Source organism: Giraffa tippelskirchi, chromosome 3 (genome assembly GCF_054371585.1).
Source record: "Giraffa tippelskirchi isolate mGirTip1 chromosome 3, T2T-mGirTip1v1.2.pri, whole genome shotgun sequence".
Classification (NCBI taxonomy): domain Eukaryota; kingdom Metazoa; phylum Chordata; class Mammalia; order Artiodactyla; family Giraffidae; genus Giraffa; species Giraffa tippelskirchi.
The window spans coordinates 103291968-104445400 of record NC_137277.1 but is presented as its reverse complement, the minus strand read 5'-3'; the positions used below and the strand labels follow the sequence as shown (position 1 = coordinate 104445400).

At 37.0% G+C, this 1153433-nt stretch overlaps 3 protein-coding genes, 1 long non-coding RNA gene, 1 other non-coding gene and 1 pseudogene across 26 annotated transcripts in view; 4 read left to right on the top strand and 2 right to left on the bottom strand.

Annotated features, from left to right (window-relative positions):
* LOC145541470 (uncharacterized) overlaps positions 1-439132 on the top strand; it is a 499277-nt gene extending 60145 nt beyond the window's left edge. Inside the window, exons 1-8 of one of the 4 annotated variants that reach the window (XR_014079040.1) lie at positions 120640-120770; positions 129262-129463; positions 178433-178620; positions 247221-247407; positions 258482-258583; positions 270036-270081; positions 405245-405308; positions 437493-439132. This is a non-coding gene — a long non-coding RNA (uncharacterized LOC145541470). Of the gene's footprint in view, positions 1-19169; positions 19440-120639; positions 120771-129261; positions 129464-178432; positions 178621-188830; positions 189066-247220; positions 247408-258481; positions 258584-270035; positions 270082-405244; positions 405309-437492 lie in introns of those variants that run through there. The other 3 variants (XR_014079042.1, XR_014079041.1, XR_014079043.1) reach the window with 3 other exon arrangements.
* On the bottom strand, positions 264855-266334 carry RPRM (reprimo, TP53 dependent G2 arrest mediator homolog). Its single transcript, XM_081577991.1, has one exon. The coding sequence runs from the start codon at positions 266097-266099 to the stop codon at positions 265770-265772; it is 330 nt and encodes a 109-aa protein (XP_081434117.1). The 5' UTR covers positions 266100-266334; the 3' UTR covers positions 264855-265769.
* A 134156-nt stretch (positions 439133-573288) lies between the features above and the next one.
* Positions 573289-1129618, top strand: GALNT13 (polypeptide N-acetylgalactosaminyltransferase 13). Of its 19 annotated transcripts, none has more exons than XM_081577970.1 (14): positions 573289-573533; positions 610072-610142; positions 647743-647988; positions 782282-782450; positions 900613-900779; positions 901421-901628; positions 904990-905160; positions 923664-923781; positions 949694-949874; positions 1069782-1069921; positions 1082615-1082713; positions 1114674-1114808; positions 1125084-1125280; positions 1129228-1129618. In XM_081577970.1, exons 3-13 carry the CDS (start codon positions 647847-647849, stop codon positions 1125270-1125272), a joined length of 1719 nt encoding a protein of 572 aa, XP_081434096.1. In that variant the 5' UTR covers positions 573289-573533; positions 610072-610142; positions 647743-647846; the 3' UTR covers positions 1125273-1125280; positions 1129228-1129618. The 19 variants fall into 19 exon arrangements, with proteins under 19 accessions (XP_081434096.1, XP_081434098.1, XP_081434095.1 ...); XM_081577972.1 differs by lacking the exon at positions 1125084-1125280 and adding an exon at positions 697434-697515; XM_081577969.1 differs by having other exon boundaries at positions 573289-573660.
* Positions 811562-812840, top strand: LOC145540861 (syndecan-3 pseudogene; annotated as a pseudogene).
* On the bottom strand, positions 928832-928903 carry TRNAW-CCA (transfer RNA tryptophan (anticodon CCA)). The gene has a single exon. It is a non-coding gene; the product is annotated as a tRNA-Trp (tRNA).
* LOC145541383 (protein BEX2) lies at positions 1088410-1089253 on the top strand. The gene has a single exon (XM_081577717.1). It carries the CDS (start codon positions 1088611-1088613, stop codon positions 1088995-1088997), a length of 387 nt encoding a protein of 128 aa, XP_081433843.1. The 5' UTR covers positions 1088410-1088610; the 3' UTR covers positions 1088998-1089253.
* Positions 1129619-1153433: the final 23815 nt, after the last annotated feature.

Sequence of the window (1153433 nt, the reverse complement as noted above, 5' to 3'; positions counted from 1 at the left end):
AGCTGTCCAGCTTTCCTCCACAGGACTTTCCCACCACAGTCTCCTCCTTTACATCCCCTTGATCCATCCCTCCACAGTCAACAGCAGCCTTCACCCTGGGATTGCTCCACAATCCCTAAACTCCGGCTCCCAGCCGTGTGCCTTTCAGGGAGCCTGTGTCCCTGTCCGGGGTATGTATGGCTGCGGCAAGAACTGTCTGATTCTCATTCCATTTAGGCTGCCACAGATCAGCTATTTCACTCTCAGCCTTCAATGTTTCTCCTCTGACTCAGACAATTGCCCCAATGTGAGGATCGGACCGCTGCTTCAGTTCCCCCACCCACCGAGGGCAGGTCCAGTCCTACCAACACTCCTGTTTTCCCCCTAGTTCCTTCATCCTACCAAGTTTTGGGTGGCTCTATATATTCTTTTCCATGGGTCAGTTACTCCTGTCCGCTCTCAGCTGGTGTTCTGCATGCACTTATGTATCTGAAGGTGTATTCCTGATGTATCCTTAGAGAGAGATGTACTCCACATCCACCTACTCCTCTGCCATCTTGTTCTCTATATTTTTGCATTCTTATCAAATTCAGTGAAAGAAAAGAAAAAGAATAAAGCACTCACAGAACACCCAGTGCAGATCATGTATAATGTTTTCTTAATTTTTTAAAATGCCTCGATTGAGATATCATCCACTCATTTAGTATGGTTTTTAGTATATAACCCATGGAATTTTCCAGGTAAGAATACTGAGTGGAGTGCCATTTCCTACTCAGGGGAATCTTTCTGACCCAAGGATCGAAACTGCATCTCTGTGTCTCCTACATTGGTAGGTAGATTCTTTACCGCTAGGACCCCCTGGGAAGGCCCGAATTTATAGTATGTATTCGTAGAGTGGTGCAGTCATAATCACAACCCAATTTTAGAATTATCATCAGTCCTCAATGCCAAATCCTATACCCATTAGCAATCACTTCCTATCCTACCACCTTGCGCACCATAGGCAACCACTAATTTCTATATCTATAGATTCCCCTATTCTAAACATTTCAAATAGATAAAATCATGAAATATGTGGTCTTTTGTGACTGGATTCTTTCACTTTGCATAATATTTTCAATGTTTATCCAAGTTGTAACTGGCATGAGTACTTCATTTTATTTTTATTGCTGAATAATAGTACATAGTATGGATATATAATGTATTATTTATTCATTCATCTAATTATATAAATTTGATTTGGTTCTACTTTTTGTTTGATATGAATAATGCTTATATGAACATCTATGCAAATTTTTATGTGAACGTATATTTACATATCTTAGAGTGGATAGCTTGTTTTTTTTTTCTTGTCTCATTGCCCTGACTAGAACCTCCAGTAAAATGTGGAATAGAAGTGGGTAGAGAAGGTACCTTCATTTTGCTCTTGATCTTAAGGAGGATGCATTCAGTGTTTTACCATTCTGTATAATATTAGCTGTGGATTTCTTGTAGGTATCTTTTGTAGATGAGGTTGAGGAAGTTTATGTCTATTCCTAGTTGGTTGTGTAATTTTAATTTTTTTCATTAGTTATGAAAGAGTATTAAATTTTGAAAAAAAAATTTTTTATTCATCTATTAAGGTCTCTTGTACTTTATTGTATTATGGCTTTTGTACTTTATTATATTGATATGTGTGTTATATCAATTGATTTTTGAATATTAAATTAACCTTGAATTCTTGCAGTAGTTCCATTTGGTATAGTGTATAATCATATCTTTATGTGTTAGATTTGGCTTGATAGTAATATCTTGAGGATTTTTGCATTCATGTCCCTGATGGTCTGTAGTTTTATATTCTTTGGGTTATTATTAGTCTGTTGGGTTATCATAACAAAATACTACAGACTATGTGGATTAAATAGAAATTTATTTTTCAGAGTTCTGTAGTGTGAGAAGTCCAAGATCAAGCTGACTGATTCAGTTACTGATGAGAGCTGTCTTCCTAGCTTGCAGATGACCACTTTGTCTTCACATGGCCTTTCCTCTGAATGTGTGGAGGAGAGAGAAAGGAGAATGGAGGGGGAGAGAGAGACTTCATTTAACCTTAATTACCTCGTAAAGGTCCAGTTTCCAAAATTTAGGGGTAGAGAATTTTGGGAGGACACAGTATGGTTTATAGCAGTGATATATTTGTCTGGCTTTGGTATCAGAGTAATAGTAGCCTCATATAATAAGTTGGGCAGTGTTACTCGCTCTTCTGTTTTGGGGAAAAGATTGTGAAGCTTACTATTAATTCTCCTTTAAATGTTTGTACGTGTTTTTCTTGCTGCTTTAAAGCTTTTGTCTTTGTTTTTTCAACATTTTTACTATGATGTGTTTGAGTGGGGATTTCTTTGTGTTTACCTAACCTGGAGTTCATTGAGCTCTTGGATATGTTAATTAATACTTTCCATTAAATTTGGAATGTTGCTATCATTATTACTTGATAATTTTTCTGCTTTTTTTTCCTTTCCTCTCCTCTCCTCTTCTTTCTTCTCTTCCTGTTTTATCTCCTGTTATGCATATGTTGTTGCACTTAATGGTGTCCCACATTTCTCTGATGTTACTTATTTTTCAATCTCTCTATTCTTTAGATTGCATCATCTCTGTTGATCTGTATTGAAGTTCACTGATGCTTTATTCTGCTAGTTTAAATCTATTGTTGACCCCTTCAATGAAATTTTCATCTCAGTTGTATTTTTCAACTTCAAAATTTCCATTTTTTGAATAATTTATTTCTGTATTGATGATGTTTTCTATTTGATAAGACACTGTCATCACATTTTCCTTTACTTCTTTAAGCAAGGATTCTTTTGGTTCTTTGAACATATTTATAATAGCTGCTTTGAAGTCTTTGTCTACTATGTCTAACATGTGGGATCATTCAAAGGTAATTTCTGTTGCTTGCTTTTGTTTCCTATATGTAAGTCACAGTTTCCTGTTTTTTTTGCATACAGTCTAAATTTCTATTGAATATTGGCATTTGAAATAATATAGAAATTTTCTCTTACTCTCTTCCAATTAAAATTGTTTCTCCTGGAGAAATAACCAGATATTTCTGTTTTATATCTGCCTCTTGCTCTGAAAAAAATCTCTGTACACTGCTTCAGAGCTGTGTGTTATGGAGACAGTGACTCACTTTTCTTGGAATGACACCTTTACTTCACTGGGCTAGGTCAGCTGGTCTTAGCTTGTCTTTCCTGTCCCTTTACATTTAGTTTCTGATCCTATTATCTCTGTTAAACCTTAGAACCACCTATAAGTAAGGTAGAAAATATCAGAGCCAGGCTTTAAATCCAGACATTTGACACCATTCCTTGCTTTGTGGCAAGTGCTTAATAATGTTTGCTAACTAAATTAATGAACCCCTAAAATCAAGCAATACAACTTTAGAAAAACAGAACTTGTCAAGAAGGTTGTTAAAATAAAGGCTATTATGGTTGGGTTGAGAGGTATCACAGAGCATTTTTTTATTTTGCTATTATAGCATAAAATGAATGTCTTAGAAATTGTGGAATTATCAAAGTTTGTACCTAAACTATTGGCCTTTATGACCAAGATATGCTGTGCAGTCAATTTTTCAGATCCTTATATAGTACTTAGTATCTCTTAGTTTTATAGTATGTGAAGCAGTAGCTCAGAAAAGTGTAATTTCTGAAGGAGGACATGATACTAGAACATGAGGGAAGATAATAAAGTAGTGAAGAGGAGCTTCAAGGGTGTGAATGGAAAGGTAACTGCAGAAATGATAAAAGGAAACTTTAGTGGCTAAAGAAGAACCCAAGTGTCTGATCCCAGAACTACACCAACAAGGACAGGACCTGGAGAACTGGCATTTTCATTATTTCTGGTGGATAATCCCAACCTTGATGATGTCTCAAGCACAGGACAAGTCAACTGTATTTCTCTGATTATATTCTCTTTTGTAAAAAAAGGCTAAGATGGGGGGAAAAAAGGAAACATTTTGCACTCTGATGATTTCTGTGCATCTCTGATTGTTTTTCTTTATGCTTCCTTCTATCTATTCTTTTACAAGAACTCTGGTTATGCCTGTTAACACCTGAAGCCAGATCCCAGGATCTGTGATTATAAGTCTGTCTTGTCTGGCTCTTCCAGAGCAGTTAATCTTTCTCTTTGGGCTAAAATAACTGAGGTGCTGTAATCTCAGAGCAATGAAACTGAGTTAGACCTGGGCATGAGAAAGCTGCCTACACTGAATTAAAGCTTTGAAAAGCAGCCATGATTGTTTTAACTCAATTCATCTCCAAAGACAAGTAGTAATGTCTTACAGATGGAAATAGTCTAATTTGGTAGGTGAAAACATTTCTAAGACTCATGGACTATATTACAAATGCTGTCAGCTGAAACTCTTATACAACTCAGAGCTGTATTCTCCTATACAATATCATTTAGAAGGCCCCAAAGAGCATTTTAAAAAATGAAATGGAACAGAAATTCTGCCCCAGATAACTGTTGCTAAGTTTACTGATGTCATTTAAAGATCACTTTGTTACTTACTTCTAGTGGGTTAAAAGCATTGCAAAGATTTTTTTCCTGCCCTCAGCATATCTTTAAGTGACAGGCACAGATGTTTGCTTTCACTTCCTAGCATCCTCACCCTGGGCATTCATTGTCTAAGCACTGGAGTTTCGGTCGTCACATGAATGATTACAAAATACACATCCACATCCACTGTCCTTTTGCCATTTCTAGTGCTCCTGTGGGTCATTGGTAATTAGATATTTGAAAAGCACCTTGACATAAGAGCTATAAATAATTCCTTTCACCAATTTTAGAAAGTTCCATGGAAGGAAGGGTCATTGGAAAAATCCTTGGATCACCCTGCCTAAAAGACTGGTATTTGTTTGTCTTAGAGTAATTCAAGGAGAGGGAAGATGATATGATGGAAATAGATCCTGATAATAGAATGGGTATCTAGTCTAATCTAGTCACTAATTACCTGTTTAGGTTCCCAGTGCTTTAGGCTTGAAGGAATATTCTCAAATAGAACTTGTCAGTGTAGGTGTCATCATAGTAGAACAAGCTCCCCAAAGTGGTTACCACCATTGTCTCTGTCCCAAGGGGGAGTCCAAGTTGCCTCCTGCCTTTCTGGGAAGCTTGCCAGAATCAGCAAGAGTCTTCCTCAGGACCCTTTCAAACCCTGGCTCTGGGCTTAGACTTGTAGCCTGTGAAATGTTGTGAACCCCTTAACTGCAAAGTATCTGTTTCCTGCAGCCCTCTGCCTCTCCAGAACATAAGTTCCACTGGTTTTCAAAGTCTGATGTTCTAGGGACTTGTCTTCCTTGTACAGATTTCCCAAACTGGGGAGCCTGAGATGGGACGTGAACTCCTCTCTCCTTGGGAAAGACTTTCATAGTTGTGATATCCCTCGCATTTAAGGGTTCCCAGCCCAGGACTGTGGATCTTGACCTACTCCATCTCTGCCTCTTCTATCATTCTAGTTATGGTTTCTTCTTTACACCTTTAGTTGTAGAAAATATTTTCTGCTAGTCTTCAGGTTATCCTCTTAGACTGTTGCTCTGTAAGTAGTTGTAATTTTATTGTGTCCATGGAAGGAGGGGAGTTCAACGTGTTTTTACTCTGCCATTTTGGCCCCCTTCTGGAGTTCTCGAATGTATAACAGTTCTCCCCCACAAGGCCTATTGCTAATAGAAGACCAGTAGAAAGATGCATTCATGGAAGGGGAAAAACAATAATTAAGGTAATGAGCCCTGAAGTCAGACATATCTGGGAGCTCTAGTAGCATAATTGGTTACCATATGGTACTTATAAGAAGTCAGATAGATCTGAGTTTGTGACTCCAGTTTGCCATTTACTAGCTTTGTGTCCTTAGGAAAATTTATTACCCCCTCTAAGCCTCAGTTGCCTTATTTGTAAAATGGGGATATGTCAAAATTAATCTCAGGTGATTAATGTGAAAATTATGTATGCAAAATGTGCTTAATGCAAAGTCTGGTAAGTGGAAAGTTCACAATGTGCATTAGCTATCATTCCCGTTTGTATTAGTAAGGTCGTAGGGTGATGAAATTTAGGTTTACTTTATGAATCATTTAATAAATACTTATTATAGCATAGTATACACATAAAGAAGTTCTAGGAATTGTTTTATTCCTCAAAAAATTTAAAATCCTATTTTTGAGACAAAATGGTCACCTCTTATGTTGCTGGGTATAGGGTTTGCAGATTTTGTGCTATAGGATAGCAATTTAAAAAGATATCATATTCAAGGCTGTAGTTCTTGTATTTGGTCATTGGAACAAAATACAACAAAGTAGTATTTTCCAGTTATCGACTAATTTTAGCCAAAGACTTATAAATACTGTTATGCTGAAAGACATGTTTAAAAATTATATTATGAAAAATGTATGGCTAACCATGGGCTTTCTGGTAGCTCAGCTGGTAAAGAATCAACCTGCAATGCAGGAGACCTCGGTTTGATTCCCGGTTGGAAAGTTCCCCAGGAGAAGTTATAGGCTACCCACTCTAGTATTCTTGGGCTTCTCTGATGGCTCAGAGGTAAAGAATCCACCTGCAATGCGGGAGACCTTGGTTCGATCCTGGGTTGGGAAGATCTCCTGAGGAGGGCATGACAATCCACTCCTTGCCTGGAGAATCCCCATGGAAAGAGGAGCAGGAGCCCCATGGGCTACAGTCCATGGGGTTACAAAGAGTTGAACATAAATGAGCAACTAAGCACATGGCTAACTATATTTTAATTACATTAACAAAATTACTAAGCCATGGTGAGAAGTGCTCTAGTTTAAAAAGTACATGCAATTGGATTTCATTTCAAAGATTGCTATTTATGTAATAATAATAATAATAATAATCCTTAAAGTTTAAGCCTTAGAAAAAGTAAACTCAGTTCTAAAAATATTTCTTAATTGGATCATTTTGGGACTTCAGGTCCTTGATTCACATATAATTTTGGCATTGGGGTTCTCAGTGTGTGTGACTATCAGGCACCTGACAGAGATGGACTAGGTCCAAATCCAACCAGACGCTCAGTGGCAGATGGCTCCCAGTGCACTTACTCCAAACTTGGAATGTGTAAGAAGCTAAATGCTCAGAGGCTGGAACCTAATCCATTATGAGCATATGTGTACTGAGTTTGGAGGAATCTGGCCACCAAGAGCAGTGTTGTGTACCTAATCCTGAAGGAGGATCTGTGGACTAGCATGACCTCAAAAGTATCAAAATCTATCTGTCTTAGGCCTCTATTTGGTTTCCCAAGAGAATGGAACCTTATTCTTGGGGGGTCTGAGGACACAGTCCAATTTATTTCCATTCAGTTTATTTGTTTGCTAAATGCCTTAATAACTGGTTTTAATCTGTTTCTTCCAAACCTGAGGCAAGGGGGGCAGATTCTCCTATTTATTCTGGATTGGAGAAACTCTCCTGAAGAACCTTAATGTCAGAGAGAAAATCACTGTTTTCCAGAACAAAGAAATTCTAGTTGACCATTTTGACCAGCCCTTGTACTCAGTGGTATGCATAGGTTCTCAAACATTTCTCCTGACTGTGAGACGTATCTCGGAAGTGTGCTCACTGACCCTGAATCTAGCTAGCATCTCCTCCAGTTGCCCTCCAAGATTCAATTCAACCAGTCTCCCTGATTCAGAGAGCCTTGTCTCAGGGGTTTCCTTTAGTGAGAAGTTCTCTGATCTCTGAGATTCTAGTAAAAAAAAGACCCTGAGGAGGCTAGAAAAGGATCTTTTAGCCAAGACAATCAAAAAATATTCAGAGTGTTTATTATATAAAGGCAATAGTTCTACGTCTTAGAAATTTGACTATTTGCTCATAGGATTTATAGTCTAGTGGAGAAGGCTAGGTCCTTTCCTTAAGTATAGATTATGGATAGAAGAAGTTATTTCCTTCTGGCCTACTTTCCCAATAGTGACACTATTGATATTTTGGACCCTGTAATTTTTGCTGTGTGGAGTTGTACTTTGCTTTATCTGATGTTTACCAGCATTTCTGGTCACTACTTACAAGATGGAAGTACCAACAAATGGATTCCAGACATTACCAAATGTCTCTTGGGGTCCAAATCATCTCCAGATGAGAATCACTTGTATAAGTCCATGCATCCTACTCTTTGGGCACCTCTAAAGTCACCTGGGAAGGAGTAGTTTCTAGTTTTCATTCAGGGATCAGGGTCCACATATCTCATAAGCCATGATTAGAATAGTTTGAATATGTCATCATGGCTCTAGAACGGCTTTCCCCAAGCAGATGTCCCATGAACTTTCTCTAGAATGTTAACTGGTGCATGGTTAACAACAATGAGTCCCAATGTCAAATATGCCTGACACGTGCGTGGTCAGACAATTCCGTCATATCTGACTCTTTGCAACCCCATGGACCGTAGCCCACCACATTCCTCTGTCCGTGGGATTTTCCTGGCAAGAATACTGGAGTGGGTTGCCATGCCTTCCACCAGGGGATTTTCCTGACCCAGGAATCGAACTCACGTCTCCTGTGTCTTCTGAAGGGCAGGTGGATTCTTTACCACTGAACCACTGGGGAAACCCCATGCCTGACATATGTTGGGTTAAACAATAAGCCAGAAAATCTGGAAAATTCAGCAGTGGCCACAGGACTGGAAAAGGTCAGTTTTCATTCCAATCCCAAAGAAAGGAAATGCCAAAGAATCCTCAAACTACCGCACAATTGCACTCATCTCACATGCTAGTAAAGTAATGCTCAAAATTCTCCAATCCAGGCTTCAGCAATATGTGAAGCATGAATTTCCAGATGTTCAAGCTGGTTTTAGAAAAGGCAGAGGAACCAGAGATCAAATTGCCAACATCCACTGGATCATCGAAAAAGCAAGAGAGTTCCAGAAAAACATCTATTTCTGCTTTATTGACTATGCCAAAGCCTTTGACTGCGTGGATCACAATAAACTGGAAAATTCTGAAAGAGATGGGAATACCAGACCATCTGACCTGTCTCTTGAGAAACCTGTATGCAGGTCAGGAAGCAACAGTTAGAACTGGACATGGAACAACAGACTGGTTCCAAATAGGAAAAGGAGTATGTCAAGGCTGTATATTCTCACCCTGCTTATTTAACTTATATGCAGAGTACATCATGAGAAACGCTGGGCTGGAAGAAACACAAGCTGGAATCAAGATTGCCAGGAGAAATATCAATAACCTCAGATATGCAGATGACACCACCCTTATGGCAGAAAGCGAAAAAGAACTAAAGAGCCTCTTGATGAAAGTGAAAGAGGAGAGTGAAAAAGTTGGCTTAAAATTCAACGTTCAGAAAACTAAGATCATGGCATCTGGTCCCATCACTTCATGGAAAATAGATGGGGAAACAGTGGAAACAGTGTCAGACTTTATTTTTCTGGGCTCCAAAATCACTGCAGATGGTGACCACAGCCATGAAATTAAAAGACGCTTACTCCTTGGAAGGAAGGTTATGACCAACCTAGATAACATATTTAAAAGCAGAGACATTACTTTGCCAATAAAAGTCCGTCTAGTCAAGGCTTTGGTTTTTCCAGTGGTCATGTATGGATGTGAGAGTTGGATGGTGAAGAAAGCTGAGCGCCGAAGAATTGATGCTTTTGAGCTGTGGTGTTGGAGAAGACTCTTGAGAGTCCCTTGGACTCCGAGGAGATCCAAGCAGTCCGTCCTAAAGGAGATCAGCCCTGGGTGTTCATTGAAAGGACTGATGTTGAAGCTGAAACTCCAATACTTTGGCCACCTCATGCGAAGAGTTGACTCATTGGGAAAGACCCTAATGCTGGGAAGGATTGGGGGCAGGAGGAGAAGGGGACGACAGAGGATGAGATGGTGGATGGCATCACCAACTTGATGGACATGAATTTGGGTGGACTCCGGGAGTTGGTGATGGACAGGGAGGTCTGGCGTGCTGCGATTCATGGGGTCACAAAGAGTCGGACACGACTGAGCGACTGAACTGAACTGAACTGAATCATATTTGTTTACTGCAGGGCTTTTCATCAGCTTTTAAATGCTCATGTCAATTAGAACTCTCTGCAAGAGCATATAGTACTCAGCATCTCCAAACTTATTTCAATGAGCATTCCTTTTTCATAACATGTTAATTGATGGCCTTGAGAATACAGTTCTGAAGGCTACTCTTTGGAAAATGGTACCCAAGGATGTTCAACATTAGCTCCAGCTTTCACTGGAGCTTTTTTGGTCAAAGAAGAAGTCCCTTCTAAGTCATTTGAAGGCAACTTAGCAGCAGGTGGGAGCCATGGGAGGTAGAGCAGCCAGGGGGTATAGCTTTGGGGTCCGTCAGTCTCTTTTCAGTTCACCACATACTAGTTCTGTGTTCTTGGGCAGGTTTGAAGTATCCTTGCCTCAGTTTTTATCTGGAAAATGAAGTTATAAATGGTGCTACTCCAGCAGTCTTTAATTAGGTCTTAAATGAGGATTAAATCAGTAAATATAAAGCATTTAGAAGGTCACTTAACATATAATAAATTATATGTTATTATAGCCCCTTAGCACTAAGGGGCTTCCGTGCTAACTCAAATGGTAAAGAATCTGCCTAGAATACAGGAGACCTGTGTTTGATTCCTGGGCCAGGAAGATCCTCTGTAGAAGGATATGGCAACCCTCTCCAATATTCTTGCCTGGAGAAACCCATAGACAGGACCCTGGTGGGTTACAGTCCATGAGGTTGCAAAGAGTCAGACACGACTCAGCAACTAACACACATCACAAAAGCTAGCTGCTGCTGCTGCTAAGTCGCTTCAGTCGTGCCTGACTCTGTGCGACCCCATAGACGGCAGCCCACCAGGCTCCGCCGTCCCTGGGATTCTCCAGGCAAGAATACTGGAGTGGGTTGCCATTTCCTTCTCCAGTGCATGAAAGGGAAAAGTGAAAGGGAAGTCGCTCAGTCGTGTCCGACTCTTAGCGACCCCATGGACTGTAGCCTACCAGGCTCCTCCATCCATGGGATTTTCCAGGCAAGAGTACTGGAGTGGGGTGCCATTGCCTTCTCCAAAAGCTAGCTACTGTCTTTATTTATTGTTAGACCTATAATGAGTGAGTCCAGAACTCAGATGAGTTCTGTGAGGCTGCTTGATTATGGACAGAACTGCTGTAACCCATTGAGAGTCTGTTTACCCAAGGCTTTGCAACATGGCACAATTTCCCATGTGCATGAAAGAACTAAAAAATAATTTTGGCTGAAAACACTTACCTACTATTTCAGATATAGAAAGATCCAAAACAGACTGGTTGAGGAATGATTTTCCTTTCTGTTCCTCATTCTGTTATGTTCAGAGCATTGGCTTTAAACATTAACTTTAATTCTCTGCAATTGGCCTTTTGCTATGAAAGGATAAGGCTACAACTGAGATAGGCTTTGATTTTCAGAAATCTAGCCCAAAAATCCTTATAGAATCACAGAAGGTGATGAGGTGTTGAATGAAAAAAGAGGGTGAAAATAACTGGTGACATAGGGAGCTACTTTCAAGCTCTAGTCTTCTCTGATAGAGGAAGCCTTAGGTGAAGAGGTGGCAATTACCTATTTAACTCCCTGAGTTTGAAGTACTCTGTTATAACTAGGGCCGTTGAACCACCAACTGTGCATTTTAAGCCTCATGCAGATTTTAGGGGGCTTCTCTACTGGCTTAGATGGTAAAGAATCTGTCTGAAATCAGGAGATCTGGGTTCAATCCCTGGGTCAGGAAAATCCCCTGAAGGGGATGGCTACCTACTCCAGTATTCATGCCTGGATAATTCCACAGACAGAGGAGCCTGTCAGAACCTAGAGAGTGTATTAAAAAAGTAGAGACATCACTTTGCCAAAAAAGGCTCATACAGTCAAAGTTATGGTTTTTCCAGTAGTCATGTTTGGATATGAGAGTTGGATCATAAACACTGAGCACCAAAGAATTGATGCTTTTGAATTGTGAGGTTGGAGAATACTCTTGAGAGTCCTTTGGACTGCAAGGAGATCAAGCCAGTCAACCCTAAAGAAAATCAACCTTAAATATTCATTGTAAGGACTGATGCTGATGCTGAAGCTCCAATACTTTGGCCACATGATGCGAAGAACCAATTCATTGGAAAAGATCCTGATGCTGGGAAAGATTGAAGGCAAAAGAAGAGAGCGGCAGAGGATGAGATGGTTAGATAGCGTCACTGACTCAATGGACATGAATCTGAGCAAACTGAAGGAAACAGTGAAGGACAGGGAAGCCTGGTGTGCTGCAGTCCATGGGGTCACAAAGAGCCCAAATGCACCTGGACACAACTGAGTGAATGAAAAACAACAACAGATTTTAGGATCACTTGTGTCCTTAGAAGTTCTTGCATTTAGAAATCTTAGACCAGTGGATTGATGGCTCTGTATCTCTCTGGAGGTCCTGTCCTTCTCCTCTGTTAACAGTATCTGAATTTTGTTGTGTATCTTTGTGATCTGGTCCCTCCTTTACGTCGAGTTTTCCAGTAACTTATCCTATTTTTTCTTCCCACCAAAACCACATCTCTGTCATTAGTTCCTTTAGGAGCCACACATTTCCTCTGGGGCAGGGGTCCTGCTTTCTCTACTGTAAAGTCTCCTTGAACCAGTTCATGGGTTCTGAAAGGGTCTGATATTCTGATAAGCCTACTAAATCCAAGGCATTACTATCTAACTTATCTTGCTAAGGTATGCTTGGATATTTAAAGGACTCAAGACCTCAATTGAGCTACCAGGGACAGCTTGATGCAAGAGGTGCATCTGAGCATTTTGTTTCCATGGTTTTTCTTCATGTTGCATGTGTTGGGTCATCCCTGGCCAACACATGGAGCCTGTCAATTGTTGTAACTCATGGAGTTCTTCTTGTATACTTTTGTCCAGTAATTATTTCTACCTTATATCTGGAATGAACTTCATTAAGACTCCCCTCCTTTATTCCTTGCTATTTTCACTTTATCCTGGAAACAAGGTAGCAGAATATAATACAGAAAACCATTAATTCATACCTAATCTACTCTGAAAAATAAGTCAGGAGTATCTCATTTTGTGGATAAAGAACTAAGATTCAGAGAGAAATGAGTTGTCTCATGCAGCTAAATAGACCTCTTCCTTTTCTGGGCCGTAAAAAAATAGCTGGTACATGGTGAGGGTAGCTCTTGCTTGTTACGCTTATTATCTTGAGTTTCAGGATCTGATCGTGTACTCAATCACTCAGTCGTGTCTGACTCTTTGTCACCCCATGGACTGTAGCCCGCCAGGTCCTCTACCCATGGGATTCTTCAGGCGAGAATACTGGAGTGGGTTGCCATTTCCTTCTCCATCTGATCACAATGGAACACTCTTTACAGGCAAATGACAGAATCAGTTTGCATGTGGTCAGAACTGGAGGTAAACTTTCCATGCTTGGAGGAGCGAAGGACAGCTGGCATTATAAAATCTACTCAGGATTTAAATTCAGTCTCAAAGTGCTTTCTTAACACATAGCAAAGTTAAAGGATTCCTGTTTCTTGTTTCTTTCTTATTGTTCATATGAGTATAAAGAGGCTCTAAAGGAGGGAAACAGTAGAGAGGAGAAGTTTCAATACTTTCTGGAGAATTTTCACCTCACAGTCCCTTCACAGGGAGATCAGGAATCATGAGAGGTATTTTTGCCTCTTTGCTTAGATGTTCTGAAATCAGTTATGATAATAAGGAGCAGCTCCTAGGGATTCAGCAGTCACCTTACATAAAGGCACAATTTAAGGTGCAGGATGATTTCGGGAATTGGAGAAGCTAAAGATAGTGGATTTGTAGGAGAATTTGGATATAATTTCATTGCCCTTGCTCTATAGGAAACCAGGTCCTTGAGTTATTTTTGTTGGCTTCACTGCCCTGAAGCACTAGGCAATTGTCAGGTGGTATGTAGAGTTTTTTGAACTGTTATTCCTAGGGTGTGTGTGTGTGTGTGTGTGTGTACGTGCACACATGTGCTTGTGTGAGTGTGTGTATGTGCGTGAGTGAGGACCTAGGTGGTGGGGGGAGGGGAAAGAGAGGGATGCTGTTGCAGTAGCAGTAGCTGGGAGTTTGGCGCTCTACCAAGTACTGGAGGACCCCAGGATGCACTGTGGAAGTCAAACATGCTAGAGTCAGAATTTTCAGAGTTGCAACAAAACAATACTAATACTTATACTAAACGTATAAGAAGAACTATGTCTAGTGGATAGATTTCTATTTTCTAAGGTAATATTTCAACAGTTTCATCTTGACCATGATTGATATATGCACACGCACATTTCAGGAATGCTAATAGAAGAAAAGCTGCTACTTCCTTTTAAAAAATTCATTAAGAAACAGAAAAGATAATCCAGAAGCAGTCAGAATGCTTCATATTTCATCTTAAATAACTCCTTGTGGGTGTTGAATGCTTCTTTGCAGTACCTCTGGTACTACCAGAAGTGATTTGTAACAGAGCATCAGAGAGAAGGTATCCATCTTGAGTTAATCCAAGCTCCACAGGATGGCACATACTCCAGGAATAATGTTGGTTTCCTAGTTAGGCAGTAGCTGCTGTCTCTCTTACCACCTGAATGATTGTGCTGACAGATCTCTGTAGTATGAATTGAATCTTAAAGGCATAATGAGGAAAAGCAATGCCAGAGCTCTTATCCATGTTTTTTTTAAGACTCTTATTTAGTTGTTTAGAAATAAGGAGTTGGAAAGATGGAAGACAGACGTGTCTTTTCTGTGTCTGCATCTAGACTGCTTAGTGTGGAAAGCATGTTCATTTATTTGCATTACATAGAGCTCTCTAATGAAGGAAGGCAAAGTTACAAAGGGAAGAAATTAAAATGCAGTCATTTAGGTCCAATTGCTTATTAAGACATTCAGGGGTTCTGAATTTTTTTTCGACTAGTTTCTGAAAACATAGTAAACCTTCAATAAGAAAGAGGCATTTGATCAACAGAATGTTATTTCTAAGGGTTTCAATCTGTTGTTCCAACAACAAAAATAAGGAAAAAAAGAAAGATACAAACAAGGGAATGAAAAAGCAAATGCCAGAACTCCAGACGCTAACAATCAGGTTAAAAGCTTCAGAAATTTTCCAGTTTGGAGAAGGAAATGGCAACCCACTCCAGTATTCTTTCCCGGAGAATCTCATGGACAGAGGAGGCCAGCGGGCTACAGTCCATGGGGTCGCAAAGAATCAGACACGACTGAGAGACTAACACACACACACAGATTCATTAATAAGCAGAGAAGACAGGGCTTTAGTCAATGAAAGGTGGACATTTGTGTGAAGAGTTTCATCTGGTGAAGTAAGCTTGAAAGCTCACTAGCTCAGATCTACACTGGATGATTTTACAGGCCAGAACAGTCTTAGGATATGATGGTGTTGAACTTGAAATCTGCTCTGATCTTAGGACCAGCTACAAAAACCAGGAGCTAATTTAAATAATAGTAACAATGGCTGTCATATGTTGAGCATTAAATTAGATAATCTAGACAGATAAGTGATTTAATCATCCATCACAACTGTCTTGCAAGTTTTCCTATTCCTATGTGAGTGATGGTGAAACTAAGGTGAAGAAAGTTAGGCAACTTGTCCCAAATGCTATAGGAACCAATCCCTCAGCTGTTTGACTCCAAAGTCCATGTCTCTTGAGGTAGAGACAGTGATTTGTGTTTACTTTCTTTTTTTCTGGGCATCAAGAAAACTGCATTTCCCAGGCTTTCTGCTATGAGACTATGTTCTGGCCAATGCATTGGGAATAGAGGTCATTTGTGTGACTTCTGCCTGAATCAGTTAAGGATTTTTGTTCCTTGAACAGACATATGGATCAATGGAACAGAATAGAGAGCCCAGAAATAAACTCACATGCCTATGGACAATTAATCTTCACCAATGGAGGCAAGTACATATAATGAGGAAATGACAGTCTCTTCAGAGAGTGGTGTTGGAAAAGTTGGACAGCCACGTGTAAATCAATGAAATTAGAACATGCTCTCATACAATACACAAAAATAAACTCAAAATGCCTCGTGACTTCAGTATAAGACATGGCACCATAAACTCCTAGAAAAGAACATAGGCAAAACATTTTCTGACATACAATCATAATAATGTTTCCTTAGATCATTCTCCCAAGGCAATAGAGACAAAAGCAAAATTAAACAAATGGGACCTTATCAAACTTACAAAATTTTGCACAGCAGAGGAATCCATAAACATAATGAAAAGACAACCTACAGACTGAGAGAAAATATTTGTAAATGATGCAACTGACAAGGGCTTAATTTCCAAACTATAGAAACAGCCCCTACAACTCAATAACATAAAAACAATCAATCAAATCTAGAATGGGAAGAAGGCCTAAATAGACATTTCTCCAAAGAAGACATACAGATGGACAATATGGAAAGATGCTCATCAGTGGTAATTATTAGAGAAGTGCAAATCAAAACTACAATGAGGTACCCCCTTACACCAATCAGAATGACCACCATTAAAAAAGTTTACCAATAATGTTGGAGAGGGTGTGGAGAAAATAGGGAACCCTCTTATACTGTTGGTGGACATGTAAATTAGTGCAGCCACTATGGAAAACAGTATGGAGGTTCCTTAAAAAACTTAAAATAGAGCTGCCATATGGTCCAGCAATCCCATTCCTGGGTACATACCCAGAAGAAACTCTAAGTTGCAAAGATACATGCACTGCTATATTCACAATAGCACTACTTACAACAGCCAAGAATGGAAACAACCTAAATGTCCATTGACAGATGAATGAATAAAGAGTATGTAGTATATGCATACAATGGAATGTTACTCAGCATAGAAAAGAATGAATGCTATAATACGATTTATAGCAACATGGATGGACCTAGAGATTGTCATACTGAGTGAAGTAAATCAGAATGAGAAAGACAAATACTGTATGGTATCACTTACATGTGGAATCTAAAATGTGACACAAATATGAAACAGAAACAGACTCATAGACACAGAGAACAGACTTATGGTTGCTGAGGGGGAGAGGTGTGGGGAAGGGAAGGATTGGGAGTTTGGGATTAGCAGATGCAAACTGGAATGTACAAGATGGATAAGCAACAAGGTACAGCACAGGGAACTATATTCAATATCCTATGATAAACCATAATAGAAAAGAATATTAAAAGCATATATATATGTATTACTGAATCACTTTGCTGTACAGAAGAAATTAGCACAACATTGTAAGTCAACTATACTTCAATAAAACTTTAAAAAAAAATCTTTAATTCCATCCTAATTTAAAGGAGGTCAGATATCACACAGATGGTGAAATATATTAGTCAGGACAAGATTACCACAGCATAGGCTATCTTGTCCTGACTAATATATTTCACCATCTGTGTGATATCTGACCTCCTTTAAATTTTAGCTGTTAGCACAGTATACTCCATGTTTTATACTTACACATGAAGAGTTAATAGATGACAAACGAAATCAAATTTTACAAAATATTATTTCTAAAACCTGTCACCTAGAATAAAAATAATGTTAAGAATGACAGTTTTGCCTGAAGATAATGCCTTTGGGATTATAATTGAATTTGGTGGTACAGGGGCTTCCTCATTTAATTTACAAAGAATTCATGGTTTAAGATGTCTTTTATCTCCGTATGGTCCATGATCTCTTGTCAATTTCATTCTAATTAGCATATCTATGAAGAAGAACCAAACTGTGAATTAAACTAGTCTCTTCCCCTTCAAATAACTTCAAAGGGAAGTCTGAAATATATTCCTCTACTCATTTGATTCCTCAACACCTTTGATTTCAGAAGATGGCCTTAGTAGAAGAAGAAATTTGTGGTACATTTGATCCATTAATAAGCACGTTTAAGAGGTTGGCCAACTGCTGTATTCTGAGTGGAGTAGGTCTAATTTATTTTCATTTTACAGGTGGGGCATATTAAATCAACTCTGGTTTCTGGAGGAGAGCTTTACTAAATCTTGGTAACTGACATCTTGCCCTTGTTAGGTATACAGAAGACTGTAATAGGGAACTCTTCAAAATTTTCCTGATAAAGAATAACATTTGATTTCCTTGTAATCTGATGACTATCCTCTTGATTATAAAATGTTGGTTGTGCAAATGACTGTCACAGAGGAACAATTTCTCCCCAGGGAAACGTCATAAATGACATACGTGACAGTGGTAGCTGACTTGGAGATGGCCAGATAAAACATTAAGTTCAACTGAAAATATCAGGATTTTTTAGGGAAAATCTAAATTAAAAACTTTTATTCCTCAGAACTTTCTTTTATTAATTCCATCTGTCTTTTAATCAACTCTAGAGTGGGAATACATAGAATAGGACTTCTGGTTTAGCATATTCTCTATTCAAGGTTTCTCTCTAACGTAGTCATTTATATATTTTAAATACATCCTCCCTCAGCACATGTGTCTCCAGTGAAAGTAAACTTTGATCATATCTTCCTTAAACACTAGTAGAAGTTGAATGAAAATATATGATTTATACATTCAGAAAAAGGGGAAACTAGTATTTTGAGAGTAATCTAACAATTATTGTTTGGATCTTTCATTATTCCCTCTGAAGGATAGCTGCCATCAAAAACTCAGCATTTCTGATTCTGCTAATAGATTAGTTTTATGTCACTTTCCTCTTGTTTTGGGGCTTCCCAGGTGGCGCTAGTGGTAAAGAACCTGACTGCCAATGTAGCAGACTCGAGAGACATGGGTTCCATCCCTGGGTCGGGAAGATCCCCTGGAGAAGGAAATGGTAACCTGCTCCAGAATTCTTGCCTGTGAAATCCCATGGACAGAGGAGCCTGGTGGGCTACAGTCCTTGCGGTTGCAAAGAGGTGGACATGACTGAGCACACACAAATTCCCCTTCTTTTAGAGTTAGATAACAGCACTGAAATGTCAATACCAGCCCAACACCATTATCGAAATCCCTGCTTAAAATTTTTCTCATTTAATAATTACCAATCCTGATGATATTGTTTTAGAAACTGATCCTGGGTAAAGGCTCAGGGCATGATGCAACTGTTAAAAGATAAAAATCTAAAGATGCTTCTCTTCTTTTTGTGTAACAGAAAAGACTTTTCTGGTTTCAATAGAAAGTAAAAGTTGTGCCACATTAACAGTACAGATGAGGCAAGGCATGGTATTAACTGTCCCATCTGGTGTTTCTTAAATAGGACAAACTATTCTTGGAGCTCCATGAAGTGCTTGCTTCATCTCACAGGAGTTGGAGAAGACTGGGCTGCTCAATGAACTCAATAGGTGGAAGATGTGACTTGTAAATCTAAATGAGAAAGAAACAGAAACATACAGCATATGGAGAAAAAATGTCTAGCAAGTGATTCTGTGTCTATGAAAGCTCAGCAAATAGGAGGTTTTTTAAATAAACACAATTGTGTTCCCAATCCATAAACCTTATTTTTAATAAAAGTCATCTATTTATTTCTTTAGTAATCCTCTGGAGATTACAATTGCAGTTTATCATTTGCAATTACGAAACTCCCCAGTGCACAGGTATTTAGCACAGGATTTGGGGAGGTGAATAAAACTGTAATTTCAGAACTGCTATCTCTGCATGTGCCTCATAAAATTTTTGGCAGCTATTGCTGGAGTAAAGCTGTCCTTCCATCCTTTTGCCTTGGCTCTGAAAACTAGTGCATTACAATAGATTCTGTGTAATTGGATATTCTATGAAGTTATCTCAGGTTATTTCTCATTTTTCTTTCTTACAACTGCTTGTTTCAAGATAAATGTAAACATTATTAGATTGCACATATGTTTCTGATCAGGAAGTCCTTGACTATTTTCTTGGGATCATCATGTTCTAATGCAGTTAAAATGATGAGCTTGAGAAACTACTCTTGGATTGTGACTTGACCTGATGAGTCACATTGATAATCAGGTCTAAGTAGGTTAGAGTTCAAATACAATTTGCTCAGTGTCTTATATCTCTATGTATTTGCAGGAAGAGGCCTTTCACTAAAACACCAAAACCTTAACATACTTACAAATATATTCAACAAAAAATGTTCAAAAAATGTCCACTTTCTGAAGAATATAAACTTGCACTGAAAGATACAGAAAATACTGAAAACAGAGAAGTATAACATGGACCTGATATAGATGGGCTTCCCTGGTGGCTCACAGTAAAGAATCTGCCTGCAATGCAGGAGACATGGGTTCAACCCCTGGGTTTGGAAGATACCCTGGAGAAGAAAAGGACAACCTACTCCAGTATTTTTGCCTGAAGAATCCCATGGATAGAGTACCCTGGTGGGCTACAGTCCATGGGGTCGCAAAGAGTCAGACATTTCACTCACTTCACTGATACAGATTATTCAATATTGTAAAGACATCAAATACTTTGATGTTTACAACTCTTGCAACCCCATGGATTGTAGCCTGTCAGGCTCCTCTGTCCATGGGATTTCCTAGGCAGGAATACTGGAGTGGGTTGCCATTTCCTTCTCCAGGGGATCTTCTTGACTCAGGGATTGAACCCATGTCTCCTGCATTGCAGGCAGTCTCCTGCATTGCAGGCAGATTTTTTACTGACTGAGCCATCAGGGAAGCCATATTCAATATTGTAAAAACATCAAATAGTTTTTGAGTGAATTTATAAATTTAATGTAATAATTATAATAAACATCCCAATGGGACTCCTTATGTACCCTGGCTCTAAAATTTACCTGGAAAAGAAAGTTCATAAAATGGAAAATGTCAGAAAAGAAAAATCAAAGAGAAAAATGTTCATTCATCATCTATTTATGTGACTGTTGATACTAGCAATAATCTTCTGGATAGTTCAGTTTTATTTTAATAGCAACTCACAATTCTTTTTAAAAGTTAGTCCACACTGTACTTTTTCCTAGCTCAGTGTATTAATGTCATCTTTCATGTTTTTTTCCTGGTTGAATTAATTCTATGTAAGTCAAACTACCCTTAAAGTTTTATTCATAGAATTTCATGAGAATAGGGGTCTGGTATGTTTGCTACGAAATAATGCTTATTGAGTTCTATTATTTTTTCATTATTTTACTATAAAAACTTTTAAAGTTGTGAAGTGGCATCAGTTAATTTCAGTAATTAAAAAATGAAATTGAAGTTAAAATTATTTTAAGTCATCTCTGAGTGAGTTTATGACCAGGGTCTATTGACCATAATAAATATGACCAATAAAATATTTATTATAGCTAAAAATAGTGAATCAGTGGAAAAATTATCATCCATAAATAGTCAAGCAAACTATAAGAAAATTAGTCTATTCCTAGCTTCTTAACTCTGTGTCAATAACATCTTACAAAAAGATTCAAGCTGAGAAACAGATTCAAATTTGTTGTCTAATTCACACCTAATGGAATGATGGGGAATGAAAATGAATCCATAAACTTCTTTGCTGATTCCAGGACTTATAACTTGACAGAAGATGTCTTGAAGAAAGCTCATGGTTTAAGAACATGATATATTTATGAAAATACTTTGTTGTATGAAATTTTATTTCATGCTAGGCTTCTTCAATGAGCCGTCCAAAAACAGGCCAATATGGTATTTGAAATAATGAATGTTTTACTAAAGATTCTATGTCAGAATCAAATTAAATCCCATGGAGACAGCCTGATATTCCTCTATATTAACTGAGTTTCTTGTGATCACTGTGTTTGCATTAAGAAATGGCCTTGGGTTGTGAAAAGAACATACTCACCATCTTGTGAAGCTCAGGTTTATAAGTAAAATACAGCTACTGAAGTAGGATATATAACTGGCATTTGGGCCAGATTTATAGGTAAGAGAAACTGCCATGATATAATTTTATTCATTCATTTATTCAAAACTATTTACTGAGCACCTGCTAAGAGACAGACATCTTCGATGTATGGATACAGTGATGAGTGATAAGCAAGATCAGCATGGTCACTGATTCAAAGGAGCTTATAATCTCATTAACTGATTGGGTAAAACATGCTTCATTTCCTGTGAAAATTCCTTGTAAAGTTGAAATAAAGTAACAGCTGTAAAGTATGTAACACACTGTATTTGCTCAGTAAACATTAGTCTTCCCTTTTGCTTTATATCTTCATGTACAGAATACTTCATTATGCTTAGTTGCCAAGAAAAGTTAGCATTCAGCAAATTGTTTTTGATTACCAGTTGAATCCAAGTCATGAACCTATGAGTGATGCAAGGAGAAGGTGACAACACAGATTTATTCTTTTACCTTGTGTGTATACAAGAGAGGGAGGCAGATATCCATAGCAGGAAAATCACTACAAAGGTAGCCATTCTAGATATGTCCCAGAATAATTCTGAGAGAATGGAAAAGAGCAGTTAAGACTGTTTTCCGACCTCATCAACTGAATATAAATGACGCAGGTCCTCTGGCTAATATCAGAGTGTTGTCCTCTGAGGTCAGAAGTGCTGATGAGAATGAATGGAACCAACTATCGAGTTAGCGGGTTATTTAGATTTACCCTCAGGGTCCTCTATTCTTTCAGAGAATATTACTTCCTGGAGAAATGGAAAATGAGGGATTATACTCAGAGATGACTGAAAGCTCTTTAAGCCAGAGGCAGTGTTTGTGTAGGATGGGGTGACTAGACTAGAAGGTAGACTAGTGATATTCTGGATTTAAAAACTGTAAAATCCCTTCAGACAGCAGTAGACAAACAACACCTATCTTAGACTTATTCTAAAAAATATTACACAAAACCCCAGAAAGTTCTGCTACACTAGCTTTTTGACCCGGTTCACTTCCGCCACTCTGTATATCATCTTTGCAGTGCTTGGCAGCTCTGGACCCAGGGCTGTGTCATTTTTACCTTGACTTGCTCTTGCACTGCATAGTAAAGGAACAGATCTGCTGAATGATGTTAATGTCTTCATTCATCCTTTCAACAACATTGAATTAACTGAGTATTTATCACATGTCAGACACTCTTTACTGAGTATTATGTGTCTTGCCTTTGTGAAAATTACATTATAAAATATGTGAGAGGGGTTGGGGGAGTTGGGGTATATCGGGCTATATAAACATAACAGCCAAACTATATGTATATAGTATTTGAGAGGCTGGTAAATATTAAGTAAAAACAGATTAAGGTAAAGGCTCAGGAGTGCTAGCGGAGGGGATGGTGATGCTAAGGTGGCATTTGAGCCAGATTTAAAGGAGAAAGGCTAGCCAAGAGGATATCTCAAAAGGGAATTCCAAGCAGAGAAAACAAGTGGAGGTGCTGAGACGAGAGTCTGTCTGATGTGTGAGAAGATAAGCAAGAAGGGAAGTTGAATGGGAACAGAGCAAGACGGAAGGATTAACAAGAAATGAGGGGAGAGAGGGACTTTGTTCAGTTCAGATTTTGTAGAGTTTTGTAAGTCTTAGTAAGATTTTTCAGTTCCTGTACTTGCCTTGGCTATGGATGGTGACAGTATGCAACCAGTGATCAGTTGAACTTGTTTCAATGCCTAATAAAGGTCAGTTAACAGTTTTTGACTTTCTAAGAAGATGGAAAGAGTTGTAGTAGGAAAGAGGATTTGTATTTTCCATAAGTTGATGACTGGCCTGAAGAATGCTGAGGTTGATTATTGATTTGTGGTTGGTTGTGCCATCCAAATGTATGAATGTACCCTTTTTCTGTAGGCATGAACCTTTTGCATGAGGTGAAGGGAGATGATGCAGAAGCTCCCAGCCCGGGAGCTCCGCAAGAGACTCTATCAATCAGAATATCCTAAATTCACAGTGCAGACTAATGCAAATAACCTTTTAGCCATTTTAAATACATCAAAAAGTCATATCTTAGTCAAGAGTTATTTTTTTTTTTTTAAGAGTTATTTTTTAAATTATTTGACTATGAATAGTTTTAATTTTAGCTGTTGGCTTTAAAATTTTTCATCCATTTTTATAATGTTATATCTATTTTTTAATTAATTTATTTTTATTGAAGGATAATTGTTTTACAGAATTTTGCTGTTTTTATGTCAAACTTTTTATAATGTTATATTTTAATCTATTTTATTATTAAAAAAAAAAATCACAACTACCCAGGAAGATAGATCCAAGAAAATATTGCTAAGACCAGTATCAAAGAGCTTACTGCCTAGGTTTTTTTCTAGGATTATTATTGTCATATAAGTCTTTAATCCATTTTGGGTTTATTTTAATAAATGGTATAAAAAAGTAGACTAGCTTGATTCTTTATCATATAGCTTCAGTTTTCCCAGCACCATTTATTGAAGAGGCTATCTTTTTCCTATTGAATATTGTTGTCTCCTTTGTCACAGATTAGTTGACTGTAAGTGTGGGTTTGTTTCTCAGCTCTGTATTCTGTTTCATTGATGAAGCGCAAGCTGGAATCAAGATTGACGGGAGAAGTATAAATAACCTTAGATATGCAGATGACATCACCCTTATGTCAGAAAGTAAAGAGGAACCAAAGAGACTCTTGATGCAGTGAAAAAGGAGAGTGAAAAAGTTGACTTAAAAAATTCAAAAAACTAAGATCAAGTCATCAAGCCCCATCACTTCATGGCAAATAGATGGGGAAACAATGGAAACAGTGACAGATTTTATTTTCTTGGGCTCCAGTACCACTGCTGATGGTGACTGCAGCCATGAAATTAAAAGATGCTTGCTCCTTGGAAGAAAAGTTATGACCAACCTAGACAGCATATTAAAAAGCAGAGACATTAGTTTACCAACAAAGGTCTGTCTAGTCAAAGCTATGGTTTTTCCAGTAGTCACATATGGATATGAGAGTTGGACCATGAAGAAAGCTGAGCACCAAAAAATTGGTGCTTTTGAACTGTGGTGTTGGAGAAGACTCTTGAGAGTCTCTTGGACTGCAAGATCCAACCAGTCAATCCTAAAGGAAATCAGTCCTGAATATTCATTGGAAGGACTGATGCTGAAGCTGAAGCTCCAATACTTTGACCACCTGATGCAAAGAACTGACTTATTTGAAAAGACCCTGTTGCTGGGAAAGGTTGAAGGCAGGAAGAGAAGGGGACAACAGAGAGTGAGATGGCTGAAAGGCATCACTGACTCGATGGATGTGAATTTGAGCAAGCTTTGGGAGCTGGTGATGGACAGGGAAGCCTGGCATGCTATATTCCATGGGGTCACAAAGAGTCAGACATGACTGAGCGACTGAGTTGAATTGAACCATAGTTCTTTTTTTTTTATTTGATATACCTATACTTTTTATTGAAATATAATTGACATACAATATTATTTTATTTTCAGGTATACTATACAGTGAATTGACATTTATATCTTATTAATAGGAAATAGTCACCACAAAAGTCTAGTAACTGTCTGTTCCCATACAAAGTTATTACAATATTATTGGCCATATTCCTTATGCTATATTTTACATCTTTGCATGCATTCTAAGTCACTTCAGTCATGTCTGACTCTTTGTGACCCTATGGACTTTGGCTTGCCAGGCTCCTGTGTCCTGGGATTCTCCAGGCAAGAATACTGGAAAGGGTTGCTATGCCCTCCTCATTTTGCATCTTAGTGGCTTATATATTTTATAACTGAAGGTCTGTACCTCTTAATCCTCTTCATCTTCATCTTAATCTGCTTTGGTTACTACCGCTTTGTAGTATGATTTGAAATCAGGGAGCATGTACCTCCAGCTTGTTCTTTTTCAAGACTGTTTTAGCTATTCAGGGTTGTTTTTTTTTTCGTATTTCCATACAAATTTTAGAATTATTTGTTCTAATTCTGTGAATAATGCCACTGATATTTTGATAGGGATTACACTGAAGCTGTAGATTGCCTTGTGCAGTATGGTCATTTTAACAATATTAATTCTTCCAATCCACAAGTACAGTATAGCTTTTCATTTAATTGTGCTGTCTACAGTTTCTTTTATCAGTCTTATAGTTTTTAGATTACAGGTCTTTCAGCTCCTTGGTTAAATTTATTCCTACGTATTTTATTCTGTTTGGTCTTCTCACATAAGGACTATAAAAGAAAAAATAAACAAATGGGATTACATCCAACTAAAAAGCTTCTGCACAGCAAAAGAAAACATCAATAAAACAAAAAGGCAGCCTACAGAATAGAATAAAATATTCACAAATCAAATATCTGGTGAGGATCTTATATCCAAAAGATTTACTATAAAAACTCATACAGTTTAACAGAAAAAAAAACAAAAAGCAAAAACCTTAGCTTGTTTGATTGAAAAATGGGCAAAAGACTTGAGTAGACAATTTTCCAAAGAAAACATACAGATGGTTGACAAGTACCTGAAAAAAATGAACAAAATCATTAATATCATGAAAATGCAAATCAGACTTCAGTGAGATATCACCTTATACCTGTTAGAATGCTTTTATCAAAAAAGACAATCAACAAGTGTTGGTAAAGATGGGGAGAAAAGGGAACCCTTGTGCACTGTTGATGGGAAAGTAAATCATGCAGACACTATAGAAAACATTATGAAGTTTCCTCAAAAATTAAAAATAGAACTTACATATGATGCAGCAATTCCATTTCTGCATTTTATCTGGGAGAAAAAAATGCCAATTCTAAAATATATATTCACCCCAAAGTTTACTACAGCATTATTTTATAATAACCAAGATATGGAATCAATGTAAGAGTTCACTGATAGGTGAATGGATAAATCATATATATGGATATATATGATTTATCCACCAATTTATATATATATATATATATTTATCCACCAATTTATATATATATGTATATACGCACACACGATGGGCTGTTACTTGGCCATAAAAAAGACATCCTACCATTTGCAACAACATGGACCCAGAGTATATTATGCTAAATTAAATAAGTCAGGCAGAGAAAGACAAAGATTCACTTATGTGTGGAATCTGAAAAAAAAAGCAAAGCAATGAACAAGCAAAACAGGAACAGACTCATAGATACAGAGAACAAACTGGTTGCCAGAGGGGAAGAAGGTCAAGATATGGGGAAAATAGGTGAAGGAAATTGATAAACAGGCTTCCAGTTATAAAATAAATCAGTTACCAGGGTATAATGTAGAGCATACTTAATGCAGTCAATAATACTGTAATGACTTTGTTCCCTTCTTCACCTTCTGACTCTGTAGGGATTTTCCAATGATGTCAAAACATATTTCTCACTCCAGCATCATATGAGCAAAAGCAATTTCAAGAAGTCTGGCCTTTAGGTAGTATCACAGGTTCACTAAAACATAGTAAAGCAGAACAAATAGTTGAACATTTGGAAGAATCTGCAAATATGTATTTCTTCATCCTTCTATTAACACATGCTACTTAGAAGGCCATAGATATTTTGATATTTACATAAAGATGCCATGTATTCCAGTAACAGCGTTCAGACACCAATGCTTATACTAACTAACATTCAATTCAGAGGACACCAACTCTACTGAGACAAAAACAAGTGGGTTGGTCCTGCCCACAGATTCAAATTCTTCCTAAGGGTGTCAGGTAATTTAGAAGATGAGGTAGTGCTTATGTGTCTTTGGTGACTTAGAGTACGCCAAGGTGTCATGTTATCAACCCTCATGAGTACAAATTGGGCCAGTGAATCAGCTGCAGTTCAGAGAAGCTGGAGCATACAGCACTGAGTAGAATAACAATCATGGCATTTGAAAAGGGAATGAGACTAGAAGAAAGGGCCTTCGTAAAACAGGGAAACATTAAAAACATTTTATCTAAACCATAAATATTTCCTGCCAATTATTATCTTATCCATCTCATCCTCCACTCATACTGCCATACAGGAATATCGTTCCCTACCTGGTAGATAGTTGTGTTTTTCATTTCTTGGAAATTTGATTGTCTTCGTAGTAAATCAAGTCCTGCTTTCCTGAATCCAAGGACCACAGAGAGTTGAAGAACAGAAAGGAATGTCTCTTCTCAAGTTAACCACCAGGGGGCAGTCTGAATCTGATTTAAGAGTAAGCGGGAAGACCAAATTGAGGTGGGTTTGAGAATTTGCGGGGTGTTTTTGTGGATTTCAAACTCTGAGAGCCCAATTTTGGGACTGTCTTATCCTTTGGGCATAAAGAAACTTCTAAAATCAGTGTTTCCTTAGGTTTTCTAGTCACATTTTAAGAGGGTTCTTGACTCTTTCCTCAACAAATGACTTCTTAACCTTTGCAGTGATGTGATAGGTCCACCGGTGACCGTGCTCTCAATCTCAGAACCTCAACCTTTTTCACCTTCAGAGGATGACCCTGAAACAAGACGAATTTTTTTGAGGTCATGCTAGCCTGGAATAAGTATATGAAGCATTAATACCACTCACAATGCCAGAGAAAGGAATTAGCATTCTGAGTGGCAACTATCCTGTTTTTCATTTTGCCACTTAAGGACATTTAAATTACAGACAGGCCAAGAAACCAAAATATAACTCCATAATTTTAATTGGAAATGACTTCCGGTATACTGGATTCATTCAGAGGAAGTAGGTTTCATTTTGTTACTTATTTATTCTATTTGTCTTTGAAACAGTAAAATGGTAAAATTTCAAGTAGTGCTAGAAGCTATACAATAAAAAGTAATATACAATTCTACCTCGTAATTCATCTCCCTTTGCCAGAGATAACCAGTACTAACAGGTCCTTGTTTATCTTTCCAGGAAAAAAAAAGTATATATAAGCAAACATATGTATATGTCTTCTCTCTGCTTTCTTTAAATAAGTAGGACCATGTTATATACACACACTTGTGCTTGTTTTCATTTTTTTAACAATGTAATATTTTTTGTAGGTTATCCTTGAGAAAATGTCTTCATGCTATTGTGTAAACATAAAGCTAGGCAGAACTCCTAGGTCATGCTTATATGTATCTTAATTTTTTGATGGCTGTCACCACATTGCCTGCCAAAGAGGATGGCCCAATTTCTAGTCTCATTAACCAAATATAAGAATACCTGTTTCTCTATACCATGGCCCACACAGTACTTTCAAACACTTTGATCTTTGACCCTGTATTAGATGAAAAGTTGTCTCATGGTTTGGGTTAGTCCTTAGTTATGAGTCAAGTTGAGGATATGCTGACCCGCTTATAAGTCTAGTTTTTGTTAGAATTGTCATGCTACTTTCTAGTGTCTGTGAAGACAAGAACATCATGCACCCTTTGGGGTCATGAATAATATTGTCATTCGTGTTGTCAGTGATATCTAGCACCTGTGTATAAATATAGTGTTATTTTATTATGAAACTGTTGAAAGACAAGAGTACTTTTATTATTATAGTGTGAGAGGAGCATTATACTTCTTGTCTAATAGGCATTTGATTAATACTACAATAAAACACAGTCTATGCTCTGTAAAATGTTTGCATTTTCCTTTGAAATGAATTTTAGTCAAAACATTCCTCACAATATATATACCATAAACTGCTACAAATGGCCAGATTTAGTGTTGCCAACTTACATTTGAAAGTCTTTTGCAGAATTATTTTGGTCTTAAGAAAAAGCACTTTGGTCATAATTAACATTTAGAAATTTCTTTTTGGTAAGCAAACATTTTCATTCAGTCTGTTTTCTGGCAGTGCCTTTTATTTGAGCTGCTTGGCTTGTAAACACATAATGTACGATAATTGTAGAAAGCAGGAGCTTGGCATTCTCTCTTATTTTGATAGAAGCAGCTTTGCATAGGTTGTATTTATTAGCTATTCTAGTGAGACACATCGTCTGTGACTGATGTGGAAATGCTAATTGACAGTTCACAGGGAACAGATGAAAAAGACCTTAAGATGTGGCTTTATTTAGGGTCAGTACATATTAAGAGAAATACAATCCTCTTCTAGAAAGTGAGCTGGAAGTGAAGAATGAAAGATGGTTTTCATCAATATCATGACCAGCTATATTCTTAAATGTTTTTCCTACTAATAAAAAAATAGCAGCCTCAGGGCAGGGGAAATATGCTGGGGTTAAAATAAAACTGGTGCTATCAATGTCTAAATAAAGTAATTTTACATGTATGGGTATGTTTTTGGTGATACTTGGAATATTCTTGGTGAGGTCTTTGAAGTACACATTAACAAGGATACTCTATCTTCCAAAGGGAGCCTTAAGACTGCCCACTCATTTCTCACCCCACCTCTTGTGGTGGGCAGATTTTAAGCTGACCCTCGTGACCTCCATCCCCTGCTGCCCACACCCCTGTGCAGTTCCTATCCCCTAAGTGTGCGTGGAATTGGTGGCTTACTTCTAAGCAATAGAAGATGGCGGAGGTGATGATATGTCATTCCCGTGATGACATTATGCTCTGCAGGACTGTCTTCCTTGCAGACTTGCTCTCAAGACTCTCTTACAAGAGGCAAATTGCCCCATTGTGGGCTGTCTTTATGAAGGGACTCACCTGGCAAGGAACTGGGCATGGCCTGGGGAAGCCGAGGGCCTCAGACCAGCAGTGACAAGAAACTGACTTCTACCAACAACCATGTGAGCTTGATTAGAACCCCAAGGCTCTGAAGACTGAAGCTCTGATTGACACCTTGATTTCAGCCTAGGAAACTCAAAAGCAGAAAATTTAGATAAGTTGTGCCCAGACTCCTGACTCACATAAACTATGAGAGTGAAATGTATATTGTCTCAAGGTGCTAAATTTGTGGTAATTCATTATGCAGCATAGACAATAACATACCAATAGGCAAAAAACCACAATCTGTGGTATATTATAATTTTGCTCAAATTTTGCTTCTGTGGGGCAAATTATACTTCCCTATTCCATTGGCATCATGTGGTATGTATACCATCCCAGCAGGAAGAATACATTCTTGCCCTTTGAACCTCAGGAGTGACAATCTGATTTTCTTTGGCTTACAGAATGTGGTTGGAAGCAGAAACTTTGAGAGCCAGCTTGAGGTTGGCTATGTCTCTTTTTTCTTTCTTTACCTATGTCTGACCTACGTTGGACATGTGAAAGTGTTAGTCACTCAGTTGCATCTGACTTTTTGCAACCCCATGGACTGTAGCCTGCCAGGTTCCTCCATGGAATTCTCCAGGTGAGAATACTGGAGTGGGTAGCCATTCCCTTCTCCAGGAGATCTTCCTGACCCAGGGATCGAACTCAGGTCTCCTACATTGCGTGCAGATTCTTTACTATTTAAGCCAACAGAAAAAATAAACATTTATTCTTATAAGTCATTGAGATTTTAGATTACTAAAGCATAGGCTTGTCTTATGTCAGATATAACTGGGTCAAACTGCTGTGTAGAGTTTTAAAAATGTCTTTCAAGTGGCAGACTCTTAGATACTTCCCTCATTGTATTTTCTTCCTTTGGTGATTACTTCACATATTGCTCTGCTTCTGTGTCTGCTACAAACAGAGTCTGATGCAGTGGGATAGTGTGAGCTGGGTATTCTTGGGACTCTGATCTGGAAAGACTTCTGAGGATTAGGACAGAGTTCAAGGGGAAGGACAGATGAAGTGCATTGCTCAAGCCCCTAGAAGAGCCTCCTATGAGCTAGTTTTTGCATGCTCCTCCTTTCCTTTGTAGAGGAAAGATTTTGAAAGCAAGGTCAGGGTGGGGTTCAGCAGGAAAGGACCAAAGAGGACATTTGGCCTGTCTCTAACTTGGAAAAAGGGGTTCCCAAGGTCATAAGTGGTAAAGCCAGTTTCACCAGGGTGGGAAACCAAGTTCTAAATGATACTAGAGTGTTTCTTTTTCTCAGAATGTCTACTATGCTTTGACGCTTCAAGAATTAGCCATGCTAAGTGGTTGGTCAAAGATTTAGGGATTTTCAGGTTTCTAGAATCTCTCTTTGGAGGCCCAATGAACAGTGCTGATAGTACTCAGATATTTAAGGATAGAATGGTAGAAGAAAGCAAGAGGCTTTCACTCAAATGCTACCTTAAGTTGATCATTTAATGAGGGACAGGAAATTTCCCAAATTTGTTTTTTATCTAGCCTCAGAATGGAGGCTATTCCTAAATTCCTTTGGGAATATTTAAATGTGAAACAGGGCATGTAGGAATTTGTGCATTCATTTCTCCATGAGACTTAACTTCGACTTCTATTGACTAAGATCACCCTGGAATCAGATTACCTTGGTTTGAATTTTCACTCTATCATTTAATTGCCTGTGTGACCTTGAGTAACATTCTTACATTTTCTGTGATTTAGTTTCCTTATAAAAATACTATAAGTATAAAGGTACTTTTATACTAATAAGTATAAAATATTTATCTCCAATAATTGTGAGAATTACATTGTGAGAATTAGCTAGTACATGTGAAGTGCCTACTTAATAAACCTGACCTAACTCGTTATTATCACTGATGCTCCACAGTGAAAAACTTCAGACCATATTATTGTCGAGGAGACCTCAGTACCCCCTAAGTATAGCATTTCATTCACTCTCAGTTCTTTTCCTGCACTTCCAGATTGGCTATATCACACATTTATTAGAAGTTGTAAAAATCACAGCTTTCTTTAAGCCTCCTTTCTTATTATAGTCCCCCTACAAGCTGTTTGCTCTCTAGCAACAAAGTTAGAACTGTAGCTAAAAAAAAAAAAAAAAAATCCAGTTATGTTAATGAAGGAAGATATAGTTATTAGCTTTCCTTGCACCAGCTATTTAACTAACTGCAAGTGTTCTGATATGCACTCTCCCCATTTGCGTTTAGCCCAGCCCTGCCTACCTGCATGTATAATACAATTTCCTTCTAGGGCAACAAACTTGATCGGAGGACAGGACAGAATTAGTAATTAATTGGTGGAGGTTGAGGAAAATTGGCCATTAGTAGAAGGCAAACAGTCTAAAATATAGTCTAAAGTAGAGTGTCAAAATCAGGTTATGTCTAAGTGAGATTAGAGTTTGAGAGGTTTCTGCTCACGTGGTCAGTGGGAGGCTTTAGGATGGCCATGATTCTTGTGGGTGTTGTATCTAGAGTGTGAGAGTGGAAGAAATGCCTGACTAAAATGAGCTGAAGGATCTGAAAGCACGGTCCAGCCCTGGAGAAAAGGTATCTACAGGATATAGGAGGAAGGGTCAGGACCATAATTGTCCAGGGTAGAAAGTTAAGCCAAAACAGGCTCTGGGGTCCTCCATGTGTGATGGGGGGTTGATTAGGGAGGATGTAGCTCACTGATCATTTGGGGACCCAGGACAATGTTCATGGAGGTATGCTTCCGTGTGGTAAAGCAAGACACAGAAAGAAGCACCAGACCTGACTGCACTGGACCAGGACTTGGCTGGGACTGAATTCCCAAGAGGAAGAGACTATTACCAACTGCTTGGGAGGAACCTGAAACACATATAGTGTTTAAATCTTAATGTATTATTTTCTATGCCTTCTCAAAGTATAACCTTTTTTTTTTAATTTTTAAAGAGGTCAAAATCACAACCTCTACTATTGTTAGCATCCAGCTGTTTGGTGACATATGTGGAAAGAAAAATTTTGAAAGATCTGGTCCTTGACCCCATCAGCATGTGTAGTTCTACTTTATCACATCTAGAAAAAGAATTGTGTAAATGCCCTTATCTAAAATTAGATTTGAATAGCATATTTGTTTCCAACTAATTTTAACGTTTATTTAAGTAAAACCAATTTAATTAGCTAGTAAGGGTAATTACAATTGCTATCTAATTTGTAAAATCGTATCAAATTTACTTTGAAGATTTAAGGAAATGGTGGTTAAATTCTTAGAAGACTACATCATTATAACAAGGCTAAATTAGGATCTTTTTCATAAAACACAGAAATGATAGAATAAAACTAACGTGTTCTTTAAATTTCACATCTAATCTTTTTAAATCATGAAGGTATTACTGTAATAAATAATATATCAAAAAAGATTTTTGAGTTAGTTATTTTTTTAAATGGAAAAAGATTGTCAGAAGAAAATCATATCTTATTGGGATTCTAAAGACTTTATTATTTATTGGGGAATAAAGAAGATTCAATCTCTGACTTGAGGGATTTTGTCATTCTTTTAACTTCTGGTAGCCATAAAAAGAAAAATACATGGTTGTATAAACATATGTGTCACAGTCAAAATCTGGAACTGGTGATTTTTGATACTCAATAGCAAAATTACACAGCTATTTAACTTACACAGCAGCTAAGAATCAAAATGTCATACAAGAAAAAAAAGAAACAACCCGCTCATTGTAAGTTGAATAACACAGCTACCAGCCAAATGTTGCATTAGATAGTTAAACACAGACATTCTGGCTTCCAAATATATGTTGGTCATTAGCCAACTGCAACGAGGACTGAAGTCAACATTATCTAACAAATGTTACCTCATTTGAAATTCAGACTATAGCTCATAACATTTTGGTGACAGACTGATTTTCAGTCAGTGGGAAAACTGTGCTTGAGATATATTAATATTTTTTTCTCTCTTGCATTTTCATGTACACGATCTTCTGACTAGTCTGATTCATCCATTTGTCTAATATAGCAGTCATTTAGCTTTAGTGTAACAAAATAAGGTTTTAAGTAGAGAAAATAATTATGAAACCTAGAATTTATCAAGAGATAGTAATAATTCCTTTAGCATTTTAGTGTACACTTTTGTTTGCCTAGTCAGTAACCAGTACCTTTTCCTTTTTTGCTCTGACAGAACCTGATTTGGTTCAATTACTGCACTGGGTCACTAGTCTTAGGGAAGGCTGCCTGCACCAGCCCAGGGCTGAATCATTAATGGTCTGAGCCAAACACGCTGTTCTCCTTTCCTTTGCCAAAAAGTAGTTTCAGGTCTAGGCACATGATACACTTCTGAGAAGTGAGATGTTGAGGATATTTCTGATCAAGGTTTTCCTTGTTATAAAAAGCCCTATTAATGTTGTTTTAGCAGCTAATTGAATGCTTGAATTGGCTAAATGGTTATATCATGTGGTTGTTAGTGAGAGTAAGTTTAAATAGGCATGTAGTATATGAAATAATTCTAGAGGAAGCACTATGCATTAATTTAATTAGCAATAAATAGCTAATTATTATTCACTATAATTATTATTATGCTGTAATTAGCATACACTAAGAATAAAACCCACCCCACAGTAAGTTACTCACTAGAATGGGTAATTAAAAATAAGTGACAATATAACTGTTGATAAAAATGTTTGACAACAGCAACTCTTATGTGATGTTGATGTATTTTATACTTAAATTAAAAAAATTTACAAACAATAAATGAAAGAATCTGACCAAGGAAAAAGTAGTTATCTTCAGCTGCTAGATGGTTTTGTACTTTCCAGTGACTCTTAAATGGTGGTGGCTGTCAACTGGCTCAGGATAGCAGAGCAGAAAAATGCAGGGAACCTGTCTTTGATTACATGGTCGAGCACCAAATTAACCAACCTGGAACAGACCTACCTTGGGTATAATTACATTAGATAATGCCATTCCATTACTGTCTAAGTCAAATTGAGTTGACATTGTCTGTTAACTGCAGCAGAAGGCATTCTGGTTGATAATTGGCCATCAAAAGCCAGGCCTGACTGTCTAGGTCACAGTTTTGTCTATAATATAGAGAGTATAGCTCTTCTATCATTAAGGAGATGTAGAAAAAGTTCATACAGGAATAAGGAGGGTATAACATGAGGGGAATTTAGTTGAAAAAGGAGGGGGAAACATATGATTCTAGTGCAAGGAATTATGGGAATAGAGGGGCAAAGATGAAGCCTGAACCACTGTGGATTAACTGAAGTCCTGGACATATAGAAACTGCAAAGCAGAGTATTTTTTTTTTTTTTTTTTTGCACCAATTGATAATAGATATTCTAGGCTAAACTGTTTTGTAAGGAGCCTAGATTCAACAGGTGGGTGATTGTGTCTGTATTAGAGGAGTGGTACTGGCAGAAGGAGAGCCTTAGTGTAGCTCCTTTGAACCACCTTTGTTTTTCATGTAGTAGAAATAGGGATTCCAAATCCCAGGATTCCTCTGAGGTTAAAAGACAGAAAGTTAGCCAAGAATTTGGGTGAGGTGCTTGCCAGTAAAAGTAGTGACTGTAAGTACAAAAGGGTAGTGAATGCAGTATCTAAGGACTTTTTGGCAAACTACCTAGGATTCACAGCCAGCCCAAAGTGTGTTTGCAACACCATTGAGAGCTGAGTTCAAGCCAGTAGAGAGAAGCACTGAGCCCCAAAAGGAGAAGAGGTTATGAGCTTATTTTCTAGTCTAGTTATGAGTAATGGGTGCCAATGGGGTCACTAGTGACCAGGCAGCCAAGGAAATATGAGTTGATTAAGAGCAAAGAGAGCTGCACAGGGCACTGAGTATTGTACAAATAAGATACTCTCTTCCTATGCCAACAAAGGATTCAGTGAGCCATTCTCAGATGACACCTTGGGAAGACTAGGGAGAAGGTGAGGAAATCTGAAAGACTAAGCATCACAAAGAGGCTATTGAAACCAAGGATTACATATTTTCTTTATGCTTCTCTGACCTTACAGACGGTCCTTGATTTGCTAACTGCATGACTAAGATAATTTAAGCCTTGTGAGTTTAGTTGACTCCTGTAGAGAATGGGGATAATAAATTGTACACAAGGGCTGTTGTGAGCATTAGAAGTTACATCTACAAAGTACCAAACACAGACCAGACAAGTAGATGACTTTGACGAGTCATAAGACCATGCTTTTCTCTTCTGAAGGCCAGAGTAGAAGTGTAGATGGGGCACACTGCCTGCGTGGCTGCGTTAGCCCAGGCAGAAGACCGGTTACCCTAGGGTGAACTGAGAGTTATCAATCAGAGTGATGGTTGCCCCTTGGAACGCTCTGTCCTAGTTGAGCCCATGAGAGTGACTTGACATCACAATGCAGTTGTCTGAGTCTGGTGAAATCAAGTTATAGTTTGTACAGGAACTGTGAGGGGGACAGAGCCTTGAGATGGGAGATCACCTTGGCCAGCTCTGGGGAGTTGAAATAGCCCAGGGAATATGAGAGGAGAGGAAACCTCAAGAGTAGTTGAATCCTTCCTAAGTGTTTCATCCCTCCATCATGAAGAAAATGTTCTTCAACTTTCTTGACATCCCAGACCCAAACATTAAAACCTCACCTGTATTCACGTGTGTGCTTGCATGCTAAGTTGCTTCAGTCATGTTTGACGCTTTGTGACCTATGGAATGTAGTCTTCCAGGCTCCTCTGTCTGTGGGATTCTCCAGGTAAGAATACTAGAATGGGTTGCTGTGCCCTCCTCCAGGGGATCTTTCTGACCCAGGAATCAAACCTGTGTCTCTTATGTCTCCTACATTGATAAGCAGGTTCTTTACCACTAGCGTCACCTGGAAAGCCCTTGTAGTCACAGAAATGCTTACCTAACATATTTATCAATAGAAAATGCCTCAGTGTAGGAGCTGAGTGGAAAAGGAAACAGTTCATCAGGAGGCAGTTGAGGTGGAATCTTTGCTTCCACTTGCTAGAGATGGGAATTTGGTCTAGTTGGAATGGACTTAAGACATCAGAGTATTACTTTTTCTAGTTGAATCAGTCTCTGATTTTGAGTCAGTTTTCTACTTTGTAATTTCAGTACATGATTTTGACTTGAGTGGACAAATAACTCCATTGGGATGAACAATTAACTGGACTATTGTACTAGTATGTTAGGGCTATCATAACAAAGTCTCAATACAGTAAAGTGAATGGCTGAAAAAAAGGAACAAAAATTTATTGTCTCTGTTATGAAGCTAGAAAACTGAAATCAAGGTATTGGCAGGGCCCTGTTCCCTCTGAAACTCTGCAGAGAGCTCTTCCTTGCCTCTTCCTAGTTATAGGTTGTTGCTGGCACTTCTTTACATTCCCTGGACTGCAGCTGCATCAATCCAATCTCTGCCTGTGTCATCCCGTGGCTGCCTTTACATAGTGCCTCCCTCTGTGTACTTGTTTTCTCTTTTTATAAGGAAAGTAATTATATTGGATTAGATCTCACCCTAGTGACCGCAATTTAATTTATTACCTCTGTGTAAGACTCTTTTGTGGGGAGCACAATTGAACACACAACAGTCAACTCTCTGGTCCTCCAAAACTCATGTCTTTCCCACGTGCAAAATACATTCAAACTATCTCAACATTCCCCAAAGTCTTATCATTTCAGCATCAACTCTAAGTCCAAATCAAACCTCATGCTAAACAGCACAGGACATGTCAAAAAATTTCAAAGATTTGCAATCATACAAATATAGCCTCTAACTACAGTGGAATTAATCAAGAAACCAACAATAGAACAATAACTAGGACATTTATAAATGATTAAAAATTAAGTATCACATTTCTAAATAATCTTGGGAAATAAATAACAATTAAAATTAGGAAAAAATATGGTGTATAGAAGCAATGGGCTATTATTCAGCAATTGAAAAGAATGAAATAATGCCTTTTGTAGCAACATTGAAGGACCCAGAGATTATCATACTGAATGAAGTAAGACAGAGAAATACAAATATTATATGATGTCACTTATGTGTGAAATATAAAAAAGCTGATAAAAATGATTTTATTTACAAAACAGAAACAGACTCACAAATATACAAAGCAAATTTATAGTTAGCAAAGGGGAAAGTAGGTTTCCCTTGTGACTTAGCTAGTAAAGAATCTGCACAGAATGCGGGAGACCTGGCTTCAATCCCTGGTTTGGGAAGATCCCCTGGAGAAGCGAAAGGCTGACAGCTCCAGTATTCTGGCCTGGAAAATTCCATGGAAAATTCCAGTCCATGGGGTTGCAAATAGTTGGACACAACTGAGCAATTTTCACTTATAGGAGATTAACAGAAAAACATCACTATGTATAAATAAGGATTTACTCTATAGCACAAGAAATTATATTCAGTATCTTATAATAATCTGTAATGGAAAAGAATCTAAAAAATGCACACAGATACACACACCACACACACACACATCTGAACCTCTTTACTGTGTACCTGAAACTAACACAATATTGTAAACAACTATACTTCAAAAAGGCTTCCCTCATAACCCAGTTGGTAAGGAATCTGCCTTCAATGCAGGAGACCTGGGTTCAGTTCCTGGTTTGGGAAGATCCCCTGGAGAAGGAAATGGCAATCCACTCCAGTATTCTTGGCTGGAAAATCCCATGGACAGAGAAGCCTGGCGGGCTACAGTCCGTGGCGTTGTAAGAGTTGGACACGACTTAGCGACTAAACCACCACCAACGTTGGTCCAGTGGTTTTTATACTTCAAAAAAGGAAAAAGATGCCATCAAGAACCGGGTAAAGATGAAACATTCTTTCTGGGGTAGACTCACAGATAGATGTGCAATGAAACTGACTCTGGTCAGAGGGCTTGAGAGATACGAGATAGCTTCTTGACTTCCATGCTTCTCCTCCATCTACCCAGGACCCCAGGATGTGGCTCTGGACCCTGTTGATGAACAGTTAGGGCCTGAGAAGTTTGGTTTGACCCCTGACCTAGGTGCTGGCCCTAAAGTCCAGAGTCTACATGAAATGGCCAGAGGACCCACTGCCCATGACCCTGTTTTGCCTTTGTGGAGGTGATAAAGGGAAGGTGCTAGGGGGATGGCATTGACCCTGAGAGATGTAAGCAGAAATTATATTCAAGTTATAGCAATATTAGAGAGAAGTTAAGCATGTTTACTTACCCTGATTCTATTCAATCTTGTACCATGCAGTAAGATAAGAAACACAAAAGCATCAAGATTGAAAAAAAGTTGGAAAAAATATTGAACTGATTAATAATGAATATATGACATGTTAAAACCTGTGGGATGCTGCTAAAGCAGGACTTGGGGAAAGTTTATACCTTTAAAGTGTAAATAGAAAAGAAGAAAGATTAAGAATCAATTATCTAAGCTTCCATATCCAAGAACTAGAAAAAGAAATGCAAATAAAATACAAAGAAATAATAAGGAAAGAAATGATAAAGAGAAAAACTCAATGAAACAGAGAAAAATTGTAAATGCTAGCAATGAATTCTTTGAAAATACTAATAAAATAGACAGACTTCTATAAAAATGGGCTAAGAAAATAAAACAACTGTTCAATAGCAAGAAAGAAGAGACTACTACTATAGGTCCTACAGGGATGTAAAAAATAAGTTTATATTATGAATGGTGCTATATCTGTTAAATAAATTGAATCTGAATTTAAACAACATTCCTACAAAAGAAAATTTCTTGGCTTATATGGTATCACTGCTGAATTTTTTCAGATATTTAAAGAGGAAAAAATAACAGCAATCTCACACAAACACTTGAAAATACAGAAAAAGAGGACATTCCCCTATTACTTTTTTGGCCAAAATATCCTGATCCCCAAATTCTGTTTGCCGTTGTTGTTGTTCAGTCGTTATGTCCAACTCTTTGTGACCCCGTGGATTGCAGCATACCGGGCCTCCCTGTCCCTCATTATCTCCTAGAGTTTGCCCAAGTTCATGTCCATTGAACCATTGATGCCATCCAACCATCTCATCCTCAACTCTATACGTACATTACAAGAAAAGAAAATTATGTCAATATCTGTAAACTTAGATACAAAAATGCTAAATGAAAGATTAACAAATCAAATTCAGCAATATATGAAGAAAGAATAATAAATTGTGACCAAGTAGAGTTTATTCCAGAAATGAGAGATTAGTATTTGAAACCAAATCAGTGTAATTCACCATAATAACACAATTGATATATAAAAAGCATTTGTTAAATTCAGTCATTCATTATTTTAAAAATTCAGCAAAATAATAATAAAAGAAAACTTTCTTAATTTAATAAAGAAGTATGTACCAAAAAATCTACATAGAACTCATATTTAGTGGTGAAATAGTAAAATTTTCTTCCTGAAGTTGGGAATAAAATGATGTTCACTATGACTGTTTATAATTATAGTATCTTAGATATTTTAGTCATTGCAGTAAGAAAAATTGGAAATGAATAAAAATTGGAAAGAGGGAGCAAAACTGCCATGAAATGTAGGTGATACTATTGTAAATATAAAAAAACCCCAAAACTATCTGCAACAAACTGAAATCATTAGCAATAGAATTTAACAAATATGCTGTACACAAATCAACATTCAAAAGTTAGTTATTTCTATATGATAACAGAAGGCAATGAAAAATAAAACTTTTAAAATATTATTTAACACAAGATCAGAAAATATCAAATGCTTAGGAATAAATAAAATAAGAGATATATAAGATCTATACTTAAAAACTACAAAACACTGTTCAAAGAAATCAAAGACATAAATAAAAGGAGTGATACATCATGTGTTTTGATTGTAAGACTCAATAGTATTTACGTATATATCAATTTTCCTCAGATTACTCTATTGATTCAACATAATCTCAGTCAAAATTCCATCTTGGAGAAATAAATCAATTTTCATGTAAATTTCAAGTTGGCACTTATGTTAAATTCGTTTGCTAACTTTTCTAGTTTGTAGATACTTTTGACATTTCTATATCCACAACCTCTCTGTCTCTTATTTGGTAGATTAAAAAGAAGCATGCTAGTCTTAGAATCAGGATCTCTATACAGTTTCTGTCACAGATCTCCTGGGGAGAGCATGGCAAGAAATCTATTGGACCCTTGGTTTTCCCTTGGACAGAGTTGAGATTGGGCTATATGATCTCTATTGTCTTGTGCAGGTATACATTTTATAAATTTATTAAGTATAAAGAGAAAATGTCATATCCATCTCAATGGCTAAAATCATAATATCTAAGATAAATCCAGAAACTTTTGTTGAAATATTGATTACAGAAAAGGAGAAAAATTGTAGGAATATTGCTGTTTCTTCACATATTAATTTTGCAATTTGCTTATTGCTGAGTCATAAAATAGTAATTTCTTCACACTGAACTAGAAATGTAAGTTTAATGTATGATATTTTTACTTTAAATTTTGAGGAACTGTAATTTTACCTCTGTCTGTGGGCATTTGAATTATCTTTTATAATATAAAGATGATGGTATTATTAGGTAGTCTGACTGCAGTGGTAAGTATAGAACTTTAATACACTTAAAACATTTAAAATTGAAAACATTAAATAATAATGCTATTTAAATAATTTCAAGGGCAGATTAAGTAATATTCTTAAATGAGTTAAATTTTAGCTTTAGTATTGTTTTTCAATATTCACAATGTAATTCTCTCTCCATGAAAGATGCATAGATGATGGTAACAACTGCTTGAAGTAGGTATGTCCAACTCTGTCCAACTCCAGAAGATTTTCCTTTTGGTTTGACTAAAAAAAAAATTATCTATTCAAGGCAACAATATATCTAAAGTTAACTTTCAAAGTAATAGCTAATTGATTTATTTGAGCAGCAGAAATTTGTTTCTCAGTTCTGGAGGCGGAAAGTCTAAGATCAGGGTGAGAACCCTCTTCTGAGCAGCAGACTTCTTGCTGTGTTCTCACATAGTGGAAAGGGCAAGAAAGGGTCTCTTTGATAAGGACACTAATCCTATTCATGAAGGTCCCACACTCATGACATAATTGATAATAAGTTCTTCAAATATACCCAAGACTTCAAGTTATTACCTGTGGGTGTTTTTTTATCATTTTATTTTTATTTTTTTTAATTAATTAATTTGTTTTACTTGGAGGCTAATTACTTTACAATATTGTAGTGGTTTTTTGCCATACATTAAAATGAATCAGCCATGGGAGTACATGGGTCCCCCATCCTGAACCCCCCCACCTCCCTCCCCATCCCATCCCTGAGGGTCATCCCAGTATTTTTGTAAATGTCCTTTACAACTTATGGTTTGTTAGGGAATGAATGTTTGTGTCTCTCCAAAATTCAACATAATACTTGTAAAATAATGAATTTGCTTAGGAAGTGGAGAGGAGCTGGAACAATGAAAAAAGATATTGGGTTATGGGGGGAATATCTTTTTCTAGTGTAATATTTGTTATCTCTAACATGATTATAATTTACTGATCTCTTCCTTTTCCATTATTTCTTTGTAGATTCACAGCTCATTATCAAGTTCCCATTACCTTGTTCCCCTTTTTGCTTTCTTCACTATTTAGTTCCTTAGGCTCATTGTTCTTAGCCAGATTGAGGGTAATGAAGTAAGGCTATAGTGATTATAGATTTTGCCTCCCTCAGAAAGCTTGGGATGATGAAGTAAATCATTAAGAATTTTATTTGCATGCTCTGATCCCATTGAACAGTACTGCCTTTTAGGCAAGTATGGTCTCTATCCCTTAGGAATAGACCAGAGACCCTAGACTTTGAGTAGAGCCTTTATATAAAATTTTCTAAGTTCTCTTTCAAAGCCTCTGAACAGGGCTGCCAATGAGCATTTTCCAGATAAGATGCCCAGAAATTTTTGTAAGTCCTGGTACCTATTTTTCCTCTTTGGGACACTCTCAGTCCTCCTTTAAGGTTATATAGGCCAGATGCTCAGAAATGTTCTGGGATTTGATCCTCCAGCATTATCCCAAGGGTACTCTGATCTGGAACGGGTTCCTAAGAACTAAATAAATTGTTATCAGTGCACCGTAGAGGCAACAAGATCTATGTTGTTTCCAAACATGTTCTGAAGACCATAGTCTTGTAGGTAATGACAGCACTATTGCCTTTTTCTCGCAGGCGGAGATATGAAATTGGACAGGAATGACACATTTGATAGTAAAGCACATGACAAGACGGTTCCTAGACGTGAATAAGAATAGGTGTAGCCAGAAGAATCATCTCTGGGCAATAAACAAATATTTAAGGATTTCTCTACCCATGTTTCAAAATATATATATTTTTTATAAATAATCATACTTCACATGGACTCAAGGATTTTATAATCTGTTTAAAATAAAATTGCTTAGCATAAATAGGAGGACTCACATACCCTAGAGACAGCCTGGACTGAGAGAAACATAGAAGACTTTGGAGTTGATAGTTAATTTCCTAGTCTCTGGGTTGTATCCTTGAGGTTGAAGTCAGGTATGTTAGAATTCTGCCAGTTCTATTCTGAACTATCAAGGGCATACTAAGACAAGCTAAGAATGAAGTGCTGCCAGGGTGGAGGACAATAATTGTAATTGAGGAGAATAATACCATAATCATAGCAGTTTGTTCAAAGACCTGATGGAGGTAGGGCTGGGAATGTAAGAACTAATAATAAAGTAAGTGGTCAGGAGAATTGGAAACAGGCTGGGGCAATGTGATGAATTTGCACAGTTCAGCATAGACCATTAGTGGCTAGTATGCTCTAAGGAAACCCCTTAAAATAGGGAACAAGTACAATGGAGAAGTGGTACCTTAGAGAAACGACTATCAATCAACTGAACATGGAAATTAAGACTGTGTGCTCCTTGAAGGCAGAAACTGACCCTTATTTATCATTGGAATTGCAGAATCTATCTCCTAACCTAAAAATATAGCAAAAGCTCTGGAAATGCTTGTTTAATGACAATAAAAACACTCAAGGGGCAAAGTTTTATAATTTTGAGGATTGGAAAAACGCAGATGCCAGATTTACCAAAGTTGTTTTACATTTTCACAAGAATGTTTCCTTCCATTTAATTGTAAAAATAAATGTTAGTAGATGTAGTCAGATTGGATTGCAGGGTCATAAAAGAGACAGATCAGCACAAGGTCTTGCAGGGAAGTTGGGATAGGATTTTATTTATTCTGAGAGGACCCGTCTCCACAAAAACAGAATTGAATCCAGAGGCTTACTGGGAGGTGATAATACTGTTTGTGAGACCACATTTCTTTTCGTGGCTCAAGACGCAAGAGTTAATTACAACTTTCCATTATAGTCTTCCTTATGTTCCTGCTAGAGACTGAACAGATCTTTTTCCATTAGTAATTTCCCCTGAAATTTCCCCTGTTTTCCTGATTCTGTTTAGACAGAATCACACAACTCCATCTGGTCCTGCATCTGCCTGTCCCCGTCTGTGTGTCCCTGAAGTGGGAATAATCGTGCTCTCTGAAGAGCTTGCTATGGCTGGTGCTGTGGCACAGGAGACCTCACCTTGGATTGTGCAGCTTGGTGGGTCTGTTGTCAGTTTGAATTATCTTAAGTACTTATTTCCTATGGAATGGAGGTGGAAGGGTGGCTGCTTGTTGATTCTGACAATGTGTCTAAAAGACAGAACTGCAGGGAAAGGAAGGCTGAAAAGTAAATTTACCTGCATCCTAATATCCTTCATCCACACACAGCTACTTCTTTACTGTTGGTAATTAGGGGTGGGATTATATTGGTTATGGGCTTCCCAGGTGGCTCAGGGATAAAGAATCTGCCTGCCAATGCAGTAGCTGCAGGAGACACAGGTTCAGTCCCTGGGTGGGAAGATCCCCTGAAGGAGGAAATGGCAACCCGCTCCAATATTCCTGCTGGGGTAATCCTGTGGACAGAGGAGCCTGGCGGGCTACAGTTCAGTTCATGGGGTCACAAAGAGTTGGATACAACTGAGCAACTGAGTACACAGATATTGGTTATGCTTTTAAGTTGATTTAGTAGAGGTTTCTAAGCAAAGACTTTTTTGAGGACACTCTTCAGGATATTCTTTTGTTTTTCAAAGGTGACTTTACATGGCGGGCAAGGCACATGCTGACTCTGTAGCTCTTTATCTTGAACCAACTCTTTTTTAGTCCATCTACACGCATTCAATTTATTTCAGAACACAAAATGTGAGGTTATATTCTAAGTTGCAAAGTGAAATGGAGCCCATTATTTCAATGTGATTTCACAGAATAGTGTACTATGCACAAAGTGGGCTCTGGTCACCATCATGTTCTTGCCCTGCTAAGACTCTGTGACATCACCCATTTACTGAATGACACTTCCTATTGGGATGCAGTTCGTGGCTCACAAGATAGAAGTAGCTGAATCTCCAGGCCTAAGTCTCCATTTTCTTCACATCACTCAAAACAGACAAGTCATTACTAATATTGGGATTCCACGGGGTGACCTTTTCTCTACCTACTTTTTTATGAGGATTACTTTAGCCAGAGTGGAGGGAATGACAAGATTATTTTTTAAACTTTCTATTTTTTGCTTTCTAATTGTTCATTCAAAGTGAAAAATACATATTATCAAGAGACTTCTATTTAGAAATTTACTATAATGAAATTCTAAGGCATATATATTATCCTTTCTTTGCTTGCTTTTATCTCACAATCAAGAATTTTATTTTCTATTGCTTTCACTTATTGGGCCAATATTGACTTCCCTCTTCTCTTACCTCCTCATTTCTTCCGAGTTCTCCAAAATCTGATCTGACATGCCTTTTGGTGCACCCTCCTAAATCAGACCTTCTGAGTCTGATTCAAAAGTCAGGAAGGATGTTACATGTCTGCCTTCAAGAAGGTGGGATCATGTATTCATTTCTAGAATGTTCAGTATTTATAGTGTAGATTACTATAGATGGTACCTTGAAGAACCTGAAATGGTCCCAGTGGCTCTCATTCCCTGCCCAGAGAGATTCTTTTTTTTTTTTTTTTCTGGAAGGATAGGATTTATTAGTCTCGTGCAATTTCTGGGAACAGAAACTTTAGATAGAATGCATTCCCTTCCCCTTTACTTTCCTGACTGTTATAAACTAAGAGTGATATAATTTGAAGCAGCATCCTGATAACAGATACACAAATTTGGTAGGCAATATAGCTAATATTTCCTGAACATTTTTTATGAACCAAGAGATAGACTAAGGACATTCCGTGGGTTAACTAGTTTCTTCTTTACAGCAAACTTATGTATGGATACTTATACTATTCTTAGAAATGGAAAAATTAAAGTTTAGGAAAGTGATTTTGCCTACAGGCAATAGATTTATGGGTGACAGGGCAGGGATTCCAATGCAGTTTGATTCCACGAGCCAAACTCTTAATCACTGTGATATATAATTAACTTGAACAGTGGTCCAAGACCAATTTCCATAGTGCCTTATTTAACTAACCATTTAAATCATGAGAAATCACTTAACCTGGATGCTTCTCAGATTCTTCATTTATTGTAAGAGAGGATTTGTCAAAGTGGTGATTTTTTTTTTAGTCTCTTTCTGTTTCATAATTGTATGAGAGATTGGAGATTACATTCCTTCTAGAAAATTTCTGTAACACTCAGTATCACTTAACTGCTGGTAATGTTTTAAAATCAGAATGTAGTTTATGTACATTTTAGAATCAGAATGTAGTTTAAACCCCGTCATAATCCACTTCCAGACATGTTACTCTCGTGATTTCCTTTCTTCTGTTTAACTATTTCACAAAACGTTTATGTAAAAGTAGGAAAATCGACCACAATATGTAGCACCTGTGTATATGTGAAAAATATAAGGCAGTAAAAGATTGTATATGAGAGTTGGTTGTGTAAAACAGTACTTAAGAGAGAGTGATAAGTGTATGAGAGTGGGTGTGAGACTTTGTGAAAATATGTTTGTAGAATATGAGAGTGTAAGAGGAAGAGGGTGCATGCAGAGAAAAAGTATATAAGAAAGAGTGCAAAAGGGAGAAAGTATAGGTGAGTATTCAACAAAGAGTATGTGTGAGAGATGAAGCATGGATACACCAGAGAATATGCAAGGAGAGAGAGAGAGAGGCAGAGAGAGGGAACGTTGGAAGGAAGGGTTTGATATATTGTGAACCTGAGAGGGTGAGAAAAAGATTGAGAACAAGTGTGAATGTAAGAGTATATAAATGTGAATGAATGTTTGTGTGAATGTGTATGTGTATGTATGTTCACTAATTAGGCGCATGCATTTTCCTGTGTTAGAGGCCAGTCCTATGCCCTGCACAGCATGCTATTACCCACCATAGCTGATTCATTGGTCTGAATGATGTCAAATAGTTCACCACTCACTGTAAAGGATGTCCAGAAAATGAATATCTAACAGAAAAAAGCAATTGACATGAGTAGCTGAGATGAATCATGATTGCACCCTGGAGTTGAGAGTAGAGTTGCCCGGAGCCAAAGATGTTTTGTAGAGGGAGGGCATGGCTTTTGGGTTGGCAATGAATAGAATGTGCCAAATATTCATGACACCTTTTGGGAAAGATAAGCAAGAAAGTATGAAGATGTGTGGTATGAATTTTACTTCTTACCATATATCTTTCTTCATGGTATGAATCTTTTATAAGAGCATTACATTTTTTTATATTTAATAAATATAAGAAAAAACAGGAGTGTATCTAAAAGGCTCTTTTAAGTTGTTTATTGAGTGATGTAATGTCTTCAACTTCTGTGAAGTTTATAGACCTTCAATAATAGTTCTGCTACTACATACAGTTATGTTTTATATAGAATTGTTTTGGGTGGGAATCAAAGGGGTAATAATTACTTTCCACATTTGGACTGATGTCCATATGGAGATAAAGTAAGCGCTTTAAGACCCAGAGTAGAGAATAGAAATTCAGTTAAGAAAGGAAATCCAGGGGTAATCGTCAGTGTACAAGTACCTAGGAATTTGTGGTTGTCTCCACGGAAGGTATTAAACTTGCAAAAATATGAACTAATATTAAGTATATCTCAAAGGGGTATGATGAACTTGGCTGCATCTATGCTACAAATGGTGGAATAAAAGCCCAGAATTCCCAAATATGAGACTCACCTCTGTCATTGTCTCAGTTCCAAGTACATAGAAGAGCAACAGATCTCCATTTATTTGTCCTAAACTAACCCAACTTTTGGGACTTCCCAGGTGGTGCAGTGGTGAAGAATCCACCTGCCAATGCAGGAGACGTGAGTTTGATTCCTGGGTCAGGAAGATTCTCTGGAGGAGGAACTGGCAACCCACTCCAGTATTCTTGTCTGGAAAATGCCATGGTCAGAGGAGCCTGACATGCTACAGACCATGGGATTGCAAACAGTCAGACACAACTGAGCACACAATCCAACTTTAAAAATAAGACCCAGATCAAATTCTAGTGAGCAAAGAACATTTTGTTTTGATAAAAAGTATCCATCCCTTTTATATCTCCAGCAGACTTTTCTGGTGCCTATTATTTTTGTGATGTAGTGCTTTTAGGCCCTATTAGTGAGGAAGGTTTTTCCCTATATTGGAACAGTGTGTGTGTGTGCTCAGTTGCTCAGTCATGTCCAGCTCTTTTTGACTGTGTAGACTATAGCCTGTCAGGTTCCTCTGTCCATGGAATTTTCTAGGAAAGAATACTGGAGTGGGTTGCCATTTCCTTCTCTAAGGGATCTTCCTGACCCTGGGGTTGAACCTCCATCTCCTGCGTTTTCTGCATTGACAGACGGATTCTTTACCACTGAGCCACCCAAGAAGCCCCACTGCAACACAAACAACTACAGAGGTAAATATTCTAGGGGACTGACCAGGATACATACCAAAATGTATTCCTATGATCATTCAGAAAATGAGAATTTCCCAACAGGTTGGGAAAATCAGAGACTACTTTATCAGAAAGATGCTCATGTATTTATTTGAGTTCACATGTATCATTTTCTTAACTTTAAAATACAACACACAACCCATGACAAAGAGACTCCCACTCATTCAGTATGTAGTCACAAGGAAAAGCTGCATAAAACACTTACATTTAAGAATTATCTAATTAATTCAAAATGTAGTTAATGACAGTGAACTGTGTGCAGTTAGCAGTAGAAAGATTACTTACCACTGTGATCTTCACCTGTCAGGATTCTTGTCAGCTCCTGCTGTGCACTTTAGGCTCTTCATCTCAGAATAGAAGGATCATGTGTGATGCAGCCTCTCCAGGGAAGACACAAGAAAATTAGGTCTCTTAATGAATTCCTTTCCAAAAGGGCATTGGTCGAGGGGGGCTATTACTGGAATTTGAGGGGCTCAAGTGAAGTATTGCTGCAGTCTTGTGTGGGAACAACAGATACTGAACAAGAGATGGTTGTATTGAAGGTGGGGTGGTAGAAGCAGGACAAATGTGTCAGGCTGACGTGGGCCAGGAGAAGAAATGATATTCCCGTGACAAGGTCATGCATTACTGTGCTAGGACTGAGCAAAGAGTGAAAGCAACTTTCTTCCTATTTCTGTCGAGTTTTGTTTGCTTACTTGCTTTATCAAATAACAATACTGCACTTACCTGCACATTTAGTATTTTTCCAAACAAAATGTGTAATAGTTCAGGCACATCACTGGTGAAACAGCTCCCATAATAGCTCTAGTTAACCTAGAAGTAACATGGGGAAATGTATTCTGCAAACTACGTACAGAGACAAATGTAATAAATGTACTTTTAACTAGAGCTACTTGTAAAAAACATGATAATTATGAGTAATATATGCTCACACATGGTCCATTTTTATTTTAAACTTATGTAGTGATTTTATGTCTGTAAAGGCTTTAAATATATCACATATATTTTCCTTTAGTTCAAGATATATCTATTTCAGGAACAATTTAGAGTATGGACATTTCTGGAAGTGTTATATCTTTAGTTGTACCTTCTTCATTTGGTTCGTTGATTAAACATGTGTACACTTAGTCACTCAGTCGTGTCCGACTCTTTGTGTCCCCATGGACTGTAGCCTGCCAGGTTCCCCTGTCCATGGGATTCTCCAGGCAGGAATACTGGTCTGGGTTACCATGCCCTTCTCCAGGGGATCTTCCCAACCCAGGGATCGAACCCAGGTCTCCCACATCGCAGGCAGATTTTTGACCATCTGAGTCACCAGGGAAGCTATAATCAAGTACAAATAACTTTAACTAATTTGATTAACTATATAAAAATAAATTATTTGATTAATAAAATATTTAGCTTTATTTACTTTAGATGTATTATCCTTAGATGGATGGGTAGACTAACATATATTTTTTTCATTATACACTAACTCCTCTGTATAGTGCACACTACCTGTTGAGGGCTCAATTAGATACATGAAAGAATGTGTAGGTGAATAAGTAAAAGCTTGTATATATAAATTAAGAAATGGTTATATCTAGTTATCCCTTAAAAGAATTTGAGCTGAAGATTTGAGTTCAGTTGGTGCACTGGAATATCCCCAAGAGAATCCAGGAAGGAACTAGGGGAAGAAGCCAAGCAAAGGTTTGCTTTCTAGTAAAGTCCTGGTTTCAGCCTAATGCCCCTGGGGCCCTGAAGTACACATTGTACCTCACAGAGTTGTCATTCCAGGGAAAATAATTAGGTGTTTATACTCAGCATAAGTTGTGAAGGACAACACACTCCTGGGTACCTCTGGCTCTCATCTGTAGGTAACTCCAAAGTCCAAGGGCAAACCTAAGGTTTCCATAATGAGCAGTTAGCAGCAAAGTACATAGAGGCAGGGAGCTTAATGCCCAGTGCTGGTATGAGGGATTGATAGAACCTAAGTGAAATGCCAACAGGATTTACTACAACTAGATCAGTGCAGCCAAGATTTTAAAGTGAATCTCTAGTCAAGAGAAAGAGCTTTTCAAGTACATTACAGCTAACCATTGCTTTACTAAGTGTAATCATATTATTTGGTTAACCAATTTCAAAAGAAAATACTACAAAATTTCATCTTCAAACACAAAAGGTTTCAATATTTCTGTGATCTCTTTATCACTGCACAGCATTTTACATATCTTTAATCAATATGCATAGACCACTTCATAGTCCTTGTTTTTAATTAGCCTGCATCACTGTGGCAGTGACTTCTAAACCAGGTTTCACCAGGTCCTCTCTGCATAGCCTGGTCACCACTGCCTCACTGGCCCATCTCTCTCCTCTGTCCTGTCTGTCTACACTGTAGCCACAGCCATGATCTCTCAGTTCCTTGGAATCAACCAGTCTTTCCTTCATTTGGGTCTTTACTCAGGCTGGACTAAGCTTCCCCTTCAGCAAATGACTGGCTCCATCTTAGCCTTTAGATCTCAGCTCACATGCAACCCCCTTTAAGAAGACTTCCTTGACCAATCTGCCTTGAGGTCTTCTACCCCTTCATTCTCTTCCTTTGCTTTGTTGCACATACCTTTTATATTTTATATTTTTTGCTTACTGACCTATCTCTGTTTGCCTCACTACGTTGTAAGCTCCAGGATTGTAGAGACTATCTCAGTTTACCATTGCATATCTAGCACCTCACACAGTGCTGGCATAAAATAGGTTCTCAGTAAGTATTTGTTGAATAAATAAAAAATGTGACTATCCAGCAATATCACCTTTTAATAAATACATTAGAACTTTGACCTCTAGCTGGTATTACTTCCTTAGGCAGCTTCACTAGGATGACACATATTTATTTAAATGATACTCTTATTGTTCAAAATATGTTTGAAGCGTCTGTTAGAAGTATTCCTCAGAGCGTACACTTGAATATTTTTAATAATGATAAGTTATATCCTTTGAAAGGTATTTCTGCTTTTGTTTTTGTAGAAATAGTCAATTTTCTATAGCAGTCAAGGCTGTAGAATAAAATCAAGAATACTGTTTTTGCTTACATTAAAAATACTGAGTGGATTTTTTTTTTTTTTTTTTTGAGAGGCTCAGAAACTGGCTCTAGAGGTTTTTCCAACAGGGTATTTCAGATAAGATTTCATACAACAGCGGTTGCAAATATCTTGTTGACAAGACATTATTCTACATCTTGGTAAAAACAAATTTCAGCTTCCTCACTTTAGAATTACAGCTTCACTTAAAAACAATGAAACTGAAGAATTTTTTAACATATTTTCTAATGTTTAGGTTTACTCAAATGAGTCGTCTTCTCCATAACTTTGAAAATCTAAATTCAGTGTGGTTGACCCTCTTCAGCTCCAAAATCACTGCGTATGGTGACTGCAGCCATGAAATTAAAAGATGCTTGCTCCTTGGAAGGAAAGCTATGACAAACCTAGACAGCATATTAAAAAGCAGAGACATCACTTTGCTGACAAAGTTCTGTACAGTCAAAGCTATGGTTTTTCCAGTAGTCATATATGGGTGTGAGAGTTGGACCATAATGAAGGCTGAGTGCTAAATAATTGATGCTTTTGAATTGTGGTGTTGGACTCTTGAGAGTCCCTTGGACAGCAAAGAGATCAAATCAATCAATCCTAAAGAAAATCAACCCTGAATATTCATTAGAAGGACTGATACTGAAGCTGAACCTACAATACTTTGGCCACCTGATATGAAGAGTAGACTCATTGGAAAAGACCCTGAGATTGGGAAATACTGAGGAAAAGAGAAGGGGACAACGGAGAATGAAATGATTGGATGGCATCACCAACTCAATGAACATGAGTTTGAGCAGATTCTGGGAGATAGTGAAGGACAGGGAAGTCTGGTATGCTGCATTCCATGAGGTCGCAAAGAGTTGGACATGACTTAGGGACAGAACAACAACAACAAGCCTGCATAAAAGAAAAAAAACGAAGTGTGGAATCTCTAAAACTCTTTTTAAATGCAGTAAAACAAGGCTACATTATCCTAATTGGGAGAAAATGTTATCTGTTCTAGTGACAAGTTGACTTAGAACATTAATTTTAAAAATGCAGTTTTATTATTTTTAAGTGCCTCTAATATGTTGCTGATGGGGGCAGGGAAGAGAGAAGTAGTTTATGTCTTTAAAATTGTATAAATGTATTTTTGGTAATTATCTTATTCATGTTTAGCAGTTTTTACTCATAAAGTGGTTTTATAATTATCTGAAAAGAATTTTTTGGCCTTTAACTTTAATCAGACTAATCACTTTTGAAAATTTCCTAATCAGCTGTTTTGGATGGAGCAAAGTGAAATTTTAGCTGATATTAGTTACAGTTATTCAAATTCCGTAATGAATGTGGAGGGACTGAATGAGTCCTTTTTTTTCTTCTTTAGCCAATAAATTCATTAGTAAAAGCTTTCAAGCTTATTTATTCCCCATTCTTTCCTGTAATGCCACTGTCCTATGATTAACCTTGTACCTGTACTCGACAAACTTGCCTCATCAGTCACCTGTAAATATTTCTTGGTCAGTCTGATATTTGTGCTTCATTGGGTACAGGATTAGGGAAGGATGGATTAGTTCTAGGCTGAGGTTTTGCCAGATGAGAGGGATGAAAGGAATAAAAGAGTTCCAGATATTGAAAGAGAACACTGAAATTGTGGACTGGTTCTGCTTATGGTGTAGATCAATTATGAGAGTCACTGGCAAGCTCACTGGAAGGATAAGCGATTGGGTAAATTTCTTGGGTAAATTCATTGGGTGAATGAATTAACAGTTTTATTTTCTAGTTATGACACATTTTAACAGCATGTCTGTGGGAATATGGAAAGTAGTGAAGCCAATGGAGTAGAATTGAGGGTCATTAAAGAGAACATGCTCAAGGAGATGAGAGGCTGGAATACTGGCTGAATTCCCCTCATACTGAACATTGGATTCAGTCAGGATAGTGGCAGCCTTGGATTGGAAAGGAGGACTATGAGTCTAGTAATCCAATTTTTCATAAATGATTGAGAGACCTGTGAATGTTGGGCAACAGCAATAAAGAGATGGATGTATGGGGAGTGGGACTCTTTAGGTGGGAGTGTAATTGTTTGAAAGTGACACTGGAGAATTAAATAGGTGAGACTCCTTTTCTAGTCTCTGTGGTACATGGTATGATTGGCATGATTGGCTATAGGTTGAGAGGCTTGTCCTCAGGGGAGATTCAGGTTTCAGGAAGCCAGACAACACTCAGTCAAGGCAGAAGATACAGAAGAGTGTGTCTATTACCATGCTCTTCCTCGTCTAAGCAATGTCTGAATAGGAAGAGATGGGCAGGAAACTGGGCCAGGGGAGAGCAAGTGCAGGGTTGTCTGTGTGTGATGAGACTACATTACTAGGAGTAGATAGAAGACAGGAACAATTTTATATTCAGTGATATGCCCAGGGAGGAAGGAATGAGATGGAGGGCTTGGGGGCTTAACTTGTGGACTTGGACAAAGGGGGTATTTTGGTTTTTTTTGGGGGGGGGTGTGTTTTAAACATAGTATTTAAAAAATAATTTATTTGGTTGCAGAGGGTCTTAACTGTGGCACATAGAATCTTTGATCTTCATTGCAGCAGGCAGGATCTTTTAGCTGTGGCAGCATGCAAACTCTTAGTTATGGCACGTAGGATCTAGTTCCCTAGTCAGGGATTGAACCCCTGCCCTCTGTACTGGGAGCATGGAGTCCAGCCACTGCTCCACCAGAGAAGTCCCAGGAGGGGGCACTTTGGTCTCACTGAATCAGCTGCAGCTTGGAAAGGAGACCTACAAAGATGGGGTTGGTCTGCAATGATGGGTGGATGGCTGCATAGAGCTGTGTCCACAGACAGCAGGCCACAGGGAACCTTGAGGCATAAACAGGAGGGACAGGCAATGGAACAGGCAGACTTCTCTTTCTTCTTTTCTTTGGCTGAGTTTTCTTTTCTGGAGGCTGAAATGGGAGAGAAGACCAGTGCTTGCCCTGCTCCAGAGGGATTCCGCCTGGCATTTGACCAGCAGCTGGTGTCTGCAGGTCAGTTGTGGGCAATTTTCCTCGACTGAATGTCACTAGTGGGCAATGTTCCTTCTTCAAGTTTTTCTGTGAAGGTCTACAATGAACATGGATTACTTTTGGAAGAAGGGGAGAATATTTAAAACAGTTAACTCATAGACAAATTCTGATTAATGGCTCCCACATGTAAGAGGTGGCCAGGTGTGGGAATATAAAGACAAATAAGGTAAAGCGTCTGCCCTTAAGGAGTGGGCAGTTCAGGAGAGAAAAGAGCCATATTATGTGATTCTGTGACCTCAGTCCTTTCTGACTCCAGGGAGAACAGCAGAGAAAAATAGTTACAGGAGAAATTCAGGCTACAAAACACACGAAAATAACTTCTTTACATTGAGAGAGTAGCAGTGAAATATATACATTACCATATGTAAAATTAGATAGCCTGTGGAAATTTGCTGTGTGACTCAGGGAGCTCAAATCCATTGCTCTATAACAACCTAGAGGGTCGGATGGAGTGGGAGGTGGGAAGAAGGTTCAGGAGGGAGGGGACATGCATACACTTATGGCCAATTCATGTTCATATTTGGCAGAAACCAACACAATGTTGTAAAGCAATTATCCTTCAATTAAAAAATGAAAAAACATAAGTCTTGACAGTCTTATAAAAACAAGCTTCTTTAGGGACTTCCCTGCAGTCCAGTGGTTAGGACTTTGCCTTTCAATGCAGGGGGTGCATGTTCTATTCCTGGTCAGGGAGCCAAGATCTCACGTGCCTAGTGGCCAAAAACCCAACACGTAAAACAGAAACAACCTAGTAACAAATTCAGTAAAGACTTTAAAAATGGTCCACCTCGAAAAAACATCTTTCAAAAAAGCAAAAAAATAAAACAAGCATCTTTATAATCAAAGAATGACAATAGTTAGAAATATCCAGGTGATATCTGTGTTCTCTACTTCACTGTGGAAACTCAGTCTTAGAGGACATTTGTCAGTATGTCTTTTGAGTTTCCTTATATGATATTTTTATAAGAACAACCAAAGATTTAGGAAAGATATTAAACACAGCACTGGTATAATGTTTTCTAATAAGATCTTTCCTCAAAATTAAAAAACTTGAGCTTGTTTATGTGAAAATAGCTTTTTAAAATAAATAAGTTTTTAACATTTGAAGAGGGCCTGACATTTCTGATCAGATCTGGGCTCAGGTTTGGATTCGGAGAAGGCAATGGCACCCCACTCCAGTACTCTTGCCTGGAAAATCCCATGGACGGAGGAGCCTGGTAGGCTGTAGTCCATGGGGTCGCTAAGAGTCAGACATGACTGAGCAACTTCACTTTCACTTTTCCTGTTCATGCACTGGAGAAGGAAATGGCACCCCACTCCAGTATTCTTGCCTGGAGAATCCCAGGGATGGCGGAGCCTGGTGGGCTGCCGTCTATGGGGTCGCACAGAGTCGGACACGACTGAAGCGACTTAGCAGCAGCAGCAGCAGCAGCAGGTTTGGATTTGTAAGGCCTTGCCTGGTAATCCCACTTTAAAGTGGAAACCCCATCAACTTCCCTGGTTTGTTTTTCTCATTTAGCAGTATTCATTATCCAAAACATACAGACCATACTTGTTCATTACTGACCTATCCCAAGAAGACATAAACTTTTGTTTCTTTTCTTCACTACTGAATTCCCAGCACCCAGAGCAGTGCTTGGAGTATAATAGATGTTCAGTAAATATGCGTTGAGTAAAGTAATTAAAATTCCCCCCATCATCTAGACTGTTCCAACAGACAGTGATAAAAAGTTTTTCACAACTATGCAAGAATACACAAGATTTGGAATTATTTTTAAACAAAGTTAGAACTCTTTCTTTTATTAGCAAGTGAAATATGGAAATTTCTTAGGATAATGTGAACAGATTGTGAATGCAACAGAATTTTTCATATTCAGCATTCTGAAGTGTTGATGACGTTCTCACTTATAGAACGTGCACACATGGTTGGGCAGTCAGCCTGCCGCTGTCTTGGATATCACTCATAGAGGTTATAGCAGCACACGGCATTAACCTAGCCACTTAAAGAGAGACACCTGCTATTTGCATGGACCTGCACTTACCAGACTTAGGTCCTGTTCCACATTCTCAGTCTCCATCTTACCTTTGAACTGCTCCATTCCTTGGTTCTGGTTTCCATCCTGGTTCCTAGAACACACCTCCAGCAGCTCCATGGGGCCGCCCTCTGGGACTCTCAACTGTCCAGGTGATAGAGCACCTCCTTGGCTGCAAGCAGTGCTTTGACCTGGGGCAACCAGAGAGGAAGGTGTTTGTCTCCTGCTGGGGTGGAGAACAGCGATTTTGCTGCCCAGGGCTTTATCTTCCCTCAGAGATGAACGTGTCTATGGTACAACTGCAATTTATTTACCAGGTGTTCCCTTTATTGGCAGCTCTGTGTCAATCAACCTTGCTGTTTGACAGTCCTTAATGTTGGTATGCGTAACTATACACCCTCAGATTTCTATTGGAGGTTTCCTTACCTAGCTTTTAACTTTAGGAGATTCCAAAGATCATCTGGCAAATAGTTGAGGCTCCCTGAAACTGCTGTTGGCTTTATTGTCCCTTAACCCTGGATCAGTGCTTGATGCCTCCTTTGGTTGCTGTTTTCTCTGTCTTGCCTCCACAGGGGTGCCTGCCTTAACCATTATTTTAAAGTCTAGGAAGTCAGTCCCCTCCACTGATTCTAAGGAGAGACCCTGGACACCACACTATTGTAGAACTTAGCCAAACACTCTTTTAGCCCTGTGTGCTGATTTTTCTAATACATATACCCCAGGATGGCTGGTTTTGAGTTAAGGTCAGTAACAACTACCAGGCTACACGATAAATGGCTTCAGACAGGCTTCAGTCCAACTTGCTATGCCTAAGGCCTTTTTCTCCCAAAATGAATTGTCTCCCAGGAACCTTAGAGTACTCCTTGTCAATACTCTTAGATCTTCCTTCTTCTTTATACTTTAACTACAAATGCAAACTATGTTGAGTTCTTTTCTCTGAAGGCTTCAGTACCCTTTGTGAATTAATGTATGCAAATAGGAATGGTGTCTGAAGCAGGAAGATCAACGGTCTAGGCATTCTGGGGTATGATCCATTTGGGAACTCACTACACTGTTGAAAAATGTTCTCTACTGAATAATATTGCTTGTTGACCAGTAAGGGAAAACATGGGTGATTTATTTTATTTTCTACTATTGATAGCTCATGATAAAGGGTGACTTAAGTGTAAAATATTTACCAAGCAAACTTACACAAGATTACTTTAGTATTAATACATTAGACATTTACTATAATTCCTTGGTGCATGCTCAGTCACTTAGTCATGTCTGACTCTTTGTGCCTCCATGGACTGTAGCCTGCCAGGCTCCTCTGTCCATCGGATTTTTCAGATGAGAATATTGGAATGAGTTGCCATTTCCTACTGCAGGGAATCTTCCTGACCCAGAGATTGAACTCGAGTCTCCTGCATTGGCAGGTGGATTCTTTACCGCTGTGCCACCTGAGAAGTCCAACAGAATTTGATATAAATTTAGCTGTACTTGGTTCTCAACCAAGGGAGTCAAGTTACTGAAATCCTTGCAGTCTGCTTTTCACTACTTGATCACATCTTTCTTATCCCAGAAGGACTCAATGACATTCTTGTTGAACTCTGTCACTTCAATCTATTCCTCTTCAAGTTCATCCTAAAAAGTAGGGTAATTCTTGAGATAACTTTGAGATGATTTTTCATAAAAACTATCTCAAAATAATTTTTCTTAGCCAGAGTTATAAAGTTAATAGTGCCTTCTAGAATGTGTTCAATAGCTACTTGTTTAATTTAAATTTGAATCAGAGCTTTAATTCTGTGAATCATAGTTTAAGAAAGCACAGCTCTTTCCAGTGATCTAACCAGTCAGACTCAAGCTCTTTGTTCTCGTATCTACCTATCCTGTTATTGTTTCCCAGAAATGGCTCTTCTCTTTTTTAATTAAGACCTTCCTGGTAGCTCAGTCAGTAAAGAATCTGCCTGCAGTGCAGGAGACCAGGGTTTGATCCCTGGGTCAGAAAAATCCCCTGGAGAAGGAAATGGCAACCCAGAAAGGGCTCGTCTCTTTTTTAATTAAACACAATCGATTCAACTCCAGCAACCCAGTCAATCCAATCAATCCAATGGATCCAACGCAGTGAAATCTTTTTCATTCTATTCCATTCCAATAAGCCTTACCCAACACTTTTGCACAACCAGAGCTAACTCATGCATTTTATTGATCTCCACTTTTAAATCTAGTACTGTTTCACTTTGAAAGTTGTTCTACTTCATCTTTACCAATTGAAATAATTTAATTTTAAAACTCCAAGGAAGACAGTTTTTTTTCCAAAGGTTGTTCAGAACCTTTGTTATTCAGTTGTTTGGTCAAGTCTTACTCTTTGTGACCCCATGAACTGCAGCACACCAGGCTTCCCTGTCCTTTACTATATCCCTGACTTCGTTCAAATTCAGGTCCATTGAGTCAGTGATGCCATGCAACCATCTCATCCTGTCTTCCCCTTCTTCTCCTACTTTCAATCTTTCTTAGCATGAAGGTCTTTTACAATAAGTCAGTTCTTTGCATCAGGTGGCCAATGTATTGGAGCTTCAGCTTCAGCATCAGTCCTTCCAGTGAATATTCAGGGTTGATTTCCTTTAGGATTGACTGATTTGATCTCTTTGCTGTCCAAAGGACTCTCAAGAGTCTTCTCCAGTACCACAATTCAAAAGCATCAATTCTTTGGTACTCAGGTTTCTTTATGGTTCAACTCTCACATCCATACATGACCACTGGAAAAACAACTGCTTTGACTATATGGACCTTTGGTGGCAAAGTGATGTCTCTGCTTTTTAATATGCTGTTTAGGTTTGTCATAACTTTCCTTCCAAGTATCAAGTGTCTTGTAATTTTGTGACTGCAGTCACCGTCCAAAGTGATTTTAGAGCCCAAGAAAATAAAATCTGTCACTGTTTCCACTCTTCCCCCATCTATTTGCCATGACATGATGGGACTGGATGCCATGATCTTAGTTTTTTGAATGTTGTGTTTTAAGCCAGCTTTTTGACTTTCTCCTTTCAGACTTATCCAGAACCTTTAGGACAAATAAATTTACATATACTCCAGACTGAATTATTATTAACTTACTTGTCTTTCCTAGTTTTAAAAATATTTTTCTATCTGCTATCTGATCAAATATAAGCAATGATTGCCTTCCCTTTCATAGCCTCCTCAGAACGCTTAGTAGGTCCTGAATACTTGCTGAGTAAAGGAGTGGAAAAAAATACGTATTCTCATGGTAATGCTATTAACTAAGGAAAGGAAGAAAAGAAAGTACAGTAGACTCTTCATTCAAAGAAACTAGTATTGCTTTCAGTGAGCAGAGCCCAAAGTATAGAACATGCTACCATAATAAGACAACATTTGGAATAATTTATAAAGGAATTTGAAGAGTTGTTGTGATAAACAGAGTTAACTTTCCAGCCATTTTTTACATTTTTAAAACCCATTGTATAAGAAATTTTTGCAACCAATTATATAAGACTGTTTAATTCTAGATACTATCAGTGCTAGAGTAAGGCTGAGAAACAAATTGATGATGATAAAGGGCATTTTGAAGGGTCATCTTGAAAGGAACTCTGGTTTTAAAATATTGAACGATAAGTATAACTGAGAGCTCATTAGTTACAAGATTAGAAAGGGCAAATGAAATTTATATCTTAAAGGAGAAAATAATAAAGGTCAAGCCTCTTCACACCTTGAAGTGCTGATTGTATTAAGGTTTGAAATTGTGATATGATTGTTAGACCCAGCTAAAATAAGCTCAAGAAACATTTTATTTTTGTGTTCTGTATTTATTTTTATTTCTGTATCTCTTTAATTTTTTATTATGGAAAATTAAAAGCACTTAAAAAAACTTAAGTTTAATTAACTTAAATTTTAATCAGAAGTTTAGTGAACCTCCATTGTAGCCATTGTCCAGATTCAATAATTATAGACTGATGACCAATCCTGTTTTATCTGTAGTCCCAGCTCTTAACTCTTTCCTTCACTTCTTATATATTTTGGTATGCATCTTTAGAAGATAAAGACTCTTCCTATAATCATGAATTCAGTATAATTGTCAGACATTATTAAGAATGCTTAGTAGCCACTGTTTACATTATTCCTTCACAGATGTCATGTTTCACTTATAGTTTGAAGCATGAACCAGATAAGCTCTTCACATTGAACATGGCTGGTATGCTTCTTAAGGCTTTCTCAATCTATAGACCATTCTCACTCTCTTTTTTCCATTATGACTAATTTGTCAAAGAAATGAAATACCTTTGTACTGAAAATTATTTCCCACAACCTGGATAGTGATGATTTCCGTTCCTGCTGTGTTTTACATGTTCCTCTGTCTCTTGTCATGACTAAAGCATTTGAATCATCTTCCAATTGTGTAGGGGTGTTTATTTTTAATGTATGTTTTCTTTCTTCCTTCAGAACACATAATGTCTGATTGTCTAATTTTGTGATCTTAACAGCCATTGATGATTAATCTCTGGATCCATAACCTATTTCTAAGTAGGGATACTTTAATTTTATCATTTCCTCTTGATTTATCAGCTGTAGTGTTCTGTTAAGAGAAACTTCCTCTCATCTATCTTTGAATTATCCAGCAGTACTGTTCATATAGGAAAAACAGAATGTGTTTTATTTACTCAGTTCAAAATGATGATTTGGTTTATAGGTATCCTCCCATGGTGACTGATTATTTGTATTATTATAAACTCTACTTTAATTATCGAGTTGTGTTATTGATTAGCATTATTATCCTTAATGATGCTCAAATAAAAATTTGTTTTGAATGTTACCTTTGTTATTTTTTTAATAAATTTATGTATTTTAATTGGAGGCTAATTACTTTACAAATGTATCAAATGACTAAAACACTAAGAAAGCACATCCTCTCAACAAAGGAATACCTACAACTTTTCCTGAATTATAAAGGCTGCAGGCAAATAAAAAAGAAAATTGTTTTCAATTCCTTTCAAAAACACTCATGTTTATCGCAGCATTATTTACAGTAGAAAAGACATTCAGTTCAGTTCAGTCATTCAGTCATGTTTGACTCTTTGCAACCCCATGGACTGCAGCACACCAGGCTTCCCTATCCATCACCACCTCCTGAAGCTTGTTCAAACTCATGTCCATTGAGTTGATGCTGTCATCCAAAACATCTGATCCTCTGTCGTCCCCTTCTATTCCTGCCTTCAATCTTTCCCAGCAACAGGGTCTTTTCCAATGAGTCAGTTCTTTGCATCAGGTGACCAAAGTATTGGAGCTTCAGCTTCAGCATTAGTCCTTCCAATGACTATTCAGGATTGATTTCCTTTAGGATTGACTGGTTTGATCTCCTTGCAGTCCAAGGGACTCTCAAGAGTCTTCTCCAACACCATAGTTAAAAAGTATCAATTCTTTGGCGCTCAGCTTTCTTTATGGTACAACTCTCACATCCATACATGACTACTGGAAAAACCATAGCTTTGACTAGATGGACCTAGAGACATTGGAAAAGTAATGTCTCTGTTTTTCAATATGCTGTTTAGGTTTGTCATAGCTTTTCTTCCAAGGAGAAAGTGTCTTTTAATTTCATGGCTGCAGTCAACATCCACAGTAATTTTGGAGCCCAAGAAAATAAAATCTGTCACTGTTTCCATTGTTTCCCCATCTATTTGACATGAGTGATTCCAGGTAAGCTATTTCAAATCCTAAAAGATGATGCTGTGAAAGTGCTGCACTTAATATGCCAACAAATTTGGAAAACTCAGCAGTGGGCACAGGACTGGAAAAGGTCAGTTTTGATTCCAATCTCAAAGAAAGGCAATGCCAAAGAATGCACAAACTACCGCACAATGCTCAAACTATGGTCATCTCACACGCTAGTAAAGTAATACTCAAAATCCTCCAATCCAGGCTTCAACAATATGTGAACCGTGAAATTCCAGATGTTCATGCTGGATTTAGAAAAGGCAGAGGAACCAGAGATCAAATTGCCAACATCTGCTGGACCATCGAAAAAGCAAGATAATTCTAGAAAAACATCTATTTCTGTTTTATTGACTATGCCAAAATCTTTGACTGAGGGGATCACAATAAACTGTGGAAAATTCTGAAAGAGATGGGAATACCAGACTACCTGACTTGCCTCTTGAGAAATCTGTGTGCAGGTCAGGAAGCAACAGTTAGAACTGGACATGGAACAACAGACTGGTTCCAAATAGGAAAAGGAGTATGTCAAGGCTGTATATTGTCACCCTGCTTATTTAACTTCTATGCAGAGTACATCATGAGAAATGCTGGGCTGGATGAAACACAAGCTGGAATCAAGATTGCCGGGAGAAATATCAATAACTTCAGATATGCAGATGACACCACCCTTATGGTAGAAAGTGAAGAAGAACTAAAGAGGCTCTTGAAAGTGAAAGTGGAGAGTAAAAAAGTTGGCTTAAATCTCAACATTGAGAAAACTTAGATCATGGCATCCGGTCCCATCACTTCATGGCAAATAGATAGGGAAACAGTGGAAACAGTGACAGACTTTAGTTTGGGGGGTTCCAAAATCACTGCAGATGGTGACTGCAGCCATGAAATTAAAAGACACTTGCTCCTTGGAAGGAAAGTTATGACCAACCTAGACAGCATATTAAAAAGCAGAGACATTACTTTGCCAACAAAAGTCCATCTAGTCAAGGCTATGGTTTTTCCAGTAGTCATGTATGGATGTGAGAGTTGGACTGCAAAGAAAGCTGAGCACTAAAGAATTGATATTTTTGAACTGTGGTGTTGGAGAAGACTCTTGAGAGTCCCTTGGATTGCATGGAGATCCAACCAGTCCATCCTAAAGGAGATCAGTCCTGAGTGTTCATTGGAGGACTGATGTTGAAGCTGAAACTCCAATACTGATGTGAAGAACTGACTCATTTGAAAAGACCCTGATGCTGGGAAAGAGTGAGGGCAGGAGGAGAAGGGGACGACAGAGGATGAGATGGTTGGATGGCATCACTGACTCAATAGACATGAGTTTGAGTAAACTCTGGGAGTTGGTGATAGACAGGGAGGCCTGGCTTGCTGCAGTCCATCCGGTCGCAAAGAATCTGACATGACTAAACAACTGAACTGAACTGAACTGAACTGATGGGACTGGATGCCATGACCTTAGCTTTTTGAATGTTGAGTTTTAAGTGAGTTTTCACTCTCCTCTTTCACGATAAGACATGGAAACAGCCTAAGTGACCATTGATGGGTAATTTGATAAAGACATTTTGATGTATATTGAGATTTCCCTTGTAACCTAGTGGTTAGCATTCCAAAGTTTCACTGTTGTGGTCCAAGTTCAATCCCTGGTTAGGGAACTGAGATCCCACAAGCTGCATGGTGTGGCTAAAAGAAGAAAAACTTAAGAAAATTTTGATATATATACACACACAGTGGAATATTATTTAGCCTTAAAAAAGAATAAAATCTTCCCACTTGTAACAACATAGATGGTCTTCTAGGACATTATGCTAAGTGAAACATATCAGACAGAGACAGATAAATGCCACATGGTCTCTTTCATATGTGGAATCTATAAACAGCAAACAAACAAACAGAGCTCAGATACAAAGGACGAATTGGTGAGTACCAGAGGTGTGGTTGCAGGGTGGGAGAAATGAGTGAAGGGGGTTAAAAAGGAAAATGAAAAAGATTTTAAAAATTACAATTCCTGGCTTTCTCACTTACATGAGCTAGACTCTATGAGCCTTGGCTGTTTATACAACTGGAAAATAAATTAATAACTAAAAGTGAGTTTGCAAATCACAGACAGTCAGTGAAACTGTGGAACTGGCTGAATGGATTAAGCCAGTCCTGATTAAGAAGCCAATCCTGATTGAGAAGTCAGCAGTGACAAAGCCAAACCAGGAGAGGGTAAAGTTCTGCAGGCTCTGTTACAAAATGGGAGGATAGCACTCTGTGCTGATTATTCTTGAGAGCTTTAGTACAATCGCCAAAGAGATCATTTTGTTCTAGATTTCTCTGATGAAAAAGCATAAGGAAAACAACAGTGCAGTTATATAATCCTACTAGAGAAAACATTTTCTCCCTGTAATGTAAAAATACTTCAGGCTAGGTTGAGGAAAATTAATCCTTTGTTGTTAAATTTTAGGCCATAACAAATTCTTTGCAATACTAGATTTTTGTGACTAAAGTTAATGCACCATTTTACCATGACTAGGCTCTTGACAACTGAAATGTGGATTTCTGAGAAGATCAGAAGAGATGGAAAATTTTCCTAGCTCCTAACATCTGGGCTGCCCAAAAACACTTCTTTTTTTTTCTTTAAATTTATTTTTAATTGAAGGATGATTAAAATATTGTGTTGGTTTCTGTCATACATCAACATGGATCAGCCAGGGAAGCCCCAACATGAATCAGCCATGGGTATACATATGTTCTCTCACTGTTGAGCAGCCATCGCACCTCCCACCCTATCCCACCTAAAAACACTTCTTAATACAAACTTTTTCCCCCAAAAGAAAAAATAATAAAAACGTGACAAGTTTCATTTAGTGCATATTTGAATGTATATATCAATGATGTTAATAATTGTACAGAGTTGTGTAATAACCATACCAAAAACAAAATATAAAATATTTCCACTGCCGTAGTAAGTTTTGCCATACTCATTTACAATCAATCACTTGTTCACATTCCCAGTCCATGGCAACCACTTATCTAAATTCTGTGCCTACAGTTTTGTCTTTTCCAAAAGGTCATCTAAATAAAATACATACATGGAAGCAGAATAATTTTGTCACCTCTCAGGTCTGGATCCTTTTACCTAGCATAATATGTTTTAGATTCATTCAGGATGGTGCATGTATCAGTAGACTGTTTTACCGCCGAGTGAGATTCCATTGCATGGCTGCAGTGTACTTTCTTTATTCAACTGGTGAGCATTTTACCAGATCCCAGTTTTTGGTGATTATAAATAAAGCTGTTCTAAACATTTGAGTGGGTCTTTATGTGAGAATTCATTTTCATTTCTCTTGAGTACATATCTAAGAGTGAGATTAGTGGGTTGGAAAATGTATATTTATTTTTAAAGTAGTTATCAAACTATTTTCCAAAGAGGTTGTACTTTTTTGCATTTCCCTCAGAAATATATGAAGGGTCTATGCTTTGCCTTCTTACCAGCACTTGGTATAGTCTTTTTGATTTTTTAAATTACTTTTTAAGGTATGTAGTGGTATATCTTTGTTGTGTAGAGTTATGAGATTTTTTTTCTATGATTGTTTTCCAGAAGTTTTATAGTTAAGGATTTTTGTGTCTGTGCTCAGGAACAAGGTCAATAATCTTTCTGTGGTGAAGTCTTTGTCTAGTTTTTGTATTAGGATAATGCTGACCTAAAAAAATGGATTGGGCGTGTAATTATTTTTCAAAGGCTATGTCTACACACAATTAAATAGAGTTCTGTAAGTTTAGTAGGCAATTTTATGTATGGTGAGAGTCATGGGCTTCTCTGATGGCTCAGAGGGTAAAGAGACTGCCTGTATTGCAGGAGGCCTGGGTTTAGTCCCTGGGTCAGGAAGATCCCCTGGAGAAGAGAATGACTACCCAACTCCAGTATTCTTGCCTGGAGAATTCCATGGACAGAGGAGCCTGGTGGGTTACAGTCCATGGGAGTCACAAAGAGTTGGACACCACTGAGCAAGTAACACTTTCTTTTTTCAGAAAACCATACCGTATCATATGACCAAAATGAAAATCAGATCTTCTATTTCTACTGTGGTGTTATTTAGTGACATTACATTACATAATATTTGAGAAAGCACTCATTCTGCCTTTGATTCTTAGTAGAGTCTTAATAAATATTAGGTACTGATAATAATATCAGTAATAGTATTAGGTACTGATAATAATAATAGTTGTTATTATTTTTATTACTACAATGAGCTATTAGTAACTACCACATTTTTAACCTTAGGCTATGCAGATAATGGTTATGCATAGAACATATCAGAGACCGGATACATTTATAGTGGTCCAATATGTGGCAATTTACTACATAATCATTTTGGCTTTAATGGAATTTTAAAGCTAAAAAGATAGCTTGGAGTTCAAACAAAAATTCTTTTTGTTGTTCAATTGCTAAGTCTTATCTGACTATGCAACCCCATGGACTGTAGCAGGCCAGGCTTCCCTAATGCGGCATTTTTCTCTATGGCTATCACAGTGATAAGGTAGCATAAAAGCCATAGTTTCCCCTCTCGCCCAGTCTTAACATTAATCTTCATAAGGAGAAAAATGTAGCAGCTAAAAACCTCAAAAAGTCTGGTCCATTTGCTGCTCTGTGCTCTTGATGACGGGGTGTACCACAGTGATGCTTGCAGAGTCAGCAGCATCAGCATCACTTAGGAGCTGTTCCTGAAGCAAATCCATGCCCCCACCTTGCATATTAAATCAAGGGACAGGAGCAAGAATCTGAGGTTTAACAGGCTCTCCACATGATTCTGAGGTTTACTAGAGCTTGGGAGCACTGGCTGAGCAGATGGTTGGCGGAGTATGAGATGGTTGAAAACAGTAAGAGTTAAACAATGTGCATTAAGAAGAGGGCTGGTCCCCCTCTATTGATTTAAAATACACTGTGTTGTCAGCTGCAGTCTGAACCACAGAAAAAGGCACAGGTAACCTGCAGCAGGTAACACACTCAAGAATATCTCCTCTCTTCTTTCCCCATGTATGCCAACTGTGGAAAGTGACCCTGAGAGAAAAAAATAAGAGTTTATGGAGGGAATAGAGAAATTTGTTTCAAAACTAGATACACAGGAATCTGGGTGTTTTGCCTATCCTGTACTTTTCCTAACAGCCAGCATATTCAACTCTTAAATGTCTAAGAATATTCAAAAACTTGCCAATGTTTAATAGGCCTTCTTTCTTTCCAGGTGCCCTTCCTTCTCCAATCCTCTTCAAATTACTAGCCTAGTAAAATTTGTTGCTGTTTAATTGCTTAGTTGTGTCCAACTTTTGAGACCCTATGGACTGTAGCCCATCAGGCTCCTCTGTCCATGGGATTTCCCAAGCGAAAATGCTGGAGTGAGTTGCCATTTCCTTCTCCAGGGGATCTTCCTGACCCAGGGATTGAACCCAAGTTTCCTGCATTGGCAGGTGGATTCTTTACCACTGAGCCACCAGGGAAGCCCAGTCTAGTAGAATTTACAAATATATTAATAGCTCAAAACTAACCTAGAAAGGAAAACATATATCATGCAAAAATCTTTTAATACTAGCTTCTTGATTTTATTTCCCCCTGCTCAAATTCCCCTTTATTTTATTTTATTTTTTATTACTCTGTATTATCTTCTAAAAAACAGTGTGCTCAACTCATTGTGCACATTGCATTATTATGCTCATAAATTAAGTCGAAGGAGTTTAAAGATCAGAAGCTCTGATTTAGGAAGATAATCTGAGAGCAAAAGAAATAGAGGTTGATTAATTCTTGCTGGTATTTACAGTTTAAAATGCCTAAAAACAATGGCAGGTGACTTATGACTCAGCTGAAGTGAGAATCTTCACTAGGCAAAAAATACACTTGAAACAATGCTAGAAAAAAAGCAACACTTGTTTTCAGAGTTAAATATTATATTCTGTCTTTTCATAATAAAGCAAAATAGAATCTGAACCTAATCACATTGGCTTTGGACAGTGGGACTCAAAGATTCTTTTTATTTATTATCATAAGTATTAATCTGATAATCTTAATTAGATTATAGTACAGTCTGGCTGCTCAGAATAAAAATTGGACTTTATTTATTCTTACAGAAATTACTCTTCAGTATTATAAAAGAGGTAAGGCAATCATATGATTGCTCATTGGTTATATCAAGTTCTGTTACTGTGTATCAGAAAATAAATTATCTGTCTAAGGAAAATATTCATCAGTGAAACGTTACTCATAGGAGATTTTTTATATATCCATGATTCACTAAATTGAAAAATATTTGAATACTGCCTTATATACTATAAAAATTCAGCAGGTATACGTAGAGTACCTGCAGTTGTCAAGAACTGTAAGGGGACAATGATTCTGCCCTGCTTGCAAGCTAACAAGTTATCCAGCCACATAAGACCACCAAGATATTGTTATTAGCACATCAGGAAGGCTGAACTTCTATAAATGTTTGTTTCCATAGGTCATATTTTCACTGGTTCCATTCTGTCCCATATGGCACAAGTCCCATAGTGGGGCATGTAGCTGTTGTTCAGTTACTCAGTCATGTCCAACTCTTTGCTACCCATATATGGCAGCAAGTCAGGCTTCCCTATCCTTTACTGTCTCCCGGAACTTGCTCAAACTCATGTCCATTGAGTCAGTGATGCCATCCAACCATCTTATCCTCTGTTGTCCCCTTCTCTTCCAGCCCTCAATCATTCCCAGCATTAAGGTCTTTTCCAATGAGTCTACTCTGCATGCTGCTGCTGCTGCTGCTGCGTTGCTTCAGTTGTGTCCGACTCTGTGTGACCCCAGAGACAGCAGCCCACCAGGCTCCCCTGTCCCTGGGATTCTCCAGGCAAGAACACTGGAGTGGGTTGCCATTTCCTTCTCCAATGCATGAAAATGAAAAGTGAAAGTGATGTCGTTCAGTCGTGTCCGACTCTTCATGACCCCATGGACTGTAGCCTACTATGCTCCTCTGTCCATGGGATTTTCCGGGCAAGAGTACAGGAGTAGGGTGCCATCGCCTTCTCCGACTCTTTGCATGAGGTGGCCAATTATTGGAGCTTCAGCTTCAGCATCTGTCCTTCCAATGAATATTCAGAGTTGATTTCCTTTAGGATTGGCTGATTTGACCTCCTTGCTGTACAAGGGACTCTAAGAGTCTTCTCCAGCTTCATAGTTTGAAAACATCAATATTTTGGCACTCAGCCTTCTTTATTGTTCAAATTTCACATCCATACATGACTACTGGAAAAACCATAGCTTTGACTGTACAGATCTCTGTCAGCCAAGTGATGTCTCTGTTTTATAATACGCTGTCTAGGTTTACCATACCTTTTCTGCCAAGCAGCAAGCATCTTTTAATTTCATGGCTGCAGTTACTGCCTGCAGTGATTTTGGAGCCCAAGAAAATAGTCTGTCATTGTTTCCACTTTCCCCCCATCCATTTACCATGACGAGATGGGACCAGATGCCATGATCTTAGTTTTAGAATGTTGAGTTTTAAACCAGCTTTTTCACAGTCCTCTTTCATCTTCATCGAGAGGCACTTTAGTTCCTCATTTCTTTCTGCCATTAAGGAGGTGTCATCTGTATATCTGATGTTATTGATATTTCTCCTGGTGATCTTGATTCCAGCTTGTGCTTCATCCAGCCAGGCATTTTGCATGGTGTACTCTGCGTATAAGTTAAATGAGCAGATGACAATATACAGCTTTGACATACTACGAAAGTTATGACCAACCTAGGCAGCATATTAAAAAGCAGAGACATTACTTTGCCAACAAAGGTCCATCTAGTCAAGGCTATGGTTTTTCCAGTAGTCATGTATGGATGTAAGAGTTGGACTATAAAGAAATCTGAGCACTGAAGAATTGATGCTTTTGAACTGTGGTGTTGGAGAAGACTCTTGAGAGTCCCTTGGACTGCAAGGAGATCCAACCAGTCCATCCTGAAGGAGATCAGTCCTGGGTGTTCATTGGAAGGACTGATGTTGAAGCTGAAACTCCAATATTCTGGCCACCTAATGCGAAGAGATGACTCACTTGAAAAGACCCTGATGTTGGGAAAGATTGAAGGCAGGCAAAGGGGATGACAGCATGAGATGGTTGGATGGCATCACTAACTCAATGGACAGGAGTTTGGGTAAATTCTGGGAGTTGGTGATGGACAGGGAGGCCTGGCATGCTGTGGTTCGTGGGGTCACAAAGAGTCAGACATGACTGAGCGACTGAACTGAACTGTTTACAATTTAGAACCTGTCCATTGTTCTATGTCCAGTTCTAACTGTTACTTCTTGACCTGCTTACAGGTTTCTCAGGAGGCAGGTATAGTGGTCTGGTATTCCCATCTCTTTAAGAATTTTCCACATTTTTTGTGATCCACACAGTCAAAGGCTTTAGTGTAGTCAATGAAGCAGAGATAGATGTTTTTCTGGAATTGCCTTGCTTTTTCTCTGATCCAATAGATGTTGGGAATTTGATCTCTGGTTCTTCTGGCTTTTCTAAATCTAGCTTGTATATCTGAAAGTTCTCGGTTCATGTACTGTTAAAGCCTAGTTTGAAGGATTTTGTGCATTACCTTGCTAGCATGTGAAATGAGTGCAATTGTGTGATAGTTTGAACATTCTTTGGCATTGTCCTTCTTTGGGATTGAAATGAAAATTGACCTTTTCCAGTCCTGTGGCCACTGCTGAGTTTTTCATATTTGCTGGCATATTGAACCTTGCTAGCATGTGAAATGAGTGCAATTGTGTGATAGTTTGAACATTCTTTGGCATTGTCCTTCTTTGGGATTGAAATGAAAATTGACCTTTTCCAGTCCTGTGGCCACTGCTGAGTTTTTCATATTTGCTGGCATATTGAGTGCAACACTTTAACAGCATGTCTCTTAGGATTTGAAATTACTCAGCTGGAATTTCATCACCTCAACTAGCTTTGTTCGTGGTGGTGCTTCCTGAGGCCCACTTGACTTTGCACTCCAGGATGTTTGGCTCTAGGTGAGTGACCACACCATCATGGTTAACTGGTCATTTAGACCTTTTTGTATAGTTTTCTGTGTATTCTTGTCACCTCTTCTTAATCTCTTCTGCTTCTATTAGGTCTATACTTTTTCTGCCCTTTATTGTACTCATATTTGTATGAAATCTTCCCTTGGTATCTCTTACCTTCTTGAAGACAAGTCTTTCCATTCCACTGTTTTCCTCTGTTTCTTTTTATTGTTCACTTAAGAAGGCTTTTGTATCTCTCCTTGCTATTCCTTGGAGCTCTGCATTCAAATGGTATATCTTTCTTTTTCTCCTTTGCCTTTTGCTTCTCTTCTTTTGTCAGCTATTTGTAAGGCTTTCTCAGAAACCCATTTTTCCTTTTTGCATTACTTTTTCTGGGTGATGATTTTGGTCACTGCCTCCTGTACAATGTTACAAACCACAGTCCATAGTTCCTCAGGCACTCTGTCTATTGGATCTAATCCCTTGACTCTATTTGTCACTTCTACTGTATAATCATGAAGGATTTTATTTAGGTCTTACCTGAATTGCCTAGTTGTGTTCCCTACTTTCTTCAATTTAAGTGTGAATTTTGCAATAAGGAGATCATGATGTGAGCCACAGTCAGCTCCCGGTCTTGTTTTTTCTGACTGTATAGAGCATCTCTATCTTCAGCTGTGAAGAATATAATCAATCTGATTTCAGCATTGACCATTTGGGATGTCCATGTGTAGAGTCATCTCTTGTATTGTTGGAAGAGGGTGCTTGCTGTGACCAGTGCATTCTCTTGGCAAAACTGTTTGGCCTGCTTCATTTTGTACTCCAAGGCAAAGCTTGCCTATTATTCCAGGTATCTCTTGACTTCCTACTTTTGCTTTCCAATCCTCTGTGATGAAAAGGGCATCTTTTTTGGTGTTAGTTCTAGAAGGTCTTGTAGGTCTTCATAGAATTGTTCAACTTCATCTTCTTTGGCATTAGACTTGGATTATTGTTATTTTGAATGTTTGTCTTGGAAACGAACCAAGATCATTCTGTTGTTTTTGAGATTGCACTCAAGTACTGAATTCTGGACTCTTTTGTTGACTGTGAGGGCTACTTCATTTCTTCTAAAGAATTCTTGCCCACAGTAGTAGATATAATGGTTATCTGAATTAAATTTGTCCATTCCTGTCCATTTTAGTTCACTGATTCCTAAAATGTCAGTGTTCACCCTTGCCATCTCCTGTTTGACCACTTCCAATTTACCTTGATTCATGCACCTAACACTCCAGGTTCTTATGCAATATTGTTCTTTGCAGCATCGGACTTTATTGCCATCACCAGACATGTCCACAACTGAATGTCATTTCTGCTTTGGCTCAGTCTTTTCATTCCCCTGGAGCTATTTCTCCACTCTTCTCCAGCAGCATATAGGACACCTACTGACCTGGAGGGTTCATCTTTCAGTGTCATATCTTTTTGCCTTTTCATACTGTTCATGGGGTTCTCAAGGCAAGAATGCTGAAGTGATTAGCCATTTTGTTCTCCAGTGGACCACGTTTTGTCAGGGGATGTAGAAAGAGGCCCAGATGGATAAAGTACACACAGTGGGTTTGTGTCCAAGTTAATGACACTGAGCTTTGAAACACTGCTTCCCTCATTCTTGTAAGACACTTGTTAGCAAAATCTGCTTTTTCCCCGCATAGAGACATGATCTTTATCATCCCTGAGAGGAAACAAACATTCCTTTGCCTCAGAAGGAGACATATCTCTATCTTCCAAGGCTGTTTGCTATATGAATGTCATTAGAAAGCTTGTCTAAGGATGTGCAGAAATGCCATGAAGAATTTCCTCTCAGTATTATGTATGTATTACACCAGATGCAGTAGCGGTATGAGAGAAGGAAGAAGATACCAATGATGTGACTGGGTCTTGAGGGGAGAAAACATACTATACTAGAAAGAGCTTATTTGGAAGATCACACAAATGGAGGTTCCAATCCAATTTCTTCTATTTACAGCTGTGTGATTTTTGGTCAATTTTATTTAGCTCTCTAGCCTCAGTTTTGTCATCTGTAAAATGGACACAATATCTATTCTCTGTCCTTTCTTTGAGGATGAAATGAAATAAGTTACAAATTTATTTGTAATTAAATAAATTACGATTATTGGAGCAATTATTGGCGAACAGTGAAAGTACTGAGATGCTAATGAGAACTAGTCTTCATTAAAAGCAGTAGTGCTTTCCATATAAATGAAAAGATAAGAAGATAAGCCCTTATGCTGAACATAACTCAGTTTATCCTCAGTCTCATGGTGCAAAACTGCTACCAGGTAAAAGTGCTTTGAAATAGTGGTTCGTCCTAAATAGAGATTAAGAATCCTGTTCGATGTTGAATAGGGCCCTGGATAGTGGAATGACACACAGCATATCATACTCATGAATGTTTGACTCTTGGGCAATAGTAGACTTCAATGATGAATTCTATGTTGACAAAGCTAAACCAGAGAGACATGTGCCTTGTTAAGAAGATGACAGTAGCTGATGAAAGACAGCATCCTATGCAGCTCTTCTGTATGGGAGTACTTTTATGATGACTCAATGACAGCTTGAAATGGAAAAAGGAGAGTTTGCCAGGCCCTGGAGAAGGAAAAGGCAATCCACTTTCGGGCTTCTCAAGTGGCGCAGTGGTAAAGAATCTACCAGCAATGCAAGAAACACAAGAGACTCGGGTTTGATCTTTGGGTTGGGAAGATCCCCTGGAGAAGGAAATGACAACCCACTACAGTATTCTTGCCTGGGAAATCCCATGGACAAAGAAGCCTGGTGGGCTGTAGTCCATGGGTTTGCACAGGGTCAGACACAACTGAAGTTGACTGAGCATAGCACAATAAGAAACTAGATATTCCACCATCATAATTCTTATTGCATAAATTTACCCACTTTTTGTGAAATCAACGGTTATGAAAAGCAGATTTTATACTGTAGACACATGGAAGTAAGTTGTCACAAGGAATTACAGCATGTGACATTAAACTGCCGTGCACTGTGTTATATGACAGGCCACCATGCTGAAATGTTCTCATTTAATAGCTACTATATGAAGTCAGGTTTCTCTTCTTAAGTAAATGCAACTTCAAACATTTGCTCAAAACTTTAGATAGGTAAGGCCAGTATTTTAATATTTAAAATAACATAATTTGCTCATTTAAGAATAAGACTTAGTTGATTTGTGAAAAGCATTTAATTAAAGTAGATAATCTGCCTGCTAGATTTGAAAAATGAGATACTAGAAAAGGGAAAGTAAAGTGTCTCACTAATAAGGATGTTTTATTAGAGAAGGTTTGATTTGTAAATACCCTTGAAAATTACCTAAATGATATTGAATCCCCAAATAGCATCTACCAATAAGACTATGCTTATATTTTGTGGAAGTGTTTACATGTTAGAATGAACACCATCCTCTTGAATCCTTTCCAAGCTAGTTTTATCATGGCCATTCCTGCTGCCACCACCACTGTTTTTAGAATATCTTATAAATGTCCTCTGTGTGCCCAGTCTCGAGATGGGTTCTTTACATCTCATCTATTTAATTTTTTATATTTGTATTTTGGATAATGAATTCATTCGTATGATTTATTACCAAAGTTTTCTGAAAATTCTCCCTCCTGCTCTTTGCTCCTTTTCACCAGATTCCCACTGTTCATCCTCCCACAGAAGTAGTCACTGTAATTAGTTTCTTACCCATCAGAGATTTTTAAAAAATGCAGTCAAATACAGAAGGTACTTATTTCCACACAGCCTCACCAAATACAGCACCTTATTAAATGTGAATCAATTTACTCATTAGCATTTTTATTGCCATTTTGTAGATGAAACTGTCACTCCATAAAGTTTTATAACTTATTCAACATTGCATAACATAAAACTGAAAGTGGGAGGATTTGAAATGAGTCCTGTTTGTCTAAAAGAAGAGTCCATGAAGTTCCCCTATAAAATACTAACATTTTACCATGGATGAAACTGAGATGGTCGAGTGACCTTTCCCAGGACATAGAGGAAGGTGGTACAGGTTGAGGATTCAGACTGGATCTTCTGATGCTTTCTCTAATGTTATTTCTACTACATCTTCAGTCTGTTTTTACTGATATTTAATTTTCTATTGGTATGTGTTTAATTATTATTTGGTGCTTAGTTGCTTCCATTGTGTCTGATTCTTTGCGACCCTATGGACTGTAGCCTGCCAGGTTCCTCTGTCTGTGGGATTCTCCAGGCAAGAATACTGGAATGGGTTGCCATGCTCTCCTCCAGGGGACCTTCCCAACCCAGGGATCAATCCCGCTTCTCCTGTGTCTCCCGTATTGAGGTCAGATTCTTTACTGCTGAGCCAGTGGGGAGGTCATACGTCCTGTTTTTCCATTAGACTGAAAATTCAAAATAAATCTTTTCTGCATTTTTTCCACCCCCTGGTCCTTTAAAACATACTTTATCTAGTTTGATTTCAGTATAGTTTAAAAATTTTTTAAATTTACATAAAAGTAGAACTCACGGTTTGTGGTGTTCCATTCTATAGATTCGACAAATACTTTGAGATCTGTATTTATATCATAATCATGTTACAGAACAGTTCCATCAACCCCTAAAATTTCTTCAGGCTTCTCCCTTGAAGTAAGCACTTCCCTCTACCCCAACCCCTGACAACCATTGATATTTTCCATCCATTGTGTTCTACCTTTCCCAGAGTGTCATAAATAAGATTGTACACTCTGTGTTTTGGCTGGGCTTTTACAATTAGTAAATTGCATTGAGATTCACTCATATTATTTCATGTATCAGTATTTCATTCCTTTTTAGCTGATGAGTAATATTCCATTATATCAATGTTCCTCAGTTTGTTGATCCATTCACCAGTTGTATCAGTTTTTAGTGACTATGGATAAAGCTGCTATAAACATTTCTATATAGGTTTTTTGTGAGAGCATCATTTTTATTTCTCATGGATAAATCAATAGGAGTGAGATTGCTAGGTCATAGAGTAGGTTTTTATCTTCCTTGGTAAGAAACTTTCAAACTGTTTGCCAAAGCAGTTGTACCATTTTATATCCCTAATCATTGTGTATAAGATCTACAGTTACTCTGTATTCTCACCAGTGTATGGTATTATCTTTTTTTAATTTAAAACTCTACCCATTCTAACAGTTGTGTAGTAGTATTTCATTATGTTTTAAATTTACATTTCCCTAATTACTAATGACATGGGTTTGGGTGACAATGGACATGGGTTTGGGTAGATCTGGCAGTCAGTGATGGACAGGGAGGCCTGGTGTGCTGTGGTTCACGGGGTCACAAAGAGTCGGACACGACTGAGCAACTGGACTGAACTGAATTACTAATGAAGTTGAGCATTTTGTTCACGTGCTTTTCTAGCATCTATATAATGTCTTCATTGAAATGTCCAATTGTTTAACCATTTTTATATTGGAATGTTGTCTAATTGTTGTGCTTTAGAGTTCTCTATTATAGATAGAGGTAGTTTTCTATATGTAGATTCCTAATACAAATCTCTAGTCAGGCTTGTGATTTGTAAGTATTTTTTACGTCTATGGCTTTTTTTTCATTCTCTTAATAGTGTCTTTTACATAGTGAAAGCTTTTTATTTTTATAAAGTTTAATTTTTTCTTCTATGAGTAATATTTTGATGAAATATCAAAATATTTTTTGTCTGGTCCACTGTCACAATAATTACTCTGCTATCTTTTCTTACAGACATCTTATAGTTTTAGGCTTTACATTTAAATATATAATTTTAGTTAATTTTTGTATATAAAGTGAGGAAGGGGTCAAATTTTTTAAATATCTTGCATATAAATATCAAATTGTTCAACATCTTTTGTTGAAAAGACTGTCTTTATCCATTCAGCTGCTTTCTGTACTTTTCACCCAGATCCATGCGTGCATGTGTGTTAAGTCACTTCAGTCCTGTCTGATGCTTAGTGACTCCATGGACTATAGCCCATCAGACTCCTCTGTGCATGGGATTCTCCAGGCAAGAATACTGGAGTGAGTTGCCATGACTCCTCCAGTGGATGTTCCCAAGCCAGGGATCGACCTGCATCTCTTGCGTCTCCTACATGAGTTATTTGCCGCTATATACGTTTGCCATGTGAATATATTCTGAAATCTGTTTTGTTTCATTGATCCATTTATCTCTTTTTTTACAAATTCTAATTCAATAATTTTATTATTTTATTCCTTTTTAAAAATTAGTATAAAATTTTATTGGAATATAGGTGACTTATAATATTGTGTCAGTTTCCAGTGTACAGCAAAGTGAATCGGTTATACATATATATATATTCACTCTTTTTTGGATGCTTTTCCCTTGTGGGCCATTACAAAGTGTTGAGTAGAATTCCCTGTGCTATACAGTAGGTCCTTATTAGTTATCTATTATTATATATAGTAGTGTATATGTATCAATGATGAAAACATATTCTTTTAAACTTTTAAATTTATATTGGCCTACAGTTAAAAAACAATATTGTGTTACTTTCAGGTGTACAACAAAGTGATTCAGTTATGCATATACAGTTAATCTCTTCTTTTTCAAATTCCTTTCCCAATGAAGTTGTTACAGAATATTGAGCAGAATTTCCTATTATTTCCTTCCCCAGCTTTATTGTTTAAGATATACAACCTGATGGTTAGATACATGCATATATTAAAAAATGATTAACACAATAAGAATAGTTAACAACACCATCCTCTCATGTAATTATTTCCTTTTTGTGTAGTAATAATATTTAAGACCTACTCTCTTACGAACTTTTCCCTATTTTCTTCCCCAGACAGAAAAGGTTTTCACCAGTATGCTAAGGGCAATGGTATTAGTCCTCCCTCCCATCCCAAGACTTTGGTTCCTTAGTGGTGATAAGGAAAGCCAGGAAGAAGGATCTGAGTGGTGCTTCATTCTCTTCCCATGGTGGCTGATGTTCCCCTCTTCAAGGCTGTACCACAAGGGATACCCTCTTCAGAATCACCCAGTTTTCTCTTCTTTTTTTCCCTTTTATTCTGTGAGGTCCATGGAGAAGAGCTTACAAGTATATGTAGAATTCTGTATCTCCAGTGTCCAGAGATCCCACACTTTGCCCAACCCACACTTGACTTCTACCAATGTATTAACAATTCTGACCAAATTCTTCTCACAGTTTTCCAGCAATATCTGCCCTTGGTAAAAAAGGGCTCTTGTTCTGTATTTTATCTCCTTAGATTTTGGACTGCTGCTGCTGCTGCTAAGTCGCTTCAGTCGTGTCTGACTCTGTGCGACCCCATAGACGGCAGCCCACCAGGCTCCGCCATCCCTGGGATTTTCCAGGCAAGAACACTGGAGTGGGTTGCCATTTCCTTCTCCGGTGCATGAAAGGGAAAAGTGAAAGTGAAGTTGCTCAGTCGTGTCCGACTCTTTATGACCCCATGGACTGCAGCCTACTAGGCTCCTCCATCCATGGGAGTTTCCAGGCAAGAGTACTGGAGTAGGGTGCCATTGCCTTCTCCGGATTTTGGACTAGATGGATTCAACTCTCTGATAGGTTCAAAAAAGTAAAAAAAAATGTGCAGTTTCTTTGGCTTTTGTGTTAGTTGCTGTTGCTGTAAGAGGAAGAGAGTGGCATTCTTTACAGTTCTCTGCATTCCAAGCAGAAACATGCCTTAATTTCAGCTTATGTGTACATACAACAGAATTGTTGCACTTTCAATCAGACTTAATCTCAGAGTCTCTTTCTGGGATGGCCACCTAATAGGATAATTAATAGACTGTGTGTCCCAAAGCATCCATTCCAATAAAGAATTTATCATTTACTCATTCAGTCATTACCTCTGAATCTTCTTCAAGAAACCAGCAGGAAGCTAGGGCTCTGAGATGATAGCAATTGCTATTACTGAACACAAATGAAAACTTATAAAATAAGTTTGGAGAAAATGTTTTTGGTAATCTCTCTGTCAGCTGAATATGCTCTGGTTCAATGGCAGAAAATGGGAAACTTCCATTTTGAAGTCCAAACCATTTTTCTTACTCACTTCATGGCAGATCTATAAACCATTTCTTTGTTGTGTAATATTTAGGGTATTATTATCTTCAATACAAAGAAACCAACAGGTGATTTAATCCATTGTTTCTCAGCAGAGCAGCTGTCTCAAGGATTTTAGAGCTGCCTTTCTGCACTGTAGGTGATTTAAGTGCTGAGCTAAGTGAGTACCAATTTTCCAACTTTATACGCACTTTAGACTGTTTTGTTATTTTGACTCCAGTAAGATCAAGTTTCCCATTCATTTTACAGTGTGTAGTCTAGCATCTACTTTAGGTATGATTCAGTTGAGGAATGGGGAAAATATACTAGAACAACTAGTATTGCAATATGATCATTTCTAACTGAAACTTTTTAGCTGATGTAGAAAGCACTAGATAACAAATCTGTTTCAAACTATATCATTGATATGGAAAAATTCACCCTTTTCTTTTTGAAAGTGCTCTAAACTGAGTGACTGCTTAATCTGAGAGGAAAAAAATACAGAATGACTCATTTCTTTTATACAGGAGTAAATATATTTATTCTGGTATAATTGATAGGATCTGCTCTAAAGTTTATGTGCCCTGAAATCTTGTCTCTATTATAACAAAAGCTTATTGTGAAAACTTGGGGAAGTCATTTGTCCTCTTTGATTTCCAGTTTTTGAATGAAAATACATGCTGTTTCTGCTTTTAAAGATCAAAATCAAATTAGGAATTTTCTTGAGTATTAAGAAATCCTTAACCAAAGATTAAGGATTAATTAATTAGTTAATCATTAAGGTTAGCACTTTGTAGGTGCTAAGTAAATATTGGTTGGCTAGTTTATTAGTAACTTTATTAGGAAATAGGATATAACACATCCCCAATATACCTTTTCTTGCTCTCCCCAGGCCGTTAGATGGCTTCCCAGGTGGCGCCAGTGGTAAAGAATCCACCTGCCAATGCAGGAGACAAAAGAATCATGGATTCAATCTCTGGGTTCGGAAAATCCTCTGGAGAAGGGCACGGGAACCCACTCCAGTATTCTTGCCTGGAGAATTCCATAGACAGAGGAACTTGGTAGGCAGAGTTCCTATGGACAGAGGAACTCAGTCCACAGGGTTGCTAAGATTTGGACATGACTGAAGAGACTCAGCGTGCACACAGGCAACTAGAACATCTTATAGTAATTATTGTAATATATATTAATCATCTATGTCTAGAATTTCCTTCTGGATAGTTAACTCCTTGAGGGCAGTTTAATTATTCTTATATTCCTCAGATATAATGTATAACCTAAGGCTGTAGTTACTATAACAGTAAAACCTGACTTTATTGAGTATTATGTTTCAATAGTTAAGTTCAGTGGTTTAGGTACATTATCTTATAAGACACTTTCAACTACTTTGGGAGACAGTTTAAACTCCTGGGGCACAGTTTTAGGGAAACTGCTCACACATTTCTGGGTTCTACCATTAGGAACTCATGGTGAAGATCTAAGAATTATCCCTTCATGACTCTGGCAAGGGGAGCTAATGAGTAGATATGCTACACATCTAGAGCATTCTCCATAACAAGATCTGCTCTAAATGAAAGACGGCCATTTTTAACCCAGCTTGAGGAAAGGAGTTTTTTCCAATGCCAGACCCTTCCAGCTTTCCTCTCTTATCTAAGGGAAGAAAATAGTCAGCATGGGTTAAGGCTTCAAGGATATAGATTGTATTAACAAAACATTCTAAATCAACCATGGTGTGTTGTTATTTAGTTGCTAAGTCGTATCCGATTATTTTGCAACCCACTGGACTGTAGCCCACTAGGCACCTCTGTCCATGGGATTTCCCAGGCAAGAATACTGGAGTGGGTTGCCATTTCCTTCTCCAGGGGATCTTTCTGACCCAGGAATTGAACCCAGTTCTCCTGCATTGCAGGAGAATTCTTCATCACTGAGCCACTGGGGAAGCACTTAATTATTAGACCTAGATATATATTTGGGAAAAAAAACTATCACTAAATTCTAAATAGTCTCTATTTTTAAACATTGCTATTTTCCCTACAGTGTACTCCTCATACTCTCAAAGGAAAGAGAAAAGAGAAAGCAAAGAGATCAGAGAACTCCAAGCAGGACAAATACCAAACCAAATCAAATACACCTAGCTATCTCATGTTCAACCCATAGAAAACTAAAGACAAAAGAAAAGTCTTGAAAGAAGGCAGAGGGAAGAAGGTGAAATATATTTTATCTATAGAGGTGCAAGAATAAGAATTAAAGCAGATGTCTTTCTTTAATTTAAATATATTTATTTTTAATTGGAGAATAATTGCTTTATAATACTGTCTTGGTTTCTGGCATATATCAACATGATTCTGCCATAGGTACACGTACATCCCTTCCCAATTCAACCTCCCTCCCACATGCCACCCCATCCCGCACCTTTGTGTTGTCACAGAGCTCCAGATTTGAGTTCCCTGGGTTATATAGCAAATTTCCACCGGCCATCTAATTTTGCATATGGTAGTATGTATGTTTCAGTGCTACTGTCTCAATTCATCCCACCCTCTCCTTCCCACCTTGTGTCCACAAGTCTGTTCTCTATGTCTGCATCTCCATTGCTGCTCTGGAAATAGATTCCTCAGTACCATCTTTCTAAAGTCCATATATATACATTAATATACAATATTTGTTTTTCTCTTTCTGATTTACTTCACTTTGTATAATAGGCTCTAGTTTCATCCACCTCATTAGAACTGAGTCAAATGTATTCTTTTTATGGATGAAAAATACTCCATTATATATATGTACCACAACTTCCTTATGCACTTCTCTGTCGACGGACATCTAGGTCGCTTCCACGTCCTAGCTATTGTAAATAGTGTTGCAATAAATACTGGGGTGTGTGTGTCTTTTTCAATTATGGTTTCAGGGTATATTCCCAGTAGTAGGATTGTTGGATCTTATGGTAGTTTTATTCCTAGTTGAATTTTCATACTATTCTCCCTTGAAGTTGTATCAATTTGCATTCCCATGAACAGTGGGATGTTTCCCTTTTCTCCATACCCTCTCCAGCGTTTATTGTTTGTAGATTTTTTTGATGATGGCCATTCTGACTGGTGTGCAGTGATATGTTATTGTAGTTTTGATTTGCATTTCTCTAATAATGAGTGATGTTGAGTATCTTTTCATGTGTTTATTAGCCATCTGTATGTCTTCTTTGAAGAAAAGTCTGTTTAGAACTTCTGACCACTTTTTGACTGGGTTGTTTGTTTATCTGAAATTGAGCTGAATTAGCTACTTGTATATTTTGGAGATTAACCTTTTTCAGTTGCTTTGTTTGCTATTATTTCTCCCAATCGAAGGATTGTCTTTAACCTTGTTTATAGTTTCCTTTGCTGTGCAAAAGCTTTTATGTTTAATTAGGTCCCATTTGGTTTATTTTTTGTTTTTATTTTCATTTCTCTATGAGGTGCATCATAGAGGATCTTGCTGTGATTTATGTCAAAAAGTGTTCTGCCTATGTTTTCCTCTAAGAGTTTTATAGTTTCTTGTCTTACATTTAGGACTTTAATCTATTTTGAGTTTATTTTGTATATGGTGTTAAGAAGTGTTCTAATTTCATTCTTTTCCACATAGCTGTCCAATTTTCCCAGCACCACTTATTGAAGAGACTGTCTTTCTCCATTGTATATTCTTGCCTTCTTTGTCAAAGATAAGGTTTTCCCATATGCGTGCAGGTTTATCTCTCAGCTTTCTATCTTGTTCCATTGGTCTATATTTCTGTTTTTGTACCAGTACCATACTATCTTGATGACTGTAGTTTTGTAGTATAGTCTGAAGGCAAGTAGGTTGATTCCTCTAGCTCCATTCCTCTTTCTCAAGATTGCTTTGGTTATTCAGGGCCTTTTGTGTTTCCTTACAAATTATGAAATTTTTTTTCTACTTTTGTGAAAAATACCCTTGGTAGTTTGATAGAGATTGCAATGAATCTGTAGATTGCTTTGGGTAGAATAGTCATTTTCACAATATTGATTCTTCCAAGTCAGGAACATGGTATATTTTTCCATCTGTATATGTCATCTTTGATTTCTTTCATCAGCGTCCTATAGTTTTCTGCATACAAGTCATTTGTCTCTTTAGATAAGCTTATTCCTAGGTATTTTATTCTTTTTTTGTTTCAATGGTGAATGAGACTGTTTCCTTAATTTCTCTTTCTGAATTTTCATTATTAGTGTATAAGAATTCAAGGAATTTCTGTATGTTGACTTTATATCCTTAAAGCAGACTTCTAATCAGAACTCATGAAAGTAAGAAGTCAGAGTAGTGAGATATGTTAAGTGTTGAAAGAGAAAGATCACTATCCTAGCATTCAACATCCAGTGAAATTATTCTTCAGAAGCAAAGGAGAATAAAGACTTTCTCAGACAAACAAAAACTTAGGGAACTTGTCAACAACAGGTCTTTCCTATAAGAAATGTTAAAAGAAATTCTTCAGGCATAAGGAAAATAATATGGGTCAGAAACATGAATCTACATAGAAAAAAAGTTTGCATAAGAGAAGTAATGAGTGACTATTAAATGTTGTTTTTTCATTCTTAAGGTAAAAGATAACTATTTAAAGCAACAGTGATAGTAGTGTATTGGTGAGTTTACAATTGAATAAGAGAAATTAATGTCAATTATGCCATAAGAGATCAAAGGGAGAAATTGGGAATATCCTGTTATAAGGTACCTGAGCTACATGAGGCAGTGTAACATTATTTGACAATGAACCAGACTAGTTTAAAATGTATATTATTAACTCTAGGGTAATGAATATAAGGTAATTTTAAAGAGACATGTACCTGATAGGGGTCTTCCCAGGTTGTGCTAGTGGTAAAGAACCTGCCTACCAACACAGGAGATGGAAGATAAGCAGGTTCAGTCCCTGGGTGGGGAAGATCCCCTGAAGGAGAGCCTGGCAACCCACTCCAGTATTCTTGCATGGAGAATCCCATGGACAGAGAAGTCTGTCAAGCTACAGGCCATGAGATCACAAAGAGTCAGACATGACTGAAGTGACTTAGCATGCATGCACGCACACACGTTCTTGATAGGCTAAGAGAAGAGATGAAATAGAGAAAGAAACAATTTAAAAAAATGAGGGAGGGAAAAAAGTATAGATGGAAAATATGAACAAACATTATAGATATTAATCCAACTATATCAATAACTTTAAAAATGAGTGATCTAATTAAACCAATAAAAAGACATCATCAATATGATTAAAAAAACAAGATGCAACTCTATGTTGCCTACAGAAAATTCACTTAAAATATAAAGACTCAAATATGTTAGAAGTATAGGGATAGGTAAAAATACACCATGACAATACTGATCAAAAGAAAATTAGAGTATTCTATTAATTTTAGACAAAGTAGACTTCAGAACAGACTTCAAAGATAAATAAGGTCATGACATAAGATAAAGAGGTAAATTCTACAAGGTAAAGCAATCATGAGAGCATTTGACACAGCAGCATTAAAATACAGGAGGTAAAAACTGAGAAAACTGAAAGGAGAAACAGGTAAATCCACTGTTACAGCTGAAGACTTCAGTAGCTCTCTATCAGTAATTGATAGATCAAGTAGATAGCAAGTAAGGATATGGAAGACCTGAACTTCACTATCAATCAACTTTACCTAATTGACAGTAAAGAATATTCAACCTAACAATAACAATACAAATTCTTTTCAGGTTCACACAGAATATTCACCAGTATACAATGCATTCTGAGCATAAATTACACCATAAAACATAAAAGAATAGAAATCATAGAAGGACCTTAAGAGAATTAAACTAGAAATCAATAATATTAAGAAAGCTGGAAAATTCCCAGATCTCTGGAAATTAACCAAAACATTTTTAAGAACACATGGATCAAAAAGAGTTCTCAAGTTAAAAATATTTTTATATTAAAAAAATTAAAAACTAAATTTAAGTAAATATAAAACTTATCAAAATTTGTGACATACCATGAAAGCAGAGCTCAGAGTGAAATTTATAGTATTAAATAGACATGCTAGAAGAAAGACTTAAAATTAATAACCTAAGCTTTCACCTTAGGGAAATAGAGAAAGACACAGGTAGACAGGAAATCTAAGTCAGGAGTAGAAGTCATAGGCACGTAAAGCACAGAAAAGTCATGAGACTTTGGGGATAAGAGGTGCAATGAGAAAATAAGCAGAGAGATGACAGGCTCCAGGGGAGGAGCAACATATAAAGAAGAATCAGATTAAAAAGTGCCTATTACGACAACCAGGACATGGAAGCAACCAAAATGTCCATTGACAGAGGAACGAATAAGGAAGATGTGGTACATATATACAATGGAATAATTACTCAGCCACAAAAAAGAGTGAAATAATGTCATGTGCATGAATGGAGTGAAGTAAGTCAGACAGAGTTTGCTATATGATATTGCTTATATGTGGAATCTAAAAATGTGGTATAAATAAACTTATTTACAAAATAGAAATAGAGTCACAGATATAGAAACAAACTTACGGTTACCAGTGGGGAAAGCTATGGGGTCATGGAGAGATAAATTGGGAGGTTGGGATTGACATATACACTACTATATATAAAATAGGTAATCAACAAGGACCTACTGGGTAGCACAAGGAACTCCACTGAATTCTCTGTAAAGGCCTATATGGGAAAATAATCTAAAAAAAAGTAGATATATGTATATGGATAACTTATTCAGTTTGCTGTACACCTGAAACTAATAGAACACTATAAATCAACTATACTCCAATACAATTTAAAAAAAAAAAATTGGCAAAGAATTTGAATAACTAGTTCTCCAAAGAAGATATACAAATGGTCAATGCTGCTGCTGCTGTTGCTAAGTCGCTTCAGTCGTGTCCGACTCTGTGCGACCCCATAGACGGCAGCCCACCAGGCTCCGCCATCCCTGGGATTCTCCAGGCAAGAGTACTGGAGTGGGTTGCCATTGCCTTCTCCAGTGCACGAAAGGGAAAAGTGAAAGTGAAGTTGCTCAGTCGTGTCCTACTCTTAGCGACCCCATGGACTGTAGCCTACCAGGCTCCTCTGTCCATTGGATTTTCCAGGCAAGAGTACTGGAGTGGGGTGCCATTGCCTTCTCCAAATGGTCAATAAACACATGCAAAAATGCTCAATATCACTACTCATTAGGGAAATGCAAGTCAAAATCATGACCTATCACCTCACACCCAACAGGATCACTGCTATCAAAAAACAAACAAACAAACAAAAAACAAGTATTGGCATGGATAAAGACAATCTGGAACCCTTATGCACCATTCATGGGAATGTAAAATGGTCAAGCTGATATGGAAAGCAGCATTACTTTACTAACATGTGAGATGAGTGCAATTGTGCAGTAGTTTGATCATTCTTTGGCATTGCCTTTCTTTGGGATTGGAATGAAAACTGATCTTTTCCAGTCCTGTGGCCACTGCTGAGTTTTCCATATTTGCTGGCATATTGAGTACAGCACTTTCACAGCGTCGTCTTTCAGGATTTGAAAGAGGTCAACTGGAATTCCATCACCTCCACTAGCTTTGTTTGTAATGATGCTTCCTAAGGCCCACTTGACTTCACATTCCAGGATGGCTGGCCCTAGGTGAGTGATCACACCATCATGATTATCTGAGTCATGAAGATCTTTTTTGTACAGTTCTTCTGTGTATTCTTGCCACCTCTTCTTAATATCTTCTGCTTCTGTTAGGTCCCTACCATTTCTGTCCTTTATTGAGCCCATCTTTGCATGAAATGTTCCCTTGGTACCTCTAATTTTCTTGAAGAGATCTCTAGTCTTTCCCATTCTATTGTTTTCCTCTATTTCTTTGCACTGATGGCTGAGGAAGGCTTTCTTATCTCTCCTTGCTGTTCTTTGGAACTCTGCATTCAAATGGGTATACCTTCCCTTTTCTCCTTTGCTTTTCACTTCCCTTCTTTTCACAGCTATTTGTAAGGCCTCCTCAGACAGCCATTTTGCTTTCCTGCATTTCTTTTTCTTGGGGATGGTCTTGATCCCTGTCTCCTGTACAATGTAAGGAACCTCAGTCCATAGTTCATCAGGCACTCTGTCTATCAGATCTAGTCCCTTAAATCTATTTCTCACTTCCACTGCATAATCATAAGGGATTTGATTTAGGTCATACCTGAATGGTCTAGTGGTTTTCTCCACTTTCTTCAATTTAAGTCTGAATTTGGCAATAAGGAGTTTATGATCCGAGCCACAGTCAGCTCCCGGTCTTGTTTTTGCTGACTGTATAGAGCTTCTCCATCTTTGGCTGCAAAGAATATAATCAATCTGATTTCGGTGTTGACCATCTGGTGATGTCCATGTGTAGAGTCTTCTCTTGTGTTTTTGGAAGAGGGTGTTTGCTATGACCAGTGCATTCTCTTGGCAGAACTCTATTAGCCTTTGCCCTGCTTCATTCTGTACTCCAAGGCCAAATTTGCCTGTTACTCCAGGTGTTTCTTGACTTCCTACTTTTGCATTGCTGTCCCCTATAATGAAAAGGACATCTTTTTTGGGTGTTAGTTCTAAAAGGTCTGTTAGGTCTTCATAGAATTGTTCAACTTCAGCTTCTTCAACATTACTGGTCAGGGCATAGACTTGAATTACTGTGATATTGAATGGTTTGCCTTGGAAATGAACAGAGACCATTCTGTCGTTTTTGAGATTGCATCCAACTACTGCCATTCGGACTCTTTTGTTGACTATGATGGCTACTCCATTTCTTCTAAGGGATTCCTGCCCACAGTAGTAGATATAATGGCCACCTGGGTTAAATTCACCCATTGCAGTCCATCTTAGTTCACTGATTCCTAGAATGTTGATGTTTACTCTTGCCATCTCCTGTTTGACCACTTCCAATTTGCCTTGATTCATGGACCTAACATTCCAGGTTCCTATGCAATATTGCTCTTTACAGTATTGAATCTTGCTTCTATCACCTGTCCCATTCACAACTGGGTGTTGTTTTTGCTTTGGCTCCATGCCTTCATTCTTTCTGGAGTTACTTCTCCACTAATCTCCAGTAGCATATTGGGCACCTACTGATCTGGGGAGTTCATCTTTCAGTGCCCTATCTTTTTGCCTTTTCATGCTGTTCATGGGGTTCTTGCCTTGGCAAGAATACTGAAGTGGTTTGCCATTCCCTTCTCCAGTGGACCACATTCTGTCAGACCTATCCACCATGCCCCGCCCTTCTTAATAAGATTCAGATTGAAAAATACCCATTGGATTTGGATATTATGTCTTTGGTAACCTCAAAAAGTGCAGTTTCAGGTGAGAGCATCAAAGAAGTGGTTTGTGACATTTGCCTTCAAGAGCAGGGGGAGCAGAACCGGAGGCTAGTTAAGGGAATGGGTATAAAGCAATGAAGGAAATGAAGACAGTAAGTGAAGACAAGCTTAAGAAGTCTGTCCTTTATGGGAAGAAGAGACAAGAGAAGCTTAAATGACACAGAGTGAAAGAATGGCTTTGTTTTTAAAAAGTACAAGAGAATATAGGCAGTTTTATAAATTGAAGGAAAGGATCAGTTGACTGGGAGTGGCTGAAGACATAGGAGAGGAAGAGATAACACATGTAGGGAGATCCCAGAAGGGAATGAGGAAAGGGGAGAATAAAGAATCTTGGGACTGGGGCTGGTTTTGAGCAGGAATATGGCTAGTTCATCCACTGAAACTGGAGAACCCTACCGGTACTGATAGAGGTCTGCTTTCTTTTCTTAAGGAGGGGCATGGGAACAGTTCGATTACCCTCATTCATCTATACTATCTTTGTGAAGTAGGAGATCATATCATTTGATGAGAAAGATAATTGAATAAACTGATAAAGTTTTAGAAAAGACACCAAAGGAATGAGAATGAAATTTGCCAGGTGGGGACAAAAGGGATTTGAATGGGTCACTAAAATTATAATTTTCAAATCTGTCATAGCATTGACTGAAGTGATTGTATGGTATTTTCTAGGACACCCAGGTAGATGAATATGTGTACAGAGCAGGAGAATAGGATGGACCTCTGACTGGGAATTTTTAGGGCCAGTGCAGTAGGAGGAGAGAGGGGAAGGAAGGTGCGATTGCTTGTGACAGAATTTTTTAGATGATCAGTCATTGTAGTTGGAGTAGGAATGAAGACCATTAATTAGAGCTGGTGAGGTAAAAGAACCATGGGGCTTGAATGAATCGATCACATGATTGCTGTCACTGCCTATGGTGATGTCAGAAGTTGACATAAAATTATATTAACGTGGGTGAGAGCTGATGGCTTCCCAAAAGGCTCAGTGTAAAGAATCTGCTTGTCAATGAAGGAGATGAAGGAGATGCGGGTTTGATCCCTGGGTCAGAAAGATTCCCTGGAGTAGGAAATGGCAACCCACTCCAGTATTCTTACCTGGAAAATTCAATGGACAGAGGAGCCTGGTGGGCTATAGCCCATTTGGTCGCAAAGGGTCAGACACGTCTGAGCGACTGAGCACACGTGCATTCGTAAAAGCTGATATGGTTTAATGCCATCACTATTTTTAAAAGTTTAAGTTTCTTCAACCCTACTTAAATACAGTAACTAAATCTGTATTTCAAAGCCTTCAGCTTCTTCTAGTAACTTAATATATACTTGGCTGCCTCTTTAGATGGTGTACTCATATTCTAGTTTCTCTAGGAATCCAACAGGATTCAAAGCGTGTGATAAAAAATAGTCCTGACTTTGTGGGGATTTTAGCTGAAACAAGATAATGAAAAATTGCTGGATGATTCATTTTCCTACAAATGATGCTTTGATGAAATTACTAGTGAATCCTAGAGTAAATATGCACATTCTTTTGGCTTATGTAGAGTAAATTCAGAATCTAAGAAATTTAAAATTCATTATTTCTATTCACAGCTTAAGTATAATTAAGGGCAGCTGTCAGAATGGCAAAGTTTTTGACAAAGACTCAAATTACTCTGTTTCTTACAAATTGGACCTGGATGTGGGTTGGTGTAATACCTAACAAAGCTTTCAGTCAGTAGTGAAACACAGAATACTGAATTTTAAGATATTGTACCTAGAGTTGTTGAAGGACACAAAGCAGAAAGAAAACCCAATTGAAACACATGTGTGGTAGATGGATATCTAGGACAAGGGTCATAAATTCTGAATTCTGTGCTCTGGTTATTAAAATCCTGCCTGGTCCTGAGTAAGTGACACTGTAGAGCTGTAGTTATATGATTTATAAAATGAGAGGATCAAAAAGATATCTTAGATCTTTTCTAATTTTGAAATTCTATTACTCTCCTATGTCAGGGGCATAGATTAGGTTTTTTTTTTAATATTGAAAATGCCTGCATTTAATTATTTTCAGTACCTCCATGAATGGAGATAATACCAGGATATAGACAAAACACAATTACACTCATTTTTATTATCTTTCAATTCCAACATAGACTTGCACTTATTTTATTCCATCTCTAAGTTCTCTGAGTTTAGGCAGAAAAGTTAAATTCTTTGATCAGTATCAGGAACTTCTCAGTAGGAGACGGTTGTTTTTATTGTTCAGTCGCTAAAGTTGTGTCCAACTCTTTGTGAACCCATGGACTGCAGCACTCTAGGCTCCTCTGTCCTCCACTCTCTCCTGGAGTTTGCTCAAATTCATGTTCATTGAGTTGGTGATGCTATCTAACCATCTCATCCTCTGCCACCCCTTCTCCATTTGCCTTCAATCTTTCCCAGCATCAGAGTCTTTCCAGTGAGTCAGCTCTTCGCATCAGATGGCCAAAATATTGGAGCTTCAGCATCAGTCCTTCCAATGAATATTCAAGGTTGATTTCCTTTAAGATTGACTGGTTTGATCTCTTTGCTGTTCAAGGGACTCTCAAGAGTCTTCTGCAGCACCACAGTTCAAAAGCATCAATACTTCAGGGCTCAGCTTTCTTTATGGTCCAACTCTCACATCCAAATGACTACTGGAAAATCCATAGCTTTGACTATATAGACCTTTGTCAGCAAGGTGATTGTCTCTGCTTTTTAATACACTATCTAGGTTTGTCATAGCTTTCCTTCCAAGGAGCCAACATCTTTTAATTTCATGGCTGCAGTCACCATTCGCAGTGATTTTGGAGCCCAAGAAATGAAATCTGTCACTGCTTCCACTTCTTCCCTTTCTATTTTCCATGAAGTGATGGGACCAGATGCCATGATCTTAGTTCTTTGAATGTTGAGTTTTATGCCAGCTTTTTCACTCTCCTCTTTCACACTCATCAAGAGGCTTTTTAGTTCCTCTTCACATTCTGCCATTAGATTGGTATCATCTGCATATCTGAGGTTGTGATATTTCTCCTAGCAATCTTGATTCCAGCTGGTATTGTAAGGATGCATGGTAAGGATGTAGAAATGAGTTGTAATTAATTACCTTGTATAGAAATCCAGTTGTCTGAGGCAGAAAACTACTTTGCCAACTTTGTTTTCACTAAAAAACCGGGAACTGGGCTCCAAAGACTCTCTGAGATGAGTGTGAACTGACATTTTGTTTTGTTTATTTTTTCATTCTACCCACTGCTTTCTCTGAGTACATTCTACAAAGCTATGGTTCTTTCTGTTCTTGCTTTTTCTACCAGATCTAGTTCTCAGGTGTGAATGGTGCATGCACTTTAAAGCACAGCTTTTTCTTCCTTCTTCATCTTCTCCATGAAAGGAAGTTTGAGAGTTCTCCAGTTTTATATCAGAAATGTCATCGCTCCCTCACCTTTCTTCTTCAAGACTTTAATCTTTCAAGTAAATAAGCAAACTGATTCTAATACTGAAGCTTGTGACATTTGGCTGATCACTTACCTCTAGGCTAAACTTCTTCCTTACCCTCCATACCTTAGCCAGACTGCCTCCTATCATGCCAAAGGATCTTATTCTTGAGTCTGTATTTATTAGCCTTCTGGGTGAATTCTTTATGTAATATTTAATCGGCAGCTTTTTGCAAAATGCAAGAAAATTGCAGACTAATCTGCAGGAATCATCTATCATTTTTCAGGCAAAACCAGTTCTATTTCCTGAAAACAATCTTTGGTTGAATGGGTCCATACAGGATATGCTTAACTTCATCACTCATTTTTAGTTATTCCTTTTATTACAAGTATGAATAGTATTTCTAGACTGGCAACTATGCTTTGTTCTGATGACTTGATAGCAATCTACAAAGCATGTGTTCAGTAAACGGTCAGTCAGGAAACAATACATCCACATTTCTATCTGTCTAGAAAACACTTGGCAATTAAATTCCTTTGAAAGTCTTTAAATCTCTTCTTTATTTCACAAGTTGCCATGACGTTTGAAGGAGGAATGTACTATAGCAGTTTTATAGCATAGCAGAAGAAGAAGCCAGTCTTAAATGGTAAGGGAGCAGGGAACACTGGCTAAACTCTTTTCTTAATGGAGTTTCACTGATACACACACACACACACACACACACACACACACACACACACACACACACACACACACACACACACTTTGGTACCCAAATACCCATTAAAGTGTATTCTAGGTGTCAGATGATGTTAGAAATCTGTGGACTCTCTACTCAAAAAATTTGATAGAGGAATTACATATTTGATCAACTAAATTCATAAGTTCCTCTCTAGAAGCCTCTGAGTACATGCTGGGTGGTTATGGGGGTTGGGAGGAATAGACTTAAACAATAAATTGTCAGGCCTGTTAATTTATTTCTTTGTGCTGAAGATTAATGTAATTTTGAGGCTAGAGATGAATCAAGGTCTTTAGAGGAATTTGGGGAAGGATGTCTCTTATTATGACTCTTTAAAAAATTTCCTTGTGAGTGAATAAAGAATCTTGCATATGACTCTCTTTTTGAGTTAATCAATCTGACATGCTCAGAAATACAGAACTATTATGACTTAGAGAAAAATTTTACCCTTCCAGACAACAATGGTGAATATCTTCCTGCACCTACACCATTTTTAAGCAACTCTTCTTGTGATGAAGATATATCTTGCTGCCTTAAATCAGCCTCTGCCTGAAGCTGAAGTTGACTTAATAATGGCACAAAGCCACAATCTTATTAGCTGTGATACAGAGGAAGCCAAATAATTCATCGCAATGTCATAACTAACTTCTTTTATGTTGCTTACAATGGCTGGTAGAGGCCAGTCAGATACTCAGGACTGCAGTAAAGAAACCTAGAATGATTACAACTTATGATTTAGACAGATACAAAAACATCTTGGAATATTTTCAAAATTAAGAATCCATATCCATCTTCCCCCTAGCAAGGTGACAGGCCACTTCCACATCCTCTTTACTATCCTCTTCAATTTCCCTCTTTGATTCTAGACTTAGAAAGCAACAATACAGGCATTCAGTCTTCAGGAATTGAATTTGGAGAGTTTTCTCATATATACATTACCAGGAAATCTACAAGATAAACTATAGACTTTATTAAATTATCTAAGGAAAGCCTTAGCTTGTAAAATCTTCTTGTCTGATTTCCTTTAAGCTCATTCATATTTCTTTTAGATCCGGGCATGGAAACTCTTGATGCTTTTCTTGATCGTCCTAACATGTGGCTGGCTGGAGAGATTGATGAATGTTCTTCCACTGCTTTGCATATTAGGCATTTTCCTTCTTCTCCAATATCTGTCTTTGGTTTAAACTGCACTTTAGCTTTTTCACCTCCAGCTAATGGAGACACTCCCAGGAATGGAGGCTGATGATACAGAGGCTGGAACAATGCCAGCAGACGCATTAGGTTACTTCTGTTACTCCAAACCAATCCTCTGAAGGTTTTAAATGAGAATTTTGAAATTTGAACTCAGTTAAAAAAAATAGAGGCATATTAGCTCTAGGGCATAGAGAGTTCACATCTTCCTTGGTTTTTTACATCTCCTTTTCAGAGAAGAGTTTGCAGATGGCAAAGTGAGGTGATAGTGCTGTTAGTATGGAATAGGGTTCTTATTTGGACATGGTAAAGTCCTGTCATTTTTAATTTATTTTTTAATTTTTTTAATTGGAATATAACTGTTTTACAATGCTCTGCTAGTTTCTGCTATACAGCATCGTGAATCAACCATATGTATATATATATCCCCTCCCTCTTGATCTTCCCTCCCACCCTCCCATTCCACCCCTCTAGGTAATCACAGAGCACCAAGGTGAGCTCCCTGTGTTTTAAAGCAGCTTCCCGCTACCTATCTGTACAGATAGGTACAATATATACCTATCTGTTATAGTGTATATATTGACAATGCTACTCTCTCAATTCATCCATATCTCCTTCCCCTGGAGTGTCCACAACAGAATATTAACTCAGCCCTTAAGTCATGTTATTTTAAGATTCTGTATGGCATGTGCATCTTATTCATGAGAGGAAAACAGAACAGCTTAATAGTAGAATTTACATGAATTTTTAAAAAGAAACATCAGAGTACACTGCTAAGACTCTAGCCTAAACATACACACTAACAATAGGGTAGATATTTTTCAGTTGCCCAAATAGAGTTCCTTTATCCTATGAAATAAATGACACAAACTCATAAACTGTCAGCTATTATTTCTACTATTTTTTCAGAATTTTTCTCTTATTGAAGGAATCACAAAGAAATAGTTCATAAAGGATTATTTAGAAATACAAACACAGCAAATTTTATTTCTGGATATTATTGGCCTGAATTTCAAAACAACACGTAGTTTTCCTAGATGAGGAAGACAAGACAGTTTACCTCTTCTTTATGCAGAGGTCTCGCTAGCAAGGGAACGTTTAGTAAAGGGTTAAATTAGATTGGTTTCAGCAGCTGTACTTGTGATCTTCCAGGACCTGACTTTTAGAAAAGATCTCCTCCCCTGGTTGCATATGCCTGCTATTGATGTTTTCCATTGTGCTGAGTGGTGGTTTTCAGCTGCTGGAAAAAGAAATGCCAAAAAAAAAAAAAAAAGAAATGCCAAAACATGCACTGACCCTTGTCAATACTCAGGAAGGATGTCAGAATAATATTAACCTTTCATTCCAACTTCAGCACCTGTTTTTCTTTAATCAATTTCAATACAACACAAATGCATGCTTTGATATTTTCAAGAATTAATAGATATTAGTAATATAAGCTGTGTTAAAGACAGAGGAAGTGATAGTTCATTCATAGCACAGAATGTGTGTTGCAAGGGCATAAACCTAAACCTTAAATTCAGATCTGAATAAAGCAAGCTATTTTAAAACCATAGATTCTCTGTTTAAAAACCTCAGAGGCTGCTTAGAGTGTTTAATTGTCATTGGTCACATTGTACCTCCTAAGTGAGAGTGTTTCGTTTCTATTACTACCTGGGTAGAAATTCTAATAAAGTGAATTTGTTCATTTTATACATAACCCTTTTCTCTTGGGCCACATCAACCGCAATGAAAGTCTATATCTTTTAAGGCTTCTCCATACTTCCAAAGAATCTTATTCTACTTGTTTTCTCATTAAAAGAATTCTTTCATCTCTACAGTGAGTTGTATATTGGAAAAATGGCAACGCTTACAGCCTTTAGCTATCAGTGGTAACTCATTTGAGAAACTGGAGATAGTTTTCGGAATAGCACATGAGAGGGTTGTTGTAAGACCCTCAATACTTGGAATGTGGTCCCCCCACCTAATTCTCTTATCTGCTACTCCCAAGAGCAGATCTTCTTTCTTGGCAGCACTGACTAGCTACTCTCTGTCCAGGAGGCTCACTCTGAACCAATGGCTTCCAGAAACTCTTCTCCAGGTTCTTAGCAGTTTAATGCCACAGGTCCCAGTGGTCTCTCTTACTGGCTAGCATCAGTTATGTCTCTCTTAAGTAGCTGCATCTTAAAACCTTCCCTTTATGACTCCTACAAGGCCATATTTGTCCTTTGACCTGCAAAACAGTTCTGCATAGTGCACAAATATATGTGGATGGGTTTATAAAGATGTAAACTGTGTGACCATAACAACACAGAGGAGGGGAGAGGGAACAAAGCTATACTGTAGTAATATAAAGTTGGTACTAATCCTAACTATCAATGTGTGTGCCTGGTTACCCAGTTGTGTCCAACTCTTTATGACTATTTGGACTGTAACCCGCCAGGGTCCTCTATCCATGGTATTCTCCAGGCAAGAATACTGGAGTGGGTTGCCATTTCCTCCTCTAGGGGAATTTTCCCAACCCAGAGATAAAACTCAAGCCTCTTGCATCTCCTGCATTGCAGGCAGATTCTTTACTGCTGAGCCACTGGGGAAGCCCATTAACTGGATTAGAAACTGTGGCTCTCAAGGAACATTTGGCCTACAAATATAAATTTGCTTGGCCCATAGAGTGTTTAACATTTTAAAATTACAAGATTTAGATGTAGAAGGTTTCACATAAAAATCTTGGTTTCCATTTCTCCTTAAAAATATTGAAACCCATGCAAAATTAAAGATGGCATGGTGGTTCTTACATGACCACCATGTTCTGGTAATGAGTGGAAATTTCTTCTTTAGGCAAGTCTTTGTCTCTGTAGTTTGTGATAGAGCACACATCCCTGAGGATGACTTCTGAGCTAATTATAGTTGTGTTATATTTCCGATTTCTGTAAGTATTCAAGTCTATGTAGGACTGTTACCAAAACTCTGTCTCTAAAGGAGAACTCACAGGATCTCAAATGGGAACCTGTAGACCCACTCAGTGCCCTTGGGCTTTTTCTCAGTGGTATATGAATTGATGATGGGAACTGTTTTAGTCTCTTCAGGCAGAGCATGTAGCATATCAGAATACTAAAAACTGAGTGACTCGAAAAAAAAAAAAAAAGCCTATTTTTCACAGTCCTAGAGCCTTGGGAAGTTTAAGTTCAAGGCACCAACAGATTCAATGTCTGGCTTGGATTTTCATTGACAGCCACTGTCTCACTGTATCCTCATAAGAGGCAAGGGCTCTTTCTTGGATCACTAATCCCATTCGTGAGGCTACTGCCCTCATGATGTAATCACCTCCCAAAGGCCCCACCTCTCAGTATCTTCACACTGGAAGTAAGGTTTCAACATATAAATTTTGGAGGATACAATCGTTCAACCTGTGGCAGGAGCTTAATTTGTTTTCTTTTAGTTCAATGATTATTTATCAATCGAGCTATTGTTCTATCTATGAAATTATCTAGATGATGCCTTTAATACTAACCTATTATTCCCAAACTATTTTAAATGCTATGGATTAACATAAAAAGAATACATGAAAACTTAAAGGTAAGTGATACATTTGTATGAAATAAAGGCCAAATGTCGTACGGTGCTCTATGCACAAGGTTTCACAATAACTTAATCTGAAGAGGGGATGGTAGAATTGAATCATCACATGGTGTTAGAATTGTGAAAGATCCCAAGTGAAACATCCTTGAAGAAGTGTTATATTCACACCAAAAGCAACAATTTATTTTCAGCAAAACAGTATTAATGATCATATAAATTTTGTTAATATGAATTGTATTTGTAGTTTCTACTTAATTTGGTTTTATAGATATTTAAGCATAATTACAGTCACAGAGTTAGGCACAACTGAGCATGCACTCATGGGGAAGAAAAGTTACAAAAAAGTATAAAAAAAGCATATACTGAATTTCACATCTGTACTTTTTAAAACCATATTCTATCTAAAAATAATTTAGGTTACAATTCAAAAAAATTAATATTTTCCTTTAATAGGGTCCATTTAGTGCTCAAATTTGAAATATTCTGCTTTGAAAATTTTTCCTCTTTTTATGCAGGATCAGGTTTTGGCTTGTTTGCCTTGAGGGGAAGGGTTTCATTGCATGGATTTGGATCTCTACCTTAGAGCACAACCCAGGAGAAAGAGAGCGGTTAGCCGCAGAGTATGCTCCAGGTGCCTGAGGAGAGTACTGATGAATGCCACCTTGAGCTGGGAGGGGCAGAAGTGATGACACATCAGAGCTCAGTTCAGGGTCCAGGTCAGGTGAAACTCAGCAAGGCCGCGGCTGCAGCATCCTGGAAACTGTTTAGGCCACTAGCTGGTACTTGAGATTCCACCTTTATGATTTACAAGAAGAGTGCTATGTGGCTGGAGTGGTCTGGCTAACAAATATCTGAGATGGGTGGACAACAACAGTGGTACTCACAAGTTGGTCAGAAGTGATTCTTCAAAGGGACTAATTTAAAACTTCAAGAATCACATTAGCAAGCATCCCAATGTAATACCATAGTGTCTTTTACTCAAGGGATTGTTTATTTGTCCTCAACCAGAACATGGATGTACTGGGCCTTCTTTTTGAAACATGCTCTCACGCTTCCCAGGAAGGCCCACCTGGATTTTCAGAGTAGAGCATAGCACACAGTCCTGAGGTTGGACATTCCTCTTTGCATCTAATTTTGAAAGTTCACTGGAATCCGGAATAATCCTGATTATTTCATAGCGGCCCAATCCAGACATAAATTTTAATTATATGAAATGTTGAAATCTATGACTGGTATTATTTGCCTGATATCTGTTTGACAACAAACAATAGTGTGCTTTGATGAAATGTATGTGAGATTTTCAGCTGGAATGTTGATTTGAGACATTTGATCAAGTTTGAAAAAGGTACTTCTCCAAGCCAAGTTTGTTCCCTTACTTAGACTTACAGCCCCAAAATGTAACTATGAATCAGAGAGACAGGGTTATTTAGGATCCTTAGGCTAATTAAACTAGTGTGGGCCTCTAGGGATGGAAGACCGTGTTTATTCACATAATTGTTTCAGAAGACCCAGTTATTGAGATCTAGAATTTGGTTTTGAAAGCTGCTTTTCCACTTCTGATGCAAGTAAACCATACTCCACATGTAGTAATCTGCACATGTGGCAAACTGGGTTTCCATAGAAACATTCCAACATGTGATATATTTTCTGAGTACCTGCCCTTGTAAGATATGTTAAATACTGAAAATATTGTGCTGAGCCAGACAGAACTTCTATTCCCATGGAGTAATAATCTAATGCCAGGCATTAAACTGAGTTCTCACTGCAAGTCAGCTCTCCTAATTCCAGAATTAACCTTGTATCCTGATGCTATTTAGAATTTTAGTTACTTTTCTTAAGATTCTGCACTAGCAAGTGGTAGAGCTGAGATCAAAACTAGGGAGTTTGACTAATAAGGACAAGCTGTATAGCACAGGGAACTCTATTCAATACTCTATAATGGCCTATTTGGGAAAAGAATCTAAAACAAAAAAGAGTGGAGATATATATATATATACACACATATATATATATATATGTATATATATATCCTGGAGAAGGGAATGGCAACCCACTCCAGTATTGTTGCCTGGAAAATCCCATAGATGGAGGAGCCTGGAGAGTCCCAATCCACTGGGTCACAAAGAGTCGGATACGACTGAGCAACTGACACACACACACACGTATAAATATAACTGATTCACTTTTGCTATACACCTGAAACTAATACCACATTGTAAATCAACTATACTCCAATAAAATTTTTTTAAAAATAGGCAATTTGACTTTAGTACCCAAACTCTGACCTACTGTATGTAGTGTCTATCTCTTAGACAATTTTCTTTGGTTCCAAATGCAATTTAAATTGTAGAGACACAAAAAGTGAACAAATTAAAAAAACAAAAAGAAGGAGATTAGATTATATGAGGTAAAAATAACAGATTTAAATGGTACTAGGTAAAAATTAAGCACTGCTTCTTTATCCTTTCCCTAGAGTTGTCTTTACGGTTTTAATTAAATTGTCTCCTATATAATGCTGTTTACCTTATTCTTCTTATTTGGGTGCTCAGTTGTTTCAGTCCTGTCCTACTCTTTGAGACCCTATGGATTGTATCCCACCAGGCTCCTCTGTCCATGGAATTCTGCAGGCAAGAATACTGGAGTACGTTACCATTTCCAGGGGATCTTCCCAACCCAGGGATTGAACCCGTGTCTCTTTAAGTCTCCTGCATTGCAGGTGGATTCTTTACCACCGAACCACTGGGAAAGCCCATACTTACTGGAGTCTGAAGAATGGCCCTCCATGATAGCTTGGATTTCTCATCTGCTGATGTGATGCTGTGAACTGAAGGTGATATTGATGATGGTCATAGCAATTATAATTAACTATGATAATTAAAAAGTATCTGAGGAGTCATGGTTGGTGCAGAAATATATGTTGCTCAAGATCAAATCTGGGAATTAAAACGTCCTTGCTCATGAAGATGTCACATGAAGGATTATATTAAGCTGTTGCTGGTTTTCAAAGATGGTCACAGGAGGGTGAACTTTTCATTTAGTTGTCTCAACTGGAGAACAATCAAATGTCATGGCTACTGGTCAAATATAGTGAGTATGCGTGATTATATAAATTTTTTAGATTCTTGATTTATAAATAGTTGAAATTAAATTTCATATTTTTTATATTTCTAATTAGTTCTTAAATGTCAGAAATAGCTTGAAGAATAGGCTGTTTTGCTTTTAAGCTCAGTTTATTATTTATTGTTTACCATAGCAAACATCTAAGAAGACTTCTTGGGGATGTTCACAGGGAATTCTCATAAATGTTGTTAAGATAAGTTATAATTTTCAATCATGGCCAGCCTGCCATTATTTGAGACTTGGCTCACTGGATTTTTCATTGTAAGAACATCACAATGGGGACAGAGGCTATGAGATTGAAGCAGTCCTCAGCTAGAAATGTATACCACCTTTCTTCTGTTCTTGTTGTTTTGTACCAGTACATTCTCTAGCCAACTCATTTGCTACTAGTGGGCAAAAGTGTGCAAAGTGAAGGAGATGCTTACAGTTAGGGAGTTCTAACTGCAGGAGAAAAGAGGCAGGGGGGAGGTGTGGTGATAAAGTAAATCTGGGACTTTAGTACCTGAAGTTGGTTTGTAACTACTCCATAAATGGCTTCTCTATGGCTTTTCCTTGCATCATCACCAATACAGGCTATTTGTTAAATTTTACTAAAACGGTAACAAATCATACTTCCCTGTTGTTCGAATTTGCATTTCTGAACTGTTAATGAAGTTGAGCATCTTTTCATATTTGCATTTCGTTTCCTGTTGATTTGTTATTTCTAGTGTTCATCTTTTTCTAATATCAGATTGTGTTTTTCTTAGAGGAAACTTTATACTGTTTTCTGTAATAGCTGCATGAGTTAACTCCCACTAATGGTGCACAAGGATTCTCTTTTATTCACATCTTCCCTGATACTCATCTCTTGTTTTGTCTTTGTTTTTTTTTTTTTTTGGATAATAATCATTTTAACAGGTATGTGGTGATATCTCATTGTGGTTTTGATTTGTATTTCTCTGTGGATTATTTCTGTGGATTTCTGTGGATTTCTCTGTGGATTGAACATCTTTTAATGTATCTGCTGACCATCTGTATCTCTTCTTTGGAAAACTGTCTATTCAAGTTTTGCCCACTTATAAATCAGATTTTTTGTTGTTGTTGAATTGTATGAGTTCTTTATAGATGTTTGATATTAGATGCTTTTCAGATATATAATTTGCAAATATTTTTCTCCCACTCAGTAGGCTGCTTTTTTGTTTATGTTTTCTTTTGCTATGTACAAGCTTTTAAATTTTATGGTAGCCCCATTTGTTTGTATTTGCTTTTGTTGTTCTGTGCACCTGCTTTTCTCTTAAGTTCTTTGATTATCTTTACCATCATTGCCTTGAAATCTTTCTCAAGTAGATTGCCTATCTCCTCTTAACTTAATTCTTCTTCTGGAGTTTTATATTGTTCCTTCATTTGGAACATGTTCTTCCATCACATAATTTTTCCTAGTTTGTTGTTTTTATTTCTATGTATCTGGTACTTTGCTTATGTTTCATAACCATGAAGAAGTGGCTTTATGTACCAAACATCTTAGCAGAACACTCCCCTCTCATCATTAGAGCTCTGTGCTCTTGGGATGCCCCCTTTGTGGGCTGTGTGGGTCCTTATGCTATGGTGGGATAACTCCTGTGGGCAATTTGGTATTCTTGACTAAGCCTGACTGGTGGATTGCCAGACCTTATCTTGTGTCAAGGCTGCTGGCCACTGATTGGAGGGGTCAGGTCACAAAGTGGCTGACTGTAGAACCCTGGTGGGTCCTTGGTTTAGTGCTGGGTCTGGGGGTGGAGTCAGGGTCCAGGATATTCCAGGGCTGGGGTTTCTCCATCTGTTCCAAGCTTCTTTAAAATTACAGCTTCTGCCCTGGGTCCCAGAGCATGTGAGATATAGGTGTGCTCTTTAAAAAAAAAAGAGTCTGTATTTCTCACAGAACTCTGGGTCTCCTGAAAGTGATCCCCACCGGCCTTCAAAGCCAAACATTTAAAGCCAAAGTTCATCTTCCCAGAACAGGGCTCCCCTGCTGCCTAGACTGGAAATCCAGATGTGAACTTCAGAACGCTCTCTCTTTGGGGAGAACTTCTGCAATTGTACTATTTCTTCCATTTGTGGGTCACCCACCTGTGGTCTTCACTATACTGTAACTTTGCCCCTCCTACCTGTCTTGTGGTTTCTCATTTTCATCTTTGTTGTAGAAGATCTTTTCTATTAGATTCTAGTCATTTTCACTGTTGACTGCTCTATAAATTGTTGTAATTTTCTCCTTTGACTAATTTTAAATAAAAATTTCTGGGTGAAAAATATGCTGATTTATTTTTTTTTTGTAATACCTATTACTAAATATAATGATGAGCATTCATAGTATATTTTGGAGTCATCAGAAAAAATATATATATTTTAAAATTCCAACTTAATTGCATTACCGTGTTGCACAGATTAGTGACTCAATTCAGTTCAGTCGCTCAGTCGTGTCCGACTCTTTGCAACCGCATGGACGGCGGCACGCCAGGTTTCCCTGTCCATCACCAACTCCCAGGGCATACTCAAACTCATGTCCATCAAGTCAGTGATACCATCCAAAAATCTCATCCTCTGTTGTCGCCTTCTCCTCCTGCCTTCAGTCTTTCCCAGCATCAAGGTCTTTTCAAATGAGTCAGTTCTTCACATCAGGTGGCCAAAGTATTGGAGCTTCAGCTTCAGCATCAGTCCTTCCAATGAATATTCAGGACTGATTTCCTGGTTGGATCTCCTTGCAGTCCAAGGGACTCTCAAGAGTCTTCTCCAACACCACAGTTCAAAAGCATCAATTCTTCAGCTCCCAGTTTCCTTTGTAGTCCAACTCTCACATCCATACGTGACTACTGGAAAAACCATAGCTTTGACTAGATGGACTTTTGTTGGCAAAGTAATGTCTCTGCTTTTTAATATGCTGTCTAGGTTGGTCATAACTTTTCTTCCAAGGAGCAAGTATCTTTTATTTTATTTATTTATTTTTTTGGAGCAAGTGTCTTTTAATTTCATGGCTGCAGTCACCATCTGCAGTGATTTTGGAGCCCTCCAAAATAAAGTCTGTCACTGTTTCCCCAACAATTTGCCGTGAAGTGATGGGATCGGATGCCATGATCTTAGTTTTCTGAATGTTGAGTTTTAAGCCAACTTTTCACTCTCCTCTTTTCACTTTCATCAAGAGGATCTTTAGTTCTTCTTTGCTTTCTGCCATAAAGGTGGTGTCATCTGCATATCTGTTGTTGTTGCTAAGTCGCTTCAGTCATGTCTGACTCTGTGCAACCCCATGGATAGCATCCCACCAGGCTCCTCTGTCCAAGTGATTCTCCAGGCAAGAATACTGGAGTGGGTTGCCATTTCCTTCTCCCAGCATATCTTAGGTTATTGATATTTCTCCCGGCAATCTAAATTATTGACTAGATGTATTTAATTGAAGGATAGTCACGTATAAAATATATCCTCCTCCTTATCATACTCTTTCTCTCGCTTTCCTTTTTGTTTCTCTCACTACAGAAGGTAGAATTACATAAAAAGGATTTATAAATGTTTAATACTTAAAAATCTGTCATATAGATCTGACAGATCAGAGGAGGAGAAAATATTAAAATTTATACAACAATCTAATATAAGCATACTTAATAACTTTTGGTGTTTATTTATAAGTAAAACTCATTAGTATATAATAGATATATGCTAAATATTATAAAATACATATTATAATTCTCATTGTGTTAAATGGTGAAATACATATAAAAATTCCTATTTTGTTAAATGGTGAAATATTGGAAGCAATGCCATTAAAGACAGTCTCTATAGAAGGATTTCAGTTATCATACTTGCAATATAAAATTTATGAAAGAATAAGTTTCTTATACTTTCCTAAAAATACTAGCCAATGTAATTAGATTAGTTGGAATATAAATATGAGTATTAGAAAAGAGAAGGTGTCTTTAGTGATAAATGACATGTTTAAATTTTAGTCAAGTAATTAGAAGAAATATATGTATAAAAACTTTAAAAATAAGCTAATTGTTATTTTATCAAAAATTTATCATTACTTTTAATGATATAATTATACCTAGGATATACAGGAGAATAAACCCAGGGATTGTTGTTCATTGTAGGAAAATTTAAGCGGCAATCAATAAAATTAATGTATTAGAAAATATAATGTCTAATAGCAGAGAAAAATTTTCAAAATGAGCTGAACATAACCTTTGAGATCCTATTTAAATGAAATTTTTTAATTTTTAAAATAACAATATTTTTAAAAATTCTATAATAAAAATAAAATGCTTATGAACATATTAGTATTATGACATAATTGTGGTCTTGAAATAGTTAGCTTTAAACTTGTCTGAGAGGGACAGAAAACTCAATGATGGATTAAATAAGAAAGTAGTTTTAAATAAAAATTTAAAGCCTTAGAAAATGATTTAAAAGAAGTCTACTTTGAATTAATGGAATGCTAAAACCCATTCAATTGTAGAAAGCCTAATATTGTAGATATGCTAATTTCCCTAAACCATTCTATAAATTATAAACAATGATAGAATCACCAAAATTTATAATGTTTACAATATGGTAGGCATAATATTAAGTGTTTTACTTTTGTTTCCCCATGATCTTCATAAAAATGTTATGAAAAAAATCTAAGCATTATGGCCATCTTATGATGAGGAAACTGCAGCACAGGGCATTTAAATAACTTTCTTATGATCACACAGCTAATAATAACCCAGGGAACCTAAATATGCCACACAATCTCTCAAAATTATCAATCAGACTTTATTTGTATTCAACAAAATTCTTTTAGAGTATGATAGAATCTGAGATTAAATAAGAAAATTTCATAAAAGACGAGTAATATGAACAATTAAGTGCATTTGATACGTTTAAAGCTAACATATATAATATAGGTCCAAAAACACAAAGGAAAATTAATGCATAGAATAGAGTTCAAAAATATACACAGTGTGTATAAGAGTTTAGAACATGAGTAATTGCAAATCAATGGGAAAATCTTCAATTTGTATTGAGAGAACTGTATATCATGTGGGAAAAAATTAAACTACTGCTTTTCTATATCATTAGATTCTCCAAAATGAAATCACAGATGGAGTTCATACATATAATATGCTGTCCAGGTTGGTCATAGCTTTTCTTCCAAGGAGCAAGCGAATCATGAGTAAAATTACATATAAAATTAGTTTAAAAGTACTTAGAAATTGTTAAGGAAAAAAATACCCTTATAAACACAATCAAAGGACAAAGAACAATATAAGAAAACATTACAGTGCTTTAAAAGATTAATTTTGTTAGCCATGCTTTAGAAAGGTTATTTTCTTTATTTACAGAATTTCTCACAAATTAAGGAAATATATGAAAACGAGTCAATCGTGGTTCACAGAAAAAGATTTACACAGGCCAAAAAAGTATTTTCAGCCTCACAAATGACTGAGGCAATGCAACAAGATAATATTTTTTTCTTTCAAGCTGTCCAATATTAAACAATAATGGAGAGTTGTGAATGAGTAGACACTTATACACTGTCGGGGGGCTAAGCCAATTTTTGCGTACAGTTGGTAAAACCTATCAAAGAAAGGAATGACATGTCTGAGACTTACCTTTAGAATGTATTCTGCAGATAGAGCTTTAGACATATGCAAAGATTTGTGTTTGTTGCAGTATTGTTTATAATAGCTCAGACGGTTTAAAGATGGCCAAATAATTCTGAATTATGGAGTAGTACACAGATGGTATAAAGAATTGCTTTATCTAGCATAAAGCAATTCTCTAAATATGTATATGTGTATATATGTAAATATGTATTTATAATTTGTTTTATGTAAATAGCTTCATGTAAATACTAGCATACATTATTTTTATTTTATAAAAATGCTTAAAAAGAACATGGAAAGTATAGGAGTACAAATGTTACCAGCAGTAATTATTTCTGGAGTGTGGTTGGAGATTTGAGTCAGATGACTTGTAGATTTATTCCTATTAATCTTTTGATTTCATTTTGCCATAAGCGTATATTCATTTTTATAATTAAAAATCTAGTTAAACATTGATTCTCTTTTCATTTAGTCCAAGAATATATTGATCTTACTCTTCTATTTTAATTAAGCTTCAAATCTGTATTCACAGTGGTGAGTAGGATCATACCCAGGAGAGAGAGCAGAAGGGAGCTTTATTATCTTATCTACTGACCTCATTTCTTCACACATTTTAACTTGGTCTTGAATCATTAACAGCAGAAAAAAGTTTTTATTGAGAGTCTGACAGATGATAGACATTCTGTTGGAGGGTTTATTTGTGCAATCTCATTTAAGTCTCACCACATCCTGTGAGAAAGGCAATACAGACTCCATTTTATAGATGATGAAACTGAGGCACAGACCATTTCCGAAACCTTCCCAAAGTAGTCGAATGAGAATCCATGTCAGAGCTGGGGCTCTTTCAACTATTTTACATGTGTTCCTTGATGAGTTATTTAAATTTTCTGTGTATGGGCATAGCACTGCATCTCCTGTTAACCTTTTGGTTTATTCTGAGTAGCAAGTACAATAGGAGAAATACTTCAAAAATAATTTGAAGTACAGACTACACTATTTCAGAGTGTACAGGTGCACTCAGTTGTGTCCGACTCTTTGCAAACTTGTAGACTGTAGCCCTCTAGGCTCCTCTGTCGATGGGATTTTCCAAGCAAGAATACTGGAATGGGTTGGCATTTCCTCCTCCAGGGAAACTTTCAGAACCAGAGATTAAATCCAGACTCCTATGTCTCCTGCATTGTAGGGGACTTCTTTACCACTGAGCCATCAAGGAAGCCCATGCTATCTCAGAGGTTGCAACTCAAATACCTTCAGACCAGGGATGAATGAAATGAGAAAGGAGTAATTTGCCAGCCAAGTAGAATATACCTTGGGCACAATTTGGCACAATAAGCAGCCACCATGTGGGACCTCTCCAATGAACAAATGCAATGAAATATCACAGAAGAGTATTGTTTTAGCTTGTTTTCTTATATTTAGAAGCCATACAGCAAGGTGGTTAGGAGCATGAAAATGGAGTCACACAGACATGGGTCAAAATACTGATCGATTGTTTCCTAACAGTGTGATTAAAGGCAGGTTGCTAACTTCTGTGAAGCTCAGTCTTCACATGTGAACAATTTTATGAAATCGATTTATTTTGAAAAAAAATCTGTTTTTGGAATTTTGTTATCCTCCTCTTAACTTCAAAATCATGTTGTTATTATATATTAAAAAACCATAGGATTTTTTAGCATAATTACTAAATAGATACATGCAATCAGACATAAACAGAGACCTGGTCTTTTAAAATTTAAATTGCCTTGTCCCCAAATTTTAAGCTACATTTTTAAATACTGTGGCTATTGTTTTTAGCTAAGAATTTCAGTGCAAGGTTGGTTAACCTTGAACTTAATCTAAGCAGGGATGTTTGAAGTGCCAAAGGGATTTGATAGCATGGCTATTTCACACAGATAGCATTATTTAAAATTAAAATTTGAGAATCATCCCCTATTTGCTTCTTCATGGTTATTAAATTTTTGTAAAAGTGATTCACTTTCTAAAAAGTTATTAAAGGATTTTGGCAGCACTGGTACAAAAACGCTGTCAGTGTTAAAACAGTTACCTTTGAGTACAATTAACTTTATTATATACATCATTACCAAATCATTATTATAGAGCGCCTCCTGTGTTAACAGGACCCAATCTCCTCATTTTGTTTCTATTGCACTTGGGTAACTCTGTGTGATGAACAGTTTTTTTCATGTAGAATAACTGAGGGTAAGACCAAGGCATGATTTTTTGAATTCCTGCATATTATGCTCTGCTGTCCCTTAAAAGCTTTATCTTGCACCTTGCATGGAGAAGTTTATTTACAGTTTCTTGAGAAAAACTGATGATATTCTATAGTGCTATAACTTTATATAAAAGGAAAAATGCAATAGTAGGTTTACTTCATATCAGTTCAGTTCAGTTGCACAGTCGTGTCTGACTCTTTGCGACCCTGTGGACTGCAGCATGCCATGCCTCCCTGTCCATCACCAACTCTAGGAGTTTACCCAAACTCATGCCCATTGAGTCGGACTGTTTGCGACCCCATAGACTGCAGCACACCATGCCTCCCTGTCCATCACCAACTCCTGGAGTTTACACAGACTCATGTCCATTGAGTTGGTGATGCCATCCAACCATCTCATCTTCTGTCATCCCCTTCTGCTCCTGCCCTCAATCTTTCCCAGCATCAGGGTCTTTTCAAATGAGTCAGCTCTTTGCATCAGGTAGCCAAAGTATTGGAGTCTCAGCTTCAACATCAGTGCTTCCAATGAATACTCAGGCCTGATCTCCTTTAGGATGGACTGGTTGGATCTCCATGCAGTCCAAGGAACTCTCAAGAGTCTTCTCCAACACCGCAGTTCAAAAGCATCAATTCTTCGGTGCTCAGCTTTCTTTATAGTCCAACTCTCACATCCATACATGACTACTGGAAAAACCATAGGCTTGACTAGACGGACCTTTGTTGGCAAAGTAATGTCTCTGCTTTTTAATATGCTGTCTAGGTTTACTTAGTGCTATCCATTTGTAAAAATATAACCTGATGTTGCAACTATCATATAGTTATAAATATGACAGAATAAATAGCATTTACTAAATTGCTTTCTATGAAATCTAGGAAATCTAAATCTAGATTTTTTTACATTTTCCTTGCTTTTTTTACTTGTTTATTATAAATTCTTTAAATGTCTTAGCCAAAAAACATTCTATTTTCTTAAAAAATAAGCAAAATTGATCCCTAGGGATTGATTTGACAGAGGTTCAAGAATCTATTAATGCTGACTATGATCACCAGTTTCAGTCATGACTGGTAATTGGCCAGTATTGATAGAAATATCAAGATTAAGACAGATGATTCACCATTTGGTTTGTAATTACAGAATGATATAGTGTCTGAATCTTCCCTGGTGGCTCAGTTAGTAAAGAATCTGCAGGAGATTCTTGCAATGCAGGAGACCCAGGTTTGATCCCTGGGTGAGGAAAATCCCCTGGAGAAAGAAATGGCAACCCTCTCCAGTACTCCCTTGCCTGAAGAATTCCATAAACAGAGGAGCTGGGCAGGCTACAGTCCATGGGATCACAAAGAGTTGGACATGACTGTGTGACTAAATAACTATAGTGTCTGAATCATTTCAGAAAATAGCCCTGATTTTTTTTAAATAGCTATTTTTTTTTTAAAATGGCACTTTTTGAAAAAATTATTGCAATACTTATGTAATATGCTACAACTCAAGTTTTAGACTGAAAAAGATATCGACATCTGTACTGTGAAGAGAGTACTCAAATAGTATCTGTCTTCCTCACTCAAGTTGGGGGTTGCAATTTATTTGTTTTATTCAAATCTAGGGTCACATGTCCTGTGCTGTGCTTAGTCACTTAGTCATGTCCGACTCTTTGTGACCCCATGGACTGTAGCCCACCAAGCCCCTCTGTCCATGGGAATTCTCCAGGCAGGAATACTGGAGTGGACTGCCATGCCCTCCTGCAGGGGATTTTCCCAACCCAGAGATCGAACTCAGGTCTCCCACACTGCAGGCGGATTCTTTACCGTCTGAGCTACCAGGGTTGCCCAAGAACACTGGAATGGGTAACCTATCCCTTCTCCAAGGATAGGAATTGAATCAGGGTCGCCTGCATTCCAGGCAGATTCTTTGCCAGCTGAGCTACTAGGAAAGCCCTTGAGTCACATAGTGATGCACACACACACACACACACACACACACACAAACAGGAAAATTTTCAAAAAATTTCATAGGTCAGCATTTTCCCTTAGTTTTACTCTGGTCAGTGCCTGGGCTCTGCCTCCCTAGACTACTATTCCTGCCACAGAGTCACCCAAAACTTTAAGGTGACTTTTGCTTCTTGAACTGAAACGCAATGCGTGACCCTTCCTCTTGCTCTCGAGTTTCTGGCAGATGGTCTCATTCACGGGATAGAAAACATGTCCATGGCATAGTTAATGGATTTATTGGATATTTGCTATTAGGCTGTTTATCTTACATTTTTGTGGACTAGCAAAGTATCAAATCTGTCAAATTTGTATAAAATAATTGTCTGGAGACATACAAGAAAACACCTATTTGATTGAGTTGAACTGTGTGTGTGTGTGTGTGTGTGTGTGTGTGTGTAATGCTCTGTCTAGCTAGTTAACATTAAATAATAGCAAGTAACTTTCTGTGTGAGGAGATGCATGAATTAAATTAAAAAGCAATTTAAAAATAGAAAGCTCACTACACATAATGCTAGTAGGGTAACAAAGCTATCTTAGATTTTCTATAGATGCTTCTGGTGCTTGCCTATGTATTTGTTTCATATCACTGTCACCAGAGTTCATATATACTTAGTATTTTCTTCGCTGTCTTAATGATTAGCCATCTGAGGTATATCACTATCGGCCAAAGGATATAGAGCAATGGCTATTGGGCTCTCATGGATAAACTTCTCTCTTAGGAAGAGTAGTTGGCAAGATGTCAGCAAAGGCACGCTCTGTGTTCTTGTGTAAGAGTCAAGGAAGGAGTACCTTATCTGTATTTTTATTTTAAAAGTGGTGCTGCTAAGTCGCTTCAGTCGTGTCCGACTCTGTGCGACCCCATAGACGGCAGCCCATTAGGCTCCACCGTCCCTGGGATTCTCCAGGCAAGAACACTGGAGTGGGTTGCCATTTCCTTAAAAGTGGTAATTAATTAATTATTAAGTGCATTTGCTGAGAATTATTATATGTTGGACATCATGTCAATCCTGTGTATAACAATCCCTGCTTTTAAGGAGATAGAAAATCTCCTTTGTGAAAAGTCAGAACAGCATGAAATAGTAGGGGAGGTATTCAGGATTCTCTGGGAAAACACAGCAGATAGTCTGGTTTCAAGGATCATCAAGAAGTTCAGTGTGACTGAAGCAGAGTATGTGAGGCAAGCCAGCAAGATGCTGAGGCCAGAGAAGCAGCAGGGACTAAGGTGGCAGATATGTAGTCTAGAATTGTATTTTTGGGTGATGCTTGGAGAAGAGATAGAAGGAGCAAACATGTAAAGAGACAATTTTAGAGGCTACATAGTAATCCCAGGAAGAGGAGATATAATTTGGACTAGGGCACTTTACACCAGGAGCAGAGAATATTGGAAGGTTGAATTAAGAGAAATTATAGAAAAATAGAAGAAAAATCACCCACATATCACCACCAATAAGCAACCAGTATAATTCCCATAAAAAATGTTTATACATATGTACGTATATGTATATATGTTGTTTAGTTGCTAAATCATACCTGACTCTTTTGCAACTCCATGGACTATAGCCCATCAGACTCCTCTGTCCAAGGGATTCTCCAGGCAAGAATATTGGAGTGGGTTGCCATTTCCTTCTCCAGGGGTGGAGGAGAGGGGTCATCTTCCTGACCCAGAGATCGAACTTGTATCTCCTACATTGGCAAACAGATTCTTTACCACTGAGCCAGCCACCTGGAAAGCCTGCATGTATATGAAATCATAAGCATATTTGTGCTTTCGCCTACGTATTTGTTATTTTGTAGCAGAAGTAAGTGAAGTTTGCTTTCATCACTATTCACTTTTTTTTTGGTTAGGGTTTTTCTCCCTATTTGATCTTCACTTTCCCAAGTGTGAAATATTTTTACTTTGGTGTCAACTCATTCTTATTAGTTCCTGCCTCCTAAATCCTTTGCTCCCTGTGCTCTATTATCAAAATCAACCTCTTTCTAGGGTAATTTTCTAGATATGGTGGTAGTCAGAATAATGGATTCCCAAATAAGTTCACATTCATATCCCTGAAACCTGTGAATATGTTACTTTCTCCTGCAAAATCGATTTTGCATATGTGATTTAGGACCTTGAGATGAGATTATCCTGGGTTATGTGTGGGTTGGCTCAGTGTAATCACAAGGGCCCCTAAAAGATGGAAGAGGGAGACAGAAGAGTCAGAGAAGGAGACAGGAAGGTGAAAAAATAGGTCAGAGAGAGAAAAAGATATTTGAAGATTTTATATAATTGCCTAGGGAGATGTAATTTGGGGCCACCAGCCAAGGAATGTGGGTGCCCTCTACAAGCTACAAGGCAAGGGAATGAATTTTTCCCTCAAGCTTCCAGGAGAAATGCAGCCTTATTAACACCTTAAATTTAGCCCAGTGAAACCCAGTTTGATCTTCAGTCTTCCAGAACTGTAAGAGAAGTAATTTGTGTTGTTTTAAGCCACTAAATCCATGGTAATTTGTTAAACAACAGGAAACAAACACCAAAATTTATTAGAAAGAAGCGCTTGACTCACAGGGAGTATATTCAAATGACAAAGTTTAACATGTGGTCTTTCCTTTTTTAACCCCAAATAAAGTCCAAAGACTGTCAAATGTTACAATTTCAGGAATCAGTCTTCTAGGGGAGATATGTGAGGTGGGGTGCAGGTGGAGGAGTGGTGAGCATTTATGATGGGAAGAACTTTCCTGGAGATCTTCACAGTCCTCAGATTCCCAGGAGTCATCTTCCTTCCTGCAAGTCTCAGAGACATTCACCAACTCAACTGCACTCAATGCAAGCTTTCTATGTGAATTTCTTTTGAGTTATAAAGGCTTAAAAGTTTTCATACATATATGTGTATATGTATGTGTATCCATATTTTGGCATGAATGAGGATTCAGATACTTTCTGGTGCATTTTTACACACAATTTCACTTTTATTTTTAAAATCAATAGTTTAGATTTTGTATTGGCTCAGATACTTATTTACAAGGGATTTTACATTCATATGTCTTTAAATTATTGTCTTTCAAAAAAGGGAATTTCCTGCATCTTGAATAGACACCAGATGTCGAATGTGAGGGAGCTGGGGGTGGAAGGAGATGCACTGTGAAAGATGAGAGGATAATTCTGTTGGCTGATGGGACTATGAGATTGAATAGATGTTCAGTGAAATGGAAGAAATAGAAGAGCTGGAGTATCACTTGTCACTTGCATTGTTTTCAATTTATCAAAAACACGGTCATCACTTTAGCTTCAGAGGCGTGTCTGATGCAAACATCAAAGGTGTTTTATCCTCTTTTATACTCATCAGAGAGGAAAGAAAAAGTTTCATCACAGTATCATACAGGTCTCTGAACCAAAGCCTTAGGCTCCAAGAACAAAAGAATACAAAGATATTATTGGAGCGTGAAAAATGATCTCTTAGGAAATTGGGGCTTTATAGATTCAAATTTGCCTCTGCAATTGTTCCTGACCTGAATGATAGCCAACTCTAACAGACACAGCTGGAGCCTTCTCTCTGACTTACTCTCCTAAGTAAATGCTCTGCTGTGTTTCCCAGCATCTGAGGCTTCCTGGTGAGTTTCCAGAACTCCCTCAGAGCATTTTACCGTGATCCTCTCTGAATATTTCAAAGCATGGAAAAGCGGGGCTGGCACCACATGAGGAAGAAGGTGATGACATCTTGGTATCAAATGACTCTGGGAATGATTACAGAGGGTGGCCAGACGATTTATAGTCGTATAGCTCAAGAACATACTACATGATCCCTTTGGAACTTCACAGCAGTGCAAGGATGCCAATGGAGCAGATGATATAAAAACCATTTTAAAACCTTGGGAACTATGTCTGAAAGATGTTACTTGTATCTCAGATCACAGACTTAGTAAGTTGTAAAGCCAAGATTGGCACCTTGGTCTGATGCTTTGTCTGAAGTTGAATCCAGCTCATACTGAACTTATATTACTTAAAGAGTGTTCTGCTCATGCCCTGAAGCCTAAGCATCAGAAACACTTTTCAAAAAATTAATACCTGGGCTCCGCCTGAGATCCTTTGGGCTTGGAGTTTGGGACTCTGCATTTTAAATGAGTTCACAAGGAAATTCTTTTGCACACCCAAATCTGAGAATATCTGAGCTTCTGGAGTCTCATTTCTCAAAGTGTGATCTATGGATCAGCATCATCTGGGAGGTTATTAGATCTAGAGAGCCCCATGCCAAATTTCAGACCTACTGGATCAGAATTTGTCTCATAAGAAGATTTTTAGAGCATCTGACACATGAACGTCTGAGAAACTCCAATTAAGCTTGGCGTTAAAGGTTAATGTCTTGCCAAATTGAGGAAAGCACAGTTGGGATTTAATACATATGACTTTTGGTTTTCCCTGAATGAAGCCCAAGTTAGCCAGTCCTCATTTCTAGGTCTGACATAGGAAGGATCAAGGCCTACGTTAGAGGACTTACTCGGTGTTTGACTGTACGTATCAGGCAAGCTTATGGAAAATGTTGCTCCACTATCTGGACTGCTGAAACAGTGAGGCCCATCAGATATGAAAGCTCTAGCTATCTTGTTATCTCTGCATACAGTCTGTTACACCATACTGAACCATGAGATGGTCCTGATCAGCACTAACAACTGAAACTTGAGGAAGGAGAATTTGAGCAAGTGGAAAATTCTGGAAAGGGGACTCCAGATAGAAATTGAAGTTAGTAACAATGCAAGTAACTGTACCTCCTATTCCTGGAGAACTTCTATTTTCAAAACTACCATAGTGGATGGAAGGCTCTCCACTGAGATTAAAATCTCTGAGGAAAGACTTCTGATCTTGGCATGCACCTTGCAAAATGGACAACTTCTTATGTCACTTTGGGGAATTTAATATTTATTCTAGAAAAGCCAAACATTTTCCATCTCAGAAAATCCCAGGTTGTAACATCATTTAGTAACAAGGGTTAATGATAGAGAGGGAGAACACAACAGACTTCTTGAACTACTTCCAGTACATAATTTGTATGATAGGTTACCTGTGAAAAGTTATATGAACTCGCCATTAGCCTCATCTGGCAGGAGGAATTCTCTGCTGATGCAGGGTGAAGGGCACTATTTAAACGGTCAGGGAAACAAATTGTGGTCCTAGTAGTTCCTGGCATGGGCTGGGTAATTTTTTGACTTTAGCCTTAAATATTCTAATAGAAGAGAGAAATAAATGTACACAGAAAGAAAGCTGGTAAAAAAAATACACAGTGGAAAGGGATTCTGAAAACATTTTTTATTAAGGACAAATATTGGTTTAAATACCTGTGTTAAGTTTTCAATTAAAAATTTTACCTTAATTGTTGAAGCTCCCCCAATCCCAAGGACCAAGTAAACATTCTTCTCAAAGGATGACATGCTTTATACTTAATCTCAAAGAACTTGGTGATTTGAGGTTGCTTTAAATTGAATCTTATAGGACAGATATATAAAATGGAATGCAAGCAGATGTGTTAAATCTATTCCAAGGCAAAAGAATTCCTAACAAAGCAATCAGCTTCCAGGACAGCCTACAGGAGAGGACTTTTACCTTGAAAAGTAAAAACAGACAGTATTAAACTTTTAAAAGCTTACTTTGAAGGAATGTGGAATTGTTTAATATCATTTTAGTGAGGAGGAAAGGAAGAGACTGTGTTACATTATTTATTCCAGGATCTTTGAAGGCAGCATTTTTTTTCCTCAGCTGGTTCATTTTAGTGTTAATGAGCATTAAGCTCGTATATTAGAGAGAGAATAATAAACCTTTAAATGTCAGCCCAAAGGAGGTCTTTATTTTTCTACTTACAGCTGTGAAGCAGGCAAGATAATTTAAGATATGAAAACCAGAAAAGTTGCATGAAAATGTATTAAGGGGAAACTGGAAGAGGCATGAAATTGCAGAATATTTGAACAGGAAAAGATTTTACCTGCACATTCAGCCCACAGTAGTGAAGGAAAAGAATATTCCTTTAAGGAATTGACAATATGGAATTAGAAACTTGCAGTTAAAATATGGAAATGTAACCCCTTATATTTGTCTTTACAATGGCAAATGGGAACATTTAGGCATTAACTTTATCATTATCTGTAAGAATGAGCTGATTGATGGCTTATAAAGCAAGATTTCTGTCTTGTACATGATACTAAATCAGAAAAAAAGAAGTAAATAATGAAGAGCCATTCAGGGTGCTGCTAAAGGACATAAATCATTGTAGTGCAATTGCTGAGCCAACGATAATAAATATGCTTAGAGTTTAGGACAGGGTGAAGTATTCCTTTTGAAGACAGCAAGAGCAGGTCTCTCAGAGAGTGTCACCGTGTAACAACCAAAATGATATTTGAGTTAGAAAAATTGTTCAAACTGAGTGATTCAACAAATTCAACAGAGAAAGAAAAAAATTATGCTTCAAGAATTGAACACACACCTGGACATAAAGGAGTTCTCAGAGAGGCCAGTATGCAGCTAAACGAGACTCATTCTGAGCATATAATTTAGGAGAAAGTTGGAACATATTCCAAAAAATGAGCAGGTTATCTCAGAGAATCAAAGGACGTGCCTTCTTTCTCTCCAGCACCAGGATTTTGTTACACCTGCTTCTGTTGTTTTTATTGTGGGTATTCTTAGCATATCTCTACCCTGCTCCCTAAATCTGATGACTTTTTACTTTCTTATTACTAGATGGTCTATGACTTTAAGCCACGGAATGTAGAGAAGTTGAAAGTGTACAGCTAGAGTGGAATTTTCAGAGAAGTCAGGCAGATGAACACTGATCCCCAGATGAAGCCTGACTTACATGTTTGCAGGCTTTCTGATCACCTGTGTGAGGGGACTGAGAACCACCGGAGGCTTCCTGAAAGGCAAGTCATCTGTCATTGGGACTAATGTTTCACTGTTGGAGATTGAGTCCTTGAAGACTTTTTTGGGGTCTTGCAGTTATCCGTGTGCAGGCAAAAGCTTGTAAGAATGGTGTTCTATGTCATTGTGACAGTCTTTCATTGTTGTGATTGTGCTCAGTCATGTTCGACTCTTTGCAATCCCATGGACTGTTCCTCAGGATTCCTCCGTCCATGGAATTTTCCAGGCAAGAAAACTGGAGTGGGTTTCTGTTTCCTACTCTAGGGGATCTTCCCAACTCAGGGATCAAACCTGGGTCTCTTGTATCTCCTGGATTGGCACGTGGATTCTTTACCACTGCACCACCTGGGAAGACCAAGCTCAGTCTTTAGCAAGAGGTTAAAGGACAATTTGGCATATCACGAGTAGGGATAAGGAGAGCCAGAAAATATTTCATAATTTAGTTTATGGCAATTAACTCATGGGTTACTACATGGATTTAATGAGAAGTTTCAAAAATGCTATCTCTTTTTCTTTTCTTTTTCTCTCTTTGTTCTTCCTTCTCTGTCTTCTTTTTTAGGGCCTTACTCACAAACTTTTGTTGCCCACCTACAGAAATGTGCATTGTAAATTACATCAATTATGATGCACCTAGACATCCCCATGCTGCAGTTTCCTTCTCTGTTTGCTAGTCCAGTGTCTCATGTTTATAAAAGCTGTGTTCCCCTAGACAGCTTGAGGGCCTTACTCTTGCTAACAAGAGAAGATCTGATAGAAAATTCACTCTAAGCTGTTAATGATTTATTATATAATTCCTGCCGTATTGATAAATGTTTCTGCCAAAAAGAGGATAGAGAGAGGATAGAAAGAAAAGGGCGATGGTTAACTAGATGCTTAACCAAACCCAAAGAATAACTAATGGAAACCTTTTGAGCATTATTTCACCTGCAAGAGGGAGATACTTTGGGGTTACTGGAGGCTCCCCTAACATTCCTCAAATCATTCTTTTCTGTGTGAGGCTAACATGGCTTGCATTTAAGAGGAAGTTAACTTGCATGTTACTGGGAGGTAAGGTCAATACTTTATTAAAATTGCAGTCATATTTTTCATGTCAGGGTAGTTTTTTTCTACCAGTCAGCAGTTTTCTCACTCTCAACCCTCAAAAGCAAACTGATTTAGGGGTACAAACACAAGAAATCTTTGAAGACAAATATATTCCCTATTTGACATCAAAAATTTTACTGCAAAACAAAGACAAATGATATAATTTTTAATAAAACATTTTTTTGTATTTTATGAGATACAATTTTTTTCCTTTAACTTGGATATAAGAGGATATGTCACATTATAAAGAATATTGATGGGAGAGACTTCTCTGATGGTCCAGTAGTTAAGAATCTGCATTTCCATTGCAGCAGGTGTGGGAACTCAGCAGGATACTGGTGGGGGAACTAAGATCCCACATGCTGCAGGGTGTGGCGAAAAAAAGAAAGAATAATGATGGGAGAAAATTGTCGGGGGTTCATGTAGGAACAAAGAATAAAAACAAGAATAAAAAATAATTTTGTTAGGAAATTATTCACAATGTTTCAGAACATGGCAATCTTTTGTTTGTTTGTTTTAAGAAATCCGAATTAGGTCACTATATGGAAACAGCACACTTGAACTCAATAACTGATGGGAATTTGGTAAAGGACTCTTTTGTAAAAGAGTGGATAGGGTTTACAAGGGATACTGCAGTACCAAAAGGTGTGCAAGGATGGGCAAGGAGGAAACAAGAATGAGAAACTGCATGGGAAGTTCAGGGGAAGTGATAGGTTGGGAGTTTGGGATCGACATGTACCCACTGCTACATTTAAAATAGATAACCAACAAGGACCTAATGTACAGCACAGGGAACTCCGCTTAATACTCTATAATAACCTAAATGGGAAGAGAATTTGAAAAAGGATACATGTATATGTGTAACTGATAACTTTGCTGTATACCTGGAAGTAACACAACTTTGCTAATCAGTTCTATTCTAATGTAAAATAAAAATTTTTAAAAACATATATGTAATGCTACTCCCTACAAAAAAAGAAAAAAGAAAATGCATGGGAAGGGCTGATAGGCCTATGGCCTTCTGCAGTATAATTATGTAGTGGTGCGGAGAAGGCAATGGCACCCCACTCCAGTACTCTTGCCTGGAAAATCCCATGGATGGAGGAGCCTTGGTAGGCTGCAGTCCATGGGGTCGCTAAGAGTCCGACACGACTGAGCGACTTCACTTTCACTTTTCCCTTTCATGCACTGGAGAAGGAAATGGCAACCCACTCCAGTACTCTTGCCTGGAGAATCTCAGGGGCGGCGGAGCCTGGTGGGCTGCCGTGTATGGGGTCGCACAGAGTCAGACATGACTGAAGCGACTTAGCAGCAGCAGCAGCAGTAGACCTGGTAGGAGAGAGCTGGAAAAATAAAAAACCCTTAGCCAGCCTCATTCTCTTCCTGTCAAACTAGTTCTGGTTACTGTGTGTGTGTGATCAGTTGTGTTTGACTCTTTGTGACCTCATGGCCTATAGCCCGCCAGGCTCTTCTGGGACTTTACAGGCAAGAATACTGGAGTGAGTTGTCATTTCCTCCTCCAGGGGATCTTCCCACCCTAGTATTAAACCCATGTCTCCTGTGTCTGCTGCACTGGCATGTGGATTCTTTACTATTGAGCTACCTGGTAAGACTCAGGACTATAGAGATACCAAATTTATAAAAATTATTCTTTTGAAGACTGTCAGTCAGAATTCTAGATCTTATATAGGCACATGACCATACTGCACCAGAGCAGAGAGATTATTTATCACAACTGGCAAATTGATGAAACAGTTATGGAAGGATGAGGAAAAGGTATTGGCAGAAAGGGGTATCATATCTGAGCTGACAATTATTGATATAGTTTAAAGGAAACTATAAAGATCATACTGATATGATTGAAACAATCAAATGAGAATTCCCTAAATTAAGTTAGGCATGGTTCAGGAATTGGCCATTTGGAGTTAGAGAATGGTCATGACTGTTGGAAGAGATTGCCAGGTATAACTCTAAAATATTGCATGAGCCCAAAGTTACAAAGAACGAGGTTTCTGGGGATACTGGCTCATTACCCAGAATAATTGTATGGTGAGCTAGACTGTTATTCATAAATCAAGTGTCACAACTATTAGTAAATATTTGTGAACAAGGAAATATTGGTGTGTCTTTATGTCCAGAATGGAAGAACTACTATAATATGCCATCTGCCAGGAAACAGTATGAAAAATATATACTCAAAAGAACCTCAGTCTACTTCATAAGAGAGCAATTTGCAGAAATTAGTAAGAATTAGATTGCTTGTCTGCCAAGTTTGTAAATCTCATCTACAGGTGAACTCAACTGAACTAACACAGAGAAGGTGTAAAATCTATTGACCATCAAGGAACAGGATGAAATTCAAGCCTGAGGTGCTAGAGCTAATGTGAGAAGGCAACAATCACCCATGTATTCCCCTATTCTTTGAAAGTTAACACTTGACCTGAAATCCCATTGCATGGTATAAGGAGGTCCACTAGTCTTAATTATAGGATGCCCCACAGCCAGGCTTATGGGAACTAGACCTGCTAATATGCTACCAGTGAGGCATAAGCAGAATTACTGTGACTTGTGACACAGTGGGGTGTCTAGTAGCTGAATATTCATGTGCAATATGTCCTCCCTTGAGTGAAAACAAAGCCCTGGAGAAGGAGGTATTAAATGCCAGTGTCTCATGTTTGCTTCCTGGGAAATTACCCATTTCTCAGTTAAGCAAAAGTGTGACTGAACATAAATTATTAAAATGGGCACGGTCACAGATTTTTACCTCTCCTCCATCCCATCAATAGCAATCCTATGTTTTCCAAGTCAAATTCCCTCCCTCCTTTCTTTTCCTAAAATGGAAATATTCTCTCTTAGTGCAATTGGTAATGAGAAGATTTGCAGGAAGAAGTAAAAGGGTAAAAGGCATGTCAGGAGACTGGTGGAGAAAGTTTTAGGTGAAATAGCTAAAAGTTGAGAGAAATGAGTAGGCCAGAAACAAAAGATTTTACATTAGTGTTTCTGAAGATTATCTATTCTTGTATACGGCTTTGGAAAAATGCAATTTAATATGTTTAGGTAACTTAATATTTTACTTTGATTCAGTCATTCAAAAATATGTGAGAAATCAACTGGGAACAGTAGGATAACAAAAGGGTAACCAAGTGGTGGCTCTCATGGGATTCACCTTGCAGGAATGTTGTGTATTGTGGTTTCTTGTGGTTTGCTTCATATCCATCCTTATCAGTATTCAGTGATGGACCCTACACATTCTGGGTTTCTAAAATTTACAGTAGGAACAAAACAATACAACCAAAATTTGCCTTATGTGAGCTCAGTCTCATTTTTCTACACAATCTTCCTAGGTTCTGGACTTCTTGCATCACATCCCTTCCTATTTCTACATCTCATATTCTGTTAATTCTTTCTGATCTTAAAATCTGCATGCTGTACTTTTGGGGAGAAGTTTTCTAATTCTTAGAACTTCAAAGTTTTTGATTTGTAAATTAAGGGATACTAGTCTCTGAACTCTAATTCATTGTGTTGCTTTGCTGTTTTTGTTCAGTTGCTCAGAGTCATGTCCGATTTTTTGCCACCCCATGGACTGTTGCACGCCAGGGTTCCCTGTCCCTCACTATTTCCTGGAGTTTTCTCAAACTGACATCCATTGAGTTGGTGATGCCATTCAACCATCTTAACCTCTGTCGTCCCCTTCTCCTCCTGCCTTCCATCTTTCCCAGTATCAGGCTCTTTTCCAGTGATTCAGCTCTTCACATCAGGTGGCCAAAATATTGGAGCTTCAGCTTCAGCATCAGTCCTTCCAATGAATATTCAGGGTTGATTTCCTTTAGGATTGACTGGTTTGATCTCCTTGCAGTCCAAGGGACTCTCAGTGGTCTTCACCAGCACCATAGTTCAAAGGCATCAATTCTTCGGTGCTCAGCTTTCTTCATCGTCCAACTCTCACATCCATACGTGACTACTGAAAAAACAATAGCTTTGACTAGATGGACCTTTGTTGGCAAAGTAATGTCTCTGCTTTTTAATACGCTGTCTAGGTTTGTCACAGGTTTTCTTCCAAGGAATAAGCATCTTTTAATTTCAAGGCTGCAGTCACCATCTGCAGTGATTTTGGAGCTGCTAATGAAGATCAAATGAAATACTGAAAGAGAAAGTGCTGTAAAATATATGAATAACTTGGAGCAGAATTGTCTACAGCCTGTCTGTGAAACCTGGATAAACCTGTGTATGGAGAACTTTCAAAAGTGACATTTACGAGGCTCCTCCCCTAGAGATTCTGATCCTGTTGAGTTGGGGTCCCGGCTTCAGAATATTTTAGAAACTTTCCAGTAATTCTATTGGGCCACCAGCGTTAACCACTGGTTTACTCCTGAGAGAATTCATTACTTTCCTATGATAGATAAATCTCTTTTCTTTTCTTTTAAATTTTAGATCTCATCATAAATTTTGAGAGTAGGAACTTTTAAAGGAATTTCATCTTCCAGGAAGATATTTGCTAGAGTATCTTCATAGAACCTTTGAGGCTTCTCGTAGGATTTGCCTTCTTCTAGCTATGAGGAACAGCCTTGAAATAGTCATGGAAGTCATGATTTGAAAATGAAATGAACATACTGCCAACTCAGGCACATACTATAAGGTACTAATATGGAGTATTTTAAGCCTCAGAATCATAAACAGCAGTAGAATCTAAGATAAGGGCTGTCTTTATGATCCACAACTTTTAGAATATTCTGATGGTGCATTTTTCCTGCAGTGTCTCTTTTTCTATCTTGCCCACTCCCCAGCAGTCAGATCATTCCCTGCCTCCTCTGGTGTGTTAAGTCAAAATACTCTAGCCTTTGAAATAACTTGGTTGGAATTTTATCGTTACAATCATGAACAGTGCTGCATTGAAAATAAGTTAATTAACTTTATCTTATTTTTCTTCTGCCAGAATGTATTTAGTGTAAATTACTCATGAGTAATGCAATATTTGATAAATTCATATGTAGCCATATGTGTGTGTGTGTTTAGAATTTAATTTTAGTCATGTGAAAACTGGCATCAAGTTTCCAGTTACTTTTGCTAAATATCTGCATACTTTATTTATTAGCCCATTTATATTTACGTTTTCCTTTGAAAAAAGTGTATTTCCAACTTTTAAACTGAATTTTTAAATGATTAATCATCTATTTGTCTACCTGATGCTGAAGACAAGTTTGAAAATTTCCAATGGAATTCAAAGCAGCTATTCTTATCATTGCTAGCCATCACCATTCCCGAAAAGGTTCTGCTGCAATTTTTTGAAACATAATATAATGATTTTTTTTGAAGAATAAAAATAGGAACAATTAAGCCCCACAGGTCACGAATTACTTTCATAGAAAATAGTAGAAAGGCAATTTATTCTGCATGTCAGTGGGATTGATTATATACTGGAGAACTTTAGTTTCAGAGCATTCATGTAGCCTTTACTTGAGACCATCTCAGGGACTTCCTTGGTGGTCCATTGCAAGAGGACATGGGTTTGATCCGTGGTTGGGGATAAAACATGCTGCATGCTGCATGCTGCATGTTGTGACCAAAAAATGAATAAATAAAATGAATTTTTAAAAAAGATCATCTGAAATATAAAATATGAACTAACACATCTGATAGGCCGGGAACAAGTGTTTGCATTTTGAAAATGTTTTGTCATAGAAGCCTTTGAAAGTTAATTATGAAACTGTTAAACTCATTTTCAAAAACTCTGTTAGCCTTTGCCCTGCTTCATTGCGTACTCCAAGGCCACACTTGCATGTTACTCCAGGTATCTCTTGACTTCCTACTTTTGCATTCCAATCCCCTATGATGAAAACAACATCATTTTTTGGTGTTCTAGAAGGTCTTGTAGGTCTTCATAGAACCATTCAACTTCAACTTCTTTGGCATTAGTGGTTGGGGCATAGACTAGGATTCCTGTGATATTGAATGTTTTGCCTTGGAGATCATCCTGTCATTTTTGAGACTGCACCGAAGTACTGCATTCTGGACTCTTTTGTTGACTATGAGGGCTACTCCATTTCTTCTAAGGGATTCTTGCCCATAGTAATAGACATGGTCATCTGAATTAAATTTGCCCTTTCTGGCCCATTTTAGTTCACTGATTCCTAAAATGTCAATGTTAACTCTTGCCCTCCCCTGTTTGACCACTTCCAGTTTACCTTGATTCATGTACCTAACATTCCAGATCCCTATCCAGTATTGTTCTTTACAGCATCAGACTTTACTTTCATACATTGCTGCTGACATGGTAAATTAAAACAATCATTTATATGTGAGGAATTAGCTTAAGGAAAAAATTTTAAAACCTTCCAAGTATGTACACAAATTTGTTTATCATTATATTACATAGGCTTTGGGGAAAAAAGGAAATGACCTAAATATATAACAATTGGACAATAATAAGGTAAATGACATTACCTTTACTGGATGAACAACTGTAAAGTTTTAAAATTGAGTATTTAAAAAATCTTACAAATTGTATACTTAAAATGATTGACAGCAAATTTTATATTATGTATTTTGCCACAAGAAAAAAAGTATTATAAAATATGGGAGCAATGCTTATTAGCATATAATAGTGGATGAAAATCAGAATGAGTTATGAATATAGAATTAATAGAATCATGAATATACACACAGATGAAAAAGAATATATTAAAAAATCAAAATTATATTATTTAAAGTGGTAATATCATGGGTGATTTTTCTTCTACTACATATTCAATATTTTTAAACATTCCTTTATAGGAAAACAAGCATTAGCACTTTGAAAATATATTAGAATAGACTGAATCTATATAAAATTTCAAATTATCATCAAATTTCAAATTATTATCATCATTATTCTTATCATCTAATCAGATGTGTAAATGAGCTCAGTAATTTACTTTTATTTTTGTAGTGCATGTTTCATGCAAAATGTTACTGCAAATAAACAGATTTTCAGATACAAACAAGGCAAAAGCTAGATTTATTAGTATTTGTGTGGGTGAGAGACAGAGGTAGTTATTCATTATCTCATTTGAAAAACAAGATAAAAATAATCAGGAAAAGATGCTGCTGATGCAACTGATGAAAACATGGGGACTATTTTTATTTTCTTTGGTACAGGAATGCCTCATCATTCTAATACTGCTGAGTGCTGAGGAGTCCTTAATAAAACTTAAACCTGTCTTTTGAGCACTAAAACTAAAGAACAAATAAACATGAACAAATATTTTGATGAGAATCTTTCTGGAATGTATTACACACTTCCCTGCCTTCCTAAATGGTTTCCACTGAATGTAATCTGGCCATTTTTGGTTTAATTTACATTAATGGCTCTACGTTGCCAAGCTTGTACAATTCTTGTTTTTGCAGTTGCTCTATCTCTTCCCTGGCTATCAAATGATACTTCTTTAACAAATGGCATGAAGCTGTCTCAATAGAACCACCTAGTACTGCCATTTGAATTTCCTGTGTCCAATTTTCTCTAATCAGGTCACCTCTGTAATAAGCTTTTTTTGAGCTTTGCATGTTATGTTGTTAATCATGTAAATCATTTGACATTCTGAGGAATAAAGGTCTGAATTCTTGCAGAGTTCATTTGATGGACTGGAGGCTGTGCTCTTAATTCTGTGCTGTTAATTCCAAGTGTATAATTATATCTTGGTATAGTCAGGCTTCCGGGAGTCTGGCTCCCGGATAAGTGTAGAGCCACAGAACTACTATAATACAGAAGCAGGAGAAAACAGGGAAAATGCTGATAAGCAAATTATGTTTTGTGGGTGTATGTTAATGGGTAGAATGGAAGAAGTAACCTAAAAGGAGCCAGGAACTGGAAAACTTCCAAGTAGGCAGACGTTGGCACATGTAATAATGAAATGCAGAAGAGAAAGGGAAGTCTTTTCTATCACAAGAACTTTCAATATTCAGTATGTGTAAGGTTTTCCCCATAGCAGCTGAATGTAAGCTTTTCTGAATGCCCAGCAATTATTAATAATACTGAAGGAAAGAACTAGGAGACTACAAAAGTTCTCCCCAAATGGAAGAGAAAAAAATGTTACAGTATCTTTAAATAGAAGAGGCATTTCTAACTGTTACATTCTGAGGCCAGTATGAGAGATTTGATAGAAAACCTGTATAAACTTATGAAATATTATAACCCCACCCACTCTGGCCGGAACAAAATTTTCATGTCCTAAGACTGGGTAGAAAAAAAGAACTCAATTTTATTTTCAGATTTATTTTTCTATAGCATAGTACAAATTCTTTCCTCTTTCTGGACCTTTTACTTTCTCCTTCTTCTTTCCTTCCCTCCTCCCTCTTTCCTTGATTCACTCCCACCTTGTTTGCCTCACTTCTTCCCTCTTTTCCTTCCTTTCTTATTTTAAATCTCAATTGTAAAATGAGGGCATGGAATAGAATCCTGCTAAGGCTCCTTTTAGAGCTCAAATAGAAAGGCATCATCTTTCACAACTTTTTCATGGTGTAGGAAGAAGTTAACTAATATCACCATGAAACTATACTTCTATGACACATCATTCTCCCAGATTTCAAATTCCTCCTGTGATTGGTTTTTCTTTGCATTGTCAACAATTTCTTCTCTGCCAACCTTAAGCTATTAATTAGAGGCTCTTAGTGTTAAAATCTGGTACCTCTTTTCTTCAAACTCTAAATTCTGATCCTAGGCAAATTCATTCATTAGCATTTTTGAATTAAAATTTTTCCTTGAAATATAATAAAACTGCATAAAGCATAATATATATTGTATAGATTAAAGAATAATTATAAAGCATACATCCAGATAAATACAACCTAAATCAAGATATAAAACATTGAGAGTAAGAACATACAAATGTCTATGGTTATAAACCACTGAGATTTCAGGGTAATTTGCTTTTGTAGCAAGTCTGACTAATACAATCTACCTTAAATATTTTTATTTTAAAATCCCATTGATAAGTTTTATGGCCATCCTCACAATCATATTCTTGGCTTTAACAAGAAGTGTTTCATCATTTTCCAGGTATTCATTTTCTGCTACTACAGAATATTGGAGGAAAAGTATTTTTAAATCATTCATGGAAGTTAACTTTTATTATGAAATTTTCATTCATCTATTATGCTATAACCTGTTAATATAGTAAATTACATTATTCAATTTTCAAATGTTAAACCAACCTTGTAAGTAAATTTAATTTGGTCATGTTGAGTTATTCATTCTAAAAGATATTTATAAATTAAGATTGTCAATATTTTGTTAAAGAATTTTGGATTATAAATCGGTGATGCAAGAATGACTCCATCTCTGTAGCAGCTCTGATCCACTTGACTTCTCATTCCAAAATCCAGGCAGAATGAGTATCCCCATCTAGGACACTACATTGTGTGACAGAAAAGTGCTGGAGGAAACTTGTGATACCTCCAAAAGCTTCACAATGAAGTAGTTGTGATGGTCATTAAAATCACCCACATATCCTGGCTAAAGCAATACCTTGTATAAAAAGCAAGATCATATTTTCAGGGAATATACAACATAATAAAAAAAGCAATGTAATTTCTAGGAGCAAACATAGACAAGGATCATAAACAATGCCTATAGACTTAGAAGTTCATATACAGTGAAACTTTTTATAATAATAAGAGCAATATAAATACAAAGAAGTAAAAATCCTTAAAATTTTGGTGGTTTGGACATCATGTAGATTTGGAGGACTGTGACTCATACTAGAAATATGCAAAAGGAAGAACGTACTTTAATCAAAACAAATATCCCATTATGAAGAAAGGTAGAAACACAGGTTTACAAGGGTGCATTATATTTCTATTGCTGCATAAAAAAAATTGCTCCAAAATAGAAGCATAAGGCAACAAATGTTTATTGTCTCATAGTTTCTGGGTGAGGAATCTGAGAGCAGTTTAACTGGGTAGTTTAGTCTCAGGGTGTCTCATGGGATGCAATCAAGGTGTTGAGCAGGGTTGCAGCTGTCTTAAGCTTGACTAAGGGAAGAACCACTTCCAAACTCACTCACATGGTTTGACAGGCCTTGGCAGATCTGCTTCAAAGCTCATTCACACATGCCTCTCCACAGGGCTGCCTCGTATCTTGGCAACTGGCTTCCCACAGAGCAAGTCATCTAAGAAAGAGTGAGACTATGCCTAAGGAGGAAGCCACAATCTTTTTAACCTAATCTCAGAGGGGGATCATCAAGGGCCATTTCAGAAGCTGCTTGACACAAAAGTGTCAATTTCCATACATTTCTATGGAAATCCATAACTCTGAAAACAAATAAGGTAAGATTCTGAAAGACACTGAATGGATAAAGGACAACTCTCACTTTTTGTTTTGTACACATCTGAATTTTTTTAATTTTTTAAAATGACAGTCGCTAGTCTAAAGAGCAAGAGTAAACATGAATAAGAAATTATCAAGGTTATTTTTAAAGTCTGACCTCATAGTGGGTGAATACTCAGTATTGTCTCACAATTAAATAATTTATCACCATAGGGATTGATAAGAATGTGAAAGAATTGGCATTGGCCCAGTATTCTGACTTCGTATGGGCCAGTCCTAATGGAGTTATCCCAGTACAGGGTAAACGATAATTTAAATAAAAATGTAGATTGAGCTACAAGGTTAACTCTTTGGAGTTGAATTAAAGCTCCCATATCATGGAGATATAGCCATTAGGTAAAAATGCTTGCTAAAACCTTAACCTGGAGAGAGAGATCTTTTTGAACATAGGTGATAGCAAAGTGTGCAAGACTTGTACACTGGAAACCCTAAAGTATTGTTGAAAGAAATTAAAGAAAACTTAACAATGAAAAAACATTTTGCATTCATGGATTAGAAATCTTTGGAGTTCAGAGAAGAGGAGGGAGACAATTGATACGAAAGAAATATTTGAAGAAATAGTGTCTAAATAGTTTGCAGATTCAGTAAAAAGTGTAAGTCCACATCTCTTTGAAACTTAAAGAATCTCAAGCAGAGTAAACCCAACTGCACCTAAAGAGTATTACGGTTCGATTGCTGAAAAAGATTTTTAAAAGCCTTTAAAAAACTAGAATAATGAAGAAAATTTCTACTTACTTCTTATCTTAAATAATGTAAGGAAAAAAATTGCTGGCAGTCTATAAGTCTATATACAGTGGAAATATCCTTTAAAAATGTAGGCAAAATTTTTAGGTTGGCAAACATGAGAGTGTATTTTCTGCAGACCTACACTATAAGAAATATTAAAGACAGTTCTTTAGTCTGAATGAAAGTGATACCAGATAGAAGCTCAGGTGCACATGAAGAAATAAAAAAAAAAAAAAAATGAAAAGTAAATACGTGAGTGAAAGTAAATTTTTTTCTTAATTTTAAATTTCTTTAAAAGATGGTAGACTGTTCAAACAAAAATAGTGAGAAAATGTTATCTTGGTGCATTTTAAAGTGTGTAGAAGTAAAATTCATGGCAACAATTGCACAAAGAAAGAAAATAGTATAAATGCAGATATAGTAATAAGGGATTCTTATATCATATAGAAATTAGACGATATTTAATTCGAAAGTTAGGGATGTGTGTTACCCCAATAAAATTACTATGAGGTAAAATTAACAAAAGTAGAGGGTATACAATGGAATAGTTAGAAATTCTCAACCTATAAGAAGGAGTAGTGGATGATAAAATGGGACAAAAAGCAGACGGGACATATAGGAAACAAGTAGTAAGACAGTATAACTAAATATTAACATATAAATAATTAGATTAAAATGGACTAAACACTTTAATGAAAATTAAGAGATCAGATGAGAAATGTAAGTATGCTGGACAAATGTATTAATTTAAGAAAATGGATTTCAAGAAAAAAATTATGAGAGAAAAGAGACATTTTATAATAATAAATGGCCAATTTATTAGGAAGATTTTTTGTTGTTGTTCAATTGCCAAGTCATGTCCAGCTCTTCGCGACCCCATGGACTGCAGCACACCAGGCTTCCCTGTCCTTCAGCATTTTCCGGAGTTTGCCCAAGTTCATGTCCATTGAATTGGTGATGCCATCCAACCATCTCATCCTCTGTCACCCTGTTCTTCTGCCTTCAATCTTTCCCAGTATCCTGGTCTTTTCCAATGAGTCAGCTCTTCGCACCATGTGGCCAGGGTATTGGAGCTTCAGCTTCAGCCATCCGTCCTTTCAAAGAGTATTCAGGGTTGATTTCCTTTAAGACCGACTGGTTTGAACTCCTCAAGAGTCTTCTCCAGCACAACAATTTGAAAGCCTCAATTCTTCAGCACTCTGCCTTCTTTATGGTCCAGCTCTGACATCCGTACATGACTACTGGAAAGACCATAGCTTTGACTATATGGACCTTTGACACAGTGACGTCTTTGCTTTTTAACACACTGTCTAGGTTTGTCATAGCTTTCCCGCCAAGAAGCATTCGTCTTCAATTTTAAGGTTGTAGTCACAATCTGCCATGATTTTAGAGCTCAAGAAGAGGAAATCTGTCACTGCGCCCACCTTTTCCCCTTCTATTTGCCATGAAGTGATGGGACCAGATGCTATGATCTTAGTGTTTCTAATATTGAGTTTTATGCCGACTTTTTCACTCTCCTCCTTCAGCCTCATCAAGAGGCTCTTTAGTCCCTCTTTGCTTTCTGCCGTTAGAGTGGTATCATCTGCATATCTGAGGTTTTGATATTTCTCCCAGCAATCCTGATTTTAGCTTGTAACTCAACCAGCCCAGCATTTCGAATGATGTGCTCTGAGTATAAGTTAAATAAACAGGGTGACAATAAACAGCTTTGTCATACAACCTTAAGTGAGCATGAACCAAATAAGTGTTTAAAATATGATAATCAACAATTACTAGGACTAAAGAGAGAAATAGACAAGTCTATAAATACAAAGATTTTAAAAGCCTTTTTTCAGTCATTGATAGAATAAGTAGACAAAAAAGAACACTAAACCCAAACACAGCAAGATACACTTTCTTTGTAAGTGTACGTTAAACATTCACTATGATTGGCCATAAATTAAGTGTAAATAAGTTCAAAGGATTAAAAATTGGACTGTATAGAAATTTAAAACTTATCAGAAAATGAATAGGCAAGCTGCATACTGGGAAGGAATACATGCATTATTTATATCTAAGAACCTATGTCTAGGTGGTATAAAATACTCCTAAATTCAGTAATAGGAAGAAAATCTCTGTAATGGATAAAAAACAAAACACTTGGATAGACACTTTCACAGAATGATATACATATGGCCAGTAGCACATGAAGAAATGTTCATCATTAATCACCAGGGTTATACGAATGAGAAAACATGTAGAATAGTATACAGTTTAAAAGATTGACAATACCAAGGATTGATGAGCACATGGAGCAATTGGAACTCTTATGCATCTCTAGTGGGGATCTAAAATTGTTGAACCTCTTTGGAAAACTGTTTGGAAATGTAGAGTTAAATGCTCACCCTAACTGACATTCCTACTCCTATCATTTATTTATTCAATAGAAATAAAAATATATGTCCGCAAAAACACTTGTACAAGAATGTTCACAGAATTTTTACTTGTAGAGTCTCCAGACTGGAAGCAATCCAACTATCTATCAGTAGGAGAATGGAGAAACATACAATTACTCAGCAACAAAAAAGAAACAAATGAATGACTCTAATAGGACTACAGAGGTGGCGGTGAGGGGTAGGTGGCATGGTAGGGACTGTCTCGGTAATTTTCCAGAGTAAAAATTCTAGAGTGACATAAGTATATCTTGTTAGGTATATGAGTTCCACTGATATATGTATTAAACAAAATTAATTGAACTGCTCTCTGATAATCTGTACATATCTTTGTGAATAATAAAAAGAGAAATCCTTCTTGGGGCAAGATAGTTACAAATAAATGCAAACTTCTATTTTTTTTTCCTCTCTAAATATAGTTCTTTTTGTCCTCTCACTCTTAAGGTTACACTAGAGACAGAATGAAAAATTCAAAACTCTTGGCTAAGGAAATTTAGCAAATCAGAAAAGTGAAAGTGAAAGCCGCTCAGTCAGAGAACACCTTAGAAATTCACCATTTGTATTGTGCTCCTTTTGAGTTCCCATTGTTTTACGCTGCTGAGATAGAAGTTCTGGTTCATTCAATATATTTCATGTTCCAAAAATACCTGGTTGTTGAAGAGATGCTTATCTTCATTCCCCCAACACCTGCAGAGTGTTGTATCTTTAAAGTTCCTGGTAGGTAAGCAGAAGCAAGAAATATTTAAAAGCTCTATGATTTCCCACCTGCTGATTTTGAGAGTAAGAAGAATCTTTAATCAAACAAACTGTAATTCTTTGGGGAAAATTTTTCTATATTATTTGCTAAGTTTGAAGCTGTCTCCATGGAATTATCCTACTTTTTAAAAAATTTAACGCTAACATTTGAATTAATCTTCAATATTCTATGAGGAATTGATTATTGATGAAACATCTCTTATTAACACAAAGCCTACAATCCCTTCGATTTTTGTCCTGCCAAGAGAATCTCTTGATAGGAACAGCCCACTGCCATTTTCACACTTATCCCACAGATCTATTTCTCCACCTTTTAAAGCTTTCAGTTGAGTGTGAATAAAACCACCTCCTCTTGATATTTTCAGTACAACTGAGATAGCCTATAATTTTCAAAACTATTTTAGTTAATCCAATAATTGAGAAAAGAGAAAAAAATCAGAGAATACAAGAAATAAAAACAGCTGATAAAATACAGGTTTTGGAACCTATCCTTACTAGTTTATTCCTACATCATACCTTATGGGAAAGAGATTATTTTTCCACAAATGCATTGCAGTTTTGTTTTTTTTTTCATCCTAGCTGGAGTATCTACTTCTTACCTCTTGGTTGGCAAATTTGTGAGTGTCAGTGACATAGTGAAACCAGGAAAGAAAACCTGATGCAAATAATGACTGTACCAATTTTTAAATTTTTTGTTGTTGTTGAGATACAATTGTCATATAACACTGTGTAAGTTTAAGTTTTGCAGCATGTTGATTTGATACATTTATATGCTGTAATATGACTCTTACTGTAATGTTAGCTAATACCTTTATCACATCACTTAATTATCTCATTACTTTTTTGTGGTGAGAACATTTAAGATGTAGTCTCTCAGCAGCTTTGAAGTATATAAGGCATTAATGTTTTTGCGTATTATCCTGGACCTAAAAATAAAAGCCAATAGTATGAATGCTAAAGAAAGTATGTGATAACAATATCTTTGCAGAATAGGACAGACAAAGATTTATTAGGACAAAATTTCTTTATAAAATAAAAACATGGTAGGCGTTAGCATCTATCCCTTGTTCTGCATAAAAAGGTATAATCTGATGCAAAGAATTGCCATTTTTATTTGGAAATTCAAATCCTCTCCACTTCTTACTCATGTCATCTGAGTAGAATTCTAGTAACGAGGTCTGAGGGTGAATGTATAAGAGGGATTTAAGCTAATTGAGGTGCCCTATATCTACGTCAATTTGTTCAGGAATGGGCAGGTAACCTAAGCCATGCCAATCAGAGTAAATCTTTCTACGGAATTCCCAGAGTAATAGCTCCCAGGTAAAGACTCTACCTTTTTCTTTTTTTAAGTTGGATTTGACTAGATTTGCCAGTTCTGTAATCTCCAGCAGTTATTTTTCAGCCTTGAGGAAATAGCCCTCTGGGATGAATGAAACTATGTGAGGATGATACTGCTTTACCCTTTGTTTCTAGGAGGACCTGATGTCAGACATACCCTTGAATGATTCAATTATTAGAACCAATGTATTCCATTATTCACTTGAGGCTAATTCAAACTGAGTTTTCTATGAAACCGAAAGAATTTGCACCAACACAGGAAATATTATATATGACATAAGATTAGTAAGATGAACTGATGTGAGAACATCTAGAACATATTTTGTGATAAGGTTCTATAGTGAAAGAGAAGAAAGATAGGGTTTAAATTCTCCATCACTTATTATTTACATTATGTTTTATTTTAAATGGTATCAAGCTTTTTATGGCTGAGTAGTATTCCACTATAAATATGTACCACATCTTCTTTATCAACTTATCTGTCAGTGGGCATTTAGGTTGTTCCATGTCTTGACTGTTGTAAATAGTGCTGCTATAAACATAGAGATTCATGTATCTTTTTGAACTACAGTTTTGTCCGGGATATATGCCCAGGAGTGGGATTGCTGGATCATATAGTAATTCCATTTTTAGCTTTATGAGGAGCTTCCCTACTATTTTCTATCATGGCTGCACCAACTTACATTCCCACCAACAGTGTAGGAGGGTTTTTCCACATCTTCTCCAGAATTTGTTATTTGTAGACATTTAAATGATGGCCATTCTGACTCGTGTGAGATGGTACCTCATTATAGTTTTGATTTGCAGTTCTTTAATATTTAGTGATTTTGAGCATCTTCTCATGTTTCTATTGAGCATTAGGAAGCATCGCTATGAGCAAAGCTAGTGGAGGTGATGGAATTCCAGTTGACCTCTTTCAAATCCTCAAAGATGATGCTGTGAAAGTGCTGCACTCAATATGCCAGCAAATTTGGAAAACTCAGCAGTGGCCACAGGACTGGAAAAGGTCAGTTTTCATTCCAATCCTTAAGAAAGGCAATGCCAAAGAATGCTCAAACTACTGCACAATAGCACTCATCTCACACGCTAGTAAAGTAATGCTCAAAATTCTCCAAGCCAGGCTTCAACAATACACGAACCATGAACTTCCAGATGTTCAAGATGGTTTTAGGAAAGGCAGAGGAACCAGAGAGCAAATTGCCAGCATCTGCTGGATCATCAAAAAAACAAGAGTTACAGAAAAGTATCTACTTCTGCTTTATTGACTATGCCAAAGCCTTTGATTGTATAGACCACAACAAATTGGAAAATTCTTAAAGAGATGGGAATACCAGACCACTTGACCCACCTATTGAGAAATCTGTGTGCAGGTCAGGAAGCAACAGTTAGAACTGAACATGAAACAACAGGCTGATCCAAATACGAAAAGGAGTACATTACCTCATGCGAAGAGTTGACTCATTGGAAAAGACCATAATGCTGGGAAGGATAGAGGGCAGGAGGAGAAGGGGACGACAGAGGATGAGATGGCTGGATGGCATCACTGACTCGATGGACATGGGTTTGGGTAGACTCCGGAAGTTGTTGATGGACAGGGAGGCCTGGCGTGCTGCGATTCATGGGGTCGCAAAGAGTCGGACATGACTGAGCGACTGAACTGAACTGAACTGAAGGCCGTATATTGTCACCCTGCTTATTTAACTTATATGCAGAGTACATCATGAGAAACTCTGGGCTGGATGAAGCACAAGCTGGAATCAAGATTGCTGGGAGAAATATCAATAACTTCAGATAAGCAGATGCCACCACCACTATGGCAGAAAGCGAAGAAGAACTAAAGAGCCTCTTGATGAAAATGAAAGAGGAGAGTGAAAAAGTTGGCTTAAATCTCAACATTCAGAAAACTAAGATCATGGCATCTGGTCCCATCACTTCATGGCAAATAGATGGGGAAACAGTGGAAACAGTGACAGACTTTATTTTCTTGGGCTCCAAAATCACTGCAGATGGTGACTGCACCCATGAAATTAAAAGACACTTGCTCCTTGGCAGAAAAGTTATGACCAACCTAGACACCATATTAAAGAGCAGAGACATTACTTCACCAACAAAGGTCTGTCTAGTCAAAGCTATGGTTTTCCCAGTAATCATGTATGGATGTGAGAGTTGGACTATAAAGAAAGCTGAGCACCAAAGAACTGACGCTTTTGAATTGTGGTGTTGGAGAAGACTCTTGAGAGTCCCTTGGACAGAAAGGAGATCCAACCAGTCCATCCTAAAGGAAATCAGTCCTGAATATTCATTGGAAGGACTGATGCTGAAGCTGAAGCTCCAAATCTTTGGCCACTTGATGTGAGGAACTGACTCATTTGAAAATATCCTGATACCTGGAAAGCTTGAAGGCAGGAGGAGAAGGGGATGACAGAGGATGAGATGGTTTAATGGCATCACTGACTCAATGGACATGAGTTTGAGTAAACTCCTGGAGCTGGCAATGGACAGGGAGGCCTGGCATGCTGCAGTCCATAGGGTGGCAAAGAGTTTGACATGACTGAGCAACTGAACTGAACTGAACTGATTGAACATCTATACATCTTCTTTGGAGAAATGCCCATTTCTGTCTAACCCATTTTTGGATAGCATTGTTTGTTTTTTTGCTGTTGAATTGTATGAGCTGTTATTATATTTTGGAAATTGAGCCCTTGTCAGTTGTATCATCTGCAAATATTTTCTCCCATTCTATAGGTTGTATTTTTGTTTTGTTGATAGTTTCTTCTGCTTTGCAAAAAGCTTGTAAGCTTGATTAGGTACTATTTGCTTTTTAAAATTTCTGTTGCCTTGGGAGACTGTGAAAGTTATTGTATAATTTTTAAATTTTTGACAAAATCTGCTATACTCACCTTTTATTTTTGACCCTCTGACTGAAGATTCTCACTCTGTTTACTTGAAGTAAAGTGTGTAGGATCATAACTAATTTAGAAAACATACTAGTTTTTATAGTCCCAGTTTCTCAACCAAATCCTCAGGAGTGAGGCAAAGTGAGAAGAGTATGTAAATTAGTACTTGCAGATGAAAATGAAGGGGCTTTTTAGAGAAAGTGATGAAGTGTAAAAGATGGAGAGGTACAAAGGAGTTCTGTGATCCAAAGCATAGGCTAGCTACTGTCCTCAACCCTGGCTACACAATAGAATTATTGATGGATATTTTTTAAAATGATCATACTTGGAACTCACTCTGAATCAATGAAATTAGGTCTCATGATTGAAGCAACTGACATTTGACTTTAAAGCTCCACAGATGACTCCCTTGTACAGGCAGGATGCAAGACCATTGTGATAAAAGAAAAAATGGTGCTATTCATTCAATTTATGTGATTGTAGTTATTTTTATGTTTCAATTTTAATCCACCTATTAGTTCATCAGCTCACTAATTCCTGCATCCATCCATCATCCATTCATTCATTTGTCCTTTCATTTTTTTACTTACTCATCTATTCACTCATTTGATCAGCTTACCCATTTATTTGTTCTTTCATCTACTGACTTAGAGTCAGTCAATCATCTACTCAGTCCACTAATATTTATCAAGTAGCTACACTCTGCTTCCAGAGATAAATGAATACAATAAAATAGGTCAATGCCTTTCAAAACTACCAGTTAGTTGTGGCAGTGTTCCTCACAGTATGTGCTGAGGTTATTTCTCTGCTTTATCAAAAGGGATTATGAGAAACACTGGTTGAAGTTATGAAAACTGTTCTTTTAATGTCATTTACATGGATTGGTAATATCTGTGAATCTCTGACATGCTTAAGGATATTGGAAGTTCTAATTTTAAATTTACTAAAGTGAGATGATGACTGAGGAAAATAAATAAATAATGTGCAATTGCCACTTCCCTCCCACTTCACACCAAAGAACGTTTGGTTTAATATCTTCAGCTAAAAAAAATGCAGATAATCACTATAATTAACTTTGGTTCAGTTCTTAGTCCATTTTCTATTTTCAGATATTTCTAATTCCCATAAAAGGCTCGTTTATATATCTTTTAATCCATTCAATTAAAACTTCTCCAACCTCCCTCCTTATTAAGTTGAGCCAAGTTTTGGGGTGATATGCTTTGTTTTAGTTACTGCTTATTTATTTGTACTTATTCACTCAACCTTAATATAGATCATGTTACAGAGTCTATGGTTACTGTTTATTTTTGAGTGAGAGCAGGATGTAAGTACTACATGTTCTTGAACATCAATACCAATTTTATCTTTCTCAGTTGCTAAATCCAAGTATTCTTAAAGAACTTGTACTCCTATGGGTATAATGTACATTTTACAGTCATTTTTGTATTTAATGAGAGAAAAGGATTTGTCAGACTCCTTCAAAAATCCATTGGTTCATACTATTGGTTTTATACATTCCTGAATTTTTATAGCTCCCAGTTTTCATGTGCACTTTCTTTTAATAGGGCTTCTGAAATGAGTTGATAAAAATGCCTATCAGAGGTGCCTTGGCCTTAGTTCTTTAGAATTCTTTTGTTTACCCTGTTTTAAAAATATCATTTTTTAAAATATAAGTATTTGCTAAATTATTTTTAGTGTGAGCATAATACAAACATGTTAATTTTTCCCAAAGATGCAAATTGTATGACAAAGTGTAAATATATCACCTTTGTTTTCTCGCTACAAATCCTACTCTATAGAAGTTAACCAGTCCTAATTATTTCTTAAGTACCTCTTCCTGAAATTTTATATGTTGATAACATTGTAGCCTTGGTTCCCCCAAACAGAGAAGGAAAACATTTACTAACAGCCTCTACTTCCATTTTGTCAAAATTTTGCCTAACAAACTGTCACTCTCTGAAACTTCCATGTTGAGCATGCTAGGTGCAGGACAGTGCCTCTTGGGGAAGGCTCAGGACAGGATGTAAGGGATGCTTTGTGTGAATAGGAGGTAAAATACTGTCAAATTAAGTCTCTTCCTTCATGAAAACTGGGCTTTTCCTCCCGACCAGCCATCACTGGAAAAAGAGAGAGTTGAGGCTGAGAGAGTCTGAACTGGTGCATGAGAGTTGCTTAATAGTCTTTGTATATTTTAGTGTGTGTGCATGTGTTCTTAATTTTATGTACTGAAAAATTATCAATATTTTAATTCATGGCTTATGAAGTATTAAAGGAAATGAAGATTTCATAACTGTTGGCAGATCAGATATTTTTCAGTTCACGAAAACTCCCAACTATCATCCGCATTAGTTGCCAGAAAAATTAAAATCAAGCTTAAGAAATTTACACGTGGCCAAATAATTTCAAAAGCAAAATTATTTGCAATGTATTTACAGAAAAAATCATATTTATTGTGACAAGTGAATATATTTTAATGTTTGTTCTACTTTGTGTGGTACCTCTGAAAGTAAGAAACTTAGGGTTAGTGAGGATCTTAAAGTGGCCTTGCGCTCAAAGGGTCATTTCCCAAATTCTAGAATTGATACAGATTTTCTCTGACTCTTATCTATCTAATTCTCCTTTTAGAGGACTTAGATATACTCTTAGAAGAAGAGACCCCTTGGCTAGCACACGTGTGTGTGTGTTGTTTGTCATTTCAGTCATGTCTGACTTTTTGTGACCCTAAGGACCATAGCTTGCAGGCTCCTCTGTCCTTGGGATTCTCCAGGCAAGAATACTGGAGTGGGTTGCCATGCCCTCCTCCAGCAAATCTTTCCTGACCCGGGAATTGAACCCACATCTCTTAACCTCTCCTGCACTGACAGGTGAGGTCTTTACCATTAGCGCCACTTTGGAAGCCCCTGGCTGGAAGTCAAGGGTATAGCTAATATGCATGCACAATATACATCTATACAAGCATAGAGAAAATGGCAGAAACTTGGAAGACCTGGTACACTCAAAACCTTAATGAAAGAAGAAATGAGAAAATAGATTTTGGTGAACCTAGGTAAACATACATGACTTGTGCAGTTAATAATCTTCATTGGATTGAATTGAAAGATGCATTGGGGAAAACATGGAGATGTCTGCAGTCTCAAATTAGAAAAGCCATATTTGATTGGTGTAGGTCATTATGTCAAAGATGAAGAGAACATTGTTCATCTAATGAGAATTTCTTTATTAGATGGACAATAAAAGTTGTGCTCCTAGTGTAGATTTATATACAATACATCAAGATTCACTGTACTTGAATCAGTAGAGGTAGTTCCACAGAAACCTTCATAAATTATCTCTGAAACTGGTGAAAGTTAATTAAAGTTAAAGACTTTTACTTATTAATTAATTGATTTTACTCCAGCATTCTTCCTTAACAGACACAATTTCAGCTAATTTTTTTTTTTTTTTTTTTTACAAAACAAGAGGGTCTGAAGTGAAATGAAAATCTTAGATAAAGGCCAAAACTTTTGGCGTTTTATAGACTTTATTTGCCTTCAAAATGTGAATCCTTTCTTTATGTCCCAGTGCTTTGAACTACAGACGAAATAACTTGACATGTAATAAAAATGTAATAGTCCATCTGAGATATTTTGATTAGATAGTTTTCTGAAGGCTTCTTATTCTGTTTCTTTTTTCTTTAAATACAGAGTTCATTTTTCATTGCCTCCTGTGCTTGAGGACTATTCTCTGAGTGATTAAGCTTGCTCTGTGCAGGGCAAGTATAAGAAATATATGGATAGGACTACAAATTAGTGATTAACACAAGGTAGGTTTGTGTGAGATATAATTTGCCAACAGCCTGAGAAACAAAATTTCTTTCAGTTTACAGTTTACTTACAATCAGTGGGAATGTTAACCTTCACCACCTTCATCAGTGCTCACTGTAGTCACTCTTCTCAAGCTGCCTATTTTGCCATACTTTAAAAAAAAATAGCTTTGAGAAAATAGAGGATCTTTTTCTTTTACTAATGACTATAATCAGTGTTTATTTCAAAGCAGAATAATCAGAAACAGGAAAATCAAGGGGAAAAGGTACAATCCACAGCACTCAGAAATTGTTAAATTCATGATATTCAAGAATTGTCAACAATCCTCTTTTCACTCTCTTATTTTTAAGCACTTCTAGTGAATGTCAGCATTGTTTCTCAAATTTAGGGAGGGCAGTAAGATTTAAAAATATTTATTTATACAGAGTGAAGTAAGCCAGAAAGAAAAACACCAATACAGTATACTAATGCATATATATGGAATTTGAAAGATGGTAATGATAACCCTATATGCGAGACAGAATAAGAGACACAGATGCATAGAACAGTCTTATGGACTCTGAGGGAGAAGGTGAGGGCGGGATATTCTGAGAGAATAGCATTGAAACATGTATATTATCGTATGTGAAACAGAACACCATTCCAGGTTCGATGCATGAGACAAATGCTCAGGGCTGGGGCAATGGGATGACCCAGAGGGATGGGATGGGGAGGGAGGGGGGAGGGGGGTTCAGGATGGGGAACACATGTAAACCCAGGGCTGATTCATGTCAATGTATGGCAAAAACCACTACAATATTGTAAAGTAATTAGCCCTCAACTAAAATAAATAAATTTATTAAAAAAATATTTATTTGACTCTGATTATAATTAAGACATATTGTGTGCTCAGTTATGCCTGACTCTTTGTGACTCCATAGACTGTAGCCCAGCAGGATCCTGTGTCCATGGGACTCTCCAGGCAAGAATACTGGAGTGGGTTGCCATTTCCTTCTCCAGGGGATCTTCCTGACCTAGGGATCAAACCTGTGTCTTCTGCATTGGCAGGAAGATTCTTTCAGCACCAGAATTTTTTATTTTTTAAAATTAAGGATGGTGAATAACTGATTGCATTAATTGTTTGCTATCTTAATATGTCTTCCCTCCCCGGTGGCTCATGGTAAAGAATCCACCTACCAATGCAGGAGCTGCAGGAGATACAGCTTCCATCCCTGGGTTGGGAAGATCCCCTGGAGGAGGAAATGGCAACCCCCTCCAGTATTCCTGCCTGGAGAATTCCATGGACAGAGGAGCCTAGTGGGCTGCGGTCCCTGGGGTCGCAAAGAGTCAGACACATCACTCACTTCACTGACACAGATTATCCAATACTGTAAAAACATCAATGGGCCAGTGAGGTCATTTGACCGAAATAAATTTTACCAATTTATTTTACCAATAAATAAATAAATAGTGAACAGCAAATAAATAGTGAAGCTGAGGTTAAAATCTAAGTGTATAAAAATTCAAGGTCTATAGTTTACTTCCCATTTTGAAAATTTTGAGTCTGTAGAACTGTTGAGAGCAGAGTATAGTGAATTCACTAAGTCCATCAAATTTACTAATTGTTAAATTTTTGCAATATTTGTTCTCTTTCTCTCTCACTCTCTCTCTATATATATCACCCCAAATATTTCTTTCAGCATGTATCACAAAGAATAAGAACATTCTTCTGCTTAAGCACTTGCCATCTTTGCAGCTGGGCTTCCCAGGAGGCTCAGTGGTAAAGAATCCGCCTGCCAACACAGGAGATGCAGGAAATGTGGGTTTGATCCCTGAGTTGGGAAGATCCCCTGGAGTAGAAAATGGCAACCAGCTCCAGTATTCTTGCCCGGAAAATTCCATGACAGTAGAGCCTGGTGGGCTATAACTCCATGGGGTTGCAAAGAATGAGTGCCTGAGCACACAAACATCTTTGCAGTTAGAACATTTAACATCGATTCAGAAATATCATCTAACATACCTTCTATGTTAATGGGCTTCCCTGGTGGCTCAGATGGTAAAGAATCCACCTGCAATGGAGGAGACCTGGGTTTGATCCCTGGGTTGGGAAGATCCGCTGGAGGAGGACATGGCAAACCACTCCAGTATTCTTGCCAGGAGAATCCCCACAGACAGAGAAGCCCAGTGAGCTACAGTCCATGGGATCACAGAATCGGACATGACTGAGGTACTTTCACTTCACTATTGTTAACAGTGTCTGCTCCCACATTTTTTTAATGAAAAGATTCATACTTTCTATTTCTCTGCTATACTGATTTCTTTGCTATAACATTGTGCTTTTCACAATAGCAAACAAAGGGAGGGGGCGATTAATAATACAAAAGGTTAAAGAAATGATAGTGTAACCATGTGATGCAATATTATACCTCAAAAAGTGAATTTTTTCTCTTTTGCCAAGTCTTTCCCTTGGCATATGTGTATGTTAATTTGCATAGTTGTTAAAACATAGTACAATTGACTCATGTTTAAAATATTTATAGTCTACGATATGGAATGGTGATGTGCAAGTTCGAGATGATGGAGTAACCTGGGGTGATTGTGGAATCGAAAATCCAAAGGCAAATTTAGGCCTTGAGCATAAGCCAGGGTCAACGCAAAGATGAGGCATCTGTATTGCTGTCAGCTTAGCAAATAAATCAGCTGATGCAGGGAGGAGAAGAAAATTAGAAACTTTAATTGATCTCCTCTCCAGTCACTTCTTTAACACCTGCAATGAGCCTATTTCCTCCCCTGTATCATTGTAATGTGTTTATTTGGTAAAGTCAAATGGCTCCTTTAAAGATAATTTAATTCCTTTTAATTAAGGAAGCCTATTTTAATAGCTAGCATTTTGATACATGTGGTGCTCATGGCTCCCAACATATTGAACACCACTGCTCATTAGGAAAGTCTTTAAAAAGTCATTCAGTGCAGACAGTATCTTCCGCTTAGCAAATGCAAAACTATAATTTAAGTTCAACATAATTGCAATATTATTCACAAACTCAAAGATAAATATTATAAACATCCCCAAAGTACAACTTATGTGTATAAAATTACTGGACACATGGATCAGAATATAGCTTTTAAACGGTAATAGGTAATACTTGTGGTTTGAATTTTTCTTGCTTTTATTAGGAATGAATGTACTAGCAAAAACCTAGCATTACGGTAGAAACTAATAAGATGATGTTTCATTGCTTTTGCCCCTTCAAATGACTTTAAATTTAAACATTTATTTTATTGAGGCAAACAAAAGTCTCAACTCCAGAAGTCTAAATTGAGTTGGATGACATATTCTCTTTGCTGAGCCTTTGTCCCATCTAGATAGGCTAAAGTGCAAGGGGAATGATTTGATCTCATTACCTTGCTGCTGGTGGTGGTTATCACAGATGGTGAGGGTTTTCATCACAGAGCTGTGCAACCGGAGACATAGAACAAAGGGGCCGCCCAGCCTCCAGGTGGTCATTTCTGGTAATTAATGCCTTGGGGAAAGTTCAGCTCCGTAACATTATAATAGCCTGGTGAGCCTGCCAAGGAAGTGGCCCTTTCCAAAACAATTCTTTTTTTTTTTTTAACCTTTTCTCCTGTCAGTCAACTGACATATAGCTGTGCACAAGAGATTTATTTTCTAACAGAGGAGCCAATTAGAAGGGGAGGATTTAGAGTAGTTTTTCCTGTTGCTCTTGCTGACAAAATCCAGGTATTCCTTATCCAGCGCATTCAGTTTTCCTTCTTGCTTACCATTGTCTGGATTTCTTTGGAAATGGCTTGTCCACTTTCAGCGCCTAATGTGTGCCTTATACAAAGTCTAGGGCTTATCTCTGATATGCTGTGAAAAAGAGTATTTGGTTAGTACTTAAACAGATTAACAGTTTCTTTAGTTGCGAAAAGGTAATTGTATCAGGAACACTTTTTCCAAATATGAAAGATGATTATGATCCTCAACTCAGAATGATATATTAGCTGCTGAAAAGTCATAGAAGATATGAAGAAGTGGATTAGGTGTTTGTGAAGGGCAGTAAGCTAGACCTTTCAGAATGAATCATCTTTTGGCAATGACTAACATTTATTGTAGCTCAGATGGTAAAATGTCTGTTTGCAATGCATGAGACCTGGGTTCTATCCCTGAGTCAGGAAGATGCCTTGGAGAAGGAAATGACAACCCACTCCAGTATTCTTGCCTAGAGAATCCCATGGACAGAGGAGCCTGGTGGACTACAGTCCGTGGGGTCACAAAGAGTCGGACACGACTGAGCGACTAACACACACACACACACACACACACACACACACACACACACACACCATTTATTGAGTGCTTATTATGTGTCAGGTTCCTAGCAAATATTATCATATATAGTCTTTATGGCAAGCCCATGGAAGAGGAATTATTATCTTTAATTTTGCAGAGAAGGAAATGAATACTTAAAGAGGCACAATAATTTGTACAAATTCATAAAACCAGATATGGAGTGTGACTAAAACTCAAGTCACTTCACCATAATTTCTTATTCTACGTGAGTCGTTCTTAAACTTTTGTGTTCATGAGGATTACATGGAGGGCTTGTTAAGACAGATTTCTGAACCTAAATCCATAGCTTGTGGTCCAGTAGGTCTGGGCTGGGACGCAGGATTTTCCATTCCTAACTTATCATACCTGGTTGATGCTCATGCTCGCTCATCTAAGGACCACACTTTGAGACTCAATGTTCTATACCATGCTGTCTCTTCTAAAAAGTAAATTGAAGTCAGGAAAATGAGCTAATGGGTATTAAAGTTTGAATAAAATTAAACTGTAAGAAAACTCTAATTATAATTAATATTAATATATAAAAAGGTGGGGGCTATTTTTAATATTGTTAATAATGAAAGGTTTTTGCTTAGGGAATATCAGTTCAAGTAATCAAGCATTAGTTTACACTGTTCATGTATTAAATATCAAACTACAAGCAGATATGGGAGATACAATGATAAGTTAGAAATTATATTTGTCTTTCAAGAGTTTAAAAATCTCAAGAAAAGACATATGTTTATAAATTAGTAGGCAGAACAAAAAAGTGTAACAGAGGTTAAAAATAGAATGTTTGAAAACACTAAACTGGGAGACATTAAATTCCAACAGGATATTAATTTTACCTTGGGGAAAATGATTTCTGAATGTTAGATTCATTCTTCTGTTTTTCATGTGTGTTTTATGGCATGCCTTTTCTGTTATATTTTTCTTGCTTTTATCACACTGTAGGTGAATAACAATCTTTTTTTTATGAGTTTTATGTAGAAAGTGGGCATTATTTAACAGGTGATTTCATCTTCTGGCTATTATAGTTTAGCAATAGTGACCATAAATCTAAAAAGGAGGCAGAGCTTCCCTTCTAATGGGTTTGGTCACTGTGGTTGCCTGTAGAGTGTCTTTAAAGGGTCATTGGCCAAGAGGCAGGGTGGGCCCAGAGCTCCATGAGCCAGAAAGTTGCCATGATTCTATTGCTGGATGATGCCCTGCCTGAGGGTCTGGTTCATACTGAATATCTCTGAGGAGTGTAATGTGTTTCCTGGAGAGGCAAGGTTTTTTTTTTTTTTTTTTTTTTTTCTTGACAAGAAATGACTCTCAGGATAAAATAGGGTACAAAGTGACTTCTGGAATTTTGTAGGGGGTATACGCACATGTAACACATTAAAAGTTTGCCCCCAAATTTATACAAAGTGGACACTTCGCTTTCCAACATGGGAAATTAGCAAATTATTTTTATTCATTTTCTTAACTCTTTTCTTCACTGTCCGTTTCCTCTATGCAATTGTTTTTAGAGATTAGGATGGAACATTTTCCTTGAGAGTACTCTAAAAGTGGAAAATGAGGTGCTCGTTGTCATTGAGGGCTGCACTGGCCATCCTTTGAGGCTAGAAACCCTAATTCTCAGGCTTTGTATCATATGTCCTTTCCATGTGGTCCCAGCCACAGCAGAGTGATGTTCTAGTAATTGATTCTTAATAGGTTCCTTTTCCTAATATTTCTAATTTATAAATTGATTTCTTTTTTTAAATGAAAGAGATATTGTTCTTTCAATTCCAAGGTATTCAGCAAGCCTGAAAAAATCCATTTTTAACATAGACTCTGTATTTTCTGAAATATCCTAAATTACAAGTTTGTCTTGTACTTACTATATTGTCCAAAAAATTATATGAACTCAAAGCAAGTTTTGTTTGTTTTATAACTTTTGAAACTAATACCTAATGTTATTAATCCCCTAACAGTGCACCAGTTTCTATATCAAGCCTTTTATATAAATTTAAAATATATTCAATCCTATTACATCTCTGTATTATAGGTAACGTTACCATTAAATTTTCTTGATGGGGAAACTGAGGTTTATAAATATTACATGCTTTGTGTGTGTGTGTTAGTCACTCAGTCATGTCCGACTCTTTGTGACCCCATGGACTGTAGCCCACCAGGCTCCTTTGTCCCTGGGATTCTCCAGGTAAGAATACTGGAGTGGGTTGCCATTTCCTTCTCCAATTACATGCTTTGCATATCATCATTCTGATAGTGATGGCTAGCCATGTAATTTCTGGGCCAAGTGCAAAATGAAAATGTAGGCCCCTTTTTCAAAAAGTAGGAAAAAATCTTTTCCTTTTCTTTTATAGTCTCTGTCTCAAGTTGTCATTGTTTTTTATTCTTAATTGAACGTATCCTTGCTTGGGTATGAGGATACTCATGTGATACATTTAAACTCTAACAGGTGCCTGGAGCCCCTCCCTATAACTTGCTGCCCTGAGCTTGCATGCCTATCCTCACCCTCCCCTGCCCAGGCCCTGCCAGTGGCAGAATACAGCATCATCGTGGCAGAGATGGGAGGGTAAGTCTGGAGTATGGCTTGGGTACCAGGAGAGAGGCAGCAGGTAGCTGAGAGTCCATCCCAGGAGGGCAGAACATTGAGAGAGGCACTGGTGCTATTGTCCCCTCTGACTTTGTTTAACAAATCACAAATTCAGAATAAATTTATGAAGAACTTCAAGACAACCAGTGCAAAACATTAAAACCCAAACATGGGAGCCTCTTCTAACACTTGCCTCCAGAGGAAACATTCATTAAAAGAAGACTCAAGTTCATAAAACTTAACAACCTTACCCACCCATGAAGCTGGCACTGTTAGTACTAAGTTAGGAATCTAGCCCAGTTATGTAGGATTCCGATAAGAGGAATTGTCATTTAAGTCTGATGTTGAGGAGGAATAACCCCCACCTTTTAGGCAATTATGTCTTTGAAGGCTCTGACTCTTGGTTGTCATCATACTTTCAATTCAATGATTTGACCTGTATATCTCTATGAAAACATACAATATGAGTCGTGTTCATGCATCACTTTCATTGCTTAAAAACAGTTTTGCTATTATAGTGACCTGAAGATTTTCCTCCTTAACCTGTTAATTATCTTTTTTCTGAAGCAATGCTTTATGTTGGCCACGTGCTTCTCAGCCTCAGACAGTAGCCGCCCTTGGATGTGATGGACAAACTCCTCAAGAAGTTAGGCTGGAGCCTTCTGTTTGGAGATGAGGTTGACACCCAGCCCCAGCCCACACTGCTGTTAGAATTTAATGGCAAATTTCCCTTTTAAGTCTGTGTTCAAATTTCATCTCAGGAAAGAAAAGCAAATTCACTACCAGACCCACACGTTTCCCATTACCCTTAATAAAATATATTCCATAGTGAGGAGTGACATTTTGAAAGAATAGACCTTTCAGCAGACTGTCTCTATGCCATTGTGCATAACTGAAACCTGGCAGGTCACAAAGGGAGATGCTGGGGAAGTGGATTAATATGTAAACCAACCTGGGCGACTTACAATGATGAATTCTAGGGCATACTTTGTGAAATTTCCTTCATTTTGTGAGCAATTGTGCTCAGAAATGAATTTTTATTCATTAGGCTCCCCCTTTTTCTCTTTAGAAAATGATAGGCTTTGTTTTTCTTGAAAAGTTTGTTTTTAACAATGTGACAAATTAATTCTGTGGAATAAATGTTTGTAACTAAAGCATGATGTAGAAAATTATGGATGGAAAATAAAACATACTTTCCAAAAGCATAGGGTAGCCCAGTTCTCCTGTGGTGCTTGACTTGAGAAAGCAATGGATACAGTCTATTGTGTATTTTTGGATTTTTAAGAAACATATTAAAATTCATATATGTAGGCTTATTTTAATATGACAGACATTAAAGCACCCTTAATTTCTAAATGAATTACTGCAGCTAAAAGCATTGGGGTTTAATTGTGACCCTGTTCTGAGCACACAGCAGTCTTCTCCATCAGATAGGAGCCGGAAGAGTAGAGCTTAGGGGATTTGAGCTGGCCTCCTGAGATCAAGGATCTTCTGTAGCTTGACATCCTCCTGGAAGTGTCTATTGTGTATCACTACTATCAACACAGTTTTTTTCCAGAGAGTGACAAAACATCTTAAAGCTATAAATACTCAAGCCACCCTTCTCAACAATGAAATAATTATAATTAAGTACTTCTCCAACTCCTAGGCCTTAGATTGCACCTAATGGACTGTCAGAAAGAAATATGGAACTTGATGGGTCATGCATTTATCAGCTGGCACTCTGTTACAGCATCTTCAGAATATTGTTTTCAGAGAGGAGAGTTCATAAGAAAGACAAGCTCCATGAACCATCCATTTTCTTTTTTTAATGAATAATGATGCCTCTGACTCATCAGGGAGTGTAAAGGATACATTGGATTATGTGATGGGCATACAAGCTTTGTTAGTGCAATGATTCAACTTTATGATTTCTCTATTTGATAGTGCCCAGTATTATTAAGACAATATTTCTACATCATTTTCTATTTCAAAATCATCCACAGACTACAAAAATTTGCATCACTAGGGTTTCAATAAAGAAAGCATTCAAAACAGTGCTTGGAATTGCTGCCATTTATCCTGCCTACACATGAGAGGAAGAGTAGCCAGAGGAAGGAAAGTCCTCAGTGACAATTCTTAAAGAGTGTGGCAGAGTCCCAGGAATGATGTGGAGAGTCAAGCTACATTTCTGAAAAGTGCTCAGAGATCATTGCTCTTATGTACTGCCAATGTAGAATCACTCCTAAATTTGCCTTAATCCATCTACTAGCTGAAGGAGGTTTACCTGCCCCCATGCTCCTCACAAAGAAAATACTACATAAGCCAAATCACAGAAATATGCTGTGGATGCAGAATATGCTTCTCTTTGCCAAGTTCTCTGGCTTGAACTCCACACAGGTCATGTCCCTTCAGCAATGGAGGGGAGTGATCATAGAGTTCAGTTAAACATAAAGAATTTTAAAACTCATGTGTATCTTTCCAAATAACAGGTGATTTGGACACAGGGTTTAACTGAAACTTAATGGTCTTCTCAGAAGTCTCAAAGCACCGATAATTTCACAGTGAAAGGTCACTTCACATACCTGCACCTCCCTTCCACACAACTTGTACTGACTTTCTCTTTCGCATCTTGACTAGTGTACAGACACTTCCCTAGGCATGGACCTTCTCCTTTTTCTGGTTTTTGCCACATGCAGTCTGGGAGTGGCTGAATTATATGCAATTATATTGTAACCTTTACCCACTTCTGTGCAGTCTAACTTTTATGTTATAACCATGCATTTTTTTCATCAGAAAAATGTATTTTAAAAATGAAATAATAAGCAAATTTAAGGGCTATATAAAGAAAATGCTTAGTTTCCTTTGGAAGCTTTCTTCGCTTAGACCAGAACTGCCAACCTCACAACATGTCTTTTCAGTAACAGTTTACTAAATAATTTTTGTGGCCTACATGTATTGCAGGATAATCAGTTGTTCATTTAAACATAATAGGGTTTTAATCTATATTGTTTCAGTTATCACTAAGCTAGTTGAAGGGAGGAAGCATATGTAACTTAGAGGGTACAGCCATATTTTCCCCCAGAGAAATATTTGTCTCTTTCAAAAACTGAGGTATAGTTGATTTATAGTATATTAGTACAACATAGTGATTCAAAATTTTTATAGATTATCTTCTATATGGAAAATCGCATGGACAGAGGAGCCTGTTAGGCTGCAGTCCTTGGGGTCATGAAGAGTCGCACATGACTGAGCGACTTCACTTTCATTTTTCGCCTTCATGCATTGGAGAAGGAAGTGGAAACCCACTACAATGTTCTTGCCTGGAAAATCCCTGGGATGAGGGAGACTGGGGCTGCTGTCTATGGGGTCGCACAGAGTCGGACATGACTGAGGTGACTTAGCAGCAGCAGCTATATATAGTTATTATAAAATACTGGTTATATCCCTGTGTTGTAGAATATACCTTTGTATCCTATTTATTTTATACATAGTAATTTTACCTCTTAATCCCCTATCTCTATTTTTTCCCTCTTCAGTCCTTCTCCCCACTGATCACACTAGTTTACTCTCTATATCTGTTTCTTATCTCTCTGAGTCTGTTTCTTTTTTGTAATTTTTGATTAGTTTGCTTTATTTTTTAGATTCTACAAGTTCTAATAGATAGTATTTGTCTTTCTCTTTCTAACTTATTCCACTAAGCATAACATCCTCCAGGTCCATTCATATCATTACAAATGGCAAACTTTCATTCCTCTTTATGAATAAATAGTATTTCACTGTAAACACACACACACATATACATATAACAGTATAATACATATACAATATAATTGTATATTGTAAATAATGCTGCTACGGACATTGGGGTGCATGGATCTTTTTGGTTCAGTGCTTTCACTTTATTTGGATATATGGCTAGGAGTGGAATTGCTGGATAATATAGTAGTTCTATTTTTAGTTTTCTGAGGACCCTCCATATTGTTTTCCACAGTGGCTGCACCAAGTTAAACTCCCACCAACAGTGTTCAAGGGTTCCCTTTTCTCCACATCCACACTAAGATTTGTTATTTGTGTTCTTTTTGATGATGGCCATTCTGAAAGGTGTGAGGTATTATCTCTTTGTGATTTTGATTTGCATTTCTCATGGGGCTTCCCAGGTAGCCCAGGTAAAGAATCCACCTGCCAAGTAGGTGACATGGGTTTGATGCCTGAGTTGGGAAGATCCCCTGGAAAAGGAAATGGCAACCCACTCCAGTATTCTTGCCTGGGAAATCCTATGGACAAAGGAGCCTGGCGGACTACAGTTCATGGGGTTATAGAAGAGTCAGACATGACAGCAACTAAACCACTACCACCAATAATTAGTGCCTGTTGGCCTTCAATCATCAGTATGTCTTCTTTGGAAAAATGTTTATTCAGGTCTTCTGCCCGTTTTTAAAACTGGATCTTTTTATTGATACTGAGTTGTAATATATATTCTTTTTGGATATTAACTCTCTATCGCTCATATCATTTGCAGATAGTTTCTCCCATTCTGTAGGTTGTCTTTATGTTTTGTCAATTGTTTTCTTTGCTGTGCAAAAGCTTTTAAGTTTAATTAGATCCTATTTGTTTATTTTTGCTTTTGTTTCCTTTGCCTTGGGAAACAGATCCCAAAGAATATAGCTATGATTTATATCAAAGGATGTTTTGCTTATATTTTCTTCTAGGACTTTTATGGTTACTGGTCTTACAATTAGGTCTTTAACCTGTTTTGAGTTTATTTTTGTATATGGTGTGAAAAATGTTCTAATTTCATTCCTTTACCTGTAGCTGTCCAGTTTCCCCAGCAGTACTTATTGAAGGGATAGTCTTTTCTCCATTTTATATTCTTGCCTCCTTTGTTGTTGGTGAATTGACCATAAGTGTGTGGCTTTATTTCTGGGCTCTATTCTATTCCATTGATCTATGTGTCTGTATTTGTGCCAGTACTATGTTGTTTTGTTTACTGTAGCTTTGCAATACAGTCTGAAGCCACGGAGCTAGAGAGCTCTGTTCCTCTTTTTCAAGGCTGTTTCAGGTGATTTGCAGGTTTTTGTGTTTCCATACAAATTTCAAAATGATTTGTTTTGGATCTGTGAAAAATTCCATAGGTATTTTGATAGAGTGTACATTGAATCTGTAGATTACCCTGAGTTCTATGGCAATTTTAACAATATTGATTCTTCCAATCCATGAACACAGTATGTCTGTCCATTTAACTATATGTGTCTACAGTTTCTCTTATCAGTGTCTTACGGCTTTCCAAGTACAGACTGTTTTTACTTCCTTAGGTAGATTTATTTCTAAGCATACTTTGGATGTGATTATAATTGGGATTATTTCTATAGTTTTACTTTCTGATAATTTGTTTTTAATGTATAGATTTCTGTACATTAATTTTGTATACTGCAACTTTTCTGAATTCACTAATGAACTCTACTAGTTTCATGGTGACATCTTTAGAATTTTCTATGTGTCGAAAATTTTCTATCTTGTCACGTGCAAATGGTGACAGTTTTACTTCTTCCTTCCCAATCTGGATTCCTCTTAATTCTTGTGTGATTGTTGTGGTTAGGACTTCCAATACTGTGTTGAATATAAATGGTTTCACCAAGCTGTGTTTTCTAGGGGTTGCCCCCTATGTGGGCTGCATGTGTCCTTCTGCTGTGGTGGGCAGACTACTGTGGGCAATCTGGTGGACTTGTCTGACTCCTAGTCAATTGGTTGCTAGGCCCTGCCTTGTATGGAGGTTGCTGGCCACTGTTTTGTGGGGCAGTATCACAAGGTGCTCGGCTGTGGAAACCCTAGTGGGGCCTGGGCTCTTGCTGGCTCACTGGTAGATAGAGTCAGGATCCTGAAGATCCTCAGGCTGGTGCCAATGCACTGGTGGTGAAGAAAGGTCCTGGGGATATTTCTGGCCCACTGTGGGGCAGAACCAGGTCTGGCTGCAGGACCCAGGCATCCCAGAGTTTGTATCAGATCACTGGTGTGTGGGACTGGTTTCTGACACAGATGGAGGTGGTGTCCTGGGTGGGTTGGCCCAGTGATTGAGTGGGGCTAGATTTTGGGTGGCTGGATGAGGCATCTGATGTATCTCAGAGCTGATGTTTTCTTGTTGGTGGGGGACAGTATCAAATGATCCAAGCACTGGTGCTAACATATTGGCAGGTAGGATTCTGCAGACTGCAGGTCTGTGATCGTTCTGGAGCTCCTGTCCACTCATTGGTAGATGAGGCTGGTCCAAAGGCTAGAGCAGCCTTGCTGTAGGCAGGATTGGGGCCCAGGAATTCTGGAGCTGTTATCTGCCCACTGGTAGATGGAACTGGGTCCCAGTGTCTCTGTCTGAAGGATCTGGGAGTCCCAGGCCTGGTGCCTGTGCATTGGTGTATGGGGCCAGGTCCTATACCCTCTGGTGAGTGGAACCATGTGCAGGGGCAGCTGTGTTCCCAGGGTGAGCTCCCGTTTCTTCCTGTCACTCTGGGAGACTCTTGGAGATCAACAAGTAGGTCTGAGCTAAGCTCCTTTCAAATGACTACTTCTGCCTTGGGTGTGAGAGATTTTTGTGTGCTCTCCTTAACAGTGGCATCCATATTTTGTACAGTCCTCATTGTCTCCCAGAAATAAGCCCTGCTAACCTTCATAATCAAATATTCTGAGTGTTCATCTTCTGGGTGCAGAGCTCCTGATGTAAGGCTCAAACCTTTCACTCTTTGGGAACAACCTCTGTAATTGTACTTATTCTGATCGGGGTTTATCCACCTGATGATATAGGTCTTAACATACTGAGATTTCTTCCCTTCTCTCCATCTTGTTGTGGTTCCTTCTTTATATCTTCAGTTGTGGAAGATCTTTTATGGTAGGTTTTGATTTTTTCCATCAATACTTTTTCTGTAAATAGTTATGGTTTTGGTGAGCCCATGAGAGGAGGTGAGCTCAGAGTCTTCCTTTCCCATCATCTTGAAAGCTAATCCTAAGGAATGCAGCCTTAATTTGAATACATGATAGAGTTGATGATGATGATGATGTTGTACTCCAGTTAGAATAAATGGCCTATTCATTCAGTTCCCTTTCTAAGTTCCAATTTACACTCTGAAGTAGAAAGAAAAATATTTTCTTATTCAGGTTTTCTAATACAAAGGAAAATCTGTATGCAGGTCAAGAACAACAGTTGGAACCATACATGGAACAATGGACTGGTTCCAAATTAGGAAAGGAGTATGTCAAGGCTGTACATTGTCACCCTGCTTATTTAACTTATATGCAGAGTACATCATGCGAAATGACAGACTGGATGAAGCATAAGTTGGAATCAAGATTGCTGGGAGAAATATTAATAACCTCAGATATGCAGGGGAAACCACCCTTATGGCAGAAAGCGAAAAGGAACTGAAGAGCCTCTTGATGAAAGTGAAAGAGGAGAGTGAAAAAGTTGGCTTAAAGCTCAACATTCAGAAAACTAAGACATTTGGTCCCATCACTTCATGGCAAATAGATGGGAAAACAATGGAAACAGTGACAGACTTTATTTTCTTGGGCTCCAAAATCACTGCAGATGGGAACTGCACCCATGAAATTAAAAGACACTTGCTCCTTGGAAGAAAAGCTACACCAACCTAGACAGCATATTAAAAAGCAGAGATATTACTTTGCCAACAAAGGTCCATGTAGTCAAAGCTATGGTTTTTCCAGTAGTCATGTATGGATGTAAGAATTGGACTATTAAGAAAGCTGAGCACTGAAGAACTGATGCTTTTGAACTGTGATGTTGGAGAAGACTCCTGAGAGTCCCTTGGACTGCAAGGAGATCCAACCAGTCCATCCTAAAGGAGATCAGTCCTGAATATTCATTGGAAAGACTGATTCTGAAGCTGAAACTCCAATACTTTAGCCACCTGATGTGAAGAACTGACTCATTGGAAAAGACCCTGATGCTGGGAAAGATTGAAGGTGGGAGGAGAAGGGAACGACAGAGGATGAGATGGTTGGATGGCATCACCAACTCGATGGACATGAGTTTGAACAAGCTTCGGGAATTGGTGATGGACAGGGAGGCATGGTGTGCTGCAGTCCATGGGGTTGCAAAGAGTCAAACACGACTGAGGGACTGAAGTGAACCGAACTGAATATGAAGGAAAAACAAAGTACTATTGGTCAGCGTAAAAAGTATTGCATTCTTCTTATTGTTAACAGAAAAATAAATTTTTCAAATGATTTGTAAATTTTGATGAACTTCAACTTTTTCAAGAAAAATTCTCTAGAAAAACTAGATAAGGATCATCTAATGTTCATGTGTCTACAAGTCAGAATGAGAGAAAAGTAAAAGTACTAAACATATTTAAAATTAATAGCTGGTATGCATGACTTGATTAGAGTTGCTCGAACTAAGTTGCATATGTGTGTTTTTTTCTCTCATTCATAAGGTGATTTACCTAAAAAAAAATTGATTATAAACTGGATAATGAACATCCTAAAGTTCTATGTGATTAATTTTTAAGGGGAACAAACACATTAAAAAGATTAGAGCTTTTTTAACATCTTATAATTTGAAAGAGAATTTGAGTATTTCTCCTGAGGATCCTAAAGTGAAGCAAAAGGCAGAAGAGAAAGGGAAAGATATACCTAAATGAATGCAGAGTTTCAGAGAAGAGCAGGAGAGATAAGGAAGCCTTCTTAAATGAAAAATGTAAAGAAATAGAAGAAAACAATAGAATGGGAGAGACTAGAGATCTCTTCAAGAAAACTGGAGGTACCAAGAGAACATTTCATGCAAAGATGGGCAGAATAAGGGACAGAAACAGTAAGGATCTAACAGAAGCAGAAGAGATTAAGAAGAGGTGGCAAGAATACACAGAACTGTATAAAAAAAGGTCTTAATGACCAGAATATCCATGATGGTGTGGTCAGTCACCTAGAGCCAGACATCCTTGAGTGTGAAGTCAAGTGGGCCTTAGGAAGCATTACTATGAACAAAGCTAGTGGGGGTGATAGAATTCCAGATGAACTATTTCCAATCCTAGAGGATGATGGTGTTCCAGTGACCACAGCACTGGAAAAGGTCAGTTTTCATTCCAACCCCAAGAAAGGTGATGCCAAAAATTGTTCAAATGACCATACAATTGCACTCATTTCCCAAGCTAGCAAGATAATGATCAAAATTGTTCAAGCTAGGCTTCAGCAGTACATGAACCAAGAACTTCCAGATGTACAAGCTGTGTTTAGAAAAGGTAGAGGAACCAAAGACCAAAATTGCTAGCATTTATTGGATCATGAAGAAAGCAAGGGAGTTCCAGAAAAACATCTACTTCTGCTTCATTGACTATGCTAAAGACTTTGACTGTATGAAAGTGAAGTGAAAGTTGTTCAGTTGTGTCCGACTCTTTGCGACCCCATGGACTATACAGATCACAACAAACTGTGGGAAATTCTAAAGAGATGGGAATACCAGGCCACCTTAACTGTCTCCTGAGAAAGTGATAGGCAAGTCAAGAAGTAACAATTTGAACCACATATGGAAAAATGGACTGGTTCAGAATTGTGAAAAGAGTATATCAAGGCTGTGTACTGTCACCTTGCTTATTTAATTTATATGCATAGTACATCATGCAAAATGCCAGGCTGGATGAATCTCAAGCTGGAGTTAAGATTGCCAGGAGAAATATCAGCAACCTCAGATATGCAGATGATACCACCCTAATGGCAGAAATTGAAGAGGAACTAAAGAGCCCCTTGATGAGGGTGAAGGTAGAGATTGAAAAAACTGGCTTAAAACTGAACTTTCAAAAAACTAAGATCGTGGCATCCAGTCCCATCACTTCATGGCAAACAGAAGAGGAAAAAGTGGAAGCAGTGACAGATTTTATTTTCTTGAACTTCAAAATCAGCGTGGACGGGTGACTGCAGCCATGAAATTAAAAGATGCTTGCTTCTTGGAAGGAATGCTATGACAAACCTAAACAGTGCATTGAAAAGTGGCGACATCACTTTGTCGACAGACGTCCATATAGTCAAAGCTATGATTTTTCCAGTAGTCATGTATTGATGTGAGAGATGGACCATAAGGAAGGCTGAATGCTGAAGAATTGATGCTTTTGAATTGTGGTGTTGGAGAAGACTCCTGAGAGTCCCTTGGACAGCAAGGAGATCAAATTAGTCAAATCTAGAGGAAATCAACACTGAATATTCGTTGGAAGGAGTGCTGCTGAAGCTGAAGCTCCAATATTTTTTCCAGTTTATACGAAGAGCTGATTCATTGGAAAAGACAATGATGTTGGGAAAGATTGAGGGCAGGAGGAGAAGGGGACAACAGAGGATGAGATGTTTGCATGGCATTCTTCTCAATGGGAATGAGTTTGAGCAAACTTGGAGAGATAGTGAAGGACAGGGAAGCCTTGCGTGCTGCAGTCCACAGGGTCCCAAAGAATCAGACACGATTTAGCAACTGAACAACAACAGCAACCTGAAGTGCCAGAGTTTGAGTGAACACTACCCAAATGGTAAATTCTCATAGAAGAGGAAACCACTTTCTCTTTGTAGTCTTACAAAGTTCTCTCTTTAAGCCTCGCCCATCTTACCAGTGTGGAAGAATGTTAAAGTGATTTATTGGTGTGCCAGCAACTAGTTGATGTTTTAACTCATGATTAAACATTATTCTGTGTCCCAATAACTATTTAACTGAAAGGTTGAGTTTTATTTTTGGAGAGAGGAAGTTATATATGTAGCAAAATAAAAATGAGATGCAAATGGAATGATAACAAGTATGTGAAAAACCATGTAAGAGTTATTATATGATGATAGCAGATTTGGAAGCAAATATAAGAGTTAGTGGGGTTCTCAGGTGGCTCAGTGGTAAAGAATCCACCTGCCAATGAAGGAGACTCAGGTTCTATCTCTAGGTCAGGAAGATCCCCTGGAGAAGGGAATGGCAACCCAGTCCAGTATTCTTGCCCAGGAAATCCCATGGACAGAGGAGCCTGGAGATCTACAGTCCATAGAGTCACAAAGAGTTGTATTCAACTCAATAAACATGCACACACATAAGAGTTAATAGTTGTGATTCACTCCAGGTAAGACTGGCAGGAATGGGGCTTGTTCACATTTTACCTGTCTCAGGTGAATCGGCCTGACCCAGTGTGTTTTGGCCGGTCTAATTTATTGCCTTTCGGAAAGTCCTGCTAAACACTAAAGAAATTTATTCAAGATTTTAGCTAGCTCAGTTTATATTTTATAACCAATGGACTATTTTCTACCTTATACCATTCTCCTCAAGGATTAAACTTGACATTTCAATGAGCTTAAGATTGTTATGTCCTAATGTACATTGATAGAAGGTGCTTTTCAGTCTGAACCATCCTTATATCAAGACACCAGGGTCAGTGCTCAAATAAAGCCCAGTGTTTCAATTACTGCAACAGCAGCACAGAGAACAGTTTAGCTAGGTACTCTGTGAATTGAAATGTCCAAATATATTGGATTTCTTAATTCCAAATATATCAAATCAAGAGTATCCTCTAGAGAAGAATGAACTGATAGCTTCTTCTCATCCAACATATTCTATGCTGAATGTCCCATTGTTCAGAGTGGTTAAAAAAACTTTATTGGATTTTTAATAGGGAGTATGAAATCAGGATAATAATTTAGTTAGGCTTGTCATTTAATTTGGACAGAAATAATATTGCAGAAGAAATTTTCCTCTTAAAAATATTATTAAATCAGAGGAATTTGAAGCAAAGGTAATCAAGTATGATAAGTATATAAAAGGTACTAATTTTATGAAGAGAAAATGATATGAAAAAAATGTATTTGTAAATAATACTCAGCTCATATTTCTCTATCCCTCATGGATTACATGCTCGTCTGTAATTAATCTCTGTATGTGTCTATCAGAGAACATTGTAATTGTATTTTGTCCTTCACTATCATATAAACTCTTTGAACATATTTTGGCTCTTTTTGTGAGCTCAACATATGGCATAGTGTCTTGTAAATATATAATACATGAATAGGAAAACAGTGAATCAAAGGCAGGATCATTTTGTAATGTCATGCCTGATCTCAGTTTCATCTTGTAGTTAACAGTTTGGGTTCCTTAATCAAACAGCTTGTAAATGTGGAGCATTCCTTACTAATTCTGTGGTCCTGGGCAATTTACTGGTCCTCTGTATTAGTTTTTGATATTTACCATCATGGCAATTGTAGTGCCTACAAGGTCTTCACAAAGATCACATAACTCCAAAAGTTTTCTCCCAAAGTTTTCAGATGGCTACCTGACTCATAGTAAGTGGTCATTGAAAATTAATTATTAATATGTACATTTAAAAAAAATTAAAGATCACATCATTCTTCTTATAAATTATAGCTTTAGTCTTTTAAAATAACAGGAAAGAATAAGAAAATGAATATTGCAGTTAAGACATTTGTCTTTGAATTCTACATCTGACACTTAGCAGCCACGAGAATCCTGAGACTTGCCTCTCTAAGTATTTTGTAGAAAGAGATATTAAAATTTAATTTACATGATTGTTGTGAAAATTGAATGGAATAATATTTGCAAAGTGCCTAAAGCAGTGTAGTAGCATAATATTAATATATGTCACTTTCTATTTGACTAACTCCACGGTTAGCTCACAAGCTTGCAGTACAAAAATTATGTACCAGTCACCCAAAAGAAGTTTTAGAAAAAGTAGATTTGAGGACCATGAGCAATGTAAAAAAAATTATTGAACAGAAGTCTCAATTAAATAGAGTTGGGGGAACTCCTATATCCTGTGAAGATAGCAGAGTACAATAGGAAGAGGAAAGACTTAGCTTCTTTCCTGGCAACAGCTCAGCCAATAAAAAGCCAGGAACTCTGTTTGCTGTAGCCCTCCCAACTGCTTTTCCTCCCTGTAAAAGCATTCTCCTTCCCTTCCCATGGGACTTGTACATGGCTCACTATGGTCTTCCCCAGGTAGTGCTAGTGGTAAAGAACCCTCCTGCCAATGCAGGACACATAAGAGACTTGGGTTTGATCCCTGGGTGCAGAAGATCCCCTGGAGGAGGGCATGACAACCCACTCCAGTATTCTTGCCTGGAGAATCCCATGGACAGAGGAGCCTGGTGGACTGCAGTCCACAGGTATCAAACAGTCAGATGTGACTGAAGTGACTTAGCACATACTGTGGTTGCAGAATCCAAATAGCAATTCTCTGCTGGGCCTGAATAAACTCGTCTTTGCTGAAGAAATATCTGGCAGTCTACTTATCAAGTCAACAATAATAATAAAGTTACATAGATGCACACTGTGTTGCTGAGAGAAATAATTAAAACATGACTTTGTTGCATGTCAAAGATACTCTCTCCGCTTGTTCAGATGATTTTGTCTTTCTGGAAAGTCTTTCAATGGAATAGAACTGTTCACTTTTGTGGCAACATTGTATTTAGTGCAGAGAGGCTGTCTGACAACTTTTCTTTATCTTCCTGTTTCCCTCAGTGAGAGATATACAACAGGAAATCAATATAGAACTGTTCACCAATAATTGATTACTTTCTGATTTATTACCCTGAGTTGCTGAAGTGAGACACTGCCCAATGATATGCCCAACCTTATAAAGTTTAAAGTTCAGTCTAGTTTTCCTATCATAAAATACTTTTAAAATTAATGTTTGGATCAATTTCCTAGATATAAATAGATTGCTTGCAAGCTTGTTTTGGGAGTGCTTTATCACTCTGCAGGTTGGAAAGATGGAGGACAGAAAAGTTAGGTCTATAGAAAATAGAGAGAAACAGAGATCTGGTAATTTTCCAATTAATTTTATGATTCTAGATAATGGATATTTATCTCCTTTTTCTGTGTAGGCATATTCCTGCTGTGCTGGAATGTGACGCATACAACAATAGGTGATAGTTTAATTGAGTATTTTCCATTTTACAAATACGTCACCTTGATTCAGAATTGGGAATACATTTAACGGAAAAAATCATTCTGATTTAAGGACTATACCTCAGCAAGTAATTTATGTGAAACCTGATTACTGAAGGTGTTTATTTCAACTTGATAATTCTTTATTACATTGCATTATCAATTTATACAGATTAAAATGCTAATGTCCTATGCTATTAAAGAATTATAATTAAATTTTTTAATTTTCCCACATTAGTAAGAGTTAAACATTTATGAGAAATTCATCTTGCCTATGTACTAAATAATGGAATAAGAGATTGCAAAATAAGAAGAGCGGAAGCAATTTGGGGACATAAGTTGTTCTAATCATTTTTGTTTTCTTTGAGATATTTATAAAGTTTGCTTGCCTAAGAACTAATAAGATACCACTTCTATAAATATTGAAATATGAAAATAGAAGCATAAACCTGGACTATCTCAAGCCACTCCAAGCCTAATTCTTTATCTTCACTTTGCTTTGAGTCTGTTACATTAGCCCTTACTTGTGATAATAGTATCAAAATACCTTGTATATTTGTAAGCATATTTGTCAAATTGATGCATTTGAAAGTAGCAGAAATTGGTTCTAATTATCTTACTATTATTTGTAGTGATTTTAATGAGAGTTAAGTCTTAGCTACAACAATAAATTTGTGTCATTTTTATACTGTCATATTAAATCCCTGTAATATGAAATCACTACATAACCTACCAAGATGAATTTAGACTTACAGTTTATTTAAGACTGAATTGAATGTTTGTGTATGCACATAAAGCCAGAGATGCTTAAGGATTTAAACAAAGCAAGAAATAAGGTTTGCAGATGCCCACGGAATGTATACAGCTGCTTGTTGTTCTGTAGGCTACTTAAAAATGCTATGCAAAAGGCCTTCAAAAATAATTTTAGGCCCTGGTTCATTTTTACATTTTTATCTTACCCTGAAATGTACTGCTATCTAAGCCTAGTATTAGGTACATGCACTATGATGCGGTGTTTGAAAAAGAAGATAATTTAAATATAAATCTGATAGAGATGTCTTTATCGCTCTAAATCTCTCTGAATTTACCAGAGTGTAATAAAAACACAGCTGTTATAAATGTCTAAGGGCACCACTAGTAGAAAGTAATGTGGAACCAGAACCGTTACCCCACCATTTAGAGAACCATTTCAGCCATTCACAGTGAACACATAGCAGTGAACTTCATAACATCCAAGGACTGACATTACCTCCTAGTTAATCTGTACCTGGTGAGAAGTGAAGTGAAAGTCACTCATTCGTGTACAACTCTTTGCGACCCCATAGACTACGCAGTCCATGGAATTCTCCAGGCCAGAATACTGGAGTGGGTAGCCATTCCCTTTTCCAGGGGATCTTCCCAACCCAGGAATCCAACCAGGGTCTCCTGCATTGCAGGCGGATTCTTTACCACCTGAGCTACCAGGGAAGCACCTGATGAGAGGTACACTCATTAATGATGATTTTTGTATACTAGTGAGATTTAAAATTTTTCTCTTTTTAGTCATAAACTGTTTGAAAAACAGTTGATATGAGCAGCTCTTATCTATGGTAGGTCCAGGCAGTTTGAAATAAATTATCTCTAATTAGACTGGAATAATTCACATGGGAGCAATATAAACTGAATTTCTTTAGAAAAGTTTAAGTATGAAATATTTCAAAAGTGCAGAAAAAGTATAGCTGATGCCCACATGTTCATAACCCATATTTACCAGATGTTTTCCTGGTATCTGCTATGATGTGAATATTTGCACTGCCCCTGAATTCATATGTTGAAGTCCTAAACCCCAAAGATGATGGCATTAGAAGATGGGGCCTTTTAGTCATGGGAGGATGGAACCCTAATAAACAGGACTAATGTTCTTAAGAAGGAGGCTTTATAGAGTCTCTTTCCCTTAAGGATACAGTAAAAAGGTGATGGTCTGAACCAGGAAGTGTGCCTCTACCAATACACAACCATGTTGAAGGTTTGACTTTGGACTTCCAGCCTCCCCAGCTGTGAGACATAAGTTTCAACTACTTATAAGCTATCTGGCTGTGGCATTTTGCAATAGCAAACCAAATGGACTAAGACAATATCCATTTACAAAAAAAAAACCAAACCACACAGATGCATCTAAATCACCTCTCCTATATTTCTCTCTTTCTTCATATTTTCCCACCAGAGATTATCTTTATTTTGTGGCTACTGTGACTCACAGTCAAACATGCCTTTATTCTTTTAAAACACAGTTGTAGGGGACTTCCCTGGTGGTCCAGTGGCTGAGCTCTGAGCTCCCAGTGGAGGGCCCAGGTTCAATCCCTGGTCAGGGAACTAGATTCCACAAGCCACAACTAAGACATGGGATAGCCAAATAAATTTTAAAAAACACAGTTGTAAAACTGTAAATGATAAAAGGAATTGTTTTACGCATTTTTCCATTTTATATTAATAGTATACTATACATACTTTCCTTTGTAATCTGCTAATTTAACTGAACTTTATTTTTGAGATTTATCTGTTTCAGTGCATGTAGACTAGTTCATTCATTTTGATATGTATAGTATTCCATTTTATACAAAACACACTTGATCTCTCTAGTTTTTTTCTTTTTTTTTTAGTTTCTTACTGAAGGACATTATTAATGATTTCCATTTTATAAAATGTTGTTGTGATACATGTGTTCTGTGCACACGTATAAGTAATACTCTAGTATATTTATCTTAATTTAGATTGCTGGATCAAAAGGTTTATAGTTTGCAATTTTAATAAATACTGCCAACTGCTCTCCAGAGTGATTTTCTATACCCTACTCTCATTTGCAGTGAAAAAAAATTCCTGCTGCTTCACATCCTAAACAATACTTTTAAAATTTTTGTCAGTGTTATGAGTATGAAATAATTGTTTTATACTTCATCAAAACTAGTACCTTTAAGATTTTTAAAAATTTGTTAAATTAAAATGATATCAATATATAATTGAAGAGTCAAACAATATGTCCAGTTCTGGCCCAGGATATAGAAAGCAGGAAGAAGCAATAATCTCACCACTTTAAGGAAAAAGATCCAGATTAACTTTAATATTACAACTTTAAAAAAAATTCATTGAATTCATGGCAAACAACTAGCCCAAGATATAAAGAGAGACAGTACCTGTAGAGAGAGGGGAGATATGAGCACTCACTCACTTGGCTGGACATTCAAATTTTAACCAAAAATTATGAGACATATAAGAAGGTAGGAAAAAAAAAAAAAAGAAGGTAGAAAAAACACAAAAAGGACAAAGCAATAATTAGGTCAAACTCATATGTGATACCGATGTTGAAACTCTCCAACAAAGAATTTTACATAACTATGATTAATATATTAAAAATGCTAATGGAAAACATGCAAGATTAAATGGATAATTTCAGTGTGGAGACAAAATTATAAAATACAATCAAATTGAAACGCAAGAAATGAGAAAGAGTAATAGAGAGAAGAATTTCTTTAAAAGATTCATTGGTAAATTTGGCACAGGGAAAGGATCAGTGAACTTGAAGACAGAGCAATAGCAATGATCCAAGCTGAAACTCAAAGAGAAAAGCGAGAGAGAGAGAAAGAAACAGAACCAGAAATTTCCAAAGCTGTAGGATGATATTAAATATTATAAAACAAGTATAATTGGGATCCCAGAATCCCAGAAGAAAGAAAATGTGCAGAAGTATTTGAAGAAGTAACGAGCCAAAATTTCAAAAATTAATGACAGACACTAAACCACAGATCCAGAAATTCAGAGACAATCACAGTGTCATTTTTCACTACTCCAATTTAGTGTTGTCCTAAATTTAGTCGTATTCGACTCTGTGTGACCCCCTAGACAGCAGCCCACCAGGCTCCCCCGTCCCTGGGATTCTCCAGGCAAGAACACTGGAGTGGGTTGCCATGTCCTTCTCCAATGCATGAAAGTGAAAAGTGAAAGTGAAGTCGATCAGTCGCATCCGACTCTTTGCGACCCCATGGACTGTGGAGCCTACCAGGCTCCTCCGTCCATGGGATTTCCCAGTCAAGAGTACTGGAGTGGGTCGCCAGTAGCCAATGCAGTAAGCTGAAAAAAGAAAAAAAGAAATTAAAATCATAGAGATCAGAAAAGAAGAAATAAAACTATTTTCAGTAACATAATTGTTTGGCAAATATCAAAGAATTTACAAAAATCTCTCAGATTTAATAAATGAGCTATCCACATTACTAATGGAGCTTATCTAGGTTGCAGGATGCAAAGTGAACACCCAAAAATCAATGGTGTTTCTATACATTAAGTAAACAGTTATGATATGCAACTATGAAAACTGTATTTTGTCTGGTAGCACCAATCAATTTAACAGGTGGGTATAACTCGAAAGGAAAAATATTGTATCTATAAGGTGAAAACTATGAAGTATTAGCAAAAAATAATAATTATAATAATTAAGAAACATATAAATGGAAAAATATTCATGCCCATGGATTAGAAGACTCATTATTGTTAAGATGTCAATTCTCTCTAATTTGATTGATGAGTCCAACTAAATCCTAGTCAAAATCCCAGCAGACTTTTCATAGGTATTGATAAGCTGATTCTGAAATTTATCCTTTCTCCAAACATCTGATGATTTTCAGATAAATTTTAAAATGTGAGGACTAAGCTCTAAAAAAGTCTCTGAAGCCTCTATGTGTTCGAGTGAGGTTTGTCCATTAGTGGCTTCACCTCTAAATGACAGCGCAGTGCCTCTGCATTTTATTGGAGATCTAAATGCTGTTATTTGTTGGGTTTTTCTCTGGGATGTTCAATGTCTCTTGTAAATAAAAAAAAAAACATTCAGTTCCCGATTTAGTATTTGCTGATAAATGCCATGCTGGGCTGTCAAAATTCTATTCCGCTGGAGAATAAGATTGGTTGGGGTGGGGGATGTTACTTTTTAATGGGTAAAATTTTGTTTAATCTCTTATTTTTATTCCATTGCCTCACTGCCATTTTCAACTGACTATTTTCTCTGAACTTGTTGTTCCTGTAGTTTAATTTTTCCAGGACAATCTTCTGGTTTGCTCATAGAGAGGAAAATACACATGGTTGGTAGGGAAGCAGAGGAGAACTTGGTTTTATCTCCATTTTATGCTTTTCATTTGTCCCTGTGCTTTTATCCCATCTTTCATGTCCCTCAGAAATAAGTGGTGCTTCTACCCTGAGCCTCATAATGGTTTTACTTGGTGAATTACTGTGTTCTGTATAGGCATCTCTGTACTAGTATTCAGACTTAAACTCTCTTTATTCAAGTTAATAACCATGGCTTTGTCCACTTTCTATCTCGCAATCATTTATATACATCTCTTATTGATAGACTATTAATTTCTTTTCTGTTGATATCTGCGTAGTGTCATTTTAGTAGAATTGCATAAGACAGCAGAGATAAATGAACATTTTAACTCAAGCCATTTAATTTTATATCTGAGGTTGATGTGATTTTCTTATGATTATTTGTTTTTCTCTTGTGAACTGTCAGCTTTTGCCCATTTTTTATTATGTTGTGTGAGTGTGTGCATATGCGTATGTATTGTTTGTAGATAGTCTTTACTTCCTGGGAGATACAAATAATTGGAACAAGAAAGAAAGTTGGGTCAACAATACAGACAAACATGAGGTCCCTTTCACTAAGAAAATAAAAATATCAATATACTAACCACAAAACTTTTTAATCATAAAAAGAGGCAATTCCCTGGTAGTGCAGTGGTTAGGACTTGGTGTTTTCATTGCCATGGGCCCAGGTTCAGTTCCTGGTCTGAGAAATAAGATCCTATAAGCCACTCAGTATTTAAAAAAAAGACATATGAAGCTTCTACTATATATTACACACTCTCTCAAGTGGAAATTGAAAAATTGAGTTTTATTTTTCTCAAAGTACAAAGTTTAATTTCTGTACTCCCTAAGGTATACTCAGCCTCATCTGCCCATCTGACCTCAGTTTTTTGACTGCTTCTGACCTGAGCATCACTATATACATATTTGATTGGGATTGCATTGACTCTATAGACCAATTTGTGGGAATTTACTTCTTTACAAAACTGTATTTTTCATAATATTGAATATTTGCCCTTATAACCACTTTTAAGTGTACAGTTTAGTGGCATTAAATACATTCACATTTTTATGCAAGCATTCCTATCATCCATCTCCAGAACTCTTTATCTTCCCAATGGAAACTTCATATCTATTAAATACTAATTCCTCATTTCCCCCTGTCCCCTGCCCCTGGCAGTCATAATTCAATTTTCTGTGTCTATGAATATGATTATATGTATTTCGTATAAGTGAAATCCTACAATACTAACCCCTTTGTGACTGGCTTATTCCAACTTAGGATAATGTCTTCAAGGTTAATATGTTTGTGGCATAGATTATGTCAGAATTTCCTTCCTTTTTAAGATTGAATAATATTCGATTGTCTGTATTAATGTATACCATATTTTGTTTTTTCATTCGTCTGTCAGTGGCTGCTTGGGTTACTTTCTCCCTTTAGTTATTGTGAACAATGTTGCTATGAATGTGAGTATAGAAATGTCTGTTTGAGGTTTTGCTTTCAGTTGTTTTGGAAGTGGAATTGCTGGATCATATAGTAATTCTATTTTTAATTTTTTGAAAAACTACCATACTATTTTCCATAGCAGATGCACCATTTTACATTCCCACTAGCGGTGCCCAAGGGTTCCAATATCTCCACATCCTATCTAACACTTGTTATTTTCTTTGTTTTTTATAATAGCCATCCTAATTATGACGTGTTATTTCATTGTGGTTTATTAATGGCATATTCCTAACGATTAGCAATGTGGGGCACCTTTTCATGTACTTTGTAACTATTTGTATATCTTCTTTGGAGAAACATCTGTTCTTTTGCCCATTTTTAAATTGAGTCATGGGGTGTTTTTGTTTTATTATTGTTTTTGCTTTTCTTGTGTTGTAGTACTTTATTCTGGATAATAACCCCTTATTACATATATGATTTTCAAGTCTTTATTCTCATTTTTTGAGTTAGTTTTGCATTCCCTTGATAACGTCTTTTGATGTATAAAAGGTTTAAAATTCAATGTAGTCCAATTTATCTATTTTTCTTTTTGTTGCTTATGATTTTCATGTTATAGCCAGGAAATCATCATCAAATCTAATGTTATAAAGCTTTTCCCGTATGTTTGCTTATAAGGGTTTTATAGTTTTGGCTCTTACAGTTAGGTCTCTGGTCCATTTTGAGTTAATTTTTGCATATGATGCAAAGTTAGAGTTCAGTATCATTCTTTTGCATGAGAATATCATTTCCCTAATACCACTTGTTAAAACTTTCATCAGTTTTTGAAAATTTGTTTAAATATTGTTCCAGCATATGTTCAAATATTATTTCTGTTACATACCTTCTTGCCTATTTTTCTTTTAGAACATTTAACAATATATACTACATCTCTTACTCGTTTATGATTTCCATTCCCATTTTCTCTCTGTGATTTAATCTGGTATTTTACACTGACTTAGAGTCTAGTTCCTAATTATCTGTGCTGTGTCCAATCTAGTAAACCCAGCTATTAAACTCTTAGTCTTTGTTACTATATCTTTTAGTTTCTATGCCTTAAGAAATTATGGCCTGACTGATGGATATCAGTTAAGTTTCACCAATCAATGGTACTTAAACAAAAGATTAAAGAAAGAGGAGAGTGAGGGCAGGTTATTTTTCACCTTGGTCATCTCCTTCCACCCCTGAGAGTTACTTGCTTTCCTGCAGGATCAGGTTCTACCAGGAAGCTCTGTACCATGCATTTCTCTAACTTAACTATTATTCCTTCTTTTCTTCAGCCTTAAAGGAGATAACGTGCCCTGCTAGTACCAGTTCTTAGACAGTGCTCTGAATCTAGTGCTTTCCTGATATTCTACACTTAGCTTTGCAAATAGTGCTCTAATTCAACACTTCTCAAATTATTCAATTGGGTGCATCATCTTTTTCTAGCTGGGACATTGACTACAGTGGATTTTATATATAGAATGTCTTGGTTTATCAATGTTTTGTTGACAGGTTTCTGGATTTTGTCATACTTCAAAGGTCATTTTCATACAAATATTGTCTAAATAAAGTATCCCATCATTTGCTTTCATGGCTTCAAATTTTATATTCTGATCTGTGATAAATTTTTGGTGTTTTATTGTAATACTAAAAATGAGATGACTCATTTTTTTCCTACAATTTTTGTGACTATTCTTACTTGTTTATTTTATGGCTGACATTTACAATCTGCTTATTATATTAAAAATATGTTTCTGGTATTTCTATTAAATAAGTGTAAAATTTATAGATTAATTTAGGGATAAATACATCTTCAAGAGTCCAATTAGTCATGAGTGTAGATACCACTATTCTTTCTATTTGTTCAAGTCTTCACTTGTATTTTCACTGGTTTCAGAGTTTTCTTTGCAAACATTGTTTACAATTCTTGTTACTCTAGCTGTTTTATTAAAGTTGTTATTGTAAACGTTGTCTTCTTTCATTATAACATGTTGTAGGTTTTTGTTTGTGCATATAAAGCCTAGTGATTCTTGATGTGACTATTTTAGTTGTGAACCCAGCCACTTTACTGAGTTGTCTTCATGGACATAATAGTTATACATTTTCTGCGTTTTTCTTTAACCAGTCTTTGATAATAGAAACATAGAAGAAGCACTCAGCTTTTGTGCATTGCACAAAGGTTTCCAGCAGGAGATAGGTGTTTCTTAGCTGAGTCCTCAGGTTCAAGTGGGATTTTCATAGCTGTGAGTAAAGGTGAGAGGAATATATGAGGATGTCTATAGATTAAAGAAGGAACATACAATAACAGAAGAGACAAAGCATATCATTGACTTGAGTACACTGTTCAGTTTCATGGAGCAATGGGCTATGAAGTAAAGAGATGTGGACATGAAGAGGATAAGAAGAGATGAGTTCATTTAGGACCTTACAAGCATGGAGGTCAGAATTTATGCTGAGAACAAGAAACTGAAAGATTTTTAAGATAAATGGAACTAGGAAGACACTGCCAATGTAGAGAATGGTTGGTTGTTTTTGGCTTAAGATGGCTGGTACAAGTGTGTTGCAATAAAATTGGAGGTAAATTTTATGATATGAATAAAGAGGAATGTGTGAGTCGAAGTCATATTAATGAGATAAAATCTCAAAGAGTTGATGACTGACTGGCAGGGAGAGGAAAGGAAAGAGAAAGGTTAATGGCTCTGACAGGAGCAGTGATTGGTGAGGAAAGGATTGTGAGAGGAAGGGGACGAGTGTGATTTTGGTGAGGTTGCATTTGAGGAGCCTGTGGAACATGTACATACTCATTTACTAAATATATCTATGTGTTGCATGTGCATGCTCAGTCACGTCCAACTCTTCGCGACCCCACGGACTGTAGCCTGCCAGGCTCCTCTATCCATGAGTTGGTCCAGGCAAGAATACTGGAGTGGGTTGCCACTTCCCCCCCCAGGTGATCTCCCTGATCCAGGGACGGAACCCGTGTCTCTTGCATCTCCTGCATTGCAGGCAGATTCTTTACCACTGTGCCACCTGGGAAGCCCATATCTATGTTTTAGATCCACTTATTCATTTATTTATTCAGCAAATATTGACTAAATGCTTTCTCTATGTCAGACATTTTCTTCCTGGCAGGATCATACATTAGGATACAACTCCCTGCTCTGTTGTAACAACTAATAAAGAATGAGAAGTATGAAAATGTAATTTTATATCCAAACAATCTGTATCTAAAAAGAAAGAAAAGTGGCTATCATAGCTGAATTACACCCCCTACCAAATTCATATGTTGAAGTCTCCATCTCCAGTACCTCAGAATATAAGGATATGTGAAGACTTTTGAAACGTGGTTAAGTTAAAATGAGGCTGTTAGGGTAGATCTAATTAAGTATATCTAGGGTCCTTGTAACAAGAGGAAGAGTCACCGGGAATGCTTATGAACAGAGGGCCAGATATGTGGTGAGGCAATGAAAGGGCAGCCATCTGGAAGCCAAGGAGTGAGGCCTCAGTATAATCCAGCCCTGCTGGCACATTGATCTTGAACTCCAACCTCCTGTTTGTGGGAGAAAGTAAATTTCTGTTATTTATGCCCTTCCATCTGTGGTATTTTGTTATGGTAGCCCTAGCAAAGAAACAGTGACTTATGATTACAACATATATTCACATGCACACAAAGCAAATAAATTAATGACCTCTGGTTCTCAAGAACCAGATAAAGAAGGTGAATATGGATTCTTTTTTCTAACTTTATATATATATATATATATATTTGAAATGTGCAACGTGATGATTGACATACATACACATTTTGGAATGATTTTCAAAGTCAAGATAATTAGCACATCCATCACCTCACATACTTAACTTCTGTGTGTATGTGTGGTAATAATACTTAAAATCTACTCTCAGGGACTTTCAAGAATGCTGTATTTGAAATAATGCAATACTATTAACTATAGTTATTTATTTTTCTTAAGTATTTTAGAGTAACTCAGTATTTAAATTTAATATTCTTTCAGCAAAGAGTATAATTTATTAATAGAACTTGGAAATGTTTGAATCACTTCTTTTACTATCTTTGCCATTTTCTTTGGTGACAAATAAAGTTCATATTATTGTTTAGAACCTCAGAATAATTCAACCCAAGGATAAAGTATGTAAATAAAATGCTTCTTTTTCTGTGACATGGTTATTAGATGTTATGCTTCACTATGCTGACCTTTCATTTATAAGATAATTTTTGAAGCATACTCTTAGTGTATTATACAGAAGCGATGTTTCCAGAAAGGTAAATAAAATAACTTGCTGTAGTTTTATTTTTTAGTAAATGCTAATTATTCAACCTTTAACAAATTATTAGTGAGAAATAAACTCATACTTTAGTGTTTCTGGAAAACACAGTTTGTGATATCAATATGAAAACAATAGCTGTGAAAAGAAAATGCATCTTTTGCAATCATAATTTTCTCAGATTCTTTGGACTGAGAAAGCTGAATCAGTAGTAGTCAGCCAAGTAGTCAAAGAGGGTAGTTTTTGTAGGCCACTTAAATTCAAGATACTTTATTTCCAATCACTGCCTCTCTGCTGGAGTGTACACAAGTTTTTCAATAGTGTTCACCTTTAAATGTTTCCACATACCAAGATTTAAGCAATGTTTATTGCCACTCGTGAATTTACTTTTTTAAGAAATATCACTTAAATTATGTTTTAAAAGCATATGATTTCCCCTTTATAGTGCTTGAAAAATATGTAATTGAGATTACAGAGATGAACAGGTCTTTGTGACCCTGGGCCTCTGATTCAGGTAATTCATTAATTTGGAAGCCAAATCAAACTGGCTTAAACAATAGAAAGAATTTGCCTGTGCCCATGTTGAAAAGTCCAGAGTATTGGCAGACTAAAGGCACAGATTAATCAAGCTTTCATTCCATTTTTATGTAACTCTCTTGGCAATTCTTTCTTGGCTTGTTTGGCCATATTCTCTCAGGATCTAGAAGAGTTACAGCACTCTTGATGTCACTACGTGAATTGTGGCTATACAGGACTCACCCCCAAAGCCTGGAGTAGTGATAATTCCTAGTAGTAGCCCAAAGAACGGAGAAGACAATGGCACCCCACTCCAGTACTCTTGCCTGGAAAATTCCATGGACGGAGGAGCCTGGTAGGCTACAGTCCATGGGGTCGCTAAGAGTCGGACACGACTGAGCAACTTCACTTTCACTTTTCCCTTTCATGCACTGGAGAAGGAAATGGCAACCCACTCCAGTATTCTTGCCTGGAGAATCCCAGGGATGAGGGAGCCTGGTGGGCTGCCGTCTATGGGGTCGCACAGAGTCGGACACGACTGAAGCAACTTAGCAGTAGCAGTAGCAGCCCAAGGAAAGGAGATACTAAAAGAACCCCTCTATCTGTACATGCAATCATGCACCCACTTTTTTTTTTTTTAATCTAGAAATTTATTTTATATTTTTTAATTTAGTTTTTTAATTGGAATATAATTGCTTTACAATGTTGTGTTAGTTGCTGCTGTACAACATGAATCAGCTATATGTATTCATATATCACCTTCTTCCTTCTCCCCTCATCCCACTCCTCTAGGTCATCACAGAGCACCTGGTTAAGCTCCTTGTGCTGTGCAGCAGCTTCCCCCTAGCTATCTATTTTACACACAGTACTGTATATACATCAATGCTACTTTCTTAATTCGTCCCACCATCTCCTTTCCCCACTGTGTCCACACGTCCATTCTCTATGTCTATGTTCCTGCTCTGCAAATAAATTCATCAGTACTATTTTTCTAGATTCCATATATATGCATTAAAATATGATGTTTGTAAGATCCTTTTTTAAAAAAATATTTATTTATCTATGTTTTACTTTACAATATTGTATTGGTTTTGCCATACATTGACATGAATCCACCATGGGTGTACATGATTTCCCCTTCCAGAACCCCCCTCCCACGTCCCTCCCCATCCCATCCCTCTGGGTCATCCTGGTGCACCAGCCCCGAGCACCCTGTATCATGCATCGAACCTGGACTGGCAATTCATCTCACATATGATAATTTACATGCTTCAATGCCATTCTCCCATATCATCCAGCCCTCGCCCTCTCCCATAGAGTCCAAAATACAGGTCTATACACCTGTGTCTCTTTTGCTGTCTCGCATACAGGGTTATCTTTACCAATTTACTAAATTCCATATATATGCGTTAGTATACTGTATTGGTGTTTTTCTTTCTGCCACACTGTTCTCCATAGAGGCTGTACTAGTTTGCATTCCCACCAACAGTGTAAGAGGGTCCCCTTTTCTCCACATCCTCTCCAGCATTTATTGCTTGTAGACTTTTGGATAGCAGCCATTCTGACTGGCGTGAAATGGTACCTCATTGTGGTTTTGATTTACGTTTCTCTGATAATGAGTGATGTTGAGTATCTTTTCCTGTGTTTGTTAGCCATCTGTATGTCTTTTTTGGGGAAATGTCTGTTTAGTTCTTTGGCCCACTTTTTGACTGGGTCGTTTATTTTTCTGGAATTGAGCTGCAGGAGCTGCTTTTATATTTTTGAGATTAATTCTCTGTCCATTGCTTCGTTTGCTATTATTTTCTCCCATTCTGAAGGCTGTCTTTTCACCTTGCTTATAGTTTCCTTTGTTGTGCAGAAGCTTTTAATTTTAATTAGGTCCCATTTGTTTATTTTTGCTTTTATTTCCAATATTCTGGGAGGTGGGTCATAGAGGATCCTGCTGTGGTTTATGTCAGAGAGTGTTTTGCCTATGTTTTCCTCTAGGAGTTTTATAGTTTCTGGTGTCATGTTTAGATCTTTAATCCATTTTGAGTTTATTTTTGTGTATGGTATTAGCATGGTGTTAGAAAGTGTTTTAGTTTCATTCTTTTACAAGTGGTTGACCAGTTTTCCCAGCACCACTTGTTAAAGAGATTGCCTTTTCTCCATTGTATATTTTTACCTCCTTTGTCAAAGATAAGGTGTCCATAGGTGCATGGATTTATCTTTGGGCCTTTTATTTTGTTCCATTGATCTATATTTCTGTCTTTGTGCCAGTACCATACTGTCTTGATGACTGTGGCTTTGTAGTAGAGCCTGAAGTCAGGCAGGTTGATTTCTCCAGTTCCATTCTTTTTTCTCAAGATTGCTTTGGCTATTCGAGGTTTTTTTGTATTTCCATACAAACTGTGAAATTATTTGTCCTAGTTCTCTGAAAAATACCATTGGTAGCTTGATAGGGTTTGCATTGAATCTATAGATTGCTTTCGGTAGTATACTCATTTTCACTATATTGATTCTTCCAATCCACGAACATGGTATATTTCTCCATCTATTTGTGTCCTCTTTGATTTCTTTCACCAGCGTTTTATAGTTTTCTATATATAGGTCTTTTGTTTCTTTAGGTAGATATATTCCTAAGTATTTTATTCTTTTCGATGCGATGGTGAATGGAATTGTTTCCTTAATTTCTCTTTCTGTTTTCTCATTGTTAGTGTATAGGAATGCAAGGGATTTCTGTGTGTTGATTTATATCCTGAAACTTTACTATATTCATTGATTATCTCTAGTAATTTTCTGGTGGAGTCTTTAGGGTTTTCTATGTAGAGGATGTAAGATCCTTTTAAAGTAAAAATTAACAGAATTTATTTTGAATAAGTCACTAGTCCATGAATTTGGACTCATTAACAATAAAGAGTCTGCCTGCAATATAGGTGACCCAGGTTTGATCCCTGGGTTGGGACGATCCTCTGGAGAAGGAAATGGCAACCTACTCTTTCTGCCTGGAAAATCCCATGGACAGAGGAGCCTAGCAGGCTATAGTCCATGAGGTCGCAAAGAGTCAGACATGACTGAGAGACTTCACAATTTTGCTTTTACATTAATACAAGTACAGTATATATCTGTCTACAGTAACCAACCAAATCTATGACAGATATTATTTTTATTTCTTGACAGCACTACTGCTATCTTATTTTGAAAATGGTAAGAGACCATCTAAATGAGCCTAGGTTTTCTAAGAAGAAGCTGCTCATTGATTTAATGTAGAGAGGAATAAAAATCAGTGCTTATAAGGATCCGTTAGGGAAATACTTTTTATTAGGTGTTAATCTAGCTGATTAGGCAGCAATCAGGCTTCTTTGTATTCTAAATAAAGCAGTTAATAAGACAATATTGTTTCATTTACTCTGATTAGGACTCTCAATTAGGGCATGAAAGATATTTAAGATAAATGATGACAGGTGTAGAAAGAAGTTGGGCACCTGATTTAGAGCTGATGTTTCCACATGAGAGCTAAAAGAGACATCATGTATATTCATGTCTTAATATTTATTGTGTGCATGTGTGCTAAGTTGCTTCAGTCATGTCTGACTCTTTGCGACCCTATGGATCGTAACCCGCCAGACTCCTCTGTCCATGGGATTCTCCAGGCAAGAATACAGGAGTGGGTTCCATGCCCTCCTCCAGGGGACCTTCCCCAACCCAGGGATCAAACTTGCATCTCCTGCACTGGTAGGCGGGTTCTTTACCACTAGCGTCAACTGGAAAGTCTAATATTTATTACATGAATATGATATTGTCTCTGTTGCACAGAGTTTCATAAAAATACTCATTAAAAATCATTTCCTGAATATCTATTATGTGTATGGAACTTAAAGGCACAAAATTAAGAAAGACATTCCTTACATTCAAAGATCTTATGATTTGATGGAGGAAATAAATACATACATGAATATAAGTCTGAGTACTGAAAAGAAATGTAAATAAAATTCTGGTAGAAAAAGGGAGAAAGAACAGTGTGAATCCTCTGGGGGTGTATGAAAAGTCTTCACAAAGGAAGTGATTTTTCAACTGGTGATTGAAAGATGAGAGCAGCAATAATTAGCAATGGTGAGATAGGACTCTGTTTACCCCAGGAAGTAGAAAGAGTGATGGTATAAAGGAGGAATATATGTGAATGTACATCCCATGGTGGGAAATGATGGTATAAATGTATATTACGACCACATTTACAATGAAAGATCCTGAGTCTCATGCTAAAAAATTTAAACTCCATTTTTGTTAATGGGGAGATCATTGGTAAATGTATAATGACAGAGTTAAGGATTAATAAAATAGTGATTATACAGAATAAGAACTCGTAAGGGTGCCTGAATTATTATTCATTGAGAAATTTCAAAGGAAAGTAGAAAGAAGATGGAGGAAAAGCAATCATCAATGATTGTAATAGTCCTAGTGAAAACCATTTGTATAATCATTTGGGTGAATAACATCAATCAGAATTGAGGGGCCTTTAGAAAGAAATTTTATGATGTGAAGGATGAGGTAAATGTCAAAGTCAAGCATAACTGTGGCTGAGACTCGTGATTACCTTTCAATATTAATTCTCTCTTTTGTATTTAATAACATTGCCCAGAATTTTAGCTGAGCACAAGGCCATTAAGCTAAAAGATTATATTTTAGGGATTTCATAGCTGAATGTGGCTATGGGATTAAACTTGAGCCTGAGGCATAAATGCAATTTATAGAAATTCTCATTAAAAGAGAAATGTTTCCTTCTCCCATTTCCTTTTTCCAGGTGCTGAGACGTGGATGGGATTGTTACAGCACCACCAACCATCACGTGCCGTGACGTGGAAGCTATGTGCTGCAGAGGATGCCCCTGCTGAGGAAGAGCCGGACAGCAGGAGCCCAAGTCACTGGTGATTGCTGGGTAGCTCAAGGATGCTTGCTTCTGGACGCTTTTCACCTGTCACAGAAACAAAGGTAATAGTATCATTCTGTCATTTACATTTTAGTTTTTTGGGTATAGACACCTATATTTATTCCTGATTAATGCAGCGACATGAGATTTCATATGTGAGAAATTCTATAGCAGTCAGTGGACTAGTTACATTTTAATAACACTCCCCACATTTCAATGGCTCAGAGCAACAAAGGCTTTTTTTTCACTATGCCACATGACCATGCCTAACTTTAAAAGACTGTAGAAGTGTCATCCTCTTGTATACCGAGAAGAGTAGAGAAACAAATATTGGTGAATGTCATTAATAGTTACTGCAGAAATTTTTGAAAATGATGACATTTATCAGAAAGAGAAAGCAAGAAAGAAGGTGGTAGAGAAAATGAGTATCATGATGGATATCTTGTCTGTGGAATTCAGATTTCCCTGTACTCAATATAAAACTTAAAATCTAAACCCGGGATTTGAATAACACTAGATGTAAGGCTGAAATTCATCCATATACCTATGGAATTTGAGTCAGTGGGGGACAGTGAAACCACTGTGGGCCAAGAGAAGATACATAGCAAAATCTTGAAGAATTGCTACATTTAAGTGTGCAAACTGAGGAAAAGGACCTAGTGAGAGACTGTGAAGACTGGTCAGAGATGTAGCAGGAAAGCCAAGGCAGAATAGGGTCACAGAACCCAAAGAAGGATTTTGCAGAGAATCTGTGTTAAATTTTAAAAAATGTGATTTGAAGTATTTGAGTAAGCAAGTTTCAGAGCAGTGGTACCTGGGGAGCAAGCTTGCAATGAGTTATGAACACAATGGGGTGAGACAGAACATATGATCTGAAAGTAACGGTGAAGTGTTTAGAGAATGATGGGAAGAAATGGATTAACTAGGACATAAAGGAGCTCCATAACCCTTAAAAATGTCTAGGCAGATGTTAATTTTAGGAATTAACGTTTTATTGAACCACCATCTAAATTTTATAAGCACCCACTGGAAACCAATATTGAATATTGATCCAGCCAATCATCTTGTATTTATACTGTTATCTGTGAGAATTCTTTCTTCACAGAAACAACTGGTTCAAAAAGGACTTTCTAATCACTTTACCCCAGTGGAATTGTCGTGTGCAGGAAAATAATGCAATAAACCCAATGACACAATAGTAAAAGCTCAATGTAATGTAGCAAGTATCTAGAGACAGGCAATGCCAATAGTCAAAACTGGGCTTCTTCTAACAAATTGGAATGATTCTCAGCCTGCCTAATAAAGAACTCAATGTGCTAGGGATGGTCTATTGATAGAATGAATTTTCTCCCTGGTCCTACCCTACTTTACCTACTTAAACATCTACTTTAGGACCAAACCATTTTTACTTAGCAACAGAGTAAATATTCTTACTTCAGTATTTTTCAACTTTTAATTTTTTACTGGTATATAACTGAAGTGCAACATTGAAGTCTGAATAATAAATGCATAAATCAAGGACAAATCTGAAATAATAGACAATAAGTAAACTTTTATGTAAGTTAAATGAAACTTTAATTTTACTAACTATATGATAAAATTGTACATAATATGTGTGTGGCAGAATGAAAAATTAACCAATGGGCAGTAAGTTAAAAATTGGAAGTGAAATGGATTATTAATAAAGAGCAATAGTTAAAATCTCAAGGTGAATAAGGGTGAATTTTCTATTTAAACTTATGAAAATTCTCGTTGAAAACACAAAAGTTGTCATAATACACATATGGTAATTATGCTGTTGTTGTTCAGCTGCTCAGTCCTGTCCAACTCATGAACCCATGGACTGCAGCATGCCAGGCCCACTGTCCTCCATTATCTCCCAGAGTTTGATCAAATTCATGTCCATTGAGTCAGTGATGCTATCTAGCCATCTCATCTCTGTTGTCCTTTCTCCTTTTGGCTTCAGTCTTTCCCAGCATCAGGGTCTTTTCCAATGAGTCAGGTTTCACATCAGGCAGCCAAAGTATTAGAGCTTCAGCTTCAGTCCTTCCAATGAATATTCAGGGTTGATTTCTTTAGGATTGACTAGTTTGATCTCCTGGCTGTCCAAGGGACTCTTAAGAGTCTTCTCCAGCACCACAATTCGAAAGCATCAGTTTTTCGGTACTCAGCCTTCTTTATGGTCCAACTCTCACATCCATACATGACTCCTGGAAAAACCATAGATTTGACTATATGGGCCTTGTTGGCCAAGTGATGTCTCTGCTTTTTAATATGCTGCCGAGGCTTATCAAAGGTTTCCTTCCAAAGAGCAAGTATCTTTTGATTTCATGGCTGCAACCACAGTCCATAGAGATTTTGGAGGACAAGAAAATAAAATCTATCACTGCTTCTACTTTTTCCCCTTTTATTTGACATAAAGTTATACTACCAGATGCCATGATGTTAATTCTTTGAATGCTGAATTTTAAGTCAAATTTTTCATTCTCCTCTTCCACCATCATCAAGAGGCTCTTTAATTCCTCTTCACTTTCTGCCACTAGAGTGGTATCATATGCATATCTGAGGTATCATATGCATATCTGGCAATCTGGATTCCAGCTTGTGATCCATCCAGCTCAACATTTTGCATGATGTACTGTGCATAGATGCTAAATAAACAGGGTGACAACATACAGCATCGTTGTACTCCTTTTCCCAATTTTGAACCAGTCCATTGTTCCATGTCTGGTTCTAACTTTTGCTTCTTGACCTGCATACAGGTTTCTCCAGAGATAGGTAAGGTGGTCTGGAATATCTATCTCTTTAAAAATTTTCCAGTTTGTTGTGATCCACATAGTCAAAGGTGTTAGGGTAGTCACTGAAGCAGAGGTAGATGTTTTTTTATGGAACTCTCTTGCTTTCTCCATGAGCCAACAAATGCTGGCAATTTGACCTCTGGTTCCTCTGCCTTTTCTAAATCCAGCTTGTACATCTGGAAGTTCTTGGTTCATGCGCTGCTGAAGCCTAGCTTCAACAATTTTGAGCATAACCTTGCTAGTGTGAGAAATGAGCACAATTATGCAGTAGTTTGAACATTCTTTGGCATTGTCCTTCTTTGGGATTGGAATGAAAACTGTCCTTTTCCAGTCCTGTAGCCACTGTTAAGTTTTCCAAATTTACTGATATATTGAGTGCAGCACTTTAACAGCATCATTTTTTAGGATTTAAAATAGCTCACCTTCTCTAACTTTGTTCATAGTAATGCTTCCTAATGCCCACTTGAGTTCATACTCCAAGATGTCCGTTGTGGTTATCAGGGTCATTAAGACCTTTTTTGTATACCTCCTCTGTGTATTCTTGCCATCTCTTCTTCAATCTCTTCTGCTTTTGTTAGGTCCTTATGTTTCTATCCTCTATCGTCCCCATCCTCGCATGAAATATTTCCTTGATATCTCCAATTTTCTTGACAAGATCTCTAGTATTTCCCATTCTATTCTTTTCCTCTCTTTCTTTGCATTGTTCACTTAAGAAAGCTTTCTTATCTTTCATTGCTATCCTTTGGAACTTTGCATTCAGTTCAGTATATATTTCCCTTTCTCCATTGCATTTTGATTCTCTTCTTTCCAAAGTTACTTGTAAAACCTCCTCAGACAACCACTTTGCCTTTTTGCATTTCTTTTTCTGTGGGATGGTTTTGGTCGTGGCTTTCTGTATAACATTATGAACCTTCGTCCATAGTTCTTCAAAGCACTCTGTTTACCAGATTTAACCCTTTGAATCTATTTGTCACCTCCACTGTATACTTATAAGGGATTTGATTTAGGTCACACCTGAATGGCCCAGTGGTTTTCCCTACTTCCTTCAATTTAAGCCTTAATTTTGCAATAAGGAGCTCATGATTTGAGCCACAGTCAGCTCCAGGTCTTGTTTTTGCTGACTGTATAGAGCTCCTTCATCTTTGGCTGCAAACAACATAGTTAATCTGATTTTGTTTTTGACCATTTTGTGATGTCCATGTGTAGAGTAATATGTTTGTTTGAAAAGGGTATTTGCTATGACCAGCATATTCTCTTCAAAAAATGCTGTTAGCCTTTGCCCAAACTTGCCTATTATTCCGGATATCTTCTGACTTCCTACTTTTGCATTATAATCCCCTATGATTAAAAGAACATCTTTTTTGGTGTTAATTGTAGAAGGTGTTTTAGGTCTTCATAGAGCCATTCATTTCAGCTTCTTTAGCATTAGTGATTAGGGCATAGACTTCGATTGCTGTGATACTGAATAGTTTGTTTTGGAAATGAACCAAGATCATTCTGTCATTTTTGAGGCTGCACCAAAGTACTACATTTCAGACTCTTGTTGACTACAAGGTCTACTCCATTTCTTTGAAGGGATTCTTGCCCATAGCAGTAGGTATGATCATTTGAGTCTCCTATTTCCATCCAATTGGTTCACTGATTCCTAAGATGTGGATGTTCACTCTTGCCATCTCCTGTTTGACCACATTCAATTTACCTTGATTCATGAACCTAACATTCCATAGCATGCAATATTATCCTTAACTTATTCTTAATTTATTCCTAACATGCAATATTATTCTTTACTGGGTCAGACTTTACTTTCACCACCAGACACATTCACAACTGAATGTCATTTCTGCTTTGGCCCAGCTGCTTCATTCTATCTGGAGCTGTTCTTAATTGCCCTTTGCTTTCCCCCATTAGCATATTGGACAGTTTCTGACCTGGGGGTGGGGTCTCATTTTCATATCTGTTTTCCTTTTCATACTGTTCATGGGGTTCTCATGGCAAGAATACTGAAGTAGGTTACGATTTCCTACTCCAGTGGACCACATTTTGTCAGAACTCTTCACTATGACCCGTCCATCTTGGGTGTCCCTGCACAGCATGGCTCATAGCTTCATTGAGTTACTCATACTCCTTCACCACAACAAGGCTGTGATACATGAAGGTGATGGAACTAGTTTTGAAATTGACTTCTATAACTATATTTTAATATATTTAATAAACTTGTTCAAATATCCATTTCTTTCAGTAGAAAATTCATAAACTAGACACCACTTCTTACTTTGAAACAAATTTGAATTAATAAGGTCTCTGGGAAAAAATGCATAGTACACAGTACAATAAGGTAGAAGGAAATCCCACTGTCTTCCAAGTATTTAGTGAGCACTGCCTAGGAAACCAGTTTCTCAGTGTCCACACAGCATGGAGTTCACAATTCAGAGGACCTATCTGCTGAACTTATGTAATATGTAATGATCTCTCTCTCACACATACATACCCCTAAGAAGGTATATAGAATCATATAAAATATTTCCATTTTGAAATATCCATACTTAATATTTACTTGAATTTATTTCCTAAATGAACATTATGATTTCATTGGTTTTGAGGGTATTTTAAAAAATTTAGTCACAGATAATTATCTAGAAGCATAAGCTTGATTTAGATTGGGAGTTGTTTTATGCCATGAGTTAAATTGTGACCTGAAAACAACTTAACAGTATATTGGTAAGAAAGCAGTTTATTCTGGGGTTGAAGAGGAAAAATATGGTGTGTTTCCAAGTTTCTCTTTGGCTTTCTGCATTGCCATCTTAAAGTTACTTAATTGGTCTGTTTTAAATTAATTCATATAAAGTGTCATGATAACACATATACCTAAAAATAAATTTGCTCCCTGATTGATTTTTCAGTAAAGTCTCCAATTTACAATTACGATACACCACAGTATCAATGGGAAGAAGGCATTACCAAAATACCATGTCCAGAGCTAATTTGAACCACTGATAAGTGGCAGATAAATCCAATGAATAGTAATGCTTCATAAAATGGAAGAATATTCAGCCTCATTGAGAAGATACAGAATATATTTTGATGAGCTTTGGTATTTGAAGTAGTATTATGAATAAAGGGAGTGGAAATGGGTGAATATTAAAAAAAACAATAGGATAAGATATGGAACTAGGGGCATAAGTTTTGAATTCTCACCACTAGAAATTTGAAGAGAAACTCATTATGGGAAAATTTAAATAACAAACACCCCTTTTCTATTCCTTCATTTGTAAAATACCAGGAACATTTTTGTGGAAAAAACATTTCAAATGTATGGGTTCTTTACTTTTTTTCTCCTCCTCACCCTGAAATAATGTTGATTTCCTGTGGTGATTCCCTATTTACAAGATCTTTGTTAGTTGTAGGACTGATTCTGTTGAAAAGAGGCAAATGACTAATTACTGTGACCAAATGAAATTTTAAGACATTCTATTTCTCTGCAAAACTTCATCCTTACAGGCCCATTTTGGAGAAATATTGAAAGCAGTAGAGTTATTCTTGAAAGCAGGGATTCTTAATCAGGCAGGTAACATAAATGATGAAGCAGGCTGGTTAGAGGACAAGTAGGGAGTATGCTGCTAAGTCGCTTCAGTCGTGTCCGACTCTGTGCGACCCCATAGACGGCAGCCCACCAGGCTCCGCCGTCCCTGGGATTCTCCAGGCAAGAACACTGAAGTGGGTTGCCATTTCCTTCTCCAATGCATGAAAGTGAGAAGTGAAAGTGAAGTCGCTCAGTCGTGTCTGACTCTTAGCGATCCCATGGACTGCAGCCTACCAGGCTCCTCCATCCACGGGATGTTCCAGGCAAGAGTACTGGAGTGGGTCGCCAGTGCCTTCTCCGAGGGAGTATGGAGGCAGTGAATTAAAGAGGACATCCTATTTAAAACAGATATTTACCACTCACTCCAGCTCATTGTTGCCATATTGAAATTGATTTCCTATCTTGCCAGATCTTCCAATTTTTTAAAGTGAGACAAAAATTTGGACCTTTATGTAAACATCTCTTGATTTTTAAAAGACACTCTTGCAAAAATCTAAATAATAATATCTCAACCAAATAAAACATATCTGTGTACCTTGCCCAGTTATCTGACTTACTACCTTTTGTTTCAAATTAAAAGAAAATTCTTTATTCTAAAATCAATCCAGAAACTAGTTATTAGTGTGTCAGGGGAGTGTAATCTCCTCGGTTCTGTCGCATCACAACAAAAATTTGAAGCGATGGACGTTAAAGCCCTTGGCATGTCACAGCTCTCAGACAGACTGTTATAGCTCTCAGCTCTCAGACAGACAGTGTTATAGCTCTCAGCTCTCAGACAGACTGTGTTATAGCTCTCGGACAGATCAGTGTTACAGCTCCATGTTACAGCTCAGTTTTAGTTAGAAAATAAAAGGTAAACACATCCTCGAGGCGAGAGGGCATGCCGACCCAAAAGACGAGAAAAGAAAGAGCCCCAGCCCTTTGACTTCTCTTTTTATATGTTTTTTCCTCCCCCGGGCCTGCTCTAAGTAAATTGGGCTATCCAGGAGTGCTGTTTGTTCTACCTGAGATCCTCACTCCGGTCCTCAGACCTTCCTTTGTTCTATTTTCGAGGGCTTTTCCCTTCCTTGTCTTTTAGGCACCGCCATTCTGGACTCCTGTTTCCTATTCTAACTACCTAATAAGTGTACATTTAAGCATGGCAATGTACCAGGTATTGTGAGGTACACATACAAAAAATGAGTAAGACAGGGCCACAAACTGAAGAACTTGAGAAATGTGAGGACACATCAAACTAGAAGCATAAAATGGATCACCAGTGTTTATGTTGACTACTTTTCTATACACATACACAGACATACACACACACACACACACACACACACACACACACACACACACACACGTCAGTGGCAAATTAATCTATTTAAAATCTATTCTTGGTGGGGAAAAATAAAAACAGAGTAGTAACTTGTATTTTTTCATATAAAAGCAAGTAGCTACTTTCATACCATGATAAAATTTCTTGTTTCTGGGAATTTTTGCTTTCTAAGGAATCAGTGTTAAAGTCAAAATACCATCTGACCCCTTAAAGGAGAATTTTTATTATTTTTTTTGTACAGAGCTCTAAATTCAGTACTCAGTGGTCCACATATGTTAGATTTTTAGGAGATCTGAATAACTTCTAAGCATGAAGGGAAATTTTTCCCTGAACTGATGTGACAGCAAAGCAGTGAACCCTTATCTTAAATAAGCAGAAGAAAATTAATCTGAAAGGAGTTGGCTTGAACTAAGGGCAATTTTAATTGGGTGGTTCATTTGTAAGTCTTTCTCTTTATAGTTGAGCAGATAACTGCATTAAATGGAATGAGAAATGTTTAGGGGACCTGAAAAGCATTGATATTTTATTAAATAGCTTTGAAATGGACTTTTCTCCAATCTACTGAAAGAGGCAGCATTTTCCTCCCCCAAATTCTCTAATAGATTTAGTTTTTCTTTCTCCAACAAGTGTAATCTTTCTATCTTCTGTTCCAAGAGTGAACAAGGATGATCAGAGCTTGGAGTGCCTTATAACCTGATTTTGTAACACACCCTCCCCCAATACAGCTCAGTCTTTTGCTCCCTCTTCTCTCTTTCCCTCTTACCCACCAGCCAGGGAGGATTAAATTCCTGGAGCTCTGAACTAAGGAGCCTGTCAACTCTGGGTGTGTACCCCAGTCCCGCTTTGTGTGCCATGTCACTTCAGTCATGTCTGACTCTTTGTGACCCTCCGGACTGTAGCCCACACCAGGCTCCTCTGTCCATGGGATTCTCCAAGCAAGAATACTGCAGTGAGTTGCCATGCCCCCCTCCAGGGGATCTTCCTGACGCAGGGATCAAACATTTGATTAAAAACTCTCTGAGACTCTACCTGTGAAGTAGAGATAAGAAATATACACATTGTAAGATTTTTTGTTAAGTCAAAGTGAAGTCGCTCAGTCATGTCCGACTCTTTGTGACCCCATGGTTTGTAGCCTACCAGGTTCCTCCATCCATGGGATTTTTCCAGGCAAGCATACCGGAGTGGGTTGCCATTTCCTTCCTCAGGAGATCTTCCCGACCCAGGGATTGAACCCATGTCTCCTGCATTGTAGGCAGACGCTTTACTGTCTGAGCCACCAGGGAAGATTTTTTGTTAGAATGAAGTTAAATAATGCCTAGTAGTTTGTGGGACTTGACTCTCTTCCCTTCTGTTCAACCCTACTGCTAACTTCAATTTTTCTTTTCTGTCTTGCTGGTTGGTTTCTCGAGAGTGCTCAGAGGCATCCAGAGGAAAAGCTTTATCCCCAGTGGTGGTATAAAGTGTTGAAGAAGTTTTATGGTGTGAGACCCAGAAAGCCATCTATAATCATTCATACCTCAGAATATAAAGTTGGAAGCATACTTAGGTTTTATGCCATCATTGTGATCTTTCTTAAAAAATCTATCAGATAGCAAGTTATAATTAATTGTTGAGTATCTAGTATGTGCTGAGTGTTGCTCAGAGTCTAGTTAAAGTATGCTCTTTACTAGAGTCACCTACCCAGAGAAGCAAAATGAGCTTTAAGAAAAAAAAAAGAGAGACAGAGAGGGTAGGATGAATTGAGAAAGTAGCATTGATATTCATACACTACCGTGTGTAAAATATACAGCTAGTGTAAGCTTATATGTAACATGGGGAGCCCAGCCTGGTGCTCTGTGATGACCTTGAGGAGTAGGGTGGGGGTGAGGGAGGCCCAAGAGGGAGGGATATATACATAGTTATGACTGATTCACGTTGTTGTACAGCAGAAACCAACACAACATTGTAAAGTAATTGTCTTCCAGCTAAAAAATTAAAATAAAAAAAGGAAAAGACAAAGCAACAGAGAGAAATAAAAGAAAAAATAGGTTGGTAAAGTGCTAATGCACTCCTCTGGAATCTGTGAGCTCTAGAAATGAAGTATGAGTGGACCTGGACTAGACAAAGGTGGCTGGTGGTGAATGTGGGATCTGATGTCCTGGAAGGAAGAAAAAGAGGAGAATATTCCAGGCAGTGAAAGCAACCAAAGGGGAAGTAGCAAGGAGTATTACTTAGCCCATGTACTCAAGCTTCCATTCACACCTTAGAAATTGTTAGATTCATCAGTGCTAACAAGGCCCAGGGCCTAGGTCCACATGCCCCTCCACATGTATTTAGTATAATTGATCTTCTCTTTGGACACAGCACTTTATCTCCACAGGTATTAGTGGCCAGGTCTCCAGAGATATATATTTAGATCCAGGCCTCCTAACACTTGTGTATTTGCTTATCCCCTGAATGTGCTCCAGGCCACACTCTCCACCTGGGCCTGGAATGTGTTAGGTAAAAATAAAAATAATAATGTCAGCAACGAGTTCAGGTTTACAATGCGGAGCAAACTTTAAAAAAATAAATTTCTGTCCTTCTCTCTCCAGAACATCTTATTGTTGACAATCCAGTCTCAGAAATTCTGATTTGGAGAAGAAAAAAGAAAAATGATTGTATTCATCATTGCCTCACGGCTCTGGCACTTTATTCCAGAGACCAAAAAGTAAAGACATGCATTTGAAAGAGAACGGATGAATGATAATCCCTGAAAAGAAGCCATTTTCCTTCTGAGACAATGAGAAGACAGAATGAAGTGTGACTCTATAAAAACCTCTTGCTATTTATTTTGGTTTCTGAGCAGATTTAAATAATATGCAATGTTATAATTATTTCATGATGATATGCTTAAAAAATAAGAATAGGATTTTGCAGCACATGTAATGCACATAAACATGCACATATGTAATTAGATTGTACATGTGTGCTTTTTAAAATTTGCTACCAACAGGCACTTTCATTTAAAATCTACCCCTATACCACACTCAGTATCCTGGAAGTTGGATTTCTAGTTATTGCTTTTCTGTCAGCTGCTTTGTTTGGATTTCATTGACTAACTTTGTTGTAAAGGAGTTTCATTTTCAGTGTCTAAGCTATTAGTGAACTTCCCTTCTCTTTAGAAGAGTAGACATCAAACATTATAGGAAATTTATGCATTATTAGCAACCTATTGGATTTATTTGCTGTTTCTGAGACACTCATAGCTGTTTAAGATGAAAAAGAAAATGTTTATTTTTACTTATTATTAAATCTGTGTGCAGATCAAGAAGCAACAGTTAGAACTGGACATGAAACAACAAATAGGTTCCAAATGGGGAAAGGAGTACGTCAAGGCTGTGTATTGTCACCCTGCTTATTTAACTTATATGCAGAGTACATCATGCGAAATGACAGGCTGGATGAAGCACAAGTTGGAATCAAGATTGCTGGGAGAAATATCAATAATCTCAGATGACACTACCCTTATGGCAGAAAGTGAAGAAGAAATAAAGAGCCTCTTGATGAAAGTGAAAGAGGAGAATGAAAAAGTTGGGTTAAAACTCAACATTCAGAAAACTCAGATCATGGCTTCTGGTCCCATCATTTTATGGCAAATAGAGAAACAGTGAAAACAGTGACAGACTTTATTCTGGGGGGCTCCAAAATCACTGCAGATGGTGACTACAGCCATGAAATTAAAAGATGCTTGCTCATTGGAAGGAAAGTTATGACCAGCCTGAACAGCTTATTAAAAAGCAGAGACATTACTTTTTCAACAAAGGTCTGTCTAGTCAAAGCTATGGTTTTTCTAGTAGCCATGTATGGATGTGAGAGTTGGACTATAAAGAAAGCTTAGCGCTAAAGACTGATGCTTTTGAACTGTGGTGTTGGAGAAGACTCTTGCGAGTCCCTTGGACAGCAAGGAGATCCAACCAGTCCATCCTAAAGGAAATCAGTCCTGAATATTCATTGGAAGTACTGATGCTGAAGCTGAAACTCCAATACCTTGGCCACCTAATGTGAAGAACTGACTCATTGGAAAAGATCCTGATGCTTGGAAAGATTGAAGGCAGGAGAAGGGGATGACAGAGGATGAGATGGTTGGATGGCATCACCGACTCAATGGACATGAGTTTGGGTAGACTCCGGGAGTTGGCGATGGACAGGGAGGCCTGGTGTGCTGCGGTTCATGGGGCCACAAAGAGTCGGACATGACTGAGAGACTGAGCTGATAAATAAAAATCAATCAGCATGACTTTTAAATAGTAGCTAAAACTAGTTTTTATACCTTCAAGGCTATAGATTTCAATTATTCCCATTATCCATGTGTACAAAGAGGTGAATTTTTGAAAGTGAGATGGTGTAATTAAAAGTAGCTAAGGTAAAAATGCTTCATATTCTTCTGGTTTGAGTATTGAGGACTTGATAGTAGTATCTAAATCAGTAAAGAAAACGAGGGTATGCTATAGTAGAATTCAATGAGTCCTCAGGTAGCCTCTTGGAGGAAAGGAATATTTATAGTGCATAAAAATTCCTTCTAATCTACATGTAATATCATACAGTTACTTTGGGAACTATGGGATGAATAAAAAGAAGGGAGGTAGAAGGAAGAAGGGAGGGAAAGAGAGAGAAAGGAAGGAAAGGAAATATGGGTCATAGTCTTTGCTTTGTTACTTCTTAGTTTTTTAAACTTCCCTTGATGCCATTTTCCACATCTGTAAAATTAGGGCTGAAAAATGACATGGACAGAGCAGACGGCAGACTACAGTCCATAGAATTGCGAAGAGTGGACATGACTGAAGCATCTTAGCATGCACACAGGGGTACCTTAACTCCACATTCTATGATTAAGTCAGTCATCTAAATAAATAATAGTAATATTTTTGCATGTGGTTCTTCAAAGCTCTAGTAGTTGCAAAAGCTGGTTGTTTATGAGAGGATTTGTGGTGTGGGGCTTCCCTTGTAGCTCAGATGATGAAGAATCTGCCTGCAATGCAGGAGACCTGGGTTTGATCCCTGAATTGGGAAGATCCCCTGGAGAAGGGAATGGCAACCCACTCCATTATTCTGGCCTGGAGAATTCCATGGATAGACCATGGGGTCGCAAAGAACTGGACATGACTGAGTGACTAACAATTTCACTTTCATGTGATGTGGAAGGAATAAGGACAGAGACCTGCCTCAGAGTCAGACATCCCTTACGCAGATTTCTCCTGGGCCTGAACTTCCTCAGCAATAAAGCACAGGTGTGCTGGCCTCACTGGCTTGAGGTGAGGACTGACAGCAAAGCATTTAGCTTGGTGTCATGCATTTGGCTCATTGGTCAGGATTTCAGGCATAATGGCATATTCTTGATACACAGGAAATCTTCGTTAGAACTTTTAGGCATCTATCAAGGAAGGATTAATTATTAATTCATTAGCCAGAGCATAGAGTAATTAGATATTGGATTTAGAAGGGGTCTTGCAACCTTTCAGTCCAACTCTATCATACAAATTAAGGAACAGAAATTCTAAGTTTCAGTGACTTGCTAAGGCCATTCAGTGGTCTTATTGCAAAGCCAGGAGTAGAATTCTGGCCTCCTAACCCCCAGTCCAGGGTTTATTTCTTGAAATAACACAAGCCTAGAAATGCCAGAGGACTGAGTGTCATAAAATAGGTTTCTCGGCTTTGATATCCTGACACCTTTCCACTTCTATTCTTTGGGGGTTTTTCTTTTGAACAACTGAGGTGGTACCTGAGGTCTACTTGGAGAGAATAAAAGTGGCCCCTCACATAATGCTTCTGGGTATTTCCTCAGGGACCACAATGAAAAATCTTGACCATAAGAAGGTGCATGAGGTCGGCAATAGAATTAGGCCCTTAATAACATAACTTCACATCGACAGAGTTCATCGTATGCTCTGAGGAGGTGCTGCTCTACTCACTGCCTACACGTATGGAGTGGTTGGTTTGCTAATACCCGCCTAAGAGTATTCATATAACACTGATTCAGACTATGCCTTTTCTGTTACTAATATGTACAGTGTTTATTTGCAGCATAGCCAGTTTGACAGCTACAGTCCTTTGCAAATGCTCTCATTAGTGATAGTTTGTTCCAGTTTATCTTTCTTCTGTTGTTGTTTAGTCACTCTGTCCTGTCTGACTCTTTTGCGACCCCCATGGACTGTAGCCCACCAGGCTCCTCTGTCTGTGGGATTTCCCAGGAAAGAATACTGAAGTGGTTACCATTCCCTTCTCCAGGAGATCTTCCTGACCCATGGATTGAACTCATGTCTCCTGCATTGACAGGCAGATTCTTTACCACTGAGCCACCTGGGAAGCTCGGTCTTTCTTTACCCAGGTGCTACTTTATACAAGTAGCACAGGTACCAGCAAAGAGATATAGCTGGGGAATAAGTTGTCTGAACCAGAAGCTCATAACAGGAAAAGACTCACCTCAGCAGCCCCTAAGCCTACAGTCATATCAACTGACTCCAAACTAGGGGTTCAGCTCCAAAGAGTCATAGGGTTTAGAGCCAACACATTATTTACCAATCATGTTAAACTACCATTACACACATTTTCTACTGTGATGTCAACAGAATGAACTAAAAAAAATAGCATCAGGAAATCTTAAAAGATGAAAGAAAGCCCTGAGGTTTCATTTGTAACTTTTAAAATACAGTTGTGAGAGAGTTCTACAAAAATTGCCTTGATGGTGGCGAAAGAGTTATGAACCAACTCACATAAATAGGATTTTCCATGATACCACTTGGGAGAGAGTCTGTTGGAGAGGTCTCCAGACTGGGAGCGAAATACTGGCGTTTGTTTATCTTAGGTGACTTTCTTTAAAAAACTCAATTTCTGAGATGCAGCTTCTAATCCATCAAATGAAATAATAATTTTTACTTACCTCACAAGTTAGAATAACAGTGCTTATAAAACACTTTAGAGATGACAAAGATCCAAACAAATATACTCTACATCATAATAATATCAGTCATAGAAGACTTTTACATTTCATAGGTAAGCACTGGTTACACTATAGTACAGATCAGAAAGCAGTGATTAATATTAGTATTATATTTCATATATTAATATTCATGTTATGTTATTAATATTTCCCCCTACCATAACTCCATGAAGCTCTGCCCATTCACCAGTTACTGCAGTCACATTTTTCATTCACAGCATATTTTTGAGTGTCTATTCTGTATCAGGTACTGTTCTTGGCTGCTATAATAATTTAGAGGGCAAACTGCCCTCATTGTGCTTACATTCTAGCAGAGAGCTAAAGGTAGAGGGAAGATGATAAAAATAATAAAGAAGAAAATTGGGCTTACCTTGTGGCTCAGCTGGTAAAGAATCCATTTGCAATGCGGGAGACCTGGGTTTGATCCATAGGTTGGGAAGATCCCCTGGAGAAGGGAAAGGCTACCCACTCCAGTATTCTGGCCTGGAGGATACCATGGACTGAATGTAGAGGGAAGATGATAAACTTGATAAAGAAGAAAATTATAAAGCATAATAAAGAAGAAAATTATAAAACATAATAAAGAAGAAAATTGTAAAACATACTGAATGGTGATTAGTATTATATGTAAAAAAATTAATACACAAAAATCTCAGTTCAGTTCAGTTGCTCAGTCATGTCCAACACTCTGCGACCCCATGGAGTGCAGCATGACAGGCTTTCCTATCCATCACCAACTCCTGGAGCTTGCTCAAACTCATGTCCATCGAGTAGGTGATGCCATCCAACCATCTCATCCTCTGTCTTCCCCTTCTTCTCCTGCCTTCAATCTTTCCCAGTATCAGGGTCTTTTTCAAGTGAGTCAGTTCTTCACATCAGGTGGCCAAAATATTGGAGTTTCAGCTTTAACATCAGTCTTTCCAATGAAAATTCAGGACTGATTTCCTTTAGAATGGACTGGTTGGATCCCCTTGCAATCCAAGAGATGCTCAAGAGTCTTCCCCAACACCACCCTGTCCTCCCACTTCTACCTCCATTGCTGCCCTGCAAATAGGTTTAACAGTACAATTTTTCTAGATTCCATGTATATGCATTAACATACAATATTTATTTTTCTCTTTCTGGCTGACTTCACTCCATATAATACATTCTAGGATCCTCCACCTCATTAGCACTGACTCAAATGTGTTCATTTCTATGGCTGAGTAATATTCCATTGTATGTATGTACCTCATTGTATATACCACCACATCTTTATCCATTCATCTGTTGATGGACATCTAGGTTGTTTCCATGTCCTCACTACTGTAAATAGTGCTGCAGTGAACACTGGGGTATATGTGTCTTTTTCAATTATAGTTTTCTCAGAGTATATGCCTAGTAGTGGGAAGGTTGAGTCATATGGTAGTGTTATTCCTAGTTTATAAGTACTCTCCTTACTGTCTTCCTTTTCTCCTTTGCTTTTCACTTCTCTTCTTTTCACAGCTATTTGTAAGACCTACTCAGACAGCCATTTTGCTTTTTCGCATTTCTTTTTCTTGGGAATGGTCTTGTTCCCTGTCTCCTGTACAATGTCACGAACCTCCATCCATAGTTCATCAGGCACTCTGTCTATCAGATCTAGTCCCTTAAATCTATTTCTCATTTCCGCTGTATAATCATAAGGGATTTGATTTAGGTCATACCTGAATGGTCTAGTGGTTTTCCCCACTTTCTTCAATTTATGTCTGAATTTGGCAATAAGCAGTTCATGATCTGAGCCACAGTCTGCTCCCGGTCTTGTTTTGGCTGACTGTATAGAGTTTCTCCATCTTTGGCTGCAAAGAATATAATCAATTTGATTTCGGTGTTGACCATCTGGTAATGTCCATGTGTAAAGTATTCTCTTGTGTTGTTGGAAGAGGGTGTTTGCTATGAGCAGTGCGTTCTCTTGGCAAAACTCCGTTAGCCTTTGCCCTGCCTCAGTCTGTACTCCAAGGCCAAATTTGCCTATTACTCCAGGTATTTCTTGACTTCCTACTTTTGCATTCCAGTCCCCTATAATGAAAAGGACATCTTTTTTGGGTGTTAGTTCTAAAAGGTCTTGTATGTCTTCATAGAACTGTTCAACTTCAGCTTCTTCAGCATTACTGGTCGGGGCATAGACTTGGATTACCATGATATTGAATGGTTTGCCTTGGAAACGAACAGAGATCGTTCTATCGTTTTTGAGACTGCATCCAAGTACTGCCTTTCGGACTCTTTTGTTGACTATAATGGCTACTCCATTTCTTCTAAGGGATTCCTGCCCACAGTAGTAGATATAATGGTCATCTGAGTTAAATTCACCGATTCCAGCCCATCTTAATTCGCTGATTCCTAGAATGTTGACATTCACTCTTGCCATCTCCTGTTTGAACACTTCCAATTTGCCTTGATTCATGGACCTAAGATTCCAGGTTCCTATGCAGTATTGCTCTTTACAGCATTGGACCTTGCTTCTATCACCAGTCACAGCCACAACTGGGTATCATTTTTGCTCCATGCCTTCATTCTTTATGGAGTTATTTCTCCACTGATCTCCAGTAGTATATTGGGCACCTACCAACGTGGGGAGTTCATCTTTCAGTGTCCTATCTTTTTGCCTTTTCATACTGTTCATGGGTTCCCAAGGCAAGAATGCTGAAATGGTTTGCCATTCCCTTCTCCAGTGGAACACATTCTGTCAGACCTCTCCACCATGACCCGTCCATCTTGGGTGGCCTCACATGGCATAGCTCAGTTTCATTGAGTTAGACAAGTGGTGGTCCATGTGATCAGATTGGCTAGTTGTCTGTAATTGTGGTTTCAGTCTATCTGCCCTCTGATGCCCTCTCTCAGCGCCTACCGTCTTACTTGGGTTTCTATTACCTTGGACGTGGGGTATCTCTTCACAGCTGCTCCAGCAAAGTGCAGCAACTGCTCCTTACTAGAGATCCCTTCAAGAAAATTAGAGATAAGAAGGGAACATTTAATGCAAAGATGGGCTCAATAAAGGACAGAAATGATATGGACCTAACAAAAGCAGAAGATATTAAGAAGAGATGGCAAGAATACTCACAAGAACTATACAAAAAACATCTTCAAGACACAGATAATCACGATGGTGTGATCACTGTCCTAGAGACAGACATCCTGGAATGTGAAGTCAAGTGGGCCTTAGGAAGTATCACTACTAACAAAGCTAGTGTAGGTAATGGAATTCCAGTTGAGCTATTTCAAATCCTAAAAGATGATGCTGTGAAACTGCTGCACTCAATATGTTAGCAAATTTGGAAAACTCAGCAGTGGCCACAGGACTGGAAAAGGTCAGTTTTCATCCCAATCCCAAAGAAAGGCAATGCCAAAGAATGCTCAAACTACCACACAATTGCACTCATCTCACATGCTAGTAAAGTAATGCTCAAAATTCTCCAAGCCAGGCTTCAGCAATACGTGAACCTTGAACTTCCAGATGTTCAAGCTCGATTTAGAAAAGGCAGAGGAACCAGAGATCGAATTGCCAACATCCACTGGATCATTGAAAAAGCAAAAGAGTTTCAGAAAAGCATCTACTTCTGCTTTTTTGACTATGCCAAAGCCATTGACTGTGTGGATGACAATAAAATGTGTTAAATTCCTAAAGAGATGAGAATACCAGACCACCCGACCTTCCTCTTGAGAAACTTGTTTGCAGGTCAGGAAGCAACAGTTAGAACTGGACATGGAAAAACAGACTGGTTCCAAATAGGAAAAGGAGTACATCAAGGCTGTATATTGTCACCCTGCTTATTTAACTTATATGCAGAGTACATCATGAGAAACGCTGGGCTGGATGAAGCAGAAGCTGGAATCAAGATTGCTGGAAGAAACATCAATATCCTCAGATATGCAGATGACACCACCCTTATGGCAGAAAGTGAAGAAGAACTAAAGAGCCTCTTGATGAAAGTGAAAGAGGAGAGTGAAAAAGTTGGCTTAAAGTTCAACATTCAGAAAACTAAGATCATGGCATCCGGTCCCATCACTTCATGGCAAATAGATGGGGAAACTGTGGAAACAGTGGCAGACTTCATTTTTTGGGCTCCAAAATCACTGCATATGGTGATTGCAGCCATGAAATTAAAGGATGCTTACTCCTTGGAAGGAAAGTTATGACCAACCTAGATGGCATAATAAAAAGCAGAGACATTATTTTGTCAACAAAGGTCCATCTAGTCAAGGCTGTGGTTTTTCCAGTAGTCATGTATGGATGTGAGAGTTAGAGTATAAAGAAAGCTGAGCGCCGAAGAATTGATGCTTTTGAACTGTAGTGTTGGAGAAGATTCTTGAGAGTCCCTTGGACTGCAAGGAGATCCTACCAGTCCATCCTAATGGAAATCAGTCCTGGGTGTTCATTGGAAGGACTGATGTTGAAGCTGAAACTCCAATGTTTTGGCCACCTGACGCAAAGAGCTGACTCATTTGAAAAGACCCTGATGTTGGGAAAGATTGAAGGCAGGAGGAGAAGGGGATGACAGAGGATAAGATGGTTATATGGCATCACTGACTCAATGGACATGAGTTTGGGTTAACTCTGGGAGTTGGTGATGGACAGGGAGGCCTGGTGTGATGCGGTTCATGGGGTCACAAAGCGTCGGACACGACTGAACGACTGAACTGAACTGAACTGAACTGATACTGTCTTCTGTAATGGCTGTATCGATTTACATTCACATCAGCAAGAAGGTTCCCTTTTCTCCACACCCTTTCCGGTATTTATTGTTTTTAGATATTTTGCTGATGGCTATTTTGACCAGTGTGAGGTGATATCTCATTGTAAGTTTGATTTATATTTCTCTGATGATGAGCAATATTAAGCATCTTTTCACATGTTTATTAGCCATCTGTATGTCTTCTTTGGAGAAATGTCTGTTTAGGTCTTCTGCCCACTTTTTGATTGGGTTGTTTGTTTTTCTGATATTGAGTTGCATGTGCTGCTTGTATATTTTGGAAATTAATCGTTTGTCAACTGTTTCATTTGCTGTAATTTTCTCCCATTCATTGGTTGTCTTTTCACTTTGTTTATAGTTTCCTTTGCTGTGCAAAAGCTTTCAAATTTAATTAGGTCCCATTTGTTTATTTTTTGTTTTTATTTCCTTTATTCTAGGAGGTGGGTCATAGGAGATCTTGCTGTGATTTATGTTATTGAATTTTCTGCCTATGTTTTCCTTTAAGAGTTTTATAGTTTCTGGTCTTACATTTAGGTCTTTAATCCATTTTCAGCTTATCTTTGTGTATGGTGTTAGGAAATGTTCTAATTTCATTCTTTTACACCTAGCTGTCCAGTTTTCCTAGTGCCACTCATTGAAAAGGCTGTCTTTTCCCTATTGTATATTCTTGCCTCCTTTGTTAAAGTTAAGGTGCCCAAGTGGGTGGATTTATCTCTGGGCTTTCTATCTTGTTCCATTGGTCTATATTTATGTTTTTGTGCCAGTACCATACTGTCTTGATGTCTGTAGCTTTGTAGGGTAGTCTGAGCAGACCACCTCCTAACTGCTTATAATGATCTAAAGGAAATTCCACTGGGTACCTTTAACTTCTCATGGTTCACTTGTGGTTCTTATTTAAAAGGTAACAATGGCAAATATGTGCTGGATATGCTATTATAACTCCTTTTGAGGTTGTTGAGGCAGCACCTTTACCTAAGATTTCTTTGGCCCAATAGGCTCATATATAAGCTAGTACTCAAGCCAAGGACAAAACTGGCAAAATTCGTACTAATAGTAGATATGCTTCTGGAGTAGGTCATAATTTTGGAAGGTTAGGGAAGCATTGTGGCTTCCTTACTTCCAGAAGAAATAAAATTAGAAGTGGCGTATATGTTCAGGAATATTGAATACAAAAATTTACCCCCTGCCTTAGCTATTATTAAGCCAATACATTCTAAACTTGACTCTCTAGAACCTAAGAGATATCACTTTGATGATATTCCTTCAATGAATGCTGTCCTTAAAGGGAACAACCACAGCCAAACCTCTGTCATGGTCCAAAGGGACATTTCCCCAAACAATAATTTAGAAAAACTGGCTAGAGAGACCTGGTAATTGGCCTCAGAAAAGGAAAAACCAGACTATAAATTCAGCAACTGTTGGTTTGAAAAAGAGGAAGATTTGCTTTGGACCAAATAACAACCCAGTCCTACGTGAGACTCTAAAATGTTTACTCTTCATCACTGTACGTGCATTAGACCATTTGTTTACTGACAAAGTAATAGCTGTCATGAATCAATATTGAAGGGGAAATATTAACAAGGTACAAAAAGTGCCTACTTTACTTGTCCCACTCATCCAAAGCACAGCCTAGAAAAGTCTGTTCCACCGGCTCTCAGACATTTTGAACTGTCTAATGCTAAAGTCCTTTTGGAAAATGGAAAAGATTATCCTTACTTGGAAGAATTCCTCTTGAACTCAATAGTGATCCCATTCTAATGGTGCTTAGATGCATATATGCTTCCACAACTATGCTGTTTGATCTATTTTACAACAATTACACTCTGCTTACTACTCTCAATTCTCTGGTTTAGATGAATATTCTATCAACATTAAGGCTCAGTTGGCAAGCTCTCCTATCATCTTGGCCAAAAGCATGTTGTGGTTGGTTGCTCTAAATCAGATTTATCCTTTTTTGAAACTCAAAAGCTCTTACTCTTTGATGTAGTGACAGGCCATCCAATGTACTTGGCGCCTTCTATTTTTACCCACAACTGATAAAAAATACTACAATATTGCAAAGCCTTACTTGCTTTTTATTTAAAAAACAACCATGACTTTGTATAGCAATCTTGGTTGCACTCCCAGGAGATCAAGACCTTAAGTATCACACTTTACAACCTGGAGATTTTGTCTATTAGAAAAGATGCTTCTGAAAGAACTCTTTCAACTTTGCTGGAGAAGCCCCTATTAGGTACTACTAACCAATTCTTCTGCCACTGACTCCAAGGAAGAGACTCTTGTATTCAAGTAAAACACCTAATGGAGAAGGCAATGGCACCCCACTCCAGTACTCTTGCTTGGAAAATCCCATGGACGGAGGAGCCTGGTAGGCTACGGTCCATGGGGTCGCTAAGAGTCGGACACGACTGAGTGACTTCACTTTCACTTTTCCCTTTCATGCACTGGAGAAGGAAATGGCAACCCACTCCAGTATTCTTGCCTGGAGAATCCCAGGGATGGCGGAGCCTGGTGGGCTGCCGTCTGTGGGGTCGCACAGAGTCGGACACGACTGAAGCGACTTAGCAGTAGCAGCAGCAAAACACCTAAAGAAAATGTCAAGCCCTGACTAGAACTAGAAATCATCTGGTGACCTAAAAGTGAAGATATCCCAGAACTGAAGCAGAGAACATCTAATGAGACAGCTCTCCCAAGATAATACAAACTATGCCTGTCGGAAGCTTTTGCCAAACTTTTGATGATGATATAATGCTTTAAATGATCTCCCATGTCTATGGTCTTGATAACGTATGTACTTTAGATAAAAGTTCCTGAGAGTCCTCTCTCCTTCCTGTTATTATATGAATATGACCTTGTTGTTCAGTCACCAAGTCATGTCTGACTCTGTAGTGTTCTAATCTGTGCACTTTTCCTCCAAAGTAAGAGAATATACCCAGAAAATGTCATTCCTGACATTGACAGAAAAAAGTAGATGAAACTATAAAAACTGACTCTTGATCAGTGATGACTTCAGAGAAAGATTTTGATCAAAAGGGGAATATGTAAAAAATAATGATAATAATAACAAAGAAAAACAAAACAAAACAAAAAACCCTAGAAGCCCCAATTAAATAGAATTGCAAGACCAGAAGGGGAAATTCACATACTGCACCAATAGCAGAGCCCAAGAGGAAAAAAAAAAGGCTCCTCTGCTTTCCTGGTAACAACTCAGTCAACAAACAGTCTTTGTTTACTGTAGTCCTTCCAACTTCCTTTCCCCCTCTATAAAATCCTTCTCTGTCACTTGCCATGGGGGGATTTGTATGTGGCTCTTTACGGTTGCAGACCCAGAATTGCAATTCTCTGTTGATCTCAAGAAAAAACCCCAGCTTTGCTAGAAATGTATCTGGCAGTCTATTTGTTTCATATCAACATATAGAGAAAAGAAAAAATGGAACATGGTAAGGAAAAATCGAAATGTCATGATTAGGGGAAATTTTAAATAGGGTAACCAGAGTTGGCTTTATTGAGAAGATGCAAAGAACTCAAGTTGGTGAGGGAATTTGCCATTCCTATAACTAGGGAAGAGCATTCCAGGAGGAATGATTACTGAAGTTTTACAGTGTGGGATCATGAAAGGTCTTATATGTGATTTCAACAAGGTGGGCTTTTATTCTCAAGGGAAATGAGGTCTTTGGGAAGGTGTGAACACAGGAGTTACATGGTCTACCTTATGTTTTGACATTATCACTCTGACTGCTCTCTTGAGAATCGGCCTCCCTGAGACAGAAGTGGCAGCAGGTATAGAAGTTAAGAGGTAACTTTAGGAGTCCAGGAGCAAAATAATGGTAGCTCATTCCACATCATAGAGGTGGATACACTCAAAGTTGAACTACGCTATAGCTTAGCTGACATACAGTTATTTTGGTAACAAGTGTATCATCTATTTAGGGTTCATTTATACCTAAGACTAGCAGCTGGGGAAGGCATTGTAGGGTATATCCTGAAATAAGAGAGACTGTAGGACATTTTTACTGGCAATATTGTGGGTATGTCTTTCATTAAGAATAGGAAGAATGTGTCTCTAATTTATCGTTTTGGACTTGAAACAAAATATTTGGCATAGGGGTCTTGAAATAAAGTTATTTTTACCAACCCCCTGATCTCCTCCATGAAAAGAATGAATTCTTTAAATTTATGGTTGATTATGAACTCACCAATAAGAAATTAGCAAGATTTTTTTTTTTTTTCAGATCTAAGATTTGCTTCTGTGCCTTTTCACTTGTAGATTTTGTTGCCTGTGCGTGCTAAGTCGCAACCCTAAGACAATAGCCAGCCAGGCTCCCCTGTCCATGGGATTTTCCAGGCAAGAAAACTGGAATGGGTTGCTACGTTCTCCTCCAGGGGATGGGCCCAACCCAGGGATAGAACCCACATCTTTTACATCACTTGCATTGGCAGGTGGATTCTTTACCACTTTGCCGAGGATATTTTTATTGGTTTTAGTACATTTGTATTGGTAATAATATAGATATTTACCTTAAAACAACTTTTCAATGGGAAGTCATAATTTTTAAGCCCTATGTCTTCCAACTAAATGATTCTGAACCTAACTTTACCCTTTGGAATATATATATTATATATACACATATGTATAGTATTTAATAACATTAAATAAGCAATATATTTTATGTATATGTATAATATATAAATTATATTAACTATGTACCATATTTTATATTTTAACATGAAATAAACATTACAGTACTTTTGTAAATTCCACAAATAACCTAATTTATAAGTATTATACACATTTTTCTTTAAGCATTTTAAAAACCATAAGATTTTTGAAATGCTTTAATTTATTATCTTCAAATTTTCACTATAAAAAAGAAATCAAACTATTAAAACAAACTTTGCTATTTTAATAGGTCATTTGTTTGCATCTCAAAGCAGACTAACCTCCTTAGTTGAGGGTCTTACATAGTTTCTTAGGGAAAGATGTTGGCAGACACTGAATTTGTTGACAGGGTTTTACCAATTAGACTATAGCTATTTAGGTTGGCCGATCCTTTGAATCTCTGAGCGTTAGTATTCCATAATCATGTGAATCCCAGTTCGCTTGCCCTTACTCTCCCCAATTCAATTATCTTCTTGAGATCTTCAAACCTTGTTCCTCTTAATCATAAAGTTCAGAGCCACAGCTGTCCTTGTGGTTTGCTATATAATTGTAAGCCAGAAACCTTTCCAGCTTTTCATTAGACATTAAATCTTAATTTACTTTGTCGTCTCAACAACCAGCTCAATAGTTGTTAATATTTTGTACTGCTTGGGGAAATAGATACATGACAAACAGATCTCTCTAATTTCTTTGGCTGATTGCAGTTTGTTTTCATGGTGTTCACCAATGTTTTCAGCTCTCTGCCAACCAAACCTATGGTAGTATTGCACTTCCTTAGAACTTAGGTATGAACACAAGGAATAATTTTATGTGTTAACTTGCGAGGCCACAGTAGCCAAATATTTCACCAGACACTATTTTTCTAGTTGTATCTGTGACAGCATGTTTCATATGAGATTAACACTTAAATTAGCAAACAATGAATAGGGTAGATAACTGTCCATAATATGGTGTGTGTGTTAGTTGCCCAGTCATGTCTGACTCTTTGAAACCCCATGATTGGGGCCTCCCAGACTCCTCCATCCATGGGATTTTCCATGCAAGAATACTAGAGTGAGTTGCCATTTCCTTCTCCAGAGGATCTTCTCAACCCAGTTTCCATGTGTCTCAGAGGTAATGAATATGCTTGCCAATGCAGGAGCTATAAAAGACGTGGGTTTGATCCCTGGGTTGGGACGATTTCCTGGAGAAGGAAATGGCAATCCACTGCAGTATTCTGTCTGGAAAATTTCACGGATAGAGGAGCCTGGCAGGCTACAGTCAATGGGGTCATAAAGAGTCAAAACAACTGAGCATGCATGCACTTTTGGGCTCAAGTTGCAACAATAGCTCTTACCTGGATCTCTAGCCTAGCAGCCTACTTTACTGATTGTGACCTTGCAAGCCTCCAGCATCATATGAGCCAAATTTTTAAAATAAAGACACACACACGTTGTACTGGTTCTGTTCTGTGGAGAACCCTGACTAATACAGGCCAACAAGAATTTTTTTAGACAATGAAACGTGAAAAGAAATAATGTGTGTCTGTTTCAACCATAAGATTTAAGATTCCCTGCATGATTTGCCATATTCACATTTTCCTGCCTCAGAAAATATGAAAGCAGAGAAATGGCGCCATTAGAGCAAACCATGATGAACTTAGAGCTTATACAAGAATTAAACTTTCATTTTTGTAAGCCTCTATGATTTGGAGACTGTTTGTAACCATGACACCACTTATGTTTTCATGATAGATACAAAAATCTCTAAATTTACACTTCAGGGTCAGAACATTCTTCTCCTTCTAGATTTTACTATTTCACACAATTCTATTTTTAGCTTTGGGACTTAAAGAATTTAAGTTGGGTTCATGCAGGTATCTGAACCACTAGTCCAGTTGACTCTGAAGAAAACTTCTCTTCAGGAGTATGGAACCAACCAATCCAGGCTATGCAAATGCTAATTTATCCTTCCTTCCCAGGCTTATAAAACTATCTGACTACTCTGCACCTGCAGAGCCTGATCATGGACTTCTCTCTTAGTATATCCTAATCATAAGCTTCTGATACTTGACAACCTGGGGACTGTATAGAAGATGTTACAATTATAGTGATCAAAATATATGTATTGTCATTCCAAATCAATATCCTTATAACCCTAAGGAAAAATTTAAATAATGCTCTTTTTGTTTCCAGTAACAAGATATCTTAGTTTCCTATTGCTGTATAACTAATTATCACAGACTTAGAGGCTTAGGACAACGTAAATTTCTGATCTTACAGGGAGCTATAGTGTTCCAGGCAAGGCTAGGGGCTGTCCCACCTGACAATACAGTGGCACAAATCTGCTTCTCAAAGTCACAGGCTCATGACAGAAGAAGCAGATGTCACAGTGGGGCTGCTGATCTTCCTGGGAAAGGCTGGTGAGCATGGTGTGGAAGGGTCAACGTCTTCTCCCACCTCAGTGACACTGGACTTAGGCCTGACCATTATGGCTCCCATCCCTCAACTCTGGTTGCCATTGTCCTGATCCTCCCAAGGTCAGGATTCTGACATGTTTTAGCTGTGTCTTCGGTTGAGGCTCTCACAAGGCTAAACTGAACATGCTGGCCATCTACGTCCTTACCTGGAGGCTCTAGGGAAAGACAGACTGCCAAGCTCCTTCAGTTTGTTGGCAAAATAAATTTGCCTGAAGTTGCACTATTGGGGTTCACGTTGTCAAATCTTAGAAGCCACTCCCAGGTCCTTGCCAAGAACCCTGTACTTAGGTGCTTTCGTACTTGCACCCCTCTGCAGTCTGTTATGAAGGATTCTTAAGGAGTTAAAGGTAATCACAAAAAGACTATCCTATCATCATTTGCCATATAGCATAATTTAGTCAAGAGACTATTATCCCATCATGTTCACAAGTTCTATCCACATTCAAGTTCTGGAAATTATACAAGACGTGGACACAAGGGAATAATTATTTTGGTCATCTTAGAGACACAGGATCACAGTTATACAGAATAGATAGGGAAAGTTGGGGTAACAGATCAGGTGACATTCCTAATTGAACAATTATGAGCCCTTTCACCACATTAATGCATAAGACCTTGATGCAAAGACCTCCATGGATATTGAGGGATATTCCTTTTGGATACCCTTCCCACTGTTTCTTATTTTCAGAAACTCTCTTGCAGCCTTTTCCTTTTTTAAATCCCTTCATTGTGCTAGCAGTACTAGCTCAAGTCTTTCTATTTAGAGAAATTGTATAATTACAAAATGGGTGGAGATGTACGTTTATGGCATGTGCAAGAGTAGGCTTAGAGTTTCATTGTGAAACGTTTTTTTTTTTCGTGAAGATTGAGAAAATGTTACATATTCATAGGAGAAGGGAGTCAGCTGATGAATATTTCAGGGAAGAAGTCAGGAAATTGACAAGATCATATTTGTATGTAAAAATGATTTCTTTGGGACAACTGAAGAAGGGCCTGGGATGGGAGAGTATGTGTAGGAAGGGGTGGAGTGGGTAGAAGATGACTGTTATAGACTACTGCAACTAGCTAGGGGTTGTCAAACATTTCCTATAAAAAGCCAGGTAGTAAATTTTTCAGGTTTTGTGGTCCAGACAGGATCTTTGCCAGAGTGATTCAAGTCTGCTGTTGTAGCGTGAAAGCAGCCATAAATCATATGTGAACAGATGGGTGTGGCTCTGTTTCAACACAACTGTATTTACAAAACCAGGCAGCAGGCTGGGTTTGGATTGGTGGTTGTGGTTTGCTGACACATGGAAGAGACTATTACTGCTCTAAAGCAGTGACAGTAGAGGTGGGCAGGAGATGAAATTGATTGACTTAGTTTTATATGTATGTGACACCTATTTTGGGCTGGGTGCCCTTCTAGATGGCTTCCCTGGTAGTTGGTAAAGAATCCACCTACAATGCAGGAGATCCTGGTTCAATTCCTGGGTCAGGAAGATCCGCTGGAGAAGGTATAGGTTACCCACTCCAGTATTCTTGGGCTTCCCTGGTGGCTCAGCTGGTAAAGAATTCACCTGCAGTGTGACAGACCTGGGATTGATCCCTGGGTTGGGAAGATCCCCTGGAGAATGGAAAGGCTACCCACTCCAGTATTCTAGCCTGGAGAATTCCATGGACTGTATAGTCCATGGGGTTACAAAGAGTTGGACACAACTGAGAGATTTTCACTTTCACAAGGAGACACGCAGTGAACCAACCAGACAAAAATGCCTTCTTAAATAGTTTTCATTCTGGGAAATCTTTAAATACAAACATTCTACCTTGTAGATTATCTATTAGTAAAGAAATGAAGATACATAAGTTGGGGTATGTGGAAAATACCTACTTCATTTCATAAAAATCCATGTGGCTGGTCTGGTATGGTGCAAAAAACATGGTTTTAATTAAAGAAAACTTCCTCAGCTACACACTATCTCTTTTTTCAAAATCTACAAACATACCTTACAATATGTTTTCTGCTCAATGTAATGTGTAAAACATAATCAGCATACATAAGAAAATACTTCCATGTGAATGAAATGGAGCCTCAGCTAGAAAATTAAATTTGCACAAGGATGAATAATGTGACCATACAATGAATTGTACAAGAACCACACAGCAAAGAATAATAAAACAGATGCTCCTATGTACAAAACTAAGCATGCAGCCATTCCTAGGAATCAATTGGCAAATTTCATAGAAAGGCTGAATGATCTCTTCCCCTTTTAAGGAAAATGTGAAGAGAACTTTGGTTTATTAGGAACATTGGATTCCCTGTTTCTTGTTGACCTTTGCCAAGCTTTTGTGTTGTCTAGCTGCCCAGGTGAGAGAGGCTCCTTATAGCTAATAATGCAAGAAAAATTTGTTTCTCGCTATGGCGTATATGTTGGAGCTTCCCCCGTGGCTCAGTGGTAAAGAATCCACCTGCAGTTCAAGAGTTGCAGGCGACGCAGATTTGGTCCCTCAGTCAGGAAGATCCCCTGGAGGAGAGTGTGGCAACTCACTTCAGTATTCTTGCCTGGAGAATGCTGGGGACAGAGCATTCTGTGGGGAGAGCCTGGTGGGCTTACAGTCCATAGTGTCGCAAAGAATTGGACATGACTGAAGCGATTTAGCGCTTGCATACACGCTCATGATACATGTTGAGTGTGAGTATGGCAAAGAATAATGATGTGAAATAACGAGAAACTATTATGATATGGATAACAACAGAATAACTTGAGGTTAGTTTTGTCATATGCTTTCACCCTCTGAGTCATATTTAGAAAGTAACCACAGGCTAATAATCATTTCTTCTCTAAGCTTATAGTTGGTTACATATAAAACATCCAACCAGTGGCTCTATAATCAGCATCTGCTCTAATAAAAATGCCCTTAAAATAGTTAGTGTCAGAGAGTAAAAGGATGCTGTTCATTTCTATTGTGGGATCTTTATTTTTCCTGTGTCTCCTGGATGAATCTTCAAATCAATGCGTTTTACATGAGATACATGTTCAAACTCAGGAAACTTTACATATTTTATCAATATTTTATTAATGACAAGGTGCAGGACTCTATGAGTTAATGCAGAGCATGGGAAGAATCAATACAAATCTGTAAAAATCTTTCCATTACAGGATTGTATGTCACCAGAAGAACTGTCCTTCTGTACAAGTCAAATAGGTCAGAACATATGTGCTCATATTTTTAGGGTGTAGGGAAACCCAGAAAAAAAAAAACTCACCCAGTGATAACCCATGGCTGCAATATTTTCAATAGATGGTCCCAGCCTGGCACCCAGAATTGGAACTAGGTATACCTAATTCCATACCCTACAGTGGCGTGGGAAGGAGGGCCAGTGGAAGCAGAGAGGGAAAGGCATCTCCAAGGGGGTGAAACTGACTGCAGCACTACAAAGATGAAATCTCCTAATCTGTTTGTTATTTGTGATTGATCTCCAGCATCTATTGTTTTCCTCCATCCTAAAAGAACTCCAATCTATTACGGAACCTATATGTCCCCTGTATGACTCAGAGAGCTGACTTTGTCTAATTCTAGTCATGGATTCTAATCCATTTGCATGATGATACATTTCCCTGATGATAAGACTCACATGAGATCTTTATTACATATATTGATTACCAGATTCTTCCATTTAAATTCCACTCTGTAGGTCTTACTTGGGCCTCCCTGGTGGCTCAATGGTAAAGAATCCACCTGTCAATGCAGGAGATATGGGTTCAATCCCTGAGTCGGGAAGATCCCCTGGAGAAGGAATTGGCAACTCTAGTATTCTTAACCTGGGAAATCCCATAGGCAGAGGAGCCTGGTGGGCTATAGTCCATGGGATCACAAGAGTCAGACATGACTTAGCAACTAAGCAACAATAAGTCTCAGTTGGGGAGGAGGGCAGTCTCAGAAATCTGTTTTTTCCGAATATTGCAAGTATCTCCTGCCTTTAGGGAAGTTGTAATAAATGCTGATATAGGTCTATTGGTGCAAAATCCAGTGCAAGAACTGGCTGGAGATTCAAATTGGTCCAAGGTGACTGATGAGAAGGTTGTTAGTTTCAATGTTTTTGAGAGAATATTTTTTTCTGCTGTTTTATCCTGAACAAAGAGACATGTTGCCCCAGTTGCTGGTGACAGCCATCTCACAAAAGTGAGGGTAATTAGCCGTAGGATGAAACCAGTGTGTATTTGTTAGAGCAGAAAAAGAAAATGAACCAGAGATCTTAACAACAAAATGAGCCATCAATCAACTAATCCAGAAGGCCGCCTGCCTTTTTGTTATGTCACAATCAATATCCTTATATCTTAAGTAAGTTGTATTTTCTGATCCTTGCAGGTAAAAGCTTTTAAATTGATACACCTAACTGTGATTCTATTCAGTTATATGTTCTTGCCATTAGAAAAAGGAGAATCTGGGAGTAGTGTTTCTCATTTTACTGCTCTTACCATGTAAAACAATAATAAACTGTTAGTTCTTATCATTTCTCTCTGATGATAAGTTTAGGACCTAGGGAAGAATGATAAATTTTTTTTTACAATTATGCGATGAACACCACTTCAGGATCAATTCCTACAATTTCTGTGTATTTGGTATTAGTGACTATGAAAAAATAACTTACTAGTTAATAAATACATGAACATGTATTTGAAAATAAATTTAGGAAACAAAACTGGTTAAATGCTAAAGTAACAAACATTTCTAGTCTATAGTTTTAAAGATGAAATTTAATTTTCCCATGAAACAGTGAAAAGTTTTATACAAATATTCACATGTGTGTGAAATGCCCATTTTAGCTGTGAGATAGGCTTTGGGTTCGATCCCTGGGTTGGGAAAATCCCTCAGAGAAGGGAAAGGCTGCCCATTCCAGTATTCTTGCCTGAAGAATTCCATGGAATGTAGAGTCCATGGTGTTGCAAAGAGTCAGACACGACTGAGCGACTTTCACTTTCAGGCTTCCAGGGCACAGCCTCTGTTTGTTGGCTTTGGATAAGGCAGGTGTCCCATTTCCTATAAGTATTTGCATTTGGTGGTTGCATACTATAAGTGGGCAGAGTTTGTGGTATCCTTCCCCTCAAAAGCCTTTTATATCCAATAAGTTACACATGAGACTAATAAGTTTCCTTGCACGCACAAAAGGACTGGACCTCTGACCTCAGTCTCCTAAATTTTATATATTAATATAAAAATTCATCTGCTGGGTGGGTATACAGATTGCAAGAAGGACAATGGGATTTTTACATAGGAATAAGAGATCGGAGCCTGTGCGAAGGTTGAGAGACAGAGTTTAAGGATTGGAAGGGACTCATGCTTCACAACTCCACAGAACATTGAGACCAGGATCCACTTCAGTCAATCTGACTTCACGGAGGGTGGCCCAAGGGCAGGGCAGGTGTGCACACATGGGCCTGTGTGAGTGCCTGTGCTTTTGTTGGTGTACAGGACTGTGTGCCTTGGCTAAAGGACCCTCCTTGTCTGATCACAGCACAGGGAAGGAAGCATTCTCCCTCACTTTGAAAGGGACTGCAGAGCTGTTCTCAGAAGTTAGCTGCTGTTGATCAGGTTCCCATGTAATTTTCACTGAGGATACCGGAGCTCAGCTTTAAAGGATACCTACATCTCTTTTGTTCTCCCAAAGAGCACTGAGGGCAATTTGGAATGATTGATGGCTATGAATTCTCAGAAATAGCTGAAAATGGAAATGTTAAGAAAGTATCGGAATTTTGGCAATCAAGCAGAGGATGGGGAGACACAGGATTTTGAAGGACTAATATAAATATGGTCTTATTGGTATTAAGCTGATGGAACATGGGGAATACTAATTATGATTGCAGCACAGGATGGTGGTATGTAATATTAACTACCCTGCACAGGCCTTCCTTTGACATTTCAACTTTCAACTTTCCTACACTTCAGAACTTATGATGCCCTGGGATCAAGTGCGAGGAAGCTAAGACTGACAGGTAACCTAAAGTAGCAGAACTAGTACTTCCCTCTCTGATCCCTGAACTAGGGAGGGGGGAGGTGCTAAAACAAAAATGTTGGAAGCAGCTATGAGCAGACATTCTAACATACCTCCTTCCCCAATCTCATAAATAGTGTTGAAATAGAGGGGAGCATGAAATAATTCCCTATGCAGTTTGGGGGGTTTCAATGTATTTTTAACATTTTTGTTGGTGGCTTTTGTGTGCACAAACAAAATTATCCAGAGGCTTCTTCTTTTTTTCAATTATTACTTGTGTCATTGATATTTCAGATTAAATTCTAGCTCTTCCTTATACTTTGAAGTCCAAATTAAAAATCTTATAATTTTATTTATTCATATGCTTATTACTGTAACAAAATTTAACATCACTTTTAAGGGAGATTTTACAACCTAATTAAATTCTCTTAAGTACTTTATGTTTACAAATTTAATATATTCAAATTTCTTTTTAAGTGCTTTGTGTAACAAGCAATCCTTCCTAAATACCAGAGCATATCTTGCAAATCTAATGAATGAAACATATACATAGCTTAGTACTTAAAACAAATAAAAAATCTCTTAAATATTCCAATGCTGTTTTTATGCTTGGCCAAACACTATTTCACTTTCAACCTGAAACTTAAATCAGCAACTCAATTATGTACTTAAATTGGAAGTATAAGGGTATTTTTAGGTTTTCTAATATTCTAAATTCTCTTAGAGATTAAAACAATTAAAACAATAAATGTACAGTGGCTATTCCCAAATCTAGCACAAAATATTATTATAATTTTTATGACCATTTCTAGTTTTAGTTCTCAGATGTGGTCCCAGTAAAAGAAGCATCAGCATTGTGTAGAAACTTGTTGTTGTTTAGTCTCTGAGTTGTGTCCTACTCTTTTGCAACAGCCATGGACTATAGCCTGCCAGACCGCTCTGTTCATGGGATTTTCCAGGCAAGAATATTGTAGTGGGTTGCCCTTTCCTTCTCCAGGGGATCTTTCTGACTCACGGATCAAACCCATGTCTCCTGCCTGACAGGTGAATTCTTTACCCCTGAACCCCCTGGGAAGCCCAGGAACTTGTTAGAAATCCAAATTGTCAGCCTCTACTCTAGACCTGGGGTTCCCAGGTGGCTGAGACTTAAAGAATCCGCCTGCAATAAAAGAGACCAGGGTTTGATCCCTAGGTTAGGAAGAACCCCTGGAGAAAGAAATGGCAACCCACTCCAGTATTCTTGCCTGGAAAATCCCATGGACAGAGGAGCCTGGTGGGCTACAGTCCAGGGGTTGCAAAAGAGTTGGACTTGGCCTAGCGATTAAACAACAACTCCAGACTTCCTGAATCTGAAACTCAGTCACAAGGTCCAACAATTTGTGTTTTAATTCTAAAGTCTGCACACTAAAGTCTGACAACTGCTGTATTTAATTTGAAAGCTCCTCAAGAGTAAGGCATTCGCTATAAAAATAATTAAACTACCCTAAACGTTTGGAGTTACCTCCTCCAATAAATAAATTGATAGATAAATCTGGGGTTAAATTAGCTGGTGGAAGCTGCATTTTAATGAGAGAATTTTGAGGGGCCAGACAGGAAATTTATCACGGGTGAGTTTTCTGATGACAATGGGTTACACATTGGAGTTTCATGTAAACTAGGCTATTATCCTCATAGTTACTGCATAGTCCCCACCTGTTGTACTCAAATCATGTGTTAATTGGCTCTCATATCTGAGTTAAGGCTGCAGCTCTTATCTTTATGCCATTTTATTAGATTCAAATAATTTTTGTCTTGCTTAGTCCTCTGGATTCTTTTCATGTATACTCTTCAGTGGTAGGACTATAAGAGGTAGTCCTGTTAGGTAGTCCTTATAGGTATCTGAGTGATATCCACTTCTATTTTTAGGTGCTATCCACTTTGATTCTGCCTAACTCCAAAGTTTTTGTTTCTCTCTCTAGACTCAGCATTAAAATCTTGCTAGTAACAGAAAGTTTCAAGAGGAAGGAGGTGATTTAGTGTTGGTTTCATCTGAAATTTTGTAAAGAGGGCTCTGTAGAGGTACCCCAAACCAAAAGCATGGAAGGGGAAGTGGATCTGGTGTTATGGTTTCCAAAGGCCTTATTTATAGTAAAATAATAACTGAACTGAACTGAAAATAATAATAATAATAATATGGATGTGGGAATTCCCTGGATGGCCAGTAGTTTAGGATTCAGTGCTTTCACTGCTGGGGACCAAGTAAGATTCTTGGTTGGGGAACTAAGCTCCTGAAACCTGTGTGGCATGGCCAAGAAAAAACTGTGAATGTTACCTTTCAGAATTGTGCAACAAAACAGCCCTGTGTCTGAGCAGGAGTGGGGAGGAGACCCTAAATTTCCCCTGACTTCTCCTGTGTCTCCAGTGGATGATATGATTAGCTAAGAGTACCCACAGGCCTGCCAGGAAAAGCATCACCAGGACAGTTGACCATGTTACAGAGGTGGAAGGCTAGACTATGCACTCTTTTGTTAGGAAGACAATGTGGCTCATCTCAGAAGGAATTCCAGTCCAGGGAACAGATACCTGGTTGTCATTATCGGAAGGGGTGGTGTGGCAGGCACTGAATGACACTTGTACAAAAGAGCTAATGAGATGAGATACATCTAGAAAGAAAAATGATCAGCATATGACCAAGCTAGAACAATACAATAATAAAAGAAGATAAAACAATAGAACAAGATAAAATATGCAAAAATCATGAAGAAGTGAGGAAGGCAGGAAGAAAGGAATGATGAAGGGAAGGAAGGAAGGAAAGAAGGAAAAAATGGAGTGGTTAGGCCTTTAACCCTCCAGTTCAGTAAAGACTTCCTTATTTGACAATCAAAAAGTTCCCAGTTCACTGGCTTGTTTCTACCATGTACTCTAAAGAGAATCCATCCAACTGTTCTATCAGTTCAGTTCAGTCACTCAGCCATGTCTTTTTGCGACCCCATGGACTTCAGCATGCCAGGCTTCCCTGTCCATCACCAACTCCCAAAGCTTGCTCAAACTAATGCCCATTGAGTCGGTGATGGCATCCAACCATCTCATCCGCTGTTGTCCCCTTCTCCTCCTGTCCTCAACCGTTCCCAGCATCTGGGTCTTTTCCAATGAGTCAGTTCTTCGCATCAGGTGGCCAAAGTATTGGAGCTTCAGCTTCAGAATCAATCCAGTGAATATTCTGGGTTGATTTCCTTTAGGATTGACTGTTTGATCTCCTTGCTACCCAAGGGACTCTCAAGAGTCTTCTCCAACATCACAATTCAAAAGCATCAGTTCTTCGACACTCAACCTTCTTTGTAGTCCAACTCTCACACCCATATATGACTACTGGAAAATCCATAGCTTTGACTAGACGGACCTTTGTTGGCAAAGTAATGTCTCTGCTTTTTAATATGCTGTCTAGGTTTGTCATAGCTTTTCTTCCAAGGAACAAGCGTCTTTTAATTTCATGGCTGCAGTCACCATCTGCAGTGATTTTGGAGCCCAAGAAAATAAAGTCTGTCACAGTTTGCACTGTTTCCACATCTATTTGCCATGAAGTGATGGGACTGGATGCCATGATCTTAGTTTTTTGAATGTTGAGATTTAAGCTAACTTTTTCACTCTCCTCTTTCATTTTCATCAAGAGGCTCTTTAGTTCCTCTTCACTTTCTGCCATAAGTGTGGTGTTATCTGAATATCTGAGGTTATTTATATTTCTCCCAGCAATCTTGATTCTAGCTTGTGCTTCATCCAGTCCAGCATTTCACATGATGTAATCTGCATATAAGTTAAATAAGCAGGGTGACAATATGCCCACTGTATTTACTCACACAGTCCAGAGCCTACCATTGGCCCTCTCATGCTGGGGGCAGGCTTTTTATGAAAATGTTATAGACAAATGGTAAGGAAACTTATGCTACTGAGTTAAACCAGTCAGTTATTAATTGAGGTAGAAATAAAGGAATAAAACACATATTCATTGCTAAAATAAATAAACACAATTACTAAAATAAAACAGAAGAAATGCAAAACAATGTAATGAACAGAGCTAAAGATTACCAGTGATGAGAAAGAAAAAGTTAAGGAAATTTCCCAGAGTATAGAATAAAAAAGAGCATGGAAAATGATTAAGAACAAAAAAAGAAGAAGAAAATAAATAATAAAACAAAAATTTTCTTAAACTGAAAACATACACACACACACATGCACGCACACACGCCTTCAGATGTGAGGTCATGCAGTGTGTCAAGCATGAATAAGGTAAAATGTTCCAAAGTTGGATACAATTTAGTAAAAGCTGTGAACTTCAAGGGGAAAGAAAAACAAATTCCTAAAAATTTCTAGAGAGAAGCAATAGATGATTTACAAGAATGAGTATCAGAGTGGTTTTAGTCTCATATGCAACTTGAGATACTTGGAGACAACATAGGGCAAAGTCTTCAAAGTTCTGAATGTGTGCTTTCAAACCTAGAATTTGCTATTCACATAAATAGTATTCAAATGTGAGGGTACAGCAGAGACCTTTATACAAACATGAATAGCATTTTAGAAAAGTTCATTTTGTATGATGATGTCAACCAATTGATCAAAAAACTCACTACAGAAAAAGGGAAAGAGGAAGATATAGAAGAAGGAAAGCAATGATGATAAAACCTATAAAACTTAGCAAGTTCAACACCTAGATTAAATACTAGTTTGTGGGATGGTACTTTTGTTAAGAAAGGATTTCCAAAAATGTGCCGACACAATCTAAAACCGTTAATCATACAATTGACCCTTGAATAACACAGGACTGAACTTCACATGTCTACTGATAGGTGGATTTTTTCCCAATAAACAGTCAGCCCTCCATTTCCTTGGGATCTGTATCTGTGGATTCAGAGGGCTGACTATAAGACTTGAGCCTCTGTGGCAAGTCTTGAAACCAATCTCCTTTGGATGCTGAGGGACAATTGTAATCTCAATTAAAATTTCAGATAGTTTGAATAAAACATGGTTAAGAGATGGATAAAAAGACATGCTAAAAATCCTGTATTGATTACATAGTTTTAGCACTAAGATATTTTAAACTCTAGGATTTTATTAAAAAGATTTAAATGCATATATATTTAAGTGGAAGGGTAATACATTCAGGAATTAATGGGATTAATACAGTACATTCATTCATTCATTCAATAAACGTTAGTTGAATACTTGTCCCTGCCAAGGACTGGGTTCAGTACAAGGGATACAACAGGGATGTGTGGCCTTTCCCACAGGAGCCTGGGATACATTTCAGCGAACGAGAGATCTGATCTGAAATCTCAGGATGCTGCAAGAGCACATAGCCGGGTACCTGACCCAGTCTTGGTGAGAGGTGGGAGGGGCAACTCATTCCTTGATGAAATGAAATTAGAAAAAGTTATCCAGGAAAGAAACAAATGTAAGCCTGAGGGTGTGACAATAACATTTTTGGTGCTTTTAAAGAACTGGAACATTTTTAGGTTGGCTGGAATATAGTGTTCAGTGAGATGAAGATGCATGAGAGGAAGCTGGAAAGGCAATGGGCTGGATCATGTCAGTCGTTTAATAACAGCTATTGAAACATTTTAAGCAGAGAAGAGACTGACACGATAGATTTGCGTATTAGCGAGTTAACTCAACTTCTGGTTAAACATAATACAAATGCATTCTTTTGCGTCTCTAAAACCAATACAAGTTTGCTGTAAATAACTTATTTAATGCACCTTGAGTTTGTCATTTTGGGTACAATTCTTAGCTCTGTCACTTACTAGCCGTGTGATCTCAAATATGTTAAACTTCTTTGAACCTCAGTTTTTGTCTTATGAAAGAAAATACTGATATCTTACTTCCAGGGCATTTTTAAAATCAAAAGCTACAAATGAGAATTTAATATGAAAGCATTAAGCACACTGCTGGCTGTATGCAGGATCTTTTGTTCTAAGAAGCAGAAGCCCAATCTTAACTAGATGAAGTCAAACGGAGGGAATTGTGAGAGCGCCTTGGCAAGTCTCCCAGAAGCCAAGGGTGAGAATGAGCTCACCTTTTCTGAAAACAAAAGATCCAGCACTTGTCGTCTACAGTTGGCTTTGTTCTCATTCCCTAGAATCTGACATCTAATTGTACCCACCAAAAACTTGAGGTTGATGTTTCTTCTGTGCAAGAGTAACAGTTTGACTTGCAATTTATTAATTTCATTTCCAACTTTCTTGGCTGAAATTCTTCTTTGCTCGTCTTTTTAAAAATTCATTTTTATTGGAATATAGTTGCTTTACAATGTTGTGTTAGCTTCTGTGGTACAGCAAAATGAATTAGCTATCTGTTTGCATATATCCCTTCCTTTTTGGATTTCCTTCCCCAAAAAGAAAGATCACCACAGAGCACTGAGTAGAGTTCCCTGTACTATATAGGGAACTATAGAGTAGGTTCCCATTGGTTATCTATTTTATACATAATAGTGTATATATATATATATATATATATATATATATATATCCCAATCTCCCAATTTATCCTACTAGCCCTCTTTCCCTCTTGGTATCCATACGTTTATTCTCTATGCATGTGTCCCTGTTTCTGCTTTGCAAATAAGAATAACTATGCCATTTTTTTTTTTTTGGTTTTACATATATGTGCTGAAATATAATATCTTTTTCTCTTTCTAATTTACTTTACTCTGTATGGCAGTCTCTAGATCCATCCACATTTCTGCAAATTACACAATTTCTTTCCTTTTTATGGCTAACTAATATTCAATTGTATATATGTTATTTACTCATCTTGGTCTGGTGTGTGTACCTAACAGACTGTGGCAGTGAGTGAGTTCATGTACTAATATGAGTGTGCAGATGGGGCTATCTCCCGGGAGAGGGGTAATTTTTTAAAAGGATATGTAGCAGTCAGAATCTCATAAATTAGGATAATTCAGAAAAGGTTTCTAAAAAAGTGATTTCAGTTAACCCTCGAAAAATGCAGATTTGAACTGGGTAGATCCAGTTATATGCAAGAGGAACTACAGGTATATAGGGCTTACTAGACTTACAGTTTCAGTTCAGTTGCTCAGTCATTTCTGACTTCTTGTGACCCCAGGGACTCCAGCACACCAGGCTTCCCTATTCATCACCAACTCCCAGAGCTTGCTCAAACTCATGTCCATCGAGTCGGTGATGTCATCCAACCATCTCATCCACTATTGTCCATTTCTCCTCCTGTCTTCAACATTTCCCAGCATCAGGGTCGTTTCCAATAAGTCAGTTCTTTGCATCAGGTGTCCAAAGTATTAGAGTTTCAACTCCAGCATCAGTCCTTCCAACAAATATTCAGGGTTGATTTCGTTTAGGATTTACTGATTGGATCTCCTTGCAGTCCAAGGTACTCTCAAGAGTCTTCGCCAACACCACAGTTCAAAAGCATCAGTTCTCAGAACTCAATCTTCTTTAGGGTCCAATTCTCACATCCATACATGACTATTGGAAAGTCCATAGCTTTGACTAGACGGATCTTTGTTAGCAAAGTAATGTCTCTGCTTTTTAATATGTTGTCCAGGTTGGTCATAGCTTTTCTTTCAAGGAACAAGTGTATTTTAATTTCATGGCTTCAGTCACCATCTGCAGTGATTTTGGAACCCAAGAAAATAAAGTTTGTCAGTGTTTCCTTTTTCTCCTTGTCTATTTGCCATGAAGTAATGGGACCAGAAGCCATGATCTTAGTTTTCTGAATGATGAGCTTTAAGCCAACTTTTTCACTCTCCTCTTTCACCTCATCAAGTGGCTCTTCTTCTTCTTTGCTTGCTGCTATAAGTGTGGTATCATCTGCATATCTGAGGTTATTGATATTTCCCCATGCAATCTTGATTCCAGCTTGTGCTTCATCCCGCCCAGCATTTCACATGATGTACTGTACATATAAGTTAAATAAGCAGAGTGACAATATACAGCCTTGATATACTACTTTCCCTATTTGGAACCAGTCTATTATTCCATGACCAGTTCTAACTATTGCTTCTTGACATGCATACAGATTTCTCAGGAGGCAGGTCAGGTGATCTGGTATTCCCATCTCAAAGAATTTTCCACAGTTTGTTGTGATCCACACAGTCAAAGGCTTTGGCATAGTCAATAAAGCAAAAGTAAATGTTTTTCTGGAACTCTCTTGCTTTTTTGATGATCCAACGGATGTTGGCAATTTGTTCTCTGGTTCCCCTGCCTTTTCTAAATCCAGTTCGAACATCTGAAAGTTCTTGGTTCACATACTGTTGAAGCCTAGTTTGAAGAATTTTGAGCATTACTTTGCTAGCGTGTGAGATGAATGCAATTGTGTGATAGTTTGAACAGTCTATGGCACTGCCTTTCTTTGGGATTGAAATGAAAACTGACCTTTTCCAGTCTTGTGGCCACTGCTGAGGTTTCCAAATTTGCTGGCATATTGAGTGCAGCACTTTAACAGGATCATCTTTTATGATTTGAAACAGTTCTGCTGAAATTCCATCACCTCCACTAGCTTTGTTGATAGAGATGCTTCCTAAGGCCCACTTGACACACTCCAGGATGTCTGGCTCTAGGTGAGTGATCAAACCATCATGGTTATCTGGGTCATTTAAATCTTTTCTAAATAGTTCTTCTTTGTATTGTTGCCACCTCTTATTAATATCTTCTGCTTCTGTTAGGTCCATACTGTTTCTGTCCTTTATTGTGCCCATCTTTGCATAAAACGTTCCCTTGGTATCTCTCATTTTCTTGAAGAGATCTCTAGTCTTTCCCATTCTATTGTTTTCCTCTATTTTTTTGTATTGATCACTGAGGAAGGCTTTCTTGTCTCTCCTTTCTATTCTTTGGAAATCTTCATTCAGATAGGTATATCTTTCCTTTCACTTCTTTTCTTTATTCAGCTCTTTGTAAGTCCTCCTCAGACAACCAGTTTGTCTTTTTACATTTCTTTTTCTTGGGGATGATCTTGATCACTGCCCCCTGTACAAGGTCTCGAACCTCCATCCATTGTTCTTCAGGCACTCTGTCTATCAGATCCAATCCCTAATTGCTCTGTTGTAGGGTTTATGGCAAACTCCTTCCAGTGCCCCTTTCCCTGTGGTGAGCCTCTGCTGACCCACGCCTCCAACATTAGCAGGTAGTTTTGGTTCAGTCTCCTGTGGGGTCACTGCCCTCTGGGTCTTGTTGCCTGTAAAATTTTGTGTGTGCCCTCCAAGACTGAAGTCTAAGCCTCTGTTTCCCCCAGTCCTTGGAAGTCCTATAATCAAATCCCCCTGGCCCTCAAGGCCAGTTTCCCTGGGGATTCCCAGTCTTTTTGTTGGATCCTCAGGTTGGGAAGCCTGACTTGGGGTTCAGAACCTTCACAACAGTGCAAGGACTTTGGTATTGTTCTCCAGTCTGTGGGTCGCCCACTTGGTGGGCATGGGATTTGATTTTTTCATGATTGCTTCCCCTCTTACTGTCTCGCTGTGGCTTCTTCTTTGTTTTTGGACATGGGCTATCTTTTTTTGTTGGGTTCCAGTGTCCTTCTGTCTATGGTTGTTCAACAGTTAGTTGCAGTTTTGGAGCTCTTGGAGGAGGTGATGAGCACATGTTCTTCTACTGTGCCATCTTGAACCAAGACCTTTTTAATGGATAAAAATAATAGGCCTCCAAGTTAAGAATGCTAACAGGGTAGAAAGATTTTCTTTAATTGATCTTTACATCAGCCACAAAAATAAAAGGTGAAGTCATGACAAGAACCACTAAGTGAAATACATCCAAGTAATTCAGAAAGAAAAATCTTATCACTCTAACGACCCTCAGTTGGATTTGTATATAAACAAATGGAATTAGACATGCAACAATATTGGAAATAGATTTTAAGATTACAAAGCAAAAGATTCAAATTTAGCAACCTATTTATTCACTAGCTTTTACAGCTTAAAAAATACTCTCTTTTTCCCTACTCTACCCTGGGGGTCCTTCTTAACTCTAAAAATAAATTCCCATCTTCAACATTTAAAGTTTATAAACTTTGAAAGATTAAAATGTATGGCATTTTTCTCAGACCAACTGTTGATCTTTACAAATCAAACTGTATGTTTTAAAATATTTTAGGCCAACCAGGTTGCAGAGCCCTGGTAAGGAGAGGGCAGTGTTTTCCTTGGGAAGAAGGAGAGAGTTTTAAAGACATGGCCAATTGTAATTGCTTTACTGCCCCAAGTAGTAGGCATTCCAGACTTTTCTGGAAAGCACTGACATAATATTATTTATGGTTATGGTTTCTTAATATGTAAATTTGACCTTTATATAAAATTAGCTACCTACTAATTAAAAAAAAAAAAACTTTAAAAACCAGAAGACATTGGAAAGGATATTGGCTTTTTATTATCTTCCAAGTGTTAGAAAATTCACATATAATCTTGCTCATTCAGACAGATCATCCAAAGCCACTGCCAAATTGTTTGATTCCATTGTTAAAAGGATGCCAGTTAGTTGAGTTACAATATCTCACTGTTGAGGAGGCTGACTAGTTCACAACCTTTGATAAGTAGTTGTTCAAGTTTGAATTGGAATTACCAAAGAGAGCAATGGGCTGATGTACTTTATGCAACCTGACTCTTTGTATTAAAGGCAAAACAATTTCATGAAAATGGTCCTTAGCTCTGGTTTCATTTAAGTGAAACTTTGATTCTGATTACTTACAGACTATTATGTTAAACTTTAATCAGTTCCATTTTGGTTTGCATAAAAATAGGGGTACACGATCAGTTTTATCATATTAATAAATTGCAATGCATCTATATAGTTAAAACAATGAGTTTTAAAATTTTGAACAACATATGATATGAGAAAATGTTCACAATATGAAATTGAACACAAAATTGAGAAGCAAAATAATATTTAGAGTCAGATCCTAGCTTTGCTAAAATGTAGTTTAAAATTTATTGTAAACTAAATTTACAAAAATAGAAACTGTTTTTGTGGATGAGAATAGGAAAAACTTTCTTCTTCATATATGTATCTATACACTGTAATTTTCTTTACAATGAAGTAATAGAAATTATTTTTATAATCAGGGAAGAATTAACTAAATATTGTTTACAAAGCAAAAAGAAAAAAGTTCTGCAATAGCAATACATGCAGCCCATTTAAGAATGTTTAATCATTCTAGGTAATTTTTAAAAGAACGTTTGCTATAAATAAACAAGCCTAGCAACAATTCTACTGGAATTTAGGGCCTCTATTAGAAAACATATATTAATGTTGCTTATAACTAAAGATAGCAGTACAAAAGCAGCCCCCTGGTTTTGTGGCTTGTGATTCATAACCAATCATTTTCTTATTCAACATTAAAATTACTCCTATAATTACTATTGTATTAAGAATAAGACAATGTACTTGTGTACTCTTTGAAAAAATGCAAAGACCACAGTAATGTGACTGCTTCTGTTTTGTGAGAGCAGTCCACAATATCTTGGCCTTCTGCAGACATCCTAGAATATAGCCAACATAATAATATTAATAAAGAATAAGTACTGAGCAAAATAATTTAATTATTACTTGTTGGTTTCTATCAAAATTACATGACTCTTTATTTCAAGGTCATAAAAGCATCATTTCATTACAGCTGGCAAATAATTGCTTACATATTTTCCCACAGAATACTTAGATTTTGCCTTGTATATTGCATGAGGTTTTTTTTTTTTTTTATGGCTTGTTTTTTGTTTGCTTTTTTAAAATTTGTTTTTATTGTATGTATGTTTTGTTTTATATATTAACTTTTATCTTTTATCTCTCAAAGTCATGGCAAATATTTTCCTATACTGCTATTTCATTCTGCTTTAACACTTTTAAAAATATAGAGTTTTATCTGTTGTTTATATCCACAAATTTCTTTGTGATTCCTACTGATTTTAATAGCTCGTTCAAGAAATAGCTATCATATACTATATGCCAGGTACTCCTCTATGTGCTATGGATGCAGCAGAATCCAAAATAACAAAAATCCCTGCCTTTATGGAGCTCACACTCATAGAGGGAGACAGACAATAAACAAGTAAGGCAGACCCAAATTTTGCAACACCTGAAGTTTATGTAATTTGGGAGCTGCCTTTAAGAGGAAGAATATGAAACAAGATACCAGGCCTTGGAAGGAACCCATGCAAATGAAGAGCATTAGAATGAGTTCCATGGAGATGAACAACTGGGGAGAAGGCTAGGAAGTACTCAGGCAGATGGGGAGATCAGAGCTTCCCATTGAATGGTCAGAGGAGGCCTCATTGAGAAGACCATTAAACAAAGACCCCAAGGGAAGGGAGGGAGCATGCCGAGATACGTCTGGGAGAGAGCATGTCAGGAGAATAGAGAAGTACAAAATCCCCACAGGAAGAGTGTACCTATGGTGTTTAAGGAATGGAGAGAGGTTTGGTGGGGCAGAAACAGAGAGAGCCAAAGAGAAAAGAATAGAAGAGGAGTCACAGAGGTAACAAAAGACAGGCTGTGGGAGAGGGTAGCAGATGATATAGGGCCTTGCAGGCCTCCATAAGCTTTCTTGACATTTTTTCTCTGAGTGAGGAGAAGTCACTAGAGGTGAAATGATTGGATGTATGATTTCACTCTTGTTGCTAATTTAAGAATAAATTGAGGGAGAAAACAGACTAAGAGAGAGATGGATATAGAGACTATTACAGCAATCCTGCAAGAGGTCCTGGTGGCTTGGACTAGCTACTAGTGGAGGTGAAGAAATGTCATTTTTTGTTTCAGAATGTGTCTTGAAGATAGAACTAACAAGATTTTCTGGAATATTGGCTATAAGTTGTAGAAAAAGGCAGACATCAAAAGAAGAACTACAGGTTTTGTCCTAAATAAGCAAATATGAAATTTTAAGTTAATAATGTGAAGAACTCTTTCAAAGAATATTCTTTTGGGTACAAGATAAGTGAGAAATTCCACGTGAGGTAGGTATATTGAGTTTGAGATGCCCATTGGAAATACAAGTGAAAATTGTCAAATATGCACTTGGAATTCAATAGAGAAGTTCAGACTGATGATGTACATTTGAACACCATCAGCATATATTTAGAATTTGTAAACAATATGATTATGAACTATATGAGCTACTAAATTTATAAACCATATGATATATGAAGTATATGAGCTACTGTATCACTTAACCTAAGAAATAAGAATAGACACAACAGAAAAAAGATCTGAGGATTGAGCCCTTGGAGCATGCCAAACATTGTCTAACCTGCCTAACATTGTCTAATCTGTCTAACACAGGTTAGATGGATGTAAAACAATTAGCAAGGAAAATGTTGTAGGCAGAATAATGGCCTACCAAAGATATCCTGGTAGAGCACGTGGTTAGTGTGCAAAAGGTTGAGGGTTCAATTCCCAGCACTTCCAGGTCTTTAATCTCAGCCATAAACTAAGACTCACAGCTTACTGCTGCCAAGTGACTTAGCAGAGTAAGTCAAAGATTTCATTTTGCTTCCCTGGTGGCTCAGATGGTAAAGAATCTACCTGCAATGCAGGAGACCTGGGTTTAATCCCTGGGTTGGGAAGATCCCCTGGAGAAGAGAACGGCAACCCACTCCATTATTCTTGCCTGGAAAATTCCAAGGACAGAGGACCCTGGCAGGCTACAGTCCATGGGATTGCAAAGAGTCAGACACTACTAAGAGACTATCACTTTTCAATGATATCGATCCTAATCCCCCCCAAATTGTGACTATGTTTCCTTACAGGACAGAAGGGATTTTACAAATATAAACTAACAATCTTGAGAAGGAGAGACTTTTCCTGGATTGTCCAGATGAGCCCAAGGTAATCACAGTGTCCTTATAAGCGGGAGGCAGGAAGGTTATGATGAGAAAAAGAGGTGTGATGAAAGAAGCAGAGGTCTGAGTGTTATGATTGCTAGAAGGCGCCATGAGCAAAGGATTGAAAAACATCTTTAAAAGTTGGAAGGAAACAAGTTTTCCCCTAGAGCCTCCAGAAGGCTTTGTACCTTGATATTAGGTCAGTGACATCCATTTTGGACTTTTTGTCCTCAAGAACTGCAGGATAGTAAATATGTGTTGCCTCAGAGTGTTATAGCCACTCGTTCCGGGAAACAAGCTCACTCAGAAGGACGATGCAGATAGTGAAGTGCAGTTTATTACACCGGTGGGCCCAAGGCAGAGTCTCCTCTTAGCCAAGGACCCCGACCAGCATTTGTGAAAATCTTTTATACCCCATGTGTACGTGTCTGAACCCACCACCCCAATTTCCTTGAGACTAACATAAACATAGGAAAAGTAAATACAATCACAATAACCCCATCATTCATGTGTTATGTGTTCAAACAGTCAATAATCAATAAGCCTGAGGTTACAGAAAAAATTTATGACCTGTCCGGAGAGGTAGGGGGATCAGTGTATGTTTTCTCTTAGGTGATGAGTAACCTGGATACAATCTTCAAGATTCCCCTGTCCGGAGAGGGTCTTATCCTTCTATTGTCATTTCCATAGGCACTAAGCACAGAGTTCAGAGTCCATTAGAGAGGTGGCCGAGCATGATCAGCATGAACAGGCCTAAGATGGAGTCCAGGCCCTATGAATTCCTTCCTCAAGACCACTATGTGCATGCTCAGACCACTAAGTTTGTGGTAATTTGTTTTAGTAACAATTGGAAACAAATACAGAGACTGAGAAAGGAGCAGTTAGTGAAATAAGTAGAGAAATGAGAGAGTGTCATGTCCTAGGGGCCAAATGAGAAAAGTGTGTTAAGAAGGAAGGAATGATCAAGTGAGTTTAATGCTGTTCATAAGTTGGGTAAGATAAAACCCTAGAAATGATCATTTAACAACATGGAGGTCATTAATAACCTAACAATGGGAGATTTTGTAGAGACACTATGAGGAAAGCCAGTTAGAATTGGCTTCAAGAAAGAATGGAGGGAAAGAATTGAGGACAGCTGCTAGGAAATGATTACTGCTATGTGCATACTGGTTTTTTTTTCTCATTTTGAATGAGAGGATTTATGGTCCTCATGAGAAATGCTGGGCTGGAAGAAACACAAGCTGGAATAAAGATTGCTGGGAGAAATATCAATAACCTCAGATATGCAGATGACACCACCCTTATGGCAGAAAGCGAAGAAGAACTAAAGAGCCTCTTGATGAAAGTGAAAGAGGAGAGTGAAAAAATTGGCTTAAAGCTCAACGTTCAGAAAACTAAGATCATGGTATCTGGTCCCATCATTTCATGAGAAATAGATGGGGAAACAGTGGAAACAGTGTTAGACTTTATTTTTGGGGGCTCCAAAATCACTGCTGATGGTGATTGCAGCCATGAAATTAAAAGACGCTTACTCCTTGGAAGGAAAGTTATGACCAACCTAGACAGCGTATTTAAAAGCAGAGAGATTACTTTGCCAACAAAGGTCCGTCTAGTCAAGGCTATGGTTTTTCCAGTGGTCATGTATATGGATGTGAGAATTGGACGTTGAAGAAACCTGAGCGCCGAAGAATTGATGCTTTTGAACTGTGGTGTTGGAGAAGACTCTTGAGAGTCCCTTGGACTGCAAGGAGATCCAACCAGTCCATCCTAAAGGAGATCAGTCCTGGGTGTTCATTGGAAGGACTGATGTTGAAGCTGAAACTCCAATACTTTGGCCACCTCATGCGAAGAGTTGACTCATTGGAAAAGACCCTAATGCTGGGAAGGATTGGGGGCAGGAGGAGAAGGGGACGACAGAGGATGAGATGGTTGGATGGCATCACTGACTCGATGGTCATGAGTTTGGGTAAACTCCGGGAGTTGTTGATGGACAGGGAGGCCTGGCATGCTGCAATTTATGGGGTCGCAAAGAGTCGGACACGACTGAGTGACTGAACTGAACTGACATTGTGAAGATATTTTCTGTTTTAAATAGCAAATACCCTGAAAAAATAAATCAAAATAAATTTTATTGAAAATTCATGTTTTCACAACATAATTGCTGCTGCTGCTGCTAAGTCGCTTCAGTCGTGTCCGACTCTGTGCGACCCCATAGACGGCAGCCCACCAGGCTCCCCCATCCCCGGGATTCTCCGGGCAAGAATACTGGAGTGGGTTGCCATTTCCTTCTCCAGTGCGTGAAAGGGAAAAGTGAAAGTGAAGTTGCTCAGTTGTGTCCGACTTCTAGGGACCCCATGGACTGTAGCCTACCAGGCTCCTCCGTCCGTGGGATTTTCCAGGCAAGAGTACTGGAGTGGGGTGCCATTGCCTTCTCCGAACATAATTGAGATGACAATTTTCATATACACATGAAAAGTTTAAGAATAATTAGCCAGTGTAGACTAAATAACTACAAGAATAATAAAGACCACCTCCACCAAGAACAGTAAAAGCAGAAAATAAGAGGTCACAATAGGTTGAAAGGATGAGGAAATCTATAGGATTTTGAGCTGTTGAAGTTTACAGTGAAAAATAAGTCTTAAGATGAAACTTCTAAAATAAATAAATTTATTAAAAAAAAAAAGATGAAACTTTTTGGGGAAAAAAAAGCATTAAATAGATTCAGACAAATGGGACTAGAGGGAAGGCGAATGATTAGTAAAAGTTAGCTAAGAAGACAAGATCAAGGAAAAATGAAGGAGAAAGGAAATTAACAGGTAAAGTTAGAGGTTATCCTTGGGGAAAAAATGAGTTCTCTATTCAGAGCAAGGAGAGAAGGAGAAGAAGATGGGCAAATGTTTGGGATATTTGGAACTTAGAAAAATGATTTCACCCTTTATATTGATTGAAACATATGAAATTGCAGATATTAAATTATTTTTTCACTTAGAAAACAGCAAATACATATGGCTCCACCTATTCTTATTTTGTTTTTCTCCACAGTCTTCATCACCAACTTAAATATTATACACTTGTTTATTGCCTCTCACAGCTAGAAAATAATTTTACCAAAACAGGGTTTTTTTCTGATTTGTTATTGATTGAAAAATACTTGCACATAAAACAATAACTGGCACTTAAAGGACAATAAATATTTGTAGAATAAACGACACCAGAAGGCTTTTTTCTCTCTTTCTTTTTTTTGTTTGTCTCGTTCTTGTTTTCTAACTAAAGAGGGATTTGAAATTATATGTATATAAAAAAGATGTGCATTCATTGCAGAAGATGATCAAAAGGATTATTTCCTCCAAAGAAACTCTCACTGAAACTAGGCAGCATGTATGTGCAGTGAACAGGATCTCTATATTTTTTGGATGATCTAAATAAATATTTTATTATTAAATACTGTTTTATAAAATTCCAATGGTGGGCAAAAATTGAATTAGAGATGATAAATATGAAAAGGAATTGAGTAGTGTAGGGAACGGGCAAAGAGCAGTAAACTTTTCCAGTATAGCAGAAGGTTATGAAAATGGTAGTCTGGGTAATCCATTGACAATTGAACCTAATACAACAACAACAACAAACTGGTTCATCATTGGTAAAGGAGTATGACAAGGCTGTATATTGTCACCCTGCTTATTTAACTTATATGCAGAGTACATCATATGAAATGCCAGGCTGGATGAATCACAAGCTGATATCAAGATTGCAGGCAGAAATATAAACAACTTCAGATATGCAGATGATGCAACTTCTAATAGCAGAAAGTGAAGAGAATCTAAAGAGCCTCTTGATGAGGATGAAAGAGGAGAGTGAAAAAACTGGCTTAAAACTCAACATTCAGAAAACTAAGACCATGACATCTAGCCCCACCACTTCATGAAAATAGAAGGGGAAAAAGTGGAAGTAGTGACAGATTTTTATTTTCTTGGGCTCCAAAATCACTGCAGATGATGACTGCAGCCATTAAATTAAATGATGCGTGCTCCTTGGAGGAAATGCTATGACCAACCTAGACAGCATACTAAAAAGCAAAGGCATCACTTGGTCAACAAAGGTCTATCTATTCAAAGCTATAGTTTTTCCAGGAGTCATATACAGTTGTGAGAGTTGGGCCATAAAAAAGGCTGAGCACCAAAAAATTGATGCTTTCAAATTGTGGTGCTAGAGAAGACTATTAAGAGTTCCCTTGGACAGCAAGGAGATCAAACCAGTCAATCCTAAAGGAAATCAACCCTAAATATTCACTGGAAGGACTGATGCTGATGCTGAGGCTCCAATACTTTGGCCACCTGATGTGAAGAGTCAACTCATTGGAAAACACCCAGATGCTGGGACAGATTGAAGGCAAAAGCAGAAGAGGGAGGCAGAGGATGAGGATTAGATAGCATCATAGGCTCAGTGGACGTGAGTTTGAGCAAACTCTGCGAGATAGTGAAGGACAGAGAAGCTAGGTGTGTTGCAGTTCATGGTGTCACAAAGAGTCAGTTAGGAAATAGTGACTGAACAACAACAACAAAAATAAAATAAAAAAGAAGCTTCAGTGGGTCTGGGGAAGTTGAAAATCATGTTTCAAAAAGGAAGAACTAAGTTTGATGAGGCATGGATGGTGATCAGATTGAGTTTGTAAGTTGACTCTAAAACAAGAAAGGTAACAGGCATCTCCTTTACTGTAAGAGAACATTGCCTGTATTTTAAGAAGCTAAGCTCCATGGAAGTAGGTGGTATTCTTTTCCAGTCATCAAACATTTTCTTCTTCTTTTCTTTTCCCTATAGCTACTGTGGTTTAAGTACCTTCTTTTTAGATTTTAGTAATCCTTTTCCTGCTGCACAACAGTGCCCAGATACATTATCTCACATGGTCAATAGAATAATAATGTTAAAAAAAAAACCCACAAACACACAGTGGTCATCAAATACTTCCTGGAGTCCACGCATCACTATTTAAAAGAGTAAATGGAGAATTTTTTTTTTTTTTAATATTGCAAGGACTTAAGCCTGAAAAATGTTTAATTCATTACTCTATTTTTTGTGTGTGAAAACATCAACCATATGCAAACAAAGTTTTGTTGTCATAAAGTTCATTTTAGGAGGTCAGAGATGTCTATTTCTTTTGAATGTCCTGATTCTCCCACCTTATTTGTTGGTATGTTACTTCCCTGGTGGCTCAGATGGTAAAGAGTCTGCCTGCAATGCAGGAGACCCAGGTTCAATCCCTGTGTCGGGAAGATCCTCTGGAGTAGGAAATGCAACCCACTCCAGTATTGTTGCCTGGAGAATCTTACGGACAGAGGAGCCTGGCAGGCTACACTTCATAGGGTCACAAAGAGTCGCACACAACTGAACAACTAACACTTTCACTTTCACACTTTCATAACAGACATAACAAGCACAAGTCCAGTGACTTACTGTGGACCCCTAGTGAATTGGAAAGCTTTTAATGTGATTGATCTTTTACAAAGACAAATATAATTAACTTTATAGAACTTTTATTTAATATAGGCTTTGAGTTAATTTGACAAAAATGATATGCATATATAAATGTGTTAAATAATCAGAAATGCAACTTTAAAAGAGAACATAGTGAATTTTATCCTAATTTAGTAGATGGTAGTTATATCATTTTGGCAATACCATTCTACAATATCACCTACCTTATCAAAACAGAGGCAGCAGCATGGAGTTAAAATCCTGAGCAAGATTAATCTCAGTCTTCAAATATGGGAAAGAAATTTGTTTTCTTTATTTACTTGCTACTGGTACTTAACTAAAGAAAACTAGAATTTTTTGTGTCCTCTATTTCATGGAGCAACTTCATTTAATGTGCTACCTATTTCTTTCTGAAACTCAGCAATCTTTTAACATCATAAAATATTTAATAAACTGAAGTTTAAAATGTCTCTATCTCATATTATCGCTAATATATCTTGCATTTATAAAATACACTTGCCTTCTTCATCCAAATGCTTTGACATGTATTACCTCACTTTGCCCTCACCATTATGTATTTTTTCAAAAGGTTTTACCCACATTTCAATATAAAAAGATAGCAATCACTAAAATCTCACAGCAAATGTAAATTGTGTCCTGAGGTAGAGAGTGAGATAGTAATAGATACAGGAATGTATTCTATTTACAAGGAATTTTATAGGAGTTTCTTTGCATGCATTCATACTGCAAGCAGGAACCAGAGTCACTGGAATTGTGTGAGTTATTACGTTTTCACAGTATGAGAAGCCTTGTCTCATCCTTGAGTGACAAGTTTTGGATTGGACCCATCCAATATATAATTCTATAGAGAGCCAGCAGTATAGATTATTGAAGTTTGAGAAAAAAAAATTATGTACTTTAATCCCAGAGCACATGACTTATAAGAAATAACTGGAGGCATGATTTTCAAAATGAGTAGCCAGTTTCAATCTGAATTTCTCTGTAGGGGAAAGTGATGCTTAAATATTATAGTGAAAGCTTGCTAAACACTTATAGCTATTACTTTAAGGAAATAGTGTTTTAGTGATAGTGTTTATGATACTGTCTATTGTAACATCATGATTAGACATTGAAATAAATAGCATAAATAACCAACTCTGTGATTCACAAGATGTTGCGATAGTTATATTCTCTTGAGCTTCTCATGAAAACTAGGGTCCTTTTCTCCATAACACATAGATGAAAGACAGGTAGCTTGGTAGGTAGATACCTTGATACATAGATAGATACTATATCTAGTTTATATTTCCAGGTAGTAATAGACCACTTGAGTCTTTAAGTTTCCACAAGTGACCTTGGCTTCATTATTATAGTATGTCAATAAACTGCTTCAGTTCAGTTCAGTTCAGTCACTCAGTCATGTCTGACTTTTTGCGACCCCATGAATCACAGCACACCAGGCCTCCCTGTCCATCACCCCCGGAGTTTACCCAAACTCATGTCCGTCGAGTCAGTGATGCCATCCAACCATCTCATCCTCTGTTGTCCTCTTCTCTTCCTGCCCCCAATCCTTCCTAGCATCTAGGTCTTTTCCAATGAGTCAACTCTTCACATTAGATGGCCAAAGTATTGGGGTTTCAGCTTCAGCATCAGACCATCCAATGAACAACCAGGACTGATCTCCTTTAGGATGAACTGGTTGGATCTCCTTGCAGTCCAAGGGACTCTCAAGAGTCTTCCCCAACACCACAGTTCAAAAGCATCAATTCTTCGGCACTCAGCTTTCTTCACTGTCCAACACTCACATCCCTACATGACTACTGGAAAAACCATAGCCTTGACTAGACGGACCTTTGTTGGCAAAGTAATGTCTCTGCTTTTTAATATGCTGTCTAGGTTGGTCATAACTTTCCTTCCAAGGAGTAAGCGTCTTTTAATTTCATGGCTGCAATCACCATCAGCAGTGATTTTGGAGCCCCAAAAAATAAAGTCTGCCACTGTTTCCCCTGTTTCCCATGAAGTGATGGGACCAGATGCCATGATCTTAGTTTTCTGAATGTTGAGCTTTAAGCCAACTTTTTCACTCTCCTCTCTCACTTTCATCAAGAGGCTTTTTAGTTCTTCTTTGCTTTCTGCCATAAGGGTGGTGTCATCTGCATATCTGAGGTTATTGATATTTCTCCTGGCAATCTTGATTCCAGCTTGTGTTTCTTCCAGCCCAGCGTTTCTCATGATATACTCTGCATATAAGATAAATAAGCAGGGTAACAATATACAGGCTTTTCCTATTTGGAACCAGTCTGCTTTTCCATGTGCAGTTCTAACTGTTGCTTCCTGACCTGCAGACAGGTTTTTCAAGAGGCAGGTCAGGTGGTCTGCTCTTCCCATCTCTTTCAGAATTTTCCACAGTTTATTGTGATCCACACAGTCAAAGGCTTTGGCATAGTCAATAAAGCAGAAATAGATGTTTTTCTGGAACTCTCTTGCTTTTTCGATGATCCAACAGATGTTGGCAATTTGATCTCTGGTTCCTCTGCCTTTTCTAAAACCAGCTTGAACATCTGGAAGTTCATGGTTCATGTATTGTTGAAGCCTGGCTAAGAGAATTTTGAGCATTACTTTGCTGACGTGTGAGATGAGTGCAATTGTGTGGTAGTTTGAGCATTCTTTGGCGTTGCCTTTCTTTGGGATTGGGATGAAAACTGACCTTTTCCAGTCATGTGGCCACTGCTGAGCTTTCCAAATTTGCTGGCGTATTGAGTGCAGCACTTTCACAGCATCATCTTTTAGGATTTGAAATAGCTCAACTGGAATTCCATCACCTCCACTAGCTTTGTTCGTAGTGATGCTTTCTAAGACCCACTTGACTTCACATTCCAGGATGTCTGGCTCTGGGTGAGTGATCACACCATCGTGATTATCTGGGTCATGAAGATCTTTTTTGTACAGCTCTTCTGTGTGTTCTTCCCACCTCTTCTTAAGATCTTCTGCTTCTGTTTGGTCCATACCATGTCTGCCCTTTATCAAGCCCATCTTTGTATGAAATGTTCCCTTGGTATCTCTAATTTTCTTGAACTGCTTAGACCCGTGGTATAGAGAATTCATCTAAAGATAGTCATATTATCTTGATATGAAATCCCTGATTAATTTACTCAACACTTAATATTTCAGAAATAAAATATACTTATTTGAATCTAAATTCTTTCCATTCATATGTTTATATAGAAAAACCATTTAGAATTATGAAGAGGAACAATATTTAAAAGTCTTAATGTACTTCAGAGCATTCTATTTTACTAGGACAGGTTTAAACTGATGTTATTAACTTAAACTAGACAAACCTAGGATTTCCTAGTTTAAATTAATAACCTCCTTTCACCCTTTCTTGTCTTAGATCTCAGGCATTATTCCAGATCTTCTCTGTTGAGTTCCCTGTTATTTTGGGTTTGAGATTTAACATGTCACAGACAAACATGAGGGATGTGGTATGTCAAAATCTTTCAAGTAATAAGTGGGAATCCTCAAACTGAGCCTGTAAATGGTGGCTGTTTTGATAAGGGCACTGATTCAAATCACAACTGCACAGAAATGTAAAGGAGATGGCAGATGTTTTTCCCCTTGTTTCTTGAGGCTTGTTTGATTCCATTAAAGAAGACACAGTATGTGTGAGTTGTCTTCCCTTGTCTCTTGAAGCTTCTAGCCCCTTGGATCTTTGCTTCAGGTAGAGCTCTGCTGAATAGACAAGTAGCCAAGGGACTATAGCAGGTTGTTCTTGAGCTTTCTGCTTCTGCCAAAGTCATGGGAAAGAGTTGCTTTTTCAGTTCTTTTTTAAAGGAGTCATTCACTTCTTTTAAACAGCTAGTATATTCTACATGCAATGGCTATGGAAAACTAACCAGTTATATGGGCAAAAAACTATTGCTTTCTCAACAATTGCTAAAGACAGTTGGAAAATCAGCCAGAAGACAATCACATTATATTGAACGGCACTTGCATACTTCATTTATTTCCCCCTCAAGCACTGCAGCTGGAATAGCTGCTAGGAAGCTTTAAAAATATGCAAGAACCTTTTAAACCTCCAGGAACACTCAGACTTCAAACTGCTTTTTCTTCTTGTATAACATCTTTAAATAATTAAGTATTTCTTTTGTTTCTTTTTTAGTCTTTTGGTTTGGGAAATATTAAGGTAACTGGAAATGAAAGAAAAAAATCACAGAGGAACTTATTCGTGATTTTTCAATTTCCATAAAATCAACAACCTTGCTTTTGAGACTGCTGGAGTGGATTCTGACCAAGGTCAATAGTACACTTATGTGTCAGTGACATTTGTTAGCACTCCTGCCTAAAAGCCACAAGACAGCATTCTGAAACCCATATGAGCAACACCACAAGGACTCCCCAGGATTCTCAGCTTCTGTTATCACCAGTGGGTTTTTTTCAGAAGCATTTTTGAGAAATGGTCGTAAGCTAGCATCAAATGGTTTGGAACAAATCTGTTTTGTTGAAGGAAGGGGTTTAATTAACTTCTGAGCCACACAGATTCATCTGGACCTGAGTGAGGGCTGAAAATTGATTAAACTGTGAGCACCTATTCAGAAAGTATTTGACCAGGAAATAAATTCATTTCTTCAAGGTCAATGACCCTACAAGTTGATGGGTAGCTGAGATTAATGCACACTGGGTTTCCAGATTCAACCATTGCTTGCTGGAGCTCTCCCCTCTCCCACACTGCTTGCCATCTACCTGGTCTTCCGTCACTTATATTCTCTGGACCAACATTTTCTCACAGAAACTCTTAGCAGCATTTTGCTTTGTCTTATGAGTGGGGAGAGGGCTTGTGAATAAGGCATTGCAGTCAGTGCATTCTAGTTTTATTTTGTCCAAAGGTGTATCATAACATGCAATGATTAAAAATAAGATAGAGAATGGTCTTACCCAGATTAATTTTTCCTTCTGAAAAATATTAAATGGACAGCAAACAGAATGTGTTTATCAGTTTCATAAAATCCCACTTGATTAAATGGTCTGCCTGTTTCTCAGCTGTAACTTTAATTTTTTTTCTTGAGTCTAAACATACACAACACACACATACACACACATATACACACACAAGCATTTAGAAACTATCCTCTGTATATTATCTAGTAAGGTAAGCTGGGGAGTCAGGTGTTAACTGTAAGAGAATATTGAAATAATTAGGGAAATTTTGTTTAAGGAATAATTTAAAAGATTCTCTGTTTATTCTAAGAGGAAAGAAAATGACAAAAAAAAGTCTCATTGAGTTAAGAAGCGAATTTGAAACACAGTTCAACCTTGCTACCCTCTTTTAAAAAATAATAAATTACGATCTTACAAAGTTCCCATCTACTACATTCTTGCATAGTTTACTCGAAGTGACAATGGGAAGATTTAAGGTGTTTCTGCTTCCATTTGATTTAAAGTCAAGTATAATTTAGTGGACAATTATGTACAATACATTTGATAACTAATTTTCCACACCAAATTAGGTTTGGCAACTCTTACCAGTGTACAATTTTTCTTGTAGAATAATCTAAACTTTCCTTTTTTTTCGCTTTCTATATAAATGTTTTAATTATTTTGAAATAAATATTAACTTTTCCACATCATTTCTAAGCAAAATCTTCATATTTAAATAATAAATTTGTTTATCATAGAGTGAAACATATTCTTTGTAAAAATAGGTAGCAATACCTTAGAATTCAGTCAAAATTTAGGAAAACAGAGCTTTTCTTTTATAAATTAGAAAGGTTGAATTGAAAAGCTCTATGTCCTTTAACAACTTTTTGCTCTAAGGGATAAGAGTTTTAATATTTGAAAAAAGCAGGAATATAAGCTTATCAGATTTTGATATTTATGATTTTTAAACAATTTGAAAAACTCCTCTAAATTAATGAAAACAATTATAACTGTTTTTCAGAGAATAACTTCTGCTGTCAATAGTATCTCCAATATATGGCCCAAAGTGTATCAAATTAAATGTTGTTTTACTCCCTAATTTTTATTCCAAGTAAATGACTTTTGTCTCCAATAAAATTGTAAGTTAAAATTGGAGACATGACATACTTCTTTGAATTTCCTGTTGCATTAATATGATGCTCAGTGGGTAACGGATTCTAAATAGATAAATTTATTTGAAGATGCTGGAGTAGCACTGAGAAGCAGTGAGCAGCTGGCCACATGTGTTGCTAAGCACTCATAGCTCTGACCTTCGAAACTACTGTGCCAAGTTAAGGAGACTGGAGAGATACCAAATAAGATGAAAGGTGTGGGGTACTGGCAGTGATCAATTTTTATCACCTTCTTTCCCCTGAGAGTATTAAATGATCAATGTGAAAAATATATACTACAGAGAAAAGCAGAAAGGAAGAAAAAGAATCCATAATCCCCAAACTCAAAGAAAACCACAATTAACATTTGTAACGTTATAACCTTAATATTAACACTTGATGTATTCCACCCTGTATTTTCATATAACATTGCTCTAGTAGTACTTGTGAAGCACTATGTTATAAATTCCCCTTATAATTACAATTTTTATCAATTATGTAACCATCCATTATTTCTCTGTATCATGGCTTCTTTCAACATTCTCTTACTGTCAAAAATGTTAGACTATTTCCAGTTTGCAATATTATGAATAATGACTTAATGAACACTTTTATGTGTAAAGCTTTTTCAGACATTTTATGAAAGTCAGCATAATAACTGGAAGTTAGGTTTGTGCATTTGGATTTGGATTTTCTGTGACTTATCAGATTTAGGGTACTGATTGGGATAAAAGACCCCTTATATAAACAATTATAATGAATTTTCTTGCTTTTTGATCCTATTTAAGTGAGAAATAAATACTTTATTTTGGGGGGCTCCAAAATCACTGCAGATGGTGACTGCAGCCATGAAATTAAAAGACGCTTGCTCCTGGGAAGAGAGATCCAATCAGTCCATCCTAAAGGAGATCAGTCCTGGGTGTTCATTGGAAGGACTGATGTTGAAGCTGAAATTCCAATGCTTTGGCCACCTCATGCGAAGAGTAGACTCATTGGAAAAGACCCTGATGCTGGGAAGGATTGGGGGCGGGAGGAGAAGGGGACGACAGAGGATGAGATGGCTGGATGGCATCACCGACTCGATGGACATGAGTTTGGGTAAACCCTGGGAGTTGGTGATAGACAGGGAGGCCTGGCGTGCTGTAATCCATGGGGTCACAAAGAGTTGGACACAACTGAGCAACTGAACTGAACTGAAGTGAGAAATACTGCTTTTCTATATTTGTCAACAGCATCTCCAACCACATTGGTGGGTGGAGTGGGAAGATTAATAAGAAAATCTTGACATTTATTTTTATGTGTTTTCCAGCTTATTAGAGTAGAATCCTATTTTTATTTTATTCCTGTAATAGTTTATTGTTTTTATCAGACAGGCAAATCATCTTTGTTGTCTAGAAACAAAATTTATACAATGCTTCAGTAATCATTAAGTTTCAAGTTTAGGGGAAATTATTTTTAGTGATAAATTAGCCATTTTCTGTAGCCAAGATTTTGATCACAACTGTCAAATGTATGAGTATATACTGATCTTCCATTTATAGTAATTAAGGAACACATATTTCACCAAATTATATTACTTCCATTCAATGCTCTTATTTGTTTTTCTCCGGGTTCCATTAAAAATCAGATTAAAATAATTCTGATGGCAATTTTACAGGTTAACATCTTCAGTTCTATTCTGCCTCTCCCCTATTTCTATATCTCACAACATTTCCTGGGGTCCTTTGCCCTTTGACATCTTAGAGTTTCAGCCAGAGGCAGTATTATGGACTGAGTGTCTCCCCCAAACTCATATTTTGAAGCCCTGACCTCTAATATGATAAGTTAACCATGGGCTTCCCTGGTGGCTCAGTGGTAAAGAATACACCTGCAAATGAAGGAGACACAGGTTTGAACCCTGGGTCAGGAAGATCCCCTGGAGAAGGAAATGGCAACCCACTCCAGTATTCTTGCCTGAGAAATCCCATGCCAGCTACTGTCCATGGCAGGCTACAGTCTGTGGGGTCACAAAAGAGTTGGACATGATTTAGTGACTAAACAACAACAGCTGTATGTGAAGATGGAGTGTCTAAGGAAGTAACTGAGATTGTGAAGTCATAAGGGTGGGGCCCTGGTCTGATAGAATTAGTGTCCTTATAGTCAGACAGCACTACAGATCACATTCTCTTTCTGTCTCCTTGCCTATGCCTGAGGAAAGGCCATGGGAGGACACAGCAAGAAGGCAGTCTAATAAGCCATGAAAGGCAATCTCACACAGAAATTTTGATCTTGTACTTCTAGCCTTCAGAACTGTGAGGAAATAAGTTTGGTTTTTAAGCCACCCAGTCATTGGTATTTTGTTAAGTCAGCTCAAGCCTACTTGTACAGGAAGGCACTGGCCAAATATTAGAGGGTAGAAGGAGGAGAAAGCCTAGCTGTTTCTGCCCCATTCCTTCTGCTCCTGTGGTGTCTCTATGAGTTACTGCTTCTCCATAACTCCAGTTTCCCTCCAGGAAGCCCTTCGCTTTGAGGCTACAGTTACAACCAAGACATTTCCATTGTGACTCTGGTTCCCAGGTGGGTTACACTGCCTGCTGTGGTTCCTCCTGCTCTTGAGGTAGTAATGTCTTCCTGAGGTTGCCTTACTTGCTTCTGTTTACTCCTCAACAATTCTATCATCTGTGAAGCAATTTTCTATATAAATATTTCTGGATTAAAGACCTAGGATGGCTTCCACTTTCTTGGATAGAGTTTGACTAATATAAGGGCATTTTACTTAACAAGATTATTCTTTCAGAGGTTAGAATGAGGCTTCTAGGTAATGCATCTCCCAGGCAATAATTGTTGGAAGTTCCTCACAATCCACTTTGACTGGATGAGTTGGTAATGTGGAATCTGTTTCTCATTTTCTGCTTAAGTCTCTCTCTCTCATAAATCATATGCATTAAAAGAGCAAAACAGCAGCTTAAAAGCTTCTTCAAGCATATCATAAATTGCAGTGTTCACTTTTTATTTTCTTTCATGCTCTTTCTCCTTCTTGCTTAACTTATTTTTTGTTATAAATCTGTCAGTGTGAATTAAAAAATGATGGAACCAAAATGATCCATGATAAAATTTACTGCTAAGAGACTCAGAGAAATCATGAACTCAGACATACTCAGACACTGATTTTGTCATTGTGATTGCTTCTCTAAGCAGTGGTCCTTTAGGTGTTGTACTAGGAGATGAGTTCTGATTCGCATAGATAGTTTACTTTTTTTTTGTCCATACTTTAAATTGTGCCTAGAAAATTCTCTGCATGGAATTTGTTTATAGATGCCTATTATATTCTGATGAACATATATCTGCTCAGTCATCCAAAGCATCTTCTATTAGAGTGAAGATAACTTTGTAATATAGTAGCACACAGGCTGCTGAAATGTCTCTCTTAGGTAATAGTAAACAGTTGCAATTGACTAGGAGAAACTTTGATGGGGCTCCACTGGAAACTTGTCTGAATATGTTCTTCACTTTGATTTCTTTCCTTAGGACCTTGATTTTCTTTAGCATATTTCAAGTGAGGGCTGTAAGAAAATGTGATACAAGATTTTAATTAAGACTTAACTGTCCAGTATCCCACAGGAAGGATTTTCTATAGATTTTGACCGTGAATACAAAGTGTTTATTGTACACAATTCATTATAATATTTCAATATGTATTAATACCCCTGGGAGATGTGATATGCTTGCTTCTCAATTGCTATAATGTTTTGCTTCATTCAACTAAAAAAGTATTGTTTAACTATATAAATGTTAATATACCAATATTATAATTGAAATTATGACAATAATCTAAGTTATAACCTCAAAAACATATTTTGTCTATAATTATTTGGATTTATAACAAATTCTGTACCCCTTTGTTCATCCAGATTTTCATCCAAACAAATAGGACAGTTTTCTCAACTAGTATTGGGACTGTCATTAGCTTGGCCTCAAAAATCTCTTCCAACCCATGTGTAACTCCACTTACTGTCACAAGGACTGACGTAGCTAAACTACCAGAATTTTAAATTTACAGAACCCTTTTCTTCTCAAGCCTGGGAAGAGGGTACCAATTTATCAGTATCTTCATCACTGTTACTATTATCAAATAATACTTACTGGTCTTCCCCAAGTTCATGATGCTGGGCTGGAAACAAATTATGTTAACTGCTTCTGTCCCTTTTTTGTAGGAGAAATCTGCCCGATGGTTATGCAGTATAAAAAGAGAAAGTGAGAATTAAATATCAGTCCAGATCATGTGTTCTGATGTGCTCCACCGCACAACCAGTATTTTACAGTAATTCAAGTACACTGTATGTTTTTCTTCTGAGCTAAAAGTGAGCTTGGGAGAAAATCTCACTTTCTACACTGTGAATTTGCTGTGCAAGAAACAGGAAGAAATGTCGCCAGGTAGTGTCAAAATGACTGCTGTTTTCCCTTGGCAATTAGAGAGTTCTGGCCCCAGGTGACTGGGTAGGTACAGACACAGGAGGTTCATTCTTGATTGACAGGCTCATGAAGCCTGCTAGGGGATTCTTAGGAGTAAGTGGAGGATTTCTTTGCCTTCAGGGCTGGTTTGGAATAAGCCCTGGATTCCTGACTAAACAAATACTTGGATTCTCTTTCGTATCAGTCCGAATCAGAGTTAGAGTTGAAAAGCTTGTAAGGGACAACCTCTTAAAAAGCATCTCTCATAAATCTTCTACAGCAGGTACTGGTCCTGTCTCTGATTGACATGGTTCTATGAGAATTTTAACACTTTGGGTTTACAGTTTCAGTACTTGATTCTTTTTGCCTGCTCAGAGTTTCCCTCCAACTGGCACAGTGGACCAAACAACAAAACATATGGCATAAGAATATGCTAACTTTCCTGAAATTAACATGTGGGCTTGTGACCAAAGTGAAGCATTTAATTATACTCTTTCCATAATTTAAATATAAAAGAATATAACTATCAAATGATATGAATTTAGCCTTAATAAATGAAATGCATGCTTACTATATAGCAGTAAATTCTTCTCAAGTTGAAAGTAGTCTTTTGTTGTCTTATAAGCATTACTATTCAAGTCATAATAGAATCACTTTCTTCCTTTCAGATTCATCTAGAATCCCACTTGAATTCCTACATCAGGCTACTAATTTCTATCACTATCCATTTTTACAGTCTTCTGCAGAAGAAACTTGGCAGCCAAGACCTGTTTCTTGAATTTCAGGCAATTATATCTAATTACTTACTGAAAAGCTCAACTTGGATGTCCCATAGACTAACTGAAACTTAACCTATAAAAAATTGAAGCCATGATTTTCCCCTATGGAAACCCTTTCTATGCTGGCATTCCTTAGTTCAGTGAGTGTCGTCCCATATAATTATTTATCCAAGAAAGAAATCTGGAAGTTGCCACTTCATATACTCTCTATCTTGCCATCTCCACTCTCAGCAACTAAGTTCATGTCTCCAGCATGTCTTGAATGAAAAATATACCAATATGCATGAATATATACACACACACCCACAATAACATAATTTTAAAGTCCAACAACAGAGGATTTGTTACATAAATCATCTATGCATATCTCATTCAATAGAATACAGTGCAGCTATTAAAATATTGATATGTATATATTTAAAGTTTTGCAGAAAGTATGGTATAATTCCATTTGTAATTAAAAAAAGTGCATACATACATAGTTGAGTAAACTTGATTTTTTTCTTTTTGTAAGAACATAACCTAATACTGACAAAGTGGTTGTGTTGAAGAAAGGAATAAAGGATTGGGTGAGGAAGGAAGATTTTCCATTTCTTTTCTTTGTTTTAGGTGGTGTTTGAATTTTTTAATACAGTTCTTCCATAAAAAATAATTTTAAAACTTCCAGTGAATTCATTCATATGATGATATTTGTAAGGATTAGAAAACAAGGAACAAAGTTCAGTCTCAAGGAAACTAACTATAGGAGTAAAACACATTACAAGAGATGAATGAGATAGGAGAGTAGCTGGTAAGTATCAACATCTTCGCAGAAACACTGAAATTGAATCAAAGTGCTGACCCTTTTTTCTAGAGTCACTAATATGGGCCCTGTCTGGGCTTTCACAGAGCCCAGATTTGAGTCATCCTCTGGGAGAAAAAACAGAAAACATGAGTTGCAAGTGCTGTAATCTAGATGTGCTGATAAGGTATAGATGAGCATTGATAAACCATGGTTCAGAGAAGCTCCAGAATGTGAGTGGTGTTACTTGGAGTGGCTTCCTGAGAACAGGTTGACCTCTGAAAACATCCATTTGTAAGTGCTTTCAGAACAGCTAAGAAACACATCACTCACTTCCTCAGTACACAGCCATGAGCACTAATCTGTTGTCATGTACTGTTCTATAGTTGTTTTTAATCCACATAACAACTTTTAAATTAAGTATTAGTGTCCTTATGTTAGTTGCTCAGTCGTGTCTGACTCTGTGACCCCATGGACTGTAGCTCACCAGGCTCCTCTGTCCATGGAATTCTCCAGACAAAAATACTGGAGTGGGCTGCCATTCCCTTCTCCAGGGGATCTTCCTGACACAGAGATCAAACCCTGGTCTCCTGCACTGCAGGCAGATTCTTTACCGTCTGAGCCATCAGGGAAGCCCTGTGTTGCAGATGAAAAAGACACAGTTTAGAGAGGTTAAATAACTTGTCTAAGGTCAGACAATAAGCACCAGAGTCGGAATTTAAACCAGGTGTTAGGAAAAGAAAAGTTTCGGTGATGCAGGTGGATAAATGCAGAGTCCCAGGCAGATAGTACAAGTGAACACAAAGAATCAGATGTAAGATATCAAACAGGAAGTGGTAGGAACAATGTGAACTAGAGAGCCCAAAGCAGAAGCTGATTTTTTATACAAAGCCAGAACCCAGAATCGTTTCCTTAGAGTCAGTAGGTTTAAGCCTTAATTGCCTTATTTTGGATTAGTGCTTGCTTTCTTGGGTATTTTGACAGAGGATAACCAGGCAACTGGCTGTTTCTTCAGCATAAACCAATTTGTCACAGCCTGAAAATTTTCATGCCTCCTGAGTGCCTTATATTTGGGTATATCATCAAATGACAACTGTGTTTTGTGCGGAGACAATTTGGACAACTTTCATAAAAAAAGGGTCAATAATTTTTTAATCTCAGTCTCAAAATTTATGTTACTGCAGCATGTGCTTGGAAAATGCCTGCTTGCCTGCTGTCTAGTACTCAGAGAACAGACTTAACAAATAAAAGTCTTTTGACTGGAGACAAATCATCTAATCTCCTTTCTTTATCCAAACATCTGAAATAGAGACTGTGATAAGCCATGTATAAGGTTGGAGTTCAAATTGAAAATGGGACCTCATTTCTCTCTCCCTGTACTCTTTAAAAAAAGTTATTAAGCACTATTGAACTAGATGCTTCACCCATATTATTCCATTTAATTCTCACAAAGCCCCTATGAAAGGGTAGAATTTTATACTGTTAATATGAGAAAACCATGACTCTTGAGAAGTAGTCGTGTGTCTTAAAAAAAATCACCAAGTAAGTGGTCACAGACAATGTGGTTGTGCCTAATTATACATGTCATCTCAGTTGCTTTTTTATGCCTCCTCCCAACCCATTTAATTTTCATTTTTAATTGGACCAAGCTCCATTAGGTGTTTTCAGCCGCTGGCACATTTTATCATTGTCATCACCTGCACGTGCACTCTGTTCTCAATGACCGTGATCATGTCGGCAACAAACCTCATGATCTCTTCATGCTCCTACCCTCCCCATCCTGTTGAAGAGAACAGAAACCCTGGAGTTCTTGCTTGACTCATCCATCTTTTCTCATCCCACATCCAATTCCATCTTAGTTCAATTCAGTCGCTCAGTCATGTCCGACTCTTTGCGACCCCATGAATTGCAGCACGCCCTCCTAAATATTGTTCTCCTACAAATTGTTCATGAACTCCTTATTGCCAAATTCAGACTTAAATTGAAGAAAGTAGGAAAAACCACTAGACCATTCAGGTATGACCTACATCAAATCCCTTACGATTATACAGTGAAAGTGACAAATAGATTCAAGGGGTTAGATCTGATTGACAGAGTGCCTGAAGAAGTATGGATAGAGGTTCAAGACATTGTAAAGGAGGCAGTCATCAAGACCATCCCCAAGAAAAAGAAATGCAAAAAGGCAAAATGGTTGTCTGAGGAGGCCTTACAAATAGCTATGAAAATAAGAGAAGTGAAAGGCAATGGAGAAAAGGAAAGATATATCCATCTGAAGGTAGAGTTCCAAAGAATACCAAGGAGAGATAAGAAAGCCTTCCTCAGTGATCAATACAAAGAAATAGAGGAAAACAATAGAATGGGAAGGACTAGAGATCTGTTCAAGAATATTAGAGATACCAGGGAACTTTCATGCAAAGATGGGCACAATAAAGGACAGAAATTGTATGGACCTAACAGAAGCAGAAGATATTAAGAAGAGGTGGCAAGAATACATAGGAGAACTATGCAAAAAAGATCTTCATTACCCAGATAATCACGAAGGTGTGATCACTCACCTAGAGCCAGACATCCTGGAATGCAAAGTCAAGTTGGCCTTAGGAAGAATCACTATGAACAAAGCTAGTGGAGGTGATGGAATTCCAGCTGAGCTATTTCAAATCCTAAAAGATGATGCTTTGAAAGTGCTGCATCCAATATGCCAGCAAGTTTGGAAAGCTCTTCAGTGACCACAGGACTGGAAAAGGACAGTTTTCATTCCAATCCCAAAGAAAGGCAATGCCAAAGAATGTTCAAACTACCACACAATTGCACCCATCTCACACGCTAGCAAAGTAATGCTCAAAATTCAAGCTAGGCTCCAACAGTACGTGAATCATGAACTTCCAGATGTTCAAACTGGATTTAGAAAAGGCAGATGAACCAGAGATCAAATTGTCAACATCCATTGCATCATTGAAAAAGCAAGAGAGTGCCAGAAAAACATGTACTTCTGCTTTATTGACTACGCAAACCCTTTGACTGTGTGGATCACAACAAACTGTGGAAAATTCTGAAACAGATGGAAATACTAGACCACCTGACTTGCCTCCTGGGAAATCTGTATGTGGATCAAGAAGCAAGTTAGAACTGGACATGGAACAACAGACTGGTTCCAAATCATGAAAGGAGTACATCTGGGCTGTATATTGTCACCCTGCTTATTTAACTTATATGCAGAGTACATCATGAGAAATACTGGACTGGATGAAGCACAAGCTGGAATCAAGATTGCCAGGAGAAATATCAATAATCTCAGATATGCAGATGACACCACACTTATGGCAGAAAGTGAAGAAGAACTGAAGAGCCTCTTGATGAAAATGAAAGAGGAGAGTAAAAAAGTTGGTTTAAAACTCAATATTCAGAAAACTAAGATCATGGCATCTGGTCCCATTGGTTCATGGAAATAGATGGGGAAACAGTGGAAACAGTGATAGACTTTACGTTTCTGGGCTCCAAAATCACTGCAGATGTTGACTGCAGCCATGAAATCAAAAGATGCTTGCTCCTTGGATGAAAAGTTATGACCAACCTAGACAACATATTAAAAAGCAGAGACATTATTTTGCCAACAAAGGTCTGTCTAGTCAATGCTATGGTTTTTCCAGTAGTCATGTATGGATGTGAGAGTTGTTCTATAAACAAAGCTGAGCGCCGAAAAAGTGATGCTTTTGAGCTGTGGTGTTGGAGAAGACTCTTGAGAGTCCCTTGGACAGCATGGAGATCCAACCAGTCCATCCTAAAGGAAATCAACCCTGAATATTCATTGGAAGGACTGATGCTGAAGCTCCAGTATTTAGGCCACCTGATGCAAAGAGCTAACTCATTGAAAAAGACTCTGATCCTGAGAAAGATTGAAGAGAAAAGGAGAAGGGAGGAGCAGAGGGTGAGAAGGTTAGATAGTATTATTGACTCAACGGACATGAGTTTGAACAAACTCTGGGAAATAGTGAAGGTTGGGAGAGCCTGGTTTCTCAGTCCATAGGGTAGCAAACAGTTGGACAGGACTTAACAACTAAACAACAGCAACAGAGAAATACTATGTCTATAAGAGAAATACTATGAAGATGCATGTTCCTAGCAGTATCATTTAATAGCAAAAACCCAGGTGGTCCTAGTGGTAAAGAATTCACCTGCCGCTGAAGAATAAGCAAGAGATGCTGGTTCCATCCCTGAGTTGGGAAGATCCTCTGGAGAAGGAAATGGCAACTCTTTCCAGAATTCTTGCCTGGGAAATTCCATGGACAGAGGAGCCTGGCAGGCTACAGTCCATGAGGCCACAGAGTCGGACACAACCTATCTCTATGGTTGAGTTAAGGAACTTCCATGGGTGATAGTTAGAAGAGTAAACAGTAATAGAAATAAAAAACAATGTAACACTAGTGTTAAATAAACACAATAATTAATCAGAGTAGACATGGACTCTAAATAATTTGCACAAGAATACAACTGTATACTGACTTGTTTTCAGTCACAGATGCATCATTTTAAGTAGTTGCTTTTAAATTTAGGGCTGATTTATGTGAATTACACTTGAAGATGTCCATAATATTAATATGTTGTTTGAGGGAAATAGAGTAATTTGCAGACTTCTATCTATACTCTTCCAAAGATTTGATTTTTTGGTGATAAATAAAAGAAATAAACAAAAAATCTACTCTTTCATTTCTATGGCAGAGTGTGGTATATATATTTTTCAAAAGATTTTGAAATATGTAATAATATTAATTCATAATTCATATTAATACTTTTATTTAAATCTCATCATATTTTCTTATATGCTTATATGTCTTAACACTTCCTCTAATCAGCTAGTCTCTTTTCCTTCCTGCCTCACAGAAGAAATGACCCAGCAGAGAGAAGGGAAAGGATTGAATTTTGACTTTCACAAGTTTAACATTCAGGAAGAAATGGAAATATTTCATAACTCAGGACATGAAAAAGAGATTTGGAAAAGACATGGTGAAGTCAGAAGGTACTACTCAGTTGACTTCCTTCATCAAAGAGGAAAGAGGAGAGTTAGAAGGTAAACAGTAAGATCTTGATCGAATTAGGTTTATGAGACAGAAACTCAGAATCCCATTCTTCAGCCATCCTCAAACAAAGTCAGATTAAGACCAGGGTAGGGCAATGACAGTCTGCAAATATATTGGAAGATCTGAGAGGAGTGGGAACAGGGTCCCTCTCCAGAGAGGTGGCTGTGTGGAGTGTCTGGGCAGATAGATCTGAGTCAATTTCACAGTGTCAGAATACCCAGGATGGTGCAAGAGTGGGGGAAGTTCCCGTACTCCTGAGAGAAGATCACAGGGCTTCTTACCAGTCCAAGGAGAGCAGGAACTTAAAACTAGGATCCACCTGACCTTCAGAGGCTCTGCAGGGAGGGACCTATATGAATCCACCACCCGCCACCATATTAGACAAGAATCATCTCAATAGAAGCCACAGTGGAAAAAAAGGATAAGAACTAGATACCACAACTGCTCTTCCCAAAGCCTTGGCATTTGGTAAGCCCACAACTGTGGGCCCAACTCTGAGGAAAGAGGTGGGGTGTGATTGAGGGGAAGAAATTATTCAGTAGTACAGAAGCTCCTACTCTAAGTGGTTGTAGAAAAAGAGTATTACCATTTTCATATACTGGAGTTTGTAGAGTGAGACCTGTATCTACCATCACCATGAATCTCTCTTTCTTCAAATGCCAATCTCTCACTGTAGTAGTATTCCCCCGCCCCCACCAAAATATTTTAGGGAGCAGATGGAGATTTTCACTTTTTACTTTATAAACTTGTTTCATGTTGAACTTTTTACAGCAGTACACACTTCTCCTATAATTAAAAATAATAAAGAAAACAATAATTGACATTCTCCCACCACCATCCAAGTAAAACAGCAGGGTAAAATAAATCTCAAATGACTTGAAGGTTACACGTTTCCAAGATAAGCATCCCTTTAATTATTAGCTACAGTAATCATTTGTATTTTCTGCATTGAAGTTTAAATTAATTGGCCAAATAAAATACATGAAAAAAAAAAGAATACTGTGAAATGCTTTTGTTGGGCCTGCTTCTGTTCATAGCCATAATTTTCACAGCAATTGAGGCCACTTTTAACTCTGTTTATGTCTGTTAATGACAGAATACAGTCTTTCAGAATTTTCTCTCTAAGAGAGCAGGGCAGAATTAATGGCAGTTTCAGCTCTCTTGAAGTTTGATGCAGCGTTGCAGTGCTTAGCAAAACTATGTGATCTTTTAATCAATCACTGAAATAAATCTACACCACTGGTGTCAGGAATGAAAGTCATTCTACACTCACCTTCCCGATTCCCTAAAGTCAAAGGAAATAGAACCCAAATGAGGCTCACTGAGCCACACTACTGAGCCTCCACTCCCAAAGGGACTTCAGATTTGTCACCATTCAAAAGACTTGTCTTGCCATGAAAAAATGGAGGTTGGCATATTTCTCTATAAATATGAAAGTGATGGAGCATCCCTATGGTCCTGGCTCATGAGTAGGCTAAGTCAGAATATTACTGCATGAATCGCTAATTCCTAATGGCTGACATGTAAACCGTAGATGTATCATTTCATAAGCTCCTAGAAACATTTTGCAGAAATCTTATGATTCATTCTTCTCACGTAAGAGTTAATAAAATTATTTCTACACAGAAGATTATTTTTTTACTCTTAAATATCTGGAGGAAAGAAGTTCCTCTAAAGATATGATTTATAGCCTCACTCTGCTTCCTTCTAAGAATTTCTTCCCCATAAAATCAACTCTTGACTTAACCTAGTTAATGGAAAAAATGAGTGAACCAGTGAGTACAGAATGATAAATAATTCAAAAAGTAATTTAACCTTGCCCTAGAGTGCAGTGGGACCATAACATAATGAAGAACAAAGTAATGGTATCTTAGTAATATTTTTAAGAGCTTTTATTGTTACACAAAATTCAGGTGTGTATTAAAGGAGTGGCCATATTTAATGCTCATCAAATTCAGGACCAAAATAGCATCTTAAATTATCTTTTTGGCCTCTTTGTCTGAGCACATTGCTTTTCTCTGAACACTTTGTTACTTGCCTTGGATCTCACTGAATATGGAGGTAGAGAAAATAGTGTCAATGTACAGTTGATATGAGTAGATGTAGCTCTCAGCCTTATACCTCTCCTTTTTCTTTTGATTTATATCAGTCAGCATGCCATAGCATATGGACCCCAGGATGAAAAGCACACCGGGGTCTTCATAGCAGATCAGGGGAATGAGAAAGGAATGGGGAATGAGTGAGCAATGCTAGGAAGCTAACTCAACTGAAATGTTGGTGCCAGATGGAGCAGTCAGCAGGTGGCCAAGTCCCTGTGTCCATAGAAATATGGTTAACTTGAGTTGATCCTGACAGTCATAAGTACCCCAGAGCATGTGCTGACACTGTGGAGACATAATAGACGCAGTTTCAAAGGGACATTATACTCTATGTAAAGAGCATCACAATGCTAGATTGTCACAGCAACAGCTAGGATTACATCCAAAGTTCCAGCTTCCTGAGAGAGAAAAGTTCTGGCTGACTGTCAGGGCCAGTGAAATTCTGCAGCAGAAGCCAGGGCACTGGGAAGAAACCAGCTACATAGACCAGACAAACAAGCGGTCTTCAGGGAAAGAGCTGTGTTTCTCTGGACTAAAGATTGTCTAGGCTTTACTTTGAGCACACCAGATATTACAAGGTCCCATCACCTAGTTCCCTGGAAGCTACTATAATGTTCTCTAATTGGTCCAGAAACTGAGCAGAAATGATTGTTTGGTGGAGGGCCTCTGGGTTGAGAAAGTCAAGAGCATCACTTATTAAAATGTTTCTATTAGCCAGATATTTGATATCCTCCCCCACTCAAACACTGTGCTTCCAGGTGCCTGAGAGATCTAGGGCATGGATAAACCACAAGATTCCCTCTAGGAAGCGTTTCTCACCCCAGTAGAGTTTAACATCAAATCATCTCATATTTTTAAGTCTTGGTTTGAAGATGATTTATTGTCATTTCAAAGCATATGCAACTTTGTGTTTTATAAATGGAAACTGGGTGAGATACATCCTTTGAAAGACATTCTTTAAGGCTATGTTTAATTAAATTCTAGCAGTCAGAATGACGGTGTTCTTGGCAGAATTTCAAAAAAAGGCCCACTCCGAGGACAGGACGTGAAATTATATCACAGCAAGGAGCATTTAAGCAAGATCCTAAGATGGTAATGCCAATTACAGTGACTTTGGAATACAGGACTGAGAGTGCACATGAGCCTGTAAAATTAGGTCAGGACATTTTCGATAACAAGGTATGTTTAAGCACAATGTCACCTAGAAACATAGACAATTCAGGTCTTAGGATTCAATGATCTTTCTCACTTTACCATAAAATGTAAAACATGATGTTGTTAAGAAGATATTTAACCAGCTTTAAATGTATAACATTTTCTTCATTGAAATAAATGATAAAAAGCAGATGACATGTGGAGACTATTATAAATTTTGCCAAAACTAGATATTTGCATACTGGAAAACTCACAGCTAAGGCTTTTATGCCGGGAATCAGGCAAGCAGCACAGTGACACAATTTCAACACGACTGATTTTGATTCAGGATGAATGAGTAGTCTCCTGCTCAGTGAAACTTATTACCTCCTCTCTTTCTAATGCGATGAACAGAATCAATCTGTGTTCAGAAAGGTGTTCTTCATGCCTCTACTGTGTCTGTGTCAACTAAGAATGTCTCTGTGATCTGGAAAGAGCTCTATCCTAAAACATTACTCTTGTTGGAAAAGTATCTTTTAAAAAAATTTTAGGAGGCATGACAAACTATAGTATTGTGGAAAGGTATTTTGGAATTTGACAGCACACTGGCAAAAACCACATATCCATCCTTCAGAGGAGTAACTGTGTTCTATGCAGTGCTGTATAGATGCTGAAACACAGTGTCATAATTACAGGTTTGGATTCTGTGTGTGTTCTCAAGCCTTGAGACATAAAAGTATTAAATATTCTTCCCTAGAAACAATAAAAGTTTTCTTATATGTGATTATTTAGTGTGGCAGAGACCACATCTTGTGCTGAATTAGAAAGAATGATTTATCCATTAACGCCTTTCACCCATATAGTAAGGAAACAAAATCTTGTTAAATTCATAAGACTCTGTACCTCAGGTGTCCTTTTGTTTTGGATAAATAGATGTCCCCAAGCCAGCTTAGTTTCTCTTTAGAGGCAGGGAGCTTAATGTAAGAACTAGCCTTTGAACTTGAAGAAAGCTGAGAGGTATGTCCACACCTGCCTCAGTAAAATGATCTTAAAGTCATTTTGAGTGTAACTTCTATTTGAACCAATTAGGAGTGATCCATTTAGAGCTGAGACCAGAAACTTATTAACATATATATGTGTGTGTGTGTGTGTGTGTGTGTGTGTGTATGGCCAAGACATAATGAAAGATGGTTTTAGCACAACGGGGGAGTTATGAGAAAATGCAGTCATGTGAGTGAGAAAGGAGGACTCAGCCTTTTTATTTGTACCTTAGGTCTGGTTACTTCTGCTAAAATCCTGTAACACTGGCAGGCTTTCTCCAAATTTCCTAAGGCTGCTGCTTGTTCAAACCAGTCAGCGGAATCACCTGCCAGGTGCCCCCGCCCCCCAAAAAGAGTTGAGAATAATAAAGTCATAAGGTTGGAAGGTGTCACATGGGTCTAGTCCAAGCAACTCATTCTGGAATATCCAGACATACAGAAACAAGACATTTATTATTCCAAAGGCAGTTCACTTCATATTTGTATAGCTCCAGCTATTAGAGAGATCTTGCTTGTTAAGAGTTGAATTTTCTTTGTGTGTAGCTTCCTCTCCTCCTCAGTGTTGCCAGTATTACTACTTGAATTCATACTAAACAAAAGTAATCCTTCTTGTCTGTGGCAGTTTCTCAAATGTTGAAGCCCAGCTATCTTGTTATCCCTGAAGCTTTATTTATTTATTTTTCTTCAGTGGAAAACACTGCTGTCTCTTTTGACTATTTTTCAAATCTAACATGATTGCAGAACCATTACTAGCATAACTGTTTTCTTTTAAATACACTGAATCCATGTATAACTTTAAAAAAAATATGGCATTAGAACCAGAATTTCTCTAAAACTGGAAAAATCTAGAAACAGGAAAGTTGGCCTCTTGCCTCCCCTTGCTTCCATTAATGCAGAATAAGTACACACTATTGTTTTTTTATTTTGGCAAATCAATATTTCATTGTCTAGAAATTCTTCTTGAACAAAACTCTATTAATACATTTTCTATATTTATGTTCTGGTGGTAAATCACATTTTCCTCATTCTATACTTGCACAGTTGTTTAAGGCCCAAGCACAGGACCTTGTGTTTTTCTAGATTAAATTTTATCTTGCTAAAATCAGACTATTACTGAAGTCTCTCAGAATCTTTTGGTCCCTAGACTGAGTCAATCAATATATTCTCCTACTCATCAGTTTCCTCATAAATGAAGACAAACTGCTTCATGAAATGATTGTGAAGACTGTGTGATCCAACACAAGGAGAGTGCTTAGCATGGAGACAAATAATTAGTAAGCGCTCAATAAATTGTATTACTATCATTCTATAAGCAAGCCTAGTCTAAAAAGAGTCTTTTAACCTTAAAGTACATTTGTTGACATCGTATAAATAAATCCCAACATTTTAGAATAAAGTATTTCAGTCAAAACTATATTGTCGCCAGAGCTTGAGTAAAAAATTACTGGAGCAACATGAAATAAGTGAATCCTAGAGGCCTTTATAATTACAGAATTCAAAGAGAAAAAAAATTAAATCTCTATGCATTTCCAAGTCAAAAGTCTACCTAATTGGACGACTTGAGACTCATTTTGAATTACCTCCTAGAGTCATCTGCTACTAGCAAACCGTAAATCTACCAAAATGATAAACTGCTTTGTGTTTCCTCTATGTGAAATCATTACTCAAAGCTGTAGGGGTGAGTTGTTAATGACAAATCACCGTGTGTGTGAGAAAGTTGAAATTTTCCTTACTGTCAATTCATTACCAGAAGAATTAGCAGGATGACATATTGAAAACGCTCTTGGCTTGTGACACTTTCAGATCTGGGTTCACATCATAGCACAAGATCATTTTAACTATGTGACCTCAGGAAAGTTATTAACCCTCAGTCCCCCCATTTCTCACTTATGGGAGTGGGGTAACAGTACCTTCTAGAATTGTAAAGAATTTGAAGTAACATGAGCAAAGTAGCAACTATGCTTAATGCTAGAGGTTATTATCAATCATTCATATGAATAGATGATGATGACAGTAATCAAGAATTTATGTGATGCCTTCCTAGTTTCTATGAGCAGAATTTGAAGAATTCAAAGCCATGCTAATAATATAGTCAAATGGAAGACCATAGTAAGAGAATATAGAAAATAGAGATATATTGTATTGTGTTCCCTGATAGCTCAGTTGGTAAAGAATCCACCTGCAATGCAGGAGACCCTGGTTTGATTCCTGGGTTGGGAAGATCTGCTGGAGAAGGGATAGGCTACCCACTCCAGTATTCTTGGGCTTCCCTTGTGGCTCAGCTAGTAAAGAATCTGCCTGCAATGCAGGAGACCTGGGTTCAATCCCTGGGTTGGGAAGATCCCCTGGAGAAGGGATAGGCTACCCACTCTAGTATTCTGGCCTGGAGAACTCCTTGGACTGTATAGTCCATGGGGTCGCAAAGAGTCAGACAGGACTGAGTAACTTTCAGTTTCTTTAACTGCTTTGGAATCATTTTGGAAGTAAGATTCTCTTAGAATAACTTTTCTTAAATGAAAACATAGGATAGAAGAAAATCAGATGAGCTTATAGAATTACCTAATATTCTGGTATGTAATTTCATTAAAACATGAGACTACTTTGGGTTGGCCAAAAAGTTTATTCAGGGTTTTCTGTAAGATCTTATAGAAAAGCCCAAAAGAATGTTTTGGCCAACCCAATAAAATCTTGTGACTTCACTCAACTTTTCTTAAGTGACTGCTACATGCCAGGTAACCCACACTCTAAGAAGAAAATGCCCTTGGTGGTCATAAAACCTTTCTCATAGCACTTTTCCAAAGTCTAAAGCACTGTTTAGGAATCCATAGAATCGTAAATTGAAAATATTTTTATCTCAAAAATCACTGAATCATGGAACACTGTTAGCATTTTCTTTCTTTCAATACATAGAACATGAAATGTGAATTGAAACTCAATACCAATAGCAAAGGTTCATTCTTTGAATAGCTTTTCTTTATCTTAATAGTCAGTGAAGGCTTTGTTTACTTTGTAGAATGGAAATATGATATTGGGAAATTAGAATACATTTAACTAATGCAAAGAATTCAATAAAATTTTATTAAATCTCATGCAAAAGGTGAATATGGATTTCCTGCAATTTTTAAGTAGATGTCTGTCCAAAAGCTAAAGGCATATTTCAACAAATCCTCCCTTAAAATAGAAAATTGTCTGTTCAAGTCCTCTGCCCACTTTTTAATTGAGTTTTTTGTTTTATTCACATTGAGTTGCATGTTTTTTGTGTGTGTATTTTGGATATTAACCCCTTTTCAGATATCATTTTCAAATAACTTCTCCCATTCAGTAAGCTGTCTTTTCATTTTGTTGATAGTTTCCTCAAGACATTTTCTCAAAGAAGACAAATATATGGGCACATGAAAAGATGTTCAACATCAGCAATCATCAGAAAAATACAAAGCCGCAAAGAAATACCACCCCACACCTGTCAGAAATGCTATCACAAAAAGAGAACAAATAACAAATGTTGACAAAAATGTGGTCAGAAGAAAGCCCTTGTGCACTGTTGGTGGGATTGTAAATTGGTGCAGCCACTATAGAAAAAAGTATGGTGGTTCTTCAGAAAATTATAAAAGAACTACCCATATAACCCAGAAATTTCACTCTAGGTCTTTATAAGAAGAAATAAAAACACTAGTTTGAAAAGATATATGCACTCCAATGTTCATTGCAGCATTATTTACAACAGCCAAGATATGGAAGCAACCTAGGTGTCCACTGGTAGACAAACAGATAAGAAGATGTGAGATATTTTTATATATATATATATATACACATACACATATACACACACACACATACATACGTATACATACACCCTTTGGAATGGAATATTCCCCACGCACAATGGAATATTATTGAACCATAAACAGAATCTTGCATTTGTGACAACATGATAGATCTAGAGAGTATTATGCTAAGTGAAATAAGTCAGAGAAAGACAAATACCATACAACCACACTTCCATGTGGAATATAAAAACAAACAAATCAAAATAAAAACAGACTCATGGATACTGAGAATAGTGGGTTGTTACCAGAGTGGAATATGGGTTGGGCAAAATAGGTGAAGCAGATTCAGAGGTTCAAACCTCTAGTTATAAAATAAATAAGCAATTGGGATGTAACATGCATCAGAAGGAATATGGTTAATGATATGGTAATGACTTTGGGGACAGATGGTTACTAGACTCATCATGTGACCATTTCACAGTGTATGCAAATGTCAAATCACTATGTAAAACAAATGAAATAAGCATAACATTCTACATCAACTATATATCATTTAAAGAAACATTTATTATTTATTGAGAAAATATACAAACTTATATATTTAATTTTTTAAGAGAAATTCAAATAGACCTAGATCCAGATCTCTTTTCAAATAAACCAGGGTAGTATATTATTTCCTATGTCGTAGTAAGAACAAGATTTGTGAATAACTGTGATCCTCTGGAGGAGGAAATGGCAACCCACTGCAGTACTCTTGCCTGAAAAATCCCAGGGAGAGAGGAGCCTGCAGGGCTACAGTCCATGGGCTCTCAGAGTTGGACACGACTGAGTGCCTGAGCACACACACACACGTAATGTATTGTGCTAAATTGGTACAAAAAGACTAGACACCAAAAACCAACTCAGGAAATTAGAAATAAAAAATGGTTTAGAAAAACTACCACTGAGCAAAAACTGGGTAATCAAGCTATTGTCTATATAGCAATCAATCAAAGATTAACCTCAAAGTAAATCATATTTATAGCACAGCGACTTATATTATTAATTATTGAAATTTGCTTTTATTTTTAAAGTTACCATTTCCTGAAAAAAAGTCAAAAGGTAGGAAGGCCATCATGCCAAGGAAAAGGGGATACCTTGCCAAAAACAGGGAGTGCTCTTATATTTGAACAAATGTGCCTTTGAGGCCGTTATGTATGTTGCAAATGCAGAGACTCTCTACTGTGAACATTGTGTTTCCCTGTGTTCAGATTCAGGCCTTCACAGCTGGAAGCCTGAAGATAAGCTGAGCTTACCTGTTGTGATGAGCCATATGAGAAAACACTCCTAAACAACAGTCTGTTTGGTTGATAGATTTCCTTTCTGAGCCACACCATCATCTCCTCTTTCCACAAGTGAGTAAGAATGAAAAGGCCCACTTCTACAAGTCTCATGGGGGGAGAAGATACTTGCAAAGCAGCTAGTTACAGTTAGCAAGGTAATTTCTCCAAGTTAGAAGTGTGGATCAAGCAAAACAGCTCAAATCACACACCCCACCCTCCCGCCCCCCCAAATGAACACTGACAGTTCAACGTCTATACAGAAAGAAAGAAAGTTAAGCCTACTCTCTGGGTTAGGATGAATTTAGTTGAGGGATAGTTTAGGTATAGAATAAAGATGGATTCAAAGAATGATAATAAAAACATCACATGTTCCTATAGATTGTCCCCAATTCCAAGGAAGATGGATCACTGGAGAATCTCCAGGAAAGTGAGTTTGTTAGATCAATGTGAAAGTGAAAGTGAAACTTGCTCAGTTGTGTTCAACTCTTTTCAACCCCATGGGCTATACAGTCCATGTAATTCTCCAGGCCAGAATATTGGAGTGGGTAGCTGTTCCCTTCTCCAGGGGATCTTCCCAACCCAGGGATCGAACCCAGGTCTCCCACATTACAGGCAGATTCTTTACCAGCTGAGCCACTAGCGAAGCCAAGATCAATGTGGGAAATCCTAAATATTTCGTTTATCCCATAGAGAGTCATGAAGTCTACAAGAGTGATCCTATAGCAAATGAATCTTCTTAATTTTGTCTAGTACTTTATTATATTAAAGCTTTTTTAACATAAAATTTACCATCTCATCTTGAAGATGTTTTTATGTCTTGCCAGGTCCAGGGAGGACAGATGATTTTATTCTCATAAACAGAGATGTCAAATGATTGGTAGAAATTCATATCACCAGGTACTAGGTGGGGGCCGTGCCTGGCCCCCAAATCCAGGCTGTTGTCCAGGCTCTTGGAATTACATCAGTTCAGACACAGATACTCTTTTTTAGAAAAACTTTTTATTTTATATTGGGGTATAGCCGATTAACAATGTTGTGATAGTTCCAGGTGAACAGTGAAGACACTCAGCCATACATATACATGTATCCATTCTCACCCAAGCTCTCCTCCCATCCAGGCTGCCACACAACATTGAGCAGAGTTCCATATGCTATACAGACACAGAGACTTTTGAAAGAAATTATAAAAGGCTTCTGAGTCTTGCTGAAAGATAGTTGATAGAATTAATCGAGCAAATAATTCTAAAAAGAACGTAAGAGTCAGGAGATGCAGATCTCATTACTGACTTCACCACTGGCTAACTTACCTTCTCCAGTCTTTGGTTTCCTTGAACAAGTGACAACCATTTTAGGCAGTCCAGCAGCATCCCTACTGTTTCTTCTAATAATAGAGTCTCTTTCTCTTGTAAGGACTCCTGGCCTTGTGGTTTGACTCCATGTAGAAGCTGAACTGACTCTACTTCCCGTTGCTTTTCCCCTATCACCACACAGGTGATATTCACTGAGCACACCCTTCTTCTGGCACCCACCTCAGTCACAGAGTTTTGTTCTGGAATGGATACATGACCCAAACAGACGAGAGTTTACCCAGGAAAAGACAATTTCTTTCTGCTGTGGTTGTTAAGCTGGTATCTACGGTAAGAAGTGAGTGTGAGCCTAAGGGAATCATTTTTTTTCTTTTTCCTGACATGTGTGGAAACAGCTTTACTGAAAGACGGAGAGAGTGGAAGAATCTGATAACATCATATATCAGCTTTTCAGACAGTTGAAACAACCTGTATCCTTGGATGTGGGAGTCACACAGGTCAGTAAATTTAGCATGTTTTTTTTTAAATTAGTTTGAATTGCATTCATGTTTGTTGTCACCCAAAGAGTCTTAATTAATCCAGCTCATTCTCGCTTGAACATTTCATGAATTTAGAGGATATTTAAGTTGCTTAAAACAAGGAGAAATCATTTTCTTAGAAAGTTCATCTGTGGAAGTTGGGGAGGGAAATTCACACTTGATCCTTTTATCACTCATTGAACATTCCTGGTAGGGGCAGGGAATAAAACACTCACTCCTGACCTGAATTTGTAGAAAAATACAAGTAGCCTCCGAAATTCATTTGGAATGTTTTCTTCAGTCCTTCCACATTCATGCTCATCTCGAGCTTGAGTATATGATGTACAGTGAACCCTGTGTGTGCTGCCTAAAGACAGGGAAAGGTCAAATTGAGCAGGTCACGTCCTCTGAATCATTATAGAGAAGAATGGAGGGTACTTCATCTGTCAGAGGAAAAGTCACAAGTGTGCGTGGTTCATACAGCTGGGTCTCCAAGGACATATGAGCACAAATCAAGCAGAAGACAGTATGGAAACATATAAGAAGGCCCCTTTAAATTCCATGATACTTTGTACTCAGCTCTCAAGATCTAAGTTAGTACCTAGTGCAAAGTCAAGCCATAATGGATACTAAATAATACATATTTATTGATGATAAAGATAAGATCTGGCAAGGCCTCTTTGACCTCTGGGCATAAGAAAATTGAGCTGGCTAACAGGATGCTTGCAATTAGTCCAAGACTTCACAGAGAGAAATGGAGAAGGAATTAGCAGTCTTCTACATTCTTGTCGCAATGCTGAGCTCAGTAGTCTTTATTCTTTTATTAAGTCCTCTAAATGTAAAATTTTCTAATCACTGTTTTAAGAATTCACAATCTTCTTGTCAATTTCTAGAGACTTGAGAGGTTCTTTTTGTTTTCATTGATCTTCAAATTTAGGGTCTTGTCTCATTTCTCTTAGCTTAGCTGTTAAAGATTTTCAAGCTTTCACAATATATAATTTTTGACTTTTCTGTCTCTTAAGGATTTAGCCTCTTTTTCTTTCCATTTCTTAGATGAAGATTGAATCGTACATCTCAAGATATAGATGTATTGTAAGACTCCAGGCACCTCCTATAAATCTTATTTACTGGACATTTTGGATGTATTTCTTTGCAACTTTTCTGTGCATTGGTTTATAAATAGTTTTAAACAAATAAGTGGGGAATATGTGATACTTCAATTTAGTCTGTAGTGAAATTGATATGTTTTCATCGGTATACAATACAAGAAACACAGAGTATGTGAGTGTGTGCATGCATGCCTGTCTAATCAATACTATTTAGAATATGAACTACTTGATCCCGCTCAATTTATAAGAAAATAAAGCCAAAGAGACATTCTGGATCCCAGAGGGATTCTTTTCCCAAAGCAATCAGACATCTGGAGTCTTGGGCTGATAAAAATCAATGACTTTCAAGGCAGTATATCTTTAGATGTGGGGGAGAGAAGAAGTACATAATGAGAGAGGAATTTGTAACAGTAGAAGGCAAACAGAAAAAAAAGTGGGTAAGAAAAACTGTAACACTGTCTCCCTGTAATTAACCATATCAGAGCACAGGCTATAGCATAATTAGGTATGAATATTTATATCACTATGACCTAAGAAATAGTAAACAGAAACAGTTTCTTTATTATTTGACTCTTTGGGCAGATCATATGCCTTCCTTTATGTGTGTTTATCTGTGCCTGTGCTTCATGGGTTGAATAAGCAGAAATCAGTTCATTTTTTTAGTAGTAAGTTGTAATGTACCACATACACATGGGTGCTTGACAAATACTATCTAATTGTTTGAATTATAAGCTCAGAAAATATTACTATGTAAGGGAAATCAGTTTTAAAATGGGGGCAGGGCAGACTTTTGTTCCAACATTATCACAGATGGTTTGACCTTCTATATATTGATCACTCTGTGCCTGCCATCTACCCATTCAGAATTATTTCAGCAACTGAGCACTTACATGTATTTAGAAAAGGAAACTATTTACCCATAACCCCTTCAAAATATATATAAATAGTCAAATAAATGAAAATTTAACTTATTTACTCTCATTTACTATGTGTTGTTATTTGAATTGGATGTAAGCCACTTGTCTGCAATCTGAGGTGTATTTTTAAATGCATTTACTTATCCTTACAATAATAGTCCTTGGAGAAACTCTCCTCTGATATATTCTGAATTTCTCAAATACAAGTAATAATTTTAGACTATTCTGTCGTGATCACCAGAAACGTTACATGACTTGCTGATAATATTACGTATTTGACTTTTTCCTGAATTTTTAAATCTAAGCTAATGCTATAAAATTAATCCTGGACTCTTAAACAGTTTAAGCATTTAAACAATACAAAAATATCTGGAAAGAAGGACAGAGTGATGTTGGCCATGGAAGCAGTTAACCATTGAGCCTTTAAGTTCAGACATTCGGAAACAACTACTACTGTTAGAGTGGACTTGAAAACATATCCCATTTGAGCTATTGTGCACATATCTAAATGGGATGTGGCAGGTGGGTGAAACATTTATTGATTCCTGTTTGGGGTATTGCTGTAGACTTACTGCTTCAGCGGGCTTTCAAACGAGGTTTGAGTCTTACAGAACAAACTGAACCCTGGAATCCTTTCTTGGCATTGCAATCCCCAAAGTGACAAGTCTAATAAGCCAGGACTAAGGAAGGCTTTAAACTGCACGCGGAACAGCTGTTGTGTGCTTTTGCAGAAGCTCAAAGGTAAAAATGCTTTGAGGAGAAAAAGTGGCTGTTAATTAGTCTTTGAATACCCGAAAGTTTCTGCAAACAAAAATGCACATTAGTCTAAGTGTATACGGGGTTAAAGGAACCACTTGCTAATCACATGCTCCCCAATTCACTGGACTTTCCTTTCATTGTTTCCTCCAGTGAGAACACAGAGATCTGGGATATTTAAGGCACTAGTTAGATGATGTGTGACCTGTCAGCATAGAAATTGGTATCCACCTAGGCCTGGCTAGGTGTCTGAAATTTTGCTTTGGCTGTTGTAAATAACATCCCGTGTTGAGGAGCACTGGACTTTAGGGGGAGGATGTCTTCTACCTAAAAGACCAAGATTGGAAAGACAAAATAGATTTCTAAGATACCTATTGAAGTGAGCTGAGAAACACCTTAAGAGACATGGGAATAGTAAACAAATTAATTCAATAGAATCATAGAATAGGAATGTCCTTTTAGAACACATCTTGCTCATTTTAGGGCTGATGACTCTCAGTTACTTAGAGACCAGAAGCAAACTTACTTACATCATCGCCCAGTGTGCCTTTTCCTCCCTCACTCAGAATTAGTGTAAGAAGACATGATAACAGGACTGACTGAGGATCCCTTGAGAAGCCAGGGTGGCTTGAAAATCAGAAAACAGGTGTGGGGATCATCCATCACCAGCCAGCATGTCTCAGACTTAACACAATAATGTGATGTTATTTTTAGACTTCCCTTAAGCAGGCCTAAAGTGGTTCAACACTCAAGTCCATATACATTTTCAGAGAAAGTGGGAATAGTCATAACAACAATCTTAAGAAAAATAACATTTATTAACAATTGGCTAAGCTACTTAGGTAGTGGCCACCCAATTAGGCTCCGAGGCATCCGCAGCTGTCTGCACAGCCTGAGAGGGCTTACAACCCTGCTAATCCACTTGCTGTGTCTCACGAAATCCTCTCCCTGTTTCTGCTGTATTTCCAGAAGGGTTTCAGAAAGTATCAGATGCCTCCCCATGGACCATCTGCCAGAGCCCGCGAGTTTTTACAGGAAGCCATCTTTCTGCCTCTCTCTCTCAGGACTTCCCGCTAATTACTGACCACATGGTGGACTTAAGTGTGGGATGATAAAATCTGCCTGTGTGCATCTATCCCTCTCAATTTCCAGTCTCTTAAGTCCGACATTGTTTTCTTCTATGAAACTCAGAAAGTGACTTTTAAAACTTACTTTCCTTGCAGCACACCTGTAAAAAGGGATCAACACCCCATAAACTCTAGACAGGATTTAAAAGTTTCACTTAATGCATTTGTTAGGATCAAGATAAAAGACAATCAAAGGCAGAGAAAGACAGGGAGTGGTTGCCGTGTGGCCATCGGGGAATAGGGTGTGTAAAAAGCTTCTTGCACACATTGCCTCATCTATAAAAACCAGAATTACTTGGCATCTAAGTAACAAATGGATCTAAAGGCTGTGGAGAGGAGCTGTTGGCAGGAAATGGTCCCCAGGGCTGTGATATTTTCAGATCACGTGCATTTGCCTATAATGCATAGATCATGGATTACAGAACTCTGTTCACATAACTTTTCTATTTAAGGGCTAAATTTTGCAGGTTCTGATTTGTCGACTATCACAGTTTTAATAAGAGAATAAATGGTGGTTAAGAGAATAAATCTGGATAGTTAAGGAAAAACTGTAAATTTTGCCTTTGAGATGCAAGGAAGAGGAAAGTGCTGTGAAGAAGTATTAAGAGGATGGGGAAGGATCATAGCGATAGCAGAGATTTAAGAGCATTAGTAGAGGAGAGACTAGGAGGCCTGGCAACTCCCCCCCCCCCAATTTTCAGGAATTTGGCTTTAAATAGAAAACGCTCTTCTATACAAATGTAAATTGACCTGCTGGTTGAGACCTTTCTGTGTCTGAAACTCACTATAAGCAGATAACTTGTACACAGCAGAGCACAGTGGAAGATTCCAACACTCTTGGTAGGAATCTTGGTAGGTTGGTTTTTGAGCCCAAATCAGTTTCCACACTGAGTTTAATTTTAAATGTCTGGTTTGTCCCTGAGTGAACTGGTTGTTCTGCTTTCTTTGAAACATGGAGACAGCAGATTAACTTGGTGCCACAGAAACTAGCTACAGAATAGCAAGTCTCCATTTCCTATCTTACTCATTAACAAAGTAAAGGGCCCTCCATTGACTCACTCTTGACTACATGTTGCCCCTGCTCCCGTGCCCAGACAGAAGAAAACAAACAAATGCTTACCTGCTGAACATACAGGAACCATAGGCAAAACTTCAAAATCCTTTCTTTTTCAAGCCTGTTATCTATTACCATTCAAAAAAAGAAGAAACATTCTATGTCACATCCCAACAAGATTTACTTTGTGAGTGAAACAGACACCTGAGCGGACAGGATGTTAAGGGACACAAACATTTGATTCCAACCCTTCAGACACTTACACTGTTGATACCAGTTGTGCCTCTTCTCAATTAATAGGACACTTCATTTTTTTTTTTTTTTTTTAATTTTAGTCCATCTTGTATCTGCTACAGTGAAGCCTTTAATTGCTATACCATAGTAGAGGATTCTTTATATTCTTGAAAATATTTAGGGTCCTACCCCAGGTGTAAAAACAAACTGCTCAAAAACTGTTGTCAAGTTGCAGCTCGAAACTATTGTATCCTTTGGGTTATTTTCACATTCACAGGCTTCACATTTTCCAGGCTTCTCTTTCCAAATCCCCTTCAATTTCTGAGCCTAAAGACCATCTGTAGCTCCTCTCCGGCCAACTTCCAAGTTTGGGTTACACACATCTCTAACATCCAGAACCTCGGTTAACTCCTCTGAACCTTTTGGCTGGGCCTGGGACTGATTACCCAGGTCGCGTTTATCTTTTCATTTCGCCCTTTAGATATAAAATGTAATATGACAAAGACAATACACGTCTTGTTTTAGTAACAATGGTGTACCCCGGGGAGAATCAGCGTCACTCTGTCACTCTGTACTTTAGGAACTACTTTTCCTCGTCTTTTTTTTTTTTTTTTGATCAGGATCCTGACGCCTGCTTGCTGACGTTGGTCAGAAGATGCCCTCCCTGAAGCCTAGCCAAGCCGTCTCTTCCTTTCCTTAGCGGTGTAACCCTGTGTTCCCACCGGAGCCCTGCACGGAAGTGTAATCTTCCCGCGGGGGCCTCCCGTTTTCTCTCCTGGCTCAGAGCGCTGAGCCTAAATGAAATATAAAATATTAACTGAAAGGGAAAACAAAGGATGCTGCCTCCAGGACGGCTCCAGGGCCTGAGGCTTGGCCAGGGCACTCGTCCCTGGGCCTCTCGGTCTCGCCCCCACCCTCGTGCCTGCGTAGGATCCACGAGTTGAATCGCAGCTCGCCAAAGCGAATTCCATCTCGGACTGGTAACCTGACCCCTCAGCGTCGCCCGTTCCCTTCCGCCCGGAGCGTAGAATGATCACCAGGAGGCCAGGAACAAAACACTTAAACGTTGCATTTATTAAGGAAATTTTAAATAAGGAAAAAAAAAAAAGTCAAAACGGTGTCACGAATGTCAAGAGCACTTTTGTGGTGTAAATCGTGCAGTCACGAGCTAGGAGTTCTATTTCGGATCTTTGCCCCGGGGCCAGCTGGAGTGCCAGTCCCCACCCCCCTTGACCCCCCCACAAAGACCCAGTGGGAAATGCAATAAAAGTAACAACTCACCCCATTCACATTCGCAGGCTCCCCTTCCTCCCACCCCTTCCCCTAACACAAAACTCTAACCCCCAGGCAGGGAAACAGGCCACTAGGGCGGAAAAAGACTTATCAAATATTTGTATTCAAGCAAACACAAAATCCCTTAAAACGGCACGTTACAATCAAATCAATCAAAGGTATTTATCCCCTGTCCTGCCAGGGCTGCAAGGAGCGGGAGGGAATGGGCGCGAACCCGGACACGGTTTGCGTGTCCCCGTTAGTTCGGTTAAGTGGCGTATATGCAGGGCACTTTTCCGGTCACCAGGCAATAGGTGCCGTTGGTCTCTGCCTGCCCACCCTCTCCACCTGCCCCCCCCCCCGAGCTTGGCCCACCTGCGGGTGGAAAGGGGCCTTGGCCTGGGTCGGTGTCCCCGCATTCTGCGCTAGCGGCAGCTTCCAAAGTTCTGCGCCCTAATCGCCTTCTCTTGCCACTTGCTGCTAAGTCCAGAGTCAGGGCTCTCTTCTCCTACTGCCAGGCCTGGGGACTTTCAGAGGGCGAGCGATAAACGGGTCGCTTCATCCCGAAAGGCAGAAGTCGAGAGAAAAAACTGACTCCGACAGGTTTGCTTCGCCCAGTCTCGCATGGTGAGGGGGCGCGGCCGGGCTGCCGAAGTGGGGAGGCGAGGGGCGGCTGCCGCGGGGGCCGGGGGCCGGTCAGTAGGGCCCCACGACCACCGCCTCTACCTCCTTAGACGGTCTCCGGTCCTTCACCAGGAAGTTGATCATGCCCTCGGACTTGATGAGAAGGTTGCAGCCCAGGAAGAAGATGCCGAAGACCACGGTGAGCGAGAGCACGCACATGACTGCGATCTGAACCACGCGCATGATATACAGGCTGCGCTCGTCCGGGCCGCCCTCCGCGAAGCCGTCGTCGGTCACCACGGATGCCTGGGTGCAGCAGCGCACGGCGCGCTCCAGCGCCTCGCTGCTGTTGGCCAGGAACAGGCCGGCCACGTCGGTCTGGTTGCCCAGCGCCGGATTCATCGCGGGAGCGGACGGGAGGCGAGGGTCCGAGGGGTGGGAAGGCGGTGGCGCGGCAGAAACAGGTGAGCTGAGCGCTCACTTGCGAACTCGCGCGCGCGGGGACCGCTCCCTCGCTTCTTTCCAAAGTCCCCGGCTGGTAGGAGTTTCGCCAGAACCTTCCCGCCGCGCGCCTCAGTCTGGCTGGTCTGCGCCGTGTGCTTCTGCCCGGGCGGTGCTCGTTCCCGTCGCTCGCTCTACTGGGGGCTGTTGGAACTTAGCGGGGCTGGGCCAGTGGAGCCGTGGGAGGTGCGGACGGCGGCTGCAGGGCCGCTGATCTGAGCGCACAGCGGCCCCTTCTGGCCGCACCGCTGCTCTGCGCCCGCCGCTGCTGGGCGGTTGGGGAAAGGAATGGGGCGAACCTCTTCCTTTTTCTTGCTTCACCTCTTTTCTAACTCCAAGACTAGGCAGCGATAGCTTTTCTGGCTTTTCTGGCTTGACGGATGATTGAAGAGTTTCGGGTGGGGGAAGAGTTGCGACCAACTGAAAGTTTCCTAAAAACTGGGTCACACCATCTCTGCGTGTCCTTGGCCTCCCTACCCTCTCACCTCCGGGAGGTGGGAAGTGGCGATGAATCGCAGGTGCCAGATGGTGCCAGCGAATACATGGGCCTGCCGCCTGTGCCTGACTTTGTTTCGCTTGCCATGGGCCGGGAGGGAAGGAAGGAGAGAAAGAAAGAAAACGAGGGAGAGAGGAAACGATTGGAAAACAGTAAGGCAGATTTTATAGAGACTCTTGGGGCAAAAGAAAAGGGTTTAGGGAAGGAAGGGTTCTTCTGTGGCCTTTGTGGTTGCCAGGAATGGGGTCACCTCCCTGGTAAGGGAGGGGGAGGTGGACAGAATGGCTACTCTTGTAATCTCAATTGCAAATGAGTTTTTGGATGTGCTTCCAATGTTTTTCTCTGCTGGCAGTAAATCAGTTGTTTAAGGGAATTGCTCATCAGCACCCATCAGCTAGAACACTGGCCAACTCCTGGAAGATCTCCCCATTTTCCGTAAGCTGATGTATTTCACCCTAGTCATTTTAAACGAAGCTACAGATGTTTTAAGGGCCTGACTGAGACTTCAGTCCATTATGATTCTGCTTCTGGTTTCAGTGAAATGTTACAAACCTGTCAGATTGTTTCTTGAGCTCTAGAAGAATACTTCAGGGTTTTTTGTTTTTTTTTAATCTTTTCTACTCTTTTTCTTCCCCTTCACTTCTCCGTCCTCTCTCCCTTCCTTTTTTCTTTCAACTGTAACAGCTGGAAACCAGTAACCTGAAGCCCAGTTCAAACTTTTGATAGAATACATTTATTAAATTCCTATTAAAACAAAGTAGCTGTCCTGCCATTTTCAGCTCTATTCTCAATTCCATTATATTTGCTTGTTAAACCCTCTGATTTTGGTCTCCCCAAACATTATTTACTCCATGTTCAAAGCTTTCCTTAAATGTTTTGTGCTACTTTGTGACCACAATAAAATAGAGTGAACTGTATTTTAGTGAAGAGTTTTCAACTTTGGGATGTTGATTGTATACCAGCTTCAGTAAGTTTAGATGCTTCTAAGTAGCTAATTTTATTTTGGAAGGATGTTTCACAGCTGAAGACCTAGGCTTCTGAGCCTCATCCATAATTCATCTGGTTTATTGCTCTAATTTCCCATGGTTATAATTGCCCTGAAGAATACTCCAGTTCCAATAATTTCTTCTTTGGATAAATTTATCATTTATTGATTAGAAAAAAATTATTTAAATCTCACTATATATTCAGCTTGTCTTTGTTAATTTAGGTGATACTTAACAGTAAAACGTAATGCATATGTGAAAAATTATAGAAGAATTTAAGATAATATAAAGCAATACAATAATGAATGGTACAGGCAAACAGTTAGAATTTAGAAAAGCAAAAGGTGAAGAATAGAGGTCACTTACAGGGATATTGGGACTTCCCATGTAGCACTAGTGGTAAAAAACCCACTAGCCAATGCAGGAGCCATAGAGATGTGGATTTGATCCCTGGGTTGGGAAGATCTCCTGGAGGAGGGCATGGCAACTCACTCCAGTATTCTTGCCTGGAGAATCCCATGGGCAGAGGAGCCTGGCAGGTTACTGTCCAGTGGGTCGCAAAGAGTCAGACATGACTGAAGCAACTTCACACACACACACACACACACACACACACACACACACAGAAGGATATTAACTTGCACAGGATTTTGTGTTTAGTAGAAGCTGAGTACAGCTGATTATAGACCGTAGCCACCTCTTTCTGTGACAAAAACAAAGAGAATTATGATACATTTGTAAGGTCCGGTTACATAAAGTTCCTAAAAGTGTTAATTGAATCATTTCAGAATTTGAGTATATTTGTGGATATTAACAATACTATTATTTTAGTCAGAAGTTATTATAAAAAAATATCAAATTTTGCATCCAGTAGAGGTTTTGTATCATTAAACTTCTAGATTTGAGGGCTTCCCTAATGGCTCAGATGGTAAAAGAATCTGTCTGTAAAATGCAGGAGACCCGACTTTGCTCCCTGGGTCAGGGAGTATCCCCTGGAGAAGGGAATGGCTACCCACTCCAGTATTCTTGCCTGGAGAATTCCATGGACAGAGGAGTCTGGTGGACTATAGTCCATTACTGAGTGGCTAGCACAGAGTCGGACACGACTGAAGCGACTTAGCAGCAGCAGCAACACTTATTTCACTTTTTAAAGGTTTTGTATCTTTAAACTTGTAGATTTGAGGAGTACATTTTTAAAAGAAATAATGGAACACTCTGACATTATTTTCTTTCAGCTTTAATTACTTACAGCCACAAAATTGTGGATAAAATAATTGCTATTCCCATCAGCTAGTTCAGATCTCTGAGAATGTGTTTTTGTTTCCTTTATACCCCGCCTCACACTGCCACCAGTCTGATTTTGTTAGATAAAATTGCTCAAAGTATTTACAGGGAAATTAGCTATAAACCAAGTAGTACAAAACTTGTCACACACTTATTACTGGACTTAAAGGGATATGGATAGGTAGAAGTTTTCTATAGAAATTGTGTATCTTTCCCTTTGGTATTTTGAGTGAAAAATGTTCTTTCAGCTTTACTCTTGTTTTTCACCTATTTCCCAGAAAAATCTTAAAGATGTGAAAAAATTCTTTAAGAAATGTTTATATAGAGAAAGTTTGATTTCTGGAAAAGCAGATATTGATGTGAAATGGGGTAATGTGTTGGTACAGGTAATTCACTTCAAAGGAAAGGATTTTGATACATATGACTCACTGTTATATTTATTTAACTAGTGACTTCTACTTTATTGGACAGGATGTTTGATTTCAAAAAGTTAAATGCTCATTATTTCACAATATACATATTACACAAGGAAAGAAACATGTACCTATTCTTTCCTCAAAATATATCTATAGCATATAAAAAAATTCTATAAAGATATTCCAGGCTGATGTTGATGGACGTCTATGATCAGTAGTCATTAGATCTATAGTTTGAATAGTTTTGATGTAGGACGAGACAGTTGCAATATCAAAAATCTTTTCCTTGAGTCTCTCTCTGTGTATATCATGAAAATAGTAAGTAGAGATTTTTTTGAAAGAGAATATACACATAAAGGATATTTATTACTTTGGGGCAAACTTTAAAAAAATACTTTATACCAGATTACACAATTTAAGTAGGAGTAAGAGCAGGCACTCATATTCATTCATATAGCACCTGGAGCACAAGAGGAAAAGCCAGAAATAAGCCAAACAGACCATCCAATTACCAAAATAGTTATCGTGAAAGCCAAATGGCTAAACTCATTCCCTTTTCTCCGGAGGGTGATCCCTCAAATTCTCTCAAATCTGTCCATTTTGACTTCTCATGCAGTTTTAGCTCTCTCTTCTATCTCCTTTTTCTTGATTACAGGATATCAGTATCAGCATGTGGGTTGCAGAGGAGAAAATGGCTGAAGGTAGGTGCTTTTACAACTATAAGGAATAACAGTAACAAGCAGAAGGAGAAACAGAATAAAACATTAAACAACATGCACAAATTTTCTAAGAGTGTACAGTATTGATTTAGGGACATTAAATACAGAGGCAAACATTCTTAGGTGGTTAGGAGTCTAGCAAAATGTATAAAGACGTGGACTTTGAATCCGTGTCCTCAATTACTAGCTGTGTGCCTGGAAAAATTCCTTTACCTCTTCATACCTTATTTACTTTTCTGTGAAACAGAGATGATATTTCACAGGAGGTTGAAAGGATTGATCTAATCCATGGAAATAGCTGAGAATAATTATTAAATAAAATAGTTATCAAACAAAATAGTTACTAGATAAAAATATATTGCAGTAGCTCCTGAGGAGGCATCAATTGTATAGTTCATTTAAAAAAAGGCTAAATTTTGTTCAGTATTTTTTTTTCAAGAAGGCTAGAAAGTGAGTGATACGTTTTAGAAAAGTTGCCATAGGAAGCGATTAACCTTGTTAAGGAAAAAATTGAAAGGATGTGAAAAAATTAGAACCCTTTGAGTTGCTGATGGGAGTGTAAAATGGTATAGCCTCTGTGGAAAAGAGTATGGCAGTTCCTCAAAAAATTAAACATAGAATTGCCATATGGTCCAGAAATTTTATTTTTAGGTATATTCACCCAAAAGTTGAAAGCAAGGGCTGGAATAGAAATTTGTACACATTCATAGCAGCATTATTCACAGTAGCCAAAAGGTAGAAACAATTCAAATGTCCATCAGTGGATGAGAGGATAAAGAAGATGTGGTGTATACATAAAATGGACTATTTTGCAGCCTTAAGAAGCAATACGATTTTGATACATGCTATAACATGGATAATTCTTGAAGGCATTGTGCTAAGTGAAATAAGCCAGACACAAAAGGACAAATACTGTATGATTCCATTTATATCAAGATAGTTAAATTCATAGAAACAGAAAGTAGAATAGTGGTTATCAGAGGCTAGGGTGAGGAGGTAATGGTAAAATATTGCTTAACTGAGAAGTATGAAGTTTCATTTGGAGAAGATGAAGAAGTTCTGTAGATAAACGATAGTGATGCTTACACAATAATATGAATGTACTTAATGGCACACAGGTGTACACTTGAAAATTGTTAAGATGGTAAATTTTATGTTATTTTAATTAGATCTAGCATAGATACTATACAAATTTCTGCAATTCATAGAAGTTAGAAAATAACCCCCAGACCTCACTATTCATCTCCCCGTGGCTCAAAGATTGGTGCCCATAGAAATTTAGAGTATGTTTCTTCCTATCTTTTTGCTATGCTTATTTTAACTTAGTCTTGACTGTACTGTAAATACGGTTTATATCTTGCTTTTTTCCTTAACCCTGTATTTCCTCATAACATTAAAAAATTATTACATGCACATTTTTAATGAGTATGTAGTACTTCATTGTTGAAGATACTATTGTTTATAAATCATTACTCTGCAATTATGTTCCTCTCATATATTGTTATTGAATCAATTATAGAATATTTTTGCTCATTAATATTTGATAGGATAAATTTGCACAATTGCAATTTTCAGTGATAACAGTATTTTTTAAGAAAAAGCAGCACATGGCCAAATTGTTTGTTTAAAAAAAGGTATGACCAATCTTCACTACCATTTGAAAAGCATACAAATTTTACATTTTTATCCTGCTCTCTAGAGTAGGTATTTTCAACTTCAGCTACTGTTAGAAACACCTAAAGAGCTTTTAAAGTTTTTGATATCCAAATTGAACCCACAAGGATTAAATCAAAATTTTTGAGTGTAGGGCCTAAGTGTCTGTATTTCTTAAAATTTCCCAGGTGATTCAGTACATGAGCTATGACTGACACCCACTGGTCAGAGCAGTGTTCTCAAACTTGTCCTATCTTAAGATCACCTAGACTGGGCTGGGAAATGACTGATTCCCAGGTACTATTGCAAGCCAATTGAATTAAAATTTCCCTAACTTGATTTCTGGGTGAATCCATTGGGATTCTGCTTTGATTGGCCTGGGATGGATCCCTTAGGAAATGCTGTTCTTGAATACCACATATGATTTTAAAAATTATTACTGCATGTTTGATAGGGAAAAAAAAATGTACCTTGTTGAAGTTGTGTATTATCAATTGTAGCAGCCAGTGTTTTTACATATGTATTTTAGAGCTGTATATCCTACTTTGTAATCTTTATATTAAGATTCAGGTCCTTTGTCTATTTCTCATTTGATATTTTATTATTCATATTGATTTATTGAGTTGTAACAAACTTATAGGGTTTCCCAGGTGGCTCAGTGGTACAGCAGCCACCTGCCAATGCAGGAGACGTGGGCTCAGTTCCTGGGTCAGGAAGATCCCATGGAGAAGGAAATGACTACCCACTCCAGTATTCTTGCTTGGAAAATTCCATGAACAGAGGAGCCTGGTGGGCTACAGTCCATGGGGTCACAAAGAGTCAGACACGACTGAGTGACTGAGCACACATGTGCACAACAAGTCTATCAAATATATTAACCTTAAACATGATGAATTTATAATTTATTTTTCAGTTCCCTTTCCTTTTAAATTATGCTATATACTTATTGGGTACATGGAAATTTCTTACATATGTAAATACACTGATATTTCCATTTGTGATTTCTTTCATTGCTTTTTCTGTTAAAAGGGAAAGCACATATTCAAGTTTTTCCATGTAAGACCCATCTATGGGACACAAGTTCAGACAAGTCTCTAGCACAGAAGCTTTTTTCAGCTGGCTCACTGGGGACATACCCTTTGACCTGGCTCAGCTTTAATGGCCTTGCAGAATGCTCCCATAACATCTGCTAAGACATCAAACCAGGATGTGAAAGTGTTGCCAAGTCAAGTGTGGGTTTTCATCTTAAGAACAGTCTAGCATTGCTACCATAAAATTAATAGTTTCTCTAGTAGACATATCTACATTTTATATACAATGTCAGCCTGTGTGTAGCCAGCACTTTGAGTTTGCTTCCTCACTAGGTACAAGAAAGCTATTCTTAATCTTAGATTATGTAGATTATCCATAGCCATCCACCAGAAGACGTTTAGCAATAAGACACCCCAGTAACATCCATCTTATAAATCGCTTGGGTGATCTAGGAGAAGAATGGTGAGCAGTGAATGGTGTAGGCAGATGGTCCATTCACACCAGCAAACACATCTATGGTCTCGTTCTCTTGGTTAGCCGTAAAACTTTAGCATGGAGATGAAAATAAAATGATGTACAAAATTAAGCTAACCCTAGTAATACATAAAGCCCACCTCAACAAAGGAAAATAAGCTCATCACAGAAAGAGAAATACTTTATGACTGCATTTATATGAGGTGTCTAAAATAATAAAACTCATAGAAGCAGAGAAAACAGTAGTTGCCAGACACTGAGGAGTTAGTCAATGAGTATGAAGTTTTAGTTATGCCAAATGAATAAGTTATACATATTTACTCTCTAGCTATAGCCTATTGTCAGCAATAAGGTAACATGTACTTCAAAATTCATTGAGGGTAGACTCACGTTAAGGGTCCTCACTACAAACAAAACACAAAACTGAGAGATACATAAAAACTCTGAGAGGTGTTAGATATGTCTGTTACCCTAATTGTGATGATGGTGTTATGGGTCTTTGCATATGTCCAAACTCATCAAATTGTACATATCAAATATATGCAGTTATTTATATATGTTATACTATTCTTTTTTTTTTAAAGAATGAATTTAGTTGTCTATGAAATAGAAAGAAGTGTGTTTCCCAGAATTCACTGAGAACAAACTGAGATAGGCCCCTGAACCCATGCAAAAAAATTGGTGAATTGCTACCATTGTCAAAACTAGTATGTGTTCTGTATTCTGGTAGTTATGGGATGATGGGGGATGTTTTTTTATTGTTTCTAAACTTAAAAAGTTTACCCTCACTCATAATTTATTATTTATGTATTATTATTTTTATTTTTGGGGCTTCATTGGTGGCTCAGATGGTGAAGAATCTGCCTGCAATGCAGGAGACCCAGGTTTGATCCCTGGGTTGGGAAAATCTCCTGGAGAAGGGAATGGCAACACACTTCAGTATTCTTGCCTAGAGAATTCCATGGACAGAGAGGGGCCTGGTAGGCTATAGTCCAGAGGGCCGCAGAGAGTTGGAGACGACTGAGCAATTAACACTTACTTACTTATTGTTATTTTTAAAACAGTTTTTTTTTTGTATTTGTATTGCTTTCTATTTAACAGAATGATCTATCTGGAAGTTGTTTTGGTATTAGTTTGCTCTTACCCTAAAAGGACCATAAAAGGTAAATAATAACACAAAATTATAGTTTAGAATGTAAGGGATTTCAGGTATCAATTTCTTTACAATAAAATGTGTAACCTTTCATTTTTAGTGGAAATTTTAAACTTACACTTCTGAAGTATAGAGACTGCATCTGCCTGATTTATCTTTTGATTTTTGCATCTACTTTGTTAAAGTTAATTCCGAGGAAAAACAGTCAGCAAGTGAGGGAAACAATAAGAGTCTTTCCCTTCCTCTTGTGTTTAAATACACTCTCTGCATCTCTGACCTGAGGCCATCTGGTGACGATTGATTTCCTGCTCTGGGAGGAGAGTGAAGATTGTCCTTGTGTTCCACAGGTGACCTCTTTGAGTCAGAGTGTTCTTTCAGGGCACTGGCACATGCAGTAATAAGGTGAGTAGCGGCCACAATGTTCTCATCAGTTAATACCTTTTTACTGCTGTTGAAATAAAGGGCCAAGAAAAGCATGCAATAACTCACCCCCAAGCTTGATTAAAAATCCCTGACCACTGAACATGCGGAAAAGTTCTCGGAATGATACATTGTAGACCTGTGACATCCTATTTTTAGATTCGCAGAATAGGCAGTTTTTGCCTCCACAGACTTTTTTGTCATTATTTCATCCTGATTTTCTGCCCACTGTTTAAAATCTGCATGAATTAGACTTTAAAGTGAAAAAGCTGCTCAGAGCCTTCAGGGTCACTGGTGCATCCCCTTCCCACATTGGAGAAATAGGGCCTGTACCAGCCTCCAAACAGGGAGAAGCAGGTGGCTGCAGAGAGGAATGAAAGATGCAATCTGTCCAATTTCTCAGCTTCAACTCAATTAATCTGAGGCAGGATTACATCTTTCATTTCCATAGGACAAGTGTGTACTGTTTTCCTTGAACATATAAAAATATGAAGGAGAAATCAGACCGGAAGTTGAGGAAAACAAAATCTTTCTCATAGCATGTTAAATTTAGACTTTTGTATTTGAACTTACAAGATTTATGTCTTCTGCAAACGTGTAACACAGTGGAAGGAGACAATGAAAGTCACCTATTTTCAGATAACAAGCAGGAGTGTGTTGTTTCTGTATTCACACACTGATAATAGTAGCAACAGGAGTCATCCAACCTTTACTGAACGCACATCTGTGATTCTGCAGTGGAAAAACATATATCTTTAAAGACATTTTTAAAAGTCGGTGTGATAGATGTCGCTGAGCAAGTCACTTACCAATATCACTGCTCAATTTCCTTATCTGTCATCCATTTCTCTTTCCCCTCCCAAGATTTTTATGACAAATAATTAGTATATTTACTTGGGAAATTGCTATGGACTATTTAGGGGTATATAGCTACTACGGACTGAATGTGTCCCCCCAAAATTCATATGTTGAAATCCATCATATGATGGTTTTAGAAGGTAGGGCCTTTGGGAGGTGATTAAGTCATGAGGGATCCATGAATGAGATTAGTGCCCTTATTAAAAAAAAAAAAGACTGTTGTTTAGTCCCTGAGTTGTTTTTCTGGTTCATTGTGGAGTAGCTACTTTGACCCACTCCTTCTATGTGAGAAAAGGCCCTTCCGTATATCAGTAAAAGTATGCGTGCTATCCATTAGTTGTAGCTGAATATAATCCCTCTTTGTTTTCAGTTTTGTTTGATTGTACAGAATTAAAAGTATGTGCATTTTTCTGTGGAAAAAAGACCCCTTTCCACCATGTGAGGTTGTGTGGAGAATACAGCCATCTCTGACCCAGGCAGAGGGCTTTTGTCAGACACTAAACCTGTCACTAATTTGATCTTGGACTCCCTAACCTCCAGAACCATGAGAAATACATGTTTGCTGTTTTAAGTCAAGGAGTCCATGATACTGTGGTTACAACATCCTGAAAGGTCTCAGACAAGAACTAAGAGATGCAGTCTCTGAACCTCCAGTAATTGGGAAGGCAGACCAGTTCAGTTCAGTTCAGTCGCTCAGTCGTGTCCAACTTTTTGTGACCCCATGGACTGCAGCATTCCAGGCATCCCTGTCCATCATCAACTCCCGGAGTTTACTCAAACTCATGTCCATTAGTCAGTGATGCCATCCAGCCATCTCATCCTCTGTTGTCCCCTTCTCCTCCTGCCCTCAATCTTTCCCAGCATCAGGGTCTTTTCCAGTGAGTCAGTTCTTCCCATCAGGTGGCCAAAATATTGGAGTTTCAGCTTCAACATCAGTCCTTCCAATGAACACTCAGGACTGATTTCCTTTAGGATGGATTTGTTGGATCTCTTTGCAGTCCAAGGGACTCTCAAGAGTCTTCTCCAACACCACAGTTCAAAAGCATCAATTCTTTGGTGCTCAGCTTTCTCTATAATCCAACTCTCACATCCATACATGACTACTGAAAAAACCGTAGCTTTGACTAGATAGACCTTTGTTGGCAAAATAATGTCTATGCTTTTTAACATGCTATCTAGGTTGGTCATAACTTTTCTTCCAAGGAGTAAGCGTCTTTTAATTTCATGGCTGCAGTCACCATCTGCAGTGATGTTGGAGCCCAAGAAAATAAAGTCTGCCACTGTTTCCACTGTTTCTCCATCTATTTGCCATGAAGTAATGGGATTGGATGCCATGATCTTAGTTTTCTGAATGTTGAGCTTTAAGCCAACTTTTTCACTCTCTTTTCACTTTCATTAAGAGGCTCTTTAGTTTTTCTTCACTTTCTTCCATAAGGGTCGTGTCATCTGCATATCTGAGGTTATTAATATTTCTCCATCCCATCTTGATTCCAGCTTGTGCTTCTTCCGGCCCAGCGTTTCTCATGATGTACTCTGCATATAAGTGAAATAAGCACAGTGACAATATACAGCCTTAACATACTTCTTTTCCTATTTGGAACCAGTCTGTTGTTCCATGTCCAGTTCTAACTGTTGCTTCCTGACCTGCATACAGATTTCTCAAGAGGCAGGTCAGGTAGTCTGATATTCTCATCTCTTTTAGAATTTTCCACAGTTCCACAGTTTATTGTGATCTACACAGTCAGAGGATTTGGCATAGTCAATAAAGCAGAAATAGATGTTTTTCTGGAACTCTCTTGCTTTTTTGATGATCCAGCAGATGTTGGCAATTTGATCTCTGATTCTTCTGCCTTTTCTAAAACCAGCTTGAACATCTGGAAGTTCACGGTTCACATATTGCTGAAGCCTGGCATGGAGAATTTTGAGCATTACTTTGCTAACGTGTGAGATGAGTGCAATTGTGCGGTAGTGTGAACATTCTTTGGATTGCCTTTTTTAGGGATTGGGATGAAAACTGACCTTTACCAGTTCCGTGGCCACTGCTGAGTTTTCCAAATTTGCTGACCAACAAAGAGACAAATACTATAGACCATAGTTCTGTAGGAGAGATAGGAAGAGCATCTAATTCTTACTGGAGCATTGGGAGAGTGGTGGAGAAGGATCAATATGAGAAGGGTTAGCCAGGTGAAGAGTGCTGAACGCATCAAGGTGTGAGGAGGTGCATTATACTATTGTGTATCTGCAGACAATTCTGTATTTTTGGAGTGCTGACCACTACAAGATGGAGAATGATTGAAGAGTGCAGAGAAGCCAGACCATGGAGGGCTTTTATGTGGTCTTATGGAATTTGGATTTCCACTTGTAAGCCAGAGGGGTACACTGAAGGGTTTTAAGCAGCAGATAGGAAAAGTCATATTTTAGAAAGAATCTCTTCAGGCAGTGCTAAGGATTATTAAGGTAAATGAGCCTCCATGAAGAGTATACAGTCCTGTGATATTAAATAAACCACATCAGAGATTCATTGTAGCCCAGTGACAGAGGTGGCTCCTCATTTCCAGAACTACATTATATAATTCACAGAAGACAGCATCCAGAAGATGTACATGTGCTTTTGGTTTTAGTTTCTTCAATGGTGCTGGACGCTTTTGGGAAAGAGGACTTTGTCACTACAGTGAACCTGACTGAAATGGCCAGAGAAGGCATTTATACCCTTTAAACATCAGTTCTTCCTCTGTCATGACTGCTCCTCTTCTTTCAGTCTGTCTGCATTCAGTACACTCACAGTGTGCAGTAACTCTGAGCCCTTCCTGCTGGGGTGTTCTTTTAGATACTATGTGTCTCTCAGCAACCCTGAGCCATAACACTCTGCTTCAAGTGGAGCATTTGTGATGCTTTCCAAATCTTTCTTTTTTTTTTTTGCAGGCTGCTGTGTGACCCACTTTCACTTTGACAATTATCAACCAGTTCCTTGTCCTTCTCAGCTAATCATGTCTTTGATGGTTCATGAATCCATCTAGTAGTCTGACTGCATTCTGCAAAGCCTTTGCTGGACAACCTACCTTGTGTTTAACCTCTATGGGGCTTATGGAGTGACATTACTGAACTTCATCCAAATTCTGGATGATACATCCATGATATATCCAAAGCTATTTTCAATATTAGAAGACTTAGGCAATTGAGAATCTCCCCCCCCAAAAAAAATAACAGAGCCTCATCCCATCTCTCTTTTAAAATTGGTAATCCCTAAATGTTAAATATCTCTCCTTGCCCCATATTATTATGTTCAAGGATTTTCTTTTTTTTTTGGATAGCACTTAGGCATTTAGAGAAAAATTGGTGGGATATGCTTGCTTTTTCTTAATCTTAGCTTATATTTTATTGTTTCAGGGTAGACTGTCAATAGTAATTACCACATACAAGTGAAATTGCCTCCAAACATATTTTTTCCCAGGTTTGTTGAAGTATAAATGACAAATAAAAATGGTATTATTTTTAAAGTATACAACCGACATGATGATTGGATATATATATACATTGTGTACTGATTATCACAAGCTAATCAATAGGTCCAACTCCTCATATCATTACTGTGTTATGGGGGAGGGTAGTGAGAATACTTGCGATCTACTCTTTTAGTAAGTTTCAAGTTTTCAATATATTATTATTATTAACTATTGTCATCATGCTATACATTGGATCTCTAGAATTTAATAATATGTGTCTTATAACTGAGAAGGAAATGGCAACCCACTCTACTATTCTTGCCTACAGAATCCTGTGGACAGAAGAGCCTGGTGGGCTGCCGTATATGGGATCATACAGAGTCGGACACAACTGCAGTGACTTAGCAGTAGCAGCAGCAGCATCTTATAAGTGAAAGTTTGTACCTTGGGTGGGTATTTCCCCATTTTTCCTATCCCACTAGCCCATGATAACCACTATTCTACTCTGTGTCACTGTGATTTTGGCCTTAAGATTGCATTGTAAGTGAGATCATGCAGTATTTATGTTTTTCTGTCTGGCTTATTTTTGTTAACATAATATCCTCCAGGGTCATTCATTTTGCTGCAGATGGCAGGATTTCCTTCACTTCTTAGGATTAATAATATCTCAATGTATGTATGTATATATTTGTATATATTTAACAATTTACTTATTTATTTATCCACGGATGGGTACTTAGGTTGTTTCTGTATCTTGGCTATAGTGAATAATGCTGCAATGAACATGAAAATGCAGATATCTCTTTGAGATAGTGATTTTATTTCCTTTCCTTTGTATGTATACCCAGAAGTGGGATTGCTGAATCCCACTTTTTTTGAGGAACTTTCTTTTTTTGAGGAACTTTCTTTTTTTGAGAAATTTTCATACTGTTTTCCATAGTGGCTGTGCCAACTTACATTTCCACTAACAGTGCGCAAGGGTTCCCTTTATGTTCTTGTCAATACTTGTTATCTTTTAGCTTTCTGATAATAATCATCATAACAGGTGTGAGGTGATATCTCACTATGGTTCTGATTTGCATTTCCCTGATAGTTAGTGAGGTTGAGCGTCTTTTCACGTATCTGTCATCCATTCATATGTTCTTTGACAAGTGTCTATTCAGGTCCTTTGTCCATTTTCTAAAAGATTACTTATTTATTTGCTATTGAGTTGTATGTGTTGTGCTAAGTCACTTCAATCGTGTCTGAGTCTTTGTAACCCTATGGACAGTAGCCTGCCAGGCTTATCTGTCCATAGGATTCTCCAAGCAAGAATATTGCAGTGGGTTGCCAGGACCCCTCCAGGGGATCGTCCTGACCCAGAGTTCGAATCCACATCCCTTAGGTCTCCTGCATTGGCAGGCAGGTTCTTTACTACTAGTACCACCTGGGAAGCCCATTGAATTATATGAGTTCCTTGTATATTTGTTGCATTGGTCATAGAAAATCATGATCTAGAGGTATTTTCAAATTTATAAGAATATTGTCTACAGCTCTGTGCAAATACAGTTTCAAGAGTTGTTGATTTGTTAGACAAATGCAAATTATCAAAATTGGCCCCAAAATTAAAAAAAAAACCTAGCAGGTTTAAACTCAAGTACTATACTTGAAAGGTAATAAAAATTTTGCATTCAGAAAAGATATATGATCATTTTTATACACTAATAATGGAAGAGCAGAAAGACAAAGTAAAGAAGCAATTCCTTTTACCATCACATCAAAAAGAATAAAATACTTTATGAATAAGCCTATTTTTGGAGGCCAAATGTCTATACTCTGAAAACTATAAGATGCTGATGAAGGAAACTGAAGATGATACAAACAGTTGGGAAGAAATGCCATATTCTTGGATTGGAAGATCATTAATCTTAAAATGGCCATACTACCTAAGGCAATCTATAGACTCAATGCAATTCCTATCAAATAACTGATGGCATATTTCACAGAACTAAAACTAAAATTTAAAAATTTGTATGGAAACACAGAAGACCTCAAATAGCCAAAGAATCTTGAGAAAGAAGAATGGAGCTGGAGGAATCAGATTCCCTGACTTCAGACTATACTACAAAGCTACAGTCATCTGAACAGTGTGGTACTGACACAAAAATAGACAATATATCAATGGGACAATATAGAAAGCCCAGAAATAAAGCCACACATCCATGATCAATTAATCTATAACACAGAAGGCAAGGGTATACAATGGAGAAGGCAGTCTCTTCAATAAGTGATGCTGGAAAAATTAGACAGCTCCATGTAAAAAAAATGTGATTAGAATATGCTCTAACACCATATTCAAAAATAAACTCAAAATGGATTAAAGACCTAAATGTAAGAACAGATACTATAAAACTAGAGGAAAATATATGTATGACACTCTTTGACATAAATTGCAGCAGTATCTTTTTTGATCCACTCCTAGAGTGGTGGAACAAAAAACAGAAATCAAACACTAGAATGTAATCAAAATTAAAAGCCTTTGCACAGAAAAGGAAGCCATAAAAAAAAGACAACTTACAGAATGGGATAAAATATTTACAAATGATATGACTGTTAAGGGATTGATTTCCAAAATATACAAACAACTCATACAGCTCAATATTTAAAAAAACAAACAGCCCAATTAAAAAGTGGCAGAAAATTGAAATAGATGTTTATCAAAGAAGACATCCAGATGGCCAAGAGGTATATGAAAATATGGTCAACATTGCTTGTTATTAAAGAATGCAAATCAAAACTACAATGAATACAACTTCACATCAGTCAGAATGGCCATCATCAAAAAGGCTATAAATAATAGATACTGGAGAGGGTGTGGAGAAAAAGGTTCTTCCTGTAGTGTTGGTGGGAATGTAAATTGGTGCAGCCACTATGGAGACCAGTAAGAAACAACGTGTGATCCAGTGGTTCTACTCCTGGCAAAACTATATATCCAGGAAAAACTGTAGATCAAAAAGATACATACACCCCAGTGTTCATGGCAGCACTATTTAGAATAGCTAAAACATGGAAGCAAACCAAGTGTCCACTGACAGATGAATGGGCAAAAATAATGTGGTAGATATACACAATGAAATGTTGCTGCTGCTGTTGCTGCTAAGTCGCTTCAGTCGTGTCCGACTCTGTGCAACCCCATAGACGGTAGCCCACCAGCCTCCCCCGTCCTTGGGATTCTCCAGGCAAGAACACTGGAGTGGGTTGCCATTTCCTTCTCCGAATGAAATGTTACTCAGCCATAAAAAAAGAATGAAATAATGCCATTTGCAACAATGTGAATGGATCTAGAGATTGTCATACTGAGTGAAGTAAGTCAGACAAAGACAAATATCAAACGGTATTGATTATATCTGGAATCTAAAAAACTAAACTAATGGTTACCAAAAGGGAAAGGGGGGATACATTAGGATTTTGGAATTAAAATATGCACACCACTATGTATGAAATAGATAAGCAACAAGGACCTACTGTATAGACACCTACTGTATAGACACATATCTTGTAATAACCTTTAATGGAAAAGAATCTGAAAAAATATATTCAACTGAATCATTTTGCTATATACATGAAACTAATACAACATCATAAATCAACTAAATTTCAATAAAAATTTAAAAGCAACAGCAACAAATTTGAGGAATACTTGGAAGATGGCAAGAAAAGAAAGATACTGGCCCTCAACCATCTTACTCATGAATTAAATCAGGCTTCCAAGAAGCAAATGCTCTCATGCTGTATAAACTGTAAAGTCTTCTTATAGATTTTGTAACTATGGCTTCACCTTGATACTCTAAGCTTGGAAGAATAATATAGCAAAAGTAAACCACATACTAACCTTATGTAAGAATAAATACAAAATTATAAAGAAAATACCTGTTAATTCAACCTTATAGTATAATTCTATTCTCCAACAAGTTATTATTTTAGAAATAAGTGAATTAATACTATAAAACACATTAACATATTACATATTAATTTGTTATATAATATATGAATATGGTTTTTCTCATTAGGAGGTTACATGAAAAATGTCAAATGATCAATGTGCAATAATAATTTTCCTTTAACCCAGTGATAACTGATTATAATACATGAGAAATGAGTTACTTCATGATATCAATGAAACATATAGCATGCATAAAATATGCTTAAATGTGGAGCTTTACAAAGAAGAACTTTAAAACTTTACTGGAAAACTTAAAAGAAAATTTGCATAAACAAATAATGTACCGCATTCCTAGATCAGGTAGTTAATATGGTTAAAGACCTTAATTCTATCTAAATTCATTTATAAGGTACAGGGTTATTTCAGCCAAAATCCCAAAGGGACTTACTTTAATACTTATGAAAATACTTGAAATCATTCTGATAGGTATACTAATGAGCATAGACTTTCCCTATAAGAACTGAACCAGTACAGTAGAAATGAAACAAAGGCCAGAAGAGCATATTAAGAAACTCAGAAACAGATCCAAACCATACTATGTTTATTTCTATACTAATTAAGAATTTCAAATCAAAAAATGTATTTTACTATATATGGACCCAGGGAAACTGATTGTTTGGGGAAAAATAAAATTCCAATTCTGATTTAAAAATAAATCATAAAAAGTAACTAAAATGATAAATTACACATAAAGGAAGAAATATAAGTAAAATGTTAGAATTCAGAGGATTCTGGGAGGATGATGCTGATGTTAGTATAGTTTATGTATCTTTGCAAACCCCTCCATTAAAAGACACAGAACAACTTAATGTATGAAAATCAAACCCTAGAGCTGTATTTACAACAAAACAAGGTGACAAAAATGTCTCCATTAACCCTAAAATATGAGGCAAATCACTGACATCTATAAGATGCTATACATTATCAGCATCTGTGTAGGAAGAAATTGAGAAAAGCAACAGAATATCTGAAGGACATGAGAACACCAAATTAACTCACAGGTACTCATCCAAAAGCTCAGTGAAGCTGAGTGAAGCAACTGGAGAACATCAGCTAATGCTTTATTGGTTGGCTTGCAAAATCCAATAATGAGTGAGTACAAGTGGTCCACAGAAAAGATTTAAGGAGCTAACAGGAGTCAGAGATCATGACCTCTCAGATGAATCAGCCAAATCTCCCATCCATGTCAAAGCCCTATCCTATAGGGACTAGAAAACAAATTGAGCATAACAGGAGCAGCAAAGAAAAATGGAAACAATGTTCATGTAAAAATGGAGATAATTGTAGAGCTAGGAGAACTCAAAAAAATAAGCTGGAACTATTTTGACCTAACTGATGTTTATTGTGGCTCAGATGGTAAAGAATCTTCCTGCGATGAGCAAGACCCACGTTTGATCCCTGAGTTGGGAAGAGTCCCTGGAGCAGAGCATGGCAACCCATACCAGTATTCTTGCCTGGAGAATTCCAAGAACAGAGGAGCCTGGAGGGCTACAGTCCATGGACTTGCAGATTTGGACATGACTGAGTGACTAACACTTTCACTTCACTTCACTTCCCTTAATAACTATAAAATAGACTTTTCTTTAGTATATGTGATACATTCACCAACCTAGACCATATGTTAGGCCTTAAACAAATCTCACTAAATTTAAATGTATTAAAATATTATAGACTATAGTTGCCGATGGTAAAACAAATTAGAATTCAGAACTCCTATTGCCAAATTCAGACTTAAATTGAAGAAAGTAGGGAAAACCACTAGACCATTCAGGTATGACCTAAATCAAATCTCTTATGATTATACAATGGAAGTGACAAATAGATTTAAGGGACTAGATCTGATAGACAGAGTGCCTGATGAACTATGGACAGAGGTACGTGACACTGTACAGGAGATAGAGATCAAGACCATCCCCATGGAAAAGAAATGTAAAAAAGCAAAATGGCTGTCTGAGGAGGCCTTACAAATAGCTGTGAAAAGAAGAGAAGTGAAAAGCAAAGGAGAAAAGGAAAGATATTCCCATCTGAATGCAGAGTTCCAAAGAACAGCAAGGAGAGATAAGAAAGCCTTCCTCAGCGATCAGTGCAAAGAAATAGAGGAAAACAACAGAATGGGAAAGACTAGAGATCTCTTCAAGAAAATTAGAGATACCAAGGGAACATTTCATGCAAAGATGGGCTCAATAAAGGACAGAAACAGTATGGACCTAACAGAAGCAGAAGATATTAAGAAGAGGTGGCAAGAATACACAGAAGAACTGTACAAAAAAGATCTTCACGACCCAGATAATCACAATGGTGTGATCACTCACCTAGAGCCAGACATCCTGGAATGTGAAGTCAAGTGGGCCTTAGAAAGCATCACTGCGAACAAAGCTAGTGGAAGTGATGGGATTCCAGTTGAGCTATTTCCAATCTTGAAAGATGATGCTGTGAAAGTGCTGCACTCAGTATGCCAGCAAATCTGGAAAACTCAGCAGTGGCCACAGGACTGGAAAAGGTCAGTTTTCATTCCAATCCCAAAGAAAAGCAATGCCAAAGAATGCTCAAACTACTGCACAATTGCGTTCATCTCACATGCTAGTAAAGTAATGCTTAAAATTCTCCAAGCCAGGCTTCAGCAATACGTGAACCGTGAACTTCCAGATGTTCAAGCTGGTTTTAGAAAAGGCAGAGGAACCAGAGATCAAATTGCCAACATCCAGTGGATCATCGAAGAAGCAAGAGAGTTCCAGAAAAACATCTATTTCTGCTTTATTGACCATGCCAAAGCCTTTGACTGTGTGGATCACAATAAACTGTGGAAAATTCTGAAAGAGATGGGAATACCAGCTCACCTGACCTGCCTCTTGAGAAACCTGTATGCAGGTCAGGAAGCAACAGTAAGAACTGGACATGGAACAACAGACTGGTTCCAAATAGGAAAAGGACTACGTCAAGGCTGTATATTGTCACCCTGCTTATTTCACTTATATACAGAGTACATCATGAGAAACGCTGAGCTGGAAGAAACACAAGCTGGAATCAAGATTGCTGGGAGAAATATCAATAACCTCAGATATGCAGATGACACCACCCTTATGGCAGAAGGTGAAGAAGAACTAAAGAGCCTCTTGATGAAAGTGAAAGAGGAGAGTGAAAAAGTTGGCTTAAGGCTCAACATTCAGAAAACTAAGATCATGGCATCTGGTCCCAACACTTCATGGAGAATAGATGGGGAAACAGTGTCAGACTTGATTTTTCTGGGCTCCAAAATCACTGCAGATGGTGATTGCAGCCATGAAATTAAAAGACACTTGCTCCTTGGAAGGAAACTTATGACCAACCTAGATAGCATATTTAAAAGCAGAGACATTACTTTGCCAACAAAGGTCCGTCTAGTCAAGGCTATGGTTTTTCCAGTAGTCATGTTTGGACGTGAGAGTTGGACCGTGGAGAAAGCTGAGCGCCGAAGAATTGATGCTTTTGAACTGTGGTGTTGGAGGAGACTCTTGAGAGTCCCTTCGACTGCAATGAGATCCAACCAGTCCATTCTAAAGGAGATCAGTCCTGGGTGTTCATTGGAAGGACTGATGTTGAAGCTGAAACTCCAATACTTTGGCCACCTGATGCGAAGAGTTGACTCATTGGACTTGTTCCCTAATGCTGGGAAGGATTGGGGGCAGGAGGAGAAGGGGACGACAGAGGATGAGATGGCTGGATGACATCACCGACTTGATGGACATGGGTTTGGGTAGACACCGGGAGTTGGTGATGGAGAGGGGGGCCTGGCATGCTGCGATTCATGGAGTTGCAGATTTGGACACAACTGAGCGACTGAACTGAACTGAATAATGAAACGTGTGAAAACCCCAAATATTTGGAAAATTCAGCAACCCACTTGTAAACAATCCATGAGTAAAAGGAAAAACACAAAGAAGATAAAAATTTCAAACTTAATGATAACAAGAAAGCAATATATCAAAATATGTGAAATATAGCAAAAGCAGCATTTAGGGGGACACATACTTTAAATATTATTAGGTAAGAAGGGCCCAAGATGAATAATCTGAAGTTCTACCACAAGAAGATAGAAAAATAAGAGCAAAATAATCCCCAAATAACTAGAAGGCAGAAAGTAATAAAGCTAAAAGAAGAAATCAGTGAAATAGAAAAGCAAATGAACAGTAGGGAAAATTAACACAGAAACCTGGTTCTTTGAGGATAGGAACAAAACTGATAAACTTCAAGCAAAAATGATCATTGTTTTAGTGAGAGAGAAATAAAATCACAATATCAGAAATGAAGGATCTTAAAAATAATAAGAGGAAAATGAGAAAATGTTGTCAACAACTTTTATTTGAAAAAATTTACAGTTTAAATGAAATGGACAAACTCATTGACAAATACAACTTTTTAAAATTGACATAATATGAAATGGAAAATCCTCCTAGGCCTGTAATCCTCCTAGGCCTCCTAGGCCTAGACTATTAAAGTGAATTTTTAAAATCAAAAGACCTTCTTATTTCAGGCAGTTTCACTGTGGAATTCTGTCACAATTTAAAGAGGGGAGGAAAAAACAGTCCTAAACAAAATCTTTCAGAAAATACAAAAGTAAAGGAAGAACACATGCCAACTCATTTTATAAGGCCAGCATGATCCTAATACCAAAAGCTGACAAGACATTAAAAAATAAAAACATTACAGACTAATACTCCTTATGAACATAGATTCAAAAATCCTTAATAAAATATTAACAATTCGAAGCTAACAGTATATGAACAGGAAAATATATTGGGTCAAGTAGAGTTTACTTACAGGAATGTAAGCTTGGTTTTGATATATTAACAACATCAATCAATGTAGTTCATCATGTTAACAGAATAAGACAGAACAACATATTTTTGAGAGATGTGTATAAAGTATTTGATATCATAGTATTCAATTACTGATTTCTAATAAAAACTCTCAGAAACTAGGAATAAGAGGATACTTTCTCAATCTAATACAAAGTGTTTATAAAAACTCACAAATACCATTCTGAACATTTTCTCTTTGATTGGAAACAAGAGAAGCATGTGCTCTTATTAACTTCTGTTCAATATTGCACTGGAATTTTAACTCTTTGAAAGTTAACTTTAGCAAAACAGAGGTAAGCAACATAATGGAAGAAAATATGCATACCCAAAATATATACAGTACTCTTACAAGTCAACAGTGAGACTGGAAACCTAATATAGATGGACAGAAGATTTAAATAGACACTTCTCAAGAAAATGTATCAGTGACAAATAAGTACAATGAAAGATTCTCAATATCTCAGCTGGGAAAATGCAAATTAAACCATAATAAGATGTAACTATACAATCTAATCAACCAGGTGAAAAAACAGACACAACTTTACTTCGTTTTCTTGATTGTTTGGCTTTTCTTCTTCCTTTATTGTTATGGTTAAAATTTAAAAGGTGAAAATACTAAATGTTGGTGAAGATATGAATGCTCACATATCATAAGAAGGACTGTATAATGGTACAGCTACTTTATAAATCTATGAAATGTTAGACATTCACCTACCATAGGATTAATCCAGTCAGTTCCTTGGAATTTACCCAAGAGAATACAATATTTGTCCATGAAAAGACTTATCCAAGAGTAATAATAGTAGCTTAAGTCAAGGTAGCCCAAACCTGGAAACAACTCTACTTTCCGTCAAGATATAAAATGAGTAAATAATTCTTTTCTATATATACAAAAGAATGTCTCAGAAAAACAAAACAAATAGCACAAAGAAAGCTATTGATGCAAACAACAAATTGGACAAATCTCAAAATGCTAAGTGAAAAAAACAATATACTTACAAAAGAATATACAATGTTTGGTGTTTATTTAACATGCTAGAGAATGCAAACTAATCCATAGTATCAAAAAACAGAACAGTGATTTCTTGAGGCCAGGAAGGAGTGATGGAAAGCAAAGGGGGCATCAGGAATTTTTTGTCTTGATTTTGTTTGTGATGGTGGTTTTCTGTGTTTATACGTGTGTCCAAACTCACTGAAGGCTGACATGATAGGAAGAATAACTTTCCACTGAGTGAAAAGTTTGCCTGAAGCAACCTTGCACTGAAGGAGCCAGGAAAATAAATATCCTGACCTCACTCTTCTTCCTTTTGTCTCTTGCCAGACAAGGCTCCCATTGACTAATAGCCGACAGGAAACCGGAGGTTGTGGGAGCCCTGTAGATGTTGTCCACACAGATCAGTCCTCAGCAGCAGAAAGCAAGGTGGCGAAGGGACGGGAGTAGAAATGAATGAGCAAATGGAAAACACCCAGCACTGATGGTCTACCAATGTTCAGACAGGATTTTAGGGCTTGACTCTCCCCAAGCTTCATTAACAGACTGTTGCAATCTATTTTTCATAGCACTTCCCCATTCTCTTTAGCTCAACAAATCCAGGTAAGCCATGGTTTCTCCTAAGACAATACTTTCAGAAACTTTTCTTTTCAAGGAGCCCTAATGGCAGAAGAGAATCAATACTTACCTTCAGGAAATCTGTGCATATAGCTTAAAGAGTATGGTGCACGTGAAATGTCTTCTGTTTCTTTTTGTTTCTTTCAGCTAAATAATTTATGTGAATTTTGACTTGTACTGCATAAAACATGCATTTGTTTTTACATCAAAACTACTTACAAAAAGGAAAAAAATCAAAATTAAACACCCTAGATTTCTTACATAGTCTTCTCAGATCTGTTAATTTCTGATATTAAGAAAAAATAAGATCATGTTTTTTCATAAATCTATAAAATATATTAAACCTTCGCATTCCAAGCATCCACTGCCATTTCTTCTACTGCTTTTCAATAGAACTCTGTTCAGTGCAAGATTGGTGTTCCTTAAGAGAGTATCATTTGTTAAATAAGACATGAGAGGCATTGCACTCCCCTTTTAGAGATTTACAGCCCAAAATCACACATTAAAAACTGAGAAATTCTAAAAATATGCTTCAACAAAAGCAACTTTTTAAACACTCAAAAATTTATCAGTCTTATTTGACCATGTGATTCTTCTCTGCTGAACACCTATTAAATCTCACAGAGCACTAACTGTGCTTGACAAACTTTGCTGTAAGCTAAGGAAGGACAAGTGATAAACCACTTCAAACATAGAAGGAACACACCTCAACATAATAAAAGCCATATATGATAAACCCACAGCAAACATTGCCCTCAAAGGTGAAAAATTGAAAGCATTTCCCCTAAAGTCAGGAAAAAGAAAAGGGTGCCCACTCTCACCACTACTATTCAATATAGTTTTGGAAGTTTTAGCCACAGAAATCTGAGAAGAAAAAGGAATAAAAGGAATCCATATTGGAAAAGAAGAAGTAAGACTCTCACTGTTTGCAGATGACATAATCCTCTACACAGAAAACCCTAAACACCACCAGAAAATTACTAGAACTAATCAATGAATATAGTAAAGTTGCAGGATATAAAATTAACACACAGAAATCCCTTGCATTCCTATACACTAACAATGAGAAAACAGAGAAATTAAGGAAACAATTCCATTCACCATTGCAACAAAAAGAATAAAATACTTAGGAATAAATCTACCTAAAGAAACAAAAGACCTATATATAGAAAACTCTAAAACACTGATGAAAGAAATCAAAGATGACACAAATAGATGGAAAAATATACCATGTTCATGGATGGGAAGAATCAATAGAGTGGCAATCTATAGATTCAATGCAATCCCTATCAAGATACCAATGGTATTTTTCAGAGAACTAGAACAAATAATTTTACAATTTGTATGGAAATAGAAAAAGCCTCAAATAGCCAAACCAATCTTGAGAAAGAAGAATGGAACTGGAGGAATCAACCTGCCTGATTTCAGGCTATACTACAAAGATGCAGTCATCAAGAGAGTATGGTATTGGCACAAAGACAGAAATATAGATCAACGGAGCAAAATAGAAAGCCCAGAGGTAAATCCACACACCTGCAGACACCTTATCTTTGACAAAGGAGGCAAGAATATACAATGGAGAAAAGACAGTCTCTTTAACAAGTAGTGCTGTGAAAACTGGTCAACCACGTGTAAAAGAATGAAACTAGAACACTTTCTAATACCATACACAAAAGTAAACTCAAAATGGATTAAAGATCTAAATGTAAAACCAGAAACTATAAAAATCCTAGAGGAAAACATAGGCAAAACACTCTCTAGCTTAAATCACAGCAGGATCCTCTATGACCCACCTCCCAGAGTAATGGAAATAAAAGCAAAAATAACCAAATGGGACCTAATTAAAATTAAAAGCTTTTGCACAAGGAAGGAAACTATAAGCAAGGTGAGAAGACAGCCTTCAGAATGGGAGAAAATAATAGCAAACGAAGCAACTGACAAAGAATTAATCTCAAAGATATACAAAGAGTTCATGTAGCTCAACACCAAAAATGACCCAATCAAAACATGGGCCAAAGAACTAAACAGACATCTCTCCAAAGAAGAGATACAGATGGCTAACAAACACATGAAAAGATGCTCAACATCACTCATTATCAGAGAAATGCAAATCAAAACCACAATGAGGTACCATCTCACGCCGGTCAGAATGGCTGCTATCAAAAGGTCTACAAACAATAAATGAGGAGAGGGTGCAGAGAAAAGGGAACCCTCTTACACTGTTGGTGGGAATGCAAACTAGTACAGCCACTATGAAGAACAGCATGGAGATTCCTTAAAAAACTGGAAACAGAAGTGTCATATGATCCAGCAATCCCACTGCTGGGCATACACACCGAGGAAACCAGAATTGAAAGAGACACGTGTACCCCGATGTTCATCACAGCACTGTTTACAATAGCTAGGACATGGAAGCAATGTAGATGTCCATTGGCAGATGAATGGGTAAGAAAGCTGTGGTACAAATACACAATGGAATATTACTCAGCTATTAAAAAGAATGCATTTGAATCAATTCTAATGAGGTGGATAAAACTGGAGCCTATTATACAGAGTGAAGTAAGTTTGAAAGAAAAACACCAATATAGTGTATTAATGCATATATATGGAATTTAGAAAGATGGTAATGATGACCCTATATGCGAGACAGCAAAAGAGACACAGATGTAAAGAACAGACTTTTGGACTCTGTGGGAGAAGGCGAGGATGGGATGATGTGAGAGAATGGCACTGAAACATGTATATTATCATATGTGAAATAGATCGCCAGTCCACGTTTGATGCATGAGACAGGGCGCTCAGGGCCGGTGCACTGGGACGACCCTGAGGGATGGGATGGGGAGGGAGGTGGGAGGGGGGTTCAGGATGTGGGCATATGTACACCCATGGCTGATTCATGTGAATGTATTTCAAAAACCACTACAATATTGCAAAGTAATTAGCCTCCAATTAAAATAAATAAATTAATTTACAAAAATGAGATGAGTTTTTTTAATGAAGATGAGCTATATTTCTTTGGTGCCTGATGTCCATGGTTTAAATCCCTTCTCAGCCTCTTCCTCTATGAGCTCACAGGTTTTGTGTATAGCTTCATGTTTCAAACTCCTGCTGCCTATGATGTTTGACATACAGAAGGCACTGAATAACTATATGTCAAGTTAGCTAATTTTTAATTTCCTTAACTCTCTTCCACTCCCAGCATTTTTTAGAACTGGGACCATGTTTAGTCGTCAAATCCACACAGTTCCAATTGATGTTAGAATTTGGGAAGGAGGAAGCTAATGATGAAAAGAAAAACTATAATGTTTTGTAGTTTAATGTATAGAATTGCTGAGGAAGTTGAAAAACTATTTTTATGGATGCAGCTGAACAAAATACCAGCAACAATGTCTGCTGTTTGGGAAAAACATCTTGAGATTATTTCATACTTGTGCTAATATTGCCTGTAAGAATAGTGGGGAAAAAAAAGATCAAATTACAGCCAATATTTCAGGTCGTACAGTGACACCTAGTGTGTGTATGAGATAATATGCTAGATTCACATATCCACCTGACTCCCAAAAGATAGAACTTTTTAATTTTTTAACCTTTAAAGATTTTGTCTTAAAGTTGTAAAGGTAATGATAAGTTCTGCTAATATTCAAGAGCTTGAAACTTTCTGTGTAATTAGAAAATTTTAATGTACAGGCAGTAAATAAAAAGCCTGGATAAAATATTTAAAGTTTAGCAAATAAGTTAAGTAGACGGAATTCATTACAAGTATTGTTGTAGATGGTCATTTAGTTGCTACTGCTTAAATAGGAGGTGTCAAATTTCAGTATTCAACATTTAACTGTGTGTGTGTGTGTGATCTTAGTTTAGCCAAGGGAGAAGCTGACTCTAACGGTTACTAATTACAACTAATTACAGCTAGTTCCTTCCTCTCTCAGTGTTATTATATGCAAAGCTTTGGCCCCTAAGTGACTCACAGAATTGACTCTGGCAAAAGGCCTTTTCTTTTTTGGCTCAGAGGATTATAAAGTTTTTCAGGAAGAAGTCCAACTTCATTTCACTAATTGCAGGGGATGGGAGAGCTGGAGTTCTTGTAATTTAAAATTTTTAGTGAAGATACAGGGCTGAATTTGGGTCTTAGTGAGATATTTTTGCTATCCAATATAATTTCATTTTTATCCTGTACTATGTTATTTGATTTTACTTATATGATGAATGTTTTGGTATCAGTATCAAGACTTATCTCTTAGAAGCTGTGCTTCTTTAGGGTTTTAAAGAATTTAAAGAAAAAGACAGAGAGGATTCAAATGCAAGCAGAAAATGTTCCAGCTCAAGCGTGACTCAGAATACAAATCTCACAGTGATTTATTTTAAGCCATAGTAATGTTTTTTTTAGTCTTGTCCCAGTTTCCCCACCCAAATCAAAGGAATAATCCTAATGAAAGGGGCAAGGGCAAAAATTTCTGAGGTGTATTGTTTCCAAAAGTCATGTGTGCTCTTCTGGTGTTCCATGACCTATAATAGCACCACATAGGTTATGGCTAGAATCCTTAGCTTGCCAGCTGGACTCATTTGTTCAAAGAGTGATCACTGAGTGTCTATGATATGCCAAGAACCATTCCAGGCTTAGATAAAATATCCTGCCCTTGAGAAGCTTGTATTTTATTTGGAAAGACTGAAAACAAACACACATACAATACAAAGATGGATAATTGGAAGTGTAAGTTGAAGGGATTCTTTGTTATGGCTCAGTGGTAAAGAATCTGGCTTCAAGGCAGGAGACACAGGAGAAGCTGGTTCGATCCCTGGGTCAGAAAGATCCTCTGGAGAAGGAAATGGCAACTCAGTCCAATAATCTTGCCTGGATAATCCTATGGACAGAGGAGCCCGGTGAGCTACAGTCTGTGTGGTTGCAATGAAACATGACTGAGCGATTAAGCAACAACAAGGGAAAATCTTGGTGATCAAATAGCATTTGAGTAAGTCGGGGAGATATTTGAGAGAAGGAAGTTCCAGGGAGGTGGACGACCAAGGACAAAAGTAGGGGTGTACAGCCATGCTTTAGGAATATTACAATATTTAATGTGCTTGGGGTGGAAGGTATAAAAGAGTGTAAGGAGATGAGTTTGGGATAGAAGCAGGGGCACACATCATAAGGGAGTTTAGGTGATTGATGCCATTAGTCTTCCTAAGGGATGGCAGGACATGATCTAATTAACATTATAAAAAGACATAACTGTTGTCTTTGTGCAAGGGTAGGATCAAGAAGACCAGCTATAAATTATGACGAGTGCAGTAAAAGAAGATAAGGGCTAACATCAGAGTTTAACACGGAAAGTGGTGAGAAAAGTAATCATATCTAGATTTATTTTGAAACAGAATTGGCCGACAATTTAGAGATAGAAGAGAGAGAGGCATAAATGATGCCTCCAAGATAATAACATTTACCTCTGTGTGGGTCCATGTAACTGGACAGATGGAATTGCTAGTTACTTAGGGATGAGTGCAGGACATGTCACTTTGGGCAAAATATTTTACATCCACATGTAGATGGCAACAGGGAGTCATATATAGAATTCCAAGTTTCAGAGGAAAGGTTTGAGCTGCAGATATAAATTTAGAAGCCAACAGGTACTGATGGTATTTGAAGCCAGGAGGTTGGATGAGATCACCTAGGGAAGTGTAGATGGAAAACAGTCAAGGTCTGAGATGGAGCCCTAGGGCACACCAGTATTTACAGCTGTAGTTCTCAGCCTGGCTACACATTAGAATCACCTGGGAAACCTTTAACAAAATTGCTTAAGCCTGTTACCTTGCCCTTTGAGATTCTGATTTAATTAGTCAAGTTGAAGCCTGGACATCAGCGTATTTTAAAAACTTACCAGGTGATTCTTATGTGCATTGAGAATTGAGAGGCATTGGTTTAGAAGCTAAAGAAGATAGAGTGTATCAGCAAAGGAAACAAAGATAATGTGGTCAGTGAAGTAGCAGATGGGAGAGAGAGCTGCACTACAGGTTTCAACCGAAGAACATGTTTCAAGAAAGAGAGGTAACTAGTCAGATACTGCCCAGAACAGAGCATTAACTGGTGTACGTTATATAGCAACGTGGAGGTCACTGCTGGACACACAGAATTGTTGGAGAGGTAAGAATGAAAAATCTCTCTCTCCCTTCCCCCTTTCTTGCTTTCTCTCTCTTTTGATAAGAGATTAAGGTATGTTTGTATGTTCGTGGGAATGATCCCACAGAAAGGAAGAGACTACTGAGACAGAACAAAGGAGAAATTTCAAAAAGAGTGTCTTTGCATGTGGAAGAGGTGCTGGGATCTGGTACAAAAATAAAGGGAGTAACTGTAGCTTGGCATGAAGCAGGTCATCCATAGGTCCTAGAAGAGAAGACAGAATGTATGAGTACAGATTCAGGGGGGTTTCAAGAAACAGTGGAACTTCTTTTCAGATTATTTTTCTTTTGTCTTAATGAAATATTAATAGAAAGCCAGGGAGTGGAATGTGTTAGATGTCTGAGGCAAAAGCATAACATAACTCTAGGAGACAGGGAGTGAGAAAGGACCAGGACTAGGTGATATTAATGGTTATGAATTAAGTTTATGCTAACTCGTGTGGTTGTATATTTTTCACAAGCCACTGTCATCTGTATCAGTATGGGCGCAGAGTAAATGAAGTAAGTGAATTTGTAAATGAAGTAAGTTGATTTTTACCAGGGTTGAGGGCTTGCCAAACACATAACAACAAAATGAGGTGGGAGCCTGAGTTTCCTGGGTGAATACAGGCATTGATAATGATGAACCATTTAATCTTACATTGGTAAGAGAGAAGCTAAAACAGGAAGGAGATGTAGGAGCAGGAATAGGTGGTCAGTCAAATAAATCAGGTCTCAGTGAAGACGAAGAGTAATTGGACTCTGGGTACTAAAATTAGTGTGCTGGAAAGCTAAAAGGCTGTGGTCAGAGAGCAGGTTGCTTGAATACGAGATAATTGAGGAGGTACAGTTATGGTTAATTTATGCACGACATACTGTATGAACTAGGGTGAAAGGGGCTGAGGTATTGTGGGGACTGGATGGTTGGAAGAATCAGGGGTAGCTGAACTGAGAGGACAGGGAATTGGGAGGGTTATCTGTGCAGACACTGAGAATGCTAAAACCCATGGCCAGGGTAGTAGTGGTGAGAATGGCGTGATCCAGGTGCTAGTTGTTCAAGGAAGGCAGGAGGACCGAGTATGGGGTTGATTGCCACAAAGCAAAGTAGTTTATGATAAAGACTGATGTTTTGAACTTAAAAGTGGGTTTTTTGGGAAGAAGGAGTGCCAGTTGTTTGGAAGCAACAATGAGTGGCGTGAAGAACACCTGTGCCTCTTTGAGGCATAATGAGCTAAGTCGGTGGAAGGAAAAACAGTCGCCATTTGAGAGAGCTACAGATGAGAATAAGAGCAACTTTTGTGAATTCATTGACAGCGGGGATGTGTAATGATGGTTAAGAGCATGAGCTCTGGAGGCTAATTGTTTATATTCCAGTCAGAGCTGCTTTACTTATTAGCTTTGTGATATTAATGCCTTAGTGCCTTGACTCCTTCATCTATAAAACTGGGAGGATAACAGTGTCTCACAGGATTACTGTGCAGAGTAAATGAGTTAATACACATTAACAGACTTAGGGTAACACCTGGCCCATGTTAAGAGCCTGTGGTCGATAAACAGATGTGATGATTACTCATTTTTAATTTGCCTTTGAGGAGCAAAAGAGATTATTATTGCTATTATTATTATTACTTATTCTTAATTTGCCTTTGGGGAGAGAAAAACAGATGCCGAGCAAAGGAGAAGTGAAATAGTTTTCTGCCCAGCTGAGTTTACTCCAGTGTTGTTTGAACATTTGGTCTCCATATGATATATATTAGGCATCTGTAGCATAGGCTTCTGTAATATTAATTAATAAATCTCAACATATGTTATTTGTTAATTAAAAAAAAAAATCTAAAATGTTCCGAGGACAGAAATCCCAAAGAAGTAGGTGATCTGTTGGAAGCCTGAACTTCGGACATAGTATTGAATTTTTTAAATAGCCACTGAATACATACTGATAAACAATTGAACAAATATACTATTCCCCCTTTTCTATTTTCAGTCTCTGCATTCTTTTGGGTTTAATGTATTTGCTAAAGACAGTGTACTTCTGGTCCTTTCCTCCTAATTTGAGAGTTTCTAATCTCATTTAGTTACTTTTATAGATTTATATTTATTGAAATTGCTGCTTTCCTAGAACTTAATTTTTCCATCCTATTGAGGGTATTTTATTTCCCATACTTTCTTTCTTTGAGCAAATCAGATTCCTTTGCTTCTTACTAAAATTTTTGGTCTAAGTTACTCAGATCAAAATTTTTGCTTGTTTTCCTTATTAATCTCTAAAGCTTATCAATATCTATGTCTAGTGAATAAGAAAGTAATCTGAACAAATTTTCACTTTCCTCAGAAAATTTCTACCCTTTTTTTAAAAAAAAAACAAACAAACACTTTATTGAGGTATAACCAACACATTAAAAAGCTGTACATATGTAATGTATATAATTCAATGAGTTTGGGAATAAGTATACACCTGTGAAACCCTCACCACCATCAAGACCATAAATATATCACCACCCAGTGTTTCCTCTTTCATTACCTGCACACTTCTTTTGTCAGTTGGGTACTTGAGTTTTGGAAGTGTTTATTTTTCCTTTGACCATCAATCATCTAGAAAATAAAACTTTATTAATTCAGTTACTCCTGTACTTTCCAATGAGAAGGAAACGGCAGCCCACTGCAGTATTTTTGCCTGTAGAATTCCATGGACAGAGGAGCCTGGTGGGCTACAGTCCACGGGGTTGCAAAGAGTCAGACGCAACTGAGCGACTATCACTTTTTACTTTCCAAATCTGTTTCTTCCTCCTGGACAACCCTTTCTTTGTGCTAGAGAACAACCTCTAAAAGTGTTTTTGTTTCTCACAAGGAGTTACTTTGTAAATTGCCCAAGAATTTATATGCCAGAGAATATCTTTGTTTTACTTTTGAGTGAAATGTTAACTCTAAGATGTGAATTCAAAGTCCTCTTTCTTCCAAGCTATGAAAAGAATACATCATTAGCCTCTTTTATCTGGATTTGTTATTGATAAATTTAGTGTCACTTTCCTTCTTACTGCTGCTACTGCTGAGTCACCTCAGTCGTGTCCGACCCCGTGCGACCCCACAGATGGCAGCCCAGCAGGCTCCGCTGCCCCTGGGATTCTCCAGGCAAGAACACTGGAGTGGGTTGCCATTTCCTTCTCCAATGAATGAAAGTGAAAAGTGAAAGTGAAGTCGCTCAGTCATGTGCGACCCCATGGACTGCAGCCTACCAGGCTCCTCCATCCATGGGATTTTCCAGGCCAAGGTACTGGAGTGGGGTGCCATTGCCTTCTCCATTCCTTCTTAAGGGCTTCCCTGATAGCTCAGTTGGTAAGGAATCCACCTGCAATGCAGGAGACCCCGGTTGGATTCCTGGGTCGGGAAGATTCACTGGAGAAGGGATTGGCTACCCACTCCAATATTCTTGGGCTTCCCTTGTGGCTCAGCTGGTAAAGAATCCACCTGCAATGTGGGAGACCTGGGTTTGATCCCTGGGTTGGGAAGACCCCCTGGAGAAGAGAAAGGCTTACCCACTCCAGTATTCTGGCCTGGAGAATTCCATGGACTGTATAGTCCATGGGGTCACAAAGAGTCGGAAAGGACTAAGCAACTTTCACTTTTTTCCTTCTTAAGTGATCTTTATCTCTCAAAGCTTTTAGATTTTGTCTTTGTGTGTGTGTGTGTGTGTGTGTGTGTGTGTGTGTGTGTGTATGTGTTTAGACTTTATAGTTGGAGCAATTTTAGATTCACAGCAAAATTTAGTGGAAGGTACAGAAAGTTCCCATATATTCTCTGACCACACACATGCATAGCCTCCCCCATTGTCACCATTCTCCATCAGAATGATATGTTGGTTACAGCTGATTAAGCTACATTAAGAAAGAAAAGAAAGTGAAGTCGCTTAGTCGTGACCGACTCTTTGTGACCCCATGGATTGTAGCCTACCAGCCTCCTCTGTCCATGGGATTTTCCAGGCAGGAGTACTGGAGTGGGTTGCCATTTCCTTCTCCAGGAGATCTTCCCAACCCAGGGATTGAACTCAAGTCTCCCTCATTGCCGACAGATGCTTTACCGTCTGAGCCACCAGGGAAGCCACCATTGACACATCATAATATCACAGTCACCCTAAGTCCATAGTTTACATTAGGGTTCACTCTTAACTGCTGTACTTTCTATGAGTCTGGATAAAGGTACCATGACATATACCCACCAATACAGTATCAGAAAGTAGTTTCACTGCCCTAAAACTCCTTTGTGCTCCACCTGTTCATCCCTCTCCCTTTCCCAGGCACTGGCAACCACTTATCTTTTTACTTTCTCCATAGTTTTGCCTTTTCCAGAAGGTCATATAGTTGGAATCATACAACAGTAGCCATTTTAGATTGGCTTTCCCTTAGTAAGATGCATTTAACTATCCTCCATTTTTTTCATGGCTTGAAAACTCATTTCTTTTTGGCATTGAATAATTTTTCATTGTCTGGAAGGACCACAGTTTACTTATTCACTCACCTACTGAAGAACATCTTGATTTCTCACAGGTTCTGGCAATTATTATGGACAAAGCTGCTATATGCATCCATGTGGAGGCTTTTATGTATACATAAGTTTTCAGCTTCTTTGGGTAAATACCAAGAATGCATTTTTGGCTGTTTTAAAAATAACTGTACTATTTTATTTGTTGGTGTTAGGGTGGAGGAGAGTATGTCTTCTATCCATTTCTACTGGATCCAGTTTATGGATCGTCCCACAATTGCTTGGCCCCTCCTATCCACAGTTCTTGGCTACTTACCCAGGGAACATCCTGGACTCCACTAAGGCTGATGGCTGTCTCAACGTTCCTGAACGAAGGCCAGAACTTCCATACAGCATTGATTATGCACACTGCTATGGCTTTCTTGATCAGGGTTGACCTGATGGGACTCAGGGAGGGTATGAGTTTTCCCACTACTTTTAATCTCAGAGTAAGTGCACAAGTGTAGGCAGCCTGATTGGAGGGTAGGAGGGGTACATAACACAAGTCAGAAGTTCAGGGAAGTTTCTGCCTTGTGAGGCAATGAAGTCAGAAAGCCGGAGGAGTTGGCAGATAAATCCTGTTCTCTGAGACGCTCACTTGTCTGGAATACAATATATATAACCGAGCACCAAGCTGTGATTTATTTTTGCAAAGCTGTGGTGAACTTGGAAAAACACCACCTTGGATGTTCTTCCCCTCTTTCTTCACTTCACTTTTTCACTCATTCTTGCCACCCTTGAATTGCAGTTTCCAAAAACTCTTTAGCCTGTGAGTGTTGCTTTGAGTTCTGTTTTCTAGAGGATATTTATAACATTGCATTATTTTCAATGTAAGTTTTTTTATTTTTCTCTACTTCTAGGGAACTTTTTTTCATTATCTTCAAACAATTCTGTTCATTCTTACTCTGGAATTCTTTTAATGTTGACGTTTTCACTTAATCCTCATCCATTTTATTGCCATACTTTCTCCCTCTATCTTTTGCTCATTTCTTTTTCAAGAGTTTCTTGTCCTAATCTTCCATCTTAGGAAATCATCTTTAGGTCTATTAAATTATTAGATGTTTTTAAACACATCCATTGAGTTCCTTACTTCAGTGACTGTATTTCCCAAGTTCACCATTACCAATTGGTTGTTTTCTTGCTTCATGTTCCTTCTTTATCCTGCCCATATCCTTCCCAGCTCTCTGAAAACAAATGGTTTTTCTATATGTTTACTTTTCTCTGTTCCATAGTTCTGCTACCTCTGTTTCAGACTGTTTTAATGACTGGACATCTTTTCAGCTATTTCTTGCTAATAAAGGTAACTTCAGGGGAAGAAAGTAAAAGCCTGGGCTTGGACTTCTCTTCCTCCAGAAGAGTTGCAGGGTTTGGGGATGAGGGCCATATAATGGATGAGCATTTCTAGAGTTAGAATTTGGTTGCAAACCATCCCATCTCTTCTCCCCATTCCTCACCTCTGCTCACTCCCAGGGAACTTCTGATCTAGTCCTTGCTGTGTTATCCAGGGACTATCACATATGTGTGCTTTTCCATGATTTGTGAAAAGTCAGGGTCCAGGATGGTCAGATGCTTTTTCGTGCTATTGACGTCTTCATTCATGCTGTTAGAGGACTATGACTCTGTTGCCTCTAGCAGGCGCTATGCTCAGAATGTTCATTTCCTACCCAATAATCCTGGTCAATAATCAGTCTAGGGCAATGTTGGGAAAGAAATGTTCAGTTCAGTTAAGTCACTCAGTCATGTCCGACTCTTTGAGACCCCATGAATTGCAGCACGCCAGGCCTCTCTGTCCATCACCAACTCCCGGAGTCTACCCAAACCCATGTCCATCGAGTCGGTGATGCCATCCAACCATCTCATCCTCTGTCGTCCCCTTCTCCTCCCGCCCCCAATCCTACCCGGCATTAGGGTCTTTTCCAATGAGTCAACCCTTCGCATGAGGTGCCCAAAGTATTGGAGTTTCAACTTCAACATCAGACCTTCCAATGAACATCCAGGATTGATCTCTTTTAGGACTGATTGATTGGATCTCCTTGCAGTCCAAGGGACTCTCAAGAGTCTTCTCCAACACCACAGTTCAAAAGCATCAATTCTTCGGCGCTCAGCTTTCTTCACCATCCAACTCTCACATCCATACATGACCACTGGAAAAACCATAGCCTTGACTAGACGGACTTTTGTTGGCAAAGTAATGTCTCTGCTTTTAAATATGCTAACTAAGTTGGTCATAAACTTCCTTCCAAGGAGTAAGCATCTTTTAATTTCATGACTGCAGTCACCATCAGCAGTGATTCTGGAGCCCCCAAAAATATAGTCTGACACTGTTTCCACTGTTTCCCCATATATTTCCCATGAAGTGGTGGAACCAGATGCCATGATCTTAGTTTTCTGAACGTTGAGCTTTAAGCCAACTTTTTCACTCTCCTCTTTCACCTTCATCAAGAGGCTCTTTAGTTCTTCTTTGCTTTCTGCCATAAGGGTGGTGTCATCCGCATATCTGAGGTTATTGATATTTCTCCTGGCAATCTTGATTCCAGCTTCTGTTTCTTCCAGCCCAGCGTTTCTCATGATGTACTCTGCATATAAGTGAAATAAGCAGGGTGACAATATACAGCCTTGACGTACTCCTTTTCCTGTTTGGAACCAGTCTGTTGTTCCATGTCCAGTTCTAACAGTTGCTTCCTGACCGGCATACAGGTTTCTCAAGAGACAGGTCAAATGGTCTGGTATTCCCATCTCTTTCAGAATTTTCCACAGTTTATTTTGATCCACACAGTCAAAGGCTTTGGCATAGTCAAAGCAGAAATAGATGTTTTTCTGGAACTCTCTTGCTTTTTCGATGATCCAGCGGATATTGGCAATTTGATCTCTGGTTCCTCTGCCTTTTCTAAAACCAGCTTGAACATCTGGAAGTTCATGGTTCACGTATTGCTGAAGCATGGCTTGGAGAATTTTGAGCATTACTTTACTAGCATGTGAGATGAGTGCAATTGTGCGGTAGTTTGAGCATTCTTTGGCATTGCCTTTCTTAGGGATTGGAATGAAAACTGACCTTTTCCAGTCCTGTGGTCACTGCTGAGTTTTCCAGATTTGCTGGCATATTGAGTGCAGCACTTTCACAGCATCACCTTTGAGGATTTGAAATAGCTCAACTGGAATTCCATCACCTCTACTAGCTTTGTTCGTAGTGATGCTTTCTAAGGCCCACTTGACTTCACATTCCAGGATGTCTGGCTCTAGGTGAGTGATCACACCATTGTGATTATCTGGGTCGTGAAGATCTTTTTTGTACAGTTCTTCTGTGTATTCTTGCCACCTCTTCTTAATATCTTCTGCTTCTGTTAGGTCCATACCATTTCTGTCCTTTATCGAGCCTATCTTTTTATGAAATGTTCCTTTGGTTTTTTGTATGAATGTATGTATGAAATTTCATACATTTCATACAAAGAAATGTTCAGTTGACCTTAAATCAGTTTTGGAGTTAGCTGACCCTCCCCTCAGTGAAAAATCTATCATATCTGCAGTTCCTCCACTTCCTTTGTTCCTCTGCATCAGCAGGTTCTACCCACCATGGATAATGAAGTACTGCAGCATCTACTACGGAACAAGACACACATATATGTGGACCTGCCCAGGTCAAACTTGTGTTGGTCAGGGGTCAGTTATACATATGCAATGCTTTTCCCATGGCTATTCACTCCCTGGCCCACATCTTTCTAGTCTCATGTCTCTTGACCTTCTCTTAAATGTACAGATCTTTTATCACCCCACCCCAAGACCTAGGGGGTTTCTAAATGTAATAGTTAAATGCCAAGTATCACCCTAAGATACACTGAGTTTTCAATCTTTCTGGTCCATTTACAGGTTGGATTTTGGGGAAGGGATTGTAACCCCAGCTTGTACACTATCTTTTCTTCATAAGCAAAATCAGAGGGGTTTAAACCCCTCATGACTTCCCATAAGATTCACTCTAAAGTGTAAGCTGCTCAATAGATCATCTTTTTCCTGGTCTATCTTCTTTACAGCTGAATGCCCCCACTTCTCTGGCCCAGCCCCCTCTGCTCCATTAGCAGGGAATCCTTTGCAGTTCCTTGAACATGAGTTGCTATTTCAGGCTTCGATGCTTTGTACTTGCTAGCCCCTTATCTCTGAAAGTCTTCCTCCTTATCCACATAATTCTTAGAAAATATTTACCCAACCATTCACAGCCAGCATAAAATGAAAACCCTGATCATCCATTTAGTTAGCAATATGTACCAAAAACTAAGATATAAGACAACAATGGTGAGAAAGATGTTTCTTAGAATCTTATTTGGTGAAAAAAGATGGCTTTTAATCAATATAAAGTAATGAATATAAAGTTGTAATACCATGTGATGTGTGCTACAATCAATATGTGATTCTTTGGGATCACTTAGTGCTGGTACCCAGTGTAGTATAACTACAATGAATTAAGGAACCCTTGCTGTTCCAAGTAACCTAAATATTGACTAGGAGTTAGCTGGACAAAAGGGATCCAGGTGATCCAGAGACAAAAAGAATATTAATTTATGTTCAAGGATTCAATGGTAAGAGGAAAAATAAGTGTCTTAGAAATTAAAAGAGCTCATTTTTTTTTTTGTGAGAATGTATGTTGGAAGAATGGTAAGAGACTAAACAGATGTTCAAGTGCCAAGCCACTGTGAACCCTGGTAGGCACATTAAGGATCTGTGCCTGCATCCTACAAAAGGCCCATGACAATTACATGATTAAGTTTGTTTCTGAGGAATCATTCTGGTTACTATATACAGAAAGAACTGTGGTGTTGGGATGCCTAGAAGAGAAAGACTAATCATGAATCCATTGCATTCTAGTCCAAATAAATGATATGACTTGAATTAGGGTAGGAAAGGCAATGTTCTCATTCCTTGATTTTGCTTCTGACTACAAATGTCCCATTATTATCATATTTAGAGCTTGGTATCTTAATTATCTGTTTACATATATGTCTTCAAAATTTATAGTTGACCTGTTTAATGTAGCTATTATGCTTTTCTGAACCATGACTTCTCAGTACCTAAAATATAATAAATCCTCAGGAACTATCTCTAGAATGAGAGTGAATTACTTTACTGGATAATTAATTCGGCTGAATGGATCAGGGGGTGAAGGGTCTGAAGGCAGCTGCAGCTGCTGCTGTTGCTGCTGCTGCTAAGTCGCTTCAGTCATGTCCGACTCTTGTGTGACCCCATAGACGGCAGCCCACCAGGCTCCTCTGTCCCTGGAATTCTCCAGGCAAGAACACTGGAGTGGGTTGTCATTTCCTTCTCCAATGCAAAATGAGAGTGAAAAGTGAAAGTGAAGTTGCTCAGTCATGTCCGACTCTTCGTGACCCCATGGACTGCAGCCTACCAGGCTCCTCCATCCATGAGATTTTCCGGACGAGAGTACTGGAGTGGGTTGCCATTGCCTTCTCCGGTCTGAAGGCAGAAACCTAACCAATTAGGAGTTAGACAGTTTGCAGTAGTTGGGAGATGGAAAAGGATGAGTGTTAGCCTTTCATAGAAATAGAGATGCTTTATTCATAGTAATAAGGTGAAAAGAGAAGTGTGAATATAGCTTTGGGTAGATTGCAAGTTAGGTGGTGGGCAGAGAAGGGATTTCCTGTCTAGTTGCTTCTGTTTTCTCAATGGCATATAAAGACAGAGCATCAGATGGATATGGGTGGACATAGGATATTTGGGATAAGAGGAGAAGATGTGAAATAGCCATTTTGGAAAGTGAGAACATACTAGAAAATTATGATAGAATTGCTATGCATTGAGTCTTTTTTATGTTTGAGAAACTAACCTAAATATTTAGACATTAATTCCATTCTTTATTCATGTCCAGAGAAGAACACAAAAAGGGTCAAATTCAGGGCCCACAAAAATACTAATGGATTCCCTTGACTCTTCCAGTTCTCTTGTACACAGTATTCAGGTGGGGATCTTTTATTTTCTTCCCACAAATAAACAACTTGTCTTCTTATAAGGTTTAATTGTATCTTCTACCATTTTCTTAATTCTTTATTTTTTAAAAACTAAGTAATTATTCTCCTAGATTCTTGGCATTTTTCTCTATAACTAGTCTTCTCTGCCCAGGTTTTAATTCTAGGTCAAAGGGAGGCGATAGCTGATCTGGATAAGAGACTGGGAAAGTCTGGGAAACGAGATAACTGGTTTGTATTAGAGGATTGTCTACCAGTGGGCTAGTGGTAGTAGATGGACGTCGGTAAAGATTTTCACCTTCATTTTTATCATGTTATAAAAATTACAGACATTTCCCATGCCATTCAGGATCATGACTCTCAACCAGGAAAATGCACATGCTTACCTATGTAGCTTTTAAAAAATTTAGATATCTAGGCTGCATCTTCAGAAATTCAGATTCAGTAGACCTTTAGTGGTTTTAAAGGCCCACAGGTGAATCTAATATGCACTCTGAGTTACATATTACTTTTATTGTCCAATAAAAGGAACCAGAGATTCTAGGCAAAGTGGTTGGTTTCAGGGCTAGAAAAGTAAAAATAAGCCTTGAAACCTTTGTGCATCCAGCTAACAAGGAAAGGCTCAAAAAGATAGACACTCATCAAAACAACACAAAGAGACAAAACTGGGAGGTCTAGTGGCCAAAGATGGAACAGTTTGATCAACAAAAAACTGATGACAGTATTGAATTTTAACTTATAAAATAAATTTCCATGAATCCTTATTAATATAGATGATTGAATAAATGGAAGTTAAGAGCAATTTCTCAGAATAGAATTTCAATTAATGAATGCAGAAAAAAAGAAAAATAGAAAATAACCATTAGGCAAGTACCACAGTAATAGATATTGCAGATAAAATCTGCCAATGGATGTTGAAGTTAGTGGGCAAAGGTTGAAGACAAATGGGATTTGTATCACCTCCAAGTATCTCCATCAAGATAACTATCAACTACAGAGGGAAAGTAGTAAGTGTACATAGAAGTCACCCAGCACACAGCAACTTAATGATGTGATCAAGGTAAACATTACTAGTAATGAAACATACAGATATTCTGAAATATTTGATATGATATACTGAAAAGGATACATCATTTTTTAATAATTTTTGAAAAAAATGAGAATCTACAGTCATGACAAAACGTAATTCTGCAGTCATATATTTTTTTTTCTTGAATGGATTTTCTCTGTTTCCAGATACCTTCCCAACACACATACTTTGTACTCTTGCTAAGATTGGTTCTTTATCATTTTTCATTTCTCTTCTTCCACAATTTAGACATCCTCTTTGATTAACCAATATAAATATTCCCCCCACCACTTTTTTTTAATCGTAGTTCTTTCCTTGTAGTTCTTATGAGACTCACACTGTCTGTTTACTTACTTAGTGTCTGCACTCTGTGCTCCTTGATGGAAAGGACCACTTTTGTTTTGTTCATTAAGGTATCTAGAATATATTTTTCTGTGAAAAATGCCTTTGGAATTTTTATAGAGATTGTTGTTCAGTCACTAAGTTGTGTCTTACTCCTTGTGACTCCACAGATTGCAACACGCCAGGCTCCACTGTCCTCTACTATCTTCTGGAGTTTGTTCAAATTCATGTCCACTGAGTCAGTGATGCTATCTAACCATCTCATCCCCTGCTACCCCTTCTCCTTTTGCCTTCAATCTTTCCTGGCAGCAGGGTTGTTTCCAGTGAGTTGGCTCTTCACCTGGAGACCTAATTATTGAAGCTTCAGTTTCAGTATCCGTCCTTCCAATGAATACTGAGGGTTGATTTCCTTTAGGATTAACTGGCTGGATCTCCTTGCAGTCCAAGGGGCTCTCAAAAGTCTTCTCCAGCACCACAATTTGAGAGCATCAATTCTTTGGTGCTCAGCCTTCTTTATCATCCAGCTCTCCTATCCATACATGACTACTGGAAAAACCATAGGTTTGACTATATGGACCTTTGTTGGCAAAGTGGTGTCTCTGCTTTTTAATATGCTGTCTAGGTTTGCCATAGCTTTTCTTCCAAGGAGAAAGTGTCTTTTAATTTCAAGGCTGCAGTCACTGTCTGCAGTGATCTTGGAGCCCAAGGAAATAAAATCTGCATTGCTTCCACTATTTCCCCTTCTGTTTGCCTCGAAGTGATGGGACTACATGCCATGATCTTAGTATTTTAGTGTTGAGTTTCAAATCAGATTTTTCACTCTTATTTTACCCTCATCAAGAGACTCTTTATTTCATCTTCACTTTCTGCCATTAGAGTTGTATCATCTGTAGTTGTTGATATTTCTCCTGGAGCCTACAAGAGACTAACTTCAGCTTTTAAGGACACACATATACTTGAAGTGAAGTGATGGAAAAAGATATTCCATGCAAGTAGAAACCAAAAGAGATCTGGGATAACTATACTTATATCAGACAAAATAGACTTTAAGCCAAAAACAGAAACAAGAGACAAAGTCGATATATAATGATAAAGTGGTCTATTCATTAAGCAGATATAATAATGAAAATATATATGTATCCAACATTGGAGTACCTGAATATATTAAGCAAATGCTAACATCTCTGAGGGGAGAAATAAACAATATAATAAAAGTAATGAATTTCAATCTTCTACTTTCATCAGTGGACAGATCATCCAGTCAGAAAATCAACAAGAAAATATTAGAATTGAACTATACTTTAGACCAATAAACCTAATAGATATATACAGAACATTTTATCCAATAGCTGTATCTACATATAGTAAATGCCTTATATGACAAAGTGAAAGTAGCTCAGATTGTCTAACTCTTTGTGAACCCATGGACTACACAGTCCATGGAATTCTCCAGGCCAGAAAACTGGAGTGGGTAGCTGTTCCATTCTCCAGGGGATCTTCCCAAAACAGGGATCAAACCCAGCTCTCCTGAATCGCAGGCGTATTCTTTACCAACTGAGCTACCAAGGAAGCCCCTGGTATATGACAAACCCTCAGCTAAAATCATAACTAATGGTGAAAGGCTGAAAGCTTACCCTCTATGATAAGAGAGACAAATAAGAGTACTATCACTTCTTCTATACAACATAGTCATGGCAGTGTAAGTCAAGGCAGTTAGGAAGAAAAAAAAATAAAAGGCATTCAAATTGGAAAGAAAGACTTCAAATTTCTTTGGTTTGCAAATGATATGGTCTTATATAAAGAAAATCCTAAAAACTCCACAAAAGCTCTTAGAACTAATAAACAAATTCAGTGAAGTTGCAGGATACAAAGTAAACATACAGAAATCAATTATGTTTCTATATACTAACAATGAAACATCTGAAAAATAAAATAATTCCATTCATAGTAGCATCAAAAATAATGAAAAATACTTAGGACTAACTTTAATCAAGGAGGTTAAAGATCTGAAAACTGAAAATTACCAGACTTTGATGAAAGAAATTAAAGAAGACACATTTAAATGGAAAGGTATTCCATATTCATGAAGTGGAAGAACTAACATTATTAAAATGTGCTACATAGAGTCCATTTGATTGCAAAGAATCAGAAATGACTTAGTAACTGAACAACAACAATAACAAGGGTACATATAGTTGGGGCATGTTTTTTAATCCACTTGTTGACTATCTATGCCTTTTGATTGAAGAATTCAATCCATTTACATTTTCAGTAATTATTGATAGATAGGGTCTTACTTGGGGCTTCCCAGGTGGCACAGTGGTATAGAATCTGCCTGCCAATGCAAGAGATGCAGGAAATTGGAGTTCAATCCCTGGGTTAAGAAGATCCCCTGGAGTAGGAAATGGCAACTCACTCCAGTATTCTTGCCTCAAAATTCCATGGACAGAGGAGCCTGGTGGACTAGATAGAGTCCATGGGGTCACAGAGTTGGACACTACTGAGTGACTGAGCATGAGGCACTCAAGCAATCTTTTAAATTGTTTTCTAGCTCTTTTGTAGTTCTCTTTTTATAGTTTCTTCCTCTGGGGCATTCCTTTGTGAATTTATCTATTTCCATCGTGGTATACTTTGATTCCCTTCTTTCAATCTTTTGTAAAAATACTCTTTGTCTTTGGTTTGTGGTTATGATGGGCTTACATAAAACATCTTAGAGATAGAAGAGTCTATTTTACACTAACAGTTTAACTTCAGTATCATATAAAAATCTATCCTTATACTTCCTCCTTTTATATTTTTGATATCACAATTTATATCTTTTCTTTTTTGTAGTCACAAATTATTGTAGCTGTAGCTATTTTAATACACTTGTCCTTTAACCTATAGATTTAAGTGGTTAACACACCACTATATTACAGTGTTACACTTCTGAATCTGACTCTATATTCTCACCTTTACCGGTGTGTTGTATATTTTCATGTTAGCTTTCTTTCATTTTTGCTTGAAGAACTTCTTTTAGAATTTCTTATAAGTCAGTTCTAGTGGTGATAAACCCCTTCAGCTTTTGTTTGTTTGGAAATGTCTTTATCTCGCTTTCATTTCTGAAGGACAACTTTCCTGGGTAAAGTATGCTTGGTTGGCAGTTTCTTTTAGCACCTTGAATATATCATCCTATTCTCTCCTGGCTTGCTAAGTTCTCTGCTGAGAAATCTGCTGATTGCTTTATGAGGGCTCTCTTGTATTAAAAAAAAAAAAAAAAAAAAAAACACCATTTTTTTTCTCTTGCTGCATTTAAAATTCTCTCTTTGTTTTTGATTTTAGACTGTTTTATAATAATGTCTCAGAGAAGGCCATTTTGAATTGAAATTTTGGGATAAGCTGTTGACTTTGTGTACTTGGATGTCCAAATCTTTTTTTGGGTTTGGTAAGCAGTCAGCCATTATTTCTTCAAATATGCATTCTGTTCTTTTCTTCTGAGGCTAGAGACAGTGGTGTGCACACACTGAGCTGTGGGGTTCTGCAGCAGGTACTTGTGTAATGTGAAGGACAGACACACATGTAGTGGTGGGTGCCAGGGCAGATAGCATGGGCTGGGGCCAACCATGGACTCACTAGCACCTGCAGAGGTCCTGGCTGTTGGCTTGCAGTCATATGGCTTCTAGGATTCACTGAGGATGCTTAGTATTGGAGGCTGGTGATTGGATTTAGGCTGAAGGTGTGCAGGTACATAGCTGGAGGGTTACTTGCAGGTGAACACAGTGATGCAAGCCAGTGACAGAAGACAGAGACTGAGCTGGGCCTACAAGTAGGTGCACTGGTTCTGGCTGTTGGTATGACCTCCCATGGCTGCACAGTCTTTCCTTGGGCAATTGCATGCAGTGGAGACCAATGATGGGTGTCAGGACTGACACATACAAGTTCATTCAAGGGCTAGCCCCAAGTACACACACGGTGATGGATGCAGCCGGAGAAGTCTAGTCTGGCATCTTGCAATCACATAGCCACAGAAGTCTGGACTAGCTGTCAGTTCAGGTCCTGGGCTGCAGAGGTAGTGGTGGGAGTGGGGAGGGACTCAGGTGGCTGTTCTTAGTTAATGTGAATACCTCTGGGTAAAAGGTAGTGAAATCTGTAGGGGGTCCATGCAGGCTGCTGGTCACTGGTTTCTTCAGTGTTGAAAGCTGCTGGGTTTATCTGTAGAGCAGGTCACTGTGAACCATGATTGTTTCTGCTGTGTGGCTGCTACTGGTAGCCCCTGCTTCTCTTCCTTATTCATGTTTGTCTCTTTATGTCTTAGCTTTGCCAGTCCAGGTGGAAGCAGGATGTTTTGGGTAGTGCCCTAAAAGGCTATGGAAGCTCGTGACTGCCCTTGCTCTTCTTTTTCTGCTGAGAGGAACATTTCCTAGGTGGAAAGTTCACTGGTTGCACTGAGCCTTGCCAGATTAGATGATGCAGGCAAAATTAAGCTGTTTTTCTTCTCTACTTGTGTGGTTATTCTCTGGCTTTTTCTTCCACCATGTTGCTAAAGCCTCTTACCTGGACTCCAGAGCTCTCCCAGAGCTGTTTTTGTTCTTGGCTAGCTGTTTGGTTATTGATCTTTGTCAGGAGATGAAGACTGGGGTTTCTTACATTGCCATTTTGGTGATAGCACTCTGGGGCTTGTTTTTTATATCATTTCTAGAGATGACAAATTGATTTCATCTGAAGGAAGAGCTGTATTGACAAAAAATAAAAAAATGTTTAATTTGGCTCAGAACAATTCAGTACTATAATTGGTTTGTGAATTCTGCCTTAGACACATAGATCAGTTAGGTTCAGTAGCTCAGTCGTGTCCGACTCTTTGCAACCCCATGAATCACAGCACACCAGGTCTCCCTGTCCATTACCAAATCCCAGAGTCTACCCAAACCCATGTCCATCAAGTCGGTGATGCCATCCAACCGTCTCATCCTCAGTCATCCCCTTCTCCTCCTGCTCCCAATCCTTCCCAGCATTAGGGTCTTTTCCAATGAGTCAACTCTTTGCATAAGGTGGCCAAAGTATTGGAGTTTCAGCTTCAACATCAGTCCTTCCAATGGACACCCAGGACTGATCTCCCTTAGGATGGACTGGTTGGATCTCCTTGCAGTCCAAGGGACTCTCAAGAGTCTTCTCCAACACCACAGTTCAAAAGCATCAATTCTTCAGTGCTCAGCTTTCTTCACCATCCAACTCTTACATCCATACATGACCACTGGAAAAACCATAGCTTTGACTAGATGGACCTTTGTTGGCAAAGTAATGTCTCTGCTTTTAAATATGCTATCTAGGTGAGTCATAACTTTCATTCCAAAGAGTAAGCATCTTTTAATTTCATGAGTGCAATCACCATCTGCAGTCATTTGGAGCCCCCCAAAATAAAGTCTGACACTGTTTCCACTGTTTCCCCATCTATTTCCCATGAAGTGATGGGACTGGATGCCATGATCTTAGTTTTCTGAATGTTGAGCTTTAAGCCAACTTTTTCACTCTCCTCTTTCACTTTCATCAAGAGGCTCTTTAGTTCTTCTTTGCTTTCTGCCATAATGGTGGTGTCATCTGCATATCTGAGGTTATTGATATTTCTCCCGCAATCTTTATTCCAGCTTGTGTTTCTTCCAGCCCAGCGTTTCTCATGATGTACTCTGCATTTAAGTTAAATAAGCAGGGTGACTACTCATATGTTAACCAGATCATTTAGAGCCTTGGACTAAATGACTTATTTTGTTCCTTCATTTTTCCCTTTCTTGCACTGGAGAAGGAAATGGCAACCCACTCCAGTATTCTTGCCTGGAGAATCCCAGGGACGGCGGAGCCTGGTGGGCTGCCGTCTATGGGGTCGCACAGAGTTGGACACGACTGAAGTGACTTAGCAGCAGCATACATGTTAACAGAGAAGGAACTGGCATCCCACTCCAGTATTCTTGCCTGGAGAATCCCATGGACAGAGGAGCCTGGAGGGCTAGAGTCCATGGGGTCGCAGAGTCAGACATGACTGAGTGACTGGCACACACACATACATGTTAAATTACTTATGTCTATAAGTGTCCCTTTGACATATACTTAGGAGTTAATAAGTGAATCTATTGTGTCCAAGGCTCCTGTGATTGTTCGCTACCCATTTAGCTTAACGTTACATTAAAGTGCTGCCAGTTCATGCATTTTAACATCTAAATAGGACTCTTTTTATGAACTGTAAAATTGACATTTTCTAAGGTTTAAATGGCTTTGCCTGATAACCCACAGGGCTGATGATATGTTTATTATAAAATATTGAGAGTTGATATTGTTAGCAGAGTTAATCGATCAGTTCCGGAGGTTTTACAGTTTCCTTTGAGTCCTTTGCTTATTAGGAAAAAAAATTGGGTACAGCAAGACATAATGAACCACGATAAAAAGGGGAAAATTTCCAATAGAAAATTAGAGGTAAAGAGGTAAGTAAATAAGACAGCAAAAATCGTTCATAAATTTCCAATGTCTAACATTGATGGATTCCAGCGCCACCTGCTGGTCAGAAGAAATGTCTTACTACCGTTTCCTGAGTTTGTTGCCCCCTTCCGGAGTTGTTGCATGTACCTTATCTAGGTGTGTAGAATTTATTCTGATAAAATTTATTTTTCAATTACTTGAAAAAATCAAGCTGTTCTAGTGCCAGCTCATTCTTATTATCAATTATACAGCAATAGGCTTGAAGGGGAAATATTTCTGTAACAAAAATTCTAAAACACAATTTTCCCTCATGTTATATCACAAATAGAATGCTACTGTCAGCAGCTAAAGTTGTGGGAGTTAGAAAATGAAATGACAAGGCACTGGCAGGATCTATTACATTTAACTGCTCTGAGTTTGGTTTAGCACTTTTGTGTTATTTCTTGGATAAATCTAGAATACCTAGAGTGTTCTAGATCTATCATAAATGATGCCTAGCCTCCCAGCATCACATAACATGCCTGAAGATCTTTACTTTTTACAGCATGAGTGCTTTCATGGCTATTGATGACTGCAGATGTCCATCTTTAACCTTTTTCCATGTTGGGATGGCTGCAGATGCCAAATTAAGCAAGTAAACATAGGATGATGTAAATATGAGCTGGACACCTACTTGCATTTCCAGAAAAAAGAAAACCCATTTAAAAAATGATACGTATAAAAAATGATACTGTATAAAAAAAATACAGTATACTAATGCATATATATGGAATTTGAAAGATGGTAACAATAACCCTATATGCGAGACAGAATAAGAGACACAGATGCATGGAACAATTTTATGGACTCTGAGGGAGAAGGTGAGGGTGGGACGTTCTGGGAGAATAGCATTGAAACATGTATATTATCATATGTGAAACAGAACACCATTCCATGTTCGATGCATGAGACAAGGGCTCAGGGCCGGGGCAATGGGATGACCCAGAGGGATGGGATGGGGAGGGAGGTGGGTGGGGGGTCCAGGAAGGGGAACACATGTAAACCCATGGCTGATCCATGTCAATGTATGGCAAAAACTATTACAATATTGTAAAGTAATTAGCCCCCAACTAAAATAAATAAATTTATAAAATAAAATAAATAAAAAAAAATGATACGTAACAATGTATTTGAGCTATTATTTAGATTAATTATTTTTATATCGGAGAAGGCAATGGCAGCCCACTCCAGTACTCTTGCCTGGAAAATCCCATGGACAGAGGAGCCTGGTAGGCTGCAGTCTATGGGGTTGCTCAGAGTCGGACATGACTGAGTGACTTCACTTTCACTTTTCACTTTCATGCCTTGGAGAAGGAAATGGCAACCCACTCCAGTGTTCTTGCCTGGAGAATCTCAGGGACGGGGGAGCCTGGTGGGCTACCGTCTATGGGGTTGCACAGAGTCGGACACGACTGAAGCGACTTAGCAGCAGCAGCAGCAGACACTTTGGTTTCAGGCAGGAAGACAACTAAGGACTGGTTAATTGTAGCATCTTTCTCTCCAGAGATCATGAAAATAAGATGCACACTAAGACTGTGTGGATCACAACAAACTAGAAAATCCTTAAAGAGGTAGGAACATCAGACTACCTGATCTGCCTAATGAGAAATCTGTATGAAGGTCAAGAAGCAACAGTTAGAACTGGACATGGAACAACAGACTGGTTCCAAATAGGGAAAGGAGTACATCAAGGCTGTATATTGTCACCCTGCTTATTTAACTTATATGTACAGAGTACATCATGAGAAATGCCAGGCTGGATGAAGCACAAGCTGGAATCAAGATTGCCAGGAGAAACATCAATAACCTCAGATATGCAGATGACACCACCCTTATGGCAGAGCCTCTTGATGAAAGTGAAAGAGGAGAGTGAAAAAGTTGGCTTAAAACTCAACATTCAGAAAACTAAGATCGTGGCATCCGGTCCCATCACTTCATGGCAAATAGATGGTGAAGCAATGAAAACAGTGAGAGACTTTATTTTTGGGGGTTCCAAAATCACTGCAGATGGTGACTGCAGCCATGATATTAAAGACGTTTGCTCCTGGGAAGAAAAGCTATGACCAACCTAGACAGTATATTAAAAAGCAGAGACATTATTTTGCCAACAAAGGTCTGTCGAGTCAAGACTATGGTTTTTCCAATAGTCATGTATGGAGGTGAGAGTTGGACTATAAACAAAGCTGAGCACCGAAGAATTGATGCTTTTGAATTGTGGTGTTGGAGAAGACTCTTGAGATTACCCTGGACTGCAAAGAGATCCAACCATTCAAGCCTAAAGGAAATGAGTCCTGAATATTCATTGGAAGGACTGATGCTGAAGCTGAAGCTCCACCTTTGTGAAAGGTGGCCAGTTGATGCAAAAAACTGGCTCATTTGAAAAGATCCTGATGATGGGAAAGATTGAAGGCAGGAGGAGAAGGGGACAGCAGAGGATGAGATGTTTGGATGGCATCACCGGCTCGATGGACATGAGTTTGAGTGAACTCTGGGAGTTGGTGATAGACAGGGAAGCCTGGCATGCTGCAGTCCATGGGGTCGCAAAGAGTTGGACACGACTGCATGACTAAAATGAACTGAAGCAATTCGGGCAGGATGAGTTGCTGATTTCTTAGGAAGATTAGTGGCTAAATTTAGTGACCTCAGGAGAATCATTTGAAGTTCATAATTCTCCAAAATTTTCTGGTGACGTACGAGTTAAAATCTTTTTTCAAGCTTAATTTGGGTTCTCCAAAGCTTAGGGATTGTTAGCTTCATTGAGGATCTAAGGATTTATACAAAAATGCAATCAAAAGGAATCTGAACTCAGTCTGTCCTCAGTAATGCTTCTTTTTTTTTTTCTTCTCTGATAAGAGGAGAACTCATTAGTTGTTCCAGGGATGGGTTTCATCTTGATCCTTGAGAAATTAAAGTAAATACTAAAGGGCTGGCATAGTGGCTCTTCCCATTTCTTGATTCTGCTACCCTACTGCTGTTCATTTTTCTTATGTAAAACTCATTTTAAAGACATTTTCTCTTCTATTTTGATAGTTTCCAAGACCAGTTTAAGAACTCTTTTAGTGGCACATTATTAGTTTAATGGGAATCATTAGAATATAATTATCAAAGTAATTCCCTGGCCATCCACAAAAGTGTATGGACAGAAGAGACCATGAGATGTTATGTAAATCACAAATAGGTTATTTTATTGATAAATATGAGCTCATTGAGATAATTTAATGGAAATTGCTTCTAAACTGCACATTTTTATCAGTGGATTTTTATGTCATCCGTTATAGCTTTGAAAATTTCCTTTTGATGCACAACAGATTTAATTATAATCCTGTTTTATACTCTTAAATGTGCTTATTTTCTCTTAAAGGAGGACATATACATTTAGGAAGTATATCTATTAATAAAAACCACCATATAAAGGATATTTACAAAGATTATTTGATATAGATAGGTATCTCAGTGTATAGTGCTTCTGATAGAACTCCAAGCATTTTTAAAAAGTCTAATTAATTTATGCAGGAAGCAACACTATGCAAAGTGGATGCTAAATACTATTAGATCATTTTTCTTATAGAAATGTTACAACATAAATCTTAAGTTCTCTGCCTAAGTTTATATAGTCCAAGGGCATAAAGTATATCGATTTTTAAATTAAACCACATATTTGCTTCTTATTTTTGTTTTCGATGATGATAATCCTTCCCACTTTAGTTTGTCATTTGTTTATTCAATTATACACTGAGCATCTAATAGTAAAGAACACTTCATTTTCAAACAAGTGATAATTTCTACTGTTAAAGTACTTACGTTTTGGTGGGAAGACAGACATTTTAACATAAGAATTTTAACAGTGAGTTAAAGGTTTTAGTCCAAAGATAATATATTTAATTATAAAATTGTGAAAGTAAGACAATTATAAAAAATGTAAAGTAAAAAATAAAATATAATATATAATAATTTATGAATAAATACATACTTATGAAACAGTGTAATTAAGGCTCTGACAGTATTTTGCCTCCAGTGCTACGTGCATTTAGTTGAAAACTAACTGCATCTGACTGGGGAATCACTACAGGCTTTGAGAGATAATTGGTATAACATCGGAGGTGCATAGTGAGCTGCATTTTGAAGGAGAGTAGGATTTAGTGGGCACAGTAGGGGAACAGGCAATCCAGTAAGAGAAACCAGTGTGTGTGAATGCCCAGAGGCGTGTACTGTCTCCTGTGTTCAAGGAAGCACATCTAGTTCTCTCTGGGTACAGGAGGCTGCAGGGGCTGATAGGACATGAAGATTAACACTAAACTTGACCTTGAGGGAATAATCATTGAAATATTTTTAAATGGTTCATGGTTGGGTTTTCCAAAGAGCACTCTGGACCCTGTTAAACACTGTCCCAACTGCAAGGTATAATAAGACTGTCAGAATGGGCAGCTGGCAGATCTGTTCACAGGACAAAAGCATTCACTTCTGCTTGTAGGATAGATTCTTTGGTAAGTGGGTGAATGTGGAGAAGGAGTGCATCCTTCATCTTGAGTGGCTGTTGAGTACCGGTGTCATCTGCCACATTGGGGAAGAGACTGAGAGGAATAGATTTGATGAGAAAGGTTATGATTTGTACCCATTGTTTGGAGAGGCAGCCAATATATTTTTTATTTTGCATATTTTTCACCTCACCAATAAAAATACATATCCAATACAATCCTGAGCTTGCATCCAACTTTATATATATTTATAATGACTTAAATACCTATACATTTTGTGTGTAATGTGCATTATATATAGAAATTGTAAGAGACTGAGATTGAAAAATACCATAGATAGAAATTCTGATATTTTCTTTCAACATTCCACTGATGGCCTTGCAGTTTGCAATTTGGAAACTGCTGCTTTAAAAGAAGTCTGTAGATGAGGCCCCCAGGAATAATTATTGAATGGAAAGGGTAGAGAGAGGAAGGTGGATGCTCAGCAGTGCCCACACCTAAGAATTGAGTTAAGCATTGAACAGAAGGAATGGAGACTGACTACAAAGGAGACTGAGATGGTGTGGTCAGAGGCTAAGCACCATCTCACAGAAGCTGAAGAAAGACAATGATTACTGTTTATTGCACCAATCCACATGTTATTAATGAGTGTGAGTTCCGTGGCAGAAACATTCAGAGGGTGAAGGGCTGGAGACTCAGTGTAAAATGAGACATTGTCCTTGCCTGAGAGTGGCAAGAAGTAAATCAATGGTAATATTACAGGGTAATAAATATTTTAATAAAAAACACATATTCTGCATTCTTAAAATGTATGTTAGGGAGGTGAGATGCTTAAGAAAGCTTCTTAGAAGAGGTAGTAGCTGTTGTTGTTGTTGCAGTTGTTGGGCAGGGGTTAGGCAGAGAAAGCTTCAAACATCTGTGACTTTGATCTCAGAGAACACAATTTTCAGTACGGTACAAGGAACCATCTTCCTGCTGTCTGTCATCATCACGAATACATGCAATTACTGGCTCATTTATATTCCTGAAGAGTATTACATTCTTGCAAATTGTTACAGATAACAGTACTCACATTTAAAGGAGAAGTTTTAAATACCTTTCTCTATTTATAGCAGAACGGAAAGAAGTTTCCCCCCTGTTCTGCTCCCTGAAGGCGTTCATCAGGGAAAGTTTAATGAAGCAGGCAAACAGGTGCTTTTTATGTGCTTCTTAAAAAGGGCTGCGACAGTGTCTTTCCCATCCCTTCAGCTTCCAACCGGGAGCACGCGTCATCCGCTGAGCTGATAGCTCACAGCAGGGCCCTTTCCTGTGTCCACATAAATATTCAGAGTTTTATCATCCTCTGCCTGGTGATTGATCATATGCACAATAGAGAAAAAAGAAAAAAAAAAAAGAAAAAAGAAATGTATGATTTCTGTGTCTTAAATCTAAAGAAGTTAGTTTTAGCACAGTATGATTTAATAAATAGACATTGAATTTGGGGTTCGTGCTTGAGTTAATAAAAATGCTGCTGATTAATATTAGAGTTACCTAAATCCCTAATATCCAGGGAGAAATAATTTGTTTGTGACCCTCTCTCTCTTCCATTGCTTTTAGATCTCTTCCCTTGCTAACAATTCATAAGTCTGTGGGCACTTATAACATTTATAACCATTTTTAACAGATCGGATGTTATATTAACACTGCATAAATTCTATTGGTTTCACTTAAATCAGGAAGTTAACATCTTAATCACTTGGATACTTGAATATGTGTAGAAGGACTGCTTCTTTCTAACATCCAGGGTGGAGCATCACTTTAATTTGTTTCCCAGGTTCACTGAAGAAATAACTAGAATGAGGGAAATTAACAAAAATTATCACCCAATTTAGATAGCAACCTATGATTGAAGTGAGATATTTTTTATTTACTTGGAATTGACTTGGAAAAATTCCCTGAACAAATTCTACTGGGTTACAAAAATGAAGTGGTGTGTAGCTGAGAACTCAATTTCTCAATAATAGGGGAGCCTGGGATATAGAGTTACTTTTAAATGTTAGCAATTGCTGCCTCATTTCTGGAAAGGAATAGAATCTTAGTAAGAGCAATTACAATCCTGTTGAGTTATGTAAGGGAAGATAAAGCTATGTTGTTGTTGTTGTTTAGTTGCTGAGTCGTGTCCAACTCTTTGCTGCAACGTGGACTGTAGTCCACCAGGCTCCTCTGTCCATGGATCTCTCCAGGCAAGAATACTGGAGGGGGTTTCAGTTTCCTCTTCTAGGGGATCTTCCAGAGCCAGGCATCAAATCTGCATCTCCTGCATTGCGGGTGGATTCTTTACCACTGAGCCACCAGGGAAGCCCAAGATAAAGCGATGACGAAGTGCAAACACGGAAGAATATCCTTCTCAAATAGTTTAAAGGCAAACGTTGTTGAGGCAGGGATACTGAAGGAAGAGAATGGATGTTAATCTTCCCAGCAAGGGTCAGTGGTGAGCACACAGCATAAATATTAGGCTGTACTTTTTATGCTCTGCTTAGGAATACAGTTTGGCTGTGAAAAAGAGATCCAGAAAAGAAAGGATTAAGTGTTTAAGTTGGACTGCGGTATCTCTGTTTCCTTAAAATGAGGTAGGCAGTCTATTGGTGAGGGGACTCTATGACATGAAATCCCAAGAAACTCCAATCCATATGAGCTTCCTGCTCAGTCATCCCTGAAGTACAGCCCTTGCTCTTGAGGTTCAGAATGACATCTGCAGATGCAGGTATCTGATTCATGTTCCACACAGAAGAAGAAAAGACGAAGGATGGACACACATACTGATTCCATGCACACATCATTAGCCGTGACTTAATCACACTGTGTAATTAGTTGCAAGGCTGACTGAAAAATGCCTGCTACATCCCAGGTGTCACTCTGTCCAGCTGAAAGTCCAGGATCCTGTTCCTGTAGGAGAAGAGGAAAATGGCCACTAGAAGACAAATAGCAGTGCCTGTGCAGCTGCCTCTATGGAGAGGATGTGTTACTAAGCAGAGCTGTGTCATGGTGTGGACCAGTGTGGTGCATAAGCCCCAGGGATGAGTGCTAGGTTCCTACCTCTCCACTCTCTGGAACCCGGAAGCTCATCCAGCTTCCTCTTCTTTACCCCCACCCAGCCACTGCTGCCAGAGAGAGGGCCTGAGTGTGCGTGTGGGTGTGGAAAGGGTTAGGGAATGACCTTGCATCTGCATCACGGGAGCAGCCATCCCCACCCTGGTGTGGTAGCCACCCCTCACCACCTGATTCAGGATTCAGGTACTCAACACTGATGTTGTGATGGGTTTGGCTGTGATGGGTTGGAGCGGCAGAGGCATATCCAGGGGAGAGGATGTGCCTGGTTCAACTTGCCCACCCTGGCCAAGGAGGAGCCTTTCACTCTGTTTGCTGGCAGGAAGCAGAAACCGGTTGTGGTCAGGTTCTAATATATTAGCCCTAGGATGTGAGCTGAGCCTCTGGCAGCGGTGAGGGTCTGCACTTGCCCTATGAGTGTTCAAGTTGACCTTGGGGAACACTGTTTTCCTGACTCTGTCTTGAGTTCGTCTCTTCTAGTCAGCTTCAGACACTCTCAAGGGATAAGCCACAAAATTAATTTCAGTATTCCTAATATGATTTAAGTGCTCTGTTAATGGCATTTAAAACTGGCATTTCATCAAACTATTACATTTAGAATGGATAAACAACAATAGTACAGGGAACTATGTCATCTCCTGGGATAAATCATAACAGAAAAAATATTTTAAAAATGTATATATGTGTATGGGCTTCCCAGGTGGCGCTAGTGGTAAAGAACCCACCTGCCAAAGCAGGAGATATAGGAGATGTGGGTTCAATCCCTGGGTCAGGAAGATTCCCTGGAGAAGGGCATGTCAATCCACTCCAGTATTCTTGCCTGGAGAATCCCATAGACAGAGAAGCCTGGTGGGCTATAGTCCATAGGGTCGCAGAGTCAGACACTACTGAAGCGACTTAACACACACACGTATATAACTGAGTCACTTTGCTGTACAGCAGAAATTAGCACAGCACTATAAATCAAATATACTTCAACAAAAAAATAAAATAAAAATCTTCCACACAAAGTTGAAAAAATGTTAATATTGTTTACTTAGAATGAAATTAAGTAGAAAGTATAACAACATCATGACAAATTGGAAGAGGGACTGCAGGATAAGAAAAAAGACTTACATGTTAATGCCTTTACTGGCATTCTCTCCCCTACCTTGACCTCTGCTTTTTTGAATAGGAAACTCCTTATTTTAAATTTTCGCTTGGCCCCACACATCATGTAGGTGAGTTTCCCTACTGAAATATAAGAAAATTTTGCTTTTGAAGTTTTGAAGGCAAGTTTGTAAAATTTCATGAAGAGATTAATTAGAACAGCTACCCTTTGGCTGTGCAGGTGTGCCCTTCTTAACAAGTGTCAAACAAAATTATATGCTCACCTTCATCTCATTACCTATTTAGCCATTCACCATCCATAGCCAGTTGAGATAGTCTCGTTAATGCCAATAATACTTATGTGCAGATCAATTTGATATTAGTATTAGATGCAAAATAGCCTTGTCAATAACTCAGTGTATACTGCCTCAATAACCACAATGAAATTTTCAGTATGTCTGATATAGATTTATCTCTTTTTATTATATTAAAGAAATACTGAAGATCTGTGTTTTCCTAAGTAGTTTTGAGTAATTGCACCATTTCCTACCTCTTTCTAATTCTGACAGTTCCCGTACATGTAAAAGGAAAAGACAATTTCTGCTCTAAAAGATGAGATTATATAAATGAATTTATTCTCTGGTTTTCCTCCGGCTATGGCCCACCTACTCAGGGTTCTATTTATAAAGCTAGCTTTGCATCTAATTTGGTTGCCTAATGAAATGGCAGTGAATAACAAGTGATCCCACTGTAAAATAATCATGTGTAAGATGGATGAAATAGAATGTTTGGTTACGAGAATCTCCTGCCCTATTATCCCCTTGGGTAATACATCTTAACTTCTCCCGAAGCATACTGTACCACTGGTATGCTGCACATTTTCAGTTCAGTCCTAGACTGACATTTACACATTGATGTTTCCTAAGGAAACAACAACTGACAAGATACATTTTTAGCCACAATACAGCTCCTTGAAGGTTGCAATGTGTCAAAATGCCCTGTGATAAGATGGCATGGTGAGGCGCTACTGCCAATGTTTGACACCGTATTATTTCTATTTTCATTGAGGAGAAATGCCTCAGTGCCATAACAAACCAGCCATCCATATTCACACCACAGGTAAAGTTGAAGGCTGAGCAGTTGGAAGAGAAAAGTAAAGATTAAGTTTTGCTCATTTTAATAAGCTAGAGGTAAGGTTTTGGTGCATAAATTAGTTTGCTCATTCAAGAAGTCTGGCGAGGGCTTAATACATGTTAGGTTTTATTCTAGCGACTGGCAGTGACAAGGACAAAAATCCTACCCTCATGGAGCTTTAGTTCTCATGAATAGGTAAAAGCATATGTAACTTAGTAAGTTTAGAAATTGTACAGAATAGAACTTATTTCTTTTTCTTCCTTTTTTATGAATCAGACTCTGGGAATACTATTTGCAGAAATTACTAGGAAAGGTAGAGTAATGGCAAAGAACTTGAATTCTAGGACAAAATGAGCTGAAGTTTGACTCCTGGCTCTTTCTTTTAAAAGCTGTGGTTTCTGGTAAGAAGCTTGAAGCCTCTGAGCCTTGATTCAGATATCTGTAGAACGGGGCAAAAGTAGTTGATTGCAATAGGATGGAATAACAAAAGTCTTGGGAAGCATGTGGCTAGTGCCTGAAGCATAGTTGATACCCAGTCATTATGATATGTATATTGGTAATTATTTAATGTCTGTAATCTCCCTGATGCTGGGAAAGATTGAGAGCAGGAGGAGAAGGGGGCTACAGAGGACAAGATGACTGGATGGGATCACTGACACAATGGACATGAGTTTGAGCAAACTCTGGGAGATAGTGAAGGACAGAGAAGCCTGGAATGCTTCAGTTTATGGGGTTGCAAAGAGTCAGACACGATTGAGCGACTGAACCACAAAGTCACAGAAGACTTTGATCTGGAGGCTGGGCCTCTAGCTTTGTTCTATAGGAGGTCAGTGAATTAAGATTGTTATATGGCATTGCTTCTCAAACTTTAATATACATGAAATTTCATGGGGATATTGTTCTAATGCAGGTTCCTATAAAGTAGACTCTAGAAAGCCTGGCATTTCTAAGCTCAGAGGTAATGCATGTGCTGTGGCTACTGTTCTGTGGATCATTCTTAGGTAGCAACATTACAAAGCATCTTGATTTGACAATGAAAACAGAAATAATAAGACCTGGCATTATAGGTCTATGTGAAGCACGCTGTGTGCCTCCAAACAATAGGGGATGTCAGTGACCTCAATTGTGAGGTATCAATAACACCAAAGGACAGTAAGAGAGATGCCTTTTTTATTGTACTAAGTGTGTCTATGTGGGTGGTGGATTATGTGGAGGATTGACGGTCATGGAAACAGATATCACTGTCCTCTGGCTTCTGCCTCTGGAAGATTGTCCTTTGCTTAAAGCACAGTAGTGAATTTGAACTTGTTGGGATAAGGGCTTCCAAGCTTTTCCATTTGGCTTGCCATACTAGAAACAAATATAAAACTGAAATTTTATTATCATCTCAGTATCTGTAAGATATAAAAATGGAATTTTATTATCATCTCAGGATCTGTCAGAATGTATAAAACACATTGATATGTCTCAGTCAAGCATCCATATAGTAAAAAATACTTAGTATAAATGTATAGCAAGACCAAACAATCCCAATTCCCACGTATACCCCAGAGAATTGAAAACATATGTTCATACAAAAATTTGCAGACAAGTGTCCGTAACAGCATAATCATATTAGTCCCAGAGTGGAAGCAACCCAAATGTCCATCAACTGGTGAAGGGATAAACACAATCTGGTATATTCATGCAATAGAATATTATTCAGCCAAAGAAAGGAATTAAATACTGTATACCCTTACAATATGGATGGTGGTACACTAGACACAAAAGGCCATGTATTATGTGATTTAATTTATATAAAATCTGGAAAAAGCAAGTCCATAGAGACAGAAAAAAGATTAATGGTTGGGAGGAGCTGTGAGAGGGGAGAATGTAGATGACTACTAATGAGCATGAGTTTCTCTTTTGAGGTGATAAAAATCTGGAATTAGATCATGATGATGGTTATGGAACTCTGTGAATATACTAATAATCACTGAACTTCACACCTTAAATGGTGAATTTTATGAAATGTGAATTATGTATCAATAAAAAATGCCCAAAGTAAAACAATATCAAATGCCAAGTGCCTCAGCAACTGGAGACCCACAAACAAAAAAATTGGACTTTACTCATATCTCTAATTCTGATTTAAAGGACCCAGTTTCATTATATAGGTCATGGTAGGTTGAAAACACAAATAAATACGTTGTGATTCCTCAACTCAAGAAGTGTGAGGTCTGTTTCCCCACTTCTTGATGCTGGAAAGGTCTCTTGGCTTGGCATGCTCTGTCTAATAGAATGTGGCAGAGATTGGTATGTGAGAGTTCCAAGCCAGGGCCTCAAGAAAAACTGTGCTTCCACTCTTGTTTTCTTGGATAACTACTGGCATGTGACCAAGCATGAGAAAGAGAGAGCATTAGGAGAAGAGTCTTAGTTTTCCCAACCATCCCAGCAGTCTTAGCAAAATGGGATCAGCAGAGACAAACTTTCCATGCAAAACCCAGTTAAAACTGCCTGTTCACGGAATACTGAGCAAATAAATGGTTGTTGTTTGAACCTCTAAAAGAGCACAGTGTTTTTAAGAGATTTCATGGGATAGGTCCAAATGGGCACCTGGCCTAATGCCAGAGAGAAGGAGCTTGACTGAAAAACCTGGAGGTCATTCCTTTTCTGCCCTGTTTCCTAAAATTTCATTTGAGAGCCTGGCTCTGTAAGATGCCAACTAGCTAGTAACAAAGTGATTTACAAGTTTATTTTAGGCAGTTATTTCCATACATACTAATATTTGCAGGTTGACAATGTATAAATGCAGTCTCAGTAACTTATTGGTCTCAACGTTTGATTTAGCCATTAAGGTCTGCAGAGTAGTATTCCCTGGTTCTTGTGGCATTCAGTAAGTACTACTAAATGCCCATCACTGTTGCCATTGCTAAAAGCAGGTATTTTGTGAGTGCTTGGTACTACAATGAACCTTAACTACATCCAAGCTAGTCTCCAAATACATCTATCATTGGTAATATTCAACTTTATGCAATGTATATAATTCCTTATCTTCAATGACAAATGTGTGGAATAATGATTCGTATATAATTATGTAAATTATATAATTATTCAATCTGAAAAATATTTATTGATGGACTACCAAGTTTGGCGATTTTCTAAATTTTCTAGACACTGGGGATACAGCAATGAATAAAAAGTTACTGCTTTTCTGAGGAATATACTCTAGTTGTGAGTGGAAGGGGATTACATAGTAAATCTGTAGATTAGAAAATATGCCAGATAATAAATATTACGGAGAAAAATAAAACCGAGGTCTAGAGAGGATTGTTGGTATGATATCGTAGTTTTAAATGAAGAAAAATAATTATGATGCAGGCTCACAAAAACCTTGACCAACCTAGATGGAGTCTCTGCAGCAAATACAGTCCATCAGAGTTGTCCCACTTCAGGCCAAAGTGACTCTACTTTGCTTAGTCATTGAATGCAGGTGAAGTGGAAGCAGATCCTGAGGGAGTGACAACTTGAAGCTGCCCACTGACCACACTATCTACATTTGGGCCACACTTTCCTCATTAAATGGGATCCTGATAGTGCATCTTCATGTTTACTCACGAGTCAGTAGAGCGTTTGAGCAGAAGAGTAATGGAACGTGACTGGTATCATAAAACAACACAATGGCTTTAGTGCCGTGAATAGAGTGTAAGGAGGAGGCAAAGAAGCTGAGAGAAGGAGACAGGGTAGAAAACTATTTAATGCAGGCAAGATGTGATTATGGTTTGTATCAAGGGAGTAGCAATGGTGGTGGTAAGAAGGTGTAAAGTTATCAGTTCAGTTCAGTTCATTCGCTCAGTCGTGTCCAACTCTTTGCAACACCATGAACAGCAGCACACCAGGCCTCCCTGTCCATCACTAACTCCTGGAGCTTACTTAAACTCATGTCCGTTGAGTCAGTAATGCCATCCAACCATCTCATCCTCTGTCATCCCCTTCTGCTCCTGCCCTCAATCTTTCCCAGCATCAGGGTCTTTTCAAATGAGTCAGCTCTTCACATCAGGTGGCCAAAGTATTGGAGTTTCAACTTCAATATCAGTCCTTCCAATGAACACTCAGGACTGATTTCCTTTAGGATGGACTGGTTGGATCTCCTTGCAGTCCAAGGGACTTTCAAGAGTCTTCTCCAACACCACAGTTCAAAAGCATCAATTTTTCAGCACTCAGCTTTCTTTATAGTCCAAATCTCACATTCACACGTGACTACTGGAAAAGCCATAGCCTTGACTAGATGGACCTTTGTTGACAAAGTAATGTCTCTGCTTTTTAATATGCTATCTAGGGTGGTCATAACTTTCATTACAAGGAGTAAGCATCTTTTAATTTCATGGCTGCCATCACCATCTGCAGTGATTTTGGAGCCCCAAAAAATAAAGTCAGCCACAGTTTCCACTATTTCCCCATCTATTTGCCATGAAGTGATGGGACTGGATGCCATGGTCTTAGTTTTCTGAATGTTGAGCTTTAAGCCAACTTTTTCACCCTCCTCTTTCTCTTTTATCAAGAGGCTCTTTAGTTCTTCTTCACTTTCTGCCATAAGGGTGGTGTCATCTGCATATCTGAGGTTATTGATATTTCTCCCAGCAATCTTGATTCCAGCTTGTGCTTCCTCCAGCCCAGCATTTCTCATGATGTACTCTGAATATTAGTTAAATAAGTAGGGTGACAATATACAGCCTTGACGTACTCCTTTTCCTATTTGGAACCATTCTGTTGTTCCATGTTGAGTTCTACCTGTTGCTTCCTGACCTGCATACAGATTTCTCAAGAGGCAGGTCAGGTGGTCTGGTATTCCCATCTCTTTCAGAATTTTCCACAGTTTATTGTGATCCAAACAGTCAAAGGCTTTGGCATGATCAATAAAGCAGAAATAGATGTTTTTCTGGAACTCGCATGCTTTTTTGATGATCCAGTGGATGTAATGGATGCTAAAGTTTGTGCTGACAGCATTCACTGACAAATGTCAGATATGAGAAAAGAAAGCAATCAAAAATAACTTAAAGTTTGTCGTGCTGAACAACTGAAAAATGCAGTTTCCTTTACTGAAATTAGCAAGTTTATGAGAGGGATATCGGAAATTTGGTTTGGGACACATTAAATTTGTGACTTCCATTCTATGTTAAAGTACAAACCTTGAGTAGGTAGTTGGATATACAAATCTGCAGATCAGGGCATAACTGTATGCCGCAGATGTCAGTTTTAGAGTCATTAGCATATAGATAATAATTAAGGGATGATTGACTGAATCAAGTTAATGAGTACGGATAGAAAAGAGAAGTATGAGCCTGGAGCCTGAGGTGAAGCACTACATAATGGTTTATGGAGATGAGGAAGAATTAGCAATGGAACCTCAAAAGGAGAGTCCATGTTAGCAGTAAAAAATCTAGGACAGAGGAAGAGCCTGAGGATCAAACAAAATGGTGTTTCAAAGAGGAATGGTCAGCTTTGTCAAATGTTACTTGTAGGTCAAATTCCAAAGTCATTTTCTATGTAAATAAAACAGTACTAAAATATGTATGAAAGAAGAACAAAGCTAGAGACTTTGTATTTCCTAATTACAAAACTACAGTAATCAAAACAGCATTGTACTGGCATTAAAACAGACACATAGGATAATAGAACAGAATTGAGATCCCAGAAATAAACCCATGCATAAATGGTTAACTAATATTTGACAAGAGAGTCAAGTATACTCAATGAGGAAAAGATGGTCTCTTCAATAAATGGTGCTGGGAAAACTGGGTATTTACATGCAAAATAATTAAACTGGCTCCCTGTATTACACCACTCACAAAAATAACTCAAAATAGATGAAAGGCTTAAATGTAAAACCTGAAACTATAAAACTTCTAGAAGAAATCATAGGGGAAATCTCCTTGAAATTAGTCTAGTAACCTAGTGCTTTTGGTGTATGATGAACACAAAAATTGACAAAAACAAACACCAAAATAGACATATAGGGCTGCATCAAGCTAAGGGCTTCTACATAGCAAAATAAACAATCAACAAAATGAGTAGGCACACTTCTGAATGGGAGAAATATCTGCAAATCATGTATCTGATAAGGGGTTAATATTCAAAATATATGAAAAACACATACAACTCAATAGAAAAAATAAATATCCTGATTAAGAAATGGGCAGAGAAATGGAACACATATAACAGTTATATGGAACACATATAACAACAGTTACATGACAAGGTGTTTAACATCACTTAATCCTTGGGGAAATACAAATCAAAACCACAAGGAAATATCACTTCATGTCTAGTAGGATGGCTGTTGTCAAAAAGGTAAGAGACAAGTGATGGGGGATATGAGACAAATAGGAATTCTTAGAGGCTATTAGTGGGAATGTTAATTGGTACAGCCTCTATGAAAAACTATGAGGGTCTGCAAAAAATTAAAAATAGAACTACTGTATGATCCAGCAATTGCATATCTAGGTATATATCCAAAAGAAATAAAATCCCTACCTTGAAGAGATATCTGTACCCCCATGTTTATTGCAGCATATTTGCCATAGCCAAGATATGGAAACAACCTAAGTGTCTATGAATGAATAGATAAAGAAAGTGTGGCATATATATTTAATGGAATATAGTCTGTCCCTGTTAGTTGCTTAGTCATGCCCGACTCTTTGCAACCCCATGGACTACAGCCCCCCAGGCTCCTCAGCCCATGGGATTTTCCAGGCAAGGATACTGGAGTGGTTTGCCACTTCCTTCTCCATAATGGAATATAATACAGCCATAAAAAAGGAAATCCTGCCATTTGCAACAACATCGATAAACTTTGAGAGAACAATGCTAAGTGAAATAAATCAGAAAAAGACAATGTATGATTTCCTAGAGATGAATTCTTAAAAAATTGACTAAAGAAAACAGATTGGTGAGTGCCAGAGGTGAGGAGAGGGTGGTAAGGGAAATGGGTGAAGGTTGTTAAAGGGTACAAACTTCCAGTTATAAGGTGAATAAATTCTGGGGATCTACTCTATAACATGGTAACTATACAGCAGTTAAAAATACTGTATTGTTTATTTGAGAGTTGCTAGGAGGGATGGCAGTGTGGTGAAGAATCTGCCTTCTGAGCAAGAGACTTGGGTTGGATCCCTGGTTCAGGAAGAAATCCTGGAGAAGGAAATGGAAACCCACTTTGATATTCTTGCCTGGGGAATCCCATGGACAGAGGAGCCTGGTGGCCTACAATCCATGGGGTTGCAAAGAGTCACACATGACTTGACAACTAAACAACAAGAGGGCTTAAAATTTCTCACCACACAAAAGAAGTAACTATGTGAGGTTTTTATGAGTTAACGGATATGGTAATTAATTTTACTGTTGTAATCATTTTGCAATGTATACGTAAATCAAATCCTCATGTGGTACACTGAGAATTTACAAAATGCAGTGTGTCAATTATATCTCAATAAAGCTGGAAAAAGTGTTTCTAGCTAGGTCAAATGTAATGATCAAAAAATTTACCACTGGATTTAACAACATGGGTGTTATTTGGAGACTCTGAAAAAAGTTTCAGTGGAGTGGTGGGACATAAACATCTGTTTAAATGGGTTCAAGAAAGAATGTGAGCAGAAGGCATTAACAGCATAACAGAATTCTCTAGGGGAGATTTACTATAAAGGGTAGAAGAAAAAGAAGGCAACAGTAAGGAAAATGTGGGTCAGAAACCATTTTTTTTTTTTTTTTTGCAGTGACAGATATTTCAACACTTTTTACGTCCATGGAATGACCAGGTAGAGAGGAACAAATTGAAGATGCAGAAGGGAGAAAGAACAGTTGCAAGAGTGGTGTAGTTGAGCTGGGGGCAAGGAGTAGAGCTAGGACTGAACACAAAGGGGAATAACCCTGATACAGAAATAGTGAGCACTACCAGTTCCCCTGTAATGTCAAGAAGGTACTCAGGGTTTGTAAACACAGATAAAGATTGGTGAGCAGTGGTGCTAGTGGGACTTTGTGAAGGTTTGCTAATTGATTTCCCTTATTTTCCTCCATGAAATTGGGAACTGTGTCACCAATGAGGATAAGGATTATGGGAAGGAGGTTTGGGAAGTTGAGAGAAGGAATGGTATAAAATTATTTTCTAGGAAGTAGAGAAACTGTGGTTAAATAATTGTTGAATTAGGTGTTTTAAAATGACTGACTAGAAAAACAAGGATATAGTGGCCAGTGAGTAAGATGCTGGAAATTAAGACATAGAGGTTATGTTTACTGGTAATAACAAAATTTAAATTGCATCAAGTGTGTGAAACTGGATGTAAAGTCCATTGGAAGGGCACAAGTCAATTTATGACTAGGTGGTTTGCAGGATATTAAAATAACATCAAGAAATATGAGAATATTCTTGCATGTGTGTGCATGCTCAGTCATGTCTGACTCTTTGCGACCCTATGGACTGTAGCCCACCAGGCTCCTCTGTCCATGGGATTCTCCAGCAAGAGTACTGGAGTGGGATGCCATTTTCTCTTCCTGGGGATCTCCCCAAACCCAGGGATCAAACCGTGTCTCCTCCGTTGGCAGTCAGGTTCTTTGTTGCTTAGCTGCCAGGAAAGCACAAGAATATTCTTGGAAGATATGAAAGTGATTGTAGAGCTTGTCAAGGAATAAGGACAGGTCACCTTAATGGTAGAGTTTGAAAGGATAAAATTAAAACCATGGATTTTGGGGAAGAGAAAGTGCAAAGGTTTGAAAATGGATACAAGGAGTCAGGATGACAACTACCCACTTCCTGGGATGTGAAAGGAAGAAGCTTCATCTGAGAGGGCTCAGGTGGAGCAAGGTCTTTAGGGGAGAGTCAGGTTCTAGACAAGGCAAGCAGGTAAGGGGTTTCCCAAAGATGCTGCAGGTACAGGAGGCTTTGCCAAGAATGGACCTAATCTACTGATGTTTCCCAAGTTGGGGAGTAGATAGTAGTCCTGGGAATGAGAGATGTCCTAAGCGTTGCGGTTTCTTTTGAAGCTTGGCATAAACAGAGATAGAAGGAATAATGAGGGCGAGCTGCTGGGTCTTCTGAGAACAAGCTTGAATATCAGAGTTTTTTGGTACCCTCAAATTAAGAGGAAACAAAACTTGGTCTGCTGCCTCTAATGTGGTACTTTGTGCTACACAAATGAGAGAGTCAGTTGTGACAAAATCCATTTATGTATGTTCTTTCTCTCCTCAACTCAGTGTGTTTTTTGTAATTTTTCTGAATTTTTCCAAAATATATTTGAAAGAAATGCTTGTAGAACTTAAACTAGTCCTTACATTATAAATCAAGCACTGTGTTAAACCAAATATCATTAATGTCTAATAAAAAGGGCTTTTACCAAAACCAGAGGCCTTGGGTGCTGTGTGCATGTACACATACACTCGTTTGCCTTCACACACACACACTGAAAACTATGGACTGTCTTTTTGCCTAACTTATTCAGAATTGAAGTGATATTTTCATCCTGTGTTAATGCCTAACAGGAATCATGTCCTCCTAGTATACTCACATGATGCCCTATGTTTTCCTTTTATAATTTTCCTTCAAAATGTGAAATTGCTGTTTGTGTGTGAATCTGAGAGAAAGAGACTCTGTGTGGGGTGCGGGGCAGGTAGAGGGAGGGTTTATTTAATGTCTGTCTCATCAGAATATGAACTGTGCTAGGGCAAGTAGAGATTAATCAGTATCCCTAGGCATAGCATATTGCCTAGCACATAGTAGATACTCAACAATATTTGGTTGACTAAATGAAAAATATTATTAAATTCCATGGTGCCTTTCACAAAATGTCATTTGATAGTGTTTCTGTAGCCTATATGAGTGGAATGAATGGCATTGTTCTCCTGTCTTGATCTTTTGGGGTTACTATAACAAAATATCACAGATTAGGCAGCTTATAAGCAACAGAAATGAATTTCTCACAATCTGGAAGCTGGGAAGCCCTCCAAGATAAGGCTCAGGGAGATTCAGTGCCAGATGAGGACCTGCTTTCTGCTGCATTTTTGCTGTGTCCTCATTTGGTGAAAGCGGAGAGGAGTTATCACCAGTCCTTTTGTAAAGACCTTAATGTGGTTTATGAACTTGATTCTCATGACCCAATCACCTCCCAAAGATCTCACCTCAGAGAACCATCACATTAGAAATTAGGTTTTCAACATGTGAGTTTTCAGGGGTCATAAACATTCAATCAATAGCATCGCCCAAATATATTTTGGTATCATCTTGCTTATAATTTTATTAATGAGAAACAGAAGCTTTGATTTTAAATAACAAGAGAAGTAATCATAAAAGATAACAGGTGTTTATTATATCTAGACATTATTCTGAGCATTTGTAGTGATTAATTTGATTCTTTGACAACCCTATGAGGTAGTTACCGTTATTATCCCATTTTACATATGGGAAAATTGACACCTAAATATTAAGATTAAGCAGTTGGAAAATGACTGGATGTTGGAACCCAGGCAGGTGTAGACCTTTATTGTGCCTGCTCTTAACTGCTTTGTTACAGTGCTTCTGAATGATAATTTTTAACATATTTAATTTTCTTCTAATTTATAATTCAACCATTATGAAAAATAATGGAGAAAGATGACTATTACATAAGAAGATTATTATTAGCATATAACTAATTTGAATATTCATTAATTCATTGCATTAAACATAGCATAATGCCTTTGCCTAAAGCTAGGGAAAATAAATTTGTTGTGAAGGACAAATGCCACTGTAAATTTTTATTATAAAGTTTGCAGATGGATGATGATTCTTTGTCATTATAATAACTCTTTCTGTAATTACAGTAAAATAACTTTTTTCAGACCAGTGCCTCCCCACATTTTCAATATTTTTCATGTCTTTTCATAGATGGTGATGCTTGAAATTCTGGAATGACTTTACTTTTTCATAATTAGACCATGAAGGAGTGAAGAATTATATATGATATCCTAATGAAGCAATTTCTATTATATTTAAAGTTTAGATTATTCTAATTAGAGAAAATGACAGTAAGTTGCAGTTTAATTTTTTAAAAAAATATACATCATTTAAACATCTGCTCCCCCATTAGCCTATACATTTTGTATTCTTTGTTACATCAGAAAAAAATCATATAAATTTAAAATGAATATTTATAATACATAGTCATAATTCAAATACTATCATATACATCTTTGAGTAAAAATATCATTTTCATAGTATAATTTTATAAATTTTTTCATGAAGATATTAATACTTCTAAAAAAAGATTTCTTGGCTAACCCTTCCTACTTCAGCCATTTTCTCATTCTCCTTTGAAGGCTTCATATGTCTCTGCTCAAATGTTCTATATAAATGAGATTCCTGAAGACTATCCTACATACTCTTCTTTCTCAAGCCATATTGTGAAAACTCAAATGCCTTTAAAATCAGCAGATATTGCAAATGTGTTAAAATGGCTGAAGTGAGGGAAAATTGTTGAATTGGAAAATTCATGCTATATCTAAATATTGATACTTTTAAATTCAGAAAAAATTAAAACATTTGGCTGGTAAAAATGGAACAATTTTTAAAAAAGGAATCCTCATGGTTGGCTTGATTCAGCTCATTGAGGGCCCTGTTCTCTACTCTCTCCCTTTACTACATCTCATTTATGCCTCTGGCCTTATTTACCACCTGGCTAATGACTCTGAAATTTCTAGACCTTTATCTATATTTTAATATCCATTTGCCTGTTTGACATTTCAAAGAAGGTATCCTCTATTCAACTTATCTCAGACCAAATATTTCCAAATCTAGTTTTCTCCACATGTTCCACAAATTGGCTCCCATTTATTGATCTGCACAAATAAGACATCATTAAAAAGTCTGCAAATAACAAATGCTGGTGAGGATGTGGCGGTTTCTCAAAAAAATAAAAACAGAGCTGCCATATGACCCAGAAATTCAACTCCTGGGTGTATATCCAGACAAATCTATAATCTAAAAATATATATGCACCCCTATGTTCATAGCAGCACTATTTACAATAACCAAGATGTGGAAAAAACCTAAATGTCCATTGACAGAGGAATGGATAAAGAAGATGTGGTACATATATACAATGGAAGGTTGGCCATAAAAAAAAAATGAAATAATGCCACTTGCAGCAACATTGGTGGACCTAGAGATTGTCATATTAAGTAAAGTAAATCAGACAGAGAAAAATAAAAACCATAGGCTATCACTTATATGTGGACTCTAAAAAATAAGAAATGATACAAATGAACTTGTCTACAAAACAGAAACTGACTTATAGGCAGAACAGAGTTGTGGTTGCCAAGGGTGAAAAGGAGGGCGGGGAGGAATAGATTGGGAGTTTGAGTTTAGTAGATGCAAACTATTATATATAGAATAGATAAACAACAAATTCCTATTTTATAGCATAGGAAACTATAGTCAATATCCTGTGATAAACCATAACGGAAAAGAAAAAAGAAATCTAGGGGCTTCCTGATGACTACCTCTGCCTTACTTCTCTTCCCTTCTTTCACCTTCCCCAATCTAATCTCTTACCAAGACATGTCAGTTACACCTTCTTAACATGTCTTTTCAGCCTTCTCTTCACCCACTGCCACCAACTTTGCTTCATTTTCTATAATCTCTTGCTTGGACATTGGCAACACCCATTTACAACGTTTTCATCTTCAGCTTTTTCTACAATTCATTCTCCACACTGAAACTAATCTTTTTAAAATATAAATCTGATCATATTACCCCACTGCTTAATATCAGGCAACGACTTTCCATTGCTCTTAGAATTCAAACTCCTTAAGGTGGCTACAGTGTTCTGTAGAGTTCAGCTTACCTCCTTCTCAAACTTCATCATTCTCCTCTTAGTTCTTTGCACCGTAGCCCATCTGACCTCCTGGTGGCAGCAACTTTACTCCATCAGTCCCTTCTGCCTGGAAAGTTTCTGCTATGCTAACCCTGCCGAGAGTACACTTTTCTTTCAAGCCTCTGTTAAGTGTCATTCCCTAGGAAAACTTTTCTTGAAACCGTCCAGCTAGAAAAGGATTCCCTTGATCCATTCTCATGAAGAAATGTCTTTCCTTATCACAATTTGTGACTATGTGCTCATCAGTGTGATAATTTGGTGAAAGCATGTCTCTCTCACTTAGCTGGAAGCTCCAGAGAGCAGAGTTTTTCTGCTTTTGCTCAGAGATTACATGCATCATAAGTATTTTGAGTGAACAGATGTTTAAATAAAGTATAACCGCTCAGTGCAGCCAGTACTTAGAAAGACTTTCAACCTAGAAAGACTGTAGGAACACCTAATAAGCCAGTGAGCTCCTCAGGCACTTACTGTTTGGGGATGTGTTAGGGGATTCTGTTATTTTCCACTGCTCTGCTTGAGCCTAAGGCAATTGCATCTATCCTCAGTGGGCAGAGTTTGCAGTTAGACCTAACTGGGGCTCTCTGAGAACAGAGCCAGCAATGGCAAAGGAAAAGTTGTTCTGTTATTTGCAATAGATTCTCCAGCTATTGCAGCCCATGTATCTTAGAGATAGCATTGTAAGCATCCACTGCTGACCTCCTTACTGTGATTTCCAACAGTGGTTTTTACCTTAAGCAGCAAATTGAGCTTTACTGTCTTCCCCTTCCCAAGTTCTATTGTAGGTTGACATTTGTAAGTCCACACCCACTTCTATTGTTTTTAAAGAATAATCCTAAAACAGGTGTAGGAGAAATTAGCTGCCTTCAGGCAATGATCCTCTCCAAATGGGAAATAATTCTACAGAATTCCTGTACATAGATACCTTCTGTTAAATATATTTTGGTCATATATTTCTCAAAATATTGTGTTCTAGCCCACTGAAAAATTATAAAACTCTTGTTGGTCAACTGGTCATTAATTTCACTTTCATTTCTCTTCCAATAGAAAAATGCAGTGTTTTAAACACAAACATATGCAATGTTTTGAACACAGTGGAAATTTCATAAACATAGATAACTAGACCATCAGGAACACTGGCCAATTATAGCAATAAAATATGATAGTCTGCCTGGGAAGCTGGATATTGTGGCATATAGGAATTTCATATATTTTAATGGTGATAAAAATTAATATTAGCAACTCTGAAAACAAGTATTAATGTGTTTTCAGGTCTATATTAGGGCAAATCCCAAGCATTATATTAACTCACCCTTTAGTATATGAGTATCCATCTCTAGTGAGAAAAAGGCACTTATTTTTGTAATATAACCAGCATTATTATGGCTAACAAAATTAACAATAATTTCCTAATGCTATTTACTACCTAATTTGTGTTGAAGTTTTCCTAATTGTCTTTAAAATGTCTTTTTACAGTTGGTTTGAATATGGATCCAAGCAAGATACCATATAGCTTTTGATTTTTTTTGTATCTCTTAAGTGTTTTCTGCTCTAAGAATCTTTTTTCCCTCCATGCCACAGTTTAGTTGGAGAAATTGAGTCTTTTACCTTGTAGAATGTCCTACACCCTGACTTTGGCTGATTGTTTCCTTGAGATATCATTTACCTTGTCCTGGCATCCCCTGTATTTCTTATAAAATTGTAGTACTATATGGAGAAATAACTGAATTTGGATTCAGTTATGACATGATGTAGGTTGTGCTCTGTGCTTCTTAATTCATCACCTTAGGAGGCTTCACTTTTAGTGATGCTTACAGTTAAGTAGTAAAAACCTGATTCCTCTGATAAAACATTCACACCAACTTTTTTCCTAGTAATTAAAATCCTCGATTATTACTCATATCCATTACTTAATTAGTTTGCAAAATGGTGATTTTCTAACTTTATCATTTATCTGCATTTATTAGCTTTAGCTCTTCTCTAAAGAACTCATTTTATTTGGCTAGAATATTTTTTAATTTTTCTCTTAAAAGGTCAGTTTTCAAGCTAATATCAATGTTGTATTATAGCAAGTTTTATTATATTTAATCAGTTAAAATATTATTTCTGACTCACAGGTTTTACTCTATCAAGTGTTTCAATCCATTGCAGTTTTTACATGTCTGATGTTCAATCTCAGGTGACTTAGATCAGTGCAATACCACCAAGTTGGCTCCTGTAACCTTTAGATCTGGTGCCCTGGGATCATTTTCTGTATTTCCCACCCAAGACCTGTCATCAGCCATTTCTCCTAAGAGCACTCTTTCCATTTAGTGAGAAACAATATTTAGAGACCACAGTTTGGACCCTGAAGGTATCCTTTGCTCGTGAGTTGATATTGCTTTCAGGCTTTCTCAATGGACAGAGCTAGACAATATAAATATATTAAGGGATTTTTTGTTTTTTTTGAGTGCACGTGAGGTTTTACTATCAGGTATAAAATTCTCTCACTGAGTACTTTTTCACGATTTTCTTTGCTGACTGGTCATTTATTCTTTTTATGAGCTTTATAATCAACTTGCTTTTTTTCCAAAGAACAGTATCATGGTATTTGATAGGTCTTTGATTGTATTTACAAAACTAGAATTGACACCTTTATAAAGTTGAATTTTCATATTTACGAATATGGTATACATTTCCACTTGGCCATATATCTTTCATTTCTTTGATGAGCATTTATTTTTTCTTCATGTCTTTTATGGCACTTTTGAAAGTTTCTGCTTAAATACGTCATCATCATTTTAATGTAAATAGAGCCTTCCTTTCCATTATGTATTGACAGTGGTTATTGCTATAGTTTGTAAATACTAAGGCTATAGTTTGGGAATGTTAATTTTATACCTTGACACTTTATAAACTCTCTTATGGTTTGTAATAGATTTTAATTGACTCTTTGGGGGTTTTAGTTGTAATATGATAACTTCTGCATGTAGTCTTCCAAATTCTTATGAAATAAACATACACACCCCAGCTGGGTTAAATAATATCTCCAATTTAATGTGAAACACAACTGAAGATGCTGGGTATTGCAGCATAACTTGTATTGTTGCAGACTTCATTGGTAATACTGCTAGAGTATTCCCATTAATTGTTATCTTTTGAATTGGAATAATAAAGATTTTATTACATTTAGGAAATTTCCTTTTAATTATGAATTTAATGAATTATGTTTTTCTTAGGTCTACTTATATGTGTTATGTTAAATTTTCAAATTTTGATTCAAACATACATAATAATAATATTTTAGTTATTCATATTTATTGACATAGGTTTTCTGTTCTTTAGAGGGATGTTCCTGTGATGGTGTGTGGATCAGGATAACTTTATTTCTTGATAGCCCTCTTCCATCATAAAGCATTAAAAATATATCTTCTTTGTGTGACCATATCCACAGTTTTAAGAGCTCCCTCCTGGGGTTCTTCTCCCATCTGCTACTCAGAATCTGAAACTTCTTGCTCCTTTATTCCTAAGATTTTTTCCTCAGTCACTTTTCCATCTATTCACAGAATTTTTGTTTGATTGCTTTTTTAACCCCTTTAGATCTCTGTTATTCCATAAGAGAGTTTTTGTTCAATAATTCCAAACTCCTTCAAGGGCAAACTTAACTAGTGCCTTCTGGTATTTTCCTTTTTTTTGGAACTCATTCTCAAATTGAAGCCAGTATATCTTTATCCAACTTTCAGGAGTATTCTTAATTTTGGATGGCTAAGGGTTCCAGAAAGAGAGTTCTTTCTTTTTGCATGTGATTTTTTTTTTTTTCGAGGGGTGACATTGTTTCTGAGCTCTTACTACCACTGGAGGTCCCTTTCTCTATACTATTAAATATCTTTTTCCTGCACAGATCATGCTACCAGTGATGGTTTGACACCACCAACTTGTATTCTCAGAAGCTGAATACAAGGAATAGGAATATTTTGTCACTAGATTCTTTTCATATGTTTATGGATTTTTTTTCTTTTCACCATTCTGGTTATTTGTTTTATGGAAAGATTGGGGAAATTTGAAGACTATACTAATAAATCAAATTTTTACACTCTGCACTCTCAATTCTTTATTCTCTCCATTTTCACAAATTTCTGCAAATACTAATACTTTACTAAAATAATATTCATCTTGGCTTTTAAAAGAAATGGAAAAGTAGAAGTATATCATCATTGTCATTACAGAGAATGACTTTTTGGTATAAATTTTAAGCAAAAAGTGATATTCTCATGAGATCCATGCTGTTTTTTGACAGCATCAATATTTTATAAAGTGCTTGTCAATCAAACTTGTGAAAACAGTAGATGTAAATATTTAAATGACCCTGTGGAGATAAAGTTCAAGTGGGGTCAACATGTTACCATTAGTTTCTTTTCTGAAGTTCAAAACATTGCTTCTGATTTAAATAAAAACCTCAGTGGACTCTGTTTTATGGCTGAAGGTCAGCAATGTGGGTTACTAGTGATCTTTGGAAAAGAGTTCTTAGCAAATTACTATCATACAGTGTAGTAGACACACCCTAAGTTGGTTCCCAATGAATCAAATCCTTGTCCCAAAGGTCGTTCCCTTCATTAGATTATATTATATTGCCAGGTATGGGAATGTTCCTCCTATGGTTTTGTTTATGTTGTGTAAGATTCTGTATTAGCAGAATTGAGCCAGAGATTCTTCTGCTGGATTTGAAGAAATAAACAGATAAATTGTGAACTGTCTATGGAGAAGGCCACACAGCTGAGAGCTGTGGGAACCACTGGGCATGAGGGTGTCTTCCAACTGCCACAGTGAAATGCATTCTTTTAACAGCTAATGACTAGATGCACATTCTTACCTAGTTGAGCTCTCAGATGAGGACCTGTGGAAGCCTGAGCAGAGGACCTTCCCAAAGTTGTTGTGCCTTGACTTCTGACCTTTGGAAGTGGTGAGATAAAAGATGTGTGTTGTTTTAAAATACTAAGATTTTGGTTGCTTCTTGTCCATCAGTAGAAAACAAATAGATACAGCATTTCAAAGAGAAAAAGTGAAGGGAGGGGAGAAAGGAAGGGTGAGAGAATAAAACCAATATACATTGATATGAGTGCTTTGACTATGTGATCTCAGTAAGTGCTGGAACCTCTGAAATCCAATGTTTATTCTCCAAATACAGTAGAAAGTGATAGTGAAATTTCAGAATTAAAATTAATACTAAGTAGATGTATTTTCTTAGTGGTTGTGTACAATATCTCTTTCCTTACAGATTATTTTTTCAGGAAGTCTTAGAGTCTAAAAATTGTGTGTGTGTGTGTGTGTGTATAGATAAGAGCACCTATTTATATCTCTATTGTTGTTGTTGTTCAGTCACTACGTTGTGTCTCTTTGTGACCCCATGAACTATAGCAGGTCAGGCTTTCATGTCCTTCGCCGTCTCCCAGAGTTTGCTAAAACTCACGTCCTTTGAGTCAGTGATGCCATCCAATCATTTCATCCTCTGTCACCCTCTTCTCCTCTTGCCCTCAATCTTTCCTACCATCAGGGTCTTTTCCAATGAGTTGGTTCTTCATATCAGGTGGCCAAAGAATTGAAGCGGCAGCTTCAGTTCTTCCAATGAATTTTCAGAGTTGATTTCCTTAAGGACTGACTGCTTTGATCTCTTTGCTGTCCAAGAAACTCTCAAGAGTCTTCTCCAGCACCACAGTTGGAAGGCACCAGTTCTTTGATGCTCAGCCTTCTTTATGGTCCAACTCTCACATCCATATATGACTACTGAAAAAAAACCATAGGTTTGACCATGTGGACCATATGGACCTTTGTTGGCAAAGTGATGTGTGTTCTTTTTAATATGCTGTCTAGGTCTTTCATAGTTTTTCTTCCAAGGAGCAAGAGTCTTTTAATTTTGTGGCTGCAGTCACCATCCACGGTGATTTTGGAGCCCAAGAAAATAAAATCTGTCATTGTGTTGACTTTTCTCCCATCTATTTGCCATGAAGTGATGGGACCAGATGCTATGATCTTTGTTTTTTGAATGTTGAGTTTTAAGCCAGCTTTTTCACTCTCCTCTTTTACCCTCATCAAGAGTCACTTTGGTTCCTCTTCCCTTTCTGTCATTTAAGTGGTATCATCTGCATATCTGAGGTTGTTGATGTTTCTCACAACAATCTTGATTCCAGCTTGTGAGTCATCCAGCCCAACATTTCACATGATGTACTCTGCATATAAATTAAATAAGCAGGATGACAATATACAGCCTTGACGTACTCCTTTCCCAATTTTGAGCCAGTCTTGTCTGGTTCTAACTGTTGCTTCTTATCCTGCATATAGGCTTTTCAGGAAACAGGGAAGATGATCTGGTATTTCCATCTCTTTAAGGATTTTCTACAGTTTATTGTGATCCACACAGTCAAAGGCTTTAGCATAGTCAATGAAACAGAAGTAGATATTTTTCTAGAATTCCCTTGCTTTTTCTATGATCCAATGGATGTTGGCAAGTTGATCTCATATTCCTCTGCCTTTTCTAAATTCCGCTTATACATCTGTAAGTTCTCAGTTCATGTACTGTTGAAACCTAGCTTGAAGAATGTTGAGCATAACCATGCTAGCATGTGAAATAAGCACAGTTGTGCGGTAGTTGGAACATTGTTTGGCATTGCCCTTCTTTGGGATTGGAGTGAAAACTGACCTTTTCCAGTCCTGTGGCCACTGCTGAGTTTTCCAAATTTGCTGGCATATTGAGTGCAACAAAGCATCATTTTTTAGGATTTGAACTAGCTTAGCTCAAATTCTATCACCCCACTAGCTTTGTTTGTAGTGATGCTTCCAGAGGCCCACTTGACTTCACACTCCAGGATGTCTGGCTCTAGGTGAGTGACCACACTATTGTAGTTATTCCAGTCATTAAGACCTTTTTTGTATAGCTCTTCTGGGTATTCTTGCTACCTCTTCGTAATCTCTTCTGTTTCTATTTGGTCCTTGCCATTTTTGTCCTTTATTGTGTCCATCTTTGCATGAAATGTTCCCTTGGTATCTCCAATTTTCTTGAAGAGATCTCTGGCCTTTCCCATTCTATTGTTTTCCTCTATTTCTTTGCATTGTTCACTTAGGAAGGCTTTCTTATCTCTCCTTGCTCTTCTCTGGAACTCTACATTCAGTTAGGAATATCTTTCCTTATCTCTATAAAAGATAATATATCTCTAATATATCTTGTGCACACCCAAGTATGTACCTGCACATATATACATACATAATGAAAATTTCTTCTTTACATGGTTTAGTAATTATTTCATGCAAAAATGAATGAGAAGAAAGTACAAATTCAAAATAAAGATGGGAAGGTAAAAAATGTATAGTGAAATACATGCAACTTTATTGTACTTATGCTTTTAGTATAGTTTTATCTGCCTTTTTATACCTTTTATGGTATAATCTTACCTTATATGGTTTTAAAGTTTATTCAGTACACATTTAATAATAAAATACTTTTGCTATTTTAAACAAAATTATTTAGTAAATCTGACAGAAAGAAAAGCATGATAATTATAAACTTTAAAATAGCATGGTAAATAACATTTTTAAACAGAATTCTTTATTTGTAAAATATATTTATTATAACATAGGATCCTGGAGCTCTTATGATAAGTCTTGGTGCTGAAATACATATGGTAAGATTCAGCCACTACTGAGCCCCACAAGTATTTAAAGACTTTTCCCAACATAACAGGTAAGGTAAGTGTAGTATCTAGAATTGGAAGATACCTTAGACATTTCTATTTTAATCACATTTCCTAGAAAAGGAAGTGTCAGGTTAAGTCACTCATCGAAGGTACCACAGTAACCAAGAAGCCAAAGTAGGATCTGAAACTGTGTCTTGATTTACTTTTGTGTCACTGTTCTTTCCATTATTCTGGGATTTTTCTAGATAGACCAGTAGATCTCAAAGTAAATATTTGTGGTGGTAAATATTTATTGAGGGCCTTTTATGTTCTGAGTAATATCCTAATGGAGTCAACCCTAATAGTATCTGCATTTCATAGGTGAGGAAACTGAGGCTGCTTGAATCCGTGTCTGATATCACATGGTGAGTAAATGGGAAAGTAAGAATTCAAATATCTATCCAATTCTGGAATCCAGAGTTTTCACCATGGTTCTGGCAGTCAATCTTTTGTCCCTCATTTCCTTCTGACTAAGTCATGGACATACCCTAATTATTCTCGTGAACCTTATGACTTTAGTAAATAAATGAAATTTTAGTCCCCTAAATATAGAGAACTCCTGATCTAATTCAAGTAAGTCATTTTTAAATAAGGAAACCAATATGGTTTCGTGGTAATTTCCAAAGTCACATGGTAAGGTTTGAAAATAAGTAAATGTCTCAGTTCAGTTCAATCGCTCAGTCGTGTCTGACTCTTTGCGACCCTGTAAATTTCAGCACACCAGGCCTCTCTGTTCATCACCAACTCCCGGAGTCTACCCAAACCCATGTCCATCGAGTCGGTTATGCCATCCAACCATCTCATCCTCTGTCATCCCCTTCATCTTCCACCCCCAATCCTACCCAGCATCAGGGTCTTTTCCAATGAGTCAACCCTTCGCATGAGGTGGCCAAAGTATTGGAGTTTCAGCCTCAACATCAGACCTTCCAATGAACACCCAGTATTGATCTCGTTTAGGATGGATTGATTGGATCTCCTTGCAGTCCAAGGGACTCTCAAGAGTCTTCTCCAACACCACAGTTCAAAAGCATCAATTCTTCGGCGCTCAGCTTTCTTCACCGTCCAACTCTCACATCCATACATGACCACTGGAAAAACCATAGCCTTGACTAGACGGACTTTTGTTGGCAAAGTAATGTCTCTGCTTTTCAATATGCTATCTAGGTTGGCCATAACCTTCCTTCCAAGGAGTAAGCGTCTTTTAATTTCATGGCTGCAATCACCATCAGCAGTGATCCTGGAGCCCCAAAAAATAAAGTCTGACACTGTTTCCACTGTTTCCCCATCTATTTGCCATGAAGTGATGGGACCAGATGCCATGATCTTAGTTTTCTGAACGTTGAGCTTTAAGCCAACTTTTTCACTCTCCTCTTTCACCTTCATCAAGAGGCTCTTTAGTTCTTCTTCACTTTCTGCTATAAGGGTGGTGTCATCTGCATATCTGAGGTTATTGATATTTCTCCTGGCAATCTTGATTCCAGCTTGTGCTTCCTCCAGCTCAGCATTTCTCATGATGTACTCTGCATGTAAGTTAAATAAGCAGGGTGACAATATACAGCCTTGACGTACTCCTTTTCCTATTTGGAACCAGTCTGTTGTTCCATGTCCAGTTCTAACTGTTGCTTCCTAACCTGCATACAGGATTCTCAAGAGACAGGTCAGATGATCTGGTATTCCCATCTCTTTCAGAATTTTCCACAGTTTATTTTGATCCACACAGTCAAAGGCTTTGGCATAGTCAATAAAGCAGAAATAGATGTTTTTCGGGAACTCTCTTGCTTTTTCGATGATCCAGCGGATATTGGCAATTTGATCTCTGGTTCCTCTGCCTTTTCTAAAACCAGCTTGAACATCTGGAAGTTCACGGTTCATGTATTGCTGAAGCCTGGCTTGGGGAATTTTGAGCATTACTTTACTAGCATGTGAGATGAGTGCAATTGTGCGGTAGTTTGAGCATTCTTTGGCATTGCCTTTCTTTGGGATTGGAATGAAGACTGACCTCTTCCAGTCCTGTGGCCACTGCTGAGTTTTCCAGATTTGCTGGCATATCGAGTGCAGCACTTTCACAGCATCACCTTTTGAGGATTTGAAATAGCTCAACTGGAATTCCATCACCTCCACTAGCTTTGTTCGTAGTGATGCTTTCTAAGGCCCACTTGACTTCACATCCCAGGATGTCTGGCTCTAGGTGAGTGATCACACCATCGTGATTATCTGGGTCGTGAAGATCTTTTTTGTACAGTTCTTCTGTGTATTCTTGCCACCTCTTCTTAATATCTTCTGCTTCTGTTAGGTCCATACAATTTCTGTCCTTTATCGAGCCTATCTTTGCATGAAATGTTCCTTTGGTATCTCTGATTTTCTTGAAGAGATCTCTAGTCTTTCCCAATCTGTTGTTTTCCTCTATTTCTTCACACTGATCACTGAGGAAGGCTTTCTTATCTCTCCTTGCTATTCTTTGGAACTCTGCATTCAGATGGGAATATCTTTCCTTTTCTCCTTTGCTTTTCTAGGACAGCCAAAACCTGGCTCTTCATATTTTTTTTTTTTTTAAGTCAAAGATAAATGGATACACAGTGACTGATTAATCAGGGCAAAGCCAGAATAAGAAAATAGTGGAGAAAGTGGTTATAGCAGTAATGCCTTATACAAAGGTGACTTCAAAGTAACAGCTGAATGAGAAGCAGCAGTGAAAAACTGCTCTGACATGTTCTTCCTTTTATCTCATATTCCTCTTTCTGTTCCTCACATTTTCTTTTGCTTTTCTCAGCTTTTCCTATCTTTTATTTCCATCTCAATGCCTTGATGCAAGCCCAAGTGGGTCAGGATTTGGAAAATATTGTCAAGGATGGAGAATTCCAGGGTGTTTCTTGTCCTGTTGCATCCTCAGTGTGACTGAGTCAAAAATACATGTACTGTGTTCTTCATTTCTGTCACCTTCTTGCTGGAGTTTTCAGAAAGGTCTCATTGAGATGGTTGTGACCCAGAGTTGAGAAGGATCCAAAGTCTTGTCATACCTTTCAAAAATCAGCAGTATGAGGGATTCTAGAAGGCCAATGTATAATGCTTATCAGACTTTTGGCTGCCTTAGGATACATTCTCAGGTGAGATGAGACAGTTGGAAAAGTTGGAAACTAGCATTGGTAGAAGTCCGTGCAGGGACACAGAGGTCTTGTGAGGAGGAACAGGTGAATGTCCTGGCTTGCAAGCAGATCAGAGTTCCAGTCAAGTTTGGGAATAGGCAATAGTTCATTATCCAGGGACACACTGGCTATCAGCACTAAGCAAATCCAGTCAGAACCACACAGACTGTGGGCCACTGGAAAATGGAAAGAAGGAGAGTGGATCATCTGTTTAGAAAATGCCAAGATGGGAGGCAGCACATCAAGCAGGATGCTCCTGGACAGATCACACAAAGCACAGCCGATGAGAGGGAACTGGGTTGCTAGGGGAGAATTGTTTTACAAGGAGAAGGCAAGAGCTGCTTATAAAAACAGGTTGTATATTAATAGAAAGAAGAACAAGCTGTAAAAAACAAATAATGCTGGCCTAGAGAAATATCAAGAACCACAGGACTGATGTTATCAAACTCCTGAATTCCTGGATAGGACTCTTTAAAGATCTCCCTACATTTTGACTCTAAAGATCTCCCTACATTTGATTCCAGAATCTGTGGCAGGCCAAGCACATAGGTCACAGAGCTTAATTAGCATTTGGTTTGGGCATCTGAGGGATGCAGGACAGAAAAGTGCTTCAGCCTCCTTAAGTCTTCTGTTGAACTGTTGTCTCTAGTTCTAGCCAGGTGGTTTCTATTATTTCTAACTGCACTGAAGGAAATTTTCAACTGGTAAATTGGGCCTGAAATTCAAACTTTGGATTTAGTCTCATGAAGGGAAAGTTTAACTTTAAACTTCAAATCCTGAGCATAGATTGTGTCATGAGGCCAAAGTACCATTATTTGTTTCTTTGAAGATGCTATTTTGCATATTAGCATTCAAATATTTTATCAAGGCTTTTATTAACAAGATATATATCACAACAAAAAGCTAGCCCTTAACCTAATATCATAATATTAATCTAATATTGTTTATTTCCTTACTAATAAATATATTCTTCAAGTCTAAATTTTTCTCAGTATCATTTGAATTTCATCCATAATATTGAAAGAAGATAAATTCATTTACTTGCATTGTTGTGTAGTATTTCATTTGACACATATGCCATTCATTCATTTATTTGGATGAATATTTGAATAATTTCTGACTTAGGGCTATTGTGAATAGTGCTGATGTGAACATTTTAGTGTATGATTTTTGGAAAACCTGTAAATGTATTTCTGTTAAGTGGAGTGGAATTCTGGGTCATATATTATGATCTTGTTCAGGTTTAGAGGAAGCTGCCAAATAAGCATTGCTTGAGAATATGAGTTTTTCTATGTCCTTGTCAATGCTTATTTTCTGTTTTTATCATTTTGGCCATTCTGGAACCTGTTTACTGATGTTGTTTGAGGTTTTAACTTTTATTTTTTTGATAACTGATGAACTGAGCAGCTTTTTAGATGTTTATTAAATAGTTGAATCTACTCCTTTTTAAGTTTGCCTGTTTCAGATTCCTTTTGCATTTTTGTTTAGTTGCTTTTTATGATTTTGAGTTTTTTACAAAATTTTATACACGTCCTTGTTGAATATGCATGGTATAAATTTTTTTCTGACACTCTCTGAGATTGCCTTTTTATATTAGTGGTCTCTTTTGATAAGCAGAAGTAATTTTAACAGTTAAATTGATCTATTTTTGGTCATTGTTTGTATGTTTATATCCTATATAAGATACCTTTGTTTACTGTAAAGTTCAAAAGATGTTCCCTGTTTTTCTCTAAATGTTTCATTGACTTGCTTTCTACATTTACACCTGAAAACCATTTTGTATTTTTCATAAATGGTAGGAGGTAGCAGGTCAAGATAGTTTCACATACCTCATATGAATATTAATTGCCTCTGAACTATTTATTAAAGACACCATCTTTTCCCCACTATATTATACTGATATATTTTCACATCTCATTTCTAGAGAAATGTTTAAAAGAAAAGTCATGTCCAAGGCACATGCCATTACCTTTCCCACTGATACTTAAAATTTTTTTTGACTTATACTAAGTTTTATATTGCAACAAAAAAATAGTCTTGGCTAGTAATGTGGCTTAAAATTTTAAGGCCATGGTGTCAATGAGTTGCTGGATTGTTTAGCTTTTAGAAGCCAAACATCCTTTCTTTCTTAGACAGTCTGTTTCCTTATCACTATACTTCCAGTCAATTAATTAATTTTAATTAATTTTCTTTTCTAACTCACAGAATAGCTACTTCCTTTATCTGAAGCAGAAAAAATTAAGAAATATATAAATATCCATATTAAGCCCTTAAAATAATTTTAAAAAAGAAAACATGTTCTCTTTTTGTATTCCTTTCCTCAACTTTCCTTGTATTACAATCTCCCTCTCTCCTTCTTTATATATATATATATATATATATATATATACATAAATATATATATATATATACACACACATACATACATACATATATTTACAAAAGATGTTCTTGTTTTAATCACCAGGGAAGCTCTGTTTTAATCACAGTCTTGGACAAAATTGGACTGGTAGGTGCAGGCCACTAACTATTGCAAACACAACATTTCTTTCATAAAACACTGCATCCTTGTAATGAACAAAATATTTTTCAAAAAGTCAAAATGTCTTAAAGATAAATATAAGATATTGTGTTGCTATGTCTGAAAAATTTTACTTAAATATATTAAGTAAAGGCATATTGACTGAAATTTATTCTATAATTTAAAGATAGTGACAATCCATCTCTGTATATCTTTCTAAGCATACATATATTCACACATAAGTACATATAAAAGATTCTTTATTCAACAAAATTGTAACCAAAATGTATTTCTGTGCATAAATTTATGTACAATTTTATACCTATATATATTATTTTCTAAGTATTCATATGTCTTTAGAGTCTTTTTAAAATGTTTTAAACTCTAAATTCCTAAGGAAATCTGGCTTTAAAATAGTTCTCTTTGCATATTTATCACAACACCAATATATGTAATAAGTGATTTTTATGTCAATTCTTGAGGTTAAGCCTCAAGGTTAGGTCTATAACTGAGTCAATAAAACATTTTTACTTTCATGCTAGATTGTTATAGTTTAATTTTATCTCAAGGAAAATAGTATATACAAAACTAATTTTAATCTTGAGTCTTATTCCAGTATATAACCTAAAATTGAAATTCATAAACTGTAATATCAACACTAAGAAAATACATTTGGCACAGAGTGATTGTAATAGCAGGGAAGGAGATTTGATAGCATTAGACCATGAGGAAGTCAAATTACTCAGAGTAGAAAATGATGCATCACTTGTTAAGTCAAACCTCTTCTCCTGCTGAAAATTTACAAAGGGAGAATGAAGTGTATGAGGAAGACTGATTTGCAACAAGATTGACTGTAGACCTGTCAGAGTAGAAATAAAGACCTTATGGTTCTGAAGGCACAAAGCTTTAGCTGTTTAAACCTAACCAGAAGACACAGGGTGAGGACTAAATTTGACTGTTATTTCATCTTAAGAGATGAGAACCTTTGTGTTTGTGGCATTGCAGAGATCCAGGCTTCCCTGGTGGTTCAGATGGTAAAGAACTGACCGAAAATGCATGAGACTGGTTCGATCCCTGGGTGGAGAAGATCCCCTGGGAAAGGCAACCCATTCCAGTATTCTTGCCTGGAGAATCGCATGAACAGGGGAGCCTGGCAGGCTACAGTCCATAGGGTCACAAAGAGTCAGACACAACTGAGCAACTGACACACACACGTACATACACACACAGGGACTGTAAGTCAGCAGAGCATGATGAATGTTGTATGGTCTCTTGTAGTGGTCAGTAAGTGATATTTTATAAAGAGACAACTGCTAACATTGGCCAGGTGTGTGAAACATATGGACATCATTCCTGGGATTATTAGCAGTTACCCACAATTAAAAATGGATTAAAGACCTAAATGTAAGACCAGGAACTATAGAATTCTTAAAGGAAAACATAGGTCAAACACTTGATTACATAAATCAAAGCAGGATTCTCTATCACCCACTTCCTAGAGTAATGGAAATAAAAATAAAAATAAACAAGTGGAATGTAATTAAACTTAAAAGCTTTTGCACAGCAAAGGAAATTATAAACGAAGTGAAAAGACAACTCTCAGAATGGGAGAAAATAATAACAAAGGAATCAAACTGACAAAGGATTAAATTGCAAAATATGCAAGCATCTCATACAACTCAATAGCAGAAAAACAAACAACCCAATCAAAAAGTGGGAAAAAGACCTAAACAGACATTTCTCCAAAGAAGACATAAAGATGGCTAACAAACACATGGAAAGATGCTCAACATCGCTCGTTATTATTAGAGAAATGCAAATCAAAACTACAATGAGATTTCACCTCACACCAGTCAGAATGGCCATCAGCAAAAAGTCTACAATCAATCAATGATGGAGAGAGTGTGGAGAAAAGGGAAATTTCTTGCCCTGTTGGTGTGAATGTAAATTGTTACAGCCACTATGGAAGACAGTATGGAGATTCCTTAAAAACCTAGGAATAAAGCCACCATCTGCCCCAGCAATCCCAATCCTAGGCATGTACCCTGAGGAAACAAAAATTGAATAAGACACATGTACCCCAATGTGCACTGCAGCACTATGTACAATAGCTAGAACATGGAAGCAACCTACATGTCCATTAACAGATGAATGGATAAAGAAGCTGTGGTACATATATACGATGGAATATTACTCAGCCATAAAAAGAAATGCATTTGAGTCAGTTCCAATGAGGTGAATGAACCTAGAGCCTATTATACAGAGTGAAGTAAGTCAGAGGGGGAAAGATAAATATTGTATACAAACATATATATATATATATATATATATATATATATATATATATGGAATCTAGAAAGATGGTACCAATGAATTTATTTGCAGGGTAGCAATGGAGAAACAGACATAGAGAACAGACTTATGGACATGGGTGGGGTGAGGGGGAGGAGAGAGAGAGATGTATGGATAGAGTAACATGGAAACTTACGTTACCATATGTAAAATAGATAGTCAGTGGGAATTTGCTGTATGACCCAGGGAACTCAAACAGGGGCTCTGTAATAACCTAGAGGGGTGGGATGGGGAGAGAGGTTCAAGAGGGAGGGGATATATGTATACTTATGGCTGATTCATGCTGATGTTTGACAGAAAACAACAAAATTTTGTAAAGCAATTATCTTCAATTAAAAACTAGAGTTATGCGAGGAACCATAACACAGATATAAATGCTACAAGCATTACACAATACAGCTTTCATTGCTAACATGTCAACTAAATCAGATAATCAAAAAAAATTTTCTTGGCTATGCTAGTTATCTGTTTTTTTCCCTAGCACAGTATTTCAAGCTCTTATTTGCCAATATAAGCTTCCAAGTCTTATGACTTTCTGTTTTAAATGAAGATGATTATGAAACATATTGTTAAACCATTAATAGAAGTGAGGTTAATCAAATAGAAAAAGTCATATGTCTTCTGAGGAACAACTTGGGGAGGGAATATGCTACCATTCTGATTACAATGTTATTATGAATAATTTTTAATTTATAAAATAAACACATGTTAAAAATGATCTGTAAGGCATAATGCAAGATGATGGAGTATAATTTGAGACAAGAAGTAGGATGGCACAGATGTTTTCCTGTTTATTTTTTACAGGATTTTTCATAATTTGTTGACTGAAATCTAGTGAATTATAACCCACTTCCATCTTTGTGATTTCTTGAGATAGGGAAAGCATGCTATCTTGAGCACCCAAGGAAAACTCCCATGAATTTTAACTTCGCTCAGACACTCTTAGCTGTGCTAGTTATCTAACAAATCCTATGGAGTCTCAAGTAACAACTTTAAGGTTCTACTGACTTCCAGGGTCTCTTAGGCAAATTGGTTTGTACTGAATGGGAAGCAGGGCAAGGGTAAATTTGATTTTTGGTCTTTTTTGATCTCTTCAGGGAAACAAAGTGTCATAGTCGCATGAAACACAAAATGGGAGGTAAAACGAACCATTTAAGTGGATCTTAAGTTTTCTGCCAGGTAAGGCATCTTACAGAAGACATGAGTCCTTTGTAAGTTATTTCATTTTGTGGAAAATTTCATGGTTACAGAGCAATTTCTGAAACAGCCAACTTGAAAATGCTAACAACACATAAATTCATTTGACCAAAAAAAAGTGCTGCTAGAGATAAGCCACACCATTTTGTTTCCAGTTCTCATTGGAGAACTGAGTGAATAATCCATAGGCCCATCTGGAAACTCAACTCTAGCTGAGGGACTCCAAAACATCTGCTTATATGCCAGGTAAGAGAACCAAGATAATGCAATATGGACAATCAACCTTCTGCTAGAAAAATCTAAACTTAAGTGGACAATTGATGCAGGAAGACTGAGAGAGGACAAAAGGGACCATGAGTTTCAAAAGACAATACAGAGAAGAAGAAAATGAAAAAATTTTTTTCTGGTTTTATTGAGATATAATTGACATATTTAAGTTTTATAACATAATAATTATACATACATACATGTATATGGCTAAATGTTTACTATATAAGTTTAATTAATATCTGTCACCTTGGAGACAAGTTTTTTTTGTAATTAGAACTTTTAAGATCTAAAGTTAGAAAAATTCAAATATACAATACACTATTGTTAACTATAGTCAACGTGCTGTATATTACACCCTAGAATTTAATTGTCTTATAACTGGATTTTTTACTTCTTGAGTACCTTCACCCACTTCCCCCACCAACTCACTGCCTCTGGTAGCCATCAGTTTGTTAACTTTTTATGAATTTAGTTTTTAATATTCCATAGGGAAGCTTGGCATGCTGCAGTCCACGGGGTCGCAGAATCAGATACGACTGAACTGAACTGAGCTGAGATCATACAATATTTATCTCTTACATTTCATTTAGCATAAAACTATAAATGTCCATCCAGGTTGCAAATGGCAGAATTCCTTCCTTTTTATGGCTGAGGAATATTCCATTTTGTGTGTGTGTATGTGTGTGTATCACAACATTTTAATCTACTCATGCATCAGTAGATAGTAGTTTCCATGTTGTGACTATTGTAAATAATACTGCAATGAACATGGGGGAACAGAAATTTCTCTGAGAGAGTAGTTTTGTTTCCTTTGGCTATATATCCAGGAGTGAGATTGCTAGATCATGTGGTATTTCTATTTTAAATATTTTGTGTAGCCTCTATACTGTTTTTCATACTGGCTGTGTTATTTTATATCTCCAACAATGGTGCACAGGGTTTCCATTCTTCCATATCCTAACCAGCACTTGTTATCTCTTATCTTTTTGATAATAGCTATTCTTGCAAGCACAAGGTAATATCTCGTTATGGTTTTGATTTGCATTCCAGAATAATTAGTGATGCTGAGTTCTTTCCATATACCTGTTGGCCATTTGCATGTCTTACTTGGAAAAATATCTATTCAAATCCTCTGCCTATGTTTTAAATCAGATTTTTTTTTTTTGGTATTGAGTTGTCTGAGTTTCTTGTATGTTAATCATTGTCAGATGTAAAATTTGCAGGTATTTCTCCCATTTCGTATGTTGCCTTTGCATTTTGTTGATGGTTTCCTTTGTTGAGTAGAAGTTTTTTAGTTTGCCATCACCCTGCATGTTTATTTTTGCTTTTGTTGTTTAGATTTTGTGCCTAATTCAAAAAAGTCATTGGTAGGACTGACAACACAAAATTTACCTCTGTTTTCTTTTTGTAGTTCTATGGTTTCAGTTCTTATATTCAAGTCTTTAATCCATTGTAAGTTGATTTTGTGTATGGTATAAGATAAGAATCCAATATCATTCTTTGGCATGTTGGCTGTCCAGTTTTCCCAACACCATTTATTGAAGAGATTATTTTTTCCAAGTTGTGTATCTTGACTACTTTTTTGAAAAGTCATTGACCATATATCTGTGGACTTATTTTTGGACTCTGTATTCTCTTCCATTGATTTGTGTGTCTGTCTTTTTAAATTCAAGTAGAGTTAATTACAATATTATATTAGTTTCAGGTGTACAGCATAGTGAAATGATATTTTTATAGACTATACTTCATATAAAGTTATAAAATATTGTTATATTTCCAGTGCTGCATATTATATCATTGTATCTTATTTTAGATATGATACACCTCTTAATCCCCTTCCCCTATCTAGCCCCTTCCTCCACCCCTTTCCTGTTATAAGCGTGTTTGTTCTCTGCATCTATGAGTCTGTTTGTGTTTAGTCATATTCATTCATTTTAATTTTTGATTTCACATATAAGTGAAAACACATGGTATTTGGCTTTCTCTGTATGACTTAGTTCACTAAGCATAACCCTCTAGGTCTTTTTATGTTGTTACAAATGGCAAAAATTTATTCCTTTTTATTGCTGAGTAATAGCCCATTTTATGTATGTATATATGTGTGTTTATATACAATCTTTATGTATAATCTTTTTGTATTTTGTATTGTTTTTATTTTTTTTTATTGGAGTATAGTTGGTTTGCAAACCTTTCCCTCTTCAAGAAGAAGTTAGAGTTGGAAGTTCCCTCCTGACTGCATGTCGCTGTGCTGGGGATAGAATTTATGGCAAGAGTGTGGCTCAGCCTCTCCAACCATTTTGATGTGGGTATTTTCTTGTTGATCTGATACATATGAATCTTTCAGCCAGTTTCTAGATTTCTTTCAGAGGGAGTTGCTCCACGTGCACATGTAGATATGGTGTGCCAATAGGAGGAAGCAAGTACAGAAGCCTCCTGTGTCCCTATCTTGGACTGGAACTCAGAAAATTTATAAAAATCAAGGAAAGGGTTTTGTTGGATCTTATTAGGGAAATAAAAGTAGACATATAACCTTTAAGTAAATATAGTTTTAAAATTATAGGCCTCTTTTTTTGACAAATTCTCAAAAAGAAACAACTTTTGGCACAGAATTTCTAATAACAGAAGTACTAACAGTAAATTGAGAGCTTCCTGGGTGACGCAGCAGTAAAGAACCTACTGATGGAGGAATCATGGGTTCCATCCCTGGTGGAGAAGATCCCCTGGAGAAAAAAATGTCAACCCACTCCAGTATTCTTTCCGGAGAAATCCTATGAACAGAGGAGTTTGGCGGGCTACAGTCCATGGGTCGCAGAGTTGGACATGACTTAGCACCTGAAAATGCACTGTTGTTGTTCAGTCAGTCAGTCATGTCTGACTCTTTGTGACCCCATGGACTGCAACATGCCAGGCTTCCCTGTCCATCACCATCTCTTGGAGCTTGCTCAAACTCATGTCCATTGATTTGTTGAGTCCATCCAACCATCTCATCCTCTGTCACCCTCTTCTCCTCCTGCCTTCAATCTTTCCCAGCATCAGGGTCTTTTCCAATGTCAGCTCTTCACATTAGGTGGCCAAAGTATTGGAGATTCAGCTTCAGCATCACTCTTTCCAATAAATATTCAGGATTGATTTCCTTTAGAAATGACTGGGTTGATTTCCTTGCAGTCCAAGGGACTCTCAAAAATCTTCAACACCACAGTTCAAAAGCATCATTTCTTTGGCACTCAGCTTTATTTTATTTATGGTCCAACTCTCATACCCATACATGACTACTGGAAAAACCATAGCTCTGACTATTCAAATTTTTGTTGGCAAAGTAATGTTTCTGATTTTTAATATGCTGTCTATGTTTGTTGTAGCTTTTCTTCCAAAGGAGCGAGTGTCTTTTAATTTAATGGCTGCCATCACCACCTGCAGTGATTTTGGAGCCCAAGAAAATAAAGTCTGTGACTGTTTCCATTGTTTCCCCATAAATTTGCCATGAAGTGATGGGACTGGATGCCGTGATCTTTGTTTTTTGAATGTTGAATTTTTAGCCAGCTTTTTCATTCTCCTCTTTCACTTTTATCAACATGAATAGACAACAGTAAAATGTATATTGTAGTAGTAATAGCAGTTCCAGCAGTAGAATATTCTCCAGTCTCTTCTGTTTAGGTATATATTTGGTTTCATATAGTGGAATTATTTTGGTTACCTTTTTTCTGAATTATTAAATATTGTCCAAATGTAACATTCCTATAATCATCCAAGGCCTGGTTTCAAATGACATCTCTGCTCCTGACTTTAGTGATCTAACCCAGATCCTTCACACTTAGGAATCTTTATGCATCCTCTATTATAGTATTCAAGCGTTCTTGTATTATAAGTCATTGTTACATGTCTTTGTCTTCCTCATATTTTATGTCATGTTTATGACCTTTCTTAATGTCTTGTTTGTATTTTCAGCATTTGGGCACTGTATGGGACATTGAGTTGCCTAATAAATGTTCATTAGGTTATTAAACCTATTGACAAAGGACTCCTCTAGACTGGCACCTAACTTTTTAATAATTCTCTTTTTGACTCAGAGTCATTTATCAGTGAATAAATATTGATTCTGGAGAAGGCAATGGCACCCCACTCCAGTACTCTTGCCTGGAAAATCCATGGACGGAGGAGCCTGGTAGGCTACAGTCCATGGGGTCGCTAAGAGTCAGACACGACTGAGCGACTTCACTTTCACTTTTCCCTTTCATGCACTGGAGAAGGAACTGGCAACGCACTCCAGTATTCTTGCCTGGAGAATCCCAGGGACAGCGGAGCCTGGTGGGCTGCCGTCTATGGGGTCGCACAGAGTCGCACACGACTGAAGCGACTTAGCAGCAGCAGCAGCAGCAGCAAATATTGATTCAGTTCAGTTCAGTCAGTCAGTTGTGTCTGACTCTTTGTGACCTCATGGACTGTAGCATGACAAGCTTCCCTGTCTATCACCAACACCCAGAGCTTACTCAAACTCATGTCCATCAAATCGGTGATGCCATCCAACCATCTCATCCTCTGTCATCCTCTTCTCCTCCCATCTCAATGTTTCCCAGCATCAGGGTCTTTTCAAATGAGTCAGTTCTTCGCATCAGGTGGCCAAAGTATTGGAGTTTCAGCTTCAGCATCAGTCCTTCCAATGAATATTCAGGACTGATTTCATTTAGGCTTGACTGGTTGGATCTCCTTGCTGTCCAAGGGATTCTCAAGAGTCTTCTCCAACACCACAGTTCAAAAGCATCAGTTCTTTGGTGCTCAGCTTTCTTTATACTCCAAATCTCACATCCATACATGACTATTGCAAAAACGGTAGCTTTGACTAGACGAACCTTTGTTGGCAAAGTCATGTCTCAGCTTCTTAATATGCTGTCTAGGTTGGTCATAGCTTTTCTTTCAAAAAGCAAATGTCTTTTAATTTCATGGCTGCAGTCACCATCTGCAGTGATTTAGGAGCCCCCCAAAGTGAAGTCTCTCACTGTTTCCATTGTTTCACCATCTATTTGCCACTCAGCAGTGGCCACAAGACTGGAAAAGATCAGTTTTAATTCCAGTCCCAAAGAAAGGCAATACCAAAGAATGCCCAAACTACCACACAATTGCACTCATCTCATTCGCTAGCAAAGTAATGCTGAAAATTCTCCAAGCCAGACTTCAACAATATATGAATGGTGAACTTCCAGGTGTTCAAGCTGGATTTAGAAAAGGCAGAGAAACCAGAGATCAAATTGCCAACATCTGTTGGATCATGCAAAGAGGAAGAGAGTTCCAGAAATTCATCTGCTCCTGCTTTATTGACTATGCCAAAGCCTTTGACTTTTAGGATCACAACAAACTGGAAAATTCTGAAAGAGATGGGAATACCAGACCACCTGACCTGCCTCCTGGTAAATTTGTATGCAGGTCAAGAAGCAACAGTTAGAAGTGGACATGGAACAACAGACTGGTTCCAAATAGGGAAAGGAGTATGTCAAGGCTGTATATTGTCACCCTGCTTATTTAACTTATATGCAGAGTACATCATGAGAAATGCTGGGCTGGAAGAAGCACAAGCTGGAATCAAGATCGCTGGAAGAAATATCAATAACCTCAGTTATGCAGATGATACCATACTTATGGCAGAAAGCGAAGAAGAACTAAAGAGCCTCTTGAAAGTGAAAGAGGAGAGTGAAAAAGCTGGCTTAAAACTCAATGTTCAGAAAACTACTATCATGGCATCTGGTCCCATAAGTTCATGGCAAATAGATGGGGAAACCATGGAAACAGTGACAGAGTTTATTTTCTTGGGCTCCAAAATCACTGCAGATGGTGATGGCAGCCATTAAATTAAAAGACACTTGCTCTTTGGAAAAAAAGCTACAACAGACATAGACAGCATATTAAAAATCAGAAACATTACTTTGCCAACAAAAATTTGAATAGTCAGAGCTATGGTTTTTCCAGCAGTCATGTATGGATGTGAGAGTTGGACTGTAAAGAAAGCTGAGTGCTGAAGAATTGATGCTTTTGAACTGTGGTTTTGGAGAAGACTCTTGAGAGTCTCTTGGACTGCAAGGAGATCCAACCAGTCAAGCCTAAATGAAATCCGTTCTGAATATTCATTGGAAAGACTGATGCTGAAGCTGAAGCTCCAGTACTTTGGCCACCTGATGCGAAGAACTGACTCATTGGAAAAGACCCTCATGCTTGGAAAGATTGAAGGCAGGAAGAGAAGGGGCGACAGAGGATGAGATGGTTGGATGGCATCACAGACTCAATGGATATGAGTTTGAGTAAGCTTCAGGAGTTGGTGATAGACAGTGAAGACTGTCATGCTGGAGACCATGGGGTCCAACTCTTTGTTGGACACAACTGAATGACTGAACTGAACTGGACTGATGTGACTGGATTCCATGATCTTAGTTATCTGAATGTTGAGTTTTAAGCCAACTTTTTCACTCTCCTCTTTCACTTTCATCAAGAGGCTCTTCTTCGGTTTCTGCCATAAGTATGTCATCTGCATATCTGAGGTTATTGATGTTTCTCCCAGCAATCTTGATTTTAGCTTGTGCTCCATCCATCTCAGCATTTCCATTGATGTACTCTGCATATAAGTTAAATAAGCAGGGTGACAATATACAGCCTTGATATACTCCTTTCCTGATTTGGAAACAATCTATTGTTCTATGTCCATTTCTAACTGGTGCTTCTTGACGTGTGTACAGATTTCACGGGAGGCAGGTCATGTGGTATGGTATTCCTATCTCTTGAAGGATTTTGCAGTTTGTTGTGATCCACACAGTCAAAGGCTTTGGTGTAGTCAATAAAGCAGGAGTAGATGATTTTCTGGAACTCTCTTCCTTTTTCCATGACCCAACAGATGCTGTCAATTTGATCTCTAGTTCCTCTGCCTTTTACAAATCCAGTTTGAACATCTGGAAGTTCATAGTTCACATACTGTTGAAGCCTGGCTTGGAGAGTTTTAAGCATTACTTTACTAGTGTATGAGATGAGTGCAATTGTGTGGTAGCTTGGGCATTCTTTGGCATTGCCTTTCTTTGGGATTGGAATGAGAACTTACCTTTCCAGTCCTGTGGCCACTGCTGAGGTTTCCAAATTTGCTGACATATTGAGTACAACACTTTCACAGAATCATCTTTTAGGATTTCAAGTAGGTCAGCTGGAATTCCATCACCTCCACTAGCATTGTTCATAGTGATGCTTCATAAGGCCCACTTGAATTTTCATTCCAGGATGTCTGGCTCAAGGTGAGTGATCATGCCATTGTGGTTATCTGGGTCATGAAGATCTTTTTTATATAGTTCTTCTGTGTATGTTGCTACCTCTTCTTAATATCTTCTGCGTCTGTTAGGTCCATACAATTTCTGTCCTTTATTGTACCCATCTTTGCATGAAATATTCCCTTGTCATATCTAATTTTCTTGATGAGATCTCTAGTCTTTCCCATTCTAATGTTTTCCTCTATTTCTTTTCATTGATCCCTGAGGAAGGCCTTCTTATCTCTCCTTGCTATTCTTAGAACTCTGCATTCAAACGGGTATATCTTTCCTTTTCTCCTTTGCCTTTTGCTTCTCTTATTTTCATAGCTATTTCTAAGGCTTCCTCAGACAACTAGTTTGCCTTTTTTGTTCTTGGGGATGGTCTTGATCACTACCTCCTGTCAAAAAGCCCTGTCCATAGTTCTTCAGTAACTCTGTCTATCAGATCTAATCCCTTGAATCTATATGTCACTTTCACTGTATAATCATAAGGATTTGATTTAGGTCATACCTAAATATTAATTAAGTGTCTAGAATTTCAGGCACACTGCTACTCTAGTGTGTTCACAGTATCTTTGACATTTTTCTTATCTCTTCTATTTATTTATTTTTCTTTCACAGTTCTTTTACTGGAAAATACTGAGCTGTTTATTTGTACTTTGCTTTTATTCATATTCTCTTTGTGGTGTTGGTGGTTTAGTCACTAAATCATTTCTGATTATTTTATGACCCCATGTGTTGTAGCCCACCAGGCTCCTCTGTCCATGGGATTTCCCAGGCAAAACTACTGGAGTGAGTTGCAATTTCTTTCTCCAGGGAATCTTCCTGACCCAGGGATTGAACTTGGGTCCCCTGCATTGCAGGTGGATTCTTTACTGACTTAGTCACCAGGGAAGCCTGTATTTTACTGTTAGTCCTTTTGTTATTAGTAATTCTGTATCTTCTTTACAAGTTGGCATAAAACAAGCGCCCCAAAAGGAAACTAAAAGCTAATACTTTTCAAAAATAAGTATTAGAATATAAAATTTCAATCTTCTGTTATGTGTCTGTGTATTTCTGTGTGTTTTACTGTTTTCTTTAGTAATATCTATAAAGACTGAATCTGTTATAATTAGAAGTAAGATTCTGAATATTCTTTAGGTAAAAGTAAAAGCTTAGTATATAAGGAAAAATATGAACAGCCTTCACTTCATTCATTTAACAATGATGGTGGCATGCAAATGGCCTAGGTTTTGTTCTCAGAGATCATTTTGGTTCCCTTCCTGTCTCTTTTTTGCAATAATGGGATATAGAATAATTTTGGTTCCATTTATTTATTTACTCACTCCTTTGGCCTTCACACATCTCTTCATAAGTGGAAAATATTTAGAATTTATTGTTTATAAAACTAAGTACTGGAAGAACGTTGTCTTCTTTTCAGCTCTCACTTACAAGGCAAAGCAGAGCCTCCAGTTCCTGTAAGGTGAGGGAAGTTTATTCTATACACCTTTTAGTATCAGTCTGTTTATTTGGTGGGAACCTCTAGAATATTTGGGAAAGTGCTCAAAGACTCCTGTATATTTACCAAAGTATTTCCAATTTCATTGCATGCTTACCATGCAATGCAGACTCTGTCAGCCATTTTTCAGCTTACTCAAGATAATATTTATAGTTCCTAAGCCATTAATTGCATTCAATTTTCACTTGACTTGTTTAATATTCTATATTGATGACTACCTCAGGAGTAAATACACACTTGTCTTGTCTGGCACATAGTGATTTCTAAGAGATTTTATTTATGCGTGTAAATAATTATTCCATTATATGATATTGAATTTTGAACCATTCAAATACCTGAGCAGACTGCTTTTAAATTAGTCTATTAGAATTGATTATAACTGAGTAATGAGGAAAACTCAGGTAATACAGTAATTCAATAACTTCAATTTCCAAAAACCATTTAAAGTTTTGGCCAGAAGAAATATACTTAACATGTTTAAAATAGATCAGAAACTTATTTTAAGAAGTATTCTATTAGAAAAATTTTAGCAACCACTTTCTACCATCTTAAACATATTTATAAGAATAGGGTTTAAAGTTATTCGTATGTCTCAAAATTCGAAAATCCAATGGACAGAAGAGACCAGCGGGCTACAGTTCATAGGATCACAAAGAGTTGGACATGATTGAAGTGACTTAGCATGTAAAAATTATTTATGCCTTTAGAATTGCTATCTTTGATAACAGGATCTATAAATAACTGTCTTTTAAGTTCAAGTAACTACATCTCCTTGAAATAAAAAATTACAGAAAAATAAACATCCATTTTCCTGTTACTAAGAAACTTGAATGTAAATTGTGCTTTAAGCTTTTTCTTTATTATATTGTAGTTTGTAACTTTAATAGGTATAAATTTTTAAGTGCAGAGTATATTCATTGACTATAAAAAGAGTATTTTGTTTTTAAGGTTATTCATTTCATGCATCTCACAATTATTTGACACATACTACAGGCCAGACGTAGTGCTGGGTACTGAAGATAAAATAATAAACAAACCAAACATGGTTTCTGCTTTCATGTTTCTTTAAGTTTAATGGGCAAGTCAAGCATTAGTTAAATAATCACAAACATAATTTTAAAGTTATAGCTATGATACCTGCTGAAGGAATGTGTTTGAGTATCCGTAGTAGAGAGATTTAATTTATGGAGGTTGTTGCGGTCTGAGTGTTTGTGTTTCCTCAAAATTCATATGTTAAAACCTAATCTCTAACATGAAGATATTTTGAAGTGAGGACCTTAGGAAGTTTTTAGGTCATGATATTGGAGCCCTCATAAATGGGGTTAGTGCCCTTATAAATGAGGGTCCAGAGAGATCCCTGCCCTTCTGCCATGTGAAGACACAGAGAGAAGTCAAGAGTTAATGACGAGACAAGCTCTCACCAGACACTGAATCTGTCAGTCTCATGAATTTAGACTTCCCAGCTTACAGAACAGGGAAAAGTAAATGCCTGTTGTTTACAAGGTACCCCATTTATGATATTTTTGTGATAGTAGTACAAATGGATTAAGATAGAGGTCAAGGAAGGCTTCTAAGAGGAGGTATCATTTACATTGCAATCCAAGAATTAATAGATTCCATGGGAGATGATAGCTCAATCTTTACATTCTTTCAATCTTATACTCTGTAATAAGGGAGACTTTCTCAATTAGAATTTAAATATGAGAGCTTTAAGTTCTGCTGCCTTAACAAATTCATTGTTTCGAGACAATGGATGTATCACACATAAACAATTAATTTTCTTATGCAACCTCTTAGATGGTAATAGTGAGGTACTATTTGGGAGAGAACTGAAAAAGTAGATATTGAAATAATTATCTGTGATATAGTTCAGAGAGGAATTCCAGCTGAGAAGGAGGGAATTCTAAAAGTATCCAGATCTAACTTAATTGTTTGAATTATTCCAGATAATCCTCCGTGATGTGATCATTATAGCCAGAAACATGAAACATACAGACAAATTGACCAGACTTACTGCATCTGAATGTCATAGACTGGGTGGCTTAAACTACAGAAATGTATTCCTCACAGTTTGTGAGGCTTAAAGATCAAGATCTGGGTACTAGCATGGTCAGGATCTGGTGAGAGCTATCTTGGCTTGCAAATGGCTACCTTATCTCTCTGTCATCACATGGGACAGAAAGAGAGATGGTTCTCTCCCTTCCTCTTCTTACAAGGATGCTAATACCACATGGGGGAACTCCACCCTCGTGACATCATCTAAACTAATTAGCTCCCTAATGTTCTGCTTCCAAATACTATCACACTCATGGTTAGGGTGTCAACAAATAGATTTTGAGAGCACACCAACATTCAGTCTGTAACAATCAGAAAAGGAGCCAAAACTAGCCAATCATATACAGATTGTGAAAGGAGAAATAATGGCTTTGGGAAAGAAATACAAGACATTGCTAATCAGAGAATAGAAAAAGATGTTGAATGTTAAATAGAACAATAAATCTTTACCACACCATATTTAGATGTACTCAGTGTCTTCAAATTTACTTCCTTCTTAGGCTTTTTTATTCCGCCAGTTTACAGTGCAGTGTTAGAAATTTATCTCTAAATCAAGAACTATTTTAAATGCTTTGCCCAGTGAAGAAATTTTATGCCATAATTTCAATATTACATATTTCTGAAACAGAGCTTATATTAGTGATTATGGCAACATATTGTCTTTAGTGATTTGAGACTATACCATATGAAAAATATACATTATACTTAAGTAAGCTATAATAAAAATAGGTTGCAAAAGATGCTGACATTTTTAATTGGTAAGAAACTTGATATATAGGCTTTTTCTTTGAGGAGAGAGCAAAAAAATGGCATTTTTTTCCTTTGACAAAATTTCTCTGTTTTTCTTTTCTTTTGGTTTCAACACTCCCACATATTTCCTTTTACTTCATGTCAGATGCAATTTCTCAAGCTGAACAGGAGTAAAGTCTATTCATTTCCACATTGTCACTCCTGTTCAGTTTGGTTATAAATGAAACGAAAACACATTGTACAATAGACCCTTCTGCTGTAATGCCAGAAAATGATTTCAATGCACAGAAACAACTGTTAGATATACGTAGGCCTTATATTACTTTTTAGTATCACGTGGGCATACGCAAGATGTTCCTTATTCTAAAGAAAAATGCAAAAAAGTCTCCACCAAATAATAGAAGACAGAATGTAGATTGAAAGAGAATATACATCAAATAATCTTAAGTATCTAGGCAAGGAAGAGCTGGAGAATGCTGCATTATTTCTATGTAATCAAGGGACTTAACCGTGGTGAATCACTTGGTTCATTCAGCCATGTGTAATAGGTCAATTAAAATGCATAGGGATTCCTAGGTAGCACAGTGGTAAAGAACCCACCTGCCCAAGCAGGAGATGCCAGAGACACGAGTTTGATCCCTGAGTCAAGAAGATCTGCTGGAGTAGGAAATGGCAATCCAGTCCAGTATTCTTGCCTGAAAAATTTCATGGACAGAGGAGCCTGGCAGGCAACTGTCCATGGAGTTGCAAAACACCCACTAAAATGCATACATTGGTAAATTCTCCAAAGAGTAAATATTTAGTCTGATATGGATCCATATCCAACTGATATGTTATTACTGCATATATAAAACAAAATTAGGAAAAGGCAAAGAGCAAACTGAGGCAAATTATAAATTAGTAAGTCTCTAGTAGTTATGGATCTGACTTAGCAAACAGAAGGGTAGATATGAGGAGTTCACACTGGTCATGTTTTATGTTTTTTAAGCTAAGATATAAAACGTGTTTTTAATAATATTATGCATCTTCTGTGTTATAAGTACTACTCTAGGCACTAAAGATGAGTAAAATCTTCACCCCCTGAATATCCTGCTTTCCTGGTACTTATTTCTAGTTTGAGGAAACAGAAAATAAACCAAATACATCTTATCAATGGTAGTTGGTGAAAAGGGCTTTCAAGAAAAACAAAACAAGAAAGGGGGATTTAGATTATTTGATGGGTGAATGGGCTAATTTTTAATTAGGTGATCAGTTAATACCCTACCAGAAGGTGACACTGGAGAAAGACATGAACAGGGTAAGGGAGTTAACCATGTGAATATACGGAGCAAGAAGTTTTGAGGAAAGGGAACAGCAAATGCAAAATCCGAGGTAAGGATATTCTTTTGGTGTATAAAGTATCAAAGTGAACAATTGTGGCTGACAGGAGTGAGCAAAACTAGAGAGAATAAGGGCATGAGAGGAAGTGATAGTGGGCAACCGATTTGATAAGTTTTAGAGATCATAGTAGAGACTAATTTGCTGATTAAAAGAAGAAGATATTGAAAAGATTCCCTCATAAGACTGACATGATCTGGTTATTAAAGATTGTTCTGGCTTCTGTGTGGAGAGAGACCAAAGAACCCAAATAATTTGCTATTGGATTGGATGTGGAAGTGATTAAAAAAAAAGAGGAGTGAAGGATTACTTTTAAGATTCATTGCCCTGAGATGCTGAAAGATGGAGTTATCATTCATATAAACTAAAAAACATGATAGAGAAGTCATTTGGAATGAGGAAAGCCAAAGTCTACAGTTGGGCATGATAAGTGTGAGATGCCCATTTGACATTCAATAAAAATATTGAGACGGTAGTTAGATATACAGGTCTGGAATTTAGAGGTAGATCTACGTTGTGGATATACATTTTGGAATCACTAGCAGATTGTCTGTAAAGTCATGAAACCGGACACTATCACCAAGTGAATGAGTACAGATAAAGGTAAGCAAAGATCCAAGACATGAACTCTGGACCTCTCTAGTCTTTTGAGGTCATAGAGACAGTGTATAACTAGCAAAGGGAAAAACAAAAGTAAGAGACCAGTGAAGAAAAAGAATGACCAGCAGAGTATGGAGTCATGGAAAACAAGTGAAGAACATTTTTAGAGGGAAAAAATAATCAAATTTATTGAGCACTGCTGATAATAACATGCTGACATAGAATTTGACACATATTACCTTTTTGAATATAATGGATTTACTGATTCTCTGTTAGAAGAATATTAATTGTCTAAAATGGTTAATTTTGCAGTTGTGCTAAATTTGAAATTCTGACTTGCTTTCCTTTATGATTAAGGGGGTGCAAATATGGGATAAATTTGGGGGAATGTTTACTTTTAAAAATAGAGCCAAAGAAACTCTATTATATTATATCAGAGCATTATATCTGAACATCAGTGTTATTCAGTTCAATTCAGTCCCTCAGTTGTGTCCGACACTTTGCGACCCCATGCACTGCAGGATGCCAGGCCTCCCTGCCCATCACGAACTCCCAGAGTTTACCCAAACTCATGTCCATTGAGTCAGTGATGCCATCCAATCATCTCATCCTCTGTTGTCCCCTTCTCCTCCCGCCCTCAATCTTTCCCAGCATTGGGGTCTTTTCAAAAGAGTCAGCTCTTCGCATCAGGTGGCCAAAGTATTGGAGTTTCAGCTTCAGCATCGGTCCTTGCGATGAACACCCAGGAATGATCTCCTTTAGGATGGACTGGTTGGATCTCCTTGCAGTCCAAGGGACTCTCAAGAGTCTTCTCCAACACCACAGTTCAAAAGCATCAATTCTTCAGCACTCAGCTTTCTTTATAGTCCAACTCTCACATCCATACCTGACTACTGGAAAAGCCATAGCTTTGACTAGATGGATCTTTGTTGACAAAGTCATGTCTCTGCTATTTAATATGCTATCTAGGTTGGTCATAACTTTCCTTCCAAGGAGTAAGCATCTTTTAATTTCATGGCTGCAGTCACCATCTGCAGTGATTCTGGAGTCCCCAAAAATAAAGTCTCACTGTTTCCACTGTTTCTCCATCTATTTGCCATGAAGTGTTGGGACCGGATGACATGATCTTAGTTTTCTGAATGTTGAGCTTTAAGCCAACTTCTTCACTCTCCTCTTTCACTTTCATCAAGAGGCTCTTTAGGTTCTCTTCACTTTCTGCCGTAAGTGTGGTGTCATCTGCATATCTGAGGTTATTGATATTTCTCCCAGCAGTCTTGATTCCAGCTTGTGCTTTATCCAGCCCAGCATTATTAATGTCATCCTTTAATCAAGGACCTAAAGAATGGGTTCAAATGTTGACAATTAAAAGATAGGTATATATTTAATATGTATTGATTGTCTTAGCTGTGCAGTTATTATATCTTGGGTAGTTTAATAACAAATATTTATGATTCATCTCAAATATAAGGGTTGTGTTATAATCTTCTAGCCTTCTCCCTTATTTCACATATTTACAGGGTCATTGACCACTTACAATAAAGGCCATGATTTCTAGCTATGCTTATTGTCAGGTGTAATTTTATAATTAAGTTCTAATCAATAGAACATAAGAAGTACCGTATGAATTCTCAAGGAAATACCTTCTAGGGAGGGAATATATCCTTATCTTCCTTTCCATAAAGACATTATGACTGGAGAAAAAGAAGCCATTTTTTTTAGCATCAGCACTCATCTCACACGCTAGTATAGTAATGCTCAAAATTCTCCAAGCCGGGCTTCAGCAATACATGAACTGTGAGCTTCCAGATGTTCAAGCTTGTTTTTGAAAAGGCAGAGAAACCAGAGATCAAATTGCCAACATCTGCTAGATCATCAAAAAAGCAAGAGAGTTCCAGAAAAACATCTATTTCTGCTTTATTGACTATGCCAAAGCCTTTGACTGTGTGAATCACAATAAACTGTGGAAAATTCTGAAAGAGATGGGAATACCAGACCACCTTACCTGCCTCTTGAGAAACCTGTATGCAGGTCAGGAAGCCACAGGTAGAACTGGACATGAAACAATAGACTGATTCCAAATAGGAAAAGGAGTATGTCAAGGCTGTATATTGTCACCCTGCTTATTTAACTTATATGCTTATTTAACTTATATTTAACTTATTTAACTTCTCATGTACATCATGAGAAACGCTGGGCTGGAGGAAGCACAAGCTGGAATCAAGATTGCTGGGAGAAATATCAATAACCTCAGATATGCAGATGACACCACCCTCATGGCAGAAAGTGAAGAACTAAAGAGCCTCTTGATGAAAGTGAAACAACAGAGTGAAAAAGTTGGCTTAAAGCTCAACATTCAGAAAACTAAGATCATGGCATCCAGTCCCATTACTTCAGGGGAAATAGATGGAGAAACAGTGGAAACAGTGGCTGACTTTACTTTTGGGGGCTCCAAAATTACTGCATATGGTGATTGCAGCCATGAAATTAAAAACGCTTACTCCTTAGAAGGAAAGTTATGACCAACCTAGACAGCCTATTAAAAAGCAGAGACAGTACTTTGTCAACAAAGGTCCATCTAGTCAAGGCTATAGTTTTTCCAGTAGTCGTGTATGGATATGAGAGTTGGACGGTGAAGAAAGCTGAGCTCAGAAGAATTGATGCTTTTGAACTGTGGTGTTGGAGAAGACTCTTGAGAGTCCCTTGGACTGCAAGAAGATCCAACCAGTCCATCCTAAAGGAGATCATTCCTGGGTGTTCATTGGAAGGACTGACGTTGAAGCTGAAAGTCTAGTACTTTGGCCACCTGATGTGAAGAGCTGACTCTTTTGAAAAGACCCCAATGCTGGGAAAGATTGAGGGTGGGAGGAGAAGGGGACAACAGAAGATGAGATGGTTTGATGGCATCACCGATTCAGTGGACATGAGTTTGGGTAAACTCTGGGAGTTGTGGGTGAACAGGGAGGCCTTGTGTGCTGCGGTTCATGGGGTCGCAAAGAGCTGGACACGCTTGAGCTACTGAATTGTACTGAACCTTGTGAATGCAAGCCGCTAATGGCACAGAAATGAAGAAAATAGCTGTAATCCTGACAAATTTATGAATCAAAGCTAACATATATACGCATCAAGATTAATTCTAACTTAGATTCATTTTGTAATGGGTATCCAGATGTCACCATATGTTTGTGTGTGTGATGTTTTTAGAAAATAGTGATTTGTCTCAAGATAATAATAACCCTTGTCTTTTCCTTTTTGTATAGATGGGACCACAGTATTGTCTACAAACTAAAAATTTTCAAGATTTCATTCATTTTCAGTTTTTGCTACCATAGACTTTGCTATGAAAGTAATTGTCTCTCAACTTTTCCTGTTAGCCAAGAGCAAAGAATGTTCTCTGTTGCGTTGTGTTGAATCTGGACAACCCAAATTCTCCTTTAGGCTATTTTAATATTTTAAATTCAAAAAGCTTGAGGTGAGACTATGCTTGATGTAGAAACAGTAAAGGAGCTTCAGACTGAGGTCTCAATAAAATCAGCAGGTGTTTGAGAGTCTTGTTTCAACTTTTAGTCCCACATTTAAAATGCTGGATAGAAGAACATTCAAAGGAAGTCCTTGAGTTTCTGTGTATTCATCATTGTCTGTTGTATCTTTGTTAGGAGAATTTTCTTTTCAACAAGAATGTCTTTTATATTTGTCTTTAATATCATTTCATTGGTAAAATCACTGAATCACTTTCACTCTCAACCATCAAATGAGTTATTTGTAATGTAAGGGTAACCAGAAGTCAAGATATCATTGACCAGGAAGAAGATGCACCATTTGCTGAGATTTTCCTCTTTCCTTCTGCAATTGTCTCCTCTTGCTAACCTATCTCCTGACTGTCGCTGGGGCCATTACCCTATGTCCATAGTGCTTTGGTTGTATTAAGTGTCACAAATGACTTAGCAACATACTCTATCTCTTTGAAAGGGGAATTAGTATGAACTGAAAATTTGTGAAAAATAAATAGCATATCTATTATAGGCATGTGAAACTTTTATGAAAATATTGTTTTTACTACTCCCCACCCCCATATCTGGATGGGACCTACAGAAAAAAAAAATACTATTAGACTTCAGTGCAACAGATGATTTGGTCTTATCTTTTGGTTATTTTGGCCATTTTTAATATTAAAGTTTCAGCTGAAACAAATTTCACTTCCTGAGTAAGATGCCTACTTAAATTATATCCAGACAAATCTTCTGGAAAAATATTCATCACACTTACTAGTTAGAGTCTATTTCAAAGTGCTATTTCAGTTAAACTTAATATCTCAACTTTTGTGTGGCTACTTCATTTATGTAAATTTCAGTCGTCCAACTCTTCATGACCCCATAGACTGTAGCCCCCAGCTCTGTCCATGGAATTCTCCAGGCCAGAATACTGGAGTGGGTGGCTGTTCCCTTCTCCAGGGGATCTTTCCAACCTAGGAATCTAACCGGGGTCTCCCACGTTGCAGACGGATTGTTTGCCTGTTGAGCCACAAGGGAAGCCCAAGAATACTCAAGTGGGTGGACTATCCCTTCTCCAGAAGATCTTCCCAATCCAGGAGTCAAACCAGGGTCTCCTGCATCAGGTGGATTCTTTACCAACTGAGCTATCAGGAAGCCCTAATTCAGTGTATCCTCTCAATATATTTTAATAACTATCTTAATCTTTAGAATATATATGAATAAGCATGATGCTTTTCTCTTAGGAAAAATGCAACAAATAGTTTTTCCATTCACATAAGAAGTATTAATTGGATGGCTGTTGTTGCTGGGCCCCTTGCTAGTTACAGAAGCTAAAGAAGGAACCTTGTCCTTGTTTTCCTGAGGCTCATAGACTAGAGCTTAGAGACTATCTAATTCACTTTTTTTTTCATTTTTATGGTTGAGGAATACAAGGCTGAGGTAAGTTAAATGACATTCTTAAGATCATATAATTAGCCAGGACCAAAAGACAGGTCTAACCACCTGTTTGCCCAGTGCAGTTCTATTTCTACAGTATTTTGGTTCCCTCTGTCCAATCTGGGTGCTTTAAAGCAGGTATCCCCAACCTCTGGCATCTAATGCCTGCTGATCTGAGCTGGAGTTGATGTAATAATAATAGAAGTAAAGTGCACAATAAATGTCATGCCCTTCAATCATCCAGAAAACAACCCCACCTCCCACCCATCCTTGGAAAAGTTTTCTTACATGAAACTGTTTGCTGGTGCCAAAATGGTTGGGGACCACTGCTTTAAAGCACAGGAAAGAAAAACTCTATATGCTCAGTCCATTTTCCTCCATTTCTGAAATTCCAAATAGCTTTTTGGCAGTTGTCTATTCTGCCCAGTCTAAATCCTTTTCTTTTTTCTCTCAGGTAGCAAGTAATAGATAGGCTCTTTACACAGAACTGGTAATCACTTCTTGATTGACTCCAGACCAAAATTAAACTCTCTTGCTAAGCAAGCTCATCTGGCTTTATGGACAGAGACTTTTCAATTATCCAAGACCATCATACCTGCTCCTAAAATTGTCTTGTTTCTCTGTTGTTAAGAATTGCTTCGGCATGCAGTAGTGAGTTATTAGCAATAAAAAAAAAAAGAAAAACTTTTAACTTCTTATATGTAAGGATCCTCTTTGAGAGACTATGGCATATTTGATGAAAGTTTTTTAGTAGATTTTTTTCCCTTGACTGGTTCAGATTCAAATAGTCTAAAACCAGTTCCTCTGGAGCCACTTGTCATTTCTTGTCTTCATTTTAGCAATGTGAGTGAGCGTGTGTCAGACTTTACTTTTACCAGAGTAAAAAAAAAAAAATCAGTTATCAGTTCTTGGCCTTTCTTCCACTGCTGTATAAAAATAAATTGCTTCTTTCCACACATTTAAGGAAAACTGTCTCCAAGAGACGGTTGGTCAGAGTTTTGAGGATACGGTAGTAAATATATTTCTGTGTTTAGACAATTCAGGATATTTAAGCTGTTCTGAGTTAAACCAAAACCACTTTGAAAGAAGCTCAGAGGAGAAGAAGGAGCCAAATTTGCATTCATGCTGAGATTTCATGCAGCATCCTTATAGATCACGTACTTGATGAATTCTGACAGTAGAGGGTCTATGAGATGTTGTCAAGGTCCTCATCATTAGAACAATAGTGAGGCTGAGGAAGAGGAAAAAGAGGAGGGGAAGAAGGTAACAAGAGGCCAGTTCTAAATCAGGCAGCATTTAGTTTCTCAGATTTATACTTTTACACCCATCTGTTGAGGGCAGTAATAGTGAAGGAGTTTCATGCAAGAGCAATCAGTACCCATTAGACCCAAAGCAGGGCATGCTCATTGTATGTAGAAGCCATCAATAAATACTACCCAATGATGAAGGAGTGAAGGAAAGGAGGCACCCTGAAATTTACTCTAGCGAGGTTGCCCAACCTCTGATGTCACTCACCAGAGAGAATGTGTATTACACAGATATAAATTACATAATATGTACTACACATAATATATATTTATATTATATATGTGTATCAAATATGTGTATATGTGTTATATATATATGTATATTATATATACTACTCTGCATGTAGTCAAAGCCTTGGGAGTCTACTGAAGATATTGTTTCTATACGCTATTTCTGGTTATTGGAAATAGGCTTTTAAGGGAAGTCTGCTGCATCAGTCAATAAACCCTACTATAAGATGGTATTTTGGAGACCAAGAAGATATGACTTTGAATTCTCAGGCCAAACTGAATGTGCTTAATGGATTTCCCATTGTGAACCCTAACCTAAGCAACCTTCAAATTGGTGTGACTGACTAGTCACATTGTCCAGACTTGTCTTCTCTCTTCCTCAAACTGGAGATCTGGCTCCAGGTCACCTGTGTAGTCTCCCCTTTCACTTCTCTCCTCTTCACAGTCTGTTCTCCAGACTTATTGAGCTACTTAAAGTACTCTAAACATCCTGTGTTGTCTTTCTGCAAGTATTTTTCGTATACCAGTGGGTTCTGTCTCAATGCCCTGCATCAACCACTTCTGTTGTCTTTCTCATTTCACCTGAATAATACCTATGTGTGGTGCTAGTGGTGAAGAACCTGCCTGCCAATGCAGGAGATGTGAGATATGCAGGTTCGACCCCTGGGTCAGGAATATCCCTTGGAGAAGAGCATGGCAACCCACTCCAGTATTCTTGCCTGGAGAATCCCATGGACAGAGGAGCCTGGTGGGATACGGTCCATTGCGCAGCAGAGTTGGACTGAAGCAATTTAACACACACATGATTCAAATTTCAGTGTGTGTATCCATTTCCTCTGGCCTAGTGTGTGAAGCATCTCTCAGCATCCTCCCATAGCACTTAGTGCAATATCTGTATGGGCAGTTACTGAAATTGCTTGTCAGATTTTTATCTACTAGGACCCTATGTTCCATGAATGGACCATGGCTTCTTTGTCATTAAAGTCTCAGAATTAACAAATTGTAGTCATCAGTACTCACTTGCTGAGTGACACTACAAGTTAGGCAAGTCCTTAGTGGCTCAATTCCTTCATCACTGATACTTACTGGTGTCTTGTATACACAAAGAATTATTCTAGGCACAGCATAAATGATGATGAATAATAGATAATATCAGACAGACAGTAAAGCAGACTGCCTTCATGATATGTATAGCCTTGTTCTCTAAATACAGAAAATCATGAGATAAAATTGTATTGAATGAATTATTCTGTGGTTTAAGGCAATTTTGCCTTGAATAATACACAGCAAAGGTTCAAGTATGACTAAAGCCAGAAAATATTCAATTAAGTAATTCTTATAATCACAACAGTTAGCCACTGCCAAAAGAAGATTAAGAAAACTATTCTTATTTTTCATTTCAACTGAAGTATTATAGTATTATCTAAAATTTAAAAAAAAATTCCTAGAGAGTACAAAATTGGGCACAAAGCCCAAGTTGCATATAAGTATATATTTGCTTTGAAATGAACAAAACTCTGTTCTATTTCTTTTAATTTAATGAACTCAGCTATCAGGTGTTTTTAGCAGGAAAAGGTGGTGATGTTTGATATCAATAAAACTATCAAATGATTATTTGTAACTTTTGTAGTTATGATCTCTATAGCTCTTAGACATACCCCAATTTGGGGGGAATCTTCATAGATATTTCCATCATAACTTAGAAGAAAACTGTATTACGGTGTTGGGAACCAAGCAGATGAAACAAAGGCCCCATGAGGGGATTCCAGAAAAAGAGTTATGAACACTTATTGGAAAGGGAAACCCATAGAATTTGAAGTCATTATTTCATTTTGATCAGGCTAAAAAGACTTTTCTTCAACTCATACATATATGAGCTCTTGTTTAAATTTAAGGTGCTGAGAAGTAACAGATTTTAATTTCTTGGCTCCAAAATAATTACAGACAGTGACTACAGCCGTGAATTAAAAAACACTTTCTCCTTGGAAGGAAGGCTATGACAAGCCCTAGAAAGTGTATTAAAAAGAAGACATAGCTTTGCCAACAAAGGTCATCTAGTCAAAGCTATGGTTTTTCTGGTAGTCAGGTACGGATGTGAGAATTGGACTATAAAGAAGGCTGAGCCTCGAAGAATTGATGGTTTCAAATTGTGGTGATGGAGAAGACTCTTGAGAGTCCTTTGCACTGCAAGGAGATCAAACTAGTTACCCTAAAGTGAATCAATCCTGAATATTCATTGGCAGGATTGCTGCTGAAGCTGAAGCTCCAATCCTTTGGCCACTTGATGCAAAGAGCTGACTTACTGGAAAAGACTCTGATGCTGGGAAAGATTGAAGGCAAAAGGAGAAGAGGATAGCAGAGGATGAGATGGTTAAATAGCATCATCAAAGGGAACCCTCTTACACTGCTGGTGGGAATGCAAACTAGTACAGCCACTATGGAGAACAATGTGGAGATTCCTTAAAAAACTGGGAATAGAAGTGCCATATGACCCAGCATTCCCACTGCTGGGCATACACACCGAGGAAACCAGAATTGAAAGAGACGCGTGTACCCCAATGTTCATTGCAGCACTGTTTACAATAGCCAGGACATGGAAGCAACCTAGATGTCCATCAGCAGACAAATGGATAAGGAAGCTGTGGTACATATACACAATGGAATATTACTCAGCCATTAAAAAAATACATTTGAATCGGTTCTATTGAGATGGATGAAACTGGAGCCCATTATACAGAGTGAAGTAAGCCAGAAAGAAAAACACCAATACAGTATACTAATGCATATATATGGAATTTGAAAGTTGGTAACGATAACCCTATATGTGAGACAGAATAAGAGACACAGATGCATAGAACAGTCTTATGGACTCTGAGGGAGAAGGTGAGGGTGGGACGTTCTGGGAGAATAGCATGGAAACATGTATATTATCATATGTGAAACAGAACACCATTCCATGTTCGATGCATGAGACAAATGCTCAGGGCTGGGGCAATGGGATGACCCAGAGGGATGGGATGTGGAGGGATGTGGGTGGGAGGTCCAGGAAGGGGAACACATGTAAATCCATGGCTGATTCATGTCGATGTATGGCAAAAACCACTACAATATTGTAAAGTAATTAGCCCCCAACTAAAACAAATAAAAAAAAAGAAAGAAAAGAAATAAAATAAAATAAAAGGCAAAACTAATATTTTCTAAACAAAAATATTTTAAAAAAAACTTTTAAATGTAAAAAAAAAAAAATAGCATCATCAACTCAATAGACATGAATTGGAGCAAACTCCATGAGATAGTGGAGGACAGAGGGCCCTGGTGGGCTGCAGTCCATGGGGTTGCAAAGAGTTGGACACAACTTCGTGACTGACCAACAACAAGGAGCTTAACTAGAGTAAATAGTTAGATGTGCTTTCAAATATAGCTGTTATTTAAAGAAAAAGCCGCACATATTTAACTAGACTCACTGAAGTTTTCTTTTGTTTCTACAATACATAGTTTTCTTCTTTAAAAAATGTTTTCCCTTAGCAGCCTACCATCAACTCTCTTTCTGTTCTTCAACTGGAAATGTGGCTACTGAGAGGAACAAGGACTGTTCCGAACAAGCACCAGGGTCTTTAATCTGAAATGTTTATGGCCGATAGTCAGATTCTTAAAGCCTTCTAGATTGCTCCTTGTTCAGTGACAATATGTGGCAGAAGAGGTTAAGAGATTAATAGCAGATGAATCACATTTTAAATATCTTCTTACAGACTGTGTGTCAGCTTGTGTCTGCTTCTGTAACATACATAAAGGTGTTTCAATTCCCTGAGGGCTTAATAAAAGTAACGATGACAAGTGTTGATTTTTAAGTCCCACAACTTTTATCTCCTACATCCCAAAATGTACTGAAAATAGATTGAGAAAAAATAAGATTATGTGGTGATTTCAAAACAGGTAGAAAATTAAAAGGGAAATAATTTGTTGCTTTTTTTAAAAAAAAACATACATTCAGTGTTGGTTTAGCTGCTTCTGAAATTCTAAAATGATACCTGAGTACCCATCATGATGATAGTTCTTCTGATTTAGCAGCATTTGTGTAAAAGGGTTTGAAGATAATTATTTTAGTGCTACCTTATTCATATACATGTGTGTGTGTATATGCATGTGTGTACATGTATATATATATATATGTATATATGTTTGTATATACCTATATATATCTGAGAATACATACTCATATTAATGTATTATGCATATATAGATACATGAATTTGAAAATCCCAGAGGTACATATATCGTCCTTTGTGGCTCAGCTGGTAAAGAATCCACCTGCAATGTGGGAAACCTGAGTTCGATCCCTGGGTTGGGAAGATCCCCTGGAGAAGGAAATGGCAACCCATTCCAGTATTCTTACATGGAGAAGTCCGTGGACTGTATAGTCCATGGGATTGCAAAGAGTCAGACATGACTGAGTGACTTAAAAAAATATATATATTATTCATATGTAGCTATATGTATCTGAGAATCCCAGAGATGGTTACAAGTGCAACAAAAATATTCTTTAAGCCATACTAAGTTCTGGGTCTTGGATTACTTTCCCTTACTGAGGAAAGAGTGTTAGGGTAAATGGAGTGATGATTTTACTCATAACCAGATATACTACCTCCTCTTCCAAAGCTTTTCTGTGCTGCAGTGTAGGAGTATAACCAAACTTTTGATCTGATGTGTATTGTTGACCGATGGGAATGGGGTGAAAGTCCCAAGGAAGGTGCTTGTATCTTATCATTCACAGTGAGGATTAGTTAATAAATATTATCAATGTTAATGAAAAATAGATAAGATTTTAAACCTGTTATATAAAGCTAGCACTATAGCTAGTAGAATTAAAACCAGATGAGAAAGTATCTAAAATATTATATTATCTAAACACACGCATACAAACACACACAGGAAAACAAAACAAAACAAAAAACCCTTCATTTATTAAAGGAAAGAAAACAAAGGATTAGAAACAGAAAACTTGACATTAAAGAAAATATTTCGATATGTATAAATAAACAGATGGGGTAAAAAATCAAAGCCCAACTGTAAGCTTCATATAATAAATGTAGCTAAATAAAATGTTTTAGACACATATAAAGTAAAACATTAAAGTGAGACTAAAGACATACTAGTAAAATGTCAACAATAATATGAATTGTATTGTTAATATTAGAAAATGTCAGTGCCAAGATTAACTTTTTCAATGACAGAAAAAGGAAAAAAAACTTTGTAAAAATTACCATCCACGTTGGGCCTCAATAAATTTTCTTGGACAAAAATGCGTAGTATGAAAATAAATGAAAAACTATAGGAAATACAAGGAAATGGGACAAATAGAAAGCCCAGAAACACATAATTCAGATAAGAAATGTAGTTATGATAAAGGTCACATTTTAAATCAGCAGGAAAAGAATTATTTGACTTAAATGGTTTGGGGACAATTGACTGACCATTTGAAAATAAAGAGTTATCCCCCTAAGTTGTATTCTGTACCAAATTAAATCCAAATGGATTGAAACTTGACCTATAAAATATATGATAAAAGTACTAGAAGAATAGTCAAGTATTGTGAGTTGTAAGTAACTTGATATTAACTCAAAATGAATTTAACTGTTCTAAATGACACATGTAATATGTAGCTGACTGGGATTTGAACCTAGTCAAACTGGCTCCAGGGTCAATGCTTTTAAACTATGTTTTGGGTAAAAAACATAGACCAAGAAACCATATGTAATCCTAGGATAGAAAGTATATTTTAAGAGTTACGTGGAAGATTGACTCCATAAGGAAAACTTGATAGATTTAACTACATGAAACCTGCAATCCTTCTTATGTGAAAAAATATAGAACAAAATTCAACTGAGAAAATAGTTGCAATATGTATGAAAAAAATGTTAATATCCGTAGCACATCAGAGGTCTTTTGTCAATAGGAAACCTGAAGAAAAACAGGCAAAGTACATGCAAGAAAATATACAAATGGTTTAATAATTTTTGTAGTCACAAAATTGCTAGTCAGTGAGAATGACCTTGTGAGACTTCATTTCATGGAAAGATGAGCAACCTACTATTAAAAGAAAAATGGGAGGCTATGGAAATAACAGGATAATATTTATGCATTAATATTATCCATGCTATATATACATATATGGCCTAGAAAAATTACTGTATAATTTTTTTAACTTTATCTCTCCTTGTCTCCTTATAAAGGTTTTCATTTGCTTGTAGGATCTTTTGCAGGACCCCAAATAGGAGTGGTGAATAGTGAGGTATTTCAAGAATGAGAGAGAAGCTAGGTAGACAGGGAAGGTAATAGCTGCTAATGGTTTCTTACTTGAGTATGTTTCTTCTTCTTTCTGAACAAATCAACATTTTGTCAGGTACTACATGGGCTCTTCTCTGACCCTGGGACTTGACCAGCTAATAATAGTTATTCCATTCCTCTTGTTGTTGTTTTGTTGCTAAGTTGTGTCCAATTCTTTTGTGACCCCATGGACTGTAGCTCCTCTGTCCATGGAATTTTCCTGACAAGAATACTGGAGTGTGTTGCCATTTCCTCCTCCAGGGGATCTTCCCAACCCAGGGATCAAACCCACATCTCCTGTGTCTCCTGCATTGCCAGGTGAATTATTTACCACTGAACCACCTGGGAAACCCGCCATTCCTCCTTCCTGTGGTTAATTTATTCACGAGCACATGTCAAAATCCTAACTAATGAGACATTAGAATATTAGTGGATATTTCTGAGAAAATGTACTTCATTCTTAAAAAGGGTCATAACTAAGGGGCTTAGTCCAGTTCCTTCCTTTAGATGTTTTGATATAAGAACGTAATATTTGGAGTTGTTGCAACCATCTTATTGCCATAAAAAAAAAAAATGCAGACCAACAAAACTGAAAGCCTCACATTGATGAGCTGTTAAATAACCACTGTGCCCTCACCTTGCCTCTGCTCTTCTTATGTATAAAGATAAATTCCTCATTATTTAAGTGATTCTTGTCTAAAATTACATTTATTTACTTGCAGCTGAAAGCATCCTGATACAGAAAGGAAGATACTCATGCAAAAAAATAATTTGGAAGTTGACAGGAAGGAGAAATTGAAGAAGAAGGAAATAGAATCAGCACAGATTTGATATTTTTCTAGAGCATTTTGAAGGCAAAAAAGCAAATAGATTTTTTTAACAGATAGCAGAAGAATTTTGACAGAGTACACCAACAGTGTATGGAATTTTTAAATTAACTTTTTTGTATGTAAATTTAATATAATTACCCCTCTGCTATCAATTTTAGGGATTCAGTAAAGCCATGCATTACTTTCTGAATATTAAGTTTGGATTTATCTTTCTATTGGATGTAATACCGTGTAACAGAGTGGCACTCTATAATTCAGCCTTATTAGGGTTATTATCTCTTATGTGAGATGAGAAGGCAGTTTCCTTTTAATAATAAACCTAAGACATTTTCTAGGAAGAAAGATTTCATAACCAAATTAGTTCAGGAAAATATATGTACTATTAACTTCTTAGAACTTTAAAATGTTCATCTTTTAGGAAAAAAAAAAGAAATCCTGACATAAGAAAAGCATAACCAAGAATTTGACAAATTTAAAAATGGTTATTACTGAAGAAATTCCAGGAACCATTATCTGAGTGATTCCCAAATGGGGATGAAGAATGAATGAAGGGGTGATTATTCTTTTACAGTGATTTGCAAATACTCATTGTCTAGGGCCTCTCTACAGATGACCAGTGCCAAATCAATACTAGCATTAGAGTGAAGTCCCATCTCAGCTTTGAAGACATTACGCATAACGTGAAATTCAAACAATCCTTACTTTATAGGATTGTTGTGAGAGTTAAATTGAATTATTATGAAGATTACAGGAAATGTTTCATTTAGGAAGTACTTAGCCCATTATAAATATAAATTGAAATTATTATTAATGATTACTACTATTATTATAATTATCATGTGTGAAGAAACTAGTAGAAGAATGTGGATTTCTCCAGAGTGTTGGGGAAAGTGATTTAGCATCCACTAGAAGATTGGAGTTGATGCCTTAAGTCAGAGGTCAGGGTCCTACCTTGAACTTGAGCATAGGCACAAGGACTTGTGTTCCAAGGACTTTTGGGAACTTTGTTTCTAATTTAATTTTATGCTAATTATATTGCTATTTTCTCAAAATGTTTTTGAATTTCTGTTTTGGGAATGCTATCAGTCCTTGAGTACGTTAGTCTTGGATGGTAATACAGAGTGAAGCCTTAATTATTGGAAGCAGCTTAATTTTAATTAGAAGTTAGTCTGGTAAAATGTGAGTTTTAGATTGGACATACCATTTTTTTAAAGTAAAGTATGACTGTAAAGGTTTCTTACCTGATGGCTCAGTGGTAAAGAATTTGCCTGCAATGCAGAAGACCCAGGAGATGCAGGTTCAATCCCTGGGTCAGGAAGATTCCTTGGAGAAGGAAATGGCAAGCCACTTCAATATTCTTGCCTGGGAAATCCCATGGACAGAGGAGCCTGGCAGCTACCGTCCATGAAGTTACAGAGTCGGATATCACTGAGCAGCTAAACACACACACATGAATATAAAGGGAAACCCAAAACTAATGAGTATTTACCCTGATATTGCTAGTGTTTTGAAAAATGTAACATCATCAGAATTCACTTAAAGTGTTTAAGGTGAAAACTTTTAAGAATAACATGGATATGTAAGTTCTAGTATATTAATTATAAATAAATATTACTACTTTTTAAGACTCCCCCCACAAACTAAGATTTTATTGTGATATTAGAAAAAAAAATGTGGCTTAAATTTCAGAGATCAAAAGTCTTATTTACAAAGATTTTAAGTGATTTTGACAGGAAAATGAGTTATATTAATTTGTAACTAAGAGGTAAGAGTAAGGTCATATTTTAAGATATTCCTGAGACCTGCTAAAGTAGTTGCACAAATCATAAAGCATTAAAATAGTCATGAAAGCACATTTTATGGCATTTCTTTAGAAATTGAGTGAGCATGCCCTCTCAAGGTTGAGGTGAAGCAAAGATGATTTGTGTATTTAATTTATGGTCTAGCCAGAGGGCCAAGGCACTATGATTATTGGTGCCACAGACATACATAATAGATATGAAAATGGACATTCCATAAATTTTCCTAGAAAGCATCCAAATATCTCAGGAAAATACAAGCACAATGTCCTTTATCACCCTTATGGTGATCATATTCATATTTATTATGTATGCCCAGAATTGTACACAAAATGTAAAAGTTCTTATTAATAAAAGTTATATCTTTAATAGATAATGTTCAGCAGTCTGATCCTTCATAAGTTTCCACAGTGAGCTTATCGCTAAACTATATTTTGCTTTTATCTTTACCCCCAATAATAAAGTTGTATTATGTGGCAGATAAATAATAAGAAGAATTTTTAACCTTATATGTGAAATTAAAAGATGTACTTTGCCCTCGGAATGACTTCTTGGTAAATAAATGAATGATGTGGCCGTTTCTGTTGCAAATAGAAGAGATTAGGGAAATCGTGAGTTCTATGATAATATAAATTTTCTGGTTTTTATGTATAATATGTGCATTGAAATGATGTTGGTATTGTGACTGTTCTCTATTAATTTTGATGCTCAGCTACTTGAATTTGTATTCCTCACTGAAATAGGTTCTTGTGACAGAGGCTATTTATTTCTGCAATAGAAACACTATAATATGAGTGAGTGGTTTATAATTTCTATTATTCTCTTCTTCTCTACAATCTATTAGGGCTCTATTCCAAGATCTACTTTGGATTTCTTTGACATTGGGTAAATCACTTTCTACTCTTCCTCACCTTGCTATCCCTCATCTGTAGAATGAAAATACTTAGCTCTCCTTATCTCAACAGGAAATGTGTTTTATTAAAGGCTTATTAACTTTTTGAAGTATAAAATTGTAGTTTTGGTGGAGTTTGCTTTCCTATGCCACTTGGCATCAAATCTTTTGAAATCTTTCTACATGGCTCTCTCTGCACACATACTTTCCAAGGTCAAATGGAAAGTGGTTTGTTCTGCTACCAAAGTAGAAACTGCCTTTCTTCTAACAACATCTGAACCTAAGCCAGTCCCTTCCACATGATGGCAAACACCTTTTTAGGCCTTTAAATTAAAATAAAAGTGGAACAAATTATATAGAGAGAATAGGGTTAAATATAACTGTTATAGAAACACATAATCTGTATGACAAAGAACAATATGCTTTGGTTTATTAAAAATGTTGTTTAACTTGGAGATTTCACGTAAATAAGAAACATTTGAATTTCTAGGGAGAGGTATGTGTAAGGGATGATTTAAAGATCAGAGACAATTTTTATATAGCCTTAAAAATGAATTTCCTACTTGTTTTTTACATCTTTACTAATATTCTTATTTAGGATCTAGTGAGGCAGGTACTTGTTTGACAGATGAGCAATTGTAGAAATTTCTTTAGGGATGGTACACTCCACAGAGTTCATACACAAATGGGCCTAATTATAACACCTTCTGCATATATTGTGTGGATGTCATTTAAGAAAGACGACTACAGGTCTTCAGTTTTCTGTTTTAATCATGAAAATGCCTTTATCTCCTCTAATGAAGATAGTGTAGAGAAGTTAGGTGAAGGAGATGATTTGGATAGCAGAAGAAGAAAAAGCTATTTAACTTACTTTAAATGCCATCTTGATTATCTGAGCACTTTATTCCTAAGGATTACAAAGGTAAATGAAAAACGGAAAGGCTTATTGTGATTCCTTCTATCCTATTTGAGAGCTTTTCTTATGATCCAGGGAGTAACTCATTCATGAAATGTACTTCTTATAAGGAGCTACCTGCTACAAAGCATTTGTCTGAAACTATATTACATTGTATGGGGCTTCCCAGGTGGCACAGTGGTAAAGAATCCACCTGCCAAGCAGGAGACGTGGGTTCTATCCCATGTCAGGAAGAGCCCCTGGAGGAGGAAATGGCAACCCACTCAAGTATTCTTGCCTGGGATGATCTCATGGACAGAGGAGCCTGGCAGGCTACAGTCCATGTAGTCGCACAGAGTTGGACACAACTTAGTGACTAAACAGCAACAATATTAAAATGTAGGGATTTCCCTGGCAGTCCAGTGGTTAAGACTTCACCTTCTAAAGCAAGGGGTGCAGGTTTGATCCCTGGTTGGGTAGATAAAATACCACATGCCCCACGGCCAAAAAATCAAAACATAAAACAGAACCAATATTGTAACAAATTCAATATAGTCCACATCAAAAAAAACCAAAAAACAAACAAACTTAAAAAAGGTGTATTCACTCCCTCTCTTTACCTCTCCACCACCTATTGCCCTGTGACCTGGTGCTTCCCTCTGGTGGGACATACTTCCCTGTTCTCTTAAGGTGATGGATATGAACAAATATGACATAGGTTTTGAAAAAGCTTTCACGGTTTGTTTTAACCTCTTGCTTATGGCCTGCTGCCATAAAAACATGTCCCAGGCAGGGACGATATCTCCACAGTGAGTCCAGAAATGAGAAGGCCCACAGCAGAGTCAAACAGAGTTAAACACTTACACTGCAGCCATAGCCCCACCATAGTTTGCATGTAATGTGAGAAAAACAAAATGCTTCTGAGATAATCCACTTAGCTATGGGGGTTATCTGTTACAGCAGCAGAAATGTCCAGTTGAGCAAATAGCTGCTAAACCTTGTGGGCTGCTGTAACAAAAATGCCTAATATATGTGACATAGCTTATTTTCTGGATGCCGGAGAAAGAGAAACTATTATTGGAAACTGGAAAATTGTTATACAGTGCCAAAATGTTTTGTAACAATTTTGTTTGAGATTGTCTGGAAGGCAGTTGATATACAATAAAGGGCTGTGGCTTTGGGGAAAAAGGTTTCAAAACAGTACATTACTAACATGAATTGGTTGTTATTAGGTGCATTTGAGAAAGCACTGCAAAAAGCTGAGGTTGGAAAAGAATTGATGTTTGAAGGTAGGGTTGAAAGAAGATACAGATCCCAGCATTTCTGGAACTTGCAGAATTGGAAAATGGAATGGTTCTTCAATTCCCATCAGTAAAACATAAAAGTTAGCAAATCACTTGAACTACAGTCTAAATACCAATCATGGCCTTGTTATGCACCATATTACGATTTTTGAGTAGATTAAGGTGGTCTTTCTGTTGGACTCTGAAAATTACGCTGCTAAAAAGGACATAATTCCACCAAAATCTGATAGTCTCAAAGTATGGAAATTTAGTTAGGAGAAAAAACTAGGTTTAAAAGAAATTGTGGAGGTAGTGATTGCTTATGGAGCTGACTGTAATAAAACAGAATTTTTTTTTTTTAGAAAGACTCTGTTTTTGAAAACCTTGTGTTGTCAAAAGAAAAGAAAGAGCCTGGAACAAAGACCCTGTGACTGTTCAAGGTATTAATAAACCTTTGATACTCCAAATTTTGTCTTTATTATATCATCATCATCCTTGGCTACATCTAAAGAGCATAACTGAGAATCTCTAAATATGATTTCTCAATTCATCTTGGTCTTCTCTTTTGTCCTCTGCCATAAAATCAAAACATCCCAGATAAGGACTTTTGCTTCAGTCTGTATTCCAGAATGAAATGATGGTGGATAGCTGATCAGTCCCAACACAGGCATAGCCTACCTGCAGTGTGCATGTCACAGAGGTGGAAAAAATGATCATGTAAACCACTCCTGAAATCCTAGGGTTGCTTCTTGTCCAAAACTGATTAAGGCATCACATCTCTTTTGGACTTCCCTGGTGGCTCAGATGGTAAAGCATCTGCCTGCATTGAGGGAGACTAGGGTTCGATCCCTGGGTCGGGAAGATCCTCTGGAGAAGGAAATTGCAACCCACTCCAGTACTCATGCCTGGAAAATTCCATGGATGGAGGAGCAGAGTAGGCTACAGTCCATGGGGTTGCTAAGAGTTGGACATGATTGAGCCACTTCGCTCACTCATCTCTTTTATTCATAAAATTACTTATATATATGTACTCTTTCAACTTTGCAAATTGGAACCTTGTTCTAAAATGAAACTACAATCTTTCAAGGGTATGATATATGCACCCTCATGAGAGATGTGGACCATAGAGATACCACCCTAACTGTTCCACCAAGAGCACAAGCTCTATAACTCCACCTAAGGAATTGGTTCTTGACTGCATATACAAAGATTGTCCCAACTTGCTCAAAGAATAAATATAAACTTACTCATGGAGCACATTGAAGGTGAACATCAAAAGAAGAACCCAACAGAAAGAAAAAGCTTTATCATAATAGAAACACATAATTCTTCACACAGGCTTGGACACAAAGATAATCAAGGAATGCATGCTATTTGAAAAGAAGAGCTAAATAAGGAACATTCTTCTGAATATGAGCTTTAAAACAAGATTTCTGGGTGCTATGTCTCTTTTATAAGGGAGCTCTGAAATCTAAAGGTTCACTATACTCAGTGATTTCCTATAATTATATAATTACTTTCTCAGTGCAGTACTTCTTGTCAGAATAAGAACCTGGCTCACTTATGCATAACTGCAGTCTCCATACCTGGCACATAGGAGATGCTCAATGATTATTTGTTGAATTGAACTATATTCGTGATAAAAACATAAAACATAGTATAGTTTATCATCATTATTTTTGAAAGCCAGTTTTTGCTCAGCCTTGAAGCTAAGAATATTTTTTTACATTTTTAAGGAGTTGTAAAGAAAAACAAAACACATGAATATGCAATAGAGAATGTATGTGACCTGCAAAGCCTAATATGATTGCTCTCTTCCACTCAACAGAAAATGTTTGCTGACTTTTGGTCGAAATTCAAAGAATATTTACTGGACTTAGTTCCAGACATAGGGAACCTATGCAATGACACAAATAGTTTTATTTCAGATTATGAAACAATGTTGCAATAACAAGAAGATGCATAAAGAGGAAGATGCTGAAAAGTTACTCTCAGGCTTCAGATGGGACAAAGTGCAGTTTTTCTCTTTTATTATTTTGTGGGGATGTAATGCCTGAGGGTACTTGTAGCCATCTTGAGGGCATGAGGAGACAAGCCTATTGATAAAAGCCAACACACTGAGGATTGTAGAACGGAGAAAATGAAGAAAACCTGGGTCCTTAATAGGGTCATTAAACCTCAGAATTTACCAAGCCTAGAAGAATCATAAGTATGTATCTTGCTATGACTAATAATTTCTCCCTATTGTTTGTCAGTCCATTCATATTTTATGGTCCTTGCTTCTCAAAGTATTCTGAATAATAGCTATGATTGAAATTTGGTTGTAAAGTAGAAGTCAGCCATTCTTTGAAATAGCCATTTGAGGTTTGTGAGCTACTTAGATAACATCGGATGGCTAATCAGGAAAGCACCTCAGGTATTTTAGCTTATCAAGGAAGACTTGTGATTTATTTAATTGTTGTCGTGTTCTTATAATGAGCAAGTGAAAAACAGGCTCAGTAATATCTAAGCCATGATGATCCCAATTAAAATGAATGATCAGAAAATATAGACCATTCTTGGCAAGTCTACTCTACATCCGTGTTTTGGAAAACAGAAACAAAACTTTTCCGTGACCACAAAAATGACTTGAACATCTCCTCTTTTGACTAACATAAGTGACTACTGCTCCTTTGCCAATGATATCTATAGACTAGCTTTAATCTTCCAGCTTTTGGAGTAAAAATTATTCATATACTTGTTGTTCCTGCCTCTGACAGCATTCAAGCCCAAACTGACCATGGCTTCCCTTGCTCCTCTTTAAAATTATCAAGTTCAGTCTTATAACAAGCTATTCCAAGATCCTAAAGTTTCTCTGGTTTATGTTTTCTTGCTATAAAAAGTGAATTCTAAAGTTGTCTTTCTTTTCTTTTTTCTACAAATCTTTTCCTGGTGGCCTTTTTATTATTTTTTAATTAATAGACTTTATTTTTAGAGCATTTTTAGGTTTACAGGAAAATAAAGCAGAAAATACAAAGAATTTCTATATACTCTTCCTCACCTGTCTTAGGTTCGCTCCACTGCTAGCATCTTGCACTGGTGTGATATGTATGCTACAAATGATGAACCAATATTGACATATTATTGTTAACTAAAGTCCATAGTTACATGAGGGTTAACTTTTGTTGTACGGTTTGATAGATTTTGCCAAATTCATAAGGTCATGTAGCCACAATTACATTATCATACAGAATAGGTTCACTGCCCTAAAAGTTCCTGTGTTCTACCTATTCATCCCCCACCACTACCACGTGCCCTGGAAACCAGTGATATTTTTTAGTTTCTATAGTTTTGCCTTTTCAGAAGGTCACACAATTGGAATTATATGGCCTGTAGCCTTTTCAGAATGGTTTATTTCACTTAGCAGTATGCAAGTAGGGTTCATCATGCCTTCTCATGACCTGGTAACTCATTTCCTTTTATCACTGAATAACATTCAATTTTGTGAATGTACCCCTGTTTATCCATTTATCTACCAAAAGACGCCCTGGTTGCTTCATGTTTTGGCAATCACGAATAAAGTGACTGTTGTAAATATTCTCATGTAGGTTTTTGTGTGGATATAAGTTTTCAAACTATTTGGATATACACCAAGGTGTATGATTGCTGAATCATATGGTGAGACTGTGTTTAGCTTTGTGAAACTTGTCAAAATGTTTTCCAAGGTGGCTGTAGCATTTTGCATTCTGTTTTGCGGTCCCTGTAGCAATGAGTAAGAATTTTTGTTGTTCCATACCCTCACCAACATTTGGTGTTGTGTTTTCTCGAATTTAGTCATTCTAGAAAATATGAAGTGGCTTATTATTGTTTTAATTCACAATTCCCTAATACCATATGATACTAAGTATCTTTTCATATGCTTATTTGCCATCTGTACATCATTTTGGTGAGGTATCTGTTTAGAAATTTTGTCCACTTTTTAATTGGGTTGTTTGTTTTCTTGAAAAGTGAAAGTCGCTCAGTAATGTCTGACTCTTTGAGACCCCACGGGACTATATAGTCCACGGAATTCTTCAGGCCAGAATACTGGAATGGGTAGGCTTTCCCTTCTTCAGGGGAATCTTCCCAACCTAGGGATCAAAACCAGGTCTTCTGCATTGCAGGCAGATTCTTTATCAGCTGAGCCACCAGGGAAGCCCAAGAATACTGGAGTGGATAGCCTATCCTTTCTCCAGTGGATCTTCCCAACCCAGGAATCAAACCAGGGTCTCCTGGGTTGCAGGCAGATTCTTATTTTCTTTCTGTTGAGTTTTAAAAGTTCTTTTTATGTTTTGGCTGCAAGTCCTTTATCAAATATGTGCTTTGCACTTGGTGGTCTTTTCGAGTTGGGCTTTTAACAGCAGAGAGGAGACTTACTTTCTGAACAAGCAGATGCAGCCAAAATGGAGAAATTGTAAAAAAAAAAAAAAAGGACTAGAATTGGAGGTGAAGAACAAAGGGTGTTTTCAAACATTAAATCATCACAGAAACAAATCTAAAAATATCTCTCTTCATTATTTCTATATTTCTAATGGAGATCTGCTTGAGTTCTTCCCAGGTAATAGTTTCTTGTTTAATGAAACTTCTTATGAGGTTTTTGATTCTATTATTAATAACACTCTCCCTTTCTGTCTATTCTAGAATTGTAAGAAAATCAGCAGGGTACAGAATAGCTGTGTTGATTTGAAAGAGTGGTCATGCCTTTTGCTTCTCATCAAGCCATCCAACTGAAGTTCAAGGAAATTGCTAAGTGTAGTTTTAATTTCCAACATATATAAAATAAGAAATATAATCTTTATCATCCCCCACAAGGTTAAAATTGTGTACAGTTCAATTCATATTTGTAAATTGCACAGCTGAGAACATAAAATATTCTTGGAAGACATAAATGTGTTTAATCTGGAGGAAAAAAGGCATTGTCTCTCCACGTGGTCTTTTTTTTCTCGTTCATTTTACTTCCTTTCATCATTGCAGATGATAATAAATGAGTAAATATTAGTCTTTTTCCCTTGAAGTTTTTAAGACTGTTCCAATTTTAGAGAGACTAGAAATATATTTGGAGACTTTCTTTTATTTTTAGACACTCTAAAACCATAGCTTCCAAAAAATATCTTCTTTTTGTTTGCCTATTACAATATCACCCCCACCCCCAGTCCTACCAGGAAACATTCATCACTTGGTGGTGAGTAACCTACTGCAGTTTCTTAAGAAATTGGTCCTCTTTGCCATGTTTTTGAAGAGTGATTAAGTAATGGGTCCAGTGGGTAATCTGTTTGTAAGTATAGTGCTCATTGCTTATTTGTAGAATACACCAATTTTTTGAATTCTGATACTGGAGATTTATGACAGCCTTTAACACTTCCTTGACATCCTATATAAAAGCCCCTGAAGTCTTCATAGCAAAATATTTATAGTACTTTTTTCCCTACTGTTGTGGACTTATAAATATCTTGTTGTAATCAATAAAGTCTATAGACAGAACTGTCAGTCTCTTTTCTTTTAATAATTCCCAGTGTCTGACTTTTAAATTCTATAGAGCCTAAAGATTTAAAAATCTAATTAGCTATCTTTTGAGTGCTGTTGACACAAAGATCATGATTTTCCATCGTTTCATTGAAGGATGTCACATGCAATGTAGAAGAATTTCCATAACTTTGTGTGGTATATTGACAAATTGTCAGAAAAATAAACAGAAGTTATATAGGGACTCAATAGTCCAGAACCACTGGGGAAATTCTTAAGTAAAAGTCATGTTTAATTGTAAGTTTTACGATTTTCCCCAGGAGAAACACATGTTGAGCACAATTAAGTAATTAAGTATAAATAATTAACCACACTAGAATTTTTACCTTTTATGTTACCTACAATTATATATCCAGAAGGGCATTTTTGTTGAAAATAGGGTGAGTGTTCAAAGCAATAGAACGTTGTAGCTGTCCATTCAACTCTTAACTGTTCTCTAATAATAAATATACTGTTGGCACATTTTTATTAGTGTTCTTTATGGCATCCACTCCAAGAGGTAAATACATAAAATCTCTACTCTTTAAGACTCTCTTCTTCATCCATATATCCTTGAGAAAACTCCCACATTATGTCACTAACTTGTGAATATGATTTAAGGATTATAAAGCAAAAATAAAGATCTTTACTGAGCATAGATTATACACTAAGCACTGTGATAAATTTCTCACATAAATTGTCTTGTCTTGGTGTTATCTTACCTCTGGGAGGCAGGCATCTTTAACTCCCATTTGGAAGTGTGAAAATTGAAGTTGAGAAATATTAGGTGCTAAAATAGAGTGATTTTTGAAAAGCAGATTTTCTAGGAAGCATGAGACTCACAGTTATTTTGGAGGAGAGTGGATATTGAAAGAGAAGAAAAAATAATTTCTGAGAAAGAGAATGAGGTGAGACTCTTGAAACAAAACATATGCTTTATTATTTTCCTTTGTCTAGTCCTTTGAGAGACCCAGGTCTGGGTGTCTACCCAGCTGAAAATCATTTTTTCTGAGAACTTTCAACATTCCTCAAGTGGTGGTCATTGAGCACAATATCCTTCACAGTCTATTTCTTTTGCTTTGAGTAGTTTGAAGTGAGTTCCTGGTGTTTGTAACCAAAGAATCTTATACAGGTTTTGTTTTGTTTTGTTTTTTAATACAACCTTCTACCCATAGCATTGCAGAAAAATTCTTATTTTCATTTTACTTTTTCAGCCTTCAAAGCCAACAAAACTATTATTTTGGATGACTAAGCTAGGGCAAGAAGTTGGAAATGGAGATGTTTAAAAATTTATTCCAAGATTTAGGCTAAGGATGAAATTTGAAGAGATAAAGATGTACCTCTCACTCTCTTAGGAGTCATTCATAATCTTTGCCATGGAAAGTTCTGGTGGTTCTGTTGCAGGAAGGGGGACCCCTTCCAGGGCCCGAAACTGGACTCTTGTCTAACATTCAGAAGTGAATTGTCCAAGGAGACACATGTGCTGACAAAGCAACAGATTTTATTGGGAAAGGGCACCTGGGTGGAAAGCAGTAGGGTAAGAGAACCCAGGAGAACAGCTCTGCCACAGTCTCCGGTTTTACGGTGATGGGATTAGTTTCCAGGTTGTCTTCAGCCAATCATTCTGACTCAGAGTCCTTCCTGGTGGTGCATGCCTTGTTCAGCCAAGACTGATGCCAGAGAGAAGAATTCTGGGAGGTAGTCGGACATGTGATGTCTCCTTTTGACCTTTCCTGAACTCTTCTGGTGGGTGGTGGCTTATTAGTTCCCTGTTCCTTACCAGGAGCTCTTGTGGTAAAACAACTTATGCAAATGGTTACTATGGTGCCTGGCTAGGGTGGGCGGTTTCAGTCAGTGTGCTTCCCCTAACAGTTCTGTTCCTTGCCTGCTCTGCCCAAGACTCTACTAATTTTATGCTACTGACTAGAGATCTGTGAATTATGTGCTTCTACAGTTTCCATATCGTGTAAGTCGATGAACTTCAGTGGACTCAAAGGACTCATAGATTATTTGGGGGGGAGGGGGGTGTCTAATTTGTTTCTAGTATTTATATCGTGCATGTTTTAGAAAATTAGTTTTTTAAATATCAAATGCCTTGAGACAGGGAGAAAAAGAAACAAGAGGAATACTTCATTTGAATAACATATTAAACAGAAACTAAGTATATAAACATGAGAGGGATGTGTGTGTGATGGGAGGATTGTAAAGAGGAAACTCCAGGCTCTGTGCATTTCTATATCACATTTGGTGATAACATTTTTAGCATGCTGGGAAGAAAATCATCCACAAAACACCCATTACGTAAGGAGATTTTTTTTTTTTTTCTTTCTAATTCCCCTGCACCCTGCTGAATACATACCCATTTATGTTTAATTCCACACAGTCGAAATGTAGTCACATCTTGAATGGGAAAACAGTTTAAACAAAGACAGGCAGTTAGCTAGTTATCTTTTTATATTGTTCTCTCCTCCCTAATACTGTCTTTAATGAAGAAATGAAGAACATAATAAAAACATTTAAAAAAATTAAATATGTCTTAGTAAATAAGTTCAAAGACTCACATTTTATATGATAATTTGCAACTCTCCCCCAAACAGAAAACTAGTATTCAGATATTAGTGTGTAAAAAATCCTCCTGTGGCTTTTATTTAATTGGCAAAATTTCCCTTTAGTCTATGTTTAGCAGGAAATACAACAATACATAGTTACAAAATGCTTTATATCCCAAGAAGCATTTTCCTAATCCAAAGTCTCCATTTGATAAAATGGGATGTTTCCCTGGTTTTTGAAACTTGTAAAAATTAAGACTCAGGGTGGTAAGTGCTTTGCCGAAGGCAACTCTAATGAATAATTGAAATTGTACTACAATCCAGGCCTTTCATCCCTTAGGTCAGGGCTCTTACTACTTCTCATTGTGCATGATTTAAACCCTCTGAAATGATGTGTCCAGTTATGTGTTCCTAACTATCTAGAAATTTAAGAAAGAAAAAAACAGAATTTAAGGAAATTATTATGAAAGAAAGTAAAATCTGTGAAGGAAAGATAGAACAGTTGAGATCATTTAGCCTGGAGAAGGGAAGGTTGAAAGGTGACTTGATATGTGTGTTTAAGTAAAATGTGAAGAGGTGGTTTATATGTCTGTCAAGGAGATGGTATAAATTACAGTGATGAACTGCTGGGTCACATGAAAGATAACATCTATGGACAAGGAGTGCATTAAATTCAAGAACAGGCGAGAAAAGGAGCGAACCTTCCTTTTACATTGAAGTAAAGAAAATACACTCTTAGGATCCTTTTTACCTGATTATATTACAACAGTGTGGTTATTCAAGCTTGCCATATTATTTTTGTGGTCATATGCTAAATTACTGAGTTTCTAAAATGCTTAAATCTTATGTATACAGATATCTATATGATGTATTAATTCATTTTGAAGTCCACATGGCCTCATCCCACTTGAATGAATATTCTAACTAGAAGGAAGCTCAAGATACTGCAATCTATTGCATGATGTTTAATTAACCAACAGTACCTCAGAGTAAATCCAAAAGATCTGCACATACAGTAGGATTCCAATTCTGATTTCCCGTCTTCTGCCTTTTTTCTCTTTTTGCTTCAGTTGTTCTTCTTCCACATTTCATCACTGATAAGCTCCTCTCTGGATGATAGGATAGAACACAGTAGAATTGAGAATTCAGGATTTCTTAATGAGATTACTTTTTAACTGACTTTGCTTTAAAAAATAGCAGGAAGAAGAGAGGGAAATAAATATCACAGACAATTTGTTGCATTTTCTTGGTGCTTTTAGATCCATGCCATCAATGAGTATTTTAACCTATATACAAGATTTTATGAGCTTCTATCAGTAATTGAGCAGTAATTAAAGTACTGTGGAGAACATAAATCTAAAATATGGTCTCTCAGAATAAGAGACACAGATGCATAGAACAGTCTTATGGATTCTGAGGGAGAAGGTGAGGGTGGGACGTTCTGAGGAAATAGCATTGAAACATGTATATCATCATATGTGAAACAGAACACCATTCCAGGTTCGATGCATGAGACAAATGCTCAGGGCTGGGGAAATGGGATGACCCAGAGGGATGGGATGGGGAGGGAGGTGGGAGGGGGGTTCAAGATGGGGAACACATGTAAACCCATGGCTGATTCATGTCAATGTATGGCAAAAACCACTACAATATTGTAAAGTAATTAGCCCCCAACTAAAATAAATAATTTTATTAAAAAAATAAAATATGGTCTCTATACATGAGAAGTTCTAAGTAGTAACTATTGATAAAAATAACTTTATAATTAAATGCTGACATGACACATACATGGTACAGACTTTGTTATAGATGTTTCTAAGAGAACAGGATTGATTGCATCATGCAATAACATTTGAGCACATACTGTACCTATTCATTAATTCACACATTCAATAAACTTTTATAGTGTGCCTACTAAGTGTCATGTATAAAGGACAGAGCTATGACTTCTTATCAGGAAGCCATAGTTTTAATAAAAGTTGAAGTGATAAGACATAAAATAAGGGCTTCCCTCAGAGCTATTAGTAAAGAATCTGCCTGCAATGCAGGAGACCCCGGTTCGATTCCTGGGTCGGGAAGATCTGCTGGAGAAGGGATAGGCTTATCCCCTTCAGTATCTGGGCTTCCCTGGTTGCTCAGCTGGTAAAGAATCTACCTGCAATGTGGGAGACATGGGTTTGATCCTTGGGTTGGGAAGATCCCCTGGAGAAGGGAAAAGCTACCCATTCCAGTATTCTGGCCTGGAGAATTCCATGGACTTCTTGTCAGGAAGCTATAGTTTTAATAAAAATTGAAGTGATAAAATATGTAATACACATGCAAATAATCAGATATTAGTGAGTGTTATAAAGGAAACTAAAGCAAATTAAGAAAGCTGGGGAGTATTATGGGATATGAAAGAAGGGTGCCATTGTATGTAGATGGCAAGGAATGCCTCACTTAAAGAAGCTAAAGGAACAAGTCTTTTAGATACCTTGACAGTGTCATTCCAGAAAGAAGGAAGTTATAGGCTTAGAGACATTGGAGGTGATTGGAATAGAGTGAATTTGGATCAAAGTAGTAGAAGAGGAGATGTGAGGGGTACTGATGAGCAGCTCATCTGAGTCCTTGTAGATCACTGTAAAGACATTGGCTTGATTTCTTGTTGGGAAATCATTGAAGGGATTTAAGTAGATAAGTAAGATCATCTGACTTATTTGTAATACAGTCATTCTGAGTGTTCCATTGAGAATGGGCATTGGGAATGTGAGAGGGAAAAGGAAGTAAGGAGACACATAAGGAGTTACTGCAATAACCAGGCTGAATAAACTGGTTACCTGGACATTAACAGTAGCATTAGCAATGGTTAAAAATGGTTACATTATTGCTATATTTTAAAGTTAGGCCTTCCCTGGTGGCTCCAGATGGTAAAGAGTATGTCTGCAATGTGGGAGATGTTGGTTTGATATAGATTGTGAAGTAGGAGAGAAACAATGAAATGAAAAATAAACCTCCAAATTTTTCATGTAGTTAAATAAAAATATGACATTTCAATTTTTTGTGTTTGGGATAGTGGTGTGAGGATCAGATTGTGGTTGGTGGAAAATCAGAAATTTGATTTTTTGACATGTATAGATTATGATACCTACTAGCCATCCAAGGAAGGATATTGAAAAAATATTTGTACATACAAGTCTTGAGTGTAGAGGGACATATAGGCTGGAAACGGAACTTTGAAAGCCATCAGCTTAAAAATAGCTTGTCAAACATAAAACTAAAAAAATAAATAAAACTACATGATTTTATTAATATAAAAGGTTTTAGTGTAGAAAGAGAAGAGGTATATAGACTGATAAGTGCAGACAGAGAAGACCTCACTGAGGTAGGATGAAAACCAAGAGTGTGGCACAGAAGGGGAGAAAATATTTTGGTGAAAATAATTTATTAAGTCCAACGTTGCTGTTAGGTATATAAGATGAAGACTGATCATTGAATTTAGCACTAATAAGTTCATTGGTTACCTTGAAAATATGTGTATTTTTTTGTGAATCAGTAAGAGCATACATTTTCTTGAAGTTTGAAACAGAATAGGAGAGAGGAATTTGAAACATTAAAACCCAAACAAACATTTTTGGCCAACCCAATATAAATGCTTGAGAAACTTTGATGAAAAGGGGAACAGAGAAATGAAGTGGTACCCAGAGAAGAGTTTAGATAGCTAAAGAATGAACAACTAATGAAGTAAGGACCAGAAAGAATTTCTGAAAGAGTAGATCTTTGCATAGGTGAGAGAAGATGAAGTCTAGTACACAAGTTGGGGGTTGCTTATGAGTAGGGAAATGAGCAGTTCTTCCATACTAAGAACAAAGGTAAGAGTACATTTTGTAACCATAATCTTAACGTTAAACCTCATTTATGTGACTACAATGGTCGAGAGGTGGTTAGATATACTGATGGGACCTGCAGATACTCTCTTCTATTGTCTCTGCCTTCTCAGTGGAGAAGGAATAAATGTAATTCCCTAAGGTAAAGTTTGGCTAAAGATCCCAGTGATTTGAAGAAAATGCAAAATGTGCATTTTTTTCTTAAAGAGAATGGGAGAGTAAATGTACTAGTACAGTGAGGCACGATTGTTGAGCAACATTAAGAGTAACTTGAAATTTTGCTCATGAAATGAACGTAAACTAGAGAATATATTTATCTGTTTTTCTCCAGTCATATTTAATTGCATATGTCTAGATAAAGAATATTTATAGAATTAGATTTAATCAGAATTGTAATTATGTCAGGGGCTATTGTAAAGAGAGGAATGCTGAAGGCAGCAATAAGTAGAAGTGGTTGATTTTAATTATGGTACATGGTTTTTAATGACTGAAAAGGAAGGACATGAGGGTGACTAGGGCCAATGAAAAGGAGCTTAGGATCAATAGGTCTATATCTGGGTCTAATTAAACACTTACTGGAATTGAACAACAAAAGTGAGTTAGCTTGAAGTCAATGAAGTGACAGGTAGATGAATCAAAATGCAAGAAATTATAATTTTGGAGGGAATATAGTAATATAGATAATGCCAAGATTTGTAAGAATATGATTGTGAATGTCTGATGCAGGGTGAACAACTAAATTTTTGGAAGAGAAAAATTCAGGGACTTGGATGGCCAAGAATTTAAATGACCACATGCATGAACACTGAAATCACCAAGAATAAAACAGGGATATTGTTAGAAAGAGTGACAGCAATATACAAGGGACTTAAATTATCAAGAAGGGAGAGGAAGTGACCATGACAGCTCTTCCAGGAGATTCAAAGCTAGGAGGGTATAGAGTTGAGGAAGAATGCCCTGAAAGTGGCAATGGGGAAGAATCCATTCCACCTCAAACACTGGAGACAGGAAAGGTGAGGGTAAATTTTTCCGTCTTGTAAGGATGATAGGCTTAAACTGATTTTGGTTAAATAAGAAATGGAAGGAAACCTTCAGAAGGGTTGGAGGATGTGGGAGATTCTGCTGATGACTGGCCACCAGTTCAGAGGATCCAGCTGTGAAAGTGTTTCAGGAGGTGGATGGGTTTAGAGGATGGAGGCAGAAGAGTTGATGGCAATACAAGGCAATCTGAGGATTAGTTTTGAGGATGAGGGATGACTTGGGAATCTTAGCTTCTGGTGATGAGGATACATTCAAGGATAAGGGGCAAAATGGGATTGTCCTCATGATCTCAAGGCAGGCACTGATGGAGAGGCTTGAGAGCTGATAGGAGGGCAGTTGAGGCAGTTTCAAATTATACTGTGTTCCAGGGGCCTGACTTCATCTAGTAATGGTGACATGGAGATTGAGAGAATTGATCTTAAATGGTGCATCAAAAGCTCTGAGGCTCCCTCTTGTCTCTAGCTCTGGAAGATGAGGAAGCTGGAGAAAGGCAGTCTGTAGCAAAGCTCAAAGGGCACCAGTATTCCTTCTCAGCTCCTTCCAGTGGAGACCAGATGGCCACAGTAGGGTTGCCACATCTTTAGCTCGTGGACCACTCCAAAGTGCAGGTAGGGATAAGAGGTGGTATGGGAAATAGCCAAGAAAGATTATTGCTCCACCCTGATTTTGAGAAAGCGTTCTTCAGAAATTATTCAACTAAAAAAGAAGAAGAAGTTATTCAATTGAGCTTATATATATATATATTGACTATATAGGGATATAAAAAGTCAGTATAATTCAATGAGGAGACAGTAATTAAAGGTATTGTGGAAATATGAGACGTCAGATGCAAGGTGGTCTTTGCTCCAGTGGAAGACATTTATTGCCAAGTTGTGGAGAATGATGTTAGCTTAAGAATTTTCTGGACTTCCCTGGTGGTCCAGTGGCTAAGACTCCAAGTTCCCAATACAGGGGGCCTGAGTTCAATCCCTGATCAGGGTTAGATCCCACATGCCACAACTAAGACCTGCACAGCCAAATAAATAAATATTTAAGGAAAAAAAGAAGTTCATATTAATCTTGAAAAATTACAATACGTAGAGAGGAAAAAATAGCATTATTTCTTTCCAGCTCTTTCTTGTCATGCCAGGAGATAAAAGACTGTAGAAACTCACTTTGGTGTAGTCTGAATTGTATACCTTTGTGTATATCTAGTACAAGAAGAAAAGTGAAGTGTGTGAGATGGCAGTGCTTCAGGCATTCTCTCTCAAATAATTTTTTCTTGTATCTAACCTTGTATTTGAGTAATCATTCCTTACAAACTTAATAATAATAAGCACTTCAAATATTACCTACTTTAAATTTTAATGCTGAGTTGTTGTACAGTTTGGAAAAGTAAGGGTCTACCCTAATGTAAATGTCACAAAAGCTGAAACTCTTATTTATACTATATCTTGTGTCTGATAGTGTCTCACAACTGGTAAGTTCCTTATAGATATTTGTTAAATGAATAAAGTTTATTCAAATTTATCCAAACTGACACACAGATAGAAAATAAGAGCATACAACTTTCCATGGGTCATTATTGATATTTTTATGATCTATTAAAAAATATCACTATCCTGATAACTTTGTCTATTTTGTCTCTTCCTAATTCTCACTCATTCTCTCCATGCAATTTGTAATTGCCCCAAATAGGAAGGAAGAGTTACAATTTTTGTTAGTTGAATGTAATGTTAATGCTTGCTCTGTATTTACTTGTGATAGGGGCTATTGTATGTTAAAAGATTACGCTTATGGCTATAGCTCTCAGGGAGATGGTGAAGGACAGGGAAACCTGGTGTGCTGTAGTCCTTGGGGGCACAAAGAGTTGGACACACTTAGTGACTGAACAACAATAGTTCTCAGAGCAACTCTGATAATTTATATAGTTTCCTTTTTATACATGTCGTCTTCTAGTTACATCATTTTCTTAATGATTTTCTTAGATACTCTTCACAAATCTAAAATCTGTTTGGAAATATAGAGTGAGAAAATGTACAAATAAAATTGTATATTTCTTTTCAATTCATCAAACAGTTATTCCTGTTAGTATATTCCAACTATCATTTATATTATTCTTTTTATAAAATTTATATCACAGTTATTCTACTTAATAACATTTCTGAAGGACTAATATTTTCTTCAATCATATATCAAATTCTTATACTTATTTAGGGGTTTTGGGATAGAGTTTTTGTTTTCTTAAATTGGCTAGGTTGTTTATTCTGGTGGGAGTAATAAGGTATTTAAATTATTTTGTCTTCATACTGCAATTTAAAGTCTGTGTTTTCAAGCCCTCAGTTATTATTATTTTCTCAAAATTTCTTAGCTATTCTAGCTCACTAATTCCTGGGCTTTTAATAATTTTTAATAAACCTTTCATGTTTTTCAAGTTTATTCTTATTATATTGAGGTGGCCTTATTTTGGGTTTTCATGTGTATATTCCCTGATGGCTCAGTAAGTAAAGAATCTGCCTGCAATATAGGAGCCACAGGAGACAGAGTTTTGATCCCTGGGTCAGGAAGATCCCCTGGAGAAAGAAATGGCAACCTTCTCTGTAATTTGCCTGGGAAATCCCATGGACAGAGGAACCTGGAGGGCTACAGTCCAAGGGGGTTGCAAAAAGTCAGACACCACTGAGCACATGACCACGTGTTAATTGTGATAAAACTCATTTTACTCTAATTCTATATGTTGTTTATAAGAGACATTGAGTATAAAGAATGTGGAAACATTTAAATAAAAGAGTGAAAATATATATTGCAGGAAAATATTATCCAAATAGCAAGTACCAGTTTTAATCAGATTAAATGCTGACAAAGTCACTCCTAAAAAACAGAAATCAATTCACTACAAAATGATGAAAGTTTTTAATTCTCTAGAAAGACACAGCGGTTCTAAAATTGTATGTACCAAATAGTGTGTCTTCAAAAGCATATACAGAAGAACTTTATAAGACTACAGGGAAGAAAACACAAAAATACCATATAGGAAGAGATTTCCCCAACATTCCATCAATTATTGAAATAACAAGCATTCAATAATTATTGAGTAACACAGTAACAATTTTGCCTTAATTGAAGCTAAAATTAAAGCATATATGATTTTATTGTATAACTGAAACCTTTACAAAAGTTGCTCATAAACTGGGTAAAAAAGAGATTTTCAACAAAATTCAAATATAGATATAATCACATCTGTTCTCCAATCAAAAGCATTTGTATTAGAAGTTAATAAAACATATAAAACCATATATATTTGTTAAGAAACATATCTAAATAATAGACCAAGAAATTTAGTATAAAATTTTAAAAGTATTAAAATTTACTGGTAATTTATTTTTTTTAATTAGTTTATTTATCTATTTTTTAACTTTAAAATATTTTATTTGTTTTGCCATACACTGACATGAATCCACCACGGGTGTACATGTTTTCCCCTTCCAGAGCCCCCCTCCCACCCTCCCTCCCCATCCCATCCCTCTGGGTCATCCTGGTGCACCAGCCCCAAGCACCTTGTATCATGCATCGAACCTGGACTGGTGATTCATTTCACATATGACAATTTACATGCTTCAGTGCCATTCTCCCATAGCCTCCCACCCTCGCCCTCTCCCATAGAGTCCATAATACTGTTCTATTTATCTGTGTCTCTTTTGATGTCTCGCAACAGGGTTATCTTTACCGATTAACTAAATACCATATATATGTGTTAGTATACTGTATTGGTGTTTTTCTTTCTGGCTTACTTCACTCTGTATAATAGGCTCCAGTTTCATCCACCTCATTAGAACTGATTCGAATGTATTCTTTTTAGTGGCTGAGTAATACTAGTAATTTAAATACTGCCCATTGTAACTTGCAGAGTAAAGCAGTCCTAAAATGCAAATGAAGTTAGAACCATGTAATGATGTAAGCCCAAAGAAATTAGAAGTAAAGATATGTAAAGTTTAACAGCAGAAATAGTAAAATAGAAAATAAAAATAAGATCAAGTAGATCTACAAAAAAAAAAAAAAATCTCTGTAAAGGCTGGTACAATAGACAAATCTCAAGTAGGACTGATTTGGGAAAAGATGGAACAGGTATAAATAAAAAATTCATTATGATTTTTAAAGGGACCATATCTATAAATATATCAGCAATTAAAAGAGTCAATAAAAGAATATAAATAGCTATATATCAATGATATTAAAACAGAATAACTGGAAAATTCTTTAAAGCTATGATTTAGCAGGAGTGGCTCTCGGTAAAAAAGAGTGTGTATATAATTTTATAAAAATTAAATAAAATAAATATGCCTTTAAAATTTTAGCCCTAAGAAACCACAAGGCCAATATTCTATCAAATTTCAAAGAAAAAGTAACTCTGATCTTATACAAAATTTCTATATTATAGAAGAAGAGTAAAGTTCTTAAAATTACTCTAAGATAATAACATTCCCTAATAATGGCTAGAAAAATAAAAGAGGATGGAAATTTTAGTCTAATATCACTCAGAAATATAATTAAAACACTTAGAAATATTAGCAAGCTGTGTCTAGGGTATTTCAAAAGATAAATACATCAGAATCAATTTTGGTTTATCCTCAGCAGTGGCCACAGGACTGGAAAAGTTGTTTTCATTCCAATCCCAAAGAAAGGCAAGCCAACAACATGTGCTGTGAAAGTGCTGCACTCAATATGCCAGCAAATCTGGAAAACTCAACAGTGGCCACAGGACTGGAAAAGGTCAGTTTTCATTCCAATCCCAAAGAAAGGCAATGCCAAAGAATGCTCAAACTACTGCACAATTGCACTCATCTCACACGCTAGTAAAGTAATGCTCAAAATTCTCCAAGCCAGGCTTCAGCAACACGTGAACCACGAGCTTCCAGATGTTCAAACTGGTTTTAGAAAAGGCAGAGGAGCCAGAGATCAAATTGCCAACATCCGCTGGATCATTGAAAAAGCAAGAGAGTTCCAGAAAAACATCTATTTCTGCTTTATTGACTATGCCAAAGCCTTTGACTGTGTGGATCACAATAAACTGTGGAAAATTCTGAAAGAAATGGGAATACCAGACCACCTGACCTGCCTCTTGAGAAACCTGTATGCAGGTCAGGAAGCAACAGTAAGAACTGGACATGGAACAACAGACTGGTTCCAAATAGGAAAAGGAGTACGTCAAGGCTGCATATTGTCACCCTGCTTATTTCACTTATATGCAGAGTACATCATGAGAAACGCAGGGCTGGAAGAAGCACAAGCTGGAATCAAGATTGCTGGGAGAAATATCAATAACCTCAGATATGCAGATGACACCACCCTTATGGCAGAAAGTGAAGAAGAACTGAAAAACTTCTTGATGAAAGTGAAAGAGGAGAGTGAAAAAGTTGGCTTAAAGCTCAACATTCAGAAAACTAAGATCATGGCATCTGGTCCCATCACTTCATGGGAAATGGATGGGGAAACAGTGGCTGACTTTATTTTTTGGGGCTCCAAAATCACTGCATATGGTGATTGCAGCCATGAAATTAAAAGACGCTTACTCCTTGGAAGGAAAGTTATGACCAACCTAGACAGCATATTACAAAGCAGAGAAGCAGAGACATTACTTTGCCAACAAAGGTCCATCTAGTCAAGGGTATGGTTTTTCCAGTAGTCATGTATGGATGTGAGAGTTGGACGCTGAAGAAAGCTGAGCGCTGAAGAATTGATGCTTTTGAACTGTAGTGTTGGAGAAGACTCTTGAGGGTCCCTTGGACTGCAAGAAGATCCAACCAGTCCATCCTAAAGTAGATGAACCCTGGGTGTTCATTGAAAGGACTGATGTTGAAGCTGAAACTTCAGTACTTTGGCCATCTCATGTGAAGAGTTGACTCATTGGAAAAGACTTGATGCTGGGAAGGATTGAGGGCAGGAGGAGAAGGGGACAACAGAGGATGAGATGGCTGGATGAAATCACCGACTCAATGGGCATGAGTTTGGGTAAACTCTGGGAGTTGGTGATGGACAGGGAGGCCTGGCATGCTGTGATTCATGGGGTTGCAAAGAGTCGGACATGACTGAGCGACTGAACTGAACACTGAAATGCTAGTTTGATATTACACTGAATTTATTGTATTAGCATGTCATCTCGGTAAATGCAAAAAATATTTGATAGAATTCAGTGATCACTCACTATAAAATATTTTGGCTAATTGACAGTAGAAGAAAATAGTTTTAAACTTCATAAAAATATCTAACAAAAACCTAGAACAATTATTCTTAATAGTTTTCTATATTGTTCTCTTCAATATCAGGAAGAAGGCAGGAACGTCTATTGTCAACATTTCTGTTCAATGTTTTGGAGGAGTTCTTAGTAAGGTAAGTCCTTAAAAGAAATGAAAACTATGAAGGTTGGAAATGAGGGAGAGACACTGTCAGTATTTGTAGATGATGTGATTGTTTAACTAGAAAGCTAAGGTAGCAACAAAAAATTATTAAAACCAATGAAAAACTTCAGTAAGCTGCTGGATATAAAAAATACATATAAGGTATTCATTTTTCCTACATAATTAATATGAATACTATGTTAAAGCAGAGAGCATCCTATCTAATATATGCAAATACAGGAACTAAACATATTCTAAATAACAGTTCTTTAACTTGTTTTCCCTCTTGAACAATGAGAATGCATTTTTCTTTGGCCCTTTCACTGTTTAATTTGATTTTATTAAAATCTTTTCCTCTTCTCTGAAGCTTAAAGCCTGGTTAATTATAAGACCAGTTCAGTTATCTCTCAGACAGAGGTAAGCGGAGAGAAAACTGGAAATGTGAGCTGTACTAGTAGGATTTCCAGAATTTTGGTGTCCATCTGCCTCTCCCAACCCTCTCTATGACTGTTACCTAGGCTCCATGCCGTTATATATGAGTCTATTAGTCCAGGGCTTCCTTGCTAGCTCAGTTGGTAAAGAATCTGCCTGCAATGTGGGAGACGTGGGTTTGATCCCTGGGTTAGGAAGATCCTCTGGAGAACAGAAAGGTCACCCACTCCAGGATTCTGGCCTGGAGAATTCCATGGACTGTATAGTTCCTGGGGTTGCAGAGTCGGAGATGACTGAGTTTCACTTGCATTTTCCACTCTAGCTGCTGCTGCTGCTGCTAAGTCGCTTCAGTCGTGTCCGACTCTGTGCGACCCCATAGACAGCAGCCCACCAGGCTCCGCTGTCCCTGGGATTCTCCAGGCAAGAGTACTGGAGTGGGTTGCCATTTCCTTCTCCAGTGCATGAAAGGGAAAAGTGAAAGTGAAGTCGCTCAGTCGTGTCCGACTCGTAGCGACCCCATGGACTGTAGCCTACCAGGCTCCTCCGTCCATGGTATTTTCCAGGCAAGAGTACTGGAGTGGGGTGCCATTGCCTTCTCCATCCACTCTAGCAGTGAGGTGTAAAACTATCTGTCTTTCCTTCTTCCAATTTTGACAAACCTGAGCCTACTACTTGACTCACTGACTGTATTTTCAGTCTTTCTGGTCCTGTAGAGTTTTCCAACGTTAGATTCCAATATTGTATGTAACTATATTTTCAAGATCAGGCAAAGTGTATGAAAATTCTACATTCAGATTGGGACCAAGGCAATGATAGCACCAATCTGTCACTATTAAGATTCACTTCTTGGGCTTTTAATATTCTTTCTGTCCACTTTGCTTCATGAACAAATGTGTCCATGGGGCAAACTCTGTTGGCATGATATTCTATATGTCCCTTTGCTGTGCTTACATTCCCATTTTTACTATTTCAACACTACTGTGAGATGTTTGTCAGTGTGCTTCTTTTAAAATTCATGGCAGAGAAAAAACTCTATCTGCATGTGGCAAGTGCCCAGATCCTTACTCTTGTGAAACATTTTCCCTAATTAAAAACATTCATAAAAATTAACTCTAAAGAGTTAGAGGCAAGGTTACTTCAGATTATATCCTATAAAAATATGAAGAAAAATTGTACTTCATGGTATAATGCTCTCTGCTGAGCAAGATGCTAGATGTGGCTTTGCTCAAAGCTTGAGTTATATACTTAATTTTGCACATTAAAATTTAATCATATCTTAAATGTAATATGCCTTTCCCAAACAGAATTTCTTTCTTTTCCAATAGACTAATTTCATAGTATTGTAGGAATAATATTTTGGAGCATAGCTGAAAGTTTTTTCTCTAGTATAATTTTAATATTTTTCATTGATTTTAAAAAAGCCTTTTCTTTAATAGCACTGCAATTTTTTCCAGTTCTGACAAAACTCTGAAACAAAATGGTTTAAAGCAGAATATTATGCCTCTTTTAGCTAGGAAAAATTTTTAAATTATGCAAGTACACTACTTTTCATTGACTCATTAAATCTATCATCATATGTATATACAGAGCTATTTTCATTCATCAAAATTTATGGGTTTTGTAATTGTGAAAGCTTGTATTACTGAAATCTTATTTGAAAAAAAGTTCCTCTAGAAAATTTCAGGGACAACTATCAATAGATAAGGAAATGTATTTTAATAGGAGGTGGGAAGAAAGCTTGTTTCACAATAGCAAACTTATTTCCAAATGTTCCTGGCAAGACTTTCATGAGCTCTTAATTTTACATTCCTTTCTCCTGTGCACTTTTTTATTTCCTACCCAACAAATGAGGTAGTGAAGAGAGGTTATAGAGCAGCAGGGAGACCTGGTGTTGCACTAGGTATCCAGGCAACGAACACCCATCTAGTGTTTCACACAATGTGCTACTAAAAGCTTGAATTTGTGGACAGTGCTTTACACTTCACAAGGTGGGTTCACATAAGCATGATCTCACTTGACCCCTGCCTTGTGAGGTATGAAGGAAAATAGTATCTTGTTTCTATTTAGTAGTTAATAATGCCAAATATGGAGTAGATTGAGGCTGTTTCAGATATCATAATGAAGATAAGATTTGTCCCAGGAATCCTGATTCCATATTTATTCTTCCTCTCCTTCACTGCACACAGTCAACTTTCAAATAGTTGTTGGCTGATTGATTGAAGAAAAATAGACTACTTTCTCACAGCTTAAAATCATACACATTTTAAGAAAATTTAATGACCACTGAAAAATATTATTCACTAGAAGATTATAATCTAAAGATTTTGGAAGCATTTGCATTTCCAATGAAAGTATTGTTTATTCCAATAATAAGGAAAAATGTTCAGCAACTAAAAGATAAATAAATCTACAAAATGAGATAAGTTAGAACTCTGGATAAATATTAAGGTCACAAAGTTTCTTAACTGAGGAACTGTGTTTAAACTATTTTGAACAAAGTGCTTATCCCACTCAGGTTTAAGTATTACAAGATTAAATCTTGGGTGTGGTGTACGTTCATATTTCCCATGGTCAAATTTGTACTATTGAGACTGGCTTGACCAATGTCCAGAGTGAAAGTATTTATCTGACTTAAGTGAGATAACAAAGTGTTCAAGTGAATAAAGAGAGAGAAGAAATCAGTTCAGTTCAGTCGCTCAGTCGTGTCCAACTCTTTGCAACCCCATGAATTGCAGCACGCCAGGCCTCCCTGTTCATCACCAACTCCCAGAGTCTACCCAAACCCATGTTCATCGAGTCGGTGATGCCATCCAACCATCTCATCCTCTGTCGTCCCCTTCTCCTCCCGCCCCCAATCCTACCCAGCATTTGGGTCTTTTCCAATGAGTCAACCCTTCGCATGAGGTGGCCAAAGTATTGGAGTTTCAGCTTCAACATCAGACCTTCCAATGAACACCCAGGATTGATCTCTTTTAGGATGGATTGATTGGATCTCCTTGCAGTCCAAGGGACTCTCAAGAGTCTCCTCCAACACCACAGTTCAAAAGCATCAATTCTGCGGCGCTCAGCTTTCTTCACCGTCCAACTCTCACATCCATACATGACCACTGGAAAAACCATAGCCTTGACTAGACGTACTTTTGTTGGCAGATTAATGTCTCTGCTCTTAAATATGCTATCTAGGTTGGCCATAACCTTCCTTCCAAGGAGTAAGCGTCTTTTAATTTCGTGGCTGCAGTCACCATCAGCAGTGATTCTGGAGCCCCCCAAAAATAAAGTCTGACACTGTTTCCACTGTTTCCCCATCTATTTCCCATGGCTGGGGTATAAAAGAGGCGTCTGGAGAATTGCTAGGAACTGGAGGAGAGAATCAAATTTATAGGAAAGTGTCTGTTTCCAGTTTAAGAATAAAGATTTAATTAATGTAAGGACAAATTGGAAGAAAGAAACCAGGGATAATGCCTGATTATGTGTAGTAACTTTTGGCCTTTGTAACAGGGGTATTGTACCTGAATGAAAACATCCTTCAATGCTCAGGGCAGAATAGACAATACTTTATCTGGCATTCCCGCAATATCCTAGATGGCATTCTCTTTCCATGGTAAAGGTTATCTTGACTCCACCTGCACGCAACTCTTAAATATTTTTTTGTTTTTCTTAAATCGACTATTCTCTTGAAATGGAAAGCATCTATTAGGTGGGAAGGATAATCTTGACCATTGGAGTATGCATTGGAGCCGACTGTGGTACTGGTGAAATAGACTGTTCCTAATACCTCATTCTTTTTCCTTGTAACAGATTTTAGCAAGGGTTGAGAAATGGGGTGTGTGAGGAAGGTAGGATTCTCTGATGAGCAGAATAGACAAATGCCACTAGGTTGATAGTATCCATTACTGAAAATATATTAGGTGGTGGTCTTACACTTTTATCAAGGGAGAAGATGTAATATCAGTATATCTTTTGTTTGTATATTTTCTTCTGGTTACCAACACCAATATAACTTTTGCATAACTTTTTTCAGGATGAGTTGGTGTCTTCCTGAGCAAATGACCTATAAGCTTTCCAGTATTATCTAGATGATGGGGTTGCAAGTTGCGAAAAAAAGTGACTATTATAACCAAAGACAGAGGCAGCAAGAGCCATCATTTCAAAATCTTTTTCTATCTCTTTTCAGTCAAGTCTATAATAAATGACATTTTTGCTGTATGTGTAACATAGGTCAGGTACAAAGCTTGACATGCTAAGCTTTGCATTTTGGTGATATCTTGAGACTGTAAGCAAATACATTTTATGATAAATCTATACATTCAAATAACTGAACCCATTGTCAAAATTTGCAAAAGTGTTTTACAATGAAGTTGAATTTGATAATTTATGAAACCAACACACAAATTTATAGGCAAAAACCCAGTGACTATGATTGATATGTGTTCCTTTGCACTCTTGCCATTAGTTTAAACATAAAATGCAAAATGATACCAGTTCTTCTAAATGTAATTAGTCCAGTATGCATTTAGAAATTCCTTCCAGTTTCTTTACCACGTGAAGCTGAAATTCTGATATTCTAAAATAGGAAAAAGCTATATTCCAATTAATATTATGTTATCAAGGAATTCATGATGAGGCAGTGGAAAATTCATAGAAAGGATAAAAATGTTCAATTCATTTTTCTTTTTAAAAAAATTTTGCGTGTAGCTATTGGTAATAAAAATAAGGTAGTCTAAGCTTTACATACATTTATATGAATTTATAGACAGTGCATCAACAACAATGCATATAGTAGGTAGAACATAATTTTGAGAGATTATTCTTGCAATTGGATCAGATAGTCAAGCAGTTTGAGGTTCAAATTCATGGAGTATTTTTGCCATAGTTTGGTTCCCTGAAAGCAGATGCTGAAATAGCGATTGGGAGAAATATGTTTATTAAGGATCAATACATGTGAAAGGCAGGAAGGAGAAGCCTGACTGGACAGAGGAAAAAATTAATTGATTCATGTTAAACAAACTCTCCATTAACCCAAAGGAAGACTGTGAAGACAAAATTGCCCTTTAGAGAATGCCACAATGAGACAAAGTAGCTGGACCTTTATAAACTTTTCTCATTTTTGTCATCAGTTGTGAGGAATTATTGTGAAATTATTTGGTTCTAAATATTGTGCTTATGTTTGAAAAAGAGTCCTTATTTTTAAGAAATACTGAAATATTTATGAATATAATAGCATGCTGTGTGACATTAAAATAAATTTGAGAAAACTAGAGAAAGATCAACTTCAAGTGTTTTCCAATGACCAAACAGGAGACTATTTGAGCATGCCACCCTACCCCCAAAAGACCACAAAATATCAAAATACCTACCTATATTTTTTTTTCATAATAACATTTTAAAAACACATCATATTGAGAGGTTGCCTGGTTGCACCTACTCGTTATTTTGAAAATAGATAAAGGAAACAACCTAACACTTTTTCTGCCTCTTTGTACAGATATATCTCAGAGTAACCAAACATTTGAGAAAAAAAAAATATAAGGTATTTTCAGGTAATTTCTTAAGGAGGAATGGTCAAATAGGAAAAAAATTATCATTTAGCAACACAGTAAAATAGTGGATTTAGGAAATGCTCACCAAGAAATGCTCAAACATTAGGAGAAACATTGATGGAGAAGCTAACTGATGAAACAACTGAATCAGCTACTCAATCTTACCCAGATGGACAAATATATTCTTCCTGGCTAAATGCATTAAGACATACATGACACCTCCTATGGAGTAGCCCCACCAACAATTAATCCTGTATCTGATTAAGTCTCTAACTCTAATTGTGTTTATAGGAAATATGGGAGATAGAGAAGCCATATAGATAACAGCCAAATCCTAAAGCAAGAAGGTGAAAAATATTATAAGACGGTTTTTTCCATAAGTAACTGATATGAAAAAATGGAAAGAACTGTTATAAATTTAAAAGACTTTTAAAGCGTATAAACTAGATGCAGTTGTGCAAATCTTGTGTGGATCCTGATTTGAACAAATCAACTATATAGACATTTTATCATGGAATAAGTATGAGATGGTATTAACAAAATACTGTGAATTTCAGAAATATGTTAATGTCAGTGTGGCCTTGTTAAAAGTCTTGCTTATTAGAAATGTACACTGAGTTATTTTTTCCAGGTTTATTGTAATATTATACACTAAGTTATTTAGATGCAAAGATATAAATTGGTAGTGAGGAGGGGAATAAATAAAATGACATTGGCAAAAGTTAAAATTTGTTGGAATTGAGTTACAGATGACAAGTACATGAGAATTATTGTAACATTCACTTTTCTACATGGTGGAGAATTTATTTAACTGTTCAACTATTAAACTATTTGTATTAACGTATAGCAAACAATTTTTATGGAAATAATACACCAAAAAATGTCATAAATGACAGAAACTATGTTGAATGACAAATCTGGTTCAAAGGAATCTTGGCAATCATCATTGTAAGCTAAATCCCACAAGATAAAATTTAACATGAATAAATGCATTGCAAATTTTCAGAATGAAGGTGTAACTTAACTGCAATTTGTGAAAAAGAGCAAGCCCAGATTATTTGAAATGGATTATATCATGTCTCAGATTGAAGATTTTTTAAGTCAATGTGAAAAAGTAATTTTTATTTTGTTCTTATGTTGTAATAACTGAGATTACTTAGTTCTGCAATTTTAGTTGGTATAATTAATGAGCTTGAAAATTCTTATATTTGCTTTCTTATCTCTTAAATAGCATATGTTGGGCATAGTTTCTATACTGCCTTGACGTATAACATCATCATGGCTCATTAATGTACTTACTGAATATGTGACAATCCCTTTGGACACTGAGTTGGGTAGAAAAATTTGCTTTACTGTAGCTAGTTCTGTTACTCTTACTGCCTCCTTGGCTCATATCTAAGTTGTCACTGCTTAGTAGTTCAGCTCCTTGGGTTCCTCCCCAAATGCCCAAATATTTGATAATGGAGTAATCCAGCTCTACTTTTCCAAGTCAAAGTTTGGTTTGAGTACAGTTCTCTTTCACAAGAGTAGGTAAACTAGATATTCTTTGGGAAGGTTCTATTTTTTTCAGTCTCCCTTTTTCCCTTGATAAAATTTTATCCGGTTACCTGGAGTTGAGAAAAGCAAACACCTCACTTGAACACAAAAAAACAAGGAGTTTTGACTAAATATGGGCTTCCCAGGTGACTCAGTGGTAAAGAATCCACCAGCAATGCAGGAGACCAGATTCAATCCCTATGTTGGAAAGATCCCCTGGAGAAGGAAATGGCTACCCACTCCAGTATTCTTGCCTGCAGAATCCCTTGGACAGAGGAGCCTGGTGGGCTACAGTCCATGGGGTCACAGAGTCGGAGACGACTTAGCAACTGAACAATGACATTATTAAACATAGTAATTATTTGCACTGTACTACATTTTTCCCCCCTATTGGATTTAAGTCTCTGGAAGTTCAGTCCTTCGCTTAGAAAATCCAAGGGTTGAGAGCAATATTTGATACTTGCCAGTCAAGATTTCCCAAACTAGAATCATTAGTATAAAATTCTTCACAATTTTTTGCTAGATAGGTACAGTTATGTATAAAATATACTTTATTAAGTTAAATCCATTTGTAACATAAATTTATTTAAATGAGAAATGATTATCAGCACCATGATTTTGACCTTGTTGTTTTTTTTTTTCCTTGCATTAACAAAGTGTTTTGAGATATTTACAATGAGAAAAAAAATTCAACTGTGTGCTACCTAAAATTATCTTACTTACTGCAGCTGGGAAAACCTTAGTAGATTCATGTGATACCTGAATTTTCGCCACCACCACATTACATATAAATTTCTGCTGCTAGAGATATTTTACTCTAATTCTCAGTAACCTTAGCCTACTATTTAGATTACATTAGGACTCAGTAAGTGCTTTTTAAATATGTTTATTGAATGAATAAATGCACATAACTGGGATATCATAATTTGAAAACCTATGTTATTACCAACTTTGATAAACTTTCAGTTTGAGCAGTGACATTTTTGAAATAATTGCCTTCTACATCCTTCCTCACCAAATTCCTGAATTACTCTATTGGCAAACATTGCTTTGTGTTCCCTTGAGAAATAACAGATTTAGACTGTAAAGTTAACATCTCCATCATGTGTAATTCATCTACCCCAAAACACTTGACATATTAAACATTTTTGTATGTGTTAGTAGAGAGAACATAACAGTTGCAGAAAGCAGATAATTTCCTCACTACTGAAAGTATTCAGTAGACTTTATGATCCCACAAGTATATTTTTTCCTATAAAAGTTATGTTTTTAAATTTTGGTATTCTCTCAACAAATTTTGACCCTTTGATTTAAGAGATTTACAGTTTTTTGCGAATAAATGATGTTAAAATGCTCATAAAAAGGAGATTTTTATGACTACCAATATGTAGATCCAAATTATGAATTCATATTTATAATAATTATAGATAGCTATGGACCTGAAAACTACCACCCTAAATATCAGGAAATATGGCCCAAGTGAAGGAAGAACAGGACATGTAAAGACATTTAGAATTATTGGTGCTTTGAAAATCTGGGAATAGAATATTTGGGTATTTATGTCCAAGAAGAAATTGGAAAATCAGACATTTTTATAGAAGCTGAGATATTTGGAAGCTGACAGCTTTTAAACCCTATTTTATATAAGAAAAAATCTCACTCTTATTAATAGAATATTTGATAAGTATTCATTTTCTTATAGTATTAAGTCTGTGATTGATGGATGAGGAAGGGTGACTGAAATTCAGGAGGTGAGATTAAGGTAGATGCCACAAATTTGAGCAAAATTATATCCAAGGAGTGTGTAATATAGTTTGAGATATTTTAAAGTAAATCCTTTAATAGGTACAGTGATTTCATATATAAAAATTTTCTATCAGTATTTCATTTAATCTTTATCATTGGAAGGACTTGCCTACTATATTGAACAAAATGTAAATAGTTAATTTTAGCAATTGAATATTTTAATTAGATTATGAATTCAGTTTAAATGTCTTAGTAATAAAGAGCTAATTTTTAAATTCTACCAACAGGTTTATTAATTCTGCATGTATTTATTTAGCAGCTAATTTACAGATGATACTCTGCCAGATGATACAGAAAATAAGGTGAATGAGACAACTAGACAATGTGTATACATGTTGACCACAGTGACTGTCACAGTGCATTGTGATTGCTTTTTTGCATGTTTGTCTGTCCACCTTTGCTTCTTCCATTATGTATGTGCATGTGTGTGTGTGGTTATAACATAAGAAAGTATTCTATCTGGGCAGTAATAAAAATTATGTTTGAAAAATATTGAACTTAACTGAGCTGCCTCAGAACAGAGAGAACTGTGGGCTGTGAGAAGAGAAACTTTCCTGTTTCTCCCACAACCCCAATAAAGCTGGAGCTTTGTAGACCCTCAGTGTTTGCTGAATCTTAGGCAAGAGGAAAAAGGGGACACTGCTTTTGGAATAATGATAAACTTCCTTTAACCATCAAACCTCAAGACAAATGATGCCATAAAAATAAATTTCAATTATTTTTGTTATAAATACCATCTAGGTAGTTTTGAGGCTTCTGTATAGGGGAAAGAAATGTCAGGGAGAAAATTCCATCATGAGTGTTGTTGTTCAGTCACTCAGTCGTGTCTGATTCTTTGCAACCTCATCGACTGCAGCATGCCAGGCTTCCCTTGCCTTTGCTATCTCCCAGAGTTTGCTCAAACTCGTGTTTATTGAGATGATGATGCCATCCAACCATCTCATCCTCTGTTGTCCCCTTCTCCTCTTGCCCTCAATCATTCCCAGCATCAGGGTCTTTTACAGTGAGTCAGTTCTTCACATCAGGTGGCCAAAGTATTAGAGTTTCAGCTGCAGCACCAGTCCTTCCAATGAATATTCAGGACTGATTTCCTTTAGGATTGATTGGTTTGATCTCCTTGCTGTCCAAGGGACTCTCAAGTCTTCTCCAACATCACAGTTGGAAAGCATCAATTCTTCAGTGCTCAGCCTTCTTTGTGGTTCAGCTCTCACATCCGTACATGACTACTGGAAAAACCATAGCTTTGACTAGATGGACAAGTGTTGGCAACATGATGCCTCTTCTTTTTAATATGCTGTCTAGGTTGGTCATAGCTTTTCTTCCAAGGAGCAAGTGTCTTTTAATTTCATGGCTGCAGTCACCTTCCACAGTGATTTTGGAGCACTAGAAAATAAAGTCTGTACTGTTTCCATTGTTTCCCCATCTATTTGCCATGAAGTGGCTGTATGCCATGATCTTTGTTTTTTGAATGTTGAATTTTAAGCCAGCTTTTTCACTCTCCTCTTTCATCTTCATCAAGAGGCTCTTTACTTCCTCTTCACTTTCTGCCATTAGGGTGGTGTAATCTGCATATCTGAGGTTATTGATATGATGGAGAATGTTTTTTGAATGGATTGAAATTTATTGAGGAAGTGGGCAACAGTTGGACCTTAGGATGATGTTTCAGTGAGATTAGAACCCTGGGATACAGGTGGACCAGAATGTGTAGCTCCTGGGTTCAGTGACCAGATGATGAGAAAAAAATTGAGAAAAAATGGAAAAGGGGTGAATGAATTTTGCAGTGGGGTTGCAGGTAGTAGTGATCCTTCAGATGAATCTCCATGAAGTTATAGGCTTTGAATAGCCAACACAGAGCCTATTGAGAAAAATGTAAGATGTGTCAAGTTAGGTTCAATGAGGATGTTCTAGAAAAATGTACAGCAAAGGTAGGTCTCAGAAAGTCTAGGGTAAAGAATGGAGGATGTTATTACTAGACATTGGGGGAGTTATTAATTTTTTTGAAAAAAGAATTAAGATCAGAAGTGTACATTATGACAGTATCTAGAAGGAACAGAAGAGAGAAGAGAATTAAGATTGGAGTGGTAGGGAACAATTGCAATAGTAGAAATTATAACCTTTGCTATGTTACAGGCAGAGTACTAAGCACTTTATGTGTATTACCCCCATTTGATCTCACAATAATCTTATGAGGTAGATAATAATTTTAGCCTTCGTATTATAGTTGAGAAACCTGAAGCACAGAAAGCCTATGTGATACACGGAGCCGAGAAGCCAATCACTCCTATGTGATACAGTCCTAGAAGATGAGAGTTGAGCATTAAGACTGAGCTCTTAATTACAAGCCACATTACCTCCATGGAGAGCATTCTACCTCCAGAGTTATATTCATTATGCATTTTAGAACTAAATAGCGCTGTGAATCAAGTTTTTCACAGTTTAACTTATTTTTTAATCTCTAATTAGGCTCTTATAGCATAAACCCATTAGGCATATGTTTGAGACCAATTTGGCAGATTTAATGATAGTGTAACAAGCCTGGGCTCTTATTATCCCTTCCATGCATGTCCTTTAGAGCCTTAGATACGGCCTCTGGCTGACTTTGGATATAGATTCCATTATGCTGCCAACATCCTTCAACTGATGTAGAAGATCCAGGCTGATCTATTAATATACCCAAGTCTCCCTTCTGCAGCACAGGCTTGAAGGTAATTTTTAAAGACTGTGCTTCCAAGAAGCTGTATTCTAGACCTTTTACATAGGATCACCCATAACTTATTGTCCAAAAATACAGACACCAGTCTCATTCAAGAACCCTCCAGAATTTTATCTTGTAAAACTCCTCTAGCTACGTCTTCTGTTATTTTATATCATTTTTTTCATTCTATCATCTGACCTAACCACCCTCTATTCTTTAAAATGCTTGAATACTATGTATCCCTTTTACTATATTCATTGCATATCTGAATCCCACTCATTCCTTCAAAATCAAGATCACATCCCACCTCTGTTGGTGACCAACTACCTAAGCTCTGGTGTTACCTCTTTATACTCACAGCACTGATTAGAAGTAGCATTTATTAGTAATTTCATCTTTGATTCCCTTATGTTATATCAGTTTTAGTTCAGTAGATTATAGGCAACTAGAACAGAGTCTTGCCTTTAACATGTATTTGTATTTTTGAATGCTGTACAACACAGTAATTTCCCCATAAACCTCCATAAGTGTTTTTATTTTATTGACATCTTTAAAAGTCATCAATTTTAAATATTTTGTTATTATTAAATAGCAGCATAAATTGTGTACATATTGTTGAAATCCTAGACTCAAAGACAAGATAGATAAGAGTTTAGCAAGTCATTTGGAAATTACGTGTTTTACCTAAGATGGAAAACAGTACTTTATAGAGCAGACTGTTCTAACACAGGAATACATATTCAGTGTTATAAGATGTTGTTTATTTTTCAAAACAATCCAGAAATCCACACTTTTCTGATAAATTTTTTCAGTGAATACTTGCTGAAATAAGTTTTAAATATCACGCAAGGCAAAATAAACACATCTTTTGGTCCATCTATTAGCCCACATGTTTGTGCCTTCTAATGTATGTGTATCTGAAATTTCAATATCATATTTAGAACACTGTACTCATAAGCATGGTCATTATAATTTAATGCATTAATATATGCCATTTGTTCCTATGAACTAAAATGTAATCTAAAATAAAACAGCAGTATTAAAAAATTCCATCCCATGCATATATTTCAACAAGATTTGAGGAATAATTTCCTATTGCATTGAAACTCAGCAGTGATAGGAAATGCAACCATCAGTTCTAGCATGAACTACTATACCATTTACAGAAGAAGTATTAACACAGATATTTGTCAGGCCCTAATAGCAGTTGCCAGATTCTATATCTATAACAATCAAACATTTTTTTGTGAAAATCTAAGAAAGTATATTTATTGCTCTCTTTTATTTTTTCTTAGTTTAGATTTCAGTTCAACTAATATACATTGAATGTCAGCTTTGAGTGAGGCCTCATAGCAAGTGCTGTAGAGAACACAAAAATGAGTGAAATGATTTGCCTTCTGTGCACCTTTGTTCTCATCTTTTTGGCCTATCTAAATTCTGCCTACTTCCTCAAAACCCGTTTCTAATCCAATATCTCTTGGGTCTAGTTAAGGGGCAAGACCAGTATTCAAATAAGTATTATACAAAAGACACTGTTGCAAGTTCTCTAAAGGAGATAACAAAAGTTATCTGTGTCTCTAAACATTTTAGTATATGAAAATAAGATAATGTGCTAGAAAGTAACTAGTATGAACTGAAAGCAACATTATTTAGCTTGGTCATACAAACTCTCTTTGTGAAGAAGGTATTTGGGCAGAATTCTAGTAATAAGGGGTTAACCAGATTTGTTATCAGGAAACCAGGCAGAGGACACAAACTTGACATATTCTATGAACAGAAAGAAGACAAGTGTGAAAAGAATCAGGGTCAGCAAGAAGGAGACTGGTAGGAAATAAAGGTAAATCAGATGGGGTCTTGTTGATGAGCAAAAAGACTTTGGAAGTCCTTTGAAGTGTAATGGGCAGCCATTGATGGGTTTTAGGCAAGGAACTAATATGATATAATTTCCATATTTAAAAGTCCCCTTGGCTTAAGTGGGCTGAGTAGATGGCATTCATTTATTGAGATAGAAAATGTTGGTGGAAGCAACAGTTATAGAATGTGTTAACTTTTCTGTGATAACAAACCCCCAAATGTCTGTGGTTTACCAAGCCATTCCTCAACCACATTGTCTGTCAGTTGCTGCTGTTCTGCTGTTACGGATCTGCTCTTGGTGCCTTTTTATCACTTGGTCAAGTTGAAGGAGCAAACTATTTGGGACATGTTAGTCTCAAAACAGAGAACAGAGAACAAGAGGTGGAGCCTAATTTTGAAATTGTCCTTAAAGTTTCTGCCCAGATGTGGTATAAACACATTCACTTCCGTTGGTCAAAGCAAGTCACACGGCCAAGCGTGACCATAGGCTCACTGTCTTCTTCTCTAGGGAGGCAGGTGCTGCAGCTCAAACAGCAAAACATGAGCTTATATTACAAGAGGAGGGAATAAATAGTTGGATATACATGGTAGTAACATAATCCTTCACAACAGGTAAAGAGGATAGGTTTAAGTGGGAAAATAAAAAGGTGTTCATGGGAATACAGATGAGTACAGATGTCCATGTAACAGGAGGAAGAGTTACCTGGGATCTCACCTTGCTAACAAACTTGTGACCTTGAGCAAGTCATTTAACCTACTTGCTCGCTTTAACCTTGCTCACAAACAAACTTGTGACCTTGAACAATTCATTTAACCTACCTGGGCCTATTTTCTTCATATGTAAAATAATAAAGTTATATTAGATTTAGGGAAGAATAACTTGACTTGTGAGAAGCTCATCTCCCCTAATATTGTGATATATAGATAGTTATCTTTTTATGATACTATCTGACTATTTACATGTTCTGTGAAAAGGATATTCAGGTAATCAAAAGACTGGAACCTGAAGAGGGGTATAAACAACCAGGGGAAACTAACTTTTAATATTTACAGTCAACTTTTAAAATATTACTTACATACCTGATGAGATGCATAGGATCCCCAAGGTTAATGAATCTTTTTTTTTTCCATTTCCATCTTTTTTCAATTAGAGCATGTTTATATAACAAGAAAACCAATACAAAGGAACAATTAATAGTTTCTTAACAACCCAGTAAATAATTGATATTTACTCTCTGATATTAATCTTTCTGGGCTTCCCTGGTGGTTCAGACAGTAAAGAATCTGCCTGCAATGCAGGAGACCCAGGTTCAATCCCTAGGTCTGAATGATCCTCTGGAGAAGAGAATGGCCACTCCAGTGTTCTTGCCTGAAAAATTCCATGGACAGAGGAGCCTGGCTGGCTACATACAGTCCATGGGATTGCAAAGAGTTAGACACAACTGAGCAACTAACACTTACTTGTGAATCCTTCCATGTTATTTTCAATGAATGTGGAAGCATATGTAGCCACTTTTATAATGCATAATTTAAATTGTGCTTACTTCTTACAAAATAGATAATGCAAATAAATTTAAACCAAACATTTTCCACAACTTTTTTCCTACTATGTAACATATTGTGAGGATCCTTTTAGAGTAGAATATATTATATACTGATTTATCTTCACTAGCTTTATAATTATTTGTGGTGTGAATGCACTGTAATGCTTTTGCTTTTGCTGCTGCTGCTGCTGCTAAGTCGCTTCAGTCCTGTCCGACTCTATGCGACCCCATAGACGGCAGTCCACCAGGCTCCCCCATCCCTGGGATTCTCCAGGCAAGAACACTGGGGTGGGTTGCCATTTCCTTCTCCAGTGCAGGAAAGTGAAAAGTGAAAATAAAGTCGCTCAGTCGTGTCCGACTCTTAGCAACCCCATGGACTGTAGCCTACCAGGCTCCTCCATCAGTGGGATTTTCCAGGCAAGAGTACTGGACTGGGGTGCCATTGCCTTCTCTGTAATGCATTTGACTATTCACCTATTAAGCACATTAAGATTTTCTTCATAAATTTTTTATTATAAAAGCATTAATATAAATATCTCTGCACATAATTCTTTGTATATTACTGCCTCTATGTTTTTATGATAGATCCTCCCAAGGATTGCTGTGCCAGTGGTGTGTGCACTCTCACTTTTGTTGCAGTGGTGATGCCATGATTCATTGCACAGGTCTCCCCTCTAGGACTATGGCATTCATTTCCCAGCAACTGGGAATGTTGGTGGCTAACTTCTCTCAGCTGAGTTCCTCTCTGGATGAAGAGAGTTGAATAACCTCAAAATTGTTGGACTATGACCCCAAAGTTATTGGGTTTTGACAGGTCATGCCCCTATCAAGAGTGCATTTCACGTCTAATGACTGGTTGATGCAGAGATGTAAATGTCTAGTCTTCTTGCCCCAAACTGGAAGAAGTTTAAAGGGCTCTCCCAGCTCTAGATCTCCCAGTATGACTGACTGGGTCTTTGCTACAATTGCAGCAAAGTTCAACTACTCGTTCTGCCTAATTTGGCTTCCTTCATTCCCTCCCAGGTACTATACTGAGAGTATTCTTCAATAGATTGCTGCATGTTAATCCCACTCATCCGTATCTCTGCTCTCCAGGGAACCCAGCCTGTGACAGTGGCAGACTGGTCTGAACAATGACTACTTATGTCTTTCTGACAATCAGGAAGTCAAGACTGTAACATTGCTCTGTAGACTTTTTAACAAAGTGTAGTTACCATAGGATGGCACATCCTGTCACTCAGACTTCCTCAGCAGCAATTTGTCTACTGATTTTACTGTCTTCTCTAATGAAAAGCCACTGCCACAAATGATTTGCTCACTTTGTTCAAATAATAATCATCTTCTGTAATCAAAGTGCCTAGTTATAGGATATTTATGTAAATCATTTATTTTATATCAGTTGTCAGAGAAATAAGGGTTTACTGCTTACAATAAATGAAGCAAATGTTTACAAAATATTTCCAAAGCCAGAATTTATATTTATTAAGTATACAGATCCAAAAGATAAAGCTTTTATATTTACCTTCATTTTTCTGTGCACAGCTAGATTTCAGTCATTTTGTTTCAAACCTCAATACTATTTCCCAGAGTCAGACTGTTAAGTAGGAACTTGAAAGCCACCCATTCCCATAGCAACCATTTAGAAGTGTCCCCAGCTCTCCTTTCAGTGATACATACAGGCCTACACAGGGAGACTTGTGGAAGGAAGATAGAAGGAAAACAGCAGGGTGGGAACTCATAAAAGCAACAATAAACTCTGGGATTGCTCTCTCTGTAAGACTGAATATCTAGCAGTAATTTTGTCAGAATGTTTGACATTTCAATAGATATACCTGATTTGAGAAGTTTCTATAATTATTAAATTTTACCTTTCAAAGTGTAAAGATAATATAAAACAAGTGCATCCAGAAGCATATGAAATGTGCCCAGTAAAATCAGCAGAAGAGTATGGTAAATATAATAACTAAAATGTTGTAAAGCTAGGCATTTCAAGATTTCCTTTAAGTGGGTAAGAGAGGGCTGATATGGAAAGACTATACTTTAAGTTTATAAGCTTCCTTGCAATGTGCTGACAATAAATCACTATTTAATTTTGGCCATGTCAAAAAAAAGTGAAAAGAAAATGTTTACTGAGCTTTAAGCTATTCCATGTACTGCACAGAAATACAGTAGATCAATTTCATTACCTGAAAGTAAATGATTGACATTTTGAGTGTCAGTTTGAAATATGACTGCAACAAATCTCATTCAATTAGAGACCCCCCCCACACCCCCCGCGAAGAACAATCTTCTGTAGCTCTGTACTAAAAGACAGCATTGTACTTATGATAATAAACTAAATGGCAGCAGCTGACAGTCGAGTGTTCCACCCTTACTGTTGACATCCTGCCCTGCTAATGAGCTCAACTTCACCCTGGGAGAGCTGTCTATTTGGGGCAGGGAAGTTACTCTTTCTCATTGCCAGCTTGCTTCTAATTCCTTCCTGAAAAGAAGTGTCAGTCATGCTTAATTGCATTAAATTAGATGTGATAGTTTAAAACAGCACCAGGTCTTTTCAAGGCTTGACTAAATCACTCAAGTTCTCACTTCTTTCTGAAGTCCCAGGTTGGTATTTTAAGTCATGTCTCAGAAGTATCGCTGGGAATTAAACAGCATATGCGTCCAAGGTCACCTAACTTATTTTCTGACTACATGTCATGAGCATTGTCACAAGGAATTAAATATCACCATGTGTACGGAGCTCTCCTAGGAGCAAGCAGAGCAACAGAGGCTTTGACAGGGTTCCTTCATAGAATTCTAAACCAGACAATATGGTTGACCACACACAAGTGTAGTGATGAATAAAATGACTCTATTAATTTAAATTTGATTCATTTGGAATCACTAATCATTCATACCTCAAATTTCATCTCATCTTTAAAGAAAGAATTGCTGAGGAAAGTAACAGCACAAAGATTTCTCAGAGCAAGCTTACCTGCATAAAGAAACATGCCTGTATTTATTTTTGCATTCATTTAGTGTGAATTCATTCATTCAAACTTAGTTCTAAGTATTTATAGAATGCCTTCAGTGGTCATATAGGGATGGTAAAGGATCTGAAATGATACAAACTAAGGTAAGGTGAAACAACTATAGCCTTCGAGAAGCTGATCATTTAGTTAGAATTTACAGATATTTGTTGCCAATAAAACTGACTTGAACTAATAGAACATATCCCTTCAAAATTTTTGATATGTTTACATTTGAGTTTAAAGTTTAGTTTTGCAGAATAAAGCTTTGTCTCTTTTTTTTTTAACCTGAGATGCTTCATTCCAGCTGACATTCACAATTAATTCCAAGAGAAGTATTATTATAATGTTATCTAAATTTGACACACATAGTTAACAGATTCTGAGATAAACAATATTCCCAAAAAATAAATATGTATTATATACCCATCCCAATATAGGTGTGCATTGATTCTGAGAGCATTTATCATAGTACCAGGCACAAAATATGCATTCCATATGTTAATTTAGCCAATAAAATTTTGAAAGAAAAAATTATTTCAGTATTGCAGTCAACTAGCTCAGCTTGACTTATAGAATTCTTCTAGACTTTGAGCTTTCCCAGAATTCCATTTCATTTTATGCCCTAGGCTCTCTGTACTATCTGGTATATACCTAAAAGAGACATGAGTGTTAGGAAGAGGGTCATTGAAGCATGTAACTTCTATATTGTTAGTAAAGATATTCTATATAAGTGAGGCTTTATACTACAGTAGAAAAAGTAAAGCCACTTTTGAACTTAATCCATTTCTGTGCAATTAAGGCATTAAAAGATGATCTTAATATCTACTGACATAAATTAATGAAGTCATTATATTCCTCTATTAGTTCATCCAGCTATCAGCTACCTATTTGTCCACCTGTCTTGCCAGACAGCCATCCAATCATCTAGCTAGCTATGCCTCTAATAACTTCTGTTCAGTAAAATGTCATAAATTTAGGGGTAGAAATACAAGATATATTCACTGCATTTAAAAAAATATATAACAAGTACAAGAAAAATAACATAAATCAGACTTGTTATAATTTAAGACAGTAGATAGAGAGGACAATTTAAGGTTAATGAATAGCTTGATGACTCAAGAAAGGGAAAAATTCACCTCTAGGAAAAGGCATTTGAATATGCTTTTTGAAATCTGAAGCACCTTAATATTTGTTGAATGAATGAAAAATAAAAGAATGAATTAGAATTAAAGCAAAATCTAAAAACAGCAAAATCTTGGTAGGAAAAGACACAGGCTTAAGATGTTATTGGAGGACAAAGCACAATGAATGCTACTGCTCATACTTGAAAAAAAAACACAATTATTGGATAATTGTGAGTAGTCTAAAATGAACAGGAGTCTATAGAATGTGAAAGGAATCAAAATCCATTATCATAGTTGTTTTTAAAATATGATCCCAGGTTCTTCAACATTCTTCCATCAGAAGTGAGGATCAACACACACTTTTCTTGAAACAAGTCAAGCTTGTGTCTGCTTTGACCAATAGAGTAAAGTGGAATTAATGATATTTAACTTCTGAAGCCAAGCTGAAAAAGACCATGTAGCTTCTTCCTAGTTTTATTAGGATATTCACTCTGGTGGATGCTAGCCACCATGTAAAAAAAAATGATCAGCTGAGACTGCTGAGCAGAGGGTGGATAGGCACTGGAGTTAGCCCATCTGAATTCCAGTGTCAACTGCCAGTCATGTAAGTAAGCAATTCTTTATAATCATTGCTCTAGGCAGCCCACTGCCACCCATTCCAACAGCTGACTGCAACCTAATGAGAATTTCCCAAGTGGGCCCTTTCCAACTTCATGATCCACATATTGTGAGCAAAATAAAATAGTTATTATTTTATACCACAAGCCTGTGCACTTTTATAGGCAGCAATAGTAACTACAATAAGATTTTGGTACCTAAAATTGGATTCAGACTCACACAAGTATTGACTACCTGGCCAGTTTGAGCTTCTCATACCAGTCCATCAGTAGGCAAGGAAGAGGTTTACTATGCTGGATGGGTTGACTGATCCTGACATTAAAGGAAAAATCAGGATGCTTCACATACTGGAATTAGGGAGGAGAATATTTAGAATAAATATCCTCTGAAGTCTCTGCCCTTTGTTGTTGTTGTTCAGTCACTCAGTTGTGTCTGACTCTTTGTGACCCTGCAGACTGCAGCACGCCAGGCTTCCCTGTCCTTCACCATCTCCTGGAGTTTGTCCTAACTCATGTACATTGATTCGGTAGTGCTATGCAACTGTCTCATCCTCTGTTGCCCCCCATCGCCTCCTGCCCTCAGTATTTCTCAGCATCAGAGTCTTTTCCAATGAGTCGGCTCTTCACATCAAGTGGCTGAAGTATTGGAACATCTGCTTCAGCATCAGTCCTTCCAATAAATATTCAGGACTGATTTCCTTTAGGACTTGACCAGTTTGATCTCCTTGCTGTCCAAGGGACTCTCAAGAGTCTTCTCCAGCACCACAGTTCAAAAGCATTAATTCTTCCACACTCAGCCTTCTGTATGGTCCAACTCTCACATCTGTACATGACTATTGGAAAAGCCATAGCTTTGACTATATGGATCTTTGTTGGCAAAATGATGTGTCTGCTTTTTAATATGCTGTCTAGGTTTGTCAGAGCCTTTCTTCCAAGAAGCAAGTATCTTCTAACCTCTTGGCTGTAGTCATCGTCTTCAGTGGTTTTGGAGCCCAAGAAAATAAAGTCTGTAACCATTTCCACTTTCTCCACAACTACTTGCCATGAAGTGATGGGACTGGATGCCATCATTTTCGTTTTTTGAATGTTGAGTTTTAAGCCAGCCTATTCACTCGCCTCTTTCAACAAGAGATTCTTTAGTTCCTCTTTGCTTTCTGCCATTAGGGTGGTGTCATCTGCATATCTGAGTTTATTGATATTTTTCCCAGCAAGCTTGATTCCAGCTTAAGCTTCATCCAGCCCAACATTTAGAATAATGTACTCTGCCTAGAAGTTAAATAAGCAGGGTGACAATACACAGTCTTGACGTACTACTTTCTCAATTTTGAATTAGTCAACTGTTCCATGTCCAGTTCTAACTAATGCTTCTCATCCTGCATACAAATTTCTCAGGAGGCAGAGAAGATGGTCTGGTATTCCCATACCTTTAAGAATTTTCCACAGTTTGTTGTGATCCACACAGTCAAAGACTTTAGCGTAGTCAATGAAGCAGAATAAATGTTTTTTTTCTAGAATTCTCTTGCTTTTTCTATGATCCAGTGGATGTTGGCAATTTGATCTCTGGTTCCTCTGCTTTTTATAAATCCATCTTGTACATCTGGAAGTTCTCCGTTCATGTACTCTTGAAGGCCACTTTGAAGGATTTTGAGCATTACCTTGCTTGCAAGTGTGAAATGAGAACATTTGTGCAGTAGTTTGAACATTCTTTGGCATTGCCCTTCTTTGGGATTGGAATGAAAACTGACCTTTTCCAGTCCTGTGATCACTGCTGAGTTTTCCAAATTTGCTGGCATATTGAGTGCAGTACTTGACAGCATCATCTTTCAGGATTTGAAATAGCTCAGCTAGAATTCCATCACCTCCATGAGCTTTGTTCATAGTAATGGTTCCTAAGGCCCAGTTGACTTCACACTCTGGGATGTCTGGCTCTAGGTGAGTGATCACACCATTGTGGTAATCCTGGTCATTAAGAACTTTTTTGCACAGTTCTGTGCATTCTTGACACCTCTTCTTAATCTCTTCTGCTTCTGTTAAGTCCATACTGGTTTTATTCTTTATCGTGCCATTTTGCATGAAATGTTCCCTTGGTATCTCTAATTTTCTTGAAGAGTTCTCTAGTCTTCCTCATTCTATTGTTTTCCTCTAATTCTTTGCATTGCTCACTTAAGAAGACTTTCTTATCTATCTTTGCTATTCTTTGGAACTCTGGATTCAAATAAGTATATCTTTTCTCCTTTACCTTTTGCTTCTTTTCTTTTCTCAGCTGTTTGTAAAGCCTTCTCAGACAGCCATTTTGCCTTGTTGCATTTCTTTTCTTGGTGATGGTTTTGGTCACCACCTCCTGTACAGTGTTATAAACCTCCATCCATAGTTCTTCAGGTACTCTATCAGTCAACAACAACAAAAAAGCTACAGCCCCAACAGGCAGCACTATTAATGTCCCAGACATTTAAGAAATTAGATTTTGGGTCACCTCACCTGGCAAGAAACTGTGATCAGCTAAAGTGCTTACTGAAAGAAAAGAGAACTTAAAATGGGTAACAGAAAAAGCAAATGATAGATTTCAGATCAACCATATGATAAGTTGCAAAAACCAGGATCTGCAATAGTTATGAATATGTTTTTGTTTTTATATGAATATAATAATATATGTGTAATATGAGTCTACTTTTTTCTCCGCCACATCTTTCTATTTAACATAGACTATATTAACAATTGCCATCATCAAATATCTTTATTTAAATTACAGATATCAAAAGAGAAGAATGATTCACCTAAAAGAAGAATAAGCATTGTCCAAAGATGGATAAATGGACTTGATAATCTTTTTCTTATGGGGAAGGGTCAGATGTTTTGGTTGTATATGGCATACTTGCATCATATTGAGTGAAAGCATACTTTGGCTATTGTGTTTATTTGGAAATCTTAGGTATGACTAAAAGAATTATTTAAGCACATATAATGCTAAATTGTCAAGGGATAGACTATTGTGGCTTTGTGTTGTGTCAACTTAGCTAAGCTGAAACTACATTTTTCAGAATTCCCGTCCTGTTTGTTTCCTAGTAGGCCAGAAGAGAAATTAACTCAGGGCTTGGGAAGTGAAAGTTAAGCAGCTGCCGTCTCTTTATGTTCAGTAGGACAGGTTAGAGCCAAGTGTATATCATTGACAAACTCATGCACTTTGCCAGGTCTGCTGGTTCACCTTGCTTGTGTGGGGGCAGTGTTTGTGTCATCAGCTTCCTAGGTCCTGTTGCAGCTCCTCCTGTTGGATCAGCTTCTCTGAATTCCGAGCCAGGTACATGACCAGTTATGGAGGAAAGAGATCCAGCTTATCACGTGTACCACCTGCATCACTCTAATTGGAGGTTGTGCAAGAGAGACGTGGGTACCAGTTTGTCTTTGGGGGGTTCCTATTTGTGTTTTTCAGGAATTCTAGCTTTTCCTTGTTTCCCTCTCTGCACATTACATTTCCTTCCCAACCTCCAGCCCTGCTGATGACAGGAAAACACCAGCTGCAGGGGCAACAGCATTACACTAGATTGCCTATGTAGCTTCCATGATTGCATAGAGATTAATTTCTACAATAAATCTTACATTCTGTAATACCCACAGTGATTCTGCTTCTCTGATCAAACACTGACTGTTCAAACTTAAGAAACATATAACAACAGTTTGATGAAGAAAGCTCAAAAAATATATTTCTCTCCTGTCTTCATCATTGACCCTCTAAATATATCATGGCAAATATCTTTGCCCAATTTCTCAATTTCTAAAATGAGAAGATAAGCTAAATTCATCATGGAAATATATGCATTTTATGCATAATCCATGTCATTCATTTTTATATATTCAGTTTTGATAAATCTGAATTTTGGAACTGGATAATTCCTGTCCTTTTTTGAGACTGTCTTCACCTGGTTATCCTTCCCACAACTTAAACATAGTATGACCCAAAACTAAATTCAAGATCTTCCTTTTTATGAGTTTTCCCTCTGCCTTTTTAAAGAATGAAGTATAGGTTTCATATAATATTAGTTTCAGGTGTACATCCTAGTGATTTGACATTTATGTACATTATAAATTGATCACGACATTAAGTTTAGTAACCATCTGTCACATGCAAAGTTATTGCAGAATCACGGACTGTATTCCCTATGTTGTACTATGCTACCTCTCTGTGACTTATTTATTTTTTAACTGGAACTTTATCCCTGGTGGCTCAGATGATAAAGAATCTGCCTGCAATGTGGGATATCTGGATTTGATCCCTGAGATGGGAAGATCCCCTGGAGAAGAGTATGGCAATCCACTCCAGTATTCTTGCCTGGAGAATTCCATGGATAGAGGAGCCTGGTGGGCTACAGTCCCTGGGGTCTCAAAGAGTCAGACACAACTGAATGACTAACACTTTCAGTTTCACTTGTACTTCTTCATCTTCTTCACCTATTTTGCCTAACCTCTCACTCCCTACTCCCAACTCCTCTGGCAACCATTAGTTTGTTACCTGTATCTGTGAATCAGTTTCTGTTTTATTTTGTTTGCTTATTTGTTCTGTTTTTTTAGATTTCACATATAAATGAAATCATATGGTATTTGTCTTCTTTTGACTTATTTTACTCAACATAATACCTTCGATGTCTATCTGTGTTGTCACAAATGTCATGATTTCACTATTTTTAATAGTTGAATAATACATCATTGTGTGTATGTGTATGTGCTTCACATCTTCCTTGTCAATTCTTCTAGTAATGGAAACTTAAGTTGCATCCATATCATGGCTGTTGTGAATAACACTTCAGGAAGCAACAGTGAGAACTGGACATGGAACAACAGACTGGTTCCAAATAGGAAAAGGAGCACATCAAGGCTGTATATTGTCACCCTGCTTATTTAACTTATATGCAGAGTACATCATGAGAAACGCTGGGCTGGAAGAAACACAAGCTGGAATCAAGATTGTCGGGAGAAATATCAATAACCTCAGATATGCAGATGACACCACCCTCATGGCAGAAAGTGAAGAAGAACTAAAGAGCCTCTGATGAAAGTGAAAGAGGAGCGTGAAAATTTGGCTTAAAGCTCAATGTTCAGAAAACTAAGATCATGGCATCTGGTCCCATCACTTCATGGGAAATAGATGGGGAAACAGTGGAAACGGTGTCAGACTTTATTTTTGGGGGCTCCAAAATCACTGAAGATGGTGATTGCAGCCATGAAATTAAAAGACACTTACTCCTTGGAAGGAAGGTTATAGCCAACCTAGATAGCATATTTAAAAGCAGAGACATTACTTTGCCAACAAAAGTCCATCTAGTCAAGGCTATGGTTTTTCCAGTGGTCATGTATGGATGTGAGAGTTGGACGGTGAAGAAAGCTGAGCGCCACAGAATTGATGCTTTTGGACTATGGTGTTGGAGAAGACCCTTGAGAGTCCCTTGGACTGCAAGGAGATCCAATCAATCCATCCTAAAGGAGATGTGGGTGTTCATTGGAAGAACTGATGTTGAAGCTGAGACTCCAATACTTTGGCCACCTCATGCGAAGAGTTGACTCATTGGAAAGTACCCTAATGCTGGGTAGGATTGGGGGCAGGAGGAAAAGGGGATGACGGAGGATGAGATGGCTGGATGGCATCACTGACTCGATGGACATGGGTTTGGGTAGACTCCGGGAGTTGGTGATGGACAGAGAGGCCTGGCGTGCTGCAATTGATGGGGTTGCAGAGAGTCGGACACGACTGAGCGACTGAACTGAACTGAACTGACACCTGAGAGTGCAGCTATTTCTTCTGGTCTGTGATGTTTCTGTGGGAAAATTGACTGATAGTCTATTGTTCAGCCACTCAGTTGTGTCCAACTCTTTGCAACTCCTTGTGTCGCAAGGACAAAAAGATGTCCTTGACCATCTCCTGGACCTTGCTCAAACTCATGTCCATTGAGTCAGCAATGCCATCCAACCATCTTGTCCTCTGTTATCCCCTTCTCCTCCTACCTTCAATCTTTCTCAGCATCAGGGTCTTTTCCAAAGAGTTGGCTCTTCGAATCAGCTGGCCAAAGTATTGGAGCGTCGGCTTCAGTTTCAGTACTTCCAATGAATATTCAGGATTGATGTCCTTTAGGATTGAATAGTTTGATCTGCTTGCAGTCCAAGGGACTCTCAAGAGTCTTCTCCAGTACCACAGTTCTAAAGCATCAATAGTCTAATGGGGGTTCCCTTATACATAACAAGCTATTTTTCTCTTGCAGCTTTTTAGGTTCTCCCTTTATCTCCAATTTTTGACTTTTTAACTGTAATATGCCTTGATGTGCATCTTTTTGGGTTCATCTTGTTTGGGATTCTCTGCATTCTCTGAACTTGTGTATTTACTCGGCTGGGTTAAGAAATTTTTCAGCTGTTATTTCTTCGAGTAGGTTTTCTTTCCGTTTCTCTCTTTTCCCTTTCTGAGATATCTATAATGTGAATGTTAGCACACTTGATGTTTTCCCAAGGTCCCATACAGTGTCCCTTTTTTTTAATTAAAAAATATTTTTTTAATATTCTAATTAGATGATTTCCACTACCATGTCTTCCAGATCACTGATGATTTTTCTACATTCTCTAATATCCTATTGATTCACTGTAGTGTATTTTTATATCAGTTATTGTGTTATTCAGTTCCAGTTTCATTTTTTTTTTCTAAAACTTTATTGAAGTTCTCACTAAGTTCATCCATTCTTCTCCTAAGTTGAGTGAGCATCTTTATGACTATTACTTTGAACTCTTTATCTGGTAAATCACTTATCTCCATTTTATTTCATTCTCTACCTGAGGTTTTATCTTATTCTTTCCATTGGAAGATAATCCCTTGTCTCCTCATTTTGCATAACTCTCTATATTGTTTCTATATATTAAGCATATGATCCCTAGCCCTCCTCTCTATGAGTTGCTGTTTAGTTTTTAAGTCGTGTCCAACTCTTTTGTGACCCCCATAAACTGCAGCCTGCAGGGCTCCTCTGTCCATGAGATTTCCCAGGCAAGAATACTGGAGTTGATGGCCATTTCCTTCTCTAGGGGATCTTCCTTCTCTTCACCAAGAGACTAAACCTGCATCTCCTGGATTGGCAGGCAGATTCTTTACCACTGAGCCACCAGGGCCACCATACAACTTGTCTATGAGGCCTGGATCCAAATGGAACAAATGCATTCTGTAATGCAGGGTTGGCTCTTCTTACAACTGGCTGTGACTTTGTAGGGTTGCCTTCTGGGTAGGGCAGGGTGGTAGCCAATTTTGAACGGCAAGTCCTCAGGGGAGTGCTGAGTAGGGGTGGGTGCATGTTGTTAACTAGGATGATGAAAAGTGAAAGAAATGGCTCCCACTAGTACTTGGGTCAGCTGGGTGAAAGGAGATTTAAAAAAAATTTTAAAATGGTACTGGTCTCAGTCTATTCCCAGAGCAAATTCTGTGAGGTCCCTGCCCTTCCAGCAAATACCCTTGAACTCTTCAACAAGTCTTCTCATATGGCCCAAGTACTTTTCAAGCTGTTGCCTTTATGCTGGGACTTGGAGTTATGTGAGTTTGTTCACAAACCTTATAAGAGTAGAGTCGTGATTTCCCACAGCCCTCTGGCTCTCCTTGGCATTCTCTCCATTGGTTTTCAAAGCTAGATATTATGGAAGATCATCTTCCTGGTGCAGGATATGGAGCTTGCCAAGTATCTGGACCCCTTGCTCCTGAAGGGGACCTCTGCAGTCTGTGATATTTCTCCCACTTGTGGTCACTGCACTAGAAGTGCCTAGACCCTATCCCTACCTCTCCTATCCGTATTGATTTGACCTTTCTTTATGTCCTCAGCTGTAGGAAATCTGTCCTGTGAGTCTTCAGGTCATTCTCAGGACACAGGTGTTTTATGTGTAGTTGTAGTTTTGCATATCTGAAGGAGGGGCTGAGCTCAGGATCTTTCTACTCTGCCATCTTGACCAGTACTTCAGCCTTTTGTAAAGCTGTTAATAGTGTTATTGTTTTACTAGTTGTTGAGACTTTAACAGATCATTTTAATTCTATAAATCATTATAAGTTTTGTTCTTAAATCCTTTGAATTTTGTATATGATACGACTGCTTCTCATGTGTATTCTTTCCCAGTTATCTCGTATCTCCATACTCAGTTCTTCAATCGCAGTCTAAATTCAGTTCCTTTAAAGAATTTTGCTTAAATTTTCTCAAGACATAGCCTTGCGTGCAAAACAATTCCACTCTAATGCAATCCTTCATTATTCTGAGCTTTATGACAGTTTTTCTCATGTAGAATTTATCATCTCACCAAGATTTTATTGTTTCATATATTTATCTCTTGTCCTCCTACCACCATCCCAAAAGGCTATGCATAGAGACCATGTTTCATTTTGAAGAAGGCACTAAATAGATAATTTTTACTGAACAAATGAATGAATAAATAAGTAAATATAAGAAAAGATATGGAAAAAGAAAAGTTTAAAAATGAAATAAGTGGAGTACATTGTGAAGTAGCTAAATGTTGTATCATGGCATGTGATAAATGAGAAACAGAGTTATAAAAAGATAGCAGCTGTTTTATCTCTTGTCCTGTAGGGAGAGAAAATAAATGTACCTATTTCTACTACCCCAGAGGAAATTAACAAAAGGATATCCCCCCTACCTGGAGAAAAAATGATTCGAATTTTTAAAAATGGAATACAATAAACAGCAGGAAATGTATGTGTGCATGTGTGTGTGTGTATATATAAAATTAGAATTTAAATCATAGTGGAAATACACTCAATGTGTAAATGTGTAAGTGGTAAGAATACAGAAATTGTGGATTCCTCTCTCCATGTAATACATAACCACATTCAAAGAATAATAGAATGCCTAGTGAATGTCTTAAACTTGATCATCTCTGATTTAAAAATGAATAAATGCTTTTTTGGGGGTTCCCTGGTAGCTCAGCTGGTAAAGAATCTGTCTGTAATGCAGGAGACCCTGGTTCGATTCCTGGGTTGGGAAGATCCCCTGGAGGAGGGCATGGCAAACAACTCCAGTATTGTTGCCTGGAGAATCCCCACGGACAGAGGAGCCTGGCAGGCTATAGTCCGTGAGGTGTCAAAGAGTCAGAAATGACTGAGTGACTAAGCACAGAACAGCATCTTCAGACTGCTGTTTATAAATTTAGTAAGAGTGACCATGAAAATTCTAATTGCCTTTATGGGATTTTTTTTTAACCTCTCTTCTCGTGTGACCCATGTTCTGTATTCGTAGGCCAGCCCTTTTCTTTCATTTAAGACTCTGCTCGATGTTGTGTAGTGACCTGGATGGGAGAGAAGTTTGGGGGAGAATGGATACATGTGTATGTATGGCTGGGTCCCCTGCTGTTCATCTGAAACTATCACAGCATTGTTTGTTAATCAGCTATACAAAATACAAAATAAAAAAAAAAATTACAAAGATTATAACATTTGTCCATCCTGTGGGAGGGCCACTGTGTATGGTTATCTTATCACATTGCTCTTTTCACTATGAATCCACACCATTAAAACAACATAAAACCCAAGTACAATTATCATTAGTTTGCTAGAAATAGCCTTTAGTAAAGCTAGATTGTTTTTTTCTAGCATCTTTTTTAACCTCCCAGGCCTTTGACCAAACCCAACCTCTGACCCTGTGAAGATAAGGTTGTGAAGAGAAGTCCTCCTACAAACTGATGTAATACAACCACATTTCCTGAGGATGTTGACTGCAGTAAATCCTTGATAAAGCTGGAAGACAGGCTCCATCCTGTCTATCACAGATAGAGACATTTTGTATAGGGGGAAATGAGAACAAAACCTCAGTCCTGCAGGGATTACACTTGATATAAATTGGGAAATTTTTCTTGATAATGATACCTTAAAGAGTTACAGGTTATTTCCTATAACTAAGTAGATACAGGATTATGCGCTGAAAAGAACTGAATGTGACCTTGGATTATGCTATGGTGTTATTAGCCTTAGAGATCTCTGCAGTTTGTTATCATTATTGTAATCTTCTCTGGAATACTATTCTATCTATTACTTCCTCTCTTCAATACTTTCCTCTTCAGTACTGAGGACATCCCTTGAATATACAGATAAGCTCATCTCCTCACTCCTCATCGTTAAAAAAAACAAAAAAGAGAGAGAGACAACCAAATTTTCCTCTTCAGGTAATGCCACCAATCTCAATTCCCCTTCAATGTCCTCCTCAGAATAATCTTCATTCACTGTCTCTGTTTCCTCATTCTGCTCCTCTGTTACCCTCCCTTTGACACTTTGCAACTTGTTCTCTATTGTCAACATTCTACTAAAAATACTCTTTTTATCAATCACATTGTGATCTCCTGTGAAGCCTGGTGGCTATGTGATGAGATCAGAGTCTCTTCCAAAAGTTCACATTTAAGTGATGTATACCAAAGGCATGATGTCAGATTTTCCTTCATAAGACAAACAGGTCTAGACTTAGAATGCCAAAGGGCATAGAGTGCTTATACACATATGCACAAGTAAGTTACTATCATGGAAGCCTCAGTTTCAGGAGATAATCCTTGATTCTATCTTTAAGCTATTTCTCCTATGCATCAGAGTTGGATGGGGTGGACCACCTTCTGTTGAATAAGGTTTTTAGACATTCTTGCCTAGCATCTAAGCTTCATCTTGAATGTTCAGTGTTATAGGGTAGACACTGGTATGCACCCCATGCTACTTCTCTTTAGAGAATTTTATTGAAATCATCATAGTGTATTTTTGGAGACTTGTCTATAGATGCTCCATAAACTCCTCTTTATCCCTGTTTTGCTTTTTGCCATATTTGTGACATTTGCCTAACAGTGGAAAGTATGCTCTCCCCTTCTTTTAGTCTCCATTTTCCCTCCTTTAAACTTCTCTTGTTACATATAATCACCCAGATTTCTATAATATCCAAGTAACATTTACCTCTTATTCTGTACTCACATCCTTGACTATTTTGTAATTCAGCCATCACCCTTATGCAGATTCCTAGCTAAGTCAGTATCTTACAAATGTCTTCCCTCGAACTCCAGCTTAGATTTCCAACTGCTTGCTTGAATTACCCATATACATATACCACTATTTGTGCAAACTGTGTGCACTTTTCTATCTTCCAAAGGCAATAAGAAAACCTAACCTCACATAAGTACATGTAAAACAAATTAACAAGATAGTTCCTTAGAAATGTATATTCAACATTTTCATCAGTAATTGAGACCCCAAGTGACTTTCTTACAAAATCTACAGATGGCAGATAATGTACTATTGTTATGTATATTAAGTTGTTGTCTTGAGATATTTAGCAGATTGAAATTATTTTTGTGTATAATCATATAAAATGTAATTGGGAAAAAGGTTAAATCTTACTCTTGGTTCTGAAACGTACACATGTACCCACACAACTACAGAATATGTTGTCATGGTTGAACAGCATGGTTCGGTGTTCTAAAGTAACAAGATTCCTGTCCAACTTAATTAGAAATGAAATGACCAGAAGCAAGAGCATGACTTTCCCTATGCTGGATCAATTAGAACACATCTATATTATTATTATTCAGTTATAGTGTCTACACTTAAAGATCGTGCACAAATGTAAAGAAGAATTTTGTGAAAGACAGGTAAATGATTAGAGAAAAAGGAAAAACAAAGCTGAGAATACTTTGCTTGAGGGAGCATCACAAAGGCTCCATTAACTTATTTCAAATACTTAAAGGGTTTTGGTATAGATTAGGGAGACGTACAGCATACTAAATAACGCTGAAGTTCTGATAGCAAGCAAATTTGGATTCAGATCTTGTCTTCCAAATTTGTATAAAATTTGAGCAGTTCATTTAAATCTCCAACCTTTAGTTCCTACATCTTCATTAAGTGATTGGTGGTTTGGTGGTTTAGTTGCTAAGTTGTATCTGACTCTTGTGATCCCATGGACTATAGCCTGCTCGAGTCCTCTGTCCGTGGGATTCCTACACAAGAATACTGAAGTAGGTTGCCATTCCTTCTCCAGGGGATCTTCTCGACCCAGGGATCAAACCTGTGTCTCCTGCATTGCATGTGGATTCTTTACCAATTGAGCCACCAGGAAAGTAACTAGAAGAATTAAAATGAAAAATACAAATGAAGTGCTAGGCATAATGCTTGACACATATTAAGTAGTCAATAATTATTTTCAGGTGAGTGAAAATTAGAAAACCAATTTTAGCTTTAAAAACTTTTCATAAAAATGTCTAGTTTGTATGTACATAATTGGAAAGTTTAACTTTAAGAAATTTCTCTTGATAAAGTTCAAGGTTATCTTCATCTCAACACATTAGTGCTTTTAAGGGGATTAATGAATTGTACTATGTAGTGTCTAATGTCTGTTATAATCCTAATCTATTATGATTCTCCAGTGTTAGTTACCTGCCATGATACTTTTTTGGGAGGAAAGTGTAGATAAATATAATAACAAACCCATTGAGAGAAGTGCTCTTTTGATGCTTATTAAATTGTATCACTGCTCCAAGGAGGCTGCCACTGCCTTCAGGTACAATCGCTGACATAGGCCTTGAACTAAATGGTAAAAATATCTTTTGCCAGTTTTCATCTTTTTAAATCTTTTGAGAATAACTTCTTTTTCTAGGATCTGTATATCCTCAATGGTAAATGTTTTGATCTCCTAGGAGCTTTTGTTTTTTCACTTCAAATCAGTGATGTTAGAAAGAAGCAAATAAATGGATAAAAGTATATTACAAGAAAATATTACCCCTCACACTCAACTAACACTGTCCTTCATAAGCTGGAAATCAGAATTTAAAAAATCACCTGGTAGGAGTTTTTGGTGATATCATCTACTCTTACTGAAATATCAATATTTCCTCTTTATGATAAGAATACGTATATATCACAGGGTAGTAAAATAGTCAAAGTATTTATAAAGTTTTACATTTTACAGATACCCAGTGGGAAATTAAAATTTGATACAGATAACACAGAAGAATAAGTAAGATAGTGGGAGCAATGGAATGAAATTTACTATGATAATTATTATTGTGAATTTATATGTATGTTATTTTTATGTTGTTTTCATACTGTTCATTGTTCCTGGTCTATTTCCATAACTGTTGTCCAGGGTATTGTGTCTGTTTTATGCCTCTTCTGACTATCATTATTCATGAACTCCTCATTGCTTCATAGGGGAAAGTGAGCCATTTTATTCCAACTAAATGCTACAAAAGAGATAATTAACCTATTTTTTTTTTTCTGCTTGAGAATCACTTCAAATTACATATGAAATTACTTGACTTGGGTATCAGAAAGCTCCATTAGGCATTAAACCATGCAGAATAGTGACAAGTGGTGTGAAACATCATTATAACATACATTTATTATGGCCTCAATAATTCTCTCAAATTCTTTGCTTGTTCTTGATTGATTTCATTGCTGATAGTGAGAGAAGAAGAAATATTCACCTCTTCTTCAGAATTCACTTTATTTCTTTTCTACCTTAATTTTTTTTCTTATTACGGAGCCTGGCACTCACTCATATGAGTATACTGTTTTCATCTGCATAATAATTCATAGTAATTTACTAAATCTTTGATCCTGATGTAGCTTTAATAATTCTGTAATGTGGTAACTTAGAGCCAAGTTAAGAACACCAACCCTATAAAAATCAAATGATTTACTATATATAGAAGAATCTCTTTGTGATCTTCCAAATATAAGTATCTTAGGAAATATCCCCAAAGCACAGATTGCCTTTAAAAGTTACAAAAAATGGGAAGTAGGAAACTTATCAAACAAAGACAATTTGAGGTATATTTTTTACATATCCTTTCACATTCTGGCTTATGAAAATTAACAGCTGCTTTTCAAGATCTCATGCTTGAAAATAATCATAGGAGACACTAAGGTAAATATTGATTTGTTGTTGTTAGTGTCCAAGTCATGTCTGACTGTGACCCCATGGACTGCAGTATTCCAGGCTTCCCTGTCCTTCACTATCTCCCAGAGTTTGCTCAAATAATGTCCATTGAGTTAGTAATGTTATCTAACCATCTCATCCTCTGCATTCCTTTCTCATTTTGCCTTCAGTCTTTCCCAGCATCTGGATCTTTTCCAATGAGTTGGCTCTTTGCATCCGGTGGCCAAAGTGTTGGAGCTTCAGCAATAGTTCTTTCAATGAATATTCAGGGTTGATTTCCTTTAGGATTGACTGCTTTGATCTCCATGCAGTCCAACAGACTTGCAAGAGTCTTCTCCAGCACCAAAATTACAAAGCATCAATTCTTTGATGCTCAGTTTTCTTTGTGGTTCAGCTCCTACATCCACAAAGGACTATTGGAAAAACCATAGCTTTGTCTATGCAGACCTTTGTCTGCAAAGTGACAAAGGTCTCTGCTTTTTAATATGCTCTCTAGGTTTGTCATAGCTTTCCTTCCAAGGAGCAAGTGCCTTTTAATTTCATGGCTGCAGTCACTATCGACAATAATTTTGGAGCCCATGAAAATGTTAATGAAGTCTGTCATTGTGTCAACTTTTTCCCATTCTATTTGCCATGATGTGATGGCAAAAAGTGAAGAAGAACTAAAGAGTCTCTTGATGAAAGTGAAAGAGGAGAGTGAAAAAGTTGGCTTAAATCTCAATGTTCAGAAAACTAAGATCATGGCATCTGGTCCCATCACCTCAAGGGAAATAGATGGGAAAACAGTGGAAACAGTGTCAGGCTTTATTTTGGGGGGCTCCAAAATCACTGCTGATGGTGATTGCAGCCATGAAATTAAAAGACGCTTACTCCTTGGAAGGAAGGTTATGGCCAACCTAGATAGCATATTTAAAAGAAGAGACATTACTTTGCCAACAAAAGTCCGTCTAGTCAAGGCTATGGTTTTTCCATTGGTCATGTATGGATGTGAGAGTTGGACGGTGAAGAAAGCTGAGCGCCGCAGAATTGATGATTTTGAACTGTGGTGTTGGAGAAGACTCTTGAGAGTCCCTTGGACTGCAAGGAGATCCAATCAACCCATCCTAAAGGAGATCAGTCCTGGGTGTTCATTGGAAGGACTGTTGTTGGAGCTGAAACTCCAATATTTGGCCACCTCATGTGAAGAGTTGACTAATTGGAAAAGACCCTAATGTTGGGTGGGATTGGGGGCAGGAGGAGAAGGGGACGACAGAGGATGAGATGGTTGTATGGCATCACTGACTCGATGGACATGGGTTTGGGTAGACTCCGGGAGTTGGTGATGGACAGAGAGGCCTGGTGTGCTGCAGTTTGTGGGGTCTCAAAGAGTCAGACATGACTGAGCAACTGAACTGAACTGATGGGACCAAATGCCGTGATCTTAGTTTTTTGAATGTTGAGTTTCAAGTCAGCTTTCTCACTCTTCTCTTTCACTCTCATCAAGAGTCTCTTTAGTTCCTCTTCACTTTCTGCCATTAGTGTGGTATTATCTGCATATCCGAGGTTGTTGATATTACTCCCAGCAATCTTGATTCCAGCTTGTGATTCATCCAGCGTTTTTCATGAGGTACTCTAAATAGAAGTTAAATAAGCAAAATGACAACATACAAGCCTTGATATACTCCTTTCCCAATTTTGAACCAGTCCCTTGTTCTGTGCCCAATTCTAACTGTTGCTTCTTGACTTGCATACAGGTTTCTCAGGAGGCAGGTCAGGTGGCTTGCTATTCCCATTTCTTTAAGAATTTTCTCCTGTTTGTTGTGATCTAAACAGTCAATGGCTTTAGCGTAGTCAATGAAGCAGAAGTAGTTTTTCTGGAATTCCCTTGCTTTCTTCATGATTCAATGAATATTGACAATTTATCTCTGGCTCCTCTGCCTCTTTGAAATCCAGCTTGTACATCTCTAAGTTTTCAGTTCGTGTACTGCTGAAGCCTAGCTTGAAGGATTTTGAACATAACCTTGCTAGTAAGTGGAATGATCCCAATGGTATGATAATTTGAACATTCTTTGGCATTTCCCTTCTGTGGGATTGGAATGAAAATGGACTTTTTCCAGTCCTGTGGCCACTGCTGAGTTTTCCCAATTTGCTTACATATTGAATATAGCACTTTTTAACAGCATCATCTTTTAGGATTTGAAATAGCTCAGTTGAAATTCTGTTACCTCCACCAACCTTGTTTATAGTAATGCTTCCTAAGGCATACTTGACTTCCTACTCCAGAATGTCCAGCTCTAGGTGAGTGACCACACCATCATGGTTATTTGGGTGACTAAAACCTTTTTTATATAGTTCTTCTGTACATTCTTGCCACCTCTTCTTAATCTCTTCTGCTTCTCTTAGGTCCTTAGCATTCTGTCCTTTATCATGCCCATTCTTGCATGAAATAGTCCATTGATATAGTTATTACTCCCAAATGTTAAAAATATGCCAAAGTAATCACACAGTTGTTTTGTTGCTTTTAATTGCAGTAAAATTCAAATTCTTTTCAGGATGTTCTTCCTGAGAGTAGAAGGTCAGCAATTCATGGCCTACCACCTGTTCTTGTAAGCAGAGTTCTTTTGGAACATAGCCTCATCCATTCATTCACATATTATCTATGGCTGTTATCCTGCTGTGATGCAGAGTTCAATAGTTGCAAGAGACTGTGTGACCTTCAAAGCCAAAAATATTTACCATCTGGTTCTTTATAGGAAAAGGTTTGCTGATCTTGTCTTGAAACCTTGTGACAGGAGAAAATGTTCCTAGAATATGAATAGCTTGAGGGGCCACCATGTTCTCTGACTTTAACAGAATAGTAGATTCTCAATATGAGTAAATAATTTTTCTCTATCTTAAATTTTTTAAAATGATATATTTTTAGTGAAATTTGTGTTGAAATACACACACCAAAAGGGCTGAAAATGAACATGGTAGCAATGATAGAGAATAGGTGTTGGTGAGGACGTGGAACAGCTAGAAATCTCATATACTGCTAGTGGTCATGAAAATTAGCACAACCACTTTGGGAAAAAAAAATGTTTGGCAATATCTAGTAAATCTGCACATATACATGCTCCATGAGCCAGAAATTGTGTTCCTAGTTATATACTAAACAGTATACTGATATTCTCCAAAAGAGATGTCTTAGAATGTTCATAGAAGTGCTATTTGAATTAGCCAAAAATTAGGAATGATCCAAATACCCACTAATAGTAGATTGTAAAATAACACATAATATATTTGCATAATGTAATACTACACAACAATAAAAATTAAAGACCTACAACTCCACATAAGAGTGTGAATAAATCTCCCAAGTAAAATATAGGGTGAAAGAAGCAAGATACAATAGAGTACATTATATATTATTCCTTTTATATAAATTACATAAACAGGTAGAACTAACCTGTTTTGTTAGAGGTGAGGATAGTGGTTATCTTTGGGGTTGGTAGTGACTGAAAGGGAGCACAGAGGAGGTTTCTGAGATCCTAGTACTGTTCTGTTATCTGACAGTCTGGCAGCTGGTTATATGGTGTGTTTGTTCTTTAAAATTTATCAAGGTGTATACTTACGTATAATTTTTTAAATGAAAAAATAGTGTATCTCTGGAAATATCATAGATTGGTGTCATCTTCGAAGACTTAAAAGCAGTATATATGATGATTCTTTTTGGCCAGTACAGGAGAAAAATAGGTTCTTGGAGAATGACAGTTTATTATCATAATAAACTTTATCAGGTCTTGCTACTATTTCAGATATTGTTTCTTTAGGTGGACTAAATCAACTCAGGCTCTGGTTCCTGGTCTGCAGCTATTGATCTGGCAAAAGTTATTTTCTCTGTATTGATTAGCAGAGACCACCAGAAGCAATCTGCCTTCATCTGACAGGGGAGCAGCACACCCTCATTGTCTCACCTTTGACTCTTTGTATTAATCTAGTACCCAGTGACCGTGATCAAACTGCCATCCTACATGTACTGGAAACATATATTTGTTGTCTTACCTCTGGCTGTTTGTTTTAATCTAGTACTCAGCAACCTTAATCAACATGCCATTCCACATCTATTGAGGACATATGTGTGGTATACTATATTGACATTATTTTACTGTTTGAAAATGATCAACAAGTTTCCTGGATGCAAGAGGGTAGAGATGATTATGCCTCATGAAAACTCTTGCATTGCTTCCTTGGGAAGTTTCTAGAGCTCCAATGGCAATGTTTATGTTGCGATATTACCTCAAGGGAAAACAGTGTTGCACCTTGTACCCTTTCTCAACACTGAAAGTTTGGTGGACACTTTTTAATATTAAAGGCAATATGAAGGATGTCTGAATGTGCTCCACAGTTTGCTTATTATTTAATTCAGCTTTGAGAGGGTGCAGGAGCAAGAAAAGGCTCTGAAGCTGGTTCTACACTGGAGTTTTCTGACCCAGCATATCCAATGGTACTTGAAATTGTTATGGTAGTTAGAAATGCCTACTAGAATATCTTTCAAGCCCCAATAGTAGAATTATAACACAGACCCTTTGGATTTGGGTGGGGGGGAGTCATGCCTTCTTCAAATAACTGTTCTATTTTTGTGAAGGAGATACAGCTTTACTCCTGAGCCCTTGTTCTAAGAAGCTCATCATCAGTGGGTATTGTCCTTCTCATTATTCCATAAAATTGGCAAGTATAGCAGCCTGAGATCAAATACATCTTAAATTGTGCTAAGCAGCTCCTCAAGGTACAAAGAAGTTGCAAGTGTGGGTAAGTCTAGGATCCCATGTACCTATGTGTTTTGCTTTGTCTGTTCTTAAACTCCATATATGACCTCAGAAGAATTGCCTAAGATTTGTTGACAGAAATTTAAAAACTAGTGCTACATGTAATAATATAGGTCAATCACACAGATATAATGACTAAAAGAAGCCAGATACAAAATGCTTTATACTATATGATTTCATTTACAAACTTTTAAGAACAGACACAACCGTTCAATGAAGTTAGAAGTCAGAACAGTGTTTAACTTTGGGAAAGTATCGATAAGATAACACACAGGAAATCCTCTGGGGTGTTAGAAATATTTGTTGTCTTGATTTGGATGTGTTTCATGCATATCGTAAGACTCACTGAGTTAAACACTTAAAATTTAATTTGTTTCAGTAAAAAAAAAAGGGGGGGTAATAATGAGAGATGAGAGAATTTTCACAAATATACTCCTTGTTTCTGTGTAAGGGATCTATATAAGATGCAATGATTGGATAACAAATTTTAAAACATGGTTTTTAAAAATAATAAAAGGTCACAGTCATGATGTAGGGGGCCCCAGGACAACTCCCAGGTTTGGTGACTTTCTCAGAGGACACACATAACACAGCACAAGGTGCTATTCATAAATATTTATTGCAGCAAAAGGATACAAAGAAAGAGTAATAAAGAGAAAAGACACATGGAATAAAGCCCAGAGGAAACCAGGCACAAGTTCCAGTAGTCTAGTCCCTTTGAAGTCATACAAGATGCACTTAATTATTCCAGCAAAATATTGTCTACCAGGGAAGCTCAACAAAGACTCAGTTTCCACAGTTTTTACTGGGCGCTTATCACTTATGCATCTACTAGATACGCAGCAAAATTCCAGACTCATAGGAAAAAAAGAAAAAAGCAGATGTTCAAGATAAACCACATTGTTTGGACAGTTTAAGTATAGTGAACTGAGCTTTACTTATCAGGTAATGGTGGGAACCCTTCCCCAAACCCAAGTTCTCAGATACTAGCCAACTCACCTTGCTATCAGGTATTTCTAAGGATAGCAGTCTCAGGCCTGAAGAGTTAACTCTTATCAACATAGCAACAGCATACGGGCAGGTCCACTACAGTCCCTATACTTCAAGAATGGAGATTTGATTTAGACTACTAAGGAAGAATCATGACCAGCTGAGCTGATGGATGAAGGGTAAGGATACCCAAAGCATATGGTAGAAAACAAGATAAAATATCGGTTATGGCCTCATGATCAATTTCAATTTCAGGAGGGAGGAAATAAGTAGTTGTGGATGTTCTTTTCCTGCCACTATAATAAAGTTATTGTTGACTTAATTCATAGATTAAATTGTATTTTTATGAATGTGAGTTGTAACTAAATTGGAAGAAACAATCATCACACAGAGGATGAGCCTTGGGGTCTCAGTTTGGAGTCAGCACATTTTTATCTTACAAGAGTTGACTGCATGATGTTAGTTAGGGAAAGTTGTTCTACATCTTTTTTGTTTACAAGGATAATGTGGTTAGAATATAGATGCTGACTAACCAAAGCAGGGAATTGTGCTACTTTTTTCTCAGCAAAATTATCCCTTTATAGATCTTCCTTCCTTCTAATGGGCTAAAAATGCAGGACCTACATTTCTCAGACTTTCTTGTCTCTAAGGATCTGAATTCTGCCATACTTTGCCAAGGAGATGTACTCTCATAAGAACTGACAGGGGAACAGGGGTCAGAAGCCATTTTCTGAAAGTAATAGCATAGATTTATGGGCTCTTGAAACTGTGAGGATTTGTAGAAGGCTTTATGTGTTTCCTTGAAGGTAACCTGCTCTGTTCCAAGGGTATCTGATTGCAGAGGTAGCTTCCACAATTCTAACTGGCATAGGAACAGCGATTTCTTTCTTCTAGGCATCGCAGTGATGGTGGTAAATTGCAAAGGTAGCAGTGGTCTCTTCTGTTTGTTTCTCCTCTAGCACTTAACATTGGTTTTGTAAACATCTAATCCCCTAATTGGGCCTTCCCTGGTGGTTCAGATGGTAAAAAATCTGCAGGCAATGCGGGAGACCTGGGTTCGATCCCTGGGTTGGGAAGATCCGCTGGAGGGGGAAATGGCAACCCACTCCAGTATTCTTGCCTCCATGGACAGAGGAGCCTGGTGAGCTCCAGTCCATGGGGTCGCAAAGAATCGGACACGACTGAGCGACTAAGCACAATACTCCACATTAAATTCTTTCTGCTTATAAAGCCAAATGTGGCTTCTGCTTTACTTGATTTTCTGTCTACGCTTTTTTTTTTTTTTTTTTTGATTATACATTTTGGAATCTTGTACCTTCTCCAAATCAACACATTATTCTATATTTACCACAGCAATAGAAAAGAAAGATAAGAATGTCATGTAGGGCTTGACTTAGAAATGGCATTACTTTCACTTACATTTAATTGCCTATAAATAGTCACATGCTCCCCCTTGGCCCTCAGACAACAGGAGCCCAATGAGGTGTAAGCTTCAGTATGCTCAGAAAAGAATGGAGAACTAGATGTTGATGAACATGACATGTGAATATGTGAGGAGAAAAATATTCCAGATAAAGTAAAGTAAATTATTAGGAACTTGAGACAGGAAAATAAGGAATGTATTCAAGAAGCAGTGAGGATGCCAGTGTGGTTAGAGTATCAGGAGGTAAAGTCAGGGGTAATGGTGTGTCAGATCCCAAAGTAATTCAAAGATCTTAATGAAGATTTAGACTTTGAATCTGAATAACTTGCAAATGTACTGAAGAGTTTTAAACTAGGAATGGCATAATCTGACTTCTATTTTAAAATTGATTTGCATATGTCACTCTAGAAAGGAGACAAGTTGTTTGGAGTTTATTGGCATAATCCCAGTGAAAGATAATGGCTTATAACAGGGTGGTAGCAGTAGTAAGAAGTGGTGTGCTTCTGTATATATTTTGAGTTATGTAGTCAACAGGATTAATTGATAGACTGGATGTGGTGTATGAGAGAAAGGAATGAATTAAGGGTAGCTTCAAGTTTTAGGCCTGAACAAAAGTAGGAATAGAGTACCTATTAACTTGGATGGTATAGTCTTCAGAAGAAGCAATTTGGGGGGATATTAGGAGCTTGGTTTTAGATGTGTAAAGTTTAAAATAAAAATTCCAAGTAAGACAGTTAATGTATGAGTCTTATGTGCGGGAGTAAGATCCATTTTAGATGAGGTTGTACCAGCAAAGATACTGAGAAGCAGAGGCTGGTGAAAGAGAAGAGCAAGGCAAGTAGAGAACCCTGGAAACCAAGTGAAGGAGATGTTTTGATGGGGAGAATGAATAGATAAGTAAAATGATGTTGCTAGTACGGTAGCAAGAGACTTGAGAATTGACTTTTAACTTCAGTGATGTGAAGCATCTTGATAATAGCAATTTCAAAGAAATGGTGTGAGTTAAAGCACGATAACAGTTTTCTATACAATTTTGTGATTTCCAAATATTTTACCATTATTCTTTTTCCTCTTCATTAAAGAAGTCACCTTAATTTCTTCTTCTAGGTTACTGCCTGTACTCCTACTGTATCTCATTTATTATTTCTTAATGGTGTGAGTTTTGTCTTAAATTTTCTTTATTCTTTTGTTCTTGCTTCATATTCTTTAGGTTCTTTTCCATTCCTAAAGGAATGGAATTGGCATCCATTTTTCTTCTATTTTCTGAAGGTCTGTATTTTTTCCATAACATACTCTTTTATCTTTCCTTTCTTCCTTCTTCTTTTTCCTTTTTGCTGTTATTCTGCCTGCCTGCCTTTCTTATTGCTTTTGAAGAGTTGCTTTTTGTAGTATTTAGCTTGTTCATGAACATATCTAGTAGAATTTTTATTTGCCTGAATGTAGGGTGGTTAGATGGTACTTAAAATCCATTTCCTCTTTGTCCATCTTGTCTGGGCCTTACTTATGTTTATCTTCATCAATCTAAGATGAAAGTAAAGTCAGGTTAATTTCATCTTACACTTCATTTATAACAGCTATCAGAAAAATAGCTCACAGACACCAGTATACACTCTGCTTAGTTAGCGACTGTCAAATAATGGAGAGGACATGAGTGATACTACTGTGGAGGAGCACTCAAGTCACACGAATCACTGTGGCACAGCTTTTCCAGAGTGAAATAAGGTATTAGACTCAATCACTTTTAAAGCCGCTCCAGATGAAAATTTCTGTCTCTAATTACTTAAACACATTCCTTGACATAGAATGGAATTTTTCATTTTTTAGTGTCACAAATGTTTTATCACAGTTTTCAATAGTGTACTTTGTTTTGGTTAAAAACTTACTTTGCAGAGATATTAATATAATAAGAATTAGAGATGATAGCTGACTTTTATATATAAGGCACTATAGCACCCCAAGCTTTCTTTTCTTTCATCACCAAAGCATTTAAGCAGGAATAACATTCAATAGCTTGACTCATAAAGGTCAATTTTTCATTTCAATTGCAAACCTTTCTGATTAAATACTAAAGTATTTAGAGATGTATTAAGTGGGTTAATTTTTTTTTACTTAAAAAAAATTATAGTTAAGGAAATAATCCATCCATTTGATTGACACTAAGGCACAACTGTATGTTTTGAGCATTATATTAACTTTTCCTTAAATACCTTCAAAAACTACCACTGATTTTATTCTAATTCTCAGTGCACAGTGAGTGGCATGAGTGTAATTTTCTCATTGGAAACATAATGTATTTTCCTCTCAGTGTACAAATGCACCTCAGTTTTCAATAAAGCAGAGTAAAACCTCTCTTTCCAAAGCTTTGGAGTTTATTGCAATTATAATGCAATAGGCAAAGTGGTTTATGTTTGAGTGCACATGTGAAAAGTTCTTTGGAGAACTGCTTTGGAATGAATAATATTTTCATTTTCCTGCTTGTCAATAGTAGCTACCTTCTTTCTGGGATATAAATGCCACTTGAAGTTTATGATTTATTTCCAAAAAGATAGCAAATATAGCCTGAATTTCTTGCAGCTAGGTTAATAGAAAGAAACCCAAATATTTTCATCAGATTACCAACACAGGGATTTATTGCAGAATGAGAACAGAGCATTTATCCTTTCCAATATTTATTTTTAAATGTAATAAGCAAATCCAGGTGACCGCCACCAAATTAGCCCTTGGATCCATTCACTAGTCCTATGATAAACACTAAAGTAAAGCTAGAATTGTGAGGAAATTCAATAATCTCATTCATACTGACTGAGTTAATTTTGGAGTGATCATGTCAGCCACTGAACACTGCATACCTCCGCATTCTTTAGAGCATCCAAGTATGTTAGATGTACTAAATGTTTTGCCATATGTGCAGACTTAGCAGAAGATGTTGATTTACTGCAGAAATGTGTTTTTGTACCATGTATCTAACACAAATATTGACAAATAGTAGGCTTTTGAGGAGAGCACTGAATTAGGAGTCTAAAGTTGGTTTTGAATTTTGATTTCTCTACTGATTAGTCTTGGGAGAGTCACTTGACTTTCCTCAGTCTCTGTTTCTTCCCCGTAAAATAAAGATTATAATACTATCTGTCCTAACTAGCCCTTAAGGTATATTGATGAGAGCCACAACAGCACTTCCAGGAGAGTTTATGAAGAAAAGTCTAATCTTTGATGGATGCATCATGTTAAACAAAGTAATGAAACTATTACCACTGATACCATAGCCTACATTAAATGAAATTAAAATGCCAGACATTCTTTGGTATAATGGAGAGAAAGGAATCTGCAGATTTAGGGAGAAAAATAGCAGTAGAGTGGGGTAAATTCAATATGATGAAAGAGTTCTTTGCACCCCGCTTTTTTTCCCCCTCATAGAGGGAAATCTGGTTCACTTGTACATTTTCAATTCTGTATAAGGCACTCCTTGGACAATCTTTATTTTGAAATGGAAAAAAAAAAAAATTTCCATTGAAAGGGAGGTGTAGACTAGAGGACAGAGGGCCTTCCTGCAACAACTGGTGTTATGTTTGCTCTCTGTAGAAAAGAGAAAACGCAGGGTAATATCAAGGTGTGAGTTCCACAGTCTTCTCAAGGACCTAAAAGCTGCTTTCTTCTGCCAGATAATCTTATTCTTGTGGAGTGTGTGTGTGTGTGTGACTGAGTGTAAAATGAAATTATTATCTATTCTTAACTGTTATACAGTACAGTGACAATTAAGCATTTGATTATGTGTGTATCAATTAGTGTCATTTTATGTACAAGCAACTCGAAATCTATCATGTCATTCAGCCTTCCAATTTCATGACTTGAAAGAATATCTGCTAATAACCTTAAAAAATGAAAGGACTGTTAGATTTAATGTAAATCAGTGGTTCTCAGGATAGCTTTACTTACCTCACCTAAATTTTTTGAGGACTCAAAGAGCTTTTGTTTATACAGTTTTATCTATTCATATTTATCAATTAGAAATTAAAACAGAATTTTTAAAACCACAGAAATGCAAACATGTACATTCCATTTGCTATCACAAAGATGGTATTATCATGTATCATATAGCCTCTAGAAATTCCATATATACTCAGAAGGAAAGAAGGAGAAAAAGGAAAATATCTTGATGTTATTATGAAAATATTTTTGACCTTGTGGATCCTTTAAAAGGTCTCAGTGACCCCTAGGAATTCCTGAACCACACTTTAAGAACAATTTGTGTAAATCATCCTCTATATCATCTGAACTGCACACATTAACCTTAAAAGGAGAAGGAATATATATTTTGATTTCTCAATTAAATTATAGATCCTGGAGGAACTATTTTTGCTTTATGCTTTTTCTCTACTGCACAATATTAGGCATCTAACCATCCAACAATCTTGGCCCATTTACTCTGCATGCACTTCTTGAATGCTGCTATCAATTTGTCAATAAGATGATTATCATAGACATTGGAAACTATTTAAGTGACCTTGATGGTAAATGAATATATCTGTTATGATAACAAGTTCATACACTTCCTTTCTTATTGCCATTGTGAATTTGATTACTTTTAAGAATCAAGTGGTCTCCAAGAGTACAAATTTCCAAAAGCAGTGCCATCATATGCTGGCACCATCGTATGCTGGTCACTATTTTCCGGTCTATTTTTATTCTTAATTTGTTTCCTTAATAATAAATGTCTTGGGAATTGGACTTGATATCAATGAAAAATAAACAAGAAACATTTGTACTATGAGTGAAAAGACCTGCCCTTAAAGCAATATTTTAAGGTCCTTTTTTTCTGAGCTTTGCCATGGGAACTTTGTTGTACTCAGCTCTAAACACAGCTCTCTCAACCATTTTCAGTCACTACCAAAGCCAAGTTTTTGAAGGAGCCATTTATCACAATTACTAAGCTCAGGATGCTGAAATGGATTCATAAAAATTGCTATTATAATTTGGCCTAAATCTGTAGCTTTATAACATTCATAGTGTGCATGGGGTTACATTAGTGGAAACATTAACTAAAAACCTGGCCTCAAGTTAGAACTTGATGTCATCATAAGTAACCTGAAATAGCTTAAGCTACAGTTTTCTCTAGAAGGTAATTATAATAAAAGCTGCCATATATTGTGTAGCTTAATAAAATACACTAGCAACTGTGTTCAGTTCTTTATATGTCTCCATTGTAACTGATGCAGCCACCTTGGGATGTAGCTATCGTTATACACATTTCATAGATGAGGAAATGCAAGTTCAGAAAAGTTGAGAATCATAGCAATAATACCCAGGTAAAAGGGCAGAATCAGATTTGAACACCTGTTGTTTTTTTTTTTTTAATTAACTAATTTATTTTAGTTGGAGGCTAATTACTTTACAATCTTGTAGTGGCTTTTGCCATACATTGACATGAATCAGCCCTGGGTTTACATATGTTCCCCATCCTGAACCCCCCTCCCACCCCCCTCCCCACCCCATCCCTCTGGGTCATCCCAGTGCACCAGCCCTGAGCACTTGTGTCATGCATTGAACCTGGACTGACGTTCTGTTTCACATATGATTTTGACCTTAAAGTTCTGTTTTCTAATAAATGCCCAGGTGCAAAGAAATTAAGTAATTATACTGAGCGGGAGAACTTCAGTTAGTAGTTACAAATAAACTCAAATTTACAATGTCTACAAAGCAACTGAAGTTTGTTGCTCACTCATGCTACATATCCATCATGGGGCAGCTGTAGTCTCTGCTCCTTGTTGTTCTCACTCAGAAATGCAAGTTCACAAGGGTTTACCCTTTGGATTAGCAGTGTTTGCCGTGCTAGGGTAAAGGGACATGGAAAATTGTGAACTGGCTGTTAATTTTATGTACCAGGGCAAATGTCCACACCTAACTTTAAGGAGTTAGGCAGGAATATGCCTCCTGTATACTGGGAAGAAGGAGAACTATAAACACAGTTCTCTTTCTGAATTTTTGAGTAAAATGCCACCACTTCTCCAGATGTCACTTCTTTTGATACCACTAGAAATAAAGCAGAAAATTGTCTGGTGGTTTGTGATTATTTTTGAGGTGATAGACTGTTATACTTAAAATTGTTATTTTCCCCCCTTCTTTAGAAACTTCATGGATAAAGTATCTATTAGTAGAAAGTATCGTAAAATATCCAGAAAAATAATTGGTAATGCTTATACCTCCAATTTTTATTAACAAGCTTGGAAGTACAGTGTTTATATTATTTCAATATGATAGTTACACTATCGCACATGACATCCTTAGAAATCATGGCTTGCCTTTTGAAAGAAGCTACCACTTTCTTGGTTCTTCAAAGAAGAATAGGCTCATTGTGATTTAATAAATCCATTTCTTTATGTCTCCTTTCTCAGCCCTTAACTAACATCACTTCAGTCTCTATCCAGTCTACCCCTCAGTTCTTATCAAAGCTCACAAATCACTGTAACATTAAGCTTTTCATCTACAAAAAAGGAATCTCATTATATCCTTGAAGTTGTAGCTGCGTTCATTTATTTATTGTAATTAGAGAATAAGTTATTGGGTTGAAGAGAGTGGATAGGACGTGATGCTAGCATGGAAAAGTCTCGGGCTTTTTGCCTGGTGATTTGTGTTAAAACTTGTTCCTCTTGCACTCACAGAGGTGAGGGGGGAACAGAGGCCTGCCACCCCAGCACCTGATTACTTCTGCATGTATTCACAGGCAACTTTGAGATACACTATATGGAAGTGATCTTTTTTAAGTGGCACAAAGAGTGCTTTCATGCATGGCCATCTCCTCTACCATCACTTTTGAAAACCATCATCAGTGACAGATAGTTTGTATCTAATCATTGGAGCTAACTTTTGAGAGTCAGTCCAGGCAGAGCCGTGTTGGCCCACCATTTTGAAAAGGCTGTCCCATGCTGCCCCACAGGGGAATTTAAACAAATAGATTTACTTCAGCCTTCTTGTAAAAGGATGTGTGGAGGCCAGCACAATAAACAGTCTGTACTGTGGAAACTTCTTTTCCAAATATGCAGAAGTTCCTACCAAGGCTGACACAGAGATGAGTCCATGCAGGTATTTTGTTAATGGCATGAACTAAGATTTATGGTGGATAGAGAATTCAAATTGTAGAGATATATAAGTTAAAGACTAGTTGGTAAAATAGCAGCATTTCTGAAACCAGAATAAGTTCTACTGTCAGATTTTTTTTTCAGATAAAAGATAAAAATATGTCTTACCACTCAACTTTATATGAAATAGATGCTACTCTTATTTAGTGCCTTTGGACAGATGGGCTTGAGAGCACAAAACTCGAGCAGCCATGTCTGGGCTCTTGATGCCCCACCATCCACTCAGGAACATCATGGGAGCTACAAATATCCTGATTCCTGGGTTTCCTCCCTGTTGGTATCTCAGTGTCTCTCACACTGTTATTTGGCTGAAGTCAGTTCTTTTCTACCACTCACTGTCTGTCTCTCATGGCTCTGTGATCTATTCTACCACAGCTTAGACCTCCAACTTCCCTTCTTGCCAAAATAGTATCATTTACTGCCTCTTACATTTTCTGACTAATGTCATCTTTGAAGTTCTTAAGAAGAGAGCTACCTCTTCTCCAGCAATGAATACTGCCCTAAATAACTTGTTCTCTCTCCTCCAAGGGACCAAACTTTAAGGCCCCATCCCCAAATCTGAGGAAAGTTTCTAGGGACTAGGAATAAGGCATTGAATGACACCACTGTTGTATTGGAACATCCCTCCTCTAATTCCTCCTCTAATTCCTATATTCTCAACAAATTCCTTAAGTCTATCCTACATCATGGTGAGTTCTTGCTAACCTGGGACCCTCCTCCAGAGATTTAGACACATAGGTTGCCTTTTTACTTCTGTTGATATTTCCACTGAGATAGAAGATATTGTTACCAAAATCCCCATGACTTTTTCACCTGGGACAGCCTTCACATACAAAAGAAAAATATGGAGGCGTGTTCTTTATCACTGAGTTTTTTTATGGTAAGATTTTGATTATGTAATCAAATATAACACTGTATAGGCATGTATATAGCAATCATTTTTAAAATAATGAATGAAGTCCTGCCTTCACTCATCCAACTATTTCACCATAAACTTACAAAATTTTCCCACTATTTTGACGTATTCAAGAGGTCACATTCTAATATACACCCCTGGGCTCTGAAACTCATGTTTCCCACTATTCTAAAAGTAACAAATATATCATAGCCATAGACCTTTTTTTTTTTTAACATTGGAACTGTTAAGCTTAAACAATTCACCATGTTATGATTAAGGAAGTACAAAATAGGTAATGATCAAGTACCGCATAAAAAGTGCTTAATGTATCTATCCAATCTTTCCAAGAGCCCCCACCAGTCTAGATGAAACAAGGCAAAGTGAAAATGGCAAAAGCTAAAATCATGGGCCTCCACACGTTGAGTCCTAAGGCTTGTCTATTTCATCTTACTGTTTAGTCTAAATATTGTCAAGAAAAAAAAAAAAACAAAACTTGGAAACTTTAAACTCAGCCCTTGTCTCCCTCATTATACCTTTTCTTAAAAGCCAGTAGTAGAGAATATTGCCATAAGCTGTTAATTGAGAGCTAATTAAAATTTCAAGTGCCAACTGGAAGTTTCACATTCCTTATTTCGCTAGCTTATCCATGAACATAAAATACATGTCTGAAGTAGTTCATTTTCTCTGTCATCATCTAACTTCTGTCATTATATTCTGCCATGGCTCTAGGGGGCAGCACTTTTAGTGAAGGACCAGCTTTCAAGGGATAGGAGAGCTCAAGATTTCACACTGGTTTCACTCAAAATACAGTTGTCAGGCTCACACAATTCAGTTGTAACCTTCACTGGGATGTGTGCAATTTATTATTTTAACTGATATATAAGGGCTACTTGTAATCAAGGGTATTTTCATGTGCCCACTGAGTGTTAATTGCCACCAATGGCTCTAGTGGTGATTGAATCCAGGAATGAAGTCTGTAACAAACAATCTTTGGAAACGTAGAGGCTCAGAGGCAGTAGCTGATTGCTCTGCAGCCCTTCAGTCTCCTTAGCTCCCATGGGTTTCAGCTGGCTATGGTCCTCATACAATGTACTGGCAGCTCTCTCAACTGTGACTGGTGCACTGCCTTTTTAAGAGCTTTAAATGGTAGATGCTAATGACTTTGCAGTCTTGCAGTTCTTCCAGCAGGTTTTGGTGCCTTGTATTATTTTAAACACAATGTACTTTGAAAACATACATAAATTAAGTCTATAATTCCATCTCCAGGCTTTGGCATGTTTTACCTTGTCAACTTTTCAAAACACAAATGACTGATATAAGGCAGTCCAGCAGACTGGGGTCGGAGTATTTCCTCCCTCTATTTCCCAACTATGTCCTGGACTTTCTATCTTTAACCCATCTATTGCTCTTTTCTTACCCTACGTTTACACCCTCAGCTCAAAATTCAGTCTTTTTGTTTGTTTCTTTACCTTTTAACTACACCTTTTTCTTTCTCTTTGCTTCATCTGATTCATGGCTTGGTTCTCAGAGCTGAAAGTGGCCACAGTTTCACACTGGTGTTTTCCCATTTTACACACATATAGGGAAAGGGGTCAGAAGATGGTTTCCTGGGCAAAGGACTTTGGGATACTGATTATTGTTTTTGTTCTAGTAACATAGAAAAGGCAGCAATAAGTGTTTCATTGGTAACAGAGTTTTGAGAATTTAGACGTGATGGGGGAGGTGCAAAGAAAACCCTTGCTCTGTTGAGTATCAGTTGGGCTGGATACTCTCTCATCTGTGGCAGGACATACCACCATTAGGTAAAGGAGTGAGTGGAGACCAGAGAGAAAATGAGATGGAACTTAACTGCAGGGAGGAGCTTTGGTCGTACTGAATATCTCAGATCCTTTATAGAGTTTCTCAATGGAGAATGGTAATTTCCAGTCAGCCAAGGTAGCCAGTCATGACATTTAATTCTGAAGTTCAGAAATAATGGTTTTTATTAAACCTCTCTGTGCAGGAAATATTCTGTATTAAATACAGTTCATATTAAAAATTTTAAGTAAAGTGTTGCTTTATTGTGCATCGCCTTCCATTGAAGACCTAGGTTGCATAATGACTGAATCTAGGGAACATTACAGTGACAACCAGAGACCTTTTAATGGTTCACTAATGATTTATAAATTTTGAATGCCGTACCAAGACTACAAAAGAACTGCTATGTCTAAGAAACAAGACTGTGAGTAGAAAATTACCCCGGCTCTATTACAAAGGGATCTGAAAAATAAACAGCTTCAAGCTTTTCTGTTCCTAAACCAACCAAACAGGAATGCCTCCTACTCATAATATATGGTAGAGGGTAGTATTTTCATGTTCTTCATAAAGAGACTCTGTTCCTTTCAAGATGATTCCTAATGAAAACCACTGACTTCAAAACATTGATTTGCCATTTCATCTACCTTTCTCTGAACCACACCCTTGTCACTTTATCTATAACAGTGAAGATTAAGGAATAAAAAGTGTTTTAATAGGTTTGCTCAATAAGACCAGGGAACTTTGGAAGCCATGAAGCTTTCCTGTCTGGATGGCAGTGTTTATTCCCCTGACATAAGAGCATTCCCTGATGAACCTCTCAAAATAATAAACATTCTTCTTTGTCTTTTTCTCCCCCTGCTGTTGGCTATTTGTTGTTTCTAATTGCTAGCAATGTTGCCACTTACGGGAAATAAAAGTGCATGTTAGTTAAGTTCTGCTTCCATTCTGTAGGAATTCCATTTCACTTCAGCATTCTTGCGGAAAACAAGTGAAGCAGACTTCTGCTATTACTGAGGCATTTTTAGTAGAGATTTAAGCACCTACAGATGAAATAACTTCTAAATTATTCCAGAACATCAATTTATGCATTTTAGGTAGGATTTATGCATTTTAGGTTTGCCTCTTAAATTATTTGTTTTTTGTTTGTTTGTGGACAAACACTTGAACATGATGTTATGCAGAGAAAGAACACAAAGAATAATAACTCAAAGACTCACGACAACATTATCATTTACGTAAGATAACAATAGTGCCTGTACTTAATCTTTACAGTTAATTCTTAAATTTCTACATGTAAAATTTAAACCTTTCTGCTCTGGTGGAAAATTTCATAGCAAAAAAAGAAAAAAAAAAAAAAGAGGAAGGAGCACAAATGTTTAATATTTCAATAACATCTGAATTTTTAAAGATGGAGGCTTCTGTAATGACTGTTAAGCTAATCTAATGCCAGTATCTTAACTGGCTTACTCTGAATAAGAATTGAACAAATTGTATAGCAAGAAGCCAGAAGTCATATTTAATCATCAAGTCAAAACTTTCTCAACATTTGTCACTGGGTCATCAATTATTTACAGCTAGATTTACTTACAAAATTCTCAAACCTAGAAGAGGCAAGAGAAAAAATACCTAAAAATTAGTAAATTTTTTACTCAAGGCCACAGAAGGTCTATACAATCTTCTTTTGTAGACTTTTCCAAGTGTCTACAACACTTCTCCCAGTGTTTCTCTGGGATCATTTGAAATTATGAGAATACTGCTCACCTCAACTTTTCCCTTAACTACATCAATAAGAGCTTTTTTTAACTTACTGAAAAAGCATGTGATTTTCAAAAAAGACTTTTGAAAATAAATACAGCTTCATTATTATTACTGTCACATTTCAAATCTAACATAAATGCTTACAAAATAAGCTAGGAGATCATATGAGAGGTGAAGAGATGAAAATGATTGCAAAAGCAAAACAATCAAATGCTAAACAAAATAAAAATCAGAACTGAGACTGATCAAAAGCTAGGACCAGGACACAAACTAAGATAGAAAAACTTGTTTTGGTTGTCCTTCAGTGTCTCCCAATCCTGTGGAAGTTCTGTAATCAAATCCCACTGGCCTTCAAAGTCAAATTCCCTGGGGGTTCTCAGTCCCTTTGCCTGATCCCCAGGTTGGGAAATCCGTTGTGGGCCCTAGAACTTTTGCAACAGTGTGAGAACTTCTTTGGTATAATTGATCTCCAATTTGTGGGTTACCCGTACTTGGCAGCTCTATAGTGTGGCTGATGGCAACCTCCTCCAAGAGGATTTATACCACATGCCACACCTCCTAGGATTTCTGCTGCCAGAGGCCCTCTCCCCGCAACAGGCCACTGCTGACCCGTGCCTCCTCAGGAGACACTCAGATGTTCACAGGCAGATCTGGCTCAGTCTTTTGTGGGGGTCACTGCTCCTTTTCCTCGGTCTTGTTACACACAAGGTTTTGTTTGCACCCTCCGAGAGTCTCTGGTGGGTATGAGGTTTGATTTTAAAAGAGATTGTGCCCCTAATACCATCTTGTTGAAGTTCTCATTAGCCCATGGACTTGGGGTATCTTTTTTTGGCAGCATCCAACATTCTCCTGTCAATGGTCGTTCAGCAGCTAGTTGCAGTTTTGGTGTTCTCGCAGCAGCAGATGAGCACACATCCTTCTACCCCACCATCTCTGCCTATCTTCAATATCCTTGCCTTGAGAACCCCATGAACAGTGTGAAAAGGAAAAAAGATATGACACTGAAAGATGAACTCCCCAGGTCAGTAGGTGCCACAATATGCTACTGGAGAAGAGTGGAGAAATAGCTGAAGAAAGAATGAAGAGACAGAGCCAAAGCAGAAATGGCTGTCAGTTGTGGATGTGTCTTGTTGTGAAAGTAAATTCCAATGCTGTAAAGAACAATATTGCATAGAAAACCAGAATGTTAGGTCCAGGAATCAAGGTAAATTGGAAGTGATCAAACAGATGGCAGAGTAAACATTGACATTTTAGTATTCAGTGAACTAAAATGGACAGGAATGGATGAATTTAATTCAAATGACTATTATACCTACTACTATGGGCAAGAATCCCTTAGAAGAAATGTAGTAGCCCTCATAGTTAACACGAGAGTCTGAATTGCAGTACTTGGGCGCAATCTCAAAAATGACAGAATGATCTTGGTTCATTTCAAAGGCAATCTATTCAAAGTCACAATAATCCAAGTCTGTGCCCCAAATACTAAGGCTGAAGAAGCTGAATTTGAATGGTTTTATGAAGACCTACAAAACCTTCTAGAACTGAACCAAAGAAAGGTGTCTTTTTCATCACAGGGGACTAGAATACAGAAGTAGGAAGTCAGAGATACCTGGAATAACAGGCAGGTTTGGCCTTAGAGTACGAAATGAACCAAGGCGAAGGCTAGCAGAGTTTTGCCAAGAAAATGCACTGGTCATACCATACATCCTCTTCCAAAAACGCAAGAGACAACTCTACACATGGATGTCACCAGATAGTCAGTACCAAAATCAGATTGATTACATTCCTTGAAGTCAAAGATGGAGAAGCTCTATACAGTCAGCACAAAGAAGGCCAGGAGCTGACTGTGGCTCAGATCATGACCTCCTTATTGCCAAATTCAGACTTAAATTGAAGAAAGTAGGGAAAACCACCAGACCATTCAGGTATGACCTAAATCAAATCCCTTATGATTATACAGTGGAAGTGACAAATAGTTTCAAGGGGTTAGATCTGATAGACAGAGTGCCTGAAAAATTACGGATGGAGGTTGGTAACATTGGATAGGAGGCAGTGATCAAAACCATCCCCTAAAAAAGAAATGCAAAAAGGCAAAATGGTTGTCTGAGGGGGTTTTACAAAGAGCTGAGAAAAGAAGAGAAGCTAAAGGCAAAGAAGAAAAGGAAAGATATACCCATCTGAATGCAGAGTTCCAAAGAACAGCAAGGAGAGATAAGAAAGCCTTCCCAAGAGAACAATGTAAATAACAATAGAATGGGAAAGATTAGAGATATCTTCAAGAAAATTAGAGAGAGCGAGGAAACATTTCATGCAAATAGGAGCACAATAAGGGACATAAACCGTATGGACCTAAAAGAAGGAGAAGATATTGAGAAGAGGTGGCAAGAATACACAGAGGAACTTTACAAAAAAGATCTTAATAACCCAGATAGCCATGATGGTCTGATCACTCACCCAGAGTCAGACATCCTGGAGTACAAAGTCAAGTGGGCCTTAGGAAGCATCACTAAGAACAAAGTTAGTGGAGGTGTGGGAATTCCAGCTAAGCTATTTCAAATCCTAAACTATGATGCTATTAAAGTGCTGCACTCAGTATGCCAGGAAATTTAGAACACTTGGCAGTGCCAAAGGACTGGAAGAGGTCAGTTTTCACTCCAATCTCAAAGAAAGGCAATGCCAAAGAATGTTCAAATTACCACACAGATGCACTCATTTCACGTGCTAGCAAAGTGATGCTCAATATTCTCCAAGCTAAGCTTCAACAGTATGTAAAATGAGAACTTTCAGATGTACAAGATGGATTTAGAAAAGGCAGAGAACCAAAGATCAACTTGCCAACATCTGTTGGATCATAGAAAAACCAATACACAGAGAAGAATTCCAGAAAAACATCTACCTCTGCTTCATTGACTATGCTAAAGCCTCTAACTGTGTGGATCACAACTATGGAAAATTCTTTTTTTTTTTTTTTTAATTAATTTATTTTTTTTTTATTTTATAAATTTATTTATTTTAGTTGGGGGCTAATTACTTTACAATATTGTAATAGTTTTTGCCATACATTGACATGAATCAGCAGGCAACCATACCTGCCTCCTGAGAAAGCTGTATGCAGGTCAAGAAGCAACACTTCGAACCAGACATGGAACAAGGGATTGGTTCAAATTGGGAAAGGAGTACATTAAGGCTGTATATTGTGACACTGCATATTTAACTTATATGCATTATATATCATGTGAAATGCCAGGCTGGATGAAGCACAAGCTGTAATCAAGATTTCTGGGAGAAATATCAGTAACCTCGGATATGCAGATGCCACCACCCTTATGGCAGAAAGTAAAAAGCCTATTTTTGAAGGTGAAAGAGAAGAGTGAAAATGCTGACTTAAAACTCAGCATACAAAATCTAAGATCATTGCCTCTGGTCCCATCACTTCATGGCAAATAGATGGGGAAACAATGGAAACGGCGACAGACTTTATTTTCTTGGGCTCCAAAATCACTGAAGACAGTGACTGCAGCCATGAAATTAAAAGATGCTTGCTCCTTGGAAGAAAAGCTATGACAAGCCTAGACAGCATATTAAAAAGCAGAGACATTACATTGCTGACAAGGTCTGTCTAGTCAAAGTTATGGTTTTTCCAGCAGTCATGTGTGGATGTGAGAGTTGGACCATAAAGAATGCTGAGCACTGAAGAACTGATGCCTTCCAACTGTGGTGCTGGAGAAGACTCTTTAGAGTCCCTTGGACAGCAAAGAGGTCAAAGTCAGTCAACCCTAAAGGAAATCAACCCTGAATATTCATTGGAAGGACTGATGCTGAAGCTGAAGCTCCAATCCTATGGCCACCTGGTATGAAGAGCCGACTCACTGGAAAAGACCCTGACGCTGGGCAAGATTGAACTCAGGAGGAGAAGGGGGAGACAGAAGATAAGATGGTTGGATGGCATCACCAACTTAATGAATGTGAGTTTGAGCAAATTCCAGGAGATAGTGAATAACATGGAAGCCTGGCTTGCTGCAGTCCTTGGTGTCCCAAAGAATTGAACTGACTGAACGACTGAACAACAACAGTGTCTCCCATTAACTGTCTTTCTGCTAAAAGGTATTCTGGTATAAGGATAAAATTTTTGTTTTGTCTGATTTAACAAGTTATTCCTAAGAAGTTGGAAAGCTTTTAAACTCCCTAAGAATGAGTCCCTGTTTTGGAGTTTGAGGCTCACAAAGGTAATGGAGTTGCAATCAGTAACTATGAGTCTTCTAGCTTTCCTCCAAATCACACCCCATAGACCCTCTGCACATTAATTTACCTCCATGAGATGAAAAGGCAATGAAATGTGGTCAGGATGAGTATGAGAAGAGATCCTGGGTGGAGGATTTGTTTTCATTCCTCACCAGCTGTGAGAACTTGTAGTCTCTACCTCTATGAACCCTGTGTAGTGGTGGTTTAGTGGCTAATTTGTGTCCCACTCTTGCAACCCCATGGAATGTAACCTACCAGGCTCCTCTGTCCATGAGATTTCCCAGACAAGATTATTGATGTGAGTTGCCATTTCCTTCTCCAGGGGATCTTCCTGACCCAGGAATTGAACCCAGGTCTCCTAGATTGAAGGTGGATTCTTTACTGACTGAGCTATGAGGGAAGCTGCCCTGTGCCCCCTAGCTTTCCCATCTATATGTTGTCAAGGATAATAACATCTATTCTGCTGACCTTGCAGAATTGTGAGGATCAGGATTAGAATGTATTTTGAAAAGCAACATGCACTATATACACACAGTGTGCTGCTATTGAACAGGACATTTAAATTCTGTATCTAAACCATATGTCTTTATGCTCAATGTCTCATTAAGTTCTGGCATTCTATCTTTATGAAGAAAGAAATGCCAGTGGAGATTTCCCTTGAGTTCCAGAAAAGTATTGTCTATTGATTGTAATTAGCTAGACCAGGTTAACTCCCACTGGGCCCCTTCTCTGTTTTTATTCTACTGAATGTCTGATAAAGATGGCAGGGAACCTGAGCCTTAGTTTTCTGTCTTTACATTTGGTGCTGATGCTATTAGGGTGATTGCAGCTATCTGATCAGTAGTGGTTTCAAAAAACTGAGAATGTTTAGCTTGGAAGAGGGAAGACCAGGATGATAAGTTGAGATATGTTATGTTTTGGTGTTATGTTATTCAGGGTTCTCCAGATAAATAGAACCAATAGGATATATTGAGACACAGATATGTGTGTGTGTGTGTGTGTGTGTGTGTGTATGTGTGTGTGACAGAGAGAGATTTACTGGAGGAATTGGTTCACAAGGTTATGGAGGCTGAGAGGTCCCACAATCTGCTGTCTGCAAACTGGAAATTCAGGAAAGTGGTATAGTTCAGTTGAGTAAGGCTTGAGAACAGGGTAGTGAGGTGGGGAAGGGGGCATAGAGATGGGTCCTTGTCTAAGTTCCAGAGACCAGCAGACTGAGAACAGGGGACTCTGATATCAGAGGGCAGGAGAGGATGTTCCAACTCAAGGAGAGAGAGAGAATTATCCCTTCTTAAGCCTTTTTGTTCCATTTGGACCCTCAAGAGATTAGGTGATGCTTGCACACATGGGTGAAAGGGGACTTCATTCAGCCTACTGATCAAAATGCTAACATTTAATCTTTTCCAGAAGCATTCTCACAGACACTCTCAGAAATAATGTTTTACTAGCTCTTTGGACATCCCTTAATCCAGTCAGATTGACACATAAAATTAACCATTGCAGGTGTTATCAAATATTTGAATTCCTGTCACATGAAAAGAGATTGGATTTATCTACCATCCCCTCCAACTCATTAGATTTTGCATTTAAGTGGCTAGCTTGCAAAAATCCTTTTTTTTGAGGGCTTAATTGACATTCACTGAAAGGTACCTCTTTAATGTGTAATTGATGATGTGGAGGTATTTGCTTCTGTATTTGTCCAAAACCCCTTTGAAAAAGCTTATATGACTAAGTTGCAGTTTCTCTGCCTTTAATTTCCAAGATAATATAAAGTCATGGAAAATTTTCAAAAATGCATGGTTAAAGGTAGGTCAAGAAAGTTCAAGGAGACTATTTGGGGGGGTAAAACATAAAGCTTATGATATTCTATCCCATAGTGTCCAAAAATCTGGTCCCATGCTGCCAGCCTCACAGATGTTACTTCTGAGGAAGATGGATGCCACTGGCAGTTGGTTCAAAAAAATGTAATTTGGAAATTTAATTGGCATTCCTAATGTGCTACACAGTTTAATGACATGAAAAGGGGATATTTTTTGAATTTCCACTCTACAGAGTGTTAACTTTATGCTGAATATTTAAAAGGTCCTTTTTTCCCTTTTGTGTGGAGTAAATTATAAAACATTCTTTGCACTATCTTTTGTGTGCGTATGTGGTAATCTTAATTAGCAATAATTTTTTAGGGTACTGTGTTAATAGGAAATGCTCAGAGCCTCTATTTTTTCTTTAACAATGTCTTTTGTTTTGATATGGAGTTTGTCATTCTGTTGAGGAGGATTTTAACCCCAACATAATAAATCTAAAAATGAAGATTTCTAAGGAAAATATTAACATATTTCATGTCTATTTAAAATGGCTTTTATAGAAACTCAAACACACATACTACAAACATACATGGAAAAACTACCCAAGTGTGGTATTTATCTTCATGTACATGGTCATCAATTATTAGTTATTCTAAATCATAATCTGAGCCATTTGTGAAGGTTCAATTAACGTGACTGATTGGAATGACAAGTCAATGCTGTGTTTAGTTACTCTCACAGACATAACTTGTGTAGGTTTTAAAAATTGCAATTTTTTTTTTCTGAGGAATCAATACTTTAGGTTAATTTTCTTTAAACAATCTTTGATGCAATCATAATTTATGTGAATGAAATATGGCTTAGAGAGCCATATTGCATAAAATTCCAGTGAAAAGTAAATTTGATAAAGGATACTCCAAGCTAGGTGTTAATAGGCCAAATAAAACCCATTCAGACAATGAAGGCCCAAGTTTCTGCCTCTTCTATTTTCCACATCAGAAATTTTTTTTAAACTTATATACAATCAAAGCACAGCATTTAGCTCACATGCTTCCCTCACCTTTTTTCTGTTAAAGAAAAGCACATTGAATAGCTTGTTTCTTTTTTTTTAATTAATTAATTTATTTTAATTGGAGGCTAATTACTTTACAATATCGTAGTGGTTTTTTGCCATGCTGCTGCTGCTAAGTCGCTTCAGTCGTGTCCGACTCTGTGCAATCCCACAGACGGCAGCCCACCAGGCTCCTCCGTCCCTGGGATTCTCCAGGCAAGAATACTGGAGTGGGTTGCCATTTCCTTCTCCAATGCATGAAAGTGAAAAGTGAAAGCGAAGTCGCTCAGTCGTGTCCGACTGACTCTTCGCGACCCCATGGACTGCAGCCTATCAGGGATTTTCCAGGCAAGAGTACTGGAGTGGGGTGCCATTGCCATACATCGACATGAATCATCCATGGGTGCTCATGTGTTCCCCATTCTGAACCCTCCTCCCACCTCCCTTCCCATCCCATCTCCCAGGGTCATCCCAGAGTACCAGCCCTGAGCACCCTGTCTCATGCATTGAACCTGGACCAGCGATCTGCTTCACATGTGATAATATAAACGTTTCAATGCTACCCTCTCAAATCATCCTACCCTCGCCTTCTCCCACAGAGTCTAAAAGACTGTTCTTTACATCTGTGTCTCTTTTGCTGTCTCACGTATAGGGTCATCATTACCACTTTTCTAAATTCCATATATATGTGTTAGTATACTGCATTGGTGTTTTTCTTTCTGACTTACTTCACTCTGTATAATAGGCTCCAGTTTTATCCACCTCATTAGAACTGATTCAAATGCATTCTTTTTAATGGCTGAGTAATATTCCATTGTGTATCCAGAAACTATAAAACTCCTAGAGGAAAACTTAGGCAAAACAATCTCTGACATAAATCACGGTAGGATCCTCTATGACCCACCTCCCAGAGTAATGGAAATAAAAGCAAAAATAAACAAATGGGACCTAATTAAACTTAAAAACTTTAGCACAACGAAGGAAACCATAAGCAAGGTGAAAAGACAGCCTTCAGAATGGGAGAAAATAATAGCAAACAAAGCAACGGACAAACAATTAATCTCAAAGATATACAAGCAGCTCCTGCAGCTCAATTCCAGAAAAATAAACAACCTAATAAAAAAATGGGTCAAAGAACTAAACAGACATTTCTCCAAAGAAGACATACAGATGGCTAACAAACTCATGAAAAGATGCTCAACATCACTCATTATCAGAGAAATGCAAATCAAAACCACAATGAGGTACTATCTCATGCCAGTCAGAATGGCTGCTGTCAAAAAGTCTACAAGCAATAAATGCTGGAGAGGCTGCGGAGAAAAAGGAACCCTCTTACATTGTTGGTGGGAATGCAAACTAGTACAGCCACTATGGAGAACAGTGTGGAGATTCCTTAAATGGCTTGTTTCTTGATCAAAAGAATAGTAGCAACTCATAGGGCCCCTGCTGCTGACCTGAAATCATACAATTAGAGTTCTTAACCATAATATTGAGCTCTGTGTAGCATTCCTATTATCATATAAATTTCAGTTATCTGATAGATTCTAAAGCTGACTTTTCACAGAAAACTGTGATTAAAAAAAAATCACACTTAAGGTTATTTTGAACTCATTTATTTAATTTGCACTTTCTTAAATACTGCTCCATTGCCAGTATGGACTTGGTCATAGGTAAACAGTACACTGATTTCTAATAGAAGACATTGTTTTTTTCTCTATAGAAGCTTTGCACAATAGAATTGCAAGTTTACTGTTTCTGGATTCTTTTGCTAAAAAATAGGTTTATGATATTTACCATTTTTTGTGCATAGTTTTACATTATTCATTCTAATTTTTGTATATCGTTTCACTTTTTTGTGAATAGGCCATGATTTATCCATTCTGTTGATAGATACCTGGTGGTTTTTTTTTTTTTTACTCCCTTTGGCTATTGCAGATAGAGCTACTATGACTGTTTGATATTCATTTCTGTTATGACTGGAGTGGAATGGAGTTGCTGGATAATAGTGTATTCATATTCAGTTTTAAAGATACTGTCACAAAGTCTTATAAAACAGCTTCACCAGTTTCCACTTGTACCAGCAGTTGGTGAGAGTCTGAGTTTCTCAACAGCTTGACAGTGAGTTTTTTCTGTATTATTCATTTTTGCCAGTCTATTAGGTGTGTAATAGCATCTCATTGTAGTTTCACCTTGTATTTTCTTGTTTCACATTGTATTTTACAGTGACTAATGTAAGTTGAGCACTTTTTATGTGCAGTAAGCATACAGTAGGGTCATTTGGATATTTTCTTGTAGTGAGTATCTGTAAAAACCTTTTTCTACTTTCTTAATTGGATATTCTCACCATTTCTTAATAATTTGTAAAACTTAAGATATTTCAGATATGAATATTTTGTCAGATGTATATATTATTATGAATATCTTTTTCCTTTTATGAATTGACTTTTCACTCTCAAAACTACCTATAAGAACATAAGTTCTTAATTTTAGTATAATTTATCATTTTTAATTGTATAGTTACTGTTTGTTGTGTCCTGTTCCAGAAATATTTCCCTATTCACTACCAAGTTATGTTTGTAACTTAAAGCTTTATGGTGTTACCATTTATATTTAGATCTGCAGCCCTCTGGAGTCAACTTTTATATAAGGGTGGGGAGTACATTAACTTTTTTCCAGTGTTGACCCAACACCATGCATTAAAATTAACCTTCCTCCAGTGTACTGCAGTATATCTTATTCACACATCAGATGTATATATTAACATCAATACATAGGGCTTCCCTCAAAGCTTAGTCAGTGAAGAAACCTGCGTTCTATTCCTGGGTCAGGAAGATCCCCTGGAGAAGGAAATGGCAACTCACTCCAGTATTCTTGCCTGGAAAATCTCATGGACAGAGGAGCCTGGTAGGCTATAGTCCATGGGGTCGCAAAAGTCGGACACTACTTAGCAACTAAACCACCATTAAATACATATGTGTTGATACATATATCATATACATATGTATACATATATATATTATATATAATTTTTAAAATTATAGATTGTATTTTCTTTCTCTGGTCAATTATCTATGCCAATAAGACACTATCTTAACCATCATATTTTATAAAAATTTTTGTTCTCTGGTAGAGAAATCACTCAGTTTTATTCTTCAAATTTCCCTTGACTGTTCTTTTTTTTCTTGACTTCTGCTCTTCCACGGAGGTTTTATTTTTTTTTCATTTTTATTTTTTTAATTTATTTATCTATTTTTTACTTTACAATGTTGTATTAGTTTTGCCATACATTGACATGAATCCACCATGGGTGTACATGTGTTCCCCTTCCAGAACCCCCCTCCCTCTCCCCCCTCCCCCCCATCCCATCCCTCTGGGTCATCCTGGTACACCAGCCCTGAGCACCCTGTATCATGCATCGAACCTGGACTGGCGATTCATTTCACATATGATAATTTCCATGCTTCAGTGCTATTCTCCCATATCATCCCACCCTCGCCCTCTCCCATAGAGTCCAAAATACATTTCTATACACCTGTGTCTCTTTTGCTGTCTCGCATACAGGGTTATCTTTAACAATTTACTAAATTCCATATATATGTGTTAGTATACTGGTGTTTTTCTTTCCAACTTACTTCACTCTGTATAATAGGCTCCAGTTTCAACCACCTCATTAGAACTGATTCAAACGTATTCTTTTTAATGGCTGAGTAATATTCCATTGTGTGTATGTACCACAGCTTCCTTATCCATTCGTCTGCTGATGGACATCTAGGTTGCTTCGATGCCCTGGCTATTATAAACAGTGCTGTGATGAACATTGGGGTACATGTGTCTCTTTCAATTTTGGTTTCCATAGTGTGTACGCCCAGCAGTAGGATTGCTGGGTCATATGGCAGTTCTATTTCCAGTTTTTTGAGGAATCTCCACACTGGTCTCCATAGTAGCTGTACTAGTTTGCATTCCCACCAACAGTGTAATGCTGCTGCTAAGTCGCTTCAGTCGTGTCCGACTCTGTGCGACCCCATAGAGGGCAGCCCACCAGGCTCCGCCATCCCTGGGATTCTCCAGGCAAGAACACTGGAGTGGGTTGCTATTTCCTTCTCCAAGGCATGAAAGTGAAAAGTGAAAGTGAAATCACTCAGTCGTGTCCGACTCTTAGCAACCCCATGGACTGCAGCCTACCAGGCTCCTCCGTCCATGGGATTTTCCAGACAAGAGTACTGGAGTGGGGTGCCATTGCCTTCTCCGAACAGTGTAATAGGGTTCCCTTTTCTCCACACCCTCTCCAGCACTTATTGCTTGTAGACTTTTGGATAGCAGTCATTCTGACTGGCGTGAAATGCTACCTCATTGTGGTTTTGATTTGCATTTCTCTGATAATGAGTGATGTTGAGCATCTTTTCATGTGTTTGCTAGCCATCTGTATGTCTTCTTTGGAGAAATGTCTGTTTAGTTCTTTGGCCCACTTTTTGATTGTGTCATTTATTTTTCTGGAAATGAGCTGCAGGAGTTGCTTGTATATTTTTGAGATTAATTGTTTGTCCGTTGCTTCGTTTGCTATTATTTTCTACCATTCTGAATGCCGTCTTTTCACCTTGCTTATAGTTTCCTTTGTTGTGCAGAAGCTTTTAATTTTAATTAGGTCCCATTTGTTTATTTTTGCTTTCATTTCCAATATTCTGGGAGGTGGGTCCATGAAGGTTTTAGAATCAGATTTTAAAATTCTACAAAATATTCTTTTAAGGTTGTACTTTTATGTATTGAATCCAAAGAGCAGTTAATTGATTTAAGACTTCCAATCTATGTATATGATACAATTTCATTATTTATTTATTTTTTCTTTAATTTTTCTCACGTTTATAATTTTCAGTATAAAAATTTGGTTAACTTTGAACCATGTTTCTAGTACATTTAAGATCTCTCAAGTAATTAGCCCCAGTGAATTGAATTTTGAGTTAAAACAATAACAAAAACAAACTGAGCTAGGTACAAGAATTGAGTTTTAGTTTTAGATTTGCTCCCAAATTGCAAGGAAGTCATAAATAGTCCTCTTGAAGTATAAAACTAGGTCAAATCTGAAATCTTGTCCAGCTATATGATTTTAAATATATAAATTCAGAATATTTATATGAAGCGGGAAGGTATATGGATGCTGTTTTATTAAGTATGAAAATACTGGAAATATTTCTTATTTAATAAGAAATTCATTACAGGTCATCCAGATTGCCCTAGTCATGTCTAAACATGGTAGAATCAGATTGGGGACTGAGTTTAATATCAGAATATCATGTGATTTCAGTGGTATCATTAACTTACTCATTTCCCAGGCCCAAACATGGCAGACAGTGACACATGGTATTGCTGAAATGTGTTGTATAAATATAGAGTGGCATAAATATGAATTCAAAATTTACTGTGGAGGAAGCTAAGTCTATTTTTATTGGTTAAATCTATTTTTTGAATAATTTTTAATTATTACTGTGAAACTAAGATTTCAAGCTAAGGACTGAGATTAGGAAATGATATACACTTGTCAGTTTCAAATTTGGCATCATTTTGTCTGCAGTGTGGAGCTACTCTAAACCACTGTGAGAAAGATACCCTCTAAATAAAACTGGAGATTTGATTTCTTGATTGGTGGAGAGACTAAATGCGCATAACCATTTGGCATTGTTTGGTTTTGTTTTAAGCAATGTGCTTTACTGAGATATATAACTGCCACCGCTGACACTCCCAGTGCTAATAAATAGTGGTAGAGTCATGAACTGCTCTTTGAAATGAATAGAATACCTTTTTTTTCTCATTTTTGAAGCAAGAAATATATCAAGTCCTTGAATTATCTGTTACTCTATAGACGCGACACAATGAGTTGCCTCATAACATCTCGGAAAAATTTCTTTTTTAAAAAAAATTATTTATTTTTTAATTGAAGGATAATTGCTGGGAGAAATATCAGTAACCTCAGATATGCAGATGACACCACTCTTATGGCAGAAAGGGAAGAGGAATTAAAAAGCCTCTTGATAAAAGTGAAAGAGGAGAGTGAAAAAGTTGGCTTAAAGCTCAACATTCAGAAAACTATGATCATGGCCTCCAGTGCCATCACTTCATGGGAAATAGATGGGGAAACAGTGGAAACAGTGTCAGACTTTATATTGGGGGCTCCAAAATCACTGCAGATGATGATTGCAGCCATGAAATTAAAAGACGCTTACTCCTTGGAAGGAAAGTTATGACCAACCTAGATAGCATATTAAAAAGCAGAGACATTACTTTGCCAACAAAAGTCTGTCTACTCAAGGCTATGGTTTTTCCAGTAGTCATGTATGGATGTGAGAGTTGGACGGTGAAGAAAGCTGAGCACTGAAGAATTGATGCTTTTGAACTGTGGTGTTGGAGAAGACTCTTGAGAGTCCCTTGGACTGCAAGGAGATCCAACCAGTCCATCCTAAAGGAGTTCAGCCCTGGGTGTTCATTGGAAGGACTGATGAAGCTGAGACTCCGATACTTTGGCCACCTTGTGCAAAGAGCTGACTCATTGGAAAAGACCCTGATGCTGGGAAAGATTGAGGGCAGGAGGAGAAGGGGATGACAGCGGATGACATGGCTGGATGGCATCACTGACCCGATGGACATGAGTTTGGGTAAACTCTGAGAGTTGGTGATTGACAGGGAGGCCTGGTGTGCTGTAATTCATGGGATCTCAAAGAGTCGGACACGACTGAGCGACTGAACTGAACTTAATTGCTTTACAGAGTTTTGTTATTTTCTATCAAATCTCAATGTGAATCAGCCATAGGTATATATATCTCCTCCCTTTTGAATCTCCCTCCCATCTCCCTCCCCATCCCACCACTCTAGGTTGATACAGAGCCCCTGTTTGAGTTTCCTGAGACACACAGCAAATTCCCATTGTCTATCTATTTTACATATGGTAATGTAAGTTTCCATGTTACTCTCAACATATATCTCACTCTCTCCTCCCCTCTCCCATGTCCATAAGTCTATCCTCTATGTCTGTTTCTCCATTGCTGCCTTGCACATAAATTCTTCAGTATAATTTTTCTAGATTTTGTATATATGCTTTAGTATATGATATTTATCTTTCTCTTTCTGACTTACTTCACTCTGTATAATAGGCTCTAGGGTTATCCACCTCATTAGAACTGACTCAAAGTTGTTCCTTTTTATGGCTGAGTAGTATTCCATTGTGTATATGTACCACACCTTCTTTATTCATTCATCTGTTGATGGACATCTAGGTTGCTTCTGTGTTCTAGCTATTGTAAATATTGCTGCAATGAGCAATGGGATGCATGTGTCTTTTTCAATTTTGGTTTCCTCAGGATATATGCCTAGGGGTGGGATTTCTGGGTCATATGGTGATTTTATTCCTAGTTTTTTAAGAAATCTCCATATCATCTTCCATAGTGGCTGTATCAATTTACATTCCCACCAACAGTGCAAGAACGTTCCCTTCTCTCCACACGCCCTCCAGAATTTATTGTTTGTAGACCTTTTGATGATGGCTATTCTGACTGGTGTGAGGTGATATCTCAGTGTAGATGAAAATTTATCTTTGTAAAGGTTTTTCTGGACTAAAAATATCACTGGATTGTGTAGGAATTTAGATAAATTTTTATATGCTAAATTGTTAAGTGGGGTTCAAGGATACCTCCTTAAGTTTTTGAGACAACATTATAAACAGAGCCAAGAACATCCTCTTGTTCCATCATCTTCTGATTTCAAATTTGGTAGTTTTGAATCCTTTGCCTAGCTCATGTGAGCATATGAATGTGTGCATTAATTCTATTGAAAGAAAATGAATAGAACATTGCACATTATAACTGAGTTTGAGAATGTTGTCACAGTTGGTTATCATAAAGGTTAATGAGACAGAAGGTGTGGGTTTAATTTTTGGATAGACCAGTTTTTGTGTTTTATTATAAGCATGAACTCCACCCTAGCACCTTTCAGACTTGAAAATGAGTACAGTGGCTGAATCAAGGTCCATGTAAGAGGGTACAAATTTATTTTCTATATGGATAGAATAATTAAAACTGCATATTTTTCTATGAGTAAATGGATGGGGACATATTTGTATAAGAGAAACACATACCACTGAAAGTCTGCAAATGGGTATTAAACATATACAAAATCTATGGTTGCTTATCCAAGTAATCCCTCCTCCTTCAATAAACAAACCCTGATTATGTCTTTAGTTATGTGCGTGGAGAACTGAATTTCAAGAAAAGGTGGATTTAGTCGCCTTACTAGGGATAGGTTTTTGACCTAATCTAGCCAATAAAATATAAAAGAAAAATTGTCAGCTGGAAATTCTGGGATATTTTTCTCCTTAATGAAACCATATAGACAGAAAAGTTCTTTCTCACTTGTGGCCATTTTCCTACCCTTTTTATTTCGAGGTGTTCTGTTACTTCGAGTTGTAATAGCCATGTTGTAACCACAAGGCAACAAGCCTAAGGATAAAAAGTCAACATTTAGAAATGGCAAAGTAGAAGAATGGAAAGATGTTGGGATCTTGAATCATTGAGGAGATGAACCAATGTTAGTCACTACTTACTTTCATATCTCTTTTAATGCAAGGGAAATTGAATCCTTGTTTAAGTCCTGAATTACTATGGGTGAAAGCATTCTTACCAAACAAAATATAACAATTATTGTGTTGTTGTTGTGTTAGTCACTTAGTCGTGTCCAACTCTTTGTCACCCCATGGATTGTAGTCCACCAGGCTCCTCTGTCCATGGGATTCTCCAGGCAAGAAAGAATACTAGAGTGGATTGCCATTTCCTTCTCCAGGGGATCTTCCTGACCTAGGGATCAAACCTAGGTCTCCTGTACTGCAGGCAGATTCTTTATCATCTGAGCTATGGGGACGTCCCATAACCATTATTGGGTTGCAGATAATCTATCTTTTTCATCCATCTTGCATTCACTGATGTAGAACAGACTATGCAAGAAATTGAGCTAGTGAAGTTAACCTGCATTTCATGTTGCTCTATAAACTTCAAGAAGGCAGGACCTGTGTTTGTTTATTCATATTCATTTCCTGATAAAGTTCCTTACAGTTAAAAACATTTCAATAACTATTTTTAGAATGATTTTCTTTAAGGCACAGTGATCTGTTATGTGCAGCTCCTCTTTTTCCTAATTATCCCTTTTCATATCCAGTACTCATATGCATACATATTTGCACCTTCATGCTGCCATGTTTCTTTCCTCTATAAAAGGGCTTATTCCAGCAACCTTGGAATTCAGCTCTTTTCAGTGAAGACTTTTAGAATGAGGATTATTAAATCTCAAAAGTAGTTTCCTCTCTGTGTAAGGCATTTACAGCTGCTACTGAGCAAATGGATATTAGCAATATCATGGGAGTCTAAAGTAGAAGCCACTGCAGACATGTAGTGGTAAAGTGTTCATTTCATAGCAGGTGAACTGGTGGAATAAAGCTTAATGTAAGTTAAATCATTGTGAGTAACACAAGAGTATGAACTCAGGACCTTCAGTGGATTTTCTAGCAGACTGTCCATTTAAAACATATGAATCCCTTCTCTTCTGCAACAGTGTTCTCTTAGATTGCTGAATTCATCTTAGGGCCATTTCTTTTCATTTCTTCAATGTCTACACTTTCTTCCTTTTCAGGAAGGTTGTAGGTTGTTTGTCTCAGACACTCTGGCATACCACAGGATCCTGTTGGATGTCTATTTGATTGCTTAGAAGGATGCTGCTTAAGTCACAAAGGCTTGTGACTGCCTTAAGCTATGTAAGCCAGAAACCATGTTTCAAGTACCTCAATTAAGTTTACTGACCTCTGCTTGCCTCCATGTGCATCCCAAAAATGTGCTTGTTTTTTGTTCTGTATGTAGAAGTCTTTTCCATAGCCCTATAAAACATTTACCAGAAAGAGGTTTTAAATTTTCAGTTTCATAATGTGTTGTAATTAACATACCTTCACATAAACAACTGTTGTCCCTTTTCTCTCAGGTGTGAGTTCCTTGTGATATCCTCCACTAGAAAAATTATAGCTGCTACTGAGAGAACAAAAAGACAATCATGAATTGTTTGACTTACTGACTTATCAAAACACAACTTTGCAAGTCTTTGTCTCCTGAATTTACTGTAGAAAAATAAGATTGAAGTGCAACCTAAAGGGATATAAGCAAGGGCTCAGGGATAGGTTTGCACACAAGAACAGCTTGCTTAAACTGCAGGCTGTTAGTAGATGTGCATAGTCAGTTTCAGGCACGTCTATTAACATCCTAGAGACTGACGAGTTGCTTTTTCTATTTTATTTTTTAATGTAAACATTTTAATTTTATATTGGGGTATAGCAATTAAAAATATTGTGGGTTTCAGGTGAACACAGAAGGGACTCAGCCATGTGTATATATATATATATATATATATATATATATATATATATATATATCCATTCTCTCCCAAACTCCCCTCCCATTCAGGCTGCTAAATAACATCGAGTAGAGTTCCATGTGCTATGCTGTAAGTCCTTGTTGGCTATCTGTTTTAAATACACCAGTGTGTACATGTCCATCCCAAACTCCCTAACTGTCCCTTTCCCCCATATTTCCCTCCAGTAACCATAAGTCCTTTCTCTAAGTCTGTGAGTGTCTTTCCATTTTGAATCATTTGTATCATTTCTCTTTAGATTCCACGTGTAAGGGATGGCATACAATATTTCTCCTTCTCTGTCTGACTTACTTCACTCAGTATGACAATCTCTACGTCCTCCCATGTTGCTGCAAATGGCATTATTTTATTATTTTTACTGGCTGAGTAATACTTCATTGTATATATGTACCACATCTTCTTTATCCAAACCTCTGTCCAGTGCTGCAATGAACACTGAGGTGCATCTATCCTTTCAGACCATGTTTTTCTCTGGATATATGCTCAGGAGTGGAACTGCAGGGTTGTATGGTGGCTCTATTTTTAGTTTTTTTAGGGAACTCCCATACTGCTTTCCAGAGGGCTTTACCAATTTGCATTCCCACCAACAGTGTAGGAGAGTTCCCTTCTCTCCACACCCTTTCCAGCGTTTATTGTTGTAGATTTTTTGATGAGAGCCATTCTGGCTGATGTGAGGTGATATCTCATTGTAGTTTTAATTTGCATTTCTCTTAATTAGCCATGTTGAGCCTCTTTTCATGTGTCTGTTGGTCATTTGTATGCCTTTTTAAGAGAATGTCTATTTAGGTCTCCTGCCCATTTGTTGATTGGGTTGTTTGTTGGTTACAGAAGGGATGGATCCTAACCAGTGACTTGGGCTACTTCTTTTTTAGCAGCAACCATGGGGCTTACATCTATATAACATTCATTTCTCTCTAGGCTATAGCTCTAGATACAGTTGTATTCTGTGCTGCTTTTGAGGTCAGAAACTATACTCTGATGGAACTAATATATTTTGGTCTAAGTCAGAGTTAATTATTTCTGGGGCATTTTGTTTCTTTGTTTAAAATTTTCCATACACATTCTGTTTTGAATTGAATTTTGGATGGTAGCTTTTGAATTTTGGATGGTAGCTTTTGAATTTTGGATGGTAGTTTAGTAAAGATCCACAATCAAGACCTATATTTTTCTTTTCATGTGCACCTCCCTGAGTAACCTTGAACCAAGACTCTCCATCAGTCTCTGAACCTCCTTGGCTATCCAGCAGTGACAGAATGACTTTTTGATATTACCCGAAGAACAAAAGATGAGTGTCACAACTGCAAGGATTCTTTACAGAGTGTTCTGTGTCATGTTTGGAAATGCATTTCTGAATTTTTATTTTCAGAGAATTTAATTAATATCCATAGGCATGCCCTGCCTGCTTTTATTTCTGAGAGCAATTCTTGCTTACTGGAATTTTTTAAATAAAAGAACTTTGAATTTGGTCTCAAGGGCTTATTATTTTTTTTTAAATGGTTTTATGTTATTGTTCTACCAAGAGAATAGACTTTTCCTCCAAGTTCCCATGTATCAAAAGTATTAAGTTGTCAAGTTGCCAGATACATAGAATTTTCTGAGTGGCACACAAAATAAGCTGCCTTTTTAAGAAACTGCAATTTAAAAATAGGTAAAATTGATGTTTCTGGAAAGAAAATCTAAATATATATTTTTTCATATTGTGATGATGCCTGTAGGCCATCTCAATGATGACAGGCATTGAATTTGCCTTTAGTAATAACTTTGATCCAATCCAGGTTCATGTGCCCTATTTTGTTGTCATGCCTCTTTAGTTTCCTTCAGTCTAGAAGAATCTCTCAAGGGCCCTATTTGGAACAAGTTTAGATCACAGGGTAATAATTTTGTAAAATGTCCCTCAACCTGAATTGTCTGATGTTTCTGTATAATTAGATTCAGACCATAAATTTTTGGCAGAGATACAATAGAAGTGATGCTCTGATCACTGTGCTGCTTTTTAGCAGGTAGTACATGATTTTGATTTGTCGCATTGCTGGTAAAGTTATCTTTGATCACTTAACTTCAGATGATGATTGCCAAGTTACTCCATTGTAGTGTTTTTATATTTGAAATTAATAAGCATTTTATGGGGAAGTACTTTGAGATTATCTACACATTCCATTCATTATCAGACTTTCACCTGCTAGTTAAAGTATCCATTACTTTTTGTTTCTTAGTTACCAACGATAATTTTCCATTTTTACTATTATTTCTCCTGTACTTGTTGTTTGGTACTCCATCACAAGCAAAAGCTTTGTCTTCTCATTCATTTATTTATCCATTTGTTTCAATCAGGATGAACTCATGGATTCTCATTCTATTCATTGGGTTTTAATCCATTGCTATGATTATTTCTTTTGATGTCCAAATTATCTCAGATTTGGTCAATAGGAGCCACTTTAACAGAGCTCCTGTGTCCTTTTGACATGCCCTACCAATCTGTTACAAGTTCACCCTGTTCGCTTCCCTTCTCTAACCCTGGAATCAAATATTTCTCTCCGAAGAACCTTGGTTCCTTTCAATGTTGAATTGTATTTGACAACCAAGATCTAGGAACTAGATGTGTTTATTACTATTGAGATATTGCTGCTTATATTTCCTGTCAGTAGACAAAATTTTGCACCATGTGTATAGGTTTATATATTCAAAATAAAACACCAACATTCTTATGCCTCTCTTTCTCTCTGTCGCACAGATACACACACACATACCTCTTTAGAACTTTAGTTTGGTACTTATTTATCCAGCTGTAACCCACCTCCATAGGATTCATTTTACACTTCATCTTTCCAGCTACTCACATATTTTTCTCATTTCTCTGACAGTGACAAATCTGTTACATTATTTTACATCTCTCTGAATGCAAGTTTGGGCCCATTACTGCTGTCATTGATGCCATGCGCTGCCATGTAGATGCCTCTGTCATCACATGTAGCCTAGCTCTGGGCCTGCTGTCATTACTGTGTCCCTCTCTATGTGGATTCCTCTTCATTCCCATAACCGCTGACATCCTATCCTGGGCTTCTGTTATAGTTTCATTATTGCCCTCTCAATATTGTAGGCAGATTCTTTACCCACTGAGCCTCCCCAATGGTTCAGTGGGTAAAGAATCTGTCTGCAGTGCAGAAGACACAGGAGACACAAGTTCAGTCCTTGGGTTGGGATGATCACCTAGAGGAGGAAATGGCAATCCGCTCTAGTTTTCTTGCCTGAAAACTCCCATGGACAGAGGAGCCTGGCGGGCTACAGTCCAAAGGGTTGGAGAGAGTCAGACATGACTAAGCACAAACCAGGCACTCATTGTCCTCCCAGTGGGAAAGTTCTCCTTAAGCCCACTCAGTATTCAATATCCTTGCTGGGCTATTGTAATTTCTGCCATCCTCTTCATCCTAGTCAGGCTCCAGCATCCCACACAGAGCTAGGTCTCCCTTCCAGGCATGTACTCTTAAAGCTGTGGATTAACTTATTAAGGGAGGCAGGAAGGAAGGCATACAGGAAGGAAGGGAGACAGGATGACAGAAAGAGAAGAATTTTAAAACATTAGGAAAGTTGGAAAGTTGGGACCCAAGAAATATTTACAAAAGTATTTTTTACATTTTTAATGGCTTGTTTTGGGGGAGTTCCTATTTTTATTTTTCTACTCTTAATAACTGTGTTCAAATGTGTTGTTTTTCAGGCTTTCCATGTATTTATTGGAATGTATTGGGTCTTTTCATTTTTGGTGGTCTAACATATTTTCAGTGTTTTGTACATTCCTCATTAGAGTTTGAAAATAAAACACATTTTCTGTTTTCATTGTATAAAATTGATAAATATCTATGAGGTTTCATATATCCCTTAGGATATTCAAATTTTCTTCTTCCTTACTTATCTACTATCAACTCTATTTAAGACTTTAAAAAAGTATCAAAGTCTTACATGTCAATTCTATTTCAATTTCTCTTCTATATTCAAACAGTTTTATTTCTGTATTACTTAGTTCAGTTCAGTTACTCAGTCGTGTCCAACTCTTTGCAAGCCCATGTACTGCAGCACGCCAAGCTTCCCCGTCCATCACCAACTCTCGGAGCTTGCTCAAACTCATGTCCATTGGGTCGGTGATGCCATCCAACCATCTCATGTTTCTGTATTATAAAACAATATTATTTAGCATGTGAAGATCTAAGAAAATTTCCCACATTGATTAAGAGCACAGAGTAGAAATCACATTTACCCACTGTATTACTTAAACTCTACATACAGTTTTCTCATTTGTAAAATCAGAATAATACCGGGTTGGCCAAAATGTTCATTCAGTTTTTTCCATAAGATTGCTCTAGTAGTGCTTAGTTGTCTAAATTCATTTGAAACAATTTTGTTAGATTTTATTGACAGCTGTAATATCAGCATCCATTAAAAAAATTAAATTTGTTGAATTTTTGTGTAGCCATTTTAATATTGAAGATGAAAGGAGAAAAAGCAATGTTTTCAGTATATTATGCTTTATTGCTTCATGAGAGGGAAAAACACAGCTGAAATACAGAAAAAGATTTGTGCTATGTATGAAGAAGGTGTGTGACTGACTGAATGTATCAGAAGTGATTTACAAAGCTTTGTGCTGAAGATTTCTCACTGGATGATAAGATGGTGGGGTAGACCAGTTAAAGTTGATGGCAATCAAATCGAGACTAATTGAGAGCAATCAACATTATACTATGTGGGAGATAGCTGCATACTCAGAATATCCAAATCAAGTGTTAAAAGTTATTTTCACCATCTTGGTTATGTTAATCACTTTGATATTTGAGTTCCACATAAGTTAAGTGAAAAAAGCCTTCTTAACCATATTTCTGCATGTGATTCTCTCCTTAAACATAATGAAAATGTTCCATTTTTAAAGTGGATACTGTACAGTAATATGGAATGGAAAACAATCATGGGGCAAGCAAACTGAACACCACTAGCCACACCAAAGGCCAGTCTTCATCTGGGCAGACAAGCACATATTTCCGAAAATGCTTAGCAATTCACATCACACTATCAGATTTCCTTAAAGAAATCTCTAGTCTTTCCTATTCTATTGGTTTCCTCGTTTTCTTTGCATTGTTCACCAAAGAAGTCTTTCTTATCTCTCCTTGCTATTCTTTGGAACTCTGAATTCAGATGGGTATATCTTTCCATTTCTCCTTTGCCTTTTGCTTCTCTTCTTTTCTCAGCTATTTGTGAGGTCTCCTCAAACAACCACTTTGTCTTCCTGCATTTCTTTTTCTATTTGTAAACTCACTGAGCTATATTATTCAAATTAAAATGGGAAATGGCTGATTTTGATATCCCATGATATAATCAGACAAGTTTGATTTTTATACAAGTGTTTAATGGATAAAAGTTACAAGGAGCTGGATGACCAAAAAAAAAAAAAGTACCTGAAAAATATAAAAGGACAATAGAAATAAAGTGTAGGGCACTGGGCACATATTTTGAATTTTTGCTGAGAAAGGCATGCTTGTGGTCTCTGAAGAAATGAAACATAGGTCTGACAAATTTGACTAAGCATTGTAAAAACATTGATCTAGAATAGAAGACTAAGTCAATGGTGAGTTCTAAAATTATTTGACTGGAAAACAGAAAAGGATGTTAAAATACAGATAAAATGTTCTTAGTTAGGAAAATACATGCCCAACATGTACTGAAATAAAAGGAAGGTATTTGAAGCGTGTTTTGTTTGTTTCTATTGTAGTGTTTTCTGGGTTTTTTTAAGGAAAATCTTACAGTGTGATTTAAAAACAAGCTCAAGTTTAAATAAATTAAGCTGAAAAAATGTGAGTTACTGGTCTTGTTAAGTTTTACTTCAAGGAGACTAAAGTAAATTGAAATGTGTTTAACTTTATGAAACAATTATTGTAACCAAACGTGTCACCTTGAAATTGATTCATTTAACAAAACAAAGCATAGCATATAAAGACTTAAATTAGCATATTTATTGACATGGATTAAAAATATATTTTCTTTGTCACCAAATTATTTTTCCCTTTTTGGTCAAAACAAGGCAAAATATTTATTTTGATAATCGCCTTTCTACAAAAGACATTCAATTGATCTTAGTAGATGATTTATGTATGTGATCTTACTTATATGATTGCCCTCCAAGGATAACGCTTTGTACTTCATTCTTAAATGCTATTTAGTTCTCAATCAACTTTAAGAACTTAAGGAATATAAAATGTATATTTATGAGACTTCTCCAATTTTACTGTATAATTTTTTAATTTTTTTGCTTATTAGATTAAAGGTTTTTGTAGGAGCATACTGTCCCAACAACCTGCTTAAAGATCATTCTCTTTTGGAAATGTGGTAGAGAATAACAGGAAGCAACTTCTTGCAAAATCAATATGATACAAACATTAATCAGGAATAATCACTTAAGGCCACAGGAAGTGCCCATTACTTTATCCTCTGGAGAAGCAGGTAAGTGGAAGATGATGATTTGGGCACTTATTGTAAGATGTTTTAAAAATAACCAACCACAATAAATGTAGTCCAGTTAAATAAAGAAATAAAGTTTGAATATTCATCAAACCTAAATTGCTAACTATGCTCTAGGGAAAACTGACAAACCCTATTTCTGGAGAAAATTATGATATAGGTGCAAACTCATAATTTCCCTTTATAAAAAAACTTGAAATAAAGATAGGAAAATAAAATACAACAGTAACACTGAAACCAAGCAATGGTTCTAGATTGACACTATAAAGTGTAAGAAAAATTAGCTGGCTATACATTTTGAATTCTTTGCTCAACAAGAAGAATATATTAAGCATTGACCATGTTAATTGAATATTAGCGGGTAAGAAAGACTGAGAAAAGAAGATAACCATAGATGTTCTGCAAAACCAGAATACGAAAGATGGATTTTAAAATCTAGGAATCAGAGTAAAATTATATAAATAAGTATATATAACAACTATTACATATAAAATTATATATAAAAATTATTAAAAATAACAATTTTTAACAAAGGTCCATATAGTCAAAGGTATGGTTTTTCCAGTAGTCATGCACAGATGTGAGAGTTGGACCATAAAGAAGGCTGAGCGCCAAAGAATTGATGCTTTTGAACTGTGGTGCTAGAGAAGACTCTCGAGAGTCCCTTGAATATCAAGGAGATCAAACCAGTCAATCCTAAAGGAAATCAACCCTGAATATTCATTGGAAGGACTAATATTGAAGCTCCAGTCCTTTGGTCACCTGATGCGAAAAGGTGATGCATTGGAAAAGACCCTGATGTTGGGAAAGATTGAGGGAGAGAGGAGAAGGGGGTGACAGAGGATGAGATGGTTTGTTGGCATCACTGACTCAATGGACATGACTTTGGGCAAGCTCTGGAAGATAGTGAAGGACAGGGAAGCCTGGCTTGCTGCAGTCCATGGGGTCCCAAATAGTCAGACATGACTTAGGGACTGAACAACAAAAACAATACCTCAATGAGTTTTTTAAAATATTTAATATTAAAGTTCTGTGGTATAGAATATAAGTTCCCCTTTTGAAAGTAATTTCAGCTTTCATAAAGAAATCTCTCTTATTTCTCTTGTTTTTCTTCTTTTCTTCTTACTTACTGTTTGCTTTTCAAGAGAAGAGTGACACTTAGAGCATCTATAAGGTCATGACATGCAAGTGGCTGCCTCAATATTTAAAATTTTCAGATAATTGAAAAATCAAGTAAATGAAATATAAGACAATATTTTAATTTAATCTTTTTCATGACAGTATTGCTACTTTCAAAGTTTAGTTAGAGTATCCAATCAAATTTGTGGAGAGTATTGCACCTTAATAGGTTACTGAAGAAATGTAGAGTGTTTGGAGAAGACCTCAAGGCACATTTTACTCAGTTTGACAACTATTATTTATGGTCTGTCTCTTTCCACTAATCTTAACCCTTACCTTATTCCAAAACTTACTATGAACTCACACCCATACACTTCTGGGGAACAATCTGACAAGTCGCTCAGTCATGTCCGACTCTTTGTGACCCTATGGGCTGTAGCCTTCCAGGCTCCTCTGTCCATGGGATTTTCCAGGCAAGGGTACTGGAGTGGGTTGCCATTTCCTCCTCCAGGGGATCTTCCTGGCCCAGGGATCGAACCCGGGTCTCCTGCATTGTAGGCAGACGCTTTACCATCTGAGCCACGAGGGAATTAATACTGGGCCATAAAACCTAAATCTAAAATAATCTAAAAGCAATTCTAATACCAAACTATGCTGTGCTGTGCTGTGCTTAGTCATTCAGTCATGTCTGACTCTTTGTGATCGCATGGACTGTCGTCTGTCAGGCTCTTCTGCCCATGGGGATTCCTCAGGCAAGAATACTGGAGTGAGTTGCAGTGCCCTCCTCCAGGGGATCGTCTCAATCCAGAGATAGAACCCAGGTTTCTCGCATTGCAGGCAGATTCTTTACCATCTGAGCCACCAGGGAAGCCCTACCAAACCATTTACAACCTTAATTTTTAATTTGACCTAATGTTAGTTGTTTTATAGACCCAACTCTAACTCTAGTTCAGTTCAGTTCAGTTGCTTAGTCATGTCCGACTCTTTGCGACCCCATGAACCACAGCACGCTAGGCCTCCCTGTCCATCACCAACTCCCTGAGTCCACCCAAACCCACATCCATTGAGTCGATGATGCCATCCAGCCATCTAATCCTCTGTCGTCCCCTTCTCCTTCTGCCCCCAGTCCTTCCCAGCATCAGGGTCTTTTCCAATGAGTCAGCTCTTCACATGAGATGGCCAAGTATTGGCGTTTCAGCTTGAACATCAGTCCTTCCAACGAACACCCAGGACTGATCTCCTTTAGGATGGACTGGTTGGATCTCCTTGCAGTCCAAGGGACTCTCAAGAGTCTTCTCCAACACCACAGTTCAAAAGCATCAATTCTTCGGTGCTCAGCTTTCTTTGTAGTCCAACTCTCACATCCATACATGACCACTGGAAACAAGTACTAATATTAATGCATACTTAAATCAAGAAGTAATTTAGAATACCCAGAGCCAGGAACACCAAATGTGTGTGTGTGCATAATTATTCCCTTATTATACTTATTGATATTAGTTAATATAATTGATGATAAATAATAATTATTAATTTTTAATTAATTACATATTGCTGCTGGGATACATATTATTTGTAAGCAACCTTCCTGGAAAAGTAATTAAAATACATAGTATTGACTATTATGTTAAAGTATATATACTAACATATACTTACAGCATGTAAATTATATACATATAAATAATTTTAAATAATAGAGACACTAATCATAATCTATCTAATATATCATGCTGCTGCTGCTGCTGCTGCTAAGTCGCGTCAGTTGTGTCCGACTCTGTGCGACCCCATAGACGGCCCACCAGGCTCCCCCGTCCCTGGGAGTCCCAGGCAAGAACAGTGGAGTGACTAATATTTCATAAATAGGTATAAATAAATCATGATAAATGTTATCTTGAGAAAAATGAAAACAAAATTCTGAAATATTACAAATTTGTTTAGTGGACAGCACTGAACACTGGGCCTATAAATGATGTCTCTTTTTTTCCTCTCTTTCTATTTTTTCTTTTCTCCAAATTTCCTCTGGTATGTATAAATTAATTTCATAATCAAAACATATTTAATAGATGATGCTACTATAATTATCAAGAAAAATAGAAGGTAAGTTATAAATTTGATTATATCTAACATAAAGGAAGTTCTAAGAGCTTTTTAGATGAATGCAGAGTTTATTTGATTCAGCAAAAATTTATAAAAGTATAAAATCCAGATTTATACTTTTCCATGATCTCTTTGACAGGAAAGTTGCTTTTGTGAGAACTTACCCATGTTAAAACTTATTGAAGAACTAAAATAAGTTATCATAATTACTTCTGATCAAATTCTGCAAATGTGCAAGCATTTTTTCTGGAAGTAGAAAGCATCTAAATTGTGTGTCATTGTTACAGAGATAGAATTAATTAATCCAAAGAATTTTTACAAAAATGAATATTGGTTTAATAAATCAAAAAATATATAATGTATTTTTATAAAATAAGTGCAGGAAAGTTTCTCTTCTCTTTAGGACACCTTATACATTACTAAACTAACATGATGCAGAGTTTCAAGAATAGGTCACAATGCTTTCATTTCTTAAAACTTATTAGAACATCAATTTGGATGCAATACATTGATAGAAACAAAGTCAAATATTGATACAGAACATAATATTACTGAATAAATATTGATCGATTTACTATAGCAAATTTGAAACTTAGTTTTTAAATGTATTATCGAAATCAACAGGGACAGTACATAGTAACCCCTGCTGCTTCATTCAGTTGTTGACATAGTCTACTGACTTTTCAAATTTCTATTAAAGGAAAGATTCCCAGTTATTAGATGCAAAGCACTCATATTGTCATACAAACTATTCACTTACTAATAATACCTCATCTCTTCCTTATAAACTTTCTTCATTCTTTTCCCAAATGTGAACCTATCCTGGACCAAAATATACTATTTCCAAGAAAGATTAAGAACAATAACATCTTTTTTCTTCGTCATGTACTCTGTTTGTATCATACTACTTATGTTTAATTTTATACTGTCTTAAAAATATTCTAAAATGGCACAATTACCTAAGACCAAGAATCATAATTTTTCCTCAAACAGCATGAAGTGTATTGAATTATACTGAATGACTAAGTCCTGTCCAATTGCCAGAAATTTTCCATACTAAATATACATCTCTAATATTTATTTGAGTTTTTTCTCCTTTCCTTTTTTAATCTACTCTTTGCTTGTACCTTTAGTAAAATCTAGAATTGCTCATTGGAAAATATATTCATAATATAAATTATGAAATCACCTTTCAAATGAAGTGATGACCTCCTAACTGAAAATATACATGATTGTATAGGAAACAGGAGAAGAAAAATTTTATTATAGATACTAGCGTTAACATAAGGGAAATCTATTCTGCTCATTCAAGCACTTTGTCCTTAATACAGAACTTCTACATAGGTGTGATTATTATTGTGGAAACCAAGCAAAAGAAAAATATATATAAAATCTACTATTTCCTTTCAAGTGTGCTTTAATCTGAGAAAGCGGTTAAGGACAGAATACTTCTAAAGTTTGTATCTGCTGCTGCTGCTGCTAAGTCGCTTCAGTTGTGTCCGACTCTGTGCGACCCCATAGACAGCAGCCCACCAGGCTCTCCCGTCCCTGGGATTCTCCAGGCAAGAACACTGGAGTGGGTTGCCATTTCATTCTCCAATGCAGGAAAGTAAAAAGTGAAAGTGAAGTCACTTAGTCGTGTCCAACTCTTAGCGACCCCATGGACTGCAGCCTATCAGGCTCCTCCATGCATGGGATTTTCCAGGCAAGACTTCTGGAGTGGGGTGCCATTGCCTTCTCTGAAAGTTTATATCTAGACACTGTTAAAAATCAAGGTGGAAGAAGGAGAAGCTGTTTGTGTTTTACTTCTCACAACTGGTTGTATGCACTTATTCTAAGATGATCTATCCTTTTAAAAGCTCTAAAAATTCTCTTGAAATACATTCTGTAAGGCCAAAGAGCACCAAGGCTTTGGGTTCCCCCCATGCCCCACTTTATCCTCCCCATAGCAATCTGTTGGGCTTCTCTGGTGGCTCAGTGGTAAAGAATCCATCTGCCAATGCAGGAGAGGCAGATGCAATCCCTGGGTCAGGAAGATCCCTTGAGAAGGAAATGGCAATCCACTCCAGTGTTCTTGCCTGGAGAATCCCATGGACAGAGGAGCCTGGCAGGCTACAGTCCATGGGGTCACAAAGGAGTTGGATAAAACTTAGTGACTAAAAACTACAAGAAGTCTGCTAGTTTTCTCCAAGGACAAAACATCCTCAGTGCTTCACTGAAGCCTTTAAATAACTTTTTGAGACTCCAAAATGTCAATTCCAGCAAAGCACTAACATCTAAAAGAAACCTTCAATTGCTGCTACCTTTTATTCCTGATGCTGTCTGTCCCAAAGATTCCTGGACTAACTACCTCTAACTCACACATTACACATTTACTGAAAACAATTGTAAAGAGAATGCCAAAAAGAAAAAAAAATGCCTGTCACCCTCCATAAGAATCTTTGTAGCTTCCTTTTGCTGTGCAGCTCTGACATTTCAGTAATTGCTTTAACCTTAGTGCAGCCAGGCTTTGTGCCTTCCCTAGATGAAACATTTCCTAGACTACTTATTTTAGAAGTTCTCTGCTTTGATTACTAAGGCACTACGTTTCTCCTCTGCCCTGGCCAAGGCTGCTTTTAGCCTGTCAACATGTCTTAATCAAGTTTTTTTTTTTTCTTCAGTGAAAATGGAGTACCCATGGTGAAAAGTGGTTTCATCATTTCCTGTCTTCTTTTAAGGCTCAGTCTGGTAGACTAAATTTACTTTATGAAGCTGATTGGCATTTTGCAGTAACTGCAAAGTTAGTGGGAAAAGATATTTATAACAAGTACCTCTGAAAGTTAGTAGTTTCTTTATAGGGTTTGTTGACAATCAAGATTGCTTCAAACTGAAATAAACCATGTAAGGTATTATAAACACTTTGAGAAGTTATCTCTATTATCTTTGTTTCAGAGCACCAAACACTTTTCAGTGTTTCTGAGTGTTATCTGTTCTTGTGAGAGGTGGTGACACAAGGAGGGAAGTGAAGAGGACCTAGATGATGTACATTTTAAAGAGTAGTAGTTTTTCTAGAGCAATCTAATGCAATCCTCAGATAAGTTTAAAGGTACTAAAAGATGAGATCAAGATACTAGTTAAGCAACTAGTTATTTGGTTAAGGGCATGGTTGCAAAACCTCTAATGGCGATAGTAACTTAAAAAATTTAAAACTTTGAAGTCCTTTGAATATTTTTTCACACTACTTCTTCATCGGGAAATGGCCCATAATGTTGCCGACGGTGTTAAATGGGACAGTATTGTAATTAATACTCCCATGTATTTTCTCTTATATTTTATTTTTATTCATGACTATTTTCACATGCAATCAAGTAAGCGCTTCTGCACCAGGTTTCAGGGAAGGGATCATGCTATAAAAAAAAGAAGAAACAAGAACAGAAATCATTGTTGGGTTTTGAATTTCACAATCTAGGGTACAGACAAATAAGAAATATCCAAGCTATAGGCAACAGATTTCAGGTGCCATAAAGAACATTGGCAAAGTTTCCCTGGCATGAACTCTACTTCTGAGGGCTAGTAAGGATGGAGAACCCCTTGAGGAGGGCATAACAACCCATTCCAGTATTCTAACCTGGAGAATCCCTGTGGACAGAGGAGCCTGGTGGACTACAGTCCATGGGTTTGCAAAGAGTCGGACACGACTGAGCAACTAAGTGCACATACATACACGTGCATGCGTGTGCGCACACACACACACAGATGGAGAAAAGAGCTGAAATGCTAAATTTAATGATTCAACTTATGTTCTAAGCTTGTGTACTAAGGTGTGAGCCCAGAAATTACCACATGATATTTCCAAGCAAAAGGGGCTGAGACAGCCTCTCAGAATCCCTCCATACCCTGTCATTGCCCAGGATCAGTAGGTCTATTCTTGTTCACTTAAGGGTGGCAAGTTAATAGTGCAGTCATTCCTGCCCTCTTCTGTTACGCTTGTGAAGAACAGAAGTATAGGATGGAAAAGGGTTAGATTCCAAGATGGCTTAAGGTCCAAACTAGGGACCACTCAGCTTGTACTTTGTGAGTTTCATTGGTCACCAGTGAAAAAAAGATACTAAGATGAATCAGGTATGCCAATCCAAATTTTGTGCTATCTAGCCCACCTCTTCACCTGAAACCCTGGGATTTAAAGATGAGTAAATGGTCAAGTTAGGCAATTTTAAAATGGTTTGATTAAGAATCCTCAATCCAGTGAAAGTTGAAGTGAGAACTCATACTAAAAATTAAGAAGTGTTACCAGAAAATAAAGTTATATTTTCTTCTCTGAGTTAGTGAACTAAAACTACAACATCATTTGTTTATAGAGTGGCAAGCAAAATTCCTTGGTATGTGTATAATATGTAACCACTATTACATATTGTATTTAAAGCCAAAACACAGAGACTATTCTAAGAATAAGCTTCGTATGAGAAGATAAAAGAAAAAAAGCTTTATATAATTTTCAGAAACATAGAGTTAATAGATTCACAGCTAGTCCTAGTCTAACCAAAGAAAAGATGATAGCTATTTTATTTTAATTTGGGAAACATTTGAGTTCACAACAGATAAAGGAGTCAGAAATGCTCTCCTCTTGTACTAAATCTCCTATTCTTCTTTCCACCTCTATTTAGCTGTGGAAAACTGCAGCAATAAAGTGTAATAGTCATGGTTTTCTATTTCCTCCTTTATTACTGCTTTCTTCTCTTCCTTTGTTGTTTTTATTTCTCTTGCCTTTCTATGTATAATCTTTATCTTACTTCCTGCTCATTCAGTTTCGGCACTTCTCTCTTCTCCCTCCTGTCTTCTCATAAATCAGGATAAATGTAAAAATATAACATAGAACAAAATGAGTTTAGATACAAGACCATTTATTTATTTATTTATTTGGTAAGCTAAATAAACCTTCTCCACTTACATCAATTACTTTAAATAAATGGTAACAAATTATGAGCAAATTCTCAATAAAATTTTAAATGAAAACTCAATCTTTTTCATAATTTAAGGAAAACAAATCAGTGAAAGGTATTAATTTTCACATACTGGATTTGCAAAATTTTAACATTGGTGAAATTATATAGATAAAGTAATTTAAAATTTTATTTGTCAACATATCTGTCTCAATAAAATGGAAAAAAAAATTGGCAAATCCTAATTCAAGCTAAGTAAGGGATGACGAAATAGCTATACACACATGCTTTGGTAGAAGAGTAAATGGATGCAACGTTTTTTGGCAATATCCACCCAAATAATGAAAAATGCCAAAAGTATTAAATTCGGCAACTCCAGGTATAGGAATTTAACCTGAAAGATACATTTTCAAATTAATGACAAGGTATATGAAAAAGGATATAATATTGTTTTATATTGCAAAACTAAAAACTCCAATATCCTCTGGTAGAGCACTGGTTGAATAATGTGCTTGGTGACTTTCTACAGGTGAGATAAATGCTGCTATGGAAGCTTTCCAGAGTTATTATTAAGAGAAAAATAATTGAGGTGTTATATTTGTATGATATTATACCTTTTGTTTAAGTACAAATAATATGTATGCTAAGTCACTTCAGTTGCCATGCCCTCCTCCAGGGGATCTTCCTGACTCAGGGGTTGAACACTAGTCTCTTACATCTCCTACACTGGCAAACAGGTTCTTGACCACTAGCATCACCTGGACTATCAAGAATATATCTATATGTATATCTAAGATTGTGTAATATAAACTTAAAGGAAGATAGACATGGAGTTACAATGTTAAATGACAATAATTTCTCAAAAAGATATCTAAGAATTGATGTGTGTGTGTGTGTGTGTTGGACAGTCGTGTCAAACTCTTTGCGACCCCATGGACTGTAGCTCACCAGGCTCTACTGTCCATGGAATTCTCCAGGCAAGAATACTGGAGTGAGTTACCATTCCCTTCTCCAGGGGATCTTCCCAACCCAGGGATCGAATCCTGGTCTCCTAAATTGCAGGCAGGTTCTTTATCTTCTGAGTCACCAGGGCAGCCTATAAGTTAGTAACAGCAGTTAACCTTGAAAAAGACGGAGGACTGGGATGAAGGGGATCAGTTTTTAATTTTGTCTTTTTTTTAATTAACTTATTTTAATTGGAGGCTAATTACTTTATTGTAGTGGTTTTTGCCATACATTGACATGAATCAGCCATGTGTGTACATGTGTCCCCCATTCTGAACCCCCCTCCCACCTCCTTCCCCATCCCATCTCTCAAGGTTGTCCCAGTGCACCGGCTTTGAGTGCCCTGTTTCATGCATTGAACCTGGACTGGCGATCTATTTCACATATGGTAATATACATGCTATTTCAATGCTATTGTCTCAAATCATCCTACCCTCACCCTCTCCCACAGAGTCCAAAAGTCTGCTCTTTACATCTGTGTCTCTTTTGCTGTCTTGCATATAGGGTCATCATTACCATCTTTGTAAATTCCATACATATGCGTTAATCTACTGTATCGGTATACTGTCTGGGTTTGTCATAACTTTCCTTCCTAGGAGAGTGTCTTTTAATTTCAAGGCAGCAGTCACCATCTGCAGCGGTTTCCAAGCCCAAGAAAATAAAATCTGTCACTGCTTCCACTTTTTTACCTTCTATTTCCCATGCAATGATGGAACTGGATGTCATGATCTTAGTTTTTAAATGTTGAGTTTTAAGTCAGCTTTTTCACTCTCATCAAGAGGCTCTTTAGTTCCTCTTCACTTTCTGCCATTAGATTGGTATCATGTGCATATATGAAGTTGTTGATATTTCTCCCAGCTATCTAGCTTCCAGCTTGTGCTTCATCCAGCCTGTCATTTCACATGATGTATTCTGCATAAAAGATAAATATTAGGGTGACAATATACAGCCTTGTCATACTCTTTTCCCTATTTGGAACCAGACAGTTGTTTCATGTCCAGTTCTAACTGTTGCTTCTTGACCCACATACAGATTTCTCAGGAGACAGGTAAGGTGGGCTGGTATTCCCATCTCTTTAAGTATTTTCCACAGTGTTTTTTTTTTTTTTTTTTTTTTATCCACACAGTAAAAGTCTTTAGCATAGTCAATGAAGCAGATATAGACTTTTTCTGGAACTCTTTTGCTTTCTACACGATCCAACAAATAGTGTCAGTTTAATCTCTGGCTCCTCTGCCTCTTCGAAACCCAGCTTGTACATCTGGAAGTTCTCAGTTCATGTATTGCTGAAGCCTAACTTGAAGGATTTTGAGCATAATCTTGCTAACATGTGGGAAAAGTGCAATTGTATGGTAATTTGAACATTCTTTGGCATTGCCCTTTTTTGGGACTAGAATGAAAATTGCCCTTTTCCAGTCCTGTGGCCATTGCTGGGTTTCCAAATTTGGTGGCATATTGAGTGCAGCACTTTAGAGCATCAACTTCTAGGAAGTTAAAGAGGTCAGCTGGAATTCTGTCACCTGCACTATCTGTGTTTGTAGTAATGCTTCCCAAGGCCCACTTGACTTCACACTCTAGGATGTCCAGCTCTAGGTTATTGACCACACCATCCTGGTTATCTGGGTAATTAAGACATTTTTTTGTATAGTTCTTCTGTGAATTCTTGCCACCTCTTCTTAATGTCTTCTGCTTCTGTTAGGTTCTTACTGATTCTGTCCTTTATTGTGCCTATCCTTGCATGAAGTGTTCACTTGGTATATCCAGTTTTCTTAAAGAAATATCTAGTCTTTCCCATTCTATTGTTTTCCTCTCTTTCTTTGTATTGTTCTTTTAAGAAGGCCTTCTTGTTTCTCCTTGCTGTTCTCTGAAACTCTGCATTCAATTGAGTATATCTCTCCCTTTCTCCCTTGTCTTTCACTTCTCTTCTTTGCTCAGGTATTTGTCTCTGACAACCACTTTGCCTTCTTGCATTTCTTTTCCTTTGAGATCGTTTTGGTCACCACCTCCTGTACAATGTTACAAACCTCAGTCCATAGTCCTTCAGGCACTCTTCCACCAGATCTAATCCATTGAATCTGTTCTTCACCTCCACTGTATGATTGTAAGGGATTTGATTTAGGTCATACCTCAATGGCCTAATGGTTTTCCCTCCTTCAATTTATGCATGAATTTTGCAACAAGGAGCTCATGATCTGAGCCACAGTCAGCTCCAGGTCTTATTTTGGCTACCTGGATAAAACTTCTCCATCTTTGGCTGCAAAGAACATAATCAATCTGATTTCAGCATTGACCATCTGGAGATATCCAGCTGTAGAGTTATCTCTTGTGTTGTTGGAAGAGACTGTTTGCCATGACTACTGCATTCTCTTGACTGAACTCTATTAGCCTTTCCCTGCTTCATTTTGTACTCCAAGGCCAAACTTGCCTGTTATTCTGGATATCTCTTGACTTCCTGCTTTTGCATTCCAATCCCCTACGATAAAAATGACACCTTTTTGGTGTTAGTTATAGAAGGTGTTGTAGATCTTCATAGAACTAGTCAACTTCAGCTTCTTTGACATCAGTAGTTGGGACACAGACTTGGGACACATGTTGAATGGTTTGCCTAGGAAATAAACTGAGATCATTCTGTTTTTTTTTTTTTTTTTTTTTGAGGTTGCACCTAAGTACTGCATTTTGAACTCTTTCATTGACTATGAAGGCTACTCCATTTCTTCTAAGGGATTCTTGCCCACAGTAGTAGATATAATGGTCATCTGAATTAAATTTACCCCTTCCCATCCATTTTAGCTCACTGATTCCTAAGACGTTGATGTTCTTTCTTGCCATATCCTGCTTGACCACATCCAATTTACTTTAAATCATGGACTTAACATTCCAGGTTCCTCTGTAATATTATTCTTTACAAGATCAGCTTTTACTTTTACTACCTGATACATCCACAACTGAAAGTCATTCCTGCTTTGGCCCAGCCACTTCATTCTTTCTGGGTCTATAGTAATGCCCTCCTCTCTTCTCCAGTAACATATTGGATACCTCCACACCTGGGGGGCTCATTTTCTGGTGTCATATCTTTTTGCCTTTACATATTGTTTATGGGGTTCTTGTGGCAAGAATACTAGGGTGGGTTGCCATTTCTTCCTCTAGCAGATCATGTTTTGTCAGAACTCTCCAGTATGACCTGTCCATTTTGGGTGGCCCTGCATGGCGTGGCTCAGCTCATAGCTTCATTGAGTTATGCAAGCCCTTTTGTCACAAGGCTGTGACCCATGAAGGGGTCAATCTTTATTACAAAGTCTATTTCTCAACTTTTAATTAATTTTCCTTCATATCTTTCCAAACTTCTCTTTGAAAACTAGAAGTTAATCCATAGAGCAAAGCAAGAACATAGAAAAGTAATAGGAAAACAAGTATTCAAGGCAGAGCTAGACTCAAATCTCAGCTCTAAAATTTACTAGCTGTGTGGTCTTCGACCCGTTAATTTATCTTGGAACTTGACTTTATCAGCTAAATTTTGGAATGACCTATTATTAGGGTTTTACAAAGGCCAACTAATGTTTATGTGTTAACTCATTGCCCAGTATGTAGGAAGTACTCATTAAATGAATTAACTTCAGAAAGGGGCACGTATATAGGGCAATGACATTTTCCTCTTGTTTTCTCTGTAAATAATTCTATGCATAGAGGGAAAGAATGCAAATTCATTTATGCTGTTCATTGAAACCTGAGTCTGTGAAGAGATGCTAATCAGCTGTTAAAGAGTTAGAAGTGTGTTATCTTTCTATTAAAAAACTGAACCAATGGAACTAACACAATACTGATGTTATAATTTTGATATAGTTGCTACAATGACACCAATTCAGATTCTTAAGTGTCTCTTTTTAAAAATTCACTGTTGCAGTTCAATTCTTAAAGTGCACATACCATGTTATTAGTAATTGGATTCTAAAACTTCAGTAAAATGGAATATAAAATGCAACTCAAATAAAGTATCCTTTAACTTCATCTCCCATGATATAGAAGAAAGATTTTTTAATAGTACCTTTATTATTTCAGTATATTCTTATAAGCACGGCTTTCAATGTTAGTTCCAAATGCATCACTGTGTTCCATTTTTATATTGTAAGATAATATGGAAGGCAAGGCTGATCTGTATATCTCAAGACTCACAGTAAAATGAGGAGGTGTAATTTCTCATGAGTGATGATTTTACTAGAGACTGCAGTTTTCATAAAATATCTGGATTACAATAGCTAAACGGGTTTTGATTTTTCTTAGTTGTAAATATAATATCCATATGTAGCATAACAAGATTTTCAGCTTTTCTTTCTTTTTGTCAGCCCCTGTAGTTGTTGAATAAATCAAGAACTGTTTACATTTTGTTCAACGTTCAGCTTCATTTCCATCTAGTTTAACATGTGTGGTGAATGTAATGTATTCATTTTTCAAGAAAATTTTCTATTCTTCTGACACCATGCATGATTCAACAAGACACCATCAAAGTCAATGATAGCTTTGGTGAACTGTCCTTCTATCACAATCTGAATACCATAATAGTCCTATAAAGTAGCTAACATTTTTTCTCTTCCATGCCAGTAATCCATTATATAATGTTTCCATACAGCTCATATCTTAAATCATGCCTTCTTTACTAGCATAATCTTCTTTTGGACAGACTTTTAACATTTATATCTGTGAAGCTATCTTCCTGCACATCTGACCTTAATCTAATTCCTCTTAAACCACACTTTAGCCTACTTCTCAAACAACCAAAGTCATTTAAACTATCAGTGTGGGCTACTGCTGATCTGTCAGTGCTGAAAATTGTAATCACACTGGGCAGTCCTTGCTTATGCCTAACCTCTTATGCTACAAATCTTACCCAACTTCAAACTTTTGGTTCTGTGTTCCCAATTTTAATCATATTTCTGGTTCTTGGGATTTAGTTCTTTGTTTTTACTAACAGACTCATATAAAAAAATCTCTTGTTCTCTCCACATATAATATTTTCTTGATGCTTACAGAGTCAAAGCCTAGCACCAACCATTAGATAACACCTTATTAGCTAGAGAAATTAGAGAAATAGCTCTGTGTGAGAGGGCTATAGGATATGCAGTCAGTGTTCATTCAGGGGATATTTCCTTTTTTAATGATATGCCCAAAATATTGACCACTTTTCACCCAAATTTGAGAGCCTAATCATTTGTTGCAATAGTTTGAGGTCCTGTCGTGTACCAAGCAGTGAACTAGGTGCCCGGGATACAGTGATCACTAACAGAGACATGATTTCTGCCTCCTAGTTCACAGTTTATTGGGAGAGATGGATAATTAAGTGTCAGATTGCAATATGGTATGATAAAACCCGGGCTCCTCTTGGTGGCTCAGTGGTAAAGAATCTGCCTGCCAGTGGAGGAGACATGGGTTTGATCCCTGGGTTGGGAAGATCGCCTGAAGAAGGAAATGGCAACCCACTCCAGTATTCTTGCATGGGAAATCCTGGACAGAGGAGCCAGGCGGGCTATGGTGCATGGGGTCACAACGAGTTGTACGTGACTTAGTGACTAAACAGCAGCAACAGTGATAAAACTTATTTTTTGGTGACAATATGAAACACTCAGATGAATGCTCCTAAAGTACAAAGATAAGATCTGAGAGATAATTAGGTGTTAACTCAGTGAAGCAGCAGTGGTGTGAGCATTTCTGATAGTGGAACCATCATGTGCAAAGGGACTGAGGATTTTTGTTCATTTGCTTTCGCTTTCTACAAATTGAAGTCTTGTTGCTTAAAACACTAGAATCATCACATAGCCTTAATATTACATTTTTTCCACTTTGGAGGGCAGCCTATTGGACTGAAAGCAATCATAGTGTCAGAAACTATAAAGTTGTCACATTAGTTCTGTCATTGGGCAGGTTCAGGAGTGTGGCATGACTTTCTATTGCCTCATTTTTCTCATCCTCACCCTGCCATCTTGTATTGTTACAAGAAAATGCACTTACAGACTACTCGGTGTCACAGAATTAGAATGAACACATCTGTAGAGAATTGATTAGTTTTCTTTCTAGTTGAGATGTACAGCATGCACTGGATGATGAAGCTTTGATGTGCATGCCAGGCAAGAATAAACAGGCAGTTACCACCCAGATCGTGGATTCCTCTTGGTGGCTAGGAAAACTGCCATTTGAAAAGGAGGCTTTCATTTAGCCAACATATGAAGCTAGATATTCTTGATTTTCACAGATCTCAGAAAGAATACTAAAAATGGGGCACTTTTTTTTTTTCTAGAAAAACCGCCTTCAAACTTTAAAAAAAAGCCAAAAAGCCTAAATCTAAATGGAACAGGGTATCAGATCTGACATTTTCCGTTGTCCCAGAATTAGTCAACAGGAGTCAAAGCTGAGACATGAGGGTGACAGTTACTACACATTCTACAGAGAATTACAAACAATTGGGATTAGACACCACTTCTTATGAATAAAATATGGTGAAAGTGACAGGGTGTCACACCCCAAATTTTGACTGCAAGAAGACTCTGGCTTCTGTTTTACTTACTCTCTCAATTTTTATCTTGCTCTCTATGAGGGAAGCTAGCTACCTAGTTGCAAGCTGCCTACAGACAGGCCCTCAAGACAAGGATCTGATATCTGCAGTCCACAGCGAGTGAGAACTTGAGTTCTGAATTGTGTCCCCTCTCGAAACTCATATGTTGAAGAGCTAACTCCCAGAACCTCAAATGTAGCTGTATTTAGAAGTAGAGTCTTTTCCGAGATCTTAAGTGAGATCATTAGCATGGGTTTAATACAGTGTGAACCGAGTGCTTATAAAAAGAGGAAATTTGAATTCAGGTACAGAGGGAAAAGGATATGAAGACAATGGTAGAAGACCAAGGGCTGGTAAAGAGCCTCCCCTCACAGCCCTGGGCAGGAACCAACTCTGCCAACACCTGGTCCTCAGACTTTTGGCCTCCAGAACTGTGAAAAAGTAAAAGCTTTTGTTTAAGCCACCAAGGCTGTTGTACCTCAACAACCATGTGTGTGTGCACGTCAGTAGATCTTTTGTGCCCTGTCAAAAGTCAGAAGACTGAATTTGGAAAAAGGTCCCCCCTAGATTGAGACTTGAGAAATTGTTACAGATGTATTGGAAATAGGAAAGTCAGGAAAGGGAATCTAGTGTGTGGTGAAAACTATGGATGTATTAGGTGTGGTGTAAAGATGGAAGAGATTTCATCCAAAGGCATGATGGATATTTGAGACTGGGCTTTAAGAGTGAGGTCACTTCACAATGATAGAAACATCTCTATCATGAGAATACATTACATATTTTATACAGAAAATATATAGTTGATAATATCAATGTAGAAAGAATAAAACTTTGGAAAATAGCATAAAAATGTAAGAGAGGATCTTCCTCTCTTAGATGATACAGGAAAATCACTTTCATGACCAAGGAAGAAAAGCCAAGAAAGGAAAAGTCCTAGAAGTGAGATAGCTACAAATGTATCTTGAAACCAAGGGGAGATGACCTAATCTTGAAGCTAAAAATAGATTTCTGTTTCTTTCTCTAGGTGGGTATATATACCAGAATCTTCTCCACTTCCCTTCTTTCATTAGTAATCTTTGATGTGTCCTTATTGCTTTGAGGGTGCATTTTAACCTCAACCAGAATTTTTACCCCTCCTACCAGTTGTCCAAAGCCAAGTCCCGTATCTGCTGTGTGTATGTCATGTCTCTGCTCTGTCTCATTATATCTTCTTATTACCTCCTCTTACATACAGTTTGTGCATGCGTGCTTAGTGTGTGCTTAGTTGCTCAGTCGTGACTGACTCTTTGCAATCCTGTGGACTATATCCCAACAGGCTCCTCTGTCCATGTGACTTCCCAAACAAGAATACTGGAGTGAGGTGCCATTCCCTTCTCCAGAGAATCTTCCTGATCCAGGAATTGAACCTGCATCTGCTGCATTGTAGGTGGATTCTTTACCATCTGAGCCACCAGGGAAGCCTATATATAGTTTACTATTTCTAGTTCCACGGGCTTCCCTCATAGCTCAGTCGGTAAAGAATCTGCCTGCAATGCAGGAGACCCGGGCCCAATTCCTGGGTCGGAAAGATCCCCTGGAGAAGGAAATGGCAATCTACTCCAGTATTCTTGCCTAGAAAATCTCATCGACAGAGGAGCCTGGTGGGCTACAGTCCATGGGGTCGCAAAAGTGGGACATAACTTAGCGACTAAACCTCCTAAACCACCTAAACCACCACCATTTCTAATTCCATACCTCAAAAAAGTAATATATGCTGACTTTGAGTGTGTGCCATTTGTATTGTTTTCTGTACATTTCTGTGTTTGAAATATTTCATAATTTATAAGCTCAACCAGTGTAAAAAGTATTTGGGAGCCATGGGGAAATAATGATTTTTTTATAAAAAAGGAATTGTTCAAATTCTACTATCTGTTGGGAACCACCATAAAATGTTAGCAAATATTTTTTCAGCCTTTTTCTATCTATGTGTACATATAATTATTTTATTGGGTGTTTATATTATTTATATCGGGATTATCCCTTTTAGTGTAGTATAACCTACTTTTCTCATGTAAAATTCATACTGAAACATTATATTTTTTATAAATATTTTGATAAATATTTTCTGAGCATGATCTTTGAAGGCTACATGTTAAATCTTTGCATGCCTGAGTTTATATATTTAGTCTGCTACTATTGGTCAGTCTGCAAGGAGATCAGTCTGTCCTAAAGGAAATCAGTCCTGAATATTCATTGGAAGGACTGATGCTGAAGCTGAAACTCCAATACTTTGACCACCTGATGTGAAGAACTGACTCATTGGAAAAGACCTTGATGGTTGGAAAGATTGAAGGCAGGAAGAGAAGGGGTGACAGAGGATGAGATGGTTGGATGGCATCACAGACTCAATGGACATGAGTTTGAGCAAGCTCCAGGAGTTGGTGATAGACAGGGAAGCCTGGTGTGTTGCAGTCCATAGAGTCTCAAAGAGTCAGATATGACTGGGTCAATGAACTGAACTGAACTGACTATTGGTCATTAAAGTGATCTTCCTGTATCATAGAAATGCTTGTTTGTATCACACTCTATCTTTAAGATAAATAACTAGAAGAGGATAAAAATGTTTGTAAGAAATTTGATTTGTCAGATAGTTCTCCAGAAAAGTTGTATAATCAATTTGGGAAAAATTGGCATATTAAAAATATTCATGCTTCCTGGGAGAAGCATGGTAGATTTCTCCAATTTTTTGATTTGACTTTGGTGTTCTGAGGTATTATTTTATAGATTTTTATACATGTTTTATACAGTTTTTCTGTGCATTTTTAATATTCCTCTTCAAGACAGAATTGTCCTTGTACTTTCTCTCTGCAATCAAAACCCATGATATTCTTCAGAAAATGAACACAATATTCTACAATAGATAACTTAGCTTCTTAACCCTTTAATTGTAAAATGTTTCTCAACTATATTTCCTCAAATGACAAGCCATACTACTTCCTACTGCTTTTTCTCTCTGCTTTCTCACTTCTGGAGTCAAAACTGTAAGACTATATAAAAACTATGAAAGAGTATTTTGAAAATACTCTTCCAAGATTGGACAATGGTGTTAGTTTTCTTTATTATGTCCCACACAAGAAAATAGCTTTCCTGTTTGACATGTTGTATATTGAAGGAAATGTCACATCTTTGGATTTAAGGACGAATAATCTAAGCCAGAAGTAAAATCAAAAAAGAGCATTTCCTTATATTTTATCCCAACAATATTTCATGCATCTCCACAAAAGCTAAAATACAAGCAAAATAGAAACACTAAACAGATGAATGAATACTGTAGAAATTTAGCAGTTACAGGATGTAATTTCCCACAGCATACATGGATTTTCTCTAATAAGGAAGTTGATCCTATTCATGCTATACATATTGTACTACCTCTTAGCAGATTACTTTAAATTTTCAGAAGGTGAAAGAAATGTCCTTTTTACTTCAAAATGTCTGTTTTAGCAGTCAGTATCAAAGTGTTGAGTTCCATTTCAAACTTAAAGACAGGAAACAAAGATGGACAGCCTCAATCTTGAAATTTAAAATTACTCATCAAAAAGGACATTTATTTCAGTGTCTTATGATCTGTTATTATAATAAGCTTTCAAATTAAATCTCATCTAAAATTCAAAAGAATTTTTTCAAGAATCTTAAAATCAAAATATTAGGTGTAATTTAGTGTCCTACAAACTTATTTTTAATTTAGAGAATTTCAAGGGAAGGTTTTTAAAATGTCTCTCCTTTGAAATTTTTTCTTTTAGAATTAGTTTATTCATTTATTCAGAAAGATCTCCAGCACCATAAAAAGTAATTTAATATAGCAACCTGCAGCTAAAGACAACCATGCTTAATTTTTTAAACCAATATATATTATTTTAGTTTCTAATCATATAATCTTTTAAGTATATTAGGAACATTGTACATTAAAGCAATATATCAGAAATTTTTCAAAGCATAAATAAGATGAACTTAGGCAATGACAAACATAGTAAAAAGATTTGTTATTTCTATTTCTAGTGAAGAGGTCTTTCAATATCAGTAAAACAATGCTTCAGCATAGTTTCTTCCATTTTGTCCTTACTATAGTTTCAAAACACAAGTGACACAAATGAAAAGGAAGGTAAGAAAAGGCTAAAGAAACCCAGCAAGTATGGCTTTTATCTGAGGGCAGTGGTGAGTGGCCTGATTTTGTGTGTTGGAAACTTTCCTCCCTGTGTTAGTTTGTATTCATTTCTCTTTTAAATAATTGCACTGCTAATACCTCGTGATTGATTGACAATCTCTTTATAATACTATGATTTATGGACAAAATAATGCTACTGCATTATTTAAACTCTTTAGTTTGGTTGGGAAAATAGCCAAAAATTGAATCAACCTGGAGGAAATTATAGCCCAGGGGCTAATTTTGCAGAAACCTTACCTACAAAGGTAGTAGGAAATATACTCCCTGTTTACTGCCATCAAATCTGAAGGGATTATTCTCAGTGGAGAAAACAGTGACCTGAATGACCTGACTTGGGACCTGCTGCACACCTGCCAGTGATCATGGGAACTACCTGATGAACTCCTGAATCCAAAACAAGAAATATATTCAGAAAAACAAATCTAGTTAGACATCTTTTTGTCCCATTCATAAAAGCAAATCTTTGGAAACTTCCTTTATGACTTTATAAAAAATACACATAATTTCTTCTTGGATTCCATCCAGTTTAAGGTTGTAATTGATTCCTCAAAAAGAGCCAGTTGTGGATATTCACTAATGGGCAAGATTGTTTCATGTTTTTGTTACCAGGTCTGTTTGCTTTATTCCACTTGGTTTAAGGTTACTCTCAGTGTCATAAGCTTCTTAAATTCACCTGCTTGCTATGTCAAGGATAAAAAGGATGCCACAGGCAGTCAATTCACAATTATTTCCTTAAAATAAACTACTGGTGGCCCTTTTATACCCAGTATAGAGCATGGAGGTTGGAGTGCTCTCTCCCAAGCATGATCGCTTTCCTCCACTCTTGACTGACACGCACTGGCAGATGAAACTGTACCAGAGTGCAAGAAAGAAGAGAGGCCTTTCTTGCATACCATTGATCAGAGAGTACAAAACTCACCTCGACTCCTTTCTTGCACACATGCAACTTTAGTAATGAGAACACTTCTGTGCAGATGAGGAGTTTATGTAGATGATGTGTTTCAGGCAGGAAAGGTCTCATTACAATGCACAGCATCAATGTTGTCCATTCAACTCATGACTCATGGTCAGGCAGATTTTGAGATGTAGCAGATTGGGAGCATATGAGCCTAGCTGTTGTGGAACAGAGGAGAGAAGGGAGGGCAGAGTAGAAAACATTTTGTTCCTAATATAATGTGAATCTAAAAAAAAAAAAAAAAAACGATTGCCTGTACTGTGGTCTGCACTATGCATTATTTAATAAGACTATCTATCATAATTTAACAAACTCCAGTGTTTATATTCCACAAGCAATCTAGTGACACTCAAGTTGCTCATATGGAGTAACTAATTTGAAGCTCTGGTTTATCAATTGCCACGGCAAATGATCTTTTACAACAACGATGATCAGTTAAGCATACTAGAGTTATATCATGAATTTAGTACACTGAAATTTAAAGAAAACATCTTTGGCTCTATAAAATGTTTGAAATTGAATGTGTGTTTCCAAACAAACATAGAAGACATTGCTATAAAAAACTTTTTTGGTCAAAATGTGTTTCCAGTATAATAATGTATCTACTTATAGAATTTATTATAGTATCTCATGAAGGTGAAAGTGACCTTGTTGTCTCTCAGTATTTTCTTTGGTGCCATAATTTTTTTAAAAAATTAATGTCTGGCCTTCCTCTCTTGCCTATTTGATTACTCGGCCCTTCCATTGTAAAGAAAAAATATATTTTATATTTTCAGCAAATAAATGTAAATCATTAAAGGGAATAAATTTATCATGCCTTACCTATTTGATGCTGTGAATTAAAAGGTTTATTTTTTTATTTTTACCATTAATTTCATTTTAGTCACATTTTTTGACAAATGGAAAGAGATGTTTTAAGTTTTATATGATCTGTATTATCAAATGAAATAGTTAATAATGCATTTAATGAACATTAACATGAAAGCCAGCACACTGGCCACAATTAGAGCTTACCTCGTCAGCAGACATGGAAGAGAGGTGAATAGCAGAGAGCCTAATGGAAAGTCTGTTAAGTGTGCTGCGGACAGAAGGCTTTTTAAATTTTTTTAAAACAGTAAAAGCATCTAGTAACCAGTCTGAGAGAGAAAAATGTCCAAAAGCATTGTCATTTGGCTATAAATCACTGTTGGAAAGAGTTAAGCTGTGTTTCCATAAGTGGTTTTAAAAAATGACTTGGGTGATGCTCTTGGCCTTTTAAAAAGTGTTAGGTTATCATCTGACCAAAGGTCCTTTTTGAAACACTCTCTGAACTGACAAAATAGCATCCACTCTACACAGTTTTCAGACAATCAACTCTCCAAGAATTAATCACATTGGCTGGCATGTTAAAGCTCACGGGATCCCTGTAGGACGTTTCCCATGAGTCTGCTTCCTATTTCACCTCCAGTCAGCAGGGGTAGAGATGAGAGGCTTACTGTGTTTCCCTGAAGAGCCTAACAGTTACATTCTTTTTTGGTCACTAGTAAGTGCTTTATAAAAGCATTAAAATCTTCCCCTTACAGTCAGAGGTAGGACTCCTATGGGATTCATTTACACCTTCAGTCAAGAATGTTTGAAATAAAGTAAAGATAAAATTACAACAAAGAGAAGTAACGCAAGGGCCTGCTGTTTGACCTTACTGAGACCCGTATCCCATTGCTATTGTTGGCCTAAGTTTATTGAAGTATTCTCGTAAATAGATTAGAAACACAGATATTTGGCCTCAAGCTGGTGGAAGTAGGGGGTGTAGAGTATCAGTATTATGAGTATCAGAATTCTGGAGTAATTCTGACATAAGTTCTAGCATCATCTTGGACCTGGCTACTGGTGAACCACAATGTTGGAATTATATGGAATCTTGTTAGAAATGAAGAATCTCAGGCCCTTCCCAGACCTACTCAACCAGGACCTGTATTCTAAAAAAAAAAAAAAAAAAAAATCCCCCGGATATTTAAGTGCACAATGAAATTTTAGAAACCTTACTCTGTATTGTCCCTACTTGATTTAAATGAACACATAACTTACTCTGTACTAGCCAAAGCTTCTCTTAGTATTACAATTCAGGATTTTCTGTGCTTTCTCCTATTGCTTTTTAATTTTCACTGAATGCAAAGAAGGGTTTCCCTGATAGCTCAGTTGGTAAAAATTACTGAAACAATTTTTTTCAATTAAATTTTGGGGACTTCCCTGGGGGTCCAGTTGTTAAGTGGACCTGGGGGTCGATGCTTTCACTGTAAGGTACACAGTTTCAATCCCTGGTTGGGGAAAAGTAATTTAAAAATAAACTTTGAACAAATTTTACTGTCTAATAATGATCTGTATAGCAAAATTAGAGTAGAAGAATTAGAGGTAAAGCAGAACATATAGGTGGAATATATTTTCTGAGTTATTTCTGAGAGTGTGTGTGTGTCACTGTTTAATCCTGTATGTTTTGTGTGCACTCATCTCCTAAGAGAGTTGCAGTGTTTACTGATGATGATGCAGTAGTAGTAAGCTGGATTACAAAATCTTCAGAACTAAACTAGGACTTTAGCTAAGACAACATAAACATGTCTCATTAGATTTCATAGAGATATATTTGTAATCAATTAGCTCCTGTTTCTTAGTGAATAGAGAATAATTAAATTTAAATAGACAATAATTTAAATTAAAAATAAAGACTCCTTGAAGAACCAGTTTTAAGGGGAAAAGTTCACCATAGTATTGTTGTGTAGGGAAAGATTCTTCTACCTAAGTTGATATAACAGTTGTATTAATCTTCAAGTTGGACTCAAAAAAAACTAGTGTTTGGTGTCTTTCCATGGTATCATTAAACTAATATTTATTTAGATTTTACTATATTTTACTTAAAAATAGTTAAACTGATTTTTCCACATTTCTATATGTATAGCATTGAGTGTATTACTGCTGAGGTTTTGAAATGGATATTATAAATGTTTGTGAATAAGCATGTATATACATCTAAGAAGTACTTGTAGATTATTTTCACACCATATAGACACCAATTCTATATTTGTTAACTGTTCCTAACAGGTTTTAGTTTTCCAGAAGGCAAAATGCCAACTCATAAGTCCACCCCATCTACCAGGTGACTTAATAAGGTGAAAAATGAGGATAATGGAGAAATGAGGATAATGAACACAATAAGAAAAGCCAAACACAGTTATAAATAAAGTAAAATATCATGAATATTTTCTGTTAAAAGTCATATATATTTTGTCAAGTTGAATGTTGTTCTTGTTTAATTTAAAGCATTAGTCTTGCTCCATTTCCTGAAAGGATGAAAAGGGCAGCTGCATAAACCAGAGCTACTTGGGGCTTCCTAATACCTTATTTAGTTGGCTGCAGACTCTGCTTACCTCCCCCAGCCTCCCTCACCAGAAAGGCACCTAGATTTGTTGGAAATTTTATTCTTTTCTCCATACTCAAACCCTGAAAGCATTTGCATATGATAATAAAACAGGGAGTGATGCAAAGGAACTAGACAGATACCCAGGAACCTCAACGATCACCAAGTCAAACCTCCTTCAGAATCAAGAATTGTCAAGTAGATATCCATTGCTTCCTATTCTGTTGCACTGCCACTAAAGGTAACTGTCCTCAATTCTCAATTATGTTATTGTTCCAAATTACTAACATGCTATTCCTGTGGGGGAAAAAAAAGAAAGAAAACTTGTATTTTCCTGCCACATATCCCTATATCAGGATTGATTATATGATTTAGTTTGGCCAATGAAATGTGAGCAAAAGAAGACAAATGCTATTTCCAAACTCTCTCACTTTAGAGGATATAAATGCTCTCTCTCTGTTTTCTTGGCCATGAGAGTGTACCTGAGTCCTAGAATGAAGAAATGGAACAAAGCTACAGCTAAAGTATGACTTATGTTGTACATAATGTGAAGGGGAAATAGGCAACTTTTTTGTTAGACATTGAAAATTTGGATTGTTTGTTATGGTAGCATGATCTTGCCTATTCATACTGATAAGGACAACTATTCTCTATCACAGTAAACTAATTTCTCTTACCTTTAGTGCTCTCCTCACTCTTGCTCTCATGTGTTCTTTCTTTCTTTTATAAATATGTAACATTTTCAGTTCAGTTTAGTTGCTCAGTCATGTCTGACTCTTTGCAACCCCATGGACTGCAGCACACCAGGCTTCCCTATCCACTGTCAACTCCCAGAGCCTGCTCAAACTCATGGCCATTGAGTTGGTGATGCCATTCAGCCATCTCATCCTATGTTGTCCCCTTCACCTCCAGCCTTCAATCTTTCCCAGCATCAGGGTCTTTTCAAATGAGTCAGTTCTTCACATTAGATGGCCAAAGTATTGAAGGTTCAGCTTCAGTATCAGTCCTTCCAATGAATATTCAGGACAGATTTCCTTTAGGATGGACTAGTTAGATCTCCTTGCAGTCCAAGGGACTCTCAAGAGTCTTCTCCAACACCATAGTTCAAAAGCATCAATTCTTCGGTGCTCAGCTTTCTTGACAGTCCAACTTTCACATCCATACATGACTACTGGGAAAACCATAGTTTTGACAGGATGGACCTTTTTGCAAAGACATCTCTGCTTTTTAATATGCTGTCTAGGTTGGTCATAACTTTTCTTCTAAGGAGCAAGTGTCTTTTAATGTCATGGCTGCAATCACCATCTGCAGTGATTTTGGAGCCCCCCCCCCAATAAAGTCTGTCACTGTTTCAACTGTTTCCCCATCTATTTGCCATGAAGTGATGGGACCAAATGCCATGATGTTAGTTTACTGAATGTTGAGTTTTAAGCCAACTTTTTCACTCTCCTCTTTCACTTTCATCAAGAGGCTCTTTAGTTCTTCTTCACTTTCTGCCATAAGTGTGGTGTTATCTGATATCCGAGGTTATCGATATTTCTCCCAGCAATCTTGATTCCAGCTTGTGTTTCATCCCGCCCAGTGTTTCTCATGATGTACTCTGCATATAAGTTAAATAAGCAGGGTGACAATATACAGCCTTGACATAGTCCTTTCTCAATTTGGAACTAGTCTGTTGTTCCATGTCCAGTTCTAACTGTTGCTTCCTGACCTTTATACAGGTTTCTCAAGAGGCAGGTCAGGTGTTCTGGTATTTCCATCTCTTTAAGAATTTTCCAGAGTTTGTTGTGTTCCACACAGTCAAAGGCTTTGGCATAGTCAATAAAGCAGAAGTAGATGTTTTTCTGGAACTCTCTTGCTTTTTAATGATCCAACAGATGTTGGCATTTTGATCTCTGGTTCCTCTGCCTTTTCTAAATCCAGCTTGAATATCTGGAAGTTCACGGTTCATGTACTGTTGAAGATTGGCTTGGAGAATTTTGAGCATTACTTTACTAGCTAGTGAGATGAGTGCAATTGTGCAGTAGTTTGAGCATTCTTTGGCATTGCCTTTCTTTGGGATGTCACATTTTACACACACATATATTTTTATCTGCCAACAGACAAACAGCTGGCTCATTGGAAAAGTCCCTGGTGCTGGGAAAGACTGAGGGCAGGAGGAGAAGGGGAAAGCAAAGGATGAGATGGATGGATAGTATCATTGACTCAATGGACATGAGTTTGAGCAAACTCCAGGAGATAGCGAAGAAAAGAGGAGCCTAGTGTGCTGCAGTCCATGGGGTCACAAAGAGTTGAACAGCAACATTATTTTTATTGTTTCTGCTTATGTATATAGTGTTATGACTTCTATTGAGACTTCAGTTTTTTTTTGTCTCCCATGTCTTTCCCCTTCTGTTTCTAACACCTACTACCAATCCTCTGGGTCTCATTAAAATTCCCAAGAGTATATCATTTTATTATCCTTATTGAATGGAATTCTCATGCCAAGCCAGTTAATTGGCTACTAGTAAGCCTTTGTGTTGGTATATATGAGAAATCTGCTGTGGCATGCCATTTACTGTGTGGATAATATTTTGGTAATAACTTCCATGATTGAAAAAAATGTTCCATACCTTTAACTGTTCTTAGAAATAATGAATACTATTATCTCTCTGTCTTGAAGGCTTTTTCAAAACATTAGTATCTATTAATGGAGTAATTGTACTATAGTACCATGGAATTTATTAAGGAAATCCAAAAGTAATCAGAAGCTATCACAAAATTGCTATGATATGAGTCCACCTAATCCTTAAAACCGCCTTTCAGGTTTACAATTCTTAAAACATCAGTAGATATGGATGCTGATTTCATGAAACATCCCTGAGAATAATACATCCTGAGTTATTTTTGTAACTTAGAGTATTCATCCTGCAGAGGGAAAATAGGCTTCAGTGTTCTTTCATTTCTGTTCAATTTTCACAAATTAATATTCCTTTGCAGGCCTGTTTCATTTAGTTTCAGCATTACAGAAACCAAAGACTCAAAATACTTCTAAGAAAATCCCTCAGAAAAACTGTGAAGTTTATAATGTCAGCAAAGGGAGAAAGAATGCATTAGAAAGTACTAGGTCTTGGCCTTAAATGGTTCTGTTGCTTTCTAGGTGTGTGATCTTCACTTCTCCGAATTTCAGTTCTCAAAACCATAACACAAACTAGACTCTGTATTCAGTACAGCTGACTCTTATTTTGATGACATCCTATATTCCCCTAATTCAATGTCTACAATTACAGGCTAACTCTGTAAACTTAGTCTTCCTCAGGAGCAATTTTAGCTTATTAGACTGAACAGTGTCTTATACTTTTCATCTTGAACTCATCATTCCCTTGTTCCAAATATAGATGGATATTTTCATTTTCATATTTGTCATTGCTCAGTTGCTCAGTCTTATCTGACTCTTTGCAGCCACATGGACTATAATCTCCCAGGCTCGTCTGTCCATGAGGTTTTCCAGGCAAGAATACTGGAGTGGGTTGCCGTTCACTTCTCCAGAGGATCTTTCCAACCCAGCAAATGAACCTGCGTCTCTTGCATCTCCTGGATTGGCAGGTGGATTCTTTACCACTGAACCACCTGGGAAGCCCATGTCATTCTCAACAAAACCCATTTACCCAACTAAATGCAATCCAATCTTAGTAAATCCTGATCATGCATAATTCACTCATTTCAGTACTTTTTCATTTCTCATACTGAAATGAGAAATGTCTTCTTTTACTGAAAACACGTCTTACCTTCATTAAAATTTTTTTTCACATTAAGTTACCTTTTTTTGGTTGACAAATTAGTAACAGAATAAGGTCTTACTTGATGTCTAGTAAACCTAGGTACAACAGAAGTATACTTAACACAATGGTTCTAAGGACATGTCTATATTAATTAGATTAACAAATAAATATTAATACAAGGTATTAATATGTCATACTTAAGGAATGAGTTTATTTCATTGTGCTAATGCTATGGACTGAACTGTGTTCCCATTATTTCATATGTTGAAACCCTAACTCCCAACGTGACAGTATTTGGATATAGGACATTATGGAGCTAATCATAGTTAAATGAAGTCATAAGAATAGAGTCATAATCTATAAAATTTGTGGTCTTATAAGAAAAGGAGGAATGAGAGATTTCTCTTATCACCAAACACACAAAGAGGTCTTTTGAGCACATAGCAAATGGGTAACAACCTACAAGCCAGAAAAAAAACCGAGGCCTCAGAATTAAACCTACTTTATTGTCATATTGATCTTTGGATTTCCCATGCTCCAGAACTATAAGAAATAAGTTTTCCCTATTGAAGCTACTTAATCTATGGTAATAATAATTTGCTTCCCAGGTGGCTCACTGGTAAAGAATCCACCTGCCAATGTAGGAGATGCAGGAGACATGGGTTTGATCCCTTGGTCAGGAAGATCTGCTGGAGGAAGAAATGGCACCCCACTCCAGTGTTCTTGCCTGGGAAATCCCATAGATAAAGGAACCTGGTGAGCTTCAGTCCATGGATCCTAAAGAGTTAAACATAATTGAGCACACTCTCGCAAGGCAGCTTGAGCTGATTTAAATAATTAATTACTACTCTACCTTTCATCCCCCTTATACACAACCAGCTGGAGTGAATGCATCTGCTTTTGTCAAAAGTCTCTTTGGTGGTGGTGGTGGTATAGTTGCTAAGTCATGTCTGACTCTTGCTACCCCATGGACTGCAGCCTGCCAGGCTCATTTGTCCATGGGATTCTCCAGGCAAGAATACTGGAGTGGATTGCCATTTCCTTCTCCAGGGGTCTTCCCAACCCAGGAATCAAACCCAGGTCTCCTGCATTGAAGGCAGGTTCCTTACCAACTGAGCTATGAGGAAAGCCCCAAAAGTCTCTTTAGACATTCTTAAACCAATGACATGGCAAAAACAGAACGTCTTGGAACATGTAGCAGAATACAAATTCATGTTAATATAGAAACAATAAAGGAGCAGATATAAGATTCTGCCAACAAGAAGTATGTGTCACCGGTGACAAGACTTATGTGAAAAACTCTCAATCTGATGATTCTCCTGTTCTCCATCCTTTGTTTTCAATAAAACCTAGTGAATAGTTAGAATGGAAAAGAAAGACTATATTTCTTTCTTTCTTAATTTTTTAAAGAAAACGTTTGATATTTTCCCTCTAGTCTGATGAAGTTCTGGGTAGATGATATAGAAATAATTAGAAGAAAATGTAATTATTTCATGTTAAAATGAATGACAGAAAAGTATAATGTCAAAACCCACACATTTTTCATAATATAAAAGAATGGATCAGAATGACATCTACAGAAAATAAAGTGAACCAGAAAGATATACACATATGAAATATGAAAAATTTCACATTTTATCATTTAATGAGTGTAAAGATATAAAAAATGTTATAAAATAAAAGAAATAACTTTAATAAAAATTAGAAAAACTTGGAAAATGAGTGACAGGATTTAAGAAAAAATAGCATGCAAAAGAAATTATTATTTAGAAACTAAAATAATATTAAAACACAAGAAAATGAACATAAATTTGGAATATAAGTATATATATATATATACTTTTAATATAGCATTGAAATGTAATGAATAATGTATGTGAATTAAACATGAAATATTAAAAGGAGAAAAATCAAAAAAGAATGGAAAGGGATAAGAAGGATTAAATTAGGAAATGACAGCTATTAATAGGTACAGAGAAGCAAATATATGGATAATAGAAATGGCCCCCCAAAAAAGCAAGGATATAAAATAAATACTAAAATATAGCAAGCATACTGAAAAGAAAGAAAAAAGTATATTGTCATTAAACTTTTCCATTCCAGTGATTTAGATCCAGAGAAAATTGAGCTGTATAGTAAGATACTCAATAAATGAAAAACATGAGCACAAATTTTACAGCTAGCACACTTACTTTTTCACATAAAAGCAACAGACTAACTGTTGTTGACACATTTAAGCTCGGAAAATTGTTCCCTTTTCTGAGAAATGTATTAGAGGGCAATCCTCTAATAGAAAACCAAAATGACTTCATTGACATAAGAATTCATAATGAACAGTACACATAGCTATTTGTAGAATTAATTTTAAGTGAGACTTAAAAGGGAGAGACTATGATATATTCAGATCATCTAGTTATAGTACAACTATACCAAAAATGAGCAGAGGGTATGAGAATGATATATGCAGAAATATTTTTTTGAGATTTATCAGTGGAAATGGTGATTTTAATAATATTATAAAACTTTGGTATATGTAACATGTGGGGGAAAATAGTCTAATTTTTTTATTTCTATAATAATTTTTTTTATTTCTGTAATCCCCTGTGTTCTTTCAAATCATAATTCTAATTCATGCTGAGGAAGAAAATATATTTAGATTAGTACAAATATTAATTTTATTTTTATTTTTATTGTTTTTACAAATATTAATTTAAAAATCTTATAGTACTAAATTTGAAGTGGAAGTATGAAATCAAGAGTATTTATTCTGATACACATTATATGTATATATGTAATATTTACATGCAAGATATGTATATAATGTAATATGTACATACATACTTACAGTATGTCTATGTGTGTGTGTGTGTGTATATATATATATATACACATACATACATATAAATATAAATGTATTATGACTTTACTACCAAAAAGCCTAGAAACAGTGACCAACTCAGAAGTAATTAGAAGCTTTAGCACCTAGCATGTAGGTTGTAGTCTTGAAATACCACTTACCATCAAAGTACTAGAGGTGCTTGAAAAAATATCTGAGGGTAGATCTGGAGCATATGTCCCAGCTAAACCTAGAACACTTTATTACAATGCCTGGTAATGAAGCACCAGAAATTACTAGGGTAGTGTATAACATTACTAGGATTATGTCAATTTGAAGAAGCTCCCACTGACTAAAGACGGGCTAATTTATACTTCAATAAGGATAATAAGTTTGACTTAAATTTATTGATAAAATATTTTTAAAATAGTTAAAAAAGGAGAAAGTATATATCTTGTACCACTGAGTAACTAAACAGATGAAGAGTATCTCTTTTAATAATATTTCAACTAAAAATAAGCAATAAATGATGGAATTGAAATATTACTAATTTGGCATCTGTTGAATGGCTATATAATGTTTCTTAGTATGATCATACAATTATTTACTTTAATTATTTTATCAAATACTGTGTATTTACAAGGGAGAAGGAACTGGCAACCCACTCGAGTCTTCTTGCCTAGAAAATTCCATGGATGGAGGAGCCTGGTGGGCTGCTGTCCATGGGGTCACACAGAGTCGGACATGACTAAAGCAACTTAGCATGCATGCATGCATTGGAGAAGGAAATGGCAACCCACTCCAGTATTCTTGCCTGGAGAATCCCAGGGACAGAGGAGCCTGGTGGGCTGCCGTCTATGGGTTCGCACAGATTCGGACATGACTGAAGCGACTTAGTAGCAGCAGCAGCAGTGTATTTACAAACATAAAAATATAAAAGATACAACAAAGACTTGTCTTCTATCTCCAAGTTTAAGAAATATGTCAATAACTTTGAAATTCTCTATATGTTAGATGTCCCATTCTTTCTCATGGGTCATTTCATAGGTAAACTTGGCTGTTCTCAAAGTTTCTTGTTCTGTGCTGTCTCCAAGATTTTATTTGATTTCTTTACATATATTATGTATAGTTATTTTAAACTCTGTGTCTGAAAATTTCAATATCCAGTCTTGAGGCCTTGACATTATATGTCTAGTATTTCCATTTTACCATGAGATCTTGTCTTCTTGTACATTTTGTGATTTTTTTCTCCCATGAGTCTAAAATTTTTGTATCTTTATTTATGAAAATGCAGTTTGAAGCTTAGATTAAAGGTGAGTCTTTTTTCCTAAAGAAAATGTACCTATGCTTGGAAAGATGTCTGGCTAAACTATTAACCTGGAATCATTTTCAAATGAATTCTCAGCTTGAGGTTTTTAAGGCTACACCACAGAGGTGAATTTTCTTATCACTGGCTCTTCAATGTCTACCTAAGAGTATATGGAACAAAGGAAAAATCAATACAAACAGCCAAAAGAGCTATATTGAATACTGTGGTTGGCAGTTTAAAATGTGAGTTACAGGGATATGACTATGTTTTCTTGCCCTATAATACTGACAGCCTTCTTGTGTTTTATACATTATCTCATTTTATCTTCAAAGTACTCTAGACAGTCAATATTAGCAACATCTATAGTCTAAAAAACTAAAGTTCATAGAATTTAGCTAACTTTTCCCACAGCATTCTCAGTTTGTGCCTAGTTTTTCTGTCATTTCCCATTACTATAGGACTTGGAGTTGGTGTGGTTTCTCCTTAATTCTCATTACCATTTTCAGCAGATTTCTCCTTTCTGGTTGCATTTTTTTTTTTTAAGACAGTCCTTCAGAGTGCCTGATTTCAGACTAGATCTCCTATTAGTTCTCCATTTTGCTGTCATTCAAAATTTTCAAGGTTCTTTTCTTGGTTAGTAAATATCTTAGTCCCTAGTTCATTCCCTTTTCAACTTTTTAAAAAAAATTATTTATTTTAATTGGAGGCTAATTACATTACAATATTGTATTGGTTTTGCCATACATTGACATGAATCTGCCATGGGTGTACGTGTGTTCCCCATCCTGAACCCTCCTCCCACCTCCCTCCCCATCTCATCCCTCTGGGTCATCCCAGTGCACCAGCCCCGAATACCCTGTATCATGCATCGAGCCTGGACTGGCGATTCATTTCACATATGATAATATACATGTTCCAATGCCATACTCCCAACTCATTCCACCCTCGCCCTCTCCCACAGAGTCCAAAAGACTGTTCTATACATCTGTGTCTCTTTTGCTGTCTCACATACAGGGTTATCATTACCATCTTTCTAAATTCCATATATATGTGTTAGTATACTGTATTAGTGTTTTTCTTTCTGGCTTACTTCACTCTGTATAATAGGCTTCAGTTTCATCCACCTCATTAGAACTGATTCAAATGTATTCTTTTTAATGGCTGAATAATATTCCATTGTGTATATGTACCACAGCTTCCTTATCCATTTGTCTGCTGATGGACATCTAGGTTGCTTCCATGTCCTGGTTATTATAAACAGTGTTGCGATGAACATTGGGGTACACGTGTCTCTTTCAATTCTGGTTTCCTCAGTGTGTATGCCCAGCAGTGGGATTGCTGGGTCATATGGCAGTTCTATTTCCAGTTTTTTAAGGAATCTCCACACTGTTCTCCATAATGGCTGTACTAGTTTGCATTCCCACCAACAGTGTAATAGGGTTCCCTTTTCTTCACACCCTCTCCAGCATTTATTGTTTGTAGAATTTTGGATAGCAGCCATTCTGACTGGTGTGAAATGATACCTCATTGTGGTTTTGATTTGCATTTCTCTGATAATGAGTGATGTTGAGCATCTTTTCACGTGTTTGTTAGCCATCTGTATTTCTTCTTTGGAGAAATGTCTGTTTAGTTCTTTGGTCTACTTTTTGACTGGGTCATTTATTTTTCTTGAATTGAGCTGCAGGAGTTGCTTGTATATTTTTGAGATTAATTGTTTGCCTTTTGCTTCATTTGCTATTATTTTCTTCCATTCTGAAGGCTGTCATTTCACCTTGCTTATAGTTTCCTTTGTTGTGCAGAAGCTTTTAATTTTAATTAGGTCCCATTTGTTTATTTTTGCTTTTATTTCCAATATTCTGGGAGGTGGATAGAGGATTCTGCTGTGATTTATGTCAGAGAGTGTTTAGCCTATGTTTTCCTCTAGGAGTTTTATAGTTTCTGGTCTTACGTTTAGCCCTTTAATCCATTTTGAGTTTATTTTTGTGTATGGTGTTAGAAAGTGTTATAGTTTCATTCTTTTACAAGTGGTTGACCAGTTTTCCCAGTACCACTTGTTAAAGAGATTATCTTTTCTCCATTGTATATTCTTGCCTCCTTTGTTGAAGATAAGGTGTCCATAGGTGCGTGGATTTATCTCTGGGCTTTCTATTTTGTTCCATTGATCTGTATTTCTGTCTTTGTGCCAGTACCATACTGTCTTGATGACTGTGGCTTTGTAGTAGAGACTGAAGTCAGGCAGGTTGATTCCTTCCGTTCCATTCTTCTTTCTCAAGATTGCTTTGGCTCTTTGAGTTTTATTGTATTTCCACACAAATTGTGAAATTATTTGTTCTAGTTCTCTGAAAAAGACCGTTGGTAGCTTGATAGGGATTGCATTGAATCTATAGATTATTTTGGGTAGTATACTCATTTTCACTACATTGATTCTTCCGACCCATGAACACGGTATATTTCTCCATCTATTTGTGTCCTCTTTGATTTCTTTCACCAGTGTTTTATAGTTTTCTATATGTAAGTCTTTTCTTTCTTTAGGTAGACATATTCCTAAGTATTTTATTCTTTTCGTTGCAATGGTGAATGGAACTGTTTCCTAAATTTCTCTTTCTGTTTTTTCATTGTTAGTGCATAGGAATGCCATGGATTTCTGTGTGTTGATTTTATATCCTGCAACTTTACTATATTCATTGATTACCTCTAGTAATTTTCTGGTGGCATCTTTAGGGTTTTCTATGAAGGACTGATGTTGAAGCTGAAACTCCAATACTTTGGCCACCTCATGTGAAGAGTTGACTCATTGGGAAAGACCCTAATGCTGGGAAGGATTGGGGGCAGAAGGAGAAGGGGACGACAGAGGATGAGATGGTTGGATGGCATCACCGACTCGATGGACATGGGTTTGGGTAAACTCCAGGAGTTGGTGATGGACAGAGAGGCCTGGCGTGCTGCGATTCATGGGGTCGCAAAGAGTTGGACACGACTGAGTGACTGAACTGAACTGATGTAGAGAATCATGTCATCTGAAAATAGTGTGAGTTTTACTTCTTCTTTTCCAATCTGGATTCCTTTTATTTATTTTTCTGCTCCGATTGCTGTGGCCAAAACTTGCAAAACTGTGTTGAATAGTAGTGATGAGAGTGGGCACCCTTGTCTTGTTCCTGACTTTAGGGGAAATGCTTTCAATTTTTCACCATTGAGGTAATGTTTGCTGTGGGTTTGTCATATATAGCTTTTATTATGTTGAGGTATGTTCCTTCTATTCCTGTTTTCTGGAGGGTTTTTATCATAAATGGATGTTGAATTTTGTCAAAGGCTTTCTCTGCCTCTATTGAAATAATCATATGATTTTTTTTTTAATTTGTTAATGTGGTGTATTACATTGATTGACTTGCGGATATTGAAGAATCCTTGCATCCCTGGGATAAAGCCCCCTAGGTCATGATGTATGATCGTTTTAATATGTTGCTGGATTCTGTTTGCTAGAATTTTATTAAGGATTTTTGCATCTATGTTCATTAGTGATATTGGCCTGTAGTTTTCTTTTTTTGTGTCATCTTTGTCAGGTTTTGGTATTAGGGTGATGGTGGCCTCATAGAATGAGTTTGGAAGTTTACCTTCCTCTGCAATTTTCTGGAAGAGTTTGAGTAGGATAGGTGTTAGTTCTTCTCTAAATTTTTGGTAGAATTCAGCTGTGAAGCCATCTGGTTCTGGGCTTTTGTTTGCTGGAAGATTTCTGATTACAGTTTCAATTTCCATGCTTGTGATGGGTCTGTTAAGATTTTCTATTTCTTCCTGGTTCAGTTTTGGAAAGTTGTACTTTCTAAAAATTTGTCCATTTCTTCCAAGTTGTCCATTTTATTGGCATATAGTTGCTGATAGTAGTCTTTTATGATCCTTTGTATTTCTGTGTTGTCTGTTATGATCTCTCCATTTTCATTTCTAATTTTGTTGATTTGATTCTTCTCCCATTATTTCTTGATGAGTCTGGCTAATGGTTTGTCAGTTTTATTTATCTTCTCAAAGAACCAGCTTTTAGCTTTGTTGAATTTTGCTGTGGTCTCTTTTGTTTCTTTTGCATTTATTTCTGCCCTAATTTTTAAGATTTCTTTCCTTCTACTAACCCTGGGGTTCTTCATTTCTTCCTTTTCTAGTTGCTTTAGGTGTAGAGTTAGGTTATTTATTTGACTTTTTTCTTGTTTCTTGAGGTAAGCCTGTATTGCTATGAACCTTCCCCTTAGCACTGCTTTTACAGTGTCCCATAAGTTTTGGATTGTTGTGTTTTCATTTTCATTCATTTCTATGCATATTTTGATTTCTTTTTGCTTTCTTCTGTGATTTGTTGGTTATTCATCAGCGTGTTGTTCAGCCTCCATATGTTGGAATTTTTAATAGTTTTTCTCCTGTAATTGATATCTAATCTTACTGCATTGTGGTCAGAAAGAATGCTTGGAATGATTTCAATTTTTTTGAATATACCAAGGCTAGATTTATGGCTCTGGATGTGATCTATCCTGGAGAAGGTTCCGTGTGCATTTGAGAAAAAGGTGAAATTCACTGTTTTGGGGTGAAATGTCCTATAGATATCAATTAGGTCTGCCTGTATCATTTAAAGTTTGTGTTTCCTTGTTAATTTTCTGTTTAGTTGATCTATCCATAGGTGTGAGTGGGGTGTTAAAGCCTCCCACTATTACTGCATTATTGTTAATTTCCCCTTTCATACTTGTTAGCATTTGCCTCACATATTGTGGTACTCCTATGTTGGGTGCATTTATATTTATAATTGTTATATCTTCTTCTTGGATTGATCCTTTGATTATTATGTAGTGTCCATCTTTGCCTCTTTTCAAAGCCTTTGTTTTAAAGTCTATTTTATCTAATATGACTATTGCCACTCCTGCTTTCTTTTGGTCTCTCTTTGCATGGAATATGTTTTCCCAGCCCTTCACTTTCAGTCGGTATGTGTCCCTTGTTTTAAGGCGGGTCTCTTGTAGACAACATATGTAGGGGTCTTGTTTTTGTATCCATTCAGCCAGTCTTTGTCTTTTGGTTGAGGCATTCAACCCATTTACATTTAAGGTAATTATTGATAAGTATGATCCCGTTGCCATTTATTTGTTTTGGGTTCAAGTTTATACACTCCTTCTGTGTTTCCTGTCTAGAGAAGATCCTTTAGCATTTGTTGGAAAGCTGATTTGGTGGTGCTGAATTCGCTCAGCTTTTGCTTGTCTGTAAAGCTTTTGATTTCTCATTCATATTTGAATGAGATCCTTGTTGGGTACAGTAATCTGGGCTGTAGGTTATTTTCTTTCATCACTTCAAGTATGTACTGCCATTCCCTTCTGGTCTGAAGAGTTTCTATTGAAAGATCAGCTGTTATCCTTATGGGAATCCCCTTGAGTGTTATTTGGTTTTTTTCCCTTGCTGCTTTTAATATTTTTTCTTTGTCTTTGATCTTTGTTAATTTGATTAATATGTGTCTTGGGGTGTTTCACCTTCGGTTTGTCTTGCTTGGGATTCTCTGGTTTTCTTGGACTTGGGTGATTATTTCCTCCCCCATTTTAGGGAATTTTTCAACTATTATCTCCTCAAGTATTTTCTCATGGTCTTTCTTTTTGTCTTTTTCTTCTGGGACGCCTATGATTCGAATGTTGGGGCGTTTAACATTGTCCCAGAGGTTTCTGAGGTTGTCCTCATTTCTTTTAATTCTTTTTTACTCTCTGTTTCATTTATTTCTACCATTCTATCTTCTATTTTACTTATCCTGTCTTCTGCCTCAGTTATTCTACTGTTGGTTCCCTCCAGGGTGTTTTTGATCTCATTTATTGCATTATTCATTATATATTGACTCTTTTTTATTTCTTCTAGTTCCTTGTTAAACCTTTCTTGCATCTTCTCAATCCTTGTCTCCAGGCTATTTATCTGTAACTCCATTTTGTTTTCAAGATTTTGGATCATCTTCACTACCCTTATTCAGAATTCTTTGTCAGGTAGATTCCCTATCTCTTCCTCTTTTGTTTGGTTTGGTGGGCATTTATCCTGTTCTTTAACCTGCTGGGTATTTCTCTGCCTTTTCATCTTGTTTATATTCCTGTGTTTGGGGTGGCCTTTCCGTATTCTGGCAGTTTGTGGTTCCTCTTTATTGTGGAGGTTCTTCGTTGTGGGTGTAGTTGGATGGATGGCTTTTCAAGGTTTCCTGGTTAGGGAAGCTTGTGTTGGTGTTCTGGTGGGTGGAGCTGGATTTTTTCTCTCTCCTTTGGAAGACAATAGGCTGACTTTCTGGGTGCCTGATGTCCTCTGCCAGCATTCAGAAGTTGTTTTGTGGCATTTGCTCAGCGTTCAAATGTTCTTTCGATGAATTTGTGGGGGCAAAAATTGTCTCCCTGTCCTATTCCTCCGCCATCTTAGGACTGCCCCTTTTCAACTTTTTGCCTGTCATCTTCCCATGACTTTACCCTCCATTTTATTGATATGTTCAGTATTTAGCCTCTCAAAAAGCTTACCTATAAGCACTCTCCTCTGGCCATTTCCATGCTCTCTTTCCAATTCACTTTAGCTTCTTCTCTCCAATAATTATTTTGCCTCCACTGAAACATCCTATCCCTTGACCCAAACTATTCTTCATTGTCATCTGCGTTATCTTCCTCTCAATTTTCTCTTTAACCATGCTAGCTTCCATGATTAATCACTCCCTTGTAGAAGCCCTCTACTCCTTTGCCTTTCTCTAGTGCTCTCAGAATTTGCCTGGCCAAATGCCAAACCTGATTAAGGTCATAATTCTGCTTACTCTGTGCATGCACCTGAATATTTGAACATGCCTGGAGAGAAAACAGAACCATGCTGACTTTTTCGCACTTTAAATTTATAGTCACTAATCTTCAGTGCCCACTCAAGAGTGCTAAGCAATCCTATAATTCCCCAGTAAATTTACTTGTCTACTCATCAAGATGATTCTTTCTTATTTCCCTCCTCTCAAACATCTTAAACCCTCTCATTTTCCTCATGGACAATCAGTAACATCAGTTCTTGCTTTGCTGATAACACAGAAGCCACTAGGAGACAATTACCTTGGCTTTTTATCTTCAAATCTTTCAGACTACATTCACATGCACCCAATGCTCATTGAACCTGTTAGGATGCTTTTGCCAGCAAGCAGCAAAGCACTAAAATGTTAAGATAGGGTTTTTGACATTTCATTAAAGAAAACCAAAGATATGTGATTTCAGGAATGGTTAATTAAAAGTTAACCCACCCATTTACCTGCTGAATCCCATCTCCTTTTGTTTATTCAAGGATATTTATCTCTCAAATAACCCCTGTTTCCTTTGCATCAGCAATTTTCCCCTTTCTAATTAATTATTTCCCTTAAGATACAAGTATGCTATAATATTACTTAGTTGAACAATTCTTCCTTTTGACCTGAAGATCCCCATCAACTACACCAAAGAAACAAAAATTTTGGAAAGTATTGTGTATAGTCACTGTCTTCACTTTCTCTTTATTTCGTTTAATCAGATTAAATTATTACTGACAATCTACATTACATCTTAAGAACTTTTATCTAATTAAAATTATTATATTATTGTGGTTTACTCTCATCAAAAGTGTTCCAAGTGTGTTTTACTAAGTTCCATTGACTTTCTCTTCTTATTACATCTTTGTTATTTTACAATAGCATCCATTATTTCAATTAATACCAAATGGAATAAAAGAGAGCTACGGGAAGAGAATTAAAGAATAAGGAGAGGATAAATGAGTTTTTGGAAAATATCAGCAAAATCCTTGGAAAGGTATAGGAAAAGATGGGTGAAGGGAAGACATCTTTATATGAGGGTCTGTCATGGCCATCAGCTTCAGAGTCATTACCTTTTATTAAGTCAACACAGAATACTGTTTACATCTTTGTGGACTCCAATTTCTCCAGTAAAATGCCTTGTTTATAAATAGGTACAAAGTAGTTATTTTTCCATTTACATTTTTAAAATTTTATTTTCAGAAATATTAACTGAACATCATATGTGATTTGCACAATATCTTATGTGAGGTGGGGCTTCCCTGGTGGCTCAGTGGTAAAGAATCTGCCTGCAATTCAGGAGTTGTGGGTTCAACCCCTGGGTTGAGAAGGTCTCCTGGAGGAGGACATGCCAACCCACTCTGATATTCTTGCCTGGAGAGCCCCATGGACAGAGAAGCCTGGCAGGCTACGTCCACAGGGTCGCAAAGAGTGGACATGACTGATGTGACTGAGCATGCACCCACGTTGGTGAGGAAGACTGAAAAAGAATGGCTATTTTTGTTTTACTGCATGTGTGATTTGAGGCAAATTATTTAACCTCTCTGCACTCTAATTTTATCATCAGTAAAATGAGTAAAAGGCCCATGTTGCTACCAACATGGTAGCATTAGTGAGGATTGAATTAATTCAGCACCAAGCACATAGCAAGGGTATTTGTGTTATATTTTAAGAATATTGTCATTATTATTTTAAAGAAAGGAAAACTGATATCCATAAAGGTTAGAATTACCCAACTGGAGAAGAGAATGATGAGTTCTTGATCAAAATCCATGTATTTTAATTTTTCAATGATCTTCTCCTTTACCCTATTGTTGAATTCAGAGGGTATCACTTAGCATGAGTTTAAACATAAATTCAATTCCAAGCAAACTTTTATTTCCTTTAGGAGACTGATATTTGTCTTCTTTCCTGAAAATGAGAATTAAAAAACTGATTAGCTTTACCTCTGTTCACTGGCTGCTGAGAAGCTGAATCAAATTTAAAGTGTAATCATAGCAATTATCTGTCTTTATTGCCTTTATCTTCATTGCTTTTATCCATGTCTTATTTGTATTCTGCTTTTCCCTGGTAATTACTTTTTACATATATTTTTTTATTAGCTGTCCTTCTGAGTTTCTTAGAAGAATTACTTACCATTGTTGAACAAATAAATCTCTGCTACTATTGTTGGAAGTTGCAATGAAGACTTGCCCACATGAGAAGTAGATAAATTGCAAGCCAAAGCCTACAATTTGAAGCTTCCACCCTTGTGGCTTTTTATTTAGAGCTCATAATTGAAGCCACTATTTGTTTTCTCTGTCTGTGATGTCTTAATATATGCAGAATAGTTCTTCCAATTGTCAGTTACACAAGACTTTTTTGTTTCTCAGGCTCAGCTGCTCTGGAGGACAACAGTCTTTCTTTTGAAGTGCTCACACCAGGATTCTCCAAAATTAACACATTTGCCACAGAACTTTTAACTTTTTTCAATCCTCTCTCTCTTTCTAAATTGAGATACAATATACAGAGTAAAGTGTATAAAGTATATTACTCAATTATGCAGTTTAAGAATTATTTGCATGTTTACTTCCTTTTAGCCACCACTCAGATCAAGATATAAAATATTTCCAGCACTCGATAAGATTCTTTTGTGCCTGTGTTGTCTACACCACTGTCCCCAAGAGGTAACCACTATTCTGACTTCTATCATCATCAATTAATTTTGCCTGTTCTTGAACTTTCTGTAAGTGAAATCATGCATAGACTATGGACATTTGTGTGCATCTAGCTTTTTCCCCCACTTCACCTATCTATGAGATTCATTCCTTTTTTGTGTGTGTGCCTGTGTTTGGCAGGTGTTATTTGTTTGCTTGCTTGCTGCAGCTAAATGGCTCTATTCAGCTCATACAGCAGATTATTTTATTGTTATGTCCTAATCCATTGTATGAATATACCTCAATGTATATTTCCATTCTCCTTCTGATAGGCATTTGGCTTGTCTCCAGTGTGGGATTATTATGAATAAAGCCACTTTGAACACTGTATATTGGCTATAAATCCATCTGGGCACTTAGATGATATAGAGGAGGCAAAATTATAGAAGCATCCATCCTTTCCTTCTCTCCTGAGTTTTTGTTATGAAACTACTCAATTCTTTGTCAAGCTATGATAAAGAGACAAGTCTTGCAAAAGAGGAAGAGAGGACCTAAAATATCAGTTAGAAGGGCAGAATAGGAAAATTTCACTTGCTATGAAAAATATTGCTCTCCACAATTCCTTTTTAATCACAAAACTAATGGACATTTTAGTGTTCTTTATACCTGTTTTGCTTTGCACCTACAATATTATAGAGGAAAGAAAAGGCTTATTTAGCAGTGACCATCTCTTATATATTATTTTCCTCCTCAGTCCTAATTTATATTCCTTTCTCTTTAACATTGACCCTTACTCCTCTGCTTATCTGAGGCAGAGGTAGAGGATACCCAATGGTTTTCCTAATCTGATTTTATCTGGAGCGCACTGGCAATTTCTCTCTACTGTTTGTACTGTATTCTCTATGCACAGAAGTTATTCCTTTTCTTATCTTATGTAAATGGTGACATCTTACAGGAATGTGACTTTAAAAAATCCTACAGGTTTTCTTCATCCTTACAAATTTATCTGAACCATTTTACATACATATAGTTATTTTGTTATTCACTGATACTGCTGATAGATTAAAATACATTAAAAAGAATTCAAAATTGTTTTTGCCCTTCATCTTACCTTTTCTCTTTTTGTCTAGACATTTCATTTCTTATCAACTTTTCACAGAGATCTGATTTCTTATTGGGTTCATCATCACAATATCATTCTTTACTTACTTTAGATTTTGTATATGAGTTTTGAATTCTTATCTATTTTCCTTACAGAGATTCAGAATCTAAGTATATAGTTCTCTGTTACAAACCAGTGGAAGAATATTATCAAAGCAGAGGTAGAGAGTTGTGAACATATGTAACACTGTTTTTCAGGATCTGGGAAAACTGAAGCATTTATATGTTGACAAACCTATTATGATGTAATATAGTTGCATTGCTACTTAAAATATATTTTAAATATGTATCGGCTATCCAGAAAGCTAGATAAGTATCCTCAGTTCTCCTAAGTCTTATACCTAAGCAACTCTGAGTAAATTCTGGAATTAGAAAGAAGCAGATTGCCCAGACTAGTTCCCTTGCCTTGGTCAGCTCAGGCTGCTATAACAAACTACCAAAGTCTGGGTGTCTTAAACAGCAGAAATTTATTTCTCGCTGTTCTGGAGAATGAGAAATCCAAAATCAAGGTACCAGTCAGTCAATATGGTTCCTGGGTGAGTGCTCTCTTCTTGTCTTGTAGATAGCTGACTTCTGGCTATGTTCTTACTACATTCTTACTGACTATGTTATTACACACCATCAGAAAAAAAAGAAAGAGACAGAGAGACAGACGGAGGCAAAGAAAAGAGAGAGATGTCTTTCTCTTCTTATAAAACTACAAATCTCATTTTGAAAATTCCACAGGTTAGAGTTGTTGCTCTAAGTGGATATTGTCGTAGGGGTTATTCACTCAGCTGCATTGATGGGCAGCCTGGCTGTGCCTGAACCCCACAGAGGCAATTTGGTGCTCCCCTACATCATCTCTCTTTCTTTGCAGTGTCTCATCCTTTAGTAGTGTCTACATGGCTCTCACTGCAGCAGGCTAATCTGTAGCTCCTTGTAGCATGGCAGCCACCTTCCAGAAGAGAAGACAAAGCCATCAGCCACCTTCGTCCAGATTCAGAATAGGCACATCATCACTCCTGCCACATTCTGTTTACTGAAACAAGTCACTAGCCATCTAAATCAAGAGGTGGGAGGGGGACAATAGAAACAGACTGCATTTCTGAATGAGAAGAACCACAGAATCTCATCGCCAAAGGTTGCAAGATGGAATATCATTGCAGCCACCTTTGGAAATTCTCTGCTACATCCAGAATGTAATAATGTCAGCCAGGACCACTTCTTCTCCCTTACAATCTGCCAGTCAATGTTCCTGATTGTTTTCATTACAATCTTTTCCTACTCAGTTGCAATGACCTTCTTAAGACTCAGGCCTTATGAGATTATGAATGAATTCTAATCTTGATTTTTAATTCTGGCCCCAATGAATTTTTAATAATGTATTATTAGACTTTATATTTTAGAGCAGTTTTGGGTTCATCTCAAAATTGAGTGGAAGGTACAGTGATTTCTCTTGTTCCCACCCATGCATAACCTTCCCCATTAACAACAGCGCCACCAGTGTGACACATCCGTTACAGTTGATGAAGCTACCCTGACATATTACTATGTTTGAACCCCAAATCCATAGTTTACATTAGGGTTCACTCTTGGTGTTGTACATTCATTGAGTTTGGACAAATTTTTAATGGTGTGTGTCTGCCATTGCAATATCAACTGGCCCAAATGAACTTGGTAAACATTTGTATTTTTCTGAAGTACAGTTTTGCTCATTCTTTTAACTGCCTGAGGTTGAAAATCCCACCTCACTGAGAGGAAGTAGGGAAGAATTGAACAGTGTTGTCAAACAGATTCTGCACAGAGTGAATACAGTTCAACTCTCTGTAAATATTGCTAATTGTTCTCAGTGTTATATATAAACTCTGTTTAAGAACTAAAGACCGTTAGCATGCTCCCGTCTAAGATTTTGCTTGCTCTTTACTAAACATCCCTCTCCTCTGTTATTAATGCCAGTCTTCGTTAGCATGATCATTCTCTTACCTGTGGACTTCATTTAGCTGATATATCTCTTAATGGGTGTACAGTTTATTTGGACAGGCTGGGCAGTGCAAAATAGATAGTGTCATCTATGCCCTTGTTCTGGATGCTATAAATCTATTGACATTCCTGTCTTTGGTTAAGCCTGTGAACAAACAAAAATTCTTAGGCTTTGTTCACCCTTTCTGTTCAGTTATATCTCCCTCATCCTAGAGATAATATATCCATTTTGTTGTGTATAAACCTAGTGTGTATAAACTTAAGTAAAATGTCTAAGGGCATTTGAAGAACTATTGAAAATTTACTTCACCTCACTCTGTTCAGTTAGAGCCCAACAAAAAAATTAAGAGTACGTAGATTTTCTAATAAAACTTCTAAATGAGAAATTCATGATTTTAAATATGCTAAGATTTACTCCTTCAGACTCATTACTCTCCAAATATACAAATCTTGAACACTGTTAGGTAATAGCTATACGCTACTTCATAATGGGGGCGGTACAGATCTGGTTGTTAAATAAGGTCATTAACTCTGTATGTCTTAAAATAAGAATGGTTCCATTCTTAATAAGTTTTTGCTAAACATAATGGAGCATTTAGAAAAATGTTCTCAAATAGTTACTTGTCATAAAACCCTGAGGTAAGATTTGGTTATAGGTCTCAGCTCCTATCATTGTGTTCCATTAAAATGTGCTGATGGTTTATTCTTTTGTATTAAGAAAAGTTTTCACACCTGGGATTCTTTATTCTGATACCCACCCAAGTTTTTAACCGTACCCCCTAAGATACACTTATTTATTCAGTTAAAATGTCAGTTTCTTCTTTGTATAAAATGACTACCCATGATAATACCTCTATTTTCTTCCTTGTCTCATTCAGCACCTGTGCTAGATGGAAGTCATATACCAGTGACCCAGGCAGGAGTGTTCCATGATTCTGTGGAACTTACATTCTTATGGAGAAAAAATAGATAAAAATGTGCAGTACCACTGGTCTGCCAGGATTTTGGAGGCCATCAAATGATGTAAATAGATGAGGAAATGTTGTAAACCACTCACTTAAATCTAAGACATTAAGAAGCTGGTAACCAAACCCACAGGCCTTGAGAATTTGAATCTCCATGAATTTCATGTATTCAAATCATCCAAGTATATTTTGGAAGACTTTAGAAAACGCAAGAGGTTCCTGGAAGCATGGAAAGCAGGACAGTGTTATTTCTTCCAAGTTGCTTTAGTAAAACTCTATAAAATAAATGTGCATGAATTGACCAGAAAAATGTGTATTATAATTTTAGATAAAGTTCTATAAAGAAATGAAAAGGAATCAAAAAGCAATGCAAAGCAAAGAGAAGTGAAAGGAAGGAAGAAAACTTAAAGTGCAGTGGAACAAGGGCTCTCTGAATCTGTGGTGGTGGTATTTGAACAGAGACCTGACTCCTGAGGAGATAGTCTGAGGAGATGTGCAGTCATTCAGGTCAGAGGCACAGACTATGAGAAGGCCAGAAGGTGGATCAAATTTTTTAAGAAAAGGGAGAGTGGTAGGATTGAGGTTGGGGAACTGAGGAAGGACAGCTCATGAAGTGATTTGCATGCTATGAACATGTTGCTCAGCTTTTAGTTTTGAATACAATGGAAGTTATAGCAAAAATGGCTGGTGCTACACTTAGAAGTATTCTTTGACCTATTTATCAGGCTACTTAAAAGGCTGCCTTTTTGAGCAGGATCTGCAGCAAGAAACAATTTTGTGACAAATTCAGATTGTGGTACAAGTAGTTTTGCCACTTGATGCATAAGATATGGCAAATTCCAGAGCTCTTTAAGCATCTGTGATAAATAATAGCAACATATTGAATCTTGGGGAACCCCCAGGAAGAGATTTCAAAGCAAAACCTTTAGTTTCTGAAACAAGATTGGACATTATGCAGTAGAGAAGGCTACACTGTTCAAAAATCATCTCCTGACATGGTATTGGACCCTGGTGGAGAAAGTGCCTGACCATAGCATATCAAAAGTCTGTGCAACCAGAGTTTTCATCATAAATAGTTTTTTTCACTCATCAAGTTATAAAGTCTGGCAGGAACAGCAACAATCTACCGTACAAGAAAAGGTCTACATTTGGGATCATTCCTGAACAGACAGCTCAGAATCCAATGACATTCCTTGCACCAGTGACTCTCAGTATAATTACACATAGGATTTAATAAGGTATTTATTAAGTTTCTGTCTGATAGAGGAGGAAAAACCTGGCCAGGTTCAAAGGTTTATCAAGCCACACAAAAATTTGTATACATCAGTGTTCATAACAATATTATTTATAGAAGCCAAAAAGTAGAAACAATCAAAATGTTATCAATTGATGAATAAAGAAAAACATGTGATGTATTCATAAATGGATATAATTTAACCATATAAATAAAGTACTGATACATGATACAACATTGATAAATCTTAAAAATATTGTGTTAAGTGAAAGAAGTCAGTTACAAAGGACCACATACTATATGATTCCACTTATACAAAATGTCCAGATTAAGCAAATTCATAGAGACAGGAAGCAGATTAGTGATTGCCCATTACTGGGAATAGAAGGTTTGGAGGATGATGGTTAGGAGGGTGGGTCATTAAAATGTGCTAAAATGAGTTGTGTGATGAATGCACAATTTTGTGAATATATGAAAAGCCATTACATTGTGTAATTTAAATGGGTGGGGCAATTGTATGGTGCATGCTTTATATTTCAATAAAGCTGTTTTAAAAGAAGATGGATTGGCTTGTTAGCATGTCAAACGCTTAAAATTGGTTACTAATACGTTACAGCTCTGGATAGCAATGCTCATGAAAGACAGCGATAAGGGGGAAATACTTTCAATTGTCAGAACTTTGAGCAGGTCTCCTAGCCATCAATTTAGAAGGGAGAGAGAAAGGGTTGAAATTAAGAATATGTACAGATTCTTCATCAGCAGCAAATCGTTTGGTTGATTGGTCAGGGACCTGGAAGGAACAAGTCTTAAAGCTACAGTGCAATAAGTTCTGAGAAAGGAATATATGGATAGATCTACAGAAATGAACACACAATGTGTGGATCTTTTTGTCCCACATTAATGATTACCAGGAACATCCACCATACTTAAAATCAGTGGATAGAGTGATCACCCCACAGAGCTTCACCAAATGCTACCCTCACCCACTTCATTGCTTGCACAACAGGCCCAAAATGGAGAGGCCCTGGGAGCAAGGACGGAAAATATGTGGAGGTCCCAGATTGAACTAGCTACTGTTGTTGCTGAATATCAAACCAGCCTTGGGAAAAACTCTGAGATCCCATTAATCCAGGAGATTGATAAGTAACTTGGAACATGTTAATCACATCAGGCCTACCTCTTCCATCTTTGGAGGGGCATCAGTTCATCATTATTTAGATGATACAGATTATCAATATGGGTTTACCTTTCATGCCAGTAGTACCTCAACTAGCATCACTATTAAAGAGTTCTGAGTGTTTATCAGATAGGATCCAGAGTAACACAGCTTTGGACCAAGGAATCCACTCTTTTTGAAGGAAGTGTGATGATGGGCATATGATCTTGGACCCCATTGTTTCTGTCTTATACTGTATCATGGTGAAGCTAGAGATTGATAGAAATGTGGAATGGTTTGATAGTCACAATTCTAAGATGTGTCCCAAGAGTTCCATCCCCTGATGTGTATATATATATATATATATATATGTATATCCTCTCCCAGTTATTCAAACACTAATCTAGTTTTTCAATAAAGGAATTTACTTATGAAATTAATATTCCAAATCAGTTGATCTTAAGATAGGGTGATTATCTGGATCGATATGTCACATGAGCCCTTTCAGTTCAGTCACTCAGTAGTGTCCGACTCTTTGCGACCCCATGAACTGCAGCACACCAGGCCTCCCTGTCCATCACCAACTCCCAGAGTCCACCCAAACCCATGTCCATTGAGTCGGTGATGCCATCGAACCATCTCAACCTTTTTTGTCCCCTTCTTCTCAGCCCTCAATCTTTCCCAACATCAGGGTCTTTTCAGATGAGTCAGCTCTTCGCATCAGATGGCCAAAGTATTGGAGTTTCAGCTTCAACATCAGTCCTTCCAATGAACACCCAGGACTGATCTCCTTTAGGATGGACTGGTTGGATCTCCTTGCAGTCCAAGGGACTCTCAAGAGTCTTCTCCAACACCACAGTTCAAAAGCATCAATTCTGCGGCGCTCAGCTTTCTTCACCGTCCAACTCTCACATCCATACATGACCACTGGAAAAACCATAGCCGTGACTAGACGGACCTTTGTTGGCAAAGTAATGTCTCTGCTTTTTAATATTCTATCTAGGTTGGTCATAACTTTCCTTCCAAGGAGTAAGCGTCTTTTAATTTCATGGCTGCAGTCACCATCTGCAGTGATTTTGGAAGGAAGGAAGGAAAGTCGCTCAGTCGTGTTCGACTCTTTGCGACCCCGTGGACTGTAGCCTGCCAGGCTCCTCCGTCCATGGGATTCTCCAGGCAAGAATACTGGAGTGGTTTGCCATTTCCTTCTCCAGGGGATCTTCCCAACCCAGGGATCGAACCCAGGTCTCCCGCATTGGAGGCAGACGCTTTAACCTCTGAGCCACCAGGGAAGTCCAGTGATTTTGGAGCCCCCCAAAATAAAGTCAGTCACTGTTTCCACTGTTTCCCCATCTATTTCCCCTGAAGTGATGGGACTGGATGCCATGATCTTAGTTTTCTGAATGTAACATAGGCAATTTTCTCTAGCTGGTGACAGAAGGGGAAATTAGAGATTCAAAGCAATGGCACAATGTGGTGTACTGTTGCTGATTTGAAGATGGAAGGGGCCACTTGGCAAAAGAATTCAATCACCTTTGATGAGCTGAATGATCACCCTAATGATATCTAGCAAGGACTTCACAGGGGACTTTAGTCCTAAAACCACAAGGAACTGAATTCTGCCAATACCCTGAATGAGCTTAAGAGTAGATTATTTTTGTCCCTGAGCCTCCAGATGAGAACAAACCCAACAAACTCTGATTTCAGCCTTGTGATACACTGAATTTAGTCAAGCTATGCTGAACTTCTCACCTACAGGAAGTGAGTTAATAAATGGGAGTTGTCTTCACTCACTAAGTTTGTGGTAATTTGTTACTCAGCTATAGAAAACTAATACAGTTGGCCTCTGAAGAGTACACCTAGAATGTCAGGCTATGGAATTGGAGCATTTTCGTTCAAGCTGCAGTATATAATTGGAATTATCAACTATTATATGATGTTATGTCCCACCAGGTAGAATAACTAGGTCTGGGAACAGAGAGGTGGAAGTCAGGGTGGACTATCTAATTGTCACTTTGTACTTTTCCTCTCTACAACTTTAGGCTCATTTGGACTAGAGATCCTGGTTCCAGCCATGACATGATGGGGCCTTCCACTGGGAGATGCAGGTAAGTTTCCCCTAAACCTAAATCTATAATGGCCACCTGGTCATTTATTGATCCTCACACCAGTAAGTACAGGTAAAGAATGAAATTGTTTTACTGACGTGAAGAATTGAGCCTTATTTTCAGGAAGAAATGTGTTGCTATGTAATGGAGGCAGACATGAATATGCTGGGAACTCAGGAAGTCCCACAGGGCTCATCTTGGTTTGGGTCTTTTTCTCCCCCAGTAATAGCCATGATTAGGCAATTAATCAAAAGCCATGATTAGGCAATTAACCAAAAGCAACAGCTTTAGCCTGACAACTGGACAGTAATGAGAGTTTCTGACCCCAAAGGTACAAGGTAATGATGATCCAATAGGCTATTCACCTAGTGATTTTCAGCTTGGAGAAGGGATGAATTTTCCCCCTGGGGTACATTTGGCAATATCTAGAGACTTTTATAATCACAATTTGGGGGAAGATGTACTACTGGTGTCTGTGGGTTGAAGTCAGAGATGGTACCTAACGTCCTCCAAAGCATCTCCCATAACAAAGAATCATTTGTCCCAAAATTTTAATAGTGCTGAGGTTGAAGAACTCTAACTTAATTCAACAGAAATGCTAACCAAAGTTAAATGGAATGTAGAAATATTGATAGAGATAGACGATAAATATTTGGAGAGTGTCGAAGAGGAAAAGAATAGCTGTATTACTTTGCCAGACAAAGGGGGCCACCATGGGCTAATGCTCTCAAAACCATGTCCCCCAAGAAAAATGTTAAGTATTAATCTCCACCTTGAGATCAATTTCAGGAATGGACTTATACTGTATCATCTGAGCCACCAGGGAATTCCATTGTATTCCAGATGTATATAAAGAATATAACAATTCACTTTCTTGAGATTAAGTAGGTTGTGCATGAATCAGAGTGGTACAAATGGTGCACTGTCATTTAGCTCTCAGGCTTCTATCTTTGATGGACCTTAACTTTTCTAGGCCCTTAGACCTGCCTTCCACTTTCCAGTGTCTTTAATTTTGGGCTTGAGTGCTCTGACTCTGTCTCTCTCTCTTGGTCCACTGGAGGCTGTTACACATGAATGAGTTGCAGGCCAGAAATTCTGAGGAATTAATGCCTGTGGTCCCCACCTGCCACCCCTTGTAGGAACAACCTCAGCAAATGTCTAAGAGGAACTGACTTCTTTGCTCATCTTAGTGGGATTCCTTGAGGCACATGCTATATGCTGACTTCTAGAATTCCTATGGGATTCGCTTGCTCATAGTGGCAGTTTGCTTGATTGTTTATGACTTCTTCCCTTTCTCTGTGTTATGTCCCGTCTGACTGATGTTCCTTGGGATCAACTGTCAAATAAACTCTTTATACCGCAGTCCACACCATGGTCTGATTCGGGGGGAACCTAAATTAAAACAGAAACCTTTGGAGATGTTTAAGTCAGAGAATGACATCATCTAATTGATATTTTTATATGGCTCCTGTAGCTGTTTTATAACAAATGTGTAGTTGAGAGGGCGAGCAGTATTGAGAAGCTGAGGGCTTGAACTCAGATAGCAGCATAGGTTTGGATTACAACTGGGTATATTAACAATAGAACTGAAGACAGAGAAAAATGTGAAAATTTGGCCTGAATAACTAGATGTGCTCTTGAGAACATGTGGAAAAGAGAGCTGCTGACGCAGGGGTGCTGAGGATATAGAACAGGGCAGAAGGAATAAAAATTTATTTCTTTGCATATAGACATTTGGTGAACTATGACTTCTAAGGTTAGGTGTTAGGTAACAGTTAAATGTGTAAATCTGGAGGTCTGAGAATTCAGAAAATTAAGTTCGAAGTAATAAACATATGAATGGCATTTCTCCTGTTACATAGCAGAAAAAAAGAAAAATGTTATTATTAATATTTGACAAGTGCTAGAAAAAATGCTTGTATATTATTGAACTTTAAAGAACTGGAATTTGATATTTAGAGAAGTCTAAATTATTTTATTTTACTATTATAGAAGAAGTCTCAAGTCATTCCAGTTATAGTTTTGGGGGATAATGAGGAAATCTATTGGCTCTGAGAATGATGTCCAAGCTCTGAGTAAATATTTCCTTCTTATATGAAAAAAAACAATTATACTTCAGCAGTCAGATTTTATAAATGGCAACTTTTAAAACATATTTTGAGAAGTAAAATGATCACAAATCATTTTACCATAATGAAAAAATGAGTATTCATTTTTTGTACAATATCTATTAATATCATAACCAAAACATTGTTTTGTTTTTAATTTTTACTTTGCATGTCTTGAAAGATTTCTGAGTTTATCAAATGTTTATTTTTAGAACATGATTTTCAATCACTACAACTCATTTCATCATATGATTTTAAGACAATTTGCTTATAGTTAGACATTGAGTTTATTTACAATATTCTGTTATTATAATATAGTACACATTTACTAAGCCTTTGACTACACCTCTGATCATTTTCTTTGGTTACATACATAGAAATGAGAAAGTTATTTAAGTTTGCATGGCATATATTGTTATCATGTATTCTAAGCAGGCTGTGCCAATTTAATACCTGATGTGCCAATTTAATACCTGTCCTTATTATTGCCAACATTAAGGATCACCTTGGCCAATATGAGATATATATATATATATATATATATAATATCAAATATATATTTGTGTGTGTATATATATACATATAAAGTTTTTATTTTATCTGCATTTCTCTAATTACTAAACAATATTCACTTTTTGTATATTTTTGCCATTTTTATTTCTCATTACATATTCAGATAGTTTGCCCACTTTCCTAAGGAGAAATTTTTGTGTCTATCATTTATTTGTAAAAATTTTGCCTGATAAGAACTGTATCTCTTTTTTTCTACAAATTCACAAAATTATCCCTATGTACCATCATTCTTTCATTTTTGCATGCAATGACATTGTTTACAAAAGTTACATATTATATATAGTCAGTGGAACTCTTCCTTTGATGTTTTCCTTTTTTTGTATGCCTGTGTTTTATTTCCACTCTGAACAAGTAAACAGTAGACATTATTTTCTTCTATTTTTTTAGTGTCCTCATTTTATATATTGATACTTGAAATTTTAATCCAACTGAAAATAAATTTGGTTTCAAGTGGGATATATAAATGATATCTAAGATTTATTTTTAATGCCATATATTGATTAATCATTACAAATTTGAAGATATAACAGTTGATTTCTCAACAGTTTGTTTTATTTAATTAATTCCACATTTATATTTTGGAATATTATCTGAAGTAGTGCTTATCATGAATTTTCATTTTCATAATATAAAATCACTTTTATTATGTTGGTTGATTATCTTTGCCAGTTTTTAAAAATTACTGTTAAACTTGAAAATCTTTTAAGTCACCATCATTCCGCTACCTGAACCACTTATATCTATAAATGTACTTGGTGAAAATGGACATCTGTTATACCATTTACAATGCTATGCTACACCCTGTTTTGTGGTGCTGGAGCTCAGGCTCCACAAGCCACACTTCCTCTTTGTGTCAGGTTCCTGGAGGGACTCTATAGGCAGAAGAGGATCAAGGAACTAGCTCCTTCTTATCTGCTTCCTGTGGACTCGGGTAAGTTTCTGTTCCTGTGAGCATCTCCCTAGGAATACTTCTCCACTTTGGTAGCAGCAATTTCTTCCTATAAAAGCAACAGTATTCATTTTACAGATTTTCCAGCCTTCACACAATCAGCCTTACCATGTCCTCACAGAGACTCCAGAACCAATTGCCTGTGCTCCCTTCTCAAAGTTCTTTCAGTTCTATGAGATCTTCTCTACACACTTCAAAGTATTAATGAATCCAACTTCTTCCCTTTGTTTCCTCAGCCCTAGGAGTGGTAACTTCTTTTGAAATTGCTATCTTTGTGAATTACAGAGTTCTCTTTTTACTTAAGTCATCTGGTTAAGAGCTTTATACCTTTCTCTTTTAATTGGGTTATTTTCCTCACTGGACTCTTTATAACTGGAAAAACATATTTCTCCCTGTATTAGTCAGGGTTTTCTAGAGAAACCGTACCAATAGGATGTATACTTACATGATTATATACAGTGATGAGATGGGCAAATGCCAAGATCTTCAGGGTGAGTCAGCAATCTGAAGACCCAGAAGCTGCTGCTGCTAAGTCGCTTCAGTTGTGTCCGACTCTGTGCGACCCCATAGACGGCAGCCCACCAGGCTCTCCCATCCCTGGGATTCTCCAGGCAAGAACACTGGAGTGAGTTGCCATTTCCTTCTCCAATGCATGAAAGTGAAAAGTGAAAGCAAAGGCACTCAGCCATGTCCAACCCAGAAGAATTGCTGGTTTAGTTCCTGTGTGCAGGTTGGCAAGCTTGAGACTTAGGAAGAGCCAGTGTTTCAGTTCCAGTCAGTCAACTTTTGTGTTCATCTCTTCACTGATAAGAGGAGCCACACCCACATTGAGGGTCAATTTGCTTTACTTTTTTACTCTCAAGCAAAAGGGCTTCCCCAGTGGCTCAATGGTAAAGAATCTGCCTGCAATGCATGAGACGCAGATTAAATCCCTGCGTCAGGAAGATCCCCTGAAGGAGGGCATGGCAACCCACTCCAGGATTCTTGCCTGGAGAATCCCATGGAAAGAGGAGCCTGGAAGGCTACAGTCCATGAGGTCACAGAGAGTCGGACACAACTGAAGTGACTAAGGATGCACTCACGCACTAATGGAAAAATACCCTCACACAAACACCCAGAATAATGTTTGACCAACTATCTGAGCAACCCAGTGCCTAGTGAAGTTGACACATAAAAGTAACCATCACATCCACATTTATTCACTTCTTTTAAGTCTTTCAACAGAATGTCATAGTTATATCTATATGTTCTATATTACACATTCAGAGTTAATTATGAGATATTTTCAGTTCAGTTCAGTCGCTCAGTCATGTCCGACTCTTTGCGACCCCATGAACCGCAGCACACCAGGCCTCCCTGTCCATCACCAACTCCCAGAGTGCACCCAAAGTCATGTCCATCGAGTTGGTGAGATATTTTATACTTTGTTATTTGTGTGCAGGGAGTAACTTTTCAATATACTTTCTAGCTGATTATTGCTGAGATAAAGAAAAATTTTATTTCCGTTTTCATATTGTTTTCTTCTTCTGAAGTTAATGAGAGAAAAGAACTATATATTGAAAGGATAATTATGTTTCAATATGTATTAAAAGCTTATGCAAGCATAAATTGAAACTACCTGAAACTTTCGTTTGAAATTGAAACTTTTCAAATTGAAACTTTTGTCAACGCTTGAGCAACCTGACTGTCTAGGTGAAGGTCTATATCATAATACATATCCACCAGGAAAAAATGGGGAAGGCATAGTGGAGACTACAGGAAAGACAAGAAATGTCACAGGAGGCATTGCTAAAACTGGCAATTGTTTCCAAAAGAAATCCTATTTATAGTGAGATACAAATCTTATTTTGGATGGATGTGATCTGTGAAGGCATAAAAGAAAATTTCATTTTTTCAGTATGAGATTCTTGATTGGTCAAATTTGTCATGATCAAAACAAGTTCAAAAATAAATGGAGTTATTATGGGGTTTAAGTTGTTCAGAGACTTAGGTATAGAGATGTGAAAGATCTTTATTTTTACCCAAATGCTTATCCAGATGAGTGTGATTAACATAACATAAAATTTGGGGGTCTTAGTTACAGAATGGCAGAGTTGGTTGTTTGCTAACAGATTTCAATGTGAATAAATTACATTGGTGATAGTGTTGTTCTTCATTTCAACCGAAGTCAAAATAAGGGGATTAAACTGAGCCAGAATTTAGGTGAGATAGGAGAACTTGAATTAGAATGGCCATTTTGTGATATATTTGTATAACATATTGATGTTTATAATGCATTTATTTAGTATGTCTTTCATTAGAATTGGGATAGACAAGCTTTCTCTGTGAAGTGTCCAATAGTAAACATTTTAGGCTCTGGGGACCAGTCTTTGTCACAGTTACTCCACTCTGACTCTTTGTGTTAAAGCAGCCACAGACAATAATAAACAAATGGGCAAAGCTGTGTTCCAACAAAACTTTGTTTACAAAAACAGGCAACAGGCCAGATTTGGGCCCTGGGCTGTAGTGTGCCAATCCCAGCTTTAGAAGATTAAAAGCAGAGAATGTACAATTGACTTGCCAGGGAGAAATGTTTGAGGTTTTCTCTCTCAAAATATGGTGAAAGTTCAGAGCTTTGTACTACCAAGTTTTCTAGTCCATGCGATCCCCTTCTGAGGCTTCTACTGGGTAGCTGCACCCTACAGTCTTCTGATTTACTGGCCTGGAAAAGGTTGTATGATTTGTAAGTCATGTTACTGAGAAATGTTGTTGAATCTTCCTCCAACAGAATTTTTCTTTTGTTATATAAACATGTGCGTGCAGGTGTTCTAAGCCGCTTCAGTCATGTCCTACCCTTAGACTGTAGCCCGCCAGGCTCCTCTGTCCATGGGATTCTCCAGGTAAGAATATTGGGGTGGGTTGGCATTTCCTCCTCCAAGGGATCTTCCTGACCTAGGGATTGAACCTATGTTCTTATGTTTCCTGCATTGGCAGGTGGGTTCATTACCACTAGTGCCACCTGGGAAGTCCTATTTGAGTGTAATCAAATTTGTTTTATTGCGATGTTAATATACTGATCTGACTATCCTTACACTCTTGCAAGGGAAATTCTATCACCTGTGTCTGTGTGTGTGTTAGTCACTCAGTTGTGTTCAACTCTTTGTGACCCCACGATCTGTAGCCCACCAGGCTCCTCTGTTCATGGAATTCTCCAGGCAAGAATAATGGAGTGTGTTGCTGTGCCCTTCTCCAGGGGATATTCCTGACCAAAGGGTTGAACCCAGGTCTCCTGCATTGAAGGCAGATTCTTAACCATCTGAGTCACCCTTCTGTTAATTAGGTAGATATATTACCTGTTCTAAAGTTACCCTCACTTTCAGGATCAGGAGAGTATGGTTTATTTTAGAGAAGCTCAGTCACAGAATGGTTTCTGTGTTGTGATGTACCTTGTGTGCCAAGATGAGATAAACAAGGAGATGCAAACTGGAAAGCTCCCAGAGGCCAGGCAGATAATGTAAAAGACTGAAGGAAGCCAGGGTAATCAGCAGTTCACTTCCTGCTGCTTAGAGGCTCTCCTCTAAAACAGGTCAGTGTGTAAAGACAAAGGTAAAGGACAAAAGAATTTCAGCTTAACATGGGTCCAAACTGGGAGAGCTGGGAACCTGGACAGAGAACTCTATCTAGGGGGCTCATCAGCCCCAACTCACTCTTACAGTGAAAAAAAAAAAAATGTCTAGTGTTGCTGGAATGTCTTCCCCTTCAACCCCACACACCCAAAGGATAGTAAAATTATTACGATGATTATTGATGGAAGTTTTCAATTTTTACATGTTGGGATTTAATTCAACTGTTTTAAACCCTGTGATGGGGTCAGCAATATAGGAGTTTAAAACAAAACAGATCAAGATGGCTTAAAATAAACCTTGAGTTATAATTTACAACTTCTGTAGCAAAGAGTAATTTTCTTTTTGGAGAGTTTAAATTTGGAAACATAAAGAGATAGATAATAGGCTTCTATAAGACTCATAATAGGAAAAAAATAAACTGACAGAAAATGAGGCAGAGTTGAGGCCAAAGCAAAATGAAATCATCTGTACCTAGAGTACAGGCAGTGCCTAGTAAATATTTGCTTTTCAAATTGAGTACATTGAATAAACAATCTTCAAGTTAAATATTTGAGCTATCATAAAGTATGAGTAAGCAGAGTAAGTCAATTGGCAGTAAGTCAATTGAGAGAAGACCAGAGAAGAAATGCAAAGAAAAATAGAAACTCAAAAAGAGGTCATTTGCTCTATGAGAGAAAAAGGAAGAGAGCCCATTCACTGGAGTTGCTTCTTTTCATGATGGCTTTTCATTCTAGTTCTGGACCTTTACCATATATAAGTTTACATAAAGTCTTCTTACCCTGGGCTAAATTCAGTTGATTTCTTTGTACCTTAAACAATCTTAACCATGCATATAACATTATTGAGTATCTCTAGTGCTGTAAAATCTGTGAATATAGGAACATGCTGGTTAATCTTATCTATGGGATCCAAAGACAGTTGATAGGTAAAATATGCTAATATATGTGTAACTCTTATACATAAGAATTACTTATCATCCATGATGTACATTGTTGTCAGTTCATTTAAGATTCAGTTCAGTTCAACTCACAAAGTCATGTCCAGCTCTTTGCGACCCCATGGACTGCAACATGCCAAGCTTCCTTGTCCATTACCAACTCCCAGAGCTTGCTCAAACTCATGTCCATCAAGACAGTGATCCCATCCAATCATCTCATCTTCTGTCATCCTCTTCTCCTCCTGCCTTCTATCTTTCCCAGCATCAGGGTCTTTTCCAGTGAGTCAGTTCTTTGCATCCAAAGTACTGAAGTTTCAGCTTCAGCATCAGTCCTTCCAATGAATATTCAGGACTGATTTCATTTAGGATTGACTGGATTGATCTCTTTGCAGTCCAAGGGACTCTCAAGAGTCTTTTCCAACACCACAGTTCAAAAGCATCTATTGTTCGGTGCTCAGCTTTCTTTATAGTCCAACTCTCACATCCATACATGACCACTGGAAAAACCATAGCTTTGACTAGACAGACCTTTGTTGGCAAAGTAATGTCTCTGCTTTTTAATATTCTGTCTAGGTTTGTCATAGCTTTTCTTCCAAGTAGCAAATGTCTTTTAATTTCATGGCTGCAGTTACCATCTGCAATGATTATGAAGCCCAAGAAAATAAAGTCTGTCACTGTTTTCATTGTTTCCCCATCTATTGGCCATGAAATGATTGGACTGGATGCTATGATCTTAGTTTTCTGAATGTTGAGTTTTAAGCCAACTTTTTCACTCTCCTCTTTCACTTTCATCAAGATGCTCTTTAGTTCCTCTTCACTTTCTGCCATAAGGGTGATGTCATCAGCATATCTGAGGTTATTGATATTTCTCCCACCAATCTGGATTCCAGCTGGTGCTTCATCCAGCCCAGCATTTCGCATGATGTACTCTGTATATTAGTTAAATAAAAATAAGCAGGGTGACATTATACATCCATGATGTACCCCTTTCCCAATTTGGAAGAGGAGTCAGTTGCTCCATATCCAATTTTAACTGTTGTTTCTTGACCTGCATACAGATTTCTCAGGAGGCAGGTAAGGTAGTCTGGTATTCCCACCTCCTTAAGAATTTTCTAGTTTATTGTGATCTACACAGTCAAAGGCTTTGGCATAATCAATAAAACAGAAGTAGATGTTTTTCTCGAATGATCTTGCTTTTTCTATGATACAACAGATGTTGGGAATTTGACCTCTGGTTCCTCTGCCTTTTCTAAATTCGACTTGAACATCTGGAAGTTAATGGTTCACGTACTGTTGAAGCCTGGCTTGGAGAATTGTAAGCATTACTTTGCTAGCATGTGAGATGAGTGCAATTGTGCGGTAGTTTGAACATTCTTTGGCATTGTTCTTCTTTGGGATGAGAATAAAAACTGACCTTTTCCAGTCCTGTGGCTACTGCTGACTTTTCTGAATTTGCTGGTATCTTGAGTGCAGCACTTTCACAGCACTATCTTTCAGGATTTGAAATAGGTCAACTGGAATTCCCACTAGCTTTGTTCGTGGTGATGCTTCCTAAGGCCCACTTGACTTCACATTCCAGGATATCTGGCTCTAGGTGAGTGATCACACCACCGTGGTTACCTGGGTCATGAAGATATTTTCATATAGTTCTTCAGTGTATTCTTTCCACCTCTTCTTAATATCTTCTGCTTCTGTTAGGTCCATACCATTTCTGTCCTTTATTGTGCCCATCTTTGCATGAAATATTCCCTTGGTATCTCTGATTTTCTTGAAGAGATCTCTAGTCTTTCCCATTCTACTGTTTTCCTCTATTTCTTTGCATTGATCGGAGAAGGCATGGCAACCCACTCTAGTACTCTTGCCTGAAAAATCCCATGGACGGAGGAGCCTGGTAAGCTGCAGTCCATGAGGTTGCAAAGAGTCAGACACGACTGAGCGACTTCACTTTCACTTTTCTCTTTCATGCGTTGGAGAAGGAAATGGCAACCCACTCCAGTGTTCTTGCCTGGAGAATCCCAGGGACGGCGGAGCCTGCTGGGCTGCCGTCTATGGGGTCGCAGAGTCGGACACGACTGAAGCGACTTAGCAGCAGCAGCAGCACCTTTGCATTGATCAGTGAGGAAGGCTTTCTTATCTCTGCCTGATATTCTTTGAGACACTACATTCAAATAGGCATATCTTTCCTTTTCTCCTTTGCCTTTCTCTTCTCTTCTTTTATCAGCTATTTTTAAGGCCTCCTCAAACAACCATTTTGCCTTTTTCCATTTCTTTTTCTTGTGGATGTTTTTGATCACTGCCTCCTGTACAATGTTATGAACTTCTGTCCATAGTTCTTCAGGCACTCTATCAGATCTAATCCCTTGAATCTGTCACTTACACTGTATAATCATTTAAGATTATTAAGGTCATTACCTGTCATTCAGACAATCTTTGGTGCAAGTGATACTTTTAATAATTAGAAAATAATCCAAAGAAAGAAACAAGTTCTGGGAAAAAAAATAATGAAAGAGATTTTGGTTACCTGATTAAACAAAATATTTTAAATATCGTTATTTCTGGCAAACTGAAATCTTCAATTTTTTTTTTCATTTTAATGATATTTACTTTGAATTGAAATTCATTAATTTGAAACTTGATTTCAAAGTATATAAATGCTTTATTATCCAATAAGTCTATACTTAATGACAGAAAAGAGAATATTCAGCAATCACATATATTTATATTATTATTTTAGCACTATTATTTCATGTCATTTTAAAATATATTAAATATACATTCCAAGAACAGATTTTAAATTTATGGACGTTAATGCCAAAAACTCAGCCGCTGTACACTTGTGCCAAATCAAATCTAAATTACAGAGTTTTGGATGAAGTAGAAAAAAAATAACTTTATTGTTTTGCCAGAAAAAGGGGGACCCAGTGAACTTTTGCCCTTGAAAACTGTGTGTCCTCACCTAGGAGGACTTGGTAAGGAGTTTTATAGTTCCTTCAAGGGCAGTCCTGCTAATGAGATTAGGGTGTGCCAGGGCTTGCACCCTATAATCTGGCCTCAGGTGATCTCTTGATGAGCTTCTCTGGTCCCTTTAATCTGGCTTCAAGTGCTCTTCTCTGGAGTGAAGAATGTTACATCTTTCATGGGGTGGGGTGGTGGGGGCAGGTTGTTCTATAAAAAGGCTTCCCTGGTGGCTCAGATGGAAAAAAATCGGCCTGCAATGTGGGAGACCTAGGTTCCATTCCTGGGTCAGGAAGATCCCCTGGAGAAGGAAATGGCAACCCACTCCAGTATTCTTGCCTGGAGAAGCCCATGGACAGAGGAGCCTGGCGGGCTACTGTCCATTGTTTTGTGTATCCCTTGAAATGGAAATAGGACCCTGCCCAAGATTGCCCTATTGTTTCTGGCTGCTAGTCCCTTTTCTCTGTATTCCCTCCCTTTCCTGATTAGCAACTGTTTGAATCTGCCCTTTGGAACTCAAGGAAGGTGTCCCTGAAGGGAACTGGAGACTACTCCCTACAAGAAACAGGGGACACACAGAAGAAACCAATACAATATTGCAAAGCAATTATCCTCCAATTAAAAATAAATATATTTTTTTTTAAAAATGAAAGAAATAGGGAACACTTACAGACTTTCCTGCCCAGGAATGCCACAGGGTCCTGCTCAGTTTCAAAACTAACAGATTAACTCAGATTTTGATAGGTAATGAGGCTACTTGTTCCACATGACTTGAGGCAATTTGGGTACTCTAAGGTTGAATATGGGATTAATCTACCCTCAATCCATTTTAGTCATGCCACTCTTTGGAATAGTGAATTTAGCAAGAGCATTGAATGTGGGAACCAAAATAAAGCAATATGGATTTGTCAGGCAAGTGTATGCTCCTCGGTTCTGTCTCTTCACAACAAAGGTTTGGAGCGAGGGACATTAAAGCCCTCGGTGCGTCACAGCTCTCGGGTCTTGGACAGACTGTGTTATAGCTCTCAGGTCTCGAACAGACCGTGTTATAGCTCTTAGATGAATCAGTGTTACAGCTCAGTGTTACAGCTCTATTTTATTTAGAAAAAAGCAGGAGAATCCATCCTTGAAGAGTGAGGGCATGCCTACTCGAAGAGAAGATAGTGAGGGGAGCAAGCCAGCGCACGGGAGAGGGAGAGAGAGAGAGAAAAAGAGAGAGCCAGAGACCGAGAGCCAGAGAGAGCCCTTTGGCTCCTTTTTTTATGTGTTTTTCCTTCCCCCTGGGCCCGCCCTATGCAAATTGGGCTAGCCAGGAGTGCTGTTTGTTCTACCGGAAGTCCTCACTCCAGTCCTCAGACCTTCCTTTTTTCTGTTTTCAGGGGCTTTTTCTTTCCTTGTCTTTTAGCCACTGCCATTTTGGACTCCTGTTTCCTATTCTAACTACCTAACAGATTGATCTTTTACACCAGTCCTTGTTTAAGGTAATATAATCTTAAACACTTTAATTTTAGACTTTCACTTCCAATTGGAAAATTATCAAAAAAATATCTGGAGAAAACATGCAGTTTTAGCTATGACTTCAAAATCTGAATGCAATGAAGCTGAGATAACACAGGAAGAATTTATTGATGTACTAGGATAAGAATGGGTATATCTGAAGGAAAGTTACATGGCTCAAAATAGCCTGGAGTTAAAACTCCCCTCCAGGTCCTCCCCACCATTCTATGGGAAACAAAGAACTGTCTCATCCTAAGAAGAAAAGAAAAAAAAAAAAAAAGGACATTAGGTTGATTACCTGCAGCTCCCAGACAGTCCAGCCTCTGGCCGATCTCCAAAATTCCTTTCCCCAGCCATTTAAGAGATAACTACTCCGAACAACCTTGGAGAAGAACAGGCCCCCTTAAGATAGTAGCTTTCCACATACATGCCTATATATACTTACTCTTTTCTTGGGTAAGGGCAGCAGCTCACTAATTTGACTGCTGCCTCTTCTCGCCTCATTAAAGGTGATCTGTTCTTGTTAAGTGCCAGTCTTGTTTTTCTGACCCTCTCCCTCTCTAACTCCGCACCCTACAATAGCTTTCCTTTTCTCCTTTGCCTTTAGCTTCTCTTCTTTTCTAAGCTATATGTAAGGCCTCCTCAGACAACCATTTTGCCTTTTTGCATTTCTTTTTCTTGGGGATGGTCTTGATCACAGCCTCCTGTACAATGTCATGAACCTCCGTCCCTAGTTCTTCAGGCACTGTGTCTATCAGATCTAATCGCTTGAATTTATTTGTCACTTCCATTGTATAAGGGATTTGATTTAGGTCATACCTGAATGGTCTAGTGTTTTTCCTTAATTTCTTCAATTTAAGTCTGAATTTGGCAATAAGGAGTTCATGATCTGAGCCACAGTCAGCCCCCAGTCTTGTTCGTGCTGACTGTATAGAGCTTCTCCATCTTTGACTGCAAAGAATATAGTCAATCTGATTTCCGTATTGACCATTTGGTGATGTCCATGTGTAGAGTCTTCTCTTGTGTTGTTGAAAGAGGGTGTTTGCTATGACCAGTGCCTTCTCTTAGAAAAACACTCTTAGCGTTTGACCTGCTTCATTTTCTATTCCAAGGCTAAATTTGCCTGTTACTCCAGGTTACACTTGACTTCCTACTTTTGCATTCCAGTCCCCTATAATGAAAAGGGCATCTTTTTTGGGTGTTAGCTCTAGAAGGTCTTGTAAGTCTTCATAGAACCATTCAACTTCAGCTTCTTCAGCATTACTGGTAGGGGCATAGACTTGGATTACTGTGATAATGAATAGTTTGCCTTGGAAATGAACAGAGATTATTCTGTCATTTTTGAGATTGCATCCAAGTACTGAATTTCTGACTCTTTTGTTGACTATAATGGCTACTCCATTTCTTCTAAGGGATTCTTGCCCATAGTAGTAGATATAATGGTCATCTGAATTAAATTCACCCATTCCAGTCCATTTTAGTTCACTAATTCCTAAAATGTCAATGTTCAATCTTGCCATCTCCTGTTTGACCACTTCCAATTTGCCTTGATTCATGGACCTGACATTCCAGGTTCCTATGCAATATTGCCTTTTATAGCATTGGACTTTACTTCCATCAACAGTCACATCTACAACTGGGTGTTGTTTTTACTTTGGCTCTATCTCTTCATTGTTTCTGGAGTTATTTCTCCACTGATCTCCAGTAGCATATTGGCCACCTACCAACCTGGGGAGTTCATCTTTCAGTGTCCTATCTTTTTGCCTTTTCATACTGTTCATGGGGTTCTCAAGGTAAGCATGCTGATATGGTTTGCCATTCCCTTCTCCAGTGGGCCACATTTTGTCAGAACTCTCCACCATGACCCGTCCATCTTGGGTGGACCTACATAGCATGGCTCATAGTTTCGTTGAGTTAGACAAGGCTGTGGTCCATGTGATAAGTTTGGTTAGTTTTCTGTGATTGGGCTTTTCATTCTGTCTACTCTCTGATGTATAAGGATAAGATGGTTATGGAAGCTTCCTGATGGGAGAGACTGACTGAGGGGGAAACTGGGTCTTGTTCTGATATGTGGGGACGTGCTCCCTAAACCTTTTATCCAATTTTCTGTTGATGGGCAGAGCTGTGTTCCCTCCCTTTTGTTTGACCTGAGGCCAAATTATGTTGGAGGTAATAAAGATAATGGCAACCTCCTTCTAAAGGTCCCATGCATGCACTGCTGCACTCAGTGCCCCCAACCCTGTAGCAGGCCATCACTGACCCACACCTCAACCAGAGACCACTGGACACTCAGGGGCAAATCTGGGTCACTCTCTTGTGGAGTCACTGCTCCTTTCTCCTGGGTCCTGGTGCACACAAGGTTTTTGTGTGTGTGCCCTCCAAGAATCCGTTTCCTCAGTCTTGTGTAAGTTCTGACAGCTCTATAGTGGGGATAATGGTGACCTTGTCCAAGAGGTCTTATGCCATACCCAGGTCTGCTGCACCCAGAGCCCCTGCCACTGTGGCAGGCCACTGCTGACCCATACCTCCACAGTAGACACTCAGACACAGTTCTGAGTCAGTCTCTGTGGGGTCTCTGGGTCGTCGTATGCACAAGGTTTGTTTGAGCCCTCTGAACGTCTCTGGTGTGTATGGGGTTTGATTCTAAATGTGATTTTGCCCCTCCTACCATCTTTCTGGGGCTTATCCTTTGCCCATGGATGTGAGGTATCTTTTTTTGGTGGGCTCAACATTCTCCTGTCAATGGTTTTTCAGAAGCGAGTTGTAATTTTGGAATTCCTGCAGGAGAAGATGAGCACACATGCTTCTACTCAGCCATCTTGAAGCCTTCAGACTAGCAGGAGTAGCCAGGAGAGATAAGAAAGCCTTCCTCACTGATTGATGCAAACAAATAGAGGAAAACAATGGAATGGGAAAGATTAGAGATCTCTTCAAGAAAATTAGAGATACCAAGGGAAGTTTTCATACAAAATTGGACACAATAAAGGACAGAAATGATACGGCCCTAACAGAAGCAGAAGATATTAAGAAGAGGTGGCATGAAAACACAGACGATCAGAAGATCTTCATAAACCAGGTAACCACAATGGTGTGATCACTGACCTTGAGACTGACATCCTGGAATGCCAAGTCAATTGGGCCTTATGAAGCATCACCACGAACAAAGCTAGTGGAAGTGATGGAATTCCAGTTGACCTATTTCAATTCCTAAAAGATGATGCTGTGAAAGTGCTATGCTCAAGATGCCAGCAAATTCAGAAAAGTCAGCAGTAGCTACAGGACTGGAAAAGATAAGTTTTCATTCCCACCCCAAAGAAGGGTAATGCCAAAGAATGTTCAAACTACCGCACAATTGCACTCATCTCACATGCTAGCAAAGTAATGCTCAAAATTCTCTAAGCCAGTCTTCAACAGTACATAAACCGTGAACTTCCAGATGTTCAAGCTGGATTTAGAAAAGGCAGAGGAACCAGAAATCAAATTCCCAACATCTGTTGGATCATAGAAAAAGCAAGATCATTCCAGAAAAACATCTATCTCTGCTTTATTGATTATGCCAAAGCCTTTGACTGTGTAGATCACAACAAACTGGAAAATTCTTAAGGAGATGGGAATACCAGACAACCTTACCTTCCTCCTGAGTAGTCTGTATGCAGGTCAAGAAACAACAGTTAGAATTGGACATGGAGTAATTGACTGGTTCCAAATTGGGAAAGGAGTACATCATGGATGTATAATGTCACCCTGCTTATTTAACTTGCATGCAGTGTACATCATGCGAAATGCTGGGCTGGGTGAAGCACAAGCTGGAATCAAGTTTGCTCGGAGAAATATCAATAGCCTGAGATATGCTGATGACACCACCCTTATGGTAGAAAGTGAAGAACTAAGAGTCTCTTGATGAAAGAGAAGAGTGAAAAAGTTGGCTTAAAACTCAACATTCAAAAAACTAAGATCATGGCATCCAGTCCCATCATTTCATGGCCAGTAGATGGGGAAACAATGGAAACAGTGACAGACTTTATTTTCTTAGGCTCAAAAATGACTGCAGATATGACTGCAGCCATGAAAAGATGATTGCTCCTTGGAAGAAAAGCTGTGACCAACCTAGACAGCATATTAAAAAGCAGAAACATTACTTTGCTGACAAAGGTCTGTCTAGTCAAGGTATGGTTTTTCCAGTAGTCATGTATGGACGTGAGAGTTGGACTATAAAGAATGCTGAGTGCCAAAGAATTGATGCTTTTGAACTGTGGTGTTGGAGGAGACTCTTGAGAGTCCCTTGGACTGCAAGGAGATCCAACCAGTTCATGCTAAATGAAATCAGTCCTGAATATTCATTGGAAGTACTGATGCTGAAGCTGAAACTCCAATACTTTGGCCACCTGATGTGAAGAACTGACTAACTGGAAAAAACCCTGATATGGGGAAAGGTTGAAGGCATGAGGAGAGGGGGACAACAGAGGATGAGATGGTTGGATGCCATCACGGACTTGATGGACCTGAGTTTAATCAAGCTTCTGAAGTTGGTGATGGACAAGGAAGCCTGGCGTGCTGCAGTCCATTGGGTCACAAAGAGTCAGACACAACTGAGTGACTGAAGTGAACTAAGGGAAGAAAAAACTGTTATAAGTTTTTAATTATGAAATCATCTTACAATATTTTTGAACTTTAAATTCATGTATCTAACAAATTACTCATAACTTATAGCTTTATTCTATGCTGAATTTTTCCTGAACTATATTGAAATGTACATTTTTATTATTTTTGAAATTAATGATAAAATTAGAAAACTGGAAAATATGGGCCTATATTAGATGGACTTTCTCTTTGAAATCAATATGGAGTCTTCTAATGTTTATGAACTAAAAGACTCATGACTTTAAGACAAGGAGTAAAAAGTAGATAAAACACAATTTTAAAGTTAGTAAATGTACTGAAACACTGGCTCTATAAAATGAAATCTGGCTCTATAAAGAGTCTAAATTTGCCACTTGAAGATTTCTTCAGAATGAGATGAACATAAAGTAAGATACGTTTTTTTTCAAAAAGTGGTGGAATAGGAGATGAGGGGAAGGTACTCTTGGTATGACTATGCTTATTTTTCTCTACTGACAATTAATGTGGTTGGCACATATAGCTATTGTTCATTTACTTGCATTTTTTCTGTGTAAATTTGCCCCAATACATTGAAGCACTTTAATTACAAACAAAAATAATATACAAGTAAAGTAACAAATGATATAGATCTATTGGCAATAGTATTTTGTTGAATTGTTTTGGACACATTGTTTTACTCAGGGTTTTCAAAATGTTTCGCATTATGCAATTATTATCCTAAAATATCTGTTTACAGAAATTCAGTTTCACAATTAAAACTACATGTTAAGAAACAAAAACAGGAATAGGTGACATTATGCAAGAGTGATTGACCTTATGAACACACTTGGGAAGTGGATCATACTATGTAATCTGTGTAGTAAATCAATAAATTTTCAGCAAGCAACAATCTGATCATATTGAGAGCAAAAAATGTTGAGTAGAGAACCACAAAATTCTAAGTTTCCAGTTGTGGGCAGACAGAAAATAGATGAAGCTTGCAATTGGTTAATTAAAAAAAAAAACTTAGTAAAAGGAAGAACAGAGGTAAACCACAGGTATAGTGCAGCACCCTAAGACTTATAACAGCAGCTGTTAACAGCTATGTGGTGAGGACTTCCTGGCACAAAATACAACCTTAAGGATACAATGGTCTGAGCCCAGAGTGACCATGGAGGGAGCTGATACAAAGATTATATTCCTTGACCTCACTTTCCTGCCCCCCTCTAATCTCTTGATAACATTGCCCTTTGGGTAAAGTCAACTAGAAGCCTTTCAGACCACAGTGCAAGACACAGAAGGATGGAGAGCGCAACTGAAGAAGTAGATCAAAAATATTCAGCACAGATTCTAATCTTTTATACTTCAGCCTTTGTATGTGTGTAACCTTCTAAAGTTACTTAACCTTTCTATGACTGATAATTCTTATCTTTTAAATACCATCCCTTACTTTTCTAAACTATCATGATTCTCTGAACATAACTTCAGAATCGGTTGTTTTAATTTGCAAGGCTTTATACTACTTAAAATTTATTTTTAAAATATATTTAAAAAAATCTCACTACAACTTAAAGGTTTGCTTTCAACTACTTCTAATTATTATATGCCTTTATAACCCTGTTACTTACTCTTGGCAATTAACCTAACCCTTAAGCACAAAGGCTTTCCGGTAAGAAATTTAGCTATTTAATATTTTTCCTTCCTATAAAGGAATTCTTTTGAACCTCAAATCATTTCTCTTCATAAAAACTTTTACCACCTTTAAATATATGTTTAGGTTTACTGTAAAATAATCTATTCCCCTGAAAGATGGTAATGATAACCCTATATGTGAGACAGAATAAGAGACACAGATGCATAGAACAGTCTTAAGGACTCTGAGGGAGAAGGTGAGGGTGGGATGTTCTGGGACAATAGCATTGAAACATGTATATTATCATATGTGAAACAGAACACCATTCCATGTTCGATGCATGAGACAAATGCTCAGGGCTGGGGCAATGGGATGATCCAGAGGGATGGGATGGGGAGGGAGGTGGGAGGGGGGTTCAGAATGGGGAACACATGTAAACCCATGGCTGATTCATGTCAATGTATGGCAAAAACCACTACAATATTGTAAAGTAATTAGCCCCCAACTAAAATAAATGAATTTATTAAAAAAATAATAATAATCTATTCCCTTATCATTTTAAAACCCAGAATTCCAGCATAATTGTAATTTATTCCTAGATACTTTTACTTAGCATGAAAAATTATTTCCAAAGAATATGAATAAGTGCCTAATATTTGTTGAGCAGTTTAAGTCAAGCAAATTTTATTATACATATTATACCTATTGTTTCATTTAAACTTATAAAATCCTCATTTTACACATGTATTAAAGACTGATTTGGGGTTCCCAGGTGGTGCTAATGGTAAAGAACCTGCCTGCCAATGCAGGAGACATAAGAGACATGGGTTCAGTCCCTGGGTCAGGAGGATCCCCTGGGGTGGGGGGTGGCCTGGAAACCCACTCTTGTATTCTTGCCTGGAGAACCCCATGGACAGAGGAGCCTGGTCGGAGACAGCCCATAGTGTCACAAAGAGTCGGATAAGACTGAAGCAACTTAGCATGCTCAAATACTGATTTAACAGAAAAGGAAACTGAGGAATAAAGATATTAAATCCTTGGGCATATAGGTAGTAAGTAATCAGCCAGGATTTGAATATATATCCATCTCATCCCAGAGCTGAAACACTTCCTGAAATATACAACATAGTATTTATACTTTTTCCCAACTTTCTCTAATAATTTTTACTATACAAGATGTGTCTATGGTTTGAGAAAATCTCATGAGCATCTGTGTTATGGTTAGATGTAAAGTTCAAAGCAGAACATCTGTAAGTACAGAATTATAATGAGGTCCTTGTTCAGTAAGCAGTCTGTGTCTATAACAATATATTTTTGAGATCTAAAGAGTTCAATCAACACTCAAAACAAAGTACACAAAAGACAGTGTTTACATTTTTTTAATTTTTACTGTTGATGTAGTTCAGCTTTAAGATTTAAGCTTGTTGATCTAAGGGAAAACAAATGAGGCAAGTACAAAAATCTTAGGGTATGTGTTTTCCTATACAAAAGAAAGTACAGTGGGTATGGGGGTGGAGGGTAGAAGTTTAGAGAGATTACATTTCCAATAATAGTAAAAGAGCTTGGTGGGGAACAACTTTGCCACTGAGTACAGCTAGAAAAGATGAGAAAACAAAAACAAAAATCTGACCCACATCAGAGAGCTAGCAAGGTAGCCAGAAGGTGGAGAAAGGGAAATAAACTGAAGTAAGCCTGACATTTAATCCCATTAAAAAAAATTCTTTGCTAATTCATATCATACAGAGCTGAGAGACCAAGAGTTTAAAGAGAAAAAGGCACTTGATAGATGAGAAACTCCACAGATTTTCAGACGTCTGATAAGTTGATGAGATAAATATTGCAGAATAGAGACTATTAAAGAGAAGAGGTCCTGGAGAGTACATTTGGGAACCTGAAAGTGTCACAACCTGACAGCAAGGGTGACCTGGAAACACACCAGCTTTCACAAAGGACTGAAAAAAATCTTAAAACTAGCTCAGTCTCCAACTGGATGAAGGTCTATTCCAGGAAGATGTAGACTTCTAGGCACTTCAACCTCTCCAAAAATCAAGGTGGCTTATGTATTCCAAAGGGAATCCTTTGAGGATGGTCTCAACTGCAAGCCAAAAACTGGGAGATTCAAAGGTATTTGACAGAATATATGTACCATAGAGGAGGGATTTAAGCTGCTCTGCTCTTATGAATCTTCATGGATGACGTAATTTCAGTATCCTGAATTCTTTGAGAAAGGTTATAGCTGTACATTGTCAGCAACAAAGAAGATGGAAAGTAGAAGGTGGTTATATAGCACTGGTAAAATGAATACAAGAGGATTTGGACAAGACATCAGTGGTATCCACCAGTTACACTTAGTCTGAAAGTTAATCTCTAAGATTCCATCTCAAGAAGTCAGAAAAGTACAAGTAAATTAAAAGTAAATGCTGTAGACAGACAAAAATAGTAAATATAAAAATACAAATTAATGACTAGAAAGCAAATATGAAATAGAGAAAACCAACTAGACCAAATGTGGCTTCTTGGAAAATGCTAGTGAAATTAAAATCTGGAAATATCAAGAAATTTGAAGAAATAAAAATTACCAGTATCAGGAATTTTAGAAAAGGTGAATATTATTTTAGATATTACAGGTAATAAAACATAAGAAAATAATGAAAAAAGAACTATACCATACAAATAAAAATTTAGAGAAATACAAAAATTCTTGTAGCTCAGCTGGTAAAGAATTCATCTGCAATGTGGGAGACCTTGGTTTGATTCCTGGTTTGGGAAGTTCCCCTGGAGAAGGGATAGGCTTCTCACTCCAGTATTCTTGGGCTTTCCTGGTGGCTCAGATGGTAAAGAATCCACCTGCAATGTGGGAGACTTGGGTTTGACCCCTGGATTTGGAAGATCCCTTGGAGGAGGGTATAGTCACCCACTCCAGTATTCTTGCTTGGAGAATCCCCATGGACAGACGAGCCTAGTGGGCTACAGTCCATGGGGTCACAAAGAGTCAGACATGACTGAGCGACTGAGCACAGCACAGGCTAAAAGTAAAGACACTCCAAATGGAAACAATATGAAACAAATAATCTGAAGTAAAGTAATCAGATCTGTATTTGGAAACCTTCCCAAAGAAACTACTGGCTCAGATGGTTTTATTGGTGAATTTGACAATATATGTAAGAAAGATACTGTACTATTCTGAAAACTCTTTCAGAGAATAGAAAAAAATTGTTTTCCAAAGGCAGCAAAATCTTGATCTCAAAACCTGACAAGGACATTAGAAGAAAGGAAAATTGCAAGTTATTCTCTCTTATTTATTTAGCTCTAAAATTATTTAAATACAGTATTAACAATCAAAACCTATGAAATATGGGAAAAATAACTATATCAAGATCAGGCTGGATATATTCCAGGAGTGTAAGATTGTTTTAATATTCAATAGTCAATGTAATTCACCACACTAACAAAATAAGGGAGAAAAAAAATATACTGTCATTGCTATTGCAGCATTCTATTGCTGCAATAGAAGTAGCAAACACACTTGAAAAGTTAAAACATTCAAGATAAAACCAAGAGTAAAAAAAAAGTACCTTAAACTGAAAAAAGAACATCGCAAAATTCTACAACAAAAGTCATACTAAATAGTACACTATCTGGAGCTTTCCCTTAGAGGATAGGAATATGACAATAACATCTACTCTTTAGTCTCTTATGTCAATAATGAACTGAATTCAGTATTACATTCTTGCTTAGCAGTAAAATGAGGCAGGAAGGGGAATAAAAATAAAAGGGTTAGAATTCTGCTTCCAGCAAAATGTATGAAAAAACAGTTTTCAGACAATGATGATTGGGCAATGGAAGTTACTGATCACTGAGAAAGCGGGAAACAACAGGGCGAGTTCTATAATTACCTTAGTTTGTGACCTTGAAAACCAAAGCTATGGTTTTTCCAGTAGTCATGTATGGATGTGAGAGCTGGACCATAACAAAGCTAAGCGCTGAAGAATTGGTGCTTTTGAACTGTGGTGCTGGAGAACACTCTTGAGAGTCCGTTGGACTGCAAGGAGATCCAACTAGTCAATCCTAAATGAAATCAGCCCTGAATATTCATTGGGAGGACTGAAGCTGAAGCTGCAATACTTTGGCCACCTGATGTGAAGAACTGACTCATTCGAAAAGACCCTGATGCTGGGACAGATTGAAGGCAGGAGGAGAAGGAGATGACAGAGGATGATGGTTGGATGGCATCACTGACTCAATGGACATGAGTCTGAGCAAGCTCCAGAAGTTGGTGATGGACAGGGAAGTCTGGCAAGCTGCAGTCCATGGAGTCACAAAGAGTCAGAGATGACTGAGTGACTGAACTGAACTGTGACCTTGAAAATGTAGGGAGGGGAAACCAAGGTAGATCTCAGTGGTCTCCTTGAGTTGAGGGGACAGAACTAGGATCCAAGGAGATAGGGAGGCAAGGGTGGTAGTGTTTGCAAGGCAAAAATGTGGAGAGCTGCATAGAGAACTCTAGAAATATATGCTGGGCTCTTTAAATATTCAGCTGATAGAAATAGCACATATGCATAGTGACTACCTGGGACTGCAGAAGCAGAGAGAAGTCCTTGAAGTTCACACAGGTCTGGGAATAGATTCTGTTCCTTTTAGTAGGACACAGCATCAAGTCATCAGAATGATTTCGTCTCTGTAATGGGGAAAAAACCTAGCATAAAAGCTCCTCTGGTCCAGCCTAACAAAACTCAACATTTAGCTTGAAACTATCACCAGAAAAATTAACTGTTACAGAACAAAGTCAAAGTAAATGTGCATGCGTACTAAGTTGCTTCAGTTGTGTCCGACTCTCTGCAGCCCTATGGACTGTAGGGTCCTCTGCCCATGGGATTCTCTGGGCAAGAATACTGGAGTGGGTTGCCATGCCCTCCTGGGAAGCCTGGGAAGCCCTCCAAGGAAATGTATAGAAATACAAAAATTTCCAGCATTCAATGTCTGTCAACCAAGCAAAAATTGCCAAGATAGAAGCTAGGAAATATCAACCATAATGTGAAAAATCCATCAGTAGAAACAGACACAAAAGAGAAATTTATGATAAATAATAGACATGGACATTAAAACAATTTTTATAACTATATCCCATTTATTTAGATGATAGGGAAAGATCTGGCATGATTGGGAAATGCAAATATATAAAATATTAACCAAATCAAACACCTAGAGGTGAAAAATAAAATTTCTGAGATGAGAAATGCACAGAATAACATTAACTGCAGATAAGACATTGCAGAAAAAATTTAGAATAGTAACAGAAACTAAAAATTATGATATAGGAGATGAAAGACTTAAAAAGCTTGAAGAAGCTTTAGTATCTGTGAGACATCTTCAAGTATTCTTAATGTAAGTAGAGATCCCAGATGAGAGTGGAGGGAGGTGATGGAGAAAATGTTAAGAAATATTGACAGTTTACCACATTTGATAGAAACTACAAATTCATAGTTCTAATAATCTCCATAAGAAAAAAGAAGAAAACTACAATGTAGCTTATCATAATCCAGTTGCTTAAAATAAATAATAAAATCTCAGAAGTCCAAGAGAAAAAAAAAGACATACTACATTTAGAGCGACAAAAATAAAAATGACAATGTAATTCTTATTGGAAACAATTCAAGCCTAAGAGAGTGAATGTCACTGAAATTCTAGGGGGAAAAAAAAGCAAAAAAGCCCACAAGCAATCTTGAATTCTATATCCTTATCATATATAAGGGAAAATATCTTTTAAAAATGTAGCTAAAATAGGACTTGTAGAGACAGAAAAGCTGAGAGAATTAGTTGCCAGCAGACTTCCAGTATAGCAAATTTTAATGAAAGCTCTTTAGGCAGAAGAAAAGTGATGTCAGATAAAAATCGGTATCTATACAAATGAATGAAGAGCATAAAATATGTAAATATGTTAAGTAAATATAAAAGACCTTCTTGATTTTAATATCTTTTTAAAGATAATGAACTATTTAAAGCAAAAGTAACAACAATGTGTTGTAAAATTTACAACCTATGAGGAAATAAGGCATATAACAATAGCACAAGGGCTGAAAGAGGAGAAATAAAGTATATTCTTGTAATGTCTACTCTATGTGCAACATGAATATATTATTACTTGAAAGCATACTATGGTAAATTAAAGATGCATGTTATTAATCTTAAATCATTTGTCAAAAATGACAGAGTAACAGCTAATAATGAAAAAGGGAGTATAGTGGAGTCATAGAATTAGTCTAAAAAGAATCAGAATAGAAGAAAAAGGAAGCAAGTAATAAATACATGGAATAAATAGAAAACGAAGTATAACATGATGGATTTAAATCCAACCATATTAGCAGTCACATTAAATGTAAATGGTCTAAACACAAAAATTAAATGGCAAAAAATACCAGACTGGATAAATTTTTAAAAAAATACTCAACTATACACTGTCTAAAAGAAAGACACTTTAAATATGTACATGCAAACATTCAGGCTTCAGTGACTGTGGTAATACTATATGAAGTCGATTACCTAGTCAGTAAGATTTTCAGAGTTTCAAAATATATAAAGCAAAACTGCAAAGAACTGAAAGGAGAAATAGATAAATTTACAAATATTTAAAGAAGAGTATAAATCATAGCATCATATAGAATAATATACTGCTTTGATAATTAATAATCTACTTGCAACAGATCAATATATTTCATAAACACAAAAATGAGAGAAAGAAACCATATGTGAAACAGTGTGTATGATTACTTTTTATTAAGGTTAAAAGATATATGTTAGAAGTCAGGTCATCTTTGAGAAAGGAAAATAGTGATTTGAAGGAGAAGCATGATAGAGTTTCTTGGGGTTTAGTGATATGTTGCAATTGCCTTGCATCCAGTTGCAGGAACTGATTGTTAAGTTTTTGAATTTTGCAAGCTGGTTGGCATCAAGTTGGTAGCTTCAAACTGGCCATGTTGGAAGTAGTCACATTATGGAAGTTATATTTTTTCAATGTGTTTTTGTTTTTTGCTTTGTTTTATTTTGAGGTGAAGGGACTGGTTGTTATATATTTAATAGCATAATCTTGGTCCAGGATGTGTTCCCTTTGTGAAATCCAGTTATGCACATGTGAGTTGTGAACTTTATGTTCTACTTGAAAAGATAATTCATATTTCAAGTGAGAAAAAATAGAAGTCCCTATAGTTTAAAACAAATATCTTTAGTATAGATTAATCCTAATTAAGAGGAAGTGGAGCAGGAGAGCTAGGTAGACAGCTGAGGGAAACAAAGGGGCCAAAGCACTGGTACAATCATTGATTTATCCTTTTTCACCACTTAAGTCAAGGGTCATGGCCTTCTATTTTTAAAGGTCAGACAGGTAATATAAAAGAATGAAGATAGAGTTTGAGTATTTATTCACATAGGAATATTCTGCACCTCCACAGATAAATGTCTCCTTCCATTTTCCTTGAAAATCACATACCTCTTCTTGATATATTTGTAACCTGATTACTATGATAGTGAGCCCTTATATCACACTAACAAGGTTTGAATATAGCCTTTTTGTCTTTTAGCTTTGTGATCTTGGACAAATTATATAACTCTAGCTTCTAGTTCTCTCATTAGCAAAGTGGTGAAAATAATCATACCCCATCACTTAATTCATTCAAAGAAATAGGGCTATGTGCCAGATATGATTCTTAGAGAATGAGATATAGAAAAAGTAATATGTATTGGTAATATGCTCAAAAGTTTGTTCAGATTTTTCTGTCACATCTCATGGAAAAATCCAAATGAACTTTTTGGCCAACCTGCAAAAATTCTTTATCTAAAGTTGTTTCTATTATAAGATGGACACAAAATAAATAAGATACATAAGTAATATTTGTATGTGGTGATAGCCATGAAGGGAAGTCAACTGGGGAGGGAAAATGGGGTGTCAGTGTTGTAATATTCAATTACCTGATTAGTTTTCACAGAGAAGATGACATTTAAGTCAAAACTTAAGTTACAACTGTTTGGGGGAAGGGCAGTGTAGGCCGAGGAGAAAATGCACAACCATGCCTGAATTATTTGAGAAATATCAAGGAGGCCAGTATGACTGGAGTAGAGTGAGAAAGTATCAGAGAGGTGGGCCACCATGAGAATTCTGAGATATGAGAGTGTGCAGAGTTTTGAGCAGAATATTGATGTATCCCAACATGGGTTTAATAGGCAAAAATGAAAAAGAAGACAGTTATAATATCCACATGAGAAATAACAGCTTCTTGGTCTAATGAAGTAGCTCCATTTTGTATTTAGCAAAGTAGGTTCAATTTTCCTAGATCTTCTAATTTTTAAGATAAGCCACATATCAAAGTTTTTAGTAAAAAATTCTAATTTTCTAATATTGAAATAATTTTTTTTTGTTTCAATACATGAGGACACATATACAAAAACCCATATCTACAGATGTTTTACTGGAATCATTGTGTCGATGGAATACTGCTACTAAACCTCATGACTGCTCTTTGTAGCTAGGTCTTTGCTATATAAACATGTGATTCTCCAATCAGGTTCTGGCTCAATGGTTCTTCTTATTTATTCCATACTATTGGGTATTGGTTTTCGTTTCCTGTACTTAATCTTTTTTTTTAATTTTATTTTTGTTTTGGCTGCACTGGGTCTTTGTTGCTGTGTGCAGGCTTTTCTCTAGTTGTGGAGACGAGAACTACTCTCTGGTTGTAGTGGTTTCTCATTGTGGTGACCTCTCATGGCAGAGCATAGGCTATAGGGCACGCAGGCTTCAGTAGTTGCTGCACATGGGCTTAGTTGCCCAGTGACATGTGGGAATCTTATTTGCTGGACCAGGAATTGAACCCATGTCCCCTACATTGTCAGGTGGATTCTTAACTACTGGGCCACAAGGGAAGTACCCTGTATTGAATCTTGAAATATGACACATTATTAGAGAAATGTATCCCTTACTAGAAGAAATAAGAGACTGACTAGTATCCTTTTAGCCCTAGGGGGGAGAAGGCAATGGCACCCCACTCCAGTGTTCTTGCCTGGAGAATCCCAGGGACGGGGGAGCCTGGTGGGCTGCCATCTATGGGGTCGCACAGAGTCGGACACGACTGAAGAGACTTAGCAGCAGCAGCCCTAGGGAGCTATTTTTGGCAGTAGTTTTCTATGCTATTTATCTCAAAATATGAGAGGTTAAAAATTGACTAAGTAGATGACTAAAACACTATCCAACTACTAATATTGAAAGGAAAAAGAGCAACAAAATAGATTGGCTCTGAACTATAGATAGTGACTGTAAATGCAAATTGGGGAACACTTCCTAATATTATTGACATATCATCCAAATTTCTATTTAAAAGTGAGTATTTATTTTTAAATCTAAAAATCATCATTTTAGAACTTTATAATGGAAGAGTTTGCAAAACTTCACGGTAAATACTGCAATATTATTCAGTATTTATAGAATGATTGGCTTAGAATCCAGCTCAAATAGCTCTGTAGTGCATAGTTTCTCACAGTGAAGTTCATAATTAGTATGTATAAAATTGGCTCCTCTTTCCATTGGCATTGATAGCAAAAAACTCAATAGTTAAAAGGTAGATTAAAAAAGAAGGAAAAAGAAGCCCTAGATAATCCACTTCTCAACAATGGGTAAATAAATTGCATTCAAATACATGAATTTGTTCAGTGATTTATACTTTCTTCTGAAACTCTGGAAATTGGGCTGTCAAAAGGTAAACTATTGTGCTAAAATGAAAGTTATCTTTCATAATTCTTTGCAAAGAAAATTTCTGAATTTGCAAAATGTTGGAGTTATTATTATCAAAGTACCTTGGGTCCTGAAAAACAGATCCTGTCTCTGTTCTTGTTTCTTCTTAAAAGCTTCCTACACTTTCACACTAGCCAGTTTTGGACATCTTTGTACTTGCTACAGTTAACTATGCAAGTTCAGTTCAGTTCAGTCGCTTAGTCATGTCTGACTCTGTGACCTCATGGACTACAGCATGCCAGGCCTCCCTGTCCATCACCATCTCCTGGAGCTTGCTCAAATATGCTCAAACTCATGTCCATCAAGTCGGTGATGCCATCCAACCAAATCATCCTCTGTCGTCCCCTTCTGCTCCCGCCTTCAATCTTTCCCAGCGTCAGGGTCTTTTCAAATGAGTCAGTTCTTCGCATCAGGTGCCAAATTATTGGAGCTTCAGCTTCAGCATCAGTCCTTCCAATGAATATTCAGGATGGATTTCCTTTAGGATGGACTAGTTGGATCTCCTTGCAGTCCAAGGGACTCAAGAGTCTTTTTCAACACCTCAGTTCAAAAGCATCAATTCTTCAGTGCTCATTTCTTTATAGTCCAACTCTCACATCCATACGTGACTACTGGAAAAATTATAGCTTTGACTAGATGGACATTTGTTGGCAAAGTAATGTCTCTGCTTTTTAATATGCTGTCTAGGTTGGTCATAACTTTTCTTCCAGGGAGCAAGCGTGTTTTAACTATGCAAACTTTAGGCCAAACTAGGAATATGAGATAGTTACCTGCTTATTTACTTAGTTCTAAATTGGTTGGACTATATCTTCTTTTATGTGGAAAGTTGTGAAGAATTCAGCAGTTGGTTGTGGGCAAGATGTTCTTCAGAGAGGAGCTTTGTTGTTGTTTAGCTGCTTAGTCGTGTCTGGCTCTTTTATGACCCCATGGACTGTAGCCCACCAGGCTTCTCTGTCCATGGAATTTTCTAAGCAAGAATATTGGAGTGGGTTGCCATCTCCTACTTCAGGGGATCTTTCTGACGCAGAGACTGAACCCATGTCTCCTACATCTCCTACATTGACAGGCAGATTCTTTACTAATAAGCCACTTGGGAAGCCCAAGTGCAAAGATGGCGTGTGCTTAAGCAGAAGGATGTTCTTTTTCTTTGTAATACATGCTGAAAGAAATATTTGGTGGATATATATAGTGAGAGAGTGAGAGGACAGAAAACAAATGTTGCAAAAATTTAACAATTGGTAAATCTGGTTGAGTTGGTGAATGATTCATTATATTCAACTCTCAACACTTCCATAGACTTAAAATTTTCAAAATGTGAAGAAAACTGTAGACCTTGAATTTCTACACACCTAGGTTTTAATCCAAGTTTCGCCATTTATTAGTTGTATAATCATTAGTAAATTAGCCTAACTGAGCCCATTTTCTCTTTTATCGTTAAGTTACTTTTGTTAACCTCTTACTGTTGTGTTGTTGTTTAGTTGCTAGGTCTGACTCTTTTGTGACCCCACGGATTGTAGCCCACCAGGATCCTCTGTCCATGGAATATCCCAGGCAAGAATATTAGAGTGGGAGGCCATTTTCTTCTCCAGGGAATCTTCCAGACCTAGATATAGAACCTATATCTCCTGCATTGACAGGCAAATTCTTTACCATTGAGCCACCTGGGAAGCCCCCTATAGGTGATACATGCTATTTGGCCCTTATTAAGTGGCAGGCACTCAATTCTGTTCACTGGGACATTTCTATGACAATGAAGACAAAGTCCATGGAGCTTACATTTAAAAGTGGGAATCTAAAATAAATAAATTTATAAAAAAAAAAAAGAAAAAAATAAAAGTGGGAATCTGTATGCATATGTGTGCTCAAGTATGGTTGTGTGTGTGATGCTTGCACATGAGCACTTGTGCAAATGATGGGGTATTAGTTCTTATCAATTATTCATAGTATGAATGTTTATTCTGATTCTAGGTTAGAATCATTCAATTTAGAGATCTGAGGAGGGGGAAAAGCAGTGAGAGAATTTCTGAAATGCACTTAAATGGTGTTGATCATCTTAGTTCCTGCCCCAGCATTGTTTCCAAAGTAGAGAGCATGAAATTTTCTAGGATTTACCTTAAGCCCTCATTATATTTGAAAATTGAAAACAATAGCATTTAAAATACAGAAAACTTAGAAATAGTATTTATTGGGTACCTAGTATGAGCCACATATATACTGCATCATTCAATTCTTAAAACATCTACTTTGATATATAGTGCATACTCATTTTACCAAAAATGACTAAAACTTCTCAGAAAGATATGTGTCCAAGGTCACATTGCTACCGTCAGAACATTTGCTACCGTCAGAACATTTATTCCATGTCTGTTTTTCTTTAAAGTCTACAAACTGACTGTGGCTCCCTGAGCCTGAGAAGTAAGATGACATATAGATGAAAACACACACACACGATTTGTATAGGCTGATGAGTATATACACGTGATTTTTTTCATGTACTAATTGAGCACCGAAGAATTGATGCTTTTGAACTGTGGTGTTGGAGAAAACTCTTGAGAGTCCCATGGACTGCAAGAAGATCCAACCAGTCCATCCTAAAGGAGATCAGTCCTGGGTGTTCTTTGGAAGGACTGATGTTGAAGCTGAAACTCCAATACTTTGGCCACCTCATGCGAAGAGTTGACTCATTGGAAAAGACCCTAATCCTTGGAAGGATTGGGGGCAGGAGGAGAAGGGGACGACAGAGGATGAGATGGTTGGATGGCATCACCGACTCGATGGACATGGGTTTGGGTAGACTCTGGGAGTTGGGGATGGACAGGGAGGCCTGGCGTGCTGCGATCCATGGGGTCGCAAAGAGTCAGACACAACTGAGCGACTGAACTGAACTGAACAGTTTATTTATGATGAAAATGGAAGCAGAAGCACCACATTTGAAAAGTTGATTCTAATATAGTTAACTTTTGCTGCACTTTTGTTTCTTCACTGGATTTTTAGAGGCCATGACACTAGGTTTTATATCAGTTTTTTAAATCGAGCTACTGGGAGACCTGGATTTGACCCCTGGGTTGGGACGATCCCCTGGAGAAGGTCATGGCAACCCACTCCAGTATTCTTGCCTGTAGTATCCCCGTGAACAGAGGAACTTGGTGGGATACAGTCCATGGAATTGCAAAGAGTTGGACACGACTGAGCAACTAAGCACAGCACAGGCAACTCACATAGCTTACAGATTTGTGAGGAAGGAAGTATTAACTTCAGCTTTTCACTGAAAATGTTTATCATTGGGTGCTGAAGTATCCTTAAAAGTCAATATAACACCTACGTGTCACGTGGTGCACTTAGTCCCATTGTGTGTTTAACAAGAAGTAGCTCTAAAAGCTGATTTTCACATTCAAGAACCTAGGAGGAACTGCACACTTAAAAAGATGACTCTGGGCATTAATATTATAAAATTTAATTTATAGATTCACACAGACAGATAATACATGTATACATATACATATGTCCATACATACATAATTCAATATAATGAGGTATTGTTCTGAGAAGTAGCAAAATTGTGTCAAATTGATGTAACTAAAAATATGGAAATATTTTGAGAACAGTTTTGTATACTCTAGGAGTAAAGATACATTTAAATATGTAAAACTCAATTTTCTTTATAACTTGAGAAATTGTTAACATCTTAGAATATAAATCATAAGAGGTCAACTCTCATGTTTATGAAATTCTTCTTGGAGTCTATCATTATTCTCTTTACTGCTAATAAAATTAGTTGTTTTTATATAATAACAATGATTTTTCTAAGACAAAATAACTTAAGTCATCACTGCATACTCTACCCTTGCATGTCTTCTTTCAGTTGAGTTGCTCAGTCATGTCTGACTCTTTGGGATCCCATGGACTGCAACACACAAGGCTTCCCTGTCCATCACCAACTCCTGGAGCTTGCTCAAATTCATGGCCATCAAGTCGGTGATACCATTCAGCCATCTCATCCTTTGTCGTCCCCTTCTTTTCCTGCCTTCAATCTTTCCCAGCATCAGGGTGTTTTCAAATAAATCCGTTCTTCGTATCAAGTGGCCAAAGTATTGGAGTTTCAGCTTCGGCATCAGTCCTTCCAATGATTATTCAGGACTGATTTCTTTCGGATTGACTGGTTGGATCTCCTTGCAGTCCAAGGGACTCTCAAGAGTCTTCTCCAACACCTCAGTTCAAAAGCATCAATTCTTTGGCGCTCAGCTTTCTTTATAATCCAACTCTCACATCCATGCATGACTCCTGGAAAAACCATAGCTTTGACTATATGGACTTTTGTCAGCAAAGTAATGTCTCTGCTTTTTAATATGCTGTCTGGGTTGGTCATAGCTTTTCTTCTAAGGAGCAAGTGTCTTTTAATTTCATGGCTGCAGTCACCATATGCAGTAATTTTGGAGCCCAAGAAGATGAAATCTTTCACTGTTTCTATTGTTTCCCCATCTATTTGCCATGAAGTGATGGGATTGGATGCCATGATCTTCATTTTTTGAATGTTGAATTTTAAACTAGCTTTTTCACTCTCGTCTTTCACTTTTATCAAGAGGCTCTTTAGTTCCTCTTCACTCTCTGCCATAAGGGTGGTGTCATCTGCATATCTGAGGTTATTGATATTTCTCCTGGCAATCTTGATTATATCTTCCTTAATACTAAATTGCATCTTATGTCTTCCTTTATATTGTCTATTAAATTTAAAATTATGGGACCTATTGTTTAAATGTTCCATAATTTTTCTTGTTCTTAATCTACTAAGTTTTAATTCTATGCTTTTTATTTCAGTATCTTACATTTGTAAAATGCCTTACAGTTTTCAAGGAAATATATATATTCCTCTTTCTATATCATGGAGAAGGAAATGGCAACCCACTCTAGTATTCTTGCCTAGAGAATCCTGTGGACAGGGGAGCCTGGTGGGCTGCTGTCCATAGGGTCACATAGAGTCGGACACGACTGAAGCGACTTAGCATGCATGCCTGCATTGGAGAAGGAAATGGCAACCCACTCCAGTATTCTTGTCTGGAGAATTCCAAGGACAGAGGAGCCTAGTGGGCTGCCGTCTATGGGGTCACAGAGTCAGACATGACTGAAGCGACTTAGCAGCAGCAGCAGCTTTCTATATCATAACTATTACATGTTTCTGACTTAATGGGTTACTATGCATTTCAGGCTCATTAATGAAAAATCATAATACATGTTCTCATTTTACATTTATATTTAATATGAAGGGTAATATGGACCACTACTCTTTCAAAATAAGGTGAAATATATTTTTATTTAAGCTTCCTAAGTTCCTTGCCATTAATTGTAGTCACCTTTCTTACTAAATGGTAGTCAATCTTCTGTTATTTAATGTTGAGACAGCTGCCTCTTCAGATAAATTTGGCAACACAGATGGATTTAAAGTGAAACAGATTCTCTCCTCTTTATCCAGACTCTAACCAGATATTTAGATAGAATTCAAGACAAAAATTTGTGACACTTTGCTTAATACTTTCTACTTCCTCTTCCCTGTTACACCTTAAAAAATTATGAACTTGACTATTTAAAATTTTATTGTCCAGTATACATAATTTTTGTTTTGTACATTGTGTAGCAACATAAATAATTTTCTTTGAATAGGCTAGCCAAAGAAAAATAAGGCCAAGAAAGAAAACCTAATGTGATTCTGGGAATTTCTTATTAAAATGTTTAAATTTAAAAATAGTGGCTTCAATACTTCTCCTTGTCGCTTATATCTGACTTTAATGCTGTAAGACAATAGATTTTACATCTGTGCATTGATGAAATAAAAGAGCTATGGTAGCTGCTTGTTGGCCGAAAGATTCTGTGGTTGTTACATTAATGTTATATTAATGTTACTCATACTGGAAGTATGAGTAAAGCATCAAATAACTAATTAAAGCACACTGGAAAAGTCTTCATTGCAAGAGGGTGATGTTTTAAAATATAGCTTTAAAATATGAAAATCAATAAAGTTTACCCGCTATATAGTTTTTTTTTTTAAATCAGTGTTCATATTGAAATTTTAAGAAGATTATTAGATTCTTAGATGTGAAAATAATTTTATCAATATAATGGATTTTTCCTGACCTTTAATAAGCAAGTGAAATATTATCGACAAGATAATGTCACTTAGTACATATATTTAATGAATGTGTTACTAATACTTGTTATGTGCCAGGCACTGTACTCAATCCTAGGAATCAGTGATACAGTCCCTGCTTTTCAGGAATTTATCTTCTAAGAAGGAATATGTCCATATGGTATATGGAGGTGAAAAACTCTTGAGGTTATGGATGTGTAATTTTTACATGCTTTATGATGGTACTTAACATTTTACTTTATATTTGCCTTTGGATTTAACAGAGATAAACAGAGGTTAAATGATAGCAAACCCACATTCCCTTAAGCGAATGCCAATGCTTTTCCACATTGTTCTGCTTTTAATCTATTTATTTATCTCTTTTTATGAATTCTTAGTAGTGGCTTATTAGTCTCTTCCACATTGTCCTACTTACTATATTTATGAGTTCTTGTCAATTTATGTTAAATAGTAGCATAGTCAGACTAGAGTGACCACAAAGTTGATTGGGAGAGACTCATTTGTCGTTCTCCGTGGTGCTGAAAGATTTTCGTGGGCTAAAAATTAGTTTCCCCTAACTTTTTGGCACTAATGGTTACTGCCCAATCAAGAATTCAAAACAAGGAGGGGAAAAGTAGTGAGGAAAGGGAAGATAAAAAAGAGAAAAGTTTATAGAAAAGGCATAGCTGTTGATTAAGAGGTGGTTGGATTGATTTATTCATTAACAGAAAAAGTTTGCTGTGCAACAGGCACCCCACTTGGAGTGAAGTTACAATAACTCCCTCTGACCCCACTGCCACCTTATAAACTTAAACTTTGCCCTGGTGTATCCTACTTTATATTGGAGAAAACAGTAATTAATCACACAAATATGGAAAACTGTAAGTTTGCAACTGTTAGGCGCTAAGAAGGATATAGGACTTTATGGATCATGAGATAAAATAGAGCAAATATTAGTGTATTAATATGGAGCTTGGCTAAAAGTTGATTGAATTTTATTCACACTATTAAATTATTATATAAAAATAATATATGAAGAAAGGTAAGATCTACCAAATTGTTTCTTTCCAGTGAAATCTTCAAAAATATTTTAATGAGATATTGCTTCCATGAACTCACCTTTATATTAATTGAATCTATACTTGAAATAGGTATAAAATTTCCTGATCATGACATTTTCAATGATGATATAATAGTCGATCAACATCAAAGGTGGGAAAACTTGTTTGCATAAGTAGGTGAATATATTTTAAACATTTACTTTTATGACTAAACATTTGTATCAGTTAAATTGCTATTTTAAAAGCATCAGCACTACTTTTCTTTCATTAAAGTTGTGATTTTAAATTTTTGTGTATATAAATGGATTTCAAATATATTCAAAATGTTTATCAGAAAAAATAAAAATTACAAAGCTGGAGTTTGAAGAATGCCCAACTATTATTAGAATAGCCAATCTGCAGCTGACATAGCTACCACAAAAATAGCAAACTAACAGCATACAGAATAGGATTATCTGATATTTATGCTGGAGCTTTGGGTCATTAACTGGCAATTTGGGCCATTAATTGGAGATAAGCTCACTAGAAATTCCTGCCCAACATCCTTGCATCCATCTACAATGGGGATTGTGATGTTCCTTCATCACACGATGTTCTTTTGCTCCTGAAACAAAAAAAAAAATCCTCAAACTATTCCATGAGCCCTTGTCAGCTGTCTGCAACCGAATGCTGTAGCAGATGTCCAGAAGTAGACACCTCTTTATCTATGCCACAGGAATAATTGGACACACACTCAAATAACACTTGCTTAGGCCATTCTCCATAGAGGCCTGAACAAGTTTCTTATGATCAGAGGCTGCCTAGCTGTGGACTCTGGCAATCTGAGGCCACTGTATTTGGCCATTCCTGATGAGTAAGGTGATCAATATATTATGTGTCATGTATAAATGATTTGTGGCAAACTAGTCTGAAAGCTCAGTTCTTAGCCTTTTTCAGTTTTCCTCTGAGAATTTGTTACCTTCTGACAGAATTACATACTTATTTGTTTAGAATATAGCACAACAAAATGTGGCATTCATGAAAGCAGTCATTGCCTTTTTGCTCAGTGTTGTAAATCATGTTGCACAATGTAAGTATTCTACACATATTCCCTGGTTGGAGGATTAGACTCTAAGTTCAATGGGGCTGTCTTTATTCTTTATCTTCAGTGCCTATCCCAGTGTTTAGCTCATTGCAAGTACTAAGGAGATAACTAGGGACCAGATTATAAATGTCTTGTAGGTCATGTTAGGAATTTTAGACTATTTTGTAAAAACAATAAGAAGCCACTGAAGTATTATAACTAAAGAGAAGTATTATTAGATTTTCACTTTAAAAAATAAAATTCTTACTTTGTTTCTCTTAACAGAGAAACTGTTGGGTATCACCTTTCTCCTAGTCATCCAATCTAAACTTTCTAAGTTATATAACACATTTCCCCCTCTTCTGCACTGCTAATAATTTGTCCAAACCTGACAATTTATTAAATTAACTAATTTAATTTAATGCATGTGTCTGTTCAGTCACTCGGTCCTGATTCTTTGCAGCCCCATTGACTGTTGCCTGTCAGGCTCCTCAGTCCATGGACTTTTCCAGGCAAGGATACTGGAGTGGGTTGCCACTTCCTACTCCAGAGGTTCTTCCTGACCCAGGGATCTAAACTGAGTCTCTTGTGTATTCTGCATTGGCAGACAGATTCTTTACCACTAGTGCCACCTGGGAAGCCCAATTATATATATATTTTATGTATAAATATATATATATATATGTATATTTGTCTTTTTTTGTTAACTACAGGATGGGCTATTATACCCGATAAACTCATATTCATGTCTTTTAGTACATTCTCCATCTAGTCACTCTATGCCTTATAATTAATTGTGCAGTGTTGGTCATCCCATTTATCTAAATAAATACTTGCAATAATTCCTCATGGATTAATTATAAGTTTCTAGTTTCTTATTTGAAAAAAAGTACAGTCTAATTTTTACTATATTTAATACTCATTCACATTAATTGTTGTATCTAACCTTTTTGTTTCTCCTTCCATTTGAAAGAAAAGAAAAAGAAAGGAAGAAAAAGAGAAGGGAAGGGAGGAAGGAAAAGGGAAGGAAAACAGCAAATGTTGGCAAGGATGTGGAGAAATCAAAACCCTTGTGTACTGATGGGAATGTGACGTGGTGCAGCTGGTGTGGAAAATGGAACGAAAAAGTAAAAACAGATTTACCATAAAAACGAAAAAGTAGAATCCCCTTATATTTTTTCACCAAATTTAACTGTTAAAATAATTTTTTTCTGTAGGTGTTTTTGAATCATTCTGAACAAACTGCAGCCACTATGTCCTTTTTAATCCAGAATAGTTCATTATAGCAATCACAGCAAAATTATCAAAACCAAGACATTTAATGTTGATATAAAATCAGTTGTAATTAAACATAGATAAAAACCTAGAGATGAGATATTTTAGAGTTTATTCATATTTTGCCTATTGTCCCAATGTCCTTATAGTTATGTATTTTTTTCCAGTTGTATTTTCACTTCACATTGTAGTATATGTTGCATTTAGTCATTGTGTCTCTTTAATATCCTTTAGTATGGATCAGTTCTTAAGTCTTTTTTTTTTTTTTTGACTTTCATCACAGTGATATATTTGAAAAGTATGGGTATTTTGTGAAGTTTCTCTCAGTGTAGGTTTGTCTTTTTCTTCCTTTTGATTATACTTGATTATGTTTTTATTTTTTGGTCTGGAAAACTATTAATAATAAGTTCTATTGTGTACTTCTTAGTTCATCACAGCATGAAGCACATGATGTCACCTGATCCCATTACTGGTGATGTTAATCTTGATCACTTGGTTAAGATGATATCTATCAGATTTATTCACTATAAGGACTTTTAAAATTCCCTTGTCATTAAGAAGAATCTGAGGATTACAAAAATGGCCTCACAAGCTTCTTTCGCCTCGAGTGTACATCCTTCTTTGCAATATGATTTTGCAGTGTCTCCCATCAAGAACATGGAGTATATTATTTCATCCTTTGAATCTGGGCATGGCCATGTAGCTTCCTTCTGTGTCTTAGCAGAACTTTGGAAAGTACATTGGAGTCTACACTCCATTGTTGCTTTTCAGAATCCAGCAACTACCAGTACTCAAGGATACAGGACTAGCCTGTCGAAGGATGACAGACAAACAAAGACAGACAAACATCTTAAACAAAGATGATCCATCTCAGCTGAGTGCTGACTCCAATCAGCTTGCCAACCAGCAGACAAGTGAGCGAGGCCATCATTGACCAGCCAGTCCAAATTGAGCCTGCCAGAGCAGAAACCACCCTGACAACTCACATAACCTTGAGAGTTTATAGATGTTTATTGTTTTAAACTGCTAAGTTTGAGGATGATGTGATAAACATCAAAACATAATTCCCAGGGAGATACTTTGAGAGTACATAAATAACTGAATACATGTATAACTTTTACCTACTAGTTTTATGCTTCTCGTCCTGGTTAAATATTACTACAAAGGTTGCAAAATGGTATTGCTACCTTTTTTAGTGATGAAGAATGTAAGAATGGGGGCTTATGCGTTTTGCAAGTACATATGACTAATAAGTGGCGGTGCCAGCATTAGAAGCTTAACCTTTTACCTGCTGGCCCATAACTTTTCTCAATATGCCATGGAGATGTGAATGGCGTGATGACAGAACTGACAAAAGCAAGCAATAGAGAAAAAGACCAGTGTCTTTGGTGTTAATAGTGGCACCTTGTGTCCGCACACAAGGACAGAAACACTAATTGATGAGGCTGGAAGGGCTGCCCAGGGTGGATAGTGTAGGAGGGAAAATTAAATATAGTTATTATCATACCAATTTAGGTAATCATTGATTCATGAAAAGATATAAAGATAACATCTCTAAAAATTGCCTTTCGTGAATATAATCAAGAATGTCACTGATACACTAGATTATAATTAATAATAGACATTTATGCAACATGACTCAATATTTTTGGAGTAACTTTCATATCCTCCCCTAGTTTTCCCAAATAAGCTAAGAGGAGGGAGCTAAGATAACATGAGGTGACCTACCTTACCCCTCTTAAAAACAGGAAAACCGAAACGGTATTAAGAACCCAAAGTAACCAAGGGTCAAAAGTGAACAAATGGCAAAGCAGAGACCTGACCTCAGCAATCCGAATTTCCTAGAAGAGTCCCTCCCACATGGCACAGGGGGTTAGGTCCCAAGTCTTCAGATGCTAATAATATCTGAGTCTTAAGTTTGTGCCTCGTTCCATGCACTCTTCTAAAACCCTTACAGATAATTTAATTCACTCAGTCTCATGGACTTTCTACTACACTACGCATTAACGTTACTCTGAAATGCAGACATTCAGGTGCTTCAGTGTATGTGTGTTTTTGCTGTTAGAGACCCTATCTTCCTGACTGAGAAAGGAATTCAGAGCCTTGTTTTTTTCTTTACCGCTCCCTTAAAAATTTAATAGCATAAGGAAGCCTTTTGCGTTTCCAGGTCTCTTATAATACTTTCGGTGGCAGCAGCTGTCGCTAGCCAGAACACTAGGATCCTGCCAGGGTAAACGAACTATAATGGACAAGAGGCCAAACTCTTGTGTGTCCTTTCTGCTTCAGGGCGCCTAAACCTCAAGCTTATCTCCAATGGAGAACCGATAGCGGGGGTGGGGTTGCTAGAGCTTTCCCGAGGGCAGTCTGCACCCCGCGCCCCAGCACTCCTCTAGGAGGTTATCCGGTGCCCTGGGCTAACACAGCCTGTTTTCGCACAGTGGGACCCGGGGCCGGCCAGGGATCGCGGGGCGCTCTGCGGGGAAAGGAGCCGACCCCTCGGTTGCTCTTGGGGGCCGTGACTGCCAAGTATCGCGGGACTTGTGCACATCACAGGAGCGGCAGCTCCAGGAGCAGCTGGAGCGCGCTCTGTGCGCACCTCCCCAGCCCGGGGAGGAGCGGGAGCCGGGAGGGAGGAGGGCTGGGGGGTGCTGATTACGTAAATGATACTAGCCCAGTGAGAGGCCTCCAGGCTGGGGCTACGGGAGCAGGAGGAGGGACCGCGCAAGGAGGAGGGGCTGAGAGGGAGCGGGCCGGGGTGGGAGGGGGGCGGGGGCCAAGTGACCAGGCGGTGGCGGCGGCGGCTCTGCCGAGGTGACAATGTGCTAGGAGCCCTCGCTCGGTCTCCTGCGCCTCCTCGGCCTTGGCGCCCGCTCTCGAGGAGCCCTCTAGCCCGCCGCTGCGCTATGAGGGCGCCTCTCCGGGGCTGGCAGAGGCCGGAGCCGGCTCGCTCTGCTCCCGGGGAAGTGTGAGCAGAGACGCGCGGGCGGGAAGCGGGGCTGCGCGCTGCGCTCGCGGGTCGGCGCGGGTTCCAGGTGAGCACGGGCTCGGCGTGCCCCACACTCCTCGCAGCCGGCCGGCACCTGCCGGGCTGGGTCGGAGGCTGAATTCCGTGCGTGGACTGCCGTTCCCTCTTCGCGGGATCCCTGGCCACGACAGCAGGTCTCTGTCTCTGTCTTGCTTCCCCTCTAATTGTCTGGGGAGAGTCCTCTTTGGGTGGCCCGAGTGCCTGGGTGGGCGCCGCAAAGTCCCGCAGCGGGTGGCACCTCACGGAGCCAAGCTCTCCGAACCAGTCCCGGGAAAGGGGCGCCGGCGAACCCGGTAAACCGGCCTCTTGGGCTCTCGAAGCGCGCTTGCTCGCCGCTGCAAGTGCGTAGGAAAGACCGCAAGGCGCGGAACTTTCTACCGCTGCCCGCCCTCTACCCTGCTCTCTCTGCTCCCCGGCCAAGCTGAGGGGCGCCAGCCACCCTCTGCGCTCCACTGGCGCTCAGCCCCGGGAGGACATGGCCTTCCAGCCCCAGCAACTTTCTCCCACCAGCTGCCGGCGGCGTGGCTCTGCGGTGCTCGGACGCTTCTACACCGGGCGTTCAACACCGGGGACGCGCTGGATCTCGGGTGTCGTCCTCGACGGTTGCCTTCATCCCTTTCTGCCTTCCTTTGCCTCTTAGTCTCTACTTGTCCGTGTCTGAGTCAGTTACTTTCTCTAATTCTTTCTCTGGCTTACGGCATCCGCTCCGGGGTAGTCTCTCTCTCATTCTCTTTTCCCGTTTTTCTTGGGATGTTCCCGCGTCTCTGTTATTTTATCTCTTCCGCTTTCTCTCCGTAGTACCTTATTTTTTTCTTTATGTTTTTTCCTCTCGCTGCCTGTCTCCTTCTCTCATCTCTCCTGTCTGGTCCTCCGGAACACCACCAGCTCCCATATTCCTAGACTCCTTGTCCAGGGGAGAACACCCCAGCCCTCCTGGGCACCTCCAGGTACAGAGACCTCCTTTCTCATAGCCGGAGGAGACTTGGGGATGGAAGCAGAGTGCTCTTGTCTGGGCTGTCGTGAGGGGGCTGAATGACAGTCGCAAGGGCCGCCTCCCCGCCCCGGGTCCGAGGGCTCTGCGCTGCTGCGAACCCGGGCGCACGCAGGCTGCTGTTTGGACAGCGTTAGCTGCGATTCCCCCTCATCTTACTCCGTTCTTTGCCTAGCATCAGTTGAATTTCCAGGTGGAGAGTCTACATCTCCATCCAGTCTTTACAGGCAGCCACAGAAGGAGACAGTGGGCAGATAAACACAGAAGCTTCGGGATCCAGGGAAATCTAACCTGGAAAGGGTGGGAGCTTTCCTGAGGCAAAGGTGTTGCTGTCGGAGGAGCACTGGGGACTGCCTGCCTTCAACTGTCTTAACACTCAATCTTTGAGCGGTTTCTTTGGGAGAGAGTGCGGTCACTCTTCCCCGAAATACAGCATGGAGATTTTATTTGCAGGGTTAAAGACACTGACTGCCCCAGCCCCTTGAAATTTCGAGTATCCTTGGGGCCCTGGATCTTCAGCTTTACATGAAAACTGCTTTTGCTCAAGGTTGCTCCCCCCGCCTCACTGTGTGTGTGTGTGTGTGTGTGTGTGTGTGTGTGTGTGTGTTTGCGTTCGTGCCCTCTAGTGTTAGAGAAACCTGCTGGTTTGAGAATATTGAAAAGTAAGGTGAACCTATTGGTGACTGACTTTTGATCTCTCCCCTTCTCAGGTCGTTCTTCTTGCCTTCACCCATCCTTTCCTTTTCTTCATCTTGACTTTTCTGTTGCAGTACTGATCTTTCCTTTGCCTTGATCTCTACAAACTCCTCCTCTCCTGCAGAATTAGAACCTCAATATTGAAACATCATTTGAGTCCTTAAGAGGTGGATAGATTTGGAGAATTTTCATAGTCTAAAACAGGCTTTCAACATAAGAAAACATGCCATTTTTCTGCATCATTCAGTGCAAACCAGGATTTCACATCTCCTCATGCCCCTGCCTACCTTCAACTCCATTGAGAATTTTCCCTGGCTGCTCTTCCTTGTTTAAATAAATGCTTTTCATTCACCATTTCTGTGATGCTCATCCCATTCTAGGGCTTAAGCTGATTGCTTAAGTAGAGGCACTAAGCAATTTTGGGAAGAAGAAAAGAAAGGTTTTCCAAAGGAAACAAAGTGCTGCTGGTATAGATTAATTCTGGATCCCAGTGTCCAGAGTGGGGCCAGGTGCTGTCTCAGATATTCAGACCCTAGCACAGTGTAGGAAAACTAGTAAATGCTTCCCAGAAACTTACTGATTGACTGATTAGCATGGAGCTAATCTTAGGCTTTGAAGTCACCTAGCTATGCTAATATCTACATACAAGAAGTTGAATTCTACCTCTTGTTTGTTTGTTTGTTTCATTTAGTCTTTTATGAATGGGAATTGAGGACTAGTAGAAGGTGAAACATCAGTCTCTGTGTCCTTAACCCATTTGCTGCTTGAATTTGACCTTCTGTGCAAGTCTTTAACTTGGCTGATGTTCTTTAATAGTCAGTGCAGAATTGAAAAATTAGTTTAGAGGCTCTGATGGGGGCATCTCTCAGCCTTCTTACTTAAAAGTAAACTAGGGCATGACATCATTTGTAAGTGAATACTTTCCGATGGTTTTCACAAGTGAAAAGTTCTCTTTTTTTAATGTAGAGAACAGATGTATCAGCTTAAAATATTTGGGGTCTATAAATTGATCTGCAAACTGAATCACTTACCTTAAATAATTTATAGGTTCCTTTATTGCTTGAAATATATGTGAGAGGTGTGATACTACATGTGTATGAGAATTTGCCAAAGTACTTGGAAATGTAATGCCTCCTGATACAAGTTTCTAGTAGGAATCCCTGTGCTGCAATATTGCTTTTATTATACTATGACAGTCACCTCTTAAAATAGTTGAGGATTTACCATGAATATTGTTCTGGAGCATGTTCAAGGCATTTTGCTTTTAAAATATTACTTATAAATCAGCTCCTAGTCTATCCAGTTTTTCATGTTTAAAAATAGCAAAGACATAGTGAAGATGGAAATTCTGATATTGGTTGAGATGCATCCTGATCTCTTAATAAGAATATTGAGACATATTTAACTTTTTAACAATATACATTACTTTCAGGTTTAAGTTATGTCAGAGTGAAATACAATGTTTCTATTTTGCCAACTTGATTTTAAGAAGTGGCAGTTGTACAAGAATATTTCCATGTAATAGAGATTTTGCAACTTTTTAAAAAACTTTGGCATTTTAGGAAGAAGTTGCAAGAACAAGGAATAAATGGATATTTTTATTCGTTCTGGTTAGGAAAATGAAGACGATATTGGTATTTCTGAATAAAAAGAAAATTATAGAAGATGATTGAGAGTAAAGTATGAATAAAGTCCTACCATGTGAAATAAATAACAATACTACATGTCTCTGATAAGTGTTTTTGTACTTTATGAAAATGAGCAGATCCTATACTTTTGTCCTTTAATTTGCTTTATTAAACATCCTATTTTCAAGAGGCAACTCCTGCAATAAGCAATAAATTCTTGATTGTGACTTTTAATACATTGCCTCTTGGGGCTTGTGTTGATATCAGTAGTAGAAACATGTAGCCCTCTTAAATCTAATGAGATCTAGCAGAATCACTGCTTTGAAGTCTGAGTGACCATATGCCTAATTATCCAAGAATTTTAACTGGCCTTTGTTTTTTTAATCCTTCCTGTCATGAGAGTAAACACATGTGGAACATCAAATCAAGACTTAAATATGTGTGTGTGTGTGTGTGTATATATATATATATATATATATAAGAAGTGGTACAGCTACCACTTCTTAAACTCAAGTTGGCAAAATAGAAACATTGTATTTCACTCTGATATAACATTGACCTGTAAGTAGTGTACATTGTTAAAAACTTAAAAGTGTCTCAATATTCTTATCATTAAGAGATCAGAATGTATCTCAACCAATATCAGAATTTCCACCTTCACTATGCCTTTGCTGTTTTTAAATACATATGTATGTATACTGAGTCTGACAGTCTACTTGATGATATTTCATATTTCCCATGCCCTGCTACAGACACACTATATCTGAATACATAAATCACATTTAAAGATCCTATACTGTCTGTTTTGATAAACCATTTTAACATTTTAAGTCATTTTAACATTTTAGACTAATATTTACAATTTATATATTAAAGCACATTGTTTAGTTAAGTTTTTCCGCCATTGAGTTACAGGCATACATATTTTTGAAGAGTCCAGCTTCCCATTGTGGAATTTAGTACTTAGAAAATTCACAGAAATTTGTGAAAATGAATACACACATGAATTTACTAGTAGTTGATCATCCGTTTGGGGCATTATAAGGAATTATCTTTGGGAACAAAGTGTAATAAGATAGATTTTATTTATTTGATATTTATTTCTTCTTGATTAAGATTTAGACCTCTGTGTATGTTCTCAAGGTAGTATATTTACAATAACATGTTTAATTGGTCCAAGATAGTTACCACGAAATTATTACAAATGCCTAAAGACATTTGTGTGATTAATATGTGTTCTAATGTCTCTTTTAAATACAAATAGCTAAAATTCATTTTTAGCTATGAGTTTTCCAATTTTATTTATCTTAATATATTTAGGACCTATTTAAGCTGAAATTCTTAATTTTTAAAAATTATTGCTACAGGTTGTTAAGAGATTGCTGGCACCTAACTTTCCTCTGAGGACCCAACTTCATTCAAATGTCCAAATAATTATAAATCTCATGAACTATCAGGTTCTCTTTCAATGTTTGTTATTATTGTCCTCCACAATTGACCTGAAACAAGATGCAAAATATTGGTTGTTAAACATTGTTCCCTCTTAATGGTTAACCCTCCCAACATGGCTTGAGAGAGATTTAGGGGAAGTGGTGATTGTTACCATCTCGGTATGAACATATTTGTGATCCTCTGTTAGGTGAGAAAATGTAAAACACTGTCCAGATAAATACTCAGGCTTGTTCTTTTTCTTTTTTTTTTTTTCAGAAATACTTACTATTAAGATAGATGGGAACTCTCCCAAGATATACCAGGGTTTCTACTATGATGTAGAAATAATTGGGACTCTATTTAGTACATTAAACTACATTGAATTGTCACTTAAATCTTGTTTAAGATCTTGTAGAACATTATAAGAAGAGTGTGATTAAACTGTTGTTGGTACTTTGGTGAACAATACATGTGCTGAGTAACCACTGTAACCAGAAGAATTTCAAACAGAGCTTGAAATTCAAAATCATCTAAATTATACCTCAGAGACTGTAGTAAATGTCAACTTAGTCTCTTGCCTAATATTAATTGCCTTGATATTATAAGCACAGTGCCATTTTTTTTTGTTATAAAATGAATTTTGACATATGAGAAGAATTATCTTCTTGTAGACCAGAAGCATAAGAATTTATTTAATTTCCTTTTGAGATTTTTATTATATAATTAGTTTCAGATGGAGAGGATGGGATTTATGTGGCTATCAAGACCCCCATGCAGTACCACCATTAGGCTAATGAAAACAAAATTGGGAACATATACTTGGAAACAAATATATGTAAAGGTATGGCCATTTTGATTTATTGATGAGGGAGTTAAAATGTTGAAGAGTTACAAAGTGATAAAATAACTAAAATTTATTGGATACATACTTTGACTTGTATTGTGAGTAAGTAAACATCTAACAGCTCGTACTACAGTTTATCCTCCAAATCGTATGAATTATATGTAGTATTACTATCCCCATTGTATAAATGAGGAAGCACATATGCAATATCACACAGCTGATCTGTATTAATATTAGGGGCAGGGATTACATCAGTTGTATCTATCTCTGAAGCCAATGCTCTAAGAGTTCTCAAACTGACATTTTCACTGACTAATACATATATAAAAAAAAAAGTGTCAACCTCCATTTTCTTTTTGCAGAATGAGAATCATTTTTAAAAGTCTATTTATATCACTGTCATTTTATCAAAGAGTGGATATTGTAACACCAATAAGATGGCAGAACTAAATTGCAAAATATAGTCCTTAAAATAGAATAAATGTAGCTTCCTGTGCTTTCTATATTGCATTTATTTTTCTAATTTAACAAAGACTGAAGAAAATTTCATCCCGGTCTGGTAATTTATTTCACCACATTCTGTAGCCTGCTTTTGTAACACTTCTTAATCTGAACTGCTCAAATATACTGCTACCCAGTGGATCCCAAGCACCCATGCAACACAGGCCAGCATGGGTGTGATATCTATGACTTTGTCCTTATAGTTATTCCTTTCTCTTTCTAGTTGCAAGTCTGGGCAATGCAATTTGTATCTAGGAAGGATGCTAGCAATTACCCTAAGCCTCAGTTTACTGCTTCAATTTTTTTTTTAAAGAATTAGAGAATTGGAGGCAATTTGATCTTTTGTGGTAGTTAACCACAAATCATTATCGCTAAGACAGTGCCAATCTGTGTCCTTGAATAATGAATGAACGCTGGGCAAAACAAAAGGAGCATGTCTCAAGAACTTGCTCTGTCCTCTTTAACCAGTATGTTCTAGTCTTTAGGGATCAGTTTGATCCCTTTTTTTACATGTTTGTTTTCCTTGATGAGGACAAAGCAGTTTTGCTTTAGGTAAGAAAGAAAATTCCAAAGCTAAACTTCTAACTGCTTTTGTAAAACTGACTGATGCTATTAAATCCCAAGTTGCTTTGGATAGTAACTATTGTGGTCATTGAAGGGGAAGTGGACGCTGGTGGATTGTGTGGGATGTAATTAAATTGACTGGCTGCTGCTGCTGCTAAGTCGCTTCAGTGGTGTCCGACTCTGTGCGACCCCATAGACGGCAGCCCACCAGGCTCCCCCGTCCCTGGGATTCTCCAGGCAAGAATACTGGAGTGGGTTGCCATTTCCTTCTCCAATAAATTGACTTGAGACATCGTTTAATGTCATTGCCAACAAACCAGTTTGGAAACTGAAATTATCTCAAGAGGTTTTTGTTTGTTTGTTTTACTATAGGTTGTCAGATTCCAGTGATACAGATTCTCATTTGCCTGGGATAGATACATAGGGATCTATCTTTATAAACATTTTTCTAGATAAGTTTGATGTACAAGATTTCAAGCAACCGAACTACTTCTAGAACACTTTTCAGATTTAATAATGTTTAGTCAATTAAACAAATATAAAAGTTACTATGTCCTGGACATTATTCAGAGTACTTAACAGATATTAATTCATTTAATCATAACAACCCCCCAAAGTAGGTTTTATTAGTACCTTCATTTTTAGACAAGGAAATTGAGACACAGAAAGGTTAAGTGAGTTGCCCAGGGAAAGTTGATAAATTGTGGAGCATGGACTGTGCAATTTTGATGAAACAATGGTCTGCTCTAAGTCAAAAAACTTGAAGCAATAGAAATGAAAATGGAACCCAGATTTCTGTGTTTTGTTTCCTATTTGAATAATATTTGCCTTTAAAAGTAAAGGAAGAAAATCTGACGAACAAAGTAAAAAGCAAAACATGCTTACCTTTTAGAAGTCATAGCACCAGATTAAGAAAGAAATTTAATTATGAAAGAGATAATAAATGTGGAAAAACAGAGTAGTTTTCTTCAAGTAGATTCATTCTTGACTTTTCTTAGGTGCAGACCCACCCACCCTCTCCCCACCATCCCTAGCAAAAAAGAAAATGAAAAACAGCAAGAAGTTAGCACAGCGATGGAGACAAAAGAAAAAAACCTGTAAGTGGGATTTCTATATAGAGACTTCAATCTATAACTAAGATATACCTTAGTTAAAATAAAAAATACCTTATTGCTCTATAATTACTGTTCATAAATTGTTTAGATTACACTGGGAAATATTAATATTTAAAAAAGGATTGGAGAAATCCTGCTGAAACATCATGATATTTTTCTTAAATATGTTTTTTGAAAGCTTTATATAATATAGAGTATCTATACTCATTTGTAATCACTGTTAATTTATAGAGAATTGATGTATTTATCTTTGAGGAGGTGCTCCTTACTTCTGATCTTTGGTTGATTTTTAACAACTTTCTATTATTTATTCTTGTTTAAAGAACTTACATAGTATTTAATGAGCTTTCTTCAGTTTTAAAAATATTATTTTAGATGGGTACCTGATTAGATTGTTATAAATTGTTTCAATTCGATACCCCAGTAATGAGACATTCTACCTGCCTGCTTTTTTAAGAAGTAAAAACCTACACTTAAAAACAATTCTGTTTTCAGATTTTATAAGTGAAGTGAGAGTTATGAGATAGCTGACTAAATTTTAAAGCTCACTTCTACAGCCTTCTCTCTTTCTCTCATGGTAAATTCCACCTCTTTTTCTGAATCCTCAAGGCTCATATTTCTTTGATTCTCTTGATAGTTCAGTCTCAAATGGGACTATACATCACTTGTCCTGAAAAATATTAGAAACCAGCCTGTGCCTAATCATGGCTCAGATTTCACTCATATCCTGTAAATTTTCAGGGTAGCTCTGTCTTTCCTCCTCAAATAAATACTGTTTCATCATTTCTCAATATACTTTTTCTTCTGTATCTTTTCCTGGCCCTTCTCTTCCTTCTTCATGACGCTCTCAACTTTAAATTGTCCTTCTTCTGTGGCTTAATACATCCTCATAGGGCAGGGCTGGACTTATCTATTAGCTTTTTTTTTTCCTTTTTTGATTCTATAAGAATGTAAATTAAAAAGCTTCTGTTCTTTTCATCATCTAGTCCCTGAGTAGGTAAGAGACAGACGCTGTAGCTCTTGCATCTGGGTCATTTAGCAGGAGGCTTGGGATGCTAAATTTGCATATCATTACCTTTGTCTACTTTTAGAATGGTGTGCCTGGGCCCTGTGGTCAGTTGGCAGTATGCAGGCCCTGGCTCCAAGGGAATGCTGTGTTACTTGAGGGGATGCCAATTTCAGTTGCCATCCGGTTCTCACATTCCTTGGTCAGATTTTCCTTATAAGATTTCCAATATGTATTTTATTATTAACTCTAGACTATTGACTTCATGTCAGAAATTCATTGTGATATTAATTGATAGGTTATGATGAACATCTTTTATAATTTATATTCCATGGCTTCTCTATTCTCTGGCTTTGGGATAATGTTTTTCCTATTAGGTAAACCTAGAGCAGGCATTTTGTCACAGATTTTTTAAGAGTTTTAGTGTTGTGTCCTAGGTTGAGATGAATTGTAGGTAATTGGATGATGCAGCTGAATTAACACATTGAATTGCTGGTTATGAGACACTTCATTTGCTATTGCAGACAACAATAGGCCCATTTTGCTTCTACAATGCACAAATTCTTATTATCTGTATAAAATTCTAATTCTAGTAGAATAACATGTATGCATCATTTCCATTCCTTTTGTGAGGAAAAATAACCTCAACAAATGTAAGATACTTGCCACTATTTCATTAAATAATTTTGAATTTCAATACATCTTTTTATTTGAGAATGTTAATCAGTTGCCCACAAAAATGACCCTTCAGTACATGAAATCAGTAGTCCCACTTTTACCCTGCATACCCTAAAATGTGTGTAGGTGTGCAGTTTGCATTAATTTCTATAGAGAGCCTCACTTGAATGATTCTGAACAGCATTGCTGCCATCAGGAGTATGGTGATATGCGACAGTGTAGTAATTATGCTTGTTCTTGGGTTTTTCTTAATTTTAGGTGTTTTAAGGGCAGCTTCTCCAGGAAGGATGGAGACTTATCTTTATCTAAACTTTCTCCTGAAAACTCATTAACTTAAGCATTAAGTTAATGAGTTAAAAAGATATCAAACTGTTACAAAGTGTATGAAGTAAAGCCAGGCAGAGGAAACTGCTGAAAATGTGGGGAAGAGGGTGCTGTTTTGTCCTGAGTAAGCCTGAAAAGGCTTAAGTGAGATACTGGGGCTGAAACAAAGTAATCAACATGTACAGATGGAATGCAGGCATGTGTGCTAAGTCACATCAATTGTGTCCAACTCTGTGCAACCCCATGGACTGCAGCCTGCCAGGCTCCTCTGTCCATGCGATTCTCCAGGCAAGAATACTGGAGCGGGTTACCATGCCCTCCTCCAGGGGATCTTCCCATCTCAGGGATTGAACCTGTGTCTCTTATGTCTCCTGCATTGGCAGGCAGGTTCTTTACCACCAATGCCACCTGGGAAATCCTAAAATGTTATTGGCTCAGTTGTGTCCAGCTCCTTGTGACCCCATGAACTGTAGCCCATCAGGTGCCTCTGTCCATGGAATTCTTCAGGCAAGAATACTGGAGTGGGTAGCCATTCCCTTCTCCAGGGGATCTTTCCAACCCAGGGATCGAACTCAGGTCTCCTGCATCACAGGCAAATTCTTTACTGTCTGTTGGGATAGCCAGCCTTTTCTTCACTAATTTTACTTCCTATGCAGATATCCTTCTAGCAAGTTTTTTTTCGCTTTCCCTCCTAACTATTCCTGCTTAACATAGGCTAATGGAATTATATGAGCTGCTAAGAGACAAGAGGGGCAACTCAGGATAAAGCATCTTACAACTGTGAAATAAATTTCCTTTTATTTTGACACTTAGGATCTTTAAGCCTAATAATCAACTCCTTGCTTACCCAAAAGCAAAGTCTTCTAAACAGCAAGACCCACTTAAGTACAGAAGGTTCAGCCATTTCTGTTCCTTTATTCTTAAATAGAAAGCATCAACCAAGTATCACCAGACATTTAAGAAGTACTTTATGAAAATGTATTAGTAAAAAACTGCTACACAAACGAGACCAAGAAAACTGAAACCAATGACAATGAAATGACCTTGCATGGACCAGATAATTAAAAAATCATAAAGGAGACCAAAAAGTAAAATTTTTGAAGAGATTCTAGAAAATATTACGTTCATAAAACAAGAAGATGATAGGGAAGAGACACAATAAATAAATAAGAAAAACTATTGGAAAGTAAAGATTTTCAGATCAATAGTTTAAGGGAACATTTTTAACTCAAATACACAAAAAACCTTAGCAATGCAAAAGAAAAGAACAAAAAGGTAAAAAGAATCACTATAAATCTCCCTGAAGCATGACTTTCTGCTAATTGGAGTTCTGATAATAAGAAAACAAAATATATAGTTAGAACATATTTTAAAAATTAATAGAATCATTCTCAAGTTTATGAAGGAAGATGATTTGCAACTCAAAATTCCATGTCCAATATCCATTCAAAATATCAATCAAGTGCAAGGGTAGAATTAATACATTTTCAGGCATCTAATGATTAAATATGCTTTCCTCAAATATAATCTTTCTTGTAAAATTACTTGAGGTTGAACCCCATCAAAGTATAATTAAGAGAAAGAGAAAGATATGGCATAATAGCTATGAAGTAGTCCTGTAGGGCAAATGATTCATATTACTTTAATCTGATATGGAGTTAATGTAAAAAAAGTGGAAAGTTTTGTCTGGTGGGAGGCTCTAGGATAAAGGGGGATATTATGCAACCTTTAAAGTCCAAGAAATATTTGAAAAGACAAAGAAAAATAGTGTGAAAATGAAAAAAGAAATGTAAACTCCATCCAAGAAGAACCCAAGTATATGCCAGAAAAGAAAGTAACCATAGAACTTTAGTTGGCACTGAAATGAATAATATTTTTATATTACTTAAATATGTGTTTTTTTCACTGATTTTCAATTTTCAGTATCAATCTTTAGCTAAAAAGTGGAAGAGAATCATAATTATAGACAGAATGCAAATATTAGCAATGGCATTGCCACAGTAAACATACAGATGGGAGAGGTTGGGAAATAGGTATGATGTTTGGAGAAAACAGAAGGAAAGGAGAGAAATTGGAAGATTAGCAAATTGCAAACTAGAGGTCAAGAGATAAGTACCGACAGTTGATGCAAGTTAGAAGTGTTGATACAGTCCTTAAAATTAGAAAAAAAAACTAAGAGAAGGAATAATAACAATATTAATAAGAATATAGAGAAACATGGAGTGTGGTATATGAGATAATTTAGATAATGTCTAAAATACTTTGGGTCCATTTGTTTGGTCAAAATATGCTTTAATTTAATTTTTTTTTGTTTAATGTGGTTGCTTTTGGTGTGTCTCTACTCTCCAGATTTTCACATATACAATCACTCTCTGTTAAATCACCTTGGTCTGTAAAGACATGTGAATTTAACCATTTTGTTTTAGAACTAATAAATAATTAAATGTGATTCCCTCTGGGGAGAGGAATAGTTTAGAGTTAAGGGAGGGGACTCTAAGCTATAAAGAAATATAAATACCTGGAAATTTTATTATTAAACACAGTATCAGTCATCCCTTACAGCATTATAAAAATTATGGGACTAAGAGGAGAGAATTGGATTCTGGTCATGGTAAAACCCTTAATAAATTCTGTAGCATGTCATTTTAAATTCTTTGGATCTAAGTTTTCTCATCCTTGAAATGATGCAACTGGTAATACCAAAAAAAAAATGCATGATATGATTCTATTTTAGTGTTTATTTATTTTCCAAATGTAGGCCTATCATTTTCTTTGAAAATGAAAATAACTATACGTTTTCTAGGTCTTATTTTCTTATAATTAAAAACAAACTTATTTTTTCTGATTTAAAAATGCAAAGCATTACCAAATGATTCTCCAGAAAATCCTATTTCCATTCCACCTCTGTTTTCCTAAACATTTCATAGCTAGCACTAAACAATAATTTTAAACAACATTTTGTAGTGGTTTCCAGATAGAGACAGTAAATTTTATAGTCCTCTGTTGTTATTAAATTGTACCAGTTACTCTGATTACCTGATGTGTCTGCAGATTCACAGAGGAATTGAGAGATGAAGGATGGCTGTTTCGACATTACACAGATGTGAGAATATTGCTGTCTTAGATCAGCAGCTGCTCTGGAAGTTCTCATTGCTTCTTCTTATTTGGGCTAGCACTTTAATTTTGTAGCTAATCAGAAATAGTTGCTTTAAAGATGCTAGCTATTCCTAATGAATGTGAGAACACAGATAGGTCCCATAAGAAATGTCTAACCTGCTGATTGTTAGAAGATTTCTGTGTGTGTGCGCTTTAGCATCTTTAAACTGTGAACATTCATTCAACAAGCCAAAAGAAAATTGTAATAACTTTCAATAGATAGATAGAAATAAAGAGATTGGCAGAAAGAGAGATAGAGACCAGAGGCAGACAGAGAGAGAAGAGAAATAAGAAGTAATGAAGTTTCTGGTCTCTCCACATGCCCCACTTGGCAGTTTGGGCCTTGTATAATGTGAAAAGTAGTGAAAACTGAGAACACAAATTACATATTAATTAATATGTTAAAATCTAGTATTTTTATGATATGGAAGGCTAGGAGATTCTGAAGTGAGAAAAAACAAGTCAACAGTGAGGCATTCTTTAAAGCTGTGAGGGTCTGGTTTCTGTTGACAGGTTGTAATTATAACCCCTTGGGTCACCTCCTTTCACCTTTTTCTGAGTGATCTGGCTTTTGGGCAGTGACTGGGGGCACTGAAGACAATGCTTTGTCCCTTTATCTCACCTGGTTCGATGAATTGAGGGTCTATTAAATTTCCTTTTAAAGGTGGAGTTCTTGGCAATGAGTTTGAGCAGGCTCCAGGAGTTGGTGATGGACAGGGAAGCCTGGCGTGCTGCAGTTCATGGGGTCACAAAGAGTCAGACACGACTGAGCAACTGAACTGAACTGAACTCTTGGCAATTAATTATAACCTTTAGCATATGAATCATCCCTTTATTCTAAAGTAAAAAAAGTGTTGAGATTCGAGTTTGGAAGAGGCAGTGGAACATGGTTGTGTTAAAGCTACAAGTTTAAGACTGTGGTGCCTGCATAAATATAGTTCAGAAATTTTGAACTATCCAGTTGCTTAAGCAGGTTGACAAAACACAGATAGCATCTGTGGAATTTAAGTATTTCATCTTTAAAATGCAAGTGACAGTGATTGTGGCTAACATTAATACAACCCAGGTTTCTAATTGGTTATAAGGATTTCTTTTAGGGGCTTTACATAATATTGGCACTTTCAATTCTCACAATTCTAAGAACCAGATATTTATTTTCATCTACCTAATAATTATAACTGCTTTCATGGGTTGAGGTGATTATGCATGTAATGTACTGATTACTGTCCCTGGCACTTAGGGAGTGCTTAACAAATGCTAGCTGCTATTAGTGTATCTCCCCTTCTAGGGTCCTCTACTGGCATTTGGTACATGTCAGGAGCCTAGAAATCTGATCTGCTTAACCAATTTCCAAGATAAAATTCTCAGACCTGAAAGAGTTATTGTGAAGAGTAACTGTAAAATCAGATCCCAGGAGGCAATAAATAAATAGCAGTTAGAGATAGGATTGAAGCCAAGCAAAATAGAAACCCAGTAAAACTGTATTAGTGAAATATTTAGAAATCGTATTTAAGAGAGAATTGAAGGTAAATGAAGGCAGGAAAAGGAATATCATATCATGATAAATTGATCATAATATTGTACAAATTGTATCCAGTGCTAAACCCTGAAATGCTGCTTTGCAGAAAGTGCATCTAGCTTAGAAAAAGGGTGGTAAGCTTCTATTCCTTTTAACTTTATCTGGAAAATTTTAGCATCATTGCTGATTTTTGTGAGGTGTTCTTGGCTAAGTTGAGCAGTCATCCTCCATCTTCCCCTTAGCTGTATGATCAGCTTTGACTGTATTATTTTGTCTTGGCTGATTCTTAGAGAAATTGAAAGATGAGTGCTTTTTATCTATGTGAATATGAAAAATAGTAACCATTTTAAAACACATTACTATTCTAGCCTTAGTCCTTTGAGTGAAAAAGATGAAACATTATTGTTATATTTTTGTTCTTTAGTGACACAGACTTCACTTTGTGATGTCTTATTTTAATGATTTTTCTAAATGCTGAACTGAAGATTCTCCATTTTTTTATGTAGAAAGACACATAATTTGAGATAACAAATTGTAACTGATTTCTCATTTAGAAATATTTGAGTTCCAATTCTCTTGTCTTATCATATGAGAATAACATGTTGTTTTCAACACTGTTTGTCAATTCCTTTATAATAATTTGTACAAATGATGATTATACATAAATTAATAAACTGCTGATGGTAATCTAATGATGCATCATGCTGTTTCTGATTTATTTCTGAATCATTTGCAGTGTATTGAAATGTACCAGGACTAATTGTTTAATGTAACCTGTAACTTCCTCAACTCCAAAAACATGTTCAGTAAGATAGAATATTTATTTTTTTAAAATAACAAAGGAAAATCTTATGTTATGTTTAATAAGAGTTTATTATCTAAGAAATGGTTATATGGGTTCAGTTCAGTTCAGTCGCTCAGTCGTGTCCGACTCTTTGCGACCCATGAATTGCAGCACGCCAGGCCTCTCTGTCCATCAGCAACTCCTGGAGTCTACCCAAACCCATGTTCATTGAGTCAGTGATGCCATCCAACCATCTCATCCTCTGTCATCCCCTTCTCCTCCCGCCCCCAATCCTACCGAGCATTAGGGTCTTTTCCAATGAGTCAACCCTTCGCATGAGGTGGCCAAAGTATTGGAGTTTCAGCTTCAACATCAGTCCTTCCAATGAATACCCAGGATTGATCTCTTTTAGGATGGACTGATTGGATCTCCTTGCAGTCCAAGGGACTCTCAAGAGTCTTCTCCAACACCACAGTTCAAAAGCATCAATTCTGCGGCGCTCAGCTTTCTTCACCGTCCAACTCTCACATCCATACATGACCACTGGAAAAACCATAGCCTTGACTAGTTGGACTTTTGTTGGCAAAGTAATGTCTCTGCTTTTAAATATGCTATCTAGGTTGGCCATAACCTTCCTTCCAAGGAGTAAGCGTCTTTTAATTTCATGGCTGCAGTCACAATCAGCAGTGATTCTGGAGCCCAAAAAAATAAAGTCTGACACTGTTTCCACTGTTTCCCCATTTATTTCCCATGGAGTGATGGGACCAGATGCCATGATCTTAGTTTTCTGAACATTGAGCTTTAAGCCAACTTTTTCACTTTCCTCCTTCACCTTCATCAAGAGGCTCTTTAGTTCTTCTTCACTCTCTGCCATAAGGGTGGTATCATCCGCATATCTGAGGTTATTGATATTTCTCCCAGCAATCTTGATTCCAGCTTGTATTTCTTCCAGCCCAGTGTTTCTCATGATGTACTCTGCATATAAGTTAAATAAGCAGGGTGACAATATACAGCCTTGATGTACTCCTTTTCCTATTTGGAACCAGTCTGTTGTTCCATGTCCAGTTCTAACTGTTGCTTCCTGACCTGCATACAGGTTTCTCAAGAGATAGGTCAGATGGTCTGGTATTCCCATCTCTTTCAGAATTTTCCAGTTTATTGTGATCCACACAGTCAAAGGCTTTGGCATAGTCAGTAAAGCAGAAATAGATGTTTTTCTGGAACTCTCTTGCTTTTTTGATGATCCAGCGGATATTGGCAATTTGATCTCTGGTTCCTCTGACTTTTCTAAAACCAGCTTGAACATCTGGAAGTTCACGGTTCACGTATTGCTGAAGCCTGGCTTGGAGAATTTTGAGCATTACTTTACTAGCATGTGAGATGAGTGCAATTGTGCGGTAGTTTGAGCATTCTTTGGCATTGCCTTTCTTTGGGATTGGAACAAAAACTGACCTTTTCCAGTCCTGTAGCCACTGCTGAGTTTTCCAAATTTGCTGGCATATCGAGTGCAGCACTTTCACTGCATCACCTTTGAGGATTTGAAGTAGCTCAACTGGAATTCCATCACCTCCACTAGCTTTGTTTCTAGTGATGCTTTCTAAGGCCCACTTGACTTCACATTCCAGGATGTCTGGCTCTAGGTGAGTGATCACACCATCGTGATTATCTGGGTCGTGAAGATCTTTTTTGTACAGTTCTTCTGTGTATTCTTGCCACCTCTTCTTAATATCTTCTGCTTCTGTTAGGTCCATACCATTTCTGTCCTTTATCGAGCCTATCTTTGCATGAAATGTTCCTTTGGTATCTCTAATTTTCTTGAAGAGATCTCTAGTCTTTCCCAATCTGTTGTTTTCCTCTATTTCTTTGCACTGATCGCTGAGGAAGGCTTTCTTATCTGTCCTTGCTATTCTTTGGAATTCTGCATTCAGATGGGGATATCTTTCCTTTTGTCCTTTGCTTTTCGCTTCTCTTCTCTTCCCAGCTATCTGTAAGGCCTCCTCAGACAGCCATTTTGCTTTTTTGCATTTCTTTTCCATGGGGATTTTCTTGATCCCTGTCTCCTGTACAATGTCACGAACCTCTGTCCATAGTTCATCAGGCACTCTGTCTATCAGATCTAGTCCCTTAAATCTATTTGTCACTTCCACTGTATACTCATAAGGGATTTGATCTAGGTCATACCTGAATGGTCTAGTGGTTTTCCCTACTTTCTTCAATTTAAGTCTGAATTTGGCAATAAGCAGTTCATGATCTGAGCCACAGTCTGCTCCTGGTCTTGTTTTTGCTGGCTGTATAGAGCTTCTCCATCTTTGGCTGCAAAGAATATAATCAGTCTGATTTCGGTGTTGACCATCTGGTGATGTCCACGTATAGAGTCTTCTCTTGTGTTGTTGGAATAGGGTGTTTGCTATTACCAGTGCGTTCTCGTGGCAAAACTCTATTAGCCTTTGCCCTGCTTCATTCTGTACTCCAAGGCCAAACGTGCCTGTTACGCCAGGTGTTTCTTGACTTCCTACTTTTGCATTCCAGTCCCCTATAATGAAAAGGACATCTTTTTTGGGTGTTAGTTCTAGAAGGTCTTGTAGGTCTTCATAGAACCATTCAACTTCAGCTTCTTCAGCATTACTGGTCGGGGCATAGACTTGGATTGCCGTGATATTGAATGGTTTGCCTTGGAAACGAACAGAGATCATTCTGTCGTTTTTTAGATTGCACCCAAGTACTGCATTTCGGACTCTTTTGTTGACCATGATGGCTACTCCATTTCTTCTAAGGGATTCTTGCCCACAGTAGTAGATATAATGGTCATCTGAGTTAAATTCACCTATTCCAGTCCATCTTAGTTCGCTGATTCCTAGAATGTCAACGTTCACTCTTGCCATCTCCTGTTTGACCACTTCCAGTTTGCCTTGATTCATGGACCTAACATTCCAGGTTCCTATGCAATATTGTTCTTTACAGCATCGGACTTTGCGTCTATCACCAGTCACATCCACAGTTGGGTATCGTTTTTGCTTTGGCTCCATCCCATCATTCTTTCTGGAGTTATTTCTTCACTGATCTCCATTAGCATATTGGGCACCTACTGACCTGGGGAGTTCATCTTTCAGTGTCCTATCCTTTTGCCTTTTCACACTGTTCATGGGGTTCTCAAGGCAAGAATACTGAAGTGGTTTGCCTTGCCCTTCTCCAGTGGACCACATTCTGTCAGACCTCTCCACCATGACCCATCCGTCTTGGGTGGCCCCACACGGCATGGCTTAGTTTCATTGAGATAGACAAGGCTGTGGTCCGTGTGATCAGATTAGCTAGTTTTCTGTAGTTTTAGTTTTAGTGTGTCTGCCCTCTGATGCCCTCTCGCAACATTTACCATCTTACTTGGGTTTCTCTTACCTTGGGCCTTGGGTAATTCCTCTCGCTGCCGCTGCCACCGCCGCCGGCCCCAGCCCCTGGCCCGGCCTAGCCCCCGTTGGCCGCCGCCCCTGGCCCCCGGCCCGGCCTAGCCCTTCTCGGCCGCATCCCGTTACTAAATAGCAAATGTGTTTTATTTGTGTTTGAAAATCTTTTTCATGTTAAAAATAATCAAATTACTTAAATGAGCTTTTACTACTTTTCTTATTGTGATCCAAACAATTTTCTAGTGCTGCGGAAAATAATGTGGGGTCATTAGTTTACATTTGCTTAGTCTTCCTGTTGCCTCCCATCCTGAAGTTTTGTGTTTGAATATATTTTACAAGTGATTAAAAAGAAAAGTTTAGCGGAAACTTCATTAACCTTGTAAGGAATTTCTCTGTGAGAAATAATTAAAATCAAGTAATAATTCCTGCTGTGTAATAATTCCTATCTGGGAATCATACATGAGGTTAATTCTTTTCAACCAAGGTTGCATTAAGTAACAGACAATTAATTGATTTTCTTGTATTGTTGCATCTATCTGCCAAAATATTACACCACTCATAATTTACACTATGATAGTCCATTGATAACTAACCTTGTAAATTCACTTTGTGAATAGTTTTCATTTTATTTAACAATGATTTGGGAGTTAGTAATCACAGAAAATATTCACTATCATTATAAATATAAAGCTAATATGTAGAAAGATTTAACAATATGATTGATTTGCAGTACATTTTTTGTAGTTTTTTTTTTAATTAGAGGATGATTACTTTACAATATTGTGATTATTTTTGCCATACATCAACATGAACTGGTATACATATGTCCTCTCTCTCTTGAACCCTCCTCCCACCTCCTTCCCAATGACTAATACTAAATCAAAGATACAAACTGTTTCCTTTCAGAGGACAGGACTGATGCCCACCAAATATGTGTAAACATGTGTGTGTGTGTGTGTGTGTGTGTGTGTGTGTGCATGTGTTCCCCAAAGGGTTTCTACTAAAAGCTGAGTTTTTATTTTTATGTGTTTCCTAGGTATTTATCTATTTTTTTAAACGGAGAATACTCTTGAGAGTCCCTTGGACTGCAAGGAGATCCAACATGTCAATCCTAAAGGAAATCAGTCCTGAATATTCATTGGAAGGACTGATCCTGAAGCAGAAACTCCAATACTTTGGTTACTTGATGCGAAAAACTGACTCATTAGAAAACACCCTGATGCTAGGAAAGATTGAAGGCGGGAGGAAAAGGGGCCAACAGAGAATGAGATGGTTGGAAGGCATCATTGACTCAATGGACATGAGTTTGAGTAAACTCTGGGAGTTGGTGATGGACAGGGAGGCCTGGCGTACTGCAGTCCATGGGGTCACAAAGAGTCGGACACGACTGAGTGACTGAACTGATGGTTAATTTAGTGGTTTCCCAGGTGGCGCTGGTGGTAAAGAACCTGATTGCCATTACAGGTAGATGTAAGAGACGCAGGTTTGATCCCTGGGTCTGGAAGATCCCCTGGAGGAGTGCATAGCAATCCAGTCCAGTATTCTTGCCTGGAGAATCCTCATGGTCAGAGGAGCTTGGTGGGCTACAGCCCTTGGGTCACACAGAGGACACAACTGAGCAACTAAGCACTGCAGTACTAGCATGGTTTATTTGTAGTATTGTGTTAGTTTCAGGTGTTACGGCAAAGTGATTTAGTTATACTTACATATATATGTCTACACATACATATTATTTTTCACATTCTTTTCCATTGTAGGTTATTATACAATATTGAATATAATTCCTTGTGCTATACAGTAAATCATTGCTTACTATGCAACAGTGTGTATCTGTTATATAGTAGTGTATATCTGTTAATCCCAAACTCCTAATTCACCCCTCTCCCCTTTTCCATGGGTTTCTCTGGTGGCTCAGCTGGTAAAGAATCCGCCTGCAGTGCAGGAGCCCTGGATTCGATCCCTGGATTGGGAAGATCCCCTGGAGAAGAGAAAGGCTACCTACTCCAGTATTCTTGCCTGGAGAATTCTATGGACTGTATTGTTCATGGGGTTGCAAAGAGTCAGATACAACTGAGCAAATTTCACTCACACCCTTCCCCTCTGGTAACTATAAGTTTGCTTTCTATGTATGAGGTTCTTTTTTTTGTAAATAAGTTCATTTGTATCACTTTTTTAGATTCCACATAAATGTAAGTGATATATAATACTTGTTTTTCTCTGTTAGACTGACTTTACTTAGTATGATAATCTCTAGATCTGTCTATGTTGCTGCAAATGGCAATATTTCATTCCATTTTATGCCTGGGTAATATGCCAATGTGTATATCTACCATGTCATCTTTATTTATTCCTTTCCTAATGAGGCAGAGGAACCAGAGATCAAATTGCCAACATCTGCTGGACCATTGAAAAAGCAAGAGAATTCCAGAAAAACATCTATTTCTGCTTTATTGACTATGCCAAAGCCTTTGACTGTGTGGATCACAATAAACTGTGGAGAATTCTGAAGGAGATGGGAATACCAAACCACCTGACCTATCTCTTGAGAAACCTGTATGCAGGTCAGGAAGCAACAGTTAGAACTGGACATGGAACAACAGACTGGTTCCAAATAGGAAAAGGAGTACATCAAGGCTGTATATTGTCACCCTGCTTATTTAACTTATATGCAGAGTACATTATGAGAAACACTGGTCTGGATGAAGCACAAGCTGGAATCAAGATTGCTGGGAGAAATATCAATAACCTCAGATATGCAGATGACACCACCCTTATGGAAGAAAGTGAAGAAGAACTAAAGAGCCTCTTGATGAAAGTGAAAGAGGAGAGTGAAGAAGTTGTCTTAAAGCTCAACGTTCAGAAAACTGAGATCATGGCATCCTGTCCCATGGCAAATAGATGGCGAAAAAGTGGCTGACTTTATTTTTCTGGGCTCCAAAATCACTGCAGATGGTGATTACAGCCATGAAATTAAAAGAGACTTACTCCTTGGAAAGAAAGTTATGACCAACCTAGACAGCATATTAAAAAGCAGAGACATTACTTTGCCAACAAAGGTCCATCTAGTCAAGGCTATGGTTTTTCCAGTGGTCATGTATGGACGTGAGAGTTGGACTATAAAGAAAGCTGAGTGCCAAAGAATTGATGCTTTTGAACTGCGGTGTTGGAGAAGACTCTTAACAGTCCTTTGGACTGTAAGGAGATCCAACCAGTTCATCCTAAAGGAGATCAGTCCAGGGTGTTCATTGGAAGGACTGATGTTGAAGCTGAAATTCCAATACTTTGGCCACCTCATGCGAAGACTTGACTCGTTGTTAAAGACCCTGATGCTTGGAAGGATTGGGGGCAAGAGAAGAAGGGGATGACAGAGGATGAGATGGTTGGATGGCATCACCAACTCGATGGACATGAGTTTGGGTGAACTCCGGGAGTTGGTGATGGACAAGGAGGCCTGGCATGCTGCGATTCATGGGGTCGCAGAGTCAGACACGACTGTATGACTGAACTGAACTGAATGGACACTTAGGTTGCTTCCATGTCTTCCTGTTTTGTAAACAGTGCTGCTATGCACACTGGGGTGTATGTATCTTTTCCAATTAAAGTTTTCATATTTTCTTGATATATACCCTGGAGTGGGAATGCTGGATCTCAATCATATGGTAACTTTATTTTTAGTTTTTTAAGGAAACTCCATACTGTTTTCCGCAGTGACTACACCAATTAACATTCCCACCAACAGTATTGGAGGATTCTCTTTTCTCCACACCTTCTCCAGCATTTATTATTTGGAGACTCTTTGATGATGGCCATTCTGACAAGTGTGAAGTGGTACCTCATTGTAGTTTTGATTTGCATTTCTCTAATACTTAGTGATGTTGAACATTTTTTCATGTGCCTGTTGGCCATCTGTATGTTTTCTTTGGAGAAATGACTATTTAGTCTCCTGCCCATTTTTTGATTGGTTTGTTTGTTTGTTGACTATTAAGCTATATGAATGGTTTATTTATTTTGGAAATTAAGCTGTCATCAGTAGCATCATTTGCAAATATTTTCTCCAGTTCCATAGGTTGTCTTTTCACTTTGTTTATGATTTCCTTTGCTATACAAAAGATTATAAGTTTGATGAGGTTCCATTTGTTTATTTTTGTTTTTATTTCTTTTGCCTTGTTAGAATTATCTAAGAAAATATTGCTGTGGTTTATGTCAGAGAATAGTTTGCCTATGTTCTATCTAGGATGTGTATGTGTATGTTGTGTATGTGTATGTTGTCATGTATTATATTTAAGTCTTCAAGCCATTTTGAGCTTATGTTTGTATACTGTGTGAGGGAGTGCTCTAACTTCATTGATTTACATGATTTACATTGATTTACACATGATTTACATGTTGCTGTCCAGTTTTCTTCTGGGTATTTTTCAGTGTGGATCTTCACAATCTCTTGGGTATTGCTCAAATTACTTCTTTTATGATAATGCAAATTTATTCTTAACTTTGAGTTGTTTTTATTAACTTTAGAGTCATTTTAACCATTTGTTGGACCATATTAAGTTTTGGTTCAGCTCTTTTTGATGTCCCTATCTAAAACCTTATCTTCAGTATAACTTTATTTTAATTCAATGGTTTTGAGTTTTTAGCCAGCCTTCAATTTATTAGAAATGTTATGAATTCTTACCTTTTTTGCTGTTACCCACAGATAGAGCTCCCTTTGCAGAGCCAAGTATGTTGATCAAAATGGCCTGACACCAATACCACCAACTCTTCATATACCCTTTCACTGTTCTTACTCCTCTTCACAGTAATACCCCTAAAACTCTACCATTTAGTCATTTTTAGCTGATTTATTTTGTGTCCTCTATTTTTAATAGTATGTGTGTTTGCTGCTTGTCAAAGAAAAAACATTATGTGATTTTAATCATTTTACGCATCTGTATTTAAGTGAAAATGAAAGTCCCTAAGTCGTGTCCAACTCTTTGCAAGCCCATGGACTATACAGTCTGTATACTTGAGTGGGTAGCCATTCCCTCTCCAGGGGATCTTCCCAACCCAGGAATCGAACCCGTCTCCTGCATTGCAAGCGAATTCTCTACCAGCTGAGCCACCAGGGAAGCCCAAGAATACTGGACGGGGGAGCCTATCCCTTCTACACCAGATCTTCCCAACCCAGCAATCGAACTGGTGTCCCCTGCATTGCAGAAAGATTCTTTACCAGCTGAACTACCAGGGAAGCCCTTCTAAATAGCCATGTACTTTTAATTTGCCAAAGGACTACATCTCACAATAACTTGATATATAAAGTTGTGGGCCAGCAAAACGTTTACACATTTTAATACAGAAGCATACTTCATTGGTGCATGAAGTGATTCCTACTAAAGTAGTCAATATATATAATCAGTTAATAAATAGGGCTAGTGGTTTTGGGATCTCCTTGGTTTAAGGCACTATGTAAATACAAGATCAGCGACATGTACACACGGTATGTCTAAAATGGATAACCCACAAGGACCTACTGTGTAACACAGGAAAGTCTGCTCAATGTTATGTAGCAACCTGGATGGAAGGGGAGTTTGGGGGAGAATTGATACATGTATATGTATGGTTGCATTGCTGTGTTATGCACCTGAAACTATCACAACATTGTTAATTGGCTATACTTTAGTATAACATAAAAAGATAAGACCAAAAAAAACCTAAAAATAAATAAATACAAGATCATGCGCTTCCAAAATTTCATTAACAGACACATCCTTACAAGTGAGTTTTTAGCAATGGGTTCATGTAAAACCCTGGCGGTCCATGTGGTGAGAGCCCTTTTTCTTTTTGTCTACCCTACTGCTTTCTTTCTGTCATGTCTCTTTCTTACTGAAGTCTCATACTATTAAAGAGAGGATTTTTCTCATTCCTGCTTCTGGGGATTATACCTCATTCAAAATGAACAACATCTGCAAAATAGAACTACATATTTTCATAAGGCTAAGCCATCCTGTCAAAAAAAAAGGGCCTCTTATGACATGAAAAACATAAATGTCATCTTTCTATATGAACAATATTACAAATTTATGAATAAGGAGCACATTTCTACATGTTATCCTGTAGAGTTTTTACTTTTTATCCTCTGTGTCTTTCAGCAAATTCATCCACACTGTGTTATTTGTGGCTATATTTTACAGGAAAATGTGTGCCTTTACCACTGTGCAGGGGCTTCAAGGACAGTGAGATTCTTCAGTGTCTAAAGTTCTTATCTGATGATATGCTTGGCTGATTGCCATCAAGGAAGCCATTCAGAGGACTTAAGAATTCAGATTTCACGCAGCATGTGTCAGTCTCAGGGATAAAATTCAAACTTCTTCATGTGTTACTCTCTCAGTACAGGTTCACACCTTCAAGTCATTAGAAATTTCATGAATGCCTACCTTTCTGAAAGGTAGATCCACATATAGGCCCACCCACATATAGATCTCCCTAGTCAGGGCCATGTGGCCTGGTACCAACACCAACAACAGCACAAAGGAAGGAAGGAAAGCAAAGGAGCTTGTGTCTCTAGATTGATGCTGTGTTGTGGTTGAACTCTTCCTCCCTTCAAGCAGCTGCAGTCCTGTGGCTTGTTGTGCCTCAGACTTCTTATGTCACCTTGGCTTACAGTGGTGTCCAGTCTGAACAGGGTAAAAATTTCCATTTTCCTCCCAGACTGTTTCAGGTGTGAGATCATGTCACTGAAATTTATCCTCTGACATCCAGCTCCATTTCTCCTTGAAATGGAACTGATCAAGGAGTTGTCCTGCTCATTATTGATACTTATGAAGCATTTAATATAAGTACCTACATTTTTGTCAGTTTCTGCAGTTTAATAAATCCTTTCTTTTATCTTCCCAAACTGTAGATGTATATCTACATCCATCTGTCTTTAAAAGATTATAAAATCCAAGAAGGCAGTTGAACGTGGTTTTTTTAATGCTGTACCTAGCAAAATGTCCTACACAATTAAGTCTTTCCTATACACGTTAATTAGATTGCACATGTACAGATAGGTCGGTCCCCTAGGCCACCCAAAGCCAGAGACGCTGCTTTGGAAAATGATGCAGGCCAAAAAGGATTTAGGTCAGTCAAATTTTTATCTGGCTTTCCCAGAAGGATAGTTGAAAATGCCTTTCTGCTGTGCTCCATTAATCTCTTCCTTGTGATTTTTTTCCTTCTCACATTCCATTGTCAGCTCATCAAAGATTGTAGACTTCCTATATTTCTTATCAAGCTCATTGGGTATTTGAAATGGCAGTGTCTTTGTGATATTCACCAGAGTGGCCCAAGAGTTCTTCCACATCCGTCATTAAAAAAAAAAAATTATCTGCAATGTGTTCCCTTGGCAAGGGACATAAGTCACAGAGTTTAAGATGGAAAGGGGTCTTGAGGAGTGATCCTGTCAGCCCACCCTCCCTCAGTCGAGGTTATGTCTAATCGAAACCCAAGACTGACATGTTTCTTTAAAATAAATTTACTCCACATTGTGTAGTCCATTACCTACTCCACGTTGTCGGTAGAGGGATCTTACTAAAAATAATTCTGGGCATGTAACTCCTGGGTATAAAAACCTTTGAAAGCGCTACAGGTTAAATTTCAAAATTTTCAGCATGTCATTCAAGACCCTTTGTAGAAATCTATCCCAGTGAGCTCACTTCTCATTTATTACGTTCTCCTGATCTATTTTAAGAATTCACTGTATTAATATGTTACCTAGGCATGGTATAGATATCTATGACTATTTCTTTGCTTGTACTGTTTTGTAGCCTTGAAATGCCTATCTTTTCATTTCAGTTCAGTTCAGTTCAGTCGCTCAGTCGTGTCCGACTCTTTGTGACCCCTGAATCGCAGCACGCCAAGCCTCCCTGTCCATCACCAACTCCCGGAGTTTACCCAAACTCATGTCCATTGAGTCAGTGATGCCATCCAACCATCTCATCCTCTGTCGTCCCCTTCTCCTCCTGCCCCCAATCCTTCCAAGCATCAGGGTCTTTAACAATGAGTCAACTCTTTGCATGAGGTGGCCAAAGTATTGGAGTTTCAGCTTCAACATCAGTCCTTCCAATGAACACCCAGGACTGATCTCCTTTTGGATGGACTGGTTGGATCTCCTTGCAGTCCAAGGGAATCTCAAGAGTCTTCTCCAACACCACAGTTCAAAAGCATCAATTCTTCGGTGCTCAGCTTTCTTCACAGTCCAACTCTCACATCCATACATGACTACTGGAAAAACCATAGCCTTGACTAGATGGACCTTAGTTGGCAAAGTAATGTCTCTGGTTTTTAATATGCTATCTATGTTGGTCACAACTTTCCTTCCAAGGAGTAAGCGTCTTTTAATTTCATGGCTGCAGTCACCATCTGCAGTGATTTTGGAGCCCAAAAAAATAAAGTCTGACACTATTTCATTTCAAGGATGAGCTTAAATTCTGCCTCTTTTTAAAGGATTTTCCCAAATCTCCAAGGAAGTTTTCTATTACTTTTTCCAGTTTCCATAGTACTTTGTTTCTATTGCTGTTGCTAACTTACACCATGTTATCTTAGTTGTATCCTCCTCTGTCTCCCACTTTAAATTATAATCATTTTCACAGTGGAGGCATCACATTCCTCATTGTTCCCTGGAGGGCTACCAAAGTCCATAATATAGCTAGTTATTCAATAAATGTCTTGAAAAATTGTTAAATATTGATTCAGTAGGATAAAGGGCTATGAATTTAATGATACTCTATTGAATGAATCTTTGTGACACTTCTCATGTCTGTTTCTAGAATATGATAAGGATATAAAATATTAGCTAGTCCAAATATATATATATATATATATATATTTATATATATATATAATGTAGTGCAAAGTTAATCACTGCAAATTTATCAAAAGAGTGGGTTTGAAAAGGTATTTAAAAACATTTTAATTCCAGCAACCAGTAGAACTTGAAGTCCCTTTCAGCATTTCTGGAGAATGAACCTTCAACTTCTTCTTTCACTCTTCATTTGGCCAATTTTTGGGAAGCCCATTCTGTTTTGTCATTCTTTGCAGTAAGGCATTTTCCATATTCTGAGCTTAAATTTGATTCCTTGTGATTTTTCTCATTGGTCTTACTGGTCTTAGTTCTGCTTTCGGGGAGCACAGAAAGCAAATTTAAACTGTTTTCCACACTGTCAGTTCTTCACATAGAAACAGCATTCAGATTTATGCTGTATATTCAGTTTTACAGGTTGAATGACCCTAAATCACACTGTGTGTGTGTGTGTATGTGCGCATAAATACATATACATATATACACGTTTCATATATATAATTAACTCCTGTGTTAGTGCTCAACCAGCTAGAAAACAATTGGAAATCATTTTAACTGGATATAAGATAACTTGCATAGAGAGATGTAGAGATAGAGACAGAAAAGTAGATTACCATATAAACAATTCACATTCTGGTCAATATATATTTATGTATATATAATCTTAGATTTTACATAGTTAAAAGATGCTAGATATTACATTATACTTCTAGATTTTGAATCCCAGGATAATCATATTTTCTGGTTATTTTATTGCCATGCAAGAAATTATCCATAAATTTAGTGGCTTAAAAAAAGCCACTGTAATCTCTCATAGTTCTGTGGGTTGATGGGGCTCAGCTGGGACATCCTCATTTGAGATCTCTCCTATAGCTGCCATCAAGTGGTGTCTGGGACCAGAGTCATCTAAAAGCTGAATGAATGGGATGTCTATACGTGAGTATCCTTTACTCACATGTCCTATGCCTTGTCCTCCTCAGCATGGCTGCCCTCTCCAGCAGAGTGACCTGAAATTTTTCCATGGCAACTGAGGGTGCCAGGAGGCAGAAGACAGAAGAGGCTAGGCCAGTTAAGAGTTACTCCTGGACTGGTACCCTGTTGGTACCATCATAGCCTCTTGGTCAAAAAAGTCCTAGCCTCTGCTCAGATTCCAGGAGGGAAAGAAATAACTTTGTCTTTTGATGGGTAAATGTCAAGGTCACATTGCAGAAGTCCATGCAGGATGGTCATCTTTGGAAGATCCAACCTGCCACACCCTATGATTGGAAGATATAGTGGAGTTCAAGATGCACTTTCAGTCAGTTTTTATTGTCAGAAGTAAACACAATTGTGGTACATTTAAACAATGGTGTAAAACATGAAGAAAGCACCAAAATTGACCATAAAACATAATAGAAAGCTAACTCACATCTTCTACCTAAAGTTCATCTCATATTTACACCACATTTTTAATTGAATCTCATGATTTGAAAGATCTCAGTTCTAAATTTACGCTCAAAAGAAACTTCACTTAAAAAAGAAATAACTAGTATCAGATAACTAGATTATTTAATCTTTAGTTTCTGGAAATTCATTTCTGGTGTATAATATAATCTCTTCTGCTACTGTTAAAACAATTTTGTTACTTGGAATTTATCTCTAAAAATAATCCTTCAATCAATTAAACATAACTAAACTATTAGATATTTCCTTTTATGAAATACAGATTTTTCTATTTGAGCCATTTTAAATATTTTTAATCTCCTAAATGTTAATTCTTTCTATTCCTCTCCTCTGAATTCCGTTGAATTTTTCTTCATTTTAATTTTTGCTTGACACATGAACCCTAATATATTCTATTAATAATTTATCCTGGTCAAATAATCATTAAACCCATGACAGAGAAACGAGCCATATTTACAATAGAAAGTGTACAAGGCATTGGCTTAGGGCTCTTGAGGGCCAATGAAAATGGGGAGAGAGAGAGAGAACACATTAGAGAAGACTTTAGAAGTTATAGATCAATCAGCTTGCTTTGATATCTAGGAAAGTAGGGGAATAAATCAAAGAGACATTTGATTTTTCATACACCTCAAAGAGCAGAACAAATGTGGGTAACAACCAACATTGCTTTGAAAGTGTTAAATCACCGTGAGTTCATCTAATTTTATTCTCTGACATCATGACAGGACTTAAATATGAAGGGAAACAAAAAAATTCGTATATCTTCACTTCAGCAAGGTTTAATTTTTATTTCACATGATGTTCTCATCAGCCAGTTAAGAAAAAGCAGTCTTGGGTAAAGGAAGGCATGGTTTGTTTTGTGTCATTGAATCAGTGACCTGCTGGGGCAGACCAGTTGAGACTCTTGAAGGGGTTGATTGGATGTTTATAATGAGTAATATTTGTATTAATCTCCAGGACTTAATAATACAGAATATGAAGTCTATGGACTAGGAAAGTTAAATCTAAAGCTAAATCTGTGTGAATTTGCAAGAATACAAAGTATAGATAGGAAGAAAGGTGGCTGAAGTATCTTGAAGTTTGATGAAAACCTCCAATTAAAGTGGCACTTAACATGCTAATATCTATCCTAGTAAAAATGTAAATGGTAATATCTAGGCATACTGACACACTGTTGCTATAAATTAAAAATGAGACTTGGTAGAGGACTTCGATTATCCAGAGGGGTCTGTAGCATTTCCTGTCTTTGCTTGCATCACTTGTCATGTAGTATTCAATCCTCTGGTATGTTTTCAGTTACAAGACTGTAACACATTTTCATCTATCATCTTCTTTAGGTCCTGTAAAACATTTGACTCTTTGCAAGAAAATAGGAAGTGTTAATTTCTCCAAAAAAAAAAAAAAAGATAGCTATTTTACTAAAGTTTCTCTGTTTCCATGCTTTTTCATTTAAACAGTTTTATTTCAATGTCATATTTTTGGGTAACCTCTTTGAAGACATTTTAAAAGGTAAATTCAACACTTGTAACAAGGATGCATAAAACTCAATTCAAGACATGACAATATGAAGACCTAGGGCCAAATCAGGCAGCAAACACTATGTCATGGCTGCAAATGGATGCAGTGACTGTAAAAATGTAAACTGGTTGTAGAGTTGCTCAAATATGAAAATTCTGTACATCTGTGTTTATAAGATACAGTTTAAAATTTTAAAAGCCTCATGCTATTTGATCCAAGAGTTTCCTTCTGGGTATTTTATCCTGAGGAAACAGTCTTGCTGTGGCAGGAGATATATTCAGGAGGAACTTTACAGTGGTTTTTATTTTCTGGTAGCTGATATTTGATAACAAGTTATAGATCTTTAAATGATGGCATGTATGGGATACCAATCAGTACACTTATTTTGCATTGTAATGATAAACATAATACGATGAAATGAAGGAAAAAATAACCTAATTATGAAAGAATTTATATCGTGTAATTCTTTAAATAATGGTTTAGAAATAAAAACAGTAAATATATTGTTTGAAATTAAATATGTTGTTTTAAGAATTAAGGGAGATTTTTAATTGTGTTTCTTTTTTTTTGAATTTGAAAAACAGAAGTTGATAATTCTGATTAAGGAAAAATAGTTACATAAGGATAAAAAACACTGATGACCTTTAAGGACTGTTCGATAATCTTTTCTTTTTTAATTGCTGATAAATTTTATTTGTGAATGTCACTTCATTATTTAACTACATTGCTGTATTCATGGACTATAGTATTATTTGTATGATTTATTTAAAAGTCCAAAGCTAGATTCCAGGTTTACTTTCATTCTCCTTTATTTTATGAATTTAATATGCTTATATAAATATGTTATTAAAAAGATAATAGCTTTGATTTAAATATATGCGTATTAATGTATAGATTATGCATACACATATATAAAATATAGAACACTATATATTATATACTATATATATCAGTTCACTTCAGTTCAGTCACTCAGTCGTGTCTGACTCTGCAACCCCATGGACTGTAGCACTCCAGCCTTCCCTGTCCATCACCAACTCCTGGAGCTTGCCCAAACTCATGTGCATTTCATCGGTGATGCCATCCAACCATCTTGTCTCATACATATGTGGATTTTTGTTATTTTTGTTGTCCAAGAACATTGAGCAATGATGCTGATTTGTTAACTTCTTAATGATTTTCTTGATATGAAACACTTCACTGATTATCTCTTTGACTATTTTTTGGTGATTCCAAAATATCTCAATGAAAGCAAGACATTTATTTATTTCTACCTATTTTCCCTAATTTACAATTTTGTATAGCTTCAAACATACAGAGAATTTATAATTATTATACTTAAGAACCCTGACTACTCTCTGCCCAGATTTGTTATTTACAGTTTATCCCTGTGCTTTATTATTTCTGCCTGTTCTTTCTCTCTCCATATATGTTTATATATATACACCTGTATATGCATTCTATAACTGTATAATTATATATATATATGTACATGTAGATAATGTTTCCCTGAATCTCTTGGGAACAAGTTATAGACATCATGCTGCTTTTTTATTTTTATTCATTTATTTTTTAAATTAATTTATTTTAATTGGAGGATAATTACTTTACAATATTGTGATGGTGTTTGCCATAAAGCAACATGAATCAGATACAGGTATACATGTGTCCTCCCTATCCTGACCCCCACCCACCTCCCTCTCCACTTTGTCCCTCTGGGTTGGCCCTGAGTGCTGGCTTTGCACGCTTCTTTACTTGAAGTACTTTAGTGTGTATTTCCTAAGAATAAAGACATTTTCCTATATAGCTATAGTACAATTTTAACCATTAAGAATATCATTTTAACAAAATGCTATTATGTATTAATAATTCACAGTACCTCCAGGATCACATGTGTGTTTGGTTGTTATGTCTTTTTTAAACTTCCTTCAGTTTGGAACATTTCTTCAGTTTTTAATGACTTTGAAGAGTTCAGGCCAGATATTTTTAGACTTTCGTCAGTTTGGATTTGCCTGATATTTCCTAATGATTGATTCAGTTTGCACATTTTTGGCAGACATACCACAGAAATGATGTTGCGTCCTTCTCAAGTGCATCATACTTGGAGACTTCTTATGTGGGTTTGTTCCATTTTGATGATTTTATCCTTGATCATTTATTTAAGATGGTCTTGTTTTTCCATTGAAGGTTACTGTTTTCTCTATTGTAACTAATAAGTGATTTGGGGGAAGATACTTTAAGACTATGGAAATATCCTGTTTGTCAACACACTTTTACTTACAAGTGCTGATCCACAGATATTTTCCTGACTTAATCAGTTAATTATAATAATATTAATAATATGTGTTTAATATGTTGATTTTCTAACTCTAAGGTGTATTCTGTGCAAGGAAAGAGTTTTCCAATTCTTCCTTATATACTTTATTCATTTATTTTATTTATAGTTTATATTCTGTAATGAAGTTTAATTCTTTATGATAATTATTTATTCTGATTTTCAAACTTCCCAGATTTGACTTGCGAGAATTTCAAGCTGAGGTCAGGGTCCTTTTGAAATAGCCCTATCATTTATTTTTTTCTATTTTTTGACTTGCTCTGCACATGGCATGTGGGATTTTAGTTCCCTCACCAGTGATCAAATGCATGCCCCCTGCAATGAAAGTGTGGTGTCCTAATGACTGGACCGCCAGGAAAATCCCAGCCCCACCATTTTAAAATGCCTTGCATCTGGTCCCATCACTCCATGGGAAATAGATGGGGAAACAGTGGAAACAGTGTCAGACTTTATTTTTTTGGGCTCCAGAATCACTGCTGATGGTGACTGCAGCCATGAAATTAAAAGACGCTTACTCCTTGGAAGGAAGGTTATGGCCAACCTAGATAGCATATTTAAAAGCAGAGACATTACTTTGCCAACAAAAGTCCATCTAGTCAAGGCTATGGTTTTTCCAGTGGTCATGTATGGATGTGAGAGTTGGATGGTGAAGAAAGCTGAGCGCCGAAGAATTGATGCTTTTGAACTGTGGTGTTGGAGAAGACTCTTGAGAGTCCCTTGGACTGCAAGGAGATCCAATCAATCCATCCTAAAAGAGATCAATCCTGGGTGTTCATTGGAAGGTCTGATGTTGAAGCTGAAACTCCAATACTTTGGCCACCTCATGCAAAGGGTTGACTCATTGGAAAAGATCCTAATGCTGGGTAGGATTGGGGGCGGGAGGAGAAGGAGATGACAGAGGATGAGATGGTTGGATGGCATCACCGACTCGATGAACATGGGTTTGGGTAGACTCCGGGAGTTGGTGATGGACAGAGAGGCCTGGCGTGCTGCAATTCATGGGGTCACAAAGAGTCGGACACAACTGAGAGACTGAACTGAACTGAACTCCTCCCTGAGGAAAAAACAAAAAAATGTCATCACCTTGAATTCTCTATCTCTTGAAATATTCTCCCTATGTTTGTGTTCTAATATGTCAGGATAGTTTTTCAACACTCAGAGTTTCAGTGCACATTCACCTGGTGAATTTTATGTCACTCTTAGGACCTTTGTTTTCTTTTCTTCTCTCCCTCAGTTTCTAGACCCTTTAGATCACTGTAATACAGCTTGAAAGATACTTCTGTTAGAAATTGGTGTTTAATTTTCTGTTTACTGGTAATCTGACATTTTTATTGTCCTCCAACTTCTAGTTATGCTGAAGGCCTAGAATTTGTGTGTTTTCATTTGTTTTTGTTGGCTGTATATTTTACAGTATATATGGAAAGTTTCAGATTTAGGTGGCTATTATTACCACAACTACCTCAAATTCCAGGCCCATACTTTTTAAGCATTCCACAAAACATATTGGTATTTTAAGTTATTTGCAATATGCCATGATGTAACCAGACTTTGTGGGCTGCATTGCTTAACATTTAGTGGTCATCGTTCTCTTAACCTAGATTATTTATATTGAAGGCTTTTTTCTTTATTATTATAATTATTTTATTGAATAGCACACCTGTCAACCCAGCAGTTGTCTCTCTGAAAAATGTGTCCATTGTAAACAAAAAAATTATGATTTGAGTTGATTGTAACTTATGATTATGTACCAGCCAATTGTATTTTAAAAATTCCTCCTTTAGCTTTAAAAATTATCAGCTATGTATTTAAATACCTGGAAATTTAAGCCCATTACTTTTTAAAATGTATATGTAGGTAGAAATAAGGTATCTAATCAATAGCATCTGATTATTACAATATTGTGAAATGTAGTTAGAAGCAGTCACTTAAACTAAAGAAATATGCTCTTGGAACATAATTAATATCATTTCTCCAGTTTCACAGCAAAGAGATCTGATCATAGTTGGTAGGTAAGGGGGGTTTGAATCAGGGGCAAAACATTCTGATGCCTGAAAATTGCAGAGTAGGAGAGAGTTTGCAAATTAGGAATTAGATGAGTGCAGGAGGCATGTCTCATGTGAGAGCAGCAATCATTTTTCTGCTCTCTGGAAGCTGTGAACCTAGGCTTAAGATATCTTTGCTCTTTCAAAAAACAGATAGAAATTAGGGTTCTTATGAGAAATCTCTTGCTTATGAACATTTTTTAATATTTTAAAATCATGGTGTAGAATTTTTTAAAAAATTACCTTACACCAGTTTTGGTTGTTATGTCCCAATTTGCAGCTTCTGCTCTGCACGAGGTGTAGGGACTAGTAGGTATTGTAGTGAGAAGAAATTGAGGTTGGAAGTGGCTGGCTGAAAGCCCAGGATCACTGCTTCTTAGCTGTGTCAAATTGGGCAAGTCATGGGATTAAGGTTAGTTTGAGTTCTCTTGCCTAGGAGGATGACTATGCTACAGCATAATACACAAACCTGCCAGTTGTTATAACTTTGTAATTCTATTGAAACAATATGTGAATGTGAGTTTGTATCAGTGTCTTCTATTTAAACTCTGAGTTTTAAACTTAGAAAAATGAAATTTATAAAAATACAGGGTTTCATAAAATTTCTTGATTTACTTTTGACATTTATCTATGAACTCAGTAACTATCTCTAGTTTCATCTCATTTGGGAAGCTCTCTGTTGAGGATTGTTACAATCATTCATTCCTGTGCAAGGCAGAGGCCAGTGCCATCCTCTTGTCTTTCACACACTAGAAGACCGATTAATTAGATGTTCTATTCAGAATGCCTGTTCTGCTTGTTGAACTGTTGATTTGGTGAGCCCGTATTTCTGCTTCATCCTACAATGAATCAAAATATCTGGGCAGAAATTCTACTAGCTGCTGAGAACTAATGTCTCTCTAAAGATACTTGCTACTTAATTTTTATTTGTATTGTCTATAGTGTGTTTGAGCTGTGGGAAACAACACATTGTACTTTGAAGGGTTACTTTAATTATCATTAAGTTGTGTTTTGTTTTATTTCATTTGAACAGCTATTTTTAAAACAGCATACCCAGAAGCATAAAATTCACTTAAGTTTTGAAACATTTTGTACTTCGAAATTACTGTGCTTTCCCATACATCTTTCCTCTAAACAAACATGTTAATTAATGAAATCTAATTAAATAAATTTCTCCTTATAATTGGCTTTCTGGAAAAAAAAAAGAAATAAATGTTTGTTTATTTTTGTGAGGTATGCAAGTGGCGTGTCTGCACTTTTCTCAGTACATAGTTTTCAATTAGAATTGAAGCACATTTACAAGGTGAATCAGTGTAATTCTCTGAATAAATCAAGCAAAATTCTCCTCTGACTCAGGGATCTTCATGTATTAGACAGAAGTACATTTTCAAAACTTGAATTAAGTAACAACCACCTAAAAAGTCCAACTAAATTCACTTACAAATACCTCATATTTTTGAATTGTTCTTATGTTATTCTGCCTCATTCTGGGGGCCTGTGTTTCTTACATGGATTTTGAAAGTCCACCTGCAGACTCATCTCAAGAGTGTCCCCCTTGACTGATGTGTAGGAGATTTGCATATAGTTGGGAACATTTCTGTTCATCAGCCCACTATAATGCATAGATGTATAATCTATATTTTGGAAAACCTTATTTCAGTATGTTAAAATATGTGCTGTCTGAATGAGTGTCTGTCTGGATTAGAGTTTCTGTGACCTTGGCAAATTGCTTACTCTTCTGTATTTCTTTCTTTTAACAGATGCATTTTGTAGGAGTATTCTGAGGATGAATGTTTGCAAATCATTCTGAAATTGCCAAGTGCCACATACAGTAAGTAATATGTATTTTTATTTTTCCACTCAATTGCAGTCATGCTGAATAAATTTGGCAGACAGTCATAAAAGAATACATTTCTATTTACAGTTCTTGATATTTGTGAATACTGAGGAAAAATGTATGTAAAAGAGAAAAATTTGAGCTCTTTGCTAGTCTCAATTAAGTTGTATAATTTCATGATTTCTGATGACTGATTTTACTTTTGTTCTATGTACATACTGGTACATAATTTTTATCATTTATTATTTAAGGGAGTATTTTTCCTTTTAATTATAAGTTGAGAAGCATGTAGAAAAAAATTAGTGTTATTAGCCACTGTTGCTATGGAAATTTTAAAGAGAAGTATTGAATTAAATATTTGGATTTTCTGAGGATTAAGATTTGCTATGTATCAGGCAGTTTATGTATTTTGTCTTAATTCTCCCCCAAATATTTAAAGATCACTATTCTTATTCCCATTTTATAAATGAGAAAACTGAGATCCAGACGTTTTAATACCTGCTCAGTATCTATTCAAAGTGAAGTCCTTGGCTTTGATGAAAACAAAGGCTTTTCAAAAAATATTACCTTCACCAATAACTTAGAAAAAGTAAAATTAATGTTATTTAAGAGTCTGAATATTTAAGAATACAAACATTTTCTAACTATTTCTTTGGATTTTTGATTTATGTAAGCAATATCACAGAAATGTTACAGATTTTTTTTCTGTATTGTCTGTCATGTCATTGCTTCCATTTCAAACAATACTTCCGATTCCTGACTTAGATTGCTTTAACTAGTAGGAAATAAGTGAAAATAACTTGATTCTGAAAGGAAGTTTATAAATCATCTAAATTATTCTTTGATGAAAAGTGTTCAGAATTAGACTTCTGAAGCTCTCTGAAAGTCCTATTTCATATACTGAAAAAAAAAAAAAACATGAGTGCTCTTATATTATTATTTTAGAGTTGAAAGGAACCATAAGATCATAGAGTCCTAGCCTCTGTGAGCTCAAATTCCTTGTTTGATGAAGTGGGATAATCTGGTGTACAATTCAAAATAAAATTTCCAAAAAATGGAGAGACAATAATGGCAACATTGATATTTGTATGTTGTTTTGCAATATAACTACTTTTTCAAAAAGGTGGCATAGTGTACTGTTTTAAGAATTTTGACTCTGAATTCAGACCACCTGCGTTTAAATTCTGGGTTTATCACTTGTTCAGTGTTTCAGCTGTGTGACTTTGAATAAATTGCTTAATGTCTCTTTAAAATGGGTATAAAATTAGGAACTACCTAATTTGTGGTGAGTTTATACATGTAAACTATAGCACAGTTCTAACTGTGAAGTTAATGGTCAATAAATGTACATGGTTATTACATTGAGACTGATTCATTTGGATATTTCAGTTCAAGTATGTATGTTAATAAGCATCTTAACTTCATGATTACATCATATAAAATACACAACAAATTTACTCAGCAAATACTGTTAATTGACATGCTTAGAAAGAAACTAAACTTCCTCATACACAAATCAAGATGCTCTTAGTAGCTACTTTTCCTCCTTTGAACTTTTAGTGAAGAAGCAAACTATTTAGTCAAATGGAATGTATGTCCTATTCTGTGATGGTAGCAAATCTAGGCCCAAAGCGTGTTTGTGTGCTCTTTGAATATGAGAGGTGGGGAGTTTTGTGTTTATGGAGTCTTAAATGCTTGTTTTGAAGGAGGCCAGGCAAACTTATAGATACAGAATAAAGCAAATTGTTAAAACGATTGTCAAATAATTGGGAAAAATCTCATCCAATGTTTTGTTAAACAATTCATGGAAATTGAAGGGCTATGGGCAAGAAAAAAAATCCATATTAAGTATCAATTCTATCCCATGTACCTTACATTCAATATCTCAGTTAATCTAAGCAATAATATAATGAGGTAGGTATGTTATTACCTCCATTCTTCATATGAGGGAAAAGCACCATAGAAAGTTTAAATCTGTCATTTAAGGGAGCAAAGCTTGAGGTTGGCCTAATTTTTTAATATAAATTTATTTATTTATTCATATTTTGGCTGTGCTGGGTCAACAAAAAGCAAGGGCTTGTCTTTAGTTGTGGCTAGCAGGGGCTACTCTTTAGTTGCAGTGCACACAGGCTTCTCACTGCAGTGGCTTCTCTTGCTGCAGAGTGGGGACTCTAAGATGCACAGGCTTCAGTAGTTGTGACCCACAGGCTCAGTAGTTGTAGCTCCTGGGCTCTAGAGCACAGGGTCAGTAGTTGTGGACCTATGACATGTAGGATGTTCCCGGACCAGATATTGAACCCATGCCTCCTGCGTTGGCAGGTGGATTCTTTGCCACTAATCCACCAGGGTAGCCCTGATCTAATTTGTTTTATTGCAGCATAATTGGCATAAACATTGTATCTTCTTCAGGTGTACAATATGATTCAATATTTGCATATATTGCAAAATGATCACCACAGTAAGTTTAGTTAACATCTATAGCTATACATCCTTATAAATTTTTTTTCCTGTGATGAGGACTTTTAAGATTTACTCTCTTAGCAACTTTCAAATATGCTATAATTTTAATAATTATAGTCACCATACTGTACATCACATTCCCATGACTTTTTTATTTTAGAGCTGGATGTTTATACTTTTGATCCCTATCACCTGTTTCTCCCACCCCTCACCTTCTCTTCTGGCAATCACCAATCTGTTCTCAGTATCTATGAACTTGTAAATGTAATGAAATGATATGTTATGGTATGAGATGATATGGTATATATCTTTCTCTGCCTGACTTATTTCACTTAGTATAATGCCCTCAAGGTCTGTTCATGCTGTTGCATATGGCAATATTTCATTCTTTTTTCATGGCCAATTAGTATTCCACATATATGGAATGTATATATAAACATACACATATGCATCATATGTACACCACATCTTCTCTTTCCATTCACTCATCAGTGGAAACTTGTGTTGTTTTCATATCTTGACCATTGTAAATAAAACTGCAGTGATTGTGGGGTTGCATATATCTTTTCAAGTTAGCAGTTTCATCTTCTTCTGATAAATACCCTGAAATGGAATTGCTGGAGCACGTGGTATTACTATTTGTAATATTTTGATAATCTTCCATGCTATTTTCCACAGTGGCTGCACGAATCTACATTTTCACCGACAGTGTACATGGGTTTCCTTTTTTCCAAATTCTTGCCAGCATTTATTATTTCTTGTCTTTTTTATAGTAGCCATTCTAATATGTGTGAGGTGATACCTCATTGTTGTTTTGACTAGCATTTTCCTGATGATTAGTGATGTTGAGCATCTGTTCATGTGTTTCTTTACCATCTATGTGTCTTCTTTGAAAAAATGTCTCTTTGAATCTTCTATTTTTTTTTTAAGAGGTTGATCTAATGCTATAGCTTTTTTTCTTTATCCTCTTAACCCAAAATTAAGCACTAAAATTCAGTGACTGGTCTTTCTTTATTTGCATAAAAACCTTACTCTTCAACCTCAGAGCATAGATATTAATTCTGTAGTAAATAAGTAGTTGATGATTGAATTTCAACTAAACAAATAACAATTGCCTTATATTAAATGTTGGTAGGACAACTCAGTAACCCAAAACTGCCTTGAAAAAATGCTGTTTGAGTAAAGAAATCTTGAAAAAAAAAAAAAAGTTTCTTCCCTAAGGCCGTAGACCTATTTTATGCTTCTGTTAATCTTACTTCTTAGAATTTGAAGTTACTGGCCACATCTTTTTCTTGCAGTTCTTCAGCCACTTCATACAATGCAGAGAGGTTCAAATTGGAGAGTCCATCTTGACTTAATCCTCCACCCTATTCATCATTTTCAGGTGTGTCTGAGCTCAGGCACATCCTTTACAACACACCAGCCACACTGATCGGAGAAGGCAATGGCAACCCACTCCAGTACTCTTGCCTGGAAAATCCAGTGGACGGAGGAGCCTGGAAGGCTGCAGTCCATGGGGTCGCGAAGAGTCAGACACGACCGAGGTGACTTAGCAGCAGCAGCAGCAGCAGCCACACTGATACTTTCCTTTTCACTCTTTAGTGATCTTCATCTTTTGCCATTTTAGTCACCTACTAATCCCAGTGCCTTTACACATCACCTCTTGAAATGAACCATTAGCAGCATTTTACCTGAGGGATATCTTCAAACTTCCTAGTATACAAAATATTTTTACTCGAAAAATGAGTGAGTCAGGTCTTTGGTTGTTCTCATACTTGTCTTGGTTTTGACCGAAGGATTTAGAGAATATGCCTACTTTTGTTTTCCTGAATTGGCCTCTAAAAGACAAAGCTAGTGTTCACATTTAGTATTTTTATTTCATTTAATTCAATAAATACTTGTAACATGCTACTACAATATGAGAGGCACTGTGTTGGTTACAAGAGTAGGTGCTTGCTCAGTATCAGTTTAGTCGTTCAGTCGTATCTGACTCTTTGTGACCCCATGGACTGCAGCAGGCCAGGCTTCCCTGTCCATCACCAACTCTCGGAGCTTGCTCAAACTCATGTCCATTGAGTCGATGATGCCATCCAACCATCTCATCCTTTGTTGTCCCCTTCTCCTCCTGCCTTCAATCTTTCCCAGCATCAGGGTGTTTTCAAATGAGTCAGTTCTTCACATCAGGTGGCCAAAGTATTGGAGTTTTCGTATCAGAACTTCCAATGAATATTCAGGACTGATATCCTTTTGGATTGACTGATTTGATCTCCTTGCAGTCCAAGGGACTCTCAAGAGTCTTCTCCAACACCACAGTTCAAAAGCATTAATTCTTTGGTGCTCAGCTTTCTTTGTGGTCCAACTCTCACATCCATACATGACTACTGGAAAAACCATAGCTTTGAGTAGACAGACTTTTGTTGGCAAAGTAATGTCTCTGCTTTTTAATATGCTGTCTAGGTTGGTCACAGCTTTTCTTCCAAGGAGCAAGCATCTTTTATTTTCATGGCCTCAGGAGGAGACAAAAAATGACTTTCAAGAAAATCCTGTTTGTAATTTGAGAAAATAAGATATACCCACGCATAAAGAAAGCAAAGGATGTGGTATTAAGATATGGTATCATCAAAATAGTCTAAATTTGTCAAATTAATAAAGTCATTTCAAATAATTTGAGGAATAATAAGAAAGGTTATATAAACATATATATATTTATTTAAAATGAAGCATTAGAGGAGATTTAAGAAAGGAGATACAATTCTAAACTGCACTGGTTCAAGATTTCACTCTGGAGATTGTTATAGATATTTATGCAGGTGGAAAATACTAACAGAGAAGTCAAGGCAATAGTATATCCAAGATTGGATGTGAAAAGGCATGCTTCACATTCATTGAATGGCTAATGAATTAGTTTGACAACAGAATAACTTTTTTTGTCTTGAACTGAAAACAGATAACACTGGAAAAAGAGGCTGAAGATTGCTGGTAGGAAATACTGATCATCAGAATAAGAAAGTTGAGTCTAATTAGCAAGCAATTCACAAAACAAAGAGAATATTTTGTAAGGCCAATCATGTGAACAAAAGTTTCTTATTTGAATATTAATCTGGTGTTCTCTTCACGATGGATTCCAGTTATAGTCAGGAAGAACAATTTGCAGAAATATATAGCACTGTAAGAAGAACGAGATGAGGGTGAGACCAAGGTTGTAACAGTCGGAATGAAGAGAAAGGAATAGATGTGGGTGAGGTTTTAAAGGACATAGGGCCAGGGAGTAATAATAGTAATTAACACTTGTATAGCATTTGCTGTGTACTAGTCTCTATTTTGGGCTTCCCCAGTGACTCAGTGGCTAAAAAACCCCACCTGCCAATGCAGGAGACGTGGTTTAATCCCTGAGATGGGACCGTCCCCTGGAGAAGGAAATGGCAACCCAGTCCAATATTCTTGCCTGGGAAATCCCATGGACAGAGGAGCCTAATGAGCTACAGTCCATAGAGTTGCAAAAAATCAGCCATGACTAAAGCAACTGAGCATGTACATAAGCAGGCTCTGTTTTGAATGACTTGTATTTATTATTTAACTTAAACTTCAAACAATCGTGAATGGTAGACACTAATGTCTTCCACATTTGCACAATAGAAACTAAGGCAGATCTAACTAAGTAAGTTGTCCCAGGCCAGATAACTAGAAAATAGCAAGGCTGGTACTTGAGCCTATCCAGTCAAACTCCAGGGGATCTGCAGTTAACCACTCTACATCATTCCTCTAAAAAATAACCGATATTTCCAGATTGACTGAACTGGAAAGTGACATTACCAACAGTCAAAGAAACTGATTTTTTTTTTTAGAGTTTACCTTTTGTTTAGTTAAGTCTTTGATAGGGAGAAAAATATTCTGACCTTTGGGGAGGAATTTCCCTATGGTGAGTGATGAATCTTATATACACTTTCACTTCTATGCTGGGCAACAGGAACAGTGTAATTTATGATATTATTCAATTATAAATTAGAATAGTAAATATGTCATCTTAATGTGATTTGTCTTCCTTCCTTAACAGAGCTTAAAATGAAACAAGGATGAAGTGCTGAATTAAAAATTTAGTATCTTGGGCCTATGAAAGATCGGTATTTCAGACTTAGTTTACCAATCATACTAAACAATAATTTTGACAAGAGTAAAAACTAACACCCAGCTAAGGGAGTATCTCTCTTTTTCTAAATTGGAGAAGTGGCATAATGCACTACTTAAGAGCATATGGACTCCAGAACCATACTAATGCATGGGTTCAGATCTTAAAATGAGGCCTTGAACTGTGTGACTTGTGTAAATTACATAAGTTCTCTCTGCCTCAGTCGTTGGACCCCTGAAATGTGACACTAATACCTTCGGAATATGTAAAGATTAACTAAGCTAAGGTACTTACAGTGGCTCTTACCACAGTAAATTCTCAGTAGATATTAGTTATATTCACTGAACTTTATTTCATATACAGTTGACCCTTGAACATCATGGGAGGGAAGTTAGATGTGTCCACTCCCATGGTGTTGCAAATCTGCCTTAAAAATAAAGGACTTGATAAATGATTCAACCAAAGGCAGGAACTTTAAACAGTTTGGATTAACAATCAGGACTCCAACACTAGTTCTTTTAATTTTATGTACTATGATTTCTGATGGAATACAAACTCTTCTCCATACTTAGTTAACTTAAAAATCTATGAAATGAATATACAAGTATTATATTTATTTTAAAAAGTCTATGTAATTTATATATAGTTGAAATCCATGTTGGTCAAGGCTCAATTGTATATTTTTAGTTTATAAACTTTAATTGCTGAATTATTGCTACTTTAAAATTTTTTTGCTGTGAATTTTTATATATATTAAGCATTCAAAACAATAGCTTTTATAAGCAAAGACCCATGCTTCCATCATACAGATCAAGAGATAAGACATTTTTTGCATTCCGAAACTGCTTTTTCTGCTCCTGAATATTAACCTGTTTTCCATCAATTCCCTGACAGATAACAGTTTTGTAACTTTTGCAGTAATTATTTCCTTGCTTTGCATGATAGTTTTAACCTTTCGTTGTTGTTGTTGTTGTTGTTTAGTCACTAAGTCATGTCCACCTCTTTTGCAACTCCATGGACTATAGCCTGCCAGACTCCTCTGTCTATGGGATTCTCCAGGCAAGACTACTGGAGTGAGTTGCCATTTCCTTCTGCAAGTGATCTTCCCAACCCAGGGATCAAATCCGTGTTTCTTTTATTGGCAGGTGGATTCTTTACCACTGAGCCACCAACGAAGCCAATCTTTCATTATGGTCCCTAAATATAGAATTTTAATTTAACATGATTTATGTATGTACATACAATATGTAGTCTTTTGTGTTTGGTTTCCTTTCCTGAACATGTATTTCTAAGTTTTATTAATTTTTTGTGTGTGGTTCATCAGTTCTCATTGGTACATGGTATTCCACTGTATAAAAATACTCAGAATATAAAAATACTCAGAATATGCTGTTGATTCACATTTGAGCTATTTCTAGGATTGGGAAATTATGAATAATGCTGCTGTGAACATTCTTTTACATGTTTATTGCTGCATATTTACATGCATTTATATTGGATACATACTCTCCAGTGAAATTGCTATTATATTTTATGCAAATTTTTAATTTTAGTAGACATTGCTAGTTTTCCAAAGTAGTTATACTAGCTATATTCCAGTCAGTAGTATATGAAAATTCTGTTTCATCCTTACCAATACTTGATTTAATCAGTCCTTTTAATTTTAGCCATTCTGATGAAAGTATAGTTTGCATTTCCTTGTTTAAAAAGGCAGTCATGCTATGTGGTTTAATTGCCATATGGTTATAATTGCCTATAAACTGTCTGTCCAGGTGCTTTTGCTTATTTTTCTACTGGTTTCATTTTTTAAAAATAGTTATTATGCAGAAATTAGTTACATTTGAATTAAGAACACTGTATAAATTAAATAACTTTTCCCTCTCTGTGACTTGCTTTTTCAATTTCTTAATGGAGTTTTTGATGAGGAAAAGCTTTAAATTTGAATATTGATTACATTTTTTCCTCTTTACATTTATATTTTTCCAGTTCAGTTGATTTTCGTGAATGGTTTGAGGTAGAAGTGAAATCCTATTTTCCTTCCAAACAGATGTCTAATTGTTAAAGAAACATACTGAAAATTCTCTCCTTTGCCTACTACTCTTCATTTCCAGTATCATAGATTAAATAATCACATATCTATGTTTGGGGGAAATTATTCTTTTTAATTGCTCTATTAGTCTCATCTTACTACTTATGACAGTATTTTAACTATGGCTACTTTTAAATTATTCTTGTTATCTATTAAAACACATTCCCTGGCTGATTTACTTGGCATAAAACCCTAAAGGTTCATTGACGTTGTTGAAATATATGTGGAATATAAGAAAAATGAATACTTGAACAAACCAAATCAAAACCAAACACATAGATATAGAGAATAGAGTAGTGGCTACCAGAGGGAAAGGGAGGGTTTAGGGGAAGGTGATATGTGTAAAGGGGTCAGGAGTATGGTAACTTATGGAACTAAACTTTTTAGGTGGTGAGCACACTGTTGTGGGTACAGTGTGTACAGAAGTCGAAATACAATATTGTACACATGAAACATATAATTTTATATATCAATTAAAAATATCCTCCCATCGTATTTTTATTCAAGGAATCTTGACTTTGCCATATTTCATATGAATTTTAGAATTATTATGTAAAATATGACAGAAAAGTTAGGGTTTTGGTTTGGATTGTATTCAATCTATTATTAAATAAATTCCTGAAGATTCGGCATGATTACAATATGACTCCTTTAATCTATGAATATATATATATAAAGTACATGCTTTATTTATTTAGATCTTTTTGGTTTTCCTCAATCATATTTTCTGGCTCTCTGCATAGAAGTCTTACTCATTGTGGTTAATTTGTTCCTAGAAGTTTTATGCAGCTTAATACTATTATGTATTACATACTTTTTTAAAACTTAATTTTCTTTCTGCTTTTTATATAAAGAAATGTAATTTTTGTACTGACCTTGCACACAACAAATAGCAAACTCACTTATTAATTCCAATATTTTTTGAACAGATTCTTTTGGATTTTCTACATAAAGAATTACGCTATGGTCAAAGATAATAGTATTTAATAGTTATCAAGTTTTATACTTTTTTCACATCTTATTGAATTGGATAGAATGTTTAGAATAATGCTGAATGAAAATGGAAAGAAAAAAGGACATTCTTTTGTTATTCTGAAATCAAAGGGAAAACTTTCACCATTTTACTATTAAGGATGATCCTTATTATAGTGTCTTTTGTAAAGATCATATACTGGGTTAAGAAATTTATTTTAATTTTGATTTTTCTGGGATTATTAATAACAACTCAATTTTTAATTTTATCAAATGCTTCCTCTGTATCTACTGAGATTATCAAGTGATTTTTCTTGTTTTTTTTGCTCATCTAACTGCTTATAATGAAGGATTTTTTTTCAAGACTTCCAATTCCAGCAGTAGTACTGTTGCTTCCTTGTGCTTCGTGTGGGCCTAGAGGGCCAGAGAATTTTTCTCAGCATTTGTTCTCTATCCTCCTAATGCTTGCAAAGCAGTTGTTGTCGTTCAATCACTCAGTCATGTCTGACTCTTTGCAACCCCATGGACTGCAGCACGCCAGGCTACCCTGTCCTTTACCATCTCCCGAAGCTTGCTCAAACTTGTGTCCATTGAGTCGGTGATGCCATCCAACCATCTCGTCCTCTGTCGTCCACTTCTCCTCCTGCTTTCTATCTTTCCTAGCATCAGGGTCTTTTCCAACGAGTTGGCTATTCTCATCAGGTGGTCAAAGCCTCAGCTTTAGCATCAGTCCTTCCAATGAATATTCAGGGTTGACTTTCTTTAGGATTGACTGGTTTAATCTCCTTGCAGTCCAAGGTACTCTCAAGAGTCATTCTCCAACACCACAGTTCAAAAAAGCATCATTTTTCAGCCTTCTTTGTTGTCCAATTCTCACATTCACCGGAAAAACCATAGCTTTGACTATACAGGCCTTTGTCGGCAAAGTGATGTCTCTGATTTTTAATACACTGTTAGGTAGGAAGCCTCTTGTCCCATCTTGTCCCTCCCTCACGGGTAGACTGCTGGCTTGTTACTTGGTGCCATGCTCCTGGTGGGGGTGGGAAGGTTCAAGGATGCTTTATTCCAGTGTTCAGCTTACAATGTTCTGTGCATCTGGGCCTTAGCTGTGTGGCTTTTTCAGTATTCCTCCCCATTCCTCTCGTGATGTTCAAACTCTTACTTGACTCTGTGGAGTTCTTTGGTGGGGATACGTGTCCTGCTCTTTCCCCAGTGGGAGCAGATCTCTGCTTTGTGTCGGTGTGAGATTCTGGGCCCGAGAGAGTGACCATCCCTCCCCTAGGCACTGAGGACTTTTGCTTCTACCTCTCTCCCAGATACTGTGCATCTTTTCCAGGGCCCTCGTGAGTACGAGGGTTTTCTGTCCTAAAAGGTGTTGTATTAGACAATGGAGTGGGGAAGCAGAACTGGTTTTGTGCCTTTGTGATACCAACGTTCTCTCTCTGGCTTCCAGCCCTATCCTTAATCTTTCTGCTGAGCTGCCAGGAAATGCCTTAAAAAGAAAAAAGATCTTCTGAATGAGTGTATATCCCTTTGTGTCTAGGGGATACCCGGGTGTCTGTACTGTTCTGTCAGCCCCTTCTGGTCTTTGAGAATTTGTTACCATTTTAGCTTCCAAAATGAGCACATGTCCCTCTCATGAACTGTCAGAGGTGAAATGGTCCCTGTGTCCTATCTTTTCTCAGAATGGCTGTTACCCTTTGAAATTTAGTTAATCTCTTTGCCTTGTGACCCCAGGTCTCTGATAAGCTCAGGAAAATTTATTATTTTAAAGCTTATCTGACCTTTTCTCATTGTTAGGATAGGTGTGATATTCTGTTCTGGTCTTTGACCTAAGTAGTAGCAAAACTTCAAATTTTTTAAAATATACATATATATATATATATATATATATATATATATGCTTTTTAAGTTTTCCAAAGAAAGATGAGCTTTTTTTTTTTTTCTCTCTATGCATTACCTAGTCTGCACTTGTCAGAGCTAGAACACTTGAGTCAGTATTATTTTTAGTAGTCTTTACACACAAAATTAATTGTTGCTCTAACATTTTTGTGAACAATTGAGGCCCAATGGATTTTATATAACATAATTTCCTTGCTTTCAACAAGGTAGGGCTTTCAAGTTTTCTTCTGCATAAAGAAGTCTGGTAACTGGCATGTGGGTCTGGAATTGTACTTTGATCATTAGGGAATTGTTTCTTTAGTTCTGTTCCAACACTTTAGCAGTATGACTTCATCCTCAAGGATTTTCCGGCAGCTAAGCTGATGCCTGGAGCCTAGCCATTGTATTTGTGTTCTGTGCAACAATAGCGAAGAAACAAAATGCAATGGCAAAGGTCATGCTACTAGCAGGTTTATTGTTGCCTTTCAGTCACTAAGTCATGTTTGACTCTGCAACCCCATGGACTGCAGCATGCCAAGCTTCCCTCTCCTCCACTATCTCCTGGAGTTTGCTCAAATTCATGCCCATTGAGTTGGTGATGCTATCTATCCATCTTATCCTCTGTCGCACCCTTCTCCTTTTGCCCTCAGGTTTTCTCAGCATTAAGGTCTTTTTAAATGAGTTGGCTCTTTGCATCAGGTGGCCAAAGGATTGGAGCTTCAGCTTCAGCAACTGTTCTTCCAGTGAATATTCAGGGTTGATTTCCTTTAGGATTGACTTGTTTGACCTCCTTACAGTCCAAGAGACTCTCAAGAGTCTTCTCCAACACCACAATTTGAAAGCATCAATTCAGTGCTCAGTTTTCTTTATGGTCCGGCTCTCACATCCATACATGACTATTGGAAAAACCGTAGCTTTGACTATACAGTCCTTTGTCAGCAAAGTAATGTCTCTGGTTTTTAATATGCTGTCTAGGTTTGTTATAGCTTTCCTTCCAAAGAGCAAGCATCTTTTAATTTCATGGCAGCAGTCACCATCCGCAGTAATTTTGGAGCCCAAGAAAATCAAATCTGTCACTGTTTCCACCTTTTCCCCATCTATTTGCCATGAGGTGATGGGGCCATGTGCCATGATCTTAGTGTTTTGAATGTTGAGTTTCAATCCAGCTTTTTCACTGTTCTCAAGAGCCTCTTTAATTCTATTCACTTTCTGCCATTAGAGTGGTATCATCTGCATATCTGAGGTTATCGATATTTTTCCCGGCAATCTTGCTTCCAGCTTATGATTCATCCAGCCTGGCATTTCGCATGATGTACTCTGCATATAAGTTAAATAAGCAGGGTGACAATATACAGCCTTGACACGCTCCTTTCCAAATTTTGTCCAGTCATTTGTTCCATGTCCAGTTCTAACTGTTACTTCTTGACCTGCATATACCAGCTGGTTTAGTCCCCCTCAAAAATGTTCTCTAGAAACTCTACCCAATATTTTCTTTCTGAGTACCGTTACTCTTTGTTGCAAACAAAACTGTTACGTATAGGGTTTCTGTTGCACACATAAATCCTCAGAATGTGTCATTAGTAGAGAAGGGGAAGGTTAGTATTGGATAGGCTCTTAGCTGACTCAGTAGAAAAGACCCTGATGGGAAAGACTGAAGGCAGGAGGAGAAGAAGACAACAGAGGATGAGATGGTTGGATAGCATCACTGACTTAATGGACACGAGTTTGAGCAAGCTCCAGGAGGTGGTGAAGGACAAGGGAGCCTGGAGCACTGCAGTCTGTGGAGTCACGAAGAGTCGGACATGGCTGAGAGACTGAACAACAACAGGGCTCTTAGCAGTCTCAGTCCCAGTTAGAGGATGGGGACTACATTTAAGTAATCAGTTTTCTAAGACGGGATGGTGTGGGTTAAAATACACAGGATCTATCATCAAACAGAGCTGGGTTCTGATCTCAGTTCTGCAAATTACTAGCTATGTAACCTCGAGCAAGGTCCTTATCCTAACTGGTCCTGCTTTCTCAGCTGTAAAAGGACATGATATTAATAGTGACTTCTTGAAATATTTTTTTGTGAATATAGAATATGATAATATATGCAAAGCGTCTATCACACAGGAGAAGATTAATAAATGATATGTTTTATTTCACCCACCTATATTAATATAAATTCAGTTATTTAAGGGAGGGCAGAGTCTATTCATGCCTAGTACTGATTGAGAGGATAGAAAGGCAATTTGTCTTATTTCTCCTGTGTAAAGCTTTTTCTCTTAGAGGGGATGGAAAGTCTTAATTTCTACCCTTAAATAGATCAATTTTATCCTTTGAACTATACTGAAATATTGCTCAAAATTTAGGCTTAGGATAGTAACAGTTTATAGAATATCAAAGCAAGAAACAGATAAAAGGAGTTCTAGTTTGAATTTCACCACTGGAAGTTTTGAAACTTGGGAAAGTCATCAGAACCTCCTGGATCTCAGTGTTGTCAGCTGATAAATAGGTGGTCAACCTTAACCACCTATTGCATAGTCTTAAACCACCACAATTCTATGCAGTTTTATTTGCCCTAGACAGATAGTTCTTCTTGTCAAAAGAAATATCCCAAAGTCTAGCAAATACGTGATAAATGTTTATTTATTCTAAACAAAGTTGAATTTTTATAGGAACTGCCTTTGTGTAGAGGCTTTGCCAAGTCCTGAAATGAAACAATAGGATTCATTAAACCACATGGTGTTGTGTGTTAGAATACTGGCCTCACATTCTGGTTGGGAAGATTTCTGGCTTAGACGAGTGTGTCATTTGGGGCAAATCACTTAAATTTGCTGAGCCTTAGATTATTCATTTAAACTGGACAATATATTTTAAAGCCATGGTGAGCAGCAAATGAAATAAGAAAATATAAAAGTACTATTAAAAACTACACAAGTTTAGCGCTAAGCTCTTTAGAAGGTCCAACAGATAAAGTATAGAAAATGTCCCCATTCTTTGGTATGGAGATTGTATGGTAACATTTTATAAATAAAACAGTAAAATAAAGCTACTAAGGATCATTGCTTTAAAGTTTGTGTTAGATTTTGCCAGTCAATTTTTCTGTCCATGTTATGTTGTAGGAAGTGGTGGGTCTAGTATAGCCCACAGAGGCCGACCAGTGTATACTTCATGACTCTGCATATGAAGTCTGTCCTTGAGGTGAATTTCCAGATATGATCTTTCTCTGCATCTGAAGCATTCTGCTTGTGATCCAGTTAGGCTGAAACAAATAGCAAATCATCGGCAATGTGTGGTTATTAGGGCTGTCTGCTCTCCTCAATGTGCCCAGCTGAATTGACAGTTAAGCCTCCTTCTCTATAAAAAGCAAGTTGTTAGTAAAAGCATGGTTGCCATATGACAAAATCGTCTCTATTGTTAAACTGATTAAGTGTAACTACAATGCTTGGTCTTTAAGAAGATGTCATGTTCTTTAATAAAAAGCTAGAGATCATTTTTGCTTTCAAACATACATCAAGCTTATATAGCCCCTATTTCTATATGTGTATGTATGTTTATTTATCTTGTCAGCACCTTTTAAAACTAGAAGCATGCCACATGTATGTTAAATTGTGTAAAGTGCCCTAATATAAGTATACAGATTGATGGATTTTTACATAGTTATGTACTGTGTTATTACTACCCGGATCAAGATACAGAGCATTTCCAATCTCCAACAAGTTCCCCTTTATATCTTCTCCCCATCAATAACCTTTTGGTTTATCATATTCTTTAAAATTTTGGCTTTATGATAATGAGCATCTGAAAAGGTAGGAAGTTTTTTGAAGGGTAATCCAATCTCTTGAAAAATTTGGGAAATATTGATAATTGTTTCAAAACAGAAAAGCCTCTGAACAATGATGAATAGTGCAATGAACTATAGTAATAATATTGAAGGCAATCAACTATACACTCACTGGAAACAGAACTGCAATGTGGAAACCTCATGAAATTCTATCCAAATCTCCCACCTGCTAACCAAAAAAATAGAGCCACCACGCAGCCTGGTGAGTGTTCCATCAGTCATGTTGCCTGGCAACCTCAGCTAGTATGAGAGACACCCAATTGAGCAGCAGAGAGTCAAACTAGAAGGTATCTTGGAGACAGTAGGGTCCAGCTGAAAAAGGAGGAGGGAGGATGATAAGAGAGAGAGGAATAAAAAAGGAGTAACTTGACCATTGATCCATGTTAGTCATGACCATGAACAGTTGTTGTTGTTTTCCTTTTCTCTCTAGTAACATGCAACTAACTTAGAGCAAAATCCTTTGGGTTTCTTCTTCCTTCACTGTGCTTTCCTCCTCTGCTGCATCTGCAGGTATAAGTGCAAAGGATTGGCAAGATATATCATTATTAATTTTTTAGGAGGGAAGAATGTTAATAGTAATATTCAGCACATTCAAACCATGTTAACTAAGAGTTTACTGAGATTTGCATCATGAAGTATTCTGTTTGCTTCAGTCATACTTAATCTGGTTTTTAAATTAATATACTTTTGCTAAAAAATGAAAAGTAAAGGAGATCAAACCAGTCAGTTCTAAAGGAAATCAACCCTGAATATTCATTGGAAAGACTGGTGCTAAAGCTCCAATCCTTTGGCCACCTGATGTGAAGAGCAGACTCATTGGAAAAGACTCTGATGCTGGGAAAAACTGAAGGCAAAAGATGAGGGTGGCAGAGGAAGAGATGGTTAGATAACATCACCAACTCGGTGGACATGAATTTGAGCAAACTCCCAGAGATTTGGTGATAGGGAAGGAAAGGGAAGCCTGGGTGCTGCAGTCCATGGGGTCACAAAGAGTTGGACACAGCTTAACAACTGATCAACAGCAACAATAAAATAAAATACCTTCCACCTAGAGTAAACCCCTTTCATGGAAGGCATGAAGGAATAGTGAGGGAAGCATGCTTTAGTCCCTCTAGGGGGACACACAGGGTGAGAATCTGAGATGACAACTTTAGCTGAGCCCTCTACTTTGAGATGCAACTTTTATGTATTTTTCTAGAGAGATATCTTCCATCCTCCATAATTTGGTATAAAACCTTTTCTACTGTCCTGTGCTCTAACCCCACATTACTCTCCTTCCTTCCTTCTTAAATGATGACATGCAGAGGAAATAGCATCTATGGATTACAAGATTCCTGCTAATTTACCTCTGTCCATAAATTCTTTCATTTTTCCCTCCCAATGCGTCTTCCTCCGTTAGACATATGCTCCTGACCTTATACCTGTATGTGTCCTGAGTCCTGACTCAAATGAATATTTTCTTCCTCTTCTGTATCTTCAGTTTTCTCCCTGTCTCCAAATTTCCTTCGTTGGCATTAAAGATGTCAAAATATTTTTCTGCTTAAAAGCAAAAGAGTATCTATTCACAAATCCTCCCTTCATTCCACATCCACCTTTAGCTGCAGGTTACCTCTTATCTCTACTCAGAGTTAAATGTTTCCAAGAATTGTCTATATTCTCTGTTTTAAATCTGCATCCTCCATTCACACCTCAACACACTGAGGCTTGCTTTCTCAGCTTGTCTGAAACTGTTCTTTCCTAGGTCACTGAAATTAGTCCTGGAACTATGTATAGACTACAATTCTTTGATCTCTTAGCATGATTTTGTACCATTAATCATGCTCTCTATTTTACATTATTATTTCCATTGGAATTATAACACTATACTCTCATTATTTTCTCTTCTCTTGATAGCCCTTGCCCAGTTGAACTTGTGGGCTTAACTTTCTTTAAATTGGACCCTATAGGATTCTTTGTGGAAATTTCCATGGCTTTAATAAACATTGGTTTACTAACCCCGTCATCTTTTACCTCTCCTAAAATTCAACTTCTATATTCACCTGCCTCTGGGAGTCCCAGTTTATCTCCCATGAGTGCATGCATGCTAAGTCACTTAGTCGTGTCTGACTCTTTGCAACCCTATGGACGACTACTTGCCAGGCTCTGCTGTCCGTGGGATTCTCTAGGCAACAATACTGGAGTGGTTTGCCATGCCCTTCTCCAGGGGGTCTTCCCAACACAGGGATTGAGCCCGCGACTCTTACATCTAACCTGTATTGGTAGGTGGGTTCTTTACCACTAGTGACACTTGGGAAGCTCTTTATGTCTAATAGATGCCTCAGAATCATCAAAGTCTACCGACAAATTTATGAATGCTCCTAATTTTTCTATAAAAGACTTATTTAACATGTATAAAGTGATGGAATGCATAAAGAACAAAATAAAAATAATAAAATTGATACTCTTATCAGTGGATCTGCTCTTAACAGCTCTTTGATTTTATCTGGAAATATTGGATGGCCCCAACATTTTTGTGGATACAGAAAAACCCAAGCAATGTTTTGGGCAACCAAGTTTATATTAAAAACTCTGGAAGGTAAAATGCCCCAAGCATCTAGCAGAGTGTTGAAAGCCTTTAGGTACTTAAATTTGCCAGATAAATGAAGTAAATAGCTTATATCTGAATGAATCTTAAATGCTTTTCTCTTTCTGAGTTGTATGAACAATTTTGCTAATTGTAATATTGATCATGATAGTAGCAATGGCTAAAATGTACTGGTTAGTTGTTATGTGCCAATTCCTTTGATTCTCATTTTATGGGCATACTCTTTACCATGACTTTTCAAGTAGGGAGAGCTCTTATTGTTATTTTGTAAACCTGGGAGCAACTGGGCTTAACTGGCAAATTAACCTCTCCAGTATCTCTAAATTAAAGTGTGGCAGAGATTGGACTTGGATTAAACTCTATCCAATACCCAAACCATGCTACTAATGCTGAATTTTAAGAAAAAACAACAGTTTATATATTTCTGGCTCTTTCACACAAATGTCCATTGTTCTGATATTTTTGCTGTTATTTAGCATCTTCAGTGTCTTAGTAGTGGCACATGATTACAAGTACTGTCTTTCTTAGGTATCATCAATTGTATTTTGGTTTTGATTGGAATAAAGAAAGAACTTAGAATATGTATTCAGGTGCCAAGTAAGAAATGGAACTTCTGTAAAATGGCAAGTAGAGATTATGGAGAAATATTGGGATGGTCAAGAGAGAGTGATGGTGTTTTCTGCATGGAAGAGGAAGAAACTACAGGAAAGCTGGGAAAGAATGGGAAAAATAATTGACATGTGAAAAAAATGACTGACAAATATATTCTACAAAGCCAATTGTAAATTGAAATGAAAAATCCTGGTTAAATGGCTTTTCTAATTAGAAAAAGAGGAGACTATGGGGAGAAAATGAGATGAATAAAAAAGGAATATAAGAAATATGATGATGAGTACTATGATTAAATCTGATCAAAGAGATATAATTTAATAAAGTGAGAGAGTGTGAATAACCAGGAATGTAAAATTGACATAAATAAAAAAATTCCTTGCTTTAGTTAATAGGTTTCATTGACTCAGATTGCTGCCTTTATACCTGTCTGCTGGAAATGTAAAGCAAAAAGAAAAATAAAGCATTGATTGCTGTTCTGCTGGGCTGGTGCTGAATAGATGTAGGAAATCTGAGAATTTTCATACTGATTATGGTTTTTTGCAAGAGAGGAATCATACCAGTATTTTCTCTCTCAGTTTGAACACTGTTTCATTCTACAGAAATTAACAGATAAGAGATTTTGGAGCAGAGGACACCTACTGATTTGTTCGGATGTCAATCACTAGTTGGAATTATTTATTCTGCTTATCAAAATCAAAAGAAAATATTATAGCTATTTAGCTACATAAACAGTGGAGCTTTTCCTTGGACTAACAGATGTTATTGATCTTGATGCTTTATATTTTTGCTGTTTGAGCTATGAAACTATAAAGCCTTTGCAGAAAATTTATGAGTTGTTTGCTTTCAGAATTTGAAACTTGACTTAAAAAATAAGCTATAATAAGAAAAACTGTCAATTTACAACATTGTTTCTCACTGCTATGATATAAACTATAAAAATACCATTTCTAGAAAGGAATCTAACTATTGAGGTTAATTTGAATAGAGTGATAATCACTTTTCTCCTGTCCTTTTCTACTCTCCAGGCCCCTACCATATTCCCATTGCTAATATCTGGTGAATAACATGGAAAGAAAAATTGTTTCCAGAATTTGATTTAATTGCCAACAACAGGAACAATACGATACATGAATATATATTATTTTGGTGTCCCAGAGACATAATGTTATATAATTATTGCCTTTAAATGATAATTAGGGTAACTTAAGATAGTATTTTTGGATTGGACATTTAAAAACTATAGTATAGTTTATATCAGTTGTATACTACATCTGTTATTTTTCTTGTGTTCTCTGAAAAAAGAAATATGCTGGGGTGCTTGCTTTTAACAAGATTTTCTTGCTCATGGTAATTTGATTTTCAATCTAACCATTTTTGTCATTATCTTAGTAATGATTTTTTCAAATTACAATATACTATTAATATTGATACAAAACTGCTTTTCTATAGCAGTAATCACTGCACTTCTCAGGTATTTCAATTAGCATGCCATTTGAATCTAAATCATGTATAAGGGAAGAGCATTTTAGGATCTGAATAGGTATGTCTTCAAAATATTACAATTTCTTTACAGAAGTGAAATACAAAATCCATTTGTGTTGTCTCTTTTGTAAAAATATAGTTGGATTTGATGAAATAGGCTGCGACAGCGAGAGTGATTAGAGATGAATAGTCTTCCCCACTTTATGTGCATGAGTGCATGCTCAGTCACTTCAGTCTATCTGACTCTTTGTGACCCCATGGACTGTAGTCCACCAGGCGCCTCTGTCCATGGGATTTTCCAGGCAAGAATACTGGAGTGGGTGGTCCTGTCCTCCTCCAGGGATCTTTCAGACCCAGGGATTGAACCCAGGTATCCTGCATCTCCTGCACTGCAGGCAGATTCTTTACCATTGAATTGCTTTTAAATATTGGTCCTGATGATTTTAAGAGTGTATTTATTTGGAAGAAGGTCTACAAATACAAAGAAGCAAGCAAAAATAGTTCTTGAATCTGGGATGAGACTCCAGGTTTGAAGAGTTAGCCACTTTTAAAAAAGGAATGTGGAGTTTTAATAGAATATGGCATGTAGGGTGAACTTTTATCTTGCACATAATTCTGTAATACTGTAGACTAGCTGAAGAGAGAAATTCTGAAACAGAATCCTTAAGTCAAGCTTTATTTTTAATGTAAGGTTCTTCCCTCCTTTTCTTCTTTATTCCATTTTGTGAATAACTTTTGACACTCCTTTGGGTCTATTTGTTATATTTTATCATAACTATGCATTCCTGCATACCCTATTTATAACTTATGCTGCCATAATTGTGCATAAAACATTTTCTTTAGTATGGGGTTTTTTAACAAGGGAGTTTTGCAGTGGAGAAATCACTAGTTCAAAGTACAGGATTATTTTTTTAAGAAACCAGGTAAAGATCATTTTTAGTCAATCACATTTCTTTCCAAAAAAAAATTTGCCAATTTACATTTCTACCTGTAAGGACCCATTTTATCCCATCTTTAAAATTAATTTTCTCAAAAACAGTATTTAATTTTAATTTACAGTTCTTTAAGTGGCACAATCTCTAATTAAAGGAATTTTACTATTTTCCCCAGATAAGAGGGAAAATGTAGCCTTGTTTTCCACTTGCCCGTTCAAGTGCTTCTTAGATATAATGGTAATCTCTGCTCAACTTTAGAATCTTGTAAAGAGACATGTTTTTCTCTTTCTCATGTGTTTTTGGTAAATAACCTTACTTTATAATATTTCCATGTTTTCTATTATTGGATTTTATAGTTCATTATATTAGATTGCTTTATATTGATTAACAAGTTACAGTTTTTAGCAATTTCAGATAACAAGGTTACTTTGCTAATAAGAAGATGAATTTTAATTCTTTAGGGATTTAATAATTTCACTTTACTTTTAATTAATTGGAGGCTAATTATTCAGTATTCTGATTTTAAATTCTTTATCTACTTCTTCCTTCTGATTGTCTACCTTTTGAGGCACTTAATATATGATTAAAAACTTCACCAGGAAGGGTGCGGGAAATAAAAAACCCAAAAACTGAAGCTGCAAATCAAACTATTTTGTAGGGATACAGTAGTTTTAATAAAGTGTTTTTTTTTTTTTTTTGAGTGGAAGAAGTTGAATATTTCACTTATTAATATTTTTAAATTCTTAAGAAAGGTATGTCTTTCCTCTCATGTATCAACTATGGTAAAAATTTTACTAAATGGAGATGACAAATAAATTTTTATTTATATTTGTGTAATTTTTGGATAGCATTTTAGAAAGCAGCTTTAGTTGGTTTTCCTTCTGGAACTTTCTGTAACCAAGTCCTTCTGTATCCTCTCCTTTGTACTGTTGGAGTCCTTTTTTACCCTAGAGTTCTGGGGTTTTGCTTCATTATACTTCACTTTCTTTTCATCTCCCACTCTGCCTGCTGGAGCAGAGTGACTCTGATGTGCTTTTACAAGCTAATATGATATTATTCTTCTTTATTTTCTACAAATAAACATTTGGAAGAATGTCTAGACAAGAAATAGCCATACTACCATGAATATTTCAAAGGAGGAACACTTGTAATTCATTTCTTAATCTTTCATCATGAAGAAATCAGAATCCTTAAGACCAGCTAAGAAGTAGGAAGCTGAGGTTAAGATTTTCTAATGGTTTACTGTCTCATTGGCATTATTTATTATCTTTGTAATCATGTTATTTATGGCAGAAGATGGCTAGCTTGCTGGTAAATGTCAACTGGGAACTATCTAAACCCCCTACAGCTGTCTTAAATCTCTGGGTTTTACATCTAGATGAACATTTTGGATTCCTGTTTTCCTCTCTCATCAACTATTAATGAACAAGCTTAATTCACTGGTATATCATGTTATAAAATGAATACTAGGAGTGCTCAGTCGCTTCAGCGTGACTGCCTCTTTGAGACCTTACGGACTGTAGCTCACCAGGCTCCTCTGTCCATTGGATTCTTCAGGCAAGAATATTGGAGTGGGTTGCCATTCCCTCCTACAAGGGGTCTGTCTGACCCAGGAATTGAATCTGCATCTCATGTGTCTACTGTATTACAGGCGGATTCTTTACCTACTGAGCAACCTGAGAAGCCCAGAATGAATACTGAGCAGTTATTAAATACCTAAAACAAAGAAAAGATGAGCAGTTTTTAGGTGGATGAATAGAGTTTTTAAAAACTTAATTTCACTACTTTTTGAGGGTCATATATTGCTTTCTGCGAGCTTTTTCTGTGAAGACTTAATTTCAAGGAGATCAAACCAGTCAATCCTAAAGTAAATCAATCCTGAATATTCATTGGAAGGACTGATACTGAAGCTGAAGCTCCAATACTTTGGTCACCTGATGCAAAGACCCGACTCATTGGAAAAGACTCTGATGCTGGGGAAGACAGAAGGCAGGAGGAGAAGGGGACAACAGAGGATGAGATGGTTGGTTGGCATCACCAACTCAGTGGACATGAATTTGAGCATAGTCCGGGAGATGGTGAAGGACAGGAAAGCCTGGTGTGCTGTAGTCCATGGGGTTGCAGAGTTGGACACGACTAATCGACTGAACAGTGACAAGGTGGCACTAGTGGTAAAGAATCCATCTGCCAGTGCAGCAGACTCAGGTTCAATCCCTGGATGGGGAAGATCCCCTGGAGGAGAAAAGGGCAACCCACTCTAGTATTTTTGCCTGGGAAATCCTGTGAACAGAGGAGCCTGGTGGGCTACAGTCCATGGGGTTACAAAAGAGTGAGACATGACTGAGTGACTGAGTGACTGAACACACATTGCTTGTAAAGTCTCATTTACATATATTTTAGACTTTAATATTAACAATATCTTCATAGAATGGTTATTCCTATACCCAAGAGTGACTTAGAAGATCAATATGTAACAAACTGCCTTGTAAAATAATGTCTATCTTATACACATTCTCTGTAAAGCTTCATCTTTCCTTCAACCTCTATGCACAATTATTCCATTGCTCTATTCTCTTAACATTAATAGTTACAGATTATAACTATACGTTGAAAAGAGTTCCACATCTTGGAATCACTCCAAATATTTCGCTTACATCTTTCTTATCCCTACTTTGATGCTCTTGTGTGTCGCCCCTCCTGGATCCTAAATAAGAAGGCAGAGATTGTATCTTTTTATCTGTTTTATCTTTAGTACCTAGCGTAGGTGTTGGCATCTGTATAGATAATCAATTTTATCTGTAACATAAATGAAGGGTGTACATTACATTTTATAATTAAAGTGATACTTTTATTCTGGAAGTAATACATGCTCTTATCAAAAGCTCAGTACTACAGAAGACTATAAATCAATTCTACTCCTCAGTTCAGTTCAGTTCAGTTGCTCAGTCATGTCCGACTCTTTGCGACCCCATGAATCGCAGCACTCCAGGCCTCCCTGTCCATCACCAACTCCCTGAGTCCACCCAAACCCATGTCCATCGAATCAGTGATGCCATCCAGCCATCTCGTCCTCTGTTGTCCCCTTCTCCTTCTGCCCTCAATCTTTCCCAGCGTCAAGGTCTTTTCCAATGAGTCAGTTTTTCACATCAGGTGGCCAAAGTATTGGAGTTTCAGCTTCAACATCAGTCCTTCCAACCAACACCCAGGACTGATCTCCTTTAGGATGGACTGGTTGGATATCTTTGCAGTCCAAGGGACTCTCAAGAATCTTCTCCAACACCACAGTTCAAAAGCATCAATTTTTAGGCACTCAGCTTTCTTTGTAGTCCAACTCTCACATCCATACATGACCACTGGAAAAACCATAGCCTTGACTAGACGGACCTTTGTTGGCAAAGTAATGTCTCTGCTTTTTAATGTGCTATCTAGGTTGGTCATAACTTTCCTTCAAAGGAGTAAGTGTCTTTTAATTTCATGGCTGCAATCACCATCTACAGTGATTTTGGAGCCCAGAAAAATAAAGTCAGCCTCTGTATCCACTGTTTCCCCGTCTATTTGCCATGAAGTGATGGGACCAAATGCCATGATCTTAGTTTTCTGAATGTTGAGCTTTAAGCCAACTTTTTCACTTTCTATTTTCACTTTCATCAAGAGTCTCTTTAGTTCTTCTTCACTAGCTGCCATAAGGGTGGTGTCATCTGCATATCTGAGGTTATTGATATTTCTCCCACCAATCTGGATTCCAGCTTGTGCTTCATCTAGCCCAGCATTTCTCATGATGTACTCTGCATATAAGTTAAATAAGCAGGGTGACAATATACAGCCTTGACGTACTCCTTTCCTATTTGGAACCAGTTTGTTGTTCCATGTCCAGTTCTACCTGTTGCTTCCTGACCTGCATACAGGTTTCTCAAGAGGCTCGTCAGGTGTTCTGGTATTCCCATTTCTTTCAGGATTTTCCACAGTTTATTGTGATCCACAGTGTCAAAGGCTTTGGCATTGTCAATAAAGCAGAAATAGATGTTTTTCTGGTACTTGCTTGCTTTTTCGATGATCCATCGGATGTTGGCAATTTGATCTCTGGTTCCTCTGCCTTTTCTAAAACCAGCTTGAACATCTGGAATTTCACAGTTCATGTATTGCTGAAGTCTGGCTTGGAGAATTTTAAGCATTACTTTACTAGCGTGTGAGATGAGTGCAATTGTGTGGTAGTTTGAGCATTCTTTGGCATCTACTCCTCAGAGTTTGTCAAATTTAGCCAGTGTATCCTTTTAGAAAAATTTCTATATGTATGAAAATCCACACATACTGACTTCTTGATTTTCTTTGTGCGATGATTTCAGGTCTATGAAGGACCTGGAATTTGATTGTACTTAATGAAAAGCTGTGCTTCCCTGGTGGCTCTGACGATAAAGAATCTGCTAATAAATTAGCTTGTTACTGGTTCACAGAGGTTGGCAGAATAGACTCCTATGTCAGAGAAAAGGGCATTTTTAGTCATGGCACGGCAAGTTCTTAAGTTTCAACATGTTTGTATCAGCTCCCCTTACCTGCCAGATCCCCTGGAGGCAATGTGGACTGCCCCAATGCATACTGACAACATGATGAGGTTGAATTAGGAAAAGAACAAAAACCATAGCGAATCCACCATTTTATATAAAGCAGTAAAAGGCTGCTCTTGGTCCTAGAGAAAAATCTCATCTCATTCTTTACATTGCTCACTGTAAACACAGCCCTGAGAAATGGCCTGGGTGAAGGGTAATGGGGACCTGAATCTAGGCCTACACACTGCAGGAGTGTGAGACATCCTAAGGAGGAAGGTCTTCCAATGATAGCTACCCTTGGGTCCCCCATCATTTTGGCTTCTGGTGAAATTTCACTCGAGTATGCCATTCCATTCAATGCCTTGATTAATCTGACAGAGGCTGAGGATAATTTTCTTCAATTTTTCTCATACCACATTTACTTGAGGTTATTATAAATAGGACATAAAGGAGCAGGATTAGGTGAACCTGCAGTATTGACTTTAATCAGGTCTCCCAGATCATGGGCTCAATCATTGTAAATAAGTTTCAGAGGATTTCAGGATGTCTTATTTTTATGCAGCCCAGATGTAGTCTAGGCTACCTTATTCTCCATGTGACTAGTGCAAGGGAATTTAGCTTGATGTGCTGATCCTTGGTTCTCATTGCAAATGACAATCAAGTACCTCAGTACCCACTGGTAAGATAGTCCGTGGGCCATCCTTCCCCAGCTGCAAATATAAAGTCTAAAGGGGCATGGTTCTGTCTGGTTCAATATTTGTGGTTAAACTTGATTTGGACCACCACTACATTGATATGGCTAAGCATGCGCCATATCACTGAAGATTTCTAACCTGGATTGCCATGTGGAGCATAACCTAAAGCTGCTCAGAGAAGTGGAGAAGGAATCCCTTTTTGGAAACTGCCATTGAAGGTATCAGGCACAGCAGAGTAGTCCAGGACTGGTCTATATAACTTTTTCTGTTTTATAGCACATGGATAAGGTGGCAAAGAAACAGTAGGACAGATTGCCAGCTGCAGAAGCCGCTTCACTGAGGTAGGCCATGTGATTATCCTGCCAGGCTCTAATGTCGGGGTGACCAAGAGAACAACATGAATTAGTCTCCCACTCCTTCCTTATATCTCTTGAGACACAATTTGCTTCCTCCTCAGATATGAAGGTTGCCATGTTCCCTCCATAGCCATGACATTTGTGTGTCCCAGTCTAATAAATATAACATCACCTCTTTTTTCAATCATCTTTTACTCAGACCCAGATCTTTCATAGAGGAGAGTTAAATATGAGTGGGACAAGGGAATTTTTACAAAAAAATTACAGGTATCTTCTAGGTTGACCCACATGGAGTATTGTAGTGGGATTTAGTTAACAATGTATACAACCAAGCGCTTCTTATCCTCATGGTCTAGGACCATGTCAATTCAATAGAAGAATTCAGGTCGTGGGGTCAGAATTAAGTTTTAATACTCTAAGCCTCCTTTTGGCTTCACTGTCAGCTAGAGGCATGCCATTTGCGCTGGCTTGAGGTTGTCGTTGGGGAAATAAAAGTCCACCACGTTCAGGAATGGAGAGGGTAGAATCCATGTTTTCAAAATTAATTTTATAAAATTCCCTACCAATTTTATCCTGATCATTAGTCAGTAGGTAGCCAAGAGAAGATGAACTTTCTTTTGGGAAGGCCAAATTCAATAAACCAATTCTCTTGTTCAGGTGGGTGTACCAGGAGGTGATTAGAAATTTGGTCATACGTCTTTTTCAGTTTTTAAAGAGATCGTTCCAATAGTCAACAAAAACTTTGAATAGTAGAAAGTATGGGAAATCTAATTGTTACTGTTCAGTTGCTAAGTCATGTCTGACTCTTTGCAACCCATAGACTACAGCACACTAGGCCTCCCTGTCCTTCACTATCTCCTGGAGTTTGCCCAAGTTCATGTCCATTGAATCTGTGATGCTATCCAACCATCTCCAAGGAAACCATATCCAACCAAGGAAAATCTAATACCTTGATTGTTATTCCATTGTTGAATGGCCTTTGTGACAAAAGACACACCATTGTCAGACTGTAGGTGGTCTGGAAATCAGAAAACATGACTCAGGTTAGTTCCATGGACCACATAGTTGGAGGTAGTTTATTGGAGGAGAACAGCAACAGTGTAACCTGAGACTGGGTAGTATGATGACTTGAGTGCCTGTAGCAAACAAAGCTGTACTCACACAGAGCTGTAAATGGGAACTCTGCTCCCATTATCCCGCCTTAATTTCTGAACCATATTTAAACAGGTACACGTGAACTTCAGTCTGCTCTGTTGACAGGCTACTTCAGCTTCACCCTTAATTATGTTTTTGTCTTAAAGCAGTTGAGGTTTGGGTAGAGGGGACCAGAAGTATCAGAGGGCATGGAACAAGAGAGCAGCTTTATGTAGTGAACAATTATTTTCAGTTTAGAGCACCATTCACCCATAGCTCAAACAAATGAATGTTTAATACAGTGTTTTCAGTTTTCATTATTATTATTGCCAGGGTTTGTATAATTTTCTTTGCATTTTTACCAGACCTTTTACTTCTCAGTCCTTCTTGCATTCATTCATTCAACAGATGTTGATCGAGCACCAATTTTGTGCCAAAAAATGTTTTTGGTATCTTAAGGATAGCACAGAGATTAGTAGATGTAATTCCATGGTGAAAATCAGGCAGTAAATAAATTAACAAGTACTAGTGATAAGTATTCTGAATCAACCACATAAGTACATTGCATAGATGGTGGAAGGGCATTATCTTAGATAAGTTGGTCCAGAAAAGAACTCTCTGGGGATATTTGAGCAGTGATCTGAATAAAGAAAGGGTGAAAGATTGTTTCATTACTTAGGAGAACAGTGTTCTAAAGAGTACTTCAAGCATGAAGATTCTGGAGTGCATTAAGTAAAGGAGAGAGTCAGAAGATGAAATCTGAAAGGCAGTCAAGGTCCAGATTTGGTTGTTTTATAGGCAAAGTTAGGGATTTGGAATTTATTTTATTACTATATGTAATAAAAAGCCATTGGTCAATAATGATCAGAACTTAGAACATATCTGATTAATATTTAATTTTAACATGACCAAATTTCCTTCTGTGTGAAGAATAGGTTTTATGGGAATGTATTTAAGAAAATCAATCCCACTCTTACATATATACTCAAGAAACACATATGTCCATTTGTATTTGTCCATGTATCAAAACTTGTACATGAATGTTCATCACCAAAATATTCATGATGGCCAAAATGTGGAATTAACCCAAATATGGATCAACTGATAAATAAAATCTGATATATTCATGCAATGGATATTATTTGTTGAGAAAAAGAAGTAAAATACTGGGATGTACTACAACACAGATAAAGTCTTGAAAACATTATACTAACTGAAGAAGACAATAACAAAGGACAACATATTGTATGACTTAATTTATGTGGGATGTTCATAACAGGCAAATCTATAGAGATAGATACTCAGTTGGTGGTAACCTAGAACTAGGGACAATGGGAGAGTTGGAGGGTTGTAGTAAAGAGGAGTGTTTTCTTTCAAGGAAATGAAAGTGTTCTAAAGTTGATTGCGGCAATGGATGCACAACTCTGTGACTATACTACAAGCCATTGCATTGTACATTTTAAATGTGCGGATTGGACTGAATAGTATGTGAAGTCTATCTCAATAAAGCAGTTTTTTTTAAAGTTAAAGCAATATATCAAGTTGGTGGTTATGTAGGTTAAATCTATAGGTAGAAAAAATCTGTAGGTAGAAAGTGAAAGTGTTTGTGGCTCAGTCATGTGTCCTACTCTTTGCGACCACATGGATAGTAAGTAGCCTGCCAGGCACCTCAGTCTATGGAATTCTTCAGGTAAGAATACTGGAGTATAGATGGAGCCAACAGAATCTGTTGCAAGGTCAAATATGGGTGTGAAAAAAAGAGCTGTCAGAAAATAGTACAAAGTGTTTTGACTAAGTTATGGCAAAACCTGCTTAGGACTTATGTAAGATAATGACTGAGAACTAACCATTGGATTTGGCCATGACTGTCTCAAATAAGTCTTCCACATAGTGGTGGGAGCTAAAGACTGTTGGGTTTAAAATAGAATGGAAGGACAAAGATATGGGATGTATAGGCAAAGATTATACATAGTTCTTTCCAGGAGTTTTGCATTCAAGATGAGCAGAGAACTGGAAGCATAGATGAAAAGAGATGTGGGGTCAAATTAGTTTAAGATGATTATTCATATGGCATCTTTGTATTGATAGAAATGACTTATTCAAGGAGAAAAACTGAGGCAGAAGAGACAAGTGCATCAGTAAAGCCCATGAATGTGTGGGATCAGAGGATGTTATACTCCTTAAAAGATAGTTCGTCCATCGTCACACTCAGACTTGCAGATTTAGGAGTGGCAGTCACAGGAACTAGCAAGTTGATACACTCAACATGGCAGTAAGCAAAATCCTCTTCTGACTGTTTATATCTTCTTGCTAAATGTATATATGTAGTGATGAGCTGAGAGGAAATAGTGTGGAGATGGCAGTCTGAAGGCAAACAAGGTGAAAAGTTAGCTGAGGAATGGGAATTGATTTGACAAGAGCTATTGCAGGATGGCTCTGAGGCACTGCAAGTCCAGTATGAGTTCATAGATTTAAAATGAGAACAGGCAGCACATTTTTGGGGTTTCTTTCTAGTCATGTTCATCTGTTTGTATGTAGGAGTGGTGTAGGGGAGAATTAAATTTAACTAGTGTATTGGTATGCTAAGGCTGCCATAACAAAATATGACAGACTGGGTGACTTAAACAATAGAAATTTATTTTCCAACAGATTTCAGAAGTCCAAATCAGTGTGTCAGTAGAGTTAGTTTCATTCTGAAGCCTGTCTCTGTGGCGTGCAGATGACTGCCTTCTCTGTCTTCACATGGCCTTTTCTCTGTGTTTGTGGTTTGTGTTCTAATAAACTCTGTGTTTGTGTTCTCATATGGGTACCAGTCATATTGGATGAGGGCCCCTTTGTATGACCTTATTTTAACTTAATTACCTCTTTGAAGGATCTATCCCCCAATACGGTCACATTCTAAAATATTGGGGGTTAAAACTTCATATATGAATCTTCTTGGGGAGGGAGGCACACAGTTCCACGCATAACAACAATGCTGGAGTTTTAAAATTTAAATATATTTTTGAGGTGAGAGAGGGTGTATGTAAAATGTGCAATCTGGTTTTCACAGAGTTAATTATTTGAGAAAAAGAGACAAACGGTAAACAAACTTTTAAAAAAATACATTTTAAGTAATATGTTAGGAGAGTATTAATAGGTACCAAGAGTAAAATAAAGTGAGCTAAGGAAACACAGAGTGATTAAATTGTGTGCTATTTATAGGTTGATAGGAAAGCTCTCTGTGATTTGACTAGAAAGTAAGATTTAAAGGAAGTTAGAGCAGGAAGCCATGACTGCATCAGTGGGCAGAGAACACAGCATATGCACAGCCCCGGGGCAAGATAGTGATTGGTATGTGTGAGGAACAGCCAGGAGACCCAAGTGACTGGTATGGAGAACAATGGTACCAAATGAGAATAGAAAGGTAGTAAGTAGAAATGCTCTTATCTGATGCAGTTGGACTATAATTTCTTTAGTTAATAAAATTTTTAGTAAATCAGTGAATCTTGCAATAGGTACATAAACATTTTGGTTTTGCCTTTAAAAAATGAAATATAATTTACACAGACTGAGATGCACAGATCTTAAGTGTACAGTTCAATGAGTTTTAGCAACTGTAAAATCCCATGGAACTCATATTCCATCAGCAACTACATATGTTAAATATATGTCTAATAAGTAAATATAAAATATATTTCTAATGCTCTCATATTAAATATATTTCAATATAATATAAATATTAATATATTTGTAAATACCAAACGTATCTTTGATTCTCATCCTGACTCCTGACCTCCTGAACACACACATACTTAATGTACACTGCTTCTCTTAAGGATAGGGAAGAAAATCCTCATTCATTTTTTCTTGTTATTTCAATGCTATTCATGATGATAATAACTATTACTATTACTGTTACCATTATAAGAACTTTATATGTATTAGTTAATTAGATACTCAGAGCCTTATGAGGTAGCTATAAGAAATATACATTTGGTTATTCAGATGACCATAATACATTGCTCAACTATATTTTGGGGTTTCCCCAGTGACTCAGTAGTAAAGAATTGGCCTGCATTGCAAGAGACGTGGGTTTGATCCCTAGGTTGGGAAGATCCCTGTAGAAAGAAATGGCAACCCACTCCAGTATTCTTGCCTGGGAAATCCCATGGACAGAGGAGTCTGGAAGGCTGCAGTCCATGGGACCTACAAAAAGTAAGGTATGACTGAATAAACAACAACTACTGTTCATATTTTGTGAATAGAAAAAGGCATAGAACATTTAGGTAACTTGAATTAAGCTATACAATAAGTGAGTGTGGAACTCAGATTCAGATCATGACATCATAACTCAGCTAGAGCCAGACATGCTGGAATGTGAAATCAAGTGGGCCTTAGAAACAATCACTACAAACAAAGCTAGTGCAGGTGATGGAATTCCAGTTGAGCTGTTTCAAATCCTGAAAGATGATGCTGTGAAAGTGCTGCACTCAATATGGCAGCAAGTATGAAAAACTCAGCAGTGGCCACAGGACTGGAAAAGGTCAGTTTTCATTCCAATCTCAAAGAAAGGCAATGCCAAAGAATGCTCAAACTACTGCACAATTGCACTCATCTCACACGCTAGTAGAGTAATGCTCAAAATTCTCTAAGTCAGGCTTCAGCAATACATGAACCGTGAACTTCCAGCTGTTCAAGCTGGTTTTAGAAAAGGCAGAGGAACCAGAGATCAAATTGCCAACATCCGATGGATCATCGAAAAAGCAAGAGAGTTCCAAAAAAGCATCTATTTCTGCTTTATTGACTATGCCAAAGCCTTTGACTGTGTGGATCACAATAAACTGTAGAAAATTCTGAAAGAGATGGGAATAGCAGACCACCTGACCTGTCTCTTGAGAAACCTGTATACAGGTCAGGAAGCAACAGTTAGAACTGGACATGGAACAACAGACTGGTTCCAAATAGGAAAAGGAGTATGTCAAGGTTGTATATTGTCACCCTGCTTATTTAACTTATATGCATAGTACATCATGAGAAACCCTGGGCTGGATGAAGCACAAGCTGGAATCCAGATTGGTGGGAGAAATATCAATAACCTCAGATTTGCAGATGACACCACCCTTATGGCAGAAAGTGAAGAGGAACTAAAAAGCTTCTTGATGAAAGTGAGAGAGGAGAGTGAAAAAGATGGCTTAAAGCTCAACATTCAGAAAACTAAGATCATGGCATCTGGTCTGATCACTTCATGGAAAATAGATGGGGAAATAGTGGAAGCAGTGTCAGACTTTATTTTTGGGGGCTCCAAAATCACTGCAGATGGTCATTGCAGCCATAAAATTAAAAGACACTTACTCCTTGGAAGGAAGGTTATGACCATCCGAGATAGCATATTAAAAAGCAGAGACATTACTTTGCCAACAAAGGTCCATCTAGTCAAGGCTATGGTTTTTCCAGTGGTCATGTATATGGATGTGAGAGTTGGATGGTGAAGAAAGCTGAGCGCCGAAGAATTGATGCGTTTGAACTGTGGTGTTGAAGACTCTTGAGAGTCCCTTGGACTGCAAGGAGATCCAACCAGTCCATCCTAAAGGAGATCAGTCCTGGGTGTTCATTGGAAGGACTGATGTTGAAGCTGACACTCCAATACTTTGGCCACCTCACGCGAAGAGTTGACTCATTGGAAAAGACCCTGATGCTGGGAAGGATTGGGGGCAGAAGGAGAAGGGGACAACAGAGGATGAGATGGCTGGATGGTATCAATGACTCGATGGACATGAGGTTGGGTAAGCTCCAGGAGTTGGCGATTGACAGGGAGGCCTGGCGAGCTGTGATTCATGGAGTCACAAAGAGTCAGACATGACTGAGTGACTGAACTGATGCTTGATTTCCTACTAATAGTCAAATTTTATGTTATGAATATGTGAAGTTTTCTTAAAGGCAAGTGAGGGCATTTTTTTCTGTTTTTCTACCATCTTTCCCCATTAAGACATTCATTTAACATTGTCATTGGCTGTTTCTTTGTCTCTTACTGTATCTTTCCTTGTGGCATGGTTTTTATGGTTTACTGTAGTTTTTACAGTGCACTGTTTGATTTAGGCTATAGGTGGATTCCTCTAGTCCACCTGAATTTTTGATTTTCATTCATGTGAAGAGCAGTCTTTCTGTCAATAAGAACTGTAATTAATTCAGGGTAATTTTTTCAAAACTTACTCACTATAATTTTTAATCATTAAACCAAAATGCATAATTGTCCAGTCATCAGCTCCCAGAAGTTCCTGCCTAACTAGTTAAAACATTAAAGTGTGTTGGTAGCCGGAATGTTCTGGAAGCACTGCCCAAAGTTTTCCATGAGCTGCATTCATCCTTTGGGAGCCTCAAGTATAGCCTCATAAAATAGATTGAATATATTTGCACCAATTATGTAGTTTTCTACAAAAGAAAGCATTTGACGAGAGATAAAAATGTATCTAACAGCAACTAAAGTAGACACCCCCCCAACCCAGGTAAGTGATAACCTTATAATTAAAAAAAAATTCTTTCTGATTTAAAAAATATACTTACCAAACTTCTAAGCTTTACTTAGATCTTTTTTTTTTTTTAATTTTTGAAATCCTTTTTTATAGAATAGTAAAATTGGTGCATGTTTTCAAACAGAAGTTCTGTAATATCTCAAAGTCTATGGCTAATACCATTGTTTGGTTTTGGTTTTGGTTTTGTTGCTAAGTCGTGTCTGACTCTTGCAACCCCATAGACTGTAGCCCGCCAGGCTCCTCTGTCCATGGGATTCTCCAGGCAAGAATGCTGGAGTGAGTTTCCATTTCCTTCTCGAGGGAATCTTCCTGACTCAGGAATCGAACCTGGGTCTCCTGCATTGCAGGCAGATTCTTTACCGACTGAGCTATGAGGGAAACCTCTTAAAGTGAAAGTGAAGGTTGCTCAGTCGTGTCCAACTCACTCCGACCCCATGGACTGGATGGAATTCTCCAGGCCAGAATACTGAAGTGGGTAGCCTTTCCTTTCTCCAGGGGATCTTCCCAACCCAGGGATCGAACCCAGGTCTCCTGCATTGCAGGTGGATTCTTTATCAGCTGAGCCACAAGGGAAGCCAACCATTATTTAGTGGACAAGAAAAAAAAAAAAAAGGAAAGACAATATGATTAGCAAGATGACACTTGATAGCTCTGTAACTCCTGATTTTTTCCTATCTAGAGAAATATTTTAAAGAGGGGAATACTATGTTCAAAACTTTGAAACAATTAGAAAAGGATAGAAGAGCCTGTAGTTGATGCAAAATTTAACTATGGGCCACATTGATTTGGCAAGCCAGAACTTGGATTTGGCTTGAGAAACAGAGTAGTGTTTGCAAATAAATAGTCTTACTGGAATAGAACATAATACAGATGCTGATTCTCTTAAATAAACTTGGGCCACCAGTTGTGCTTATGTTGGTTAGTGTTGCTTTGTATATTGTGCCATCCTTCTGCTTGATCAGTTTTATTGTTAAGAAGAGCATTGAAACAGTGTATGTGATTACTATTTTACAAGAACTAGCAGATAACAAATGATAAAATTTAGTATGTTTTCAAGGTATAAGTGTTTTCACAGTAGATAGAATTTAAAACTTGATATATATATATATATATATATATATGGAAAGATTGTTTCATAAATTAAAATATTTAAAGAGCAACTTAGTTTTATCACATAATATAGTAAAGTTAGAGTTTTCTCAGTGTTAATATCTTGATATATAGATCTAGCAGGGTCTGAAATTACAATAATTTGAATAATGCTTGAAGTTGTAATAAGATGTGATTTTCATTTTCTATTATGGTTAAAGTTTAAATTGAATTCTCAATAACCTCAACTATTAGGCTCTCATTAGGAAATGACTTATCTTAGACATTTGAATATTTAATAATAAGTGATTTCAGATTTTGTATTATAATAGTATACTTTATATTTCTTTAAAAAATGTTCTCATACTTTATCTTGTTTAAGTCTCACAGTTTTGTGAGGTAGATGGGAGAGGAACTATAAGTAAAGAAAATGAAGCACAGAGAGGCAAAATGCTTACTTAAATTCATAATTCCACTTTATGACAGCCAGTCATGGTCCTTTTTATGTCTTTTATTATAGATCCTTATGATAAAAGATCCTATAATACATAGATCTTATATAACATATAGATTTTTTTTTTTATTATGGGATATTTTATTTTAAGGTTTTCCTTCTAAATCTGGGAATGGCCTTTTAGCTACCATCAGCGTAATATATACTGTTACACAGGGCTCTTTTCCTACAATAAACTGAAGGAACCTGCTCCATCTTATGTCCAATGAAAGACAGAAAATTAAATAGGTTGAATTTTTTCAAATCTCATATTCACTGACATATACATAAAGTAACAAGAAATATGTATGTGGGAATCCTTCCCTTGTTGTCAGGTTTAGAGGCTGAGTTCCAATGTTTACTTATAATTTTTACAGAAAAATGAAGTTGAAATGAAACAAAATAATTAGCATGCTGTTTCAAAGAAAAAGAACCACAGTCAAGTTTCATGCATTCCTTAGATTTGTATATGTTCTATTTTTTTAAAGTATTTGTTGAATAAATGTAAATTTTATGTAGATGTTGAAAGTAGGCTCTGTTATAATAATTTTTTAAATTGTCACTTTATGTAAGCTTTGAATTGTTAATACTCTGATCAGATTGTGACAGACAGTAGCATTTGTGTTGCTTTATGATGCAAGGTCAGCTGCCATTAATTTAAAGAACTTCTGCCTCAGCAAATTGTACTTTGATGTTTTTATTTTGAGACAAGCGTTTCTGAGATAGTCCAAGTATCTTTGTATTTAATAGCTGTTCTCCTCAAATATCTGTCAACATTGTTACTTATCTTATTCACATAAATAAATTTATATTTCAGTTTCTATTATTTTAATGTAGCCAATGATATGAGACTATTTTTGTGTTGATATAGTTATTCTATAGATAAAAATAACATGATAGTTATTATTGTTCTATGTAGTGTAAATAAAACAAACAAGTATATGTTATTAATTCCACACTTACTTTAAGTATCTCTTAATAATTGCACACATATCTTTGTTATGCCTTTAGAATTCTTGCTCTGGTTATTTTCTTTTAAATCACTTTACATTTAATGTATTATTCACTGATAATTTTTTGAATGTGTGCTACCCATTCTCAAATGCATATCTGTAGTGGTTATTTTCTATGCAGATCAGATGGGTTTTTAAGGCTAAATAACTGATGACTTATTTCATGTAATTGCCTTTTTGTCAAATATTTTAAAAAATTTCTTAATATTAATGACTGTATTCTGCAATATGATTTACAAGTATTATCATTTTTGGTCCTCATAGCAAACCTTTATTTTTGGCACTGTTAGTTTCATTTTTATAGATGAGGAAACTGAGGCTTACAAAGTCTCCCCTATGTAGGAAGTGAATAAGTCCAGGCCTTTCTGTGTAAAGGCCAGTTCTTAGCCATTGCAATATATAATAACTCAGGATGACTCTAGTTCAGCAACACTGGCTCCTGAAAAGTGCTGATTCATGGTAAATTCAGAACTGCACTATTTTATAACCTAGCACTTTACAGAATATGGTGATAGAACTTTAAGCAAAAGGCAATACAACATGAAGAAAGCAAGTGGTTCCCAAGGGCCCAGCAATATAGTGGCAGATCTAGGATTAATTGTTAGAATTTAAGGCCCTTGGCTTGCTTACAACTCTCATTTATTTGGACTTTTAATTCTGAACTTGAAGGCCAAATGCTGATATATATGAGAGCATTAAATAGTCATATGTTTCATGTTATATCACATTTATGCAAAATAAACTGTGAGACAATTATTTTTTCTTCTTCCTTTTTTTCCCAAATACAGTGGGATGCATCCTGCTTTTATTCGGGAGTTCACCTCTGTGGCTTGGATTTATCACAGCCGTGTCTGTCTTTGATCTCTGTGTTAACTAGAAATCAAGGGAAGACATGAGGAGGTTTGTTTACTGCAAGGTGGTTCTAGCCACCTCACTGATGTGGGTTCTCGTTGATGTCTTCTTACTCCTGTACTTCAGTGAATGTAACAAATGTGATGACAAGAAGGAGAGGTCCCTGCTACCTGCGCTCAGGGGTAAGTACGTATGAAGCAGATGTTTCTTTTATACAGATAAGAATGGTGGTGACTCATGATAAAACATGACATTTCAAAATAAGAGTTCAGTTTATTGACTTAGAAGAGCATTTGGGCAGAACTGTTAATGTACATTTAGCCATGGGAAAGCTACTTTACTTTTCTTGGCCTCAAGTGTTTTGTTGGAAGGAATGAGGAATTATCTCACCTCTAAGGTACCTTCCAATTCTAATAATTCCAATATTTTGTGACTGAAGTGAGCATTCAAATTGGACAGAATTTTAAATTTAGGCTTTTAGAAGCATAAGCCTTTAGAGATCAAGAACATAATGTAAAAAAGGAAAACTACTGAAGTGAGATGGTGAGGAAAGTAGCAAAATGAGACTAGATTACAGCCCTCAAAACTTCCCAAAGCAATAAAAGGACACTTTTTTAAAAAGCAAAACATGTTGGTGGCTAGATTTAACTTGTGGGCTATCAGCTTGCCACCCTATGTTAAAGGCAAAAGATAATTTTAAGTGTATTAAAAACTCATTTTTACTCAATATTCCCTCTTAAGGAACCAGTGTCAGTGACTAGATAAGCATGAATGCTAAAGAAACATAATAATTTATATAAATGATGATTTATTAAATATAGTCATTCACTTCCTAAAGTTATTCCATGTAATTTTTCTATGTTTTCTTTTGGCTTAAATGTCATTAATTTATTTCTGAAATATTCCTAGTGAATGTGTGCTTCTAAAATACTTGAGCATGCTTGAAATTAGTTTTAGTTATTATTTTGTTCAGTTGCTAAGTCGTGTTTGACTCTTTACAACCCCATGAGCTGCAGCATGCCAGGCTTCCCTGTCCTTCACTGTCTCCCGGAGTTTGCTCAAACTCATGTTCATTGAGTCAGTGAAGCCATCCAACCATATCATCCTCTGTTGCCCCCTTCTCTTCTTGCCCTAAGTCTTTTGCAGCATCAGGCTCTTTTCAAATGAGTTGGCTCTTCCTATCATGTGACCAAAGTTTTGGAGCCTCAGCTTCAGTATCAGTTCTTCCAATGGATATTCAGGGTTGATTTCCTTTAGGATTGACTCCTTTGATCTCCTCGCTGTCCAAGGGACTCTCAAGAATTTTCTCCAGTACCACAGTTCAAAATCATCAATTCTCGGACACTCAGCCTTCTTTATGGTCCAACTCTTACATCTGTATATGACTACTAGAAAAACCATAGCTTTGACTCTACAGACCTTTATTGGCAAAGTGATGTCTCTGCTTTTTAATACACTGTCTAGGTTTGTCATAGATTTTCTTCTAAGGAGCAAGCATCTTTTCATTTCCTGGCTGCAGTCACCGTCTACAGTGATTTTGGAGCCTAAGGAAATAAAATCTGCCACTGTTTCCAATTTTTCCCCATCTTTTAGCCATGAAGTAATAGGACCGGTTGCCATGATCTTCATTTTTTGAATATTAAGTTTTAAGCCAGCTTTATCACTCTCTTTCACCTTCATTAAGAGGCTCTTTATTTCCTCTTCACTCTCTGCCATTAAGGTGGTGCCATCTGCATATCTGAGACTGTTGATATTCTTCCATCTTGATTCCAGCTTGTGAGTCATCTGTGCTGGCATATCACATGATGTGAAAATTGTGAAAATGAAATTGTTAGTCATTCAGTCGTGTCCAACTCTTTGCGACCCCATGGACTATAGCCCGCCAGACTCCTTTGTCCATGGGATTGTCCAGGCAAGAATAATGGAGTGGATTGCCATTCCCTTCTTCAGGGCATCTTCCCAATCCAGGGGTCAAGTCCAGGTCTCCTGCGTTGTAGGCAGATTCTTTACCATCTGAGCCATCAGGAAAGTAAGAGTTCTACAAGAAAAACGTTGCAAGAAGACTGGAGTGGATTGCCATTTCCTTATCCAGGGGGTCTCCCCAAACCGGTGATTGGACCCACAACTCCTGCATTGGCAGGTGGATTCTTTACCACTGAGCCACCTGGGAAACTCTTTCACATGATGTACTCTGCATTTAGTTTAAATTGTCAGGGTAAAAATATACAGCCTTGACATACTCTTTTCCCAATTTTGAACCATTCCATTGTTCCATGTCCAGTTTTAATTTTTGCTTCTTGACCATTATACAGGCTTCTCAGGAGACAGTTAAGGTAGTCTGGTTTTCCTATCTCCTTAAGAATTTTCCACAGTTTGTTGTTATGCACATAGTCAAAGGCTTTAGTGTAGTCAGTGACACAGAAGTAGATAATTTTATTCTCCTTGAATTTTTTTCTTAACATTTTTTTTAACATTTTTTTCTTAAAATCTAGTTTATATTAATTCCTTACTTAGCAAAGGTTTTCTTTGTAAGCATGACAAAAGGTAAACTTTGAGGCCCAGTTGATATATTTGAACCTTTTGGAAAAGTGAATCTAATTTACTGACTTGAGGTTTCCATTCATTTAATGAATGTATTCTGTGTCTAATATTATAGATATTTTTGAGGTTATTTATTAATCAAAATATTCTAAGAAAGAGAATTTCACTGATACTATCTGATTATATGAGTAGGGAAATTCAGAAAAGCATTTCTAAAAGTTGATTTTTTGTTGAGTGATTTTGTTGGACATCTTTAGTTTACTTTGCAATGATACTCTGGTCCGGTTGGAGAAATTATGATTATCTGCTTTTCAAAATGAATCTAATTCTTTCAGTAGAGTTTCTGACTAGTACAAAAAATTGAGAGAAAGTAATATGAAAGTGACTGAGCCTAGACCCATTTAGATAGTTTATATACATTTTTTATGCCCTTATATTAGAATTATTCAAAGAGGAAAACTTTATGAGTCCGTCAGCTTTTGATAAATGAGCATGGGGATTGATTTGCTGATCTTTAGTTAAAATCACAGAATAAATCGGCCTTCTCTGCTTCTTTGTTAGAACTGGTTGAGCAGCTGCTTGGCTGAAAATGGAAATGTGATTTGATGGATCACATCAGTTTAGTGTGATAACTTGGTCATTTGTTGAATGGAGATATCTAGATTGGTCACAAAAAATTTTATGATCTGATTCAGCAAAACTATGACAGCCTTTTCTGGAAGTACCTAAAGAGCAGTTTTGCTGATTTAAGTTCTTAATGTTCAGTTTCAAATCTCAAAGTGTAAAATTTAATGATGCAAGGCAAAAATAGTAATTTTTCCGTGTACTTAAAATGTAAAATTAAACTATATTCTCTTTACTTTTAATACTTCTTTAATGTTATACATTAATATTTGTCTTGAAAAAGTGGAAATTAGGCTTTATAGTTTTAATTTCATCTTCTATTGTTACTCATTATTTCAGAATATTACTTTATTTAGGAACTCACACTGTGTATTTAAAATAATATTTTATTTACATGTGGATGATATTGTACAAAGTGCACTTGGCTGAAATTTTCAGGTTCTAGATATGTTAAAAACAGGAGTTTTTGACCAAAAAAGCTGATCTTTCTGGACGTTTTTGTTTCCATTATTAAAATAAAGGTTTTGGACTAGGTAGTTTCTAACATGTCTTCTAGTTCTAAATTTTAAAGCACTTGTAATAAATACCCAATATTAGAAAACACTCTGAATTAATTTTTGAGATATGTTCATTCATTTACCAAATCATCAATTATTTAAGTGCTTCTCAAGTTAACATGTTGTATATCTTAAACTTACTCAAAGTTATGTGTCAATTATATCTCAATTATAAAAAAGAAGAACATATTCTGGTAATGGGCAAAAAACAAGAAACAATCCCAAGTATAAGCACCTTAGACTTCATAGGGGACATAACAAGATAGATCACCCCGTGGTTAAAAACCCAGCTTCATTGACCAACGTGATCCTCAAGTCCTCCCCTGTGAATTATTAATGGCTGTGTGACTTTTAGCAAATTCCTTAACAAAATCTTGGTGTTCCATTTAAGATGAGAACCTTAAAGTCAGTAAATCTTACTTCACAGAGCTGCCTTGAGAATTAAACATGATGATGTGATAAACTTCTCAGTGGAGTGGTAACTCATGCTGACCCTTTATCAGTGTCTGCTAAACACTGTGAAAGTAGTGAAATGTCTGAATGAGACTCCACCAGGCTCTGCTGTCCAGACTGAGTCAGGTCCACAGCATGGGGCAGTTATTCTGGGTATAGCCCCCCCAAAAGAAGTAACTCTTCAAAAAAAATTATGGACTATGAGCTAAGACCTGGAGATATAAGGGAAAAAAGGTCTCTGTTGTCATGCAGCTTATTTGTTGTTGTTGTAGTTCCATCACTAAGTCTTGTCTGACTCTTTGTGACCTCATGGACTGTAGCATGCCAGACTCTTCTGTCCTCCTCTCTCCCCCAGAGTTTGTTCAAATTTATGTCTACTGAGTCAATGATGTTATCCAACCATCTTATCCTCTGCTGCCCTCATCTTCTTTTGCCTTCAGTCTTTCCCAGTATCAGGGTCTTTTCCAATGAGTTGGCTCTTTTCATCAGGTGACCAAAGTATTAGAGCTTCAGCATCAGTCCTTCCAATGTGTATTCAGAATTGATTTCCTTTAGAGTTGACTGGTTTGATTTCCTTGCCCTCCATGGACCCTCAAGAGTCTTCTCTAGCACATAGTTAACACTAAAAATTTCTTTCTCTCTCTGTCTCTTTCAATAAAAATATAATTTAGAAATGATTACAAAGCACAGAGTATTGTGATGAGGAAGAACAATGCTCTGAGTAGAGCATCTAGGGTATTCGAAATGGATATTGAGTACTAGCTAAAACTTCATAGAGACGGTGGCATTTAAACTGAGGTCTAAAAGAAAGTAGGAAGTAAATAGTTAAAGAAGAAAACACTAATTTTTATGGAATTATAAAGATAACAGAACACCCAAGATACTTCTGAAGGGAAAAAATACAGAGATCTTACAAAATTTGAGTAATCAGGACTGTAGTATTTGCACAAAGGGTAGCCCGAGTGCCCAGAGGAACATAATAGAGACCCTAGAAGTACACACACATGTTTGGAACATTCAGTATATGACAGAGGAAGCACTGTAAATCAGTAGGGGAGAGAAGAGCTCTTCAATAAATACGGTGAAAATCATGGTAATATGCATGGAAAATAGATGAAACTGGATGCTTAACTCATGTCATAAACCAAGATACACTTTGAAAGTATTAGTGTCACATGAAAACTTTACTTTTAGCATAAAATAAAATAGGCATTTTTAGGACTGTGAATTAAGGAACAATTCTGAAATACTATACAACATCATTGACCATAAAAGATACTATTGATAAGTTTGACTATATTAAAATTCAGGAAGTTGGTTCACTTGTATATACCTTAAAGAAAGTAAAAACAGAGATTACAAACTGTAGAAGATGTTCAAAGAACATGTAGCCGAAAGATTATTGTCAAATATATTTAAATAACTCCTATTATTAATAAGGAAAGCCCACATAGTCCAACAGGAAAAAATGGGCAGGAAATAAGTATCAATAGACATTTCTTGGAAAAAGAAACACATATAACAAAAAAAGAAAGTTATGATAAAATACGGAACATTGATTGTGAGAGGGAAATGCAGATCAAGACTACAATGATATATTATTATACATTCAATTGGCAAAAATTAAAAAGTCTGCTAATACCAATTGTTAGAGGTAATGTATCTTCGCATTTTTTAATAGTAACTTCAGGTAATGGTTTGACATTGCTGCCGATATCTAAAAATTCATGAATGAACCAGAATCCATAGTCATATGCTTATAAAAAATCTTTTCACAGAAGCAAATATTTTATAGTGCTATTGTTCATAAAAATAAAAGTTGAAAATAATCCATAGGCCAATTAATGCAAAAACTAATGAATGGAGGTATGAAATGTAAGAGAATAATATATTTTAGTCAAAATGAATGAACTACAGCAATTTGCACCAATATGAATTAATCGTGGTAATATGTGATAATAGTAAATTAAGTATAGAAGTTATATCTTTCAGAGATGATATATAGCATGGTACGATTTGATAAGTTAAAATCAATTTAGTTTTTCAAATGCATACTTTAGAACTGTATAGAGATGCATTAAGACTTCATATAAAGCAAATAAAGCTAACTGTGAACTTAAGGTTTAGGATGTTGATTGTCATGTGTTAGGGCAACAGATGCATGGGGTGAGAGTGAGTATTTTGACCGAATATGGGGCATTACTAGGGTCCTAGGTGTGTTTTGGATGTGGGTTTGATGTGTCTGTAATATAGACAACTAAGTGAGTGAATAAGAACCATTGAATGGATTTGAAAAAAGGGGAAGCCACTGAATGAGTTTAGAATACAGCAGACATGATTAGCTCTGTGTTGTGGAAAGTTCATGTGTGGAGAATAGATTGGGGAATAGACATCTGTACAGGGAGGTGGGGTAGGGAGTGGTGGTGGCCTTTCATGAGCTCTGTGTGGGAAGTAAGCCTGCTTAGAGCATGGTAGTGCCGGTGAGATGTGAGAGAAGTGGGTAAAATAAAGAGGTATTTGAGATACAGGATTAAGAGACCTGAGTACTTGACAGGCTCTGGTGAGTGGAGGAGATGGAAATGTCAAGGACAGGTTTCAACGTTCTTGCAGGGCATTATTTGATCCAGCTTCTTGACAGGTGAGATGTAGGAGGATTTGAGATAGATAGTGAGTCTATTTTGTATGTGTTGAGTTTGAGACATGTGTCAGGCAACTGAATGGAATTGTTCAGTAGGAAGCTGACTACATTAATAAACTCTAAATACCAGACTTAAAAACCATCATTTTTTTTTCTAAAATGGATTGCATTCTTTTCTTCCTTATTAAATGGAGTATATGGAATAGGATTGAATCTTTGCTTCTGAGTCAGCATTATCATTTTATATATCAATTATTGAGTGATGCTATAAAAATGATTATTTTGAGGGACTTCCTGGGAGCACAAAAACTTGTTCTAATATTAGATACAGGGCCATGAATCCTTTTCCTATTTTCTAAAGGAGTACCTTTGGGTAACGTAAGTTCTTGTTAGGGGAGTATAACTCTTTTATGCCACTCTGGGGCCACCTAGAGCTAAAATGTGCTGAAGGATATTTCTGACTCCTAACTGGTGTGGAATACTAAGTGATGCTGCTCCAGAGTTGGAAGAGTTAGAATAGCTATTTGATTGAGTAGGTATTTAAAAGACCAATGTTGCTGCAGTACACCTACAAATGCTTTGGGGAAATTTAAGGTTACGTGGCCAGTCTGCATGACCTCTGTCCTCTAGCTCCTTCATTAAGAGCCCATGTCCTTAGGCAAGTTAATTTGTCTCTCTGGGCCTCAGTCACCATGTGTAAAATGAAATGAACATGAATCATGGTTTTCAGTCATGAAAAAGTGTTCTTCAGTTGTATCTGACTCTTTGCGACCCCGTGGACTGTAGCCTGCCAGGCTACAGTCCATGCCTCTGTCCATGGGATTCTCCAGGCAAGAATACTGGAATGGATTGCCATTTTCTTCTCCAAAGGATCTTCCCGACCCAGAGACTGAACCTGGGTCTCCTGCTTTACAGGCAGATCCTTTACCGTCTGAGCCACTGGGGTAGCCCCGGTTTTCATGCTCATTTCCAGATGAAAGATTATGTTTCTAGCTATTTTTTCTGAATAAAATTATGGAAAATGAACTATTTTGTTCAGTCCATGGAAAATGTATTGTCTGCTAGAAGAAGGGGTGATGTGGAAGTGACATGGGGAGAGAGCTGCTTAGCAACCCCAGGAGAGCCTTCTCATCACAGAGGACAAAGGGATGTAAAATTATGATATTCAAGAAAGGAAAGAACCTCCCATTCTTTACCTGATACTAAATATTGAACATATTACACATACTTAGGAAATGAAATAAAACTTACCTTCAAAAAAAGGGAGATGAAAGAATATTTAAGAAAGTGTTGTAGCAACAGTTAGAACTGGACATGGAACAACAGACTGGTTCCAAATAGGAAAAGGAGTATGTCAAGGCTGTATATTGTCACCCTGCTTATTTAACTTATATGCAGAGTACATCATGAGAAACGCTGGGCTGGAAGAAACACAAGCTGGAATCAAGATTGCCGGGAGAAATATCAATAACCTCAGATATGTAGATGACACCACCCTTATGGCAGAGAGTGAAGAAGAACTAAAGAGCCTCTTGATGAAGGTGAAGGAGGAGAGTGAAAAAGTTGGCTTAAAGCTCAACGTTCAGAAAACTAAGATCATGGCATCTGGTCCCATCACTTCATGGGAAATAGATGGGGAAACAGTGGAAACAGTGTCAGACTTTATTTTTTTGGGCTCCAGAATCACTGCTGATGGTGACTGCAGCCATGAAATTAAAAGACGCTTACTCCTTGGCAGGAAGGTTATGGCCAACCTAGATAGCATATTTAAAAGCAGAGACATTACTTTGCCAACAAAAGTCCAACTAGTCAAGGCTATGGTTTTTCCAGTGGTCATGTATGGATGTGAGAGTTGGACGGTGAAGAAAGCTGAGCGCTGCAGAATTGATGCTTTTGAACTGTGGTGTTGGAGAAGACTCTTGACAGTCTCTTGGACTGCAAGGAGATCCAATCAATCCATCCTAAAAGAGATCAATCCTGGGTGTTCATTGGAAGGTCTGATGTTGAAGCTGAAACTCCAATACTTTGGCCACCTCATGCAAAGGGTTGACTCATTGGAAAAGACCCTAATGCTGGGTAGGATTGAGGGCGGGAGGAGAAGGGGACGACAGAGGATGAGATGGTTGGATGGCATCACCGACTCGATGAACATGGTTTTGGGTAGACTCCGGGAGTTGGTGATGGACAGGGAGGCCTGGCGTGCTGCAGTTCATGGGGTCACAGAGAGTCGGACACGACTGAGCAACTGAACTGAACTGAACTGTTGCTGGTATATAAACAAAGATAAGTACATTAGCCAACAATAATAAAAATAAGTATAAACTATGATTATTCTAAGTTGTGTATACACGTTAGCTTAATTATCACACAAAAACTGTGATGACATTCTTCTTCTTTTACATATAAGTACACTGAGGCAGAGTGAACGTATGAGGAAATCACTTCTATGTTTTTCTTTTACTCATGTGCACAGTATTTCTAACACCAGACGTGTTGATTTGTCCCCAAACAATTTTCTGCAACACCAACTTGGTGTTCTACAAGTCTGACACTGTCTACCTGGACTGAGCATCAGACCCCACAAGTTAAGGACTCAGTCCCACAAAGCTTCCCTCACTTCAGACACCAGTTTCAGATCCCATCTTGTCCTCAGTACTTCTGACCAACCAGCTGTAAATTGGCACAACCATGACCCCTTCTTGAGTTTGATAATTTGCTATTATGCCGCCTAGAACTTAGGGAAATACTTATTTACATTCACCAGCTTATTATAAAAGTTATAATAAAGCATCTGTGTGAAAAGCTAGATGAAGCCTTATGTAGGTTGAGGTCCAGAAAGGCACCAAGTGCAGGAGCTTCTGTGCCCTTGGAATTGGGATATGTGACCTTCCTGTCATGTAGATGTGTTGAACAATGTAGAAACTCTCGGAACTCCATACTTCTCAGATTTTTATGGAGGTTCCATCATATAGATATGTTCAGTATCAGCTCAGTCTCCAGCCCCTCTCTCCTTCCTGGAGGATGGGAGGTGGAACTGAATGTTTCAAGCATCTAATCATGCCTTGGTCTTTCTGATGACAAGCCCCACCTCAGAGCTATCCAGGAGCCCAACCCGAATCATCTCATTTGAACAAAAGATGCTCCTATCACCCAGGAGGTCATCAAGGGGTCTGAGGCTCCATATCAGGAACCAGGATCAAAGACCGAACATCAGATGCTTCTAGTGTATAACTTAGGAAATTATAAGGGTTAGAGTGACTCTGGGCCAGGAATTGGTGGAAGAGACCAATACCTATATCTTCTATTGTTTTACAGTGTGGTCAAGAGGAAGTGCCAGAATTTTAACAACCAATAGAACAGAATTTGGTTATTATAGTGTAAGTTCAGTAAAGGACTTTGTTATCACTTAAGGCCAGTTTTCATTGGAATTCAAGTGCCATGCTTTCATTCTGATACCAATATGGAGCACAGAGTCTGAAAATTTGAGTTGAGGGTTTTGTCTTCACTCTCGGAGGCATCCTAGACTTGACCAAATCTCCCTGGCTAGTAGGATATGTAAATCACTGTCAGGAAAATATTTCCTAGGTACCGTTTTTGTTTCAGATCATTTATGAAACAGTATTGCCATATCTGGCATTTTAAGGTTTTGCAAAGTTACTTTCATGCCCTTGTGTCCCCCAAGACCTCCTTGCTGCTGCTCTGCATTGGGGGGAATCAAGAAAATTAATGGAATTGTTGACTGCAATCTTAATTCCATCCCTCCATATTTCCCTTTAGCCCTGCCTGCGAGACTCCCAGATTTCTTCTCATAAATCTGCGGATGCAGGTAGCCTTGCAGGACCTTAGTTGTTGGACCAGGGATGGAACCCCAGCCCTGGCAATGAAAGCACTGAACTCTAATCACTGGACCACCAGGGAATTCCCTCTTTTGTTTCTTTCTAAGTGATCTCTTCATAACACTAACATCTAGCCTTGTACTCATTTATTAAATAGAAAATGCTTGTTGACCTTATTTGATTAATCTTTAGTGCTTTAAGGGAGAATTCTCTGTGTAGGTGTGAGAGGATACAGAAAAGTAGTGGATTAAAGTGTTAAAACTAACATCACTTTTTTCTTGTTTTTAAAAAATATGGCTTCACCTTTAATGGGGAAAGGTAGAAGAGCGTAAGTGATCACAATGTATTGAAATTGTCTTGAATAGATTTTGATGACTACTGGGACTTTCAGGTGATAATATTTATAGTCATACAAAAGGTAGGACATACAGGCTCAGTCAACTTGGAATACGACATATATATGTCCCAGATAATTTTCAATCGAGTTTATAAATAGTATTCAAAAATTAATAGACTTAATAAAATTTTGACCTTTGATATTTGCTTTTGCCTTTCATGGTTTGTTCACAATTCACTCTGATCCCTTCTCCAATCCAGACAGACATATCAGTGTCAGGAAGAAAAATATACTGTAATAATGAACTATTGTGAGGTTTACTGTGGCAGCTACTTTGTATATACTGTTTCAGTTAGTTCTCACAGGTGCATTGAGTATAGATACGATTGTTACTGTCATTTATATATAAGAGACTGAGATATGAAAGGGTTAATTAATTTCCCAAAGGTCACAAAACTGAGAAGTGGGAAGAAAGGGCTCTCAGCCTGGTTTGTCAGACTTTTGAGCTCAGACTTTAAACCACAATGTTATGCTGTGTCCCTGACTCAAGTGCCTAGATTCCTTTAAGGCAAAATAATCATAACATTTACATACTATTTATAAAGTAATTACAAATATTGGAATATTCTGGAGGACAAAGAAGGCAGTGGCCACTGACCTTGGGTAATAATATGTCTTATTTAATTATAACTTATGAGAATAGTACTCTGGCAAACTTACCTGTCTGAAAGGTAGGCTTTCAGACTTTAGCAATTTTGCATTTGTTGAGCTGTTATAGTATACTGATGGGAGAAGGCAATGGCAGCCCACTCCAGTACTCTTGCCTTTAAAATCCCATGGATGGAGGAGCCTGGTGGGCTGCAGTCCATGGGGTCGCTAAGAGTCGGACACGACTGAATGATTTCACTTTCACTTTTCACTTTCATGCATTGGAGGAGGAAATGGCAACCCACTCCAGTGTTCTTGCCTGGAGAATCCCAGGGACTGGGGAGCTTGGTGGGCTGCCGTCTATGGGGTCACACAGAGTCAGACATGACTGAAGCGACTTAGCAGCAGCAGTACAGTATACGGATTAATTCAGGTTGCAATTTTCCTTAGCAGTTTCCTTTGGAGCCAAGCCTCTTAAGTCTTACAAAGAATGATTAAAAGTTGGGAACAGTAGTGAAGCACTATTTTTTCTCAAAATTTTAACATGAACGAATGAGATAATTTTTCATCCATTTATTTGTTAAAAGTACTGGTGTAGGTACTATGAAATATACAAAGCTTAATCAAATAGAACATATGTCTTGAAGAATCACACAGTCTACTGGAGACACAGCATGTACATAAAAAACTACATTACAAAATAGAGAATGGTAACTGATATAAGAGAGATACCAAGTAAATTGCTATGAGAGGCCCCAAAGTATGTTATGTGAACGTGTGAAAATTGGGAGGGAGTGGGTATCAGGGGAAATAAATTATCAGAAGAAGGCTATTGGCTTTCTCAAAATGAGGATATAAGAAATCAGTGAATTGGTTGATTGGGGCAGAATCAAAAATAAATAGGATTTACAGATTTTAGGTTGAAAGTTAAGATAAAGAGAGATTTTAAAGGACTTTAAGTGCTGGGGAAATGAATTTTAGTTCTCTTCTCTAGGAAATGGGAAACTGTTGAAGGTTTCTGGAGAAGGAAAGATGTGTTTAGCATCAGATGGAGTTTAGAAGGAGAATGCAGTGTTGTTTAGTACATGTGCAAGATAGCACTAAGATATTTTCAGCCACTAAAGCTTTATTCATTAATTAAAACCATGTAAATTAGATGGCAATTAAAACCACTTGAATATTGAGTCATTTAAATTCTTTATTCTGAAAATTAATTGGTAAAAACAAGAAAGTTTTCTGTTTTGTAAAGTCAAGTTTAGAAACAGTTTGAAGAAGTAAATACTCATATCTTTGCTTACTAGTATCAAATAAGATGAGCCAATTCACTCAACACACAATTTGAAGGCTTGATTTCTGTCAGAGCTGGAGATAGAAAAGTAAAGAATCACTCTTATTTTAGAGTGAAATGTCAGCATATAAATACTGTGCTATCAGGAGGAGATAAAATATACAAAATAAAGAGAAAAACATCAATAAGAAAATACCTGTCTTTTGAGGGCAACTCTAATTTTCAATTCCATAAAGATTAGAGTTGATTGAATAGAGAATGAAGGACAAAGCTTATTACCAAATAGTCCATCAATAAAACGGACACATTTTTATCTCTACCCATTGGAAATCATGGACACTGAAGGGCTGTGTTACAACAGAGACAGCTGCATATCGTATATGCTCAATTAAAAACTGTTGAATGAATAAAAAAATTAATGTATGATCAGTGTGGTAGATTTCTGTTTTCACGATAATGGACTATCCAGTATAGGTGGATGGTTAAGAAACTTGAAACAACTGTATTATCATGGCAAACATATTATTTTACTGTTACTCTTTCCACATAGGGTCCAAACTTTTTCTTTTATCTTTCATTGTCTCATAAAATTTGATCTCACATGCTAGCAAAGTAATGCTCAAAATTCTCCAAGTCAGGCTTCAACAGTACATGAACTGTGAACTTTTAGGTGTTCAACCTGGATTTAGAAAAGGCAGAGGAACCAGAGATCAGATTGACAACATCTGTTAGATCATTAAAAAAGCAAGAGAGTTCCAGAAAAACATCTACTTTTGCTTTATTGACTATGCCAAAGCCTTTAACTGCGTGGATCACCACAAACTGGAAAATTCTCCAAGTGATGGGAATACCAGACCTCCTCACCTACCTCCTGAGAAATATGTATGCGGTCAAGAAGCAATGGTTAGAACTGGACATGGAACAACAGACTGCTTCGAAATCGGGAAATGAGTACGTCAAGGCTATATATTGTCACCCTGCTTATTTAACTTATATGCAGAGTACATCATGAAAAATGCTGGACTGGATGAAGCACAAGCTGGAATCAAGATTGCCGGGAGAAATATTAACCACCTCAAATATGCAGATAATACCACACTTATGGCAGAAAGCAAGGAAGAACTAAAGAGTTTCTTGATGAAAGTGAAAGAGGAGAGTGAAAAGTTGGCTTAAAACTCAACATTCAGAAAACTAAGATCATGACATCTGGTCCCATCACTTCATGGCAAATAGATGGGGAAACAATGGAAACAGTGACAGACTTTATTTTCTTAAGCCCCCAAATCACTGCAGATGGTGACTGCAGCCATGACATTAAAAGACGCTTTCTCCTTGGAAGGAAAGTTATGACCAACCTAGATAGCATATTAAAAACAGAGACATTACTTTGACAACAAAGGTCCATCTAGTCAAAGCTATGGTTTTTCCAGTGGTCATGTGTGGATGTGAGAGTTGGAGTATAAAGAAAGCTGAGCACCAAAGAATTGATACTTTTGAACTGTGGTGTTGGAGAAGCCTCTTGAGAGTCCCTTGGACTGCAAGGAGATCCAACCAGTCCATCCTAAAGGAAATCGGTCCTGAATATTCATCAGAAAGACTGATGCTGAAGCTGAAACTCCAATACTTTGGCCACTTGATATGAAGAACTGACTCATTTGAAAAGACCCTGATGCTGGGAAAAATTGAAGGTGGGAGGAGAAGGGGCCAACAGAGGATGAGATGGTTGGATGGCATCACCACTCGATGGACATGAGTTTGAGTAAGTCCAGGAGTTAGTGATGGACAAGGAAGCCTGGCCTGCTGCAGTCCATGGGGTGGCAGAATCGGACATGAATGAGCGACTGAACTGAATTGAACTGAACTGAAAATTTGATTTACAATTCAAATTGGCAAATACTTAGCCAAAGGACTCCTTTTCCTCACAAATCTGTCTTGCCTTGCACTGTTACACACTGTCTCTGCAGTGCAGGGCATGTTACAACACTGCCTGTTGACATGTAGCTGTGCTGTCATTGAAGAGAGCTCTTATGGAGCAGGCAGATCATGTAGGATATGAACCAATACATGGAAGACCCAGAGGAACATTTATGAAGTTAGATTGAAGAATGTTGAAAAAGATGCAGGTGTGTGGTAGATTTTATTCATCTATGAAAGAAGATAGGGAAAATGTAAATGATGGAAAATTAATAAAAGAAAGTCAGGTTGAAAAGTTTTAAAAGTGAAAGAATTCAATAAAAAAAAGAAAATTACCAAGAAGAAAGTGATGCAGTTATAGAATAGGACCCATGGTTAGTCAGTAAGTTAGGCTCTATGTAAATATATTTTTGGGAATGACTGAGGATATTAGTTAGATAATGAATGTCATTTCTCAATAAATTTTGTTGAGTTGTAACATTAATGCTCCCTTTTAACTGTGCAATTTAATGAGTTTGACAAATGTATCTCAGGGTTCAACCGCACAAGGATGATCCTCTCTAAAATCTCCCCATATGCCCCCAGGCAGTCCAATCCCTCTAAATCTAGCCCCTGACAACTACTGATAGAATTTTTGTGGCTGTTGGTTAGTTTTGCCTATTCTAGAAAATCTGATGGATGACTATGAATTCTTGTGTGTCTGGTTACTTTTGCTCAGCATGTGGGTATTGAGATTAATCCATGCTGTTGTCTGTATCAGAGGTTTTATTGCTGAGCAGTATTCTTTGTATATATTTACTACAATTTATCTTTTCACCTGTTGATAGATATTTGCATTCTTTCCAGGATGGTTGTGAATAACGTTGCTACATTTGTACATAAGTCTTTGTTTACATATGTGGACATATGTTTTTACAACTCTTGGGCAAACATCAAGGAGTGGTAGTGCTCAGTCATATGCTAAGTGTGTTTTAATTTTGTAAGATCCTGCCAGTCTGTTTTCCCAAGTTGCTAGACTATTTGCTATTCCCATCAGCAGCATAGGAGAGATTTAGTTACTCACATCCTGGCCCACACTTCCTAGTCAGTGTAATTTTATCTATTTTCATAAGTTTGTAATGATTTCTCATGATGGTTTTAATTTACATGTCATGGTAACTAATGATACTGAGTATTTTTTCATAGTTTTTTTTTTTTTTTCTGGGCCATCCTTCTTTTATAAAATAGTAGTCACATTCTTTTGGCTATTTTGTAATTGGGTTGTTTATGGCTTGCCTTTTATTTATTTGTGTATTTATATGAATGTAAGTTTTAAATTCTGGGAAATACCACAGAATTAAAATCGCTGGGTTGGATGGTAGGCATATTTTTAACAAGAGACTACTAAATCATCTTCATAAGTAACTGCACCATTTTTTGCTGGCACCAACAATGTATTATAGTTCCAGTTGCTACTTTTGTTTTTAGCACTTCCTATTTTCAGTTTTGTAATGTGACATATTGTTTAATAGATACAGCAAATTGCTTATCAAAGATATATACACATACATATGCATGGGCTTCCCAGGTGACTCAGTGGTAAACAATCTGCCTGCTAGTGCAGGAGATGCAGGAGACTTGGGTTTGATCCCTGGGTCAGGAAGATCCCCTAAAGGAGAAAATGGCAACCCTCTCCAATATTCTTGCCTGGAAGATCCCATGGACAGAGGAGCCTGATGGACTACAGTCCATGGGTTGCAAATAATTGGTTGCAACTGAGCACACACTTGTGTCCTGGAAAAAAATTAGGTGTTAATTCCCCCCTCCAAAACTGATGTGGCTTTATATTTGTTTAGGTAATATAGTATTATCCAGTTATTTATTTTTAATTTTATTGGAATATAGTTGCTTTACAATTTTAAATGGTGTCCTTCAAAGAGCAGAGATTTTTTATTTTGATGAAGTCCAGTGTATATTTTCTTCTTTTATTGTTCTTTTGGTATCCTACTTAAGAAAACTCTGCCTATGCCAAGGCCACTCTATATTTTCTCTAGAAGATTTATGGTTGCAGTTTATAAGATTTGAGTTAATTTCTGTGTGTGAGGTGAGGAGAGTCAAGGTTACATTTTCCAAAATAAAAATCCAGCCATTCCAGAAACATTTGTTCCTTGAAGGCAAAAAAGGAGAGAGTTTCAGAAATAAGAACAATGCTTTCATATAGTATTTCTTAGTATGAATCTATAAGTTTTTCTATGGCTTACATGTATGATTTAGTTATAAATATTTGAGTCTACTTTCTAAAATTCATTGCATATTATATTGAATTGGTGTAAAATTTGTTATGTAGCTTGAAAAGTATCCAAATGTTACTAAGCAAATCTTCTTTAGATATTTTAACTTGAAGGCAAACGAAAATCTAATTTACAACATTAACATGAAAAACTTTTTTTCTGATGATAATAAATATCATTGTAGTAAAATATAAAATACAAATTAAAATAAAGAAGAAAAATAACTTGAGATGCCACCCAGAAATTTCCATATACTTAACTAAAATTTACTATTTAAACTGTTATGATTAATACAACATGAGCACTTTCTCCTGCATGAGATATTCTTTCTAAACATAGTTTTAAAGGCTGAGTAATATTTTATCATCTGTATTTATCATAATTTCCATAATTAACTACTTTTCATTAGTTTTCATGTATATTGCTGCTAATTTTTTTTTACGACTAAATAATGTTATAAACATTTTAGGAAGTCAGTTTTAAACATTTTACTGATTATATGCCTAGGCTAGAATCTTGGTTATGGAGTTTAATTTTTAAAGGTGTACATATTTTTAAAAAGCTCTTGATAGACATTTCTAATGACTTTCTGGAAAGCTCATTAGTCCTTATACCTCATCACTGATATATGAGGATACTTATCTTACCATGTTATTTATAATTTCATTTAAAACACATTTGATAATTAGAGTACTTTCTAATCACACATTTTAAATCATTTTTATTTTTTATTATTCTTACATTAAAATTTTACTATTAAATACTGAGCATAAATATATACTGGCTTCATGTTCAGAGTTTTGAATGTAAAGATAAATGGACGATGGCTTAAAGGATGTGATCTATTAAACATTGTATAATATATTAAGCAATTACAGAATTTGGGTGTTGGTAAAATTCTAAGTGTAACACATCTATTGGTACCACTAAATTCTATAGGGACAGAAAGATAAATATGAAACTTTTGGCTGTAATTTAGGGGAAAAACCTTCCGGACTGAACTGAGAGGTACTTGTCTTCACAAATTCTTTGAGTTTTTCTGTTGTTAATTTTTTTCACGTTGAATTATTTGATCTGCATGTAGTTTATTTTTTGTAATAATGAGGACATATATTTTCAGTAATTACTTGTGACACATCTTTCCTCTCATTGCTGATTTATAAAATTAAAATTGTTGTTGTTGTTGCTCAGTTGTGTCTGTCCAACTGTTTGCACCTCCATGGACTGTAGCTTGTCAGGTTTCTCTGTCTGTGGGAATTTTCCAGGCAAGAATACTGGGAGAGGTTGCCATTTCCTTCTGCAGGGGAACTTCCTGACCCAGGGATTGAACCCACATCTCTGATGTCTCTTGCATTGTCAGGCAAATTCTTTACCACTGAGATACCAGGGAAGCCCAGTGTTAAAATTAACATATGGAAAATCTTTATATCTACCAGGGTCTTTATATGGTCTATTTATTTGATTCTTTTGGTTCCTTTCCATATGATTAAAAATGTTATGATTTTAAATTGTATTCGAGTTATTTTAATTATTTAACTTTATATTAACTGACAAATAACTTGACAAGTTGCAAACTGCTCTAGTCTGGAAAATGAGTACATTATAGTTCTAATCTTGGCTTTGCTACTTTTAGTGTGTCTCCTTGTATCACTCTGCCTTGTTCTATAAAATGAGAGGCTTGGAGCAGACCTACTCTTCTATATCTAAATTTGATGATTTTTTTCATGATAAATGAATGTAAAGTACTTTTATCATTGAATCTTGCCATATTTCTAAATAGAATCAGGTTGTGTAATGTGCCAGAATATTCATCTTAAAACTATATTTGGCATTACTAGAACCATTATTCTTTATCTTTTTCTTTCATGCTTATTGGAAGTACTTTCAAATGAGTTTTTGTGTAGGTCTGTCACCCTGATTCTATGAGTTGGTATAATGAGTGGGAATATTGGGTATAAAATAGTATAGTGGCAAGAACATCAGTGCTATATTTGGAAGATCTGGACTTTATCATGGCTCTGAACTTAACTAGATATCTGATCCAAACAGAATCTCACTTTTTCCACCTTTTGAGGATTAAATAGATGTAGTAGAAAAATACTTTAGGTATCACAACAAAACTCTACAAAAAGAAATTAATACAACCCCCCCCCACACTGATATACCTCAAGTTTAATAGTTCTCAAAATCTTATTCCTTTATGTAAAACCACTTTAAAAATATGGTTATTATTAAAAATCTCTTAAATATAATACATGCTTCCTTCTTTGGAACATTAATTCTTCTTTCAAGTTATGGTAACACACAGTCTTTATTTAAAAAATATTCTTTCAGTGTAGAAAAATATAAGAAAGGATATAAAAGAACCTAGAAGGCAACCATATATAAGTTATTATAATTAAAGTTTTGGTTTATTTCTTTATATTTCTAATAAGAATCCTACTTTATTTCATTTTTATATTACACTTAAGTCTTTGAATTTATACTTTGGATATTTTCTTGCATCAAATGTTCCTTAAAACAATTTTACTGGCTGTACATTCAGTTCAGTTCAGTTCAGTCACTCAGTCGTATCTGACTCTTTGCGACCCCATGAACCGCAGCACTCCAGGCCTCCCTGTCCATCACCAACTCCCTGAGTCCACCCAAACCCATGTCCATCGAGTCAGTGATGCCATCCAGCCATCTCATCCTCTGTTGTCCCCTTCTCCTCCTGCCCTCAATCTTTCCCAGCATCAGGGTCTTTTCCAATGAGTCATTCTATCTAATACATCATAATTTTTTCCCTCTAACTTTTAAAATGAGAATAAAGGAGTATAAAAAATCTTCACAACTGTCTTCATTATTTGCCACTGTGTATTATGTCTCTATTGTAGTTTTCTCTTTTTCGTTAGAGTAATTGAGAAGTTATAATTTATTTCATTATTAATGTACCTATTTTGGGTATGTCTCATTCTGCTTATTGTTTATTACACAGGAGATAGACTGGATCTCAAAAGATAGATTCCTGGATGTGAGAAACTGTTGTTGAGGAGATTGACGCTCTTATAGAATTACAAGTTTTGTGTATATTGTTAATGACATCTTTATCATAGTTAGAGCTACTACTAATTGTCTAATGTATGCCAAGCCTCCACTCTACCATGTGCTATACCATTCAGTCTTCAGAAATCTCTATGAAGAAGTTAAGATAAAATCATCCCGATAGTTTTCTGAACTCAGTTTTCAATTAAATTACTCCAATCAGTTTCTTTCCACTATGACTTCACCAAAAAGATTTTTTATGAAGACCACTTACATCCTCCATTTTAGTAAATCCAATAGCCAATTCTCAGCTTTTATATTACTTGACTATGAATAACATCTAAAATACCTTAATCACCCTGCAATGCATTAGTGAATTGTCTTAGAGGGTAACACATTGTCCTGAATTTCTACCTCATTGACTACTCCTTCTCAATCACCTCTTCAGGTTTCCTTTCTTCATGTCACCTTTTAATATTGAGGAAGCTCAGGAAATGGGATTGGCTTTATCTGTTCTTTATCTATGCCTATGTGCACGCTGAGTCGCTTCAGTCATGTCCAACTCTTTGTGACTCTATTGACTGTAACCTACCAGGCTTCTCTGTCCATGGGATTCTCCAGGCAAGAATACTAGAATAGGTTGCCATTTCCCAATCCAGGGGGTCTTCCCAACCCAGGGATCGAATGCAAATCTCTTATGTCTCCTGCATTGGCAGCCAAATTCTTTACCACTATTGCTACCTAAGAAGCCCATTTTTATCTATGCTCACCACTTTAGTGATCTCATCTGATCTGATCTCATTGCTTTATACGCCATCTCATAATTTTACAACTTGCAAATTTTATATATCCATCTCACACTTTTATCTTAACTTTTGGACATGTACAATCAAGGCTTACTGGATATGTTCTTTTGGATTCTTAGACACCTCAGACTTACTGTTTTTGAAACTGAACCTCAAATCTACCACCAAAGACTTCTCAACTTGCAGTCTTCTCTGCCTCAGTTTTAGCAGCTCTGGAACTGCAGTTGCTTAACCCAAAAATCTTAGTCATTCTTAACTTTTCTCCTTCTCTCCCATTTTATATTAGCAGATACTACTTTTTTCTTCCTTTAAATATATTCAGAATTCAAGTGTTTCTCACCAATTCCTTGGCCTCCCTGTTTCTACCCTTGCTCACCTATAATCTGTTCTCAATAGTTCAGCCAGAGTGACTCTTTAAAATTTATGTCAGATCATCGCTTTCCTCTGCTTAAGCCACTTCATTGGCTGTCACTCAGCTGGAAGCATCAAGATTATTTTCTCTTTTCATATAACTTTATAATATTAATTAAAATGTGCAATGCACATTTGACAACGTGCAAATGCACATTGATATATATATATATGCTAATTTTATATGAATCGGTAGAATATTTCACAACCACTTTAATAGGCTGAATAATGTCTGAAAAAAATTCATGTTCTCCTGGAACCTCAGAATGTCACCTTTTTTGGAAATAAGATCCTTGTAGATATAATTATTTAAGATGAGATCATACTGCCTTAGGGTGGACCCTAAAGGCCATGGATGATACCCTTCAAAAAGAAAGAGTAGATAGAGAAACAGAGGAAGAAGAAAACCATGTGAAAATGGAGGCAGAGACTGGAGTTATGCTGCCAAAGCGAGGAATGCATTCCAGAAGCTGGAAGAGGCAAAGAAGGACTCTGGAACTTTTGAAAGGATTGTGGTCCTGCTGACAGACTGATTTTGGCTTCTAGAACTGTAAGAGACTACATCTCTGTTGGTTTCAAGCCTCCAAGTGTGTGGTAATTTGTTATGGCAACCCTAGGAAATGAATACAACCACTAACAACCATTCTTAAAATGTTCCCTGGTCATGAAAGCATGGAAAGAGTGAAGCATGACTTGTCCCAGATGACAGAGTAGCTCAGTTGGGATTCTGTTGGTGATATTAAGAAGTCTCTATCAGTAATTCAAGGTTCTATCTCAAATGCACTTCTCCATCTTTCGAACTTTAATATCAAGATTAAAAATATTTTAGGGTACTGTTGGAATACATATTTCAGAAAGTCACCTCTGTTAGAAAAGAGTTAAGAAAAATTAAGACTATATACACTGTTACCAGCTTATATAAGCAGGCTACTGGAGTGATTGTTCTATTTCACAGTTTGAAGTTCTCATTTCTCATGACAGAGCTACAAATGAGTTGGAAGCTATGTCATGATATGTGCATACAACCCTTTAGCTACACAGAGTAAAACTTTCTAGTATGGATTTATTCAGTGTAGTCCACACAATGGCCTTGTTGATAGAATTTATATCAATATAACATTTTAGAATTGATACCCATATGATAAAAAGCATGCGAGAAAGGATTACTGGCCAACAGGCTTTTTTTTCCAAATAAGAAATGAATATCCAAGGAGATTATATTAATTATCAGACTTAAAAGAATAGTAGAGGCCAATATAAACCTACTGAGAACCTGAGGACTTTAACCTAGAGCCATATTTAAATATTAGACCATGAAAGGGCCTGTACAATTTGCAACCTTGCTGTTGGCCTCTTGGGTTTTATAATGTTCCTTCCTGAAATGCATGACTATTGTTATATCTGCTGTACCTAGTACCATTAAAATTTAATTTTGTTTACCAAGAATCGAACACAAAATCCATTAATCCGTTATTCTGGATGCACTTTGGTGGAGTATAATTTATGCTCAGTTACTAGCAATTCACTGAAGATTTCTACAGTCCCAAATATAAGGAAATCCTTTGGTCCTCTTAATTCACATAGTACTTTATCTAAATGTCTTTCATTATAGTCTCTTTGTTTTCAGACTCTATGTGCATTTTGTTTTTGTTACTGTTGTTCTTACTAAGGGCACTTTGTATTCAGAATTAAGATCCATTTGTGACTCAGTAAATAATCCACCAATATGTTTTTCATAAGGCAAATACGGAATCAATATTTGATGAATGAATAAGCTTTGATCTAGTCTGGATACCCTTTTCTGCTTTCAGTTTTATTTTTTACTGTGGTTCTTTGAAGATCTTTCAGTTTATCGGTGCTATTCACATGCCCACCAAGTGGAATGAAATGGGCATGGCCATGTATAGATGATCTTGTCTTATTACTTGACATAAAATGTTTGATAGAGCATGTTGATGACTGTTGTGTGCCCTCAATAAATATTTGTTGAATGAGCATTTATAACCAGTCTGAATTTCAAAGGTGAAGAATAATTTGCTGTTGCCAGTGATGTAGAGACTTTATTTTGACTAGTTCCTGAAATTATCTGGACGCTGTACTTTTTTCTTTGAACTATCTTGCTGCCTTGATATTCTTCTCTTTCCCATCTGTTCTCTACAATGATAGCAGATAAATCTTCTTGAAACACTCCTTCGATGCTGTTACTTGCCTGCTCAGTGTCCTTCAATAGCTTCCAACTAATGGCAGCTCAAAGTCATAACTCCTTACTCTGGCACTAGAGGCTGTCTACAGTCTGATCACAGCACAAAAATCTAGTCTCAGCTTCAAATGCTTTACTAAAAATTAGTGTGTAGTGTTTAGCACACAGATTTTAGGGTGAAAAATATGAGCATTTTAGCCCTAAACTTGTTATTGCCTAAAGATATGTCCTTGTATATTTCATTTACTATTTTGAGCCTTGGTTTCTTCATCTGAAAAACAGGAATAATGACTACAGCTACTTTCATTCCATTCTTTCATAAGTATTCATTTATTAAAGTTCCAACTATGTGCTAGGCACTTCTCCAAATGTTGGGATAAATCAGTAAACAAATTAGACTAAAATTATTGTGGAGCTTGCATGCTAGTGTGGAGGATAGTCAAGGAATAGAATAAATGAATACATAGCTTAAATTAAACATAAGAAACTTTATTTCAGAAAGTATTTCAGCTTTGAAAAAATGTTGGTAAGGAATTTTAAGAATTGAGAAGAGGTGACAATGAAGAGAAAGGATGGAAATCAGTCATGGAGGTACTGAGGTATGTTTCTCATCTTACTCTTCAGAAATCATGGAGCTACCAGAAGAATTCAGATTTTAGAGACAAGACAGATTCAAGCTTCCTATTACTTGTTTGGCCAGAAGGTCCTAGGGAATTGGAGTTATGTATCCGGAAAAGAAATTGGTTTTGACAGTTTAATCTTCTGGGGTCTTTGTAACATAAAATAGTCTAGATGAAGAGAAAGTTATTTTTTTCTTATGTGGTGAGAAACTTTCAGAATTCTTGATTAGTATGTTAATATGGGTATCACTATTAGAAAGAATAGAAAATATAACATTCTCTGCTTGGCATATGACTATCTTTGTTTTCTCTGTGTTTGAGTATAAATATACAGATTAAGTAGAATGAAAAATACATGATGAATCTGGGCAAAGTATTTATTCTCAATCTTAATTCAAGACTATATACATCTTCATGTCATTATTGATTTCCCTCTAATAACCCCATCATGGCATTTCTTGGTGATAGACTAAAACCAAAATTCTTATTGTGCCTTCAAGTATGTGGATCATCGGTTCTTAACCTGGAGGGCTTGAAAACAAATGCTTCTTTGTATAACACTTCTCCCACTCTCTGCTGGTGAAGCTTCTAGTGGGGCATAGACACTGGTGCTTTGTACAGTTCCTCAAATGACTTAATGTGCAGTCTGACCTGAGAACAACTCATTAAAGTGATCTAGGTTCTGCCTCTCTTCAACCTCATCTCCTACTATTCTCTCCATAATTTACCTTTCTCTGGACAGAGGCCTTTTTTTTCATCTCCCCAAACTGCAAGTTACACTCATCTCAGGGTCTTTGCGTTTTCTACTTTACCGAAAATGCTTTCCCATAGATATGTTCATTTAACATTTCAACAAATATTTATTGATCACTTTCTCTTCCTCCTATGGATAAAACTGAAAATGAATCCTGCTTAGCTTGTCTGCCTCTTTCTCATTATTAAATGATTCAATTTAAATATCAGATCCTGATACACCTTCCCTAGCCAGTTCTGAACTATTCTGTATTTCTCACCCTTTTAAATTTATAGCCCTTATCTTATGAGTTCCAGATGTGTCTTACCTATTCATGTACTGTTGTGTCTCTCACCTTTAGAACATATGTTCTAGGAAGATGAAACTTTTGTATGTTTCATTCAACATTTCATTCTCAGTGCTTAGAATAATATTGATTATTCTGTAATATTGGAACATACTACTGGAAGACAGTAGGTATCCAATAATTAATTAGTTAATCCATGATTACATAATGCAATGAAATGTGAGCTCTAGAGTTCCTAAGCTGAATCTTACAGTTCAGTCCAGTTTAGTCGCTCAGTCATGTCTGACTCTTTGTGACCCCATGGACTGCAGCATGCCAGGTTTCCCTGTCCATCACCACCTCCTAGAGTTTGCTCAAACCCATGTCCATCGAGTTGGTGATGCCATCCAACCATCTCATCCTCTGTCATCCCCTTCTCCTCCGACCTTCAATCTTTCCCAGCATCAGGGTCTTTTCCAATGAGTCAGTTCTACGCATCTTAACTGACCATGAAGCTATTTAAGCGTAAGCTTTAGGGTCCATATGATCAGGAACCATTTTCAATTTTATATTCTTTATAAAGAGTTCCTCCAAAATTAATTTGTTTCAAGCCTTGTAAACCTTGATGCTACTTACATCTCAACTTAATTTCCTTCCAAACTAATCAGGTATTAAATTATTAGAGCAATATTTGTATTACCTTAATTACAAAAGTAAAATAATTCTCCTGTAAAGAACAGATTGTGTTTGTATCATATGAGGTGAGTGAATAAAGATTTGGAACCAAAAATAAATGTTTGAGGTAATAGCTTGCTTTGGGAAATAAGAATTCATTTTAGCTTTTATTTCAGAAACAAGTTTTTCTGTCAGTCTTCTATGCTTGGCTATTTACAATAATTTACTTGGTAAATATAGTTAATTCCATACTGTTAATTAATTATTTGCTGCAGAGCATTTGATATTTGCATATTATATAGTCTTGGTAAAAATAAATGACATGGAAATAGATGAATTTGCCGTCTTCAATACCTGATTGAAAGTGGTATGGTACTTTATGAATGTTAAAATTGTAGAAATAAGGTCCAATTTTTTAAAATGTAAGTGTTTTTCAAGATCACATTCACACCTATACCTATTAAAGTCTTTCCGGAATCCTCTAGAGAAATATAATGACTCTAACTTAGGAATTATTATAATTTTTAAAAAATATTATATTTTTTAAGCCTTTAACTCCTATTATTTGCATAGAGTTTTCCTCCTTGAGGATGATATTCATGCTTAAATCATCCCCTAGCAAAAGGGGTTTCATAGATTTCCTAAAAGTGTTCTGTCAATAATATCTATGCTTCCCAGAGCATTGCAAATGGACTACTGAATTAACGCAAACTAAATTTCCTGAGGTAAGAAGACAGAGTATTACCAATAAACTCCATAAGCTATTGGTTAATCACTGGCATTGCTGGTTCTGAGTGGGAGACTTTTCATCTTCTCCCTCCTTGACTAAGATAGTAGTGGAGGAAAGCAAGGCAGAAGAAGCTCCCTGTATTTTCATTATGGCTGAGACTCTATCGAGTTATGTTGCATCATTATCTCTACTTGCAATGAGGTACTCTGGGTGTGAATTTTTCCTTTGTGTGATTTTTGCAAGTGTATTAGTTTTCTGAGTCTTAGCTTCCTCATCTATTATATAGACATAATAACAGTACCAGCACAGTAATATACTACTTCATAGGGTACTTCATAGAGTTATTATCAAGATTAAATTATGTAATATCTGCAAAAAATTTGCATAGTCCTTAGAACATTCTGAAATGACTATTATTACATTAGTAGTAGTAGTGGTAGTATTTTATTATTTTAAATCTAAGTTACTTTAGTGTAGCTATCTAGGGAAAACTAAAATTAATTTGTATTTACCTTTAATAAAATTACTCAAAATCAATGGTTTTGAACTTTAAATAGGGATGATTTCATGAATCTTATCAGTAATTCAGCTAGCCACACTTATTTAAATAATTGCCAGGTTGCTGAGGGGCAGAGGATCAAAAATTAATGTAGTAATAAAGGCTTCCTTGCTTTTGAACAGATCAATATCTGTAAGTGAACTAGAGGCACTTACAACTAAATATCCAGGAATGAATTAAAAATAGATTCACTGTTATTGAATGGAGCTAGGGACCTAAGATTATGGTCTCTGCCAAATCTTAGTGGCCTGAATACATATTTCTCTGCTACCATCTCCCTTTCTGTAATTCTTATTAATTTCAATACTATTGATATGCTTGGATGCTTAAAATATATTAAAGAGTCAAGCTCCTTAATCAGTAATAGCTTTGATAATACAAATGCAAATCACAATCATTCTCTAGTAGAATCTTTGTACATCCAATCATATGTACAAATAAAACATCTGTATGTATGATTCTGGGCTTCCCTTTTGGCTCAGCTGGTAAAGAATCTGCTTGCAATGAGGTAGACCTGGGTTCAGTCCCTGGGTTAGGAAGATCCCCTGGAGAAGGGAAAGGCTACCCACGCCAGTATTCTGGCCTGGAGAATTCCATGGACTGTATAGTCCATGGGGTAGCAAAGAGCTGGACACCCTGTATGATTCTAGAGATTCTTCAACTTCACTGAATATATAAGATAGTGGAAATAGAAAAGAGCAATTTCAGACTCTAAAATGAGGCTTTTTTTGAAAAGAGCCTAAGAGGATTTAAAACTTTAACTCTTATCAAAAGTCTATAAAACTCAAATTAAAGATCATTTGTACTCTTCTCCAGATCTCAGATTATCACTTACTAATTCAACTGATAGAGACTCATGAAGCTCTATTCTGTGCAAGACATTATGCTGTGAGCTGGAATATAAGTATAAGCCAGATAGTCCAGCCAATATGGAACATAAACTTTAAAAACAGAATTGTATGTTGATTTGTAGTTGTGATGAATGCTTCTAATCCAAAGTGATATGACAGTGTTTAAATAAATGACCAGATCTTATCCGTATCAAGGCCCAGCAGCAAGGAGGAACTGATAGATTTGCAAGACTGTGAAAATGCTAGCTAATATTGCTGGAGGACAGAATCCAAGGAAGCTCATACTGTGACCAAGTCATTCTAGGTTATATTAAGATGTTTGCTTTTAATTTTAAAAGCAGTAGGACACCTCTGAAGGATTTTAAACAGGGAAGACCTAAGGTCATAATTAACTGCTATGTAAAAAGATAGATTAAAGAGCTTGAAAAATGTCTGAGAAGGAAGACCTGTTGGGAAGTACTGAAGGAGACATAATGGTAGTTTGAATCATTTTAGTGGCACTAGAGATGGAGAGTGAGAGAAATAGATAGACTTGAGAAAGAAGGATTTAAGAATAGAAATGGGTCTAGCTTCGAGATAGTTAGAAATTGAGGATGAGTAAGAGGGAGGAGAAGGCAATGGCACCCCACTCCAGTACTCTTGCCTGGAAAACCCCAAGGACGGAGGAGCCTGGTGGGCTGCAATCCATGGGGTCGCTACGAGTCGGACATGACTGAGTGACTTCACTTTCACTTTTCACTTTCACGCATTGGAGAAGGAAGTGGCAACCCACTCCAGTGTTCTTGCCTGGAGAATCCCAGGGACAGGGGAGCCTGGTGGGCTGCTGTCTATGGGGTCACACAGGGTCGGACACGACTGAAGTGACTTAGCAGCAGCAGCAGCAAGAGGGAAGTGATGAGGATGATAACCAGGTTTCTTTCCTGAGCTAGTACATGAGTGATTGTGATCTTTGCTAAGAAAGTGAGTTTAGTCTTGGATTTGTTGCACTTGAGATGCCCTTGAAGGATTCATTGGAGAATGTTGAGCAGGCAGTTGGATACATGTTTCTGAGTCTTAAAGAACTAAGAGGCAACTTTATAATTTGAAAACTATCATTTTAAGGCAAATGAAAGAAATACTTCTATACTCATCATATAAATGTAGGAAGCCTGTCATTTTACTTTTCTTGAAATGTGAGTAGGAAATAGGAGTAGGTTTCCAAAGGATTCAGATGCATGCAACAGTTTGCAAGTTTTTTTCTTTTTCCCCTCAGAACCATAAATTACTATGCAGAAGCCTCAGAGCATCTTGTGTACTAAGGTGGTATCTAGGCATAGAGAACTAGGCCCTTAAGCTCCTTTTCAAAGCAGTGAATTTTGCTCTTATTTAAAGTGTGAGTTGCAATTTCAAATAATACTATACTTTTAAAAGGATTCATTTTTTAACTTAAGAAAATACCTACATTCCAGATTGGAAATGCTCTGATATGTTATTAAAGATGAGTGAGGATTCCCAGTTCACAACCCTAACACATGAGGATGAGGTCTTGAAGGACAACTACTAATACTTATCTCCCAGATTATTTTTTTGGAGACTAAATATTAGATTGGAAAGACTGTTCTTTTAGTCTCATTCAAACTTCTTTTCATATTTGTGATATTTATAAAAGATAATTTTCAGAAACAATAAGGTGAGAGCTGCATCAATTTTCAGTTTCATATTGTGAGTTTTGCCTTGTCACCTGAGATCAACAATTTGCTGAACCAGATTATTTCCTTTCATCTGGCAGATTTTTTCTAGTTGCAAGACTTATAGACTGGTGGTCCATATCCAGTATTCCTCTTCATGAGATGGAATGGCCTGAGATATATTTTGTTTTGTCCAGTTATCTTTTCTATACTCTTATTATTAATTTAATATACATTTTATCCTGTCTATTACTGTAATGTCATTTGTAGGATTAGTGAGTAGTCATGCCTGTTTTCTGGCTACCAAGGACACTTAACACACAAAGAATGCCCCTTTACTACAGGCATTGTAAAGGTGTAATTTCAGCTTTCTGATTTCCTTTGAAACTGACACTCAACTCTAACAAATCTATGCTGGCAGAAATTGGCATTTCTTTTTCTCTCATATTTCACTACAACCTACAAGAACAAACACAGTTTCAACACTGATCATTTTAGGTCACTGAAACTTTAGAAATCAAAGTGACAGGCTCAGAGAGAAATTATATTGTGGAATTAAACTTTATGATCCATTTGCATGGGTGAAATGTATGTGGCTCATTTTAGTAAGTAAATACTGTGAAATTTATTTAAATATTGATCTGTTTTCAGTGGATGGATTAAATGAATTTCAAAATGGGGAGGTTATAAATATATGCAAAACATTTTCTACTGTGATACAAATCCTATGCTGTTTCCCTTTACAAGTCTGTAAATAGATTGCTGATAACTGCAGATTCTGTTGTGAGTTATAGCCATCATCTATTACCAAATTTACATGTCAAAGTCAGTGTTTCCAAGAAAAAAGGGTGACAGGGACAGAGTCGTTTCTTCATAGCATCTGTCAGTGTAGATAGCTACCTCATTTTATAGATGAAAAGCTTAACTATGTTTAGCAGGTAATATAAGACTGACCTAAGATTCACTCTCTATTTCCTTTAACAAGTTGCATGATGAAGCTACAACTTCTAACTTGACTTTCAGAGATACGTTGAATTATCTTAACCAAACATTATGTTTCAGGACAGTTTGTAGGGTTTTTCCAGCAGTCACGTGTGGATGTAAAAGTTGGACTATAAAGAAAGCTGGGCGCTGAAGAATTGATGCTTTTGAACTGTGGTGTTGGAGAAGACTCTTGAGAGTCCCTTGGACTGCAAGGAGATTCAACCAGTCCATCCTAAAGGAAATCAGTCCTGAATATTCATTAGAAGAACTGATGCTGAAGCTGAAACTCCAATACTTTGGTCACCTGATTTGAAGAACGGACTCATTGGAAAAGACCCTGATGCTGGGGAAGATTGAAGGCCGGAAGAGAAGGGAACGACAGAGGATGATATGGTTGGATGGCATCACCGACACCATGGACATGAGTTTGAGTAGCCTCTGGGAGTTGGTGATGGACAGGAAAGTCTGGCGTGCTGCAGTCCATGGGGTTGCAAAGAGTTGGACATGACTGAGTGACTGAACTCGTATAACTTTATATAAAAATAGAATAAAACAAACACCACACAGACAACAATAGCTACAACAAAAGCCCCCAAACAGATAAAAGTAGTTTTTAATCTGCCTAGAGGAAAAACTAAAAGTTTATTTTTTCTGTATCAGGGTGTTGAGTGTATTTAAGGTACTAGGTATATTTAAGATGCTGAGAATTTTTGTTAGCACTTGGAAAGAAAGGAAACAAGATTAAATTTACTTAATTTATTAAAAGGAGAGCTACTTTTATCTAGAAATGATTTAGGTGATAATAAGATACATTGTCTAGACTTAATTTTTCAGAAACATAAAAAGCAATTTGGTATGTCTATTTTATCTATAAATTGTCTAATTTTCTCAGTTATGTGCAGAGTGAAATTTGGTATCAAGTTTGATTTAGTGAAATTTGCTACAGTTTTCTGCATTTTTACTATTTTTAAAGCAAATACACGTTACTTTAATCTTTACCAATTCTGAGCTTTGAAATATTATCACAAAATTATATAATTTTAAGTGAAAAAATGATTTCCTTTCAAATATATATCTCAGTTATTTTTATGTAAAAAATAAGATATGTTAATCAGGCTACTAGAGATATTTATTTACAAGCTTTGTAAATATGAGATGCTACAACTTAGATTATAAATTTTGTTGTTGTAATTTTCAGGTCGCCATGTCGAGTCTGACTATCTGCAACCCCGTGAACTACAATACACGGGGCTTCTCTGTCCTTCACTTTCTCCCTGAGTTTGCGCAAACTCATATTCATTTGAGTCGATGATGCAATCCAACCATCTTATCCTCTGTTGCCTCCTTCTCCTCTTACCCTAAATCTTTCCCAGCATCAGGACCTTTTCCAATGAATCGGCTCTTTGCATCAGGTGGCCAAAGTATTGGAGCTTCAGCTTCAGCATAGGGCCTTCCAATGTGTATTCAGGGTTGATTTCCTCTAGGATTGACTCATTTGATCTCTGCTGTCCAAGGGACTTTCAAAAGTCTTCTCCAGCACCGTAGTTCAAAAACATCAATTCTCCAGTGCTCAGCTTTCTTTATAGTCCAACTCTCACATCCATACATGACCACTGGAAAAACCATAGCTTTGACTAGACAGACTTTTGTCGGTAAAGTGATGTCTTTGTTTTTTAATATGCTGTCTAGGTTTGTCATAGCTTTTCTTCCAAGGAGAAAATGTCTTTTAATTTCATGGCTGTAGTCACTGTCCACAGTGATTTTGGAGCCCAAGAAAATGTCTCTCACTGTTTCCACTTTTTCCCATCTATTTGCGTGAAGTGATGGGATCAGATGCCATGATCTTAGTTTTTTGAGTATTGAGTTAAGCCAGCTTTTTCACTCTCCTCTTTCACCTTTATCAAGAGGCTCTTTAGTTCCTCTTTGCTTTCTGCCATTAAAGTAGTATCATCTGCATATCTGAGGTGGTTGATATCTGAGGTGTTCTGATATAAAACACAGTCAGTGTGTTTCATCCCAGATACTTGAATGTGTATTTGGAGGCTTGTATAATAAAGGGTAATATACTAGTTCCAGAAGCCTTTGATATACTGACCCCACCTAGAGAAGGTTACCTTCACCTAGATATATATTTAAAGAGAAATTTAAGCAACAATTACATTTAATATGACCTAAATATTGCTAGTAATGTTATAAATATTAACATTAATACTAGTCATGTTCTAATAATATTACTTAATATTACTATTAACTTTAATAATGAAGTGAAGTATAGTGAAAGTCACTCAGTCATGTCCAACTCTTTGCAACCTCATGGACTATATAGCCTGCCAGGCTCCTCTGTCCATGGAATTGTCCAGGCCAGAATACTGGAGTGGGTAGCCATTACTTTCTCCAGGGGATCTTCCCAACCCAGGTATCGAACTCAGGTCTGCTGCATTGCAGGTGGATTCTTTACTGTCTGAACCACCAGGAAGCCCACCTTTAATAATATATAAATCATTATGTAAATTACATAAATTTCAAATTTTAATTTCCATGAGTTGCATCACAGTCTTTTTTTAAGTCAAATGGTAAGTTACCTTCTTCTGTTTTTTTTTTTGTTTTTTCTTTAATCAGCTTACTAAAGTATACTTTATAAACAGATATATTCATCAGCTTTAAGGATGCACCATGGTGAGTTTTGACAAACATATACAGTTATGTAGTCACCAACACTGTCCTTTCCCCTCACCCTGCCCCCTTGAAATCACTGACTTAATTTTGGTAACTACAGTTTATTGTCTAACATATCACTGCTGCTTCTGTTTTCTTCCTAAGGTGTTTTCTTTTTTCTCTTTGTGGACAATTTTAATCACTATCAGTTTCACTGTTATCTTCTGTAATATTGAAACTCTTCTTGATTTTACCCAGTTTATTATTTCTATTATTGTATTTTCCAACTCAATAAGGACTTCAGGAATAAAATATGCATAATTTTTCAAATTGACTATGTGCCATCTAATGCTATCTCTGATGTTTGACCTTAGGATATTTCTTTTCTTTTTTTTTTTAAAGATTTATTTATTGTGTTTTTTGACTGTGGTGGGTCTTCATTGCTGCATGCAGGCTTTCTCTAGTTGTGGTGATCAGGGGCTACTCTTTGTTGTCCTTTTCAGGCTTCTCATTGTGGTGGCTTCTTTTGTTGCAGAGCACAGGCTGTAGGCACTGGGGCTTAATAGTTGTGGCTTGAGGGCTTAGTTGCTCAGCAGATTTGGGATCTTCCTGGACAGGGATCAAACTGGTGTTCCTTGCATTGCAAGGCAGATTTTTAATGACTGGACCACCAGGGAAGCCTGGGGTCTTTCATTTGTAAAATGAAAAAAAAAAATGCTTCATAGTGTTAAATGCAATTACATATGTATATCTCTGAACAGTAAATAGTAAACACTCCAGGGGTATTCTCCATGTTATTTTTAGTAATATTTAGTATTCATGACAGTCCATAGGGTTGCAAAGAGTTAGACCCAACTGAAGCAACTTAGCACAGATTCATGACTTACTAAATACCAATTCTTAGATAACTAAATATGTTCATTATTTCTAGTTGTCAGCTAAGAACATCATTTTCTAAGAAAAGGCCCCTTGCTTCCTAGTTAACTCCTCTTCTTTCCAAAGTTCAAATGTTAATTTCTTTGAAGTCCTCTTGACAGCATTCTGCACAGATTCCTCTCCTCACTTCCATACGTACAATATACCTTCCCTACTGGTGATTGTTGGCAAAGTAATGTCTCTGCTTTTTAATATGCTGTCTAGGTTGCTCATAGCTTTTCTTCCAAGAAGCAAGTGTCTTTTAATTTCATGGCTGTAGTCACCATCTGCAGTGATTTTGGAGACCAAAAAAATGAAGTCTCTCACTGTTTCCATTGTTTCCCCATCTATATGCCATGAAGTGATGGGACCATATCCCATGATCTTAGTTTTCTGAATGTTGAGTTTTAAGCCAACTTTTTCACTCTCCTCTTTCACTTTCATCAAGAGGCTCTTTAGTTCTTCATTTTCTGCCATTAGGGTGGTGTCATCTCCATATCTGAGGTTATTGATATTTCTCCCAGCAATCTTGATTCCAGCTTGTGCTTCATCCAGTTCAGCATTTTGCATGATGTAATCTGCATAAAAGTTAAATATGCAGGGTGACAACGTATAGCTTTAATGTACTCCTTTCCCTATTTGGAAGCAGTCTGTTGTTCCATGTCCAGTTCTAACTGTTGCTTCTTGACCTGCATACAGATTTCTCAGGAAGCAGGTGAGGTGGTCTGGTATTCCCATCTCTTGAAGAATTTTCCACAGTTTGTTGTGATCCACACAGTCAAAGGCTTTGGCATAGTCAATTAAGCAGAAGTAGATATTTTTCTGGAACTCTCATTACTTTGCCAACAGAAGTCCATCTAGTCAAAGCTATGGTTTTTCCAGTAGTCATGTTTGGATGTGTGAATTATGTTTGGATGCTCAGTTTCTATAAAGAAAGCTGAGCGCTGAAGAATTGATGTTTTTGAACTGTGGTGTTGGAGAAGCCTCTTGAGAGTCCCTTGGACTGCAAGGAGATCCCACCAGTCAATCCTAAAGGAAATCAGTCCTGAATATTCATTGGAAGGACTGATGCTGAAGCTGAAACTCCAATACTTTGGCCACCTGATGCGAAGAACTGACTCATTGGAAAAGATCCTGATGCTGGGGAAGATTGAAGGCGGGAGAAGAAGGGGACGAAAGAGGATGAGACAGTTAGATGGCATCACTTACCCGATGGACATGAGTTTGAGCAAGCTCCGGGAGTTGGTGATAGACGGAGAAGCCTGGTGTGCTGCAGTTCATGGGGTCACAAAGAGTTGAGTATGACTGAGCAACTGAACTTACTCACTGACTGATTGGTGCTTGAGTTTTGTGAAGAATTCCATCCCTTGTCACTTGGTATTCTTTTTTATATCAATTTTTATACTAAATGTGGGTTTTTTTTTTATGAATTCTTCTCCTTTGGACTGGGAACTCCTGGAGAGGTTGGTTTTCATCTTACTTGTATTTTCAGTATAAAACGTAATATCAAGCATAATAGTTATATAATAATGAAGGAAAATATGTAAAATAATAAGAAAATTCTGGAGAGAAATTAACTTTCACTTGTGTCATTTTCATTTAGGTAATTTTGATGGAGTACATCAACTTCACATGTCAATGGCCTTCCTTCTTACCTATCATGAAAAAGTATAGAATATGAAGAATTTACCCCAATAGCTCCTTGATGATACTTGAAAACATGTCCTCACCAGATGTCTCAGGAGGCATTCCAGTCCTGTTTGTCCAATGCATTTCTCTTTATCAAAATGAAGAGGAAAAACAACTTTTTTTTGAGACTTTTAATAGTTTTTCCTTGTTTCTAAGTCCTCTCATTCATTTCAGTTGCTTAGTCATGTCTGACTCTTTGTGACCCCATGGACTTCAGCAAGCAGTACTTCAGTTTGCCATCCTACCATCTCATCCTCTGTTGCCCTCTCCTCCTGCCTTCAATCTTTCCCAGCATCAGGGTCTTTTCCAATGAGTCCTCTCTTCACATCAGGTGGCCACAGTGTTGGAGCTTCAGCTTTAGCATCAGTCCTTCCAATGAATATACTGTTTCTTTACTTATTAAAAAGCTATTCAAGAGGCCAAATATGGTGATGGTTTGCAATGCTGTATTTGTTGGAAATCTTTGGTTGTATTTCATTTCTTTGGTGTAAGTTGTTATGTGATCTCAGCACAGTTGTACAGATTAGAGCACTTTTCTACTGTGTTAGTTCTGAAATTTGCCCTCAGCCAGCTTATCGAGCATTATCTGCAAGTAATATGAAGTTGCTGGATAACACTTCCAATGATGACGTGTTGATACACTGAGCAGGTGTCCCTGGGAGCTAGCTTTCTCCTATTCTTTGATTCTGGCAATAAAAAGGCAACAAAGTCTCTATGACTTTGCTTCTTTTCCAAGTCATTAACTTACATTTGCTTTTTATAGTAAATAGTTGGCTTCCAAATATCAAATGCCACAAGCATTGGTATGAAGGGTGGTTTATTGTGCAAGAGTGTCACTTACAGATTATAATATTTTCTTTTTGAATTTCAACTTTTATATCAGAGGAAAAAACAAAACTAAATTTACTTAATTTATTGACAGGAGATCTACCTGGAAATAATTTAGGTAAAAATAAGATACATTTTCTAGAGTTAATTTTTCAGAAACATAAAAGCAATTTTATGTTTAAGCAGATATAGATCTATTTTTTTAATTAGTTTATTTTATATTTTTTAACTTTAAAATATTGTATTTGTTTTCCCATACATTGACATGAATCCACCATGGGTGTACATGTTTTCCCCCTCCAGAACTCCCTTTCTATCTCCCTCCCCATCTCATCCCTCCAGGTCATCCCGGTGCACTAGCCCCTAGCACCCTGTATCATGCATTGAACCTGGACTGGCGATTTGTTTCACATATGATAATTTACATGCTTCCATGCCATTCTCCCATATCATCCCGCCCTAGATATAGCTCTATTTTATCTATAAACTGTCTAATTTTCTCTATTTGTTTACACATTTAATAAGATATATATATATCATATTAAAAAAAAAGAATATTGTTACTGTTCCAAATTAGATATTTCAGCTTTGTGTTCAGTCTCTTACTAGTTTCCAACTTTTTGTGATCCCATGGACTGTAGCACACCAGGCTTCCCTCTCTTTCGCTGTCTCCTGGAGTTTGCTCAAATTCATATCCATTGAGTCAGTCTAATCATCTTATCCTCTGCTGACCCCTTCTCCTTTTGCCTTCAGTTTTTCCCAACATCAGGGTCTTTTCTACATCAGGTGGCCAGTTTTAATTAGTGATAATTAATGAGTACTAGATTGCAATAATATATTTGATCATATAACAAACATCAACCATATAAATGCAAGGATTGGGCTCCCCTGGTGGCCCAGATGGTAAATAATCTACCTGCAATCTGGGAGACCTAGGTTGGATCCCTGGGTTGGGAAGATCCCCTGGAGAAGGGAACAGCGACCCATTCCAGTATTCTGGCCTGGGGAATTCCATGGACAGTGGAGCCTGGCTGGCTACAGTCCATGGGTTTGCAAGGAGTTGGACATGACTGAGTGACTAACACTTGGTAATCACACATTTTAAAATCACTAACATAGAGACATAATCTTGGTATCCCAATTTGAATTTATGGACATTTGCAATTGTAAAATTGCTTTGATGTTTATTTTTAACATTTCAACCCCTAAAACCTTTTATCTCAAGTTTATCCCAATCACTTGTGACTGGATTTTTACATCAGAGTGGAAAACTCATTGTTCTGTACTAGTGTTTTGAAAAGTAAAACACCATCTAATTGTGGGAACCTCTACAGAGACCCCAGTGTGCCCCACAAATTAAGGCCATATTGGGTTTAGTCCAGTGGATGAAGGGGGAACTTATAAGCAAAAACTGTAGGAAGTTAGGCAAGAGGCAGCTAACGTAGGATCTTTTAAGTCCTGGTAAAACTTTGAATTGTATATAAAATATAGTGGAAACCACTGAAGAATATTGACAAGAGAAGAGCATCGGAGCCAAATGAAATTATTAGTTTTATACAAAAAAATAATCTCACTGTTTACTGAAAAGTTCGAGGGGAAACCAGGCCTTCCCAGGTGGCTCAGTGGTAAAGAATCTGCCTGCAAAGCAGGAGATGCAGGAGATGTGGGCTCTATCCCTGCGTTGGGAAGATCCCCAAGAGAAGGAAATGGCAAGCAACTCCAGTATTCTTGCCTGGAGAATTCCATGGACAGAGGAGCCTGGAGGGCTACAGTGCAAAGGGTAACAGAGGAGACATGTCTGAGTGACTGAGCACACACTCACGGAGGGAAGCAAGAGGAGAGACATGAGGACCAATAACTAGACCATTACAGTGATCCCAGGGAAGAGAAGAAGATGGTTTGAACTTTAGGGGAGGAAATGGAGATGGAGAGAAATTGGTGAAATTGAGATGCATTTATACACAAATGTGTCTTGATAATATATTGGATCTGAAAGATGAATGAGTGCGAAGAATCAGGATGAGGTTCACATCTCTGGCCTAAGCAATATATAAATGCTGAAGTCATTGAAATAAAATTGGACAGTTTTATTTGTGGGAAGAAAAATTGATTGAGAGTACAAGGAACGAAGGTGTTGTGAAACCCCTGTTTGGTGTTGGCTATTGGATTTGAAAGTCTCATAATCCATCCGAGTGGAGTCGTTAGGTAAGTGGTAGAAAAATTAGTCTGGGCTTTGGTAAGAGTACTTTGCTGCTGCTACTTAGGAAACAAATACTTTACAAGAATAAAACGACCTATCCAGACATGAAAGGGGATAAATATTATTAGACAGTCTTTGTGTTTAAAGATCTTATATTTTAATTGCAGAGATCCAATATACATATATGTTTAAATAGTCCCAGGATAGAGCCTATTCTTGTGTTTATTGTGAAGAATTTAGGCATTTTAGCTCATGCCAGAGCAAGACATAGGGATTATATATGTGTAAAATTTCTTTGAAGAAATTACACTACAAAACCAGATGCTGAAGTTGAAAAGGCAGCCTTCAGAATGGGAGAAAATAATGGCAAATGAAGCAACTGACAAAGAATTAATCTCAAAAATATACAAGTAGCTCATGAGCTCAATACCAGAAAAATAAATGACCCAATCAAAAAATGGGCCAAAGAACTAAACAGACATTTCTCCAAAGAAGACATGCAGATGGCTAACAAATGCATGAAAAGAGGCTCAACATCACTCATTATCAGAGAAATGAAAATCAAAACCATAGTGAGGTACCATCTCATGCCGGTCAGAATGGCTACTATCAAAAAGTCTATAAACAATAAATGCTGGAGAGGGTGCGGAGAAAAGAGAACCCTCTTACACTGTTGATGGGAATGCAAACTAGTATAGTCACTATGGAGAACAGTGTGGAAATTCCTTAAAAAACTGGAAATAGAACTGCCATACAATGAACAGCAATCCCACTGCTGTGCATACACACAGAAAACCAGAATTGAAAGAGACACGTGTACCCCAGTGTTCATCACAGCACCGTTTACAACAGCCAGGACATGGAAGCAACCTAGATGTTCATCGGCAGCTGAATGGATAAGAAAGCTGTGGTAAATATACACAATGGAATATTACTCAGGAATTAAAAAGAATGCATTTGAATCAGTTCTAATGAGGTGTATGAAGCTGGTGTCTATTGTACAGAGTGAAGTAAGTCAGAAAGAAAAACACTAATACAGTATATTAACACATATATATGGAATTTAGAAAGATGGTAATGATGGCCCTATATGAGAGACAGCAAAAGAGACACAGATGTAAAGAACAGTCTTTTGGACTCTGTGGGAGAAGGTGAGGGTGGGATGATTTGAGAGAATAGCATTGAAACATGTATATTACCATATGTGAAATAGATCACCAGTCCAGTTTCGATGCATGAGACAGGGCGCTCAGGGCCGGTGCACTGGGATGGCCCTGGGGGATGGGATGGGGAGGGAGGTGGGAGGGGGACTCAGGATGGGGGACACATGTACACCCATGGCTGATTCATGTGAATGTATGGCAAAAACCATTACAATATTGTAAAGTAATTAGCCTCCAATTAGAATAAATTAATTAATTAAAAAAAAAAAACCCAGCTGCTGAAAGATAACCTTAAAGACTTGGCTGCATAGAAAATCATAGAAAATCATAGAAATAGGATTTATCCCTTAATTTCCTGGGCATATCAGTTGGAATGGAACTCACCTCGAGTTTGGGGATAATGACTTTAAGCCAGTGGAGATTTTTTTTTTTTTCAGAAAAGATTGTTATGGAATCATTCGCTTGTTTTTCTGACCAACTCTATCACCCCTTCTGCAATAAAATGAAATGGAAAATATTTTGTCAAATAAAAGTTTTGTAATAAAGGCTCTTTGGCAATCCATAAAGTATGACTAAGCTCCTTAAAGGAGGAGGACATGGCAACCCACTCCAGTATTCTTGCCTAGAGAATCCCTTAGACAGAGGAGCCTGGTGGGCTGGTGTCCATGGGGTCGCACAGAATTGGACACAACTGAAGCAACTTAGCATGCATGCATGCATTAGAGAAGGAAATGGCAACCCACTCCAGTATTCTTGCCTGGAGAATCCCAAGGATGGAGGAGCCTGGTGGGCTGCCATCTGTGGGGTTGCACAGAGTTGGACACGACTGAAACAACTTAGCAGCAGCAGCAGCAGCAAGCTCCTTAGAAACATTATAGGAAGGAGCATTATGAGATAGGAATTAAACATATGGGCAGTGTTGGAAAAAAGCATTAGCAGTAATGACTGAGTCGCTGACATCACATGGTTGTGAGCAGCGTGGACATTGGTGGCCCTCTGAGTAGTATGTGTCTATCCCTACCCTTGAGAAAAGTTGTAAAATTTGAGAGGGCAAATTCAGGCTGAGGACCTAAAGCCTTAATATGTAGTGAAAGCTATGTGTGTGTGTGTGTGTGTGTGTGTGGGTGTGTGTGTGTGTGTGTGTGTGTGTGTGTATACATATATATGTGTATATATATATATATACACATATATGTATATATATATATACGTATATATATACTTTTAAATCATTGAATTACTTATTTATTAACTTTTTTTTTACTGAATCCAGGTGACTAGTTGAAGTGAGTAATGTGGTTTATGCATAAACCAGGAAACATATTGAGTCTATAAAAGAGTAAATGCTAGAAATGGTAGTGAAAATAGAATGATCCTCTCTCCCTGAGAAAGTTATGTTGGATTTAAATTGAACCATGGAAGATGGGATAGTTTACATTAAATTTGATTAATTCTGGCCATGGTATATGCTTGCAATGATAGATACAGGTACAGTTATGGAGTAATTATTTGATGTTATTGGTAAAATAGCTTTACCAATGTATCTGAAATTCTTGAATCTTCTCTAAATCAGTTTCCAAGAAATTTTGTTAGGAATTAATGCGTAATAATTCAAGCCAAGACAAAGCAATGCTTTATGAAGATTGGTTTGGTTCTGTTGAAAACTCTATAATCTTATTTATGGCCTCAATATTCTATACTCAAAGTACAATTATAGGTCTGCAGTGTGTATTTTAAGCTCTAAGTATAAACCTAAGTTTCAAATCATACTCCTCTATTGCTTGAAAAGGCCACATCCTTTAGGGCTAGAAGTTAAGAAGCAGAAAGTGGAGAGTGCTTAGTCTTTGCTGATTATTTATATGTCTTCCTCTGAGCCATCAGTTATTAAATATATGTGGCCCAATTATGGTGATAGATGTCAACTCATTTATTTTTCTCCTGTGGGGTGGTGTGCAAGGAAGCATGGATATAAAGTGATGAGAACACTCTTCTCTTTGAAGCAAACTGATGGGTAAATTTTGGATAGCTGTAAAGTTTTAGAAAGATCTTTGCAAGGTGGATTGTGTGAGGAAATGTATATGAATGTGGAAAATCCAAGACAATTTCTGGGAGAGAGTGAATATCACAGAGAACTCTTTTTTGATCATTTTACATATCTGTTAATACTATAAAATACCGTAGCAGTGAAATGATGCACACCCTTTTTCCTGCTCTTATCTGCCTTAGGAATTTAGTTAGAAATGTTAGGTAGTAAAAGACAGAAGTGATATTTTAAGGCATGTTGATAGGATCTCAGAATGCATGACGTTTTGGACAAAGAAAAGTCTAGAGGTAAATAAACTTGTCAGAAGACAATGGAATTAGTTCCATTATGAGAAGCATGATATCTGTACAGAGAAAATTAAACAAAAAAGATCAACAGTGTATCAAAATATGCTCATTGAAATGGAGCAACACATGAGAGTTTAATCTTTCTTGATCTAGAGGAAGTAGACTATTGATAGCAAAATAACTGGCATTATTTAAGGCTTCTAATGGACATTTCTATATAGCATGAGCATTATTTTCTCTAGCTATAGGTTGGTGCTTCACTTCTTCCATATTTTTTAGATATTAAAAAAAAATTAAGTCACACAGAAGTTAAACTTGCACAGATCATACAATTAATAGTGGAGCTGGCATTCTCAATGAGTCAGGTATCATTTAAGAAAAGATGAAAAGAAAAAAGATATAAAAATGTGGCAAGCTGTCACAAGAGCAGGAGAGAAGGTATATTTAACAACAATTGTTCTTCATATCATAATTTGTACTTAGACTTTCCACACTTAATTATATGGATTGCCAATGTGCCCTGGTGGCTCAGACAGTAAAGAATCTGCCTGCAATGCAGGAGACCTGGGTTTGATCCCTGGGTCAGGAAGGTCCCCTGGAGAAGGAAATGAGAATCCAAACCAGTATTCTTGCCTGGAAAATCCCATGGACAGAAGAGCTTGGAGGGCTACAGTCCATGGGGTCACGCAGAGTTGTGTGTGTGACTAATGACTGAGTGACTAATATTCTCTCTCTCTCCAGTGTTAGAATCCTAAATCTCTGTGGTATATGGCATACTCAGAATAAATAAATGAGTAACTAATATGCACTTTCAGTTTCTTAGAATAAAGTCTTTCCACATTTAATGTAGAAATGAAAATGAGTCACTGGAGGATGATAAATTTTAGAGATCTTTGTTACAAGGGAATTAGGTACAATTAATCATATTTTAAAAATATGTTTCAGAGTCTAGTGTGACATTCATTACATAGAGTGGTGCTCTGTTACTTTGGAAAGTAAAACAATAGAATGGGCTTGAGAATATGGAATGAAAAATACCTCAGAGCTGTGCTAAAAAGCAGTTTAAATGAATAATCTGATGTGTACTTTTCTAGCCATACAGCTTACAAAGTAGAACTTAGAGCTTTCTTCTGAAACTTTGAGGTGGTTCAGACTAACATTTTAGAAAATTGGTATACAGATGGCAATAGCTATTGTCTCAACATTTGATGAACAGACAGAAACACAAAACTGGCTATTAGCCTAAAGCTTAAATAATTTTTAGGAAGGGGAAAAGAACTGAAACTAGCCAATTGCCTTCTATTTGAGATGAGTGCCCTAGGTTCTGATTAAACTCCCTTGTGGTAACTTTGAGACATATGTTCAACTGACCTTTAGGAAATGGAGAAAAGAGAGGCTGGGCAGATTTATATAAAGCCACCCTGAGGGTGGATAGTCAACCAGAACAAATCATCACATAGATTTTATAGAAATTGAAGCCTAACTTGGAGAAGGACAGAAGCATTCTTCCATAATGTTGGGAATGGTGTGCAACACATTCCAATAAGCCATCAGCTGGGTCTGGATTGTGGTGGGACAAAGATTGTGAGAAGGAGCTGATTCCTGGCTGAATGGAAAGGCTGGGAGTGGAGAGGCCTGAGGGTGAGCCTGAATAGGTTAGTGGAGAGAGACCAAGAGTTCAGAGGATCAGTCCAAATCAGATAGGTTATGAGACCTGAGACCCACTGGAGCACGTGGGCAAGATTCAGAAGACAAAGGGTGAACTTTGTCCCAAGGTCTAAGTCAGGGAGGAATCTATGGGCGGGGGAGAGGTCCCCAACCTCAAGGATGTAATGCTTGATAATCTGAGGTGCAACTGTTATAGAAATAAAGGGAAAAATAAATGTAATGTGCTCAAATCATCCTGAAACCATCTGCCACCCCCCAATTCATGGAAAAATTGTCTTCCCCAACACCCATCCCTGGTGCCAAAAAGGTTGGGGACCTCTGGTGTAAAGAGCATTTCTCCCTCCGAGACTGCTCTTCACTCTTCAAAGAATAAGCTATGATTAAAGAACTGTTGGGTTAAGCTATAAGAAAAGAATGGATGTGCTGTAGTTTATGCTATTGAAGCTGGTGGTGAATATAGATCTATAAACATAGAATTACCGTATGACGCATTGAACAGAGACATTATCATATAGTGGTCGACAAAATAGTTTTGACCTTTCATTTGATTCTTATTTCTGTTACTCCTGGCCAAGTTAACCTTGAGAGATTATTTATTTTTTAAACTTCTATTGCTACTTCTTTAAAAGGGGTTAATAGCATTACTGATGTTGTTGGGCTGTTGTTGTAGATCAGTGTGTTGAAGATGATCAAACTCTTCTAATTTACTAGGAAAAAGATTAGAATTAATGCTAAAGATAAAAGTAAATAGTGTAGAAGACTGATGGCATCAATAATGTTTGAAATAATGTGAGAATGAAATTGCACTATTGAAACATTGATTTGATAATTGTTACTCTCCTTTGGAAAACTAAACCTTTTAGAGAAATGATAATGTCTGGTTATTTTTTCCTAAAATTTGATGAATGAATTAATTATCATTGCTAAATTTTTATGCTGTGCTTTCAATCCATGAGTTCTTCTAAATGATGACAGGAAGTATCAACCCTTTTGTTTATTTAAATATTTGAGTATCATGAGGTAAAAGAACTCAAAAATGAAATGATAATTAATAGTTCAGTGTATTTTCATATCTAATATGTATGTTTGCAATTAGTGTGCTAAGATACCATATACTTGTTCATTTCACTGATTTCTAAAGGAAAAGTTCCAGCACAAACCATGCTTTGATGAAAATAAAATAACAGTGAATGTCAGTAATATTTAAAGTTATTCAGAATGCATATTACAACCTACCTCAGTCTGTAAAAACATATATGGAATTAAAATAGAGTAGGACCCAATAATTTAATACTAAATTATTCATTTTATATGTCATTCATTGAAAAATACATGCATGGGCAAAGTTGCATTCAACCTGAACACTGAATGACCTGACTGTACAACTTGTTTCTGGGTTCCTAGGGTCACAGAACAGGTTTCCTAGTAATAAGGGTGATTCTGGAATAAGTGTATCTGTTCCTTGTAACTTTCCTAAAAATCAAAATGCATTTGTAATATGTTGTCCTGGATTATCATTTGAGTTTGGGAAAATGTAACAGTACTCATAACTATTTTTTAAACATTTTAGAAAATAAAGATGAAATAAAAACACAGAGAACTCCTGGCAGCACTAAAAACAAAAAAGGCAATGTACTGTAACTGCTGCTTCATCACTCATTCCTATTAGGCAAATTAATGTTTCTCCTCATGGCCCATAGAAGTAAACTAATTTTCATGATTGTATTTCTTGTACATTTGTATCTTTTCCTAATTCTCAATTTTCTCATTTCATTAAAACTTTAAGCCTTAAAATGTCTACTTTATAAAAAAATATGCTGTTAAATCAGACATGATATATAGTCTGGGCAAGTATTTACTTGATTAGGAAATGTCAGTCCAAGCTCCTCTTTACAGAGTAATTTTGAGAAAACCAGAAGGTGCTATCTTAGGACTAATATATTTTATAGTCTTACCAAGTGCGAAAAGTCAAGTTTTAGACACTCACCAAAAAGTTTAGACAATTCAAACACCAGAGTGTTGAAACAATTAAATATTTTAATTTGCTATATTTAGCAGCTATAGATTTTTGCAATAAATTAAATATCTAGTTCATGCTAAATAGATGGGTACAATTTTTAAATGGCTATAAATTCACTAAATAGAACAGATTAAAATATTAATATATTTAATATACTGAATTGGGTAATAGCTATACTAGAAAAATTAACAAATGAATTTTTTCCAACATTCACAGTAGAAGCCAATATAATTAATATGGTCATATTTTATTAGCATTTTAGAATAAATGCTGCAAAAATGCAAACATTTTGTGGTAATGATTTTTGTGCTCTTGATTTTCAAAAAATGTGTGTAAGCCCATTTTACATCCATTACCGTATTTTAATTACTTAGAATAAAAGAATATATTTTATTATTTAACTCATGTATTTTCAAAAAACATTTGCTAGTATCATAAAATATCAAATCATTTAAAAATGTTCAGGTCTTGTGGAATGAACCCATATATATCTAATTAAGATAAAGAATATTGTCAATGATACCTCTTAGGTTAGGATGATGCTTTTGAATTATTGTGCATACAAAAATTATTTATCAACTTTTAAATAGATTAGTTATAAACACTTGCTTATCTATTTGAATCTTTTCATTTTAAAGTTCATTTATATATTTTACAATTTTAAGACACATATATTGATAACTTACATAAAATATTTAAATTGACTCATGAATTGCTTCTATGGTTAAAAAAAACTTTAAAGAACTTTCAACTCATTTTAACTAAAATGCATTTCATTTTACTTTACTCTTCCAAACTTACTTCTGTGTCAGATATGTAAATCAACAACTGCATATTAATTTTGGAATCAATGAAGGATTTTTCAGTAAATTAATAATCAATTAGCTCATGGATGGCATGAGGTGAGCAGGTATTACAACTGTTCCATTGATGTGGAGAATACTTTTAGCAAAATAATCTTTCAAATGTATACCCTTGATTGTGAAGACAATAAATCTTTAAAAATGCTAATTAGAAAATAAATATACCAGGTGGATAGTGGCTCTGGGTTTTCTGTATTATTTTATTGCTGTAGTCTCAGGAAAACATTTAATCACTGAAGAGTTATATTTCAGGTTAGAGGAGAATGGAATGGCAAATTTAGTCATTTTAAATACAGAATTTACATAATATGTAGCTTTAGAATTTAGTCACTATGAGGGAAGATGATCATATCTGTGCATATTTCATTTTTGAACTTTACTGTTTTAATTTTTGTGAATACTATGTATTTTTGAATTTTGTCTTTTTAGGTCATTAAAAATAATTAAACCTTAAATTTATATCATGGTTTTAGAGAAAATGATTTAAATTGTTGGTTGATGAAATGGCTAATTCATGTTGATATTGATACACAAGCAGTAATTTTCTTACCTTTTAGAGGAATTACAAGAAAGACACTACTATATTATAGTTTGGAATCTTGATTACTTATTTTTTTTTATTGGTTGCAAATTTTATGTTCAGGGTTATGCTTTTATTCTGTGAGATTCTTGGTGTGTTAGAACCTGGTGCCCACTGTTATATTTTTTAAAAATCTACTTTAAACTCCTCACAACATAATCTCCAGGACTGAAGTGGTAGTATCTCTGATTTATTGTTCACTTGTTTGCACTATGACAGAATTTATAGCCCCAAACCATCATGTGAAAGTGAGAAATAACATTTGAATCTACATTCAGTCTGGGGCCCTTTGCCCTGTGTCCCAGAGGCTTATCCAAGCACGGGGTGGATTTATTATCCTCTTCCTTCTTGATGGGACAGCTTATGGACTAATACAAAGATGGGCACAAATCTAAGGGGGAAATCCCACACACATGCTTTGATCTCTTTGTTTTGTGGTTGTTAAAATAAAAATCCCCACAGCTATCAAGATGAGCTAGATATATGCTTCTCAAACTTTAGTGTGCCTCAGAATCACATGGTGAGACTGGTAAGACACAGATAATTTAGCTCTAACCCCCAGAGATTCTAATTCAGTAGGTGTAGGGTTAAGTTTCTTAAGCTCAAAGGCATTGCTGATACTGCCTGTTCATAGACCACTTTGAGTAGCATTGATGTGGATAATGTTAACCAAGCAGAGATATCAACCGAATGTATAAAACTTTGAGGAAAATGAGTGCATTTATTAATTAGGCCCACAGAAGCATCTGCCACATGTTTGAATGTTAATAATTAGCAGAACTTTAAGGGTCCAAATTTGGTGGTAATTATGCTGAACGTTTATTTTGTTTCATAAAAATGTTACACTAGAATAATCGTGTGAGCGTCTTAATTCCCAAAGCTCACTGGATTAGTTTAAGCATCAAAATTAAAGCTGCTTCTTTGATCACTTATCAAAGAAAAATAATAACATGCAAGTTATTGATTTTTTAAAAAATATTTTTAAAAATTATTTTTGATGCATACATTGAAATTTTTGCTTAATGTCCTTGGTGGTGTGAAGTATTATCAATAAAATTTACATTTAAGTAAATGTTTAACATTAAGAGATGATTTTTAAAATTATTTTCTAATTAATTTATCACAGATGTTACTGATAAAAAAGAGATTAGCTTTATGTCAAACTTTATCACTTGCTAGCTTATTATTGGTGAGCTTCATCTTGTAAATTCACCATTTGCAAACAAAATCTTACAAGATACCCAAATAATCAATTTTGGGTTCCAGTGATGGTGAGCCATCTTGTTGCAGGTTGTTAGCATTAACAAGAAGGAGCAGAAAACATGGATGCTATTTTAATAAATAAATAAATTTAGTTAACATGCGTTTGAAAATCAAGCCAAAACAGGGAGCACTCAAGAGGCCCAGAATCCTGAAAGAAGGGAAGCTGAGATGGGAGTCCAGCATTCAGACTTATTTTCCAGGTAAATGCTAATTTGCAAGTGATAGTTACTAGACTAGAAAACAAAAGCAGAGTTTCTGGTAATCTTCCAGGGCTGTGGTTTGTACCAAGCATCCCAAGGAGGAGCTGTGATAAATACCCAAACTTCCCACTTGAAGCACTGAAGGGCCCACATTGGGTATAGGGGTTGTGCTAGGCAGAGTTTTAAGAAGGCTCCATGACTCGGCAAAATTCTAAGGTAGCCTGAATGGTGCACGTCCTTGGATCAACTCCCTTGTCTTGAGGGTTAGAGGAGCTCCGAATATGAGCTATCATCCTGTGATTAGATTTACCTGTGATTAATTAGAAAAAGGTGAAGAGAATTTGCAGCTAAATTTGAGTTAATCACGTGGAAACTTTAGGCCCTTCTTAGTCAGAGACATTCTTCTACAGGCCTTGAAGTTAAAAGCAGCCGTGTTGTGAGGGCTCTGTGGCCTCTAGAAGTTAAGAACCACAGGCAAGAAAGCTGGGACTTTATTCTTGTAACTGCAAAAAACTCAGTTTTGTCTACAATCATGTGAACTTAGAGAAGGATCTTAAATTCCAGAAAGGAACATGGCCTGACTGACAAACTTAATTTCAGCCTTATGAGGCCCTGAGCAGTTGGCATAGTTCTGCTTTTCCTTGGACCACTGAGCCGCTGGAAACTGTGAGAATCTTCAAAGGTAAGATGAGAGGTTTTATTTAAGTAATTTATATCAGAGCTTTTCATTTCTAAACGTTGTATTCCCCAATTGTGTTAATGTTATATCCTGAATTGAGATTTTTAGAATGAACTCTGTGTGAAGAGATTGGTACTTTGTTTCTTTGAAAAGGATTTTGTTTACCTAGGAAAAGCTCTATGAAAAAAAAATTGCCAAATTCTTAACATATGATGTTATAGTGCCTACATTAGGTATAGGATTAGAAAGTGCTGGCTGGATGGGATAAAGCAAAGAAAACTCGAGCATTTTCTTTATGCTCTTTTATACGTTTTTTTTTTTTAGGCTCGTTTTCTCTTCAGTTTCTTGCACCCTGGTGTCTGATATTCACATTAGAGCCAAAAATTGCTTCCATATGCAGCCCTGAGGAAGCCCATTACTAACTATAGCCTCACCTAGACTTAATGATGGTGAGGAATTCATTCTGTGTTCAGTGAAAAGAAAGAGCCTTCGTGTTGCGTCTTCCGCCATATGCACTTCTTCAGTGCTTCCAAATTCAAATCAGTTTCATCAAATTTTGGTCTTCGGATGTCCAACCTCAGCTTATAATTTACTTCATTATTCTTTATTCGAATCTTATATTTGGTAGAGTAATCCAGAATCTTTCTCTCAAGAGAGAATGAAGTCTACTCAGTTTATCCCCCTTTAGGGAAATTAGGTTTATTAATTATCTTGCAACAGAAATGCCATATTATTTTCCTATCCAATCTTAGTATGTTATTACTTGTGCTAAAAATTGATCCCTATTTGGGGTCAATTTTCTAGTTGTTTTGTTTTCTGGAACTTTTTATCCAACAGTTACCTGTATCTAACTGACTACATATACCTATTAAAAAAAAATATGTAATTTCCCTCTCTTGGCACATGTATGAAATAAAAAAACAACATGCACATACTATGTACAGAAAAATATTTATCCAATCTTTATTTAAACCAGGAAACAAGTGTTCATGTATGTCAGCACAGAAAATTTTAAAAGGAAGCTAATAGGTACTGCTTTTCTAACATCAGGGTTTGAAGTGCTTCAATTTTTACAGTACTTTAAGATTTGCCATACTAACTTAAAATATAAATTATGCCATCAAACGAAATCTAACTTAGTAGATTTAAGCATTTTATTTTCAAGTTATGAGTGGAGAATATGAGGGAAAAAAATAAGATTACTTACTTCCCGATACTAACAGGACCCAAGGCATGGCATCACTCATTAATTTTTTAAGAAATTCCTTTGCTGAAGTAGGGGTTTGCAGTTAATAGATGGGATTCTGCTATTTGTAAAAGTACGAGGTATGTGTAAACTGTGGCTGTTGACATTACTATCTCCCCTTTTAACAATATCTCAGTGTTCTCAATATTCCTCTAAAAGAAAGCACAACTCTCAGGGAACAGTTTTCCTTATTCTGGATTTTAAAAACTAATTTTTTAAACATTTCTACTTGGAAACATGTTGCTCGCTACACTAGTCACTCTGAGGCTTAGAGGAAATGAACAAAAGCTTAAATTTTAAAAAGATAATGTCTACAGGGAGGATTTTACTCAGATATTTTGAATGTTCCTCATTGCAATCAGGCTTCTTTCCTCCAGGTTTAGCTAGTTAGTGCCATGCTTTTGTACTCTACTCCCTGAGAAATAAATCCAATGTTGTTTATTTAAACTTTTAGATCTTTGTAGTCTCCCCAACAACTCACATTTCAAAAAGCAAGTACCTGTTACTATGTAAATTCTGATGTGAAAAATGTGAACGTTTTAGGTACAGCTGGAAGTGCCAACCAAAATGAAGCTAATCAGTATCTATTTGTTTTAGAGAGTTACCATTGGCAGATGTAGCAAATTAGATTATTCTTTGGCTTAATATACATTGTTGGCCTAAAGTAAATAGAAAATTTACTGTCAGTTATTTCTCCAGCATAGATGAGTTTATTTGGGATAAGCAGAGAATTATAGTTCGGAGTCTGCAAATATTGCAAGTCATGAACAAGTCCCCTCACTATAAGGGAGGGAGAATCCTTTTACAGAGAAAAGAAAAAGGAAATTGGGAGGGCTGTAGTAAACAGAGTTCAAAATTATATGGTCTCAGTCTGGAGAAATACCTGACAGACAGACATGAATCCCTTGAGAAACATGTGCCTTTGAAGTGGAAATTTGAATATTATAACTATACATTGGCTTACTACATTCTAAATAATTTTAGATGGCTCTCTCTCAATTTTCCATGAATAATTGTTCTTAGTTGCCAAGATTGGAAGCTGGGACAAGGTGAATAAACAGAAATTCAGTTGTATGTAGGATTATAGTATTGGGTATATAATAATGTAATATTGGATTGTTCATTCATAAACGCAGAGACAATTTTTACAGATTTAGTTTTTGAAATTTAAGTTTTTAGTGTTACCCTCCTCAGAAGAGATTGGGCAGATTATCATTCTGCCATATCCTTAGAAACAATCAAGACAACCAGATAATTTGAATGACTTATATGAGACAACAAGAAAATTGAGTAACAGTAATAATTTCTACTTTTAAATGAGATGATAAATCAATAACTAATGCTAAAGAAAGGAAGTGAAAGTGAAGTTGCTCAGTTGTGTCCGACTCTTTGCGACCCCATGGACTGTAGCCTACCAGGCTCCTCCTTCCATGGGATTTTCCAGGCAAGTATGCTGGAGTGGGTTGCCCTTTCCTTCTCCAGGAGATCTTCCTGACCCAGGGATTGAACCCGGGTCTCCCACATTGTAGGCAGATGCTTATCGTCTGAGCCACCAGGGAAGTCATGAATGCTAAAGGGTGTGATGTAAATGATCATTATTGAAAGGAAAAAGTCTTAAGTCAAAGGGAGGTTTTTCTTAAGGTGCTAGAGTTTAAAGGATGAAGAAAATGTAGTTAATAAGAATTTTCTGAGAGTTTAGGAAAGTCCAGAGACTTGGAGGAATTGTATAATGTGCTCATATCTGGAAGGATTATCAGACACAGAAGACCGATGGGGAACACATGGTCTTGGGAAGGACAAAGAACAGTGTATACATAGGCAGCAAGGTATCCCATAAAAAGCACTACTAGGAATTTAGAGACCTCCTTTTTTATTCGTAAAGTGGGAATTGTTGATTCTGTTTAATAAAATTTTGTGAGTGAACTTTTAAAATTGTAAGTTATATGAATGCTGTAATTGTTATTGCGTCTTCCCTGGTGGCTCAGATGGTAAAGAATCCTCCTGCAAGGTGGGAGACCTGGGTTTGATCCCTGGGTGGGGAACATCCGCTAGAGGGGAGGGCATGGCAACCCCCTCCAGTACTCGTGCCTGGAGAATCCCACGGACAGAGGAGCTCGGCAGGCTACAGTCCATAGTGCTGCAGAGTCGGACACGGTTAAGCATAGCATATAATAGTTATTAAATGTGTATTAACTGTAAGCTGAAATTATATCCATGTGTACTCTTAACTTACCTTTATAAGTAGAAATGGGAAATGTGGAAGTACTAGGTTTGGAATCTTACTATGCTTACCAGTTTAAAAAACCATCAAAAGCTATTCTCTTCTTAAATAATAATTGATTGCTATAATAATACTGTGTAAACTGAAGAACACTATCTTAGGAAATAACAAACATACTACTCTAATACTTATTCAAAGCTTTCTTATTTATAAATACTAAGGTGTTATTTGTGATAGTAGCATTCAGAAATCTACATAGTTTACAAGTAATTTGGCAAGGATATAATGAGCAGTATTTTACTGCCCAGATACACAAAGCTTAACTTGATATATATGACTGACAAAAGTATTTAGAATTTCCTGCCAAGCATGAGCAAAACCAGCACTTTTCTAAAATAATAGGATTAACTTTTTTCTCTAAATAACCATTTTTAATATTTTTGAATCTTACTCTGTTTGTATCTTGCAACTGCGAATTGGCATGCACAATGTGGACTTTGATTCTTCATATAGAGGATTATAACTGCTTTCTGAAGTGCTGAAATGAGCTTTACTTATGTTACATACTGTCTTCAAATGCTAACTTGTATTTTTAGTACCTACAAGTGAAAATGAGGCTATTTGTTAACACCTGTCATTGTGTATTGCTCACATTTATGGCCCTGAAGTTGTTCTTTTTTTTTTTTTTAAATCAGTGTACCTTTATTCCACTTTAGTTTTAATAGCAACACAAAGATGTAATCATGCCATATTTCATTCTTTCCCTCTTGCAATTGAGGAAACTGCTGGTTGGAGAAATTATTGGGTTTTATAATTGTCACATATATTTTAAATGGGAAAACTGAAATTAGACTCAGGTTCTGATGTCATGCCTGGTGGTTTTTACTATGTATCTCTCTAATTTGTTATTAATATAATGAAATTTGAATGATTTCAGAGAATTAGATAACTGTGTAGTCAAGTGGAAGACCAAATAATGTATACTGACATACCACTTTATGTTTGCAATATTTGTTGTTTCTGATTTTTTAAATTGAAGTATAATTGATTTACATTGTTTGTGGTGTACAGCCAAGTGATTTTATATATATATATATATATATATATATATATATGCTTTTACACTGAGGGTTATTACAAGATATTAAATGTAGTTCCCTGTGCTATATAGTAGGACCTTGTTGTTTATCTATATTATATAGCAGTGTGTGTCTGTAAGTCCCATTTCCTAATATATTATTCCCCCATCCTTTCCCTCTGGTAACATTAGTTTGTTTTCTGGCTAAGGGGTCCATTGTGAATAAGTTCATTTGTAACATTTTTTTTAGTTTCCACACATAAGTGATATCATATGACATTTTTCCTTTTCTGACTTAATTCACTTAATGTGATAATCTCTAAGTCTATCTATATTGCTGCAAATGTCATTATTTTGTTCTCCTTTATGGTCAAGTAATAATCTGTTGCATGTGTGTGTATGTGTCTGTGTATTTGGTGTGTTTGTGTGTACATGTATATACATATTGGGCAGATTGTCATTGTGCCAGAACCTTACATATGTATACACGTATTGTTGTTATTCAATGGCCCAGTCATATCCAACGCGTTGCAACCCCATGGACTGCAACATGTCAGGCCTCTCTGTCCTTCACATCTCCCGAAGTTTACCCAAGTTCATGTCCATTGCACTGGTGATGCCATCCAGTCATCTCATCCTCTAATGTCCTCTTCTCTTTCTGGCCTCAATCTTTCACAGCATCAGGCACTTTTCCAACGAGTCAACTGTTCACATCACTTGATGAAAATACTGGAATTTCAGCTTCAGCATCTGTCCTTTCAGTGAGTATTCAGGGTTGATTTCTCTTAAGATTGACTGGTTTGATCTTCTTGCTGTCCAAGGGACTCTGGGTAGTCTTCTCCAGCACCACAGTTCAAAGGCATAAATTCTTCAGCACTCCGCCTTCATTACAGTCCAGCTCTCAAAACCATATGTGACCACTGGGAAGACCATAGCCTTGACTTTTGTTGGCACCTTTGTCTGCAGAGTAATGTGTCTGCTTTTCAACACACTGTCTAGGTTTGTCCTAGCTTTCCTGCCATAAAACAAATGTCTTCTGATTTCATAGCTGCAGTCACCATCCACAGTGATTTAGAGGCCAAGAAGAGGAAATATGTCACTACTTCCACCTTTTCCCCCTCTATTTGCCATAAAGTAATGGGGCCAGATGCCATGATCTTAGTTTTTTAATATTTAGTTTCAAGCCAGCTCTTTTGTTGTCTTGCTCCAGCCTCATCAAGTGGCTTTTCAGTTCCTCTTTGCTTTCTGTCATTAGAGTAGTAAAATCTGCATATCTGAGGTTGTCAATGTTTCTCCTGTCTATCTTGATTCCAGCTTGTAACTCATCCAGCTAGGCATTTCTCTTGATGTACTCAGTGTATAGATTAAAGAAACGGTGACAGCAGACAGCCCTGTCATACTCCTTTCTTGATCTTTAACCGATCAATTGTTCCATAACTGTTGCTTCTTGACCCGCATACAGGTTTCTCAGGAGACAGGTAAGATGGTCTGGTATTCCCAGCTCTTTAAGAGCTTTCCACAGTTTATCCACATAGTCAAAGGTTTTGGCATACTTGATGAAACAGAGGTAGATGTTTTTATGAAATTCCCTAGCTTTCTCTATGATCCAGCAAATGTTGGCAATTTGATCTCTGGCTCCTCTTCCTTTTCTAAACCCAGCTTGGACATCTGGAAGTTCTTGGTTCACATAATGCTGAAGCCTAGTCTGCAAGATTTTAAGCATGACCATACTATCCTGGGAGATATATGCAATTGTCCGATGGTTATCACATTCTTTGGTACTACCCTTCTTGGAAATTGGGATGAGGATTGACCTTTTCCAGTCCTGTGGCCACTGCTGGGTTCCAGATTTTCTGACTTATTGAATGCGGCACCTTGATGGCATCATCCTTTAGGGTTTTGAATAGTTCTGCTGGAATTCCATTGTGTCCACTAGCTTTATTAATAGCAGTGTTTCCTAAGGCCCACTTGACTTCGCTCTCCAGAATGTCTGGCTCTGAGAGGTTGACCTCACCATCATAGTAATCCGGTTCATTTGGATCTTTTTGTACAGTTCTTCCTTGTAATCTTTCCATCTTGATCTCTTTAGCATCTACTAGATCTCCACTGTTTATGTGCTTTATTGTGCCCATCTTTGGGCAAAATGTTCCCTTGGTATCTCCGATTTTCCTGAAGAAATCTCTAGTCTTTCCCCTTCTTGTGTTTCCCCTTAGTTTTATATACTGTTCATTGAAGAAGGCCTTCTTGTCTTCTTGTGCTGTTCTTTGGAAATCTGTGTTTAGTTGGACATACCGTTCACTTTCTCACTTGCTTTTCACTTCTTTCTTTAGCTATTTGTAAGGCCTCATCAGATAACCGCTTTGTCTTCTTGCTTTTCCTTTTCTTTGGGATGGTTTTGTTCACTGCCTTCCATACAATATTATGGACCTCTGTCCACAGTTCTTTAGGCACACTGTTTATAAGTTCTAATCCCTTGAATCTATTTGTTACCTCCACTGCATATTCATAGGGATTTAAGTTGTGCCTGGCTTGCCTAGTGTTTCCCCCACATTTTTTAGTTTAAGCCTGAATTTTGCTGTGAAAAGCTGATGATCTGAGCCACAATCAGCTGACTTGTGTTTGCTTACTGTATACAACTTCTCCATCTTTGGTTAGAAAGAATGTAATCAATTTGATTTCGGTATTGGCCATTTGGTGATGTCCATGTGTAAAGTCATCTCTTGTGTTTTTGAAAAAAGGGTATTTCCTATGACTAATGCATTCTCTTGCCAGAATTCAATTAGCCTTTGTCTTGCTTCATTTTATTCTCCAAGGCCAAACCTGCATGTTTCTCCAGGTATCTCTTGACTTCCTACTTTTGCATTCCAATCCCCAGTGATGAATAGAACATCTTTTACATCTTTTTTTTTCTTTTTTGGTATTAGTTCTAGGAGGTCTTCTAGGTATTCATAGAACTGATCAGCTTCTTTGGCATAGGTGGCAGGGGCATAGACTTGGATTAGTGTGATGTTGAATGGCTTGCCTTGGAAACAAACCGAGATCATTCTGTCATTTTTGATGTTGCACTCAAGTATTAGATTTCAGACTCTTGTTGATTATGAGGGCTACTCCATTACTTGTATGGGATTCTTGCCCACAGTAATAGATATAATGGTTATCTGACTTAAATTTGCCATTGCCATCCATTTTAGTTCACTGATTTCTAAGATATTGATGTACTCTTGAGAGTCCCTTGGACAGCAAGGAGATCCAACCAGTCCATCCTAAAGGAAATCAGTCCTGTATGTTCATTGGAAGGACTGATGCTGAAACTCCAATATTTTGGCCACTTAATGTGAAGAACTGACTCACTGGAAAAGACCCTGATGCTGGAAACAATCGAGGGCAGGAGGAGAAGGGGATGACAGAGGATGAGATGGTTGGATGGCATCACCGACTTGATGGACATGAGCGTGAACAAGCTCTGGGAGTTGGTGATGGACAGGAAGGCCTGGTGTGCTGTAGTCCATGGGGTCTCAAAGAGTCGGACATGACTGAGCGACTGAACTGATGTTTATTCTTACCATCTCCTGCTTGACTACATCCAATTTACCTTGATTCATGGACCTAGTAGTCCAGATTCCTATGCAATACTGTTCTTTGCAACATTGGATTTTGCTTTCATCACCAGACACATCCACAACTGACAACAAATCTTTTCATTCATCTGTTGATGTATGCTTCGGTTACTTCCATGTCTTGGCCACTGTAACTAGTGCTGCTATGAACATTGGGGTGCATGTGTATGGAATTTTCTTCTTTTCTGGATATGTGCCCAGGAGATGGAGTGCTGGGTCATATGGTAAGTCTATTTTTAGTTTTTTAAAGGAACTTCTATACTGTTTTCCATAGTGGTTGCTCTTATATTCCTATCAATAATGCAGGAGGGTTCCCTTTTCTCCACACCCTCTTCAGGTGTCTTCTAATTTCATGGTAGCAGTCACCATCTGCAGTGATTTGTAGCCCGAGAATAATAGAGGCTGTCACTGTTTCCATTTTTTCCTCATCTATTTGCCATGAAGTGATAGGACCAGATGCCATGATCTTTGTTTTTTGAATGTTGAGTTTTAAGCCAGCCGTTTTACTCTCCTCTTTCACATTCATCAGGGGACTCTTTGGTTCCTCTTCCCTGGACTTCCTCTTTCCTAGACTGCCAGTGTCTTATTTGTACATGTTTTGAGGATAGTCATCTTGACTGGTGTGAAGTAGTGCCTCCTTGCATTTTGACTTCCATTCCTCTAATAGTTCGTGATGCTGAGCATCTTTTCACATGCCTTTTGAAGATTTGGATATTTTCTTCAGAGAAATATCTGCTTAGGTCTTCTGCCTATGTTTTGATTGGGTTGTTTTTTTATTTGTTATTGAGATGTTTGAGTTGTTTGTATGTTTTGGAAATTGAACCCTATTGATCACATTGTTGACAGAAATTTCCTCCCATTCTGTAAGTTATCTTTTTCTTTCTATTTCTATATATAAGTATCCAAAGGTGATAGCAACCTGAGCAACGTCCTTTTGGAGATCTCTGGGATAGTTCCAGTTATAAATTCATAATCCTGGTAAATATATAAGTGAAAAAGTTTTACATTTTCATTTGTTTTGCTATTATTATTTATTGTTGAGAGTTTATCCTCTCCTATAAACTGCTGCTCACAACTGTAAGGGGAAAAAAATAGATTTGTAAAATGTGTTAGCTCTTCCCTAGCAACCTGGCCACAGCTGATTTGCCACACATGATCCAAGCTGGGCCAGTCAGATTTCTTTCAGAAATTTAGAATTGGGATTCTCTGATGTTAATCTCTATAGTCACTCAAACTAAAGTAATATAAACTCAGAGTGGAAGGGTTCAGCTTTGCTTGGTCTGTGTGTATAGAAAAGCAGAGAAAGTCAACCCATAGAGGGAGTGAGCAGAGGGGGAAACTCTAAGACAAAACCAAACAAATAAACCAAAAAACCCAAAACAGATATATGGAGAATAGCATCATTAAGAGATTAAATATCCTCAGAAAAATAAATGTCCAGGTTGCAAACATCTTTTTTTCCCCCAACTCTAGTTTCCAGGATCTTGACTGAACTTTTGCTCTTGGCTTCCCTGTGTTGCACCTGTATTGTCTATTCATTTATTTTGCTTCATTCTTACAACACTAAGAACCTTGTGTGTGTGTGTTAGTGGCTCAGTCATGTCCAACTCTTTGCGATCCCACAGGCTTCTCTGTCCATGGGATTCTCCAGGCAAGAATACTGGAGTAGATTGCCGTTCCCTTCTCCAGAGGATCTTCCCAACCAGGGTTCAAACCCTTGTCTCCGGCATTGCAGGCAGATTCTTTACCGTTTAGGCTACGAAATAGGCTACAGGCTACTGTTTAGGCCTCAAGAACTTTGACTAAGACATAAATCAAAGATTTTGTCTTTTTTAAAGATTTAAAGATTAAGATTTTGTCTTTTTTAAAAAAAATTTAAAATATTTGAGTCTATTTGCTTTTTAAAATGAGACTGGTAAATCTTTGAAGAACCTTGACTAAGACATATATCAAAGATTTACCAGTCTCATATTTTAAAACGCAAATAGACTTTAAAATATTTTAATCCTGTTTAATATATTGTTTTGCTGTAGAAATAAATTTATTTTCGTATTTGAAAATACATCTTTAATAAAAAAAATTGCCTGTAATCCCACCATCTGGAAGTAGCTTCTGTTAATGTTTGATATATTTCATTGTAATCTGTATATGCCAGCATGTACTTGAGCACGTACACACATACGCACTGAATCATAATCAACAGCAAGCTATTTTTATTTAACAAAATGATTTTTGGAGATGGTTTTTATTTACTGTAACACCATTTAATGAACCATTTTCCTGTTTATGATCATTCTGTTTTTTAACTTAAAAATATTAATTGTAGTCTATTTAGTTCTTTGATTTTTTTGTAATTTTCTTTTTATTCAGCAAATCTATATTAAGTGTCCACCGTATATCAAATAACTTTGATACAACTAGCTCATAAGATATGTTTCCTTACCTTAAGGAAATTAGAGCCTTAATGTAAAAGAGCAATATGTTCATCAAATTTAGATCAGTCAGTTCTTTGAGGGAAAAGAGGTAAAGTGCTTGTTAGTGGGAAATTGGATTTTGGACTGAATATTGACATATGAATAAATGACTAGAGAGAAGGGTACATGTGAAGCAGCAAGAGTTAAATTAGAAAAGTAAGCAGGGCACAGATCATGGTGAAGGGAGACTTACTTGCCATTATATAAGAAATGGATAAAACTGATAGTTTCAAGGAGGAGGGGTAGCTTGGGAGATTTGCATTTTCAATTGATTATATGACAGCAGAAGATGGATTGTGCAGGTGTAAAACTTGATGTGAGGATGCTACTGGAAGTGAGAAATCTACTGAAATAGTCTATGTAAAAAATGAGATCCAATATCACTATATTAGGAATGGAGAGAGATTAAGTTATGGATATATTGAAAAGATAATTTATGGTATTTGATGACTGCTGGGCTGTCAAAAAGTGAAGAGTGAGGAGAATCCCAGATTATTTTCAGTCTTCTGGCTTGCTATGATTACTTGTCACATAGAATACAAGAGAAGGGGCAGGTTTAGCAAAAGATTGTGAGTATTAATTTAGACATATTTGGCTTGAGTTTCCTGTTGGACATCTAAGGAGAGATCATCAGTAGTGAGCTACTGCGCTAATCAGTTCAGGCTGACTATTAAACATACCATAGATTTGTGGCTTCAACAACAGAAATGTATTTCTCATAGTTCTAGGGGCTGAAAGTCCAAGATCACAATGCCACCATGGTCAGATTCTGGTGAGAGCTCTCCTCCTGGCCTGCAATAGTCCCTTTCTCCCTTCACATGGTGGAGAGAGAGCAGGCAAGCTCTTTCACTCCCTCTTTGTCTAAGGCCACAGTGCTCTCAGATTAGAGCCCAGCCTTTATTACCTCATTTTACCATAATTTACCTCCCAAAGATCGTAACTCCAGATACTGTCATCTTGGGGCTTAAGGCTTTAGCATATTAATAAGGGTGTGACACAATGTAGTGCATAGAAGCTAGAAATAAACCTGAAATTTAACTTTTTGTAACTGGAGAGGTAGTTGGGTATGCCTCCTGAGAACAGATGAGTCTGCCCAGGTTGGCATCCAGAGTGAGAAAGGAAATGGGTCAAGAACTCAAAGATTCATGAATTTTGCTTTCTATGATTTTGTTATATTGTCTGTAATGAACAGTGTTATCAGCACAGCATTAAACTTGCCTACTGTGTAGAATGTTGTTGATGTCTACTCTTCTATAATTAGTATATAACAAATGTAATGTTAGATTTTTTTAAAAAAGATCCTTGATTAAAATTTGCATGGGATTAGTAGAGGCCAATTGTCAAGTAGACAGACTATATCTAAGTGAAGAAAATCTATCACAGGTAAATCCCCCTGCAGATACTAAACCATGATGGTTCTCTATTTGTAGTCATTCAAATGATACATGAGATCCATAACTCATGGCATGAGCTTAGAACTGTTCAAGCATGAACTGCCCAGAAAGAAGTAAATTTTTTTTAAAGAATTGCTGTTTTCAGAAGGAAAGATATTGAGAGTGTTGAGAGCTTAACATTTTTAGTATTAAGAAAAAATGTTAGGAAAAGATTTATAAAAGAAATTCTGTATAATATTAGAAATATAATGAGGGAATATATAAGTAGGAATTGGGAATCTGTCCCAGATATTCCACAGAATAGTTTAACAACAGTATTTCCATAAACTTAAATTGAACAGTATTTTGAATTAAAAAAAAGAAATTAAACAGTATTTGTTTCAAAATTGCATTTCATGTTATTAGGTGTTATATAGCAAAAGTTTATGTCTATGCCATGGATCTTACTTTTTTTTTTTGGTAATCTTTGCCTACAAAATTTTGTTTTTTGCCATCAAACATGAATCTTGGTCATCACATGTTAATAACCATATCTCTAGAGAATTGTGTCCAAAGTATGACAAACTTTTAGGTAATGCTGAACCTCTAGCGTGAGAGGGCATCTGGGGTGCTAACAGTGATATGAACTGAAAGGAATGCTGACTTTGTCCTATATATTATTTTCTGGATTTTTAAGAATGCTGAGGGCAAATCAGAAGCTATATAAAGTCACGATATACTGCAACTTATTATATTGTCTGTGCTAGTTTGCTGGGGAAATAAATTTGATTAGTTTAATTTATTCTTCACAAGGGCAGGATGATTTTTTAAATTCAGTAGCCTGTAATTTTATTAATAGCTTGCAAACTGATTTTTTGTTTTGTGATTTGGACCAGTATATTTTCAAGCATGCAGCTTTACATTAAGATCCCTATCAACTGGGGTATTATGCTTTCATTTACTTCTTTCTACATAAACGGATGGCTTTAAGAAATGTAATATTGCCCATTTCCAATCTTCTAACATTTTAATGATATTCCATGCATTCCAATAAATAATAGGTTAACTTTTCTGTGATTATATTTACCACTTCTTTCAGGTAATTGGAACCTTGCCCAGAGTACATAAAATTCATTTATACTTTAACCTGGCATGTCTTTATGAGAATTTTCCTATACTTTAGTCATTGCTTTTAATTCTGCTGCATTTTAAGGGACATGATGATTATGCCTTTATAAAGACATATAATACAGTGTATGGGTTAATAAGTAAATAAGAGACTTATAGTTTCCACTTGGGATGTAACGCTCTGGAAGGGGCATTACTGTCACCTTTAAAACAGCAGTAACAAAAAACTGGAGCATCTGCAAATTCAAATCTTTTCTTAAACACATCAGAGAGCTGAGGTGATAGGGCAACCAACTAACTCGAAACTTTAACCAGGGCAGGATCACTTTTTTGGCTGGGGCAGATCCCATCAGCCATCAGTAATGTATGATACCACTTGTATGCGGAATGTAAAAGAGCTATAACTCAAGATAAGAGAGTAAAATGGTGCTTACCAGGGGCTGCAGGGTTAGAGGAAAGGGAGAGAGATTTAAGTGTACGAATTTGCATCATGTAGAAAGTAAGTCCTAGAGGTCTAGTACTCAATCTAGTGAATAGAGACAGTTGTAGTGTAATCATCAGACATTCTAAGAGCCTAAACTTAATGATTCTAAGCACTAAGAAGAGACAGTCATTATCTGTGAAAGAGGTGCTAATTATTGCTGTAATAGCAATTAAATTGCAAATATAAATGTCTCACATTAATGCTATACACCTTACATTTACACAGTTATGTCAAATATATCTCAATAATAAATTGAAAAATGAATGTAAGTAAACTTTGTTAATAACAGCAGTGCAGGTTAGAAAGAGAATTTAGTGTCTAGAGGCTGCAGATATAAAGCAGGCATTTTTGTTCACTTGTATACTTTTCTATATGGATCTCACGGGATGCTCATGGAGAAAAATAAATATTGGCTAGAGTCCTCAGAAAGCAACTCTTCTAGCACAGACTTAGTATAGCCTACTGCAGCCACTTTGGGAAAGGAAGGAGATGCCATCTGGATTTTTCCATTCCTCCTGAAAAGTTTTATACTGCTAGGGTAAGGATGAACTGTGACTCTTAGGGTCCTAGCTGAAAACCCACTGAAGCAAGGGAAAGACAGCAGAAAACACCCCTTTTTCCCTACAGAAAAGGCAATGGGAATATCTCCTCATCTCAGATCTGTAGCTGGAGGAATAAATTGACGTGCTGAAAGGACCCAGAGCTACAGAATCTAGCTAAGACTGAGAGTCAATCAAAACAAAAGAGAATGAATATCCATCATCCTGGTCTGCCACCAGCCAGGCTAACAAGCTTCAAATAAAAGTAACAGTGGAGCACTACTAGGTGAGTAAATAACATGCAGAGAGACTTTCTCAGAGGCACAGAGCAAAGGAAAGACTAAAGTTGAGGGTAGAGAAGCTATTGAGAAAAATCCCTCAATCCAACTAGTCCCTACCTTAAACATAAGATAATACAAGAAGAATATGATTCCTGAAATACAGACAATAACTTTGGTAATAGCAAATCTCAAACCTAGCTCAAATCCTGAGTAGATTGATTCAAACCCTAGCACTTACAGGGTGCTGTAATAGTCACTCTCATTTAAAGACGTAAGAACCATTTGCTCAGTCTCTAATGTCCAGCTTTAAACAAAATTTATCAGGCCTACAAAATGGCACAGTAAAATGGAGAGACTGCCAAGAAAATTCAACCGACTAGACATATGACCGAGATAATAGAACTATCAGACACTTTTTAAATAACTATTATTAATATTTTATAGACCCTAATGTAAAAGGTGGATACTATGCATATCACAGGTAATTTTAGCAGAGCTGGAAACCATAAGAAAGAATCAAACAGAAGTGTTACTACAGCTGAGCAAAGATTTATTGTACTTGAATGTAGGTCCGCAGAAATTACTCATAATGAAAAACCAACACAAAAGTTTAAAACATAGAAAAATCAGAAAAAAACGAGTTATGGTACAGTATCAACTAGTGCAATTGTAATACCAGAAGTAATTTTACATATGTGTAGTTGTAATCCAAGATGGAGAAGACAGAATGCAACCAAATAAGATTTGAAGAAATAATGGCAAGTATTTTTTAAAATTAATAGGAAAACATTGAGAATTTAATGAAAAAAATCAATGGGAAACACCAAAGCATGGATTGAAGAAGCTCAAAGAACAAATTACAATCAAATGATAAATTAAGACAAACAGAAAATCTTGAAGGTATCCAGGAAAAAATGCATATTATACACAGCTGACTTCTCATCAGAAATAATCCAGAAGACAAAGGAGTTGAAAGTCAAACACCAGGATTTAGTATAGTCTACAACTTTGAACTGTCCCAGAGCTAGGTTATTTCACCTACACTGGTTAATGTCATGCAACTTGTTTCTCTATCACTGAACTGTATATAGTAAGAAAATTAGCAGATGTCTAGCATGCTGTGATCAAACAAATTTTAAAGTAGGAAAACTATTGCAAAGGGGAGTAGTTATAACTACTAATTGATTTTTTTTAAACAGTATGTTTGATCTATGAAGGCAGATATTTTGATCACTATTATTTATTAATATGTGCACCAGTGATTGGAACATAGTAGATATCTGATGCTTATTTGTCAAAAATTTGAATAAACCTGTAATGAGAACACATCATAACTAAATATAACAAAACCATTTTTCTAAAGCATGCTTTAGTAAAATCTAGAATCTATCTATCTATCTATATACATATATATCTCACACACACACCTAGAACATGTTTTAGGATTTTGGCATTATTGTGTTACAATTGTCAATTGAACATTAGTCAAAGTTGGAATGAGGAGTGAAAAGTTTGCTTTGAAACAAAGACCTCCTTCCATGCCCAATAATTTTTGCTGTTGATAGACTTAAAAACTTGGCTTTCTATATATACTGATTTCATTTTTATTTTTTCTGATATTTCTAATTTGTCCTTAGTAGGAGTTGAATGGTTATTTCGCCTTAAAATCTGTGCACACACACACATACACATATATATTAGAAGAATTATTAAGACAAATTTTTCCCATTTATTGATGCAGTTTGCCACCTCTTAGTGTCCAACTTAAAAACTGTTATAGCAGCAGTGACTTCTCTAGAGATCTTCCTCAATCTTAAAGTGAGAATAGTTAACATTATAGTTCCTTTGTTTAAATTTATCAATACTGAAAATAGCAGAATTGATCTCTTGATATATACTAATTGCCTAGAATGTGACCACAAATTCTGCATTGCATTTACCATCATGGTAAATGCTGTTTAACTTATGCAAAATTTATAGAATGATGACAAAACAAAAGCTTCTGAGAGAATAATTGTTTCCCCACAAGGTGAAACATCTTAGACTCCATTCCTAAAGTGGAAATCAGCCTTGGCTTATCTATTGACTCATTTGATGCACACAAGTAATGGCAAGATAATATGCAGTATTAAGATATAGTCTATCCTTCGTGGCCCGGGTGTATGTGTGTGTGTGTAGGTGTGTCTGTGAGTGTGCATGTATGTATATATGTATGTACTTATTTTCATACACTTTCTTTTAACTAGCTTTTTCATTTTCCTTTACATCATCGTGTGTTGTTGCTTTAAACTTTACAACCTGAGTCTGCCCTCTAATTCAATAAGGGAAGAAAGAAAACACTGCAAGAGTCTACGAAAATTCAGAAGGATAGTCCAAAAAATTGGCTGCATGTTGAAAACACTTGTGGAGTTCTAAAGAAATATTGATGTCTTGGTTATAGCCCCGGAGATTCTAATTTAAAATTTATGGTGTGTAAATGGGATATTAGGATTAAAAAAAAAAATCAACTCCCCAGATGTGCCTTATGTGCAATAAAGTTTGAAAACCACTGCTCTAGAAAACATAGTTTATTTAAGTATATTTGTATAATACCTAATAAGCAAAGATTCATGTGTAAATTAAGTAACCATTTTATTAACCTTTTATGATTTTAAAAATCATAAAAGTGTGCTGATGTTATTTTTATTGAGAATTTAAAGTGATTTGATGTACTATATCAATCTTCAAGAAGGGGTATGTTCTTTTGGTGGAGTATATAGAATTACCCTCATTAAAAGTCAGAAAACATGGGTTTGAGTGGTAATTCTATTGCTTCCTAAGTATACTGCCTTGACTGGACTTCTTATGAAACTTCCTTATGTATAAAGTGCAGATAGTATTTTATTCCTTATGGTATTTTGCAAATTCAGTGGAGTATGTGAAGCAAATTCTTAATAAACATAGTGCAGATTTTGAACATAATTACCCACTGTTGTCTCTAGCCTTGTTGTATACAATGTAGGTTTTTGAGATCATTTTACTGAATAACACATTTACTATTAACTCATTCACGTATGTGTTCATTAAGTAATCCTTTATTCAAATGCCTACTATGTTTTTCAGACACTCGTTAGTATTATAGATACAGAACTACACCTAGTTCCTGTCTTTCAAATTAATCACTAATACAGAAGAAATACACACACACATTTGTATTTTTGATGATGAGGGAAGCTAGAATTCCAGGATATGCTTCACTAAAACATAAATGCCACATCAAGGTCATTTTATAATGTTTTAAAGTCCAAACAAAATGCATTCAAGTATAAGACATTTTTGTAATGCCTCTTGGGCATTGACATTTTGGTGCATTGAGTGGAATACATTGTGATTTAAAAATGTGTTTATTGGGAGGTAGTATAAACTATTAATGGTTAAAAGTATAAGCTCTGAAATCATATTGTTTTGGTTTAAATCTTTGCATTACTGGAAGTCAGCTGCACAACCTCAGGCAGATTTTTAAATTCTGTGTTTCACTGTCCTCATCTGAAAAATAAGATAGCAATTCTTACATCTAGGAATTGTGAAAATCAATGAGATAACACCTTTGATGTGTGGCACATGGGGAATGGGCTTTATTCACAATTTATTGTAAAATTGCTTTGATATTGCTTAGTCAGGGAGAATATCCTTCTTGATTTTTTATGCATCAAAATGTTTAAGTGGAACTATATTGCACTTAAGGTATGTGCTAGGCATTACAGAACTAGAGAAAATGTGATTTCATTAGCAAGATAAAGGAAAAAAGTTGGCAAACATGAAATATTTCATGTTAAATCAACATATCAATATTTTCTTTTTTTTGCTTTCTGGCTTAAACCTATTATTCATCAGACACTCATTTCCTTTATTATACCTTGTGGTAATTTTAAAGAGAACATCTGTTTTTGTAGAAAGTCTATGAAACTATATTGGTAGAAAAAGCAGTAAACCTAATATAAAAAGTTGAGGACTGCTGCTAAGGCATGGGATTATATTGATTTAGTTTGACTTTTATTATGTGTAGGACACAATTATAAACTAACAACACATTTCAGATGAGTTGGTATTGTAAATTCAATGGCTATTTTGTTCTTTGATAAAAATCTATAGATTTTAGGGTTTGTGAATGGTCTTAGGAAATGTGGCTTCTTCCATGGCTGTATTGTGTTTGTCATAGAAATTACTCAAGCTAACTTAAATGGGGAGCTCTCTGGACATTTTTTAGTCTGTGATACTTTGCTTGTTTTTCCCAATAAGTACACTGTGACTTTTAGGCATTAAATCTTTGCTTTGCTTCTTTTATATATATTATATATATATATATATAAATGTATGTATATATATGTATAAATATATATACACATATATATCTATACACACATGTGTATGTATATATATTTATGTTTGCATATATGTAATAGATATATTTACATTCATATATATATGTGTGTGTATATATATATTTAAGAGGGAGTCTCTTGATTCAGATAATGCAAATTTTTCATTGCCTTTTAAGTATTTTTATCTTAGAAAATGCTGTGGTTTTCTTTCTGGGTTGATATTACGACAGAATGGTCAAAACCAATGTAAACACAGTATTAACTTTACACGTGAGAAAAGAAGTACATCAATATATAAATTGAAGTATATAAAAAGAAGTATGTAAATTGATGATTAATTTATATAAATCATCAAGATAGCCATAAAACCTATTCACAAATGAGAAGTTCAGAATTCCTGCAGCCTGGCTTATCCTGTTAAGAGAAAATATATTTTTAAACAGACATAAGAATTTATATACACGGTCCAGAGGGAAGCCCTTCTGTTACAGTATAAAATATAATTTGTATACAGTTACTGCTGATATAGGAAGCTTTTAACACTTTCCCCAAATCATCATGATGTTGGAGATGAGCTTTATAACATATCTAATTCAGATATAGATTTTATTGCTTTTTTCCTTTGTTTCTAAACAATGTGATATACTGATCAAAGATAGAACTCAACTAAGGTAGGATTTTTTTTCCTGATTGCAAGGCTATGTCTAAGAGTTAATATTAAATCACCATAATTTGTGTACAACCACAGATCAGCTATTGATTTTATTTTTTTTTCCTGAATTTTACAAATAGAGGAAAAAAATCAGAATAGGTGAAACAACTTTATCAATTTGACAAGAAACACCTAACTTACTCAATTAAACAGTATATTGGTCCTTTTCCCTTGCGTTATAAGCTTCAGTAAGCCTTTTCAGGCTAAAGCTTGTGTGTGTTCTTTTGTTCTGTACTTGAACAGCCCTTTGAACATTTGAATGCTGCTTCTGCTGTGCTGCCATCAAACTTCATTCCTTAGATTGTTGTTTATAGTTAGTTTTTTTGGTATTTGTCTCCTAGACTAGTTTTTCTCATATTAGTCTTTCATACTAGTTTGTAAACCTCATGACAATAAAATATTTCTTTCCATGGCATTGTATCAACTAGGTGTTTGGTGAATGCATTGAATAGATTTAAACCTAACATTTAAAACTGGAATGTTTTATAATTGATTTAAACAAATTACAATGCAAGTGATACTCTTTCTATATAATAACTATCTTCATCTATAATAAGTAAAATAACTATGTGACTTGATACAGAAAACTTGTTGGCTATATATTATAGCTCTTAAAAGGTGTAGCAAGATCAAGATTTTGATGGGTGAAAGATTGGAAAAGGAACTCCAGTAGAACTTGGATTCTGCTCTGAATATCCATTATGATTTAACTTCTCTGGATCTTTTACCTTGCACATATGTTGAAAATGATCGCATTTGCACCATTAATCACACAGATTTTTTTTTTCCTAACCACTTTAGAAATACATACTGAGCACTATTATATGTTTCCCATGATTCTAAGTACTGAGGGTTTAATCCCTACTTTCAAAGAATGATCTTACACTCAGTGGGGTAGACAAACTAGCAGACTCTTACTACAGGGTTACATGTTGCAGGGCTTCTCTAGTGGCTCAGATGGTAAAGAATCTGCCTTCAATGCAGGAGACTTGTGTTCAATCCCTGGGTTGGGAAGATCCCCTGGAGAAGAACATGGCAACCTTTCTGAAATTCACTTGCTTTTTCTATAATCCAATGGATGTTGGCAATTTGATCTCTGGTTTCTCTGACTCTTCTAAATCCAGCTTGAACATCTGGAAGTTACTGGTTCACCTACTTTGGAAGCCTCACTAGGAAGATTTTTCATCATTACTTCGCTAGCATGTGATATGAATGCAGTTGTAGGGTAGTTTGAACATTCTTTGGCATTGCCCTCTTTGGGACTGGAATGAAAACTAACTTTTTCCAGTCCTGTGGCCACTGCTGAGTTTTCCAAATTTGCTGGCATATTGCTGCTGCTGCTGCTGCTGCTGCTGCTAAGTCGCTTCAGTCATGTCCGACTCTATGCTACCCCATAGACGGCAGCCCACCAGGCTCCCCCATCCCTGGGATTCTCCAGGCTGGCATATTGAGTGCAGCACTTTCACAGCATCATCTTTTAGGATTTGAAATAGTTCAGCTGGAATTCCATCACCTCCATTAGCTTTGTTTGTAGTGATGCTTCCTAAGACCAACTTGACTTCTCAGTCCAAGATGTCTGGCTCTAGGTGAGTGATCACACCATCATGGTTATCTGGGTCATTAAGATCGTTTAGGTATAGTTCTGTGCATGTGCATTCTTGCCACCTCTTAATATCTTCTGCTTTGTTAGGTCCATAATGTTTCTGTCCTTTATTGAGCCCATCTTTGCATGAAGTGTTCCCTTGGTATCTCCAATTTTCTTGAAGAGATCTCTAGTCTTTATCATTCTATTGTTTTCCTCTATGTCTTTGTATTGTTCACTTAGGAAGGCTTATTTATCCTTGCTATATCTTGGAACTCTGCATCCAGATGGATATAACTTTCCTTTTCTCCTTTGCCTTTTGCTTCTCGTTTTTTCTCAGCTGTTTGTAAGACCTCCTCAGACAAACATTTTGTCTTTTGCTTTTCTTTTTCTTGGGAATGGTTTTGATCACCACCTCCCATACAATGTTACAAACCTCTGTCCATAGTTCTTCAGGCACTCTGACTACCAAATCTAATCCCTTGATAATATTTGTCACTTCCACTGTATAATTGTAAGGCATTTGATTTAGGTCATACCTGGATGGTCTAGTGATTTTCCCTACTTCTTCAATTTAAGTCTGAATTTTGCAATAAGAAGTTCATGATCTGAGCCATAGTCAGCTCCCAGTCTTGTTTTCACTGACAGTATAGAGCTTCTCCATTTTGGCTCTAGAGAATATAATCAATCTGATTTCAGTAGCAACCATTTGGTGATGTCCATGTGTAGAGTCATCTCCTGTGTCATTGGAAGAGGACGTTTGCTCTTCCAACATGACCAGTACATTCTCTTGGTAAAACTCTGTTAGCCTTTGCCCTGCTTCATTTGTACTCCAAGGCCAAACTTGCCTGTTACTCCAGGAATCTTTTGAATTCCTGCTTTTACATTCCTGCTGCTGCTGCTAAGTCCTTCAGTCATGTCCTACTCTGTGCGACCCCATAGACGGCAGCCCACCAGGCTCCGCCATCCCTGGGATTCTCCAGGCAAGAACACTGGATTGGGCTGCCATTTCCTTCTCCAGTGCATGAAAGGGAAAAGTGAAAGTGAAGTCGCTCAGTCATGTCCGACTCTTTGCGACCCCATGGACTGCAGCCTACCAGGCTCCTCCGTCCATGGGATTTTCCAGGCAAGAGTACTGGAATGGGGTGCCATTGCCTTCTCCAACTTTTGCATTCCAGTCCCCTATAATGAAGACATCTTTTTTTGGTGTTAGTTCTAGATGGTCTTGTAGGTCTTCATAGAACCATTCATCTTCAGCTTCTTTGGCTTTAGTGGTTGGAGCATACAAATAGATTACTCCTATATTGAATGGCTTGCCTTGTAAATGAACCAACATCATTCTGTTGTTTTTGATATTGCACCCAAGTACTGCATTTCAGAATCTATTGTTGACTATGGTGGCTACTGCACTTCTTCTAAAGGAATCTTGCCCACAATAGTAGATATAATGGTCATCTGATTTAAATTTGCTCATTCCCATCCATTTTAGTTCACTGATTCCTAAAATGTCAATGTTCACTCTTGCCACCTCCTGTTTTACCACTTCCAATTTACCTTAATTCGTGGACCTAACATTCCATTTATATAAGAATGGCAGAGTTCAAGGACGTGTGCTTGTCTTCTCCTGTGAGAATACCAAAGTTATTTGTAGTGTCTACATAAACTACTAATGATTAAAAAAAAAAACTAGACATGCTAAGTGGCAAGAAAATGTGACCTCTTAGAAAAAAAGCAGACAATAGAAGCAGAAACATTGATGACCGAAACAAGGACTCACATGTGACTATTATAAATTTGTTAAAATAGAAAGAAGAATGGAAAAAATAAATTAAAAACAGATCTCAAACAATATTTAAATGTATTTATATATATATAAAGTGGATGTTTTAGAACTGAAAAATACAATATATGAAATTAAAAATTCATTGAATGAGGATTAACTGCAATCTTGATAGAATTTTGAACTCAAGTCAGGCCAATGGAAAACATGCATACTGAAGCCCAAGATGGAAAACTGAAGAAAAAGAAAATATGCAGTTGGAGAGATTTATTGTGCCATAAAAAGGGAAAAAATACAAATCAGAGAAGAGAGAGTCAGCAGGGGACAAAGCAGTATTGGAAAAATAATACCCGAGACACCTCTGAATCTACAGCTTTAAGAAATTTGTTGTTGTTCAGTTGCTAAGTCGTTTCTAACTCTTTGAGCAACCCCATGGACTGCAGAACACCAGGCTTCCCTGTCCTTCACTGTCTCCTGGAATTTTCTCAAACTCATGTTCATTGATTTGGTGGTGCTATCAAACCATCTCATCCTCTGTCACCCCCTTCTCCTCTTGCCCTCAATCTTTCCTAGCATCAGGATCTTTTCCAATGAGTCAGCTCTTCACATTGGATGGCCAAAGTATTAGAGCTTCAGCATCAGTCCTTCCAATGAATATTCAGGGTTGATTTCCTTTAGGATTAACTGATTTGATCTCCTTGGTGCCTAGGGGTCTCTCAAGAGTCTTCTCCAACACCCTAGTTCAAAAGGATCAATTCTTTGGTGCTCAGCCTTCTTTATATTCCAACTTTCTCATCCGTGAATGACTACTGGAAATTTAAAAATCCCTAAATGGTTCAAATATTGAGAAAACACTGCCATGGCATAGCAGAGCCAAATATTTGGCACTGAAGGTTGAAAGAAAATCTTGAAAACAGAGTTAAATAATTTTTTTATAAGAGCAGCAATAAGACAAAACTGACTTTTGCCTTTTACAGTGGGAAAACATGATATTTTAAACTTCTAAAAGAAGGAAAAAAGTTAATATAGAGTTATATACTCAACAGAAATATTCCTCAAAAATGTATACAAAATAATTTTTTTTAAACAAAACAACGTGTCTATAGTAACTTTTACTACAAGAAATGATAAGGAAATTTCCTTGACTTGAAGGAAATAACTCCAAATGGAAACACACAACTGCAGAAATAGTAAAACAGCTTTGGAGTGGTCAATTATAGATAGAGGTCAACATATAAAACTCACTTCTACTTTTATATACTAGTAACAAATAATTTCAAAAATGAAATTTTAAGAATGCTATCAGTGACACTATAATAATAAAAGCACAAAATACTCAGGAGTGAACTTCATCGATGTGTGAGACCTCTATATTGAAAGTCTTAACCATATTTAATGAAGAGCTAAATGAGAATATAATTCATCTCTAGATTTACTACTATATATCTAGGTTTAGTTTTTCATTTTGTTGGGTATTAATTAGATAATTTTAATGTTTATGTGGAAATTCAAATTTGAAGCAAAGTTTGAACAATGTTTAAGAAGAATACATGCTACCAGATTTCATAACTCATCATAAAGTTTGAGAAGTTAATAGAGTAAAGGATTAGTGCAGGGTTCAACAGGTCAACCAGTAGGATAGCCTGTAGTATAGAAATAGACCAACACATATGCATTTGGGAAAGGATGATCTTTTAATGAAAATTGTGATTCTTTCTTACATAAAATTAACTTGAGAATAGCAATTGACAGAAATATACAGTATCATTCATGTTCTGTCCTAGATGACTCACACAGTTCAAGATGCCTATTGGATATTGAATAACTAGTTGATACGTTAGTAGCACAACATAAAGCTCATTAAATTTTATTAGAATTCTTAGTTAGGATCAGCAATATGACTGACCTAGGGTTTAGGATCCTGGAACCTCCCCTATTGAGGGTTGGAGGAATAAAAATGAGGGGTGTTCCTACAGGTGTTTGATGTATGACCTCAGGTTTAACTTTTTTTTTTTTTAATAAATTTATTTATTTTAGTTGGGGGCTAATTACTTTACAATATTGTAATAGTTTTTGCCATACATTGACATGAATCAGCCATGGGTTTACATGTGTCCCCCTTCCTGGACCCCCCACCCACCTCCCTCCCCATCCCATCCCTCTGGGTCATCCCATTACCCCGGTCCTGAGCATTTGTCTCATGCATCGAACATGGAATGGTGTTGTATTTCACATATGATAATATACATGTTTCAATGCTACTGTCCCAGAACGTCCCACCCTCACCTTCTCCCTCAGAGTCCATAAGATTGTTCTATGCATCAGGTTTAACTTAAAGTGATTCATAACTGTCATCCAAGGATTTATAGTTTTGCATTAAGTGAACCTATCACAAAGCAGAGTTCTTTACTTGCTGTTGAAGTAGATAGAGCAAAGGAAAAATGGAAGATGGTCTTTGGCATTGCTTCTGTCACTCAATAAGAGAAACTTTTTCATGTAAGATAATTTCTTAAATTTCTGAGACTTCACATGATATTATCTTACAGTTACACATATTGATAACTCCATACAAATTAGTTGACTGCAGAAGATTTAATCTAAATTAACATGAAAACAGATAAGGAAAGATTAATATGGATGAAATAACTTGGGACTGGTATCTTTTAATAAAGAGTATGAGAGGACTTTACATACCGTTCATGATGTTCTCAAGGCAAGGCTACTGAAGTGGTTTGCCATTCTTTTCTGCAGCTGAATTGGTTCCAAATTGGGAAAGGAGTATGTCAAGGCTGTGTATTGTTACTCTGCTTATTTAACTTATATGCAGAGTACATCATGAGAAATGCTGGGCTGAATGAAGCACAAACTGGAATCAAGATTGCCGGGAGAAATATCAATAACCTCAGATATGCAGATGACACCATCATTATGGCAGAAACCAAAGAGGAACGAAAGAACCTCTTGATGAAAGTGGAAGAGCACAGTAAAAAAGCTGGTTTAAAACAACATTCATTGCTTCTGATAACTAGAACAGTATTATGGACTCTATGGGAGAGGGCGAGGACAGGATGATGTGGGAGAATGGCATTGAAGCATGTAAATTATCGTATGTGAAACGAATTGCTAGTCCAGGTTCAACGCATGATACAGGGTGCTCAGGGCTGGTGCACCAGGATGACCCGGAGGGGTGGGATGGAGAGGGAGGTGGAAGGGGGGGTTCTGGAAGGGGAAAATGTACACCCATGGTGGATTCACGTCAATGTATGGCAAAACAAATACAATATTGTAAAGTTAAAAAATAGAAAATAAACTAATTTAATAAAAAAAAAATTCAAGCAATGAAGATCATTGTATCTTGTTCCATCACTTCATGGCAAATAGATGGAGAAACAGTGGAAATAGTAACAGGCTTTATTTTCTTGGGCTCCAAAATCACTGCAGATGGTTACTGCAGCCATGAAATTAAAAGACGCTTGGTCCTTGGAAGAAGACCTATGATAAACTTAGACAGCATATTAAAAAGCAGAGACGTTACATTGGTGACAGAGGTCCATCTAGTGAAAGTGATGGTTTTTCCAGTAGTCATGTTTGGATGTGAGAGTTGGTCTATAAAGAAAGCTGAGCGCTGAAGAGTTGATCTTTGTGAACTATGGTGTTGGAGAAGACTCTTGAGAGTCCCTTGGACAGTGAGGAGATCAAACCAGTCAATCCTAAAGGAAATCAGCCCTGAATATTCATTGAAAGGACTGATGCTGAAGGTGAAACTCCAGTACTTTGGACACCTGATAGGAAGAGCCAACTCATTGCAAAAGACACTGATGCTGGGAAAGATTGAAGGCAGAAGGAAAACAGGACAACAGAGGATGCGATGGTTGAATGGCATCATTGACTTGATGGATAGGAGTTTGAGCATCTCTGGGAGTTGGTGATGGACGGGAAAGCCTGGCCTGCTGCAGTCCATGAGGTACAAAGATTCGGACATGACTGAGCAGCTGAACTGAAAGAGAAGACCTGGAAACAAAGAAAAACTTAAAAGTCTCCAAAAAATAGTTATTTTTCCTCTTCATTTCGATAAAGCAAGATTGAAGCATGAGATAAGAAAAGTTGTGGCATTTAGATATTATTAAGGGATCTTTAAATACTTACCGATGATTTAAAATGGATAAAATGAAGTTTTTCTATAAATGGTATTTCTACATTTGATTGCCTTTTCTAAAACTTCTGGAATTAATCATGGTCAGGGAAATGCTCATTTTTCAAAAATGAATTTTCAAAATAAAATTGAATGCTTCAGAAACATTTTCTGATTTATGACTTTTTATTCAACTTGGCATTTCTTTATTAATTCATTTCAATATTATACCAATATTTTATTCTATACTAAAAACTGAAAAGTGAAAGTGTTAGTTGCTCAGTTGTGTCCAACTCTTTGTGACTCCATGGACTGTAGCTTACCAGGCTCCTCTGTCCATGGGCTTCTCCAGGCAAAAATACTGGAGTGGGTTTCCATTTCCTTCTCCAAGGGTTCTTCCCAACCCAAAGACTGAAGGTGGGTCTCCTCTCTTTGTAGACAGATTCTTCACCATCTGAGCTACTAGGGAAGCCCACTAAAAACTGCACTGATGTTAATAACAGAAATTTATTTTATTTTATTGGACTTATATCAGGCTTTGATGCATTTGGATGAGAGTCTGTAATTAAAACTGCCCAGGATTTCTCTGTTTTCAATGTTACATCATAAGTAACAAGATATTTTAATATCGTTAATTGTAATACAGTGTCAAATATCTCTAAACATTAGAAATTTATAGGTGAACACTTTCATTTCTTTTTTTTTTTTTTATAAATTTATTTATTTTAGTTGGGGGCTAATTACTTCACAATATTGTAATAGTTTTTGCCATACATTGACATGAATCAGCCATGGGTTTACATGTGTTCCCCCTCCTGGACCCCCCACCCAACTCCCTCCCCATCTCATCCCTCCGGGCCATCCCATTGCCCCGGCCCTGAGCTCTTGTCTCATGCATCGAACATGGAAACTTTCATTTCTTAAAATGGAACATGGAAAGAAACTTTCATTTCTTAAAGCAAAAATAATATACTTGCAGTTTCATCTTTCTGTTCTTAATTATATCATTTTCATAATTCCAAATACCCTTGAACTTTAAATTCTGTATAAGTACAGTCAACTCTCATTATTTGTGGATTTTATATTTGTGAATTTGCCTACTTGCTAAAATGTACTTGTAACCACAAAAATTAGAACTGATGGAAATTTTATATTTATTCTTGTACATATGCAGAGCAGCAAAAATTTTTAGTTGCCCAATATATACATTCCTAGCTGAGAAGATAATGACTTGCCTTCTTTTTTTTAGTTCTTATGCTGTAAAAATTCATCCTTTTAGCAGTCTTTCTAATCATATTTTTGCTGTTCCCCCACCACCACTCTTGGTGTTTTGCTGTTGAAAATAGTCCTCAAATATAGTGCTGAAATGCTAGTGTTCCTATGTGCAAAGAGCTGTGTTATGCCTTATAAAGAAAACATATGTGTTAAATAAGCTTTGTTACCACATGAGTTATAGTACTGTTGGCCCTGAGTTTAATGTTACTAAATAAACAATATAGTCCATCCAGAAAAAAGAAAATTCACTGATCTCTGCATGGCCTCAGCCACTTTAAAAAGTGGTAAACGAATGGATAATACATGATGAAGCTATGGAAAAGACTGAAAAGTGCTATATCTATGCGTTCATGAGATGATAACCAATAGAAAGCATATTGAAGAGCATTGTTGTGAGGCTGATAGCCAAAAAGCTTACAGTCATGTTACCCAGTGTCAGGAAAATGCTAAACACTTCTCAGCTACTTCTGGTGGGCTTGCTCATCTCAAACTGTGATACAGCAAGAAGGTGTTAAACGTGCAAGTGTGGCAGCTTCTGCAGATAGCAGGCTGGAGAACAGTTTTTAAAAACCTGATGAATATTATACAGGATAAGGCTTATGTAGAAGAGTGAATTTTCAAGGCAGATGTATCTACCTTATTTATAAGGAATTTAGCAAACAAGCCTATATGACACAGATAGTGTTTTGAATGTCAAAAATGTTGTGATCACAGGCTTGTAGGAACCCAACTCTATTTCCTTTGAGAGCAATACTTTGGTATTAATTTAATATTCACAGAAACTCTGTAGAACATAACAACTGCAAATAATGGGGGATAATTGTACTTTATCTACATATGTGTGTAGTCATTGTGCTTGAGCATGAGACTTCTGTATGAGCATCAGGCTTCTGTATGAGCATCAAGCTTCTGCTGTTCATATTAAGGGTGGAAAAATTTGGCATATAGCTTACAGTCTGTTATTCAATTTCAAAGAGAATGAAGCTAGTTGCAACTTTTTCTGTTTTCGTTTCTGTGTTTTCAGGATGACAAAAATTACAATCTAGCCCTATAGTTCATAACTGTTAGTAGTTTATCAGAGCCCACTCCTATACTTCCATGTTTAATGTTCCCCCATCTACAGCATTTCACCTGAGAGATTATGTAATGCCCTAACAGACTCAGTTGCACATTGTTGCCTTTTCATAAGTATGAAAGACTGAGCTCCCCATCTGTCTACCCGTGGAATCCTTACAGCAGGTGGGGGTAGGTGTGCAGCTTCAGAATGTAGATAAAGTTGATATGGTGAGATTGCAATGTGTTAACACATTTTTTATTGGAAAATTATTCCCTGGCCATTAGGAAAACAAAGAGTTAAATGAATACAGGAGAAATTTATTTTAGAAGATTAAAGCAAAGTGTAACAAATTCCTTTCAAACCTGGAGCAGTAAGAATATGTTAAAATTTGCATGACTCTAGGACTTGACTATGTTCTGTGTTGGTGATTTTCAATTTGTGGTCTGTGGACCTCTGGAGATCCCTGAGACCCTTTCAGAGGATCCATGAGGTCAGCATTTTTTTTTTCATAATAATATTAAGATATTCTTTGCCCTTTTCAGTTTGTTGAATTTGTTCTTATGGAGAAAACACATGGTGAGTAAAAGTGGTGATACATTCACAAAAATGAATTCAGTGTCTATATAATCATTAACGATAAAATGGAAAGTCAACATAAAGCACATTTTTTTGTATAACTCATTCTGTCTATATAGTGCCTACCTGGAGTAAAATCTCTGTGCAGTTGTTTGAATAGTAAGCTGAATTAACTATTCTTTTCATAGCATCATTTTTAACTGGAAGGATGACAGAGAAGCTATGAGCATTCAAAGTTAGGTACTGGGCAGACATTTTCCTTGAAAGATAAAGTGAACCATTTACCTCAGGGAATACAAATGGCAGTATTTATTGCCAGTGATAAAAATTGAGATTTCAAGTGAAAATTAGAATTTTGGAAAACTTGTGTTTCTTCACTGTGTGCTTGATAGTTGCCTAATATTTAAAGGCTTTTCAGAGGAGATCAGTGATGATATAAGCAAATGTGATATTATTTTAATATTGTACATGAAGTATCCCACATTTGAAAGATCTGAATAAATCAATAAACCAATATTCCCCATGCATAATGTGACAGTGCATAATGTTATTAAATTATTCATAGATAAAAAAACAATTCAAAGTTCAAAGTAGACCAATAAATTTAATCTAGTCTAGTGTGAAATATTCATTATTATGGCTTCAATACCTTCATTTCAAGTCATCTTTAAGAAACTATTACTTGTTGAGTTTTGATGTAGTATCCAAGCAGGGTATCCACAATTATTGCAGAAATGCTATAAAAATACTTCCATTTTCTGAATATACATGTGAAACAAAAAAAGGATAACCAAAGCAGTATATTGCAACAAATTGCCTTCAAAGATGTTATGAGGCTTCAGCTGGCTTTTTCAAAAGACAGACGTTATAGATTTTTTTTTTTTTTAATGTATGAAGTATCACGCTTGTAGTTTTTGGAAAATATAGTGATTTTACAATATAATATTATGTGTTAACATGTTTAACAGGTTTATTACTTTTACAGTCAAAAATAATTTTTCAAATGGGTAGTCTTAATTTGTAATACAGTCAGTGTTGATAGCTATGACACAAAAATATGCTCTTTGAGTATTTAATCATTTCTCAGAAAGTAAAGGAGTACTAAAAGAAAAATATTCGAGAGCTGCTACACTTTATATTACCAAAATCAGCTGGATCATCGAAAAAGCAAGAGAGTTCCAGAAAAACATCTATTTCTGCTTTATTGACTATGCCAAAGCCTTTGACTGTGTGGATCACAATAAACTGTGGAAAATTCTGAAAGCGATGGGAATTCCAGACCACCTGACCTGCCTCTTGAGAAACCTGTATGCAGATCAGGAAGCAAGAGTTAGAACTGGACATGAAACAACAGACTGGTTCCAAATAGGAAAAGGAGTATGTCAAGGCTGTATATTGTCACCCTGCTTATTTAACTTATATGCAGAGTGCATCATGATAAACGCTGGGCTGGAAGAAGCACAAGCTGGAATCAAGATTGCTGGGACAAATATCAGTAAGTTCAGATATGCAGATGACACCACCCTTATGGCAGAAAGTGAAGAAGAACTAAAAAGCCTCTTGATGAAGGTGAAAGAGGAGAGTGAAAAAGTTGGCTTAAAGCTCAACATTCAGAAAACTAAGATCATGGCATCTGGTCCCATCACTTCATGGGAAATAGATGGGGAAACAGTGTCAGACTTTATTTTTGGGGGTTCCAAAATCACTGCAGATGGTGATTGCAGCCATGAAATTAAAAGATGCTTACTCCTTGGAAGGAAAGTTATAACCAACCTAGACAGCATATTAAAAAGCAGAGACATTACTTTGCCAACAAAGGTCCATCTAGTCAAGGCTATGTTTTTTCCAGTGGTCATGTATGGATGTGAGAAGAAAGCTGAGTGCTGAAGAATTGATGCTTTTGAACTGTGGTGTTGGAGAAGACTCTTGAGAGTCCCTTGGACTGCAAGGAGATCCAACCAGTCCATCCTAGAGGAGATCAGTCCTGGGTGTTCATTGGAAGAACTGATGTTGAAGCTGAAACTCCAATACTTTGGCCACCTGATGCAAAGAGCTGACTCATTTGAAAACACCCTGTTGCTGGGAGGGATTTGGGGCAGGAGAAGAAGGGGACAACAGAGGATGAGATGGCTGGGTGGCATCACCAACTCGATGGACGTGAGTTTGGGTAAACTCATGGGAGGCCTGGTGTGCTGCGATTCATGGGGTCACAAAGAGTCAGACAGGACTGAGTGAACTGAACTGAACTGACTGAACTGACACTTTGTATTGGAGATATCCCTATATATATATATATATATATAATTTTTCATATATATACATTAACACACACACATATATACACACATACATATGACCAAAAGAATCAAATAGTTAAAGCTATCTTAATGAGATGTATAATACTTTCATAAGGAGGGCAACGCAATCACAGTCATACAGTGATTGACTGACTGAAAGTTGCTCAGTCATGTCTGACTCTTTGTGACCCTATGGACTATACAGTCCATGGAATTCTCTAGGCCAGAATACTGGAGTGGATAGCCTTTCCCTTCTCCAGAACATCTTCCACCCAGGTATCGAACCCAGGTCTCCCACATTACAGGTAGATTCTTTACCAGCTGAGCCACAGGGAAAGCCCAGTGGGGAAACAGCTTTCAATGGGGAAGGAAAAATATTACCTTTTTCATAAGGAGGGGTGGTAAATATTTGGGAACAAAAGTATGATCTGTCACATTAGATACCATCATTTTCTACATTTTTATGGCTGAGAAAAACAGTTCTAATTATTCTAATATTGGAAAATAGCATGTTAAGTAACTTGGCCTTACTCAGAGATTTAGTGAATGATGAATCTAGGATGCAAGCTGAAGCACTCTGACTTTAGAGACTATGCTCTGGGTCCAATAGTACACAATAAATTAAATCCAGTAAAAATTACCTAGCACCTCATAGTATTTTATAAATATGGCAAATCTGTAATTTGTTGTTCAAACCTGGGCACATTTTTTGATAAATGCTTAAGTGAATGGTATGCATGTACCGGTTTTAACCTAAAGCTGTCCCAAGGAAATGAAGATGAGTGGTTATACTGAAAACAATTTTTATGAAACATTGTAATAATATTTGGCAGTAATTAAGGGCTTTGATGCATTAGATAAGGAACACTAATCCTGTAAACAACAGAGATTGTGAAATACATGAAGTCATAGCATTCAAGGCATAGTAAATGTCTAAGCTGGGTTTGCTTCTTTGATGTATACTGTAAGTGAAATTTACTAATCTTTGTAGGCACTAATCTTTTCCAAGATAGGCACTAAAATTGGTTCTATTTCAGTTCATTATAACTACTCTCTGAAGTAATAAATATCCCTAAAGGATGCCAAATAATAGTTCTAAAGTTTAAATAGCTAGAGTAGAATGAATAATAAAACTTTAGTTAAGAATTGATTAGTGTAACAATGAAAAGGACCAAGATTTTCTGACCTGAGATTCTGTGTGTATTACTTTGTGTGCTTAGTGAAGAGATTTATAAATGCAGCTGAGTATACAAACTACAAAAGCTTATTAATTTTAACATTGCTTATTCATGTACTAGAAAATTTTGGGGGAGTTTTGCTTTGCAAGCTTTTATAAGCTAACCAGACTCATTAATTGTACTGGTACAACTTTTATTTACAAGACTCCTATTGATGTATATAACGTTTGAAATTTGAAAATTTTAAAGTAAAATATAAATCCCACATAGAGAACTGGTCTTAGGACCTGAAGTAAGCAGATTACTCCTAAAAGAAATAGTAAACAAACAAATATATTTTATATCACTTGTGCATTATTTATGAATACTCTTTTAAATTAAAATGACACTATTTTCATCTACCAAGTGGGCAAAGATTAAAAAATGTAACAGTGTTGGTGAGGCTGTGGTCACATGATCATTCTTATATACTGCCATTGAGAGTTTAAATTGACACACTTTTGTGGAAAAAAATATCTGAAATAATAGTAGAGCAAGCTTTTATAAATATTTCTGGACATTGACAGCAAGGGATTTATCCTTTGCACATACTCATAAATTTAAAAACATATTTACCAGCATATATTAAAAATCTGGAAACAGTAATGGAAGGTAAAGCAAATCATGGTTTTAGGGAGTTTTCAGTCATAATATTATCAAATATACTTTTGACCCTTTTCTCTCTATCTTCTCCTTCTGGGACCCTGCCCCCTGCGCCCCAATGCAAAAATCAGTATGCTTATTGTTCCAGCGGTTCCTTAAGCTATTCTTATTTTAAAATTAGTTTTCCTCTTTGCTGTTCTGATTGAGTGGCTTCCATCATTTTGTCTTCCAGGTCTCCTATGCCTGCTGTGTCACCTAAGCTGCTCTTCATTTCTTCCAGTGTGTTTTATTATATTCAGCAGCTCTGATTGGATCTTTTTTATATTACCTAGTTCCTTGTTAAAATATTCATTAACAGTTTTATTACTGATGCTTTGAACTCTTTATCTGGTTAATTATTTATCTCTGTTTCATTAGCTTTTTTTTTTTTCCTTCAGTTTCTTCTTCTTGCATTTGAAACACATCCCCCTGTCTTCTCATTTTGTTTAACTTTCTCTCTCTCTATGAAATTCTGTGAAAAAGTTACCTATCCTGGTCTGGAAGGGGTGTCCCGGTATGGGAGCATCCCCATACAGTCTGTGTGTGTCCAGTGGGTTTGGTGGGAGAGTTAGATATGAAGTGAGCACTGGTTGGGTCTTCCGCAATGGTGTGCTGGCAGTTAGTACCTTGGTGGGATATGGGGCCGGACATGAAGGGGCTAGAGCCAGGGCCACGTGTTAGCTGAGGCTTCTTCTATATCCAGTGGACATCACCACCCTATCAGAAGTGTGGTTGTGCCCCATAGTGCTGAAGCAGAAACCATGAAGGCAGGGTCTGAGCTGGCTCCACCGTTCCCTCTAAGTTTGCACTCTTCCCCTCCCAGCAATGGCACCTTTACCCCAGAGGGGAGCAGAGATGAAGCAGGAGGGGCTTGAAGGAACTCATGATGCAGGCTAGGTCATGCACTGGGCCAGTCCCTGCCTACCAGCCAGAATTCTAGACAGCTCCAGATCCACCGCCTCTGTGAGTACCGTAATAGCCACCCTTACCCTGTTCAAAAAGCACTGCTAAATCCAAGCTGGCCCTGTCCCTCCCAAGTGTGCACTGTCGTGGGAAAAGCAACTTTTAACCTAGTGGGAGCTCTGCTGGAGGCAGAGGGCCAGAGCCCTGGGCAGTGTCAACTGCTTTCTCCACCTTGTTTGTAGGAGTAAACAAGCATGTCTGTGCTCTTCACAAGCTGAGCCTCGGTTTCTTACAGCCCTCTTATAAGTCCCAGTAATTTCCAAAGCAGCTAAGTGAACTCATCTTCCTGGTGTCTTCCTGGGACCTGGGTCCTCACTATGTGGTTCACATCCCTCACTCCTCAGGGAGGATCTGCAAGCTGGTGATATCCTTCTACTCTTCTGTGACTCCTCCCAGGAGGGTGAGTTCTTACTGACTGCATTACTCCCTTCCTACCTGACTGTGGGTGAACTTTTCCTTACAGTCTTGGTTGCAGAAGAGCCATTTAGCAGTCTCTCGTTTGTTTTCAGAGAGAGCTGCTCTACATGTAGATGTATCTGTTACTTGCTCACGAGGGGAGGTGAGCACAGTGTCCTACTCCTCCATCTTTTCCCCTTCCTTTTTGTATCTTTTCCAACTACCAAATACGTTGCACATGTGAGATAAATGATCGAGAATAAATTACTAACACGTGTTTGCATTCACATGGCCAGGCAATATGCAGTGGTTTAAAGAGCAGACTCTGGATCCAGCTCTTTTGTGTTTGAATCTCAGCATGTATTACTATGTTACCTAAGGAAAAGTACTTAACTTCTCTGCCTCAGTTATCTTGAGTACACTGGTATGGGGAAAACAATGCTAGCCTTCTTCAGAATTGAGAGAACTGCATGAGTTAATGCTTACAAAATGCTGAGAATATTGCCTGGCACATAGCATGCTTAGGCATTATAATTTCCTTTCTCAATGACTTCAGTGATTGCAGTAAGAACATAAATGTATTCAAATCTGGGAATAATTTGTTGGGAGCTCTACGTTTTATGTAGGGATGTTGAAGATAGTCAACATGTAGGCTAGTCGTCAAGAGATTTTTGGATGTAGCAAAACGTGTGATAATCTGAATGTTTATTGATTAATTTATAATTATATAAAATTATGAATGTTTTGGGATGTCAATAAAGAGATTTTAGAGGAGGAAAATCTTACAGCATGTTGATAAGTATTGATGAGTCATGATAAAAACAATATTGATAGATGTGCAAATAGTTTTCCTTAATTGAAATTTTCTTTTTTTTAAGCTTAGATAATTGAAAAAAGAATACTTTGAAATACAGAAAATAACCTTTTAAGTCATTTACAAATGTAAGATGTTACAACTTATTAATAAATATTGTTATAAAATATAAAAAATGAAAGCAAAATTAAATAACTTTGACCCCTCTTTAACAACACAAAATACTAAGAAGAAATATTGAGCTGACTGAACATTACATAGTACTCTTTTGTTTATAGTTTTTTTTAGGTAATCAGTGTTATGGACTTGAGAATATTCAAATATAATGTGTCCCCAAAATACTTTGGACCCTGTCTATACCTCTGTTTTCTTAACAACCTTTAGTCAATAGAATTGATGATCTCTGCAAGCATCATTTCAATAAAGGGTGCTAGGAAGAATTATACTTTGGAAATATTTAACTAGGCATCTTGGCTACTTTACTTGGCATTATTCATTTATTCCATAAAAATTCACTGGGTATGAACTAGAATGGGCTTTCTAGGTGGTTCAGTGGCAAAAATCTGCCTGCCAACACAGGAGACACAGGTTCGATCCCTGGGTTGTTCCCTGGAGATGGAAATGGCAACCCACTCCAGCATTCTTGCCTGGGAAATCCCATGGACAGAGGAGTCTGGTAGACTACAGTCCAGTTCAGTTCAGTTCAGTCGCTCAGTCGTGTCCGACTCTTTGCGACCCCATGAATTGCAGCATGCCAGGCCTCCCTGTCCATCACCAACTCCTGAAATTTACCCAAACCCATGTCCATCGAGTCCATGGGGTCTCAAACAGTCAGACACGACTGAGTTACTAAACAGCAACAATAAATGTATTAGAATATAGGCAACTCTCGTCCAGTCATAATTGAATGAAACTAAGTGGGGAAAAAAAAAAGAATTAGGGATTATCTTGATGACCAAGGTATTGGAAATCTTGCTTTAGAACTTAATTAAGAGAACAGAGAGTTAAATAGCGATAAGGAAAAGTTAAAATTCCATCTGGGTTAGGATATCAATCTGTAAATATGATGAAATTTTAGAACTAACAATCAGTAGAAGGAAATTTTAAGATTTTTTTTTAGGGTTCTTTAAAAACATGAGTTTTGAATAAGGAGGTGGAAATGGGAGGAGTGTTTACTTGATTTCTAACTTGGCACCCTCTTTAGCATCTCCTGACATATTACATTGGCAAATTCCTGGATATCCAGAGTTCAAAGCACCTTTCCATGCTTTAGAGGCACCTCTATATTCACTTTCTCCATAATCCTTCAACCATTCTAATGGTGTTATCAAAGCGTGATGATTTCAGCTCTTTGTGAGTTGGGACCCTTGGTTAGTAAAGGTATATCGGTCATCACACTAGTGTTTAGAAATTCTGCAGTTCCTCAGGTAAATTCAGAGATTATGATCTCTAAGCAGAACATTATATTTATTCTCTGAGAAAGAAGATCAAAAATGTTGGATTTTGAAGAGTTTATTTTTTAATGCTTTTCATGGTGTCTAATATATCACCATGTTATGTAATCACTTTGAAGCATTTGGTAGTATATTTTATGTTGCTGTGCATATAGAATTCCCTAATACTTCTCATACATACTGAATTTTATGCTCTTGCTGCCTGGATGTACCTGGGGAACCCCTGTAATCCAGTTTATTTTAATATAAACTCCACAAAGAAGTTAGAAAGCCTGTAGACTCCTCCTCTATCTAAATCTCTTTCATTTCTGGATATTGATCTCTACCCCAGCACCCTTCTCTTGATTTTCTCATTTTTAATTTACTTCTACAGTCTTTTCATATTTTATACCATCTCAATATTAGCATGCAGACCTCTTTTTGAAACAGAAACAGGCATTATTTTAGGCTTCTTTGTCTGCTCTCTGTTCCATGGCTGCCTCTGCTCAGGACTCACCTTCTTATATTGACTCAGTGTCAGTTTTAATTAAGCAGTGTCCTTGTGTCATCTTAGCAGAAATCCACATCACTGCCCATGAGTTCCTTTTATGTGGCAGTTCCAGCAAGTCTGTTTTAGTCCTTGCTATGAGTGAAAGATAGTACAAAAATGCACTCTGATGGACCAAGGACATTCCTACCCAAAACTTAGGTCATAGACACCTGAACACACTCTGAAATACTTGCTACTGCTAGTCTACCCCCAAATTATACCCCTATAGCCCACGTTGCAATGATTTTTCTAATACTACCGAGCAACTTTCCATGAATACGAATGCTAGCAGAAACCCAATGCAGTTTGCTCTGAAGGTAGACCATTGTCAAGTGACCATTGATTTATCTTATTCATGCTTGGATAATATGTCTGGTTTTTAACAATATTAAGTAGCCTCAAACTTAAATGGACACTTGTGGTTGAACCACAATAAAGCAGTGTGCTTAAGTCTTGGGTTCTCTTAGTCTCTGGGCTCTAATTCAAGCAATTTCCTGTCTATACAACAAAAAAGATTCTTTAAACATTTTGTGAATGTGACAAATTGCTTCTAAAATAACATAGGTAATTAGTACCTAGTTCTTGGGTAAAATCCAGAAACCAGTTTACTATTCCCTGTTCAAATAGATTCCCTGAGTATAGGACTGTTAACCACTAGGAGTCTCTTATATCCATGAGTGGAAAGAAAAGAACACAATAATGGTTTTATGAGCTGACATTTGTTCAAGTATTGTGTCTTCAAAGCTAGAAGTTTCCTCTACTTTAAGTCACAGAGCTGTTGAAATTTCTATGTGGCATTAAAAATATTTATATTTATTTCATGAACTTTGAAGATTAATTTGACTATTGATTATATTCATGTCCTTTATCTTTGTTTCCTCACTTCTTATTTAAGGTTGTTGAACACAGTGGTGTCTAAAGATCTTTAAATGCTCTCACTTTCTGCATTAGCAGAGAAGTTTGTGTTTTGAACATACCTCATCTTCATCTGTTGTTTAACTGCTCAGTCATGTCTGACTCTTTGTGACCCCATGAATAGCAGCATTCCAGGTTTCCCTGTCCTTCACTATCTCCTGGAGTTTTCTCAAACTCATTGTCCATTCCTCTCCAGGAAGAGAAGGGGATGACAGAGGATGAGATGGTTAGATGGCATCACTGACTCAATGGACATGAGTTTGAGCAAGCTCCAGGAGATGGTGGAGGACAGGGAAGACTGGTATGCTGCAGTCCATGGGCTCGCAAAGGATCAGATACGACTGAGCAACTGAACAACAACAATATGTCTACTGAGTCGATCATGACATCCAATCATCTCATCTTCTGTTGTACCCTTCTCCTCCTGCCCTCAATCTTTCCTAGCATCAAGGTCTTTTCCAGTAAGTCAGCTCTTCACATCAGGAACCCAAAGTATTGGAGCTTTGGCACCAGTCCTTCTAATGAGTTTTCAGGGTTGATTTCATTTAGGATTAAATGGTTTGATCTCCTTGCAGTCCAAGGGACTCTCAAGGGTCTTATCAAGCACTACAGTTCAAAAGCATAAATTCTTCAGTGCTCAGCCTTCTTTATGGTCCTACTCTCATATCTGTACATGATTACTGGTTTTTAGCTTTGCCTAGATGGACCTTTGTTGGAAATCAGCCTTCTTTATGGTCCTACTCTCATATCTGTACATGATTACTGATTTTTAGCTTTGACTAGATGGACCTTTGTTGGCAAAGTGATTTCTCTGTATTTTAATATGCTGTCTAGGTTTGTCATGACTTTTCTTCCTAGGAGCAAGCATCTTTTAATTTCATGACTGCAGTCACTGTCCACAGTGATTTTGGAGCCCAAGAATGTAAAGTCTGTCACTTTTTCCATTTTCTTCCCCATCTATTTGCTATGAAATGATGGAACTGGATGCCATGATCTTTGTTTCTTGTATGTTGAGTTTCAATCCAGCTTTTTCTCTCTCCTCTTTCACCTTCATCAAGAGGCTTTTTAGTTCCTCTTTGCTTTCTGCCATAAGGGTGGTGTCATCCATGTATCTGAGGTTACTGATATCTCTCCCAGCAATTTTGATTCAAACTTGTGAATCACCCAGCCTGGCATTTTCCATGATGTACTCTGTGTATACATTAAATAAACACGGTGACAATATACTGCCTTGATGTACTCCTTTCCCAGTTTTGAACCAGTTCATTTGTCCATGTCTGTTTTTAACTATTGCTTCTTGACCTGCATGCAGGTTTCTCAGGAGACAGGTAAGGTGGTCTGGTTTTCCCATCTCTTTAAGAATTTTCTAGTTTGTTGTCATCCACCCAGTCAAAGGCTTTAGCATAGTCAGTGAAGCAGGAGTAGTTTTTGTTTTTGTTTTTTTAATTCCTTTGCTTTTTCTGTGATTCAGCATATGCTGGCAATTTGAACTCTGATTCCTCTGTGCTTTCTAAATCCAAGTTGTACATCAGAAAGTTCTTGGTTCACATACTGTTGAAACCTACCTTGAAGGATTTTGAGCATAATCCTGCTAGCATGTGAAATGCTCACAATTGTATGGTAGTTTGAACATTTTTAGCATTACCTTTTTTGGGGGGATTGGAATGAAAATGAATCTTTTCCAATACTTTGACCACTACTGAGTTTTCCAAATATGCTGGCATATTGAGTTCAACACTTAAACAGCATCATCTTTTAGGATTTGATATAGCTTAGCTTGAATTCTATCACCTCCACTAGCTTTGTTTGTTAGTAATGCTTCCTAAGGCCCACTTAATTTCACATTCCAGGATATCTGGCTATAGGTAAGTGACAACACTATCATGGTTATCTGGGTCATTGAGACCTTCTTTTTTATAGTTCTGTGTATTATCGCCACTTCTTAATGTCTTCTGCTTCCATTAAGTCCTTGCTATTTTTGTTCTTTATTGTGCCCATCTTTGCATGAAATGTTCCCTTGGTATCTGTAATTTTCTTGAAGAGATCTCTATTCTTTCTGATTCTATTTTTTCCCTTATATTTCTTTGCATTGATCACTTAAGAAGGCTTTCTTATCTCTCTTTGCTGTTCTCTGGAACTCTGCATTCAGTTAAGTGTATCTTTCCCTTTCTCCTTTGCCTTTCACTTCTCTTCTTTTCTCACTCATTTGTAAAATTTCTTCAGATGACCACTTTGCTTTCTAGCATTTCTTTTTCTTGGGGATGGTTTTGGTCACCACCTCTCATACAATGTTATGAACCTCCGTCCATAGTTCTTCAGGTGCTCTGACTACCAGATCTAATCCCCTGAATCTATTTATCACCTCCCCTCTGTAATCATTAGAAATTTGATTTAGATCATATCTGAATGACCTAGTGGATTTTCCTACTTTCCTCAATTTAAGCCTGAATTTTGCAATAAGGAGCTGATGATCTGAGCCACAGTCAATTCCCAGTCTTGTTTTTGCATACTATATAGAGCTTCTCCATCTCCGTCTGTAAAGAATATAATCAGTCTGATTTCAGTATTGACTGTCAGGTGACATCCGTGTGTAGAGTCATCTTTTGTGTTGTTGGAAGAAGCTGTTTGCTATGACCAGTGCATTCTCTTGGCAAAACTCTGTTAGCCTTTGCCCTGCTTCATTTTGTACTCCAAGGCCAAACTTGCCTTTTATTCCATGTATCTCTTGACTTCCTACTTTTGCATTCCAGTCCCATATGATGAAAAGGACATCTGTTTTGGGTGTTGTTTCTAGAAGGTCTTGTAGGTCTTCCTGGAGCCGTTTGACTTAAACTTCTTTGGCATGAGTGGTTGGGGCATATTGGATTACTGTGATATTGAATGGTTTACCTTGGAAATAAACCAAGATCATTTTGTTGTTTTTGAGATTGCACCCAAGTACTGCATTTTGGACTTCTGTTGACTATGAGGGCTATTTCATTTCTTCTAAGGGATTCTTGTCCACAGTAGTAGATATAATGGTCATCTGAATTAAGTTCACCAATTCCAGTCCAGTTTAGTTCACTGATTCCTAAAATGTTGATATTTACTCTTGCCCTCCCCTGCTTGACCACATCCAATTACCTTGATTCATGGATCTAACCTTCCATGTTTCTATGCAATATTGTTCTTTACAACATTGGACTTTCACCACCAGACACATCCACAGCTGAGCATTTCCACTTTGGCTCAGCCTCTTCTTTCTGCAGCTATTACTCTGCTCTTCCCTGGAAGCATATTGGACACTTGGACACCTACTGACTTGGGAGGCTTATGTTCCTGTGTCATATATATATATATATATATATATATATATTGCCTATTCATTCTGTTCATGGGGTTCTTGAGGCAAGAATATGGAAGTGTTTTGCCATTCCCTTCTCCAGTGGACCACATTTTGTCAGAACTCTGCACCATGATCTGTCCATCTTGTGTGGCCCTGCATGGCATGGCTCATGGCTTCTTTAAGTTACATAAGGCTTTGATCCGTGTGATCATTTTGGTTGGAGAGAATTACTCTGTATGTAAATAGACTGCTCCTAGAATACTATAAATATATACCTCTCTGTTTTTGCAGTTGGAGAGATTTAAATGCTATCTGTTGGTGTCTATTTTTAGAGTCCCAAGCAATGATGGTTCAAAAGTAATACTGAAATTGCAAATGTCACTTTTTATTGTAATAGATTAAAGCATAATACAGAATCATTTTTATTAAGTGCCTTATATCTGTGTGCTTAGGAATTCATTCTGTAATCTAATTATGAATTTATTACAGGAAATTGTTGCTGAACTGGTGAAGAAAATTCTTGGTTTATGTAGTTTCTACTATACAAATAATACTTGGATTTTATAAAAAAAGATTGGTTGATATATTTGAGTATCAAAAAGACTGTTTAAAACTAAGTTCAACGCATAAAATAGTTACAATAGTAACTCTAAGGTAATCTCAATGCTTCATGAAATTAAGTATGGCATCCCTAAATCATTTAAATATTCTTAGAAAGGTCACATTATGTTTAAAAATACCATGATGATACTAATACTTTCAATCCCCTCTATCATAAATGCTGAAAACCCATATATTAAAACAAATTCATCTTTTATGCCAACTATAACAAAGGTGTTTATTTTAGCTAAAATAATAACAAAGCTTGCTCTTAATGTTCAGAGAAGACTTCATGTACTACCAGTATGAATATAACTTCACCTATTACAGAAAATTCCTTCTTCATTCATTTCATAAAAGAATGCTGTTCATTTTTTTTACTCCTTGACATAGATCAATTATTAGTCTCTTTATATTTAAAATTGTTTAGAAATCTTTTATACTTTGAGTAATTTACCACAAGCATCAATTTTGAACATTCACATCAAATTTTGAGGTTAAAAAGGAAATTCCTATATTCTCTGTCACTGTTCATTTCTTTTTTTTTTTTGCTCACTAAGACAGTTTAATTGCTTTCAAGTAATTTCAAGGTCATGCTTAATTATTGATCCTGTGCCTGTTCCTACAGAAAATTTTCTATAATGAAAATGCCAGAGAACCCAGTTCCGCACAATTGATTTATATTTATATTCCTGCTGAGCTCTGTTAGCCTCCCTTCACCCACCCCTCCACTTGCTCAGGAAATAGAAATATTTGGCAGGACTAATTCTCAGAAGATAAAGACACTCTAATGGAAGAAAGATACCAATTTAGATAATTTCTTTTAGTAAAAAGAACATTCCTTATTTTCTTGCTTAGGTTTGAAATAGTGGCAACTGAAAACTGGGTTGGTACTAATTGTTAAGATAGTGAACAGTCATGATTTAAATATAAGCTGAATGCCTAGTATGTGAATGACTTTCTTTGTTTCTGTAAACCTTTGTTGTTTTCAGGTGCAGCATAGCCTCACAAAAGCTAGTTGCAGAAATAACTAGATCCAGATGAGCAAATTGAGGACAATGCACTTAGAGGCTTCATTCAGAATTCACCGACCTTAGGAGAGACAGGGGAGTGTGAAAGAGTCTGCCCTAACTGAGTGCAAAAGAGGCACTAAAGCCTGGACAGTTCCAGTGGCTTGGGTTTGATTTCTGCTTCCATCATTTAATTGAAGTAAACGTCAGACAAATTACCTAAATTGTGAACCTCACTTTCTCGTTGATCATATAACAGAGTTTCTATGAGGATTACATGTAATATATTTTAAGCTTTAGTCGTAAATAGGGTGCATCTCCCACCTTCTGATTTTGTTCAGTGAAGATACATTCATGAACATTTTGTCAAGTCCTTTGTAATTTGGTTAGTTTAATTTTATAGTGCCATGATTAGTCTACATTGAAAGTTATTATACTGTGGTTGTTGCTTAGTTTCAGTAGACAGACTTTCAGCAAGCTGTAGTGTGGAACTGGCCCTTCTTCCCTTTTTTTTAGTGAAATATGTGTTTCTTTGCACAGAAAAATCTTTTTATATTTACTATTATGAGTTTATTTCAACTAAAGATATGAGTACTTATGGATTTATAAATGTAATCAGTATTCTACACACTCATCTACATAAACTTTTGATTGTATTCATTTTTATTCAAAACACTGATTTTATTTTTCCATCAAATAAATGTAACTGTCCACAGAGGATTTACCTTTGAATTTGGTTTTGCTGATACCTTAAACTTGGAAATTAAATATTTACTAAAGCAAGGTATACCCATGTGTATTTCTAAATTTTATCAACATAATATAGTGGAATGCAACAGATTTATAACCTCAAGAGAGTAACAATAGTGGTGGCGACAAACTGACGGTGGGATCTAGGCAAGTAAACTTACAATAGATTATGATAGCAAATCAATTCAGTCTCATTAAAATAAAATGAACTTGAAAAAACTCCAAGGTAGACTTATTAATGTCAAAGAAAAAAGAACCAGGTTAAAAAAAAAAGTCTCTGCACAATCAGAATATAAGTGCTATGAATTCCACACACAATGTGCCTTCAGTTAATATGTAATGTATTTTGACACACAATGATTCAAAGATTTTTCTTTTTAATCATGTATCATAGTGTTTAAGACGCCACTAATTTGTACAATTTCTGAAAAATTAGCCAATTGAGCCAAAGGTATAGGTAATACTGTTAGAAGAGCATTTATGTGGATAAAGAGTTAAGGTTTCTATATAAATAACTAAATTCTCTCGTGAAAAACAAATGATGATGATAGAGTACATATGGTGAACTAATGCCACCTATTTCATCACAAACTAGATTTGTCATTTTCCATCCAGAAAGCTGTTTCACTTATGTTTAATAGTATACCTATAAATTACTTCCATCTTCTTTAAGGAATATTGTTACTCTCTTGAGGTTATAAATCTGTTGGGTTCCACTATATTATGTTGATAAAATTTAGAAATACACATGGGTATACCTTGCTTTAGTAAATATTTAATTTCCAAGTTTAAGGTATCAGCAAAACCAAATTCAAAGGCAAATCCTCTGTGGACAGTTACATTTATTTGATGGAAAAATAAAATCAGTGTTTTGAATAAAAATGAATACAATCAAAAGTTTATGTAGATGAGTGTGTAGAATACTGATTACATTTATAAATCCATAAGTACTCATATCTTTAGTTGAAATAAACTCATAATAGTAAATATAAAAAGATTTTTCTGTGCAAAGAAACACATATTTCACTAAAAAAAAGGGAAGAAGGGCCAGTTCCACACTACAGCTTGCTGAAAGTCTGTCTACTGAAACTAAGCAACAACCACAGTATAATAACTTTCAATGTAGACTAATCATGGCACTATAAAATTAAACTAACCAAATTACAAAGGACTTGACATAATGTTCATGAATGTATCTTCATTGAACAAAATCAGAAGGTGGGAGATGCACCCTATTTACGACTAAAGCTTAAAATATATTACATGTAATCCTCATAGAAACTCTGTTATATGATCAATGAGAAAGTGAGGTTCACAATTTAGGTAATTTGTCTGACGTTTACTTCAATTAAATGATGGAAGCAGAAATCAAACCCAAGCCACTGGAACTGTCCAGGCTTTAGTGCCTCCTTTGCACTCAGTTAGGGCAGACTCTTTCACACTCCCCTGTCTCTCCTAAGGTCGGTGAATTCTGAATGAAGCCTCTAAGTGCATTGTCCTCAATTTGCTCATCTGGATCTAGTTATTTCTGCAACTAGCTTTTGTGAGGCTATGCTGCACCTGAAAACAACAAAGGTTTACAGACTTCATGAATCCAAACAATTGCACCACTTTATTCTTCTAAAATGTCATTATATTAGTTTGACTAGTAATCTTCAAATATATTTATTCATGTGCCCCAAAAAATAACTGAAAAATTCTGTAAATTTGATAATATTTTCAGTTTCATCAATTCAATTTAGGATGCCACTTTACTTATGGAGCATTTTCCTGTCATTATACAACATTCCCAGAACAAGGACTCGGAGATGTTACTTTCAGACCTTAGTGCTGGAACAGACTGACCTTCAGAGCAGCAGTATAATTTTCTTGGGCTAAACTGTATAACTAAAATTATTCATGTTTTTCTCTTTTTTGTCAAAAAAGAGTCAGAACTAAATCTGTATCTTTACTTCACAGTCAAGATATTTTGAATATATTATTTTGAATCTTATAACATTTTTAAAGAATTATTCATGGCTTTATGCTACTGATTTTTGCTTTCTGTTAATGCTTTTGTTTCAGAGGATTTTCAAAGTGTTTCTGTAAATTGCCTTGTATCCTTTTGAATGAAGTAGATTATAAGTAAATAATTGTAGACATATAATTATAATACAGTGTGAAAAGTTTTACCATTTGATGAAAATGTATTTACAGAAGCGGTCACAGGCTATGCCCCATATACTCTAACTTTTTACAATGGCCTGGAGTCTCTAATTTTGCAAAAGTAACCATGGCTTTCATCTTTTATGTTATAACCTATATAGTCTTTTTTCTTATTTCATCTTTGGCAGATATGAAGAAGAAACTATTCTATAGTTTAATTGAACTAGGTTCAGACCCTATTTTCTTTTGCCCATTAATCCTACTTTAATCTTCTGTAGTCTATATATGTTAAAAATTGGTACGCATTTTATAGAAAAATGCTCTATATACAGTTAGTTATTTCTGTATTCAGTTAACAAGTAGAGGTAGAGGTAACAATATTTGTTTTAAAATAAATATCAGGACAATTTGGGGAAGCATTTTTACACAGAAGTACCAAAGCTCTTTATGCTCTTCAACATCAATTGCCAACTGATTACTCTATTGTTTGCTAAAATACCTGGGAGTATAAATTGCTCCAGAGACTGTCCAATTGCACTCTTTGCAGAGGTAATGTCAGAGACTAGTCTCTGAGATATGTTCTGAACCCAAGAGGGCTCTTCTCTGTTTCTTTGCTGGGTATCAGCCCCCTCCATTCTCACTTCCACACACCCCATTGTTAGAGAATGCCTTTAGGCTTAATTTTCTTTGTACTTTGTCCCAAACAAAACTGCTTCCTTTGGAGCTCTCTCTTTTTGTGTAAGCCAGCCCTGGCCAAAATCTCTGTGCCTCTGGGCTCCAAAGCTGAGGGTGGGACAGAGATCTACTTTTCTTAAGAGTGACACTCCTGCTTCAGAAGAAAGATACTGATGGAGGTGGTAGCTTTTGATCTGCTTTGTTTGCCTCTCTTAGAGTAGATCTTTTGGCCTATGAGTGTGTGGTGGGGCAAATGTGATCAGGACCCCAGTATTCTTGGTCAGTCAGGTGTTTTTTCTCCCTGCCATACCTGGATATGACATGACCTGGCCTCTCAGCCCTTGTTGTCTGGAACAGAGCTGCTGCAGCACAGACCTGAGGGAGGAGAGATAAGAATGTTGTCTGTCTGCAGTTTAAAATTTATTTCATCAATGCAAGCCCCAAATATAAGCCCATTAAAAATAGCAAACTCGATTTAACCATTCTATCCTTTTGAAAATCCAGATTTCCTATTCTACAAAATGTACCTTCAGCATTTTTCCCAGTCTATTTTAAAATAACCTATGTGGTTGAGCTTATTCCACAGTCTCAGGAAGCTGTCCCATAATTCATTTATTGTTCGTAGTCAGGAAGTTGCTCTGGATATTAAACTCAAATTCCCTTTACTGTTATAAGAATAAGTTTTATCAATTAGAAAACTTTATATTTATTCTGCTCACTATATGCCTCTATTTCTTTCCTCATTTTGCATAAACATTTATAACTATCCAATAGAAATATCTATATCAGCACTATTTAAAATTTTAAAAATTTAAAATGCAACATTAAAGAATGTAATGTACTTTATAGGATAAGATCTCTTTGCTGTAGGAAGAAAACAACAAATATTCTCATTATCTTTTGCATGATGATTTAGGTTCTTAATTTGATGAGCCAGACTAAATGTTAAATATACAATTATCAATATTATTAGCAGGGATGAAAAGGATAATTCAGTAAGAACCAACTTGTCATAAAAATTGCTTAAAATGATTTAACTACATAAATAAACTAACATAATGATATGCAATAATCCTTTCCCTCTTTTATAGCTAAGGCTATATTTGAAGTCTAGTACTCAAAATATTTCATGAAGCCTCTCATAATATTGTTGCTGAGAAGTTCTTCACTTTAGAATAGAGAAAATGCAGTATATCCTGAATGTCATGTTTCTATAGGTTTATTTACCTACGCTTACATAGGTTTAACTTGTTTACTGTGATAGTTTTATTTTTAATATTTATATAATTTTGTATACTTTTATAGATGTATAAATTTTATTTGTATTGTCACTGATTAGAATGACGATAAAAGGGCAAGCTTATCACATGTGTATAAGACGGTCAACTTGGGGAAGAGTTGGTTATAATGGCCCAAAAGCTCAAAACTCAAAATAATCTTCACAAGCTGAAGAAAATGGTCATATCTATATACACATACAGTTTGTGTTAAACATTAAAATAAACTAAGTAAAAGGGATGATGTTACCTTTTACCATTTTTATAGCAATATCATATTTTCTGATTGTATGTTATCATTAAACTTGCTTTCAACAGTTTTAAATGAAGAATTGAAGATCATTAATCAAAATCTGTTATTTTCAGCATAATGTGTAATAGGGAATTATTATATTAAGCCATTTGAAATAATCTATATAGAAAAATATTCATAAATACTTTCCTCAGAATTACAAGCATTACTGTCAGACAATGATGTATAATGGCTAAACTGAAAAGTTTTATTTTTCACTCTATTGAGGTGATTATACATATTTATTGAGATATTAATTAATGGCTTGCTGAGACCGAGTGACCAGTATAAGGCTCTATAGTCAATAACTAAATGAATCAGTTTGATTACAGAACTGCTTTGAACTGATCAGATATTTAATGGTATCCTGAGAGTTTATTATCAAAATTTAGATAGGCAGAAGCCATGCCTGGCAAAGCTGTTATCACAAGCTAAGTATAGAGGGTCTTGCTGCCAGTGGATGCATTTCATGCTTCATGGCTGTAAAAAATGCTGTAATTCAGTTGTGCACGGTTGTTCTGATGGTTTCAAGTTGGTGCTTTGACAGTCTATGTTCCAGCTGCTTAGGCCTGTGAGATCTCCTATGAAAAACTGTAAACTCTCAGCCAAATTAACTGCAGTAAATTTGATAGATTTCATTTATATTGGTAGGGATTACTTTACACTGCTCTCTTTAAAAGTAATTTGTTTCTAAAATGAGAGCCAATTAAAATTATTAAGAAGACAATTGAGGCAACATTTGACATTTTGTATGCATTAGAAGGCCCTGTCTTTTCTGTGAAGGTGTTTTGCTAGCTAAATGAGATATGCAAAATGTCTCTTATAATATGGATCTTTTGGAGTTTAAAAGCAACAACCCAATTTGAAATGCAGGCTCCATGTAGGCTATATCTCCTGGAATGCTGAAAATATCTTCTCTAATTAACTTAATTAACTGAAAATAACTGAAAACTGTCACTGTTGGAATTGCACTGGCATAGTCGAGTACTTAAAATGTACAGTTATTCTTGCTAGAATCAGAAGTTGCTTTAAGAGGACCTAGGAATGTACATAGTATCAAGACTAAGAAACATCGTTTATTCCATAATCAGTGCTAACAATGGTAACTGAGTGTAGTTAGGTTAGCACTTGATTTTCAATGAGAAAAATAAATTGTATGTATTTGATAAATCACAGCATGAAATATGAGTACAGGGAACATTGTAGGATGTAGGCAGCTGAAGGTACGTCTTAGGTTTAAAGAACTCCTTGTAGAGAAAAATGATTAATTTCTGTGCTGTACTCAAACAAATATCTGGATTGTGTTTCACTGCTTATTCAAAAAATATAGAATATTCAACACATCTACTTTTATAGCACTAAGCAGAAAATTTTTAAATATAAATTCAAATACTTACAGGCTCAAAAGATTTCATGTCCCATTAAATGAAAATAATCCCACTTATGTCTCAATAGATTCTCAATTGCAGAAGAAATAAAATAATATGAATAAAGAAAATGAGATGTGAAATAGGTTGTAAATGCTGAATATTTCTTTTAAACTGTATTTTTATAAACTATTCACAGGTAGAGAATCCTTTTTTATTTTTTTGGTGCCTTTTTAAAGTGATATTTATAACCAAAATATTAGTGATTGTGGAGATTGAGACCTAAAATATAATTAATGCTTATCTGCAGATTAATACCCTTAAGCATTAAAAAATTAATTTTAGCTTTATGCAATTCATCAGTATTTGTTTAGCATCTCTGATATACTATGCTGTGCCACTACAAAAATGAATAGTACACGGTTGCTGTGTGTGTTTAGTGAGGAAGGTGAATTACTTATTCATTTACACTAGATACAAAAAGAACATCCAAACTGTGAATACTTGTTGGAAGAGTTGCCACAGTAAAGGTAAAATAATTAAATAAAAATGAATATAGAAAACCATTTCCTGTAGCATTTAAATAATTTTTCCAGACATTGCTTGAATCTCAAGGAGTTTCCAGACATTTCACAGATTAGTTATTTGACTCATTTTGCAGATGAGAAAATTTCTTGTAATAGGATGAATATCCTTGCCCAATATCCATATACTTCAGTATATAATTAGTATATCAGAAAACTTAACTCCAGCACAGGAAATCTTGATCTACATACTTCCTCGACCCCTGCTCTAAACTATGTGAAACTGAACAAAAATAGTACATCTATAGAGCTACATGAAGAAATAAGCAGAACTACTTGTTGACATGTTTTAAAAGCAAGGTCTCTTGATGTGATGACTTTGTAGACATTCACTACATGTAGAATCTGTCACTGTTTAGAGTTTGGCATTTAATTTTCCCAAGATGTTGTATACAGGATTATCTCAGAGTTCATAAATGTAACGTGTCTTTAAAACTGGGCTCATGTCTGAGGTAGATAAGTTATTATTATTGTTTTTCTCAAGCTTGTCTCTTCTGTATAAAATTCAATGCTGTCGAGCATCCCCTTAAAGCCAGCTGGACAGATTCCTATAAAACTAGGCCACAGTTTCCTGGGTTGCAAACTGTAGTGGCTTCCCAATGGAAAGAGCAAAATGTCTAGTCATGGAAAGAAATATTTGGGCAATGAGGTTCACTTCTGTGAGTTTGTTGGCTGGGCTCAGAGCCTTGATGTAATGCTGTACACCTTCAGGGTTGTATATTCTGATCATCCTTTATTACCCTGAAAAGTGAAAGTCACTCAGTCATATCCGACTCTTTGTAACTCCATGGACTGTATAGTCTATGGAATTCTCCAGGCCAGAATACTGGAGTGGGTGCCCTTTCCCTTCTCCAGGGGATCTTCCCAACCCAGGGATCGAACCCAGGTCTCCCGCATTGTGGATGGATTCTTTACCAGCTGAGCCACCACGGAAGCCCAAGAATACTGGACTGGGTAGTCTATCCCTTCCCCACGGGATCTTACCAACCTAGGAATTGAAACAGGGTCTCCTGCATTGCAGGCTGATTCTTTACCAGCTGAGCTACAAGGGAAGCCCTAGATGCCTATGATTAATGAGGCATTGATTTTAAGGTACAATAGAATAGCAAAGTATACAAATTATTTGCCAGCAGTAATCCTTGTCTTAAAATTGCCACTTCAAAAAAACTCTGAAGACATATTTGGTTAAAGAAAAATGTATCTTTTCAAATAAAAATTAAGAGAATTGATTTTAATTTTTACATATAATCTTCTAATCAGTCAATTTTTCTTCCTCTGTCTCTGCTGCCTTTTCTCCCTCTTTCCTTTTCTCTATCTTTCTCTCTTTCTTTCTCCCCAAATACATTCCAGTATTTAGCTTGGCACTGAGTAGTTATGTACAATACTTAATTGGCAGACTGGCTTCACTTTTGAAGGAAAATATTACTCATTTAACATATTCTCTTGGTTTACTTGTTAACTATTTCTCTGCCAGTTAATTATCTTGCTTGCCCTCATCTTCAATATTTCGGTTTTCAGAGCTCTCAGTCTTACATAACTTATATCCATAAAACTAACTTATTTGTTGTATTAAGGAGAAAAGTTGAACAAAATAATTTTATGTTTAAAATAATACAATGAATATTACTATTTTTGTCACCATTCAATGCTTTCTATCAGTTAATTTCCCAATACCTATACCAATTTCATTGAATCTTGGTCCATTTAAAAAAGCTGAACACTTTTGAAGAAGAGAAAAAAAGTATATATATGTGTATGTATGTGTGTGTGTATAGATATATATATAAAACTGAGTCACTTTGAAATCACCAGAAACTGACACAACATTGTAAATCAGGTATTTTCAATTTTTTTAAAAAGCTGGACATTCTTTTGGTTCAATAGAAAAGAAATATTTATGGAAGACGAATGTCTGTCAGCACTACCTGATGCACAATTGTCTGTGAGTAATGTTTTTGAAGTTAGAATTCCTATTGCACATGTCTAATACTTAATAAATCTAACATGTATTGTTCATATATAGCTAATTTAATGTCACAGCAACAGTTTTAGTGGTTAGAACATTTTTTTAATTCTTTCAGCTCTTCTCTTCTTATCCAGATGTTCTGATAACTTTAGATATCATTTAGTCTCAACTCTACTTCAGAATTATTGAAGACAGTAGATTTGCTACTTGGTCATGATATATGATGAGTTATCAGAGAAGAATTTATGTTTGCCATGTCACAAATTTACTTTATTGATATTTTACTATTTTAATATTGTTTTATTACACCCTTATGTATTTTATTTTATATATTTAAAACATTAATCTGCAAAGAACTATAAGAACTTCACTGGAATGCCAAATTGCTATATGGAACAAATGAAGGATGATTCAGTTCAGTTCGGTCACTCAGTCGTGTCCGACTCTTTGTGACCCCATGAACCGCAGCACACCAGGCCTCCCTGTTCATCACCAACTCCTGGAGTCCACCCAAACCCATGTGCATTGAGTCAGTGATGCCATCCAACCATCTCATCCTCTGTCACCCCCTTCTCTTCCTGCCCTCAGTCTCTCCCAGCATTAGGGTCTTTTCAAATGAGTCAGCTCTTCACATCAGGTGGCCAAAGTATTGGAGTTTCAGCTTCAGCATCAGTCCTTCCAATGAATATTCAGGACTGATTTCCTTTAGGATGGACTGGTTGGATCTCCTTGCAGTCCAAGGGCCTCTCAAGAGTCCTCTCCAACACCACAGTTCAAAAGCACCAATTCTTCGGCAGTCAGCTTTCTTTATAGTCCAACTCTCACATCCATACATGACTATTGGAAAAACCATAGCTTTGACTAGAACGGACCTTTGTTGACAAAGTAATGTCTCTGCTTTTAAATATGCTGTCTAGGTTGGTCATAACTTTCCTTCCAAGGAGTAAGCGTCTTTTAATTTCATGGCTGCAATCACCAACTGCAGTGATTTTGGAACCCAGAAAAATAAAGTTAGCCACTGTTTCCACTGTTTTCCCATCTATTTGCCATGAAGTGATGGGACTGGATGCCATGATCTTAGTTTTCTGAATGTTGAGCTTTTTAAAGGTTTAATGTAATATTTACTTTCAAATCACTGCCAAAAACAGACTAATTTTTTGCACTCTTGTTCCAACTCATTCTATCCTCAAATTTCTTTCTTTATTCATAATGCGTATGGTATCTCTATAACAAGAAAGAAGGAAAATAATAGCTTTTTCTTAATATCTGAATAGAAAACAATCCTATTTATTTAGTTCTATTTTTCATGGGCCATATCAAAAAATGTTCTATTTATTAAACTTAGTGAATAGCAAGGGTTACCTATGAGATTATTTAGAATTTGCATGTTTTTATTTAAATTTTAGAAAAATAAATTTATTTTAACGGGCACTGGTTTTAAAATTTATAATATTGAATGTAATAGTTTAATTTTGTAAATTATGAAATGTTTCAGTATTAATCATGAATCCCTATAAGTCGAACATTGTCTTTTTCAAAGTATGCCTGTCAACTCCTACAGATCATAAAATATGTAGATTCAATAATTAATTTATTCTCTCCAGCTATCACATCTATAATACATGGATGTTAGTGTTTATCTTCTTAGTAGTGAGGTGCTAGACCTGGGAATGATTTGAAGTTTCTTTCTGATATGAGATCAGGTATTTTATTCTATATGGAAAAAAAAAGTGAAAGTGTCAGTCATTCAGTCATGACTAACTCTTTGGAACCCCATGAACTGTAAGCCACCAGGCTCCTCCATCCATGGAATTCTCCTGGCCAGAATACTGGAGTGGGTAGCCTTTCCTTCTCCTGGGGATCTTCCCAACCCAGGTCTCCCACGTTGCAGGCAGATTCTTTGCCAGCTGAGCCACAAGGGAAGCCAGGAATACTGGAGTGGGTAGCTATTCCCCTTTTCCAGGGGATCTTCCTGACCCAGGAATCGAACCCAGGTCTCCTGCACTGCTGGCAGATTCTGTACCATCTGGGATACCAGGGAAGCCCATTCTATTAGTTACTGTATAGTAAGGAAAAATTATATTTATCTTTAAGATACCATTTTATTAACATTTTTATTAATATGCATATTTTTAGACAAGAAAATTGAAACAGAATTTAAAGTTTTCCAACCGAATTTGTGTTGTGTATTAAAAGAAAATAAAATAACCCAATAGTGTTTTTCATCCCCATTCCTTATACCATTCTTGGCATTAGGTATGTACCCACTTCTCTTCTGTCTGTAGAACATAGAATGGAGAAAAGAGACAAATAATTTTGTTATGAATCATAAATTCATAAGAGACATGCCATCTTTCCAACTGGATGTGGGCAATGACATTGAAATGGCTATAGTAATCTCAAACTGAGTTAAAAATAACAAATATGTCTCAACACTGAAATGTTTCTCAAGCCTTCTCATCTCATATATGCAGTGACTCAGACTTGAATATGCAGAGATGATTATCAGTGCTTACAATATTTTCTCAAATGATAATCTTGCTTCTCATTTATATCATAAACAACTATTCCCTTTAGTAACACTGATAAGGTAGAAAATACATTTACATCATGTAGTTCAAATACTGTTAAGAACTTCTTATTGCCTCTAGGATAAATCCAAAATTAGTAGCATAGTTATCAAGTTCTTGTGGGCGGTGCCTGTGGGGATACCAATAAATAGTGACCCTCTTCCCTGCAAGGATTCTAAAAAATTGAAAAAATATTTTAAAAATGTTAATATTTGCAGGCTGGTTAAAACAGGACTTCTATTAATGATAAAGATTAAATTGCAAGACATCACTTAATATGAGAGCTAAATGGTTCTGTTAAGTGAATCAGAGAATCAAGCAGACCTTTGTAATATGACCCAGGGTACTTTGGGAGTACATATTTTATGTCATTAAATTAAATAAATGAATAAGAAAACATCTTTTTTAAAGCCTTAAAACACATAGCAAGTCACATCCTGAGTTTCTTACGATTGTCAGTATTTTAACAGGAAATTTGCCATACATTTACACATTTTTTTCTATCAATGAGTATTAGATTTTTTCATTAAAATTTTACTAAGTGCTTACACTGTTGAAAGCATTACATTAGGTTTAATCGGGAAACAGAGACTAGGAAAGTCTCTGTCCTCCAATAGTTCTAAACTAGTGAGCAAGGTGGATGAATAAATAAAAACAATAACACAAAACCTCTGGGATGACAGCAAATATAGGAAACGCTATTATATAAGTGAGTGATGTGCTATGACAATAGGAAGGAAAAAAGTTAAATTTCTGTTCACCAACAGATCCTACTTAAAAATGTTCTAAATAAATCCGAATTAAGAAAAGGCTTGATTCTATATTTATCTTGATAAACTTAACATGGAAGATAATACACCCTATTCATTACAATAATCAACTTTTTGGAGCATCTCCAGAAATATTTGGAAATTTGAAAGTATAGTAACTATACCATTATGACCTTCATCAAATACTGTAGGCTAATATAGAGTATTTGTTAAATATGCCTAACATAATAACTGCTAGGTTGTGAAAAGTCCTTCAGAGGTAGATTTTGCTTAGAAAAAAATGTAAGAAGCTTAAGAAAATCTTATTTTATATATATATATATATATATATTTGTGAAGAACTTGGACAGGATTTTAAAAGTTTCATCGGACAGTCTAGAGAATCTAGATAGTGCTGTCCCATAGAACTCTCTGCAGTGACAAAAATAGATATATTTTAACATTCTCACTGTCCGGTAAAGCACCTACTAGCCCCATGGACTCTTGAGTACTTGATATGTGATTACTGCAACTGAATGACTGAATTTTTATTTGATTTCAATTAATTTAAATTAAAGTAGCCACACACGGCTTTGGCTACTATATTGCACAGAACAGCTTTAGAGAGTATTTATGAAAACTGGCTGGGGTGTTCTTGAGTAATTGATGAGAAAAGGAAGCCATAACGACAAACCAAGGTAAAAACCGGTGAGGCCTACCTAGTCTCTGAAGCCCATTCAGTCCTCACTCTCCTCTTTCAGTGCAAAACTCATGTAGTAGGCCTCCCAGTTGATATGAAGAATAAGTAAAGGAACAAGTGATTCAGAAAATTGGAATCATGAAAAATCATGCATCTAAGAGGTGGCAAAGTGAAGCCACTTGCACCAAGAAATCTACAGGTAATGAATTTCATAGTTTTCTTACCTATTAAATGTCCAATAGGAAACACTCCATTCTTTGCTGAGTAGATAATTAAGCAAAGTGAATTAACTCTATACTCAAAGTGAAAGTGAAGTCACTCAGTTGTGTCTGACCCTTTGCAACCCCATGGAGTGTAGCCTGCCAGGCTCCTCCTCTGTCCATGGGATTTTCCAGGCAAGAGTACTAGAGTGGGTTGCCATTTCCTTCTCCAGGGATCTTCCTGATCTAGATATCGAACCTGGGTCTGCTGCATTGCAGGCAGACTATTTACCTTCTGAGCCACCAGGGAAGCCCACAAAGGGGTAAATAAATGAGAAAGATTACAAGTAGAATGCATAGCATTTGGCAACTAATTAAATGAAGCAGCTTTGCAGAGATTGGTTCAAAATTAACCACAGAGGAAAATTGGGTGCCATTTACAGAATATCTAGGGAAAGAGATTGGTTTAAAGGACAAGATGATGCCATTGTAGTCTTGGACTTTACTTGAAGGGCATAATTATGTTGGCCTACTTTGGTAATGTTTCAATCAGTCAGTTCAGGTCAGTTGCTCAGTCATGTCCGACTCTTTGCGGCCCCATGGACATCCGTACATGACTACTGGAAAAACCGTAGCCTTGACTAGATGGACGTTTGTTGGCAAAGTAATGTCTCTGAATTTTAATATGCTGTCTAGGTTGGTCATAACTTTCCTTCCAAAGAGCAAGTGTCTTTTCATTTCATGGCTGCAGTCACCATCTGCAGTGATTTTGGAGCCCAAAAAAAGTCTACCACTGTTTCCACTGTTTCCCCATCTATTTGCCATGAAGTGATGGGACCAGATGCCATGATCTTAGTTTTCTGAATGTTGAGCTTTAAGCCAACTTTTTCACTCTCCTCTCTCATTTTCATCAAGAGGCTCTTTAGTTCTTCTTCACTTTCTTCCATAACGGTGGTGTCATCTGCATATCTGAGGTTATTGATATTTCTCCCGGCAATCTTGAATACAGATTGTGCTTCTTCCAGCCAGCGTTTCTCATGATGTACTCTGCATATAAGTTAAATAAGCAGGGTGACATATACAGCCTTGCCGTACTCCTTTTCCTATTTGGAACCAGTCTGTTCCATGTTCAGTTCTCACTGTTGCTTCCTGACCTTCATACAGGTTTCTCAAGAGGCAGGTCAGGTGATCTGGTATTCCCATCTCCTTCAGAATTTTCCACAATTTGTTGTGTTCCACACAGTCAAAGGCTTTGACATAGTCAGTAAAGCAGTAGTAGTTGTTTTTCTGGAACTCTCTCACCTTTTTGATGATCCAACAGATGTTGGCAATTTGATCTCTTGTTGCTCTGCGTTTTCTAAATCCAGCTTGAACATCTGGAAGTTATCGGTTCATGTACTGTTGAAGCTTGACTTGGAGAATTTTGAGCATTACTTTGTTAGCATGTGAGATGAGTACAATCGTGTGGTAGTTTGAATATTCTTTGGCATTGCCTTTCTTTGGAATTGTATTGAAAACTGACTTTTTCCAGTCCTATGACCTCTTCTGAGTTTTCCAAATTTGCTGGCATATTGAGTGCAACACTTTGACAGAGTCATCTTTCAGAATTTGAAATAGCTCAACTGGAATTCCATCACCTCCACTAGCTTTGTAGTGATGCTTCCTAAGACCCTCTTGACTTCACCTTCCAGGATGTTTGGCTCTAGGTGAGTGATCATACCATCATGATTATCTGGGTCATGAAAATCTTTTTTGTATAGTTCTTTTGTGTATTCTTGCCACCTCTTATTAATATCTTTTGCTTCTGTTAGGTCCATACTATTTCTGTCCTTTATCGAGCCCATCTTTGCCTGAAATGTTCCCTTGGTATCTCTAATTTTCTTGAAGAGATCTCTAGTCTTTCCCATTCTATTATTTTCCTCTGTTTCTTTGCATTGATCACTGAGGAAGGCTTTCTTGTCTCTCCTTGCTACTCTTTGGAAGTCTGCCTTCAAAAGGTATATCTTTCCTTTTCTCCTTTGCCTTTAGCTTCTCTTTTCTCAGCTATTTGTAAGACCTCCTTAGACACCATTTTGCCTTTTTGCATTTCTTTTTCTTGGGGTGGTCTTTATCATTGCCCCCTGTACAGTATCACAAACCTCCGTTCGTAGTTCTTCAGGCACTCTGTCTATCAGATCTAATCCCTTGAATCTATTTGTTACTTCCACTGTATAATCATAAGAGGCTTGATTTAGGTCATACCTGAATGGTCTAGTGGTTTTCCCTACTTTCTTCAATTTAAGTCTGAATTTGGCAATATGGAGTTCATGATCTGAGCCACAGTCAGCTCCTGGTCTTGTTTTTGGTGACTGTATAGTGCTTCTCCATCTTTGGCTACAATGAATATAATCAATCTGCTTTCAGTATTGACCATCTGGTGATGTCCCTGTGTAGAATCTTCTCTTGTGTTGTTGGAAGAGGTTGTTTGCTATGACCAGTGCATTCTCTTGGCAAAATTCTGTTACTCTTTGACCTGCTTCCTTTTGTACTTAAAGGTCAAATTTGCAGCGTTTTAGGATTACCATTGTTGTGTTTTATTTCACAATTGTGAGGTACACAAGATGAAAGAAATACATTAGTTTTCATAGGCAGAACAATAGCAGAAATGAAAGTATTAGTGGCTCAGTTGTTTCCGACTCTTTGTGACAACATGGACTCGAGCCCACCAGCTTCCTCTGTTCATGGGATTCTCCAGGCAAGAATACTGGAGTTGGTTGTCATTTCCTTCTCCAGGGGATCTTCGTGACCCAGGGATCAAACTCATGTTTCCCACATTGCAGACAAATTCTTTACCATTTGAGCCATCAGAGACACCCTTGATAATACCTTAAACATTCAAATAAGAACTTTTATTGTTAACAGGGAATCAGCATAAATCAATTATGTACATCAATGGGCTGATAGAACATTCAAGAACTCTTCCCAAATATATATGTGTGTTTATGTATATGTGTGTGTATATATATATATGTATGTATATATGCTTTTATATATATATGAATTATACACTGAGCCTGCATATAGGAACCTCTCAATACCTTTTTTTTTTTTGACATCTGACACCGTATATTTCATTTATTTATAGAGAAGATAGGAGTGTAAGTCTTTTCCCTTTTTCATGGCTCTTTGGCTGATTTAATGATTATGTTGGCATAAAACAGATTAACAAGAGAAAAACTTAATTTTGTATGTATGGGAGCCTCATAGAAAATATGAGACTTAAAGATATGACTGAGGTATGCAACCTTTATATGTTTTAAACAAAGAAACAATAAATTTGTGAAGAACTTACAAGACAAAGTAGTTTGGATGTGGGGTGATAAATTAGTGGTGATGTAACAGGGTTTATTTATGTAGCCTCCTTGCCCCTATATTCCCTATCTCTCGTGATAAGGATGTCTCTCTTCTTCCTGGTACAGGAGGATATCTTTTCCATGGGAAATTTATTTTCTCCTTTCAGGGGAATAAAGAAGGTTCAGAGTGTCCTTCTTGCACTGACTGTTTCTCAAACAAATTTAATTCAAAATAATTCATATGCTAAAGTGGCAACTTTGGGGTGCCATGTTTTGCTTACCTTCGAAAAAAAAAGGATGACAACTTTTCATGGACATAATATGTAAAATAATGAATATCAAGCTATCTCTAGTAATATATCTTAAACTTTCTAAAATGATTTTGCATTGTTAGCAATCTCATTTTGGCTCAGTGGAATTAATGGATATATTGAGGTAGACTTGAAAAGGATTTTTGAGAGAATATTATATATATTTATTTCCATTAAGTTTCTGTGAAATTTTGATTGAATTAAATCGAGGCTTGTTGATGGAGCTTTGGTCAGAGGTTATGTTGTTTATTTCATTGTTACCAAGTGATAAACTCTGGGTCAAGGCAATGTTCAGAATTGAATCATTTAGCACTTCAGATAATAAGCTCAAGCTGTTTATATTGCAGTAGAAGTACTATGAGAAATGAAAAATGTATGGGTAGAAACAAATACTCAAAATTATGAGGAAACTAAAGTCTGTTTCTCTAGCTGAATTTGTCTCTGGCAAAATAATCATAATCAGGAAAATGCTAAAATAATATGAATTACTACTATAAAAATAAATAGTGTAATGTATTTACAAAAATGTTGCTCATCAATTTTGGTGACTATAAAGAAATCTGTAAACATTCACACACGGGTTTTTATGTGAACTAAAGTTCTTAAATCAGTAACTAGATACCCATGAGTGTGATTGCTTATTTTAAACATGATGTTTAGTTTTTTAAGGAATATCTTACAGTCACTTTGGAAAGCAAACTGTCTTCCAAAGTGACTATGCCAATCTGACAGGTAAGTTTACGAAGAATGTGCATTCTATTTTTATATTTTTCTATGGATATCAATTAGATCAAATTGATTCATAGGGCTGTTCAGGTCATCTATATCCTTAACTAATTGTCTGCCTACCAGATCTATCACTTACTGAAAGAGGAGTGTTGATATTTTTAATCATATAGTGGACTTATATATTTCTCCATACATTTCTATCAGATTTTGACAGATTTATTTTGATGTTCGTTTGTTAGTTGCGTATATGTTGAGGTTTATTATCTCTTTTCTGATATTTGGCTACTTTATCATTATGTAGCATCCCTTTTATCCCGAGTAATTTTCCTTGTTTTGAAGTCCACTTTGTGTTTTTTTTTTTTTCTCATGAACCTACCATTTAGCTTTATTTTTTTAAATTTATTTATTTATCTATTTTTTTACTTTACAATACTGTATCGGTTTTGTCATACATTGTCATGAATCCGCATTGGGTGTACATGTGTTCCCCTTCTAGAACCCCCTTCCCATCTGCCTCCCCATCCCATCCCTCTGGGTCATCCCAGTGCACCAGCCCCAAGCACCCTGTATCATGCATCAAACCTGGACTGGCGATTCATTTCACATATGATAATTTACATGCTTCAATGCCATTCTCCCACATCATCCTGCCCTCGCCCTCTCCCATAGAGTCCGAAATACAGTTCTATACATCTGTGTCTCTTTTGCTGTCTCGCATCCAGGGTTATCTTTACCAATTTACTAAATTCCATATATATGCATTAGTATACTGTATTGGTGTTTTTCTTTCTGGCTTACTTCACTTCAGCCTGTATAATAGGCTCCAGTTTCATCCACCTCATTAGAACTGATTAGAATGTATTCTTTTTAATGGCTGAGTAATATTCCATTGTGTATATGTACCACAGCTTCCTTATCCATTCGTCTGCTGATGGACATCTAGGTTGCTTCCATGTCCTGGCTATTATAAACGGTGCTGCGATGAACATTGGGGTACACGTATCTCTTTCAGTTCTGGTTTCCTCGGTGTGTATGCCCAGCAGTGGGATTGCTGGGTCATATGGAAGTTCTATTTACAGTTTTTTAAGGAATCTCCACACTGTTCTCCATCTTGGCTGTACTAGTTTGCATTCCCACCAACAGTGTAAGAGGGTTCCCTTTTCTCCACACCATCTCCAGCAATTATTGCTTGTAGACTTTTGGATAGCAGCCATTCTGACTGGCGTGAAATGGTACCTCATTGTGGTTTGATTTGCATTTCTCTGATCATGAGTGATGTTGAGCATCTTTTCATGTGTTTGTTAGCCATCTGTATGTCTTCTTTGCAGAAATGTCTGTTTAGTTCTTTGGCCCACTTTTTGATTGGGTCGTTTATTTTTCTGGAATTGAGCTTGCAGGAGTTGCTTGTATATTTTTGGGATTAATTCTTTGTCCGTTGCTTTGTTTGCTATTATTTTCTCCCATTCTAAAGGCTGTCTTTTCACCTTGCTTATAGTTTCCTGAAGTCCACTTTTAAACTAACATAGCTGATTCAGCATTCTGTTGACTCGTGGTAGCATAGTCTGTTTTTCTTTATCCTTTTACTTTTAACCTAGTCTTTATATTAAAAGTGGTTTCTTGTAGACAACAGAGATGTGAGTTCAGTTTACTAATCTACCTGAGTGATTTGATTTAGCTGGTGTATTTTGACCATTCACGTTTAAAATGGTTATTTGTAGTGTTGGATTAATATCTGCCAGTTTTGTAACTTATTTATTGCCGTTGTCACTTGCATCTTTTTTTCTCTACTTTTTCTGCCTTCCCTTAATATAATTGAGATTTTATATGATTCTGTTTTATTTTCTCACTTACTGAATAACATATTTTTAAAAGAATTGATGCTTTTGAACTGTGGTGTTGGAGAAGACTTTTGAGAGTCCCTTGGACTGCAAGGAGATCCAACCAGTCCATCCTAAAGGAAATCAGTCCTGGGTGTTCATTGGAAGGACTGATGTTGAAGCTGAAACTCCAATACTTTGGCCACCTGATGCTAAGAGCTGACTCATTTGAAAAGACCCTGATGCTGGGAGAGATTGAGGGCAGGAGGAGAAGGGGATGACAGAGGATGAGATGGTTGGATGGCATCACCAACTCAATGGACATGGGTTTGGGTAGACTCCGGCAGTTGGTGATGGACAGGGAGGTCTCGCGTGCTGTGGTTCATGGGGTCACAAAGAGTCGGACATGACTGAGTGACTGAGCTGAACTGAACTGATTACCCTAGAATTACAATACATTTTAAACTAATCTACATATATTTTCAAATGATGGTGTTCCACTTCATGAATAGTACAGGGTTTTGTTTTTTTTATATGAGTTTTAATAGGAAGTTAAGACTCAACTACAATAGCTGGTTTTAATTAAGTACTTACTATATTCTAAGACATTTATAGTATAGGTAATTTTTTAACACATCTTATGCCTTATGACATTTCTTTTATTCACTACACTTATCTGTGTGCTATTATCACTCAGTACCATATTACTGTTATTACTTTAGACAAAAAAATTATTGGTCATTTTATTTTAAACAGTCTTGGTAAAGTGATTAAAAGGACATAGGACAGTCTTTCCAACAAGTGGTGTTAAAACAATGGTCTATCCACATTGCAGGTATAAAACTGCAACAGAAAACTGAACCTTAAACTAAACACTTATCTATTAAATATTCATTTGCAATGAAGCATAGCACTATGTATAATAGATGTAACTATAAAATTTGTAGGAGAAAATTCAATGACTTAAGGTTGCTAAAAATTTCTAGCAGGGCACATATAAGCAAACAATAAAGGAAAAAGACATTAATAAATTAGACTTGATAAAAATTTAAAATTCTGTTTTTCAAAAGATACTGTTAAGGAATAAAATATCACAAAGTTGCAGAAAATATTTGCCAAACAGTGTCTTCAAATGGACTTTGTCCAGAATACATAAAGAAGCCCTATAATTTTATGAGATGACAGATTGCACAAGTGAAACAAATGGGCAAAAATTTTGACCAGACACTTCACAAGAGAAGATCATTTAATGGCACATAAACAGATAAGCACATTAACAGATGCTCAACATAATACCATTAGGGATATTCAAGTTTTATTCAAAATAAAAACATACATGTACTAGAGTGGCAAAAGTCAAAAGACTAAAAATACCAACTTCTGACTAGAATGCAGGGGAACTAGGTATTTTGTTATTTGCTGGTGAAGATGGAAAAAAGACTCATTTTGGAACTTCTTGTAAATTTAACCATGTACTTACCATATTCTCTACCAATCCAATTCTTTAATATTTTACCAGGAGGTTGTATCCACACAAATACCCATATGCAGATGTCTATATCTGCTTTATTTTTAACACCTAACGATTGAAAATGATCAAATGTCCACTACCTGGTGAATGAATTAAATTTTGATATGTACTTAGAAATACTACTTAATAAGTTAATAAATGAATACTACTAATAAATGAATAAATAAATGTGAATAAATACTACTTAATAAATATCCAGAGAAACATGGATAAATATCAAAAACATCATGTAAGAAAAAGGCAGACCCACAAAAATAAACAGAAAACTGAATAGTGTGCAATTCTATTTTATATGAACTTCTAGAATAGTAAAAATATAGAAACACAAAATAATTATAATGGTTGTTGGGCCAGAAGTGTGAGAAGCAGATTTTCTGCAAATGAGCACTTACAAAACTAATTGAAATCCGGACTTCAGAGTAGTCTATATTTTGATCTGGGTGGTGATTATACCTGTATGTTGTGGTTGTTCACTCGCTCAGTCATGTCTGACTCTTTGCAACCCCACAGACTACAGCACAACAGGCTTCCCTGTCCTTCACCATCTCGCTAGAGCTTGCTCAAACTCATGTCCATTGAGTTGGTTGTGCCATCCAACCATGTCATCTTCTGTTGTCCCCTTCTCCTCCTGCCTTTAATATTTCCCATCATCTTGGTCTTTTCCAGTGAGTTGGTTCTTTGCATCAGGTGGTCAAACTATTGGAGCTTCAGTTTCAGCATCAGCCCTTCCAGTGAATATTCAGGGCTGATTTCCTTTAGGATGGACTGGTTGGATCTCCTTGCAGTCCAAGGTACTCTCAAGAGTCTTCTCCAACACCGCAGTTCAAAAGCATCAATTCTTTAGCACTCAGCCTTCTTTATTGTCCAACTTTCACATTCATACATGACTGCTGGAAAAACGATAGCTTTGACTTTATGGACCTTTGTCGGCAAAGTAATGTCTCTGCTTTTGAATATGCTATCTGGGTTTGTCAATGCTTTTCTCCCAAGGAGCTAGCGTCTTTTAATTTCATGGGTGCAGTCACCATCTGCAGTGATTTTGGAGCCCCAAAATATAAAGTCTCTCACTGTTTCTCCTGTTTCCCCATCTATTTGCCATGAAGTGATGGGACCAGATGCCATTATCTTCATTTTTTGTATGTTGAGTTTTAAGCCAGCTTTTTCACTCTCCTCTTTCACCACCATCAAGAGGCTCTTTAGTTCCTCTTAATTTTCTGCCATAAGGGTGGCTTCTTCTATACATCTGAGGTTATTGATATATCTCCTGGCAATCTTGATTCCAGCTTGTGCTTCATCCAGCCTGGCATTTTGCATATTGTATTCTGCACATACATGTGTATTATGCAATATATGTATTCTGCATATAATAAGCAAGATGACAATATGCAGCCTTGATATACTCATTTACCAATTAGGAAACAGTCCGTTGTTCCATGTTCAGTTCTAACTGTTGCTTCTCGATCTGCATACAGGTTTCTCAGGAGGCAGATCAGATGGCCCATCTCTTTAAGAATTTTTCACAGTTTGTTGTGATCCACACAGTCAAAGGCTTTAGCATAGTCAATGAGGCAGAATTAGATGTTTTTTTCTGGAATATATGTATACATTTGTCAAAACTAATCTTAATAAGGGTGAATTTTATTATATGTAAATTATATTCATATATCTGATTTAAAAATATTTAATAAGATAGATGGAATAAGTATCAAACAACCCAACTCTTGACCAAATTATTATAACTTCTCATATTAAAGCCCTATTTAGTTCAGTATTTATTACCCTCTACAATATTGCCAAGCGAAATATCAACAATCTCAGATATGCAGATGATACCACCCTAATGTCAGAAAACAAGACAAACTAAAGAGCCTGTAGGTGACAGCTTAAAACTCAGCAATCTAAAATCATAGCATCCAGTTCCATCACTTCATAGCAAATAGAAGGGGAAAAAGTGGAAGCAGTGACAAATTTTATTTTCTTGGGCTCCAAAACATCACTGTGGATGGTGACTACAGCCATGAAATTAAGAGGCAGTTGCTCCGTGGAAGAAAAGCGATGACAAACATAGACAAAGACATCACTTTGCCGACAAATGTCTGAATAGTCAAAACTATGGTTTTTCCAGTAGTCAAGTATGGATGTGAGAATTGGACCATAAAGAAGACTGAGTGCCAAAGAATTGATGCTTTTGAACTGTAGTGCTGAAGAAGATCCTTGAGGGTTTGTTGGACAGTGAGCAGATCTAACCAGTCAATCCTAAAGGAAATCAATCCTTCATATTTACTAGATGGACTGATGCTAAAGCTCTACTAGTTTGGCCACCTGATATGAAGAGCTGACTCATTGGAAAAGACCCTGGTGCTTGAAAAGGTTAAGGGCAGGAATGAAGGGGGTGACACAGGATGAGATATTGGATAACATCACTGACTTGGACATGAGATTGAACAAACTCCGGGAGATGGTGAAGGAGAGACAGGGAAGCATGGTGTTTTGCAGTCCTTAGGGTTGCAGAGAGTTGGACCCAACTTAGCTACTGAACAACAACAAGTTTGCCTTTCAGCAAAAATTTGTAAAGCATGTCAGAACACAAGGTAAAACACAGTCTGAACCAGTGTCAGCATTAGAATCAGACTGAGATAGTTATGATAATGTATCATAAACCTTAATGGAAAAAGGTAGATAGCGTGCAATATCTCTTTGATAATGTCAGCATATAAAAACTGTAACAAAAATTTAAAAGGAGACATTATAAATTAAAAACACAGTAAAAGAAATGAAGAGTTCATTTGACGTGCTCCTAGCAGAATTAACACAACCAAAGAAACAAAGAACAAGCTTGAAAATAGAACACTAAAAGTTACTCTAACTGAAATGCAAAAAAAATGAGTTAAGATAAGCTTAAAGAAAAAAAAAAAAGAGAATCTATGATGGCCAAGACTGTAAGACCTAGTAAAAAGTGCAAAACTTGTGTAATTGGAATAACAGAAGGCAAAGAAAAGGGCTACAAACAGTTAAAATATTTAAATATTTTTTCCATAAACCACAGATACCACAAGCTTAGAGAACACAAATAGGATAAATAACAAAAAATACATACCTAGGCATTTTATATTAAAATTGCAGAAAATCAAAGAGAAATAGAAAATTTTGAAGGCAGTAGTAGAGGGAGAAAAATGTAATAAAGGAACAAGAATTACAGCAAACTGCTCATCAGAAACCACATAAATAAGAATAGAGTGCAGTGAAATCATTAGTGTTGGAACAAAGAAGTAGAAAAAACAAAGTAGACTTCTGTATCTAGTGAAATTATCTTCTAATACTGAAAGTGAAATAAACATTTTCTCAAAAACTGAGGAAACTGATTGCTTACAGACTTGTAGTGTAAGAAATTTTGAAAAAAGTTCTTGTAAAGAAGTAAAGTAACATGGCAGAAAGTTGCTTCTACATAAAGGAAATGTTGTCAGAAAAGAAAGAAATGAATGTCAGTATATTGATAGTGTTCTACAAGCAAAAGATCTATTTTTATAAATGAAGACCATGAGAAATAGAGGCGGTATCCATAGGAATATCTGAGATTTAAAGGAAAAAAAGTTGGAAATGGGACCATGATTAAGTGACACATGGAGATGCACAGGTCAGCTTGAATGATGTAACTTACAGAAAGCAATTTTTGTCATGTGAACATAAAATGTATTTCCATAATGTCCTCTATTGGACTGTGTAGGGAACTGAAGGTAATTGTTTCCTTGTTGATGCCCCTACAAAACCTCAGTGTAAGCTCACGTCTTTGTCAGATAGAGCTCAAAATAACAAATATGACATTCATAGTGTTTGACTAAATATTTGTAGTTTATAAATCAATATTGAATTCTCAAATATATTTTACCCTTAGAGCTTTCTTGTACCTCAGATTGTAAAGAATCTGCCTGCACTGCAAGAGACCTGGGTTCAATCCCTGGGTTGGCAAGATCCTCTGGAGAAGGGAATGGCAATCCACTCCAGTATTCTTGCCTGGAGAATCCAATGGACTGAGGAGACTGGTGGGCTACAGTCCATGGGGTCACAGAGTCAGATATGACTGAGCAACTAACACTATTATTACTACTACTTAGAATCAACAGTACAATGAGATACATAATAACCCATTTTTAGAGCCAAATCTAAAAAGGTAAAACATCTAGTAGTGGTGAAGATGTGGAACAACTGGAACTCTCATAGTCTGCTGATAGGGATATGATTTGAGGAAAGGTTTGCAATTTCTTATCAATTTAAAAATACTCTTAGCATATAATCCAGCAGTTTTATTCCTAGGTATTTACTCGAGAGATGACTACTGATACACTGAACACTACAGATATGTCTTAAAGATCTCCTGAGAGAGAGAGGTCAGACGAAAAGGCTACATACTATATCATTTTATTTATACAGATGCTACAAAAACAAATCTGAACTCTAGTGAAAGAAGACATATGACAAATCTGAGCATCTGTGTGGGCTGACTGGAAGGAGCACATGGCAACTTTGAGAATGATGGATGTTCTGTGTTTTGACTGGAAGAATGGTTAAATAGGTATATACATTTGTTATAATTCAATGAACTGTACACACAATGAGTGTATTTTGTTGATTTAAGTAATATTTCAATAAGATTAGTTTTGAAAAATATAACTATGGGGGGCCAAGAATTAACCTTAAAACTAGTGGCATTTCTGGATTTTCTTTTTTTCCCCCCTTTTTAACCTAAAGATGGGCATAATAATTAGAATCTGCTTCATTATCTTAAGAGATATTTATCATCTAAAGGAGGGCCATCTCATTTATACAGGTGATAAGGAAGCTAGCTATATTTATATATAATAAGTATAAGCTAGCTATATTTGTATATAATAAGTATATGGATGTGATTTAAAAAAAAAAAACAAAAAGAGAGATATCCAACATTCCCAGGTTTCTAGTCAGGAGGAATATGCTCACGGAATTGGATCAAAAAATTCAGAATAAAATCCAGGTACATTTGTCATTAAGTACTAAACTGATTTACCTACTCTGATGCACTAAGGTTTGCTCTTTTATATTTCGTTATAGGTCTCTGTCCAGTTAACAATATGCAAATTAAGCCACTGTGTAAAGGTCTCTGTCCAATTAACAATATGCAAATTAAGCCACTGTGTAAAGGAACTTTAGGTTTCCTGCAGAAATCATTACATAATTATTAGAATCATTTGTAAGGATGAAATATTTGGATGTATTAACTGCCTATGCTTTGTCACAAGCCAGAAAAGTCATGGCGTTAGGGAGTAGTCAAATATATACACTATTCTGTTAATACAATATATCTCTCATTTGTAGAGAAAATTGATTTTTTAACAGATATGAATTTTCTGAGTTAACATGAAGAACGATCAGTTCAGTATGAAAGAGGCACATTTTAAATCAGTGGCCATGAGATTAAACTGATTAAGAAAGGGAGAAATACTGTGCTCAGAATTATTCAGTAGAATTTGATGCCTTTACATTGATTTTAATTATACAGCATGTGTGCTGTGTTTAGTCTCTCAGTCATGTCCAACTCTTTGCGACCCCATGGACTGTAGATCGCCATGCTCCTCTGTCCATGGGGATTCTCTAGGCAAAGAATACTGGAGTGAGTTGCCATGCTCTCCTCCAGGGGATCTTCCCAACCCACGGATTGAACCCAGGACTCCCACACTACAGGGAGATTCTTTACCATCTGAGCCAACAGGGAAGCCCAACATACAGGTAATTTCAGCCAAATGAGAGATTCTGATTGAATTTTGGATTGCTCTGGTTTCAAACAAATAATTAAAGTAACCACATTAAAATGAATGTCATGTAAACTTTTCTGGAGAGATTTTGGGCTGATAAGCTATGCATGTGTGTGTATGTGTGTATGTATGTATAAATAGCACAGTCTCTGAGGTTAAGCTGCCTGGGTTGGATCAGGACTTATGAACTGGTCAAACTTTGACATTATTTAAGCTTTCTAGATTTCTTCTTCCATGAAATTGGGATGGTGATAACTAGTGTACATTTTATTAACTTGTTATGCAGATTAAGTGAGTTAATGTATATAATATGCTAAGTACAGTGCCTAGCACATGAACACAGCTTATGTTTGGCCTCTTTTGTTCTTGTTTATATTGAACAGTAATACAACTTTCTGATGAAAATGTTCTAGCAGTACTGGTAAGAAAGATATAATAGAGGAAAATGAAAACTCTTGGTGGGTGAAGCAGAACTGTGTAATATATAAGATTAAAGAAATACTAGGGTAGAATTGTTTTCTCTCTTGTTCATTGACATATGCCAGGCATCTCAAATAGAAGTCAGTAAATGTTGAATTAAATTGAAATGAATATGAGGAGATGGTTTTGTCATATTTTACACTTAAAAGATTTAAACATTCAACTATATCAGAACAATTATAACTAAACATGCAAGACACATAAAATAGAAATTGTTTAATAAAATACCATCTCACATTTAAAAAAGGAAATCTGTGTGAACCATATAATTTGTAGGTAGAAATGAAGACTACGAAATGTCTTGATAAATCTTTGGGAATCTCACAAGACAAAGAGAAATTAACAATAATTCACATTACATGAGAAAAAATGGAAGAAAAGGGAAAAACTCTAAGGAGAAAATTTTTATTGATCTATGAATTTCCCAGTGTACTCTATGGGAAATATGTCCTGAACCTTGCACAGTTAAACTTGACAAAATTTGGTTCCATATTCCCTGCTTCTTTTTTATTTCTAATCTGCATAGCTTAAAATGATCAATATGAATAGATATTACCTAAATAATTAGTTAATACCTAGAACTCTGCCTTGCACTTCTACTTAAGCTTGCTTAAATTCATGGAAATATCTTTTAACAAGATCAGAATGCTTTCACCTAATGATGCCATATTCTTTCTTATAAGGAAGATAATGTACCATCTTCACCATCTCAAGCTGTTGACCCCTACCTAAGTAGTCAATGAGTGAATACATTCTATCAGTTAATGCAAGGCAATAATAAGTTGCTGCTATCACAAGATTCTGCTTTGTTGGATGTGATATTAAATATGTGAAGGAACTTTATTGTATTACTCCACCTACTCTATTTTCTCATCAATCTATTTTTCCTGAGACACTTTTTAAGTTATCATAGTATTGTAAAATATCAGTAAGATCATAAAGGTGAATTTGCAAAACATTTGCAAGCTAAACTCTATTTTGAAACTCGAATAAGTGAGGTAAAGAGAATACTCTGGCTCTAAAGAATTTTCTGTTGAACACACTCTTGTGCATTCAAATTTCCAATCTTGAGCTATTGTGAATCTTAATTTTATAAAATATATAAGTGTCTGGAATGAATGCAAGTCAATATGGCAAAACAGATGATACATATAACCTATCCAGATTAAGTTTTTTCATCCAATTGCTCTCCCATTTGAGACTGTTTGAATTAGTGCAGTCAATAGGGGAAAAAAACAAAACAAAAGAGTGGCCAGAATGAAGAAATAAAGCTGGAAGGAACAATATCTAAAGGATAGTGAAATGATTTTTCCTGTGCTGCAATGGAAGATGAACTAAAATTTGATCAATAAACAATCTCAAAGTCCACTTATTAAAAAACTCATAGCTGCACTTAAAAAAAGGAAGCAAAAAAAAAAACCACTTCATTTCAAAATCACTAGGGTAATTTACTTCTTTGAACTATAAAATAAGAACGGTGATAATTCAAATCAGTTCATTCATGCAGAGGAATAAATATGCAATAACTGAAAATAAAACAATATAATGATACATATGAAAATAGTTGCCCCTTCCCAGTAGAAGGAATAAACACCTATTAGCCAAAAATCGCAATGGAATTGCCTATTGGATGACATTAACTTAAAATAAACAAATTTTAAAGTTTTTTCCTAAAATGACTGCTATTACTTATTCCTTCAGAAAACTGGATCTATTATAAATGTTGAAGGCAGCGATGCCAGAGTAAACTGCTTTTCCTTCAGGTTAAAATAATTTCATGGGAAAAATTACTCAAGATTGATAGTAACCTCAAAGCTCAAGTCCTAGTGCAGAATCTCCATAAATAAATTTTAACCTCAGTTCAGTTCAGTTCAGTCACTCAGTCGTGTCCGACTCTTTGCAACCCCATGAATTGCAGCACGCCAGGCCTCTCTGTCCATCACCAACTCCCGGAGTCTACCCAAACCATGTCCGTCGAGTCAGTGATGCCATCCAACCATCTCATCCTCTGCCGTCCCCTTCTCCTCCTGCCCCCAATCCTACCCAGCATTAGGGTCTTTTCCAGTGAGTCAACTCTTCGCACAAGGTGGCCAAAGTATTGGAGTTTCAGCTTCAACATCAGTCCTTCCAATGAACACCCAGGATTGATCTCCTTTAGGATGGATTGATTGGATCTCCTTGCAGTCCAAGGGACTCTCAAGAGTCTTCTCCAACACCACAGTTCAAAAGCATCAATTCTGCGGTGCTTAGCTTTCTTTACTGTCCAACTCTCACATCCATACATGACCACTGGAGAAATCATAGCCTTGACTAGACGGACTTTTGTTGGCAAAGTAATGTCTCTGCTTTTAAATATGCTATCTAGGTTGGCCATAACCTTCCTTCCAAGGAGTAAGCTCTTTTAATTTCATGGCTGTAATCACCATCAGCAGTGATTTTGGAGCCCCCAAAAATAAAATCTGACACTGTTTGCACTGTTTTCCCATCTATTTCCCATGAAGTGATGGGACCAGATGCCATGATCTTAGTTTTCTGAACGTTGAGCTTTAAGCTAACTTTTTCACTCTGCTCTTTCACTTTCATCAAGAGGCTCTTTAGTTCTTCTTCGCTTTCTGCCATAAGGGTGGTGTCATCTGCATATCTGAGGTTATTGATATGTCTCCCAGCAATCTTGATTCCAGCTTGTGTTTCTTCCAGCCCAGCGTTTTTCATGATGTACTCTGCATATAAGTTAAATAAGCAGCATGACGATATACAGCCTTGATGTACTCCTTTTCCTATTTGGAACCAGTTTGTTGTTCCATGTCCAGCTCTAACTGTTGCTTCCTGACATGCATACAGGTTTCTCAAGAGGCAGATCAGGTGGTCTGTTATTACCATCACTTGAAGAATTTTCCACAGTTTATTGTGATCCATACAATCAAAGGCTTTTAGTCTCCTACTAATTGTCCAACCTGTTAGCCACAATTCATAGATGAATGTAGATTTCTAACTCAAACCATTTCTTTGTCACACAGTATTCAGCCAAATTTCTTCTCCGACTTTCTGCCTGATGGGGATTTTCCTTTAAGTGAAAGTTGCTCAATCATGTCCGACTCTTTGCGACCCCATAGGCTATAGAGTCCATGGAATTCTCCAGTTCAGAATAGTGGAATGGGTAGCCTTCCCATTCTTCCCAACCCAGGCATCAAGCCCAGGTCTCCCGCAGAATTGCTCCTGAGTAGATGTGAGGTAACAGCTTTTAGCAATTACCAGTAGATTCTTAGTTAAGCTTGGCTTGTACCATTTTTTCCTTTATTAACTGGTCATACGGCACTGCCCATGAAGTAAATTATTATTGAGAATGAGAGAGCCAACTGTCAGCAATCCCACAGAAAGGAAACCAGGGAATTAAATACCCCCGACTCATCCATCTTCTAATCCCTAATGTCCCTCCATCTCCTATTCCCTAATGTCCATCCATTTCCTATTCCATAATATCCTTCAGTGAATTCCCTACCAGAAATCAAAGGACAAGGGAACATGGATGATGTGAGAGGTCAGCCACCCTTGACACATCAGGCTGGAGTTGGTGCAGAGGAAGGCCTCTACGTATATACGTGCTCAGTTGCGTCTGACTCTTTGAGCCCAATGGACTTTAGCCCGCCTGGCTCCTCTGTCATGGAACTTTCCTTGCAAGAATTTCAAGGCATTGACTTTTCCAGGAAAATTCTAGGCAACAGTACTGGGGTGGGTTGCCATTTCCTAGTCTAGGAAATGTTCCCAGCCAAAAGATCAAACGTGCATCTCTTGCATCTCCTGAATTGGCAAGTGGATTCTTTACCACCAGCACCACCGGGGAAACACAGAGAGAGGCCTCGTGGGCCAAATAAAGACATTCAACAAAATTGCAATCAAAAGAGCCTCACAATCCAGCAGTTGATTTAATTTTATGACTTAAAATACTTTATGATATTTGAGATAATCCATTTTTACGCTCACAGTATTTTGTAATTTTTAATTGCAGACCTCTATGAAGGATTTTTTTTGCTTCTAACATATGGAATCATAAGAACCTACCAAGTAATATTTGCCTCACATTTTCTGTGACTAATAGTAGCTAATAAATTTTGAGCATTATTGGACATCTTATACAGCTTCATAATAATTAAAATGTTACATTCAGAAATTATTTTAAAGATATGTTTCTACTTCCTCAATTAGATGTACAGTCAATGAATGCAGTGCTCTTTCATTTTTTGGCCAAAGTGGGTATATTTTTGTGCACTTGATGAATCACATATGTGATGATATATCAAATGCTAAGTGTTTATTATTGTGTATCTTAGGAATAATTTGTGATGTTGGGTAACCCAGGGGGCTTCTTTAAAATGGTCATTGTTCCACTGCAGTTTCACCTTACAAAGGGTGGTTTAAAGCCAAAATTGGTGCTTTTGTTTCCAAAGATTTTTATTTATTTATTTTTTTTGGCCATGTAGAGAGAGGTGGGAGAATGGGGAAATTTCCTATTTAAAGCTGAAAGTTAGGCTATTACTAGAGCCATTGCAAGCTGAGAACAATTTAAATACTATGAATGAGGAAGCTCATTTTTAATGCAGGAGGAAATAGTTTCATGTTTCAGCATTATTTTATCACTTTTGTGAACATTTTAAAAGTTGTATCCATTGCTTCCAGGAAACATTTATGACTAATATATGCCTATCAACCTCTTAGCTGTACGTAAGAATAGACATATAGAGTGTTTTTTAAGGATGACTGTGAAAAGAAAGAGGAAAATATTTATACTAATATAAAAATTTGCTTTTTCCTAAAAAGGAACTAAGAATTTTGCTATTTGTCCTTATATGTATGTGTGTATGCTCTGTTGTGTCTGACTGTTTGCAACTCCATGTAACTGGCAACTGTAGCCTGCCAGTATCCTCTGTCCATGGAATTTTCCAGACAAAATACTGGAGTGGGGTGCCATTTCCTTCTCCAGGGGTCTTCCTGGCCCAGGGATCCAACCCAGCGTCTCCTGAATTGGCAGGTAGATTCTTTACCACTGAGACACTTGGGAAGCCTTTTAATTTTTTGTCCCTGCTCAACTGCTCAGTGTTTCCCTTTTTTCCTTAACTGTAAATTGTAGTGAAGCTCCTATGAGGAACTTTCCTGCTAAAACGACCATCATTCTTTGATCCTCTTCTACTTTCTTGTCATCTTATGTATGTTAAGTAGCTTTTCTCCCTTCAGAAACTCCATTCAACACTGATCCCTTCTTTTTCATGCCCCTAATATCTGCTAACAACTTCAGTATCTGTCACTGTAAAAGCCATGTTATATCAGTCATCATTGAAACCAGAGTTTTGGTTAATACACGGCTGAAATCACCTTATTAGGTACAGTTGAACTGATTTAAAAAATAAAGATGATACTAAAGAAAAAATGTAAAAGGTCTTCTAATGAACCACTGTTAGTCTCCTTTGACATATGTTTATATGTCACATAGCTTTTTTATATAGAAATTGGATTATTTTGTAGCATTGTTTCATGACCCCTTTCTTCACTTAAGTATAATATGAATATCTTTTACATTATTAAGTTTTCTATAGCATAATTTTAATTACTTTTTATTTTCTGAATGTGAATATAACAGTGTATTTTGTATTTAAAATATATATAATATTTAGCATAGTCTATATGTAATACATACAGTATTTAACACAGTCTATATGGAGAGAGAATTTATACATTTTTTCCATGTAAAAACACAAGATATTATGTTAATCATCTATGCCAGTAAAACTTTGGGCATATCTTTATTTCCTTAGAATGTATTCTTATAAAAGATTTCAGAGTCATAATTTGTAAGTCATGTTTCATTGTCTTTTAGAGAATATTGCATTAATGAATGATATGGGTATCTACTATAGTGCATATATGCATTGGCATATAAATTCCATTTATACAACACTAAAGTTATTTAAATATTTTATTTGTTTTTGTTCAGTTGCTCAGTCATGTCTGATTCTTTCCAACCTCATGGACTGCAGCACCCCGGGCTTTCCTGTCCTTCACTATCTCCTGGAGCTTGCTCAAATCATGTCCACTGAGTTGGCAATGCTATCTGATCATCTTATCTTCTGTCACTCCCTTCTCCTCCTGTCTTCAATCTTTCCCAGCATCAGGGTCTTATCCCATGAGTCAGTTCTTCACATCAAGTGGCCAAAGTATTGAGACTTCAGCATCAGTCCTTCCAATGAATATTCAGGACTGATTTCCTTTAGGATTGACTGGTTTGATCTCCTTGCTGTCCAAGGGACTCTGAAGAGTCTTCTCCAACACCACAGTTCAAAAGCATCAATTCTTTGGCACTCAGCCTTCTTTACGGTCCAGTTCTCACATCTGTACATGACTACTATAAAAACCATAGCTTTGATTATACAGATCTTTGTCAGCAAAGTGATATCTCTGCTTTTTAATACACACTGTCTAGGTTTGTCATAGATTTTCTTTCAAGGATGAAGTGTCTTTTCATTTCATGGCTACAATCACTGTCCTCAGTGATTTTGGAGCCCAAGAAAATAAAATCTGTCAGTGCTTCCACTTTTTTCACATCTATTTGCCATGAAGTGATGGGACCAGATGCCATCATCTTAGTTGTTTGAATGTCAACATTCAACATTCAAATATTTATAGAAGAAGAATTATGGATAAGAAAGACAGATGCATGATTATAAGACTAATAGCTGCGTATATTTAAGCAGTCATGCTTTGTATTGAGTTACTATCTAGAACCATTTGTAATAGTTATACAAACTACTCTCTCTATTAAAAGTTACAATTGGGATTTGAAATAGATTAGTTGCATACTCTACTTTATTTAAATGGTTTCCTTAACAGTCTGCTTAGGATCTAATTTGTGATCTAATTAAAAACTCTTCAGGCCATATTCTTTGTACATTTTAATTGTGTGCCACTATCAGTAGAAATTTCTGAGCTTGTGTTAATGTATCTAAATTTATTTATAATGCATAAATATAATATTCTCAACCTAAGTATTAACTGGTGGTGAGGACTAATTTTTAAAACAAAAGTAGATATGAAGTAGAGATTTTACATTTTTTCAGTACCACATGGATAATTTTATACACCAGAGTCCTCTGTCCATGGTATTCCCCAGGCAAGAATACTGGAGTGAGTTGCCATTTCCTTCTCCAGGAGATCTTCCCAACCCAGGGATGGAATCTGTGTCTCCTGCATTAGCAGGCAGATTCTTTTACCACTGAGCCACCAGGGAAGCCTGATCTCTCACTTAGCTGGTGGAAAATGCTGCCTTATTAATATCTAACAAGAGGCACTATCCTGTTGGGAAACAGTAGCTAATATCTGCTGGACTTGACCCTATTGAAGCTTGCTATTTGCAACATTCTTACTGCACAAAAATCTAGTTACTGAAAATTAGTTGGCAAAAACTAGAACACCACATATTGCCATGATAAAAATTTTCAAAAAAAAAATATTGACAGATGAATCAGATTTTTAGAATGCATGGGTTTTTCCAAAGGTGTAGTAAATGAATTACTATCTATTTCCACATTAAATAAAATTTATATGTATATATATATATTAAGCTCTGTATTATAATATTTATACTATTATTTGATATTTGAAGTCTATTATGGCTTTCCTGGTAGCTCAGACTGTAAAGAATCCTCCTGCAATGCAGAAGAATTGGGTTTGATCCCTGGGTCAGGAAGATCCCCTGGAGGAGGATATTGAAAACCACTCCAGTATTCTTGCCTGGAGAACCCCATGGATGTAGGAACCTGGTGGGCTACAATCCATGGGGTCACAAAGAGTCAGACATGACTGAGCAACTAACACAAAATAGAAATGGGCCAAAGCAAAGATACACCGAGTTCCTTTATTTTAACAGGAATTATTCTTGATAAACTCAGTATCTGTGAATTGACAAAAGAGCATGGGCCAGATAACACTGAATGGAAGGCAAGGTGGTTTGGATAGTGAGACGGTGTCCCAAGTGCTAGCCTGATTTCCTCATCTTCTGACTCCGCTAAAAACACATAAATGATTGACAAGATGAAAGTATTGTCTTAGGGAAATGATTTATTAGTAATGAAGTATGAATATTCAAAGATGAGAGAAATTAAAAGTCAAGATATTACATTTATTTCAGTTGACTATTTCAAACTGATAAAAACTAGAGAAGAACTGGAGTATATACAGAAATTAACAACTGAGTAGATCTGCGGACGTAAATACAATTTGAAAAAATTTTTTGGAAAGTATGCTAATCAAGATGACATTCAGATTTTGGTCCAATGTCATGCTTTTACCAGTATGCATCATATACTACTGTGTTCTTTAACATAATAAGTTTAAAAATGACCTAAATTTTTTATTCAAGTTTTTTTTTTTCCCCTAAATACAAGATATCTTTTCTTATTTTTTTCAAATAGACAGTGCTTGTTGTTAATTGGACATTTCTGCAACTGAAAAAGTGTTCATAATGCAATGTACATAAGCAAATATTGCAGTTAATATGTTCCTTTTGGTAGACTGATCAGTTGGTTGATTTATATTTTGGGGTATATCATTTTTATCAATACAAATTCTATGATAAAATAAATCAAATTTAATCTATACAGTATGCACTATGTTAAAAAAATGAAAAATATGTTTTATATATATGTGCATATACAATGATTCTGCTTTTATATTTCAACCAGTTTTGTAATGTCATTTTGGGTCAAGTTATCATTTTTAGTAATTTAATCTTATAATTAGAAAGGATATAACTTCTAGCATAGTACTTTAAAAAAATTTAATAGGAGGATAATTGCTTTACAGTATTGTGTTGGCTTCTATTATACAACAAGATGAATCAGCCACAAGTACATATATGTCCCTTCCTTCCTGAACCTCCCCCCTCAACCCCATCCCTCTTGCACTGCTGGTGGAAATGTAAATTGGTAACAGCTACTATGGAGAACAGTATGGAGGTTACTTAAAAAACTAGGACAGAAACTACCACATCACCCACCAATCCCACTACTGGGCATATACTCTGTGAAAATAATAATTGAAAAAGACACATGTACCCCAGTTTTCATAGCAGCACTATTTAAAATAGCTAGGACATGACAGCATAGTATATTAATCTGTTTATACAGTCCAAAACAGGTTTGGAATTGGGATATTTCCAATCATATTTAAGTGAAGTCAAGATATAATGTAGATTTAGTTACCTTCTCTATTATATTTGCCTACTAAGACTTGAAAAGTAACACCAATACTTCATTGACTGTTCTTTTTGTTTTTCACTTTGACTGTGGAGGAGCATGGTATTTGGTGAGTGTGTAGGTGAATATTTTTTTCTTTAAACTATGCAGAGGAGAGAAATAAACAGATGAGAAAAAAATTGAGGTTGCTATTTAAAGGTACTCATACTAAATTGCACAGTCTTTACTATTTTTTGTTTATATTATTTGAAGAAGAAGAAGAAAAAAACTGTTTCTCCTAGAAAGATGTATTCTGCCAGGTAAAAGCAGGAAAAGAAAAAGGCTTCTTCCACAGTATAATCACTTAGCATTTTTTTCTTGAGCAAGGTGAAAAACACCAATAGGTCTGCTCATGCATAAAATTTTTTTTTTTTTTTTGCAAAATGTCAAACATGCATTCATTAGAGGCTATTATAGAAAAATATATTTAACTTTGGGGAGGAGACACTTAACCTGATACACATTAAGTTGTCATCTACTTTTCACTAAGAAGCTGAGAATAATTAAGGAGAATGTTCATATGTGTTTGCAAACTAGTTCTAGGAATAAGGATTCTGTTTATGATGATTTTATTTTTATTGATAGCACTGCAATATTATACATTTTATCACTGACAAAACTATAATGTTCCTAATACTCAGCAAGGACATGGTCACAGCTTTGAATATATTACAAAAAACAAGTACTTCTATGTGCTATAACTTGATCTTCATGCTCCACAATGATGTAGTTGAGCTCCATGATTTTCTACATAGAGTAGAAGTCGATCCTATCTGCTTCATAGTCTTGGTAGCATTGCATTGATGCTACTATTTTCTGCAATGTAATATATTTTTGTTGGAATTTATAGAGGACATTTTAAAGACCTATAAATGGTGAATGAATTATTTTCTTAACTTCTAAAAATTGTAATTTTTTAAATCTCAAATTCTTTAAACTCTTTAATGTAACAAAAATCAAACATTCTTTTTCCCATTAAAAAAAAAAAACAAAAACATTGGTCCTATATTTTCTGGCATTAAGGTTATAGACCAGAATATGTAAAATATCTATTTATCTATCTCTACCAAACTAGATTGAGAATCTATCTTCCTATAGATACATATAGTTATAGATACAGATACAGACACATACATAAAATATCTGTTATCAGTGGGTGGTATATAGCCTGATTAAATCCTTTGCTTCAGAATTAGAAAGATTCTTAAGGAAACTATAGAAATTCCTTTTAACAATTTCTATGGAGAAGGCAATGGCACCCCACTCCAGTACTCTTTTGCCTGGAAAATCCCATGGACGGAGGAGCCTGGCAGGTTTCAGTCCATGGGGTCGCTAACAGTCGGACATGACTGAGTGACTTCTTTCACTTTTCCCTTTCATGCACTGGAGAAGGAAATGGCAACCCATTCCAGTATTGTTGCCTGGAGAGTCCCAGGGATGGCGGAGCCTGGTGGGCTGCCGGCTATGGGGTCACACAGAGTCGGACACGACTGAAGCGACTTAGCAGCAGCAGCATGGAATCAAAACTTAAAAAAATAAATCATAGAAATGAAAAGTACTTGGAGGCCTATCTAAGTCCATAGTCTAATCAGCAACACAAATTCACCCAAAGCCAACTCCAACAACTCCATCTGATTTTAGGGACAATAAACTTACTAATTCCAGAGGAAACATATACAATTAGAATTTTAATTCGCAAATTGAAAATGATATACTTTTTCATAAAATTCCTGTCTTCATTGCTACTTTTCTTGGTAAAGTGAATGGGAGTCTTCACTAGCTTTAAGGTAATTTGTTTAATAGTTTGAGGTTGCATACAGATATCTTTTTCATTTAAAAATTTCCCAGTCCTTACCATTTTTCTACGTATAAGAGGATTTACAGGCTAATCACCTTCCTGATACCTATACCTCAAGTTGCCCAGAGTGCCTAATCTCTTTTATAGTTTGGCTCATGGCATTACAAAATCAGAATAACCTTTTACAGAAAGTACTTGACTTGAAAATTTATTGTATATTAGCACCAGTAATATCAGTCTTGATGTTTTATAACTATGGTCAAATCAGAGGAAATTCTGCTTGTTGTCTTGTACCCTAGTTTTGACTATATTTCATTATTTTATAACATTTTATAAAATGCTATAATTTATGGATTACTTTCACATACTTTGTATTCTTTAATTTTTTTATGAAAATATATTTGATTTACCATATTGTGTTAATTTTAGGTTTCCAGCATAGGGATTCAGTTTTTGTTTTTGTTTTTTCACAGATTATATTCTATTTTAGGTTATTATAACATATTGGGTATAATGCCCTCTACTCTACAGTAGTCATTGTTGCTTACCTATTTTATGCATAGTAGTTTGTTAATCCCATAATCCTAATTTGTCCCTCTCCCCCTCTGTTACGTTTTTAGTAACCCTAAATTTGTTTTCTATGTCTATGAGTATGTTTCTGTTTTGTATGTACACACACATGTATTATTTTTTAGATCTCAGATATAATTATCATAAGGTATTCATCTTTTTCTGTCTTATTTCACTAAGCATAGTATTCTCTAGGTCTATCTGTATTTTGGCAAATGGCAATATTTCAGTCTTTTTATGGTTTAGCTATATTCCATTATATATACATACATACATACATACATATATGTATGCACATCTTCTTAATCCAGTCATGTATCGATGGGTACTTGGGTTGCTTCTGTCCTGTGGCTCATATAAATAGCACTGCTAGAACATAGGGGTGCATGAATCATTTCAAATTGGTATTTTAGTTTTTTCATGATAAATACCCAGGAGTGGAACTGTTGGGTCACACGGTATTTCTAATTCAAATATATTTTAAAGTAATCTGGGACCAAATCTTTGCCTTTTAAAGTATATGGAAATTAAACTCAGTGAGATAATACTGTAATATAGCAAAATATAATAATATTTTATAGAAAAAATGCAAATTTAAATTATTATATAAAATTAAAACTTTTAAATATATAAAATGTTTCAATGTTATATAAAATTTAATTATATTAATATAAAATAATATAGAAAATGTTATATATTATGTATATATAATATATTTTGTATAATATAGCAAAATGATGGAAGAGTCAGAACTACAGCTACATTTCTTCATAGTACCTGGTTTAATATCATTGTGAAAAGTAAATCAAGGGTAGATTAGGTTAACTGGAACCTTGTCTTCTTATTATATGTTAACATACATTCAGACATATGTATGCACATGCTTACACACACAGAGTCATGTATTTTATAGCTAGAAGGTACATTAGTGTGGTGATAACTTGGAGGAAATGCAAGAACGTTAGCCTGTATACAGAATCCTTACATGCATGCTAAGTCACTTCAGTCGTGTCCAACTCTGTGCGACCCCATGGACAGCAGCCCATCAGGCTCCTCTGTCCACAGGATTTCTCCAGGCAAGAATACTGGAGTGGGTTGCCATTTCCTTCTCCAACAGAATCCTTAGTACTCTTAATAAAAACAGTCAAGCAAAGAATACTGCTGTGAAATTCCAGTTATGAAACACATAGCTTCCAAATCCAACTTGACATTTAAAATTATATGTCACTGCTATGAAAGTTCTTTCTACTTATTTGAAAATGATTTGACAAAGGAATAAAAGTCTGATGTGGATAAAGCATTCTCAACCTTACTTGCTTTCATAAAGATATAATGGCACTAGATATTTGAAATATCAACATTTTTAAGTGGATATGAAAATAAACTAATCTTGGTATATTTTCAAAATTTCTCTTTCATTATTTTGCACAACATAGTGTGCCCAGAGCTCAACTCCATCCTCTCTATTAAATGTATTAAAAAAATATAAAAGAGAGGTATGAGGTTTTGGTATTTTGTGTTGCTTATTTATTAAGTCTTAATGATTAGTCAGATCATATATGTGATAGATTTGAAGGACAACATGCAGCATTGAGTTAATGAATTAAAATAAGTTGTTTCTTTAGTGTATAACTTGTAAGTAGCAATACAGACTTGACGATTGTTATTATTAAGCCAGTTTATAAATAATACACTTTAGAATCTGATCCAACACAAGTTTATATATTCAGTTCATTATCTGTATGTTTGTATGTATATGTGTACCTGTGTGTGTCTTACAGCTGTTATTTCAAGAAACCAAGAAGGGCCAGGAGAAATGGGAAAGGCTGTGCTGATTCCTAAAGATGACCAGGAGAAAATGAAAGAATTGTTTAAAATCAATCAGTTTAACCTTATGGCCAGTGATTTGATTGCCCTTAACAGAAGTCTGCCGGATGTAAGATTAGAAGGGTGAGTTTACATTTGCTATATAATCTAATATACTAGCAATCTCCAAAGTTTAGAATATCTTGAAACTTCAATTAACTCAGATTATTTGAAATCTAGAGCTATATGGTTCTGAATACCTATGCCACTGCAGAAATTAACTGTGCGTGCATATGATGAGAGATATGAACTATGTCCTTCTCTGGCAGAGCAAAACTTGCAATGGCATTGCAGAATATACAACCAAACAGGACTTTTGCCTTCATTAAATATCTTTTTGTTTTGTTTTGCTTTTCTTGCCAAAAACAGAGCAAATGTGATCTGTGATAAATTGTTTTCTTGTCTATGTAGAAAGCTCTTACATTTGCTTTGCTATTTCAGCATAAAAATAACCTATTGCCTGTGTGATTATTGACACTTTAAAATGATTTATTGAGGATTCTTTAGCACTTTATGATGTTATTTATAATTAGAATGCTCAGTTATCAGCTATGGTGTATATATACTCATTTAGAAATAATAATACTGTATGAAAAATTATGTTGAAGATTCTAACACTTATGTGATTAACTGTAAGCCATGCTCTAGGTAGTTGAACATATTTTATATGGATGTAATAAAAATCATAATATTTAGTGACAGTATTGTCATCCTTATATATAGTCCTTACAAAGTAAGCTATTGGCACTTAGAAAAGGTATGTCCTCAGATTTTAGAAAATCTCCAAGTTTACAAATATCCTCCAGAACACACTTCTGTTTATGAAGTTGTTCTTTAGTCATGTACTTTGTTTATATACAATAAACTCATAGTTAATGCATATTTTGCTACATATAATGAGTTATGTTACATTAGGGCTATGGCGACATTAATATATTTACTAAGTATGATTTTTTTTTCCCTTTCTGAATTATTTCAAGTAAGATCAAAATAAAGTAACCCAAGTCTTATTGATGCACTAGCCTAGGTTGTCAGAAGATTCATTTGATAGCTAAGTATTGGTAACTGGTTTTGTATACCCTTGTATGCTTTTGAAATGTCTCTCTCAGCAAACCACAAATAACTACATATTATGGATATTTTGGATTCCTAGCAAATTGCTAAAATGTCAAATTTAACATTTGTGCATTCCAGAGGTCTTGATAAATTTGCAGGTAGTTCTGTCCATATTTGTATGTGTTTGTATATGTGTAGGTATATTTGAATTTTTAAAGGTATACAATGAGCATATTCTTTAAAATAATTTTGAGTATTTTATACGCTGAGTTCATGTTTTAATGTTGCATATAACCTTGTTTTATTTTGATAAAATTGGTAAATGTGATACTTAAAACCATGTGTTCAGGAAAACCATGTACACACTATTTCAAAGTTTTTTAAATCAATTTAAAGATTTAATATAATATATAAATGTAAATTACATAGCAGATCTGGAATGATTATGATAATTACTATTTTAATACAGAACTATCACTTAAAAAAGCATTACTGAGCATCCATTTAAAATATTTGTGGCCAGTTGGTTTTTACTTCTTTTAAGAATTACTTAGCATAAGTACTAGAAGAATTAAATCTTAAACTTATATATAGTCTGTGGAACAATTCTTCATTTAAAACAACTATTTGATTCAAATTGCTCAGTATAAAAACTGTAAAAAATGCCATACCTACTGTAGATATTCTTGCTTGAATTTTCAGATTTTGCAAATAATAGCAGTGAAGTAAATCATTTTATGTTTTATTTTTATGACATCACAGTGTATGCAATTAGTAAAGAAAAAATAAATACCACCCACAATTCCTAGACAAATCATAAATTGTATATGAAGTTCACTGGAGATATTTGCAAGTCATTTTGAGTGACTCAATTTTATGACTGCCTGGGGACAACTACTTTTGAGAAACACGCTGTGAGTCAGCTATCCAAATATTTTAAAAATGTAAAAAGCTGTTAATACTCATTTGATGTAGAAAACTATTTTCCAGTTTTGGTATTACAGTTCAGTTTTTGAATAGTTATATCTCAAGACATATGACACATTAAGCTAGTTTCAGTGATGATTCATATACCAAGATATTAAAAAATGGAATTTATAATTTACAAAGATCTTTATTTTAGTGAAAAATTGAGTTGATATTTATTTAGAAAGGGTTTGAACTGCCAAACAGTGGATTCATTAAAATATCTCAGACTATTTTACTAGAATATATCCTTAAACTAGCTTGACTGAATTCAGAAAATTGTCCAAATAGTTTAATGTTGCGTTTGACCTTAATATCAGTCTACAAATATTTGAAGATATATTCAGTGTTGACCTGAAACTAATAGACTACCAGATATTTCTCCAGCAAAGATGGGTTTAGTTAGGATCAACAGAGAATTGCAATTCAGTGTCAGCGACCCTGGCAAGCCACATGCAAGTCTCCACACAGCAAGAGAAGGAGAACACTTTTACAGAATGAAAGAGGAAGTCAGGAGTCAATCCTAACTTCAATCTCGGTCTCCCACTTCATCTTCCCACCTACGTCCACACATCCATGCTCTATATCTGCATCTCTATTCAATTCAGTTGCTCAGTCATGTCCGACTTTTTTGTGACCCCATGGATTGCAGCACATCAGCTTCCCTGTCCATCACCAACTCCTGGAGCTTGCTCAAACTCATGTCCCTTGACTCAGTGATGCCATCCAACCATTTCATCCTCTGTTGTCCCCTTCTCCTGCCTTCAATCTTTCCCAGCATCAGGGTCTTTTCTAGTGAGTCAGTTCTTTGCATCAGGTGGCCACAGTATTGGAGCTTCAGTTTCAGCCTCAGTCCTTCCAATGAATATTCAAGACTGATTTCCCTTAGGACTGACTGGTTTGATCTCCTTGCAGTCCAAGGGACTCTCAGGAGTCTTCTCCAACACCACAGTTCAAAAGCATCAAAATATGACAAAACGTGGTCCACTGGAGAAGAGAATGGCAAACCACTTCAGTATTCTTGCCTTGAGAACCTCATGAACAGTATGAAAATGCAGCCCTATTCCTGCCCTGCAAATTAAGTTCATCTGTACAGTTTTTCTAGATTGTACACACATGCATTAATGTATGATGTTTGTTTTCCTGACTTCACTTAGTGTGACAGATTCTAGGTTCATGCACATCTCTACAAATGATGTATAATGTTGTTCTTTTTAATGGCTGAGTAATAGCCCATTGTGTATATGTACTACATCTTATTTATTCATTCCTCCTTTGATGGACATTTAGGTTGCTTCCATGTACTGGTTATTGTCGATGGCGCTGCAATGAACACTGGCTGAGTAATAGCCCATTGTGTATATGTACTACATCTTATTTATTCATTCCTCCTTTGATGGACATTTAGGTTGCTTCCATGTACTGGTTATTGTCGATGGTGCTGCAATGAACACTGGGATTCATGTGTCTTTTTAAATTATGGTTTTCTCAGGGTGTATGCCCAGTAGTTGGATTTCTGGGTCATAGTGTAGTTCTATTTATAGTTTTTAATAATGGTTTTTAATAGGAACAAATAGACCTTTGAAATATTGGAGTATCTCTCCTTTTAGCAGTTGTGACTCTAAAGAAGCAGGAGTCAAGCGCATTGAGTATCCTTTCATTATCTCAAAAGGTGAGCATTTGAGTTTGAAAATTGGTGAATCTGGGATACAGAAGGACCAACACAGTGCTTTTGGACAAGATATTTGGAGGGCCTCTACAAATTTTGGCAATTGAGTGTTAATGATGGAATTAGATTGCTCATCTTAACCAGAAAATTGGTGCAACAATCCACACCAGTACGAATGTTATAAAACCAGCCAAACAGCAGAGACTTGTCAATGTACCTGGCCAATGAAATAGATTACTCAAATACTGTGAAGTTCAAGAGGAGTTCTTCTAGGAAGGAATCATCTTTCCCAACTTTAGTCACAGAAAAGACAGTAACCAGTCTACAGGAGAACATTTCAGTCCAGTGTGGAAACATATAGACCATGACTGAAATATTGATATCTATTAGACAGAGGAAATTGTATGAAGTCCAGTTGCGAAACCTCATATAGACCATTTGGCAAAATACCTGAGAACAGTAGGTATTTGAATATCTGAGAGTAGTAGGAATAGACTTCCCTGGCTTGTATTTGGACAAGTGGGACAAGTGAGGTAGGCACTGCTTGTAGTCTTGTTAATGTTTCCCTACCAATATTGATTCATGAAAGTTTTTTGGTCAGTAGTTGCTGCTGCTGCTGCTAAGTCGCTTCAGTCGTGTCCGACTCTGTGCGACCCCATAGATGGCAGCCCACCAGGCTCCCCCGTCCCTGGGATTCTCCAAGCAAGAACACTGGAGTGGGTTGCCAGTTCCTTCTCCAGTGCATGAAAGGGAAAAGTGAAAGTGGAGTTGCTCAGTCATGTCTGAGTCTTAGCGACCCCATGGACCTCAGCCCACCAGGCTCCTCCGTCCATGGGATTGTCCAGGCAAGAGTACTGGAGTGGGTTGCCATTGCCTTCTCTGTTTGGCCAGTAGACCCATGGTTTAATGCATGTACAGTGGTGAGGAGTGGGTATTTTAGAGTCTCAGGTAGGACTGGGTTCTTATTGGTCCAAACTAGAGCTTTATCTTTTTATCAAACCAATAGTTGGTGCATTTCCAATCTTATTTTTTGCTTTTCTGAGGCCAATTGCTGGACTCTCTAGACAGTTTTACTAAATTATAATTTGGATAATTTGGAAATACCTTTTGAACCATGACAGATGCTTGGCTGCTGTTGGTCCCTTTAAGGACAACATTCCTTGCAGAAGTATTACCAAGACCATTCCTCTTAGCTTCAAGAAATTTAAGTTTAGAATATACCAGACTCTTAATAATAGCTAAAGTGGCAGGTAAGATGTTTATATGCAATAATTCCTGACCATAGGCTCCATTTTAAATTTTATTTCCACTAGAAATAAGGAGGCCATTTTGCTTCCACAACCTTCCAAAGTTGTGAGCTACTTCAAAAGCGTTTCTACTGTCAGTATAAATATTGGCAGTTTTGTCCTTGGCTTAAGTTCAAGCTCATGTTAAGAGCATGTAGTTCATCCTGTTGAGCTGAAGTAGCCACAAATTAAAGATGCTGCCTCAGCAACATCAAAACAAATGATAGCATACTCAGCACACTATTTGCCATTGTCACCTTTAAAATAATAACCATTGGTGGATCTTGAAATGTCAACATTATCCAGTGGAATTTACTGTAGATCATTATGAGGAGACAGGAGGTGGTCCACCAGTGTTAAGCAGTCGTGAGGAACCTTGTGGGTGATGGAGGGGGAAAAGAGTAGCCAGGTTAAGGTTATTATAACAGAAAAGAGTTATGTGAAGGGCAGTTAACAAAAGGGCTCCATAGAAGGTAAGATGAATGTATTCAGGAGAGGATTCAGGAGAGCTTCTACTGTATCAGATACAAAAATGTTTAAACAGATCACACAAAAATTTTCTTGGTAGCCTTAACCGAATGGACAGTAGTCTATATGGCAGTAAGGCAAGGAGGTATGCTAGTGTCACAGGGTCTGGTTGCTAGCTTTAATACTTCATAGGTTAATGATGGTGTCTGTGTTTTTGGGTGAGCAATCCAAAGGTGTTCCCTTCCTTTTCATTTGTAAAAAGGAAAACTAAATCTGATCATTCTGATGCCCAAATGTCAGTGACTTCATCCAACTCTCCTTTAGGACCTGAAAACTGTGTCTTCCAGTTCATCCCCTAAGATTGGATTAAATTGAGTTGGGATTATTAGTTATCTGTTTTATACATAGTGTATGTATGTCAATATATGTATGACAATACCAATCTCCCAATTCATCCCAGCTTCCCTTTCCCCCTTAGTGTTCATCCATTTGTTCTGTATGTCTGTGTCTCTATTTCTGCCTTGCAAACAGGTTCATTTGTACCATTTTTATAGATTCCACATGTGTGTATTAACATATGATATTTGTTTTTCTCTTTCTGACTTACTTCACTCTGTATGACAAGACTCTAGGCCCATCCACATCTCTACAAATGACCCAGTTTCATTCCTTTTTATGGCTGAGTAATATTCCATTGTAAGTACCACATCGTCTTCATCCATTCATCTGTGATGGACACTTAGGTTGCTTCCATGATCTGGCTGTTATAAATAGTGCTGCAGTGAACATTAGGTCCATGTGTTTGTTTTTGTTTGTTTGTTTATCTTTTTTCAGGTTACCTGCCCAGTAGAGGGATTGCTGGATCAGATAGTAAATCTATTTTTAGTTTTCTAGGGAAGCTCCATACTGTTTTGCATAGTGACTGTGTATCAATTTACATTCCCCCTGACAGTGCTAGAGGGTTCCCTTTTCTCTACACCCTCTCCAGCATTTATTGTTTTTAGATTTTTTTATGGTGACCATTTTCACCAGTGTAAGGTGATATCTCATTTTGGTTTTTATTTGCGTTTGTCTAATATTCTCTAATAATTAGTGATGTCGAGCATCATTTCATATGCCTCTTATGCCTCTTTCATAATCATGACTGGTCTTAGTTAATCTTAAAATCATATTTTGCAGAGAGGCAATTTTAGGCTTCTTATAACCTTGAAAACCTCAAAATACCAATCAAAATAAGTATTCCAATCACTTCTGGAAATTTTTAAACTAGTTCAATTTTAAGAAAATGAAGTTTGGGGATTTCAAAAGTTCCCCATCCTTGCCGTTGAGATTCTATTTAAATTGCCTTTGGTCAGGTCTGTCTATTTATTTAGAAATGTACATGAGGAAGGACCCTTGTTTTTAAACATAAAATCAACCAGAGTCTCAGTAGATAAGGCACTCTCAAAATATTCATAGTTAAGTGACTGGGATGCCATTTCCTAGAGGATTTTCCTCTAGAGCAAAGAAAATTTTCAAATAATTTAAACAGTTTGAAACACAAATGGTTTAATTCAAAAATCTTACAAGTCAGTCCTTAGAAGATAGCTTGGTCCTGAAGGAGCTAGACTGAAGGCTTTGGTTTTTTAGCCAGTCTTCAGAGCACAGCCCCCAAAGGAATAGGCCAAAAGTTGAAAAACCAGAAGTTTCATCTGAAGCAACCCCGTCCTGAAAGAATTGATCCAAAGGCCATTTTCAGCCAGCTTTGGCTGAAATAGTCTGATCTCAAGATCAGACCAAAGTGTCAAAGGAGTAGTCACATACAGAACAAAACATTAACCAGAAAGACAAAACCTTTAAATAGATCCTGGAGAAAGCCTTCAGGGCTTCAGACACTAAAGGATGTGAGCCCGAATCCAGGGGAAAGATACACATTCAAACTCCAGGGTTGGAGAGAAATGCAGTGAGTGACAATGGGCTCAATTGTGGGTACCACCCTTGTTTGTTCACCAGCCCTGGAGCCATAGGGAGTCTCCTCTGGTTTCTGAAAGAACCACCAGAATTTTGACCTGAAAGAAATAGACCGGCAGTTATTTCTCCAACAGAGATGGGTTTATTCTGGATTAACAGAGAATTGCAATTCAGTCTACAACCATAATCAGCCATAGGCAAGTCCCTGCACAGCAAGGTAAGGGTACACTGTCATAGAGAGAAAAAGGAAGCTGGGAAGGCAGGGACAAAAAGTCCATGGCTTTTCATTGGCTGAGTTGTTGCTATGAAAGAAAGAGGGTCTTTAAAAAAAAAGCAAAACTTTATTTTATTGTGGAGTTTAGCCGGTTAACAATGTTGTGATAGTTTCAGGTGGATAGCAAAGAGACTCAGTCATGCATAGACATGTCATCTCTGCTGTCAGTGCAGGGTGTGAGAGCTCTCCCTTTTGCTGTCTGACTCTGCTTAATTGAGGTTTCTTTTTATTAATTTTTTTTACAAGAGGAATAACTCTAAATAAATATCTCATGTTTCTAAAGAGAAGAAACTAACTATAAAATGTGTTTTCTTGAAGGCAATTGTGATGAAACATCAGGACAATTTGAAATTAAGTTTGAGAATGTCCATCTCTGGAGGTGTTGATCAATTTGCTTATTTACTTAATATACTTAGCTTATTAAATTTTATAATACATTTATATATTATATTTAATTATTGATGGCCATAAATAATAGAATCACAAATTATCATGGTATTTGATATTTTAAGTACAATCAAGGCTGAATGAAGCAGTTATAGTGAAAGTCACTCAGTCGTGTCTGACTCTTTGTGACCCCATGGACTTAGTCCTTGGAATTCTCCAGGCCAGAATACTGAAGTGGGTAGCCTTTCCCTTCTGCAGGGGATCTTCCCAACCCGGGGATCAAACCCAGGTCTCCCACATTGCAGGTGGTTCTTTACCAGCTGAGTCACAAGCAGTTACCAAATTTATTACTTTTTTTTTTGAAGGCTCTCAGGTTCTATGATTCTTATGTTTGAATTGATATAAGTATAAATAAAATTCCAGACAGCTGTAACCAACCCTCTCTCTCCTTTGCCCATCCTCCATAAATTAAAAAATAGTGCCGTGTCATAAAATTATATTCAGAACTTTGAGAAAAATGGCTAGCAACTTGTGTTGATGGATCAGCAATAGGGATTTGTTAGCATGTTTCTCAACTGTCATGGGTCTAATACTTTTTAAATTGACATAGTTTGAATTTAAGAAATGAGGCCTACATATTTCTGCTTCAGAAAGCAAGTAAATGGGTGTCATTTTGTTTGGTTTTCTATCTAAAGGTTTAAAAATAATATTTAACTAATAGAGAAAGGGAGAAGGACAGAGAGTCTGTATAACGAAACTAAGGAAACCCATTAAGTGATATTAAGCACATTATTTTAGCAATTAATATGCTGATGTGTGCCAAATGCTGTTCTGTGTGCTGAGGATATAGCAGTAAACAAAACTAAGTCTCTGCTTCATGAAATATAGAACAAATTAAAAAATGGAGAATGGTAAGGAGTAAAGAAAGATTAATAAGAGAAATCCTTTGTAGGAAACTTGCATTTGAGTTACTTAAGTGGACCTTAAGCACCTAAATATTATAATTTCATTTTCCTAATATACAGAGCTGTAACATATTTTCTAGAATCTTGAAACAGACAATGCCAGAAATATAGCAGACATATGGCTATATAAAACTCCATGAAGATGCAAAAGCAAATGCATAGATGTATGTTTGCCTGTGCCTGTGTGCATGTGTGTGTAATTGTATCATTTTTTGAAAAGTGCTCAAACTGTATTTCCATGATATCCAGCAAAAATCACAACCTGATTTGCAAAAGTCGTCAGTAGTCAATGCTATCCTCTGGCTCTAGGCTTTCCTGAAGTAGAGAACACAATATGATCATGATTAAGGAGGTACTGACTCGATTCCATTATATGCAAAACAAATAGGAGGAACAAAAACCCAACTTTGGGGAAACTTTTCAAGTAATAAGGGGGAAAATCTCTAGGTATGGAGCCAAAGAACGTAGGTTTAAGATCTGACTCTGTGGCTTCTTATTGGATCTTGGGTTTAAGCCATTAATTTTCTAAGCCCCAATTTCCATTTACTGATGAACTCAGGTTGTGGTTGTTCAGTCGTTCACTCATGTCTGATTCTTTGCAACTCCATGGACTGCAGCATGCCAGGCTTAACAATCCTTCACTATTTCCCAGAGTTTGCTCAAACTCATGTCTGTGGAGTCGATGATGCCATCCAACTATCCCATCTTCTGTCGCCTCCTTCTCCTCCTGCTCTCAATCTTTTCCAGAATCAGGCTCTTTGCATCAGGTGGCCAAAGTATTGGAGGTTCAACTTCAGCAACAGTCCTTCCAATGAATATGCAAGGTTGATTTCCTTTAGGATTGACTGGTTTGATCTCCTTGCTGTCCAAGGGACTCTCAAGAGTCTTCACCACCACAGATCAAAAGCATCAATTGCTCAGCGCTCAGCCTTCTTTATGATCCAACTCTCACATCTATATGTGACTACTGGAAATACCATATCTTTAACTATATGCACCTTTGTTGGCAAAGTGATGTCTCTGCTTTTTCATGTCTATCTAGGTATGTCATAGCTTTTCTTCCAAAGAGCAAGCATCTTTTAATTTCATGGCTGAAGTCACCATGCTCAGTGATTTTGAAGCCCAAGAAAATAAAGTCTGTCACTGTTTCCATTTTTTTCCCCATCTATTTGCTGTGTAGTAATGGGACCACATGCCATGATTTTTGTTTTTTGAATGTTGAATTTTAAGCCAACCAGCTTTTTCGCTGCCCTCTTTCACCTTTTTCAAGAGGCTCAAGTAATCAATTAACCCACCAATCCCTGTCATTTAACTAATATAGACTTAGCCTTGAGAACAAGAAAATGGATATGATATCACTGACTGTAAGGAGTAAAAGGAATATATTTACGTAAACAATAAATTATAATATTGTATGGACACATCAAAAATGATGAAGGATAAAATTGTGCTGAGTTCCTAGTGAAATTTTTATATTCATTATCATTCTATAGAATTCTTTCATATCCTTCCTTTTTTTTTTTTTGACTAAGCAAGGAAACTTTTAAAGCAACTAGCTTCTCGCTTTACTCTGCCATTCTTTTTGAATAAGAAATTAACAGTAATTATTGGGTGAATATTTATAAAATAGCTGTAGGCAATTAAAAATGTTAAGGTTCTTTAGCATTTACTTGTATTCAGACATTTAATAGCACTTTAAGTTCTGGTATTGAGTTATTTGAAGGTTATAATGCAGCTGGCATTTAAATATATTTCATCAGGGGAAAAATGAGAAAATAGGAAATTTATTTCAGCTATTTATATCCCAGACCAAATAGCTGCTTCTTATGTATGCGTACTTGCAAGCTGATAAAGAGAAAAAGAGTCTAGCACACTTGCATTATTAGTGCAAATAAGCTGTAGCATACAAATTCTGAATAAGATGCTCTCAAAGGACAAAGACTTTATTTACTTTATCACACAGAAGTAAACCATAGTATATATTTTTTCTGTGGTCAATCTCATAAGTGTACCTGTCCATTTATATGGATTGCCTTTCCCATGAATTAAAATACAATAAATGTAGCATTGATTGCACAAGGAGACATGGAAATGAGAATATTAATTGGATTTCTGATCTGTGTTCCCTATCTTTTTAATTTGAGAATTGCTACAACTTTCATATGCTGGCAAAAATTTGCCTGTGAAGATAATAATAATAATTTCTCTAATACTTTGATTTATGTAATGTGCTCATGTGTAGAATTAATTTCACTTCCCCAATTAGAAGTAGTGTGTAAGTACTCTGTGTGTTTGTATCTGCGTGTACATATGTATATATATATTTGTATATTACAAGAAGTTAGAGATGACAAGTACTGTTACTTTCCTTTCAAGTAAAAAATAATTTTCTTTCAAGAAAATTGAGTAAAACATATCTAGGTATGTTTTCAGGGACACATTTGTATAAAAGCATGCTGCATAACTCCATTTACACTTGAACTATCCCTTAACAGTCTCCTTATTTAATTTTCTGACACTATTACTTTGAATCTTTAAAAATTATAGCAAAATATATAAAATATAAAGTTGACCATCTTAACTACTTTTAAATATATAGTTCAATAGTATTAATTATGAAGGCAGTCAGATGTGCCGTATCTAAATAAACCACTTTGGCATGAAGATTATTTTGAGCTAAAGGCAATTGAGGAAAAAGAGACACAGGAAAAGCTCTCTTCCCTCCCTCATCTGCCCCAAAGAAAGGCAGGTTTCCCTTGTGACAGTGTGGTGCCCCTGTCTCTTGAACAAGAAAGGAAACAACAGCTTTTATCACTCATGGTGGAAATGGCACTGAGATGACTCTGCATAAATTCAACTTTACTAAATAACCCTCATTTTCCATTAGTTCCCCTCATATATTTGTTTTTCCACATTTTATCATCCCTTCAAGCTCAAATACTTTTTCCTTTGTCTTTTTTTCCCTTTGTTAAAATGACATCTTAAGTCTCTGAGTCTAACCACTTCTTTTCGGTCTTCTTTTATTTTCTAAAAAGCCTCCATATACATTAAAAACTAAAACATTAACATCAAAATGAATCTTAGATGCCTTTTCCCAAGTTATTCTTTGGTCAGTTTAGTTTGCAGTCCTGGTTTATTAACCCAAGAGGAAATCCAAAGTCTTTCACTAGCCTACAAATACATTCACACTGTGGTAGGGCCAATCTCCAGAACTCTTTTTGTCACGCAGAATTGAAACTCTGTACCCATTAAACAGCTCCATATTCTCCACTATCCCTGGACACTGACAATCGCCATTCTAATCTCTGTCTCTATGAATTTGGGTACGCTTTATATATAGCTGAAATCATACATCATTTGTCCTTTGACTGGCTGACTTAGCATAACGTCCTCAAGGTTCATCCATATTGCAGCATGTGTCAGAAATTCCTAACTTTTTTAAGGTAAATAATATTCCACTATATGTATATACCACTTTTGTTTATCCATTAATCTGTCAAGGACACTTGGTTTGCTTCTACCTTTTGGCTACTGCGTATTATCCTACTATGAGGATAGCCAGCTGTGAAAATATCTCTTTGAAATCCTGTTTTCAATTCTTTTGAATATACTTTGAATAGAAATGCTGGTTCATATGCCAATTCTGTGTTTTGAGGATGCACCACACTGTTTCCTATAAAAGTTGTACCATTTTGTCTTGTTTTTATTAAATTTTGTTGACATGAAAAAAAGTCCATGACTTATTTTTAAATGAGAAAAACAAATTGCAAGGCAGTTAAAAAGCAAAAGACAAGTGAGGAAAGTAAAATTATTAATCACTTCTAGCTTAGAAACAGAGGCCAACCTCATCTCATCACCTCTGTAATATTTATTTAACTCCTACCTCCAACTGGACCTATATACTGAACTTTTTGTTATGATGAAACAAATATTTCACTATAGGCATGTGGAGAAAGTTGTCCAGAAGTAGCTGAGGTAGCTTGGTTGTGAGAGGCTTAGTCCAAAGACCTAAAGATCCCTGGTTTGATCCCAGGTTTTGGTAGCTGTTTTATTATTTTTATTTATTTATTTTTTATTGAGACATAGTTGATTTACAGTATCATATTAGTTTCTGTTGCACAGTACAGTGATTCAGTATTTTTATAGGTTATGTTCCATTGAAAATTATTACAAGATAATGACCATAATTCCCTATGCTATATAGTATAGCCTTGCTGCTTATGTGTTTTATACACAGCAGTTCTCTTTATCTCATACCCCTAATGGGCCCCTTCTCTCTTCCTTCTCCTCACCAGTAACAACTAGTTTGGGTTTCTAGTCTATTTCTATTTTCTATATACATTCATTTCTATTATTTTTTAGATTCCACATATAAGTGATATCAGGGCTTCCCTTGTGGCTCAGCTGGTAAAGAATCCACCTGCAATGCGGGAGACCTGGATTCGATCCCTGGGTTGGGAAGATCCTCTGGAGAAGGGAAAGGCTACCCATTCCAGTAGTCTGGCCTAGAGAATTCCATGGACTATATAGTTCATGGGGTCGCAAAGAGTGGGACACTACTGAGTGACTTTCACTTTCACTGTAAGTGATATCATACACTATTTGTGTTTCTCTGACTTTTTTCACTAAGCATAATATTCTCTAGGTCCATTCATGTTGCTGCAAATGGCAGAATTTCATGTATATATTTATATACATATATATAGAATATTTATATTGTTTTTTCCTATATTTTGTCTGTTGTAAATAGTACTGCTATGAACATTGGGATACATATATCTTTTCAAATTTATGTTTTTCCTTTTTCAAGCTATATATCCAAGAGTAGAATTTTGATAGGTCTATTTTTCATTTTCTGAGGAACCTCCATATTGCTTTTCATAGTAGCTGCACAAATTTATATTCCCACCAAAAAGGTTAAAGGGTTTGCTTTTCCCCACATCTTCTCTAGCATTTGTTGTTTATAGATTTTTGGATGATGGTCACTCTGACAGGTGTGAGGCAATACCTTATTGATGTTTCAATTAGCATTTCACTAATGGTTAGTGATGTTGAACATTTTTTTCATGTGCTGTTAGCCATCTGTATGTCTTCTTTGAAAAAACATCTGTTCAGGTCTTCTGCCCATTTTTGATTGGGTTGTTTATTTCTTGATTTTGAGTCCTATGAGCTGTTTGTATCTTTTGGATATTAGCATTTCATGTATTTTCTCCCATTCAGTAGGTTGTCTGTTCATTTTGTTAACAGTTCCCTTTGCTGTGCGAAAGTTTTGAAGTTTAATTTGGTCCCATTTGTTTATTTTTGTTTTGTCTCCTTTGCTTAGGAGAAAATGGTATGATTTACGTCAAAAGATGTTCTATATTATCTTCTAGGAGTTTTGCGGTTTCAGGTCTCATATTTAGGTCTTTAATCTATTTTTAGCTTATTTTTGTATATGGTATGAGTAAATGTTCTGATCTCATTGTTTTATATGTAGCTGTCTAGTTTTCCCAGCACTGCTTATTGAAGAAACTGTCTTTCTCCATTGTATCAATGTATTCTGGCCTCCTTTGTCATAGATTAATTGCCCATAGGTGTGTGGGTCTATTTCTGGGATCTCTGGTTCCATTGATCTATGTGTCTGTTTTTATGCCAGTACTATGCCGTTTTGAATCTTGTAGCTTTTGTATAGACTGAAGTCAGGGAGTATGACATCTCCAGCTTTGTTCTTTTTTCTCAAGATTGTTTTAGCAGTTTGGAATCTTTTGCAGTTACATATGAATTTTAGGATTATTTGTTCCAAAATTTCATGGATATTTTGATAGGGATTGCTATAGATTACTTTGTGTACTATGGCCATTTTAATAGTAGTAATTCTTCTAATCCAGCAGCACAAGACATCTTCCCATTTTTCTGTGTTTTTATATTTAATTTCCTTCTTCAAAATTGTATATTTTTTCAGAATATAAGTTATATTTTTTCAGAATATAAGTCTTTCACCTCCTTGGTTGAGTTTATTCATAAGTATTTTTAAATGTGATTTTATATGAGATATCTTTTTGCTTTCTCTTTATGATAGTTTATTATAAATATACATAAAAACAACAGAAATTCTATATATTAATCTTGTATTGTAGAACTTTGCTGAATTCATTTATTAGGTCTAATAGTTTTCAACTTTTCTTCATTGAGTGTGATATTAGTGGAATTTGTCATAAATAGACTTCAGTATATTCTTAATCTCTGCATGTTTGTTTTTAACCATTTTTCTTTTTGTAATTGATTTTTAGTTTCATACTATTGTAATTAGAAAAATGCTTCATATAGTTTCTTTTCTGTTAAATTTGTTGGGACTTGTTTTGTGGCTAGCATATGATATATTCTGGAGAATGTTCCACATGTACTTAAAAAGAATGTATATTCTGTTTTTGAATGTAATTTCTGCAGATATCTATTAAATCCAAAATTTTATTGTGTCATTTAAAGCTATTGTTGCCTTATTGATTTTCTATCTGAATGATTTGTTCATTGATGTACACGGGGTGTTAAAGGCCCCTACTATTATTTTAGTATTTTCATTTTATGCCTGTTACTATTGGCTCAATATATTTAGTGCCCCATATTATGTATTAACCAATGCAATATCCTCTTCTTGTATTGATTCCTGTATCGTTATAAAATACCCTTCTCTGTCTTTTGTTATAGTCTTTGTTTTAAAGTCTATTAATATTTTGTCTGAAAATGAGTATTGCTACCTTTGCTTTCCTGTTGTTTCCATTTGCATCAAATATTTTTCATCCTCTCACTTTCAGTATGTCTTTAGCTCCAAAGTGAATCTTTTGTAGGCTGCATATGAAAAGATTATATTTTTTTTATCCAGTCAAGTACCCTTACCCTATGTCTTTTGATTGAAGAATAGCCCATTGGCATTTAAAATATCAATTGATAGGTATGTACTTATTGCCATTTTATAAATTTTTCCAGTTGTTTATGTACTTTTCTGTTCATTTATTCTTTTTTTCTTCTCTTGTGGTTTGATTTTCTTTGATAGCATGCTTCTGTTCCTTTCTTTTCAGTTTTTGTGTATTTATTATAGATTTTCAATTTATGATTACCATGGGGTTCATATTTGTTGACCCACAATTATATCTACTTGTTTCAAACTGGTAGTCATTTAATCTTGCTGGGTAGAATATCCTATACCACAGATTTTTCCCTTTCAGCATTTTGATTATATTATGCTACTGCCATCTGTCCTGCAAAGATTTTGCAGAGAAATTAGGCAATAGCCTTAGGGAGGTTCCCATGTATATAAACCTTTGCTTTTTTCTTGCTGCCTTTAGAATTCTCTCTTTAACTTTTGCCATTTTAATTATGATGTGTCTTGGTGTGGGTTTGGTTGGGTTCATCTTGTTTGGAACCCTCTGTGCTTTCTGTATCTGGATTTATCTTTTTTTTCTCCTTTTTTCTTCAGTTTTGAAAAGTTTTTAGCCATAGTTTCCTCAAGTACATTTTTGATCCATTTCTCTGTCTCTCTTCTGGAACCCTGGTAATGTGAATGTTGCTACACTTAATATTTGAGATCTCTTAAACTGTTTTCAATTTTTATAAATCTGTTTTTCTTTTTGCTGTTCTGATTAAGTGAATTCTGTATTCTGTCTCCCAGATCACTTTTGTGCTCTTCTGTATCACTTAGTCTGCTATTCATTCCTTCTAGTTCCTTGTTAAAGTGCTCACTGTATGCATGATTTTCCTCCTAATCTCATAACATTTTTATTACCAATGTTTTGAATTTTCATCTGGTAAATTATTTCTGTTTCATTATTTTTTCAAAGGTTTTCTCTTATTCTTTCAATTGAGAGTAGTTCCTCTGCCTTTTCATTTTGCTTAACTTTCCCTGCCTCTTTAAGCTTAGGTTAAACATTTACTGATTGTAATCTTGATGGTGGGCTCTTGTGTGAGAGCATCCCTATGCAATCTGCATATGCCAGATACCTCTGAAATGAGAGCTGGATTTGATGTGAGCCTGAAGATAGGTGGGCTAGAGCTGGCACTGGTGTGAGCTGGGACTTCTTTGCTCGGTGACCGTCACCACTCTATAAAGGGTGAGGTCTAATCTCAAGTTGCTAGAGCAGAAACCCTGAGGGATGAGTTTCCTTTAAGTATATGTTTTTCCCTTTCCCTGTACTGGTTCCTTGCCTCAGAGAGTGAGGGTACAGAAACAAGTGGAGCTCATGTAGACACTGAGCTTGGTTTGGCTGCAGATCAAGTTCTGGTTCACTACTTGTACAGGTGACCATGGCTCTGCTCAGATGCAGCCTTGGATCCAAGTTCCTCTTGTCCTTTACAACTGCCCTCAGCCTCCACTGTTGCCACCCTATTAGAGAAGTGTTCTGCAGGGTGAGTGGGGCCTTGTGGACTCTCAGTGTGAATGGGGCAGGTGATCTGCAGTTTAGTGGCTGCCATCAGAGATCTGGGCTGCTTTTATTGCACTGTTTGAGTAATCTTCAACAGCAATGGTGCTGCCTCCCCATTGATGCTAAGCCCTGGGACTGAGTCACATCTGTGTCCCACAGTCAAATCTTCTCCCTCTTCATGGCTGCCCCAAATCCAGTCCTGCTCTGTGATGTGGAGTGGGGCCAAAACTTTCGTCCATCTTGGGCTGAGGTGTGCTGTGGGGCAGTCTCCAGAAACTCAACAGCTTGTAGAGAAGACCTCTTTCCTCCCTGCCTCAAGAGCAAATCAGTGTGCATGCTCCCTATGAGTAGGGTCTGGGATCCCCACAGTGCTTCTGTTAGTCCCAGAGTCCTCCAACCAGCCACGGAGGCTTGTCTGTCTCACATTGGACCCCAGGACTGGGGTGCCCAGGATGTGGTTTGAACTGCTTGATCCTCAGGGTGGCTGTCCCCACTCCCTTGTAATCTCCTTTTTCCTCTGAGTCCTGTTCCAGGGGCACCATTCCCAAACTAATTGCTTTTACTCCCTTCCTCTCTTTTATAACCTTCATTGTACAGGAGTTCATCTGACGGTCTTCAGTTAGTTTTCAGTGGGAACTGTTGCACGCGTAGATGTGTTTTTGATATGTTCATAGTGGGAGATGAGCTTCATGTCCTCTTACTCCATCATCTTGATCAGAACCTTGGGACTGTAACATGTGACATCCCAGTGCACAAGGGTTCCACTTTCTCCACATATTTGCCAACATTAAAAATATATATATATATATATATATAGTAACTATGCTAATAGGTTTGAAATGGTATCTTGTTGTAGATTTGATTTGTGTGATTAGTGATGTTAAACTTCTTATGTGGTTTTTGGCCATTTGTGTATCGTTTAGCGACATGTCTATTCAAGTTCTTTCTCCATGTTTTAATTGAGACTTTGTTGTTGTTGTCCTGAGTTCTATAAATTCTTTATATATTCTGGATATTAACCCTTTATCAGATATATAATTTGTTCTTATTTTCCCCATCTATAGTTCTTCACTCTGTTGATTTTATCATCTGATTAAAAACAAAAGTTATTTTTAAGTAGTCCAGTTTATTTTTATATTTTATCTGTACCTTTGAGGTCATATATAAAAAGTATTGCCAAATCTAATGTCATGAATCTTTTCCACTATGCTTTGTTCGAAGAATTTTAGATCCTATGATTAGGTCTTTGATCTACTTGAGTTAAGTTTTTGTTTGTGATATAAGGTAAGGGTCCAACTTCATTTTTTCAGCACGTATATATACAGTTTTACCGAGAGTTCTTGAAGAGTTCTGTCCCCATTGTGTAGTTTTGGCACTCTTATCAAAAACCATTTGACTATATCTGTAAGGGGTTACTTCTGGGCCCTCTTTTAATTCTCTTGGGCTATGTGTCTGTTTTTATGCCAGTGCTAGAATTTTTTGATTACTGTAGCTTTGTAATAAGTTTTGAAATCCAGAAGTGTAAGACTTCCAACTTTGATCTTTGAACATTTTTTTAAAGATAGAGGCTTTCTTTCCAGAATTTGCAGTTAGAATTTTCAGCTTTCATCCACAGCCTTATCTTTGTATAAAGCAAATTATTAAAATTATTTTATATATTTGCACTTATAAAGATCTAATTGTGTGACCATGAAACTGAAATGATACAGTTCTCCATTAGATAATGTCATACATACATGATAGAAAATGTATTAAAAAGTACAGTATTGGGTTGGCCAAAAATTTCATTTGGATTTTCCATAAAACACCCAAATGAACTTTTTGGCCAACTCAATTCATGGAATTATGAGTTTTTGGGTGGAGCTGAAGTGAAGAGCTTTGTAAGAGGATATTTCCAAATTGGTGACTGACTGAATATAAGGCAAAAGAAAACAGAGAAGCCGAGGATGACTCTATTGTTTTAAATCTGAGTGCATAATCCCATACACACATACACTCTTTCACACATATGGAGGTATACATAACACTTTTAATATGGGTAGTGAAATTAACATGTACATATTAGATAAAACCAGGTGTTGCAGAAACTTATCTTTAGAGGCAGAGTTTCTGCCAGCATATGGAAGTTGTAGTAATTCTTAAACTAAAAGGGAAAGATATGTAACTAAGATTAGAAATCCAATTAGTATTCTCACTTTCTATTTCTTCTTTGTGAAACCATTGCTCCATTTTATCTGCACAGTGTTAGCAAAATTGAGTAAAATATAAATTAAGAAAATTTTGAGATTCTAATATTTCTAAAATCACAAGTCAATTTTCTCATTAAAATGTGTAGTTTTTTCTTACTGCATGGAAAGAATGTGATTTAAAAAGAAAAGACAATTTCTTAAGAAACACTTGCATATTGATTCAACTTAATGAAGTACAAAAGACATTATGTAGTTCTGCTATTGCTAGAAAAATCCTATGCAAAATGAATACATGACTTATGTTTTAAAATATTCCTATTTTTCCATGGGCAGATGTTTTCTGTACATATATTAGTGCGTTAAAGGGAGGCTAAATTGTTCTAATGCTAACTTACAATGTTATTTTGCTGAGGAAGAATTTGATTTCATAGTTAATATAATTTAACCATGAAAGTAAGAGAGTTTCATTGACTTGGAGATGTTAGCAGGCCTAAAATTCACATAATAAGTTGTAATTGATATTTTCATGACCTTGAAAAGTCTCCTATAGAAATCCATTTTCTGCATGACAGTTGCCATATAAATAAAGACATTTTGTGTTTGGTCTTTGAATTTAAATGCTTAATATCTTAATTTCAATATAAAAACATTTTCTATATAACTTTGTTGTATTAAAACATATTGAAAGCAGTCTCAAAAATAGATTTCATTATGTACACTCCAAGTTCAATTTGAACTATATGGAACATATGTAATGATTATAATTTTAAGATAAGGAAAGATATGTGTACAAATACATTTCCCATATACCTTTATTCATTGCATTTAATGCCTCTTGCTCTATTTTTCCCTTGAGGAAAGGCATTTTTCCTTTTTTGTCATTTTCTTTCTTGGTAGTGAAAAAGTATAGACAGAGTCATTGTCACTAAAATGCCATAGGAAGTTATTTGGTTCTGCTTAATGAGATAACTTTCTAAGATGGTATTCTAAGAAATTCAAATGGAAGGATCCAGTATAAAGTAATTATTTTATCATCGTACTAAGTAAGATGAAGTTAAAATTTGCAATGTAAGTTAGTAAGTAAAATTCAGCTTCTTAAACACCTATCCAGAACCTCCTTTCTGATCAGTATTTTGTAAGAAATTATATAAGCAAATATAGCCCTCCATCTCTACCCTTCATGAGCTTATTAACATATCGGTTAGGGAAAGATATTTTCATCAATGAATTAATTAATATACATGAATTAATAAATTCTATAATAATAGTGAATATAGTTAGTAGTCAATATTTGTTTAATTTTTATTACCTTGCAAACATTACATTAAGTAGTTTAACTGCATTCTCACATAGAATTCTCAGGAAAGTTTCCATGAAATATATTCAATGTTTTATTGTGTTTGTCTTCTGGATTTAGAAACATACCCAAGAGGTGAAGGAACTTCTCCAAGGTCATGCAGCTGACATCTGAATTGAGGCAGTAGAACTACTATTATGTGCTCTCAATCACCAGAGGACATCCATGAATGTCACATGGAAAAGACAAGATAGGTACCTTACAAAGAGCTTCACAAAACACATGAGCCATGGGCTAGCCCTTGAATGATTATGTACAGACAATTTCATACAGATATGAAGGAGAACAGAAGAATTCCAAGGGAGGAAGAGAAGAGGAGATGGACAAAATAGAATGACTATAATATGTGCTGAAGCAAATGATCTAATACAATAGTGAGATGCTCTAAGGACTACACGAATAATCACGCTGACTACACTTAAGGAGGCCCCTGATGCTGTTATCAATTATACAAAACTTCCCGTGTCTATTTTCTCTTCCATTTTGTGATTTATTATTCCATTATTTCAGCACTCCTTTCACACCTTCAATAACTCTTCTTCAATCCTCACTATCAGCTTATGATATCACTTTCTTTTTAACTGAGAAAACAGAAGGAAATAGAAGAAAGTCTCCGCTAGTCCCCCCATTGCATCCACTCCCTTACTTGCGTTTGCAGCCCTGTTCTCTGTCTTCTCTCCTATCATTGTGAGCACGTTGTCCCTGCTTTTAATGACAGTCAGCCCTTCCACTGCACTCTAGATGCCCTCCGCTCTTAGTTACTCAGGTGCATTGTTCCAACAACTCTGTTCACCCCTTCAATCATCGATCCTTTTTTCTCTCTTGGGCTATTCCTAGCATGCAAACAAACTGTTTAGTCTTCCTTAAAAACAAAACATATAAACAAAATACCTCTTGAGACAACACTTCTCCTCATAGATATGTCCACTTCCCTTCTTGTTAAAGGGATTGTCTATGTCTTGAAAGACATGCCTATGCTCACTCTCTTAAACCTCTCCCCATCTCCATTTTGTCCTAAACCCACTTGAGTTAACGTTATTCTTCATAATACCAGCACTACTGTTCTTGCCAGCGTCGAACCCAGGTCTCCCACGTTGCAGGCAGATTCTTTACCATCTGAGCCACCAGGGAAGCCCTTTTAAGACATTATGCTGTCCTAATTTTCTCTTACCTCTGTGCTTAGTTTTTCTCTTTGTTATTTACTAGTGCTTGTTTTTTCCTTCCTAACCTCTACACATAGGAATGTCCTGAAAATATGTCCTTGGAGATGGCCTATTTTCTCTCACTCACTCCCTTGGCTATTTCCTTAGTCTCTTCATATTAAATATCCTCTCAACCTCCAATCTAGACTTCTTCTCTGACATCCAGAACTGAACATCTAACAGTGATATCTGCAGTCAAATATGTAACACTCATCTAAAACCAAACATGTCCAAACTCAGCACCGGATAATTGCCATAAAACCTCCTCCTTTCACAAAGTCTATCATCTTAGGAAATGGAAACATCACTGTTTCAGTTGCTCATGTTAAACTTTGGAGTCTCATTTGAGCTCCCTCTCTTGCAACCCATGTCTGACACATCAGCAGTTTCCAAACATTAGCTCTTCTCAACATTTCTACCACTGCCATCTTAGTCAAAGTTACCAATATTTTCACCTGAATTATTGTAATAATCTACTAAGTGGTTTTTTTGTTTGTTTGTTTTGCTTTGTTTTGATTTTTGCATTTCCTTTGGTTTACCCTATAGTCTCTAATTAAATATAATGGTCAAAGTGATCCTATTAAAATTTAAGCTACTTTTTGCTGCTACTTTGTTTAAATCTCTTCAATGCTTTGCACCTCCTTCAGGGAAAAAAACAAAGTCCTTTCAATGTCCTACCAAGCTCCATGTGATCTAGTTTCCCATTACTTCTCCTACATCCTGTGTTAGTATTTACACATCTTCTTAGTTGCAGGTACAGTGAAGACTGGAACACATGAATAATACTCCGACTTCAGGGCTTTAGAACTTTGTATTCCCTTTGTCTGAAATGTTTGTTCCCTGAATATGCTTATGGTTTGTTTCCTTACATTCAAGGTCTTTACTCAAATGTCACGTTCTCTCTGGGATCTTCCCTGGCCACATTATAGAAAATTATACACCTATGAAACCATCTATCTTCTGTCTCTGCTTTATTTTTTTATACTAGTGGCTACTTAATATAGAGCATGTTTTGCTTATTTATTTTCTTTATTTTTGTTTCAAACACTGAAGCATAAGTTCATTGAGTGCAAAGATCTTTTTATATTTTATTCACAGCTGTATCCCCGGTTCTTAGAAGAGATTTTGCTTTATGGTAGGCAGTCAATAAATATTTGTTGAGCAGATTTATAAATTAAATGATATTTATTCTGGTGGTATATAGAGGATGTAACAGGGGGAAAAGCTTGACTGATTTTGTAATCATGAAGAGAGCTGTTACAGGTTTTCAGAGGCAAACTGACATGATGACAGAGGTATGGATCTGCATTGGGCTAAGCTGGCATTTTTGTCATCTTTTATTCCAGCAGAACAGTTAGCCTGGAGCAGAATAAGAAAAAAATGAAAATTAGAAATAGTTCCATGTTGGGAATACTATAATGTGCTCTATAAAAAAGATCAGAAAAAAATGAAGTAGCTGGAATTTAGTGGTAGCTAAGAGAGAGCTGACATTGTTAAATTTAAATTTGAAGTGTCCTCCTTTTTTTAGCTTCAATTTATTGAGAAACTATTGGGTACATTTGACTATGCTCGGTGCTTATAAGCTCTCAGCTTTTAGTCCTCCTTTCCAGTTCTCCAATTAGGCTGTAAAAGTAAGTAAGTGGCACTATTCCCATTTGAGAATTAAGGAAATTCGGGGGAAAAGATACGTTTGTTTGGACTGAACTACTGGAAAGGGCTTTCTTCCATAATTTCCTCTAACCTTGCTGCCAGATTTCTCTTCCCAGTCTTTGGATGATTGATTTATCTGCATCTTCTGGGTATTTTCAACTAGTACAAAGGTCACATTTCCAAGTAGTAATAGTGTAACCTAGTTTCAGAGTAAAAGTAGGTGGTCATCTTATTCTCCAGTGTGGTAGACATCCATGTTTCCATTTTTAGTGAGGGGCATTTTGGAAACTTCGTCACTGAACAGTTGCCAGCATGGACCTAGGACTCCTAGCTGACATCTTTCTGTCTCCCTCCCCAGTGTAGGATTCTGCTTTAGACAATAAAACACCTAAAGACTTGCTTCTGGGGCTTCCTGCTTCAGCAGAAAGCCCCACAGAGCAGAGCCTAGTCGAGAGGACTTGAACCCAGCTACCTTTTACTGTGTCCACTTGGAAACTGAGGCTCCTTGCCACAAGAAGTTACTTCTTCACCCACTGATACTTCTCTCCACCCAGTGCTTTACAGACTCTTCTAGGATACTTCCTACCTCATATATCAAGGAAATCAAGTCATAGTTCCCCAAGTAACTTTTATATTTTTTAATTAATTTATTTTTTATTAAAGGATAATTGCTTTACAGAATTTTGCTGTTTTCTGTCAAACCTCAACATGCATTATTTCAAGTTACAGATTCACAGTCAATAAATGTCCATATAAGAGTGAGGTTCAGTTCAGTGCAGTTTAGTTGCTCAGTCGTGTCCAACTCTTTGCAACCCCATGAACCGCAGCATGCCAGGCCTACATGTCCATCACCAACTCCCAGAGTCCACTCAAACCCATGTCCATTGAGTTGGTGATGCCATCCAACCATCTCATCCTCTGTTGTCCCCTTCTCCTCCTGCCCTCAATCTTTCCCAGCGTCAGGGTCTTTTCATATGAGTCAGCTCTTATATCAGGTGGCCAAAGTATTGGAGTTTCAGCTTCAGCATCAATCCTTCCAATGAATATTCAGGACTGATTTCCTTTAGGATGGACTGGTTTGATCTCCTTGCAGTCCAAGGGACTCTCAAGAGTCTTTTCCAACACCACAGTTAAAAGCATCAATTGTTTTGCACTCAGTTTTCTTTATAGTCCAAATCTCACATCCATACATGACCACTGGAAAAACCATAGCCTTGACTAGACAGACCTTTGTTGACAAAATAATGTCTCTGCTTTTCATATGCTGTCTAGGTTGATCATAACTTTCCTTCTAAGGAGTAAGCATCTTTTTTTATATTCATGGCTGCAGTCACCACCTGCAGTGATTTTGTGGCCCAGAAAAATAGTCAGCCACTGTTTCCACTGTTTCCCCATCTATTTGCCTTGAGTGATGGGACCAGATGCCATGATCTTAGTTTTCTGAATGTTGAGCTTTAAGCCAACTTTTTCGCTCTCCTCTTTCACTTTCATCAAGAGGCTCTTTAGTTCTTCTTTACTTTCTGCCATTAGGGTGGTATCATATGCATATCTGAGGTTATTGATATTTCTCCTGGCAGGAGTGAGGTGCTGATCTCTAAAAGGCAGTCACAACTTCTGAAAGGAAATCTCTTGAGATCCCTGTAATTTGGCTTGATAAGTGCAAAATACCTTTCTCCCTTACCCGAGAAGTAGGAAATCCCACCACACACCTAGTGACTTTGAATTCCCTTACTTCATTGACTCTTATTCAACTTTCTAATCTCCTCTTATAGAGGCAGGAGGTGGGTGATAGAGATTTAGAGTCACAGTATCAGCTCTGATATCTTTCCAGCAGTTTTTTTTTTTTTAATCACCTGTCACTTTCTGGCTTAGTTTAGAGACTTGCTGAAATTCCAGAAGTTATTTTTCTTATCCTGTTATCATCTATCTTTCACCAGCAGTGTATACATTGCAAAGTCAGAATCTGTACAAGGATCTCTGACACCAAAGTGGTGCCCTTCCTGATGTTCCTTATTTGTGTTCCTTGAGAGGGCAGAGGACAATGATATATGTGTAGAGAAGTGAGGGGGCAATGGTAAGAAGATTGAGATTCTAAGGAGAAGCATACATATGGAAGGCTGCATTGTGCCTTGTAAACTTGAGGACCAGTTAACGTGTACTGTACTATTAATGAGTAGTCAGCTAGAATGGGTATGTCTGCATTTAAGGCACCTAGAAGTTCATGCCAAATGCATCTCAAGACCAGATGATTTAAGTGGACTCTGGAATAGGAAGGAAAATGAATGTGAGTCCTACAGTGGTATGATTTTAGGGAGCCCAAAATTGATATGCATTGTGGTGGGAGTGGGGACAAGTGGGAATAAAGGAATGATTAAGTGGGTGTCTGAGACAGATGGTGTGGACTTCAAATAAAGAAACCCACAGGCTGGTGGATACATAATGATGAGAGTAGCATTGGGGAATAAGGAAAAATTGGACAACCCCATCCCAAGAAATCGAGAAGTGTAGGATGAAATAAGACCTTTAAATGTTTACTCCCTTTGAAAATAAAAATTGTGCAAGATCAAATAACACTTGGAAGAACATTTTTTCAATGTTTTTGTTATAACCTCTCATTATAGTCAAGAAGATCAGATAAGAAAAGATAAGACTGAACAACATATTAGAATCAAGTATTTTTTTTTATAAAAAAATGTTTTCCCATCCTAACATAAATACTCAATCAGAAACAATAAACAAAAAAAGCTGAATTTGAATGAGAAGCTGTCATATACCTGGAATTTAAGTAGTAAATAAAATTTTATTGGTAGAAGAATTACCAATTTGGATATGTGGGGAAATGTTCATTTTACAGTAAAATTGTTGTCATGTACAATTCCATAATAACATAACTTTAAAAAGAAAAGACATTTAATGCCTTTCATAAACAGTTTCGGTCATCTGAGAGTCAGTTCAGCTGTGAGTGATTTTAACAGAAGTAAATTGCTTCAACTGTGTGTTTAATAGACTGTATCACAAAACTGCAACCCGAAAACAGAAGGCTGGGAGACAGGAGGTAAACGTGAGATGTGTGTGTTACAGCCATAGCCTGGCCGTAGCACATACTTTTTGGGAGAACCTATCTGGGGCTACCAAACTACCATATTCTTGGTAATAGGGGTGATAGACATAGATAGGGTCTTCCTAGTAAAGCATATTCATTTTTTATACATGCAAGAAATATTTTTGTCTTACAAAGAACATTATTAGAGAAAGAGAGTTAAGTAACACAGGTACCTATTTTCACTATGCTTAAAAATGGCAACCTAAACTACTGGTAGATTATTCTTTTTACCTTTATGAAATTATAATGATGAAAGTTTTAGTTTGGTGTCACCTTAAATATATGACTAGACTTCACACTGCCCATATTGTGTTTATAGTCACCCTTTTGTAAACTTATTGTGATCATTATTGTGACTTATATTTCCCGCTCATGTTTTACTACACTCAGTATACAAAATGTCAGATGACTTAGTATCATCACTTTTAGTGGCTATCTGAGTTTCCCAAAGCTGTTCATGAAAAAGGTCCATGCTGTGTCACAACCCACAGTCTTTGAATAAAGTAAGTGTTCCACTCTTCATCTCACTGCTATTGTCTGTTTGACATCCAGACTGTGGCAAACATGTGATCACTGGGGCAGTTTTCTTTTTGACATAGAGTACTTGGAGTGGCTGTGCATGCTTTGGGACAGAACACACCAAACTAATTCACTTACCTCATTCACTAAATACATATTAGAGCTGACCACATGCCAGGAGCCAGTGCCAGATCCTACGATTGGAAATGAGTTAGACATATTCCCTGCCACTGTGGATTTTACTTTCTAGTTGAGGAAAACAGAATCATATGTAAGAAACACCTTTTGTTAGAAAGTGTAGCATAATCAATTGATCTGCTTTAACACACACATATAGCACTTTTTAAAGCTCTGTTTTTCAAGGGCTGAAAAAGGAATTCTTCTAGTACTAAGGGAGCTTTTGATGATTAAGCAGCTTTGAGGAATTAGTTTAAATGTCTGAAAGTTTCAAAAGAAGAGGCAACTTTTGAATGAGCTTTTGGGAGTGGTCAAAATGGCAGCATTCAAAGTAAAGCAAAGTTTTTTTTTTCCTTTCTCCTTTCCTCTTCATTCCTTTCTCTTCCTGAACATTCGGTCCAAAAGCCATTAGGTACAGCTGAACATAGGAGGAGAACTGTGGTCAGACAGTCAGTCAGAAGCTAGGCAAAATGAGAAGGGGGTCCTAGTCAGCACTGAGTATCAGAACCGGTAGGGTACGGGATGCGCAACCACATTGCATCAGAGCCCAAACAGGGTGAGAAGAAAGGCATCATAGCAAAGAGCACTTGTATGGGGTATCAAGAGCTGTGTAAGTCTAGATGACAATCCCAGGGAAGGTGGCCTAGAATGGCATCTCAGAACATGAACAGCACTAAGAAAACGTCATCCCCATAGGAGAGCTATCAAGAATGGATAGCACCTGAGTGAGGAGAAGGGTGCTTTCACATGGGGGCCAGCGGATTTAAGATTTCATAGCCAAGTCAAATCTGCAAGACATCAGTGTATGAGGAGAGTCCAAGTGGGATTAGTAGGTTTCTATGCAGGAGCTGGCTTAGGCCAGGATGTTGGATCCTCAGTAAGTTGAGGGGGCCACAGGACTGGAAAAGATCAGGTTTCCAAAGAAATTCCAAAGAAAAGCAATGCCAAAGAATGCTCAAACTACCAATTGCTCACGTCACACACCAGCAAACTAATGCTCAAAATTCTCCAAGCCAGGCTTCAATAGTATGTGAACCATGAAGTTCCACATGTTCAAGCTGGATTTAGAAAAGGCAAAGGAACCAGAGATCAAATTGTCAACATCTGTTGGATCATCAAGAAAGCAAGAGAGTTCCAGAAAAACATCTATTTCTGCTTTGTTAACAATGCCAAAGCCTTTGTGTGGATCACAATAAACTGTGGAAAATTCTTAAAGAGATGGGAATACCAGACCACCTGACCAGCCTCTTAAGAAATTTCAGGAAGCAATGGTTAGAACTGGACATGGAACAACAGACTGGTTCCAAATAGAGAAAGGAGTATGTCAAGGCTGTATATTGTCACCCAGCTTATTTAACTTATATGCAGACTACATCATGGAAAATGCTGGGGTGATGAAGCACAAGCTGGAATCAAGATTTCCAGGAAAAATATCAATAACCTCAGATAGGCAGGTGACACCACACTTACGGCAGAAAGCGAAGAAGAACTAAAGAGCCTCTTGATGAATGTGAAAGAGGAGAGGAGAGTGAAAAAGTGAAAAATCTCCGAGACGGAACCCTGACTGAGAGCGCTGCCGCCATGAAGCCAGGGCCGCCTCACCACGCTAGGGCCACCCACAGGGCTGGCGCTGGGCCAGAGCTGCAGCCTGGCCCCACCGGAGGGATGCTACTGCCTACACTGCTGCTGCTGCTGGCAGGGCATGCCAAGGGGGCCCAGCGCTGGCGCAGTGACAACTTTGAGAGGCCCATGGACCTCGAGGACTCTGGAGATGATGACTCCTTCCCTGATGATGAGCTGGACGACCTCTACTCCTGGTCGGGATCCAGCTACTTTGAGCAGGAGTCAGGCATTGACAGCCATGCAGTTCAGCCCAGATGTTGCCCTAGCAATGTCCACCACACCTTCGGTGCTGCCCACCATGGACATCCAGCCTGTGGGCACCCCGTTTGAAGAGTTATTGAGCGCCCCACCCCAAAGCCAGCCACTAGCCCCCCACTGGTGACAGAGGTGCCAGAAGAGCCCAGCCAGAGAGCCATCACCATCTCTACTCCTACGGCTACCACCACTGCCACCACCACAGGGGCCCCGATGGTGGCCACCGCCGTCCCCAGCATCCCTGCAGTGCCCCCGTCCACGGCCACCACCTCTGTCATAAGGACTACCAGCATATGGAGGCTTCTGCCTCTTCCACTGACCACAGTGGCCACAGCCCGGGCCACCACCCCAGCAGTGCCCTCACCTCCCACCACAGTGGCTATCTTGGACACAGAAGCCCCAACTCCCAGGCTGACCAGCACAGCTACCTCCAGGCCAAGGGCCCTTCCCAGGCCAGCTACCACCCAGAAGCCTGACATCCCTGAGAAGAGCACCCTGCCCCTGGGGACCACCGCCCCTGGACCCACGGAGGTGGCTCAGACCCCAACTCCAGAGTCCTTCCTCACCACCATCTGGGATGAGCCAGAGATGCCAGTGAGCGGGGGACCCAGTGGGGACCTTGAGCTGTCAGAGGGAGCGACCACATAGCCAGACACAGCCAATGAGGTGGTGGTTGTGGGTGGGGCCTCTGCCCAGGACGCTGCCCAAGGGTGCCTGCCCAGGCCCTGGCATCCTGGACAGTGCCATCGACTCAGGCAGCTCGGCAGCTCAGCTTCCCCAGAAGAGCATCCTGGAGCAGAAGTAGGTGCTTGTAGCTGTGATCATGGGTGGGGTTGTAGGCACCCTCTTTGCCACCTTCCTGGTCACACTGTTCATCTACCGCATGAAGAAGAAGGATGAGGGCAGCTACATGCTGGAAGAGCCCAAGCAGGCAAGTGTCACATACCAGAAGCCTGACAAGCAAGAGGAGTTCTACGCCTAATGGAGCCAGAGTGCCTCCTTGTAGCCTCAGCACTACCCCTACGTCCACTCCCTGGCCTGGCACCACCAGTCCTGGCCTGGAACTGGGCCTGGGAGACATCCTGGCCCCGCTTCATCTCTGCCACCTGCCCAATGTCTGCCCACACTGCCAGCCTCACACAGCTCTTCCCCAAGGGACAGGGGGCATTGCCATCTGCTCCAGACTGTGCCCTTATGAGCTCATCATTTGTTCCACATCCTCATCCCCCAACCACCAGCTTGGGGCTTTAGGACCTCACATCAGATGGACAGGGGGAAGGGAACTCCTGATTGGCTGGTGGATGAAGGGGTGAAACTTCAGCCCCAACCTGGTCCCACAGGGCTGGCTGAGGTTTCCGTTTGGAGGCAGAGAGGCATTCCAGCTGGTTTCTAGGACAAGCATTTGGCAAGCTCAGCCCTTGAAATCATTGGGACACCGCATCCTGTTGATCCTGTCCTAGGCTCACTCTGCCTGGGCGAGACGGTACCCCTCACCCACCAGCCTGATTTGTCCTGGCCTTTCTGGGGTTGTGGGGTCATTTTCCCTCACCGCTGCTCAATGCACGTGCACCCACAGGCTTCACTTCCTTCCTCGTCTGCCCCAAGTTCTGAGAATGCTCAGGCAGCCACTTGTGAGGAGGGGCTTGCACCTCCTTCTTCCTAGTGGACTCTGCACAGACACCGTCTCTCACATGATTACACGTATTGTCACACACAAAGAGAAAAGCACACCATGACAAAATCACACACAATCTTGACCACCTAGCTAATCCAGATATGTCACAGACACACACATTCTTCCAAAGATGTTTATTCTCATATATTTCTTATGTGCCCCCCTCCAAATGCTAATGACAATGGAAGTCACTAATCATCATAACCTAATGGTTAAAAAAAAAAAAAAAACATTCAGAAACTAAGATCATGGCATCTGATCCCATCACTTCATGGCAAAGAGATGGGGAAACAGGAGAAACAGTGACAGACTTTATTTTGGGGGGCTCCAAAATCACTGCAGATGGTGACTGCAGCTATGAAATTAAAAAACACTTGCTCCTTGGAAGAAAAGCTATGACAAACCTAGACAGCATATTAAAAAGCAGCAACATTGCTTTGCCAACAAAGGTCCATCTAGTCAAAGCTATGTTTTTTCCAGTAGTCATGTATGGATGTGAGAGTTGGACTATAAAGAAGGCTGAGTGCCGAAGAATTGATGCGTTTGAACTGTGGTGTTGGAGAAGATTCTTGAGAGTCTCTTGGACTGCAAGGAGATCCAACCAGTCCATCCTAATAGAAATCAATCCTGAATATTCATTGGAATGACTGATGCTGAAGCTGAAACTCCAATACTTTGGCCACCTGATGTGAAGAACTGACTCATTTGAAAAGACCCTGATGCTGGGAAAGATTGAAGGCAGGAGGAGAAGGGGACAACAGAGGATGAGATAGTTGGATGGCATCACTGACTCAATGGACATGAGTGTGAGTAAACTATGGGAGTTGGTGATGGGCAGGGAGGCCTGGCATGCTGCAGTCCATGGGGTAGCAAAGAGTTGGACATGACTGAGTAACTGAACTGAAGGTGATGGGGGGCTGCTAGGTGGCAAGGTAGTCCAGAACTGCAGGTCAGAGCAGGATAGAATGACAGGAAGCTGGCCACATAGAGTTTGGACAGCATCCTATGCTGAGTTTCAGAGATCATGTGTAGTGGGGAGAAGACGGCAGAGGGGATGGGAGATTGGTTTCATATAGTGGGATTGATTGAGCAAATCAGGAAACTTGCTGTCAAAAAGGAAGATAAAAACATGGAAAGGGAAATTTTAGAATGAACCCTGTGAAATTAAAATGGAGCTGGGAATATCAATATTGACTTCTAGATTCTATTATAGAAAGAATAACAGATTAAAAACATTTTAAAGATAGTGTATCCATGCATTATATATGTTTGAGTATGTGTACACACACACACACACACATGGATATTCCTACTTCTGTCCACTGAGAGGGCTTGGAAACAATGACATCCCAATAACAATGAGCATTCCTGAAGCTATATCTTGAATTTCTTAATAAATCTACATGGAATAAGATCCTTAGAGAAACACCTGATTGCTATCTTGGGTCAGTGGAAGTATGAGTGACTTTAGAACATCTTGTACCTGAGAGCATAAAGAATAATGGAGGATACAGAAGCCAAGGTATAGGGGCTGCAACAAACCAAATTTGGGACAAATTGGGCATCAAAATAAATAATGCTATGAATGAATTGCAGACTAATGAAAAAATAAGATTCCATTAGTCTATATCACTATGAATAAATGAATAAGTAGACATTTTGGTGAGCAATGGGACATGTAAACAGCTTTAACAGTCTTCTGAACAAAGATAGTTAATTACAAAAAAATAGAGGACACTGTCTTAAGTGAGAAAGTGGACACTGTCAGCAATACAATGAGTCAAAATCTTGCCCCACCTGATAGTGTGTAGCATCTTATTCGATGTTCCTGCTGGACATGCATAATTTGAATCTAATCATGAGAGACATTAAACAAATCCGCACCGAAGGACATTCAACAACAACAACATCAACAACAAAAACTGGTCTGTAAACTTGCAAATGTCAAGGTCACGCAAGTCAAGGATTGGTTGAGTTTGAAGAGTCTAATGAGACATGACTGTCACATGCAACTTATGCATTTGAACTTAAGCCTTTTGCTGTAAAGACATTACTAGAACAATTGGTGAAATCTGACTAGTGTAAGAATTAAATGGTAGTAATGGATCAATTCTAATTTATTTATTTTAATTGTTATATTGTAGTTTTATAAACTGCATATCCTTATTTCCAGAAAATTCTGAAGTGTTGAGGTTGATGGCTTATTATGTTATTAACTGAATTTCTTTTGTGCTATTGTGCTATTTTTAATTATATTTTCTTGGAGTATAGTTGCTTTACAATGTTAGTTTCTGCTGTACAGCAAAGTGAACCAGCTGTAAGTATACACATATCTGCCCCTCCCCTGTTGCATTTCTTTTCCATTTAGGCCACCATAGAGCAATGAGTATTATTCAGTAGGTTCTTATTGGTTACTTATAGAGTTTTTGAGAATGTAATTTTTTGAAGTCTGAATTGAAGATGGGTTGTTTGTTCAAAATTATTTCAGAAGCTGATAAAAGTATGACTATAGTATCTTAAGTGTTAGGACTTAGTTTCCTTAAGGTGAAGATTGTTTTACAGCAGGTCTATTAGTGAGTATTCTTGGGATTAGTATCTTTGGGCAGGAGGAGAAAGAAGCAGGACTGTGCAGTTGGAAAATCCCAGTAGTTTGCTGATAAATGTTTAATATATGGTTCTCTGAAATAATAATGATATTTTTAAAGTCCTGATTTATATTGTTTGTACTTTCCCATAGTGAAAATGCTCTTATTGTGGCAGATTTTAAGGTACACACTTAGCATCACTGGATGTGATGCACAGGTCAGCTCTAATGTGCTGGTACCAACCAGCTCCAGCACATCACTGAGTTGAGCTATGATGTCTGAATAGAAGCTTCAGGCAATCCTATGGGGGAGGGTTTGAAGATAGAATGCACTTTTAAAGTGGTCCCAGATTGGCACAAGTGGGCCAGATCACTGACCCACGAATCGATCCACCAGTGAATATTGATGCCTTAGGAAGAAGGCATGCCACTGAGAAAATTGTCTCTCTTCCCTCAAGGCAATCTTGAAAGCCAGCCTGGCAATTAGGGCTGTTTTCTGGCAGCACTCAAGCAGTTTAGATGTTTGTTGATTTGTTCCCTCCCCTGGATGAAGAATCTAGGGAGCACATCATAGCACCCATTATGTTCAGTGATGAATCCTCATATCTGGTTTTTAACCAAATTCATAAGAAATTGCTTCCCAGGTGATGCAGTGATAAAGAATCCACCTACCAATGCAGGAGACACAGGAGATGCAGCTTCCATCCAATCTCCTGGAATAGGAAATGGCAACCCACTCCAGTATTCTTGCCTGGAAAACTCCATGGACAGAGAAGTCTGTCAGGCTACAGCCCTGGGGTCATAAAGAGACAGAGACAACTGAACACACCCACACACATTTGTGTGTGTATCTTTAAAATCTCTTCTCATTCTCAACTCTGTATCTGCTCTCACCATATCAGGAGTTCCAATAAATTTTATTTAAAACTCTTAATTTTAGTCATTAAATGAAGTTTAAAACATAACAATTATGAAAGATAAGTGTTAAGTTCTGAGGAATCTTTATAAATATAATGGATAATCTGGCATTTATAGAAAAAACAATTTTCTCTTGAAAAGTAGCTTTTTCCAATGATCTTTATTTCCATAGTGTTTCATTAAGTTACCACTTTTAGTAGATGGAATGGTGTTATTCCCCCATCTGTCTGTATGTATGTCTACATCCAAATACCCAGAACCTGTGAATATCATCTTATATAGCATAAATGACTTTGTGGATGTAATTAAGTATATATTGAGCTGGAGAGATTATCCTGGATTATGTGTGTGGTCCCAGGGTAAGAGGGTGCAGGAGGAGTCAGAGTGAGAGAGAAGGCCATGTGATAATGGAAGCAGAGACTGGAGGGATGTACTTTGACAGTGGAAGGAGGTTTACAAGTCAAAGACTACAAGAGCCTCTCCAGCTAGAAAAGGCAAGCTGGTGGGTTCTCCCTGCAGAGCCTACAGAAGGAGCCAGCTCTTCTGACACCTTGACTTCAGCCTGATAAAACTTAATTTCAGATTTCCAGCTTCCAGAACTCTAAAAGGATACATTTGTGCTGTTTTAAGCCACTATATTTGTGTAATTTGCTACAGTAGCCAAAGATAATGAAAATACCAACCTACCCTAAGGGGAGCCCAAAAGGTATTCTTCTAGGTCTGGCATGCAAAATCCATTTAAGGTTTACAAGGACTTGAGATGCTGATTGTAGCTGATACACAACTTTCATGGTATAGAAGCAGTCCTCCAGGTTGATCTTTGTACAAACTAGTTTTCTTTGGTTTCAAGGATGAGAAGCCATTTCTAACTGAAACAAAAGGAAAATATATTTATAGTATATAAGGTAACATGCTCCATGAGAAGAGGAAGAAGTGAATGTCTTAAGGCATAGGAACCCAAGTGTATCCAGAGATCTGGGGAGCAGGAGCAAAACTTCTAGAATGAATGAAGTCACCTAACTCTTGGACAATACAAGATTCAGATTCCAAAAACAGTTTTTTGTATTGTCCAACTTGAGTCACAGAAAAGCTGTACTTTTATTTGCTTAATTTTTAATTAACTTTTATTGGAGTATAGTTGCTTTACAATGTTGTGTTACTTTCTACTGTACAGAAAATGAATCAGTCACATAAGTACATATATCCGCCCCTCTTTTGGACTTCCTTCCCATTCAAGTTGCCACAGTTCATTAAGTAGAGTCCCCTGTGCTATTCAGTATGTTTTCATTAGTTACCTATTTTATACATATTGTGAATAGTGTATATAGCCAAGACATGGAAGCAACATAGATGTCTATCAACAGAGGAATAGATAAAGAAGATGTGGTAGATATATGCAATGGAATATTACTCAGCCGTAAAAAAGAACAAAACTGGGTCATTTATACAGATGTGGATTAACCTAGAGAGTGTCATACAGAGTAAAGTAAGTCAGAAGGAAAAAGATGTATTTTTAACTGATAGGTCGCCAAGACTATGATCAATGAGGAGAATGTACAGGATATCATTCTGGATAGCTATCCACTTGGTTAATTGTGGCCATATATCTGATTGACTCAGGACTGTATCTACTGCCTGGAATAATTATTAACAGCCCAATATGGACAATAAATCTCATAGTTATTATAACTCTACTGTCTCTGGCAGAGAGGCAGCATAGCACAGTGGCTAATGTCACAGATTTTTTTCTCTCATATGTAACATGAAAATAATAATAATGCCTATATTTTAAGGTTGTGAGGAGATTTGAATGAGCTAAATATGCAAAAATAGATATGTTAAAGTATTGGAAAAATATCTGGGTATTATTACATTTTCCTTGTGATGTCATTTTATATTTTATAAAAACATGGAGAAGGAAATGGCAACCCAGTTAAGTGTTCTTGACTGGAAAATCCCATGGACAGAGGAGTCTGGTAGGCTACAGTCCATGTGGTTGCAAAGAGTCAGACACGGCTGAGCAACTTCACTTCCACTTCACTTTCTGTTTTATTGACTGCACCAAAGCCTTTGACTGTGTAGATCACAACAAACTGTGGAAAATTCTTAATGAGAAGGGAATACCAGAACACCATACATGCCTCCTAAGAAATCTGTATGCAGGTCAAGAAACAACAGTTAGAACCAAACATGGAACAATGGACTGGTTCCATTGGGAAAGGAGTATGTTAAGGCTGTATATTGTCACCCTGCTTATGCAACTTATATGTAGAGTACATCATGTGAAATGAAGGGTTGGATGAAGCACAAGCTGGAATCAAGGTTGCCGGGAGAAATATCAATAACCAGATATGTAGATCTCAGATATGTATATGACAACATCCTTATGGCAGAAAGTGAAGAGGAACTGAAGAGCCTCTTGATGAAAGTGAAAGAGGAGAGTGAAAAAGCTGGCTTAAAACTCAGCATGCAAAAAACTAAGATCATGGCATCCAGTCCTATCACTTCGTGGCAAATAGGTCGGGAAACAATGGAAACAGTGAGAGACTTTTTTTTCTTGGGCTCCAAAATCACAGGAGATGGTGACTGCAGCCATGAAATTAAAAGACGCTTGCTCCTTGGAAGAAAAGCTATGACCAACCTAGACAGCATATTAAAAAGCCGAGACATTACTTTGCTGACAAAGGTCCGTCTAGTCAAAGCTATGGTTTTTCCAGTAGTCATGTATGGATGTAAGAGTTGGGCCATAAAGAATGCTGAATGCTGAAGAATTGATGCTTTTGAACTGTGGTGTTGGAGAATCCTCTTGAGAGTCCCTTGGACTGCAAAGAGATCCAACCAGTCCGTCCTAAAAGGAAATCAGTCCTGAATATTCATTGGGAGGACTGATGCTGAAGCTGAAACTCCAATACTTTGGCCACCTGATGTGAAGAACTGACTCATTTAAAAAGATCCTGATGCTGGGAAAGATTGATGGCAGGAGGAGAAGGGGACAACAGTGGATGAGATGGTTGGCTGGCATCGCTGACTGGATGGGGAGTTGGTGACGTACAGGGAAGCCTGGCATGCTTCAGTCTATGAGGTTGCAAAGTGTCAGACACACTGAGGTACTGAACTGAGCTGATTATTACATTTTCCTTGTGATGTCATTCTATATTACCCCTAAATTATTAAATAATAAAATGACCTTGTAAGAAATTCCAACTTGAAATATCCAGCACTGAAGATTAAAAGGAAGAAAGATTTGATTTAACAGATGACACTTGCAGAACAATTTGTGTAGTTTTGTTGGAAAATCTTTGGATTCGGAAGGCTTTATTCAACTCCAAAATTGAACAAGCAGTAGTTTCACCTTGGCTTTTTACTTCAACTTTCTTAGCCTCTCTTTTCTCAATTGTTCAGTTGTTGATCAAAAATAATACTTTAAATCATATAGTATTTGGCTGGCCTTCTTAGACATAAAGGCATGTTAATTTCCTTCTCCTTGCTGAAAGAAGTGACTACTAAGGTTAGAAATTTTTTTCAGAATGAACAACTACATAGAGGGCTTGGAAGGGGTCTTCTAAACATTCCTTACCATGCAGAGGAGCTCCAACCACTCCTTAAAAAATTCTCAATCACAGAGTAGGATGAGAAGGGTTAACACTACCTGCTATTCTAGGAACTTGTCCTCAATTCCACTTGCCTCCTACCATTTCCCTGTAACTTGAAACACACTAATGTATAACACTTATGTTATCATTTTCATGCTTTCAGTCTATAAAATGGTTCCACAAGCTATATCTCAAAGGAATTTCAAAACAGCACATGAGTTGCCAAGTCAGATAGCAATCCCATTTCACAGATGGGAGATACAAAATTCAGAGAGGTTAATTGACTTGATAGATAATATAGTATATAATTGGAAGAGATGGGCAGGCTATGAAGCTATTTTCTTGGCTCCAAAGTGTCTATTTTGAACATTCTGAGGTGCTTGACTTTGAAATAGAAGCTTATGTCTTATTAAGGCAAGTACCAGTGAAGTATGAACACATAAGTGCTAAACTGTTTCTCAGCTTCACAGCTTGTTTTATCAGTACTTTGAGAATATTCCACTTGAGAGTTTTGTACTTCTGGCCTGCTGTGAATCACTAATTATATAATCCATTTGTGGAAATGGTAGTAAATTGTGGGTGATGATAACTTTGCTAGGGGTTTATTATTAATTACTTGCCCTCACTTTCCATCTGATATTTCATTGTTTTAGCAGACATGGTATTTGTGTTTAATATACCATGAAATATACAAATGCATACATATACTCACAGTGTTAAGCAAATAAGTTTTTACTTTACTTAAGCTCCAGTTTGAGTATCATCTGTGAATCTGGATTCCTAAAAGCTGTGTTTTATATAACTTAAAAGAATTGTTTGGGTCAGGTTCAAATGACCATTCCCAATAAAAATCTTCTTTGAACTTAAATTAGATAGCCATAATTTCTACAAATTCACAGTGTATGATTTTCTTAGCTTGTCATCTTCAGGAAGGGAATTTAAGATATCTTGAAATTGTGCAGACTCAGTCTCTTCACTGATAGATTGAATGACTGAAAGTAGCAAGGTGATACCTCAGTATCTGCAAAACTTCTATCACATGCTAGTGTCCATGTTAAGGGATGTAGCGTGGGCAGTTACAATCAATGTCTGAGGTAGGATGCACAGCCCAAGCCTAGAGCACAAAATCTGTGGGGCCACACAGAAAGCAGATAACAATCTATAGAGTGAAAAATGCTGAGAAATAAGGGAAATATGGGGTGTAGGGGGTAATATTAAGTAAGAAATTCAGGGAAATAAATCTTAGGATTGTCTAAGCTTTCATACAGTTCTGTGAGCATGTTGGAAAGGATTTAATGGGGTCAGTTCAGTTCAGTCACTAAGTCGTGCCCGACTTTTTGGACCTCATGAATCGCAGCACGCCAGGTCTCCCTGTCCATCACCAACTCCCAGAGTCCACCCAAACCCATGTCCATCGAGTCGGTGATGTCTTCCAACCATCTCATCCTCTGTCATCCCCTTCTCCTCCTGCCCCCAATCCTTCCCAGCAACAGGGTCTTTTCCAATCAGTCAACTCTTCGCATGAGGTGGCCAAAGTATTGGAGTGTCAGCTTCAACATCAGTCCTTCCAATGAACACCAGGACTGATCTCCTTTAGGATGGACTGGTTGAATCTCCTTGCAGTCCAAGGGACTCTCAAGAGTCTTCTCCAACACCACAGTTCAAAACCATCAATTCTTTGGTGCCCAGCTTTCTTCACCGTTCAACTCTCACATCCATACATGACTACTGGAAAACCATAGCCTTGACTAGACGGACCTTTGTTGGCAAAGTAATGTCTCTGCTTTTAAATATGCTCTCTAGGTTTGTCATAACTTTCCTTCCAAGGAGTAAATGTCTTTGAATTTCATGGCTGCAATCACCATCAGCAGTGATTTTGGAGCCCCCCAAAATAAAGTCTGACACTGTTTCCACTGTTTCCCCATCTATTTCCCATGAAGTGATAGGACCAGATGCCATGATCTTAGTATTCTGAATGTTGAGCTTTAAGCCAACTTTTTCACTCTCCTCTTTCACTTTCATCAAGAGGCTCTTTAGTTCTTCTTCGCTTTCTGCCATAAGGGTGGTGCCATCTGCATATCTGAGGTTATTGATATTTCTCCCGGCAATCTTGATTCCAGCTTGTGTTTCTTCCAGTCCAGCGTTTCTCATGATGTACTCTGCACATAAGTTAAGTAAGCAGGGTGACAACATACAACCTTGACGTACTCCTTTTCCTATTTGGAACCAGTGTGTTGTTCCATGTCCAGTTCTAACTGTTGCTTCCTGACCTGCATACAGCTTTCTCAAGAGACAGGTCAGATGGTCTGGTATTCCTGTCTCTTTCAGAATTTTCCACAGATTATTGTGATCCACACAGTCAAAGGCTTTGGCATAGTCAATAAAGCAGAAATAGGTGTTTTTCTGGAACTCTCTTGCTTTTTCAGTGATCCTGCAGATGTTGGCATTTTTATCTCTGGTTCCTCTGCCTTTTCTTAAACCAGCTTGAACATCTGGAAGTTCACGGTTCACATATTGCTGAAGCCTGGCTTGGAGAATTTTGAGCATTACTTTACTAGCGTGTGAGATGAGTGCAATTGTGCGGTAGTTTGAGCATTCTTTGGCATTGCCTTTCTTTGGGATTGGAATGAAAACTGACCTTTTCTAGTCCTGTGGCCACTGCTGAGTTTTCCAAATTTGCTGGCATATTGAGTGCAGCACTTTCACAGCATCATCTTTCAGGATTTGAAATAGACACACATAAAACTTGAAAACTTGTCTAAAATAATCCTTTGCAGTCAAAGGATGTTTTTAACCAAAAGCAGTAAAAATGTTTGGCTTTTATTAGATTTCCTCAATGGCATAACTTACATATTTTATCCTCTATGTATAGGTGACTTTTGCAATACAAACTTCTTAGACTTGAGGTTGAGAAATAAAGTTGAAACTTTTTGAAAGTTCTAAGCAATTGTGAAAATGGGATTTTATTTTGTTCTTTCTATCCCTCATTTTTTATTATTGACTATAATATATCATCGCCATACTTTTCTGGCTGCATATCTGTTATCATAAGGAAATGTTTTTAGTCTTGGGGAAATAAGGAAATTCTTCTTGTCATATTACTTCTGATACACTTGATTAAAAAGTCTCTACTTATTAAAAGGAAATTTATCATGAGTTCTTACGAAAACTTGAGCTGATATTATTTGATTTTAATTTGGTTGTAATAACCATTATCTTTTTCCTAAGCAAATAGTGGTAATATTTCCTATCATTTTGTGAGTTTGATTGGAGAAGTTGTAAATTCAGGTCTGCAAGTATTTGAAAAGAACTAGTGAGCCAAACATTTGCATATTCATACCAAAAAAATCTCTGACATCATTAGCAATTTAATAATTTGAAAATTTTTACTTTAAACTTCTCACTTTTTGAGGAAATTTGTTTTATGCAGTAAATATATCTGTGTGTGGAATAGCTAGCCTGTTAATATTAGTTATTCTCCTGATCAATACTCTGGTCAAATCAATTTATAGGGAGCCACATTGTTGATATGGCATGACACCTTGACATATGGAGGTTCATTCAGAAAGACCTGAGTCTATTGACTCAATAGTCATATTTCTAAAGTACACACCAAATATGAAAGTAATCAAATGGCAGGAATAAGAACTATTCTAGATGGAATATATCAAGCCAATGTATCCTTTGGGCTAACTTGGAACAAGAAAAATATTTTTACCAAGTTCTGCAGGCTTTCTTGGAGAAGGAAATGGCAACCCACTCCAGTACTCTTGCCTGGAAAATCCCATGGATGTAGGAGCCTGGTAGTCTACAGTCCATGGGGTCGCAAAGAGTCAGACATGATTGAGCGACTTCACTTTCACTTTCGTGCATTGGAGAAGGAAATGGCAACCCACTCCAGTATTCTTGCCTGTAGAATCTCAGGGACAGAGGAGCCTGGTGAGCTGCCATCTGTGGGGTCACACAGAGTCGGGCATGACTGAAGTGACTTAGCAGCAGCAGCAGCAGCAGCAGCAGGCTTTCTTAAACTTCAGGTGTCAAGGCTTCCTTTGGATATCTGTTTAAACACATGGGCCCTTTCTCAGAATGTATAAAATATGAAGAGGAAGTCAATTAGATATACAAATATTCACCAAACTAATTTAAAATAAGTTTTGTAATAAAATAATATATGCTGCCGTATTACTACTGTCTTAAGATACTTTTAATAACTACCATAATTTCAAAATAGTGCTGCTGCTGCTGTGTCGCTTCAGTTGTGTCAGACTCTGTGCGACCCCATAGATGGAAGCCCACCAGGCTCCACTGTCCCTGGGATTCTCCAGGCAAGAACACTGGAGTGGGTTGCCATTTCCTTCTCCAATGCACGAAAGTGAAAAGTGAAAGTGTAGTCGCTCAGTCGTGTCCGACTCTTCACGACCCCATGGACTGCAGCCTACCAGGCTCTTCTGTCCATGGGATTTTCCAGGCAAGAGTACTGGAGCGGGGTGCCATTGCCTTCTCCCTCAAAATAGTGCTAAGTGTAGATAATTCCAGATATCTGCAATTATGATATGCTTATGAAAGTATTTGTGATTACTATTAGTGTCAAAGTCACAGGTACTATAATATGTTTATAGTTTGTTACTTACATTTATAATTAAAGTAAATGCTGGGCCCCACTAGGAAACATGCATATATCCTATCCAAGTTTATGAAACTTGGATTTATATCCGGGGACTCCTTTTGGAGTAATAGAAACCCACAATAGGAAACTTTGTGTCAGTTATTCCTTTGAGAGGTTGTTCAGTTCCTCAGTCATGTCTGACTCTTTCCAGCCACATGGTCTGCAGCATACCAGGCTTACCAGTCCTCCACTATCTCCTGGAGTTTCCTGTTAACTCATATCCATTGATTTGGTGATGCCATCCAACCATCTCATCCTCTGCCATCCCCTTTTCCTCCCATCTTCAATCTTTCCAGCACCAGGGTCTTTTCCAATGAGTCACTTCTTCACATCAGGTGGCCAAAGTACTGGAGCTTCAGCTTCAGCATCAGTCCTTCCAGTGAATATTCAGGGTTGATTTCCTTTGGGATGGACTGGTTTGATTTCCTTACAGTCCAAGGGGCTCTCAAGAGTTTTCTCCAGCACATTTTGAAAGCATCAGTTCTTTGGTGCTAAGCCTTCTTTATGGTCCAGCTCTCACTTCTGTATATGACTACTGAAAAAACCATAGCTTTGACTATACAGACCTTTGTCAGCAAAGTGACATCTCTGCTTTTTAATATGCTGTCTATGTTTGTCATAGCTTTTCTTACAAAGAGCAACTGTCTTTAAATTTCATGGTTGCAGTCACCATCCTCAGTGATTTTGGAGCCCAAGAAAATAGTCTGTCACTGTTTCCCCCTTTTCCCCATCTATTTGCCATGAAGTGATGGGACTGGATGCCACAATCTTAGTTTTTTGAATGTTGAGTTTTAAGCCAGCCTTTCACTCTCCTCTTATATGCTCATCAAGAGGCTCTTTAGTTTCTCTTCGCTTTCTGCCATAAGGGTGGTGTCATCTGCATTATCTAAGGTTATTGATATTTCTCCCAGCAATCTTGATTCCACCTTGTGCTTCATCCAGCCCGGCATTTCACATGATGTACTCTGCATACAAGCTAAATAAGCAATGTGACAACGTACAGCCTTAATGTACTCCTATCCCAATTTTGAACCTGTCCATAGTTCCATGTCCAGTTCTAAGTCTGGCTTCTTGACCTACATACAGTTTCTTGGGAGACAGTAAGGTGGTCTGATATTCCTATCTCTTTAAGAATTTTCCACAGTTTGTTGTGATCCACACAGTAAAACGCTTTAGTGTAGTCAATGAAGCAGAAGTTTTTTCTGAAACTCCCTTGCTTTCTCCATGATCCAAGTTGATCTCTAGTTCCTCTACCTTTTCTAAAACCAGCTTTTACATCTGGAATTTCTTGGTTCACTTACTGATGAAGCCTAGCTTGAAGGATTTTGAGCATAAACTTGCCAGCATGTGAAATGAACACAATTGTAAGATACTTTGAACATTGCCATTCTGGGGGATTAAAATGAAAACTGACCTTTCCAGACCTTTTCCTGCTGAATTTTCCAAATTTACTGACAGATGGAGTACAGCACTTTAACAGCATCACCTTTCAGGATGTGAAATAACTCAGCTGGAATTCCATGACCTCTGGTAGCTTTGTTCCTAGTAATTCTTCCTAAGGCCCACTTGACTTCACACTCCAGGATGTCTGGTTCTAGGTGAGTTACCACACCATTGTAGTTATCTGGATCATTAGGACATTTTTATATAGTTCTTGTGTATTCTTGCCACCTCTTCTTAGTCTCTTCTATTTCTGTTAGATCCTTACCATTTCTGTCCTTTATTATGCCCATCCTCATGTGACATTTTCCCTTAATATCTGCGGTTTTCTCAAGGAGTTCTCTAGTTTTTCCATTTCTATTATTTTTCTCTGTTACTTTGCATTGTTCATTAAGAAGGCCTTCTCATCTCTCTTGCTGTTCTCTGGAACTCGGCATTCAGTTGGGTATATCTTTCCCTTTCTCCCTTGCTTTTCACTTCCTTTCTTTACTGCCGTTTATAAAATCTCTTTTGAAACAACTTGGCCTTCTTGGCAAGCTCCTCTCTACACCAAGGCTATGATCCATGTAGGGCAATTGTGTGAATGGTTTTATATAAAATGGAATAAGGGAAATGATTCCAGTGATGATGTTTCTTTATTCTGTAGTGCTTCTATTACAGTTACTGTTGTATTCATATTCCCCTAAAAAAAGTGGATGTTGTAAAGTAGTGTCCATTATGTCTCATTTAACATATCAACTAAAGCTAAGGAAAAACTCTGCATGAGAATACTGTCAGTGACTTAATGTTATCTAAAAATTTTTCATAGGCCGTGTTTATGGTTTGGATAATACAGACAAATGTTACTCAAACTGTGGGCCAGGGACCAGCAGCATGTGCCCTGACTGGACAAGTGTCAAATAGGTACACTCTTGAGCTCCCTTCTGATCTATTGAGTCATAATTTGGGAGAGTATGGCCAAGGAATCAGTGTTTTAACAGACACAGAGAATGACAAACAGCAGTAACAGCAACCTAACTTAGTTGACAGTATTTAAACAATAAAAAAACTTCACATTATAATAATCTGGAATTTAAGTCTTTTGAAAAAGACCAATTTTCTGTGTTATATCCAAGCAACAGAGTGATAAAAAGAATGAGCCCTCAAGCTACAAAAGTACATGGAGGAATCTTAAATGCATAATGTTAAATCAAAGAAAGCAGTCTGAAAAGGCTACATATTATATTATTCCAAGTACTTGACATTCTGGAAAAGGCAGAACTACAGAGACAGTAAAAACTCAGTGGTAACCTGGGATTAGGGGATAGGGACGAAGGGATGAATAGATGTAACATCAGGCTTTAGGGCTGTGAAACTCTTCTACATGATTCTGTGGTGGTAGATAAATGTCATTGTACATTTGTTAATAATGATGTCTATAAATTGGCTCAGCAGTTACAGCAAAGGTACAACACTGATACTTTGGCCACCTGATGCGAAGACCTGACTCATTTGAAAAGACCATGATGCTGGGAAAGATTGAAGGCAGGAGGAGAAGGGGACGACAGAGGATGAGATGGTTGGATAGCATCACCAACTCAATGGACATGAGTTTGAGTAAACTCCGGGAGTTGGTGATGGACAGGGAGGCCTGGCATGTGTAGTCCATGGGGTTGGACATGACTGAGTAACTGAACTGAACTGATGCAAGGGGTTAATGATAGGAGACACTATGAGTGAGTGTGTGGTGAGTGTTGGGGTTGTAGAGGGAACGCTATATTTTCTACTCATTTTTTCTACAAGCTTAAAGCTACTTTGAAAAGTAAAGTTTGCTAAATATGTAGACACTAGCCCAAAAAAGGATCTGGTGACACTGGGCTAGATTTTTATGTTGATATCATCATACCCTGTATCTGAGTAATAGCCATTCTCTTCTGAAGGGTCCAGAGACATCAGTTTGCCTCAACGCCCAACTTGCCATTTTAAGAATTTGTAGTGTATACTCCCAGCCCTCACATCATAATCACTCAAGTAATTCAAATGTAAGTTTTAAGAGTATAATGTTCATTAAGGTCATTCCATAATTGACACCCTGTGCTCTTGAGAACTCTCAGTTAAATGACCTGCCACCATATCTGTTACTCCTCCACCTAGATATGATTGGTCATTCTTTGGATAGACCAGGAAAATGCCTTGCTTGTTCAAGCTTGTTTACTACTCCTGGGTTAACCTCTATGAGTTAGGTGCTAAAAAATGAAACTGACTTGCTTGAGGTCCCATAGGAGCGCTAAAAGGAAGCATAGTAGCAGCTGTCTACCTGCCTACCGGTAGACAAAGTCAGTGCTCAGTATCACCAGCCTTGACCAAATTATTCCTGACAACTTCTGGGTTTGACAGGGTTGACAGGGATTTTTTCAAACAGGAAGTAGACTACAAAATGAGGAAATAATGTCTAAAACATGGAAACTGCTAAATGAGAAATAACTCAGAATTTTGCATGTCTTCCCTATCGGTCACCCTAAATATTGTTCAGTCAGTTCATTCGCTCAGTCGTGTCTGATTCTTTGTGACCCCATGAATCACAGCACGCCAGGCCTCCTTGTCCATCACCAACTCTTTACTCAGACTCATTTCCATTGAGTCGGTGATGCCATCCAACCATCTCATCCTCTGTCATCCCCTTCTCCTCCTGCCGTCAGTCTTTCCCAGCCTCAGGATCTTTTTAAATCAGTCACGTCTTTGCATCAGGTGACCAAAGTATTGGAGTTTCAGCTTCAACATCAGTCCTTCCAGTGAACACTCAGGACTGATCTCCTTTAGGATGGACTGGCTGGATCTCCTTGCAGTCCAAGGGACTCTCAAGAGTCTTCTCCAACACCACAGTTCAAAAGCATCAATTCTGCGGCGCTCAGCTTTCTTTATAGTCCAACTCTCACATCCATACATGACTACTGGAAAAACCATAGCCTTGACTAGACGGACCTTTGTTGGCAAAGTAATGTCTCTGCTTTTCAATATGCTGTCTAGGTTGGTCATAACTTTTCTTCTAAGGAGTAAGCGTCTTTCAATTTCATGGCTGCAATCACCATCTGCAGTGATTTTGGAGCCCCCAAAAATAAAGCCTGCCAATGATTCACCATCTATTTGCCATGAAGTGATGGGACCAGATGCCATGATCTTACTTTTCTGAATGTTGAGCTTTAAGCCAATTTTTTCACTCTCCTCTTTCACTTTCATCAAGAGGCTCTTTAGTTCTTCACTTTCTGCCATAAGGGTGGTGTCATCTGCATATCTGAGGTTATTGATATTTCTCCCGGCAATCTTGAATCCAGATTGTGCTTTTTCCAGCCAGCGTTTCTCATGATGTACTCTGCATATAAGTTAAATAAGCAGGGTGACAATATACAGCCTTGACATACTCTTTTTCCTATGTGGAACCAGTTTGTTGTTCCACGTCCAGTTCTAACTGTTGCTTCCTGACCTGCATACAGGTTTCTCAAGAGGCAGGTCAGGTGGTCTGGTATTCCCATCTCTTGCACAGGAGATTTTCCACTTTTTGTTGTGATCCACACAGGCAAAGGCTTTTGCATCGTCAATAAAGCAGATGTAAATGTTTTTCTGGAACTCGTTTGCCTTTTTGATGATCAAGCAGATGTTGGCAGTTTGATATCTTTTTCCTTTACCTTTTCTAAAACCAGTTTGAACATCCAGAAGCTCACAGTTCATGTATTGTAGAAGCCTGGCTTGGAGATTTTTCAGCATTAGTTTACTAGTGTGTGAGATGAGTGCAAATGTGCGGTAGTTTGAGCACTCTTTGGCATTGTCTTTCTTTGGGATTGGAATGAAAACTGACCTTGTCCAGTCGTGTGGCCACTGCTGAGTTTTCCAAATTTGCTGGCATATTGACTGTAATGCTTTCACAGAAACATCTTTTAGGATTTGAAATAGCTCAACTGGAATTCCATCACCTCCACTAGCTTTGTTCGTAGTGATGCTTCCTAAGGCCCACTTGACTTCACATTGCAGGATGTCTGGCTCTAGGTGAATGATCACACCATCATGATTTTCTGGGTTGTGAAGATATTTTTTGTACAGGTCTTCTGTGTATTCTTGCCCCCTCTTCTTAGTATCTTCTGCTTCTGTTAGGTCCATACCATTTCTGTCCCTTATTGAGCCCATCTTTGCATAAAATGTTCCCTTGGTATCTCTAATTTTCTTGAAGGAATCTCTAGTCTTTCCCATTCTATTGCTTTCCTCTATCTCTTTGCACTGACCACTGAGGAAGGCTTTCCTATCTCTCCTTGCTATTCTTTGGAGCTCTGCATTTAAATGGGTATATCTTTTCTTTTCTCCTTTGCTTTTCATTTCTCTTCATTTCACAGCTATTTGTATTGCCTCCTCAGACCACCATTTTGCTCTTTTGCATTCTTTTTCTAGGGGATAGTCTTGATCCTTGTCTCCTGTGCAATGTCAGGAACCTTCAAGCATAGATCATTGGGCACTCTGACTATCAGACCTAGTCCTTTAAATCTTTTTCTCATTTCCACTGTATAATCATAAGGGATTTGATTATAGTCATACCTGAATGGTCTAGTGGTTTCCCCCACTTTCTTCAATTTAAGTTTGAATTTGACAATAAGGAGTTCATGATCTGAACCACAGTAAGATCCAGATCTTGTTTTTACTAACTGTATAGAGCTTCTCCATCTTTGGCTGCAAAGAATATAATCAGTATGATTTTGGTGTTGACCATCTGGTGATGTCCATGTGTAGTCTTCTCTTGTGTTGTTGGAAGAGGATGTTTGGTATGACCAGTGCGTTCTCTTGGCAAAACTCTGTTAGCCTTCATCCTGCTTCATTCTGTACTCCAAGGCCAAATTTACCTGTTACTCCATGTGTTTCTTGATTCCTACTTTTGCATTCCAGTCCCCTATAACAAAAAGGACATCTTTTTTGGGTGTTCTAAAAGGTCTTTTAGGTCTTCATAGAACTATTCAGCTTCAGCTTCTTCAGAGTTACTGGTCGCGGCATAGACTTGGATTACCTTGATATTGAATGGTTTTCCTTGGAAATGAAGAGAGATCACTCTGTCATTTTTGAGATTGTATCCAAGTGCTGCATTTCAGACTCTTTATTGTCTATGATGACGACTCCATTTCTTCTAATGGATTCTTGCCCACAGTAGTAGATATAATAGTCATCTGAGTCAAATTCACCCATTCCAGTCCATTTTAGTTCGCCGATTCCTGAAATTTTGACGTTCACTCTTGCCATCTCCTATTTGACCACTTCCAATTTGCCTTGATTCATGGAGCTAACATTCCAGGTTCCCATGCAATACTGCTCTTTACAGCATCAGACCTTGCTTCCATCACCAGTCACATCCACAACTGGGTGTTGCTTTTGCTTTGGCTCTGTCTCTTCATTCTTTCTGGAGTTATTCTCTACTGATCTCCAGTAGCATATTGGGCACCTACTGACCTGGGGAGTCCATCTTTCAGAGTCCTATCTTTTTGCCTTTTCATACTGTTCATGGGGTTCTCAAGGCAAGACTACTGAAGTGGTTTGCCATTCCCTTCTCCAGTGGACCACCTTTTGTCAGAACTCTCCACAGTGACCTGTCTGTCTTGGGTGGCCCCACACAGCATGGCTTAGAGTTTCATTGAGTTAGACAAGGCTTTGATCCATGTGGTTGGATGGTTAGTTTTCTGTGATTGTGGTTTTCTGTCTGCCCTCTGATGGAGAAGGATGAGAGGCTTATGGAAGTTTCCTGGTGGGAGAGACTGACTGAGGGGGAAACTGGGTCTTCTGATAGGCAGGGCCATGCTCTGTATATCTTTTATCCAATTTTCTGTTGATGGGAGGAGCTGTCTTCCCTCCCTACTATTTCAGTTCAGTTCAGTTCAGTTCAGTCGCTTAGTCATGTCCGACTCTTTGTGACCCCATGAATTGCAGCACGCAGTCCTCCCTGTCCATCACCAACTCCCAGAGTTTAACCAAACCCATGTCCATCGAGTCGGTGATGCCATCCAACCATCTCATCCTCTGTCGTCCCCTTCTCCTCCTGCCCCCAACCCTTCCTAGCATTAGCGTCTTTTCCAATGAATGAACTCTTCACATGAAGTGGCCAAAGTATTGGAGTTTCAGATTCAACATCAGTCCTTCCAATGAACACCCAGAACTGATCTCCCTTAGGATGGACTGGTTGGATCTGCTAGCAGTCCAAGGGACTCTCAAGAGTCTTCTCCAACACCACAGTTCAAAAGCATCAATTCTTCGGCACTCAGCTTTCTTCGTCGTCCAACTCTCACATCCATACATGACTACTGGAAAAACAACAGCTTTGACTAGATGGACCTTTGTTGGCAAAGTAATGTCTCTGCTTTTAAATATGCTCTCTAGGTTGGTCATAACCTTCCTTCCAAGGAGTAAGCATCTTTTAATTTCATGGCTGCAATCACCATCAGCAGTGATTTTGGACCCCCCAAAAATAAATTTTGACACTGTTTCCACTGTTTCCCCATCTATTTCCCATGAAGTGATGGGACCAGATGCCATGATCTTAGTTTTCTGAACGTTGAGCTTTAAGCCAACTTTTTCACTCTCCTCTTTCACTTTTATCAAGAGGCTGTTTAGTTCTTCTTCACTTTCTGCCATAAGGGTGGTGTCATCTGCATATCTAAGGTTATTGATATTTCTCCCGGCAATCTTGATTCCAGTCTGTGCTTCTTCCAGCCCAGCGTTTCTCATGATGTACTCTGCATATAAGTTAAGTAAGCAGGGTGACAATATACAGACTTGACGTACTCCTTTTCCTATTTGGAACCAGTTTGTTGGTCCATGTCCAGTTCTAACTGTTGCTTCCTGACCTGCATACAGGTTTCTCAAGAGACATGTCAGATGGTCTAGTATTCCCATATCTTTCAGAATTTTCCACAGATTATTGTGATCCACACAGTCAAAGGCTTTGGCATAGTCATTAAAGCAGAAATAGATGTTTTTCTGGAACTCTCTTGCTTTTTCAATGATCCAGTGGATGTTGGCAATTTGATCTCTGATTCCTCTGCCTTTTCTAAAACCAGCTTGAACATCTGGAAGTTCATGGTTCACGTATTGCTGAAGCCTGGCTTGGAGAATTTTGAGCATAACTTTACTAGCATGTGAGATGAGTGCAATTGTGCAGTAGTTTGAGCATTCCTTGGCATTGCCTTTCTTTGGGATTGGAATGAAAACTGACCTTTTCCAGTCCTGTGGCCACTGCTGAGTTTTTCAGATTAGCTGGCATATTGACTGCAGCACTTTCACAGAATCATCTTTCAGTATTTGAAATAGTTCAACTGGAATTCCATCACCTCCACTAGCTTTGTTCGTAGTGATACTTTCTAAGGCCCACTTGACCTCACATTCCAGGATGTCTGGCTCTAGGTGAATGATCACACCATCGTGATTATCTGGGTCATGAAGATCTTTTTTGTACAGGTCTTCTGTGTATTCTTGCCACCTCTTCTTAATATCTTCTGCTTCTGTTAGGTCCCTACCATTTCTGTCCTTTATCGAGCCCATCTTTGCAGGAAATGTTCCCTTGGTATCTCTAATTTTCTTGAAGAGATTGCTAGTCTTTCCCAATGGGTTGTTTTCCTCTATTTCTTTGCATTGTTCGCTGAGGAAGGCTTTCCTATCTCTCCTTGCTATTCTTTGGAATTCTGCATTCACAAGCACAGTGGCTGCGATGGACTGCGCAGAAGTGTGGTGGAGAGGAGCTCCCCCACAGCTGAGGCCGGGGGCGGTGGCGGAGAGGATCTACCCCGGGCTGGAGGCTGAGGGCGTTAGCTGAGAGGAGTTGACCCTACTGTTTACCTCGGGCCAAACTATGCTGAAGGCAATGAAGGTAATGGTGACCTCCTTCAAAAGATCGCATGTATGTACTGCTACACTCAGTGCCCCCAACCCTGCAGCAGGCCACCCCTGACCCATGCCTCTGCTGAAGACACCTGGACACTCACAGGCGAGTCTCGGTCAGTCTCTTGTGGGGTCACTGCTCCTTTCTCCTGGGTCCTGGTGTGCACAAGGTTCAGTTTGTGCCCTCCAAGAGTTTATTTCCCAGTCCTGTGTAAGTTCTGGCAGCTCTGTTGTGGGGTTAATGGAGACCTTCTCCAAGAGGGCTTATGCCATACCCAAGTCTGTTGCACCCAGAGCCCCTGTCCCTGTGGCAGTCCACTGCTGACCTGTACCTCCACAGGAGTTGCTCAAATGTCCTTAGTTCTATTAATGATATATTCCTCAAGTTTCTCTCTACTTTTCCAGTTGCACTGCCCTCATGATTTGCTGCCTGAGGGTTTGCAGTAGCTTCTTAATTTATCTCCCTGTTGTCAGCTTTGTGGTCAACTCTCTTCCCCATTCAGCCAGCTCCAATTTCTTTCACAAGTCTGTTAGAATTATCTTCTAAATGCAAATGTGATCATATGGCTCCATACCTAACATCTTTCACTGACACCCTAGATGAAATGCCTTGGCATAATGTAAAACTCCTTCAGATAGCCTTTCTAAGTTCATCTGCAGCCACTGCTCCAAAGGTGTCTTATGATCCAGACATACAAGATGCACTTGGAGTTTTTAAACAACTCAAGTTTCCTCTTACTAATGTGACCCTTTTACTATGTTGTTCTCTTTTCTAGAATGTCCTTCCTCACCAAATCTGCCTGATAACTTCTCACTCATCCTTTACCACCCAAGAGTCGTCTCCTTCCTCTGAAATTTTTTCTAATTCCTTCTACCCCCTAATTCACCACTTACATCTTTTTAATAGCACTTATTATGCTATTAAAGCATAGTTCATTATTATGTAATATAACATCAGTTCATTATGATTTCTTTACATGTCTGTTTCCCCTCACTGGAGTTCAAATCAGGGACTATTTTCTTCATTTCTCTTTTCCTAACATGTAGTAAATATTTAGTAACTGTTCATCCAACAGATATATGAATACATGGATGAATTAATCTCTTTGTGAAATGCATAATGTTATTTTTTTAGCCTGATTTCATTACAATTAATTTACCAAAAGGGAAATTTTGTGGCAGATTGCACATATGATTTAACTTCTTGTAGAGTTTCTCATAGTCATTTTAAAATTAGAAGTGTGTGTAAGGTTTTCCAAAGTGAGAGAGGATAGGGAGAAATTATATAAAATGTGGAAGATAGTCCCTTGAAACAGAGTGATTTTTCCAGGATTGTAGGCTTGAGTGTCAAATGACTTTAGTAACACACTTGTATTTTTTTTTTACCCTGAAATAAGCCATGAAGGCATACTAAATGTTAATTTTTAAGGGTTGTTCCTTTCATCTGACATTTATAACTTAAAGAGGCTTCAGCAATACTTTCATATCCAGGCAAAGCGGCTTTTCAAGAAAAACATTTAACTGTCAGTGTTGTTGGGTTTGCAGCTCTCTTTCATGATGAAAATTTTGAAGAGTGTTTCAGCTAACTCTGACATAATTCTATTTGTTACTTGACTGTGTATCCAATTAGATACTTTGGGAGGCAGATGTTTTTGGACACACATTTCTCTATAGCTGACTTAGAGTGGATTTTATTATGTGCTTGATTTGAAAACAAATTTCACAGCAAAATTTACAGAAATATGCTGCTTAGTTTGTAGTGCAATTCACATACTCAGCATGAATACTCAATTTATGAAGGTGTCATCAAGCTGTTTAAACCAACCCAAACACACATAATACAGATGGCACTGAAGGCATCAGTGCCTGAAAAATAATTTGTGACATCTGTAGCCTTCTCACAGTCATTTCAGGTTTTTGCTTTTTTGTTCGGTGACTATTTTAAGCTATCTCAGATACATAGACACTCATAGAAACATGGAAATTGTTTTCCTGAGCATTAAAAATTAAAAAAAAAACTGTATATCACTATTGTTCTTTAATCTTCTATTACTTTAACTTAACTGGTGTATTGAATGTGCTTTGGTAGTTCATTTTCTTTCCTTGTTTTTTATTTTTGTGTGTGTGTGTGTGTGTGGTTTTATTTCTCATCAGTTCAACAAACCACTTGTCTTAAAAAATCAGTGTAAATATTGCTTTTAAATATCTACAGCTATAATTTCTTAATGAAAGGTACAAATTGCTATTACAATGTATTTGTTGAAGCAAATGGATTTAATTGATTTCTGCTTATAAATATAATAAAGGCATTTTTCCAGAAAATTATACCCATATAATAAAAAATCTAAAAATTACCACCCAAAATAAGCATAATTAAACATTTGCTATTCATGATTCCAATCTTCTTTCTCTAAACTAATATTCTTATATAGCTATCTCTATCTGTATATATGACTAGGCAATTCATCTATGTATTACTTAAGCAGATTTTATGAGTACATTTTAAAATTTGCTCTGTGCATTTAATTTCCTGGCTATCTTTCAATATCCACTATAAATCTGTGTAAGTATAATAATAATAAAGCAAGTATTCAACAGACACACTATTTAATCTTATATTGTTGTATATTGAGTAATTTTATGTTTTTGTAGACCATACTGACAATGAAGGATTTAATAGCAGAATAGATTTTAGAACTAAGATCGAAAAGCAGAAGAACATTAACAAAATGAGAGTTTAGTCTTTAAAATAAAAATTATTTTTCCTTTGAAGAAAAAACATTTTTGGACTTAACTACCATTAAAGCATTTGTTTGATGCTAATATTTATAGCATTTCTTCTATTTACATTGACATTTTCCTTTCTGGTATGTACTTTAGTGAAATAATTTTAGGTTTTATTACTTGATTTAAATATAATATGTGCTTTCCCAAAAAAGATAATTAAAACTTGAAAATGAAGCAGTGCCATTTTGCTTTTTTAAAGCCAGTAATTTTGATAACTTTTACAATATGCGATATAGCCTTCTAAGTTTTAGCGACAAAACACTTTTTCAGTTCACTGTAAACAGCTACTGGATTTCATAAGTAAAAATATAAGTCATTTATTTTCCTATGATCCAGGATTTCTGCAAGTTACATTTACATATCTCTTGGAGATTGTCAATAATTTTTCTCACTTTTAAAAATCCTTTATAGAGAAATGCTTAATGTTAACAGTATTTCACCATTTTAGGCATCCTCTTAATATCTAAGCTAATATTTTGAATCTCAAAGTCCACTAATTAGTGTCTTCTTTAAGAACATTTTCAGATGTTCTCTTGTTTTACTCTTATGTTATTAGTATCTCTCCTCTCCCAGAAAGTCTTTAAATCTGGAAACCTAATAAGAGTAGTAATAATAGTGATAACATAACAAATACAATTTAGAGGATTCTTACTGTGAGATGCTATGCTTAATATGTTATGTGCATTGTCTATTACATCTTCTTAGAGCTATTGAGGTTGGTACTCTTTGCTTATGAAGAAGCAAACATATTATATAGAGGTTAAGGCAAAAATGGTATGGACCTAACAGAAGCAGAAGATATTAAGAAGAGGTGGCAAGAATACACAGAAGACCTGTACAAAAAAGATCTTCACGACCCAGATAATCACGATGGTGTGATCACTCACCTAGAGCCAGGCATCCTGGAATGTGAAGTCAAGTGGGCCTTAGAAAGCATCACTACAAACAAAGCTAGTGGAGGTGATGGAATTTCAGTTGAGCTATTTCAAATCCTCAAAGATGATGCTGTGAAAGTGCTGCACTCAATATGCCAGCAAATTTGGAAAACTCAGCAGTGGCCACAGGACTGGAAAAGGTCAGTTTGCATTCATTCCAATCCCAAAGAAAGGCAATGCCAAAGAATGCTCAAACTACTGCACAATTGCACTCATCTCACATGTTAGTAAAGTAATGCTCAGAATTCTCCAAGCCAGGCTTTAGCAATACGTGAACCGTGAACTTCCAGATGTTCAAGTTCAAAGATACTATACCAACACTTTAAGAAAAATTGTTTCTTAAAGATCACTTGCAGTACAGCATCTGAAACAGTATCAGTGTACTTTCTATACTCTGCTGTATTTAAGTCTGTTAATCATACAACACTTGGTAACATTATTTATTGTTTATTGGGGAAATATCTGTTCACTGAATTGTGTTTATTTTCCAAGTTGAACCCCTTGCCTATTATACTGTTAGACAGTTTTACAATAGCAAAAAAGTTTAATTGGATAATATCACAGGTGACCTCATCAGATAACTTACATAGCTGTTAAGCTCTTTATGAAATTCTCAAGTTCCAAATGAAGGATCCAAGTTCTCTAAAATTGTAATTTTTACTCATCTCTTGACTTTTTATCATAGACAAAAATCTACGACTGTCAGTAGTCTTCCTAGATAAAAACGAAATCATTTTTGTTAATTTTCAAGAAAACGTCATGCAAAAGCCCAAAATGGTAGGCTCTTAGTCAGTTGTTCCTTCAGATAACAATAGCATTCCAAGAAACAGGCAGCTAGTTAATTTGCAACTCAGATGATCTCAAAACTGCTGTTCTTTAGACAACCATTAAATGTTGGTATGTTGCAGGAGTGCTTTAGGCATTGTAGCCCTGGTTTGAGGCATTTAGGCATTTAGTCCTCGTTCTTAGAGAAATGGAACCCAGAGAATGTATATGTGTGTGTGTGTGTGTGTAGAGAGAGAGAGAGGGAGAGAAAGATTTATTATAGGAACTGACCCACTCAGATATAGAAGCTGAGAAGTCCACTGTCTGCTGTGCCCAAGCTAGAGAACCAGGAATGTGGGTGGTGTAATTCAGTCTGACTAAAACTTGAGAATGGGTGTTGGTCAGAGAGGTGGGGGGATTGATAGTGAGTAATGGAGGCTGATGGTGTAAATTCCTTTCTGAGTCCAAAAGCCCAAGAAGACCCAGGAGTCTCTTGCCCAAGGGCAGGATATCTTAGCACAGAGAAGGAGCAAATTCTCCCTTCCTCTGTTTTGTGTTTTTGTTGTTGTTCTACTCAGGCCCTCAGGAGATTAAATGATGCTCACCCCTGTTGAGTAGGGCCATCTGCTTTACTCAGTTCACCAATTAAAATGCTAACCACTCCAGGAAGCATTCTTATACACCCAGAAATAACATTATACTAGCTATCTGGACATCCCTTTACCCAGTCAAATTGATACCTGAAATTAACTATCATAGGCGTACTTTCCATTTCATCACATGGAATATTTAAAAGGTATTTGTTACTGTTTGTGTTGCTGGTTTGCTGGGAGGTGTGTTTCTGTGCTTTTCACCAGGAAGTATATTGAAGAATTTAATGATCTCTTGTACAGTTTGGTGCTGAAGGAACCAGTAGTTGATTTTACACCATCAGTGCAATTGTCAGCTCTGAAATAAAGGCAGATAATATCTTAGTTTTGTTTTGAAACTATTTGAGAAGCACTGCAACAATCCATCCACATTTATTAATTCTCCTTGAAATTAGCTATGGATATTGGTAAGCTAAAAATGTAAAATTTTTTTTCACATTTTAAGAAGATTTTCAATTTAAACCTATGACTTTGATCCTGAGTGCACAGGACAACTAATTTAGAATAATGGATTTCATTATTTGTGGTCCTTCTCTTTGTCTTTTAACTTAACCCAAACCATATAGGAAGACAGATGTCAAGAAAGTGTTCCAACATCTCTTTAAAGTTTATGTGTAACAAACTATTTATCAGGAAAGTGCTTTTCTCATGAACCACTGTATTAGCCTGAGTAGATGTAAGATGCATGATAAAATAACAGGACCAAAAAACACTTAGTCTATTATGAAAATGAAATTGCACCCAAGTAGTATTGTAACATTTCTAGCTTTATACATTTTATAACACCAGGGCTTCCCTGGTGGCTTACATGGTAAAGAATCTTCAATGCGGGAGACACAGGTTTGAGTCCTGGGTCAGGAAGATCCCTTGGAGGAGGAAATGGAAACTCACAGCAGTATTCTTTTTTTTTTTTTTTAATTAATAAATTTATTTTAATTTGAGGATACTTACTTTACAATATAGTGGGTTTTTTTTTTTTGCCACACAACAGGTTCACATGTGTCCCCCCCATCCTGAACCCCCCTCCCACATCCCTCCCTACCCCATCCTTCTGGGTTGTCCCAGAGCACCAGCTTTGAGTGCCCTGCTTCATGCATCGAACTTGCACTGATCATCTATTTTACATATGGTAATATTCATGTCTCAATGCTTTTCTCTCAAATCATCCCACCCTTGTCTTCTCGCACATAGTCCAAAAGTCTGTTCTTTACATCTGCCTCTTCTGCTGCCTTGCATATAGGATCATCATTACTATCTTTCTAAGTTTCACATATATGCATTAATATATTGTATTGATGTTTCCCTTTCTGACTTATTTCACTCTGTATAATAGACTCCAGTTTCATCCATCTGATTAGAACTGACTCAAATGCATTCCTTTTTATGGCTGAGTAATATTCTATTGTGTATACATACCACAAATTCCTTATCCATTTGACTGCTGATGGGCATCTAGGTTGCTTCCATGTTCTAGCTGTTGTAAACAGTGCTGCAGTGAACACTGGGGTACATGTGTCTCTTTCAATTCTAGTTTCCTTGGTGTGTATGCCCAGCAGTAGTATTGCTGGTTCATATGGCAGTTCTATTTCCAGTTTTTTAAGGAATCTCCAAACTGTTCTCCATAGTTGCTGTACCAATTTGCATTCCCACCAAGGGTAAGTGGGTTCTCTTTTCCCCACACCTTCTCCAGCATTTATTGTTTGTAGACATTTTGATGGTGGCCATTCTGATCTGAGTGAGATGGTACCTCACTGTGATTTTGATTTGCATTTCTCTAATAATGAGTAATGTTGGCCATCTTTTCGTGTGTTTATTAGCCATCTGTATGTCTTCTTTGGAGAAATGTCTGTTTAGTTCTTTGGCCCACTTGTTGATCAGGTTGTTTGTTTTTCTGGTATTGAGCTGTATGAGCTGTTTGTACATTTTGGAGATGCTTTTCAGTCATTTCGTTTGATATTGTTTTCTGCCATTCTGAAGGCTGCCTTTTCACCTTGCTTATAGTTTTCTTCATTGTGCAAAAGCTTTTAAGTTTAATTAGGTCCCATTTGTTTATTTTTGTTTTTATTTCCATTACTCTGGAAGGTGGGTCATAGAGGATCTTGCTGTCATTTATGTCAGAGAGTGTTCTGCCTATGTTTTCCTCTAAGAGTTTTATAGTTTCTGGTCTTACATTCAGATCTTTAATCCATTTTGAGTCTATTTTTGTTTATGGTGTTAGTAAGTGTTCTACTTTCATTCTTTCACAAGTGGTTAACCAGTTTTCCCAGCACTACTTGTTAAAGAGATTCTTTCCTCCATTGTATATTTTTGCCTCCTTTGTCAAAGATAAGGTGTACGTAGGTGTGTGGACTTATCTCTGGACTTTCTATTTTGTTCCATTGATCTGTATTTCTGTCTTTGTGCCAATACCAGTCTTGATGACGGTAGCTTTGTAGTAGTCTGAAGTCAGGAAGGTTGATTCCTCCAATTCTATTCTTTTTCTCAAGATTACTTTGACTATTTGAGGATTTATGTGTTTCCATGCAAATTGTCAAATTACTTGTTCTAGTTCTGTGAAAAATACCATTGGTAGCCTGATGGGGATTACATTGAATCTATAGATTGCTTTGGTTAGTATACTCATTTTCACTATATTGATTTTTCCAGTCCACAAATGTGGTATATTTCTCCATCTATTTGTGTCATCTTTGATTTCTTTCATCAGTGTTTTATAGTTTTCTATATATATGTCATTTTTTTCTTTAGGTAAATTTATTCCTAAGTATATTATTCCTAAGTATATTATTCTTTTCATTGCAATGGTGAATGGGATTGTTTCCTTAATTTCTCTTTCTGTTTTTTCATTGTTAGCCCACACCAGTATTCTTGCCTAGAGAATTCCATGGTCAGAGGAGCCTGATGGGCTACAGTCTAGGGGCTCACAAAGAGTCGGACAGGATGGGTGACTAACACTTTCACTTCACATTTTAAACAACAATCTAAATTAGTGAATTTACTGTGTTACAGAAAACTGTCATGTTGTATGCAGAAGAGCAAATTCTGGACTACCAGTCTGTGTTGCTTGATCAAGACATTTGTTGTTATTTTTTAGTCATTAAGTCATGTTCTGACTTTGCAATCTCATGGGAATGAATCACATCAGGCTTCACTATCTCCTGGAGTTTGTTCAGACTCATGTCAGTTGAGTTGGTGATACCATCCTACCATCTTATCCTCTGTCACCTGCTTCTCCTCCTGCCCTCAATATTTCCCAGTGTCATGGTCTTTTCCAATGACTCGGCATTTTGCATCCAGTGGCCAAAGTATTGGAGATTCAGGGTTGATTTATTTAGGATTGAATGGTTTGACCTCCTTGCTATCCAAGGGACTCTCAAAAGTCTTCTCTAGCACTACAATTCAAAAGCATCAATTGTTCAGCACTCAGCCTTCTTTATGGTCCAACTCTCACATCCATACATGACTACTAGAAAAACCATAGCTTTGACTGTATGGAGTTTGGTTGACAAAGTGATATCTCTGCTTTTTAATATGCTGTCTAGGTTTGTCATAGCTTTCCTTCCAAGGAGCAAGTGTCTTTTAATTTTATGGCTGCAGTCAACATCCGCAGTGATTTTGGAACTCAAGAAAATAAAATCTGCCACTGTTTCCACTTATTCTCTAGCCATATGCCATGAAGTGATGGAACCAGATGTCATGATATTATTTTTTTGATTGTAGAGTTTTAAGCCAGCTTTTTCACTCTCCTCTTTCACCTTCATCCAGAAGCTCTTTAGTTCCTCTTCACTTTCTGCTGTTAGACTGATACTATCTGCATATCAGAGATTGTTGATTTCAGCTTGTGATTCATCTAGCCAATCATTTCACATGATGTAATCTGCATATGTTAACTAAGCACAGTGACAATATACAGCCTTAATGTACTCCTTTCCCAATTATGAACTAGTCCATTGTTCGATGTCCTGTTCTAACTGTTGCTTCTTGACCTACATACAGATTTCTCAGGAGACATGTAAGTTGGTCAGGTATTCTCATCTCTATAAGAATTTTCCACAGTTTGTTGTGATCCACACAGTAGGCTTTAGTGTAGTCAATGAAGCAGATGTTTTTTTCTGGAATTATATTGCTTTTGCTGTTGTAACAGATGCTGACAATTTTATTTCTGGTTCCTCTGTCTTTTCTAAAGCCAACTTGTACATCTTGAAGTTTTCAATTCACATAATGTTGAAGCCTTGATTGAAGGATTTTGAGCACTACCTTGCTAGCGTGAGAAATGAGTGCATATGTATGGTATTTGAACATTCTTTGATATTGCCCTTCTTTTGGATCGAAATGAAGCTGATCCTTTCTTGATGCTTTGTAACAAATACTTATCCTGGGAAATCTATATGCAGGTTAAGAAGCAACAGTTAGAACTGGAAATGGAACACCAGACTGGTTCCAAATCGTGAAAGGAGTACATCAAGGCTGTATATGGTCACCCTGCTTATTTACCTTATATGCACAGAAAATCATGCAAAATGCCAGGCTGGATGAAGCACAAACTGGAATCAAGATTCCCAGGAGAAATATCAATAACCTTAGATATGAAGATGACACCACCCTTATGGCAGAAAACAAAGAAGAACTAAAGAGCCTCTTGATGAAAGTGAAAGAGGAAAGTGAAAAAGCTGGCTTAAAATTCAACATTCAGAAAATTAAGGTCGTGGCATCCAGTCCCATCATTTCATGTCAAATAGATGGGGAAACAATGGAAACAGTGAGAGATTTTATTTTCTTGCGCTCCAAAATCACCACAGATGGTGACTGCAGCCATGAAATTAAAAGACGCTTGTTCCTTGGGAGAAAAGCTATGGCCAACCTAGATAGTACATTAAAAAGCAGAGCCATTACTGCCAACAAAGGTGTGTCTAGTCAAAGCTATGGTTTTTCCAGTAGTCATGTATGGATGTGAGTCAGACTATAAAGAAAGTTGAGCACTGAAGAATTGATGCTTTTGAACTGTGGTGTTGGAGAAGACTCTTGAGAGTCCCTTGGACTGCAAGGGGATCCAACCAGTCCATCCTAAAGGAAATCAGTCCTGAATATTCATTGGAAGGACTGATGCTGAAGCTGAGCCTTCAATACTTTGGCCACCTGATGCGAAGAACTGACTCATTTGAAAAGACCTGGATGCTGGGAACGATTGAAGGCAGGAGGAGAAGAGAATGGAAGAGGATGAGATGGTTGGATGGCATCACTGACTCAATGGACATGATTTTGAGCAAGCTCTGGGAGTTGGTGAAGAACAAGGAAGCCTGGCATGCTGAGGTCCGTGGGGTTGCAAAGAGTCAGACATGACTGAGCGACTGAACTGAACATATATGTGGTTTCAATTATTTAAATACAATTTTAATAACTTTTAAAAATAATTCTTAGAAACTTCTCAAATAAATAAGGAAATGAATAAGGCAAAGATAAAAAAAAGATCTTGAAACCTGTGTCGAACTCTAAGGAGGAATCAAATTTGAGGGGCCTGAGCCAGACCAAGCATGTAATATATCAGTGCTCACTTCTTGGTGATTTTGGATATCTCCCTCTTTTTGAAAATGCAGATTTAGGCTAGTAAGTCCAGTGGAGCATTCATAAATGTATAAGCAATCTATCTTTTATAATTACTACAGTATATAATCAATAATCATACTAAAAATCCTAATTACATAACTCAGTAATCATACTAAAAATTCCAGTTACTCTAGAGATACATATGAGTTCATAACTTGTTGAAGACTTGAACAGCAACCTGAGATGACACTTAGAAATTAAAACCTGAGAATGGGGAAAGAAGTACCAGTAATTTGAAACATGAATTCAATATATCAAATATGGAATTTTGTTTATATTAAAATTAAAAGTAGTAAAAATCTTTTCCTATTTCATTTTTTTGAGCTTCTTAGAAACATAACTCATACTATTTCAGCAAAATGAAGTAAATAATGTACATTGTTGTTCTCTATTATTGTTAATGAGAAGAATGTCTTTCTTTTACAGAATAATTAAGCCAAGGAAAAAGTAATGATACAGTTGAGAATCAGACATCTTTTATGTTTCTCATTTCTACTCTTTTCTCTGCATTAACTTCATATGTTCACACTGTTGTGAAAGGTCCCCAAATGGTGGAAAATATGGCTTTCCAAAATTCACCTTAAAGTCACTTGACTTCTCTGGACAGATGCCCAAAAATGAACAGGGAAGTGACTCATTGGACCACTTTTTGTCAGAGGAATACTCTAGATATCATGGAATAATGACTAAGGAATAAAAATCATGGAAATCCCAATTGGACTAAATAAATGGAGTCTAGGATAATGGCAGTCCCCAGATAAATGATAGTGTTGTCCCTGAAGAACTGAGTAACTACTAGGCAGAAAAAATAAAGGTGTGCACTGCGATGATTCATTGTTACAAGGTTTTTTAAATTTGTCTTTGTGTGCTTCAGAGAAGGCAATGGCACCCCACTCCAGTGCTCTTGCCTAGAAAACCCCATGGATGGAGGAGCCTGGTAGGCTACAGTCCATGGGGTCACTACGAGTCGGACACGACTGAGCAACTTCACTTTCACTTTTCCCTTTCATGCACTGGAGAAGGAAATGGCAACCCACTCCAGTATTCTTGCCTGGAGAATCCTAGGGACGGCGGAGCCTGGTGAGCTGCCGTCCACGGGGTCGCACAGAGTCGGACACGACTGAAGCGACTTAGCAGCAGTTGTGTGCTTAGTCACTCAATCATGTCTGACTCTTTGCGACCTCATGGACTGTAGCCTGCCAGGCTCCTCTGTCCATGAGGATTCTCCAGGTGAGAATACTGGAGAAGGTTGCCATGCCCTCCTCCAGGGGATCTTCCAAACCCAGGGATGTAACCCAGGTCTCCCACATTGCAGGTGGATTATTTACCATCTGAGCCATCAGGGAAGCCCGGTCTATTAAAAGTTATTATAAATTAAGGTATAAAATATAGCAATTTTGAATAAAAATAAAATCCATTACTAGACTGATTACCAGCTGGGGAAAGCAAAAAGCAACCAAAACAAATTATGTGGTTATTAGTCCAGCTGAAGCTTTCCATGTAAGTTAATTAGTACTTATTAATGTTAAAGCAGGAAAGATAAGCATATTAATCTCCTAACAGCAAAGAACATTTGATAAACAGCAGGCTATTTCTAAATTAGGTTGGTGAATGTTTCATTTGTACTTACATATAACAAATGGAGTAAGATGTAACTATTATTATTTTTGTTTACTTTTGTGTTGGAAACAAAAAATCATCATAAGAAAAACAATATTCATTCTTAAAAATACAAAGTGTTATCTCACACACAAAATATGGCTTTTCATTTTTCTGAATCTTGCTCTAAATTGAAATTATTTTAAGTCTCTTTCTCTACTTATTAACTATAGTTGTCTTGAAGCAATTATTTACATGATTTACATGTAGTGTGCCTCAGTTTCCTATTATGAAAAACAGATCTAATAATCCTATATCATAGGGCTTCCCCGGTAGGTAGCTCAGTGGAAAAGAATCTCGCCTGCCAGTGCAGGAGACATAAGAGAAGCAGGTTTGATCCATGGGTTAGGAAGATCCTTGGAGGAGGACATGGCACTCCACTCCAGTGTTCTTCCCTGAAAAATCCCATGGACCAAGGAGCCGGGTGGACTGTGGTCCATGGAGTTGCAAGCAGTTGGACATGACTGCAGCAACTGAGCACGCAATCCTATAACATAAAAGGTTTTTTGAACCAGATGATGTAAAGGAAACATTTTGAACTGGGATAATTAAAATGTTTTTTTCCATACATAAATCTTCTGACCTTTTTTTTTCCTAACATTTTTCCCGGACCTACATATAGAGAAAATGGAAACATTCTCAGTCAGAAATAAGATGTATAAAACTAAAAAGTGGGATAAAAATTAGTTGATTTAGAAAAAAATTCAGTTGAAATTCTTGTGATAAGAGTGATGCAAACTTACATCTCAATAAATATGTATGACTAACCACCCACATCACCCACTCTTACTGAGGTGGAGTGTGGGGAGAATACTTAGTGATAAGTAAAGCTGTTTTACCAACATTAGCAAAAATTGCCTCACCTAGGAGGGTAAAAAAAAAAAAAAAAAGAAAGATGCTATTTTTATAACTGCATCAGTGCTGCTTGAATTTTTCTATCATTATATTTAACTTGAAAAATGCAAGTGGTTATCAAAACTATAAAAATAAAAGTCAAATAAGCCAAAGTGTCCAATCATAAAAGAAACCATATTTGCTGTTCTTCTTGTGTATTTTTCTTTTCAGTGTCTTGTTCTCAGAGAAATTCCCTCAAATGTTCCTTAGAAGCAGGCTTGCTTGCAGCAGGTTTCATGATGCAAGAGGACTGTAACTCAATTTTCTGATTTAATAGTGCAGGGCTATTCAAGCATGAAATTACCTCCTTCATGTAGAGCAATCCCCTTTGCCTGACAAGTCAAGGCTCAAAACATGATGTCTACTGTGATTACAGCTGTTGACCCAACCAATTGTTGCTGAAATCAAAGTTAAGCTTTTCTGTATACTGTACTGAAGAAAATATGCCTCTTCAGGCTGTTAAAATGTGAAAATAGATATGGGGCTTTTATTAGAATCTAAGCACTATGTGATTAAAATGTCAGGTTAAAAAGAACCAAATTTGATTATAGCACCGATGGAAACTGTTGTATTTTTTAAATTAACTAGAAAATGCTTTCATTAGATATACATATTCCTTTAATAAAAATTCTAACAGGTTTAAAAATTATGAAGGAGGCAAAGTCTAGCTCAGCTTTATCTCTGACCATCTGCTATTCAGTAAACAATCAATTTGTTTTTTCCTCCTCAACTTAATTGAACACCCTAAGTGCTATTTTTCTTTTATTTTTTCCCTCCACTGAGGCCTCTGAAGTGTAAACATGGTAATAGTGTACAGAGCTGTTCAGTAGTAATCTAACTTTAACCACAAATGTGAGATGTATATGTACTTTTATTTTTCTTGGCAGTCACTTTTAAAAAGTGAAAAGAAACAAGTGAAACTAATTTCAATAGTATATATTTTAATTTACACAATATATCAAGTACATGAACATTTCAGTGCAATCACTAAAAACATTTGATGAGAGATTTTAAATTATTTTTATGTACTAAGTCTTTGAAATCTGGTTATAGTTTATACCTATTGCACATCTCGATGTGGAGTAGCTGTATTTCAAATACTCAGTAGCTTCATGATTCTGTTATTGGGTAGTAGACCCATCATCCTTAAAATTCTAAAGCAATCTGGACTCAAGGGTAATTGGAACACTTCAGTAAGTGGCGGAACTAGAGATGTGGAGTGGTTGAGAGGATTGACAATGATATTTAATTATAGTTGGGGCTTTTTCAATATGATAAGGCTATAAAGGATGTTTCATTGAGTTAGACAAGGCTGTGTTCCATTTGGTCAGATTGGCTAGTTTTCTGTGATTGTGGTTTCAGTCTATCAGCCCTCTGATGCCCTCTATTAGTCTCTACCATCTTACTTGGGTTTCTCTTACTTTGGACATGGGTTATCTCTTCAGAGCTGCTCCAACAAAGCAGAGCCAACACTCGTTACCTTGGATGTGGGGTACTCCCTCTTGGCCGTGACTGAACCGCGCAGCCGCCACTCCTGCACCACACAACCACCACTACTGTGCCCTGAAATGAAACTAAGCCATGCTATGTGGGCCCACCCAAGATGGCTGGGTCATGGTGGAGAGGTCTGACAGAATGTGGTCCACTGGAGAAGGGAATGGGAAACCACTTTGGTATTCATGCTTTGAGAAACCCATGAATGGTATGAAAAGGCAAAAAGATAGGACACTGAAAGATGAACTCCCCAGGTCAGTAGGTGCCCAATATGCTACTGGAGATCAGTGGAGAAATAACTCCAGAAAGAATGACAGGATGGAGCCAAAGCAAAAACAACACCTAGCTGTGGATGTGACTGATGAAAGAAGCAAGGTCTGATGCTGTAAAGAGGAATTTTGCATAGGAACATGGAATATTAGGTCCATGAATCAAGGCAAATTGGAAGTGGTCAAACAGGAGATGGCAAGAGTGAACATTGACATTCTAGGAATCAGCAAACTAAAATGGACTGGAGTGGGTGAATTTAACTCAGATGACCATTATATCTTCTACTGTGGGCAGGAACCCCTGAGAAGAAATGGAGTAACCATCATAGACAAAAAAGAGTCCGAAATGCAGCACTTGGATGCAATCTCAAAAATGACAGAATGATCTCTCTTCATTTCCAAGGCAAACCATTCAATATCACAGTAATCCAAGTCTATGCTCCAACCAATAACCCTGAAGAAGCTGAAGCTGAATAGTTCTATGAAGACCTATAAGACCTTTTAGAACTAACACCTAAAAAACATGTCCTTTTCATTATAGGGGACTGGAAGGCAAAAGTAGGAACTCAAGAAACACATGGAGTAACAGGCAAATTTGGCCTTGGAGTACAGAATGAAGCAGGACGAAGGCTAACAGAGTTTTGCAAAGAGAATGCACTGGTCATAGCAAACACCCTCTTCCAACAACACAAGAGAAGACTCTACACATGAACATCACCAGATGGTCAACACCAAAATCATATTGATTATATTCTTTGCAGCCAAAGATGGAGAAGCTATATATAGTCAGCAAAAACATGACCCAGAGTTGACTGTGGCTCAGATCATGAACTCCTTATTGCCAAATTCAGACTTAAATTGAGGAAAGTAGGGAAAACCACTAGACCATTCAGGTACGACCATAATCAAATCCCTTACAATTACACAGTGGAAGTGAGAAAAAGATTTAAGAGACTAGATCTGATAGGCAGAGTGCCTGATGAACAATGCTTGGAGGTTCCTGACATTGTACAGGAGACAGGGATCAAGACCACCCACTGGAAAAAGAAATTTAAAAAAGCAAAATGGTTGTCTGAGGAAGCCTTACAAATAGGTGTGAAACAAAGAAAAGTGAAAAGCAAAGGACAAAAGGAAAGATATACCCATTTGAATGCAGAGCTCCAAAGAATACCAAGGAGAGATAAGAAAGCCTTCCTCAGTGATATGTACAAAGAAATAGAGGAAAACAAAAGAATGGGAAAGACTAGAGATCTCTTCAAGAAAATTAGAGCTACCAAGGGAATATTTCATGCAAAGATGGGCACAATAAAGGAAGGAAATGGTATGGACCTAACAGAAGCAGAAGATACTAAGAAGAAATGGCAAGAATACACAGAAGACCTGTACAAAAAAGAACTTCACGACCCAGAAAAATCACGATGGTGTGATCACTCACCTAGAGGCAGCCATCCTGGAATGTGGAATCAAGTGGGCCTTAGGAAACATCACTACGAACAAAGCTAGTGGAGGTGATGGAATTTTAGTTGAGCTATTTCAAATCCTAAAAGATGATTCTGTTTAAGTGTTGCACTCAATATGCCAGCAAATCTGGAAAACTCATCAGTGGCCACAGGACTGATAAAGGTCAGTTTTCATTCCAATCCCAAAGAAAGGCAATGCCAAAGAATGCTCAAACTACCGCACAATTGCACTCATCTCACACACTAGTAAAGTAATGCTGAAAATTCTCCAAGCCAGGCTTCAACAACACATGAACCATGAGCTTCCAGATGTCAGGCTGATTTTAGAAAAGGTAGAGGAACCAGAGATCAAATTGCCAACATTGGCTGGATCATCAAAAAGGCAAAAGAGTTCCAGAAAAACATCTACGTCTGCTTTATTGACGATGCCAAAACCTTTGACTGTTTGGATCACAACAAACTGTGGAAAATCTCCTGTGCAAGAGATGGGAATACCAGACCACCTGACCTGCCTCTTGAGAAACCTGTATGCAGGTCAGGAAGCAAGAGTTAGGACTGGACATGGAACAACAGACTGGTTCCAAATAGGCAAAGGAGTATGTCAAGGCTGTATATTGTCACCCTGCTTATTTAACTTATATGCAGAGTACATCATGAGAAATGCTGGGTTGGAGGAAGCACAAGCTGAAATCAGTATTGCTGGGAGAAATATCAATAACCTCAGATATGCAGATGATACCACCCTTATGGCAGAAAGCGAAGAAGAACTAAAGAGCCTCTTGATGAAAGTGAAAGAGGAGAGTGAAAAAGTTGGCTTAAAGCTCAACATTCAGAACACTAAGATCATGGCATCTGGTCACATCACTTCATGGCAAATAGATGGGGAATCAGTGGCAGACTTTACATTTTGGGCTCCAAAATCACTGCAGATGGTGATTGTAGCCATGAAATTAAAAGTCTCTTCCTCCTTGAAAGGAAAGTTATGACCAACCTAGATAGCACATTAACAAGCAGAGACATTACTTTGTCAACAAATGTCCATCTAGTCCGGAGAAGGCAATGGCATCCCACTCCAGTACTCTTGCCTGGAAAATCACATGGATGGAGGAGCCTGGTAGGCTGCAGTCCATGGGGTTGTGAAGAGTCGGACATGACTGAGCGGCTTCACTTTCACTTTTCACTTTCATGCATTGGAGAAGGAAATGGCAACCCACTCCAGTATTCTTGCCTGGAGAATCCCAGGGACGGGAGAGCCTGGTGGGCTGCCATCTATGGGGTCTCACAGAGTCGGACACGACTGAAGCAACTTAGCAGCAGCAGCAGTCCATCTAGTCAAGGCTATGGTTTTTCCAATAGTCATGTATGGATGTGAGAGTTGGACTATAAAGAAAACTGAGTGCCGAAGAATTGATGCTTTTGAACCTGGTGTTGTAGAAGACTCTTGAGAGTCCCTTGGACTGCAAGGAGATCCAACTAGTCCATACTAAAGGAGATCAGTCCTGGGTGTTCATTGGAAGGGCTGATGTTGAAGCAGAAGCTCCAATACTTTGGCTACCTGATGTGAAGAGCCGACTCATTTGAAAAGACCCTGACGCTGGGAAAGATTGAGGGCAGGAGGAAAAGGGGACAACAGAGGATGAGATGGTTGGATGGCATCATCGACTCAATGGACATGACTTGGGTGGACTCTGGGAGTTGGTGATGGACAGGGAGGCCTGGCGTGCTGCGGTTCATGTGGTCGTAAAGTTTCGGACACGACTGAGTGACTGAACTGAACTGATAAAGGATATTTCCTTGCATGTACAATGGAAACAAAGCAAACATTCACACACACACACACACACACACGCATACACATATACACAGAGCAGTTATTTCTGTTACTCACTGATTTTTCTTGTCTTGAGCAAGGTAGGATTAAGAAACTTAATTTAGATTTTAAAGTTTAGAAAGCTGTTGTTTCAGAATCAAAGACAGGTCTGGAAAGGCTACAGTGGAAAGCAAGAAAAGTGTCATTGTTGGATGTGGTTTAGCAAGAGGTATCAGAGATGTTGAGGGAAGAGAGAATTTCCTTGTGAAGTAGGAATGCAATCCCTTGGGTTATCCATTCAATTTCCTCTGGTAAAGATTTAAATCACTTTTCATTTCATGGAATGTTGAATTAATGGTTTTAGTATGTGACTTGATACCCAGGTAGACTGTGAAGCTGGCTAGCTTTATTTGAGTTACATTTATACTCACAGAGGTGTGAGTGACCAATGGAATGTGTTCATGCTAAGTCGCTTCAGTTGTGTCCAACTCTGTGTGACTCTATGGACTGTAGCCCACCAGGCTCTTCTATCCATGGGATTCACCAAGCAAGAATACTGGTATGGGTTGCCATGCCCTCATCTAGGGGATCTTCCCAACCAAGGTATCAAACCCATGTCTCCTGCAACCCCTGAGCCACCCAAGAGGGGTTAAGTGACCAATGGAATAACTTTATTTTTTAAAAGTGTTTAATCTGCCTATCACCGGTTAAGTACTGTATAAACTTTATAGAATAGTGTAGTTGTTAAACCATGTCTGACTCTTTCAACCTCATGGATTGTAGCCCACCAGGCTTCTCTGTCCATAGGATTTTCCAGGCAACAATATTGGAGTGGGTTGCCATTTCCTTCTCCAGGGGATCTTCCTGACCGGGGATTGAAACCATGTCTCAAACCCCAGTCTCCTGTGTTGCAAGCGGATTTTTAGCTATGAATCACCAGGGAAGCCCTAAACTGTTTATACTTGACAGCAATATGAATTAAAATTATGTGTTTTGCCTTTTTGTCATTGTGAATGAACTTGACACAACACTTTACGTTTATCTTTATAAAATTTGCTTTTTCATTGGCCTTCTTAGCCAGAAATTAGGCTGTTTTTCATAGTTTTCTAATAAACAGTTTTTATTTGTTTATGTCAAGTATATGAAATTTTCAGAAATACTTTTTAAACTTTTTAAAGATAGTATTTGGAAGCCTAGAAATTTTTAAGTAAATTCTATTAAGTTGTAAGTTTGTTGTTTTGTGATTTACTTTAGACTTATGTATAACCTGAATAAAATGTTAAAATATTTTGTTGTCAAGGGTTAGTTTCAGTATTTTAGGGAAAAAGTACTTAAAATTGCATTAATAATTCTGATTAATAACTCACATTCACAACAGCAAAAGTTGAAATTTGTCAAGCTCTTTAAATTGGCTCTAAGTTCCATTTCTTGAATAGAAGAGGTATTGACAAACATTAATTAAAATAGAGGAAATATCACACATGTACTAAAACATTTTGACAAAATAGTTTTGTGTGCATGTATGTGTTTCTGAACAACAACAACAAAATAAACATGCAAGTATTTTGCTTTAGCTCACAATAATAAATCAGGTATCTCTGGCTATTTCTGAACAATGATGACAGAATTTTTTTGAAAATACCTGTAAAGAATCTATAATCCTTACCCATAGAATTAAATTAGCATAGATATGTGTAAATCTCTATATGATTCACTGCATCTTCTCTCCTACAACTTAGATGGTACCGATATCTCTAACATCTTCTCTCCTTTATTAGTAAATAGAACTCATGGACTCAGGCTGGGAGGCATCCAAGTTTGTGTTGTTTGATTGTTATCTCCAAAGGGGAGAGTTGCTTGCCTTCCTCAGAGCTGACCAGTCTGCTCTAGACAGTTCCTGAAGAACCATGGCTATGACTAAATATCATTTGAATGTTAGAAGTGTTCTTCCTTCTACACCTTTCCTCACGGGATGTGATTTCCTCCAGATACCTGTTTCTTAATCAGTCACAATCCTGATCTTGACAGGGTCTGACAGAAACCTGTTGCTCTATGCCAAGAAGCCCCTACTGTAATGCTGTATAGAATTCCCCTTTGACAGAAAGATAATAACTAATGATAATTTTCCTCATCTAATTCACCTCCACTAATTCCTTGAGAGTGAATGCCAGAAGTTTGCTTTGCTTTCTAATATTTCCAGGAAATAAGTGGCCTCTGGAGTCAGAGTTTCTAAGTTTCAATCTCAGCTCTACTTCTTATTAACCATGATGCTAGTAAACTTTCTTTGCCTCAGTTTCCTCATTATGAAATGGAATAATAATAGCAACTGGCCTTTTAGGATAATTGTGAGGATAAGTTGAGGATGTGTTCATTTATATAAACCACACTGAATAGTGCCTGGCAGTTGATAAAGGGCCAGTAGGTCATTACTATCATTGTAGGATAGTGATATATTCTCAGAGCAGTGATTTTAGATTGCACATCAGAACTACTCAATTAAAAAAAAAAAAATTACAGTATTTTAGCCTCAACCTGGTGCTGCTGAGCCTCAACCTAGACTTACTGAATTAGCATCTTGAGAAGTAACCCCCCCCCACCACCATGTGTTTTCTTTTAAATAACCCACCAGTGTTTCTGATATGGAACTATGTAACTGACTACTTTATGGAAACATTATCATTCTAATGAGTGTCCAGTTTTGAATAGTTATAAGCCAATCAGGTACTAACAGTGACCATGCTGTGTTTTGTTGATTGTGGACAGCTCATGTGAAAGGGTGAGATGAATGTTATCTATGCCATACACGTGCCATGAAAACAGTGGGGTTGGAAAGAGGAATAGAAGGGGTCAATCAATGTTTAGCCATGAAAAGAAAATGTAAACAGAGAAATCCAGATTTCTGTAAAGCTCCTTGGAATAAACCATCATTTCCTGGGGGATTGATGGTAAACTGGTCAGGTCTATTTGAACCAGATGGTGCGTTTGAGTCTCCTTATGTCTTCGTTTCTCCAAGATTTCACATAGTCCATTCCAGAGCACAATTGCATTCTATTCAGGATAAACTTCTCAAATTATCCTCATTATTACTATTAGGTAAGATTTACTAAAGGCAGTCAAACACTATTTTTGTTGTTGCTGTTTAGTTGCTCAGTCATGTCTGACTCTTTGCAACCCCATGGACTGCAGCATGCCAGGCTTCCTTGTCCTTCACCATCTCCTGGAGCTTGCTCATACTCATGGCCATTGAGTCAGTGATGTCATCCAACCATCTTGTCCTCTGTTGTCCCCTTCTCCTCCTGCATTCAATCTTTCCCAGCATCAGGATCTTTTCTAATGAGTCAGTTCTTTGCATCAGGTGGCCAAAGTATTGGAGCTTCAGCATCAGTCCTTCTAATGAATATTCAGGGTTGATTTCCTTTAGGATGGACTGGTTTGATCTTCTTGCAGTCCAAGGGACTCTCAAGAGTCTTCTCCAACACCACAGTTCAAAAGCATGAATTTTTTGATGCTCAGCCTTCTTTATGGTTCAACTCTCACATCTATACATGACCATTGGAAAAACCATAGCTTTGACTATATGGACCTTTGTTGGCTAAGTAATGTCTCTGGTTTTTAATACACTGTCTATGTCTTTCATATCTTTTCTTTCAATGAGCAAGCATCTTTTAATTTCATGGTTGTAGTCACCGTCTGCAGCGATTTTGGAGCCCAAGAAAATGAAGTCTGTCCCTGTTTCCATTGTTTCCCCATCTATTTGCCGTGAAGTGATGGGATCAGATGCCATGATCTTCATTTTTTGAATGTTGAGTTTTAAGCCAGCTTTTTCAATTTCCTCTTTCATCCTCATCAAGAGGCTCTTGAGTTCCTCTTTGCTCTCTGCCATAAGGGTGGTGTCATCTGCATATGTGAGGTTGTTGATATTTCTCCCAGACACTATTTATTGGGAGTCAAACACGGTCCTGTGCGCTTTGTATGATTTTATCACAACGGTGCAATGAACTGGGAACTGCTAATATCACCATTTTACCTATAAGGGACCTATGATCAAAGAGATAAGTAACTTGCCCAAAGCTACACAATTTATAAGTGATACAGCCAGGATATTAAACATTTTAACCTTACAGAGTCAACCCCAGAGACACATTCATAACCATTGCTCTGTGCTTTTGCTCCCTCAACTTTACCTCTTCAGCCAGATCCTTTGAAATAAATGCATCCTTTTATATAAACAATTGTTTCTAAGAAACAAAAATATTCTTACTTGGGAATTTCTTTCTCTCTTCTGACTTATGTCTTCAGCTCCTAGATTTGGCCACTACCAAACCTCCTTAAGCTGAAATTGCCGTGCTTAGCATTTCAAGTTCAAATATTACTGAGAACTGTTTTCCATATTCTTCCAAAAACTTACCGTGGGAGAAAGACAGCCATTTTTCATTCAGGGTTCTTTCCTTTAGACATGATTAAATAATCTATATCAATAAATGTACTGAACCAGGTGAAACAGAGAATTCCTAAGAAACCGTAATTCTCATAAGTTTTAAGGCTGCTTCTCGCTTCAGATTGTTCAGATGAAATACTTCACCTTAAATTCATCTTTGATCATATCTTTCTAATATTCTCTGCCCTTAGCACTTCTCAGATTTTCAGCACTTTGGTCTGACAAAGGAGGTTTTATATATGTTTCTTTGTTTAGTGCTCAAGGCCTTCCAACAGATAGGGAATGTAGTACATAGCTTCTTCTCAGCTGTAATTAAACATGAACTTCTTCAAATTTTGAAAAAGCCCCAGTATTGGACTTAAATGAATTATTCTTCTCAACTTCTAGACTAGTGGATAATTATATGTGCAAACCAACCCTGCACAACTGAGCTCTTACAGGGAAATGATTTTGCCACTGGCAAGCATCCTTCTTGCTGCCCATGCCCACATCATGGTACTGGAACCCCAATTTCACTCTGAAAGACTGCACTACTTCTATTCACAGATCTATGTTTTAGGTAATACTGACCCAACCAGTCTAGAAGCTGAATTTGTAAAGTCTGTTCTCCTGCCCACATTCATTTCATCAGTCCTGGGCCTGTGAATGAGTCAGTTTGAACCAATAGGACATCACAAATATCTGCTGGTGTCCACCCAGGTGGTGCTAGTGGTAAAGAACCCAGTTGCCAGTGCATAAGATGTGGATTCGATCCTTGGGTCAGGAAGATCCCTTGGAGGAGGGCATGGCACCCCACTCATGTATTCTTGCCTGGAGAATCCCATGGACAGAGGAGCTTGGCGAGCTACAGTCCATGGGGTTGCACAGTGTTAGACACGACTGAAGCGACTTCACATGTATTGAGTACAAAGCTCCCTCTTTCCTCTGAGAGCTGTGGGGAAATATGGATTCTTTTCGTTTGGACATTAGGATATAAGATTTTAAAGCCTGGGATTGTTGCAGCTATTTCCTATAGAAAGAGTAAAGTCAGTCTTGGAAAGAATATGATGTTCAGGCAAAACAAAAAATATTTCTAATGGCACTGCAAGATTTCAGATCAAACATATGGGAAGTCAGAGAATTCTGAACTGCTCATTCTTACAGGTGTGTTGTCTGGGGTTTGGGTTACAACATAAAAAGTCCTAATGATAATTCAATAGAGAAGAGTTCATTCTTGAATTATAGTCTTTACAGTAGTTCTTTTGTTTTTATTTATTTATTTTTAATCTACTAGTGTTAGCCTAACAAAAGACAAAGGACAGTGAATTTCTTATCCTATCATAGAGTCAGAGGTTACATCAAGACAGAAATGTATAATATAACTCAATTCCTGTTTAGTTTAAAGGCTTTGATTAAATTAACAAAATGATCAGTATGTATTTGAAAACAATGTTGAAACTAGGAGGAAACTGCTGCTGGTCATTTTTGGTAATTTTGCTTTTAATTATATCAACTTTGTGATAATTACAAATAAAACCATGTTTGAATAGTCTCATTTAATTTTAAATATGGACTTCCTAAAAATAAGGTTATTGTTTTTCGATGCTTTTTGACTTCTGATTTAAAATAATTAAATTCTCTTAAAACTATCATTTCATGAGCTTTCTATTGAATACCTTTGGCAATGTAATTGCAAAGGGGTCATCAGGCTCTGTTTAAGTCCCATGAGTTCTAATTGATTACTTCTGTTTTTCTCCTGCTTTCTACATCAAAACATGAATTATTACATTGCTATCCCATCCCCTTGTTGCCCAATAGAAATTCTATTTACACATGAAAGGCTTTTAGTAATTTAAAGATATCTTTCATAACTCTTTTCCCCAAATCTCTAACATCTTCTTCAAGATAAATCCCCTCAACATCCTCCAGTTGTTTGTTTGTTTTTTTTTTATTTTTTTCAATGTGTTATAAGTATAACAAGGTGTTTTCCCACGAGCATCTGATTACCATCTTGGAACAGGAAATTGTGATGGAGAAGGTACCTGAAAGTGATTTTAACTTCCTCCACTTTTATGGAATGAGATTTGCAGGTTTAAGGGATACTTCTGATCATAGAGCCTTTCTAGTTGAGATTACAGAAAAGAATAAAAATGTTATTAACCTCAACAAAATAAACAGTAAAATGGCAGCAATGAGAAGACAGAGTGGGGTAGAGTTCAAGGGTTGAGGAGTTAATATGCTCATCTTAAAAAATAAAAAATCAATATATACCCTTTGTGGTTGACAGAACAAGAAATAGAAATTTAGATATGGTATTTATAAATATACAAATACCACTAAGAGTAATTAAAACTGTATTGTTAAGAGGAGCATGATAAAAATGAACTAAATATTAACCTATTATAGCTGAATTTCAATGGTTAATGTTAAATAATCCAATAAAAATGAGCATATATGTTCACTTTCTTAAAAAAAATAATAGTTTATTGTTTACAGTTATGGAGTGATAACAATAGAAAGGGCCTCCAAGTGTACACATCTGAGGAGCTTGACACAGAGTGGGAAGTCTAATCAGGAGATTGCAACTTTTAATTATAAGTTCCTCTATAATTTTTTTAACAATTTGCATATATTAATTTTATTAAATCATTTTGTTAAGTTTAGAACAGTGATTTTGTTCTGCCACTTATGACTCTCTTAAATATGTTATATCTAAATTTTAATATTTTTGTTAATGAAATGTACCTATTATAGGATTATTGTAATGTATGGAATATAAGGGAAAAGGGGAAGTGTTTTCACTCTAAGAAGTAGGATAAAATACATTATAAAAAAATGTTTTTAGGTTTAGTGCATTTGAAATAGATTCAACCTAGCTTTTAGGAAAGATTTCGAATTGTTCTATGCTTCCTTTATAATCAAACACAGGCACAGAGTGTGTGTGTTAAACTTCAGGAAGCTTCAGATTTAGTCATTTTTCTTTCCTTAACACTTTTTCTAATATCACCATGGTTTACTTAATTTGATTTTTAACTTTTATGTAATTTAAGACAAAGTAGTTAGATAATTTTGCAATCGTTTAACAGTAGAAGCTAAACAGGTATGTCTGAATGAAGTAAGTTTTGCTTATTTATTTATTAGTGTAAAAATAATCAGCCTTATTATTTTGCCATAAAATTTGATAGGAACATAGAACCAGAAATTGTAATACTGTTTGAATTTGGAGACTGAAATTTTTTTGTTTTTTAATCTCATTTTGGAATGTGTCTCTTTTGGATTCCAAACAAGATATTTTGACCCTAGGGTAAGAAATCTTTCATCTGAGCTCTGCCTTGAATTTTCTAAGACTTGTCATAATCAAGACTTAGACTGAAAGCATAAAACATCATTCAGATATGCATTATGTCCTTAATTTTGTAATTGAAGAGCAAGAATCCCAGAGACATGCAGAATTGCTATATTCCACATAGACTCCTCAGAAATCATATCTTCAACATATGTAAAATTATTCCCACCAGCAAGACAATTTTGGCCGAAGGTGGTGGAGGGATTAACTCCAAAAACTTAAATATTAAGGCATTAAAGTTTCTATAAATCATTATCCTTAAAACTTTTCTTTTAGGAATCATAGTATGTTAGTCAGTGAGCATTGGATTAATATGACCTTGCATACTGAAGTCATTTCTCTAGGTATTATTAAACTTATGCATGAAGATTTTTTCTTATCTCCTTTACTTCTTTTTAATTTTTTTTTTTTTTTTTTTTGCTGTGCTGGTTTATAGTTGCAACATGCAGGATCTTTAGTTGCAGCATGCAAACTCTAATTTGCGATATGTGAGATATAGTTCCCTGACCAGGAATCAAACCCAGGCCATATTGGGAGGTATATGTGTAAATATGTGTTGTATTGGTTCTTGAGAGCTATTATCAAATTCAGCTGCCTAACTGAAGGAAACATGGTCAGCTAATGAAGAGTTGTCATAGGTATTAATAATTTAATCTGATTGACTGTTCAGTGATGAAATTATAATAACAGTAATTAATAAAGACAATAGAAAGTCTTGCATAAATGTATATTGATGACAGTGTGGAAGAATAATTCTCTCTGGTGCACTTTGAAACCCTGGCATGTCATAGAAGCTTTGTCTGCTTTGTTAATATTGCTTCCATGACAGAAATTCAATTTAGGAAGTAAGTTCTAAGACCAATGCATCTGTTACCTGCTTTGTGAAGCATAGCATTGAAAACTCTCATACCAATTAGCCATCATGATGAGAAGACATTCCTGATGATAGCACACATGTATATCATCGGCCTCTGACTTTATTTGGAGTGACATAGGATTGGTCCCCTCAAGTAACTGTCCCAAATGAACTTAGATAATTTTTCCATTTAAACATAGAGATAATCAAAACCATAAGTCATAAAATATTGCTCTATAGATCACATTTTTTTAAGCATCCTTCATTACCTGCTCCTTTTACAGATTTCCTTTATCTTCATTTGTGTTCTGATAACAGTAAAAGTCAATACTAAACGGCTTTTTGCCATAAGCATGTGTGCTTGAGAATTCTTTGCTTTTCACTTACAGAATTGGCTCCTAGTTGAGCAGATATATGCAAAAAGATTGATTTGTCTGGCGGTGCTTTCCCTTTACCTGAGTTGTTGTTCAGTTGGATTGACTCATATAGATGGATACTGGTGCTGTCCATGATTCGCCCTTGACATCTCAAAGACTCTGAAGGATTCACCTAACTTTATCATTGCTGTTTACAATTTATCTCTTGACAATCACATTTTCACAACTAAGCTGCATTGAGAAAAGTAACCTTCTGGCATTTATACTGCTGACTTCTTACCCTGAGATTTAATTCAATCTAGAATGCTTTTATGAAACACCTACTATACATCTGGCTGAAAGAAAAGCTGTCTATGTCTAGCAGGGAAGACAGATTGATAACTACATGACAGAAAAAAAAACGCAGAAACATATAAAGTTTTAATGGAATATCTATAGTGGAGAAAATGAAAACGTGACTTTTTCAGTGGAAGAGGTGTGATTGGGGGTAGTCAGAGAAACCCTAGTAAGGTAATATTTGAACTAGACTTTGAAGAATGCATGTATTTTAACTGCATATGGTAAGTATTGCTTGTTCCCTGATTAAAGATCTTTATTTCCAGGTAACATGACATCTCTGAATGTCCTTGAGAACATAATTCTGCATTTGGGTTAATATAATGAATAGAGGCAGTGGTTTTTAAATACAGATACTACAGGTGAACTCTTCACAGACTAGGATGAGAGCTAACAGGATCCTCTCTCTTCAATCATGGTATAGGGAACCCAGAGTAACTTAAAGCCATATAATAAAGTAATAGATTATTAGCCTGAGAGAATTTAGAAGTTTTATTGGCTTTCTGATGTCCATTAACAAGGTCCAAGCTTCCATCACTGAAATATTTACTAATCTCATATTTGTATCCATCTTTCCCCACCATGACATTCTAAATAAAGAGTTTCTTTATTTCTGTTTATAATCTAGACTCTTGATATTCCAAATAGGCTAAAACCATATTCCTTAGTACTTCAGGATATATATTAACAATCTCAGTTGACCACTGTGAGTGATTTCAGCCTCACCAGGCATCAGGTTTATTCAGGGAATTTTTTTTTTTTTTTAATTTAGAGCCTTGAGCCTAACATTGAATATTTTGCTGTAGGTCTGGGGAAGAAAAATAAAATAAGGAGTTTGAATCATCTAAATTACATATTCAGGTTGGCAGCCTGGAAACCATTGATTTAGATTTTGTATACTAGTGGGTGAAATATGCCTTTTCTTACATTTTCTAGTCTGTGCTTTTGTTTTCAGGGGCTGTGATTAGCTCCCAAACAAAAATATCTCAGAACTTAAAAACTTACTGCATCCCAGTTAGGGGTGAGGAGATACCTCATAATGAAATTCTTCATGAGTACTCATAAGCAGTCAGCCATTTTTGCCTTGAGCAGCCCTGGCAGAAGATCATGGAGGAGTAAATGTGAGTGTTTTGTATTCCTCCTTGTTCATTTCCAATTCTATTTTCCTGTTAACATCTGGATGATTAATAACTTATTAATATTCTGCCAAAGGAAGCTCTTAATTTATCAAAGTTGAACACCTTGCTGTCAAACTGTCAGGATTGGCATCCCCAGTTGTAACTGAACTGTCTTTTCTGTGATATGTCTCATGTCACATTTCTATACTTTTAATATCAGTTTTCTTTTGCTTAAGAACCACCTCCAAGTCATGTAATTTCTTTCAAAGTCATTTACACTAGAAACCTGAGGCTCACCCTAATTCCTAAATCCTAGAGGACCCCCTTCATCTTTCTCCTCCAGTCTTCCCTATGTGAGTGAGTGACAACACCGTCAATGCAGTGCTTTGGAGGAAACTCAAGAGCTGTTCTGGATACTTCCCTTTCAGTTCTAGCCCACCCTCATTTTCAGCTATCTGAAACTCTTATTCATCCGACTCTGTAATTCATCCTGAGTCAATCTTCTTGTCTCTGACTCCTAGGCAGTCAACTTACATCACTGCTATTGCCATTGCTGCATTATCTCCATTCCTTTATCCACAGAGTAGCAAGAGGGGACTTCATAAAAAATATGTATACTAATGTCACTACTCAGTAACTATTTCCCAGTGGATTCTAATTGCACTAATTGAAACAGAAAACCGTTACCTAGTAGGTCATCGACAATATGACTTCTGCCCACCTCTTTTACCATATGTACCACATTCCCTGGTCGGGGATCTAAGATTCCCCATGACACATGATATGGCAGCCCTCCTAAACAAAAAGAAAAAGAAGGGTGACACATTACTTTGTAGGAGGATCGAATGAGTTAATGCATGTACCTGGCGGATAGTCAATGTTCACTGCGTTAGTTATGTTGTTTTTATTGTCATCATTATAATTATCAATAACGATAGTAGTTTGTTATTGTCACATCATTGACACACATTAGGCACTCAGTAAAGTATGTAGACTGAATAAAATTCGGTAATCAACTTGCTTGAGGAACCCAGGAATAAAGGACAGGAGGAGAACTGATTGAATTAAGAAAGATAGAATGGTATAAAGAAAGATTGAGGCCAGAACGTCAGCTAAAACTAGTCATGCCTGAATACTTGTCTGAACATTAATCATTCAGTTTGACTGTCCCCTAAGGAGTCACTTTTCACATAGTCATCATAAGTTCCCTCAGAGACCATAGTAAGTATTAGGTGATGTTGGATAGGACTAAAGGCGCATATGTAGTGCTGAAATGAGACTTTTCAATATGTCCTCTATAGAATATCCTGATTTACTTCCTACAGTTCAGTACTACTAATTTGACTCTTTTCTGCTTGAAAAGTGAAAGTAAAAGTCTCTCAGTTGTGTCTGCCTTTTTGCATGTCCAACTCTATACAGTCCATGGAATCCTCCAGGCCAGAATACTGGAGTGGATAGTCTTTCCCTTCACCAGGGGATCTTCCCAACCCAGGAATCAAACCCAGGTCTCCTGGGTGGATTCTTTACCAGCTGAGTCACCAGGAAAGCCCAAGAATACTGGAGTGGGTAGCCTATCCCTTCTCCAGGGGATCTTTCCAACTCAGGAATCAAACCAAGGTCTCCTGCATTGCAGGTGGATTCTTTGCCAACTAGGCTATCAGGGAAGCCCTTTTTCTGCTTAAACAATAAATAAGGTAATTTTTAAAACAATCAATAAAGGTGTTAGTAATTTTTACTAAATTTTCAATTAGATGAAAGAGAGTCTATATTAGTTCAGTTCCTTTCAGTCTCTCAGTCGTGTCCAACTCTTTGTGACCCATGGACCACAGCACACCAGGCCTCCCTGTCCATCACCAACTCCTGAAGTTTACTCAAACCCATGTCCATTGAGTAGGTGATGCCATCCAACCATCTCATCCTCTGTCATCCTCTTCTCCTCCCGCCTTCAATCTTTCCCAGCATCAGGGTCTTTTCAAATGAGTCAGTTCTTTGCATCAGGTGACCCAAGTATTGAAGCTTCAGCTTCAACGTCAGTCCTTCCAATGAATATTCAGGACTGATTTCCTTTAGGATGGACTGGTTATATCTCCTTGCAGTCCAAGAGACTCTCAAGAGTCTTCTCCAACACTGCTATGCAGTTCAAAAGCATCAATTCTTTGGCACTCAGCTTTCTTTATAGTCCAACTCTCACATCCATACATGACTACTGGAAAAACTATAGCTTGACTAGATGGACATTTGTTGACAAAGTAATGTCTCTGCTTTTTAATATGCTCTCTAGGTTGGTCATAACTTTTCTTCCAAGGAGCAAGCGTCTTTTAATTTCATGGCTGCAGCCTCCATCTGCAGTGATTTTGTAGCCTCCCAAAATAAAGTCTCTCACTGTTTCCATTGTTTCCCCATCCATTTGCCATGAAGTGATGGGACCGGATGCCATGATCTTAGTTTTCTGAATGTTGAGCTTTAAGCCAACTTTTTCACTCTCCTCTTTCACTTTCATCAAGAAGCTCTTTAGTTCTTCGGTTTCTGCCATAGTCTATATTATGTGGTTTCTAAAAACAGCATTAATAACCAAAAGATCATTTCATAAAAAGTTGTAAAACAGAAAATGGGTGCTGTGTGTGCTCATACATGTGTGCATGCTAAGTCACCTCAGTCATGTCCTACTCTTTGCAACCCTATGGAGTGTAGCCCTCCAGGCTCCTGTGTCCATGGAGTTCTCCAGGCAAGAATATTGGGGTGGATTGCCATGCTCTCCACCAGGGGGTCTTCCTGACCCAGGTATCGAACCCATATCTCTTATGTCTCCTGCATTGCCAGGTGGGTTCTTTACCACTAACATCATCTGGGAAGCCTGCTATGTGTGCCCAATCCTGTCCAACTCTTTGTGACCCCGTGGACTGCAGCCTGCCAGGCTCCTCTGTCCATGGAATTTCCCAGGCAAGAACACTGGAGTGGGTTATCATGTCCTTCTCCAGGGGATCTTCCCCACCCAGGGATTGAATCCTGCATCCCCTGCATTGGCAGGCAGATTCTTTACCATTTGAGCCACCTGGGAAGCCCAAAATGAATTATTCCATATTAAGTAATAACTAGTTCTTTGTGCCTGGCACTCATGATATTATTCCATAAGCATGATATGTTGACTTATAGGATGTACCTAGTTCATGGGCTTTAGAGTGTGTATTAGGATTTTCCCTGTTGTTCAGAAGATAAAGAATCTGCTTGCAATGCAGGAGACCAGGGTTTAATCCCTGGCTCAGGAATATCCTCTGGACAAGCGAATGGAAATTCACTACAGTATTCTTGCCTGGAGAATCCCATGGACAGAGGAGCCTGGCGGGCTACAGTCCATGGGGTCATAAAGAGTTGGACACGACTGAATAACTAACACTACTACTATGAGAAAAATAGAACTTAGTCTGAAAAATTAGTCTGTGTATTTATTGTTGTTGTTTAATTGCTAAATCATGTCTGACTCTTGCCAAGCCATGGACTGTAGCCTGCCAGAATCCTCTGTCCATGGGATTTCCCAGGCAAGAATACTGGAATGGTTTGCCTGTTCCTCCTCTGGAGGTGTTCCCACCCCAGGGATCACACTTTTGTCCCCTCCATTGGCAGACAGATTCTTTACCACTGAGCCAAAGGGAAGCCCAATCTGTATATTCCTTGTATATACAAATAAATATAGCAGTATTGAATATATATTATTATAAATGTAATATTTAAAGTAGTGTGTGAAACCTAATAATAATTTTGATCATTTATTATGTTTTAATATTTAATATTTGCAATAATATGGGGCTAAGATTAAGTATGTTACCTGGAGACATGAAGTCATAGAACCACAAGGTTCAAATTAGATCTTTTTGACCCTGGAGTCTGATATTCGAAGCACTTCACTCTGTTTTAGTCACTTATTGTGTGCATGTATGTGTATGTAGCTTATTGAATATTCATGTCTAGAACAGTGCTAGTCATACTTTAGATGAACATCATATATTTTTATTACTTCAAATGCCCTCAAGTGTCATAGCTCTTCATAATCACTTATCATAATTTGTCTTCATGATCCCTTTGAAGCTATGTATATTTTTATATCCCATCTAAATACTGTTGATAATAAGATCTGTGGATGTGTTACATGCATTGAAATACAAAGTGGAAATTCTTTTTATTTCAATTAACTTGGCCTTTGTTGTGCTACAAGGGATACCCATAATGATAGTACTTAAGAATTTGATGAGTACGGCCATATATCCCCTTTATATTTTTTGTATGACTTTAAAAATGCTGGTTAAGTCCATTCTAACATGTCCTAATCCCAGATCAGAGAGTCAGAATCTTGGGAAGTTGAGGTATTAAAACAAAGACAGGAAGAATTATGATTTTCTGAAGGAAAAAAAAAGAAAAAACTTTTGTGAAAGTTCATGGAAAAATTAATAAATGGTAATAAATGGGGTTTCTGGATAAAATGAGAATACCCAAATCCTTCATAAAAGGCAATTTAATTAAATCTCAGGATACATGGGGCTCTGCTGTTATGATTTTTGGTGACCTATTTTTTGGTCACAAACCTCAAAGGAGGATTTAGTGAAAGCTCAGATTCTTTTCTTCCAGGCAAAATGTATGTTTGCAAGTAAATACAATTTTTTTCATATAATTTCTGGTGATAGGACCCAAAGGATGGACCTTAGGTTGATAACTTCTGGCCAAATCTATAAATTAGGATTCACTTTACAGAAGTGCACTCAGCCTCCCTTCTTTCGTGCTAATGATTTTTTTCCTCCTAAGCCATAACCTTTTTTTTTTTTTTTTTTTACTGATTCAGCACTCATCTCCTCCCATCATTTATTAATACATGATGCTGATGCTAATCTCTCCAACTCTGCTATAAAGTTTGTTTCCAGTGAAAAGTTACAAAAAATATCCAACCTTTCAATTGTTGTCCTGCATGCCCAGGGCAGTATTTGTACATTTTCTGAGTAATCATTACAAGTTTCTTCAATTCCAGTTGTATTTCTGTATATCACTCATGACAAAGTCAGTAAATTTAAACTTTTTGAAGGATATTATATCAACTTTCTATCCTAGTTTTTACATTAGAGTCATATGCAGTCTTTCTGTATTTTAACTTTCTGACATATTTATATAAAATTTTAGATCACTGAATTTCTTGAATATGTGAGCCATATATCTTAACAGTAGTATTTACAGTTTTTTTTCCTGTTTTTTGTATTTTTCTCATGTTTTACAAATATTTAGTTACTGGAAAATGCTCACAACCTTTGGTGATAAGTGCATTTTAAATGGTAACATTTTACAAATTTATAAGCTTACAGAATATATGTGCCCAGGAATTTGCTAGATACTTAGAATACAGTATGATTGATCCAAAACAGACTGTGTCCTAGTGAGGTCTATAATTTAGAATAAGATAGCTTGTAAGTCATTAAGTCACTAAAGGGACCTGTAATTATATAGTTATTTATAATAAATGAAAATGAGATAATGACAGAGTATTATGAGGTAAGATAATATATGAAGGGGCTTATTTCACAAGCATATTTTTGGGGTAATATATATTTATAACATTGGGGGAATTTATATATTTAAGCTGAGGATAGTGGAATGACTAGCTTCTGGCCAGGTGAAAAATGGAGAATAAAATTTGCGTTAAAGAGAAAAACCTGACTTGAAGCTGGAACAATCTTGGCACATTTAAGGAAGTAAATGAAGGCTAATATGCATACATATATAAATTATTGGGAGAATGTCAGATAGTGTGATTTGAGATATAGGCCTGATCCATATTACGCAAGGTCTTGAGGGCCATGTTAAAAAGTTTGTATTTCATTTATGTGTATGAAGGCAATTTAATGGTTTCACACTAGTGAATTATATGATCATAATTCCATTTTAAAAATACTGGGTGAATGGTTTATGAAAAGTGGATTGGAGTTGGGTAAATATGGTGGCAGGTGTTGACTAAAACAGTGCACAACATGAGAATTGTGAGTTAAGTTTTATTTGGGGCAAAGTGAGGACTGCAGCCCCGGAGACAGTACCTCAGATAGCCCTGAGAGACTGCTCCAAAGAGGCAGTGGGGGAAGGTCAATATATAGATTTTGGTGAAGAGGTATGCAATCAAGCACTTAATTTACAAAAGGTTTTCTGCTAGTCATGAGGAGCTGATACTACCATGAAGGGATTTAGTGCTTTTCTAGATAGGAGGAATACAAGGATTGGGAGCATGAAATCAGTTCCTAAAAAATAACTGAACTATCTAAAGATCTGTTCTACCAGTTTCCCTGGAGCATGAGGGCCTCACTCTCCTCCCTGAACTGCCTTCGGGATGTGTCGAAGGTCAACAGCTGCAGCAGCAGAGTTCAGTCTCCATAGAGGCAGATGGCAAAACGCACCTGGCAAGTGCCAGTTTGTAGCTGAAACAGGGAAAGTATTTGGGAGGCTATTTTTCTAGTACTGTTAAATGAATTATGGTTATTTGAACTAAGAAGGTATGGTGATGATAAGAGTAGATAGATTCAAGATATATTTAGGAAATATAGTTAACATACTGAAGGTAAGTAGATGCAGTATTAGAAATGACTTTTGGAAGTGTTGCTGAGCTGGGGAGTGTAAATATGTCAAAAGTTTCTGGTGGCTAATTCTGCAACCACATGTGGAGAGAGAAATCAACAAAGAGAAAAATTGAACCCAGATGGAGGAGAGAGAGGGTTGCAACATTTAGGCCCCTCCCCTGACCTCCATGGAGGGAAGAGGGGCTAGAGATTGAGCTCAGTCACCATTGGTCAATGATTTACCAAATCATACCTGTGTAATGAAGACTCCGTGGAAACCATAAAAACCCTAAAAGAGAGAGAGCTTCTGTGTTGGTCACCACATGGAGAAGTGGAGAGAGCCCCACCCCTGGAGACAGCATGGGGGCTCCAGGCCGCTTCCTTCATACTTGGCATCACTTTTATCTGGCTGTTCCTAAGTTATATTCTCATATAATATACTAGTAATTCAGTAAGTAAACAGTTTCTCTGAGTTCTGTGAGCTGCTCTATAAAATTAACTACACCAAGGAGGAAGTTTTGTGAACATCTGGTCTAGAGCAAATCAGTCAGAAGCATAGATAACAACCTGAACTTGCGATTGGCCTCTGAGGTTGGGAGTAGGCAGTCTCGTGGAACTGAGCCCTTAAATTGTGGGCTCTGACTCCCAACTCCAGGTAGCTAGTGTCAGAATTGAGTTAAATTGTAGGATATCTAGCTGTGTCCCAGGATTGCTTGATATTTGAAAAACTATCCCACATTTAGTGATTAGAAGTTACAAAAGTGAAACTGAATTTTGAGAGTAGAGAAGATACCCTGGGGGAACATTTTTCTTTACAATTTGATATTCAAGACTAGATTTAGAGTGTGTCAGCATTAGAAACTATTGCAGCGGAAGGTGTGACTGAAGGCTCTTCATTCTTACTAAAAACTTATTTATACTGCATATACTGCATAACATTAGAGAGACATTTTCCTTATATGTTTTCATATTCATCATTTTCTAGGTATAAAAATTAATTGCATTTTGAGTATTTTTTTCGACAAAATTCAAGAAGTCAGCAAAATAGAGTAGTCACTGCCCACATGAGGTTATCAAACAATTGGTTAGACCTAATTGAAGTGTGCTCTAGGTGTAAATATAAACTGATCTTGCTGCTGCTGCTGCTAAGTCGCTTCAGTTGTGTCCGACTCTGTGCGACCCCATAGACGGCAGCCCACCAGGCTCCGCCATCCCTGGGATTCTCCAGGCAAGAATACTGGAGTGGGTTGCCATTTCCTTCTCCAGTGCATGAAAGGGAAAAGTGAAAGTGAAGTCGCTCAGTCGTGTCCGACTCTTAGCGACCCCATGGACTGTAGCCTACCAGGCTCCTCCGTCCATGGGATTTTCCAGGCAAGAGTACTGGAGTGGGGTGCCATTGCCTTCTCCGAAACTGATCTTGAAAACAGTGCAAAAAAGTTATATAAAATACCTCAATAATTTTTATTTTGCTTATGTGTTGAAATGACTTTTTTTGCCATAATAGTTTAAATAAAATATATTAAAACTAAAAAAAGTACAATGTGGTTTTATAGATCCTATTTCCTTCATATGTTAAATGTTTTTCCAGTTATTCATTAGGATAACAAATTATGAATTTGAAATGTAAATTGCTTCCATTTAAAAAATACTTCAAATGTCACTCTTCAATTTATTAAAATGAGCTTAAACCAAGAAGGTTCAAAATATTAATATTACAATAGGATTTCACTTTTCTTTGTCTTTGAATCATTGAAGTTTTGCTTAGGTAGAACTTTGAGCATAGCCACTTTTCATAGATATTTATCAATGTTTTTGCTTATATTATTCAGAATATGCAATAATAATTTACTTCCCTGCTTTAAAATTCTCTATAAATGACAGGTATATTAAATGTCTTTCATTAATTTTTATTTTTTCTTTTAAAATTAAGTTATTCAATTTGCTTCTGTCTTCCTAAAAGACATACTAATGGGAAGGGTGAGGGATAGAAAAGGCCTTTATCATTTGTCTTACCTCTTGTAAATACTATCTTCAAAAGCATGGAAAATATCAAAAAACATTTAAAATTAGGTTTTTAATGATGAAATTCTCACTCTTTAGTAGATAACTTCTATTTAACCTCTTATTTTGAAACATAAAATTGAGCAAAGTACTATTTCTGGAAGGGATTATATCTGTGCATGAACTTGGAAACCAGTTTAGTGCTTTTAGGAGAAAACATAATTGTTATTAACACTTTAAAATGTACATGTTAATTTTATATATATATGTTTTATTCTAATGTATGTATCTTTTGATTTCAGTGGCATCAAATGATATTATACACATGTACTGGCAGTTGTTAGCCTCATGAATGTTATAGATCAAGCTGGTTCTTATGGTTTCCTTATGTATACAAAACTTTAGAAATAGCTATCATAAAAATCTCTTAATGAGGTATTAGCATTCCACTAATAAAAAAATATTCAATGTTGAGATTAAAATAATTTTAATTTTTCATGATCTAAGCAAAATGAATGCTCATGGCTAAAAAAAAAAAGAAAAAGAAACAAAGGCAATGAATTAAAAGTGCACAGAGGTATTTAAAATAGGAAGTGAAAAGAAACAAATAACCCAACATTTTTCAGGAAAAAAAAAAAAAATTAAGACTTATTTCCAAAAGAGTATGTATGAACAGAATTTGTTGGACTAAACCTATGGACTAAGTTGACAACAGAAAAATCATCCAGAATAAGAACTCACCTAGAGAGTCTAGGAGGTATATATTGCCATGAAAGACCAAGAATATCCACCAAAACAGGAAACATCTAACAATGATATAGTGTGGGGAGCATGAGGACACTTCAGCTTCCAGGACACCAGAATATGACAGCAGATATGGATCCCATACATTGTTGATGTTGTTCAGTTACTCAATCATGTCTGACTCTTTGCAGTGCCATGGACTGCAGCATGCCAGGCTTCCCTGTCCCTTACTATCTCCCAGAGTTTGCTCAATCTCATGTCCATTGAGTCAATGATGCAATCCAATGATCTCATCCTCGGTCACCACCTTTTCCTCCTGCCCTCAATCTTTCCCGGCATCAGGGCCTTTTCCAATGAATCAGCTCTACATATCAGGTGGGCAAATTATTGGAGCTTCAGTATCCAATGAATATTTACTGTTAATTTCTTTAGGTTTGATCTCCTTTCTGTGCAAGGGACTCTCAAGAGTCTTCTCCAGCACGAGCAGTTCAAAAGCATCAATTCTTCAGTGCTCAGCCTTCTTTGTGGTCCAACTCTCACATCTATATATGACTGCTGGATAAACAATAGTTTTGACTGTGTGGACCTTTGTTGGTAAATGATGTCTTTGCTTTTTAATATGCTGTCTAAGTCTGTGATAGCTTTTCTTCCAAAGAGCAAGCATCTTTTAATTGCATGGCTTCAGTCACAATCTGCAGTGATTTTGGAGCCCAAGAAAATAAAGCCTGTCACAGTTTCCCTTGTTTCCCTATCTATTTGCCATGAAGTGATGGGACCAGATGCCATGATCTTAGTTTTTTGAATGTTTTGTTTTAAGCCAGTGTTTTCACTCTCCTCTTTCACTTTCATCAAGAGGCTCTTTAATTCGTCTTTGCTTTCTGCCATAAGGGGAGTGTCATCTGCATATCTGAGGTTATTGATATTTCTCCCAGCAATCATGATTCTAGCTTGTGCTTCATCCAGCCCACCATTTCTAGAAAAACATCTACTTCTGCTTTATTGGCTATGCCAAAGCCTTTGCCTGTGTGAATAACAACAAATTGTGGAAAATTCTTAAAGAGATGGGAATATCAGACAACCTTACCTTCCTCTGGAGAAATCTGTATACAGGTCAGGAAGCAACAGTTAGAACTGGACCTGGAATAATGCACTGATTCCAAGTTGAGAAAGGATTACATCAAGGCTGTATATTGTCACCCTGCTTATTAATATATATGCAGAGTACATCATGTGAAATGCAGGGTTGAATGAAGCACAAGCTAGAATCAAGGTTGCTGGGAGAAATATCAATAACCTCTGATATGCAGATAAAGATGGTAATGATAACCCTATATGTGAGACAGCAAAATAGACACAGATGTAAAGAACAGTCTTTTGGACTCTGTGGGAGAAGGCGGGGGTGGGATGATTTGGGAGAGTAACATTGAAATATGTGTGTTAACATATGTGAAACCGATCGCCAGTCCAGGTTCAATGCATGAGACAGGATGCTCAGGGCTGGTGCACTGGGATGACCCAGAGTGATGGGATTGGGAGGGAGGTGGGAGGGGGGTTCAGGATGGGGAACATATGTACACCCATGGCAGATTCATATCAATGCATGGCAAAACCACTACAATATCGTAAAGTAATTAGCCTCCAATTAAAATAAATAAATTAAAAAAAAAACCACCACCCTTATGGCAGAAAGTGATGAAAGTAAAAGAGGAGAGTGAAAGACTGGCTTACAGCTCAACATTCATAAAACTAAGATCATGGCATCCGGTTCCATCACTTCATGGCAAATAGATGGGGAAACATGGAATCCATGACAGACTTTATTTTTTGGGTTCCAAGATCACTGCAGATGGTGACTGCAGCCATGAAATTAAAAGACACTTGTTCCTTGGAAGAAAAGCTATGATCAACCTAGACAGCATACTAAAAAGCAGAGATATTACTTGCCAACAAAGATCCATCTAGCCAAAGCTATGGTTTTGCCAGTAGTCATGTATGGATATGAGATTTGGACTATAAAGAAAGCTGAGCACCAAACAATTCATGCTTTTGAACTGTAGTGATGGAGAAAACTCTTGGACTGCAAGGAGATCCAACCAGTCAATCCTAAAGGAGGTCAGTCCTGAATATTCATTGGAAGGACTGATGTTGAAGTTGAAGCTCCAATACTTGGGTCACCTGATGCAAAGAACTGACTCACTGGAAAAGACCCTGATGCTGGAAAAGATTGAAGTCGGGAGAAGAAGGGAACGACAGAGGATGAGATGGTTGGATGGCATCACTGACTCAATGGAGATGATTTTCAATAAGCTCCGGGAGTTGGTGATGGACAGGGAAGCCTGGTGTGCTGCAGTCCATGGGGGTCACAAAGAGTCGGACACAACTGAGGGACTGAACTGAACTGAGCTCATCCAGCCTGCCATTTCACATGATGTAGTCTGCATAGAAGTTAAATAAGCAGAGTAAAAATACACAGCCTTGACTCCATTTCCAATTTTGAACCAGTTGTCTGGTTCTAAGTGTTACTTCTTTACCTACATACAGTTTTCTCACAAGGCAAGTGAGGTGGTCTAATAGTCCCATCTCTTTAAGAATTTTCTACAGTTTGTTGTGATCTACACAGTCAAAGACTTTAGCATAGTCAATGAAGCAGAAGTTGATATTTTTCTGAAATTCTCTTGCTTTTCTATGATTCAACAGATGTTGTCAATTTGATCTCTGGTTTCTCTGCCTTTTCTAAATACAGCTTATACATCTGAAATGTCTCAGTTCACATATTGTTGAAGGCTAGCTTGAAGGATTTTGAGAACTTTTACCTTACTACCATGTGAAATGAGCACAATTGTGTGGTAGTTTGAACATGCTTTGGCATTGCCCTTCTTTGGGATTAGAATGAAAACTGAACTTTTCCAGTCCTTTGGCCACTGCTGAGTTTTCCAAATTTGCTGGCTTTGATTGCAGCACTCTAATAGCATTATCTTTTAGTATTTTAAGTAGCTGAGCTGGAAATTCATCACCTCCACTAACTTTGTTCATAGTAATGTTTCCGAAGGCCCACTTGACTTCACACCCTAGAATGTCTGACTCTAGGTGAGTTATCACACTATCATGGTTATCCAAATTATTAAGACCTTTTTTGTACAGTTCTTCTGTGTATACTTCCACCTCTTTTGAATGTCTTCTGCTTCTGTTAGGTCCATACCATTTCTGTCCTTTATTGTGCCCATCTTTGCATGAAGTGTTCCCTTGTTATCTCTAATTTTCTTGAAGAGATCTCTCATCTTTCCCATTCTATTGTTTTTCTCTATTTCTTTGCCTTGTTCACTTAAGAAAGCCTTTTTTATTTCTCCTTGCTATTCTTTGGAACTCAGCATTCAGTTGGGTGTATCTTTCCCTTTTCCTTTGCCTTTTGCTTCTCTTCTTTTTTCAGCTATTTTTAAGGTCTTCTCAGACAATCATTTTGCTGTGTTGAGTTTCTTTTTCTTTGGATGGTTTTAATCACTGTCTCCTGTACAGTGTTACAAACCTTTGCCCATAGTTCTTCAGGCATCTGTCTATCAGATCTTATCCCAGGAATCTGTTTGTCATTTCCACTCTATACTCATAAGAGATTTAATTTAGGTCATACTTGCATGGCTTAGTTTTTCTGCCTACTTTCTTCAATTATTTCCTGAATTTGGTTCAGATACTAGATTTTGGGAAACAAAAATAATAGAAATTTGGTGAAGCAGCTAGTCCATTGCAGGTCTATATATAGATCAGTGAACTCAAAAAGAGAATGTTCTGACAATGGAGTTTTGGTAGTCATCCTGGGACACTTGCATTCAGCAGAATTATATTTACTCAAGTTACTCAGAAACTGTGAAGAGATAATACTATACATTCTTGCATCAGCCATAGATAGAAACATGTAAGTAACCTCATTTCTTTTCTCATTCTTTGAGTCCTCTTTCCTACTGACTCTTTCCTCAGCCTACAACCACTCTGACATCACTTCTGTCATATAAACAACTAGGTAAGTGAGCCCACACAGAAGAAATATGTCTTCACTTAACCTCCAACCTTCCATATGTTGCACTAGTTCTCCCTTTTTCTCAAAAGTCAAAATTTTAGATAAAGTAGTCTTCCTTGACTCTGTCTACTTACTTACCTTCAGATTATTAATCTATCCAGTGTAATCTTTCTGTCACCCAGGATACTGTATTGAAATTCATCTTATGAGGGTTACAAAGGGTCTGTGGGTTGGGACATCCAGCAGGGACTTCTCAGTCTTTCTCTTACAATGTGCTACTGATTATGCCTTCTATTAAATCTCTTTCTCTTGAATCTTATCTAAATTCTCTCAGTTCTTTCCAAGGCTCTTCCATGATTTATTTTGTCTCTCACATCATGAGCATTAGAATTCATTCTTGACACATTTTTTTCATACATAGTCTGTTGATAATTTCCTATTATCTTTCTCAACATTTGACTAACTCCAGAACTTCAAAGTCAAATATTTTATTCTTTGCTTTCCATATCTCCTTGCTTCCTTCAAAGTCAACACACGACCTAAAATGGTGCATGATCTCTCTTTTTGCCTCTCCCATACCTCCATACCTCTTAAGGTATTGCTTATGTCCATTAGTGATACTTGAAAATCTTAAGTCATCTCAAAGTCCCCCGTATCTTTCACCAAACATCAAAAGTAAACTCCAGGACCCAAGTATCTGTTAAGCATGTCTTCAATTTTCATCTGCTTTCTAGCCTATTTTAATGATAATCATCATCATCATAATAGCTAACATTTACTGAGTTCTCACAATGATTCAGTCACTATGCCAAGTGCTTTACATATTTCAGTTCACTTGATCCAACATCTTTATGAGATAAGTGTTGTAATTAATTCCATTTTAAAATGAAAAAAGATGAACGATGATAAGGTCACTCTACCAATTTGCTATCCCAAGTAAATGATGCGGTCAAGGTTTGCGTCAAGTTGTTTTCCTTTTTTAATTTATTTATGGCTGTGCTAGGTTTTCATTGCTGTGTGTGAGCTTTCTCTAATTGCAATGGGTGGGGCTGCTCTTCATTGCAGTGTGTAGGCTTCTCATTGCCATGGCTTCTCTTGTGGCAGAGCATGGGATCTAGATCGTGGGCTTAGTAGTTGTGGTGTGAGGGCTTATGCTCTGGGGCATGTGGAATCTTCCCAGACCAGGGATCGAACCATGTCCTCTGCATTGGCAGATGGATTCCTAACCATTGGTTCACTAAGGAAGTCCTTAAGTCTAGGTTTGAGCCTAGGCATTCTGATTCCAAAGCCTACCTCCTAATCTCCTTACCTGTCTCTCTCTTTCCAACATTCATTTTCATTTCATTTCAGTCGCTCATTCGTGTCCGACTCTTTGCGACTCCATGAATTGCAGCATGCCAGGCCTCTCTGTCCATCGCCAACTCCCGGAGTCTACCCAAACCCATGTCCATCAAGTCGGTGATGCCATCCAACCATCTCATCCTCTGTCGTCCCCTTCTCCTCCTGCCCCCAATCCTACCAAGCATTAGGGTCTTTTCCAATGAGTCAACTCTTCGCATGAGGTGGCCAAAGTATTGGAGTTTCAGCTTCAACATCAGTCCTTCCAATGAACACCCAAGATTGATCTCTTTTAGGATGGATTGATTTGATCTCCTTGCAGTCCAAGGGACTCTCAAGAGTCTTCTCCAACACCACAGTTCAAAAGCATCAATTCTGCGGCGCTCAGCTTTCTTCACCGTCCAACTCTCACATCCATACATGACCACTGGAAAAACCATAGCCTTGATTAGACAGACTTTTGTTGGCAAAGTAATGTCTCTGCTTTTAAATATGCTATCTAGGTTGGCCATAACCTTCCTTTCAAGCGGTAAGCGTCTTTTAATTTCATGGCTGCAATCACCATCAGCAGTGATTTTGGAGCCCCCCAAAATAAAATCTGACACTGTTTCCACTGTTTCCCCATCTATTTCCCATGAAGTGATGGGACCAGATGCCATGATCTTAGTTTTCTGAACGTTTAGCTTTAAGCCAACTTTTTCACTCTCCTCTTTCACTTTCATCAAGAGGCTCTTTAGTTCTTCTTCACTTTCTGCCATAAGGGTGGTGTCATCCGCATATCTGAGGTTATTGATATTTCTCCTGGCAATCTTGATTCCAGCTTGTTTCTTCCAGCCCAGCATTTCTCATGATGTACTCTACATATAAGTTAAATAAGCAGGGTGACAATATACAGCCTTGATGTACTCCTTTCCAACATTACCAATTCCCAAGCTTTAATCTAAATTTACTTTTAAATTTTGCTGTGCATATTTTAACACAATATCAGTTGGAGATCCGCATTAATAGTATGTTTTGCACCACTAGCATGCTTCAAGTTTGGTTTCATCTTTTCAAAATAATCATAAATAAACCACTTCAGCTTCTGCTTATGATGAAGTCACATCTCACCAACCCAATGCTGCTACCAGTTGAGCTGTTTTGAGGTGGCCTTGGCCTTGGGAGCTCTTTGGAAGCTAACAAAGTTTAACTCTCCTTTATAGTCTCTGGCCTAGAATGTGCCATAGTCATATACTGTTCCATGCTGATACAGAAGAATGCCACTCTATACCTGAGAGGTGATGGTTTTTAGCAGAGTTTGCATTTTCCTGAAATATTTAGTGCTGAAATTCCACTCTGTGGGCACATATGACCTCTAGATGCCTGATACACTCAGACAAAATGGTGCTCAACAAGCAGTAAGCTAATTTTCAATAAGTGAGGAATGATATAACATCTCATATACTTCATACTCAGCTTCCAGAGCAGATATATGTTTGAGTAAAAACTTAGGGCTTGGGAAAAAAAACTATTTTGAGGTCTTCTTTAAGAGAAAATAGTAAAAAATGAAATTATAGAATTTGATAGTGTGCTGAATAAGCTGTGTAATGGATTCTGATGCTTGATCTTCTTTGGTTTTATGGTATGTCTGCCTCAATGCACTTCATTAAGTACCAGAATCTTGTTGACTCAGCAGTTTCCCCCATGAGCAAATGTTCCATATGTTCCCAAGCATAAATTTTATCCATGAACCATAAATGAAAGATCTTAGATAGTTTAGATTTTAGATACTAACGCCACTCGCTACTCTTGAAGCCTTTCTTATGATACGGAGACATTCTCTTTTGAAATGCAGAGATTGATGTTAACACAATTTTGTTCTTGTCCTGGCTAAAAACATGTCTTGTTTCTCTTGTTATAGCAAGTCATGTGTTTTACTTTTTATGAGTTTGATGTGGAGCATAAAGTGGCATTTAATTTTTCCCAAGAGTCTACAGTACTACAGTACTCCAAGAAATGTAATCACCCCAACATTTCTCTGAAATAGCTTGTAGTTCCTTCGTAGTTGTCTCAGTTCAAGCCTTGTTTGTTATATTGGGGAAAAACTTAAATGCAAGATGTGACTGCCTTTTACCAACATTTCAGGAACATTTTTATCCTTGCTCTTCACCATTTGTCTTCTATTTGCATTTATGTTATTCTTGTCTGCTCTTTTTATCTTTTCATCATTTATTCTCTCCATATGATTATTCTATCCCTGCTTGCTCCCTTTGTACAATTCACAGGTTGATATCACTCTCCCTAGAGAAGAAAGCACTGAGTATTCAGTATGTATATCCTATGTAGGAAATCTTATTGCAATCACGTATTTAATCTAGATAAAAATTAGATTCCCAAAGGGATACTCTAATAAATTTTGCAATGAATTAAAAAAAAAATTTGATCAATGAGAAAAGCTTTTGAAAGGTTTCACTTCTTTTCCTAATCACTAGTATGTCATTTCAATGAGAACATATATCTTAAACAGCCAATATTATGAGATAAACAAAGTTTAATAGTGAGAAAACCAGATAAGGACAGACTATACAAAAATGAAAGAAAAGTCTTATAGTAATCCCTAGAATTATTTTTGATAAACCACTGAATGAACTTTGACCTAGCTTGTTCCTTTTGTTTTTAATCTGTTATATATTTCAAAAGGAGGTGAAACATGCAAAGCACTTGGTACTGACATTTCATGGGGGAATTTCCCCCCAGGAGCTACTAGACACACTGAAGAAGCAAGGTCACTGTTCAGGGAGTTTAAAGACCTAAATTCTGGTCACAGCACATCCACCCACCAAATATCTGAGAGATTTTGTCAGGCAGTTTTCTTTGTGTGTGATGCAGTTTCCCCTCCCTAACATTAAAGTTATTAGATACTCTGTAAGGCACCTTCCTTATCTGTGATTCTGAGGATACCATTGCAAATATAATGTAAAACAAGGGAATAGTAAATATACACTCATGCATAACTCTGCTCATGTGGCAAGAAGCATGGTTTCTTAAGGGTTTTGGTTCCTTAGTAAGACCCAGTCTTGATATCAGTCATTTCCCCTCCTCTTTTGCTAGCCTCCACCTCTGCTCCCTACATCATGGGGCTGAATGTCTCCATGGATGTAATTCTCCAGAAAGGAAATTGGGTTAACTGTCCCAAGGAGTAAATTCCAATGCTGGTTCCAGGAATCTAAGCCATCTGGAAACTAAATGAAACAGGGATTGCAATAGAAGCTAAATCTCCCAATGTGGTTATCTTCAGGAGAAGAAATTAGGAAAAAGAGAGTCAGTGCACATATATCCTTCAAGTAGGGACTGACTGAGCGAGTGTGAGTGCATGGAGTAGGTTTATGAACAAGAGAGCATCATTGGCAGGGTAGGAGCTACAAATGTGAACCAAAGAGAGGCAAACAGTGTTTCCTTTCTTCCCCCCTACTTTGTTCAGAAAGTATTTAAGAACAAAGCAAAGGAGCATGTTGATTCAATGATCATGTGCTGTGCTCAATCACTTCAGTTGTGACCAACTCTTCGCCACCTCATGGACTATAGCCTGCCAGGCTCCTCTGTCCATGGGATTTTCCAGGCAAGAATACTGGTTGGGGTGCCATTTCCTTCCCCAGGACCTACTCCTGACCCAGGGATCGAACTGGCATCTCCTGTATCACCAGCATTGGTCAGCAGTTTCTTTACCATGGTGTCACCTAGGAAGCCCTTGAATAAATCATAAAGAAGACTAAATTATTATGAAAAACTCATGGGTCTAACCCAGAGATTGCGTGTGGTAGAGGAGAAGTGCTTATTTTTTAAAATGCCTTTTTTTAAATATAAAATTGTAGCTTCTTGTTAATTTGAGGATTATATCTATAATTTCTTTAACATAATAAAAGTATAAATGTATTTACCATGAAGTATTTAATCAGGTGGTCTTAAATCTTGGATATGATTTAAAAGAAAAACACATTATACTTATATTCAATTTGTTTTTTAGTCCTTTCTTAATAGAATACAGATCTGAATTCTTTTAATAATGAAATTAATGAACAGGTACCATGTTTTAGATACCTTAATAAAATAGATATCAACAACATGCAAAGGCTACTGGACAGATACTGAATCTATTTGGCAGTAATTATAGTCACTATTTCTCTTCACTAAGTGATTGTAGATGAATAGTGATCTACTTTGCTTGAATTCATTACTTCATTTTTAATAAATCATTTGGAAATCATCTTATTATAGGTAAAAGTATTTATCATCCAGGATTCTCATTCTTTAATAGTAATAGCTGCTCTTAACTAACATTATATTGAAATTTAGAATAGATATATGTGACATTTTAATATTGCTTGCAGTCACTGAAGCATGATATTTTATGTTACATTTAGCAATAACAATTGAGGCTCTGGGCATTTATGAGATGTTAATGATGAGAAGGGAGGAATTGATATATGAAGATTGCTTTGACTTTAAGTATTCATTGCAGTTCAGAAGATGCTTGGTAATAAGGTTGTTCTTCAGATATTTTAGATAAAACAAGAAGTTTACATTTTTTTTTTTTTAACTGTGTGACCATGTGTGTGGAGAGACTGAGAAAGAAAATAATGTGTTATACAGAAGAGCACATGCAATTTATATACTTCATAGTATTTAAATTTTTCACTAAAAGAAAAACCTAAAAAAATGATTAAAAGTCAAACTCTAGTTAATAATCGTGCTTCAAAATTTAATGGGGAGTATACTGATACTTTGAAATGCATTAACATAAGATGGATAGAGAGCCTCACACAGAGAACAAACATACCAGAATAACAATGCCAAAAAAAAAAAAAAGCTGTAAGAGAGAACTAGGATTACTATTCAATGAAACATAGTATAAAGCTCTATAATTAAAAGAGTGCAATAGTGGATCATGGATAAACAGACAAGGAAATGAAATAGGATGTATAGAGATAAGTAACAAGAATAAATGGATGTTTGAGATAACAAAGTGGCATCTTAAAATCACTGTCCTGGTCGTAATAATAATAATTGCTTAGTCATTTGGAAAAATATATAATTGGATCCATTCCTCACACCATATTAAAGCACAAGCGCCATATCAATCAGCAATGTAAATTAAAAAAACAAAACAAAACTGAATTCCTCTATAACCTTGGTAGAGAGAAATGCTCTTCTATTTTTCATTATAATGCACATGAAAAGAATATAGTGATACATTTGAATACATATAATAAAAAGCCTTTCACATGTAAAAATATAAGTAAAATAAAAATACAACTATCAAACTGATAGAAAATATCAGCAGGTATATCGTAGATAAAAAAACCATTATTTCTATAATTAAAGATTTCTGAAAATTCTAGGGACACAGAACAAAACAAAGAAGCAAAGAAACAAAAAGCCTTCAAAGCAAAAATGGACAAAAAACTAGAACAGATATTCATTCATACACACACACACACACAGAAACTTGACTTTTAAACAAATTAAACACATTGAAGGATGTTTGACTTCATTACTAGTTAGAGAAATGCATGTTAAAGTGACTGAGATATTTTTGCCCACCCATCAGACTGGTAAAAATTTTTAAGTTTGGCACCACATTCTGTTTGCAAAACTACAGGAAAACAAAACTGTCAAGCATTGAGATGAGAAAGCAAATTGGTACAACTTTTATAGTCCAGAGATTTGTCAATATGTTATAAAATTATGTCTGCATTTGCCTTTAAATCAGCTGTGTTATGCCTAGAAATTTACTGAGACTACACCTTGAAATACGTGAAAGATATGCATGTATATTATAGGCTTGGTTGATATAATTAGGAGTTAAATTTTTATAAAGATATAACATTTTATGAAATATCAAGTAGTCTCCTCACAAGATTCTTATTGTTACAGTGGGAAAGCACCGTACATTAGGGAAACCTGGCAGACTGCACCCTATTTAAGTGTTCAACATTAATATTAGCAATAACATAAATCAGCATCATAAGCCTCCTGTGCTGACACACTATCAATGACACAACATTGCTTCAGTTGTGCTCTTGCCCCCAGATGGTGACCTGAGTCTAAAGATGTGGAAAAATCAGACAAAACTCACTTCTCCCAAAAGATGTGCATATTGTTGCCATTGATAGAAATGGCTGTAGTTAATGAGAAATAATGTAGAGAGAAAAGGAAGTATTTCTTATTTAAAACTGGGTGGGAGAAATATAAAAGAAAAGAAATTCATGATGTGTGTAGTCTTTTAATTGATACTTAATTTGGCAATGATTAAGCCTTGCCATTGCTATTTGATATTTTTCAATTTTATCTTAGTAGATAATGAGGCTTGGTTTCTGTTTGATTTCTTCACTTGTTTCACACATGCGACTTTGATCTTAATTTTGTTCTCATTCATGGATTTAAAATATTTTTGTAAAAATATGTAACATGGTGTTTAATTTCTGTGATAGGGAAACAACTTATAATTGTTTCCTGAAGCATTTCTTTAGTGTTAAGAATCTATGATATTCACTTTCATGGAGTATTATTGAGTATAACATGTATTTTTATAAGTAAATATAGATGGATATATAGATAGAAAGTGCCTAACAGTAAAGAAAGCTAGAAATAAATGAAAACACTGTCTAAGCCAAAGTGAAAAAAATGAACTCTCACAAAGCCCACATACTTTACTCCATATAGATAGGCTCTCCACATTGACCCCATTCAAATAAAGTGCAATAACCTGTCTGATTTTCTGCCCCACTATTCATTCTATCCCCAGTTCTAAAGATACAACTGTGCTTCTGAAAATAGAACTAGTCATCTCTGTAAATCAGGATATGTAAAATGTTTCAAGGCTTAGGGCCCCCCTGTAGGGTGGCCCATTGTGTGCACTGCACAGTCATCCCCCTGAAGGAGTGCGTGGTGCAGTTTCTAATGATGTTGTGCACCTTGGTGAGGGCTGTGTCTCACTGGAAGAAAGAGGGCCTGTTTCTGGGCACAAAAGCCTAATTTGCTCTTAAGTCCATGGTGGCACGATTCCACTGTCCAGGACTCACACATTTTTCTAACCACACAAAGCATAAACTAGTTGTGGCCCTAATTCTAGTTGAAAAATCTGCTTTACATTTTGCCTGATCCTGTGTATCACTTTCAATTACCACTTTGATCCTAAGATCTAGTTCCTATATTATCCTCTAATCCATAAACTGAGCACATTTCCTGTACTTGTGGGTGAATATGTTTGGCCCAATAAAGCAAACTATTTGTTTTTTATGAGTGAGTTCTTTTCTTTCTCTAAGCTTTCAGATATTGAGTTCTTCCAAATCTGAATTCATCCCCTAGATTTGATCCTTGATCCTTGATACTAAGTCCCATAAATATCACCAGTTTTCTCTTAGTATCTGTCTTCTGCTTGTTGCTGGGTGCCCCATGGCCATGCTTTCTCCCCTTGCCAGCACTTCACCTCTTGACACAGAGTTTTGCCTGAAACACTATCCATCACGATTCATTCTGCATACAGACCCCCACTTCACCAATTGAACTTTCTTTTATTATCTATAACTCTATCTTTCTTCAAGAATGTTTTATAATATGTGTCTGTGTGTGTGTGTGTGTATTTGATAAGCAAGTGAATATTTTAGATTCAGAGAATTCTTTAGCTAGAAAGTCTCATTAGAAGAATACTGAAAAGAAAGGAATTGTTTCTGGGAACATTTCAAACCTTTTCTTGAAAGCAGTAGCTACAGTACCATAGGGAGTTTTCCACACACTTTAGAATGACTCCATTCTTGATACGAAAAAAATGTTATAGAGAAGGAAAGGGGAATAAATGTATAAAATGTTCTGGGAGTTTAGGTGAGTGAGCAGTTGGATGTCCTAGGAGGAAATACTGTTTCATTGAGGAAATGTGACTTGAGCCCTATGGTGAATAACGTGTGTGAGCACTTCAGGGAAGAGAGCAGTCCAAATACAAAGAATTCTAGAGACTGAAAAAGATGAAGGCGTGAGGGAGCTATGTTTCCTGAAGGAACTTTAAGATGTTCAATATTGCTGAGGAGTTAAAGGCCATGGTGACAAGAGAAGGTAATATATGTGACACTAAGCCAGGGAGAGCTTTTATAGAATTTAACATTAGACAATTAAGAGCCATCTAAATACTTGAATAAATAAATGCTTAGATTTGCATTCTGGTCTGCTATGAGAGGGATATACTTGGAGAGTCAAAATGTCCCCTAAATGCACCATATTGATTCCATGCCATAACTTAGAGAAGGGGTGATGATCATCTATGTAGACATAGTAGCAGAGAAGAATAAGAAAGATGCTGAAGGAGGACTCATCAGGATTGATGACTCATGATGTCAACATCATCATCATAATGTCAAAATCAGAGTTCCTGCCTGCCAACCTGTCTGGTGGTTTTATTATCTCAGAGGAGTGAAAACCATAAGGCTCAGAGTGGTCAGTTGACTCGAATGAGGCCGTAAATGAGGGTAGAAGTAAAGTTTGTTCCCGATTCCATGCACATTGAAATCAATGTTATTTTTACTAGCAAATGTGAAAGTTTAAGCTTATAAAAGACAACACTGAGTGATTTTGTTGCAAAGTCACTTTAATTATAGTTACGGCATTCAAGAAACACATTTTAGACAACTCATTGTTAAGTACTTTCAGTAACATGAAAGAATTATATTCAGAGGTCACAGAAAGAGAACAAGCTTCTAAATTCATGTTCCAAAACAACAAAGGCCATAAGACCTACTTGAATGGTATTCTTTTGCTTTTAGATACACAGTTGAATTATAGCTCATTTCCAAAATTAAAAAGAGTTCTACACAATAGAAAGAATATAAAACTTTCTTGTACAATACTTATTTTTATGTACTGTAAAAAAAGATTGTTTAGCAACTATTAACATTCAAATAACACCGGTAGGAGTATATGGTTGCCGCTTATTTGGTAGAAATAGATCTAAAATAAGTTTTATTTTTTAATATAAACCAGATATCAACTTAGTGTACCCAATCTGTTAAAGTCAAGATAAGTTAGCTTCAACCCTAAAGAACAGTCTTTCCAAGACTGATTCAGTTCCCTGGGGGACTTACTCTTTTGTGACTGCTTTCTCTTTCTCACAACCCAATCCAGATACTATACCTGGCTTCTTTCTTAAATGAGAGACAAACTTATGTAATCACTAATGCTGTGCATTTATGAGTAGGACAGATTTAATGGATGATAGAGGGGGAAGTGGGGTTGCATTGTGACATTGTAGTCAAATATGGACATTAGACATAGTGTTAGTTGCTCAGTCCAGTACAATTCTTTGCAACCCCATGGACTGTAACCCACCAGGCTCCTCTGTCCATGGGATTTCCCAGTCAAGAATACTGGAGTGGGTAGCTGTTTCCTTCTCCAGGGATCTTCCTGACCCAAGGATCAAACTCAGGTCTCCTATGTTGCAGGTGGATTCTTTACCACCTGAGTCACTAGGGAAGCCCTACTTTAGACATAACTCATCTTTGAAATCTCTTGCAGTTATCACATCCTGAGGAAAGCCCACAGGTCACTTTAGCCTCTCATCATTTTACTTGCTCATTTCCTCTCCCCAGTTTCTGTTTACTCTTTGCTTTAATCTTTCCCACTGCAAGTGCCCACCTTCCTGGAGCAAAGTCAAGTTTTCCCTTATCTCATTCAAAGCAGTTACTGTTTTTCTTTGTTTTCTTGGAAGGCACACCTTCAGGCTCCTTGTCTTCTTCCACAAGTACCTTATCTAAGAATTCTAGCTAACTGAAGGCAGTTTCTTCCCTAAATGAGAAGGGGCCTTATCTTACCAAGAAAGAGGTACAATAGCAGATTTTTTAGGAATATAGTCTCTTTACAATCTTGTATTTAACTCTCCATATCCCCTGGCAGAGGGCCCTGCAACTGACTCTGGAATTCTTCCCTGAAGAGGCCCATGAACAGAAAAGCTTGGCAGGTCATGGTCCATAGGGTCACAAAAAATAGGACATGACTGAAGCAACTTAGCATGTACACATTTACTCTGAATATATGTTAAATAAGCAGGGTGACCTTATACAGCCTTGAGTTATTCCTTTCCCAGTTTTGAACCAGTCTGTTCTGGTTCTCGCTGCTGCCTCTTGTCCTGCATACAGATTTCTCAGGAGATGGGTAATGTGGTCTGGTATTCCCATCTCTTTAAAAATTTTCCATAGTTTGTTGTAATCCATACATTCAAGGCTTTAGCATAGTCAATGAAGCAGGAATAGGTAGTTTTTTGGAATTCTCTTGCTGCAGTCCTCGGGGCTGCAAAGAGTCGGACACGACTTAAGGACTGAACAAACAAAGTAACAACAAAGGCATTTGCCATCTACCTATGCTGCTGTAGTTGCTGGCTTTTGACAGTCCTTGAGGGGAATTCAGAATGGAAAGTGAGGCACTCGGTGTTTCAGGGAAACTATTGAAACAGGTCTTTAGATAGTTAGGTATTTTCAGTACCTGATTTCATGATCCCAATCCTTGTATCTCCTCATATCTAAAAAAGCATTAATTCCCTTCATGGTGACATCAGCTCCTCAGGACGAGCAGAAAACCTTTTGTAAATTAAGTGCTTGATTGCACTAAACTCCTCCTTCACAATATCTTACATATTGACCTTCCCCCACTACCTCTATGGAGCAGCCTCTCAGAACTATCTCAGGTGCTGTCTCCCAGGCTGCAGTCCTCCTTTTACCCCCAATAAAACTTAACTTGCTACTCTGAGGTTGTGCATCTTTTTAGTTGAGAGTTGTTGTCATTCAGCTGCTCAGTCATGTCCAACTCTTTACGACCCCGTGGACTGCAGCATGCCAGGCTTCCCTGTCATTCACCATCCCCCAGAGCTTGCTCAAACTCATAACCATTGAGTCAGTGATGCCATCCACCCATCTTGTCCTCTGTCATTCCCATCTCCTTCTGCTTTCAATCTTTCCCAGCATCAGTGTCTTTTCAAATGAGTCAGCTCTTTGCATTAGGTGGCCAAAGTATTGGAACTTTAGCTTCAGCATCAGCCCCTCCAAAGAATATTCAGGATTGATTTCCTTTAGAATTGACTGGTTTGATCTCCTTGTAGTCCAAGGGACCCTCAAGAGTCTTCTCCAACACCACAGTTCAAAAACATCAAGTCTTCGGCACTCAGCCTTCTTTATGGTCCATCTCTCACATCCATACGTGACTACTGGAAAAACCATAGCTTTGACTATACAGACCATTGTCGGTAAAGTGATGTCTCTGTTTTTTTAATATGCTCTCTAGGTTTGTCATAGCTTTTCTTCCAAGGAGCAAGTGACTTTTAATTTCATGGCTGCAGTCACCATCTGTAGTGATTTTGGAGCCCAAGAAAATAGTCTGTCACTGTTACCATTGTTTCCACACCTATTTGCCATGAAGTGATGGGGCCGGATGCTATGATCTTAGTTTTTTGAATGTTGAGTTTTAAGCCAGCTTTTTCACTCTCCTCTTTCATTTTCATCAAGAAGCTCCTTAGTTCCTCTTCACTTTCTGCCATAAGGGTGGTGTCATCTGCATATCTGAGGTTATTGATATTTCTCCCTGAAATCGTGATTCCAGCTTGTGCTTGATCCAGCCTAGCATTTCTCATGATGTACTCTGCATATAAGTTAAATAAGCAGGGTGACAATATACAGCCTTTATGTACTCCTTTCCTAATTTGGAAGCAATCTGTTGTTCCATGTTCTGTTCTCACTTTGCTTCCTGACCTGCATACACGTTTCTCAGGAGGCAGGTAAGGTGGTCTGATATTCCCATTTCTTGAAGAATTTTGTACAGTTTATTGTGATCTACACAGTCAGAGGCTTTAGCGTAGTCAGTGAAGCAGAAGTAAATGTTTTTCTGGAATTCTCTTGCTTTTTCTATGATCCAGCGGATCAATGGCAACTTGATCTCTGGTTCCTCTAACTTTTCTAAATCCAGATTGTAGATATGGAAGTTCTCAGTTCAGGTACTGTGAAGCCTAGCTTGAAGGATTTTGAGCATTACCTTGCTAACATGTAGTGGACAATAGTGTTGCCAAAATCTTGGCTCTATGTGCATCTGTGCCAAACAGAAATATGGAAATAGAGTCATGGAGGAGAAGGAAAGAGTGGCTTTATTACTTTGCTAGGTGAAGGCACAGTAAGCTCCTGCGTCAAGAACTGTGTCCCCTCCTTGGTGAGTAGGGTGAGGTTATATAGTCAGGCAGGGATATGTGATGAGGTTCAAGGGAGTAACATTCTCGCATGCTTTTTTTTCGTCTGGAAAGTTTCAAAACAGTAGGGTTCTGTGGTTAGTCTTCTAATCTTGATGAGCCTCTCTGAGCTACTTAATCTAGCCTCAGGTGGTTTTGTAGTTGTTCCTCCTTTGATTAGTAACTGTTGTACCCTTTGGAAGTCACTGAAGGTCATGGAGACTGAAATCTTGCCTATGAGATGGTGAACAAAAAGGCCTCCATGCTCAAGAGACTCAGAGCAGTAGTGTGTACATATAGCAATACTACTCCCTCAATTCTTCCCCTATCTCCTTCCCTGCATCTTCTTCCTCCTCTGTGTCCATTTTTCTGTTCTCTATGTCTGCACTTCTATTCCTGCCCTGAAAATAGGTTCATCAGTACCATTTTTCTAGGATCCATGTATATGCATTAATATATGATATTTGTTTTTCTCTTTCTAACTTAATGTAACTTAATGTCAGATTTCCAAGGTTTTAAACCCATGTCTGTCACTTAGAAGCAAGTTACTTAACTGATGTTCAGATTGTCTTTATCAAATGGGAGTAAATTGGAATCTTATAAGGATTATAGTTATAATTATTTTAAGAATAATTATATGATTATTATATATCATATGATTATTATGTAACATATAATTCTTAATTATTTTTATGAGTATTATGAAGAGTCCATAGAAGACCACCAGAATAACCACCACCTTAACAGACAGTTCTACAAGTCTAGGAAAAGGGAGCAAAGATAGATATTTATAGAGATTGGGAGTCTGGATTTAAGTGGCTTAAGACAGGTCTTTTAATGCAGGAATCTTATTGAGACTGGTTAGTGTCGACTAAAAAGATGCATGAGTTGAGAGTTAAGTTTTATTTGGGGCAAAATGAGGACAGAAGCCTGGGAGACAGCATCTCAGATAGCTCTGAGAAGGGAAGGTCAATATATAAAGTTTTAGTGAAGGGGGAGTTCAATACCATTAAGCACTTATTTTACAGAAGGTTTTTTGTTAGTCATGAGGATCTGATGTCACCATGAAGGGATTTAGTGCTTCTCTAGATATGAGGAGATGCAAGGATTGAGATCATAAAATCTGTTCCTAAAAACATACAACTATCTAAAGACCTGTCCCATCAGATTCCCTGGAGCACAGAGTGCCTCACTCCACCCTGATCCCTCAGGGGTTGTTGAAGGTCAATAGCTGTAGCAGCATGGGGTTCAATCTCCATAGAGGCAGATGGCAAATGCCATTGTTGTTCAGCCATTGGCAGTGCTCTTGGTAAGTGCCAATTTGTAGTTGACATCAGTATGTGATGTAGTAGTTTAATACTGGTGGGTGTATTGAGGGGAAAGTTTTGAGGTCAACTGATAAGCAAGCAGTCTCTCTATGTTATGATATATATTGTTCGGAGAAGACAACCGAACAACCTAGTCTCCTTAATAAGGGAATTTTTTTGACCAATTAATTTTTGAATAGATTTATTTTCTGGAACTTTTTTGAAGCATGAAACCATTTATAGGTTCATAGCCTTCTCTTAGTTTTGATATTTAACCTGTGTCATTGCAGATTCAGTTCGTTCTCAGGGTTAAATGAGATGATCCATAGAAAACATGTAGTACAATGTCTGCTATGTAATTAACTGTTCAATAAATGTTTGCTGCTTAGTACTTCTTTCTTATTATGATGCTTTTTCTTTTTTTTTTTTTTAAATCAGGGTTTGACTACAGGAGGAGATGGCCTAACCCTAGATGAGGAATGCAAGTTTTGATAATCAGATTCACTATGGGTGAAGGAAGTAGTGGGGAGCTATCCCAGCTTTGGTAATAGGAGGGAACACAAGTTAACAGACTTAACTCATGGATATTGAAGAGCAGGCAACAAACAGAGATCTCAGCAGAAATTTACCTTTAGAGATCTAGCAGAAAATAATAAGCAGAGATTAAGGTAAGGAAGCAGGAAGATTTAATAGCAGACAGCCACAGCCAGCCACAGAAATTTCAGATTACAACAATAAATGACTTTAAAGAACTAAAAGGGAAAGAGGCAGGACCTTTACTCCACACTGCTACACTGGGCAAAGAAGTAAAGCAGTTTTCAAGCCAGGATGTTCTGGCCACCAAACCTATTGAAACTGCATTGAAAGTAAAGAATAAACTGATGCTTGGCACAGAAACTAAGAATAAAAGATGAGTTAACAGGGCTGTGATCAGAATCCTATCAGCAGTAAGGCTGAGCCAAGTAATTATAAGACCTTACCTATAATATCTCATATATGAGTGTGTTAGTCACTCAGTCATATCCAATTCTTTGTGATTCCATGGACTGTAGCCTGCCAGGCTCCTCTGTTCTTGGAATTCTCCAGGCAAGAATACTGGAGTGGGTTGCCGTTACATTCTCCAAGGGATCTTCCTGACCCAGGGATCAAACCTGGGTCTCTTGTACCACAGGCAGATTTTTTTACCATCTGAGCCACCAGGGAAGCCCATCTCATATATAGTGTTTTATAATATAAGAATATAATAAAAATTACATTCATATAATTCCTTAATGATTTCATTCATTTCCTCAAAAACCCCTGAATATAAATATAGCAAGAGGTTTTACTCCAGTTTAGGTGATGACAAAACGGAAACTTCAGGAGTTTGCTCACAGATCCTGAATGGCAAAATGAAGATGTAAACATAGAATTTCCAGACATAGTGCCTTCTCAAATATATCAAAATAGAATGATGCCACTTATGTTCAAGAGGAATGTGTTATAATAGAATGACTTGTAGACCAATTTTCTTACATTCTTTCCCTTCCCTAACCCTAACTCATTTATTTGTGCTGGCTCTACAAGCTTGAAAACCAAAATCAACTGAAAATATAAAAAAGATGTAGAAAACTTGGCATTTCTACACCTCTAGTACAGATTATAATAGTATAGAATTATGATTGGGAAATTGATCTGGTGATTAATACAACAGCCTGCCTCGTCAAGTTTTCATTCATCAACATCTTATTAAATATATTTTGTGACTTGTAGAATACTGCCTTCTGAAGAGACAGAGACAAATAAGATTAACCTCCTCTTTTTCAAACAACCCCTAGTATATTGTATTAGTTGTATTTATTGTGAAAGAGTATAATGAGGAAAATGATTGAGGCATATATAAAGTGCAAGACTGCAGGCCGGGGCTGAGTAGTCTTCTCTGGGATTAGGGAAGTAGAGAGAAAGAAGCTCCCTGTTCCTCCTTTTTCCTGCATAGCACCCCCCACCCAGGGTCCTCATGGCGTGTTTCAAACAGAAACCAACAAGCAGAGGAGTCCTGGGAAAAAAGTCCTGCTCAATAACCCTCCTGTTATGCTCACCCCAGTACATCAAAGAAAACAGGAGCAAGGAATGGATATGACAGCAAATAAGCCAAGGATGAATACAAGGTCTACCCATGCTGTGTGGGAAGTCACTTCAGTCATGTCCGATTCTTTGCGACCCTATGGACTGTAGCCCTCTAGGCACCTCTGTCCAGGGGATTCTCCAGGCAAGAATACTGAAGTGGTTTGCCATGCCCTCCTCCAAGGGACCTTCCCAACCCTGGGGTCAAACCCGTGTCTCTTATGTCTCCTGCATTAGCAGGCAGGTTCTTTACCACTAGCACCACCTGGGGAGCCCAAGTCTACCTGTATTTATAACATATGTGTTTGTGGCAAGTGTTTATCAACTTCCTTGGTGGTTCATATGGTAAAGAATCTGCCTGCAATGCCGGAGACCTGAGCTTGATCCCTAGATTGGGAAGATCCCCTGGAGAAGGGAATGGCTACCCACTCCAGTATTCTGCCTCGAGAATCCCATGGACAGAGGAGTCTAGCTGGCTACATTCCACGGGATCACGAAGAGTCAGATACAATTGAGTGACTAACACTTTGTAAAAAATTTTTTTTTAATTAGTCAAGTAATTATGACTTATAGGAACTTAACTTTTGGAAGGTTTAACACAATGTGTATACAAAGAAACATATAGAAGACCTTGAAAAATTAAGTGCTTCATTTTACTTTAGGCTCCAAGCTTTCAGTTATGAAAGAATCACTTTCCTGTTGCCCAGGCTTTTGTTGCATGTATGCATTGGAAAATGATGAAATTTCTTTCTGTGAATATAAATGTTAAGGAATTGGGAAACATTGAAACCAGCCATAATTCTGAAAGGTTCAATACAATTCCTACAGCTCTTAAAAATAAGAAGTATAGAGAGGACTTGTATTATAAGTCTTCATTTTAAATTACTGTTATTTATCTTCTTTGTTTGAGCCAGTTAAAGGTAGCCACTGACTCACTGAGCCGCATTTCAACAAGTCATGCAAACTACAGTGTTGACAGCCTTTGTTTGGAGTCCTAAATGGATTGTGTCTATCTAAACCACTGTGTAATTATGGATCTTTTGTGATTTCACATTCTCATCTTATAGTCAATTTTTCTTTCTTTGATGTGGTGTGTTGTGTTCAGTAGCTTATCTGAAAACATCAATATAGCTTTGAAAAGGATAAAATCAAATTGTAACAATCTATGTTTCTCTAATGTGGACATAGCCAAGGGGAAAGATGGTAAATAGGAACACTATCTCACTGTATTTCCATGTTCCACATGGAGGAAATGTGATTCTATCACCATATTCTCTCCAAAGAAGAGCAGTTGCATTTATTTCTCCTACATTAATAAGTCAACAGCTGATGCACAGAAAACTGGATAAGCATTAGTATATATCCAGATGACAGAGGAGATTGTAAATGAAGTAGAGAAGACTTTCTGACTCCAGTATTTATAGTGAAAGGAAATAGTGACTTATTTTAGTTCATATAAACATAGAAAAAGATACTAACCTTATATATCCTATTTTAAAATGTTGATGTGAGCAAAATGTTGATGTATATTTGTATGTCATATCAGTGATTCTGTTAAGTAAATTTGGGTAACTGATCTCAGTTTTGACTGCACATTCAAATCCCCAGGAGAGATTTCTTTTTAATCGTATTACCCATAGCCACACCCCAGACACCTAAATCAGAATCTCGGTGGCTAAAACCCACATACCAGTATTTTTTTTTTCATGCTTATGGGATGATTCTGATGTGCAGCCAAGATTTAGAGTGATAGATAATTATGGAATTAAAAGGAAATAAACTTTGATTTTCTTTCAAGTATTATAGATTTAGAATATCAAAATATAGTGCAAATATGAAATTCTGCTGGGATAAAGCTTATGATCTTGTTGGAATACCAGATTTCAGGAGCTCAATTTGAGTATTGGGTATCAAATATCTTTCAAATTGATTAAAATTGCTATTGCAGTCTGACTCATTTACTCTCAAAGTTAATTACATATACATTGTGCTCTCACAATTATGTCAAAATTTCCAATTCTATTTAGATGTTTACATAAAAGAAAAATAATGTCTTCCAAAGGGATTGCTAAGAGTATTTGATCCATATGTACATAATTTCAATGATAGCTGACTTTCTATACTTAGTTTTAATAAAATGATCCTAGGGAATCTACTTCTCTTTTTATAAACATATATATTTATAAATATATAAATTATTTTTAAAAATGCATAGAAATTTTTTTCTAATTTTCAAACACCAACAATATCATTTAAGACATTAGATCTAGTATATATTATGGAGCAGAAATCATTACCATTACTAATATTATTAAATCATAAATTATTTTATTAGCAATATCATTTATTACTTTATTATGCAGGGTATTGAAGTAGCTCTGTGATTAGAGATTTGTATCCTGTGAAATAAATATCTGAATTAGTCAACTTTGAAAAGTGAAAGTGAAAGTGTTAGTTGCTCTGGTATATCTGACTCCTTGTGACCCCATGGACTGTAGCCTGCCAGGCTTCTCAATCCATTCAACTTTGAAAGTCCTTTCCAATTCCACCTTTTGGAAATTCTGAGCTTTACTTTGCTGTGTGGCAGGCATGTCTGACTCTTTACAATCCCAAGGACTGTAGCACACCAGATTCCTCTGTCCTTGGAATTGTCCAGGCAAGAATACTGAAGTGGGTTGCCATTTCCTCCTTCAGGGGATCTTCCCGACCCGGGAATTGAACCGGTGTTTCCTGTGGCTCCTGCATTGGCAGGCAGATTCTTTACCACTGGCACCACCTGGGAAGCCCACTCTGCTGTGTAGATCAAGCAATGTCTACCACACATTTTAGAGTACATCATTCAGTTGCCCAGTCACATCCGACTATTTGCGACCACATGGACTGCAGCACAACATTTTAATTTGATTATGCGAGAGAGATAAAAGCTGAAGTGGTAAAATTCTTCCTGTTGTTGTGTAGTCACTCAGTTGCGTCTGACTCTTTGTGACCCCATGGACTGCAGCACGTCACACTTCCCTGTCCTTCACCATCTCCAGTAGCTTGCTCAAATTCGTGTCCATTGATTCAGTGATGCCATCCAAGCATCTCACCCTCTGCCGTCCCCTTCTCCTCCTGCCTTCAATCTTTCCCAGCATCAGGAGTTTAAGGAATATTGCCTGCATGACAACTGTAACTAACCATCAACTGTGAAACTCATCCTGAGTAAGACACATGAAAGGTAAAAAGCATACACTTAAAAGATCATTAGAGAAGGCACAACTACAGAATTATTTTAAGTACGAAGTCCCCCAATCCCATTATATAGATTCCTTGTTGTATTTTCCTTGTTTTTAATTTTTTTTCTGGAAAAATCACTAAGTTAAAAACTCTTCCAGCTTTGATACTAAAAGCATTTTTTAAAAAAACTAAAAAAAATCAAGCAACACTTTAAGTACTTTTTTATGGCTAAAGAAAAAATTACAGCATTTACCTGTTTTAAGTGTACACTTTTTAACTTTCATGTGGCTCACTCAGGATGAGTTTTATAGTTGATGGTTAGTTACAGTTGTCATGTAGGCAGTGTTCCTTAAGCTTGTGTGAATGTGGTAATGCTGTTCACATAATCAAGCTTCAACTAAGTTATGTGCACTATTTATATTCTATGTGTGGAGTTTGTCATTCAATATTTCTTTAGAAAGATTGCAGTATGATTCGTTATTGAAACAGTGTTACAGTATGAAAAGAAAGGAAGGAAACAGTGGCAAAAATTGAATTCATAAGATGAAACCAATGTTTAGCACTGGAGCAATGACTACCGTTTCTCTTGCTTATCAACAGCTGACTGATAGCATTACTATCAATTGTTATTGCCAACTCAGGGCCAGCAGTGTCCACATTGCCACGAATCTTACTAGAAATTCAGAACCTTATTCCCATACCAGATCTACTGAATCAGAATCTGAATTTTGTCAAGATTTCCTTTGCCGCTAACAGTTTGCAAGCACAGTTCTATAGTACCAAGGAGGATACTCACAAGATGAAATTGTTTTGTATTAATATTTTGTTACTGAGATATATGCTAAATGTATGTCTCTCATTTGTTAAGCAATACAACCCCAAACTAGAGAAATCCCTTTAGAATAGATGAAGGAAATTTCAGAGCAACAAGAAACTAGTGTGACTGATGTATAAGCAAGCTTAAAATATTGTTAGGAATCTATGTCAAAATAAGTTTGAGAGCTTTTTCTATAGGCTTTAGGTATTGAATAGATCCTATTCAAGATAACAAAGCATTTTATTATGGTTTGACAACATTCTTCTTTCCTAGTGGTGCATAAAATAAGGATGTATTTTACCCTAGGTGACAAGAGGTTTGAAGAATTATAGGCAATAAATCCAATTCAAGTATCATAAATCCATTAAAAATTATAAAAATAAAAACTTGTTCATATAGATTTGTATGCTTGAGTAACTGGATAAATAGACATAGAAAATGATTAATTTGTATAATAAGAATTATCCTATAAACTATTTTATTATGCAAAGTTTCTTTTGCTAAATAATTTTACATAGGAGAAAGAGGATGAATTAATAAAATATTAACCACATTTTATTTTATGCTACATTAAATAATGACATAGTGGAAATTTTCTCTAAGTAAGCAAAATATTATAGCTGCATTATTAGTAAATTAGTTCATTATAATGTTGTCACATATAATGAATATAAAATTAACATTTGTGAGTAGATTTTTTTTACCACAAAAATAATGACGATGGAAATAAGTTGAGAAGCTGGATCTAAGTATCTGCTTTTATTTTTATATTATAAATGATTTATTTGAAAAAATATCTTGTTCACTTTTTTCTTTATTAGCATTTAGCATAACATGTAAGAGGTTTAATTTAAAAGAAATGATTTATATACAAATGATAATAAGTAGCCTTCATAGACTATTTTCCTTGAGTTAAACCAGTAGTTGCTGACTGTTGGACTGATTTCAGCCTGCTTTTTCAGTTTTACTTCTTTATTGATGATGACAATCATCTTTATGACTCATTTTGTTCAGCATGCTGAAAGTGAGGGGGTGATTTGATGAGGCAGAAGAATGGAGGTTTGAGGAGAATCTTGGCGAGGACCTTTCTGACTTACCAAGACAGCTTTCTAAGTTTGTTTAATGATAAACTGCCTGGAAGCCCAAGTCAAATGACGATGAGACATATATTAATAGAAACCACTTTAATCTTGCTACCAGAATGGGAAAAGATGACTATGAATCAACGTACCTCTTCTACCCTACATTTGAAATTTTTTTATATAAAAAATGTCTTATATAGTGTTTATGCTTAATGAATGTTATTCCAATAAACATATGCTAAAAAACTGGTTAAACATATGTACATTCTTTCCTGGCTATATTACAGAGCACTTCACTGAGGAGGTGTTATTTTAGACTGTTTTAAAAAATGATTAAAGTCTCTGCAGGCACATAGTTGGTATTTATTTTATTACATGCCTTTTTTTCCCCCCACACTTTATTGGATTTTTTTTACTCACCTGTGAAGGGGACTAATTTTAACGATGCTAATTTTGTGTCAAGGATTAGGTCATTTATTGGTGGCAGGGTGTATCTGGTTCATTTTACTTTATGGAAAGATTTTAATTTTCTTGCTCTTCGGCATATTTTACCAGGAAAAATAACATAAGGTGAATAAACTTCTATTCCTGTCTGGATATCCAGTGACATTTTTGCAAAATATTCTATAATCACAATGATTCAACAATATGTCACAAAAATGTCTAAATGTTGACAAGTGGATATGGCTGAGAGCCACCTGCACATTAAAATTGCAATGACCACCTAGAACATCTGCATGGTGATGGTTTAGTCACCAAGTCTTGTCCAACTCTCTGTGACCCCATGGACTATGTGGACCACCAGGCTCCTCTGTCCATGGGATTCTCCATGCAGGAACTCTGGAGTGGGTTACCATTTCCTTCTCCAAACATCTGCATATTATTTATCAAAATGTACCTTACAAGTTTGATGGCTTGAAAAGCAAAATCCGGACTTCTTTTAATTTATCAGCAAAATTAAGTTTGGTTTTTTTTTTTTCCAAAATATCAAGTTCTAAAATTAATAACAATTATGATGCAACTTTTACTTAACCGTGTGTTCCAGGGATCAACAGCATCTGAATCACCTGGAAACATTTTAAAACCTATATATTCTCAGGCTGCACCCTAGATTTGCTAAACCAGAAACTGCATGTTACCCAATCCCCAGGTGATTCCTCTGTACATTGAAGAGATGTTCTGGAAGCCTACACCCTTTTGTCATCTCTGATTTTTTTTTTTAGAATCTTTGAAATATATCTTGACCCCAACATCTTTCCCTCAAAGTAGCCATGAATTATGGCATTCTTCAACAGAATGAAAAATGTACATGACTAGATTTTAGAAAAAAAGTAATCTCAGTTTTACAAGCTTCAAGGCCCTGTGAACATATGTCTATTTATGTTCTCAGGAATTTTTGAGTTATACAATAATTCTTTTTTCTAAACAAAAAGACAACTACATCTACTAAATGAATTCCTTTAGTACCTGGTCTTCTATTGATAGTCTCATAATGTTATTTTAGCTTTCTTAGATCTGTGTCCAAATCATGCTTTTTTGTTCCCTAGAGTTAATATAAAATTAAAAAAAAAATAAAGTCAGTTCAAATAATACTAGTAAGTATTCATATTTAATTTTCAAAGTGCCAAGTGAATACTCACAACATATATAAAAAGGAAAATAATTTTAGATAACCATAAAGTGTTGCTGTAATAAGGGACTTTTCAGTCTAATTTTGTGTCATAATGGATATTTTTATTACAATGATCAGAAGGAAAAATGAACTTATTAGCTTGTCCCTCTTCTTTCCTTTCTTCCAGATGCAAGACAAAGGTCTACCCTGATGAACTTCCAAACACAAGTGTAGTCATTGTATTTCATAACGAAGCTTGGAGCACTCTCCTCAGAACTGTTTACAGTGTTATAAATCGGTCCCCACACTATCTGCTCTCGGAGGTCATCTTGGTAGATGATGCCAGTGAAAGAGGTAAAATTATATTTTATATATATTATATTATATTTTAATTATAGAGCTTTATTGTGTTCAAAAAGATAACAGGGTAATGATCCATATTTTCCTTGTAATTATACTAACCCTGAAACTACCTATCAAATTTTTTCAGTATATCTAGTCAGTGCCGATCCAGAAACAAGTAACTAATTCTTTCAGTTTACCTCATGATTCCATTTGGTTCTTACTAACCTAAGAAATCAGCCAAAATGACTTTCCAAAGTATTTCTCTTTTTTCCCAACTCAATTGATCATATGACTGAACATTTATATGACACAGTGGGTATTTGGCTCTCTTTTTTTAGTGTAGATAAAAGAAAAATAACTGATACTTAGGAAGACTGTATTTGCCAATGTGGCCCAGGTTATAAATTACAGTCTAGTATATTAACTTCCTAGTGTAGCCTTACCCTTGTCAGCCAAGTGATAGAGTCATAATAAACTATACACTAATAGTGATGAAATCTCTGTATCTTTTTTTTTTTTAACCTAATGCAAAGCATGTTGATAGGAGTTGACCATCACTTCTGTGTGTGAATTTCCATCTAGGTAGTAGTATCCCTTCTCTGTCTTAAAAGAGTTTCAAAACTTTATAAAATCTTAATTGCACATTACAGATTTTCTCAAGTTAACATTAGAGAATTATGTGAAAAATTTAGAAGTGCCGGTAAAAATTATTAGAATGGAAGAGCGCTCTGGGTTAATACGTGCCCGCCTTCGAGGAGCAGCTGCTTCAAAAGGACAAGTCATAACTTTCCTGGATGCCCACTGTGAATGCACATTAGGATGGCTAGAGCCCTTGCTGGCAAGAATAAAGGAGGACAGGTAAGAATTCATATGCTCTGTCTGGATTTTGACTGAACTTGTTAGGACCGTTACAACTATCCCTCAAAACTTTTCTTCCCAAGCATTTTCAGAATGTTTATTTCCTAGCTTTTAAAAAAGAAGTCTCCTTACTCCTTATTTAATTAAGATCTTGGTTTATTTATGCCAAACCTGAACATTTGATTAAGAAAGTCAAGCAATCCAAACAGTAAAGATGCTGAATCAGTCCAATCAGAAATAGTAGTATATTTTACAAAATACATTTTCAAAGTAGCTTTGTCTTCGCAACCACTCTGTGAGGTAGATAATAAAGATACTCTTCCCTGTATCTGATGATAGGGAGGAACGGATGAGTTAAATAGCTTGTCCTAGATGTTGTAATGATGAGGGCAATAATTTAGTTCTCCCCACTTCCAGAACATTCTTCTCTCTACCTACTCATTGTTCTTAATCAAAGTCGAGTGCAAAGCCACCTTGAAGATCTTAAAAATAAACTCATATACACTCATGCACCCCACTGAGATGAAATCATGATTTAAAGAAAAATGCAGCTGTAAGAATGTTTATTTAAATAGTATGGCAATTCTGTACAGACATATCATGAAATCTGAAAAGTTGAAGAATGCTTTATAGAAATTAGAAACCCTCATAGATACCTACAATTCTTTCCCATGTGATACAATGAAGTTTAAATGGATTTCTTGCAGTTATTCCTAACTGTTGTTGATAAATGAGTATCATTCCTAAGCACCTAATGAAGACAATTATGCTGATTGCTGTCTGAAATAATAGCAAAACATTGCATAGCACCTTGCTTGCATAGTCATTTCACCTGCAGTAGAAAGGTCTTCTCAGAAATGAAGTTTTTAATTAAGGCTCCAAGACAGGGGCTGCTTTGTGTGAGCTAGTGTAGCTCTATCACATAAATGGCATGATTTGGTATTTGCCAGGAAGATAGATGGAGGTTGTCAGTAAAATGAACCATAGCAGTTGAAGAAAGCAGTGGGAACCTTTTAGTCTACTGAATGTAATATATGGGTAATAACATTTTTCCATTCTGTGTATTGTACAGTATGCACAGGAGGGTAAGGCTGGCAGAGTAAAATGAACTTGGAACATCTTAAATGCATTTCCTGGCAGCTTTTCATACATTATGCTCTTTTTTAAAACCTGTGTTTCATATTCAACTTAGTGAGATTATAATATAATATTGCTTCACTATGGTCATGAATAGATCATTTATTTTTTAATCTAACAACATATTTAGATTGTATTGGCATATAATGAACTCTAATGTCTTATCTTGCTTATATGTTCTAAAGTTGCCATAACTAGATAATAAAGTTCTATTCAAGGTTATTAGATCTAATGTCATCTCCCTATATTGGGGAAGGCAATGGAACCCCACTCTTGTACTCTTGCCTGGAAAATCCCATGCATGGAGGAGCCTGGTAGGCTGCAGTCCATGGGATCGCAAAGAGTCAGACACGACTGAGCGACTTCATTTTCACTTTTCACTTTCATGCATTGGAGAAGGAAATGGCAACCCACTCCAGTGTTCTTGCCTGAAGAATCCCAGGGAGAGCGGAGCCTGGTGGGCTGCCATCTATGGGGTCGCACAGAGTCGGACACGACTGAAGCGACTTAGCAGCAGCAGCAGCATCTCCCTATAATTTAAATTATTAAATTTAATAAAGAAAGAAAGTTATTGTTTTTATAAGGACCAGAGTTACCAAGAAGCTTTTCCAAGGCTAGGTAAAATCTTTTAAGTTCTTTTTTTTTTTCTAAGATTCATTTGCTTATTTTTATGGCTGTACTGGATCTTTGCTGCTGTGCATGGGCTTTCTCTACTTGTGGCAAGCAGAGGCTACTCTCTAGTTGCTGTGTGTAGGCTTCTCATTTCAGTGGTTTCTCTTGTTGCAGAGCACAGGCTCTAGGCACGTGGGGTTCAGTAGTCGCAGTGTGGGCTCAATAGTTGTGGCTCCAGGGCTCTAGAGTGCTGACTCAGTAGCTTGGTGCACAGGCTTAGTTGGCCTACGGCATGTGCGATCCTCCCAAACCAGGGATCAAACAAGTGTCCCTGGCACTGGCCCGTGAATTCTTCACCACTGAGTCACCAGGAAAGTTTGAAATATTTTAATTTCAGAGGACTCTAGACATTGGTCAATTGTGTGGCACATAAGACCTATTAGAAATTGAGCCTTGGTGATATAGGTGTTGCAAAACCAGAATAAATAATGGGCAACATTTCCTTGTTTTCCATATCTGTGGGTGATTCTAGAGCATATTTGTGTATTTACTTTCTATCTTATATGAAAAATAGGCTCTACTTTTTGGAATTAGCTATAAACAAGGCCCAGTTGTTTAAACATTTACTTTGGAGATGACAGAAGTTTGACACCATAATAAAACATACAGGCCTGGAATAGGGGTAGACTAGAGAAAGTGCAACATGGATGAAAAGAATACCTAATGACCTCCCATGGTGCAAAGTTCCTTATCCTAAAAAAGCCACCATCAAGAATATCAAATCTATGTGTGTATAACTTAATCACTTTGCTATACAAAGTGATATATATAGTATAAATTAACAACGCTGTAAATCCACTTTACTTCAGTAAAATAAGTTAAAAAAGAAAAGAATACCAAATCTCCTGGCTCTTCCTCTTACTTTAAGAAAAAAATGGATCATAAAACTCCAGAGACTGAAGTTGCTTATCTCTTCCTATTTTAAAATATGTAGATTGTTAGTGTAAACTGCTGTCTAAGATGATTCACTCAGAAATTGTCATGAACCTAATATCTTCCATAGGAAATACTTATACTGATGATCATGATTTTTATTGTTGCTTCTCTTTGTGGGTTTTCATTTGTTTGTCTTTCCATGAAGATTTTCTCTGAGCTATCTCTTTAATCTCAACTATCCCCTTTGAGAGTCAAGCTACCAGATCAAATTTGCTATCATTCATCCTTCACTCCCTGCACACTGTTGCTTTTCAGTGGGCTATAGCTGAAATGCTGCATAATATCAAAGCAGTCTACTAATCATGCTGTGGGGAGAGGTTTAATGAAAAATAGGCCATGTTCATCCTGCTGAGTTAGTACTTAGAATGCATTTGGAAATTAGCTTGAGGATCAATTAGTATATTTGATTAGATTACACATGATAGAATAAAAGTAGACTGAAGTCAGATGTAGTAAAAGGAAGTAATTCCATGGAGAAAAAGGGTAGCATGACAATAAAGGTAATTAAAGTCACAAAATAATTAAATTTCAGTGTGTCATCTATATGATGTTTAAAGAAGCTAATGAAACATTTAAATTATCATTTTTGCATCAGCTGATTTTAATTTTTCTGCAGGAAGACAGTTGTATGCCCCATCATTGATGTGATTAGTGATGACACTTTTGAATACATGGCTGGGTCAGACATGACTTATGGGGGTTTTAACTGGAAACTGAATTTCCGTTGGTATCCTGTTCCCCAAAGAGAAATGGATAGAAGGAAAGGAGACAGAACATTACCTGTCAGGTATGTGGAGCATATCTTCCAGAGCATAGCATGTGTATTCCTATAATAATTAAGGAATATTATATACCTATGTATTCATTCTTTAGGCTTTCAAAGACATCTACCTTTTATTCAAATACATATATGTATTATCATGAACATGATCATCCTAGAATCAATGGAAATATTACTTCTAGTTTAAATCAGCACAGACAATTTAAGTATTGGCAGAGTACCAACTCTTTTTTGAAACTTTGTGTATTGTTATATTCAAAGTATATGTATTGTGAATTTTCTATGTGACAAACATGTATTAGCTTTGATACTTCAGGTGTGGATATAACCTACCTAAATGTAGCTTATAACTGGGGTATGCTCAAAATTGAACTAACCAAAAATGTTTTGGTAAGTGTTTTAAATTTTCCAACCTTAAAGAGCTACTTTCCCTATAGATACAATAAAAGATCCATTTGGAAATTTTTAATATATTAACAATTATGAAACATTCATTCCAAATTATTTTAAGAATCTGCTTAACTTGAAATAATTATGCTTAAAATATGTATGTCCTTAACAGAGAATATACATAGATACATCTATAGGTATACATGTATACCTATCGTATACATCTTCGGTTTTCTAGACAAGAATTATCACCTTCTTATTTTAACATATTGTTGTATACCTCTTACCTGCAACTAAAAATTGATTCTCTGAACAATACTCGGGGAGGAAGTTCACTAGTTTAGCTCTTTAAGATGAATTTGGCAAATCACCATTTGATTGGAAATACAGGCTTTTCCAGTGGTTCAGTGGTAAAGAATTTGCCTACAGTGCAGGAGATATATGAGACGTGGGTTCAATCCCTGGGTCGGGAACATCCTCTGGAGGAGGAAATGGCAACCCACTCCAGTATTCTTGTCTGGAAAATTCCATGGCAGAGGATCCTGAAGGGCTACAGCAGAGGGTTGCAAAGAGTCGGATACGACTGAGCACATACACACAGATGACCAAAAAAAAGAGAGAGAACAGAGAAATACCCTAATGTTTTAAAACAATATATATATATATATATATATATATAACCCATTATTTAAACAAGAATGTCTCCTAACCTATTGCTGCTGCTACTGCTAAGTCGCTTCAGTCGTGTCCGACTCTGTGCGACCCCATAGACGGCAGCCCATCAGGCTCTGCCGTCCCTGGGATTTTCCAGGCAAGAACACTGGAGTGGGTTACCATTGCCTTCTCCCCTAATCTACTGAGAGAATGGCTTATCCATTGTTAAGACTAATTATATAATGAATTAATTGAAACTAGCTCAAAAAGAAAAAAAAGCTAATAGAAGAGAAGAGCTCTAACTACTTATTATTGAACAATTAAATATTGGGACTGTTAACCCTCTTGAGATATTAATTACATCAAAGAAAAAAATAAAAAGTATTTCCAAACAGTTGCATAAGGATGTGAAATTATTATGTCAATATGTAGAGTGTCATTTAGTAGTCCTTAAGTCTTGCTGTCATCTTCACATTCACCATGTCTTATTGATCCTTGCCTTTAACAACTTGAAGGAATACAACGGCTCACATTACCATTGTTTATTTAGAAATCCTATTTCCCTAGATCATAGTTTTATTTATTGTTAGATGATTTCTCAGCTTCAGATCCCAAGTGGAAATTATCAAAGTACTTGACCAGCACACTCAAATAGAGATAGTGTGTTTATTTATTTGAAAATGAAGTTTAGAAGAATGCATGTGAGTACTTATTTTTCAACATGTTGGCAAAAGTTCTGCTTTATTTAATTATTTTCTCCCAAATCAGAACATACATAATTAAGAGATAGCCGTTATTCATACTAAGAAACTGCCAGTCTTATTCATAAAATTAAAGATCTACGGAGAAATCAACCATTATTTCTCATCTTTAACTGAAACAAAAGAGGAAACATCTAAATTGCTGTATTTTAATCACAACTTATATGATTTTATTATGTTAACATGGAGCAATGATGGAATCTGAGTATGTTTATTTGTTTGCCTCAGTAATTGCAAAGTATTTTCACCGCGAAGGGACAGTATTTCAGTGCAGAGGAAGCTAGAGCAAGAGAAACAGAAAATTCAGTTTTTGCTGAAGTTTCTAGATTTTTATGGCAAAAGGTTAATTAATTCACAGGCTGTGTTGTAACAGCCTGCAGGTAATTTTCATCAGCATAGCTGTAATGTGAACTTTCTCTGTACTTGTAGTCTATTACTTGAAGGTGTGATCATTTTTCTCACATTCATACAAACAGATAAATCATTGTGAGTGTTAAACACAATTATTTTTCTACTTGATTAACAGAATTCTGAATAGCTAAAGTGATTAAAATGAGGTTGAAATTTTGGTTTTCTTAGCAGAATGCTACATTTAAAATGTCAGTTATGACAGAACTTTCTAGGGACTATAATTGGCTAGTTAGTCATCATTTAGAAATACAATCACACATCTGCATACACAGAGAAACAACTTGAACTTGTAACCTAACCTTAGTTATACCGCATTTAAAGTAAAGTTTATGATGGTTATACTTATTATTCCATTGTCAACCTCTGGTCTTTGATATTTTCTTTTTGATAATAAATGGAGTTAGTGAAATGCTTGGCATTTGTGAAGTTATGAGTGTGGAATAATAGCATACATAATCCAGCTTTGTTCTTTCTATTTAGTTTTCTGTAATCAGTAAACTGTCCTTGACATTTTAGTAGTCATATTATATGACTTTTCAGAAATATCTCAACTATTCATACAACAATATAGTAATCAAATTATTAAACCGGAGGTCATTAACCAGGAGCTTGTGTGTCAAATATGCTCTATAGATGTGTTTTCTTTGGCCTATATAATGTTCGGCATTTATTAAAATTACCAGTGTTTTTAAAATGAGATATTTAAAAGAAAAATCTAAATTTCAAGCTATTCTTTAGAAATAAGAAGATTTTGCTACAGTGGTCCAGTATCCTTACTTGGCATAATCAGGAGGAACTGAGTAAAAGCTGCCCATGTAGAAATAGCATGAAAGTTTAGCCCAATCCTCCAGTTCCTTTTTTAGTGTATGTCTCCCTGATTCTGAAGCTGAGGATCACCTGCCATTTTTCATTCTCGCACTTGGAGAAATATTTCTCTGGATCTGTGTCCCAATCACATGTGAAAGAAGTATGCTTATTGCAACTTATTGACTTCACATATTTTTATTTGCATGACTATAATCTTTTTAAGGGCTTCCTTGATGGCTCAGACAGTAAAGAATTTGCTTACCATGTGGGAGACCTCGGTTTGATCCCTAGGTTGGGAAGATCCCCTGGAGGAGGGCATGGCAACCCACTCCAGTATTCTAGCCTGGAGAATCCCCATGGACAGAGGAGCCTGGCAGACTACAGTCCCTGGGGTCGCAGAGTCGGACATGACTGAGCGACTAAGCACAGCACAATCTTTTAAATCTTTTATAATTTTTGATTTAGAGGCTACTGCCTGAAAAATGGCTGAGTTTGAAAGTCATCGAACACACAAGCGCTGCTCAGTGTCTGGCATCAGCCCTAAGTCTACCGGGTAAGGAAAAGGCCAGCACAAGTTGAGTGGAGGTATAGTATTTAAACAAAGTCAGCTGATAGAGAGGTGTGTGCTTCTGCAAAAGAACCTGGCTGTTAAATCTTATTGATTATGTTTATCTCTTAAGTATGCCCTGCAAGTAACCCTAAATAAATAGTTATAAAGATATTAATTTCTACTTTATTTTCTCACTGATTAAAATAGATTGCTTAATTAAAAATCTACAGGGTTACTTATCAAGTCTATTTATCTTTCCCCTTTGTGTCTTACTTTATGGACTTTTTTTCCCACATTTTGTCATTATTAATATTCTTAGTATGACTCCATTCTTACTTTGAGTACCATGTTCAATATTTTTCTAAAGCAAAACAAGAGTTTTAGATTGTCTTCTAATCCATGCTAGCATTATATTGAATGAATGAAGCATAAATGCCATTATGAGTTTTTTATTTCTGGCACATTTTGTCCACTTTTGTTAACATTTGTCTAATCTCATACATGTATTTTTCTCTCAATTGAAATTAGGAATTTATAAAGAAAAATAAATTAAACAATAGTATTAATAACAACTTGGGTTACAATTATTATGAATAACTCATAGTGTTCATATATATTATTTCCTGTGTCCTTCTAATATGACAAAAGGAGCATTGAAGTTGGCTTTGAAGGATCGAGTTTTATTTCAAGCTCCTCCTATTGAGAATTTACCAATTCTTCTTAATGCTGAAATGGAAAATTATCCTCCTTGCTTTGCTTTTAACTTGTGAAGTGCTGTAAAGCATTAAATGAAATTTGAGACTATTTTAAAGGTAATTTTAATTTTATTTCTGATAATATAAGTTGAAGATACATGGATTGAAAAATAAATGTGAAAGATATCTGTAAGTATTTTTAAGCAGAACACCAGTGAGCCAGTTCTTCAGTATTTTGTTATATTTACTTCCAGCGCATTTCTTTCCAAATACATTTCTCCACAATTTAAAAGTTGGTATATCAACTTAGTATCTTTCTATGCCATTAAACATTTTCAGAAATAAAAATTTTAATGTTTGGTAATATCTAAATTATTTACTAAGCTCTTTTTCAATTTTTGATAGTCAAAGTCAACCTGAGAGTTTTACACTTTATTTTTTTGCCATTTGAATCTGTGATCTACAGTTTTTGCATATAATATAGTCTCTTTAGAATTATGCATTCAAGCAATATGAAATTTGTTTTAATATGCTGATACCTTTTGCCAGGTTGCCCCCCAAGTCATCACTGACTCCAATTTATCAGGAAGTATAAGTGAAATACACTTAGTCTGTAAAATCTAAGACAATATTTGTTATTATATAGTAGCAAGTAGTGATATATATCTTAGTTTTTAGCTATCAGAGTTTATTTTCCTCAGTCCAGTGAAAATTGCACTTTTAAATTGGATAAAAGAAACAGAGATAATGCCTGTGAGACACCTCGTTAAAATAAGAAATGCTAAAGAAACAGCACAGAGAAAGTGAAGTTTGTGCATAGAATAGATTTCGAAAGAGTTGACTTCAGAATGTTCAACAGTTCAACATTCATACCTGCTTGCATTGAAATCTAATATATGTTGATTTTGAGAAAAAAAAATTCTACCCCAGGTGGAATCTTTATATTCTTTGGAGAAAATAGCACATTTATAGTATATTACTTCCTAATGGTTTAGGGGATAATTTGCAAGACTTTCCTAGCAATCTGTTGAAATGAGATGGAAACAAGACTGGTACAGAAAGTTTAGAGGGTGAAAAATAAACTATCATATTTATATACTGAATAATTAATTAACAAAAACATTTTAAAACATCTGGCCCCATTTTTTATTTTGACCCATCTGAAGCATTAAATGAAAAAATAAAATAAAATTTGCACCATTTACTGTATATCCTCTTTGGAAGTTTAGAGTTTTATCAGGTGGTGAGGATTATGAAAAAGGATTTAGGAAAAAGAAAAAAAAAGAAAAACCAAACTGTTCCTTCTTTGGGAATATAGGTTTTTAAGCATAGGTTAATGTATTTGATTCTAGTACTTCTTGGTAAATGGATTCTTTGGCAGAAAAAGAAGTCATTTGTCCCTATTGGGCAGAACTTTAATTTTTTTCTTATCCTTTAAATATAGCTTTGAAATTATCTGTGTTCCATAGACTCTGCAGGATCTGAACAAGCTTCCTGCTCAGAGCCTAAGTTGGCATAACGCTTAAAGTAACAGTTTCTTCTGTACCAAAAGCTGCATCTTCTTACTCAAACATATGTTCAAATCAGTGTTGTGGTGTGCAATATTCCACTAAACTTCCTGCTTTTCTCTATCCAAAAACCTTTAATTACATTCAACATGCAATTATTCATTACTTACTCTAGTAAAAGAATAGTTTATGCCTTTGCTTCCTTTCTTTCTCTTCTTTTTTTTTTTTTTAATATTGAGTATAGTTGACAGAATACAGAAGGAAGGAGAGAAACTCACAGTGTCTAAATTTCCTTTAGTTTCTAAACATTCACAGTGGTTAACCAACTGAAGTCATTATTTTTTTTTATGACTTGAACAAAATCAAACTTATGGAACTATTTCAGCTATTTTGCCTCACATTTGTATAAATAATAAAATATTTATGCTTTGCATTTCTCTTTATCATGGTTTATAATATGTGAGAAATATTATTAATGCAGAACTAAAACCTGGTTGTCTAGATACTGTGCAATTTGACCACTGCAAATAACAGCCGAAAGCTGATCTATAATCTCACAAATCTTCATACTTTTCTTCAGAGATCCTGGTTATTTGCCAAGTAAGATTAAATGGAATCCTAGTATATCAAAGGATTAGTGAGAAGAAGTGATGTTTCAATAACTTTAAAAGAAATTGCTTTGAAGAGCAGTACTAATATTCATAGGAAAACATGGTACATAAATTTGGAGCTTGAAATCAGGAAAAGATTATTTCAAATTAGCTATATCAAATCTTTTGTTGTGTGAGTTATATGGATAATTGGAAGCTGGTTAGATGGAGAGACAGATGATTGATATATAGAAGGAATTTTTTTCTCAACTGGACCATCAAATACTTGGGGGTCCCTGAACAAGATATTTAAATACATAGCAGTTAAATTTGGTTGATCAAATCTGTGGGGATTTTAAAGCTCTAAAATATCACACTTCTAGTAAAAATTGATTAGAGTCTGAAAATAAGATAGAACTGATTATTATCTTGACAAACAGATGTTTTCCTCTTCTTCATTAAAATTAAAATTTAAGTGTGCAGTACTTGCTTAGTGCTGATACTATTCTAAGAGTATCACATACATTAACACATATCCCCAACTTATAGATGATCAAATTAAAGTACAGAAAAGGGACTTCCTGAAGGTCACATTGTGGAATTGAGCTTCAAATCTAGTCAGTCCAGATACAAAGTCCATACTCCTAAAACTGACTAGCTTCATCTTGGAGTCTCTTTACCGTGTACCTTCTTTTCACACACATGGTGGTTACACCAGCCCAGTGTAAAATACGGGATATATCGTCTTATTGGTGAAAATGCATCATTCCATTTTAGCATTACTGAATAATCAAATGTATTCTATCACAATTTCTTTTGCCTTATGAAGTTCTGATGAAAATCTTCAGTATTTCTCCTTGTCAAATGCTTACTTTTCAAGTTCTTCACTACTCTGTGTTGTTATAAATCTTTACATCTTTATTTCTACAATACTATCAAACTCAACCCCCAAAATTCTTACTAGATGATGAGGTCTTTAAATATCCTGGAATTCGTGAAGCCATCTTTATTATCAATTTAGCAGATGTAAGCAAAGAATTTTTTTTTCACAGCTTCAGAAATATAGTTGCAGGTAACTTTGACTTACAATATGGACATGGGGATACATATACTTTCTTGTTTATTTCACTTATTCAATAAATGTCTATTACTATGAAACCAATATATTAACTGTACTTATAGAAGTGGTAAGATGTTTATAGTAATAAATATAATACTCAATAGGAAGTGACAGTTGCCTCAAGAGAAACCGAGTGCTATAGTACAAGGAAGAAGGGAAAGATGACAACCAGATTGGAGGAAAGAGGTTTGTACCAAAGCCAGCCAGTATGGACTACATAAATTTTGCATTGACCTGGAGCAGGTTTAAACATTTAAAGGGAGTTTACAAAGGAAGATTTAAGTGGCAAATGGATGAACAGATGTACTAAGGTTTGAAAGTGTGAAGCATTTACTGCAAACAACTAAACTTTTTGCATGTGTACATTCTTAGCTGCTTCAGTCGTGTCCGACTCTTTGTGACCTCAGGGACTGTATCCCCCTAGGTTCCTTTGTCCATGGGATTTTCCAGGCAACTATACTGGAATGGGATGCATGCCCTCCTCCAGGGGATCTTCCTGATCCAGGGATCAATTGAACCCATGTCTCCTGAAATCTCTTGCATTGGCAGGCAGGTTCTTTACTACTAGCGCCACCTGGGAAGTCCCCTAAACACTTTTAATACATAAAAATAGTTAAATGAAGGAACTCATGGGTAGCTCTAGATAACTGATGGCAAAATAATATAAAAATCTGAAATTTTTTAAACATAGGTTTTGGAACATCTGGTTAATGTTTTAAGAGGAATTTTTATTTAGAGAAATTAATCAGGTTATAGTTTGTAGAATATGTTTTAGAAGTTGCAGACTGCAGAAGCAAGAACATTCCATAACAAATAGTTAGAAATAAGGACAAAAATTGTATAACAGAGATAAGTGTCAAAAAATACTTAGAAAGGAGGAAGTACATGGGAAATGACTGAATGAGGCAAAATGATACAGGTGCTGAATGGTGGCCTGATGAAATAAAATCTGATGAATAAAGTCTTAGGACTTTAGAAGGAAATAGAGATCTTTGAAAGACGAGCAGACATGGTAGCACTTTCTCTGCTGTATACTCTGAGCAGAGTCAGCAGGAGTTTTCTAAGAAAGCATCTAGTGAGTTATCGAAAGAGCACAACCAATGCAGAGGAGAGAAGAGACTCCATAGATTAGGAGTCAGCCTCATACAGGTGACGCTAAAGGCATAAGACCAAGTGAAGAGTTTACAAAGAGAAAAATGCCTCTGAGAGACCCTTGAGAAGACAACATTTTGAGATCTTACATCCATCAGTGGAAAGGAAGGGGCATCAATAAGTATCATGGAATATTCAAATTGGTTGAAGGAGAAAACTCTCTAGAACAATGCAGCGGAAGTCAGAGGTGAAAAGAATTTCAAGCAAGGAGGCTGATAGATTGTGTTAAATGCTTTCAAAGGAAAGGCTATTAAAGTTCATAATCAATAGTCTCTTCCAGACAGAAGTTATTGCAGAGATGGGAGCAAGATCCAGATTCTAGTTAGAAGGTCAAGAGGAGTTGAAGGTGTATGTAAAAACCATCCTTTCAATAAGGTCACCAGTGAAAGATATAGAAAATATATGTCCCTGGTTTAAATGAGCAATAGAATGGAGTGAAGTTGTGTTGTAGTTTAGGATAGAACTTGGCAGTTTTGTAAGCTCAAAGGGACAATCGAAAAATCAAAGGCATGAAATACAGATATAATAGTCAATGAACAGAGACTTCCCTGATGGCTCAGCTGTTGAAGAATCTGCCTGCAATGCAGGACACCTGAGCTTGATCCCTGGGTTGGGAAGATCCCCTGGAGAAGGAAATGGCAACCCATTCCAGTATTCTCCTATGGACAGAGAATCTCATGTGTAGAGGAAGCTGGCAGGCTGCAGTTCATGGGGTTGCAATGAGTCGGACATGACTGAGCAATTCACTTTCAATAGTCAATGAACAGGTAGCTGAAAGTTTGCAGATATACCTTAGAGGTTGTGGGTTTGGTTCCAGGCTGCTGCAATAAAGTGGGTTAAAGTGAGTAATACATTTTTTGGTTTCCTGGTGCATTTAAAAGTTACATTTATATCATGCTGTAGTCTATTAAGTGTGGAAGAGCATTGCGTCTAAAACAGTGTATATACCTTAGCTAAAAGATACTTGCTAAAAAATTCTAACCATTATCTGAGCCTACAGGGGTGAAGGGTCTTGCCTGGATGTTGCTGTTGATGCCTGCTGTCAAATCAGGGTGGGCTTACTAGAAAGTTGGTTTAATTGTAGAAATTTCTTAAGACAGTAAAGCTTCCCACATCAATTGACTCTTCCTTTCACAAACTATTTCTCTGTAGCATGTAATGTTTTTAGATAACATTTTATTCACAGAAATCCTTTCAAAACGGGAGTCAGCCCTCTCAAAACCCGTCACTGCTTTATCAACTACGTTTATGTAGTTTCTAAATCCTTTGTTGTCATTTCCCAGTTTTCACAGACTCTTCACCAGGAATAGATTCCATCTCAGTAAACTTGCTCTTCTCATTCATAAGAAGCAATTCCACATCTGGTAAAGTTTTGTTATGAGTTTGCAGCAGTACAGGCACATCTTTAGGCTCCATCTCTAATTCTAGTTCTCTTGCTATTTCTACCGCATCTGCAGTTGTATCCTGCACTGAAGTCTTGAACCCCTCAAAGTCATTCTTGAGGATTGCAATTAACTTGTTCCAAATTCCTATTAATATTGATATTATGACCTCTTCCCATGAAGTGTGAATGTTCTTAATGGCATCTAGAAGGGTGAATCTTTTCCAGAAACTTTTCAGTTGATTTTCCCCAGATCCATCAGAGGAATCACTACCAATGACAACTACAACCTAATGAAATGTATTTCTTAAAGATTAAGACGTGAAAGTCAAAAGTACTGCTTGATCCATGGGTTGCAGAATGGATGTTGTGTTAGCAGGCATGAGAACAACATTAATCTTGTTGTACATCTCCATTAGAGCTCTACGGTGACCAGATGAATTGTCAATGAGCAATAATATTTTGATAGAAATCTTTTATTCTGAGCAGTAGGTCTCAATAGTGAGCTTAAAATATTCAGTAAACCATGTTGTAAACAGATGTGCTGTCATCCAGGCTTTGTTGCCCCATTTACAGGTAACAGGTAGAGTAGATACAGCACAATTCTCAAGGGCTTTAGGGTTTTCAGAATAGTAAAGTAGCATTGGCTTCAACTTAAAGTCACCAGTTTCACTAGCCCCTGATAAGACAGTCTATCTATTGAAGCTTTGAAACCCAAGCATTGACTTCTCCTCTCTAGTTGTAGATGCTAAGATGGCATTTTCAGCCAATATAAGGCTGTTTAATCTACATGGAAAATCTGCTGTTAGTGTAGTGACCTTCCTTAATTATCTCAGCTAGAGTTCCACATAATTTGAAGCTTCTACATCAGCACTTGCTTCTTCCCTTTGATTTTTATGTTATAGAGACAGCTCCTTTCCTTAAACTTTATAAAGCAACCTCTTCTAGCTTCAAAGCTTTCTTCTTTCTGGCTTGATAAAAGTGAAGAGAGTTAGGGCCTTGCTCTAGATTAAGTTTTGATTAAGGAATTGAAGTTGATTTGATTTTTTATGCAGACCACTCAAATTTTCTCCATATCAGCAGTAAGACTGTCTTGCTTTCTTATTATTCATGGTTTACTGGAGTAGCACTTTTAGTTTCCTTCAAGAAGTTTTTCTTTACATTCACAACCTATTTTTTTGGTACAAGAGACCTATCTTTAGGCCTGTCTTGACTTTTATCACACCTTCATCACTAAGCTGACTCATTAATAGTTGTTTATTTGAAGTGAGATATGTGTGACTTTTTCTTTCACTTGAACACTTAGAAATCATTGTAGGGATATCAGTTGGTCTCAGGGAATATGAAGGCCCAAGGAGAAGAAGAGAAATAGGGGAAAAGTTGGATGATATTGAAGTCAGGACACTAACAGCATTGACTGATTCTTGTTTAGTCCCTCAGCCATGTCCAACTCTTTGCAACACCATGGAATGCAGCACACCAGGCTTCCCTGTCCTTCACCATCTGTCAGAGTTTGCTCAAACTCATGTCCATTGAGTTGCTGATGCCATCCATCCATCTCGTCCTCTGTCATACCCTTCTTCTCCTACCTTCAATGTTTCCCAGCATCAGGGCCTTTTCTTACGAGTTGGCTCTTCATATCAGTGGCAAAAGTATTTGGAGCTTCAGCATCAGTCCTTCCAATGAATATTCAGTGTTGAATTCCTTTAGGATTGATTGATTTGATCTCCTTTCAGTCCAAGGGAATTTCAAGAGTTTTTTCTAACACCACAGTTCAAAAGCATCAATTCTTAAGTGCTCAGCCTTCCTTATAGTCCATGAATAATGGACTATAGTCTACATGAATACTGGAAACGTCATAGCTTTGACTATGTGGAACTTGTGGGGAAGTCTCTGCTTTTTAATATGCTGTCTAGGTTGCTCATAGCTTTTCTCCAAGGAACAAATGACTTTTAATTTCGTGGCTGAAATCATCATCTGCAGTGCTTTTGGAGCCTGAGAAAATAAATTCTGTCACTGTTTCCATTGTTTCCCTATCTATTTGCCATGAAGTGATAGGACCAGATGCCATGATCTTCATTTTTTGAATGTTGACTTTTAAGCCAGCTTTTTCACGTTCCTCTTTCACCTTCATCAAGAGGCTCTTTAGTTCCTCTTTGCTTTCTGTGATAATGGTGGTATCATCTGCATATCTGAGGTTACTGGTATTTTCCCTGGCTTTCTAGATTCCAGCTTCTACTTCATCCAGCCCAGCATTTCACATGAGGTACGCTGCATAGAAGTTAAATAAGCAGAGTGCAATATACAGCCTTGATGTACTCCTTTCCCAATTTGGAACCAGTCCGTTGTTCCATGTCCTGTTCTAGCTGTTGCTTCTTGACCTGCACACAGGTTTCTCAGGAGGCAGCTAAGGTGTTCTGGTATTCCCACCTCTTTAAGAATTTCCCCCAGTTTGTTTTGATCCACACACTCATAAGCTTTGGCATAGTTGATGAACCAGAGGTAGATGTTTTTCTGGAATTCTCTTGCTTTTTCTATGATCCAAAGAGTGTTGGCAATTTGATCTGTGGTTCCTCTGCCTTCTCTAAATACAGCTTGGATTCAGTGGAAGTTTTTGGTTCATGAACTTTTGAAGCCTAGCTTGGAGAATTTTGAGCATTACTTTGCTAGCGTGTGAAATGAGTACAATTTTGTGGTAGTTTGAAAATTCTTTGGCATTGTTTTTCTTTGAGATTGAAATCAAAACACTTGTTCCATTCCTGTGGCCACTGCTGAATTTTCCAAATTTGCTGGCATATTGAGTGCAGCACTTTAACAGCATCATCTTTTAGGATTTGAAATAGTTCAGCTGGAGTTCCATCACCTCTACTAAATTTATTCGTAGTGATGCTTCTTAAGGCCACTTGACGTAACACTCCAGGATGTCAGGCTCTAGGTGAGTGATCACACCATCATGGTTATCTGGGTCATTAAGATCTTTTTTGTATTGTTTTGTGTATTCTTGCCACCTCTTCTTAATATTTTCTGCTTCTGTTAGGTCCATAATGTTTCTGTCCTTTATTGTGTCCATCTTTGCATGAAATGTTCCTTTGAAGAGATCTCTAATTTTCTTGAAGAGATCTCTAGTTTTTCCATTCTATTGTTTTCCTCTATTTCTTTGCATTGATCACCAAGGAAGGCTTTCTTATCTCTCCTTGCTATTCTTTGGAACTCTGCATTCAGATGGGTATATCTTTCCTTTTCTCCTTTGTCTTTCACTTCTCTTCTTTTCTCAGCTCTTTGTAAGGCCTCCTCAGACAAACATTTTGCCTTTTTGCATTTCTTTTTCTTGGGGATGGTTTTAATCACTACCTCCTGTACAATGTCAGAACCTCTGTCCATAGTTCATCAGGCACTCTGTCTATCAGATCTAGTCCCTTAAATCTATTTGTCACTTCCACTATATAATCGTAAGGGATTTTATTTAGGTCATACCTGAATGGTGTAGTGGTTTCCCCTACTTTCTTCAGTTTAAGTCTGAATTTGGCAATAAGGAGTTCATGACTTGAGCCAGCATCAGCTGCCAATCTTGTTTTTGCTGACTGTATAGAGCGTCTCCATCTTCGGCTGCAAAGATTATAATCAATCTGATTTCGGTATTGACCATCTGGTGATGTCCATGTGTAGAGTTGTCTCTTGAGTTGTTGGAAGAGGGTGTTTGCTATGACCAGTTTGTTCTCTTGGCAAAAGTCTGTTAGCCTTTGCCCTGCTTCATTTTGTACTCCAAGGCCAAATTTGCCTGTTACTCCAGGTGTTTCTTGACTTCCTACTTTGGCATTCCAGTCCTCTATGAGGAAAAGGACATCTTTTTTTGGTGTTAGTTCTAGAAGGTCTTGTAGGTCTTCACTGATTGATTACATTCCCAGTTTTATAAAGGTGTGGTTTATGGTGCCCAAACTACAGTAAGTAATGTCAAAGATAACCGATTACAGATCAGCGTAGCAAATATAATAATAATTTAAAAGTTTGAAATACTATGAATTTACCAAAATTGACACAGAGACATGCTGTAGGCAAATGCTGTTGGAAATATGGCACCAGTAAGGGCTTCCCTTATGGCTCAGTCAGTAAAGAATCCATCTGCAATATATTGACCTGGTTGGGAAGATCCCCTGGAGGAGGGCATAGCAGCCCACCCCGGTATTCTTTCCTGGGGAATCCCCATGGACAGAAGAGCCTGGTGGGCTACAGTCCATTGGGTCACAAAGTATCAGACACAACTGAGCAACTAAGCACAGCCTTGACTCAGAGTTGCCATAAGTCTTCCATTTGTAAAATACACAATATTGTTGAAGCTCAGTCAATCAATGTGTGATTAAAAAAAAACAAAAAGAAAAGGTGTGCTTATAGTCAGAAAAGAGCTGACTGAGACAAAAGAATGAATACTATTCCACATTCAGAGGAGAGGAGACATCCCCCCCACCCCTCACTGAGACAAGAAGAAGGAAGAGGCCCTGAGAAACACAATATTAACATAGTGATTGAGAGAGGTTAGACTTCATGACTGAGAGAGTTTAGATTTTATGCATTGCCTTAATTGTCAATGTTTTGAAAAGAGTCCGAAACTTTTGGGGAAGATTCATATAAGGTGAGACAAGGTAAACAAGTAAACAGATAAAAGGATTGTTAGCTGTTTGTGGCCTAAGCAGAAAGTCAATAACATGGACTTTTAGCATGACCAGATGACCTCAGCTTATTGCTATTTCAGTGAATCTCGAGGTTTTAGGAACAGAAGTGGATGGGGAAGGGTAAGTTTACCCAAGAACTAATATTTCTTGTTGTTCAGGCGCTCAGTCCTGAATGACTCTTTCTGACCCTATGGACTGCAGCAGGCCAGATTTCCCTGTCCTTCAACATCTCCCGGAGTTTGCTTAAACTCAAGTCCATCGAGTCAGTGATGCCATCCAACCATCTCGTCCTCTGTCGTCCCCTTCTCCTCCTGCCTTCTATCTTTCCCAGCATCAGGGTCTTTTCCAATCAGTCAGCTCTTCTCATCAGGTGGCCAAAATATTGGAGCTTCAGCTTCAGCATTAGTCCTTCCAATGAATATTCAGAAATGCTTTCCTTTAGGCTTGACTGGTTTCATCTCCTGGCAGTCCAAGGAACTCTCAAGAGTCTTCACCAACATCACAATTCAAAAACATCAATTCTTCGGGACTCAGCCTTTATGGTCCAACTCTCACATCCATACATGACTACTGGAAAAACCATAGCTTTGACTATACAGACCTTTGTCTGTATAATATTAATATTTTTAAAAAGAATGTAGTCAGGCAAGGACAGAGAACCTAGTTTGCTCAGCTAGGTGTTTACTGACATAGTAGGATCTTGGAGAGTGAGTGGGAGGAGGGAAGTAAATGATTTGTAAAGGGAGATAGTCTGTGAGAATATGGAGTAGCTAAAGAACCATATCATCAAAGGGACTTCCGTAGGATTTAAATAGGAAGGGTTAAAAAATTGAAGCTTGTATTTAGTGAAGCAGATTTCAAAGTTCAGCCTTTTGGATCTGAAGTGTTTTTAGATGATTTTGCAATCCAAAATGAGAACATGTATATGGGGAGCCAAAATTAACTGAAGGACACTGAAGACTTTTGTTTGAATGATTAACATTAGCAACTATAAAGATTTAATACCAAGCCTTATTAACTATTTATAATGTGCCAGGCACTGTGCTAAGTACTTTAGTTCTATTTACTCAGTTCATCTTCACCTATTTGCTGTGTAGTAGGTAATATTCACAGCCATTTGGCTGATTACTTTTTTCCCCAATATAATTGATTGAGTTGGTTGGTCTGACATTGTAGAAATGCTTAAAAAGATCATCTTAGCTAAGGCTACTATAACCAAGGTTTTATATTTTCTAGTTACCCTGAACACTTAAGGTCTGCACAGGTGTAATGGTAAATAGTTCATGGGCAACATTACAGAGCAGTTAACTTAGAATAGAACATGCTACACAGCGCTGGCTATGGCTGTAGATATTATTTAAGGCGGAATAATATCTCTGAACTGTTTGAGAGAGCTAACTGCCATTTCAAATACAAAAAAAAAAAAAAATCCTAGTAGCATCCATCTTCAGAAAACACAGGATTTTTTGTTTTTTGAGCAATTGCAAATTTTTTAAAGATTTTGTTACTTTTCAAGTAAAAGTGAAACTTATTTGAGTCATTCTTACAGTTAAAATGTAATTTATTGTAGCCATTTATTATGTATTTCTCACATATTTGTAGGAATCATCACCAACTATAAGATGAAACTCAATACATGTATTTAAGTTAAATGCATTTGTTCTTTACTAGTAAATATACAAGTGAATGGGCACTCTGAACTGATCATTAAAAATGCATCATTTAACATTCTTAAGCACTTAGTTACATTATAATAGGATAATTGTGGCAATTTCTGTTCCTCATTTCATTAAATAGACTATTCAGCAGTGTGGTACCTTACATAGTTATTTCCATAGACTTCCAAAACCCCAATCATGTGAGGGTCATGGCTACTTCATAATTAGCATCTGCTTAGCTTTGTTACTGTTTCTCACTACAACTCAGTAGGTCAGTGATACTGTCCATGATAGGAACCCAGCAAGACTAGAAGTAATAAAACAGCTCAGACCAAGTGAGGCTCTGCTGCTCCAACTGATGGACAGTTAATCGCTTGAGTGTAAAACAGTGATAGCACTGGGAGAAATAGAGAACTCTGTGATATGGTAGGTATCCAAGTACAATATTATATGGAGGTTTTTCAACTAAATATACTGTTCAGTTAGAGGACACGAGCATATCCTGTGGCCAAGGAGGACAAAATTTTGAGAAAAAACATTGAGTTTTCTAACAATTTCAAACTACCACTGAATAACACAGAGGTTAATCTGAGCATGCTTTATACCAGACCCTTGGTATCCAAGGTTCCTCCACATCAGAGGACTCACCCAACACTGGATTGTGTAGTACTGTGGCATTTACTATTTAAAATATTTGCATATAAGTGGACCCAAGCAGTTCAAACCCACGTTGTTCAAGGGTCAAGTGTACCTGAATGAACATCCTAAATCTAAGTTACTAGATTAGTGTTTCCGATCTAGTAAATTTAGCAGCACAGTAGAATCACCTAGGACCTTTACACAGTATCAAAGATCTGGCCTCATTCCCGGCCAATTAAATCTAAACCTGAGAGAATGGTACCCAAACATTGAAGTGTAGTTTTTTCAGGGTGTGTCAGGTGCTGCTAATGTGCTATGAAGCTTGAAAATCTCTATTCATAAATAATCATTGCTTGTATAAATAGATTCATTTGTGAACTAGAACTTTCTTTTTCAGTTTCAATGTATACTGCTTTTACTGAAAGACTGTGTAGGTCACATATTAACTACTGATTTTAATTTTTTTAAATCAATAATTATTCCTTGTGAAAGTCAACACCTGATTTCTTAGTTTCTACCGAGAAAGTTTGAATGTGAGAACCAAAATCATTTATTCCTAGTAAAAAGTTTTGGATCTGTGCCAAATGTCCTTCTAAACCTGTGAATAGTATACAGGATTTATGTTTATCTATAGGGTTATATGATTCATCCTATCATTTTAATTAGGTAAAACAATTAGCTGTACAATTAGATGTAAAGCTATTATGATACTTATGTAACTATTATTAGATACTTATTGCCTATAAATATTTCACAACACTTATTTTTTCCTATTCAAATAGATTGTAGATCTTTTCATAGAGAAACCATTTCCATAGGTTTCTGTAGTTCATTGGAGAAGGCAATGGCACCCCACTCCAGTACTCTTGCCTGGAAAATCCCATGGACGGAGGAGCCTGGTAGGCTACAGTCCATGGGGTCGCTAAGAGTCGGACACGACTGAGCGACTTCACTTGCACTTTTCCCTTTCATGCACTGGAGAAGGAAATGGCAACCCACTCCGGTATTCTTGCCTGGAGAATCCCAGGGACGGCGGAGCCTGGTGGGCTGCCGTCTATGGGGTCGCATAGAGTCGTACACGACTGAAGCGACTTAGCAGCAGTAGCAGTAGCAGCTATAGTTCATATTAAAATAATTTATAATTAGGTGACAGGATCACAACTAGAAGTTTCATGACTAGTTCATCTCTTTAAGGGTAGTGGTAAGAACACAAATTTCTCTTCACTATGCCTTTCACACAGGATGTATATGCTCCTGTCTTAAGTGGCCAGTGTTCCTTATATCTATTTGATCACCCATAAGAAAAACTATAGACTAATCTAGGTTTAGTTTTACAGAAAATGTGAAATATAATGCTATTTATTAATTTTAAAACCTCTTATAATTTGGCTTTATGTTTCCAATTTGAAATTTTTAAGTATACTGCTTTTTATTTAAAATGTTTCAGAAATATTTGCTATAGTCTCATTAAACTGCACACATTGTTTTCAAAAGATATTCTTTTGTTTTTGTTTTTTTCCAACTAGGACCCCAACTATGGCTGGTGGCCTATTTTCTATTGACAGAAACTACTTTGAAGAGATAGGAACTTACGATGCAGGAATGGATATCTGGGGTGGAGAGAATCTTGAAATGTCTTTTAGGGTAATTTCATTTTACTTTATTTCTTGACTCTGAACATACTATGCTGTAGCATGCATGTGTAGACTCAGTAATTTACTGTCAGAGCTTTTTTGTGAAGTGATACAAATTACTGATCAGTTGGTCATTTTAATACTTGTTTAGAAGCTAGAGTGTTTTTGCATGCAATATTTACCGTTAAATGGGAAATTAGAGGCATTTTTAAAATTTTCAAAATAATTCTTGTATATATAGTTCAAAGATATTAGGGTTTTTAGTTTTTTAAATGAAGAAGAAGGGCTTTATTTTTGAAATAAAGCATTACCCTAAAAATCACTTGGTGTTTTTGAACTGAAACTTGAAAGTGTTATGATATCTGTGTTTACCAGTGCTGGTTGAGGTTATTCTCAAATAACTTTAAGAATAACCTGTGATCAAAGGCATTCTGGATAATTCAAGTAACATGACTGTTTTCACAATCATAGACATTATTGTTTGATGAATGAATTGTAATAATGCAAATGCCCTTTTAAAATGGCCTTCCAAGGAAACAAAAATTAAGAATTAATCCATCATATATCTGATACTAGGAAGTATATAAATAATTTTAATGTTGCATTTGAAAATTTTAAATATGAACACATAAATGTTCCTTCTTACTAAGAAATCATAAGGGATAACATATTGCTTTTTCTTCAAACCACATTAAATATCATTTAAAAATTAGTTCAGTTAGTAATACTGTTGTTTTTCCTTTCTATAATTTGACATGTTATTTGAAACACTATTGTTTTGCTGCATTATTTGTACAACAGAATTATTACAGTTTAGATATATTTATCTATGAAGTTCAAGAGTTATGCCTTTTAATTTCTCATTTAGAAAGTAAGCTTTATTGTTCACAAATATAAATATATTTGATGTTGTGTAAGCAAATGTCAAAATCTGAGAATAAGAATTACTTTGAGTTTATGTAATGTGAAATTTAATGGATCTTGGATAATATGGATAATTTTAGAAGTACTAGGATGTCTTTGTTATACAACTTTTTGCCTATAAATCTTCCTTACAGTCCAGTGTCTGAGAAGATCATTAGTTAATGGAATTTTATTCTTTCTATATTTGTTTATATACTTATAGTCCAATGGAACTTGCCCCACAAGGCTTAGTAGCATACTTAGGAATGTCTTCTTCCTGTCAAGTATGTGGTTCATCTTTGCACAATCTTTGGAACATTTGGAGACCCAAATTTTTTACTCAGTGTAGTTCTCAAAGTACAGAATATAAAAGCTAACAGTTAAAAAAGGAAGAAAAAAGATGGAAGGAAGAGAGTTAGGAAGGAAAGAAAGATAGTATATTCAAAAGATTAAAAACAGTTTTCTCATATCCTTAGACTTAAAGAAGAGAGTATTTACACATTAATTAACCAATATTCCTTGAATGCTGTGCTTGAAATTCATAAGGAAAAAAATCAACATAGCAACATTAATAATATCTAGTGATCCTGTTGCTCATCTTTTTTCCCCTTCTTTTCTAACAGTCTTATTCGCCTTCTTTCTGCGTACCTGTTAAGCTTGATTCTCTGTCAACAGACTCACCTTACCTTCATCACAGAGCTCTCAGATTGGATGGGTGCTCTTCACCTAACTGATTGAAAGATGTGTTAGGGAAGAATCTACTTAGGAAAGAATTTAGTGGAATAATATGATACATCTTCTTTGTAAGAAATGAAGTACTCATAAGCGAATGGTCTTTGAATGTTTAAAACATTCATTGTCTTTAGTTTCTGTATATTATCAACAGAAACAAAGTGTGTATTTTGCTCTTTAATTAGTCTCTTGATTTGGGCATTACTTTTCTTTGTGTGACATGGATATGTGTTTATTTAATAGTTGGTACCCTGGCTGAGGAAGATGTTGAATAAGAGAAAATGCTAGAACAATATATTAGCAAAGGGATGACACTGTCCTTTAGATCACTTCATAAAAAAATGTGTGACTTAATGAAATGAGAATATGTGAGAGATTCATAATCAGAAGATCTATGTCTAATATCCAGCTTAATTATTATGCAGCAAACATATATGGAACATGTAGTATGTCTGCTACACTTGACAGATACTGAGGCTGCAAAAATGAATAAGGCCTGGTGGTTTTACTTTCATAGGCCTTTCCAGATGGCGGTAGTGGTAAAGAACCCAACTGCCAGTGCAGGAGACATGAGACTGAGGTTCAGTCCCTGGGTCAGGAAGATCCCCTGGAGAAGGGCATGGACACCCACTTCAGTATTCTTGCCTGGGGAATCCCATGGACAGAGGAACCTGGCAGGCTACAGTCCATGGGGCTGCAAAGAGTCAGACACGACTAAAGCAACCTAACACACTTTTACTCTCAATGAAGCAATACATAGGCATTATTGTCAGTAAAATGCAATAGTTTTGTTTGTTTTGTTTTTTTTATACATGAGCTTTTCTTGTCACCATCTTGTTAGTATAGGAAAATTTTTATTGTGTAGTTACTTAGTCATGTCTAAATCTTTGCAACCCCATGGACTGGAGTCCGCCAGACTCCTCTGCCCATGGGATTTCCCAGACAGGAATACTGGAGTTTTCATTTCCTTCTCCGGGGATCTTCCTAACTCAGGGATCAAACTCCTGTCTCCTGCATTGCAGGCAGGTTCTCTACCATTGAACCACCTATAGAGGCCATATATAGGCAAATTACCTAAACTCAACTGTGAAAAGATGATTATAATAGTAGTAAAGATGGCAGAAAGTGAAGAACTAAAGAACCTCTTGATGAAATTGAAAGAGGAGAGTGAAAAAGTTGGCTTAAAACTCAACATTTAGAAAACTAAGATCATGGCATGTTGTCCCATCACTTCATGGCAAATAGATGGGGAAACAGTGGAAACAGTGGCTGACTCTATTTTGGGGGGATCCAAAATCACTGCAGATGGTGATTGCAGCCATGAAATTAAAAGACACTTACTCTTTGGAAGGAAAGTTATTACCAACTTAGACAGCATATTAAAAAGCAGAGACATTACATTGTCGACAAAGGTCTGTCTAGTCAAGGCTATGGCTTTTCCAGTAGTCATGCATGGATGTGAGAGATGGACTATAAAGAAAGCTGAGTGCTGAAGAATTGATGCTTTGAACTGTGGTGTTGGAGAAGACTCTTGAGAGTCCCTTGGACTGCAAGGAGATCCAACCAGTCCATCCTAAAGGAGATCAGTCCTGGGTGTTCATTGGAAGAACTGATGTTGAAGCTGAAACTCCAATACTTTGGCCACTTCATGCGAAGAGCTGACTCATTTGAAAAAACTCTGATGCTTGGAAAGATTGAGGGCAGGAGGAGAAGGGGAGACAGAGGATGAGATGGTTGGATGGCATCACCGACTCGATGAACATGAGTTTGTGTAAACTCCAGGAGCTGGTGATGGCCAGGGACTCCTGGCGTGCTGTGGTTCATGAGGTGGCAAAGAGTCGGACACAACTGAGCAACTGAACTGAAAGATATAGTTGTCTTATAGCTCTGGTCTATGTAGACTTGAACATGAGTTTGTGTAAACTCCAGGAGCTGGTGATGGCCAGGGACTCCTGGCGTGCTGTGGTTCATGAGGTGGCAAAGAGTCGGACACAACTGAGCAACTGAACTGAAAGATATAGTTGTCTTATAGCTCTGGTCTATGTAGACTTGAGGAAGAAAAACAGAGAAGTATTAAATGCCTGCAAAATATTATTATTCTGGCTGGTTTATAGATATTTAAGTCTATCCAAAGGTATATCCTCTAGGGGATTTATTTATAACAGTATCACTTGATGTTTGATGCCCAAAGTATTGTAAATACTGACAGACTTTGAATATCTGATCAAAATGATAGACCTTCCAAGAAAGAAGCATCTAGTCTCCTATACATCATAAGTTAAAACACAGTTTCAAAGCTTTGAAAAAACACATGAAGTCTCTGGATAAAAATTCTTGGCATAAAATAATAGTGACTTCTAATATGTATAGAACTAGTAAGTAGAATAGTTGAAAATTGAACCCCAGCATTCTGAGACCAGTGACTATGCTGCTGATTTCTATACCACTACTGCCCCTAATCAGATTCATCCTTCCATAACATGACAACCCTAAAAACTAGTGGTATTACCAGGAGAAAGAGGAGAAGTTAATATATAAATGCAACCTTCTTCCAGAATACTGAGAATGTGGTCTCATCTAGTGATTTAATCTTGTTCTAATAGACTGTAGCCTCCTAAGGATAATACATGTCCAGTGAAAATACGTACAAGTAGATCCAAGTGCTCTTGAAAAATTAGTCTCAGATACTGTTTTCCCCTCCATTAGACAACAATCATCAAACTAACATAAGCCCTAAAATATAAATGTTAATTTTTAGCTGCTATTTATTTCCTGCTCAATAGGTACAGGGCATAGAGTTGTGAACAAAATAGACAAAACTGTGTGTCCTTATGAAACTTATATTTTAGTGAAGGATACAGACAGTAAACAAGAGAAGTAAAACGTATTACTATGTTAGTGATAGTATTTAAGAGAAAAAATCTAAGGAAGGGACGAGGAATATGAAGCAGCAGATGTTGGAAATTCTTAGTGGTTGAAATTCTAGATAGGAGGAACTCAGAAATAAATATCCGTATAAAAATAGTTTATGACAAAATTAACCCAGTATAGTATGAATTTATCATCAAAGGTGTCATCTGTCTGTAAATAATATCCCTGATGGCAGCATCAGTACCACTCAAAAAGCATCACCACCAAAAGTCCTTGCCTTGCATGAGACAATAGCACAAGAGCAGTATTTCCAAAAGCACACAATATATGCGATAATCTGCATTGTGGAACCAATTGAGTCATAAAAAGTCAGAAGGCAGCAAAGGACTCAGAAGAGTGTTCCACTGCCCTGAAATGTGGTGGTTGTAGTTTAGTCACTAAGCATGTCTGACTCTTCTGACCCCATGGACTGTGGCCTGCCAGACTCCTCTGTCCATGGGATTTTTCTAGGCAAGAATAGTGGAGTGGGTTGCCATTTCCTTCTCCAGGGGATCTTCCCAAGCTAGGAATTGAACCTAGGTCTCCTGCATTGGAGGCAGATTCTTTACCAACTGAGCTACAAGGGAAGGTTACAAGTATGATCTGGAAGGGAGGCATTGTGGGTTCAAGACCAAGGCTCTAGCACTTATTACCTTTTGCGTTTGGGTAAAGCATCAGGTCTCCTAAGCTCTAAGCTCTAGTTTGTTTATATAGGTAAGAAAGATTGCATCACTTTTTTGATTTGTTCTAGGGGACTATTAAATGAGATGGTGTACATAGTGCTGATCACCCCCATTTGTCACACATAAATCGTGTCATAAGTGGCAGGTGTTATTATTTTAGTGGTTTAAGCTGTGCAGTTTTGAACAAGTCATGACACTAGTCAGCCTCAAAATCTGTCAACCTAAAAATATGAACAACATGAGAGTTGTGAGTTAAGTTTTATTTGGGGCAAAATGAGGACTGAGCCTGGGAGACAGCACCTCAGATAGCTTTGAGAAACTGTTCCAAAGAGGCAGTATGGAAAGGTCAGTCAGTATATATGTGCTTTTGGTAAAGGGAGAATACATGGACTCAAGCACACATTTTTCCAGAAAGTTTCTACTGATCTTGTGAAACTTCTGCTAGTCCCAAGAAACAATCATTACCATTAAGGATTTTAGTTCTTTTCTAGGTATGAGGAGATACAAGAATGGGCATATAAAATCAACTCCTAAAAATATCTGTCTGAAGACCTGTCCTGCCGGTTTTCCTGGAGCACAGAGTGTTTCATTTCTGCTCTCCACCCTGAACTCCTTCAGGGGATGTTGAATGAATGTCGGCAGCTGCAGCAGCACATAATTTGATCCTTGTAGAGGAAGATGGCAAGTGCCCATGTGTGTGCTAAGTCACTTCAGTCATGTCCAACTCTTACAGCCACATGGCACTGTAGCCCACCAGGCTCCTCTGTCCATAGGATTCTGCCAGTAAGAATACTGGAGTGGGTTCCCATTTCCTACTCCAAGGGATCTTCCCGACCTAGGGATTGAACCCGCGTCTCTTATGTTTCCTGCATTGACAAGCAGGTGCCCATGGCAAGTTCCAATTTGTAGTTGACAAGTCCCATGTATGTTAATTATACTTCAGTAAAGTTGATAAGTATTAAAGCATGCACGAGCGCACACGCAAACACACACACACACACACACACAGAGAAAGAGAGAAACATCTTCCAAAGAGAAACAAATGAAGAAAAAATGCAAATGATGATATCAAGTCAGCTATAGACTTAGAGTCTAGGTGAGATTCTCATTGTATATTAGCCTAATTTCTTTTTAAATACCCTCAGTATGATTCTAACCATCTACCTCTCAGGACAATTATGTAGGTTAAATAAGACAATACTTATTTAATTTTTTATGAACTGTACCATACTATGGAAATTTTCATTTTATTATTATCACTACCCTTAAAAATAAGTGCTTTTGACAACAATCAGTAGTTTAATTAACAGAATGGGATTTCCTTCAAATGCCCCAATTTTCTTTCCTTCTAGATCACTATAAAAGTAGCAATATATTTAAATGAAGAACATGTTTCATGATGTGAAGTCCATTTATATCGAAATTTCACAAGCAATGAAGTAGAAAAGAAATGTGAGTTGACATAATATATAATGGAAAAATGAAAGGCAGAGGTTCTTATTGAACACAATAGCATGGTAAATGAGGCGAACAGTTTGTAGACTTTTTGGGGATTGTAGTACTAAGGTTTGTGAAAGTATTGAAAGTAGAGAATTTTCTAAAAAAATCCATGCAATTATAATTTTTACAAATGAAAATGTCAATCATAATAATTTACTAAATAGAAATAAATTTTGACAAAAGTCTAGTTGAGTTATATCTGTTAGAACTGTTTGCTTTATTTAAATTTAATTCATGTAAATTGGAGCATATTGGATTGTCTGTTAGTATGTAAAGCTTGACTGTTTTCGTTTTATTTGGCTAGTCATAGAAACCAGACTATAATAGAAATCTTTTAACTAAATTAACTTAATCTAAGTTCACGTGTTATCCCCAATTTTGATGGAGATGGTTTTGTAGAACACTTTCATTTAAATATTATAAAGTACCCACTTAATATTAACATAGAAACTTCTTAGCCTCTTTCCCCCACCCCAGATATATTGGCAAAAATTGTATCTATTTGAGTTTTACATCATGATGCTATACACATGTGATGTGGGAAATGATTACCACAATCAAGCTAATTAACATATTAATCACCTCACATAGTTAAGATCTACTCTCAACAAATTCCAGGTATGTAACACAGAATTATTAACTATAGTCACCAAACTACGTTAGATCTTTAGAACTTATAACTGAAAGTTTGTATCTTATTAGCCTCTTTTAAAGTCTAAGAGGTCATAAACAGACATAAAAGTCTAAGAGATTATGTTCATGTATAGCCTCCGTAAAGAATATAAACCACTAGCAATTATTTAGTCCAGAAAACTACTCTATCTGGCACAGGATAAACCTTAAACATGCTGCAGATGGCTTAAAATTTTTACTTCTGTGCTTACAGTGAGATTTTCTGGCATTTGGGCCACCACTCTAACAGTTGTTTAAACATATCTCCTCAGTCTCTTTATTCTTCATTTAATTGAAATTATAGAATAAAACATTTTTAGGTAAGGGGTAGCTAAGACATTGTTTCTAGAGACTATGTTACATCTATTATATATATTTCAGAACATTGGGTCAATAGGATAGTATAATATTTAATTTAGATATCTATAGAGAACTCTATTTTCTAAAATGAATGTGTTAGAATTTTATTTTGAGTGTTAACCATAATGCATACTTGATTTCCTCTGCTCCTTTAGAAAACACAAGTGAACAACAAGAAAATTAGATATTAATCAAACTTTAGGATAATGTTAGAAAATGTTAGCAGAATTGTTTTGCTTTTAAAGTTATAATACTCTAAGGCTTGGTCATTTTGATAACTAGACTTCTTCGTTTGAACTTTCTAGTTCACAAAAGCAAAATATGAGAATAGATATTATATTGGATAGTCATCTATGTAATGTTTAACCTCATAAACATATGCTACATTGAGACATACTTTGTTTTAGAAATATAAGTCACTGTAGGGGACTTAGGTACACTAGAACATGATATTAATCTCTGGTTCTCTTTTATAGGGCTTCCCTTGTGGCTCAGCTGGTAAAGAACCCACCTGCAATGCAGGAGACCTGGATTCTATCCCTGGGTTGGGAAGATCCCCTGGAGAAGGGAAAGGCTTCCCACTCCAGTATCCTGGTCTGGAGAATTGCATGAACTGTATAGTCCATCGGGTTGCAAAGAGTCGGACATGACTGAGCGACTTTGACTGACTTTTCCCTTTTATAGTCACTTAGTTATCTCTAAAAGTGATTTTCTTATAAAAAATATTTTTGGGGGGTAATAGTACCACTCACAGTTTAGAGCATTCACTGTTTCTTTTTCGTGACCTGAATTCTTATCATGAGAGTGTTTCTCTGATAATGTAAATGTACACTATATTTGTCAGCCTGCAGGTTACGCATCTGAAATTCAACTTATTCTGTTTGCTCTGTTTATTTTATTTTATCCATCTATCTATCAATCATCTATCTACCTGTCTAAATTTATGTGAGCCTGAATGCAAATAGTTATATATTCATGAAGGCCCAGATGTAAGTTAATTGTAGTTATTATAAAGTATATAGTGTGATAAATATATTTATTTTTAAAAGTTTACATATATAATATCTATTGCAAATGAGTGTTGAGAGGTATGCTTATCAGGTGGCTCAGACAGTAAAGAATCTGCCTGCAGTGCAGAAGACTCACTAGACGTCCAGAAGGTGTTAGATAATTAAGAAAATTCAGGAATTATGAAAGTTTGAAGATGGATGTGTATGAAATGCATAAAATAGGGAAAATGGAGTTAAGATTATATGAAAATAGTGATCTGTAAAATCTGCATTTTATTTCCATTAATATATAAACCAGAGTTGAATGATTCTTTATGGGATTTATTCAGAAATACTCACTGGGATAAATTTTAAGATTACTCTTAATTTTGGCTCTGTTTTCTTGAATTAAACCATTAATTCAGCAAAAATACAGAGAAGAGAATCTATGATTTCTAAAACTTGATAAAAACATTTCAGACAATGTTTATCTTTAACAAATGCAGGTACGTTTCAAAGATACTACGGAGAATTTCCCTGTAGGAGGCAATAGCAGTAAGCCAGATTCCCTTAGCTCTTTACTGAATTTTAGCACATTAAGAAACCAACAACCTTTATTAGGGACAAATACTGAAATGTCCTTTTGTAAAACACACTAATTCTGACTGTTTTTTGATTCTTCTCTGCTAACGTGCAGAGAAGAAATACCCCATGTGTATTCACATTAACTATAAAAATCCTTATGATTCTAAATATGAAGAACCTCAATTTAACTATTTGAATTTATGGCAATAAAAAGAACTTTCTGAAGAGCTTAATGTGCTCAGAATTATTGCATGGAAAAGTTTGACACTTCCTGTCATGGCCATATTTTACTAAAGCTTCCCATTAAGTGTACTTAATCATACAAAATGGCACTGATAATTAAGTCAATTATGCTGCTGATTTACATTTAAAGTGCACCTAAGATATTCTGATAATGAAATGTTTAACATCCTTTTTATATCTGAATATGTGCTCAGTGAATTGACTTTGAACTATTTATTTTATAAATTAAGGTCCCATTTTTTTTTTCCCTTAATGGAAAGGGAGAGTTAAATAACTTCCAAAAATATTTTGAGTTTTGAAATTTTAAGAATCATTTATATTATATATCCTGGGTTTGAGGAAATGAAATAAACCTGCCATTAAATTTAAATGAAGTTTGTAAGTAAATTTACTTTGGAGAATTTTACTATTTAATTTATAAATATTTGTTAGTAATTGGACATACAGACCTGTAGAAGATCAGTCCATAGTCTCATAGAACTTGTGCCAGAGGGAGATATATGATAAATGAATAAACAGAAAAAAAAAAAGTAGTCTGTTAATTTCAAATAAAGGTGAGTGCTTTGAAGAAAATCCAGTGAGAGGTGGAGCATTGCATTACTTTAGAGTGATCAAGGAAGGCCATTCTAAGGAAGCATTTTAACTGAGACCAAAATGACAGGAAAGATCCAGCTATGCAAGGATTTGCAAAGAGAACATTCACTGTGGAGCATAATACAAGAGTATCAGATCTCTCTTCCAAGTCTATAAGAGCACAAATATCCTAGTGCTTTGGGAAAAGGAAAGCTTTCCTATGTTAGAATTAAGAACAGTTTATTCTCTCAGAACAAGAGTTGCTCGAATGAACAAAACTCCTCTAGGAGTTTATTTTTTGATGAGGCTTTACATTTGAATAGTGCTTTATAGAATTATTTTACACGTATTATCGTAATGGATCTCAGAAGGTTCTTTCCCCCATGTGTTTGGTTTTAATTTTAATGCATCAATAATGTTTGCATTATACTTTAGATTACCTTTATATGCTTATGTATCAATCTACTCCCATTTTACCCTTCAATCAATAGAAATAATTATATACCTAGACCTGTACTAGACACTGTGGAAGGTGTATCTGTAGATAGATATTCCCAAATTTATTGAAGGTTTGGAGAGTATAATATAGTGTAGGATCATTTCAAGGTGCAAATATACAGCTCATTAAGTTCAAAGGAAAAATTTCTATTATATAAGATAACCAGGGAAGAATTTATAAATTAAAATTTCAAGTCTTGTAGACAGTAGGGCAGGAGAGAAGCAGGGACCTGAAATCAGTGAAATCTCAGAACTTTGCTCCTATGTTCATTCCTTCTTTGTGCTTTGAACCACACCGAAGTTTAGGCTATAATATCTGGTTCCCCTATCTTTTTTCCCTCTTGAGAATTACTTTAATAAAATATCACTAAACCATTAAATATATATTTTTTTGCCAAACTGGGCTTCAGATGATGAAGTTAATGAAGTACCCATTAAAAACTCCAGGAACTGAATATATTATTATTTTTTTAAATATGCCTATATTTGATCCCTTAAAGATTTCTGGGACAAAATTCCAAAACTGTTGTGCCTATGTATGTACATTCAACTAGGAAAGCTGGTGCAACTTGCTAACCAAAATGAATGCATTCAAAATGAAATTCATGTACTTTGTATTAAAGAGCCAAATTTAAGTCTCTATGGTAACTACTGCAGTAAATGTGCAACATCTTAAGCTACGATTATACTGTCACTGTTGGTGATGTCTATCTTAAGTACATGACTACCAATCATTTTACTGTTGTTCTAGTCAACCAAAAATGTAGTTAAAAAGGAAACCAATTATGGGATTTATTTAAATAAGGCTGAATGATTTCAGCAGTAACTGGTTCTAGATACCAGCAATGATTCTTTTGAGGGTGTGAAATAATATTAAGGGAAGATTGATCCAACTGTTCAGAATTTGAATATTAAGTATCAGTAAGATTGAGTTTTAAGTACCATTGAAAAGGTAGTTGGAGATTTTTAATAGATTTTTAAATTACCTGTAAAAATATATCCATCTTAAGAGATTTCATTATATCTGCAGGAATTTGAACTTGATGGATTACAAATTCTTAAAATATTTTATTATCAAACTAGCCACTGGTTTATACTAGAAATATGCAAAAATTGAAATAAAAATTGTGGTGAAGCATTTCTCTGTTGCCACCATGATGTGCCTGGATACTAAAACATGTTTTTACATGAGTTCCTCCATTGTCAAAGATTTGATTACACTTTTCTACTCATTTTGTTATTTCATAGTTCAGCAATATGCAGTCTTGGTCTTATATATTTTTTCCATTTTAATTGGTCAACCAAAATTTTATTTGTTTTTTAATTTTATTTTTTATTGAAGTATAGTTGATTTACAATGTTATATCAATCTCTGTTGTACAGCATAGTGACTCAGTTATACATATTAGACATTCATTTTTTATATTTTTTCCATCATGGTTTATCATAGGAAATTGAATATAGTTCCCTATGCTGCACTGTAGGACCTTATAGTTTTATTTATGATTTTACATTCTGCATCTTAATTGGTAAAACAACTTTATATTCTATTTTTTTATTTGGGTTTGAGAAATCATCTTAACTTCGGGAATTCCTGAATTAAGATAGGAATATAGAAATTAACTGTTTAAGGGTAAAATGTCCCACACTAACCCTGGAATGATGAGTGGTAATTAGACCTGATGAAAACCTAGTGCTCCTTGAGCATTTCTCTGACTTTGCAAGAGAAGACCCCAGGACCTACAGGCTTTCTTTTCAGTTTTGAGGATCAGAATGGAAACTCTTGACTCTTTAAGGTCATAGAAAGTTAAACGTATACCTGAGGAAATTGAAAATGTGCTGCAGAGTGGAGGCAAATTATTGTGTAAGAAAGGTGACAGATTTGAAAGTTAGGTTTACAGAATTTATAATTAAATGAGTACATGAGCATGGATATTTGCCAAGAAGGAGAATACAGAGGGCAGAATAGCAAAGCATGTCCTTAGGTAGCGCATACATTTAGGGGTGGGAGAAAAAAAGAGAAAGTGAATGCCAAATCAAAGCTGTCAGGAAAGAAGAAACATATATATCAGAAGAACTTAGAATGTAATGGTGATTGTCAACAGTGTCAAATGCTGTAGAGAAGTGAGAAAGAATTATGCTGCTGCTGCTGTCACTTCAGTTGTGTCCGACCCTCTGCAACCCCATAGATGGCTGCCCACCAGGCTCCCCCATCCCTGGGATTCTCCAGGCAAGAACACTGGAGTGGTTTGCCATTTCCTTCTCCAATGCATGAAAGTGAAAAGTGAAAGTGAAGTTGCTCAGTCGTGTCCAACTCTTAGCGACCCCATGGACTGCAGCCTGCCAGGCCCCTCCGTCCATGGGATTTTCCAGGCAAGAGTACTGGAACGGGTTGCCAAGCCTTCTCCGGAAAGAATTATGAAAGCTCATAAAAAGCTTCATGTGCAAATTTAGATGATAGGATCAAGAAAAATACTAGAATGTAAGATGTCAAGAAAATTGAATTGTAAAGATACATGGAGAAAAGAAAAACTTTTTAAAGAAGATTCCCAGTAATTAGGGAAGAAAATGCATAGTAACTTAAAGGGTAAATATGATCAAAGTAATTACTTTATATTTGTTATTCTTATTTTATCATAGATAAAGTAAGATGTAAGCTGATAGGATTTAAAAATCTAGGATATAGTGAAGAAGAAAGAGAAAGGCACAACTGATCAGATTAATGCCTACAGATATTGGAAGAATATTCTAGATATAGTAAAGTACCACTTTTTAGTTTACAGCACAGTTTTATGCTCATTGTTTCACTGTGTTCTTACCAAAGCACTGTGAATGAGTATTGTTGTCTTTTTCTATAATTAAAGGTTTTGAGTTTCAAAGAAACTAAGTCATGCAGCTAGAAGTTGTCAGGGCTGAACATCAAACCCACACCTTTTGCTCCCAGAGAAGGCAATGGCACCCCACTCCAGTACTCTTGCCTGGAAAATCCCATGGACGGAGGAGCCTGGTAGGCTGCAGTCCATGGGGTCGCAAAGAGTCGACACGACTCAGCGACTTCACTTTCACTTTTCACTTTCATGCATTGGAGAAGGAAATGGCAAACCACTCCAGTGTTCTTGCCTGGAGAGTCCCAGGGATGTGGGAGCCTGGTGGGCTGCTGTCTATGGGGTCGCAGAGTCGGACACGACTGAAGTGACTTAGCAGCAGCAGCAGTGTTCCTCTATTTGAGTTCAAGGTCTTAAGGGCAGGATTTAGCTTTGGAGAGTTGACTCTCCCTCCTAAAATAGAAAGAAATAACTAAGGCTATATGAGATATTTCAAGGTAGAAATGAATAGAAAGTTGGGTCAGCTTCTTTGAGTTCAAGAAGAGTGGAAAGCAAAAGATTATCCACAGAGAGGATGGGGTTGATATTGGAAGCTTGGTAAGAGGACAAAATTTTGGATTAAATATCAATGCTTTGAATGAGCATCGATGTTCTCTGTGAAACAACCTTTAAATGTCACAAGAATGACATGTTGCAATTTTAATGAAACAGAGATGAGGAAATTATCTTCACTGTGCTTTCAGCATCAGATCTGGAGAAATAAACCATGTGCCATCTTCTTCTGGTTTGTGACTAATAAGTAAGCCAAGTAATAGTCTAAGGGTTGCTATTTCATGTTTCCTTCTTAATTCGTCTTTTAAAGTGTAATGTAACATACATTGACCACTTATTTTTAAAAATCAAAAACTGTCAAAGTGGAGTATGACTTCCCATCACAGTGGGTTTTGTGAGTATTTGTAATGAGTGCTTCATATCAATATGGATATTTTTATATGTTTCACATTTATCTGACTAAAAATTTTACAGCAAAGAAAAAGATATCTGTAAGGTGATTTATGGAAGAGAATTATAGTTTTCTATTCAGGGCATTAGAGTTTTATATGTGTTCCCTAGGAAAAGGGACACATTCTGCTTCTTTATCTGAAGCAGAACTTATAACTTTGTTTGAAAATGTCTCAGGTCCTTAATGTGAAACAGAATGTCTCCAGATGATTAAAAACCAGGAAAAGAAAATTCTGTCCGTGAAGGGATTATGGTTAGTGTGAGTACCTCTTAAGACAATCTTTTTCTTGTTGGCATGGGAGACTGCTCTTCAACTGTCAAATGCAGGCTGATGACTGGACCTTAATATGCCTGGTTCTTACACTCACAAAACTAGACTGGCCTGTGAACTACTTGAAGATAGAGAACCATGTTTTATTATTCTTTCTCCATGCCCCAAAGCTCAGCATGGCGCTTGACATAAAGTCAATGGCTAGTAAATATTTGCTTGGTAGATGCCAGCCAAGTCCTGAAGGAAATTGCTTAAGAATTGAGAGGTCATTCCCTTGCCTCATACTGATCACAGGCCTTCCATTTGAAAAGTGCTTGACCACTTTGCAAGTTATATAGGAGGTTTATTTAAACTAAAATGTTATAACTGCAGTCAGGGGAGGTGGATGGTTTACAGACAGAGAAATTCAGTAACTGAGGGATGACTCTGTTTGGAGGTAACAGGTTTTCTTTTCCTTCCACATCCAAGTTCTTTTTCTGTATCTTTGGCATTCATGAAAGAGCAGGAGATGTTGTTATACACTGTAGCTGAATGCCCAGGTGGTCTACTGATATTCCGAGGAGACTGTTCTGGCATGAATTCTAGGGCAGGATCACACAGCTGCCATGAGCTGCTCTGTGACTGCTAGCAGCAGATGTTACTGATAACTGACAGTCAGATCATCAGACATGAGAGGACAGCAATGTAAAATGTAGAATATATGACCCAAACCTCATTTAATAATCACAGACCTTTCCATCTAGTTCTCAAAAACCTCATCTATATGCAATTTTTCACAGTTGAAATTTATTTGTAGGATTAATTATACCGTGAGGAAAGCATGCTGCTGCTGCTGCTGCTGCTAAGTCACTTCAGTCATGTCCGACTCTGTGCGACCCCATAGATGGCAGCCCACCAGGCTCCGCCGTCCCTGGGATTCTCCAGGCAAGAACACTGGAGTGGGTTGCCAGTTCCTTCTCCAATATGAGGAAAACATAAATTCCAATAAATCTAGATTTTTCTTAGTAGTCCCCTTCAAAGCACCAAATATTCCAAAACCTCCAGTATTATCAAACTTTAAGATTATTATTTGAAAGATGAAAAAGTATCATTGTATCACATATCTCTTGTGCTCTTTTTTTCATGAATTATCTGCTTGCAACCATCTATGCTAATAGAAAAGCAATACTTTTTTTGTAAATATGAAAAGTTTGGTACTAATTTTCGTAAGCAAAACCACCTTATATTACATAGGATTTTCAATATCCGGTAGGCTAGTTGATGTTCTTCATTTCTTGCCTAATATATTCACATGTCATTTGAGCAGCAATTGGAAGATTTGCTATAACACAATCAAGACTGTGTGTTGCTCTGTTGATCTAAAGGAGAATTGAGAATTTCTGTAATATCAGCAGTCCCATTAAGATGTGGAATAATGACAAGTAACAGTTCTCCTAATGCCAGAAAGTTCAGCGGCCATGATGTATAATTCTGAAGGTCAGAATGCTCTGAGGTCAAGAAAGTTGTTGAGAGGCAAAAAGTAATAGCAGAATTTATATTATAAAATGTCGGCACGTGTGCTTTAAAGGTATTGTCACTCTTCACGTTAACTGCTGAGAATAGGTGCTTATGTTTGAGAAGAATGGGAGACAAGGTTAAAAGGACTCCGTCTGTGACGACAGCCACCTCATTATACTTGTGATACACACTGGTTCATACATAGACGGCCTAGTTCCTTTTCAGAACAGTTCCTCCACTTCTAGTCACACCCAGGATAAGCACATCTTTTCAAGCTTCTGCTCTATTTTTCTTCTCTCCCTTCCTTGTGCTTCATCCCCTGCCCTGTAGCCCCCAAGAGTCACTTGCTAAGTCTTTGGCAAAGGAAAAAGATAAACTAGTTTGGGAGATTTCCATTTAGGAAAGTCATTTCAGGATTAATGTGTTATGTCCTGTATGAAGTGAGTAGGTATAAGAGGTCCATTTTTAATTTGGGACTTTCAGGAAGTTCAGTTCTAATTTAAGATACAAAGTATTTTATAAAGGAAAGTAGTTGCTAAATAGAGAGTTTTAGAACCAACATGAAATAGTATAGATTCAGATTAGAATTTTCTACATCTTATGCCAAGGTGAAAATAAAATCTTCAAACAAATTGCTCTAATATTTGGATATTTCTTGAAAACCTCTGGAGATTGAAAATGATTTGGTAGTTTTCCTTGTCTTTATAACATCTGTGACATTTCTAAAATAGGACTATCAAATTTGAGAGGAGAAAACACATTGATTGCCTCATAATAAGTTTTATAAACTCAGACTTTCTGCTATTCAGAGAAGAGTGCCTTTACCATGTACTTCTAAGACAGCTAAGGTAAAGTAAGCTCACCCTAAAGAGGAAAATGTTGATTCAAATTTTGGAGAGTTTTATCATTCCCTTCTAAAAATCTGGTCTCTAAAAGTGTCATTTGCTCCATATAAGGAGATTGGTCTGAATCCTAGAACTCCAAGAGAAAACTTAGTCATTATCAACCTCTCTTCCTCTTCTTTTACATGTGAATTTTCTGAGGACTATCAAGATTGACTTGTTTCACATTCTTCAGTCAGTTTTTGTTTATTTCAATTTCAGAATCTGGCTTTCCAGTTTTAAATCTGATGCTTTCTTTTTCATAAAAATAATAATTCTATTAAAATTTAAATTATCTATTACTGGATAGATGCATTAGACATGTTGAATCTGTGATCTCTGGCAACTCAAGTGAGTACTCTAAAGGCCACAGCAGCTTGATATACAAGAGTCTTCATCTTGAGATATGATGATAATATCAGGATGTGACTTGAGCTCTGGAAACCTCTTCTAGACCATACACTGTGAACTGAAAACTAGGTTGAGACAAACCAACCAGTTAAATGAGACATTTATCCAAATCAAAATGACTATGAAGAATAGCTTACAAGTTTCTTGTCACAAATGAAATAGAAAATGCCTACTGAGCCCCTTCTGTCTGCCCCTTTTGAATAATGACTTCCATGACTCTTGTGTTTATGCCAACTTATCAAGGATCACAGTGCCTTCAGTGGCAACCCACTTCAGTGAATGCTCTTTTAGACTTTGCTTCAATTATAAAAATGAAAGAATTTGTCATCAGTCTACTTGAATATGTATAAACAAAGTAGAGAGTTGAAGAACTGAGAGGGATTATTTGAAACAAACAATGACTATAGAGTGATAGGTGAAAACTGAGTTGTAGCATCTTGGTTCAGTTGTCCTTTTGCCATAAGTAAGAAAATAAGAACTTGTGTTCCTAAATCCACTTTATGATAGACACATTTGTGTATACTGTGTAATTTTCCAGATTTCCCTATATCAATATTAATAGATCAGTTAATATATATCAAGAATCAGTATTTTAAGCATTTTTAAACTTTGCAAAACACCAATATACCAGTATATTTAAGTTGTGATTTTTTTCCACCGTGTGAATTATACCATTCACATAAAGTGAACTATGTGATGTTGATACTCAATTTCATAAAATAACTTTCATGTGATGCTGAAGTTCAGTTTCATAAAGTGAAATGTGTGATTTTTTTCTCAAAGAGATAATTATGTGGTTGGGGAAATAAAATTAATATATATATTTTTGTATATATATGTGTAAATATATATATTTTGCTTAGTCGCTCAGTCGTGTCTGACTCTTTGTGACCCCATGGACTGTAGCCCACCACCAGGCTCCTCTGTCCATGGGGATTCTCTAGGCAGGAATACTGGAGTGGGTTGCCATGCCCTTCTCTGTAGGATCTCCCCAATCCAGAGATCAAACCTAGATCTCCCGGATTGCAGGCCAATTCTTTCCCATCTGAGCCACAAAGAAAGCTTATATATATATATCTCAGTGAATATATATATTGAGAACCAATATTTTAAGCATTTTTAAACTTTGCAAAACACTGATATAGCAGTATATGTAAGTTGTGATTTTTTTCACCATATGAATTATACCATTTACATGAAGTGCAACATGTGATGATGATACTCAATTTCATAAAGTAACTTTCATGTGATGCTGAAGTTCAGTTTCATAAAATGAAATGTGTGATTTTTTTTTTCTCAGAGAGGTAATTATATGGTTGGGAGATAAGATTAATATATATATAATACATTTATATATATGTATGTGTGTGTGTATATATAGATAGATAGATAGATAGATAGTTATGCTGTGCTTAGTCTCTCAGTCATATTCGATCTTTGTGACCCCATGGGCTATAACCTACCAGGCTCCTCTGTCCATGGGGATTATACAGGCAGGAATACTGGAGTGGGTTGCCATGCCCTCCTCCAGAAGATCTTCCCAATCCAGGGATCAAACCTAGGTCTCCTGTATTACAGGCAGATTCTTTCCCATCTGAGCCACATGGAAAGCTGTATCTATTTCATATATATATATATATATATATATATGAAAGGGAAAGTCTCTCAGTTGTATCTGACCCTTTTGTGACCCCATGGACTATACCTTCCATGGAATTCTCCAGGCCAGAATACTGGAGTGGATAGCCATTCCCTTCTCCAGGGGATCTTACCAAGCCAAGGATGGAACCTAGGTCTCCCACATTGCAGGTGGATTCTTTACCAGCTGAGTCACCAGGGAAGCCCAAGAAAACTGGAGTGAGTAGCCTATCCCTTCTGCAGTGGATCATCCCAACCAGGAATCGAACTGGGGTCTCCTGCATTGTGGGCAGATTCTTTACCAGCTGAGCCATCGTGTGTGTGTGTGTGTGTGTGTATAATGTATTTATATCAATATACATACACTTAAATATACATGCACACACATACACAAATATTTATCAAGATGCAAAAGTATACAGAAGAGCTAAATGAGGCAGAGTGGGATGATATAAGTAGTAAATGTTATGAATCAGTGAAAATGGACATCAATGAAAGATAGTATAGTTAAGAACTGTTTACCGGAAGAAAATGTATATGAAATAAGTTTATTAGAGAGGACATGATACATAAGGGAAAGCACATACATTAATTCTTAATTTTAATCCCCCTAATTATGTCAGATTATTGAATTTCTGTGTTTCCCTTGCCATCATCACTCTGGTCCAAGTCATTCTCATCTCTTTTCTAGATGATTATAATAACCCCTTTATAAATCTCCCCTATTTGCTTTATTCAAATTCATTTTCACATAAAAGTTTAGTATTGTGATGTGTGCTGCTTCCCTGCTCCTCACAACATCCTCTGGGGTAGATTCTTCAAGTCTCATCTTATTAGCTGAAACCAAAGCACAAAAAGATGACTTCACCCAGCTAGTAGATGTCAGAGCTAGGATACAATATCAGGAACTAGAGCCTGCACACTTATAACCATTGTGCTGTGTGTCCTTCATGTATGCTGTGGTGGTTGTTATTAAGTCCGTATTAAACAATGACTTTGTGCCAGTGATAGATAGTATGTGTGTGGGTTGAGGGGTAGGGGGGATAAAGATTGTATAAAAACAAGCAGCTGCATGAATTTGGCACAACAGTCTGTAAAATTAGAAACAATAGTAGCACTAGAACTGAGATTGCTAGATTGGAGCTTGTGAAGTTTATGAACCTTAATTAAAATGTCACTGATGTAGGTGCCAAAAAACATGAAAAGAGTAATGTATGTTAGTTAATTGTCTTCTATCTCGGGGAAGAAAACCAAGTACATTATCAAATGAGCAATGGGTATGTTACATTTTGATTAATAACCTTCTCCATCATCAGAATCTCATAAAAATATTTAGAAACAAAGGTAAGTAACCAGCTAACTTCAATCCTCTGTGCATAAAAGGACAGTTTGTGTTTTATACATGGTCAAATTTCTTTGAGATAGGCCATATACAAATATTAATCTTTTGGAAGCCGAGGGAATAACAATCAGATATGTTCAACATGCATCACATATTCATGTGGACGATGTATAATGTTTTATTTAGTTTAAATTGTTTGTTTAGACATTGTAAATAATTTCAGAGAACAAAATTCAGTATTATAATTGGAAACTAATTGGCTCTTCTTTTAAACTCCTCACCTAAACCCCTAGACATTGATATTACAGTTCTAAAAAGAGGCAAAACTCACCAAAATTTAATTTTTTTAAGAAAGAATCAGCTAATAATCTACAGATTTTGGTTTTCCTTGATAGCAACAACAATGAAAGTTAAGTAGTATACAAATAACATTTTATTACTTTCCATATGAAGTGTCAGGCATGGTGCTTAATAAGCACAATCTCATTAAAGTCTTAGAAAGTAGTTATTATTATCCGTATTTTCTAATGGGAACATTAAAGTCTTGAAGACATAAATAATTTTCAAAAGTGAACATAGATAGTAAGTGAGAAAGCCACTAGAAAATTATTTTTGCTTATTTCTAAGCCCAATTCTTAACGCCTGTGTCACACTCTTCCTTTGTTTTTTCTTCTTTCTTTTCTTTCTTCCATCCTTCCCAAATATTTATTGGAGATGTGCTAAGGGAAATTATCATAGTCATTAAGGACTCTACTCTTGGAATTTTCTCCACTTTAATATTTAATCATATAGTTTTCTGGAAACTGTTTATTTTTTAATTATTTCACATTACCCAAATGTCTACTAAGTATCTGTCAACTATTTGGTCAGTTAAATATTTTGTTTTTATGTAAACTAACTGGGGATTATCATGGTCAGATATCAGCTTAACTAATGCATAATGTTATGCTTTTCTACCTTGATCTTTTTATTTCCATGCAAGTATGGGGGAGATGCTTTACTTAGGAATTGCAATATTAATATTTATTTACACATTTTTTGAGCACAGATGGCAATGGGAAAAGTATGCACTTTATTCCAGGAGACAGGAGAGTATGATCCACAAGCAAAGCAGACCAATATTCACTGAGTATGGAACAGTTACTTCTACTTCTCTTGTCTCTCTTAAATATACTACAGAAAGCTGCCTCCATCTGTGAGAATCTACATCAGGGACAGGTTTTCCTTCTGTCTTGTAAATCAACAGTCATTACTGCATTCAGTTCAGTTCAGTCGCTCAGTCGTGTCCTACTCTTTGTGACCCCATGGACTGCAGCATGCCAGGCCTCCCTCTCCTGGAGTTTACTCAAACTCGTGTTACTCAAACCATTGAGTCAGTGATGCTATCCAACTGTCTCATTCTCTGTCTTCCCTTCTCCTCCCACCTTCAATCTTTCCCAGCATCAGGGTCTTTTCCAATGAGTCAGTTCTTCACATCAGGTGGCCAAAGTTTTGGAGTTTCAGCTTCAGCATTACCGCATTATGCCTATACATGTGCACACAAAGTCTTATTGCAAGTTAGAGGACAACCTAAAATCAGCACCTTCATGTTACGAGTGAGAACACTGGAAGTCTACTTCTAAAGGATTTCAGGCTAGCTATTTTCCCGTTCTGTGTGCATGCTCAGGGCATAGAAGCCATAAGCCAACAGAACCAGGGTAAGACCAAGAAGTGGCAGAGTAGCAATAAGTGCCCTCACACAACCACAATGCTAATCCAATATTTGCAAAAAGAGAAACTGGGAACCCTGAGGACAGTTGTAAATCACTGGTTTGTTTGCAACAGAGTTTACTACATAGTCTGAATTTTAGTGAGTATACAAATTTAAAATATTTTTTCTCCAATTGTTGCATCATGCTCTGAAGAGTATTCCTGTCTAATCTGATGTCATTTAGAACAGATTCTATGTATTTCTGATCACTTTCAGTTATTAAAAATACTAGTAATGTTCAGCTTAAAGCTTTGATTTTGTAAATAACTAATAGTTCACCTTCTCTCCCCCAACAATGCTGGCAGCAGCTCTTAGAATGAAGAAGGGCAAGGTTCTCTGGGTTACCATTTCTGCAGTATATGGGTTTAAAGTAGAGGGATAGAAAAATGGTGGGTTTATCTGATGTATTTTATGATGTCTGCCTGTTTTTGGCTCATTATGGTTCCACTTGTTACTAGTGGTCTCCGTCTGTATGATAGTTTTCTAAACCTGCTTTCATCATTTTCTTAAAAGTGTTCTGAACTTCACCTTTTACTGCCTTTGTTATCCAAGATCCTTTTGAAAAGGGAAATCTTGGTCTCTCTTACCCTGTAAGGTCCCCAGCTGCCTTTTTCTATGGTACATCTCCTTGCTGATCTGCCATTTGCTAGGCCCACAGAAAGATCACTTTCTCTAGCCTATAATCCATGCTCTGTAGAATTGTGGAAGCACTGAAGTCTCTTCCAGTTGTCTCCAAAAAACACTCCCTTCCAGGGTCACTGCATCACTGGACCTATCAATTTTGCTATAACAAGCTGTTCAGTAAACCCCAACCCACCTTCAGGATAATCTAGACTAGAAGTGGTACCAGTTTTACTAGGGTTTTGCTTTTCCTCACAATTGAGGATTTCCCACAGACACATTCACCATTTTCTGCCATGTTTTTTTTTTTTTTTTAATTAATTATTTTTTTTTTACTTTACAACATTGTATTATTTTTGCCATACATTGACATGAATCTGCCATGGGTGTACATCAGAGCAACAGGATAATCTGCTGGTTTTGTTGCCTGGGCAAGGAGCAAAATGCCAATCTCTCCTTTATTCACCTAGTTCCCTTATATGACTTGAAGGAGAAAAGAACTCTTCAGTCATATCTAATCCATAGAGGAGGAGGGACAGTTCTGCTACCAACACTGTGTTCCTCACAAGAAGGAAAAGGTTTTCATTCCTCCTCCAGTAGAGCATATCATATGCTATTTCTTCTGAACTCAAGGCATCTTGTTAAATGATGTGGTTGCCATACAAGTACTTGAGTGTTTGGTACTTTACTAAATCATGTTTTTAAGAGAGAGATAGCATGAGTTAGACTAAATGCTTACTTTGTTGATACGTTAAACATTACAATTATGTTATTTAGCCTTGTTTGCCATAAACCATCAACCATTTCTAATGTCTATTTGTTGCGTTGTGACTTCCAAAGAACTTGCTCGGTTCCCGAGGCACATGGAACAGCAGTTTCAAGTCATTTTACTAGGTAACTGTGCCTAGTTTGGTACTAAAAATATTTCCTTAAAAATGAAATTTACAATCCCTTCAAAATATATCTGTTTAAATTTCATTATTCTTCTAGGGATGCTTTTCAGTGTTAATTTCGATAGTTAGTTTTGAGTTATCTTTTCTACCATTTAACCAGCATATGATGACAACTCCCATATAACAAGCACTGGGCTGGCCTCTGGGGCTGCAACCATGATTAGACCTCTCCACTGCCAATTGAGAGTCTACATTCTAGTTTGGGGAAAACATGGCATAGCCAAACAAGTAAATATATAAATAAATTGCAGATTATGATAAGCAATGAAGGAAACAAATAGGGTGCTATTAGAATAACTGTAGTGGGGCACTTCAAATACAGGTATTGTTTTGTCTTTGATAGGAGAGAATCAACTTCTCCATTTTAATAGAAAGGAAGAATATAAGGAGGTGTGTGTAATTACAAGAAAGTATATAGATTTTTTGCTAGAAAGATGAGAAGGTTTCTGATCAGTTAAGTAATTTGATCATTTAAGAAAGAACTATACTGTCTTTCAAGGAGAATGGTGAACTCCATTCCTCTTTTATATTGTCCATCATTTCAGTGTTGGGTTGGAACATATTTTCTATTAGCAAGACACTGCTTAAACAATTAAAAAATGAGAAAGAATCGATTGTGCATGTAATGTGCAATTATTGAGAGTATAACTTAATTATCATCTTTCTTCTAGAAAAAAATAAATGTCTCCTACTGCTACCCAAGACCAATAGCAGCCCTCTTCTAAGATGGATATTATTTGAGGGATCTATAGGAGAAAACTTTTTCTTTCAAAATAAGCAGCTCTCCTTAAAATAAGAATAATGTTATTTACAGTATAAAAATCAAGTCTTTCCAATTAAAAATAGCAATAATTATGAGTTTTATTTATTGGGATGAATAAATGTAGTATATGTGCATATATATCAATATATTTATATGAATATATGTAACAAATACACACTATTATAATCTATGCCTAAATAATTTTATAGAAATAAATGTCATTTAATTTATTTTAAACAAATATGAATTTTTTAATTATAAAAGGTACAATTCACAAAAAAGATAAACATCATAAACCATTAGACACTGGTGTTGTTAAAGAAAGGTTTTATGTATACTTAATACCTAGCCTCAACTGATAGCTCAGAGGGTAAATCATCTGCCTGCAATGCAGGAGACCTGGGTTAGATCCCTGGGTCAGGAAGAGCCTCTGGAGAAGGGAATGGCAACCAACTCCAGTATTCTTGCCTGGAGAATCCCATGGATGGAGGAGCCTGGTAGGCTACAGTCCATGGGGTCGCAAAGAGTCGGACACGACTGAGCGACTTCCCTTTCCCTTTAATACCTAGCCCCAACTGAAGAGTAAATCTAGGATACCAAGAAATATATGGTATATGTCTTTCAAGAGTTTATAGTTTTAATAAAGCAATAGTGAAGTAAACAGTTGTTTAAAATACATTATAATACATTCTTAATACAAGTGTGTTTAAATTACAAAAGTCACACAATACTAAGTATCCCCACAGAGCTTCCTAAAAGAAATGATCTTAAAGTGGGCTTTAAAGGTTGCATACATGTTGAACAGATATAAAAGATACTTATCATGTTTTAACAATAACATAGTCAAAGGCCTAAGATACAGGGGATATGGACAGCTGAAAATGAATAGTTATTTAGAATTCTAGGTGGTTGGGTACAATAAATTGATTTTCTCCAAATCAAATTCAGTTACTGAGCATGGCATTCATCATGTACAAATTCACTTATTAGAAAATTTTGAGTATCAAATATGTATTAAATAGAAATTAGGTTAACTCTAATACCAAACTAACAATTTGGTAGTCTATAAAGGCATGTAAAAATAATCCCATCTTACCTCCCCAATTCCAATACTACAATATTTAAATATATCAAATCTTCCAAATTAGAAGCCTTTGCCAAACCCAAGTACACTAGTTCTACATTTTATGTCCATCTGATGTTTGTTTGAACCACATAAGATCTGAAGATTTGGCCTTAACTGAGTTAGCCTCAGTTGCTTCTCAGACAGTATTATTGCATTATCCACAATGATTATTATGCGATTGCTCTCTTTTCCAGATTTGGCAGTGTGGAGGCTCATTGGAGATTGTGACTTGTTCCCACGTTGGTCACGTTTTTCGGAAGGCAACTCCCTACACATTCCCTGGTGGTACTGGCCATGTCATCAACAAGAACAACAGGAGACTGGCAGAAGTTTGGATGGATGAGTTTAAAGATTTCTTCTATATCATATCCCCAGGTAAGCCATTCTGACATCTTTCTTCCTCTGCAGGGGAAAACCAAATTTTAAGAATGCTGATCATATGTCACATTATTGCTGTTATTCCACTCCTTTAAATAAGATATTGTTTATCACTGTAATATTGTAGAAGATTGTGTTTGAAAAGTTGTCCTATGAGGTGAATTTTGACCTAAAATGAGAGAGACTATTCTTGTCGCAAATGCCTGAATATTCTTTTTTTCGTTTGTTTCTTTATGAGTACAAGTATTATGCTAAAAAATAAAAAATGAAGCAAGCAATATACAGGAAGATCCAAATTTAATTAACATGTATCAGTTCAATTTAAGAAAAAAAATTTTAAAAGAAGTCTTTATTTCTGTGTTTCACACATAATTCTGACTGGGTTGGTAAAAAAATGTTTTTAATGTTTTTATTTGTTTGTTTTTAATGTTCTTACAGAGTTTTTTTTCTGTGTTACTTTATTAAATACCTGAGTAGGGAGAGAGTGAGTGATTTCCCACAGGAACAAGATGGAAAATTATGCAGATATAAAAACTACTTTAAAGAATATTTAATAACAGTAAATTACTCATCTATGTATGTGAAAAAGCAATAATATATAACAATAATATAGCATCCTACTTTAGTTACAGAGTAGGATAGATATAGAAATAGAAGTAAGTGTAGGATATCACTGGGTAGTGAGGTTATGAGTAATTTCATTATTTCTTTTATTATTATTATATTAATTATATCATTATATTATTCATTAAGTTCTATATATTATAAATTTTCTTTATAATACATAATATTTATTTTTCAAAATTGATTGAAAACAAATTTTAAAAGAAAACAAATAATTAAAATATTAACAGAAAAATTTTAAACCTGTTAAAAGAGAAAAAAATAAATCATCGTGAGAAAATTCTACTACTAGATGATGTGATTATGAGTTATTTCATTCTTTAAAATTTCTAGAATATCTCCAACAGCCATATTGCATAAAAAAAACTCTGAGATATCACATTGTTTTTAAGTAAAAAAATGAACCATTATGAGAAGAAACAAATAAGAGGAAGACACAGGGTTGCCTTTAAGATCTCCAATCTAGACAAAGAAAGCAAATCATAAATTATATAATAGGAATCCAGCTGTACTGGTAAAATAATTTGTTGTATTCTATTTTTGAAAGTTTATGATAGGACTTATGTCATCAATGCCATTATTATGTACCTGCAAGAACAGCAACAAAAATCCATGCCCACAACCTCTTTCTACATTATCATCTATCACAGGTTTAGAACAGTCAGTGTGGGTTCTAATTGACATGCTCAGGTTCTGAAAGTAGAAATGAGGCTGTGAAAATCCTTCTTTTATAGATGAGGAAGAGAATGAGCAGTATGAGCTTTCTTGTTAAGATCCAGTATTACTCTATAGAAAAGAAAAATTGAGGCAGTGCATGAGTAAATCTGTGATTAGGAGAAGGACTTGCTTCACACATTTTTAATCCTCCCTTGTGTTACGAACCTATTGCCAGGAACACTATTTTTCATATAGATGTATTTCTTGTTACAACAGAAACCCAGTCCAGATGTTCACAAAGTTGAGCTCTCTCACAAAGAGAGGGCATGTAAATTTACAGCAAAGCAGTGACATTTATATAACCTTTTCACTTTCTTTTGATGATACTTTTTGAATTCAAATCATTACTTGTAGAGATATATAAGCTGAAACATGAAAAAAGAAGTAATGGAAGAAAGAAATGTGTTATGTGTGATTATACATTCAGGAATATAAGTAATTGCGAATAATTGTAACTGTATTATATTTACTCATGAATATTATTTGTGAAGCCAGGTGTTAGTCTTTTGTATAATTTCACATTGAATGAAAAAGGCAGATAAATGGTAGAACCATTTCTCATAATGTAGTGAAATGACAAGCTTCAGAGTTTAAAGGTGAAAAAGAATGCCTGCTATCTGGAACTAATGACTTGCTGCTCAAGAGGGACTGTTTGTATATTCTGAAAAATGTAGTTTTTTCATTACAATAAATATCATTTGGAAGGTTGTTATTCTTATAAAATTGGCTCATTTAAGCCCAGAATGGTACTTTGGAAAGCAGTAAAAGGACTTCTGAGTTATATGCTGAAAAATATCTGAGAATTTCCTAAGGGGCATTTATGATTTTGTATGTCTCAGAGACAGCATTGCTGAGTGTGGAACCTGCCTGCTCTATATGGGCGAAGAGAGAAAACTACAAATCTGAAACAATAAATTGCTTCTCAGTGGAAAAGGAAGATGGGAAGTAAACTGGAAACTAGAGTTGGATGCCTATAAACAATTCTAGCCCTAGGCAGGTTTCAGATCATGCAAAAACAGATAAAATAGGTTGTATTGAGGAAGTCAGGAATCTGCCATTTGTATGATGGAAAGCCTTCTTTGAGTGGGTAACTATTTTTGTCATTACTAACGGTTTCTGTGACTCTTACAATCATGAATTTCTTTGCTATCATCTAAAATCATGGGGTTTCTGTTTTTCATTTGTTTGCATGAAGAGAAGTTGGTGTGGGGGGAGATTGGAGGGATACATGCATGTACATTTACACTTAGAATTATATCCTTTTCTATAGTGTACATAAACACACACACACATAAACACATGTTTATGAAAAATCTAAAAAGTTTATATTGAGTTTTAAGTCTCCAGAAACTCCATAAAAATCTGGTTCAGGAAAATGTTACATACAGTTCTTTCTAGAATTACCTCTGTGTATCTGTTCATTTTTCCAAGATATTTTATAAGGAGACTCCCATTTTTTATACCAGGGTTTCTAGTACAAAATCTTATTCTCCACTTATGAAGTTGTTCAAAATGTGATCTTTAAGTACTGAGTCTTCGTGATTGAATTTTGACAACAATTTTGCTTCCTTCCAATATGCTCTATAAAATACTACCTTTCTACTTTATTGATTGGTTTAAGGATGCTTCAGTTCTGTCTTGAATTAAATGGGTACTCTTTCTTTCTCAAAAGTGTATTTCTTGCAGTTTTGATACAATGGCCAATCAATTCTTACTCTGTGCTATATTGTTTTATTTTTATTACCTATCTCTATAGCCAAACTAGTTCAGAGACTTGTGTTACAGCGCTTAGAAACCTTCCTGTCACTTTACAGTCTTTGAAAAATATGTGTTGAATAATTAGAACAATAAGTGAGTGACTGAATGAATGAGTGGATTTTTAAAGGGGGCCTGTTTTGTTTCTTCTTTTCTACGGAATTCTCCATGGATGTCTGCTCTATATCAAGGAACCCCTTCATAATAATTGCAGCAAATCAGAACACTTTGTCCCAGCTCTCTATTCCAACCTTTGATAGCAGATCCACTGATAAAAGAGTGGTGAAACATACTTTTCATATACCTGCATTCTCATTCCTCTGACTCTGCCACTAGAAAAGAAGGTTCCATTGGCTTACCTGTGTGCTTTAGGTTATATGATTCTACCATAATTATTGGCATACACAGTCATATAATTGTATCTTCCAGGACTAATATAAAAGTCTAATAGGCACAATTTAGGAGGGCAATAACATTTTCTAATAAAGCAGCATAAGAGCTCATTAACTTAAAATTATTACTTTTACACATGTCGATTTGTGTTTTTCTCATGACGCCCAAAAATTTAACACTAAAAGGAGACATATAAATAGATACATGTGTGAATTACTTTTACTTGCTTTTTTCAAAATATTTACTATATGTCGTGACTGTCTTCCGTATGCCATTTATTTACCCGTTGGCAATACTGATAGAGTTGCAATGTCTAATTATGTCCCCTAAATGGATATATGAATGAAGAGAAGAAATACTTTGAAATAGTGTTGAGGCATGCATTTTCAGCATTTGTTTAGTTTGCTTTTTGGCTGTCTATTTAAGGATGCAAATACTATATAGCATCATCTATTTTTAAAGCCCTGTAGGCTTTTAAAGCCTGAGGCGGTTCTTACTAGTAATTGGGCTGTTTCAGCATGAGCCAATCTGATTGTCCTAGCAAATCCTTTGAAGTGATGTGATGTAAGCAGAAACCACTCTACACAGAACATCCATTATAAATGGCAACATATTTTTTTTCCTATTGGTCACAGGTAAAAGCTTAAGAACTCTAATAGAGTGGAGTCACAGCACTGACTGTATATTTGACATGCTGGCTGTTCTATAAATATTGATTTTCTTTGTGTGGAGAGGTAGATTTCTAACTGTGTATCAATTGACATGGTGATTAGAAGCAGCTGTCCTTATATAACCTCCAGTTGTTCTTCTTCCTTTTCTTAATGGGCTGCTGTGCTCTTGTTTTGAGCACAAATTGAAAATAAAATGGTAAAGACTCCCAAACAAAGGTATTTATATGTAACCGGGAAAACAGCTTATTTTCCTTGACATTATTGTAGTATTTTCATCAGTATTCCATGTAAACAGAAACCACACATTTAAAGAAGGTTTGTTGAACTTATTTTGAAAATTAACTCTCTAGTGCTAACCTTTTTAAAATACTTAAGAAAAATCAGCTCATCAAAGGTAATCTTTGTTAATAACATCTTTGGATCTTTTATTAATGTTTAAGGTCCACATTAATTTCTATCTCTTGAAATTTGTACCTGAAAATACAAATGTTTTCAGCATGCTGATTTGTTTAAAAGATGATAATATTTAATAACCAGCCCTTTGAGTGTAGGGCCTAATTTCTTTTATAAGTCATAAAAATGTAGTTTCTGGCAGGTATCATAAGCAGAAGTTTTGATGTTTCCAGCAAAATGTGCAGCATGCACTTTTTTTTTTTTTAATAATCCATGTATATCAGTTTTGGGTTGAGTTAACATGAATATATCTGAAAAGAGTGTGGCACTTCTAAAAATACATTTGTACCTATGAATTTTGAATTTGCATTACTTAATAAGTGATTTTTCATCAGTATCAACCATGGTGTCACTGAGTGATATGATATTGTGAGGAGGAAATTCTCAATCATTTTGATATGCTGTATTGTAACAACACATAATTCATATGCATCTGCGATCCCTTGAAATGCTAAATGTTGAAGTAAATGATGACACTTGTATTCAATATTGTTGGTGTAGTGGACAGACAACTGCTTTTCCTCACTATAGCCAATCACTGGTCAGTTTTTATTGTTGGTATTGTTACTAGTATTTCATGTGTATGTATTTGTATTTTTATAATAATGATCCTGCTTTGCTTCTGTCTTCATCTGATGAGAATTATTAAGTTCTTGATTTGCACTGTGCCAGGAAAAGGGACATAAGCATGGAAAAAATATTGTCTTTGCCTTTAAACAATGAGCTGCCTAGATCATCACAGTTAATTACTTTAAATGGAAAATATTATTAAGTACTTAGTCTATGAGGAACATACAGACAAGAATTGAAGGTGATACTTATAAAAACTTTACATTTTCCTAGTTTCCTCCACCTTATTCACAAATTTCAAAGTCAAATGAATCTTCAAGTTCTTTCTATTCTACTTACTAAGTTCCCTCCAGTCCATCAGTTATCTTCATTTTCACATGCATCCTTCATCTTGATAACTTCTTGATTTTCCTGATGGCTCTCCCTGCCTCAAAGCTTGCCCACATTTCACTCACTCCTACAGTGCTGCTAGAGAACCTTCATAAACTTTGATCTCTCACTCACCTTAACACAAGTCAAAAGTTTATAACGTGGCCAACAAGGCCCTATGTGATTTAGTTAACTTTTCACCCTATACTTTCAACCCTAGCAGTCCACATACCAACCATCTAGAACCATATTCAGACCCAAAGCTCAACATGCTTCCTGCCGCTTTTAGGTTTTTGCATATGTCTAAAACAGTATTTAATGAATGAATGAATGCTTCCACCTCTGCCTAAAATACCATCATCATCCATGAATCAAGTTTGATATAATTTCCCCCCAGGAGCTCCAATGGTTCCATGTACTTCTCCTGTTGTAGCATTTACGCATTTTTAAAGTACTTTTTTTCCCTCCACTAAGCTATAAAGGAACTGTATCTGTTATTTTTTTAATGTGTTTTTTTGGTTCCATTTTTATGTAGTGTTCATTAGGCTCATATTTTTAAAAATTGTATTACATATGTCAGATGCAAATAAAATGTTTTCATCACCACCCCGTCAGCCTTCCTTCAAATACTTTTCCTATGCATTTGCATGAATATGTATACATATACACACATATATAAGTAAATAAGATCATATAATGAGTACTATTTTCATTTCCTTTTTTAACTGAATATGTTCTTCAGTATTTTAATTCACAAAAGATTGTATCATTTGACTCTGAAGCTAAATTGTATTATAATATATAGATGTATCAAACCTTATCTAATCAGAGCAATATACAGCATTATCAGTTGTTTACTGTTATAAAAAATTCCAAAAACATTATTGAAATAACATTTTGATGAACTTGAGAGGTTAATTCTGAAAAATGTAGCAGCATTAAGAAAGAGAGTGCTGGTGGCAGACTGCTTGGGTTAGTTCAAATCTTGGTTCCATGTAACCCCACTGTATTTACTTAAGCTCTTTGTACTTAGTTTCCTTACTGTCAAATGGGATTTATAATAATAGGGCCATCCTCAGAGATTTTTGAAACTAAATGAAAAAAGATATATAAATCACTTAGAACAGTGGCTGGCAACTAGTGTTAGATATCAATTAGTGTTAGATATTTCTGTTATTATTGACTAGATATATTCATAGAAGTAGATTTTTTGGGTCAATGGATATGTACATTTATATTTTGGTAGATATTTTCAGAACTTCCATCCAAAAAGACTGAAACCATTATCACTTTCACCAACAGTGCTTGAGCCTTTATACTATACTGTCAACATTCCAGATCCTCAATCCTTCTTTTTTTCATGTATATTTATCTGAGTCTACATATATACCTACATTTATTTACATTTGGATATATATTTTCATATATATGCAATTTCTCTTCCCACACTTTTACAAGGAATGAAAATCTATTGCCACTTTTTGTTATTTGGGTTTCCTCTTTCCATTCATACCTCTTGTTCATTTTACTTTTGGATATCTATGGTTCTTTTTAGATATGTATTCTGCTAATTAATCTTCTGTCTGTTATATACATGGCAAGGGTTTTCTCCCAAACTACTACATATGCTGTAATTCAATTGATATACAAAAAGATATTTAAAAAAATTTTTTTAAAGAATTTGTTTATGTAAATCCTGTTTATCTTAGTCTTTATGGCATTTATGGTTTGTGTGTGTGTGTGTGTGTGTGTGTGTGTGTGTGTGTGTGTGTGTGAAAACAGTCTCTCCCAAGCCTAATACATTTTAGGTGTCCCATAAATATTTGTTGAATGATTTAGGTTTGAGTTGAGTAAAATGCATATTTTTTTAAAGTGGTCAGTGATCTCTCTGGGCAATAAACATGAGCAGATGAGATAACTCTAGTTATGCAAAATATTATCATCTTTATCCCTGGGACATAAATAAAAGTATCAACCATAAAATTTCTGATTTTAAAGCATTAATATATCAATTCCCAATACAGTAATTCTTGCCAAGTGTCTCGAATTGTATTCATGGTTCATAAAATTAATAAACAGGTGATATAAATAATGTTTATTGAATCTTACCAAAATATTGAATTTGAACAGTAAGGCTGGATCATTGTATTTCAGAATCTTTGATTAGCAATTCAACAACTATTTCAGATAACTAACTCCTTAAATAATTTTATTATTATCAAATCTGGACAAGTTCAAAGAATTTCTAGAGTGAATAAATGTAGCAAGTTGTACTGAAGATCTGTTCACAGAATAATCACTACCTTCTAGGGTTTAGATACCAAAATTATTCAAGCATTAGTTTTTGCTCCCTACTCAAACTAAGTGTCATATAGCCTTTGTCTAATGAGTGTGTGTGTGTTTGTATGCAACCAACTCATTATTCTGAAGTTTCCAATTGGAAAATTCTACCCCAGCTGGATTGGATGGATCATGATTAATATTCATATCCTTATGACTTGTTCCAACAGTCAAAGTACAAAATTTCAGGTTTTAAATTGGTACAAATGGTCAAGAACCCCTGTGTAAGATGTGTGGGTTTTTACTGTCAGGAGTTGGCTGAGAGCTTTTGTTTGAGTAAAAACATTAAATATGAATCAAACATGATTCAGGTGCATGCTGCTACTGCTAAGTCGCTTCAGTCGTGTCTGACTCTGTGCGACCCCATAGACGGCAGTCCACCAGGCTCCACCATCCCTGGGATTCTCCAGGCAAGAGTACTGGAGTGGGTTGCCATTTCCTTCTCCAGTGCATGAAAGGGAAAAGTGAAAGTGAAGTCGCTCAGTCGTGTCCGACTCATTGCCTTCAGGTACATACAGAAGTTTTATCATACCTACTTTCATCTTACCATTGTCAGAGTTCCCTAACTTCATTATTTAACTTTAAAATACTTAAAACTGAACACCTTAAAAATTATATAGTCAGTTACATCTCATTTCAATTCCAATTCTTAACTGAATTGAGGGAATCACTCCAACACTCAGCAATGGTCACGTCATAAATAGATTGGTTGTCACATGGTTACACATTGCAGATTTCTTATTTCTAATACTCTCAGGCTAAGGCCCCTGAATTAGGTGTTTTGGAGGGTCATCTTTGCCTAATTCCTATGTTATCATAATCTTTTGTTATCTTACATAAAATATGAGTTTAATTCTGGAGTTATCTAGTTAAATATACTCTTTTGAAAGTGAGAAGTTAAGGATAACTTTTAGAGAATTAGAAAGGAAATACAGTCTTTCCTAGATCCAATAATGATCTATCATGTAGTGTAAACTTTCCAGATGTGCTCAATTGTGGGTCTTTGAATAGTTCCTTGCAAAAAAAAAAAAAAAAACAACAACAACAACAAAGCAAAATCGTAGCCACATACTTGCCTATCAAATATTCAACTCTAAAGACAGATTACCTTAGCGTCCTATTAATTTACAATCCAATGCCCTTGAAAGTAGATCTTCTTTGCATAGCAACACAAATTCTCTAGAAAAAAAGAGTTTTACTTTTAGCAATTATTTTTACCCAGTGTGCTTCATTTTCAAGGCAAACCATTCAATATCACAGTAATCCAAGTATATGCTCCTACCAGCAATGCTGAAGAAGCTGAAATTGAACAGTTCTATGAAGACATACAAGACCTTCTAGAACTAACACCCAAAAAGATGTCCTTTTCATTATAGGGGACTGGAATGCAAAAGTAGGAAGTCAAGAAACACCTGGAGTAACAGGCAAATTTGGCCTGGGAGTACAGAATGAAGCAGGACAAAGGCTAATAGAGTTTTGCCAAGAGAACACACTGGTCATAGCAAACACCCTCTTCCAACAACATAAGAGAAGAGTCTACACATGGGCATCACCAGATGATCAATACTGAAATCAGATTGATTATGTTCTTTGCAGCCAAAGATGGAGATGCTCTATACAGTCAGCAAAAACAAGACTAGGAGCTTACTGTGACTTAGATCATTATTTTTATTGCCAATTCATCATTATTATTGCCAATTATTATAGCCAAATTCAGACTTAAGTTGAAGAAAGTAGGGGAAACCACTAGACTATTCAGGTATGACCTAAATCAAATCCCTCACGATTATACAGAGCAAGTGACAAATATATGCAAGGGATTAGATCTGATAGAGTTCCTGAAGAACTAAGAACTATGGACAGAGGTTCTTGACATTGTACAGGAGGCAGTGATCAAGACCATCCCCAAGAAAAAGAAATGCAAAAAGGCAAAATGGTTGTCTGAGGAGGCCTTACAAATAGCTGTGAAAAGAAGAGAAGTGAAAAGGAAAGATATTCCCATTTGACTGCAGAGTTCCAAAGAATAGCAAGGAGAGATAAGAAAGGCTTCCTCAAGGATCAATGCAAAGAAATGGAGGAAAACAATAGAATGGGAAAGACTACAGATCTCTTCAAGAAAATTAGAGATACCAAGGGAACATTTCATGCAGAAATAGTCTCAATAAAGGACAGAAATGGTATGGACCTAACAGAAGCAGATGATACTAAGAAGTGGCAAGAATACACAAAAGAACTATACAAAAAAGATCTTCATGACCCTGATAACCACAATGGTGAGATCACTCATCTAGAGCCAGACATCCTGGAATGTGAAGTCAAATGGGTATTAGGAAACATCACTACGAGCAAAGCTAGTGGAGGTGATGGAATTCCAGTTGAGCTATTTCAAATCCTAAAAGATGATGCTGTTACAATGCTGCATTCAATATGCCAGCAAATTTGGGAAACTCAACAGTGGCCACAAGACTGGAAAATGTTGGTTTTCATTCAAATCCCAAAGAAAGGCAATGCCAAAAAATGGTCAAACTACCGCACAATTGCGCTCATCTCATACACTAGCAAAGTAATGCTGAAAATTCCCCAAGCCAGGCTTCAACAGTACATGTACCATGAGCTTCCAGATGTTCAAGCTTGTTTTAGAAAAGGCAGAGGAACCAGAGACCAAATTGCCAACAACCATTGGATCATCAAAAAAGCACAAGAGTTCCAGAAAAACATTTACTTCTGCTTTATTGACTATGCCAAAGCCTTTGACTGTGTGGATCACAACAAATTGTGGAAGATTCTTAAAGATATGGGAACACCAGACCACCTGACCTGCCTCCTGAGAAATCCGAGAAATGCAAATCAAGATGCAACAGTTAGAACTAGACATGGAACAACAGAATGGTCCAAATCAGGAAAGGAGTAAGTCAAGGCTGTATATTGTCACCCTGTTTATTTAACTTAGATGCCTTGTTCATCATGTGAAATGCCAGGCTGGATGAAGCACAAGCTGGCATCAAGATTTCCAGGAGAAATATCAATAACCTCAGATATGCAGATGATACCACACTTATGGCACAAAGTGAAGAAAAACTAAAGAACCTCTTGATGAAGGTGAAAGAGGAAAGTGAAAAAGTTGTCTTAAAATTCATCTATCAGAAAACTAATATCATGACACCTGTTCCCATCACTTCATGGCAAATAGATGGGGAAACAATGGAAACAGTGACAGATTTAAGTTTGGGGGGCTCCAAAATCACTGGATATGGTGACTGCTGCCATGAAATTAAAAGACACTTGCTCCTTGGAAGGAAAGCTATGACCAACCTAGACAGCATATTAAAAAGCAGAGACATTACTTTGCCAAGAAAGATCTGTCTAGTCAAAGCTATGGTTTTTCCAGTAGTCATGTATGGATGTGAAAGTTGGACTCTAAAGAAAGCTGAGCGCCAAAGAATCAGTGCTTTTGAACTGTGGTGTTGGAGAAGACTCTTGAGAGTCCCTTGGACTGCAAGGAGATCCAACCAGTCCATCCTAAAGGAAATCAGTCCTGAATATTCACTGGAAGGACTGATGCTGAAGCTGAAACTCCAGTACTTTGGCCACCTGATATGAAGAACTGACTCATTTGAAAAGACCCTGATGCTGGGAAAGATTGAAGGCAGGAGAAGGGGAAGACAGAGGATGAGATGGTTGGATGGCATTACCGACTCAATGGACATGATTTTGAGTAAACTCCTGGAGTTGGTGATGGACAGCAAAGCCTGGCATGCTGTGGTCCATGGGGTCGCAAAGAATCATACACGACTGAGTGAACTGAACTGAACTGAATTGTGGTTATGAGTGAAGATAGCTTTGCATCAATTTCTTGAAAGGAATGAATGCTGAACAATGGATACTGGCCAGGATGAAAAGGTGCATTAGGGAGACATGGGGAGGGCTTTCCAAAGGAAAGGGGAAATGATTTCTGAAAAGGCAGGATACCCATTTAACAAATAGGCTTTTTTTCTTAATTTCATCAGAAGCAGCATTAACATGGAGCAGTAATAGTAGTAGTTGTTTAGCCACTAAGTCGTGTCCAATTATTTTGTGACCCCATGGACCTTAGCTCGCCAGGCTCCTCTGTTCACGGGATTTCCTAGGCAAGAATATTGGAGTATTCCTGGAGTGGGTTGCCATTTCCTTCTCCAGGGGATCTTCCTGACCCAAGAATTGAACCCATGTCTCCTGCATTGGCAGGCATATTCTTTACCTCCAAGCCACCAGGGAAGCCCTTATGTGGTGTAGTCACTGTTGATGTGGATTGTCAATGCCTAAGAGGAAGTGGCTGCCATATTGGTAACTGTCTGGCTCAGAAACACTTCATGGAAAGCTCTACTCTAGCATCTACTCGGCTCTGTGTTCTTTCATTTGACTTTCTCATGTTTAGAATCACTATTTTATTAACAAAGCAGTGAACAAGAAGGAAAGCAGCAAGGGATGGGCTTCTTGGCAGGCTTCCAAGTGCTTGTACCATAGGGACATTGTCCATAAATGTTTGTGTCAGATGCCATAATGTGCTCACAGAAGTCTTTTTCATCATGGATGTCAGTAAAGAGCAATAGAGAAGGTTGATGGGTATATGGGAAAAACTAAAAATGCATGATCTAATACAAGTCATACCATAAAAGCTGTATTTTATTTGTAAAAATACTAGTGTTCCCAATGGTAAATCTTCTTCACTCTATCGCCACAGCTTTCTTATCTTTCAGCAGCCAGTCTAGCCTGTCTCAGGCATCGACCAGAGAGGTTGAAGAAGGCTCTTTCTTTACTTCTACTTTCAGATGCCATCTCACTCTGGTACTAAAACCCCAGATATTTCTCTGCACAAACCTGTGTCATCCAAGATTCTAAATTTGATTGCTAGCTTCATCCCAAATCAGACTCCTGGGGACATTAACATTGCAAGGATGGTTTTTACCTGTAGAATATTTTCCAATAAGAGTCACTTGATGTTTTGGTTTCCCATTTTCTTCTGGTATTTATGGGTCTCTCTTAGGAAAATCCTCATTATGTAGGTGGGAAAGACAGTAAGTGGAGAACCATCTTAGGGAAAAGGTATTAGCCACTGCATCATAAATGTATTTTGCTTGAGATTTGTCCAGGTAAATGTAAGATGAGAGAGAATGCTGGGGTCTAAAGTAGGTGATTTAGGCCAAGGAGGAGTGGAAATGGAAGAGAAGAAAGATACCCTAGGGTTGTAACTCAGGAGTCAGCTTGGCTAAATCATGATGAAGGGCACCAAATCTGGATGAAGACAGACTTAAAACAATACTAGCTGTTTCCTACAGGTGGAGCTTTGGTGATGTTTTCCATTGTTATCCTTTCTTCCTTTCTCCTAATCCATGATCCTTGCCAAGTGACCCCTATTTTCCCATACTTGCTTCCATCTTCTTTTATTCTACCATCTTTTTTGTTGTTGTTGTTAAATATAACCAATAAATGCTATTTCTTCTCATTCTTTCAATTTCTCTGTAAATTAAAACATTAATAGAGAAAATATTTCAATATTTTTGATCAAACAATACAAACAGGTATACAGAAGTAAGTCATATTCTAGAAGTAGCTATGTTAGCTTACACAATTTGTAACTTTACTAGTCATATAATCTCTTCATCCCTCAGCTTCTGCATCTATAAACTGGGAATTTTATAATATTTATCACACAGAATCTCATTTTGACATCTCATTTATCTCACATATTCAATTTCTGTGAGCAATAATGAGATAAATTATATACAGATATTGAACTGTATCTGAAGCATACTTAGGACTTAAATTATAAATAATAAATATCTGAAGAAAATAATAAAAGGATGCACTGGCCAACAGTCAAGTATTTTATATATAAATATGTGTGTATTCTATTATTTATGAAAAGGTTATTACTTAAAATATTGTTGGTAAATAACATATATGTTGATAAATAACATATACGTGACAAAATATTTATATAATAAAATGACACCATCTTGTATATAAGATACATTTCTGGGCAAAGATCACAGACTGCTTTAGAATTTGTGAAGTCTATAAAACTATTCCCAGTTGGATACATAAATATACAACTTTGTTCATATAGTATTGGAATTCACAGAAGCTTTGATTCCTACTTATGGATTTCAAAGGCATATAAGATTCTAGGACCTCGGGTCTAGGACTCCAGCTTTAAAGGCAAATTAGAAACCTTGAATTTGAATTTAATATCTAAACATGTAGATTTGTTTATTATGTTGGGAAAGTGACAGATTATCAGGTACTGAATACTTTTTATTTAAATTAGTAGCTGAAAATGATAATCTCTAAGTTCAATTCTAACTTTCTATATTCTTCTAAAACGAGCTTCCCTGCTTCTTTTGAAATATGAGACCATTTTCTGCTCCCTGATTATGTTGATATAAACAGGATGATTCAGAAGCACTCACTAAGGAGGGATATATTCCACTGACTCAGCTCTTTTAAATTAGGGCAAGACCCAAAAATAAAGAGGATCAGAACCTTGCTCTCAGACTAGGAAAAAATTAAGTAAACATGTAACTGGATATTGTGGCAGCCTTAGTTTGAAAGAGCTCTGACTCGGGGTATGAAGCACTTAAGGAATTTTTAATAGTATTTTGTTTATCTCTGTCTTTCACCCTTCATAATTTTATTCTTGAGACCTAGACTCGAATTGGTGGTGTGCATATGTACTCAGTTCAGTCGCTCAGTGGAGTCCAACTCTTTGCGACCCCATGAACTGCAGCACGCCAGGCCTCCCTGTCCATCACCTACTTCCGGAGTATACCCAAACTCATGTCCATTGAGTCAGTGATGCCATCCAGACATCTCATCCTCTGTTGTCCCCTTCTCCTCCTGCCCCCAGTCCTTCCCAGCATCAGGGTCTTTTCCAATGAGTCAGCTCTTCACACGAGGTGGCCAAAGTATTGGAGTTTCAGCTTCAACATCAGTCCTACTAATGAACACCCAGGGCTGATCTCCTTTAGGATGGACTGGTTGGATCTCCTTGCAGTCCAAGAGACTCTCAAGAGTCTTCTCAAACACCACCGTTCAAAAGCACCAATTCTTCGGGGCTCAGCTTTCTTCACAGTCCAACTCTCACATTCATACATGACTACTGGAAAACCATAGCCTTGACTAGACGGACCATTGTTGGTAAAGTAATGTCTCTGCTTTTTAATATGCTATCTAGGTTGGTCATAACTTTGCTTCCAAGGAGTAAGCGTCTTTAATTTCATGGCGGCAGTCACCATACCCAGTAATTTTGGAGCCCAAAAAAGTAAAGTCTGAAACTGTTTCCACTGTTTCCCCATGTATTTCCTATGAAGTGATGGGACAAGATGCCGTGATCTTATTTTCTGAATGTTGAGCTTAAGCCAACTTTTTCACTCTCCTCTTTTACCTTCATCAAGTGGCTCTTTAGTTCTTCTTCACTTTCTGCCATAAGGGTGGTGTCATCTGCATATCTGAAGTTATTGATATTTCTCCCAGCAATCTTGATTCCAGCTTGTGCTTCTTCCAGCCCAGAGTTTCACATGATGTACTTTGCATATAAGTTAAATAAACAGGGTGACAATATAGAGCCTTGACGTACTCCTTTTCCTATTTAGAACCAGTCTGTTGTTCCATGTCCAGTTCTAACTGTTGCTTCCTGACCTGCATACAGGTTTCTCAAGGGGCAGGTCAGGTGGTCTGGTATTCTCAAGTCTTTCAGAATTTTCCACAGTTTATTGTGATCCACACAGTCAAAGGCTTTGGCATAGTCAATAAAGCAGAAATAGATGTTTTTCTGGAACTCCCTTGCTTTTTCGATTATCCAGCGGATGTTGGCAATTTGATCTCTGGTTCCTCTGCCTTTCCTAAAACCAGCTTGAACATCTGGAAGTTCATGGTTCACATATTGCTGAAGCCTGGCTTGGAGAATTTTGAACATTACTTTACTAGCGTGTGAGATGAGTGCAATTGTGCTGTAGTTTGAGCATTCTTTGACATTGCCTTTCTTTGCGATTGGGTTGAAAACTGACCTTTTCTAGTCTTGTGGCCACTGCTGAGTTTTCCAGATTTGCTGGCATATTGAGTGCAGCATTTTCACAGCATCATCTTTCAGGATTTGAAATAGCTCAACTGGAATGCCATCACCCCAACTAGCTTTGTTCATAGTGATGCTTCCTAAGGCCCACTTGACTTCACATTCCAGGATGTCTGGCTCTAGGTGAGTGATCACACCATCGTGATTATCTGGGTCGTGAAGATCCTTCTTGTACAGCTCTTTAGTGTATTCTTGCCACTTCTTCTTAATATCTTCTGCTTTTATTGGGTCCATACCATTTCTGTCCTTTATTGAATCCATCTTTGCATGAAATGTTCCCTTGTATCTCTAATTTTCTTGAAGAGATCTCTAGTCTTTCCCAATCTGTTGTTTTCCTCTATTTCTTTGCATTGATCACTGAGGAAGGCTTTCTTATCTCTCCTTGCTATTCTTTGGAACTCTGCATTCAAATGGTAATAGCTTTCCTTTTCGCTTCTCTTCTTTTCCCAGCTATTTGTAAGGCCTCCTCAGACAGCCATTTTGCTTTTTTGCATTTCTTTTCCATGGGGATGGTCTTGATCCCTGTCTCCTGTACAATGTCATGAACCTCCATCCATAGTTCATCAGGCACTCTGTCTATCAGATCTAGTCCCTTAAATCTTTGTCTCACTTCCACTGTGTAATCATAAGGGATTTGATTTAGGTCATACCCGAAAGTTCTAGTGGTTTTCCCTACTTTCTTCAATTTAAGTCTGAATTTGGCAATAAGGAGTTCATGGTCTAAGCCACAGTCAGCTCTCCGTCTTTTTTTTGCTGACTGTATAGAGCTGTTCCATCTTTGGCTGCAAAGAATATAATCAATCTGATTTCAGTGTTGACCATCTGGTGTGTCCATGTGTATAGTTTTCTCTTGTGTTGTTGGAAGAGGGTATTTGCTATGACCAGTGCATTCTGTTGGCAAAATTCTATTAGCCTTTGTCCTGCTTCATTCTGTACTCCATGGCCAAATTTGCCTGTTACTCTAGGTGTTTCCTGACTTCCTACTTTTGCATTCCAGTCCCCTATAACGAAAAGGACTTCATTTTGGGGTGTTAGTTCTAAAAGGTCTTGTAGGTCTTCATAGAACTGTTGAACTTCAGCTTCTTCAGCATTACTGGTTGGGGCATAGGCTTGGATTACCATGATATTGAATGATTTGCCTTGGAAACGAACAGAGATTATTCTGTGTTTTTCAAGATTGCATCCAAGTACTGCATTTTGGACTCTCTTGTTGGCCATGATGGCTACTCCATTTCTTCTAAGGGATTCCTGCCCACGGTAGTAGATATAATGTCATCTGAGTTAAATTCACCGATTCCAGTCCATCTTAGTTTGCTGATTCCTAGAATGTCGATGTTCACTCTTTTCATCTCCTGTTTGACCACTTCCAATTTGCCTTGATTCATGGACCTAACATTCCAGGTTCCTATGCAATATTGCTCTTTACAGCATCAGACCTTGCTTCTATCACCAGTCACATCCACAACTGGGTGTTGTTTTTGCTTTGGCTCCATCCCATCATTCTTTCTGGAGTTATTCCTCCACTGATCTCCAGTAGCATATTGGGCACCTACCGACCTGGGGAGTTCATCTTTCAGTGTCCTATCTTTTTGCCTTTTCATACTGTTCATGGGGTTCTCAAGGCAAGAATACTGAAGTGGTTTGCCATGCCCTTCTCCAGTGGACCACATTCTGTCAGACCTCTCCACCATGACCCGACCGTCTTGGGTGGCCCCACACGGCATGGCTTAGTTTCATTGAGTTAGACAAGGCTGTGGTCCGTGTGATCAGATTGGTTAGTTTTCTGTGATTATGGTTTCAGTGTGCCTGCCCTCTGATGCCCTCTCACAATACCTATGTGTACTCAGCCATGTCCAACTTTTTACGACCCCATGGAATGTAGCCCACCAGGCTGCTCTGTCCACAGGATTTTCCAGTCAAGAATACTTAGTTGCCATTTTCTACTCCAGGGGGTCTTCCCAACCCAGGGATTGAATTCACATCTCCTGTGTCTCCTGCATTGGCAGGCAGATTCTTTACCACTGCACTACCTGGTAAGTCAAAATTGGTAGTCAGTTTTTTTATCAGTTTGTTTATGCTGATTCTTGCTTTCTGTTACTGCATTGCAGATTATCCCAAAACTTAATAGCTTAAAACAGAATATTTTATTATATCTCATGATTCTGTGGATCAGAAGTTCAGGCAGGGCTCAACAGGGTGATTCCTCTGCTCCACGTGGCATTGACTGAAATTACTCAGTAGTATTCAACCATAATGCAGGTTGGTCTGGGGAGTCATGATGGCTTTTTTGCATATGTCACCTTGCTATGATGGCTAAAAGGATGGTGAGTAGGATGGTCAGCTGAGGTGCTTGTTGTTGTTCAGTAGCTCAATCATGCCCAACACTTTGAAACCCCGTGGACTGCAGCATACTCTGTCCTTAACTATCTTCCAGAGTTTGCTCAAACTCATGTCTATCGAGCTGATGATTCTATCCAACCATCTCATCCTCTGTTGCTCCCCTTTTCTCTTTCCCTCAATCTTGTCCAGCAACAGGGTCTTTTCCAATGAGTCTCCCTTCACATCAAGTGGCCAAAGTATTAGAGCTTCAGCTGAAGTGCTTATCAGTGGCCTTTCCAGTATAATGGTCTCAAGGTACTCAGATAACTGTCAAAGAAGCTGACTTCCCTTTGAGTAAATGTTTCAAGGGGTCTGGGCAGAGGTACAAGGATTCTCATGAGAGGTTTGAGAATCCCAGAATGTCCCTTCAGCTACATTCTGTTAGTTAGCAAGTCATTAAAGCAAACAGAATCAAGGAGAGAGAGTTTAGACTTTATATCTATCTCAAAGGAAGGAATCTTTGACCTTAAAGTATCTGTGACCATCTTTAATCTATCAAATTTTCCCCTAAACTTTGAATAAAGAGGATTCAGTTAATCATACATTTTGATTCATGACTATGATTTGCTTTCTTTTTTCTTTCTTTTTTTTCCTCCCTTCCTTTGTTCTTCTTCCTTCCTCCCTTTCCCCGTCCTCTTCCTCTTTTTTCTTCCTTTTTTTTTCCTTCAGCCCTCATTATAGATAACAATACATTTTGTTTAATATGTATATATTTTTCTTTATAATTATACTTTTATTTTGGGAGTTTTTATTTGACTATTTTATTGAACACTGTATTGTTTATGGTTAATTTATTTTTAATTAGTATAAATGGCATTGAATTATATTTCATTATTTTCTTTATACCACAAATATTATCATTTTAACACTCATTCTAGGTTTTTAAGCACACATCTATATGCTACAAAGCACTCAGTCATGGAAATCCACTGCATTTTAACTATTTACGCCCTTAATGATGGTTGGAATCTTCCCTGGTGGTTCATCAGTAAAGAATGCACCTGCCAATGCAGGATACATGGCTTTGATCCCTGAGTCAGGAAGATTCCCTGGAGAAGGAAATAGCAACCCACTCCAGTATTTTTGCCTGGGAAATCCCATGGACAGGGGAGCCTGGCAGGCTGCAGTCCACGGGGTTAGAGAGTCAGACATGACTTAGTGACTAAAGAACAACACTTAGTGACTAAAGAACAACAACAAAATGATAGTTACTCAAAGTAGCTCCAGTTCCCTGCCATTGTTAATTTTACTTTCTTCAACAAATAATATCAAATAATATTAGCTGTGTGACAGACATGTCTAAGTACTAAAAACATACATGTTTTATGAATTTATATAAGAATGGGGAAGGGGATTTATGCCTAGGAGTAAAATTTGTGAGTCATAGAATTTTGTCAGATGTTTTTCAGAATTCCAGCAAGTATCTCAATGCAGGTTTCCATTAACTTTGTCCATGCTTTTTTCATTAAGCAAGATTTTTTTTTTCAATTTTTAAATGTTTATTTTGAATATGTAATGAATTCACATATTTCAAAAATGAAAATAATATAAAACAGGTTAATGTGGAGAAATCTTGATCCAACCCCATTTCCACCTATCCCATTCCTCTTCCATGATTTGTCTTAACTTTTGCATCATTCCAATGAGCAGAGAACACAATGGCACCCCACTCCAGTAGGAAATGGCAACCCACTCCAGTGTTCTTGCCTGGAGAATCCCAGGGACGGGGGAGCCTGGTGGGCTGCCATCTATGGGGTCGCACAGAGTCGGACACGACTGAAGCGACTTAGCAGCAGCAGCAGCAGCATTCCAATGAGAGATCCTTGATTTTGATGTAACCTAGATTTATTGGGTTTGCTTCTTGCCTTTTGGTTTATGCTCTTGAAGATTTTTAGAAAACATTTTCTCATATTTTTTAAAATTCTTTCCTTTATCATTTTCATTCTTTATCACCTTATTAGTATGAGATATTTTATTAAATATTCCCAATTATGTCTTGATCTTACTAACTTTAAAATCATGTGCAAAGGGTACAATTTTACTTTACTAATTTTTTCATCCATTGAATCTGATCTTTGTCCTCTGGAGGTTATTGAGTAGCACAATGCATAACGATTTTTATTTTTATATTGTGCTATATTTAAATGACACATTTGCAAATAACTTGGCAAATGCTACATCAGCATCTGTTTTTGTAGCTCTGGGCTGTAGAGATAAGGCAGATTGATTTGCCTGAGGGGCCCATGGTTATCCTAAAGGGCAGGAAGGAATCCTTTTTCAAGTTCCACACTTAAGGGGTTAAACTAGGGTGGCCACAAGAATGAGTAAATTGCAGAGAAAGTAGGGAGGACCAGTGGGCTTCCCTACTGTGAATCAGAAAATGTGGGAGAGGGCACAATGGCTCCAGTGCACAAAATAGAGATGAGGCCGCCTGCTGTGACTGAGAGCTCCTGGGGCTGATGCCCTCAGCAGTAGTGTGATCATCCAGGACTGGCAAATGGGAATAGTAGGTGGGATTATTCAGCCCCACCACAGTGCCCTGGACATGGCCTTCAGAAGCAGAGGTGATTTCCAGTGAAGAGACTCTGCATTATTTGTGAGATGTTTCACCTGGTAAAAGTGTTTGCCTCACTTTCCTTTCTGTCTCTTTATGGGAGATCCAGCCAGCATTCCTCCCTGAGGTCTTGAACTTGCTGGCACTGGCCCACTGTGATTGGTATTTCCACCACCTCATCTCTACAAGGCTTAAACCCTGGGGTGTCTTAGCACCTTGTAGAAGTGATTGGGTGAGGAAATCAAAGGTACTTCCCACTAGAGAGCCTGGCAAGTTCAAATAGGAACATCCTCATCCCTGAACCTGAAAAATGATCCATGCCAATTTCTCAGGAGAGCAGGGTTACCATTACCACCTCAGAACTCCTGGCCTTCTCAGAACAGAAAGCTTTGCTCCTGCCCCCAGTGTGAGATGCAGTTATTCAAAACAGTACTTTATTAAACATTTTAACAAGATCTGCAGTGATTCTTGTTCATGTTAAAGTTTGAGAGAAGCATTTGGTCTCATTTTTATCTCCTCTGGTTGGCTCTCTTGTTCTCCTCTGGCCCCTCTAATACATGCACAAGTATTTGGCAACACTGAGCCCCTTAAAGCTAAGATCAAATAACTACGCTTTTTATATGATTTCTCCATTTATGAAGGGATTCCAGTCCCCTATCCCCCAACATAAGACTCCATTTTAAATTTGAATGTCAGTCCAACAACAAATAATATTTTCATGTCCTGAGCAATACTTGATTCTTGGGTCATATTTATGCTAAGTAATTAATCGTTGATAATATGAAATGCAAATTTAATTGGACAACCTGTATTTTTATTTTCTACATCTGGAAACTATCTACAGTAACAAAATTACCCCTTGTATAACTAGTAATTTCTGCCAGAATCAATATGAATATTTGATAAAGCAGCTATATCTTTTTATATAAGGTTTTCACTTCCTTTTTGAAGAGACAGAAGTTGAAAATCCTAGTCTCTGCCCTCTACCAAGCCAGCATCTATATGCTTTTGTATACCTACAGAAGATGTCACTGAACACAGCCATATTATCTTAAATAGGAATTGGCTCTGAGATACAAAATACTCTACTTTCTAACACTTGTCAGAAGAAAGCACTCAGAATTAACTGTGGAAAGAGAAAAAAATTCTGTTTTGAAAATATTCCCCAACATAAAATATCAATATTGACTAACTCTGCAGTAGTTTAAATCAAGTGCCAAGGGTACATTATACAACTGAGTCATTCTGGCTTGCCCGTCAGGAGTGCTTCTTGCTTTAAATGTGGTACTCTTTCTGCTGCATCACTGCTAAAGTTTCCTCTAGTCTTAGAGGATAGCTCGTAACACCTGCTTTGAGTGGGTTTTTCTTTCGGTCAAAATTGTCTCTGCTATAATCTGTGCTGAGAATTTGCAGTTGAATACAGGATTGGTCCTGGGGGCTGGTAACTAAGACACTATCTTGAGGAAATCTTTTACTGGCCGACCTTGGTTGGGCCCAACTCTATGCGAAGATAAAGTGCACTTTTATTTCCATGAGAGTACCGGATGAGAGCACTCTTTAATTTCAATAATGCAAAGTCTGTCCCTGCTCGCCAGATTTCCAGAACTTAGATAAATGACCTTAATCAGCAATATTATTACTGCAATTTAAACTCTGACTACAGGAGTACGATTGATGTATAATTTGTAGTTTCTACCCAAGTCTCATAGAAGATAATTTAAGGCGTATGCTGCTAACAATGCACTCCTCTGTATGTTTAAGGTCTATTTATGGATCAAATTAGAACATCAGAGTGCTGTAAATGTGATCATATCACTGGCAGAATGACCTCTTCTGAATTCTCTTTTCAGGTTTTGCCTTCAAATTTTATCAACTGTTGTTTCAGATATAGTCCTGTGCATTTAATTTTTAATTTTATTTATTTATTTTTGGCTGTGCTAGGTCTTGTCTTCGTTGCTGTGAAGATTTTTCTCTAGTTGCTGCTCGCAGGGGCTACTCTCCAGCTCTGGTGCATGGGGTTCTCATTGCCCATTGCCATGGCCTCTCTTGTTGCAGAGCAGTCTCTAGGCACGCAGGATTCAGTAGTTGCAGCTTCTGAGCTCTAGAACACAGGCTCAATAGTTGTGGCATACAGGCTTAGTTGCTCGATATCGGCATGTGGGATCTTCCCAGATCAGGGATCGAACCTGTGTCTCCTGCATTGGCAGGTAGATTCTTTACCACTAAGCTACCAGAGTAGCCCAGTCCCATATATTTTGAAATTTTCACTTTTTAGCTTCTTGTTAACCTCATTTCACCCTTTTATACTACATTTACATAATATTTTCATTAATTTATGTGTGTGTGCTTAGTTGCTCAGTCATGTCCGACTCTTTGTGACCCCATGGACTGTAGCCCGCCAGGCTCCTTTGTCCATAGGGATTCTCCAGGCAAGAATACTGGAGTGGGTTGCCATGTCCTCCTCCAGGGAATCTTCCCAACCCGGGACAGAACCCAGGTCTCCCGCATTGCAGGCAGATTCTTTACTATCTGAGCCACCAAGGAAGCTCTACGTTAATTTATATTATCTTTATTTTAGGGACATAGTGTAGAAGATTTTGTGTGTTTTTATGATGAAAATGGGCATTCGTGTGATAAAGTAAAGTTGAAACAATACTATCAAAGTAAACATCTTTGTACACAAATCCTGGATGTGAGAGTTGGACCATAAAGAAAGCTGAGCACAGAACAATTGTTGCTTTCTAACTGTGGTGTTGCAGAAGATTCTTCAGAGTCCCTTGGACAGCAAGGAGATCCAACCAGTCTATCCTAAAGGAAATCAGTCCTGAATATTCATTGGAAGGACTGATGCTGAAGCTGAAACTCCAATACTTTGGCCACCTGATGCGAGGAACTGACTCATTTGAAAAGACCCTAATGCTGGGAAAGACTGAAGGCAGGAGGAGAAAGGGACAACAGAGGATGACGGCATCACCGACTCGATGGACATGAGTTTGAGCAAGCTCTGGGAGTTGGTAGTGGACATGGAAGCCTGGTGTGCTGCCGTCCATGGGGTCACAAAGAGTCGGACTAGACTGAGCAACTGAACTGAACTGATATAATAGCAATTGATGTTTACATATCAATCTTCTATGCAGTCATTTTGTTAATGAGGTTGAACTTTAATTATTTGTTGGCCATCAATATTTCTTCTCTTAAAAGCTTGTTCATAATTTTGTTCATTTATTCATGGTATCATTCCCTTATTGATATCATGGTATTCTTTATGTATTCTGTACACTCTTCTTTTGTTGATTAATAGATGTTGAAAGTATTTTCACCCAGTTTGGGCCTTGTGATTTTAATCTCTTTATGAGGTTGTTGATTAACTGAAGTTCTTATTTTAATAATAATGAAATGATCAATTTTTATAACAGTAGTCAGGGTGTTTATCAATGTGCACATGCAGGCTTGTGTCTGTGCTTCTGTGATCTGCCAGTTTAGTTCCTCTGGGTATCTAATTCTTTACATTTTTGAAAACATAAGACATAGTGAAGTTCCCATACCCTAATTCACCCCCTTTATATCATAACTAGTGAGTTCCAGGTGGTAAAATTGTACAGAGAGGGACAAAAAAATAGCCAGATGGGAAACCAATATTGCATTATGGCCAGACAGATAATATGCATCCATATTCAAAGTGAGATTCCAGAGCAAACACAGTCTTACTAGGACCCCAGTTACAGGAAATTAACACATACACACACTTTAAATATAGAGAGATTGACCAGCACGTGTTCACTGACCACAAGGAAACAAGAAATTCCTGAGAGACTAGAGCTCCTGTCTCCGCTGTGGGGTCTAAGAAACCTATCCATTAGTATATATGTTCAGTCAGTGTTTGTATAGAGCTGAGACCAATCAAATTAGCAATGCCTACCTGGTAGCTCAGTCAATAAAAAATCTGTCTGCAATAAAGGAGACCTGGGTTTGATCCTTGGATCAGGCAGATGCCCTGGAGAAGGAAATGGTAATCCACTCCAATATTCTTGCCTGGGAACTCTCATGGGCAGAAGAGCCTGGCAGGCTACAGTTGTTCCCTGGTGGGCAACAAGGGCAATTGAATGAATATAAAATCATCACTTGTTGGACAAAGCTACTATGGTAAAATGAGGGAGACAGTAATCACCTCATTCCCCTAATATATCTACCTCTGTCTTCTTTTATCTCTACTAAGCCATTGAGCTCTGGTCAATTGAGAGAGAAGCTAATCTGATTCCCAGCTTCATAATGCTGCTTCTCTTGCATCCAGGAATCAATGGTTTTGGGTATTCATGTCTTCTTTCCAGAAATCTCTGTAAAATGGAGATTTTTTGTAAAATCACCATAAAAATGGATCTCAGTAAGACATCAGTTTTTACTCTAACCACACCATACCATGGATCAAAAATTCATGTCTTACTCTAACTCCCATTTTACATTAGATTCAGTTGTGTTGGCCAGTATACTCACATGAAAAGGTATAGGTTCAAGTAACAAAATAAAATGTGACCTAAATTTAAATAATATAATCTTGTCCTTCCCATTAGTTAGTTCCTATTGAGTACTTTTAAACCCCAGTCCTTTTGTAATAATGTATATTTAAAGGGATTACACTACAAATTTTTTTTTCCTCATAATTTATTTTTTCCCTTGTCTCAGCCAGAAGTGTGACAAGGACAAAAGATCATATGACAGGAGCTGAGTTAGGGTAATTCATATGCCTAGACACTTTGTATTTAATCATTATAAGCATTATGAGAAGTTAGAGAAAAACTTACAGCTCATCATAAATATTCTCTTTATAACACTATTTCCTTTCCTTATTAAAATGTAATGTACAATAAAACTTTAATCAAGGCATTGGCTATACATGAAACAAAAATAATGCAAGCTTTTGAAAATGGGGAGAAAAGTATGTGGCAACAATTTGATAAGATTGTCTCTTGAAATAAGCTATCATTAAAAAATCTATTAAGTAACCACATTTTCTTTTTTAGAAATTTCCCTATGTGTCTACTGAGTAATAGTCTTTTCATACAAATAAAAATTCCTCTAGAATTTTAATGAAAATAAATTTTTAGGAAGTTAGTTCAGAGAAAAGTGACAATTGAATCTAATTTTGACAAAGTAATGTTTATGTACTGTTTTATATACTCCGAAAGATGTCAAGCTTTATCAACAACCAGGAAATCTTAATATATGGGCTTCTGTCTCAGAGTAGTGAAAGAGACAAAAGCTCTGGAGGAAAATGCCCAAGGCAGTCTTCATTAAGAAAGAAATTCATTTGACTAGTTTGAACAATTTATTTATTTTTTTTTTAAGAAATTTATTTATTTTAGTTGGGGGCTAATTACTTTACAATATTGTAATAGTTTTTGCCATACATTGACATGAATCAGCCATGGGTTTACATGTGTTCCCCTTCCTGGACCCCCCTCCCACCGCCCTCCCCATCCCATCCCTCTGGGTCATCCCATTGCCCCAGCCCTGAGCATTTGTCTCATGCATCGAACATGGAATGGTGTTCTGTTTCACATATGATAATATACATGTTTCAATGCTATTGTCCCAGAACGTCCCACCCTCACCTTCTCCCTCAGAGTCCATAAGACTGTTCTATGCATCTGTGTCTCTTATTCTGTCTCACATATAGGGTTATCGTTACCATCTTTCAAATTCCATATATATGCATTAGTATACTGTATTGGTGTTTTTCTTTCTGGCTTACTTCACTCTGTATTATGGGCTCCAGTTTCATCCATCTCAGTAGAACCGATTTAAATGTATTTTTTGATGGCTGAGTAATATTCCATTGTGTATATGTACCACAGCTTCCTTATCCATTTGTCTGCTGATGGACATCTAGGTTGCTTCCATGTCCTGGCTATTGTAAACAGTGCTGCGATGAACATTGTGGTACACGCGTCTCTTTCAATTCTGGTTTCCTCGGTGCGTATGCCCAGCAGTGGGATTGCTGGGTCATATGGCAGTTCTATTCCCAGTTTTTTAAGGAATCTCCACACTGTTCTCCATAGTGGCTGTACTAGTTTGCATTCCCACCAACAGTGTAAGAGGGTTCCCTTTTCTCCACACCCTCTCCAGCATTTATTGTTTGTAGAATTTTGGATAGCAGCCATTCTGACTGGCGTGAAATGGTACCTCATTGTGGTTTTGATTTGCATTTCTCTAATAATGAGTGATGTTGAGCATCTTTTCATGTGTTTGTTAGCCATCTGTATGTCTTCTTTGGAGAAATGTCTGTTTAGTTCGTTGGCCCATTTTTTGATTGTGTCATTTATTTTTCTGGAATTGAGCTGCAGGAGTTGCTTGTATATTTTTGAGATTAATTGTTTGTCTATTGCTTCATTTGCTATTATTTTCTCCCATTCTGAAGGCTTCTCCCATTCTTTTCACCTTGCTTATAGTTTCCTTTGTTGTGCAAAAGCTTTTAATTTTAATTAGGTCCCATTTGTTTATTTTTGCTTTTATTTCCAATATTCTGGGAGGTGAACAATTTAAACAGAAGATATCTACTGTCTTTAATGTGATCTGTTTTAGGCTTGAATGCAGTTGTGGGTTATATAATTTATTTTATCTTATAGAAAATATTTGATGTTACAACCTCTTGGAATCAGCATTCAAAATACCATGCTTTTCACACCTGGTGAGCAATCCACATACTTAACCTCTGTATCTTTAGACACCCTCTTATTTCATTCCAGAATGCCCTTATCCTTGATTCATCTGAAAAATGCCCTTAAGATCCTATTTACTGCTTGTCTTTTTGCTTAGTCTTAAGCCATGGCGCTTTATCTGGATTCCTAAAATTGCACTTATAAAAACATAATCAGTTCAGTTCAGTTGCTCAGTCGTGTCCGACTCTTTGCGACCCCATGAATCGCAGCACGCCAGGCCTCCCTGTCCATCACCAACTCCCGGAGTTTACCCAAACCCATGTCCATCGAGTCGGTGATGCCATCCAACCATCTCATCCTCTGTCGTCCCCTTCTCCTCCTGCCCCCAATCCTTCCCAGCATTAGGGTCTTTTCCAATGAGTCAACTCTTCGCATGAGGTGGCCAAAGTATTGGAGTTTCGGCTTCAACAACAGTCCTTCCAATGAACAACCAGGACTGATCTCCTTTAGGATGGACTGGTTGGATCTCCTTGCAGTCCAAGAGACTCTCAAGAGTCTTCTCCAACACCACAGTTCAAAAGCATCATTTCTTTGGCGCTCAGCTTTCTTCACTGTCCAACTCTCACATCCATAATCTTTAACTCAAGTGGCAGCTCCTCAAGGGCACGGACTTTGATTTATTCATGTGTCGCTGCCCAGTAACTGGAGCAAATTCTCTCCTATAGGAGAATACATAGGAGAATGGGCAAGTGGTAAATGAATGAACAAATGAACAAAAGTTGTATTTATTTTTTCAAACATATTTGAACATGATGTATTTATAATTTGTCTAATTACCCGATATTGTCCAGTATGTAAGTTGCTTCAGACATTATGAACTATAGAAGGGTTTGATGGTATTAAAGACAAAAGAATTGAGGTTGTCATTAAGTGTGTGAGAATATGAATGTTGTATATGAATATGAATGTTGTGTAAGAGAAAGAGATACTGTTTTCTGTGTGCTGTGCTTAGTCACCCAGTCGTGTCCAACTCTTTGCAACCCCATGGACTGTAGCCTATCAGGCTCTTCTGTCCATGGGGATTCTCCAGGCAAGAATACTGGAATGGGTTGCCATTTCCTTCTCTAGGGGATCTTCCCAATCCAGGGATCGAACCCAGGTCTCCCGCATTGCAGGTGGATTCTTTACCATCTGAACCACCAGGGAAGCCTATGTCAGCCAAATCTAGAATTAAGGAACATAAACTCTGACTTTGTAGCCAGATGATTCAAGGCCTGGTTTTACAAGACTTGTCTAGTTACAATAAATCCTTGAATCTTAATGGGTCTCAGCAACCCATCTGGAAAGTGGGAATAATAAATTCTGTCCTAGCTACAGCACAGAGAAACTCTGAATATCTAACCAAAGGAGATTTTAAAGGAAATGGTAAGTGGTCTATAAAGCCCTGTTTCATGGTTTGCAAGGGAAATAGCTCTCTCTGTCTCTCTCTTTTTTAAGTAAGATTCTTTGCTGGGCCCAATATTCTGGACGCTGAGAGTTCAGACAAACAAGTGGAGGAGTCTCTTTACAATAACACACCTACCTCTCCTAGTTGCTCGCCCAGTCATAGACGTATCACCAGAAGGTGAACAGGTCTTCCTGCGGCAGAATGGGCGGGGCTCCCTGTGCTCAGGCTTGAAATAGCTGCAACCTATGCTTCTCTCCTCCCAGAGCCAGATGACTGGGAAGGTATCTAATGAAGATCCCACAAATTTATGAAGCCTAAAGTCAAATGAAGAAAATTCATTTGTTTTCTTATCTCACTGTAAAAGAAAATGGATGGAATATAAATCTATTTACTCATATATGTTTTCTGATATTGAGATACATTGTTGTAGGAAAATTTAAAAAAACACAGAGGTGTGTGCTGCCTCCTGTTGAAAGCTTTTCTGCATCTCACATCTCCTTTTCCTAATTCTTTCCGAGCAGAATTAGTCACTTCATTTTCAGTGCTTCTGTAGAAATGCTCAAACCTTAGATTTGAGACTTCGCACTGGTTTGAAATGATCTGTTTATGAGTCTGCCTTTTACACCGACAAGGAAGTTTTTTAGAAAGTCTGTCTTTTTTCTTTTTGTAAGACCAGAGTCCACCCAGCTCTGCACCTGGGAATCAGGAAGGCCTCGGGAAACATTGACTCTTGAAAAATAATAGACATTTTTAATCTTTTCCTTCAGGCCCTTTAGTATTAAGGATGTTCTAAAAAAAGGCAAGGATAGAGGAGAGCTTGAATGCATGGTATAAAATGGAGAGCTTTGGGGAAAGAAAATCACATGACTTTATTTTTCAAAAACCTTAATAATAATAGAAGACTGTGTAGCTGCTTCAACTTAGCCAGAGCGAATAAGGTTTTTCACTTGTTGAAGCTATGCTCTCTATTCACGTGGATGCACTTATGGAAGGGGCATAGGAAAGAAAGAGCCACTCCAACAAAGACCATTACAGAGAAGGGTCCTAGGAGTCTGTTATTAAGCTTAATATCCTCGGTGTTCTGGCACTATAGGGACTCAGCTGTAGAACAAACAGGAAACATGCCAATGAGAGAAAAATGGATTTTATTTCTACAGAAAGCAGAAAAGTCCCCAGCCTTTGAAAGGAGAGAGGGGGAAAAAAAAAAACTTTGGAACAGTATAAAAGAAGTATAATGCCTTTGGAATGATATTATTTTAGACACTTATGACAGAGCTAAGAAATTCCAATACCTAAGATGGAAGAAAATTAGTTAGTTCTACTTATTTGGCAACAAATTTGAGTTGTAATGAAACATATATGAATAATTTTTGCTTTGACATCTTGAGTCCATTTTTTTTCTTGAAGAAATGTTGAATTAAAAATCCCCATTCTTATTAGTGTTACCACATGGAGGTGAATGAAGACAAGTAAATAAGGAGTTAGGATGTAGTTTTAAAAGTAGGATGGGAGATAGAGAAATGCACAACAGAGTGTTTAGAAAGTCTTCCGAAAATAGCTTTAGGAGGCCAGAGCAGTCTTTCTGAGTGAAGCCATTTCTAAGCCAAAGCATAAATGATATGCACAAGTTAACCAGGGACAAAGGAGACAGTGGGAAAAATGGATTTTTTCCTGATAGAAGAATCAGAATTTATCACTTCAGAGAATTAAGAGAGAGGATGATGCTTTCCAGGAATCAAAAATGAGAAATTTAATACAATTGAAAGAGTTAAGTAACAGCATGGAATTTATTTCAAAGGGACACAGGGTGTGATTGAAACACATAAGTGGAAAATGAATTATTTTGAGAGATCACTCTTGACTGTTACATGGCAAAGGAATTGGAGTGAGGATAAGACTGAAGGTTGCAGGATGTATTCTAAACCAAGTGTAAAATGTTGACAGCCTAAATTTGTATAGTAGTGAGAATGGAGGGTTGTACAGAAAGTTCAAGAGTACTGTGAAATAGAAGTAACAAAATGTAGCGAATGCTTGAAATTTTTAAGAGAGAGAGAAGTCAAAGATGGTGGTAGGTTTTCTGAAGCAGATAACCAGATGGATAGTTACTGCCTTTGTTTGAATGGGGACCCCAGGATAAAGTTCTGTGGTAGTGGCTATAGGGTTTGGATGACAAGGACTGAAAATCCATATCAGTGACTCACATTTTTTTAATTGTGTCATATTTACAGCTCAAATTCCTCAAGTGCTTAGAATACTTCTAGTTCTGATTCAGTTTAAATATCGACTATTGATTTCTTAGACATCAATGAGTTATCTTGGCAGATGTTAAAGGCATCCATATTGAACTTAAAGTGTGTTGGATGTTATGATATCCTATAGTGTTTCAAAGTGCAGGCAGAAAAAAAAACTCAATAGGGAATTTTATTTTTTAATTTGAGATTAGCTTGAAGAATCATATCTTGAACAGTATTGGAATGAATAAATGTCTTAGTTTTCTTGGCAAATAAAATCTTATGGGGATCTTCTAGAGTGTCATTTGTAAGGAGACAGAATGGAATGTTTAAACATCTTATGAAAGATATGAAAAAAGAAATGTCCATGAGGAAACATGACAATGAGAGTTCAAAAGCTATATAAATGACTGGCTGTGTGATTGGCAGCTCCAGCATAATGAACTCAGCTGTCTGTGAAGCTTTGTAAGTTACAATTGTAGATAAAGGCCTCTATGATATTATCCTCCATGATTAGTATCCAAGCAAATACACTAGATGAGTTTCATTTGTTAAAACAAAAGGCTAGTTTCAAACAAAGCATCAGCTGCCATTTTCAGATTCAGTTGGAGAACCACTTTTTCCTTTAACAGGAAGAAATGTTCATCATTTTAATTTGTCAAGAAGGGATAGGCTGCTAATTGCCTTTGCAATAGCAAGAACTATTCATTTATAAGTTAGTCATTGTTCAACACTGATATTTTGAAACATATTTTTGCATTGCTTTTGTAAATAAGAGATATAAAGAATTCATTGCTATTTTAAATGAACTCAAAATTAATATTATAATATGAAATATCAGAGGAAAATAGGGCAGTGTTACAGGGAATAAGTGCCTGCACAATTAAAGATTATTTGCTTCTTTCAATGACTTTATTCAACAAGTAGCAAATGCTAAACATTATTATTTTGAACCCAATAATACAATCGTATTTCTTACATTCAAAGAATAAAGCATTTTAGATAAAGCCTTTTCTTTAATGCATTACTGGAGCAACTAAAGAATCACTTTAATCATCAAACCATTTCATTTAATCATTTTTAAGAATTCATATTTCTGTTACAAGAAGAATATGTACAAGAAAAGTAGAAATAAAAATATTTTTTAAAAGGCAATGATAACTATAAATCTAATACCAGCAATAGTCACTGTGAACATTTTTGTATATATTCTTGTAATAGCCAGACAGAAAACAAGAAACAAAAGCAAGTAATTTACATATCTTGAACATCTTCCCATTCAGAAATTATATTTACACTTCATCATGATTGCATTATTTTAAATTATATGGATTAATCAAAATTATTCACTCAAACCCTAATTACCAGGACTCTTGGTCATTTAAAACGTTATAAACTGTATAGCAGTGAAAATGTTTTGGATTTAAATCTTTACCTAACCTTAGTATAAATTATTAGAAATTAAAATTTGGGGATAATTGGTAAAATATTCAAATTTCCTCATGATCTGACAGCTTTCTTTATCTGTCTCATCTGCCATAAGTCTACATTTATGTCTTTTTGTATCTATTCATTAAGTATCTACTTGATACTTTGATAGGAAACCTTAGGAATTCTAAGATGAGTAATGTATAGACAATGGCTATAAAGACAAGGAAGGCTAGTTTGCTGTAGTCCATGAGGTCACAAAGAGTTGGACACAACTTAGCCACTGAACAACAACAACAACAATGGCTATAAAGAAGCAAATGTCTATCAGGATGAATGACAAACACACAATAATATCAAAGGGCAGAATAGCATGAATAGTGGGTCAGAGAAAGAACTGAGTACCACCTGCATATAGAACTACCAAAGTGAAAAAACACCCCTAGAATTCTGATTCAGTGAGCTCCTGCTATGTTTAGGATTAAAAGAACAGACTGTGAGGCACAAATGGGATGGTTAGTGGTAAAAATATTTTAAATTAGAGGTACAGTTTGCATAGTCAAGAGTCATAGACTTTTGATTTTCTTTCGAAAGTAGCCTTCACCTGGCCAACACAAAGACCATCAGGGATACCAGAAATCTTTGCCAACCTAGGCAATTAGACATTGTGCACATGGATGATAATTCCTGCACTCTAATCAAGGATATTCTTGGCTCCCAGCTCATTTGTGAGACCGCAGGGGTCAATTTAAATTTCAGATCATCAGTTGAGGTTATTTCATTTGTAGAACCTTTCCTGTTAAGCACTAAAGGCGTACAAAGTCATTCTTTAGCCAGAACATTTGATTTGAAGTGTGATTATATTTAAATGGTGCTTTTAGAATTCAATTTAGAATGCAGAAATCATGGACAGTTTCTTTTGTCTAAGCAAACTAATAAAACCACATTCTTTTAAATATAATTATAACATTAGTTTGAAAATGGTCAAATTCTTTTTCTGATTAAAAGCCCTTGGTTGTAATTATAACTTGGCATCTAGTTTAGAATTTTAATGTCCCAATATTTATTAATAAGGACTGCTATGGTAAAATTAACTATTTCTCTGCAGTGGGGTTTCCTACTGCAAGAAACTTTTGATCTACCTTACTGTGTAAATCCCTGGTGCAAGAGTTCTAATTAGGTCAGGATATTAAAGTTCTTTTCTGGGAATATGACCACAATGGCAGAGTGGGAAGACCCTGAGCTCACCTTCTCTCAAGGGCACACCCAAATTACAACTATTTATAGACAACTATCTATAAGAACAACCTAGAGACTAGAAGAGAAGATTTTCTACATCTAAAGATATAAGGTAGGAGGGGCAGAGTTATAGGCTGGCCAAGACTCATGCCCCCAGGTAGATGACCCACAAACAGGAGGATAATCACAATTTCTAAAGATCTCTCCAAAGTTATTGAAACAACTGGAGTGTTTATCAATACATAAATGGATACAGATAATGTGGTGTATATACAACGGAATATTACTCAGCTGTTGAAAATGAACTCTTGTCATTTGTTACAACTCTTGTCATTGCCATAATATTCTTTGGATAAATCCAGAGACTATTATGGTAATTAAAATAAATCAGAGAAAGCCAAATACCACATTATCTCATTTACATGTGGAATCTAAAAAAGTAAAACAAAGTGAAAGCAGACTCATAGAAAACAAAAGAGTGGTTGCCAGAATGGAGCCGGTGGAAAGGTGGGTGAAATAGATGAAGAGGATTAAGAATTTTAAAACTCCAATTATATTCTAAATAAGTCACTGGGATATAATATACAGCATTATGAATATGAACTATATTATAATAACTTTGTATGGGAACATATGGTTATTAGACTTGTGATCATTTCACAATATATGCAAATGTTGAATCATTATATAGTACACCTGAGACTAACATAATATTGCATGTCAAGTAAATTTCGGTAAGTAAATAAATAAATGTAATGTTTTTTTCTGCTTTCATGCTCTAAACATTATCTAAGCAAAAACAGTTGTAATCAGTAACTTTGCAAATATACTATCTCTAATTATTAATAAATGAACATAAATCTTAAATTGTTAAATATTTCATCGTAATGGCTTATGTATATATTTCCATCAAAGAATCCTTGATATGCCTGGTAGCCTCTGGTGGAATTTCATGTCCCATATGTTACGCATTCCACATTAGGGCTAAGGTTTAAGTGGAAATGCTACCATTTAAAATATAAAGTAGTGAGGCAAATTAACATCAATTCAGTATGATGAACATCAATTCATTAAAATGCCACACCAGGTATATTCAATATGGTTCTCTTAATTACAAAGTAATATATATTCACCAAAGACATTTTTTAATATAAATGGATGATAATGGCATTGTAGGTAAATTATGGGGAGGAAAGAAAAGGAACAAGGGGGATTTTAGCTGTGTTTGTAATGTTTTATTTTTCAAAAAGGTAACTGAAGCTAACATGGTAAGCCTAGATTGTGGGTAAATAGTTTATCTATTTTTTAATATTAAAATTAAAAACCCAAAAGAAGACATTTTAAAACACCCAGAAACTCACCACATTGTGATATTCACTCCATGTTTTAGTGTTTACCCTTCTAGCCTTTGATGTAGGAATAACAAAATACACATTTTGTTGTAAATGTGGATTGTAGTTTTTTATATCTTTGTTTGAACATTGTATTATATTAATGCTTCTGTGTAAGATATATTACATATTATAGATCATATATGGATATATATGTAAATAGTTAAAATTTCTATCACTTTATTAAGTTAGTCATTTTAGTTTTTTTTTTCTATCACAAATTGAGTTAATTGTTGCAGTTTTGATTTAAGTGCCTCCAAAATGTCTTTTGGGCTTTGCTGATGGCTCAGATAGTAAAGAATGCACCTGTAATGCTAGATACCTGGGTTCAATCCTTGGGTCTTAGGACATTTGCACAAAACTATCCTCAGAATGGGGCTTCTCTTGTGGCTCAGTGGTAAAGAATCAGCCTGCCAATGTAGCAAACACAGGTTTGATCCCTGAGTTGGGAAGATCCCCTGGAGGAAGAAATGGCAACCCACTCCAGTATTCTTGCCTGGAAAATCCCATGGACAGAGAAGACTGGCGGGCTACAGTCCATGGGGTCACAAAAGAGTCAGACACAACTGAGCAACTCAACAAAAACAATGCTCAGAATGATAAGTTTAAAAACCTTTGCCAATTTCATAGGTGAAAAATCTCTCATTGCTTTCATATGAAATCAATTTTTCCCCAAATGTGGAGTTTGCTTCATTTGCCCAAAGTTCCAATGAAAATATTGTCCCATAAAAATGTATTTTAAGGGTACCAGTGTTTATTTTAATCAGGTATGATAAAACATGTGGACATGAAAATGACTGTCATGAAAGAAGTTTGTTATACTCACAGATCCCTAGAAACAGGAGGCATGGCATGCCATACAAGGGGCAACTTGGAAAAGCGACAGAATCAGTCAGAATTACTCAGGAGGCAGAGGAAATGAGAAAAACGTGGACAAGAGCCTCACCCGTGGTGTTCACAGGAAGGCAGGGTGAGCTGGTTTAGGATTGGCTAATGAATATTCTCATTAGGCTCTAATATTATAGGGGCTTCCCTGGTGGCTGAAGGGTAAAGAATCCACCTGCAATGCAGAAATATACTGATTCAATCTCTGGGTTGGAAGATACCCCGAAGAAGGAAATAGCAACCCACTCCAGTATTCTTGCCTGGGAAACCCATGGACAGAGAAGCCTGGTAGGCTGCAGTTCATGGGGCCCCAAAAGAGTTGGACACAACTTAGTGACTAAACAACATGACAACAAAATCAATATATATGGACTGCCCCTTGTTGTCTGGTACCTGGCCATGGAATGACTGAAGCAAGTGGATGGTGACCCTGGAGTGTGAGAGCCCTGTAGAGGAGGCGGTTGGGATGTGGACTCTACTGGTTGGTTTGCATTGGACAGGCACACTGCCTGAGCCTGCTAGGTTGTGTATCTATAGAAACTGAGTAACCCTGGGAAGGACAGTCCATCCAGGATCAGCAAGATCTCAGATGTCAATGTATCAAATACAGAAAATAAGAAAGCATGGTTAGTACAAATTAGTATTAAATGCAGTGCTTTTAAAGAATGAGCAGGCATGCATAATGCACTTGGGGAATAAGAGAACGAGATCAGAGATAAGATGGTTGTGAAAAGTATTTATTCATTTATTAAGCAGTTATTTTACATATTAAGCATTCAGTCATAGCTCTCCTTTCATTCAACTTATACTCTAAACTTCATTTTCAAATACCTTGTACTGGAGTAGTTTTTTCATAGATTATACTAGTAGAGGATGTTTCAAAACCAAGAGTAAGTAACATGCAGTTAGTACATCTACTGTTGTCCTCTATATCCTCTGTATATGACAGTTTTTTTCAGCTCTCTTTAATGGAGATAATGCTGTTATGCTGTTTATAATCTATTGATTAAAATTTGAAGGAATTGTGGATAATTGCAAGCTTATTTTTCAGTGACTCCATAAACTAATAAACATATTTTAGGCTAGTAGTCCATTATACTTGGAGTGAAACTACGTAGATTTTTCTCCTAATATAGATGTTCTTACACAGACATATTTGACTGGAAATAACGAATATAAGGGTTAACATGTGCTTTGAAATTTTAGGGAGAGTTTTAGTTTTGAATTGTATTCAATTCATATGCAGAAATGGATATCCACTTTAATGATGTTGGGTATTAAATGGTTAGATTTTGCCAATTACTGATTTAAATTCTGTTTCCCTAGGAATGATTTGGACCCTATTTGGTAGTGAAAATTCTATTTTGATCATTAGTTTTGGTACCCAAGCCTTCCTCTCTGTGTATACAACAGTTTTTTTCGGATTGATGGCTTATTTCCCAATTACTAGAAGGGATTTTTATGTTTAATCTACTAGAAGTTTATTGTTAGATAAAATATACTTTCAGTAATAATACGTGTTTTATAAACATATTTCATGTTTGTTTACCACAGGAATATTTTGCATGTAAATTAGGTGATTTTAAAAGCAGCCCTCCTATTTCTGTTTTTAAATAGTAGACAGTAAAAGAATTTGAATGTTGTATGTGACTTTGAAAATAGTAGAACACATTGACACTATCCAAGCCAAACAGCATAGTATTGTGTTATTCCCACTGCCTGGTTAATAGCAGATCTCTATTGCCCCAGCTTTCTAACTCGATTAGGAGGCCATGGTTCCTTCATTCCCCACCTTCTGTTTATGACTCCAGTAACTGTCCTTGAACCATTTCATCCCATCTCATCCAGCCTCATCTGAACAGTACACATATATTCTTCAATGCAGTACATGAAAAGAATTTGACTTAATGCCACTGGACACCATTTTCTTTGTTGTTGTTCAGTCACTCAGTTGTGTCCAACTCTCTGCAAACTCATGGACTGCAGCACACCAGGATTCCCTGTCCTTCACATTCTCCCTGAGCTTGCTCAAACTCATGTCCATTGAGGTCGTGATGCCATCCAACCACCTTGTCCTCTGTTATCTCCTTTTCCTCCTGCCCTCAGTCTTTCCCAGCATCAGGGTCATGTCCAGTGAGTCAGCTCTTCGCATCAGGTGGCCAAAGTATTGAAGCTTCAGCAACAGTCCTTCCAATGAATATTCAGGGTTGGTTTCCTTTAGGATTAACTGAGTTGATCTCCTTGCAGTCCACGGGATTCGCAAGACTCTTCTCCAACACCACAGATCAAAAGCATCAATTCTTCAGCGCTCAGCTTTCTTTATAGTCCAACTGTTATATCCATACATGACTACTGGAAAAACCATAGCTTTGACTAGACGGACATTTGTCAGCAAAGTAATGTCTCTGCTTTTTAATATATTGTCTAGGTTAGTCATGGCTCTTCCAAGGAGCAAGTGTCTTTTAATTTGTGGCTGCAGTCATCATCTGCAGTGATTTTGGAGCTCAACAAAATAAAGTCTGTCAGTGTTTCCATTGTTTCCTCATCTATTTGCCATGAAGTGATGGAACCAGAAGCTGTGATCATATACAGCCTTGACATACTCCTTTCCCAATTGGAACCATTCTGTTATTCCATGTCCAGTTCTAACCATTGCTTCTTGACCTACATAAAGGTTTCTCAGGAGGCAGGTAAAGTGGTCTGTTATTCCCATCTCTTTAAGAATTTTCCACAAATTATTATAATTCACACAATCAAAATTTTAGCATAGTCAACAAAGCAGAAGTAGATGTTTTTCTGGAATTCTCTTTTTTTTTTATGATGCAATGGCTGTTGACAATTTGATCTCTGGTTCCTCTGCCTTTTCTAGATCCAGCTTGTACATCTGGAAGTTCTCAGTTCACATACAGTTGAAGCCTAGCCTGGAGAATTTTGAGCATTACTTTGCTCACATGTAAAATGAGGGCAAATTGTGTGGTAGTTTGAACATTCTTTGGCATTGCCCTTCTTTGGGATTGGAATGAAAACAGACCTTTTCCAGTCCTGTGGCCCCTGTTGAGTTTTCCATATTTGCTGGCATATTGAGTGCAGCACTTTCACAGCATCATCTTTTAGGATTTGAAAGAGCTCAACTGGAATTCCATCACCTCTGCTAGCTTTGTTCATAGTGAGGCCCACTTGGTTTCCCACTCCAAGGTATCTGGCTATAAGTGAGTGATCACACCATCACCATCATGGTTATCTGGGTCATGAAGACCTTTTTTGTGTAGTTCTTCTGTGTATCTTTGCCACGTCTTCTTAATATCTTCTGCTTCTGTTAGGTCCATACCATTTCTGTCCTTTATTGTGCCTGTCTTTGCATGAAATGTTCCCTTGGTATCTCTGATTTTCTTGAAGAGATCTCTAGTTTTCCCCATTCTATTGTTTCCCTCTCTTTCTTTGCATTGTTCACTTAAAAAAGCTTTCTTATTTCTCTTTGCTTTTCTCTGAAACTCTGCATTTAGATGAGTATATTTTTCCTTTTCTCCTTTGCCTTTTGCTTCTTTTCTCAGCTGTTTCCTTAATGATTTCATTTAATTTTTTATTAATTTTATTGGAGTATAGTTGGTTTAAAATGTTGTGTTAGTTTCAGGTGAAGAGCAGAGTGAGTCAGTTATACATATACATATATACATATAGCCACTCTTCTTTTTAGATTCCTTCCCCATATAGGCCATTGCAGAATATTGAGTTGAGTTCCCTGTGCTCTAGAGCATCTTTATGAGTTTTCTACTTTATATATAATGGTGTATGTATGTCGATCTCAGTCTTCCAATTTATCCCTATCCCCACCCTTAACCCTTGGTAACCATAAGTCTGTTTTCCACATCTGTAATTCTATTTCTGTTTTGCAGATAAGTTTACTTGTACTTATTTTTAAGATTCCATATATAAGCAATATCATGAGATACTTGTCTTTCTCTGACTGACTTCACTCAGTATGGCAATCTCGAATCCATCTGTGTTGCTACAACAATGTTATTTTGTTCTTTCTTTAATGGCTGGGTAATATCCATTGTATATATATGCCACATCTTCATTATCCATTACTTTGTTGATGGACGTTTAAACTGTTTCCATGCCCTGATTATTGTAAATAGTATTACAGGGAACATTGGGGTGAATGTATCTTTTTGAATTATCATTTTCTCTGAATATATGCCCAGAAGTGGTTGCTGGGTCATAAGGTAGCTCTACTTTTATTTTTTTAAGAAACCTCTATACCGTTCCCTATAGTGGCTGTACCAGTTTACATTCCCACCAACAGTGCATAAGGGTTCCCTTTTCTTCACACCCACTTCAGCATTTATTGTTTTTAGATTTTTTGATGGTGGCCATTCTGACTAGCGTGAGGTGATATCTTATTGTAGTTTTGATTTGCAAAATAGTTAGATGCAAAATAATAAAAGATGTTGAGCATCTTTTTATGTGCTTTCCAATCACTTGTATATCATCTTTGTAGGATATCTATTTAGGTCTTCCACCCATTTTTGACTGGGTTGTTTGTTTTTTTAAATATTGGTTCATTTCATACACCTGTGCCCTGTGTCACCTGATGTACTGTGATGTTGATGGTGAAATTGAATTTTTCAAGATTCTTCTTCCTTCGCTTCTTCCATATCTGGAGAAAAATCACTCTACCATCACTTTGAATTTATATATAAAACTAGTCCTTCATTAAATTCAGATTACAGAGACCATAAGACAGGAAGAAATATGTGAATGTAATTGAGTCTGATGTTTATCATAAAATGATTGGTAGAAAAATATATAGTAACCTCTCTTTATATTGATCCCATGTTGAACAGCTGTTTATAGATTATAAAATATTTTCAAATCATATTGTATTTTATCATCAGAGTAATATGTTAGGCAGTTAAAGAATATATTTTAATTTTATTGTATAAATGTATATATGTGTATGTATGTATATATTTGTGTGCATATAAGTATGTATATAAGTACATATCTGTATATATAACAGATAATTTTAGTCATACAGATAAAACCTTAAGCTATAGACTTTTGGACTTACTGAAATGCACACAGATGTAAAGTGACATATTCAAGACTAGAGCCCAATATATGTGTCTCTTGATCTAAAAATCTGCCCTACTTTTTTTCTTTTTAGTAAGATATATAGGCATGCACAAAGAAAAGATACAAAGATTGCCCACAATCCCATCATGAAAAAATGCTCAGTTATTCAACAAATACATTTTGAATTCTTACTATGCCAGGTACTGTTCTGCTCTACTAGGGAGAACTACAGTAAAAGAAGCAAATAAAGATTTGTGCTTTCAGGAAGGTTACATGCTAGTAGGGTGATTTAAGTAGGTAAAAGATGTAGCATTTTTCAAATGGTGAGAATGTCATGGAGAGAAATAGGAAAGCAAGAAAGTGTTGGCATTGGAGATACGGTGTGTCGTGTGAAATCAATCACTAATCAAGAAACACCTCATTGATAAATTAGCATTTGAGCAGAAACCTGTTTCCAAACATTAGATACAGTATTCCAGATAAATGTGTGGCTGTCATGCTGTAGCACAGTGAACAGCAGCAGGAACTGAGGAAGATGAAGTCAGACAGGTTGGAGGAGGGGGAGTAGAGGTCATGAGGGTTGTAGGTAAATTATATAGGACACAGCAAGGATTCTGGCATTTTCTCCAAATGAAATAGATCCACTGGGACATTTTGAATACATTAGTGACATGATCTAGCTTAGATTATAACAGATCACTCTGAATCTTACACTGAGAATAGATTGTAGCTGGCTGAGGGGTGGGGGTGGGGATATAGTGGCTCCAATTAGGAGACTATTGCAATAATTCAAGTTGGAAATGGTGATAATAGTAACAATAGAGATAACATGAAATGATTGTATTCCAGATATATTTTGAAGTTAGAACCAAGAGTATTTGCAGCTAGAAGGATGTGTGCTATAAAAAATAAAAGACTCAGGTTTTGGCCTGAAGAAATAGAAGAGTTGCCAAAAATTGGCATAAAACAACTGTGAGAGAAACAAGTTTAGGAGAAAGATGGAGTTTAGTTTTGGCCATATTAAGTTTGAGATGAACTTAAGATGTTCCTATGGAGATGTTAAGTAGGATTTTCGAACTATGAGTATAGGGTTTACAAAGAAAACTTCAGGTATATATAAATTAGGGAGCCATCAACTTGTAGATAATTTTCAGGTTAGAACCCTGGATGAGTTCACCAAGACTAGGTGTAGAGAAAATAATATCTAGTAAGAGATGAGTACTAAGGCAATTCAAAGACACTAATAATAAAAGAGTTAATTCATGTCTCAAAATGTGATTGAGTTATTAAGTCATCATATAAGGAAGAAAAAGTGTAGTAAACATCAATCTTAAAAATTCCCTTTATTACTCACCAATTTCAGTATACATGGCTTGGTTTATGCCAGAGATTGGCAAACTATGGCCATGGGACAAACTTAGTCTATTTTTTTTTAATGAAAGCTAAGAATGTTTTTTACATTTCTAAATGGGAAAAATCAAAATAATAATATTTTATGACACGTGAAAATTCTATACAATTCATATTTCAGTGTCCATAATAGCATTTTGTCATAGCATAGCCATGCTCATTTTTTATGCATTATTTAGGCCTGCTTTAATACCTCAAGAGCAGAGCTGAATAGTTGCAACAGAGACTGTATGTCTCACAAAATCTGAAATATTTGCTTTTGACCCTTTACAGAATAAGGTCTGGCTTATACAATTCTATACATTTGTATGTATGTATGTTCAGAAAAATACATTATATAATTAAAAGTGTATACTTATATATTATATGCAAAATATGTCTTCAGCATTTTGAAAGACATTTAAAGTATTTTTCTTTTATGATGAACATACATGTAATTTGGCTGAGTTAAGCTGTCTGCCCTCATGATCATGTCTTGAGCATTTGGTATGTGCCAAGTACTTTGTAAGTTATCACCTTTAGCATGAATTTGCTATATATTTCACAGACAAGAAAGTTGAGGAGAGGTTGAATAAGTTATCAGAATACAAATCCAGGCTTATATGGGCTTTAAGGCTGGGATCTCTCTTGTCCTACCACAACCCTGCCATGTGGCATGCTAAGGTGCCTCAGTCATGTCTGACTCTTTGAGACCCCATGGACTATAGCCCACCAGGGTTCTTTATTTATGAGATTCTCCATGTGAGAATACTGGAGTGTGTTGCCATGCCCTCCTCCAGGGGCTCTTCCTGACCCAGGAATCAAACCCAGGTCTCCTGTATCTCCTACATTGCAGGTAGATTCTTCACCTCTGAGTCACAGGGGAAGCTCCACTGCCATGTGAAGCTAAGTACATGGGGTGTCAGCACCTGATATACTGTATGCAGGTCCAGCAGGTACTCACAAAGGAAATCCAGAGATTTGGAGAATATTCAGAAACTTGGAGAAAAGTGAGAGACATGTTTTTAACATGTCAATATTAACAAGTTGTTACCTGACTCAGAAGATTGAGAACTATGTGTTTTGAGTGATACCAGTAAATACATACATTTACTCATTCTTAAGTTCATTCCTAGACAGCGTATTAAAAAGCAGAGACATCACTTTGCTGACAAATGTCCGTCTAGTCAAAGCCATGTAGTCATGTACGGATGTGAGAGTTGGACCATAAGAAGGCTGAGTGCCAAAGAATTGATGCTTTCAAATTGTGGTGCTGGAGAAGACTTGAGATTCCCGTGGGCAGCAATGAGATCAAATCAGTCAGTCCTAAAGGAAATCAACCCTGAATACTCATTGGAAGGACTGTTGCTGAAGCTGAACCTCCAATACTTTGGCCGCCTTATGCAAAGAGTTGACTCACTGGAAAAGACCCTGATGCTGGGAAAGATTGAGGGCAGGAGGAGAGAGGGGTGACAGAAGATAAGACAGTTGAATGGCATCATTGACTCAATGAACATGAGTTTGAGCAAACTCTGGGAGATAGTGAAGGACAGGGAATCCTGATGTGCTGCAGTCAAAGGGGCACAAAGAGTTGGACATGACTGAGCGGCTGAATAACAATGATAAAATTCATTCATTTTAAGGAAGGGGTTTTAATGTATTGTACTAGTCAGTTTCCTGGGATCTAAAGATAAAAAGGTAAGTGATATGTTCCTTGACTCCAAGAAATTTTCAAACCAGTAAATTGAAAAGCAGGCAACTTTATTATAAATAAGGAACAAATAATTAGTGATCTCATAGGCCTGATGCATTAAAATGTGAGACATTTCATTTTTTTTAGGTATATTTAGATATTCATTCCTAACCCTTGAAATTTACAAGAAGTCAATCAACAAACTATAGCCATACCCTTTCCAGCATGCCTTTTGTGGCATCTATGAAATGGCATTCTGTCTTGAATGAACCTTAAATATGATAGGGTCCTGAAGTCCTAGGTAATCTTGAATGTGCTATTCCAAATTGTGGCTACAACATCATGCTCAGTAGAAATGCACTTATTATTATTGGTATAATTAGAAAGAGACAGGAGTCCTCCTACAGATTTTTGGTCATTTGAAATGAGATAGTAGATTATGAAAATATTTTGAAAAAAATATTTTATGAGCTACTGAAGCTCAGGAAGATGGCTGTACTTACTGATGTTACTGCACCTAGTTGAACCCCTGAGAAGAACATTTTTCATTTTGAGAAGACGTGATTCTTCCACTTGTCTGTTTATAGAAAGAATATATTTCATCATTTTGAGTGGCACTTTAGTGGCTTGGAAATATGAATACTGCTCCAAATATACACTATTTCATCTTCCTTTTGAGAGCCTGATGACCCTTTACGTGATAGAATATGTTTCTAAAGAAGAGGTTTTATGCATCCTGTCTCTATGATCTTTACAAATTCTTTACTAGGCAGTGACATTAACCTCACATCTAAAACTGTCTGCTTTTAAGACACAAAGACTTTGTTTCTGAACTGTGTAATTACAGGATGTAAATGTATACAATTTAAAGTAAATTAGCTCATACCACACAGCTGCAAATAGAAGAGGTTCTTGCTTGTTGACTGGCCTGACAAAGACTTTTAACATGCCATTATGTTGCTGCTGTTGTCATCCTTTCATCTTCAAACTAACAAATAGCATTCTGACAGTGTTAAAGGACATCTGAATTTTTTCTGCAGAAAACAGCCATGAGCTGACATCAATGCTTTCACAAAAGTATAAAATAAAAACTGGCAAAGAGACTAGCTTGACATCATGGGGAAAGATTGTTAGAATGGATTATATCTAAATCCATTATCCCATTTAAACTTCAAAAAAGGATAGATAAATCCCATTATCTTCATGTGTTATAGGTATTATCATTCCCATTTTTCACAAGAAGAATGGAACTCAAGATAGTTAAATACTATTCCTGTGGCTCTGTAATTAAAAGATCGTGGAGGAACAACCAAACAGCTTTTCTTATTCCTTTTTTTGTTCTTTCAATGGTATAGTCTTGGGGAATTTCCTGGCAGTCCAATGGTTAAGGCTTCATGCTTTCACCGAAGGGGGCCCAAATTCAATCCCTGCTTGGGAAACTAAAAAAAAAATGATATAGTCTTGGAATACTACTGCCCACACCAGAAAATCCAAGTACTTTTGTTTCTAGAGTGTTCTCATTATGCATCACCATTAATCTTTAAGTATACAGACAAGAAGTACTTAATGCAATTAGCTGGAGAGAACAGAAATCTAGAAAAATATATTTTGTTGGCCAGTGGAGGCATAGAAGAGACAGGATAAATTTTAAGCTTGGGAAGTTCCACTTGGATCAGAGGGCTTTAGGACCATGAGGGGATATTTTATGGGTTCCAAACATACTGCCTCTAATGTTGTCAAAACAGCAAAAGCTTAAGAAAATTTCATTTATAGATATTCACTTTCCCTTGATTTATCCCCATCCTCTTTCCAAAATCTCTATGACAGTCTGCAGTAACACTTTATTCTTTATCACTGAAATTCATGTATCAATATTTTTCATATCCAAGTCAACATAGTGGGAAGCAGAGGACCTTCAACTAGAAGACTTGGGTGGAAGCCCTAGCTGTAGTCCTACAGGCTTCTGAGCTTGGGGTAGGGAAATATTTAACCTCTTTCATACTCAATACCCTCATCTGTATCACTGAAAGTATGTGTGTGTGTGTGTGTGTGTGTGTGTGTGTGTGTGTGTGTCTGTGTGTGTGTGTGTGTGTGTCTGTGTGTGTGTGCGCGCGCACGCGAAACATTAAAGGGATTAAATGAGAGAAATATATATAGTAGTGCTTTCCAAAAAATAAATAGAATACCAAGAAAATCTCAAACATTACAATTACTTTGTCAGGAATCTACTTTCTCACAGACTTCCCCCTTCTTTGCATCCCTTATATCTTATATTCACAGCGCACGTTATTTTTTAATGTATTTTTAAATATAGCACCATGCATTTACTGCTTAATGCATAGATTCTCTCTTAGTCTCTGATCAAATATCTGTGCAATGTAGTTTTCTGAAATATTCTCAAAAATATATGATATGTAATCACTGTACACAGCAAGCAACTGTGCATTCCATGGTCTCATTTTGGCATGGTAATTGTCCACTACTCCAGATCTGTTCATCTATTATCCAATTATTTACTATAAAAATTAAAGTTAAGAATAGTATAACCTCATTCAGAAAATTTGAAAGGGGAAATTCAGTGTCAGAAAGTTTTATTAGGCATCATCACCAGCAGTAATTATTAATTTAAATTTTAAATAACAGATGATTAATCCTATCTCAATATTTTAGTTTGTATTCTTTGATTAATAAAAATTCTGAATATTTTGATTTATGTTTTTAATAGTTATATTTCCTCTTTTGTAACGTCTCTCCTTTTGCCTATTTATCAGGGTCTTAGTGTATTATCATTTATATGAGCACTTAATATATAAAAGATCTCTTTGATCTACCATGTTTGCTGTAAATTGTTTTTTTTACTCAAAATGCCTTTTTTGTTCTTACTTTGGTAACAGATATTTTGAAGATCTGATTTTTAAAATGTCTATGTACTCAAACCTGCAATTATTCTTCTCTGTATTTTTTTTTCTGTGTCTTTTCAGTCTTATAAATCATTCATCCTTCAGTGGTTTAACCAATTATTATTAAACCTAGTCTCTCCATACAAATCAGTCACCACATATTTTGTTTGTTCTTAACTTTGTTTTTGCCACTAATATTAAAGCTAGTTGAAGTAAGAGGTTTTATTGTCAGACATGAGTCATGGAAGAATGTCCAGTCTTATCAGTTCTGACCATCTGAAATGAAGGACAAAGATTATAGCAACAGATTTCCAATGAAGGCAAAAGAGACCAGCCAGGTACCAGGTGCTTGGCATGTGTGACCTCACTTCATATTCACCACAGCTCTCAAAAGTAGATATTATTTTTATTTACAAAGAAAACAACTGAGGCTATGAGAGCCTAAGCATAGTGGTAAAATCATATAGCCAGAAATCAATTGAGCTGGTTCCCTAATCCAGATCCAGTTGGCCCAGTCAGTATTCTCTTCACCATGCTGGTATTTGTTTCTAAGGTATCTCTTACTTTGCCAGGACTTTCTGTTTATCCAGTACCTGCATGTTAATAACAATGATTAAGAAATAGCTAATTAATTATTGACCTTCCTAGGAAGCAGGTATTCTGTTCAAGCCTTGGCATGTTTATGTTATTTGATATTGACCACAGTCACACAGAGTGCTATTAAATGTCTATTTTTAAAATGAGGAAATGGATACTGAAGGTAATTGAGTTATGAAATATTAGAGACTTATTATCATGGTCTTGTTCCTAACTCCTGGCCCTTAACCATTGAATAATCTTGCTTTGTACCATTCTGTACTGGATTCTTATCTCATACTTTAAATAACTTTGAGAGTAAAAATATCTACTCTTATGAATAGTTGCCCAAATACTTTTTTAGCACATTTGTTTGATTAGGCACTCTGAATATTCAGTTCAGTTCAGTCGCTCAGTTGTGTCTGACTATTTGTGACCCCATGAACCGCAGCACACCAGGCCTCCCTGTCCATCACCAACTTCCTGAGTCCAGCCAAACCCACGTCCATCGAGTCGATGACACCATCCAGCCATCTCATTCTCTGTCGTCTCCTTCTCCTCCTGCCCTCAATCTTTCCCAGCATCAGGGTCTTTTCAAATGAGTCAGCTCTTTGCATCAGGTGGCCAAAGTATTAGAGTTTCAGCTTCAACAAGAGCCCTTCCAATGAACTCCCAGAACTAATTTCCCTTAGGATGGACTGGTTGGATCTCCTTGCAGTCCAAGGGACTCTCAAGAGTCTTCTCCAACACCACAGTTCAAAAGCATCAATTCTGCAGCGCTCAGCTTTCTTCACCATCCAACTCTCACATCCATACATGACTACTGGAAAAACCATGGCCTTGACTAGATGGACCTTTGTTGGCAAAGTAATGTCTCTGCTTTTTAATATGCTGTCTAGGTTGGTCACAACTTTCCTTCCAAGGAGTCAGCGTCTTTTAATTTCATGGCTGCAGTCACCATATGCAGTGATTTTGGAGCCCAGAAAAATAAAGTCAGCCACTGTTTCCACTGCCTCCCCATCTATCTGCCATGAAGTGATGGGACCGGATACCATGATCTTAGTTTTCTGAATGTTGAGCTTTAACCCAACTTTTTCACTCTCCACTTTCACTTTCATCAAGAGGCTCTTTAGTTCTTCTTCACTTTCTGCCATAAGGGTGGTGTCACCTGCATATCTGAGGTTATTGATATTTCTCCCAGAAATCTTGATCCCAGCTTGTGCTTCATCCAGCCCAGCATTTCTCATGATGTACTCTGCATATAAGTTAAATAAGGAGGTTGACAATATACAGCCTTGGTGTACTCCTTTTCCTGTTTGGAACCAGTCTGGTGTTCCATGTCCAGTTCTAACTGTCGCTTCCTGACCTGCATACAGGTTTCTCAAGAGGAAAGTCAGGTGGCCTGGTATTCATTCCCATCTCTTTCAGAATTTTCCACAGTTTGTTGTGATCCACACAGTCAAAGACTTTGGCATAGTCAATAAAGTAGAAATAGATGTTTTTCTGGAACTCTCTTGCTTTTTCAATGATCCATCGGATGTTGGCAATTTGATCTCTGGTTCCTCTGCCTTTTCTAAAACCAGCTTGAACATCTGGAATTTCATGGTACACATATTGCTGAAGGCTGGCTTGGAGAATTTTAAGCTATCTGCCATGAAGTGATGGGACCGGATACCATGATCTTAGTTTTCTGAATGTTGAGCTTTAACCCAACTTTTTCACTCTCCACTTTCACTTTCATCAAGAGGCTCTTTAGTTCTTCTTCACTTTCTGCCATAAGGGTGGTGTCACCTGCATATCTGAGGTTATTGATATTTCTCCCAGAAATCTTGATCCCAGCTTGTGCTTCATCCAGCCCAGCATTTCTCATGATGTACTCTGCATATAAGTTAAATAAGGAGGTTGACAATATACAGCCTTGGTGTACTCCTTTTCCTGTTTGGAACCAGTCTGGTGTTCCATGTCCAGTTCTAACTGTCGCTTCCTGACCTGCATACAGGTTTCTCAAGAGGAAAGTCAGGTGGCCTGGTATTCATTCCCATCTCTTTCAGAATTTTCCACAGTTTGTTGTGATCCACACAGTCAAAGACTTTGGCATAGTCAATAAAGTAGAAATAGATGTTTTTCTGGAACTCTCTTGCTTTTTCAATGATCCATCGGATGTTGGCAATTTGATCTCTGGTTCCTCTGCCTTTTCTAAAACCAGCTTGAACATCTGGAATTTCATGGTACACATATTGCTGAAGGCTGGCTTGGAGAATTTTAAGCATTACTTTACTAGTATGTGGGATGAGTGTAATCGTGCGGTAGTTTGAGCATTCTTTGGCATTGTGTTTCTTTGGGATTGGAATGAAAACTGACCTTTTCCAGTCATGTGGCCACTGCTGAGTTTTCCAAATTTGCTGGCATATTGAGTGCAGCACTTTCACAGCATCATCTTTCAGGATTTGAAATAGCTCAACTGGAATTCCATCACCTCCACTAGCTTTGTTCGTAGTGATGCTTCCTAAGGCCCACTTGACTTCACGTTCCAGGATGTCTGGCTCTAGGTGAGTGATCACACCAGTGTGATTGTCTGGGTCGTGAAGAACTTTTTTGTACAATTCTTCTGTGTTTTCTTGCCACCTCTTCTTAATATCTTCTGTTTCTATTAGTTCCTACCATTTCTCTCCTTTATTGTGCCCATCTTTGCATGAAATGTTCCCTTGGTATCTCTAATTTGCTTGAAAAGATCTCTAGTCTTTGAATATATTCACTGCCAAATTAATAGCGTTAATAGTGCTTAATAGTTTCACAGTGTTAAAATGTGCTTTCTTTCTTTGCTTGTTTTTTTTTTTTTTTAAGTATTTTTTACCAGTGGAATTAACAGTCAAGAGGGAAAAACACCCACACAAGCGTTAGGTTTCCTAGCATGTCCTGGAGATCCTTTGAAAAGCAGTGTGCATTCCCTCCTCACAGGAGTGTTGACCCTGAAGTCTGTCATATTCATAACAAAGCCACGGCATCTGTTTCATGTTTGGGCCTGGCCTGTCTCTGATGTGCTATGAGTTGCCCCCCAACTGTGTGTCCCTGTAGGGGAATCTATTTGAGGAAGTCCCAATACTGTTTTATACTAGACAGTAGCAAAACGTTCACAAAGCAATCCCTGACATCTTTATTCTGCAAGATCTTGGAAATGCACTTAAATATCTGGCTCTCTGGAGTCTGCGCGTTATTCAGAGGTGAGCATTAAGGATGAAAGAGCATAGTCAGAATCAAACAGAGCCTTTCTAGAACTTTTTAAGGGGTCATGGAAATGGAAAGACTAGTGGATTCATTCTAATAATTCTGCTTTTCTGCATCTTCCACTAAATTTCTAGAAATAAAGACTGCAATTTCAAAGTTGACCACTGTTGTGCATTCACTAAAATACTATAGAAACCAAATTATTTAAAAGTATCATAATATTTTAAAATATCATAACAAATAAACTTGTTCTATCTATGAAATGCCATTCTGGAGAATACCAAGAATGTCCCAAAGAATGTTCATGTGAACAGTTATCAATAAACTGATTTGTATAATCCAAGGAAAGAGCCATAAAGCATGAATAAAAGTATCTCCACTTAATTACCATCAAAATTAAATACGTAAATGAGGAAACACGTAACTGGTTTATAATGTTGTAATTTCCTAACTATGAAATGTGGACAAAATAAAAACATCTCTTGCTTACAGAAATATTGTAAGGATCATGTAAAGTACCATGTAAAATAATTTAAAGCACTTTTAACAAAAGGGACTCACTTCTAGGTTTTTATCCTCTTGGACAAAACAAATGAACATGATAAAAAGTTTTTAATTGTAAATATTTCCCTTAGAAGATGGAAGAAATCAAAATGTTCTTTACATAAAGTAGAATTATTCACAACGCTATGTTAGATCCAACATTAAAACTGTTACAAGCCACATTTTAGGATGTAGCTGATCATGGCTCAATTTACTGTGAAATCATTCAGATTGGTAAAGACCTGAGAACTGATATCAGTCCAAACCCTAGGGTGACACAGGTGCAGAAAAAGAAGCCAGGAGGGAAGGAGATGGACATACCTAGAAACTAATGCTTGAGGTGTCCAATCTAGCAAACAGACTTAATGTCCTAAATCTGTGGACACTAATTAAGTGGCTGTGCATGCTCAGTCATAAAGTTATGTCCAACTTCCTTCAACCCCATGGACTATAGCCCACCAGACTCCTCTGTCCATGGGATTCTCTAGGCAAGAATACTGGAGTAGGTTGCCATTTCCTCCTCCGGGGGATCTTCCTGACTGAGGGATTGAAGGCACATCTCTTGTGCATCCTGCATTGGCAGGCACATTCTTTACCACTGAGCCACCTGGGAAACCCCAATAGGTGGCCATCCAGGCCCAAAGGCAACATAAGATGGATCCAGTGTTAAGTCAAATTTAAGTCTTGCACGTGATTGCAGAACATAATGAGGCTGGATGAAAAGCAGGAGGACCATGTCACTCAAGTTGCTTAAAGCATCAGAGCAGACTCTAATGCTCATTAGACTGTGTGCATTTCAGAAAGAAATGACAATTCTCTTTGTTGTTACTAAGAGCAAGGGAGAGACTCAATAACCTTGAGCCTTGGAAATCCAAGGACAAAAGAATGAACAGAAACAACTCTCTTAAAAATAGACCGTTAATTCAAAGTTAGAATAGCAGTAGGATGATATTTATTTATTCATTTGTTCATTCAACAGTATTCATGAATTCCCTTCTATGGACAAATGAACATACTGGTTTCAGGAAGGTAGAAATAAAAAGCTCAGTAGTCCTTATATGCTCATATTCTAATTAGGAGGCATATTGGCAAACAGACCATTGTATGTAGCATTGTGTGGCAGGCAGCACAGCTTCGCAGAGAACGTCACACTTGCATCCTGTTTCAAGACAGGGGAAGTGTGTGTGTGTGTGTGTGTGTGTGTGTGTGTGTGTAAAAGCTTGAAATAAAAGTAAAAAGTGTTAGTCTCTCAGTCATGTCTGACTATTTGGGATCTCATGGACTGTAGCCCATGAGGCTCCTCTGTCCATGGAAGGTCCAAGGCAAGAATACTGGAGTGGGTTGCCATTCCCTTCTTCAGGGGATCTTCCTGACCCAGGGGTTGAACCTCGGTCTATCACGTTGCAGGCAGAATCTTTACCGTCTGAGCCACCATGGAAGCTTGGTTTATAGTAAATACTTTGCTATTATTGAAGATTAAGATGTGTGTATGTGAAATGGGGTTCAGACTGCAGTTGGGTATGCAAAATTTGAAGCTGAAGAGAAAGGAAGCTTACAGTTTTGTGAAGATCCATGTATGCCACGTGGAGAGCTCAGTTTCTATTATGAAGAACATAGGGAGGTACTGAAGGACTTTTAAGTGCAGGAATGCCTTAGCACAGTTTTCATTCTGATTCAGTCTAAGCATTAAAGGCAAAGCCATGCAGTATCTTTTGGAAGTGATATAAACATGACATTATTTTTTTGGAAAGATCTCAGATTTAATAAAGCTGAACAAATTTCATTTGGAAATATGAGTCAGCATTATAATATTTTTTGCATCTTGTAGAAGTTTGCAATTGTGAGCTTTAGAGCTGAGTTGGAAAAAAAAATCCAAATCCAATAAAGACCAGAGTTCTTCTTTATGAGATCACTCAGTCCTTAGTATACAAATAAATCTCTTATAAGATTGTATTGATCCATGCATCTCTATCACAAGGAAAATATAGATTCTAAACACTTTGATCAATAAAACAAGTAGTTTTATATAATCATATAAAAAGGAAAATAAAATACACATATTAGTGAACCATAGAAACCATAAAAGCTATCAAAATGTTCATTTTTCCTTGAAACAAACTATTTACTAAGTGTACTCTCTTTCAAGAAGTCTATTTCATGGGAAATTTTCCTACATTCTAGTTCCATGAGGATAATTTAATACTTTTTCTGTGGTGTTTGACAATAATAATAATATACAAAGCTAGATCACATTTTTAAGTACACTTATACAGTTTTATTTGGTTTTAAGTCTTATGCTATGAAATAAGTATCATTACCCGTTTTAATAAAGGAGTGAACTGAGGCCGCTGGAGGAGCAGAGACTCGCTCTATCATTTGCTATACCCATCTCAACTCCATGTAAGTCAGTCGACAACCCCTGTGCTCTAATAACCAATAATGTGAACTGTGGATGTGTCATTGTAACTGCCCAACTGCAGTTCTACCCAACCTGCTCCTCTTTTGGGCCACTAGCTGTCTAACTCATTGCCAACTTTGGTTTCCCTAAAACTTGGCTTTAATTCTCAGGTAAATGAAACAGGTTTTTACCTTTGCACATTGTCTAAGAAGTAAACTGTGGCACCTTTAGTCAACAAATGCTGCTATTTATTAAGTGCTTGTTAATACTGTTGGACATAGTTCTAAGCACTGTCCATGTGTTATTTCATTTAAGGCTGATAACCCATGAGGTAGACCCTCTTATTTTTCTCCCTTTACAAATGAGAAATTGGAGTATCAAAAGAGGTGGAAGACTTCTGACCATCTGCCACATAGGACGTGGTAGTGCAAAGCTTGAACTGAATCCAAATCAGTCTGACTCCCAGGTTCTCATCCATGGCCACCGATTTGAGAAATAATTCTCAGCCCCCCTCCTTATGTACCTTCTTGCAGCTACTAGTGTAGTAATCTTCAGTATGCCTCCTTCTCAGTGTCTCCATTTGCTCTTCTCTAGTCTCTTCAACTGACACAATCCTCCTCCTACTTTTCATGCAGCCTCATTGTGCTCTGTGATCATGTGCAAAACACAAAGTTAACTTAACGCTGGATCCATTTTATGTTGCATTTTGGGCCTGGATGGCCACCTATTATCAGTGTCTGTACATTTAGGATATAAGCTACTTATTTAGCCTCCCCAGGCACTCTGAGGACTTACAAGTGCAGTACAGAGTCTAACTGGGTGCATCTTCCCTGGGTGGCACCCAGTTAGTCTTACTGGTGATATCTTTACTTATCTGTTGCTGTGGTTTCCTGGCAACTAGATACTAACTTTCAATGACAGCTACTTAGGAGTGAGTGCTGGCCTTTTTCTCTGGTGAACAGGTAATTTTCTTGTATTATGGAAAGATCATGAGTTTTGAATTACAAAGATCCAGTTTCAAACATCAACCCAGCCTTTTAGTAGTTGTGCAACTTTCATCAAATGATTTATACTCTTGAGCTTAATTTTACCAGCTATATAATAGATATTGTAATACATATGATATCAGGCTTATTGTTAATTCAAATTAAATAATGGATATAAATGACATAAATCCCCCCTATATAGTTAGCCTTCAATAAGCCCTTCTTGTTATCAAAATTATTAACCCTAGATCCTTACCAGTTCTCTCCTTTCTACTCCAGCTCTGTCATGCCTGGGTTCCTCTATTTGAATAATAGTGTTTCTATGCCTGGGATATTCCATTTGTTTCTGTGATACCAATTGGATCTCTGCTATAGTCTGTTTGGATCTCTGCTATAATCCTTCCCAGACTAAAATTATAGTTGGAATCTAATAATAATCAGATAATTCCTAACGTCTGGGAACTGATTTGAATTTACAAACAACTTTTAATCTTGATTCCAGCTTGTGCTTCCTCCAGCCCAGCATTTCTCATGATGTAATCTGCATATAAGTTATATAAGCAGGGTGACAATATGCAGCATTGACGTACTCCTTTTCCTATTTGGAACCAGTCTGTTGTTCCATGTCCAGTTTGAACTGTTGCATCCTGACCTGCATACAGGTTTCTCAAGAGACAGGTCAGATGGTCTGGTATTCCCATCTCTTTCAGAATTTTCCACAGTTTATTGTGATCCCCACAGTCAAAGGCTTTGGCATCATCAATAAAGCAGAAATACATGTTTTTCTGGAACTCTTTTGCTTTTTCGATGATCCAGTGGATGTTGGCAATTTGATCTCTGGTTCCTCTGCCTTTTCTAAAACCAGCTTGAACACATTTTGTCAGAATTCTTCATTATGATCTGTCCATCTTGGGTGGCTCTGCACAGCCTGGCTCATAGCATCATTGAGTTATACAAGTCCCTCTCCCATGAGAAGATTGTGATCCATGAAGGGGATGTTTCAGCCTATACCTTCCTAAACATGCAGAATGTGAGTTCTTTTTCTTGATCCGGAAGTGCATCAGCATAGGTAAATGTAAATGTCACACTTCATTCTTATGATATTTGCCACACTGAAATGAGAGACGCCATCTTTAATTTTCTTCTTTGGCACAGAACATGAGATTCCAAGGGACAGATTCCATTTTAATGTCTTCAATTGGCATAATATGAAACCTTTTCCTTGTAGAATTCAGGAAGCTAAATTCTTGTTTATACTTGGAAGGTTGTCTAGATGTTCTTTACTAGACTTATATCCTTTAATGGTTCTCTGTTAAGTGTTTACTATGAGAAGGACTGGTAACCTTTGTGTAAACCTATAAAACATAGTATTAATCAATATATCCTTCTTAGCACAGTTAACTGACATGTAACTGCTAAATTAATCTTCTTGAATGAATTGATAAACAGATTAAATAAAATAACTTAATCAGGTAAATTTAATGAGTACTGTAGGTATATTAAATTTTTATTATGTAAAATAATTCAATATCTATTCTGTGGTTAAAAATAGGACCTCAAAGTAAATGATTTCTGAAATGCATTTGTTCTGAGATACCCTCTTGTATGAAATTAGCTAAATCATGTTACCAAAACATTAATTTTCTCAAGGTAGATAACATAACATAACATACATCAATTCAACATTGTGCCTTGAGCACTTTACTTAAAAGCATTTGTGATTTTACTTATTTATTTTATAAGGGCTTCTTAGCCCTACTGAATAATATTCTTGAGGGTCTCATAAGTTTTTTTCTAAATGCAAATAATAATTATGATTATATTCTAATTAAATTCAAAGCTTGCGTTTAAAATCAAAGGCAAAGGTAGTTTTCATATGAACACCCTTTCACTGAAGTTGTGATGAAAGATGCATGGACAAGTACTACAAAAATACTGTTCATGCTTTAGTTTATAAAAGACACTGAGTGCCTCTTACCTTCTCTTGAAGATGTTATTACAGAATTTAAATGATTTCTGAAATTAAAAAAAAAAAAGTAAAATCTTATTGGTAGATGTGGTGCTTAATGAGGAAAACAAGTTTTTAGTATGTTATTATCAAGCCAAATTTAATGAATATTATCACTGTCCATATATTCTCCATATTGAGGTAGAGCACCATAAATAATTGTGTTTTGAGGTCATATGTCATCCAGTATATTTTTAAGTGTTCTAGCAGTGCTTTTACCTGTTTACTATGCTATTGCAGATAAAATAGTATATTTTTCCTCAAAATTTTTTGAAAATTTTCAAACGCACAGCTAAGTTGACAGAACTTTGCAGAGAACAATGGTATATTCAACCAGCAATAATCTGCTATTAACATTTTACTGATTACTTCCTTTATCACATAGCCATCTACCTAGATTTCTATTTAATAATCTCTCCTGTTTTTAATCAACTTCAAAGTAAACTGAAGACATCAATCAGTTCAGTTCGGTTCAGTCGCTCAGTCGTGTCCGACTCTCTGCGACCCCATGAATTGCACCACGCCAGGCCTCTCTGTCCATCACCAACTCCCGGAGTCTACCCAAACCCATGTTCATCGAGTTGGTGATGCCATCCAACCATCTCATCCTCTGTTGTCCCCTTCTCCTCCCGCCCCCAATCCTACCCAGCATTAGGGTCTTTTCCAATGAGTCAACCCTTCGCATGAGGTGGCCAAAGTATTGGAGCTTCAGCTTCAACATCAAACCTTCCAATGAACACCCAGGATTGATCTCTTTTAGGATGGATTGATTGGATCTCCTTGCAGTCCAAGAAACTCTCACGAGTCTTCTCCAACACCACAGTTCAAAAGCATCAATTCTGCGGCGCTCAGCTTTCTTCACCGTCCAACTCTCACATCCATACATGACCACTGGAAAAACCATAGCCTTGACTAGACGGACTTTTGTTGGCAAAGTAATGTCTCTGCTTTTAAACATGCTATCTAGGTTGGCCATGACCTTCCTTCCAAGGAGTAAGCGTCTTTTAATTTCATGGCTGCAGTCAACATCAGCAGTGATTCTGGAGCCCAAAAAAGTAAAGTCTGACACTGTTTCCCCATCTATTTCCCATGGAGTGATGGGACCAGATGCCATGATCTTAGTTTTCTGAACGTTGAGCTTTAAGCCAACTTTTTCACTCTCCTCCTTCACCTTCATCAAGAGGCTCTTTAGTTCTTCTTCACTTTCTGCCATAAGGGTGGTGTCATCCACATATCTGAGGTTATTGATATTTCTCCCGGCAATCTTGATTCCAGCTTGTGTTTCTTCCAGCCCAGCGTTTCTCATGATGTACTCTGCATATAAGTTAAATAAGCAGGGTGACAATATACAGCCTTGACGTACTCCTTTTCCTATTTGGAACCAGTCTGTTGTTCCATGTCCAGTTCTAACTGTTGCTTCCTGACCTGCATACAGGTTTCTCAAGAGACAGGTCAGATGGTCTGGTATTCCCATCTCTTTCAGAATTTTCCACAGTTTATTGTGATCCACACAGTCAAAGGCTTTGGCATAGTCAATGAAGCAGAAATAGATGTTTTTCTGGAACTCTCTTGCTTTTTCGATGATCCAGTGGATATTGGCAATTTGATCTCTGGTTCCTCTGTCTTTTCTAAAACCAGCTTAAACATCTGGAAGTTCACGGTTCACGTATTGCTGAAGCCTGGCTTGGAGAATTTTGAGCATTACTTTACTAGCATGTGAGATGAGTGCAACTGTGTGGTAGTTTGAGCATTCTTTGGCATTGCCTTTCTTTGGGATTGGAACGAAAACTGACCTTTTCCAGTCGTGTGGCCACTGCTGAGTTTTCCAAATTTGCTGGCATATCGAGTGCAGCACTTTCACAGCATCACCTTTGAGGAGTTGAAATAGCTCAACTGGAATTCCATCACCTCCACTAGCTTTGTTTGTAGTGATGCTTTCTAAGGCCCACTTGACTTCACATTCCAGGATGTCTGGCTCTAGGTGAGTGATCACACCATCGTGATTGACCATTCAGGTATGACCTAGATCAAATCCCTTATGAGTATACAGTGGAAGTGACAAATAGATTTAAGGGACTAGACCTGATATACAGAGTGCCTGATGAACTATGGACAGAGGTTCGTGACATTGTACAGGAGACAGGGATCAAGAAAATCCCCATGGAAAAGAAATGCAAAAAAGCAAAATGGCTGTCTGAGGAGGCCTTACAGATAGCTGGGAAGAGAAGAGAAGCGAAAAGCAAAGGAGAAAAGGAAAGATATTCTCATCTGAATGCAGAGTTCCAAAGAATAGCAAGGAGAGATAAGAAAGCCTTCCTCAGCAATCAGTGCAAACAAATAGAGGAAAACAACAGATTGGGAAAGACTAGAGACCTCTTCAAGAAAATTAGAGATACCAAAGGAACATTTCATGCAAAGATAGGCTCGATAAAGGACAGAAATGGTATGGACCTAACAGAAGCAGAGATATTAAGAAGAGATGGCAAGAATACACAGAAGAACTGTACAAAAAAGATCTTCACGACCCAGATAATCACGATGGTTTGATCACTCACCTAGAAGACATCAATACACTGCCCATAAATACTTAAATTTAATACTTTATGTAAATACTTTATGTGGAACACTAAAAGGTGTTCATTGGAAGGACTCATGTGGAAGCTGAAACTCCAATACTTTGGCCACCTGATGCGAAGAGCTGACTCATTTGAAAAGACTGTGATACTGGAAAAGATTGAGGGCAGGAGGAGAAGGGGAGCGACAGACGATGAGATGGCTGGATGGCATTATCGACTCGATGGACATGGGTTTGGGTGGACTCTGGGAGTTGGTGATGGACAGGGAGACCTGGTGTGCTGCGGTTCATAGGGTCACAAAGAGTTGGACATGACTGAGTGACTGAACTGAACTGATACTAAATATTTAATATTAAACACTTAAATACTTTAAAATCACTAAATATTTAAATAGCATCAACTAAAGTCAATATTTGTCTAGAGGTTTTCTTGAGGTGAAATTTACATACAGTGGAATATAAATATCTTTTGTGCATATATCTGAGTCTTAAAAATATACAATTGTATAAACCAAAACTCTATTCATATTATAGTACATTTACATCACGCAGAAAATTCTCCTGGGCCCTTTACTTGTCAGCCCATCTTCCCAGTCAGCCACGACTCTGATGTTTTTGAGCCATGGATTAGTTTTACCTGGTCTAGAATGTCATATAAATGAAATCATACAGTAAAGCCTCTTTTTTTAAGAAAAATTTTGGCCATGCCATAAGGCATGTGGGATCCTAGTTCCCCGACCAGAAACTGAACTCATAACCCCTGCATTGCAAGCGCAGAGTCTTAATCACTGGACAGCCAGGGAAGTCCCTGAGAGCCTCTTTTCTTGTGAATTTTTTTAGACATATCTATGATACTGTATGTCTCAGTGGTCTCTTTCTATTGCTGAGTCAAATGCCATTACTAGAGTTTGTTTATCCATTCTCCTATTAATGAATGTCTGGGTAGTTTCCCATTCTGTTTTGTTTTGTTTTGCCATTATGAATCAAAATGCTATGAATATTTATGAACAAGCAGTGCCAAGGCAGCAATCAGGTAGCTGATGACACTTAAGTTATTTCTATTTCACCATTCTGGGATATGTATGGTGGTATCTCTTTGTGATTTTAATTTTAATTGCCTGGTACCTAATGATGTCGAGTACTTGTATATTTATTGGCCATTTGAGTGCCTTTATTTGAAATATTTGTTTAGATATTTTCTAGTTTTAATGGAGCTGTCTTTTTATATTATTGATTTATAGGAGAGCCTTACGTATCTTGTATATCAATCCTTTATCAGATATGTTTCAGAAGTATTTTGTTTGGTTTTTTGGGTTTGTTTTTTTTTATCTAAGTGTCTTTTGATGAGCAGAATTTTTAAAATGTTGGCAAAACCTAATTTATCAAAGTTATCTGGTGATATGTAAGAAACTTTTTTCCCTATAACCATGTCACAAAGTTATTTTCCCATGCTTACTTCTAAAAATTGTATGGGCTTAGCTTTTATATTTTAATCTGTGACCAATCTTATTTTTTTTTAACTGTAGTATGAGGTAAGATTTGAGTATTTTGCTTCATTTTGTCTGTACAGTTAGTTATTTAAGCACCATTTTTGAAAATTTATTTTTTCATCTTGTTGGTTTGTCACTTTTGTTGAAAATTGAACATCTGTTTAAATATATGACTATTTCTAGACTCCTCAGTGTTTCACACACCTGTGTGTCTTTGATTTTGCTTATACCACACTACTTTGATTACTATAGCTTTACAAGTCTTGAAATCAGGTAGTTAAAATCCTCAAAATTGTTTCTTTTTTAAGATTATGTTGGGTAGAGTATGTCCTGTCATTTTAGTAGTCCATTTAAAAATAATAATTTGGAGAAGGAAATGGCAACCCACTCCAGTATTCTGGCCTGAAGAATCCCATAGACACAAGTGCCTGACAGGCTACAGTCCATGGGGTCGCAAAGAGTCGGACATGACTGAAGCGACTGCTGCTGCTGCTGCTGCTGCTAAGTCGCTTCAGTCGTGTCCGACTCTGTGCGACCCCATAGACGGCAGCCCACCAGGCTCTGCCGTCCCTGGGATTCTCCAGGCAAGAATACTGGAGTGGGTTGCCGTTTCCTTCTCTAATGCATAAAAGGGAAAAGTGAAAGTGAAGTCGCTCAGTCGTCGGACTCTTAGCGACCCCATGGACTGTAGCCTACCAGGCTCCTCCGTCCATGGGATTTTCCAGGCAAGAGTACTGGAGCGGGGTGCCATTGCCTTCTCCAGACTGAAGCGACTAGGCATGCACAAAAACAATAATTGGCCATTTTACACTGTTTGGAGGTATAGCACGTATTGACAAAGAATACTCACTTTATATAAATACTTTTTGATTGTTTTTAAGTGTCTGTATAGCTAAAGGGCTTCCCAGGTGGCACTAATGGTAAAGAACCCTCCTGCCAATGCAGGAGACAGATTCAGTTTTGATCCCTGGGTTGGGAAGATCCCCTGGAGGAGGGCAATGGCAACCCACTCCAATATTCTTGCCTGGAGAATCCCATGGACTGAGAAGCCTGGCAGGCTACAGTCCATGGGGTCTCAATAAGTTGGACACAGCACCCATGCACATGTATCTAAAAATTTATAGAGTTTTCTCATTAATGGATTGGTCATCTTAGGAAAATGTAATGCTTCAAATATTTTCCTAGAAAGTAGGGATTTTTTTTAAGTTTCTAATAAGATACTGTTCAATTATTTAAACATAATTTAATAAAACATGAAAAGCTTCTCAAAGTTTGAAAAGTAACATGATTTTAGTATAGGAATGAATACAAGAGACTTCTGATTATGTAAATGTAATGTCAGTTCTTGAAATGTTCATGTATTTCGGCTATTTCTTATTCATTTCTGTACTACTGCAACTCCTAAGATAACCAGCAGTTGTTCATGGACCTAATTTATTGGCTTTATAGGTTATTTGCACTATTGAGTCTAAAAGAAGATGCTATGTATTCTTAATGAAATTGATGGGAAAACCCAGAGTTTTGAATGAGACATATTCTTTCTAGGAAGCTAATAGGTATTTGGGATCTGTTCAAGATACTATTGATGAAAGCCTCAAATTCTTTGAACCTTCATCACTACTGTAGATATTTCCAGATTGATTTCTCACTATTTTAGATTATGTGGTTATTGTCTCTTTAGGCAAGTGTAGTTTTCCTTAAGCCATGTGAGATAAATTGCAACTCTGGTTGTCACTGTTTTAAATTTGTCTTTAGAAAATATATTTCAGATTTTGATGGATGAAAGCTCAGAATATATGTTACATATTACAGTGCAGTATGCCTTTTAAAATCATCTCTGAAATCACGTATATGAAACATAAACATAAAACATATGTACACTATCATAAAAGTTTATTATAGAACAGTGAAATGAAGTTCATTTTCATAATTGCTGATATGCTTCATGATAAATAAACTCTGATAATCCCAGAGTTTATTTATAAATGTAATGATAAAATCTCACAGCATCCACAGGACAGCTTTTTTTGAGAGACTGCATAAAAAGAGTACTTTCCTCAAGCAAAATTATCTTCTTCATAATGTTCTAGAACGTTAGACACTATGTTCGGAGGCTAAATTGTTTTCGATAATGGGCTTGAGGTCACATTTTCTTTTTGCTACCAGCAGATCAAAGAGAGGATTTAGCATTTTGCTGGTTAGAGTCTCAGCATTCTGCCTTTCTGCTGGCCAGTTTGTTTAGTCTCTAGTAGAACAGAATCTCGTTTGTCACCACATTCCCCTTGAAATTAAAATGGTTCCAAGCACCTCTATTGGACTTCAGTTAGGCCTGATATTGTTCACTAAATCTCTACTAAACACAATTTCTAATGATTTCTCTTTGATCATCACTCTATTATTATTTGTGAGCGAAGTCTCTCGGTGTTGGTTTAAAACCAGTTTGCTTTATTTTTGACAAAGTTATATACAGATTTTCCCATTAGCTTTCTGCTGTTAAGCGAGTAAATTTAAATCTAACTGCTATTAAGTAGATATTTCTTAACACACCCTGAAAAAAAAATTGAAGAAGTGTGTGTCTCTGCCATATTATTCTGATTTTCTAAACTCAGACTCAAAAATCCAGTTTTCATTTAGAGCCTGAGAATTGCCAGTTTTCAGTGTGTTAGATTAGATTTTAGTTGTAAGAAATCTAGACCCAAGGAAAAAGTGCTTTTTAATCAGTTCTTGAAATCAATAATGCAATAAAGCAATATATGAGAAATAAACCATTTTGAAGAAAATTTATAGAGTAGATATCATGGGGTATCCTAGCTCATTTCATATTTAAGTAAGTTATTTTGTTACTTGCACTAAATTATTTTATTTAGGAAACCGGTCACCAGTACAACTTCTGGTAAATAATTACGCTTCTCAATTATATATGTCCAATATAGTCTACTTTAGATCAGTATTCCTTCAAATTATGTCTTTAATTTATGTCATTACTTTTGCCATTTGTTGTTCAGTTGCGAAGTTGTGTCCAACTCTTTCCGACCCTATGGGTTGCAGCATGCCCAGCTTCCCTGTTCTTTACTTTCTCCCACAGTTTGCTCAGATTTATGCCCATTGAGCCAGTGATGCTATCTAACCGTCTCATCCTCTACCACCCTCTTCTCCTTTTGCCTTCAATCTTTCCCATCATCAGGGTCTTTTTCAATGAATCAGCTCTTCACATCAGGTGGCCAAATTAATGGAGCTTCAGCATCAGTCCTTCTAATGAATATTCAGGGTCGATTTCCTTTAGGATTGACTAGCTTAATCTCTTTCCAGTCCAAGGAATTCTCAGGAGTCTTCTACAGCACAATAATTCGAAACCATCAATTTTTTCAGCACTCAGTCTTCTTTATGGTCCAATTCTCACGTTTGTACATGACTACTGGAAAAACCATAGCTTTGACTACATAGACCTTTGTTAGCAAAGTGATGTCTTTGGTTTTTAATATGCTGTCTAGGTTTGCCATAGCTTTCCTTCCAAGGAGCAAGCGTCTTAATTTCATGGCTGCAATCACCATCTGCAGTGATTTGGGAGGCCAAGAAAATATAATCTGTCACTGTTTCTACTTTCTCCCCTTCTATTTGCCTTGAAGTGTTGGGACTTCAAGGATGCCATGATCTTAGTTTTTTGAATGTTGAGTTTTAAGCCAGCTTTTTCATTCTCCTCTTTCATTTTCCTTATCAAGATGCTCTTTAGTTCCTCTTCACTTTCTGCCATTAGAGTGGTATCATCTGCATATCTGAGATTGTTGCTATTTTTCCTGGCAGTCTTGATTCCATCTTGTGATTCATCCAGCCTGGCGTTTCACATGATATACTCTGCATATCAGTTAAATAAGCAGAGTGACAATATATAGCCTCATTGTACTCCTTTCCCAATTTTGAACCAGTCAGTTGTTCCATGTAATGTTCTGTTACTTCTTGACCCACATACAGTTTTCTCAAGAGACAGGTAGGTGGTGTGGTATTCCAATCTCTTTAAGAATTTTCCACATATCCTAATATATATTTGCTTTTAACACAAATTGATTTTAAATACCCTCACCATTTAACTGAGGCTTAAACTATGAAAATATAGGTTGATGTGTATTAAGTAAATACTTAACTATCAGGATATAAAATAATATCCATATACTACCTAAAAGTCATCCTTTTTTCCACTAGTGGTGTAGGTATCTCTGTTTAAGAAGAGCTTGTAGTTGTCTTATATACTGTATATAAATTCATATATTTGACAGTACCTGGTTGTATTAACCAGATGGTTGATTGAAAATAAAGATGTGGATACTCAGGCAGTATGTTGAAAATAATATTATATTGGAAATTAGATAAATTAGATCTACCTTCTAATTGCCTCTGTATCTTTTTTTTTTGCAATATAATTTTGAGTACACATTTTTTCTGAGGCCAAATCAGTTGTTGCATCTCCACATTAAAAGTAGAGATTAACTAAGAGAATCTTTAAGATCCTTTCTAGCTTTTAACTTTCTAGGAGAGTCAAAAAAGCTTTATGGCACTCTTGAAAAATGAGTGCTGTATTTTTGGCAATGCATTTTTTAAGTTGCATTACTATAACTATTTTTTTTGTAGTACTGACAAGAGTACTACAAACAAGGTAGTACTCTTTAATAATCCATCTGAGTTCTTATAATCTCATTAGAGTTCACTCTCTGCCTTGGGATCACAAGTCTATTCTTGGTTTCTCATTTGGCTACATGTTTGGTGTAGATCATAGGGTGCTTCTGATATTTAATGAATGCAAATTATTTAGTTAGCTGATTTGAGTCACTACAAGGAGGCATTGATGAGGCACTGTGCTTTGGCAGAAAGCAGTTGGAGAAAGACTTGACTTAGATATTCTTTGTAACATTGGGTCAGCTACTCAAGTACTCCAGTCTTCCATATTCTCACATGTAACAAAGCTACATTTATTAAAACTTCCATGAGAGTGTCAGTCAAGGAATAGCTGATCATTCAGTGGGGGTGATCAGGACACTCTCTTAATACCACAATGTCACTTATGTTTGACATTCACTTGGAGTGATGGCTGTGGTAGGTAGATATCATTGGTCTTTAGGTGTGTGCCATATAAATGACAAAGAATGACAATGTGTACCTCTGTTGTGTTCAAATGGGCCTTATAAAGGAGACTACTAATTAGATGACTAAGATAAAGTAAAAATATTTTATATTTTAACTTCTCTTTTTATTTTCATACTGTTCATGGGGTTCTCAAGGCAAGAATACTGAAGTGGTTTTCCATGCCCTTCTCCAGTGGATCACCTTCTGTCAGACCTCTCCACCATGACCCGACAGTCTTGGGTGGCCCCACATGGCATGGCTTAGTTTCATTGAGTTAGACAAGGCTGTGGTCCATGTGATCAGATTGGCTAGTTGTCTGTGACTGTAGTTTTAGCCTGTCTGCCCCCTGATCCCATCTCTCAGTGCCCACTGTCTTACCTGGGTTTCTCTTACCTTGAACGTGGGGTCTCTCTTCCCGGTTGCTCCAACAAAGTGCAGCAACCATCTCTGACCTCAGGTCCGGGCCCAGGGTTGCTCCTCTCGGCCGTGCTCAGTGTGCCCCCGCAGCCAGTCGGGTCATGGTGGACAAGACTGACAGAATGTGGTCCACTGGAGAAGGGAATGGCAAACCACTTCAGTATTCCTGCCTTGAGAACCCATGAACAGTATGAAAAGGTAAAAAAGACAATGAAAGATGAAGTCCCCAAGTCAGTAGGTGCCCACGATGCTACTGGAGATCGGTGGAGAAATCACTACAGAAAGAATGAAGGGATGGAGCCAAAGCAAAAACAACACCCAGTTGTGAATGGGACTGGTGATAGAAGCAAGATTCGATGCTGTAAAGAGCAATATTGCATAGGAACCTGGAATGTTAGGTCCATGAATCAAGGCAAATTGGAAGTGGTCAAACAGGAGATGACAAGAGTGAACATCAACATTCTGGGAATCAGTGAACTAAGATGGACTGGAATGAGTGAATTTAACTCAGATGACCATTATATCTACTACTGTGGGCAGGAATCCCTTAGAAGAAATGGAGTAGCCATCATGGTCAACAAAAGAGTCTGAAATGCAGTACTTGGATGCAGTCTCAAAAATGACAGAATGATCTCTGTTCGTTTTCAAGGCAAACCATTCAATATCATGGTAATTCAAGTCTATGCCCCGAACAGTAACGCCAAAGAAGCTGAAGTTGAACAGTTCTGTGAAGACCTACAAGACCATTTAGAACTAACACCCAAAAAAGATGTTCTTTTCATTATAGGGGACTGGAATGCAAAAGTAGGAAGCCAGGAAACACCTGGAATAACAGGCAAATTTGGCCTTGGAGTACAGAACGAAGCAGGGCAAAGGCTAAGAGAGTTTTGCCAAGAGAAAGCACTGCTCATAGCAAACACCCTCTTCCAACAACACAAGAGAAGACTCTACACATGGACATCACCAGATGGTCAATATCGAAATCAGATTGATTATATTCTTTGCAGCCAAAGATGGAGAAGCTCTATACAGTCAGCAAAAACAAGACTGGGAGCTGACTATGGAGCAGATCATGAACCCCTTATTGCCAAATTAGGACTGAAATTGAAGAAAGTGGAGAAAACCACTAGACCATTCAGGTATGACCTAAACCAAATCCCTTATGACTATACAGTAGAAGTGAGAAATAGATTTAAAGGACTAGATCTGATAGAGAGAATACCTGATGAACTATGGATGCAGGTTTGCGACACTATACAGGAAACAGGAATCAAAACCATCCCCAAGAAAAAGAAATGCAAAAAAGCAAAATGGCTGTCTGAGAAGGCTATACAAATAGCTGTGAAACAACAGGAAGTGAAAGGCAAAGGAGAAAAGGAAAGATATACCCATTTGAATGCAGAGTTCCAAAGAATAGCAAGGAGAGATAAGAAAGCCTTCCTCATCGATAAATGCAAAGAAATAGAGGAAAACAATAGAATGGGAAAGACTAGAGATCTTTTCAAGAAAATTAAAGATACCAAGGGAACATTTCATGTAAACATAGGCTCGATAAAGGATAGAAATGGCAGGAACCTAAGAGAAGCAGAAGATACTAAGAAGAGGTGGCAAGAATACACAGAAGAATTGTACAAAAAAGTTCTTCATGACCCAGACAATCATGATGGTGTGATCACTCACCTAGAGCCAGACATCCTGGAATGGGAAGTCAAGTGGGACATAGGAAGCATCACTACGAACAAAGCTAGCGGAGGTGATGAAGTTCCAGTTGAGCTATTTCAAATCCTAAAAGATGATGCTGTCAAAGTGCTGCACTCAATATGCCAGCAAATGTGGAAAACTCAGCAGTGGCCACAGGACTGGAAAAGGTCAGTTTTCATTCCAATCCCAAAGAAAGGCAATGCCAAAGAATGCTCAATCTACTGCACATTTACGCTCATCTCACACGCTAGTAAAGTAATGCTTAAAATTCTCCAAGCCAGGCTTCAGCAATACATGAACCGTGAACTTCCAGATGTTCAAGCTGGTTTTAGAAAAGGTAGAGGAACCAGAGATCAAATTGCCAACATCCGATGGATCATCGAAAAAGCAAGAGAGTTCCAGAAAAACATCTGTTTCTGCTTCATTGACTATGCCAAAGCCTTTGACTGTGTGGATCACAATAAACTGGAAAATTCGGAAAGAGATGGGAATACCAGGCCACCTGACCTGCCTCTTGAGAAACCTGTATGCAGCTTAGGAAGCAACAGTTAGAACTGGACATGGAACAACTAAGTGGTTCCAAATAGGAAAAGGAGTACATCAAGGCTGTATATTGTTACCCTGCTTATTTAACTTATATGCAGAGTACATCATGAGAAACGCTGGGCTGGAAGAAACACAAGCTGGAATCAAGATTGCCGGGAGAAATATCAATTACCTCAGATATGCAGATGACACCACGCTTATGGCAAAAAGTGAAGAAGAACTAGAGAGCCTCTTGATCAAAGTGAAAGAGGAGAGTGAAAAAGTTGGCTTAAAGGTCAGCATTTAGAAAACTAAGATCATGGCATCTGGTCCCACCACTTCATGGGAAATGGATGGGGAAACAGTGGAAACAGTGTCAGACTATTTTGGGGGGCTCCAAAATCACTGCAGATGGTGACTGCAGCCATGAAATTTAAATACATTTACTCCTTGGAAGGAAAGTTATGACCAACATAGATGGCATATTAAAAAGCAGAGACATTACTTTGCCAACAAAGGTCCATCTAGTCAAGGCTATGGTTTTTCCAGTGGTCATGTATGTAATGTGAGAGTTGGACTGTGAAGAAAGCTGAGTGCCAAAGAATTGATGCTTTTGAACTGTAGTGTTGAAGAAGACTCTTGAGAGTCCCTTGGACTGCAAGGAGATCCAACCAGTCCATCCTAAAACAGATCAGTCCTGGGTGTTCATTGGAAGGACTGATGTTGAAGCTGAAACTCCAATACTTTGGCCACCTGATGCGAAGAGCTGACTCATTGGAAAAGACCCTGATGCTGGGAAAAAGTGAGGGCAGGAGGAGAAGGGGACAACAGAGGATGAGATGGCTGGATGGCATCACTAAGTCGATGGACATGGGTTTGGGTGTACTTAGGGAGTTAGTGATGGACAGGGAGGCTTTTCCAAACAGCAAGTTTTGTTACCATAGATGAGTGATCCAGTTATCTTTGATATTATTTTTCCTCCCTCTTATTTATTTAAAAAATCATTCACAAAAATCTCTCATTGTTCCATAAGGTGGTTTATTTCAGGTGAACTGTGGTATTTCAAAAAAGTTGTTTTCTCTACTTTCCATTATATGAACTCAGAGCTGTTTCTTTTTTTAATTAAATTATTTTAATTTTAAATTTATTTTTTAATTGAAGGATAATTGCTTAACAGAATTCTGTTGATTTCTGCCAAACACCAACATGAATCAGCTATAGGTATACATATGTCCCCTGCCACTTGACCCTCCCTCCCACCTTCCTCCCCATCCCCACCCCAGGTTGTTATAGATCCCTGGTTTGAGTTCCCTGAGGCATACAGCAAATTCCCATTGGCTCTCTACTTTACATATGGTAATATAAGTTTCCATGTTTCTCTCTCCTTAATTAATTAATTAAACTTAATTAACTGTAATTAATTAAGGTAAATTAATTAATTGATTAAATAACCCTCTACTTAATTAATTTTAATTGGAGGATATTTACTTTACAATAATGTGATGGTTTTTGTCATACATCAGCATGAATCAGCCATATGCAAATATGTGCCCCCTCACTCCCAACCCCCCCTCCACCTCCCTCCCCACTCCACCCCTCCCTCTAAGTTGTAGTAGAACACAGAGCCCTGACTTTGGGTTCTCTGTGTCACACAGCAAATTCCCACTGGCTATGTATTTTACATATGGTAATATATGTTTCAATGCTATCCTCTCAAATCATCCCTCCCTCTCTTCCCACTGAGAATTGTTTCTTTTACAAAATGCCTCAGGTACAGATCAGCAAACTGAGAGATCACTTATAATACTAAGATATTTCTGTAAGCATCCATAGAACTATGTTCATTATTATGTAAAATTTTACATTAAAAATGTCTAGGTTCAAAATCACTTAATTTGATATTTCTGTGCAATATAAGAACTTATTGTAAAAATTAGGAAAAGGTTACACAAGACTAAAAAAGTAAGAACCTTAGTTGGTCCTGTTTTGATTTTATTTGTTACTTATTTCTTTTTTCATTTTAGAATTAAGAATGAATCTTACCATTTTTCAAAATAGTTCCTCATTTGCTGATTTGATTTACAAATGTGCATGATCTTTTCACAAAGGACCTGCTCATTTTCTTTACATTGTTCCAATTTTTATACATCTAACTATAGTACTTAGATACTTGCCAAGTGCAGTCTTCAGCATTTTTAAGTCTACGAGAAGCTACAATGAAAGAAATGCATGGGCTGCATTCATGGTACTATGATTTTTTTTTTTTTTTAGCTCAATGAAATTCACTAAAAACAGAACCTATTTTTAGCCATTCCTTATTTCAATCTGCATTCCTTGCCTGAATAACTGTAATAAAATAGGACAAAACAAATTTTGATGGGCAATTTCATCTCAGCCCATCTGTTCGGTTATGCTGTGAGGCAGAAACCTGGGCTTATTTGTCCTGCTGCTTGTAGGGCTGCCTTACAAAAGTGTAGAGAATCAGAACAACATAGTTCATTTATTTCCACTCCTATCACTGTTGGTTGACTCCCTTTCCCCTCCCTTCACAGCATCGCTAAGGCAGGTAGCTGGTGATACTGGAGATGAGAGTTCAAATGGAGTGGAACTAAACCAGGTATCCTGTTCAAGATGGTCCTGACCACAGATCATTAGTGGGATGGATCCAACTCTAATCCACTAGGGACAATTGAGATACAACACTAGAGAGACCAACTATATACTCCAAATGACAAGAGGGATAATGAAAGTAAGGGTTGAGAGCCAAGAGTGAGCAGGTGGGCAGAGATCAGATCAGCCCCGGAGCTGGTCATAATGCAGCAAAGAGGATTGCTGCCTGGAGGCATGGTAGCTAGAACTACTGTTTTCCAACTGGAGGGTTCCTATGATTAAAAGATCATGAAACTGTTGACAACTGCCTCAGTACTTGAGGACTAAAACTAGGCGAAAGTGAGACAGGACTTTCCCCTGATTTTCCTGATAAAATTCTTCAGCTATGCTGCTTTATTTGACAGACTAAAAGAAGACAATCTACTTGTGATTCACGGGTCACTTGTTCTTTTTCCAAAATGGCCTTGCACATTTTATTATATTTTACTTGAAGGTAAACACAATTACTGAGCAGTGAATAATGATTTTCCTTACCCATTGATTACTGTGTGCATGCTGAGGGCACAGATTCATTGATTTGTATAAGCCCAACTTAAAATGGAGCAGGTGGATATGTAAAGGTTTACTCAAAATCAATGTGAATTAGATTGCTGCTCCCCAGTAAAATGGATTATAAGTTAGAATGGCTATTTTCTTAAACATAATGTGATAGAATGCTGTCTAAGGCAATCTGTTAAGGTGGACTGAATCAAAATGTAGCCCTTGATCTTAAAAGTCAGCATTGCAGAAGAAATGTGTGATTTAATGAGCAGAGATATACATATCTGATGAAAGGACCATATTGTGTCCCTGAAAGTGTCATTAATGAATTTCAGCAGACCTCAGGAAAAAAAATGCTTGGCAATAAATCTTGTACAAAAGAAAGATGATCATGTTCTATTACATTATATGGTATTACATTAACTGTTTTTCTTCCAAGATTGAGTATTTGCAAATATTCACATAAACATATGTTACAGTAGTTTAATCATTGTACTCTTCTGAATGCAGAAGTGCTGACTGGATGGCTTTGGTTAAAGGAAAACCATTAACATTCATGTCCTTGTTTACTGCTATTGCTTACAATGTAAAGAAAACGATCATCTGTGTACAGTCCATTGGCTCCCTATTCAGGCAACTTCTTTCCTTTCACATGAAAAAGTTCTAGCTATTGATATTAAGGGAATAGACTATTCTTTGTCCAAGTCTTTTTCTAAATAAATCTTGGAGGTTTGGAAAGGGTACGCAGGGGAGGAAGGTGTTAGAGGGCATGCAGTAGACAGGGGTTTAGCCCAGTATAGTGGACTGCTTTGACACAAGAGCAAAATACATTCTAAAATGATTGTGAGCTTTTGGTTTTCTACCTGATGTGCTCATCAGATGAGCTGTGCTTATGAGCCCATGTCCATTTGAGAATGATTTGCAACAGTGTACCTATTTGTGGAAAGATGTCCCCTGCCAAAGTCCATTTTCATAAATGAGACTACTCAATAAGTCTTTATTGAGTATATATTTGGTATGCTCAATAAAACACACTACTTGGTACAAAATATACACTCAAAAAAGTCTTGTAGTATGCTGCACACCCAGAATTTAAAGAAATAATAAGCAGAGCTCCTGCTTTCAAGGGACCCGCACTTTAGTGTGGGGTCATAACAATTAGATTGCTTCCCTAGTGGCTCAGAGGGTAAAGCATCTGCCTGCAATGCAGGAGAACCAGGTTCGATCCCTGGGTGGGGAAGATCCCCTGGAGAAGGAAATGGCAACCCACTCCACTATTCTTGCCTGGAAAACCCCATGGATGGAGAAGCCTGGTGGGCTACAGTCCATGGAGTCGCAGAGAGTCGGACACGACTGAGCGACTTCACTTCATAACGATTAGGCAATATAAATCCTTTGCAAGATGTGTGAATACAATTTTCCAAGAACTCAGAGGAGAAGCTGTGGTATTAATCCAGCCAAGGACGGTCATAGCATTTGAGTTGTGTCATAAAGATGAATCATACTTTGGAGGACTGGTATAGCAGAGTGAAGGTGAGATTGGTGAAAAGCTAGGGAATTCGAAAAGGATATAATGCAAAATTTGGAAGGGTGGGTTATATAAGTAATTAGAATGTGGAATGATTGATAGAAAAGGAAGGCTAGAGGCTTCTTGAATAGATAACATGTTTCCCTGTATATTTTTCAGACTAAAACTTAAAGGAAAGTTATTTATATATCCTTGATTAGTTAATTTTGAGAAATATTTTATTGAGCAGAATATGATCAACACTGCCAGGTATAACAAAGAGTAAGCATATTTGTAGATCCATAGACTTAACAATATATTTATATACAGTTTACATATATTTATGGTGAACATAAGTCAGATGACCATAATATCTACTGCTGTGGGCAGGAATCCCTTAGAAGAAATGGAGTAGCCATCATAGTCAACAAGAGTCCGAAATGCAGTACTTGGATGCAAACTCAAAAAAGACAGAATGATCTCTGTTCATTTCCAAGGCAAACCATTCAATATCACGGTAATCCAAGTCTATGCCCTTAACAGTAACGCTGAAGAAGCTGAAGTTGAACAGTTCTATCAAGACCTACAAGACCTTTTAGAACTAACACCCAAAAAGATGTCCTTTTCACTATAGGGGACTGGAATGCAAAGGTAGGAAGTCAAGGAACACCTGGAGTAACAGGCAAATTTGGCCTTGGAGTACAGAATGAAGCAGGGCAAAGGCTAATAAATTATTGCCAAGAGAACGCACTGGTCATAGCAAACACCCTCTTCCAACAACACAAGAGAAGACTCTACACGTGGACATCACCAGATGGGCTATATCGAAATCAGATTGATTATATTCTTTGCAGCCAAAGATGGAGAAATTGTATACAGTCAGCACAAACAAGACTGGGAGCTGACTGTGGATCAGATCATGAACTTATTGCCAAATTCAGACTGAAATTGAAGAAAGTGGGGAAACCACTAGACCATTCAGGTATGACCTAGATCAAATCTCTTATGACTATACAGTGGAGGTGAGAAATAGATTTAAGGGACTAGATCTGATAGACAGAGTGCCTGATGAACTATGGACAGAGGTATGTGACACTGTATAGGAGACAGGAATCAAGACCGTCTCTAAGAAAAAGAAATGCAAAAAAGCAAAATGGCTGTCTGAGGAGGCCTTACAAGTAGCTGTGAAAAGAAGAGAGGCAAAAAGCAAAGGAAAAAAGGAAAGATATTCCCATTTGAATTCAGAGTTCCAAAGAATAGCAAGGAGAGATAAGAAAGCCTTCCTCAGTTATCAATGCAAAGAAATAGAAGAAACCAATAGAATGGGAAAGACGAGAGATCTCTTCAAGAAAATTAGAGACACAATGGAACATTTCATGCAAAGATGGGCTCAATAAAGGACAGAAATGGTATGGACCTAAGAGAAGCAGAGGATACTAAGAAGAGGTGGCAAGAATACACAGAAGAACTGTACAAAAAAAGATCTTCATGACCCAGATAATCACGATGATGTGATCACTCACCTAGAGCCAGACATCCTGGAATGTGAAGTTACATGGGCCTTAGGAAGCATCACTACGAACAAAGCTAGTGGAGGTGATGGAATTCCAGTTGAGCTATTTCAAATCCTAAAAGATGATGCTGTGAAAGTGCTGCACTCAATATGTCAGCAAATTTGGAAAACTCAGCAGTGGCCACAGGACTGGAAAAGGTCAGTTTTCATTCCAATCCCAAAGAAAGGCAATGCCAAAGAATGCTCAAACTACTGCACAACTGCACTCATCTCACACGCTAGTAAAGCAATGCTCAAAATTCTCCAAGCCAGGCTTCAGCAATATGTGAACCATGAACTTCTAGATGTTCAAGCTGGTTTTAGAAAAGGTAGAGGAACCAGAGATCAAATTGCAAACATCTGCTGGATATCAAAAAAGCAAGAGAGTTCCAGAAAAACATCTATTTCTGCTTTATTGACTATGCCAAAGCCTTTGACTGTGTGGATCACAATAAACTGTGGAAAATTCTGAAAGAGGTGGGGATACCATACCACCTGACCAGTCTCTTGAGAAACCTGTATGCAGGTCAGGAAGCAACAGTTAGAACTGCACCTGGAACAACAGACTGGTTCCAAATAGGAAAAGGAGTATGTCAAAGCTGTATATTGTCATCCTGCTTATTTAACTTATATGCAGAGTACATCATAAGAAACGCTGGGCTGGAGGAAGCACAAGCTAGAATCAAGATTGCTGGAAGATATACCAATAACCTCAGATATGCAGATGACACCACCCTTATGGCAGAAAGTGAAGGAGAGCTAAAGAGCCCCTTGAAAAAGTGAAAGAGGAGAGTGAAAAAGTTGGCCTAAAACTCAACATTCAGAAAATTAAGATCATGGCATCTGGTCTCATCACTTCATGCAAATAGATGGGGAAACAGTGGCTGACTTTATTTTTTGGAGCTGCAAATCACTGCACATGCTGATTGCAGCCATGAAATTAGAATACGCTTAGTCCTTGGAAGGAACGTTATGACCAACCTAGAGAGCATATTAAATAGCAGAGACAGTACATTGTCCTCAAAGGTCCGTCTAGTCAAGGCTATCGTTTTTTCAGTAGTCATGTATGGATGTGAGAGTTGGAGTATAAAGAAAGCTGAACACTAAAGAATTGATGCTTTTGAACTGTGGTGTTGGAGAAGACTCTTGAGAGTCCCTTGGACTGCAAGGAGATCCAACCAGTCCATCCTAAAGGTGATCAGTCCTGGGTGTTCATTGGCAAGACTGATATTGCAGCTGAAACTCCAATACTTGGCCACCTGATGTGAAGAGCTGACTCATTTGAAAAGACCCTGATGCTAGGAAAGATTGAGGGCAGGAGGAGAAGGGGACGACAGAGGATGGGATGGTTGGATGGGATCATCGACTCAATGGACATGAGTTTGGGTAGACTCTGGGAGTTGGTGATGGACAGGGAGGCCTGGCGTGCTGCAGTCCATGAGGTCGCCAAGAGTTGGACACGACTGCGTAACTGAACTTCACTGATGGTATAATCATTCCTTTCCAGGTTGATGTGTATGTTACCTTAGTTAGATTATACTTCCATATCTGACACTGGTCAAGTAATTAATTTTTGCTTAAGTTATTTACCCCTTTGGAATATAACTGTTGTTGTTCAGTTGTTGAGTCATGTTCAACTCTTTGCAACCCCATGGTCTGCAGCTTACCAGGCTTCCCTGTTCTTCCCTATCTCTTGGAGTTTGCTCAAACTCATGTCCATTGAGTTGATGATACTGTCCAACCATCTCATCCTCTGTTGCCCTCTTCTCTTCCTGCCTTCAGTCTTTCCCAGCATCAGGGTCTTTTCCATTGATCAGGTCTTCACATCAGGTGGCCGAAGTATTGGAGCTTCAGCTTCAGTACCAGTCCTTCCAATGAATATTCAGGGTTGATTTCCTTTAGGATTGACTGGCTTGATCTCCTTGTTGTCCAGGGGACTCCCACAAGTCTTCTCTAGCACCACAATTTGCAAGCATAAATTCTTCAGTGCTCAGCTTTCTTTATGGTCTGATTCACACATCTGTACATGACTATTGGAAAAACCATAGCTTTGACTATACGGACCTTTGTTGGCAGAGTAATGTCTCCACCTTCTAATTCACTGTCTAGGTTTGTCATAGCCTTTCTTCCAAGGAGCGTGGTACTACATACTCACTCAGTTGAGTTCAACTCTTTGTGACACCATGGACTGCAGCCCTCCAGATTCCTCTGTTCATGGGATTTCCCAGGCAAGAATACTGAAGTGGGTACCCATTTCCTTCTCCTTGGTATCTTCCTGACCCAGCGATCAAACCATTGTCTCCTGCATTACAGGTGGATTCTTTACCACTAAACCACTAGGCCTTCTTGGCTAGATTCGTCATAGCTTTTATTCCAAGGAGCAAGCGTCTTTTAATTTCATGGCTGCAGTCACCATCTGCAGTGATTCTGGAGCCCAAGAAAATAAAGTCTGTCACTGTTTCCATTGTTTCTCCATCTATTTGCCATGAAGCAATGGGTCCAGATGCCATGATCTTCATTTTTGAATGCTGACTTTTAAGTCAGCCTTTTCATGCTCCTCTTTCACCTTCATCAAGAGGCTCTTTAGTTCCTCTTTGCTCTGCCATTAAGGTGGTGTCATCTGCATATTGGAAGTTATTGATATATATCCCAGCAATCTTGATTCTAGCTTGTGAGTTGTACAGTTGCAATGTAATTAGTTGGTCTCTAATATTTATTTCAAATTTTTGGCTCAGAGCAGAATGTTTGAAGTCAGACTATCTTGGGTTCAAATCTAACTCTGATGCTTACCAGCTATGTTAATGTTTTTATTTTGCTATAGTATCAGGCACTCTCTAATTCTCAAATTTCTCTGGTATAAAATAGGATTTAAAAAGTGCCTACATATGGAGTTTAGAAAGAAGGTAACGATGATCCTAAATGCAAGGCAGCAAAAGAAACACAGATGTAAAGAGAAGCCTTTTGGACTATGTGGGAGAAGGGGAGGGTGGGATGATTTGAGAGAATAGCATTGAAACGTGTATTACCATATGAAAATAGATTACCCAGTGCAAGTCTGATGCATGAAGCAGGGCACTCAAAGTTGGTCCTCTGGGACAACTAGAGGGATGGAATGGGAAGGGAAGTGGGAGGAGGGTTCAGTATGGGCAGACATATGTGCACCCGAGGGTGATTCATGTAGATGCATGGCAAAAACCACCACAATACTGTAAAGAAATTATCCTCCAATTAAAATAAATTAATTAAAAAATTTTTTTAAAAAGTGCCTCCTTACAAGATTGCCTTCAGAATGAATATAAAGTGGTTGGGTTACTTTCTGCCACAGAGTGACTGCTTAACAAATGCACTTTATTATTACTATGATACTGTATTGATTAGTAAAATAACAACATCCACTTAATATCTTAGCCTGAAACCTGCCTCTTTATCAACATTACTCATCTCAGTCTTGGGTAGTGACACCTCAGGCCTGAGTTTAGTTCTCACCTTTCTAGGACTTCACAGTTTAGCTTTTGGTACCCCCCCCATGGCTTGATTTATTTTTAGAAAACTAATTAGACCCATTTCTTATGGTTACTTTTCCTTACCTGCAAAATTCCATTTAGTTGTTCACAGTTCAAGGTAAAAGGTGCCACCACTATTAAGCCCAGCCATGTGGAATTGACACCGACTAGGCTATCACTTCAGAAATGGGAAAGAAGCAGTAAAGTAGGCAGTGAGGATGGGTAAACAATTGGGTGACCACAGAGAAACTTGGCACACCATTATTTTCACAGAAACAAAAGATTGGCATGGTCCTTAGAAGTTTCTACTCTGACATACATTGTGAGAGACGGAAAAATAATGACTATAAATTCTTCCCTTCCCATCAAAATTGAATCTAATTTTCCACCTCTTGAATCTAGACTGGTCTTATAACTTTGCCTTTGTGGCATAAGTGACATAGAGTAAGTTGTGAGCCTAGATTTAAGGAGAACTGAATACTTCATCTCTCCCTCCAGAGAAAGAGAAGGCTTTCCACGTGAGGAAGAGCTAGTTCTAGCCCACTGGATTCTCTGAAAGACACGTGGAGAGATGCCTTACTATCCCCCCGCCTCCACAGTCCAAATCATCATAAGCCAGCAGCCCCCACCAACCTAGCAGCTCCTCACAAATGCAGGAGGGAACTTGAACCTGAAAAGAAAGGAAGGGGAAAAGCCCAGCTAAACCCAGCAAGATTACTTACTGACTTACACAGTTGTGAGCCAAGCAATCGGCTACTGGTTTAGGCACTAATTTCAGGATGATTTGTGCTGTAGCAAAAACTAACTGCTACACTTAGCAATGCATGAATCACCTCTCAAACATCCTCTACCAGCAGCCAACTAGCTTTTGCATTCAAAAAGAGATTCCTCATGGTGGATTCATGTCAATGTATGGCAAAAGAAATACAATATTGTAAAGTTAAAAAACAGATAAATAAACTAATTAAAAAATATATATATCATTTCTCAGAACAAGTGTTAATATGCCAAAATTTGAAAGCCTTTGATTCAATTCTATTGAGCAGTATCATTCTGAAATATCTATATTTAATGAGTAGTTGACTGAAAGTCATGAATTATGCCTTCATTACATCTAAATAAGTTAGTATTTTGAAGTGGTGATACAAATACATTAAAAATACTAAATAAAAAAAAAGATTCCATTCCTTGTCCTCATATTCATTTTCATGACTGAGGAGACTTTATTGGCTCAATAATTAGCTTTGGTCAACTTTTGAAGTCCTTAAAAAATGCTAAATGCATTAACTGAGGTTTCCCTATAACAGATTTTTCCCCATAGGAGATTGCTGGCTAGATGGCAACAGTTGTGTATTGGCCCAGTTTGGGAATATTGAGCTAGGAGATCACTGACCTAGCAGGATTTAAACTCCACCTCCCCCTCTGAGTTTTGTGCTATTTTCCTGACAGTCTCCTCCCTCCACTCCTGTTATATTCCATCTCCAACCTCTAAATAAGAACTTTGTTGTCCTTCCTTGTACCACCTGTGGGGTTGGGTGATAGGAACAAAGTAACATATGTAAATCACAAAATTTGTGTGTGTTTTATGGGGTACCAAATTCCATTATGCAGCTTTTAAAGTGTCATTGTCCAGTATTCATTTTGATGTCTGATTTACTTTAACCTAGTAATATTTTCTAGGCTTAACTGAATTCAAAGCTTGTTTCTCTGTCATATTTGTTTGTTTCCTTACCAAGTATTATGGATCTGTTTTCTGAATCCAATTTTTCTTTTTCTGACACTCTCTAGCTGTGTCATACTTTTGTGTCAAAAACCCAATAGTTTTAGTAAGCCAGATGTGTGCTTGTCCAACCTGTTCAGCCCATTTTGAATCGCTACTATTTCCTCATCCCTGTCTTCCCGTTATGCTTTAGATGTTCTCAAACTTTGCCTTGCCTCCAGCTTTTTCGGAGCGGCACTCTGAATTATGTCTATGGCTTCTGTTTTATCTTTTGTGGGGGGTAAATGATCATTTATTCTATGGATTTCTGTGATGGACCTAGTGAGGATTCTGCCAGCCATAGTTATCTCTATCCATCCATCAGCTAATTGTACGACCTTTTCTTAAAAATGCAATTTCACTGCCATCACTGTTCTGCACACTCTGACCCATTATAATAATGAAAGAAAATTAAACCGCACTCTGAAATATGAAAAAAAAATCTAAGAGCAGCATGATGAAATGAAATGGTTATGTCTATAGCCAGAAATTTAAATGTTGGGCAAATTCTTTGTCTGTAGGGAGTTTTTATGTGAAACTCTTTTAGAATAAATATAAAAGATAAAGACTACAGTTAAATAGAAGTGTTGAATTGACTCCGCAGACCTGTGCCTTCCACATCATGTTTATTCAGTTGTGTTTTTAAGTCAATGTCTTTATTCATCTGAAAATATCACCCAGATGCTTTATCCCATCTACACTACAAAGGAATCACATTTGAGCACTGCTCAGTGGATTGGCATAAAAGTTTCAATCCCTTTATAGCCATCAGAGAAAACTAACTGGGGGTCTAAAAAGTGAAATAGTCTCACTCATTTACCTTTCAATAATTATTTTTTGATGTGAAAAGCATTTAAAATTCACTATCCTTGAGCTGCAAATAGCATAAGCTAAAAATCACACAGGTTATGTGTTGAATGGAGTACAATGAAAAGTACATTGAGCAAATAGAGGTGTAAACTGTTTCCTATCTTTACAGAATTCAAATGATAACAGGATACCTATTTGTAAGCAAGCAATATTCCACTGAGAGACAAAGAAATAATTTGTAACTCATAATTATGGAAAGGTAATTTAAAATTTTTATCTCATGGAGTAAAATATAAATTTTCAATTAACCTCAGTTCTGAGAGTATTAATAATACAATCTCATTATTAGCAAGAAGACATTTAACCTGACTGTATAATTCATTAACATATTGTTCAATATCACTTCTCCTGTGGGAAATCAGCAAAATGTGATGATTATGGAGGAGTGGCCTTAAAGGTTCAAGGGATAACATAACATTTCCAGTAATTCCACCAAGGCTATGAGAATAGTGTGAGAGCAATTAGAAAGTACAGCAAAGTAATATCCTAGAAATCCTAGAAAGACTACCTTGGGCCCAATGAAATCAGATTTCACCTAAAATGTTTTCTCATGATGTGTTTTAGAAATTAACTTTTAATCCATTTTCCTCTGACTATTAAGGATTGTTATCTTACCTTTTTTATGTGCATTTGCATTTTTATATTTTCTGCAAAAATTTTGTAGCTCCTAGATAATTTAATGCAATGCCCGTTACTTTACATACAAGAAATAGAATCCCATTCAGCTGGGGTGATTTTCCTAGTCTACTGCTTTCTTCTTCTTGAGTGGGTAAAATCAGTAAATTCATCGAAGCTCTATTTATCCATTTACTCAATTCACTAAATGCCTTTGTCAAGTTTGTTATTATATTAGGTTCTGGAAATACAAGAATAGGCATGTTCTTTACATAATCCAATCAATTGTTGGATATAAACAAATAGTTTTCATACAATCATTTCCCCTATAACCTTCAATTTAAACAAACCAAAAAACACAACTATACATTATTAAAGAATAGAAAAAAATATAATCGTTCTGTGTATAAGCTTAAAATATTTAGAAAAGAGAATAAAAAAATATTGAACTTAGGAAGTGCTATGTGTATCACACCAAGTCCCTTCAGGCTCATTTGTGCACTATAATGACTCTCATACCAAATAAGTTGAAAGGATAAGTTTTCCTAATAAAGGTAAGGTTGAGGTTACAAAAATTAGTTTCATAAAGTGATGTGGACTACTATGACAAGATCATCCTGTAAATGGACCAAGACTTGACATTCTCATTGGTTTTATTCAGAACAGGTAGGAATAGCCATAGACCTAGGATTCCATCACCTATGTTCTTTCCTGTTAGATAGTCAATATGTGTAATTAGATTGATTGGCTGACAAAACAGTCTTATTTACTGCACTGAGGGAACTATCTCTATAAAAAGGAACCCCTTTTGTACCCAAATCTTCTGAAGGAAGTCTTCAATGAAAAGAATGAGTATTTTCTCTAGAGAAAACTGATGGTATACTCTTGGTGAAGAGATCTAGACCCCTGTCCATTATTGTAAAGTCAGTGCTACAGATAATCATCAAGTCTGTTGATGTGTTCCTGTGATTGATCTTAATTAATAATACATGAAATATTTTCCTGATTGTGTGCACATACATCACTTAACATCAATTTATGCCAAAGCCATTAGGAAGAATTTTGCAGCATATCACAGCCAAGGTTAGTCCTTTCTTTATTTTTTTCTTCCCTACCCATCAAAAAGTGTTCTAGTTACCAAGAATGAACTAATCTGATATTTTTTTTTTGAAAGTATGGTTCCTGCCTTCTTCAAAAAAAAAAGATTTCAAAAATTGTGTCTTTGTCTAAAATACATAGTTTAGAAAGTACTGCATAATAATGTGTATATATGTGCGTGTGCCTGTCTTTATACATATAAATATATATATACAAATTTTATATATATATACATATATATATAACAGAACTTAATCATGAACCCCATGCTTGTCATACATGCATCAGTTCAGTTCAGTCGCTCAGTCATGTCTGACTCTTTGTGACCCCATGGACCGCAGCAGGCCAGGCCTCCCTGTCCATCACCAACACCCGGAGTCCACCCAAACCCATGTCTATCGAGTCGGTGATGCCATCTAACCATCTCATCCTATGTCGTCCCCTTCTCCTCCTGCCCTCAATGTTTCCAAGCATTAGGGTCTTTTCAAATGAGTCAGCTATTCGCATAGTCAGCAATACTCGCAAAGTATTGGAGTTTCAGCTTCAACATCAGTCCTTCCAATGAACACCCAGGACTGATCTCCTTTAGGATGGACTGGTTGGATCTCCTTGCAGTCCAAGGGACTCTCAACAGTCTTCCCCAACCACAGTTCAAAAGCATCAATTCTTCGGCACTCAGCTTTCTTTATAGTCCAGCTCTCACATACATACATGACCACTGAAAAAAACCACAGCCTTGACTAGAGGGACCTTGTTGACAAAGTAATGTCTCTGCTTTTTAATATGCTGTCTAGGTTGGTCATAACTTTCCTTCCAAGAAGTAAGCATGCATAGCTTCAGACTATACTAGGTTCATGAACTATACTAGGTTCAAATACTAAAAACAGGAATGTGATTCTGACTATCAGAACCTTGTAGGAAGACTGGGTAAACCAACTGACATCTCTTCTTTTTGGCTAATAGAATGACAAGTACAATGAGTTGAGCTGTTAAAGCAAATTCAAATCTGCTCCAAATCAACACTAATTTCCAAAATGTGTTATATAATATCAAGACTTCTGAGCGGGGTTAATCAAGTGAAAATTATCAGGGGCAAATTACGGTAATCTGTAAAGGACATAGGGAGGAATTAGCAAACAATGGGAGATGGAAAGAAACTGGGGTGAACAATGACCAATGTGTGAAAGGAAGTTACCATGGAAGAAAGAAGGAGAGAATAGTTACACAAGAAAAGGAAGGCCAAATTGAGGTCAAACAGTCATATATATGAGTCACTTCCTAGATGCCACTAAAGGTGCAGGAACTCTAAACTGGGTCAAATATTGAAAGTAAGCATGTGGGGACTGATTAGTTTGGATTATGGGTGATATAAATAAAGAAATTGTGTGGAGTACTCTTTCCTTGATGCCTAGTTGGAAACTGAGAAGAATGAATTTCAGTGCCGCTGTCTTTTAGCTTCAATTATCTAGGTACCACAGGTACTGTGATATCTTTCTTAAATCCTGGGTATCCATAATCAACTTACATGTTATAATAGAATCCAAAGTTGATCTGGTCCGCAAATAGAATTTATTGACTATATTTTTGGAGGACTCAAAATAAAGTAGTGAGGAGTACAGGTCAGGAACATCTACCTTTAGACTCAGACTCCAATCAGTTATTAGTCATATTACTTTCAGAAGGAAATACTGCCTTTCCATATTCAGCTTTTTTATAAATAAAATGAAGAAAATTTTATCGCAAAGATTTGAAAGAAGATTAAATGAACCAGTATATATATATATATATAAGGTGATTTCACCACAAAGCTTGGAACATAGTGAAATCTCAATAAATGATTGTTGTTGTTGTTACTTATTAGTGATATAACATCTGGTTTTAGAAATCACCATTAAAACTACACATTAAGAAAATTAAAGACAGAAAGATAGAATCCTAAAAGAATGGAAGGAGACATGTTGCAATTCAAAGAGAAATACATCAATTAAAGAAAGTGTTTGAAGGCAATTAAAATGAAGAAATGAACTTTGTTTTTTAATTGAAATTTCCATAATGGGGTAGAAATAGAATTTGCTTTATATAGTTTGGAAAGTTCCTGGTTTTGAAACAAGGGAGGTTTAAATGAATAAAGAGATAAAACACCAGTGATGCAAATCTAAGCCAGAGCATTCTGCTTACTGGCAGGGAACAAAGGAGTTCAAGACTTTAAGAACCTTCATAGATGCAAAGAAAGGGAAATGAACCACATCAAACCTCTCCACCCAGAATCTGAACGTGTTCCTGGAAATAGAAAAATAGTCTTAAGCAGGAATTCCCTAGTGGTCCAGTAGTTAGGACTCTGTGCTCACTGCTAAAGGCTCAGGTTCAATATCTGGCTGAGGAACTAATATACCACAAGGGGCACAACCCCCAAAAAAAACGAAAGAAAGAAAGAAAGAAAATCTTAAGAAATTAAAAGTTAAGGAAAGGAATGGATAATGTAGACAAAAGGTCCAGAAATGAGTCATACAACAGAAAGCATGATTCTGTTAGCCACTAGTTACATACAGCTGGTTTCTTGTGTCCTCAACCAAGTAGTTAGTAAGCTTTCCTGATAACACTAGTTGGTTACCAGCAGATTGTGAAGAAGAAGGTTTACTCTCTGAACCTAAAGGTCAGTATTGTTTTTTTTAACCTGATATGCAATTCCATTATTTATAATTTCAAGAGTAAAAAATAACAATGAAATTGACTGTTTTTCCAGCCTGCATAGTTTGAAAAATAAACTTTTCCTGATTTCTATTGCAAACATGAATAATGCCAGTCCTGACTACAAAACAATCTAGAGGCTATAACTTCTATCTTAATGAAAAAATAAGGCTGAATATTTAGGACCTTGTCATTTTCTCTATTGATAAAAACAAGAGCAGAAAGGGTAGAGATGATCCGGAAACATTTTTAAATGACAAGTGTGGATAAAAAATTGCTCAAAGTAGAATAATTATGGAACAAAAGCATTTAAGGATGAAAACATCTGTCATTGGAAATGGAAATACTGGGGGATAAAAAGAAAGTTCAACAGTAAAGCATGAAAATTTATGATAATAGAGTTTCTCATAATATTTTCTGAAATGTGGTTGAATAAAAAATGAGAAACAGTAGATTGTAGTAGTCAATAGGCCAGGAATACAGATACGAAAGACTGAGTTTGGGGAAAGAATGAATTTTAAAATGTGGATGTTTGGGGGCTTTTTTCCTCCTAGAATGAACTATTTGTGTCTATCTGTTAAGAATTCACTGTGATTGCAATAAAATTCAATGGGTAATAAGTTGTATAATACATCTGACAAAACATTTCTGGCTCTGATGAAAAATCTCACAGATTTGCTATCACAGCATATTATTACTTCTTGATAATGAGAAGCCTACATGAATTTTTTTTTCTGATATTTTTAATAAGAGCTTGTTTCCGTAGGAGATTAGATGATGAAAAAGCCAGTATTGCTCAGAAAAGCTGGTCACAACATAGAAGTCCCTGCCAACACTGAGAAACTAGCAAAACCCTCCCTGGGTGAGTGGCTAACCAGTGCAGATCAATCTTTCTCTTAAGGAATCATGGGTACTGCTCATGTGAGGTGAAAAAAAATTCTTCTGTGAAGGACATTCAGTCAGATATTTCCCTGATATTACAATGCTTCATGTTTTCATTGTGGAGTAAAAACTTACTGAGTTTTAACTTTGCAGTATTCAGCTAAACAGAGTCAAAGAGATAGATTGAGTTGGCCTAAAGGGGAGGCTACAGGAGCCAGAACTCTGAAGTCAGATTTGTCATCTTGACTCCTGTTTCCCTCATTCCTTTGTTGTCAGATGGTTCCCAGTTAGTTGATTTTTCTGAACTTCAGTTTTCTCATTACTAAAACAGAAGTAACACTTACATGATGCAATTATAGGAACAGGGCTTGGGACAGAAGAAATGCTCAATAAATGTTGCCTATTTTTATTATAACTTCAGTGTAACATCCAGGAAATTCTCCACAACTTTCTGGAAGCCAGTAAGAGTTGAGGGCAACAAGATGCTACAGGGGTACCATTTTCTTTCACTTCGATCTAAGGGCAGATCTTGCTGTTTGCAATCAGTACTCAATTGATCGGGTGAATGGTCCATAGTCTTCTGGAATTGTAGAATATCTGGTGAAAATTTTAAAAGGCCACCAAGTTTACTTTCTTGAGAGTTGTTATTTAATTTATCCAAGGCAAAGGTTTCCTTCAGTTCAGTTCAGTTCAGTCGCTCAGTCGTGTCTGACTCTTTGCAACCCCATGAACCGCAGCACGCCAGGCCTCCTTGTCTATTGCCAACTCCTTGAGGCCAACCAAACCCATGTCCATTGAGTCGGTGATGCCATCCAGCCATCTCATCCTCTGTCATCCCCTTCTCCTCCTGCCCTCAATCTTTCCAAGCATCAGGGTCTTTTCCAATGAGTCAGCTATTCGCATCAGGTGGCCAAAGTATTGGAGTTTCAGCTTCAACATCAGTCCTTCCAATGAACACCCAGGACTGATCTCCTTTAGGATGGACTGGTTGGATCTCCTTGCAGTCCAAGGGACTCTCAAGAGTCTTCTCCAACACCACAGTTCAAAAACATCATTTTTTGGTGCTCAGCTTTCTTTATAATCCAGCTCTCACATCCATACATGACCACTGGAAAAACCATAGCCTTGACTAGACAGACTTTTGTTGGCAAAGTAATGTCTCTGCTTTTTAATATGCTGTCAGGGTTGGTCATAACTTTCCTTCCAAGGAGTAAGCGTCTTTTAATTTCATGGTTGCAATCACCATCTGCAGTGATTATGGAGCCCCAAAAAATAAAGTACGACACTGTTTCCACTGTTTCCCCATCTATCTGCCATGAAGTGATGGGACCGGATGCCATCATCTTAGCTTTTTGACTGTTGAGCTTTAAGCCAACTTTTTCACTCTCCTCTTTCACTTTCATCAAGAGGCTCTTTAGTTCTTCTTCACTTTCTGCCATAAGGGAGGTGTCATCCACATATCTGAGGTTATTGATATTTCTCCTGGCAACCTTGATTCCAGCTTGTGCTTCTTCCAGCCCAGCGTTTCTCATGATGTACTCTGCATATAAGTTAAATAAGCAGGGTGACAATATACAGCCCTGACGTACTCCTTTTCCTATTTGGAACCAGTCTGTTGTTCCATGTCCAGTTCTAACTGTTGCTTCCCGACCTGCATACAGGTTTCTCAAGAGGCAGGTCAGATGGTCTGGTATTCCCATCTCTTTCAGAATTTTCCACAGTTTATTGTGATCCACACAGTCAAAGGCTTTGGCATAGTCAATAAAGCAGAAATAGATGTTTTTCTGGAACTCTCTTGCTTTTTCGATGATCCAGCGGATGTTGGCAATCTGATCTCTGGTTCCTCTGCCTTATCTAAAACCAGCTTGAACATCTGGACGTTCATGGTTCACATATTGCTGAAGCCTGGCTTGGAGAATTTTGAGCATTGCTTTACTAGCATGTGAGATGAGTGCAATTGTGCAGTAGTTTGAGCATTCTTTGGCATTGCCTTTCTTTGGGATTGGAATGAAAACTGACCTTTTCCAGTTCTGTGGTCACTGCTGAGTTTTCCAAGTTTGCTGGCATATTGAGTGCAGCACTTTCACAGCATCATCTTTTAGGATTTGAAATAGCTCAACTTGAATTCCATCACCTCCACTAGCTTTGTTCATAGTGATGCTTCCTACGGCTCACTTGACTTCCCATTCCAGGATGTCTGGCTCTAGGTGAGTGATCACACCACCGTGATTATCTGGGTCGTGAAGATCTGTTTTGTACAGTTCTTCTGTGTATTCTTGCCACCTCTTCTTAATATCTTCTGCTTCTGTTAGGTCCCTACCATTTCTGTCCTTTATTGAGCCCATCTTTGCATGAAATACTCCATTGGTGTCTCTAATTTTCTTGAAAAGATCTCTAGTCTTTCCCATTCTGTTTTCCTCTATTTCTTTGCATTGATCCCTAAGGAAGTCTTTCTTATCTCTCCTTGCTATTCTTTGGAAGTCTGCATTCAAATGGGTATATCTTTCCTTTTCTCCTTTGCTTTTTGCTTCCCTTCTTTTCATAGCTATTTGTAAGGCCTCCTCAGACAGCTGTTTTGCTTTTTTGCATTTCTTTTTCTTGGGGATGGTCTTGATTTCTGTGGGGAGCTTTAAATGCTTGAGACTGAGTTTCTTTCAGATAATATTGTGTCTAGTTTTATTGAAAAGGGAGTTTGAGAGAGGTGACCTGGCACTGTTCAAAGAGCACACACTTATTAAACAGACCTCGCTAAATCCTGCTTCCTTACTTGTAACTTAGGTTAAGTTTCACTGATATGAGTTTCAGTTTCCTTAAGTGAAAGGAATTCATAATACATATATGCCTGCAATTTGTGAAAATTATTTAAAAAGCAGGTATATAAGGACTGTACAAAACTTTTATCCAGTCAGTGCCAGCTCTCAGGAATGAAGGTCAATGCCCTCTGTGTAATTATTACATCTTTGCCAACACTCAATCAATACCTCAGATAGCTCTTTCAGATCACTTGAATATTTTCAAGATCACGGAATTTGTCTCCTTTTGCACAAGGCCTTTTGGCTTTATTGATTTTTGGTTTGTGTTCCAGATATTTACTCATCCAACAATCATCTAGTAAGCTACTACTATATACTAGTTCAGTTCAGTCGCTCAGTCGTGTCCGACTCTTTGCGACCCCATGAATTGCAGCACGCCAGGCCTCCCTGTCCATCAACAACGCCTGGAGTCCACCCAAACCCATGTCCATCGAGTTGGTGATGCCATCCAACCATCTCATCCTCTGTCGTCCCCTTCTCCTCCTGCCACCAATCCTACCCAGCATTAGGGTCTTTTCCAATGAGTCAACTCTTCGCATGAGGTGGCCAAAGGAGTTTCAGCTTCAACATCAGTCCTTCCAATGAACACCCAGGATTGATCTCTTTTAGGATGGATTGACTGGATCTCCTTGCAGTCCAAGGGACTCTCAAGAGTCTTCTCCAACACCACAGTTCAAAAGCATCAATTCTGCGGCGCTCAGCTTTCTTCACCGTCCAGCTCTCACATCCATACATAACCACTGGAAAAACCACAGCCTTGACTAGATGGACTTTTGTTGGCAAAGTAATGTCTCTGCTTTTAAATATGCTATCTAGGTTGGCCATAACCTTCCTTCCAAGGAGTAAGTGTCTTTTAATTTCATGGTTGCAATCACCATCAGCAGTGATTTTGGAGCCCCCAAAAATAAAGTCTGACACTATTTCCACTGTTTCCCCATCTATTTCCCATGAAGTGATGGGACCAGATGCCATGATCTTAGTTTTCTGACTGTTGAGCTTTAAGCCAACTTTTTCACTCTCCTCTTTCACTTTCATCAAGAGGCTCTTTAGTTCTTCTTCACTTTCTACCATAAGGGTGGCGTCATCCGCATATCTGAGGTTATTGATATTTCTCCCGGCTATCTTGATTCCAGCTTGTGTTTCTTTTAGCCCAGCGTTTCTCATGATGTACTCTGCATATAAGTTAAATAAGCAGGGTGACAATATACAGCCTTGATGTACTCCTTTTCCTATTTGGAACCAGTCTGTTGTTCCATGTCCAGTTCTAACTGTTGCTTCCTGACCTGCATACAGGTTTCTCAAGAGACTGGTCAGATGGTCTGGTATTCCCATCTCTTTCAGAATTTTCCAGTTTATTGTGATCCACACAGTCAAAGGCTTTGGCATAGTCAATATAGCAGAAATAGATGTTTTTCTGGAACTCTCTTGCTTTCTCGATGATCCAGCGGATATTGGCAATTTGATCTCTGGTTCCTCTACCTTTTCTAAAACCAGCTTGGACATCTGGAAGTTCACGGTTCACGTATTCCTGAAGCCTGGCTTGGAGAATTTTGAGCATTACTTTACTAGCATGGGAGATGAGTGCAATTGTGCGGTAGTTTGAGCATTCTTTGGCATTGCCTTTCTTTGGGATTGGAACGAAAACTGACCTTTTCCAGTCCTGTGGCCACTGCTGAGTTTTCCAAATTTGCTGGCATATCAAGTGCAGCACTTTCACAGCATCACCTTTGAGGATTTGAAATAGCTCAACTGGAATTCCATCACCTCCACTAGCTTTGTTCGTAGTGATGCTTTCTAAGGCTATATATACTAGACATTGTTCTAATGCTAGTGATGCCACAGTGAACAGGCTAGACACAGTTCCAGCTTTCATAGAGTTCAAATTTACTGGAGTAGATGAATAACTTACAAGTAAGAAAATAAATGGGACAGTTTCAATGACAAAGTGCTGTTGAGAAAACAATGTAAGAGCAACTAGAGGAGACAGCTGCTTTTGGTTGAATGGTTAAGAAGACTTCTCAGTGAAAGTGGCATTTAACTAATGAATAGGCGCCTCCATATAGCAATCTGGGAGAGAATGTTTATGGCAGGAGACAAACTGCAAAACCCTTAGATAAGGATGAGCTTGATATTTCTGAGGAAAAATAATAAAATTTGTCTTAGTCTTCTCAATCTGCCATAACAGAAAACTACTGACTGGGTGGTTTAAACACCAGAAATTCACTTTGTCACAGTTCTGGAGGCTGAGTGATCCAAGATAAAGGTGTCAGCAAGATAGCTTCCATTCTGAGGCCTCTTCTCTTGGCTGGTAGGCAGCAGCCATCTTGCCATGTGCTCTAAACCTGTTTGTGGGAGCATTATGAGATCTCTCCCTCTGTCTCTCTCTTCCTCTTCTTATAAAATCTGTAAGATTATAATCCTTATTGGATTAGGGCCCCACATTTATGACCTGCCTAACATTAATGACATTCTAAATGCTATATCTTCAGAACAGGCTTCTCTGGTACCTCAGTTGGTAAAGAATCTGCTTGCAATGCAAAAGACCTGGGTTTGATCCCTGGGTCAGAAATATCCCCTGGAGAAGGGAATGGCAGCCCACTCCAATCCTCTGGCCTGGAGAATCCCATGGACAGAGGAACCTGGCAAACTACAGTCCATGGGGTCACAATGAGTCGTATATGACTGAGTGACTAATACAGACACGTTCAGGATAGTCATATTTGAGGTTAGAGTGTGAACTTATGAATTGGGGGAGTCATCAGCCTGTAGCAGCTAGTGAGGCATAATTAGTGAGGGAGGGATTGATATAACATATAGGTGGAGAGGTAGAAAGGGACTTGGTCATATAGAGCCTTCTAGATTATTCTATGGAGTTTGCTTTTATCCTAAGTGATGGGAACTCATTGGAGGATTTGTAAAGCATATTAAAGTCTGACTGACATTTTTGAAAAATTACTGTGGTGGCTCTGTAGAAGACTGAATATAAAGGGGAAAGAGAATAACCAAGAAAATCAGTGTGAAGGCTACTTTCATATTCAAAAGGAGAACTGATGGTAGCTTCAACTGGCACAGTAATAAGAAGGAGGGTGTAAGTGATCTGAATTAATATATGTCACAGGGGTAGTCAAACAAGGTTTGCTAACTGGATGGAGAGGAGCAGTAAGAGAAATAGAAGTAAAATTTTCTATATTTATTTATTTATGATCTACTGGGTGATTGGAGGTGCCATTTGCTAAGAAGGAGAGATTGGAAGAAGATCAGTTTCAGGTTCAGTAGGGCTGAATCTGGAGTTTTGTCTAGGATTTGTTGAGGTCCCTCCTAGGTATTCAAGTGTAGGTGTCAAATAGACAGTTGGACTCAAATCTTGCATTATTAAGATTAATGTTAACACTTTGAGTGTCATCTGCATATGTATAGTACTTAAACCCACTGCACTCAATGAGATTACTTATGAGAAGATTTAAATTAAAACAAAGAAAGTCTCAGAATTGAATCACAGGACATAGCAATGTGTTGAAGGCAAGCCTAAGAGGAGGCACCAAAGAGAATCTAGGGTGGTTGTTGAGATAGAAACAAGGCCAGAAAAGTGTGGTTTGTGGACTCTAAGAAAAGATCAGCTGCAGAAAGAGAATAATCACTTCCCTGGAATGCTGCTGAGAACATAAAGTGAGGATAAATAGTGACTATTATATTTGGTAGTGGGCAACTAACCTTGCTTAGTTTCAGTGGAGTGCTATTGTAGGAAGTCTTCTGAGAAGACTGAAGACGGAATGGGAAGTGTGGGATTGCAAACAGAATCTAGACCCATTTTTCAAACCGAGTCACCTTAGAATCACATGTTGAACTCCAGAAATTTCCAGTACCTGATCTCAGACCAGTCTAATCTCAAATCAATCACAAAAGAGCCTCTGGAAGGGAGATGGAGGACCTTGGAAGTATTTTTAGGAGCTGTTCCCAGATAATTCTATTATGCTGCCAGCATTGTGAATTACCTTTATCAGAAAATGTCTTTGGAGTTGTTCTTTTGTGTGTGTGAGAAAGCAGAAAGATGACAATGTGGCAAGAAAGTATTTGTTTTTGTTATTATTGTTGTTTTGACTATATTTTTTAATCAGAAATACTGGAGGATATTTAAATATTCATGAGAAGATCTAGTAAAGAGGGACAAATTGATGATTCAAGGTAAAGATAAATAATAGCAAGAAGAAAGTCCTTGAGGAGGCCAGAGGGGACAGGAATTGTATAATTTCAAGCATCTTATCTTCTCTTAGCAGGAGTAGATATTTTTATTCCTATCACTGGAGGAATACATTTGCCCGATTTGTAGCTCTAGTCTGATCCCGAGTGGGGAAAAGGTATGAAACAAGTCCTTAATTTAAAAAACAAAATGCTTTCTCAAAAGCAATTTTAAAAGCGGTCTCAAATTTTTAATATCTTTTAAAAAATAATTTCAAAAGATAGCCTTCATACATGTTAGTTTTTTTGATAAATATTAATTTACCATAGAAACATTCGTCTTTTGGGGTCTTTATGATCAAAAGCCTGAATATAAAATAGAAACATTCATCTATCCCATACTTAGTTAAAAAGGACTGAACAATTTATTCAGTACAAAGTTTTTCAGAGTTTAAGAGCATACGCTTGAGCTTATACTTTACCCAGACAAACACATAAAACAAGAATGAAAACCCATTAGCTAAAATCAAATTCCATAAATTATCAAAGAAAAGAAGAGGTGCTTTCATCAAATTGGCAGATACAATAGGCTACTTTTTGGTCTAGACATCTTTGTGAGGATTCTAAAGATTAATGGCTTTATAAAAAACAAGTAAGCCTTTTTTCAGTTTATAAGAAAATTACTTGTATTTATATAAAATGGATGGTTTGATTCAAAATTTCCAAGAGTCACCAAATTGAGTGAGACTTTATTGTCACAGTAACTTGGTTTGTTTAGGGAGGAGAATAGAATTTGCTCAAACTAATAATCTTGAGATTTCATCTCAAGATCTTAGGGTATGGAAGAATTCACCATCTCCTCTGAAGCCCTATTAAGAAGAGGTTATTACAAAATTCATGCAAACTGCTGCTGCTGCTGCTGCTAAGTCGCTTCAGTCGTGTCCGACTCTGTGTGATCCCATGGACGGCAGCCCACCAGGCTCCGCCGTCCCTAGGATTCTCCAGGCAAGAATACTGGAGTGGGTTGCCATTTCCTTCTCCAGTGATTCATGCAAACATCTATTCACAAATGTATTTTTCAGTGTCATTTGTAATATTGTTCAAGATAAGATCTGACAACAGTAGGGACCTGAGTATCTAAATGTTATATTTGATAGATTATCATCCAGACATTGAAATATTTACAGTGTATTTTATTAGGAAATTTCTTTGGAAACAAAGTAAAATAAAACCAAAAATGCAAAATACAGTCGATTTTCAGCTAGATGAAAAGTATATAGATGATAAATACTAAAAAGAAATATGATAAAATATTTCTCATTTTGCTCACCTTGGGTAGTGGGAATCTTGATTATTATGACTTCATTCCTTCTTTTCTGTATATTTTCTGTATATCCTTCCTTTCCATAGATTCCACTGAAACTTTGCACAATGAATATACATTTCTCCATGTTAAAAAAAGGTAATGACTTTTATAAGTGGAGTCAAATCATAAAAATGTTATAAAGAGTCACACTTTTTATTCCTTTTCAATATATGTTAAAAGATTCTTTCTTTCACATAAACATTAATATATGTCTGAAAATATCTTAGAACTTTTTTTAAGAATACTATTTCTAGGATCTAAGATAAACTAAAATTGAATTTTAGTTTTAAAATGTCAAAACATTTAGTTTTAAAAAGTATTTTAATGCCAAAGTCAATTAGTGTCATGAAAGCATTATGAAAAATGAATACTGTGCAAAAAGAATTCCTCAGTTTATAATAGAGCTTCACCAGTTATAATTTATTACCAGATGCTAGTGCTGAGACTAAGACATCTGGCATAATACATGAGAAAACATACTAATTAAAAAGGGAAAAAAAATCATTGAATTAGCTATTTTTTGGTAGTCAAACTAAACACAGGAATGACATGACAAAATTTAAGTTGCATTATATATAAGTCCTCACAATTTAAATTGAGATGTGAATCTGAATAACACCAGAATCTTTCTGTCCCTTTCTTTGATTCTATCTACATCTCTATAATTCAAAGCCTTAATGGTATTATAAAAATCATTTAATCCAGTTCCCTCCTCCCAATTTACTAAAAAATAATGTCCCAAAAGTTGTATTCCTTGTTGAAAATCACAAAGATAATAAGAGATAGAACAGAGCTCCCTCATTAGATTTTTCTTCAAAATCTTATATAAAAACAATACCTATTTTGTATTTTATTTATTGAAGTACAGTTGACTTACAATATTATGTTAGTTTCAGGTATACAATGTAGTGATTTGATATTTTTATAGAAAACATACCATACAAAGTTATTATAAAATATTGACTGTATCCCCTGTATGGTATATTACATCCTATTACTTATTTATAACTGGTATTCTGTACCTCTTAATCCCCTTCATTTATTTTTTGCCTCTCCCCACCTCTCTTTCCTCTGGTAACTATTAGTTTGTTCTCTGTATCAGTCTCTTTCCGTTTTATTATATTTTTTGTTTTGTTTTTTATTTTCCATATGTATGTTGAAATACATGGTATTTTCCTTTCTATGTCTGACTTATTTCACTAGGCATGATACCCTTCAGTTCTATCCATGTTGTCACAAATGGCAAGATTTCATTCTTTTTTATGGCTGAGTAGTATTCCATTGTGTGTGCATGTGTGTGTGTGTATACACACATCTTCTTTATATATTCATCTGTCAGTGGGCACTTAGGTTTCTTCCATATTATGGCTGCTGTAAATAATGCTACAGTGAACATGGGGGTGCATATTTTTTCATATTAGTGTTTTCATTTTCTCCAGATAAATACCCAGAGGTAGAATTCCTGGATCATGTGATAGTTCTAGTTTTAATTTTTTGAGGATCCTTCATACTGTTTTCCATAGTGGCTGCACAATTTATATTCCCAGCAACAGTGTACTAGAGTTCAAGTTACAGTAATCAAAAAAGTATTATACAGGCATGAAAGCAGACACATAGATCGATGGAACAAAACAGAGAGTCCAGAAATAAACCTACATATGTGGTTGATTAGTCTATGACAAAGGATGCAATAATATACAGTGGGGAAAAGACGGTCTCTTCAATGATTAGTGTTGGGAAAACTGGACAGCTACATGTAAAAGAATGAAACTAGAACATTTTCTTATACTGTATACATGCATAAAATCAAAATGGATTACAGACTTAAGTGTAAGACTTCAAACCATAAAACACTTAGAAGAAAACATAAGCAGTATGCTCTTTGACATCTATCTTAGCGATAATTTTATAGTCTGTATCCTCGAGGAAGGGCACCAAAAGGAAAAATAAACAAGTGGGACCTAATTAAACTTAGAAGCTTTTGCACAGCAAAGGAAATGGGAAACAAAAAGACAGCCTACAGACTGGGAGAAAATATTTGCAAACAGTGTGACCAACAAAAGCTTAACTTCTAAAACATACAAATAGCTCATACAGCTTAATATCAAAAAATAAATAACCCTATGAAAATATGAGCAGAAGACCTAGATTGACATTTCTCTAGAGAAGACATACAGATATGGCCAACAGGCACATGAAAAGATTCATTACTAATCATCAGGGAAATACAAATCAAAATCACAATGAGATATTGTCTCACACCTGTCAGAAAGGCTGCCATCTAAAAGACAAGAAATACCTGCTTTTAAAATAAACAAGCATCCTATGTTTAAATTTTTCAATTTAATTTTTTAAAGCTTGCTTTGTCTTACAAAATGGCTGAGTCAAAGACAAAATTAGTTTTGAACACAGAGTAGTAACAGCAAATGCTTTTCCATCTTAGGTGTAAATCTCACTTTGACCTTGTAATAGTGGTTTACAAGTGTGGTAGGAGTACTGCTTTGATGACTTTTAAGGATTTACAAATGGAGTGTGAGTAAGAACAAAGATATTCAGAGCCCTGTGTGGTTTATGAATCAATTGTTTTGTTTGTTTAAGGCAGATTTCATACACCCAAGTGCCATTTTTGGTCTCTTAAGTTGTGAGGCTATAGCAGTGTCTACTTAAGCTATAGCTCCTCAAAATTTTTTGTGAGTTGCTCCTCCCAACTTGTCAGCTGAGAGAGTTCACCAATTATATCAGAGTATTACCTTCATTTCTGGCCTCCTCCCCCCCTTTTCTTCTTCCTTAGTTCTTGTGCAGTACAGAAATTTGGGATCTGCTAGATGAAATCCTCCATTTTGCAAATTGGAATATTATTTAACTGTATTGTCATGAACCATCTAGATAACGTGGTGAAGCTCCAGTATTGGGCAAACAACAACCAAATAGTTTACACATATGTCTTCCTGCTAAAGAAAGAACACTTACATACTATTAACACAGGGAATAGTTATAGTTGTTGCTTTTCAAGTCTTAATTCAATATATTGCCTTTTTGTCCTTATATGTATATAGGAGATGGTTAAACGAGTTTTCAGTGAGACATGAACTGATGACTCTTGCTTATTAGGTAAAAGGAAAAGTGCTGAGCAGTTAGAGCTGTTAGAAGCCATTACCAGAGATAAGGCACTAAATTAAAACTCAACTGTAAATGTCAAAACTGAGTTAACAAACACATGTGAAGGAGCCAGTACCTAACTGTAATGCAATTCAGTGAACAGAGGGTGGTGTTGATTTCAATATCCTGGCTGCCTTTGCAGAAATTGCCACAGTTTCATTGTTTCACGTTATAAAAACGAGAACACCATCCCATTGTGTCTTTTAGAATTAAAGCAAAGTGTGTTTTTTTGTGCCAAAGTGTAAATTCCATATTGAGATTTGAACTGTAAAAAAATACTCAGACTGTACATGGGAATGCCCTAAACCCAGATTTTTTAAACCACTTTTATTATCTTTCAAAGAGCAGATGTGCATGCTCAGTCACATCTGAGTCTTTCAGACCCCATGGACTGTAGCCTGCCAGGCTCTTCTGTCCATGGGATTATTGGCAAGAATACTGGAGTGGGTTGCCATTTCCTCCTATTGGGGATCTTACCTACCCAGGGATCAAACCCCCATCTCCTGTGGCTCCTGTATAGGCAGGCAGATTCTTTTACCACTAAGCCACCTGGGAAGCCCACCTTTCAAAGAGACAGAGAACTAAATAACCAATTTAACAGACTAATCTTGATTTAATTCACCTAATGATTAAATCTGATCAATTCTTTAGAATGCAATCATTCATTCCTTGGACAGTCAAGTGTAAGGATAATCTATGGATGTTCTCAGAGATAATGCTCAGGAATCTGGAAAGAAGGCAGAGGTAACCAATGTTTGAGAGAGGTGGAAGAGTGAAAGTGTTAGTCACTCATTCATGTCCGATTCTTTGTGACCCCATGAACTGTAGCCCACCAGGTTCCTCTGTCCATGGGATTTTCCAGGCAGGAATACTGGAGTGGGTAGCCATTCCCTTCTCCATGGGATCTTTCCAACCTAGGAATTGAACCCAGGTCTCCTGCATTGCAGGCAGATTCTTTACCATCTGAAACACAAGGCAAAGAAAGAGGCCACAAAGAGGGACAAAGAGGGCGGCCATGCATGTGGGCCTCACTCTTCAGGAGAATCCTTTGCTCATTCCAGAGAGCCTAATTCAGAATGTCTTTTTCTGCTTATCTGAAGATTGCTCCAAAGAACTCTAATGTAAGGAAACAGATGTAACCACTAGCCTAAGGAATGTGTCACTGAGAAAGGGCAACAGGAATGTGGACAGTAATGCAGGAAGACAAACAAAATTGCAGCCACTGAGAGCCTGGCTTCAGGAGTCAACAATTTATTTATTCTTTCCTTTCTCGTTCACCTCATAGGGGTCAAAACAACTTGACTTTTGATAATGCAATTTTCAAATCACTTACAAAACAGGTAAATTGTGGTCTTTTTGATATGCTCTCAGGAGAGCACGTGCTTTTTTTCCCAGCTATTTCCAGCTACTGTTTCAGCAGGAACAGCAAATCCAACTGCATGCTCTGGAAGCAGTTTGAGCTTTAAAAGGGAAAGGCTTCCATCTACTGGATTCTTTGAGTAATAAAGAGTTTGAGAGTTCACAGTAGATTTTCTTTTGGTGTTGGTAATGCATAACCTGACATGTCTACTTAGAGGTTTCACAATTCTTTTAAATGGCATCTTATTTCAAGAATCTACTGGTTAATGAACACATTCATATTTTACAAAACATAAACCCCACTTTATGTCCCACAAAGGAATCAAAAGAAATATATAACTTGCCTTGTTTTTCATTTGGAAAAAGTGATATAGAGGAGTAGTATAATCAACAAAAAATTTATTTACTGAGATAATACATTATAAAATAACTTTTCCCACAATGTCAAGATGATTATAAAAAATGAGGTGTGTTTTTATAGAGAGTCACTTCACTTTTTTTCATTTCTAAAAATCATCTTTTCATGAGCAAATCTCATCTTCTTTAAAGTGCCCCTACATTTGAGTTCAGCTAATGCTACTTAATGACATATCATCTTGCTCATATGTTGCATTATCCAGTTAGACAATAGCAGGGATCTTTTGGGGGCCTACTCTGAAGCACATTAAAGGATACATATACAATTTAAGATAATTTATTTTTAATTAACTACTTCCTGACTTCCCTGGTGGCTCAGATGGTAAAGCATCTGCCTACAATGTGGGAGATCTGGGTTCAATCCCTGGGTCGGAAAGATCCAATGGAGAAGGAAATGGCAACCCACTCTAGTACTCTTGCCTGGACTGTAGCCTCCTCTGTCCATGGGATCGCAAAGAGTCAGGCATGACTGAGTGACTTCACTTTCTTTTCTTAACTACTTCTTTCCTGTAGTCTTTCACTGAGTCAGTACAAAGAGGTCAAGATCATTTTTTCCTCAGTAGAGCTGGATTCTTAAAAAGAATGTAAGTGTTTAAAGCTTTTATTTAAAACAAATTAATAGAATGCAGATGTGGGTGCAGCATAACTTTGGGGTATCTGGTCTTATGTCACAATCATATTGAAGATCTTTTACAATGAATGAAAGTGAGCAAGAGTTGGCAGGTGAATATCTGTTTATAACTATGGTCATTACATGTAAAATAAAACAAAATTTTAAAATCGTGATAGTTTTTTACTTCAAACTCATAGATATCTAAGACAGATCTGTGGGGTTTTTATGATCCCATGAGGCTAAATTGAAGAAATAAAGCAGAAAAATCTTAAGATGTGTCTCCCAAGCTACAACAAATGTCTAAGAATTCCCAGATGGATTCTCTATGGTTAATTAACTCCTTCCTGTCTAAATTAGTGAATATAATTTCACACCTAGAAAAGAATATATTTTGGTAAAGTAGAATTCTGTTAGGGTTGTGACAGACTTCATTTTGAATACTCTTAGCACCACAATCTGGACTATACTAGAATGTGAGGACCTAACCAATCAAGATATGAAATTATTAAGTGTACCTGCAAGATTTCCTAAAGTAGGACTTTTGATGACAGTGCAATGATTTGCTGGGAATAACAGGTGATCTAAACAGTTTATGTTTACATACATATTAGCTTGTTAAGTATATGTAACAGATATTAAATTATAAAATGATGTGATAATAGTTCCTCTTTAGTAAGGATCTGTTTTACCTCTGTGTATTTTCCTCATTTTGAGTTTTCTGGGTTATGTTCATTATCTCTTTCTGCGACCAACCTTTTCATATATCTGTCACTCAAATGTTGATTGATATTGGGAATTTTTTATTTTTTAAAGTAGAAAATTTCTGGGCATATTATTAAGATGTCATTTCTTTGCAGTTAGTCCACTAAAAATTCAAGCCCAGACCCTCTAAATTGAACAATAAAGGAAGAATCACTTTGAAACTTTAGTCTATACATTAACCTTAAATTATTTAAAGGAAACCTTGCAAAGGAAATAAAAAGTCATATAGAAGTAGTTCATCTGACTTAAAATTAATAGTTCATTCACGCATTCACATAACATTCATTATTTAATATATACCAGGCTTTCTTCTAGGTCCTGGGGATGTCGATGCACATGAAACAGACAAAAATCTTATTTTTATGAGCTTACCTTGTAGCCTGAAGACAAACAATAAATGAGATACAGAAGTAGTATGTGTGATTATGATAGCAGCTAAAGATATCAGTAGATAATAAAAGGGAACTAGGTGGAATGGTCATGCTACTTTAGATAGGGTGGTCAAGACAGGCCTCATAGAGAAACTGTAGTGATGTGAGCATCCTGGCACACTGGCCTCCTGCTGGAACAAAGCTCAGGGGTCTCTGAGGACATGTCAGCCTTTCAACATCCCTTTTTAGCTGACCTACCTCCTTGTGACCAGGTGTTCATGAACCCCATCATCTGGGAGTACCCTTGAACCCAAGTAGACTACTCAAATTTCAGATCCAATGACCATCTCACCTCCAGTTTCCTGTCCAGGGAACTGACACAGGGAATACCAGTTCTCTGTAAGAGAATCCTATCCCTGTTCAAGAGGCTCACAGAGATCAAAACAGGAGGTTTCTCTGCTATACCTGCTCAATGTTCAGATTAAAATTATTTGTCCCAAATGATACTGTACTCTCCTGTGGCTATATTATGAATGATCTGAGATATGTCTTCTCTTGAGGTAATCTAGAAGTGTGTATATAACTAATATTTTATGTTACAGAGAATGGCTTCTTTATGAACTTTCTTCTAATAAGAAAGCCTGACACTAACTCAAACCTCTACTTTGTAGACAATATCTCATTTTTTCACAATAATTCTATGAATTAGTTACAATTATTATTTCCACTGAAACTTACATAAGTAAAGTAGTTTATTCAAGCTCATATGGCTAGTACGTGTTGGACTGGAATTCATACTCAGGTGGACCATTAACATTCAGTACTTCAAAACTATCATTCAACTTCTCTGTTGTAGGTTCCTAATCTAATATAGTTTACACATGCATGAAAATTGTATTTCCTTTTTTATGTTAAACAATGCAAGGGGCAGGTTGGTTGCAATGATTTCTTGTATTAAAAAGGTATTATTTAAAGTTATATATTACGAAGTCAGAATTTTTCTCTGATTAACCATTGATATGCACCATTCTCTCATATCTTTACATTGTCTTACATAATTAAGAATCTTCTCTCTGCACTTAAAATTTGATAAAGTTTGATTTTAAAGGAATGATAAATGCCTAGTCTTATGAAGATTTATCATGCTATGTAAAATGGGACTATAACAGCAGTAATTTCAGAGAGCATGTAATATGTGGCTGGAAATATATAATGTATATTTAATAGATGATACCTAGCTCTTTTAACGGAGAAGGCAATGGCACCCCACTCCAGTACTCTTGCCTGGAAAATCCCATGGACGGAGGCTGGTAGGCTGCAGTCTACGGGGTTGCTCAGAGTCGGACGCGACTGAGCGACTTCACTTGCACTTTTTACTTTCATGCATTGGAGAAGGAAATGGCAACCCACTCCAGTATTCTTGCCTGGAGAATCCCAGGGACAGGGGAGCCTGCTAGGCTGCTGTCCATGGGGTCGCACAGGGTCGGACACGACTGAAGTGACTTAGCAGCAGCTCTTTTAAAGCAGAAAACAAAACTACATCAGCAACATTTTTCTTTTGAAAACCACCTAAATTTTAGTCATTTGCCCATCATGGTAGGACAGTTGAAAAAATTTGTATTTATGTGTGATAATAAAACATATGTTATATTGGCTAAGGACTAACAGAATGTCCTAATAAAATAAACCCACCATCCAAAATGCCATGTAGCTTTTCCTCCTTTTTAAAAAAGCTTTATATTGGATTTTTATTAACGAGGTTTGACCACATGTTCTTAACTTTTTGTTGATGTTAGTATTAACCATCTTTAAGGGTAGAAACTTTAGTTATGAAGCTATGAGTGAAGTTAAAACATTGCTTTAGTGCAAATAATTTTAAAGTAATTCATCTTTAGTCTGTTAACATTGCCAATATTCTCCCACTTGTCAGTTCTTTAGAAGGCTACTGGATTATCACGTTATATTTCTGAAAGAAACTTGAAATAGATAAGCATACTGATGTGTTAGTAATTACTAAATAGTACCTAATTACCTACTATTACTCAAGTCCTGTAGTGTCTTTATTCTGTAAATGTTGGAAACAGCTTTGTTTATTGTCAAACAGAAGTCTATAATTATACCATATAATAACCATACAATTTTAATGTTCTTAAAAATTTGTGATGAATTTGGTAATACTGCCTTGCAGAGTACTTCTTAACTCAGTAAAAACACAGGGTAAGAAGGAAAAAATACAAGATTGAGGACTACATAAAAAAGATTAAATGGATTAAGACCAGTGAGCCCTGCGAAACTATTAATAAAACAGTCCTAATGACTGTTATCTGAAGTAGCATATATCTTAATCCATGACTCAAATCACTCTAAAATTGCTCTCAAATTGCTCTAAATTTTTTCAAACCAGCAGAAAGATGTAATTATATTTTTAAAAATTTTTCACTCTTATCTAAAATTTCAAAAAGTGAAATGAGACTGTAATCTGTTATTAGATTATGAAATACTCAACTGCATAGTTTATATAACTGAACAAAAGGCATTTATGATTTTTTGACAATAGTTAAAATATCTGAACTCTCACTTTGTGCCACTGTACTTTGCATACAATACCTCATTTTTTTCACAATAATTTCGTGAAGTTACAATTACTATTTCCACTGAACCTTACACAAGTAAAGTAGTTTATTCAAGTTCATATGGCTAGTATGTGATGGACTGGAATTCATACTCAGGTGGATCATTAACACATTCATTACTGAAATTAATAATTTAAATCTCTATTGGTCTAGTTTTCAACCTAATATTCTTAGACTACAGTATGACATTTCAGAAAAATAGTGGTAGAATATCTTCCTTTATATCATTCCTAAATGGATCATGTATTGATACTTCCAAATTTTCAACTTTAAAAGACTTTTTAACAGTATATATTAAGAAGTAAATGATGATCTAAATAATTTCAAAATATTTAGTCTTCTAGGAAATTTTTATAAGATGTTAGAGGACTTAATGTCGTATCAAAAAGAAGATACTTCAAAAGGGCAATAGACTAGTTATCTATGTGAAGTGAAGTGAAGTTGCTCAGTCGTATCCGACTCTTTGCGATCCCATGGACTGTAGCCTACCAGGCTCCTCCATCCATGGGATTTTCCAGGCAATGGTGGAGTGGGTTGCCATTTCCTTCTCCAGGGGATCTTCCCGACCCAGGGATCGAACCCAGGTCTCCCACATTGTAGACAGACGCTTTACCATCTGAGCCACCACTGTGTAATAAATTATCACAAACCTAGTGGCTTAAAACCATACATATTTTATTATCTCACATGTCCTGTGGGTCAACAGTCTGGGTAAGGCCTAATGGGGTCCCCTACTTCAGGGCCTCTCACATGGCTACAGTCAACAAATCAGGGTTCTGTCTCATCTCAAGGTCCAAGCGGGGAAGGATCTGCCTCCAAGTTCACACGATTGTCAGAATCTAATTCCTGGCAGACGGTCAGAGAGAGAGGTGCAGCTCCTTCCTGGTTTTGCCAGCAGTTTCATGCCACATGGTCTTCTCCATCTAGAGAGTGTGTGTTGTAGCTTACAAGGCAGCTTAATTTACCAAAGCCATTAGGGAGAGAGACAATAAGAAACATGCTAGCAAGATGTTAAGTTACAATCTTAATGCAACACCATCACCTTAGTGAAATCCCTTCACCTTTGTCTATTCTCTTGGTTAGAAGCAAGTCACAGGTTCTTCTTCAAGGAAGAGAGACCACACAGTGGCCTGAATTACAGGAAGTATGGACAGTCAGGGCCATCTCAGAGTATGTTTGTCCCAGAAAATAATTCTGAAATAAATGACTCACCGTTGGTAGTAGCCAAAGAAAAACAACTTTTACTTCCCTAAGTGTTCCTAAAAAATAAAACCAGATGGCATTTTGTGTAACACCAACCCAATTCACTGTCTCATCTCATCCATAATTCATTAACATTTTAGCTCAATGCTCTCTTCCTTGGAGAAGCCTCCTTACCTCTCTTCTTTACACCAGTGCATCAGCTGCCTAGTCTGTGTTTTTATACCTTGACCATCTCTGAGATACATTTGTAGTTTACATTTGGTAATTTTCATTTGTGTAGGTTACTTGATTAACTACTGACTAAGTTATGAGGGAAGAAACTGTAATATAGTTTTTGTTCAACACTTATTTCTATCACCCAGCACATTGTGTAACATAGAGAGAGAAACAATGAAAACATACTGGGTGAAGGGAAAAAAAAAAAAAAAGCACCGAACTGGAAGAGACATAGGTTCCAATGTGAGCTCTTTCATTTATCAGCTGTGCTACTTCACATGAGTCCAGTTAGCTTTCTGGAAAGGTCAATGAAAAGTCAATTCTACCTCAGTTATAATTTTGATGCAATCTTGTGGTTTTATGGGCTTCCCTCTGGCTCAGCTGGCAAAGAATCTGCCTGCAATGAGGGAGACCTAGGTTCGATCCCTGGGTTGGGAAGATCCCCTGGAGAAGGGAAAGGCTACCCTCTCCAGGATTCTGGCCTGGAGAATTCCATGGATCATATAGACCATGGGGTCGCAGAGTCGGACATGACTGAACGACTTTCAGTCATGGTTTGTGGTTTTATACAATCATAAATCAGTAAGTTTTTGCTGCACTTTTGATATTTTTTTCCCCCGAGTTTTCAGTAACTACCACCTTCATTTTTTGATCAATGATTTTTGACGTTTTAATCTTTTCGCAACAAGTAAAGGCAGAGGACAGGAGAAATAATGTGAGATAGTTAAATCAACATTTGCAAGTTTATAACTTAAGAAACACTCCTGATATTCTTCATTTTGTATATTTGAATACCATAGCTATGGTATGATTCAAAATGCTTTTCTTTCCCCTAGAAAAATCAAACCCTCACCAGGAAATAACTACATTATACACATGCTATTCCTTTCAAGATGTTGGCATTCTGCCTTCTCCTTCAGCTGCCCAACTGGTCCCCTTATGGTCCCAGAGAGTTTGTTGAATTAGATGGTAGTATAGACTCAGACCGATGACATCCTAAGAAAAATACAAAGCTCTGAAAATGAGAGAGAGGCATGTTAGAATTCTCTGTGTTATAGAGTACTAGACTATAATGTAGAAGAATATTTTAAAATCACAATAGTACAGCTGACATACTTGGCCTGTTTTCATCATTACTGAATGCTACCCTTCTTCAGTAACTGCTGAGAAATTCTCCTTTAAGCAGTGTTAAGTCTGGTTTGTGAACTGTATCCTATGTATGCAATAAACTTTGGTTTGCTTTCACTGTCAAGTCTTTGACGTGGCTGGTACTAGAAGAGGATAAATACTGCATAGGAAATCCAGGAGCAATACGTTACTCTACCTTTCACCCTAATCATATGTCAAACTCATGCTTATTGAGATTTTGGTCTTGGGTTGCTCCACAGTAAGAGTACACAGTGTCCCAGAGATAACTAATGATTCTCCTGTAGCCTTTTCAGCTCACTCATTTGTAGTAGTTCACAAAAGAAGAGGGAAATTTGTTGACAGTGGAAGTTGAGAATATTTTTATAATTTTTATTTCAAAACAGACATGTTCTCTTAGAATAGTTTTTCTTCTTTTAATCTGAATTCCTACTGTTATTATTAGTGTATCTTAAGCGAAAAACCGTAATTATGGAATTTGTGGTTTTTCTTGTATGACATATGTGTCAAAATCACCATAATGCACAAACCTGAGAGGAAAATGTAAAGTGCAGAGATGTGTGGAGCTTCAACTTCATTTTCTTAGTACTCTTGGGTTAGAAAAATGCTTGGATAGTGGTTTTATATGATACCTGCAGGAGTACTATTCTGAGAAGTCGTAGAAGTCATGTATGCTATGCTTCTCGCTGAAAGGGCATCAGGGTCATAGTGAAGTTGCTGATTTCCCACACCATTCATCTAATATACAACAGAAGCGCACAGGCTCAGAGAATAACTAGCCTGCTCTTCTACATGGGGGTGATGTACCACTTGAGGTGCAGGCCCACAGTAAAACAACTGCAAACATAGTAGGTAACACTTATGGAACACTTACTATGTATCATGAACTGTTCAAGTGTTTTACATGGTAACTCATTTAATAATCACATTAACACTCTGAGGAAGATGCTATTATTATACCCATCCAATAAAGGAAAAAACTAGGCCTAAGAGGTTACATATATAGCTCAATATCACACATCTAGTATACTGCAGAGCAGAATTCAAACCCAGGAAGTGAGAATCAGTCTCTAAGTAAACCACTGTGTTTTTATTCTCCTTTAATCATATTTCTATATAGTCAGAATTATATTCCTTTGCTGAATAAATAGTTAAAAAGTATAGAAGTCATATATATATATATACATACATATATATACACACATATATATCTAGTAGGCTTACATTTTGTTAGCCTAAATAATCAAGAATTGACTATGAGTACTTAATATTTTATGGAAATGTGCTTGACAATATCATCTCAGGTATTGCTTTAGTTTATAAAATGTACTAACCAATTCACACTAGTCTTCCTGAGCCATGTTAGTAAAATTTTGCTTTTTTTTTCCCCCCAGTAACTCATAATCCAAAAACATAATTACATTTCCAGTTGGCTTTGCTGACAAGGCTGACAAAATACAGACTAGGAAAATGCACTTAAATATTTAAAATTGTTAATGATGTTCTTTGTTAATGAAACACTCTGGAGCCAGATATTGCATACAATTATTTCTTTTTCTGTCACTGTCTCTTTTAGTAAGTGTTAAGTAGTAATTTTAAAAAACTTTTGTTTATTTATTTTGGGCTGTGCTAGGTCTTTGGTGCTGCACAGGCTTTTTTCTAGTTGTAGTGAGCAGGGGCTACTGTTCCTAGTGGTGCATGGGCTTCTCATTGCAGTGGCTTTGGAGGCTTCTCTTGGGGCAGAGCGCAGGCTCTAGGGCATGCGGGCTTCAGTAGTTGTGTCACATAGGCTCAGCAGTTGCAGCTGTGAGAGATAAAGCTCACCAGCCCAAACTCAAGGAATGGACTTGGAGACATGAGGTGCACCAAGAAGCAAGGCTTTAATGACAGTCTTGCAAGATCGGGTATCTGGTGGCAAGGCACACCAGAGTTGTTGCAATGGGGTTTTTAGCCTATCAGCATGCAAGTCCCTCCCGCAGTTCCTCACTGGCTGAGTACTATGAGGTTAACAATCTTCCAGAGGAAATAACCTGGATTTATTACTCTCCCTATGTCTGGATTTTCTGGCACAGTATCTTAAGAGCTATAACATCAGCAGGCCATCACTCTAGGCTAGTTGTCCTTGAAAATGGACCACTTTAAGTTTCTATTTCTTAAAGAGCTCTCGTGCTCTAGAGCACAGGCTCAATAGTTGTGGTGCACAGGCTTAGTTGCTCCACAGCATGTGGGATCTTCCCGGACCAGAGGTGGAACTTGTGTTTCCGGCATTGGCAAGCAGATTCTTTACCATTGAGCCATCAGGGAAGCCCCTGTAAAGTAGTAATTTTACGTCATGAAGTAAATAGAGATGTACTACTTACTATTTATTTCTTAAATAGAGAAGTACTTCTTTTTAAAATTTTTATTGGAGTATGGTTAATTTACAATGTTGTGTTAGTTTCAGGTGTATAGCAAAGTGAATCAGTTATAGATATACATATATCCACTCTTTTTTTTTTTTTTAGGTTCTTTTCCCAATAGGCCATTACAAAGTATTGAGTAGAGTTTCTAGTACTATAAAGCAGGTTCTTATTAGTTATCTGTTGTATATATAGTAGTGTGTATATGTCAATCTGAATCTCCCAACTTATCCCTCCACCCCTTACCCCCTGGTAACCATAAGTTTGTTTTCTACATCCATGACTCTACTTCTCTTCTGTAAATAAGTTCATTTGTACCTTAATTTTTTTTTAGATTTCACATATAAGTGATATATTTGTGTTTTGCTGTGGGACTTAGGTCACTATGACAATCTCTAGGTCCATCCATATTGCTGCAAATGACAATATTTTGTTCTTTTTATGGCTGAGTAATATTCCATTGTATACATGTACCACATCTTCTTTATCCATTCCTCTGTTAATGGGCATTTAGGTTGTTTTCATGTCCTGGCTATTGTAAATAGTGCTCAGTGAGCATCAGGATGCCTGTATCTTTTCAAATTATGGTTTTCTCTGGTTATATGCCCAGAAGTGGGATTGCTGAGTCATGTGGGGGTTCTATTTTTACTTTAAAGAATCTCTGTACTGTTCTCCATAATGTCTGTATCAATTTACATTCCCAGCAGCAGTGTAGGAGAGTTCCCAAGATATACTTCCTACAGAGGAGAAAGTGAGAATGATAGGGAATGAACATAAGGGAAGAGACAGCATGTGTCAGAGATCAGTATAATTGATATTTAAAGTGACTATTGGCACTAGGTACTGTTCTAGGAACTGAACATAAATACACCCATCAACAAATATATGTGTTGTACTGACTACCACTGTTTTGGTTTAATTACAAACTTGCAATGGAAACTTGCTAATGAAAAAAATTGAAAAGCATATAGTATTTCCCCCATGAAAGTTTTTCTCTAAGAGGATCAATTTATGTCCTGTGAATGACTAGTATTTTTGCTTATAGGAAATACAATATAGTCATATTTCTCAAAATGTTTTCCATGGAGTATTATTATCACAAAATCTGGGGGAAAGGACAGTTAAATTTGGGAAATATCATTTTAGATTTCTAAAATGCACTGTAACACAGTAAAGGTTATGAGAAGTCTTATAGTAAAGATACTTGACTTTTAACTCATTGTTTTTATTAAAACATGACAAGCTAACAAATGTCTAATATGTGCTATGTCGCTTTAGTCGTGTCCAACTCTGTGCGACCCTATGCACTGTAGCCCTCCAGGCTCCTCTGTCCATGGGATTCTCCAGGCAAGAATACTGGAGTGGGTTGCCATTTCCTCCTCCAAATGTTTAATATATTTCATCTAATTTAAGCTCTCATCATTTAAAGATCATTTTCTTAGCCACTAAGATAAAGTCTCCACTTTATAATGTATCACTTCCTTTTCACTTAAAATTATTTTGTCCCTATTACAGGAAGTCTTTCAGACATAAACAGTTCAGGTAGCTTTTTGATCATGTCATTCTTGTACTACACAGAATTTGTTTTAAATAAGCAAAATAAATTGGTCAAGCAAGTTTTTCACATTTAGAATCTGACTCTTTAGAATCATTTTTCAATGAAGACTTACTGCTACGTGCTTGCCATCCACTGTCATTCTCAGTACCATGAAGATGACTGATAATGTGAGTTTCTTAAAACATTATTATTCCTGGGATTTTCCTTGAAGTCCCTAAAATCATTCACTAAATTTTTATCTTAGTACTTTCTTGATCTTACCAGAAGTATTAAAGTTTTTAGACAATAATCAGGATGTATTTAAATGCTTATTGATTTAAAATTTATATTAATTACTAAAACTGTAATTGGCTACAATAAGAAAAACAAGTTTGTGCATGTCCAAGTAGTGTCAGCTGCAATACAATGTCTTCTCCCCTCAAGCAGTTGTAAGATCCCATTTACTATAAAAAAAAAAAACTCACTACTTCAGAGAGGGTATAATAATAATAATAATAATAATATATCACAAAACTGAAGAAATAATTATATCCAGCATCCTGTAGAATGAGGGACTGATAGTACAAAATTTGGGTAGCATTTTATGGAAATATTTTAGTTGATCATTCAATTGCACACTGACACCTTCTGGCTTGTATTTAATTGTCAAGTCAATAAAATAACTCCCAATTATGTCATTACTGATCATTTATTTCTATGATTTCAAGTTCATCCTGGATCTTGGATCATGTTGATCTGTTAGGATTGGGAGAATTTGCCAAGTGGAATCTACCCTTCAAGGAATGATTATTACCATGTTGTGTACCACCATCCAAGGAAAGATATCTCTATACAGGTTTCAAAATTTCTCCAGTTTTTTTTTTTTTCTTTTTTTTTTAGTCTAGTAGAATGGGCAAGAGCTTGGACTATGATATTAGATGGATGTGAATGACTTCTAATCCTCTCCTGATATTTTCTAAGCAAGCTTGAGCATATTTAATCTTTAAAGCTCCAATTCTTTCATCCTTAAACAAACAAACAAAAACAATAATAGATAGGGTATGACAGAGATTTAATGAGAAAATATATATGAGTGTCTATAGTCAAGTTTGGGCTTCCCTGTGTGGCTTAGCAGTAAAGAATCTGCCCTGCAATGCAGGAGCTGCAGGATACATGGGTTCGATCCCTGGGTTGGGAAGATCCCCTGGAGGAGGGTATGGCAACCCACTCCAGTATTCTAGCCTGAAGAATCCATGGATAGAAGAGCCTGACAGGCTGCAGTCCATAAGGGTCGCAAAGAATCAGACACAACTTAGCACACACGCATGCATAGTAGAATTTTAAAAGAAAAACATGAAGTGAAAAAATTTAAGCATGAAAGAAAATACACCTGGACTTATATATATATATAATTAATTATGTATATTAATAATTATTAATATATATTAATAATTATAGATATTATATATAATTATAGATATTATATATATAATTATAGATATTATATATATATATATATCTTGGGATCTCTAAGCATAATATGTAGTGTATAAAATATAAAGGAAAAGATTTTTACTATGTGTCTCTAAATTTGAAGTTAGTCTCTTATAGGCAGCATATATAGGTGTCTTGTTTTTTTTGTTTTTGTTTTCAGTCCTCTGCTACAGTCTGTTCGTTGGATTATTTAGTCCATTTAACATTTAAAGTAATTACTGATAGGTATGTTCATACTGACATTTTGTTCATTGTTTTCTGGTGGTTGTTTTTGTAGTTCTTTTTGCTTCCTTTCTTCTTTTGTGACTTGATGACTATGTCTAGTGTAATGTTTGAATTCCTTTGTTTTGGGTGTGCATGTATTCTAGGTTTTTGATTTGTGGCTAGTATGAAGTTCATATATAATAGGCTATATATATAAATATTTTAAGTTAATGATTTCTTAAGTTTTAATGCATTGTAACAATGCTCTATTTTTACTCCCCCTGTTTAATGTTAGTGACATATTTTACACTTTTTTGTTTTAAATATCCCTTACTTATTGTGTACATAGATGTTTTAGTACATTTGTCTTTACTACTTTAACCTTCCTACTAGATTTATAAGTGGTTGATTTACTCTGTGGTTGCCTTCACCAATGAGATTTTTCCTTTTGTAATTTTTATGTTTCTAGTTCTGGTCTTTTCTGCTTACAGAAATCTCTTCACCATTTCTTACAAAGCCACTATAATGGTGCTGAACTATTTTAGCTTTTGCTTCTCCTTAAAACTCTTTCTCTCTCCTTCAGGTCTGAATGGTAGCCTTTCTAATTAGAATATTCTTCATTATAGTTGTTTTCCTTTCATCACTTTGGGTACAGCATGCCACACCCTTCTGGCCTGCAATGTTTCTGCTAAAGTCAGCTGATAGCCTTTATGGGAGTTTCCTTTAAAAATGTAAATAATTGTTTTTCTCTTGCTGTTAAGATATTCTCTTTAATTTTTGCCATTTTAATTATAAATTGTTTTGGTATGAACCTCTTTGAGTTCATCTTGTTTGGCACACTCTGTGCTTACTACATCTAGATGTATGTTTCCCAGGTTTGGGAAGTTTTCATCTATTATTTCTTCAGGTAAGTTCCCTTGCCCTTTCTCCTCTTGGGACTCCTATTATGCAAATATTAGTATACTTGATGTTTTCACAAAAGTGTCACAAACTATCAGCATATTTTCTTTTTTCTGTTCAGCTTCATTGATTTCTACTACTCTGTCCACTGATATTATCCTCTGTATCATCTGATCTACTGTTGATTCCAAGTAAATTTTTTATTTCAGTTAGTGTACTCTCAGCTCATTTTGAATCTTTATATTTTCTAACTCTTTATTAAGATTTGCACTATATTCAATCATTCTTTTCCCAAGTTTGTTGAACATCTTTATGATTATTACCTTGAAGTCTCTGTCGGGGAGGTTATTTATCTTCATTTTTCTATGATTTTGTCTCATTCCTTCATTTGGACCATACTCCTCTCTTGGAGCCCAGAGCACCCTCTCCTCTGTTCACTAGAGCTTTGTGCTCTTTATACCCTAGCATGTTTCCTTCTGTTTTGACAGCCAACGGCTGTTTGCTTGCTCTTAGGCAGGGCTGGTCCCTGGCCATGTTAATTGCCAGGCCTTGCTTGGTGTGGTGGCTATTGGCCCACTAGTGGACAGGACGTGGCAAGCTACAGAGCCCAGTGGGGTGGAGGACTGGTTCCTGCCTGCTGGTGGGCAGTGCCAGGTGTTGAAGTGACTGGCTGATGCCCAGGGATGCCAGGTTTGGATTTAGCTCACAGATGGTCCAGGCCAGGTGCCAACATGGCTGACTTTGGGGCCTGGGGGTCATGGGACAGGTGCTGGCCTGCTGGTTTGCATGGCCCAGTCCCCGCTCAGATATCTGCATACCATGGGAAATCAGGGCTGGTGCTGGTTCACTGGTGGGCAGGTTAAGTCCCTGGCACTTTAAGGGTGGAGGTAGGATTTCAAAATGTCACTTGCCAGCAATAGTAATACAGCAGTAAAATGAGCTCTCCAAAATAGCTGCCTCCAGTGGCTGTGTCCTTCTTGATCCCCAGAAGGCTCTCCAGGATTAGCAAATGGGTCTGACCCAGGCTCCTTTCAAACTACTGCTTCTATGCTGATTCAGATTGTGTGAGATATTGCACAAACCCTTTAACAGAAAAGTCCTTGTTTCCTATAGCCCTCCCACTTTCCTGAACATAAGCCCTGCTGGTTTTCAAAGCCAGACATTCTAGGGGCTCATGTTCCTGGTGCAGGATCCCTGGGCTAGGTTGCTCAACATGAGGCTCAGACCCCTCACTCCTTGCAGAAAACTTCTATCGTTGTGATATCCCTCCCATTTGTGGGTTACCAACCCTGAAAGTTTGAGTCCTAACTATACTGTCTCCACCATTCCTACTAATCTTATTGTGGTTTCTTATTTTTAAATTTTTATTGTATACTGGAGCACAGCTGATTAACAATATTGTGCTTCAGGTATACAGCAAAGTGATTAGGTATACATATACATGTATCCTTTTTCAAATTATTTTCCTATCTAGGTTATTACAGAATATTGAGTAGAGACTTCCCTGTGCTATACAGTAGGTCCTTGTTGGTTATCCATTTTAAATATTAATATAACTGTGTGTACATGTTAACCCCAAACTGCCAATCTATTCCTCTTTCTCACTCAGTAACTATAAATTTTTTCCTCTGTGAGTCATACTATGTAGTTCCTTCCTGGAATAAATATTTTTTGCTAGTTTTCTGGTCCTTCCCATAGATAGTTGTTATGCAAATAGTTGTAATTTTGGTTTGTCTCTGGGAGATGAGTTCAGGGTCCTCTTACTCTACCATCTGTGTCACCTTCTGACCTGCCCAAACTTTTGACTATAAAGATCAGATTGATATAAATAAATTGAGAAGTTTTCTGATATTTACTTCTTCTATGTAATACTGCTCTCAACAGAAGCTATGATCTTTGTACAATTCATTATCTCATTTTTATTCCATTAAAATAAAACTGAAGTGATAATAGTAAATGATAAGTTCAGCAGATAATCACTGTGTATTATTAGCTGGCATGGGTCATCAGCCGCTTAATATAGTTCTAACCATTGACTTCCTAATGAGCAGTTATGAGCCTGGTTAGTTTCTGTGCATATTAAGAATGACTAAAAATTAAAATGGCAGGATAAGAGTAGTTTTAAATTAAAAAAAAAATTCCAACTAATCTGCTAAACTTCTTACACATATAGTACTTAGATACTCTAGAATGTAGTAACCCCTAATTGGCCTAAAAATGATCTTTTTATTATACTTGAGAAGAAATGTAGATTCTTTTTCGAATAGCTCTTGATGACAATTTTTTTAAGTAACAAAATAAAGATAATTTTCTCTTTAAGAGGAATTTTGAAAATATAAAAAATTCTTAGCTAAAACTATACTCATTTAATATGTAAGCATATTGTTAATATATAATTGTATATAGACAACTGATTAGCTTCACAGTTTCAATTTTTGTACTTAAGGATAAAATAGATTTTTTAAGGTTTTTTTTTTCTTTCTCTTCTTTTAGTAGCAAAGAGAATGCACTGCTTTTATTTTTCAGTTATTTCTGTTCTACAGATTTACTCAGTTATAATGATAGTGTAAAAAATTATTTGTATTTTATCTCCATTTTCCATATTTTATAGACAATTCAATACAGCAATCATATTTTGTCAATTAGGTATACCATTGATTTACTTAAGAATTCCCTTATTGAAGGAAATTATTTCCTCTTTTTACCACTCTAAGCTATGCTACAATATGTGTTTTTATGCACAAAACTCAAAAGCTTTAGTCTAAAAGCAGGTATTCTCTCATCAGGTACCTTGATTATAGGTAATCAAAACTCTTAGGCTTATCAGGTATCTACTTGGGAGGAACTTATTTGAGATTATGGTGATCTCCTATTTAAAAAATTAAAACACAATTCTTCTACATATCTAGATCAATACTATTATGAAATAGATTTTAACATGAATAAATAACAGGTTATTAAATAAAGTAACTGCCCATAAATGTTATCATTTACCTATTAATCAAACCTGCAAATGTAGAGTTAAAGTACTTTTTTATTCTAACTCATCATGAAATTCTAAATGTCAGAGCTTCTCTAGCATTTGTTCAAGTTCCATTGAAAGATTTACCTTAAAAACTTGTAACTCTTGTAAGCTGCTTTTGAAAAAAAAAATCATAATGCATTAAGATTCCTTCTATGGCAAACTTCTTCCCTCACCCTGTTTTTGTCATAGCATGTATCACCTTCTAATGTATTACTGTTTACTTATGTCTCCTTCCCCTACAAGGTAAATTCCATTGAGGAAGATACATTTTTTTGTTCATTGACATATCCCAAGTGCTTAGAAAAACATGCTCGTATAAAGGCTGGAACATGATAAATATCTGCTGATTTAAATGTTGGCTTGGCTTATGCTATCTTTGCCTGTTTCTCTTTCCATACGTTTATCTTATTCCTGTATTTGCTTCACTATCTTACAAGGCATTCTCTATATGGTAGCCTCAGAAGCTCCAGGCTTCAGCCATCTTTACAGCTAGCAAATCCAAAGGAACGAGAATTTCTACTTTTTAATAGTCCTACAAAGTTGTCAGAGTATACTTTTATTTATTTATACTTCTATCACATGCCCAGTCCTAAGCCAATCATTATGATAGGTTGTAAGTAACAATGAGAAATGGGCTGCTTTGATTATCTTGGGTGTTACTCATAATTTGACCTGAGGAATAGCAGCATCCCCTGGGAGCTTTTTAAGTATGTAGACTCTCAGGCCTCTGAATCAGAATGTGAATTTTTAACAAGATTCACTAGTGGTATGCCTTTATTCTGGAAAGACAGGAAGGGGGATCAGGTCAGCAAGTCACACAAAGTGAAAGTGAGGGTGTGACGGTTGCCCAAAGAAAACTCGAATGCTCTTACCAATATGCAAAATGGATGCCAGGCAGTCAAAAGCAGCAGGTATCCATTACAATATGTAATATGTATTCAGTAATTATTATATATCACACACAAGATACCTTAGAAATCAAGAGATTAAATTATTTGTCCAAAGTTCTTAGTGGGGAGGCAAAGAGAATTAACCGGTGATAGGACATCAAGTACTAACAAGTATGCTGGAGAATAAAGAAGAATGGAGGGATAGAGCATTACCAAGATGATGGGAAGGGTGATCAGTTTAGAGAGGAAAGTCAGGGTGAGCATGAGGAAGTAAATTTTGGTTAGAGATTTGGAGAAAGAGAAAGAAAGTAAGAAAGAGTGGGAAAGCCAGTTTTGCTATAATGAAGTGAATACAGGTGATTAATTCAGAGAGATAACCAAGGGTCATTTCATAAAGAAACTCTGGCAATGATTAAGGTATTGTCAATTATTTCTAGCACAATGGAAAATCGCTGAAAGCTTTGGAGCAAGGGAACACAAGATTTTATATTTCAAATATACTGTCTAGGGAGCAGGCAATAGTAAATAAAGGTTAAATGGAGAAATGTAAGATGTCAGGGAGACTAGTTAGGAGGTAATGGCATGCTTAGGCATGCTTAGTCTTAGGCCAGAGATGAGGGAGAGCAGGACTAGGATGGTAATGGGGATGATAGAGGGGCTCGGAATATATAGACACTCCTTGACTCATGATGATTTGACTAAAGTTTTCAACTTTATTATGGTGTGAAAGCAATATGTATTCAGTAAAAACTGTACTTGTGAAACTTTAGAATTTGATATTTTTCCAGGCTAGCAACATACAGCATAATACTCTCTTAAGAAGCTGGGCAGCCCCAGCACCCAGTCAGCCATGTGATCAGGAGGGTGAAAACAACCGATACACTTAAAACCATCCTCTATCCATTCAGTCACCCTGTTTTTCACTTTCAGTATAATATTCAATAAAGTATGTGAGATATTCAGCAATTTTTTATAAAATTGGATTAACATTCGATGATTTTTCCCAATTGTAGGCTAATGCAAGTGTTCTGAGCATATTTGATGCAGGCTTGGCTCAGCTGCAATGTTTGGTAGGTTAGGTCTATTGAATGCATTTTTCTAACTTATGATGGGTTTCTCAGGATGTAACCCCTCTGTATGTAGAAAGATCCATATTGTGGATTGTTAATGAATTGAATATGTGTGTGAGATAAAAGAAATACTGTTTTTGCCTTGAGAAAATTGGTGGGACACTTTTGCTGGTTACTGAAATGGAGCATCTTGAAGATGGGTCATGTGGAAAATCAAGAGGACCTTTTTGGAATGTCAAATTTAAGATGCAAAACTGCTGAATTAAATCCTTTGAAGCAGCATTGCCTTTTTTTCTGGGACCAATAGAATTTTTTTTTAAAATAAGATTTTCAAAGCCACCTAAACAAAAAAATTCTTTTAGTAATCTATTTTGTAAATGTTATTGAACCTCTTTTGAAGGCGACATCCAGATTAGAGGTTCTGGATACAATTATTTTGAAAGGGAGTATTTGTCTACAAAGCCCAAATATCTATTTTCATCCAAACACTAGCTAGAAAAATCAATATTTTATTGTAGAAGGAAATAGTTTGGCTGCTTAAGCATTTTGGGAAAAAACAAAATTCTGAAAAAAACCCAAACGGGCAGTGAGGAGTGAGAAGGACTGGCAGGTGTTAAGCCTCAAGAGTGCAGCCTCATTTGAAAATAGTAACCTAAATAATGGTATTAGTTACAGACATTTAGACTGTCTAAACAATTGTTCCTTTATTACACATGACTAATAGACTTTGCTGCTTGGTTGGTATAGCATATAAAGACTGGGCCATTTTTCTCCTGTGCCAAAGTGTGGTTGCTTACTGCTCTTAAGCACGTTAAAAACAGAGATCTTTTCAAAATCTAAGAATTAATTGTCATAACAGTTATTTAGTCATTTCAATTAAATGTCATTTTAATATTAGTAATGAGCAATTCATGTCACTATCTTTTATATAAAATTAGTGGTGTTATTTTTATTTCTCAACTAGAAATCATTCTATTATGATCCGCAATGGAAAATCCATTTTAAATTCATATATTCTGCTATTAAATGAAGTACAGTTAAGCAATTTTAATAATACACATGTGAGTATATTTCATTTGCTTATGGCTTCTTTATGCTTATTTATTTACTAACTTATTCAAGGATTTGAAGTGGTTTACACTAACTTATAAAACAGGGAAAAATTAGTAAAGAAAAAGTTAGGTCCTAAACCTAGATAAAATAAAAATTCAAGAAGGAAAACTTAGAACACAAATGTGTCATCCATTGTGAGGGTCATATTTATGTATATTTATCATGAAATGCACAAGTAGTGAATTAATGACACTAAAGGAAAAATATGAGGAATAAAAAGTGAAGCCACTGAAACATTCATTAAAAAGAAACCACATTATCACATAGCTCAATTAAGCTTTCATTATGAGATGCTAAATACCAACTTATACTTACTTGATTAATTATTCAATTTAAGAAGTATAAGTACTTGGTGATAAATATTTGCATTTTAAGTCATAACCAATGGAAAAACTTTTTATATCCATTTGATGTACTAATTGGATGTTAGCAAGAAATCAGTGTAGTAGCAGCTGCACATGCAATTCCATTTGATGAAATTTTAATTATAGAGAAAAAACTGATAGCAAAGCAAACAGAGTGAAACAGTGCTAAAATGAAAATAGCATAAATGGATTTCAATGTTTCTCTGAAAAATTCCAGGTGTTGTCAAAGTGGATTATGGAGATGTGTCAGTCAGAAAAACACTAAGAGAAAATCTGAAGTGTAAGCCCTTTTCTTGGTACCTTGAAAACATCTATCCGGACTCCCAGATCCCAAGACGTTATTACTCACTTGGAGAGGTATGAATTATTTATTTTGGTTAAGTTATAAATATATTTTGCAAAATGAGCAATTTTTAAGGAGCTCAATATTTTTTATGTTATGAATACAATGCTTTAAGAGTTTTTAAACAGATCTATTTTAAAAGCCTGCTCGTAAATTAAAAGGACCATAAAGCTCTACATCACTGGGATTTATAAAAAATAAGAACATAGTTTAAGGTGGAATAAATAGTATTTTCTTGTTTCTTTACAAATAGCTCTAAAACTTTTTAATCATATGGAATTTAGAGTCTCTGAAGTTTACAGCAAATTTTGAGTTTTTCTTTATGTGGGCTAAAAGTGTTAATATTTACTGTGGGAAAACAAACTGGAAACTTTATTAATTTAGTAAAGATAATATATTAGTGTGTAAGGGATGATTACATAAGTAACATATTTTTGGAAAAGTAAACTTTATAAAGCAAAATAAAATAGTAAGAAGATTAGCTTAATCTACATTTTTTAAAAATTGCATTAAAAACTGGCCAAAAAGAGGTAGCTGGATTCTTGTATCTGCTTTGATATTCAGTCTATGATAATATAGCACAGCATGTAACCAATGGAAGATACCCTATACATTCATGAGAAGTGAGGGTGAAAGATATTATCATAATACTATCATCAAAACCATACTGACTTTGTGGACACATGGAGAACCCCTGATCTGTTCCATACTTTTTCAAAATATTATCTTTATTTATTAATAAATATCTTCACCTCTTAGAAAGTTTTCACTTTCATCCAGAAATCTACTTTTTCTAATAACCATATACAATTCAGAGGACAAACCTGCCCTAACTTTATTATATTCAGAAGAAAACAATGCACTTTTGTTTTTATTTTCTCTTCCCCTGTGACTTTTTAAATTTTTATTGGTGTATAGCTGATTTATAATGTGTTAATGTCAGATGTACTACAAAGTGATTCATTTATACATATACAAATCTCTATTCCTTAGATTCTTTTCCCATATAGGCTACTACAGAGCATTGAGTACAGTTCCCTGTGCTATTTACAGTAGGTCCTTATTAGTTATCTATTTATATTGGGTATATATCAATCCCAATCTGCCAATTTATGCTCCCCTTCCCACCACCCTGACAACTGTAAGTTTGGTTTTACATCAAATATATTTCTGTTTTGTAAATAAGTTCATTTTTACTTTATTTTTTACATTCTACATAAAAGCACTATTTATTATACTTTCTTACTTCACTCAGTACAACAATTTCTAGGTCCATCCATGTTGCTGCAAATGGAATTATTTCATTCTTTTTTATGGCTGAGTCATATTTCATTATACATATGTACCACATCTTCTTTATCCATTCCTCTGTTGATGAACATTTAAGTTGCTTCCATGTCCTGGCTACGGTAAGTATTGCTTCGTTAAATACTGGGGTGCACGTATCTTTTTAAATCAAGAGTTTTCTCTAGATATACGCCCAGGAGTGGGATCGCTGGATAATATGGAAGCTCTATTTGTAGTTTTTCTTAGGGAATCTCCATATTGTTGTCCATAGTGGCCGCACCGATTTATATTCCCACCAACAGTGTAGGAGAGGGTTCCCTTTTCTCCAGCATGTATTGTTTGTAGATTTTTTTATGATGACCATTCTGACCAGTGTAAGATGTGTCTCATGATACATTTGATTTGCATTTCTCCGATAATAAGTGATGTTGAGCATCTTTTCATGTGCTTTTTGGCCATTTGTATGTCTTTACAGAAACGTATATTTAGATCTTCTGCCCATAGAGAAACGTATATTTAGATCTTCTGCCCATTTTTTGATTGTGTTGTTTGGTTTTTGGATATTGAGCTGCATAAACTGTATATTTTAGAGATTAACTCCTTTTCAGTCACTTCATTTGTAAATATTTTCTCCCATTCTCTGGGTTGTCTTTTCATTTTGTTTGCTGTGCAAAAGCTTTTAAGTTTAATTAGACCCCATTTGGTTTTTTGTTTTGTTTTAATTTTCATTACTCTAGGAAGTGGAGTTTATTTTTGTGTATCTTGTTAGGGAGTGTTGTTTTTTTTTAACACATAGCTGTCCAGTTTTCCCAGCACCACTTATTCAGTTTTATCCATTGTATATTCCTGTCTCCTTTGTTGTAGATTAGGGGACCACATGTGTGTGGGTTTGTCTCGGAGATTTCTATCTTGTTCCGTTGGTCTGTATTTCTGATTTTGTACCAATACCATACTGTCTTGATGACTGTAGCTCTGTACTCTAGTCTGAAATCAGGCAGTTTGATTCATCCAGCTCCATTTTTTCTTTCTCAAGATTGCTTCAGCTATTCAGGGTCTTTTGTGTTTCCATACAAATTATAAAATTATTTGCTCTGTTAAAATTTACCATTGGTAATTTCATAGCAATTGCTTGAATCTGTAGATTGCTTTGGGTACCATAGTTATAAAATATCTTTAGAGATTAAAAAGTTGGCTTCATCATAACTGTACAAGCATATGGTCATAATACATATTTAATTGCTCAAAATAAGAGTTATCCCTTTATGAATTACATGCTTCATATTAGTAACTTCCCACTTAATAGGAATTACATTTGAGAAAACTAATTTAGTATTTGTTATATTTAAAACATTTTAAGAGCAATAATACAATGCTTTGGAAAATATTATTTGAATCTGCCATTTTTATAGGTCATAACAGCAGAATATCTGAAAATTCAGTCTAATATTTTTTGGTTGATTTGCCAAGATATCTATGAATTTATCCACTCTATAACTATAAACATTCCTTGTGATTCACTAGAAAATAAAGAAAAACACACAATTCATTTCTAGCTGAATTGTTTTTAAAGACTGTTTTTCTGTGCCTTATCCATACACTGTCAAACTTCCACTCACTCATCAGCCATATAAATATCTCTCTATAGAATATTTCAGTTTATATCTATTTAACATTAATCTGAATTCTGTAGTGCAAAGTTCATGTGTAATAACACTGAATATTACCACTTCCTAGGTGTAACTTTATGTGCCTCTGGCTTTTTTTCTGTTTTTTAATTATTTGTTTTCATTGGGATGGGAGTGTCATTGCTATTGTTTTTAAATATGCAGTATTCCCATGTTAGCTCTAATGTCACTGGATTTATTTATACTTAATACATAAAATAGAAGTGTTTTTTAAACTAGAGCTCTATGTGCATGCTAGTTATTATAGTCTAGTTTTACTAAAGATCTCCAACAAAGTATCTAACACTCATTTCTTTTACGGAAAAGTTTGTTGGGCTAATTGTGAATTTGTACCTTTAGAAGAGGGAGTTTTTCTATTCTTGTAGTAGGGTATTCCTCCCAGGGTATTCAATGGACCCAGATGGTGAGTAAATGCTGATCACGTTTTCTAAAAGAAGGTATGACCAAGACCTGTTAACAAGACAGATATGAGTTAAGAGCAGTTTTTGGAAATTACCTAAGGCCATAAGAGTGCCTCCTGAGAAAGACTCAGGACTCTGAAATGGAACCTAGATGTCTACTTCCATTTTAAAAATTCAGTTTCATACTCTCTGCACTACACATTGAGAAATCTAATCAACTGATTTACTGAAAAAAAGGAAAATGAAGTGTGAGAAAATTCCTTTATACAACCTACTGATTTTAAAGTAGCTATCTTCTTTAATGGATCAGGTGGCTATATTTTAATTTAAAGAAATAATTTGAAAAACTTTTGAAGATAGAAATATACCTTTAGGGTTTTTGATACATATCTGGGAGAGGCAACATGGTGTTCTGAAAGAATCCCAGATTTTGGAATCAAGCAGAGGAGGGTTTAAATCCTGACCTCCCAGTTTAGGACTCAAGTAGCACTAGGTCTGTCTCTGGTACCTAGCAGTAGAAGGAAGGTAATCATACAGGTTACAGTGATGATTGATTGAGGATACAGAGCATCCATAACACCACCAAGCAGAGTAGTAGCAGCACCAGTAGTTACAGCTATTGTAATTATTATAGCTACTATTGTTTTCTTACTATGTCAAACATTATGCTAGATGCTTAAAAATTGTATTTTTTAAAAAAAAATCACAATTTCTTGGCAGGTTTTATTATTATCCCCAATATGGAAACCTATATGCAGAAAATTCACATGATTGACCTAATGGTCATAGAGCAAGCTAAATATTGAAGTCAGGATTCAAATATATTTTAGTCTGACAATAATGTTCACATTTCCTTATAACAAGAAGGAGAAAATGGATATCACTATATGTTATTCATTCAAAATACTTTTATTAAATAAGAGCTTAAGCTGCAACCTGTGTTATATGCTAAGGATGCAAAGTCAATAAGGAAAGACCTTTACTCTTGAGACATTCTACTGAAATGGGGGTGAGGGAAAAGGCAAGAGATAATCAAACAGGTAAGAAATTCAGTTGAATTAAAACTGTCCTATGAGGTATTTTAAACACTCAATAAATTAAAAAATCTATGAGATATATCTGGTTTTGAACTTTCTGGGATATTAATGTACTACAGTTTTCCATTTTAAAACCACCCTTCAAGAGACGCAGTCCTGCAACAGTTTCCCTGAAAACAAGAAGGACAAATTCACCAAGCACTGCTTTCCAATTCAATTTTTCATAGTCATGTGTAGTCACAGACATAGTCAAAAACACTTTGAAAATGAGTTTGAGATAAACTATTAATGGACTATAATGGATGACAGTCATTTAAATCTTTTTCTTTCTTACTATCTGTCATTATATATGAAGGCACTGTCTCTCACAAAGTCTCAAAGTGGAACCAGGTGTCCAAAGCTACTTATCTAGGGCACAAAGTTATTTCTTTGAAGTAATTCATATGTACTCAATTTCAAATGAAATTGTTAGGATCTAATGATTTACAAGTTCTTTAAGTTTCAATGTTTTTCAAAGCCTAGATATTTAATATTGCAGTGTACTGGTGAATATAAATATCTTCATGTCAATTTCTCTTTATAGCTTTCCTAGTTATATTAGGAGATAGAGGTAAACATGATATTCAGTTTCTATCATTGTATATTGTCACCAAAATAATCATCAGTATTGGTATCAGACAACTGTCATAATTTCTTACATTTGAATATTATGCAGGTAATTGAAATATTACTTCACCCAGCCCATGAATTACATGCAATTTCCAATGGGAAGTTAAAAGCTGAGTTGCTTTGAACTAAAACCTTTAAGTAGCTTAATGAAGCATATGCCTTTTAGACTTAGTAAGCAGATCATAATGGAATAAGGAAGAGGAGCTTCTTGCAGCATTAAATTCTCTCTTAACTAACACTAGCTTATGTATATTTAGCATGTCAGCTCCCAATCTTGTAAATATAAAAGCTAATTCAACTATAAGATTGAAAATTGGCTTTCCAAAGTAGTAATGCTTTACCCTAAATTTTTGGCCTTGGACAGGCCAGCATCTTGGGAAAAAAAATGTTTTGTGAGCTATGTGGAACACAAGAATACAGAAGGCAAGAGGGAAGAGAAGAATTCTGGAGCCAATTGACTTAACTCTTAGGGCTTAATATCTGCATTTGCATGCTGCTTGGAAGACATTTTGACAGTAGTCTCTGAATTTTTTACTGCCTACTTGACCCCTTAGCACTTCCTTTTTCTCTTGTATTCTTTAACCTTATCAACTAGTTAAGATCCTTGCACACATTGACACTATATTCCTTAAACACTGTTACAGAACAAATTTCAGTAACTAAAAATAGACATCTTTTGAAGCTGCTAGGCTGCAGGGATTAAGGATAAAATCAGTTACTGCCAAATCCAGAGGCTAAAACCCTGAGAGTGTTACCTTCTCTGTTGGTAATCAGATCTATTTATAAATTCACCATCTTCTTGATCTTTTAATAGGATAACCAGTAAAAAAAAAAAAAAAGCCTTGTATTTTAAAACATGCACAAATGGAGCATTCTCTCTGCCCATGATCATATTCGCAAAACTCTTTGGGACCCAGTAACTGATTTTTATCCCAGTGTAACTAATACACAGGCAAAATATATTACTCTCCATCACATGTTAACCCTAAAGAATGTTGAGCTGGGTAACCCACCTATGGATGAAATGAGTGAGTTTACTACTGGAAAGTCTTTTTTTTTTGGCTTTACACTACTGATAAATACATTAGAACCAATTCTGATTTTATCATTTAAATATGTATTGGTATAAACTACAAAAAACTATATTCCAGTTAGAGTGTTTATGAATTCTCCTAGGATTGATTTTGTTATCTACCAAAATATGTGAAATTGTCCAGTATTCTGTATTTACTATTTTGTTGAAGGAGGTTAAGATATCACATACTCAGTGTTTTTAAATCTCACAGTCAGGTCATTGGAAACCCAGGTTTACATGAGAGAAGTCAGCTTGGATTTGTTAATTATATAGATTTTGCAAATCTATATAAAACCATCCTTATGATTTATTCACAATTTGGTAAAGAGAAATGCATATTCAGTACAGCAATTATAATATGGAAATATTAACATTAAACTTGAATTCACTGCAAATGTATTTCCTTTACAAAGTAAAGAGAAACCAAATGAGGTTGACATATTTAAAATAATGATAATGAGTAACATAATATACAGTTGAAGGATAAGCATGTGTTGGAGTAATTAAAGCCAAAAAAAAAAAAGCTAGTTTAAGTTTAGTCTAATTTTAGAATGAATTTTACATATTAGTTTTGAAATTCAAAGGTGGCATGGGTGAGAGTTTATGCCTGTCTTTTAGAATCGGAGTTCCCACTTTTGCTTGCTGTTACAATCCAGCAGAGGGAGCAAAAGCTAATGAATAAACCGTGTAAGTGGTAACATTACCCATGATCCTGCCAATGAGTAGAAACTTTCAGAAAAAGACTTGTTGATTTCTAACAACACAAGTGGGAAAAATACTCCCAAGTTTATGTCATTAAAGACTGTTCTCAGGCAATAAAAGATTATGTGTAAACAAATGTCAAAGTAGACAACAAAGTTAAAACTATGTTGGTCCTACACCAAGTACTCAAAGCTATAAAATAACATAAGGGATGAGTCACAAGACTTTCCCAGAATGCAGAACTACCCATATGCTCTACTTATGTTGATTCAGGCTGGATTCTGAAAGGAGTTTCTGTGGATAAATTTCCTCCATGTTTGTCTGCCTAGATTTCTCTTAGGATTAATGAATGGCATGATCAAGCAATTGGTGTTTTCAGGTAATATAATACCAGTGACAAGCTCAGGATCTTTCCTGATATTTCATTTTGTTGCTTAAATAGCATTGTTTGGGAATATATATATATATATATATATATATACACACATATATATATATATTTTCCTTTATGCCAGTATCTTCTATTATACATTAAGATTAGATCATTGAGGACTGTCAGAAGACACTAGTAACCATTTTTATGTTTGAAGAAAATATCACAGATTTCCAATGTTAGACTCATTTACTTGAGAAAACCCTGATGCACACCATGCTGCATTCTAGGTGTTCATACATTAAAAAAAAAAAAAAATCTAGATATTACAGGACTACTGCAAAAACCTCTCAGACATTGTCTCTATCCAGATGGTATGTTCTTCTCAATTTTTTAAAAGTGGATATTGAGAGCCCTGTTCCCTGACACTTCATCCTCTACCATATTTGTATCCAGTGTCATCTTGACAATAGCCACAAATAATTTTCATGACCTGGACCCAACAGTTTGGCACTCAGCATGGAAACCATCTTGCTTCTAGACTTTTTGACCTAGTTCTCAGGTCTGATCCTAGGCCATTTCCATGTTCCATGCATCTTTGCCACTGTCTGGATGACCTATCATTTACCTTCACCTTTATTCAACTGGAACTTAATCCTCCCTTGCTCTTTTCACCTCCTTTCTGAAAAATATTGCCTACCTGTCTAGATGTCAGGACTAGGCAATTTCCAACCGCACTGCTTTCAATTACTTATTTGAGCAAACTACTTAGCCTCTTTGTATCTTAATGTTTTCATATATAAGATTAGGGTAATAGGTTGGTTTTAAATTACACATAGGTGCTTGGAACAGTTCATGGCACATACAACTTAAATTCAATTATTCAATTTTATTGTGGTGATTGTCTTCCCTGTCTCATTGACAGCTTTCCTAAGCCACTGACTCCTATCTGTTTCCAGTCTCCCAGAACTCACGTCCAGTTAGCCTCACCAGATTTGACTTGAGTTCCTATACTATATCCTCTTAGTACTTGCTACATTCTAAGGGACAATTAATATTACATGTCTAGTAACTGTCAAACCAATTTTTAGGAAGGTTAGAACATGTCATGAATAGAACAAACTCCTTTCCATGCACTCCCCAAAATGAATCTATTCTGTAATTCTGAAAAAATAGCAGCAGCAGTGACATAGTTTCAATCTTTTTGAATTCCTCGATTGAAGCAGAGAGAGCATCCAGGTTACCAAAAACAAAAACTGATGGACAAATTTAACAATAAAATTAGACGACAAGGTATTCTCACCAATCCTAAAATATGACTTGTAAACTTCATGACCATATGATAATACAATCATTACAGTCGAAAAAAAGGGAAGAAATGGGGTGTCTGATGGAAATGAGACCACAATAATACCTCAGTTACCAATAGATACTCATGAGAAATTGTTTCATGCTAACTTAATAACAGTAGTTGAAACTGGAAAAAGTGTTTTCATAAAATCCAGTTTGCAAGTCAGTGAAAAGTCTCCTCTTTAAATGTCTGAAGGGTCTGAGAATTCTACAACCTGTGAACTTTTATAGTTCAATAGCTGAAGTTCTTTCTCAGGAGAAAATTCAAGGAATGAAGCCCAACTTAAGCAGGCAGGTACAACAACAAAGGAAACAAAGTCCAGATAAAAATAGGAGAGAGAAACAGGAGGGATTGGCTCAAGGGGTGAGGTAAAATGGCAGAGTAAAAGGACTTGAACTGACCTCCTCTCACAAATACACCAAAATCACAACTAAGTGGTGAACAATCATTGACAAAAAAGACTGGAATGTACCAAAACAGATTCTACATCCAGAGACAAAGCCACAACGAGGCAGTAGGAGGAGTGCATTCATGAAACAATAAAATCCCACACAGACTTGGTGGGTGACACATAAACTGAAAAATAATTATATCGCAGAGGTTCTCCCACAGAATAAAAAGATGTGATATATATATACACACACACACACACACACACATACACCCAGTGGACTATTACTCATCCATAAAAAGAAAAAGACTTTCATACTGTCAGACCAAGATAAATATTGTATGATATCACTTACATGTGAAATCTAAATTATATAAATAAACTTACAAAACAGAAACAGTATCTCAGGCTTTGAAAACAAACTTATAGTTACCAAAGTGGAAAAGTGGGGGGCATAAATTATGAGTTTGCTCAAACATATACACTGCTATATATAAAATAATCAACAAGGACCTACACAGTCAATGCTATGTAATACCTTATATGGGAAAAGAATCTGAAAAATTCTGAATTATTTTGCTGTATACCTGAACCACAACATTGTAAATCAACTTTACACCAATAAAAAATTGGAAGAAAAAAAAACATGTAGAGCTAAACAGAACCAGGAATTCTCAAAAAAAAGCAGAGGATTTTTTCCAACTCTCAAAAAAATTACAGGAACAGATCTATCCTTGTGAAGTTAGAAATGGTCTCCAGTGTAAACATGTCCTGTCAGGTACAGCTGGAAATATTTATTCTTAAACATTTCACTTGGTAGTGGCAAAATAAGCTTTGCTATGAAAATGTCCTTTACTTTCTACCAGCAGCCAGAGTTCTCAAAATGATTCGCAAAATAATCAGGCTTCCGGCTAGGAACTACTTCATTGTGTTCTCCTGATACATGGAGTTTCAGTCCTGATTATACATTTGAATTATCTGGGGGATCTTTTAATTGTATTCTGGTCCTACTTCAGACCTGATCCTACTCCAGACCATTTGAATCAGAATCTATGAAGTGGAAGCAAAGTATATTCTAAAAGCTTTCCAGGTGAGTCTATGGGGCAGCCCATGTGGAAACCACTAAATAAGTAGTTACTCAAAAAAGGAAAAGTAACTGTACTGTCACCACTAAATATCAAGACATGTCATACCTTCCTCCAGAATGGTGGTTGCCAAACTTTGCATGTTAGAATCACCTGGGGAGACTTTCAAGAACCCGATGGACACTTTGTACCCTACTCCAATTAAACAAGAATAGTCTGGGCATCAGAATAGTTTAAAGATGACAAGTCATTACCCCCATAAGGAAGCAAAGAAAAGAAAAAATGAAAGGAAGAGAGAGGGAGGAAGGGAGAAAAATTTCCTGATCAAATTCTCCCTCTTAACAAATCAAGAGAATTTTTCTTCTGAGAGGAAAGGGAAAGGATCACTACCATAAGAATAAAGATAATAAAGAGTAAAATGATATCTCTATGAAAAATGAAACCAAATCAAAACCTTAGGCTCATAAGACAGGAAAACTGTCAACTAATATTTCAAAACAAGAGAAATTTTATTATGATAAAATAAGTAAAATAACAACATAAATTTAAAAAAAACCTCTGAAATGAGGGCCTGAAATGGAGGAAAGAATTAGAAGTTAAGGAATGAATCATTTCAGAAATGGATAAACTTGAAAGAACAGATGAGTCAACAATCCCAGAAGAAAATGCCGTAAGAGTTTTAAAGTGAGTGGGGTGCCATTGCCTTCTCCGAAGTGAGGGGAGGAGGAAATTTTTTAAAGATAGAAAAGACAGACAAAACTATCAAATAGAAAATGACATATATAGGAGATTTATAAAAGATACAAAATACAGAATAGAATTTCCTGATAGAAAAATCAAAGTAATAATAAATGAACACTAATAATTCAATGAACTATAATTCAACATTATTCAATATTTGCTCTTTGAAAATAATTTGGAACTACATATTGAAACAGACCACCACCTACCTTGGCAATCTATTGGACTTATTCTGGCATTCAGGCAAACATATATTTGTAAGAATAAGGGAAAGAAAACAGATTTTTATCTGCCTTTTCAAAAACAACTATTTATGCTGGAAGTGAACAGAGTAACATCTTAAATATACTCAAGGAAATACATTGTAAGTCAAGGATTTCAGATGCAGCAAATTGATTTTGAAGTATAAAGGCCAAAGATATAGTTATCAATGTGTAAGAACTCAGAATATTGCTCCCAGTAAATGGAAACATCATCTACCGATCTGCTCAAACCAAAATTTTGTAATGCTTCTTGATGCCTTTGTTTTCCTCTCCTGGCTCATTTCCACTTCAATTGTTAAGTCCTACTGGCTCTATCTTAAAAACATCCTAAGCTTGACCCTCCCCACATCCATTGCTGTCCTTTTATGCCAAGTAACCATATCTAGTTGGCATGACTCAACAGTCCCCTTATTTTTTTCTCTGTTTCCACTCTTGCCTCCCTCTGATCACGGGGTCAGAGCTTGACCTCACTGCTCAGCTCTGCCCAACCCCTTACCAAGTGTGAATTTCAACTGCTGACTGGGGCTTTACTGCAAATCATACCATTTTTCCCAACTCAGGCAGCCATTACCTGACCATGGGGTTCTGTGCCATACAAAAATGTTGAATCGTAGAAACCTAATCCAGCCTCTACAGACGTTTCTAATCATACTCATTTGCCAAGAGGGAGACGCAGGCACCTGAAGCATAGATAACCAAATATATCCAAGTAATGAGTGAGTGAACAGTGAAATATGTGTCCTAGTAAGAGTCAGAGGAAAGAACTTCTTGCAAGCAAGAGTGGACAAGTGTAAAACATACTACTTTGGGTTGACACTAAAGGAAAAAAAAATCTAAGACATTCCATCTATTAGAAAAGGTTTTCTTCTTTTTTACATTCACTTGTGCTTGACTTAGTAATTTGGGCATCTTTAAACTCAATAAATGGCTTTTGTAAAATTACATTTGGCACAAATATATATTAACATGTTAATTATGGGACTAATGCAGTGTCTGAGTGTAAACCATGAATCTTATGTTTGCAGTTGGCAATTTCATCTTGGTTTTGAAAAATTTTTCCTGTGAAATCACCATTTAGCCTTGTAATAGTTTTTCTTAGAGTCAACCGCTTTTCACTGTTTGGTATTAGGAATGCAAAAAGATGCATGTTTTAGTTAAAAAATTATCAGTGTAATTAATCTTTATAAATGTCCAGAATGGAGCATCTAGTAATGAAGCAACGAAAAATACATAAATTTGCATATTTGACCAATTTGTTTCTATTACTTTGCATACGGCACTGTAGGACTTAAGGACTTCACAAATACACTACGATTATTTGGGTGGAATTTCAAGACTGTCCTAATTTTCAGAAGATTTGGGGAAGAACTCCTAATCTGTAATATATATATGTTTTCTTCTTCTCTGATACTACACCATAAACAAAGAATGCCTCTTGAGTGGATGCTAATGACAATGCCAGTGCTATTCACGTTTACTTGAATGGGAGTTTAGAATGTTATACAGATATCAGTATAGACACAGAAAAATATTTAAAGCTTTGTCTTTTCCTTGGAGAAATTTCCTTACAAAAATATTATTTTGCGATCAATAAGCAATTTGAAAATACCAAAGATTTTCTGACTTACATTTTTGTGTTTCCTTTAGATAAGAAATGTTGAAACAAATCAATGTTTAGACAACATGGGCCGCAAGGAAAATGAAAAAGTGGGTATATTCAACTGTCATGGTATGGGAGGAAATCAGGTAAACTCCCTTTTTTATCAGCTTCATATTTGGTGGGGGGAAGATATTGTGTAAACTGTCCAGGTAGATTAGGGCTCACTGCCAATAACGATGTCTTAGTAAATTGACAGGCATTCTAATCAAGACTTAATTTACATCTTTAACATGTAATAACTATGTTATTATTCTAAGTATTGTAAAAAAAAAAAAAGCACTGAAGAATTTAATAAGTAGGGCAACATCTTTAATTAGCCTAGAGTGAATGAGGGCAGCCAGATGTTTCAGACCTATTTCCTATTACCATGTATGAGCAAATGAGGGCTGCATTTTATTGTTAATTCAATCATATAAAATAATCATTCAACAATTATGATGGTTTCCTACTGGTGCTTACCCTGAATTTCTTCTTCAAATGTTTTTTGTCTATCATGTTTTCTATAACTTTTGGTGGTTTAATAAAATTTTAAGCGCATACATAAGCATGTTTGTTAACAACTTTGCTTTGGCTATCTGAAGATGCCCTTCAGATCAGGTAAAAATTAATAATTTAAACAAGATTTATACTTGATTAAAATTCTACGACACCTGTTTTGTGTGTGATGGTCCAATATTGGAAACTTATCAGACTATAACAAGGATTCTTGTTTTCTGTAAGCAACGAAAGGCAGCACTGCAAGGTGGAAAATGTAAAGGCTGCTTGGCTGTGAGTCTTGCTACCACAGCCACTTTCAGAGGTTTAATTTGAAGTTCATGGGACCTTATAACAAAGCACAGCTAAGAGACAGCTGCTCCTTGGTAGACAAATTGTCTAAAAGAGTCAAGGTGAAGCACATGAGTGAGCTGTTTTATCTAGTGTTTTAGAGTGAACTGAGGAAGCAAAAATGATTCTGTTCAGCACAACATGATGATGATTATTGTAATATAGCTGAATGTATCAAGAATCCATAGAAAGATCTTCAGGATCAAGATGTCTGCTCACCTACTCCCACAAATACATCAGAAATATATCTATAAGTGTAACGATTCACACAGAATATCTACTGAACACTGGCAAAAGACCTCAGACTTTTGGAAGGGTAAGAACCCCTCCCATAACTGGATAGGACAAAAGAATAAAGGAAAAATAAAGTAGTCAAAATGGGAACTGCACCCCAGGGAGGAAGCTATGAAGGAGAAAAGCTTCTGCACCCGGGAAAGTCCCTTCTACAGTTGGAAGATCAGCTGGGATGGAGAGGAAACTTTGGAGCCAGGGAGGAGAGGGCAGCAACCAGCCTGAGTAAGGGAAGATGAAGAGTAACCTGCACAGGTAGATCAGTAAGACTGCCTTGTGCTCCCCAGCCTGAGATGCTTGTCTGTTACTATGGACAGGGGCTGGGTGCTGAAGCTTGGGCTACAGAGGTCAGACTCAGGTAGAGGACAGGAATTGGCTGAGCAGAGACACCCTGCCAGAGGCTGGAGTGTGGCAACCAAGGATGTACTTGGAAGAAGCTCGGGGACACCAGAGAGGCAAGGTGCCACTGTTTGGGAAATACAGGAGGAGGGGGTGGAGCTGCCATAGGAGCTTCTCTCCCTGTGCACACTCTTAGGTAACCAGACACCACCTACATGAGCTCCAGTGATGGGCACAAGTGACCACTGCCACTAGGCCACCCACAAGCAGTCACCAATGACCGCCCTTGCTGCCCTGAAAGTGCTCTGGCTGACATTGCTGTTAGGAAACCTAGGAGCAGGTGCAAGCATTCTTCAATATCTGCCAATCAATCAATCAGCATCATACACCACATCAACAAACTGAAGAGTAAAAACTAAAAGACCATCTCAATAGATACAGAAAGAGGTTTTGACAAAAATCAACACCAATTTATGATGAAAACTCCCCCAGAAAGTCATCACAGAAGGACGCTTCCTCAGCATAAGAAAGGAGGTATATGACAAACACAGAGCTACTGTCTCTCTCAACTGTGAAAAACTGAAAGCATTTCCCCTAAGATCAGGAACAAGACAAGGATGTCCACTCTTATTCAACATAGTTTTGGAAGATGATCAACATCACAAATTGAGAGAAATGCAAATCAGAACTTCAATGAGGTTTAACCTCATGCTGGGCGACTGGTAGAACACCCATCATCAAAGTCTATAATCACTAAATGCTGGAGAAGGTGTGGAGAAAAGGGAACCCTCCTACACTGTTGGTAGGAATGTAAATGGGTACAGCCACTATGGCGAACAATATGGGGGTTTCTTTAAAAACTAAAAATAGTTCTATTTTAGTTAAGAAACCCCCATATTGTTCTCCATAGTGACTGTACCCACTTACACGATTCAGCAATCCCACTCCTGGGCATGTATCTGGAGAAATCTTATTCAAAAGATGCATGCAACCTGATGTTCACTGCAGCACTATTTACAGTAGCCAAAACATGGAAGCAACCAGAATGTCCATCGACAGAGGAATGGATAAGGAAGATGTTGTACACATATACAATGAAGCCATAAAAGAGAATGAAATAATGTCATTTCCAGCAATGTGGATGGACCTAGAGATTATCATAAATGAAGTCAGAGAAAGACAAATATCATATACTATTGCTTATATGTGGAATATAATGATACAAATGAACTTATTTACAATACAGAAACAGACTCATAACAAACTTATAGTTACCAAAGGGAAAATGTGGGGTGGAGGGATAAATTAGGAGTTTGGGATTAACATAAACACACTACTATACATAAAACAAATAATCAACAGAGACCTACTGTATAGTACAGGGTACTCTACTCAATATTCTGCAATAACCTATATGGGAGAAGAATCTGAAAAAGAATAAATAAATGTATAAGTAAATCACTGCTGTATACCTGAAACTAGCAGAACATGTAACTCAACTATAATATAAGATTTAAAGGAAAAAAAAAAAAAAAGGATCCATAAAGAAAAAGCCAGAATGAAACGGCCCTGTTGAGTTTTGGCGCCATACTTCAAATCAGACTTTTGTACAAGTCAATGGAAAACACTAAAATGATGCTTCTCCCTACAACTAAACAAAGACAACTTAATTATTAAAATCCTAATTAGTACCTCACAGTATAAATTTAAACAAGAAAGTATATGAGTCAAACCTCCTAAATGACAGCATGGGGAAATGACTATATGAAAGAAGATGATGGCAACAACAACATAGTCAGAACAATGACAGAGCATTCAAAAATGGTCCAATTATTATACTGATTCATGGTGAGTGTCAGAGGTTTCTACTACCAAAGTCATGATGAATTCAGCCCCAAGTGACAAAAGCTATCACAGGACTAAATACACAGGGGTTTACTTTTTTCACATAGCATGAAATCTGAAAGTAGTCAGTTGTTGATAATTTGTTCTGGTCCTCAATAATTCCACCAAGAAACCAGATACCTTCTATCTTTACATTCTTATAGTTAAGTTTTAGCATCAGCTGGTCACAAGAGGGCTGCTAAAACTCCAGACATCATGTCTACATTCAAAGCAGGAAAAAGTGGGAATAGAGAAGAGTTGAAACAGCCATGCCTGTCCTTCTATTATGCAAAGCAGACGCCTTCCTAGAGGCTCAGCACACTTCTATGTATGACTCTTTGGCCACAAATGTATAATTTTGACACCTCATGGCACAGATATACTAAATACATCATCTCACACTCACACATAGCTTCTCCTCATAGTTTATTTACCATGGTATTGAGTAGACATTTAGAAGTGTCTCCCATAATGAGTTTCAACAGCTTATGAAAAAAGCTACTCATCATTTTTACCATGATGATATGCAGAATTCTAAAAGAAAACATTATTTATGAGATCACTCTGATTCAAATATAGATGAAAATGAGGGAGGAATATCCTTCAGGTGAATTATCCTCATGGATTCATTAAGATGCCATCAGTTCAGTTCGGTTCAGTCGCTCAATCATGTCCAACTCTTTACAACCCCATGGACTGCAGCATGCCAGCCCTCCCTGTCCATGAGCACCAACTTCCAGAGTTTACCAAAACAAATGTCCATTGAGTCAGTGATGCAATCCAACCATCTCATCCTCTGTCATCCCCTTCTCCTTCTGCCTTCAATCTTTCCCAGCATCAGGGATCTTTTCAAATGAGTCTGCTCTTCCCATCAGGTAGCCAAAGTATTGGAGTTTCAGCTTTAACATCAGTCCTTCCGATGAACACCCAGGACTGATCTCCCCTAGGATGGACGGGTTGTATCTCCTTGCAGTCCAAGGGACTCTCAAGAGTCTTCTCCAACACCACAGTTCAAAAGCATCAATTCTTCAGCACTCAGCTTTCTTCACAGTTCAACTCTCACATTCATACCTGACTACTGGAAAAACCATAGCCTTGACTAGATGGACCTTTGATGACAAAGTAATGTCTCTGCTTTTTAATATGCTGTCTAGGTTGGTCATAACTTTCCTTCCAAGGAGTAAGTGTCTTTTAATTTCATGGCTGCAATCACCATCTGCAGTGATTTTGGAGCCCAGAAAAATAAACTCTGACACTGTTTCCCCATCTATTTGCCATGAAATGATGGGACTGGATGCCATGATCTTAGTTTTCTGAATGTTGAGCTTTAAGCCTACTTTTTCACTCTCCTCTTTCACTTTCATCATGAGTCTCTTTAGTTCTTCTTCACTTTCTGCCATAAGGGTGGTATCATCTGCATATCTGAGGTTATTGATATTTCTCCCGGCAATCTTGATTCCAGCTTGTGCTTCCTCCAGCCCAGTATTTCTCATGATGTACTCTGCATATAAGTTAAATAAGCAGGGTGACAATATACAGCCGTGACGTACTCCTTTTCCTATTTGGAACCAGTCTGCCATTCCATATCCAGTTCTAACTGTTGCTATGGTTACCGTTCAAAAGGATAACCAGTCATATGCTTAAATTTGTCTAAATGATACAAAACACTTAGATCATAAATGCTTAAAATATTTTTTAAAAATATTTAAATGTTTTCATAGGTCCAGAAGTAAACTATGCCACTCTACTGTAGACTTCCTATTGGCAGGGCCTATATCTTCATCCCAAGTACCTTGTACTTAGGATATGGTAGGCACTTAATGCACTTAATAAATACTAGTCAAGTAAATAGATGAAAGAATTCATGGTCAGAATAATGAATTTATACTCTAGTACTATATAGGCATTGCCAAAAATGTTGTCATCGTCGTAGTAACCAAGATTATAGAAAGATACTAATCTCTGCTGCTGCTGCTGCTGCTAAGTTGCTTCAGTCATGTGCAACTCTGTGCGACCCCATAGACGGCAGCCCACCAGGCTCCCCCGTCCCTGGGATTCTCCAGGCAAGAATTCTGGAGTGGGGTGCCATTGCCTTCTCCGATACTAATCTCAGGGATTCATAAATAAAGGGGACAAATAAAAAGTAAAAAAAACCCATAACTATACATTTTCTAATGTCTCTATATTATCTAGTTAATGACAAGATAAACTTTAAAACCAATATTTTTCATCTATATGAATACTTCTTCATGTCTAAAAATATGAGAATGCTTACTGAAGCCCATTTTGTCATAACACAAATAATGGAAACAAATATTTACCAAGAGGAGAATGTTTAAATAAATCATAGTGTATCCATAGTAGAGATTACTAATTAGCCACCAAAATGACTGAGAGGTCTAAATGTATTGTCATCAAAAACTGAAAAGAGGGACGTGACCGCAAGCTGCAGAGCGATGCAGCCTTAGGTGCAGGCGTCACTCCTATCTTGTTATCAGCTCCCCGCTGCCCTGAGCTCAGCGGGCTGGCATCGGCCCGCGGCAAGCGGAGCAGGTCTGCGGGTCTACGTGTCAAGTGTTGCAGCAACTCACTTTGCAGCAGGAATCGGGAGGAGGAGGAGAAAGCAAGGATAGGCCCAGGAGCAATGATGCCCAAAGAGGAGCAAGTGCTGAAAAATCTCAACATGGAAAATGCCAATGAAGAAAATGAAAAAAAGGATGAAAAAGAGCAAGATGCTAATAAAAGAGAGCCTTTGGCCCTGTCTTTGGGAGCTGGTGAATATTGTGTACCTAGGGGAAATCGCAGACGGTTCCGTGTTAGGCAGCCCATTCTACATTATAGATGGGACATGACCCAGAGGCTCGGAGAGCCACAGGCGAGGATGAGAGAAGAGAATATAGAAAGGATTGGGGAAGAGATGAGACAACTCATGCAAAAGCTGAGGGAAAAGCAGTTGAGTCACAGTTTTCGGGCAGTTAGCACTGACCCCCCTCACCATGAACATCATGATGAGTTTTGCCTTATGCCTTAAATCCTGATGTTAAATAGGGAGGCACACTTGCTTCCTAAACTTACATGTTCATGATGTACCTTTGTCATAAACCTTTTGATGCCACTCATTTCTGGTGGGTCTCATATTACCAGCTTCTAGTTGAATGTTTTGACCCAGTCTGTAAAATTTTGTTAACAGAATAATTTTACCTATTGCATGGCAAGATGCTTATTATATATTGTGAAGTAAATAAAGCAGTTTAAAAAAGCAAAAAAAAAAAAAAAAAAACTGAAAAGAGGGAAAAATAACACAGAGTACAACTTACTTTGAATTTGAATGACCTCGTTTATGGACAATGTCTGTGAACATTTTGCTCTATATATTAATATTATCTGTAATAGCCATATATAAATGCTATGCAACTTATTAGAAATATATAGATATCTTTTTGGAATATAAATTACCACTGGAGAGAGGATTAAGCTGGAATAGGAAATTTTTCTTTTTACCCCACAATTTCTTGTGTGTGTATATACATACATATATATAACTGTCATAATTAAACAAATAAAAATGGAGAAACTTAACTGCTGAAATAAAAGAACATCATTTTATAACCCTATTCTGATCTAATAAATTGCATAACTTGTAAGTTACTTAATATTTTTGAGCTTCAGTGTTTTATCTATAAAATGCATAAAAATTTTCCCTCAATTTTTTCTCTAAAGATTAGTAAACTTTATAAAACAAATAACTAGCATAGCATATACTAGATAGCATATTTTGCTCCACTGCTATTAATTATTCTCTTTATTATTTCCATTTGTGTTCTCCATTATCTCAGTCTTTACTTCTAAAAGTAAAAAATATTTATTCCGTGCCTAATGCCAGAGGTAAGTTAAAAGCACAAGACACTTTGTGGTATTGTTAAGGTCAATAAAAAGAACTGCCCCTCCTGTTATTCTAACAAATAAATATTATGAAAAATATCAAAGCATCACATAAATGCTATTCTGGTATCTTTTTTATGGAATTCAATATTTCTAGCAGTATTAATACTAGCATGATTTAAAATTTTGACTGACTTTTAAAAAGAACAGATCTCAGGATTTTATTCTCAGAGCTACCTCCCTGTTTTTATTGCTATTCTTTTGTGTTACCATGGAAACAGCATTTATTTTTATGGTTACTTAGCTTTGAATTTTTAAAAGTAGCCCCAACCCCATATTCAAATTTCTTTCTCCTGCTTTTTACATAAAAGTCAAAACAAATGTTTTTTCTTTTTTTAGGTTTTTTTTTTGCTCATTTACTTTTCTAAAACAAGGCACTTGATATTTCAGGACAGTTATACCTTTCACCATTTCTCCTTGCATGGATGTTTTGGTAGTTTGGTTTTTGTTAAGTTTGGAGATATCACGAAGAAACTTACTTTTCAGTAGTTCTTGGAAGTATCCAGCATACTCTTTTTCTCGTCATTCCTAGCACTGGGCACAGTGCTTGGGATATTGTAGGCACCTAATAAAAATTAGTCAAGTAAATAGATGAAAGAATGCATGGATGTTTTTGTATCAGGAATACTGTGAAACAGGGTAGCAAGTGAAGAATTATTATTAAAATCAACACTTGATCATCTTGAGGTGCTTTCTTTAAAACTTTAGTACTCCAGGTCTTCTAGCTCTAATAACAAAATTTGATACTCTGTTAATTCCTGTCTGTTCTTGAAATGTGTTCTTTACATTTGCAAACCATATCAAAATGATCATTACTTTCAAAAGAATGAAAATAAATAAGAATATGATTAAAACTTGAACATAACATTTTGCAAGTGAAAGAAAGAATACAATTTACTGGTAGAAAATGTGTTACTAGAAGTTATGGGATTATCTTCTTTATGCTTTTGAAAAGATGACGTGGATTCCCAGAAGTAGTTTCATGTTATTGATGACTCAGATTTATATCTTCATCCTCAGCCTCTCTCCTGAGCTCTGGATCTGTTGCTAATTAATAACTGGAATTCTTTACAGGCATCTCAAAATCGAAGCTTTCCAAACTGTACTCATTTTCTTTCCTTTCACATAACCATACAAAATCAAAATCTGACATAGACACTCCTGAAATTTCATCAGTCCCCAAAGCCCCTATATCTATGAAAATAATACCCCTTGACTCCTACCTGTAAGTCCTTTTAAAACCAGGATCTCTGTCTTTGTCCTGGCCTACATCTTCTTTCACCTGTGTGGTTAAAAGAAACAACTCGTTATTTCCATATATCATAGGGAAGTCCATAAATACATCCCATACATGTTACATTAGAATTAAATCAGATTAAATGCTCCAGCAACTCTTCACTGTCCAAAAATAAAGTACAAATTCCCTAGTTATGCCATTCAAAGCCCCTCATAATTTCATCCCCATATGGCTTTTCAGCAGTGTCCCTTGATGTTGTGCTCTAGACATGTTTGATAAGTCTTTATTCCCTGCATGCTCTGTGTATTCTCATGTCTCTGCACTGTTCTAATTGCCCTACTGGCCAAATATGGCTCCATTCGTAAGCTTAAGACATACTCACTGTTTAAAAGCCAAATAACTTAGCTTCTTTTCTGCTACCTATTGGCTAACAACTTCTTAAACTAAACGGGGCACATTTTAATGGATAAACTATAATTTAGATTTAATCAAACCTTTACTGTTTAAGGCACAAATGTTATTTATAACTTTTCACTGTTATAGTCTAGGCTCATCAGTACTCTTGTAGCTAAAACCTGGTGAGCTTCCATCTATATTTACTTCTTTAGAAATGTCTAGAAGTTTGCTAGGTCAAAAGTTATACATCATTATAAGGCTTTTAATATATAGTGACAAATTGTCCTCTTTAATATTTTACCAATTTAATAGGACAAACAGCTAAAATAGGAAGAGGCACTGTGATAGATATTTAACATGCATTATTCTTTTTGATTTTTACAACAATCTATGAAGTACCTAGTGTTATTCTAATTTTTAAACTTCTCACGAGTTAATGGAAACCTTGAGATTAATAATATGATTGAGGTGGTAAAGCCAGTTTGAACCAAAATCTGGCTGACTCCACCAGTTTTATACTCACTGCATCTGCACTGATTCCTAACCACACTCTCCCAGCACTGTGATCACAGTGGCCAACTCTAACCGAGTGTTGTATTTTTCCTGTTTTTCATCTTTGCCAGTTTAGTATGGGAGAAACATTTTATCTTACTTTAAATCATATATCTAACATAATCAATGCATGTAAGCATTTTTAAAGTTAGCATTAGTACTTTATGAATTTCATAACCATGCCTTTGCTTATGTTTTCATTGGAGTTTGAGATGGTTGTTTGTTCTTTTCACTACTTATAAACACATTTTATTATCTTCTGTTATACACATTAAATAAATATTTCTGACTTGACAGTTTGTTCACATATGTTTTCATATACAGACTTCTAAATAGTTTATCTCAATCAATATTTGCCTTTATGTTTTCTCTTTTTGATGTGAAAATACCATGCTTTTCTAATGAGGTGCTTTTACATGATATTTAAGATCATCTTACAGGAGCCAATAGTAAATAGGTCTTAGCCTCACTGGATATACACTAGATCTACTCAGATTGAAACTAATTTTTAGTGACAATTTTAAGTAAAATTTATATAAATTTATATAGGTGGGTCAAAGTAGATTAATATAATATTTATAAAATAGCTATTTTACTTTGTTAAAATATCAATATAAAATTTTTGAAAATATATCTTTAATCAAAGATAGGGAGAAAAGCAGCCTTTGTAAACACTGTACTTATTCCTTTTAAAGACAAAGAACATAAAGTGATGGAAAAACACTCACATTTTAGCAAATGCATTTATAATGTTTCCCTTTCTCCCTGGAGCCACTCATTTGGAGAAAGCTAGAAAGCACATGGAAACAGTCTGTGTAATTTATTGCAGTATTTGATTCACAGTCATTTTTCAAGGTAGCAAGTCTAGAGATGCTTATGCTAGCCATTTATTAAAACCACATTGTCTGCCAAGATAAAGACATCATTAGGTATTATCCATACCTTCATACAAATGTCTCCTCTTCCTTCCTCTAAAATGCTGTTATTTATACTTAAGAAGAATCCAACATTATGACAGGTGCATTACAAATCTTGATAGTAAACAAATACATTCTCTCCTTATTACAGACCCTCTCCTAGAGAAACTTATTTTAGTAATGCTTTCTAATGTACTCATGGATTGTAATGGATATAGTCATTCAAGAGATATGTATTCATTTTAAATATTAGGTTTTTATAAGTAAAGTTTACATCTTATAATTACTTATAAGCCATTTCTATAATAATTTGGTCCCCTTTTAGCAACCTAAATACTAGAATTAAAACTCACCAGGGATTTTAAATCCCACAATGGCCATTAAATGTTTAAATGAGTTGGACACATGTGAGCCAGAAGAGAGCAGAGTTATTATAATTTCTGTAGAAATAGGGATTATTCCAAGAGCCTTTCAATCTCATTAATGCTTGGCTGGGAGAACTTGTCTTGTGTCTGGTAGGCTGTCTCCTATCAGGGGACTAAAATATACTGAGGGTGGAATGGCAAATTGGCTCAATCACTCATTCAACAAACGTGGTTGTGCCAGTCTGTAACAGACTTTAGATGAGGTTAGTATATGATGTTAGTAGGAGAAAATATATACAAACATCTCACACTGACCTCGTTTTTCAGCGGGTCATGCAGTATCTCCACTGTTCATCAAGCCTATCAGTACAAGAGTTAGTTTCCTTCCAAGTGAGTCTCAGCAGGGCCTGCTATCATGGGATCAGTCTGGTATCAGAAAAAAAAACAACTTTGGGATACATATACAAGTCAGTGAGACCATTATTTCTGTGCTACTCTGGTTATTTTTGATTCTTTTCATTCTGTTTTCCCAGGAAGTTAATCTTCTTAGATTTACATTTATGGAAGCTCCAAAGTCATACCAATTCCTGAGCTTACACCCACTGCTTAAAACTGACTAATGTACATTTCTACTTAAATGACCAACTGTTATCTCAAACTCAGTATGTCTATGATTAATTCACCTTTCATCTAAAGCCCTTTTTCTTCAGCCTTTGTATTCATCTATCTTTTACTTTTTCTTCATTTCTCTCTTTTCATATCTTGCTCTTCTCAAACTAAGCACTAAGCCTTATGAATTCTCTCTACTTGTCCTTCTTACCTATTCTTTTATTAATAATTCTACTTTCCAAATCTGGGCCTTTATTGGAGAAGGCAATGGCACCCCACTCCAGTACTCTTGCCTGGAAAATCCCATGGACAGAGAAGCCTGGTAGGCTACAGTCCATGGGGTCGCTAAGAGTCGGACATGACTGAGCGACTTCACTTTCACTTTTCCCTTTCATGCACTGGAGAAGGAAATGGCAACCCACTCCAGTATTCTTGCCTGGAGAATCCCAGGGACAGCGGAGACTGATGGGCTGACGTCTATGGGGTCACACAGAGTCAGACACGACTGAAGCGACTTAGCAGCAGCAGCAGCAGCAGCAGCATTGCCTCATATTTGGTTTATTACAATAGTTTTAGCAAAGCTCCAGCTTTTTCTCATATTTACTCCATCTCATTCGCTAATGAAGTGAGACTCCTTTAGAAATATCATTGCCAAGTGGAAGAACAAAAATCTTTAATATTCCCAGTTATTACAAGATAAAATTAACATTCTTTACCAGTCAAAGCTCTATAGTCTGATCCCTTACCTTTGAAATTTTTATCTCCTGTTGCTCACCCATACATATTCTCAACTTTATCATCTCTACTGAGTATAGCCAGAACAGACAATTTAAAAATTGTTACCCTTATCCATTTTTAAAAATCGTATCTTTGCCTTTTCTTTTACCCACCTGACATCACCTTTCTCCATTTTTTCTAACTACATAAGTTCTAGTTAACATAATTTCATAGTTTATATCATTCATCTAGTTCCACTTCACCATCCTCCATGTAGTAATTTATTTTTTCTGATTTTCAACACACACTGTATTTCCTTTTTCTGAACTCACAATATTTTAAATTTTTTCTCAATTTTAATTATTCATATATCATATCTCAATGTTTCTCTTACTTTTAACTCTTATATTTCCATTCAATTATGTATGTTTGTTCTTATCTCCAAAGCGAAGTGAAGTTGCTCAGTCATGTCCGACTCTTTGCAACCCCATGGACTGTAGCCCACCAGGCTTCTCCGTCCATGGGATTTTCCAGGCAAGAGTACTGGAGTGGGTTGCCATTTCCTTCTCCAGGGGATCTTCCCGACCCAGGGATCGAACCCAGGTCTCCCACATTGCAGGCAGACGCTTTACCCTCTGAGGCACCAGGGATGGTAAATTCTTCTTGAAGCAAGTATTAGTTAATTTCCTTTTCTTAATCCTTCTATAGTAATAAGTGCTTACTGAAAGGATGATGGGTAAACAAATTCATACAAAAATTTAAAAGTTACTCAAAGACCTGCTATTAACATAGAAAGAACTTCAAAATTTGGGAGAACCACATAAAGGAAAGTCTTCCTGGAAGATAAAACTGCTCTTACGAAAATGCCTAGATCTGAGGCTGTAGTAGGCTGAAAAAATGACTTCCAAAGGTATCCACATCCTAAGCCTTGGAAACTGTGAATGTTATATGGCAGAAAGGACCCTGCAGATGTGATTAAGTTAAGGATCATGATATAGGGAGACTGTCTCAATTATGTGGTTGGCACTCAGTGCAACCGCATGTATCCATATGAGAGGAAAGCAAAGGGGAATTTCACACACAGTTGAGGAGAAGGAAATGTGACCAAAGAGGCAGAGATAGGAGTGATGTAGCCACAAGCCAAGAAAAGCTAGGCTGTGGCCAGAAACTACAAGAGGCAAAGTATAGATGCTCCCCTCGCGCCTCCAGAGGAAGCACTGCCTTGCTGGTACTGTAATCACAACCTAGTAAAACTGATTTCAAATGCCTGACATCCAGAACTGTGAGGGAATAAATCACCATTGCTTTAAGTCATCAAGTTTGTGGTAATTTGTCTCAGCAGCCACAGGAAAATAACGTAGGTCCTCACAAACAAAACTTCAAGAACTCTCAAGCTCAGTGTTCTTAAGCAATCCATTCCTTCAGAGAAGAGATTTAAGATAAGAAACCTTCCTCAAACTTGTAAACATATATTATTCTATATTGCTGCTTCAAGAAATCAAGTGGTAGGTACAAAGAATGGCTCTAAATTACACTTTTTGAATATTTTAATTATACAATGTTTGGTTTTGGATATTCCCTTTTAACTTGAGTTTGTATCTATTTTAGTGCAATTGTAGTAATAAATAAAATTATCCATAGCTCTATATTAATAAAATATTTCAAATATAAAAAAGTGAATACATAAATATTGAATTATATCCTTTTCCATTAATAGTTTCTGCGTAAGTCTTAAAACTGTTTTTTTAAACCTCAATTCAAGAACTGAGCAATCAAAAAGTAACATTTTCTTAATCCAAAAAATTATACTTATTTTTGTATTAATATTAAAGAAACATCTATTAAATTTGGAGTTGATTAAAACTTGGAGGAACTTAAACTGATGATCTTATTTTACCTAGTTTTGCCTATCCAGAGTGTTTCCTGGCATAGAAATAAATGTCAAATCTGTTGTGTTCAATTCTCTTCTTTCCCTGGTAGGAGTTACTCAAAGATTATGAGATTGTTTTCTTAATATTCTCAAAAAAATGAGCACTAATATTATCTATTTCTTAGATAAAGCTTTTCTTATAAATGTTGTACAGTCTAATTTTATGTATTTCTACTTAATGATAGTTAATAACATCTATCACATATGACACTTTTTTAAAAGCTATCTAAAAATTGACAATACAAGTCAATGTAGAAAGAACTTTTACTGTCTTACTGTAATATGTTTAAAATTAATACCTGAAATTCTTCATTCCTTTAACTAAGCAACAACTTTGGCTCCAAGCCTTCTAGCTGTAAGCACAACACTGGTTATATGAGTCATTGGGTCAATAATATAAAAATAGATCAGCATCCAAAAGGTTCAATTATTTCTGGTGTTGAGATGATAAAAATGTCTACCCTGATTCTGGAGAGACACTGGACTAAACTTGGAGCAGACAACTGTCTTTAGGAAGGCATATATGGAAATGACGCTGGGTGTCAAAGTATGTCTGTGCACACAGAAGGACAAAGAAATAATCTATTAATCAATTAAAGTGTATCATATCAGCTTATGCTTTAAGGTGCTTAAAATTAAATTTCTATAAATTTTAAATATTAAAATGCTTTAAGATCTTTGGGAGAATTCACATAAATTTCTATATTTTATTAATGACATTTACAGAATATTTTGAAAAGCATCCTTTAAAAAGTGAACTATCACACATTTTCATAAAGTAAAAAGTTTAATACTACTATAGTCGTACAAAATACACACATACAAAAAAAATACACACATACATATATACTTCTCTTATGGCATACCACCAGTACAACTTTTCTTACTGACAAGGGTATACTGAAAGGTTTTAGTTGAAAAAACCTACTGAAAAAAAAAAATATTTTGCTACTAGCAGTATCAGTCTGCTACATCAGTCCACTATGCATTTCTTCTGAAGCTCCTGTTACTTAGAGATGGACTACAGACTTTCTGCTAACTTCACAAGATAGGTTTATCTCCTTTAAACAATTTAGTTCCAGCAGAACCTTTCTCCTCTGTACTTTTTTCCAATCTTCTGAACCTCATCCCTTTCTCTATTTTCTCTTCAAATGTTTTTTATCCTGTCTTATGCCTAATTCTTGACTTAACACCCTTGTCTTAATCATTAACGTGAGCTTCCTTGCACAAGTCATTGAAATTTTAGTTTATTTACTAAAAAATGTAATGGATTAAATGCATGAATCTACTATATATATGAAGAATATTAAGGTCCTTTAAATGATCCCCTCTTCTCCCTCAAAGAGTGTACATGCCTACATTTTACTTAAGATAAAAGTAATTATTTTAAATTACCATTTGAAGCAATTTGTAATAGATAAAATAATTTTATCATGGCTTACTCTAGTAGAAAAGGCCACTTTATTAGTTTCTAAGTAAGGTAAATAATGTCTGTAGTTTCTAAATTAACAGTGTTGGCCAGTTTCATATTCACCAGAAGAACATATACTCAAGATTATTTGCTTTCTTATACCTAAGATATTCTTTATCTTACTGTATTTTCCAATTATATCCTAGTTAATCAAATCTTACAGTATTGGAACAAAGTAATGGGTAAGGGTATTTCCAGGGTTATTTTTTTCTTCTATCAAATACGAAAACATTTTTTCTGGGGAAAGAAAAGATAATACAAGCTTAGATGACATAAAACTGGATGAGAAATTTATGTTCAAATATCTGACTAATCAATGCAAGGAAGACAAAGTTTAGGAAAAGGGAAAAAAGTCGACAAATGTGCAAGTGAAATAAAATATCCAGTAATATATTATCAAGTATAATAGCACCAAGATTTTTAAGGCATTCTTTACTTCAGTTCAGTTCAGTCGCTCAGTCATGTTTGACTCTTTGCGACCCCATGAACCGCAGCACGCCAGGCCTCCGTGTCCATCACCAACTCCCGGAGTTTACCCAAACTCATGTCCATCGAGTGGGTGATGCCATCCAGCCATCTCATCCTCTGTCATCCCCTTCTCCTCCTGCCTTCAATCTTTCCAGCATCAGGGTCTTTTCAAATGAGTCAGTTCTTTGCATCAGGTGGCCAAAGTATTGGAGTTTCAGCTTCAACATCAGTCCTTCCAATGAACACCCAGGACTGATCTCCCCTAGGATGGACTGGATGGATATCCTTGCAGTCCAAGGGACTCTCAAGAGTCTTCTCCAACACCACAGTTCAAAACCATCAATACTTCTGTGCTCAGCTTTCTTCACAGTCCAACTCTCACATCCATACATGACTACTGGAAAAACCATAGCCTTTACTAGATGGACCTTTGTTGGTAAAGTAATGTCTCTGCCTTTCAATATGCTATCTAGGTTGGTCATAACTTTCCTTCCAAGGAGTAAGAGTTTTTTAATTTCATGGCTGCAATCACCATCTGCAGTGATTTTGGAGCCCAGAAAAATAAACTCTGACACTGTTTCCCCATCTATTTGCCATGAAGTGATGCGACCGGATGCCATGATCTTAGTTTTCTGAATGTTGAGCTTTAAGCCAACTTTTTCACTCTCCTCTCTCACTTTCATCAAGAGGCTCTTTAGTTCTTCTTCACTTTCTGCCATAAGGATGGTGTCATCTGCATATCTGAGGTTATTGATATTTCTCCCGGCAACCTTGATTCCAGCTTGTGCTTCTCCCAGCCCAGCGTTTCTCATGATGTACTCTGCATATAAGTTAAATAAGCAGGGTGACAATATACAGCCTTGACATACTCCTTTTCTTATTTGGAACCAGTCTGTTGTTCCATGTCCAGTTCTAACTGTTGCTTCCTGACCTGCATACAGGTTTCTGAAGAGGCAGGTCAGGTGGTCTGGTATTCCCATCTCTTTCAGAATTTTCCACAGTTTATTGAGATCCCCATAGTCAAAGGCTTTGGCATATTCAATAAAGCAAAAATAAATGTTTTTCTGGAACTCTCTTTCTTTTTTGATGATCCAGCGGATGTTGGCAATTTGATCTCTGGTTCCTCTGCCTTTTCTAAAACCAGCTTGAACATCTGGAAGTTCACGGTTCTTTGCTTAATACTCACCAATATTTAAAGGCATTCTTTGCTTAATATTCATGAATTTTTAAAAGAAGTCATCATATGTAAGGTTTTATTGCATACAACTCAAAGAGGTTAATCAAATGCAAGCTTATAAACTTATAGGGCTGAAAAGAAAATGTTTTAAATATTTCATTTGTTCATGATTAACTATGTATCCCATATATATTTTCCCTTGTTGTTAGAAATGCATATATAACAATAGTGACAGGATAGCAACAAAATATCTTCCACATTTTAATGGCATTAATTATTGGCCTCAATAATATAATGGTCCCAATATATATTCTTTGTTTCAAATAAAAAGCAATTACATCTGAGATATCATGGAATTGTCATCACTTTTCTCTATAAATTATGAAGAACAAATATTTCTAATTTTTATTAAATATTTCTCCTAGTTAACAATCTAATCTCATCTTTAGAAACTATTTTTTTTACATCTATGGAAGTATACCAATATTTCTCCTTTGCATGAAATAATTTTTTTCTTCATTTTTCTAGGATTAACTGCATCTTACACGAAATTGAAGTATATATCATCAGTACAAGCTGGTTTAGTTATTAGTATTATTTAAGCTCTTCATGAGGATTCCCAGGTGGTGCTAGTGGTAAAGAACCTGCCTGCCAATGCAGGAGATTTGAGACCTCGGTTCAATCCTTGGGTTGGGAATATCCCCTGGAGGAGAACATGGCAACCCACTCCAGTATTCTTGCATGGAGAATTCCATGGACAGAAGAGACTGGCAGGCTACAGTCCATAGGGTTGCATGCAGTCAGACATGACTGAAGCAATTTAGCATGCACACATGCAGGATGGAACTTGAGCAGGAAATAAACTTTCATTGTTAAAAGCATCTGAAATTTTTTCAGATTTTTTACTACTTTTTCATAGTAGTAAAACCTGAGGAATGCAGTCTAATAAAAGAGAAAAATAAACTGTTAAAGAGATAACAATTACACCAATTAAAATACTATGTAGTTATACTGCATTTGGTTTCTTTGGTTAATCTGATTTACAAGAAAATGTTTGAGAATCAACGGAAAATAATGTGACTACATCAAGGCTTCATAACAATAGCTGTCCAATATATAACTAGGTAATAATCGTTCTCTGTTCGGCAGTGCCACCTGTACTCTCAAAGCAGAAGCTAGAGTTTAAACTTTTTAAGAAAAATGTGATATCTGTATTTTTTAATTATATTTATATTTTTATGTAGGTGGACTGTCTCTTATCTCTCTATATATATTAATATATGTGTGTGTATATATGTATGTAAAATTCTGTTTAAATCTACTTCCACTTTTCAATGAGATTAAATATAAATAAGTAAATAGGCACACAATCCCAACCCTCAATACCAAAGGGAATATAAAAAAATGATTCTTGAAACAAAGAAGATTTGTACTGTTATACAGAAAGCATTCAGAGAAAAAAAGATCTGATAAGAACATGGGTGAGTCTAAAAGGCTTCACAAAGCTGTCAGGGAGCACAGAGAATGGAGTGTGTGCAAGGACAGCAAGGATACTGGCCTTAATGGAGTCGAAGGCCTGGACAAGGCAGAGTGGAAAATTAAGTTTTATAAGTAGTAGAGCTAAGGTCGTAAGAGAATGTAAATGTCAAGCAAGGAAATTTCGACTTGAGGGGACAAAAAGTCCTTCAAACTGCAAAGGTTGCCAAAGGATAGCTTGTAACCTATTTCTAATACAACCTCATGAAATACTTGCACGTGCACCTTTGTTATTAAAAATGGCATGGTGAATGTGGCCAAAATGAAAAGGGCTTTTTTTTCTTGTTATTTAGTACCAAGAATAATTTCATCACAAGCAGGGCCACACTGTAGAACTTTTTGTCAGTTCATTTATTTTATTATGTTGTAAAAGGACTTGATCCAATACTGAGCAGGAAGCTATATGTGGTATGCAGAGAAATGGTACCTTTTCATTAAAGGAAAAAAGGCTTTGGTAGGTTACCATGGAAACAACCTAGAGTCTATTCCAATTTCTAGTAAAGAATCCTAGTCTTCTAATGAAAACCTACCAGATATATTTCTACTCTCTCTCTCTCTCTCTAGTTGCTAACTTTCTAAATAGATTTTGAGGTGTTTTTTTTTTAATTATTATTTAAAAGAAGTAAAATGTGTTTATCTGGCTGAGATATGCAGAAATTGTTTGAGAGACACTTCCCCCTGCCTTCTCCAAAAACACAGCAGCCTGCCAATTCAGAGGTGCATTGCCTGGCTGTTGTAACACCAAAGAAGGATCAAAGTGGTATCTGGATGTCGCAAGGACCAATGTTCAATTCACATCTTACATGCTGATGAGACCAAGTGCCATTTCTAACTGGTGGAAATTATCACATTACAGTTTGCCACTACAGAGATCTTCTGTTCATTCAGTGAGTGAAACAAGTAGCCCATAAGCTGGATACATTTTTTACTATGAGAATCTTAATGCATTACATATAAATCTAATTTAAAGACATGGCCGTGATTTTAGACTGAGGTTTTTAGAGACTTGTTAATATTGATCTCTAAGATCTCCTATAAAGAGTTCCAAATAGTTTGTGTAGACAATCCCTGCTCCAGAATATGGGATTTATCTCTCCTCCCTAGTTGTGTGCAAGTTGTGCTTAATGTCTTGCTTTTAAAGAGTAGAGTACGGAAGGGGTTGGTGCTGAATTTCCAGTGCAGAAACCTGCATATGCTACCTTGGGTTAGTAATCAAGGTTCTGTGCTGTGAGTCATGTTAATACCAAGAACGCTTGATAAGATCTGAGGAGAATGGCATTTCACTTGTGATCTTCCCCAAAAAATCTATAACCCCAATCTAATCATGAGGTGAACATTAGACCAAACTGAACTGAGGTGGACTCCACAAAATACCTAACTAGTGCTCCTCATAACTGTCAGTCATCAAATAGGTTAAAGTCTCAGCAGCCGTCAGAGCTGGCTAAGGAGATATGATGACAACATGTAATGTGGTATCCTGGATTGGGTGCTGGAAAAATGAGCATAGCATCATATGGTAACTTTAAGGAAAATTCTGTGAAAGCTGAATAAAGTTTGGAGTTTAATTTTTAAAATATCCCAGAAGCAAAATGTTAGCTATGTGGAAAGAACATGGGGTATGTGAGGTCTGATAGACCACAGTTCAAAGACATGCTCTCCCACTTGCAAAATGAATGACTTGGAATTTGGATAACCTTTTCAAACCTCATATTCCTTATTTGAAAAAGTGAAATTATAATACTAACCCTGAAAAATTATTATAGAAATGTATAATTTATAATATCTGCTATATCATATTTATGTGTCTTTACGCTTAGTTGCTCAGTCGTGTCAGACTCTTTGCTATCCCGTGGACTGTAGCCCACCAGGCTCCTCCGTCCATGGAATTTTCCAGGCAAGAATACTGGAGTGGGTGGCCATTTCCTACTCCACGGGATCTTCCTGACCAGGGATCGAGTCTGCGTCTTCTGCACTGGAAGGCAGATTCTTTCCCAGTGCGCTAGGTAGAAGCCCATATCATACTTAATATACTAATATTTAAAATGACTGCTATCTTGCCACATACATGGCACGTTATCCTGAAATGTCTGCTTTCCCTCCTTCCACCTGCTTCTAGGCTGACATTCAAAAGGCCCGAATCTGTCCCCCTGCCTGATAGTTTTCTCTGCCAGAGGCTGCTCTGCCCACTTTGTCACACCTAGGGAATTAATCAACTCTACTCCCTGGAAGTACACCTCAGGCAAAAGCGGAGGGCAGGTGGTATAATTATCTCAGCTTCTTCACTCTTCCAGGGAACTGAATCTGAGGCTTGTTTTATCTGGTTGCCTGAGTTTCCCAACAGGATTAAGTTCCAGCTACCTATAGCAATAATTTGTAATGTACCCTTTATTGGCTGCTTTGCCTTCCCTGCATTCCAACTGATATTTCTTGGGATCATCTACATAATAAATTACTTGCACTAGAATCCTTGTTCAACATCAGCTTCTGGAGAAAGCCAAACTACATCTTAGTTTAGCCAAACTGATCTTAGTTGGTAGCAATGATGAACTGTCATAAGTAGGATTTCTTTAAGCTTAAAACCACCTAGAAAAATTCAGTATTATTTGATTCAGTGCAAATGTTCTGGTAATAATATGGAGGGGAATTTTTTCTTTTTAATTATGTCTAATTTAAACTAAAGATAGTTTTACCTGTGCAGTAAGAAGCAGTTATAGCAGATATACAATAAAATTATCTTTGTGCTATCTTAAGGACATTATAATTTGCCTTTTGAGATGTTTTAATATGCTTAATAATTTTTCTCTAATTATATGCCACATACCAGAGTTATAGGAAGTATCTAAATAATACAATGTATGTGAAAAGGCCTTGAAATTATATAAAATATCAGTAAAAATGTATTCATAGATGATATCACAAAATCCCTTATCATTAATTTGGGGCTAATAAAACAAATACTAAAATGAATATATAATCTCTCTCTATATATATGTGTGTGTGTGTGTCATGTGAATGACATATTATTGCTGCCACGTTTATTTACATTCACAGGCATAAATGAATACGAACCTGAAAGACTAGCTATCTTGATGCTCCACCGTTCCAACTAGTGATAAAGTCATAAAGGCAAAGTGAAGTGAAAGTCGCTCAGTTGTGTCCAACTCTTTGCAACCCCATGGACTAAACAGTCCATGGAATTTTCTAGGCCAGAATACCAGAGTGGGAAGTCTTTCCCTTCTCCAGTGGATCTTTCCAACCCAGGGATCGAACTCAGGTCTCCCACATTGCAGGCAGATTCTTTACCCACTGAGCCACAAGGGAAGCCCAAGAATACTGGAGTGGGTAGCCTATCCCTTCTCCAACGGATCTTCTCAACCCAGGAATTAAACTGGGGTCTCCTGCATTGCGGGTGGATTCTTTTACCATCTGAGCTATCAGGGAAGCCCTCAGAAAGGCAAAGTATGTATTAAACTACCCATAACTGATGAATATCCCATCCAAGAATTCACTTTACTTACTTTGCGATTTATATACATGAAAGCTAGTTCTTCAGGGGAAAAAAAAAAATTAAGGAATAATTCAATGGGGAAGAACATAGGAAAGAGTATCATCAAGAGACAGCTAATTTGTTACAGAAAATACAATGAGAACACCAAGAATAGAGTTCAAGTAGGTAGGAACAGTGGAGAAAACTCTTAAAGAAATCTTGGCTCTCACCTGTATGTCTGTATATCAAATTCAAAGTTTCATGAAGGGCCTGTATGATTCGGAGAAAGCCTGAAACCTTTAACATTCTCAAAAGTATTAGCTGAATAAATAGATGGATGAATTACTGAATGAATAAATAATACGGACATAGCACAGGAGAAAAGCGTTCCGCATGGTGATAGTAATTTAGTTTTTTCATGTATCTCCTTTACCCTGATGGTCACTCTCTTCATATTCTATTGTTGCATAACAAATTACTACATATTAAGTGGGTTACAACAACATAAAAGTATTACCTCACAGTGCCATAGGACAGAAATTCAGGTGCAGCATGGCTGGGTTCTCTGATGAGGGTCTCAAAGGACTGAACTGAAGGTGCTGGCCAGAGCAGGGATCTTACTGGAGGCTCCAGTTCCTCTTCCAAGATTCCTGGTAATTGGCGGATTTCAGTTCCTTGAAGTTAGAGTTCTGATATGTCATCTTTGTCAGGCTGCAAAGACAAAGTCTTATGTAATATGAAGTGACTTTCCTATCATAATCACAGTCTCACTGACATTTAAGGAAAGGGTGTTATACAGGGCATGTACACCATGGGACAAGAGTCTACCATGCTGCTGCTAAGTCGCTTCAGTTGTGTCAGACTCTGTGCGACCCCACAGATGGCAGCCCACCAGGCTCCCCCGTCCCTGGGATTCTCCAGGCAAGAACACTGGAGTGGGTTGCCAATTCCTTCTCCAATGCATGAAAGTGAAAAGTGAAAGTGAAGTCGCTCAGTCGTGTCCAACTCTTAGCGACCCCGTGGACCGCAGCCTACCAGGCTCCTCCGTCCATGGGATTTTCCAGGCAAGAGTACTGGAGTGGGTTGCCAGTGCCTAGAAAACAGTATCTGCACTTCAAGTATCATCTATTGAAGTATCTTTTGGAAGGATTTCTGTTAGGCTTAAATTTGCAATTTATATTCAATATTACAATAATAGAATATGAGTAAACATTTGGATAATATCTGAGTATAGAATCCTGATTGTAGATGTCCTTTAAAACCCTTCAAGGCAGAGTAAAGTACTAAACATACATAAACTTTAACACCAGGAAACAATGAAGTGGAAAGAAAACAGAAACATCAGTCACATTTTCTTATTGTATTAGTGCATTCTGTTTATTATATTACCTTAATCTCTTGCTCTGTTTTCCATAGAGTGGACTAGAGAACTCTAAAGACAAATTGCTTTCATTTATTCAGCAAGTAATTACTGGACAGATACTCTTTTCTTAGAATTGTTTCCACAGGTATTCAAAATATATCTCTAGTATTACTATTGGGAAAGCAAGGTTTGAAAAATAAAGATGAGACAAATGTAATCAAATGTAGATAATATGCCTGGATTTTGCACAGATAAAAACTAATACTGAGCTATCACTTGGGTTTAGTACTGTATTTAGAGTTTAGATGAATTACTTCACTCAACCTCTGAAAAAGCCCAAGAAATATCCCTTTTTTATCCCTTTTTCCAGATAAGGAAGCTAAGATTTTGTCAAAGTTTCACAGTAATTCTTTGTTGTTGTTGTTCAGCTGCTCAGTCCTGTCCAACTCTTTGCTACCCCATGGTCTGCAGAACACCAAGCTTCCCTGTTATTCACCACATACCGGAGTTTGCGTAAAACTACGTCCTTTTAGTTGATGATGCCATCCAACCATCTTGTACTCTGTCGTCCCCTTCTCTTCCTGCCTTCCATCTTTCCCAGCATCAGGGTCTTTGCTAATGAGTCAGTTCTGCACATCAGGTGGCCAAAGTGTTGGAGCTTCAGCATCAGTCCTTCCAATGAATATTCAGGGTTGATTTCCTTAGGACTGACTGATTTGATCTTGCAGTCCAAGGGACTCCCGAGAGTCTTCTCCAACACCACAATTCAAAAGCGTCAATTCTTCAGTGCTTAGCTTTCTTTATGGTCCAACTCTCACATCCATGACTACTGGAAAGACCATAGCTTTGCCTATATGGACCTTTGTCAGCAAAGCAACAATGTTTCTGCTTTTTAATATGCTGTCTAGGTTTGTCATAGTTTTTCTTCCAAGGAGCAAGCATCTTTTAATTTCATGGCTGCAGTCACCATCCACAGTGATTTTGGAACCCAAGAAAATAAAGTCTGCCACTGTTTCCATTTTTTTCCTCATCTATTTGCCACAAAGTGATGGGACCAGATGCCATGATCTTAGTTTTTTAAATGTTGAGTTTTGAGCCAGATTTATCACTTTCCTCTTTCACCTTCATCAAGAGATCTTTCACTTGATGTGAAAAGTTCCTCTTCACTCTGCCATAAGGGTGGTATCATCAGCATATTTGAGGTTATTGATATTTCTCCCAGCAATCTTGAATCCAGCTTGTGATTCATCCAGCCCAGCATTTTGCATGATGTACACTGCCTGTAAGTTAAATAAGCCAATTGACAATATACAGCATTGATGTACTCTTTTCTCAATTTGGAACCAGTCTGTTGTTCCATGTCCGGTTCTAAATGTTGTTGCTTGACCAGCATACAAGTTTCTCAGGAGGCAGCTAAGGTGGTCTGGTATTCCCATCTCTTTAAGAATTCTCCACAGTTTGTTGTGATCCACAGTCAAAGTCGATAGTGTAGTCAGTGAAACAGATGTAGGTATTTTTCTGGAATTCTCTTGCTTTTTCTATGATCCAACGGATGTTGGCAATTTGATCTCTGGTTCCTCTGCCTTTTCTAAATCCATCTTATAAATCTGCAAGTTTTCAGTTCACGTACTGTTGATGTGTAACTTGAAGGATTTTGAGCATTATCTTTCTGGCATGTGAAATGAGTACAACTGTGTGGTAGTTTGAACATTCTTTGGCATTGCCCTTCTTTGCATTGGAATGAAAACTGACCTTTTCTAGTCCTGTGGCCACTGCTGAGTTTTCCAGATTTGTTGGTACATTTGAGTGCAGCACTTTAATAGCATCATCTTTTAGGGTTTGAAATAGCTCAGCTGGAATTCCCTCACCTTTACTATCTTTGTTTGTAGTAATGCTTTCTAAGGCCCACTTGACTTTGCATTCCTGGATGTCTAGCTCTAGGTGAGTGACCACACCATACTGGTTATCTGGGTCATTAAGATATTTTTTGTATAGTTCTTCTTTCTATTCTTGCCACTTCTGCTTCAGTTCGGTTCATACCATCTCTGTCCTTTATTGTGTCCATCTTTGCATGAAATGTTCCCTTGGTATGTCTAATTTTCTTGAAGAATATGGAGGAAGGTCAAACTCAGGTCTTTGTCATTTTCCAAAGCCCATGGTGTTATACTGTCCTCCTACATTAAGAAAGTGAAGAATGTACTAAGATTTTAAGGAGGTGGTCTTTTCCTGGAAAAGTGGAATGGGTAGTCTAACAATACAATCAGCACATACCAGGTCAGGAATGGAAGAATGAGGTGACTTGCTGAGCATAAATAAGCAACTATCAAATTGTTATATACAGTTATACTGAAGTCAAAGGGGAAAGAGTTAAGCCTTCAGAAGTGATATTGAGGAGAGACTGGTAATGCTGAACTTTAGATACACACCCACCTCATGTTTTTAACAATAGTCTTTTAGAGCATTAAAACTGTCAAAGACTGTAGATATCATGTAGGCATGTAAGATAAGAGTACACAGTTAGAAGCTACCTACATCTCCTTAACCTCCTCTATACAAATCACTGGGCTAACAGGGTATAAATAGAATTTGAATTTAAGACAGAAAAATCTTTCATCTGAAAGCAAAAGTCTCTGCTTGGCATCTCCATTGATAAATTCAATTCCACCTATGCATTTTCCATGCTAGTATCAGGAAGATGAGACTTACAGTAAGAGAGAACATGTTAAAAAATAAACCACACTGCTAGGGACTTCCCAGGTAGTCCAGTGCTTTGCCTTACACTGCAAGGGATGTGACTCGATCCTGGTTGGGAAGCTAAGATCCCATATGCCTCACAGCCAAAAAACAAACAAAAACAAACCATAAAACAACCGAACCAATAATGTAGCAAATTCAATCAAGACTTTAAAATGGATCACATCAAAATATCTTAAACATACACACATTGCTAAGTGTTGAAGTTTTATTGCTAAACAATTTTCTTTTGTTATTTCCCGGGATACATTTTTACAGAATGGGGGGGTGGGTGGGAACTATCTTTACTTTTCTATAATTTGCCCTTCTGGATGGCTGTTAACAGATTCCTCAAATCTTCTGTATTTCAAATACCTAAATAGATTCCCAGAGGCCCCAAAGCCCTAAAATTGGTATGTAAAGGGCAGTATAGTCAAGTGAAAGAATAGCAGCAATAAGCTTGGAGTCCAGAGAGACCTCTGTCACTAAGAAGCTTTAGCAAATTGTGCAAACCCTGTAACTTTACTGACTTCCTGTGTGTGTATGTGTTCAGTCACTCAGTTGTGTTCAACTCTTTGTGACCCCATGGACTGTAGCCCATCAGGCTCCTCTGTCCATGGAGATTCTCCAGGCAAGAATACTGGAGTCGGTTGCCATGACCTCTTCCAGGGGATCTTCCCAATCCAGGGGTCAAACTTAGGTCTCCTGCATTGCAGGCAGATTCTTTACTGACTGAGCCACCAGGGAAGCCCAAGAATACTGGAGTGGGTAGCCTATGCCTTCTCCAGGTGATCTTCCCAACCCAGGAATCGAGCCATGATCTCCTTCATCGCAGACGGATTCTTTACCAGCTGAGCTATCAGGGAAGCTCCTTATTGGACCTCAGTTTCTTCATATAGAAAGTGAAGCAGTTAGCATAGTGTGACAGAGTCTCTTTAAACTGTGAACGTTTATAGTAAATGTTGTCCTGAGGAACTCATCAGGAAGAGTATTTTATAAATTCAAAACTAAATCTAGGGAAATCACAACCAGTATATTTAATAAATCTGAATCAAATACACATGTGAGCCTTTTGATAAACATATTTTTTGGCCAAATGTTTCTTTATCTAAAGACTAAGGGAAAGAAACCATATGTCAAGATAGAGCCAGCAGAGGGCGTTTAGTCCCCAAACCTCCTGCCGAAGAAGTGGCCCAGGTCCCAGTAACACAGAACCTAGTGTCCTTGGTTTGCAACTTGGACTGCTGCTCCACAAGGTTCTGTGAAAGGCTGCATATGCTATTTGCAGTCTTTCAAAGGGATAAGGAAATGAGTAGTTTTAAAGAAGTAGCTATACAACATTAGGGTTTTAGGCAAGATACAATTTAAAAAATTTATATATATATATATAGACATTCTTTCCATTGCGTGAACTAAAACTAATTTACTGCAGACTATTTTAGGCAGTTCTTACACAATCCTTAAAAAAATGTTTAAATGTTGTTATAATTTTAGATATTTGAAGAATCATAAAATGCCTTTGATCATACTTTCCAAAAAGAACAATCCAGAACAAACTGCATGCATGTGTGATATAATGGAAAAGTTTACCTTTTCTGGAAAAATATTAAGATTAAAAGGAACAGAGAATGGACTTTGCTATCATCTTTTATATGTTCGGAGTTATTTCTAAACTCATTTGAGTGCATCAATTCAAAGACAGAAATCAATCTAACCTCAATAAAATATACATAAAAGCAAGAAAATCATCTAGTCACAGTAAAGAACCACTTTACAAAGATAATATTTAAGTAGAAAAATGATTATGAAAATGCTCTCATACTTTTTGAAAGTATAACTGGATCTTACAATTTTAAGCCTAGACATCAAGATACAATAGATTTGAAACCTAAAATCTAACTTTCCTATCCAAAATTTGCAATGACAATTTGGAAAACTAATCCCATTACTTTTAAAGACTTCCCCCAGCATTAAGAATAAAAGGAAGTGTATCAGTTTCCTCAAACTGCTATAGCAAACCATCACAAACTAGATGGCTTACAGAACAAAAATTCACTGATTCACAATGTTCAAGCCTGGAAATCTGAAATCAAGGTGCCAGAAGGGGCATATTCTTTCTGAAACCTGTAAGGGAGAATCATTCCTTGCTGTTTCTAACTTGCAGTGTTTGCCAGCAATTGCAGTGGCGTGTACATGCATAAGTTAATTATTTTTTCAATTGCAAAGTCCAAAGAAAGATAATTTATCATGCAGGGTCAGATAGTATTCTACAGATATATTTCTTAATTGTAATGTAAATTACATATCTATTAATTGACCAAAATGAATCAAAATTAGAATCAAGGAACAAAGAGTGTTTTGCAGATTTCTCTCTAGAACTTTCAATAAAATTTCCAAACTATCATGAGAGACCCGAGGAGAATTGTTCCTCAGGCTGTGATTATGCTCATTATGCAAAATTCATGGTGAATATGGATGCTTTGGTGTTTCCATTTACATTACCATCTGTATACAACTAAAATAAAGCAGCTTCAAAGTGGAAAATTATCCTTCACATTGAAATAATCCTGTAGTGGGCAAAAGATATTTCTCTAGAAATTACACTCTAGAAATGTCTACTACCAGACTCATTTATTTAATTAAATATGTTTGTAACTATAGTAAAAATACTAATCATATTTGGGAAAGATACAAATACTTCTCATGTGTTTTTCATTTCTTCTTTTACTCATTTTCCCATGAAAAGGATAAACATTAAAAAGTATACACATATACATGACACTTCAAAGATAGGAAATTTTTTTCTGAATTTAATACATAAAATCTATAATATAATTTATATTGTTCAAGTAAATGAACTGTATATATGTCCCAAGTTTTTATATTGTTAACAGAATGTATAACCTTTTTGAAAATTTTCCTTTTAAGATGTTGGCTTATTTAAGAGGGTACTTGGGTTCCATCACTGACTTTGCATCTTCCTCTTATCAGTACTTGTGACTTTCCTAGAAGCCCTGAGTAGCAGTTCTGTAGAGGTAACCATTTCAAGACTAACTTAGTCAACTTACAGACTGCTGCTGCTGCTAAGTCGCGTCAGTCGTGTCCGACTCTGTGCGACCCCACAGACGGCAGCCCACCAGGCTCCCCCGTCCCTGGGATTTTCCAGGCAAAAGTACTGGAGTGGGTTGCCATTGCCTTCTCCAGGATATGAAAGTGAAAAGTGAAAGTGGAGTTGCTCAGTCGAGTCCGACTCAGTGACCCCATGGACTGCAGCCAGCCAGGCTCCTCCGTCCATGGGATTTTCCAGGCAAGAGTACTGGAGTGGGGTGCCATTGCCTTCTCCCAACTTACAGACTAGGACTCAGTTTGTAAGTGATCTGTAGAGCTGACTTCCTTAGATTTCATCACGTTGCTTTGGGAAATGAAAAGACCTTGAAATGAACTTCCTCCTCACACTCCCTCTTTGCAAAGAACAAATAAATACCCACAGAATCCTGAAACATGCTTATCATAACAGAATAAAACTTTTATAATTATGTACTTAATAACCCTCATGAAACTTTAATAATCAATGTTATAATAGTTCACACTAGGAACAAAATAATAGACATTATTATAATATCAGTTTCAATTAGCTAACAATGAATCTACCATCTGCCTTGACATTTCTTAGATATTTTGAGAAGAATTATAGTCAAGCCCTGCCAAAACCACGTGAGAAACATAAACACAGACTCTGCCTTTACAGAAATCTCTAGAGTTAATTCTACAACCTTCAGAAATCCACTGACAATACTTAATAAAATATATGTGATATACAGGAAAATGTATGTGATGTGAAGTCCATGGGGTCACGCAGAGTTGGACACGATTTGGCAACTAAACACATACATATATGTGATGTACTTGTGTTATGGAAAGGAAATTGATGAAAAAATCATTGTCTCTAGACTTAGGGAATTGGTTATATGGTAGTGGGAACAAGGACTGCCCTTTATGGCACTCCATATAGTTTACAAACTTTATTGAGCCTGTTGTATAAGCTTTCTAAGGCAAATACAGTGCAGGAAAACAAATGCCAACAAATAATAAGGTATAGGTAACACTGTCTAACACCACACACAAAATTAAACTTAAAATGGATTAAACACCGAAATGTAAAACTGGGTACTATAAAACTCTAGAGGAAAACGTAGGCGGAGTACATAAATCACAGCAATATCTTTTCGAATCCACAAACAAATGGGACCCAGTTAAACACTTTTGCACATCAAAGGAAATCATAAAACAAAAAGACAACCTACAGAATGGGAGAAAATATTTGTATACGATGAGACTAACAAGAGATTAATTTCTAAAATATGTAAACAGTTCTTATAGCTCAATATCAAAAAAACAATCCAATCAAAAAATGGGCAGAAGATCTAAATAGACATTTCTCCAAAGAAGACATTCACATGGCCAAAGAGCACATGAAAAGATGCTCAACATAATCATGAGACAAATGCAAATCAAAACTACAATGAGGTATCTATCACCTTACGCTAGTCAGAATGGCCATCATCAAAAACTTGAAAAGTTTTTGAAAAGTAAGTGCTGGAGAGAGGGTGGAGAAAAAGGAACCCTCAAACACTGTTGATAGGAATGTAAATGGATACTGCCACTATGGAGAACAGTATGGAAGTTCCTTTAAAACCTAAAAGTAGAGCTATCACATGATCCAGCAGTCCCACTCCTGGACACATATCCAGAAAAGATGAAAACTCTAGTTGGAAAAGATACATGTACCCCAATGTTCACTGCAGCACTATTTGCAACAGCCAAGACTTGGAAGCAGCCTAAATGTCCATTGACAGAGGAATGGATAAAGAGGATGCAGTATGTGAATATATACAGAGGAATATTACTCAGCCATAAAAAAGAATAAAATAATGTCATTTGCAGCAACATGGATGGACCTAGAGATCATCATACTAAGTGAAGTAAGTCAGACAAAAGTGCAAGTCCCTCAGTCCTGTCTGACTCTTTGTGATCCATGGACTATACACAGTCCATGGAATTCTCCAGGCCAGAATACCGGAGTGGGTAGCCTTTCCTTCCTCCGGGGGATCTTCCCAACCCAGGAATCGAATCCAGGTCTCCTGCATTGCAGGTGGATTCTTCCCAGCTGAGCCACAAAGGAAGCCAGGCAAACAATTAACATATAATCACTTATATGTGGAATTTAAAACATGATACAAATGACCAAAACAAAAACAGACTCACAGACATAGAAAACAAACTTGTAGTTAACAAAGGCGAAAGAGATGGGGTGGGGAGGGATAAATTAGGAGTCTGGGTTAACATATACACTACTATATACAAAAGAGATAAGCAACACAGACCTACTGTATAATCCAGGGAATAATACTCAATAGGTCATAACCTATAATGCGAAAGAATACACACATACACACACACATATCACTGTGCTATACACCTGAAACTAACACAACATTGTAAATCAACTATTCAATTTTACAAAAATAAAAGGAAAAAAATAAAACAAGTTAGAATTACAAAAATAACAATAATAGTTTGTTAAACTGAGAGTTCATAAAAACCTTAGAAAGCACGTGACATGGTACCTATTTTGTATTTGAGGAAAAGAACACAGAGAGATGAACTAGCTTTCTCAAGGTCACATAGCAGAGATCATTTGAAAACACAAGTTTATATGATATGAAAGCTTCCACAGATAAATCTGCTATATTGCAACATTTTATAAAAGAAGATATTATTTTATTAGCTGCCTTTTATATTTGCAGGTATTTTCATATACTGCTGACAAAGAAATCCGAACCGATGACTTGTGCTTAGATGTTTCTAGACTCAATGGACCTGTAATCATGTTAAAATGCCACCATATGAGAGGAAATCAGTTATGGGAGTATGATGCTGAGGTATAGTATTTTCTTAACTTCTTATTTAATGCTAGACTCAATCATGTATTTCAAATATTGATCCTTCAAGCTAACTTTCTCTGCATTGAAAGAACTGCACTTTCAAGCACTCATGCTCACAGCTGAAAAATTAGGATGGTATATCACACAAATAAGTTTTTACAAAACTACACCATTAGTATAAAATATGAATGAGGAAAATAGCCATTTTTATGTGCTTAAAATTTGTTATCACCACAAACATGCTCAACATAAATTAGATAATGGATGGGCCATGCCCCTCTAAGAGGTTTGTGTATCCTCTATGAAGATGTGCATACAGGACAATATCAATATTTTCAAATGTTAACTTTTACACTCCTGTAATCTGTGATATTTATGCTTCTCAACTTAAAGGAAAAAGAAAATGCTACAAGATTAGCATTAATACTCTTTGTATTAGTGAATATTTGCAGAATTCAATGAATAGGAGTATCTTTACAATATAGCACATTTTTATAATAGAAGAGAAGGACAAAAAACAATAAAATTACTGTTGGGAATTTATAGCCAGGCAGTGTGTAAAAACCAGATCAACCATCAGATGGAGCTAATAAAAAAGAAATATTTTCCTCTGCATAAGGAAGCTGGAATGGAAATAGCTGCGTTTCTTTCAGTTCTCTTTGCTTAGTAAAATGAACTGGTTATCTCTGCTACATTTCCACATCATCAAATGGTTGGCGACTTATTTAAAGATAAGTAAATTTTATTCTTACAAGATAAATAATACAACAGAGGTGAACAAATTTCATAAAGGCAGTGTTCTATGCAAGCCTGTACTACTCTGCAGGAGTAACATTTTAAAAAGCAAACTACAGAGTTGTTGGTATTGTTGATATTTTAACAAGGTCTTCTTTTTAAATACTTTTTGAATGACAATTTAATTTGCAAGATGTTGTGGTTTCTTAAGTGGAATATCAGGAAAACACTGAATTCTAACGTGATTTGAAACTAGTTATGTAGGTTTGATATTAGGCTTTAAAATTTATACAAAATTACCAAGCTCCTTAGACATCAAATATTTTTCTTCTGGGACATTATTAAAGACAGGCACCTTGAATCCTTTTAATATTTCACCAGTGTGTTCTATTTGGATTCTTCTGTCTTCTGAATACCTTATTCATCTTCTCTGTCTGACCACAAAGTTTTTCTCTTCAACTGTTACCATCCATCATGAACCTTTAAGATTGGATGGGGATGGATGGTATCTACTCCAATAATACACGTGGGAAATTCTGGACCCTGAGCCTCTTACCTCGTCAATAAAGAAAACTAAGATAAAAGTATAAATAAAGGAGAAATGCTGCAAGTTTTGAAATAAAAACTTTTTGTTGTTTTGTTGTTCTTTAGTCTTCCCTAGGAAACTAGGATTTTATGGGGTTTGTGCTAAAAAACAAACTTCTAGCATATATTAAGAGGGAAATGAATGTATATATTTTTTGTAAGATGAATGAGTATAGAATTTCACAATACCACATCAAATCTTTAAACTTTCTATAATTTTTGAGTGACAAGGCTTCTAAAGTCATAATTCAAATTTATTCATACCTGAAATAACTATTGTTTATAATTGTATATACTTGTTTATATTTTTATCAGCCAGTAGCAAGATTACTGAGGCAATTAGGGATTTTGAAGGAAAGATAAAAAAAAAATTTGGTAGCTTCAGCTAAGATATAGTTTTCTTGTAAATTTACTATTTTTGATAACTAGTAGTTATTCTACTGTAGTATTTTTAGAGCACTGTAATATGAAAGACACATGATAAAACTTATAATATTCCATAAGTATTGTGAAGTATAATTCATTCATCTTAATAATTATATTCATACCTTAATTTACTCTCCTATGTTAGTTTTAAAAATTATGATGTTCAACTTGTCTAAACCTAAAATTTTAACTAGTATAAATTCTTTTGCCAAATTAAAAAATGTAGAAATCATAATGTAAAGAAGACACATGAAAATAGAATAATTATAGAAATAATGTGGTCCACTGGAGAAGGGAATGGCAAACCACTTCAGTATTCTTGCCTAGAGACCTGATGAACAGTAGGACAAGGCAAAAAGATAGGACACTGAAAGATGAACTCCCCAGGTCGGTAGGTGCCCAATATGCTACTGGAGATCAGTGGAGAAATAACTCCAGAAAAAATGAAGGAGTGGAGCCAAAGCAAAAACAACACCCAGTTGTGGATGGGACTGGTGATAGAAGCAAGGTTCGATGCTGTAAAGAGCAATATTGCATAGGAACCTGGAATGTTAGGTCTATGAATCAGGGCAAATTGGAAGTGGTCAAACAGGAGATGGCAAGAGTGAACATCGACATTCTAAGAATTAGTGAACCAAGATGGACTGGAGTGGGTGAATTTAACTAAGATAACCGTTATATCTACTACTGTGGGCAGGAATCCCGTAGAAGAAATGGAGTAGCCATCACGGTCAACAAAACAGTCTGAAATGCAGTGCTTGGATGCAATCTCAAAAACGACAGAATGATCTCTTTCCAAGGCATATCATTCAATATCACGGTAATCCAAGTCTATGCCCTGACCAGTAACCCTGAAGGAGCTGAAGTTGAACGGTTATATGAAGACCTACAAGACCTTCTAAAACTAACACCCCAAAAAGTTATCCTTTCATTATAGGGGACTGGAGTGCAAAAGTAGGAAGTCAAGAAACACCCAGAATAACAGGCAAATTTGGCCTTGAAGTACAGAATGAAGCAGGGCAAAGGCTAATATAGTTCTGCCAAGAAAATGGACTGGTCATAGCGAATACCCTCTTCCAAAAACATAGGAGAAGACTCTACACATGGACATCATCAGATGGTCAACACTGAAATCAGACTGATTATATACTTTGCAGGCAAAGATGGAGACACTCTATACAGTCAGCAAAAACTAGACTGGGAGCTGACTGTGGCTCAAATCATGAACTCCTTTTGCCAAATTCAGACTTAATTGAAGAAAGTGGAGAAAACCACTAGACCATTCAGGTATGACCTAGATCAAATCCCTTATGACTATGCAGTGGAAGTGAGAAATAGATTTAAGGGACTAGATCTGATAGAGTGCCTGATGAACTATGGACAGAGGTTCGTGACATTGTACAGGAGACAGGAATCAAGACCATTCCCAAGAAAAAGAAATGCAAAAAAGTAAAATGGCTGTCTGAGGAGGTCTTACAAATAGCTGTGAAAAGAAGAGAAGCAAAAAGCAAAGGAGAAAAGGAAAGATATACCCATTTGAATGCAGAGTTCCAAAGAATAGCAAGGAGAGATAAGAAAGCTTTCCTCAGCGATCAATGCAAAGAAATAGAGGAAAACAAAAGAATGGGAAAGACTGGAGATCTCTTCAAGAAAATTAGAGATACTAAGGGAATATTTCACACAAAGATGGGCTCAATAAAGAACAGAAATGGTATGGACCTAACAGAAGCAGAAGATATTAAGAAGAGGTGGCAAGAATACATAGAAGAGCTGCACAAAAAAGGTCTTCACGACCCAGAAAATCACGATGGTGTGATCACTCAACTCACCTAGAGCCAGACATCCTGGAATGTGAAGTCAAGTGGGCCTTAGGGGGCATCACTATGCACAAAGCTAGTGGAGGTGATGGAATTCTAGTTGAGCTATTTCAAATCCTGAAAGATGATGCTGTGAAAGTAATGCACTCAATATGCCAGCAAATCTGGAAAACTCAGCAGTGGCCACACGACTGGAAAAGGTCAGTTTTCATTCCAATCCCAAAGAAAGGCAATGCCAAAGAATGCTCAAACTACCGCACAATTGCACTCATCTCACACGCTAGTAAAGTAACGCTCAAAATTCTACAAGCCAGGCTTCAGCAATATGTGAACCGTGAACTTCCAGATGTTCAAACTGGATTTAGAAAAGGCAGAGGAACCAGAGATCAAATTGCCAACATCCGATGGATCATTTAAAAAGCAAGAGAGTTCCAGAAAAACATCTATTTCTGCTTTATTGACTATGCCAAAGCCTTTGACTGTGTGGAAAACAATAAACTGTGGAAAATTCTGAAAGAGATGGAAATACCAGACCACCTGACCTGCCTCTTGAGAAACCTGTACGCAGGTCAGGAAGCAATAGTTAGAACTGGACATGGAACAACAGACTGGTTCCAAATAGGAAAAGGAGTATGTCAAGGCTGTATATTGTCACCCTGCTTATTTAACTTATATGCAGAGTACATCATGAGAAACGCTGGGCTGGAGGAAACACAGGCTGAAATCAAGATTGCCAGGAGAAATATCAATAACCTCAGATATGCAGATGATACCACCCTTAAGGCAGAAAGTGAAGAACCTCTTGATGAAAGTGAAAGAGGAGAGTGAAAAAGTAGGTTTAAAGCTCAACATTCAGAAAACTAAGATCATGGCATCTGGTCCCATCACTTCATGACAGATAGATGGGGAAACAGTGGAAACAGTGGATGACTATTTTTCTTCGGTCCAAAATCACTGCAGATGGTGATTGCAACCATGAAATTAAAAGATGCTTACTCCTTGGAAGGAAAGTTGTGACCAACCTAGACAGCATATTAAAAAGCAGAGATATTACTTTGCCAACAAAGGTCCTTCTAGTAAAGGCTATGGTTTTTCCAGTAGTCATGTATAGATGTGAGAGTTGGACTATAAAGAAAGCTGAGCGGCAAAGAATTGATGCTTTTGAACTGTGGTGTTGGGGAAGACTCTTGAGAGTCCCTTGGACTGCAAGGAGAGCCAACCAGTCCATCCTAAAGAAGATCAGTCCTGGGTATTCATTGTAAGGACTGATGTTGAAGCTGAAATTCCAATACTTTGGCCACCTGATGCGAAGAGCTGACTCACTGGAAAAGACCCTGATGCTGGGAAAGATTGAGGGCAGGAGAAGAAGGGGACGACAGAGGATGTGATGGTTGGATGGCATCATCGACTCAATGGACATGGGTTTGGGTGGACTCAGGGAGTTGGTGATGGACAGGGAGGCCTGGCGTGCTGCAGTTCATGGAGTCGCAAAGAGTCGGATACTACTGAATGACTGAACTGATGAACTGACTGATAGAAATAATGCACTGCCTTTTTGGAATTTCAGCTTTGAAAGAAACCACTGATTTTATTTGTGTAGGAGTCAGCAAATACAGATGAGTTTTGTAAATGGAACTGAAATACAATATTTATTTTTTATGATTACCTTTTAAGTTTTAGGTTTATGATCACTTTAGTCTAAAAACTAGTCTCAACCATTGCTAGCCAAAGTGTAATTCCAGGACTGGTAACATCACCTGGGAACTTGTTAGAAATTATGTATCTGAGAGATCACTCTAGACACACTAAATCAGAGCCTATATTTTAACAAAATCCCCAAGTCATTTACGGAGATGTTAAAGAGTTTGAGAAGGACAAGTCTAGACAGTGGCCAAACATCTGCTTATCTTTCTTAGTCTTTTTATATGCACTATTGAAAAGTATTGCAAAACTAGGAAAAACCATAAATAAATACATTTTAAAAATGACACGGCTTTCAACCAGTGGAAAGTGGTTAAGTGCCCCTGCTATTTCTCTAATTCTTTATCACTAGCTATGACGGGCATATTTATTCTTCGACAAACCTCTGAGGTGGTGCACTTTCAAAGCAGAATAAAGTTTGGTGTATTTCATGATTATAGAGATGATATATACCTTAAAGTTGTCTCCTTCTAGCCTTTATCAGAAGAAAGCTAAAGGAGAAAAATTAAACCACCAGCAGATTTAGGTCCTAATAAAGTAATCAAAGGGTTTCCCTGGTGGCTCAGATGGTAAAGAATATGCCTGCAACGCAGGAGACCTAGGTTCAATCCCTGGGTTGAAAAGATCCCCTGGAGGTGTGCATGGGAACCTGCTCCAGTATTCTTGCCTGGACAATCTCCATGGACAGAGGAGCCCAGAGGGCTACGGTCCACGTGGTCACAAAGAGTCAGACATGACAGAGCAACTAAGCACAGCAAAGTAATCAAAGAAAGCTAGTTATCAGCACAACAGTTCACAGTGTGAACAGAACTATTCCATCACCTTATCTTTCATAGTCTTTTCAATCTTAAAAAAGCAAGTCATAAATAGGAAAACTGTTCAGATATACAGAGAAAAACTGAAATGGTATCATAAAGCCTCAAAACATTGAGTATATCCAGCTGCTTTGGTTTGTTTACTTCTTAAGTGACTGGGGGGAAAGAGAAGAAAAGTTTTTCTGGGTGTCTAACTATTGTTTCACACAATTCTTACAATAGTCCTATAAGATAATATTATTTGTATTTTTCACGTCAATAAAACCAAGCTTAGTGTGGTTTAAATTCCTTACCTAAATGTGTACAGCCCAAGTTTCTGGCACCAAATTCAGCAATCTTTCCACTACACTACACTGCTTCCTGAATGATGTTCTTGACACAGGCCAGGACCTGAGACCCTTTACTCAGTGGTGTAATAATGCCTGTACCTAGACAAATGTCTCCTCTGGCTACAAATTACAAAGAAACTGTAAGGGACTAGGAACAACTGCATGCATTCATAGCTGGGGCAAATTATGGACCACAAACCCAACAGCCATCTCTGAACAGCCAGGAACAAAAGCACACCCTTACCCTTATCCCATGTGAGGAAAAAGCTCACCCCTATCCCCCAGGAGGTCACAGAAGAGAGTGAAAACAAGGAACTGTTTTCCTTTCTCGCTCTCTGGTGGGGGATCCTTATATGAGATGAAGATAGGGGTGTGTCCAAGAGTCAGGCTAGAGGGGTGGTTTAGGTGTTTTGCCCACCCCTTTGGTGGTATTATGTAGGGGGCATGCGTAGTACCCTGCTTTTGCTCCCAGTTTTTTGGTCTTTTTGTATCTTTTTGTTCATAATTTACCTCAACTGCGCATGTATGCAGTTCTATTTTTAGTTCCTTCATCTGTAGCTCAAGGGAATGTTTGTCCAGGTGCAAACACTGCAGCCAAGGGTCCCAGGTCCCAGCATGTCTGGATCAGATTAGCTAAATGTACAGTATTACAAATGAAAGAAACGGTTATATATTATCAATTATTTTGGTACCAAATTGTATTCACACAGTATTCCTTCTTTCCTAAATAATAGGAATGATGTACTGCAGTAAATATCGTCTGTTTAGATAAACGGTTAAGTCGTAAGACTACTTTGTCAATATGGTCTGTTTACAAATTTTAGCCATATATATTCATAATATAATTAATATCTAATTGTTTCACCTTTTATTTGAATGAAACTAAAGCACAGTTGGTAATAAATACATATCTTTGGCCAACTTTGATTTGAAATACAGAGTTTCCCACTTTCTTAACTAAATATTTCTTAAACAGCACAACCATGAAATTAATTCAGTACCACGTTATACCTGGCCAGATGTGTTCATTTTGGGGGCAACTGAAGCATCATCAGCACAACTCAAAGATCCCCACCTGGTCTAGAACTCCTGAATAAATTACTTGAACACTTTGGTGTAATAAAAGCCCACTGCCACAAAGTTAAAAGAAAAAAGACTAAATTTCATCTCCCTGAAATATTTTAAAGATTACTGTTATAAAGGTCTGTCATCCATCCATTCTCTTATTCAGGTTTTCTCATATTATCCTATTTCGTTGCAATTGTGTTCCAATCCATTTGAAATTTACATTTTACTGCAATAAGTGTACATATTAACATTTCTTTTTGAACATCCAGGCTGCTACATACAGTGTGAGAATCTAATTTTAGAACAGAACACTTATGTTCCACAAACACTGTGCAACAAAGAAAAAAAGGAAACAAAATATGATGCTAAAAATAAGTCTTGTGTCTCATTTGACTGAGCAAATTGACTGAGAAAATACTTGTTATGAATTTGATATCCATCTGTATCAAATGTTTCTCAGAGTCACAATATCAGGAATTTTCTTTAGTAGGTTAAATATATGGGATTATATTTACTGAAATCACAGAAGCTTATATTTAGATTTTTAACAACTCCTCTTTTATTTACCTTTATCAGAAAGCAGGTAAATGGGAATATAATTTCAAGGTAAGTCATCTATAGTTGCCAACCCAGCCAATTCCCTGAGTAGCATTCCTAATAAAAATAGTGGTTTGATTTACTTTTTGAAGGCTGTGTATATCAGACAAGTATTATATTTCCATAGTTCTACTGACCCATAGCTGTGATTTATGTATTATTAGAAACAATTAGTGAATAGGAATTTCAGTAGTTTAGTATTGTTTTTAATTCTTGCTTGTTAAATACTTACAGACTTATTTAATACTCATTTTCTAACAAGTGCACAGATCACCTTATTGGGAGATCATACTTAATATTTTGAATAAGAACTTTACTATATTAATATTTAAATAATCATTATTCTGTACTTGATCAATAGGGGAAATCCTATTGCTTTTGCTATTAAATATCTATAATAGTCCAAGTTTAATCTTAATTTATCATTACATATAGCAATAATTAATTTCATTTCAAACTTTTAATATGGCATCTTTCAAACTGAGACCTGTATGTTTGGTTTTTCAATCAACCATACAGTCACTTCTATTTGTGCATTAAAATATCAAAATTTTTTACTTAGTGCTTTTTAATCCAAAGGTACAAAGGTATTACCTAATTTTATGATTCATATTTTGTCACCAAAATTGTTTCCCTAGCCTGATTCCAGTTGGCTTTCAGCTCTAATTGTATCATTAAAGGGGTAAAGAGGGAAATACTCCATGACACACCTTGTCTTAGATAGGAAAATTGTTTAAAGACAGGAATTATACTTTTCTTATGTATCTTAAAATAATATGATTGAAATTTTGTAAATCCTAGGAAATAATGTTTCATACTTCAGTAAAGAAAAATTAAGTAATACTATATTATAAACAAAAAACAATACTAGCTTAGGGTTCATATTTCTGTTTCTAGTCAATATTTTAAACAATGCCATGCAAAATGATATTTGGCAGTATGCTGTTTGTCAGCCTGTATGTCATATTGCCTTCAAAACTGAGTTACTATGACAGTTTCCTAAAGTTGTCAAAGGCATTTGTAATAAATATGACAAGGGCTGGTATGCTTAAAAGGAGTATTTAAAAGAAAAAATGTACACCCAATATAAAAATATCCATGGTCCTGTATAAAGAGCATAGGAAAAATAGAAATTAACCAATGAAAAATAAGTTATTTTAAATAAATATGAAAAACTATTAAATAACTATAAAAAGTCATTTCACATGTGTTCTTTTATCCATATCATTCTTTATCCTGTCCATATGTCAAGAAATGTTTATAGTGGCAACACACAGTACTGATGTATATGCAGTGAAATTGACACAAATACAGTATTCTGACATATACTAAAGCACAATAAAGCTGCTGCTATTATTACAAAATAATTATTATAGATGTTTAATCGATTTTTTATTTTGCTAGTACATATTAAAATGTTCATACCTTTTGATCTTGCGATTTCACTTCTAAGAATTATCTCTAAGAAATGAGATACACGTGGAGAGAGATGTTCAGAGATGTTTATCCCAGCATTCCTCCTAGTAGCTCCAAATTGCATATCCCCAATGGAGAGTTAAATGATTTTTGGCAAGTCTCCTTGGTAGAAATTATTTTTTAGGTTTTTAGAATATTTAGTTTTAAAAATGATGCCCAGAATATAAAGTGAGGCCTATTTAACTAGATGAGCTCAATTACATAAAAGTGATTAAAATTACTAGAAAAAAAAATTAACAATTGGTATCTCTTCTATACAGAATACTAAGAAAAAAATAATACTTGTATTTTCAAACAAATGAAAGCACTAAATGTTTTATGTGTTTTTTTAAATGAAAAATAACTTATCTCAAAAGGATTATTTCAGATTTCGAATTCCCTCTGGTTAAGGTTTTGTCTGAAGTACCTAGAGAAAAATAACTCATTTAATGCTAAAAGCATTTTGTTGCTGGGATGAACACTAAGCATATAACATTTTCTATCCAAAATAAACTTTTGTCTCAAATGTTTCACCATTTGATCTCAGGCTCTTCTCCATATTCTCAATCTTATCTTCAGTTACTCCTACTGAAGGGATGTGGCTCAAAGTTCCATGAATGCAGTTAGTGTGATGTGTGCTTTCCATGCTTACCCAGTAGAAATTGTATATTGCTTAGAATGACTGATTTATTACTGCCTTTGGTCTTGATTTTGTCATTATTCATTATTTTCTTTGTCAAACAGACCCACACTCTTCTTCACATAATCACCCAGTCCTGTCTCTCAGTAAGCAAAGTAGCTGATGGCTCCCAACAGCCCACTGTGGATATATGTAATGATAGCCCTTTGCAGAAATGGCTTCTAAGAAACTATACAAGAATGGAAATTTTTAGAAATATTTTTAAGAATTCTACTGATTACTTTCTCAAATAATTTTGGAGGTTTGTATTGCAGACTTTATAAAATTTTAGTGTTTTTGTAATGCTCTGTATTGAAATCTAAACTTACTTCTTTAAAACGTGTTTTAAAAATTTTTATGTGCTAATTCTCCATGGAGCTATTTTCCATCTTTAGGTGCTCATTACTTTGGAGGCTGCATATATTAAGTGGTATTTGTTTATTATCAATAGGTATTTTCCAGTTTTCTCCATATTTCAAATATACATAAGTATAAGTGATGGATGGAGAAGGAAATGGCAACCCACTCCAGTGTTCTTGCCTGGAGAATCCTAGGGACGGCGGAGCCTGGTGAGCTGCCGTCTATGGGGTCCCACGGAGTAGGACACGACTGAAGCGACTTAGCATAGCATAGCATAGCATAAGTGATGGAATATATTATGGCATATAAGCTCTTTTCAGGCTAACTATACCCATGTCTATATGACAAGAGATTTTGTATTACAGCTGAAAAAAAACAATAAAAAAACTAACATAGCCAAAAATTGTTTTTAGAAGGCTGAAATTATTAAATTTTGTTAATTTTATTCAGATACTTTGTGTGAAAATATAACACATCCTTTCTAAAGTTTACTATTTTAACTGGAAACGTAAATGCATTATTGAAGACTAATTTTCAAAAACTTTATGAAATAAATTATTTCTAAGCATTTTCTGTGGTTACTTAAGTGATATAATAAAAAAAGCTTTTAAGAATTGTACTTCCATTTCTGACTTGTGTGATTGTGAATATCTTCACAGCAAGCAATAATATAAACCATTATTCAGTTCAAGTCAAGTCAAAAAACTGGTATGGCATTCTTGTAAAGAATACAAATATGTACCTGTCCTGGTTCTTGATTTTAAGGGGATTATTGTACTGTAAATAAAATATCATAATGTCCAATTCTTCCCTATGAGAACACACAGGAAGTCAGGGAGTTGGTTTGGTTCAGATTAATAATAAAAGGTTGATAGTAGAAGACACAATTGAGCTTGGAATACTTGTGACAAGATTGGAAATGGAAGCATGGAGAGGAGAGGAGGAGAAAGGAGGGGTGTTGTTTAGATTAGGCTTACACTTGAGACAAGGGCATTCCAAACATGCATTGGAAAGCTGGAAAAGTCTGGACTTTTTGCACAAAGAGAACTTGTATACAAGGCAATTTGCATTTATTATCTTCATTTGTTTTCAAAGAAACATTGGAAAGTGCAATGCCCATCAAGTGGTCTTCTCAGATTTAACCATTTAGTCTCACAAGTCAACTTACAGAATGCAAGGGCAGAAACCACAACTTGCTTCTCTCAGACTCTGCAAAAGTTCCACAGCAGTTTATATACTCTTATGAGAGCAAGCTTCTTCACAGGTGATAGCCCTGAGCAAGAGCATGCGAGTCACATCAAGCAGTTGTGGAAAACTACCCTGGTGTAATAGCCTACGTCTCAAAGGAGACAATATCTCTAACAGCTGCCCGAAACCTGAGGGAACACGCAAAAGTACACTTTGCACTTAGAAAGCCTATTACTTGGCTTCCTGTCAGGTATTATAATGCAGTTTATCAAAGGAAGATGCAGTAAATCAATCAAAGGTCATGTTTACCATAACTATGCCTTTAAACATATAGTTAACAATTTTACCCTTATCGGGTTGGCAGGAGATCACAGTTGACTAAAGGTCAGATTTTTTAAGCAGTAGGGAAAACAGCATTTATATATATAGTAAGTATAACTATATATATATATATATATATATATATATATATATATATATATAGAAAGAGAGAGAGAGAGAAACTATAACTAAGCATCTGAAGGAACCTAAGTCAGAATGATTTAGTAGGTTGCCCAAATCTTCATAGCTAGTAACTTGGGGAGCAGGAATTCACATTTATGGCTATCTAACCCTAAAATGACTGATCTTTCTACTCCACTACACTGAAAAGGAGAATACTTTCCTTGGTTGGTTGTTATCTTAATAGCAGTGGCTTTTGACTACTAATGAATTCCTTCAAAAAAATTTTTTTAAAGAATACTGTTTTAAAAATTATCATTATATGTGTAGTTGACAATACATATTCAATCTAATCCTTAAAGTCATATACATGTTTTTGAAAAGGATCTAATAGAAGCATACAAGGGTAAGTGGCTTTTTTGGAAAAGGACACATATACACAAAGGACCTCAGGTATGTAACAAAAATGAAAAATATTTTGTTGATTTTTAACTTGAGTTTTCTAAAAACAATGCTTTTGTTTTGTATCTTTTTTCAATCTGGCTGTTGGTTCATAAACCAACAACATAATTTCTGGCATTATAAGTATAAATCAGCTATCTTCTTGCCTATCTTTGGCCATTTCTTCTTTTGTCTGTTTTTCAGTATAAATGGCTTTCATGTATTGAAAGAGCAACAACAAAGGCCAAAGTCTTCAAATCTTCTTCACATCTCATAGCCTTGCTCTTTTAATTTCCTGTTTGTTGTCTATTAAGCATCCTTTACCACAAGCTTATTTTCCATTCTATCTTTTCTCAGGACAGTGGAGTCCAGGGCGTTTGTAGTCCTAATCCAAAACAAACTGTAATTGTCTAGGCAGTGTTTCTCTCCCACTTCTGTGTGTGTGTGTGTGTGTGTGTGTATGTGTGGTGTGTGTGTGCATGCCCCCTGCCTTTTTTATCTTCCAATTTTCAATATAATATCAAGAGCCCATACTAAGTTGCTTCAGTCGTGTCTGACTATGTGATCCTATGGACTGTAGCCTACCAGGCTCCTCTGTCCATGGGATTCTCCAGGCAAGAGTACTGAAGTGGGCTGCCATGCCCTCTTCTAGGGGATCTTCCTGACCCAGGGATTGAACCCACGTCTCTTATGTCTCCTGCATTGGCACTTTACCACTTTGCCACTAGCACCACTGGGAAGCCCATCAAGAGTCCACTCCTCCCCCCTCAAAAAAGTATTTGTCTCCCTTTAATTTTGGTAATTTGAAACAAAAATATACAGCATGTTTTTTCAAGATATATTTCCAAATCACCTTCCATATTCAAACATACCTCTTCTGGCTGAGGAGTTTTTCATATAGTATGGTTCTAGACCAACTGAGCAGAACAGTATATGATATTGTATACAATTAGTGCATAAATTATGTATGTAAAGCCATGTGTACTTAAAATCTTTATCTGAAAAGTTCAAAAATATGATGTCAAAATGTAAATATGAACTCAAAAGATATGTAATGACTAGTTAACATGATGAAATTATTGGAATTACATTTTAGCATTTGGGTACTGAGAAGATGCTTATTAACAAATATTATTATGAAAATATATAGATATAATATTTTAAAATATGTCCATCACATTTTTATTTGATGTTGGTATTTAAGATCCCTAAAAAGGCAAACTAAATATGATGATCACACTATCAAGTAAGACAGATCTTTGTTGCCATGATAATTACTCTCCTACAATGAATATCTCACAATCACAGATACTATGGCTTATACAGTATTTTGAAATAGGAACATCTCTTGAAGTTTTCTTTGAGTCCCAGCAGTGACATCTCTTTGCATGTTTACCAAACGGTTACTAAATAACACATGCCTAAGAAAACTAAGATTCTGTAAAAGATTGTTAATATTTGCACTCTTCAACTGAACTCTGAACTCACAAACAGATTCTTTGCAAAGGAGTCTGAATTCTTGGCAGTGCATGATAAATATCAGCCAATTTCTTTAACCATCTGCAAGTAAAGGGGTATTAGACAATGATGAAATCATAACAATGAAAGTTGTATAATAACTAACTCAGAGCCACCTGTGCACAGTTCCTTTTACAAACATTATCACAATGTTTATACCAAAAAAATCATAAAGGATATTTCAAAGAGTAGATTTAATCTGATGAGCTACTGCAGCTTAAGATAAAACATGTTGCACTGACTATTGGTTATCTTTTACAGAGACTCACCTTGAGACATGTTAACAGTAATCAATGTCTAGATGAACCTTCTGAAGAAGATAAAATGGTGCCTACCATGCAGGACTGTAGTGGAACCAGATCTCAACAATGGCTGCTAAGGAACATGACTCTGGGGGCCTGAAGACCATTTCCCCTAAGCCATGAAAGTGTCTACACTTATGTTTTTCCATTATTTCAATTAGGGAAAAATATTAACTTTGTTGAATTGAAAGTTTTAAAATCCTTTTAGTATTCTAAAACAGTTGTTTATAATTCATTTTTAGGAATGTTTGCTTACTTCCCTACTAAAATTTGTATCTGATTAAAAAGCACATAAAAAGAATAAATAACAGCAAACTGTTATTAAACATCAGAACAATGTGAAAAACAAATTGTGTTTGCTTTAAAAAAAAAATTGCCATGATGTCACAGAATTAGCTTGGGGGTGGGGTTACTTTTATTTTTTTCTTGTCATAATGTGGCGAGAGAGACAATGTAAATGCCTTATAAAGTAAATTCATTATGAAATTTTATAAACTGTTTCTACCGGACCTTCACGAAAACATGCTGAATTTCTGTCAACATCAAGTACGTACATTGAATTATTTCTGAGCAAGGAAAATTCACTGTACAAAAATCAGTTCCAAATTTTGTACCAGAAAAAAAATTAGATATTGACATCTCATTAGGTCTTATTAAAGCATCACATTTAAACAAAAAAGAGAAGGAGAATATGAAAATTCAATTTAAAGTACATGAAATCAGAAGAAACCAGCTAGGCATTGAGGGGAGCAAAATGAAGTTAAAAGGCAACAGCTGAAACATTTGAAAAGATACTCTGTTGGGTTGCAGTCACTTCTAAGGCAGGCTAAGTGTAACAATCAGCTTGGTCCCAAAACTGATATGGGAAACTCAGTCTTTAACCACTCTGTCTCATAAACTGTACAGTTCTTTTTCTCTTCAGACACTGTGACTTGTCACGTAGGCTACAGAAAATTGTAGGTGAAGGGTAGAATATTAGCCTTAATATTTAATTCTTAGGCATTTAGGATTTTAGTTAAGTCACTAAGACCAATTTATTTTATATTAAAAAATAATGCATTAATATCAGAATTTCATTGCTGTGCCAGAACATCTAAAGTTTTAATCACTGGGAGAATGAACTCAATATATACCAATTAAACTTTTAATTGAAATGCTACATATCATTTGCCATAAATTACGTCTCAAGGAACACAATCATAATTAAGCTACCTTCACATTATTTTTTCATCTTAAAACACTTTGTGTTCAAAATACATAAGTAGAAGATATGAAAAAGTAGAAAAATCTGTGACACCATTTGACACCATTTAAAACACCCATAAAGTTTCTCTATATATGTATTTTTATTTACTGTAAATGTACTCAGCAGCTAAGAAAAATTCAGGGCAGGGGTTTGTAGGGGAAAAGGAAGAAGTGACCTCTAGAATAGAGGATGTCACATCTTTGACTCTCATCATTTCTTAAAAAGCTCTAATAGAAAATATTAATCAGTTTGATCAGGTTGACTACAGGCAAACACTGCCCCCCCACCGCCCCACACACAAACTCACAAACACACAAACAAGCACTTTATAAGGACAAGGAGCACAGTTTCAAAAGGCTAGTAAAATCATGTATGATTTTCTTAGCCAACATTTCTTATCTTTTGGCTTTAAAATGTTAAAATTCTAAGAATTTTACTACCAAGAGCATTTCAGGTTTACTCTTTAAAGTATAGACATCCCTTTATCTGGAAGTCTCTGGGAATACCTAAATTTTTTTCCCATCTTTAAGACCCTTTGTGTACAAAATACATGAGAAGATACTAAAAGGAAGAAAAATCCATGAAATTTGTGCTAAGTTTTCAATTTATTTATTTATTTTTAATTGAAGGACAATTGCTTTACAGTATTGTGTTGGTTCTACCAAACTTTAAATTTATTTAATTATAAATTATAAGAAAAATTTTAATGTTGGGGCATTTTCTTCCGGTGAGTGAACTGACTGCTTAGAGCAAACTTCTAAAGAAGTTGGGGCTCCTAAGAGCTAGCTAAACACTGACTTAAATTGATATGATAGTGACCTCACAAGTCAACAGAGATCTGACTTAACAATCACATTTTCCATTTTAACTTCTCTTGTTTTCCTCTTGCTCTGACTAAAATATGATAAAATGTCCCTGCACAGCATTCCTACTTAAACTTAAAAAGCTTAAACACTCAAGGACTCTTATACAATTTGTTTCCCTTATTATGGATTTGTCAATCAAAAAGCATATGTTATCTAGCAAAGAGTCAATGACAAGTTTTCAAAAATACAGCTATGTCACTGAAACTGAATTTGACATATTTCAGAAGCATTTGAAGTATCTGAAAGTTCATTATGGCCCTAGCAAAAATACAGGAAATATGAAAACTGCCTGAGCTTGAATGCCAAAGAAGATATTTCAAAGAATACTCAGATGGTTTCAGCACATGCTACTGGACTATCTAACAAACAAACAAAAAATAATATAAAATATCACAAACCACCAAAAACCAATGACTAATTAAATTTTCTTTTCAAAAATATTTATTGTACTCAATACAGAAAATTAAAACCAGGAGTGGATTCACAGTGCATTAATCTAATATACTCTTTGTCTATGGAACTAGACTAATATATATTTCAAATTATTTTAATTTTCCTCATCTGAGGTCTTGTCCATTGAAGTTAATGTCAACTCCAGGATTCCAGTGGACAGAGAAGCCTAGCAGGCTACTGTCCATGGAGTTGTAAAGAGTCAGACATGACTGAGCAACTAACACTTTCACTTCACTTTCCAGGCTTTCAGATAGTCAGATCAAAAACCTAGAGTCACTTTTGACTCCTCTATTTCTCTCTCAACTTTGATTCAGCAAATTTCCTTGATTTTGTACTTGAAACATAACCAATAAATTGCCACCATATCCACTGTATCACTAACTCTAACCTTCAAAATTGCAGTATGCATATAATTTTGTTCCCGAATTTCCCAATCCTTGCCCCAATAGTCTTTTTTCAATACAACAAGTCATAGTGAAGTCAAAGTCGCTCAACAGTGCCTGACTCTGACCCCATGGACTATACAGTCCATGGAATTCTCCAGGCCAGGATACTGGACTGGATAGTTATTCCCTCCTCGAGGGGATCTTCCCAACCCAGGGATCCCAGGGATAGAACCCAGGGATTGAACTGCATTGCAGGCAGATTCTTTACCAGCTGAGCCACCAGGGAAGTCCACGACAGCCATAGTCATTCTCTTAAACATAAATTTGATTGTTTCACTTCTCTGCTCACAACCCCCCACGACTTCATCTTTCTTCAACCAAACTTCTTACAGTGGCCCTTAAGGTCCTTCATGGGCGATATCCCTCTATACACACACGTATTGCTTACTGCCCCTTATTCTACTCTGACTGCCAAGCAAATTTCGGTCTTAATATTTTGTTCCCTTGCCCAACAGAGATTTCACTCATTTTCTTTAGGTCTCTGTTGAAATATTTCATCAGTAAGGCATACTGTTCTCCCTCCTGTCCTCCCTATCCCTTGCACATTCTCTGATAAACTACAAATTTGCTTGTTTATATTTTGTCTACCATTCTACCTCCTTACCCCCTACAGCCCCATCACAGACCCTACAATGTAAGCCTCCTAAAAACCTGCACTTTTAGTTTTCTTCACTGTGATATCCTGGGTAGAGTTCTTGGTACATAGTAAATATTCTTTAAACATTTACTGAATTAATGAATTGAAGAATTAATGAATTGAAGAATGTGTGTTAAGGTTGCTAAGTGCTACTGTATCATATTTCTTGCACATTATTTTAAGTATTAAAGTCTAGTAATATATTTAGACAGGATTTCTATAACTGTCTCCAAATATTATTTTCACCTTAACATTCTTCATATTCATGTATGGACTATATTTTTTTCTCTATGATAAAACATTCAGCATTATGGAAATGAAATATGACATTTTATAAACATACTGCTATAAGTTGCTCTATTAAGATAAAATAATGTGTATTTTTTATTGTGTTCAATGGCCATTTGAAAGCATAGATTTTTATTTCTAGAGGAATACATAATTCTCGTAAGAATCTCTTATAATTCTCATAATTCTCTTAAGAAATATGTATTTTCATGATTTCACAGGAGCAATTTTTTTCTATGGGCAAGTCTATGAACAAAACACAGTTACAGAAACTTTGTAAGGACTTTATAGATTATCTATTCTTAGTTTACCACTGATAGATAATAAGCCTGAGGCCCAGATGTGTAAATGTGGTTTTTCCAAAGAGGATATAGGTATAAGCAGTGTTGCCAGGACTCATTATTGTTAATATAACCTAGAATACTGTCTTCAATTTAAAAGCACTCAGAAAAATAAGGTACAATAATGAGAAAAATGTCTTTGTTAAACATTTTGTGATAAGTACACTGATTCTTTAAATACATAAATACTACCTTTCATACTTAAATAAAATTAGTCCTATAAAATACTGCTGCAAACAATAAATAAAGGCCAAATATAGACCTGCAGGAAAAATAAAGAGATTAACAGGAAACAGCATTATTACAAAATATTCTAGTATTATTGGACAATAACCTCTTCTACAGTAACTAAAAAAGAATCCTCCCCCCTCACTTCTATTTTCCTTATAATTATATTCAAGGTAAAAGTAAGACTGGCCTACAGCTTACATAGAATTAGACCATCTATTACAGGGACCACTGGGGTAGGTTCAAGGTTACACAGCTTGAAAGACTGCAGTGTAATCACCAGAAACTTATAAGCATCCCAGTAGGAGCTCTGTGGACTACAGTAAACACAACCCACAATTTCAATTTTGCCATAGTGCTTAGAAATAACCTAATAATAAATAAAGGGGAAAAGTAGGAGAGAAAAGAATATGAAAAAAAAAACAACAGGAAAGATTTCATCTTTTTTTTAATCTTTCGGTGGGAGGCTAAGAACATAGTACAGATTGGTTCCAAAAAACTAGAAATTTTGGCTATCCCCTACATTATTTTCATGACTTGTGAAATGATGATCTAATCACAACCATTTTATTTGCAACTTATTTACAAATGCTAAATCTAGTCTCAGAGGAGGCAAAATTTGTATGCATTCTTAAGATATAAAGCATGCTGATTTAATAAACATGAAGAATTTAGGAAATTCAAGATCTTAATGGATGGATCATCATCTGCAATCTGTCATTATGCATAGCTGATACCTACAAATCTTGAATAAATTTCCAATCAGTTGGACAGCAGAAATTCAATTAAAACTATGTTTCAGGATTCAGCCACTACCCACCATATTTTCCTATTTTTCCTCAGTATGTCAAAATATGGAATCGATAAAGTCAGCTACTATTCTGTAAAGCACACAGACACATCTGGTGTGAGACACACTATGTTCAAACTACTACTAGGTATAAGGTAATGTATGAATTTAAGCTACTGAATGAAGCAATGTGTTTTAAATAGTTTGTATAAATTTGTGTCCAACTTTTCCTTATATTATTCAATAAATTCTAAAGGTAATTTTAATTATATTTGTTTTTAAAAAAATCCTTCAGAAACACTAGTGATGTAGGACAGCTTCTTTGTTAACTGTCTTTTAAGATAAAGACAACTTCCATGATATTTATATCATCATTATATAAAGTTATCATTTTGCTTTTGTTTTTAGCTAGGTAGAACAAATCACTTAATATTAGGTTTTTAATGAGTATGAAAAAGGATGGGAAATTAGATGACTAAGGCTATATCTATAATGGTTAAAAATTGAGATGTTCCTCATGCTTTTAATTTGAGGTAAAAATGAATGTAAGCTATGTTTCAGTTGTACTTTCAGCTAAAAATAGCACAAGTGGGAAAAAGGGACTTGATTTTTTTGGAGCTTTTGCTTTTTCGGTAGGTGAGGCAGAGCTAAGGTGATTTTAGATACATGGTTGCCACATAGTTCTTTAACATTTATCAAAGTAGGCATGTTGAGGAAAAATGGGAAAAAATGGTGGGTAGTGGCCGAATAGTGTCTACAAAAATGTATGAATGTTGAAAGTTATAGCAAAGGAACAAGTATACCTTTTATTAATGCTTACAGTGTTTGAAATGTGTAATTTTTTTGTTTATTATTGAAATGTGAAATTTGAATTCAAAAGTTCCAATACCTTTTCTACAACTGTAAATAAGCGTAAAGAATAGTCTAGATTTTATATACTAAATCCAAAAAGGCCCTTCTTGGCTTTCTGTAATCTGACGGGATTCCACATTATACCTATTTTCTATCTGCTACGTTACTTTCTGTTACTCTTTTTTTTTTTTTAATAAATTTATTTATTTTAGTTGGGGACTAATTACTTTACTAAAGAAGAAGAACTGAAGAGCCTCTTGATGAAGGTGAAAGAGGAGAGTGAAAAAGTTGGCTTAAAGCTCAACGTTCAGAAAACTAAGATCATGGCATCTGGTCCCATCACTTCATGGCAAATAGATGGGGAAACAGTGGAAACAGTGTCAGACTTCATTTTTTGGGGCTCCAGAATCACTGAAGATGGTGATTGCAGCCATGAAATTAAAAGACGCTTACTCCTTGGAAGGAAGGTTATGGCCCACCTAGATAGCATATTTAAAAGAAGAGACATTACTTTGCCAACAAAAGTCCGTCTAGTCAAGGCTATGGTTTTTCCAGTGGTCACGTATGGATGTGAGAGTTGGATGGTGAAGAAAGCTGAGCGCCGCAGAATTGATGCTTTTGAACTGTGGTGTTGGAGAAGACTCTTGAGAGTTCCTTGGACTGCAAGGAGATCCAATCAATCCATCCTAAAGGAGATCAATCCTGGGTGTTCATTGGAAGGACTGATGTTGAAGCTGAAACTCCAATACTTTGGCCACCTCATGCGAAGGGCTGACTCATTGGAAAAGACCCTAATGCTGGGTAGGATTGGGGGAGGAAGGAGAAGGGGACGACAGAGGATGAGATGGTTGGATGGCATCACCAACTCGATGGACATGGGTTTGGGTAGACTCCGGGAGTTGGTGATGGACAGAGAGGCCTGGTGTGCTGCAATTCATGGGGTAGCAAAGAGTCGGACATGACTGAGCGACTGAACTGAACTGAATTACTTTACAATATTGTAGTAGTTTTTGCCATACATTGACATGAATCATCCATGGGTTTACATGTGTTCCCCATCCTGAACCCTCCTCCCACCTCCCTCCCCATCCCATCCCTCTGGGTCATCCCATTGCCCCAGCCCTGAGCATTTGTCTCATGCATCGAACATGGAATGGTGTTCTGTTTCACATATGATAATATACATGTTTCAATGCTATTCTCCCAGAACGTCCCACCCTCACCTTCTTTCTGTTACTCTTGTCCAAGAGAAAAACCCTGTCTATCAAGTACAAACCATGTTAACCTTAGGTTTCAGTAGTTCTATAACTCACCATGTTTTGCTTTTCTTTAGCACCTGGCAGAAACAAGATGAAATTGCAAGCTCAACAATGGCACTCTCCTGCCTCCTCCTCAGGGACTACTCCTCAGACACTATTCATATCTCTGATATCTCACGCTTCCTAACAAAATGGTGATTTCTTTCCACATGTCAGAGGATATTAATTACCAATCTCAGTTTCTACTCTCAGCAAGAGTTGGCAGTTGACAGATAGTTGACTGAATTTCTGCTGACAAATCTCAACAGCAGTGAAAACCTAGATAAACATGCAAGAATCTGTTTCACAGTTTTCTGTCACTGAGACACAAGAACTTAGAGCAGCAAGCCATACTCATCTACCATGTGATAACTTACATAAACAGAACCTCAGGTATCAACACCGCCTAGATGACTGAGGTCAGAATTGAAACTAGCCCTCACAAAGATAAATGACACCTGTGCTTTTTAGCTCCTGAGCTCTCAGCTTGATTTCTCTGTGTATACTTGAGGCCTTCAAAGGATGACATGGAGTTACACAACATATGTAAAAGCATTTCAAAGTTCTTCCCTCTAATTATATGAACCAAACTGAAAGGTGAATCCATTTTCTCACGCACTGAGCTTTTAAAAACTCTGTTTTCCATTAGCAGCAATGGAACCATTTGACTCAGCAGATCACTGTCTCTCCCTTTAAATATATATTTTCTTCATTTCTTGGTTTTACTCCTACTCACTGGTCAACCGATTTCAGTGTCCTTTCTAGTCTTGTCCCTTTCTCCCATCTCTTAATTCTGGAATGCTTCAAGGTACAATCTTGGTCATCTTCTCTATTTACCTTAATTCCCTTGGTGTCCTCATGCAGAAACATGAATTTGGATACCTCCTTTATGCTGCTCGGGCTTCCCTTGTGGCTCAGCTGGTAAAGAATCTGCCTGCAATGTGGGAACCTGGGTTTGACCCCTGGGTTGGGAAGATCCCCTGGAGAAGGGAAGGTTACCCATTCCAGTTTTCTGGCCTGGAGAATTCCAAGGACTGTATAGTCCATGGGGTCATCACAAAGAGTCGAACACGACTGAATGACTTTCACTTCACTTTTATGTTGCTCACAGTGAAGTGTCTCTTCTCAGGTCATAACCTGCTTCAGCATCTCCAACTGGATGACTAATAGATATCTCAAACTTAGGATATCCAAGTCTTATCTCCTAACTTCATCCTACACATCTGTTCAATCTAAAGAGATTTTCCCATCTCAATGGATGGCAACTCTATTCTTCCAGTTGCTCAATATCTAAAAATCTTGGTGTGCTCAAATCCTTTATTAGAAAATCATGTTGATTCCAACTTTACAATATTTCCTGAGTCCAATCACTTCTTAACACCCCCACTGCTACCACCCTGGTACAGGTCATCATCTGAATTACTGCAGTAGTCTTGTAATTGGTTACAACCTTGCCTCTTCCACATCTATTCTCTCAAGGAACCAGAATAATGATATAAAATGTAACCTAGACATGTCCTTCCTCTGCTCAAAACCCTCCAGTGGCTTCTTATTTTGTACAGAGTAAAAGCCTAAAAGGATCTGCATTATCTTCTCCCTGTTAAATCCCTAACCTCGTTTCATATAACGTTTCCCCTTGTTCAGTTCATCCTAATCGCTCTCCTTGCTGTTTCTTTGAACAAGTTAGGTGTGATCTTGATTTAGAATCTCTGCCTGGAATACTTGTTTCTAGATATCCACATGCCAACTCCCTCACCTTGAAGTGAAGTGAAAGTCGCTCAGTTGTGTTCGACTCTTCGTGACTCCATGGACTATACAGTCAATGGAATTCTCCAGGCCAGAATACTGAAATGGGTAGCCATTTCCTTTCTACAGGGGAGATTCCTAACTGGGGATTGAACCCAGGTCTCCCGCATTGCAGGCAGATTCTTTATCAGCTGAGCCATAGCTTATATTCTCAATTGGATTTCCCATGAACCATTTTAAACGCTAGAGCCTACCTTTCATCTCTCACCAAGATATGCCAATCCATAACCCTGCTTCAGTTTCTTCATCCCATAGCCCTTATTACCTGTTGCTGCTGCTGCTGCTAAGTCGCTTCAGTCGTGTCCGACTCTGTGCGACCCCATGGACGGCAGCTCACCAGGCTCCGCCGTCCCTAGGATTCTCCAGGCAAGAATACTGGAGTGGGTTGCCATTTCCTTTTCCAGTGCATGAAAGGGAAAAGTGAAAGTGAAGTCGCTCAGTCGTGTCTGACTCTTAGCGACCCCATGGACTGTAGCCTACCATGCTCCTCCATCCATGGGATTTTCTAGGCAAGAGTACTGGAGTGGGGTGCCATTGCCTTCTCCTTATTACCTGTTACTGTACTATAAAATTTACTTATTTATTTATGGTTTCCTTTACTGTGCAAATGCATTTAAGTTTAATTAGGTCCCATTTGTTTACTTTTGTTTTTATTTTCATTACTCCAGGAGGTGGACTTAAAAAGATCTTGCTGCAATTTATGTCAGAGTGTTCTGCCTTTATTTTCCTCCAAGAGTTTTATAATATCTAGCCTTACATTTAGATCTCCAATCCATTTTTGAGCTTATTTTTGTGCATGGTGTAAGGGAGTACTTTAATTCATTCTTTCATTCTTTTACATGTAGCTGTCTAGTTTTCCCAGCACCACTTATTAAACAGACTGTCTTTCCTCCAGTGTGTATTCTTGACTATTTTGTTATACATTAGATGACCATGGGTGAGTGTCATTATTTCTGGACTTTCTATTCTTTTTCATTGATCTATATTTCTGTTTTTGTGGCAGTACCATAGTTTGGATGACTGTAGCTTTGTAGTCAAGCCTGAAGGCAAGGAGCCCGATTCCTCCAGCTCCATTTTTCAAGATTGCTTTGGCTACTTGTGGTCTTTTGTGTTTCCACACAAATTGTAAAATTTTTGTTCTAATTCTGTGAAAAAAAATGACATTGGTAATTTGATAGAGCTTGCACTGAATCTGTAGACTGCGTTGGGTAGTACAGTTACCTTGATTATATTGATTCTTCCAATCCAAGAACATGATATATCTCTCGATCTGGTTGTATCATCTTTGATTTCTTTCCTATCTTAGAGTTTTCTGAGTACAGGTGTTTTGCCTCCTTAGGAAAGTTTATTCCAAGGTATTTTATAATTTTTCATATGATGGTAAATGAGATTATTTCCTTGATTTCTCATTCTGATATTTTATTGTTAGTATATAGGAATACAAGAGATTTCTGACCTAATTAAACTTAAAACACTATGCATAAAAAGGAAACCATAAGAAAAGTTAAAAGACAATTCTCAGAAAGGGAGAAAATATCGTCAGTTGCAAACAAAGCAACCAACAACATATTCATCACCAAAATATACAAACAGCTCATGCAGCTCAATATCAAAAATCAACCCAATCAAAAAATGGGCAGATTCTAATAGACATTTACTCCAATGAAAATATGCAGATGGACAAAAAGCACATGAAAAGATGCTTATCACTAATTATTAGAGAAATGAATACTAAAACTACAATGGGTTATCACCTCACATCAATCAGAATGGCCATAATCAAAAACTCTACGAACAACAAATGCTGAAGAGGACGTGAAGAAAAGGGAACCCTCTTGAAATGGTGGTGGAAATGTAAAAAAGTACAGCCGCTATGAAGAACAGTATTAAAGTTCATTTAAAAACACAACTACCATATGAACCAGCAATCCCACTCCTGTGCATATATCTGGAGAAAATCACACTTCGAAAAGATACATGCACCCCAGTATTCATTGAAGCACTATTCACAACAGCCAAGACACAGAAGCAACAAAAATGTCCATCAACAGAAGAATGGGTAAAGAGAGATAGCACGCAAGCACACACATCCCCCCTTGAAGGAGGAAATGGCAACCCAGTCAATTATTCTTGCCTGGAAAATTCCTTGGACAGAGAAGCCTGGAAGGCTACATTCCATAGGGTTGCAAAGAGTCAGACATGACTGAACACGTGCACACACACACACATGAACATACACACACACACACACAGTGGAATATTACTCAGCCACAAATAAGAATAAAATAATGCCATTTGCAGGAACACAGGTGGACCTAGAGATTATCATACTAAGTGAAGGCAGATAGACAAATATCATATGATAGTGCTTATATGTGAACTCTAAAAAATGGGGGGAAAGAAGAAATGAACTTATCTACAGAACATAAACAGAGTTACAGATGCATAAAACAAATTTATGGTTACCAAGGGGTTAGGGAGGGTAGGGATAAATCGGAAGACTTGCACTGAGATATACACTCTACCATATATAAAAGAGATAACTAATAAGAATCTACTGTATAGAAAAGGAAACTCTACTCAATACTCTTAAAGTCCTATATGGGATTCCCAGGTGGCACTAGTGGTAAAGAAGGAGGTGTAAGAGACATGAGTTCAATCCTTAGGTTCAGAAGATCCCCTGGAGGAGGCATGGAAACCCAGTCCAGTATTCTTGCCTGCAGATTACCATGGGCAGATAGCCTGGGAGGCTATGATCCACAAGGTCACAAAAAAATAGACATGACTGAAGCAACTAAGCACACACACACACAGGAAAAGAATTTACAAAATAGTATAAAATATATATATATACACACACATATAATAACTGATTTATTTTGCTGTATACCGGAAATGAACACAACATTATAAATCTACTGTACTCCAATGAAATTTTTTAGAAAAATATAAAATTTACTTATTCTTTAAAAAGAATAAGTAAAATTTACTTATTTATTGCCTGTAATATTCATGTCCTTACTGCCTCCTTCTCTCCACCCTCCAGCCCCATCAAGAAGCCACCACTTGAATCCTGATCCCTTGCACTGAGAGCAGATTCTTTACCAACTGAGCTACCAGGGAAGCCCAGAGGGAACCTGCCTCAACAAAATAAAGGCCATAAAGGTGGAACTAGTGATAAAGAACCTGTCTGCCAACACAGCATGTTTGGAACTGAGTTGTGAGAGTAAGTTCCTGTGGTGGGTGCTGGACCGCCCTAGGGTGTGGGGAGACAAAGGGATCCACACTCAAGTTGCCACTTTGCTGCTATGAGTCTCATTGTCCCGCTGTCTCATAGTCCTCATGCCGGTGGCCTTGCACATGTCAGGTGTCTGGAGACAGGTTCTGAGGATCGGTGTCCTGATGACTGATGGAGCTTCTACTCCAGGCTCAAGGGCAGTGGTCCTCAGGAGACCCCACCACTTCACATCTTCAGTTGGATATAACACCTGACTCAAAGATCAAGCCCTGAGCCTTTGGAGTGGGAGCACAGAATCCAAGACCCTAGACTATCAGAGAACTAACCCTAGGGAGTATCAAATAGTGAGAACTCACGCAAGGGAAACCACTTGAATACAAGACCCAGCATCATCCAACCACTAGTAGCACTCTGTGCAGGATGCCTCATCTAAACAAACAAAACAAAAATACAAACGCAATCATCAGCAGACAGGATTACCACCTCACTCAGCCTTGCCCATCAGAGGAAACACAAAAACTCAGCACAAATCTCACCCTATACAAAGGTTACACAAAGGACTGGACCAACATTAGGAGGGTGGAAACCAAACGGAAGAAATAATTCAACCTTCTTCAAGGAAAGAATTCAACTTTCCTTGAAGCCTAGGAAAAGAAGACTTCAAACACAGTAAGTTAAAAAAAAATAATGAAAAGGCAGAGAAATACTGTACAAATGAAGGAACAAACTAGAAACATAGAAGTCCAAATATATGAAAAGGAAATAGGCAAACTACCTGAAAAAGAATTCAGAGTAATGACAGTAAAGATGACCAAAATCCTTGAAGACAAAATGAAGAAAATGCAAGAATCAATTAACAAAGATCTAGAAGGATTAGAGAATAAACATACAGAGACAAACAACACAATTACTGAACTTAAAAATATTCTAGAAGGAATCAATAGCAGAATATCTGAAGCAAGAGAACAAATCAGCGAGCTGGAAGATAAAATGGCAGAAATAACTTCTGAAGATCAGAATAAAGTAAAAAGAACGAAAAGAACTGAGCAAAGTCTCAGAGATGTCTGGGACCATATCAAACACACCAACATTCAAATTATCAGAGTCCCAGAAAAAGAAGAGAAAAAAAAGGGTATGAGAAAAATTTTGAAGAGATTATAGTTAAAAATGTCCCCAACGTGGAAAAGGAAAGAGTCAATCATGTCCAAGAGGCACAGAGTCCCATACGAGATAAACCCAAGGAGGAACACACTAAGACACATACTAATCAAACTAACAAAGACTAAACACAAAGAAAGAATATTAAATAGGGCAAGGGAGAAGCAACAAGTAACATACAAGGGAAACCCCATATGCTTAACAGCTGATCTTTCAGCAGAAGGGAAAGGCAAGATATACTTAAAGTACTGAAAGGGAAAAATCTACAACCAAGTTTACTGTACCTGGAAAGGATGTCATTCAAAATTGATGAAGAAATAAAAAGCTTTTCAGACAAACAAAAGTTAAAGAGAATTCAGTACCACCAAACCAGCTTTACAACAAATGTTAAAGGGATTTAGATAGTCATCAAATACAAGAGAAGAAAAAAATATACAAAATCAACCCCAAACAATTAAGAAAATGGCAATAGGAACATATATATATCAATTGATATATATCAATAATTACTTTAAATGTAAATGGATTAAATGCTCCAACCAAAAGACACAGACAGGCTGAATGGGTACAAAAACTAGACCCATAAATATGCTGTCTACAAGAATCCCACTTCAGACCTAAAGATACATATAGACTGAAAGTGAGAGGATGGAAAAATATATTCCATACAAATGGGAAGGAAAAGAAAGTTGGAGTAGCCATCCTCATATCCGACAAAACAGACCTTAAAATAAAGAAGATTACAAGAAATAAGGAAGGACACTAAATAATGATCAAGGAATCAATCCAAGACGAAGACATAACAATTGTAAGTATCTATGCACCCAAAAAAGATGTCCTTTTCATTACAGGGGACTGGAATGCAAAAGAAGAAAGTCAAGAAACATCTGGTGTAACAGGTAAATTTGGCCTTGGAGTACAGAATGAAGCAGGGCAAAGGCTAACAGAGTTTTGCCAAGAGAACTCACTGGTAATAGCAAACACCCTATTCCAACAACACAAGAGAAGACTCTACATGTGGACATCACCAGATGGTCAACACGAAATCAGATTGATTATATTCTTTGCAGCCAAAGAAGGAGAAGCTCTATACAGTCAGCAAAAACAACACCGGGAGCAGTCTGTGGCTCAGATCATGAACTGCTTATTGCCAAATTCAGAATTAAATTCAAGAAAGTAGGGAAAACCACTAGTCCATTCAGGTATGACCTGGATCAAATCCCTTATGAGTATACAGTAGAAGTGACAAATAGATTTAAGGGAGTAGATCTGATACACAGAGTGCCTGATGAACTATGGACAGAGGTTCATGACATTGTACAGCAGACAGGGATCAAGACAATCCCCATGGAAAAGAAACACAAAAAAGCAAAATGGCTGTCTGAAGAGGCCTTACAGATAGCTGGGAAGAGAAGAGAAGCGAAAAGCAAAGGAGAAAAGGAAAGATATTCCCATCTGAATGCAGAGTTCCAAAGAATAGCAAGGAGAGATAAGAAAGCCTTCCTCAGCGATCAATGCAAAGAAATAGAGGAAAACAACAGATTGGGAAAGACTAGAGATCTCTTCAAGAAAATTAGAGATACCAAAAGAACATTTCATGCAAAGATAGGCTCGATAAAGGACAGAAATGGTATGGACCTAACAGAAGCAGAGATATTAAGAAGAGATGGCAAGAATACACAAAAGAACTGTACAAAAAAGATCTTCACGACCCAGATAATCACGGTGGTGTGATCACTCACCTAGAGCCAGACATCCTGGAATGTGAAGTCAAGTGGGCCTTAGAAAGCATCACTATGAACAAAGCTAGTGGAGGTGATGGAATTCCAGTTGAGCTATTTCAAATCCTCAAAGGTGATGCTGTGAAAGTGCTGCACTCGATATGCCAGCAAATTTGGAAAACTCAGCAGTGGCCACACGACTGGAAAAGGTCAGTTTTCGTTCCAATCCCAAAGAAAGGCAATGCCAAAGAATGCTCAAACTACCGCACAATTGCACTCATCTCACATGCTAGTAAAGTAATGCTCAAAATTCTCCAAGCAAGGCTTCAGCAATACGTGAACCATGAACTTCCAGATGTTCAAGCTGGTTTTAGAAAAGTCAGAGGAACCAGAGATCAAATTGCAAATAACCGTTGGATCATCGAAAAAGCAAGAGAGTTCCAGAAAAACATCTATTTCTGCTTTATCGACTATGCCAAAGCCTTTGACTGTGTGGATCACAATAAACTGTGGAAAATTCGGAAAGAGATGGGAATACCAGACCATCTGACCTGTCTCTTGAGAAACCTGTATGCAGGTCAGGAAGCAACAGTTAGAACTGGACATGGAACAACAGACTGGTTCCAAATAGGAAAAGGAGTACGTCAAGGCTGTATATTGTCATCCTGCTTATTTAACTTATATGCAGAGTACATCATGAGAAACGCTGGGCTGGAAGAAACACAAGCCGGAATCAAGATTGCCGGGAGAAGTATCAATAACCTCAGATATGCGGATGACACCACCCTTATGGCAGAAAGTGAAGAAGAACTAAAGAGCCTCTTGACGCAGGTGAAAGAGGAGAGTGAAAAAGTTGGCTTAAGGCTCAACGTTCAGAAAACTAAGATCATGGCATCTGGTTCCATCACTTCATGGGAAATAGATGTGGAAACAGTGTCAGACTTTATTTTTGGGGGCTCCAAAATCACTGCTGATGGTGATTGCAGCCATGAAATTAAAAGACGCTTACTCCTTGGAAGGAAGGTTATGGCCAAACTAGATAGCATATTTAAAAGCAGAGACATTACTTTGCCAACAAAAGTCCGTCTAGTCAAGGCTATGGTTTTTCCAGTGGTCATGTATGGATGTGACAGTTGGATGGTGAAGAAAGCTGAGTGCCGCAGAATTGATGCTTTTGAACTGTGGTGTTGGAGAAGACTCTTGAGAGTCCCTTGGACTGCAAGGAGATCCAATCAATCCATCCTAAAAGAGATCAATCCTGGGTGTTCATTGGAAGGACTGATGTTGAAGCTGAAACTCCAATACTTTGGCCACCTCATGCGAACGACTCATTGGAAAAGACCCTAATTTTGGGTGGGATTAGGGGCAGGAGGAGAAGGGGACGACAGAGGATGAGATGGCTGGATGGCATCACCGACTCGATGTACATGGGTTTGGGTAGACTCCGGGAGTTGGTGATAGACAGAGAGGCCTGTCATGCTGCAATTCATGGGGTCTCAAAGAGTCGGACACGACTGAGCGACTGAACTGAACTAAAATGTTGCATCCAACATAGGAGCACCTCAATACATAAGACAAACACTAGCAGACATAAAAGGAGAAATTGATAGTAACACAATAATAGCAGGAGACTTAAACACCCCACTCACACCAATGGACAGATCATCAAAACAGAAAATTAATAAGGAAGCACAAGTCTTAAATGTACATTAGATTAGATGGTTCTCATTGATATCTTCAAGACATCCCATCCAAATGCAGAAGAATACACCTTCTCAGGTGCACATGGAACATTCTCCAGGGTAGACCACATCTTGGGTCACAAATCAAACCTCAGCAAATTTAATAAAACTGAAACTGTATCAAGCATCTTCTCCGACCACAATGCTATGAGACTAGATATCAATTATCAGAAAAAAACTGTAAGAAACACAAACATATGGAATTTATACAACACGTTTCTAAATAACCAACAGATTACTGAAGAATTCAAAAGGAAAATCAATAAATTTCTAGAAACAAATGACAAAAGACAACAACTCAAAACCAATGGGATGCAGCAAAAGCAGTTCTAAGAGGGAAGTTTATAGCAATACAACCCTACCTCAAGAAACAAGAAAAGCATCAAATAGACAACCTAACTTTACACCTAAAACTGGAAAAAGAATTAAAAAAAAAAACTCCAAAATTAGTAGGAGGAAAGAAATCATCAAGATCTGAGCAGAAAAAAAAAAAAAAAAAAGATCTGAGCAGAAATAAATGAAAAAGAAATGAAAGAAACAATAGTAAAGATTAATAAAAACTAAAAGCTGGTTCTTTGAGAAGATAAACAAAATTGACAAATCTTTAGCCAGACTCATCAAGAAAAAGAGAGAGAAGAATCATATCAACAAAAGTAGAAATGAAAAAGGAGAGATTACAAAAGACAATGCAGAAATACAAAGATTTATAAAAGACTATTATGAACAACTATATGGCAATAAAATGGATAACCTGGAAGAAATGGAAAGATTCTTATAAAAGGTCAATCCTCTAAGACTGAAACAGGAAGAAATAGAAATTATGAACAACTCAATTGCAAGCTCTGAAATTGAAGCTATGATCAAAAATCTCCCAAAAAACAAAAGCCCAGGACCAGATGGCTTCACAGGAGAATTCTATCAAATATTTAGAGAACTAATGCCTATCCTTCTAAAACTCTTTCAAAAAATTCCAGAGGTAGGAACACTTCCAAACTCATTCTACAAGGCCATCATCACTCTGATACCAAAACCAGACAAAGACAACATAAAAAGAGAAAACTACAGGCCAGTATCACTGATGAACATAGATGCAAAAATCCTCAACAAAATTTTAGCAAACAGAATTCAGCAATACATCAAGAAGCTCATACACCATGATCAAGTTGGGTTTATTCTAGGAATGCAAGGATTCTTCAATATATGCAAATCAATCAATGTGATAGACCATATTAACAAACTGAAAGATAAAGATTATATTATAATCTCAATAGATGCAGGAAAAGCCTTTTACAAAATTCAGCACCCATTTATGATGAAAATTCTTCAAAAAATGGGCATTGAAGGGACCTACCTCAACATAGTAAAGGCCCTATATGATAAGCCTACATCAAGCATTATTCTCAATGGTGAAACACTGAAAGCGTTGCCCCTAAGATCAGGAACAAGACAAAGGTGTCCACTTTCGCCACTATTATTCCACATAGTTCTGGAAGTCCTAGCTACAGCTATCCGAGAAGAAAAAGAAATAAAAGGAATCCAGATAGGAAAAGAAGTAAAGCTCTCACTGACTGCAGATGACATGATAGTGTAAACAGAAAACCCTAAAGATAGTATCAGAAAATTACTAGAGCTAATCAGTGAATTTAGCAAGGTTGCAGGGTACAAAATCAACACACAGAAATCACTTGCATTTCTATATACTAACAATGAAAAATCAGAAAAGAGAAATTAAGGAATCAATCCCATTCACCATTGTAACAAAAAGAATTAAATATCTAGGAATAAACTTACCTAAGGAGACAAAAGAACTGTGCACAGAAAATTATAAGACAGCGATGAAAGAAATCAAAGATGACATAAACAGATGGAGAGATATTCCATGTTCCTGGAGAATCAATATTGTTAAAATGACTATACTACCAAACACAATCTACATATTCAATGCAATCCCTATCAAATTACCAATAGCATTTTTCACAGAACTAGAACAAAAAATTTCACAATTCATATGGAAACACAAAAGACCCCAAAATAGCCAAAGCAGTCTTGAGAAAGAAGAATGGAGCTGAGGAATCAACCTTACTGACTTCAGATTTTACTACAAAGCTACAGTCATCAAGACAGTATGGTACTGGCACAAAAACAGAAATATACTCCAATGGAACAGATAGAAAGCCCAGAAATAAACCCATGCACCTATGGGTACCTTACTTTTGATAAAGGAGTCAAGAATATACAATGGGGCAAAGACAGCCTCTTCAATAAATGGTGCTGGGAAAACTGGACAGCTACATGCAAAACAATAAAATTAGAACACTTCCCAACACCATACACAAGGATAAACTCAAAATTGATTAAAGACCTAAATGTAAGACCAGAAACTATAAAACTCTTAAAGAAAAACATAGGCAGAAAACTTGATAACATAAATCAAATCAAGATCCTTTATGACCCACCTCTTAAAGTAATGGAAATAAAACCAAAAGTAAACAAGTGGGACCTGATTAAACATAAAAGCTTTGGCACAGCAAAGGAAACTATAAGCAAGGTGAAAAGACAACTCTCAGAATAGGAGAAAATAATAGCAAATGAAACAACTGACAAAGGATTAATTTCCAAAACATAGAAGCACCTCATACAACTCAATACCAGAAAAACAAACAGCCCAATCAAAAAGTAGGAAAAGACCTAACAGACGTTTCTCCAAAGACATACAGATGGCTAACAAACACATGAAAAGATGCTCAACATTGCTCATTATTCATATTAAGTTCAGTTCAGTCGCTCAGTTGTGTCCAACTATTTGCGACTCTATGAATTGCAGCACTCCAGGCCTCCCTGTCCATCACCAACTCCCAGAGTTTACCCAAACTCATATCCATCAAGTTGGTGATGCCATCCAACCATCTTATCCTGTGTCGTCCCCTACTCCTCCTGCCCCCAATCCTTCCCAGTGTTAGGGTCTTTTCCAGTGAGTCAACTCTTCACATGAGGTGGCCAAAGTATTGGAGTTTCAGCTTCAACATCAGTCCTTCCAATGAACACTCAGGACTGATCTCCTCTAGGATGGACTGGTTGGATCTCCTTGCAGTCCAAGGGACTCTCAAGAGTCTTCTCCAACACCACAGTTCAAAAGCATCAATTCTTTGGCGCTCAGCTTTCTTCACCATCCAACTCTCACATCCATACATGACCACTGGAAAAACCATAGCCTTGACTAGACGGACCTTTGTTGGCAAAGTAATGTCTCTGCTTTTCAATATGCTATCTAGGTTGGTCATAACTTTTCTTCCAAGGAGCAAGCATCTTTTAATTTCATGGCTGCAATCACCATCTGCAATGATTTTGGAGCCCCCAAAAATTAAGTCTGACACTGTTTCCACTGTTTCCACATCTATTTCCCATGAAGTGATGGGACCAGATGCCATGATCTTAGTTTTCTGAATGTTGAGCTTTAAGCCAACTTTTTCACTCTCCTCTTTCACTTTCATCAAGAGGCTTTTTAGTTCCTCTTCACTTTCTGCCATAAAGGTGGTGTCATCTGCATATCTGAGGTTATTGATATTTCTCCTGGCAATCTTAATTTCAGCTTGTGCTTCTCCCAGCCCAGCATTTCTCATGATGTACTCTACATATAAGCTAAATAAGCAGGATGACAATATACAGCATTGACGTACTCCTTTTCCTATTTGGAACCAGTCTAACAAACATATGAAAAGATGCTCAACATCACTCATTATTAGAGAAATGCAAATCAAAACTACAATGAGATATCACCTCACTCCTGTCAGAATGGCCATTATCAAAAATCTACAAACATTAAATGCTGGAGAGGGCGTGGAGAAAAGGGAACACTCTTGCACTGTTGGTAGGAATGTAAATTGATAGTCACTATAGAAGACAGTATGGAGATTCCTTCAAAATATTGGAATAAAACCACCGTATGACCCAGCAATCCCACTCCTAGGCATATACCCTGAGGAAGCCAAAATTGAAAGAGACACATGTATCCCATTGTTCACTGCAACACTATTTACAACAGTTAGAACATGGAAGCAACCTAGATGTCCATCAACAGATGAATGGATAAAGAAGTTGTGGTACATATACACAATGGAATATTACTCAGCCATAAAAAGGAACGTATTTGAATCAGTTCTAACGAGGTGGATGAACCTATAACCTGTTATACAGAGTGAAGTGACTCAAAAAGAGAAAGATAAATACCATATTCTAATGCATATATACGGAATCTAGAAAAATGGTACTGAAGAATTTATTTACAGGGCAACAATGGAGAAGCAGACATAGAAAATAGACTTATGGACACTGGGAGAGGGGAGGAGAAGGTGAGATGTATGGAAAGAGTAACACTGAAACTTACATTACCATATGTAAAATAGACAGCCAACGGGAATCTGCTGTATGGCTCAGGAAACTCAAACGGGGGCTCTGTATCAACCAAGAGGGGTGGGATGGGGAGGGAGATGGGAGGATGGTTCAAAAGGGAGGGATATATGTATCCCTATGGCTGATTCATGTTGAGGTTTGACAGAAAACAGCAAAATTCTTGAAAGCAATTATCCTTCAATAATAAATCAATCAATCTAAGAAATTAACACATAGAAATCTCTTGCATTTCTATACACTAGCAATAGAAGATCAGAAGGAAAAAGTAAAGAAAAAATCCCATTTACCACTGCATCAAAAGAGAATAAAACACCTAGGAATACACCTAAGAGGACAAAGTATCTGTAGCCCAAAACCTGTAAGATACTGACAAAAGAAACTGAAGATGACACAAAGAGATGGAAAAATATATACCATGTTCTTGAGTTGGAAGAATTAATACAATCAAAATGACGACAGGACCCAAGGCAATCTATAGATTCATTGCAATCACTTTCAAATTACCAATGGCATTTTTCATAGAACTAGAACAATTTTTTTTTATGGAGAGATTAGCTCAAGATGGAAGAATAGAAGGATGTGAGCTTACCTTGTTGTCTACAAAATAACCAGAACAACAACTAACTGCTAAACAACAATTGACCAAAAACACTGGATCCTAGTAAAAATGCTGGATCCATACCCTACATCCAAAGACAAAGAAAAAGCTAAACAAGATGGCAGGAGGGGTGCAATTGAAATAAAATGAAATCCAAGCCTGCCAGATGGGCAAGCCACAATTATATATACTGTAATATATATTAATGTGCATATGTAATAATATAACAATAACTGGAAAACAATTCTAACACAGAAGTTACCTCATAGGAGTAAAGGTTCAGAGTTCCACGTTAGACTTCCCAGCTGGGATTCCCACAGCAAGAGGAGGAGTCCCCAGAGAAACTGGCTTTAAATACCAGTGGGATTTAATCACAGGACTTCCAGTGGACCAAAGGAAACAGAAATTCCCATTTTGGAGGGGACAAAAGTTTTGTGTGCACCATGACCCAGGGGGGAAAAAGCAGCGACTCCATCAGATACAGGGCCAGACCCATCTGCTAGTATTGGTGGGTCTCCTGTGGAGGCACAGGTAGCTGTGGCTCACTGTGGGGACAAAGACACTGGCAACAGCAGTCTTGGGTAGTACTCCTTAGTGTGAGCCTCCAAGAGGCCACTATTTCCCTCGTAAGACCAAGCCTCACACAACAGTCTGTAGGCTCCACTGCTGCGATGCTTGAGGCCAAGCAACCAACAGCCCAACCCATCAGCAGACAAGTGGTTCAAGGCCTCCCTTACCGTGGTCCCGTCTAGCAGAGTGAGGACAGACCCACCTCCATACATCAGTGAGCAGGCACCAGACACTCTCATCAAGAAGCCTGAACAAACCTCTTAGACATCCTCATCCACCAGAAGACAGACAGTAAAAGCAAGAAGAACTACAGTCCTGCAACCTGCTAAAAGGAAACTACAATCACAGAAAGCTGAAGAAACTAAGATGGCAGAGGAATACAACTGAAATGGAAAATACGTTAGAAGAAATCAATAGCAGAATATTGATTTCAAGGAATAGAAGAATTGATAAGTGACCTGGATGACAAAGTACTGGAAATCACTGCCATGGAACAGAAGAAAGGAAAAATAATAAAGTATATGAAGACAATCTAAGAGACCTCTGGTACAACATGAAACATACCAAAATTCACAGTATAGAGGTCCCAAAAGGAGAGGACTGAAACTGAAGCTCCAATAATTTGGCCACCTGATGCGAAGAGCCAACTCATTAGAAAAGACCTTGATGCTGGAAAAGACTGAAGGTAGGAGAAGGAGGCAACAGAGGACAAGATGGTTGGAAGGCATCACTGACTCAAAAGACATGAGTTTGGAAAACTCTGGGAGAAGGCGACAAACAGGGAAGCCTGGCATACTGCAGTCATGTGATCTCATGATCACAAAGAGTCTGACAGAATTGAGCAATTGAACAACAACAACAAAGAGGAAAAAGCAGAAGGCTCTTAGAGAATATTTGAAGAGATAATAGCTGAAAAATCCCCTAACATGGAAAAGGAAACAGGGACACAAGTTTGGAAAGCACACAAAGTGCCAGGCAAGATAAACCCAAGGAGGAATGCAACAAGACACACAGTAATTAAATAGACAAAAATTAAAGACAAAAACATTAATAAAGGCAATAAGGGGAAAGTGACAAACATACAAGGGAACTCCTAAAGCTTATCAGCTGATTTCTCAGCAGAAATTATGCAGATCAGAAGAGAGTGGTATGATACAGTTAAAGTAATGAAAGAGAATAACCAAGAATACTCTACCCAGTAAGGCTCTCATTCAAATTTAAGAAAGAAATCGAAAGCTTCACAGACAAGCAAAAGTGAAGAGAATTCAGCACTACCAGATCAGTTTTGCAACAAGCTAAAGTAAATTCTCTAAGTGGAAAAGAAAAGACTACAACTAGAAACAAAAAATTATGAATGGAAAAGCTCAGCAGTAAAGGCAAACATACAGTAGGTGTATAAAGTTATCCACATACAAATATTTTATCAAAACTAGAATTTTTGAGGAGAGAACAAATACAGGATATTGAAATTGCATCT

Bases quoted from the DNA above. Each gene is read 5' to 3' on its own strand.
- RPRM (XM_081577991.1), bottom strand. From the start codon at position 266,099: ATGAATCCGGCGCTGGGCAACCAGACCGACGTGGCCGGCCTGTTCCTG.
- GALNT13 (XM_081577970.1), top strand. From the start codon at position 647,847: ATGAGGAGGTTTGTTTACTGCAAGGTGGTTCTAGCCACCTCACTGATG. The intron at 905,161-923,663 runs GTATGTGGAGCA...TTTTCCAACTAG, and splicing joins GACAGAACATTACCTGTCAG to GACCCCAACTATGGCTGGTG. The intron at 949,875-1,069,781 runs GTAAGCCATTCT...GAAAAATTCCAG, and splicing joins CTTCTATATCATATCCCCAG to GTGTTGTCAAAGTGGATTAT.
- LOC145541383 (XM_081577717.1), top strand. From the start codon at position 1,088,611: ATGATGCCCAAAGAGGAGCAAGTGCTGAAAAATCTCAACATGGAAAAT.